Source organism: Prionailurus bengalensis, chromosome E2 (genome assembly GCF_016509475.1).
Source record: "Prionailurus bengalensis isolate Pbe53 chromosome E2, Fcat_Pben_1.1_paternal_pri, whole genome shotgun sequence".
NCBI lineage: Eukaryota > Metazoa > Chordata > Mammalia > Carnivora > Felidae > Prionailurus > Prionailurus bengalensis.
This window is the reverse complement of record NC_057352.1, coordinates 25,563,273-26,716,705: the sequence shown is the minus strand read 5'-3', so window position 1 is coordinate 26,716,705 and position 1,153,433 is coordinate 25,563,273. Positions and strand designations below refer to the sequence as shown.

The 1,153,433-nt window shown below is 38.2% G+C and overlaps 7 protein-coding genes, 1 non-coding gene and 1 pseudogene across 20 annotated transcripts; 5 read left to right on the top strand and 4 right to left on the bottom strand.

The window, feature by feature from the left end:
• The first annotated feature begins 53,666 nt into the window (after nucleotides 1–53,666).
• LOC122495104 (dnaJ homolog subfamily A member 1-like) lies at nucleotides 53,667–54,887 on the top strand. The gene is made up of 2 exons (XM_043600821.1): nucleotides 53,667–54,004; nucleotides 54,568–54,887. The coding sequence occupies exons 1-2, from the start codon at nucleotides 53,698–53,700 to the stop codon at nucleotides 54,885–54,887; spliced, it is 627 nt and encodes a 208-aa protein (XP_043456756.1). The 5' UTR covers nucleotides 53,667–53,697.
• Nucleotides 54,888–113,754: 58,867 nt separating this feature from the next.
• Nucleotides 113,755–114,362, bottom strand: LOC122495103 (annotated as a pseudogene).
• A 186,683-nt stretch (nucleotides 114,363–301,045) lies between these two features.
• Nucleotides 301,046–577,110, bottom strand: PHKB (phosphorylase kinase regulatory subunit beta). 8 transcript variants are annotated; one of them, XM_043600815.1, is made up of 33 exons: nucleotides 576,987–577,038; nucleotides 575,537–575,589; nucleotides 574,709–574,803; nucleotides 529,669–529,758; nucleotides 527,759–527,897; nucleotides 506,655–506,754; nucleotides 501,869–501,976; nucleotides 498,160–498,240; nucleotides 455,303–455,418; nucleotides 424,543–424,606; nucleotides 415,813–415,908; nucleotides 414,342–414,539; nucleotides 410,908–410,965; nucleotides 410,286–410,363; nucleotides 408,065–408,223; nucleotides 397,741–397,835; nucleotides 351,927–351,982; nucleotides 351,308–351,401; nucleotides 344,368–344,451; nucleotides 343,720–343,824; nucleotides 342,206–342,288; nucleotides 341,916–342,006; nucleotides 336,289–336,350; nucleotides 336,040–336,202; nucleotides 334,784–334,865; nucleotides 332,829–332,886; nucleotides 330,389–330,479; nucleotides 327,362–327,564; nucleotides 314,862–314,996; nucleotides 309,345–309,474; nucleotides 305,258–305,365; nucleotides 302,559–302,699; nucleotides 301,046–301,913 (listed from the first exon to the last, which is right to left on the bottom strand). In XM_043600815.1, exons 3-33 carry the CDS (start codon nucleotides 574,761–574,763, stop codon nucleotides 301,776–301,778), a joined length of 3,261 nt encoding a protein of 1,086 aa, XP_043456750.1. In that variant the 5' UTR covers nucleotides 574,764–574,803; nucleotides 575,537–575,589; nucleotides 576,987–577,038; the 3' UTR covers nucleotides 301,046–301,775. The 8 variants fall into 8 exon arrangements, with proteins under 8 accessions (XP_043456750.1, XP_043456747.1, XP_043456748.1 ...); XM_043600812.1 differs by lacking the exon at nucleotides 575,537–575,589 and having other exon boundaries at nucleotides 574,709–574,821; nucleotides 576,987–577,105; XM_043600813.1 differs by lacking the exon at nucleotides 575,537–575,589 and having other exon boundaries at nucleotides 576,987–577,099.
• Nucleotides 577,111–577,133: 23 nt separating this feature from the next.
• Nucleotides 577,134–925,033, top strand: ITFG1 (integrin alpha FG-GAP repeat containing 1). 3 transcript variants are annotated; one of them, XM_043600818.1, is made up of 18 exons: nucleotides 577,134–577,580; nucleotides 579,283–579,355; nucleotides 585,286–585,431; nucleotides 587,291–587,348; nucleotides 588,764–588,838; nucleotides 613,458–613,552; nucleotides 667,677–667,738; nucleotides 683,512–683,593; nucleotides 735,838–735,932; nucleotides 738,409–738,581; nucleotides 797,085–797,235; nucleotides 799,981–800,089; nucleotides 838,798–838,841; nucleotides 863,049–863,127; nucleotides 911,239–911,363; nucleotides 917,879–917,961; nucleotides 921,300–921,417; nucleotides 924,902–925,033. In XM_043600818.1, the coding sequence occupies exons 1-18, from the start codon at nucleotides 577,373–577,375 to the stop codon at nucleotides 924,959–924,961; spliced, it is 1,836 nt and encodes a 611-aa protein (XP_043456753.1). In that variant the 5' UTR covers nucleotides 577,134–577,372; the 3' UTR covers nucleotides 924,962–925,033. The 3 variants fall into 3 exon arrangements, with proteins under 3 accessions (XP_043456753.1, XP_043456755.1, XP_043456754.1); XM_043600819.1 differs by lacking the exon at nucleotides 579,283–579,355 and having other exon boundaries at nucleotides 577,183–577,580; XM_043600820.1 differs by lacking the exons at nucleotides 838,798–838,841; nucleotides 921,300–921,417; nucleotides 924,902–925,033 and having other exon boundaries at nucleotides 577,177–577,580.
• On the top strand, nucleotides 844,929–845,032 carry LOC122495330. Its single transcript, XR_006300404.1, has one exon. It is a non-coding gene; the product is annotated as a U6 spliceosomal RNA (small nuclear RNA).
• Nucleotides 925,034–936,375: 11,342 nt separating the features above from the next.
• On the top strand, nucleotides 936,376–1,002,174 carry NETO2 (neuropilin and tolloid like 2). 4 transcript variants are annotated; one of them, XM_043600806.1, is made up of 9 exons: nucleotides 936,376–936,835; nucleotides 948,846–948,902; nucleotides 951,671–951,811; nucleotides 952,482–952,730; nucleotides 956,565–956,609; nucleotides 956,692–956,819; nucleotides 974,320–974,548; nucleotides 995,702–995,815; nucleotides 997,606–1,002,174. In XM_043600806.1, the coding sequence occupies exons 1-9, from the start codon at nucleotides 936,802–936,804 to the stop codon at nucleotides 998,184–998,186; spliced, it is 1,578 nt and encodes a 525-aa protein (XP_043456741.1). In that variant the 5' UTR covers nucleotides 936,376–936,801; the 3' UTR covers nucleotides 998,187–1,002,174. The 4 variants fall into 4 exon arrangements, with proteins under 4 accessions (XP_043456741.1, XP_043456742.1, XP_043456743.1 ...); XM_043600807.1 differs by having other exon boundaries at nucleotides 936,377–936,835; nucleotides 956,565–956,588; XM_043600808.1 differs by lacking the exon at nucleotides 948,846–948,902 and having other exon boundaries at nucleotides 936,383–936,835.
• Nucleotides 1,002,175–1,067,397: 65,223 nt separating this feature from the next.
• DNAJA2 (DnaJ heat shock protein family (Hsp40) member A2) lies at nucleotides 1,067,398–1,085,685 on the top strand. The gene is made up of 9 exons (XM_043600805.1): nucleotides 1,067,398–1,067,592; nucleotides 1,069,320–1,069,379; nucleotides 1,069,664–1,069,887; nucleotides 1,072,840–1,072,920; nucleotides 1,073,172–1,073,305; nucleotides 1,075,024–1,075,220; nucleotides 1,082,855–1,082,999; nucleotides 1,083,138–1,083,265; nucleotides 1,083,855–1,085,685. The coding sequence occupies exons 1-9, from the start codon at nucleotides 1,067,515–1,067,517 to the stop codon at nucleotides 1,084,044–1,084,046; spliced, it is 1,239 nt and encodes a 412-aa protein (XP_043456740.1). The 5' UTR covers nucleotides 1,067,398–1,067,514; the 3' UTR covers nucleotides 1,084,047–1,085,685.
• Nucleotides 1,085,686–1,106,987: 21,302 nt separating this feature from the next.
• On the bottom strand, nucleotides 1,106,988–1,142,207 carry GPT2 (glutamic--pyruvic transaminase 2). The gene is made up of 12 exons (XM_043600804.1): nucleotides 1,142,088–1,142,207; nucleotides 1,141,607–1,141,870; nucleotides 1,134,054–1,134,143; nucleotides 1,131,859–1,131,967; nucleotides 1,127,140–1,127,273; nucleotides 1,124,807–1,125,050; nucleotides 1,120,898–1,120,977; nucleotides 1,118,627–1,118,763; nucleotides 1,113,863–1,114,037; nucleotides 1,112,225–1,112,380; nucleotides 1,111,024–1,111,136; nucleotides 1,106,988–1,109,525 (listed from the first exon to the last, which is right to left on the bottom strand). The coding sequence occupies exons 2-12, from the start codon at nucleotides 1,141,847–1,141,849 to the stop codon at nucleotides 1,109,435–1,109,437; spliced, it is 1,572 nt and encodes a 523-aa protein (XP_043456739.1). The 5' UTR covers nucleotides 1,141,850–1,141,870; nucleotides 1,142,088–1,142,207; the 3' UTR covers nucleotides 1,106,988–1,109,434.
• Nucleotides 1,142,208–1,146,188: 3,981 nt separating this feature from the next.
• On the bottom strand, nucleotides 1,146,189–1,152,359 carry LOC122494311 (60S ribosomal protein L30-like). The gene is made up of 3 exons (XM_043599376.1): nucleotides 1,152,352–1,152,359; nucleotides 1,147,042–1,147,389; nucleotides 1,146,189–1,146,291 (listed from the first exon to the last, which is right to left on the bottom strand). The coding sequence occupies exons 1-3, from the start codon at nucleotides 1,152,357–1,152,359 to the stop codon at nucleotides 1,146,189–1,146,191; spliced, it is 459 nt and encodes a 152-aa protein (XP_043455311.1).
• Nucleotides 1,152,360–1,153,433: the final 1,074 nt, after the last annotated feature.

The following is a 1,153,433-nucleotide window of genomic DNA, read 5'->3' as shown; positions in this document are numbered from 1 at the left end:
TGCTTTTCTTCTGGTGTGAAAATACAAAGACAAATGCCTCCTCCTTCCTTTGATCACAGTTCCCAGCGCAGAGATCTCTGGATTTACATAAATAGAAAGATTTATTTGTATGTCTGAAAATCACACCCTACCAGATTTCTCAACTTTGTCTTTTTTTGTTGAAGGCTCAGCACTCAGGGACCCTTAGAGATGGAAGTGACCTACAGTCATTATTGACACTAACCTGTCTGAGAAGTTTCATCTATATCCTCTCTGTCTAAAGGGTGGTCCAGGAACAGCAAGCATCAGCATCACCTGGAAGCTCACTGACAATGGAGAATCTCAGCTGCACCTCAGACCTAAAGAACCAGAATCTGCATTTTAACAAGACTTTCACGTGATTCACCAACAACTGGAGTTTGTGAAGCGTTGTTCTCCTTCAGCTCTGACAGTTGCCACCCACTTCCCTGGAAGAGAGCCAGCTCTTCAAAATTTTTCTACTCATTAGCCATCATGAGCTTTCTGAAGCATGAGCTATCTGAAGCAGCATGTAGTATGTCAGCCCCCTCTTCTCCACACAAAACACTTAATTGACTCACCCAACAAATATTTATGGTCTGCCGACTCTGTGCTAAGTGTTCGTGGGGGAGGAAAGAAATGTATGTGAAGAGAGTGGCTCTGCACCCCATTGCCCTTCCTTCTCCAGACTCCTGATGTATTCAGGTGGTTCTCAGATGATATGGCTCTCTGACCTCGTTGTTATTCTTCTTCAGTTCATCCCAGGTGTCAAAGTAATTCTTTTAGCATTAATTCATCAAAAAATATTTATTGAATCCCTCTTAAAATCAGGCACATAAACAAGATCATGTATTTCTTTTTTTTTCTTCTTTTTTCTAACCATATGATCCAGCAGTCCCACTTCTGGGTATTTATCTAAAATAACTGAAATCAGGATCTTGAAGAGATACGAGCACTCCCAAGTTCATTTCAGCATTATTCACAGTAGCCAAGATGTGGATACAACCACAATAGCTATCAGTGGATGCATGGATAAAGAAAATGAGGAAACGTTAGAAAATGGAACCTTAGAAAAGAGGGAAGTTCTACAATACGCAATGACAGAGATAAACCTCGAGGACATTATGCTGGGAGGAATAAGACAATCACAGAAGGACAAATACTGCATGATTTCACTTACATGAAGCATCTCAAATATTTAAATCCAAAGATTCAGAGTGGTATGGTGGTTTCCCAGGGCTGGGGGAAAAAGGAAATAGGGAGTTACTAATCCACAAGTACAAAGTTTCAGTTAAGAAAGATAAAGAAGTTCTAGAGATCTGCTGTACAAGATTGTACTTGTCATTAACAATACTGTATTTATACTTAAAAATTTGTTAGGGGTGTAGATCTCATGTTGAGTGTTATTCACCATAAAATTAAACTTAAAAATCACATATTTCCAATATAACAAATTAATAATTTAGGGGGACTTCTGTAGTCTGTACAGAATTGTCTGGAGTCTCTAGTGTGAGTTCCATATCTACTACTAATTAGCTGTGTGACTCGGGGGCAAATTCTTTTATTTCTCTGGGCATCTTCATCCTCAAGTGTGGTTACTGGAATACATCACTAAGGTCCCTTCACATTCTACATTTTTTCAGGATACTATGAAAAAGAAGAAAAAGAGACACTCTGTCACATCGCATTGCTTGGTGAGCACCACTTCCTATCCGCCATATTTGTTGAGCTCATCCCTCCCTCAGTGCCAGCACATTCCTAGGCCCTGGAGAGGTAGCAATGACTAGAGCAAACAGTCTCAGCCCTCATGAATCTTCCATCCTAGGAGGGAGAGACCAATGAGAGAGGGCCCATGAATGAGCCTCTTGTCTAGCAGCTCTAGCCCACGTACTGCAGCTCAGGCAGAGTGCTGCTGGAAAGGCAACAGGAGGAGAGTCAGGAGAGGATTTGCTTCTTCTATCACTATAGCCCTCTCAGTTTTTCATCTGTTTTGCAAGCAGACTTCTTAAGACAGAGGGAATGAATAAAGTAAAATAGAAACCCTTTGTTTTTTTGCCAAACTGACTCTTTCATTTAACACTGACTCCCACCACAAGAACTATGTTGCCTTTCCTGTGCAGCAAGAAGAGGGAAAGAGGAGAGAAGCAGAAACCTATAGCATTAGAGAAGCAGTAATCTTTCACTTCTCCAGCCGCATTTTTCACTTCTTGGGCCGCAGGAAAGAGCCCATGAAGTGGGCTCTGAGGTGTGATTTACAGAGGCTTGCTTGCCAGGCCACTCCACTGGGCGCTCTGGAAGCAAAGATCTGTTATAAAATGGAAAATGCATGTTTACAGGCTGCCCTGGTGCAGATCCGGGGGTGAGTGCTTAAGAGCTGACTCACTGACATTTCCCGGGAAGGTTCTTTCAAGCATCTCTGCTGCAAACAGTGAGAAACAGAGGATGGCCTTTCTATAGGATGCCTGCCATTCTGCTGGTGCAGGGAATCATTTGCAGGAGGAAATGATGCCTTGAACAAGCTTGGTGATGGAGAGGCATTTCCAGAATGTTCCCATACAAAGCCTGTGTCCTTTCCCTCAGGCAACTCCAGCTGAATGCAGACTTCAGTCCTAAAGTCTCCCAGAAGCTCCTCTGTTTGGCCATGAACCCACCATTCTGGAGGCTCCAGGAGCTTCTCACTGATTAGACAAAGACTGTTGGGTATCTGCCGTACTCAGGATCTGCTCATCCTTAGCTGCATGGCCCAAAAAAGACCTAGTCCTCTTTGCTCCCTTCCCAATTCCCTGACTGGCCGTCCAGGGTCTCAGTGACCAAGTAGGGTACTGGAGCTTTGAAAAGATTATGAGCCCTGCTAACCCCTTTGCATCAGTTAGGGTTCTGGGATGCATATAACAGAAAGCAAATGGGAAAGATATAACAGGTCAGAGTTGTTCTGTCTCAAGTATGGATGCCAGGGCCAGTACTACTTCCACCATTGCCATGATAAATGGCTTCATCGTGGGTCGTTTACTTTTAAATGGTTTTACTTTTCCTTTCAGCACTTTTTGAAGACTCAAGTTTTGAAGAGAGAGCATCTGCTCTAGCTATCCTGAGGTGGATCTGGCTCCTTTAGTTTTATAATGAAAGGTGATCATCTGGAATTGTTTTTCACCAAGACTATCCCCATTGGGGAGGAAAGGAAATAATTTCCCAATGGAAAAGCGGTGGGCCATTAGGGAAAAGAATGGATGGCAGGTAACCAAAGCTGATGGATATCCATGACACAGTTGGTCCAGTGTCCATTTTGCAAAAGACAACGAAAAGAAAATCCAGAGGAAGATGTCTAAACCTCTTCCAGTCTTATCCTCTTTGTCTTTTGAATATATCAGAGGTATCACATATGAACCCCCATCTGGATTGGCATGTAGGGACCTGGTCCCAGCCCCACGATGTCCCAGCTTGATGTCTTTGTCTGTAAAATGGGGCTAGTCTTGTCAGCTCTGCAGTGTTGCAGTGAACTGAATGAGGAAACGAGTGTAAATGTTTTTGAAGAGCAGAGCTCATCCTGTAATTGAGAGATATTAAGCTTGCTCTGAATAGGCCAGCTGTGCCTGATCACCAGCTTTTCATTTCCTCCTGTCCTCACTGCCCCTTTTAATTTGCGTTTGCTCTGATTTATTTAGTTGGTTAGTTTTACTCTGCTTTATTCCTCAGAGGGTTTGGCTTTCAGGTAGCAGAATTTCCTCCTTCATTCCCTGGCAGGCTGGTTTTTGCTCACATCTCTGCTTCTGTGATTTCATGAGGGTGTTTTTTCTCCTCCTTTGGGTATCACCTGCAGCCTAGGAAGAGCTGGAACAAGTGTGGAGCTTACCCTTTGATGGACAGCCTCTCCTCGGCACCCAAAAAGGACCAGGGTACATTTTTCTCATGCAGGCTCCCACAGAATTATTCCCAATCTCCTGCCCCAACACATTTTCCTATTCCTCCTCTTCTTCCTCCTTTACTTTTTTCTTCTGTTACTGCATTGGGACCACTTGGACCCAACAGGTTGAGTAACATACTGTCAGGATCTGTCAGGTTTTTGGGGTCTTGGTATAACACACCTTCCTAATCTGCTCTACTCCAACAGGATGTAATTTGGCTATAAATGCTGTAGACTGAAATTCTCACTGGAAAGAACCACAGAAAAACAACACTCCTGAGTCTTCTTGAAAAGAACACCCAACAAAATACAGCCAATTAAGAGAGAAGTCAAAATAAAGAAGCAGGGGTGGAGAAGCCATGGAAAGGGGCAGGTGCTGAACAATAGAGTCACTTAAATGTGAACCAGAACTAAGTAAATTGTGAATCATAATTATAGAATAGACTAAAAATGTAATAAACCTTTAAAATTAAGAAAAAATAACTGACAAAAATAAGGGGTAGGCAGTGCTGATGTCCATATATTCCATAGAATGGAGTAAGTAAATATTATTTGAAATAGATATATATAAACAACACCTAAAAATTGATATACATAGCTAAAAAAAAGCTTACACATTTTTCAAATTTTAATTATCACTTTATTGTAATCCAAGGGGCTCTTTTAGGAATGAATACCTCTGATGGTACATTAACTTTTACTTGAAATTTATAAATTCTTTTAGTTTAATGCCATTTTTTTCCTCTAAATTCGTGTACAAGGAGGACACTCATTGGAATGAGCAATGGATGTTATATGTAAGTGATGAATCACTAAATTCTACTCCTGAAACAATCATTGCACTATGTTAACTAACTTGGATTTAAGTAAAATTAAAGAAAAAGAAATAGTACATGTAAGGTAAAATATCTGTATGCTGAAAACTATAGAAACCATATGAAATAAATTAAAGAAGACACAAAGAAATGGAAAAACATTCCATGCTCATGATTGGTAGAACAAATATTGTTAAAATGTCTATACTACCCAATGTAATCTACACATTCAATGCAATCCCTATCAAAATAACATCAGCATTATTCACAGACCTAGAGCAAACATTTCTGAAATTTTTATGAAACAAGAAATGATCCCAAATAGCCAAAGTAATGTTGAAAAAGAAAACCAAAGTTGGAGGCATCACAATTCCAGACATCAAGCTGTATTACAAAGATGTAATCATCAAGACAGTACGGTACCAGCACAAAAACAGACACATAGATCAATGGAACAGAATAGAGAATCCAGAAATTGACCCACAAACATATGGCCAACAAATCTTTGAATATCCAATGGAATAAAGACAGTCTCTTCAACAAATGGTGTTGGGAAAACTGGTCAATGACATGAAGAATGAAACTGGACCACCTTCTTACACCATATACAAAAATAAACTCAAAATGGATGAAAGACCTAAATGTAACACAGAAAACCATCAAAATCCTAGAGGAGAAAACAAGCAACAACTTCTCTGAACTTGGCTGCAGCAACTTCTTCCTAGACATGTCTCTGGAGGCAAGGGAAACGAAAGCAAAAATGAACTATTGGGACCTCATCAAGATAAAAAGCTTCTGCACAGCAAAGGAAACAATCAACAAAACTAAAAGGCAACTGATGAAATGGGAGAAAATATTTGTAAATTACATATTGGATAAATGGTTGGTATCCAAAATCTATAAAGAACTTACCAAACTCAACACCCCAAAAACAAATAATCCAGTGAAGGAATGGGAAAAAGACATAAACAAACACTTTTCCAAAAAAGACATCCAGATGACTAACAGACACGTGAAAAGATGCGCAACATCACTCATCATCAAAGAAATACAAATCAAGACCACACTGAGATACCACCTCACACCTGTCAGAATGGCTAACATTAACAACTCAGGCGACAACAGATGTTGGCGAGGACATGGAAAAAGGGGAACCCTGTGCCCTGTTGATGGGAATGCAAACTCGTGCAGCTACTATGGAGAACAGTATGGAGGTTCCTCAGAAATTTAAAAATAGAACTGCCTTACAATCCAGCAATTGCACTACCAGGTATTTATCCAAAGGATACAAAAATGCTAATTCAAAGGGGCACATGCATCCCAAAGTTTACAGAAGCACTGTTAACAATAGCCAAATTATGGAAAGAGACCAAATGTCCATCAACACTGAATGGATAAAGAATATGTGGGTGTGTATATACGTTCATACAATGGACTATTACTCGGTGATCAAAAAGAATGAAATTTTGCCGTTTGCAACAACATGGGTGGAACTAGAATGTATTATGCTAAGTGAAATAAGTCAGTCAGAAAAAGACAAATGCCATATGATTTCACTAATATGTAAATTTAAGAAACAAGATGAACATAAGGGAAGGGAAGGAAAAATAATATAAAAACAGAGGGGGAGGCAAGCCATAAGAGACTCTTAAATACAGAGAACAAACTGAGGGTTGCCGGAGGGGTGTTGGGTGGGGGATGGGCTAGATGGGTGATGAGCATTAAGGAGGGTACTTGTTGGGATGAGAACTGGGTGTTATATGTAAGTAATGAATCACTAAATTCTACTCCTGAAATCATTATTACACTATATGTTAACTAACTTGGATTTAAGTAATATAAGATAAATTTAAAAAAAAAGGAAATAGCATGTATTGGATCATTCATTTCATAGAAATGTATTTTACTGATTTATCTGTCTTCCCATCAGCATACATGCAAAAGAAAAAGAGGTATTTGGAATGATAATGTTATAATTTCAAAAATATTCACATTATTTTAATAATATCTATTTCTAGGGGTTAGATTTGGTATAATTTTTTTATACCAAAATTTTTTATACCAAATTTCTTCTTTGTAGATTCGGCATTGCTTAAAATCTTTAGAATAAACACAAACTATTTTTTTTAGCCAAATGCAATCATTACCCTCAAAAAAAAAGCATCTTAAAGGAAAGGACTCTGTGTTCACTGAAAAATCTGCTGTATAGATGAATAATTTAAGATTAGATTCTTAGGATAGCATACATGGTTACTTATGTTTACATAAACTTAGTATATCTTTAAATCCCCCTAATTTATAGCTCAGATACATATTTATTAAGCTTAAAGTCTTCCCATTTAGACATTTTTCTGTATGTTAATATATGGCCATGACATTGTTGAAGTGTGACACACCTTGCTGCGCATGTTGGGGTGCACAGCTGGAGATAAACCTGGGGCAGAGGGTGAAGAACTAGCTCCTGTTCTAAAGGCAAATGAATTTATTATGATAAGTACTACCAGAGCAAAGCAAAAAGTAAATATACGATGAATTAATAGTGTGAGGGAAGAGCTGAAAGGAAAGACTCCTGTCAGAGTGACAGCAAGCTTAACATTGTGACTTAAGGTCCTCTTTTTATGCCTCCAGTTTGGGCTTGATATAGAGACAGTCCCATGCTTTAAGATTCTCTCTTGTTCAAGTTATTTTTCCCTGGGTGGCAATTTTTCTGCTCTCAATTCAGGGTGAGTGAGCTAAGAGCAAGTGTGTTGCTAGGAGAAGCCTAGCCTGTGGAAATCGGTGAGGATAGGCTGTTTTTCCTAATCTCTAGCCCCTATTAAGGAAAAGCCCTGGGGAGAGTGGATCATAGTGCCCTCTGTAAAAGTGGGTGGCTTTAAATTTGAACTGGTCTGGGAAAATTACATTTCTCCAAATTTATGCCAACATTTGGACCCAAGCTCAGATATTGCTGCCACCCAAAGCATTGATGTTTATCTAGGACCGTCCAAATTTTACCAAAAAGCAAGGAATAAATGATCCAAGTACTACTGAAACTGTGGGAAATCGTTGAAATTGCTTGCTATAAAAAGAAGAAATCAGACAATACATGCATATATTTTTACTCATGGAGAAATATGTGGCTTTCTTTCATATGTATTTTAATATACACTGCATCATATTGAATATTTATATAAATTCATCTAAAAAGGTCTGCAAATCTCATCTCAACAATGGTGGCCTTTAAGGGGAAGGGAGAAGACCAAGTTTGGGCATGGGGAGCAGAGATCTTAGCCATGGGACATCTGTGATATTCTCACATCCCTCTTCTCTCTTCCTCTCTTTCTTTTCCTTCCTTTTGTTTATCTTTTTGAGAAATAGAGTCGTACTTTACTTTCACAACTAAAAATTACTTTTAAAGATTTGGGAATATTATTTTCCAGAAAAGTCTGGTTGTACATTTAATAATTTTCTAGTCAAATTGTTTGTTTTGTTGTTTTAAAAACCAATTTCTGCATAATAGCTATGTTTTGTGATGCAGCCGATTCCATATGGTCACTGGGATGAATAAATATATCAAAGATATGTTTTTGTCTTGTTTTTTATCTGAATAAAAATTCTTGTTGGATGGATGGATGGTTGGATGGATGGATGAATTGGGAGTTGGATGGATGGGTAGATAGGTAGATGATTGGATAAATGGTTGGTTGGATGAATGGGTGGATGGAAAGATGGATAGATGAATGATAAATCTGGTATGAGAGATAATTACTTGTTAGATTAGGGATGACCTTGTGCACAGGTTATAAATTTGAAAAAAAATGAGTTAAAATACATTCTTATTTACTTCTGGCCATAACTAAATTTGATAAAGGCAGTATTTCTTGTCTTTAAAAAACTCAGCAAAATAAGGGATTGGATGATGATGTAAGTCTAATACTAAGCTGAAGCTGAGACTTTGTAGAGATGCAGTAGGGAGTAATAAACTGTTTCTTCTCGCTCAGTGAAATGAGAAGAAAACATACAAATGAACACTGAAATCGTTTAGGAACATAGCAGGGTGATTACAGAAGTTATAGGGAGGACAGTAGTGCCCAGAGGTGTAGCAAAGCAGTGAGGAAAACTGAATCTGCCACACAAAGATGGGTTTTATTCCAAACGAGAGAACAGAAGGAGACAGTCCCTGGCAGCCAAGTTTGCTCTCCACCCCAAATATGATACTGGCGCTAATAATCTCATAGAAGGAAGCAAGAGACTCATCCTCTCATGGACCTTCAGTGAGAGGAGACTAGAAAAGTCCATTTTTGTTTGACCAGAGTGAGAATTATGCTTTTTTCTAAATGATCACCACCTATTCACCTTTCACTTCCCAGCTCAGGGTCACTGTCCACTCCCCCCACCCCCCAGCAGGGTCTCTATATTTTTGCAGATATGAATATGGAGAATAATGACGACTGAATGTGAAGCATAAAACTTTATCCTGTTTCCATTACTAGCCTATTCTGCTCCAGCCTATCAGGGAAAACAAAATCTTTTCTCGAAGCTCTAGAAGGCTTTCAGCAGACATCTAGCCAGAAAATGCCTCCTGGCTCACACAGTAAAGAATATCCAGGGCCACAGCTTGAAAAGCTCAGTGTTGTACAATGGCCTGAGGCTGGTGGGTTTTCCTGGAGCTGCAGGCATTTTCAAAAAGGGAATGCCAAGGCAGAGAAACTGACCTGGAAATTAGAGGGAACAAGAAAGAAATGTTTGCTTATTTCATACAACCATCTAAAGAGGGCAGACTGAGGCTCTGGGTGCAAAGAAGAAGAAAAGAGAGAGAGAAAAAGTCCTCCTCCCTCCCTACTCCCACCCCACACAAAGGCTGGCAATGATTGACTTTGAAAGTGCCATATACACATCTCTGCTTAAAACACATGCTGTCAAACTTGTTTTTCTGCGCCTTGAAAAATTCTGTCAAATGCCATAAGCCATTCTGTCAAGAAATCTCTTGTTTTTAACTGCCAGATCCTTTGCCTTGCCTCTTTCTTCTTCAAAGCGTTAACCTTCTTCTTGGGCTTTTGGCCAAATATCATGGAAGAAATGGATGCTCTAGTTGGTCGTCCCAATGATGGAATGTACTATTTCACAATACACTAAGCCACAGACCTCAAACTCAAATACCTACAGGAGCTGGGCAGGTAACATAAATGAACAAAGCAGGCCTGATGGTAGACTGTCTTCATCCTACCAAAAAGGGGAACCTTGTCCTGAGCTCTAGCTAACAGTTGACCTGCAAGTCTGATGTTGCCAGATCTGCAGATCCATTTCATCTGTTTTAGGAGCAATTATCTTACCTTTTCTATTTCTCTGATTTTTATGTTTCTTTGGGGGCTGCTGTTCAGCTTGCAGTAATGCTCCAGTGGCAAAGCTGTGCTACCTCCTTCCCACACCCTATCTTTTAAGGAATTGTTTTGTTTTCCTCTTATTCCATGACTCTAAAATGTGATTTACCAGAAGTTACTTCTGGTAGCTGCACAATAGCTGCACAATAACTACACAGTTATCTTCTCCAAAACTTTTCCAGGAATGGGCACCTAGCCCAAGCTAAAATGATTCTAGTTCCTCACCCTCCTGGCCACAGTGATTGGTCCAGGAGGCCTGGTCATGTGACCCAAGTTGGCCAGTTAGTATTTTTTCTCTCTTTCTCCCTATCCCCATTTCTTTCTTTCTTTTGTTGGATCTTGGGTGAAAGAGTATTCTTTTCATCGTGAATCTGGGAGGATATCAGCTAGGAAATCTTTGGTGGCCCTCACTTCAACCTTGTGGAAGAATCTAGCCTTAGGCAATTATGCAAATACCAGAAATCAGAGAGAAAATCCTGAGGGCAGCCAGGTTCCCAGCCTCTTGTCTCAGAGAGCAGCTCCCTTCCTATTATTTTCCAGGATTGATTCATAGAAGTAAATAAACTCTTTTTGCCTAGCCAATTTGAGTTGAGCTTCTGTCACTGGTAAGTCAAAAAACCCTGACAGTTATGTGGACTCTGTGGCTGGACTGCTTGGGTTCAATCTGCATCTGAGACTTGCTCTGTGATCTTGAGGAAGTTTGTTAAACTCTTCATCTCAGTTTCCACAGCTGTAAAATGGTATCAAAAATAGAACTTACATTGTAATGTTACTGTAAAGATTAAGAGAATCAATACATATAAAGCATCCAGAACATAAATGTTGTCATCAAAGTGTGATCAAATGGCAAAAAATTATTTTGAGAAAGAGAGGGACTCAATCAGTCTGTTTGCAACTGTACCCAAACTGTCTGCACTTCTGCTCAAAGAAAAATTTGAAACCTAAAAAGGTGATTCCTCTTCTATCAGGTTCTCACCCTTCAAAGAAATGGCCGAAGAAAGATGTTTCTCTTTTCCCTTCCCAAAGAGAAGGAAAAAAAAAAGAGCTTTATAAAATCACATTTATGTTATATCAAGAAATTAGAAAACAAAGTAGACAAGAACTCTAGAACAAGGTGGAACTCATTAATATTCTGAGAGGGACAGAAAGTTGAAGAGAGAGTAGAGTCATTATAACACATTTAAACACCCACTACAAAGAGAAGTTACTAATGGGTGAGTGTAGGTATAATTTAATGCTTGCATTTATGAGAAAATCCAGGAAATGACAGGCCTGTAATTTTGACTTCAGAGAAGAGGTAATGGAAATGCTGCTCAGACTTAGAGCAGCAGAGTGCTGTGCAAGTTATTATTTAATTAGAAATTGTAAGCACAGATTCAAACAAGGGAAGTACTCTCATTTTGCATGCAATAGGTTCCTTGGCACCCTGAAGAAATGAAGAGGCAGCAGAGAAGGGAGCTACTAACTTCTTCAAGAGGACCTATCTGAAATGCAGTCGAGGGTGAGAATCTGAGGTCATGAGTCCAAGAATACCTTGCAACCTGCCTTTACCCTCAAGGCCCTTGGTGTTTGTCTCAAAAGAAACAATGTCATCTTCAAGAACAGGAAAGAGAAAAATAAAGTTGGGTAGAAATTTCCATGTTTTAGGAGCTGAACTGAGAAATGAAGGGATTAAATGGCAAAGGAATTTCAGTTTTGATAGGAGATTCAGCTTTCTGAAGTCTAATGATAAAACATTAGGTTGAGGTTATGGAGTCAGAGTGTGGCGTCTCCCCTTTTGGAGATGGTCAGAAAGGGATGTCATAGCCATCTGAAGACAAGAAAAGTGAGTGAGACAGGTCCATTTAGGGTGACTTTATGGCTATTTTACTCACTTCCACTGTCTGCTCAACACAACATATCACCATGAGTTATACTGACATTAACAGATTGTCATGGAAAGTTTCAGCACTAAATCTTTTTTAAATATAAACAAAGATTTCATGAAAATTTCATGTTACCTGGGAAGCCCTCACTGTTAAAATGGTGGGAGAAGGCAGTTAGAGCACTGAAGAAACTCATGGCTCTGTTTGACATCACTGTTTTTTTCAAGGTTGAAGAGCAGCCTTTAAAAAAATTGGTTATTTCCCCCTAAATGGCCATCAGTGGACAAAAGGATAGAAAAGATGTGGTCCATATACACTGGAAAATGATTCAGCCATAAGAAAGAGTATATCCTGCCATTTGTGACAACAACATGGATGACCCTTGAGCACCTTAAACTAAGTGAGATAAGTGAGACAGAGAAAGGCAAGTACTGTATGATATCACTTATATGTGGCACTCAAAAAGTCATGAAGAAAAACGGAGAGTAAAATGGTAGCTACCAAGGGATGGAGAGGAGGATAAGAGTGATGTTACTTAAGGGCACAAACTTGCAATGAGTAGTAAACAGGTACAGTATAATGAATACAGATAGTACTGTATTATAATTATGTAAGGTGATTGATATTGCTACAATGGCAATCCCATCACAATATATAAATGTATCGAAGTAACACACAATGTTATATGTCAAAATTATCCAATAATTTCACCCACTATGTCAAATTTTTCCAATAAAAATGATTATTTGTAGGTCAGACATTTCCTTCTAGAGGATCAGAAAAAGGGTGGATCATCATCCCCAACATTTATTTCATTCAGTCTTATTTAAAAAGGTTGAAAAAAGAAAGTAAATGAGAGATTGACCTGGAGAATCCATGGAGAATGCATTTTATGGGTCAGTTTAATTGGTCCTAAGACAACTTAGCCTGGTCACAAAGCCAAGGGCCCCGTTACTAAAAGTATTTTTAAATTGTCTCAGAGGACACCACTCTTAATTCAGAGAATAGTTTTGTGTCTCTTAGGGTCTGAAGGCTCATCCCATCACATAGGCTATACCCACAGGAGGCAGCCAAGTGCAGAGAAGCAATATTATTTCAACCAGATGACACAGATTCTTTTCTCAACTCTGGTTCTGATTCTGGTGACCTTAGGCAAGTCACTTTTCCTATTTAAGCCATTTTTCTTTACTATAAACTTGAAGAAATAAAGAGTGGTTGACTTTTAATTTCCCTTTCAGCATTAAAGATCTATAGAATAAGTCCTTTCTTTTTTTTCTTTTTTTTTTTAACGTTTATTTATTTTTGAGACAGAGAGAGGCAGAGCATGAACAGGGGAGGGGCAGAGAGAGAGGGAGACACAGAATCTGAAACAGGCTCCAGGCTCCGAGCTGTCAGCACAGAGCCTGACGCGAGGCTTGAACCCACGGACCGTGAGATCATGACCTGAGCCGAAGTCAGATGCTTAACGGACGGAGACACCCAGGCGCCCCTAGAATAAGTCCTTTCTAGAAAGAGAAACTGTAGTGTGAATTCTATGAAAATGTATTTTGGGAGAAGGAAATTTAATAATGAATAAAATGCTGACTGAGAAGGCTGGACAGAGCAAAGCCAGCACCAGGATTGCTTCAGACCAGGAAAGAAGAGTAGAGCATGTTATAGGGGAACATGATGGCAGGGAAAGGACATTACAAGCCTGGAAAGGCAAAGGCAAGAAAGAATTAAGGAAAACAGGGAGCAGAGTCAATGCAAATGGCATTGGGTTCTACCCCAATCTCTGCTCTGAGGTTCATCCTTCAGGCAAGTTTTAGATTTATCTCCTTGAAGCCTTCCCAGGCCAGTTTCATTTATAGTACTCTGGACAGGTCAGGTTTCTCTCAGAAACCATCAAGTAGCTCCTCATGGCCTGGAGAATAAAGTCTCCATATCCTGTCTCTAAAATTTGTCTTCTACCTATCTTTCTAGACCTCTCTTTAACCTGCCCCTGGCAAATGCTAAATACTTTATCCTTTCTGGGCTGTTCCTGAATGTCCTTCCATTGTTTCCACTTTCTGGAAGGCCCTTCAGCTCCATCACTACTGGTGGAAATACACTCATATTTCAAGATTTATGGTATCATTCCTGACGTCAGGAGTATTTTATCCATCAGGCCCTCAGAGTTTTCAGGAGCCTGTTACAATGTTTGAGACCTGCAGTGGAGGTGAAAAAAATAATGAACCTCAAAATATGAAAAACAAAAAATTAAAATAATATTTTAAAAACAAATGTTGACAACAAAATATTGTATTTAATCTGAGAACTGGGTGCATTTTAATATGATTACCATGTCTTGGAGTGGAGTTTTCAAAGGAAAAAGTACTTGGGGCTTACAGATGCTTCACAAGAGAAGATTCCTGTTTAAACTAACACATAGAGGGCTGTCCCCCACTCCTTCCTGCTTCTATAGTGCTTTGGAGATGTATCCATCACACCACTAATTCACTCTGCTGTATGTCCATGTGACCTGTGTTCAGCCAATGCTTCTTGAAGGCAGAAATCTCCACCTGGGGTCCCATGGGCCTATAGGTCAATAGATAAGTTTTTCAGATCAGGAGATTTCACCAAATGCCTGTTTTTTTGTTGTTGTTGTTGTTGTTTGTTTGTTTTTTTTTTTTTGGCTTCTTTAAAAAATTTAGATGCCGAAGCCACACCAGTCTCACCTTTGTGCCAAGTTATAGGTGACCAGAGCAGAGTAGGCAGGGCATGCTATCTCTTGTTTGCCAAGCTCTCCTGTGCCCACTTCAGCAACTTACATCAGAACCTGGCAACTGTAGGCACTGAATCTGGGACCCCTTGTTTTATTCCTTTCTGGGTAACTCCTCTTAGCCCTCATCATACCCAGCACAATGTCTTGCATAGTTCAGGGGGTTAATATGTATTTGTTGAACAAATAAGTGATTACAGGGTTTGGGGCTTGATGTCCTCAGATTTCACTGTCAGAATCAGACTTTGAGATGCACAAAGCAAACTTTAGCCATATACTAATAACATGAAACTATTTTCCCTTTTCCAGCTGGTTGAGGAGGGAAACTAATAACAAGCTATGTGGAGTATAATTGGATCATTTTACTGAAAATGATCACAGCAGTAGCAAATTATATCTGTATGATGGATCTCCAGCATTACTGATTTTTTTTGTCAAATTTTCAGGCAAATTATTGTCTTAATTCCAAAATGATGTATCCAAAGATTTGTTAATGCAAGAGTGTCAGATGCAATGGAAATTTATAATGAAATATCAACCGAAAGGAAGATAAATGCGTGCCATCTAGTGCTTCTATTTTTCTTTTATTAAACAAAATTAGCCTTCTCCCCTAAATTGAAAAATACCCTTTACAAGATGAGAAATTCAGCTGAAAAGAATGCTAGAGAAGCTTAAGCATTTAAAGAGATTTAAAGCCATCATTTCAGAAAACTGAATTTTTTTTTTCAAAATTTCAAGTTTGCTTCTGAGATCCAAACTACAGATGTCAGGCTTGAGAAACATGTTTAAAAACAGGCTATTCCATAGTCTCAGCTGGGGAATTTAAGGTGGTATTTTCAGTGGCAGTTTGACCTGACCCATATGTACACTCTAGTACTGACACAACTGGTCTATGTCAATATGAAAGAGCATCTCAAATTTCCAAACAGACACTAAGCTCCTTGAGTGTACGGACTGTCTCTCACCACTCTGCCTGTCTTCACTTCCCTGCTGCAATGCTCTGTGCATAACTAGTGCCTAAATATTTATGATTACTTGGCTAATAAACACAGCCAACCCATTTGCATAAAATGCAACAAACCTTTATTCAATTCTCTTGGAAAAGTAGCAAGTTCTAAAACATGGGAGAGGTATAGAAAGTGAGTGGATCTATAAGGAGAGCTTTTGTATTAATAACTCATGCAGGGAGAAAACTGCAATTGAAGAACAGAACACTGCCAGGGCTCTGGGTAAGGTTCTATAGCACTGTAGTGGAAATGTTACCACCTTGGTAATAAGAAATGAGATTTATATTTTGGCCAGTTGCACCAAATCAGATGTAGTTGTTCAGTTTCAGATAGAATGTGACCTACAAAACACTCCAGTCAAGGAAGCAATGAGCTATTCAAGTAGTAGAAATCTATTGTAACATTAATTCACATATCAAGAATACACCTGGTATTATCCTTTAAACATGATATGTGTTTCCATTCCTTGACCAAATGGTCATCGAAACCAATAGTAATTGAGGCCCAGATAGATAAAAGGACATGGTAGATTCTATTATTCTTAAAAGAGATATTTTGTCCCATCCACCTCGTCCAATCTCCACAGGGGGAGTAAACTCTTCAGCTTCTTTTCTTTTTTAAAGTTTATTTATTTTTGAGAGAGAGAGCATGCACATAAGAGGGGGAGAGGTGATGGGAGAGAATCCCAAGCAGACTCCAAGCTGTCAGCATCAACTCAACATGGGGCTTGAACTCACAAACCATGAGATCATGCCCTGAGCTGAAATCAGGAGTCAGATGCTTAGCCAACTGAGCCACCCAGGCACCTCCTTCTTCCTGACTTTGAGCTAGGCCATGTGACTTGTTTTGGCCAATGAGATGTTAGTAGATGGGACTGCAAGCAGAGGCTTGAGGTATGCTTGAGTGCTTGGTATACCTGCTTGTGCTTCTGCTATTGACTGGAGAAGATCATGCCTGTGTGGCTAATGCCTCCTTAGTCTATGCCCTGAACTGAGATCTGTGAAGCAGCAGCACCCCATATGTCTGTGAACATATAAGTGAGTGGCCATTTGGGTGAAGCAATAACTGTGCTGTGGTGCAGCAAAAACTAATCGATATAGGTGTTCTACCTGTCCAAGGTCAAACAATTAGTGGGTGGTATTTTATGTAATTGTACCAGGAAACTTGAAGATACACAGCATCTCACTTTTCCATCTTACAGAAAAAGAGAAAGAGCATACACTGCTGGGAAATATCATCTTGGGGACTCAGAAAGCCAGTGGTAGGACAGAGAAATAGAGGCAGGTATGGATGTCGATTCTAGAATTCTAGATCTAGGCACCTTTCACACAGATGTGCTCTGAAGGAGAGTCTATATACACTGCTTTGAAAAATTCTATCACTGAAGGGTTACATGAGGAAAACAATGAATTACAGACCCCAAAACTTTGTCTCCCCCACTCTACCTCTTTCTCTCTCTTTCTCTCTTACCCTTTCTTTTCTCCTACTCTTTCTCTTTCTCTTTCTTTCAACTTGGGGATGGAGACAGTGTGGTACAGGTGACAGTACACTGGATAAAGAGTCAATAAAATTATCTTCTGAGGCTGTCTCTGCCACTGTATCTTTGAGACTTTGGCTAAGTTACTTCACCTCTTGGAGCTTTGTTTTCCTCATCAGTAAAGCACAGTTGGTAATACTACCTGCTTCTCAGAGGCATGGATGGGATTTATGAAATAACAATTCTAAAGTGCTCACGACAGTGTTTGGCTCAAGTTCTGCCTCTAGAGAGAGGCAGATATCTTTTCCTTTTATAACCTCCTGCAGCAAAAAAGGTTACATACTTCCCCCTTCTGTCAGGTAAAAATGTGCAGAGCCAGCAGATGCTAGCATCTTCCTGTCAAGAAAATTGGCACAGAACAACTTCCCTGGCTGAGCTAAACAGGTCAGCAGGGTCCTGTGCTTCTTCTTCTATAAGAATCCTGTGTTCTAAAACCCTCAAGTGAGTTATTCTTCATAGAAAAGTGATGCCACTCATTCTTTAATCTGGTCTTTTGACATTACTTCCTGATACACACATCGGGCCCCACTGTTTCATTCCTACAGCCTCAGTTATATTTGGACCTCCCTAATCACCTTTATTCAGCAAACATGTGCCAGAGGCAACTCTCACCTGTAAGGCAGACAGAAAAATCATTTCCTTGTCCTCGAGTAGCTCATGATTCTTCTGGGGAAAGGACTTCAAGTGGGAAGTGTTCATTTATTCAGCAGGTGTTTACTGAGCCCGTACTACATACCAGGCTCTGGGCCAGGCCCTGGGAATGCCGTAGTGAATAAAACAATGTTCCTGGGGACATGTAGTATGGGGCAGCTTTGTCCAACAGAAATGGAATGTGAGCCATATATATAATTTTAAGTTTTCGAGTTGCTATATTAAAAAAGTGAAAACAAATAGGTGAAGTTAATTTTAATAATATATTTTATTTAACCTAGTACACCCAAAATGTTACAATTTTGACACATAATCAAGATTTTTACTTTCTTACTGGATTATATGTTTTCCACCCAAAGAAAATGAAAACACTAATTTGAACAGATATATGCACCCCTGTGTTTATTGTAGCATTATTTACAATAGCAAAGATATAGAAATAATGCAAGTACCCATCCATAGATGAATGGCTAAAAGGATGTGGCATACACACACACATACACACACACACATGCACACACACACACAGGAATATTACTCAACTATAAAAATAATGAAAACTTGCCATTTGCATCTACACGGATGGATCTAGAGGGTATTATGCTAAGTGGAATAAGTCAGTTAGAGAAAGACAATACTGTATGATTTCACTCATATGTGGAATTTAAGAAACAAAAAAAGTGAACAAATGATGAAAAAAAGAGACAAAATCCACTGTTAAATACAGAGAACAAACTGATGGTTATCAGAAGGGAGGTTGGATGGATGGGTGAGATAGATAAAGGGGATCAAGAGTACACTTATCTTGATGAGCACTGAGTAATATACAGAAATGTTGAATCATTATATTGTTACCTGAAACTAATATAGCACTGGATGTTTATGACACTTCAATAAAAAAATAAAGAAGTTAAAAAAAGATTTTTACCTTTTCAAACTCACTGTTTGAAATCTGGTGTATGCTTTATACTTACAGCACATCTGGATTTGAACTGCCACATTTCAAGTGCTGGGTGGCCTTATGTGGCTGTTGGCTACTATATGTAGGACAGTGATGGTATAAAGAAATAGGTGAGCAATGGGAGGCCATGGGCACTGGACTGGGAAGAGGAGTGAGGAGGGCAGGAAGGACTCAGAGAGCAAAGGTGCTTTCTGAGGAGGCAGGTGGAGTCAGGCTGCAGAGGTGGGAAGTAGAGAGAGAGATGTCCAAAGCAACAGCAGATGAGACATCACTGCTGTGCCAGGAGTCAGCTCAGCCAGGCTGATGGGGGAATATTGGAGAAGAGAGTGAATGAAAAGTGCTGGAGGAATTCCAACTCTGGAGTGGCAGAAATCATCCCAATCACAAGAAGCATTCTGAAGGGAGAAAAACTAGCTGGGAACAAAGAGCCTAAACATGTGTTTGGTCTCTGAACATTGACTCATTCTTTTCATTCATGAACAAATATTTATTGAATACCTACTATGTGCCAGCGACTATGAATTAGTGTTGAATAAGATGGTCCCTTCCCCATGGAAATCACATTTTGCTAGAGAGGTAGACAATAAATAATAAACAAGTGATAAATACATAATACAGTTTCAGGTAATGGTAAATTCATGATGGGGTGGGGAAGAAACACGTGAAATACCCACTGATAATGGACACAGTGTTATTTGGTGGTGAGCTGGATAGTCTCCATTTGCCCTGCAGATCCACTTTCCACCTTCTCTGCCTATCCCTGTGTCCTAGGAGGCTGACCTCTGTGGAGTGCAGCAGCAGACTTGTCCTCTGGTTCCCTGTTGGGTCTGGCCAATAAGGAACATTGACAGGAGCTACAAGAAGGGGAGGGAAAGGTTAATGTCTCCCAGGATCCACCTCTGTTGCAACTGGGACCACAGTTTGGGCAGTGGCTGAGTGCCTTTATCTATGACTCCAACTCTTGCCGGAACTGTTTACACCACTTTCTCCTCTCACCCATCCAAGCAAGGGATTGGTAATGGCTCTTGTCTGGCTCATTCTTGGGTGCTTCACTCTTCCATCTTGATTCCCATAACCCATCTGCACCCCTGCAAAACACACCTGAGTTAAAAAGTCTCTTCAATACCCACTCTGAGTGCTGCCACTTCATTCTTGACCAGGGAGGTTTAAGCTTTGGCTTGAAGGACAAAGGTCAGCCAAGGTGATATCTATGCAAGAGTGCTCCAGGCATAGTGGGTGCAGGAGCAAAGGGTGTGCAGAGAACAAACTAGGTGTGTCATAGGAACAGGAAGAAAGCCAGAGGGACTGACTCAGCAAGAGGCAAGAGAGGTAGGAGTGGGGATGGAGAGTGAGGTCAAAGGTACACAGGGTCTCTTGTGCGGGGCAGGGGATAAGGGAGGAACTCTGGGACTTACTCAAAGTACAGCGGAAATGTGAGGGAGGGTTGTGGACAGTAACATAATCTAATTGAGGCTTTTAAAAGACACAGCCTGTGCCAAGAAAAAGCAAACCAAACCAAAATTAAACCTCAAAAAGGCTGGGGACACATCAAAAAGTTACAGAAGCCAACCTGAAAAATCTCCCAATGGCCAATTGGGACAAAATAATAATAGTGTTGGATTATCACCCAAAGATGAAAATATATATACATAAGTCTACACTGACACAAATAAATGATTGAATAAGTAAATAAATGGAGAAAATCTGACTCTTCCTTCCAGAAGAATTTTAATTAATAAGTGGAAAGGAGTGAGGGATATAGAAAATCACCATTAGAGCATCACAGCAATCACTGCTGCAGGCAAGATCCTCCAATAAATGCTAAAATTAATGAAGGAAAGTTTAAGGAGAAACAGGATATTTGCATAGCCTCAAAGTATCTCCCTTCAGATACATATTAATTACTGTGGTGGCTTTAATATATATCTACATGTTCTTTGACACTCCTTCCTCCAGCAGGCAGAGCTTAATTCCCTTCCCATTGAATGTGAGTTGATTCTCTGACTCACTTCTAATGTGGAGAGTACAGAAAGGGAAAATAGTAACTTTACAATGGACACCACTCTGTGTGTGCTAGTGATGCAAGTTAGCATCACCAGCAAAAAGACACGTTGCTCTCCCCTAGCCCCTGATGTCTCTGTGGTATACTTTCCCAAATCTACAACATCAAAGTCTAATCATGAGAAATCATCAGCCAAGTTCAAATTGAAGGACAGTCTGCAAACCACCTGACCAACTTTTGATAAGTTCCAAGGTCATACAGGACAAGACTGAGGAACTAATCACAGATCAGAGATTAAGGAAACATAATGACTAAGTGCCAAGTGGTGTCCCAGATTAGATCCAGGAACAGTAAAGGAAGTCTGAATAAAGTCTGCAGTTTAGTCACTATTATTGCATCAATATTAATTTCTTAGTTTTGATAATTGTACTATATTCATGGAAGATATTAACATTTGGGGGGGGCTGGATGAAAGATACGTGGAAACTCTATTCTCCTTGCAACTTTTCTATAGAAAAAAGTCTAAGCTTATTTCCAAATAAGCAGTTAAAAAAAATACATGGTTGTATTAGTTGTGGTTCTCCAGAGAAACAGAACCACTAGGATATATAGCTTTATGATCTATAACTATATCTATAGCTATTTCACCTCTATCACCTACATCCATATCATCTAAATTTATATCTGTCATTTATATTTTCTGTATCTATGTCTATATAGACAAGGTATTATGAGGCACTGGCTCACAGAAGAATGGAGACTAAGCAGTCCCACGATCTGCTGTCTGTATGCTGGAAAACCAAGGAAAGCTATTGGTATAATTCAGTCTGAGTCTGGAGGTCCCAGAGTCAGGCAAGCTGATGATATAGTTCTTAGTCCAAAGGCAGAAGACTGCTGTCTCAGCTCAAGCAGCCAGGCAGAGATGGACAAATTCTCCTTTACTTCTCCTTTTGTTGTGTTCAGGCCCAGGACATCAGAGAATGCCCACCCACATTGTGGAGGGCAATCTACTTTACTGAATCCACTGATTCAAATGCTAATCTCATCTGGAAACTGCTCTCACAGACACACCCAGAAATAACAGTTAGCCAAATAGCTAGATACTCTGTAATCCACTCAAATTGGCACATAAAATTAACTGTGACAATGGTCCAAGATGAAAATTCATGTATCAGCAAGGAATTTATATTTAGTCATATCCACCAGAGGATCACCTGAGAAATGTTAGTAGCATCATTTTTACCCTGCAGACCCAACTTCCCTAGCACGTCTGCTTCAATTAAGAGATCATCCTCAGAGCTCTTTAACACAGGGACAGAGGGATGAATCCATCCCCACGCACCTTCCTCACTCTCCATAATCCCATTGAATTCAGGAGCTCAGGTTGTGCCCCTTTGGGCCTTGGTGGTTCCATCTATACAGTTTGGGCTGTAGGATCTCTAAGGCCTTCTGGGTTTAGGGGTTCAACTCTGAGAGCAGATTTGCTGTGTGGTAATCACATCTCAAGTCACTGCAGCCAGGTAAAAAGAATCAGAAAACTTGTTCTCCTTCTTGAATAGTGGGTTTACCATGGTAGGAGGCAGTTGTAACAACTCTAAAAATAACTAACACTTGGGGTGCCTGGGTGCCTCAGCTGGTTTGGCTCAGGTCATGATCTCACAGTTCATGAGTTCAAGCCCTGCATCGGGTCCGAGGTGACAGTGAGGAGCCTGCTTGGAATTCTTTCTCTCCTTATCTCTCTGCCTCTCTCTTTCTCAAAATAAATGAAAACGTTTAAAAATAACTAACACTAGCTAAACTCTTACTGTGTGCTGGGTACTATTCTAAGTACTTTGCATGTATTTACATACTAAATCCTCAGCACAGCCACCACCACCACCATCACCATCATCATCATCATCATCTCCACTTTATAAGTAAGAAAGCAGAGGCACAGGGAGGCAAAGGCATAGCTAGACTTGAACTCTATAAGGGCATGAGCTGTTCTGTGTTGCACAGAGCAGGAATGGGGGCCCTAGGGGAAATGATGAAGTCCTGGTGAATGCAGGGACAGAGCCTGTCTCCTATCCCAAAATGGGGACAGCACCTGCCAGCTGGTGTCCACCTCCACTCTTTACCCAGGACTCTGAGGAGCTATGTTTACAGGCCTGGCCTGGATCCTAGCACAGAAACACAAGGGAAGAACACTTCAGCAACTTGCTGTCTCTAGAAGCAGCTTCCTTTCAGCTGTCTCCCCAGGCACCTGGGAAATATCTGTCTCTCACATGCACTACCCCTGCCTCCTCCTTATCTCCTCCCAGCCTGGCTTTTTATGGATGGTGTGTACTCATGCAGGCACACAGTTCATTTATTTTCTTTCCTCTGTTGGCTTTATAAAAATTACAACTTGATAAATACTAATTGTGAAATATTCAAATAGCACAGACATACATAATGGAAGAAGTTAAAATGCCGTCCTCCTTCCCCCATGCCTCTGTGCCCATTTCCAAATCCCACTCTCTGGGGGTAGCCATGTAGTTGCTATGAGCAGGGATTTCTTAGGCATATTTTTTTTTTTTGGCCAAAAATAGGGCCCATGAGAACCGGACTGTTTGTCTTGTTCACTGTTGCAATCCCAGGATAGGGTCCAGGTAGGTGGCCAATCATGTTTGTTGAATTCTGGGTGAATGAATGATTTATTCAGCAACTTACTTGTTTTTCTCTCCAAGAAACATAGCTATCTCCCTACGTCACTTTTCAGGGACTGTTGAGAATTCCACAATCCAGATGTACCTTAATGTATTTAGCCATGTCCTTTTGATAAACAGTTGGGTATTTTGCAGGGTTTCTACTACAAACATGGTGCAGTGAGCCCCTTTTTACAGGTTTCTTAGTATGCGTGAATGAATGCTTCAGTAAGGGAGAATCTCTGTAATGTAACTGCTTGGTCAAAGGGTATGTAGGGTTCAAATTATGCCCCAGAGATGTGGCAGGGGTGCAGAAGGTCCACAAGGGCTGCAGGCGCTGTGAGGCCACTGCTGCTTCCTGACAATGGGTTAAATCAACATCTCTCTGCTCAGGAGTGGGTTGCAGCTTAGGAGGAGAGCAAATTCCTCTTTCAGAGCCCTAGCCAAGGAAACTGGCAATCTGCAGGTGGCTGTGGGGCAGACAGGAGTCTCTCTACCTGGGCATTTAGGATTCTTTCTTATAACTCACAAGGTTTTATAAGTGCTTGCTGTTTTCAAAATACCCTCACTTGATTAGCTTCTTTGGAGTTTATAATCCCCATGATGCATGCTGGATAGCCAACATCATCCTCATTTTGTAGAAGAGGTGAATGATAGCCCAAGGTCACACACAGGTCAGCAAGAGTAAAAACAACTGCGTGCAGGGACCAGTAGGGCATTTGGAACATATTATCTTCCTAAAGCAACTTTTTAAAGATGAAAATGTCCTCAGGTTATTTGATAATCACCTTGTCTTGGGAGGAATAGAAAGCAAAGCCTATATGATATCAAATCTGCAATAAACCCTGTTGGCCCATGAATGAGGGTCTACAAACAGCTCCACTGAAGGGACTCCACAGTTAGAGAAAAGTCTTAACAAAATAGAAATAAGGTCACAGAGACATCAATAAGAAATGAATGTCCTTTGGATTTTCTCAGTTTGAGTCTTAGGGAAGTTGAAGTATTGCTTCATATAAAGATACTTAAAAGGCTTAAAAATTATTTAATTTTGTCAGGGTTGACTCTCAATTCAATTCAATCAATTTATTTAATTTCCTTATCAGAGGGTTTAAGAACAAGATCAACAGCAACCACAAGAAAACATGGCCTAAAATGGACACCATTTTTGACTGAAATCTCTGAGGCATCCTCCCTCGTTCTTCATCCAAGAGAAACCCCAGAGTCAACCCCAGGGCTTCTGTAGGAGTAATTAGCCAAAAGGCCAGCCCCTTATGCTCAGGGTCTCCCTATTGGTAGTTGATAAGTGTGGAGCTGCTGAAGCCCTCTCAGGGATAGGCTCCCTGAGAATGAAGTTGGTGTGGTAGGCAGGAGGCTGAGAGAAGAGACAGCCCCTGAATCTAGCTGTTCCTGAAGTCAAACTGCTCCTAAACTTTCCAGCCAAGACAGTCAATAAATGCCATTTTTGTTTAATCTAGTTTTGTCCCCATCACTAAAAGACTCCTCATTAATATTTACAAAATGTTAAGCACAAGTAGAATAATAATTGTGATTTTTACCAGTAACTTTTTAATGAGGGTATAATTTATACACAGTTAAATCCAGATCTTAAGTATTTAGTTCAGTGAGTCTTGACAAATGCATGTATACTCCTATCAGACATGGAACAATGTCATCACCCTTGGAAAATAAATCCCTTGTGGTCCTTCCCTCTGTCCCCAACTCTCACCTTAGGGGAAACTACTCAGTAAAATCATACAGCATGTGCTCTTTTGTCTGTCTTCTTTCATGCAACAAAACAATTTAAGGTTCATCTACACTCTTGCAAATAACATCCAACATTTTCAAACCCTTCTGGTTCATCAGGCACTGTGTATGGCACTTCATATTCTTACAATCCTCGTAATAATCCCACGGTGTGTTATTATTTCCATTTTACAGCTGAGGAAACTAAGCTTAGAGAGGTTAAGTAACATGCTCAGAGCACATTGCTCTTCAATGGGGCCATCAGAATTTAAGCTGCTGTGTCTGACTCCAGAGCTTGAGGCCTGAAGCACATGGCACTCTTTCCCCCGTGCTGGGGAGGTCAAATGCCAGGGCTCTGTCCCCCATGCTGTGCAGGTCAGAGGCCTGGACTCTGCCCCCAGTACTGGGCAGGTCAAAGACAAGGGCTCTGTTTCCCACATTGGGCAAGTCAAAGGCCCAGGCTCTGTTCCCCCATGCTGAGCAGGTCATCACAGGTCATTAACCACCTAACACATGCCCCTTTAGGCCTCTGGACTGCTGCTTTATCCTGTTTTCAATCTCCTTGCTGCTGGCCTGGAATCTCAGCTCTCTTCCACTCCAGAGGGGGTCACCTTCACCAACCCTCCATGGGAGTGAATTTCAGGAAGAGAGAACCAGGTGAGTGAAGGTGGCACGGCTGTTCCAGTGAGTTACTGCTCCATCTCCGTCCTCTGAGTGATGATTGTGTGCAAAGCCTGACCCATAAATACAGTTACATTTCTGGGCCTGTCTACAAAAAGAAAGATTATCTATAGCTATAAAAAGGGTAAGGTGCAGTTAAAAAAAAAACAAGTGCCACCCAGATAACCCAAATTAAACAAAAGCCTTTTCTGTCTAAGGTGACACCTGATCAAAATGGAATTTGGGGGCAGGTGGGGAGCGATTAGTCCTGACTCACAGATAAATTCTAGTGTGAGCCCATCAGACCCAGGGGGCATACCCCAGCCCAGGGGCTGGGAGCTGATTGGGTGACTAGACATTCAGTGTGATGAGGAAGGGGAGCAGCCAGGCTGCTGGGGAAGCTCTCTGTTCAGAAGAGCAAAGCCCCTGCTCTAGGTCCTATAGACTTCCTTCCCCACCTTTTCTAGACTCTTCAGCCTAACTTCCTTGAGATCAAGCCCAGGAAAAGATCATTTGGGTTCTCAGGGAAGGGTGGGGTAGAGAGAAGAGCAAGCAGCTGTGGGCACATGAAATTGGGAGGAAATCAGGCCAATTAAATTGAGAAAATGAAACAAGATGGGCAACGACCCTTTTTCCAGGTCTTAAAGGACAGAGTATTTCCTTGCTGTGTGATCTTGAGCAAGTTGCTTAACCTCTCTGTGTCACTGTTTCCTTAGCTGTGGCTTGTGGATAATAGTAGTACATACCCTATCAGGTTGTTGTGAGGCACAACTGAGTTAATACATATAACATACAGAACATGGTTTTTGATGGAATAGTAGGCACTCGATATATGTGCGTGGTATTGCTATTACTTCTGTTACTTGGACTGTGAAAAGAACATTCTGGACTGGGAGTCCATCAATGCAGATTCTCTCATAACTTGCTGTGTGGCATTCAGCAAGTCACTTCACGTTTCCGGGTCTCAATTTCACCATCTGTAAAGCCAAAGGCCCATTCCAGCTCACATATTTTAGAGTTTACACTCCTTGGAAAGACAGCTTTCAAGCAAAGCCCTCCAGTTCTCCTTCCTGTCCCCCAAACCCCTATTCATCCCCAATATCTGAACCTGTCTGGAGATGTCAGCAGACCCCCTGTATCTCAAGATGGAAAGCCGGGACAGCTACAAACCTAGTATGGAACACTACCTTTTCCCAGAGGGCAAATGCATCTGTTGGCTGCTTCCCTAAGGATGATGCTTTAAGTCAAACTGCCCAAGTCCTTGCTTGGCCACTGACCAGCTGCTTGACATTCCTGATCCCCAGATTCCTCTTCTGTAAAGTGGGGGTAATAGTAACAGCAGTCTCACACACCTATTTTGAAGAGTAAATGTAACTTTACAATTGAAGAGCTTAGTACCATACCTATTGCAAAGTAAGTATTCAACAAATATCAGCCACTTTTCTAATACCGTGCTCATCACCGACTCCTCCTTTCCTATCCCGGTTCTCAGGTGCAGGGATCAAATAATCTGGGAATATAGCTTCCTCCTTCACTGCTCTTGGGAGCTGTCTGTTTTGGTACCCTCCATGTAGACACATGCCCACATACGTTCACACAAGCACACTCACATGTACACCCACCCACCCATCCCTCCCTTGGTCACCTGGCTCTAGGGGCACCTGGATTTGGCTGTCCTATAGGTGAGGGCAAAGGCAAGGAGCTGGCATGCAGCTTCTGGCCTGAGCACAATGACCTGTAGACTAAACTGGGGTATTTCTGCAGGTTCACCAGCAGTTTAGACTGCTTAATAAACACAGCCTGCAAATCTGGAGTCGGGTAAACTGTGTGCTCAGACCCATATTTAAGATCATCCTTGGATGGCAGTTGGCAGTCAGAAAGCCAACTGTATAATTTTCATTAGCTCACTGCAAGCTTCCAGGTTTGCCCAGGCTACAACCTTCTGGAATGTGTTTTGTGACTGTTCATGGCCTAAAAACAAATGAGCCCTGGACTTTTGCAAGGAAGGAAAAATATTTCATATGTGAGGATCTCTGAGCACCCCACTCTGTGTTCTCAACATACATGGCCTTGTTGTGGGAATAATACCCTGGTCCAATCCACACTGGGGGTTACTCACCCTGTTTCTCTCTGACTAGGGTGCCCCCTCTTGCTTCACTAGGGCACACCCTCATATTCCTTCAGACCTGGTTTTATTTACAACTCTATTTTGTCTTGCTTTGAACTCCCAAATGACCATCCTTTTGTACACATACTGATTTCTACATTCTTTAAAAGCAACAAATGCCACAATGGCAACAGCAATAATGATGATCCTTATCAGTAAGAGGCCACTTTCCATACACCAAGCACTGTGCTATATGCCTTATGAGCATTTAATTCATGAGCAGTCCTTGGGGGCCAGGTACTACAAACAGTCCCACCATGTTACTTAGGAAATGAGGATTAGAGAAATGAACTAACTTGGCTGAAATCTCCCCAGCAGTGACTGGTAATCTTGAACTTGAACCATGTGAGTCTGATGCCAGAATCCAAGTTCTTAACTTCCATGCATCACGGCCTTAAAGAGTAACGTGTGGTCTTCAGCAGTAATCTTCAAATCTTGGCTCATGACCCATGAAGTCGTTTTAGTGAATCACGCACCCTTTAAAACAGACTACACTAGGCTACACCAAGGAATATCAAAGTGTATCATCCACATTACAGACAAGTATTATTTCACGACATTTTTATTTTAATTTGATGTGCACAGGTGTACTTGTACCTGTTTGCCATGTGAAGTGTGTGTCCTAAGTTAAGTCACAACCAAAACCAGTTTGGAAGTCTCTGGTCTGTGGAGTTCCTCCGGGAAAATGCTGGATGTTTTGAGTTGAGGTCCTGCCCTCTCTCCTCCCTACCTTTCCTGATTATAATAATATTAACAACAATGATTTCTTGTGGCTCTGATGGATGTGAAATTGCTCAGCAAATCATAAAATCATAGGAAAGTTCCAGGTTGATTTTTACTGTTGCGGAGTGGTTTTGTTCACATCTCTGGCGGTGGATGGAGATGGATAGGTGTTCCGGGACCATCTTCATGGGCTCCAGGGAATCTCCCATTTCACTGCCCTGTGGCTGCTGCAGCCTGCCGGCCCTCCAGGTACCATTTCTTCCAATTAGAAGCTCAATGCCCAGAGGTTAGCTGCGTAGGCGGCAGGGATGGAAAAGCTTCCAGTCCTTTGGGAAGTGTTTCTATGAGGATTTAGTTTTTCAACCTTTTCCCAGACATTGGAGGGCTAGCCAGGGCCTAACCTCACCCACCCGAAGCTGGCTATCAGCTTCCCAGGGAGAGCTGGGCAAGGAATCTGCTAGTCCCACCCCCAAGGCCTTTGCTGGCTGTCCTTTCACAGGTTGATTGATTCCTAAGCAATCTCAGACTTCACCATCAGCGCCAAGAATCACACCAGTCCTATGGGTTTACACAGGGCCTTTCTTCTAACAAGTTCAAAGTAATTTCTTGGATGTTGGGCTCATTTTTTCCAAGGTCACTGTGGAAGGTGTGGTTTCACTGAGAGTTAATACTGGGGTGGGGAAAAAGGCCTTGATTACCTGTGCAGACTGTGGGCTGGGGTTGGATTTGCCTGCACCATAGCTTCCCAAATCTTCCCATCTGACTTTTGCTTTCTTAAATCCTGTTTTTATTAGCACATCCCTAAAGAGCCTTTTTAGACATTTTTCCCTACTTGTCTTCCACTCTCCCCAACACATACCATAGCTACACTAAGCATCTATTTACACGTGCTGTGTGGATCTCTGTGTCCCTTGAGGGTAATTTTGCCCTGTTGGGAATGAATGCTGTAGAGAAATAGTGTTGGTAGTACCTAGCCTCTTTAGATCTCAGCTCTTTGTCTGTATACTAATACAGGATAACAAGAATACCTCCTTGTGGGGTTACTGTAAGGGTTGAAGGCCACTCTGCAAATAAAGTGCTTAGCACTATGCTTGGCACCAAGTAAGCACTCATAAGTGCTATCTCCTAATTATTAGTAATAATCCTAACAGTTAAGGTGTATTGGGGAATTACTGTCTGATAGGCTTTAGAGCTTTTCATAAATTCAGTGACTTAGTTCTCATAGCAACCCTGTGAAGTAGGGACTATTATTGTCATTTTGCAGATAAGAAAATTGAGATCCAGACAAGTTGATTTACCCAAGGTCACAGAGGCAGTAAGTGACAAAGACAGCATTCGATTCCAGGGAGTCTGGCCCCTAAATTTACACTTTTAATCATGATGCTGTATATATTAGTAAGGTAAGCATAATGTTGGTAGAAACATCAGGATTGATCCTTTAACTTTTTCAACAGTGGCAAGTGGCCTCATTGGTACTATGGCTTCAAATAGGTTCTGGCCCATGTGGTCATCTTAGAACTTTGAAGTAAATTTTTCTGATTCTTCCATTCCAGGCAGAGCTGCCTGAATTGCTGATAAGGATCAGTTATTTCAGTTGCCATTTCTCAGCCTAAGAAAACTACCCAGGTATCCCATACGATGATTACTCTCTCTTTGGAATCAAGATGGCACCAAGTGTGGGCTGCTGCTGTGGAGATGTGTGTTGCTATGGCAGCAGCTCATGCCTCCTTCCTACCCTCTCAGAGGTGCTCTGACACAGGCAGCAGTTTCTATGGTAACAAGCCAAACGGAGGGTCCATGAAGAAAGGACTGTGTGTGCTCTGACATGTAGGGAATTGAAAATGAATCCTGGGCACTTGGAGGGCTACCCTGCCATGTGTCAAAGGCAAACAGCATCAACACTGCAGAAATGGTCCCAAGAAGTGGAGTATTAGAGATATCAGCGTTTCTTAGTTTATTCTCTTTACAATTTCACCTTTTGCCTTTCTATATAAGGACAATTTAAGACTTCAGAAAATAAGATGAAGAGGAGGAAATTGTGGCTGAGAGTGAATTCTCAGGGGTGCATAATTCAATTACTATGCAGGCAACAGACCCACAAATAAACTTTTAAACATGGTTCTAAGCCTGTCAGTGAAGTTTCAAAGGATGAAGGGATCACTGCTCTGTCCTATTTGAAGCTGTTCAATGCCCTGGTGCAGAAAGCACTTCCCACTGATTGACAGCCCCCACCCTGCAGGCTGCCAAGCCCCTTTAGAGCCCACACCTTTCCTGCTGCCAATAAGGCAGGGCTACTCCACTCCCTTCCTGGGCCATGGCTACCTGCACCCTGAGATCAGGCCACATATCAACACTCTGTCCTTTGCATGCTTTCAAGGTAACAGGAGGTGTGGGAGGAAAGCCAAATTTGTGTCAGCCCAGTATTCTAAGAGCACGCTCAGCAAGGAGAGACCATTTGGCAATGGCAACTGTTTTGCATTTCTTCTTGGATCAGCTTATGAGATATGTGATGGGACAAGCTCCCTGATACTTATTAAGACCTTGCTATGTGTTAGGTATTGTTCGAAGCAATCGACGTCTATTGACTCATTTAATTTTCCCAACAACCTGATGAGATAAATAGTATTGTTATCCCCATTTTACAGATGAGGAAATAAGCACAGAGAGTGTGAGGAACTTACTCAAGTTCTCACACTTAGTAAATAGCAGATCTAGGATTCAAACCACTCATTAGGACCCAGAACTTAGGTGGTAGCCATGGGAAGAAGCCAAGTTAGTATACTCATAGAAAGCTGGGCAGAAAGTGAGCCTGCTGCCAGAAAAGGTGGGAACCAAAGTTGGGCCCTTTCGGTGACAGAAATCCATCTCAGGCAGTCTTAAGGAACAAAATAATTTTAGATGCTCAAAATACAAAGATGCCTGAGGATGCACAAACTGCAAGCACAATGAATCCAGCAGGTGCTCAGTCCCTCAGCCCAGCCCACCCTCCTCTCCATTGGCTCATTCTCAGACTCTCCCCAGGTGGTGGCAAGGATGGCTGTTGGCAGTTTCAGACTGATGTCCTGCCAGCTTAGTAGTCTCTGGATAAAAAGGCGACCTATCCCCCACCATTTCGACCAAGTGTTAGAATTGACATTGTTAATGTGATTGGTCACATGTCAACCCCAAACCAATCATTTGGTTGATACTGTGCTCACATTGATCAAACCTGGGTTATATGTCCAACTCTGTCACAATGTAAAGGTGGAAAGAAATGACATGTTCATAAGGAGAGATCCCAGTTGAAAACCAGGCTGCTGTGAGCAGGAGCAGAAGGGATGGATGCAAGACTGGCAAAAATAGCATCTGTCCTTAACCCTTGCTCTCTGGTACATACATAGACATGGTGAACAGACACCCAGCAACCAAATCCTGCATCCACTGCTTTATAAGGTGCTGATATGAACCAATCTCTCCCCAAGAAGACTGGCCAGACAGGAGCAGCTGTGCCTAGCTGGTCTCTGCCAGGCATTCCCCTTTTGCACTGAGAGGACACCCTGCTCTTCTGATACTCTCCCTCACCTGCACTTGTACTGCCTTATTACCTTTGCTTTCTGGGTCTCTCATCTCCCTCTTTGTACATTCACCTCACTGAGCTCTTTCATCAGAAATGCTTCAAATCTTTCAGCCTCCCCTCTCTTCCCATCCTTCTCCTGGCACTTTCCCACTGTCATTAAAAACCAAAGTCTCAGCCTCTCTACCACCTTCTGAGTTCTCCTTGTGGCCCCAACCCATGCACATAAGATCCAAGAACTTTTCTGGGTGGCTATCTGAAAATTTGGAACATGAGCTTCAAGGAACTGAGATTCTGTCAAATAGAGCATCTCTTGCTGGGGTTTCTGTTCCTGAGGGAGGGCAGTTGCTGTGAAGCCAAGTTTTTCCTCTTACACACAGGCACTTCCTTTAGGTTCAGTCCAAGCCATCCTCCAGTGTATATTTACTTCATCCTACGTTGATCCTTTGTTTCTCCAGATTCCCCCACAACCTCATGGTTACCTTGGCTCCTAAGACCTATCTCTTGCTGTGGCTCCTAGGGTCCCAAGGTAATGGAAATTAAGACACATTTGTTTGCCTGCAGAATCTTTGGTGATTTTATTGTCCTTCATTTTAGGGGAATGAGTGTACAGAAATAAAGCTGGCTTTGAAAGACCACATGACAGGAGAGAACTATGATGGACTAAATGTTTGGAACACCCTGCCCCCTGACATGATGGGTATTTAGAGGTGGGTCCTTCAGAAGGTCACTAGGTTTAGATGAGGTCATGAGGTGGTGCTGTCATGATGTGATTAGTGCCTTTTGCAAGAAGACTGAGACACGAGAGCTCTTTCTCTCTCCATAAGTGTGCACTGAGGAAAGGCCATGTGAGTCACAGAGAGAAGGCAGCCATCAGAATCTTGAAATTACCAGCCTCTAGACTGGGAGAGATAAGTTTCTGTTGTTTAACCCATCTAGGATATTATATTTATGGCAGCCCGTGTAAACTGAGACAAGAGTGTTAGCAACAGAAGCTAGCCTTGCTCCTTTGTTCAGAGAGCTCACTTAGACTATGACCAAACTTCTTGCAACTCAGTAACAAACTTCCACAGCTTAAATTTTTGAGTTCATGTACCAGATAAGGAAGAAATATAAATTCATTACCTTTCCCATATAAGGTAGTCATTAGTGCTATTTACTAGACATTTCTCATTCTCCTGATACAATGTTGGATTCTACTGCATTATCCCCTTCAAGTTAGGTGTGCACATGTGACACCACTTGTTCAATAAAATGTGTATGGTCTCCTCCAGGTAAGAGCCAGTGTGGGGTTGATCATGCTCTCTCTTTCTCTCTTTCTCTCTACCACAAGAACCAGCATTAAGATGCAGGCTGTTCCTTCAGCTTGGGTCCCGGGATGAGGACCCATGAAGCAGAATGCCCTCCCCTCCAATCTGCCATGGACATGTGCCATGACTGCCAGTAAGCCTGTATCAATATACATCACTGAGATTGGAAGTTGCTTACTATTGTAACATAACCCGGTGTGCCCTGACTGATGGTTATGTCCTATTACAAGGGGCTATAAGTGGATCAAGGCCTGAAGGCACAGTTGTTTAGTGGGTATTTCCCAACTCTAAAATATCCTCCTCTCTACCCATCAATTCTTCATATGGCTCTGTTTTTATCTTTTGAGTCTTAGTTCAAATGTCACCTTTTAAGGGCAACTTCCCTGACTAGAACATGTTAAGAGACTCTTCCCAGTAACTTAATACCTTCATCCTTCATGGGACTTGTCAAAAACTGATATAGTCTTGCTTATTTGCCTCCTCACCAGAATAAAACATTCTTAAAGTCAGGAACTTTATCTTGTGCACCACTGCATCCTCAGTCCTTAGAATCATGTCAGGCACCTGGGAATTCCATAAAGTTTGTTAAATGAATGAATAAATAAATGGGAAAGAAAGTGACCAAGAAAAATCTGTATGTATGTAGGTATGTACGTATGTATATGTCCTTAAGAGTTATTTTGGTTTGGGGCGCCTGCGTGGTTGAGTTGGTTAAGCATCTGACTTCAGCTCAGGTCATGATCTTATGGTTCATGAGTTTGAGCCCTGAGTTGGGCTCTTGCTGAAAGCTCAGAGCCTGGAGGCTGCTTCAGATTCTGTGTCTCCCTCTCTCTCTCTGCCCCTCCCCCACTCATGCTCTGTCTCCGTGTCTCTCTCTCTCAAAAATAAATAAACATTAAAAAACTTTTTTAAAAAGTTATTTTGGCTTAAGATGCATCTTAACAAATGGGGGCTTGACAAAGTTTGAAACTCTTCTCTTTCCTTCAACCTCACTGTTAGTAGTATTTTTATATCAGACCTCAACAGAATTGGAATATCTCATGATTTTTTTTTTTTTTTTTTTTTTTTTTTTTTTGCTTTTCCCATTGCATGCAGTAACAGGTGTTCACAGAAGGGAATGGTAAGCTTCCTGTATACACCATGAGCAGGGTTTCTGGGCTTCTTAGAGGAAAGATTAAGATTGGGGAAGGGAGATAGCTACCACAGATGTATAATACAGTGACTTTATTTACAAAATTTCTAAATCCCACATTACAACACTGAATAAAAATTTTTGTGTCGTGTTTAGGTGCATGAGATAATTTTAGAGTTAAAGTTCAGATGCCAGATAAACATTAACCAAATGAGTAAATGAACAAATGGCAAATCCTAAGATGGCATGCAAAATTAAAACCTTCTGTCTCATACACAAATGACATCAAGAAAATCAATTATACCTAGAAAGGAATATCTTAATTTTCTAAAACTCTTCTGTAACATCAAAATATTCTTCAAACAAAATCTGAAACAAATTGATTATATCCTTTGGTTTGAGATTTTGTTTGAAGTCCTTAGAAGTTCTTATAAGATGCTAGAATGATCCTGGTCACTTCTGTCATGATATTATAGTCAATCACTCAGTGCACACAAATGGTGCCCCACAGATGGTGCCTCAGTCAGTAACCATCCAGTGTTAGTGTTTTCCTCACAGATGAATACCTCCATGCTCTTCACATTGCATCACTTGTCTGATATAATCCCTGCTCTAACTGAGCCAGTGGGAAAGAAAAACATGTAAATGAATACTGATAACCAAAACATCAAGCTTCTGCCCATTTCTTCACTGGATTATTTGTTTTTCAGGTGTTGAGTTTGGTAAGTTCTTCATAGATTTTGGATACTAACCATTTATCTGATATGTCATTTGCAAATATCTTCTATTCTGTCAGTCGCCTTTTAGTTTTGTTGATGGTTTCCTTTGCAGTGCAGGTTTTTTTTTTTTGGTTTTTTTTTTGTTTGTTTGTTTGTTTTTTTATCTAGATGAGGTCCCAATAGTTCATTTTTGCTTTTATTTCCCTTGCCTTTGGAGATGTGTCAAGTAAGAAGTTGCTGTGGCTGAGGTCAAAGAGGTCATTGCCTGTTTTCTCCTCTAGGGTTTTGATGGTTTTCTGTCTCACATTTAGGTCTTTCATCCATTTTAAGTTTATTATTGTGTATGGTGTAGGAGAGTGGTCCAGTTTCATTCTTCCACATGTTGCTATCCAGTTCTCCCAGCACGTTTGCTAAATAGACTGTCTTTTTTTCCACTGGATACTCTTTCCTGCTTTGTCAAAAATTAGTTGGCCGTACATTTGTGGGTCCAATTTTGGGTTCTGTATTCTATTCCATTGGCCTATGTGTCTGTTTTGTGCCAGTACTATTTTGACGATTACAGCTTTGTAGTAGAGGCTAAAGTCTGGGATTGTGACACCTCCCACTTTGTTTTTTTTTTTTTCAACATTAATTTGGCTATTTGGGGTCTTTTGTGGTTCCACACAAATTTTAGGATTATTTGTTCTAGCTTTGAGAAGAAGGCCAGTGCAATTTTGATTGGGATTGCATTGAATGTGTAGACTGCTTTGGGTAGTATTGACATTTTAACAATATTTATTCTTCCAATCCATGAGCTTGGAATGTTTTTCCATTTCTTTGTGCCTTCTTCAATTTCCTTCATCAGTTTTCTATAGTTTTCAGCATACAGATCTTTTACATCTTTGGTTAGGTTTATCCCTAGGTATTTTATGGTTCTTGGTTCACTTGTAAATGAGATCGATTTCTTGATTTTTCTTTCTGTTGCTTCATTATTGGCTTATAGAAATGCAACCGATTTCTGTACATTGATTTTGTATCCTGTGACTTTGCTGAATTCATGTGTCAGTTCTAGCAGCTTTTTGGTATAGTTTTTTCAGCAGAAGACATGAATAGACACTTTTCCAAAGAAGGCATCCAGACGTCTAACAGACACATGAAAAGATGCTAAACATCACTCATCATCAGGTAAATACAAATCAAAACCAGACTGAGATACCACCTCACAGTGGTCAGAGTGGCTAAAATTAACAACTCAGGAAACAACAGATGTTGGCAAGGATGTGGAGAAATAGGAATCCTCTTGCACTATTGGTGGGAATACAAACTTGTGCAGCTGCTCTGGAAAACAGTGTGGAGGTTCCTCAAAAAGTTAAAAATAGAACTACTCTACAACCCAGCAATAGCACTACTAAGAATTTATCCAAAGGATACAGGAGTGCTGATTCGTAGGGGCACATGTACTCCAATGTTTATAGCAGCACCTTCAACATAGCTAAATTATGGAAAGAGCCCAAATGTCCATCAACTGATGAATGGATAAAGAAGATGTGGTTTATATATACAATAGAATACTACTTGGCAATGAGGAAGAATGAAATCCTGCCATTTGCAAGAACATGGATGGAACTGGAGGGTATTATGCTAAGTGAAATAAGTCAGGCAGAGTAAGACACGTACCATATGTTTTCACTTATATGTGGAACTTGAGAAACTTAACAGAAGACCATGGGGGAAGGGAAGGGGAAAAATAGTTTCAAACAGAGAGGGGTGCAAACCATAAGAGACTCTTAAATACAGAGAACAGAGGATTGATGGTGGGGGGGCAGGGGAGAGGGGAAGATGGGTGATGGGCATTGAGGAGGGCACTGGTTGAGATGAGCTTTTGGTGTCGTATGTAAGTGATGAATCACAGTAATCTATTCCAGAAGCCAAGAACACACTGTACACACTGTATGTTAGCTAACTTGACAATAAATTATATTGAAAAAAACCAATAACATCAAGGTTGATGTTCTCCTCCAATCCGAGGAGGCTACAAGTTTCAGTGGGCACCAATGAAAAAAATGGTTAATTGCCTTCTTATAGTCCAGGAAGGTTTTGAGAGATGATTAAGCTGAACCTTGAAAGGCCAATAGGAGAGGACATTCTAGCTCATGAAGATGATTGCAAAAACAGAAGTGTATGGAACAGCATGATGCCTTGGAGCCTTTCTGGGAACAGCAGAATGTTCAGCATTCCTGGGGAACAGAGCATTTCCATGCTGCCTTCAATCTGCTTTCTTCAAGTTTTTATAGTTTTGCCAGCATATAGCATCAAGAACACACACTCACATATGTGCACACACACACACCATCATGCACATACAAACACGCTTGATGACATTGACCTAAAATACACGTTGTGTGCTTCTTGTGGTCATGAATTCTGTTTCAAAGGCTTAAGATAAATATAGCAGGCATAGAATTCCTTGAATAATCTTTTTGGTTTGGTTGTTGTTGTTGTTGTTAAATTAACACTCTGCCCTCCTCCACATCTTATTGTTCAATCAAGTAATGTAGCAATGTCATTTGCTAGTATCAGAACTTCCCAGCTGCCTGAAGTCCAGACAAGAGCTAACTCCATCACCCTCTTCTTGGAAATAATGATTGCAAGAGCCATCGTAGCACACACTTCACCTGACCGATGATCAGGGGTCATTTTGAATGACAGTTTTATGTTTCTTCATATAAACTCATACGCTTTAAAAAGATAACAACTGTCAGGACCAGTGAGACAGATATCTATGTCATCTCAGCATCCAAACAACAAGTTCTTAACTCCTTTTTCTCAGCGTTGTACTGGTAGGCTAGTGCCACAGAAGTCTAGAGATGTAAAATGGGAATATGGAAGTGAAACCCCACATGTTGAAAGCCATCTCTTGATGGGCATAATGTCCCTGCTACAGTACTATCATTTTGGTTATAGGTAATGATTCTTGCCTTGTTTATTTTTTTTTAATTTTTTTAACGTTTATTTATTTTTGAGACAGAGAGACAGAGCATGAGCGGGGGAGGGGCAGAGAGAGAGGGAGACACAGAATCCAAAGCAGGCTCCAGGCTCTGAGCTGTCAGCCCAGAGCCCGATGGGGGGCTCCAACTCACAGACCACGAGATCGTGACCTGAGCTGAAGTTGGATGCTTAACCGACTGAGCCACCCAGGCGCCCCTTCTTGCCTTGTTTAAATACCAGGCACTTAATTTTGTTTTCGGCAAACCCATGAGCAGAAAGTGAACTGGCATGGTCGGGAGAGAAGGAAATTTGTCAAATACCAAGATTTAAAGCTTGTTGCAGGCAAAGGTCAAAAAGAATACCTTGACACAAACAGCCTCCCAATATCTCCATCTCACTGGATGCCTGTTGTGTTTTAAAGACCCTCCAATATGACCAACTGAACTACAAGGACTTCTTAAAAATATATACTCTAACTTCAGGCTCCTGGGTGGCTCAGTCGTTTGAGCATCCTACTTCAGCTCAGGTCATTATCTTGCTGTTTGTGGGTTCAAGCCCAGCATCGGGCTCTGTGCTGACAGCTCAGAGCCTGGAGCCTGCTTAGGGTTCTCTGTCTCCCTCTCTCTCTGCCCCTACCCCACTCACACTCTGTCCCTCCCTCTCTCTCTCTCAAAAGTAAATAAATATTAAAAAATGTATACTGTCATTAAATTACAGATTTATTCCCTTGAAAATTAACTGAGTAGGGTTCATAGTCTGGTAACTAAACCATGGCATCAGTTATTCCCTAGAAAAGACAAGGATCTGAGGAATGGAATGCATGTTTGGGGGAACACCTAAAAGTCAAAGAGTGCCAGAATGGGCTTTGGGAAAACACACCAAGGTGGTTATAGGAGGGTAATGCCAAAGGAAGTTATGGGCTCATGAATGAGACATACCTCATCTATTTTATAACTGTCCAAGTCCATTTCTAAGAATTTTGTGAAAAGCAGAATATATATTTCTATCATTTTTTCCCAAGCCTTAAAAAACTTCTTCCAGAGCAATTGGCCTTCTTGAAAAGGTGAATCACATTTTTCTAGAAGTGCTTACAGATGAAATCCAGTGTACATACATGTCCTTTGAAATAGAAAAAATAAAAATAAAAAAGAAAAAGAAAGGAACACAAGGCCAGAATAAGAGTTTGTCCAGACCTGTACAGCCCTGAGAGGAATGCTCAGCAAGTTGACATCAGCAGGGCAGTTCCTTCCAGCAGAGAGAGCTGGCGGTTTTACTATAGCACCCAGTCAGAACACTTTAATTGTTTTTCATGCTGTACAGTCTCACGAATCTTGCCTTCCCTCAAAGTCCAGCAGCCAGCATCCACACGATAGTGATTTATTTCAATTCTGCTTTTATTAATAGCTTCTCATATTTGGTAAAATCAAGTAATTTTGCTGCCATCCAGAATGTTAATGCACTGCATGGGCAGCACAGCTAGCTTGTCAGGACGTTCTCATGGATACACACACGCACTTATTTAAAGCCAAAGGATTTTATAAAATTTCACTTTGCACTCTTAAAACACCTTCAACATTTAGCTCTGAAAAATAAATGTGTTTCCATATGCAGGTCTATTACTCCCCTGCCTTTGTTTCTTTTGCATCTTTCAAAGCTCAAATCACCTTCTCCACAGTATTTTACATATTCTTTTTTTCTATTTTCACCTCTTTAGGGGGATTTTCATTTCAACAAGTCAATTCCCTTTAAATGGGTTTTGATGATTTTTATATTTTAATAGCATATTTTGAAAAGAAAGGGATTTCTCAGCTTGTGGATAAGAATATTCGACACACAAATACAAAATATTTGGGGATCTGAAGGACAAAGCTATCATTTGTGCTTGATAGGTTTTTTCTACATGGCAAAGAGAAATAGGCTCTTGAGTTTTCATTATTGAAATCCTGTCTTTGTTGATTACTTTGCCTCTGCCTGAGCCCTTGATGAAAAGCTCCCCAAAGTGGGAAAATGTGCAGCCCTATCTCCATTATCATCCTCCTTCAGCTGACTTGCTCAGGAGCCTGAAGCTAGGAGAGAGTGTGTTGCATGGATTGGGGACCACACTGTGTCCGTTAGAAGCCACTTCCCCCAATTTCAGCCACACAAAGGGATTTTAAGATACACCTGTGATCAAAGCCTTTTTCTCGTGTTCTTCATGAGACCTACATCTAGACAAAAGACCTCCCTATCATACTTGTGCATCTGCTCAGGCTGCTCTGAGTTATCTGTGCCGATGGAGGGTGGCAACAAGGCTGAGGGTCCCACATCATTTCTACAAGGCTTTGGAAGAAATTGAAGGAACTTGGTTCAGAGGATGCCAATGTATTTTCTGGATTACTTGGCCTAATAGACTCCATGTTATTAATTTAAGGTCACACAAAGCAGGAGTGGTCAGTGATGGGATCTGGAAGGGGCAGGGAAGAGTCAGCCTGGGGTTAAAAGAGTTTCAAGCTCAGTTGCAAAGCTGATATCCAGAAAATAATTGGTAGTCTGAATCCACAGCAGCGTTGACCTTTCACTCTGAGATTTTGCGGAGTTGTTTTTGTTTTGTACTTCTCAAGACCATTTTTAAAATTGTGGTAAGATATACATAACAAAATTTGCCTTTCTAAAGTTTTTTAAGTGTAGAGTTCAGTCATGTTAAGTACATTCATAATGTTGTGCAACCAATCTCCAGAATTCTTTTATTCTTGCAAAACTGAAACTGTGCACACTGAACTACTACCCATTCTGCCTTCCCCAAACCCTGGCAACCACACTTCTACCTTCTGTCTTCTTGGGACCATTTTAAGTGCCTATGCTATTAGAGCTCTTTTAGCCATAAGTAACAGAAGCCACTGGAAACTGCTAAAGCAATAAAAGAAATTTATAAGCTCAAGAGAGTCCAAGAAGGTGTTGGGCAGTCGGTCACAGAAAGTTAAGCATAGCCCTCAGGAGCAGATGGAGTGCAGCCCTCAAATGCCACCAAACTTCTGCATCCCTGCTTCCTTCTACACATCAGCTCCATCACCCCCTCTCTGCAGAAGGGCTTTCTCTACATGTCAGAGAAATGTCAGGTTCCATATTAACTACAACTACTAGAGATGCATTGGATTGACAACCTCTGTGTTTCCAATATAAATTCCCAGAAAAGAGGATTATTGAATCAAGTGAATCAGAGGCCCAATCTTGGACTGATCAGCCATGGCCAGGATGATTGGTCCAGATTAGGTCAGGTGCCCACCTTTTACCAATCAACTATCACTAAGGGAGGAGCACATAAGATCATGACAGAACCCATGGGTAAAAGGAGGCATTGAAGGAGTTCCCAGCAGAAAGTGCCAGTGGTGCTGGGCAGATAAAGCAGAAGGTATCCACTAGCATGCCCTTCACTTCTTTCTCCACCAAATGTCCATGTATGTCAAAGCCATTTATGCAATGTTTTCTCTGTCCCACTATGACAAGCCTTTCCTAGGATGTACCCCCTTCTCTACATCTTACTTCTTACTAGCAATAAGAGATAATGAGGTTATCATCTGCATCTCTGGCACATATGCAGAAATATTCTGTCTCTCTTTCCAACAAAAGATTACATGTTAGGGTCTTAAAATGTGATCCTTCCCAATGTATTCTTGTACTTTAAGAAGAATCTAAAGATCAAAATCTTCTAAAGACCCATTGCTCCAAATTCACACCTCATGGTGGAATCAAGGCATCTGGTCACCTAATCTCCCTTCCCTAAGCCCACCCAGTACTACTCCCTAGTTGGAACAGCCTCAAAGCTGTTGGCAAGAAGACAGAGAGGCTTTCTCCTCATTCTTGTTATTATCCTAATTCCTTTGTTTTGTGACATTTAACCAAGCAGTCTCCATCTGTGTTTTATGTTGGTCAGAATATCCTTGCCTGTAAAGAATTGTCTCTGCATTTGTTTTGAGCAGATTTACAGGCGGGCAAACATTTCCTCTTCATAGCATATTAGCTGAAAAGCAAAACCTACTGTGTCCTGGGAAACCTTCTTCCCAGCTGAGCAGGGCCATAAATCTGACACAGCAGTGTCCCCACAGGGATCCCTAGAGAAACTGCTCACTGTCCTCTCAGGGCGATCACAGACCCTGCACAGCGCCCACATGAAGGACTATTTAAAGTAACACCACTGAGCGTGGTCAGTGTATTTAAAAGACCATTAGTGGGGCATCTGGGTGGTTCAGTCAGTTAAGCATCCGACTTCGGATCTGGTCATGATTTCGCAGGTTTTTGAGTTCGAGCCCCACGTCAGGCTTTGTGCTGACAGCTCAGAGCCTGGAGCCTGCTTAGAATTCTGTGTCTCCTTCTCTCTCTGCCCCCCCCCCCCGCTTGTGCTCTCTATCAAAAAATAAATAAATGTAAAAAAAATTTTTTTTAAAAACCATTAGCCCCACCTGAGAGTCTTCAGAGACACTTTTGAGGTCTGCTGCTCAGTCCGAGGCTGTTGAACACCATTCACAAATTTGAACAAAATCAGAGAAATGTTTTAAAAGTGTTTATTCTATATTTCTGGCCACAAGTATTGCCCCAAGCCTTTCTGCCTAAAAAGCAAGATGGAATCATAGCATTAAGAGTCCAGGAGTTTTCAATAGGAATCATACTTGATGATAGCCAGGGTAAAGGGGAAATTATTTATTGATCACATGCAATGTACTCGCAGGGCCTGAGATTGTGCTCAGAAAGGCATAAGTTGTGATCTCTGCCCTCAGAAGGCTTGCAGTCCATTTCCCTTTATGCCACCCAAAGAAATCTGATTTTCTTTGAGGAACCATCCCTATTCCACTCTCAGATTGTGTGACTTTTTAGTACCTTCCTTCTCAAATTCATAGATAGTCACATGACTCAGGATTAACCATAAGGCTTTTCCATCCCTCTGATTGGTACATAATGGGACATATCACCCAAGGCTGGCTCATCAGACTCATTTTTGAGACTTTTACTGGAATTATTGGGAAAAAGATTTGGACTTTCTGTTTTTTCTTAGGATGATAAGATGGTGGTCTGGAGTGTCTGCTGGTTATATCCTTCCTCATTTTATGGATGAGATAACTACAACACAGAAAAAGTAAGTAATTTGTCTAAGGTTGTAGATTCAGCTTGAGGAAAAGCTGGGATTCAAATCCAGATAGAATAGTTCTAGAATCCATACTCTAATAGAGTGCCTTTCATGCAATCCACGTACCTGTCATTACCAGCCAACAAGGAACTCTTCACACTCTCCATAGCTCTTTCTTCCAGGAAGATATCCTTTAAGGAAAATTTTCCCAGGTCTGCCAGAAGCGATGATCTCTGGCTTTGGAGCACACCATGGGATAGTAAGGCTGATATCTGGATGAAGAAATCAAGGACTATGAATGTAGTATACAGAAGACAAATATTTCACTAGAAAGCCTAGAATAAAGATTCTTGATCTTCTATGGGTCCTTGATCTCTTTGAGACTTTGATTTCCCAAAAAAAGCTTGTATGCACTTGAAAGGTTGATTATGACAAGGTTCTATGACAGAAACCCAGTTTGAATCAACTTGGTTAAAAAGGCTCACATGACTGTGATAAGAGCAAAGATGCAACCAGGCTCAAGGGACAACTAGAACCAGGCTCAAGGCTTGTAAGTTTTTCCCCCCACTGCTTCTATGTGTCAGTTTTATTCTCTCTGACCCATAGTAAACAACACGGTTGAAATTGAGTCTCATTTCACATTGACAAGCCACATCTTTGCCCCAGCTTTAGTTCAAAAATATCCTAGTAAACTATTTTAATTGGCCACAGGTTATGGAAGCAAAGAACTGGGATCAGCAGCAGTTATCACCCAAAGAAAAAGGGTAGTATCTTCAGAAGAAGAGAGGATGTGGGCAGACAAAGCAAAGATAACCTCAGGAAAGAACCCAGTGGGACATTGAAACTAGAGCCCAAAACTGTGTCTAAAAAATAAAGTGGAAAACTGAGAATATATATGAATAATTCAGGGAAACACTCATCTCAGGCTGTTATCTTAATGGTGCAAGAGAAATGTTTTGACCAAGATTAATCAGTATGTGGTCTCCAAATTTCCTTTTTTTGGTAAAGAATTCATAGCATAACCCATATTACTGTGCCTCATCAAAGGGAAAATTACTTTAGAAAAAAAATATAGTTTCTTAGTGCTCTGTTAACATGAAGTTTCTTCTGTTTCCACATTTTATTTATTTTTTTAAGTTTATATTGAGACAGAGAGAGAGCATATGCAAAACTGGGGGAGGGGCAGAGGGAGAGAGAGAATCTCAAGCAAGTTCCATCAGTGCAGAGCTGATGTGAGGCTGATTCCCACAAACCATGAGATCATGATCTGAGTTGAAATCAGGAGTCGGATGCTTAATTGATGGAGCCACCCAGGAACCCATGTTTCCACATTTTAAAAGAGAAATAAGAGATGTTAAATCAGATTGGTCTTGTCCAGGCTGTCTATACCCAATATTAATTGTGCAGAATATTTAGGAAACGCTCAAGTAGGCTTTTAAACTCCAGTCTAAGCCCCTTTCAGTCTGTCCTCTGTACAGATGGGGAATTTTTTTTGTGTTTAGTGTCTTAAAACACGAGTTTGTCATGATTCTCCATAAATTCCTAGTGCTCAAAACTACATACAGTGGGGATCCAATCTCCTAAACCAATCTCATCTCCAAGTACTATATCTGGGGTTGCTTCCTCAGTCCTCCAAAGCTTCATGATTATTTTTACTTCTGACATCCATATCCTTCTTTCAACTTATCCCAAATCTCATCCATTGTTTAAAGCTTGGTTTGATTCCCACATTTGTGGAGAACTACCAAGTGTCACTTACCTTTGATTCTTCAATTCATTGCCACATTTTGCCTGTTCTTCTCTGTATGTAGGGAACTAATCCATGGAAACTCTGCTTCCTAGGCTCCCTTGCTAACTGTGCTAACTGGTTTCCAGGTACATTCATCCAATAGGAGGTAAGAAGCCAGAGGACATCTTTGAGGAGTGGCATCTCTGATAGTGACTCGGCTCCTCCATGGTCAACTCTAGCCTCTGCAGTTGCTAATCGCTGGGCTGCCTCACTAACCCTGTTTGTCTTCTCATATCTTCCAAGCAACTTTATATCCTGGTAATGAGTCCTCCATATTAAATTCTCTTTATTTGGATACCTGGAATAGATTCATTTTTCTTGGCTAGAAATTTTTTTTTCAAACAGAAAACCACCTCATAATCTCTCTCTTCTCTGCTTACCCATAATAAGCACTGCCATATCAATTGTTCAATAATGTTACTTAACTTTTAAATAGTAGTATAGCTTGAATTATTTAAAATAGTACAAAATAATAGACCATAAAGACCTCATCCTAGATGCCCAGTCTTCTGTTTAAGTATACACTCGTTAGAGCATGTTGCCAGACTAGGAAAATCCTGGTCCTCTGTCTTCCACAGAAACAATAAATTAACAACAATATATGGACCATGATACCCCTGTGAAAACTCTGGATACAGTTGAAGAGCTATGGCACTCAAGCCAATGTAAATTCAAGAAAGAATTCCAGAGTAAGAGGTAGAAAAATTTATGAGATTTTGCAAAACTATAACCTCTCTCTACCCAGCATAGCAAGTCACAACATTCATCCATACCAATACCAGAGATCTTTCCTAGGGTCTGAAACAAAATGGTGGACTGTGCATCCAACTTTCTGGGTTGTCTGGGGGATGACTGAGGTATTGGTTTCTGTATTATCTGACTTACAACATTGATGGTACTGGTGCCAGAGTTTGGAAGCTGCTGAAAACAAAGGCAAGCATTTCAGGACATTACAGCTACAGTTCTGCATGCATACATAAAGGGTTACAAGACATCAGAAAAGGTTTGAACAGTCTTAGAACTTCTACTCAGGTTAATTATGAAATTCTTCCTCTGCACAAAGCAGTACTTAAAGATTTGGAGAGGTAGCTGCTTATTCAAATGCACAAATCTCAAAAAAAAAAATCACAAGGCATACAAAGACACAGGGAAACGGCCCAAAGGAACAAAATAAAACTTCAGACCTTAAATGAATGTAGATCTCTAAGCTGCTTGACAAAGAACTTAACTGTCATAAAGATGCTCATTGAGCTAAAAGAGAACACTGATAGAAAACTAAATGAAATTAGGAAAACATTGCTCTAACAAAATGAGAATATCAACAAAAAGAAACTATCAAGAAGACCCAAACAAATTATGGAGCTGAAAATTACAATAACTAAACTAAAAAAAATTTCTAGTGAGGCTCAATATCAAACTTGATCATGCGGAAGAAGGAACTAGTGAACTTGAAGATATGTCACTGGACATCAGCTAGAGAAGCAAAAAGGAAAAAAGAATGGAGAGAAGTGAAGAAAGCCTAGAGAATAGATCAATAGCTGTATGATGGGAATCTCAGAAGAAGAAAAAAAAGAGAGAAAGGGACAGGACAGAAAGTTTATTTGAAAAAATAATGGCTGAAAATTCCCAAATGTTGGGAAAGAAATTTTCATTCATATTCATGAGCTCATACATATTCAAGAAGCTCAAAAATTCCAAATAAGATAAACCTAAAGAAACAAAGAGAGAATCTTGAAAGCAGCAAGACAAAATTGACTCGTCATGTACAAGGGAGCCTCTGTAAGATTGTCAGCAGACAACTTACAGGCAAGAAGGGATAATATATTCAGAGTGCTGAAAGGAAAAAAAAATGTCAATCAAGGATGCTGTATCTGACAAAACTGTCTTTCAAAATGGAGAAATTAAGATTTTCCCAGAAAAGCAAAAGCTGAGAGAGTTCTTTACCACTAGACCTGACCTGTCCTATAAGAAATGCTAAAGGGAGTCCTTCAAGTTAAAAAAAAAAAAAAAGATGGTAGAAAGCAGCTTGAAGCTGTATGAAAATATAAGGTTCTCCAATAAAGGTAAATATATGGACAATTATAGTAAACTGTACTGTTGTGATTTTTGGTGCATAAAATTAGAGGTGAAAATCCAGCAAAAAAGATATAAATCGATGTTAATAGGTATACAACAAATAAGACATAATTTTTTTATGAAATTTATTGACAAATTGGTTTCCATACAACACCCAGTGCTCATCCCAAAAGGTGCCCTCCTCAATACCCATCACCCACCCTCTCCTCCCTCCCACCCCCATCAACCCTCAGTTTGTTCTCAGTTTTTAACAGTCTCTTATGCTTTGGCTCTCTCCCATTCTAACCTCTTTTTTTTTTTCCTTCCCCTCCCCCATGGGTTCCTGTTCAGTTTCTCAGGATCCACATAAGAGTGAAACCATATGGTATCTGTCTTTCTCTGTATGGCTTATTTCACTTAGCATCACACTCTCCAGTTCCATCCACGTTGCTACAAAAGGCCATATTTCATTTTTTCTCATTGCCACGTAATATTCCATTGTGTATATAAACCACAATTTCTTTATCCATTCATCAGTTGATGGACATTTAGGCTCTTTCCATAATTTGGCTATTGTTGAGAGTGCTGCTATGAACATTGGGGTACAAGTGGCCCTATGCATCAGTACTCCTGTATCCCTTGGATAAATTCCTAGCAGTGCTATTGCTGGGTCATAGGGTAGGTCTATTTTTACTTTTCTGAGGAACCTCCACACTGCTTTCCAGAGCGGCTGCACCAATTTGCATTCCACCAACAGTGCAAGAGGGTTCCCATTTCTCCAGATCCTCTCCAGCATCTATAGTCTCCTGATTTGTTCATTTTGGCCACTCTGACTGGTGTGAGGTGATACCTGAGTGTGGTTTTGATTTGTATTTCCCTGATAAGGAGCGACGCTGAACATCTTTTCATGTGCCTGTTGGCCATCCGGATGTCTTCTTTAGAGAAGTGTCTATTCATCTTTTCTGCCCATTTCTTCACTGGGTTATTTGTTTTTCGGGTGTGGAGTTTGGTGAGCTCTTTATAGATTTTGGATACTAGCCCTTTGTCCGATATGTCATTTGAGAATATCTTTTCCCATTCCGTTGGTTGCCTTTTAGTTTTGTTGGTTGTTTCCTTTGCTGTGCAGAAGCTTTTTATCCTCATAAGGTCCCAGTAATTCACTTTTGCTTTTAATTCCCTTGCCTTTGGGGATGTGTCGAGTAAGAGATTGCTACGGCTGAGGTCAGAGAGGTCTTTTCCTGCTTTCTCCTCTAAGGTTTTGATGGTTTCCTGTCTCACATTTAGGTCCTTTATCCATTTTGAGTTTATTTTTGTGAATGGTGTGAGAAAGTGGTTTAGTTTCAACCTTCTGCATGTTGCTGTCCAGTTCTCCCAGCACCATTTGTTAAAGAGGCCGTCTTTTTTCCATTGGATGTTCTTTCCTGCTTTGTCAAAGATGAGTTGGCCATAGGTTTGTGGGTCTAGTTCTGGGGTTTCTATTCTATTCCATTGGTCTATGTGTCTGTTTTTGTGCCAATACCATGCTGTCTTGATGATGACAGCTTTGTAGTAGAGGCTAAAGTCTGGGATTGTGATGCCTCCTGCTTTGGTCTTCTTCTTCAAAATTCCTTTGGCTATTCGGGGCCTTTTGTGGCTCCATATGAATTTTAGGATTGCTTGTTCTAGTTTCGAGAAGAATGCTGGTGCAATTTTGATTGGGATTGCATTGAATGTGTAGATAGCTTTGGGTGGTATTGACATTTTGACAATATTTATTTTTCCAATCCATGAGCAGGGAATGTCTTTCCATTTCTTTAAATCTTCTTCAATTTCCTTCATAAGCTTTCTATAGTTTTCAGCATACAGATCCTTTACATCTTTGGTTAGATTTATTCCTAGGTATTTTATGCCTCTTGGTGCAATTGTGAATGGGATCAGTTTCTTTATTTGTCTTTCTGTTGCTTCATTGTTAGTGTATAAGAATGCAACTGATTTCTGTACATTGATTTTGTATCCTGCAACTTTGCTGAATTCATGTATCAGTTCTAGCAGACTTTTGGTGGAGTCTATCGGATTTTCCATGTATAATATCATGTCATCTGCAAAAAGCGAAAGCTTGACTTTGTCTTTGCCAATTTTGATGCCTTTGATTTCCTTTTGTTGTCTGATTGCTGATGCTAGAACTTCCAGCACTATGTTAAACAGCAGCGGTGAGAGTGGGCATCCTTGTCATGTTCCTGATCTCAGGGAAAAAGCTCTCAGTTTTTCCCCATTGAGGATGATGTTAGCTGTGGGCTTTTCATAAATGGCTTTGATGATGTTTAAGTATGTTCCTTCTATCCCGACTTTCTCAAGGGTTTTTATTAAGAAAGGGTGCTGGATTTTGTCGAAGGCCTTTTCTGCATCGATTGACAGGATCATATGGTTCTTCTCTTTTTTCTTTGTTAATGTGATGTATCACGTTGATTGATTTGCGAATGTTGAACCAGCCCTGCATCCCAGGAATGAATCCCACTTGATCATGGTGAATAATTCTTTTTATATGCCGTTGAATTCGATTTGCTAGTATCCTATTGAGAATTTTTGCATCCATATTCATCAGGGATATTGGCCTGTAGTTCTCTTTTTTTACTGGGTCTCTGTCTGGTTTAGGAATCAAAGTAATACTGGCTTCATAGAATGAGTCTGGAAGTTTTCCTTCCCTTTCTATTTCTTGGAATAGCTTGAGAAGGATAGGTATTATCTCTGCTTTAAACGTCTGGTAGAACTCCCCTGGGAAGCCATCTGGTCCTGGACTCTTATTTGTTGGGAGATTTTTGATAACCGATTCAATTTCTTCGCTGGTTATGGGTCTGTTCAAGCTTTCTATTTCCTCCTGATTGAGTTTTGGAAGAGTGTGGGTGTTCAGGAATTTGTCCATTTCTTCCAGGTTGTCCAATTTGTTGGCATTTAATTTTTCATAGTATTCCCTGATAATTGTTTGTGTCTCTGAGGGATTGGTTGTAATAATTCCATTTTCATTCATGATTTTATCTATTTGGGTCATCTCCCTTTTCTTTTTGAGAAGCCTGGCTAGAGGTTTGTCAATTTTGTTTATTTTTTCAAAAAACCAACTCTTGTTTTCGTTGATCTGCTCTACAGTTTTTTTAGATTCTATATTGTTTATTTCTGCTCTGATCTTTATTATTTCTCTTCTTCTGCTGGGCTTAGGCTGCCTTTGCTGTTCTGCTTCTAGTTCCTTTAGGTGTGCTGTTAGATTTTGTATTTGGGGTTTTTCTTGTTTCTTGAGATAGGCCTGGATTGCAATGTATTTTCCTCTCAGGACTGCCTTTGCTGTGTCCCAAAGCGTCTGGATTGTTGTATTTTCATTTTCGTTTGTTTCCATATATTTTTTAATTTCTTCTCTAATTGCCTGGTTGACCCACTCATTCGTTAATAGGGTGTTCTTTAACTTCCATGCTTTTGGAGGTTTTCCAGACTTTTTTCTGTGGTTGATTTCAAGCTTCATGGCATTGTGGTCTGAAAGTAAGCATGGTATAATTTCAATTCTTGTAAACTTATGAAGGGCTGTTTTGTGACCCAGTATATGATCTATCTTGGAGAATGTTCCATGTGCACTCGAGAAGAAAGTATATTCTGTTGCTTTGGGATGTAGAGTTCTAAATATATCTGTCAAGTCCATCTGATCCAATGTATCATTCAGGGCCCTTGTTTCTTTATTGACCGTGTGTCTAGATGATCTATCCATTTCTGTAAGTGGGGTGTTAAAGTCCCCTGCAATTACCACATTCTTATCAATAAGGTTGCTTATGTTTATGAGTAATTGTTTTATATATTTGGGGGCTCCGGTATTCGGTGCATAGACATTTATAATTGTTAGCTCTTCCTGATGGATAGACCCTGTAACTATTACATAATGTCCTTCTTCATCTCTTGTTACAGCCTTTAATTTAAAGTCTAGTTTGTCTGATATAAGTATGGCTACTCCAGCTTTCTTTTGGCTTCCAGTCGCATGATAAATAGTTCTCCATCCCCTCACTCTCAATCTAAAGGTGTCCTCAGGTCTAAAATGAGTCTCTTGTAGACAGCAAATAGATGGGTCTTGTTTTTTTATCCATTCTGATACCCTATGTCTTTTGGTTGGTGCATTTAATCCATTTACATTCAGTGTTATTATAGAAAGATACGGGTTTAGAGTCATTGTGATGTCTGTATGTTTTATGCTTATAGTGATGTCTCTGGGACTTTGTCTCACAGGGTCCCCCTTAGGATCTCTTGTAGGGCTGGTTTAGTGGTGACAAATTCCTTCAGTTTTTGTTTGTTTGGGAAGACCTTTATCTCTCCTTCTATTCTAAATGACAGACTTGCTGGATAAAGGATTCTTGGCTGCATATTTTTTCTGTCTAGCACCCTGAAAATCTCGTGCCAATTCTTTCTGGCCTGCCAAGTTTCAAAAGAGAGATCAATCACGAGTCTTATAGGTCTCCCTTTATATGTGAGGGCACGTTTACCCCTTGCTGCTTTCAGAATTTTCTCTTTATCCTTGTATTATGCCAGTTTCACTATGATATGTCGTGCAGAAGATGGATTCAAGTTACGTCTGAAGGGAGTTCTCTGTGCCTCTTGGATTTCAATGCCTTTTTCCTTCCCCAGTTCAGGGAAGTTCTCAGCTATTATTTCTTCAAGTACCCCTTCAGTACCTTTCCCTCTCTCTTCCTCCTCTGGGATACCAATTATGCATATATTATTTCTTTTTAGTGTATCACTTAGTTCTCTAATTTTCCCCTCATACTCCTGGATTTTTTTATCTCTCTTTTTCTCAGCTTCCTCTTTTTCCATAACTTTATCTTCTAGTTCACCTATTCTCTCCTCTGCCTCTTCAAGCCGAGCTGTGGTGGTTTCCATTTTGTTATGCATTTCATTTAAAGCGTTTTTCAGCTCCTCGTGACTGTTCCTTAGTCCCTTGATCTCTGTAGCAAGAGATTCTCTGCTGTCCTGTATACTGTTTTCAAGCCCAGCGATTAATTTTATGACTATTATTCTAAATTCACTTTCTGTTATATTATTTAAATCCTTTTTGATCAGCTCATTAGCTGTTGTTATTTCCTGGAGATTCTTCTGAGGGGAATTCTTCCGCTTGGTCATTTTGGATAGTCCCTGGCGTGGTGAGGACCTGCAGGGCACTTCCCCTGTGCTGTGGTGTATAACTGGAGTTGGTGGGCGGGGCCGCAGTCAGACCTGATGTCTGCCCCCAGCCCACCGCTGGGGCCACAGTCAGACTGGTGTGTGCCTTCTCTTCCCCTCTCCTAGGGGCGGGATTCACTGTGGGGTGGTGTGGCTCGTCTGGGCTACTTGCACCCTGCCAGGCTTGTGATGCTGGGGATCTGGCGTATTAGCTGGGGTGGGTAGGCAAGGTGCTCGGGGGCAGGAGGGGCAGGCTTAGATCGCTTCTCCTTAGGTGATCCACTTCAGGAGGGGCCCTGTGGCAGCGGGAGGGAGTCAGATCCGCTGCCGGAAGTTTGGCTCCGCCGAAGGGCAGAGTTGGGTGTTTGCGCGGAGCGAGCAAGTTCCCTGGCAGGAACTGGTTCCCTTTGGGATTTCGGCTGGGGGATGGGCGGGGGAGATGGCGCTGGCGAGCGCCTCTGTTCCCCACCAAACTGAGCTCTGTTGTCAGGGGGCTCAGCAGCTCTCCTTCCCTTTGTCCTCCAGCCTTCCTGCTTTCCGAGCAGAGTTGTTAACTTATGACCTCCCAGACGCTAAGTCGCGCTTGCTGTCGGAACACAGTCCGCCTGGCCCCTCCGCTTTTGCAAGCCAGACTCGGGGGCTCTGCTTGGCCGGCAAGCCGCCCCTCCGCCCCGGCTCCCTCCCGCCAGTCCGTGGAGCGCGCACCGCCTCGCCGCCCTTCCTACCCTCTTCCGTGGGCCTCTCGTCTGCGTTTGGCTCCGGCGACTCCGTTCTGCTAATCCTCTGCTGGTTTTCTGGGTTATTTAGGCAGGTGTAGATGGAATCTAAGTGATCAGCAGGACGTGCGGTGAGCCCAGCGTCCTCCTAAGCCGCCATCTTGCAAAACCTCTCCTAAGACATAATTTTTGACATTAATGACATGAAGTGGGGGGATGGAGCTGTAGAGGATAGAATTTTTGTACATGATTGAAATTATCAGTTTAAAATAGAATGTTACGGGAACTTTCTAGAACGTTCAGTGAAAACGGAGAAGCGGTGGCTGCCTGAGCTGCGCCCAGCAATGTGCTCCTTCCCGCTCCCCCACACTGACCTCAGCCCCCTCACCGGCTGTAGAAAATGGTGAAAGAAACTACTTACTACATTTTGGGGGTCAAACCCAATGCCACCCAGGAAGAATTGAAAAAGGCTTACAGGAAATTGTCTTTGAAGTACCACCCTGACAAGAATCCAAATGAAGGAGAGAAGTTTAAACAGATTTCTCAAGCTTATGAAGTGCTCTCTGATGCGAAGAAAAGGAAATTATATGACAAAGGAGGAGAACAGGCAGTTAAAGAAGGTGGAGAAGGTGGTGGTTTTGGCTCCCCCATGGATATCTTTGATATGTTTTTTGGAGGAGGAGGAAGGATTCAGAGAGAAAGGAGAGGTAAAAATGCTGTGCACCAGCTCTTTGTAACTTTAGCAGATTTGTATAATGGTACAACAAAAAAACTAGCTATGCAAAAGAATGTGATTTGCAATGAATATGAAGGCCAGGGTGGTGAGAAAGGAGTGGTAGAATGTTGTTCCAATTGCTGAGGTACTGGAATGAAAATAAGTATTCATCAGATAGGACCTGGAATGGTTCAGCAAATTCAATCTGTGTGCATGGAGTGCCAGGGCCATGGGGAATGGATCAGTCCTAAAGATAGATGTAAAAGCTGCAATGGAAGGAAAATAGTTTGAGAAAAGAAAATTCTAGAAGTTCATGTTCACAAAGTCATGAAAGATGGCCAGAAGATAACATTCCATGGTGAAGGAGACCAAGAACCTGGATTGGAACCAGGAGATATTATCATTGTTTTAGATCAGAAGGACCATGCTGTTTTTACTAGGCGAGGAGAGGATCTTTTCATGTGTATGGACATACAGCTGGTTGAAGCACTGTGCAGCTTTCAAAACCAATGTCTACTCTTGACAGCAGAACAATTGTCATTACCTCTCATCCAGGTCAGATTGTCAAACATGGAAATATCAAGTGTGTGCTGAATGAAGGCATGCCAATTAATTGTAGACCATATGAAAAGGGTTGCCTAATCATCAAATTTAAGGTAAACTTTCCTGAGAATGGCTTTCTCTCTCCTGATAAACTCTCTTTGCTGGAAAAACTCCTACCTGAGAGGAAGGAAGTAAAAAAGACTGATGAAATGGACCAGGTTAAACTGGTGGACTTTGATCCAAATCAGGAAAGATGGCACCATTACAATGGAGAAGTGTATGAGGATGATGAACATCACCCTAGGGAAGGTGTTCAATGTCAAACCTCTTAATGGGGCCAGTGAATAACACTGCTGGCATTTTATATGCAGTGATGAATGAGTGAAGGACTATAATCATAGCTCACTACTTGCTGTTGTTGTTGTTTTAATATTCAACTATAGAAGTGTTTTAAAAGTTAAATGAAGAGTAAAAAATATAAAAGCTCTGACTTTGCCCTGTATGTATGATGACTTCAGTGTGCAAGATACGTTTAATACTTGTAAAAACTACTTTTAAAAAAAAATCTCCCCATGAGGTCCCAATAGTTCATTTTTGCTTTTAATTCCCTTGCTTTTGGGGATGTGTCAAGTAAGAAATTTCTGCGGCTGAGGTCAGAGAGGTATTTTCCTGCTTTCTCCTCTAGAGTTTTGATGGTTTCCTGTCTCCCATTCAGGTCCTTTATCCATTTTGAGTTTGCTTTTGTGAATGGTGTAAGAAAGTGGTCTAGTTTCATCCTTCTGCATGTTGCTGTCCAGTTCTCCCAGCACCATTTGTTAAAGAGACTGTCTTTTTTCCATTGGATATTCTTTCCTGCTTTGTCAAAGATTAGTTGGCCACACTTTTGTGGTCTAATTCTGGGGTTTCTATTCTATTTCATTGGTCTATGTGTCTGTTTTTGTGCCAATATCATGCTGTCTTCATGATGACAGCTTTGTAGTAGAGGCTAAAGTCTGGGATTGTGATGCCTCCTGCTTTGGTCTTCTTCAAAATTACCTTGGCTATTCGGGGTCTTTTGTGGTTCCATACAAGTTTTAGGATTGCTTGTTCTAGCCTCAAGAAGAATACTGGTGCAATTTTGATTGGGATTGCATTGAATGTGTAGATAGTTTTGGGTAGTATTGACATTTTAACAATATTTATTCTTCCAATCCATGAGCATGGAATGTTTTTCCATTTCTTTATATCCTCTTCAATTTCCTTCATAAGCTTTCTATAGTTCTCAGCATACAAATGTTTTACATCTTTGGTTAGCTTTATTCCTAGGTATTTTATGGTTCTTGGTGCAATTGTGAATGGGATCAGTTTCTTTATGTGTCTTTCTGATGCTTCATTATGAGTGTATAAGAATGCAACTGATTTCTGTACATTGATTTTGTATCCTGCAACTTTGCTGAATTCATCAGTTCTAGCAGACTTCTGGTAGAGTCTATCGGGTTTTCCATGTATAATATCATGTCATCTGCAAAAAGTGAAAGCTTGACTTCATCTTTGCCAATTTTGATGCCTTTGATTTCCTTTTGTTGTCTGATTGCTGATTCTAGCTAGCACTTCCAACACTATGTTAAACAACAGCGGTGAGAGTGGACATCCCTGTCCTGTTCCTGATCTCAGGGGGAAAGCTCTCAGTTTTTCCCCATTGAGGATGATATTAGCTGTGGGCTTTTCATAAATGGCTTTGATGATGTTTAAGTATGTTCCTTCTATCCCGACTTTCTCAAGGGTTTTTATTAAGAAAGGATGCTGAATTTTGTCAAATGCTTTTTCTGCATCGATGGACAGGATCATATGGTTCTTATCTTTTCTTTTATTAATGTGATGTATCACATTGATTTGCGAATGTTAAGCCAGCCCTGCAGCCCAGGAATGAATCCAACTGAATGGGAAAAGATATTTGCAAATGACATATCGGACAAAGGGCTAGTATCCAAAATCTATAAAGAGCTCACCAAACTCCACACCCGAAAAACAACCCAGTGAAAAAATGGGCAGAAAACATGAATAGACACTTCTCTAAAGAAGACATCCAGATGGCCAACAGGCACATGAAAAGATGCTCAACGTCGCTCCTCATCAGGGAAATACAAATCAAAACCACACTCAGATACTACCTCATGCCAGTCAGAGTGGCCAAAATGAACAAATCAGGAGACTATAGATGCTGGCGAGGATGTGAAGAAACAGGAACCCTCTTGAACTGTTGGTGAGAATGCAAACTGGTGCAGCTGCTCTGGAAAATAGTGTGGAGGTTCCTCAAAAAATGAAAAATAGATCTACCCTATGATCCAGCAATAACATTGCTAGGAATTTACCCAAGGGATACAGGAGTGCTGATGAACAGGGGCACTTGTACCCCAATGTTTATAGTAGCACTTCAACAATAGCCAAACTATGGAAAGAGCCTAAATGTCCATTAACTGATGAATGGATAAAGAAAGTGTGGTTTATATACACAATGGAATACTACATGGCAATGAGAAAGAATGAAATATGGCTTTTTGTAGAAATGTGGATGGAACTGGAGAGTGTTATGCTAAGTGAAATAAGTCATACGGAGAAAGACAGATACCATATGTTTTCACTCTTATGTGGATCCTGAGAAACTTAACAGAAGACCATTGGGGAGGGGAAGAAAAAAAAAGAGGTTAGAGAGGGAGGGAGCCAAAACATAAGAGACTCTTAAAAACTGAGAACAAACTGAGGGTTGATGGGGAGTGGGTAGGAGGGAGAGAAGGGTGGGTGATGGGTATTGAGGAGGGCACCTGTTGGGATGAGCACTGGGTGTTGTATGGAAACCAGTTTGACAATAAATTTCATATTTAAAAAAATTTAAAAAAATAAAAATAAAAAAACTCTTCCCTGGCATTTCTTAGAGGGCTTACCTTGTAATTGAATTCAGCTCTATGTACATGAAATAGTTTAGACTGAAAATGCTAGGTATATGTATTGACTTCAGTGTATGATCCTTAATTGTTAAGCTATGAAGTTAATACTTGTGTTTAATTGGCAACCAGAAAAAGAAATTGTAGAGAAGTGTTGGCCTGTAGTTCTATTGAGATTCATTGTGATGCTCCTGCATTTATTCTATTGCCTCAACTGTTACTTGAAGATGGCATGCTGTGTAATTTGGCCTGTGGTATCAATGGTGGAAAGGCTAACTTTCTAAAGAAGGGGTTTATCATAATCTGCTGTTTGAGGGCTTGTACTTATAGAATTGCATTCCCTTCTGCTGTGCCATCTTTTTTTAAAATATATATATATATCCTGGTTACACTTTTATTCCTTCTCTTTGGACCATGATAAGCTTCAGAGTAGTGACTTCGGGAGCAGGGTAACTTAGAGTAAAGAGATATTTACACAGAAAAGTGAATTTGCATGTATGAGCTAAGAAGGTGTTTTTTTAGGTATGTTACAGGCTTACTTTAAACCATTTAACTTATACTCCAAAGTAACTGTAATTCAATGTTGGTAGTATAGCAAATTATGATGTATAGTTTTAATTGTATGTTTAAAAGTCATGCTCACAATCTTAAATCTGGATATCAGAATTAAGCAATTCTTAAAATGTATGAATGTCTCCTTAATATACTGATTACAAAGCAAAAAAAGAGTAGAATGTTACAACTTTAAGATGTTTTATGTGATTGCAATAATCACAATGAAAGTATCTACAGAATATTTCTACAGAAATAGCTACAGAACATATCTGCAGAATATAAACAAAAGGAAATGAGAAGGAAATCAAATCATGTCACTACAAAAAATAAATAAAACACAAAGGCAGGGAATAAGAGAGGAGAGGAGGGACAAAAAAGTTAAAAGATATACAAAAAAACCTCCAACAAAGTGGCAATAGTAAGTCCTTCCCTATCAGTACTTTAAATATAAATGGATAAACTTACCAATGAAAAGATATAGATTGGCTGAATGAATTAAAAAACAATATCCAACAATATGATGCCTACAGGAGATTCATTTTAGATCTAAGTACCCATAGGTTGAAAATCAAAGCATGAAAAAAGATATTCCAGGAAAATACTAACCAAAAGAGAGTAGACAGACAAAATACACTTTAAGTAAAAAATTGTTATATGAGACAAAGAAGGATATTATATAATAATAAAGTGGTCAATTCCCCAAGAAGGTATAGCAATTATAAATATATATGCCCTAAACCTCAGAGCTCTTGTAATAGAAAGCAAACTTTGAGAGAATTGAAGGGAGAACTAGACAGTGACACAATAAAAGTATGAGACTTCAATACCACACTTTCAATAATGGATAGAAAAAAAGACAGAAATATCAATAAGGAAAAGAGGATGTGTACAACACTATAGGCCAATTGGATATAAGAGACATGCAGAACACTCAACCAAACAATAGCAGAATATACATTCTTGCCAATGCACATGGAATATCTTCCAAGATAGATCACCTGTTAGAACACACAATCATTCAAGAAGTTTAAAGTCATACAAAGTATCTTTTCTGATCCCAGTGGAATAGATTAGAAATCAATGGCAAAAAGAAAGCTTAAAAATCCACAAATATGCAGGGGCACCTAGGTGGCTCAGTCAGTTAAGCATCTGACTTCAGCTTAGGTCATGACCTCATGGTTCATGGGTTAGAGCCCCACGTAGGGCTCTGTGCTGACAGCTCAGAGCCTGGAGCCTGCTTTGGATTCTCTGTCTCCCTCTCTCTCTGCCCCTACTCCTCTCTCTCTCTCTCTCTCTCTCTCTCTCAAAAATAAACAGTAAAAATTTTTTTAAATTAAAAAATCCACAAATATGTGGAAAATACAACACATTCTTAAATAATCAAGGAGTCAAAAAAAAGTAACAAGGGAAGTTAAAAAATATTTTGAGACAAATAATAACAAAACAACATACTAAAACTTATGGAATAAGGTGAAAACATAAATAAATTTCATATTATTTACACCCTTTTTGTGTTTTGTTTAATTAATCTGTCAAATTTCAAAAGATCTTGATCAAAGACTCCCAGTACTAATATGGTTTTATCAAATTCTTTGTTACATTTCTAAATATATACATTATACTTATTTCCCTGTTCATTTGTTTGTTGTATAAAATACACATCTCTTACTTTCTTCTTTGTGTAATATAATTTTTATTTAAAAAAATTATTATCCCTTTTAATACTTTTGGCCCTCTGAATTCTCTGTAATGACTATATATTCATAGCATAGGCTACTATATTTGTTTAATGAATATTCTATAGATAGACATTTGAATTGTTTCCAATAGTTTCTGTCTTCAATAATGCTCTTCATCTTCAACCTGTTTAGTCATACTACTTCCAACTATGTTCTGGGGAAGGAGATTAAGAAAAATATACATCAATGCATTTTAAAACATTATGAGATGTTTTTATTAGTCAGTATCTTAGGGATGTGTGTGATGCTTTTTAAGATCAAGCTTTCTCCCCAGTTGATCTACCTCAATAGTTCTAGACACTTGGGAATCAATTTTACTACAATATTATTAAAACTAGAGGCAGCAAAATAAATTATGTTGAAAATCTTCCTTTAAGTTAGAAATTTAATACTAGTGATAAATGTACAGAATGGTTCACCAGATAATTGAGAGCAAACTAAGAGAATTCAAAACAGAAGAAATCTTGCAGATGGTACAAAGACAACTTTGACATTTAATTCAATAGCATAAAACTGAATGAGATCAGAGGGACTTTGAAATTACAGTTCCATATGGCTGCTGTTATAGAAAATCACCAGGGAATGTTACTGAGTTTGTTGAACACTACTATAATAAAAAATTATTATCATCCCAGGAAAGAGGAAAAATCATTGGTTACAAAGGTAGACACTCCATTGCTGTAATTCAGTGAAATCACTGGCATATTTGTCACACTGCAGAGAACATCACCTCTAGCCTTTTCCCATCGAATTATTAATGGAGGATTGGAAATTATTTGATAAAAGGCTGAAAGGGAGCTACACTGAGCAAAACAAGTGCCAGTGACACTCAGAGAAGCAGGTGTTGATGAATAAAACATCGAGGTCATGGAATACGAGGTGTGTAGATGATTTGGACATACAGCTTGTGTGGACTGATTTGAGTGACACAGAGCATTCTGTGTAAATGTAAAGTAAAATAAACATAGGTTTCACAAAGGATATTTCCTGCCAGGGAATCTATAAATGATTTTTAAAAATATGACATTTCTTTTATAGTGATTCCTGTCTTTGAGGTGCAACTTGGGTCAATAAAGGATTCAAAATGTGAATAGGAATAATCCTGGAGGAAGTGTCTTCCATTCTTATATTCTAGAATAAAATTCAATTAGATCCTCCCCTTGAATCAGAGACCCCCCATGGGTCTCCATAGTGAAAAGCTATCATGCCTGTAGCACGTCTATCAGGTGGGAGGAACAGTCTTAAAGAGCTATTAGGACAACACGCTAAAACTCTCCTGCCAACCAAATTATTCAATGTTCAATGCCTTTGGTGGAAAGACATCTCTGATCTAGTGAAATCCATGTCATTTTCTCTTTAATGTCTCTTTTTCTTGGACGGTTGTGTTAGCAGTAGTTTATTTGCAAGGCTTATGTGGTTGTGGTACCCCTTTAAATTGTGGACTATCATCGTGTAGGTACCAGCTCAATGCTAAGGCAGTCCCACCATCCTCTGAGGCCAAAGTTCCCCAAGTACAAAGAATGGGTGAACTGGATGGACTGTAAGGGCTCTTGTGGCTTTTACAGTCAACATAAATAAGAGGCTCCACCCTGTATAAACATCCAATTCTTATTAAACTGAACATGTGAATAACAAGCTTTCTCCTCTATCCATTATCAATGTTGAAAACTCTTGAGATGCTTTGGTCAAAGGCTTCAGATTTAGTACAAATGTCCAGGTAACTAGTTCTTTTCAGCAATGTTAGCATTGCTGCATTTCTGAGCAAAAATAAAAACAGCATGGACGGTAGTTGACCATTCACTTTCCTGTGTGTAGTATCTCATTTAATTCCTACCAACTCCTATTACTCCCATTTTTTTGGTATTGACAACTTAAATCACTTATTGATCGATTGAATCATTGTGATAAAAGAACTTAACATGAGATCTACTCTTTTAGCATATTTTTAAGGGTATAATACAGTATTGTTACTTATGGGCACAAGGTCATGCAGTAGAGATTTAGAACTTATATATCTTCTATAACTGAAATTTTTTACCCATGGATTAGCAATTTTCCTTCTCTCCCTGCCCACAGTCCCTGAAAACCACCAATTCAATCCTTTGCTTCCATGAGTTTACCCCCATTTTATACATGAAGAAACCAAGGTTCTAAGTTGTAAGTAATTGTCCAGATCATATATAACCAACAGGTGGAGAAGCCACATTGACTCCAAAGACCAATATTTGCATGATGTCTCACTACTTATGAAAGGAGGTGGACTGTTTCTATGTGTCAGAAACTGTACTAATGGCTGTAATGCATCACTTCCTTACCAAAAACTTGTTAAAAAAGTAGTGTCATTGGCTACAGTTTACAGAGAACAAAGCACACTTGGAGAGCCAGAAACTCAGAGCTGGGGATCAAATCAAGGCAAGCTTTTCAATCATGAAATCACTGAGCATTCTGCCTCCTTCCCAAGGTGAAGAGAAAGGAGACAGTGCTACCTGTTCCCAAAGCCCCTGCAGGCATAGTATTTACATAACATTATCCCCCAAAGAAAATTGGTGTTGTTCTCTCTGACAGTGTCCTAAAGCAATGCTACTTTGGTACCCACCCTGAGGACACAAGGCTCCACTGAGGCTGAAATGCCTACCTTAAAAAATTTTTTTTATCTTTATTTTTTAGAGAGAGAGAGACAGACAGAGTGCAAGTGAGAGAGAAGCAGAAAGAGAGGGAGACACAGAATCCAAAGCAGACAACAGGCTCTCAGCTGTCAGCACAGAGACCGACACGAGGCTCGAACTCAGGAACTGTGAGATTATGACCTGAGCCAAAGTTGGACGCTTAACCGACTAAACCACCCAGGTGCCCCTGAAATGCCCACCTTATAGCACTATGCCTATAGCTTTCCCTTCTGAATATAACAGTCTATCATACCTCAAGGGGGAAAAACACAACAGAGTTTGAGAACTTGTAGGAAACAATAGAAATGGAAACACAAATGATCAAAGCTTATTGAAGAAGCCTGGTGTGTAAGAGGACTGTTCAGTCAGGAACAATGAAGACTGAGCTGGATGGTGGAGGTTGCCTTGGTAACCAAATCCTGCTACAAGATTTAGGGAGCTCCCCAAAGCCTTGAAAGAAAGCCTCATTGTACAGTCTCTTTACTTTTGAGGAGTGTGCCTTCCAGTAGCAACACTCTCCCTATCAGTTTGCTACACTCTCTATTTTTCTGTCATTTCCAGCCTCATTCATTGATGACTCTCGTATTTGGCTCAAATCAGCTATCATTTTGCCATAATCCACGCTGTCAAGATCCAAGGTCCAAATAGATCTTTCCATCTATGAAATTTTAAAATTTAAGTAGGGTCACTGAATAACCCCCCACCAGAACTGTTTTCCAACCTCATGGAAACCTCCAACCATTGACTCTTACTTTCTTTCTCCCTCTCCAGTCTCCTCCTCCTCTCTTTATGCCAGCTAGAATCTAAGGACCATAACTGGTACCTAAATTTCCCTTATCTTTTGTCCTTTCAAAGCACCTACTTGACTCTAGCCCTCAGTGAATTTGACTACCACTTTCTCCATGGCTGCCTCTGCCCATGGCATTTTCTCTATGGTTAACTACTGCTGGGCACTAATGGAGAAAATTATACAAGTGGGCTCATGGTACCACTGAAAATTCATAGTCACAAATCTCAACTGTCCAGAAAGTCTACTACTATGTTTTCCTGTCAGTTCACACTCTTATTATTTTCAATATTGTTAATTAATTAATTAATTTATTTATTTATTTATTTATTTATTTTAATGTTTATTTATTTTTGAGAGAGACAGAGTGTGAGCGGGAGAGGGTCAGAGAGAGAGGGAGACACAGAATCTGAAGTAGACTCCAGGCTCCAAGCTGTCAGCATAGAGCCCGATGCGGGGCTGGAACTCACGAACTGCGAGATCATGACCCGAGGTGAAGTCAGGCACTCAACCGACTGAGCCACCCAGGCGCCCCTTAATTTATTTTTTAAATTTACATCCAAGTTAGTTAGCATATAGTGCAACAATGATTTCAGGAGTAGATTCCTTAGTGCCCCTTACCTATTTAGCCTATCCCTCCTCCCCCACAACCCCTCCAGTAACCCTCTGTTCTCCATATTTAAGAGTCTCTTATGTTTTGTCCCCTCCCTATTTCTACATTATTTTGCTTCCGTTCTCTTATGTTCATCTGTTTTGTATCTTAAAGTCCTCATATGAGTGAAGTCATATGATATTTGTCTTTCTCTGACTAATTTCACTTAGCATAATACCCTCTGGTTCCATCCACGCAGTTGCAAATGGCAAGATTTCATTCTTTTTGATTGCCAAATTCAACCTTTTTTTCATTTTCTTAAATCTGAGTCCTTTGCTTCCTCACTTACTGTATATCCTCAAAACCAAATATGCAAATGTTCCTGCACTAGCACTATAGCACCTGTCCTTGGGGTCCTACTGAGATCTTCTTTACAGGTAGGCACACCCATTCCCCAACTGCTGTGGAAGTTGGCAAACTAATGGCTTATGCCTGCACCCTTCTCTGGAAGATTGCCCTTGGACTGTGGAAACTGCCTCACCCAGAGATACTTGGGAGGTTATGCACTCCATTCCACTTCCAAGATGGTAACCAAGGCTAATGACTGACTGATGCAGCCCTCAAAGACAAACTCGGTGGAAACAGTTCACATGCCAGAACTTCCTGAGGGATCAGACTGAGGCTGGATTTCTGAATCCATACCTCTGTCTAGCTTTGGCCTTGCAAAATGCTGCTTCCCATACTCCCTTACACATTTTTCTTGAGAAAACTCCTTCAGTAAATCACTTGCACAGAAACCCCCATCTTGGGATCTGCTTCTAAGGAACTTGACCTAAGATACCCATCAACTTTTTTTCTCCTTTCCTCCTACTGGAACTGAGTGATCCCTTCTCTTGTTCAAGGCCAATGCTTCCTCCTGTGTTCTGGACCCCATGCTGTTCTGTCTTAGCAGGAAATTTCAGCAATCAATAATCCTTTTTCTTTTTCTTGGCTCCTTTCTATTAGGACAAAAACAAACTCAAGCCTCTCCCATCTTAAAAAATAAATCTGCCCTCAACCCCATCTCCTTCCCAGCTACTGCATCCCTCTCTTTTCTCTTTCATAGCCAAACTACAGCATTAAGTTGTTGGAGTTTTTAAATATATTTTTCATAGTTACATTTCTTCCTCAAGTGTAGAAGATAAAGGGTCCACATTATGGAACGATTAGAGATTTTGAAGGACTCAAGATATGGCCAGAAGGAAGCCCTTTAAGGATGCGCCTGCCATTCTACTTGTTATTTTGAGATTTTCTGGCATATGAGCTGGTGAATGCCCCATGGTGTTGTGTTTACATGTATCTCCTCCATTCCCTTACCTCCTACTCTTTTTGCAACCCACTCCAATCTGGTTTCTTCCCCCTGCCACTTTCCTTCTGACCTCCTTGTTGCTAAATCTAATAGACACCTTTCAGTTTCCATCTTACTTGATTTCTGTCCCTCATTCTTTTTCTCTCTCTTTGTATTGCTCCTGCCTGTCTGGCTGCTCCTTTGGTTCCTTTTTCAGGTCCTCTTTCCCTCAACACCCATTCAGTGATGGTATCTCTCAGAAATCTGTCTGGATCTTTTTATTTTTTCACTCTCCATGAGACCTAGGTGACGCTATGCAGTCCCAAAGTTTTAATCACCATCTCCATGCAATGCATATCCAAATATCCAGCCCAGGTCGTTCCTCTGAACTCCAGACATATATATTCAACAGACCTTCCACATCTCCGTGTGGATACTTGAAATATGCCTTAAACAGAATATGTCCAGAATTAAATGCACAGTTTTTCTACCCAAACTTCTCCATTGCAAGCTTGATAGCCTTAAGAAATGGCACCACCACCCACATAATTTCTCTAGTCAATAATTTATGAGTCAGTTGTTAGTCCTCTCCAACCTCATTTAAATCAATGAAATGAGTCTTATTAATTCACTATATTCAACTTCTCTCAAATGTATTCCCTTCTATGCATTCTCCCATGACAGTGTGTTACTTTAGCTATCATTTCTTGTCTGAAGTATTGCAATAATCTCTGTATCAATATCTATAATCTCTATATCAATTGGAGGTTAGTTGCAGGAAGTAGAAATCACTTTAGCTTTTAAGTATAAAAGGATTTAATGTAGAAAACAAGGAGCTTTCACAATCCTCAATGGACTGGAAGACTCTGGGTTAGGCTTCCAGAAATAACATCCATAACAACACAACAGAATGAACCCATCAGGGGAACTACTTCCCTACCAGTCAGGAAGGTGGAGAACTAGGGAACCATCACTGGCACTGTTGACCTTAGACGTGACCTAGGAATCACAAACCCAGTGAAGCTGCCTCTTGTCACCACTTTGCTAGTTTTTGACACTGGACTGCTGCTTCAGAGAAAGTCAATGTCCACAACTAATCTTGCCAGATGAGAGCACTTTCTGATGTATGTACATATAAGATGTATGTAATTGATGGAATTTTATTTGCTCCAGAACCTGAGCTATAACCTGGTCTTCTGCAGCCTCTGCAGTACAGGAAAGCATGTTTTATGGAAACTGAATTGTCTGGCTTAAGACAACTCCCGTATAGCTGCCACAATCTTCCCATTGCACCCCTCATATCTTATCTTCCCCTCCAGCCCCTTTTTCTCTCTGCTGCTATAACAGTGCTTTAAAGGCAATGACAGATCATGAAATACTTTTGAAAACTCACTGATGAAGGGGGAGGGCACCCGGGTGGCTCAGTCGGTTAAGTATCTGACTCTTGATTTAAGCTCAGGTCATGATCTCACTGTTCGTGAGATCGAGCCTCACATCAGGCTCTGCACGGTCAGTACAGATTCTCTCCCTCTTTCTATGCTCCACCCCTGCTCTCTCCCTTTCTCTCTCTCTCTCAAAATAAATAAATAAACTTAAAAAAACCCCTCATTAATGGTTTCCCATTGCTTGCAAAATATAATCCAAATTCCTCATTGTGGCCTACAAAGCCATATATAGTGTTTATTCTGTTTATGTGCCAGGCTTAGCACTTATGAGCTAAGTGATTTTTGTGGATTATCTCATTTAATACTCAAAATAAGTCTATGACTCAGATGTATTAACCTTAGAGAGGTTAAGTAAATCCTCAAGGCCACACATTTGGGAATCAGACTTTCTGTGTAGTATTGTCTCCATCAACATAGGCTCTGGCAAAGTCTATAGCCTCATCATTGCTTACCACTTGTGGGAAATCAAATAGTTATGTCCTGAATTAGGAGATTATAGGGAATGCATTGCAAAGCAGAACACTGCTTTCTGGCCTTGCAGGGAAGGCTGAGAAAAACTACCATTTTTAGCCCATGGAAAACACTGGAAAAGTCTTACAAGGGGGAATTACCCAATTTTTTAATTTAGGTAGTTGGTAGAGGACATTGATAGAAAACAGGAGAGACAGAAATCTATCATGATCTAAGTAACATTCCAACACGTATAGTCTTTACAGCCAACTTCTTAGGAAATCATCCCCAGGTGGGTTTTAATTCAATTGGGTACTGGTTTCTGCTGGCTCCCAGTGGAGATCCTGTGGCCAGAAATGGCTAGACCAGGGATTTGGAGGGCATCACATTAGACCAATGAGGAGGAAACCTCACACAGAAGCCTTAAGATTGGCAGCCGTGCTAGTCACTTAGGTGGCTGTCCCATGCCCAAGATAGACAGCTTTGTTTAAGGACAGGAATAAAGAGAGAGCATCAAGTTTCTGCATCCTATTGCCATTCTGGCCAGCATATTAACTTCCAGCCAAAAGGCAGGCTTTCTCTTCCCCATAGAGTAGCCACAGGCTAGAGGATTGCAGCCTGAGCAATCAACATGAAAGTGTTCCAATAAGACCATACTTCTCAAAAAGCCCCTGAAATGAGAGTAAAGGAAGAAAAGAGAAAGTATTTACCAAGTTTGCACTGGGCCAGAGTCCAGATGAAAAAGACTTGAAACCTTGTAGCAGTTTTACTCCTATCGGAATACCCCAAAATAGATTACAAATTGTCTGTGTAGTGCAACCCTCTTGATTTCTGAAGTCCACACAACATGATGAGTGGGGGAAAGTATTGTTTTTTTTAATGGCTTCCAATCCCAAGGGGTCATTTCATATCCATTTCCTATTGCTTCCATTATCCCTTAGTAAAGGAGCTTTGGATACCATTCTCAGCAACACTTCATTTCGATTCCTTAAAGACAGTAAAAGGGAGGGACTCATGCCTAGGTTGATGTCCAGCAGTGGTAACGACAGGGATGTATGAAACTCCCCAGTAGCATATCCCTCTTGTAAACATTGCTGCATAATCAATGGTTTATGTCCCTCCCATATAGGTATTGGCTTTAAGCAATCGGAAGGAATAGGGACAAGAGAAGGCGGTGGAGGGAAGTCGTCCATTGTAGGAGGTGCTGTAGGAGAGGTGGGTGTTAAGCTTTCTTTTTTAATTTGTTCCTTCTCTGGAGATATATGTAACTGACATAATACCATACAGACTAAACTCCAGGTCACTAAGATGGAAGCGGGAATTTTCTCTCCCTTTTCATGTTTTCTTTTAAGATGTCTTCCTATTTGTTGCCATAGATGTAAATCAACTGTACCATGGTCAGGAAACCAGGGGCCGATGTCTTGCATTGTTTGTAACAATTTACTTAATTGCTCTTTTGTAACAGTACAACAGTACAACAGCCTTTAAAAGCTGCTGTAAGGTTTTTAAATATAATAGCTGTTCCTTTCACATTTGTTGGCCCATAGTAAAGAAAGAGAAAAGAAATACTCTCACTGAATACTAGACACATTGGCAGCTATCCCAAGTAGGTACTGATGTCCCTTACTGGGATGTGTTCTGTTTGAAGTCCCAATGGTTTCATTTTCTTTTCCTGAATGTGGTAATTCTGCCACCTGAAAATCTTCATATGGAAGCGATCACTATCACATCGGGGTCACCATTTGTGGGTTTGGCTTTTGGCTTTGTCCAGCAAAGCGGAGGGTGGCAGAAAGGATTACTCAAGACTTTATGCAGGTCAAGAGAGGTGAGAGGGAGGCTAAAGGAAGTCTCCCTAAGCTGCTCTCAAGCTCGCATATTTATTAAGTATACATTTAGGAAAACAATGCACAGTTCGTCAGAGGCCTATGTATCAGTAAGAACGTATTGAAAGCTTGCCAAAAAACAAGTTAAGGTATTCCCAAGACTACAAAAGAGCAGATATAGAAAACGGGGTGGAAAACAAGATACGATAACATGGTCTGAGGAATTTATGAGCACAGGCAGGACCCAACCCCTAGATATACATTAACTAGATAACCGAAGTGAAGCCTGCTGTTTTCAGCAAGGACAGAAAGCAGTGTTCTGCTTTGCAATGCATTTCCTATAATCTCCTAACCCAGGAGATAGCTATTTGATTTCCCATAACCACTGCCTTCCTCACTCCCTAAGATCAGCCCAGGCTGGCCATTTCCAGTCCTAGATGTTGCCTCCAAAATTTTGAACTTATTGGTCCTCTTTCTGGAACATTCTAGGTCTTCTTTTTCTCTAATTCATGTCTGCTTATCCTTCAGGACACAACTCAACCAAATGCCCCTTCCTCTGAGGAGCTGCTCCGGAACCCTTGGAGGATACTGAGTCTGATGAGAGGTACCCCCTCACATTTCCTCTGTTGTAGCACTTCACACACATGGAATTATCCACTAAATTATCTAATATTCCTTTATTTAATGTTTGTCTTCCTCACAAAACTGCATGGTGTGTCATATGCCTGTTATTATAACTCTTTCCTGGGTACCTAGAACTTTGCCCCCTATAAAGTGGGTACTCAATAAATATTTACAAACTGACTTATTAGTAAAGGGAAATAATATTTTTAATGATTATTTATTTTCAGAGAGAGAGGAAGAGAGCATGAATGGGGGAGAGAGAGAGAGAGGGAGGGAGGGAGAATCCAAAGCAGGCTCTGCACTGACATGGGGCGTGAGCTCACAAACTATGATATCATGACCTGAGCTGAAATCAAGAGTTAGACATTCAACCGACTAAGCTGCGCCCCATGGGAAAGAATTGTTTAATTTTTTTCAACCCAAAACTAACTTTCTTTCTTTCTTTCTTTCTTTCTTTCTTTCTTTCTTTCTTCTTTCTTTTTATTTATTGTTTCAAGTTTTTATTTACATTCCAGTTAGTTAACATATAATTAAATGTTAATTTTAGGAGAATTTAGTGATTCATCACTTACATACAACACCCAGTGCTCATCACAAGTGCCCTCCTTAATACCTATCACTCATTTAACCCATCCCCCACCCAAATCCCCTCAGCAACTGTCAGTTTATTCTTTATGGTTAAGAGTCTGTTTTATGGTTTACCTCTCTCTCTCTCTCTCTTTTTTTTTACCCCTATGTTCATCTGTCTTGTTTCCTAAATTCCACATATGGGTGAAGTCATATGGTATTTGTCTTTCTCTGACTTATTTTGCTTAGCATGATACACTCTAGTTCCATTCATGTTATTGCAAATGGCAAGATATATAGATATATAGTTGTAGATATAGACACACACACACACACACACACACACCACATCTTCTTTATCCATTGATTAATCAATGGACATTTGGGCTATTTCCATAATTTGGTTATTGTTGATAATGTTACTATAAACATTAGGGTGCATGTATCCCTTTGAATCAGTATTTTTGTATACTTTGGGTAAATACCTAGTAGTGCAATTGCTGAATCATAGGGCAGCTCTATTTTTAACTTTTTAAGGAACACCCATATTATTTACCAGAGTGGCTGCACCACTCTGGAATTTGCATTCCAGAAATTTTTAAATTTTTAAAACTCATTATCTGAAATAAGGGTGACAAAAATAAAAACAAACATCTCAACAAAAAGTATGGACAAACTCCCCTGTAAAAAATGAAGAGTGACTAAGGGAATTAAGAGATATCTGCAGACACCATTGATTTCCTGAGTCCATGTAGGTGCAGAATGCAGGAGAGATAGAAATGGGGCTACAATGTGATTGGGTCCTTGTATGCAGCCCTGGTTCTCACTCCATATCTACCTTGAAGCAGGGCTCTGCTGTCACACATTCCAGAATTAGATCTCAATGAAGGAGTATTATATTTCCAAGAGGTTGGGATGAGGAAAAGGGAGGTTAGATTTCACACCATGTGGCCAAACTTCATGAATATTTCTTTTAAACATTTCTTATCCGTCCCCAAAGTCCTCTCCAGCTACTAGCCTACTGATATACTCTTTCTTCTCCAGAATGGTCCTTCCCACAGCTTTCTCAACAATGCTAGTCCCTTTCTATCAGAGACTACCCACATTTTGTGTGTCCTTGTCGTCCCTTCTTTGGGCAGGGCAGTAAGATTCACTCTCTCAGCTTCTCCTGGGAGCATCCTTACACTCAACCCCTGCTCAATAAGAAAGCCTACTCCTTGGGATCCACTTTCTCTAGAAAGCAGGGTGGATTGTAAATACAGTGAGGACATTTGGAGGGACAATAAAATAGTATAACTTTGTCCCCAATAATTCTTTGTTCCTAGTCATCGTGAGCACACACATCAAGAACCATGCCTGATAGGTTCAGATCATAGTTTCTTTTGTGGTGTAGCAAGAATGCTCCCTCTTCTGCTATTAAGTCTGAGCCATGAGACTCAATACCCTGGAGAATAGGGTAAGTGCTTTCCAAAGAGAAAGTGTGAAATAAAACACCCTTTTCACCATAGTGAAGTATGGGAAGAAGTAGGGAGAAGATGTTAGACACATGCCCCCACTACTCTCCTCATTGGGTAGAAGTTTTGCTGGAGTTATATAAATAACCTGATAGGCAAGGGAGAGCCAATATTATCGTGAAGCTGTGGTTGGAAGGTAGCATACTTCAGTGGGCATTGCCTGGAGGAAAACTACACATACATGGCCACACCCAATGTGGCACAGGAGGATACGGCATCTCAGTTTGAGAGGGTCAGATAGAACAGGTTCTCTCAAGCTTGTCTATGGGCTGCAGGGGACCCAGAGTTCCTACATATTCTTGTGAAGGAGACAAAGTTACAGAGAAGACTATTGGTATAGCAAAAGCTTGGGTCAGGAAAAGGAAGCTGTCAAGGGAGGGATTTCAGTGAGGCACAGTGATACCCAAGCAAACACCAGTTCAGCCATCAGACCAGCTCAGCCATCCTACAGCAAAGATCAGAGAAAGAGGACAGCATTGGACCAGGTGTCACAACCTTCATGCCGGGAGTTCTCAACACTTTCTCCATACCCAGAAGTAAGGAAGGAGAGAGAAAGAAGAAATGGCCCTGAATTAACCAAATATTTACCCAATAGAGACTGTTCTAAACTAAAAGAGATTCTTTAAATAACTCAAGTTGGAGAAACCATTATTTGGCAAGTTTAAAGTTTGTTATCTGCTTCTTACTCTTTCCCCACCTACCCTCAGCAAGGAAGTCTGGAGACCTAGGGGTTAGGCAGCACCAAGGGCAGCTGACAATACTTAGAGGGACCTCATCCTTCAGGACTGAGACATAAGTCATTGGGATAAATCCCAGAATCCACATGGTCTCCATAGGGATTGTGGGGGAAGCTATTACAGAGCACACCTCCTGACTTTACCTGAATAGTCTGGTTATTAATGAAATAGCATGCTCAGATTTCTTAGTGTAGTTGCTGTAGTAGCTGAAAGGTTGTAAAAAACAAAAACAAAAACAAAAACAAGTCCAATTACATTTTGAAACCCACTTTATTTCTAGAAGTGAGCCCCTGTCTCAGGAGAGGATGATGGAGGTAGCTGGATACTATTTCACATGGAGAACACAGTCTGCCAAAGACACCCAACAGAAAAGGACAAACAGGTTGGAAAACCATCAGGCTACAGCCCGTCTGCACAGCAATGAGCGAAGACAAGTAAAGCAAGAATGAAGATCCCAGATATGGGCTCAATTTGAATGCTATTGCTGTGGTCTTTTGTTGTGGTCTTTAAAAAATGGTGAGTGATGGGGCACCTGGGTGGCTCATTCAGTTGAGCATCAGTCCCTTGATTTTGGCTCAGGTCATGATCTCACAGTTGTGAGATGGAGTCCCACATTGAGACTGTCAGCACAGAGCCTGCTTGGGATTCTTTCTCTCCTCTCTGCTGCTCTCCTGCTGGTGTGTGCTTTCTCTCTCCCTCTCTCAAAATAAATAAATAAATATTAAAAAAAATTTTAAGCGGTGAGTGATGGTCAGGAAGGGAGAGAGGGTACAGTTATGAAGGGCTGAGCTGTTGGAAGGACAAAAGTGCCAGGAGCGGCAGCTTTGGAAGTGCCACTTCAGCTGTTTAAATGCTATGGTTGGTTGTACAGAATGATTGTTATCTTGAGGCCTAAATTCTGCTGATTCAATTGCTCTTATTTGGATTTTCGAATTATTCCTGACAAGATAATAAGTCTCTTTCAAAACATTAAATCGGATAAATCTCCCGGCTGGAGATCTCTAGTTCGATTTAATTTTCTGCAGATATTCTAAGGGTCTAATGAGAAATCAAAACGAAAGGGCTTAATTAGAATTCCTCTAATTCCCCAACACGAGGTTCAGAGTTAAAGAACTTGGAAGCAACGGCCACAGCCATGTGTTTCCTTTCTCTTGCTCTCTCTCTCTCTCTCTCTCTCTGGGTCTAGCTGAGTAAGTCCCACTCTTGACCTTTAGACCATCTTGTTAAACTTCACAGTCTATGGATGGCTGAACATTAATTACAGAGCTTGATTTTTGCTTGTTTTTGTGGCCAATTTTAATATACTCCCAGTTTTCTCTAGATCTATTTAAGGCTGCATGTTATGTCTTTTGCTGAGCTGCATGGACATAGCAAATCAGATGTGAATTTTCAGAGCTGTTATTCTGCAGAACTTGGAGATCTGTGAACTGAGCCTTAAAAGTCTTTTGAAAAATAGTTTGCCAACGTTTATTTCTTTGATTCTCAGGAGCTTCCCTGGATAAGTGTCTTTGGATGTTGCTACCCTCTATACTAAGTAGTGACCACCCCCTTTATTGAGCACTTGCTGTGTGCCAGGCACTTTGCTAGGCATGTCCATGTGTGTTTCACTTAATACATCTCCACACAACATCCCCATGAGGTAGATGCTATGATTATCTTCATTTTATATATGAGCAAGTAGGCTTTGTGAGAAGTCATTTATCCTAGGCCACACACTTAGTAAGGAGAATGTATGTGGAGAGTGGGACACAGATAGGAATCTAGATCTGTGTGTTTCCCAAATTTATGCTCTCATTACCCCAAGAATAGACCAGCCAAGTTATTAAAAAAAATAATTTTTAATGAAGTTTCAGGAGACCATGGTATGGCTTTAGATAACAGAGCACAATCCTTGTCCACCATCCGTGCATAGAGAGTAATTCTTCAATTGCTTTTAGGGCCCTTTACATAGACAGACAATGAGGCAGGAGGAAGGAAAATGGGGTATAATTTCCTTACCAAAAAGTTGCTGTCACCCAGAGTGGGAGAGAGATTGATGTGACAGTACCTATTTTCATGTTCCTAGGATTGCGAGAAAAGACAGAGAAGTCACATTAGTTGCTCTTGGCAACGTTCTTACTTCATTAAAGATGATATTGGCCATTTTAATAGTCCTGGGACAAATATATATAGAGAGTGCTTCATAGAAAATCAAGTCAACAGACAAAAGAACACCTTTCCACTGGTTTTATTTTCTCCCCTGCTGCTACCTGGGCTGACAACTCCACCTCCCCAAATGGCAGATACTTCTGTAGCCTGATATTAATGGCCATCCCAGATTAATAGAACCAGGAAGGTAAAGACCATCCAGCAACTGCTTTGACTGGTAATTTGAAGTGTGGAGCTTGCTCTCGCCCTATTACTTCTTGACTTTTATCACCAGCCATGGTGATACTGCAAAAAAAGAATGCTCTGGTCTGGACACTCTTTCAGACTGGGCTTGCTCACAAGACTTCACTATAAATATAAAATGGCCTGTGCCCCTTGCTCTTAAATCCACAGGCAGGGAACACATTGTGAATGGGTGGAAGGAGCTTACTTTGACTTAATCAGCACAAACACTTTCAAAATAAAGAAATCTGTCAGGAAATTTCATTTTAGGGGACAGTGGCTTTCTCATAAATGGGTGGCTAAGACCTTGAAGGACTCAGCACGAGTGTCCGGAGCTGTAAGAGCAGACTTTTCCCAGTACCTCTATTCATCTATGCTCCTTCCCCTCCACCATCTACCTTACAACCCAGTTTTCATCCTTAACTTGCTTTGAAGGCATTTGAGATGCAGTGAGTAAGTTAAGGAAAGTCACCTTTGAAAAGTTTGACCAAAAGGCCTAGAATTTAAGCTCTTTGGTGGAAAGAATAGCTTCCCCTTGTCTCCTGTATCTATCCAAGGAGCAGAGAATGAATACTTCAAATAGTAACATCACAGCAAGCAAGCAAGGACCTCTGAGGGAAGGCACTGTCATTTATGCAGATGCCATGATGCTGTGAGTTGTGGTGTGATATTGTTGGCATTCAGATCATGGCTGGGTTAAACTCCTTATGAGCCATTTATTATTTATACTCCTGACTACTTTCTAAAAGATGTGAGGTAGCTTACAGCAAAAGACACATATCCTGTAAAAACAAGACTCAAATGATAAGACACTGATAAATATTAAAAGAGACAAAACAGAAAATATTATTATATAAGCCTAGAACCGTGATACTGTAACCTGTACCTAGAACTGTACACTGTACCTAGAACTGCAACACTGAAAGCTTCACTTTCGCATCTGTACCATGAGAGGGTTGAAATAGTTCAGAGGTTCTCAACTCCGGCTGCACAGTAGCATCACCTGAGGGAGCTTTAAAACATGCATATGTATGGCTCCCTCTATATGTAAATTAATAACTTTTAATTTCCTAGTGGTAGATCCCAGGCACAAGTTGTTAAAAACACCTCAGGAGATTCCCACGTGCAGCCAGGACTGAGATCCCGAGATGAGATGATCTCTAAAAGACCTCTTCAGAGCCATGCTTCTGTAAAGACTTTCTTATTTTGAGGGGTACCTCACTTAATGATTCCCTAGAGCATGAAGCTCTTTCTTGCAGTCAGCTAGGTTAAAAAGAACAAGCCAGAAAGGTCCTTATAAATCATGCAAAATGAGCTGCCTGCTTATGCAGCTGCACGACAAAAATACCTCAGTGCACAACGTCTATTTCTCCCATCTTGTTGATGATAAACAGCACCCCTCTAATGCAGAGCATGAGCTGCATCATCTATGACCTCAGTCTACCTTTCTGGCTGCTTCCTCTTTCTACTGGTCCCTCTTACCTCACTTACACTCCAGATCCTTCCCTCAGTATATACTGAGAAGGAGCTGACAGCAGGTCTTAACCCATAAGTGTTGGCTGACTGAACATAGATAAAACACCAAATTGTTACTTCAGCTTGCATTTTGAGTAAACATTAGTGGAGCATGTATGTGGCAAAGGGTGGGTTAGGTATGTCCACTTCCTCATTTTAAATATTTTACTGGCATTCGTAGAAAAGAGAGGATATTACCGTTAAAAGAATGGCAAACATCAGCCCAGCAATAGGTTTGGGAGTAGACTAGGTATGATACCCCAGGGGGCCCACTCAACTAGCCTCTTCCAAGTGGCTTGGGGGAGGGGGTTGAAGATGAAGTCTAACAGATTGTCTTGTCCAGAGAATTTGCAGCCAATGGCTTCTCCCAGGACGTGGAGCCCAACTTCTCACAAGCTGTGGTTGACCAGTAGGCTTGTGCTCCAGCCCTTTGCCTACGTTCCTCAAATAATTTGGTCAGATTACATCTTACCCTTCTGTCCATTGGCCCACAGATTTGTGTCAACATTTTGCATCTCTTGGACTACTTGAAAATAACATTATAATATCTATATCCTGACACTTCCATCCCAAACTTACTTCCAGTGAAATGGGATAAGTGCTATAAAATACTTCTGGTAAGGATAGAATAAACATTAAGTGATAGGGTATTGTGGTTTCAGTATGGAATGTAAGCATATAATGCCTGATAAACTAAAAATAATGTAACCAACAAAAATTGTGTTGTGAAGAGAGGAAGGAGACAAAAATATAAGCAGGTTAATCAGTTCATCTACCACAGTAAAGACCAAAAGTCACTTCAAACAGTAGAATTAACAACAGAGTGAACTCTTAAAGTTTTTATATTTTCTTGACCATAGAGAATCTTTTGGGAATAAATGGTGCTTGTAATAAAAAAGTGTTTAATAGAAGTTGGGAAATTCTTTTAATTTGCATCAGTTTCTTTGCCTTGTATTAAATTCATACAAAATAAAATGCAAATGTTTTTATTTTTTTTAAAAAGCATGTACCTTCACAGATTTCTCTCTCTTGCTCCATATGTACATTCATACAGGGATTTCTGGAAACATGTTCACCAAGTGTTAATATTAGTCATTTCTAGGCAGTAGGAGTTTAGTTAATTTGTTGCTTCAATATTTGTTCTTTTCTGTCTTGTTTGCATTTTTTTTCTTTTTACCTTTTGACCCCCTTCATCCATTTATCCCATCTCCTACACTTCACTTCTGACACCATCAATCTGTTCCTTTTATCTATGAGCTTGGGTGGGCTTGTTTTGTTTTGTTTTGTTTAGATTCCACATATAAAAGAGATCAGAGGGAATTTGTCTTTATTTCATTTAGCATGATGTTTACATTTTTGCCATGATCATGTACTATGTTTAAAAACAAAATCATGACTAGGGGAGCCTGGGTGAATCTGTAGGTTAAGTGTTGGACTCTTGATTTTGGCTCAGGTCATGATCTCATAGTTTGTGAGTTCGAGCCTTGTGTCAGGCTCTGCACTGGAAGTGTGGAGCCTGCCTGGGATTCTCTCTTTGCCCCTCCCTTGCTTGTGTTCACTCTCTCTCTCTCTCTCTCTCTCTCAAAATAAATAAATAAACTTTTTAAAAAGTTAAAAAATCATGATTCAAAAAAAGGTCAATCACTATGTGTCCATGATGACTTCAAGATAATTCTGCAATTATATGCAATACTTTATGTATAATATGCATTTGAATTTTTTTCTGAAAAGTGTGGTTATCAGAAGTGCTTATGACTCTAGAATGTAATTCTGTGCCTTCTGAATTCTTATACCTTCAGTTTTTAAGCTTCTGGCCATAATACAGTTGCCTTCGACTATCAACTAAATGCCGGGTACTGTACCAAATACTTTATATATACTGTCTAACTTTATATAGTGGGCATTATCAATTCCATGTTGATAAATGAGGATCAGGGATGCTCAGTAATTCACCCAAGGTCACACAACAATCAGAGATAGGACTTATTAATCTGAACTGAGTTCTATCTCGGTCTAAAGTCTATGCTTGCTTTACAGCATTCATCTACTTCATCAGATAAGTTACCAGAAGTCATTCATCTGCCATTATTTGAGAGTCTACAATGAGCTGGCAATGCCTCAGGTGCTGGGGACACAGCAGTGAACACTGGACAAAAATTTTCACTTTCTTGGAGCTGATATTTTAGATATAGCTCAACACAGTTTTAAAAATATGTTTTTATTGTTTCATTTGGTCATTAGAAGAATCCTGTAATTCAGGCAAAGGATTTCCAATTTTATAGACAAACTAACAAAATCTAAGAGAAATTAAAGAGTTAACCAAGTTAGGTAGCTATTGGGTGATGGACTCAAAATATCAAATCTGACAAGATACTAAGTTTCATCTTTAAGTTTAAAATATACATATATTTTATAATTTGACCATATCTTACTAGCAAATAGTGGTAGTGATAGAATACAAAAATTAGAGGTAAAGTTTGTCCTCATTAGTGGCCAGTCTCACCTGATAAAGGTTATTGGAATTGCAAAACAGATTTTTTTCTTATTTCACTCCTATTTTCCCTTTCAGGGTCCTTCTCTTGACTCCCATGTTCCTAATTTGTCACCCATGGTCCTCAGCTTATTCTCAATTGTTTAAATCCAACTATCTGTCCTAAGTGCTCTGCTCCAACCCCTAAAGTTAGGAGTCAGCTGATAATACTTAGCATGTCTTTTATATGCAGTCACTGAATACTAGGGGATGCTGAGCATGAGCAAGGATGGGAAAGTATGTATGTAAAGATATGAGACAGGTTCTCTCCCAACAGGGAGCGATGCCTGTACATGCATTTTAAACTGGGATTTGTTAAGCCTAAAGGACTTTAAGGCCTAAAAAATAGATCTCAAAGGGTGAATTTTTAGCTTTAGTTAGTTAAACTATAACTGACATACAAATAGTTTCAGGTGTATGCTACAGTGATTTGACATGTTTACACATTACAAAATGATCCCCACAATAGTATAGTCACCATCTGTCACCATTTAAAGTTATTACAATATTGTTGACTATATTCTCTATGCTGTACATTACATCCTCATGACTTACTGTTTTTTTATAACTGGCAGTTTGTATCATTTTATCCCCTTCACCTATTTCACCTGCCCCCAACTCCTCCCACTCTGAGAATCAATACTTTTTTTCTGTATTTACAAATTTATTTCTGTTTTGTTTGTTTGTTTTTTAGATTCCACATGAAAGGGAAATTATACAGATTTTTTCTTTCTCTGTAGGATTTACTTCACTTACCATAATACCTACTAGGTCCATCCATGTTGTCACAAATGGCAAGATTTCATTCTTTTTTATGGCTGAGTGATACTCCATTATATATATATATATATATATATATATATATATATACCACGTCTTCTTTATCCATTCATGTATCGATGGATGCTTGGATTGCTTCCATATCTTGGCTATTGTAAATGATGCTGCAATAAACATAGGGGTACATACATCTCTTTGAATTGGTGTTTTCATTTTCTTCATATATACTCCCAGAAGTGGAATTGCTGGAGTATATGGTAGTTCAGTTTTTAATTTCTTGAGGACCGTTTATAATGTTTTCCACAGTGGTTACACCAATTTACATTCCCACCAACAGTGAATGAAGTTTCCCTTTTTCCACATACTCACCAAATCTTTTTTTCTTTTATCTTTTTGATAATAGCCAATCTGACCATGTGAGGTGATACCTCACTGTAGTTTTGATTTGCATTCCATGATGATTAGTAATATTGAGGATCTTTTCATGTGCCTGTTGGCCATTTGTATGTATTTCTTGAGAAAAAGTCTATTCAAGTCTTCTGCTCATTGTTTAATTGATTTGTTGTTTGTTTGATATTAAGTCATATAAGGTCTTTACGTATCTTGGGTATTAACTCCTTATTAGATGTACGATTTGCAAATATCTCCTCCTATTTAATAGGTTGCCTTTTCATTTTCCCGATGGTTTTGGCAGAAGCTTTCTGATTTCATGTAGTCCCATTTGTTTATGCTTGCTTTTGTTGCCTTTGCCTGAGGAGACTGGTCCAAAAAAATATTGTTAAGACAAATGTAATAGAGCTTACTGCCTATCTTTTCTTATAGGATTTTTATGGTTGTAGGTAGTATATCCATGTCTTTAATTATTTTTAATTTAGTTTTGTATTTGGTATAATATAGTGGTCCCATTTCATTCTTTTGCAATGTAGCTGTCCAGTTTTCCTAACACCAATTATTGAAAAGACTGTCTTTTTCTCATTACATATTCTTACCCCCTTTGCCATAGATTAATTGACCATATGTGGTGGGTTTATTTCTGAGCTCTCTATTCTATTCCATTGATCTATGTGTCTTTTCATGACAATACCATATTGTTTTGATTACTATAGATTTGTAGTACAGGTTGAAATCTGGGCAGTTTTGTTATTCTTTCTCAAGATTGCTTTGGTTATTCAGGGTCTTTCTTATGATTCTTTGTTCTGTTTCTTTGAAAAAATTCCATTGGTATTTTGATGGGAATTGCATTGAATCTGTAGGTTGCTTTGAGTAGTATGGATAATTTAACACTATTAATTCTCCCAATCTATGAACCATGGTATATCTTTGTATTTATTTGTGTCATATTCAATTTCTTTCATCAGTGTCTTACAGTTTTCAGAGTACAAGTTGTTCACCTCCTTAGTTCAGTTTATTCCTAGGTATTTTATTCTGTTTGATGCCATTACATTTGGGATTGTTTTCTCAGTTTTTCTTTCTGAGAGTTTGTTATTAGTGTATAGAAATGCAACTGACTTCTGAGAGTTTGTTATTAGTGTATAGAAATGCAACTGACTTCTGAGAGTTTGTTATTAGTGTATAGAAATGCAACTGAAACTAACTGACTATGTTAATTTTGTATCCTATTTTCAGATAGTTTAAATGCTATATTCCACTGAATCACTTATAAATTATCTGGGACCTTGCTATAAGTTGTATATTCCCAGGTTCTACCTTTGATAACTCCACAGTTCTGGGGTTGTGGCTGGGAATCTACACATTCTCCAAGCTTCCCAGGGTTCATGCACCACATTTTTAAAAATTGTTGGTAATGGGAAGAGAGTGCCTTAAGCACCCACTCCAGAAATCTCTGCATCATAGCTTACCTATCGTATTTCTGTCAAAGCACCTATCACATTCTATTGTGATTGTCTGTGTCTGCCACCAGAGCATGGAGCTCATCCCTATTTATTTTTGCATCCCAAGTTCTTGGCTCATAGTACCCTACCTAGAGATACTCAGTAAATATTTACCAAAATGTGGCAATGGGCCCAATTCCACATTATTCATGCACACACACACCCCCCCACTGTATTCCCATGTAAAAAGCTGGTCCTAACTCTGCACCACTACAGGGTGTCTGGGATGAGAACCTGCTTTTGCAATATGCTAAGGAAGATTTAAAAAAAAAAAAAGAAGGGAGATTTCATAAACCCATAGTTGACCTGGCAGCTGAAGAAAAGCAACAAGACACATTACAAGAAGAAAGCTAAACTTGTGACACATTCCCATGCCTAACTATCAAATAAAGGCACAAAACCTCTAATAAATCAAGTATCTTGGTGAAGATCACATAGAAAGTTGCTTAGATTCAGGACTAAAACCATTACTGTTTTTCATTCCATATCAAGTCCTTACTGCTCTGATCAAACCAAGAAATCCAAACATCTTTTATCTTTTACCACTATCAGTAAACACATAATGATATATTAGTAAAACCCAAGTTATCATATTGTAGATACAATAAATAGAACTAGAATTTCTACTTCTGCATAACAAAGGATCCTCTTGCAATTAATCCAGAACTTCTAGACTGTATCAACACTCTTAATTAAAACAGAAAAATCTAGGGGCGCCTGGGTGGCTCAGTCGGTTAAGCGGCAGACTTTGGCTCAGGTCATGATCTTGCAGTCCGTGAGTTCGAGCCCCGCGTCGTGCTCTGTGCTGACAGCTCAGAGCCTGGAGCCTGTTTCAGATTCTGTGTCTCCCTCTCGCTGACCCTCCCCTGTTCATGCTCTGTCTCTCTCTGTCTCAAAAATAAATACACATAAAAAAAACACCCCAAAAAATCTAGTTAGGGGGATAAAGGTGAAGGAAGCCAAGAATAATATGCAGAAAGAAAAAAAGAAAGAGAGGAAAGAGAGAGGAATGGGGGGAGGGAGAGGGAGAGGACAGAGGTAAGGGAAGAGGTATGGATGAAGGGAGGGAAACAAGGAAGAAAGAAAAGAAGGAGAGGAGGAGAGTGAAAGGGAGAGAATTCTAAAGCCACAGAGATTTTTTTTTTTTTTTTTTGGAAACCAACTGCATTATACACAGGATCATTTTATGATATTGTTATTTTAACTTGTAAGCAACAAGCTTGGCTTAGTCAAGGGAACATCAAGCTATTTCCCACATTTTCCTCATTCCAGTTTACAATTTATTGACTTTGGTAAGACAGAGAGTAACAGTATCCCTCATTCATGGCTTCCCTGATTCTTGTGAGAGCCTATGAATGTTTTTATGGTCAATACCTCTCCATTCTGGAAAGCAGTCTAGCAGCACTGTTTATTTGTTTTTCGCCATTCAGTTTCCAGGCTTTTGACTGAGATTCCGGCACAATGCAGCTCTGATAATAGAACAGTTAAGGTACTTATTATGTCTCAACTGAGACAATCCATTTGTGAACATGCCAGAATTTATTTTAATAGAACTAAATAAGGTCAATGCTATTGTGAGCCCAGAGAATCCCTAGAAGTGCTGAAACTCTCTAAAATACTTTGCTCTGTATTTCACATATTTGGAAAGAATTTTAAAGGTCATCTAGTCCAATCTCCAAACTATGAATTAAGTACTAAAAAACAAAATCACTTTATCTTTTAGGGGACCTTGGTTTCTTCATCTGTGAAATGAGAGGACAGGACAAGTTGAAGTCTAAGATTCATTCTGGTTCTAACATCTTGTAAATCAACAAGAATATCTAGCAGCAGTAAGGAGTCACAGACATCCTCAAACACGGAATATGGCAGATGATAGAGCATCATCAAACAAATTGAATAAGAAAGGAGAACTATGGCTCTCTTCTTAGCTTCCAAATATCAACTTATAAGTGCTAACTTTGAAGTGTTTAAAGGAAAAATTCTAGATCCTGAATTAGTACCACAATGAAATTTATGCTTGAATGTTTCTTTGGGTGCCTGGTTGGCTCAGTCAGTAGAGCATGCAACTCTTGATCTCAGGGTTGTGAGTCCAAGCCTCATATTGGACATAGAGCTTACTTTTTTAAAAAATCTAAAAATTTTAAAGGAAGTGTGATCTAGCCTGGAAGATACATCTAGATACCTCTAGAAAAGTAAACCTTTTCACTTCTTTCAGTATGGTGAAGAGTTAATTATAAGCATTGAAGGATAACCTTTTATTCCCATGATTTTATCTAACCCCTTACCAAATGAGCAACCTCAATAGAAGTGTCAAAAGGGTAGTAAAGTTTCCAAAGCTAAGGAAAAAAAAAGGGCATGTCTTCTGAGACTTCCACAAATGCTAATTACTCATAATGACAAGTCATTACCCAAATCCATTTCTGGAAAGTCACAAGGACTCTACAGGTCAAAACAAAAGTGTCATTTCAGGCTCCAGCAAGATACTCTGCCAAATTAACCCTCAGTATACTTATATGTGCTACCCTCTTTTTCCAAGGAGGGAGAAACAAATATAAAGGGAGGTTCAGTACCTTGGAGAGAGGAAACCAATTTGAGGTATACACATGGGAAAGCAAAGGCAGCTACTGTGTGCCAGGGGGATAGGAGCTTATATCAAGGATGTCCTGCAGCACAACTATAACTACAGGCACAATTGTGGGGTTCTATAGGGGACAGGACTCACACAACAGACAGAAACATAGCTATGTGGAATTCAGAGGTAAGGATCTGGGAAGGTCAGAGCTCTTTGGAAAAGGACAGGGAGGGGCTAAGAGACTTGGCTACCTATAGCAATGGATATTGTAAACAAGTGCTGGTTCCATCCAGATTCCTATTAATAAATTTATTCATTATCTAATTTATGTATTCAAGCATGTATTTGATCAACAGATATTTCCTGAGGATCTATTTCTTGTCAATCATTGTTCCAGGTTCTAGGGATACAGTGGTGAATAAGATGGATAGTGCTTGACCTCCTTGAGTTTCCAGAAATAAGATCAACAGTAACTAAATAAACACACAAATAAGTATATATAGTTGAGGCTCACACTTTATTGAGTATAAGGAAGAGAACAAATAGGGCAGGATGAGAGATTTGAACAGGATTACTTAATCTAGTCAGCAGAAGGTTATGGATAAGAAGGCAGGGTCATCCTAGCAAATAGGAGCTAACAAGGTCAAGAATATGGAATAGTAGTATTCCAAATGGAAGGTACATTTTGTTCAAAGCCTTGATGATAATATAGAAAATAGAAAGAAGTGACAGTGTGGTTGGAACCCAAGACAAGTGTGAGAGTGGGGAGAGCAGAGCCTGGAGAGGTGGGCTGGGGGAGCCTCTGAATTATAGGCTAGTTATGGACAGGAGAGGGGGAGCAGAAGAAGATAGGAGATAGCATGTTTCAAAATTCACAAGCAACAATATTCAGCCATTCAAGACTCGCTGTACTCTCTTGCTAGAAATTCCCTAAAGTCTAAACCCTGACACCTGACACACAGTAGTTGATGAATAAATTTTCCTCTGCATTCCGGGACAGCAATTTCCAATTCATCTGATGTTAAGACACCTGATTTCTTCCTACAAGAGCCCTCAATCCCTTTCATAATCTTGTTAATTATAAATCAGGATACAGTGTATCATCAAGAATATCAGAAATTTATGGCCAAGCAAGGGTACAACTAAAATTCAGGATCTAGTTCTGATTCCAGAAGCAGAACCACAGAAATTATAATGCAGAAGGTTGCAGTGGGTGTATGTAAGGATTAAGCAGGGTCAGAAGCTTGACACATCAAGCCGAATTACCAAATCCATGTACAAGTCTGGAAGAAAAGCTGCCAGAAGAGTTGGGAAATGCCACATTACAAAGTTCACATGCTGAAACCAGCTAAGACTTAAGAAAGAAGCCAGTCCTTAAGGAAAAGGAATCTTTCTGACAACCTTGAACACCTACTGGGTTCCTTTTTGCAAGAATAAAAATGGTAATCTCTGCCAAGCATCATGTGCCTTGTACCACTGTAAACTCTGTGTGTACAGTCTCATTTAACCTGTACAAAAAAATGATTTAACTTTATTTCCCCCTTTTGCAGATGAGGAAACTGAGGCTTAAGAAGATGAAGTGACTTGCCCAATATCACATAGATTGTAGGAGAGAAAAGAACTAGGAGAGGAGAGACAAGAAGAAACAGAGAGAGGTTGGGCTGGATCAAATCTAGTCAGTGTTGCTCACGAGCCACCATCTTAGCAATCAATACTACTCTCAGATGAGTCTTTGCCTTCAAGTCCCTCTAACATTTCCTGACAACATACATATACATTATAAAAATTAAAAGCAAGTTTATATTCATTTGGCTTTAAACTGAGTTGAGTATTTTTGATGCCCTTTGAGATGACTTGAGAGAACTCAGGATCGAGAACCAGAGCTAGGGGCTTAAAAGACCCCACAGATGGGAATGTCAGGATGCTTCACCCTTGAGCTCTCCTTGGAGAATTCAGTGTCTCCATTATAGCTCTGCATGGGGTCTTCAGCCTGCTGTCATGCCTTGGAGTGACAAAGGGAGGAGAGCAGGGCAAATTAGAATATACACAAGGACAAGTCTGACTTTTAATTCTGATAAAAAATCAAGACACCATAAAAATTCTATTTCTGAAGATTTATACTCCACTTAATGCTGTGAAGACTTGAGGTGGCTAAAAAAATCTACTTGGAAAGCAAATAGAATTATTGGATTGTGAAATTGAGAGCTATAAAATTTAAAACAATTTTATATGAAACTTTAATATTTTTTGTATTTCAAAGTAAAAGAGTCAGATAGTATCAAGTGAATTTGAATCTCATAGGTTTACGGACACAAGGAAGAAGAGGAGCACAAGGTTTACCTTTGCTGGGTAGCAGAAAGCCTGCCATCAGCAAGAGGTGACTGAGGTTAAACACCTGCTCTGGGCTGGGGCCTACACTTGACCCTGATTCTTGCTGTATAAAATTTGTCCCCTGGAACTCTCCTAGTGTCTAGAGGATCCTCCCCTTTCTTTTTCCCTATGGAAAGTCTCTTATGAGTTCTGTGCCTACTTCAGCTTCTTGGTGAACACAGTACCTGAACTTCACATTTAATCACACCCTGTGAGGTATTATCTTCTCATATTTTTGCTTTGTGTTAAGTTTCTTTTCCCATTTGAAGAGTAAGCTCTTTTGGTTCAAGAACACTCTCTGATGCTTCTCATGTTTTTCCCCAATCTCAAGTGAGTGGCAGCTTAGTTCAGTGACTAAGATTTGAGTTTAAATTCTGAATCTGTGTGATACTGAATAGGTTACTTACTCTTTTCTTCTTCTGTAAAATAGGGATTAAGTGGGCATAAATTGCTCAACCCAGCACCTAGCACATATTCATTACCCGGTAAGCTTTATTTATGATCATTATTCTTTATTGATTGGGAGGAATGGCTTCAGGCCCTGACACACAGCTGAGGCCCTCTTGCGAATGATCTCTGAGTTCTTAGATACCATTCCTTCACTTTTCAAGATTAGGAACTGAGCCCTCCTTTCACCATAATAAGGAACCGCCACCACCCCCACCACTACAGCTCCTCTTCCTCTGATTTGAGTGTCTATTATCATTTCATTGAGATGCCACTTAGACAAAGCCTTAAAATGTGGAGCTGTAGAGGGGGTCTGGGTGTAGTCTGGGGTAGAGTCCTGCTCCATTAACATTCAATCCACAATAGAGGCCATTATCTTGGCAGCAAAATACCCCAGCAGTAGTGATGTAAGGAAATGGGGGTGGGTTACCAAAGCAACAGAGAGACTTGCGCTGCTCTGTTTCTATGGCAACAGAGAGCAGGCATGAGCACTTTCCTAGTTGGAATGATGGTTAGTTAGACTCTCACCAACAGCATGGGTGACTTATCAGATGAATTGCATTGCAAAGGGTGGGTTAGTAAAATGTTTCTCTTAGAATTTGGGCCAGAATGAAGCTCATAGCAGAAATCTTACCCTTCAAGTGGAGCCCAGACATCTCTCTCATCAGACTCAGTGTTCTCTCCTTGGCTACTGACCAATTAATTACCTCCCAATATCATCAATTCTTATTTATGGCCTGCAATCTCCATGAGTGGCTTTCTTGAATAAAATCTATTTATGGAAATCCAACTCATCAGGCACATAAATTAAATAGTAGACATCTAAGTGCCCAAGCAATTTTCCCTTTTTCCCCTCAATTTTAATTTATCAAGAAATACACTTACATCATTAAAAAGTAATTAGTACTTAAAAGCTTATGAGAAAAAATAGCAGTCCCCACATGTATAATATCTCCTCTCTCACCCCAGTTTATAGAGGCAAGCACTTTTAACAATTTTAGCTGTATGCTCTTTATTTACCTTATATTTGCAAATATTTTCATATTGAATACAATTTCCTATTAAAGTAAATAGATATAGCTCTCTAACATCCTACCTCTCTTAAATTCAACCTCCAATATGATTATCATAACTTTTGAATAAATCCATATGAAGTGTTTTCAACATCAAGGACACATTGGCTCCCTGCTGAGTCAGTCAGGTGACCACACAGCACCTGGGTAAGGGGCTAGAGGCCTCCGTATTTGAGGTACAGACCTCCACCCAATCCCCTGGGTCTGGTCTGGCCCATCTGCCCTCCACTGTGCCTGTAGCTGGAGGCTTTCTATTTAATTTCTCTAAGGAATTACCTCCTGCTTCTTGGCAACATGAGTGGAGATCTGGGGGCTCTGCCTGTCCCTTATAGATTTTTACATAGTTCCCAGTTTGCAGCTGCTTTTTGCTCACCTCTTGCAGTAAGCTGGTGCCTTAGATTCCTGAGCTTTCCTTCTTTCTTTTCTTAAATTTATTTTTGAGAGGGAGAGAGGGAGCAGGGGAAGGACAGAAGAGAGGAGACAGAGGATCTGAAGCGGGCTCTGTGCTGACAGCAGAGAGCCCAATGAGGATTTTGAACTCATGAACCTTGAGATCATGACCTGAGCCAAAGTCAGATGCTTAACCAAATGAACCATTCAGGCACCCTTCGTGAGCCTTTCTTTAGGCACTTAGGTTTCACCTTCCTCCCACACCTACTTACACAATGGGAGTTCTGAATTACAGATGTCTTCTGCAATTGTCCCAGATGCAGTTGTGTTTCTAGTTCTTATTTCCTTGTTGTTTAGGGGTGACTGTTAATAGAAGAGGGCAGAAACACCTTTTTGCCATCAGAAATCTGGAAGTTTTGTCAAAGCACTTGGGTGCTTGGGAGGTAGCACTCGGAGTGATTTGGGGATGAGGCTGGATTATATCAAATACCTTCTAAATCTTACAGTACCATTATTTTAAATGTATGACCATCTAAACCCATCCAGAGAATGATTTGGTTTGAAAATATTTTGGTTAAAAAAAAAAAAAAACATTTTCTGTTCTGGTACATTGTAACCAAAGCCAGGCAATTTTACTTTTTGACCAATTGAGTCTCTATCCTAAGAAAATAATTTAAGATGAGCACTAAATGAAATCGATTATTGCTGTCTTAACTATAATGGTAAAAGATGGAAATTACCTAAATGTCCAATGAGAAAAAAACTGATATGTGACTGCAATGGAATAATACATACAGCATAGAAAATATGTCATTGTATCAAGAAGCTGATTTTATGCTCTGGATACAAGTGTGTAAAATACCCATTATAATTTCTTTGTGTCACAAATTTCCCATCTGTAAAATGGGATAGTAAGGTGGCTACTTCATAGGGGTTTCATGGGGTTAGAAGGAAAGAATGCCCATCAAGTTTGAGTTCACACCTTAGAAATAATAAACTTGTAATAGATGCTATCTCTGACAGCTGCTGCTGTTGTTTCACAATACAGTGGTCTGTGTGTAAAGGTTCTGGGATCTTGTGGGTTCCATTTCCATTTTTTTTCTAATATTACTCATTAAATCAAAAATCAAGACACCCAAAATTACCTCCATAATAATAAAGAAACACTTATATCATAATGAAATTGTTGCAAGCATTGAGATTCTCTGACTAAAGAAGTGTGGTCATGGGACCAGCAACATCAGTGTCACCTACAAAGTTGTTAGAAATGCAAATTCTCAGACCCCACCCTACACCTTCTGGATAAATAACTGGGGTGGGGCTCAGCAATCTATGTTTTAACAAGCCCTGCAGGGGATTTGTATGTATTTTAAGTGGTTCTAAACATTGGCTGCACGCTAGAATCATTTTAGAAGCTTTAAAAATGAATGACTGGCCCCATCCAGATCAGTTAAATTAGATGCTTTACACATGGTGCTCAGGCATTGGTAATTTTTAAAAGCTACCAGGTGATTCTGATGTGCAGCCAAGACTAAGAACCACAGCTGTAGAGAGGTTACTATACAGGCTGGCCAAGATAGATGGAAGGGGCAAGTAGCCTTACTCAAAACATTTTAAAATTATTCCACTATCTTTTGTTTCCACAAGACCCTACCTATTCTTAATGGATTCTAAGTCCAGAGAGACTGGGGTGATTAAGAAGGCTCTTCCAAGCCTTCCAGACATATTGATAGATCTTGGAGATGAAATAGACATAGAATTGAGAAAGGTTTGATGTGGTAATGTGAGCCAGTAGAACATAAGTCTCTTTACCTCTGAGAAAACTACCTCTTTATAAAGTCAGGTCTGGGTGCATTGGTCTCAAGGTAAAACTGATATTTTCTTAGGAGCCATACCAGAGACAGCCCCACATTTCCTGAATTTGCCCACCCAAACTCCCCCTTTGAGATTCAAGTTGTGTCCCAACAGAATCCAAGCAAACACCCTCCAGGAATAAATTCCAATTCTTGGTTAAGTTTCTGGGTTTAATCTTGGAGATATACTGAAAAATTTCTATCAAGAAATGACAAAGAAATAAACATCCTTGATTATGTTTTCTTTTCCCTTTACCCCAATTTTCTCACTTGTTTGTTTTTATCCTGTTGAATCTTTCATATTTTTATAATTCTCCTCAAATTCTTTTTTAGAATTTGGTGGGGTATAATAAATAGAAGCTATAAAAGCCAATCAATCATATTTTGCATTTTCTTTTTACTGAATACTTCATTTATTCAACCAGTAAGCATTTATTCTGCACATTTTAAGAAATTTCTACTGAGAACCTCTAGATACACCATGAAAGCTGCCAAAGAACCACAAGTTTTAATACCTTTCCTTTAAGAAATTTACTTACTATTGTTATTGGATGAAAAGAAAAACACCTGAACTAAATAAGAAATAGTATTGACAAATTACTGAGCTAAATACAATCAAATGTGAGAGAACTAACTTGTATTGAGTGTTTAATACAAACCAGGCAGTGGGATACATGTTTTCCATGTTCCAAATGCAACCCTATGAAGTGGTAATTAGGATGGTCCAGCCTCAGGGGTCAGAGAGCTCTGGAGTCTGCCAAAGCAATTTACTTAACCATTCTGTGTCTCCCAGGTAGAATGGGGATAGTAATAATCCTACCTCAATGGGTTGTCATGAGTTTCAAATTATGTAAAGCATGCAGAGCAGTGTTCAATGAATGTGTCTTAATTACTTAACAAATTTCAAAGCCTGACACATAGAAGCTATTTACCATTGTTAGATGGCATTTTAATTCCATTTAAAAGATGAGAAAACTGAGGTTGAGAGAGGTTAATGACATCATGTTATTGTTATATAGCTGGATATGAAAACCTGTGTGTATTCTTCTTTTTGCTTGTAAAATCAAGTGCCGAAATATTTACCCTAGATCCCAAGCGATTTACTATTCTGTTTGCATTATAAAAATACTTAACAAAGCCAAAACCAAACTCTACATGGTCAGCTTTATTTATTTATTCTTGATTTTTAATAAAGGGATATGTTGTAAGAAAGAGTAAGTGCTTCCTCTGGTAACAGAGATACCCAGGCTCACCACAGCATGACATCTAACCCTCTGTGGGTCTGTTCACCTCCCACCCAAGGCAAGCTCACTTCCTTACTTCACTTTTCTCTCACTGAAACCTGCTTCTCTCTTCTCCCTCCTTTTCCTCTTCTTTCCTATCTTACATCTCCACATATTTCAACGCCCTGCCCAGGTCCCTTCCTCTGTGACCCCATCTCCCCTCTGTTCCCTCCTTCCCCATTCTCAGAACCCATGTAGTCATGATCAGTTCTTATAACTATAGCAAGACTTTGCTCACAGCACAGAGCACCCCACCCATATTATCTCAATGAATTTTCAACCCCACCTTGATTTGGTTACCCTCACTCTACAGATGAAGAAACTGGGCTTAGAGGGATGGGTAAGATACATGTTGGAGGTCTCACATCTAGAAAATGGAATTCTCTCACCTTATGCTGCAATACTCACATTTCATGTTCATTTACCCTGGCCCTTCCACCAGACTATGAGCTCTTTGAATTCAGTGAGCACAACAATGGGACACAGTAGAATTAAGCATTAGCAACTAACTGAGAAGTCAGATGGAACACTATGCTCTGATAGAGCATTCCTTCCCATCACACTCCCAGCTTGTGCCAGTGAAGAAGCCCCAGTGGACACTTACTGACACCAAGGACACTAAAAAAACCTTCATGATAAAGGGCAGAAGCCACAGAATCCCCCAGCCACAAACCATACTTTGAGTAACTCTTCCCTTTCCTCTCCATTTTTATCCAGAATCTGGACTTCTATTAGTCATTTATTAATTTGAAAATATTTATTTACTGAGCAGTTAGTATGTGTATGGTCACTGTGCTGGGTACTGCAACATAATGAGCAAAAAGAAATACAGTCCTTATTATAGTCCTTAAAGGAATAGAGCCAAGTAATCACAAAGAATCCCACAAATCCATTTGGTAAGTACTGTGACTGCTCTGAGAGCACTCCCTAGGGAGACCTGACCTGTCTGTGAGGTAAGGGGAAGCCTTTCTTGAGGGAATAATAATTGAACAGAGATATGAACAAGAGTAAGAGTAAGTGATCTAAAATAAGGGAAGGGGTGCAGAATGCAGGACAAACAGCATATACAAAGCCTAGATATGGTGACCTCATAAACAGGCAAAGGGAAGACAAAGCAGGAGGTGTGGGGAGAGGGGTCAGACCAAGAATGACCTTATGGATGTACTAAGGTTTTAAGTTCTTATCTTAATATCAACTGGAAAACCCTGAAGCTTTTTAAGCAGAGGGTTAACATGATTTAATTTATGTTTTGGAAAGCTTACAACATGGAAGTCCCTTTGGGGCCAGGCACAATGTAGAGCAGTAGGCCAGAAAGATGGTGTAGGACAGAGTGATGGTGGTTCGGTGCAAACAAATGGACTGATGTGCGATATTAAAATGATAGAATTGCAGTGATTAATGATAGAGTGGATAGGAGAGAGTGGTAAAAGACATGTCAAGGAAGATACTTTCGTTTTTTGTTGAAGATTGGTGGATGGAGCTGCCATTCATGAAGATGGGAATCGTGGAAAAAGACAAACTTCTGAGGGGAATTACTGACTTTAGGTTTTAACAGGCCGAGTTTGAGAGGCCCTTGACACATCTATGTGAAGATGTCAGGAAGGTGGTAAGGCATGTGGGTCTGAGATTCACAGGACGTGTTTAAGCTCTTCAAACTAGAGTTTGTGAGTCATCAGCCCATTGGAGATAATTGAAGTCGTGTGCAAAGACAAAATTTATAAGAAGAGATTCAAGAATAAGGGAGCTTCCTCAATATTTCATGAGCCAAAATAAACTTGTAAAAAGACAGACATAAGGCTCAGAGTGATAGGAATAAAATCAGGATAAGGAAGGGAGCATTTTAAGCATAATTTCACAATGTAGAGGTCATTGGAGCCTTAACCTGAACTTTGCAGTGGAGTGATACCAAGAGCAATAGAAATGGAATCTGTTGTCATCAGTGATTTTCATGGATGTGAATGCCAGAAACCCCATGTTGCAGTCCCTGCCAAACACTAATAACCTTGGTCTTGGTATTTGAGTCCAAGCCAAGGTGTATGAAAGAAGGCTGGTTTCATCCAACCTATTTCTAGCATTCCAATCCAGCAGAAAAGAAAAAGACAGGAGAATTTGAATTTGCTGATAATCTTTGAACTAAAGGTCAGGACAAGAAAGGAAGTAATTATCTGCAGCTGAAATCAAATCTCTCAACTAAAGGTGGTGAATTCCCAGGTGAATGCAATGTGCACACCTAATGAAGAGTCCATCTGTTACAAGATGAATTGTGGCAAAGCTCTGGGAGCATCGCAGCATCCTATGACAAGACCACTTTGTCCCTTCAAGCATGTTATAAAGATTTGGGAAAAGCTTCATTTTGCACCTGACATTAAAGCACCATTAAAGGATTGTGAATACAATCTCAAAGACAGGCAATTCTGAGGATGTCAGGAGTCATGAACTCATCCTATTACTTTTAGAGGGACAGGAAACATAAAAAAAAAAAAAAAAAAGAACAAAGCTCTGTTTAAAGAACAGAGAAGCCTAGGAATAAAAGAGGGGAAATTTAAGTGCATGTGGAATCACAGCTTAAAAATAGCACATAGTGTGTCTGGTGTCCTGTGAAGGAGCAAAAACCATGAGAGCATCTGTGCTCAAACATGCTGGCACATGATGTGAGAGTTGAGCCCTCTTTCCAAAATTCTGGGTGCTGGCAACTGCCACTATACTGAAGTGGGCAGAGGGCTCTCTGGCAGCCATGCTCCCTTCCTAGTGTGTTCTGAAGCTCCACACTTCACACCCAATTCATACAATGATTAGGCCTAAGAGTGCCTCTCCCCTTTAGATACCTGGTGAGTTCATCACCCAACATGGAGGAAGAACAGATGTCCCATGGTGGTGGTGGGAGGGAGACAAGGTTTGTTGCTGCTTCACAATGAAGAATGACACAATGGCTGCCATTTATTTTTTACTATTACTGTGGGCCAGAGGCTGTGAAAAGTACTTTGTGTAGGTTATCTCTAATCCTCACATGAACCCTGAAAATTAGGCACTATTCACCTCCATGTTACAGATAAGAAAACTGAGTCCAGGAAAGATTAAGTGATTGTCCATGCCTGGCTCCAAGGTCTATCCACCTTGCACTTTACCTCAGATTTCTATCTGATTGTGGATACAGTGTGTAACATCTGTGTATCCATCCAGGAGGAGGCATTAGAAAGTAAACCCAGTGAAGGAGATAGCCATTACTGTCTGTTAACCCAGTATCCATGGTCCCTTTTGGGATATTGTCTTTCCCCTACTTGGATAGAGATCCAGACACCTGTCTTCCACCATAGAATCTGTAGGACTACACCACAGATAGGTCCTTCTGCCAGATCTCTCTTCCATTCCTCACAGACAAGGGTTTGGCTCATGACCTAAGCTTGTCCAACCAGTGTCTCTCTCCTGGGATAGTGACTCCTGAGCTGAGGAGCAAGGAAAGACTCAGTCATAGAATTCTTTCATTCCAGCAACAGAACTCAAGAGAGACTGCTAAGCACTTCCTTCTTGTTCCAAGCTGATTCCTTAACCACTTCTTATTCAATAAATTCTCTACTCCTTGCAACCAATTTTTGTTTCTTACAGTCAAAGAACCCTAACTGAAAAAACTTAGCATATAAAAGAGTTCTAATATTTTATAAACAAGAAGGAAAAAGAATTTGGGAAAACATTTTAAAGAACATATTAAGAGAGCATGGGGCACATGGGCCTTTGGTAGGAGGTTAGACTCAGTGTCTGCTATGACCAATAAAATATGGCAGAAGTGATGCTGTGCCAATTCTAGACATTGCCCTTAACTGGTCTGGAATCTTCCATTATTTACTTTTTGGAAAACTTACTGATAAGATAAGCCACCATGCTATGAAAGTCCAATTCACATGGAGAAGCCCTGTGAAATAATCCAGTCAATAGCCCCATTGGAGCTCTCATCTGCCAGCCAGAACCAACTGCCATCTTGGATGTCTAGTGCAGTTAAGCCTTCAGATGACCACAGCCCCAGTCTCCATCTGATTGCAACCATGTAAGAGATCCTAAGTGAGATTCACCTGGTCAACCTGAAGAAGTGTGAGCAATAATAATAAATTGTTGTTTTAAGCTACTAAGTTTTGGGTTAGTTTGTTATGCAACAATAGATAACCAGAAAAGAATGCTTAGAATTAGGATTGCTGGATGGAAGGAAAGGTGCTCTTATGATTTTGAGAGATACTGTCAAATCTCCTCCTTGAAGGCAGTACCAGTTAACATATCCAACAGGGGTAGATGATAATAAAGATGGGATTCTGTAGCCAAGCTCCTTATGCTTTTCTTTTCATAGCTATAAGAAATCAAGAGCACTCATGTATCACCTACTAGCACTCATTATTTCAAAATTCTTGTCAAGAAAAATGAATGGAAGAAAAGATATTTGAAAAGAAGGGCAGGCTGTTCCAAATTCCTTTTAACACCTTGCAATATATTTTTGGTCCATCACTCAATTTACCTTGGGTCCTGACAGTAAATCATACTATCATTTGTGAGTAGGGTAACTAAGCAGTGGCTTTTAATTAAATTTTATTTGATATGACAAATGCTTACTGAAGCACTCCTCCGTGTAATGCACTGAGGGGCTGTAGAGATGGCTGCAATAGGAATGGAGCAGAGTCTGCGGCATCTCACATAAATAAATCAGGCCTCCTTCCTCTTTGCTGCAAAACTATAAGCCCAACATTGATTCTGCACCTTGATCCAAAAGCTGGGTGGTTCCTACATGTGGTTTTCCTTATTTACCAGCCTTTGTCTACTCCAGGAGACCATCTCCAGTCCTGTCTCCTTTCCTGTTACCTTCAATTCTTACTCCTTTATGACTGCAGGAAGTAGGGTTTTTCCTCTTCCTTTTTTGCATCTCAGTACATGTCCAAGATGGTTCCATTATCATAGCGTGTGTGTGTGTGTGTGTGTGTGTGTGTGTGTGCATGTGTGTATGAGAGAGAGAGAGAGAGACAGACAGACAGACAGACAGAGATGAGTTTCCAGATGCTCAGATTCCTGGATCTCTAAAAGGAAACTGGAAATTGAAATAGTTGAGACAAGGAAGAAGATGAAGTCAGTGGGAGGAATGAAGAGAAGAGAGCTGGTCCCTGTATCAGAGAGCAGATGGTTCCTTCACCCTACACCAATGACTAGGACAGTGAAGGAGAGAAGTCTGTTTTACACATAATAATTAAACAATGTTGCAGGACCTGGATTATAACAGGCTCTCTCCTTGACCAAATATTTGGCAGACTCCTCTGATTCCACTTTTCCATGAGAATTCCACCTTGGCCTCTGTCCTATCTTTGGCCTGCTCGACCTGGCTGAACAAAAAATCCTGCTCTGTCATTCTTGACCTTTGATATCTGATCAAGTTCTTCATCTTCCACTTTTGATGCCTGCTTTTAGCAAGAATCCTAGAAAGTCAGTTTAGCAAGATCCACCCATCCCTTAATGTCTCCTCTTATTAATTTTCCATCCATTGACCCTCTCACCTTGATCCTTGGCTATAAATGCCCACTTGTCCTTGCAGTATTTGGAGCTGAGCCCCATCTCTCATCTCTATTGCAATACTCTTATTGCAAAAGTCTTGAACAGTCTTCCTTACCATTTTAATAAGTGTCAGAATAACCTTTTCTTTAACTATACATTAAGACTGTGGAAGACCCCTAATGTACCTGGCAAAGTTTCATTTATCCTTGAATTCCAGTGTCACCTTGTTTTCCATTTTTCTCTGAGGACCCCATACCTCCTCCAACAGAATGAAAGGTTCCTGCAGTTTCAACATGTGTCACATGGCATTATGGTTGATTTTTTTTTACATTTCTGTCTCCACTGCTATGAGCACCTAGAGAGAATACTGTATCTCTATGTTTTTGTGTCCCCAGAGTCCATCACAAGCCTCACCCAGAGAGGAACATCACTTCAAGATTGTTAACTGAATTGCTTCACTGTAGAGTCAAATCCTTAAGATTTGCTGTTGGCTGAATGTTTGCATCCGCATAAATTTATATATTGAAACCTAATCCCCAGTGTGATGGCATTTGCAGGTGGGGTCCTTGGGAGATAGGTCACGAGGATGGAGCCCTTTTGAATGGGATTAATGCCCTTATAAAAAGAGATACTAACTAGAGAAATTACCTCTTTCTCTGCCTTGTGAAGTCAGAGCAAGAAGGAAGCCATCTTGCAAACCAGAAAGAGAGCTCATCAAGAACAAAATTGGCCAGCACCTTAATCTTGGACTTCCCAGCCTTCAGAACTACATGGATTTCTGTTGTTTAAGCCATGTAGTCTATGGTATTTCTGCTATAGTAGCCTGAACTAAAACAGGCTCACAGTACTAGGAGACTTTTCTGGGCTTAGAGAGGAATAAGTGCGGTTCAAGGAGGATGGAAAATATTCACTTAAGCACAGAGCAGTGAGAGAACACCACTGAAGCAGAGGCAGCATAAACAAATGCAGGACAGTGAAATAGTCATCATGTGGGGTAAATGGCATATTGTGGCATCTAGAAACAACAACTCACTCAAGATTTGAACAGTTTACTGTATATAAATTATAACTCAATCAAAAAGAGTATTTATTATAAGTTTATTTCCTGATAACAAGTTGAAGAAACATGGCCAGTTGTCAAGATGGACAGCAACAAGGATGTGGAATGCTGGCAAGATCACAGATCAAAGACATCTTACCTCTCCACACCTCACTTCCCTTGGATCAGCTTTATTCATTCCATCTGTACATGGTCCAGACTGGTCATCCCAACTCACCACCACAAATCCCTCTCCATGTCCATAAGACCTTCCAATCTAGCTCTACATCTAAGTAGAGTCTCCATGAGAGTCCCCAGACCCCCTCCAGGTCCAATCAGGTGTGGTATGGGAAGGGGGACATCTAGGGCTGCAGGAATCTGCTCCCATGGTGGTGGAAGGGCAATTTTCAGAGAAGGGAGTCTAGGCAAAACAGGAACTCCACAAGTGTATCAACTATAGGGCAACTGGTCCAGAATAGAGGGTTTGTGTTGAAAAGAATTTGGGATGGGGTTGGATTACAGAAGTTAAGCAGCGAAGAGGCCATAGGGTTATGTACAGTATCTTTTAGGCAACGGCAAGCCTGTACTGTAGAAATACTTTAGTATTGGGCTCCAGTCTCCCTGGGGAGGGGCTGGGGTGGTGTATCCTACAACCCCTCCTAGAAATGCCTTCCCAGGGAAGACGACCAGAGAGAGGAAGCCTATGAGATCCAGGGCTCAGTTGCGGAACTCCATTCTATGCAAAGAAGAGCTATTGTGAGCAGTTTAATGACCTGCCTCCTCTCATTATAGAGGCTGCTCTTCCTCACCTGCCAGAGAAGTGGAGACCTCCACATTCCTGACTGCAGTGGCAGCTGCACATCAAGATTTTGGACCTCCAGATTGACCTGTGCCAACTAGTCCTAATTGTCATTTTGAGAAGTGGAACAGACCTGTCTCATATTGAAGGTCCCATGCTGGGAGGTGGGGTGTATACCCCAGCTACCTCTCTTGGCAGAAGGGTATTAAAGCAATACCCAGAGGAGGGCATGAAGCTGGTGTAGGGAGCTGACAAAGACTAATCTGAGTACCTTTGTACAGGTTACAACTCTTCTGGTTACAATTACTGATCCTTCCTGGAGCTGGCATTGGCCAAGAGGAGAAAAAACAAGAATACAGAAGTGTCTTATGGAACCCACTGGGTTTTAGGGACTCAGTCAGTAATTGGATCCCTGTAGGGAGATCAGAGTGTCCTATCTATTTTTTCAGCATGCCCACTTTATTCTTTTTCACCCTACTGAATAACTAACTCCCCTTTCCTATCCACAAGGCAGAACAGCAGTCACCAACAGTCCCAAATTCACATGGCCTACTTTCAACAGAGCAATCAACTGAACCTGCCATCTCTTAATTTCAGTCTGTGTTTATTGGGGAGGACCTGACCGGCCAGATAGAACTGGCCACTGTAGATCAACCACCAATGGTAGCCTTCAGTGTGTGGCCATGCTATATGAACATGATTTCTCTCACTGGAAAAAAACTGGGGTGCAGAGCAGACAGTTATCAGAGAAAGGGTAATTGCATGGCAAACTAGGAGGCACCCCAAGTTTGTTCCCTATGCCTTCACTGTGTAGGGACCTAGTACACAAAATCCTATTCTTTAATGTCACCTGATGATTATTCTGTGCTTCCCAAGCTTCAATCACTCACAAACCATCTTGATAACTCTTGCCATCTTTAGTACCACCGCTCCTATTATCTACATAATTATTTATTTATTTATTTATTTATTTATTAAAGTTCATTTATTTTTCAGAGAGAGAGAGGAAGAAAGCATGGGTGCACATATATGTGTGTGAGTGGGGAAGTGGAAGGGACAGGGAGAGAGGGAGAGAGAGATTCCCAAGCAGGTTCTGCACTGTCAGCACAGCCTGATGCGTAGCTCAAACTTACACCATGAGATCATGACCACAGCCGAAGTTGGATTTTTTTAAAATCAACTCACTTGTTTTATTTACTGAAGTAAATTTTGGCCTTGGCCTGAGCAATAATAGTCATAAAACTGGGTTTGGTGTGTTTCTAAAATATTTTTTCCTGCACATATCATAGTAAGTGCATACCATTAAAATCAAAAAGGTTTGGCCATAAAATTCTTGAAGTGATTTCACAACCCCCCAGTGATAAATGAACCTTACTTTGGGACTCTTGACCCAGAAGGTCCTAGAAAAGGGAATAGCAAAGGACGGTGGTTCTTGAAGCCAGAGAGGCCTGAGTTCAATTCCCTTTCTAAGTTATTCAATCTTTGGCAAGTCACAAAAACTCTGTGAGACTCAGCTTTTGCATTTAAATTTTTTCAGCTGATTTATAATTGACATATGACGTTGTGTAAGTCTAAGGTGTACAACATGTTGGTTTGTTAGCTACCACCTCTATCACATTACATGATTATCTCATATGTCATGAAAAAATTTAAGTTCTAGGCTGTTAGCAACTTTGAAGCATAACAGATGGATGGATAAAGAAGATGTTGTGGGGGATGCCTGGGTGGCTCAGTCAGTTGATACCCGACTCTTGGTTTCAGCTTAGGTCATCATTGAACCCCCGAGTTGGGCTCTGTGCTGACAGTGTGGAGCCTGCTTGGGATTCTCTCTCTTCTTCTCTCTCTGCCCCTCCCTCACACATGCTCTCTCTCTCTCAAAAATAAATAAATATTTTTTTAAAGATGTTGTATACATATGCAATGGAATATTATTCAGCCATGAATAACCTTGCCATTTGTGACAACATGAATGGACCTTGAGGGCCTTATTCTAAGTGAGATAAGTCAGATAGAGAAAGATAAGTACTTTCACTTATATGTTGAACTTAAAAGAGCTAAACTCATAGAATCAGAGAAAAGAGTGGTGGTTACCAGGGGCAGGGATTGGGGAGGTGATATTTGAGGTTACAAACTTGCAACCAGAAGATGAACAAATTCTAGAGATCTAATTCACGTTCTGGAATCTCTATGCTGGAGATACTCAACATAGTGAGTATACATTTTTGCATTTGTAAAGCGGGGATAAACAATACCCACCTCAACCAAGTGCTAGAAGGCTTAACGGTAGTGAGGTTTAGGAAGTGCTCCAGTGCTCCTTGCATGCTGCAGGAGCTCAAATCCACTAACGCTTTCAGGGGTATGCATGGCTCCTGAAAGACCACCATGGCTAGTTCTTCTTGGCGCCATCTTGTACCCATACACCTCAGAAATCATCTCTCATCCCGCAAGGTAAACCAGGCTCCTGGATGAAATCCCCCCAAGAGAACACAGGAATGGTAGCCCGGTGTAGTGGTTAAAGTGCTGGAAGTCTGCAATGCCAGATTTCAATACCAGTTCTGCCATTTATTAGCTGGGTGACCTTGGAAAAGTGACTTAACTTCTCTGAGCTCCTGTTTCTTTGTCTATAAAAATGATGATAATAATACCTCCTCCGAAAAGATTTTTGTGAGGATCAAGGGAGAGAGAGTAGGGCTTTCATCTCCCTTTATTCTGTGTAACCACAGCAATCACCTGCCATTAGCCACCATGACTGTGACATTCCTATACATGCCTTGACAAGAGCTACTATTTCAGGGACGTGACAAGCTGAGCTGTCTGCCGGAGAGGGACTCCGTGGGAAAACAGGCCTGACCATCAGCTTCATGAGTTCTGACAGTAATGTGTCTAGCAATGAAAACAGTCATCATTTTCCACAGCAAAAAAAAGAGAAAAAAAAGCATCTCCCAAACCTTTGTAAATGAGAAATAATTCATGCATGAAGAAAGTCATTCCAGGGAGATATTATTAAAATTCTACCCTTTCTTGCTATTAGAAGAACAAAATAGGCAGAAATAACTAGGGGAAAGGTGTGGGGGGGATTATTTTCCCATATCTGCAACTTCAAAATAAATATAAAATGGCTTCTCTTTCAATTTTGAAGTGATGTCCCTTCCACTTGGGACCAGATAGAAAGGGAAAGGAATGGGAAGACTCTGATGTACTCATGGGGGCTCTTTCAAAAATGTTATTCTTTATAAAGCCACAGGGGAGGTGGGATTCTTTTTCTGTTCACATGCAAAGCTGACCCTCAAGGGGTTGCCTGGGCGAGGTTGGGGGTAGAAAATGCAACAGGAAGGGGTCATGGGGGGGGACCTTTAAAGAATTTGGGACTGGGACCCTACATTTAAATCAGGACTGCAAACATGCCAACAGGGCTAGGCAGGTAATTTAGATAAATAAGTGAAGAACATAACCAACTGGAGAGTCCGTTCTCTATCTAAAAGGGGACAGCTGTTGCTCAACTCAGCCAACTCCTTATGCTAGAAAATGGGCCCAGAATTGCCAGATCTTCTGTTTCCAGAAAAGCCAAAATTCTGGGTTTTTATTTTCAATTTCTTTTTAGTTCACAATTTAAATATTTTGTTTAAATGCTAAACTGGACCAATAAAAACTTCACCCCACACATTTGTGGGCCACATTTGATCTAGGGGGAAATGGGTTATGACCTCTGATTTAAATATGTTTTCCTTAGCCTACTCTCTCGATCACAAGGGTGTTTCTAGACTGTTTTGCTAGTGAACAGTCACAGGTGTCTTTTGAGAAGCTCTGTCTTGTGACCAACATGAACAGTTTTGAAGATGTCTGCCCCATGTCATTAATGGAGGAAAATTTACATCCACACCTGCCTACCAATCTTCTCCAGAACATTTGTTCCTCAAACTACTCCATCTTTTGAGTAGGATGTGTTTTCAGCCAGGATGTTCTCTTTGACACCAGCATAATCTACTGTGACATCGCCTGCTTGCTTGACAAACGACAAGACAGGGACTTGACTATTGGGATGGATTCTCAGCCACAGGCCAGGCCTATTGCTACCTGCACATCCTCTGGGGACCCCGGAGGGTGCTGGCCACCCCTCATGCCCCTCCCAGGTTGCCTGATACATGGCTCTGCCAGGATGTCATAAATACAAGAGCTATATTTTTCTGTTTTAGTGATTTAAACATGCAGTCTTGAGATGGCTGCAGCCTCCTCAGAGGGTAATATGTTTTGACATCCATATTTGGGGCTGACATTAAAAAGTTCCTGGAGGAATAGCCCCGATGTGAAAACCCTTCTGAATGGAATGTACATGGTGTGCAAACTGCTTCCTGGCTCAGCTTTTCATAAAGACTATCTCACTGAGTGTGAGACACAGGCATCATACAGAATACAAGCTATTTGAGAGCCCCATGTGCATCCACAACCGTAACAGTAAAGGGGGTGGGGGGTAGGAATGCTTATTCTTAGGGTCCTTACTAGTGTTAACTGAGAAAATCTATGTAATACATATGGTTTTACAAAAGTAGATCAAACATCAGCTCCATTCAGTTTCTTACTTAGGAAACTAGATCCCCAAATCATTAGACAAATGGGGAGGGAAGAATTATATTGATTATATTTTAAATATCTTAAATATTTAAATATGAACACTTCAAAATGTATTATTAGATTTCACATAAGTATCTTTTCATAAAATCAGAATATCTTGGACTTGTCTAGCCTTATTCATTAGGAAGTTATCATGGTGTTATTTCAATTGTTCTCATACAGTAACAGCTAAGCATACGCCCTTGGGGGTGTCATTCACCTTGTCCAGGTTTCAGTTTGCTTATCTGTGAAGTGGGATAACTTAATGCTCCAATACGTGGGATCGGCCTAGAAAGAAAATCTCTGGTAAACTATGTGAAAGCACTTTAGAGAATATGGAAGGCAATATATACAGTCAAGGTACCAGAGTGTGATCCTCCTAGTCCATCTGAGAGCCCCCCAGTACCCTGTTCTCTTACACCACTGGTGTGATTCCAGCCTTTCTCCTCACAAGCTAAGGTTGAATCCTTCCTGCTAACAAAGCAGATGGTGAGGCAGAGGGTGTGAGCCCTGCACCTCAGGGCTATAACAGGCCTGGCAAGGTGAGCACTCAGTGCCCCTCTGTTCCCTAACCCCCCTGGGCCCCTCTCTGTCTGTCACATCCCCATCTAGCCTCTCAGTGAACCCTCTCGGCTTCCCCTTCCAAATGAGTCCCACCATGGCCTTCTCACTAGTGTGAGTGAGAAGGCCATCCTTCACAAGTGTCTCCTCAGTGGTCCTGATTCCACCTTTGCCCCTACAGTCTACTCCCCACACAACAGTAAGACACATTTAAAAAAATTTAGTGGCATAAAGCAACCATTTTATTTTTTATTTATTTAATTTTTAAAGTTTATTTATTTTGGAAGAGACAGAGACAGCATAAGTGGGTGAGGGGCAGAGAAATAGGGAGAGAATCTCAAGCAGGCTCTATGCTGACAGAGGCTTGAACCCATGAAACCATAAGATCATGACCTGAGCTGAAACCAAGAGTCAGATGCTTAACAACTGAGCCACCCATGCATCCCAGACACATCTTTTACAATGTAAGTCAGACCAAGGCCCCCTCTGTGTTCTACTGGCAATCTTCCAGTGGTCCCTCTCCTCCCTGAAGACAAAGCAGGTCTTACTTGGACCTCATGGGTTTGCCTGAGCTGACCTCTGCTCACACCAGGTGCATAGACCACCCAGCACCTTACATTTCACCTTCACACCAGCTGCACGAGGAGCAGACTCTGACATCATTTTACAGAGGAGGAAACTGAGGCTCAGAAAAGCAAAGTCATGGGGCACCTGGATGGCCCAGTCAGTTGAGTATCAGACTCTTGATTTCAGCTCAGGTCATGACCCCACAGTCTTGAGATGGAGCTCTTGCATCAGGTTCCACACTGGGTGTGGAACCTGCTTAAGATTCTGTCTCTCCTTCCTTCCCTCTTCCCCTCACCAGCTATGCGCTCTCTCTCTCTTTATCTCTCTCTCTCTTTCTGTCTCTCAAAAATAAAAAATAAAAATAAAAAAAAGAAAAGAAAAGTCACTTGTCTAAGGTCACACAATGAAGAAGTGATGGGGTCAGAATTTGAATTCAAGCATCCCTTTATGCTGATCTTACTTATTTTTACCCTATTGTGTATGTTTTATAAATCACTTCAAATCCATATTGGAATAATCAGGGAAGGAAGGAAGGAAGGAAGGAAGGAAGGAAGGAAAAATTTGAGGCCTAGGACCAGCCATGTCTCTAAAGCAAGATCCTTTGGAGGCTTGGAGGCTAAAAAAACTATTAACTTGGTAAAAATCATTCCAAATATTATAACTTGGGTTTTTCCTCTGCTTCAGGAATTTCTGTAGACATACAGAAAGAGGGCATATTTCAACCAGCAGAAAAGTCCTGACTAACCAGGCTAGCATTTGAGTTAACTGCACAGAAAATGTAGTTGAGCCATCAGAAAATTGTTTTAATGTCTGGAGTTTCTTCTATTGTGCTGCCGTTAACATGATGCTAATGAAATGTAATAAAATGTGGCTTGAAAAGGAAACCCATCTGCTCTGAAACTTCAATTAATATGATTAAGATACAGCTTTTACGTAATAAACTTGCATCTGATGCACATTCTGCTCTTTATGGATTATTACAGCAGCACTATTGCAGTCATATAAAGTTAAGCTGTGCCCAATTAACATTTGCAGCCAGCTCTATAGCCCAGAGCCTTGCAGCGGGTTGGGGGAGGGGGAGAGGCAGTGCCTTGGACTTGACCACTTCCCAGAATGGTACACCACCTCTATTCTCAGTTCCTCTGGACAGAGCAGCACCTGCTCTTCTCTGTCTCCTGCTACTCTCCCTTCATGGTATCTGACAACATGGGTTGGGCAGGGAAAGTGGCCATGACAATAGTCTTGTCCTGGAACTCAGAGAGGTGACTACCCTGTTCCAACTACAAGGGGCTGGAAGTTGCTTGGTAGGGACTGCCCCCTTTGCTTTCTTCTCTCAATATTCTACCATCAAAGTCAACAAGTTTTTCTGCTTTTCTACACATCTTTTCTAGTTTTTCTACACATCTATTATGTGTAAGTCACAGGGGGCAAAGAGAAGAGATACAAAAAAAAAAAAAAAAAGACAGACCTGATCCTCAGAATATATGGAGAGGTTTCTGGAGTGAAAAATGAGCCACTGCGCGCAATGACATGGGTGGGGCTAGAGTATAATGCTAAGTGAAATAAGTCAGTTAAAGAAAGACAGATACTGCATGACTTCACCCATATAGGGAATTTAAGAAACCAAGCAAGCAAAGAAAAAAAAAAGACAAACAAAAAACCCCCAGACTCTTAAATATGGAGAGCAAACTGATGATTACCAGAAGGGAGGTGGGGGTAGTTTAAATAGGTGATGGGAATTAAGGAGGACACTTCTTGTGATGAGCACCTGGTGTTGTTAGGAAGTGTTGAATCACTATATTGTACACTTGGAACTAATATTACACTGTATGTTAACTAAAACTAAAATTTAAAAAGATATTTCTGAGGAAATAAAGCCTCTGCACGAAGAAAATTCCTCAAAGAGAGAGAATAACACATCCATAAAACAAGAATAGTATGTCATTAATAAACAAATTAACAAAGGAGTATTTAGAGGGGGAAAAAAACCACGTGGGGAAAACCACGTGGAAGGGATCAAAAGGTACAAACTTACAGATGGAAAATAAATATGTCATAAAGATATAATGTACAGCATGGTGACTATGGTTAATAATACTGTATTGCATATTTGAAAGTTGCTAAGAGAATAAATCTTAGAAGTTCTCATTACACACACACAAATTCCACAACTATGTATGGTGATGGATGTTAACTAGATTTATTGTGATCATTTTGCAATGTATACAATATTGAATCATTATGTTGTATCTCTGAAACTAATATAATGTTTTATGTCAATTATAACTCAACTTAAAAAACAAGAAAAAAAAATGGGCCACTGTGTAAAGTCTTATATGGATCCTCTGCTCACCTCTGTCCCTCCAAATTCCAGCAGACTTCAGATAGAGGAAGTGGAGAGAAGCTCAGTCCTCTTTTTCCTTCAGTGGCAGAAAGGTACTGCTAGAAATAGTAATGGACATCTACCTCAGGTGGAGTTACCACAGTCTGGGCAGGACTGACCCCATCCTGCTCCTCTCTTTCCCAGGAATGGACAACCAGGGCAGTCCATGCCACTTACCACAGTAGTCAGCTGCACTTGATCAAATCAGACTTGTAAGAATCAAGCCCAGGACTTTGGTGATGATAGGAAAAGTACTTTCCTTCACTGTGACTGCTAAGCTGGAGAAAGTGGGCCAGAAGCTGCTGGGGGCTATGTTTGCCATTAAGGGGAGTTGAGGGGAAAGAAGGTACTCAGAGGAAGGCAAAGCCAAACTATAGGGAAAAGCAGTCTTGATGACACAACTTGAGCATTTACATCCAGTTGTGACTAATGGCAGCTGATCTCTTGTCCTGCCTAGTTGTCGGGAGCGTGAATTCATCTTTTATAATGTAGTTTTTAAAAGATTTTCTTAATGTTTATTATTTTTTAGAGACAGCAAGTCAGGGAGGGGCAGAGAGAGAGGGAGACAGAGAATCCTAAGCAGGCTCCACACTGTCAGAACAAAGCCTGATGTAGAGCTCAAACTCACGAACCATGAGATCATGACCTGACTTAAAATCAAGAGTCGGGTACTTAACCTCCTGAGCCAACCAGGCACCACTTAAAAGGTAGTTTTAAGTTGTCTGTTGCAGCTGAAGGAGTTCTAGCCAGTACAAAGGCAGATACCACAAAAGTACTAGAATTTCCAGGGCCCTGGTACTGCTGGAGGGATCCGAGGGATGTTGCAGAACTGAGCTGGGATATCTCAGAGGCCAGCTGACTTCTGTGGTTAGTGAGGTCTGCAGAGGCTGCAGACTCACAGAGCCCACCCTCTTCTTTATTCCCTCCCTTCCCCACTCCTTCCTCTTCCCCAGCTCTCTCCCATGGAAATGTCCCATCAACCTTCAAAACTGTTGCAGGGAACTTGCTCCAGTTGATCTACACTTTGTGAATCACTGTGACCTGTGCGCTCTCACCTGAGTTACATTTTCAAGAAGTTCATAACCTGTGAACCCAAAGTAGAATTGGCTGCCTTCCTGGGCTGAGTTTTGTCCCAGGAGATATTTCAAGGAAGGACAATGAGGAAAGCACTATTCAGTGTATCAGAGGTGTTACTCTCCAAATTAAAGAGGTGGTGCCTGTGGGACCTTACGCTGAGGGCTGTGTCCTGGATTCATGGTTCCTACAACTACCTTAGATTTTACTTCCAAGCACACATTGATAGGCCTCAAAGCTGCGTTGGACAGGAGGATGTAGAAATGAGGAAGGAGAGTGGATACACATTTCTAATACTAGATAGACCTGGAAACAAATCCCAGTTTTGCATCTTATAACAGGGTGGCCTTAAAGAGTTACCTAACTTTCTCATGTCTCAGTTTCCACCTTGGCAAAACAGTAGTGTCTTCATGGGTTTGTTTTAAGGATGCTATGAGCTATATTGCTTCTCTCAGGGCTTAATAATAGTAAGCTTTTTGTAAACTTAGCTTTTATATTCCAGGCACCAAGCTAGGAGTGTTGGCATACTTCCTCATTTAATCATCACAAAACCCTTGTTAGGTAGATATTATTTTTCTTGTTTTTCAGGCAGAGGCTGTGCCAATTGGACAGTTAGTTGCAAAAAAAAAAAAAAAAGATTGGCTTTCTTAGACAAAAATGGAACTTAATGAAAACATATTGGGGATTCAAAGAATCACTGGGAAGTCACAGAACCAGGCTTGGGGGTGACTGGGAACCAAGGTCATGCAGGACCTGTCTGGCCCACACTCCTAATTGCATGGGCAAGGATAACACCTCCAGATGGTCCCTCTAGTTTTTACCAATTGGCAAGGTCATATAGAAAGGAGCAGCTGACTGACTGAGCTTACATCAGTAAGCTGCCTGTCCCCTGGCTAGGATTGGAGGTAGAGGGAAATTAGAGAAAGGACTGGACACCTCTCTTTCTATGGCCAGAGGTGGGCAGAGGAACTATACTTCATCAAAAGTACACAATGGGATATTAGCCAAATAAGTCTATTAACAGGTTAAAGAGTGTTTGTTTCAGGACAACCTACAATTCTAGAGGATCACTGGAGAATATAGTTTTGGGACTATTAATGTCTTGGTCAAGTATTCTCTCTGTCTTTCTCTATTTCTCCCTCCCTCACCCCCCGCCCCCGCACACACACATGTACACACACACAGACACACACATTTTTAGTAGAGACTGAGGATTTGCACCCATGTCTTTTGACTCATGGTCCTCTTTTTCTACTCTTCTAGAACAGAATCTCGTAAGTGTGAGGGGAGATATGGTGGGCAGAAGCACCAAAAAGAAGTGGATATTGGACATGGAACTTAGATAAACCTCACAATTGTAGAGGGAGAACCAAGGTTTGTCATACTGGACTAGCTAAGAGGAGGTAGGGAAGCTGTGTGAGATGGGCTGGGAGGGGATGGTGTCTTCTCCAAAGAAGGGAGGAAAAAAGAGGAAATGCTGGGGATGAAGTAGGCAAGCATGAGAAGAAGATCACTCTTGGGGTTCCAGGTCTGGACAGTAATATACCCTCACGTGCTCCCCAGGAGAGGCTAGGATGCCAGGACAGGTTGGCCTTGGGGTGCTGAGTCAGCACGGCCTGGCTGAGCAGCTCCTCCAAACACAGGATCTCATAAATCACAGCTGACAAGGCGGGGGCTCTCTGCTGTGCACACATTTTGTTTCAGGGACAGATGGTCACTGGAGCATGCATGTGTATTTTTTGTAGTTGGGGAAGTGCATGTGTATCCTGGAGTGGTTATTAGTCTAGAGAGCTAAAGTAAACAAGGAGATTGTTTCTGCCCCCACCCACCATGGACCACAAAGCGTTTCCCAAACTAAAGCTATTAGAATATTAACTGTACTATTATTTAATAATGTCATTTTACTTGAAGTCAATTTTTTTAATCCTAATAAATATATTTTTAAAAGAACTTTTAGACTTTCATTTCTGGTCTAGTATGTAGACAGCTTGAAAACTGTTACTATGCTCCAGTAACAAGTAAAAAGCTAAACAGATTTAAAAAGCAGTAGCTCCTTAGATCTGTCAGAAAAGTGAGGTCACATGGCAAACTGAAGTCCCTAAAGTTAGAGAGACAGACAGCGAATACAGAAAATCATAGTTTACTAGAGCAGAAACTTCCTTGGGAACCAGGACCCAGTCAGGAAAACCTGAACTATAACTGACATGTTGCTGGGAGCTCAGTGTGAAAAGTTCTTAAAAACTCCAGGAAGACCCAGTCATGGGGGCCTCCACACTTTTGTGAGTTTTACCTCTAAGCGCTCAACCAAGTTCTCACAGTAAATATTGGAAAAAAAATGTCCTCATGCTCCCAGAAGAGGGAGAAGGAAAAGAACCATTTTGAAATATGCCGGAGCACTTTGTTTTGTTTTGTTTTGTTTTTAACAAGGTCTACCCTAAAAACAAAAACAAAAAAACAATAACAAAATTTTAACAAAGCCTAAACTATTGGGGTTTTATCAGAGCCCAATCAACCTGGGGGAAAGGAAATACTCAACTCCAGCCCGCTCTAGCCATCTTGTCCCACCTAAGGAGGAAGAAGGGACTGAGAAGCATTTGTAAAGTTTCAAGTTCAAAGGCACAAGCTCATCAAAAGACTGAAACCAAATCAGAAGAGTACAGAACACTTACTTTCTCTCCCCCCCACAATATTAAAGACCTATTTACAACTGCTCCTTTACAATGGACAGAGATTGTCAGAATGAACCAAAAAACAATACCCAATTATATGTTGTCTATAAGAATCCCACTTCAAATATAAAGACACATATAAATGAAAAGTAAATGGAAAAAGATATACCATGCTAACACTAATCGAAAGAAGGCTGGAATATCTATATTAATTTTAGACACAGCAGACCTCACAATAAAGAAAGTTATCAAGCATAAAGAGGGGAATTGCACAATAATAAAGGATCAATTCTCCAAGATTACATAACAGTTCTTAATGTGCATGCATCTAACAACAGAGCATCAAAATGCATGAGGCAAAAACTGATAGAACTGAAAAAATAAGATGAATCCATAATTAGAGGTGGAGACTTTAACACCCCTCTATCAGAAACAGACAGATCCAGCAAGTAGAAAATCAGTAAGGGGATAGTAGGACTCAACAACACCATCAATCAACCAGATATAATTGACATCTATAGACTACTTCATTCAACAAGAGCAGAATACATATTCTTCTCCAGTTCAAATGGAACATTAGCCAAACTACATCACATTCTGGGCATAAAGAACAGCTTAACAAATTTAAAAGAAGATAAATCATACCATGTCTGCTCTCAGTCCTCAACAGAATTAAACTAGAAACCAATAACAAAGAGATATCTGGAAAAATGAAAAGTACTTGGAGGTTAAGCAATACAATTCTAAATAACACATAAGAAATTAACACATAATAAATAACACAAAAAATTAAACATATTTTGAACTACATGAAAATGAAAATATAACTTATTAAAATTTGTGAGATGCAGCAAAAGCAGCACCTGGAGGGAAATTGAATGTATAAAAAGAAAAGAAGAAAGATAAAAAATCAATAATCTAAGTTTCTTCTGTAGGAAATTAGAAAAAGGAGAGCAAATTAAGGCTCTTAACCAAGAAGAATAAAAGAAATAATAAAAATTAGAACAGAAATCAAAGACATTGAAAACAAGAAGTCAATAGAAAATAATCAACAAAACTAAAGCTGGTTTTTGGAAATATTAATAAAATCAATCTAACTAAAAATAAGAAAGAGAAGATACAAATTATGTATACCAGAAATTAAAGAGGAGGCATCAGTACAGATCTCATGGACATTAAAAGAATAATAAAAGAATATTATAAACAATTCTATGCCCACACATTCAATACCCTAGATGAAATGGACCACTTCCTTGAAAGACACAATCTTCCAAAACTGATATGAGAATAAATATACAATCTGAATAGCCTATATCTATTAAAGAAGTGGAAACAATAATTATTAATATTCCAACACAAAATACACCAGGCCCAGAAGAGTTCATTGGTGAATTCTACCAAAGATTTAAGGAAGAAATTATAGCAATTCTCTACAATCTCTTCCAGAAGATAGAAACAGAGGAAAGACTTCCTAATTTATTTGGTAATACCAAAACCAGACAAAGATATTACAAAAAAGAAAACTAGAGACCAATATCTCTCATGAACATAGATGCAAAAATCCTAGACAAAATATTACCAAGTGGATTCAACAATGTTAAAAATAATTATATACCACAACCAAGTGGAATTTATCCTGGATATGCAAGCCTCGTTCAACATTGGAAATCAATTAATGTAACCCATCACATCAACAGTGTAAAGAAGAAATAGCACATTATATTATGTATAAAAAGCATGACAAGGGGCGCCTGGGTGGCTCAGTCGGTTGAGCGGCCGACTTCAGCTCAGGTCATGATCTCGCAGTCGGTGAGTTTGAGCCCCTCGTCAGGCTCTGTGCTGACAGCTCAGAGCCTGGAGCCTGTTTCAGATTCTGTGTCTCCCTCTCTCTGACCCTCCCCTGTTCATGCTCTGTCTCTCCCTGTCTCAAAAATAAATAAAATGTTAAAAAAATATATTTAAAAAAAGGCATGACAAAATTCAGCACCCATTCATCATTTGAAAAATAACTCTTGGTAAATTAGGAATAGAGAGAAACTTCCTCAACTTGATAAAGGTCATCTACAAAACCTATAGCTAACATTATATTTAATGATGAGAAATAGAAGCTTTCCCACTAAAATCAAGAATAAGGCAAGGATGTCCCATCTTGCCACATGTTTTCAAGATCATATTGGAAGCCCTAACACAGTAAAACAAGAAAACAAGATAAAAGGTATGCTGATTAGGAAGAGAGAAATAAAATTCTTTGCTCACAGATGACATGATCAGAAAATCCAAACTAATTGACAAAAAAGAAACTCTCCCAGAAGTAATAAGTAATTATAGCAAGGTTGCAAAATAGAAAGTTAATATTGAAAAATATATTTAAAGATTGAAAAATGTTGAAAGTCAATTACTTTTCTATGTACTATTAATGAACAAGAGAAATTTACACATTACCATTTATATTAACACTCCCTCAAATAACTTATTTATTTATTTTAGAAAAATGAAAGCTGATTTTTATTTTATCATCAGTAGCTATTCTTTAAATATGAACATACATATCTAGTATTCTACACATCACAGTTTTTAACATTAGTTAATGAAGGTTAAACATACAACATATATCCTTACAAAAAAAGTCAAATGCAAACTTAAAAATTTAAACAAAAGTCTTACTAATTTAAAAAAAATTTGTGTTGGGTACCATTTGTACAACACAATTAATTTAAACATTTTCATTTTGGCTGCACATGAAAAAAGCGGCAGTAGAAAATAAAATGAGGATTTTCAAATAGCAGAATAAGCAATTTTGCCTTGAAGGAGAAGCAATATTAAATACCAGTTTTAAAAAAAAAAGTCCACATTTAAAAATATATAGTTCAAGTCACAATATTTTTCTCAGTAGAGACCCCTGAGATGCATAATTAACTGCCTTAGATGGCCCATTTGAAAGGACAATGTCCCTTCAGAGTATAACGTTACTGATTTGGGCACAGAAAAGAAGTCTTGAGAATGAGAACATGATTAAAAAGAGGGAAGAGGAATAGAAGAAAGAAATAAAAAGCAGGAGTAAAGTACATGAGATCAAAATTGCAATCACTAAAAACTGCATTCTCAGCCACTGCAGAATACTGTCTTCTATCCACAGCAGGCGCCTGCCCCAGAGCTGCTATTGCAGCATGGATCCGATTTGTTTGGAGATAGCCTCGTCATTCAAATGTTTTGTTGTTTACCTGAGAGCATTTAGAAGACTTCCTACACTATTGGGATATTGGTCCTTAAGAACTTTGATACAACCTTTCATATCAATTTTTGAAGTTTTGGCAAATGCTCCCACTAAATTGTATGTGTCATAGAGTATTATGACACCCAACATTACCCTCAAGCAGAATGACACCGTCTCTTCGTTTGTAAATCTGCTTCTGTGTTTCGAGCGTGACTCTGCATACACTAGCCGTGGTGCTTAGACAATCTGTGGTATTTTCTTTGGTAAATTTTTATTTTCTGATACAAATTTTGTTGTGGCATCACTTAAGGTTTTCAGCATTGAGGCTGCCCCAGCATAAAACAAAGACAGTCGATTTGCCATTTATTATTTACTTCATTTTCTCCTTTTGCTGCAACATTATTAATCCTCATAAGACTCAATGTTCTTCTATAATACAGAAATCATTCTGTATGGAGGGATTTGTCATCCTGAGTTTGTCCAACCGGAGTGTGAAGAGTCTCCGCAAACTGTTTAGCAAGAGCCTGCTCTCGCTCTAGATGCTGGGTGGAAGAGTATGGGGTAGTTGTCAAGGCTCCCAAAAGATCTCTTAGTGCTTCTTCTAACCTCTAAGAAAATTCGTAAAATTTCTTTAAAAAAATTTTTTAATGTTTATTTTTGACAGAGAGAGACACAGAGCATGAGTGGGGGAGGGGCAAGAGAGAGCAGGAGACACAGAATCTGAAACAGGCCCCAGTCTCTGAACTGTCAGCACAGAGCCCGATGCAGGGCTCGAACTCACAGACCACGAGATCATGACCTGAGCCGAAGTTGGATGCTCAACCGACTGAGCCACCCAGGGGCCCCAAATTTCTTTAATTTGCGTACTAGTGGAACAACTGCACCTCAAGCCTTCTCATCTGCTGGATGCTGGATTGCATCTCGTATTTCATGGCCACCTCCTCTATGTTATTGCAAATCTTCCAAGATACCTTCTGCATCTTTTAATACTACATTCACCTGATTACAAATTTCCTTCTCAAACTCTTTAGGCTGGGCATTTTAAAACTCAAGGAAAAAATTTGACCCCTGCTCAACATCTGTGCATGTCAAAACTTTAAGATTCCTCATGTTAAGGTACCTCTTCTACTGAAGGAAATCTTCAGCCAGTGCTGGTGATTCTGTTTTTGTCATTCTATCAGCTTGGTAACCTTGAATGAATTATTCAAACTCCAGGCCTCAGTTTCTTGCCAAGCCACCAGCACTCGCATAAAAGGAGGACACTTGCCCACACCACCTCCCGCTGTGTCCCATCCCCCTCAAATAACATATTTAAAGATAAATCTAACAAAATATGTGCAAGATATATACAAAGAAACTACAAACTCTGATAGAAGAACTCAAAGAACTAAATAAATGGAGAGATATTCCATGTTCATGGATAAGAAGATATTGCCAAGGTGTCAGTTCTTCCCAACTTGAACCATAGAGTCAATACAATCCCGATAAAAACCCCACCAGTTTTTGGATATCAACAAACTGATTCTTTCTATATGGAAAGACAAAAACAAAATCAAAGAAAAATATCCAACCCAATATTGAAGGAGAACAAAGTCAGAAAACTGATACTACTTGACCTCAAGACTTACTATAAGGCTACATAATCAAGACAGTGTGGTATTAGTGAAAAAATAGACAAATAGATCAATGGAACAGAATGGAGAGTCCAGAAATAGACTCATATACATATTGTTAACTAATCTTTGACAAAAGTATAAAGGCATTGGAGAAAAGATGGTCTTTTCAACAAATGGTGCTGGAACAACTGGACCTTCACATACAAAGAACTGAATCTAAACACAGACCTTACATCCTTCACAAAAATTAATTCGAAATGGATCATATACCTAAATGCAAGATTCAAAACTATAAAACTTCTAGAGGATAACATAGTTTTCTCCTAATCTAGATGACTTTGGCTTTGGCAATGACTTTTTAGTATAACATCAATGCACAATCTGTGAAAGAAACAAATAATAAGCTGGATTTCATTATAATTAAAAACTTCTGCTCTGCAAAAGACAATGTCAAGGAGAATGAGAATATAAGCCACAGAATGGAAGAAAATATTTGCAAAAGGATTATAAATACCTGTTAGTCAAAATATAAAGAATTCTTCAAAACTCAATGATAAGAAAATGTGCTCAATTAAATAATGGAAAACAGACCCAAAGAAATACCTCACCAAAGAAAATACACAGATGCAGGTAAGCATAGGAAAAGATGCCCCACATCATATGTCATTAGGGAAATTCAAAGTAAAACAATGAAATTCCACTATACACCTGTCAGAATAGCCAAATCTAGAACACTGATGACAACAAATACTGGTGAAGATGTGGATCAACAGGAACTCTCATTCTTTGTTGGTAGGAAAGCAAAATGGTACAGCCACTTTGGAAGACATTTTGGAAGTCTCCTATACTACTAAACATACACTTTCCATAAGATCCAGCAATCAAGTTCTTTGGTATTTACACAAATTACTTGAAAATGTATGTTTACATAACAACCTGCACATAGATGTTTATAGCAGATTTATTCATGATTGCCTATATTTGCAAGCAAGAAAGATGTCCTTTAGTAGGTGAATGAATAAATAAACTGGTACATTCAAAAAATTGAATATTATTCAGTGCTAAAAAGAAGTGATCTTATGAAGCCATGAAAAGATATTGAGGAAACTTCAATTCATATTATTAAGTGAAAGAAACCAATCTGGAAAGCTACATAGTGTATGATTCCAACTATATGGTACCCTGAAAAAGGCAAAACTATAGAGACACTAAAAAGATCAGTGGTTGCCAGGGGTTGGGGGAAAGGGAGGGATGAGCAAGTGGAACACAGAGGATTTCTAGGGAAGCAAAATTATTCTGGATGATACTATAGTGGTGAATACATGTCATTTTACTTTTGTCAAAGCCCAAGGAATGTACAACACCAATAAAAAGCTCTCACATAAACTATGAACTTTGGGTGATAATGCGCTAATGTAGGTTCATTGATTATAACAAATATACTATTACATCAAAGGATTTTAATATTAGGGGTGGTTATGTGTAGTGGGGCAGGGTATATATGGGAAATCTGTGTACCTTCCACTTAATTTTGCTGTGAGTCTAAAACTGCTCTTAATAAAGTCATTTAAAAAGAGAAAATTTATTATATATATTCTGTAAATGAAAAATCATTATTACCTATGAACAGAAAATAACTCTAGCTTCCTTTATTCTTTGCTTCCTTTCCTGAAAAATTCAGTCCAAAAGTCAGCAGGTGGTTCCAAGCAGAGTAAGTCTGTGTGGATTGTGGAGCAGCCCACTGTGAAGTGTCACAAATATCAAGAGGATAACATCCATGCAACATGGGATGGGATACCAGAATCTATGCATGGAGGCAGTGGTGGTGATGACCCAATGCAATGTGTCAAAGCCTGGGAAGAGTGAAGAATTTATCCATACATGGTAAAGAGGTGCATGTAAGGTAAGATGGATAGGGTGTAGGGCAGCAAGTAGATTGAAGAAGACAACTGTGTAAGACAGTATGGAGTTTTAGAACTCTAGCTAGGTAAAGATGGCAACCATGGGGTAGGGTGTCAGGTCCAGGAAAGATGAAGAAGAAAACTGTGTATTGAGGGGTGATGGTAGCAGCAGCCAATGCAGGATGTTGGAGCCTGAGCAGGGTCAGAAGGATACATGTAATGGAGATACAAGAGGTATTAGTCAGTGTAAGATGCCAAAGCCCAAGTAGGGTGAAAAGGCATCTGTGCATGGGACAGTCATGATGATTGGAGACTGGCTATATATAAGAGGGTTGCCCAAGAATTAGATTGAAATAGATGGATGGTAATGGGAGCCAGTTTTCTCATTGTTGGAGAAGGGAGTTATAAATATAAAAGGGAAGAAAGTGGAATGAAACCTGAGGTGTTGGATTGAATTTAGTATGAACTTATGATAGTAGTGAGATAGAGAGATAGAAGAGTTAAAAATAAACAAGTAAACAAACAAACAAACAGAGAGGGCTTGGGAACAATGACATCCCAATACCAATGAGCACACATAATACCCAGACCTTGGTTTCTAAATACCATTCTCCACTAAAAGTAACCAGAACTCCTTAGGGAAATGGCTGATTCTAGGGCTATGGCTGAAGATCCTAGAGAACCTTGTGGAGGGAAGCAAGGAAGTGCTCAGAGAATGATTGGACATGTCAAAAGGAGAAAGGACATACTGGAGAGCTTCTTACTGACCAAACCTGAGACAATTTGAATACCAAAATAAATAATGATCTATAAGAGATTAGAGCCAATAGAATAAGATAGGATTTTATGAGTATACACAGACATAAATAATTTCATGGATAGAAAAAAAGTTTTTTTTTTTTCTCTCAGCAGAAATGTTCATAGAATAACAGAATGAGAAATTCACTGTTTGATAACCATCAGAGTAATGATTAATTCATCCAAGAAACATCAATGGATGCTAAAATTAGTCCTTAAAATGTAACAAGGAACAGGATATTTACATAATATCAATGTATCTCCCTAAAAAATACATTTATACAAAGTGTATAAATTATAAAAGATAAAAGAGTAGCTTTCTTTACAGTGGAAAAACTGGCAGACATCACCTTAATTAAGTAATCAGAGTTAACATTAGCAGTAATGGGACAAATCAACACATGTGCTCTCTGAGAGGATGCAGAGAGGAACGATATATCACCTCTGTGATATTTTGCCAAAGATGCATAATCTGGATCTAATCATGAAGAAATGTCAGACAAATGCAAATTGAAGGACACTTTACAAAATAACTCACCTGGGATCTTTGAAAGTGTTGAGATCATGAAAGTCAAGGAAAGACTGACAAACTGTTTCAGACTGAAAAAAAAAACTAAAGAGATATGACAACTAAATACAGTGAACTTAAACTGGATTATTTTGCTAGAAAAGATGTCTATTTTTGGTGCAATTGGTGAAATCTAATTGAGGGCTGTGACTTATAGAATAATTGCATCTCAGCATTAGCTTCCCAATTTTAAGGGTTATATTTGTGGTCATGAAGAGAATGTGCTTGTTTGTAGGAATTATAGTCAAATATTCAGGGGTGATGAGCTTCATGTCAACAACTTACTCTTCAATAGGGAAAAAATATTATGTAAATTTCTTAAACTTATCTGTACATTTGAGGTTGGTTCATATTAAAGATTATTTTAGTTTAAAAAGAAAGTGACTATAAAATAAGTACAATGAAAACAAAATGTTAAATACTACATTGGGTTGCCTGCTAAGGCCTGGGAGCCTGAAGTCTCCACTCTCTTTTTTAAATGGAGATTAACAAGTGTTTGGTATTAAGGACATGCTTATTAGGGGTGCCTGGGTGGCTCAATAAGAGCATAGGACTCTTCATTCCAGCTCAGGTGAGATCTCATGTGAGATCGAGCAGCCTGCTTGGGTTCTCTCCCTCTCTCTCTGCCCCTCCCCTGCTCACTCATGCATGTGTGCACTGTCTCTCAAAATAAACATTTTAAAAAGGACATAATTATAAACAGATACTTTATTCTGCCATAAAAGAGTGAAAGAAATTAGAAAGGAAAATAACTTTCTCTTGATAGGTTTGAATGTTATATAACCTTCTGTGTTTACTTAAAATCATTTCCTATGTCACTGTAAGTGTTTGGTCTATTCTTTAGGAAACACTGGAATGCAGTGACCCAAATATATACTTAATAAATGCTGAGTAGATGTATAAGGGTAACCTGCTTCTTCTTTTTTTTTTTAAAGAAGCACTATTTCTTTAAAATAGAGGAATGTGGGCAAAAGAATATTGTTAAGAGAAAGCCCCAAATTATCTCTAGACTTCACCCTATTTGTCTCATATTCTTTCACACCCAACCAAGGTAATGTTTAGTCTCCTTTTGTTAATACTCAATCTCTGAAACCCAGAGTGTCCATAGAATGTTTTACAGAGCCCCAGTCCCCAGTATTCAGCAGCCTATTGACATGTTCACTTATATATCCTACCCATATCACAATGCTTAAATATTCAAAACTAAGCATTTCTTTTTCCTATCTCTATCCCAAGTCTCAAATATGTCCCCCTTCCCCTCATGTCTGCCTTAGTGAGTAACACTCTCATACAACAGTTTTTCAAGCTAGGACACAGGGCATCGTTCTTGACACCTCTTTACTTCTTTTCACTACCCAGTAGACACTCTCCATAACTGAGTCCTATGAGCCTAGAATATATCATAGATGCACCCATGTTTCCCCAGAGTCACTGCCTCCATTCCAACCCAAACTCCTGACTGGCCATTCGACTTCCATTCCTGCCCTCTCCAATTTATTCTCCAGACTGCAGCCAGAGCTAATCTTTTTAAAAGATAAAACTGATCTTGTAACTCTTCCATAAAATCTTTCAAAGCTGCTCTAATGTAATAGCCAGCAGCCACATGTGATTATTAAATATAAATTAATTAAAATTAAATAGAAGTAAGCATTCAGTTCTGTGTTGCACCAACCACATTTTGTGTGTTCAATAGTCACCTGTGGCAAGTGACTGCCATATTGAACAGCATAGACTATAGAACATAGGAACATTCAATTGGATAGTGCTGCTTCAAAGGTTTCCCACTGCTTTTGGACAAAGTTCAAACTTTTGTGAATATCTACAAGGCCCCTCTTGACTGGATTTTAGCTCCTTCTCCAACTTTTTAAAATGCTTCTCCCCCAACCAGCCACCATACTCCAGTCATGTGGGATTTCTTCTCATTTCCTCAAATGGACAAATGGCTTGAGAGGGAGAGATGAGCAGGGGAGAGACGGAGAGAGAGGGAGAGAGAGAATCCCAAGCAGGCTCTGCACTGTCAGCACAAAGCCTAATGTGGGGCTCGAACTCATGAACCATGAGATTATGACCTCAGCCGAAACCAAGAGACAGACACTTACCTGACTGAGCCACCCAGGTGCCCCCCACACACATCAAGAAACATTTTTAAAGCAGTTTTAGGTTTACAACAAAATTTAAGAAGAAGGAACAGAGATTTCCCGTATACCCATGCCTCCATATATGCATAGCCTCTCCCATTCTTAATATCACATGGTACAATTTTTTTACCAAGGATAAAACTACAATGGCATGTCACAATCACCTAAAGTCCATAGTTTACCTTGGGATTCACTTTTGGTGATGTACATTCTATTGGTTTAAACAAATGTAAAATGTATAACGACATATCCACCATGATAATATCATACAGAGTATATTCACTGCCCTAAAACTCCTCTGTGCTCTATCTATTCATCTAACTCTCACTCCCTGGCACTGATCTTTTTACTGTCTCCATAGTTTTGCCTTTTCCAGAATGTCATATAATTGAAATCATACAGCATGTAGCCATTTCAGTTTGGCTTCTTCTACTTACTAAGATGCACTGAAGTTTCCTCCATGTCTATTCATAGCTTGATAGCTCAGTTCTTTTCAGTGCTGAATAAGATTCACTGTCTGGATGTGCCACAGTTTATGTATCCATTCACCTACTGAAGGACATCTTGGTTGCTTCCAAGTTTTGGCAAATACAAATAAAGCTGCTGTAAAAACATCCATATGCAGGTTTTTGTGTGGACATAAGTTTTCAACTCCTTTGCATAAATACCAAGAAGCATGATTGTGGAATGTATGGCAAGAGTATATTTACTTTTGTGAGAAACTGCCAAACAGTCCTCTAACGTGACTGTATACCTGCTTTTCTTTCTCTATGTTATTACCATATTCACAATGGTGATACGTTTAACTCTGTGTTTATGTAATGTCTACTTCCCTAATTCTGTAAAGAAAGACACCCTAATTTTTGCTTACCACGCTATTTCCATTGCACAACAGTGCCTGGCACATAAAATTTACTCATTATTTTCTGAACAAGAAGAAAGTAATTTTATAGCAATGTAATGCTATAATCTACAGGTCTCTTTGGGGAATTAGGCTAGGTATAGGGTAGGTAGTAGAAATCAGGAAAACAATTTTCCACACATTTTCCTACCTTACTACTTCTTAACCATGAGTTCTTGTTTCCAAGACTAGTTTTTTCTACTGAGGCAGTCCAAGAAAAGACTTTCTCTATTCTCTTGTCTTCATAATTCAGCATTAGTTCCTCATCTGTGAAATGGGGATATATTTTCTCTGCCTGATATCTGGGGCCACACTAGTAGATCTCTTTAGAGACATTTCTGCCCCAGCCTATAATTGTGTAATCTCTGTCTAGAAGGCTGGTTTCCCCCATAGGCAAATTTGTGACTAAGTAGCTTACTGCAGAGGTTAATTGCACAGAAAATGTGGTTTGCGGACCATCAACTTTTTTCCCTCCCATGTTTCTGCTATTAGGCTGCAATAAATGCTTGACTTAAATAAACCCTAAAAATATCAAGAAGGAAAAGAAAACAAGGAGAAATCTAATACCTGAAACACCCATAATCTGGACCATTTGCTGTGTAAAAGGGAGAGTTGATATTGCCCTAGAGAGAGAGCATTCGCTAATTGGAGGCATTCCTACACAGCATGATGAGTGAAACAAACCATCTCTCTTATAGAAGTACCCACCCCCTGGGAGGAGAGAGATGGGAGATAGGTCTCCTTAACATCACAAAACAGCAGAGCTTGAGGGAATTTAGCAGACCTCAGGTTCAAGCACAAATGTTCACATTTGCAGAAGCAAGCCCTGAGGACTTGAACTCAGGTGTTTACACTTGCAATCCAGAGTCACTAAAAGGCAGCATTGCCACAGCACCAGATAATAGGGGGTTAAAGCTGATTGTGCATAAAGTCTCTTCACTGGCTCCTGCACCAAGTTTTCTGCATTAGGAGTGACAGGAAAGGTATATATGATCATGATGCTGTCATCAGGATGTCAGGGGAAAGGTTCAATCCACACCCGCCCTGAGGCCTAACATCTGAATCTTGCTTTGGATGAAATCAGTGTCAGACGTGCTCCATTTTTAAACTATACACCTACATCATGTCCTGAGTCAGCAAGACCTTTCTCTTACTCCTTTCCAAATGAGTGAGGGACTTAGGATCCTCATTTGGTCACAAATTCCTTCCTCATTACATATTTAATGCAAGGACCAGTTCTTTCCCTCTATGCCTTCAGGACTCTTAATTTGATGCCGGGGCCCAGGGCAGGAAAGTGACTCTTTCCTATCACCATATCCATCCAACAGAATGATTGCAATTTACCTGATCTCCTACTTAGAAGCAGAGGATAGCCAAAGAAAAGACATTTCCTTCTCTTCCCTTCTCCCCTGGAATAATCAAGTTAGGCACTGGGGCTGGGGAAAGAAGGGGCTTGGGCATAGAGAAATAAATATCAAAATAACTTTTTTTCTTTTTAAAAAACATTCATCTATTTTTGAAAGAGAGAGGGAATGCATGCATGAGAGGGAGAGGGGCAGAGAGAGAGGGGGACAGAGGATCCAAAATGGGCTCTGTGGTGACAGCAGAGAGCCTGATGCGGGGCTCAAACTCACGAACCGTGAGATCATGACCTGAGTCCAAGTCAGATGCTTAACTGACTGAGATGCCCAGGCACCCCTCAAAATAACTTTTTTTTTTTTTACTGAGATCTCATTCAGTCTGCAAATAATTCTGATACAAAGTGGAAAATTGTCACAGTTTCAAAAATATGGTTTGGGAATCATGGTCAAAAAAGTCCCTGATAAAAGGACCACACATGAAAAATCACTAATTAAATATCCTCTCTCTCTCTCTCTCTCTCTCTCTATCACACACACACACACACACACACACACACACAGAGTTATTCTTACAATACATTGCAACCTAGGAAATGGCTTCTCCATTGAAGAAATCTAATGATTTTTCTCAAAAGAAATATACTAGAATATATGGGCCATGCTGAAGGAATAAAGATATCCTAAATTAAGCACAGTGTGGTCATGAATTCAATTCTACCTGCCAGGGTCACTGGCTATAAACAGACAACTAGTATTCTTTATTTTGCTACATAAACAGTGGCTTTTCATTGGATTTCCTGCTGCTAGTCTCTGAAAACCATTGCCTAGGCCACCAGCAGGGCTGCTAATTGAAGAGCTGAGCAGGTTTTTCCCCAAAAGTCAGGATGACATGGTGAAACTGGGCACATTGCCTCTGCTCCCCAAGCATCCTTTTGGAAAGCATGCTCTTCTAAACAGAAATGAAACTTGCAAGGTGCAGCAGACAGAAGGCTGAAGGTCAAGTGATAAATTCCAAGTGTTAAGACATGCTTTACTAACTAATCTTCTATGTCCCACCATGTCTCTGTGTATGTGAGGCAAAGCTGCCGGAGTGAAGAACAGAGATTCACAGGCTCAGGAAGAGCTAAAGAATTTGGGCCAGAACTGGAGGAAGGATGCTGTCTGACTAGGACCTACTTACTACTTGTTGAACACTTGCAATGTGCCAAGTAGTTACATAAATGATAGACAGATGGTACCAGATAGACATGTAATATTTAATTTCACAAAGTAATATATATTTATATATATGAATTTATGTACATATTTGTGTGTGTGTGTGTGTGTATACTTATAAGAAAATCAGACTTCAGGAAAGTTGACTAAGTATATTGGTTTGTTCCCACATCAGAACTTGAGAAAAGATTTGAGTGTAGTTACTTTATTTTAAGGTGATCCCAGTAAACAGGAGTAAGGGAGTGTAATATGAGGAAGGGAGAAAGAGCCAACAGTGTTATTGAGCTAGTTCCTGCTGTGCAATGGGGCTCAATCCCACTACAGAGTCTTTGAAGAACTGTGTAGGAATGTGCCTCAGAATTGTCCCTTCAAAGAATAAGAAGCTGGGCATTAATCTTCTGGAATCTTCTGGCATTAAACTTCTGGAATGTTCCACATTTGAGCTGAAAGAGGTCCCCTAGCTTTGGAGGAGACCTTTGAGGCAGGAAAGCTGATAGGCTGATTCAGCTGGCCTTTGAGAGAAATGTGTTCTGTATGTGTGTGGATCTGTATGCATGGCCATAATTACAGCTGAAATCAAAGCTGAGTGGAAATGATGCCAGTCACAAAAACCTGTTAGAGTTTCCAACCTGCCTGACTTCAAGACCCATGATCTTCGCACTCTATCATGGTATTTTTCTAGGACTGGGCATCAGCAGTGTCAGGACACCTTGTCTGTTCTAGGTATTCATCCTGTAGCCCATTCCTACAGTTCTTACTCTTAGGTAGAAGTCAAGCCTTAGTTGAAGACAATACATTTTCCCCATGCCAGGAGTTCTTAAGGTTTGAGAGAGGATGCTAGAACAGCTCTTTTGAGGTATGCTAAATACACAGGTAATGAACTCTCCATCAATAAGATGTTCCATAAGCCCAGGGTGAATGACAGAAAGTCATAATGTGAATGTCTGCACCAGATGGTGAATTAGATGTTAAAGGAAATTTCAGGATTAAATTCCAGTTCCAGGATTCTACTCCACTTTTTCATGGGGAGATTCATATCTATGCTTATATGTGCACATATGAATTATGTAAAATCATACTTATAAGGGAGCAAATTACAGTGTTTCACTTTTTTTTTTTTATCCAACAATATACCTTATGGATTGTTTTAGTCAGTTTGGGCTTCTATAACAAAATGACATGGACTGGCTAGCTTAAAAAACAAACATTTATTTCTCACAGTTCTGGAGTTTGGGAAGTCCAAGAGCAAAGTGCCAGCAGATTTGGTGTCTAGTGAGAACCCACTTCCTGGTTTGAATATGGCTGTCTTCTCATTGTATCTTCACATGGCAGAGTGCAGAGAGAGAGGAAGCAAACTCTCTTCTGTCTTTTCTTATCAGGGCATTAATCTCATCATGTGGGCTCCATCCTCATGACCTAATTACCTCCCAAAGGCTCCACTTCCAAATACTATCACATTGGGGATTAGGCTCAATATATGAATTCAAGGGGGGGGGGGCACATTCAGTCCATAACACAGCTTAATCACTCTATATCAGCTTGTATCTATCTTAATATTTGGATATTGGCTCACTGTATAAGTAGTGGATGACTTATTTAACCAGGTCCTTCTTACATTTACATGGTTTCCAGTGTTTTGCTTCAGTGAACATCTTTACACATATATCTTTTGTGAGGTATATCTTAGGATAAATTCCTAGTAATTTCTGGGAAAATTGGTATATGCATTTAAATTGATGGATATTGCCAAAATTATCCTCCAAAGGGTGTCATACCAATTGATAATGATGTAAATATATGGCAGTGTGATATGAGGAAGGAAATATGTCACCAAAAATATGTCTCATCAATCTTTTGAACTCTAGGGAGACTTCTTTTTATTCTGATTATTTTTTACTAAGTGAAAAATGTTAGGAATTGGCATGAAATCATTGTTAGTCTTGGCACTGAAAATCACACATATGACCTTCATTTAGTGTCTGAACACTATTTCAGTTGTCTCTATATCCACCATCGTACCAGTTCTCTTTCAGTGTGTAACAAACCACTCCTTAGTGGCTGGAAACAATAACTATTTATTTAACCCACAGTTCTGCAGGCTGACCATTTAAATATGGGCTCAACTGTTTGTTTCTTTTATCCTGGATGAGCTTACTCATGTAGGTCATGCTAGGTCAGCTCATCTCTGCTCCACATTGTCTCTCATCTTCCTGGAGCCTAGTTCGAGCTTGTTCACATGGAAGCTAGCAGGATTTTTAAAGTGAGAGTGGAAACATGCAAGATGTCTTGAGGCTAAGCCTCTTCCATCACATTCTCTTGGTAAAAGCAAATCCCAAGGCCAGCCCAGACTTTTCCCATTGACCTTTTTTGATGGAAGAAGCTACAAATTCTTAACTCTAGAATGAAGCCATGCATGATTATCTTGGGAACTTCTTTTGTTTTATAAATGAAGACATGAGATTCACAGTGGATAAGTGACTTTTTCAAGGTCACACAGCTTTTAGAGGATATACCCCATTACCTGTAGTGGGTGAATACAAGTAGACAACACAGTAAAGGAATAAAATCAGTGAGTCAATCCAATGAGGGGGGCAAGATGAGTTATTGGTGCTGAGAATAATGAAAATTTCTGTTTCATTTCCTTGCCCAGGGAAAGTCATGAAAAACTGCCCAGTCTATACTTCAAGCCACATTACTGCAGCTTTCCCTCAATGAGCCTATTCTTTATTAAGAATTAAATGATTTATAGCACAAAACCTGTAATTATAGGCATATTTTAAAGACCTCTTCAAGACAAATGGGGCAGGTATTGAAATTCTCTGCTATGAGCCAATTTGGGTTTTTCAAAACAGAAAAAGGACACAAGGGATAGCAATTTTCAGTAAAGTTGTCATTTTTCATTAATATACCAAGAAGAATGTGGCAGTTCACTGCATGTAATTCGTCTTTGTTCTTTTGTATACATTTTGATGAGCTTTCTTAAATTCCCTTGGTAAATAGCAGATATTATGGGATCTTTATTAAAACTTGGGAGCAGCTAAGCATAAAATGAAATATGACTAGTTTCCAACAAGCCCAACATTACCATTAATAGAAATGTTTCACCAACTCGGGTTGCACTTGTAGATTTTGCTGAGTTATATTTTTATACTTTACAGTTTAGAGTACATAATTCATAACAAGAAACAATAAAGATCTTTTATATTAACTATTCTGCAGAAACTACAGCCTTCAGCCACTTTTGCATCTAACCTCAGTGTTGAAAAGGTGTGCGTGCCCAGTGTAGGCATGTTTTGCCTTTTTTTTTTAATTTAAAATTGTATCTGACACCTGAATTCTCATGGTAAAACTTAATACAACGTACAAGTAAGAATAAATATTCAAAGTGACCTTCACCCCTACATTTCCAGCCCCATGCACTTCAAATACAACTCACCTCCTAAAAGGTAACCATGATTTGCAATTTATTTTTTTATTTTATTTTTTTATTTTATTTTTTTGGGGTTTTTTTATTTGCAATTTAGTATATAACTTTCTAGATATTTTTCTATCTATGCCTTCACATTTGTAACATAAACATGCTTTTTTGTTTTACATAACAACACTCTTCTTGAAACTTTTGTACTTAAATTCACTTTTTAACATTTAATCATATGACATAGAGATCTTTTCATGCTATTATATATAATTGTACATTTCTTTTACTGCTACATAGTATTTCATAGCATGACAGGATCATAATTTGACCATCCTGCTATTGAGGACCCTATAGATAATTTCTGATCATTTTTTTACTACTATAAGTAGTGCTACAGTGAAAATTCATGTGCGTGTATGTACATGCACCAATGCTTGAGTGTTTCTGTAGTATAACTCCTTGAAATGGGATTGCCTGGTAGAGGCATTAGGCATGTTAACGTCAATAGATTTTTGTCAAATTGCATTCTGAAAAGGCTGTACAAATTCTGTTCTGAGTTCAGTGCAGACAAGATTGGGCTCAGAAAGCCCTGGAGTCAGATAGGCAGATTCACATCTAGCCACCACCACTTTCTAGGTGGATTCTTTGTGCCTCAGGTTCTCCGTGCCTCCATTTACCCACTGCAAAAAACATAAGACTTATGCACATCTTTAAAGGGTATTTGGGAGTTTTAAATCATAACGAATTGAAATGGAAGTTGTGGTCTAGGATGGGTACTCAGCTTTCCAAAAAACTAGTAATGTAGTTTTGAATAAAATATGCTCCAGAAAGCCAAACTTTATAGTAAGCCTGCCAGGGGATTTTGATGTAGTCTTTGGACCGCATTTTAAGAATCAACTCATTACTAGGTACGTCCCAATTATGCTGATGAACCATTCCTGCTGAAAAGAATCCACTTCATATATTTAAATAGACAATTTCCCCTCCTTATTCCCAGCTGTTTGTCTTTATGCTTTACAGTAAGAGAGAGTGAGTAAGTCAGAAGCAGGGATTGGCATATCTGTATGTGTAATTTCTTAACCAGGCCTAGGAACCCCATAGACTTTGAGAGATTTTTTGTTTTGAGACAGAGAATATTTTATACCATAAGTGTATAATAATGATAATTGGTCTTGGAGAGAAATAGCCCTGCATTAAGCTGCTGAAAATGCCATATTTAATCAAATCTAAGATGCTAAGAAAGAAAAATCTTGTCATTTGTAATTGTAAGATGTCTTCTATTGTAAATAGCATCCTAATTTCAGAGATGTTAAAATATGAGAAAATCTTGGTCTTAGAATTGATGAAATATAGAGATTTGTATGGGCTATTTTACATGCAAGGAGAGAAACACCAAATTATGCACAAGTATAAAAGATGATCACCAAACCATCTTCTGAAGGAAGGAGTCCAGTGGAGGCCCCTTGTTTGCCCAGCACCCAGGTAAGTCTGGGTATACACACTGGGGAGTAGGCAGAAATGCTTGATGGAAGATAGAGAAGTATAAAATTCTTGGAGGAATACCAGGAGATGGAAGAAAGGTGAGGATTCCGGGCACTGCATGAGGAAGAACAAGAAGCTTTAAACACACAGACACATGCACATGGGTACATACACACACATGCCAGCACACGCATATTCATACATACACTCAGATATATACAGAGTCCCTTTGTAATATTCCTTAGGTGTGGGAAGTTCAATAAAAATCCCTCTCTCATTCCCCTTTCCAGATCTTCAATAAAGTTAGCTTTGCTCATTTATACTCTTCAGGTGAGTGGGTTCTTTCAGGATATTTAGATTTTGTTTCCATCTTGGTGGTAAGCAAAGACAAAGAAATTGTTGTCGGCTAGTTATCAGCATTGGGTTTTAACTTAATTCATAGGTGAGGAAACTTCATCAGAAGAGCTAAGTGGCTTGTCTGACATCATTTAATGTATCTGAATCCCTGTTAGACAGAGTATGGCACCCCTTGAATCCCCTCTGCTTCCAGATATTGTCCTTCTTCCAAATTTAGGAAGTTGACCCTTCTGTAGGCTATATCTAATGTTTTGTTCATTAAAAGTGACTGTTCATTAAAAGTGGGGCAGAAACTTCTGGACTCCAAGAGACCCAGGACATTCAGTAAGTTATTCTGCTGCTCTTTTTTTGTGTGTGTGTGTGCTCATACAATATTACATAATTTTTAGTCAGTCACAGTGGCTGCAGTCCTCTGAGATTTCTCTCTCTTTTCTCCCTATTGTCCATACAGGTATGTCCCCCCTGACCCTGGATTAAAGGTTGGGTAGTGATGGAAACAGAGTTTTGCTCACAACTGACTATCGTGTGTGAAGAAGGAGCAGCATTTTGAGCACTCTTCTGAGCCTCCCTATGCTAGAGGACAAATGACTAGCCCTAGTGAGAGTCAAGTATCAGTCCAGGCATGACTTCTCTGTGAATGGACATGGCACAGTAACTTAGTCTGAAACTCCTGGAGCTTGGGTGCCCTCAGTTTAAGACTCCAACTGTCTTAATAGAGACCAGATCCATTGGTACTGATAGTGTGGTTCTCAGCATTCATCCCAAAGGAGCCAAGCCATCAAGAAAACCTGTTCTACCTTTGCAAATTAGAAGGAATATTTAATAGTTCACATGAGGCAAATACAAAACCTGTAAACAGCTCTTTCAGGTTTAACAAGCTGAAGACTTAGCTGAATGTTTTCTGCAACTTGACTATTAGAAGTGACATCCACACAATAGAGTGTCACTCTTCTTAGCAGATCCTTTGTTTTCTCTGCTAATAAATGCAAGTGTCACATGGAATCCACTTTTTGCTTCATTTTCTGCAGCATAATGTAGAACTAAATCACCAGCACCCCAGTAGACTGCTAACATGCTCTCACAGGATGAATAGGGTCTCTGCAAAAGGACGCATTCCTCTGCGTACTGAATCCATTTTCTCACTGGGAAAATGGTGGAAGGAACGAGAAGAGTCATCTATAGACAGTCACACTAGTAGGTCTGTGCTGTTTGTTTTGATCAACATTATTGAGGTATAATGTACATTCAAAGGATTAGATCCATTTTAAGTGTTCAGGTTGGTAACTGACAAATATATGCACCCACATAACCATGTAATCAAAACATAGGGCATTAGCATAACCCTAGAAATTTCCCTTCTATCTCTTTGCAGCTAATCCTCACAAGACAGCCCCAGAAAATCACTGATCTGTTTCTCTTGCTGTAAATTAGATTTCCCTTTTTTTATAGTTTCATGTAAATGAAACCATGTCACACATATTCTTTTGTGTTTGTCTTTTTCCCTCAGCATAATGTCTGTAAAATTTGTTCCTTTTTTTGCTAGCATTGCATGAATGTATCACAATTTGTTTATCTGTTCATTAGGTAATGGACATTTGGATTCTTTCCAGCTTGGATTATTATTATTAAAGCTGTTATGAGCTTTTGTGTACAACTGTTTGTGAGAAGTACGTTTTCATTTCTCTTGGGTAGTTATCTGAGTGGAATTGTTGGGTCACATTGTAAGAGCATGTTTAGCTTCACAAAATATTACCCACCTCATTTCCAAGATGCTTGCACTACTTTGTGGTTCTATATCAGTACTAACCCTTGGGATTTTCATTCTTTTTAACACCTCCTAGTGGGTGTGAAGAGGTATATCACTGTAGTTTTAATTTGCATTTCCTTGGAGACTAATGATATTGAACACATTTTCATGTGCTTTTTGGTCATTCTATATAGTATTAATTCAAATATTTTCTTTTTTTTTTGAGTTGTATCTCATTATTGAATTGTAAGAGTTCCTTATATATTCTGGATGCAGCTACTTTGCCAAATACATTTTACATATATTTTAGCCCAATCTGTGACTTGCCTTTTAAAATTCCTAAGGCTTTTTTTTTTTAAAAGCACAGATTTTTAATTTTGATCAAATCCAAAGGTTTTTAAAAAAAAATTGTGTAAAAGCATAGCATGCCTAATAAATCTTACCCCAGGGTTGTGAAAACTTTCTCCTATGTTTTCTTATAGAATTTTCATAGTCGTAGCTCTCATGTGTAAGTCTGTGATCCATTTGGAAAACACTTTGGAGTTTCTTATAAATTCAAACATATATTTTCCACATAACCCAGCAATTCCACTCCTATTATTCAAGAGCAATAAAAATATACACCACAGAAAGACTTGAATACAAATATTCACAGTAGCTTTATTCATCAGAGCCAAAAGCTATCAACATGCCAAATGTCCAGCAGTAAGTGAATTGATAAATAAATTATTTGTTATATCCTCATGTATATATTCAGCAACAGAAAGGAACAAATTACTTGTAAATACAATACTGAAGAATCTCATAGTTGGACTTAGTGAAAGAAGCCAGACACAAAAGATTAAATACTATACTATTTCACTTATGTGAAATTCTAGAGAAGGTAAAAATAACCTATAGTGATAGAAATCAGATCTGTGGTGGTAGATAGGCAGTTAGGATTTGGGCAGAAGGAGATTAGGAAGAGGTATGAGGAAACTTTTGGGAAGATGGAAATGTTCTAAGTTTTATTTGGCATGATGGCTATATTTGTCAAATCATTGACTTGTATATTTAAAATATGTGAATTTTATTACATAAAATTTTATCTCAATAACACTGACTTAAATTTGACACTTACTAAATTTTGTAATTGTATTAGTCAGGGTTCTCCAGAGAAACAGAACCAATAGGATATATACAGACAGATGTATATATGAGATTTAATACAGGAATTTTCTCATTTGGTTATGGAGACTGACAAGTTCCATTATCTGCCATCTGCAAGCTGGAGAACCAGGAAAGCTCAAATCTGAAGTCTTGAGAATTGGAGAGCAGTTGGTATAAGTCCCAGTTTGAGTCTGAAAGCATAAGAACCATGTGCCCTGAAGTCCAAGGACAGGAGAAGATGAGTATCTCTGATCAGACAGAGAGAGCAAACTCACCCTTCCTCTACCTTTTTGTTCAATTCAGGCCATCAGTGGATAAGATAATGCCAACCCACATTGGGAAGGGCCTTCTGCTTTACTAAGTTCACCAATTCAAGAGCTAATGTCTTCTGGAAACACCCTCAGAGAGGTACCGAAAAATAGTGTTTCACCAGCTACATGGACAACTCTTAGACCAGCCAAGTTAACACATAAAATTAACCATCACACCTGTTTATTTGGAAGAATGCTATTTAACACATCTTCCTTTTTAGCCCTCAAGCTCTATTAAAGCCAAGAACCATGTGTATTTTGCTTACCACTGAAACTCCAATACAGTGACTAGCAAATGGAAGGTATTCAACAAAGATTTGTTAAAAGGAGGAAAGAGGAGGACCTTATCATCTTATTCAGGAGAAACAATACAATAGTTAAATAACTGAGTGCAGAGTTGAATTCAAGTAAAAGGGAATAGGAGATCTGGGACAAGAGAATAAATCTGTGTGTTCTAATGCAGTTGAAGAAGACACTTTGAAATAGGTGAGTTTGAAAAATTAATAGAATTTGGAAAATAGGAGTATAGGAGACATGGAATTCCTGGTGGAGAAAACATCATGAATAAAGACGTGGTGGTAAATGAGTGATAAATAAGAAGGGAGCAGAGCTCCATGAATTTTCATCTCTCTCCCAGAATTTGCAGAAGAGACTCATCCTGCTACCCTAGACCCACACCGCAAATCCAGACCACTATCCTTCTCTGTCAACCTGTGCTGTGCGACCCCCCAGGTTGCTGCTGTAACAGAACATCCCACCCATGCTGAGAGTAGGATGACTTTGAACCTTTGTGCTGATAGTATGTGAGGCGCTGGTGCTTAATGGAAGTCCCAGGCCTGGGGCATGCAATAAATGGGCTTTTCAGAGGGAGCATCTCGGGTCTTCTCCTCACTACACACACCGGAGACAGCAAATTACAAGCTGAAAATTCATTACATTTGTGAAAAACCTGAATTTATTTAGACAAAAGCAGATGGAGAGGATGGATAATCTCGTTACATTTCAGCACACTACACTTTATTCAGAAGAAATGAAACATAACGCATTATGCGTTCCTTTCTTTCCATCTGCTTTCCCTTCCCTAAGTTCAGGTTTATTATTAATATAATGAATTCATCTTGCCTCCCTCTCAATTCCATTAGCCCGTACTCCTAATTAAGTTTTGTTCACATTGTCCTTTTCAACAGCTCAGAAACTCTCTTTCAATGTAGCTATTTTCCCCAGACCTCAAATCATTTCTACAGATGAACTGCTGCTACCAGACATATGAAATGTCTTAATCAAATTATAATTTCTCTCAAATGTTAAGAAATTATCTAGGGCTTCTGTTTCCCAAAACAGATCTGACTGACTTGAAGGACAGATTCTTCAAAAGACTGGGACCAACTCTTGACTTGGGTTGACTACACTTGACCCAGGGAAGGGGAGAGGGGAGTCATCTTCCTTGGATTTCCAGGGTTTTGACCTTGGTCAGCTCACTATTAGCCAGAACACTACTTTTCCCTCTCTCCCCCAACCAATGCACTTTTTCCTCCAAATTTAATGGGTGCAGAAATTCTCTCAAGGAAAGTTCAAGCTTCAGGGACAGTAATGACAGATGAAAAGATTGTAAACCAGTGCTTAGAGGGACGTAGTGACACAAAGACAAATCCCAGTTCTGCCACACCTACTAGGGTGAACCTAGTCAAGTTAGTTTGTGGCTCCATTTTCTCAAGTGTCCAACAGGACTAATGATTCAAACCTACTTTCTAGAATTACTGGGAAGAGTAGATGTAAGAAAGTATGAAAAGCACTTATCACAGTGTCTGGTACATGAGTGCTAAATAAATATTAGTTGTCACAACTATGGCAGTCATTAAGACCAGGTTACTATACAGGGAAAAGTTCAGGTCTCTGGCATTTGACCCCAACTTGTGCCTGCACAGTCACTTCTGCACCCAAAGATTTAGAAAGTCAACCTATAACTAAAGTCACAGCCACTTACACCAAACATTAAAGAGACCAGCATTTCTCTCTTGGGTCAGTGCCACAGTCCATCCAACTGAGGAGGTCCCTCTGATAGGTTTACTGAGGGAGATTCAAGTATTATGATGATCCTCCTCCCAGAAGCCAAATCCCAGAGGAAGTTACTCTCTTCTACCTTATTTCAACCTCCCTCCAAAACTTTATGGTTTTGCTCAGAATCTCTATCTTGGGGCATTGTATTTCTCAGACTGATAACACTAGATTAGGCTGGTCTTTCATTTCTTTTTGTATCAAAGCTTCAAACACAGGTCCAGGAAGTCTGCTACTGGCATTGTGAAAATAGGCAAATAAGATCTGTTCACCTCTATTTATGGAACTAGTATATGGATCACAGAGAAGCCATCCCTGCCTCTGGTCTTTCATTCCAATTGACTCTGGGAGCTCCATCACTGACCTCTGAAGTTGCAACAGCCCCAACATTGCAGCCTTGATTAATGAGCTTTCTTGGAACTCTTTAGTCACTACCTGTCTTGTGCCTCAAGCAAGACACCTCTCTGACCAGGTGCTGTTCTTCCTCAAAGCAGGGGCAGAGCAAGCTGCCCACTGACCTGTGAGGCCAGTCGCCCCTGAAGTCAGGGAACAGGAGAGTCACTCTCAACTTTATTACACCATTGAAAGGTTCCAGAATGAACCCACATAAACCACTGCTTGCTGGACTGGCGAGTGAGTTTTTTATGACTCTGTTCTTGGGCTCCTAGGAGACAGCACATTTTCCCAAACTTAAATCTTCTAAATTGGAGTTGCCACCTTTAAAGGGTGAGCTGACCCAATGTCCTTGGTGGTCAAGGAAACTTCTAAGTGCAGAGGAAAAATTAACACCTTCCTTTTCACTCACTGGATGAAAAAGGCCATGTGTAGGTCAGAACATTGGCTCAAATCAAATTGTTGAAGTTCTTTGAGTTTATTTTTAGAGATAGAAAAATTGCAAAATGTCAGTCCCTTCTACTTCCTCCTGCTGCTGAGGTCTCTCACTCATCCATCAAGTAGCTGTGTGTTGGCCTCAGAAACCTCCAGGATGAGCCTGATTTCACCCCCACCCCCACCCCACCCCCACAGGAATTGTCTGGCCACATTGGTCCAGAAAAGCCATATGCCTGCAAAAACCTTAGCTCCAGAAGGCAGGGAGCATGGACTGACTAAGGCAGGACAAAACATCACAGTCACTTCCCACCAGCACCTGTTCCTCTCTGCCCCCAGGATGTGCCCTCAGGCAGGCCAGCCCATTGCTCAGCAATAGCAGGCTAGAGCAGCACTGGGTGCTGTGGGAAGTAGAAAAAAGATGTAAGAATGTCTCTGACCTGGAAGAGGTGCTGTCAGGTGAAGATCCAGGGCACAGTCCTATGGAAATGACTTGAAGCTGCAGAAAATGATACAGCATGAGATCTGGGTCTCTGGAGCCAGACTCCCTGGGTTTGGATCCTGTATGTGCATGAAAATTGTGTTACCTTGGGAAGTTGCTTCCCATCTAAAACCTCATGAGGTTCTTATAAGGACTAAAAATTAGAATATGTATAATGTTTGTTACACACTTGGCTAAAAGCTCTTATTGGAAAGCTTAATCATCTCACATCCTTCCTCCACCAGCTTCCAACCACAGAGGGAACAAGATCCAGTCATGCCTTACAAGTGCAGGCCCTGCACAAACTCACTCTGCTATCTCTGTAGCCTCATGTCCCCCACTCTCCTACTGTTCACTCAGCCCCAGGCACACTGACCTTCTTGTTGTTCCAATACAGAGACTTCCTCCCACCTCAGGGCCCTTGCTTGGCTGTTCTTCATCCAGATTGCTCTCACCACCCCACCCATCCCCCATATTCTCTTGGCTTATTCCTTAACTTCATTCAGCTAAGCCACCTCTTCCATGATCACGTTATCTAAAATAAAAACATGCTGTCCCTGATGCTCTATCCCTTTACCCTCCTTTTACTTTTTTCATAGTACATCCCAACCTGAAATTATACTGTTTATTTATTTTGTACTATTCACTATAGTATCCTTAGAGTTGAGTCTAGAAGAGTATTTGACAAAAAGACTCTTGATGAGTGTTTGTTAATGAATGAGAAATAAATGATATGTAAGTACTCGATAAATGTTAGTTTCTTTTATTACTCCTGCAGCAGGTGCCTTGGCTATCCTGCTTCCCATTGCCCACTACATCTGGTTTCAGCCACAGGTGGTGGATGGTCTTATGGCAGCCCTGACTTGTCTCTTGCCGGCTCTCACCTCAAGCACTCACAGATTTTCATTCTCTCCCAGGGTCTTCTCCCATACTCTGGGATTTCACTAGATCAGAACACGTGTCGACCCTGGTATGAGATTAGTGCCTCAGGGGCAAAATACAACTAACAGAGGCAGTAGCCTTCACTGCTCCCTTCACCCCACATGTCAGGCAGACATCCCTGGAAGGTGTTCTGCAGGTTATTTGGGAGGTTCTGGTGGAATCCACCCCAGTGCACATAACAATGATCTCAGTCATACATTGTCATACTGTCTTTTCCTTATCTCCTGTCTTGCTCTCCCTAGTGCCTTACATGTGATCCCTGGGATCACCTCCCAAATGAAGCACCCACTCCCAAGTACTTGCCTCAGGCTCTGCTTTGGGGAGAATACCTGACATGGAGTCTAAAAGTGGCTTCAAGTGGGACACACAGAACATGACCAGGCTGTGGTAGATAAGCGGAGAGGGCTTCCTGGAGGAAGTGAGCTCTCAATTTAATTTCAGAGAAGAGGAATATGAATTGTCAAATCAAAACAACAACAACACAAGTGAACAAACAAAAGAACGCTTTTGGGCTGTAGAGATTGAACTCCCAAAGACTTAATACCAAAGAGCAGACCACGGACCACGAGGATTTTTCCTCTGGGAAGATAGTAACCATGGCTGCCAGTTTTCATGCTTTTCCATCTTCAGCCCTTCTTCATAGAGACAGAATTTATAAGAATGCTTTTGCCTTCCTAATGAAAATTTAGCCTTTCAAGTCTTATTAACTATAATGGGGAAAAAATACCTCAATCTCTTTTTTTCTGGAGGTAAGAGCAATGATATTAAATGATCCAATTTACCCATTTCTAATACCACTCTGGTCACTAATGAAGATGCATCTGCAGCATAATGTGTGGTTCACACACAGGGCATCACTGCTCAGACAGAGAGTATATTCTATGGAATAAGGAAACCGTGGATGCAAATTAAATTTTTGTGAATCAAATATTGCTTTTCTCTTGATTCACAGGATTGTTTATGAATCATAGTTTCTAACAAGCAGGGCCTACATGGAGGGCTTCCCCCCCTACTCCACCTCTCCTCACTGCCAGGTGGCTGACGGCCCATAAAGGAAATGCATGCACAAGGGGAGAGCACCTTTGTCAAGTTTGATACAGTAATCAAAGCAGTATGGTATTGGCATAAAAACAGACACACTGACCAATGGAAAAGAAGAGAGAGACCATAAATAAACCTACACATATATAGTCAATTCATTTATGACAAAGGAGGCAAGAATATACAGTGGAAAAAGAACAGTGTCTTCAATAATTGTTCTTGGGAAACTGGGACTGCTAGCTACATGCAAAACAACAAATAGTGGTTCACTATCTTACACCATATATAAAAATTAACTCAAATGTATCAAAGATTTGTATATAAGACCTAAACCCATAAAACACCTACAAAAAAAGTACAGGCAGTAAGCTCCTTGACATTGGTCTTAGTGGCATTTTTTTTTCTTTTTGGATCTGACTCCAAAAGATAAGAGAAACAAAAGCAAAAATAAATAAGTGGGACTACGTCAAGCTTAAAAGCTCCTGCACAGTGAAGGAAATCATCAATAAAACAAAAAGGCAGCCTACTAAGTGGGAGAAGATATTGTCAAATCATATATCTGACAAGGGGTTAATATCCAAAATATATTTTAAAAACTCATGCAATTCAATGACAAAAAACCCCAGTAATCCTAGTTAAAAAATAGGCAGAGGGTCTGAATGAACATTTCTCCAAAGAAGACCTACAAATGGCCAACAGACACATGGAAAAATGCTCAACATTGCTAATCTTCAGGGAAATGTAAATCAAAAGCACAATAAGATATCACATTATACCCATAATAATGGATATTATCAAAAATACAAGAAATAAGAAATGTTGGTGAGAATGTGGAGAAAAAGGAACTTTTGTGCACTGTGGTAGAAATGCAAACTTGTGTAGCTACTCTGAAAACAGTATGGAGGTTGCTCAAAAAGTTAAAAATAGAACTACCCTATCATCCAGCAAGTTCACTACTGGATATCTATCTGAAGAAAATAAAAACACTAGTTCAAAAAGATATATGCACCTTTATGTTCATTGCAGCATTATTTATAATAGTCAAGATACAGAAAGAACCTCAGTGTCCATCTTTGGATGAATAAATATTTCTCGAACAACTATGCAATGCCAGGTACTGGTATATAATTGTCACCTTTGACTAGCATTCTGCAGTTGCCTCTTAATGTTACATGCCTTATCTCATGTAATCGTCATAACAACCTTATTCCTATCCCCACTTTACAGATGAGGAAACAGATATAAAGAGGTTAAGTTCACAGGCAAAGTCACATAGCTACTAGCTGAGGAGATGAGATTCAGCCACGTAGACCCCAGAGCCACCTTTTTTGCCTAAACTCTAAACTCCCTCCCAAGGAGAGCAACTAAGATTCAAACCTGAGTATTATGATTCCAAAACCTATGTTTTTGCTACTATGTCACCCGGTGACATAAGATTCACAAATGATATTATATACTTAGATCTGTTTATACTAAATATAGAGTTGTGGCTGCATTAGTAGATGCTCGGAACATAACTAAAATGGTAACCGTCATTTTCACAATTGAAGTCATCTGCCTGGTCTAAGGCCCATCACAAGAGAGAATTCTGACACCATGGTGTTTATGCCTCCTTGTTCCACTCACCCTAGAGGCATGCTGGATAAAAATTAAGACAAAATTCTGGGAGAAAAGCCCAATACATATGAGTCAAGAGTATATACCAAAACTTTGACCTGCTGGGAGATACTGGCTTTCCAGAGGGAGTCCAGTATCATAAGACCAAGGCATGAGATATGAGGCAGCTTCTCAAACTCAGGCTGTATGCACTTGTCCCTGCCTCAGATGAATCTTGCTCCCACGAGACGTCCAGATGCCTTTGTGGTTCTGGCTTTAGTGGGAGCTCTGCATATACTCCTCTTAAAATTAGCATCTATATAACAACCCCCAAATGAGTATCATTTCAAATGCTAATATGTGAGGTGAACAAAATAAAGGAGATGAAAAAATTCATCTGTATATATTTATTTGTAATGATACATGATGTCTGGTGTTTCAGGGAAGCCATTTTCTAAAAGGAAAGCTACCCAATATAACGTGAGTTGTCGGACAGCTGACTCAAAAGCTGAAGAGGCATGGGATTTTTCTGCATATTAAATGCACAATCAAAGAGCCATCTGCCCCAGATGATAGTGATGGAAATTGACAGACAATTCCATTAAGTATAATCTTCATATTGAGACTTTCAGGAACAGCATGCAAGAAAAGGGTATGTTAAAGATTTATTATGCTTATAAACTATTTTTGTATAATTCTTCAAAACAGACTGAGAGTAAATTATTTCATGAAATGTACTTGAAATGAGTGTGTACATTTAGGCCTTTAAAGTGTATGCATTTATTAAAGAGCTCTTAACATCCTGCTATTTTATTTGGCATGCAGTTTTTGTTTTTAAACATCAGTTAAGTATGTCTTTGTTTAGAGATATTTTTCAAACATTTTTATAGGAAATGGAAAACAAAATATGGCTGCTAATTTGGTAAAATTACATCTGGAAGGACAATGAACTCTGGGTGTGTGCTCTACCTATTTTATAAACGGTGCTATATCCAACAGTGGAGGCAGTCCGTATATTTTAAATATGATGGGAAATAAGTAAGACAGGAACTAGTATCTTTATATATTATTTATAATGCCCTAATCTCATGCTTTCAGGAACTTCTAGTCACATTCCTGTGCCATAATTCAAGCTACACTTCATTCACCTTCATATCTTCTTCTCCAGTGATCTTTCTCATCCTTTTGTGTCTCCAGGCAGATTCTGACACTTCTCATTACCTCATCCATTCCATCACTTTGATCTTGTAGGACTTGAGGGTACTGGAGCCTATTTCTCCTTCCTCTGAAGAGCCAGCTCTGAAATATTTGGATTTGATATATACAATTATACTCTTGAATCTGGTCCATTGTGTGCCTTCTGAGAGCACGTCCCTTTTCATGGAGGGAAGACCAGTGCCAAGGAAAGAGAAGTGCTCTGTGCTGTTCCTGTTCTATGGCCAAGCAATCCTTAAGAGTCTCTTATACCCTTCCTGTCTCCAGCTCTTGCATTCTCGAGGAAAGGAGACACAGTTCTCATGAATCTATCTTCTGGCAAACCTTTTGGAGGCTTACCACTAGCTATTAAAATAAATTCTCTTAGAATCAAATATCAGCTTAACTAAGAGAGAATGAAGAGGAAATGCGAATTAGGAGTTGTTGTACCACCAGAGTCAGCCACGAAGAGTGAGCCAGATTATTAATATTTTTTGTTTAATATTTAACAAACCAAGGTTCTCCACTTGCCAAAACTACTCCCTGGGTATAAATCTGGCCCAGATGGAATGAGAAGTTTCTTTTCCCTACTGCAGAATCTGATTTTTATTGTTCTCTTTGCAATCCTATAAATTGTCCTATGCTCTAAATTTACTCTTTTCTCCATCCCAGTATACCAAACTCAACCTGTCCTTCACTTTGTCCTTGAGTTAAATAAATACCCAGTCATTGAAATAGTTAGGAGCATTTCCTACAGAGCCAGCAAGTCCTTTGCTGTTTTTTCCTCCTCTGTCTCATGGTGACTTCAAACACAGGGAAAGAATAGGAGCTTGTGACCAAATCAGAAGGTTAGAGCTGATAGAATCTTTGTAGATATCAGCTGGGAAAACTGAAGCCCAGAGGGGACGTGACTGAGCCAAGGTCACATGGCCAGCATGACCTGGGGCATATCTGCCAATATGGATGCATTAACTCTGGGATCTGGCTACCAGAGATCTAAGCTTGGTACTACCACTTGCTGGTTTAGTGTCTTCTTGGAGTCTCAGTTTCCCTACCCATAATTTAGGGATAATAACTGATACGTACCTGCTATGAGAGTTCTGTGGTATAATATAGGAATATAGGAAGAATCCAATCACAGTCCATGATTATTATTAAATGTAGAGTGACTATCCATTTCATTAAAAAAAAAAACTCTTTACCCAAATGTTGAACTCAATTTTCCTTTTTACCACCATGGGATTTAGCATACCCACTTACTATTCTGCCTATAAAATTTGAGAATAATTGCTAAAGCAGCAACCTGCCATTCCTTATGCCCCAGGTATTCCCAAATACATTAAATAATGTTCTCTCTTGCCCTTGGCAACTTGACAAACATGCAAAAAAATATGGGATACAGTCAAGGAAGAAAGGGAAAGGGAAATGAACTTCATAGGAGGGCAGTAGACAGAATGGGGAGGGAAGGAAAAAGAGAGCTCTACAGGAGCAGACAGAATTCCTTTCTGCCTAGAACTTAAGAAATCATCTAATCCATCCACTCACAATACATTTGGGGAAACTGAGGCACAGAAAGGGGATGCATCTCCCTGGGGCAAAGGTAGAATACAAACTCAGGATACAGTTTTCCAAATGCTCTTCCCTCTGCCTACAATGCTTCTCATTCTGCACCACTGTCCCCATACCACCCTCTTGCCTAGTCAATGCCTATAAATTTTAAAATCTCAGCTCAAACATCCCTTCTTCTGGCAAGTGTTCTCTGACTTTCCCGCACCGCTTGATCCAGGCCCCGGTATGCACTCTCATAGCACCTGCCAACATGTTTCTTCCCCACCTCCCTATTCTCAACCCACCACACAGGACTGGTAATCTGCACTCCATAAACACATGAGTCAATTAGGAAGCAGGAAACACAGAGCATGTGCTCCACGTAGGATGCTTTTCACTACATCAGAGAAACATCTCCATATAATTCATTCATAAAGCAACAGACAGAAATAGTTTCCATTGATGCATCTTTCAATAGCAAGGTTCACATAGGATTCATTAAAGGAGAGTGTTAATTGTGATGTTCCCTCCTGAGAGTCAATGTGACTCTTTTTCTCTACCCAGTTCCTTCTTTCAAGGCAAGCAGTGCTAAAGAGAACAAGAACTAATAAGCAAATCCATCAATTGTTCTAGAGCTTTATTTTTTTTTTCTAACACTTGCTCTTATCACCCCAGACATACTTTATGTGGAACAAATTGATTAAAACATAAAAAGAGGATTCACTTTCTGTTAGGCTCTGTGGTATGTAGTTATTGGGATGTAAAAAGATCCAAGTGGCTTAACTAAATCCAAAAAAATCCATCTCCTACTGTCTTATCTTCAGCTGTAAAGTTTAAGCTCCTTGCTGAGAAGAGCAGAGGAAGAGAACTGACATTTATTGAGTTTCTACTATATGCTAAGCACTGTGTAAGACCATGTTCATCATGATTATTCAGCTTGAATATTGCTCAACAAATATTTCAATATAGGCACTGTCATAGGGACTGGGGAGTCAGCAATGAAAAAACTAAAGTCCCTGCCATCGCTGAGTTTCCAGTCCAGTAAGGGGAGACAGTAAGCCAAGGAAAACATGATATCGTGTCAGATAGGAATGATTTCTATGTAGAGAATTGAAGCAGGTTGAAGATACAAGAGTGATGGGAGATATTTTGAGTTGAGGGTGTCAGGAAGGGCTTTCTGAGGAGGAAGCCCTGAAACAGTGGCCTGAATGATGTGAGCAGCAAGTCTCATGACTATTGGGAGGAAGAGCATTCTAGTCAGAGGAAGCAGCCAACACAGAGAGGTCCTGAAGTGAGACTATGTTTGAGTGCTGGAGAAACAGGGAGCAGGGCAATGTATGCCCAAGAAGCAAGACAATAAAGATTTAGAGACGTGGACAAGGGCCAAATCACGTTGCCATGTTAAGGACTCTGGACTCTATTCCAAACTTCACAACAGTCTTTGGAGGGTTTTGAGTGAGGGCATGCCATGATCTGATTTACTTTTTACATGGTTGTGCGTCATTTAATCTTTGAAATAACCCTTAAGAGAGAAGTAGCATTAACATCACTTTATAGAGGTAGGATTGCGGGATGGGGAGATTAAATATCTTACCCAAGTTGGTACTGTTTGTTAATGGTAGATTTTCGACTCCAACTCACAGTCTTCAACTCAAGGTTTTTCACACCTTCCCATATAATCTGAGGACAGGACCTGTGTCCTGAAGGATTTTGAAACATGGTCAAAGCACCCAGCACAAAGCCACTGCCTGGTGGGTATTTCCTAAATGAATGCAGAAGACTCAAACTACCAAATTCCTGAGAAAGCTGGGTGTTTGGGTCATTGAAGAGGTAGATAGGGAGAATAAAGGGATTTTTACAATCAAAAAAGAGAATGAAAAACATTAAGATTTGCTTATCTGTTCTCTATTTCAGGCAATACTGTTCCATGGAAGAACATGATTTTTTTTCAGGGCTTCAGTGTTTACTTCATTTGATATTTAAACTTCTGTCTTCTACATACAGTTCTGTGTATGCGCGCGCACACACACACACACACACACACACACCAGCTTTAAACAGACAATTGCTTGCTGTTCAATCCTAAGGTCTACTGGAAATGACATCATTAAGATTTGAGTTTGCTCCTGATGGCTATTCACACACATCTATCACGTCTAAATGAGTAAACCATGACTGGATGGTGTGCCCTCCTTTTTCCATCTAACCCACCATAGAGTGGTTCCTTTTCCATCCTTTTCCCAGGGTAACTGAAAGAGAAAAGACCATTTTCAGGTGAGTACACATTATACATCCTACCTCTGACTCAAACCCACCCTGAATACCCCAAGGCTAGTCCCTCATAGTTGTCCCTGCAATAAAGATGAAGAAAAATAACTCCTGGGGTTAGGAACTGTCCTTGGTGCAATGCTAGTGAGCTAGGCTGGCTGCCCTTGCTCCCAGGAGACCATGGGCTTGTCTGGGGCAGGAGGCCAAACACATTCTCACACAAACATTAAATGGAAATGTGGAAAGGCACCAAAGGAAACGAACCAGAAATTCTAAGAGCTTCCAGCAGAGCCCTCACCCAATCTGGAGTGAAGGCATGGAGTGTTCTCTGATGAATGGCTTACAGAGCACGGGAGGGCATTAAGAAGATGAAGAGAAGAAAGGAGGAACAGTCCAGGCTGGGGGCTTTCTTGGAGCTCTGAAAAGGGCAGCATCAAGGGATGCGGGAGGAAGTGAAGAGGGCTATTGTGACTGGGTACAGAGACAGCACAGGAAGACTTCCAAAAGGAGGCAGGGACTTTCAGTGTTTGATCTTAGCATTACCTTTGCCCAGACTGAGTGTTGACACAGCCTCCAGGTGAGACAGCACAATAAACAAGCAAAAACAGGTTCAGGGAAATCCCAAAAGTTCCTTGGGGCATCTAGACACAGTGGTTCTCCAATCCCATAAGGAGACAGGGGGTGGAGAGGAATTTGCAAAGAAAGCCATTAATAGCACCTCCCCAGGGAGAGGATCTCCAGGTGAGGCTCCCAGGGAACCTGGCCATGAATAGTCGTTTACATCCCAGGGCTCCTGGATGAAATGAGAAGCAGTCATTAGCACAGCAAGCAACCCTCATCCTTCCTTCTCCATAATAACACTGTCACCAGAGGACGGAAAATTACCCTGACGTCTCTATATCTCTAAATTGCACTTTGGAGACAGACTGCGTAAGGCAAACAGACCCCTAGTGAAAACCTCCTGGCTAGACTTCCAAGCCAAAGACTAATAAATAACCCTGAAATATACAATCTGACTGCAGCTTTGCTCTGTAGCTCGTGGCTTCTGCCCTAGGGAGGACCATGAATTGTGGGGCCTGACAGAAGAGTCAGAAATGTGGTGTCTGCCTGATGGGTGGAGGACCTGCAAATTAACCCCAAGGTGGTGCCTTCAGAACAAATTGGCCCATTTAGGCAAAGACTAACCTCTACTAGAGGAGCAGGCATGGAGGCAAGGCCCCCCGGGCATGAAAGGATCAACTCCAGCCCACAAAGTGCAGGATGAGACATCCTGCCTGAATGAGGGAGCTCTGTGAATCACAGAATGGAAGATTTTTAGCAGTGATTGAAAATGCTCATTAGGGGAGAGCCTGTGCAGCATTAAGTGAGCCCAATTGAAAGGTGTGAAATTTTCATAGTCTGTGTTTTTCTTTCTCAGTCAAAAACACTCTCAATTTGCCAAAGCACTTTTGCAATCATTTGTAAATTGGTCTGCCAGGGTCTCCGTGAGAATGTTAAATGACAAGAAAAGAATCAATATCTCATCGCTGACTTGAGAGTAGGCATCCGTGTAAAAAACAAGATGCAAAGCACCATAGAAGGATACAAAGATGTCAGTCTTCTGGGATGAAAAATAGTTAAGCAAAAGGTGCCAAATGCCAAGCGAGAGAGAAGGATCTAAATAACTAATGCAAGTAAATCCAGCATAAGGCACCTATAAATGTTGAGGCTTTTTTTTTAATTTGATTTTGTCAGGCACTACTGAGAAGAATTACATCAAATAAGGATATCAAGAATAAATTGACTCACTGCAAAAAATTGTGATGTAAATTATAGAGAAAACACATGAACAACTTTGGAAACAGGAAATTTACAGAGAGTTAGGACAAAATCTGTTTCCTGGAAGAGGCACTGCTTTTGGGGTGGGGGCTGCTATTTGGGAGTCAACAATTGTTAACATTTGTTGGGTGTTAAGTACATACCCTTGTGGGTTTTTTGTGAACATTCAACAAACCCTATGAAATATGCAGATTATTATCCCTGTTCTGTCAATGAAGAAACTGTGGCACAGACAGGCTAACTATCTTATCCAAGGTCACACAGCAAATCAGGCCTGGGATTCTAGTCTCAGTCCCAGACTTGTTGCTATTCAAATCTACTTTTCATAATTTCCTAACCATTTGGCTCAGAAGAAAGGGAATATTGGAGGGACTAGCCAATATTCCCACAAGAACAAGAAAGGAATAGTTAGATAGCTTTACCCAAGCAAACTGTTTTCGGAGGGGAAAAATGAAATGCCATTGTGAAGAGAAAAGACTGGCATTGTTTCAGGCACGGACATCACTGAGGCTTTTTCCCTTCCCCTCCATGCCAGTGTAGAGGCTTCAAGATTCTGGCTGGAACTTCAAAGATAATCCTTTGTTTTCTCTAAATGCAGTTATATTTAGCAAAATAAATATAAATTGGAAAGCAAGAGAGAGAAGTATTACTTATACATGTTCTTCTCAAGCTCCTTTAGGAAAAGGAAATTAAGCATAGTAATCATTTGAAATATTTTTAAATAATTGCACAATAACAAGGCAAGAAGCCAGAACATCCTCTTTTTTTTCAAGATACTATGACTCCTTCTGCATTTCTACTTCTTGGGATAACAAACCATTGTCTCTTTTTATTTCTTTTCTATTTTAGAAAAGCTGTACAAATGCCTCTCAAGTTCATGTCATACTCTTCTAGCAAATTATCAGTGTCTCCTGAAATATTTCCTCAAACACTGTGAAGGCTGGTAATCATATTCTTCAAAAATAAACAGAACTTTTTTTCTTTCTTTTTGGTTTATGGTTTTATAGCACTAGTGTCTTTTTCCTCCAAATTATGAATAAACTTCTCCATGACCATTTTCACGTTTTATATTAGAGGGAAGGTCTGGAGTGATTATTGACACAATTCAAGCCAACAGTCTCTACCAGTAGATGCCAATGATTCTGTTTTTCTATGTAGTTAGCAGCCACATTGCTTTTTTTAATGGCTCTTTTGTTATGCAGACCTGCTTGGCAGTAAAGAAGGGCATTAAGTCAATTAATTGTGTTTGGATGCTGTGGGTCTTATATTCAGTGAGCCAGCAGAGGATTATAAACTTGGCTGGGAGAAAAGGGTCTCAGAGAGGGGGAAAGAGGATTAGGTGGTTTTCTGGGGAAGGTACTGAAAGACAGCCCACTGCCCAAGTGACCCAGGTGTGAATTGAATGGTGATGGGGAGAAGACAGGCCTGCCAGAAAGAGCAACCCTGGCTCCATGGGGATTTTCCTTCCAGCCAGCAACTAACTCAGTGCCTCCTTCAGGAGATCATGGGACACTCTTTTCTGGGTCTATCTTTCTCTTTTGTTTCCTTAGCCATTCAGAAAACCTTCTCCTTCACTCACTCCCCTCCTTTTCTCCCCTCCTCACCTCCTCTGTCTCTGTCTTCTTCTCTCTTACCTTTCTTTTATCACTAATGTTTTATAGGATATACTCCAATTGCCTGGCATTCCCCCCCTCCCCTAGGAGTTAATGTGAAATCTTTTGTTCTTCCAAACTGTTTTTGTTTCCAAGAGACAAAATACCTACCTTGTGTCATGTTCTCTTGTGTGTGACTAATGATAACAGAACAGTTATGAGCTGTATATATTTGTATTCTTGGAAAGCTTAAATTAGTACCATTTTTAATATAACAATTATATTAGCATAAATTGCTTCTAAAACAAAACATTTGAAAGCAAGTTAAATGGCTTAAATTATAGATGTCCAATGACTACTAAACCATTATAAAATAAAGATTTGTAAGTCTCAGTCCAAACTGTGGCACTATTTCTATTACTTAAATGTTTACAAGATGACTTCTTCTGCCTTCTAAGAACTAAAGAATATCTGAGTGGGAAGAAATAACAAATGTCATCAAGGCCAATCAGTGCACCTGTTCTCATTTCTAATATTTATTTTCTGTGTTTTCTCTCTTGATATTTTTGATATAGCAATTAATATTAGTCATAAGATAAAAGGCTTTTTTTAAAGCTATAGATTATTGACATAATTGAACTAACTTTTAATAAACATTTACCTGGTGAATGAATGAATGGACGAGGTAGTTGGGTAGATAAATGGTGGCGGACAGATGGATGTATGGTGAGTAGATGGCTGGCTGGCTGGCTAGTAGATAGATAAAGGAGGATGGATAGGGGGATGGATAGATGGATGATGGATATAAGCAGACTCTTCTAGTCAAATCAGATCAATTGACGAACACTACCATTAGGTTTGTTCGTTGTTCATCAAATGAGTCCCTGCTTTATGCAAGACAAAAAGATGGTGGGTGTTTTGACACAATATGTAGGAGATATTGTCTAAGCCCTTAAAAAAGCTGCACTCGAATTCAGAAAAAAGACAATATATAAGTTACAATACAATTTTAATTAAATGCAAAATTAGGTGGTATAAATTGTTCAGAGAAAACTTAGGTGGAAAAAGCAAAAAAGAATTCCAAGTAAAGAATGAAGTATTCAGGGGAAGCCTTATAGAAGAGACCTAATCTGAGCAAGAGTTTAAAGGATAGATTAGGTTTGGACAAGTGGGGAGGAAAGGCTATTTCTAGGAAGTAACAAATGAAATTTGGTGGCACCAAGTCATTTCTCTTCTACCGATAGTTTTCCTGTTTAAGGGCTTTCAGCAGGAGGCATTATAACCTTGTATTTTCTTTAATTGTACACTCAGTCCCTAGCACAGTATCTTGCACACATTAGGATCTCAGCTGATATGGAGTGAATGAATGATGAAGAGATGAATGAAGAGCTATACCTAAAGTCCCCATCCAGGATATGATCCCTTGTTGGGATTCTTGACATAAAACGAAGTTCAGCTATACCCTAGCTAGCATGGATTATATTTGATTAGACTCTTCCTGCAAAGAAGAGCCCTGAAAGCAAGTTTACAATATGGATTGACAATAGATAGATTAAATAAAATTTGTTCTCAGTAATAATGGAAACAAATATTTTGTTTTACATTTTTCCAAGAGGAAACCTTTCATATTTTAGATGAATAGAAAAAGGCCAAAGGGAAAAATAGAGCCATGCTTTGACACAATCTTAATTAAATAGCCTCACTCCCAGCTTCTTAGAAAAATCAAATCTAGTAATATTTTGCTCACGGATTGTTCTTCAAGAGGATAATAACAAATCACTCCACTGGCTTTAGCCTTGCAACTGGCAATGTGCAGTAATTTAATTAGCTGATGTGCTGTATCATCAATTTAGAGACCGCAATTGACTACTCAGACCTAAACAGGAAGCTTGACAGGGAAGTGGTAGGAAGTAATGTGGGGAATTTGTTAAAGACTTCAAGTGTTCTTAAGTAGTTGAACCTTGGATTCCCTAAAGTTTATTTCTTCTTGAAGTCCCTTTGAGAACCTTTAACTCCAAGACTGGAGAGAAAATTGAAAAAAGGAAAGAATATTATAGTCTCCAAGAAGATCCTGGCTGCCTCAGGTTCTTGGCATTGACCATACCTTCTGTTTAGAAGGTTCTTCCCACAGCAGCCAGACTTCCCTCACTTCTTCACTTCCCTCTGGTCCCTGCTCAAATGTCACCCCAATAGAGAGATTTTACTAGGTCATCCTATTTATTTTAACATTCCCTCTCCTTTCTCTCCTTCCTGACCTCCTTTATTCTGCATACTCCTATACTGCCTTATGTTTTTTTCTACAGCACTTATTACCACATGATATAAAACTTGGTTGTTGTGAGTTACCTCACATGAGAATAGATGGAGTAAAGACCTTGTCAGTTGATGGTGGTATTCAATACTTAACCTTCACTCAAGGCTAGAAGGCGCACAGAAAGCACTAATAACTGTTTCAGGACTAAAGGAATAGGTGCCTCATTAGCGCAGTAGGTAGCGCTTCAGTTTCATAAGGACTAAAGGAGTGAATTCATTGCATTTTTGCCTTGATAGTTAATCTCTTTACAGTGCTAAGTTGAAAGCAATGGCTCTAATAGGACTTGAAGTTAACATTTCTTGAATACCTACTGTAAGTGAGGCCCTGGGTTAGTCACCTCACATTCATTAGCTCATCCAATCTTCACAACAAATTTATACCCTTTTATAGGTGAGTTCACTCCTGCCACACAAGGGGAATTATATTTATGATCATCCTCTTAGTAGCCCATGTATGTTGAAAGTAAAGAAACTACTTGGACTGAGTGATGATGATAAGCTGACATATAAAGTACTCACTGTGTCTGGGCACTTTTCTGAGCATACTACATTATACTGTACATCGTTAATTCATTTAATGTTCACCAAAGCCATATGAAGTAGCTCCTGATATTATCTCCATTTTACAGATCAGGAAAATGAGCCAGACAGAAATAACTTGTTCAAGGTCACACATTCAAACACAATGTCAGACTCCAGTACTGGAATCTGAGTCAGCTCCACAGATTCACAAGGACTTAGCAGGTGCTGTCAGAAGGGGTTTACAAAGGATCCAGAGACCAGAGCATTACTTTTCCCTGAATAAGCTTATATGATATTTACAGAAAAGTGTTCATTGAAGAGACCAGTAAAGGTGAAATCTTTTACCAAAGGGGATTTTTATGCCTAATAATCACTAGATAAGTGAAAAATTCATGCTCCATGGAGCTAAAAATTCTCTCCCAAGGGGAATGGAAAAAGAAGTCCCTAAAATAAATAAATAAAAACAGACATGTAAGATAATCTTTATGCTAAATAATGTACATGACATAAAACACAAGATCTCCCAGTCCCTTGCATTTAGCTCAAGACTTTTTTTTAAATGAGTTTCTTTTACTTGCATCTAAGAAATTTCTTTTTCCACTTGAACTGCTGCAAAAAGCACTAGTCAAAAAGAAAAGTTAGTGGGAATGAATTCAATAATATTTAGGGAGAAGTGAAATTAAATATTATTTGATGTCTCAATTCCTGGTTGGCCATACATAAGTTCCTGGCAGGGAGCTTACTTAGCTAAGCCTCAGGAAGCATGTTCAATGGGTTGTGATTTCACACACACACACACACACACACACACACACACGATGAGGGAGGAGAGATAGAAGGGAAAAAATAAAAAGTCCGAGTTCTCTAGTAGCATCAAGCATATGGCTCAGAGACTATAGCTCAGACTCTGTGTCTATATTCATGTCACTCAGCCTACTAGAATCTTAATAACTTAAATATTAATAGTTATTTGTTGAGCACTTTCAATGAGCCCAGAACTATGCTAGGTGCTTTCTGATTATTATATCATTTAAATTCTCACAAGCCTGTGAAAGAGATGAAGAAATTGGGGTCTAGAAAGGTGAACAAGATTAACCCCACCTTACAGCTGGTAACAGGTGCAGCTGAGATGTGCACTGTGGCAGATCTCACTCAAGAATCTGAGTTATCAGCAATGCCACAGTAGTGGTTAAGAATCCTTTTGGGGTAGCTTTAGCTCTCTTTAAATCCTACTCCCAAACCTCACAGAATGAGGTCAGATGAGAAACAGCTTTTCAAAATGAAGAAGTGGGCTCTTGTACCACAATGGGTAATACTGGGAGAAGTGACAGATCCTTTCCAGCAGCTGTCAATTATGCAAGTCATAGATTTGTTTAGCAGGTCACTGGCCCTGAAATGATTGAAGAATAGTCAAGGGACACCATCCAGTTGTGATGACCTCCTGATAGTCCTAGGCATGGGTGTTCCATCTCAAGGCACAACAACCCTAAAGACAAGCCTCATGCTGCTCAGTGATGCTCAAGGCCACTTCTGCAGTGAAAGGAATGGCTTGTCACCTGACTTCTTGAGCATCACTAGAGATGTGATCTTGGAGGGCACTGGAATAAGAAATACCTGCTACAGAGTCTTTCTGTCATTTCACTTTTGGGATAATTCAAGCATATTGTCTCAGGTTGAGCTTCTCCAGAAACAAATCCTGAGATGATTATTTTTTCTAAAGTTCATTTATTTATTTTGAGAGAGAGAGAGAGAGAGAGAGAGAGGGAGAGAGAAATTGAGAGAGAAGGAGAGGGACAGAGATAGAGGAAGAGAGAATCCTAAGCAGGCTCTGCACTGTCAGCATGGAGCCCGACATGGGGCTCAATCTCACAAATCACGAGATCATGACCTGAGCTGGAATCAAGAGTCAGATGCTTAATTCACCGAGCCACCCAGGTGCCTTGTGAAATGATTATTTAGTACAGTCACTTATTTGGGAGGTGATCCCAAGAAAACCAGGAGGAAAGCGAAGGGAAGGGAGCCAATGTGGAGTGTTTATGATCAGGTCCCACTGGGGTCAGCTGGGATTCAATCCCGCTGAGGGCCTCAGGCATCGCTTATATTGTGCCTCAGATTCAAGGTATTTATCCACCAATTCCTGTCCATCATATTTTGAGAGCTGCTCCCAGGGGAAGCCCCCTGACATTTCTGGCCCACCCTGTAGGTATGTGGAGAATGTTCAGGTGGCCAGAGAAACTCCAAGGAAAAGAAGGACAGGTCAGAACAGTCCCAAGTTGTCTGGCTGGGGTGTGTGAAGACAGAACAGGCCCAGAGGAAGCAGGCCAGGTGCCAATGATGCCTGCCATAGGTACGGAATACTAGTTCTCTGCTATGCAAAAGGCAACAGACCACATGTCAGCGAGAAACTGTAAGAGCTACTTAGCTCCAACCAATTGTTGGCCATGCAAGAATATGGACCTAGTGTTTAAGAGAAACTACAAATCTAAGTTTTATTTGAAATCTTTTCATTTTCAAATATATCGCTAATTAAAAAATTTAAAAAACACTATGCAGGCTAAACAAAGCTCATCTGCTGGTCCAAGTTTATAGCTTCTGATACAATAGGTACCTGTCACCTTACAAGGTCTTTATCACATCCCAGGAAAAAGCCCATCTTGAGGGAGGTTCCTGTATAGAGCACATCTCAGAGTTGTCCGATCTATTGATACAAAGTTTTGTCTTTTTCCCCAAGCCAACCAATTGTTTTGTGACACTACCACCTCCTGCAGGTGAGCCCCCTCATCAGAAGGGTGGCAGCCTTAGATCAGGAGCTTCTGAAAGAATGAAGTTTTCCTATTCATTTTTCACCCACCACACAAAGATGGGAATTCTCAAGGGCAGTGACACCATCAATTGGTTTCTTCTAGCTCACATGCCAGGACATCTGCTTTCATAGCCTTTCAACACTGTTATTTTATTTAAGTAGGTGCCACTCCCAGTGTGGAGCCCAATGCGGGGCTCAAACTCATGACCCTGAGATCTGATCTAAGCTGAGATCAAGAGTCAGACACTTGACTGACTGAGCCACCCAGACTTCCCAACACCATTCCAAAAAGAAGGGTTCAACAATCATCATGTGAATAATAAACATGACAGTGGTAATAAAAATTATTTTCCAGGCACCTACATACCACCATGCACCTCTTTAAATTTTCAGAGAGGCCATGGTCAGGGAATGAAGGCCAGACTTATTCACTCATTCAACAGATAATTATTAGTGCCCACTGTGTTTCAACACTGTTCTGGGTGCAAGGCTGAACAAGATGGTTGAGCTCTCTTCTCTCATGACACTTACATCTTATTCAGAGGAACACACACCTACATTGGAGAAGTTGAGAAAGCATCCCCATTAACTACCTATGGGACTTCCTTGATCAGGAGAGAGTAACACCCCCCGACCTGTTCACCCTACATATCTGTGTCTAGTTCGGGTGAGGTCATAGGTGTGGAAGGAGTTGGGAAACTGAGGACAATGGAAGTATGTTCATCACTTGCTTGGTCTATCTCCTCAGCCTCTCCCAGGTATACCTTCTGATCACACACATTGGGTAATGTCTCCAGGGTTTACCCAGAAATTACACCTGGGTTAGACAGCTGCTGTATCAGTGTTTAACATTCACAAGACAACTGACTCCCCTCCATAAAGATTCACTGTTTGACAGCAAATTAAGGTATTTTACCCTAAAAATTAGTTTTTGGGAAACTTCAGGCTTGGGTTTAGATTCTTATAAAAGTGAGTTTAGGAAATTTTAAAGGTATTCAAAGATGAGAGTCTGGAAGTGTCATCTTGGCCAATCCCCATTTTACACCTGGGAACATTGAGGTCTGGAGAGAGGACCTGACTTGTCAGAGGTTGCCCAGCTGGTGAGAGCAGAGAAGAATAGGACCAGGACTTAGTCCAAAGCACTCTCCCCCGCAAATGGAAAAAATGACCTTCTATGTGAATCATCTCACTCATTTAGTACATTCCTACTGAGCACCTTTTGATACACAGTCCTTAGGTAAGCACTCAGGACAAGAGATTTCTTAAAATAAGTTTCTCTGGTGCTTTTGCAGGGATTCTGATTCAGGAGCTCCAAAATGGGACATGAGAACCTGTATTTATAAAAAAAAATGCCCCTGAATTATTCTGGGAGCCAGGCAAGCTGCAATACCAGCCTATCTTAGGATGTGGTTCTTATCCAAGCTAAACATGACCATCTTAAAGCACACATCCCTGGGACCCTCTCAAGTGACACTTCATAATAATTTCATTTTATCTAGATTTTCTGGGTGAGCCTGATGCACACCATGTGCCCAGGAACTCCTGACATCATAGGTAAGACCACTGCTACAGAGGCCATACATCTGGATTCAAATCCCAGCTTCCCAATTACTGGCTGTGTCACCTGGGGTAAATGCACTTTTCTGCTGCAAACCACAAGGAGAAAGGAAATGGAACCTGTCTCTGAATGCTCTTGTGAGGATTAAATGAAATGATTCACATTAAGCCCTTAGAGCAGCGTCTAGCACGTGGCACACAATGAATGTTAGCTATTATTTTATTTTATGTAGTCTGACAAACCTACACTTAACCAATAGCTAAAAACTCCATGTGAAGCTATAGTTCCATGGCCAAATGAAGCCAAGTAAGGTTGGAAGAGAGCATGTAACCAAATGTTTAGTACTAAGCCAGAAAACAAAAGAGCTCTATACATATGGACTTTCAATATTGAACAAAGAGAACCTATTCTGCATTGCGAAGACTTCCCTTCTCCACATCTAACTGCCAGTCTTTCTGTGTGTCCCCCCAACTTAGGGATGTGATCTACTACAAGCATTCCAGTAAAGGAAATGTTTGGAGTAACCTTTGCACTCAAGGCAAGGCACACATTATGGACATCTCAGAAAATCCTCAAATCTTTCAAGGTTACCCACGAACACTGTTGAAGTGACAGGGATGCTCTGAATCAGGCCACTTTTTTTTTTTTTTTTTTTTTTTTTTTTTTTTTAGCAACTGTCCTGATCAGGGGTTACTGAGAACCATGCATTTGGTGTTCTGCAAAGAGACTATTCCATTTCAGGGAATAAAATTATTTCAAAGGAGCTAAGAAAATAAACACACTTTTCCTGTGTTAAAGCCTCTGCCTTCTTTGAACTTCTCATTTTTAGAATATCTCCACTGATAAGGACAAATGCAATTTTCACCATCAGTGGATCTGAACAGACAATTACATTAAGGCAAATAAGACAGGGTGAGGCCAATGATGTAAATCACATTGTGTGCATCTAATGTGCAAACAAACCCTCAGATAAAAATGAACCCTCAAAAAGCAGTCAACAATTATTATTCTTTTCTTCATCTAATCAGGATGCAATTTGCATAAACATTCCTCTACCTACCACCTCCAGAAAATCATTTGCTGGCATTGGAGGTCTGGGGAGAAGGTAGAATTCAGCCAATTTGCAAAAGATTTTTTTCTAAGGAAACTGCTCAACCCCCTGGGAAGGTCTTACACACAGCTAACAAAGAGAATGTCCTCGCTATTACAGCATTTCAGGCCCACAAGTCTTCCCCTTCGGTCCACCCCACAACCCAGTGAGCTTTATAAGAAAGATCTCTTATCTTTATAATGGAAATAAAGCCAAGGTCAGGAGTGGTCTCACAGTAAGTGGCAGGACCAGAATTAGAGTCTTACTTTCCACTGGAGCAGGTTAGGGCTGTCTCTAAGTCCATGCCCAGGGGATGAGCATTAGCTCATCTAGTAGATTCTCCCAGGCCTGATACTGCTCTGACCCCTCAGCACAGAACCAAACAATGCTATAGAGTTAAGCAAGGAACGTGGAAAGGGGCAGCAAAAACTGCACTCAGCGTGCTAAGATTTACATTTTTGCAAGTGGCGTTTGAGCGAGCCAAGCGGGGGAAGCAAAAGGTCAAGCTCACAGAATAAACTCGTGTTGAGCTTTTGTGTTGCCAGAGAAAGGGAAAGAAATGATATTCAGGAAAAAGAGTGTCAGGGAAACCACGGGGAGGATAAGATGGAGCAAAGCATGAATGCACAGGCAGAGAAAGGCAACTGCCTGCTCTTTAAAACTCCCCAGTGCTTGGCATGAGAGAACAGAGACCCAGGCTGATATGCTTCTGAAAGGAAGCTGGAAGCTCATGGGGTATTTTTTGCAGGGCTTGCAGGCATGGAAGTCAGTGTTTGATGAAGTTCTGAGGTGCCTAGCAAATGCTGGGGTGCACCAGTGTCACACAGAGTGTAGGCTCTCCACAGCCCATCCCACTGCTTGGCCTCCAACATGCTTCTGCATCTGCTTGGCTGCTGAGGACACTTTTGCTCCTTGTCTGTGGAAGGGCCAAACATGAGGGTGCGCATGGGACAGAGGGAGGAAGGAATTGGGGGAGAAGTTTCCAGCTTCTTGGGAGATTTGGCTTTCCCAGAGAATCCATGAAAGGGTTCAGCCAGAGCAACCATGCTTTCTGTGGCTTTATGTATCATCCCCAGCTTTAAAAAGGAAGAAGAAGAAGAAGAAGAAGAAGAAGAAGAAGAAGAAGGAGGATAAGGGGATGACAAAATGGTATCTATCATTTGTGGGGGAAAACAATAGCTTACAAACAACTGCCTATATTCTTACTAATGCCCTTTCCAGCTGTAAGATTCTCCCCTTTCCAGCAAAAATAAGTCTGCTTCATTCTTCAGGAGAAGTGGGAATTAACATATTATCTGGGATTTTACATGATACTTGGAAAACATTGTTTAAAAATTATGCATTTAAAGTGCTATCTCATGTTTATATCAACTGATGCTGGTTCTGCATTTATGATAGTGATATGAAATGCCATTTAAAAGTGAGTCACTTTCATTATTCAGTAGTTATTAAGTAACAGTATGCATTGGACATGGAGTTGGCAAAAAAGCATGCAGTCTGATTCCCAGCAGCTGGGGACTTGCTGTGCTCACCCTATCCAAGGAGTGAGCTCAGCACTGGTATGGAAGCTAGCAGAGTGTCAGGCAGTCCACCCAGACCCACTGAGAGTCCTAGACCAAGTCACTGTGAAACAGTGGCTACCATGTGAGAATTCACAACTGGCCACTGCACACCTCCCATCCCAAGGACAGGGACAGGTTAAGACATGAGTCACAGAATGAGATAGCAAAGTCAAAGATCCTGCCCACAAAGGGTGGAGTAGGGGACATTGTGAGAGAAAAGAACAGATACCAACCTTTTGTGAGCTTACGTCTAACATATATTCTGCCTTCTAGCCAGGCTGGTCTAGCACTGTCCCATAACCATGCTGTTTATTTGCATCCCCATACTTTCATGTTTTCCTGCCAGAAATGACCTCTGCTCTCCACTCTGTCTTTCAGAACTCACATTCTACATTCTCCCTGAAACCTTCCATGACCATTCTAATACTACAAATATTCTGGTGCCTCCCTTTGGCATTTTCCATGCACTTATGTGTATTGCTCAACCTGCTTTCCCCCAGCAAGAAATGCACACTATTAATGATATGTTAGATGACTTAAGTGTAAACTGACTCAACCTCAAATAACATTAAATCACAGAGTGAGAAAATTGATTCCTTTTTGCTTCTATGTCAGTGCATCTGATTAAGTCAAAAAGAAAGTCTTGGTGATACTAATATGCTTTTAACAACACTTGCTAATCTTCCTTTTTAACAGAGAGGGAGCTCTGGATGAGAACCTTCATCTTGCATTAATAGCCATCTAGAACTTAATAGCATTATTTTGTTTTTATTGTATCTGTTTTTGTTTTGTTTTTTACATTATGTCTGTGTTTAATTAAAGCAAAGTTATTCTGCTTTTTTTGCTTGGAATCATGATTTCTAAATCCATGTATTTAAATAAAATCTAATCAATTTGAAGAAAATATTGTGGTAGCACATAACAATGCATTTATACATAAGGTGCCATGTGGACATGGCAAATATTTGGGAGTGCTATATCAAAGACTGAAATTTGGAAAACACTGTCAAATTTTTCCTGTGAACATCTGTTAATCTTCACATGGCAGGGGTCAACCAGAATGAGCATAAGTTAGAACTTGGCACCAGCCTGTCCTGGCCTCTTGATCCATTCCTTCATCACCTAGACACCATGGTCCACAGAATGTTCTCTTTCCAGTTCCAAAAACACCTCACTCATTCTTCTGTTAGGAATAATTAGGGTGCAGGTGACAGAAACAACCACCACCAACAAAACACAAACTGAGAGACAACAAATATACTGGAAGGAGAATAGGGACTTATAGAAACAAGAGATAGTTTCTAATTAAGGCAGCCCCTAAAGACCAAAAAGAGGAAGCACAAGAATTTCTGGAAGAATGAAGCCATCACTACCATGAAAGAGTCTTAATGGACCACACATCAGTGTGTCCCTCCCTCAAGATTCATAGCCTGGTGGTGGGTTCTAACTGGCTGAGCACAAGTCACAAGCAAGCCAGTGCACCATCTGCCAGAGGGAGGGAAGAAGAAAAACATTTCCCTCAGCTTCCACAGCCAGAGGCAGGGCACTGCCTCCTCCAAGACCATACTCAGTGGGGGAATTTCTCCAGCACAGGAGGATGGCTAGAAGCTGAACATCCCAAACATGGCAAATGTTCATTAAGACACACACACACACACACTTGCCTATGCTCTGCATCTCATCCCTGTCCCACTTTGTAAAGTTCCTCTCTCTCTCAACCACCCTTTCTCTTGCAAGTATATTTAATTTCTCCCTCTGGTGGCCCTTTTCCTTTAGCCTATAAACATGTTTGAATCTCTCCCATCATTAAAAAAAACTCCTTTACCAATTAACTGCCTATAATCTATTATCACCTAATCTTTCCCTACCAAGAGTTGAAAAGCCATTCACTCACCACCTACACTTCCTCACTACCCACTCACTGCTCACTGCTCATGCCCTTGTAGTCTGACTTCTGCCTCTTTCACCCTGGAACTTCCCTGAAACTACTTTCCAGACTCCACGATGAACTTCTAATTATTCAATCTAAAGATCCATTTCCAGTCTTGATGTCTCCCAGGCATTGATCACTCTCTGCTTTCCTGAAACACTCTCCCACCTTGGCTCAGGGACACCTTCATCCATTTCTGCATGGAGTAACTGTGCATTAGTCATCACTACACACCAGAACAGGCACCGAGGTCAGAACTGGGGACTCACTAATAAGCAGGATACCCAGAGTCCGGCCCTGAAGCCACTAAGAATTCAGTGGGAAGACCAGTAAACAGGCCAATGTCATAACACTTGACATTGAGGCGGCAGATTGGGTTCTTGTCCCCAACTTTTCACTCTCTTCCTATAATGGAATTGTATGTATGCCCATGTGCTCTGCCTTATGAATATGTGCTGTGGGTATTCCCTGCCCTCTGACTTTGGCCTTGACCATGTGGTTTGGTTTGGCCAATGGAATATGAGCAGACATGAGGAGGTAGAGTCTTTAAATGTGCTCACACTGCTTGGCTTCTTGTACTTCTGCCACCTGCAGTGATAAAGAGGGTGTCTTCGAATGAGAGATATGAAGAACACATCTTGCCAACTTCAGCCTGTAGCAAAACTGCCCTAGATAACACCTCTACCCATGAGTAAGGAAATTAAATATTTCTGTGACTTGTTGAGGTTTGTCAGTTTGTTACACAACCTTATAGTAGAAACCTGGCCCTCTGTGTGAAATCACTGACCCAATGGGAGCACAGAAGTGGAACCCAACCTTATTGTGGTTGATCAGGGAAGGAAGTGTTGATAACTATGATGAACATGTAAAAGCTGGTCAAGGGAAAGTTGAATGGGGGATGAAGGCAGCAAATGCACTGAGATGAGGGAATTCAGCAGGCTTGAAACATACCCATTGTTTGCTTTGGCTAGAGCACGGACTGCAGTCTTGTCATCTACTTCTCTGGGCAATCTTAGCTAGTCCTGTGGCTTCCTTTATCATTTTTGTGCTGACTTTTAAAATATATCTCCAACTCAGACTTCTCCAACTGCCACTTCAAATGGGGCTCTCAACAGACAAATGAAAGGTTGCTCAACATCACTCATCATCAGGGAAATACAAATCAAAGCTACACTGAGATACCACCTCATACCAGTTAGAGTGGCTATAAATAGACAAATCATGAAACTACAGATGCTGGCAAGGATGTGGAGAAACGGGAACCCTCTTGCACTGTTGGTAGGAATACAAACTGGTGCAGCCATTCTGGAAAACAGTGTGGAGGTTCTTCACAAAATAAAAATAGAACCACCCTTCGACCCAGCAATAGCACTACTAGGAATTTACCCCAGGGACACAGGAGTGCTGATGAATAAGGGGCACATGTACCCCAATGTTTATAGCAGCACTTTCAACAATAATCAAATTATGGAAAGAGCCTGAATGCCATCAACTGATGAATGGATAAACAAGATGTGGTTTATATATTCAATGGAATACTACTTGGCAATGAGAAAGAATGAAATCATGCCATTTGCAGCAACATGGATAGAACTTGAAGGTATTACACTGAGTGAAATAAGTCAGTCAGAGGACAGATATAATATGTTTTCACTCATATGTAGATCTTGAGAAACTTAACAGACCATGGGAGAAGGGGAAGGGGGAAAATAGTTACAAACAGAGAGAAAGGGAGGCAAACCACAGGAATTCTTAAATACAAAGAACAAACTGAGCGTGGATGGTGGGCTGGGGGAGAGGGGAAAGTGGGTGATGGGCATTGAGGAAGGCACTTGTTGGGATGAGCACTGGGTGTTGTAAGTAAGTCAATTTGACAATAAATTAAATAAACTAATAAATAAGTTTTTTAAAATGGGGCTTTCATAGATACCATGTCCTAAGCTTTCTTTCTCAGCCCCCTTAGGCCTGCTATTACTGTGCTCCTAATCTCATCAATAACCATCCCAGCCAGGGGCCCCGGCCAGAAAGCGTAATCTCATCTCACAGTTACTTACCTCTCACCCAAGCCACATCCAATAGAGGATGAGGTTCTATTAAACATGGGTCTTTATCACCCACATTTGCTCCTCACTTTCCACACGTCTTTCCACTGCCAATATTCATAGCATTGGTGGACACTTTTACCTTGTTTCTGATTGTTAGAGGTGGCAAAACTATCAAATTGAGGGGTTTCCTTCTATTCTTAGCTTACTATGATTTTTTTAATATAAAACACATAGGTGTTGGTTTTATAAATTTTTTTTCCCCCAAATTGATTGAAATGATCACATAGTGGGGCGCCTGGGTGGCGCAGTCGGTTAAGCGTCCGACTTCAGCCAGGTCACGATCTCGCGGTCCATGAGTTCGAGCCCCGCATCAGGCTCTGGGCTGATGGCTCAGAGCCTGGAGCCTGTTTCCGATTCTGTGTCTCCCTCTCTCTCTGCCCCTCCCCCATTCATGCTCTGTCTCTCTCTGTCCCAAAAATAAATAAAAAAATGTTGAAAAAAAAATTAAAAAAAAAAAAAAAAGAAATGATCACATAGTGTTTATTCTTTAATCAGTTACTGAAGTAGATGTCTTGGGGCATTCATCAACCATACTTGGTCATGATGTAGTATACCTTTAACTCAATGCTTAATTTCATGGAGGGGTGGGTTTTGTTATCATTCCTGCATTGATTTCTCCCAGCCAACAACTCCAGCTCAGACTTTTTACATGCATGTTCATGGCCCATATAGACTTATGTCATTCATTCTTTGTAAGATTGTATATCACATGAAATATTTTAATAATACTATGATAAATTCAGACAATAGGTTAGAACCTTTTATACCATTTTCTATAATCCTGAAAGTGTGTGTATATGGTTAATGACCACTGCATATGAATAAAAATAATGACAGAAATTACCCACTCTTTAATGACTTAGTAGAACTCACTTATTACATTATACTAGTATACTTTTAGGGATATATCTCTCATTGCCTTCCCAATTTTTTGCATGATTATTTGTATTCTCAGGTATTTTTTTAAATCTCTACTCAATTTGATCTTATTAATCAAGTTTAGTTATTTTCTATCTCATTAATAGAAATTAATTTTTACTAATTTTATTTAGCCTTTTAACTTTATTGGTTTATTTATTGTTTTTTCTAACTTCCTATGTTAAATATGAGTTCATTAATTTTCAATATTTCTCAGTTTCTAGTGTATGCTCTTAAAGCTACACATTATCCTCTGAGTACCATACTGGCCATCTCCCATTGTTTTTTATTTGTAGTGCTTTCATTGTCATTCATTAGAAATGGCTTGTAAACAATTTGGCAAACCATTTCTCATTGTTTTTGGCTACTTTTGGGTATTGACATTATGCAATAGGTAAAACTTTTTAAGTTTCCTATTGTAATTTTAATTGAGATTTTATAATTGAGAGTTTTTAGTTTAATTGGGAAGAATTCATATTAGATTTCCTAACAGTATGGTATGTATTGGGGCTCCTGGGTGGCTCAGTCGGTTAAGCGTTTGACTTCAGCTCAAGTCATGATCTCACAGTCCATGAGTTCAAGCCTCGTGTTGGGCTGTGTGCTGATGGCTGGGAGCCTGGACCTTGCTTCAGATTCTGTGTCTCCCTCTCTCTCTGCCCGTCCCCTGCTCATGCTTTGTCTCTCTCTGTCTCAAAAATAAATAAAAATATTAAAAAAAATTTAAACAGTATGGTATGTATCTCCATTTATCTAGGTCTTCTTTCATGTCCTCAGTAAATTTTAGTGTTTCTCTTATGTAGAAACACTAAATATTCGGTTTGTTCTTGCTTTTGTGAATGAGACCCTTTCCCCTTTATGTTTTTGAATTGGTTATTAATGATATAAGGATAACAATTTTTGTGGTGTTTGTATTTGACCATATTACCAAACACTTTTGAGAATTAATAGTTATTTGGCTTATTATCTTGCATTTTCTTCCAGGGAAAAGGAAATCAAACTATCTGCAAACTATTGTTCAAAGCAAGTGTTCAATAAATATTTGTGAAATTAACATTTGTTGACTTTCTGGGCTTGTCTTCCAGGCAGTATAGACAATCTTACGCAATTTGGATGTCCTTTAAGAAACTTGCCCTACAGTAATCTTTCAACTTTTCTGAATACACTCTGAATTTTCTCCACAAATTCTTCGTACCTCTGTGATTTATTTTACCACATTACACAAACTATTCTCTGACTTTAAATAATTTAGAAGAATCAGAAAGTAAGGAATTCATGGAGCATTCTCATAAACACTGAAGCCTCAATGATGAATACTCTCATATTTCTGAAAGACCTTCTATATCATATCTAAGCATCAAAAGTGGAAGTGTCTCTATTCTTCCTCATTGCAAAAGGGAATTGTGGGAAAATGCTGCATCTTCTCTCAGAAAGCACAGAATGACCTTTTGGCTCTACATGCTCTTTCACACACGGACTCTTTCCATAGAGAAGGAGCAGAAAAAAGAAATACTGAAATTTACTTTAGTGGGCAGCACCAGTCCAGGAAGACTTGAAAGAGTTGAGAAACACAAACTGTCCTCCAAGAGACAAATTTGCTTTTTCTATATTTGATTTAAGCAATCCAAACTTTAAAAAAATCAATGAGGGCTAGGGAGGAGAAAGGAGGCAGGAAAATGAGTCCTTTGAAAATTCCTCTAGAGAGCCAGCTGAAGCCTATTAATATTAACAGGAGGCACCTCTACCCTTGGATGCATTTGGAGATTCATGGGCTGGCTCTAGGGAACCCTGCTGTGCATGGTTCTTTTTGAATGTTAGGAATGAAACCCAGAGCCTCTGAGTGAGACAGAAAAATGTCCATTTTCCTTTGTGTACACACATTCTTAGGAAGCTGCCTGAGGCATAGAAAAGAAGAAGGAAAACAATGAGAATTTTTAACCACAGGTTGTTCCGTGGCAAGGAAAATCCTTATTTAAGAATCTTACAAGGTGAAGAATGAACAGGAGACAATTAAATAAAGTGAAAATTCATCTCAAAAAGTTATTTCTTTCTGAGATGGTCTCAATCACTGCTACTGCTTGGTGACTTGCAACCATTTGTACCCAAAGCAGTACAGCGAAAGCAGAATGGAACCTCGGGCTCTAGACAGAAAATGAGTGGAGGGAAGGAAGACTTTAAAAAATTGAAAGAAAGGAAAAATAAATGGTTCAGCCATTCTCTTAGATACCTAAGGTTGCTTAGTAAGAATTCAGACTTGACCTTGAACACAAACAGATTCTCACCACTAAGTGTCCAAACTCTTGATCACACTGCTCTACTTTGAGTTCTCTGAAAAAGCCTGCTTGTTTGCATGTCTCTGTCTGCCATGATCTCCCATTGCCTCTTAGCCTGCTAACTCCTATCAGTCTTTTTTTTTTTTTAGAAAGAGAGAGAGCACGAGTAGGGGAGAGGAACAGAGGGAGAGAGAGAGAGAGCAGAGCTTCATGCTCAGCACGGAGCTACATGCAGGGATCTGGCTGGGATCATGACCTGAGCCAAAACCCTGGGATCATGACCTGAGCCAAAGTCAAGAGTCAGATGCTTAACCTATGAGCCACCCAGGCACAGTCTTTAAGATCAGCTGAGATGTCACTTGCTCCAAAAATTCTCCTCTAATATTCAAGACCTCATGACTCCTTCTATTGTAGCATCTATCACACATGGTTATAATTGTCCACTTAGTTACCTGTCTTTTCTCCATAGACTCCGTGTCCATGGCACTGAATACTGCTCACCTGAAACAGTGCCTGGCACATGCTAAGAACTCAATAAATATTTCTTGAATGGAGTATAGACCAGCACAGCATTTCTGGAGGCAATAAGTCACCCTCTCACCCTGGGGCTGCATTTCTGTTTGAAATGAAAGCATTTTCAAGGTTAAATATATCCTGGACTCACATTTAATTGGCCAGCATCCCAAACACTAAATCATTTAGTTCCAGGAGGAAGATTTTTTTTCTCCCTCAGCAAACATTTCCTAAAGAAAAGTAGACGAGGTGACTGTTGGAAGAAAATGAAACATTACCATGGAGTGTGCAAAGACGTCCAAACACTGCCAAAGATGTCCCACGAGTTTCCCCACTCAGGGAATATCTATAAATATTTTCCTTGGTTAGGCTATTAAGACAAAATTATCTTGAAAACATCTTCTAAACATTAAGTCACAAATGTTTTCTAATAATTCGTTGCCCTTCTTAAAACTCCTTTCAACACTACTCGGTGTATCTCATTTCAGGACTGCATTGGAAATCTTTGGCCTTCCTTACCATCTCTCATAAGAAAAGGCAAACTTGAACAATTAAACTTTAGGGTTTGGTCAAAACAGCCTTTAACCCTTAAATGAGGTATATTACTTTGCTAAGGCTGCCATAACAAAGGGCCACAAAAAAGGGGGGGGGCACAGACTAGGTGACAACAACAGAAATGTACTTCCTCACAATTGTGGATGCTCAAAGTCTGAGACCAAGGTGTCAGTAGGCTGGTTTCTTCTGAAGCCTCTCTCTTAGCTTGCAAGTGACCACCATTCCCCTGTGTCGTCACATGGTCTTCCCTCTGCACATGTCTGCATCCAAATTTTCTCTTCTTATAAGGATATCAGTCCTATTGGAATAGAAACCACCCTAATAATGTCATTTTAACTTAAATACTTTTTCAAGGTCTCTATGTTCAAATACAGTCACTTTTGGAGGTAGTGGGGTTTAGAATCTCAACATAGGGATGGGGCTGGGGAGACACAATTCAGCTTCTACCTTCAGGATAGAGTTTATTTCCTCAGATATTTGTGGGCAGAAATGGAAGATACAGGAGCATAGATTCATTGGCTACATTTCTTCAAGAGTAAAAAAGGAAATGATCTCTGGTGGGAAGTCCCAAGAAGGGAAAAGCAGTGAGCTGATTCTTCCGTGATTTATCAAGAATAAGAATAACTCAGACATTGTTGACTTTTATTTCAGATTCCCCTTTTTTTCCATTTCCAAAGTATCAAGACTCTGAGAACAAAGGGTAAGGTTGTCAGGGACAAATGAGGGATGACCTCTTCCGGTCTGTTCCCCGTGACTGAGATGCCCATTATTAGCCCATCACTTTCCTCCAGGATTCAGGGTGAGGGTGAGGGGCTGATCCTCCCTAAGGAAGAGAACACGGAATGAAAAGTGACTTTTGGAAGTTGCAAATCACATCTGCCTTGACTTTGATTAAACACACTGCTGACTGTTTTTAGGAGATAAACAGTGTTTAATAAGATAGCCTAAACATGCCATCACTCTTCACCCAGACATGGAGATTTTTCTGAGCAGATGGGAAAGCAGGCTATCATGAACATCACTTAGCCTCGTTTGACAATAACAGGAAGACTTGGCAAGAAATGTCATGATGCCCAGAATGTGGCCCTGCAGTGGACATCTCTGAGTGCTCCTTGTGCTCTGTCTACATGTTCAGAACATTGATTTTCCTTAGGGGAAAATCCCTGGTGTTCTTGCTCCTGAGAAATTGCCATAGATCCTGTCTTTTCAAAGTTTTTTCATAATTACTTAGATTTTTGTGAACTATTTACATCTCCCACCCAGACCTCTCTCAAACTCCACTCATATATCCAACATAGGCATTTAGATAATTAACAGACACCCAAAACTCCAATCTAGCTCCTGATCTTCCCCCTAAATGTATTCTGGCCACAGCCTTCCCTATCTCATTGGTTAGCAATTTGATTCTTCCAGTCACTCAAGTCAATGACCTTGGAGCCATTTGTGTCTCCTGTCTTTCTCTCACCCTCCACATGCAACATATGAGGCCATCCTGAAGTATATTCAAACCCTATTCAGAATCTAGCCCCTCACCACCTCCTGGCCACCATTATCTCTTGCAGGACTTATTGCAACTGCCTCATAATCGGCCTTCTTGCTTCTACAGCCTACTCTCCCAAAGTGTATCTTCCAAAGTGAAATTCAGAGCACATCACTCCCTGTGCACGCCTTCCAGGTTCACCATTTAACTCAGAGTGAAACCCAAAGTCCCTGCCATGGCTGGTAAGGGCCCAAATAGTTTGGGGACTCCTTTATCTCTCCAGCCTCCTCTATTGCCACCCTCCCCTCTCTCTGCTCCAGCACATGGCTCCGTTTGCTGCTCCTGGAACACACCAGGTATGTGTCTGCCTTCAAGAGCTCTGACTGGCATGGCTGATGCTTCACCAACTTCAAGCACCCCTTCTCAATGTGGTCTGCCCTGGTCACCCTGCTAAAAGTGCAACCCCTGACACTTGCTTTGCTCTACTTTTGTTTGTTTTATTTAACATCACTTCTCATATATCCTGTAACTTATTTTTCCTCATTGTTTACTGTCTGCCCAACAGCCCTTTCCCTTCCCCAGCAAGAGACTAAGTTCTATGAGCTCAGAGATCTTTGTCTGTTTTTTTTTTTCTTCTCTGAAGTACCCCAACACCTAGAATAATGCCTGCCATATATTAGGTGCTCAATAGTTTTTCAGTGAATAATAATAAAGCACATACCCTTCCAATGAATCCTTTTTAATTCAATCTAACCCAAGTCTGTTACTGTTGCTTGTAGTTCAGCTAAGAGAGTACCCTTCTCTGAGCAACCTGGTCCAAAAAAGAAAACCTGTTATATATGTCCATATCTAAGAAAAATGATCAAAAACAGAAAGAAACAGAACAAATACATACTCTCTGCTTGTTTCTATATTGAATTCAGCTCTAACCTGAACAAGTGATCCTTCTGCCTTCCATGTTGGTAAAAATCAGTGGAAAAATCACTGGACTTGGAAGCAGGAAGCTCAGCAGGGTGCCTTGACCCTGCTGTTTATAAATGGTGTGATCTTGGGCATCACCCAGCCTCCTTAGACCTTAGTTTTTTCTTCTGTAGAGCAGAGCTAATAATGTCTATGCCTCAGGGTTGTTGCAAAGATTAAATGAGATAATGCATGTAACTCACAGCACAGGTCCTGGGTCTGAGGAGGGACCCCTACTCTTTGCAGTCGAGCGACCCAGCATTGTAAGAGCATGAGCTCTGGGCCAGACAAGCCAGTTCAAATCCCACTTCCACCACTTATTGTGATGAACCCTGGACACATCATCTGGTCCTTCTGAGCCTCCATTGCTTCATCCTTCAAATGGGATAATAGAGTAACCTGCCTCAGAGGATGAGCAGAAGGGTCACTGATTCATGCCCATCAAGGATTGAGCACAATGCCCAACACATGCTCAATAAATATTTGCTGTTGCTATGGCTGGGGCTCAGGAAAGGTTCCTTTTCCCTCCTGTGATGACAGCTTCAGCACGTGAGCCAGACCATTTATTTCTTTTCTATCCTTTGATGCCAACAATGACACAAAACTTGCCACAACAACTTGGCTCCCCTGGAATATTTTGATGGGATAACAAAAAATGTGTTTCTTATGCTTTCTAAAGCTACAGTCCTATGACTCCTGGCCCAGAACTGTCAAAATAAAATCGAAACACAGGTTTCATGCCAAGTCATCTTTGAGAGGGAGAGAGTTAGCATGCAATCCTTTCTTTCCCTCTGCACTGCCCCCCACCTCCACCCAACTCAGTTCTTTTGCCACAGCACACTGTGTCAGCCGTGCCTCAGAAGGCTGGTAAAACAATGGTTTATTTTAGCTCCCTTGTCAGAGCACAAGGTAGTGTGTGGAGAAGCCCCATGGATAGAGACACATGAGAACAGTTCAGAAATGCCTATGAGCTGCCGTTTGGCCACATCAGGGCACTAGAGACAAAGGTTATGGATGCTGTGCCCTCGTGACTGACTTGGAGTCACAGCTTATGAAAGCCTGCATGTTAATGAGGAATCAGAGCAGCTAAAGACAGACAAGGATTCCTGTCCACCTTGGAGAAGGTCTTGCAGGGCGATAAGAGTTGCCAGGGGCAGCATTTGGCTGCCAAACCATGTTGCCACATCATCATAGCTCCTTTGTCACTTCTGATTATGACATGAGTCCTGTAAAACAGACACCTTCTTGCTTCCTAAGACCCCAGAGTCAGGAATCTGTAAAACCAATTTCACCTCAAGCTTATACAAACACACCATTCCCAAGGCCTTTGCCCACCCTGTTTTGACCAGGAAGCCTGGACAATCATAGGTTAACCCTCCACATGAATCAACTGGACCCCTCTGAAAGCCACTGTGTTCTATCCATAAATTATCAGCTACACAAATGCAGACTTGTGGTTGACACAGAAACCACTCATTCAAATCTCTAGCAAGCATGTACATTTAGAAATAACTCACTGTCTTCCTGAGGTCCTCATTCTCACTTAGACAGATTTATACTGGTCAGGACTCCTTGACTGCAGATGACAGAAACCCAACTGGAATTGGGTTAATCAAGGAAGGGGACATAGTGTCCCTGTGATGGAGAAGCTTACTGGTAGTCAGGCATCACTGAATCAAAATGTCCAAAAACTACTGCCAGACAGGCATGGGTTTCTCTGATTTATTCCATGCTACAAAGATGGATCCCAGCAGTTCCCCTTCCCAAGCTTGCATCATGCTGGTAGAGCCACCCTGAGACAGAGGTTTTCTTTGCTAATATGTCAGCAAAAATCCCAGCAAAGAATGGCCATGGTTCTGATTGGCCCTACTTGGATGACATGCTAACCCATGAACCAAGCACTGTGGCTAGAGGCACATAATGTTCTCACACAAAGCCAAATCCCATTGTGAGAGCTACTATTAATTGTCTATGATGTGCCAGGACTTTAAGCACTTTATCTCTTTATCAGTCCAGTTTCAGATGATGAAACAGAACATCTAATACAGTACTTAAGTGACCATTGAGGAGTATTCAGGGATGATAATCCTGAATTTGGGAGTTCAGGAAGAATGTGCCATTTCAACATGGGGTTTACAAAACATTGAAAATCAATATGACTGGAGCAAAATTGTGCCTGGGAGAGAGGTAAGATGGGAGAATGGGAAGAAGCATGGGCCTGGGGGAGGTCAGGTGAGGCAGGACTTTGTAGATTGTGTTCAGGAGTTGTACTTTATCCTAGGAGAACTAGGCTGTTGTTTTAAGTGTGCTCGGGAAGGGAATGAGGAGAAATGGGTGTTCCATGTAATAATTTTCCAACTGGTCCTTTACACCACTGTGGTTCATTTCAATTTCACAGGCAAAACAATCCCATTAAAACATCAGTAGGATCATGTCATGCTTCTGCTCAGTACTGTCCAAAAGCTCCCCCATTTTCCCCTGTGTAAAAGCCGAAGTCCTCACAAGGCCCCCTGTGGCCTGGCCTGGTACCTCCCCACTCACTTCAGAAGACCTTCCCTGTAGCACTTTGCCTCTGAAGGCTGACTACACCTGGGATGCCCTCTCCACTTCCCCTCATGACCCTTACTTTCTCTGCACAAATCTCACCTTCCAGGTGAAGCTCACCATGAACGCCTATTTAGTACTGCAATCTGCTCCCAGGGTACCTCTAATGCCCCTCTTTATATCTTGCGTTGCTTTCTCTATAGCACTTCCCTCCTAATTGTCTATGCCTTCGAGCGAAAGACCAGAAGGCTGAAGTGGGACATGCTCAGCTTGTCACTGCTGCAATGACAGACATGATATACCAGGGGAGCCATGGGAATCTCCTTCGGTGCAGAGCAATAAATCCAATGTGCCCAACTACACCTGTGTTCCCAGTGCCCTCTGCCTGTGGGACGCTGACAATATTACAGGAATTACTGGTTTGTTGCGTTTATTTTGTCTCTTCTAGTTTCACAAAGGTAAGGCTGTTCTGACTGTTCTGTTAACTGATATATCCAAGGGCCTAGAACAATGTCTAATACACAGTAGAAGCTGAATTTGTATTTGTTGAAGGAATTAACTAAGTAATCCAAGAACTGACATGAGTTGGTGATTGGTTGGGAAAGGAGGCAAAGAGAGGAGTTACAGATGGCACCAGACTACTGGCTATGGTAATGGGTTGGCAGGGGGGTGGGGGTAGGGGAGAGTGTCACTTGCTAAGATGGAGAAGACTGTAAGATGGGCAGGTTTTGTGGGTGGGTGTGGAGGCGGGGAGAAACTGACAAGCTTGAGCTATTTTCAGTCACGGAATCGTTAGCTCATCTTCCTGTGTCAGCCTCACCCACCTGCTTGCTGGGCTGCAATCGCACCCTTGTTCCTCCCAGGCATGCCTCAGTCCCCAGTGAGCTTCCCCAGCAGCACACATAATAACACAGTTGTAACATATGCCAGGCACCACTCTAAATGCTGGACACAGGGTATTTCATCTAGTTAACATACTTATGATTTTTAAAGATGAGGAAACCAAGGCACAAGGAGGATAAGGAAACTGTGAGTGGCCAAGTTAGGATTTGAACATGGATGCAGCAACTTGAGGCTAAAACACTGTGGGACATCCAGCAGCCATGAATTCAGATGCCAGGAAACAAGCCAGGATTGAGGAGATGACATGGCACCAAGGCAAACTTGATTTTGGGGTGCAGCAAAGGAGGCTATTCTTTGTCTGTTAGGAGGGGGCAGTTTGCAACAAACACTACTCTGTGTCCCACAGGGAACCCCAAAGGCTGCCCAAAGCCCTCACAGCTGCTGGGTCTCATTCAGGCCTATCCCGCCCCACTGAATGAGTGAGCCCTGCTGGTTATGTAATAGGAAGGGACCAGTGCCTCTGACCCCATGCACCAACTGGGAAATTCATAAAAATTTAAAAATGAACCAAGCCCAGTCCTCTCCCCACCAGAGGAGAGCAGCTGAGATCTGAAAAACAAGGCTATTAACTCCATCAGGCACCCGAGTTGCCATGGATACCACCAACCCAGAATGACGCTTCTGCCCCTTGGTCCTGAAACTGCTTTGCGCTTCAGCCCTGACTCATGCTGGCAGAGAGGATTTTTCTCCCTTCCTCCCCAAAACTGGTCCCAAAAGTGCAAAAAGGAATTAAAGACTCAGAGCTAGAAGAGCTTGTTCTATTCCATGTGATCTTTTAAATCACTGACTTCTTTCAAAGTCTGTTGTGCATGATGCTAGTTGCATTCACATTAACCCAAACTTGTGTGTGTGTGTACAACTCTGCTCTTACAAAGTATGCATCTATCTATTTCTACTAGAGTTGAAGATTAAATGCCTTGGAGGTCTGAAGAGAGGGAACGAAGAAGCAAATTAACTAGTTCAAATGTCAGTGTGTTTGCCTATTACAAAGATGGTCATTGGTGATCCTGAGGCTAAATTAAAATCACAGATATCGACACAGGAAAATGAAGCCAAACTTTGTTCTGGTGGTGAAGACTCTAAGTTCCTCCAATGCAGAGACAGTGATTCATCTTTGTGCCCCCCAAGACCTCACACAAAACTATGCCTATCACTGACATTCTCAATAAATATTTATCAGACAAGCATATTTGTTTTTTGTTTTTGTTTTTTCCTTAATTTGAGAGAGAGAGAGAAAAACAACATGTGCAGGCATCAGTGGGGGAGAGGCAGAAAGAGAGAGGGAGAGAATCTTAAGCAGGCTCCACACTCAGTGCAGAGCCTGACGTGGAGCTCAATCCCACATCCCTGAGATCATGACATAAGCCAAAATCAAGAGTCCTCCAACTCAACCGACTGAGCCACCCAGGTGCCCCCAGCTAAGCATATTTGAATGCTCTGTTAACTTATCAAAAATTCCTCATTTCAGTTGAACTTCACAACTACATGAACTCAACATGAAGTACTAGTGTCCGACCCCAGCCAAAATCAGTAATATAAATGATAATCATCTAAAAGTGTCAGAGTGGAACTTTACATGAAATGTGCCAGTCCTAAGTGGCTTGATGGATGCACAGAGGAATGATAGATTGAGAGACATCTGAACAAGCAAATATAGCAGAATATCAATGATAAAATGCCCGGATTGGACAAATCTCAAAGGTCCTTTCCTTCCCCTAAATTCTGGTTTTATATTGATTTCCTCAGCACCCATCAGATATTTACTATAAAATGAAGATAAGTTGACATTGGTCAGATAAGATCCATTTAAGATTGAGCTTTGCAGCTAATCAGAAAAAAGCCGAAGTGTATCAATCGGAGGCTAGCTTATGCTGTGCTAGTGAATAGCACTAAAATCTCAGGGCTTAAAACTACAAAGGTTTATCTCCCGCTCAGGCTCTGTGTTCCCTCCAGGTGAGCTGGGGCTTTGCTTAGGCATCACCATCGACATTGTCATCTTTGTTGTTCTCACTCAGGGGTCAGTTGAGAGAGAACTTCTGTACTGGCCTGAGGGAAAGAAGGAAGTCCAGCAAAGCACAGATGCCTCTTAGGCTCCTTCACATTTCATCAGCTAAAGCAAGTCGTGTGGGGTTATGTGACCCAGGAGGGGTGCACATCTGCTGCACAGTCCCACAGTCCTTTTGGCAGAGTAATGAACATGTTTTTTGCCCTTTCTCTCCTTATAGATTGTAAGCTCCTTGAAGTCAGTCTCCATTTTTCCTCCTAATTATGCAAACTGTGTCTAAAGAATTCCCACCTCTTCGGACACCCACTAATTGGCCATCGACAGAGACTGAATTTCTAATAGCTTTACTCTCTGAGGAAAGAGGCACTTCTTTCTGCGAGATACCCTTATTTTGCCAGCTCCAGGATGAAATCCTGTGGACAGTGTTCCAGGTGGGTCTTAGAACCTGTGGAACAAAGGCATGGTCTGGCTTTCTTCACCTGGTTAATATTAGAGGCAGCAGTGGGACTGTCTCTCCTGGAAGCTCTCAACTTGACACTCTGCTATTGTGCCATTGCAGCAGGGAGCCGGGAAAGAGGGAACCATTTAAGGACCCCAGTGGCTCATGTGGAATTTCCACAAGACAAAGGTGATAATAAAAACTCAATGGAGTGGGACAACTGCAAGGAAGAATAGGATTAGCAGTCTGGGGGGGGGGGGGGTGGATAGGGATTAAAAGAAACCCTGAGGTTTGTTTCCAAGGCCAAGATGTCATCTCCCAACTTGTGCAGCCCTCTCGCCCCCAGTGACCTTTCTCTGGGCAGATGTCTTTGAGTCTATCTCATTGCAGTGCTGTCCAAGTCCAGGCCCCTCCCCAGAGGCCACTGAGCCAGATGATTCATGCTGTACAACCTGGTACATTCTGACACAGCCTTCTGTGAAAGCCAGCTTGGCTCTAAAGCAGCAAAGTACAAAGCCCTTTACAGCAAAAAGCCAAACAGGTACATAAATGAATCAATACTCAACCACTCAGCACATTCACACATATTTACTACAGAAACACACTGGCCAAGGCCCAGTACCTAGGCCCCTAACTGTGCTAGTCAATATCACTCGTCAATTAAGAACTAAAGGAGCTTTATCCTTCCCCCCCAACACCCCAGACTCCTGGCTCATAAAATGGATTTCAAGTCAGTGTAAATAGCTTGCTTGCCCAGCAGCTGTGTTCCTGAAAAGTTTCTTGTAAATCAAATCCTCTTTTAAAATGCATGGAACTTTCTGTTTAAAAGGAACCCTGTGATTAATCCTTTTGTAAGGCAAAGAATCTTTCTGTAATATAAAAACACCACTACCACCTGCCCCCATCTCACTCTTCCTCTCCCTGCCACTCCGCCCCTCCTGGTGGTCACCTGCCCCTACCCACTCTATTCTGTAAGGTCAGCTCTAGGCATAAAGAACATTTTTAAAAGAGGGCTTATGTCTTTGTGACTTGGAAGCAAACCAAAGAACCATCTTTTTAACATGTATCTTACAAACATCCTGATAGAGAAGCCTGCAGAATATATATCACTTGTTTGCAGATACCACAATGTACAATCACCAGAAATGCTAATGAGCTTGGCTATGAAAGGAACGAGCTGATGTTCTCTGCAAGAATGCCTCATCATTCCTCACTCAGGATAAAACCGAAGACAGCATCTAGGAGGACAGGTGGAGACATGGTGAAGTCGCCTTCATTTCCCCTCCCCAGCTCACCCCATACCTGCTCTTGAAGACTGAAAAACAGAATAAATCATGCAAAATATCGTGATCCAAATGTCGTTGGGGACATCAGTCTATAATTTTGCCCAAGGCTGGGGCCAAAGGGTTTGGCCCAGGGTTTCTCAATCTTTAGCTATTTGGGATTTTTACCATGGCCGTGTACCACCAGTAGCATGATTTACTAGATAATTTTAATTAAATTGACTCACTGCTTTTTACTTGGCCCCATGAGAAGCAATGAGATTCACGAATGCACAGGTTTAAGATGTAGGTATATTTTTTGGACACATTAAAATACATGTATAACTATTAAAAAAAAGTGTTCATCCTAGGTGCCACCTAAAAGTCACCCTGTGGGTCACTATTGATAAACACACCACACTTAGCCACTTTGCCAAGACTGGACTAAATCTGGTTGAGTCATGAGAGTCTCAATTCCCTTACCTCTGTTTACATGCCTACGCCTACATGTGTTCAACAGGCATTACTGAGTATCTACCATACGTGGGCTCTGTGCTAGGTGTAGGTGACAAGAGGAAGAGCCTTGTGCCTTTGGGAGCTTATAAGTAGTGGAGGGAACAGGCTGAAAAAAGAGAGTCAAAACACAGTGTGTTATACAAAGAACTGTATAACTGTGTTATACAAAGAACAGACAAGGCGAAATGAACTCCCTGAGGATCAGGAGCCTTGAAGACAATATTTTGGGTGGGCATTGAAGAATGGATGAGACTCCCTCTGATGGGAGGAGTGAAGTAAAGGTATTCCAGGAGACAGAACAGACATGTGCAAAGGCCAAGGGGCATGTGACCGACAGTATATGGTTAGAAGGGATGAGTGTTCTGGGAGCAGGAGAGGGGGCAGGTTCTAAAATAAAATCATAGAGGTCTTTCATATAGGACATTAGGTGATAATGTCCTCAAGGTTCACCACATGGTAGCTTGTACCAGGATTTACTCTCTTTTTAAGGCTGCATAGTATTTCCTTGTGGGTTGTTATGGACTGAATTGTGTCTCCCCAAAATTCTTATGTTGAAGCTCTAACTTCCATGTGACTACATTTGGATATTGGGCCTTAAAAGAGGTAGTTAGGTTAAATGAGATCATGAGGGTGGAGTTCTGATTCACCCTTAGGTAAAGGGAAGAGACACCAGGGAGGCATGGGCATAGGGAAAAGGCATTGTGAGGACACAGCAAGCTGGCAGCCTTCTGCAAACCAGAGAATCCTCAGTAGAAACCAACCTTGCTTGCACCTTCTCCTTAGACTTCCAGCCTCCAGAACTGTGAGACAATAAATTTCTGGGGGCACCTGGGGTGGCTCAGTCGGTTGAGCATTCGACTTCGGCTCAGGTCATGATCTCATGGTTGGCGAGTTTGAGCCTTGCATCGGGCTCTTTGCTGTCAGCACAGAGCCTGCTTCAGATCCTCTGTCTCCCTCTCTCTCTCTCTCAAAAGTAAATACTAAAAGAATCTTTAAAAAAAAGAAAATAAATTTCTGTTGTTTAAGCCACTCAGTTTGTGGTATTTTGTTATGGCAGCCCTAGAAAATTAATACATATGTATATACTACATTTTGTTTATTCAATCATTTGTCAGTGGACATTTGGGCTGTTTTCATCTAATGGCTATAGGAAATAATGTTGCTATGAACATAGGGGTACAAGTATCTCTTCAAGACCCTGCTTTCAATGCTATTGGATTTGTAGCTAAAAGTGGAATTATTGGATCGTGTGATAATTCTATTTTTAATTTTTTGAGAAAACTCCATACTGTTTTCCAAAGTGGCTGCACCAAGAGTTCTAATTTCTCCACATCCTCACCAATATTTGTTATTTTGTGTTTTGTTTTGTTTCGTTTTGTTCTTCTAATGTAGCCATACTCATGAGGGTGAGGAGATCACTCATTGTACTTTTGATTTGCATTTCACTAGTGATTAGTGATATTAAAAATCAGGGAACACCTGGGTGGCTCAGTCGCTTAAGTGGTGACTCTTAATCAGTTCTTGATCTCAGCTCAAGAACTGTGATCTCACGGTTCGTGGGATCGAGCCCTGCATCAGGCTCCATGCTGACAGCAAGTAGCCTGCTTGGGATTCTCTCTCTCTCTCTCTCTCTCTCTCTCTCTCTCTCTCTCTCTCTCTCTCATTCTGCTCCTCCCCTGGTCACATGCTTTCTCTCAAAATAAATAAACATTTAAAAAAAATTCATGTTTTCATGTTAGACCATTTGTGTATCAACTTTGGAGAAATGTCTACTCAAATCCTTTGCCAATTTTTAATCATGTTACTTGTTTTATGTTGTTGTTAAGTTGTAGCAATTCTTTATATATTCTGGATATTAGCCTCTTACCAGATACATGATTTGCAAATATTTTCTTCCATTCTGTATGTTGTCATTTCTGTTGATTGAGTCTTTTGATAAAGATAATTTTGATGTAGTTCCATTTGTCCATTTTCGCTTTTGTTGCCTATGCTTTTGGTGTCATATCAAAAAATCATTGCCAAATCCAATGTTATGAAAAATTTCCCCTGTGTTTTCTTCTGGGAATGTTATAGTTTTGGATCTATGTTTAGGTCTTTAATCCATTTGAATTATTTTATTTTAATATGGTGTAAGGTAAGAATCCAATTTCATTCCATTGTATGTGCATATCAGGTTTTTCTAAAACTATTTTTCCTTTCCCTATTAAGTGGTCTTGGCACTCTTGTCAAAAAATCATTTGACTGTATGCACAGAGGTGTACTTCTGGGCTCTATTCTATTCAGTCATTCTATATGTCTGTCTTTCAGTTTTGTAGTATGTTTAGAAATCAGGAACCATGAGGCCTCCAACTTTATTCTTCTTTTTCAAGATTGTCTTGGCTTTTTGGGGTCCCTGGACATTCCACATGAATTTTAGCATGGATTTTTCTATTTCCATAAAAAGTGCCATTGAGATTTTGAGAGGGACTGCACTGAATCTACAGATTGCTTTGGGAAGTATTGACATCTTAAAAAACATGGAGTCTCTCAGTCCATAAGCAAAAGATATCTTTCCATTAATTTCTGTTTTCTTGCATCACTTTCAGTAATGTTTTGTAGTTTTTAGTGTATACATCTTTTATCTCCTTGGTTAGCTTTGAGTGTTTTATTCCTTTTCCATGTTATTGTAAATGGAACTGATTTCTTATTTTCCTTTTCTGATTGTTCATTGTTGATGTGTGGAAACATAGTTGACTTTTATGGGTTGATTTTGTATCCTATTATTTTGTTTAATTTATTATTAGTTCTAATACATGTTTTTGTAGAATCTTGAAGGTTTTCTACATATAATATCATGTCATCTTCAAACAGAGATAATTTTATGTCTTCCTTTCCAATTTGGATGACTTTATTTATTTTTCATGGAGAATTGCTCTGGCTAGTAATTCTAGTACTTTGTTGAATGAAAGTGATGAGAGTAGGCATTCTTATCTTATCCCTGATCTTAGAGGAAAAGCTTTGGGTCATTCACCATTGAGTATGATGTTAGTTGACATCTTTTCATACATATCCTCTATTATGTTGAAGTTATTTCACTTTATTCCTAATTTGTTGAGTGTTTTTATCATGAAGGGGTGTAGAATTTTATCACTGATTTTTTTGGATCAATTGAAATGGTCATGTGGGGTTTTCCCCTTCATTCTGGTAATGTGGTATATTAAATTGATTGTTTTTTTTTGTTCAACCATCCTTGAATTTCAGGAATAAATCCAACTTGGTCACAGTGTATAATCATTTTAATATGGTGTTGATTTAAGCTTGCTAGTATTCTATTGGGGATTTTTGCAGCAGTAGTCATCAAAGACATTTTCATAAGCTTTTTGGATGTTTGGGGAAGTTTTATTTTTGTTTTTGCTTTTTGTTTGTTTTGTCTTATAGTATCTTTCTCTGGCCTTGATATCAGGGTAATCCTAGCCCTATGTGATGAATTTGGAAACTGCCCTCTTCTTCAGTTTTGTTTTGTTTTGTTTTGTTTTTGCAAGAGTTTGAGGAGAACTGGTATTAATTCTTCTTTAAATATTTGACAGAATTCTCCAGTGATGTCATGATTCTGGGTTTCTTTGTTGGGAGGTTTTTGATTACTGCCTCAGTCTCACTAGTTTTATGTCTATGTTGATTTTCTATTTCTACCTGATTCAATCTTGGTAGGTTATGTTTTTCTAGAAATTTATTCATTTCATTTAGATTATATAATTTGTTGCATTTAATTTTTCATGTTACTCTCATAATTATTTTTGTTTCTGTGGCATTGCTTGTAATGTCCTCTCATTAATTTTGATTTTATTCATTTGAGTCTTCTCTCTCTTATATTAAACTAGCTAAAGATTTGTCATTTTTGTTGATATTTTTAAAAAACTCTAAGGGCACCTAGGTGGCTCAGTAAGTTGAGCACCTGACTTTGGCTCCAGTCATGATCTCACAGTTTGTGGGTTCGAGTCTCGCATTGGGCTCTGTGCTGACAGCTCAGAGCCAGGAGCCTGCTTCGAATTCTGTATCTCCCTCTCTCTCTGTCCCTCCCCTGCTCGCTCTCTGTCTCTCTGTCAAAATAAATAAACATTAAATAATTAAAAAGAAAACCTCTTAGCTTCATTGATTTTTTTTTTCCTATTCTCTATTTATCCTTGCTCTAATCTTTCATATTTTCTCTCTTCCACTAGATCTGGGTTTAGTTTGTTCTTCTTTTTCTAATTCTTTGAGGTGTAAGGTTAGGCTGTTGATTTGAGAGCCATTTCTCTTTTTTAATGTAAGCATTTATAGCTACAAACTTCCCTTTCAACTTTGATTTCACTGAATCCATAAATCTATGTTGTGCTTTCATTTTCATTTGTCCTGAGATTTTATAATTTCCCCTGTCATTTCTTCTTTAACCCATTGGTTGTTTTAAAAGTGTGGTGTTTATTTTCCACATATTTGTGAATTTTCCAGCTTTCCTTCTGCTACTGATTTCTAATTTCACTCCACTGTGGTTGGAAAAGATACTCCGCATGGTTTCAGTTGTTTTAAAAATTTTAAGATACTGCAACGTCAATTAAAATTTTAGGAGTTGTTTTGTGGCTTAACAGGTGCTTGATCTGGAGAATGTTCCATACACACTTGAGAAGAATGTGTATTTTGCTGATTTGGGGTAGAGTATGTCCCTTAGGTCTAATTGGCTCATAATGTTATTCAAGTCCTCTGTTTCCTAACTGATCTTCTATCAGGTTATTCTATCTGTTATTAAAAGTTTTCTATTATTACTCTAGCACTGTGTATTTCTCACTTCAGTTGTGCCAAGTTTGCTTCATATCTGTAGGACCTCTGATATTTGGTGCATATAGATTTATAATTTTTATATCTTCCTAGCAAATTGACCATTTTTGTTATTATATAATGCCCAACTTGTCTCTTATAACAATTTTTAAAATTTTTTTAACGTTTATTTATCTTTTTTTTAATATGTGAAATTTATTGTCAAATTGATTTCCATACAACACCCAGTGCTCATCCCAAAGGATGCCCTCTTCAATACCCATCACCTACCCTCCCCTCCCTCCCACCCCCCATCAACCCTCAGTTTGTTCTCAGTTTTTAAGAGTCTCTTATGCTTTGTCTCTCTCCCACTCTAACCTTTTATAACAATTTTTTACTTAAATTCTGATATTAGGATAGATGCTCCTGCTTTCTTTTGGTTAATATTTGTAGGGAATATTTTTCTATCTTTTCACTTTCTGCTTATGTGTGTCTTTAGATCTAAAGTGAATCTCATATAAATGGCATTTAGTTGGAACTTGTTTAACTATCAGTTCGGCCTGTCATGTCTTTTGATTAGGAAGTTTAATCCATATATGTTTAAGGTAATCGCTGATAAGGAAGGACTTCTATTGCCATTTTAATTGTTTTCTGTGTATCTTCCAGCTTTCATGTCCCTTCTTTCCTTTCTTACTTCCTTCCTTTGTATTTCATTGATCTTTTTGTGGTGACTCCCTTCTCATTTCCTTTTGTGTATATTTCATAGATATTTTCTTTGTGGTTACTATAGTAATTACATAAAACATCTTAAAATTATAGCAATCTATTTTAAGCTAACAACAACTTAACTTTAATGACATACAAAGACTGCTCTTCTACAGCTCTACCCTCACCCCATTTCAAGTTACTGATGTCACAAATTACATCTTTATCTATTGTGTGCCCATTAATATAAATTTATAATTGTTTTTATGCTTTTTAAAACTTATATATAATAATTAGAAGCAGATTTATGCACCCAATTCAAATGCTACAGGCTGTCTATTTTTTCGAATATTTACCTTTACCAGGGAACTTTACAACCTCATGTAGCTTCATGTTAATGTCTAGCATCTTTTCATTTCAGCTTGAAGGATTTCTTGTAGCATTTATTGTGGGACAAGCCTAGTGGCAATGAACTTCCTCACCTTTTGCTCATCTGGAAAAGTCTTAATTTCTCTTTCATTTTTGAAGGACAGTTTCTGGATATAGTATTCTTGGTTGACATATTTTTTTTCTTTCTTTCAGTACTCTGAATATATCATCCTACTGCCTTCTGGCTTATAAAATTTCTGCTGAGAAATCCACTAATAATCTTGTGGAGACTCTCTTGTATATGATAATTCACTTTTCTCTTGCCAATCTCGATTGTCTCTTTGTTGTTGAAATTGACAGTTTGATTGTAATGTGTCTTGGTGTGGGAAATTTTGGGTTTATCCTACTTGAAATTATTTCACCTCTTGAATTTATGCCCATTTATTTTCCTCAAATTTGGAGATCTTTCAGACATTATATCTTCAAGTAAATTTTCTAGCCCTTTCTCTCTTCTCCTTCTGGGACCCGCATATTTATCTGTTTGATAGTGTTCCCTAAATCCTTTAGACTCTCTCACTTTTTCCTGATTCTTTTCTTTTTTTGCTTCTCTGACTTGATAATTTCAAGTGACTTGTCTTCACATTTATTGATTTTTTCTTTTGCCTGATCAAGTTTACTATTGAGCCCCTCTAGTAATTTTTTTAATTCAATTACTGTACCTTTGGGCTCCAGAAATTCTATTTGGTTCTCTTTTACAGTTTCTTTTTGTTAATATTCTCATTCTGCTCATGCACCTTTGTTCAGATTCATTTAGTTACCCATGTGTGTTCTCTTTTATCTCATGCAGCATTTTCAAGATAGTTGTTTTAAATTCTTTGTCAAGCAATTCAGAGATCTGTGTATCTCTAGGGCCAGTATCTGGTGATTTGTTTTATTCTTTTCATTTGTCTGAGTATCCCCAATTCTGTTTCCGTGTATCCTTTGTGATTTTTTGTTGAGGTTTGAGCATTTGACTAAACAGCCTCTTTATAGACTGATTTTGTACAAAGGAAGACCTTTACTAATCAGCCTACCTTGAGATCCTGGGAGCTCTCAAAACTTTTTGTGGCATTCATAGTCTCTGTGCTTGTGTGTGTGCTTTTGTTTCTGTACATATGACTGCTTTTAACTATCTTAATTTCTCTAAGAGTTTCACTCTGGCTTCTTCTCAGGAGTTTTTGTTTCTGCTTCTATTGTATTCCTTTGCCTGTAATCTCTTGTTCTCCTGATGTCTGCCTGTGGAACTTGAGACTCCCTCCTGCTCTAACATGCTGCAGTGCTTGCCTTTGTTTTTCAGCATGATCTCCAACCTGGTATCTAAACAATGCTGCTATTGCCATCAGTGCTCCAAAGTATACAATAGAAATCAGTTCCTCAGGCAACCACCAGCCACGCCAGAATATTGGACACAAATTCAACTCTTTCATTTCTGTTCCCAGGGAGGAGGTAAGACTTCAGAGGTTTCTTCCCAAATGGGATGCACTGCATTGGGTGGGGAAAGGGCTAGAGTACTCAAAGTGGCACAAACTTTCCTCATATTTTCAGTCATTTTTTTCTTGGCTACATGTTCTCCTGGGTTCTTCAGCTTCAAAGCTGATTTCTAGAATATCCATAATAGTATTTTGTCCAATATATTGCTATTTATATAGTGTCTCAGGAGGGGTGGGAAATGATGGCCTGAAGCTTCTTACGCCACCATCTTGCTCACATGACCCTCATCTATTGTTTTTTACACAAAGGTGAAAAGGCAATTCAATGGAGAAATCATAGTCTTTTCATTAAATTGTCTGTACTAATTGGGTATACATATGCAACAAAATGAATCTTTACCCATCCTTCATACCATGTACACAAATGTACAAATTGAATTATAAGCAAAATCATAAAACATACAACGATAAAATTTCTAGAAGAAAGGAGGAAAATCTCTGTGACCATGGGTTAGACAAAGGTTTTTTGGTATGATACAAAAACGTGATCCATAAAGAAAAATCTGATAAATTGGACTTCATCAAAATTTAAAACTTCTACTCTTCAAAAGAAAAGACATTTAATATAGTAGATTTTATGTAAATTAGAATGAATAGATGATATTGGTGTGAACTTAAGGTTTTTAAATATATATAAATTAATATGGAAATAAATATAGATGCAAACGTGTAAATATAAATTCCCTAACTCATCACTATGAAGGCCTAGGATAGTGACACCCTAGTATCAATAGTCACACCAGATCTTGGTTTCTAAATACCATTCTTCTATAAAAGGACCAGGGGTCCTTGAAGAAATGATTTATTTTAGGGCAGGATGAGGACAAGTACAAAATAAATCTAGGTGTTCAAATATTGATGGGGTCATGCCAAAGGGTTACGGAAGACATCTCAAAGGGGCTTCCACTCTTCAAATCTAAGATAATTAGTGCATCAAAATGAGCAATAGTAACAGGTTATAACTAATTTGCTAAATAAGAGATCAACTAACCCATATCAATGGACACAATAAATGAAAGTTTGAGGAGAAATAAAATATCAACCTAGTCTCAAAGTATCCACCAACCAAGAAAAATTTGTAAGTTACACAGAGAAAAAGAATAACTTTATAAATCCTAATAGGCAGCCCTTTATTAAACAATCAAAGCTGACATCACCAGTAATGAGACAAGTCATCATGTGCCACCTTAAGGTACAATAAGACACACATTATATGCCTTCTGTCATACATAACCTGTCTAATCATGAGGAAATCAAAGATACATAACCTGTCTAATCATGAGGAAACGTCAAACAAACCCAGATCAAGGGACGTTTTACAAAATAAGGGGTCTATAATCTTCAAAAGTGTCCAAATCTTAAAAATCAAGAAAGGACAGGCACTATTACAGTGTGAAGAAGACTAAATAGACATAACAACTAAATACATCATGCAATCCTGAGCTTCATCCTTTCACTAAAAAGGATGCTGAAACAAACTGGGAAAACTTGAAGTCTGAGGATTAAATTATAGTGATGTACCAATTTTAATTTCCTAAATTAGATGGTTGTATTATAGTTTTTGCAGTAACCAAAATATTAAAGGGTAATGGAGCATCATATTAGTGACGTATTCTCAAATAATTTATATTGTTTTTACAACTTTATGAAAGTTTGAGGTTGTTTCAAAAAAATGAAGGTTGACTGAATGATTGTTAACAGTTGTTCAGTTAAGGCTCAATGAAAATATAAGCATGGAGTTATCAGAGCCTTTACCAGAAAGAGGACAGGTTGGGGAAGGTGAAAACTGGCAAGACTCAGAAACTGTTGAGATAAAGGGGCAGCAATAGAGGTTGAGACTAAGATGACTGTCAGTTTTCGGGCCTGGAAGATTGAGAAGATATTGGTGCCCTGTTAGAAAAGAGAAAAGTGGAAATGCTTAAGTCAGACAGAAGATTAGGGTTGAGTGAGGACAAGAATGAGTTTGCTTTTTGGATATTTTGGATATGTTGAGTTGAAAGAGTAGTTCACAGCCTGTTCAGACTCCAGGTTCCTCTGAGGATTTGGATAAGAACAGATGCTAAACACAATATGTGTGTATTGGAGGGGGTTAGATCAATGCTGGGCTTGGCTTGTTCTGGGTCCACCTCCAATAACTGTCTGAATGTGCTGCATTCCCACTTGAGTTATCCTCTTTTCCAGCACCCTGATTGTCCACACCTGTGGGGAATGAGCCTAAATATATAACTGATTATTCTTGGAAGGTTGCCAAGAGTAAAAGCTAAAGCCAGAAACTCCCCAAGCTGTCTCCAGAGCATAATGTATTTTCAGCTCACACAAATCCCCTGTTGCCAAATGATCCATCAATGGCCTGGATAGTTAAAGAGATGGAATGCATTTTGGTTACACAAATGTGTCCTTTGATAACCTTGCTGTTTAGTTTCCTGTATAAAGGCAACTTGTGGCCCCAATACCTTATCTTGGCATTTGAGAGTCTCTCTACAATTTTGTAGCCCCATTTCCTTTCCTTTTCTAAGTCCCTATTGCAACCAGCCTGTCTCCTTTTCATTGTCAAACTTGTCTTGCATTTTCCCACTTTTGAGAGTTTACTCATCTTGTGGGTTGAAATTCAACTCATCATGTCCATTGAAAACATTGTGCTAGGCACTCCAGAGGCACTGAGTCAATGAAACCATGACCTGTGTCCTCAAGGAATTTGTAGTTACAATAGAAATAGAAGATACTATATGAGGGAGAGGAAAATCTTCATGAAGGCAGATATGCCAGAGGACAGAAATATGGAATCAAGGATGGACAGATGCTTACTTTTACAATTTTATATGAAGACATCAAACCAACCTGTTCTGAAATCTCCCATTTACAACTGGCTGTTCCCACCGCCTGGAGAGTACACATCATGTGCACCATCCTCACCACCCCTCATTCTTCATGCCTCAACTAAAAATAAACACTTTCCTCAGAGTAGCCATTCCTGGTCCACTCCTACCACCAACTACACTATGATACACAAGATCTACATTCACACTTCCTTTCTTTCTCATCAGGGAAAATGGCCAGGTGCATTGTAAAGAACTGGAAGCAAGGGATTAAAAAAATCTCAGAATCTCAGAGCCAGAATGGAGCTTAATCTTCCCAGCCCCTTGTGTGCAGATGAAGAAACTGAGGTTCAGATTGGGAACCATATTTGGCTTACCACATGGCAGTTCAAATGCTTTTGGTTGCAAGAAATATAAATCTCAACCCAAATTGGCTTACACAAAAAGAGAACCTATTGAATCATGTAGCCGAACCATCCAGGGGTATGTCTATCTTTAGATAAGACTTGATCTGGGACCCCAATGATGAGATTGATATCGGGATTAGTGTCTCTCTCTCTCTCTCTCTCTCTCACACACACACACACACACACACACACACATTCTCTCTCTCCCTCCCTCTCTCATTCTCCGGCTCTCCTATTGTGGTACCAAAATGGACCCTAAGACACCCCAGAACTACAACTACATATTTCCCCACTGGATTCCATTTCCCCAATAATTCAACCAATGCTCCAGAAGTTGGTTTTATTGGCCACAGCTTGGCCATCACCTGGCTTGGCATGTAGTATACCTCTGAAACCATCGCTGTGGCCACTGCAATGGGATATGCGGACTTGTTTGAGGAAAACAGGGCCTAGCCCAAGAGCTGGAGGTAGAATCAGTTCACCCAAACCTCATGGCTGAGAAATGTTGGATGCTATTGTGAAGAGGAGAGAAAATCGATACAATCACAGTTGTCCATGACAGAAAGTTACTGGCAGAGTCAGGCCTATGAGCCTGATTCCCCAGATCTGTTTAATGATGTCATCACATTCTGGAAAAGCCAGCTAAGTTTCTGTGGCACCAAGACATCGCTACATAGCCAATGGAGCTTTGCATTCAAACAATTCTATACTGACTCTGGAGTAGCAATGCTGAATTCACCATTCTTCAGGCAAAGAGAGTAACCCCAGGACCTGAGTCCAGACAGAGATGAGGTACAAGAAGAAAAGAAGTGATTAAAATAAGCTACAGACCTAAATCAGGAATGAAAAGTAGAGAACCTGGTAATAATTGTCCCACATGTGCTGCCAATGGAATTGAATCAGCATAATTGATTTGATCTACACAAAGTGAGACGGGTCTTCTGGAAAACTGCCCATGAGTAGATCAGCAAGACCTGTATTTGGCGTATTAAATGAAAATAAAGTGAGACTAAAGGTGGAGTTCTTCCAACCTGAAATACCCGGAGCAGAGACTGGCTTGTTGGAAGAGAGCAGGAAGGATGGCAGGTGTGATTTATTCCATGGAAGGAAGAGAGCAGGAAGGATGGCAGGGGCCATGGTTCCCAGCAGGCTCCTTTGTGAATCTTTGTATATTGTATTAATAGTGAAGTTCACACAGAATACATTTTATTAATAGTAACATGCAATTTAAGATGTGCTTATTTCTTGTTTTAATCACAAAAATATTGCATCTGCTAATCCTCTTGGGGATTTCCAAGTCCCATAATGATAACCGCTTTTGGCACAAATACTATCACCGGATAAGCAGGAATGGCCCAAGTCTTTTGATAATTTTCATTTTTGTCATTCTTCAGTGTTCCCCTGGAGAGGAGGGCTATAGAGTTACAGGATAATTTTACCTTATGAGGACCCTTTTTTCTGGCATATACTCAATAAGAAGGAAAATTCCAATTATTTGGCAGATTAGATTCCCTAATCTAGTCCTGGCCTACCTTTTAAATTCAATCTCTCATTTCTCCTGTTCAGTCTCTATTGCAACAAATCCAGAGAAGAGTTTTATACAATTTTCATGTTTGTCTGATATGCTGTCTCATGCAGGCTGTATCCTTTACTGTTCCCACATCTATGGACTACATTCAGATGTTGGCCTCCAGTTTGTAATCTCTGGATTAAAATTCCACCTTTTTAGTGAAGACTCCTTTGGTTCCCAAGGAGAGGAGATGACCACTCTCTCCTTTGGAAACCTCATCATTTTGCCTCTCTCTCTCTCTCTCTCTCTCACCACTTGTTACATGTCCTGCCTGTGATTCACACATTCATCTTATTTTTTTATGTTGATCTCTTGATTTCTAAGGCAGATATGACAGGTGATTCATCTCTGTAGTCCCATGATTCCTGGATGGATTTCTTGAAGATAATTCACAGGGCAGAAACTGTGTATATTTTATTAACTGCAGCATCTTGAACAAGTACAGTCAGATACCACATGAAGGATTTGAGGGTGAATAAATGGAGAGAGACCCTGGGTTCATTCTCTGATGGGACTCCATAAAACCTTCTTTTCATTGCCCCATCCCTGAGCCTTTCACTGTGAAGGCTATTTGTCATCTAAAACCCAGAAGAACCTTCACTTACTAAATTACCATGACCCTGGACAGTTACTAACCTGTGAGGCAATCTCAAGCCAACATTCTTGGTGGCACTAATCATCTAGAAAAGTTATTGTGCAGTGACATCCAGCTGGTAACATGCCCTGGAGTGGGATATTCCCAAGAAAGGTTGTCTAGATTTAAAAAAAAGACTCTGAAGGCATCAGTTACAGAGTTAGATTCTGGTACTAGGGACCATTTGGGGGGTTTCATTTTGTTTCTTTCTCCTGTGCTCCTGCTACCAACTCACACCAGGACTCCAGCTACCCAAACTGTCCTACCCCTGTCCAAGGTGATAGTGCATCTCTCCAAAGCAAATGGCATACAGGAAGATCTGAAGACAAAAGACTCTTAGCTTCAGGCAAAACAAACCAGCAACCCATACGTGTCATTAAAATTAAAGTGGAAGAGCACCTGGGTGGTTCATTTGGTTAAGTGTCCAACTCTTGATTTTGGCTCAGGTCATGATTTCACGGTTTGTGGATTTGAGCCCCATATCAGGCTCTGTGATGACTGTGTACCCTGCTCAGGATTCTTGCTCTCCCTCTCCCTCTGTCTCCCCCCCATTTCTCAAATTAAATAAATAAACATTAAAAAAAATTAAATTAAATTAAAGTGGAATTTAGTGTTGTGTTAACAACTAAAAATATGTATTCTAGAGTTAAGGTTTAAGGTTTAGAACTAGCTACCTTAATTGAGGGACCTTGAGAAAGTTATCTGACCTCTCTGAAGCTTCAGTGAACCTATCTGTAAGGTGATGACAGTGATAGTGTCTACCATATAGAATTGTTTTCAAAATTCAGTGACATCATGCAAGGAAAGCTTCTAGCACAGTACCTGGCACATAATGGCATCAAAAATGTTAGCTGTTATTTTATCTGCTTTTATTCATCATTAGTAGTAAATTTCCTTGTGCTAAAATTCCTGACTGATAGCTAAGAAGAACCATGAGACAGGTTCTTAACCACCATCTTTCCTGAAACTGAAACACTCATAGGGCATCAGGACCCCTCTTCTGCCTGCAGGAAGGTCTGTTCTCACACATCTTTGATAGAATGTCCCTTATCTTTTTGTCAGGCCCCCCTGATCTTTCATTCATAGATTCCAAGGATCAGAGCTAGAAATATCAGTTGAAAAATTGTGCCTCTGCATATTTTCAGGTATCATATACAGGATTGAACAAGAAGACCTTGAGAACTTTACTAACCCTAGGATTCAATGCTATCTCTTTTTTTCACTCTTAATACTTTCTTACAGAAAAATGATTTGACAACATTGAAAAGCATCTAAAACACATTTCAGCTGGTGACTGCTTTGTGAAGCAGAGCATTCTGCAAAGCAAAAATCCCCAAAACTGTTATCTTTGGCTAATAGAAAAGGATTTCTAGTAAACACATTACCAACACCTATAAAACTCACACTTGAGAAGTCAAAGAAAATTCTATGTAGTAACTCTCATTTTAAAAAGGCATTCATTGAATTGCTTAGCTATATGCACCTTGAGCTGGATTAAGTTTGGAAGCAAAATATATTTTTTAAAAAAATACTTGCCTTCTGTCTTTTACTATAGCATGCCTTCTGGCTTTGGAATGTGTCTTTTATCTCCTGGGGAGGATAGAATCTCTCATCCTAATCAAAGAGTACTTATTAGATGCGGTGGTATAATAATTTGTGTGCTCCATGTCACAGTTTCCTGGAGAGAGCTTCCAAACCTTTGGAATTTCTTTTTTTTTTTTAACTTTATTTAAATCCAAGTTAGTTAACATATAGTGTAATAATGGTTTCGAGAGTAGAATTTAGTGATTCGTCACTTACATATAACACCCAGTGCTCATCACAAGTTCCCTCCTTAGTACCCATCACCCATCTAGCCCATACCCCACCCAACTCCCCTCCAGAAACCTGTGGTTTGTTCTCTGCATTCTTTTATGGTTTGCCTCTCTCTCTGTTTTTTTATCTTATTTTTCGTTCCCTTTCCCTATGTTCATCTGTTTTATTAAATTCCACATACAAGTGAAATCACATGGTATTTGTCTTTCTCTGACTTATTTCGCTTAGTATGATACATTATAGTTCCATCTACCCTTGGGATTTCTTAAGTGAAAAGAGTGTCTTTGTTATGCTAATAAGGTGACTCCTGGTGGTTGCTTAAATAGCTTTAGGATGGAACTTGGTCACCATAAAAACCAGAAAGGTGATTAAAGGATAGTAACCTTGGGCCAGATCAATCTCTGGAGAAAAATATGGGCCTGGAGATTGAGTTCAATGACATGGGCCAAGAATTTAATCAATCCTTCCTATGTAATGAAACCAAATAAAAAGTCTGGATACCAAAAACAGCGTGGAGGTTCCTCAAAAAATTAAAAATAGAACTACCCTTCAACCCAGCAATAGAACTACTAGGAATTTACCCCAGGGATACAGGAGTGCTGATGCATAGGGGCACAAGTACCCCAATGTTTATAGCAGTGTTTTCAACAATAGCCAAATTATGGAAAGAGTTTAAAGGTCCATCAACTGATGAATGGATAAAGAAGATGTGGTTTATATATATAATGGAATACTACTTGGCAATGAGAAAGAATGAAATCCTGCCATTTGCAGCAACATGGATGGAACTGGAGGGTAGTATGCTAAGTGAAATAAGTCAGTCAGAGAAAGACAGATATCATATGTTTTCACTCATATGTGGATCTTGAGAAACTTAACAGAAGACCATGGGGGAAGGGAAAGGGGAAAAAATAGTTACAAAGAGGGAGGGAGGCAAACCACAAGAGACTCTTAAATACAGAGAACAAACTGAGGGTTGATGGGAGTGGGGGAGAGGGGAAAGTGGGTGATGGACATTGAGGAGGGCACTTGTTGGGATGAGCACTAGGTGTTGTATGGAAGCCAATTTGACAATAAATTATATTTAAAAAAAAAAAACTTCTGGATACCAAAGCTCAGTGGAGCTTCCTGGTTGGTGAACACATTGATGTGCCAGGAAAGTGACATGGCCTAACTCCAGAAGAGGGCATAGAAGCTCTGTGTTCAGGACCCCACCAGATCTCGCCCTGTATAATGAGGTTGTAAGTATAACACTTTCCTGAGTTTTAGGAGTCATTCTAGTGAATTATCAAACCTGAGAGTGTTGTGAGCACCCTCAAACTTATAGCCAGTTGGTCATAAGTACAGCCTGAGGACTCTTGAAGTGTGGCTGGGACCTCAAACTCTGCTTTTCAAGTATTGTAGTGTTAATCAGATGTATTCTGAATGTGTTACCCAGGGGCCAGCTAAGGACCTGGATGGTGATCCACCACCAAAGTTCATTTCTCAAAGTAGTACACTATTTAAAACCAAATCCACCCATATACATCTTGGAGGTTGGGCCCAGGAGCTCACCCACAACAACTTTGTGGGATCTCTTTCTCAAGCTTCCTGCTCTTTACAACTCCACACTCTCTCCCAGGAGCACATTTCTATCCTCTGACTAGAAATCTAGTGTTTTTGTCTCCCTAGAGTGCTGTGCACTTCTCACCATTGGGTTTGCTTCCAAGGACAAATGGTGGAAGGACATATACAGAGAGAGAAGCAATGGATCCTCTCTTACTCTTCAGACACCAGTAGGGTTTGAGAGGAGGATTCATCTTCTTTAGAAGTTTAGATGCCTGCCTGGTCACTGATGCCACCATTGCCTCCACCAAATTTCACTTTCAGGATGGGAGAGAAAAAGAAAAAATACAGGAAGTTTCCCCCATTCTCTGTCTAATACGAACTCCTCTTCCTATGCCTCTGACAAGAAAGGAGAGCTTCTCTTAGAGTGCTTTCTATCCATTCAATGAGCTGCTCCAGGATTCTGATGTGTTGGAACCAATACCAGAATATACGGAGGAGGGAAAAGGCAGGAAAATCACCAACATATCAATCTTACTTCAAGTTCGTGTTTTCTTCCTCAGTCGGCCTGATATCATTTACTTTTTGGAGTCCTCAGATAGGGGCGCCTGGGTGGCGCAGTCGGTTAAGCGTCCGACTTCAGCCAGGTGACGATCTTGCGGTCCGGGAGTTCGAGCCCCGCGTCGGGCTCTGGGCTGATGGCTCAGAGCCTGGAGCCTGCTTCCGATTCTGTGTCTCCCTCTCTCTCTGCCCCTCCCCCGTTCATGCTCTGTCTCTCTCTGTCCCAAAAATAAATAAACGTTGGAGTCCTCAGATAGACATGCCATGTATTCTGTCCAGGGCTTTTACTTAACACTCAGTGGGAGAAACAGGATGGAGTGTGTTTACCCCATTGTAACTAGAAATACTGTGTGTATTTCTAAGTTTTTGTATAAATTGTACCAGACTGTATCATTCACTTAACTTAATATTTTATTTAATTGTATATTACCATATTATCTCATATACACACATGTGTTACTGCATTTCCTACCAATGAATGTTTGTTTCTAACTTTTTACTATTGCAGCATTGGAATGAACACTCTTGTACATATTTTCTTGTGTCCATTGTAAGAATTTTTCTAGAACATGTGCCTAGAAGTGTCATTGCTGAGTGAAGAGATATATTCTATGTATTATAAAATACTCTCTAAAGTAGTTGTATCTGTAAGCACTCCTATTGGCAATGGATAGTCATTCTCTATTCTTCCTCCACATCCTTGCAAACAAATGTTATTAGATTTTTAAAATATTTTCCAGTCTGATGGGTGTGAAATGGCATCTTATGATTATTTTATTTTGTATTTCTCTTTTAAATCATTTTATGATTGCAAAAGTATATACATACATTATAAAAGTAATACAGTTAATGAAGAAATACAGAAAACTTGAGAGAAAATAAACAAGTATGAAGAAGGTTTTTTAAAAATCTGATACACCAAACTAATACAAGTGAAAATCTCAGAGGGGGAGGGCCAGTGCTTAGACCTGAGCACAGTGGTCAACGGGGATTTAGCTTTTTTTTTTTAATAAAAAGTGGTGTCTCCTGGGTATCTCAGTCAGTTGAGTGTTGGACTCTTGATTTCAGCTCAGGTCATGATCCCAGGGTCATGGGATCAAGCTCTGTGTCAGGCTCCATGTTTAATGTGAAGCCTGCTTAGGACTCTCTCTCTCTTTCTCCCCCTCTGTCCGTCCCCCACTTAAGCTCTCTCTATTTTTTTTAAAATGTATTCATGTATTTCTTATAATCAAAAATGAATTTACGGGGCGCCTGGGTGGCGCAGTCGGTTAAGCGTCCGACTTCAGCCAGGTCACGATCTCGCGGTCCGTGAGTTGGAGCCCCGCGTCAGGCTCTGGGCTGATGGCTCAGAGCCTGGAGCCTGTTTCCGATTCTGTGTCTTCCTCTCTCTACCCCTCCCCCGTTCATGCTCTGTCTCTCTCTGTCCCAAAAATAAATAAACGTTGAAAAAAATTAAAAACAAACAAAAATGAATTTACTATGTGTGGTGACAGATGTTAACTAGATTTAGTGGTGATCATTTAGCAACATATACAAATATCAAATCATTATGTTGTACACCTGAAACTAACATAACTTTATATGTCAAATAGATCTCAATTTTTAAAATTAATTGAAAAATAAATTGTGATTATTTTGTTTGGCTATCTTTCCATTTTATATGTTATTATATGTTATGTTATTACATAGATATGAATAGACTATATTTGTAAACTGAAATCTTGAGTTTTAGTAATCATGCCATAATAATTTATTTTTTTAAACTTTATAAATGTTTTTAAAAGTCTGCTAACAGAAGCTTTAGTTTTTAAGTTGAGACATAATTGACATTTAATAGTGTGTAAGTTTAAGGTATACAATGTGTTGATTGGCTACATTTATATGTAACTTTATGAATTTATATGTAACTTTACACTACATTTATGCAACTTTAAAGAATATGCAACTTTAAAGAATATAATATACTGTGGTTGACTATAATCATAGTGCTAGGCATTAGATCTCCAGAACTTAGTCATCTTCTAACACTGTGACCAACATCTCCCCAATTTCACCATCTCCCATTCCCTCAGTTTCTATGATTCCCATGTAAATGAAATCGTACAGCATTTGTCTTTCTCTCTAACTTATCTCACTGAGCATAATGTCCTCAAGATCCATCTATGTTGTACCAAATGGCAAAATTTCCTTCCTTCTCATGGCTGAATAATATTCCAGTGTGTGTGTGTGTGTGTGTGTGTGACATCTCCTTTATCCGTTTATCCATTGACAGACACTTACATTGTTTCCATATCTAGTCAACTATGAAGAATGCTACAAAAAAAAAAAACCATAGGAGTTCAGATGTCTCTTTGAGATACTGATTTCATTTCCTTGGGGTGTATACTCAGAAGTGCGATTGATGGATCATATGGCAGTTTTATTTTACATTTTTTGGGGAACTTCCATACTCAAAAGGTTTTAAGGAACCTTTCCTTAATGGCTATAACAATTTACATTCCTACCAACAGTTCACAAAAGTTTCTTTTCCTCCATGTCCTCACCAACACGTATTGCCTCTTGTCTTTTTGGTGATAACTATCCTCACAGGTATGAGGTGACATCTCATTGTGGTTTTGATTGACATTTTTCCTGATGATTAATGATGTTCAACATCTTTTCATGTATCTGTTGGCCATTTGTATGTCTTCTTTGGAAATGTGTGTATTCACTTTCTCTGCTCACTTTTAAATTGGATTTTTGGGGTTTGTTGTTACTGAGTTGTACAAATTCCTTATATATTTTGATATTAACCTCTTATCCAATATAAGGTTTACAAGTATTTTCTCCTATTCCATAGGTTATCTTTTCATATTGTTAATAATTTCTTTTGCTATGCAAAACCTTTTTAATTAGATGTAGTTCCACTTCTTTATTTTTTCTTTGTGTGTACGTGTGTGTGTGTGTGTGTGTGTGTGTGCTTTTGCTTCCTAACCCAAAAATTGTTGCCAAGACCTTACGTTTTCTTCTAGGAGTTTCATGGTTTCAGATCTTATGTTTAAATCTTTAATCCATTTTGTGTTAACTTTTGTGAGTGGTAGATAAGATTGGGGTCCAATTTCATTCTTCTGCATGTGATTGTCCAGTTTTCCCAACACCATTTATTTAAGAGACTATCATTTCTCCACTGAGTATACTTTGCTTCCTTGTCAAATATTAGTTGACCACATATGCAAGAGTTTAAATTTGGGCTCTCTATTACATTCCACTAGTCTATGTGTCTATTTTTATGCCAGTACCATACTGTTTTAATTATTTTAGCTTTGAAGTATAGTTTGAAATCAGGAAGTGTGATACTTCTGGCTTTGTTCTTCTTTCTCAGGATTGCCTTGACTATCAGTCTTTTATGGCTCCATACAAATTTAGAATTTTTTTCTATATCTGTGAAAAATGCCATTGGAATTTTGATAGGGATTGCAATGGAGATAGCTTTGGATAGTACAAACATTTTAACAATATTAATTCTTCTGACCCATGAACATAGGATATTTTTCCATTTGTGTGTGTCTTCTTCAATTTCTTTCACCAAAGTCTTGTAGTTTTCATTGTATAGATCTTTTGCTTCCTTGGTTACGTTTAAGTACTTTATTGTTTTTGTAAACATCTTTAATGGTTGCACAAAGGCCCATCTGTGTATGTACGTTATAATTTACTAACCATTCACTCCTAAAGAGCATTGGAGTTAGTTTCAGTTTTACCTCCTTGGCAGGGGAAATACCACTTCAAAGAACATCTTTGTCAACATTCTGGATAGTTTCCTTGAGTTAAATTCCCAGGACAGGAATTAACTTATTGAAGCATATAAACATTGCTAAGTCCTTTGATATATTCTGCCTTGTTGTTTTCAGAAAGATTGGGTCGCTTTAACCAGCAGTACATGAGAGCAGCTTATCAGGATTGGGAGGTTTTACTTTTTAACAATTCTCTAATTTCTTTTTTAGGTTTCTCAGAAAGGAATTCTATAAAATAGTTCTTTAATTTGTCTAAGATATAGCTTCATTATAGAAAGAAGAAAGGTGTGTGTGTGTGTGTGTGTGTGTGTGACAGAGACAGAGACAGAGAGACAAAGAGAGAGATAGACACAAGAGAAATAGCACTCTTCTCCCAGCTAAAATAATGGCAGTGGGCAAACATTGAGTGAATCAGCTCCCAGGAAGGGCAGATAGAATAAACTCACTTACTTCTTGGCAGAAAGCTTTGTTTTTCAACTACATATTATTTCAATTGTCATGTTACTCTCTTAATCTGAGACCACCCTCCAAGCCCCAGCCACGTGTAGGCACAGAAACAAATGTTGTTGGTGTTGGCATCTGAGCTAAGTCCACTTGCTCCATCCTGCAGGAGAGTGGAAGAACCCAGAACTCCGTCCTGTATGGGGAACTAACCTTTGCCCCAAACAACACAGAACGCTGTTTTATTTTACAAGACATTTTAAATACCTTGAGAAGTGCTTTTTATCAAATGGTTGAATTAAAAACATTGTTTTATATTGTATAAACAAAAAACAGCTTTTTGCCCCCCAGGAAACAAACTCACAATTGGTTTTTGTGGTGGTTGTCATTGCTGGCACCTTGCTTTTTTCACATAATAATGCATGCTAGCGATTATTCCATGACAGTACAGAGATGGAGACCTCATTGCTTTATTTAGAAGCACATTTTTATATCGAGGTAAAGCACACAGAACATAAAACTAACCATCTTAACCATTTTAACTGTATAGTACAGTAGTGTTAACTATCTACACATGGTTGTACAACAGATCTCTAGGACTTATTTATCCTGCAAAACTGAAATTCTGTATCCATTGAACAACAGCTTCCCTCCCCCTCCCCAGGCCCTAGTGACCACCATTCTACTTCACTACAGGTTATTTTTGAAACATTCAGATCATATGAAAATCAAGCACAACTAAAATGTAGTCACACAAAGCAATTCATCATTCTAGAAGCCAGTATAAACCACTGAACATAGACCCACTTTGCAAAGATGAAAATAATTTGTGAGTTTACTACTGAGAATCCTGTTCACAATAATACTTCCAGTTTTTCACTATGCATATTTTTAAGTTATTGAGATAATAACATTTAGATAATTTCTATCTTGCTTTTTTACTTAACTTTTTAATGGAAGCATCATACCTGCCTATCATCACTTATCATAGTGCTATTTTTAATAGCTGCACTATATATTTTAATTTATTCTTTGTCTTTTGTTATCTGGAGCGTTCCTATGAGGCAGGTACTTTGCTCATGTCCATTTTACAGATGAGACTGTTGCACAAAGTTTGGTATCCTATGTCAGGGATGAAAAAATTCATGATCTAAATAGTGATCCTTGACTGCAAACTGTGATTTCCATAGAAACTGAAGAGTCCAAATAATCATTGTTTTAAAACCTCAGTTACCTTGTTTTAGTGGAGCTTGTGTCCATTTCCATGGAAACAGAAGTGATAGCAGCAGAGGAGTGAGAATTGGCTTTAGTGAGCGTCAGAAACAATTGCTGCCTGAGAGCAAGACTGTCGCTTCCTAAATTGCACCTGCCCAGCCCGCGGCATAAGCCACACAGCTGGAGTTTATAGATTATTGACTTTTGAAAGTAAAAAGACTTCTGCCGTATTTGACACCCAACTCCCCAGCTGAGCCTCACCAGTCAGTCTAAATAATTTAGACAAAATTAGATTTGTTTTTATCCCAGAGTTTGCAGAGAGACTATGTAGCTGTCACCAACATATTTAAGACAATTGATGACATTCTACTTCATTCATATGAAAAAAGCTTACTTTTAGCAAAATGTGCTTACTATTAGGTGACCTGTGTTCTGCATACAGCAACAGAGGGTAAGAATTTTGTTAACTATGGTTTCACTTTAAGAAATGATCACCTCTAACTTCAGGCACTACCACAGAAGATTTAAAACGTCTACTAAACTAGATGGAATAAAGCATGGATTGGCAAATTTTGTCTCACAGGCCAAATCTGGCCTGCCACCTGCTTTGGTAAAGTTTTATTGGAATGCAGCCACATTTACACACTGTCCATGATTGCTTCCCTGCTACAAGAGCAGTGCTGGGTAGTTGCAACCAAGACTGGAGTCCTGAAAGCCTGAAATATTTACTATCTGGCTTTTTAACAGGAAGTGTACAGGCCGCTGATCTAATGAACCCCATCTATCCATCATGCAGCTGGAGCAACTCTCAACACATGAGAGGTGCACATGAGCAGGCAAGCTCTTCTAAGTCTCCCATTGTGCCACTTAAAAGGCACTCATTGATTTATACAATATAAATACCAAGAGTTAAAAATAGTTGCAGCTACAAGGCATGATAATTAAATCAAGCAAATGTTGGGATAGCAACGTGGTCTTGCTGTCATCTCTCCCACCCTCTTGCCTCATATCCCTCTAGACTTGGTCTGAGGACAAAAGAGGGGATCAGAACCCAGGTCTGAGAGGATGTAAAGGTACTTCAGAGAGGTGCATGCAGCTCAGAAGGGCAGGAAGAACTGAAAGCGAACAAGGACATCTCCAGAATCCTCTTTGCCTCACTGTAAGCTCTAGGAACCTGCCCAGCACACACTGCCAGCTCTGATTTCAAAATTTCTTTATGCCAAAACTTAGTATAGGCACAATGAGCCTGGTGGTGTGTGAATAGAACACCCAGGCAGCAGAGGAGGGCTCCGCTCTGTCCCCAGTGCTGTGCAATGTTGGGCATACCATTCACCAGCTCTGGGCAAATCAGTCCATGGGAGACTTGCTTTATCAGAAATAAAGTGGCATCATCCCCGCTCTCAAAATTTGGAGGGTCAGATGGGAAGGATGTGCATAAATGTGCTTTTTAGAACACTGCAGTTTGCCTCCATGGTAGATAGGAGGGACAGCTTGTTGAGACCATCCAAAAGATACTCAAGACTCTGGAAGGAAATAAACTAACAACAAGACAAAGGGAGAAAACCCTTCCTTTGTTTTCCCCATGTCTTTTAACTTTTTTCAATGTGCCTTTAGATTTATCCATTTATTTTACCCTCAGATCCTTCCTTTAAGGCATGTAGGCAATTTATCTAAACCCACATTTTATAGATGACAAATATGAGACACTGAGAAGTAAGCGCCATTTCTCAAGGCCACTTGAAGGCATGATAATGTTCACAGCACAGACGGCAAGAGCTCACCAATCAGACCTAGATTTCTGGCTCTAATACATGCCATTTCTGTCTTTTGGAACAAATTTCTTAACCCCTTTTTACCTCTTTTGTCTCTTCTGAAAAATGTGGATAATAGCTAACAGGTACTTAACAAATATTTTTTCCCAAAATGTGTATCTTGAGGGGAAAAAGCTTAACATGGTTTTTGTTTATGTGTTTGGGGCTTTTTATAGGAGAGGTATGTGGGGGAGACATGAAAGCAGAGTCCTGTCCTATCTCTGGGTGAGTTGTAAACATAGGCTACTGTTTTGAATGGCAAAGAAATATTCAGCATTTAAGAAAATCCTCTGTTCTGTTCTTGTCAAAACAGCAGCTCTAAATTATTAGACTACTTAGCCTGAGCTACTAAATGGACTTGACTTTTGGAAACTTAATCTTCACCCAAAACTTGAGCCTGATGACTTTTGGATTGGCTGAGTAAGGTGATATTCCATCCAAAAGTTACTGAGGCATCAGGAATTCAGGGATATTCCTGCTCACAGGCTATAGGCCTCCCCAGCCATGATACCCTCCTTTAGGGATGCAGAGATTCTACAAGTTCCATGACAAAGATACCCAATGCAAACAGAGGCTAAGGTAGACCCACAACTGCTGTGGCACAAAACTAGCAGGACTGCAGGCTAGCACATAAATGGCCAAGCACACAAACCATCAAAATCTTTCTCATCAGCCTTCTGAGTCACATCTCTGCATTTTGTTTGCAACGGTGAGATTTTCTCCTCTTCAGCCTATTATCCTAGCATTCATTTGTCCTGTCAACACATCATAAATTGTTTATAATGCATCGCGCCAGAACAGCACTGAAGTAATGAGAATAAATAGATCCTGATAGACATATTGCTACCCACCAAAATTGAACTGTTAAATAGCTCATGAATATTTAGAAAGTGTTGACTTGCTTCTCACCTCACAAGGCATTTGGGAAATTTTGCCACAAATGGGGAGCTGCTGTTAGAAAGCCATGGAGAAGCGAGGAATAGAAAGAGTCGGGTGTGGGGCAGGTTCTAGGCTCTGTCACTAACTGGAACAACTGGTTGTAAGTTTATTTAGCAAGTCCCTTAAACTCTGTCTTTTAATTTGCTAATGTGAAAAGTACCTCTAAGGTTTATTCTAGTTTTGAAATTCTAATTCTGGGTGAAATAGAGTCTTCTCCTCTGGGCCTCATGTGCCACAGCGCCTTGGGTCACTTGTTCTAGGCCAAGCCAACCAACACTGTGATGACCAACTGAGCCAAACTCAGCCTCAGCCTCACATGGACAGTGCCTTGCCTCAGGACTGCACTGCCTACCATCAGCCTCTTGTCCTGGGACTTTTCCACTTAGCACTGAGGTAAGAACACCCACACTGAAAGTACAAGGGCATTCAAGCCCTATTGGTCAAACATTGGACTGATGGGAGATGGGATCTGGCAGAAATTCTCCCTTACTCAGCCAGGTGGATTATTTTAAGAAGCATCTTTTTGTTTAGCATTGTAGAAGATGGCCCCATGAGATAGAGAAACCAGTTACACTTAGTAAGTGGTGGCCAGTTTTATCAAGACACCCTAATACTGGCTTTCTCTCCTCTGTCTCATTACCTTTGTCCCTCACTCCTGCTTCTTGGGATTTTATTCTCTAATAAAGAGTTAGTCCTTGAGCTTTGTCACAAGCTTTGCTCAGGGGAAACTGAGCTAAGATACTGAGAATATTCATGGATCAAATTAAGCAATGTGAAGTTTGGTACAATGGAAATACCCAATGTTCTCTACTTGATTTGTGACAGTGTTAGAACAGAGCATCATTGGACAATTTTGTCTATCTACCTAGAGAAAGAGATAAAGTTCCTTTCAGAAATTATCTTTAAATGAGGCAAGAAAAAGACATGGACTTTGTCATCACTGAGATTTCTATCTGAGTGGGGGGAAATAGCCAATATTCTTTCTTTCACTGCTGCCTTGGTTGGCTTGAACCCAATAAAACAATAATTCTTACCACTAGTTACCTGAGGCTTTGCCTGTCCTTACCATCACCATTCACTGCCAGCAGATCTAAGGTTTTGATGTTGTCTATCTTTTGAAAATAATTCTGCCTGAAATTCTTATACATTTCTTTGTGGCCTCACTAGGTTCCAGGTCATGAGAGAAAGTACAAGTTCCATTAGAAAACTGAATTCTAAGATCATACATAAAATGATCTCACTTCAGTATACTTTGGGTTATTGCCTTGGGTCCTGAAGATGCTCCCTGAGTTTGCACAAACGCATATTTTGATGCTTTGGTGCTACTATTGTCCTCTCTCCCGTATGCTTTCTCCTGTCTCAGACCCCACCTTCTTCTGGTTATAAACCTTGTTCCCTGCACAGGTTTGGGTATATGACTCAGGCCAGGCCAGTCTTAATGCTTGAACCTACTCCTTAAGCCAGAAATTGGTCCAGGGAAAGGTACTTGACCCAACCTAGGTCAATCAGAGTACTTCACTATTGTTTTTTTCTTTTTTAATTTTTTAAATGTTTATTTATTTTTGATAGAGAGAGAGAGAGAGGAAGGGGCAGAGAGAGAGGGAGACAGAGGATCCAAAGCAGGTTCTACACTGACAGCAGAGAGCCAAATGCGGGGCTTGATCTCACCAACTGCAAGATCATGACCTGAGCTGAAGTCAGACACTTAACCAACCACCACCCAGGTGCCCTTGTTTTTTCTTAATAGAACTGACATGAAAGACTCCCTTTTTCACTTTTATATAAGTTTCAGAGTTGTGATCCCAGAGTTTCCAGTAGTAGCATGATCACTGCCAAAACTTTTCTGATAATGCAAAAGAATAAAGCCAAGACAGAGAGAAAAACAAAGAGATCAAGTCTTCAGTTCCAGTCTGAGTTTTGCATATTCCTGCAATGTTTTGTTCCAGTATCATGTTACTAAATCCCTTGTTTGCAGCTGGCTGGAATTGGGTTTCTGTCACTTGCAATCAAAAGAATCTTGGTTAATACAGATGTGTACAAAAAGCAAAGCCCTTTCTCTACTTTAATACACCTTGCTATTTTTTTCTTCTTTGTGCAAAAGAATGAATTTGATGTAGAGATAGCAGGACCTTTCAGCTACCCTGTGAATTAGTTAAGCTGGATTTATGGATCATCTTTGGACTCTGATCTGTCACTCCTTTTTTCATGCCATGTACAAGTTTTATTTAGATGTCTACAAAAACCAGAATAGGAAGCCATAGCTTAAGATGACGAAGAAAAGTCAACCAAGCCAGTTTGTTCTGCTTTCTAATGCAAAATTTTGTCTGTGAGTATAGCAGATGGAGGAAAAACCGAAAATGTTCAAGTTTTATTTTTTTCTGATTCAGACACATTGTCAGGTAGATAGCCCATTCTTATTCTTTGGATGGAGGCTCTTCACTATGGACTTTCATGATCATTTATTCTCGTATCTTTCAGAGGCACAGTATAACTGAGTAATTATGCAGCATGGAATATCTAATTGTATTCAATAATTACATGGGAAGCTGCAGTGTGGAAAATAAAGAGTTACCAAAATAACACTTTGTTTCTGACAAAACGAGAGGAAAGTATAGTTCTGGCTCCAGCAGGAACAGCTGCCTGCCATGAGGCTAGTGCCCTTTCTGCTCATGTGGGCAGCTCTGCCGCCCATGTGCACAGATGTGAAACCGCCCAAGACACTCTGAGAGCTGACTCTTGTGGCTGGGACATGTATTTCTCTGAAACAAATTATGTAGGCTCCTTTCATACTGAAAAAGGTTGTGTATCAAAAAATTGATTCTCAGACATCTGTCATTCAACTTCTGAAAAGTTTTCTTCAAAGATGTAAGCACTTCAGAATGGGGCCTTGCAGCTACCCTTCCTGATGTCTTAGTTATCCAGCTCTTGTGGACCTGCCGACCATGTGCTCTGGATCCCTATGTGAGCCCTTTGCTCCAATAAACACCAGGAAATCAAAATCCTTTACATTTGTATAGCACTGTCTGTCTTATCAAATTCCTTCCATTTTACTGTTGATTTCCACCCTATTTGGTTTATAAAGCAAGGATTATTATCACCATTTGATGGAGAAGAAACCTGTGGACCATGAAAAGGTCCAGGATGAGTTAAGATGGATCCTAACCCATACAGAGAGCATGATATCCCTATTGCTACACACACACACACACACACACACACACACACACATGCACATCAGTGGGAGGTATCAATTAGTAGTGATTATCTCCTGCCTGATTATTTCCCCCTGGAGATATGAGATTGTTCTCAGATCTTTCTTATCTTGACCATGGTTAATCCACCACTGAATAAAAAATTTAACTGTATTAAAGAGTGAATCTATCTGTGATCTTCTTCCTTCCTGTAATCACCAGCCAATTTATAGTTGACTATAAATTATGTCAAACTTCACATCTTCATAAGAAGAAAAAATTCATAATGCTAGGCTATACCAGTCTACTTTGAGCCTCAGGATTCCTAGCATTGGTGTGTTAATTGCACAAAACTTAAAGTACCAAAAAGACCTTTAGAATATTCTTCTAAAGATGGTATAGAGTTAAGTAAGAAAATATAGATAAGGCATTAGATGGTCACCGAAAAAAGCAATTCTCTTCAATTATTATTAAATGAATACCAGCAAAATATTACCAAATATTTTGCAAAAAATACTGCCCCCAAATATTGCAAAGCCTCCTCTTATAAAATGTTTAAAGTCATTATGGTGAAACCTATCAAGGAGAAAACAAAGGCAGAGATGGCAATTGAAGGCCGACATCCAAAATGAGGGAGGACTAGATCCCTGAGAGGTCTTGATATATCTTTGTGGTTTTGCACAATGAGAAATGTCACCACACAATAATAGTACTAGAGGGGTGGTGTTCAGAGATATCCCCACCTGCTCTGATGAAGCTTGGTGTCCACTAAGGGCCTAAGGTGGGTCTACCACTTAATGTCTGTGGGCCAGGCAAGCTGTGAGAAACTAAAACCTGAGTTCATCAGACAGTGGGTCAGCAGAGAGATGCTGTCCCTGCTGCTCAGTGTTCCATGACTTTCTAGCTAACTGGTTATTGTTCTTCTGGGTGCTTAGAGACCATTTCTGAGAGACACTTAGTAACTCACTAGCTTCAAAAGAAAAGGAAAAGAGGTGCTGAGTAAGGTTGTAAAGAAAATGGAAAGACAGTTTTCTGCTCAAAAAAGTTTTAAAATGAGGGAACAGAGAGAGAGGGGTGAGAAAGAGAGAGAAACAGCCTTTATTTTCTTCATGTTTGGGGCATTATATTGTATATATTCAGATTGTCATTGTTGGTGTCTCAAGTCAACCCACATTGAGACAGAAGTGCCAGGACCATGCATAGATGCAGTAGGTGGATATCTACATAGTGTGATTTAAGGAGTGGGCAGGCTCCAGACCCCAAAATAGTTCTTCCTCTGGCTTCACAGGGCACATTAAGTAGTGATTGCTTCATGTTCCTCTCTGTTTAATGCAAATAACCCTGGGAAAGATAATATATTGTTAGTCATTAAGCATTCATGTGATTTGCTTATTTCACCTCCCCACTAGATTCCTAAGAGATCCTGGTTCAAGATTACCTTGATTGGGGCACCTTGGTGGCTCAGTCGGTTAAGTGTCCGACATCGGCTCAGGTCATGATCTCGTGGTTCGTGAGTTCCAGCCCCGCGTCGGGCTTTGTGCTGACAGCTCAGAGCCTGGAGCCTGTTTCAGATTCTGTGTTTCCTTCTGTCTCTGCCCCTCCCCCACTCGCTCTCTCTCTCTCTCTCTCTCTCTCTCTCAAAAATAAAGATTAAAAAAAATTTTTTTTAATTAAAAAAAAGATTTACCTTGATTTAGGTACCTGTTTGTGATCTTGGGTAAGTCCATTAGCCTCAACGTGCCTCAGTTTCACCTGTTATACAGACACCATTGTTTGCCCCATCTGCCTCTTAGGACACTTGTAAGAATTGAAGGAAGTAATATATAAGTAATAAAGCAACATAGGTACTAGTGAGTCATCATAGCTGGAATTGGAACAGCACTGGAAGCCTGAAGGAGAAGAACCTAAAAGGCAAGAACCACTTTTACAACCGAAGGACGCTTCCTGGACACATACATATTGTCTTAATAGCTATACTTTGTAATTCGAAGAAAGAGCATTGAATTTTAGAAACAGAAGGCCTAGATTTCAAAACTCTCAAACAGGAAAGTAATAAAAGATCATGAGAAGGAAGTAAAGAAAAGAAAGATTCAAATGGCCTCAAATACTTTAAACATATCCAATCTCACCAATAATGTAAGAAAAGCAATAAGAATGGCAAGATGTTATTTCCAACCATAAATTTTATTTATTTTATTTTATTATTTTTTTTTAAATTTAAATCCAAGTTAGCTAACATATAGTGTAAGAATGATTTCAAGAATAGAATTTAATGATTCATCACTTACATAAAACACCCAGTGCTCATTCCAACAAGTGTCTTACTTAATGCCTATTGCCCATTTAGCTCATCCCCCACCCCAAAATCCTGCCAGCCACCCTCAGTTTGTTCTCTGTATTTAAGAGCCTTTTATGGTTTGTCTCCCTTTCTGTTTTTATATTATTTTTTCTTCTCTTATCTTCATCTGTTGTGTTTCTTAAATTCCATATATGAGTGAAATCATGATGTTTGCCTTTCTCTGACTGACTTATTTTGCTTAGCATAATGCACTCTAGTTCCATCCACGTCATTGCAAATGACAAGATTTCATTCTTTTCGACTGTCGAGTAATATTCCATTGTATATATATACCACATCTTATTAATCCATTTTTCACTCGATAGACATTTGGGCTCTTTCCATAATTTGGCTATTGTGGATAGTGCTGCTGTAAACATGGGGGTGCATGTGCCCCTTCGAATCAACATTTTTGTACCCTTTAATACCTAGTAGTGCAATTGATGGGTTGTATGGTAGTTCTATTTTTAATTTTTTGAGGAAACTCCATACTGTTTTCCAGAGTGACTGCACCAGTGCAAAAGTATTCCACTTTCTCTGCATCCTTGCCAACATCTGATGTTGGCTGAGTTGTTAATGTTAGCCATTCTGACAGGTGTAAGGTGGTATTTCATTGTGGTTTTGATTTGTATTTCCCTGATGATGAGTGATGTTGAGCATTTTTTCATGTGTCAGTTGGCCATCTGGATGTATTCTTTGGAGAAGTGTCTATTCATGTATTTTGCCCATTTCTTCACTGGATTATTTGTTTTTTGGGTGTTGAGTTTGATAAGATCTTTATAGATTTTGGATACTAACCCTTTATCTGATATGTCATTTGTAAATATCTTCTCCCATTCTGTCAGTTACCTTTTAGTTTTGCTGATTGTTTCTTTTGCTGTGCAGAAGCTTTTTATCTTGATGAGGTCCCAATAATTCATTTTTGCTTTTGTTTCCCTTGCCTCCTGAGACATGACAAATAAGAAGTCGCTGTGGCCAAGGTCAAAGAGGTTGTTGCCTATTTTCTCCTCCAGGATTTTGATTGCTTCCTGTCTTACATTTAGGTCTTTCATTCATTTTGAGTTCATTTTTGTGTACCCATAAATTAAAAAAATTTTTTTTGAATAGTAATACAGTGTATGAGTATTGAGGAAAATGAGGTGCCAATAGCTATACAAAGTGGACTATTGGATCAAAAGAACTTAAATTGTGTGACCCAGAAATTTTTCTTTCAGAAGTTTTCTTGAGGAAATAAATAGGAATATGTATAAACATTTAGCTATGAGACTTCTTATTAAAATATTGCTTATAATCACAAAGACAAAAGAAATCATCTAAATGTGCAATAAAAATTGGTTATATAAAGTATGGTATAAACCCACAATCATATAGTATTCACCTCTTTTTAAAAGCTGTGAAAATATATTTACTAACATAGAAAAAGTATCTAATAATTTTCTAAGTGAAAAATATGGTTGTAAAACAGTGTACACAATATTAGATCATGTACCTTCTTTCCATCTATCTATGTATCTATATCAAGGAATATTAATCAAAATGCTAACAGTAGTTCTTTCTGGGTGTGGGAACTGTTTACCTGTCTTTTTGAAATTTCCACAATTAACTTTGTTTACATATGTAAAAAATAGTTGTTTTAAGGGACATCTGTCAAGATGAAAGAAATTCCAATCAAAGTACAGGTTTGTAGATTCCAGCAAAGGATTCCAAGCGTATAAAATGTGGGGATAGCCACCTTCTTTACAAAGTTTACAAAACTCTCAGGAAGAAAACTAAGATATGTGTGAAAAGAGTTTTGAAACCCATAAATCTCTCTGTAGCATCAAAATGGATGATGGCAGAAATGTTATTTCCTATCAGTTGCCTGTTGAAAGAAAAATTGTTTCAGAACCACGAGCAGTGAAGCTACTCAGTTACATTGAAAAACTCGGCCATACCAAAGCAAGTGAAGGAAGTTTTAACCAGGTTTTAAGTGCAGGTGTGTGTCATTTAATGCAGGAACTTATTTCATTAAAGTGGCTGCCCAGAGTGATTTGTCAATCCACTCAGTCACTAAAATAACCCCTCTCGTCATAAGCATCTGCTACTCCTACCTCTGGTGTGAATAGGTAATGGCTGGCAAGAAATCCTATTATGCAGGGCTCTCTGGGAGCCTCATAATAGAGAGGACAGGATGCTCACAAGGAAATTGCTCAACAGCAACAACTACCTTTACCTCCTCAATAAAATGTAGTTCATTGCTTCATGTGAACACAATGAGTTCCATAGTACAATGTTGCCACTGGTGTTGTACAACACCACCCATGGAGGGGCCTCCAAGCACCTTGAAGGGAACAGCGACACACATTTGTCAGTTCTCAGACTCCAACTACAGCTCCAGATCAGCAACGCGTCTGGTACCAGAGCTAAGAAAGGGTCTGCACATCTAAAGATGAGGGAGAGGTGATGGGCTCCCTTCAGAGATATTCTCTGACTTCCAAACTTCTCCTCCCTTTTCCTGCTTCTACAAAGATCTGGACTTCACTTTTGAAGATGTTCATTCATTTCAAAGATGTTTAATGAGCACCTACTATGTGCCAGGCAGTGTTCTGGGCATGAGAGATACCAGCAGTGAAGAAGAAAGATAAGGTCCCTGCAATCAGAGAGTTTTACATCCTAGTGGGAGTTGACAGGTAGCAAACAAATAACAAGATAATGATAAATGTTATAAATAAATGAAAAGAAGATCAGCAAATAGAGAATGGCTTGGAATGGAAGACAGTTTGGAGTTAGGTGATAAAAGAAGACTTCTCAAAGTAGACCTGAAAAAAATGGGAAGGAGGCAGCCATGGAAAATATCCAAGGGAAAAGCATTCCAAACAGTAGGAATGGTGGATGTGAGGCTCTGAGTTGTGAATGAGTCCAGTGTGTTCAGGGAATCAGGTTAGTAACCTCACAGTAAGGAGACAGTGGGATGAGTTGGAACCAGGGAGGCTGGCAGAAGCCAGATCATGTAGACCTTTGTAGGCCATGGTGTAGAGTTGAAGTGTATTCTATATGCAATGGGAGGCCAATTGGGAGGTTTTAAGATGGGGAATGACACTTGTGCTGTTGAGTGAACATATTTCAGTGACTTAAATCACACAAACATCCTTGATGGGTGTTAGCATCTTGATTGGAATCTATTAATCATATTCCTTTTCCCATTCCCATTGCAGTCCAGGAGGGGTGAAAGCACTGGATGTCTGAGGTTCTGAATGCAGGGAGAAGTCTTTCAAAAGGCAAAAACACATGTGCACCTGAGACCAAACAAAATTGCCAAGGACAGACCTTGAAAACAGATCCTCCAGCATGGTGAGAGAGAGACAGTAAGCCTTGGAATCAAACAGTACTGAATTCCAAATCTGATCCCTCAGCCCTCCTACCTACTAACCTTGGGCAAACTCCGTCCTTAAAAGTTGGTTACAAAAGCACACAATATAGGTATCACTAAAGTGTTAGAAACTGAGTGTGTTCCCTCAAAATTTATATGTTGAAAGCCCCACCCCCAATGAGATAGTATAAGAATGGGACCTTTGGGAGGTAATCAGAATTAGATGATGTCATGGGGTTGGAGCCCTCATAATGGGATTAGTGCCCTTAGAAGGGTCACCAGAGAGCTTGCTTGCTTCCCCTCTCTGTTGTCCACCATGTGAGAATACAGTGAGAAGTTAGCAGCCTGCAATCCAGAAGACTGCTCTCACAAGAACCTGATGGTGCTGGCACCTGGATCTGGGACTCTCAGCCTCCATAACTATAAGAAATACATTCTCATTGTTTATAAGCCACCCAGTCTATGGTATTCTGTTATAGCAGCCTAAAGTGGTGAACACTTGGAGGTGTACTGGAATTTATCTTGATTATCCTTGTGAATTCCTGAATTGGCTACTGCACTAGAGGAGTGCTCTATGATTTAATTCAATATAATAACAACTGAGTGTTTACAATATGCCCAGAACTGTGTTAGGTGAGGGGGTTTCAAAATGAATGAGGCAGCAATAACAGCCACATGCTTCCATACACACTATTTTTCTCAGAAAGTGATGAAATTTTGGAAGCAGGCTTTGGCAAAGAAATCTTAAGCTAAAAATAACAGAGTGGATATTCCAAGCATTTTTAAATGTCTGTGTCACTCTCCACCAGTATGAAAGAGTATTGCTTTTTGGGATATCTTCTTGTTCTGAATTAATTAGCAAGGTGAGTCGGAATCCACATTTAATTCTTAGGGCATTTGGCAAGATGGCAGGAGTTCTGCAGTGTAAATTGTTTACAACTGATGCTAATGCCTGCTCATTTGATTTATGTGTGGTGTGCTATTCAATTGCTCCTGGGCAGGTGGGAAGGGGGAGGATTTCTCCTAATAGTCAATCTTGTCCATAATTGCAATGTCTGCCTGCCAAATGAATTCACAAATATTAAAAAACAATTCTATGAAACAATGAATTGAGGAACCTGGAGAAAATTTGCCACAACATGAACAGGAATGTGGATGAAGAGGCAGAAGCTATATAGACTGCTAGAGAGAAGAGGCCCTGCTGGAGTTGAGGGTCAAAAGTGAGGACCGAGTCCCAGGAAGGATTAGAGACAAAGGAAGTTATGTTAATTATAAATAAAAAAATTGAAGGGAAGGAAGGTGGAGAGAGACTGTCCTTCTAACAAGAACTCTCCCACAGCTTCTACCGGCCTTCCAGTGCCCCACCATACCCATCCACATACTCAAAGCAAGGGAAATGCATTGTTGGGATGGAACATTCAGGGGCAAATACCACAATGATTGGATGTCTGACCAACTCCACATTTGCTACCTCAAGTAAACAATTGGCACTTAGGTCCATGAATTAAAAATCCTGAACATACTTTGGCCCCCACTCCCAACCACAGCCTTGTCCTCAGTGACTTCCACTGATCTAGAGTAAACGGACTCCCATCCTTCTAACTCAGCTAACTAGGACAAAAAACATGTCTGGCCATAGCCATCTTTCCTCCAAAAGTTGGAATTTTTCTTTAAAGTTTTTAAGTTATCCTTTAAAAGTTAGGTAATCATGCCATATGCATCAACATGGATGGAACTGGAAGGCATCATGCTAAGTGAAATAAGTCAGTTAGAGAAAGACAGATATATATTTTCACTCATATGTGGATCTTGAGACACTTAACAGCAAACCATGGGGGAAGGGAAGGGGAAAAAATAGATACCAACAGAGAGGGGAGGAAGGCAAACCATAAGAGACTCTTAAATACAGAGAACAAACTGAGGGTTGATGGAGCAGTGGGGGAGAGGGGAAAATGGGTGATGGGCATTGAGGCGGGCACTTGTTGGGATCAGCACTGGGTGTTGTATGTAAGTGATGAGTCGCGAGAATCTACCCCAAAACAAGGAGCACACTGTACACACTGTATGTTGGCCAATTTGGCAATAAATTATATTAAATCAATCAGTAAATCAATAAAAAAATTTTAAAGTAATAAAAATTTAAAAAAAAGTTAGCTAATAGAGGAGACCAAAATGTTAATGTTTTCTGTCTGCTCCTAGTTTACCACTAACTATTTTAATTTCAGACTTCTGTCTGACAAAACAAATATGACTTTAAATAAGTGACACCTTAACAATCATTACAAAAATATCAATCAGGACATGGGTGAGGAGGTGTGACTATTTGGCAGTGGTCTTGGGGCTACTAACAAAATTCCAAAAATGACAAAAGAATCTTCAAGAATCTGTGGAGGTGATCTTGGCATCTGTGTCCAAGAAAGTATCTTCCAATCTAGTGAAAATAATGGGATGGAACTCTAAGCCCAAGAACATTTGTCTTAGATCATTTCTCTGGAAAATTGACTCTGGAGATGGAGATTTACATGCTGAAAATGTATTTATTAGACAGTGTCTTAGGAATGAATACCTGTTAGGAGTGAAGGAAGGAGGAATGAGCAAGGAGAGAAGCTGAACTTTGTTGTGGATACCAAAAAAGGCCTCAGCTGGCTCCATGTGGAGCTCTGGTGCTGGGAGGGCCCTTTAGCATTGTTCAGTCTCGAGGTAAGTGGGCTGGACCTCATTAACTAGTCAGTGGATGAGGGAAACCTTCAGGAAGGGGCATGAACTTGGAGGAGGTCTTTCTTCAGCTGGGGACAATTCTCAGAGAGTGACTCAACTTAGAGCCAATGGCTGCCACACTTTCAACACCTGGGGGAATGGCTTAGTCCTAAAGTGCAGATCTGGGCTGCAAACCAGGGCATTTGTTATATCACTGAGGGCCAGTAGCATGCCTGGTTAGTCTGGGCTAGGAGTCTGTCCTCACAGATTGCCTTCAAACATTTGAAATTTCCATCCTGCCTTCTTTCCTTGGATGAGATTCTTTTCCAGACAGTAGTCTGATTACTGATCCAAACTACATCTCTTACACACATTTCTATCCTCACTTTCTCAAGTTTCTCTTGTGGAGAGAAAGGTTTCATGATCTAGTGCATGTTGGCTCTCTCCTTATCCTCATTCCTCCATTCTAACAGCACTCGAAGGGTTTCTGAAGTTCTTGGCATTGCACTCAGTCTGGGGCTTGCAAAGATAAAGAGGACACCAGCCGTCTCCATGAAGAGCCCACAGTGTGTTGAAGAAACAGTGAAAAAAAAGATTTCAGAACAATGTGGTAAGAGCAGTGATAAATGTCATGAACAAATTTTTTTAGAAGGAATGACCAACTTCTGCTCAGAGAAAGCTTTCCTCTGGAAAAGATGTTGAATCTTGGTTTTGAAAAGTGAATTGAGGTCTTCCAGATGGGGAGATGGAGGTGGACATGTGAAGCAGGGCATGTACAGAGGTATGAGTAGGGTCTAGAGTCATTTAGGTTAGGGTTTGGTACCTATAAAATTTAGCATGGCTTGGGCATAGGGTGTCGAGTGTCTGTTGTGTCAAGCTAATAAATGCAGATTTTATTCTGTAAGAAATATGAAACTAATGTAATGGAGGTTTTCAAGTAGAGAATGACAAAATTTGATTTTTTATTCTTAAAATATTTAGTGGAATTGTGAAGTAGGGATATGAATGAAGGGGAACTTGCAAAAGGAGATCAGAAAAGAGACTTGTCACATTTTTGTTACTAAATACTCAAAATACAAAAAAAAAAATAGAGAATGTAATGAACATCTTATCCATACCAGATTCAACAAACCTCAACTTTTTAAGATATTTGCTTCAGGTCTTCTAAAAAGAAAAAAGAAAAAACTCAGAGACCCTGTTGGAGCCTCACTTGTAGCTCTCCCCTCAATATGGCCCTCCTCTCTTACTCAGCAGCCTCCAGGTGAATGGCCTGTGATAGGAGACTTGGAACAATTTAGGGTGAAAATATAAGGGGTAGCTTAAGAGAATGGCAACTATATAGAAGATGAGAGAACGGATTCAAAAAGTGTATTATACACCTGAAACTAATATAACACTGTATGTTAGCTATACTGGGAAGAAAATAAAATAACATATAAAAAATAAGATAAAATAAAATAAAATAATAAAATAAAATAAAATAAAATAAAATAAAAAAAAAAAAAAACCAAAACACAAGCCTCCTGAAGTGGAACTGACAAAATTTGAGGTGAATAGAATAAATGAAGGAGAAGAGGGTTGTCTGGGTCCTTTCAGGCTCCTATAACAGAATACCACAGACTACATGGCTTATAAACAACAGAATTTATTTCTCACAGTCTGGAGGCTGGAAGCCCAAGATGGTTGTGCCACCAGATTTGGTGTTTGGTAACCGCCCACTTTCTGGTTCATAAACAAAGCGGTCTCACCTTGTCCTTGTCCTTGTCCTCACATGGTGGAAGGGACTAGGGATTTCTATGGGGTCTCTTTCATAAGGCCCTAATCCCATTCATGAGGGCTCTACGCTATATTTACACACTTCCAAAGGCCCCATCTCCTAATACTGTCATCTGTGGGAGTTAGGGTTTTTAACATATGAATTTGTGGTGTGGGGGTGGTAAAGGACACAAATATCTAGACCATAGCAAGGAAGAAAGGATAATTTCTAAGGTTTGGCTTGGATTACAATATAGCCTGTGATACCATTAATGAAACATGAAAATGAATGTGGCAAACCAGATTTGGAGCAAACAATAAAGAGTTCAGCTTGGGGTAGTTCTGGAACTCAAAAAAGAAGTCAGGGCTAGAAAAATGTTTCTGGTGTCCACACGGAAGTGATGTTCTAAACTTTGGTCACCTGTACCTTCTGTCTCCTTGTTTCCAATTTTTTTCTTTATTGCAAACAGTATATAAATGTAGCCTCAGAGAGAATTGATTACCAGAACTGGAATTACAGAATTATAGGGAAAGGAACATTTGGCATCCGGGATTCGAACATACTTATGTGCAGGGATTCCTTTTGCAGCTCATTCTTGCCAGAATCAGCTATTACCATTTTGACAAACATTTACTAATCTGATAGGCAAAGAATGGTTCTCTTACTGTTGTTTAAATTTGCATGTCTTTGATTATACAGGAAGTTGCACATTTTTCCATATGTTTGTTTACTGCTTTGCATTTCTTATTTTGTGAATCATCTGTTCATGTCCTTTGCCCATTTATCTAGTTCAGTTTAAATGTTTTCATAATCAGTTTTAGGAGTTCTTTATATAACAAAGCTATTAACCCAATGTCATATGGCTTGCAAATATTTTTTCTCAGTGTGTTTGCCTTTTCATTTGACTTGTGGGTTTCATTTTTGCTTTACATACATATATTTTTTCATACTTATTCTTTTGTTTAAGATCTTTATGCACTCAACTTCTGAGCATGGTATGTAAGACCCTTTAGGGTTTGGTCCTTCCACTTCTTCCCTGGAAATTCATCCCACAAAAAAATGCATGCTGTAGATGTCCTCAACTGCCTCCCGCTGTGTAAATGCAAAAAGCTTTCTCATACTTCTAGTGCATAACACACATGCCCAGAACACATTTCCTGCCCCGTCAACCAAGATAACTTCTGGTCCTTCAGAATCCAGCTCCATCATCACCTTTAAGGCAGCGTCATGAAGTGGTTGGTGCATGAATTCTGGAGTGAGAGGTTCTTAGTGGAATTCCCAGCTCTACAATTTCTTTACCTGTTAAGTGAGAATAATAGTGGTTACTCAAAACATTAAACATGGAGTTACTGTATAACCCAGAAATTCCACTCCTAGGCATAAATCCAAGAGAATTAAAAATATGCCTTCAAACAAAAACTTGTATACGAATGTTCATAGCAGCATTATTTACAAGAGCCAAAATATGGAAACAACTCAGATGTCCATCAATTGATGAATGGGTAAACCAAAATGTGGTATATCAACAAGATGGAATATTATTCAGGCACAGAAAGGGCTAAAATTACAGACATGCTACAACATGGGTGACCCTGGAAAACTTTATGTTAAGTGAAAGAAGTCAGACATTGAGAGCCACATATTGTATGATTGCACTTATATGAAATGTCCAGAATAGGCAAATTCATAGAGAAAGAAAGCAGAGATTACTGGTTTTTAGGAGGAATGGAGAGTGACAGGATTTCTTTTGGGGTGGTAAGAACATTTCGAATTAGATAGGGTGATGGTTGCACAACATTGTGAATGTACTAGAAGAAGCTACTATATACCTTACTTAAAAATGCTTAAAATAGTGAATTTCATGTTATATAAAATTTACCTCCATGAAAAGATAGTGCCTATTCCGTAGTGAGATCATGTGACTGAAGGAAATTGAGTATGTATGGAGCACACGGTATGGTTGGTCTGCTGTGCCAAGCTAACAGGGCACTTGGCATAGGAAATGGCACTGAGTGAGTGCCATCTCACTAAAAAGGGGACACACCTCTTGAAGCACTATTTACTCTCCTATAACCCAGCACCTATATGCATAGTAGCCTTTGCTTTATTTGTCTGGGGACTCCTTATGAGAAGGACTGGGTTGTGGTCAGCTATATGTCCCTGGTGCCCAACATGGGGTCTGGAGTATACATTTATTATTAGATAAGTTTAGAGAGTAACTGGGAATGAATCTGGATCTAAAACCCAAGAATATAGATGTCTGGTGACTATGAGTCTGAAGGGCCATCTGGAATCCCAGAATTGAGACAGATCAAAGATATCACTTTGTAATTCCAACTTTTATTACAGAAAGAAACCAAGACCTGAAAGGTTGTATAATATACTCACTCAGGTCACATGGGGGATGGATAGGGAGGACTCCTTTCTGACCACCACCCCCTCACACACACATACACTCAGCCCCTATAGGACTATGATTACTATAGTGGATTGAATTGTGTCTCTGAAAAATTCATATGTTGAAACCCTAATCCCTAATGGGACTATATTTGGAGAGAAAGCCTTTGAAGAGGTCATTAAAGTTAAATGGGATCATAGGTGAAGCCCTAATTCAATATAATTTGTGTCTTTATAAGAAAAGGAAGAGATACAAGAATGTGTGTTCACAGAGAAAAGGCCAAGTAAGGACACAGTGAGAAGGTGCCATTTGCAAGCCAAGGAGAGAGGCCTCAGGAGACATCCACCTGTTAACACTCAGGTCTTGGACCTACAGCATCCAGGATTGTGAGAAATAAATGTTTGTTGGATAAGTCACCCAGTCTGTGGCATTTGTTATGGCAGCACAAGCAGATGAATATGGTCACCAAGAGGCTGTTGGATGCCTGCTCATAAGTGTCTTACCCCAAGAAGAAGCCCCAAATGATGAATCAAGGTGAAGGCAAATGCAAAGGGAGTGGAGTCTCCAGATGTTCCCATTCTCTTCCTTTCCTCTCACCTCCTGTCTTAGCACACATCTGTGGCCTCTCTGACTGCAGGAACATTTCTCTGGCATTGTTTAATGAAAGGAGAGCTGGCTCTGTGAAAAGCCAGGAAGGAGTAAGGTGGGACATATCTGAAGGCCATAACCAACGTCCTGGCTTGTAATTCAGAGCAGCTTCCTCCTCCCACCCCTAGGGTGACCTTCTCCCTGTGAGTGGTTAATTAATCCCATGAATGGTTTAAGATACGGGCACTAAATTAAACAGATCATTTTCTATTGCAAATTCTCCTACTGTCTTAGTTACTTTTTATGCCTGAAATTAGTTTATTTTTAGTTAACACATTTTTTTAAAAAAACCAGAATTAAATGCAAATCCTTAACAGAGCTTGTCCGACTCTTGTAATGCTTAACTACATAAAATTTTCAATGTATTATTTATACCAGATACGCTGCAGCTGAATTTTACATGTAAATGTTCAGAATTCCAAGTTCCTTAACTGGAAAAAAAAAAAAGAAGAAGAAGAAGAAGAACATTTTCACTGCCACTTGCTTTCTCTCATCTTTTATTAAAGAGTCTGTTAACACTTTAAAATGTGGCCCTTATACACACCAGAGACTCCAAACCAAGTTAACATCTTGCTTTAATTCACAAAAGAATGAAAATTCAACATCTGAAAAATGTTCAACCTGTATGTAAATGCTCTAAGTGGAGAAAAATCAGCAAGTAATGTCCTGGGTCCTGAATAAGTACTCTCCTTACATTTAGGAAGACAAGAAAAGCTTGGCTTCTTCTAATAGCATCTATAATCTGTGAATTTGTACACTTAAAGTCAATTATTTAAGTCCTAAGTATGTGGTGAGACTCAATGATAAATCAAACAGATAGACTGAGGCTCAAAATCTTCAGGCCAATTATAATCGTGGAAGCAGTGATGCCAGTGAGAGGCTAACCTGCCTCATAAAGAAGAACCAGAATGTGGGGAACAGCACCCACCATGCTGCAAGGAGAGGCAGAGCCAAGTTTCAGCAGTCAGTGAGCAGGGCTGGGTTGTGGGGGAAGAAGTCAAGAAATACCTCCCATCCCTATCCCCCACACCGAGAAAGAGAGAGAGAGAGAGAGGGGGAATGAAAGCCACACAGTTTCTGGAGAATGGGCTTGCTTGGGGTAGAGAATGGCTCTCCTAGCAATTCTTCTGATCAGGAGAAGGAAGACTCAATTCTAGGTCACCTTTTTGCTCCAGCCATGTGATTCTGTTGTGTCCACATGATCTCAACAACCATATGAGTCTGTCTGTAGTGAAAGTAGGTGATTGTTTGATGTTCCTTGAAATTCTGAGTTCTAGGAGTCTATGAGTTTGCATTAGGACCCTACAGCACTACAATAAGAGGATGCCAGGGAGCTTCCTCTCTCTCCCTCTGACAAGTGATGGTATCCCCGCAGGCCCCAGGAGTGACAGTCCTCAGAGGCAGTTTCTTCCCCAGCATGTGAAGACAAGAAGGACTTCTGAGTAGGCTGCATCCCTGGAGAAAATCGTCACTGTGCTGTCAGCTACTCAGACAGCATTTCCTGGAGGAGGTGGGTTGCAGGAGCAGGCAGCTAAAGAACTTTCAGTAAGAGTGAATGAAAAAGTCAAGAAGTCACAGAGAAGCCTGAAGCAAAAGGGATGGGACTTTCTCCATAGAGGTAGAGAGGCTAAGAGATCAGACACATGCTGTAGGGAGCAGCTCCTGAGGTCAGCATGCTCTACCAGTGCAGGGCTCAGAGGCACACAGATTCACATGGGGAGGTGTGTGTGTGTGTGTGTGTGTGTGGCCAGGCTGAGTGCACTCAGTGCAAAAGTGGTCAATTGTTCCCAAAGGGCGAAGACTTGAACATTTTACTCCCAAGAGTCACAGGAAGGAAGCCCAAAGGGCTAGAAAGGGACCTTCCTGAATCATCAAAGTTCATGAGCCTGGAGAAATGAAAAAACCCTATAATTACAAATACTAATCTAATAATAATAACAATCATTTAATAGCTCATGTTGAAGCACTTATATATGAAGAAATATACAAAGCACATTAGGTTTGTCATTTGACCATCACAAAATTACTAAGATATAGATAATATTATACCATATTTTAGATGACAACCTGGGGACATGGATGATTCAGTAATATGCCCATGACGACACAGTCAGGAAATTCCCAGACTGGGGTTTTATACCATAGAATCAAAGAGAATTTGAGTTTTAAATCTTATAAAAATTCTTTAAGCTTATTGTCGTTGTTACCTCCTGCTGAGTTCCTCCTATACTTGCATAATAATACAAGTATGTGGGTGTCTGTCTTAAGAAACAAGAAGGTGGGAGCTAGGGAGGTGTTGCCTTCAGGCAGCCAATTTTGGGTAAAGAAGTATTCCCTTCGTGGGGGGTAAGGAAAGCACTGGGCAGAGACTCAGGGGCAGGATAAATGGTTACACTATCCATAAGCTGTGTTCACAGCCTCCTTTCCTCAGATTAAGACTTCATTAAAATGGTAGAAACTGTTTACTACTGGGCTGCTATAGCATACGAAGTCCAGAAATTTGGGGGTTGGATCAGTCCTGGTCTGTTTGGAGCTGAATGTTTGTGTCTTCCCAAAATTCATATGGTAAAGCCCTAACTACCCCCGTACCATGGGGTGGTATTAGGAGGTGGGGTCTTTGGAGATAATTAGGTTTAGATTAGGTCACAAGAATGGAGCCCTCAGGATGGGATTAGCGCCCTTAGAAGAAGAGAAAGAGACAAGAGACCTCTCTCTCCACGTGCTTACAGAGAAGAGATCATGTGAACACACAGCAAGTACACAGTCATCTGCAAGCCAGGAGAAGAGCTCTCACCAAGAACTGAATCATCCAGCGCCTTGACCTTGGACTTCCCAGCCTCCAGAACTGTGAGAAATAAATGTGTGTTGTTTAAACCACCCTGTCTGTGGTATTTTGTTATGGCAGCCCAAGCTGACTAAGACAGGGTTCTTGGCTGTGAGCAACAAAAACAGAGAATCTGTTGAGGATTCCAGGACAGTTGTAGAATCCATGCAACAGTGAAGTTGGTAAAACAGGAAACGAGAGGGTGTCACAATGCCAGGAGATGGGCTTCAGGAAGCACAGCACCTTCTCACATCTGAAGAACCTACACAGGACAACAGTCACCCTCTCTGTGTGTTCTCTGCTCTGAGTCTGACTCCCAAGAAGTCATGTTCCATTGGCCAGTCCCCAGAAAACTAGGGTGGGAGAGAAAGGCTCTGTCCTCAGTTTCTGCAATGGACACAGGACCTGAAACAGGCCTATCCCTAAGGCAGCAAATCCTGGGAAAGAGGAAACTTCCCGAGGAACCTGGGTGCTACTGGACAGGGAGATGAATTCTGGGAGGGCAGAAGTAAGAACACACAACTCAGATGTGAGATGTGAATGAACCTGAGCTGGGAGAGTCTGCTGCAAAGGCGAGCCCCATCCTCCCTTGTCCACCCATCAGGGATGTAACCCCGCCCACTTCCAGATGCTGGAGCCTCTGAGTCCACAGGAAATCCCACCATCCAGGGGTATGGTTGTCCGTCCAGGGGGCAGAAGCCTGGAAGTAATGGAAGTGAAAACCAGGGAGATTCTAATCCAAAGGAAGCAGTAGGCAGGTCAGAAGGAACCCCAAGGAAGGTTCACCAAGATGGAGTGAATAAACCTACTCCAGGGAAACAAGGAGGTAAAAAGAAATCACTAAATTACACATTAAAATAAGACTTTTTAGCAGCATCTGGCAGGGTGCCAGGAACCCAAAGGCATCAACAGAGAGAAGCAAGCAGCACTCACCTGCCTCCTGAGGAGCCTCAGGAAGAGACAATCCCATCTTTCTCTACCTGTATACCTTTCTATCCCTGCCTGTAGAAGCCACTAATGCTTTTCTAAAGCCCATTACATTTCTGTTTTCACTTCCACTTGCCTTCTCTTTGCATTATTTTTTTCTCTTTCTCTCCCCAAGGCTATTGAATTTAGAAAACAGGGTGGGAAGGTTGTAGGCAGAGACTGAAAATAACTGAAGGTGGATAGGGACAGAGGGCGTGGACAATGGGTATGATAAGTGAGCTTGCTGCAAGAGTTTGGAGACCTGGCCTCTCTTCCCAGTGATGGCCCTGACCCACCTCCCACCCTAGGCACTAGGCTGCATAAAGACTTCTGTTTCCTGCAAAACAGAAAAAGGTGTCCCTTCTCCCAGGTAGATGCAGCCTATGGACAGCCTGACTATCTAGTATAGATGATATTTCAGCTCTATTTACCTCTCTGCTATGTTCCTTATACAGTGAAAAATCTGCAAAATTGGATGCGGCAACTCTGTTTAGTCAAGTTATTAACTTATGTGCCTCTATTTCCCCATCTATAAAAAGGGAATAATACCAGCCACCCCACTTGAATTGTAGATATGCATTCTTTTACCTTTTTTATGTTTGAAATATAATATACAAGCAGAAAAGCAAATGAAATAAATGTACAATGCCTGAGGGTTATTTCAGGGGAAAATGAAATAATGCCAGGGAAGAGATCTGGAGAGTTAAAAGTGCTAATTTAACTTTTATTGAGTCAGAGCCAAGGATTTTCACACTTTCAGAGTGAGAGTCTAGATTGAGTGTCTGCTTCCCATTCTTACTCAGTCCCTTTTGGGCTCTCCTAGGGGACTCCTGTTTCTCCTGAGTTAGGCCACAGTGGGGGCTCAGGGCTGAGGCAGTCAAGAGGGGTTGTCAAGGAGAATGATTAGCAGTAGTAGGGGACTCACCCCTTCCTCCTCCCAGCCTCAGTTGCTATTCTGTGGTGCTGGGTTTGTGGGCAGATGTTGCAGGAGTTGGCTGGCATAGCCTCCCTCCTCCTTTTCCTCCTCCCTACACAACCAAGTATGACTCACCATGGGGTGGGGAGCCTGAGTCACTCACCCACTCACACACCCAGCAACTCTCAACATCCCAGATAAGAACGTACAGGGCAGAGTCAGATTGGCCTAACCCACTGCCTCTGAGCTGTGTGACCTGGGGCAAGTCACCTTACCTCTCTGAAGCCTCCATGTCCACATCCACATGTCCTCCATGTCCACAGGAATAATAAGTCCTATTTCATAAGCTTATGACTGTTTTACATGAGATAAGCAGTAGTCAGAAGTCAGCTATCATTATGATTGTGCAGAATTAGAATTCAGATTTCTTGGCAAACAGGCTTGCTGCTCTTCCTGACTCCATGTTGCTCATTATCCACCCTCAGTGGAAGGTGTGGGGTACTTCCAATAAAAGCTAGCTCTCCACCTTGCCCCTGGGAAGGAGCCACCAACAGAACTTCTTCTAGTCACCATGGCAATTTTTAATGAAAATAATCAACAGCTTGTAGGGGTAAGCAGCCATATGCTGATTCTGGCCTCTTTGAAAAACTCTCTTCTCCTTTCTGACACTGAATGTGGTTGGAAAGAGGCTTTGCCCTTAGGAAATGTCTTTTTTCGTTACAGGAACAGGAAACAGCTCAATAGCAATATGTTCAGTGTTCATCCAGTATCTAGCAGAAGTCAATCCTTTCCTGGGTCTCTGGGAAGGAATACCAGGACCTTCAACCCCACTCCCCTCATGCTTGCTCCGCATGGGCTGTGACAGCACAACAGCCACATTGGGTAGTTATCTGTGAACTATAGTTGAGTGTATTCCACCTCAGAGAAGCAGAAGATTATCAAGAATCTCCCATCTCTAGGCCATCAAGTGGCCTTCAAGATCATTTAAATGAAGGGCTTCATGCACTTCTGGGAGGACTCATCCATGGATGGATCCAGAGTGTTTGCTAAGTACCCTGAAATTATATGCAATATTTTATCTATGTGTGATATGTGAGTCATTTTAGGAAGAGAGTAGAAAGTTTTCACTGATTCTCAAGAGGCTCCACATCCCCCAAAATCTCAAGAATAAATGACCAAGAATCAGGAGTCAAGAGCACATACCAATAAAGACCACAAAGACAGTCTAAATGTATCAAACAGGTTAGGTGGAGATATGAAAGGGATACAGTGATCTGGAAGGCACATTCACATTTCAAAACATACATAGTAAAAGCAATTTTTTCTTCTTAAATTTTGTTTAAATTCTAGTTAGTTAACAAACAGTGCAATACTGGTTTCAGAAGTAGAATTCAGTGATTCATCACTTACGTACAACACCCAGTGCTCATCACAATAAGTTCCCTCCTTAATGCCCATCACCCATCTAGCCCTTCCCCCACCTACCTCCCTTCATCAACCCTGTTTATTCTCCATCATTATGGTTTGTTTCTCTCCCTGTTCCCCACCCTTCCCATATGTTCATCTGTTTGTTTCTTAAATTCCACATATGAGTGAAATCATGTGATATTTGTCTTTCTCTGACTGACTTACTTTGTTTAGCATCATACACTCTAGCTCCATCCATATCATTGCAAATGGCAAGATTTCATTTTTTTGATGGCTGAGTAATATTCCATTGTGTTTATATACCACATCTTATTTATCCATTCATCAGTCAATGGACATTTGGGCTCTTTCTATAGTTTGGTTATTGTTGGTAATGTCTCTATAAACATTGGGGTGCATGTATGTCTTCAAATCTATATTTTTGTATCCTTTGAGTAAATACTTAATAGTGCAATTGCTGGATCATAGAGTAGTTCTATTTTTAACGTTTGAGGAAAATCCATATTGTTTTCCAGAGTGGCTGTGCCAGTTTGCACTCCCACCAAGAGTGCAAAAGTGTTCCCCTTTCTTTGCATCCTCACCAACATTGGTTGTTTCCTGAGTTGTTAATTTTAACCATTCTGACAGGTGTGAGGCAGCAACTCATCATGGTTTTGATTTGTATTTCCCTAATGAGTGATGTTGAGCATCTTTTCCTGTGTTCATTAGCCATCTGGATCTCTTCTTTGGAAAAATACCTGTTCATGTCTTCTGCACATTTCTTTACTGGATTATTTGTTTTTTCGGTGTTGAGTTTGATATGTTCTTTATAGATTTTGGATACTAACCCTTTATCAGATATGTCATTTGCAAATATCTTTTCCCATTCCATAGGCTGCGTTTTAGTTTTGTTGATTGTTTCCTTTGCTATGCAGAAGTTTTTTTTATCTTGATGAGGCCCCAATAGTTCATTTTTGCTTTTGTTTCCCTTGCCTCCTGAGACATGTCTAGTAAGAAGTTGTGGCAGCCATGGTCAAAGAGGTTTGTGCCTGTTTTCTCCTCTAGGATTTTGATGGTTTCCCATCTCACATTTAGGTCTTTCATCCATTTTGAATTTATTTTTGTGGATGGTGTAAGAAAGTGGTCCAGTTTCATTCTTTTTCACGTCACTGTCCAGTTTTCCCAACACCATTTGTTGAAGAGACTGTCTTTTTTTTTTCTATTGGACATTTTTATCTGCTTTGTCAAATATCAGCTGACCATAGAGTTGTAGGTCCACTTCTGGTTTTTCTATTCTGCTCCATCATTCAATGTGTCTGTTTTTGTGTCAGTACCATACTGTCTTGATGACTACAGCTTTGTAATATAACTTGAAGTCTGAAATCATGAGGCCTCCTGCTTTGCTTTGTTTTTTCAGGATTTCTTTGGCTATTTGGGGTCTTTTGTGGTTCCATACAAATTTTAGGATTGTTTGTTCTAGCTCTGTGAAAAATGCTGTTGGTATTTTGATAGGGATTACATTAAATGTGTAGATTGTTTTGGATAGTATAGACATTTTACAATGTTTAGCAGCACTTTTTAGGACAAACAGAATATCTGGAACCAGATCTGGTCCATTGGCCCAGTATGCAGACCCCACCAATCAATAAGAGAAAAGATTTATCTAAAGTCTCAGCCATCTGGGGCCACACCACACCTGGACCCTCCCACACCCAGGTGGGGGTCTTTCTACAACACTTTTTGTCCACAACACTGCTCTTGTGTACTTAGAAGTGGAACAACAAAAGATTGGGCTTCAATATACCCTATCACCAGAATAGAAGTAGGAATTAGGATGCCCAAGGAAGCCTGTCATCAAAAATGAACCTGCAGCTAGCTTTTGAAGGAAGGAGAAAAAATTATGTTTGACCAAGAAAATATAACTGAAACAGAGACCTGCAAGGCATTAAGAGTAAAAGTAAAAAGGGCCATCCAAAGCTTTTACTGAAACCTGTTATTGCCTAATTAACACAGGATGTTTTTAAGGGGACAGAGGCTTTTCAGGACAATAGTGCTCTCATGGGCATTGGATAGAAAGTTTTGAGGCAAATTTGTTTTTGAAATGGTTCCACCCAAAGATGCCAATGCCTGACTCACACCCTGTGCCAGACAGCAGCCCAGCCAGAGTGTTAGTCTCTATGGTCTGAGTCAGGAAAATAAAGGTGGATTTTATCCATCTCACCAGCTGTTTACATCCTGCAGAGAATGAGAGGCCAGTTAAATCCTTCCACAGGGAAATATGGCATTTCCAGGACCTTCCAGGTGACTGTATTGGCTTGGGACAGAGGGAGGGGTGGCCAAGGAGCATGGAGTGGATAGCTGAGGGGTGTCATTGAAAAGATAACAATTCATCTTAGCCCAGCCTGCAGGCAAAGGCAGGGATAGTGTACCTGATTCATGACTGCAAGGAGTAGATCACAGAACACTACAAGTATGGGGAAGCCCCCACCCTCCCCTGCAGAAGTGGTAGTGCAGGGGAATAACATGAAGATATTAATGCAGCTGCCCCATCAAACTACCCTGACCAAGCAGGAGTAAGTGATTGTGGGATCTATGCCATTTGTGACTACTCCTTACACAACGCTCACAAGTAATGTTCTCCTCTCCTGTCTTCTGTCTTTCTAGACTGAATTTTCTCCTTTGCCCCTCCAGGTCTCCTCTCCACACTGTGCTCTGTGCTGGGAGGCTGACCTGTGTCAGCCACATCAAGAGGCTTCCCTCTCAGCTGATGGGAGGCCCCAACAAATCAGTGACAGTGGGAAGGGAGGTCAAGGTGTTTACTCTCCCTCTCTGCAGGTCACCATACCTGGTTGCCAATTTAGTAGCATAATATTTATGAAAAAGCTAGATATACGCATATGTACAAATGCATAGGAAATTATTTGGAAGGGTTAAAAACACTGGTTAACTATGAAGAGGTTGGTAAGATTTGGTTGAAATAGGAAGCGAAGATAAACTTTTCTTCCTTAAGTATTCATGTTTGAAAATTTTTGATTAGCAGATATTTGAGATTTTTTTTTGTAACTCAAGCATTAAGTAATTTAATTGAACATTTGTTGCATTTTGTAATACCAAGGATCAACTCTCTTTCCAACAGCCCACAACTGCCTTTGGGGGCACTGTGGTTTGGCTCAAGCATTCCAACTGCATAAGACATACCTTTCTATACTGCAGAGGTTGGAGAGATCAAATCTACTCTTCACAGTCTGGGGTTCTAGACATGGCTTAGGTTCCATCAGTTAGATGCATTCATTTGAGACCCATTCAGAACAATGTTTATGTGGACATGGAGTTTAAAGGAACAGGGTGTTCATTTTTTTTGGCATGGATTACTGCTGAGGAAGCTATAGCTTTGGTGGTAGCTTCCTGATTGGGCAGGGGCAGCAATTCCTTGGTTGGTCAGTGCTACAGTTTAGTTTTCTGATTTATTGCTGGAATATCAGCCTAGGCTTTTGTATTATTGTCTTAGTTAGGGCTCTCCAGAGAGGAGATCTCTTGAGAGATAGAGAGAGACAGACAGAGAGACAAAGAGAAACAGAAAGAGGAAAGGAGAGAGAGAGAAAGAAAGAGAGATTTTTAATAAAGAATTGGTTATGTGATTATAAAGACTGGCAATTTCCAAGATTTGCAGGCTAAGTTGTAAACTGGAAACCCAGGAGAGATGATAGTTTAGTTCAGTCCAAATCAAGAAGCTTGAGAACAAGGAGAGCTGATCATGTGGTTCTTAAGGCAAGCAGAATTAAGACCCAAGAACAGCCAATGTTTTACTTTGAGCCCAAACCCAGGAAAAAGCCAATATTCCAGCTTGAAAGCAATCAGGCAGGGAGCACTCTCTTTTACTTGGGGTCGGGGGTGCTGGCTTTTTGTTCTATTTGGGCTTTCAACTGATTGGATGAGGCCTACTCAGATTAGGGAGGGCAACCTGCTTTACTCAGTCTACCAGTTTAGATGTTAATCTCATCCAGAAGCACCCTCATGGTCCAGTCAAGTTAACACATAAAGTTAACAATCACAGTTCTGCTCATTAAGCCCTATAAATTATTCTGTGATATACCTATAGCTCTTAATCAATGTCTTTTCCTTAAACTAGCTTTGTGAGACTAAGAATTCCAACCATTAGAGTAAACCACAAGAGTGATTGCTTCAAGATCAAAAAAGTCCTCAAGGGGATGAAAATATGGAAGTAAGTGATGTGATTGGGTTTGAAGACAGAAAATATCTAGTGACCTAGTGGCCCTTGGCTCCAAAGGTAAAAGTTATGAAGCCACTTGAAATCAAGAGTCTATTGACATCAGAACTTAGGTGGACAGAATGGCTGATGGGATATATCATCATGTACTTACAAAGAATATAAGATATCTCTCACTGTATTAAAAACTTAAAGGGAAAAATTATAGGCTCCGAGCTATACACTTTTGGCTCAAAGCATGATAAGAGAGTTTTTATAACTACTACAAAAAAAAATCCTTTTGTTATATATCCATAGGGTAGATATAAGCAAAAATGAGAAGCAAAGTCTGACCCTATGGGCTGCCAAATTCATACACTTTTCTAACCCTTATGTGAGTGCTAAGACATTGAATGGGAGGAAATGGCACCTTGAGAACTGGATTGGTAATATTTGGGAGGAGTTAGTTGTCTTTGAATATTATCACCCCCGAAACCCCACTGATATCCCTTTTGCAGTAGATTCCATCTGAAGGTTGTGTTGCTTCAATTGAAGAGCCCATAATGACCTCACCTGAGGTGGTTACATTAGAAGGAGATCTTAATTTTCTTTAAATCTCACACCCAGAACTTTCCATTGTGTTTAGGCTGAACCCTAGACCTATTGGATCAAACTCAAAGTCAAACCCAGGTAAAGGCCAAAACACTAAAAATGAAGGCAGGATTTGCAAATTTATGAGCAAAAACTTGGGGGAAATGTAGGAAATAGATTCTGAAGGTGCTAAGCACAGAAGGCAGAAGTTTTAGTTCAGGCTATATCTATCAATGTGAATGTTCTTACCAGAGAGTCTGGGTTCAGTGTGTTAGCTAGAGCTAATTGTGGTTGTTAAGTGTTTGCTTACTTGGTTGGGTAAAATTGGACTAATTGGTGACTGCACTGAATGTAGTATAAATGCCAGAAATTTCTTGGTATAACAGCAGCAGAAGAAGAAATCCACAGACATAAGGATGGGAGTGTTGCTAGAGATTTATCATGTGTGACCAGCTCACACAATATTTTAGAATATTTTTTGAGGAGGCCCAGAGGAACCATCCTTCACTAAGGCATTGAGAAATACATTACAGCTCCACACACCCAGACTTTGAATCAAGCTCATCTCCTCTTTCTCTATCGCACACCTAATCCATCAGGAAACCATGTTGGCTTTGCCTTCAAAATACATCCATAATCCAAACATGTCTCATCATGGCCACTTTCTGTGTCTTTCCTGGATTACTATACTAGGTTCCTGATTGGTCTTCCTGCCTTTTCCACTGTTGGTACCCTTCATATTGTCCTCCAACAGCTAACATCAAACCATTCTGAATCTTTTCCCCACAATAACCAACTCTCCAATTTTCCAACACCATTCAGTGTCCTACAATTCTATTCAACTCTGACACTAACCACCCAGAGTTATCACAGACCCCACAAGTTAAGCGCTCAGTCCGACCAGACTGCCTGCACTTCAGAAGCCATCTACAAACAGGATCCCTCGCCTACCCACATTTCTGCCCAGCAAACTACAAATTCAAGGGCTCCCATAACCTAGCCACCCTTCTCAAGTTTGACAATTGGAATTAGAATCAGAATTATACATAAAACTTAGGAAAGCACGGTACTTACTATTATAATTTTATTGTAAAGGATACAACTCAGGAGCAGCCACACAGAAGAGATGCACAGAGCAAGGTATGAGGGTGGGGGTACAGCACAGACCTTCCATGCTCTCTCCAGGCACTCTATCTTCTTAGCATATCAGAGTGATCACCAACCTGGATGCTCCTCTAGCTTAGAATTTTAATGTAGGCCTCATTATGTAAGCATTATTGATTAAGTCATTGGCCATTGGTGAATGAACTTAATCTCCAGTCCCATTCCTTCCCCAGAGGTGGGGGACAGTGGTGAAGTGAGATTGGAAGTTTTTATCCACTCTCATAGTCTCTGTCTTTTAATTGTATATTTAGACTTTCACATTTAGAGTAATTGTTTATATCATTTATTTCCACTATATTTATAACTTTTCTATTTGTTACCCTTGTTCTTTTTTTTTCTTTTTCTGTCTTCCACTTATTTTTTCCTTTTGTGGTTTTAACTGAACATTTTATATGACTCCACTTTATCTCCTCTACTAGCATATTGGTTATACTTCTTTTTACATATTTTTAGTGGTTGCTCTAGAGGTTGCAATATACACTTTTGTCTAATCTAAGACCACTTTCAAATTAAACTATACTGCTTCATGGGTAGTGCAAATAATTTGTAACAGAGTATTTCCAAATTATCTCTCTCATCCCTTGTAACACCATAGTTATTTATTTCACTTATCTATAACCATAATCACCAAATTCATTATTGTTATTATTATTTTGAATAAACTCTTATCAGATCAGTTAAGAATTATAAAAATAAAAGATTTTATTTTACCTTTATTTATTCCTTTTCTATTGCTCATCCTCTCTTTATGTAGATTTATATCATTCCTTCTCTCTAAAGAACCTCTTTTAACTTTTTTTTTATGCAAGGCAGGTCTATTGGCAACAAATTCCCTCAATTCCCTCAGTTTCTATTGTCCAAGATAAGGTTTATTTCTCCTCAATTTTTAAAGGGTAATTTTGCTTGTACAAAACTCTATATTGGTGGCTTTTTTTTTCTTTCAACACATTAAATATCTCACCCCACTCCTTATTTGCACAGCTTCTGAATCGAAGTTCAATGCAATTCTTATTCCTGTTTCTCTATAAGTTAAGTATTTTTGTCCCCTAGCCTTTTTCAAGATTTTCTCTTTATCTTTATTTTTCTGTAGTTTGTATATGATATGCCTGGGTAGATATATATATATATATATATATATATATATATATATAGTATTTATCCTGCCTGAGTTTCCTGGATCTGTGGTTTGACATCTGTCATTAATTTTGGAAAATTCTCAAATATTATTGTTTCAAATATTTATCTCTTTCCTTACTAGTATTTACAATATGTATATGTTACACTGTTTGTAAATATTGCACAGTTCTTAGATAGTCTCTTCCATTTTATTTCTTCTTTCTTCTCTTTGCATCTCAGTTTTTGGAATTTCTATTGACATATCTTTAATTTGTCCTCCCTTCTTCTTGATTTGAGCTGATTTTTCTACTTTTTTTTAATCTTAAAGTGGGAGCTTAAAGTGGGAGCTTTTTCTGCTTTTCTAATGTATACATACAGTGCTAAATTTCCATTTCTTCACTTCTTTAGCTGTGTTACACAAATTTTGATATGTTATATTTTCATTTTCATTCAGTTCAATGTATTTTTTGATCTGCTTAAGAACTTCCTATTTAGCAAATGGATTGTTTAGAAATACATTGTTTAGTTGCCAAATGTCTGGAGATTTTCCTGTTATCTTTCTCTTATTGATTTCTAGTTTGATTCTTTTCTGGTTGTACTCATACTCTGTATGATTTCAATTAAAAAAATTTTTTTGGGATTTGTTTTATGGCTCAAATTTGATCTTTCTTGGCATATGTTACAGGCACTTGAAAAGAATGTGAATTCTTCTGTTGTGGGTAGAACCTTCTATAAATATCTATTTATTCCTGGTGGTTGATGATGCTGTTCAGTTCTTCTGTATGCTGACGTATTTTCTATCTAGTTGTTCTAGCACTTCTTGAGAGAGGTGTATTAAATCTCCAGTTATAACTGTGGATTTCTCTTTTAGTTTTATCAGTTTTTGTTTCACATATTTTGAAACTCTGCTGTTTGGATCATATACAGTAAATAGACACTTTTATCATTATATAGCATCCCTCTCTGTCTCTGGTAATTTTCTTTGCCCTCAAGTCTACTTTATCTCATATTCATATAGCTATTTCAGCTTTCTTTTTATTAATTTTTATGTAATATATCTTAATATTTTTTTCTTTCAACCTATCTATATCATTATATTAAAAGTGAGTTTCTAAAAGGAATCCTCATGCTTTGCTGGTGACAATGTAAATTGGTGAAGCCACTATGGAAAACAGTACAGAAGTTCCTCAAAAAATTAAAAATAGAACTATCACATGATCCAGCAATTCCTCTTCAAGTATATATCAGAAGGAAACAAAAACACTAACTCATAAAGTTATCTGCAACCCCTAAACATTATTTACATTAGCCAAGATATAGAAGCATCCTAAATGGCCACTGATAAATAAAGAAAATGTGGTCTATATCCATAAGGATATATATTATTCAGCCATAAAAAAGAAGGGAAGTCTGCCATTTGCAACAACATAGGTGGATCTTGAGGGCCCTATGCTAAATGGAGTAAGTCAAACAAAGACAAATGCCATATGATTTTACTTATATTTGGCATCTAAAAAATCCCCTTGAATGCATAGACACACAGAGAACAGATTAGTGGTTAACAGAAGGGATGAGGGGTGGAGAGAAGGAGCTGATGAAAGTGGTCAAAACGTACAAACATCCAGCTATAAAATAAAAAAGTCCTGAGAATTAATGTATAGCATGGTGACTATAGTTTACAATGCTGTATAGTATATTTGAAATTTGCAAAGAAAATAAATCCTAAAATTATTCATCACAAGGAAAATCATTTTTTGTAACTATATGAAGTAATGGATATTAACTTATTGTGGTGATCGTTTTGCAGACTACTTGCCTGTCAAGTCACTATGCTGCACCCCTTAAAATTAGTGTTGTATGTCAATCTCAATAAAACTGGAAAAGATGATTCAAAAAGAAGTGCTTTTCTAGTAAGCATTGTGTCATTATTCAGCCTGCCAATCTCTTTTAATTGGATAATTAAGAACACCCTCCAGAAGATGGCGGCATAGGAGGATGCTGGGGTCACCGTATCCTGCTGACCACTTAGATTCCACCTACACCTGCCTAAATAACCCAGAAAACTGCCAGGAGACTAGCAGAATGGATTCCCTGGAGCCAAGCACAGACGAGAGGCCCACAGAAGAGGGTAGGAAGGGCGGAGAGGCCGTGCATGCTGCACGGACTGGCGGGAGGGAGCCGGGGCAGCCCACCGGCCAAGCAGAGGCCTAGAGTCTGGCTTGCAAAAGCGGAGGGGCCGGACAGAGTGTGTTCTGACGGCAAGTGGGACTCCACATCTGGGAGGTTATAAGTTAGCAGCTCTGCTCAGAGAGCAGGAAGGCTGGAGGACAACGGGAGGTAGAGTTGTTGAGCCCCAGATGACAGAGCTCAGCTTGGCGGGGAACAAAGGTTCTTTCCAGCACCATCTCCCTCACCCATCCCCCAGCCAAAATCCCAAAGGGAACCAGTTCCTGTCAGGGAACTTGCTTGCACTGAGCAAACACCCAACACTGTGCTTCTGCAGATCCGTCCCTCCAGCGGCCGGGGGTCTGACTCCCTCCAGGTGCCTCAGGGCCCCTCCCAAAGCGGATCACTGAAGCATAAGCAAGCTGAGCCTACCCCTCCTGCCCCTGTGCACCTTGCTGATCCACCACAGCTAATACGCCAGATCCCCAGCACCACAAGTCTGGCGGTGTGCAGTAGCCCAGGCGGGCCACGCCACCCCAGAGTGAATCCTGCCCCTATGAGAGGGGAAGAGAAGGTACACACCAGTCTGACTGTGGCCCCAGCGGTGCGCGGGGGCAGATATCAGGTCTGACTGTGGCCTTGCCCACCAACGCAAGGTATTCAAGACAGCACAGGGGAAGTGCCCTGCAGTTCTGCACCACTCCAGGGACTATCCAAAATGATGAAACAGAAGAATTCACCTCAAAAGAATCTCCAGGAAATAACGACAGCTAATGAACTGATCAAAACCTATTTAAACAATATAACAGAAAGTGAATTTAGCATAATAGTCATAAAATTAATCACTGGGCTTGAAAACAGTATAGAGGACAGCAGAGAATCTATTGCTACAGAGATCAAGGGACTAAGGAACAGCCAGAAGGAGCTAAAAAAGGCTATCCATGAGCTGCAAAATAAAATGGAGACAACTATGGCTCAGATTGAAGAGGCAGAGGAGAGAATAGGGGAACTAGAAGATAAAATTATGGAAAAAGAGGAAGCTGAGAAAAAGAGAGATTAAAAAAATCCAGGAGTATGAGGGGAAAATTAGAGAACTAAGTGATGCACTAAAGAGAAATAATCTGAGTATAATTGGTATTCCAGAGGAGGAAAAGAGAGGAAAAGGTGCTGAAGGTGTACTTGAAGAAATAATAGCTGAGAACTTCCCGCATCTGGGGAAGGAAAAAGGCATTGGAATCCAAGAAGCACAGAGAACTCCCTTCAGACACAACTTGAATCGATCTTCTCCATGACATATCATAGTGAAACTGGCAAAATACAAGGATAAAGAGAAAATTCTGAAAGCAGCTAGGGATAAATGTGCTCTAACATAAAAAGGGAGACTGATAAGACTCATAATGGATCTCTCTACTGAAACTTGGCAGGCCAGAAAGGAATGGCAGGAGAGCTTCAATGTGATGAACAGAAAAAATATGCAGCCGAGACTCCTTTATCTAGCAAGTCTGTCGTTTAGAATAGAAGGAGAGATAAAGGTAACAAACAAACAAACAAAAGAACAAACAAAGGATAAACAAACAAAAACCGAAGGAATTTGTCACCACTAAACCAGCCCTACAAGAGATCCTAAGGGGGATCCTGTGAGTCAAAGTACCAGAGACATCGCTACAAGCATGAAACCTACAGACATCACAATGACTCTAAACCCATATCTTTCTATAATAACACTGAATGTAAATGGACTAAATGCACCAACCAAAAGACATAGGGTAGGAGAATGGATAAAAAACAAGACCCATCTATTTGCTGTCTACAGGAGACTCATTAAAATGAGGACATCTCCTGATTGACACCTGAGGACACCTTCAGATTGAAAATGAAGGGATGGAAAACTATTTATCATGCTACTGGAAGTCAAAAGAAAGCTGGAGTAGCCATACTTATATCAGGCAAGCCAGACTTTCAATTAAAGGCTGTAACAAGAGATGAAGACGAGCATTATATAATAATTACAGGGTTTATCCATCAGGAAGAGCTAAAAATTAGAAATGTCTATGTGCCGAATATGGGAGCCCCCAAATATATTAAACAATTACTCACAAACATAAGCAACCTTATTGATAACAATGTGGTAATTGCAAGGGACTTTAACACTCCACTTACAGAAATGGATAGATCATCTAGACACACGGTCAATAAAGAAACAAGGGCCCTGAATGATACATTGGATCAGATGGACTTGACAGATATATTTAGAACTCTGCCTCCCAAAGCAACAGAATATACTTTCTTCTCGAGTGCACATGGAACATTCTCCAAGATAGATCACATACTGGGTCACAAAACAGCCCTTCATAAGTATACAAGAATTGAGATTCTACCATGCACACTTTCAGACCACAATGCTAGGAAGCTTGAAATCAACCACAGGAAAAAGTCTGGAAAACCTCCAAAAGCATGGAGGTTAAAGAACACCCTACTAAAGAATGAATGGGTCAACCAGGCAATTAGAGAAGAAATTAAAAGATATATGGAAACAAACGAAAATGAAAATACAACAATCCAAATGCTTTGGGATGCAGTGAAAGCAGTCTTGAGAGGAAAATACATTGCAATCCAGGCCTATCTCAAGAAACGAGAAAAATCCCAAATACAAAATCTAACAGCACACCTAAAGGAAATAGAAGCAGAACAGCAAAGACAGCCTAAACCCAGCAGAAGAAGAGAAAAAATAAAGATCAGAGCAGAAATAATATAGAATCTAAAAAAAACTATAGAGCAGATCAATGAAACCAAGAGTTGGTTTTTTGAAAAAATAAAGTTGATAAACCTCTAGCAGGCTTCTCAAAAAGAAAAGGGAGATGACCAAAAGATAAAATCATGAATGAAAATGGAATTATTACAACCAATCCCTCAGAAATAAAAGCAATCATCAGGGAATACTATGAAATATTATATGCCAACAAACTGGACAACCTGGAAGAAATGGACAAATTTCTAAACACCCACACACTTCCAAAACTCAATCAGGAGGAATTAGAAAGCTTGAACACACCCATAACCACCAAGGAAATTGAATCAGTTATCAAAAATCTCCCAACAAATAAGAGTCCAGGACCAGATGGCTTTCCTGGGGAGTTCTACCAGACATTTAAATCAGAGATAATACCTATCCTTCTCAAGCTATTCCAAAAAATAGAAAGGGAAGGAAAACTTCCAGACTCATTCTATGAAGCCAATATTACTTTGATTCCTAAACCAGACAGAGACCCAGTAAAAAAAGAGAACTACAGGCCAATATCCCTGATGAATATGGATGCAAAAATTCTCAATAAGATACTAGCAAATCGAATTCAACAACATATAAAAAGAATTATTCACCATGATCAAGTGGGATTCATTCCTGGGATTCAGGGCTGGTTCAACATTTGCAAATCAATCAACATGATACATCACATTGATAAAAGAAAATATAAGATGATCCTGTCAATCGATGCAGAAAAGGCCTTTGACAAAATCCAGCAACGTTTCTTAATAAAAACCCTCGAGAAAGTTTGGATAGAAGGAACATACTTAAACATCATAAAAGCCATTTATGAAAAGCCCACAGCTAACATCATCCTCAATGGGGAAAAACAGAGTCTTTTCGCTGAGATCAGGAACACGACAGGGGTGTCCACTCTCACCGCTGTTGTTTAACATAGTGTTGGAAGTTCTAGCATCAGCAGACAACAAAAGGAAATTAAAGGCACCAAAATGGCAAAGATGAAGTTAAGCTTTCACTTTTTGCAGATGACATGTTATTATACATGGAAAATCCGATAGACTCCACCAAAAGTCTGCTAGAACTGATACATGAATTTACCAAAGTTGCAGGATACAAATTCAATGTACAGAAATCAGTTGCATTCTTATACACTCATAATGAAGCAACAGAAAGACAAATAAACTGATCATATTCACAATTGCACCAAGAAGCATAAAATACCTAGGAATAAATCTAACCAAAGATGTAAAAGATCCATATGCTAAAAAATAAAGAAAGCTTATGAAGGAAATTGAAGAAGACATAAAGAAATGGAAAAACATTCCAAGCTCATGGATTGGAAGAATAAATATTGTCAAAATGTCAATACTACCCAAAGCTATCTACACATTCAATGCAATCCCAATCAAAATTGCACCAGCATTCTTCTCGAAGCTAGAACAAGCAATCCTAAAATTCATATGGAACCACAAAAGGCCCCAAATAGCCAAAGGAATTTCGAAGAAGAAGACCAAAGCAGGAGGCATCACAATCCCAGACTTTAGCCTCTACTACAAAGCTGTCATCATCAAGACAGCATGGTATTGGCACAAAAACAGACACATAGACCAATGGAGTGGAATAGAAACCCCAGAACTAGACCCACAAATGTATGGCCAACTCATCTTTGACAAAGCAGGAAAGAACATCCAATGGAAAAAAGACAGTCTCTTTAACAAATGGTGCTGGGAGAACTGGACAGTAACATGCAGAAGGATGAAACTAGACCACTTTCTTACACCATTAACAAAAGCAAACTCAAAATGGATAAAGGACCTAAATGTGAGACAGGAAACCATCAAAACCCTAGGGGAGAAAGCAGGAAAAGACCTCTCTGACCTCAGCCGCAGCAATTTCTTACTTGACACATCCCCAAGGCAAGGGAATTAAAAGAAAAATGAACTACTGGGACCTCATGAAGATAAAAAGCTTCCGCACAGCAAAGGAAACATTCAACAAAACTAAAAGGCGACCAACGGAATGGGAAAAGATATTTGCAAATGACATATCAGACAAAGGGCTAGTATCCAAAATCTGTAAAGAGCTCACCAAACTCCACACCCGAAAAACAAATAACCCAGTGAAGAAATGGGCAGAAAACATGAATAGACACTTCTCTAAAGAAGACATCTGGATGGCTAACAGGCACATGAAAAGATGCTCAACGTCGCTCCTTATCAGGGAAATACAAATCAAAACCACACTCAGATATCACTTCACGCCAGAGTGGCTAAAATGAACAAATCAGGAGACTATAGATGCTGGAGAGGATGTGGAGAAACAGGAACCCTCCTGCACTGTTGGTGGGAATGCAAACAGGTGCAGCCACTCTGGAAAACAGTGTGGAGGTTCCTCAAAAAATCAAAAATAGACCTACCCTATGACCCAGCAATAGCACTGCTAGGAATTTACCCAAGGGATACAGGAGTACTGATGTATAGGGGCACTTGTACCCCAATGTTTATAGCAGCACTCTCAACAATAGCCAAATTCTGGAAAGAGCATAAATGTCCATCTACTGATGAATGGATAAAGAAATTGTGGTTTATATACACAATGGAATACTACATGGCAATGAGAAAGAATGAAATATGGCCTTTTGTAGCAACGTGGATGGAACTGGAGAGTGTTATGCTAAGTGAAATAAGCCATACAGAGAAAGATACCATATGTTTTCATTCTTATGTGGATCCTGAGAAACTTAACAGAAGACCATGGGGAAGGGGAAGAAAAAAAAAGAGGTTAGAGAGAGAGGGAGCCAAAACATAAGAGACTTAAAAACTGAGAACAAACTGAGGGTTGATGGGGGGTGGGAGGGAGAGGAGGGTGGGTGATGAGTATTGAGGAGGGCACCTTTTGGGATGAGCACTGGGTGTTGTATGGAAAACAATTTAACAATAAATTTCATATACTGAAAAAAAATAAAGAAATAAATTAAAAATAAAACTCAACACCCAAAAAACAAATAATCAAATTTAAAAATGGTCAGAGGACAGGAACAGACATTTTTCCAAAGAAGACATCCAGATGACACATGAAGATGCTTAACATTACTCATACTCATTTAAATGTATATCAAAACTACAATGAGATATCACCTCACACCTGTCAGAATGGCTGAAATCAACAACACAAGGAACAACAGATGCTGGTAAGGACATGGAGAAAAAGGAATTCTTGTGTACTCTTGTTAGGAATGCAAACTGGTGCAGCTGCTGTGGAAAACAGTGTGGAGATTCCTCAAAAAGTAAAAATAACACCACCCTACAATCTAGCAATTGCACTATTGGGTATTTGCCCAAAGAATACAAAACTACTATTTCAAAGGGATACATGCAACTCAATGTTTATAGGAGCATTATTTACAATAGCCAATTATGGAAGGAACTCAGCCCCATCAACTGAAGAATGGATAAAGAAGATAGATAGATAGATAGATAGATAGATGTAATGAAATATTATTCAGCCATAAAAAAGAATGAAAGCTTGGCATTGCAACAACATGAATGGATCCAGAGAGTATAATACTAAGTGAAATAAGTCAGCTAAAGAAAGACAAATATAATATGATTTCACACATATGTGGATCTTAAGAAACAAAACAGTGAGCAAGGGGAAAAAAAGAGAGAGAAAAAAACAAATCAAGAAACACTTTTAATTATAGAGAACAAACTGATGGTTACCAGAGAAGAGGTAGGTGGGGGCATGGATGAAATAGGTGAGGGGGATTAAGGAGTACACTGGTCATAATAAGCACCAGATGATGTATGGTATTGTAGAATCACTATGTTGTACACCTGAAACTATTATAATATTGTATATTAACTAGAATTAAAATGAAAGTTTTTAAATTAAAAAATAAAAATTCAAAAAAAATTGGATAATTAAAATTTAATTTGGATTATTCAGAACATTTCTATTTAATGTAATTATTGATGTGTTAAGGTTTAAGTTGCTTTTTGTTTGTTTTCTGTTTGTTCTTTCCATTTTTTATTTCTCTAGTTTCTTTTCTCTGCCTTCCTGTGGGTTACTTCAACATTGTTTTAGAATTCCACTTTGATTGATCTATAGTGATTTTAAATTTATAAGTGTATTAAGTTCTTAGTATGGCTTCTTTAGTGGTTGCCCTAGGTGTAACATTTTATATACATAATTTGTCATAGTCTACTGGTATCATCATTTTACCAGTTTGAAGAACATATGGAAATTTCACCTCCTTTTACTTACTTTAAGCCCCCCAATTTGTAATATAATTATCTTAAATGTTTGTCTTATATACATTTAGATCCACACCAGATAGTGTTATAATTTTGCTTCAAAAGTTAAACATCATTTTGAAAACTCAAGAGGAGAGGAAATTGTATTTTTTTCTACTCATATTTTTCCTTCCTGATGTGCCTAGATTTTTGCTTTTATTATTTTCTTTATATTTAAAGAATTTTTTTTGGTCATTCTTTTAGGGTAAGTCTCCAGGCAACAAATTCTTTTACGTACTTTATCTGAGAATATATTGATTTCCCCTTCATTCCGGAAAAATATTTTCATGGGATATAGGAATCTGCATTGATAATTTCAGCTCTTGGAAAATGTGCCACTTTTTTCTGACCTTCATTATATCCTTTTTTTTTAAAATTTTTTTAATGTTTACTTTTTTTTTTTTTACTTTTTTTTTCAATGTTTTTTATTTATTTTTGGGACAGAGAGAGACAGAGCATGAACGGTGGAGGGGCAGAGAGAGAGGGAGACACAGAATCGGAAACAGGCTCCAGGCTCTGAGCCATCAGCCCAGAGCCTGACGCGGGGCTCGAACTCACGGACCGCGAGATCGTGACCTGGCTGAAGTCGGACGCTTAACCGACTGCGCCACCCAGGCGCCCCTAATGTTTACTTTTAAGAGAGAGAGAAGCAGAGCAGAGCATGAGCTGGGGAGGAACAGAGAGAGAGGGAAAAACAGAATCTGAAGCAGGCTCCAGGCTTTGAGCTGTCAGCATAGAGCCTGATGTGGGGTTCAAACCCATGAACCATGAGGTCATGACCTGAGCTGAAGTCAGACGCTTAACTGAGCCAACCAGGTGCCCCAGACCTTAATTATTTCTTTTAGAAATCTGCTGTCATTCTAATTTTTTTTTTTACATTTATTATCTTTGAGAGACAGAGAGAAATGGAGCATGAGTGGGGAAGGGGCAGAGAGAGGGAGACACAGAATCTGAAGCAGGCTCCAGGCTCCGAGCTGTCAGCACAGAGCCAGACGCTTGGCTCAACTGTGATCTCAACTGTGAGATCATGACCTGAGCTAAAGTCAGACGCTCAACTGACTGAGCCACCCAGGCGCCCCCTAATTTTTTTTTTTATTCATGGTTAAGGCGTGATATTTTTCTGACTTTCAAGACTTTGTCTTTTTCAGTTTAATTGTGGTGTATCTTGACATTGATTTTGTTGAGATTATCCCATTTGGAGTTTGTTCAGCTTGTTGAATCTGTAGGTTTACCTCTCTTGTCAAATTTGGGGAGTTTCCAGTCATTATTTCTTTAGGCACTTTTTTAGTCATGCTCTCTTTCTCCCTCCTTCAGAGACTCTGATGACACAAATGTTAGATCTTTTGTTATAGTCCCATAGATCCCTGAAGCTCTGTTCAATTGTTTTCACTCTATTTTCTCTCAAAATAGAGAGGTCTAAATCTGTTGTTTAGATTGGGTGTTTGTATTTTTCTGCTTTCACTTACTCTTTCTTCTGCTCTCTCCATTCCACTGTTGATCTTATCAACTGATTTTTTTTCTAATTATTGCATTTTTCAGTTCTAAAATTTGCATTTCATTGTTTTTTATAGTTCTATTTATTTACTGTTGCTTTCTATTTTTTCCCCTGTTACAAACATGTTCATAATTGCTCATTGAAGCATCCATATCATGGCTGCTTTCAAATCTTTGTCAGTTAATTCTAAAATTGATGTCATTTTGGTGTTGACATGTATTGATGACATTTTCATTCAATTTGGAATCTTTCTGTTCTTCCTGGTATGACGAGTGACTTTTTATTTATTTATTTTTTTTTTCAACGTTTATTTATTTTTGGGACAGAGAGAGAGCATGAACGGGGGAGGGGCAGAGAGAGAGGGAGACACAGAATCGGAAACAGGCTCCAGGCTCTGAGCCATCAGCCCAAAGCCTGACGCGGGGCTCGAACTCACGGACCGCGAGATCGTTACCTGGCTGAAGTCGGACGCTTAACCGACTGCGCCACCCAGGCGCCCCGACGAGTGACTTTTTAATTGAAAAATGGACATCTCCACATTTGTTATGAAACAGGATATTATTTACAATGTTTTTTGGTGGGATTTTTTTGACACTGCTCTGGCAGGGGAATGGGGGCGCTGCTTTGTTAGTACCAGATGGGAGTAGCAGTCTAGGTTCCCCACTCAGTGTCTACTGACACCTGTGCATTGAGGGCTCCTCATTACTGCTGAGCAGCAGTGGGACTTCCACCATCCTATGTGATCTCCACTGAAACTCTGGTGGGGGTAGCATCATTACCATTGGGCTACAGTGAAAGTCCTTACTCTCTACTAGTCCTGTTTTGACACCAATGAGTGTCTTTTAACTGCTGTGTGGAGTAGATATACAGGTGGTCCACTGATACCATAGGGGTTAAGCATCATTAGCTGCCAGCAAGCCACATTCCTACTTGGCCTTCCCTGACAACACCTTATTGGGTGTTGGAGTGCCTCTTTACAGCCTCATGAGGGTGGAAGTCTAGGCTCCCCACTATCTGTCTTTAGGTTAGTACACACCATTTTGATTCCTGAAGCTTTATAATAAGTCTAGAAATCAGGTAATAATGTCCTCTCTTTTTGTTCTTTTTCTTCAAAATAATTTTGGTTATTTCAGTTTCTTTGCATTTTTCCATAAACTTGTAAGTAAGTTTGTTCATTTATACAAATAATGCCTGTAGGTTTTTATTAGGATTTAATTGAATCTATAGATCAATTTGGGAAGAACTGATGATACCCTAATAATATTGAGTCTTCCAATGTCTAAAATGATATATCATTCCATTAATTTCTGTCAGCAATGTTTGCAGCTTTTGGTGCACAGGTCTTGCACATACTTTGTCAATTTTGTCCCTAATATTTTTCATATGTTTTGATATTATAAGTGGTATCATTTTTTTAAATTTCTAATTAGATTTTTTATTCTAAGTATGTAGAAATACAGTTGATTTTTCTATACTGGTCTTGTACCCTGCAATTTGACTGAACTCACTTATTTGTTCAAATAGTTTTTGGGTAGATTCCATAGGATTATTTTCATAAATGATCATGCCATCTGCCAATAAAAACAGTTAACCTCTTCTTTCTCAATATGGTTGCCTTTCATTTCTTTTTCTTGCCTTCTTGTGCTGGCTAAGACCTCCAACAAAATATTCAATAAAATTGGGGAGATTTTAGGAAGAAAGTATTCAGTTTTTCACTGTTAAATATGACATTTATATAAGGGTTTTTTATATATAGGTGTCCTCTATCAGGTTAAGAAAATTCCCTTTATTACAAGTTTGCTTTATTTTTTATCATAACTAGATGATAGATTCTGTCAATTGATTTTTATGCATCTATTAAAATGTGGGGCTTTTTGTTTTCTGGTCTGTTCATAAATCATACATTGTTTATTTTCAAATGTTCAATGAGCTTTGCATTTCTGGCATAGGAATATATTTGTAAAGATACAGAAGCTATCTTTTGCAGGCAAGAGACTAAGATAGGAAAGCCCACCCTTCAAAGGAGATCCTCCTTTTTCCAGGAGGATGATGTTATCCAGGAGTGACAGAACAGAGCTGGCAGCAGTTAAATATTGCTGCTACCTGAGACTAGTAATAGACAGTGGAGTCCAAGTAGTAATTAGAAATATTTGAAATATTTGATGGAAGTCAATTGATCACTGGCGTCTCTAGGACCAAAACAGATGAACAGCTCTATAGTCCTTCTTGTTCAGTATGATTGAACATGCTATGTGTCTGGCAAAGAAGACTTACTTGAGTCAATATGAAGATAATCACAGCCCATTACTTAGTTCCAAGGATTGAATAAATTTATAGACCTAGAATCCCTGGAATAAAGGGGAAGCCAGGAAACATTGAATATGAATGTTGATATAGCACAACTATGTACAAGAAATCTCCCTCCTTGCCATGGCAAATGGGTTTAGTGGCCAGGGTAACTGATCATTAAAGAAATGAAAATACTGAGATCATTCAGAAATTAGTGGATTCCAGCTGTGAGTCAGTTCTAATTCCTGAAGATGTGGAGAAACGGGAACCCTCTTGCACTGTTGGTGGGAAGGCAAACTGGTGCAGTCACTCTGGAAAGCAGTATGGAGTTTCCTCAAAAAATTAACAATAGAACTACTCTATGACCCAGCAATTGCACTACTAGGTATTTACGCAGAGGATACAGGAGTGCTGATTCGAAGGGGCACATGCACCCCAATGTTTATAGCAGTGCTATTAACAGCCAAATTATGGAAAGAGCCCAAACATCTATCGACCAATGAATGGATGAAGGAGATGTGATACGCGCACACGCACACACACACACACATACACACACATATACATACATTGGAATACTACTTGGCAATCAAAAAGAATGACATCTTGCCATTTGCAACAATGTGGATGGAACTAGAGTATATTATGCTAAATGCAATAAGTCAGGCAGAGAAAGACAAATATCATATGATTTCCCTCATATGTGGAATTTAAGACACAACAGATGAACATAGGGGATGGGAAGAAAAAATAAGATAAAAACAGGGAGGCAAACCATAAGGTACTCTTAAATACAGTCAACAATCCAACTGGGGGTTGTTGGAAGGAAGCTGGTGGGGGTATGGGCTAAATGGGTGATGGGCATTAAGGAGGGAACTTGTTGGGATGAGCATTGAGTATCATATATAAGAGATGAATCACTGAGTTCTACTCCTGAAGCCAAGACTACACTGTATGTTAACTAACTTGAATTTACATAAATAAATTCAAAATTTTTAAAAATTCTCTCTCTCATTTTTAAGTGAAAAGATACTTGGATGAAAGAAAGAAATTCCTGGAGCTCAGTCATTCCAGCTGTAGCACCCTATAAAGGAAACCACTAGTTGTCCATTAATATCTATGCAACCATCTTCCATAGTAATGGAGTTGAATATGGGATGCAGCAACCCAGCTCTCATGATGCCAAATGACTAAGCTCTCAGAAACAGAATGAGAAGAACAATTCCTGCCTCACACATAAAAAAAAAAACAAAAACAAAGAGACCCAACCCTGAACTGTTCTTTCTCCCCTCCTGAGACAGGATTGGCAATGAGCAGAGGGACGTTAGAAGCCATATGTTGAAAATGTAAGCACTATCGTAAACCTGAATCCTTGAATAGAGCACAGAACAAAGCTTCACCAACATTGGATCACACATCTTGGACTGTTGGGTGAAAAAGAAATTTATTTGTTTTTACAGCTACTTAATTACAGGGTCTCTGTTGTAATCCTAATACATTTCTAATAGTCAATTAATTTGCCTTGATCTCAGGTCTGATGTCCAGTCTTTATCAATTTTGTGACCTCTATAAATAATATAGTAATTACTGTTTTAAATATCTTCAGGGAAATAAATACCATAATCAGTATCCAGCCATTACATTAAGTAAAAAGAAATTACTTGATAGCCCTCTGAAAACAACTCTGTTAGAGGAAACGCAAGTTCTGGCAGACACTACTAGTCATTGCCAGTATGTGTTCTCCTCTTTTTCCCATAATAATTCACCCTCATTTAGCTGATCACATGGTTATAGAACTATAGGTACAGCTATAAGGCTAAATTATTGTCAATGAGATGTTAACAGAAGTGATATATGCAGCTTTCAGATTGTGCTCTTAAAATGTGGGGGGAATGCTCTCTCTTATTCTGACTAGAATGCAGTTCTGGTGTGTGACATGCTGTGCTAGATGAGGTCAACTACTAGAGAGAGCAGAAAAATGACAGAAACAGCCTGGGTCCTTGACCGCATGGTCCCTAACACCTGGGACTGGTCCCGAACACCTGCTTGGAAAGAGAGAAAAAACTTCTACCTTGTTTAAAACACTTTGATTTGAGAGGGAATCTCATTAGAATGGCCAAAACAATGATGTAACTCATGTATAAATTATGCTCTCGAGTAAAACTGAGACATTAAAAAGGAAGCTAAACTGTGTGGATTGGAAGTCAGGAGAAGGGCTCTGGCTTCAACAGATCTGCTAACAAGGAGGTCAGTTCCCTTCTCTGAGCCTCAACTTCTCCATCTGAGAATGCAACACCTGCCAAGATGAACAGCTAATGAATACGCTGAGAACATAATGTGCTAAGCACAACAATGAAAAAGAATAGGCAAAATCAAGTCCTGCCAGCGGTGAACAAATCCTTGGAAAACATTAAAAACAAACAAAAAAAGCCATGCATATTATAGGGACAACTCCACCCCCCCCCTTTCTGCTTTGATGTCATTCTCTAAGACATTTGTGTTTTTAAATAAATCTTACAGATTCAGTGCCAAAATTCCATCTGCCTCCTCCTGCTGAGAAGTCATAATGCCATGTTTATGACACCAGGCTCTGTTTCCATGGGGATGATTGTGTCAGTGTAATTCTAGCATTATGACTTCTGGGTATGTTTGAGAAGATGGTTGAAGGCAATGAAAAATCTTCGAATATACACATTTGTTGTTATTCTGATAACTCACAGCCACATGAATGATGATGCTGAAAATAGAGAGTAGGAACCAGACAGATGCTCACTGAAGGCTGAGATCATTTTTCTGACTGCTGAAAAGGTCATTTAACCCCTCAGCCCTTTCTTCTTGAAGTTTTCGTTCTGCTAATTTTTAATTTTTTTGTTAAGTTTTTAATAAAACATAATTTGCATGAAGCAACTGTCAAGCTTTATGTGTTCCATTTCACTGCTTAAATCGTTTAGCTGGGTGGGAACTGCATTAAGCTCAACCTGAATAATGGCTTCTATTATTTAAATCTATTATTTAAATTCAATTTTGCCAAGAAGCTATCACTCCTACTCTATCTGCAAATATGGAAACTTAAATGTAGAAGTTCCTCCTGAAATTTTCCATAGGGAAAAAAAGTCATCTTTTTAAATGCATGCCTTGAGCACTGCAAAATCTGTGAGCAAACAACTTTAAACAACCTATTTCTTTTTCATATCAAAATTGGAATTTTAAAAAATTTTGCTGATTGTAAAAGTAATTTGTGCTTACTATAAAAAACACTGAAGAATCTAATATAGAAAGCAAAGTGTACTCAAAATTGCTATACCTCAGAGAAACATTGTTTTGTCTTCATATTTTTCTAGATTTTTAAATATAAAGAAAAATCAATATTTATATATATCGAATCACATGATATTGTGGCAGACTTTGTTTTCCAAAGACAGCCACAGCAATATACCCATCCTGCATGTTTTTCTGCAAGTATCCTTATCACTCTCTCATTAAGAAACACTATTTCTCAGGGCGCTTGGGTGGCTCAGTCGGTTGAGTGTCTGACTTCAGCTCAGGTCATGATCTCACTGTAGGAGAGTTCGAGCCCCACATGGGGCTCTGTGCTGACAGCTCAGAGCCTGGAGCCTGCTTCAGATTCTGTGTCTCCCTCTCTTTCTGCCCCTCCCTTACTGTGTTCTCAATCACTCTCTCTCTCTCTCTCTCTCTCTCTTTCTCTCTCTCTCTCTCAAAAATAAATAAACTTTTTAAAAACTGCTATTTTTCTACCCCCTGGAATCTGAGCAAGTCTTTGGACTACTTTGATCAATTAAATAAGGCTACTGTGTTATACTAGTTCTGTGCATAGCCCTTAACTGGACTGGCAACTTCCACTCTCTTCTTCTTGGAAGTTGGACATCTTGTAAAAACTAAGACTATCCTAAGACTGCCATGCTGTGAGGAAGCCCAAGGAGGCCTGGAGGATGAGATTCCTTGTTGAGAGATAAAGAAACCAAAGTTCACCAAGGCAGCAGTAAATTAAGTCATCTTGGAAGTCGAAACTTTCATCCCAGCTGACCCAGCTGAATACATGTAACAAACCTTCCAGCTGAGCCTTTTTTCATTCCATGTACAGAATCATTGCAGAGTAAAATCATTTTTTTAAACTCAGAAGTTTCAGGGTTGAGTGTAACAAAGCAATTAGATAACCAAAGCATATTCTTTGAATATTTTTTATGTTAAAACAAATTAAATCCACCTTGTCTCTTTTAGTGGCTCCTATAGTATTCTATTATATGCATTTACCATATGTTAACTCATTCCTAATAATTATACTTTTAGACTGTTTTCCCTTTTATTTTTAATTTTTTAATGTTTATTAATTTTTGAGAGATAGAAAAACAGCATGAGCAGGGGATGGGGCAGAGAGAGAGGGAGACACAGAATCTGAAACATGTTCCAGGCTCTGAGCTATCAGCACAGAGCCTGATGTGAGGCTCAAACTCATGAACCCCGAGATCATGACGTGAGCTGAAGTTGGACCCTTAACCAACTGAGTCACCCAGGTACCCCTTCCCTTTTGTAAATCATAAATAATACTGCAGGGAACATTTCTTTACCTATGCACATGTCTGATCATTTTCAAGAGTCCATCCCCCTCCCCTTTTTTTTGAGAAAGAGAAAGAGTGGAGAAGGGGCAAAGTGGGGAGAGAGAGAATCTTGAGCAGACTCCACGCCTAGCACAGAGCCTGATGTGGGGATCAATCTCAGGACTATGAGATCATGACCTGAGCTGAGATTGAGAGCTCAATTGACGGAGCCACCCAGGCACCCCAAGGGTGAATTCTTTTAAGTCATATTACTGGGCCAAAAGATAATTCAAAACTTACACTTGATATCTAGCCTGATTATATTTCAGTACTGTACAAATTTATTCTCACACAAGGAACATATGAGAATTTCTCTTTTTCCCACACTTTCATCATCACTGGTTCCTATCAACATTTATAATCTTAATTAATTTGCATAAATTTATTTTTACTGATAATTTTCTTATAGCTTATAAATTTCTTATTCATAAAGTCATTTCAAAGACATCTTAAAACTTAGTTACTTACTAAAAATAGAACTACCCTACTATCAAGCAATTGCACTATTAGGTATTTACCCAAAGGGTACAAAAATACAGATTTGAAGGTGTACATGCATCTCAATGTTTATAGCACCATTATTAAAAAAATCATCATGATGGAGATAGCCCAAATGCCCATCAACTGACGAGTGGATAAAGAAGATGTGGTATGTACACACACACACACACACACATACACACAATGGACTATTACTCAGCCATCAAAAATGAAATCTTTCCATTTACATGACATGGATGGTGCTAGAATGTATTATGCTAATCAAAATAAGTCAATCAGAATAAAACAATTATATGATTTCACTTATATGTGGAATTTAAGAAAAAACAGATAAACACATGGGAGGTGGGGAGAGAAGAGAGGGAAACAAACCACAAGGGGCTCTTAACAATAGAAAACAAACAGAATTGATGGAGGAAGGTGAATGGGAGATGAGCTAGATGGGTGAGGAGTATTAAAAAGGGCACTTGTTGTGATGAGCACTGGGTGTTGTATGTAAGTGATAAATCACTGCATTCTACTCCTGAAACCAATATTGCACTGTATGTTAATTTAAATTTAAAAAAATTAGTTTCTTTATCCTGTATAAACAATTTCATAAATGTATATATAGTTAGACATTATTTCTTCTCACTAATATTTCCACTTCTTCTCCCCTTCCAGAGGAGCACAGGAGAAATAGATTTCCATAATTCCATGAATTTATATATGGTTATGTGCCCTGATTTGGAAAAAAAAAAAAAAGGAAATGATATGCATCAAATCCAGGCAAATTTTAATTGCTGGTACACAATTCTCCATTTTCTTTCTTCCTGAGCTGTAGCAATAATAAAAACACAAAGTTGATAGGAAGATTCCCTAAAATCTAAATGGCCTGGAGGTTTAAGCTAACCTGTTGAGAAAATTGCTCTGGAAAGTCTCCCAGACCCTCAGACTTTGTGTGAGCAAGAAGTAAATATTTTTTTATATTAATGCACTGAGATGTTGGACCATTTACTACTGAAGAATAAACTAATCTATCCTAATACAATACACATCTGATTATATAGATGCTTTCCAAATGCAGACTTTGTTGTTTGGCTTGCTTGTTGCTTGGCTCTACCCCTACCTTCATATATATCCACACAAATGACTTGGGTCACCTTGGTAGAAGGATTTAAAAATCTAGTGTGTATCCTTTCATATTTTTCCTTCATGCTCATAATACTATACAAATATATGTGGGATTTTAGTGTTTGCTTTACACAAAAAGAAAGAGGTATATATCTTGCATTTCTTACTCAACAAAAAGTGGTGAAATAAAGTCACCTACTATAGCTCTAATTCACTCATTTTACTGATTGTTGAATAAAATGTAGTACACACACAACAGAATTTATTCAACCAGTCCCTTCTTGACCAAGCATCCACTTTAATCTAGTTTTGTGCCATTAGGAACAATGCTTCAATAAACACTTTAGTGCCCATGCCCCTTAATACATCTGCTTTTATTTTTATTGGCATTCTTGGGAGAAGCCTAGTAAGGTTAAATGATGTATGTGTTTTTATTTTTAATAAACGTTGCTATTTACTTCTGCCAAAGGCTATAACACTGCACATTTCCACCAGGAATATGAGAGTATTATTTTCTTTAAATTGCCAGGAGTATTAAGTGTGTAGCTCTTTCTAATGAATGTAAACTGCTATCTCATTGCTCTTTAAATTTGCATTCTCCTGGTTACCAGGGAATTTAAGCATCTTTTCATATATCTGTGACCATTTACATTTGCTCTTCTATGACTTTTCCTTAGTCAATTATTTAACAGTGTTGTATTTTTCTTCTCAGTTTGGAGAAACACTTTGAATAATATGGACAGCTTACATCTTGTTTGCATTTGTATTACACTATTTTACCCCAATCAATTTTTCCATTGATTTTAATTGCTCTTTTAGCCACACAAGGTTATTACTATTTTTTATAGCACCCAAGTTTCTTCTCTTAAGTTCTCTTTGATCCCTACATTACAAGGTGTTCTTGCAAGAGTTGTTTTTTTTTTTTTTGGTTTTGATTTTTTATACTTGAGCATTTAAATCATGAGGAACCTATTTTTCCTTTTTTTTATTTTTAAAAGTTAAAGTATAATTTATATAAAATAAAATGCATTTAAGTGTACAATTTGATGAATTGTGGTTAATTGTATATGATAAAGTAATTGCTTTATAGATGTAAAATAGTTTCATCACTATAAAATGTTTTCTTATGTCTCTTTATACCCCCTACCCTAGTCCCAGGCAACCACTGATCTATTTTCTATTTTGCCTTTTTCTAAAATTTAGTATCAATGGAAATCATCCAGTATAGATTTTTGTGTTTGACTTCTTTCACGCACCATAATGTTTTTGAGATTCAACGATGGTGCTGAATGCATTAATCTTTGGTTACTTTTTATTGTAGTGTAGAATTTCATAGTATAGATAAATCAAAATTTATTTATCCATTCACCAGTTTTTGTCTCTTATAGATTGTCCTGCTATAAACATTGCATACATGTCTCTGTGGATATAAATTTTTCTTTCTCTTGGGTAAATATCTAGAAGTGGAACTTCTGGGTCAAAAGGTAAGTGTATGTCATACAGTTAGGGATACTACCAGACTGTTTTTCAAAGTGACTATAACATTTAGTATTTCAACCAGTAATTAATGAGACTTAAAAATTATTCTATATCTTCACTAACATTTGTTATTGTCAATTTTTAATTCAGCCATTCTAGTATGCATGTCATTGTGATTTTTAATTGACATTTCTGTAATAACTAATGATGTAGAGAATCTTTTCATATGCTTATGACTATTCATATATCTTCATTTGTAAAATATCTATTGACAATTTTGGTCCTTTCCTTTTGCTGGGATATTTGACTTATTTTTGAGTTATAAGAGCTCTTTATGTATTCTAGATGCAAGTCTTTTGTGTGATGTGTATTTTGCAAAAAAATGTTCCCAGTCTTTGGCTTGAACTTTTATTTTCTTAACTGTGTCTCTTAAAACCCAAAAGCTTTTCATCTGATGAATTCTATTTTATCACTTTTTAAATTTAAATTTTATGCTTTTTGTGTACTATTTAAGAAACCTTAGTATAACCGAAGGTCACAAAGATTTCTCCTATGCTTCCTTCCAGAGCTTTATAGGGTTGTTTTTGTTTTTGTTTTTGCTTTTGATAGAGAGAGAAAGAGATAGAGGGAGAGTAGGCAGAGGTATAAAGAGAGAGATAAAGAATCCCAAACAGGTTCTGCACCATCAGTGCAGAGCCTGATATGAGGCTCAAACTCACAAACTGTGAGATCATGACCTGAGCTGAAATCACGAGTCAGACACTTAACTGACTGAGCCACCCAGGTGCCCCAGAAGTTTTATACTTTTAATTCTTACACTTAGGTCTGTAATCCACTGGGAATAATTTTTGTATAATTTTAGGTAAGGGTTGAGTTCTTTTTTTATTTTGCACATGAATATACAAGTATTCCAGGACATTTTTTAAAGCTTATTTATTTTGAGAAAGAGAGACAGAGAGAGGGAGGGGCAGAGACAGAGGGGGAGAGAGAATCCCAAGCAGACTCCACACTGTCAGCACAGAGCCCAATGAAGGGCTCAATCCCACAACTATGAGATCAAGACCTGAGCCAAAATTAAGAGTTGGACACCACCCAGGTGCCCCTCCAGCACATTTGTTAAAAAGCCTATCCTATCTCCACTGACTTGCCTTAACACTCATATAACCATTTAAATGTGGTTCTCATGTTGGCCTTTGTTCTGTTCCACTGGTCTATATGACTATCCTTATGCCAATCTTATTGCTATTGTTTTAGAGTAAATTTTGAAATCAGGTAGTGTAAGTTTTCCAAATGGATTCTTCTTTTTCAAAATTATTTTGGCTTTTTATGTCTATTGCCTTTCTATATAAACTTTTAAATCTGTCACTTTCTTTAAAAAGTCTGTTGGTTTTTATCTTCTCAGATACTGGAGCATCCCAGATATAAAGCCCAGAACTGGGAAAGGTGGCTATTGATGGGGCCCAGAGTAGATGGAATAACAAGAAATTGATTTCTTTTTCTTCCTGAAACACTAACAAATAGAACAAAATATATGAAAGAAGGTTTTTCAAGACATTGTACATCAAGTAAAGGACACTGATCCCTTAAAGATGAGAAACAAATGAAATAACTCTTACAGTTGCTCTAGCTATGGACTGGAGAGAATTTCTAGGTAGAAGCACAGGGAGGGGCAATTCACATGGAGCACAACTTCTTCCTAAGTTGAAAAGGATGGGGATCTAGGGATTCTAAGGCAGCTGGAATTAGCAGGGCAGGGTGTTGAAGAGGCAACAGCTACAAGGAAAAAAACTCTGAAGATCTAGGAGAGTCCCAGTCTTCTTCACACACACATGTGAAAAAAGAACTAAAAGGATTAGGGGAGCAAGTCCTTGAAAACTACCAAGGGCCAGAATAGTGCCTGTTCAGACCATCCAGAGTGGAAAATCCTTATACTTTAGTACCGGTAGAATCCTGAAGAGTTTTGCCTCAGTAGCAGGGAAAATTTTGTCCTTGGCTAAACACTGCTCTGTGCCCTCCTAACAAAGCTGAAAGCCAGACTCAAAAGGATCAAATTATTTCCAAGTAACTTAACTGCATCCCAAAATAAAGCTCAAGTATATTCATAGGAATACAATAATGTACATCATTCAACAAGGAAAAGTTCACAAAGCTATGGTATACATTCAAAACTTATGAAGCAAAGAGAGGGTCAAGAAGTTGGAGACAAAGGAGGGGAGCCTGATTGTCAGACCATGAGAGTACAGAGTTCTGAAACTACAGAATGGGTAGCTGGGTGATGCCATTTTCACCTCTCTGGTGCATGTGCATACATGCCTACACGCACCACAACAATCCACCCCAGTAAGCTAAGCCATCTAGTGGAGAATGGAAACATTACATGAAGCTCCACCCAAATGGGCCAACAGTGCTCTTGAGGAACACCACAAGTCTCTCCACCTGCTTAGTTTACAGATTATAAAGTGCTTCGTAATTTGACTTCTAGGGGAAACTGGATGTAATTTGAATTTTTTTCATTCTGTTCGCTGGTTCATCTATTTGATTTTTTCTTTTTTCTTTCTTTATCTTGAATATGGAAAGAGAAAAAAATCATTTTTATTTTCCATTTTAAAAAATTTTTTTAATGTTTTTATTTATTTTTGAGACAGAGAGAGACAGAGCATGAGCAGGGGAGGGGCAGAGAGAGAGGGAGACACAGAATCTGAAGCAGGCTCCAGGCTCTAAGCTGTCAGCACAGAGCCCAATGCGGGGCTTGAACTCACAGACTATGAGATCATGACCTGAACTGAAGTTGGACGCTTCACCGACTAAGCCACCCAGGCACTCCTATTTTCCATTTTTTATATAAGAAAAATTTTTCTTTAATTGTTTCTACTATAATTTTCACTTCTTTGTAAATTTTTTATCTATATTACTTTCATCATCTCACTTTATTCTATTTTATAGTATTCATTTTCAAAATTTCAAATGTTTTTCTCTTTTTTCTTTCCCTTTTTTCTCTACTCTATCAAGCTTCTTTCAATAACCAGAACAAAATAAACATAAGATATAGCATCCTTTATTTGATTACTTTGGTGCTGTTTTTAATTTTTAATTATTAGTTTTGTTTTTTACTTTATTAATTCCTTCCTTCAAAATGGTGAAATGAAGGAAAAGAAAAGAAAGAACAGGAGGAAATGACAGCCAGGGACTTAACACAGATGTTTGAACCAGAATTTAAAATCATGATCATAAGAACACTAGCTGGGGTTGAAAATAGATTAGAATCACTTTCTGCAGAGATAAAAGTAAAACTAGTCAGGATGAAATAAAAAATGTTGTAACTGAGCTGTAATCTTGAATGGATGTCACAGCAGCACGGATGGATGAAGCAGAGCAGCGAGTCAGTGATATAGAGGACAAACTTTTGGAGAATAATGAAGCAGAAAAAAAGAAGGAGACTAAGGCAAAAGAATACAATACCAGAATTGAAGAATTCAGTGACTCACTAAAAGCAATAACATCAAAATTATAGGGGTCCCAGAAAATGAAAAGAGAGAGAAAAGGGGGTAGAAGTTTTATGTGAGCAAATCATAGCAGAAAACTTTCCTAACCTGGGTAAAGACACAAACATCAAAATCCAGGCAGTACAGAGAACTCCCATTAAAATCAACAAAAACCAGCCATCGACAAGGCTTATCACAGTCAAATTCACAAAATACTCAGGCAAGGAAATAATCATGAAAGCAGCAAGGGGGAAAAAAGTCCTTAACCTACAAGCAAAGACAGATCAGGTTTGCAGCAGACCTATCCACAGAAACTTGGCATGCCAGAAAGGAGTAGCAGGATATATTCAATGTGCTGAACTGGAAAAATATGCAACCAAGAATTCTTTATCCAGAAAGACTGTCATTCAAAATAGAAGGAGAGAGAAATAATTTCCCAGACAAACAAAAACTAAAGGAGTTTGTGACCACTAAACCAGCCCTGCAAAAAATTTTAAGGGGGACTCTCCGAGGGGAGATAAGATTAAAAAAAACAAAAACAAAAACAAAAATACCAGCAGCAACAAAGACAAGCAAGGACCAAAGAACACCACCAGAAACTCCAGCTCTACAGGTAACATAATGGCAATAAATTCATATCTTTCAGCACTCACTCTAAACATCAATGGACTAAATGCTGCAATCAAAAGACATGAGGTAACATAATAGATAAGAAAATAAGATACATTTATAGGCTGTTTACAAGAGACCCACTTTAGACCTAAAGACACCTTCAGATTGAAAGTAAGGAGATGGAGAACCATCTATCATGCTAATGGTCAACAAAAGAAAGCCGGAGTAGCCATACTTATATCAGACAATCTAGATTTTAAAATAGAGACTGTAACAAAAGATGAAGAAGGGCATCATATCATAATTAAGGGGTCTATCTACCAAGAAAACCTAACAATTTTAAACATTTATGCTTCAAACATGGAAACACCCAAGTATATAAATCAATCACAAGCATAAATAACCTCATTGATAATAATACCATAAGAGTAGGGTGCTTCAACACCTCACTTACAGCATGGACAGATCATCTAAACAGAAAATCAACAAGGAAACAATGGCTTTGAATGACACACTGCACCAGATGGACTTAACAGATATATTCAGAACACTTCATCCTAAAGCAGCAGAATATACATTCTTCTCAAGTGCACATGGAATGTTCTCCAGAATAGATCACATCCTGGGACATAAATCAGCCCTCAAAAACTACAAAAAGATTGAGATCATACTGTGCATATATTCTGACCACAACACTATGAAATTCGAAATCAACCACATGAAAAAATTTGGAAAGATAACAAATACTTGGAGAATAAAGAACATCCTACTAAAGAATGAATGGGCTAACCAAGAAGTTAAACAGGAAATTAAAAAGTACAAGAAAGCCAATGAAAATGATAACACCACAACCCCAAACCACTGGGACGCAGCAAAGGCAGTCATAAGAGGGAAGTATATAACAATCCAGGAGTTCCTAAAGAAGGAAGAAAGGTGTCAGATATACAACCTAACCTTACAACTTAAAGAGCTGGAAAAAGAACAGCAAATAAAACCCCAAACCAGCAGAATACAGGAAATAATATAGATTAGAGCAGAAATCAGTGCTTTCAAAACCAAAAAAAACCCAAAAAACAAAAACCAGTAGAACAGATTAATGAAACCAGGATCTGGTTCTTTGAAAGAATTAACAAAATTGATAAACCCCTAGCCAGTTTGATCAAAAAGAAAAAAGACCCAAATAAATAAAATCAAGAATGAAAGAAGAGAGAGCACAACCAACACAGCAGAAATACAAACAATAATAAGAGAATATTATGAGCAATTATATGCCAATAAAATGGGTAATATGGAAGAAATGGACAAATCACTAGAAACATATACACTACCGAAGCTGAAACAGGAAGAAATAGAAAATTTGAACAGACCCATAACAAGTAAAGAAAGAGAATTAGTAATCAAAACTCTCCCCAAAAAACAAGAGTCCAGGGCCACATGCCTTTCCAGGGGAATTCTACCAAACATTTAAAGAAGAGTTAACATCTATTCTTTTGAAGCTGTTCCAAAAAGTAGAAATAGAAGGAAAACTTTCAAACTCTTTCTATGAAGCCAGCATTACCTTGATTTCAAAACCAGACAAAGACCCCACTAAAAAGGAGAACAGACTAATTTTCCTGATGAACATGGATGCAAAATCCTCAACAAGATACTAACTAACCAGATCCAACAATATATTAGAAGAATTATTCACCATGACCAAGTGGAATTTATACCTGAAATGCAAGGCTGGCTCAATATCTGCAAAACAATCAATGTGATACATCGCATCAATAAAGAAAGGACAAGAACCACATGATCCTCTGAATAGATGCAGAGAAAGCATTTGACAAAATACAGCATGCTTTCTGGATAAAAACCCTCAAGAAAGTAGGGATAAAAGGATCATACCTCAAGATCCTAAAGCCATATATGAAAGACCCACCACTAATATCATCCTCATTGGGGAAAAACTGAAAGCTTTCCCCCTGAGGTCAGGAACACGACAGGGATGCCCACTCTTACCACTGTTATTCAACATAGTATTGGAAGTGAGTCTCAGCAATCAGACAAAACAAAGGAATAAAAGGCATCCAAATCATCTAGGAGGGGGTCAAACTTTCACTCGTAGCAGATGACATGATATTCTATATGCAGAACCCAAAAAATTCCAAGAAACTGCTAAAACTGATCCATGTATTCAGCAAAGTCACAGGATATAAAATCAATGAACAGAAATCAGTTGCATTCCTATACACACATAATGAAGTAACAGAAAGAGAAATCAAGGACTTGATCTCATTTACAATTGCACCAAAAAAACATAGAATACCTAGGAATAAATCTAACCAAAGAGATAAAAAATCTATACACTGAAAACTATAGAAAGCTTATGAAAGAAATTGAAGACACAGAAAAAAATGGAAAAATATTCCATGCTCCTGGATAGGAAGAAGAAATACTGTTAAAATGTCGATACTATCCAAAGCAATCTGCATATTCAATACAATTCCTATCAAAATAACAGCAGCATTCTTCACCAGCTAGAACAAAAAAAAAATCTTAAAATTTATATGGAACCAGAAAAGATTCTGAAGAGCCAAAGCAATCTTGAGAAAGAAAACCAAAGCTGGAGGCATCACAATTCCGGACTTCAAGCTATACTACAAAGCTGTAATCATCAAGACAGTATGGTACTGGCACAAGAACAGACACTCAGATCAATGGAACGGAACAGAGAACCCAGAAATGGACCCACAAACGTATGGCCAACTAATCTTTGACAAAGCAGGAAAGAATATCCAATGGAATAAAGACAGTCTTTTCAGCAAGTGGTCCTGGGAAAACTGGAAAGCAATATGTAGAAGAATGAACCTGGACCACTTTTCTTACACCATACACAAAAATAAACTCAAAATGGATGGAAGACCTAAACCTAAGACAGGAAGCCATCAAAATACTAGAGGAGAAAGTGGCAAAAACTTCTTTCACCTTGGCTGCAGCAATTTCTTACTCAACACATCTCCAGAGGCAAGGGAAACAAAAGCAAAAATGAACCACTGGAACCTCATCAAAATAAAAGACTTCTGCACAGTGAGGAAACAATCAGTGAAACTATAAGGCACCAACGGAATGGGGGAAGATATTTGCAGATGACATATCAGATAAAGGGTTAGTATCTGAAATCTATAAAGGCCTTATCATGCTCAACACCCAAAAAACAAATAATCCAGTGAAAAACTGGGAAAAAGACATGAATAGACACTTCTCTAAAGAAGACATCCAGATGACTAACAGATACATGAAAAAATCTCAATATCACTCATCATCAGAGAAATACAAATTAAAACCACAATGAGATATCACCTCACATTTAGTCAGAATGGCTAAAATTAACAATGCAGGCAACAATAGACGTTGGCGAGGATATAGAGAAAGGATCTCTTTTGCACTGTTGGTGGGAAAGCAAACGGGTGCAACCACTCTGGAAAATAGTATGAATATTCCTCAAAAAATTAAAAATAGAACTACCCTATGACCCAGCAATTGTGCTACTAGGTATTTATCCAAGGGATACAGGTGTGCTGTTTTGAAGGGGCACATGCACCCCAATGTTTACAGTAGTGCTATTGGCATAGCCAAAGTATGGAAAGAGCCCAAATGTCCATCCATTGACAGATGAATGGATAAATAAGATGTGGTATATATATATATATATATATATATATATATATATATATGGATATTCCTCAGCAATCAAAAAGAATGAAATCTTGCCATTTGCACCTACATGAATGGAACTAGAGGGTATTATGCTAAGTGAAATTAGTCAGTCAGAGAAGTCAAATATCATATGACTTCACTCATATGAGGACTTTAAGATACAAAACAGATGGGGGGGTGCCTGGGTGGCTCAGTTGGTTAAGCGGCCGACTTTGGCTCAGGTCATGATCTCGCGGTCCGTGAGTTCGAGCCCCGCATTGGGCTATGTGCTGACAGCTCAGAACCTGGAGCCTGTTTCAGATTCTGTGTCTCCCTCTCTCTGACTCTACCCCGTTCATGCTCTGTCTCTCTCTGTCTCAAAAATAAATAAACGTTTAAAAAAAATTAAAGATACAAAACAGATGAACATAAGGGAAAGGAAGCAAAAATAACATAAAAACAGGGAGGGGGACAAAACATAAGAGACTCTTAAATATATAGAACAGAGGGTTGCTGTAGGGGTTGTGTGTGGGGGGTGAGCTAAATGGGTAAGGGGCATGAAGGAAGACACTTGTTGGGATGAGCACTGGGTGTTATACATAGGGGATCAATCACTGGAATCTACTCCTGAAATCATTGGTGCAATATATGCTAATTAAATTGGATGTAAATTAAAATACATACATACATACATAATTACAAAGCATGTGAAAAAGTAGAAAAAATATAACCCATTGTAAGGACAAAAGTCGATCAAATTTACCAGAAATGACACATATGATAGAGTTAGGAGATAAGGACATTAAAATAGTCATTATACCTGCATCCCGTATGTTCAAAAAGCTAGAGGAAGATTGAACATGATAAGTAGAGAAATGAGAAGTATTTCAAAATAACAACATATCAAACTGTTTGTTTTTCAATCCTCTTTCTGTCCTCCTTGGATAATTTTTTCAGTCTAACTTCAAATTCATCACATTTCCTTCTGTCATATCCATTTGGATTTTAAGGCCATCCAGTAAATTTTTAACTTCAGAAGGTGTATTTTTCATTTCTAGAATGTCTATTTGTTTCCTTTTACTGTGTCTATTTCCTCTCCTGAGATTTCCCTTTCCATGCTAAAGTTTTCACTAATTGAAAATGTTTTACTTTATCAAGGACAGTTATAATAGTCATTTAAATTACGTTGTGTGTTACAGCATCTGGTTCATCTTGAATATCATGCTTGTATGATTTTTCTTCTCTTGAGAATATGTTCCATTTTTTAAATTATTTTAGATAATTTGGGATTATATCCTGAACATTATGAATGTTAAATCGTGAAAATTCTGGATCCTGTTATTTTCCTCTTATGAGTGTTTTTAGCAGATAATGTTCTTGCCTAGTTCTTAAACTTCAAATCTGTCCCTTGAGCAGTGACAGTAGTCTTGGTTCAGATCTTTTGTCTTTAGCTGAGCCGCTCTCAGTCTTCTGCATATGTGTAGTTTGAGAGCCAGAGATGTGGGTACATCACCACCCCCAACTCTCTTCAGTGTTCACAGGATTCCAGCTTCAACCTTCTGGTTCCTGAAAGAAGGCAAGTTTGTCCACGTGTACCCCCCACAGCTGCTGTGTGCACCAGTGTGTGGAGCTACAGATAAGAATGTAGGGAGCATTTCATTTTCCCCACCCCAAGAAAATGTGCACTTCCCATTAGAATCTGTCAGCTTCTCTTCACTCACCCACACTTTCAGGTAATTGCTTTTTTTTTTTTAATGTTTATTTATTTTTGAGACAATGTGAGAGACAGAGTGCAAGCAGCGGAGGGGCAGACAGAGGGAGACACAATCCGAAGCAGGCTCCAGGTTCCAAGCTGTCAGCACAGAGCCCCATGCGGGGCTGTAGTGGAATGTGGACAGGTTACTTGGTGTGGACTTAGTCCATAACAAACTTTTTTTTTTTTTAACATTTATTTATTTTTGAGACAGAGAGAGACAGAGCATGAATGGGGGAGGGGCAGAGAGAGAGGGAGACATAGAATCGGAAGCAGGCTCCAGGCTCTGAGCCATCAGCCCAGAGCCTGACGCGGGGCTCGAACTCACGGATCGCGAGATCATGACCTGAGCCCAAGTCAGACGCTCAACCGACTGAGCCACCCAGGCGCCCCAACTTTTTTTTTTTAACCTGTGACAAATTTATCATTGGATATGGTATCAGATAAGATAACCCACCTTTTCCCATAGAAGTTACCATTTTTGTCATATGTTAAATCCTCAAGCATTGGTATTTATTTTAGAGTCTGTTTTTAATTTCCCTGATCCGTTCATTCTCATACAAGTACCACATTGGTGTAAATACAGTGACTTTGTGGCATATTAAAAAGCAAATCCTCTTCATGGTTATTCTTTGGGGCTTTCTAGGATGATCCTAGGTATTTATTCTTTTATGTATTTTCTAGAATTTCTTACCCATATTTTTAAAAGTATCTATATTACTAATTGAAATTGCATGGAGTTTCTATATTCAATTGGAATGAACCAACACTAACAAGAAGTCTTTATATTCAAGAATAAGTTTCTTGGAGAGACCTTTCCATTATCAGTAAGATTTTATAATTATCTTCAAATGGGTCAGTTCCTTTCTTTTAAATATATTCTAAACACTGTATCATCTGTCACTTATTTGATGCAAAAAAAAAAGGTTTAAAAATAGCAAATAGAGTCTAGCAATGGTTCTACAACTCATAAGCAAAATTGGCTGTTGACATTTTATATGAGAATTATCATTATTAGGTGTTAAAATTATGCTGTTTTCATAAAAAAGGTTCACATTTTTCCAATGATAGAACTTGAATAAAAGTTTAGTTTTTCCTATGATCATTAGTTTATTCAAGTTTTCCAATTTCTGAGTCAAATTTAGTGATATCTATTTTGCTAGGAATGATCTATTTCCTTTAGGTCTTAAATTTGGATGTCATAGAGTTGCAGGCAAAATTCTTCTGTAAATTCTATTTTTATTTTGAGAGAGAAATCACATGCCAGTGGGGAAAGGGACAGAGAGAAAGAGAATTCCAAGCAGGCTCTACACTGTCAGCACAGAAGCTGATGCAGGGCTTAATCCCACAAACCATGAGATTATGTATGACCTGAGCTGAAGTCAGGAGTTAGACGCTTAACTGACAGCCACCCAGACATGTCTCTTCTGTAAATTTTAAACGGTGATAGCCCCTTTACTCTTTCCAGATCTTGCCTATTTTTGCTCTCTGTCCCATCTTATTTATTCTTGCAAATGTTTCTGTTTTACATTTCCCCCCCAGCCCCAAGGAACCACTTTCTGGATTTATTTATCTTTTCTTTTTTCTGTTTCATTGTTTCAGACTTTATCTCTATTAATTCCTTATTCTTAATTACTAAGCTTATTTCCTTTCATAACTTTATATGATGAGTATTTTGTTACTTTATTTATTTTTATATGAAATTTATTGTCAAATTGGTTTCCATACAACACCCAGTACTTATCCCAACAGGGGCCCTCCTCAATGCCCATCACCTACTTCAATAGACTTGTCTTTCTTCTTTAAAAATTAAGACACTTAAAGCTCTAGAGAATTCTGTTGTATTGGGTCATTTTATTTTACTAGTAATTTAAAAAATTTTCTCTCTGATTCAGGTTTTCTAAAAGTATGTTTCTTAATTTCCAAGTAATTAAGATTTTCAAATCACTCTTTCATTATTATTTCCACATTTATTGGGTTATAATCAGAGAGTAAGGTCAAAAATTTTTAAGGTTTTCTTCATGGCCAAGTCCATTTTTTAAATATGTACATGAACATAGAAAAACTCCATTTTGCATTTGAAAGATACAAAGTTCTATCTATAGTTATCAAATCAAGTTTGAGTGTGATCAATTTCCACTATATAACTTCTTTAAAAAAATCTTTCTCACAGACAGACTAGAGCCTACTGAAAGAATATCCAATTCCCAAAACTAGAACAAATTTGAGCAACAAAACAAATAGTAAGAAGTTATAACCTAAAATATAAAATAAAGCTTCATGAGTCCATACTAATATAAATAAATGATTGAATAAATAGGTAATTGGGGAAAGAATAGACAAATCTCCTGTGCAGAATTCCAAATAATTTATGTAACAACTTTACTCTCAAGGACATGGAGAATAACACCCACTTCTTAAGTGTGGGCAGAGCATGATGACTTTCTTCCCCAGAGTACAGTATGGAAGAAAGAAGGGGGAAATAACCTTACAGTGGAGAAACATGACAAACACCACTTTATCCAGGTAGCCAAAGTTGACATCTACATGCTAAGTCACTCTGATAGTATATCCACCTTTATTTTTTAACGTTTATTTATTTTGAGAGACAGAGAGAGACAGAGCATGAGTGGGGGAAGGGAAGAGAGAAAAGGAGACACAGAATCTGAAGTAGGCTCTAGGCTCTGAGCTGTCAGCACACAGCCTGACACAGGGCTTGGATCTACAAACCATGAGATCATGACCTGAGTTGAATTCGGATACTTAATTGAGTCACCCAAGTGCCCTTATAGTATGTCCCCTTGACCTGATCTAATAGGACATCACACTTTACCACTGTGATATTTCTCTACAAGAACCATAACTCCAGTCTAATCATGAGAAAAAAAAAAATCAGGCAAATTCCACTTAAAGGACCCTTTACAAAATATCTGACTATTACTCAAAACTGTCAAGATTGAGATATCAATAAAGAAGGCAGAATAAGGACTTACTACACCAAAGTTCTCCCTCCATAAAAGCCATGGGGAAAAACTGGCAAAAATGGTCAGAATCAACTTTCTTAAAACTCTGGAAACTAAAGGAACGCTTGCCATAAATTTGAGAGCATTTAGCCAAAAAACAAAACAAAAAATGAAACAGAATCTCAGCAAAAGCAGCAAGTTTTGTCACATTTTAACTTCCCATTTCCCACTCTTCAGCACTGTGGAGGCCGTGAAAAATAGTAGCCTGTATTCCTAGTATAAGAGGGAGCAAAATGGAGCTGGAGCTCTATCTCAAAGCCTTGTGACCAAAAAGGAATCATTATTTGATCAATTTGGTGGCTCCCTGGAAGACCTCACTCCAAAGGCTTGCCTTTATTTGATGTCACTCAAATCTAAAATCAAGTGTTTTTAGCACTCAAGTGCTAAAATATTCTCCTTGGAAGACATTTGTCAAACATCTTTAAATGTTGGCTGCCTGAAGCAATGAATACTAGTTGGGGCAAACTATAGACTAATCAAAAAGTTTGAAAGAAAAAGCTGAGGAATAAGATGTCCATAAGGGCTAAAAGGTCATGTATATGTTTAGGGATATACACATGTTTAGGAAACACCAGACACTTGAGGAAAGTACTAAATTCTCACCACCGCTTGACTTTGAGGCAAGTGTAAGCAGCAAGTGAAGACTGAGACAAAGTTGGAACTCACTTTGGCTGAGTGTTGAAGACATTCCCAAACATGTACACAGACCCCCTTGGCAAATACCCATAGATTACAGGTTCTAGGCATTTAAGGAATCAGGAGAACAACTAGAAAATATCAATAAAAAGAAACTTTAGAAAGGAACCAAATAGAAAAGCTGGATTAAAGCATACTATCTGAAATTAAAAATTCACTAGATGGGCTCAGTATAAGATAAAAGGCAGATATAAAGAAGAAAAAGAATCAGAACATGAACATAGATCAATTGAGTTTATTCTGTATGAAAATGTTTTTAAAAATGAAGCAAAATAAACAGAATCTCAAGGATATGTAAGGGTCTTTGATGGCACCATCAAGCATACCATCACAAGAATAATACAAATCCCAGAAAGAAAGAAGAGAAAGTAAGAGAAAAGGACAGAAAGAATATTCAAAGAAATAATGGGTGGAAACTTATCAAATATTGGTGAAAGAAATTAATATACACATAAAGAAGCTCAATAAACTCCAAGTAAAATATATATAAAGCAATCCACATCTAAACATCATAATCAACCGTTGAAAGCCAAAGACAAAAAGAGAATATGTAAAACAGCAAGTCATTATTCATAAAAAGTGGTTGTCGATAAGATTAATGGTTGATTTCTCATCAGAAACCTTGGAGGCTAGAAGGCAATGGCATAACATTTTGAAAGTGCTAAAACAAAAAAACTTTTAAACCAAGAATTCTATATTCAGCAAAATTATTCTTCAAAAAATGAAAGGGAATTTTAGACATTCCCAGGAAAGCAAAAACTGTGAGTTTATTGCTTGCAGAATTAGAATTGCACTACAAGAAGTATTGAAGAGAGTCCTTCAGGTTAAAATAAATGGACACTAGGCAGTACTTGAGTCCATATAAAGAAATAAAAAGCACTAGTAAAGTTAACTACATAGTTAAATATAAATCACATTACAAATGTATTTTTTATTTGTGACCCTTTTTTCTTGTCTTATTTTTAAAAAAAAACTACATACAGCAAGAATTATAAACCTAGGTTGATGGGCACACTTTGTACAAAGATGTAATTTGTGACAATAACAGCATAAAGGAAAATGTGGTAAATACATACAGTGGATTGTTACTTGGTCATAAGAAGGAATGAAGTGCTGATATACAACATATGTGAATCTTTGCTAAGTAAGGCCATATATTATATACTCCATCTTTGTGAAATGTCCAGATTAGACAAATCCATAGAGACAGAAAGTAAATTAGTGATTGCATGGGGCTGAAGGGATAATAAGTTTGCTCAGGGAGGGTTGGGAGGACTAAAAAAAGAACAATGTTCATTTTTAGGGTTATTTAAATGTGATGATTGACTGCAGTAATAGTTATACAACTCTATAGATATACTAAAAAATATCAAATTTTATACTTCAAATGGTATGTAAATTGTATATTATATAAATTTTTTTAACTTTAATTTTAATTTTAATTTTTAATTTTATTTTTTTAATTTACATCCAAATTAGTTAGCATTTAGTGCAACAATGATTTCAGGAGTAGATTCCTTAATGTCCCTTACCCATTTAGCCCATCCCCCTTCCCACAACCCCTACAGCAACCCTCTGTTTGTTCTCCATATTTAAGAGTCTCTTATGTTTTGTCTCCCCTCCCCTGTTTTTATATTATTTTTGATTCCCGTGCCTTGTGTTAATCTGTTCTGTGTCTTAAAGTCCTCTATGAGTGAAGTCATATGATTTTTGTCTTTTTCTGACTGACTAATGTCACTTAGCATAATACCCTCTAGCTCCATCCACATAGTTGCAAATGGCAAGATTTCATTCTTTTTGATTGCTGAGTAATACTCCATTGTGTACCTATATACAACATCTTCTTTATCCATTCATTCATTGATGGACATTTGGGCTCTTTCCATACTTTGGCTATTGTTGATAGTGCTGCTATAAACACTGAGGTGCATGTGCCCCTTCGAAACAGCACATCTGTATCCCTTGGATAAATACCTAGTAGTGTAATTGCTGGGTCATAGGGTAGTCCTATTTTTAACTTTTTGAGGAACCTTCATACTGTTTTCCAGAGTGGCTGCACCAGCTTGCATTCCCACCAGCAATGCAAAAGACATCCTCTTTCTCCACATCCTCACCATCTGTTGTTGCCTGAGTTAATGTTAGCCATTTTGACAGATGTGAGGTGGTAGCTCATTGTGGTTTTGATTTGTATTTCCCTAATGATGAGTGATGTGGGGCATTTTTTCATGTGTTGGTTGGCGATATGGATGTCTTCTTTGGAGAAGTGTCTATTCATGTCTTTTGCCCATTTCTTCACTGGATTATTTGTTTTTTGGGTGTTGAGTTTGGTAAGTTCTTTACAGATTTTGGATATTAACCCTTTATCTGATATGTCATTTGCAAATATCTTCTCCCATTCTGTTGGTTGCCTTTTAGTTTTGCTGATTGTTTCCTTCACTGTGCAGAAGCTTTTTATTTTGATGAGGTCCCAATAGTTCATTTTTGCTTTTGTCTCCCTTGCCTCCAGAGACGTGATGAGTAAGACGTTGCTGCGGCCAAGATCAAAGAGGTTTTAGCCTGCTTTCTCGTCGAGGATTTTGATGGCTTCCTGTCTTACGTTTAGGTCTTTCATCCATTTTGAGTTTATTTTTGTGTATGGTGTAAGAAAGTGGTCCAGGTTCATTCTTCTGCATGTCGCTGTCCAGTTTTCCCAGGACCACTTACTGAAGAGACTGTCTTTATTCCATTGGATATTCTTTCCTGCTTTGTCAAAGATTAGTTGGCCATATGTTTGTGGGTCCATTTCTGAGTTCTCTATTCTGTTCCATTGATCTGAGTGTCTGTTTTATGCCATGTATGGTATATAAATTATATCTCAGTAAAGCTGTTATGAAAACAAAACAAGTAAATAAACAATGGTCTAAGTCATCAAAAACAAGGAAATTCTGAGAAACTGTCATAGCTAAGAGGAGCCTGAAAACACATGATGAATAAATATAATCTGGTGTTCTGGATGGGATCCAGGTATAACTATACTCATATCAGATAAAATAGACTTTAAAGCAAAGACTGTGATAAAAGACAAAGAAGGGCATTCCATAATAATAAACGGATCAATCCACCAAGAAGACATAACATTTGTAAATATGTAAGCACCCAAGATAAGAGCACCAAAATATATAAAGCAGAATAACAGACCTAAAAGGAGAAATTGACAGTGATACAATAATAGTAGAGGACTTTAATACCCACTTACATCAATGAATGGATAGATCATCCAGACAGAAAGTCAATAAGGAAATATCCACCTTAAATGACACTTTAAGCCAGATGGACATAATTGAATTATACTGAACATTCCATCCAAAACAGCAGAATACACATTCTTCTCAAGTGCATATGCAGCATTCTCCAGGATAGATCATATATAAGGCCATAAAACAAGTCTCAGTAAATTCAAGAAGATAGAAATTTTATTTTAAAATGTTCTGTCTACAATGATATAAAACTAGAGATCAATTACAAGAAATAAACTAAAAAAAAGTGGAGATTTAACAACATACTACTGAACATGTTCAATAGGTCATTGAAGAAATCAAAGAAGCAATCAGAAAATACCTACAGACAAATGAAAACAGAAATACGACAAACCAAAATCTATGGGATACAGCACAGGCAGTTTTTTTAAAATTTCTTTATTTTGAGAGAGAGAGAGAATATGCAGAAGGGGCAGAGAGAGAGAGGAAGAGAAAGAGAATCCCAAGCAGGCTCTACACTATCAGCGCAGAGCTGGGTGCAGGGCTTGAACTCACAAACTTCAAGATCATGACCCAAGCCAAAATCAAGATCAGATGTCTAATTGACAAAGTCACACAGGCACCACAGCAAAGGCAGTTCTAAGAGGGAATTTCATAATTATACAGGCCTACATGAATAAACAAGACAAATATCAAATAAACAATCTAACTTTACACCTAAACAAACTAGAAAAAGAAAAACAAATTAAACCCAAAATTAGTAGAAAGAAAGAAATAATAAAAATCAGAATGGAAATAAATGTAATAGAGACTTAAAAGACAATAGAAAAAATCAATGAATCTGAGAGCTGGTTCTTTGAAAAGATAAATAAAACTGATAAGCCTTAAGCTAGACTCATCAAGAAAAAAAAGAGAGAAGGCACAAATAAAATTAGAAGTGAAAGAGAAGTTACAACTGATATCAAATAAATACAAAGGATTAAAATTGACCACTATGGACAATAATGTGCCAGTAAATTTTACAACCTAGGAGAAACAAAAATTTCTAGAAACACAATCTTCCAAGACTGAATCATGAATAGAAAATTTGAATAAACTGATTGCTAACAAGGAGATTGAAACAGTTAAAAAAAAAAAAACCCTCAACAAACAAAAGTCCAGGGCCAGATGGCTTTAGTGGTGAATTCTACCAAACATGCAAGATTGAATACCTATTCTTCTCAAGCATTTCCAAAAAACTGAAGTGAGGGAATGCTTCTAAACTCATTTTACAAGGCCAGCATTCCCCTGATACCAAAAACATCGCACACACACACAAAAAGAAAATTATTAGCCAGTATGCCTGATGAATACAGATGCAAAAATCCTAGCAACATATTAGCAAAACAAATTGTTAAAATTTCCTTCATACCCCAAGCATTATATAAATTCAGTGCAATTCCTATCAGAATTCCAATAGCATTGTTTCATAGAACTAGAGCAAATAATCCTAATATCTGTATGGAAACACAAAAGACCTGATGAGGCCAAAGTAATCTTGAGAAAGAAGAACAAAGCTGGAGGTATCATGCTCCCTGATTACAAACTATACCACAAAGCTATAGCAATCAAAACAGTATGATATTGCATAAAAACAGACATAGATCAGTAGAACAGAATAGAGAGCCCAGAAATAAACCAATGCATATATGGTTAGTTTACAGCAAAGGAGTCAAATATATAATGGGGGAAGGCCAGTTTCTTTGGTGGATGATGCTGGGAAAACTGGACAACTACATGCAAAAGAATGAAATTGGACACCTTTGTACACCACATACAAAAAAAAATAAGCCCAAAATGGATTAAAGACTGAAATGTAACTCCTGAAACCATGAAATTCCTAAAAGAATAGGCAGTAAACTCTTGGACATCAACCTCAGAAATATTTTTCTGTATTTGTCTCCCCAGGCAAGGGAAACAAAAGGAAAAATAAGCAATTGTGACTCATCAAACTAAAAAGATTTTGCATAGCAAAGGAAACCATCATCAAAAATGAAAAGGCAATGAATGGGAGAAGAGAATTGCAAACGATTATATCCAAGAAAGGGTTAATATCCAAAATACATAAAGAATTCATAAAATTTAGCCTCAAAAATCATCGCCATCATCATCTGACTAAAAATGGGTAGAGAACTGAAGATACGTTTTTCCAAAGAAGATACTCAGATGGCCAACAGATATAAAAAGGTGTTCAACATCACTAATCATTAGGGAAATGCAAACCAAAAACACAATGAGATATTACCTCATACCTTTCACAATGGCTAGCATCAAAAAAATAAGAAATACCAAGTATTGGTGGGGATTAGGAGGAAGATGGACCCTTGTGCACTGTTGATAGGAATATAAATTGGTGCAGCCACTGTGGAAAACAGTATGGAATTTCCTCAAAAGACTGAAAATAGAGATTCTACTTCTCAGTATTTATCTGAAGAAAATAGGGGTGCCTGGGCGGCTCAGTTGGTTAAGTGTCCGACTTCGGCTCAGGTCATGATCTCGCAGTCCATGAGTTCAAGCCCTGCGTTGGGCTCTGTGCTGACAGCTCGGAGCGTGGAGCCTATTTCAGATTCTGAGTCTCCCTCTCTCTCTGACCCTCCCCCGTTCATGCCCTGCCTCTCTCTGTCTCAAAAATAAATAAACGTTAAAAAAATTAAAAAAAAAAGAAAAGAAAAACCTTAATTGGAAAAGATATATGCATCCCTGTGTTTATTGCAGCATTATTTATAATAGCTAAGATATGAAAGCAACCCAAATGTCCACTGATGGATGAATGGATAAAAAAGAAGTGGTATATATGTACAATGGAATATTACTTAGCCATAAAAAGGAATGAAATCTTGACATTTGCAACAATATGGATAAACTTAGATTGCATTATGCTAAGTAAAATAAGACAGAGAAAGACAAATATGTACAATTTCACCTATATGTAGAATCTAAAAAAAAATGAACAAACAAAAGAAAAACAGATTCATAAATACAAAGAACAATTTGATAGTTGCCAGAGGGGAAGAAGAGGGGGATAAGAGGAATAGATGAAGGGTATTAGAGGTACAAAATTCCAGTTATAAAATAAATACATCACAGGGATAAGAAATACAGCATAAGGAATATAGACAATAATGTTGTAATAGCTTTGAATGGTGACAGAAGGTAACTGCACGTATTTTCTTGAGTACTTTTTAATGTATTTAATTGTCAAATCACTATGTTGTACACCTGAAACTAATACAATATTGTATGTCAAGTTTACTTTTATTAAAACTAAATATAAAGGAGCACCTGGGTGGCTCAGTTGGTTAAACATCCAACTTCGGCTCAGGTCATGATCTCCCAGTTCATGAATTCGAGCTCTGTGTTGGGCTCTGTGCTGACAGCTCAGAGCCTGGGGCCTGCTCCAGATTCTGTGTCTCCCTTTCTCTCTGCCCCTACCCCACTTGCTCTCTCTCTCTCTCTCTCTCTCAAAAACAAATAAACATTTAAACAATTTTTATAAAAAATAAATATAAAAATTAAATTAAAAAAAGATGGAAATAATAAGTGTGGAAGAAAGAGCAGAAAAGAGAAGTCTTCTGTATTGTTTGTGGGAATGTAAATTGGTACAATCACTATGGAAAACATTATGGAGGTCTCTCGAAAAATTAAAACTAGAACTATCATATGCTTCAGCAATTCCATTTCTGGATATCTACCCAAAGGAACTCAAAATATTACTTTAAAAAGATATATGCACCCTGATGTTCATTGCAGCATTATTTACACAAGCCAAGATATGAAAACAACCTGAGTGTTCATCAATAGGTGAATGGATAAAAGATGTGAGATATATATATATATATATATATATATATATATGGAATACTACCCAGGGATGCCAGGGAGAGGCAAAATGAATGAAGGAGACCAAGAGGTACAAACTTCACGTTATGAAATAAATCAAGTCATGGGGATGTAATGTAAGGCATAGGGAATACAGGCAATAATATGGTGTTAATTTTGTGTGGTGACAGATGGTAACTAGACTTATTGTGGTGATTAGCTTGCAGCAGGCACAAATGTTGGGTCACTTTGTTGTACACATGAAATTAATGGAATATTATATGTTGATTATACTTCAGTTAAAAATGATTAAATATATTGGTTAATTAATAGTGACAAATGTACCATAATACTGTTAAGATGTTAATAATAGGAGAAACTGAATGTGGGGTATAGGGGAACTCTCTATACTACATGCACAGTGCTTCTTTTATCTAAAACTATGCTAAAACTATAATTTACTTTTAAAACTATCATTACCAGGCACCTCGGTGGCTCTGTCAGTTAAGTGGCCAACTCTTGGTTTTGTGAGGTCATGATCTCACAGTTTGTGAGTTTGAGCCCCCACGTCAGTCTCTGTGCTGACAATGCAGAGCCTGTTTGGGATTCCTTTACCTCTCCCCTGCTCATGCTCTCTCTCTCACTCTGTCTCAGAATAAATAAATAAACTTTAAAAAATAAAATAAAACTATCGTTAAGATTTTGAGAGAGATGGTTGAGTGCCCACTTTAAATTCTTTTCAGTTCTTCCTGACTATCTGTATTTAGTTACTATTATTTTTGGTACAAGCATATCTGATTTTATCATTGCATAATATTCCTGTTGTATCCTGCTTAGTGTTTTAACCCTTAAATTTCTCTTTGATTTTAACTGAGCTATTGTAGGGGACCCATGGCACACACGGTTTCTACATGACCATGGTGACGTGGGATCTTTGCTCTGCTTTTACTTCATACCCTCACTCCCTCTTCTTCATAGTCTATTTCATACTCACCTCATTTAAGATTTCTGGAACTTTTCACTTCACCTGCATCTTCGCCTCCCAGCTCATCAATTTACTGAGCATTTATCAGAATCCCCACCACCACCACCATACACTTACTGTTTTCTCTTATTGCACAGCATCAATCCATCCATATATATTTATAGATATTCTGTCACTCACCTCATTTTCCTGGTTTTCCTCTATTCTTTTTTTGCATGTGTGTGGTTAGTCATTTCCTTATTCTTTTTCTTTAGATGAAGCATACAAAGCACAAAAAGAATATTTTTAGATCCGTTTTTGAAAGCATTCACTACTTCAGAAGTCACAAGTATCCTGAGTTTAAGGACAATTTAAGAAGTCACTAATGAAGAGAGTGATTCAAACTGTCTATCTGTTGATTTCTTCAGAAGAGTGCAAAGACCTATTTCCTGTCAAGAAAAGGTAGATGTTTCGTCTTCCATGAAAGACTCTTAAAAATCACCATGTGTGAAGGCAGAAACTGGAGGTTGCTGGAATTTGCCTGCTTGGAGTAGCCAGAAAGTGTTTAGAGCAAATGTTAATGTAATCAGCATAAGTGAAAGGGCAGTTTGGTTTTTCTGAAAGGGAGTGTTTAAGCACACTAGAGCAGAGTCCCACTCACTGGCTAAGAAAAGAGAGCCAGCTGTGCCAGCACAGGTAATAAGAGGCAGTTAGTCCTGCTCTCATTTCAGAGACCTCACCAAGCAGGATTTAGTTGTCTGCATAGCCTTCCTTGTGGAAAGAAGCCATGCCTCAATGAAAATGTATTCTTATTCTGGTACCACTGGGATTTATTTGAATGCATTGTTAACGAGGGCCTGATTCTAAGTAAAGAAGGGAAGGAAGGGGAGGAGGAAAAAGGAGCCAGGGAGACATTTCCATGTCTGTCTCCATGTGAATCCACTCGGCTTTTGTAGGAATCAAACCTAACCTGAGATTATTTGGGAGAAGGTACCACTTTTACTTTTCCAGAAAGAATGGCCAGTACCTATAGATTTAATACAAAGACAAATAAATAAGCTTTAGGACCCCTGACAAACTTAACTGAAGATTGTACCCCAGAACAAATGGGATTTCAATATTTCCTCACTACATATGGATGTGCATTCTCTCAGGCTTGTAAGTCACTGGTCTGGGCCCAATGACTCATTATAATTATTAGTATAATCACATTTTTTCAGATCTCAAGAAAGAGCCTTGGGGTATATTTAAACTTATAAGGTAGACTCATCATTTGGCCCTGTGCATTATAAAACATCTTGATCAAAGTCAGACAGGTGAGTCCTAGGACCAGGTGGGAGTATTCATATAGTCTTGTATGAGGCACTTTAGTTCCTTCTATCCTCAAATCTGCTCTCACCACGTCATTTGAATATACAACATCTGTGCCTTTGTTCTCAATTACACTCTCTGATGGGAAGCTATACGACTTGATCTCTTACACATTATAGGTGTTTCATTAGGATTATCATTTGAAATAAGGAAAAATGGCACACTCTAGGGTGCCACATATTCAACATTTTATCTCTTCTCTTTAAAACAATCAGAGCTAAATGTTTTTACAGATAATCCCAGATCTCATTATAGGGGAGTAAACGCATGCTCTTGTGAACCACTTTTCAGATTTCTCAATAACCTGGCTTATTAACATTTTCCTCTTCTCTTTTCCCATTTTCACATTTCACCTAGTTGCCTCACCTTTTGAAATTCAGCAGGAGCATCTCTGCCTTGTGTACTTTTGGCTGAGTTCCCTTGAATTCATTTCCAGAGATGATTTCTGTGGGTTATTTACTTAATGCTACCCACACAGTCACACTCATAACCAAAAGTTTGCCTGTAGTGGGTTGTCAGGAAATGACATCTTTATGTCATTTTCATGCTTTGCATTGTGTTTTGGAGAGGAGAGAAATCAATGAAGCTAGTACCTGCTCCCCTTGCTTCATCCTCAGGTATTATTGTTATTATTACAGTTAACTCTGCAATTGGACCTTCCTCCTGTAAAGGGCAAAGATGCCTCATGAGTGAAGGAGTCCATAGACCTTCATGTCTGTCCCCTGCCTCTAGGTTGGGCTGGGGTCACTCTAGACTTCCAGATCATTAGTTCTGCCTCTCTGGTGGGAGGGTTCAACTTCCTGCTCAACTGCAGTAAGTTTTCTGAGAGTAACGGAAGCCTCTCAGGTCATCCTCCATGTTGAGCCATTCATAATCCCTTCCTCAGGAATATGGAGTGGGACTCGTAGCAAGATCCTCAGCATGTAAACCCAGTTATTGCTGGTGGCCATATCTTACACCAGGTGAACTATAGAACAGAGGAAGCAAGGACATGGAATAAAGGAAGATGTGCCGAGGGCAGCCAGGATGAAGTCAAAAAGAAGGTCTGCCTTGATGACATCCATGTCCTTGAGTTTATTCTTTTCTGAAACCCAGCTACATTGTGGATCCATGAGCTACCCATATATACTAAATTCCCCCTCAATTGTTTTCTCCCCTTAAAGAGATCCAGTAGGTTTCTGATGCAACCAATTAGGGTCCTTACTAATAAACATATCTAAGTTTTAAGGAATTATTCTTCTTTTCCTCTCCTTTCACCTTTTCCCACTTCATTGCTTGGCTTTTGCCTTTATGGTTTTTGCTGAGCATGCACGTGCGCACTCCTGTGTTGTGCCAGTCCATATGGAAAAAGATACATTTATGCTATTCATAAACAAACACAGGGAAAAGCACTTCAAAGCCTCCCTTGGTGAATCACTTGCACCCTCTTATCAGGGGCAGTCGCTCTTCAGCGCTAATCTATGTGGAAATGCAGAGCTGGTATCATGAGATCATTTGCTTTTTTCATGAGAAATCAGAAATATGAATTTTTATGAGAAATCTCTCAATTTTGAAATGTTGACTCAATTTGTGTTTAAATATGCAATAGACCAACCAAAAAAAAAGCCCACAAAACTCTCTGTGGGCTGCTTGAGATCTTTAGATTCTTGTTTTTTGTAGTATGGTCTGAAAACCAACAGCATTGGCATCACTCAGGAACTCACTAAAAGTGCAGAATCTCAGTCCCACCTTAAACCTGATGTATCTACATCTGAATCTCCAGGTCATTTGTCTGCACATCAAAGACTGAGACATCCTGGCTTAATCTATTTGTTCATAAATCGGGCTGTACGTTGAGATTACCCAAGGAGCTTTAAAAATATACTGATATCTGTTTTTTATTTCCAGGGACTCTGTTTTAATGAGTCTGGAACACAGCCTGGGCACTTTTTTAAAACTCCTCAGGTGATTTTAACATGTATCAAATGTCAGGAATTGCTAGTTTACCGCCGGATTCCCCCACTCTCTATTGCCTCTGAGATAACACACCCAGCAGTTCACTCAGACCTTATCTGCCTTGGTCAGTGAGTTGGCCACCCCTGGCCTGGAGTCTCAAGACACAACAACATGGATGGAGCTATAGAGTATATTGCTAAGTGAAATAAGTCAGTCAGAGAAAGACAAATACTATATGACTTCACTCATACATAGAATTTAAGAAAAAAATAAAGGAACAAAGGGAAAGAGAGAAACCAAGAAATAGACTCTTAACATGGAGAACAGATGGTTACCAGAAGGAAGTGGGTGGGGGGATGGGTGAATTAGGTGATAGGGATTAAGTGTACTTGTCATGATGAGAACAGGATGATGTAAGGAAGTGTTGAATCACTATATTATACACCTGAAATTAATATTACACTGTATCTTAACTATCCTGGAATAAAAATATAAAATAAAATAAAATAAAATAAAATAAAAGACTTTCATGGTAGTTGCAAATTGAAGGTTCATGAATATTGCCAGATCTTTTTTTTTTTTTCACTCAGAACACTGTTTCAAAAACATTTTTAATTTAATGGCTAAATTAGAAGACAGGACTTTCTTAAACGCTGCAAAGAAACATTGAGTATAAACATCGTAGAAAAAGAAATTATTATAGCCAAAGAAATCAATTACACAGAACAAAGATTCCAAACACACATTTAAGACCTGCATCTTAAATGATCTCAGGCATCTGAAAATCCTATTTTTTTGAAAATGTAGCCAAATGAGAAGAGAGAGCAACAATAGAAAAATAACCAAGGTCAACCCCTGAGAGAATGGACACCTAAAATTAGAATACAGGATAAACATTTTCTTTTAAATTATGACACCTAATTTTGCACTCTGATCATTGCTCCCACATTTCAGTAGCTAAAATATGATTTTTTGTTTGTATCTGTGTAAGATTTTCCCAGTGTGATAAACTGTAAACAAAAACCAAACCCATAATTCTTTACCTTCCTTGTATCCATGCTCTTTTCAATGTGACTTGCAGCCCCTCCCCTCCAGAGATAGAGTCTAATACTCCATCCTTTGAATCTGGGCTGGTGTGGTGAGTTCTTTTGCCCAACAGAGTAGGCAGAAGTGACACTGTGCATGTTCTGAACCAAAGCATCAAGAGACCCTGTTCACTGCTTCTCTGTCTTTGGACCCCTACTACTGCAGTGTGAGCAAGCTGGATTATCTGAACTTGGAGAAGACTCAAGGTCTTCCTAAACCAGCTGGCAGCCAGTTGACTCCCAACATTTAAGAAAGTCCAGCCAATATCTGCAGGTACCTATCTGACCCAGAGCTGACCAAAGGTGCATGAGCAAGCCCAGAGAACAGAGAAATTACCCAACCAGTCCACAGAATCATGAGTTACATAAATGCTTGATTTTTTTTTTGGAGTGATTTGTTACATGGTAATATCTACATGATATACTTAGCTCAGGGAATTGCCACTTAGATATTAAATTTCTAAAGAGGGGCGCTGGATAGCTCAGACAGGGAATTTCCACTTAGATATTAAATTTCTTAGGAGGGGCGCTGAATAGCTCAGTCAGTTAAGCGATTGACTCCTGACTTGGGCTCAGGTCATGATCTCATGGCTCCTGAGCTTGAGCCCTGCATCAAGCTCTGTGCTGACAGCATGGAGCCTGCTTGGGATTCTCACTCCCTCTCTCTCTATCCCTCCCCCACTTGCTCTCTACCTCTCTCTCAAAATAAATAAACTTTAAAAATAAATTTCTAAAGAAATAGAGTCTATAGAAATAATTTTAAAAAATGGTTAAGCTAAACTAGAAAGACCAAGAAAAGAATGACAAGGCTTTATCATCAACTGTGTCCCTCCATTGGGCCATGTTGGTAATGCTGAATTACTTACCTAGGTCAAGGAGCTGAGCAAAAATGGAGCCAGCTCTTTGGAGGTGGTGCATATTCAGAGGATATCCCTAGTGACCAGCATCTGATAGTGATTTCTCTCTACTTCCTAATTCTACCATCACTACTACTTCTTTTATATTTCCAACCCCATGTTATTGAGCATCTTAATTTGGAGACTAAATTTAAATGTGAACAATGGCTCATATTCTGAATAACACTAAGTATATGGATTCATACTTAGATAATTTCTATGACTTAGTAAGAATTACCATCTGAACCATACCTCTTTGCAGTACTGATCTATGCATCATTGTTCTCAGGTATGTCCATCTTGTAAAATTGGTATGATTTCCCAAACAATGGTAGCATTACATATCTTAAGGTTTTCTATAAACTTCCTAAGAAAACTGAACTGTTTCAGGAAAAAACTACTTTCAATATTCTCACTAGTTCTGAAAATCAGTTTAAAATTGAGCTCAAATAGCAAAAGAATAGAAAAAAAAGTCAGCATTTAAAAGATGCCACATGCACAACAGACTTGATGCTCCCCTCCTCTAACAAATTATGAGTGGTGTTCAATCATTTAACAGTAGACAGCTTTGTGGAAAAGAACATTATTCTGCATGTAGCTTCCTGTCATACAGGATGGAAGCCAGATTTCTGAAAACTCCTAGCCTTCATAGCTAACTTGAGTTTGTTAAGAAAAGAACAAAACCAGCCACATAATCCCGATTTCAGGCCGTCCGTGGCTTTTTAAGAAGCAGCCCAAAGATTAGCAAGATTCATAGTGAAAAGCCAGGTCTACATCAGTCTTAATTCCAGGTAAATAGAAAGCTTTCTTGTCAACTTTGCTTGCCTTTTCCCTCCTAATAGCAAGGCTAGTAAGCTAAGTACATGACCACGTGTATAGGTATTATGAGGAGCAGAGAAGCCATTTCCTATATAGTTACTGCTGTGAAGGAGCTAATAGGCTGACTAAGGAGACAAGAAGGATATACCTGAGATCAGTAGTGTATAGATCAATTCTGCTAGGAGGTGTGGTTCAGAAGGAGAATGGTACCAGAGTTACCAGAGCTAGGGGACAGCAGAACCACTGTGAACTGGGCAGGGCAAGGAAGGCCATAGGAGAAATCAAGTAGTCCTCAAAGGACCCTGCCTGTTTGTTTATAACAGCATGGTTGAGATATCACTAAAAAATAAAAATGTATACATTTAAGGTGTATAACTTGATGCTTTGACATATAGTGTGAATACTGTGAAATGATCACCACAAACAATCAAAATTAACATGTCACCTCACATAGTCACCATTTTCTTTTGTGTATGTGGGAAGAACACTGAAGTCTTCCCTCACTGCAAATGTCAAATATATACTTCAGTATTGTAAACGATACTCACCATGCTATACATTAGCTCTGCAGATTTTTTTTTCAACGTTTATTTATTTTTTTGGGGACAGAGAGAGACAGAGCATGAACGGGGGAGGGGCAGAGAGAGAGAGGGAGACACAGAATCGGAAACAGGCTCCAGGCTCTGAGCCATCAGCCCAGAGCCTGACGCGGGGCTCAAACTCACGGACCGCGAGATCGTGACCTGGCTGAAGTCGGACGCTTAACCGACTGCGCCACCCAGGCGCCCCAGCTCTGCAGATCTTATTCATCTCTCATAACTGAAACTCTGCACTCCTTGAAAAGCCTCTCCCAATTTCCCCCTCCCCCAAAATTCCTGGCAATCACCATTCTTCTCTCAGCCTCTATGAGTCTCACTATTTTAGATTTCAAATATAAGTGAGATCAAGAGGATTCTGTCCTTCTGTGTCTGACTTATTTACTTAGCATAATGTCTTCCAGGTTTATCCACATGTCACAAATGGGCAGATTTCCTTCTTTTTTAAGGCTAAGTAATATGCCAGTGTGCGTGTGTGTGTGTACACATATACACACATATTTTCTTTATCCATTCATCTGTTGATGGATATTTAAGTCATTTCCATATCTTGGCTATTGTGAATAATGCTACACTGAACATGGAAGTGCAGATATCTCTTCAAGATACTGATTTCATTTCCTTCGGATATATACTCAGAAGTGGGATTACTGTATCACATGACAGTTCTAGTTTTAATTTTTTTAAGTATAATTAATGCACTATGGTTATAGCAGCATTATTATCTATAATAGCCAAGATACAGAGGCAACTTAAATGTCCACTGACAGATGAATGGATAAAGAAGATACTATATATATTATACATACACAACGGAATATTACTCAGACATTAAAAATGAGATGTTGCCATTTGTAACAACATGGAGGGATCTAGAGGGTATAATGCTAAGTGAAATAAGTCAGAGAAACACAAATACCATATGATTTCACTGGTACGTGGAATGTAAAAAGAAAAAAAACAAATGAATGACAACAAAAAGAGACCAAAAAAAAATAGACTCTTAATTATAGAGAACAAACTCATGGTTTCCAAAGGGGAGGTGGGTGGAGGGATAGGTAAAAGAGGTGAAGGCGATTAAGAGTACAGTTATCACAATGAGTACTGAGTAATGTGTAGAATTACTGAATCATTATATTGTACACCTGAAACTAATATAACACTGTATGTTAATTATACTTGAATTTAAAAAACAAAGCAAACAAACAAAAAAACAGACTCTTAAATACAAAAAATATCTGGTTGTTGCCAGAGGGGAGGTGGAGGGGGATGGGCAAAACATATTAAGGGGATTAAGAGGTACTAACTTGTAGTTATAAATAAGTCACAGAGATGAAAAGTACAGCATAGGGAATATAGTCAATAATATTATAATAACATTGTGTGGTGACTACACTTACCATGGTGAACATTGAGGTAATCTATAGAATTGTTGAATCATTATGTTGATAATTCTAGTTTTAATTTTTTTCAGAGCCTCCATATTGTTTTCTATATGCCTCTACCAATATATATTCCCACTGACAGTGTTCAAGTGTTCCCATTTCTCCATATACTCCCTGACACTTGTTATCTTTTGTCTTTTTGATAAGAGGCATCCTAACACGTGTGAGGTGGTATCTTATTTTGTTGAACATCTTTTCATGTATCTGTTGGCCATTTGTATGCAGGATCCTTTTTATTAAATACATATCTTTAGAGGTATGTCCTGGATATCTGTTTATTTATCCTCTCTCACACACACATGCACACACACACAGTGACAATGCTATATTTGTCTCATTGAATCATCCCTATCTCCTGAGAGGTAGGTCACTGTTGTCATTTCTTCACATTATCTTGAGCTGACATAATCTGGGATAGGTGAGCCCCCAGAGAAAGAAATGGTCCCAAGTATAACCAATGAGACAAGAGCAACCCAGACATGTGAATCAGGATACACAACAAAAGCATTTTTTTATAAGTTCCTGTCAATACCAATTCTTAGAAAGCTTTCTATGGGATGCCATCTGGATGCATAAGTATCACCATGATAAAATAGTACTTACTTCCACCCTAGCCATGTACATATCTTATAATTATCTATACTCCCAAGTTTTCTGAGCATTTATTTTTAAAATTAAGGGAAACTTTATCTTTGCACATTTGGTTTTCAATACAATTGTAGCACATTTTCCAAAATACCAAGTAATCTAAAAGTAATTTACATCTGAGCTACGAATATGTTGAATTTTAAGGATACTTTCCTTCTTAACTTCCCGAATTGTGCTCTAATCTAGTAGTAAAATTAGTTAAATATTCAACTAGGCACAAACTGCATGATTAGAGAGGATAGCTGTGAGGGCTGGAAGGAAACCAGACTGATTTAAAATTTATCAAGAGATCATTTAATTCCATGCAATGACAATTTCCTGACTACCAGGGAACTGGTCATCATAATTCATTAAGACAGGACCCACATGGGGCTAGATTAAGGGGTGATCATTCAGAAGCCTCACTAGTTTTTACATACAAATGTAACCCCATAGTCTTAACAGCACAGACCAAACTACAGATGGCAATTTCACCTCGCAGGTTATTAAAATAAGCCTCTCTGAGCTTTATATAGCAGACAACTGCCTAGCCTTACTACAATCAACCTGAAATGTGCTGCACATTGCATTTTGCTGCCTTAATTAAAGGACACCAATCATCCAATTACACTGCATGATTTCTCAAGCCTCTCCTGAAACAAACCCCTAGAAAACCAGGAGGAAAAATCAAATTAAAGAAGGAAGCCCCAGGACTTCAATAGGCTTTAATCACAAAGGGTTCAATTTGCTCCTAGGTGTATGAGGGGTAGAAGTGAAACAAGGTTCTTCTTCTCCTGCATGGTCTTCAGCAAGCAGAGGATGTGGTTCAGCCAAAGAAGGTAAATGTGAAGCTGCCCATGAATGCCTCATTGTGAAATCACACCTGGCCTCTCATTATTTCTTACCCTCTAGGCTGACCAAGCTGGGTGGACTCACCCTGGCTACTAGAACATAAATCTTCGAGAGGAAACAGCTTACTTCACTGACATCATTCATTAGCAAGACTAGTCTTTACATTGGATAAAGTGACTTGTAAAAGAAATCTTTCACAGAATGTGTACATCCAAATGTCTCTAAACCAAGAGACATTTTAACATCCAAATGTTTTAAATGTTTTGGTTTAAAAATGAAGTATCCATGTAGAGGTTCCTCTTGAGAAATGTAAGTAGCATTTTCTGAATCTCTGCTCTGGCTGATACAACGTTGACAAAGCACTCAGGGCATGTGATATCTTTACTTTTAACCACCCTATATGGGGACCTTGAAGTTCAGAATGGGTCAATAATTTGGGACAGACAGGCAAGAGATAAGATGCAGAATAAGAAAATGCTGTTGGACAATTCGAGAAAACAAGTCTGGGGTTCAGTTCTTCCCAGAAAACTGAGACATGATTAAGAGCATGGACTCTGGAAGCAGACCAACTTGGGTTTGAATTCTAATTTTACCATTTATAGCTCTATGACCTTGACAAAGCTGTGGAACCTGTGGAACCCCTCAGCTGTGGAACTGAGATTTGGTTTCTTCATCACTAAGATGGAGATACTCCCCTCTACCTTACAAAGTTGCAAGGGGGATTCAATTAAGTAATAATTCATGCAAAGTACTTAGCACATTACCTGACACACAACATATTCAGTCAATGCTGGCTATTATTATTTATTACATTACCTTCCTTGGTTTAATCTCCTTTCAATTCCTTACTGGAGTAGCTTGAGAGCTTTAGCTAAAGCAACTTCCAACAGATGGATGTGAAAAGCAACTGGAGATCATTTGCCATGTTGGTGATAAAGCAGTAATTAAATGGGAATTACCACCCAAACTCAACCAGGCAGGAGGGATCGGGTAGGAAGTCTGGTCTATTGGTTTTTTGTTTTGTTTTGTTTTGTTTGTTATTGTTTTTTATCAGAGGCAGAGCTGTGCTTTTGCTAATGCTGGAGCTGGAGGCAGAGGAATGTGGAGCTGGAGGAAGTGGAAGCCTTATCACCTATGGCTTTCACTTTGATTGAGACTCCGTTCTTTGCACTGTACCCTTGAACAAGATGAACCTTGAACACAGGGTGTGCTGTAAGAGACTCAATTTAGATCTGCTGGCTCCCTAGGGCCAGTCATCTGCCACATCTGATTGGGGAGCAGAGACGAAATTAAATTGCTATGGCATTACTCCCCACTCCCTAAGAAACCCACTGAAGGATGGCAGCCTGGCCACTGTGGCCATTCATAGGGCAGACCATTCTGTGTTAATGGATCAGAAATAAGCAGGACAGCAAAACTTGGAGAGATGCATTTTTTGGTTTTTCGTGGAGAGGCCTTGAGGAAAGACATCCCATAGCAAAGTGAGTAAAAGACATCAGAATTGGGGCACCTGGGTGGCTCAGTCAGTTAAGCATCTCTTGATTTCAGCTCAGGTCATGATCTCCTGGTTCATGAGTTCAGTGTGGAACCTGCTTGGGATTCTCTCTCAGCTCTTCCCCCATCACGCCGTCTCTCACAGAGTACTAAGCTACTAATATGTGAGGCACCCTTCTAGGCACTGCAGAGCTTACAGAGCTGTAAGAGGGGGTGTGGAGGGGAATAAAATGAAGTGTTGGGACCAGATATGACAGAGTGTCACTTTCAGGTACAAGCCACTGAACTAAGTGTTGTTTTTCCTATTTCACAGAGAGGAGCCTCAAACAGGGATAGAGAAAGAGTTGGTGTAATGTGTTTGTACATGCTCTCCCTCTGCCTCTTCAGAATTTATCTGGAAATGGGTAAATACACAGAGAAACCCAGATGTGTTCATGAAGTTGACATTTCAACAAATCTAAAGACTGCAACATAGAAAAGGAGATAAATATTTCCTATCATCTGTACCCATAGGCAAAGGGACGGGTGTGGTCTTGACAGTCCCTTCACTCTGCTTCTGGACCAAATGGGTTGCAGGACTCTCCCCTTAGCAGAGAGCTAGTCAGTTGCAGAGTACAGCTTTGCGACTTTTCCAACACACAATTTAGTAAGTCTGAACCCTATTCTGTAAACAGTGGGGATTCAAGAAATGTTTCTGAGCAGGAGGGGAACTGGTTGGATATGATGCTTGTAGGCAAGTTGGGCCTAAAAGATAAAACTCAGGTTTGCAAAGCTGGTGGGAAGAGGTAATTGGGAGGAGTGGAAATGAGAGGTTTTGAAGATGAAAATGCAAAGTGCAAATGGGTGGAAATTGCCTCTTGGCTCTGCCCTTAGGCAGCCTGCATGATGAATCCATGTCAATGAGGTTATATGGGTGAGAATGTCTGGAAAGGGGGCACTGAAGTTTCCCAAGCCCTGCTACAGCATATCTTGCTTTCCTTGGCTGGAAGAGGCCATACCCAGAGAACACCTTCTCCACTCACATCGACCAAAGACTCCTAAGAAAGGCAGAGACAGATGTCTTTTGCTGTTCCATCATCTGAGTTCCTGTCCTTCCCTCTTGTGCCATCTTCTGATCCAGTGGTGGAGTTTAGCCACCAAAGCCTCCTTGCTGGTTCTTTGAAAAATTGGCAGAATCATGTCTTGCTTCTGAGGGACTATTATGAAAGCAATTTGATGATTAACTTTTTTTTAATGTGCAGAATAGATTTTAAAATTGTCAGACCTATTACCGGACCCTGTCCCTGGGCTTCACTCAAAGCTAACCACGTGCTCTACTTTCTCCATCTATCATAGACCATAAAAGCTGGTTAAAGATCCATTTCCTCCTCCTGCCTCCCATTATTATTACCTTAGTTCTAACTGTCAAGAGACTTTGCTAAAGAAAAGAATGCTGTAATTCAGTATTAGGTTACTGGAAAACACTAGTGGGAGTTGAAAATCACAAGTAGGCAGAGAATAAATTGGAACCAAAATTCATCATGAAGCCATTTTCACCTCCCACACTCCACTCTGACCCAGACAGTACCTTTATTTGTGAAGAACATAAGGATTTGCTCCTTTACATCATAGGAAAAACATGATGGTTGGTTGTTGCAATTTTTAAGTGTAAAGATTTTTATTCCTCCCCTAGAAAAGAGCAATATGTTTTAAAATGCTTGGATCTCTTATCTGTAATCGGCAGAAAAAAATTATAATTTAGTGTATTTGAGGATATGATGTTTGAACTAGATTCTAAAAGCAGACTACATGGCTAATTGAGAATTCTCTGCTTCTAAGAACCATGACAAATGTCACAGAAGAGCCTTGTCCAGCACTTTAATAAGAGGTCCCCAGAAGCCCTTAGGTGTCTACCCATCTCCTGACAGGGAGGCATAGAGAAAAGCAGCTTTTGGAGGTGGCTGGCTGGCTTCAGGCACCCAGAAATTTGGTGACAGCGGTTTTAAAGGTAGAATGTTAACTCTGCAAATGTGGCCAAGTCATCTTAATTAAGGCCAGAGCCTCTTCATTAAAAAGAAATAGCACCTGAGTTTGGGAATCCAATATAAGTTGCCACAACAAATTGGAAAGGATGGAGGGCACTGATGAAATACACAGCTAAAGACACAAGATTTTTAGTTGGGTTTTCTTAAAGTTAGTCTCAACTTAAAGGCCCACTGGTTAACCAGTGCCAAAGGAGATGGTTTAGTGAGAGCTAGTATTTCTGGCCCTTGGCTTAGATGCTGGACAAACATCAACTGGCCTTGGCCTTACCAGGGGCTGTGCCTGTGTTTCCAACGCTGCTTTGAGTCCTCCAAATTCTTCTTCACTTCGAGGCATTCACATCATCCCCTACACTCACTGCTTAAAACTGTCCAATGTTTTCCCACAGCACTTAGACTAAACACAAAACCCCTAGCCGAGGGCTGCAGGGTCCCCACTTGATTTAGTTCCAACCCTGCTCAAAACTCACATCTACCCATTCCCCTTTGTTCACGCTGGTCCAGCCACTCTGGACTTCTTTCTGTTCTATGTACACAACTAACATGTTCCAGCCCCAGCACCTTGGCATTTGAAGTTCCCTCCTCCTGAATTGCTCTTCTGTCTAATCAGGATGACTGATGCCTTCCCATCATTTAGTTCAAATTCTACTTGCTCATAGAAGCCTTTCTGATGTTCCCTAAAATATTGTTTCTCCCTTCATAACTCTCTAATCACTGTCCTGGTTTTGTTTCATTTTATCCTTAATCTCTGACATTATTGTATTTCTTGCCTTATTGTTCTGTCTCTCCACACTAGAATGTAAGCTCCTTGAGGACAGAGACCTCCCTTGTCCTGCTTGCCACTAGATCCCTAGTGCCTATAATGTGCTTAATCAATATTTTTGAATGAATGAATGACTGTGTTAGGAGACTCACAACAATTAAAATCTAGAAATAAATCTTTAAAGATCTCAGCAATTGGGCAAGTGCATGTGGAAATATGCCAATCTGGCAGTATTGTATGGAGACTCCTGCATGTGTCTTGACCAGAGTCATTACTCCAGTTCCCCCAACCCTTGTGCTCCTGGATGGCATTTGATAGAAGACAGAAGTAATTTGTAGGAAATTGTTATATAGTTAAAAACCAGAAGTTCTAGCTTTCCCGCCCCAGAACTATTACATTCATTGGTGGGTATTTTTACCCAGAGATGCATCCTGCAATCAGCCCCATTAATATCCTACATAAACAAGCCACAAGGGGCTTCAGTTGGAAAGTCTTTTAGGTCTCAGGCAGTCTGCACAGGCAGTAATTTCAAAGTCAGAGTGATGCACTGCTTGGGAAAGGGATTTGTGATGAAAAGAAAAATTGCAATTGGAATCTCCTTGTGAAGTACACTTACCTACCTACTCTTCTTACACATCTATTTTGGTGTTGTCCCAGGCTGCCACATGCTCACCCAGGGAACACAAATAAGGCAGCTTTTCCAGCTATGATGCAAACCATGAGCATGCTCACTGGAGCATATTTTGTTTCATCTGGAGTCAGTGATAGAGAAAGGAGAGTAAAAAGAGATGGAAGCAAATGGGGTCAGACTCATTGTGTTTAGAATAATTCTAAAATAAATAAAGGTTAATGCTTTGTAGAAAGAAGGGTCTTTGGTCAGTCGGAATTCTCTCTGATGGCTCCCTCTGTGATTGATTTATTGGTTACGGAATTTCCTCAGTGTTGACATGAATGTGTGTGGCACCTCTGTGGAGCCATACCAAACAACAAAGAAACCAGTCAGGAGATGTAAAACAGTAATGATAATGACAGTAATCAGCTGTGTTTCCCTAGGAACTGTAGGTAAGAACACTGTGTGGAGGACTGAGACACCTGACACCATTTCACTATATCTGCAGGTATAGGGTTGGCCTGGTGCTACCAGGCGCAGGCTTTCAGAGGGGAAATGCAAAAACTCCAGGTTCTGATGGGCTTGGAACCTCTAAACTCAGGGTCACGGCTTCCCCTTGCTGCGTGACAGAGGTCTAAGGGCATTTACGTAAAAAGTACTAAAATAATTAGGGTGGAATAGATCAAGGCCAACCTTTCTTTCCCAAATGAAAGAAAACACTAAACATTTAGAAAGCCAGACCCATTCAGAAGAACAGCCCTGGTATCCACTCACACTATACACCACCATTCAACCAATATTTAGGCACACACTATGTGCAAGGCACCCTGTTGTGTGCCAGGTTCTCAATGATAAACAAGATAGACAAGTTTCCTGCCTCCTCTAGAGCTTTCATTCTCATGTAAGGCTTTTTTTAAAGACTGCTTATTGAAATATAATTCACATACTGTACAATTCTCACATTTCAGGTGTACAATTTAATGGCTTTTCATATGTTCATGGAGTTGCTCAACCATCACCACAATAGGTTTTTTTAGGATAGTGTAAGGTTTTTAAGGAGCTAATCCCTTCATCAATTATTGAATTACAATTGTGATCATTGCTTCTACATCCTTGAGAGAATGAAGCATGAAACATCAGGAGCTTTCTGGTCTTGGGGCTCCAAGAAGGCTTCTTGCAGAATGACAATTGAATTGAGGGCTGATGGCTGAATAGGAGAGAGCCTGACAAAAGGAGTGAAGTGAGGAGGCAGCAGAGAAAACAGGAGAAAGGCTTTGTGGTGAATCTGAGAAACACAAAAAAGAATTTTGAATTTTATCTTAGAACAATTGGTTTTCTACTTTTTAAGAGTCTCAAGTCTCCCTGCTCTCCCCTCAATACCCAAGCCCCCTTTAAGATTTTCATTCCCAAAAGTACATCCCCTGCTGATGGCTAGAAAATAGACTGAGGAAGGCAAGAGAGAAAACAGGAAGACTCATTAGGAGTGTATCACATTAGTTCAGCTACAAGATGATGGTGGCCTAACTCAAAGGAAATAAGAGCAGTGAGTTAATATAAGGTCTATTGAGACCTGAATTGCAAGACCTTAGTAACTGACTATGGGTGTGATGAATTCCAAATATGATGCCTCCGTGGCTGGGTATATGGATTATGGAAGGAAAACTGGAAGAAATCAGGATTTTAGGAGTTGGGAGAGAGATCATTATAGGTTTGATATTGGATATACTGATGATGAAGTGTCCATAGACTGAGCTGTCAAGTAGGTAGTTGAATATGGGTCTGGTGTCAGAGGTGAGATCTGGGTTAAAGATATAAACACAGGAGTCATTGTCGTATAGTAGGTTCTGGACCATTGATGTCCTACAAGCAAGAGCACCCAGGAGGAGACAACAGAGTAGAATAGGGGGTCTTGGGTGAAGCCAAAGGGGAATGCCAACATTCCCCTGGTGGATAGAAGAGGATGAGCTGGTTAAAGCAGCTGAGAAGGAACTTCCAGGGAGGAGGAGGTAAACCAGGAGATGTAGTGACCTGGAAACCAAAGGAAGATAGTGCTTTCAGGCAGGAGAGGTTGTTTAAACACTGCTGAAGGGATGAAGCCTAAAAAAAATGTCCTTTAGACTTGGTCACATGAAAATTATTGGAGACCTTAGTAAGAGTCATTTCTGAGACAGGAGTGTGAAAAAATAGAATATGTGCAGATTGTCTTGAGAAATTTGTTTGTGGATGGGAAGCGAAGAGAAGAAAGGTTATGTGGATGAAGGGCCATGTGGGGTGAGGGAGGAAGGTTTTTGTAAGCTGGGAGAATGTAAGCAAATGTTAATGTTAATAAGGATTCAGTAAAGAGTAGAACAGAAAGGAGATGACTGATGGGTAAAGTGCCTAAAAAGACCAGAGGGGTGAGATCCCAGCATAGCTGCAGGGGTTGGCTGTGGTTGAAAGAGAAACCTGCTTATGTCCTGAGAAGCTTGAGGCAAACCCTGCTTTCAGCTATAGCCAGAGATGGAGCCATGCTGCGCTGGCAGCAAAAACGACATTCTAAAAAAGCCTCATTGGGTATCAATTGCTCTTCACCATGCACTGGTTGTGGGATGAGATTTCTTCTTGCCTGTCACCCCCCTCCCTGCTGACACACATACATACACACACACACACACACACACACACACATGCATGAATGCGCACTCACTAATCATGTGTTTTGGAAACAGAAACCTCATAGGAGACCCTACTTCTGCTTCCTGCCCAAAGGCTTTCTCTTGCACAGCTGAGACCTCAGTATACACTTCACACGTCAAAGCACCTTTTTACCATTCTTCCTGCTCTCAGAGTTCAGATTGTCCATCCTTCACCTTCTCAGGATGATAACAAATGGCCAGGTCCCATGGGCAGACCAATTGACACGTAATAAGTGGTAAAAGGAAAGTTAGGAGCATAATATCACTCCAGAGAGGTGGTGTTTGTGTCAGTGTTGCCCAAAGGCAACAAGATAGGCACTAAATGGAACAGTGGCAACAGAGAAGAATAGCTGCTGCCCCTAAGATCTACAAAATTCATAAAACCTCAGGCCTAAACTATGATAGAGGCAGCTGCCCCCTTTCTCTAATCACAGAATTCAGGTGGAATGGCCTTTGGGGCAACTCCAGTGTGGTTGCGTGGTGGTGAGACCTGGGCTCCATGTTGGGCCACCACTTTAGGAGGAGGGGAACCAGAGCAGAGGCCCAGTGATTATGAGGGTAAAAGGAGATGGTGGCTGGGAAAGGTCCTTGAACAGGTGGCTAATATTGTCATGAATCATTATGTTGGAAGCATCTGGCAAAGATTCATATGGACCTCCGGCCTGCATGGGAGTTTTGGGCCAAAGGCCTATGTAGTCACTATTCTAGTACCAAATGGGCATATTCAAGTCAGTCTCCCATGTGTGCAACAAAACAGTCTCCCTGTACATAGTTGAAACTTCATTTTATAAGTTGTGTAATGGAATAACTACTATGCAGACCTGTTGTTTTATATCCAGAAACTTCAATGACAATATGCTATATATTACAGTGTTATTTTTCAGTGCACTTTCTCATTTATCACCCCACTTTTTCCTCACAGTGGTCCTCTGAGGTTTCCCTCATGCATCTGATGAGGAGAGAGGAGCCAAGACCTATGGATGAACATGTGTTCCCTCCACTTCATAGTAAAGCAAGTGACAAAGGCAAGGGTTTGCTCCAGCTAATACTATGTGCTGCTGCCTTGGGTCTCTTCTTAGTTAAAGAATCTAAGGAAAAATTCACTGGCATAATGTATTTTAACCAAACGTTGCCAACTAAACTCTTGTCAAGGATACGGGGCACCGGGCCAAAAGTAGAAGGAATTGTGTTGAGATCATCCTCCACCTCCACAACAGAGAAAATTAATGGCCCTGCGCTTGATGCATTTGGGAGAACCACTTAACTAACTGCTGACTCTGCTAGTTCTAGTTATTTACTTCCCTGCTCAATAGAAGTTGAAAAATCACTTGTATTATTAATTTGCGTAAAATCTTCCAGTTTCAGAATGTGAGTCTAAAGCTATTTTTACAAAGTTGGAATTCTCAGCTTTTTGCTTTCAGATGACTATAGTCATTCATCAGTAATTCTCATAAACACTGAGATTACATTTTTTTACCTTTAATTTTCTAGATGAGATAAACATGTACAGGTAAACTGAATTTCTCTCTTACTGAACAGTCATATATAAAACTACAAAAACAGCCCTTAGTCCCTATTTTCAGACAGCCAGACAGTAACATTTCCCTTTGGAAAAAATCCCATTCATAATAAATTTATTATTACTTGGTAGTGGGTTGAGACACCCAATTTATTCAGCCTTTATTGAATGCTAGGATGCAGAAGGCTTATATTCCATCTAAAGAAAGCATTGGCTTCATGAAATAATAAATGCACCAGTAGAGAGTCTATATTCTATAACTGTGTGGAATCTGTGGCATCCTTGGGCATGCCGAGACAGAGACTATTAGGAGGAGGAGGGGTCATGAGGATGGAAGAAAGAAATAAAAGAGAAGGACGAGAAGTATATATCAGGCAAGGAGACCACATCTGTGTCTGTTTTGAAGACTGTAAGTAGCCTGGACAGACTCAAAAAGTCAGAAAACAGAGAGTCATTGAAGGTTTATTTACAAGATGAACAAAGTGTTTACATTCAGTTTTGCAATGGCTAGAAGGGAATGGTAATTAGACTTGAGACCTCAAACTGCGTGAGTGGAGGATACAGTCCAAGTATTTGGCAGTGGTATAGTTCTAGGGTAAGAAAGTGATTCCCACATCCCCTGCCGGGGAGGAGCCCAGGAAGAACAAAAGAACCCAAAAGGACATATGGGAGTATGAGAACATTTAGCAGGAGTCTCAGCTCCAGGTCGGGCCTCACCAGGATCAGGGAAAGGGCACAGGTAGAAGCCAAAACATAAGAGATTCTTAAAAACTGAGAACAAACTGAGAGTTGATGGGGGGGGTGGGGGGGGGTGGGAGGGAGGGTGGGTGATGTGTATTGAGGAGGGCACCTTTTGGAATGAGCACTGGGTGTTGTATGGAAACCAATTTGACAATAAATTTCATATTTAAAAAAAAAAAAGACTTCCATCTCATCACCTCCTGCTCATACCATATAAAAGCCATAGTTTAAAAATTTTTTTTTTCTCAACGTTTTTATTTATTTTTGGGACAGAGAGAGACAGAGCATGAACGGGGGAGGGGCAGAGAGAGAGGGAGACACAGAATCGGAAACAGGCTCCAGGCTCTGAGGCATCAGCCCAGAGCCCGACAGGAGGCTCGAACTCACGGACCGCGAGATCGTGACTTGGCTGAAGTCGGACGCTTAACCGACTGCGCCACCCAGGCGCCCCTAAAAGCCATCGTTTAAATCAAAGCCATGTTTGGTTATGAGACCATGGATCTTAAAAGGTTTTAAGTTTTAGATAGGAAGAGATGTCAATCTCTGCTGTCCCTGTCAATCAAATGTACCAGTCCGTGGCAATTCTGGACTAGGGAAGTACGCCCCCCCAAGAGATAAGCTCCAGTCTCCTGGGTTCTAAAGAGAGCTAGTTACCCCTAATTGGCCTGGGGGCTCCATTAATGTGAGGAGGAGGGATGTAATGGAGCAGAAGCCAAGTCAACAGAGGACACTGTTTCAACTTGCTTTTTCTTAGCCATTATTGTAAAAAAAGATAGACAGATGGCTTAAAAAATAAAATAAACCAGCTGTATAAGAAAGTGAGGCAAATAAATGTAGTGAGATAAGAGCCCAGATCTGAAATTATGCAGTCTCCTCATCTGTAAAATAGGAGTAATAACAGTACCTTAGTTTGGGTTAAATGAGACAAATCATGCAACTCTCTCATTATATATATATATATACTTATGAGACTTATGAGGACTGAGGTGATATTTAAGGCAAGAGAATGGAGATGCTCTTTGAAAAACAGCACCTAGCAACACAGGGAGTGAAGGTATAAAGGAAAGGGGATGCACACAGTTACACAAATATAAGATGATTTGATAAAATGGTAAAGTTGAAGGGGCCTTTGCAGAAATCTAGCCCGACTCAGTCACTTTAAAGAGAAGGAAACTGAAGTTCAGAGAGCATCAGTGATAAGTCAAGTGGTTCACAACATCCAGAAAATGAGAGACCGGTGGCAGGAGACCAAGTTCTCAGATTCCCAGTTTTTGTCCTTTCTCACAGTGCTAAGCTGGAGACCAGGAAATGGCTGTGTGCAAGGTGAATGTTAATTAATATTGACCATGGGGATGAAATTGGCAACCGTGAACTTCTAAATTGGGGAAAAATAAACATGAGTCAAGGAATTTTGACTACTACTACTATACTTTGTCCTCTAACAAAGGTCAGTAAGAAACACCGACTAAAGCAAAACCAGAAAAATGTCTTTTAAATGAAACAGAGTCTCTTTAATTGAGGGTAGATTAATGATTTCAAAGGTTGGAAAGTCATTCTCCTATTTTTTTTTTTTTCAGGATAAGGAAGTAGTAGAAAAAATCGGATTCAAACATTTCTTTTCTGGTGGAATCATCCTGCTTCTTTTCAGCCCAGACTTGTGCATGAAGTTGACCAGAAGGAAAACTTCATTGTGCTGCCAAATTTCTAAGGCGTGATCTGTGCTTTCATAATTTGCAGTATCTCCATCAAAAAACAATTGAATCTGAAGAGCTGGGAACGCGTGCCGCATGAAAGATTTCTGATTACAGCACCCACTCTCAGACTCAGAAAACATACACTTCTCTAAATGTTCCAAACCCCTTATGAACTTGTCATCTTTACTGGTGGCTCAGCCAGTATTTGAACCAAAATTGCCACTTAAACCTGCCCCTGTAGTTCACTGTACTGAGTGCACAAGTTGGGAGAATTAATTACCCACCTCATGTTGTATTTCTCTACCAAACACAGGAACATGGCAGGGTGGGCACTTGATGGTGAGTGACTGATGTTATTGAATTTCTTTGTTCTCATTTTATTGTGGGCTCAAAAAGAAAGCGAAATACACTCATGCTGTGAACTTTTGTACTTATTTAGCACCCTTCAATGATTTCAGCAAGCTGTAACTAGGACCTGCCTTTTCTGTCACATGGATATGTCTCAGATGATCTTTTTGCAAGGAAGGAGGATTAAGCCAGATTCCAGTGTAAATGTACTTCTCTCAGAGCTGCAGGGTTTCCAGCAGTTTAGCAAAACTGCTCCCTTGTGTTCCCACTGTGTTGTTCAGTCGACACCTTACACATCATAGAGGAAGCAATGCTGTTGTAAAGTGGGCGGAGGCTAGGGGAAAAAAGTAGATGAGCTTGTTTCTTTATAAAGCATCTTTGAACCAGTCATATTACAAATTTGAGAAGTTTCTAATGTTAATACGTATCATTAAAAAATTTTTAATTTCCTACACATTTGTGAAATAATTATTTCAATTTTCTAAATTCTAATTTTGTGATCTGGACTCTGACTGTTCAGTCACTTACAATTTGTGGGACCTTGGAAAAGATGCTTAATCTCTGCTCCTTGGTTTCCTCATATGTAAAATGAGGGTACTAATAGCTGCTACTTCATAATATACATATAGCACTATATGCTTATATGTTATATATGCATATTACATTTTAATATAAAGAACTAAGCCCAATGCATGGTACATTACGTGCTCAGGAAGTGTAAGCTATTATTAGCCCCTATTATTACTTGATTAGGCTAACTGGTGGTATAGTTATCTAAAGTTTTTTGTTTTTAAACCAGCTATTGGATTTATTCTTTTTTTCGTTCTTGAATTAGTTTCACTTGATCATTTTCTTTCTTGTGCTTTCCTTATTTTGCTTTAATTTTAAGATTTCTTGTAGTATTTAACACCCATTCAATCTTATTTAGTACTATGTTTAGAACCATGAATTTTTGTCTGAATATGGTCGTAGCCATCTTATATGTAGTAATTTGATATTCTGAAATTTCAATTTGGTTTCAATTTAGAATTTCAAAATTTACAAGAGGTTGGCTTTATTCTTTTCTATTTTGGTTATTAAACTGTGGCTTTTTTTTTTCTTTTGTCAGACATAAGAATGCAGTCTTCACTATTTCTAATTTTGAAATGCATGGAGATTTTCTTTGGTACCTGGAATAAGGTCAGTTTCAAAATGTTTGAGGGAAACTAGAAGGTATAATCACAGTGGTTTGGATACAGATTAAATATATATTAGTGATTATATTATTCCTATGCTATCATTATTTGTTTTCAGATTTCATTGGTCATAGGTAAGTTACTGATTATGTTTTTGTTTCTCCTTGCATTTTCAGACACTTTATGTATCTTGCCATTGGTTAGAGTGAACTGATAGAATAAATATAATGGCTCATACACATACTTGGTTTCATCATTTATATTTGGTTAAACAATTCTTTACATTACATTCTTTCTGTCTAAATAACTGGGATAGTTTCTGTGTCCTGACAGAATGCTGGCTCAGTGGTCAATGACAGGTGTTAGAGTAAGCAGAGTGGGGAGTGAAGGGGTACAAACTGGCCCACCACTAGACAGGAACTGACATGGAGGCAATTTGGCCATCTTCCACAAATGGCTACCATATTAACCTTGTTCAAAGTCATCCCAGCCCACAGGAATGGGCAAGGAGCACAGGGCCAGGGGGTGGAGGGTAGAGGGGGCAAGCATGGAGACTTATGGACCAGGCTGAGAAGTGGCACTGCTTCTGCTCATATCTCATTAAAGAACATTCCACTAAAGTCACAAGGACATACCCTGTGGGGTAATAGAATGTGTGGTATATCTGAGCAGCCATATATGCACAGCTGTAATTCTGTTACTATGGAAGTGGAGAATGGATTTTGATGGACGGCCAGAAATTTCTGCCATGATGTTGTTTAGTTTTGTATACAGATTTAGGCCATTTGAATTCTAGTACAAATGTAATGCTTTTTTACTTTTAATTAAAAGTGGTCTGATATTAAAGTGGAGAGCTGCAATGATAAGGGATCTGGACACTGTCATTTTTGTTTTCTATCTTTTGCTAGATGGTTAATTTTCTGAATGCTACCCACCCCTCCTACCAGGCACCTTCTGGTAATTTAAAACTGCTTGTATTTCAAATGGTAAACTTTAAAAAACTTTATTTCTTGATTATTAACTTTAAAAAATGAAGTGAATAATATGTCTTTCTGTGAAAAACAAGGAAATTAACTCACTTATACTTCCTTCTCAGCCCCTACCGAGTTTTGTTAGCCTTCTGTATGATTTTCATCCCAGTCCATTAATTACATCATTTTAAATTGCAAAGTTTTTCTTTCAGGTGACTCTTTTCTATAACTGTAAATTGCCTTGTTATTACTGTTAATTTTATATTTTAATGGATTAACAATTTATGAGTACTTCTTATGTATTATGTTTTCTCCATTACTGCACTATTCACATTGATTCTCTTGGTTTATTGGATTTCGTCGTGTTATTTTCAAGAAAGATTCTCAGTGTTATGATTCCTGAGTTACTGTATATTTAAGAATTCTTTGCCTTTACAACTAGGTGGGAAAAAAAATCTTAGACCACCCTTATTGTGTGATGTTGAACTGGTGTGAAATTGAGCCCTAGAAGATGATTTTTTTTTAATTTTAACTTCTCCAAGATGTGTCAGTGTTGTTCATTTTGCATGAAATTTTTCCAGAACAATGAAAGTTCTTCTTTATTTAGGAAAAACTTTTTGTCTTTGAATTTTTTTTTCTTCTGTGTCAATCGTAGCTTTCTGTACCCATGGATACTAATTTTCTTTATGTTGGATCAACCTTCTCCACCCCCGTGTAGATCCTTTTCCATCAGCAGTGACTCTGATTCTTTTTTTTTTTTTAACGTTTATTTTTGAGAGACAGAGTGTGAGTGAGGGAGGGGTAGAGAGAGAAGGAGACACAGAATCTAAAGCAGGCTCCAGGCTGAGCTGTCAGCACAGACCCTGACGCGGGGCTCTAACCCCTGAACCTCGAGATCACGACCTGAACCAAAGTCAGTCACTTAACCAACTGAGCCCCCCAGGTACCCCTACTCTGATTATTTCTTATGAAGTAAGACCTTTCCACAGCCACAGGAAAACTAATAATGTCTGTCACTCTTTCTCTTCCCCTCCTGTCTTATTTTTCTTCATAGCATTTATTACTATGTGTTACTATGTCCCCAACACCAACTAGAAGATAAACTCCACGAGGAGAGGAAATTTGTCCTTTTTTTCATTACCATGCCAGAACAGTGTCCAGCATACAGTTGACGCTCAATAAGTATTTGACTGAATTATCTCAAGCTCTCCCTGTATGTCAGCAATTCAGTTTTCAGTTATGTATATTTTGTTCTTTGCTGTTTCTAATTTATGAAACTTGTTTTGTCAGCTCTGTTTTTCTATCTTATTGGTTGTCTTATTTTGTCTTTGATTTCTTCTTTCAATTCCTTTTCTCTTTAATTTCTTTGAGAGCATTGAGCATAGAGAATGAGTTCCATATCTGTTCTTTTTTTTTTTTCTATAGTATTTTTACATAGTTTATAGGTAGCTTCTTTCCATCTTTCTCATGATTGGCACAAGCAACTTTGTGGGCACCTGGATACAGTGTGGGCAGTATTCTGAACCTTTTCCCAATCTGAGCTCTTTTGTTCTCTCCTAGCTATTTCCAGCTGAGTCCCTCCTTCTCAGGCAGTCTTAAGTGCCTAAGTTTACCCAGTTTAGAGGAACAATCACATACTATAAGGCACCATCTTTGGAAATGGGATATGCCCTTGATTAGGCAGAGTGAATTCAGGTCTCATAGTATTAAAACAAAATTTCAGGGATGCCTGTGTGGCTCAGTCGGTTAAGCATCTGACTCAATTTCAGCTCAGGTCATGATCTCACACTCATGAGATTGAGCCCCGTGTGGGACTCTGCACTGAGCATGGAGCCTGCTTGGGATTCTCTCTTTCTCCCTCTCTCTTTCTTCCCCTCCCCCACTCACTCTCTCTCAAAAGAAACATGTAAAAAAATAAAATACAATTTCAGAAAAAAAAAAAAGGGTAGTCATAAATCTAATCACCACTGCCCATAAGCTCCCTCTCAGGCAACAAAACACGGGTCTGTGGTACTAGTTCTCAACTATGTATTCTTATAGATAATTGGTTCTGGGGATTGTGGTCACCCTTGCTCTTCATCTACCACCCTCCCAGATGAAAAATCAAAATGGCCACTCCCAATAGCAATTTACTTCCTTGGGGAGCACAACTATGGCAGTCATGCAGTTTGTGCACTGCACAAAGGTGCTCAGTTGAGAGGGCAACAGGGGGACTGAAATCCAGTTTACACTTGGATCTCTGACACACATGTCCTGGGATGGAGTTATATCTGTTAAGAGAAAGGACTTTTTCCTTTGCACAAAGGTGTTTAGCCCTGTGCCCACAGGGTTGAGTATGCCCCAAAAGGGTGCCTTTTTCTAACTCACACAGATACCACGTGGGTTGGCAGCAGCACTGTGGGAGATTAATGCCAGATGGTGATATGTGTAGTAGGGGAAGGACTTCCACCCTGGAAGGACATTTTCTGTCTTTTTCCCGTAGACACTGACTCCCTTATCTGATTCCCTCCAAATGCATTAGGTTTTTCATAATTTATCTACTTGCCTTATCCCCACCTTGTACAGCTTCTGCCAAGAGTATAGGAGCCAAATACAAATTCCAAGGAGTCTTTTGTCTTCCTGCTGCTTTTCAGAGTTTATGGTATGAGGTTGTATTGCTTCCTCTGTTTGAATGTTGCTGGTGTTGTTTTGTTGATTCTTCCTCCCTCATTTCTCATTCATGTTTTTAGTTTCTAAAATAGAGTAGTTTTATGATCTGGCTGCATACTAACATGCTACTTCCAGTCTCTCCTTGATTTAGATGTGGTCTCTCTGTGCTGCCATAACTGTGCTCTTTTATATGCCATCTATTTAATATGCATGTTCATGAAGGGCTACAAGCATGTCTGAACCTACTCTTTAGAGTTCTGGTGAAAAGTTAAATTTATTCAGGTGTTCTAGAAATGTTATTTGGTGTCCATAAGGCACTGCAAGTTTATCACATATTGAGGATGACATCAAGATGATCCCACACTCTGATTTTTAAAATTGAAATACGACTTCTTCAGACTTAAATAAAATGGAAGTAAATCTGGAAAACACTATGTTTCTTAAAATGATAGCTCTGGAAATGTAGTTGAATTTGATATTCAGTCAGGAGTTTCCAACAGACGTTGCTAGTACAATAAACTTACACAGTGAATCTGCCATTGTGATAGAGGAAGCTTTAAATCAGATTTAAATCTTGTCATGCCTGGATAAATGGGCTAATATTTTCAGTCAGTCTCTCGTACAGCTGTTAAAACATTTTAGCTCTGTAGGTCAAATGGGACTTCTAAAATTCATATGAGTCCTGTGTTCTAATTCTCACTATATTTTGCTTCTCTAGTTAGAAAACAGACATTGCACCTGTTGGGATGAGCACTGGGTGTTGTATGGAAACCAATTTGACAATAAATTTCATACATTTAAAAAAAAAAGAAAACAGACATTGGCTTCTGTAGAGGTGTACATCAAGGATTACTGATCCCATCATATCTTTCAGTACAATAAATTTTGAGTTTCATCTAAATACAAAGTTGGTACATATGTCACAGATTCTGAATGCCTTCAGCAACATGGGAAAACTAGAATTCTGCATATGTAACATATAAGCAGGAAACTAAAACTCATTCAGGAAATATACATTTGCATTCGATGTTTGATTTCAATAAAGACAGTGACAGGTTTATGGCAACTTTGCTCAGCTTATCAGACTTTTTAAAAATTCTTAAAAATACAACACTTTCCTTCCATTAGGTTTCAGCAAATATTAAATATTCCAGGGTTTTTTTTTCTTATTTCCAGTTTCTCCAGCTATGAAGTGTCAGTCCTCAATTCTCCATGGGTTTCCAGTTTAAGGTTTTTTGTATGCTTGTTTTTATAAACAAGGTTCATTATTATCTTTTCATAAACTCTCTTAATTTATGAAGTAATTATCTTCTTTGTCATATCGCTCTCCTTAAGATGTTCTATAAGGTTAGATTTTACCTCATTCTTCTCAATTTTGCCAACCAGTGCATGTATGATTTTTTATGCGAGATCCAGGCAGTACACTTCAAAGTTATGAGAAACGTACCTGACTCTGCAATTTTTCCCATGTGCTGAAACATCCATTTATTTGATATCAATTTGACTTGTTACTGAAGCCACTTGTCCTATCTTTCTTAGGCCCTTTCAAGACTCTAAAAATGGGCTGCATTCTTTGTGTAACAAGTTTCACTTCTCAGGTGATAGTTCCATAATAAGAATGGTCAGAAAAATGATTTTCCTGGGTCCATGGCTCAAACTAATGGGCTGTACTATAACATTCAGTAAGGAAATAAATTGATAAAACTTAAATGTTTAATCTATTTTCTAGTTTTACTAAAGTTTGCTTAAGTAAATTTCATAGCAAAATATGTGTAATGGTAGGTACCATATATTCTCTTCCATTCTATCTCCAGATCAATTAAATGGAAATATTCAGGAGTAATAAACTTAATATCGTGAACATGAGAACAAAAAGATATATCCAGATATATTCATTAATTCAGAAGTAAAATTTAATGATTTTCAATTTTTTTTACTAGTCCAAACTTCTGAAAAATCTTACATATGCCATATTTTTAGTAAGAGCTCAAAGAAAAATGTCTAATCAGGTATAGATTACACTGTATTTTAGTCCAACCCCTAAAGTCAGCACAAATACACAACTATAGTCATGTTTATAAGGTAAAAGTTGTACAATAGTTCTGTATACTAAAATTTCATCAACAATGCAGTTTTTGAGAATCAAAACATTAGCTGGCAGATTTGCTTTTATGATTTTTAATATCTTTTTTAGTATAACAATGATACTAAGTTAAGTTCATCATTCTTTCAATATCCAGTATGCATCACTAGCTGACAAATTCATTTTAATGGCAGTAAGGTGGGAATTTAGTCCAAAGAGCAAAGATTCATTTTGATGAGTTATTTGATCATAAAACATGCAGTAGTGAACTTTCAATTCATAAACTATTTCTATCATTCAGTAAAGATTATTATTGTAGTTGGCATAATAATCATCAGAACTTTTTTCCACCTAGTTACAGCATTTCTTACCATTAGATTGGCTATGGAGTGCAAGAGGTCCAGTGGCTCTGCCAAAGACGTGGCAACCACCTCACCAACATACTCAGTCCATACATTAATGGTGACCTGAACTAAGCTTCAACACAAAAAACACACTACTAGAAAACATGTCTCAACAGAGCCTTTTACACCTTTCTCACTAGCTAACCAGACATGGGTCATCATTGCTTGGTTTGACTTCTCCTTCTAGCAGCAAATTCATCACAACCTTTGTCAAATAGCTGCATGTTCCTCTTTTTCCCAGTGGGGGAGTGTTGTAAAAGGAAGTCATGTCATCCTACAAAGGAAAACAGTAAGCAAGTCGTTTGATTTTTTGTTTGTAAAGAGTTGACAGGTAGAATCAGTGTCAGCCTAGGGGGGAAAATAAATTCACAGAAAGATTTCCTTGTGGAAAACAGAATCTTGAGCTTTTCTTTCATTTTCCTAAGGCATCTTCTCAGCATATAAAACAAAGACAGATGTTTTCAGTATTCTCTTTGCTGATAATTTTTATTTACTTAAAGAACCTTTTTACAGATGAGCATAAAATATTAAACAGAGAGCCTGGAAGGGACTATATTAGTAGTATACACAGCACCAAGGTAGCCTGTTACGCATTCCCATCCTCCCCAGAATTTAATTTTATAGTCTTCTGGAATCTATGGCTCCTTTCTGGTAAAACAATTTTAACTGCTAACTATAGAAAGGAAATTTATGTCTTCCTAGTTTTCTTTTTAGTCAAAGCTTCATAGCTGAACTGACTAGTAATTAACTAAAACGTATCACTAATTCCTCAAATAAGCCAGACTTCCTCCCTGCCCCTCGAGTACTACATTTTGCACTCTATAAATCTGTTTTGTAAGTTAAATGATAAGAGATTAGGGATATTTTGAAGAGTTGAGACAATGAAAAAACTCTATAAAAGGCTGTTTTATCCACTTACTTGTTTTTCAACTTCCTTTAGTCGACTCTCGTCTTTTTGAAATTCATGAAATGCTTCTTTCACCAGTTTGTCTAGATCTACTTTGTCTTGAAATTCTAGCTCAGGGTTTCTTTCCAGTACAATGGATACAACCATTAGTAACTAGAAGAGACAGACGTTGAAAGCCAATTATATGAACCATAAAAACAACACAGCCTGGACATGTTTTCATTCTTTAGTCAGACTAATGGATGATCCTCATATTCCATAATGTGTTCTGCACGATGACAGGTTTTTGGATCATTGTGAATGGAATATTTCTAATCTTTAAAAAAATTTTTTTAATGTTTATTTATTTTTGAGAGAGAGAGAGAGAGTGACAGAGCTCGAGAGGGGAAGGGCCAGAGAGAGAGGGAGACACAGAAACTGAAGCAGGCTCCAGGCTCTGAGCTGTCAGCAGAGAGCCCAATGCGGGGCTCGAACTCAGGGACTGAGAGATCATGACCTGAGCTGAAGTGAGATGCTTAACCGAATGAGACACCCAGGCGCTCCTGGAATCTTTCTAATCTTAAAAACTAGTAGCATAAGTTCTGTTTGGAAACTGCACATTTTTTTTCATTGTATATATCTTTATAGCTGAGCAGAAATGTTTTTTACTTAAATGAAACTAAGAACTTTGAAAAATGATTTTCCTAATCTTGTCTGTAGTACATAGTGCCCTGTTCACCCAAAGTGCCTGAACATTCTTGCCTTTGGGCATTAATCCTTGTTGGCAAAACACTAAAACCAGTGTCCAGTGGAGCGGAGGCTGCCCTAGAAGAGGTGGTAGGCAGCAAAGCCAAAGAAGGCAGGTGAGAGTTCAGTGGAGCCTCTAATCAAATGACTTGGAGCCCAGCACCCTAAAATGAGTATAATACTGTGACATCACAGTAGTTTCTCAGGGTATGGTTATGTTTTAAAAAATACACCTAACTCTGACCTCTTTGATATGAGTACTATTTGGTCTACATGACTTAGTTTAATGCATCATCCTATTGTTTGTCTATCTCATACATTCATCCTAAGTACTAACATTCATTTTAATTTTTTTTTTCTTTTTTAGGGCACCTGGGTGGCTCAGTTGGTTAAGCATCCAACTTCAGATCAGGTCATGATATATGGTTTGTAGGTTCAAGCCCCACGTCGGGTTCTGTGCTGACAGCTGAGAGCCTGGAGCCTGCTTCGGATTCTGTGTCTTCCTCTCTCTCTGCCCCTCTCCAACTTCTACTGTCTCTTTCTCTCAAACTCTCCCTGTCTCTCTTACTTACAGAGTGTAAGTGGGAGAGGGGCAGAGAGAGGGGGAGATGCAGAATTTGAAGTAGGCTCCAGGCTCTGAGCTGTCAGCACAGAGCCCGATGCAGGGCTGAAACTCACAGATCACGAGATCATGACCTGAGCCAAAGTCAGACGCTTAACTGACTGAGCCACTCAGGTGCCCCACTGACATTTTTTTAGATGACAAACCATTATACACAAAGACTGTGTCTGAGTACACAATGCTTGGTAAAGACTTTCTGATCTTTATTATGCCTCCTACTTTGCATATGGAACAGGAAAAAAGACCTCATAATTCCAAATTTGGGATTCTTCCTGACTGTACTTCAACTAAATGCTTCCAAAACAGAACCTGAAAGAACCAAAGGCAACACTTTCAGAAAAATTCAGGTGTCAAAATGTGGAAAATCTTGGGGCAGGGATTTAGCCAGGAGAATATGAAGTGTTGCTCTAGTTCTGAAGAAAAATTTCTTCTGCAAAGGGACCCTCATTTTGGTCAACAAGAAGGACCTCCATGTCCATTGTAGGTCCCAGATGCTGGGCACTAAACACTGAAAGGCTAACAGCACAAGGAAGGCTTTCCAATAACCCCATCTCTTTCTGACCCCAGTCTGCCTGACTTCCCACATGCTGCTGATACTGTTTATGAATCCTGGCACATCTGAGATAGGATTGAATCTCACTCCACTCTGGCTGTAGGTCCAGACACGCTGCATTTCAGGTGCCACAACCAGTTTGGCATTTACTGAGATCTTCTGTATCACTAAGACATGTTACCTACCCACAAGAGACACAAAGTCTACCCAGAAAAAGACACAAAGTGAAGATGGACTATGTATTAAATCCATTCATTATGGGAATTCTCTATGTATTCAGCATAATGTTTTAAAATGGCAAAAGAGCACATGTATACACGTGCATGGATGTGTGTGTGTATTTGAGCATTTAACTTTATATAAAATAATGATACAGTACAAAATTACATGTATTCTCTGTTCACAAAGGATGTTTGGAAAGATGTCCCTCAAAATATCAACATCAGTGATCTATTGCTACTGGGTATGGGGAATTTTTTTCTTTTCTGTAATTTTCTGAATTAAAACTTTATATAATAGTCATGTGCTGTTTCTCTAAACAGAAAAAAAAACCCTGAAATTAAAGCAAACAGGATAAGGTTGCTTCCTCTGTTTTTTAGTGGCATTCATGCACTTGCCATTGAAGGGCACTGAATTGTTCATGTACTTTGACTTGAGTCAAGGATGGCTATATCCTCCAGGACTCAACTAGAGGAGATCGGGATAGGTAAGGAGTAGAATTCCTAGTCTCTTGGGCAGTTTCTTTTATGTTAGTTTTCAGGGAACAGATAGAAAGCATTTCTTCAGCAATCTACATTTCTAAATACAAACCTCCACAACAATCTGTCTGTACTTTGGCTGGTCAATATTCCCCAACATATCTTCAACAAGGAGAGAGAAATTCATCTCATACATGGTCATATCTGACAGGGTTGGTTGCTGGAAAACAATAACTCAATATTAACATGCATTCTTACACTGTGGTTTCCACCTAATAGAGGAATTTCATTTTCTCTTTTTTTTAATTTTTGTTAATGTTTTAATTTATTTTTGAGACAGAGAGAGACAGAGCATGAGCAGGGGAGGGGCAGAGAGAGAGGGAGACACAGAATCTGAAGCAGGCTCCAGGCTCTGAGCTGTTAGCACAGAGCCCGATGCGGGGCTCGAACTCACAGACTGTGAGATCATGACCGGAGCTGAAGTCAGACGTTTCACCGACTGAGCCACCCAAGCGCCCCTTTTTAAAAAAAAATTTTTTAATGGTTTTATTTATTTATTTATTTATTTATTTAATTTTTTTTCAACATTTTTATTTATTTTTGGGACAGAGAGAGACAGAGCATGAATGGGGGAGGGGCAGAGAGAGAGGGAGACACAGAATCGGAAACAGGCCCCAGGCTCCGAGCCATCAGCCCAGAGCCTGACGCGGGGCTCGAACTCACGGACGGCGAGATCGTGACCTGGGTGAAGTCGGACGCTTAACCGACTGCGCCACCCAGGCGCCCCTGGTTTTATTTATTTTTGACACAGAGAGAAACAGAGCATGAGCAGGGGAGGGGCAGAGAGAGAGGGAGACACAGAATCTGAAGCAAGGAATTTCATTTTCTAATCAACAATCTTTTTGAGTTTCTATAAAACCTTAGCATTTTCAGCTATATGACTGGATTTTATATATGTCAAACTACTGAAGCCAATCAGCTGACTATTGTGATAAATTAAACCTCTTGTTTTTAGTGGTTATCTTCACTATACAAGTGTTAAGAGAGAGGGGCTATCTTGGAAATCCACTTCAATACACAAAAGGAACAGCCAAAAATTGAGACAACAAATAGAGTACATATTGCTTTCAGAATTAACACAAGAAATTATGCTTGCTGTCACACTTTACCATGTAAGTCACTTGCTACTGATTTACATCATTTCTGTGGCAGATCCTTTCTGAGCTGGCAGCATAGAAATGCATACAAATAAGCAAAAACAACATTACATGTAGAAATGGCAAGAAAACACAGAAAAAAAGCTAAAAGAATTTACTCTCTATATTTCATTTAAAATGAGAGTATTGCATAGTCTTCCACTCACTTTTTACAAACCAAATGAAAGCATCAAATAAACTCAAATCCAAATCCAAATTTGGGCATGGTGGATAACTCTCAAAGGATTGAAGAGAAGGCTCTAAATGTTAGGTTTGTATGTTGGAAAGCAGATGTAGTCACCAGACTTATTACCAGAGATGAAGAAATGATGAGTCATACTTATTTGCTTCTACTTTGATGATTTACAGTGAACTTGATCGTAGCCTCAGAACAATGTGTATCTACTTACTACTCCAAATGGGATCTAGCAGGAAAGTTCCCTTGAAATCAAGTAACAGCAAAGTTGTTTGGCCTGGTATAATAATGCACCAGCCCTGTAATTCATTATGGTCCATCTACTGTATTCTGTATTCAATATAATCTAACATATTATTAATGTTTACAGGTAGTACCTAATTTGGGGAAAGTGAAGCCCATTTGTTGAACACAGTATTTATAATTGTTTATATGTCTAGCAATGGGATTAGTAGGGCTACAGAAGTTAAGGAAAATCCTGTCATGGTTTCATATCAATTTCCTTTTAATATATCTCATTTGAAAAGTCACCTAGCTATCATAGCAACTATGATAAATCTAGAGAAGAAACATCAAACTTGCTTTATTTCCCACTCTCTGGAAGAACTTAGGGTAGGCAGTATAGCAGAAAAGTTAAGACAAAAGGCTTAGAAGTCAAATTACCAGGGATAGGGCAGGGGATAGGTGTCACACTCTGGGTCAGCTACTTCCTAGATGTATGACCTTGGGAAAATCACTTTGCTGGGCCTCATTTTCCTCATCTGTCAAGTGGGAATAATAAAGTACCTCTACCAAAAGATTGTTGTGAGGATTTTAAAGGAGCACCTAAGAAAGTGTGTGTGTGTGTGTGTGTGTGTGTATATATATATATATATATATATATATATATATATATATAAAATATAAAAATACTTGACATGCACCTGCTGTTATTGATGTTTGGAAAGAAAGAAGACAAAATATAAGTGGCCTGGGCAATCAGACAATTAAATGAAAATCTGGTAGGTATTAGTGGGGGCTGGGAAAGCAGCTAACAAAAAGGTTGCCATAGTCCACTGTATGTAGACACAAAGCCTAACAGAAGAAGCAGAGCATGAATAATGGAAGCCTGTTGCCTGCTCATAGGAGACAGTGCTGCTCCACCCAATGATCACAGAGCATCTGGGAAAGGAATAGGGCACCTATACTGGCAACCAAATACAACCACTCAGTAGTTTGTTAAGAATACTTTTTAGAGCCTAAATGTCCATCAACTGATGAATGGATAAAGAAATTGTGGTTTATATACACAATGGAATACTACGTGGCAATGAGAAAGAATGAAATATGGCCTTTTGTAGCAAGCAAGGTGGATGGAACTGGAGAGTGTGATGCTAAGTGAAATAAGCCATACAGAGAAGGACAGATACCATATGGTTTCACTCTTACGTGGATCCTGAGAAACTTAACAGAAACCCATGGGGGAGGGGAAGGAAAAAAAAAAAAGAGGTTAGAGTGGGAGAGAGCCAAAGCATAGGAGACTGTTAAAAACTGAGAACAAACTGAGGGTTGATGGGGGGCGGGAGGGTGGGGAGGGTGGGTGATGGGTATTGAGGAGGGCACCTTTTGGGATGAGCACTGGGTGTTGTATGGAAACCAATTTGACAATAAATTTCATATATTGAAAAAAAAAGAATACTTTTTAACAGGTTTCATTCATTAAAAAAATAAGTCATAGATTCATAGTTCAAAATTTGAATGGTTAAAAAAGGTTTTCAGTGAAAAGCCCACCCTGTGTCCTATAACCACGGTTCCCTTTCCCTAAGGCAAAGAAAAGAATGTTACCAATTTCTTGTGGGTCCTTCCAGAAACACTCTGTGTATGTATGTATGTGTGTGTGTTTGTGTGTGTATAAACAAAATGAGTGTGGGTATGTGTATTTAAGAATACTATATTTGTATAAAGACCTTCATCAAAAATAATTTGGTTGATGTTTCAACACAAAGAACAAATACAGTACTCCATTTCCAAAAAGCCTAATTATTCATGTTTTGTGTATAAGCAGAATGAGTAAGATGTCAGTATTCAACAAAATAACTAAATCAAAGAAGCAGGCCAGTTCATATAACTTGGGAAACCATTTGAAGGAGGGGGCACTAATTCATTTGGACCAAAGGTAAATTATATCTTGAGTAAATTAAATGATTATCTCCTGACCTAATGAGTTATTACACTTTTCACATTCACTGAAATTCACAGTCCTTTCCTTATCCATAGCATTACTAAGTCAACTTGCTTCTTAGTTCTGATTTGGTTCTGTATTCTGAATGTATGTTTTACCAATTGTGAGGTCCCCTAGCACTAGCCCACTATCACCTGGTGGTAAAGAAGTACCACCATTCATAGCAATGCCAACATAAGAAACCCTAAGTTCACTAATAAATAAGGGAAAGACAGTTGCTTGGCAAAAGGTTTGGGCACATGGTTCCTTTCAACACAGAGCTTCCCTGAAACATCTGAAATATAATAACACAAAATTGTTTTTGATTAAATACAAACTTTAAGCAAAATATCCATTTGGTAAAGCAAGGCTTTTGTATAGAGGGGCACTAAAATTAAAGTAACTCAGACTGGGAAAATATATTTCCAATCCAATTGATTAGGTATCTCACTTTCTAGTATTTCCTCCCTTCAGGTATCTGGATACCCTTCCTTTAAACACTCTTAAAAACCGGGATAAGCAGAAAGGTTATTTGCAATGCAGAGGGGGAAAGAATTCCCTATGCCCTTAGGTCCCTTTAAATGATACAAATATAATGGGGCTGTACCTGTGGCAAATGCTTCCCAGCTACAATGATACCATTGGGAGTTCGCTCCAGGATCTGCCATACTCGGTCATAGAACCCAGCGGGAGTTCTGTTCAAAGACCCATCAATCTGACGCCTGTTCAGCCAACATCTGTAGACCAAAAGAAAATGCCTCAGAGTTGAAAAACAAGCTTGTTCTGGTAGAGAGCAGGGTTTTCAATATGGATTAATTGTTCCAATAGGGTAAGCAATAAAAGCCAAAATCCATCAATGATGCATATCTACCATGTGTTACAGAGGTTACTAAATATTTCATAGTGAAAACAGAGCTTGCAGGATAGGAGAAAATCCCCAAGATTTTAAAAAATTTAATAGGCAAAATGATATTCTCTAGTAAGTTATAAGGTTGCTCACTATGTGATCAAATAACTTCCTCATATGCAAAGAAGCTCCATTTAAAAACACAGAAGCAGCCAATTTTGAAATAACTTCATGTGGTCCTTATATGCAATAAAATATAAACTTCATGAAAGCATGGACATCATATGGCTTGATCACTCCTATATACCCCTCCCAGAAAGATGATTAATAAACATTTGATAAGTAATGAAGACTCAAAAAAGCATTATGTATCTAACGAAATATATCTTGGTTTAAACTTTAAACTTTACATTCATTTTCTATTTAAATATGGCCAAAGTACCAGTGCTGAAAAATCAGCTACAAAATCTTACATGTCACAGTAATCACACCATAGTGATAAGCCAATATTCTAGATCTCTTATTTCCATGGATTAAGTATTACATCTTAAAGATATAATACTCACAAATTGCTAAAGATGCAGAACTTGCATAATTTGAAAAGAACATACAAATGACACAGTAGCATATTGTTCCAAAAGGTGAAGCTAGGAACAGATATATACTTTTTATACTTGGTATTAAAACAAGCATCAAATGAAATATACCATCAGCCACAAGGTAAGTATGTGACCAACAATATTTCTAGGTAGGAAAATGACTATGCAGGAGACAGTATACTGAAAAAGATTATTTTGGTTCTGATGGAAGAGGACCAATAAAAATTTAAACTGCATAAATGAGTGAGGCATCTTTTTTGGATGCACAGATTTTTTTTTGGCAGGCCCAGACTTGTGTGGCTCGGTTCAGTGCTATGCCAAAGAGAAAAAGCCCAGAGGTGTAGGGGTTCCTTGGTGATGTTTCACTTTGGATAATGGGTGTGCAAACTGAATACCCAGTACTCTGCATTTGATTTTTTTTCCTATCCCCTTTGTATGGCAACCAGAAAAAATGGTATTTTCAGAGTTCTATACAGTCACGATTAATATTATAAAAAGGAGATGTTTGCTTAGAACAACAAAATAGAAGTGTGTGAATACTCATAATGGAGATGAAGAATTATTTTTGAGGACCTCTCTTTTGTTTTTATTTTTTGGCTTTTTACTTTGAAAAATTTTAGACTTACAGAAGAGTCAAAAAGTAATTCACAAAGTTCCTGTATACTCAGCTTCCCCTAGTCTGTTATAGTACATAACAACTATCAGAACCAGGAAATGAACATTGACACAATACTCAATGACACAAAACAATAGTTACGGATCTTATTCAAATTATGCCATTTTACCACTAAAGTCCTTGTTTTAGTCATGGGTCCAATCCAGGACCCCACACTGCATTTGATTTCCAAGTCCCCTTAGGTTCTTCCAATCTGTGACAGTTCCTCAATTTTCTTTCATCTTTCATGAATTTAACATTTTAGAAATGTCAGTTACTTTGTTGAATATTCCTCACTTTGGGTTTATCTGATGTTTTCTCATGATTAGAATTAGATTATGCATTTTTGGCAAGAATACCTGGAAGTAGTTGTGCCTTTTCAGTACATCATTGTCAGGGAATACATGATACTGATGTGTCTTATTCCTGGGATGCTATCCTTGATCATTTGACTAAGGTAGAGTCAACTGGGTTTCTTCATTATAAAGTTAATATTTTTCTTTTGCAATTAAAAAGTATCTTGAGTGGAAATACTTTTAAATTATACAAATTTTTCATTTCTCATCCTACTTCCACCCACTAAATTTGAGCATCCATTGATGGTTCTTGCTTGCAACAATTATTACTATTGTATTTGTCTAATGATGAGTTTCTATTTTCATCATTCCACCTACACTTATTAATTGGAATTCTACTATCAAGAAGAATCCCTTCTATCCCATTTATCTATTTATATCAGCATGGACTCTTGGACATTTATCCTATGGGTTCTTATTCAATACCATTATTATTTCTTTTCTTGCTCAAATTATCCTAGCTTTGGCCATTGAGCCTCCTCCAGTATGTCTCCAGTATCCTTCTAACACATTTCTATAATTTTTTGGAGCATTATCTTACTTCTGGTACCATAAGATGCTCTAGGCTCATCCTGTATTTTTCTTAACCCAGCCCTGGAATCAAACATTTTTTCCATGGAATGTTGGTTCCTCTTAAAAAATATTATTTGGAAATCAGTATCTGGGCACTAGGTTTGCTCACTGTTGTGGGAGTTTCACTGCTTCTGGGTCCTCTCAGTGGACAGAGCCAAAAAAGATATGGACGTATACTCACATATACACACATATCCACGTTTATTTCTGTAGCTGTCCATCTGTGTGAAAACCATGAATTCATACTGACATTTTCAATTTCAATCCACCACTACAGGGTATATTCTAATCCTTCTCCTTCACTCATTTCTAACTACATTCTCTGACAGAGAGAAATCCGGCTCTCATTACCCAAAATATATTTACACAATATATACAGCAATTTCAAAATTACCAATCCCTACCTCTGTGAGGAAAAAAAAAACCTTATTAACTAATAAGTACAGTATTTGTGTATAGCTCTTTTTTTTTCCTTTAGCTTTATAGTATCTAGAAATGTTTTCCAAAGGTACTTGGGTTAATTCTTTTCTTCTCCCCTCCTTTCAGGGTGGGAATACTATTCATTTGTAATACAGTTAGGTTCATTTGTTACTATTCGTATTGTTTTATTTTTTTTCCACATTTGGATTAATTTTAATTATTTACATTTTAGGCATATAAAATATTACTAAAGTTTAAGAATCAGAGCTATTTAAAAAAGGCATATTCAGGGAATTACTGCTCTCTCATTCAGCCCTATTACCCTGTACCCAGCTGTCCTTTCTTTCCACCCTGTTCCCACCCACTTCCTGAAGGTAACCAGGGAGGTAACCAATCTCCTTAGTATCTGATTTAACCTTTCTGTATTTCTTCCGTACAAATGAGGAGATAATCTCCTTCTTTCTTACATGAAGAGTAGCATACTACAGATGATCTTTGCATTTTGTTGTTTTCATGTAACAATATAGCCTAGAAATGATTCCGTATCAGTTCAGAGACAACTCTCCTTGTTTTCACAGCTGCCTCATACCCTACTGTGTGCATGTGCCACAGCTTATTCAAATAATCTCCCATGTATGGGCATTTGGGTAATGGGTGTTCCAAAATTTATAATTATAAACAATGATGCAATGAATAATATTGCATACATATGTATTTTCATATGGTTGGAAGCACATTTTCCGAATAGGTTCCTGAAAGTCAAAGGGTAAATATACATGTAGACTTGTTTTAGATGTTGCCAAATTCCCATACAGAAGGGCTGTACCCACCAGCTATGTATGAGAGTGTCTCTTTTCCTACAGCCTCAGCAAATGTCTGTCATGCTGTTTAACTTTTGCCAGTCTGATAGATGAGAAATGCTATCCAATAGATGTTTTAATTTACATTTCTCCAATTATGACTTAGTTCAAACATCTTTTCAAATATCTAAGGTCCATTTTTTTTTATGTTTTAAAGGAATTGATTAATTGTATTTTTTTCCTGTTTATCTCTTGGGTTATTGGTTCTTTGTCCCACAGTTTTTTTTGTTTTTTTTGTTTTTTTTTTTTAATTTTTTTTCAACGTTTATTTACTTTTGGGACAGAGAGAGACAGAGTATGAATGGGGGAGGGGCAGAGAGAGAGGGAGACACAGAATCGGAAACAGGCTCCAGGCTCTGAGCCATCAGCCCAGAGCCTGACGCGGGGCTCGAACTCCCAGACCGCGAGATCGTGACCTGGCTGAAGTCGGACGCTTAACCGACTGCGCCACCCAGGCGCCCCTGTCCCACAGTTTTTAAGAATTCTTGGACATTAGCTCTTTATAGTCTATGTTTTGTTCCAGTTTCTCAGCTGTCTTCTGAAACTATTTTCTACCATGCAAAATGATGTTTTAAATTTTTATATAGTCTTATTAATCTTTTAATGCCCCTAGATTTGAGCCAGAGCTAGAAAGCCTTTCCCATATTGAGGTTAAAGCAGAATTTACCCATGTCTTCTTTTAGAACTGGTATGGTTTCATTTTTTACATTCAGATATCAGATCTATTTAGAGTTTATTCTTGTGTATAGTATAAAGTATGGATTTGATTTTATCTTTTCCTAAATGGCTTTCCAGTTTTCCCATCACTATTTATTTAAAAATTCCATCCTTGACCCAGTAATATGAGACATCACCTTTATCACCTGTTAAATTTCCATATGTGTTTAGGTCTATTTCTGGACTTTCCATTCTGTTCAGCTGGCCTCTTTATGCGTTCATGTGCCAGCTTCACACTGTTTTTATCACAGAGGCTCTATGGTATGTTTCCCTGTTAGGGCAAGTCCTCTGGTTATTCTTGCATGTTTGTTTCTCCACATGAAGTTTAGTGTTAACTAGTCTAACTCCATAAACAGTTTGTTGGAATTTTTTTTGGAATTGCATTACATTTATAACTGGTATCTTTTTAATGTTGAGTGTGCCTCTCTAAGAACAAAGATGTCTCTCCCATTTGCTCAAATCTACTTTTATGGAAGACTTGTTTTCTAGGCATATAACTATACCACCTTAGAAAATATCAGGCACACAAATAGTGCTAATAAATGCTTGCCTAAATAATTATATTAAACTTCTTTCTGTAATAAAATGTTCTTCAATTCAATACATTGCATAAGTACTTGTTTTGCTCTTATTCTAAGCTTAGTACAAGTTAAGTCTATCAAATGGTTTAGCCCATTTGAAGAAGTTTATAGTCTATTTAGAGAGACAGAGTCCCAGGCAACTTATTTAAATAATGTTACCAAACGCAAATCTTCATGCCAAAATCTTGGGAGGAGATAGTGAGTGCTACAAAGGTTCAGAAAGGGAACTGAGCAAAGTGGTATGGAGCATTACAGTTTGCACAAAATAATAATAATTAAGAAACACTGATAAACTATACCTGAAAAAAATACAAAATTAAAATCAACAGAAAATCACAACTGAAGATAGACATTTTAATTAGCATCTCTATGTACGCTGTCTACCTAGTAAGGTGACCTCTGATACTCTGTTGCATTTTATTTCTTATTACTATCTTATTAATTTTGTGTATATATCCAAGTATGATGTTACTGTAAATCCAGAATGTTCTATGGGTAATAAAAGGTTCTCATTACCCTCCATTCTGTTGAGGCTGAAGAATATCCAACAGAAGCTGTTTAACTTCACTAGGTGACAGCTGATACAAGTCTCTGGCTGGCTTGTCTCCACCACGGATCTGTAGTTCATACTCCATAGCATGGATGATCCACCTGAACAAAAGAGGAGAAGCATGAATCAATAACTCTTGAAATAAAATCATCTCATGCTTCTCATGGCAATGCTCCTGTTAACAGCACTGACCCATTCAAAGGGGAATGAAGAAAAGGCCATCTGAATTTTCTAAACTGCTGATATAATTACTTCCATCAAGATTATGTGACATGATCAGATTCCTAAAAAAGAGGCCTGCTCTTGCATATGTGGTTAGGTAGTAAACATGAAAATAGGTAAGTACTTAAAGCATACTGTATACAACAGCTGCTACACTATTATTTTCATTATACTAGATCTGTGCAAAAAACAAATAGGATAAAAACAATTCATTTTAAGAAATGGGCTGAGATATGCTATTATAGAAATGTTTCTTTCCCAGGAAGGACACTTTCACCTATTTCCTTTATTTTGCAGTCAATCCCTTGTGATTGGAGGGCACAGAGAAGAACCTGACTTTGAAATACATGGACGCAGTTAGTTATAACTCAATCATACTAATATATTAGAGAACACACTTTATTTAACAAATACATTTCAGAAAGTCTTCTTTATAGATATTTAAATATAGATATTTAAATGCTGTTCATGTACCTATTCTTAAAGAATGTATCCTTTAATAGATATTTAAATGTTGTTCATAAAATATATATATATATTTTTTATTGCAGAAGCTTTAATGTAATTACTTAGACAAGCATTTATGGAGTACTATTTGTGTGCCTTGTATTTTCCAAGGTCTAATATTTAATTATTTTATATGTAAGTTATTTTACTTTTTAATTCCAGAAGCTTTTAATAAGTACTTATACAGTTTCATCTCATTTCTTTCATTTACTGTATTGTGAGAAAAGAACTCAGATAAACTAGTTATGCAAACCAAAGAAAATCATGGAATAATACTGTGCCTTAGGGAACCAGAACTCTACACACCATTAGGAAGAGCTAGGGAATTAGTTTTACACAGCACATTCCTATGCTTTACCCTTAAATCCTTCGGCGAACACTTAATAACAAACAGAGACAGTGCAACTCAGCAGCTAGAAAGAATGTGCCTTCATTCGCCCATGCTACTTTGTCTCCCAAAGGGGGACTGTGTAGCCAACCCACTGGGAGAAACGTCTAGTTACAGCAGTAAAGATTTAAAGTGGCTAACTTATTGCACTCAAATATGTCATTATCTTTCCCCTGATACACTTCTCTGAAAGACAACCCACAAGGCTATTGCAGATACAGAGATGAAAAAGTTGGGTGGAAATAATCAAAAGATAAAAGTCCTTCTTTCTGCCAAGGCTGCTTTGCAAAACAACAGTGATGCATCCTCATGGGATACCTTTAATGTCTCTCAGAAGGAAAAAACAGGAAAAACGTGAAGCCCTCCCAGTTGAGTCCAGGTGATATCAGCCAGGCATATATCCCTGCCTGCTGGGCCAGGCCACAAGGATCCCTGCTCTGTGACTGCTCCAATCTCACTGCCTTCTGCTGAAGCAACTCTCAGCTCTTTTCTCTACCCTCTCCCATATTCTTTGTTGGTGCCATTTTTGGAAGTTAGGAATTTAACTAGACTACCAGTTAATTGCATAGTATGTGTTGAAGACCACTGAGATGCATAAGAGATACACAAGGATGGAACATAATAATTTAAAATATATATTATTATTACTATTACTATTGATAGTACATAATAAATATTTAGTAGTTGCTCATTGGTAAGAACAATAAAGATGACAAAGCATTTGCAAACAATAAACAAAACAACAGAATGTGTGACAGAATTAAGATGTATGATTTATATTTCTCTAATCAGTTGAAAAGAAAAGCTGGACTAAAGCTATGTTATTGCGAAAGACTAGAATGTCTTCGATTGTTCATTATTATGAACTGTATTAGTAAAAATGTTATATCAGGATAAAAGCCACAAGGATATAGTTACTTTGGATGCTTTGATGTTAAAGTTGTTTATGAAATTACCCATTAAAGCAACATTTCAGTGATAATAACTGCTCCATGGACCTCTCTTTAAATAAAAATTATGTTTTTAATTTTATTTTATTTATTTATTTATTTTATTTATTTTTGGGACAGAGAGAGACAGAGCATGAACGGGGGAGGGGCAGAGAGAGAGGGAGACACAGAATCTGAAGCAGCCTCCAGGCTCCGAGCCATCAGCCCAGAGCCCGACGCGGGGCTTGAACTCGCGGACCGCGAGATCGTGACCTGGCTGAAGTCGGACGCTTAACCGACTGCGCCACCCAGGCACCCCTGTTTTTAATTTTATAGGTTATAATTATCCTCTATCATTTTGTTTATTTAACATTTACATTTGAGGCAACTTAGTATAAAAGAAAGAAAATCAAATTAAAAATCTAAAGACCTGACTTTTAGTCAATGGCATGAAAAGAAAGTGGGGTTTGGACATCTTGTTCTAGATTAAAAGTGATTTAAGAGACAACTAATGCCATGTGTGTGCCTTGTTTGGGATCCTGATTTTTTTTTTTGAAGTTATTTTTTTTGAAGTTATTATGGGGACAACTAGAGAAATCTGAATAAGAACTGGATATTAGGTGATATTAAGGAATTACTGCTAATTTTGTTAGGTGTGATAATGGTATTGTGATTACTGAGAAAATGTTCTTTTTTTTTTCTAAATTTTTTTTCAACGTTTTCATTTATTTTTGGGACAGAGAGAGACAGAGCATGAACGGGGGAGGGGCAGAGAGAGAGGGAGACACAGAATCGGAAACAGGCTCCAGGCTCGGAGCCCTCAGCCCACAGCCTGACGCGGGGCTCGAACTCACGGACCGCGAGATCGTGACCTGGCTGAAGTCGGACGCTTAACCGACTGCGCCACCCAGGCGCCCCGAAAATGTTCTTTTTAAGAGACATATACTTATTAAAATATTAAGGAGTAAAAACAAAAATGTCTGGGATTTGCTTTATAAACTACAGCCCCCACCTCCCCCAAAAAAGATGAAGCAAATACAGCAAATGTAAATTGCTAACAACTGCCTATATCCATTTTAAATAAAGGGCATATGGGACTATACCAAATTATTCTATTATTAAACATTTAAAAATTTTTATAATGAAAAGCAAAAACAATAAAGACAGGATTAAATACCAGTTCTGTCACTTACCAACTGTGCCCCACTAACAAATTATTTTTCAAATGGGACCATTATTATTACTTGTTCAGCTAATTTTATGGAATTATTTTGAGAAAAAAATGAGATAATGTATGTTAAAAACCTTTTGAAATTAGAGTCATAAAAAATGTTAGCAAACTCCTTTTATCTGACTCCTGAGAGGCTAAGGTTGGAGAAAGGTAATAAAACTTTTAAATATAAGTCTTAGAATTACTTAAGCAAGAGCCATATCCACTTAACTTCAGGAGGTGTCCTCTTCTCCTGAATGTGAGACAGGAAACCATCAAAACCCTAGAGGAGAAAGCAGGAAAAAACCTCTCTGACCTCAGCCGCAGCAATTTCTTACTTGACACATCCCCAAAGGCAAGGGAATTAAAAGCAAAAATGAACTACTGGGACCTCATGAAGATAAAAAGCTTCTGCACTCCAAAGGAAACAATCAACAAAACTAAAACCAACCAACGGAATGGGAAAAGATATTTGCAAATGACATATCGGACAAAGGGCTAGTATCCAAAATCTATAAAGAGCTCACCAAACTCCACACCCGAAAAACAAATAACCCAGTGAAGAAATGGGCAGAAGACATGAACAGACACTTCTCTAAAGAAGTGGCCAACAGGCACGTGAAAAGACCCTCAACGTCGTTCCTCATCAGGGAAATACAAATCAAAATCACACTCAGATACCACCTCACACCAGTCAGAGTTGCTAAAATGAACAAATCAGGAGACTATAGGTGCTGGCGAGGATGTGGAGAAACGGGAACCCTCTTGCACTGTTGGTGGGAATGCAAACTGGTGCAGCTGCTCTGGAAAACAGTGTGGTGGTTCCTCAAAACATTAAAACTAGATCTACCCTATGACCCAGCAATAGCACTGCTAGGAATTTACCCAAGGGATACAGGAGTGCTGAAGCATAGGGGCACTTGTACCCCAGTGTTTATAGCAGCATTTTCAACAATTGCCAAATTCTGGAAAGAGCCTAAATGTCCATCAACTGATGAAAGGATAAAGAAATTATGGTTTATATACACAATGGAGTACTACATGGCAATGAGAAAGAACGAAATATGGCCTTTTGTAGCAACATGGATGGAACTGGAGAGTGTGATGCTAAGTGAAATAAGTCATACAGAGAAACATAGATACCATATGTTTTCACTCTTATGTGGATCCTGAGAAACTTAACAGAAGACTATGGGGAGGGAAAGGAAAAAGAAAAAGTTGAGAGAGGGAGGGAGCCAAAACATAAGAGACTCTTACAAACTGAGAACAAACTGAGGGTTGATGGGGGGTGGAAGGGAGGGGGGGATAGGTGATGCGTATTGAGGAGGGCACCTTTTGGGATGAGCACTGGGTGTTGTATGGAAACCAATCTGACAATAAATTTCATATTAAAAAAATAAAAAAATAAAAAATAAATACAATTGTTAAAAAAAAATGAAACCAAAAAAAGGAGGTGTCCTCTTCTAAAATAAGTAACTTAATTTTTAAATGCTACCATTCTAAAGTCCTCCAAAACTTGAGTTATTAAAACTGAACATTACTTATCACATTTACCTTTTAAAATATTTAGTACCAGAAACAAAGATAGTTGGAGATATAAAAATTTCCCTCAGGCTTCTTCCTTCTGTTTACAAAATCTCAGCAGTTCTGTGAGCCAAATTATAGAAAACATTGCACTCAACAGTCACCAAAGAAACAAAGTGACTGTCTTTCATTCATTCCAGCACAAATGAATATAATTTATCTGTCAGATTATTAAAATACATTTATTCATTCAAAAATATTGTCCAAACTAATCTTTTTAGCTTGGAATTATTCAAAGGACCAAAACATAGCAAAAGTCTTAGACATAAACTACTATACAGCAGTCAGAGACAGAGAAAGTAAATTACCAAGTGAGTAACACAGTGCAAAAATTCAAAGACATTTAATCCATTTTTAGAACTACTAATACAAAAGGGCATCAATTTCTTTGCATGAGAATGTCTCATTTCTTACCCTCATTCCCACTAACAAAGTCATCAAATCTGATGTGACAATTCCAATGTAAAATCACTTACGCAAGATGGAGAAAGCAAGCAAGCAAGCAAGCAAGCAAATGTGGAAGTTCAAAAAAATGAAGGTTGTCCTTGGACCACATCCGTATAAATTCAGTCTGTCTAAAGAACAAGGGACATGCTTTACTTGCCAATAAGCAAATGAGAAAGTGGGAGATACACACGACTGACCAGATCAACCTTCATATGTATCAAGGTTTGATTTGAGAATAATGAATTCTTCAGCGCTGCAGGAAAACTATGAAAAGGTGGAATAGTATTCCTATATAGTCCTAGGGATAACCTTATCCTTCTAAAAACTCTCTTGTTGTGAGATTAGTAAGCATATTGTGTATGTGTTTGTATTTTTCTTTCCAACATGCCCCAATCAAGGAGTGAAATATACAATGAAGTATATGGAAATCTGACATCATTGGTAAACCAGGACAGCTGACATTTTTTGAAAACATGCCATAAAGAATATAACTAATTCATAGCCAGAAACAATTTTAAAAATAATCATTTTAAGCCTATTTGAAGATACTCAGTGTTTGCCAAGTTTGCTGTTAAACAAGTGAATGAATAACTCTCTGCAAGCATTTACTAAGCCATATAAGAGGAGATGGGAAAATTGCAGGAAGGGACTTTTCTGCTTGATTCATATTAATACAGAGAGAGTGATGATTTCATAAGGCAAACTGAGCTTCCTATATAGAAGCTGGAGAACAATGACTCACTCACTCTACCCCTGAAATAATCAGAATAGAGGTAGGGGAGCTCCATCATCTCACTTCCTCACCTCATATCACATGTCAAAAACAAAGACCATTGAATGAGTATCAAGCCATGCTAATGAACTCAGAGCTCTAATTACCTCCTCTTTCCTTTACTGCACAAGCAATGTTACAGTCTAGTACCTATGACATCAACGGCCTTCTCTAAGCACCACATGTATGATCTACAAACTCAGTTGTGGGCATCAGAAGACAAGACATGCCTAAATCATAATTACTTACAGAGGCTGTCCTGGCAGTATGAAAAGCAGAGATGAAAAAGGCTTGATAACATATATCCTCAGGGGTTATCTCCCACTAAAGCCTGACTGACAGACCTAGAGCAGAAAGCAGTTGATTGGAGGTCTTTACATTAATGGGCCTGTCAGGAACTTGATCTATTTCAACATGAAAGCTGGAGCACAAATCAATAATGAGACAGCAAATCAAATCATTATCAGACTAGAATACCATTTCTGTGAGCAGGTTAATTTTGTTCACAGGAGTGCCTATAGCAGTAATGTTGAGAAATCGCACTGGCAGGATTAACCTTGGAAAAAAGAGAAAAGAAATACTGGTTTAAAGCAACTGAGGCAGTGGGTGATGTAAATAAATAAATTAAAAAAAAAAAAACCCAAAACCTCAGAGAGAAAGGTTAAAACAGAGAGATAAAAGTATACATAGGGCTGAGGAGTTCCAGGTATGTGTGCTGTGACTAAGACAAATGTCCTTATATCTTATGTCCATTCAGCCTAGTGAGTGTTGGCATCTTGGGAAGAATATGGTGTTAAAAGCTAACTGAACTATCAATCTCTTTATTCATAATCAATAAGAGAAACAATAGTAAAAATTTTTATATGAATGAGTCTGAAACACTTTAATTAACTAAGGAAGTAAAACAAAGAATGTTTTCTATAACACTACCCCCTTTTTTTAAAAATCATGCTGCAATCACGATAATACACAAACGGGTGACTTAGGAGAGCAACAAGTTCAACAATTTATAAGAAACTTGACATTCAAGGACCCTAAAAATAAATAATTTGCTCATCATTAAGCAAACTAAAACCTTCCAGGAACTAATTCAAGGTAAATTCTTGTAAAGAAACATGTGTTTGCTGCTGGTAGTAAATTAACACGCAAGGAAGCCATTCACTTAAGGGAGCTGAAGTCTGAGTAAAACTGATTAGGATAAAATGCAATAAAAAGATATTAAAAAGATACAAAAAGATCTTTCAGAGGGACACTATCAAAAGCTCCACAGACAGGATAACTGTGCTGCTCTAATGTTGTCTACATCCCTAGAATACAAACAAGGTTCCAAGACCTTTCTGTCAATGTGGTAGAAGAGCACTATGGGCACAGGTGTTTGCCAAGTATTTCATGAGGGAAGATCAAGTGATGGAGGGGTGAGACCATGTCAGATGGCAGCAGAGAATCCAAAAGGGATTTTGACTTAAGGTTTCTGTGTGAAATGCTTGGGGATCATTTGCACTGGGTTCTCAAGGAGAAACAACCATGGCAGAAAGAGATACCTTGAGGGTGAATGTATCTTGTGGGATCAGAGGGTCTTTGCAAGCCTAGGACTGGAAGATATGAGAGAGAGAGAGAGAGAGAGAGAGAGAGAGAGAGAGAGAGAGAGAATATGAATATGTGTTGGATGTGAGAGGTTCCTTCTTCTTGGGATTTATGGCATGTATAAAGATATCCCTAGAGTCACCTGTTCTCCAAAAGCCACATGATAGAGGACCTCAAATTACTCAATGTCACAGAAATAATGTTGAAGCTTTGCAAAACATTTTCACATTGTTTACCCAAAATCCCCACAATCCACTGGGGAAGCCAAAGCAGGGATAGCTTCCTTATTTTATAGACAAGAAAGCTGGAATAGGGGATGGGGAAACATGAACACTGGAGACATTCACTCTAGGTTCAATTCCTGGTTCATGGTCTTGTGACCTTGGGCAAGTTACTTTGCTAAATTTTCATTGCATCTTAATGCATTTCTTACAGTGTACAAAGGGCTAATTTAGAATCAATTCCAAATCATCCCCATTTGTTTGGTCTCATGATGAATAAAGGGGCAAAATCTCATTTCTCATATTAACTTCTAACTGTTCAGGCTTTTTGGTGTGCCTCGCATTGTACAATGCTAAACTGTACTGATGCCAAATTAGAGGAGTGATAAACAAAAGACAAATACCATCCAGAGCCAAAGTACATCATAATTGCTACATGAATACTTGAACACAAAATGGGTCATAAGTGGAAATCATGTGGAAGACACCATAAAGGCCATAAGGTTTTAGAAAAACATCAACGCCTGTTTCCTGAGAAAACAGCAACAGTATACATAAGTGAAAGCACACACGAAGTACTTAAGATCAAAGAACAAGAACTTTGGAGTCAGGCAGATCTGGGTATAAATCTCACTTTGACATACTGGTTTGACTAAGACAGGGTATCTTAGCTCTGAATCCCGGTTTGTTGATTTTAAAATGGTACTAGTGCCTGCCTCAAACTTGTTGAACGGATTAATCAGATAATATATGTGAGTATTTTAGCATATTGTGTAGTATATAATAGGCATTCAATAAATAATTTCTGTGGTTATGTTGGAAGAAGAGGAGGAAATAGTTTATCACAGTGAACTTCTGAGTGCACTAATCACATGTTTGTTATTTATATGGGTATCCCCTTAGATCCTTATTGGGAATGCTGTTTAGAGAGGTACCATTATAAGGCAACTCATACCATATTCTGATGTGATTAACTGTACCATTCAACTAATAAATGATGGTGAAAAGTGCTATATCCTTCTACCTTCTACATGTATGACTGCATTTTCATTTAACAAAGCCCTATTTAACTTGGTAATATCCTGAAGGACACAACTTGTACAAATCAAGGGTATTTATCAAAAGTAAAAGAGTCCTTTATTTCTTTATCTAATAAGCACAGAGATACGCTATCTTTTATTTTTCCTGAAATCCCCATCACTGTCTATCTGAATCTGCTATCTGAATCTGCTTATAACCTATATATTAAACAATGTTCAAATTTTATTGAGCTAGACCTCTGAGCTAGACCTGATACATACAGGAAGATAAGATGTGGTCCAAATCCTCAGCAGAAGTAAATTTCTCAAATAAATTACACGTTTTTGAAAAAACAGACTTCTCTCCAACTGAAAATGTACCAGTATTTAGGGCTGACCCTGTGAGTCCCACGTGAGAGGGAAATACACATTAATGAGTTAGGCAGGGACACTATTAATACTCAAAATGGAAATGTAATGCCATAATTAATTCCAGGATGAGTTTCAGGACAATGAATAATTAAAGTTTCATGGCAAATCTTCATTAGGAGGTTTTCTGCTATCATTAAATACTAAGTCACATGCTGCTGTCCTGACATTTTTATTTTGGGTGACACAGTTTAAGGAAAAAAGAGTATGTTATTTCTCATGGAAGGCACTAAACATATAGAGTAGCAGATACCAAAAAAACCCAAAAACAAACAAAAACAAAAACAAAACCAGGAAGAAAACTATTTTTAGAATAAATTAAACATATTTCATTTCCATGAAGAGAAAGAAGCTTCAAGTCAGATTTGAATTCAGGAAAGGAAATTCCAATGGGTTTTTGGAAGAAAATAAATTAGCCTAAAATGCTGAATAAGCAGTAAAGGAAAAGCACTAAAGGCTGAAAAACACAGCACTGGAAGTAAAATCTTGGGAAACCATTAACTTTTACTCCAAGGCTTTGTTTAGACCTCTGCCAGGATGACTATCACTTAAAGAGGCTTTCCTGAATAGAACATTTATTACAAAGAATGTGCTTTGGAAGAGTTATTACCTTTGCTTCTCAGCTTCAGAGCAATGCCTGAGTCTGGGACAATAGAGTACTTTTAATACCTTGTATGGATACAGAGAATCACATTTCCTTTCATTTACCGACAACACACAGACAATATACATGAAAGACTCATTTTTGTATCCTTATATGTAGTCAAGAGGTTGGAGTTAAAAATACTAGAGCAAACACACCGAACAAATCAGGGTATGAATCAAAGTCTTTATAATTTATTTGTAATACCTCTAAATCTTTGAAAAGAACAATTTTAAGAGATAAAAATTAAGGTCAAGTTCTATGCTGAGTAAACTCACTTCTTGATATCAAAAGAAAGGGGACCAAAGATTGGGAAATTCACCTGAAATATGTTATAACTGAAATCAGGCAAAAAGTTTAAAAATAATAATCTCAAATAAAAAACTTGAAATAAAACTGAAAAATATAACTTAAAAGTAGAAATCTAGAGAATATAACAGACACTAATTTTATTTCCATTTTTCAGATATTTCCCCATATATACATATATGTGCAGTATTATTATTTCTCTTTTATTAAAAAATGGAACAATACATTTGCAACTTACTTACTGTTTCACTTAATTTATCTTGGACATTTATAAATGTCAGTATAGGCTTTCTCTTGTTACTTGTAATGGCTGCACGGCATTTTACTACATGGCTATCACAATTTATTTAAACAATTTGCTAGTGATGGATATGCAGCTTGTTCCCAATGTTTCACTCTTTCAAACACTGTTGGAATGAAGAGTCCTGTAAAACAGGTCTAAATTCCTAGAATTAGAATTGTTGAAACAAGAGGTAGGCAGATCCTGCCAAATAAGCAACTAGTTTTTTTATATGTAATTTTTTGAAGGAAAAACTAGGTAATCGTTTCTCATAAAGTGCTTCATACTCAAGTGCAAAACTAAAACCTTAGTTGTAATGGTAAACAGAAAAAAAAAGGTAGGAATGAGTAAGTCAAAATAGAGAAGAAATGGCACAAATGAAATGAAATGAAAGGCACAAATGAAAAGATAATCTAAGATTGAATTAGAAATAAATACAGCATAAATCCTGAATAGAAAAGATATATCTATACTAAATGAAAAAAGAACATTAAAGGTAAAAAGATAGAAGACAGTATACTAAGCTAATAATGACAGAAAAAGAAAGCAGGTGTGGCAGTAATATCAGTCAAAAAATAATTTGTTATGCACACTCAAGTATTTACAGATTGAATGATATGATGGATTTGTTTTAACCTAGAGGGGGTGTTGGTAGGGTGGGTCATAGGTAGGGCATAGGATGATATTGTTGAAACTGAGTGAAAGTATGGGCACATAAGATTTTATTACTAGTCTCTATACTTTTGTAGATGTTTGAAATTAAAATATTTTTAAAAGAATTCAAGTAGAAAATAAATGGCACAAGGGAAGATATATTTTTAAAATTATAAAGTCCCACAAAAAAACCCTTTAAAATATACAAAACAAAACTGATAAAAATGCAAGGAGGAGATAAATCCATAACTAAAATGAGAAATTAATATGTTTCACCAAAAATCAAGTAGGATAGAAATAGTAAAGATACTAACGATACATTTATATAATTAGGAAGTTATACACTTATTCATACTCACACACACTCACATATATTTGTGTCTGACAGACTATATATTCTTTTTAAACACTTAAAGAACATCCCTCAATTGGCCATATATTAGATTACTCTATATGTGCAGTATTGTTTGATTCTTACAATTACAATATATTCATGTATGTTACAATAAAAATATGTTAAATAAAAGCATTTATACTTTATTTGGTTGTGGTAGTGTTTTAAAACATATTCTCTCATTTCATCTCACATAAAACAATGAGCCTGGTATGAAAGTGAGGCTAGAGAGGCTCAGCATCATTTATCTCAGGTCACTAAAGTGGTAAGTGGTGGCCAGGACCCACACTCAATTCTGAATGCTGAAGCCTCGTCAAGTGGCCCTACCACACTGCCTCATAAAATTCTTGATTAAGAGGATTCAAGGTTGTCAGATCCTTACTTTTAATTTCTCCTCCAAACAGAACATTTATGATTTTAATAATTAAAAATTAGATTCTGGTAGAAAATGGATGCAGCAGAATATTGTTAAAAGAACAAAAATTTTACCTGAGTGTATATCTTCCTCACACCCAATTTTACTGAAAATCATTCTTCTCTTAAGCCTTATCCATTTTATTTATAGACAGTTTTACACGTATTATGCTTATGTTTTGTTGTTGTTTTCTTTTTAAAACATGATGTAGCTGTTTAAATCCCTGGAGCTTGATTTTCCAGAGAACAGTTACGTCATTATGTCTAACATGGGAGTTAAAAAAACAGGAAGATTCTTTCAGTTCATATGTATTTATTTCTTCAAACCACCAGATGTTGCCTCTATTACTTCAGAGAAAGATGTGCTTTCCTAGATACGCACCAGGCCTGGGGTAGGCCAAGTCTGTTGGAGGACACCTTGAACAATTCTGTTTACGCAAACACAAAGCACTTTACTCACCCAATTCGTATTTTCAGCATGCCACTGAATAACTCAGGGTTATTGGAGATGATCCAGCCAATATGGATGACCAGTTCTTGCTGAATGACCGCCTCCCTCTCATCATGGGTATTACACTTGTAATAGATGATGTTCTTAATCACTCTTGGAGACAAAGGATTAGAGATAACCTCTTCTTCATGCCCAAAGGCACCCAGAGTTACCTATAAGTGGCAGAATTTTATTGCAAAAACTTCCTAGCTACTAAAAGATAAAAGAAAAAAAAATCAAGGCTCAGGATGACTGGCAGGCTGAAATTACTCTATGCGAGCTAGGGAATTAGGTAGAATAACTGTTCCTGCTATTTATTAAAATGGCTTTCAAAGCGTGACTCCCACTGGAGTTCATGATGGTTCACAGTCTGGTCTAAAATATGAGGGCAGGTAAGGGTCCCAGTTAGGGGAGTGAAGGTGAGTGGATAAAAGCAGGGAAGGAATATAAATAACTATTAAGAGAAAATTATTCTGAATGACTTTAGTACTAGAAACTCCCCAGAGAAACCAAAATACATTGGATAGTTTTACTTTACTGCACAGTCCATACAGTTTAGTACTTGAGAGTATATTTTTCACTTCTTTTATAGTTTCTCATGTGGAACTTTTGCTCTTTAATGCTACTATAACCTTTTCAAAGGCAGATGCAAGGTCATATGGTTCTAGTGTAGCCCCCACTTTTCTTGGCATAGTGTTAGGCACCTAGTGAGTATTAAAATACTTGTTGATGTATCTCTCACCTGTGGAGAGGGATAAATGAGGCTGCCCACAGGCCTAGGAAATGAGAAAGCACAGAGGGAAATGACAACAAATACTCAAAGCAGAGAGTGCTGCTGAAGCTGGCAAGAGGAATACTGGGTTTCTGTCTCTCCTTTCTCCTTGGCATATTGTCTCCCAGAAGAGTCTGCCTTCCCCCTCATTACCCTTCTCCTTCTCTCTTCCATGGACAGTGCACGATTATAAGAGGCAGGAAAATGAAGAGCTTATCAAAGGGCCCTTGTATTTTCAGAGATGAGGGGAGAGAGCAGAACATGGGATCTTTTGCCCCAACTCTGTGATGGAGTGAAAACTGAGAACTGCTGGTTTATTATATCACAAGTGGTACCAACCAGTTAGTCCAAGTGCGATTACTTTTATTAAAATGTCAGTGTGTAAAGAAGAAAACAAATAGAAGGCACATTACTGCCTCTGGAAGCATTGATGACTAAACCACTATTTCATTCTGGAGAGCTTGAGGTGATCTGAAAGTGCTTTGTTTAAACAGTATTAACTTTTAGCATTTCATGAATCAGCGAATGCAAACTTTGAATGCTCCATTCTCATTTCTTTTTTGTAAAGGGGTAAGATGCAGTCAGTGAATGGACTTCATGCACCTGAACTATCAGCCTCCCAGGCTTACTCAGCTCTTAAGTGACTATTTCCCTGGGACATGTCATGGTCTGATGGGCAATGGTCCAGCCACAGCCTCAGGACAGGTTCCAAGGCTTCCGGGATATGGGGAGCAGAGTCTCAGGATCACAAGCTGCAAGCCCCTCTATATAATGCAAAGAATGGACATGACTAACCTACCCTTCTCCAAGTGTCAGGTGCCATTTGGAGATGACAAAGACCTCCAAAACCCTCTCATCTATTCATAGACAGTAGAATTAACTGTATTTTCAAATATACTACAGGGACCTAAAATCCAAGGAAAAGTAGCTTCCTAAAGCCCATTTACTTTCTTTCAGAGGTGGTTCAGTCCAGGGCAACAGTATGAGACTATGGCTGGAGGTGAGGACCGTGGTGAGGAAGGGCACTGGATAAGGTACTTCCTGTACCTTGGTCTATGTAGCTGACAAATGAGGATGAAAATTCTACCTCTTAATAATTTGGAGAAAATAGAGATAATAATATACATGAAAGTGATTTAACTTTTTCTTAAGGGTTTTAATTAGTATTATTGCTTTGTCATTGTTATTAAATGCTACAGGATAAAATAACTTACTATTCTAACATTTCAAGCTGGATGTCAAGATGATATAATTTCAATGAATTAAGAGCCCTGAAATGTAAGCAATGGGCTGATTCTATTAAAGAAGGTTACAAGTATTTCATATTATTAAAGCTTATTATACCCCTAGGTTAACTGTCAGGAAAACACAATAAAGCACACACATTCCCAAAGAAGAGAAAAAAAGCAAACAGGTTTTCATTCCAACCAAATGGTGGTTCAGCCAGGTAATTAGAGCTTATAGAAAACAAAACAAGAAATGAGCAGCCACACTCCACACTGCATACCCACATGCACAGGCTCAATTCAAGCCACATTCATCAAGTGCCTACTCCAAGCCAGACCCCATGCTGGGACAGGACCAGACCTGGGCCCTGACTTCCAGGGGTTCACAGCCTACCCTGGGGTAGAGAGACACACATTGAAATGAACTGGAATCCAGGGCAGATTGTGAGAAGTGTCATAGGCCTGTTTTGAGAACCCAGTGGAGAGAAGGGCTGCTGGTTCTGCGATGGTTCTGGGAGAAGGAGCTGCTGAGAGCTGTCCCTTGTGGGAGTGGAGGAGCTACAGGGAGACGTGGCTCAAAAGGTTAAGGATCTGGGGAGTCAGTGCATTTCTAAGGGTGAGAAGACTCTCATGTGGAGTAGAAGGAAAAATGTGCCCTTCACTATTCACCTGTCTTTGCCCTGCCTATCCTAAACCTGTCTGGAGTACCTCAGTAGGGATTAATCCATTTTCTGGGTCAGCATCTTCACTGATCTAAACACAGGAACTGAAAATCACAGCTCTAAGGTACAGCAGGAAAAAGGAACGGTCTACTTAGTAACTGTGCATTTTTAAGACCAGGTTTTGCTTGGGGGAAGGAGCCTTCTGTAGAAATGCCCGAGCCATTGTTAATATGGTTGAGAGGCCTAGGACACTGAGGCTTGCTAGATTTAAAAGCAAGAGTCCTATCCAGAAACTTGTGATTGTGACCAAGTGACAGTCTGAAAATCAGATACTTACCTGTTTTCCCTGCACTAAAACATTAGTAATGGATGGGGCCAGGCTGTCCACTACTTTACTTAAAAGACTTGCTGCACAGCGCACAACCGACCTGGGGGCAAAGAAGAGAGCACGCCAGAGGTTGACAAATCTAAAAGATGATGAATGAATGGGGTCCCTGATGGAAGAGACTGAAAAATGTGCAGTTAGGTCCTCACATAATAATTTGGAGGAAATACTTAGCCAACCCTGGACCTAACAGCTGAAGTCTCCCAGACTGCAGACCATCCAGAATTAGGGAGGGATTCCTCATCCTCACCTCTGTTACCAGCACTGTTCATGCCATTATCAATTTAAAAAAAAAGAAAAAGGGGGCCTAACCATGCCTTTGATGAGGAGTAGGAGGAGGAATTAAGTGAGTATTCTGACTTTGCATTAAAAAATTCATTATTAAGTATGTCACTGGTAAATGTCATCTATTCCTATAACCACTTTAAATCATGTTTCTTTTGGTGCCTAGATAACCAACCCCCTGGATTGGGGACTCTCTTAGTACTCAATTTTAGGAAGTGACACAATGAAATACCAGCATTTTTTTCCTGATAAAGCCAGAATGTTGGAGGACGGAATTCACACTGCTATTTTTACATTTCTGGAAAAGTCTCAGACTGTAGAGAGAACAGATTTTTTTAATGCATGGCACATGCAATATATAAGACATTTTTTCCCTCAAAAGTAAAATTCATGTGGAACTTCTAGATGAAAAAAATAAAATGAAAATATAGGTTTAAAACTGTTTTCCTGTATTTCAGGATATCCATGGATGCCGTCCTATAAAAAGCATTTATATTCTTTAATCTCAACATAGATGGATGAGTAGAAAATTAAGTCAATAACTGATAAAGTTAGTGAAACAAACACTTCCTACTTTTAGAGAAGCTTTCGCCCACACACTTGAAGACCAAAAGACATACTTAACCCTCAGAATGCAAATAAGCCCACACGTTTCAAGCAGCTTGAGTTTTTCCACATTCTGTGTGTGTTACCTGTTTCCCATGTACCAGAAAAGTAGTAATGTGTGGGGCTATAGAGGAAGAAAATTTCTGGGTAAAGGCAGCCCCATAGCGTACCGCCAACCTGGATGTGTCAGTGGAAAGCCACAAAAGGGAAAATACAGTAAATAAACTTACAGGCATTTGTTCTTTTAAACATAACAGCACTCTAAATATGTGCTAGTTAATGCTTTATCTACAATCCAAGTATAATAACATAAAGCAAAAACAAGTCTGCTTAGCAAAAAATAAGACTATAGACCACATTTGAAACTTACTGGCTTAAAGAAACATCTATTGGCTTATATGACTGAGAATTTACAGTGAAAATTTGAGATTTAGTGAGAGGATTATTATCTTATTTCTTCTGGGTTGGAATAATATATTTACTATAAATCATAGAGTTGAAATACTGCTAAGAAATTGTTTCGTCAAATCCCCTTAGTGATTAGAAATCTGAGGCTTATTGAGGTTATGAGAGTTTCTTATCACATTGCTTGAGATCTTTTTTTTTTTTTCAAAATGAGATAATAATGGGTTGTTTAAAAAATACATGTACTCTTACTTTCAAAATGTTAGATTCTTCTAGTAAAATGGCTACAATTGCTTCCAAATACAGAGGGCTATGCATTTAGGCATACCTACCCCCACTGTGAATTGAAACAATTTTATCTCAACTTACCTAATTTTTTTTTCAGTCCCTGGGAGACTACTTTTGCAGAACATATTAGTTATTTTACATGAAGCAACTGTAATCACTGGGATTCATTCTAACTTAAGTGGTAAGAGAACAGCCTTCTATTATTTTTGCTTATGATTAAATGAACCATTGGTCTCTTTTCATGGCCTTCTATGATCACAGAATAGATTTCCTGAATACAAAGTAGAACCTAAAGCACATTGCTGGGACAGAGCAGGTGTGGTGTAGGAAAGACTCTTTAGCATATCACTCCAGTGAATATGCTCTCTAGTTTCTATTCCTATGGAGGTCTTTATTCCCAGACATTATTTTTAATATCTTGGGAGAGCCATGATACAATGGAATGTAGGCAGGTCCTTAGAAAGTAGACGGAATCATGGCCATAACCTTGGAGTTTAAAAGTAAAAATTTGGGGCGCCTGGGTAGCTCAGTCAATTGAATGTCTGACTCTTGATTTCGGCTCAGGCGATGATCTCAGGGTGGTGGGATCAAGCCCCACATTGGGCTCTGCACTCAGTGTGGAACCTGCTTAGGTTTCTCTCTCTCTCCCTGTGCCCCTCTCCCTCGCTCACACTCTTTTTCTCTCTAAAATTAAAAAAGGGTAAAAATTTGGATAAATAACCATCTTTAGGATTGGTCTATTACCTTTATGCCTTTAAACATGACAACACAAAAAATAAAACATAATGACAAGGACACTAATACGAACCAAAGCTTTTTGCTGCCAGCTCTTCTATAGACTCTCTCAATGTGATCAGAAACGGTTCCTAGACATTAGATAATAAAGTCTTTGTTGAAAAAAAAAAACCTTTTAATTAAATGCATAACATTTATTCTCCTTAAAAATATTACTCTTGAATTTCATTTTTATTCCACTAGAGTTAATACATGCACATCCATTAGTATTCTGAACTACTTGACATATTTAAATATGTAACCCAAATATATAGTGCGAATGTCCCAGCACTTGTTACTATTTACTTTGAGTATATGATTTTCGTGAGTACTTTATTTCTTGAAATTTATTGTCTTCTTAATTAATATGCAATCTAAATTTTTAACAATTAAAAATAAGTTATTTTAATTTACTAAAGAAAATAAACAGAATGCAGCAAATTGCACAAATACTATAGACTCTGAATATATATGATTCTTCATTTATGTGTTTCAGAAAACTTTTATAGAGACTCTGTTATGTGTATGATCCTTCCAATATATACTAGTCCAAAAGACAGCACTGGACTTCATTCTTTGGCAATTTACATGTGGTCTGGCCTCATGACTGGCTTGTCAACAATAAATTAATCATGGTGACAGGAGAAAGTAGCAAAAAGAAAACAAGGATAGAGAACAAGATCTTTATCATTTTACCATGAATATATTTTTTATAGCTTTATAACAAATTGGATAAAATTATATTCAGATTCTGTAGATGCTTATGATTTTCAATGTAAAAGATTTTATAGATTTAAAACTCAATCTTTCAAATATCTAAGCAAAATATGAGTATTATTCCTGCTTATAAAAATAGTTTAAAAAATAATTCTCTCAGCATTTTCATTATAAACAATTTTATATAAACTTTGTTTTATTTTAAAGCACTACTAAAATAGCCATTCTGAATTCTAGGTTCCTAATAAAATGTTTGCCTTTTAAAAATCCTATTGTTTTAGTTAAAGTATGAATTTCAATCAATGTCCTCAGTATAACTGGGATTCTGCTTATAGTTTCAAGACTAATTAAAAACATGAAGTCTTCTGTCTGAAATTTGTTGAAAGTTTTTCTGCCTTTACTCAGTTAAGAAAATTAGGACTATTCAGTTGACATATATATATTCAAGAAGTTTATCTCTTAGCTACAATAATGTAAAAACTAAGTAGACTTTATCTGAATACACAATTATGTTTTTTTACTACCAAAACTATAAGTCTTATTAATTACATTGTTGTTCAGAACACTGACTCAGTTTCTAATCCTAACCAAATCAACATGCCCCTTTAACAGAGGATTTTCAGATGAGCCAAAAACTTTCAGTATCTTGGAATGTATTCTATATTATTCTATATAATAAAATGACAGAAGCAGATCATGATATAGAATTCAAGACTCCCTTAGAGTGACTCAACATACAAGTGTGGGTTTCAGGGATAATTGGGTTACATCCTTAATGCAGAATGGACATGATTAGAAATGATTTATTTTTGTTAACAATGTTTAGAGCACAATTCTATTAAATATCATGTTCCATTTCAAATGGCTGCTGCAGACCATGAAGGAGCTAATTTTTATAGTTTTAATGATTCAATATTATTCTTAAAAACAAACAGAAAATAAAACTAGAAACAGAAACTGTCAATAAACAACTGTGAAAGAAGTCATCAAAGGTTAACAGTCACAGGCAGAATGAGGCTCTAACACCATTCAGACAATCAGAGAAACAATCAAGCATCACTGCATGAAAGCAATTTAGGAGTTCATACATCAGTCTATTCTACTCTAGGGGGTATGAATAAACATTTTCCATTTAAAGGTTAAAAAAAAGCATTTAATGGAGGATAAAATAACATAACATTTTAGTATCTATTCATAAGGTATATTTGATATATACCCAAGAATAGAGAGATCTCATTATTTAAAAATTTTCTGTTAGGCATGTATATTTACCTTCCTTGGTGATGAAGTTGGGGCCTTCTCTTTTGAGCAGTATACCCAGCAGGATGACTTGGCTAGCCAGACAACTGCAGTCCTAAAAATACAAATCACTGTGAGTAACTGGAATAAAATGGGTACAAAATTTACCACAGAAATGTAACCACATGATGCAGAGAGGAAATCTGCCATGGAATTGTTACTGATCTGCCAGATCTGCCAGATCAATTGTTACTGATATATTACCAAGCATCAGATGACATTACACAACTATTTATCTAAGGTGTCTTGGAGACAGAGAGTAGACAAGTTGGCTTCCTCATGTGGTAGTATTTAATAATCAAATTTTCCAGTAAATAAGATAAGCAAGGGATAGAAAATGTCTACAAGCACTAATACTTGATTAATACTTGATTCTGTCACTCTCTGAGAAATTTGGCCATGCCATTCAACCATTCCCTTTTGTACATTGCTTATTCATAAGTGAGAGACCATGTTGCTATCAACCTATTATGAGGAGATGGATAAAAGAAGACGACATATATAGAGTGCTTTATATGTATTATGAGACCATGCTATGTGTTTTATGCCTACCGTATCATACTCATGGTAATGGAGATCTATAGATAATGTCAATCAATAACAAGGACTAATAATGTCTGGAAAGATATATATTTAACCTACATGCTCAAATTTGTGGTATAGCCCAACAAGATGTCATAGTATTTTAGTTCTATCATTAGAATTTCATTTCCTCGAATAACTACTATACTCCACTCTCGCACTACCTCTTTTAAAATGCAAATAATCTTAGGGAAGGTAAAAATTAAGTTGGTAACATAATATTCACATGGATGTGGTCATAGGATTGCTTTCCACAGTGACTGGAGAGACTTACAGCAAACATTAAGACCTAAACACTAGGGCAGGAGAGATCTAAGTTGGGAAAAAGAAGGGAAGTGTACTAAAAGAGAAGTCTGGAGATCCCAAAGGGAATTATTCCTGACATAACTTCTTTAATGGCTCATACAATACCTTCATACCCAAGGCAACCCAATTTATTCCTACTCCTTAAGCATGTTTAAGACATCCATGCTAATGTCTTAACAATGAGAACAATCTCTCTCATTACTGCCCCTAATATAGAGAGGCCATCTACCCAGGCACATTTATCTACCTTCTCTGAGAGGACAAAAGAAAGATGGCTTGCCCCTGAGAATTCCTGCCTGCCAACCTCACTCAGAGCCATGTGGGAAATACATCTTCCTCACATTCAGTTTTTGAAGAATTTCATGGGTGGGCTTGTTCTTCCATTCGGTAATGGCGACATCTGGTTGCTGTTCTAGTTCAGGAGTACTGGGGGTACTGCTTTGTCGTTTGACTTTTGAATGTTTGGGAAGTTCTAGTTCCTCAAAACTCTTAAATTCTGGAAGCCTAGAAATTAAAAGAAAAAGTTTCAGGTTTCCTGTATTTCTAATTCTAATTTCCTGCTTTTCTAATAAAAACCCAAAAGGACTTACTCTTCTGTGTCACTGATTCGTAGGAAGTCAAGTTGTTCTACTACAGCTCCAGATATTAGTGTCTGAAATGTAGTTGAGAAAAATCACAACTCTTAAATTCATGAAGCCATACACTTATGATCTGTAGTATGTAATACTTCAAAAAAGTTTACTTAAAAAACTACACACAACTCTTTTAAGTAATTTCTTAAATGAGCACTCTAAAATCAGATAAGTTTTCATATACAACAAAACCCTCTTAAAAAGAGATCACATAGGGGCACCTGGGTGGCTCAGTCAGTTAAGTGTCCAATTTTGGCTTAGGTCATGATCTCATGGTTTGTGAGTTTGAGCCTTGCATCAGGCTATGCACTGGCAGTGCGGAGCCTGCTTGGGATTCTCTCTCTCTGCCCCCCCCACCCCCTCAAAATAAATAAATAAACTTAAAAAAGAAAAGAACATACAAATCAAGCTACAAGTTCATGGGTCATAATAAATAGGAAAGTCAACATGAAAGGAACTGTATTTTTTCTCTATTCTTAGAAGTGTGGGCATTTACTTTTAAGCTAGAATTAAAATTCAGTACCTATTAAAGTGTTTAAAAATAGTGTGAAATAAAAAAAACAACTAGAAATGCTATAATTGTTTTGGGAAAAATGATGTGAAATTGCACTATGAATTCTGTTACCATAATATTTCAGGGACATCCAATGATGGGATACTGCCAATCTCCATTTTCAGGAACATGAAAGTGTTGATTATAGAGGCCAGTGCTTCTCTACATTCTGGCAACCCATATTCAGATTTTATTTTTCATTAGTTCCTGATTATAGGTTAGCAAACTAAATAAGGCCAAACTCAAACACAGTTTTTGTTGGTCCATGGTTCATGGGTAAAGAACATAAATGAATGATAACCCACAATGGTGTTTTTAGCAATATGTGTCGTTTTTAATTATCTGATGAACTGTCAGATAAAATTGAGAAATGTCTGCATTAAAAAAAAGCCATAAGATTATTATTTTAAAAATAAGGTTATTCTTTAATCAAAACTGTCTTATATATACTACTTTTTTTGTTTTCACACTGTTCTTTTCAAATATGAAGCAACATGACACAGGAAATGTTTCACTTGTTGGCTAACCACCCAGAGTTGTGCTGCCTTCTCCTCTACTGGAAACTCATAAACAAAAGTAGATCATCAATCAACAAATACCCACTACAAATGTCAGGATGGACATATTACCAGCAATCATACTAAAGTCTGCTTGCAGAGTTTGAGTGAAGAAGGCCAAACATGCAACCGATCTGCACATTTTCATGTGGCCCAGCAATACTCAGGGTCTGAGAACAGTCTGTACCTGGGCAGATAGCAATGTTGAGCATAACAGAAGTCTGTTGAGTGATTATTTCCTAATATTCAGGCTTACATCTCCACATCTTACTCTCTGGTTTGTTAGACAAATATTTATTGAACACCTACCATGTTCCAGGCACTCAACTAGGTGTTAAGAATATAGCAAGAATAAAATACACAAAATCCTTGTTTTCTTGAAATTGACCTTAGGTATGTGTAGGAAGTAGACAATATAAACAAAAAACTAAATATGTTCTATCTGATGATGTTAAGGGCAAAGTAGAAATAAGAAAAGTAGAGGATGGGATGTGGGGTGGGGGAGTAGGAGGAGGAAGGTTTGTCATTTTATATAGGTGATCAGAAAAGGCTTCTCTAGTAGGGTGACATGTAAACGGAGACTGAAGGAAAGATGGTAGTCAACAATATCGATCTTAAGGAAGGATGTGTTGGGCTCAGGGAATAGCAAGTGCAAAGGTCCTGAGGTAGAAGCATGCTTGATGTGCTTTAGGAGCAGTAAAGAGGAGAGTGTGGATAAAGTACAGTAGACAGGGAAGATCATTAGGAGATGAGGTCAGAAAAAAAGGTCCAGATCATGGACAGCACAAAGACCACTGGAAGGACTTTGGTTTTCATTTTAAGTGAGAGAAAGTCATTGGAGGCTTAGGATATGTGACATAATCTAACTGTCTTATGACCAGGCAGAGTATGAAGATGCTAACTGTCTTATGGCCAGTAGGAATTTAGGAAACTGCTGTAAAAATATAGGTGAGGTATGATGGTAACTTGGGCCATGATATTAGTGTTAGAGGTGATGGAAAGTGGTTAGATTCTGGATATAATCTGAGGGTAGAGAAAACCAGATTTGATAATGGATTGTGAAAGTGTAAAGTATGAAAAAAAGAGAAGAATCAAGAATTATTTGATGCTCAAAGCTAATAGTTAATTCTGAAAACATAAGAAAAATCATTTTAATATTTTCTATTTTTAGTCTATCCACCCTATGTACTGATTAAGCCCATAAGGTAAATGTTAATAAGCAAATGTTAAATTCCATTAATAGTCTCTAGAGCTTTACATTTTTTTTTAACATTTATTTATTATGGAGGGATGGAGAGACACAGAGTGTGAGCAGGAGAGGGGTAGAGAGAGGGGGAGACACAGAATCTGAAGTAGGCTCCAGGCTCTGAGCTGTCAGCACAGAGCCCGAAGTGGGGCTCAAACTCATGATCCGTGAGATCATGACCTGAACCGAAGTCAGTTGCCTAACCAACTGAGCCACCCAGGCACCCCTCTAGAGCTTTAGATAAAAAAAAAAATCAGTTTGTTAACAGAGGCTCCTAAATTAGTTTTATAAAAAAGCTTTACTAGGCATTAATACTTTAGTTCTGATGATAATTAAATAACCTAATATTATTATATATATGTCAAATGAAATATAATATTCAAAAAGGTATCCTGCTCTGCAATACCTAATTCTATCCTATGAAGATCCTTTCTAGCTGAACATTCTACCGAAGACTGTACTCCATCCTGTCATCCTGCATCCCTACCTGGCTTTTTTCTTTTTCTTTTTTTTTTTCCCACTATTTTATCCCCAGTGCCTAGAGAGGGAGCTCAATATCTGTTGAATCAGTGAACCAATATTTACACATTTCCTACAGAGAGAACAGTAGTGAGCAGATCACTCTGGGAATTCAGAGATGAATCAAACTTGGCCTGAAAGAGTTTTCAATCCACAGAGAGAAGCAGACACAGGAAACTAGCTACACCTAAATTAAGAGCTATAGCAAAGGTTCAAGCAAAATGCCACAGAAACACACTGGAATGAGAAATTAATTCAACCTTGGAGACTTCACTAAAGAGGTGACATTGACCTAAATTATAAAATTAAAGTATTTAGAAGGAAAAGAAAAAAGAAAAAAAAAAACAACTCTAGAATAGAATAACAGCATGAGCAGGAAAAAATTCCAATTACATTTAGGGATTTTGAAAGTACCCAGTATACTTGGGGAGTGGAAAGCAGGGCAAGGAATGAGCTAGATGGAAAGATCCTGGGTGATGAAGCTATGAAGGGAGGCTGAGGCCCAGTGACAAGAGAACCCATGGATCACAGACTAAGGAAATTTGAAAGGACTTGATATGAAATCCAAGAGAAGCATATAGATGCTATTTTCATTTACTATATTAAAGAGAAGATGAAGGCTAGGGTGGGGGGGATGAGGGTTGTTGTTTAATAAGTATAAAGTTTCCATTCTACAAAATGAAAAGAAGCCTATTCTTTGGTTAAAGACTCTGTTCTCAAGGGTATAAGGCACAACAGAGATCAGTGGACACAAATATTCAACAGTAGACTAAGGTGAAAGACTACACAGTACTGTGGGACCCCCTGGCTTCTTCCCTAACCCTGTTCTCAGCACATGAAAGCAAAATGCATGCCATTCAGACAAAAAGTTAGATGATTATTTTGGAAACTGAAGAGCCTAAGAGAAAAAAATCTCCAGATACTGGCAGCTGGGGTTTCCCCCAACAAAAAGAGCCCTTGCCACCAGACTACCTGATAAATGACTTCATCATGACAAGAATCTTTGTTCCTAAACACAGAGCTCCCAATAAACTTCTTATTCTTTCACTCTTAAAAATGAATGGATAGCTAAAGATTACCACATATCTGACAAATGCCTCCAACATGAAAATACTGAGTGCACACATGTGCGCATACACACACACACACACACACACACACACACAAAACAGAAAAAAGAAACCTGAAAGATATAAGGCAGAGAATAAAATTTCAAAAACTGTCTAGTTGATAATCTCAGGAAGATAAATTATAATATCTAGAAAATAAAAACATGATATTATGAAAATGGAAAATTAAAACCATGATAGTCAAAATACAAAACTTAACAGAGAAGCTGCATGATAAATATGAAAGAAATTTTTCCAGGAACCATGACAAAAAGACAATAGAATAGCAACAGAAAGTGACAGAAAATAACGAGGAAAGATATTTAAAAAACTAGATAAAAATCAATCAAATATGCAAAACACAAGCACTGGTGAATAAGTATGTAAACATGCCATTTGTAATATTACCTATATAGGTCCCTCTATAAATTTTCCTTTTTTCTTACTCAATATTGAGAACCTACTACATGAAAGACTCTACAAGATAATCACAATTCTTCACAGGAAATAAGTAAGGCACTTAAGTCCATGATGGACTACAATCCAAGTAGTTCATGTCAAAGGTCATAAAAGGATGTTCAAGAAGAGTACTGTTACTTTTGGCGTAGGTGATTTTGCAGAACTGGCCCTAAAGTTTGGTAAGATTTTACTTTTATTTTATTTTTTTTACTTTACTTTATTTTATTTTATTTATTTTATTTTATTTTATTTTATTTTATTTTATTTTATTTTATTTTATTTTATTTTTTAAGTTTATTTCAGAGAGAGAGAGTGAGAAAGAGAAAGCACATGTGTGAGTGTGAGCAGGGAAGAGGGGCAGAGAGAGAGGTGAGAGAGAATCCCAAGCAGGGTCTGTGTGCTGTCAACACAGAGCTCAATGTGGGGCTTGAAGCATGATCAGTGAGATCATGACCTGACCTGAAATCAAGAGTTGGACACTTAACCAACTGAGCCACCCAGGCGCTCCTAACATTTGTTAAGATTTTAAAGAGCAGACACCTTGAAAGAAGGAAGTTTATTCCAGGCAGAGGAAATGGCATGAGCAGAGGGGCAGAACCTCACAAAGTCAGAACACAGTAATTCATCTGTATTGGCTGAAACACAAAGTGTTTAGTAGGAGATAACTGGGCAGGGAGGCTGTTCTGGCTAATAGGGAACCACAAGGGGCTTTGTTATTTAGGAGTTGAAAAACGGTGCTGTGAGGTCCTGAAATGAACGGAGATTATCTCCAGGTTGGATATTAGTGTGGAGCAGGGAAAAGAACACTGGACCAGGGAGTTAGGCAACTGGTACCTGTGCCTAAAGGCACAAGATTATATAGCAGGTCACTTCACTACTCTGGACACCAGCTTCCTCAACTGCAAAACAGAGGTTGGAGATGAGTTATTAAAGTCTAAAATTCAGGTTGGGAAACCACTCCAATTGTTCAAGCATCAGATTGGAGGAATAAGATAAACAGATGGTTACAACACGAATAGGAAGGTAGGCACAAAATAAAAGCTTAAGCAAAAGCCTTAAACAGAACATATATGAAGAAATACAGCTGCATGTGTGCCTTACTTGTCATGAAAACAGAAACACACTGAAATTCAGAAGACTACCTGTAGACGATCAACATGAACTTTGACTCCTCCAACCATTCCTTTTTTAAAGGCTGCCAACATATCTAATATGGGGTTGAATCGGCTACCTCTAAAAAATATAAACAAACAAAAGGTGCATTATTAACAACAGAATGAGAAAAAAATCTAATACTAAGTATCCTTTACATATGCAAGTCTCTCTGACACATGCTGACAAAGATATAAAAATAGGAGGAAGCCCTGCTGTCAAAGGATTCACAGTCTTAAAGATGGAAGATGGGCATACCTCATTTCTTTCATCAACCTACCGTATATTGTCTTCCCGGATGAGAACAAGGAAAAGTGGGCGTCCATGCATTTTCCAGTATTGCTTAATGAACTGTAGTGCATTCTATCAAAACATAAGAGTGAGGTAGAATGTAATGGCACCATATCTGAGCTGATCAGGATGTTTAACCAGTTGTGGCAAAGAGCCAAAAAAACTCTCATATATCAAGACAATTCAGAGTCAAACTCTGGGTAGGATAGACTGCATAGGTGTAGAAACGTTCTGATACATACATGTTACAAGTATGAATATATACAAGTTAAGTTTGAAACTTTTTTGACTTTAAACTTTATTCTTAGAAGTAATCAGATTGCACATATTTTAAGGCTGCTTCTTTTTTGGTGGCCTAAAAAATACAATTCAAGAATGGTCCCAGAGGAAGAAAAAAAAAAGAGAGAGACAAATCAAGAAATTTACTCTTAACTGTAGAGAACAAACTGGTGGTTACCAGAGGGGAGGTGGGTGGGAGGATGAAATGCGTGATGGAGATTAAGGAGTGTACTTGTTGTGATGAGCACCAGGTGATGTATGGAATTGCTGAATCACTATATTGTATACCTGAAACTAATATAACACTGTATGTTAAGTATACTGGAATTACAATAAATACTTAAAAAAGAAAAAAACAAAGAATGGTCCCAGGGAGGAAAAATCAACCCAGGGGTTGTCTCTTAAAAGATTAATCCTCACTCCACATTACTGTGCATTTATTACAGCAGGTAGAAGAACCTAGACAGAATCTATACAGACCATCAGAAATGTGGAAAGAGTTCTTTTTTTGACTCAATTCCTACTGTCGTTGTCATCATCATCATATCAAAGACTTACATAATACTTCACTATATGTCAGGCACTATTCTGAGTGTTTTACATACTTATTTAATTCTCAGAATATCCTTATTATTATTCAGTTATACAGATGAGAAAAGAGACTTCTCTGTGTCTTGCCCAAGTAACTTGCCCAAGATCACACAGCTGGTAAATAAACAGTAGAGCCAGTATCTTAACAAATGGAATCTGGGTCTAGACTTCATGCTCTGAACCATGACTCTAAGCTTCTCTACTCTGCAAATGGAAAAGGGAGTGGAGGAAACTTTTAACTGACTGTGTGTTATGAGTCAGTTGAGGTTTTACTTGACATTCTTCATAAATAAAATTATCTTGCTAACTCAACTTTTGTTCAAAAAGAGATAAACTACTGCTGTCGTATGAACATGGCTCCCCTTCTGCTTTATAAACTATATATTTTCATTCCATTTGTAGAATGGTCTATCAAGCAAAGTCATACAACTTAATATAAAACACACTCTATCTATTACTCTAATGCTGCAAGCAATTTAACTCTTTCTCCAAAGCCACGCAGACATTGTTTTACTTTCGTATTTTACACTGTGTTAACCCAGTGTCACAGACTCCAGGAGCACTCAATTTCATATGATAAAATCAGTAGAAACAAAGTCATTCAATTTCAATAAAAAGGGGCTCTGAAACTACCTTTATGTCATCTATCAGCAGTAAAACATCTTGAGACATGTAGAAATCACTTAAGTCGAAGATGATAGGGTAACAAACCACAGTCTTTCCTAGAATGCGATAAATCTGTAAGAGATAATTAAAAAAAAAATATATATATATATACACATACACACACATATATATATACATGTGTATATATATATATATATATATACACATGTGTGTATATATATATAAATATATATATGTTATATGTATATATATAACAGAACCAAAGACACAGGTACAGTAGCATAAGCCGTAATAAAAAATTAAAACTGATAATGAAATTTTAAAGTTTCTTGATTAGATCAGTAAGATCAGTATACTAATAGAGTAATCCATCTCTACTGTGATGGAAAAAGCCTGTTTGAATAAAAACTGTTATAATCAGGTATCCTACAATGTTCAGAAATAATATAGCAGTTAGATGCTTATTCATTCCTAGAAGCCTTCTGTGATATCATACAAAATAAACAGTAAGATTTACTCGTAGAAAATAATAATTCAGATAAGCAGCCTAAGTATGTAATGAAATGTGAGAATGGATGCATAGCAGATTAAACATCATTTCATTCTGTGGTTTTATAATCTGAACACTGCTCCACAAGGAAATTTCATAACCACCTTTGATGTACCAAGGCAGCCAATGGGTCTATCCGGTCTTCCGGAGAGTCCTAATTTTTCATTGATACCCAGGTGGAAATAAGCCTGTAAGACATAAGTTTATAAATTAGGCAAGAAGAATCCATGCTTTTCCTTTTTTGCCCCCTTTGTCCCCCTAATGCCCTAACTTCTGATCTTTCCAGAGGAAAAATGGCCAGGGAAACCTTATTCAATACATTTGTAGGAAAATAAGCCAGCCAATGATGTCAACTTAGATTTGGGGGCACTGAGAGATTTGAGAGCATATCTTTGCAGATCTGCAAAGCAACATTCTAAAAGTTGACATTTTTCTTGTGCTATCATAAACGTACAATTTGCAGGGTTCTGTCCAATTCATAAAAGAACACAAAGAAGCAAATGTTTCCTGTGTAATAAAAAATCTGATGAAAGTTTTAAAATTCAGGGACTCACATCTCCTACTAGATTCCGATTTTCAAGTATTTCCCACAAAAATGCCAATGTCTTTATTGATTTTTTTGATAATATGAATTTTATGAAAAATGTAAGCCATGTGCTCCAAGTGAATGGTGCTGTTTACTCTCACAACCCTGTAGGTGATAACTCTTGCACTTTGATGTATGTTGAAGGAAGTGTAATTCATTGTGTGAGCCCTAAAAAACATGTGAAGTATAGGCAGGGTTACAGATTTTTAAAAATACACAGATAAATATATATCCATATTACACACATAAATCAATATGTATATATGTTTACAGAAATGGGTTCATATACTATATATATCTCTTTGGTGTCCTACTTGTTAAAATTTAGTACTGTGGTGTTCCAGTTTCAAGATGGTAAACTGAGTGTATGCATTTACTGTACATTTCAATATTGAAATAATGGAAGAAATATAAAGACCCAAAAAAATATCTGTAGCCCTCACTACTGGAAAACAGAAAAGGGTGCCACAGTGGAGAAGAAACTTCTAGAATTTCTACAAAGTAAGAACAGATGGACTTGGAATAATTCAGTTGTTAATCAGTGCCAGAGCTGAGCATTTAATACAATTAGAAGCCTCCTTACCCAATCCTATTTAACACCTATCCCTTGATGAAGGTAGTTCCCGACTTTTTGTTATTTCAAACCAATTCAATAAACATCTCTGGACGGTGTACTATTGTTTCTGTAGGATAATCTCCTAGACTTGCTGGATCAAAGAGAATATATGTTTTCTTTGCAATATAATGCCAGGTTGGTCACCATGTAGAAATAATGGACCAATTTACATTGGCATTAACAGTGCATGGGCCTTTTTCTTGGGTCAAAATGATATTTCATCTTAAACTACTCAATTCAAATAATTTATGGTTGACCATTTTCCCATATATTTAATGGCTACTTGTATGTTCTATAAAGTTTTCCATTTGTTTCCTTTTCTATTGGGCACTTTTCATTCTTTTTTGATTTGTAAGAGGTCTCGGTATATTAAGAATATTACCTTTTGTATAAATATTTTACCCAATTCACTCATCTTCCATGTTGTGATGAAATGTGAGAATGATTGCATAGTAGGTCAAACATCATTTCAGCATGTGGTATTTTAATCTAAACATTTTTCTACTAGGATATTTCACAAAGCACCTTTGATATGCCAGGTTCATCTTCAGCTATATTTAGTCAAATTTGTCAATCATTTCCTTAATGACTTTTTTAGCACTTGTATTATTCTAAGAATGGATTTTCACTCCAAACAGCTGTAAACTGCTCTTCAATTTTTTTCCTAGTGATTTTATGCTTAAATCATTTTTTAAAAAATAAGTAAAACTTTGGTTTGCAAGACTAATTCATTCCAGAAACATGCTTGTAATCCCAAGCACTTGTATATCAAAGCAAATTTCAAGAACCATTGGCTCAGTTGTGATCATGTGACATTCAGCATCATGTAATACTTGTACTACAAGATACTGCTCATTTATCAGTTAAAATTTATTAGAAATACTTGCTTGTCATGCTGAACACATGTAGAACAAGTTATTTGCAATTCAAGGTTTTAAATACATTAAATCTTTAATCTGTCTGGAATTTATTTTTCTGTTTGATGAGGGGTAGAAATCTAACCTGTTTTCCTAAGTGGAAAATCAAACCAACTGTTTCTACATAATCTACTGATTATGATTTGAACTGACTTCAAATATCTACCTCACTATACACAAAATTAATGTCTCTTTGATTCTGCTATGGTGTACACTTCCATGTCAGAGTTACGTCTGTGTCTCTTTCTCTTTCTGCATTGTTATCTCCCTACATACAGCATATCCTGGGTTGGCTGGCACTCTGCCCAGCATATAGCTGGTGCTCAGCAAACACCTGATGGATGAATGAGGGAGCATGTCCTCCAGAGCTGCATGTGCTGTGAAATCTGATTCTTGAATAGCACTGGTTTTACCGCCAGGAAAAGTACTATATAAGCATTAGGATATATAGCTGTACTGAAACTATCGCACATTATGCTAGATGGAAACTCCTTTCCCACAAATACTTTCAAATTTTCTGAAATAAATGTTCTAAACTATTTTAGATTTCTTCTTTTGGACAAGTGACTAATCAACCATTTACAAGTTAAAATGGACCAATCTAGATTTCCTTTAAATACTACTCTATCACAGTAAAAGAGTTTTCCTTAACTTTCTGAACCACAGTACAGCAAGTCTATGACAGGTAAGTAGACAGACCTGGAATGCTTTCTGCATTCCCCTGTGCATATTATACTGTCCCCACATTGTACATATTCACACCATTTAATCCACTGAAATAGGATATAGTAATGGCTAAATGACCCAGAAGTACAGAAGTACTTCATCCTAGGTCTGCACTATATTCATATCCCCCATAAAGCAAAAACCACACCAATCACCGCATCATGAAACGTTAACCACACACGGTAAAAGCCCTGTCCTCATATACTCTTAAGTTGGCTGAAGGAGGGTGCAGCTCCTCAGAACAGAAAGATTAGCCATTGGCATAAGAATATGTATATTAACTAAGATTTGCGGGAACATTTTTACTTTTAAAAGGTGGAATTATTATTGAGTAATACATAGAACTGTGAAATCACTACAGTGTGCACTTGAAACTAATATAACACTGCATGTTAACTACACAGGAATTAAATTTTTTTAATTAATTTTTTTTAAATTTACATACAAATTAGCATATAGTGCAACAATGATTTCAGGAGTAGATTCCTTAATGCCCGTTACACATTTAGCCCAACCCCCCTCCCACAACCCCTCCAGTAACCCTCTGTTTGTTCTCCATATTTAAGAGTCTCTTATGTTTTGTCCCCCTCCCTGTTTTTATATTATTTTTGTTTCCCTTCCCTTATGTTCATTTGTTCTGTCTCTTAAAGTCCTCATATGAGTGAAGTCATATGATATTTGTCCTCTAATTTCACTTACCATAATACTCTCTAGTTCTGTCCACATAGTTGCAAATGGCAAGATTTCATTCTTTCTGATTGCCAAGTAATATTCCATTGTATACATATATACCACATATTCTTTTTCCATTCATCCATCGATGGACATTTGGGCTCTTTCCATACTTTGGCTATTGTTGATAGTACTGCTATAAACATTGTGGTGCATGTGCCCCTTCGAAACAGCATACCTGTATCACTTGGATAAATACCTAGTAGTGCAATTGTTGGGTCATAGGGTAGTTCTATTTTTAACTTTTTGAGGAACCTCCATACTGTTTTCCAGAGTGGCTGCACCAGCTTGCATTCCCACCAGCAATGCAAAAGACATCCTCTTTCTCCACATCCTCATCAACATCTGTTGTTGCCTGAGTTGTTAATGTTAGCCATTCTGACAGGTATAAGGTGGTATCTCATTGTGGTTTTGATATGTATTTCCCTGATGATGAATGATGTGGGCCATTTTTTCACGTGTCAATTGGCCATCTGGATGTCTTCTTTGGAGAAGTGTCTATTCATGTCTTTTGCCGATTTCTTCACTGGATTATGTTTTTGGGTGTTGAGTTGGATAAGTTCTTTATAGATTTTAGATACTATCCCTTTATCTTATATGTTGTTTGCAAGTATCTTCTCCCATTCCATCAGTTGCCTTTTAGTTTTGCTGATTGTTTCCTTCGCTATGCAGAGACTTTTTATTTTGGTGAGGTTCCAGTAGTTCATTTTTGCTTTTGTTTCCCTTGCCTCTGGAGATGTGTTGAGTAAGACGCTGCTGCGGCCAAGATCAAAGAGGTTTTAGCCTGCTTTCTCCTTGAGGATTTTGATGGCTTCCTGTCTTCTGTTTAGGTCTTTCATTCATTTTGAGTTTATTTTTGTGTATGGTGTAAGAAGGTGGTCCAGATTCATTCCTCTGAATGTCGCTGTCCAGTTTTCCCAGCACCACTTACTGAAGAGACTGTCTTTATTCCACTGGATATTCTTTCCTGCTTTGTCAAAGATTAAGCCATATGTTTGTGGGTCCATTTCTGGGTTCTCTATTCTGTTCCATTGATTTGAGTTCTTGTGCCAGTACCATACTGTCTTGATGATTACAGCTTTGTTGTATAGCTTAAAGTCCGGGATTGTGATGCCTCCTGTTTCAGTTTTCTTTTTTAAGCTTGCTTTGGCTATTTGGGGTCTTTTCTGGTTCCATACAAATTTTAGGATTATTTGTTCTAGCTCTGTGAAGAAGGCTGGTATTATTTTGATAGGGATTGCATTGAATATGTAGATTGCCTTGGATAGTATCAACATTTTAACAATATTTGTTCTTCCTATCCAGGAGCATGGAATCTTTTTCCATTTTTTTGTGTTTTCTTCAATTTCTTTCATAAGCTTTCTATAGTTTTCAGTACATAGATTTTTCACTCTTTGGTTAGATTTATTCCTAGGTATTTTATGGTTTTTGATGCAACTGTAAATGGGATCGATTCTTTGATTACTCTTTCTGTTGTTTCATTGTTAGTGAATAGGAATGCAACTTATTTCTGTGCATTGATTTTATATCCTGCAACTTTGCTGAGGAATTAAAACTTTTTTAAAGTTGGGCTTATAAGAAGCAATATATTAGGCAGTATATCTTAGAGGACAAATCCCAAAGAGCAGCTAGCTTGGAACATAGAGGCTGTAGCCACAGAAAATCTTCCATCTTGATACATGCTTAGGGAAGTTAGGCCCTTGGTTCCAAATCTTGTTTTAACCATACCACATACCCGAACTCTAAACCATTTGTTCATATTATCTTTAAAACAACAAAATATAAAATAAGTAAGGACCAGTTGTAAGTCTTCACCTTACCCTTAATGGAATGCTTTCTATCATCTCCACAGCACCCTGTATAAACTTATCAAAGTGGATTATAATTAGCTATTTTTCCTGTCATACTAATAGATTCAGAGTTCACTGAGAACAGGAACGGGGCATAGAGCCATTTTATCTGAGTGCCCGACACAAACTCTGCACATAGCAGGTGTTCATTAATGAATGTATAAAATGCCACATTTAAGTCGTTTGGAGCCATGCTGGTCTTTTAAATCCTGACTGCATGTTGTCTGGTAGAGTACAGACTCACCTAGCATAAAAAAGTTGCAATATAAATTAGGCCTGAAAAAAACAGATTCAGGTTAATTTGCTTTGAGCTCATGTTTATCAAAGAATAATAATCTTTGTAACTATTCTCTGGAGCTTTCAGTGAAGAACCATAAAAAGTTTATCAGCAAACATAGCCTATAACTGAATGATAAATGCAGTGTTACAGCCTTAGATTTTCTCCACTTCCATGCTGCCTCCTCTGCTTGTCTTGTGGATCCTCAGTTCCTCTCCTTTTCCACTCCAAACCCATTTACATCTTTGTGTGATTTTAAAGTGTTACCTACTCTAGGGATCCTTGCATTTCAGCATTAGCTCTTTAATCAGGGTGGGAAGAGTTCTAAACTTGTTAAAGGAAGTTTAAGAGCTCTCAAAGATCTGGTGCTCTGGGTAATCTGACACCCAGATTCTGGTTTTGTTGCCAATGGATAGGGTCCTGTCTGATTAGCAGTGATGCTCTGAGGCCCTGCCTTCTCCCATGCAATGTGCACCTCACTTCTCTAAGTTTTCCTTCTTTGCTATAGCATCAAGGCTTTGACCACACACATGTATATCAATCTAAATGAGCTGACCTTGATCATTTGAGAGAGATAATTCTAAATACTTACCCCAAACACTTCAGAGTTTGTTCCTGTAATGTTTTTAATAATTACTAAGTAAAAGTGATAGTTTATAAATAACTAGTGGAAGTCAACAATTTCCTGTCCCTAATAGGCAGGAATATTCCTAAACAGGCATTTCTGAATATATCGGCAGAGCAGTGCATGCAAAAGACCTCAAAAGTCACCTTTTAATCCAATTCAGATACGTATTTAACTGCATACAAGATAAACTCAGATGTTACTTTATAATTACTTTGAAACGCAGCAAACCAAAAGTGTAGAATTACTTCAGACCTCAAATGATAAGGCAAGAGAAAAAGGGAAGTAATTATTACCAATAAATATTTACAAGGTTTCTTTAATAGTTAATGTAAGGGAAAATTATCAAATCCAATGTAAAGATTAATTTTACACACAAGTACTAAAATTAAGGTTAATTCATTATTCAAGTGCTCAGTCTAGGTCAGTAATAGACTTTAGAAGGGAGTAAGAATCAACAAGACTTATGAATATAATGTATATACATACAATTTAGGTTTTTTGTGTGTGTGTGTGTGTGTGTGTGTGTGTGTGTGTGTGTGTGTTTAGTTAATAATGTCTGATAAAGTAGGTTTTTCAACTTAATTAGAAAGGCTTTTAGATTAATGACCCTATTTCAGAATCGGGCTTTAACTATGCCACCTGACTGTAAACTAAGTGTAATAATCATGCTCTAGTACCTCCACAAAGTCAACAAAGAAGCAGAATCACTTACTTTCACCAGTTCCTGCTGAGCCCAAATCTGAATGGGCTCTACCTGTTGAGGTGTTTGAGTCTGAATACCATACGTGTTGAGGAAAACTTGAAGGCTAAAGAAAATAGGGAAAAAAATGAGAGACATTTTTAGGCAATGCATGTAAAGTGTGGAGAATGGTGGAGGAGAAAGAGGAGGAGAGAGATGAGACTACACTAGCTTGGAGAACGTTTTCGTTTATTAACACGAGCAATATGCCATCTGCCCTGGGTTCCAGAGGCCCTCTTGGGTTCTTCACAAGGTATTAGATGGGAGCTCTGAGGGCTGGAAGAAAGAGTAAGCACTGATTTGGGGAATCTCCATTATTTATTGCACTAACTTCTCAAAACTACACCCTAGACAACACTGGCACAGGTCACAGTCTTTAATATTCACATCAACTAAAACAAAGTTATTTTTAATCATGAAAAGATTGTTGTTCTGGCACTTAAAGTAACATTAATGACAGACATCCTTGAAACCCTGTCAAGGGGTTTGTGAAATTAATCTCTCCCAAGAGACTCAATATTGCAACATAAAGCAGTAAGCCCCCCAACCTCCCACTTCCCAAAGGAACACACCACCCATCTGGGTTTCATACCGTTGACTTTCTGCTATGAGTGCTACGTGAACTACCAAATCATTTTCCAGTGGGCCCTGTAATACAGAATAAGGGGTGGGGGGGACATTTTAAAAGATCCAGTCATCATCAGATACAATGAGAATCAAGGACAATATTAACCATCTCTAAGCAGTTCATTAAAATGATGAACACCTACTGGCTCCATGCAGTCACCTCTCTTTCCTTGCTCTCCACTACCTACTAATCAATTTGATGGTGTAGACAGAGTAATGGAACACCAAGGAACGGAAAGCCATAAATCTCACCGCTACCAGAGGGGCTAGCCTGTCAGGACTATTTTGAATGATGCATAAGAGTAGTCTGGGGACTGAGAGTCATTTTCCATCATTTAACTCTGGAGGAAAAGGGAGGAACTAAAAATAAAAACCCAGCTTACGTATTCTCTATTAAAAATGATCGTGAGTTAAAACTGTTCATTTGGTATCTTAATCACATATAAGGCTATTCTCTTTCTTGTTAGCCAATTTTTCTTTGGCACCTATAATCAAAATAGCTTTATTCTAATATATAATTCCTATACTAGAGAATGAAGTACCCAGTTGACTATGTAATTAACACTTTGTTCAATAAATACAAGCTGTTGGGCTTAATAGTTCTAATCAAAGATAGTGTTGGATATTTGCTACTCCTTCTTGTGTGGGTAAGGAAAAGATTCACTATAGCATATATTATACACGGCTAAAATGAACCCAATTTTGAGCATGTATTAATTAACAGAGAACATTAAGAAGCATCAATAAATTACAGTATTAGGAAGCTCTGAAAATACTGATCAAATATAATTCCTTTATAGTAATGAATCCAACATTCCCAATAGTATGCTGTAAAATGTTTGATTTACCATCAGTCAGTTACCCTCTATGGTATTCAATATGTCACTAGAATTTATGTATGATGGAAAGCAAGAAATACCAGAATACATATATCAGCAGTAAATATCCTACAATCAAAAGGATGGTTCCCAGAATCATCGTGAAAATGCATTTCAGGCAGACTTCCATATGATTTAAATGAATATATAGGAGAAAATGAGATATAACAACCCAACAAAAATAAATATACATTAAAAATGCCATAAGTTCTATTTTTATTTGATAAAGACCTTAAAAGTTAATGTTACTCAGAAGAATGAGAAAAAATTAATTATTCAGAATCTCATCAAGATTTCTAACACATTAAGTCTTATTTCTCTCAGATGAAATCTAGTATTTACTTCATCAAAAGGAGTAACCTTAGAGTGGGCAATTATCTACAATCTTCAAGACAATTAGAGATTCTTAAATAAAAAACAAATGAATACATATACAAGAATGCGGATGATATTTCAGTAACAATAAATAAGGCAGCTTACAGATCCTAATTGGCAAATTGGTATCTTCTTTTTGAATCACAGACCTGTTTAGGATAATGTTGTTTCCATTTGTATGACAGAGTACTTAGGTCTAAAATTCTCCCTACACACGTTGAATCATAATGAGTATTTGGTTAGGGGACTATATTTGGTTGAAGAATTTTTTCATTGTAAAAACTCAGCATTTCAGAAATTTCTAATTCACAAACCTTCTATGCTGATCTTAGGCCTTCAACCACAGCCCAAGTGGGACCTTTCACCTCATTTCTACCCACAGACAGAATTCAGCATGTACAATCTCAACCCAGTAATTCTCTTCCTTTCATTGCCAAAGTTGGAACCATCTTTTCTGTTTTCACCATTTTCTTCAAAGCACCAGCATTGTTGTCTAAACTAATGAAGTCTCTCTGAAAACATCCTAATAGGAGTTGTTAAATTCTATTTCTGAATGGTATTTCCCTTAATATTACTATAATATTTTCTGCTTTTAGGTTTGTGAAGTGTACACATATACATATGCATACAGATACTGAAGGCCTGTATGGTACTGGTATTCTCCATTTTACCTGTATTTATGTACTCATCAAGGCATTCTAATATACAAGGCCTCATGTTAGGGCCTGATGTTGCAAGAGGAAAACAACCCAGTGTCCCTCCATGAGGAGTTTAGAGTATACTGGGACATATGAACAACAGGTATTTATTATCACATAAAAGTATTTCACTGATAGCTTCCTTTGGTAGTATAGATCTACCTTATTTTTGAAAAAATGGCTGTAGGGCATTACGTTATATGGACATACCATAATTTATTTAAGGAATGTTTATTTTGGTGGACATTTAGGTGGTTTCCAATATTTCACTTCTGCAGAGAATAATATAATAATTGTCCTTATCTTGGAGAATTGCTAAGGATTTAGGGAGAGAAAAAACTGCTAAGCACAGTATTTGGCACATAACAAAAATAAAGGGCACTAATACTTGCTGCAGTTGTACTTATTATTTTCACAGTTTTCCTAGGACAGCTGCTCCTCTCCTCCTTGTTGAGATTTGCTGTAATACCTGTGTCAACTTAAATCTCTTTGGCTTCCATCATTCTAACACATTAGGACCATTCATGATCCCATTTTTGTACGGCTAGTTCTTCTCCAAAGAATTCCAAACAACTTTTAAAAGAAATCCTCAGGTGACTTACCACTTTCCAATTTTTTCTTTTATTTCTCAAACATAGACTACAGCTATTTTCTTACCTTTCTTGCCTCTATAATTCTGCACTTTGCCTTCTAACATACTTTGCCTTTAGAGACGGAAATCCTTACACTTAAGTCCTTGGTTTTCTACTCATTGCACTTCTCTTTCCTTGTCTCTCTCACCAAACTCAATCACTCTGTAGCTTTAGTTACCACCTCTAAGCAGATGATTTCATATTTATATTTCTAGTCTTAAACTTTCTCTGAGTTCCAGTGCCCATATTTTTAAGTGCTTTCTGGACATTTTCTCTTGGCTATTTGCAAAGGTAAAAATTCTAAAACTCAACTCCTCACTAACCCTATCTCCACCCCAAACAAGCTCACTTCCAGCTCAGAATGTCAGAATCATCTTTGACTCCTGATTATTACCCTCCGTATCCAATTTGTCACCAAAATCCTGTTAAATCTTTTCTTCATAAAGTGTCTTGAACATTCTTTTCTTTTCCTTTCTATAGCGATATTCAGGATTGGAAAGTACCAACAATAGCAACAAACACTTTATGTAACATTTGACATTCTATGTGCAGGGTATGGTACTAACAAACCATTATTTTATAATAACAAACCATTATTTCCATTTTCCAAGTAATAAAACTGACACAAAGAAAGCTTAAGTAACCTATCCAGCAAACAGCAAACAACAGGGCTAGAATTTAGATCCAAGATCTTATGGAGAAGATGGCGCCATAGGAGGACATTGGGCTCACTGTGTCCTACTGATCACTTAGATTCTACCCACATCTGCCTAAATAACCCAGAAAACTGCCAGAAGACTAGCAGAATGGACTCTCTGGAGCCAAGCGTAGACAAGAGGCTGATGGAAGAAGGTAGGAAGGGTGGAGAGGTGGTGCACGCTAGATGGACTGGCGGGAGGGAGCCGGGGTGGTGGAGGGGCAGCCCCCGCCCGCAAAGCAGAGCCCCTGAGTCTGACTTGCAAAAGTGGACGGGCCGGACGGAGTGAGTTCTGACAGCCAGCGGGACTTAACATCTGGAATGTTATAAGTCAACAGTTCTGCTTGGACAGCAGGAGGGCAAGAGGACATCCGGAGGGAGAGGTGTTGAGCCCTGGAAGACAGAGCTCAGCTCGGCAGGGAACAAAGGGGCTGGCCAGGGCCATCTCCCTCTCCCATCCCATAGACGAAATCCCAAAAGGAACCAGCTCCCATCACCAAACTTACTTGCATAGCACAAACACCCAACGCTGTGCTTCTCTGGACCCATGCCTCCGATGGGTCTGCCTGTCTGCCTCCCTCACAGTGCTGCAGGGCCTCTCCCCAGGGGACTACTGATGGCAAAGCCAGCTAAGCCTACCCCTCCCACCCCTGTGCACCTTGCGGATCCACCCTGGCTAACACGCCAGATGCCATCAAAGCAGCACCATAAGCCTGGGAGTGTGCAAGTAGCCCAGACAGGGGCCACACCACTCCACAGTGAGTCCTGCCCCTGGGAGAGGGTAAGGTAAGGTAAACACCAGTCTGACTGCGGCCCCCCCACCAAACAAGTTACTCCACACAGCACAGGAAGTGCCCTGCAGTTCCATGCCACTCCAGGGACTATTCTAAATGATGAAATGGAAGAATTCTGCTGAAAAGAAACTCCAGGAAGTAGCGAGATGTAACAAATTGATCAAAAACAATTTAAGCAATATAACAGAACAAGAATTGAGAATAATAGTCATAAAATTAATCACTGGGCTTGAAAAAAATATAGAGGACAACAGAGAATCTATTGCTACAAAGATCAGGGGAGTAAGAAACACTCATGAGGAGCTAAAAAATAAAAATGAGGTGCTATAAATGAGGTGCAAAATAAAATGGAGGCGACCACAACTCGGATTGAAGAGGTAGAGGAGAGAATAGGTGAATTAGAACATAAAATTATGGAAAAAAGAGGAAGCTGAGAAAAAGAGAGATAAAAAAATCCAGGAGTATGAGGGGAGAATTAGAGAACTAAGCGATACAATCAAAAGGAACAATATCCGTATAATAGGAATTCCAGATGGGAAGAGAGACAGAAAGGGGCTGAAGGTGTATTTGAACAAATCATGGCTGAAAACTTCCCTGATATGGGGAATGAAACAGGCATTGAAATCCAAGAGGCACAGAGAACTCCCTCCAGACGTAACTTGAATCGATCTTCTGCACGACATATCATAGTGAAACTGGCAAAATACAAGGATAAAGAGAAAACTCTGAAAGCAGCTAGGGATAAACATACTCTAACGTATAAAGGGAGAACGATAAGACTAGTGGCAGATCTACCTACTGAAACTTGGCAGGCCAGAAAGGAATGGCAGGAAATCTTCAATGTGAACAGAAAAAATGTGCACCCGAGAATCCTTTATCCAGCAAGTCTGTCATTCAGAATAGAAGGAGAGATAAAGGTCTTCCCAAACAAACAAACACTGAAGGAATTCATCACTACTAAACCAGCCCTACAAGAGATCCTAAGGGGAGTTCTGTGAGTGAAATGTTGCAAGGACCACAAGGACCAGAGACATCACTACAAGCATGAAACCTACAGACATCACAATGACTCTAAACCCATATCTTTCTATAATAACATTGAATGTAAATGGACTAAATGCTCCAACCAAAAGACATAGGGTATCAGAATGGATAAAAAAACAAGACCCATCTATTTGCTGTCTGTCTAAAAGAGACTCCTTTTAGACCTGAGGACACCTTCAGATTGAAAGTGAGGGGATGGAAAACTATCTATCATGCTACTGGAGGTCAAAATAAAGCTGGAGTAGCCATACTTATATCAGACAAACTAGACTTTAAATTAAAGGCTGTAACAAGAGATGAAGAAGAGCATTATATAATAATTAGAGGGTCTATCCATCAGGAAGAGCTAACAATCATAAATGTCTATGCGCCGAATACAGGAGCCCCCAAATACATAAAACAATTAATCACAAACATAAGCAACCTTATTGATAAGAATGTGGTAATTGCAGGGGACTTTAATACACCACTTACAACAATGGATAGATCATCTAGACACAGGATCAATAAAGAAACAAGGGCCCTGAATGATACATTGGACCAGAAGGATTTGACAGACATATTTAGAACTCTGCATCCCAAAGCAACAGAATATACTTTCTTCTCGAGTGCATATGCAACATTCTCCAAGATAGATTACATACTGGGTCACAAAACAGCCCTTCATAAGTATACAAGAATTGAGATCCTACCATGCACACTTTCAGACCACAATGCTCAACCAAAGAAAAAGTCTGGAAAACCTCCAAAAACATGGAGGTTAAAGAACAACCTACTAAAGAATGAGTGGGTCAACCAGGCAATTAGAGAAGAAATTAAAAAATATATGGAAACAAATGAAAATGAAAATACAACAATCCAAACTCTTTGGGATGCAGCGAAGACAGTCCTGAAAGGAAAATACATTGCAGTCCAGGCGTATCTTAAGAAACAAGAAAAATCCCAAACACAAAATCTAACAGCACACCTAAAGGAAATAGAAGCAGATCAACAAAGACACCCCAAACCCAGCAGAAGAAGAGAAATAATAAAGATCAGAGCAGAATTAAACAATATAGAATCTAAAAAAAACTGTAGAGCAGATCAATGAAACCAAGAGTTGGTTTTTTGAAAAAATAAACAAAATTGATAAACCTTTAGGCAGGCTTCTCAAAAAGAAAAGGGAGATGACCCAAATTGATAAAATTGTGAATTAAAATGGAATTATTACAACCAATCCCTCAGAAACACAAGCAATTATCAGGGAATACTATGAAAACCCATATGCCAACAAACTGGACAACCTGGAAGAAATGGACAAATTCCTAATCACCCGCACACTTCCAAAACTCAAACAGAAAGAAATAGAAAACTTGAACACACCCATAACCAGCAAAGAAATTAAATCAGTTATCAAAAATCTCCCAACAAATGAGTCCAGGACCAGAAGGCTTCCCAGGGGAATTCTACCAGACATTTAAAGCAGAGATAAAACCTATCCTTGTCAAGCTGTTCCAAAAAATAGGAAGGGAAGGGAAACTTCCAGACTCATTCTATGAAGCCAGCATTACTTTGAATCCTAAACCAGACAGAGACCCAGCAAAAAAAGAGAACTACAGGCCAATATCCCCGATGAATATAGATGCAAAAATTCTCAATAAGATACTAGCAAATCGAATTCAACAGCATATAAAAAGAATTATTCACCATGATCAAGTGGGATTCATTCCTGGGCTGCGGGGCTGTTTCAACATTCACAAATCAATGTGATACATCACATTAATAAAAGAAAAGATAAGAACAATATGACCCTGTCAATCGATGCAGAAAAAGCATTTGACAAAATTCAGCATCCTTTCTTAATAAAAACCCTTAAGAAAGTAGGGCTAGAAGGAACATACTTAAACATCATAAAAGCCATTTATGAAAAGCCCACAGCTAATATCATCCTCAATGGGGAAAAACTGAGAGCTTTTTCCCTGAGATCAGGAACACGACAGGGATGTCCACTCTCACCACTGTTGTTTAACATAGTGTTGGAAGTGCTAGCATCAGCAATCAGGCAACAAAAGGAAATCAAAGGCATCAAAATTGGCAATGCTGGAAGTCAAGCTTTCACTTTATGCAGATGACATGATATGATACATGGAAAACCCAACAGACTCCACTAAAAGTCTCCTAGAACTGATACATGAATTCAGCAAAGTCGCAGGATACAAAATAATGTAGAGAAATCAGTTGCATTCTTATACACTCATAATGAAGCAACAGAAAGACAAATAAACTGATCCCACTCACAACTGCACCAAGAAGCATAAAATACCTAGGAATAAACCTAACCAAAGATGTAAAGATCTGTATGCTGAAAACTATAGAAAGCTTATGAAGGAAATTGAAGAAGATATAAAGAAATGGAAAACATTCCATGCTGATGGATTGGAAGAATAAATATTGTCAAAATGTCAATACTATCCAAAGCTATCTACACATTCAATGCAATCCCAATAAAAATTGCACCAACATTCTTCTCGAAACTAGAACAAGCAATCCTAAAATCTGTATGGAACCACAAAAGGCCCTGAATAGCCAAAGGAATTTTGAAGAAGAAGACCAAAGCAGGAGGCATCACAATCCCAAACTTTAGCCTCTACTACAACACTGTAATCATCAAGATAGCATGCTATTGGCACAAAAACAGACACATAGACCAATGGAATAGAATAGAAACCCCAGAACTAGACCCACAAATGTATGGTCAACTAATCTTTGACAAAGCGGAAAGAATATCCAATGGAAAAAAGACAGTCTCTTTAACAAATGGTGCTGGGAGAACTGGACAGCAACATGCAGAAGGTTGAAACTAAACCACTTTCTCACACCATTCACAAAAACAAACTCAAAATGGATAAAGGACCTGAATGTGAAACAGGAAACCATTAAAACCCTAGAGGAGAAAGCAGGAAAAAATCTCTCTGATCTCAGCTGCAGCAATTTCTTACTTGACACATCCCCAAAGGCAAGGGAATTAAAAGCAAAAATGAACTATTGGGACCTCATGAAGATAAAAAGCTTCTGCACAGCAAAGGAAACAACCAACAAAACTAAAAGGCAACCAACGGAATGGGAAAAGATATTTGCAAATGACATATCAGACAAAGGGCTGGTATCCAAAATCTGTAAAGAGCTCACCAAACTCCACACCCGAAAAACAAATAATCCAGTGAAGAAATGGGCAGAAAACATGAATAGACACTTCTCTAAAGAAGACATCCGGATGGCCAACAGGCACATGAAAAGATGTCAACATCGCTCCTCATCAGGGAAATACATATCAAAACCACACTCAGTTACCACCTCATGCCAGTCAGAGTGGCTAAAATGAACCAATCAGGAGACTATAGATGCTGGCAAGGATGTGGAGAAATGGGAACCCTCTTGCACTGTTGGGTGGAATGCAAACTGATGCAGCTGTTCTGGAAAACAGTGTGGAGGTTCCTCAAAACATTAAAATTAGATCTACCCTATGACCCAGCAATAGCACTGCTAGGAATTTACCCAAGGGATACAGGAGTGCTGATGCATAGGGGCACTTGTACCCCAATGTTTACAGCGGCACTCTCAACAATTGCCATATTCTGGAAAGAGCCTAAATGTCCATCCACTGATGAATGGATAAAGAAATTGTGGTTCACATACACAATGGAATACAACGTGGCAATGAGAAAGAATGAAATCTGGCCTTTTGTAGCAACGTGGATGGAACTGGAGAGTGTTATGCTAAGTGAAATAAGTCATACAGAGAAAGATAGATACCATATGTTTTCACTCTTATGTGGATCCTGAGAAAGTTAATAGAAGACCATTGGGGAGGGGAAGGAAAAAAAAAAAGAGGTTAGAGAGGGAGGGAACCAAAGCATAAGAGACTCTTAAAAACTGAGAACAAACTGAGGGTTGATGGGGGGTGGAAGGGAGGGGGGGTGGGTGATGGGTATTGAGGAGGGCACCTGTTGGGATGAGCACTGGGTGTTGTATGGAAACCAATTTGACAATAAATTTCATATTTAAAAAAAATTTTTAAAAACAGATCCAACAAGTTTGCAGAATCTGTGCTCATATTCACTCACTTATTTTGTCTCTCAGAGAGTGGAAAAGGGTGGGTGTTAAGACTGGAAAGATCCACATACAAATCCTATTTTATTACTTTATCCTGGCACGATATGGGTCATCTAATAGATGCCTTAAATTTGTTATGGACAAGACTGAGCCACTGAATTCCATCTTTAGAACGACTCATCCGCAAAGTATTTCTTGTGTCTTTAAGGCCCCACACTATGTACTCATTTGATCTGGCAAATAATATGTAAGTCATTCTCAATTCCTTTTTCCTTCAAACCTTCTAAACAACAACAACAACAACAACAACAACAACAACAACAACATAACACTTATTGAGGACTATGTAACCATAGTAAATTACTCATTAAAACACCCATACTAGGTAGGTTCCTATTATTATTCTCATTTACTGATGAGACAACTGAAGCATGGAGTAGTTAAAAACTTAGCCAATATCACACAGATAATAAATGGAAAAGGGGGAATTCATATCTGGGCAATTTCATCTATCTCTTAAACATTATAGTGTCTGCCTATCTAATGTGTGAATTCACCAATCAGTTATATGGTTCCACTTGTAAAGCATGTCTCAAACACATCACTTCTGTCACAATCACCTCTGCTACCAACCTCTACTCAAAGTCACCATGATCTTTCAGTTGATCAATTAACTGTGTAACAACCTCAGTCTTATCTCACCATGCACAGTCCCCCATCCTGCAAACAGCAATGAGGAGATTTTTTTCAGGAAGTGGCATTTGATGGGATGGGCACTGGGTGTTATATGTAAGTGATGAATCTTTGGGTTCTACTCCTAAAACCAATACTACACTGTATGTTAACTAACAAAAATTTAACTAAATAATTTTTTTTAAGTGTAAATCATACCATCTCACCACCACCTCACCCCACCCCACCTCCAGGCATACATACATGGACACTCTGTTTATAATTCTCCAGTGGTTTCCTATTGCCCACAGAATAAGAACCAAACTGCTTACCATGACCTACCATGGCTTGCATGACCTAGCTCCAAGCATACCTCTTCTTACTCATTCTTCCTCCCTTCCTTCACCATGTTTAAGCCACAAGATGTTGTGTCTGTCGCTTGAACATGCCAGCTGTGTTCCTATCACTGGGCCTCTGCACTTGTTGAACTTCTGTTTGGAATGTTTTTCCTTCCAATTGTTTGGAGAATGCCTTTTTGTTATGCAGGTCTCAGCCATTATCCCTTCCACAGAAAGGCCTTCTCTCTAAGGCAGCCAGCCCCTCTATCATTTTACCTTACTTATTTTGTCTACATCATAGTACTTGCCAGCTCCAAAAATTATATTACATTATTTACATAAATGCTCAGTGTTATTCATTCCCACCAGAAAGTAACTTCCTAAAGACAGGAACCTTGATCTATCTTATCCATTGTTATGCCCCAATTGCCTAGAAGAAAACCTGAGCATATAGTTGGTGCTTACTATTTGTTAAATGACTGCCCAAGCAAGTACCTCAATTCTGTTTATCTCTAAAACAGGAATAATGATATGTAATATGCCTACTAAACAGGGGGAGAATCAATAAAAAAATATTACTGATCTCCTAAACACATGATATTTACACTATTTGTTCTGTGATACTCTGTGTCAACTAACCTCGCTAAACCTGTTTCTTCACTGGTACACTGGAATAAAAGTATCTATTTCATAGGATTATGAAGATAATAGAGAGCACATATAAGCATTTAACACAGTATCTCACATATCCTCTTAAGTGTTCAAAAAACATTAGCCTTCTCATCAACTCCAGAAGTATAACCACAATCCTTGACTTTCTGTTTCATACTTGCCTCTGCCCATCTTCCGTACTTTATGGTCAGGCTAATTTTCTTATATCAGTGATTTGCACAAAGGAAGTGGTCAAAAAATATTTGTTGAATGAATGAAGAAAAGGGAGGAAATATGAGTGAGTAAACATATATCTATGTAATGTTTACGATATCACTTCCATACTCTAAAACCAGTGCTTCCCAAATAAAGCCCCAACTTCCAGAAGACCTTTTACAATGTCACTGCTACCTATGGTTCCCTTATTTCTCTCCCATCTGTTTGCCTGAGAGCACTCCACTGAAAACAGTTCATTCTTGTCCATCTCAAGTTTCTGTCTACTGTTCTTCTGTTATTCTACAGTTGAACTGCTCTTTTCTTCCTGTCTATACAGATCCTGACCCACTTTTTCAAAAGTGTCCTCTATAAACTCCCCAAACATCAAGGTGCCCAGAAATCTTCTGTTCCTGTCAGCAAGAGCAGGTATGGTCTGTATGAGTCACTTGACAATATTCATACCATCTCATTGGAAGGCTTTTTGCATGGTTTTAAGTGGTCTATATAACTACAGAGTGAACCCCGTAAGGGGCCCATGTGTTCACTTTTCTTACCTAGCATGTATACACCACCTTATATTAAAAGAAAGACAGTGCTCACTTGGTGGTCTGAAAGAAGAATCTTGTTTTTTAAAGTATTGCTGTTTACATTTATTAATAATACACAAATCACTCCTTGAATACACACAAATATTTACAAATATTGCTATTTTTAACAAAGGGAAATAATCATAACATAGTGTACACATTTATATAAGCCATCAAGGAATGTACACAGGTCATTTTAATCACATGATCGAGAACCAACAACCTGTAGTTGGAAATATTCTGATTTAAAACTTTCACCTTTACAAATGAATCAAGTTAGGTTTAAAAGTTTTATTGTGATAGGGGTGCCTGGGTGGCGCAGTCGGTTAAGCGTCTGACTTCAGCCAGGTCACGATCTCGCGGTCCGTGAGTTTGAGCCCCGCGTTGGGCTCTGGGCTGATGGCTCAGAGACTGGAGCCTGTTTCTGATTCTGTGTCTCCCTCTCTCTCTGCCCCTCCCCCGTTCATGCTCTGTCTCTCTCTGTCCCAAAAATAAATAAACGTTGAAAAAAAAAATTTAAAAAAAAAAGGTTTATTGTGATAAAAACCACATAACACAAAATTTACCATCTTAACCAGGTTTAAGTGTACAGTAGAAATTTTTATAGCACAACTTGCCCATAAGATAGGCACTACCCATATTAACACTAACTGATCTTGCTAAAAACTTAAACTATGATAATTAAAGCACTGCATGTACATCTGTCTAGATTCTAGTTTTTAAATTACCCAAATCAGGTCAAAGCAGCAAAGCTAGGAGATTTGCAGCTGGGAACTATAAATAAAACAGTGTAATACAACTTTCTAAGGGTATACAGAGAAACTTTAATGTGAATGTGCCCTAATGGTTTACTTCCCCTTGTTCTGTTTTTAATTTAATTTTTCAACAGATAATTAATTCACATGGTTCAAAATTTCAAAATTATTTAAGTTTTCAGTGAAGTGTCTCTCCTTCCTACTTGTGGCCCCTGCAGATAATTAAGTTTTTTACAAATTGAAGTATGGTAACCCTATATAAAGCAAGGCTATCGGCACCATTTTTCCAACAGCATTTCCCCACTTTGTGTCTGTGTGTCACACTTTGGTAATTCTCACAATATTTCAAATTTTCTCATTATTATTATAGTTGTTATGGTTATCTGTGATCAGTGATCTTTGATGTTATGATTGTAGTTGTTTTGGGGTGCCACAAATTGTGTCCATAAAAGGCAGCAAATTTAACTGATAAATGTTGTGTGTGTTCTGACTGTTCCACTGACTGGCCTGTCTCTTTCCCTCTCCTCAGGCTTCCCTATTCCTTAAGATACAGCAATGTTGAAAGTAAGCCAATTAATAACCCTACAATTGCCTCTAAGTATGCAAGTAAAAGGAAGAGTCATATGTCTCTCATTTTAGACCAAAAGCTAGAAATGATTAAGTTCTGTGAGGAAGGCATATAAGACAGACTGAGAGCTGGGCCTCTTGTGCCAGTTAGTCAGGTTGTAAAAAAAAAAAGGGAAAGTTATTGAAGGAAATGAAAAGTGCTATGCCACAAATGATCTGAAAGTGAAATAGCCTAATTGCTGATATGGAGAAAGTTTTAGTAGTCCTGATAGATCCAACCAGTCACAGCATTCGCTAAGCCAAAACCTAGTTCAGAACAAGGCCCTCAACTCTCTTCAATTCTAAGAAGGCAGAGAGAGATGAGGAAGCTGCAGAAAAGTTTGAAGCTAGCAGAGGTTGTTTCACAAGGTTTAAGGAAAGAAGCCATCTTCATTACATCAAAGTGCAAAGTGAAGCAGCAAGTGCTGATGTAGAAACTGCAGTGAGTTTTCTGGAGGATCTAACTAACATAATTAATAAAGGTGGCTACAATAAACAAAAGGTTTTCAGTGTAGATAAAACCACCTTCTATGTTATCTAAAACTTTGAAAGTTACTTAGAAGAAGTCAATGCCTGGCTTTAAAGCTCCAAAGGACAGGCTGATTCTCTTATTAGAAGCTAATGCAGCCGGTGACTTTAAATTGAAGCCAATGTGCATTTACCATTCTGAAAATCTTAGGGCCCTTAAGAATTATGCTAAATCTACTCTGCCTGTGCACTATAAATGGAACAAGAAAAGCTGGATGACAGCCCATATGTTTACAACATGGGTTACTGAATATTTCAAGCCCACTGTTGAGATCTACTGCACAGAGAAAAAAGATTCCTTTCAAAATATAACTGCTCATTGGCCATGCACCTGGTCATCCAAGAGCTCTGATGATGTACAATGAGATTAATGTTTTCATGTATGTTAACACAACATCCATGGATCAAAGAGTAATTTTGACTTTCAAGTCTTATTATTTAAGAAATACATTTCTTAAGGCTATAGATGCCATAGATAGTAATTCCTCTGGCGGGCCTGGGCAAAGTAAATGGAAAACCCTCTGGAAAGGATTCACCATTCTAGATGCCATCAAGAACATTCGTGATTCATGGGAAGGGGTCAAAATACAAACATGAAAAGGAGCTTGGGAGAAGTTTATTCCCACCCTCACAGATAACTTGGAGGGGTTCAATACTTCAGTGGAGAAATATCTGCAGATGTGGTAGAAACAGCAAGAGAACTGAATGAGAAGTGGAGCCTGGAGATGGGACTGAATCTCTGCAATCTCATGATCAAACGTTAACAGATGACGAGTTGCTACTTATGATGATCAAAAAAGTGGTTTCTTGAGATGGAATCTATTCCTGGCAAAGATACTATAAAGATTGTTGAAATGACAACAAAGGATTTAGAATATTACATATACTAGTTGATAAAACAACAGCAGGGTTTGAGAGGATTGTTCCCAATTCTGAAAGAAGTCTTACGGCGGGTAAAATGCTACCAAACAGCATCACATGTTACAGAGAAATCATTATGAAAGAATCAATCAATGTAGCAAGCTTCATTATTGTCTTAGTTTAAGAAATAGCCACAGTCACCCCAACCTTCAGCAACCACCGCCCTGATCAGGCAGCAGCCATCATGATCAAGGCAAGACTCTTCATCAGCAAAAAGATTACGATTTGCTAAAAGCTCAGATGCTAATTATCATTTTTCAGCAATAAAGTATTTTTTAATTCAGGTATATTCAGTGTTGTTTTAGACATAATGCTATTGCACACTAAACAGACTACAGTATAGGTAAACGTAACTTTTTATATGCACTGGGAAACCAAAATTTCATTTGACTTGCTTGCTGAGATATTTGGTTTATTGCAGTAGTCTGAAGCCAAACCCACAATATCTCTGAGGTATGCCTGCACAACTCATTCATGGAAATAACATGATTTATTAAAATTATTAATAATATTTATATTATTATTTTATTGGTTATATTTGTTTTGAAGTCCAGTTTAGAATGTCAAAAAACTAGTATATCTTGATAGCCTGCTATGTATTATTTAAGAACTATGTTATATAGTGTCACAAGAATTCCCATATTTAAAGATCAGGAAATTGATATGGAGAAAGATGAAATAATTTGTCAAAGGTCATATGTGTAGCCAGTGGTAGAGCTTAAACCTGACTGCAGGTATGTCTATGTCCAAAGTCAATATGGTACATGTCATAGTATATATTTCATAGATTATATGCTAACTGCTATTGTGGTTTGCAGTAGTCTGGGTTCTCCAGAAAGCAGAAATGATAGAGTGTGTGTCTGTGTAAAGAGCAGAAAAAGATTCACTATTAAGAACTGGTTCAGGGGATGCCTGGGTGTATCCGACTTCGGCTCAGGCAATGATCTCACGGTTCGTGGGTTCGAGCCCTATGTCAGGCTCTGCGCTGACAGCTAAGAGCCTGGAGCCTGCTTCGGATTCTCTTTCTCCCTCTCTCTCTGTTCCTCCCCCACTTGCACGTGCTCTCTCTCTCTCTCTCTCTCTCAAAAAATAAAATAAACACTTAAAAATTTCAAACAAAAAATTTTAAAAGAAAGTGTTGGGGGGCGCCTGGGTGGCTCAGTTGGTTAAGCCTCTGACTTCAGCTCAGGTCACGATCTCACGGTCCGTGAGTTTGAGCCCCGTGTCGGCTCTGGGCTGATGGCTCAGAGCCTGGAGCCTGCTTCTGATTCTGTGTCTCCCTCTCTCTCTGCCCCTCCCCCATTCATGCTCTGTCTCTCTCTGTCTCAAAAATAAATAAACGTTAAAAAAAAAAAAAAGAAAGTGTTGGTTCAGGTAATTATGATGTCTGGTAAGTTCCCAGATTTGCAGTGCAAGTCCCAGGAGAATTGATAGGCCAGGAGGCTCAATACTGAGTTCAAATCCAGAGGTAGGAAAAAAGCTGATGTCCCAGTTTCAAGGCCATCAGGCAGGGAAATTCCTCTCTTACTCATGGAAGGGTCAGCCTCTGTGTTCTATTCAGGCTTACATGGATGAAGTCTGCCCACATTAGGGAAAGCAATCTGACTTGCTTAGTCTGAGTTAAATGTTAATCTTGTCCCCAAATACTCTCACCCTTATCCAGAATGTCTGACCAGATATTTGGCACAGTGTGTGCCAGTCAAGCTGACACATAAAATTAACCATCACGTGGTTGCAGGAATGTGTTACAATCATGGGGGGCAGAGTGGCAAGCAAAAGCCATTGTGACCCAACAGTCCACTCTTCATCCATTTGAGATCAGGTTTTAAGAAAACTCAATTCCAACTGTTGTTTAAAAAATACCTATTTTTAATTTGCTTTTTGATAGCATATAATTCTTTTTTTTTCAATATATGAAATTTATTGTCAAATTGGTTTCCATACAACACCCAGTTCTCATCCCAAAAGGTGCCCTCCTCAATACCCATCACCCACCCTCGCCTCCCTCCCACCCCCCATCAACCCTCAGTTTGTTCTCAGTTTTTAAGAGTCTCTTAAGATAGCATATAATTCTTACATTCTTGGCAATTAAATTTAAAAATTATCTCTTCTATTAAATAATGTATAACAGTATGTAGAATTCATAATTCTTACTTTTGGAACATTGTATTGAACCCTAGTCTAAGCTTTATTTTTTAAATGCCTTATGCTGCATAAAATCATCTATTGTGGTTGGCTTCAATGGGTCTTTTATTGAGAGAAGAGCAAGGGAGGAGGGAGAGAAGGAAAGAAAAAAGAAGCCAACAAATAAACGGGTCACACCTCATCCAAGGCTGGTCTTGCCTCAAGGGTGGTGCACTTGAAACATTCTATGCCTCTGCTTTTGGGGCCTTACAGAAACTCATTTATGCTCATTAGCCTTCCTCAGTAGGTCCTGCCAATAGCCAGCATTTTTTCATTACATTCATTTTTCAGCAAAACCTCATTAGCTGAAGAAACCAAGCAGATGCTTTATACATCTCAATTCCAACTGGAGACACTGCAACCGCGGTATTTTTCCTGTAGGAGCCAAGTAACAGGATACAGCAGTTTGAACACAGGCACATCCTGACTGGAACACATTGGCATCTTGTTCTGACATTTCCAACCAAGCCAAAGCAGCAACATGGAGAAAACTAATAGGGAAGCAGAGAAAAGATAAGTAGAAATACCTGAGGAATAACAACATCAAGCATGGTTAAAAAGCTAACCTCAGCTTAAGAGTAGAGCTGGCCAGGGGAAAAAAATGGCCCTGTAGGATCCTTGTATTTATATGCTGCATTACTGATAATATAAGCTTCCTATTTAAGAGGAAAACAAATGAATTTTAAAAAGTATTCCCAGACCTCAGACACATAGGTTCAAATGCTGGAATGAATAAATTAGACAATGTCTTTTGACAGCAGGACATTCAATGAGTGCAATTATCTTGGAAGAGAATACTGATCATCACTTTGTCACAATGAATTGATTTGTAAAACTGTTTTCACTCCTCTGTAAGCACTTGCTATAACAGGATGTTTCTATATTTTTATCTTAAAGAAATGACAGTGTGAAAGATCTTGCTACTTCTTGGAAACAACGCTAAAATGACTACTCGACCCAGGTGGAGAAAGGCTGACTCATGGTGTTCATACAGCTTTAATCACAACCAGAGGGAAGAACATATTATGAGAACTTCTAGAAACACAACATCAGGAAAGACTGGTAAGATGAAGTGAGACAGGGGAGGCAGAGGCAAAAGGGAGAAGCATAGTCTTCAAAACGCTACTCATTTTCCTCTCAGGGTTTCTGTTGTTTCAAAGGGCCTCAGGTCCCCAGTTACCACCAATGAAAGGCCTCTATATGGTTGACAAAAGGAAACCCCCTATTTGGATTCATGGAGGGAAAGGAAGCAAGTATATAGCAAATGAACTTGCTTTGGTTTTTCCCTTTGGGTATACTGAGTAGATTAGTTACCTGTTGTGTGAGATGAAAATGTCAGATTTTTATCACCTGGGACTTGGGAAGTGGGTAATGAAAAAGGTATGAGGATGTCTATGAGAAAGACTAGGTGTCAGGACTCCACTTCAGACAGAGCAGTACTATTTTTTTTGTTGCTGTTGTTTTTTGTTTTTTTAATTTTAATTCCAGTATAATTAACATAGAGCAGCATAACTTTGAACTACTGTATATGCTGAGATTCTGCCTAAGATTTTGTGTGAAAACAGGTTTCCTTGATAAAAATCAGTAATCCACTTGATGGATAGGCACACTGGGGCCCAGACAGAGGAAATGGCAGACCCAGCAGCAGAATCCAGGTCTCTGGACTGATTTGGTCCAAAGTTCTCTCTACTATGTCAGACTGCTTCATCTTACCGTCTGTACAGTCAACATGTCAGTATGCTAGGGAAATGTCAAACACGCGATTCCACATAGGAGTGGAAATGAATGGACATATGCAGTTACTGCAATGTGAAAGCCACCTAAGAAGGGTGGTTTAAAGGGAGAGGAATATAAAAACCTGTGCTACTTTGTCTTTCGGCATTATATACTCATCCCAAGGACAAGAAGTTTGGGCTGGTAAGACAGTGCAAGGGAGAAAGTGTGGCAAGATTAATAGCCACTGCATTAGAGATCAAACAGCGACAGAGGAATCCAGCAAGCCTTTAGCTATATACAGCTATCTTCACTGGTTGAGGCCAAAATGTTTCTCGTGTGGATTCTCAGTAAGTACCTGACTATGGAGGAGACACTCAACGATCACTCTTAGCAGAGTAAACCTAAATGTCTTCCATTGCTTTTTAGCACAATTCAACAGTGTTGTGTACTAGAAATGCTCCTGCCTTAAAGGGTTTTCTCATTCGTTCATTCATCCAGACATCATGGCAGGCACCAGGGATGGCAGAAAGACGGATGAAGAAACACTAACCTTCATGAAGTTCCCATATAACAGAAAAGACAAACTATACATGGAGTTCAGTAGGATACTAAATACAGTGTGCTCTTAAAGGTTGCTCTGAGGGCAAAAGAGGGAGCATCTAATTTAGCCTTAGAGAAATGAGAAGAAATTTATAGTAAAGGTATCTGAGGTGTTTGTTCTTAAAAGATAAAAACTTATCATTGATGAATTTATTTAGTAAGTATTTATCTTCTATTATGTATCAGACAAATAAGACAAAGTCCTTCTCTCATGAAACTTACATTTCAGTGGTGGAGAAAAAATTAAAAAATAAATAAATGTATACATTATTAAATAATAAAAAATGATGATAAATGCCAGGATAAATGTAAAGGGTAATATAATAGAGTGACTGAAGATAGGAGCTACTTTAGATTGATGATCAGAAAATAATCCTCTTAGGGGGTGTCATTAAATTTGAGACTGAATTCAGTAACAAAAAAGGAACAAGATGTGGTAATGAGCACTTCAGGCAGAAGGAATAGCATGTGCAAAGGCCTTGAGATGGAAACACTTGAAAGATTTGAGGAACTGAGAGGAGAATGGTTGGAACAAAGCAGGCAAGCAAAAGAATGATAAGAGATTAAGGTGGAAGTCAGGCCTAGCAGGGCTTACTGAGTCAACAACGTATTCAGTTTTCAACCAAGTGGAATGAAAAACTAGTGAAAGGGTTTCAAACAAAAAAAAAGGCAATGGAATTTACATTTTTAGGATAATAGTATTGAATACATATATTGAACATACTATATAGGCCAGATCCTGCCCAAGTATTTTATCTATATTAACTTATATTAGGATGGCTACCATATAGACATGGTTTGAAGATGGCAGGGTAGACACAAGGAGGTTAGCTGCAGGCTGTAGTTGAGAGATGATGGTGACATGGCTATAGCAATGGGAATGAAGGAGCAAATGGAAAGATTTCAAGAACATTTAGGAAATAGAATTGGCAGGACTGGATTTGGAAGGGGAGAAGTAGTCACATAAGCAGAGAGAAATCAAAAGCACTTCTATACTTTTATAGAGTTTAAAAGAAAGAGGGAGTATTCAATGGTGTTGAATGTCTTGGGGGCAAACACAGTTAAATCTGAAAAGAGATCATTGGATATATCAATTAGAAGGTAATTAGTAACCTTTTGCATGTGGTTTTAGTGTAGTGGTAGTATAAGCAGCCTGATGCTGTACAATGAGTGACTGGGAGTTGAGAAAACAGGAGATGGTGGCAAGTACTTTCCCACAATGTCTGAATGGAAGGAGACAAGGGAAGTCAGAGGCACAGTTCTCTCTCTCTGCCCCTCCCCTGCTCATACTCTGTCTCTTTCTCTCTCAAAAATAAATTAAAAACATAAAAAAGTGGGGGGGGGGGGCGCCTGGGTGGCTCAGTTAACCATCTGGCTTTGGCTCAGGTCATGATATTGTGGTACATGAGTTTGAACCCTGCGTCGGGCTCTGTGCTGACAGCTTAGAGCCTGGAGCCTGCTTCATGGATTCTGAGTCTTCCTCTCTCTCTGCCCCACCCCCACTCACACACTGTCTCTTTCTCTCTCAAAAACAAATAAAAAACATTAAAAAAAAGAGAGACATAGTTGAGGAAATATTTTTTTTAGGTCAAGTGACAATAAAACATGCTTATAGATTCAGAAGAAGAAATAAGTAGAAAAAGGTTGAAATATAGAAGAATGGATATCAACACAGAACAGGTTAAAGGTTGAGGGGGAAAAAGTTGGGTGACTTAATGCCTGGAATGGGTTTTTTTTCTTAGACTTCTGGGATTCAGAAGAATAGTTCACTTCAGAATTAGCAGCAAGGATCTCAGCATATACTAGAATCCATTAGTCTAGTTTTAATCTTTATGTTTATAAACGCTTCTTAGAACTTAAAACTCTTATCTCCCACTGTTAACAATTTTGACCTAGGGCAACAGGAAAGGATCATGCTCTACTATATAGGATTATTCGCTCTTCATTCCCATATTTAACTCATATATTGGGCTGACTTTATTAGTTTCTTCAGTCTCTAATTAATAATATGATTAGAAGAGTCATAATCAGTGTCAATTATCTGACCATGCCACAGTGTCCCTTAAAATTCATCTTCATAAAGCATCTGGCTCTCCTGACTGTAGGCTCTCACTATGGAAGATGTTTTAAATAAGACTGATGAAAATAATAAGATGGTCACAAAAATAAATAAGGAGAAAAATAAAATATAAAGACTTTCCCATTAAAGTTCATGACATTTATGAAAATTATTAAATTATATGAAAATTTTTATTTATACGAATATTGCCTTCTCCTAGCTTCTGAAAGTGATTTTCAAAATATACATTTCTGGGACGCCTGGGTGGCTCAGTCAGTTCAGTGTCAACTCTTGGTTTCAGCTCAGATTATGGTCTCATGGTTTTGTGTGTGCGAACCCTGCATCAGGCACTGTGCTGACAGTACAAAGCTTGCTTGGGATTTTGTCTCTCCTTCTCTTTCTGCCCCTCCCCAACTTGTGCTGTCTCCATCTCTCTCAAAATAAATAAATAAATAAATTTAAACTAAAAAAAGATACATTTCTTGGGCCTTATATTCTGACATTTCTAATTCAATTATTTTCTTAAAAAGTACGGTATGCAACAGGATAATGCAATCTGAAACAGGCAATGGACAATTAAGTTGTATCTACACCAAATCAAAACTATCAATATATGGGGGTGCTTGGGTGTAGCTGTGAGATCAAGCCCCATGTCAGGCTCCATGCTGGGTGTGGAGCCTGCTTAAAATTCTCTCTGCCCCTCCCCTGCTCACTTACTAGCTTCCTCTCTTTCAAAAAAACCAAAAAACCCTACCTATATATGATTAATTTTTAAAATGGAACTATATTCCAAATTTAAAAAAGAACCGGTCCAAATTAAAACACTGGCTTGAATGTGTATAGGGATACTCTTAACTAGAGACATGCACAGAGATAAAAGGAATTTAACAGGTCAAATACTCAAATTTTAAGTTTTTCTAAGTTGAATATAATCTAAAAAATATATTCAAATTGTTCCTTACTTAATGAGGCCAATGCTTCCTTTATATCCTTTCTAATTCTTCACAAATTCGAATCGTATCTTCTGAAAAGTAGCCCAACTATAGTGTTTAATTAAGAGAAATTGTAAAAATTTATACAAGAAGTATTTTACTATATGATGATAGTAGTAAGGTCAAACTCTCTCTGACTACTCAAAAAACAAAAAAATGAAAAATGTTCCAAATTAGGAGAAAGCAAAAGAATGGCAGAAACTACATTCTGATTTCACATTACTACTGATAAGTAATTGGCTGATAAATGAATATTTGTTAGCCTTGCTATACGCTACTTGTTGGCATGGAAGATGCAATACTGTAAGAGATACTGCTTCCAACTAATCTAGCTAAGTCATAATTAAGGAATGATGAGAACACAAAAAATGTCATTAATAATAAATGATTAACAGTTAACAAACAATTAACAAATAATACATGAATAACAATGATTCTCTGCTTAACCAAACTTTAGTCAGGCCCCTGAAACTTTTCCTAGGCTCATCCATGTGCTTCTTTGTAAAATAGTTTTTACAAGAAGCCTGCTAATGATATCTGATAATCCTTGATGTCTGATCAGGCTCCTCATCTTCCACCATCCCTCAGGTGATGATGTCTGATAACACTGGCCTGTCTTCAGCAAGAACCCTGTTTGGTTGGTTTAGCCAGTATCTTTCTTATCTGTGATGTTTCCTCTTAGTAACTTCCATCCACTGACCCCCACCCTGCTCCTTAGCTATAAATTCCCAGTTGCTCAAGCTGTATTTAGAATTGAGCACACTCTCTCTCTCCCAAAACACCATTGCAATGGTCCCCATACATACTGTGATGGTATGGAATAAAGTTTGCCTTATCTTTAATAAGCATCACCAAATAGTTTTATTTTTTAATACCATGCAATAATGTATATTTTTTACCACACTGTATCCACCATGTTCACCACCATACAACCATGTACACCATAATGTAAACATGGTGTACATGGCTCACCTGGCCACACTTCAATAACCCTGGGTTCCAGGTTTGGATCTGTAACTTTGTGACCTTAGACATGTCATTTCTCTTTGAATCCTTTCCTGTTCTATAAAATGAGGGAATTAAATAAGATACTCTTGATAATCTTAATATTCTCCTAATTCTCTTAATATTCTACCATGTATGTGAGGCACAGGCAATAAATATAAATATAAAACATAAAATCACAGATTTTGAGCTTTATCAGTGAAACAAGAAGAAATCAACTCCTCTTTGCCACAGAGTTATAGGTAGCTTCATGGCTTATCCAGACACATTTGATTAATAAATAAAACATTCTCAAATCTGAGCAAAGGTCTAAAACAATATGTTTGGATCATGTATGTCTTAGGGAAGAAACATTTTTGGAAAGTGATTTTTGATTTTATGATTTTTATTTACACTTGTAAACTTAAATTGTTTTACCTTATAGTCTCTTGTCTTATTTTCATTAGCTAATGAATACTACGGAACATAAAATATTTCATATAGCAACAGAAAAGTAGTAAGTAGAGACCTTTTAATGAATAGCAAGTTAGCCACACCACTAGTTTTAAAAATGCTATAATGCTGCACTAAACATTGAATCTTAATCAGCTTTTATTAGGATAAACATCTAGAATAGAAATTATTAGGTGTTAGGTAAAGGAAACCTTGGTATAGCCAAATGAACAACAACAAAAAAAAAACCCACCATAAAGGGATTTAAGATAATATTTTATAGAAATAGTATGAAAAGTAACATAGGATAAATGTTCGTGACTGCAAAACTGAATATCCAGTAAGGCTGTAAACACATAATAAAGAAAGCCTATGCACAGTTATAGCCAAAGTGTTGGAAATATAATGTTTTCCTCCAGACTTTTCAGGATTCATTTCAGGATTTTATTTTCATTAAAGATAAAGTAATACTGTTTACAAAATAAATTATTTGGAGTAAAATAAAAATAGCATAATATTCATTTAGTTCTTATAATATGTCAGGCATTTTGTTAAGAGCTCTATATACATTATTATTTTATCATATATGACCACTGTAAGTTAGAAATGGTTATCACTACTTAATAGATGAGGAAAGTGAGGCTTAGAGAGATTAATTAAATTGTCCAAGGTCACACAGTTAATCAGTAGAAGAGACTGGTTTTATAGCTGGGCCTATATAATGCAAAGTCACTATACTATGTCACCTTCTTAAAAATTTATCATGTGTATATGTGGTATTCTTTAATCTTCAGGAAGATAATTTGTGCAAAATTTTATGCACCTGCATTTTCGGAAAACAAAATATGAGTCCCCTCTTTTCTTCATTAATTTGAAAAATGAGAGACCAACAAGTGTACATGTTTGTAACTGAGATCTGTATAAATATATACATGATTTAGTAAGTAAGTACTGACTTCCACTCTAAATTTAGAACTTCTGCACCTTGGAAAATAAGCTCTTATTATGACTAAAAATCATTCCTTTCATATTGGCCTTTTCTCCAAAGACTGTCAAAGTAGATCAATCCATTTTAATTGGAATATTAAATGTGCCAGTCTACTTCTCAGATTCAAAGCTTGGGTGTCACTGAAAATGATAAATGTGAAACTGAGTTCTCTTAAGGGTGCTTCAACACACGATCTGCTTTCTCATGATAATTATGCCTTAAATGTAAAATACTGCTTCAAGTACCTGACAAAAAATACTCCTATTTTATTCACCAGTATGATGGCAAAAATACCTGGAACTCTCCCAGGACCTCATGAGTGAACATCACTCCTTGGGAAAGTAGGGGCTCCTGAAGCCCAGTCCTCTGGCTTAGAAGAGGGTGGCTTCTCAAAATATGGGTCATTATATAAGAGGTGGTTAGAATGGGACTAAAGGGTTAAGTTTTTATTCAAAAATCAATAGATGTTTAAAATTTTAATAGACTCAAAATAAGAAAAAAGAGGAGTAGGAAAGTCACAGGTAAGTTCATAAATTTATTTATATTTTTGAAAAAATAAGATTTTTTTTCTTAGAATAAAATACTAGGAATATTGCTAGGCTCAGCAGGTTGGACTAGAGCAGGGGCATAAATTGAGACCAGCAGTAGGCTCACTAAAACAATACTAGATCATAATATTCCTGTACATCTTTATTTTTGACCAAAAGCCTTGCTTTTTTCTTGGATCTGTTTTTCCTCTTTTACATTTCAGTCATAACTTAAAGAAGTCTTCATCTTGTTGATGAAATATTTCATTATATCTCATGTCTATTATTGGAACTTTTAATTTTATTAAGTTCAGTGGGTTAATTAGAATGATGCTATTAAAAGTGTTTGAGCTTTTTTTTTTTTTTCCAATTTAACATTTTTCAGTTCTGGATATTTTTGATCAAGGCATTTGATTTTCATTGCCTCTGGTATAAATACCAGTTGATAGGAAACTCATTTCCCTTAAAGACTACAGACAGTATTACCTGAAGAGAACCTTTGTGTAGCTGTGGCATATGCAAGCTAGGCTTTCATAAGCATTTTTGATGTCTTGACTATTTTATTCTGTTTTATTATGATAATCAAAGAACTTCTGTTCAGTACTCAAATTTATTCCCATGCTTGTAGATAAATTTGGCTTTTTGGTTCCACACAAATACTTTCTTTCTTTGCCAAGCTAATGAAGTAGAGTTTTGTTTCTTTTTTTTTTTTTAATCCTTTAAGTAGAAATTATGTCTAAATCTGGTTAAACTATTTGTGAGCATTAGAATGAACTGAACCAAATAAAACTGAGCCTCATGCAAAATTTCTTTAAATCACCTAAGATTAATAAATAAACCTCTAAAAACTGTGAACAGACATGAAACAAGAATAAAAAAGAGAAGCACGTATAAGTCCATATTGTAGGAGTGCTGTACAATGAGTCTACTAAATTAAGAGAGGCTTATAACCTTTTGTGGATTGGAGCAAACTCAGTTCCTGAACAGATGGTCTTCTACCATTTAGTCACTCTTTAACTCCCTACAATCTGGCTTCTGGGCACACTATCCACTAAAATCACTCAACGGTTACCAACAACCTAGGATCATGGAAGCCAGCAACAGAAGTGCTAGAAGTAGATTTACGAATCAAACCCAGACAAATAATTCTATAGATTAGAGAACTATACCCCAGATATGTTAGTAGACCTTCCCCAGATCACACTGCTGGTGAACCATGCAAGGTCTGAAGACTCTCACCTGAATTTCTGCCAGTGCTGTGCCATACTTCCCAGCCAACTAGGTAGACTGCCTCCTTGAATCGTTGTCTCAGAGTCAAAATCCTCCACATTTTCTCATCCATTGACACTGTTTTACCTTCTTGCTGGATTCCTTTGTTCTGCCCTTTCTTTGAACATCCCTTTATTCCAACATCTGTACTCCCTATACCCTGGCAAAAAACTAAGCCTCACATCTGGCTCTCCAAGAATTGTCTGCTCTCATAGTTTCACTTTCCACCATGAACCATGTTAATAGTAACATAACCTTGTACCTTTTCTTTTAATTAACTGCTTGGTACCTCAATTAACTACCATGTCTACATTGGTACTACCAAAATGCAAATAAAATAGCTAACATTTGTTGAGTTCTTAACTATAAACCAGGAACTGTTCTAAGCTCTTTATCTGTATTAACTCATCTAATCCTTACCATAACTCTATGAGGTACTATTCTGATTTTACATGTAATGAAACTAAGGTACACAGAGGTTAATCAGCTTGCCCAAGCTTGGATTCAAACCCACACATTGTGTTTCCAGAAGCTGTGCTCTTCATTGTTTTGCTAGGCAGAATGTCCAGCAATAAGAAATCTGTTTAGGGGTGGCTGGGTGACTCCATCAGTTAAGCGTCCGACTCTTGATTTCAGCTTAGGTTATGATCTCACAGTTTGTGAGTTTGAGCCCTGCGTTGGGCTCTGTGCTGACAGTGCAGAGCCTGCTTGGGATTCTCTCTCTGCCCCCCTCTCTTTTTCTCTCTGTCCCTCCCCAGCTTGTGCATACTTTCTCTCAAAATAAATAAACTTTTTTTTAAAAAATAAATCTATTTATATTCTCGAATATTAAAATAACATTTTCATATCAGAGTGCTGTTTTCTGTGACTCTTCCTTTGATATTAGAATGGCTTGCTTATATAAAAATTCTGTTTAATTCCACATCTATTTCAAGAAACAAGATCAATTTTTCTCAAATTGGCTTAAAAAAAAAAAAGAATCTCTGCCCCCTCCAACTCCTGGCTAGTCTTATGCTATTACCTGTTACATATGTTAGTTTCAGATAGAATCCTGCAAATCCTGCCAAAAGGAATTAAGTGATTTTTCCTATTTAACCAGAAATATTTTGTATTCTGATTAGTATTAACACACATTTCAAAGTAAAATCCATTTGCTATACAACTCCAGAAACCTACCCCCCAGTTGCTATAAATGGATGTCCTCTAGTTACCTTATTCCCAGTGGACAACTATAATGCAGAATATATTGAATCAGTGAAATGTACATAGTCAGCTGCTTAGTTTCTGCAGTAATCAGACCTCTTCCAAATATGAAGGAGCAGCAAAGGCTGGAACCAAATGGTCATTATCTCACATTAATAGGGTAGAGGCACTGCAGTGTGAACAATGAAAGCTTGCTAGCCTCCTGAAAGTACTTTCCTTTAGATAAGGAAGAGGGAAATCCCTAGGAAAATTACTAATGGTTAGACTTGTGCACTTGGTCTCATCCTAATGCTAGCAGGGAAGAAAAAAGTAACACTTAGGCCCCCTTAATAATTATAAACGTTAAATATAATGTATTCGAGCCCACATTTTGTACTTAATTTTCAGATCATTTCCACAGGCCTAGAGGGCCTAGAGGGGCAGATGCAACTATTTTTCTGTGATGTGATACTGAGGTAGGCTGCTGAGGAAACAAGCTATTTCCTCTATTAATTCCTTTACACCATTACCAAAATCATTGCTTCCAAATGCCTGACACCTCTTCCTCCTTTCCTTCTTCAGTTAACACCTTCATTTTGGTTCTGCTACTTGACAAAAGTGTGACCTTGGAAAAACACTAACCCTCTCTAAGACTCACATTATCTATCTATAAAACTGGTATGATAATATTTATTTCAAAACTATTGAAATAACACATAATACATATAAAATTATTTGAACAGTGCTTATAAACAGTAGGAGCACAAAGAATAGTGGTTATTTTCATTTCTCTCACTTCCTTTTTCTTGCCCTGTCAAAACCAAACTACAGTGATAGAAGACCAAGAAGAATATGATGTATCCTCTATTCTGAGGACCACTGCCAACAGGAAGGCATGTAAATCAACAACTATAATAGTGTGGCAAGTGTTGTAACATGGAGTATGAAAAGGACCATAGGAAAGCAGGCTTAATGGCATAGTTTCCAAACCCATAAGACCTGTTTCCAGGGAGTAATTTATGGGATGACTGGATAATATGGTCTTTTGTATAATTTATCTTTTCCAAATCAAATGTGGCAGAGGAAAGCAAGGTAAGTGAAGCAGACAAGGTCACTCTATTTATAAGAATAAAGGACAGACTAACAGTTTGGGGTAAATTATTTTCTTTCAAATGTTTCTTTATCAGACAATTTGAATAATTTTCACATTTAATTTACTTGGTTTGCATCTACTTGGGGCATCACAACTGCTTAATGAACATCTACTCTACTCAAATCCCAGTGTTAGACTCATCAACCAAGATGTGAAGCAGCAATAGAATGTAGATGGAGAAAAACATATTTAACAAAAATGAGATAAGACTGAAGCATAGGAGGTGAAGTCTAGATTTCTGGTTCTAGACAGCAAAAGTGAGAATTTTCATTCCTCCTCACCTCACAGAAATGACCATATAGATATTTAAAATGAACATAAAAGACTTAAATTACAGCAATGAAAAAAGAAAGAGGGCCATCAAATAAGATACTTCACATTTCTAGTACAAAAGATGGCCAGTGGAAGTGTATTAATGAATAAAGCAGAGCAGAGAAAGTGTATATAACCTATATATACCACCATACCACCAGCTACCAGTATCACCAAATGCTACCACAGCTGTGGGAGCTGACCCACAAATAGAGGGGCTGCAGAGGGGCAGGTACAATGGAGGGCAGATAGGAGAAGTGGGACATGACACAGAACTAATACAAGGCCACAGGAACCAGCTCCATGTCCCTCACAGGAAACCACAGTCAGCAAAAAATCAGGGTTCTCTCTTAATAAACTAAATAAACTGGCTATGGTAAGGTAATGCTTCTAGTGTAAGCAATACCTTCCTTAAAGTAAAGTCCTTTACATTCTTGCATTTAGCAAAGGTGGTGAGGGTCTAATTTGCTCCCCACCGGATTCTTGAGAAACAAAGCTCCCAATCCCATCTTCCTCACCTCTTGTTGAGGTGGTGGGGGAAGGAGACTACTTAATATACTGAGAATAACCAGACTATCATACAATATGTAATTAGATAAATGAAGATCATCAGGTTTGTGACAAAATAAATAGCAGGAAAAAAGAGAAACACCACATTAATGAAACACAAAAATAACCTTGGACATTATGCTTAGTGAAATAAACCAGACACAGGCAAATATTGTACTATTCCTCATATCTTATATGAAGTGCCAAGAAAAGGTAAATTCATAGAGACAGAAAGTAGGATAGAGATTACCAGGGACTAGAGGGAGGGGAGAAGGGGGAATCATCATTTAAAGGTTACAGAGTTTTGTTAGGGATGATGAGAAAGTTTTGAATACAGATAGCAGTGATGGTTACACAACACTGAAATGTATTCAATGCCACTAAACTGTATACTTATTAATGGTTAAAATGAGAAATATTAGGTAATGTATATTGCACCACAGTAATAAAAGAGACTTTAAAAGTCAGTTTGGAAATTGAACAAATGGCACTATGACGACTGAATATCCACATGAAAGAATGAAACTGGATGCCTACCTCACATGGTATACAAAAATTAACTCAAAATGTATCAGAGACCTAAATGTAAGAGCTAAACCAATAAAATTCTTAGAAGAAAACAGACATAAATCTTTTTTTTTTTAAAGTTTATTTATTTTTGAGAGAGAGAGTTGAGAGCAGGGGAGGAGCAGCAAGAGAGATGGGAAAAGAGGATCTGCTCAGACAGCAGTGAGCCTGATGGGAGGCTTTTTTTTGTGTGTGAACATAGGCATAAATCTTGATGACCCTGGATTAGGTGATGGTTTCTAGATATGATACCAATAGCAAAAAACAAAACAAAACAAAACAAAACAAAAAACAGATATATGAAATGAAAAACTTCTGTGCTTCAAATGACACAATCAAGAAATTAGACTGCTAGTCTATGGAATGGGAGAAAATATTTGCAAATCATATAAGGGACTCATATCTAGAATAAAGAACATTTACAACAGAATAATAAAAAGACAAATAACCTAAGTTAAAAATGACCATGGTATCTTAAGAGCCATTTCTCCAAAGAAGATATATATATAAATTGCCGAAAAACACATGAATAGATGCTCAACAACATTAATAACTAGATGAATTCACCAGATGAATAGGTAAATAAAATGCGGTACATCCATATAATGGAATATTATTCAACCATAAAAAGGAATGAAGTACAGACACATGCTACAACATTGAAGAACTTGGGAAACATAATGTGAAGTGAAAAAAGCCAGGCACAAAATACCACATATTATATGAAGCCACTTATATATCTCCAGAATAGGAAAATCCATACAGACAGAAAGTAGATTAGTAGTTGCCTAAGGTTGGTGTAGAGAGAGACAGAGACAGAGAGAGAGAGAGAGGAAAGTTGAGGAAAGTGGAGAATGACTATTAAAGGCTACAGAGTTTCCTTTGGGGATAATGAAAATGTGTAAAATTAATCATGGTGAATATACTAAGTTCCACTGAATTATGCACTTTAAGTTGGTGAATTGGATAATATTAATTATATGTCAATAAAGCTTTAACTAAAAAAATAAATGCTCAATAAATTATAGTCATTATCGTTTTAAAAAATTACTCTGGAGGAAAAAAAGATGATTCAAGGAATAGAAGAAATCTTAACTCTGATTCCTACTCCTAGATAGACTTATGAAGACAGATTATCTACTAAAAGAAAGGGAGGTGGGAACATGATGGCTTAGACTCAATTTTCCCTCCTGCTCTTAATACAACTATTTACCCTACAAATAATTTGATAGATAACGATTAAAGGACTCTGGGAGCTGGGAAGAAGATAGACTGAACTGGCTAAGAACTTCAGAACTTGAGGCAATGCGGTCAGACTCCTGAGATCCCACATATGCTGGGCTAAGCACCACAGAGGCCTGAGGCCTAAAACAACCAACAGGTATAAACAAAAATAAATAAATAAATAAACACAAGAACAATAAAAGTCTAATTGTTCTGGCTACAGGACTCAGAAATACGAAGCACAACAGAGACTGAGTTGGGAGATCCAACCCTAGCTCCTCAACTGAGCTCCCAACCAGTTAGTTGGCCAATTCACCTTTTTCAGCAGGAGATTCAAAGCTGTAGTGGACCCACCCAACCTCTGCTTCACACTGGGTCACCGGTGGGCCGGTATGACTGTAGCATCAACAAAGAAGCCCCAGTGAACTGTCCTGATGTCTGCTCTGTAAATTGGGCTTCCATGGGCAGTCCAATTCACCTGCAGTAGCAGTAGCAAAGCTCTGAGAGCCATCTCAAAACCCACTGCACAACCAGCACACCAGCAGACAGTCTGATCTGCCTGCAGCAGCAGCTTCACAGCAGTGACAAGCCTACTCAACCCCTGTTCCACATCTGGGGAACCAGTAAGTAGGCTGATCCACCCACATCAGCTGAGCTTGGTGTCTCCTAGTCTTCAACTCAGTGGCCAGGGAGAAATGGCATATTACCTATAAAACACAAATCTAAAGGATGTATCAACTGTAACTAGGAGGCCAAAGAAAGCACAATAATTCTCAGTGCTAAAAGAAAACAACTGTCAAACAAAAATTCTGGGTCTATGCTTTAGGAATGAGGGGAAATAAAGACATTGTCAGACAAAAGAAAACTAAGAATTATGTTGCTAGCAGACCTACTCATAAATAATGTCTAACAAACAGCTATTAGGGGCACCTGTGTGGCTTAGTTGGTTGAGCATCTGACTTCAGTTCAGGTCATGATCTCACAGTTTTCGAGTTCAAGCCCCACATTGGACTCATTGCTATGAGCGCAGAGCCCACTTCAGATCCTCTTTCCCCCCTCTCTCTGCCCCTCCCCTGCTTGCGCTCTCTCACAAAGAAATAAAACATTAAAAAAAATAAAATAAAAAATTAAAATAAATAATTTTAAAAAGCTATTAAACAGAAAGAAAATAATAACAGAAAAAGGCTAAGACATTCAGAAAGGAAACAACAGTTGAATGGTAAAAGTTGAGATAAGCACAATAGACTTTTACCTCAGGAATATCTTCAATCAAATTTTATGGTTGAAGCAAAACTTTTGACACAATCTGATATGCTGCTCAATAAACACAGAAGAAATACTTTAAAAAGTAAAAAAAAGGAAAGAAAACTAAATGGATGTAAGGTTTCTACACTCAAACAAAAATATTGATATTAGTAGGACTTTCGATAACTATGTATATGGTAATTCCTGGAAGAACCACTAAGAAAATTTAAGAAATCAATATACTAAAAGTAATTATAAATAAATCAAAATGGAATTCTAAAAAAAGTTCAACTACCCACAAGATGTCCTTCAATGAGTGAATGGTTGAACAGTGGTATGGTCACACTGTGACATACTACTCAGCAATACACAGGACCAACTTGATATATTGCAACAGCTTGGACTTATCTCTTTGGAGTGAAGAAAGCCAATCTAAAAGGTAATATACCATACAGTTCCATTTATATAACATTATGAAATGACAAAACTATAAAATGGAGAACGGATTAGTGATTGCCTAGGGTTAAGGAGGGCAGTGAGGGAGTGGGTGTGGTTATAAAAGGGTAACACAAGGAAGTCTTAGGATGATAAGGTAATGGTACATTTTAGTACCATTGATTCTGGTGGTGGTTACACAAAGTTACATATGTAATGAAAATGGATATAGCTATATACACACAGATACGAATGAGTGTACATATATAACAAAATGTGAATAAGCTCTATGAATTGTATTAATGTTAATTTCTGGTTTTCATGTTGCACTACAGTTACATAAGATGTTAACATTGTGGAACGGTAATGAAGGGTTCACAGGCCCTCTCTGGACATTTCTTTGCAATTTCTTGTGGATCTACACTTACTTCAAAATTAAAAGTTAAAAACGTATTAAATTAACACCTCAAAATTTTTTGATTCTCTAAATTTTGAATAATTGTGGCAATAATTTTAAACAAAAAACAAGGAATCTATGAAATAATAATCAGAGAACAAAGATGAGGTATTAGAAATTTTAAAAAGACTTTGAAAAAAATTCAACAGAACAGCTGGAACAAAAAGTTGAGGAAGAGTCTCTGAAAAAAAAAAAATCCAAAAACCAAACCAAACAAAAACCAAAAGAAATAGAAACCATTTGGATAAAAGGGAAGAGATTCAGGGGACCACTCCTATAGGACTAGGATCTGACTAATAAAAGAGCCCTAACAGAAAAAAAAAATAGAAAAAATAAAGAAATAATTTAAGAAAATCTCCCACAGCTGAATAAAGTCACAAATTGAAAGGGCCCAAGTGCGAAGCAGAACAAATCCCCATTTAACACACAGAAAAACAATTTCCCATGAAACACCAAAAATAAAGACAAGTTTCCAAAAGGATATGATGCCAAAAATGTAGTTTTATTACAATGTTTAGGGTAACAAAGGTGATACATAAAATAACTAAAAATAACTAGTAAATATTAGGAGAGTAAGATGGAAAGGAGGTTGAGGTATGCAAATGACCTTTCAAAACAAAGAAACAACAGACACTGTGCAATGGTAAAATATCAAGCAAAAAGAGTTACAAATACATTATTCAGAAGTTTTGAGACAGAGGTGAAAATAGATATGGTTCTTAAATAAATGTTTTTCTGGAGATAAAGAAGTGGCAGAATGCCTGATATTCCCAATACAATGTTATGCAATTGCACTGTAATCTCAACTGCATTATTTCACTTTTCAAAATATGCATTTATACAATTTTTATATATATTCAAAACAAAAGGCACTGTCTGGGTCTTGGATTTTAAGGATTCTGACTGAAAAGAGGCCATTTTCAGTTGGGATGAAGGTTGCACTGAGTGTAGAGGCCTGGAAGTGGGTGAACCCCGAGTGTTATATTAGATCAGCAAGTCTGCTGAGACTGTAGAACAGGAAGGTTGGGAGAAATTTGGAGAAACTTCAAGATACAGGTGAAAAACAAGGTATTGAGTGCTGTGTAGGGCCTCAAATGTCAAGATATGGAGTTTACAGGAGAGTTGCGGCAAGATGGCGGCTTAGGAGGACGCTGGGCTCACCGCACGTCCTGCTGATCACTTAGATTCCATCTACACCTGCCTAAATAACCCAGAAAACCGCCAGAGGATTAGCAGAACAGAGTCGCCGGAGCCAAACACAGACGAGAGGCCCACGGAAGAGGGTAGGAAGGGCGGCGAGGCGGTGCGCGCTCTACGGACTGGCGGGAGGGAGCCGGGGCGGAGGGGCGGCTCGCAGGCCAAGCAGAGCCCCCGAGTCTGGCTTGCAAAAGCGGAGGGGCCGGGCGGACTGTGTTCCCACAGCAAGCGTGACTTAGCGTCTGGGAGGTCATAAGTTAACAGCTCTGCTCCGAAAGCGGGAAGGCTGGAGGACAAAGGGAGGGAGAGCTGCTGAGCCCCCGGGTGACAGAGCTCAGTTTGGTGGGGAACAAAGGCGCTCGCCAGCGCCATCTCCCCCGCCCATCCCCCAGCCGAAATCCCAAAGGGAACCGGTTCCTGCCAGGGAACTTGCTCGCTCCGCGCAAACGCCCAACTCTGCGCTTCTGCGGAGCCAAACCTCTGGCAGCGGATCTGACTCCCTCCCGCTGCCACAGGGCCCCTACTGAAGTGGATCACCTAAGGAGAAGCAAGCTAAGCCTGCCCCTCCTGCCCCCGAGCACCTTGCCTACCCACCCCAGCTAATACGCCAGATCCCCAGCATCACAAGCCTGGCAGGGTGCAAGTAGCCCAGACGAGCCACACCACCCCACAGTGAATCCCGCCCCTAGGAGAGGGGAAGAGAAGGCACACACCAGTCTGACTGTGGCCCCAGCGGTGGGCTGGGGGCAGACATCAGGTCGGACTGCGGCCCCGCCCACCAACTCCAGTTATACACCACAGCACAGGGGAAGTGCCCTGCAGGTCCTCACCATGCCAGGGACTATCCAAAATGACCAAGCGGAAGAACTCCCCTCAGAAGAATCTCCAGAAAATAACAACAGCTAATGAGCTGATCAAAAAGGATTTAAATAATATAACAGAAAGTGAATTTAGAATAATAGTCATAAAATTAATCGCTGGGCTTGAAAACAGTATACAGGACAGCAGAGAATCTCTTGCTACAGAGATCAAGGGACTAAGGAACAGTCACGAGGAGCTGAAAAACGCTTTAAACGAAATGCATAACAAAATGGAAACCACCACAGCTCGGCTTGAAGAGGCAGAGGAGAGAATAGGTGAACTAGAAGATAAAGTTATGGAAAAAGAGGAAGCTGAGAAAAAGAGAGATAAAAAAATCCAGGAGTATGAGGGGAAAATTAGAGAATTAAGTGATACACTAAAAAGAAATAATATACGCATAATTGGTATCCCAGAGGAGGAAGAGAGAGGGAAAGGTGCTGAAGGGGTACTTGAAGAAATCATAGCTGAGAACTTCCCTGAACTGGGGAAGGAAAAAGGCATTGAAATCCAAGAGGCACAGAGAACTCCCTTCAGACGTAACTTGAATCGATCTTCTGCACGACATATCATAGTGAAACTGGCAAAATACAAAGGATAAAGAGAAAATTCTGAAAGCAGCAAGGGGTAAACGTGCCCTCACATATAAAGGGAGACCTATAAGACTCGTGACTGATCTCTCTTTTGAAACTTGGCAGGCCAGAAAGAATTGGCACGAGATTTTCAGGGTGCTAGACAGAAAAAATATGCAGCCAAGAATCCTTTATCCAGCAAGTCTGTCATTTAGAATAGAAGGAGAGATAAAGGTCTTCCCAAACAAACAAAAACTGAAGGAATTTGTCACCACTAAACCAGCCCTACAAGAGATCCTAAGGGGGACCCTGTGAGACAAAGTCCCAGAGACATCACTATAAGCATAAAACATACAGACATCACAATGACTCTAAACCCGTATCTTTCTATAATAACACTGAATGTAAATGGATTAAATGCGCCAACCAAAAGACATAGGGTATCAGAATGGATAAAAAAACAAGACCCATCTATTTGCTGTCTACAAGAGACTCATTTTAGACCTGAGGACACCTTTAGATTGAGAGTGAGGGGATGGAGAACTATTTATCATGCGACTGGAAGCCAAAAGAAAGCTGGAGTAGCCATACTTATATCAGACAAACTAGACTTTAAATTAAAGGCTGTAACAAGAGATGAAGAAGGACATTATATAATAGTTACAGGGTCTATCCATCAGGAAGAGCTAACAATTATAAATGTCTATGCACCGAATACCGGAGCCCCCAAATATATAAAACAATTACTCATAAACATAAGCAACCTTATTGATAAGAATGTGGTAATTGCAGGGGACTTTAATACACCACTTACAGAAATGGATAGATCATCTAGACACATGGTCAATAAAGAAACAAGGGCCCTGAATGAGACATTGGATCAGATGGACTTGACAGATATATTTAGAACTCTGCATCCCAAAGCAACAGAATATACTTTCTTCTCGAGTGCACATGGAACATTCTCCAAGATAGATCATATACTGGGTCACAAAACAGCCCTTCATAAGTTTACAAGAATTGAAATTATACCATGCTTACTTTCAGACCACAATGCTATGAAGCTTGAAATCAACCACAGAAAAAAGTCTGGAAAACCTCCAAAAGCATGGAGGTTAAAGAACACCCTACTAACGAATGAGTGGGTCAACCAGGCAATTAGAGAAGAAATTAAAAAATATATGGAAACAAACGAAAATGAAAATACAACAATCCAAACGCTTTGGGACGCAGCAAAGGCAGTCCTGAGAGGAAAATACATTGCAATCCAGGCCTATCTCAAGACACAAGAAAAATCCCAAATACAAAATCTAACAGCACACCTAAAGGAACTAGAAGCAGAACAGCAAAGGCAGCCTAAGCCCAGCAGAAGAAGAGAAATAATAAAGATCAGAGCAGAAATAAACAATATAGAAACTAAAAAAACTGTAGAGCAGATCAACGAAACCAAGAGTTGGTTTTTTGAAAAAATAAACAAAATTGACAAACCCCTAGCCAGGCTTCTCAAAAAGAAAAGGGAGATGACCCAAATAGATAAAATCATGAATGAAAATGGAATTATTACAACCAATCCCTCAGAGATACAAACAATTATCAGGGAATACTATGAAAACTTATATGCCAACAAATTGGACAACCTGGAAGAAATGGACAAATTCCTGAACACCCACACTCTTCCAAAACTCAATCAGGAGGAAATAGAAAGCTTGAACACACCCATAACCAGCGAAGAAATTGAATCGGTTATCAAAAATCTCCCAACAAATAAGAGTCCAGGACCAGATGGCTTCCCAGGGGAGTTCTACCAGACGTTTAAAGCAGAGATAATACCTATCCTTCTCAAGCTATTCCAAGAAATAGAAAGGGAAGGAAAACTTCCAGACTCATTCTATGAAGCCAGTATTACTTTGATTCCTAAACCAGACAGAGACCCAGTAAAAAAAGAGAACTACAGGCCAATATCCCTGATGAATATGGATGCAAAAATTCTCAATAAGATACTAGCAAATCGAATTCAACGGCATATAAAAAGAATTATTCACCATGATCAAGTGGGATTCATTCCTGGGATGCAGGGCTGGTTCAACATTCGCAAATCAATCAACGTGATACATCACATTAACAAAAAAAGAGAGAAGAACCATATGATCCTGTCAATCGATGCAGAAAAGGCCTTCGACAAAATCCAGCACCCTTTCTTAATAAAAACCCTTGAGAAAGTCGGGATAGAAGGAACATACTTAAAGATCATAAAAGCCATTTATGAAAAGCCCACAGCTAACATCATCCTCAACGGGGAAAAACTGAAAGCTTTTTCCCTGAGATCAGGAACACGACAAGGATGCCCACTCTCACCGCTGCTGTTTAACATAGTGCTGGAAGTTCTAGCATCAGCAATCAGACAACAAAAAGAAATCAAAGGCATCAAAATTGGCAAAGATGAAGTCAAGCTTTCGCTTTTTGCAGATGACATGATATTATACATGGAAAATCCGATAGACTCCACCAAAAGTCTGCTAGAACTGATACAGGAATTCAGCAAAGTTGCAGGATACAAAATCAATGTACAGAAATCAGTTGCATTCTTATACACTAACAATGAAGCAACAGAAAGACAAATAAAGAAACTGATCCCATTCACAATTGCACCAAGAAGCATAAAATACCTAGGAATAAATCTAACCAAAGATGTAAAGGATCTGTATGCTGAAAACTATAGAAAGATTATGAAGGAAATTGAAGAAGATTTAAAGAAATGGAAAGACATTCCCTGCTCATGGATTGGAAAAATAAATATTGTCAAAATGTCAATACTACCCAAAGCTATCTACACATTCAATGCAATCCCAATCAAAATTGCACCAACATTCTTCTCGAAACTAGAACAAGCAATCCTAAAATTCATATGGAACCACAAAAGGCCCCGAATAGCCAAAGGAATTTTGAAGAAGAAGACCAAAGCAGGCGGCATCACAATCCCAGACTTTAGCCTGTACTACAAAGCTGTCATCATCAAGACAGCATGGTATTGGCACAAAAACAGACACATAGACCAATGGAGTGGAATAGAAACCCCAGAACTAGACCCACAAACGTATGGCCAACTCATCTTTGACAAAGCAGGAAAGAACATCCAATGGAAAAAAGACAGCCTCTTTAACAAATGGTGCTGGGAGAACTGGACAGCAACATGCAGAAGGTTGAAACTAGACCACTTTCTCACACCATTCACAAAAATAAACTCAAAATGGATAAAGGACCTAAATGTGAGACAGGAAACCATCAAAACCTTAGAGGAGAAAGCAGGAAAAGACCTCTCTGACCTCAGCCGTAGCAATCTCTTACTCGACACATCCCCAAAGGCAAGGGAATTAAAAGCAAAAGTGAATTACTGGGACCTTATGAAGATAAAAAGCTTCTGCACAGCAAAGGAAACAACCAACAAAACTAAAAGGCAACCAACGGAATGGGAAAAGATATTCGCAAATGACATATCGGACAAAGGGCTAGTATCCAAAATCTATAAAGAGCTCACCAAACTCCACACCCAAAAAACAAATAACCCAGTGAAGAAATGGGCAGAAAACATGAATAGACACTTCTCTAAAGAAGACATCCGGATGGCCAACAGGCACATGAAAAGATGTTCAGCGTCGCTCCTTATCAGGGAAATACAAATCAAAACCACACTCAGGTATCACCTCACGCCAGTCAGCATGGCCAAAATGAACAAATCAGGAGACTATAGATGCTGGAGAGGATGTGGAGAAACGGGAACCCTCTTGCACTGTTGGTGGGAATGCAAATTGGTGCAGCCACTCTGGAAAGCAGTGTGGAGGTTCCTCAGAAAATTAAAAATAGACCTACCCTATGACCCAGCAATAGCACTGCTAGGAATTTATCCAAGGGATACAGGAGCACTGATGCATAGGGCCACTTGTACCCCAATGCTCATAGCAGCACTCTCAACAATAGCCAAATTATGGAAAGAGCCTAAATGTCCATCAACTGATGAATGGATAAAGAAATTGTGGTTTATATACACAATGGAATATTACGTGGCAATGAGAAAAAATGAAATATGGCCTTTTGTAGCAACGTGGATGGAACTGGAGAGTGTGATGCTAAGTGAAATAAGCCATACAGAGAAAGACAGATACCATATGGTTTCACTCTTATGTGGATCCTGAGAAACTTAACAGGAACCCATGGGGGAGGGGAAGGAAAAAAAAAAAAAAAGAGGTTAGAATGGGAGAGAGCCAAAGCATAAGAGACTGTTAAAAACTGAGAACAAACTGAGGGTTGATGGGGGGTGGGAGGGAGGAGAGGGTGGGTGATGGGTACTGAGGAGGGCACCTTTTGGGATGAGCACTGGGTGTTGTATGGAAACCAATTTGTCAATAAATTTCAGAAAAAAAAAAAAAGATATGGAGTTTACACTATATCCTGAGGAGAGTAGGAAGTCATGGAAGGTTTTATGCAGGAATCCACTAATAGACACAGGTGTTACAAGATCATGTGTTCTCAAGCACAGAGAATAAACAGAGAGACTGGAGACAGAGAGAGATTATAAAAACCATGCCACTGAGTAGTAATGAAGTCTAAGCAATACATGGCAGTGGGGATGAATAAGAAGAGACCAATATGAATGATACTGTGAAGGCAGAGACAATGTAAGAACCATCTGGACAGAAGAGCTACTGGCATGAGAAGGGACTACTGAAGGCAATGTCCTTATCCAAGACAATGACCATGGAAAGAATGGCAGATTTGAAGAGAGAAGGTAACACATTTGGCATTAGAAATATTGTGTTTTTGCTCATCATCACTTATCAGGGAAATGCAAATCAAAACTACAATGAGATACCACCTCATACCTGTCAGAATGGCTAAAATCAAAAACACAAGAAACAAGAGGTGTTGGGAAGGATGTGGAGAAAAAGGAACACTCATGTTCTGTTGGTGGGATTGAAACTGGTATAGCCACAGTTTGGAGGTTCCTCAAAAAGTTAATAGAACTACCTTATGATCCGGCAATCACACTACTGGGTAGTTACCCCAAAATACAAAAACACTAATTCAAAGGGATACATACATCCCTATAAAGCAGCATTATTTACAATAGCCAAATTATGGAAGCAGCCCAAGTGTCCATTGACTGATGAATGGATAAAGAAGATGTGTTATATATACACACAATGGAATATTATCTAGCAATAAAAAAGACATGGATGGAGCTAGAGAGTATAATGCTAAGCGAAATAAGTTAGACAAACACAAATACCATATTATTTCACTCATATGTGGAATATAAGAAACAAAAAACAAGCAAAGGAAAAAAAATGAGAGCAAGAGAGAGACTAAAAGCAAGAAAGAGACTCGTAACTGTAGAGAACAATCTGATGGTTACCAGAGTGGAGGGTGGGGGGATGGGTTAAATTGGTGATGGATATTAATGAAGGCACTTGTGATGAATACTGGGTGTTGTATGTAAGTGTTGAATCACTATATTGTACACCTGAAACTAATATAACATTGTATGTTAACTAACTAGAATTAAAACCTTAAAAAAGTTAATTCATAAAAAAAGAAATGTGTTTCATTAAAAAAAATTTTTTTAATGTTTATTTATTTTTGACAGAGAGAGAGAGAGGCAGAGCATGAGCAGGGGAGGGGCAGAGAGAGAGGGAGGCCCAGAATCTGAAGCAGGCTCCAGGCTCTGAGCTGTCAGCACTGAGCCCGACACGGGGCTCGAACTCACAGACCACGAGACCATGACCTGAGCCAAAGTCAGACGCTCAACTGATGAGCCACCCAGGCGCCCCTAAAAGTGTTTCATTTTTAAACGACCTCATTGATATACGATTGACATCCAAAAAGGTGTATATATTTAATGTATACAACTGGATGAGAAGAAACAAGTATACATCCAGAAATACTGGGTTTTAAATACTAGATCTGTGTGGAGAGATGATCATTAAGTAGTTGGAAATTCAAGGTTACATATTAGGAATCTAAATTAGATTCTAATTAGATCTAATTAGAGATCTAAAATTAGAGACATCTGCATGAGAAGTCCACTATTTCCCATGACACACCTTCCTCCCACACATACCTGCAAGCACACTCAGTCAAGTTAAACATTGACTACCTTCTATATAACAGGTGTTATGATATTATGACGATACTGAAGCTACAAAAATAAATTAAACGTGGTCTCTGACCTGTGGGAACTTACATACTAAGATCTCCAAAAGGTGGGGTTTTGGGGGAGGGGCTGTCAAAAGCTCACAATATCATCAAGCATATATGCTATTGTTTACAATGCTTTTCTTTCTACTCCTCTAAACTTGCTTATAAAAGGGGATTTGTTTCATTCTCTAAGTAACAGCAAAAGAAAACAGCAATTTCTGACTAGTAAGCAAGTAGTGGGGAGGGTCATCCCAGATGATACCATGTTTTTCCAACCCAAGTTTTTGTTTTTGTTTTTAAGTTTATTTGTTTATTTTGAGAGAAAGAGTGAGAGCAGAGAAGGGGCAGAGAGACAGGGAGAGAGAGAGATTCCGAACCAGGCTCTGCACTGACAGTGCAGAGTCCGACACAGGGCTTGAACCCACAGACCATGAAATCATGACCTGAGCCAAAATCAAGACTAAGATGCTTAACCAATGGAGTCATCCAGGTGCCTTTCCAACCCCAGTCTTAAACACAGGTAGAAAAGTACTTCCCTTTTATGAAATTAGTTTGCTATTATGGTATTTCTACAAAAATCAACAGCTCTCAATTTAGTCCTCAATGTTTCAGGTTTGTAATTTGCCAATAGCCCTATGTATACTTGGAGTAGACAATTCTACAGTTCTGGCACACTCCCTGCTTACTGGATTCTGGAAACTTCCTTCTGCCATAAACTTTCTGTGAAGGAATGAGTTGATTCAGTAGTCCTGAGCTGTTCAAACTCTGAACATTCCCAAGAAAGCTATATTTGAAAGCTGGCTTCTTGGAATGTCCTGTCAGAGAAGAGTGTTTTTGCATGCTTAATTATGGCACTGGGCCATCCTGTTCCAGTTTGTCCAGATGGTTTATGCTAACAATGTGATTTATGGTGAACATCTGTTTTTTTCCTCTGGGGAGCTAGAGCTTGAATAGCCAAGGTCAAACCTGCAGGTTCTACATGCCTACATGACTGACCCTCAATAAAAACTGGACAGTCAAGCTTAAGCAGTTGGTTGGCAACACTTTGCAACTTTTACACATTGTTGCTGGGTAACTGTGTCTCACATAACTCCACTGGGAATGAACACTGGGAAGCTTATGACTGGTTTCCTCAAGACTTGCCCTGTGTGCCTCTGCTGATTTTACCCTGTATCCTTTCACTGTAATAAACCATAAGTGTAAGTATCACAGCTTCTGAGTCCTGTGAGTTCATCTAGTGAATCACTGAGGCAAAGGATAAATGGGGACCCCTGATATATCTTCCTTCAAAGTCAGGGATTTCTCTCATTTTCAGAAATTGTCTGAACTCTACTACTCTCTCTCTAATTTTTTTCATCATTTGGCAGGGTTTGAAGCACCTGGTCAAAGTCTGACCTGGTCAATAATGACCAAGAGGTCTCTAACATCAACCTTCAAAGCAGAGGGCTATGTCTGACCTCTTTATTTCATCAGTCCATGCCATCCAGTCCCAGCAATGGACAAGGTCATGCCTGGTCTTGGCTACTGCTTAAATTGCTGAGAAAGTGGCAACGGCCCCTCACCATTTTATTTTATTAAAAAAATTTTTTTTAATGTTTATTTTTGAGAGAGAAAGAGAAAGCAGGAGAGGGAAAGGTCCAGAAAGAGGGAGACAGAGGATCTGAAGTAGGCTCTGTACAGTGAGCACAGAGTTCGATGCAGAGCTCAAACTCACAAACCATGAGATCATGACCTGAGCTGAAATCAAAAGTTGGTTGGTCACTTAACCAACTGAGCCAGCCAGGTGCCCTGACACCTCACCATTTTATATATCACCAAGCTGCAACCAGGGTGGGGCATTATGGTTCCCAGCAATTTTCTGCTGTTAATCCTTGAATCATCTCCTTCTCAGGGACTGTACCCAACTCTGCACAGATGTGATCCCCATGAAGCTGCAGGAGAGAAGCCCTTGTCCTTACCCTATAGCAAGTCTTGTATGTAGGAATGTGGCTCCACCTGGGAGGCATGGCACAGATTATTTAGTAGCAACATTAGAAACTGTTTTCAATATAAGAAATAGAGTGAATTCTCCATAAAATCCACTCTCACTCACTTGTACTCTGATAAGCTTCCTTGAGTAAGAAAGAAAGAGTTGGAGGTATACTGTATGTCAAAAATTACACATAACCCACAGCCTTCATTATATGTATCAAGCATGAAATAGCTGTTCAAATTGTTGATTTTGTTAGATATGTGATTTTATGCTCTCTAGCTCCTGTCCCCACAACTCAAATCTGTGACCTATTACTTTATTTTCTAAGAAAAGTCTTTGAGATTTCATTACCCTAGAGAAGTGGGTCACACATGTGAAATGCTATGTAAATGATAAATACTAGTCTTCAAATGGCTCAGTCACAGCACTGTGTAATATGAAGTTAAATGTATTCTCTATTTTACCATTTCTTCAAGTGAAATTGTGTATCTCAAATCTGTACAGAATGTATACTTGTAGTGTACTGACATGAGCGGTAATGAGGCCAAATCCTCACCTTACACAGGAGTCAACAGGGCAGTGACAAATTTCTAACACGTATTAACAGAAGGATTTTATGTTCTTGAGAAAATCTTAACATTTATTTATAAGTCTCCCAAATAGCTTCTCATCTATAAACCATTCAGAGTAATTACATATTTTGTTGAAGAGCAGCAAAAGAATCAGAGAAATAGTGTGATAGAATCTAATGGACCTGGCTGGCTTTCTCATTCTGTCATTAAAACAAGCATTTGTGTGTGTGTGTGTGTGTGTGTGTGTGTGTGTGTGTGTGTGTGTTACATGCATATGCATGTTTGTTTTTTTTTTTTAAATAAAAGGAGCATTTTTGATTTCATAAGCATATATTCCGGAAGTGCTGATGCTATTCTTGTTAAATAAATGTTAACTGCTTGGAATCCCAGGCACACACTCAGGTTCATTCCCTCTCTCCTCAGGCAGTTTCCATAATCTACAACATTTTCATTTTAACAGTCCTCATTACTGGTATCATTTAATACTTGAGGGTTTGCTCAAATCAACATCAATCTTGCTGATCCTGCAAACACTTATTTTGTTGACACAACACAGTCTGAATCCATAGCTACTAAATGTAAAAAAAAATTTAAATTATTCCTTCACCAAACATGTCACCAAGTACTAAGAACAACTCTGTCAGTTACTCAGTGCTGTCATAGAGACACAGCAATGGAGAGACATTAAGCACAGGGCCTTTCATGGGACCCCACTACCTTCAATAATAATGCCATCGCATCTGTCCCCTTGCCTACCCATACACACTGCATCCTCCCAAAGACATTTATCACCTTAAACTCAACCACTGTGAAGATGAAAGTGTTTGCCTGGAAGACATCTTGTTGGACACATTTGACTCGTATTTCTTCATTAACAAATAATCCTTTGCCACAAGTAAATCTTAAATAACCAGAAAAGGGAAAAGCCTTGCCTTCAAAAAAAGCAATAAAAACCCATTCAGAATAAAATTTCTTTTAAAATTAACTTTTAAATGTCTTTAGATGAGTCTAAATTAAGGAAAAAAAATATCTTTACTTGATTGGAAAACCTCATGCTCACGTTGCGTTGATTCTGTAGTGGGATATAGCGCTGGACAGGATCAATGTCTTTAGGACTGATTAATTCATCAGCTGAAAAAAACAGAAGAGAAATGACATTATCAAAAATGCATCTACACACTTTATAAGCCAACTAGACCTAATGACCTAATAGACACTTCATCCAACAAGACCAGAATATATATACTCCTCGATGCACATAGAACATCTTCCATATATGAGGCCATATAGAACAATCCTCAATAAATTTAAAGAATTAAAATTCTATAAAGTATGATTCTGACCACAAAAGAATGAAATTAGAATTCAATAAACAGGAGAAGTTTCAGAAATTCACAAATATGTGGAAACTAAATAACACACCATAACTAATGTGTCAAAGAAGAAAACAAATGGGAAATAAGAAGATACTTTCTAATACATGTTCTGATAAGATGATTGAAAATGAAGACAAAATATGCCAAAATTTATGGATGTAACTAAAGCAATGCTAGGAAGGAAATCTGGAGCTGTAAATGCCCATATTAAACAAGGGAAAAAAATTTCAAATCCACAACCTATCTTTCCATCTTCAGACAGTGGACAAAACTGAGAAAACTAAATCAAAAGCAAGCAGAAGGAAGGAAATAATAAAGATTAGAGTGGAAATTAATGAAATAGAATGTGGAAAAACAGAAGAGAATAATAAATAAAACTAAAAGTAGATTCCTGAAAAACTCAAAAGCTGACAAACCTTTAGCTAGACTGACAAAGAAAAAAAGAAAAAAGACTCAAATTACTAAATCAGGAATGGAAATTAAGAATATCCTTAAGGATTACAAGAGAATACTATGAACAAATGTATGCCAATAATTTAGATAACCAAGATGGATATGAATAAATTCCTAGAAATATACACATTACAAAAAGACTAACTCAAAAAAGAATAGGAAATATGAACAGATTTACAACAAGCAACTGAAACCTTCTGGGGCGGAGGGTGGGGGGGAAAGGGGGTGGGGGGGGGTGGTGAGAAGCAAAAGACCAGGACCTGATGGCTTCACTGGTGAATTCTACCAAACAGTTAAAGAAGAAGTAAAACCAATCTTTCACAAACGTTTCCAAAATAGTAGGGGAAATACTTCCCAACTCATTCTAAGAGGCCAGTATTACCCTAATAAAAAAATTATATTCACCACAAGAAAATTACAAATCCAAATCTCTTCTGAATATAGATAGAAAAATCCTCAACAACAAAAAAATAGTAGCAAACTAAATCCATTAACATATAAAAAAGATTACACACAATGACCAAGTGGGATTTATCCCACAAGTGCAAGGATAACTCAACTTCCCCAAATCAATTATTGTAGTAATACAATATCAACAGAATAAAGGACAAAAAAAAAAAACCCCACAAAATCATCTCAGTAGACACAGAAAATACATTTGACAAAATTCAACATTCTTTCATGATAAAAAGCATTCAACAAACTAGGATAGAATGAAACTTCCTTGACCTGATAAAGGGAATCTATGAAAACCCATAGCTAACATCATATTTAAAGGTAAGACTGAATGCTTTGCCCCAAAGATCAGGAATAAGACAATGATGTCAATTCCTGTCACTTTTATTCAACAGTGTATTGGAGGTTACAGCCAGAAAAGTCAAGAAAGGCAAGAAAAAAATAACAAAAGTCATCCAGATTGAAAGGAAGAATCTAAAGTAACTAAGATAATGTGCTACTAGGGGCACCTGGGTGGCTCAGTTGGCTCAGTGACCTGACTCTTGATTTCAGCTCAGGTCATGATCTTGTGGCTGGTGAGACTGTGTTGGGCTCTGCATTGAGAGCACAGTGCCTACTTGGGATTCTCTCTCTTTCAATATAAATAAATAAACATTTAAATTATTATTATTTTGATTTGAGAGAGAGAGAGCATGAGTGGGGGAGAGGGGCAAAGGGAGGGAGCAAGGGACCGAGGGACTGAGGGAGCGAGGGGAAGAGAGAGAGAGAGAGAGAGAGAGAGAGAGAGAGAGAGAGAGAGAGAGAGAATCTTAAGCATGTTCCACACTCAGTACATAGCCCAACGTGGGGTTCAGTCTCACAACCCTGGGTTCATGACCTGAGCTGAAATCAGGAGTCATACGTTTAACTGACTGAGTCATCTAGATGCCCCATAAACAAATAAACATTTTTTTAAATTTTACAAAAAGGATAATGTGGTACTAGTATAAAGATAGATTAATGGAGTAGAAGTGAAAGTGTAGAAATAAATCCTTACATTTATGTTCCACTGAGTTTTGACAGCATGCCAAAACAATTCAATGGGGGAAAAGAATAGGTTTTTTTCACAAATAGTGCTGGGACAACTCAATATTTATAGACAAAAGAATAAAGTTGGACTCCTTCATCAAATCATCTATAAAACTCAAAATAGATCAAAAGTTAAATATAAGACCTAAAATTATAAAACTGTTAGAAGAAAATAAAAGAGTAAACTTTTGTGACTTTGGATTAGGCAAAACTAAAAATCAAAACATAAGTGACAAAAGAAAAAATGAGATAAACTGAATTTTGTCAAATTATAACCTTTTGGACCTCAAAAGACACAATCAAAAAAAGTGAAATGACAACTCACAGAATGGGAGAAAATATTTACAAACTGCGTATCTTGTAAGGGATTTCTGTCTTGAATATATATATTAAAAAAACTCTTATGATTCAATAATAAAAAGACAACACAATTTAAAAATGGCCACAGTATCTGAATAGACATTTCTCCAAAGGTATATAAATTACCAGTAAGCACGTAAAAAGATGCTCAACATTAGTCATTTGGGAAATGCTTATCAAAATCACAATGAGATACCACTTCATACCCATTAGGATGGCTATTATCAAAAAAAGAAACAAGAACAAGGGTTGGAAAGGATGTAGGGAAATTGGAACCCTCACACATTGCTGGATGGAATGCATGCATATTGGTACAGTTACTTTGGAAATCAGTCTGGAATTGCTCAAAATGTTAAACACAGAGTTACCATATGACTCAGCAATTCTACCCCTAGGTATATACCTAAGAGAAAGAAAAATATGTCAAACAATAAGTTGTACATGAAAGTTCACAGCAGCATGATTATAAAAGCAAAAAAAAAAAAGTGGAAATAATCCAAATGTCCACCACCGGATGAACAGATAAATCAAATGTGGTATATACATACAGTGGCAGATTATTTGGCCAGAAAAAAGAATTAAGCTGTTGATACATGAATGAACCTTGAAAACAACACATTATACGATTCAAGGTATATGAAATGTCCAGAATAGGCAAATACACAAGGATAAAATGTACATTAGTGAGTGTCCGGTGTTGGGGGAAAGGGTGAAATGATTAGGGTTAAGTGGAGAGTGGGTAAGACATTTTTTGAGGGGTGATGCAAATATTCCAAAATTGATTGTGGTGATAGTTGTACAACTCTGAATGTATCAAAAAACCACTGAATTGTAAACCTTGAATAGGTTAAGATATAGTATGTAAGTTATACCTAAATAAAGCTGTTCTAAAAAGAATGTATTCGCATTCTCTCAAGAAAGGAAACCAGTTCACGAAGGGGAGACAAAGTGCTTCCTGATACTAAATTCTAACATTTCTGAGACAGGGCATTTTTCAAAGGGCACTAACCAGCATGAAAACAATGTCTACTACTGCTATTGTTCTATAAACACGGAAGCCCTTTTCATGTGGTAGTTCCTTGTGGCAACTTTTGATAAAGTCCAAGGACATAATAAGGAAGGCAATTTAGAGAGTTTGGAAGGGGAGGGTGTGGAGAAGGTACTCTGAGTCAGTGGTTCTCTGCTATCTTCTGTTGTAATGCATCTCAGAGAGATTCAGCACCAGAGGCTCAGTGTAGCAGGGATTCTCCACCGATGTGAAAAGGACTATGCTGAGAAGGGGTGGTGGGAACAAAGCCTTGAAATGAAATTCTGCCTAACCTCATTGGAGTATAAGTTGACAGTATCTATGCAAATTTATAGCAGGCATACTCTGTCCCAGCAATTGCAAATCTGTAAGGTTATCTTAGTTACATTCAGACATGTAAAAGTTAATTGAATAATAACATAAAAAAAAGAATTTAACTTCTCCCAAAGTGAATCAGAACATTTTTGCTGCACTCAAGTTATGAAAATGTGCTACTTCATATTCGATCTTCAGTTCTATACTGACTACATAAAAATGACACCATGTTGAGTTTTGTTTAAATTCACCCATGTTTAATATTTAATTCAAAAAATACACCTCATTTTCCATAGCTTTTTAGATACTTCTTTTAGTCAGTGAATAATTCTGAAAAACAGAGCAGAGAGTCAACCACAAAAATGCTTGTAAATTTCTTTGCAGCTGTGGTAATGTTTCTCATTATACAGGTTTTTCTATTCTAGGGTAACTTTAGGGCACATATTCAATGTTATCCCCAAAGGTGTTTTTAGTAACTCCTGAAAGATGCTTTTAATAATATTAAAAGTGATATTACTAGTAGCATGACAAGAAAAAGAAGGAGGAACAGCAATTGCAGCAGCCACAGAAGCCACCACAGCCACTGCCGCCTCTGCAACAGCAACCACACCAACGTTTACACAGTGCTTCCTATGTTCCTGGCCTTGTTGGATTAATTAATTAATCAATTAATCATTAACCATCACAACATCCTTATCATTTTACAGATGACAAAATGGAGGCGTTGAGCAGCTAAGCAACTTGCACATGGCAGGTAAGTGACAGAGCTCAGATTCAAACACAGGCTGTCTCTCTCTGGGGTCTACGTTCTTAGCCCATACTAATCCTGCCCTGTAAGAACACTGACACTGTATACAACACAGATGGAGAAGATACCAGGAGGAGAAAACATTAAACAAATAATTTAGATCTTGATATGTTATATTTTTCCTATTCAAATCAGGGAGCATATCACAGAACATTCCTCTCTCTCTGAAAAAAAAATATACTTGTGCAAAATTTAAAACAAACCAATATAGGCTTAATTATGGCAAATATCGACATATAATTTCTATTTATTAATATCAGTGGAGCTCATGATGCAGGGTTGATTAGTACAGTGATATTCTAAATAGCACCAAATTATTTCCCTATCTCATTTGTCTGATCATTGAGATGTGAAAAAATCTCCACTACCAACAAGCATTTTACATAATTGTTTCACTGTTTCTACAAAAATGAAATTCTATCTTTATTATTTTGTTATTTATAAATGATGACAGAAAAATGAAGAAATCTTATATCCTTAGAAAGCATAAATGCTAATCTATTAAAATTGATATGAATCAAATAGTTAACAACATCTCTTGAAAAAGCTTATTTCTTGGCATTCCTTTCTCATTTCTCTATTTGTACTGTACCCGTGTATCTAGCTTAATGTTGCAATTTACACTATGTGCTCATCTATAACCCCACAGGTTGTATGCTTCTTATTCATGGATATACCCCACTTTCCAGCACAGCACCTTCCAATATAGTAGGCACTTAAGAGACTTATTAAACAAAATAATAAATTGGTGGATTAACAAATTCAGAAACATAATTGCTGTAATCATTGTTTTAATTTCCATAATGGTAAAAGTGACTAATGCCTTACAAAGGTCAGGTTAATAGACATATTTTTTTTTTACTGCATTGCTTTTTATCATTCAGGAGGCAAAACAAGAGTTCCTCATCGTGCTGATTCTATGGCACTGGCTTTTTGGTGAAAAAGGACAAGCCTGAAAGCACTTGTGCCTGACCAACTACAGAATATTTAAAATGAAAATAAGAGAACAAGGATAAAAGAGCAATGGCTTTCTACATTTCATTACAGTACGAAACCTCACAGATAACCAAGCATTTCTATAAATAGGGACAGCCATCTTTAAATCTTTATAAGACAGATTAGCTTCATTAATATTTGTATTTTTTATGCACAGAAATTTTATGAAATACACCTTGGGTTTACTTCAAACAATCATTATTAAGGGCAAAAAGAGAATATCAAGAAGAATTTTTGTTTCTTTAATAAAATGACAATTCAAAGGAAATTTAACAGAGCAAGTAATTTTTTTTATCATGACACAAAAATTACATAGGACACACTAAAATAGGCTCAGCAGATAATTTATGGGGTAAAATTATGTGCTTCAAAGACTGATTCTCAGCTGCAGTGACACATATTAGTAACACATGTATTAAGAAATAAGCTAGAGAGAAAAAGAAAATGTAGATCCTCAACCTCATATGTTATACCAAAAAAATTCCAAAATTACCAATGTTTTTAACTCAATTAACTAACAGGGATAGACTTCCTAAAATTAAATGTTAAATTCCATGGTCAGAATTAAATTGAAAAACAATGATAGATCTAATTATATAAAGATTTCAAATTTCGTTCATCAAGAAACAGTGGAAAGTTAATTGGCAAACAACCTAGGAAAATACCAGAGAGGATTAGTATACCTAATACGTAAAACATTCATGCAGACTGTGAAGACCATAAAATTAAGGTTGAATGGGCAAAGCAAACTGGACAATTCACAGAGGACAAGAAATGACTAAGAAATATGTCTTTAACAATAAGCATGTAAATGAAAACAGTTTACAAATTAATATCTTATTAAGTTAGCAAGGTTTTTATTTTTAATGATCATATTTAGTGCCATAAAGGTTACAGGTGACACAATCATCCTGCAAGTAAATCAGTAAAGTCCCAGTTGTGGGCTATGTGACCGTGGGTGAGTTGCTAAACTCTTCTAAACCTCAGTTATGACATACAGTATCCATCTCATAGAGAAGCTAGGAATAATACTTGTAATAATAGTCAGGATAATACTTGTAAAGGGCAGAGCACAGAATCAGACACATTTTAAGGCAAGTATTATTAGTATTTCTGGGAAACAGTCTGACAGTATATATGTAGTCTTCTCAGACTCTAGGCATCACTGCTTTTACATTCAATTTTACTAATATATATTAGTATAAATATTTACTAATATATTTTATATTCAATTTACTAATATATTTACATTCAATTTTACTAATATATACTAATTTACTAATATATTTAAGGGTGGGATCATAAATTTTTATACAAGTTTTCTAGCTCTAGTAGCAATTAAACTAAAAATTTTAGTTTTAAGAAAACTAGAGATTTATACAATAAGCTACAGGAAGAAAATTTCCTTGGGTGAAGCTATTAAAGTAATACTGTATTACACGTACTCTGAAGATGTTTTTAATGCATGCTGCACAGAAATCCCACATTAGGGCACTAGCAATCACACAGATAGCATGAAAAAGATAACAAAAGTGCTCAGAAATCCATGTCTTACTGCTTAAAGTTTCCTGAAGTGTAACAGCTGGGAAATCTCTTAGCAACCACAATGTAGAAATATATCTGTATACTCTTATCTGTTCGTTTTATCTTTAACTGATCAGTAACAAAACCATGTGCTATATTGAGTAAGGAGCCAACTGCATTTGAAGTCAAGAGACCAATGAAAATCAAGACCTCCTTTTCTTATGTCCTCATGCACACTAGGGGGCACTTGATCACTAACTTTAACTTTAAAAAAGCATTAGATTTCCAGACTTAATCAGTGGCTTTTACATCTGATGTCAATTGGACAAAAAATATACCATGAATGAAATCAAATGCAAGTGTACTTACCTTAGTTACAAACATTGTAATTAGGAAATAGTATATCAGAGTAATTAGGCTGCCCTCAGAGAGACAGAAATATTTCCTAGGTTGTCACATTTGATTCTTGCTATAGAGCTACTGGATATCAGTGACTAACATACAGTAGTCCTCTACAAATACCAGCTAAATCATGGAAAAGATCAATGATGAAGTAGCAACTAGCATCACAACATTTTCTTCATATATATATATGTATATATATATATATATATATATGTATATATGTGTATATATATTCCTTATATACACACACATATATATTCATTATATATATATATTCATTCATTCATTCTTCATATATATATATATTCATCATACACACACACACACACACACACACACACACAAAAGCAAAATATTCTTATTAGATTTCACTGGATACAAACTGGCCTGAATTAGTGGAAGGCATATATTATAGAATATTTTCAAAGATTTACTGTTCTATTATTTTCAAGTAACTCCAATTAACTGCCCACAAAATGCTGTCAAGCAGATATCTAACCAAACCTCATTTAATGAATACATAAGACTTTGTAAGTAAATGTGGTGACTGGAATCTTAATAACATCCATAGAAGTTTGATGTTCTTGAGGCAAGGATATAATAGTTAAGAGCAACTACATGACTGAATCTTCTGAGATATTATTCTTCTTAACCAGTGAGTTTGTTAACCAGATGACACACAGCTAGGTCAGAGTGATAATGAACACGAAGCATCTCCTTTTTTAAGTGGGAGAGAAAGTATGTGATCTCAGGGTTTGCAACACACCTTCTGTATGTTCTCTGCTGCCTTTTTAGTAGCTCAGCAGGGAAAAGAGAAATTGACTATTTCTTTGAAGTTTTTCTTCCTTTTGGTCATGAAACAGAGATGAGAAGGCATGGCCTAAACTATTTCTGTTCACACTGGTCTTAACATAAGAAAATGCTATCTATACTCAAAATCTGTCTACATTCAATACATTTATTTCAGAGTAAGGAAGATCTAATGCTTTTTTACTGATTGATACTACTTTCAACCTTTTCCTTTTTAAAAGCCCAATTTGCTTATGTAGAATATAGTCAATTCTGCACTCCCAATTCATCAGCCTTCTCAATTTTATCTACAGGCTTTTCTCAAATAGCATTCTTTCTAGCACTCAATCCCAGACCAGATATAGAGCAAAAATCAGGATGATAAACGTTTAGATCTCAAATCCAATACCCCAAGTTCCAGTTTTCAACCTCAGAATCTGAAAAATTTCATCATGCTCATCTGTAATTTCCAAGCTGTAGTATATAGAAATTTATGATTCTAATATTAAATTTCTTTATCTTAGATAGGTTAACTACTTCTCTACTATAACATGTTTTATTTAGCTGTGAGTATCACCAGAAGGCTTCTTTGTATTCATGCTAGTAATATGGAAATAACATTCTAACCAGAGATAACCTTGCCAACTTGGCTTGATTTTAAGAAATCTATTTCATGTATATATATTCTTTCTTTTGAAAAAATCGAAAAGCAAGACCTGTATAAATAATATCAACTCCTTACCAAAAAGTTGTCCCCTTAAAGAAGTAAATTTTTCTACAGGTTCTTAAATTAGCATTAAGTATATATGGAGACCCAGAATATATAGTTAGGAAACAAGCAAATTGAAAACAGCATTAACTTGATTTTCTCTTCTTTGGTTAGCTTCTGTCTGCTCCTTATATATCATTTGTGTAAAGTTTGAATTGGAAATCTGAAATATTCTTCCCTAATGGAATGTAAAAAAAGAAACCAAAGATGATTACTCTTACAACACAAACAAATTTAGCATTTATAGAATAATACTAGGAACAATAAAGACAATAACACTACTTCACACACTAAGCAGTTCTTTTAGTGCAGGTATATACACTATTTACAATCAGCCTGTTTCATAATTTATTTGCCATAAAGGAATTCTGACTCTAACATGATAGCCTTTTTGATGGGAATGCTAATAATATTTGAAATGTTAGCAAGCAATGATGCAGGAAGATGCATAATAATGCTTTTTTGTGTGTGTTCTTTAAATTAGCCTTCATCTCAATGTGTCCAAAGAGTACTCATATTTAGCAGAAGTTTTAGGATAAGCTGGAAAATAATTCTTAAAAAACTATGAATAATGGTCTAAGCTAACTGAGTAAATTGTCAATGTGTATTTATGAGAAGGAAGAGAACTTTGAGATAACCAATTCCTTTTGGCAAGTGGTTTACTAAAGCTATGACCAAGCATAAAATCAGAATTTTTTTTACATTATATAAAAGTAACTCAAAGTTCCCATAAATGGGAAATAAAACATAAAAACATTAAAAAAACATAAAAATAAATGTTTATTTATTTATTTTGAGGGGGGAAGGGCAGAGAGAGAGGGAGAAAAAAATCTCAAGCAGGCACTATTATGTAGCCCAACATGGAGGTCGATCTCACAAACTATGAGATCATGACCTGAGCCAAAATCAAGAGTTGGATGCTTAACCAACTGAACCACCCAGGTGCCCTGAAACATATTTATTTCTAATAGCTTGATTACAAGGGAAAAAATCTTCCCAACCTTCTCCACTTACCCAGAAGTTTTGCAATGATATAAAGGGCTTGTCCCCAAAGAAAGAGTTTTCCGTCACGGCCACAGTTGCTAGGAAATCGCTTTTGACTACCAGGGTTTCTTTTCTCATATTCTACAAAATCTGCTGGCACATAATAGTACTTTGGTATGACAGGATAACCTGTGGAGTTTTAAAATAAATATTTGAAATATAAAAATCAGTGTCCTCAAATTTTCCCTTCAATTTAAAATAAATATTTGAAATATAAAAATCAGTGTCCTCAAATTTTCCCTTCAAGAAATTGCAATGTTAGAAAGCAGAGAAATAGGTTGTAAAGGAGGTAACAGATTTGATAAGCTATACAAAATTGGTTATTGTGGCTTTCAGAAATTGCCAGTGAAAAATGTGGATAAAGCTCCTTGATTTTAAAACACTAATTTGACAGCATATGTTATGCTTTAGCCAATAATGTGTACATAATCTCCTTTAACAACATTTAATTTTAACACCTTTAAATGAATTGATAAAAATACAGTAGGCAAACATTTAGAGCCATAGAAGCTATCTTTAATAGGATTAGTCTGTAGAAGCATTACAAATGAGATACTGTGTAATCCCAAATGAAGAATTATAACCCTGAGCCATTGCTTAAAGCAAAGGAATCCCCATTTTAAACATTAAGTCCATTATCTACCATTTAATATCATTGAAGGGAAAAAAAAATCCATTCTCTCCTTGACCAACCCAATTAAAAACATTCCTTGATAGAAACTAAAATTTATTATTCAAAGACTAAAATCTTTGTGGATGACATAAAAGGAAAAAAAAATAACAATAACATTCTAATACAATGCTACAGAAGACTTTGCACTATCAGCCCACAGTACACTTAATTTTCCTAATAAAATTGCACACATTTCTCTAAAATTTGCTTCCTTCATACATCCATTAATAGTTATATTTGTATCTAAAACCAGTAAAAAGGTCTATGATACACAAAGAATAGTTTGAAAATCACTCTCTGAACATGATAAAGACTGAACTGCTGTACACTGAACTACCACCTCAATGCATCAATAATGTACCACTGAATACTAACAATCTGATTCAAGGGATTTCAAATAGTATATTCATTATAACATGCATTACATTATATCTCACATTGGACAAATTACTATTTGTAGCATAAAGATATAAGTAACTGGTTTTAAAATTTAATATTTATTTGGAATTCAATGTTTATCCACAAATACTTCACTATTTTAATATTACAAGAATTTTCAAGGGTGAGCACATACTGTGAAGGTTTTGTTCTAAGGTACTTGTGGAAAACCGTAAAGAATATCACAAACTTCGTGTGAGGTAAGAACGGGCCCAATGCTATAATTGCAAGTTTGTACACCATGTCCATAAGACCACCCACTTTTTACCCACACATAATTTTTTAAATTTTCAGATAAATATGTTTTCAAAGCTGTTCACATATATTTTATTTATTTATTTGTTTATTTATTTATTTATTTAGTACATATTCTTATTTTATTAATATTTCCAAACCCTGAAGTATTTGGAGCTTCTTCTTTGGAATTCTTTGAGAATTAGTTTTTTAGTCATACTGACTATGGGCCCTACTGGTGTTTAACTAAAACCACCTAAAGACTCCTAAGAGTCTTTAAGCCATTTCTAAAATATTAAATCTATCCTCAAAGGATGAGGCATTAGCACAAGGCAGACATTTAAAATAACATGCTAAAGATCAAAGAAACAACTCCAAAGAGGAGGCTGAATGTTTTTGGAAATGGTAGTACCTTTAGGGTAGGGCAGAGCCTCTTAAGGTAGCCCTCTGGAAGGGGCAGCATTTACCTGAACACAGCATTTCTGATGATCTGGACAAAAATCGGTCACTCTATATTATTGTCACACTACACAGAATGAAGGAGTTTTCATAGTAGGTGATCAGAGTAAGAACCACTGCCCATCTGGCAAACTATTTTGCAACGATTATGGCCATAACCACCTAAATTTACTCCTCGTCCTTGTCTTGCCCAATGAACACCTTTTATAAAGACAAACTTATAATAACCAATGAATAGATTATTCTTTATAATTCATTCAAGGCTCCATTCATTTTTTCACTTTAATATAAATAGCTTTATTTAAAATGGCATCATTTAATGCATTACAAAGGAACATTAAGGAAATATCAGCAGGAAGAATTTCTTAAAAAACAATCCAACTATACCTTCTGTGGTCTGATGAAGTACTGGAGTCAAAAGATCCTGATATTCCTTTACTTGTTTGGGATTGCCTCTAAAAACTCCTAAAATGTAAAATATTAATCCAATAGCATCTGAGGATAAGCACCACAGAAATTTTACCTTAAAAAAAATTCCAGTTATGATTATTTTGGTAATTTTGTATGTAAATGATAAAAATAAAATTGAAAAAAGGTAATGCAAATATGTATCACAGTATTCCAGGAAATTGACTTTAGAAGGTCATGTTAGCATTTAGAAGTGAAAATTGAATTTTAATTGAAATTTGTCTATTTTTAAGTATAAATGTTATAGATATTCACAATGTCACAGATTATAATATTCATTATTACTATTCATAAAAAATTTTTCTTTGCAAATAGGAAAATATATTTGTATCATTTCTTAATAACTCCAAAGTATATTTTTTAATTCTTTAAATGATTTAATATTCACTCAGAAAGCAGAAGAATAGCATATAAAAATGCAGAGCAGTTAACATCACTGAGGTATAGTCTATTTTACTAGCTGAAAGGGTCATATTTAATCTGCTTTTCTTTAAACCACTTATATTCTATACCTTAAATTTCAGGAAAAAAGCGCACTTACCATCAATCATCATGTAAAGGAAAAATATGGGAAATTCACATTCAATGCCATCAAAGAGCTAAAACAGAAGACAAAATATTAAAAATTTCACTAAAATTAATTAGAACAATTATAACAATGATGGTAATTAGAACAAATATATTAATTATATATATTGAACAATTGTAGTTAGGGTATACATAGATGATTTATATAGTAATAACAAAACTGGACTGATATAAGTAGCTTCATTGTTCTTTTAAAAAGAATTCTTAGAACTCTTATTATTCAAAACCACATTCATTTAATACATCACATACTAATCATTCATTCAATAAATATTTACTAAGTCCTTTGCAATGCCTGGCACCAACTAGAAAGGGGGCTATGAAGGCCAAAAAAGAGGGAACTTCCCCTCAAGGGCTCACAGCCTAGTGGGGAGTCAGGCATGTCAATAAACAACTGTAGTATCATATGAGATGTCTACACATGTTACATCAGGAACACAGGAAATGAAACACCTGAATCTGCCTAGGGAAGGGTTTATAAGAAAGGAGATGCTTCAATTAATGCTTGATGTATTTCTCTGGGGAGATGAACTAAGGGAACTCCATGCAGAGAAAACAATACTACAAACTACAGATCTATAAGAAGACAAAGTTTGTTAGACTACCAGCAAGTCAGTATTTCTGGAACAAACAAGAAAGAAATCATGAAAGCTAATACCCAAGAGGTGGGGGGACCAGGCTAGCCAGATTAGAAAGGGCCTGGCAAGTAAAGTAATTAAGGATATCCAGAAGGAGGCAGTTGGATACACAGTAAGGCACTAAGAGGGAGAAGTATAGGTTAGGGATAGAGATCTGGAGTTAAGAGTGATAGCTGAAGCTATGATTGCATGAAAAGAGAATAGGACTAAGTAAGGATGGAACTCAGGAGAAGAGCAATGTTTAGGAGGCGGCAGAAGAAGAATCTGAAAAGGAACTAAGAAAGGCAATGACAAAAGAGAATTAGGAAGAGCATAGGATCACAGAAAATGAAGAAAGTTCCAAGAAAGAGGTCTCCATTAAAGCATTCAAATGTCAAGGAGAGGTTCAGTGAAAATCATCCACTACCACCAGTGACCTAAACTAACTGAAACCAACACAGCTACTGGTAAATGCTGAAGAAGAGCTGGAGTGTAACATGAAGGAGTGAGTAGGAGGCAAACAAGGAGACACACCAAGAATAGACTATGCATTTCAAAAGTGTGGCTACAAAGAGACAGAGAGGATTGGAGGCAGACAGGAGTAAGGTTTTTTGGTTTTTTTTTTTCTTCTAATTATGAACATCACTGTGTTTATGCTGAGGAAAAGAAGCTGATTGGAGTTGGGGGGAAAGCAAGACGAAGGAAAGGGAAAGTGAGGAAGATGAGGAGGATAAAAAGAAAAAGATAGAGACAGACATCCTTCTACCAGAGAAGAAAACAAATGATAGAGTAAGAGACCCAAGGAAGTAAAAGAGAACAGGTTAAGGTGTACCTGTGGAGGGTTAGCCGTAGGATAAAGAACAGACAGCACCTTCTGTGAGACAAGAGAGATGAAGGTAGGTATGGATGAAGGACAGATGGAATGGAGGATGTCAAACAGAAATGAAAGGCTATGGGGTGCCTGGGTGGTAGTCAGTTGAGCGTCTGACTTTGGCAAAGGTCATGATCTCGCTGCTGGTTGGTTTGAGCCCCATGTAGGGCTCTGTGCTGACCCCGTAGAGCCTGGAGCCTGCTTTGGATTCTGTGTCTCCCACTCTCTCTGCCCCTCCCCCATCGCGGTGTGTGTGTGTGTGTGTGTGTGTGTGTGTGTGTGTGTCTCAAAAATAAATAGGCATTAAAAAAACAGGTGGCTCAGTCGGTTAAGCGCCTGACTTTGGCTCAGGTCATGATCTTGCGGTGGGTGAGTTTGAGCCTTGCGTCAGGCTCTGTGCTGACAGCTCAAAGCCTAGAGTCTGTTTTGGATTCTGTGTCTCCCTCTCTCTGCCCTTCCCCCGCTCGCATTCTGTCTCTCTCTCTCTCTCCCTCTCTCTCTCTCTCAAAAATAAACAAATTTAAAAATTTTTTTTTAAAAATGAAAAAACAGAGAAAAAAAGAAATGAAAGGCTATGGAGTAAGAAGTAAAGTCTGAGAACTTGAACACAAATAGAAAAAAAAAAAAGCTGGAAAAGCTTGTAAGGGGAGTTCCTAGCAGAGTCACACAGCAGTACTGACAAGGAGTGAAATCAATGATGAGGACTGAACCAAGATGGGTATTCTGAATCTGGGGTGGCATCTGTCCACGGTGCTGTGGCTTTCCGTGGTGGTGCTCAGCAGCAGGTACAGAAATAAGGAAACTCTGCTCGACTGACCCAAATTTGACAATATTCAGGGTAGTAGTTACAGTAAGTCCAATTCAAATGTAAGTGCTGTAAATCAGCTCAGAAATGTTATTAAATAGAGAAGAGATATCTGAAAGTGCTTAAGAGATAAACGGATCTTGTGACCCAACCTAGTAGACTGCTATAAAGTTTCAAATATGTACACAATAAAATGGCTCCTACTGCTTCTAGATGATAATTGTGAAATTAAGTAAAATGATAAATAGCTTGTCTAGTTGTCCAGCAAAACTATGTATTAAATATTAAAGAGTGGCACTTAATTGCCTAACAAATTACAAGGTACAATGTTGCCAAGACATTTTCTATATACAGATCCATGGGATCTTCCTTACCTATCTTCAAAGTTAGGACCATGCTTACAAAAGTAGTTTTCAGTCTACACCACCAAAGGGAAGTGCTCCCTTCGGTAGCACATATACCACTAAAGGGAAGTCTTTAGCAATGTGGATGGATGCTTACCCTTTCTTTGGGGTGTTATAATTTTCTGGACAGCTTAAAAATAGCTACAGTAAACCTAGATAAAGTGGTATGTATGTGCACTTGAAATAACTGCTTTAAAACTAAATATTAAGAAGACTATATTTCAAAGGGAAATGTCTAAGTGAAACAGAAAAAAAAGAGCATTTGTTTAAAAGACTGAAAGCTGAATCACAAATAGATATTTCCTATTATATAAGGCAAACAATATGGAGCAGGCAGGCAAAGTACTGAAAGTGCAGTTAGAAAAATTATTCATCCAGTGAATCAACATGGCTCAATATTAGCAAATGGGCCTTACTACTAATAAGGCTAACACTTACTGAGTGCTTACTCTGTGTCAAGAACCATTTGAAGCACTTTTAGATATATGTTAACTCATTTAATCCTCATAAGAACTTCAATAATAGTATGATTATTTTACCAATGAAAAGTATTAAACACACAGAGGTTGATTAACTTGCCCAAGGCCAGATAGCTAGTAAGTGGCAGAGCCAGAATTCAAACCTAAGAAGCCTATTTCCTGAATCAGTGCTTTTGACCACTCTGTTATGGTATGAAATATTTTTTGATACCTTAATTTCAGCTGGTTTGTAGTAGCGTCGGTTGGGATCTTCCAATGATGTTCTATAACCATCTCTCAAGAAACGCTTAAATCCATATTTTCCTTTTAATTTTCTAACTACTTTATCAAGTGTCTGGCTAAACAAAGCTTCATCATCCAGGGCAAATGCAGGATAACTGATGCAAGGTAGTAGGGCAGCATCTGTGTTCTGGGGGCAACAGGAAAAAGAAGGTAATGTAAGTGCCTGCAATGATATGATCAACACAGCCCAGTGAGAATCAGGGAGATGAAAAAGTCAATCAGGTTACATAACTGACAATAAAGACATGAATTAGCAAACCTTACAGAGAAGATAAAAATTTATCCATTAATAAGGAGTATTTTCAAGATTTGACTGGACTCAAACTCTAAGGAAGTGTGTAAAAATTTAACACCGATAATTAGTAATTATAACTTAGTCTATCATAACATTGGTTTATAATGGTGAAAACAGAAAACAATCTGAATGTCCCACAATTAGCTGAGTAAATTAGCAGTCATTAAAATTTATATTGTAGAAATGTTTATAGATGTGGAAATATGCCCATTCATAGAACTAGGTTATCGAGCATTATAAATAATATTCTTCCAGTTTTATAAAATAAAAATATTACATATGTACATAAAATTATGTGCAAACATACAGACCCAAATGTTGTCACCCTAAAAGTATAACTAAGTGGTAAAATGAGTGGATGTCACATTATTATATTTTTATTTGTGGGTTCTTTTTTTTATCATAATCTTATATTACTTCTATGAAATAGTTCTTTTTACATAATCACATTTTATTTGGGATGTTTTCTAAGAACAGAGCCAAAAAAAACCCTAGAAAAATCTATAATCAGGTACTATAGGCATATAAAAGTTTAAAGATGAATCACATGATTGAAAAGAAACAAAGCAGGTAATTTTATTCAAAAGAAATATAAATCATGAAAAACATTTTTCTAATATTCTATGACCAAAAAATTCATTTGGGTATAATGTTGCTACCCTCTCCTCCTCCCCCTCCAAAATAGGTCTAGTTTTCTATAGTTCTACAAAGACTCAAGGACAAAATAGCTTTGTCCACAGCTCTGTTCACTTCCTAAACTAAACTTCCACAGGACAGCAGAGTGAGGGGCAACATTTAATCTCCTCACTTCCTCTCGCAACCTCTAACATTTTAAGCATTTTCTTGGGGGAAGCAATCATAAATGGTAGTTCATGTTAATTTATTATGACAATATCTTACGGCGCTTGGGTGACTCAGTTGGTTAAGCAACCAACTCCTGATATCATCTCAGGTCATGATCTCACAATCATGAGATCAAGCCATGCATCAAGCTCCTCACTGAGCATGGAGCCTGCTTGGGATTCTCTCTCTTTCCCTCTCTCTCTCTGCCCCTCCCCCCTCAAAATAAATAAATAAACATTTAGAAAAAATAATAATATCTCACATGAGATCTTGATTCTCTGGGTAACAGTGAACACAAAGTTTGCCTATTGCGATTGTGAGCATCAAGATCCACAAATATAACCGACCAAGAACATCCCTGGAACAAGAGAGAAAAACACATTTCCTAAATCAAGAAAAAAGAACTTTTAGAATGATGGACATTTTGACTGCAAGAAATTTCACAAAAATTCTAACATTTGTTGCATTTTAGAGTGACCTTACAGAAGATTTAATTTTGTTTTAATATTTTCAGTATTTCCCAAATTTTTTGCAATAAACATATCAATTTTATATAAAAATAAATATTATTTTTACATTTTCCATATTTCTCCTTAGTTTTCTTATAAATCAAAACATAGTGATTACAAGATAACTAATCAATTAAGGATATTTATTTTAATAAAGATAAAAATTGTTTAGCTAGCATTTTTGATAAGGAATAAAGCAAGAACTAATCAGAATTCATGAATCTGAATTATACAGTCCTAAAAGAACATTGATTCTAACTAAACAAAGTTAGATATAATCTATAATTAGAGACATAAAAAACTATTTGATTACAGTATAAGGGATAGGAGCATCTCTAATAATAATAATGCCACATAATGCTAGCTAATATTCATAATGTCAAGCACTGTTCTTCACATGGATTATCTCACTTAATCCCCAATATGTAGATATTATTATGCTCCTTTTAATGAAGAGGATGCTGACTCCTAGTTTAACAGAGGAAGGGTTCAAAAATCAGGTCTTTGACGTAAAAGCTCATGTCTTAACATGAGTTACACAATTTCCCACATTAAAATGTATCTTTCAAGTAAGTACCAAAAACTTTAACAGAAAAATAGGTAACCAAAAAATGGCAATTGGTTTAATAACCAAGTTAAAAATAAATTACTGGGGCGCCCGGGTGGCTCAGTCTGTTGAGCATCCGACTTCAGCTCAGGTCATGATCTCACAGTTGGTGAGCTCGAGCCCCACATGGGGCTCTGTGCTGACAGCTTGGAACCTGGAGCCTGCTTCAGATTCTGTGTCTCCCTCTCTCTCTGCCCCTCCCCTGCTCACGCTCTGTTTCTCTCTGTCTCAAAAATAAATAAAAACATCTAAAAAAAAATTAATTAATTAAAAAATAAATAAAACATTAAAAAATTTTTTTTAATTTACTATTAGCACTTTTCATATTCAAGAGAATCGTCATAAGCAAATATGGCTTTTTTTATTTTATTGGGGAGCTAAATATTTTCATAATGATAATAGGGTCAATTTATCAAGAAGATGAATCAATACTAAATTTTTATGTACCAAAAAAACAGAGCATCCAAATAAATGATGAAAACTGATAGACCTGAAAGGAGAAATAGACAAATCCACAATTGTAAGTTAGAGAATTTAATAACAATCTCTTAGCAATTGATAGAACAAATAGAAAGAAATTCTGTGAAAAAACAGTAGATATTAAACAAAACATTCAACTATCTTGACCTAATAGGACATTCTACCAAACAACAGCAAAATACCCATTTTTTCTCATGTGCGCATGGAACATTTACAAAGACAAATCACATTTTGTGACATAAAATTAAAAGACATAACAAAATACAAGGTGTGGACCTTATTTATATCCTGATTAGCATGAATCTACTGGAAAAAAAAAAAACACCAAGAAGCAAAGGGGGAAATTTAAAAAGGTATTAAATCAATAATGAGTGTTAAAAAAAGAAAATGCAGGGAAAGAAATTGGTATACAGAGACTGCTTCCATAATAAGACAATACTCAGAAAAATACATGGGGAAAGGAAGAAGAGAACTCTATAACTTTCATGATACTTTAATATTACCCTCTAAATCTCATCCAAATTTACACCAGCCTCAAAGATGTATTCACCCTGAAACTGAAATATTTCAAATCAATCACCTAGACGGACTCAAAATCTAGTACTACTATACTCTACATCAAAATATCAGATTCATTATATGTATATTTTTCCTGTTAACCTGTTCATATGTGAATATTATCTCTAAAAATAGAATAATTTTTCATTCATGGTATCATTTATTAAATCTCTCTTAACTCTGATAAATTAATAAATAAAAAATGAATGAGTAAAGCTCACTCTCAACAATGAGATTAATGCTAAACTGTCCTTTCTATGATTTTAAAGTCTCAGCTTCTCATCTCCACCCACAAAACTGAGTTCACAAAGTTTGATGCAGTAGCTGCCATTGTCAGAGTAAGTACTCTCTCCTTTGAGGAAAATAAACAAGAGAGAACTTGATCTCTCAAGTAACTGACCCAGGTGACATATTCCTAAATAAGATAAATATTAAGCAAAACAAAAAGACTGCAAATGGCAGTACAAAACTATATACCAAATGATTGGCTTAGATGAAAGAATACTAATGACAATAAACTTAAGTCAACAGGAGAAAAACAATAGGGAACCTGGGACACTTAATGGAGAAGGTAAACTAGGAAATGAATTTTGGGGAAAAGGAAGCTAGTAGGGTGGTTAGAACAAAATAGAGAAATAAATGGGCATGTGATGTTGGGAATCTGTGAGTATAGAAAATAGGACTTACAGTTTACCCTTAGGCTGATAATTAATAAAGTTAGTTGTATGCCGAATCAGTCTGCCTTGAACTGAATTTTTAAAAGATGCAGTCTAAGTAGGGCAATCTTTTTAAGTAATAAAGTGAAATGACAAATCTGGCAATTCCTGTCCCTCTTTGATTAATATAAAGAGGAAACTTCTATTTTATGGGCACAAATAAATGGCTTATTTATCTAATTTCAAAGTATTGGTTGAGGTCTCTTCCTCTGCCAGCCTCTAAGAAATATGCACAAAAGGAAAAATAATCTCATAATGTTACCATATTTAAACACTGAGATCAAGGGTTGGTTAACTATACTGTTTAGCTAACTTCTTAAAAAATATAACATGCTTTAGATATATAACCCAGATTTACAGGAGAATAAAATTCATCCAAGGCCATGGGCTGCTATTCCTATTCAGAAACAACTTTATAAAAAAGCCATCAAGGAGAACATACATATGGAATTAATTATCACCTACTTTAAATTATCAGACATGTTAATTTTAGGACCATAAACTTCAAAGGAAGCTACATATGTCTCCATTACTTTCAACACTTTTCATAATATGAGCAATCTCTCTAGTCATCACCTTTTAGAGTCTGGCCTCAGTGCATCTGTCAGTATCTTGATTTCTCCAACTAAAGACACAAATCTGAAAGGATGTTTATTATGCATATGTCACTGCAAAATATCTGATTAGCTTTGGATATTTTATTTTCACCTTCCATTTCCTGAAATCATTACATCTCTGCCATAACATCCCAACTTCAGCTGAAGGACATATTTTAAGACAGATAGTTAAACTTTAATCCCCAAATTGAGTTTCTGCAATTGTGTCCTAGTAAATAATACACTAGAATTTTAGTCAACCTGACTACTGTCATGGGGACTTGAGCTTTAGTGGTGGGTAAGAGCTGTACTGAGACGTGTTCTCAAGGCTCCATGACCACAACAAACATTTCTGGGATGGTACCAAGGGTGATATCTATGACCATAAGACACTGATGATCTCTTTAGTCTCAACTCAAAGTGAAATGATTTGAAGGATTGTCTGAGCCTTTCTTTTCCCCATTAATCACTTCTCTGAACCTGAGTTAATGGGCTTGCTGCCCTTATCTAGCAGCAAAGAATTAAACAGTGAAACTGGTCAATATATCTACTATACTGATATCTTTTCTATTCTTCTGAAAACAAAACCACACCACTCTAATCACACCACATTCTTCCCTAGTTCAGCATCAGACTGTCCTCTAGTTTTGTGGCAGATCCTGGCTAGTGGCATTCTTACAGAAAGGATATTTGCTCGTGGGCATTACCCCTCTGCACCATGGCTGTGGGTGGCATGGGTGTGTAAATAGCCAACGTTTTTAAAATATTTTTTTAATTTAAAGTTTACTTATTTATTTTGAGAGACAGAAAGACAGAGTGAGAACAAGCAGAGGAGGCACAGAGAGAGAGAATCCCAAGCAGGGATTCAATTTCACAAACCAAGAGATCATGACCTGAGCCAAGATTAAGAGTTGGACACTTAACTGACTGAGCCACCCAGAAGCCCCTAACTTTTTTTTAAATGTTTATTTATTTATTTTGAGAGGGAAAGAGAAAGTACTAACAGGGAAGGGGCAGAGAGAGAGGGAGAGAAAGAATCCTAAGCAGGCTCCCCACTGTCAGCCCATAAGATCATGACCTGAGCCAAAATCAAGAGTCTGATGCTTAACCAACTGAACCACCCAGGTGCCAACTTTTATATACTGACCCAACAGGAACCTCCAGTAGCCCCTCCCACAAGCCAGGCTTCTTTTCTCTACTGAAAATCCTACTCACATACTGTTGAAGGAAATTTCAAACTACAGGGAAAGATGAGCCTGAGTGTTAATTTTCAGGGTTTCGGAAGAGCAGAGCTGAGACTTAGACTCAGGAATCACAACACTGTTGCTAACAATGTCTATGACATTTCCTGAGTATAAAGTATGATTTATTTAAATATTTCTAATAATTTTTCTACGTATTGTCACTATATTTTTATGGAATATATATTGAAACTATGATGAAACATATAATTCTTATATTTAGGGTTATATGAGTTATGCTTCTAAATGTTACAAATTAGCCTTTATTTTAAACTGATCAGTAAATAAACTGGGCCATTTTATCATATTTTCTTCTTAGATATTCTTTCGCAAAGGAAAATAAGTTTTGAAAATAGTTTCAGAGTGAATATTTAAATAATGGGTTTTTTCTTGAATAATAAAGCTAGTCTGATATCAAAAAAAAAAGAAAAGAAGTAGAAAGATGATAATCATAATGAAAGCTAAAAGCTTATTCCACCTAATAATTTCCCATCAAAATAAAAGTTAACATCCATGTTATCTCTTACACCAAAGTACACTAAGGGTTAAAGGCAGGGCTTTCACATTGTTTGATAAGTGGATACTTCCTTCAAAAGTTCAATAATTAAGAAGAAAACGGTGTGGTCAAAAGGTATAAACTCTCAGTTATGAAATAAATATGGGAATGTGATATACAGCACGGTGACTCTAATTAATAACACTGTATTGTATATTTGAGTATTACTAAGGGAATAGATCTTAAAAGTTCCCACCACAAGAAAAAAAAATTGTAACTATGTGTGTTGATGGATGTTAAACTAGACTTTAATGTGGTGATCATTTTGTAACATGTACAAATATCTAATCCTTATGTCACACACCTGAAATTAATGTTTTATATTAATTCTCTCAATACAAAATTTAATTTAATTTAAAAAATTAATAACTTTTTGACTCTTAAGTGCCTTAAGAGTTTTCCAAGAAAAAGCACAGCTGTCACTTCTACAGGTGGAAAGCATTCAAGATCCAAGGTTTCCTGTACTAATATCTGATATTCCAGATTCATTACCAAGTGTCTTTGGTTTAATTCCTTGGTTTGCCTGTTTCATAACCTGTGAAAAGCCATCTCAACTCTGATCACTCAGAGAGAAGGGCCCTTCCAACTCCAAAGATCAATGACTCTCTAAGTTGCCACCAATAGGAAAAGCATTTTTTGAAAGCTCTGAATTAAAGACACATGATCAGGTCTTCCAAAACACTGTATCAATGGTTGTTAGAAATAACTGAGAATATACATGTGACCTGAAATCCCTCAAGTCTTGAAGAGGTTTCTTAGCATTTTCACTTGAATAAAAACATTTTTTTTGTTATATTAGTTATTTTTCTAACCACTGACTTTTAATTAGATCACAGCTCTTTAAAGTACACGAAGCAATATTATAAGATCATTAAACACTAAAAAGATCGCATGCACTTTTAAATGTGTTACTCTTTAGCAGGTACCTCTCTAATTTAATTGGTGTAGTGGTGGGAATTTGTAAAACTAGGATTCTCTCTGATACTATCCAAAAAAATGGAAGATGGAGAGGGATTTTACTTGGAATAGGTAACATCTATGTGGCTACAGGAATAAGATATTATTTGCCCATTTGAAATAATCAAGAAATACTCAAGTCAGTGAACATTTGGTGCATGGCTCTGCTGTAAACATACATGAGCTAAACAAGATCAAGAATGAACTCTGCTTAGAACAGTTATTCTCATCCTTGGCTGCACATTAGAATTCCTGGGCAGTACAGGAAAACCTCAAAACCAATGCTTCCCCCAGACCAATTCAATCAGAATTTCTAGGGGTAGAGCCCAGGCATCACCATTGTTTTTAAGCTCCTCAAATAATTTCAATGTGCAGCCAAGATTGAGAAATTATGGCTGGGTAACAATACCAGCAGTATATTTATAACTCAAAATCAGAATGCATAAAAAAGCAATTCAGTGCTTTTAGAATTATGGCTAAGCAAACTATTAAAGCTTCCTGGGAAAAGCAGCCTGAAGGCAGAGCTCTGAGAGATGGGGTATTAGAGATAGGGATGTGGGTATCTAAGTAGGTGGAGGAGGTATACATAGTAGATACAGAAGTAACATATGCTACAACTCAGGTACATCAAAGGAGATGGCACAACTGCAAAAAAGAGCTGATCACTACTTCTTAACATCCAACCTAGACACACAGCTCAGCCACTATTTGGTAGGCCATAGAGAACAGAAGAGCAAGACCTGCATCTTTCCAGACTTTAACACTACTTGTTTAGTCCATGACTCTTCTCAGTCCCCTTGAGATACTCTCTAGAGGTTTTTCAGTCCTTCTCTTCATTTCCTTTCATTAGGATTACCAGTATTACCAGTAATTCATTAATAATAACAAGAGATTAACACTTATTGAGGGTTTAATCTTTGCCAAGCATTATGCTAATTAAGTTTTTTAATTGCATAAAAACCTTCTGAGTTAGGTCCTAGTATCATTTTCTCTATCTTTTTAGATGAGGAAGATGAGACATAGATAAATAACTAGCCAAAGTTAGAGAGCTCACAGGTGGGAGTACAGAGCACACAGTGATCCTATTTCCTGACTCCGAAAACAATGTCATTCCTTTATGCCATACTGCTCTCCCCTTCCTTCCTTCCTATCTACCCCTATTTATCTACCTATCTCTCTATATATGTATTCTCTACATATTTATATTTACACACATAAATTCACATGTATATATATATATATATATATATATATATACACACACACACACACACACACACACACACACTTTTCAATACACACACACACACACACACACACACACACACACACACACGTATATATATATATATATATATAGTGGGATTTTCTTGAGTATGTTGACTCTTCCAGAGAGACAGACATGTTGGTACAAGGCAAGGGATCCTACAGTGCCAGGGGAACCAAGAATCTCCAGGAGAGGCATAATATTAATACTCATGATTTTCAGTAGGCTCACACACTGCTAAGTACCCATGATCTCTGATCCCTCCATTTCTCCAGCCAGAAGTCTTGAGAGAGGAAGAAGAGTATGGGAGTGGGTGATTTAGAGTCACCTCTTGGGAACCCAGAATGGGGTGCTGGTCTCCTTTTCCCAATCCTTTCATGTCTGTGCTCATTCTTCATTCTTCATGGACTGGATATAATCAGAGTCCATCCTCCAGAGGAAATGGGAGTGAGAAGAAAATGGACTGCATATATAGGAAGGGGCAGAAAGGCAGTTGTGCTACCATACTCCAACTTGAAACTTTCTTAAATTAAAGACTTGAGGTGAACAGTATTGTAACTGCTATAACAAAAACCATGTCACATTTTGCGATAACTTCCTAAAATGTATGTTCACTGACTTAGCATTTTAATGCTAGGGTTAATTAAGCTTAGGGTTAATTATAGTATCAATTGGAAACTTCCTTTACCCTCCCATCTTAGAAATCTACAAAAATTGCTAACGAAATTTAGTTTACTCCTTGACCCAGAAAAGCAACCTGTATTCCTACATATTATTTCCTTCCATTTGACAACTCAGTCCATGGTCACTTGATTAGGTGCAGAAACTAGTTAAACATCTTATGAAAATTTAAGATAACCCTCAGGGTTTCCTTTTTATCCCAAAGAAAATGAGATATTGACATAAAATTACAGCCAGCTGAAGGTTAAGCTAGGATCAAAGTTTCCAATTCTTTGGTTGCACACATTACACAAACTCCCTTATCCATGATATATATTGATACACATTAAGTTGAAATTAACATGGGAACTGACATGGAAAATATATGATTTATAATGTCAAGAATATTTTTAAATGTGAAAACTGGGGGTGTCTGGCTGACTCAGTTGGTACAGTATCAGACTCTTGATCTCGGGGTCTTGAGTTCAAGCCCCATGCTGGACGTAAAACTTACTTAAAAAAAGAAAGAGAAATAAAAATGTGAAAGTTCAACAAGAGATAGGAGAGAAAACTTATTGAACAAAGAAAATGACAATTCTTTATCAAAAGATATTTTTAAATTAAGCAATGTTTTTTAGTTAGAAAATTAAATTTAAAATTTAACTGGCAAATCAAATTCAAAGGAAAGGTTGTTCAACCATGAGCAACTACATAAATTCCAGACATTCTTTGATCATAAGGAATGACTGGGTAAATGAATGGCCACATTAATTAATCATACTATTCAACAAAATAATCAAAATTTATTGTTGATATTGCTGTTTTTGTTTTTTGTTTCTTTTTACCTGGTTGCCAAAGAGGTTGAATCCATTAATTGCTTCTAGAGCTGCTTTTGCTAAGCCAACAGAGCTAAAAGGAAAAAGGAAATACTGTATAATTCTGATGTATATGGCTACAAAATAACCATTATCTAATGAATATTCACAAGCAAGTTTCTTTATTATCACTTATAACAACTTCCATGAGAAAAATAATGTCTAAGAGACTTTAATCTGACATTTCACTATTTTAATTTTTCTTTTTTATGGTTAGTGATCTTCTGGGAAAAATATTTCTAAGTTCACCTTGATCTAGACAAATGGTCATACTGTTGGTGGGAGTAGTTTTAATCCCAGTATCATTTATATTCACTAACTCAAGAAAAAAAAAAAAAGATGAACTTTAGAGGAAGGTGTATTATGATGACATGTACTCAGTAATAACCAGATTGGGCATCATTAGTTCAGATCAATTTAACAGAACTTTTCTGATATCAACTCTGAGCTTTAAAAAAGATCTTGCACGTCATACACTTACCAGAGTTTAATAGGAGTTTAATACAACCATTCAAATGCTCTTTGCTTAGGGTCCAATAAAATTGGCATTATTTTATGCTCAAAGAACAAATGATCACCACACCTCTCATTTCTTTGCTATACTCTTCTCTTTGTGTAAAATCTGTACCCTTTTGGCCTCTCAAATGTCATATACAATAGTGCTAAAAAGTGGGAAGACCCCAATTTCATTAAAAATGTGACACTGTCATCTTATAAATACCAACCTTTAAGTATTTTAGATCAAATACCTGGCTTATTTTACTTATTATAATTTCTTTTTTTTTTTTACTTAAAGCAACTGCGCATGCTATTAATATCATTTAGAAGTCATGACCTGTCATCATTTAAATATTTCTTTAAAGCAGTGATTACAGTGCAGTAATCCCCAAAGCAGTGCAGTGTGGTCCCCAGAGCAGCAGCATTCCCTGGGAACTTGTTAGAAATGCCAGTTCTCACTCCTCTCTGGGAGTGGGTCCCAACAGTGTTAAAAAGCCCTCTACATTCTTGAATATACTTTAAATTTGAGAAGCACTGTTTTAAGCTAATCATGTCATTGCCATCCATATTTTCTATGAGTTGTTTACACGAAATGTTCTCAAGTAAGACTACTACTTTTATTACCAGATAGGGAAATCTATTTTGAAAGAATAGAAAGAAGTGGGAAACTTATTTTGAAATACATGGATGGAAAGGTGGAGCAGACATAACTTTCCCTATTCCTTTCACTAAATATAACTAAAAACCTTGGACATTATATAAGCAAACATAAAAAGGTTCAGAAAATGGGGGAAAAAGGCAGACTGGCTAAGAACCTCAGGATTTTAGGAACAACACTGTGGTAAACACCTTGAGTTTCCTTTTTGCCTCATATATAACAGACTTAACGAAGTCAACAACTAGGAAATGTCAGTAGGTACATTTAAAAAAGCCCCAACAAAAGCCTGCGCTCTCTAGCCAAAGGACGAGGAATAGGGAAGCCCAATAAAACAGAAAACTTTAGACAATAACCATTCAGAAAAAGACCGTGGTCCTTATCTCCACCCAGTCCTATAAAGGCTGAATGGGAAACCTAGACATCTACACTCCAGAGTCTATAATGAGGAACCATACCCAATCACCAACCCTCTCAGCTGTGGTGATATCAGAGAAGTCCAAGAAAGAAGCCAAGACTTTTTATTCCCAATGGGTGGTAAGAAGTTTCCCCTCCTCATACTGTGAGGATCACATGGAGAGCCTAGATTTCCACTCCTACCCATCAGTAATGAAATGAACCTCCCTGTCCTGCTGGAATGTCATCATAGGAGGTCCAATGGAGAGTTAGGTCTTTCACTAATTCCCAGCTCTAAGGCTACACCCTTTCCCTATCATATAAATGGAGGCCTGTTGGGAATAAGTAACGAAGCATTCCTATCCTTTCCAACCAGGAAGGTATCAGTGGAAGCCAACTGGGGAGCGATACATCCCACCCAGATCCAGAAGGAATGAAGACTCTCTATCTTGGGTGTCAACAAAAAACCTGGCAATACATTCTAAACTGGCAATAATAGAGTGATGCTCCTGTCCCCTCCCCTACCAGAAGGGTGTCAATAAAATACAGCTAAAGTAAAAGGTTAAAAAAAGATTCAGAGTTTTATAATACCCAGATGTCCATGCCTTAATAAAAAAAAATCACTCATCATATCTAAAAACAGAAAGATCTCAAACTGAATGAAAAAGATAATCAATAAATGCTAGTGGAAGAGATGTTAGAATTATGGGACAAAATTTTAAAACAGCCATGATAAAAATGCTTCATTGAGCAATTATGAATATGAGTGAAACAAATGACAAGATAGAAAGCCTCAGCTAAGAAACAGGCAGTCTCAGCAAACCTCTTAGAACTGAAAAATACAATAATCAGAGCAAAAGGCTTAATGGACAGGATTGATGGAAGAATGGAGAAAACAGAAGAAAAAACAACTAGATTAAAAGATAAAACAATAGAAATTATCCAGTCTTAACAAAAGACTCTAAAAAAGAGCCTCAGGGATCTATGGGACTGTAACAAAAAATCTAACATTCAAGTCACTGGACTCCCTGAAGGAGAGAAGAAAAAGGGCAGGGCTAAAAAAAGTACTTGAAATTATGGCAGAAAACTTCCTAATTAGCAAATGACAAAAGCTACAGATTCAAGCAGCTAACTCAAACAGAATAAAATAAAAATATCTATGCTAGGACACACCATAGTTTTGAAAACTAATACAAATTAAAAATCTTGAAAGGGGGCACGTGGCTGGCTCAGTCAGTGGAGCTTGCCATTCTTGATCTCAGGTTAGTGAGTCTGAGCTACATGTTGGGTGTGGATATTACTTAAAAACAAAAAAATCTTTAAAAAAAAAAAGTCTTGAAAGAAGCCTGAGAAAACACCTTACCTATAGGAGGAAAACTAACTGAATAGCAGTGACTTGTTTATCAGACACCATGAAGGCTAAAAGGATGCGGCACAAAAGTTTTTAAGCACGGAAAGAAAAGGACTGTCAACCCAGAATCTTATACCAGTAAATATATTATTTTGTCTGTCTATCTGTCTATCTATCTATCTATCTATCTAGGCAAGACATTCTCAGATAAAAGAAAAAGAAGAGTTCTGTCACCAGCAGATCTACTCTAAAACTGTGATTAAAATAAGTTCTCAAAACAGAAAGGAAATGACAGAAAGAGAGAGGGAAAGAAATCAACCATCTGGGAACAATCAAAAAGGAAAAGGGAAGATGGTAAGCAAAAATATGTGTAAATACAATAGGCTTTTGTTCTGTGTGATGGTTACAGCAAAAGTTGTAAAATTGTGGTTCTAAATGTATGGGGAGGAAATGCTTATGATGTTTATATTATAAATGGGAGAGGGTAATATCACATAAAGGGAGGTAAGATTTCTGTATTTCCCTCCAACTGGTAAAACGGTGATATCAATAAGTTGCATTGTTGTAAATGTAAATGTATCTGTATCTGTATATGTGTAATACCTACAACAAGCACTTAAAAGCTATACACAAAGATCCATTCAAATCTAATATATATAAGTCAAAATGGAATTCTAAAAAATGTTCACGAACTCACACGAAGGTAAGAAAAGAGAAATGAAAACAAGAGAAACACAAAACAAATAAAATAGAATGCCAGAATTAACTCCAAACATATCAGTAATTACATTAAATGTAAAAGGTCTAAATATGTCAATTAAAAGAAAGATTGGCAGTGTTTATTTAAAAACATGACCCAATTATATATTGTCTATTGGACACTCACTTCAAATATAACAATATAGGCGGATTGAAAGTAAAAGGATAAAAAAGAAATCTCATGCAAACATTACTTTACAACAAGAAAGGGTGACTATATTAATATCAAAGTAGATATCAGAGCAAAGAAAATTACTACAAAGAGGGATATAATATAATGATGAAAAAAATCAATTCACCAAGAAAATATAGCAGTAATCAAATACTGAACATGACCAGCAAAGAAATTGAATCAGTTATCAAAAATCTCCCAACAAATAAGAGTCCTGGGCCAGATGGCTTCCCAGGGTTATTCTACCAGACATTTAAAAAGAGTTATTACCTATTCCTCTCAAACTGTTCCAAAAGTAGAAATGGAAGGAAAGCTTCCCAACTCATTCTAAGAAGCCAGCATTACCTTGATTCCAAAATCTGACAAAGACCCCACTAAAAAGGGGAATTACAGACCAATATCCCTGATGAACCTGGATGCAAAAATTCTCAACAAGATACTAGTAAATTGAATTTGAGAGTACATTAAGAGATGACTCACCATTACCAAGTGGGATTTATTCCTGGGCTGCAGAACTGTTTCAATATTCACAAATCAATCAACATGATACACCACATTAGCAAAAGAAAGGATAAGAACTATAAGGTCCTTTCATTGGATGCAGAAAAAGCATTTGACAAAATACAGCATCCTTTTTTGATTACAACCCTCCAGAAAGTAGGGGAAAAAAGAACATAACATTATACAGGCCAGATATGAAAGGCCCACAGTTAATATCATCCTCAATGGGGGAAAACTGAGAGCTCTCCCCCTAGTCAGTAACATGAAGTGATGACCACTCTCACCACTGTTGTCCAACACAGTATTGGAAGTCCTACTCTCAGTAATCAGACAACAAAAAGAAATAAAAGGCATCCAAACTGGCAAAGAAGAAGTCAAACTTCCACTCTTTGCAGATGACATGATACTTTACTTGGAATAACTGAAAGACACCACTAAAAATCTGCTAGCACTGATATGTGATTTCATCAAAGTCACAGGATATAAATCAATGAACAGAAATCAGTTGCATTTCTATACACCAATAATGAAGCACAAAAACAGAAATCAAGGAATTGATCCAATTTATAATTGCAACAAAAAACATAAGATACCTAGGAACAAATGTAACCAGAGCAGTATAAGATCTATATGCTGAAAACTACAAAAAGCTTATGACAGAAATTGAGGAAGACACAAAAAAAATGGGAAAACATTCTGTGCTCATGTATTGGTAGAAAAATATTGTTAAGATGTCTATACTAGCCAAAGCAATCTACATATTCAACGCATTCCCTGTCAAAACTCCACCAGCATTCTGCACAAAACTAGAAGAAACAATCCTAAAATTTGTGTGGAACCAGAGAAGACCCCAGACAGCCAAAGTAATGTTGAAAAAGAAAACCAAAGCTGGAGGCATCACAATTCTGGATATTAAGCTGTATTACAAAGCTGTAATCATCAAGACAGTATGGCACTGGAAAAAAAAAAAAACCAACCAACAAACAAAAAAACAAACCAGACATAGATCAATGAAACGGAATATAAAACCAATAAATGGACCCACAAATGGATGGCCAAATAATGTTCAACAAAGCAGGAAAGAGTATCCAGTGGAAAAAAGATTATCTCCTTAGTAAATGGTGTTGGGAAAACTGGACAGTGATGTGCAGAAAAATGAATGTGCACCACTTTCTTACACCATGCACAAAAATAAATTCAAAATGGATGAAAGACAGAAATGTAACACTGGAAACCAAAAAATCATAGAAGAGAAAACAGACAAAAGCCTCTCCGACCTCAGCCACAGCAACATTATACTGAGACGTGTCTCAGGAAGCAAGGGTAATTAAAGCAAAAATGAGGAGAGGGGCCAAAATGGCGGGACAGAATGAAAAATTTTTCTTGGCGTCGCTCATCACTGAAATGCAGCCAGATCAACACTAAACCATTTTGGATACCTAGAAGACTGCTTTCAGGATTAGCACAACAATCTGGACAACTTGAACCACAGAATTCGGCAGGTACACAGCATGGAGAGGTAAACTGGGGGAGAGAAAAGCCACAGAGGGCAAGGAACATTCTTATTTCAGAGACAAGATGGAGATGGGGAGTAGAGTACAGGAAAAGTACTCCCACCCAAAAAGCAGCTGGAGAGAAAAAGAAAAAGTCATAGGGGAAACATTGCAAGGGACTGAACAAAAAAAGGAGAAAGGAAAAGGAGAGGGTTTAAATTACATTAAGACTGTGTGAACAGGGGAAGTTCAGAGTCTAAAACTCCACAGCTCAACCTTGTGGTGCTCTGGTGGGAAGGGTGAATCCTCGGGAGCAGACTGCGAGGTCCTCGGGGTCCTCAGGCCACACAGGGAGAGGTGGCTCCCCTGCTAGCAGGACATTTGGTAGAGGCAGTGCAGCATCCCCCCCATAGGCAAAGGTACTAGTGGAACCCAGAAAAAGGCCACATTTGCTGGTATTGGAACAAGGATGTTAAGGGTGAAGCCTCTTGCCAGATGTGTGTTGTGATTTGTGATAATCCCTGAAACACTGCTGCTACACGATGGCATGAACATTTTATGGAGCGGGCTGGTGCCCAGCTGCAGTCACTGGGCCTTTGCAAGGACACGGTCTTGCAAATGTTTCTGGGGACAGGCCTGTACCTGGGCGTTGATCAGCAAAACCCTCCTTGAGGGAGCCAAAATGGGTCAAAGCCCCAGTCACACAGAAGTGAGGGGTTGGGAAACACAGCCCCATCTGAAATAAAACACAGGAGGATGCAGCCTGGCAACCTGACAACTTGGTCATGGACAGTGTAGAAGCAGGGAGTGGACAGAAGCCGGAGACAAAGTACGGGTGCTTAAATGCTGGTGCGGGAGAGCACAGAGTTCTGAGACTAGAGACTGGGTAGTTGGGTGATGGTGCATACACGCCTAGACATAGGACAGTAATCCACCCCAGTAAGCTAAGGAGTGCCATCTAGTGGTGAATGGAGCCATTACACTAAGCCCCACCCAAGTAGACCAACCACACTCTTGAAGAACAACACCACAAGTCTCACTGCATGCTTAGTTTATGGACTATAAAGTGTTTCACAATTTGACTTCTGTGGGAAACCAGATATAATTACAATCATGTTTGATTCAGTTCAATGGCCCATCTATTCAATTTGTTTTCCTTTCTTATTCTTGAATACAGAAAGAAAAAAAAACTATTTTTAATTTCTATTTTTGTTAAAAATATTTTTCTTTAGATTTTTCCTACTATACTTTTCACTTTTTTGGAAATTTAAATTCTATTGTACTGACATCATTTCATTTTATTCTAATTTATTGTATCCATTTTTTAAATTTTCAAACGTTTTCCTTTTTTTTGTCTTTTTTCCTTTTCCTTTTATTTTCTTTCCTTTTCTTTTCTATCTTCCCCTTTTTTCTCTAATCTATCAGGTCTTTTTCAACAACCTGACCAAAACACACCTAGGATCTAGCATTCTTTTTTTTTTTTAATTTTTTTTTAACGTTTATTTTTAAGACATAGAGCATGAATTGGGGAAGGTCAAAGAGAGAGGGAGACACAGAATCTGAAGGAGGCTCCAGGCTCCAAGCTGTCAGCACAGAGCCTAATGCGGGGCTTGAACTCATGGACCACTAGATCATGACCTGAGCTGAAGTCAGACGCTTAACCGACTGAGCCACCAAGGCACCCCTCTAGCATTCTTTATCTGATATTTTGTGCGGTTTTTAATTTTTTAATTTGTATTTTTTTTTTAGTTTTTTAATACCTTTTCTTCCTTCAGAATGATGAAACAAAGGTATTCACCCTAAAAGAAAGACCAGGAAGAAATGACAGTCATGGTCTTAATCAACACAGATACAACCAAAATGTCTGAACCAGAATTTACAATCACGATAATAAGAACACTGGCTGGGTTGAAAATAGATTAGAATCCCTTTCTGTAGAGATAAAAGAAGTAAACAGATGAAATTAAAAATGCTATACCTAAACTGCAATCAAGAATAGTTGTCACAGCGGCAACTATGGATTAAGCAGAGCAGCGAATCAGCAATATAGAGGACAAACTTACGACAATAATGAAGCAGAAAAAAAGAGAAAGCCTAAGACAAATGAGCACAATATAAGAATTAGAGAACTAGTGGCTCAGTCATTTCAGTGACTGACTTCAGCTCAGGTCATGATCTCACCATTTGTGAGTTTGAGCCCCGCGTCAGGCTCTGTGCTGACAGCTCAGAGCCTGGAGCTGCTTTGGATTCTGCATCTCCCTCTCTCTCTGCCCCTCCCCTGCTCACATTCTGTCTATCTCTGTCTCAATAACAAATAAATGTCTAAAAAAATTTTTTTTAATTAGCGAACTCAGTGACTCATTAAAAACGAATAACATTAGAATCATAGAGTTCCCAGAAGATGAAGAGAGAGGAAAAAGGGGTAGAAGGGTTATGTGAGCAAATCATAGTGGAAAACTTTCCTAACCTGGGGAAAGACACAGATCACAATTCAGAAAGCACTGAGGGTTCCCATTAGATTAAAAAAAAACTGACCATCCAATAGACATCTCATAGTCAAATTCACAAAATACTCAGGCAAAGAAAGAATCATGAAAGCAGCAAAGGAAAAAAGTCCTTAACCTACAAGGGAAGACATCAGGTTTGTGGCAGACCTATCCACAGACACTTGGCAGGCCAGAAAGGAGTGGCAGGATACATTCAATGTGATGAATAAGAAAAATATGTAGCCAAGAAATCTTTATCCAGCAAGTCTGTCATTCAAAATAGGAGAGAAAAACTTTCCCAGACAAAAAAAAAAAATTAAAGGAGTTCATGACCACTAAACCAGCCCTGCAAGAACCTTTAAGGGGGCTCTCCGAGGGGACACAATACCAAACAACAACAACAACAACAACAACAACAACAACAACAAAACAAACAAGCAAAAAAACCCCAAAAAGACCAAAAGCAGCAAAGACTACACAGGACCAGAGAACATCAACAGAAATTTCAATTCTACAGGCAACATAATGGCAATAAATTCATATGTTTCAATACTCACTCTAAATGTCAATGCTCACTCTAAACATTCCAATCAAAACTATAGGGTAACAGAAGGATAAGAAAACAAGATCCATCTATAGGCTGTTTACAAGAGACCCATTTAAGACCTAAAGACACTTTCAGATTGAAAGAAGGAAATGGAGAACCATCTATCATGCAAATGGTCACCAAAAGAAATCTGGAGAAGCCACAGTTATATCAGACAATAAAGATTTTAAAATAAAGACTGGAACAAGAGATGAAGAAGGGCATCATATCATAATTAAGGGGTATGTCCACCAAGAAGATGTAACTATTGTAAACACTTATGCTCCAAACATAGAAGGTAAACATTTATGCTCCAAACATGGTACCACCCAAATATATAAATCAATGAATCACCAACATAAAGAAACTCATTGATAATAATACCAAAATTGTAGGAGATTTCAACACCCCACTTACAGCAATGGATATATCATATAAACAGAAAATCACCAAGAAGACAACGGCTTTGAATGACACACTGGGCCGGATGCACTTAACAGATATACACAGAACATTTCATCCTAAAGCAGCAGAACACACATTCTTCTTCAGTGCACATGGAACGTTCTCCAGAATAGATCACATTTTGGGACACAAATCAGCCCTCAACTAGTACAAAAAGATCAAGATCGTACCGTGCATATTTTCAGACCACAAAACTATGAAATTCGAAATCAACCACAAGAAAAAATTTGGAAAGATAACAAATATTTGGAGACTAAAGAACATCCTACTGAAGAATGAATGGGCTAACCAAGAAGTTAAAGAGGAAATTAAAAAGTACATGGAAGCCAATGAAGATGATAACATATATCCCAAAACCTCTGGGAGGTAGCAAAGGTAGTCATAAGAGGGAAGAATGTAGCAATCCAGGCGTTCCTAAAGAAGAAAAAAGGTCTCAGAAATACAACCTAACCTTATACCTTAAAGAGCTGGAAAAAGAACAGCAAATAAAACCCCAAACCAGTAAAAGACAGGAAATATTAAGATTAGAGCAGAAATCAATGCTATCGAAACAAAAAAAAACCCAAAAAAACCAAACCCAAAAAAACAGTAGAACAGATCCATGAAACCAGAAGCTGGTTCTTTGAAAGAAATAACAAAATTGATAAACCCCTAGCTAGTTTGATAAAAAAAAAAAAAAAAAAAAAGGAAAGGAAAGCAACCAAATAAATAAAATCAAGAATGAAAGAAGAGAGACCACAATCAACATAGCAGAAATACAAACAATAATAAGAGAATATTATGAGCAATTACATGCCAATAAAATGGGCAATATAAAAGAAATGGACAGATTCCTAGAAACATATAAATTATCAAAATTGAAACAGGAAGAAACAGAAAATTTGAAGAGGCCCATAACCAGTAAAGAAATAGAATTAGTCATCAAAAATCTCCCAAAAAAACAAGAGTCCAGGGCCAGATGGCTTTCCAGGGGAATTCTACCAAATATTTGAAGAAGAGTTAACACCTGTTCTTTTGAAAAGTAGAAATGGAAGGAAAACATCCAAACTCTTTCGATGAAGCCAGTGTTACCTTGATTCCAAAACCAGACACAGACCCCACTAAAAAGGGGAACTACACACCAATTTTCCTGATGAACACAGATGCAAAAATCCTAAACAACATATTAGCCAACCGGATCCAACAATCCATTAAAAGAATTATTCACCACGACCATGTGGGATTTACACATGGGATACAGGATTGGTTCACTATCTGCAAAACAATCAATGTGATACATCACATCAATAAAAGAAAGGACAAGAAGCACATGATCCTCTCAATAGATACAGAGAATACATTTGACAAAATACAGCATCCTTCCTTGATAAAACCCCTCCAGAAAGTAGGGATAGAAGGATCATGCCTCGAGACCATAAAAGCCATATATGAAAGACCCATTGCTAATATCCTCCTCGATGAGGAAAACCCGAGAGCTCAGAAACACAACAGGGATGTCCACTCTCACCACTATTATTCAACATAGTATTGGAAGTCTTAGCCTCAGCAATCCGACAACAGAATGGAATAAAAGGCATTCAAATTGGTGAAGAGGAAGTCAAAATTTCGCTTCACAGATGACATGGTACTCTATATGGAAAACCCAAAAGATTCCACCAAAAAACTGATAGAACTGATCCATGAATTTAGCAAAGGCACAGGTATAAAATCAATGCACAGAAATGGGTTTCATTCCTACACACCAATAATGAAGCAGCAGAAAGAGAAATCAAGGAATTAATCCTATTTAAAATTGCACCAAAAACTATAAAATACCTAGGAATAAATTTAACCAAAGAGGTAAAAAATCTGTACACTGAAAACTATAGAAAGCTTAGGAAACAAACTGAAGAGACGCACAAAAAAAACAAAAAAAAAAAAGAAAAAAAGAAAAAGAAAAAGAAAAAGAAAAAGAAAAAGAAAAAGAAAAAAAAATATTTGATGCTCCTGGATACGAAGAACAAATATTGTCAAAATGTCGATACTACCCAAAGCAATCAACATATTGAATGCAATCCCTATCAAAATAACACCAGCAGGGGCGCCTGGGTGGCGCAGTCGGTTAAGCGTCCGACTTCAGCCAGGTCACGATCTCGCGGTCCGGGAGTTCGAGCCCCGCGTCAGGCTCTGGGCTGATGGCTCAGAGCCTGGAGCCTGTTTCTGATTCTGTGTCTCCCTCTCCCTCTGCCCCTCCCCCGTTCATGCTCTGTCTTTCTCTGTCCCAAAAATAAATAAACGTTGAAAAAAAAAATTAAAAAAAAAAAAGAAAAAAAAAGAAAAAATAACACCAGCATTCTTCACAGAAGAAACAGAGCTAAAACATACAATCCTAAAATTTATATGTAACCACAGAAGACCCAAATAGCCAAAGCAATCTTGAAAAAACACCAAAGCTGGAAGCATCATACTCCCAGACTTCAAGACATATTACAAAGGTGTAACCATCAAGATAGTACACTACAGGCACAAAAACAGACACTGATCAATGAAATTGTTCTAATGATCAATGGGACAGAATAGGGAACCCAGAAATGGACCCACAAACGTATCGCGAATTGATCTTTGACAAAGGAGGAAAGAATAGCCAGTGGAATAAAGACAGTCTCTTCAGCAAGTGGTATTGGGAAAACTGGACAGTGACATGCAGAAGAACGAACCTGGACCACTTTCTTACACCATACACAAAAATAAACTCAAAATGGATGAAAGACCTAAACAGAAGACAGGAAGCCATCAAACTCCTAGATGAGAAAGCAGACAAAAATCTCTATGACCTTGGCTGTAGCAACTTCTTACTCATCACGACTCCAGAGGCAAAGTAAACAAAAGCAAAAATGAACAATTGGGACCTCATCAAAATAAAAGCCTTCTGCACAGTGAAGGAAACAGTCAACTGATGGAAAGGGAGAAAATATTTGCAAATGATATCAGATAAGGTTTAGTATCCAAAATCTATAAAAAACTTATCACACTCAACACCCCAGAAAACAAATAATCCAATAAAGAAATGGGCAAAAGACATAAATAGAAACTTTTCCAAAGAAGACATTCAGATGGCCAACCGACACATGAAAAAATGCTCAACATCACTCATCAGGAAAATACAAATCAAAACCACAATGAGATACCACCTCACACCTGTCAGAATGGCTAACATTAACAACTCAGGCAACAACAGATATTGGTGAAGATAAGGAGAAAGAGGATGTCTTTTGCACTGCTAGTGGGAATGCAAGCTGGTGCAGCCATGCTGGAAAACAGTATGGAGGTTCCTCAAAAAATTAAAAACAGAACTACCCTATGACTCAGCAATTGCACTACTAGGTATTTATCCAAAGATAGAAAAATGCTGATGAAGGGTCACATTCACTCCAATTTTTTATAGGAGTGCTATAAACAATAGCCAAATTATAGAAAAGCCCCAAATGTCCATCAACTGATGAATGCATAAAGAGTATGTGGCAAACAGGGGGCCAACAGGGCAGAGAAGTAGGGGCATCTGAAGTTTCCTTGTCTCCCAAACACAGCAGTGTTGAAGCCAAAGGACTTTGAACTCCAAGACTCTGGGCAGCAAAGTGACAGAAACGCATCCAAGGACCCACCAGGATAACCTGACAGGCCATAGGTTGCAAACTGGGAGAGATAAAACTGGCAGCAGAGGAACAGAGGGGAGGGATCCCCTTCTGAGGAGAGACAAAGGGAAGAGAAAGAGAGGCTGGGGAAGCATAGGACTGTATCTTGACAAGAGAAAACCACGGACTGGGACAGAGAAAGATCAAATCTTTTAACTGTGGGACTTTCTGTGGACTGGGGTGGGCTGCCCTGTCAACGCACCTGGGGAGGAGGGGAGGCTGACTCAGGCTTGGTAACTAGTTCAGAGGTGCAGTTCACAGTTGGAGAAAGCAACCCCTTCCCTGTAGTGCTGTGGGAAGAAGGTATATATCCATTCAAAGGACAAAGACTGCCTGTGCTCACCAGTCAGAGACCATATATCGGGCAGCACGGAACAGCACTTTCCCGAAACCAGAGCACACAGAGTGTGAACCTTAAAGATATCAGGATTTTAATCCCAGCTGAGCACCAGGGAGGTATGGGAGGCAGCAGAGCAAGACAACCGCCTCCTCTGGGCCTGAAGAACAGTGAGCATGTTCTACACCTCCTTCTTTATTTTCCTTTCTTTTTGTAAAAGTTTTATTGTTTCAAATTTATTTACTTATTTGAGAGAGACAGAAAAAGAGAGAGAGACAGAGCACAAGCAGGGGAGGGGCAGAGAGAGAGAGAGAGAGAGAGAGAGAGAGACACAGAACCCAAAACGGACTCCATGCTCTGAGCTGTGAGCACAGAGCCCGACGCAGGGCTTGAACCCATGAACCATGACATCATGACCCAAGCCAAAGTTGAATGCTAAACCAATTGAGCCACCCAGGTGCCCCTATTTTCCTATCTCAGGATTAGGCCGTACAGTTTCTCTGTCTGGTCAGTTTTCTTTTCTTTATCCCCACCTCCTTCTTTATTTTACTTTCTCACTCTCCCTCTGGATTAACTGTATAGTTTCTCTCTCTGGTCAATTTTTCTTTTCTTTTCCTTTCTTTTTCCATTCACCTGTCATTTCATTCCTTGTATGGGATAAGGGTTGTTCCATCAACACCACTTCTACCCTGTTGTTTACTTATACCTGGTGTTTCTGGTTTCTTGTGGTTTTTTTGTTTGCGTGTTTTTCTTTTCTGTTTGTTTTTTGATGGCCTGTTTTCCTTTCCAGGGCAACTTCAATGAACAAACCAAAGCACATCTCATGGGGGGTCCAAAACATCACTACGATTAAAGAGATAAAGTAACCAAAGTCACAAAAACAGACAGCAAGCAACACTCTCCAAAAAACAACTCCTGAAGGGCCAAGTCCTGGATAGTGTGTGACCCCTCTTTAATATAGTAGTGCTCACAGGTGCAGCACATGAACAAGCTTTCATGAACAAACACATAAGGGATGGAAAACTAGCCAAAATGACAAAACAGAAGAATTCTCCCCAAAAGAAATTCCAGGAAGAATAACAGCTGAAGAAATGATCAAACCAGATATAAACAATATAGCTGAACAAGAATTTAGAAAAATAGTCATAAAATTAATCGCTGGACTTGAACAAAAGCATATAAGACAGCAGAAAATATACTGCTGCAGAAATCAAGGAACTAAAAAATAGTCATGATGAATTTTAAAATGCTGTAAATGAGGTGCAAAAGAAACTAGAGGAAGTGACAGAGAGGATTGAAGAGGCAGAGGGGAGATTAAGTGAAATAGAAGATAAAATTATGGAAAAAGAGAAAGCTGAGAAAAAGAGAGGTAAAAAAATTCTGGACCAGGAGGGAAGAATTAGAGAACTAAGTGATTCAATGAAATGGAACAATATCCATATAATAGGAGTTCCAGAAGAAGAAGAAGAAGAAGAAGAAGAAGAAGAAGAAGAAGAAGAAGAAAAAGAAGAAGAAGAAGAAGAAGAAGAAGAAGAAGAAGAAGAAGAAGAAAGAAAGGGGCCAACATGTACTTAACAAAGCATAGCAGAGAACTTCCCCAATCTGGGGAAGGAAACAGACATTGAAACTCAGGAGGCATAGAACACTCCCTTCAGACATAACTTGAATCGATCTGCACAACATATCATAGTGAAACTAGTGAAATACAAAGATAAAGAGAGAATTCTGAAAGCAGCTATGGACAAATGGGCCTTAACCTATAAGGGTAGACACATAAGGGTAGTAGCAGACCTATCCACTGAAACTTGTCAGGCCAGAAAGGAGTGGCAGGAAATTTTCAGTGTGTTGAATAGGAAAAATATGCAGTCAAGAATCCTTTATCCAGCAAGCCTGTCATTCAGAATAGAAGGAGGGATCAAGGTTTTCCCAGACAAGCAAAAACTGAAGGAATTCATCACCACTAAACCAGCCCTACAATAGATCCTAACGGGGACTCTGTGAGTGGAATGTTGCAAAGACCAAAAAGGACCAGAGACAGAACTACAAGCATGAAACCTACAGACATCAAAATGACTCTAAAACCATACCTTTCTATAATAACACTTAATGTAAATGGACTAAATGCTCCAACCAAAAGACATAGGGTATCAGAATGGATAAAAAATGCAAGACCCATCTATTTGCTGTCTAGAAGAGATAAATTTTAGACCCGAGGACACCTTCAGATTGAAAGTGAGGGGATGGAGAACAATCTATCATGCTACTGGAAGTCAAAAGAAAGCTGGGATAGCCATACTTATATCAGACAAACTATATTTTAATCTAAAGGCTATAACAAGAGATGAAGAAGGAAATTATATCATAATTACAGGGTCTATCCATCAAGAAGAGCTAACAATTGTAAATGTTTATGCACCCAATTTGGTATCACCAAAATATATAAAACAATTATTCACAATCATAAGCAATCTTATTGGTAAGAATGTGGCAGTTACAGGGGACTTTAATACTCCACTTACAACAGTGGACAGATCATCTAGACAGAAGATCAATAAAGAAACAACGGCCCTGAAGGACGCACTGGACCAGATGGATTTGACAGATATATTTGGAACTTTTCATCCTGAAGCAGCAGAATACTCATTCTTCTCGAGTGCACATGGAACACTCTTCGAGATAGATAACATACTGGGTCAGAAAACAGCTCTCAATAAATATCAAAGAATTGAGATCATACCATGCACACTTTCATATCAAAATGCTTTGAATTTTGAAATCAACCACAGGAAACAGTCTGGAAAACCTCCAAATGCATGGAGGTTAAAGAACATCCTACTAAAGATTGAATCGTTCAACCAGACAATTAAACAAGAAATTTAAAAATATATGGAAAGAAATGAAAACACAAAATTTAACACAAGAAAAATTAAAACACACAATCCAAACGGTTTGGGAGGCAGCAAAGGTAGTCCTAGGAGGAAAATACATTGCAATCCAGGTCTATGTAAAGAAACAAAAGAAAATCCCAAATACAAAATCTAACAGCCTACCTAAAGGAAGCAGAACAACAAAGAAACCCCAAACCCAGTAGAAGCAGAGAAATAATAAAGATCAGAGAAGAAATAGATACAGAATCAAAAAAAAAAAAAACGAATGAAAGTAAGAGCTGTTTTTTTTAAATAAACCAAATTGATAAATCCCTAGCCAGACTGCTCATAAAGAAGAGAGGACCTAAATAGAAAAAAATTACGAATGAAAATGGACTTATCAAAACCAATCCCTCAGAAATACAGGAAATTATTAGAGAATACTATGAAAAATTATATGCTAACCAACTAGACACTCTGGAAGATAGGGACAAATTCCTAGACACCCACACACTAACAAAACTCAAATAAGAAGAAATAGAAAATTTGAACAGACCCATAACGGTGAAGAAATTGAATCAGTTATCAAAAATCTACCAACAAATAAGAGTCCTGGCCAGATGGCTTCCCAGAGGATTCCTACCAGACAATTAAAGCAGAGGTAATACCTATCCTTCGCAAGCTGTTCCAAAAAATGGAAAAGGAAGGAAAACTTCCAGACTCATTCTATGAAGCCAGCATTACCTTGATTCCCAAACCAGACAGAGACCCACAAAAAAGGAGAATTACAGGCCAATATCCCTAATGAACATGGAGACAAAAATTCTCAACAAGATACTAGCAAATCGAATTCAACAGCATATAAAAAGAATTATTCACCATGATCAAGTGGGATTCATTCCTGGGCTGCAGGGTTGGTTCCATATTCGCAAATCAACCAATGTGATACATCACATTACTAAAAGAAAGGATAAGAACCATATGATCCTGTCAATAGATACAGAAAGATCATTTGACAAAATACAGCATCCTTTCTTAACAAAAACCCTCAAGAAAGTTGGAATAGAAAGAACATACTTAAACATCATAAAAGCCATATATGAAAAGCCCACAGCTAATACCATCCTCAATGGAGAAAAACTGAGAGTTTTCTCACTGAGATCAGGAACATGACAGCGATGTCCATTTTCACCACTGTTGCTTAACATAGTGTTGGAAATACTAGCATCAGCAATTAGACAAAAAAACGAACTAAAAGGCATCCAAACTGTCAAAGAAGTCAAACTCTCACTTTTTGCAGATGGCATGGAAAACCGGAAAGACTCCACCAAAAAGCTGCTAGATCTGATACATAAATTCAGCAAAGTTGCAGGATATAAAATCAATGTACAGAAACCGTTTGCATTTTTATACACCAATAATGAGGCAACAGAAAGACAAATAAAGAAACTGATCCCAATCACAATTGCACCAAGAACCATAAAATACCTAGGGAATAAACCTAACCAAAGTTATAAAAGATCTATGTGCTGAAAACTATAGAAAACTTATGAGTAAAATTGACGAAGACACATAGAAATGGAAAAACATTCCATGCTCATGGATTGGAAGAATAAATATTGTTCAAATGTCAATACTACCCAAAGCAATCTACACATTCAATGCAATCCTAATCAAAATTGCACCAGGATTCTTCTCAAAGCTAGAACAAATAATCCTAAAATTTGTATGGAACCACAAAAGACCCCAAATAAAGTAATATTGAGGAAGAAAACAAAAGTGGGAGGCCTCACAATCCCAGACTTTAGCCTCTATTACAAAGCACAATCATCAAGACAGTGTAGTATTGGCACAAAAACAGACACAAAGCTCAATGGAATAGAGAACCCAGAAATAGACCCACAAATGTATGGTCACCTAATCTTTGACAAAGCAGGAAAGAGTATCCAGTGGGGGGGGGGGACAGTCTCTTTAGCAAAAGTTGCTGGGAGAACTGGACAGCAATATGCAGAAGAATGAAACTAGACCACTTTCTTACACCATACAGAAAAATAAACTCAAAATGGGTGAAAGACCTAAATTTGTGACAGGAAACCATCAAAACCCAAGAGTAGAAAGCAGGCAACACCCTGTTTGACCTCAGCTGCGGCAATTTCTTGCTCAACATGTCCAAAGGCAAGGGACTTAAAAGCAAAAATGAACTGTTAGGACCTATCAAGATAAAAAGCTTCCGCACAGCAAAGGAAACAATCAACAAAACTAAGAGTCAACCAAGATGGAATGCGAAAAGATATTTGCAAATGACATATTGGATAAAGGGTTAGTATCCAAAATCTATAAAGAATTTAACCAAACTTAACACCCCAAAACAAATAATCTAGTGAAGAAATGGGAAGAAGACATTAATAGACACTTTTCAAAACATCCAGATGGCGAACAGACACATGAAAAGATGCTCAACATCACTCATCATCAGGGAAATACAAATCAACACCACACCTAGATACCACCTCACACTGGTCAGAGTGGCTAAAATTAACAACTTAGGAAACAACAGATGCTGGTGAGGAAGTGGAGAAATGGGAAACCTCTTGCACTGTTGGTGGGAATAAAAACTGTTGCAGCTACTCTGGAAAACAGTGTAGAGATTCGTCAAAAAATTAAAAATACAACTACCCTATGGCCCAGCAATAGCACTGCTAGCAATTTATCTAAGGGATACAGGGATACAGTTCAAGTGTCCTCAGTAAGCCTTGTTCAGTGACGGTAGCCAATGAGACAAGCAAGAAGAAAGTGGATATTATTGACTTGACTATAGAAAGCTCTTCTGATATAGAGGAAGACCCTCCTGCCAAAAGGAAATGCATCTTTATGTCAGAAGCACAAAGCAGCCCAATCAAAGGGGTTCTCATGTATCAGCCATCTTCTGTAAGGGTGCCCAGTGTGACTTCGGTTGATCCAGCTGCTATTCCGCCTTCATTAGCAGACTACTCAGTACCATTCCACCACACACCAATATCAAGCATGTCATCAGAATTGCCAGGAGAACAAAGAAGAAATGATATTAATAATGAACTGCAGCTTGGATCATCTTCTGATACTGTGCAACAATGAATTACAAAATAAAAAAAAAATTTGTATTTAAAAAAAAATCAGGAGTGCTGATTCATAGGGGCACATGTACCCCAATGTATATAGCAGCTCTATCGACAATAGCCAAATTATGGAAAGAGCCTAAATGTCTATCAACTGATGAATGGATAAAGAAGATGTGGTTTTTATATACAATGGAATACTACCTGGCAATGACAAAGGATGAAATCACGCTACTTGCAGCGTCATGGATGGAACTGGAAGGTGTTATGCTGAGTGAAATAAGTCAGTCAGAGAAGGACAGATATCATATGTTTTTACTCATATGTGGATCTTGAGAAACTGAACAGAAGACCATGGGGGTAGGGAAGGGAAAAAAATAGTTACAAACAGAGAGGAAGGGAGGCAAAGCATAAGAGACACTTAAATAAAGAGAACAAACTGAGAGTGGATGGGAGGGTGGGGGACAGGGGGAAATGGGTGATGGGCACTGAGGAGGGCACTTGCTGGGATGAGCACTGGGTGTGGTATGTAAGTGATGAACGACGGGAATCGAATTCAAAAACCAAGAGCACACTTTACACACTGTATGTTAACCAATCTGACAATAAATTATATTAAAATAAATAAATAATAAATAAATAATAAATAAATAAATGTGTTATTTCCCGTAAAAGGAAAAAAGAATATGGTAAATGGGATATGACTCAGCAGTCAAAAACAATGAAATCTTACCACTTCCAACAACGTGGATTGAACTAGAGGGTATTATGCTAAGTAAAATAAGTCAGGCAGAGAAAGACAAATGTATGATTTCACACATACACTGAATTCAAGAAGCACAACAGATGTGGGGCGCCTGGGTGGCGCAGTCGGTTGGGCGTCCGACTTCAGCCAGGTCACGATCTCGCGGTCCGGGAGTTCGAGCCCCGCGTCGGGCTCTGGGCTGATGGCTCAGAGCCTGGAGCCTGTTTCCAATTCTGTGTCTCCCTCTCTCTCTGCCCCTCCCCCGTTCATGCTCTGTCTCTCTCTGTCCCAAAAATAAATAAACGTTGAAAAAAAAAAAATTTAAAGAAGCACAACAGATGAACATAGGGGAAGTGATGGAAAAATAAGATAAAAACAGAGATGGAAGTAAAATCATAAGAAACTTTTAAATACAGAGAAGAAACTGAGGGTGGCTGGAGGGGAGGTGTGTAGGGAGATGGGCAAAATGGGTGATGGGCATTTAAGGAGGGCACATGGGATGAGCACTGTGTGTTATATGTAAGTGATTAATTGCAGGGTTCTAATCCTGAAAGCAACACTATACTGTATGCTAACTAACCTGAGTTTAAACATATAAATTTTTTAAAAACTGGTAAAAAAGAAAATGAATATATAACATCAAAATTTGAGTAGAACAGCTAAAGGAGTGCTGAGAGGGAAATTTTTAACACTAAATGCATATCCTAGAAAGAGAAAAAGCCTCAAATCAATTACCTATCTCCATCATAAAGAACTTAGAAAAAGAACAAAATAAACCCAAATCAAAAAGAAAAAATATATAGATAAGAACAAAAATCAATGAAATTCAAAACAGGAAAATAATAGAAAAAATCAGTGAAACAACTCATTCTTTGAAAAGCTAGTGAAAATTGACAAACCTCTAGCAGATCTGACAAAGAAATAAGATAAAAGAAATGACCAATGTGAGGAATAAAAGGAAATATCATAAAAGACACAGTATATAGCAAAAATATAATAAAACACTGTAAATAATTCTATATACATGAATTTGACAACTTAGAAAAAAATAATGAATTCTTAGAAAAAAATTACCACTACTCACCCATATGAAATAAATCATTTGAATAGTCCTATAACTTTTAAGGATATTTAATCCATAATTTCAAAATGGCCAAAAAAAAAAGTTAATACCAAAATTCTATATACTCTCTGCCAGAAAACAGGAGAGAACTTTGGAGTTTATTTTATGAAGCTGGCATTACACCGATACCAAAACCAGACAAAGACAGTACCCAAAAAGACAACTATACACCAATATCCCTCACCTATATAGATATTAATATCCTTTTCAACAAATGACTAAACAATTTAGCAACATATGAAATGAATTATCACCATAACTGACCATGTAGACTTGATTCCAGAGACACAAGCCTGCTTCAGTAATCAAAATGCAATCAATATAAGCCATCATAATATTAATAGCCTAAAGAAGAAAAATCTCATGATTATATCAAATCTGTATAGTATTGGTGGAGGCACAGACATATAGAACCCCAAAATATACTGATACAAATGTGCCCACTTTATTTTTAATACCTCAAAGGCATTTCAATGGAGGAATGATAGTCTTTTTAACGAACACAGATGATTCTAGAACAACTGGACATTCTTAGATAAAAAAAAAGAACTTCAACCTTAGTCTGATCGAACCTTATAGATTATTAACTTAAAATGAATCATGAACTTAAATATAAGACATAAAATTATACAACTCTTGGAAAACAAGTTGTTGGAGAAAATCTTAAGGATCAAGGGTCAGGCAAGTAGTTATCAGACTATACCAATGTACAACCCATAAAAGGAAAACTTGATAAGTTGAATTTTGTTAAAATTAAAAATTTTTACTCTGTGAAAGACTCCGTTAAGAGGATGCAAAGACACGATATACATTGGGAGAATATATTTGCAAAACACTTATCTGACAAAGGACTAGTATCTGGAATTACATGAAAAACTATCAAGAAATCTGGGTGCCTGGGTGGCTCAGTCGGTTGTGTCAGACTTCAACTCAGGTCATGATCTCACAGTTCATCAGTCGAGCCCTGCATTGAGCTCTGTGCTGACAACTCAGATCCTGGACCCTGCTTTGGATTCTGTGTCTCCCTCTCTCTTTGCCCCTCCCCAGCTCTATCTCTCTCAAAAATAAACATGAAAAAAATTTAAAAAGCAAAACTATCAAGAAATCAATATTAAAAAAACCACCCAAGCAGAAAATGAACAAAAAACCTGAATGAAGAGACATGTCACTGAAGAGAATCTACAGATGGCAAATAAGCACATGAAAAGATCCAACATCATTATCCACTAGGAAATGCAAATTAAAGCCACAAGGAGATAGCACTATAAACCAATCTGAGTAACTAAAATAAAAAATAGGGATGGGGCGCCTGGGTGGCGCAGTCAGTTAAGCATCCGACTTCAGCCAGGTCACGATCTCGCGGTCCGGGAGTTCGAGCCCCGCGTCAGGCTCTGGGCTGATGGCTCAGAGCCTGGAGCCTGTTTCTGATTCTGTGTCTCCCTCTCTCTCTGCCCCTCCCCCGTTCATGCTCTGTCTCTCTCTGTCCCAAAAATAAATAAACGTTGAAAAAAAAATTAAAAAAAAATAAAATAAAATAAAAAATAGGGATAACACCAAATGCTGGCAAAGATGCAAACAAATTGTATCATTTATACATTGCTGGTAGGAAAGTAAAATAGGACTCTGAAAAAAGTCTTACAGTTTCTTTGAAATCTAAATACGCAACTACCTACCGTCTGTATTATTGGGCATTCATCCCAGAAAACCGAAATCTTTTGTTCACACAAAAACCTGTAGAGAATCTTTCTGTTGTAGCTGCCTGCTTGTACCTTAGGTGTTATATCTAAAGTGTGACCTTGTCTAACCCAAGGTCACAATGATTTACAACTATGTTTTCTTCTTACAGTTTTACAGTTTTATCTCTTACATATAGGTCTTTGATCCATTTCCAATTAATTTTTGTATATGGTGTGAAGTAGGGATCCAAATTCACTCTTTTGCATGCAGATACCCAGTTGCCCCATCACCATTTGTTGAAAAGACTAGTGAATTGTCTGCACCTTCATCAAAATCAACTGACCACAAATATATGGATTTATTTTTGAACGGTCAATTTTATTCTATTGATCTCTATATCCGTTCTTAAGCCATCATCACATTATTTAATTATTATAGCATATTATTGTATATATAATAAGCATAGTACACTAGTAAACTTTGAAAATGAAAAGTGTGAGCCAACTTTGTTATTTCTCAAGATGGCTTTAGCTATTCTGGGTTCCTTGCATTTCCACATGAATTTTAGGATAAGTTTGTCAATTTCTGCAAAAAGACAGTTGGATTTTGGTATAGATTACACAGAACATAGCATATCTTTCCATTTTTGTATGTTGTCTTTAATTTTTTTAACATTTTTTTTGTAGTTTTCAATGTACAAGTCTTATATTTCTTTCATTAACTCCTACTTCTAAAATGAGGACACATACTAAAGTCCCAAGAGATTAAATGTAAGTAGCTTTCAAATGCATCCTCACTCTGTCTTTGGTGAAATCTCTGTTCCCTACTAGAATTTATGCTGACCACTTTACCCTGGTTTTCAAGAACAAATGAGCCAATAATCTGGGTTTAAGATACTGTCCTACTGACTCAAATCTGCAGTCTAACATTTCACACAGGTTAAACAAATTTACATAACATTTCACATGGTACTGCTAGTATACTCAAGACAAGGAGTGTGGTCTCTTTTCATATCCAAAGACATTTTAGAGCAATGACAAGACCTGGAACCTAAAGGAATTAAGTCCAAGTAAAGTATATGTGGTGGTTTATGTACAAACACATGCATCTAACCTAGTAAAACCAGAAAACTTCCCCCTACACTGTGAGGTATGTGTTATTAAGATTGTTTGCAGTATTTTGAGAAGTGAGAAAAAAAGTAACTTATTCAAAAGGCAAATACATAAGAAAGTCTGTGCTAAAAGAAATACATAATGTAGCCAGCCCAAGGTTCTGTCTTTAATAATGGTATAAAAAGATGGCTAAGAGATGAATTTAGAAATAGTCTTCCAAATAAACCATTACAAAAGAAATAAACGTTGTACTGGAATATAGTAAATGTTGAAATCTTCCCATTTTAACTTTCTTTCCCAATGTAACTGGTTAAATAATTGGACTTAATTGAAATTCACAAATATGTTAATTTACTATTCAATGCTTATTTAAATCAAGTTATTCAGATATTCAAACATACTCCTAATGTGATTTACATTTTACTAGCAAATATAATACATTATGTTGTAAGAATTAAAAATACTTTACTGGCCTAAGACACTCAGAAAATTAAGTTATTCTATGATTAGCAATTGAATATATTAATATTAGGGCACTATTATCAATAGAACGTACACCAATTTGATTCTTGCAAGGTGTTACCTCAACATTCATTTAAAAGAACTAAAAGTGACATTTCTTGGGATATAGCTTGAAATAATGTGATTTGTTACATAAATCAAGTTTTACTAGACAAAGGATGGGTTTGGACAAAGTGATTTATAACTCACTATGGAATCCAAAAAATGAACTGGCAAGCATGGGAACTAAATTCAGTCTCCTGCTTATTAACACTATGTTTTAACTCCCTGAGTTACCCAATCATACTGAAAGAACAAGGACTTTACAGTACTATGGTTTTAATGGATGTTCATGAATTGTTCAGTGTGGTAAAAATTCATAAAATGAAGCAAAACAGATCGATAGTTGCTTGTATCATAACTCAATGACTAGAAAATGATATAAAAATAACTGAAAAAGACTAAGTAGTTACTTTAAATAACAGTGTATGGGAAAAAATGGTCACTAAAGGCATCTTAAATGGAGTAAAGTATCATTATGATGGTTACTTATTTGAGATTTTAATCATAACATTCTTTATTGGAAAAGCCAAGAGAATAGAACATAAAACCATTAAAAAATAAAAAGCTTGAAAAATCACATTTAAATTCCTTGCTTCTAAGGTCTTCTTCATACTGCAAATACAAGATTTCACAAAGTGAAAAAAGGTAATTATGCTGTTAAATGTAAAGTTATATTTAGGAGTCAACCTTTCAAAAACTTATCTTTCCATTTGGGCATATATCTGCATTACTAAGTTATTAAATACAGGTTTCCTTTTTGCTTCCCAATAACCAAAACAGTTCAAAGTTAGGTTTGAGATTAAATTCTTATTTTATAGAAGACTCCTTTCTTCTCCAAAACAAAGAGTTTTGGTTTAGTTTAAAGATAGCCCTGAGGAATAGGAATATCCTTACATAAATGAAGAGGGGGAAATATTAAGATTAAAATACCTAAATTAAACTTGGAGTGGTTGAGAAGACTACTTGGATACTTAACTCCAGGGGCTAAGAAGACTTATGCTACATTAAATATGTACCAAGATTATATTTGGAGGAAAATGCAATTAAATAAAAAAATAGGATTTTTAAGTGTATAGGAACTTACTAGAAGACTTAGAGATTGAACAGAAGAAGAGAGAATTATCTGATATAGTTCTAACCACACTAGTAGCAACTGAAAGGAGCATGTTGCTTGAGGAAAGTAGGGTCAACAGTAAAACCAGAAGAAATGGGAACAGTTCCTTAGGAAACATTTTAAGAGAATCACTATAAGCTTAGGGCAATAGGTCCTTTTACTAAAGCCCTGGAAAGGGTAGTTTCTGCTAGAATGACATTCAGATAAGTGTAATGAAATCACTTTTTACAAAAGAAACTTCTGGGATTTATCTAAGAAATACAAAATGATTAAGGAACTTGAACTAAAAGAGATAGATACCAGCAAACCTGGGACTGAAGAGGGCAGATTGGGAAGGGACTGACCAAAGCATTGAGCTAAATCAAACTTTAATGATTAAAGATATCTTTAAAACTTATCAAAATTTCACCAAGATTGCACATCTATGTTATTTCAAACTTTAGAAAACTTTTTAAGACTTTAAATTACAACATGATCCAGTAGAAACAACTTTCATTTGAAGGCCAACCACCTGGAATCCAGTTCTAGCTGTACCACACAGTGATTTGCACTATTTAAGGTATGTGGGAGGAGAATCACAAAACCTTCTAAACTTTAGCTTCCTCCCATAAAATACAGTAATATGTTCCCTGTGTGGACTAAATAAAAAACATACTATAACTGTACAGAGACACAGATTGCAATGATTAAAGAACACCTGAGTATGGATGCTGAAGAGGGAGCCTCTGACCTCAGAATACTATGTGAATGTGTAGTGGGGGCCCAGAGGTGGTAATCTTTTTTGCACAAGGTGCAGCTTAGAAGGGATGTGTGCAGTGTGGCAAGGAAAGGAAGAAACATTTCTCAAGCCAGTCACTTTGGCCAAGGCCTTGGTGAGCACCGGAACTAGTCAGATTGTGCTCTTTCTCTGACTCCTGCCAAGGAGACTGAATGGCCTAGAGATGAAGAGAGGCAAAGAAAGTCAGAAGACAGAGAAGTATGAGTTCTTATAGCAAGAATTATCATATACTACTTCAGGATGTCTGAAATTATGGAACAGCTTAATGATATAAAAAGGATATTGTATTAAGTAGTAAAAAACACATACAACTAGGAAGAGATATTTCTGGGATGTCTCAGCAACAAGAGACAGAGTCCCCGGTTAGTAGCAGCTCTCCCTTCCACTACCCACGTGTAAGCAGAGGCTACCAGCCTCCTGCCACCACTGCCATCACTGAGTCCATGAGGGCCATGAGGCTCAATTCTGTGATTTTACAACAGACTCTTTTGGCACCAGACATGACACACCCAAAACACACATGTGGAGACCTGAGTTCAGTAATGTTTGGGGGAAAATAAAAATGCTTAAAGTTCTTTTTTGGGGAATTGTAAAGTGATACACCATAGAAAAGTAGGAGAGAAATGTTAAATGTGTAAAACCCATCATCCAAATCCAAATGGCAAACTTCATTTCCCATCCATTTCAATAAAACTAACATGCCACAAATTAAGATTGATTTTGCAAGCAAAAGATAGCAAAGAACATTACATAATGATCTTCGGAGCCTTGAAATAAAATCCTTAATGATTCAATTTAAAGGTTGGCACTTCAGTTACACATGTTGGAGTTTCTGTTTTTTTTCACTGGGGACATTCCAATACCCTCACTTTCTAGGGGTAATGTTAACTTTAACTCAAGGTACTTTCTGAGTTTACATTTTTTTTTTTTTTTGTAAACAGAAAATCCCAAACACTAAATATTTTATACTGAAAATGTCACTGGGTTCACATTGGAATATACAAAATAGTTAACAAAAAAAAGCAGAGAAGGGGCTGATAAATCATAAATACTGTAAAGGTACATTTTAAAATATCATCTTTTCCAATTAGATCCACTTTTTCTTACAATTTGAATGATAATCTGGAGTGTTAAGAACTTAATTTGAATGACAGCTGAAATATAACTTCCTATTTATTTTCCTATTTTTAGTATTTTCCAGAATTTGTTTAATGTCTGAACTGAACTTTCCCACAAATCATTTCTCTACTTCACTGACTTCTTTTCTGATTGCTAGTATTCTGCTCTATACTTCAAAATGCCTCATATAAATCATAAAACTTATAGAAAAATGTGTGTATATTACTTTCCCAGAGTTAATAGGAAAAACCTCTTTGTTTCAATATTTGTTATTAACATATTCTGAAATGTGTGAGTACACCTGCATTCTAGTGCTTACTTCTGCTAGGTATTCAAATTATTTGTATATATTAACTTAATCATTATAGCAACTTCATAAAGTAGAAACTGTTATCGTCTTCATTTTGTAGAGAAGGAAACTGAGGCATAGGGATAGTATACAGCTAATGACCTGGACCCAATTTTTAGTTTACTAAGTATCTTATATCAGCTTAATTTTTGTGTGTGTGATTAGTCCTTGTATTCAAAAAAGTATATCCTCTTAACCAGTGTTTCCCACACTGTTAATCTAGTTCATTTAAGTCTCACTGACCTAAACTGACCTATAGCTGATAACCATTAAGCTCTTAATAAGTTTTTTAGTGTGAATTGGATTGAGCTAATTAATTGAACTATACTTTTCTTTTTTTAATTCCAGTATAATTAACACAGTGTTATATTAGTTTAAGGTGCACAATATAATGACTCAATTCTATACATTAGTCAGTGCTCATTAAGATATGTATACTCTTGGGGCATCTGACTGGCTCAGTCAGTAAAGGATGTGACTCTTAATGTCGCAGTCATAAATTCAAGGCCCACATTGGGCATGAGGCCTACTCAAAAAATAATTTTTAAAGGTATGTGTATTCTAAATTCTCTTTATTTGACCTATCCCCCCAGCCACCTCTCCTCTAGCAACCACAAGTTTGTTCTCTGCATTTAAGAGTTGGTTTTTTGTTTTTCTCTTTTTATCTTTGTTTTGTTTTGTAAATTCCATATATGAGTGATATCATATGGAATTTGTCTTTCTCTGACTTATTTCACTTAGCATGATACCTTCTGGGTCCATCCATGTTGTTGTGGATGGGAATATCTCATTCTTTTTTATGGCTGAATAACATCCCTGTGTGTGTGTGTGTGTGTGTGTGTGTGTGTGCGCGCCACATCATCTTTATTTATTCCTCTATCAATGGGCATTTGGGGTTTACATATCTTTACAAATTAGTGTTTTCATTTTTGTGGGTAAATACTCAATAGTGGAGTTACTGGATCATATGGTAATTCTATTTTTAATTTTTTGAGGAACTCTATACTATTCTCCACAGAGGTTATACCAATTTGCATTCCCACCAACAGTACACAAGGATTCCTTTTTCTCCACATCTTTGTCAACGCTTGTGGTTTATGTTTTTTATTTTAGCTATTCTGACAGGTGTAGAATGGTATCTTATTGTACTTTCAATTACCATTTCCCTGATAATTAGTGATGTTGACCATCTTATGTGACTGTTGGCCACATGTATGTCTTCTTTGAAAAACGTCTATTCTGGTCCTCTGCCCATTTTTAAATCAAATTCTTTGTTTCTTTGGTGTTAAACTGTATAAGTTATTTATATATTTTGGATATTAACCCCTCATCAGACATGCCATTTGCAAATATCTTCTCCCATTGAGTACACTGCCTTTTTGTTGGTGGTTTCCTTCACTGGGCAAAAGCTTTTTATTTTGGTGTAGTCCCAATAGTTTAACTTTGTTTTTGTTTCCCTTACCTCTAGAGACATATCTAGAAAAATGTTTCTATGGCTAATGTCAAAAAAAAAAAAGTCCAGTTTTCCTTCTAGGACTCTTAGAGTTTCAGTCCTCACCATTTAGGTCTTTAATCCATTTTGAGATTATTTTTGTGTATTATGTAAGAAACTGATCCAGTTTCATTCTTTTCCAATGTGGCTTTCCATTTTTTTCAGTACCATTCGTATAACATTGTATATCCTTTCCCCCTCTGATGCAGGTTAATTGACCATATAAGTATGGATTTATTTCTGGGCTCTGTGTTCTGTTCCATTGATCTTTGTGTCTATTTTTGTGTCACTGGTATGCTGTTTTGGTTTTACAGCATTGTAGTATATCTTTAAATATGAAATTGTGATACCACTAGCTTTGTTCTTCTTTCTCAATATTTGGGGTATTTTGTAATTCCATAAAATTTTAGGATTATTTCTTTTAGTTCTGTGAAAAATGTCACTTGAATTTTGATAGGAATTACATCTGTAATTGTATCTGTAGATTTCTGTGAGTAATATGGACACTATAACAATATTGGTTCTTCTAATCCATGAACATACAATATCTTTTCTTTTTTGTATCATTTTTAATTTCTTTCATCAGTGTTTTATACTTTTTGGAGTACAGGTCTTTCACTTCCTTGGTTAAGTTTATTCCTAGTTGAGCTATACTCAACCAGGTGTGCAATTGAGCTATACTTTTCAGTTAAAAGATAACCTACCAGGCAAAAAATTTGGATATCTGAAAGGTACAGTCAGTTACTAAATCTATTTCTCTCACCATAAGGAGTAAAGGAAATGAATACACCACTAACATCAGTCATCAGTTATCATTGTTTATCAAGCCCACTAAACCAGAACTCAAGATGTTGATCACACCACCTACAGAAAAAAAAAATGTTAAGTTTTATATGAAAGGTGTGAGTATCTGATTAGGATAAAAAAAAATCAGCTCTACAATATGGAAGGGAATTTTACATGAAATGTGTATACATTTGGTGTTTGACAATCCTAATATATTTGATCTTTCAAATGGCGTCATTTCAAAAAGGAAAAAGAAACATTTGGTTTAGCAGAAAGGCCAAGACTTGGATTGGAGGCTGATATGCATATACTGACATCATGACAGGTTGGAAAAGATACCGTAATTTTTCTTGGACCTGTTTATGGGCACTGAGAGTAATTTCTTGCTTTAATTTTAAGTGAATTTCATCTGTTATCATATGTAGAAAAATAAGAGATGAAAAGACAAATAATACAGTTGCAATCTAGTACTTTGATTTTTATTCAAATTCTACACATTTAAATAACAAAAAAAACAACCACTCAAATCAGCAAATTACCTTGAATGTAGTTCTGTGCTGCCATTATTATATTTGCTGCCTCTTTCCCAGACACCAAAGTCGGGTACACGGTAAACTCTTTCTACACAAAATACCAGGTTTTGAATAAAAGATACCTAAAAGAAAAGAAAAGAAACATAAGGTCACATGGAGTAACAGGCTCTTTAGATACTGATAAGAATATTAGATACCATTTGAAATCCAATTAGACACTTGCCTACCAACACTCTTTTAACATGTTCAGGGGAGTTCTGGGAAGATGGTGGCATAGGAGGACACTGGGCTCATCTCACATAGATTCCACCCACATATGCCTAAATAACCCAGAAAACTGCCAGAAGACTAGCAGAGCAGACTCTCCGGAGCCAAGCATAGACAAGAGGCCCATGGAAGACGTTATGCGGACAGAGAGGTGATGCAGACTACAAGGATTGGCAGGAGGGAGCCGGAGCGGGAGAGGGGCAGCCCGCCTAGCAAGGTAGAACCCCTGAAGTCTGGACTGCAAAAGCTGAGGGGCCAGACTCCATGAGTTCTGACAGCCAGCAGGACTTAATACCTGGAATGTTAAAAGTCAACAGCTTTGCTCTAGGAGAGCAGGGAAGGAGAGAGGACGCCAGGAGGGACAGTTGTTGAGCCCTGGAAGGACAGAGCCCAGCGGGGGGACAAAGGCACTGGCAAGCACCATTTCCCTCTCCTATCCCCCAGCCAAAATTCCAAAGGGAACCAGTTCCCATCACTGAATTTCCTTGCACCGCACAAATACCCAACGCTGCGCTTCTGTGATTCCATCCCTTCCACGGGTCTGCCTCCCTCCTGGTGCAGCAGGGCCCCTCCCGCAGCAGACCAGCTAAGGCAAAGCAAGCTGAGCCTGCCCCTCCTGCCCATGTGCACCTTGCGGATCCACCCCTGCTAATACGTCCTTGGTCAGAACCCACTGAAGGAGCACCACAAGCCTGGCAGTGTGCAAGCAGGCCAGACAGGGGCTACACCACTCCAAAGTGAGCCCTACCTCTGGGAGAGGGGAAGATAAGGTACACACCAGTCTGACTGTGGCCCAGTGGTGGGCAAGGGGCAGACATCTAGTCTGAGTGTGGCCCCGCCCACCAACACAAGTTTTTCCAGACACCACAAGGGATGTGCCCTGCAGTTTGGAGCTAATGCAGGGCCTAGCCAAAATGACGAAACGGAAGAATTCTCCTCAAAAGAAACTCCAGAAGTAGCGACAGCTAACAAAGTGATCAAACTGATTTAAGCAATATAACGGAAAAAGAATTTAGAATATTAGTCATAAAATTAATCGCTGAGGTTGAAAAAAGCATAGAGGACAGCAGAGAATCTACTGCTACAGAGATCAATGGACTAAAAAATAGTCATGAGAAATTAAAAAATGCTATAAATGAGGTGCAAAACAAAATGTAGGCGGCCATAGAACGGACTGAAGAGGCAGAGAGAATAAGTGAATTAGAAGATACAATTACGGAAAAAGAGGAAGCTGAGAAAAAGAGATAAAAAAAATCCAGAGGTATGAGGGGAGAATTAGAGAACTAAGTGATGCAATCAAAAGGAACAATATCTGTATCAGAGGAATTCCACAAGAGGAAGACAGAGAGAAAAGGGCTGAAGGTGTACTTGAACAAATCATAGCTGAGAACTTCCCTGATCAGGGGAAGGAAACAGTCATTGAAATCCAAGAGGCACAGAGAACGCCCTTCAGTGTAACTCCAGTCGATCTTCTGCCGGACATATCACAGTGAAACCGACAAAAAAACAAGGATAAAGAGAATTCTGAAAGCAGCTAGGGATAAACAGGCCCTAACATACTAAGGTAGATACAAAAGGGCAGTAGCAGACCTATCTACTGAAACTTGGCAGACCAGAAAGGAATGGCAGGAAATCTTCAATGTGATGAACAGAAAAAATATGCACCTGAGAATCCTTTATCCAGCAAGTCTGTCATTCAGAACAGAAGGAGAGATAAAGGTCTTCCCAAACAAACAAACACTGAAGGAATTCATCACCACTAAACCAGCCTTACAAGAGATCCTAAGGGGGATTCTGAGAGTTAAATGTTACAAGGACCACAAAGGACCAGAGACATCACTACAAGCATGAAACCTACAGACATCACAATGACTCTAAACCCATATCTTTCCATAACACTGAATGTAAATGGACTAAATGCTCCAACGAAAAGACATAGGGTATCACAATTGATAAAAAAAACAACCCCACCTATTTGCTGTTTACAAGAGACTCCTTTTAGACCTGAGGACACCTTTAGATTGAAAGTGAAGGGATGGAGAACCATCTATCATGCTACTGGAAGTCAAAAGAAAGCTGGAGTAGCCATACTTATATCAGACAAACTAGACTTTACATTAAAAGTTGTAACAAGAGATGAAGAAGGGCATTATATAATAATCACAGGGACTATCCATCAGGAAGAGCTAACAATTATAAATGTCTATGTGCCGAATACAGGAGCCCCCAAATATATAAAACAATTAATCACAAACATAAGCAACCTTATTGATAAGAATGTGGGAATTGCAGGGGACTTTAATACTCCACTTACAACAATGGATAGACCATCTAGACACAGGATCAATAAAGAAACAAGGGCCCTGAATGATACATTGGATCAGATGGACTTGACAGATATATTTAGAACTCTGTATGCCAAAGCAACAGAATGTACTTTCTTCTTGAGTGCACATGAAACATTCTCCAAGATAGATCACATACTGGGTCACAAAACAGCCCTTCATAAGTATACAAGAATTGAGATCCTACCATGCACACTTTCAGACCACAATGCTAGGAAGCTTGAAATCAACCACAGGAAAAAGTTTGGAAAACCTCCAAAAGCATGGAGGTTAAAGAACACCCTACTAAAGAATGAATGGGTCAACCAGGCAATTAGAAAAGAAATTAAAAAATATATGGAAACAAATGAAAATGAAAATACAACAGTCCAAAACCTTTGGGATGTAATGAAGGCAGCCCTGAGAGGAAAATACATTGCAGTCCAGGCCTATCTCAAGACACAAGAAAAATCCCAAATACAAAATCTAACAGCACACCTAAAGGAAATAGAAGCAGAACAACAAAGACACCCCAAGCCGAGCAGAAGAAGAGAAATAATAAACATCAGAGCAGAAATAAACAACATAGATTCTAAAAGAACTGTAGAGCAGATCAATGAAACCAAGAGTTGGCTTTTTGAAAAAATAAACAAAATTGATAAACCTCTAGCCAGGCTTCTCAAAAAGAAAAGGGAGATGACCCAAATAGATAAACTCATGAATGAAAATGGAATTATTATCACCAATTCCTCAGAAATACAAGCAATTATCAGGGAATACTATAAAAATTATATGCCAGTAACCTGGACAACCTGGAAGAAATGGACAAATTCGTAAGCACCCACGCACTTCCAAAACTCAAACAGGAAGAAATAGAAAACTTAAACACACCCATAACCAGCGAAGAAACTAAATCAGTTATCAAAAATCTCCCAACAAATAAGAGTCCACAACCAGATGGCTTCCCTGGGGAGTTCTACTAGACATTTAAATCAGAGATAATACCTATCCTTCTCAAGCTGTTCCAAAAAATAGGAAGGGAAGGAAAACTTCCAGACTCATTCTATGAAGCCAGCATTACTTTGATGCCTAAACCAGACAGAGACCCAGCAAAAAAAGAGAACTACACGCCAATATCCCTGATGAATATAGATGCAAAAATTCTCAATAAGATACTAGCAAATCGAATTCAACAGCATATAAAAAGAATTATTCACCAGGATCAAGTGGGATTCATTCCTGGGATGCAGGGCTGATTCAACATTCGCAAATCAATGTGATACATCACATTAATAAAAGAAAAGATAAGAACCATATGACCCTGTCAATCGATGCAGAAAAACCATTTGACAAAATTCAGCATCCTTCTTAAAAAAAAAACCCTCAAGAAAGTCGGGATAGAAGGAATATACTTAAACATCATAAAACCATTTACGAAAAAGCCCACAGCTAATATCATCCTCAATGGGGAAAAACTGAGAGCTTTTTCCCTGAGATCAGGAACACAACAGGGATGTCTACTTTCACTGCTGTGGTTCAACATAGTGTTGGAGTGCTAGCTAGCATCAGCAGACAACAGAAGGAAATCAAAGACATCAAAATTGGCAAAGATGAAGTCAAGCTTTCACTTTTTGCAGATGACATGATATTATACATGGAAAACCCGACAGACTGCACCAAAAGTCTACTAGAACTGATACATGAATTCAGCAAAGTCGCAGGATACAAAATCAATGTAGAGAAATCAATTGCATTCTTATACACTAATAATGAAGCAACAGAAAGACAAATAAAGAAACTGATCCCATTCACAATTGCACCAGGAAACATCAAATACCTAGAAATAAACCTAACCAAAGATGCATAAGATCTCTATGCTGAAAACTATAGAAAGCTTATGAAGGAAATTGAAGAAGGTATAAAGAAATGGAAAAACATTCCGTGCTCATGGATTGGAAGAATAAATATTGTCAAAATGTCAATACTACCCAAAGCTATCTAGACATTCATTGCAATTCCAATCAAAATTGCACCAGCATTCCTCTCGAAACTAGAACAAGCAATCCTAAAATCTGTATGGAACCACAAAAGGTCCCGAATAGCCAAAATAATTTTGAAGAAGACCAAAGCAGGAGGCATCACAATCCCAGACTTTAACCTCTACTACAAAGCTGTCGTCATCAAGACAGCATGGTATTGGCACCAAAACAGACACATAGACCAATGGAATAGAATAGAAACCCCAGAACTAGACCCACAAAAGTATGGCCAACTAATCTTTGACAAAGCAGGAAAGAATATCCAATGGAAAAAAAGACAACCTCTTTAACAAATGGTGCTGGGAGAACTGGACAGCAACATGCAGAAGGTTGAAACTAGACCACTTTCTGACACCATTCACAAAAATAAACTCAAAATGGATAAAGGTCCTGAATGTGAGACAGGAAACCATGGAAACCCTAGAGGAGAAAGCAGGAAAAAACCTCTCTGACCTCAGCCACAGCAATTTCTTACTTGACACATCCCCAAAGGCAAGGGAATTAAAAGCAAAAATGAACTACTGGGACCTAATGAAGATAAAAAGCTTCTGCACTGCAAAGGAAACAATCAACAAAACTACAAGCCAAGCAACAGAATGGGAAAAGATATTTGCAAATGACATATCGGACAAAGGGCTAGTATCCAAAATCTATAAAGAGCTCACCAACCTCCACACCCGAAAAACAAATAACCCAGTGAAGAAATGGGCAGAAAACATGAATAGACACTTCTCTAAAGAAGACATCCGGATGGCCAACAGGCACATGAAAAGATGCTCAACGTTGCTCCTTATCAGGGAAATACAAATCAAAACGACACTCAGATACCACCTCATGCCAGTCAGAATGGCTAAAATGAACAAATCAGGAGACTATAGATGCTGGGGAGGATGTGGAGAAACGGGAACCCTCTTGCACTGTTGGTGGGAATGCAAACAGGTGCAGCCACTCTGGAAAACAGTGTGGAGGTTCCTCAAAAAATCAAAAATAGACCTACCCTATGACCCAGCAATAGCACTGCTAGGAATTTACCCAAGGGATACAGGAGTGCTGATGCATAGGGGCACTTGTACCCCAATGTTTACAGCAGACTTTCTCTCTTTTTTTAAATGTTCATTTATTTATTTTTTTTCAATATATGAAGTTTATTGTCAAATTGGTTTTCATAGAACCCCCAGTGCTCATCCCAAAAGGTGCCGTCCTCAATACCCATCACCCACCACCCCCTCCCTCCCACCCCACATCAACCCTCAGTTTGTTCTCAGTTTTTAAGAGTCTCTTATGCTTTGGTTCTCTTCCACTCTAACCTCTTTTTTTTTTTTCCTTCCCCTCCCCCATGGGTTTCTGTTAAGTTTCTCAGGATCCACATAAGAGTGAAACCATATGGTATCTGTTTTCCTCTGTATGGCTTATTTCACTTAGCATAACACTCTCCAGTTCCTTCCACGTTGCTACAAAAGGCCATATTTCATTCTTTCTCATTGCCACGTAGTACTCCATTGTGTATATAAAACACAATTTCTTTATCCATTCATCATTAGATGGACATTTAGGCTCTTTCCCTAATTTGGCTATTGTTGAGAGTGCTGCTATAAACATTGGGGTACAAGTGCCCCTATGCATCAGCACTCCTGTATCCCTTGGGTAAATTCCTAGCAGTGCTATTGCTGGGTCATAGGGTAGGTCTATTTTTAATTTTTTGAGGAACCTCCACACTGTTTTCCAGAGTGGCTGCACCTGTTTGCATTCCCACCAACAGTGCAAGAGGGTTCCCGTTTCTCCACATCCTCCCCAGCATCTATAGTCTCCTGATTTGTTCATATTGGTCACTCTGACTGGCGTGAGGTGATATCTGAGTGAGGTTTTGATTTGTATTTCCCTGCTGAGGAGAGACGTTGAGCATCTTTTCATGTGCCTGTTGGCCATCCGGATGTCTTCTTTAGAGAAGTGTCTATTCATGTTTTCTGCCCATTTCTTCACTGGGTTATTTGTTTTTCGGGTGTGGAGGTTGGTGAGCTCTTTATAGATTTTGGATACTAGCCCTTTGTCCGATATGTCATTTGCAAATATCTTTTCCCATTCCGTTGGTTGCCTTTTAGTTTTGTTGGTGGTTTCCTTTGCTGTGCAGAAGCTTTTTATCTTCATGAGGTCCCAGTAGTTCATTTTTGCTTTTAATTCCCTTGCCTTTGGGGATGTGTCGAGTAAGAGATTGCTACAGCTGAGGTCAGAGAGGTCTTTTCCTGCTTTCTCCTCTAGGGTTTTGATGATTTCCTGTCTCACATTCAGGTCCTTTATCCATTTTGAGTTTATTTTTGTGAATGGTGTGAGAAAGTGGTCTAGTTTCAATCTTCTGCGTGTTGCTGTCCAGTTCTCCCAGCACCATTTGTTAAAGAGACTGTCTTTTTTCCATTGGATATTCTTTCCTGCTTTCTCAAAGATGAGTTGGCCATACGTTTGTGGGTCTAGTTCTGGGGTTTCTATTCTGTTCCATTGGTCTATGTGTCTGTTTTTGTGCCAATACCATGCTGTCTTGATGACGACAGCTTTGTAGTAGAGGTTAAAGTCTGGGATTGTGATGCCTCCTGCTTTGGTCTTCTTCAAAATTCCTTTGGCTATTCGGGGCCTTTTGTGGTTTTATATGAATTTTAGGATGGCTTGTTCTAGTTTCGAGAAGAATGCTGGTGCAATTTTGATTGGAATTGCATTGAATGTGTAGATAGCTTTGGGTAGTATTGACATTTTGACAATATTTATTCTTCCAATCCATGAGCACGGAATGTTTTTCCATTTCTTTATACCTTCTTCAATTTCCTTCATAAGCTTTCTATAGTTTTCAGCATAGAGATCTTATGCATCTTTGGTTAGATTTATCCCTAGGTATTTTATGCTTCTTGGTGCAATTGTGAATGGGATCAGTTTCTTTATTTGTCTTTCTGTTGCTTCATTATGAGTGTATAAGAATGCAACTGATTTCTGTACATTGATTTTGTATCCTATAGCAGCACTTTCAAAAATAGCCAAATTATGCAAAGAGGCTAAATGTCCATCAACTGATGAACTGATAAAGAAATTGTGGTTTATATACATAATGGAATACTACGTGGCAATGAGTAAGAATGAAATATGGCCTTTTGTAGCAATGTGGATGGAACTGGAAAGTGGTATACTAAGTGAAATACGTCATACAGATTAAGACAAATACTATATGTTTTCACTCTTATGTGGATCCTAAGAAACTTACCAGAAGACCATGGGGGAGGGGATGGAAAAAGAAAAAAAGTTTAGAGAGGGAGGGAACCAAAATGTAAGAGACTCTTAAAAATTGAGAACTGAGGGTTGATGGGGGGTGGGAGGGAGGGAAAGGTGGGTGATGGGTATTGAGGAGGGCACCTGTTGGGATGAGCACTGGGTGTTGTATGGAAACAAATTTGACAATAAATTTCATATTAAAAAATTAAAAAAAGAAATTGAATCAATAATAAATGAGTTTATAAGACAGAAAGCATCAGATCTAAACAGTTTACTAGTGAAGTCTATCAAACATTTAAAGAATAAATTTATCAATTCTCCACAATCTCTTTCAGAGGATAGGAACAGAAGGAATACATCCTACTTCATTATATGAGCAATACCCTAATACCAAAAACAAGACAAATACGTTATAAAAAATAAAGACCAGTCTCTTATGAAGAGAGATGCAAGAATCCTCAACAAAATTTTAGCAAATTGATTCCAAGAAAGTATAAAAAGTATTACACAACACAACCAATTGGGCTTTATCTTAGGCATGCAAGCTGGTTCCCTATTAGAAAACCAATTAACATAGAAATTACATAAACACTGTAAAAGTGAAAAATCATTTGATCATCAGATGCAGAAAAGCATTTGAGAAAATCCAACATCATTCATCATAAAAAATCTCAATAAAATAGGAATAGAGGGGAACTTTCACAGCTTGACAAAGATTGTCTATGAAAAACCTAAAATCATACTTAATGGTGAGAAACTTAATCCTTCTCACTAAAATCAGATGCAAGGCAAATATGTCCCTTCTTACCACTTGTTTCAACATTGTACCTCAAGTCCTTGTTAATGCAATAAGGCAAGAAAAGGAAATAAAAGGTACATGGATTGGGAAAGAAGGCACATAACTGTTTTTCACCACAGGAGACATAATTGTCTATTTAGAAAAACCAAAGGAATCAACAAAGAAACTGGAACTAATAAGTGAATATAACAAGTTTTAGGATGTAAGTGTAATATACAAAAGTCAATTGCTCTCCTATAAACCAACAACAAACAAATAGAATTTGAAAGTAAAAACAGCACATCCACAAATGAAATACTTAGGCATACAGCTAACAAAATTTATAAGAACAAGATTTATATGAAGAAAACTACAAACTGATGAATGAAATCAAAGATGACTAAATAAATAGAGATGTTCCATGTTGGGTCAGGAAGACTCAATATTGTGAAGATATCACTTCTTCCTAAATCTATAGACTCTATAAATCCCAATCCCAATACCAGCAAGTTATTTTATGGACATCAACAGATTCTTAAGTTGTATAATGAAGCAAAAGGCCCAAATAGCCAACTCTATGTTGAAAAACAACAACAAAATTGGAGAACTCATACTACCCAACTTCAAAAGCTATGGTAAAAAAAAAAGCTGTATAAAGCTGTGGTGATCAAGATTGTGTGGTATAGGCAAAAGAATAAACAAATAAATCAATAAAACAAAATATATATCCCCAAAACAGACCCCCACAAATACAGTCAACTGATCTGTAAGAAAGGAACAAAGGCAACATAATGGAACAAAGATAAGCTCTTCAAATAATGGTTGTGGAATAAGTAGACATCCACAAAAAAAAAATAATAATAATAATCTAGAGCTAGACCTTACACCCTTTAAAAAAAAAACTTAAAAATGGATTATAAATCTAAATATAAAAGCTAAACCACAAAATTCCTAGAAAACAACATGGGAGAAAGTCTAGATGACCCTAGGTATAGTGCTGCCTTTTTATTTTTATTTTTAATGTTTATTTATTTTGAGAGAGAGACAACAGGGGAGGAGCAGAGAGAGGGACACAGAGGATCCCAAGCAGGCTCCACATTGTCAGCGTGGAGCCTGATGCAGGGCTCGAATTCATGAACAGTGAGATCATGATCTGAGTGGAAACCGAGTCGGTTGCTTAACTGACTGAGCCACCCAGGCACCCCATTGACGCCTTTTTAGATACAACACCAAAGAAATCATTCATGAAATAAATAATTGATAATCTGGACTTGAATACAGTTTACAACTTCTGCTCTGTTAAAGACACTACCAAGAGAATGAGAACACAAGCCACAGATTGGGAGAAAATATTTGCAAAAGACACATCTGATAGAGCACTGCTAATCCGAATTCTATAAAGAACACTTAAAACTCAATAATAAGAAAACAACCAATCCAGGGGCGCCTGGGTGACTCAGTCAGTTGAGGGTCCCACTCTTGATTTTGGCTCAGGTATTGATCCCAGGATCATAGGACTGAGCCCTGCATTGGGCTCTGCATGGAGTGTGGGGTCTACTTAAGATTCTCATTCTCTCTCCCCCTCTGCCCCTTGGTCACTCTCTCTCTCTCCTAAATTAAACTTAATTAATTAAAAAAGTAGAATTAAAAAAAATAAAAACAACCAACTCAATTTTTTAAATGGGCCAAAACCTTAACAAACATTGTATGTTTACAATGCATGCTTACAATTCTGTAATTTTTGGGATTCTAGCCCAGAATACTTATAACCCATACCTTCCTTTCTATATCCAAATACAAATATTTCCATTTGGCTTTCCCATTAAACACTATGTTCCACAGTTTGTAAGCCCTTCTCAATTGTTTTTCTCTATAACACATGTGATTTTTCCTACTCTTGGTCTAGAAACATATTTTTGCTACTATGTCTTCTTAATCACCCATATCATTCTGACACCAAGTCGTGATATTTTTCACATCAGTTCTTTGGTCATAAAGATTTTGTGAATCTTGTGAATCTTGTGAATCATGTCTGACATTCAAACCTTCCATAATCTTCCCACCCTATCCTCATGTGCCTCTGTATATATACTCTACTGTCTGACAGGAACATTAGATTCCAGTTGAGCTTGATTTTACTCATTTCCAAGTGAAAGTTTTCTATAAATCTTTCTTCAGTCCCACATCAAACCTTTCCTCCCTGGTGAAGCCTTTGACTTCTTTCTCTTAAATCAAATTGCACTTAGAGTCAAGACCAGAGTTATTAATTTTCCTTTGTTTTATGTGATCTTCCCCCAACCTCTACTTACTATCCAGGTCTACCACCCTTTATTTGCAATACAAAAATCCCACAAACTCTGAAACCAGTTGTTTTTGTTTAACTCACTTGTCAAAATTCAGAAATGATATGAGGTTATCTGCCTTATTCATCTCACTTTATGTGAATATGTGTATGTCTTATGCAAAAATATTAATGTGTGATGATGAGATTTTGCCCTAAACTGTGCTGGGGCCATTACATAAATAAGGTATCTTTTTTTTTTAAGTTTTCATTTAAATTCAAGTTAATATAAAATGTAGTATTAGTTTCAGGTGTACAATATAGTGATTCAACACCTCCATACAACACTCATTGCTCATCACAACAAATGCCCTACTTAATCTCCACCACCTATGTAACCCATCCCCCTATGCACCTCCCCTCTGGTAACAATCAGTTTGTTCTCTATAATTAAGACTCAGAAAAAGACATATGCCATATATTTTTATTCATTTGTGGAACTTAAGAAACAAATGAGCAAAGGGAAAAATACACAGAGAGAGGCAAACCAAGATTAAGGTACCTGATTTAAACAGCATTTCTTTTTTTAAAACCCAAATTTTGATATCTAAAACATATTTGGTCCCAAATGTTTCTTCATATAAGGAATTAAGGACCTGTATAACTTTTTTTTTAATGTTTATTTATTTTTGAGAGAGACAGAGACAGAATGTGAGTGGGGGGCAGAGAGAGAGGGAGACACGGAATCTGAAGCAGGCTCCAGGCTCCAAGTGGTCAGCACAAAGCCTGACCCGGGGCTCAAACTCATGAACCGTGAGATCATGACCTGAGCCGAAGTCAGAAGCTCAACCGACTGAGCCACCCAGGTGCCCCGAACCTGTAAAACTTCTTTAAACTAAGAAACTGAGAACAAACTGAGGGTTGATTGGTGGTGGGAGATGGGTACTGAGGAGGGCACCGTTTGGGATGAGCACTGGGTGTTGTATGGAAACCAATTTGACAATAAATTTCATATTTAAACAAACAAACAAACAAACTCAGAAACACACGTATGTTGTCTTCCACACAAAATGCTGTGCTTTCATAAGAAGGACTGGGCATTTGGAGGGATTGCTAGGATATGAAAATCAAGATCATAACCATTTATAAGGTCAGGGTATTTTGTGTACAAACTTCAATTCTGAACCCAGTTTATGTACCCAATGTTGTTAGCCCTTTGCTTCATCTTCATACCAATTTCTAGTTTGTGTTGCCTTACTTTGAAGATGTATCTTTGAAAGCCACTTTTGGAAAAAAGACTATAGAGAAAGATTTCTAATCTGAAAGAGCTGTAACAGTCATAATCAAATGTTTCCAGTGACTTTTTCTGGATATGTTTAGCTTACCTATAAATAACTTAAATATCAGATATCATTTCAAAACAGTTAAATGTCAATGAAATGATCACAATTTTGGAGATGGTGAATTGGTATAACACTGTGCTTAAAAACAAAATCTTAATGGACTTAATAAAATTAAGGTATGTGTAATAAAAAACAATGACAATTAGAGATTAAGAAGGCCTCACATTTAATAAGCAAATATAATTTTAATTAGTTTACCATACATTCCAAAGGCAAAGAACAATTTAACTCTCTATGTCTATATATTATCAAACATAATATATATATGTGTATATAAATATATAAACATTTATAAGAGAATAATTTGTGAATAAAAAAGTTAAGACACTATAGAGAAATCAGATGAGGACTAATATTGCAAATAACTTAATTAAAAATCCTTAAAAATGAGGCTTTTGACAAATATTCACTAAAATAAAACAATTCAGATCATATGCCAAAAGTAAGTTTAAATGATTTATTATACATGCTAAGTTAGCAATGAGTACTATGAAACTGATTTCTATTTACTGTTCCTTTCCTACTAGAAATATGTTAGAAGCCCCCTTTCCATAGTTTCAAAAAGATATTTATTTGTAAATTAAGTTTGCCTAAATACAAGTGCATATTGAAAGGGTTTTTCCGGGGCGCCTGGGTGGCGCAGTCGGTTAAGCGTCCGACTTCATCCAGGTCACGATCTCACGGTCTGTGAGTTCGAGCCCCGCGTCGGGCTCTGGGCTGATGGCTCGGAGCCTGGAGCCTGTTTCTGATTCTGTGTCTCCCTCTCTCTCTGCCCCTCCCCCGTTCATGCTCTGTCTCTCTCTGTCCCAAAAATAAAATAAAACGTTGAAAAAAAAATTAAAAAAAAAAAGAAAGGGTTTTTCCATCCTGTATCTTGTAGTCATCTAAAGGTTTAAGGCTTTCATGATTTTACATACTCTTTGGAATGATTGAGCCCCTACCTTCAGGCAGTGGTTGCTAGGGGAGGAAAATGATGTAGGTGGCCTTAATTTATTTCACATATACCATCCTTGAAACCCAAGGTAAAGTGGTTTTAGTTCTGGCACAATACCTCCCTACCAAAGCATATGCTACCAAAGTGCCTGCACAGCAACCTCCTCAGCAATTGGTATGTGAAAGTGAGTTCCACCTGGTTTTCTTTTCCTCTTATGGTACTTTCAAAGCAAAAGCCTCCATTCTTGCTTTGCCCTGTTTTCTCTTCCCATTTTTTCTAATACTTAATTCTTTCTGTTGCTAAGTATCCTCAACAAAAATGATTCACAGTTCATGTAAATAGAACTCAATATTCTCACAGCAGGGGGACAAAAGGTTTTGAGACTAAATTCAAGTGTATTAGAATTTTCCATTAGAGTAACTTTCTACTAGGTAGGAGAAGCTTGAAAACTGAAGTCGATTTTCTTTTTTCAAGAGACTCCTAAACATGTTAATATACAAATAACACTGTTTTCTTTAATTTGCCTAGGCTCTACATACTGTGTGCAAACGTAACCAAAAAGTTAAGGTTCAGAAGATGAAAAAAATTTTACTTTAGGGCATAGATTTTTCTATTCAAATTCTCATTTCTCAAAATGTTCACTCTTTAAAGTACTGCATAGGGATAATTTACCTATCAGAAATGTCTTGATCCTCCAAAGAACTCAGTTAAAGGACTATATTTTTTAAGTTACACAACATTACACACATGCATAAAAAGCACAAAAAATAAATAACAGACACCCATGGAATCATTAAATAAATTTAACAAATGTTAACATGCTGCCTTCTCTGCTTTAGATCTTACTTTTAAGCACATGAAACAGAAACAGTTGAAGCTCTTATTCTATAGCCAAGTCCCTCCCACTTCTCCCAGAAGTAACTAGTAACCTGAAATTGGTGTAAATAATTCTTCATAATGTTTTCAAGCTTTTATCACATACATATGAAGAACAGTTGTTTTTACATCTTGAAATTTTGTATAAATGGCATCACACTATATATATGTATCCTTTTACAGCTTGACTTTTTTTTAACTAATGTTATTTTTTACATTCATCCATGTTGATATATGTGAATCTAATTGGTTTTAACACCTATATAATAGTCCAATCATTTGACAATGCCACAATTCACTCATTTGTCTGCCTAAATATGGATATTTAGGTTAACAAATTTTTAAATTTTGGACTAATTTTAGGCTTACACAGAAGTTAAAAAGAGTTCAGTTTCCATATATCCCTCATCTAGCTTTCTCTAATGTTAACATCTTATTATCTGTGATTAAATGATCAGAATCAAGAAATTAACATTAGTACAATACTATTAACTAAAGAATGTATTAGAATTTCATCTGTTTTTACTCATGTCATTCTGTTCCAGTATCCTAACCAGCATACTTCCTCGTTGTATTTAGTTTGTAATTAGGGGAGTCTTAGTTTATTTTACCCTCACTCCTGGTTTTTTATGACCTTGACAGTTTTAAAGAGTATTAACCAGTTATTTTATCACAATTTTAGTTTACCTAATATTTTCTTAAAACTGGACTGAGGTTATGTACATTTGGCAACAGGTTATGCATTTTTGGCAAAAATGTGATAGAAATAATGTTGTGACTTTCTTAGTTCATCATAGCAGGAGGATGGTGACAATGTCTTCTTACAGGTGGTGATAACCCTGGTCACTTAGTTACAGTGGTTCCTACTGGGGTTCTCCTCTATAATGTTACTATCTTTCCCTCTGTAGTTAATAAATATATTAAGGGAAATGCTTTAAGACTTATATAGATTGTTTCTCTTCATGTTTTCACCCGATAATTTTAGCATTTATCAGTAAATCTTCCATATAATAATTATTACTGTAGTTCTTGCCTAAAGGTGATTTTCTATTTCCCTGTTCACTTTTATTTATTATTTAGAATTCTACTGTAATAAATGTTTTATGTAACATTATTGCAATGAACATCTTAGTATGCTTCTAGGAAAGAGTTTCCTAACCATTGTGACAACATAGAAATGTTATTTGTACAACACACTGAAGTAACTGAACAAGACTCTTGGCAGCCAGAAGTTACTATCCTGGGAAGTGACACAAAGAGCTTTAGGATGAAGGACTCAGTTCTTTGGCCTATCTTAACCTGTTTGTGGTATCCTAGTAGGAAAGTTCTGACCTAAGGTACATATCTGAAAGTTGAATCGCTGAAAGTTGAAGTGCTAAGTGCACTTTCAACTTTACTAGATGTTGTCAAAATGTCCTCCATAGTTTAAAAAAATCTATGACCAGGGCACCAGGGTGGTTCATTGGTTAAGCATCCAGCTCTTGACTGTGGTTCAGGAAATGATCTCATGGTTCCAGGGTTCAAGCCCAGCACTGGGGTCTCCATTGGCAGTACAGGGCCTGCTTGGGATTCTCTTTCTGCCCCTCCCCCACTCACATGCTCTGTCTCCCTCTCTCAAAATAAATAAACTTAATAAACACATAAATAATACCCCTTAAAAAGGGGGGAGAGGTGCCTGGGTGGCTCAGTTGGTTAAGCATCTGACTGCAGCTCAGGTCATGATCTCATGGCTTGTGGGTTTGAGACCCCATCAGGCTTTGTGCTGACAGCTCACAGCCTGGAGCCTGCTTAGGATTCTGTCTCCCTATCTTTCTGTTGCTCCCATGCTTGCACTGTCTCTTGCTCTCTCTTTCTCTCTCTCTCAAAAAAAAAAAAAAAAAAAAAAAAAGTTAAAAAATTTAAGAACAGGGGCGCCTGGGTAGCTCAGTCCATTAAGCGTCCAACTTCGGCTCAGGTCATGATCTCACGGTCTGTGAGTTCCAGCCCCACGCCAGGCTCTGTGCTGACCGCTCAGAGCCTGGAGCCTGTTTCAGATTCTGTGTCTCCCTCTCTCTCTGCCCCTCCCCTGTTCATGCTCTCTCTCTGTCTCAAAAATAAATAAACGTTAAACAAAATTTTTTTTTAAAAAATTTAAGAACAAAACAAACAAAAAAACTTGTGACCAAGTTCTGACCAATAAGATTAAGCTAAAGTCCCTGGGTCAGGCGTCTAGATACTTTTTTTAAAGCCCATTCTTCTTTCCCAATTCTTATCTACTAGTGTATACATGATACCTGGAAGAATAGCACCTTTTGTACAATTATTTGGATAAATGTCCAAATGCTAAAGATGGCAGAATAGGAGAAAAAGTAGGTCTATATCCTTATTGACATTGATCAGCTACTGTTAAAGCCCAGGACTTCCAACCTCCAAAACTGTTGGTTGGTGCATGAAATAAAATTTGTACCTGTTGAAACCATCTTTGTTGGGTTTTCTATTCCTTATTGCCAAATGTAACTTAAATTATACATTATCCATGACTCATTTCACATTCTCATTTCTCCACCTTTCCTCTTTCTCCTCTCTCCCCCTGACTGCTGGAGTTAGTTTGCAACTTAGAATCTTAAAACTTCCCTGCCCACTCAATCAAAAGTAGTATATTTGTCATTCTTTATCAGATCATGCCATTTGAATTTGCTCCATTGAATCTTATCTTTTATCTATTTTAGTAAGCTTTTGCTAACTTTCCCATCTAAAATTCAATTTCTGCAAGGCAGGGACCTTGTCTATCTTCATCGTTCTGTATCCCTAGTGTCTAAAACAGTAATTTCTACATGATAGCAACTCAATCAATTTGTTGAATGGTTAAATGACCTAAAAACATTTTTTTAATGGGAAAAAAGTAAGATTGGCCTAGAATTTTATTTTTCATACTACCTCTGTCAAATTTTATAAAATTATAAACTTCATGCATTCCTCAGAGGGTGAAAACTGGTTCTCAGAAGCAAAAAAATCTTAGATATTACAATAGGGTGTGGCCATGGAATGCTCAATTCTACCTTGACAAAACTCATTCCCTAATTTTTACATTAGAGAAAACTTAGTTTTTCCCCCTATTGAGGGCAATAACAACAAAAAGGTTAAGAAACACCATAATAGGTCTATTCTATTTTTCCCTTTCTTAAGTGTGTTTTAGTAACTGTATTAGTTTTCTAGGGCTTTGATAGCAACATGTCAGAGACTGGCAGGCTTAAACAATTTAGTTTCTCATAGTTATGGAGGCCATAAACCAAGAGCAGGGTATCAGCTGGTTTGGATTCTTCTAAGGCCTCTCTCCTTGACTTATAGGTGGGCCACCCTCTTGCTGCTTTGTCTCACATGGTTGTCCCTCTGATCACACATGTCCCTGTGTATGGTGTCTCTTTGTATGTTCCAATTTCCTCCTCTTTTTTTTTTTAATTTTTTTTAACATTTATTCATTTTTGTGAGACAGAGAGAGACAGAGCATGAGCAGGGAAGGGGCAGAGAGATGGAGACACAGAATCCGAAGCAGGTTCCAGGCTCTGAGCTGTCAGCACAAAGCCTGACACAGGGCTTGAACTCACGAACTGCGAAATCATGATCTGAGCCGAAGTTGGACGCTCAACAGACTGAGCCACCTAGGTGCCCCTCCAATTTCCTCTTCTTATAAAGACACCAGTCAGATTGTATTAGGGCTCATTCTGTGGGCCAGATTTAAACTTTCTTCTTTTGAGGCCTTATCTCCAAATACATCTACAATAATCCTATTTCCATATAAGACCACATTTTGAGATACTGGGGGTTAGGGTTTTAACATATGAATTTGGGGAGGGGTCGCAAATCAGCTTATAAAAGTAACCTATGGTTTTCCTAGAACACATTCCATTTGGGATAATTTGGATATTTATTGGCAAATAATTTTTTATGGTATATTCTCTCTCTTTAAATGTCTACTTATTTATTGGGGCACCTGGGTGGCTCAGTTGGTTAAGTGTCTGACTCTTGCTTTTGGCTCAAGTCATGATCTCACCATCCTGGGATCAAGCCCCATTACTGGTTCTGCACTGAGTATGGAGCCAGCTTGGGATTCTGTCTCCTCCCCTCTCTCTTCCCCTCACCCCCCCATTGCATGCATGTACTGTCTTTCTCTCAAACATTTAAAAAAAAAATTCTACTTATTTGTAGTTATACTCTCCTTTTCATTCCTGATATTACTCATCTGCTTGAGTATTCCTTTTCTGGTGGCAAATTTTTAAGAGGTTGGTTTAAGTTATTAACCTTAAAAAAATACAGTTTGTGGTTTTGCTGAAAATCTCTATTCCAACTTCATATTTTATACCATTATTTCTATCTTTCTCACTTGCTTCCTTCTACTTTGTGTTTACTACAGTATTCTTTTTCTGAATTTAAAAGCAGGATACTTAACTTGCTAGCTTTTCATCATAACTCTTTACTAATATGTGTGTTCAAAGCTAAAAATTGCTTTGAATATTTAGTGGGCATCTTTACCTATTGACTTCTAAATGTAATGTGGTCAGAGAATACATCTACTTATTCTTTGGTATTCATTTGGTCTTTGTAGAGTTTTGTTGAGAATAACTGTGCTATTCAAATAATCTATATCATAACTTTTATTTTTTATCTCCTTTATCACTTTCTAAGTAAATGTGTTAAAAATCTCCTTCCTACCTGTTCTCTTAAATTTTTGCTTTATATATTTTGAGGATATACTATTAGGTTTGTACAGTACTATTTTATCCTTTAATCATTAAGTAATGCCAATCTTTATACCTGTACCTTAGATACACAGGGTAAAATAGACTGCTGTAAAAAGAAGCACCCCCAAATACAATGGCATTTTAAGATATAATTGATTTCTTGTATAGTATCGTATGTCCATGTGTGATATAGTTTTGGTTACTTCTTTGTTTTAATGTTGTCTTATCTCAATTTTGACATGCTGGTTGGAGACTGGTCACTTCCAGTTCCTGTATAAGATAGAGGATTAAGTACTGATTAATAAGTTCATATCCTAACCACTTCTCTTATTGGGTTCTTACACTTTGTGCATTATACACCCACCCTAATTACGTCAGGACTAGACACCATAAAAATAGACACAGACCCTACAGCTCCAGAAGTATTCAAATTAGCCAGTACACAGAGAGACTACAAAACCTACTAAATTCCACCCTGCTTGCTATACATATGCTGTCCCCTATAGTTGCAGCTTGTTACCCTGTCCTCAGCTATAACCCCCAGTGTGGCACTACATAGGGCCTTTCTCTCATTTAGAGCTGTAAACAAGAGTTGTGCCTTTCATCTGAGCATCACAATGTTGTTTCCAGCCATCAAAAACATTTTTCCCCATCAAAAAAAACCTTTAAATTTTATAAAACACAGGTTAATGGGGCAGCTTAGTTCCACAATGTCATTTAGAGATCCAGATTTCCTCTATCACTTGTTTTATAATTCCCTAGGAGTTTTCTGGGTGGGGGAAGAGGGGCGGCAGGAGGGGAGAATTTATTTTTATCTACTTTGTGCAAGACAAAGTTTTGCACATGTTTTCCTCAATTCACATGATCAGTCGCCACTTCTTCAAATATTGCCTTTCCCCAATTCTCTCTACTCTTTATTCTTATGAAGCATAATTTGGACATTCTCATTCAATCCTCAATTACTCTTAAACCTTCTTTCATATTTTCTATCTTTTCACTCCTCTCTTCTCCCAGTACATACCTTCCAGTTCATAGATTCTATCTTCAGCAATGTCTAATCTACTCTTTAACATGTCACTAACCTTTTAGTTATTCATAATTTTTATTTCTAATAATCACTTTTGGTTCTTTTTCATACATTCTTTTAGACTATTTTGTCTCTAGAATATTAATATTTAACAATTTAAATATTTTTATTTTAGAGTTTCTTTCAAATATTTCTATTATCTAAAATTCACAGAGTACAAGCTTTCCTATTTGCTGTACCTGGTTATTTTGAATCATTTCTTCATGTAATTTGTAATCATTTGTAATTATTATTTGTATTATTTAACTCATTTCAGTGGATATGTACCTAAAAAGCAATTTTATCTTGTTTCAGACCCCATATCAGCACATGGCACAATCTACAGTCTTAGACAACAGTACCTTCCTATTCTCTGGGCCAGTGAGCAGAGGTTTTTTTGTTCTCCTTCCAGAGAAGACAGTTCTTTTCATGCATAGAATTCATATGTGACATCTCATCTTGAATTTGCCCAAGCCAGCATCTCTTGTTCCAGTGTAACTTTTTAAAAACTCAAGCCCCGGGCCCATAGGATCTATGATACAGTGGGAAGCCTGGGTGGCTCAGTCAGTTAAGGGTCCAGCTCTTGATTTCAGTTCAGGTTGTGATCTCATGATTTGTGAGCTTGAGCCCTGTGTCAGGCTCTACAATGACAGCATGGAACCTGCTTGGGGTTTCTGTCTCCCTTTCTCTCTGTCCCTTCCTTGCTTGTGTGCACATGTACTTTTTTTTCTCTCTCTCAATATAAATAAACATTAAAAAAAATCTATGTACAATGATCACAAAAATGGACTCAATCCTCCACCCTTCTTATCTAGACCCTTTGAAATATGATCTTATAGTTCCTTTCAACAAGAGGTCAGACACATGATTTACTTTGGCCACCAGAATGTGGCAGAAGTGAGGGTGTACCAATTCTGAGCCTAGGTCAAGAAGCCTAACATGCATCTACTCTTTCAGATCTCTTACTTTGCCTTGAGAATAATCCTAACTCCTTTCTGGGGGATGAAAGACCATGTGAAGCACAGATCGTTTACATCAGTCAATGCCATCTTAAATCAGCTATCTACCTGTCAACTAGCCACAGCCTACCTGAGTGAGCTCAGCCAAGACCAGCTGAGCCTGGTCACAACCAGCAGAATTGGCCAGCCAGCTGTGGGAAAAAGTTGTAGATAAGACACTAAATTTGGGAGTGCTTTGTTAAGAAATTATAATAGTTAAGTGACACAATATATCTGGATCTATTAGGTTTCTGAGCTTACCCCTATCATCAGATCAAATGCTAATTTCCTAATTTTGCCTGCATTTCTGGCATCTAGGGATTTTCTTTATTTCATTTGTGCTTGGTAACTTAGTTTTTGAAAATACATTTTGTTATAGTTTAATCATATGTATTTTTGGAGTGAAAGAGGCTAAAAAATCAGCTTAGTCAGTTGTATTGTGACATTTACAGAAACATGACCAAATATCTCTTCTGATAGGTACCCTATCTTTCTGGTTGCCCCTAGAATTTACAAGTGAAACTTCTAGTTTTTCCTAGAGTAATCTATGTTCTTTCCCAAGTTTGGTGATTTCTAAATATTATTGCCTCTCCCTACTATATTCTTATTCCACTGCTTCACCCACCTATAATTCCTACACTGCCTTCAGATATCAACCTGAATGAGAAACTTCCTAGAAGAGAAAAACCTCCCTGATTTCCCAAGTTTGGATGAGCTGTGTATCTTATTCACCATTTTATCCCAATACCTACCATAGGTAATACATGAAAGGTCCACAAGAAATATTTGTTGAAAAAAATTGGCATATATTTAACATATCTATAAACAGCAACAGAAAAGCCAATTACCTTTTCAATGCTTTGGCATTACTGAAGAAAAAGCCCTCCTTACCCTTAAACAGTGATCATTTGTGTGCATAAACATCAGGAATATTAAAATTAATAAATTAGTCTTTTCTCAACTGAAATACACCCTTCTTTCTTCCCAAAATATTAAAATAATTTGTCTTTGATGAGGACTTAATCCTCTGTTATGCTGTTATAGGTGACAAGTGCAGGTGCATTCAACTGTACAGAACTTTCATCCAGGAATTTCAGAAAACAAAATTTTTGTCATCCTAACAAAAATTCTACTGGAAAGAAATCAGAACCCTTTTCCAGATTCAGGATACTGTACCCAAATAATATACCATTAAATATCAAATAATATAACTTGATCTAAAATTCCCATAAAAGGCCTTTACAAATTTTTAAGTGAGCCAAATAGAATTTTGAAATAGTAAAAAGAAAAATACTAAAGTCTCAAGATTTCCCAGTAAGGCATCCCAGGACACTAGATAACAATAAGTAATTTCAGAACTGAAAGACAATACCCTCAAAGAGTACAATTCACAAATCAAGTATTTATATCCTAACTTTAGCCCTCATCTTATCATCAGCATTTCATTACCATAGTAGTTGAGAACATGCAACTAATAGTAAGGAAATCAAAATGCACTGATGCTGCAAAGAAATGGCTAAGAAACAATTAAAAAGAGGTAAGTCATTGAAAAGGTTTTTCTGTCACACTATAGGTTACTAAGGACTCTTTTCTTTTAATTCTTAATAAAAAATATAGGAAGAATATATATCCTAAATGCTGCTTAATTATGTGGAAAGAGAATGGTTCAAAATTTCAATAACTTGTCTTCCTCTACAGTAATTTGGAATAATTCTGAAAATTCAATTTTATGCTATGATTCAAGAATGATTATTCAGAATTTGCTTTGTAGCTAACCATGATATATTTTAGTTTGGCCAATGCAAGTGAATTCTAGTTCACAAGAAGTCATTTTATTGTACAAATAGAAATAATTGTCACAAATGATATTTTCCCAGGAAACAAGAAATTCCTTATATCTGATTCTAAAGTAAACGTCATACCACATAACAGATTAAAAACTTTTAGACAAGTAATTCAGCCATTCACTAAACTATCAGCGTTTCCTGATGAAAGAGAAGACTCTGACTATATGTATATTTAACTTGTCTATAATGGTAAAGGTTACAACTCTTTACTTATTAAGTGTAAACATATTGAAAAAATGATTATGAACAATTACTAATACTATATTTTTTTCCTATAACATGTCATATATAAAGTAAATCCATATTAACCAATGACCATTTTATATGGTTAATTTGTATAAATTTCTGCAATGAGAGAAGTGGCTATTCCAGCTTACTATGTCTCATGAAATTACCAATATTTTTTTCATCTATCTGTTTTATTTCAGTAATAACATTTGGGAATACATCTTTTGGCAACACTATTCTTTAATTAAGAAATCTATACCAACAAACTGTAGTCCTAATTTTTTTAAGTTCCCCAAATTATAACATTATCTTGAAATGAGAAGCTATTGTAATAACAATTAAAAATCCATTTTAATCCTATTGAACATTGTTTAAATTTCCCCATCTCTCTTATCTCCTACGAACAGTACACACACACTGAAATAAAATTCAATTTCTAAATTTCAAAGCATGTATAGGAAACTAGGAACACATTTTTATGTTTGGGAAATATTTTTATTTGGCTAACAAAAACAGAATATAATTGTTATTTTTAAATATTTGGAGACTGGATTGGGAAAGAGCTCAAGAGATCAGCTATACCAACCATATCTTTTTAGGTGTGTCCACTTCTAGCATCTATTCTACATAACTTAAAATGATGTAAGCACTACAAGGTGCTATTTTTCTAACAGTAACAAACCTGAATCCTCTCCCATGTCTGATAATTCCACTTAGATTAGAGCACTCCAACCTAGATGTAATATTGTAAAAAATACCTGTACTATGGATGATGACAATTTGTGTTTAATTCTTTCTATAATACGTCATAACCAAAATATCTCTTAAATAACACTATAATACAGTCTGAATTATGTGTACAAGTATCACCACAAGAAAAGGACAAATTTCCATTTGAGATATGAGGAAAGGTTTCAGGAATGTGAACATTTCAAGAGACAGAATATGGGGCTGGAAGGCCATGGGGACACAGAACGGTAGCAATGGTTAGACAATGAATCTGATGACTGGAATAGTGCTGTAAAGAACAAACTTTTTGTAATAAGTTAACATTTTATCTATTAAAAAACAGGTTAAGATTATATCCATATATAGTGGGATGTACAGTTGGCTTATGAGACACTAAATCTTTTATGAGTCACTACCAGAACAATTAAAAAAATGAGGTAGAATAACCTTTCTTTCATCAAGAAAAGCTGGGTTTTGGAGTAGAGGACAGGGGATGGGAAAATATCTCAAGGAAAATAATTTTCTGATTCTTGTACAAAATCATTTTATTACATTACAAAAATTCAATATACTTTAAACAAGCAAAGAGAGGAAACAACCATGTGCAGTAACTAGGGTAGCCATTAGCCACATGTGTCTGCTTGCCATGTAGTTAGTCTAAAGTAAAATGAACTTTCAGTGTAAAATACGTACCACTTTTGGAGACTTAACAAAAATTTAAGAATAGCTCCTTAATAATTGTTTACATTTATTACACATTGAAATAAAGATATTTAAGTATATTGTGTTAAGTAAAATACATTATAAAAACTAATTTTGTCTGCTGTTTTTAATGTAGCTACTGGAAATTTTAAATTACACACACAAGTGACTCACATTATACTTCTATTAAACAGACCAACTGTAGAGGCTGGAAAACAAACAAACAAATATAATTTCCCAGCCTGCCTCCTTAGCTAGAAGTAGCCTTATATAAGGCATAAGCAGGAGTGTGCTAGAAATTTTTGGGAAAGCTTTTGAGGTTTCTGATACAAAAGGCTATTTCAGATGAAAAATACCTAACATACCACTTTTATCAACCTTCTCCCTTCTTTTTTGTCATGATGCCAGTAATTATAGTAGCCATTCTGAGATAATAAAGAGAAACTAACCAGCCAAGCAGCTAACTATCTCCAGGCATCATATTATACAAGAAAAACTAAGCACCTTTTCATTTAAGCCACTGTAGTAAAGATACAGGATGAATTAGTCTAACATTTCATGTTGAGCTATAATTTTAGAAAGGCCAAAATGAAAGATAAATTTCAATTATTCATAAGACAAACTTTATTAAGTATGACAACCCTAAATTTATTCAATAACAGCCACATACCCAGCAAAAATTACAAAAGAATTTCTACATAATTACTTGAGAGTTCCATTTTAGTTTTCCAAAAATTCAAAGATACTAGTTTGGGCAGAAGTAAAAATTGACTGCCTAATAATGAAATCAGTGAAGTGATAAAAAAAAAACTCAAGGTAATAGTTAAATTTTAACAACTCCTCAAATATACTGCACCAAATAGGTACATATATTCAGCAAAAAAATCATTTATAACAGTACTACTGTTATAAAAGAAACATAATGCCCAGCAAACAACAGGTGCCACTACCACTGTCAAAACACACAACAGGTGTTCACTATACATTTGAGAATGAATGGACAGTAGGCACTTGTAGTTGCATATTTCTGACAGAGGGTATAGAATCTCAGATAGCTATTAAATGTGTTGTTATTCAGAAGTTTAAATGAGACAAAATGGTTGCAGAATATTAAAATTTTTTCTTAAATACAGTTAAAAATACATTAGGACGCCTGGGTTAACTGATCTTATGGAATGGCTAAACTGCAGGATAAAAAGCTGTTGGGTAAAAATGTATAAATAGAAAGTTACATTACAAATAATTACAATGGGAATTCAACTCATGGAATTGCAATGGTAAAGAACTCAGAAAATCTAGTCTTCCATAAAAGCATTAAGAGTATGACAAAAATGAAAATCAACTTTTCAGAACTCTAGAAATTAAACAAGACCTTACAACAATGTAAAGAACATTTAATCAAGAAAAATGAGTGAAATCTCAGTTGAGTGAGCTTTGGAACATATTAAATTGTCCTATTCCTACTGTCTATCCCAGCTCTTTTGCAGCCTGTGCCACACAATCATAGTAGTCATGAAAATCAGCAAACTAACAGCCACCAGAAAGGATATAACAAGTTTGAAACTCTTCCAAATCACCATCTCAGTGAACTGTCATTATTGAATTGTCTGGCAGCTTCTTAAAAATTGGCATCACAGAGCTTATCTTTAAATGACTTGAATCAGAGATTGCACAATGTGCACAGCTTTTGCCCTAGGCATATAACAAAAACAATCAGAGGCAATGATTAAGCACTGCAGCTTCCTGAAACAAACAAACAGAAAAAACCTTTCTTAAGATGGAAAATGAGCTGTACATAGAGGGTTTGAAAATCTCCAACATATTCCTAGAAAGCCAGGAGGCAGTGCACATTTTTAGGGTTATACCTATAACCAGAAAAGATTTGAGATATAATTAATATCATTACTCTGGCTGAACTTGAGGCTCTGCAAAAGGATAAAATGTAGGCCAAAGGAGATATATTCTCTGTGAAAGCTCTCATGCTGTGCCGCAAACACACACAGAAGACCTTGGGAAAGGCTAGGAGACTTATTTGTTCAAAGCCTTTAAGGATATTCTTGTCTTCAACTGACCCTTAGCTAACTGAGCAAAAATATCAATATCCACCTATGACAAAGAATACAAAGTTCACAGAAATTTTTTGGGAAAGACACTAAACAATCAAATAACAGAAACACAACACCATCAACACACCTTAGAGGAGGAGGATAAGATTACCACAATTGATACATTGTCCATATCTTAAATGTCCAGTTAAAAAAAATATATATATGAGGCATACAAAGAAACAAAACATTATGGCCCATATACCTGAATAGGAGAAATTTTAAGTGTCCCTGATAGGGGTGTCTGGGTGACTCAGTCACTTAAGTGTCTAACTCTTGATTTCAGCTCAGGTCATGATCTCACAGTTTTAACATCAAGCCCCACAATGGGCTCCATGCTGGGCATGTAACCTTCTTAAGATTCTCTCTCTTCCTCTCTCCCTCTGCCCTTCTCCTGCTTGTGTGGACACTCACTCTCTCTCTCAAAAAAAAAAAAAAAAAAATTAAATAAAAAAAAGTATCCCTGATAAAACCCAGACATTGGACATACTAGACAAAGACTTTAAATCAATTATTTTTAATTATTTAAAAAAAAAAAGAAAAAAATTGAATTAAAAAAAAAGTATCCCAGATAAAACCCAGACATTGGAATTACTAGACAAAGACTTTAAATCAATTTATTTTAATTAATTATTTTAAATCAATTATAATCAATTTATTTTAAGACTTTAAATCAATTATGCTCAAAGGGCTGAAGGAAAGTATGCACAAAGAACCAAAGATAATTTGGTAAGAACAGTATCTCACAAATAGAGTCAATAAAGAGAAAGAAATTACTAACAGGAACCAAAATTAAAATTTGGGTTGAAAGGATAAAAATGAAAAAAAAAGACAAAAATGAGAATAATGGTATTCAATAATTTTACTACAATCACTCCAAGTAGTTCTCCAGTAACCAGGGAATGGAATTATAGATCAATAACAGAGAAAATTGGTACATTCACAAATACGTGAAAATGAAAAAATACACTACTAAATAACCAATGAATCAAAGAAGAAATCACAAGGGAAATTAGATGAATGAACAGAATATAATAATATATCAAAAATAATGACATGCAGCAGAGGAGGCTATAGAAAGAAATTTATAACTGAAAATGCCTACATTTGAAAATCAGAACAAATCTCAACTCAATAATCTAACCTTCTATCTTAAGAAACTAGAATAAGAGCAAACAATTCCATACAAAGCAAATGGAAGTAAACAATTCCAACTACAGGAGAAACAAATAAAATAGAGAATAGAAAAATAGGAGACAAAATAAATGAAACCAAAAAATTGGTCCTTTGAAAATATTAATAAAACCCAATAAACCTTTAGCTAGACTGATGAAAAAAAGAGGAAATATGATATACAATACTACAATAAAGAATGAAAGAGACAATATACCAAAACCAACTCAAGAATAAATAGAAAATCCAAATAGACATATAATAAGTAGACTGACTAAAAGCATAATAAAAAATTTTCCCATAAAGAATAGCCCAGCCCCATCTAGCTTCAGTGGTGAATTAGACCACATGTTTAAAGAATTAAAACCAACCCTTCATAAACTCTTCAAGAAAAGAGGAGGACACACTTCCTAACCCATTCTGTGAGGGCATTATTACACTAATACCAAATCCAGACAGAGATATCACAATAAAGAACAAATACAAAACAACAACAACAAAGTACACATCAATATTCATTAAGAGTATTGATGTAGAAAATACACAAACAATACTAGAAAATGGAATACAACAATACATAAAAAAGGATCATATACCATGACCGAATACTTTTTATCCCAATTTTAGATTGGTTTGAAATAAAAAAATCAATTGCTACAATATACCACATCAATAGAATAAAATACAAACCACATGATCATCTCAACAGATGCCAAAACAGCATATGAGAAATGAATGCTTTTTCATTATAGAAGCACCCAAGAAATTAGGAAGAGAAGAAAACTTGCTCAGCCTAATAAAGGGTATCTACAAAAAAGTCCTCAGGTAACAGCATATGTCCCCCTAAAATCAGAAATAAAACAAGGATGTACACTCTTGTCACTTACATTTAACATTGTATTTGAGGATGTAGCCAGAGAAATTAGGTAAGTTAAAGGTTGAAAAAACATTTGTTATTAGAAATTAATAAGTAAACAATCACTATTTGCAAATGACATGGTATTCTATACAAAAAATACTCAGCAATCAATATACATTCCTTTCAGGTACACATGGAACATTCTTCAGAATGGGTCACATATTAGGTGACCAAACAGGCCTCAACAAATACAAGAAGATTGAAATCATACCATCCACCTTTTCTCACCACAATGCTATGAAACTAGAAATCAACCACAAGAAAAACTCTGGAAAGACCACAAATACATGGAAGTTAGACAACATGCTTACTAAACAATGAATGGATCAACCAGGAAATCAAAGAAGAAATTAAAAAAAAATACGTGGGAAAAAATGAAAATACGCAATGGTCCAAAATCTTCGGGATGCAGCAAAAACAATCCTAAGAGGTGAGTAGATAGCAATACAGGCCTATCTCAAGGAGAAAGAAAAATCTCAAATAAACAACCTAACCTTATACCTAAAGGATATAGAAAAAGAACAACAAATGAAGCCTAAAGCCAGCAGGAGGAAGGAAATAATAAAGATCAGAGTAGAAATAAATGATCTACAAACCAAAAGAATAGATCAGTGAAACAAGGAGCTAGTTCTTAAAAAAAAAAAGATACAATTGATAAACCACTAGCCAGACTTATTATAAAAACTATTAAAATGTACACAAGTTCAGAAAGGTTGCAGGATATAAGGTCAATTTAAAAAAATAAAGTATATGCTGAGAAACTTAACAGAAGACCATGGGGGAGGGGAAGGAAAAAAAAAAAGTTAAGAGGGAGGGAACCAAACCATAAGAGACTCTTAGAAACTGAGAATAAACTGAAGGTTGATGGGGGGTGGGAAGGAGGGGAAAGTGGGTGATGGGCATTGAGGAGGGCACCTGTTGGGATGAGCACTGGGTGTTGTATGGAAACCAATTTGACAATAAATTTCATATTAAAAATATAATAAAATGAAAAAATCAATTATATTTCTATACACTTGGAATAAACAGTTTGAAAAGGAAATTAAGAAATTCCATTTACAATAGCATACAAAAAAATTCAGGAATAAATTTTAAAAAGAAAGGAAAACATATACTGAAAAATACAAAACCTCATTGGAAAAATTAAGGAAGATTTATGACACCTAAAGTACAGGTGGTGAGGAAAATTAGATAAACTGGATTTCACAAAAAGTTTTTTTTAATTTTATGCTTCAGAGGACACTATAAAATGAAAAAAATAAAATGAAAAGAAAACCCACAGAATAGAAGAAATGTTTGCAAATTATATATTTGATAAGGGTCTAGTATCCAGGATATATTTAAAAAATCCTTATAAGTCAACAATTAAAAGACAAGCAACTCAATTAAAAAGGGGTAAATGATATGAGTAGATAATTCCCACAGATAAGCAAATGACCAAAAACAATATAAAGGATGCAGAACATCAGTAGTAAGAAAAGAAATGCAAATCAAAACTACGAGATATCACTTCACACCCAACAGAATAGCTATAAAACAAAACAAAACAAAACACAAAAAAAACAAACATTAGGAAGGACACAGAGAAAATAGATGCTCATACATTCCTGATGGGAATATAAAATGATGCATTGACTTTGGCAAACAGTGGCAATTCCTCATAAATATTAACTTCACTTATATGATCTAGCAATTCTACTTCTAGATATATATACCTAGGAGTACTGAAAAAATACCTACACACAAACACTGCAACACAAATATCCATAGCAGCATTTATTTGTAATAGTCAAAAAGTAGAAATCACCCAAATTTCTAGCAACTGATGGATGGTTAAACAAAATGTGGAATATACATACAATCTAACATATTTAGTCATGAAAATAAAGAGTGGATACATGCTATAACAAGGATATATCTTGAAAATAGGCTAGATGAAAAAGCGACACACACAGTCAGGTGTTATATGAGTCCCTAAATGTCAAATGTCCAAATGAACAAATCCATAGAGAGAAAAAGTAGATCAGTGGTTGACAGGGGAACAGGAGTAAAGGGAAATGGGGAATGACTGGTAATAAGTACCAGTTTTTCTTTTAGTTTCACTATTCAGTGAATACAGTAAAACAAAAAAAAATGTTAAAACAATCAGTTATGAAGCACAATAGCCATGGAAGAAAACAAAAAGAAATTACAAAACTGATGAAAGAAAATAGATCATAAAAATAAAACCATAGGTAATCCATACATTGCAGCTATATCAGTTATATCAAACATGGAAGTTAATACAACAATAAAGGACAAAAAAAATTTTTTTTAATGAGAATTTAAGTAGAAGACATTAATCTAAAAAAAAAAAATCTGGGGCGCCTGGGTGGCTCAGTCGTTTGAGTGTCCAACTTTGGCTCAGGTCATGATCTCACGGTTCATGACTTCGAGCCCTGTGTCGGGCTCTGTGCTGACAGTTAAGAGCCTGGAGCCTGCTTCAGATTCTGTGTCCCCCTATCTCTCTGCCCCACCCCTGCTCGTGCTCTGTCTCTCCCTGTCTTTCAAAAATGAATAAACATAAAAAACAATTTTTTAATTAAAAATTAAAAAAAATCGAATGCAAATTCTAGCATGAAAAAGTATGATACCTAAAATTAAAAATTCAATTAATAGGCTTTAGTAACCAATTAGATGTATAAAGCATGTAAATAATGAATATGAAGCTAAAACAGCAAAAAAAAAAAAAGAGTCCAAATCAAAGTAGAGAGAGCAAAAAGGATAGGGAGAAGAATAGAAAAAAGGAGATGAAAGGATATGGGACAAGGTGTAACACACATACATTTGATGTTTCAAAGAAGGAAAATGGAAAAAAGAATGGAGCACAAGCAATATTTGAGTAGATACTAGCTGAGACTTTTCCAAATCTTATGAAAGACATTGAGCTTATTAGACTTGAAGACTTCTATAAGTACCAAGAAAGATTATAAATACAAAGAATAGCACAACTAGCACATCTTAATAAAACTAATAAAAATCAAAAAGAAAAACATATCAAAGCTGGTCGAGAAGACAATGTTTTCATAGAAGCAACAAGAGGATTGCAGTTGATCTATATAAGAAAATGGGAGACAGAAGATAATGTAATGACATATTTAAAGTATTCAAAAAAATAACCTAAAATACATTTCAAAAATAAAATAAAAACAAAGATATTTTCAGAAAAATAAGTAAGGAATAGAGAATGATTCCAGACAGAATATCCTAGGAAAGAAAGATGATCATCATAACGGTACATATGAAGGTATATGTATATAAATGGATATACAGTTCTTTATTGTGGTATAGAGCAAAAGTGCTAATGTTTTATGCACTTTAAAATATATGTAGAATTAAAATAAATGCCAACAATAATATGGAATGCTAAAATATGCTAAGGGTTTTGAATGGTCTGAAAGGATAGTATGATTTCTACAGTTACCACTAAAACAATAACAAAATAAAGTCTAATGAATTAATGGAAGTAGGGATGCTACACTAATGAATACTCAATAAATGCAAAAGAATGTAAGAAAGGAGAAAAAAAGTACAAAGAATAGATGGAACCAACAACAAATAGAAATATGAAAAGACTGAAAACAAAATTTACATTAAATTATAAATGAACTAAGTACTCCAATTAAAAGGAAAAGATTACAGACTGGATTTTAAAAACAGCAATAATTATATGATGCTTACAAAGGATACACTATGCAAATACTAATCAAAAGAAACTGGTCTAGGTACAAAAAGCAGATTGTAAGAAAGAAATTTTATGAGTTGAAACAGGACAGTCCCAACTCAACAAAAAAGTATAACAATTTAAAATCATATGCACGTAATTTTAAATATACATACATACACATATGTGCGTATACATACATAAGTCAAAACGTTTCAGAATTAAATGGAGAAAAACATTCACAATCATAGTAGGAGACTGAATGAACATAACAGAAAATTGCACAACACATAAAAGTTATAAATAGCCTGATTAACAGAGTATAGCCAGAAGTATCTTTGTCATGTTTCCAGGAAATACTAACCAATAATGACCATATGCTGGATCAGAAGCAAATCACAAAAAAATTTAAAGGACTGTAACTATATAGAATATGTTCTCTGACCACTGTAGATTTATACTAGAAGTCATATTAAAAAGACAGAAAATCTCCAAGTGTCTGGAAATTAAGAAATACATTTTTAAATAGCTCACTGGGAAACTGTGTATCATAATGGTGACTGGAAAATATTTTTACTGAATGATAATAAGAGTATAACTAACTTTTAGAATACAACAGAGGAAATATTTAAAGTATTAAACATATACATTAGGCAGAAGAAAATCTAAAAATCAATGATCTGAACTTCCATATAAAGAAAAGCCTTGAAAGGAGATAAATTAAATATAAGGAAAGAAGAAAGGAAATAAAGATATGAGTAGAAATGGATGAAACAAAAACATACAGTAGAGAAACTCAACAAGGCTAAAAAACTGGTTCTTTAAAAAAACTAATAAAACTGAAAAAACTGTAAGTAAGACCAATCAGAAAAGAGAGATATCACAAATTATCAAATTTAGGAACTAAAAATAGGACATCATTACAGAACCAACAATTGTTAAAATGATAAAAGGATATTATGAAAAAAATTATGCCAATGTATTTGAGGATTTAGATTGAAAGAAAATTTTCTTGTAAAACATAATTCACTGCACCTAAAAACCCCCCACATAATGGGTCAGTAATAAGTGAGAGCTGAGATCAGTAAAAGTACTAAATTATATTTGAAACTTTTTATTTCTTCAAGTCACCATATATTAAGAACTGTAATTTAACACTTGTTTTCTTAAATACGTTTAATAAAGGTCAAAGAAACAAAGTAAAAAAATATACTTGATTATTTTAATATATTTTTTTAAATTTTAAAATGTGAAGTTCAGTAAACTGGCATCACTAAAATTTGGTTAATAACACCCAGGAAGACTATAAGACGCCAAGACACCTCAGAAAAAGAGTACCTAAGAAGAAATAAAAGCATCTGGAAAACTAGGCTGCATCACGGCAAACATGACACAGCTATATTTTCTCATTTAACATTCACAACAAAAGAATATTGGAGTATGCTCAAATCTCTAAAATTTCTCATATACAAGGGGCTACTGGGTTCAATTTTCACATATAATTTTCCCATTTGGGTTAAAATAAACAAAAAGTGATAATATACACTCTGATTTGTTAGAAACAATTATGCTTGCTCATTAGTCTAACACAAAAAGCTCTAAATATTCTGACATCCAAAATAGTTTTTATCATTTATATATAAGCTATAAATTCCTGTAATTAAGATGACTAATACATGATGAAATATTCTTTCATAGATAGGCAGGACTAAGGAATAATTTATTAAGTCACAATTGTGGTTTGCTATAACTAAACAGTTAATGCAAACAATATTTTTTACCTAAACAGATGTCATGCTGAATACCTGCTTTCCTGAGAGTTAGAAATTTGGTACTTGCTAGGTAGAAGGTGTTCACGTTACTAGACCCCAGTAAACACCTTGGGCAGTAACTCCCTAATGAGCTTACATGGTAGAGACAAAGTTTCAGATATGTTGTCACAATTTGATGCTGGAGGAATTAAGCATGTTCTGTATGACTGCATCACGAAAGGACTATTAAAAGCTTGAACCTGTTTTTTCCCAGGCTTTGCTTCATGTGCCTTTTCCTTTGGCTGAGTTTGCTTTATATTCTTTGTCTATAATAAATCTCATCCATGACTATGACAACATGACAAGTCCTGCCAGTTCTTCCAGGACTCTCTCATCAACTTAGGGGTGGCCTTTGGGACCCCTGACACAGCACTACTTATTTATTTTCAAGTTACATTGAAGTAAAATTACAAGAGGCCTAAGAATCTATAATCCAGTATGACTGACTTGGTTCAAAGTCTATCCCATTTCCATGATCTCTTTTCAAGAAAACTTCTCAGTAAAGTGATTTTCTTTTCTCCCCTTCTCCTCCAATCAGGGTTACTGTTCCCACTGAAACTTTTCCTATCAAGTTCACCAGTGACTTCAGTAATGTTTGCATCATTCTTACTTATGCCTGTTGTCGTGGAATAATTATTACTGGTGTCCTCTTTCACTATAAAAAATGTCCTGGTTAAAAAAGGAATTATGTGGTCACCCCATGAATGACTACAGTGCTAAAAACAATGATCAATTCTTAGTCCTCACCTTATTTGACATTACTGGATAGTTGATTATTTCCTCCTCCTAGAAGCACTTTCTTTGGTTAGCTTCTAGGATACCCCATTCCCTTGTTTACCAGTGAGCTCTCCTCCTCAAACTGCTTTGCTGGATACTATTGTTATTTCCCATATCCAGTGTGCCCAGGGTTTACTCCTTCCCTCTTCTAGCTATACTCATACTCCAAGTAATCTCATTTAGTCCCTCGGATTTAAACATCTGAATAATGACTCCCAAATTCATATTGCCACCCCTGACTTCTCTCTTCAACTTCTAAGTAGGCTATCCACCTGCCCATGTGATCTCTCTTTTAGTGTCTAATAGGCACCTATAATTCAACATATCTAAAACCAAGCTCCCAATTCCTACCCATATCACCACTACACAGCCAAACCTCTTCTCCCATCTTCTCTACTATGTCAGTTAAATAATATTATCCAGTTTTTTAGACCCATAAATGTTGTGTGATCTTTAACTTTTTCTCTCATACTACTTATCTAGCCCATAAGCTAATTTTGTTGGTACTACCTTTATTTCATATCAAAAATGAAATATCTTCCACTGCCATCATGCTAGTCCAAGCTATAAATATTCTTCCCCCTGGCTATTAAAATAACTGAACTGGTCTCCCTTATTCCAATCTTGCCCTCTTATATATAGTCTATTCTCCACATGAAAACCAAAGTAAACCCTTTAAAACATAACTCTAATCATACCACTAACTTAAAAGCTCCCATGGCATCCTACCACACTTGAAATAAAATCCCAAGTTCTCATCACAGCATCTGACTACTCAGAAGTAATCTCTACTACTCTCTGACCATCTACTCACTCCAATTATAAAACCTTCTAGCTATTCCTCAATCACAGCAAGCACATTCAATCTTGAAGGCTTAACACTTTTCTTTTCCTCTCCCTGAAGTGTTCTTCCTCTTGTATTTGCACAACTTGTTACCTTATTTCATGAAGGTATTTGCTCAAGTGTTCTTTTTCAGAAAAGCCTAAAACTCAGTAGGGTCCTGATAACTCTACTTAAAAAAGTTTTATAATTTTATTTCTATTTTCCCCTTACACTCAAATAATTTATATGTCACTACCTGATACTGTATATTTAATCATTTATTAATTCTATTTTCCTCACTAGAATGTGGACTTCATGACGTTAGAGACTAATCTCTTTTTTCACTGCCATTTCTCAATGTTTAGTCCATTGTAGAAACTCAGTAAATATTTGTCAAATAATTGCATTATTCATGGAAGGGTACATAAATGAATACAGGCATTTGTACATATATAAATCTGTAAGCCCTGAGTCTTACCAGCTGTCCTCATTACTTGAACATGATGATGTCACTTGACATGTGTCATACATATCTGCTCAAGGTAAACAAAGATATAAGACTTACTGTCAGTATAGAAAATGACTCTATTGCCAGACCACACAGTTTAAATCCCAGCCCTGCCACTGACTGCAGAAAAGACCTTGGACAAGCCACTTACTGGCTCTTTGCATTACCTTTGTCATTCAAATGAAGATAGAAACTATATATACCTGATAGTGTTGAAAAGATTAAATGAATTTATATATATGCAAATCACTTTGGACAGTGACAACATATAATAAATGCTATACAAACGTTAGCTGTTATTATTGCTATGTATAACTTTGAGAAATAAGAATAATAGTATCTTTCTATTTTTAGAGAAAAGTATCTGTAAATAGTTTGAGTAACATTCATTTTTCTGTGTACATTGCTGACATTCAGGAACTAAGCATATCTTGTAACATCTCTAAAATTACTCAAAGAGATTTATTCTTTTAAAAGACAGAGACCCCTCAAATTCAGTCTGTAAACCACTTCATACCAAAAACAGCATCTATAACATAAAAGTAACTGTACAATAAACAGAAGCAAAAAAACTGCTAGTATTATAATAAAACATGCACACAAAGCAAAAGTCAAAACTCAGTAAATAATAGGAGTAGGAAAAATAATGACTATTTTTAAAATTAAAAATAAGTTTTAGTGTGTGAGGGAAAAAAAATCGTATCATAAAAAAGTCTCTAACAAAGTTCAACTAAAACTATTGCTTAGAATGCTGGCTCCCAATCTTCTCCAAATCCCACTATTTATGCTCCCCTCCCACACTGACTTGTATAATAAATAAGATATTACAAACTGGTGGAGGGTGACTTCTGAGGCTAGGTCATAAAAAACACTGTACTACCATCATGCTTTGTTGAATCACTTCCTGTGGAGGAAGCTACTCGCCATATTGTAAAGACACTCAAGCAACTCTTTGGAGAGGCCTCTTGCTAACAGCCATGTGAGTGAGTCACCTTACTGGTGGGTCCTCTAGCCTCAGGAAAACCTTCAACAACCTGACTGACAGCTTCAGTGCAACAAATGAGAGACTGCATCTCAGCACCACCCTGCATAGCTGCTCTCAAATTCCTAACCTACAAAAACTATCAGATAATAAATGTTTATTAATTTTAAGCCACTAAATTCTGAGATAATTTCTCATACGTCAGTAGAGACTTAATAGATTAAGAAAGAAATTCCATGAGTCATTCAATCTGAAAACATCTGAAAAAAGCTTCTAGGTCAGATGGTAGAAGGTATATTTGCAAAACAAAAAGTAAATGACATGAGAGGCAGTCCTAAAGGAGACTCATCCAGGTCTCACGTTGAATAAGCACATGACTTTTGAACAGCATTTTTATTAGAAGACTTACAATCTGAAGAAGTAACTGACCATTCCTGAATAAACAAGTTTTCATTCATGGAAATAATATTCAAATATATTTGTCTAAATCATGGAAAGAGCCCAAATGTCCATCAACTGATAAATGGATAAAGAAGATGTGGTTTATATATACAATGAACTACTACTTGGCAACAAGACACAGTGAAATCCTGCCATTTGCAACAATGTGGATGGAACTGGAGGGTTTTTTTTGCTAAGTGAAATATATGTCAAAGAAAGACAGACATCATATTTTTTCGCTGATAAGTGGAACTTGAGAAACTTAACAGAAGACTATGGGGGACAGTTTCAAACAGAGAGGAAGGCAAACCCATGAGAGACTCTTAAATTCAGAGAACAAACTGAGGGTTAATGACAGGTGCAGGGAGAAGGAAAAATGGGTAATGGGCATTGAGGAGGACAACTGTTAGGATGAGCACTGGGTGTTGTATGTAAGTGATGAATCACAGGAATCTATATCCCTGAAACCAAGAGCACACTGTGTACACTGTATGTTAGCTAACTTGACAATAAATTATATTAAAATATAATATAAGAGAACTGGAGCATGCAGGACTATTTCACAAACTTCTGTCAATTCAATTGGTTTGATAGACCATTCCAAGTATTACCCCCAATTAATTCTTATTTCTCCTTAAATTTTAAGATTGTAAGAAGACTATCCGAGGTTAGTTATTTTCTAAAATGATAGGACATTATGACTTGTGACCCATCGTTAAATAATACCAAAATTAGGGGCACCTGGGTGGCTCATCGTTTAAGTGTCCAACTTGGGCTCAGGTCATGATCTCCCGGTTTGTAAGTTTGAGCCCTGTGTCGGGCTCTGTGCTGACAGTGAAGAGCCTGGAGCCTGTTTCAGATTCTGTGTCTCACTCTCTCTCTGCCCCTCCCCTGCTCATAGTCTATCTCTCTCTCCATTTCTCAAAAAATTAAAAAAATTTATTTAATAAATAATGTTTAATAAACATTAAGATAAAAATTTAATAATAATAAAAATTTAATAATAATAAATTAGTCATATAACAGCATGACACTGGAAAAGGGATATTAGAATCTATACGGGTAGTTTTTTCCACTTCCATGTATAAAGATTTATCCAATATAACATAACACTGAGACATATAATTAACAGATTTAATATCTTAATTAAAAACAAAAGCAAATCTAGGGGAGCATGGGTGGCTCAGTGGGTTAAGCATCTGACTTTGGCTCAGGTCATGATCTTGTGGTTTGTGAGTTCAAGTCCCACATCAGGCTCTGTGCTGACAATTCAGAGCCTGGAACCCGCTTCAGATTCTGTGTCTCCCTCTCTCTGCCCCTCCCCTGCTCATGCTCTCTCTCTCTCTCTCACTCAAAGAATAAATAAACATTAAAAAAAGTTAAAAAACAAATAAAAGCAAATCTAAAACTTAAGAAGGGGAACAAAATCTTAACCTTGTATATCTTCACTTTCAAAGTCCTCTTTAATATTTACAGTTGTGGGGTAGCCAAACTGTGGTTTTCAACCAAAAAGCAAGAAAAAATTATCTTAAACATAAAGCAAAAAATCATTTGTTATACAAATTGGGGGGTGGGTCCTTGATTTTTTTAAATAAAGTAAGTTTCTCTGGACCCATTTCTGAATGATTCTTGTTTCTTTTAATCTACTTTTAGGAAATTTATTTGTGGAAAATGTCATGAAACAAGACATTGAATTACATGTGGTAGTTCATTACATTTCTCCACTCCAACAAATGTGAGTTATCCCCATTAATAGAGGGAAGGACAGACTTAGGTAAACTTTACGGTGTATATATATATACGGTATATATACACACACATATACATACATATATATATATATATATGTATATATGTGTATATATATATAAAAGACATAAACTTTTATTAAAATATGTAATTTTAACATACATTATGGGTTTCTGTCCAGATAAAGAAGAGAAATCAAGTAAGAGTGCCAGGAAAGAACTATAGAAGGTTGCCTCTTTCACAGTTTTTTATTTATTTGTTTATTTTATTTAATTTTTTTTTAAAAGTTTATTTATTTTGTGACAGAGAGACAGCGTGAGGAGGGGAGGAGCGGTGAGAGAGGGAGACACAGAATCTGAAGTAGGCTCCAGGCTCTGAGCTGTCAGCACACAGCCCAGGCGGGACTCGAACTGACAGACCACGAGATCATGACCTAAGCCAAAGTCCTACGCTCAACCGACTGAGCCACTCAAGCACCCTCACGTTTTTTTTTTTTTCTTTTTTCTTTAAATAAAAATCCAATTTGCAAAAGTTCACGGCAATACTTCTATAGACACCAATTTATACTGGGTAACCACAAGACATAGCACATGAAAACACGCTAATGTTCCTGCCTTTAGGAAATATGTTCCCCAGCAAGATTCATGAGCTCAAACACTGGCACTCACTATTTTACACACCACCGTAAGAAGCATACCCTTAAGACAATGGCCTTGGGGCGCCTGGGTGGCTCAATTGGTTAAGCATCCAACTTAGGCTTAGGTCATGATCTCCCAGTTTGTGAGTTTGAGTCCCGCACCGGGCTCTGTGCTGACAGCTCGAACCTGGAGCCTGCTTCGGATTCTGTGTCTCGCCCTCTCTCTCTGCCCTTCCTATGCTTGTTCTGTGTCTCTCTGTCTCTCACTCTTAAAAATAAATAAATAAACGTTAAAAAAAAAAGACAATGGCCTTTTCCTTAAGGAAATACAATATGGGTACAAAGTATATAAAAACAAGAGAATTGGGAAAGATATGATGATAAGCTGTTAAATTAAGGAAAATGATTCATTAAAAAATAGGGGCGCCTGGGTAGCTCAGTCGGTTAAGCATCAGACTTCAGCTCAGGTCATGATCTCACAGTCTGCAAGTTCGAATCCCATGTCGGGCTCTGTGCTGACAGCTCAGAGATTGGAGACTGCTTCAGATTGTATCTCCCTCTCTCTCTGCCCCTCATCTGCTCACACTCTCTCTCTTTCTCAAAAATGAACACACAAAAAATTTTTTTTAAATAAACCAAAGTGTCGACAGTATGTATATTACGTGTCTGTGTGTGTGTGTGTTGGGTATGTATGTAAACTCTGTAGTCTTCAATCCTAAAAAAATAAAGATTTGGGTAAATTAAAAATTTGACAGTAAATAGAGAAAGATCTATAGGTTGTCCTGAGATATGATGTGGTTGGGAATGAAGAAAAGAGGCAGGGCTACAAACCTGCCATTCGGGGTATAGGTTACAATTAAAAAGAAATGGTTCCAAGCTGTACTATCTTACAAAGGATTCACTTCTCTGAAATAATTAGATAGAAGGAATTTCATTCTCTGAAAGATTCTATGCAGGACCATTTATTGCTTCTTGATATAATTTCTGACACAGTACATACAAACTCAAGGAAAAAGATGGTGAGCCTCAATAACATGTTTTTGTTATTCTAGGATTTTAAGTATACATGTTAAAGGTCTATTGAAATTTGTTACATAAAAATTTTATATCTACTGAATAAAAACTGTAAGGGTAAGGAAAAAAATAAGAAAAAAAAGATAACAGAAAGCTTAAGAAGAAGATATCAAAATTGCTTAAGTATATTCAAATCATATAAAAAAGAATGGAAAGGGTAAAGCAGTATCACATTTTTGAAAACTGTCAGTTGATAACTGAAGATTTAAAATGAACTATGGTAGTTATGGAGAAAGCAAAAAATAAAATGTTAAAAATTAAAAATTAAGACAAACTGCCAAACAAAACAATGTTACCACTAACTAAGGCAATCTTACCACTACTATCAGTGACATTACTGGGAAGCCACTTGTAATTTTCGATGTTAGTTGTTGCTTCTTTTTTTTTTTTTTTTTAAATTTTTTTTTCAACATTTATTTATTTTTGGGACAGGGAGAGACAGAGCATGAACGGGGGAGGGGCAGAGAGAGAGGGAGACACAGAATCGGAAACAGGCTCCAGGCTCTGAGCCATCAGCCCAGAGCCCGACGCGGGGCTCGAACTCACGGACCGCGAGATCGTGACCTGGCTGAAGTCGGACGCTTAACCGACTGCGCCACCCAGGCGCCCCAGTTGTTGCTTCTAATAATGGGTATCTTGGAATTTCTTAGAAAAACTCTATGCGCTGGTTCTGGGATCCCTTCTGTCCTTAGAATCAAGCTTCTTCCATTTGTTTTGTGTTTTAGGATGCTGCTTAAATTGGTCTGAAAAAGGACTCTTCCGCACCTTCCCCAACCCAAAATCTCTGAATACCACTATTTCACAATACTATAAAAACTGAGAACTATTTGGATGAAATAAAACATGTAATTCTTTGATAGATCAAACAGAAGAAACCGTAAGTGGGTACTATTAATTACTTCTTTACTATTTATCTGAGCATCTAAATAGACTCTCCTTACTATTAAAAAAGCACAACTGGAAGGATGTAAAAGACTATACACTACTGGAGGACAGGACTACATATACCATTTCACAGCACCCTCACTGCAGTCCCATGATGACTGGGGTGTTAATTTTATAATACATTTGTTCTCCCTGAATGGATCATCGCACAGAAATAATAACAAGTATATATAGCATACCTGCTCTTTGATGGAGTCTTACTCTATGTACCATTTCAACAATAAAAACGTTTTGCTCCCACTGTGGCATATTTCAAAATGTGTCAGCATGTGCATCTGTTCAAGCATTAGTGCCTATGAAAGGGATGCTTTTCATCTTTTCAAATTTTCTAATAAGAACATTGTATTGATTTTTTAAAAAAACATCAAGAAACCTACCAAGGTTCCCACAAAAAAAATATATAAGTATCTTTTTACTTTTAAAAAGATGGATTACAAAAAGCAGCAATATGAAAAAAAAGACAAAAAATCTCTAAGAAAATTTGCAAATGCTATTTTACCTTCACTGTTACTAAAATTTTCTGAAAGTTAACAAGTTAATATTTCATTCAGATCACCTAAAGCAGAGACTTCATAGGTGTAAAGCTTTGCAATCTTCATATATTTCATTCATTTTTAGAGTGCTTCGCATTGAAAATATAAACATTCTTGATCCCACATCCAAAATCCAATATCTGATTATATGAATAAGTCATTTATAAAATAAGTTTTAAAAAGGAAAAGGAAAAAAGATATTTTCAGAGATGAAATTTACCACTAGAATTTGGGAAATTCATACCTCATCAGTGTTGTAGATAATCTGGAGTCCTGAGGAAATCATTTCCACAAGGTAAAGGAGATAGAGTGACACTGTATTTATCTGAAAAACAATATTAAAAGGTTAAAGGAAATAACAGAAAGACTATGTTATGAAGGAGCTAAAATTACAAGTCATTTGCTCTAATACTGGCAAACAAAAACTATTTCTTTTGTTAGTTCCTAATAAAATCCCAGCTTTGAATATAAAACTCTAAAATCCTCAAATTCCCTGTGATGGTTAATATCTGATTAGGAAAATGGCCACAAATAGAACTGTTAGCAACTGTTTCTGTAACATTTGTTTTAGATGATTTATTTTCAAATTCTGAATCTAATGTACCCTACTTTGAAGTAGTTTTGCCCCACAGGCAGCTATGTAATGTCAATTCATCTCAAATGTATGTAAATGAAAAAGTTATTTGGCATGTAAGACATTAGGACTTTGCCAGTACACCATAAATAATAGGCAGCAAATCTTGAAAACAGTCTTATTCTCAGAGAATGCACAATTGATGTAAGCAACTGCAGGGACATACTGATTTTAATCAATGGTATAGCATAGAATTTAAAATATATTTATGAACAAATGAGTTTTATAAACAAATGACTTACTTTTTTCTTGTAGTCTGTCTATTAAAGATAGACATTATATGATAGAAAAGAAAATAAAGACAATAATGTCCACTTTAACAAAAAAAGATTCTCACAAAAATCCTGAAGGGGATGTGTAAATTGTCTTAAGTAAACAAGTAGTGAAAGATAAACACTACAACAAAGACAAACCTTGAAAATATGCTAAAGAAGCCAGTCACAAAAGACCATATATTGTATGATTCCATGTATATGAAATTTACAGAATAGGAGTATTTATAGAAATAGAAAGACTGGTGATTGCCTAGGGCGGGGGGCTTTGGGGGAGATGGGGAGTGACTGCTAATGAGCACAGATTTCTTTATGGGATAATGAGAATATTCTGAAATTGACTATGATAGTGGTTGTACAACTCTGTATTATAAAAACCAATGAATTGTACACTTTAAATAGGTGAATTGTATGTTATATGAATTGTTTCTTAATAAAGCTGTTATATAATAAACAAATACATACATAGGAAACAGTAAAAAATTAGCTAGGAAAATGATTATTTAAAAACAAAGAGAAAGCACAATGTAATTTTATCCTTATGTGATTCTAACCCAGAAGATTATGACCCTCCCACAGCTTTGGTGTCTTGTACCTTCCTCGACTTTCCTCCAATCCTTACCAAGGAACTGACAGAAAGCTGGGGCAGAAAATTATTTGTGTCTGAGACGCCTTGGACAAAGCATGCCTGTGCTATCAGGTGTGTTGGGTATCTCTGCCCAATCATCTTTGCCTTAGACATCTTTGTCACAAGCATTTTACTGCAAACATTTTCAGTGTGTATATTTTCTCCACTAAACTAAATGGCCATGAGGCAATTTGGCTGTAAAAGATAAAAAAATAACTGGTTGACAGTTTGATTTGACAGTTTGGTTTTATTTCTCCATTGATGTGAAACTCCCACTTTTATATTATATGTCTTATATTTTCATAATCATCTTTTTGTATTCCATACTTTTTATATTATATAAATCTTAGACCTCATAATGGTCTATGTAATGACACAGAGTTTTGAACCCACATTTCCCAGAGAACCATCAAATGTCTAGGAATAAACATGTGACAAGATGCCAAGAACAACAGGGTAGATGTCTTTCACAACGCAATGCAAAGACCAATTACAAATATGCACCCTAGTATTTGGAAACTGATATCCCTCTCAGTGAAGGAAGAAATTTTTGTGAATAATGAAAAAAATTAATGCCAAATGAGGAGAAAATCAACAAGTAAGAAAGATGTATTAACTCTGAACCAAAGATTTTGAAAACAAATGCTCAGGTACATCCAAAAAGTAAAACCAGTTATTTGCACAATGTTCCCATGAATCTATACATATTTTAAATGCATTTAGCGTTTGGTATTTCACAAAAAAGACTTTTTAATTTTGTCATTCGTTTTTCATGTTATATTATGTCCTTTTTAATGTCCCTCTTTTATTTTTGTGATTTTATCTTTCAAAGTAAAATTGCCTTACAGCCAATTAGTTATGCGGTGAAAATACATGCAGTGAAAATTCTTGCAGCAAAGATGCTCACTGAAACTACCTAAAACCACCACCAGGTCCTGGCAGAGTAGGTGGCTCTCTCAGGAAGCAGAACTATCCTAGATGTCTCCAGACTTCTCAGCATTCAAAGTCCAGTGGGTGTAAGGGTCTTGTCAAGGTCCAAGTAAGCCAGACAGAAAGATACAAGATTCTGGGTTTAGGTTTTTTAGACTGACATAAACTTTTGAGTGGCCCTTCTCAGAACATGGTGGAAAAGAGCTTCAAACCACTGCCAGGTTTACCCAAATATTTTCTTACATGTAAACACTGATACTGGCCTATTAGAAATGACTTCAAAGGAATTTCATCACTATGGATAACCATTTACAAACTGCACTTCCAAGAGCTCTTTGCTCTCATTTCTGGGATGCTTCTGTGAGAGAATATCATCAAGTGGCAAACTGTACAGAAACAGCCAAATAACAGGTTGACCAGCATTTATTTAAAATCTGCTATGAGCCAGGCACTAAGCTTAAATTCTGGGATACAAAAATAAATGAACCATTATCTTCTGGAAATCCTATTTCAAACAGTAAACATATTTGTCAAAGCAAAAGGTACATAAAACCTAATTATGTTATAATTATAAGGAGAAGGTTGAGCAACATATAATACTAATAATTCCCCAAGGAATTGGTTAGAAATAAGTGTAAGTTTCTGCCACATAGAAATGGGGACACTGTGCTTTCTATGTCTACAGAAGTCATACTAAAGTAAGACATTTCAGATCTCTACAGAGAGAGGGACTATAAAAAGGACATACTCTTATTTTAGTAAGGAATATATGAATAATAAGTATTCTGTCCTAAAGACAGCAGAATCAAATGATGAGCAGGAAGAAAACTCATTAAAGATAAATAGCATATATAATACTTACAACCTAAAAACAAGGCAACAGGATGTCCAGCTAAAAGGAGTACACAGATACGAGAAAAAAAAAAGTGAAAACAAAACAAAATCCTACAGTGCATGGTTAGCCTAGGTATAAATTTTAATATAATATATAAGACAAAATTTATAGACTCCAGCAATGCCTTTTGGAATTACATTTTAGGGGTATGTTTATAGCTTTGTTGAAGGTTGATATATCAAAAATGAGCTGTCTGTCATGTAACAAAAATTTCTGATTTGCTGTTATATCACTGTCAACTGTCTTTTATTCCCTAGTTCCTACGTGTTGAAGTACTTCTAAATTTTATAAGTGCAAGCTTTTGTCATGGAAAGAACTGTGAGAGCCCTTCTTTTAGACAGTAATAATATTATAAACCATCCACTTGCCCTTTTTTGCTTGCAGACCAAGACCTCAGTCTGACTTAATGCTCAATCACAATAACTAACTCAGCCCTGGCAGTTTTCATTTCACTTCTCCATTTTATGGTTGGTTTTCTACTTTTCTTTTAAACAATTTATGAAATCTACTTTATGAAATTTATAAATACCCTAAAATCTTCTACAACCTGAGAGCACACAGAGAAGAAGAAAACCTGTAGTCTTCTCCTTTTACCTGAAGATGGCCATATTCCTCATGGGAGAGGATCTCATCTCCCGTATGCACATTGAAAACAGAGTGAAGACAGGTTGCTGGGCGTGGGTCCTGCTTAAACTGCTGGACCTAGAATCAAACACAAAATTCAAATAGTACTCATAACTCACATTTTCATCCAACTTTGGAAGTTATAAATTATTTTTCATGAAACTTTTTAATGACAAAAGCTATAGCTTAAAAGCAGAGGACAGAGCAAAGCAGAAATGTTATTTTTTTCTGAAGAAAGCAAACAGAAAAAAAACTCATAACTACTAATTTCAATAGTTAACATGATTGTTGAATATTTAGTTATTTCACAAATAGCAAATAAAGTGTAGTAGGGACCTTGTTAACGTGGTAGTAATGGCTTTTGCAACCGTTTTGTATCATTTTATTTTAGAGTCAAATAATGGTTTAGTCTGTGGGACAGGATTTCAGTGATTACAACCCACTGTATTGCTATTTGAAAATGCTTCTATGATACGCAATGAAAAAGTGCTTCAAATCTCATTCTAATTCAGTTGGTGTTCAAAACTTCAAATGCTATTTCCTTCTCTAAGGATCACAAATTGTAACCTATGCTCCTTTCTTTTTATTTCCTTTGCCACATATACTCTCCTTACAAGGCACCAATTCCAAGAGAACATAGATCATACCTGTACTTATCAACTGCATATAAAATCTAACCATTTTAGAATACTAAGTAAATGCTAAATGACCTAACAAACTCCAAGGGAAAAAAAAATCTATCTACTTTTTTAGGGCTTGTTCAATTCAATTTGGCAAACATTTTCTGATACCAATCATATGCCAAGTACTATGCCAGCCCCTGAAATTATGAGATGAATAAAAACAGAGAATGGATAGAATAACACAAAGCTATATGTGAAGCTTTTCCTCCTTGAAAAGATATATGATGATAATATCTGCATGGTTATGACTTTGTCTTGTTTCACTTGGCTAAGAAAGCACATGGAGCTATATTCTCTTCCTCACCTTCAAATTTCTTCTCATATTTAAAACTCTATCTCCAAAAAACACCTTCTTTTATAAAGTCCCTTCTGAACTGTACCTCAAATTCCTTTCCTTGGACTCCTACATCAGGGTGCTTATTCTTCAAAATTTCTTCTTTTTATACACTCTTACTATCTTTAAGCTTCTACAAGTTACACTATCCGATATGGAGCTACTAGCTACAGGCAACTAATTAAATTACAATTAAACAAAGTTTAGAAATTCAGTCCCTCATTTAAACTGACTACATATCAAATAGCCGTATGTGCTTAGTGGCTTCTTCAAAGTTCAACACAGTAATACAGAGCATGTCTACCATCAGAGAAAGTTCACTGGACACTACTGTGCTAAAGGGCTAATATATTTTTGCACACCCTCAAGAGCCCTGCAAATACCCCATAAACAAATGCATAGCCTTCCTTATGAGTGAAGTCAAGAAAATGAAAGCAAGGCCCTACCATTAGATAGTTAGGAATGAGAGGATGAGGATGAAGGTAGAGATGTATATCTTCTATCTATAAAATGACCAAGACATCCAGTATTAACAGAAGAAGATGAGAAGGCTATCCATTCTCAGTATCTGAAACTGCTGGCAACAGTCTTAGGCTACACAAATAGAAATCAATGTAGTCACCCCTTTTACACTACCATGATTATTATCTCAAAGTGATGAACATTACTCTGGGCTCTCAGACAAAAATATGCTTAAATTAAAATAAAATACATTTTGCCTATTGATAAAGATCTAAAAGAATAAGGTTTTTATCAGTTTAAGAAAGTTATTACGACAGGGCACCGGGGTGGGTAAGTCATTTAAGTGTCCAAACCTTGATTTCAGTTCAGGTCATGGTCTTAACAGTTCATGAGATTGAGCCCTGTGAAGGGCTCTGCGCTGACAGCTTGGAGACTGTTTGGGATTCTCTCTCTCTCCGTCTGTCTCTACCCATCCCATGCTTGTATGAGCTCTCTCTCTCTCTCAAAATAAGTAAATAAACATTAAAAAAAAAAGTTATTGCTACAGTTGATAACATAGTGTTTGTCATTTGTCTTCAAGATACACAAGTACCCAGTATGAGAATTTATATTCAATCACTGTGCCAGGGGAAAAAAAGAAGACCCAGACTATAGAAGCTTCGAAAATTAATGAGGCATTATTATATGTGAATTGTAGAGAACTATTCTTGAAATCAGTAAAAAAACAAAACAAAAACAAAAACATTTGAACAAACAAACAAAAAAAACAAGGGACATTAATCAGTATTTTATATGTTGGGCACCTGGAAAGGAAAATAAAAATAAAGAATAAGACTAAATTTTCTAAACCAAAAAAATCTAAAATAATGTTTTTTCAACTTGTATTTTTAGATTTTTCCTGGAACCTTAAATAATTGTGAATAAACAGCTTATCATTTATGAAAAGGTGAGTAATTTGTCATCCATTCTTAATTTATAGACCTAACACAGAATTTAGGTGGGAATATCATCTCATAAGGAAATCCCGGAAGAATAAATTTTATAAAATTTTAATGACTTTTAATAAACTAGAAACTACTCAGTAACATTTTAGACAAATTTTTTATATAGATAGCTAGGGACAGAAACATTCATAGCCCATTATAAAGGAAATCTTTGCCTTCCAAACTACTCAAAGCAAATTGAATTTATTTTGAAAAATTCTGAATACTTCTCCCGGGGTGGGGGGGTGGGGGTGGGGATGGTATTAGAAAATAGAGTAAATGAGAGAATATGAACATTTAAAGGTAAAAAACAATTCCTAATATGACTAAGTAGGCATTAAGATAAGTGGAAAGATAATAATAGAAATCAGATTGCTCTACATTCTGCAAATCAAGGACAACTCTATTCATTCAAATGCATAATGAATTAAAATATTTTCAGTAGTATTTTTAGAAAATGTGTCAGGAAGCATGTCATGATTTTACTTCAGAAGACAAAGAAAATAAACCTTAAAGTCAAATAAAAAATTATTGCTATAAATACACTTCACGTTAGTTTTACAAAAGAGGCAAAAAATATATATTTCACATTTTAAAATACGCAAACATATTTTAAATATTCTACTACATATTTCTACAGCTGCAGAATCATGAAGAAAATGGTGGGCATCAATGAGGTGAAGATTTGGTAGCAGGCAGTGAGCCGGGCATGTGTGGTTAAATCTCTGAGTCAGTCCTTCACAGTCACATGTGAATTATGAAAATATCCTTCATTCCTACTCTAGAAGGTTATGGGGATCAGAAAAGATTACAACAATAAAAATGCTTTAAAATATGTAAAACCCTGTATTTTGTGGTATGCATACATACCTAATCCTAATATGATCTACACCTTCTTGCAACTCACATTTACTTTGTCTAACATCATAACTACATAAAGGAAAGAAATGTTAATTCTTTATAATTTAAGAAATTCAAGGCAGTTTAAGCTGTATTCAAAAGAACACATAATTGTGAAGATTGGTTAATAAGGTTGAGTAACATTCAGAAAGGGATATTAACAATTGGTTAAGCCACAAAGACCCTTTTTTATCATCATTTCCTTCCTTTTGATAAACATTACTTATTTAAGTCTGTCAGCTTGCTTAATAAACATATGAAATTCACTGGTCTCACAATGTTTCCTCGAGAAAAAAGTTAATTCACAGACATTAGGCATTCATGAGATGATAAATGTGAAATAAACAGTAAACTTCCCACACTTAGGAAAAAAAAATTAATCACAATTACTTCAATATATATAACATACTAGTTTAAGTCAAGTATGACAATATGATTTATTTCAAGCACTGAAAAATCTTTATAATAATGATTTGCAAAGTCAAATCTCAGTAGACAATTACAGGTTTGTTACATGTCTCTATTATGAGCTGGTGAATAAATTTACTTTTTCTGCCAACTAACATTTTCTTGTTGCCACATTCTGATAGAGTATAATTTTTTTTCAGTTTTGACTTCAGATACAGATCTTAAAAAAATATACAATCACAAAAACTTAATGTAATATTTACATAAAAACATAAAATATTAAGTGATAAAAACATAAAACATTCATAATTACTAATGTACATCTTTGCTACTGAATCATCAAACCTGGGGATGATCTTGGAGACTCATATACTCACTGATGTATATGGACCCAGGGACACAGATATATAGGTAAGTAGGAGAATTATCATCTTATATTTGCATAGAATCTTAGACTTTTTATTATGTATATTATTTTAATAATTATTATAATTACTGATTTTTATGTATATTATTTTACTTTCCACAATATCCCTGTAAAATCTGCTATTTTCTCAGCCAAAAATTCCTGTCCTCTTTACATGTAAATAATGAAGTATTTTTAAAGTTCAATTAAGCCAGGGCAAGCACATGTGCAAAAGGATTTGGATAAGAATTTTCTTAAGTAATATATTGGTTACAATTATGGATATTGTAACGTTCCTGAGAAACTGAGTCCTTATCAAGCAAACACCAGATCCAACATACAAACAAATTAAAGCCTAAATAACAATTCTCAGTCACTTCTTGCTTACGGTGTTTCTTTAATTTCAGTATTTCAAACCCTGGGCTGTGAAGGCAGGGCTGTTTTAAGCTATCTAGACTGCTCTAGGATGTGAATTTGCCTTTTGAAAGTACATTCTTCTTTAGAAGATGCTATTCCCATACTGGTTAAATTAATCCTTCAGAACGATGTGAGAATTCCAGTCCACACTACAGTGTTTTACCTTATCGGCCTGACGCATATAGCAGTAGAGAATTCCTCTCATACATTTTATAGCCGAGTGCTCCAGCTCATGGGTCCTTCCCTTGTCATCATCAATGCGCCTGGGTAAGAGAGATAACTCATGAAACAAATTGGAAATGCATTTGAAAAGGAAGCAGAGCTTCCAGTAATTAAGTATTTAACTATCTGACTAATCCTATGTTCTGGCCACATCTACTAATTCTGTAACAGTGAAACTCCATTTTCCCAACAGATATAGAAATGCTGCAATAAAAAAAAAAAAAAAAAAAAAAAAAAAGTCCTACGATGAAACTTGTGTTGATTTCTCCTTCTTTTAAGGAAGTTAGCCAATTGCTTCAAAATAGCATACAATATTTCTACACTGACTCGGCTAAAACTTTAAAGGATATTCTAAATTGGAAAAAGCAACCAAAAGATTTTTTTTTAATATGCTGTTACAGAGTAGAGGCGATTTTTAACACCAATCCCTTTAGGTTATACAATGGTTGGATTCAAGGCAACACAGATTAATGTAGGCACATACGTTCTTTGGTCTACCATGTGTTTAATAATGTCAAGGTGGGCACTTTAGTCAAAGATTCCTTTAAAAAAAACACACATCCAGTATGACACATGATGTATTTGGGCAGTTTTATACTCTTGGGTCTTAGTTTAAAATCAATCGACCATTGTTTATATCGCTTGCATTTAAAAAGAAAAAAATCAGTTAAAATGTAACTATTTAGCAAGGTGAAGATATTCTTCTAACTTTAGGTTCCTTTTTTACCATGGATCAAAAGGTAGATGACACTTAACCATGACTGAAAAATGAAAGTAACTTATTTATTGTTTCACTGAATCTTAACTAAAATATCTGGCATTCATCCTCCCTTGATAAAAAGTATCACCCATCTCCTTAAAAAGTAGACTACAATTTCTTCCTATTCTAACTGCGAATCTCATATACCACTATGAGAAAAAATAATTATCATTTTAACATAGCACTGTCAATGTCAGACAAAAGTAAGTTGCTATTAGAATATCATTCCTTCCTCAAATGCAGGTACTGTAGTAAAACTACCATGACTTTGCTCTATGATCTATTTTTCTGTCTAATGTCCAACACAAGTGTTTTAATAGAGGCAAATTATAGCACAGGTAACAGTGGACCATACAAGAGAAAGAGCATACTTCGGGTAGAATAAAGTCAATGAAATCTGTGTGCAATTCCAACCTCATCTAAAAATAAAACAAAATAAATTTCAAGTTTTTCTAAAATTGTCTTTTTTAAGTTTATTTATTTATTTTGAGAGAGAGAGAGAGAAACCCAGGCAAAGAAAGAATCCCAAGGAGATTCCACCCTGACAGCCCCATTCAATGCAAGGCTCGAACTCACAAACTCTGAGATCACAACCTGGGCCAAAGTCAAGAGTCAGACACTTAACTGAAAGAACCACCAGGCACCCCATTAAATTGTCTTTAAAATAATTTTCTGCCCCTAATTTTAATAAGCATTTAACCAAAACTAAAATATTCCAGAATAAATCAGCCACTATGAAGAGTTCTTCTCTTTTAATGAAGTTCCCCTATTTCTCCTTTCGTCACCAAATAAAGTAGAAACCAGAAGAATATTTCACTTCTGACTAAGAAAGTAAAACAAACAAACAAACAAACAACAACAACAACAAAAAAGACAGGTGCATTTGAGTAAAAACATTTAGGCTGCCAGGATATATTTATTACCTTTTCACAGATTTAAGGTGAATATGATGACCTGAAATAATTCCTTTATTTTCTACCAGGATCTAGCAATATTCCACTCTCCTTAATAAGCTCTGTGGAGGTAAACTCAAGTTTTAATATGATCTGATGAATACTTTTAATTCTAAAAAATGAATAAATGGAAGAATAATAATCCGTGAATTTACTTATCACACACTTCAAAAACATGTCCTAAAAACAAGGACATTTGCCTTCAAAACCATAATATTATCACCACACCCAAGGAATTTAATATTGTTACTAAATTATCTAACATATATGCTATATCAAATTTACCCAAATATACCCAAGATATACCTTTTAGGATTTATTTCTAATGTTGGATACAATAAAAGATTGCATTTGAGTGCCATGTTTATTTCGTTGACTAATTTAACATTTTTGCCTTTTTCTTTTTTTAAATGAAGTATGATTAACTTACAGTGTTATATTAGTTTCAGGTGTATAATATAATGAGTCAACAATATGGTACTCAATATTCCTGAAGATAAGTGTATTCTTGATCTCCTTTATCTATTTCGCCTATCCCCCCCATCCACCTACCTACTCTCTGGCAACTACCAGTTTGTTACCTGCATTTAAGAGTATGGTTTTGGGGCGCCTGGGTGGCGCAGTCGGTTAAGCGTCCGACTTCAGCCAGGTCACGATCTCGCGGTCCGGTCCGTGAGTTCGAGCCCCACGCCAGGCTCTTGGCTGATGGCTCGGAGCCTGGAGCCTGTTTCCGATTCTGTGTCTCCCTCTCTCTCTGCCCCTCCCCCGTTCATGCACTGTCTCTCTCTGTCCCAAAAATAAATAAAAAACGTTGAAAAAAAATTTTAAAAAAAGTATGGTTTTTTGTTTGCCTCTTTTTTGTTTGTTCATTTATTTATTTGGTTTCTTAAATTCCACATATGAATAAATAAACCCACACTTATATGGTTGATTAATGTACAACAAAGGAAGTAATAATGTGTAATTGGGAAAAGGCAGTCTCTTCAATAAATGGTGCCAGGAAAACTAAAGAGCTACATGCAAAAGAATAAAACTGGACCAGTTCCTTACACTGCACACAAAAATAAACTCCAAATGAATTACTGAGACACAAAGCCATAAACATTTTTTTAAATTAATTAATTAATTTTTAAAAATATGAAATTTATTGTCAAATTGGTTTCCATACAACACACAGTACGCATTCCAACTGGGGCCCCCCTCAATACCCATCACCGACACTCCCATCCGTCCCAACTCCCATCAACCCTGTTTGTTCTCAGTTTTTAAGAGTCTCTTATATTTTGGCTCCCTCCCTCTATAACTGCTTTTCTTCCCCCCTACCCCATGGTCTCCTGTTAAGTTTCTCAGGATCCACATAAGAGTGAAAACATATGGTATCTGTATTTCCCTGTATAACTTACTTCACTTAGCATAACACTATCCAGTTCCATCCACGTTGCTACAAAAGGCCAGATTGCATTCTTTCTCACTGCCACGTAGTATTCCAATATGTATATAAACAACAATTTCTTTATGCATTCATCAATTGATGGACATTTAGCCTCTTTGCATTACTTACGCTATTGTTGAAAGTGCTGCTATAAACATTGGGGTACAATTGCCCCTATGCATCAGCACTCCTGTATCCCTTGGGTAAATTCCTAGCAGTGCTATTGCTGGGTCACAGGGTAGATCTATTTTTACTGTTTTGAGAAACATCCACACTGTTTTGAGAGCAACTGCACCGGTTTGCATTCCGACCAACAGTGCAAGAGGGTTCCCATTTCTCTACATCCTCGCCACCATCTATAGTCTCCTGATTTGTTCATTTTGGCCATTCTGACTGGTGTGCAGTGATAACTGAGTGTGGTTTTGACTTGTATTTCCCTGATGAGGAGCGACATTGAGCATGATTTCATGTGCTTGTTGGCCATCTGGATGTCCTCTTTAGAGAAGTGTCTACTCATGTGTTCTGCCCATTTCTTCACTGGATTATTTGTCTTTTGGGTGTGCAGTTTGGTAAGCTCTTTATAGATTTTGGATACTAGCCCTTTGTCTGATATGTCATTTGCAAATATCTTTTCCCACTCCGTTGGTTGGCTTTTAGTTCAGTTGATTGTTTCCTTGGCGGTGCACAAGCTTGTCATCTTCATGAGGATCCAACATTTCATTTTTGCTTTTAATTCCCTTGCCTTTGGGGATATGTCATGTAAGAAATTACTGCGGCTGAGGTCAGAGAGGTTTTCTCCTATTTCTCCTCTAGGGTTTTGATGGGTTCCTGTCTCACATTCAGGTCCTTTATCCATTTTGAGTTTACGTTTGTGAATGGTGTGAGAAGGGGGTCTAGATTCATCCTTCTCCATCTTCTCCATGTTGCTGTCCGGGTCTCCCAACACCATTTGTTAAAGAGACGGACTTTTTTCCATTGGATAGTCTTTCCTGCTTTGTCAAAGATCAGTTAGCCATACTTTCATGGGTCTAATTCTGGGGTTTCTATTCTATACCATTGGTCTATGTGTCTGTTTTTGGGCGAATAGCATGATGTCTTGATGATAACAGCTTTCTGGTAGAGGCTAATGTCTGGGATTATGATGCCTCCCGCTTTGGTCTTCTTCTTCAAAATTCCTTTGGCTATTTAGGGCCTTTTGTGGTTCCATATGAATTTTAGGATTGCTTGTTCTAGTTTTAAGAATCCTAGTGCAATTTTGATTGGGATTGCACTGAATGTGTAGATAGCTTTGGGTAGTATTGACATTTTAACAATATTTATTCTTCCAATTATTGAACACGGAATGGTTTCCATTTCTTTATGTCATCTTCAACTTTCCTCAAAACCATTCTATAGTTTTCAGCACACACATTTTTACTTCTTTGGATAGGTTTATTCCTAGGTATTTTATGCTTCTTGGTGCAATTGTGAATGGGATCAGTTTCTTTGTCTTTCTGTTGCTTCATTATTAGTGTTAAAAATGCAACTGATGAAGACATCCTGGGAAGATGGCAGCATAGGAGGATGCTAGGCTCACCATGCGTCCTGCTGATCACTTAGATTCCACCTACAGCTGCCTAAATAACCCAGAAAACCGCCAGAAGACTAGCAGAATGGAGTCTGCAGAGCCAAGCGCAGACGAGAGGCCCGCTGGCCGGAGTGTGTTCCGACAGCAAGCAGGACTTGACATCTGAAAGGTTATAAGCTACCAGCTCTATTCAGAGAGCGGGAGGGCTGGAGGACAATGGGAGGGAGAGTCAAGGAGCCCAAGATGAAAGAACTCAGCTTGGCAGGGAACAAAGGTGCTCGCCAGCACCATCTCCAATGCCCGTTCCCCAGCCAAAATCCCAAAGGGAACCAGGTCCTGCCAGGGAACTTGCTTGCACCGCGCAAACAGCCAATGCTGTGCTTCTGCGGATCCATCCCTCCCGCGTCTGACCCCCTCCCAGTGCCACAGGGCCCCTCCCAAAGCAGATCTTCAATGGAAAAGTGAGCTGAGCCTGCCCCTCCCACCCCTGTGCACCTTGCAGATTCACCCCAGCTAATACGCCAGATCCCCAGCACCACAAGCCTGGCAGTGTGCAAGTATCCCAGACAGGCTGCCACCCACAGTGAATCCCGCCCCTAGGAGAGGGGAAGAGAAGGCACACACCAGTCTAACTGTAGCCCAGGAGTGGGCTGGGGGCAGACATCAGGTGTGACTCCGGCCTGCCCACCAATGCAAGTTACTCAAGACAGCACAGGGGAAGTGCCCCGCAGTCCCGCGACACTACAGGGACTGTCCAAAATGAACCAAAGAATTCCCATCAGAAAAACGTCCAGGAAATAACGACAGCTAACGAACTGATCAAAAATGATTTAAACAATATAACAGAAAGTGAATTTAGTATAATAGTCATAAAATTAATCGCTGGGCTTGAAAACACTATACAGGACAGCAGAGAATCTCTTGCTACAGATCAAGGGACTAAGGCACAGCCAGGAGGAGCTTAAAAATGCTATCCATGAGCTGCAAAATAAAATGTAGACAACTACGGCTTGGATTGAAGAGGCAGAGGAGACAATTGGAGAACTAGAAGATAAAATTATAGAAAAAGAAGAAGCTGAGAAAAAGAGAGATAAAAAAATCCAGGAGTTTGAGGGGAAAATTAGAGAACTAAGTGATGCACTAAAGAGAAATAATATACGTGTAATTGGTATTCCAGAGGAGGAAGAGAAAGGGAAAGGTGCTGAAGTTGTACTTAAGAAATAATAGCTGAGAACTTCCCGGATCTGGGGAAGGAAAAGGCATTGAAATCCAAGAGGCACAGAGAACTCCCTTCAGACGGAACTTGAATCGATCTTCTGCATGACATATCATAGTGCAACTGGCAAAATACAAGGATAAAGAGAAAATTCTGAAAGCAGCTAGAGATAAACGTGCTGTAACATATAAAGGGAGACCTATAAGACTCGTGACTGATCTCTCTACTGAAACTTGGCTGCCAGAAAGAATGGCAGGAGATCTTCCATGTGATGAACAGAAAAAATATGCAGCCGAGAATCCTTTCTGGAGCAAGTCTGTCATTTAAAATAGAAGGAGAGATAAAGGTATTCCCAAACAAACAAAAACTGAAGGAATTCGTCACCACTAAACCAGCCCTACAAGAGATCCTAAGGGGGATCCTGTGAGACAAAGTACCAGAGATATCACTACAAGCATGAAACCTATGGACATCACAATGACGCTAAAACCATATCTTTCTATAACACTGAATGTAAATGGACTAAATGCGCCAACCAAAAGACATAGGGTATCAGAATGGATAAAGAAACAAGACCATCTATTTGCTGTCCACAAAAGACTCGCTTTAGACCTGAGGACACCTTCAGAGTGAGAGTAAGGGGATGGAGAACTATTTATCATGCCACTGGAAGTCTAAAGAAAGCTGGAGTAGCCATACTTATATCAGACAAACTAGACTTTAAAGGCTGTAAAAAGAGATGAAGAAGGGCATTATATAATAATCACAGGGTCTATCCATCAGGAAGAGCTAACAATTATAAATGTCTATGGGCCGAATACAGGTGCCCCCAAATATATAAAACAATCACAAACATAAGCAACCTTATTGATAAGAATGTGGTAATTGCAGGGGACTTTAACACTCCACTTACAGAAGTGGATAGATCATCTAGACACATGGTCAATAAAGAAACAAGGGCCCTGAATGAGACATTGGGTCAGATGGATTTGACAGATATATTTAGAACTCTGCATCCCAAAGCAACAGAATATACTTTCTTCTCAAGTGCACATGGAACATTCTCCAAGATAGATCACATACTGGGTCACAAAACAGACCTTCATAAGTATACAAAAATTGAGATCGTACCATGCATACTTTCAGACCACGATGCTGTGAAGCTTGAAATCAACCAGAGGAAAAACTCTGGAAAACCTCCAAAAGTAAGGAGGTTAAAGAACACCCGGCTAGGGGCGCCTGGGTGGCACAGTCGGTTAAGCGTCCGACTTCAGTCAGGTCACGATCTCACGGTCCGTGAGTTCGAGCCCCGCGTCAGGCTCTGGGCTGATGGCTCAGAGCCTGGAGCCTGTTTCCGATTCTGTGTCTCCCTCTCTCTCTGCCCCTCCCCCGTTCATGCTCTGTCTCTCTCTGTCCCAAAAAATAAATAAACGTTGAAAAAAAATTTTTAAAAAAAAAAAGAACACCCTACTAAAGAATGAATGGGTCAACCAGGCAATTAGAGAAGAAATGAAAAATATATGGAAACAAATGAAAGTGAAAATAAAACAATCCAAACGCTTTGGGATGCAGAAAAGGCAGTCCTGGGAGGAAAATACATTGCAATCCAGGCCTATCTCAAGAAACAAGAAAAATCCCAAATACAAAATCTAACAGCACACCTAAAGGAAATAGAAACAGAATAGCAAAGACCGCCTAAACCCAGCAGACGAAGAGAAATAATAAAGATCAGAACAGAAATAAACGACACAGAATCTAAAAAAACTGTAGAGCAGATCAATGAAATGAAGAGTTGGTTTTTTGAAAAAATAAACAAAATTGATAAACCTCTAGCCAGGCTTCTAAAAAAGAAAAGGGAGAAGACCGAAATAGATAAATACATGAATGAAAATGGAATTATTACAATCAATCCCTCGGAGATACAAGCAATTATCAGGGAATACTATAAAAAAGTATACGCCAACAAATTGGACAACTTGGAAGAAATGGACAAACTTCTAAACACCCACAAGTTTCCAAAACTCAATCAGGAGGAAATAGAAAGCTTGAACAGACCCATAACCAGCAAAGAAATTGAATCAGTCATCAAAAATGTCCCGACAAATAAGAGTCTAGGACCAGATGGCTTCCGAGGGGAGTTCTACCAGACGTTTAAAGCAGAGATAATACCTATATTTCTCAGGCTATTCCAAAAAATAGAAAGGGAAGGAAAACTTCCAGACTCATTCTATGAAGCCAGCATTACTTTGATTCCTAAACCAGAAAGACACCCAGCAAAAAAAGAGAACTACAGGCCAATATCCCTGATGAATATGGATGCAAAAATTCTCAATAAGATACTAGCATAACGAATACAACAGCATATAAAAAGAATTATAGTGGCGCCTGGGTGGCGCATGCGGTTAAGCGTCCAACTTCAGCCAGGTCACGATCTCGCAGTCCGTGAGTTCGAGCCCCGCGTCGGGCTCTGGGCTGATGGCTCGGAGCCTGGAGACTGTTTCTGATTCTGTGACTCCCTCTCTCTCTGCCCCTCACCCATTCATCCTCTGTCTCTCTCTCTACCAAAAACAAATAAACGTTGAAAAAAAAATTAAAAAAAAAAAAAAGAATTATTCACCATGATCAAGTGGGATTCATTCCTGGGATGCAGGGCTGATTCAACATTCGCAAATCAACGTGATACATCACATTAATAAAAGAAAAGATAAGAACCATATGATCCTGTCCATCAATGCAGAAAAGGCCTTTGACAAAATTCAGCACCCTTTCTTAATAAAAACCCTAGAGAAAGTCGGGATAGAAGGAACATACTTAAACATCATAAAAGCCATTTATGAAAACCCCACAGCTAACATCATCCTCAATGGGGAAAAACTGAGAGCTTTTTTCCCTGAGATCAGGAACATGACAGGGATGTCCACTCTCACCGCCATTGTTTAACATAGTGTTGGAAGTTCTAGCATCAGCAATCAGACAACAAAAGGAAATCAAAGGCATCAAAATTGGCAAAGATGAAGTTAAGATTTCACTTTTTGCAGATGACATATTATACATGGAAAATCCGATAGACTCCACCAAAAGCCTGCTAGAACTGATACATGAATTTAGCAAAGTTGGAGGATACCAAATCAATGTACAGAAATCAGTTGCATTCTTATACACTAATAATGAAGCAACCGAAAGACAAATAAAGAAACTGATCCCATTCACAATTGCACCAAGAAGCATAAAATACCTAGGGATAAATCTAACCAAAGATGTAAAAGATCTGTATGCTGAAAACTATGGAATGGTTTAGAAGGAAATTTTAGAAGACATAAAGAAATGGAAACCATTCTGTGCTCAATAATTGGAAGAATAAATATTGTTAAAATGTCAATACTACGAAAGCCATCTACACATTCAATGCAATCCCAATCAAAATTGTACCAGCATTCTTCTCAAAACTAGAACAAGCAATTCTAAAATTCATATGGAACCACAAAAGGCCCCGAATAGCCAAAGTAATTTTGAAGAAGAAGACCAAAGCAGGAGGCATCACAATCCCAGACTTTAACCTCCACTACAAAGCCGTCATCATCAAGACAGCATGGTGTTGGCACAAAAACAGACACACAGACCAATGGAATAGAATAGAAACCCCAGAACTAGACCTACAAACGTATGGCCAACTCATCTTTGACAAAGCAGGAAAGACTATCCAATGGAAAAAGACAGTCTCTTTAACAAATGGTGCTGGGAGAACTGGACAGCAACATGCAGAGGATTGAAACTAGACCACTTTCTCACACCATTCACAAAAATAAACTCAAAATGGATAAAGGACCTAAAGGTGAGACAGGAAACCATCAAAACCCTAGAGGAGAAAGCAGGAAAAGACCTCTCTGACCTCAGCCGTAGCAATTTTTTACTTGACACATCCCCAAAGGCAAGGGAATTAAAAGCAAAAATGAACTCCTGGGACCGCATGAAGATAAAAAGCTTCTGCACAGCAAAGGAAACAACCAACAAAACTAAAAGGCAACCAACGGAGTGGGAAAAGATATTTGCAAATGACATATCAGACAAAGGGCTAGTATCCAAAATCTATAAAGAGCTCCACATCCGAAAAACAAATAATCCAGTGAAGAAATGGGCAGAAAACATGAATAGACACTTCTCTAAAGAAGACATCCGGATGGCCAACAGGCACATGAAAAGATGCTCAAAGTCACTCCTTATCAGGGAAATACAAATCAAAACCATACTCAGATATCACCTCATGCCAGTCAGAGTGGCCAAAATGAACAAATCAGGAGACTACAGAGCTGAACAGGATGTGGAGAAACGGGAACCCTTTTGCACTGTTGGTGCGAATGCAAATTTGTGCAGCCGCTCTGGAAAACAGTGTGGAGGTTCCTCAAAAAATTAAAAATAGACCTACCCTATAACCCAGCAATGGCACTGCTAGCAATTTACCCAAGGGATACAGGAGTACTGATGCATATGGCCACTTGTACCCCAATGTTTATAGCAGCACTCTCAACAATAGCCAAATTATGGAAAGAGCCTAAATGTCCATCCACTGATGAATGGATAAAGAAATTGTGGTTTATATACACAATGGAATACTACATGGCAATGAGAAAGAATGAAATATGGCCCTTTGTAGCAACGTGGATAGAACTGGAGAGTGTGGTGCTAAGTGAAATAAGCCATACAGAGAAAGACAGATACCATATGGTTTCACTCTTATGTGGATCCTGAGAAACTTAACAGAAACCAATGGGGGAGGGGAAGGAAAGAAAAATAAAGAGGTTAGAGTGGAAGAGAGCCAAAGCATAAGAGACTCTTAAAAACGGAGAACAAACTCTGGGTTGATGGGGGGTGGGAGTGAGGGGAAGGTGGGTGATGGGTATTGAGGAGGGCACCTTTTGGGATGAGCACTGGGTGTTTTATGGAAACCAATTTGACAATAAACTTCATATATTGAAAAAAAAATGCAACTGTATTCTGTAAAATGATTTTGTATCCTGAGACATTGCTGAATTCATGTTATCAGTTCTAGCAGACTATTGGTGGAGCCTATCGTGTTTTCCATTAATAATATCATGTCATCTGCAAAAAGTGAAATCTTGACATCATCATTGCCAATTTTGATGGCTTTGATTTCCTATTGTTGTTTGATTGCTGATGCTAGAACTTCCAACACTATATTAAACAACAGCGATGAGAGTGGACATCCCTGTCCTGTTCCTGACCTCAGGGCAAAAACTCTCAGTTTTTCCCCATTTAGGATGATATTAGCTGTGGGCTTTTCATAAATGGCTTTTATGATTTTTAAGTATGTTCCTTCTATCCCGACTTTCTCAAGGGTTTTTATTAAGAAAGGATGCTGGATTTTGTAAAATGCTTTTTCTGCATCGATAGAGAGGATCATATATTTCTTTTCTTTTATTAATGTGATGTATCACATTGGTTTGCGATTGTTGAACCAGCCCTGCATCCCAGGAATGAATCCCACTTGATCATGGTGAATAATTCTTTTTATATGTTGTTGAATTCGATTTGCTAGTATCTTATTGAGAATTTTTGCATCCATATTCATCAGGGATATTGGCCTGTAGTTCTCTTTTTTTGCTGGGTGTCTTTCTGGTTTAGGAATCAAAGTAATACTGGCTTCATAGAATGAGTCTGGAAGTTTCCCTTCCCTTTTGATTTTTTGGAACAGCTTGAGAAGAATAGGTATTATCTCTGCTTTAAATGTCTGGTAGAATTCCCTTGTGAAGTCGTCTGGTCCTGGACTCATATTTGTTAGGAGATTTTTGATAACTGATTCAAGTTATGGGTCTGTTCAAGCTTTCTATTTCCTCCTGATTGAGTTTTGGAAGTGTGTGGGTGCTTAGGAATTTTTCCATTTCTTCCAGGTTGTCCAGTTTGTTGGCATATAATTTTTCATAGTATTCCCTGATAATTGCTTGTATTTCTGAGGGATTGGTTGTAATAATTCCATTTTCATTCATGTGTTTATCTATTTCAGTCATCTCCCTCTCCTTTTTGAGAAGCCTGGCTAGAGGTTTATCAATTTTGTTTATTTTTTCAAAAAACCAACTCTTCGTTTCATTGATCTGCTCTACAGTTTTTTTAGATTCTGTGTTGTTTATTTCTGTTCTGATCTTTATTATTTCTCTTCGTCTGCTGGGTTTGGGGTGTCTTTACTGTTCTGCTTCTATTTCCTTTAGGTGTGCTGTTAGACTTTGTATTTAGGATTTTTCTTGTTTCTTGAGATAGTCCTGGACTGCAATTATTTTCCTCTCATGACTGTCTTCGCTGCATCCCAAAGCGTTTGGATTGTTGTATTTTCATTTTCATTTGTTTCCATACATTTTTTAATTTCTTTTCTAATTGCCTGGTTGACCTATTCATTATTTAGTAGGGTGTTCTTTAACCTCCATGCTTTTGGAGGTTTTCCAGACTTTTTCCTGTGGTTGATTTCAAGCTTCACAGCATTGTGGTCTGAAAGTATGCAAGGTATGATTTCAATTCTTGTATACTTATGAAGGGCTGTTTTGTGACCCAGTATGTGATCTATCTTGGAGAATGTTCCATGTGCACTCGAGAAGAAAGTATATTCTGCTGCTTTGGGATACAGAGTTCTAAATATATCTGTGAAGTCCTCTGATCCAATGTATCATTCAGGGCCCTCGTTTCTTTATTGACCGTGTGTCTAGATGATCTATCCATTTCTGTAAGTGGAGTGTTAAAGTCCCTTGCAATTCCCACATTCTTATCAATAAGGTTGCTTATGTTTGTGAGTAATTGTTTTATTATTTTTTTTAATTTTTTTTTCAACGTTTATTTATTTTTGGGACAGAGAGAGACAGAGCATGAACGGGCAAGGGGCAGAGAGAGAGGGAGACACAGAATCGGAAACAGGCTCCAGGCTCTGAACCATCAGCCCAGAGCCCTACACGGGGCTTGATCTCACGGACCGCGAGATCATGACCTGGCTGAAGTCAGACGCTTAACCGACTGCACCACCCAGGTGCCCCTTGAGTAATTGTTTTATATATTTGGGGGCTCCCGTATTTGGCGCATAGACACTTATAGTTGTTAGCTCTTCCTGATGGATAGACCTTGTAATTATTATATAATGCCCTTCTTCCTCTCTTGTTACAGCCTTTAATTTAATGTCAGTTTGTCTGATATAAGTATGTCGACTCCAGCTTTCTTTTGACTTCCAGTAGCATGATAGATAGTTCGGCATCCCCTCACTTTCAATCTGAAGGTGTCCTCAAGTCTAAAAGGAGTCTCTTTTTGTAGACAGCAAATAGATGGGTCTTGTTTTTTTGGCCATTCTGATACCGTATGTCTTTTGGTTGGAACATTTAGTCCATTTACATACAGTGTTGTAGAATGATATGGGTTTAGAGTCATTGTGATGTCTGTACGTTTCATGCTTGTAGTGATGTCTCTGGTCCTTTGTGGTCCTTGCAACATTTCACTCACAGAATCCCCCTTAGGATCTCTTGTAGGGCTTGTTTAGTGGTGATGAATCCCTTCTTTTTTTTTTTTTTTGAGAAGACCTTTAACTCTCCTTCTATTCTGAATGGCAGACTTGCTGGATAAAGGATTCTCGGCTGCATATTTTTTCTGTTCATCACATTGAAGATTTCCTGCCATTCCTTTCTGACCTGCCAAGTTTCATTAGATAGATCCGTCACTAGTCTTATCAGTCTCCCTTTATATGTTAGAGGGTGCTTATCCCTAGCTGCTTTCAGAATTTTCTCTTTATCCTGGTAGTTTGCCAGTTTTGTTATGATATGTCACGCAGAAGATCAATTCAAGATACGTCTGAAGAGAGTTCTCTGTGCCTCTTGGATTTTAATGCCTGTTTCCTTCCCCAGATCATGGAATTTCTCAACTATGATTTGTTGAAGTACCCCTTCAGCACCTTTTTTTCTCTCTTCCTCTTCTGGAATCCGTATTATATGGATATTGTTGTGCTTGATTGCATCACTTAGTTCTCTAATTCCCCCTCATACTCCTGGATTTTTTTATCTCTCTTTTTCTCAGCTTCCTCTTTCCATAATTTTATCTTCTAGTTCACCTATTCTCTCTTCTGCCTCTTCAATTCAAGCTGCGGTCTCCTCCATTTTATTTTGCACCTTGTTTATAGCATTTTTTAGCTCCTCCTGACAGTTCCTTAGTCCTCTGATCTATGTAGCAATAGATTCTCTGCTCTCCTCTATACTTTTCAAGCTCAGTGATTAATTTTACGATTATTATTCTATATTCATGGTCCGTTATATTGCTTAAATCGTTTTTAATCAGTTTGTTAGCTGTCGCTACTTCCTGGAGTTTCTTTTGAGAATTCTTCCATTTCATCATTTTGGATAGTCCCTGGAGGGGCGTGGAACTGTGGGGCATGTCCACTGTGCTGTCTGGAATATCTTGTGTTGGTTGGCAGGGCTGCAATCAGACCTGATGCCTGTCCCCAGCCCACAGATAGGGCCACAGTCAGACTGGTGTGTACCTTTTCTTCCCCTCTCCCAGGGGCAGGTCACACTGGAGTGGTGTGGCCCCTGTCTGGGCTACTTGCACACTCCCAGGCTTCAGTGCTGCTTTGATGGGATCTGGCATATTAGCCGGGGTGGATCCGCAAGGTGTACAGGGGTAGGAGGGGCAGGCTTAGCTTCTTTTGCCCTGGGTGGTCCCCTGTGGGCGGGGCCCTGCAGCACCAGGAGGCAGGCAGAACAGTCAGAGGGATGGATCCACAGAAGCACAGCATTGGGTGTTTGCAAGGTGCAAGAAAGTTCGGTGACAGGGACTGGTTCCCTTTGGGATTTCAGCTGGGGGATGGGAGAGGGAGATGGCATTGGCCAGACCCTTTCTTCCCCACTGAGGTGAGCTCTGTCTTCCAGGGCTCAAATACTCTCCCTCCTGGTGTCCTCTTGCCCTCCTGCTCTCTGAGCTGAGCTGCTGACTTAACATTCCAGATGTTAAGTCTTGCTTGCTGTCAGAACTCACACATTCCGGCCTCTCCCCTTTTGCAAGTCAGACTGGGGCTCTGCCTTGCCAGGAGGGCTGCCCCTCCACTGCCCTGGCTCCTTCCCACCAGTCCGTGTAGCATGCACTGCCTCTCCGCCTTTCCTATGCTCTTCCGTGGGCCTCTTGTCTATGCTTTGCTCCAGAGAGTCCGTTCTGCTAATCTTCTGGCAGTTTTCTGGGTTATTTAGGCAGATGTGGGTGGAATCTAAGTGATCAGCAAGACGCGGTGAGCCCAGCGTCCTCATACACCGCCATCTTCTCCTATTCCATCTTGAAACCATAAAACTCTTAGAAAAAAACCATGGGCAACAAAGTTTTCAACAATGGCCATAAGAACATTTTTCTAAATGTTTCCTCAGGTAAGGGAACCAAAAGCAAGATTAAACCATTGGGAATGCCAAAATGAAAAGCTTTTGCACAGCAAAGAAAACCAGCAATGAGGCATAAAGGCAACCTACTGAGTGGGACAATATATTTGCAAGTGATACCTTTGAGAGGGAGTTAATATCCAACATATATAAAGAACTTAACACAATTCAACACACAAAAACCAAATAGTTCAATTAAAAAATGGGCAGAGGACTGGAATGGATATTTTTCTGGAGAAGACCTACACACGGCCAACAGACACATGAAAAGGTCAGCGTCACCAATCATCAGAGAGTGCAAATTAAAACACAATGAGATATCATTTACATCTCAGAATGGATAAAATCAAAATCACAAGAAATAACAAATGTTGGAGAGGATGTGGACACTTTGTGTGTCAGTGGAGGAAATGCAAATTGGTGCAGCTACTGTGAAAAACATTGTGGAGGTTCCTCAAAAATGTAAAAATAGAATTACCATATCATCCAGTAATTCTTCTACTTGGTATTTACCCAAAGAAAATGAAAAAAAATTACTCAACAAGATATATGCACCCAACGTTTTTTGTAGCATTATTTACAATAGTAGCCTAGGTATACAAAGAATCCAAGTGTCCAATCATTGATGAATGGTTAAAGAAGATGTAATATATGTACACACACACACATACACACACACACATTACTCAGGCAGAAAAAGAATGAAATCTTGCTATTTATATTAACATGTAAATTTTCTATTTCTTCCTGCTTCAGTTTTGTTAGGTTATATGCATCTAAGAAATTGATACATTTCTTCTAGGTAGCCCATGTGTTGGGAAAGTCTTTCATAATATTCTCTTATAATCCTTTGTATTTCTGTGGTATTGGTTGTTATTTCTTCATTGCTGATTTTGAGTCCTTTTTTTTTTTTTTGAGTCTGGCAAAAGGTCTACCTTTTTTGTTCATCTTTTCAAAGAGCCCCTTCCTGGTTTCATTAATTATTCTGCTTTGTTTTTAGTCTCTGTTTCATTTATTTCTACTCTAATCTTTATTATTTCCTTTCTTCTACTAGCTTTCTTCACTCTTCTTTTTCAAGCTCCATTCGTTGTAATATTAGGTTGTTTAGCTGAAATTTTTCTTAAGACAGACCTGCATTGCTTAAGATAGACTGTAATCACTCCTTTTCGAACAGGTTTTGCTTTATCCCCCAAATTTTGGACCATTCTATTTTCATTTTCATTTGTCTGCATGTATTTTTTATTCTGTTTGTCCGTTGACCCATTTGTTATTTGTTAGAATGTTATTTAGTTTCCATGTATTTGTGCCCTTTCCAGATTTTTTGTGATTACTTTCTATTTTCATATCGTTTTGGTCAGAAAAGATGCATAACATTATTTCAGTCTTTTTGAATTTATTGAGACTTCTTTGGTGACCTAACATGTGATATCTTTTAGAGACATTCCATGTGCACTTGAAAAGAATACGTATTCCACTGCTTTTGAATGGAATGTTCTGAATGTATCTGTTAGGCCCAATTGACCCAATGTGTCATTCAAGGCCACTGTTTCCTTGTTGATTTTCTGGCCAAATGATCTATCCATTGATATAAGCAGAGTGTTAAAGTCACCCACTATTATTGTATTCCTGTCAGTTTCTTCATTAATGTCCGTTAATAGTTGCTTTATGTATTTAGGTGGTAGCATGGTGGGTGCATAAATAGTTACAATTGTTATACCATCCTGTTGGACTGTTCCTTTTATCATTATGTAGTGTCCTTTATCTCTTATTATAGTCTTTGTTTTAAAGCCTATTTTGTCTGATAAAAGTATCGCTACCCTATCTTTCTTTTAGCTTCCATTTGTAGTATAAATGTTTCTCCATCTCTGTACATTCAAGTTTTCACTGAAAAATCAGCAGATAGCATTATGAGGTTTCCCTTATTTGTAACTGTTTTTTCTCTTGCTGCCTTTGAGATGTTTTGTTACTACTTTTTGCCATTTTAATATTATGTTTCTTGGTGTGAACCTCCTTAGGTTAATTTCACTGTGGGCTCTCTGTGATCCCTGAATCTGGATATGTTTACTTCCCCAGATTTGGAAAGTTTTTGGTTTTATTTCTTTCTTTGATTTTATTTCTTCAAATACATCCTCCTGGGATCCCTATAATGTGAACGTTATTACATGTGATGATATTACTGAATTCCCTTAACCTATTCTCATTTTTTATTATATTTTTTTCTCTGAGACTGAGGAAACAAGCAAGGATGAGGGTCCAGCAAGAAAGAAAGGCCAGAAGGACAGAGTCCTACTTTGTGGTTGGCCCACTGAAAGTCTTTGGCCCGTCTGAAGCTATTAAAAGAATTGAGATTGCATGATGCATCCATTTGAGCCTGTTTATTTCTGATGTGTCTTCTCATATTGGAACCTATACGCCATGTTGTAAGAAGCCTGTGCCATATGGAAAAGCCACACGGAGGTGTGCCTGTTGTCAACCTCAGCAGCACGCCCAGCCAGCCTTTGAAGGTGTCTTCTTGGCCATTCAGTGCAACTGGACCTTTAGTTGACCTCAGCCTCATCGGATATCTGTCCACACCTACATAAATCTCCCCAAATGAGAAACCGGCTGAGTTCGGTCAAGCCAAAGAACCAGGAGAAATAATAATAAATTGCTCAACACCACTAAAAAAAAAAAAAAAAAAAAAAAAAGCCCAGTTGCTTTCCTTTACCCAGTCTTCCAGGTCGCTGATCCACTCTTCTGCCTCCTCTGATCTTCTATTGATTCCCTTTAGTGTATTTTTTATTTCAATTACGGACTTTTACATCTCTGACAGGTTCTTTTTTATATTTTATCTTCTTGAAGGTCTCACTGATATCCTCCACTCTTTTCTCAAATCCAGTGAGTATCTTTATGACCATTACTTTGAATTCTTAATTAGACATATTGCTTACTTCTATTTCAGTTAGATCTTTTGTTGTGGTTTTGTCTTGTTCTTTCATTTGGGACATATTTCTCTGTCTCATTTTGTCTAACAATCTATTGGTTTTCATGTATTAGAAAAGTCAGCTGCATCTCCTGATCTCGAAAGTCATGGCCTTATGAAGAAGAGGTCCTGTAATGCCCTATAGCACAATGCTCTCTCTTTACCAGAACCAGGTACTTCAGGGGTATCTCCTATGTGGGTTGCATGTGCCCCACTCTTGTTAAGCCACATTTGCCTTCAGTTCTTTAGGCTGCAATGGCTCACTTTGCCTGTTGTGGTTTCAGCAGGTAGGGTTTTGCTACCTGTTAAGAAGCCAATCTGTGGATGCATCAGGCTTCTATTTGGGTAGTGTCACCAATTAGACCAGATGTCTGCCCTCAGCCCATCTGCTGGGGCTGGTTGCACTGACCTTAGGGGCAGTTTTCATTAGTGGTTGGGGCTAGCAGTCAAGCCAGATGGCTGTCCCCAGTCTGTCATCTGGAAATGCAGTCTCACTGACCTGCAGGACACTCTCCCTGCTTTGCCCCTGAGAGGCTTTCATTTGTGGGCAGGACCATCAGTCAGCACAGATGCCTGCACCCCGTCTATCTGCCAGGACTGCAGTCACACTGATTGGAAAGGCACTGTCTCTGTGCAGCTAGCTATAAATTTCAGCTGCTGGGGCTGTGGACTTGCTAGTGTGGATGGTTATCTTCCCCACTGCTCAGGGCAGGAGTCACTGTAAAATGGTGCCAGTCCCAGCCAGGGTTGCTTGCAGGGCGTGTTGGGGCAGGAGGTGCTTTGGAGACATGCCTACCAAATGGGGCTGTTCCCCAGGAGAACGCAGGGCAGGGTGCTTAGTACAAGCAGAATAAGTAGAAAGTGTTTGTGCTGGTTCTGCAAGTGTCCTGCTTTCTAGGCTACACAGGGGGAAAGAAATGGCACCTGACACCTCTTTTGTTCTCAGAAGAAGTCTCCTAAAGATCCTCAAGATCCTTGTCCCTCCAGCACTTGTTCTTACAAGATTTATTTACTAATGTAAATAAATTTACATTACATTACATTGATAAATAACGTAAGTTACATTACATTACATTAGTAAATAAATCTTTTTTATGAACACCCCACATGCTTTTCAAACTGTGTGACCACATTACTTCTTATGCTGGCTCTTTAAAGGCAGGTGTTCGGTTTCCTATCACCCTCCAGCTCTGCTAGAGCTAAACCTGCTAATTTTTAAAGGAAGAATTAAGCCTTGCTGATTGTAAAAACTCCAGAATTCAAGCCCCACTAGCTTTCAAAGTTTAATGTTATAGATAGCCATCTTCCCAGTGTGGGTCCCCTGTGCCTGGAGTGCCATGTGGAGCCTGATCCTCTCACTCCTCTGTGCTGGTGGTGTGCATCCCCTTTGTGGTTAGTCTCCCAGGGGATCTGGCTCCCAACCATGTCTCTGCCCTTCCTACTCTTTTCGATGTGGCCTCCTCTCTACAGTTAACTGTGTAAAGTCTGTTCTGTCAGTCTTTTGGTCATTTTCAGAGTTAGTTACACTAATGTGGCTGTTATCTTGGGTGTTTGTGGGACAAAGTTACCTCAGGATCCTTTTGCTCTACCATCTTCCTGAATCATTTCTTTAGTCTTTCTTACTCTAAGTTATATTCATAACTACTTTCTAATCTTCTCTGATAGCTACATTTTTTAAGAGTCCAGGCAAGTTGACTTATAAGTAGCCACAATTTGGCTTTGTCTGATTGTTTATTCATAGGTAGATCTATTTAATCATTTTGGTAAGAAGTCAACATGGGCAATGTGCACTTAGCACTGTGTCACAGTGAAGCAACTCCTGTCCTTACTAGCCTGACCACTTGGTTAAGGTGTTGCTGGCATTCTCTGTACTCATAGGACCAGTATTAGCTTGACATTCAAGGAAACTGTACTGTGCTCACATAGAATGTTAGGAAATGCTTGTAGTGACATTAGCAAACAAGTGTGCTAAAGGCCATTACTTCATATTATCTCAGTATTTGATTTTCTAAGTGCAACACATCAATAATTTTCAACAGAGGACTCATGTTCACGTGAAAGATATAATTTTCAAATCAGAAGTACATGCATATGTTTCGCCTTCAGAAAATTAATATTCAGAAACCGAATCTTAACAATGATTAAAATGTTTATCTCTGATGGTGAGTCAGGACACACACACTGAATGTTTTCCATATATTACAAAATAAGAAGATATTTTGTATTGTAAAGGGATTTTTTTAACTTTATAAAATAATTATTTGATTTACAACCAGATTTAACAAGTGATAAATATCTCCATGAATTGCATTGGGCAAAAATACTAAACTAGAGTGGGGTGGGGTGCAGTGGGGGGTGTCCTGGCCCTGGCTCTATCATTAACAAGTTGTGTATTTTTGGAAAAATCTGCTAACTACCTGGGCCCCAGTTTTATCATCTGCAAAATTCAATCAACAATTAATCCTGATTGAAAGCAAATAACTCAAAGAGAATGAGCAGATAATTCTGCCAAAAAGTAATGATGATTTAAAAACCTACAGTTGAAAAAAATTTTGGTCACAAGGTCATTAAACTGTTAGAACTAGTCTGGTGTAAATCCTTAGGAAAACTTAAAATTTGTTTAGAGGCCTTGAGCAGTCACAGATCACACACAATGAGTCATCAGCAGAGCCAAAAGATAGATTCTCAGTTCAACGTGGGCCAACAAAACCCTATTATCCAGACTTACAGTTACTAGGAGAGCACACATCAGCTTACCTGTATGCAAGAGCCAAAGCCCAGGCCCCAGCAGCACAGTAAAGACTGTCATGGATTTTTGCCTTCTGATCATCACCACAAGTTTTAGTGGGAAAGAGACCTGTGGTTGGACTTTGATATAGCAGCAACGTTGACTTCACTGGAATGGAAGATAAGAAAAAGAATGAACTGTACAGCCATCCATTTCCCTTGGGCTGAAGATCTCAATCTTCTTTCGTTTCCTCATCCTACTGCTGATAATTCTGTTGTTCCTAAACCTACCAATAGTATACAACTTTTTCGAATGCAGAAATTACTTCATGTAAGTCACTCCAGCACAAGTGGGAATCCACTCTGCAGGAAGGATATTTCTACTTTTGAGGATAGGACTCAGCTAATTAGCAATTAAAAAGCTTTTAGCATATCATACTTAATGTCAGTAAGTGTTGTAACATCAGATACAGAAAAAAAAGATCAATATCTTTTTATTATTGTTTTCAACAGAAGTTCAATAGGGAAACAAAACAAATGTACAACATAGAGTGGCATTAATGGCTAAATCCAAAGCCAGTTCCACTGCTAAATAAACCAGAATCCTGTTTTCCATGATGACTAATTTGTGCCTAGACTTCTGAGGAATATATTCATTTTACATATTATACTATACAGGCTAGAGATATGTTTATCATTTCAAAACCAAATCCCATTCTCATATGACATGAAAACAAGTAAATAATTATTTTGAGAACATTTTACTTAAAAAAAAAGTCTGGAATTAATGTTTTATTACCTTTTATAAGAATCCTAAAATATAAAAATACACACACTAAAACTATATTTCCTAAAAGTGATTTTATTCCTAAATATAAATGATTTTAACCAAAATGCATTAAATTACTCTAATCTAGATTGACGTATGTCAACTACTTTTAGGACAGTTTTTCAAAGGTCTAAAGCATTCTTCTCCTTCACAGAGATTAAACAATTAACTTTCTTCTTTTTCTCAGACAAACCTGACATTATCATTACCATTTCTTTTAGAATGTCAGGGTATTTATCATTTTTCCCAGAGGAAAGGATTGGTCCTTAAAGTCTCAAGTAAATAACTGACATTTCTTTAAAAAGGTATTTACATTTCTTCATCTAGTTATGGCTACAATGATAATAAAAGGGCCACATAAGAACATATTCTAGAATTTTGACTAAAATAAGATGAATTAAGGTTTTATATGAGGTTAACACAAACAGCAACAACAAAAAAAATCCTTATCTTAGGGAAATAAATAAATTAAATTTTATATTATTTGCCATACAAGGCCACATAAATGGCACAAGAAGCAAACTGGCAAAAATTAATACGCTTTTCTAACTTACAGTCTGATGAACCAAGAGGAGTCCCATGCATACATATCTCAAAATTGCTTACTCACATTAAAAAGCAAAATTTGCCAGGCTGTTCTTGGCAAAACAAAACAACAACAAATATAACAGGTACTTAATATTAGTAATAGTAACCTGAGATTATCTTTTGTATCCCAAAGAATTAGTAATAGATACAAAAGGTTTGGGACTACTTAGAAACCATGTATGGGTAAATGAGTAAGCAAGGAATACTTTTACAAAATCTTTATGTAGGTAGTAATGAAGAAACAGCCTCCAGTTCTCAAATCTAGTAATGTTTAAGAGAGTAAAAAGACACAGAGGACACTAATGACAGTTTTAAAATTACTCAAGGGACAGATATGATGTGCTGAAAATCTTTTATAGTCCCAGGGTCAAGATCCAATTGGAATATATAGCTGCCTAAGCAATGAAACTATCCCCACATCCAAATGAGAGATCATCACCATGCATGTAACATATGCAATATAAGGTAGAGTAAATACTAATCATAACTACCTAAGGACATGTTTTCCTCAAGTATTCCTTACCAATTCTGTAATAATGATCCAATTTATCCCACAGAGTTTCATTATCAGGTCTCGGAAGATTAATGCTTTTCAGAGGTTCATAAACTGAGCCTAAAAGAAAAATGAAAACCCACCAAATTCAGTCATTTTCACCAAGATAAACAAAACTTCTAAATAAATGAAAAAGCACTACTTAGCAATCTAATTTTCATTTTTATATGTGAACTCACACATTATATTACCGGTCAAATGTTTGGTAGGGGGAGAGAGAAGAAATTGCCCTTGAAACAAGTACGGAAGGGTTCCAAATGTTATGGGAACACCGCCAACCCCCCAACACCTGGCAGTTACTATAGCTAATTCATATATATACTGTTCCCAACAACCCGAATACCACTAATACTTATGTGATAGTCCCTAGGTCAATAATTTCAGTTCCCTTTGAGAAATGTCTACTTAAATGCCCTAAAATCCAAACCTTATTCTTCATGCTCATGATCAAGCAATTTTCTGCCAAATGATCATACCCCAAAAATCTCAAGAAAAAAGATAATACTGACATGCTCCAAAGTCATCCACTCCATGAATATTCAGAGAGTTTTCATACTAAAATTCTGAAGACTCTACTTACTCCTCATTAGATAAAACTCATGACATATTATCTGTACTAAAGCAGAAACCATTTCTACTTCTCATCCATGAAAACTACTCCAAGGTATTAACAGAGCATACTGCTCAGAAGCTGCAGAATACCCAATAATTATGATAATTTGCCACAAAATAGATACAGCAAATTGTTCACTTGACTGGTGCACATTCTCAACTGCTCACTGAAAGGAAGACCTCTGAACCTTCAGCCATCGGACTAAGTACTATCTCTCATTCTTTGTTAAAAGCACTCAAATTATAAACATCTCAAGGTCACAACGAATCCACGACTGGATTCAGGTAACGAACATCATATAATCCAACCACACAGCACAAGAGTGGCCCTAAAATTTACCTGGGGGTGGGGGATGTGTTGGCATGCATTAAGAATCTTTTTTTTTTTAAGAAAATTAAAATTGCAATGTCCAGTATGCTAGTATAAAGCCAAGGTATTTGGAATCCCTTTATGTTTAGGAAGATAATAAACAAGGAAGTAATGAAAGGATCTATATATTAAGGCAATAATCTCATTAACTTATGTTGGAAAGAACGATGATTTGTGCATAAAATCAGCAATATAAAATGACTTCCTCAGAGTGAAGAGATTTTCTAAAAAAGAATCTTCACAATGACACCAACCAGAATTGCCCCATAGGTAAGAATGGGAAGGCCTATAAACACAGACAAGAAAGCTTCGGGACTCCTGCACAAGAGGTCAGGGCTTGGCCATGCCCTCTGCCTCCCTGCATTCAATAGCTCTGGGTAGGTGTTAAGTATACAGGCAGCCTGGCAGCTGGGAAAAAAAAATAATATGGCTACTGCTTACACATGAGGTGCTAAGCTCTAGGAGTTTACACACTCTCAGTGAAGTTCATACAACAATTAATAAAATAAAATCAGGTACAAATCATCACAAGTTGTAAATTGGGGTACATACATAAAAAGATTAAAGAAGACACATTTGCTGGGTGGAAGGATTGCGGATGAATGATATTTCCATTTTTTTTTTTTTAGAGCTCTATTATTAGAAGAGCTAATATTTTGCTTTATATACTAGAAATAACATCACCAGAAGTTACATATACTTTCATTACATAGATAAACAATACATGTGCATGTGAATAAAAATTTAAATAGAATATGCAAAATTGAAATCCACCTTTGTATCTACCATAATACTTGTGAGTTTATTTTGAAAGATTGTTTTAATGACATTGTATCTTGGATTTTAGGGTAAAAAATACTTATTTTTAAAAGTGCTATTACATTTAAGGTGCCCCTCAAATCCTAAAAAAGACTAAAATGATTCTATCATCTAATGTTTGTCAATAAAATCACTGAAGGGAGCTTCTTAAAAACAACAAAAATAGGGGCGCCTGGGTGGCGCAGTCGGTTAAGCGTCCGACTTCAGCCAGGTCACGATCTCGCGGTCCGGGAGTTCGAGCCCCGCGTCAGGCTCTGGGCTGATGGCTCAGAGCCTGGAGCCTGTTTCCGATTCTGTGTCTCCCTCTCTCTCTGCCCCTCCCCCGTTCATGCTCTGTCTCTCTCTGTCCCAAAAATAAATAAACGTTGAAAAAAAAAAAAATTAAAAAAAAAAAAAAAAACAACAAAAATAAACAAAAGGAAAACCAGACTTTTCAGGAAAATAAATACCAATGCAGTAAGAGCTAAAAGAGAAGATGTTTAAAGTATAGCAGAAAAATATAAAAGTAAAATCACTAAGAATCAATATTTTCTTATACGTTCTTATATCTTCAAGAAAGCCCATGGTGACTTAAGAACAGCTTACCTAAATAAATGTTAACATTTTAATAATCACCATTGTATTGCTTCTGAAGTAAATGCATAAAATTAAACAAGGATGTTCCACACAATTTATGGCAAACAGTACCATAAATCTCAAGTCAAAGGAAAAGTAATCAATGGTAACATTTTAAACAAGAATTAGCCTGAAAAGGTTCAATGCAAATAAAAATGTGGAGAAAGCAATCAATAGAGCATGAATTCCCAAAGACAATGAGAAAGATGCAAAATAACAGAAAACACTATTAAATGTTTAGAGTTCAAAACGAAATGAAGCGTTTCAATGTAAATTTTTCCTTTTCATGTTTTTCCCATTTGTATTATGCCTATATTTAAACATCACAACATCATTATCATTTCTCCTATTTGTAAAATGAGTTTAAACATGTCAATCTGATTTTTTAGCTGTCAATTCTCTTGGTATTAGAAAAATACAATCTAGTCTCATTTCAGAGCACATTACTACCAAAGATATTCACTGACAAAGAACAATAATACAAGAGGCAGAGTAATATTCCAGTTTTATCATGTAAGAGGAAGGGTTATTTTATTTAACAGATTAAACAAGGAATTTCCTAAGAAATTTCCATGAGACAAAAACAATACCAAGAATGCGCATAACCTTAACAAAGCTACAAACTTTCTGAATTGGGCACTATAAAACACCAACAAGGTTTCTAAGTGTTATGGGGGAGGCTCTTAAGCAATCACAAGACAGAACTGGTAATTCAAGTAGCAAACACTAAAAGAATAAAAATGAGGACTCAAAAGGGAAGTCAAGGTGGAAAGCGGATAAGCAAACCAAAACAATTTCAATACTCTATTATTTGGACATACAATCTTTCATTATATGATTGAAAGCCCTTTAATACTGTACATACAAAAATGTTATTAATCAAGGCTTTGGTGAACCGTTAACTAACTTTATCATTTTTCCATGTATGGTGATAGATGAAGATAAATACCATTATTTGTTCTCAACTAATATATGCATTGTATGCATAAAACTCTGGACCATATATCCAGTAGGCCACCAGGACCCACAGATTAGTAGGAAAGGTAAGATAAAGTTTTGAAGAAGAGTAATATGAGTTAGAGTGTGAGTTCCTTAAAAAACAAAGGATAGGAAAATTCAGCGTCCCTGTGGGGCTGAGGGAACAGGAAACTTCTACCTTGCAATCTTTGAAAATAAAAGCAAATTCAAACAATGCACTGCCATCTGAAAATGAAGAAAACAACTAAACATGAAGTCATAAACATATATACAAACTTGCAGATATACTATCACAGCTCTAAAGCTGATGCAAGGTCTTATGAAATAAGATACTACATGCCAAGGGGTTTGTTTCTTTTAAGTGATACACATGAAAAGATATATAACTAACAGGGTAAATTTTGTTGAACACTGATCCAAGTATGATCTTTCACGAGAGAGAATTTTATTATAAACCTAAATCTTTAGAAAGCCTACAGGATTCTGATTTTCTCCCTCAATTAAAATAATTTCTTTTCAGATTAAAAAAATATCTAACATTCCTCACCCTAAAACAAGCATCATTAACATTTTGGTACATTCCTTTCAGGCATTTCTTTAAGCAATATATATAAACATACACAAAATTTACACATGGGCTCATAACATACATGCTCTTTTTATCATGGACGCTAACCCTTTGCTCCCTTACCTCACCTCTTGCCCTCTTCTGTCCTCATTCCCATGTAAACATACTTTTTCCATATTTATCTAAAAATATATATATATGCATCAATGAAGGAAGTCTTTTGTCGCTTGTTTTATAAAAATGGGGTCATGAAATAGACCCTTCCTTGCTTCCTGCTCCTCCCATTTGACAACACGCATGGAAATCAAAAAAGGCAATGATTGTTTCTTTGACTGCTATATATTCCAGGGTATTGACACAGTATAATTTACTCAGTTATTCCCCTATCAAGAAGTATATACTTTTCTATTTTTGCCATCATAAACAATCCTGCAAAACATCCTTATGTGTACACAGATACAGCCAGTAGTATGCTAGAACCAATTAATACTGGCTGAAAAGAGTTAACTGTTAAATTTTCAGGAATTTTGGGAGCTGGTTATGAAACACATAAATGAAAATTAAATTATAAAAGCTTAGAGATGAACAATTATTAAAAACAAAGGTAATAAGTATTCAAAATTCATCACTTCCTAGTTTTACATTTTACTATTATATATGCTCTTGAATTGACTGATACCTATAGATCTGTACCTTGGAAATACCATATAATAGCATGTTACAACACATGTCTTTCCAACTCCGCATTCAGCGAAGTCATGTAGATTTGAGTAGTTGTGACAAAAAACAAATGGTCTGCGAAGGCCTAAAATTTTTACCATCTAGCCCTTTATAAAAGAAGTTTACTCACCTCTAAATTCCTAGAAGTACTAAATTAAGCAATAAGTGTACTTTTTATAAAATAATGGCAAATTGTATTTTTTAAAGGCTAAAACAATTCACATGTCTACTAGATATAAGTGCTCCTTACTTTTAAAAGTTTTTCCAATCTGATAAAAACAAAGTAGTTATCTCACTTTTGTTTTTCATTTCTCATACAATTAGTGAGTTTGAAAAATCTTTACAGATTAGCCATTTGGATTTGCTCTTCTAGGAATTGCATACATCCTATTGCCATTTGCTATTGCTTTATTTGTGTTTTTGTCATCAATTTCTAAAAGCTATTTAATATTTTGCTATTTTGCTATTTCATTTCAAATATTTTCCCCTGAGTTTTCGTTAGTATACCAATACTACAATATAAAAAACTTTCAATAGTTAAATATATCTATCTTTCCTCACTTGGTTCTAGTTTTCCTTTCTGTTTAGAAAGGTTTTTGACAAAATGAGCAAAGGAGAAAAAAGAGAGAGAGAGAGAGAGAGAGAGAGAGAAAGGCAAACCAACAAACAGGCTCTTAACTATGGAGAACAAATTGGTGGTTACCAGAGGGAGAAGGGTGGGAGGATGGGTTAAACAGATAATGGGGATTAAGGAGTACACTTGTGATGAGTACCAGGTGTTCTATAGAAATGTTGAATATTATTGTACTAAACAATTGTATTGAACTATACTGTACACCTGAAATTAATATTACACTACATGTTAACAGAAATTTAAATAAGAACTTAAACTAATAAATTAAAAATGGTTTTGACAATCTCTAGGTTACATAGTTGCCTCAACGTTCTTCTAAGCTTTTCATAATAAATTCTCCCATTTAGGGAAATTTTGATCCACTGGGAATTTGTTTTCTTTTTTTTTAATTTTATTTTATTTTTTTTTTAATATATGAAATTTATTGACAAACTGGTTTCCATACAACACCCAGTGCTCATCCCAAAAGGTGCCCTCCTCAATACCCATCACCCACCCTCCCCTCCCTCCCACCCCCATCAACCCTCAGTTTGTTCTCAGTTTTTTTTTTTTGTTTTTTTTTTTTCTTTAATTTTTTTTTTTTTAACGTTTTTTTATTTATTTTTGGGACAGAGAGAGACAGAGCATGAACGGGGGAGGGGCAGAGAGAGAGGGAGACACAGAATCGGAAACAGGCTCCAGGCTCCGAGCCATCAGCCCAGAGCCTGACGCGGGGCTCGAACTCACGGACCGCGAGATCGTGACCTGGCTGAAGTCGGACGCTTAACCGACTGCGCCACCCAGGCGCCCCTGTTCTCAGTTTTTAACAGTCTCTTATGCTTTGGCTCTCTCCCACTCGAACCTCTATTTTTTTTTTTTTCCTTCCCCTCCCCCATGGGTTTCTGTTAAGTTTCTCAGGATCCACATAAGAGTGAAACCATATGGTAACTGTCTTTCTCTGTATGGCTTATTTCACTTAGCATCACACTCTCCAGTTCCATCCACGTTGCTACAAAAGGCCATATTTCATTTTTTCTCATTGCCATGTAGTACTCCATTGTGTATATAAACCACAGTTTCTTTATCCATTCATCAGTGGATGCACATTTAGGCTCTTTCCATAATTTGGCTATTGTTGAGAGTGCTGCTATGAACATTGGGGTACAAGTGCCCATATACATCAGTACTCCTGTATCCCTTGGGTAAATTCCTAGCAGTGCTATTGCTGGGTCATAGGGTAGGTCTATTTTTAATTTTCTGAGGAACCTCCACACTGCTTTCCAGAGCGGCTGCACCAGTTTGCATTTCCACCAACAGTGCAAGAGGGTTCCCGTTTCTCCACATCCTCTCCAGCATCTATAGTCTCCTGATTTGTTCATTTTGGCCATGCTGACTGGCGTGAGGTGATACCTGAGTGTGGTTTTGATTTGTATTTCCCTGATAAGGAGCGACGCTGAACATCTTTTCATGTGCCTGTTGGCCATCCGGATGTCTTCTTTACAGAAGTGTCTGTTCATGTCTTCTGCCCATTTCTTCACTGGGTTATTTGTTTTTCGGGTGTGGAGTTTGGTGAGCTCTTTATAGATTTTAGATACTAGCCCTTTGTCCGATATGTCATTTGCAAATATCTTTTCCCATTCCGTTGGTTGCCTTTTAGTTTTGTTGGTTGTTTCCTTTGCTGTGCAGAAGCTTTTTATCTTCATAAGGTCCCAGTAATTCACTTTTGCTTTTAATTCCCTTGCCTTTGGGGATGTGTCGAGTAAGAGATTGCTACAGCTGAGGTCAGAGAGGTCTTTTCCTGCTTTCTCCTCTAAGGTTTTGATGGTTTCCTGTCTCACATTTAGGTCCTTTATCCATTTTGAGTTTATTTTTGTGAATGGTGTGAGAAAGTCGTCTAGTTTCACTCTTCTGCATGTTGCTGTCCAGTTCTCCCAGCACCATTTGTTAAAGAGGCTGTCTTTTTTCCATTGGATGTTCTTTCCTGCTTTGTCAAAGATTAGTTGACCATACGTTTGTGGGTCTAGTTCTGGGGTTTCTATTCTATTCCTTTGGTCTGTGTGTCTGTTTTTGTGCCAGGGAATTTGTTTTCTAAAGGGCTTTTAAAGTAAATATTTTAAAAGGCCCAGAATTTTAAAAGGATCAAATTGGTCCAATTTTTTTTTTTTTTTTTTTTTTTTTTTTGGTTACAGAATACTGAATAGAAAGGTCCATTCATCCCAAATTATAAGCAGAGACCATCTCAAGTTATGGGATTCAAACAGACCATTTCTTCTTGAAATAATATAACTTAATTTTCAAAAGCTGTATAAAAACTCTAGTGTCTGATAATGTAGCATATGGCCTACTTATATTTTCTCACAGTTACAATTTTATGCAAGATTTCAAACCTAACATGAACAAACAATATTTGCAAATAGCTTAAACAAGTCAGCTTTTTGTGTAATTGCATTCATGTCTCTAAAAATATCACTGCCTCAGGGAACATATACTGATTTTTGTAAGTATTTTACGTAGCATTCGGTACTGAATATTGACACAAAGTTAAAACATAAAGTAAACAGCATACTTTCATTTTTCTTTGGGTCTTGGATTCTAGCAGAAAAATACACAAATTTGTGAGTAGAATCCTAGCCCAAGGAAAGAATCAATCAGTATCTTCTTTCTGGATTTTATTATTGATTGATTGTCTACTTTGGAAATAGAGCAAGCTGAAATGCACCTGTTCAATTGATTCCAACTTTAGAATCTGCTCCTGCCTTAGCTAATTTACCATAAGCAACTAATTTTATAGATAGAGGACATGTTAAGAGTTGTGATTTTTCAGTTAGTAACAAGTATCTGAAAGCCTAAGGAGTAGTTTTTGAAGCCTGTGAAGTAGAGGCTAATAAACTAATAAGAAAGTATGTACAAAGAAGCAGTAAAAAACCAAAATCCCTGAGGTTCTGACTTCCAAGGCTGGTGAGTTTGAGCCCTGCATTGGGCTCTGTGCTCGCAGCACAGAGCCTGCTTGGGATTGTCTCTTTTCTTTCTTTCTCTCAAAAATAAATAAACTTTTAAAATAGTAATATTTGGGGGGACCGGCAGAAGATGGCGGCATAGGAGGACTCTGGGATCACCGCGCGTCCTGCTGATCACTTAGATTCCACCTACACCTGCCTAAATAACCCAGAAAACCACCAGAAGACTAGCAGAATGGAATCTCTGGAGACAAGCACAGACAAGAGGCCCACGGAAGAGGGTAGGAAGGGCGGAGAGGCAGTGCACCCTACACGGACTGGCGGGAGGGAGCCGGGGTGGAGGGGCAGCCCAGCGGCCAAGCAGAGGCCCCGAGTCTGGCTTGTAAAAGCGGAGAGGCTGGACAGAGTGTGTTCCGACAGCAAGAGTGACTTAGCATCTGGGAGGTATTAGTTAACAGCTCTGCTCCGAAAGCGGAAAGGCTGGAGGACAAATGGAGGGAGAGTTGCTGAGCCGCAGGACGACAGAGCTCAGTTTGGCAGGGAACAAAGGCACTGCTAGCGCTGTCTCCCTCGCCCATCCCCCAGCCAAAATCCCAAAGGGAACCAGTTCCTCCCAGGGAACTTGCTTGCTCTGGGCAAACACCCAACGCTGTACTTCTGCAGAGCCACCCCTCCGGCAGTGGGTCTGACTCCCTCCCGCTGCCACAGGGCCCCTCCTGAAGTGGATCACCTAAGGAGAAGTGAGCTAAGCCTGCCCCTCCTGCCCCCGTGCACCTTGCCTACCCACCCCAGCTAATACGCCAGATCCCCAGCACCACAAGCCTGGCAGTGTGCAAGTAGCCCAGACGGGCCACGTCACCCCACAGTGAATCCCGCGGCTAGGAGAGGGGAAGAGAAGGCACACACCAGTCTGACTGTGGCCCCAGCGGTGGGCTGGGGGCAGACATCAGGTCTGACTACGGGCTGCCCACCAACTCCAGTTATACACCACAGCACAGGGGAAGTGCCCTGCAGGTCCGCACCACTCCAGGGACTATCCAAAATGACCAAATGGAAGAATTCACCTCAAAAGAATCTCTAGGAAATAACAACAGCTAATGAACTGATCAAAAAGGATTTAAATAATATAACAGAAAGTGAATTTAGAGTAATAGTCATAAATTAATCGCTGGGCTTGAAAACAGTATAGAGGACAGCAGAGAATCTGTTGCTACAGAGATCAAAGGACTAAGGAACAGTCAGGAGGAGCTGAAACACACTTTAAACGAGATGCAAAATAAAATGGAAACGACCACGGCTCGGATTGAAGAGGCAGAGGAGAGAATAGGTGAACTAGAAGATCAAATTATGGAAAAAGAGGAAGCTGAGAAAAAGAGAGATAAAAAAAATCGAGGAATATGAGGGGAAAATTAGAGAACTAAGTGATACACTGAAAAGAAATAATATACACATAATTGGTATCCCAGAGGAGGAAGAGAGAAGGAAAGGTGCTGAAGGTGTACTTGAAGAAATAATAGCTGAGAACTTCCTGATCTGGGGAAGGAAAAAGGCATTGAAATCCAAGAGGCACAGAGAACTCCCTTCAGATAGAACTTAATCGATCTTCTGCACGACATGTCATAGTGAAACTGGCAAAATACAAGGATAAAGAGAAAATTCTGAAAGCAGAAAGGGATAAACGTTCCCTAACATATAAAGGGAGACCTATAAGACTCGTGACTGATCTCTCTTTTGAAACTTGGCAGGCCAGAAAGGATTGGCAGGAGATCTTCAATGTGTTGAACAGAAAAATATGCAGCCGAGAATCCTTTATCCAGCAATTCTGTCATTTAGAATAGAAGGACAGATAAAGGTCTTCCCAAACAAACAAAAACTGAAGGAATTCGTCACCACTAAATCAGCCCTACAAGAGATCTTAAGGGGGATCCTGGGAGACAACGTACCAGAGACATTGCTACACGCATAAAACATACAGACATCACAATAACTCTAAACCCATTATCTTTCTATAATAACACTGAATGTAAATGGATTAAATGCGCCAACCAAAAGACATAGGGTATCAGAATGGATAAAAAAACAAGACCCATCTATTTGCTGTCTACAAGAGACTCATTTTAGACCTGAGGACACCTTTAGATTGAGAGTGAGGGGATGGAGAACTATTTATCATTCTACTGAGAGCCAAAAGAAAGCTGGAGTAGACATACTTATATCAAACAAACTACACTTTAAATTAAAGGCTGTAACAAGAGATGAAGAAGATCATTATATAATAATTACAGGGTCTATCCATCAGGAAGAGCTAACAATTATAAATGTCTATGCGCCGAAGACGGGAGCCCCCAAATATATAAAACAATTACTATAAACATAAGCAACCTTATTGATAACAATGTGGTAATTGCAGGAGACTTTAACACTCCACTTACAGAAATGGATAGATCATCTAGACACACGGTCAATAAAGAAACAAGGGCCCTTAGGGGCGCCTGGGTGGCACAGTCGGTTAAAGTGTCCAAATTCAGCCAGGTCACGATCTCGCGGTCCGTGAGTTCGAGCCCCGCATCGGGCTCTAGGCTGATGGCTCAGAGCCTAGAGCCTGTTTCCAATTCTGTGTCTCCCTCTCTCTCTGCCCCTCCCCCGTTCATGCTCTGTCTCTCTCTGTCCCAAAAATAAACAAACGTTGAAAAAAAAAAAAAGAAAAAAAAAAAAAAGAAACAAGGGCCCTGAATGATACATTGGATCAGATGGACTTCACAAATATATTTAGAACTCTGCATCCCAAAGCAACAGAATATACTTACTTCTCGAGTGCACATGGAACATTCTCCAAGATAGATCATATACTGGGTCACAAAACAGCCCTTCATAAGTATACAAGAATTGAAATCATACCATGCATACTTTTCAGACCACAATGCTATGAAGCTTGAAATCAACCACAGGAAAAAGTTTGGAAAACCTCCAAAAGCATGGTCATTAAAGAATACCCTACTAAAGAATGAATGGGTCAACCAGGCAATTAGAGAAGAAATTGAAAAATGTATGGAAACAAATGAAAATGAAAATACAACAATCCAAATGCTTTGGGATGTAGCGAAGGCATTCCTGAGAGGAAAATACATTGCAATCCAGGCCTATCTCAAGAAACAAGAAAAATCCCAAATACAAAATCTAACAGCACACCTAAAGGAACTAGAAGCAGAACAGCAAAGGCAGCCTAAACCCAGCAGAAGAAGAGAAATAATAAAGATCAGAGCAGAAATAAACAATATAGGATCTAAAAAAACTGTAGAGCAGATCAACGAAACCAAGAGTTGATTTTTTGAAAAAATAAACAAAATTGACAAATCTCTAGCCAGGTTTCTCAAAAAGGAAACGGATATGACCCAAATAGATAAAATCATGAATGGAAATGGAATTATTACAACCAATCCCTCAGAGATACAAGCAATTATCAGGGAATACTATGAAAAATTATATGCCAACAAATTGGACAACCTGGAAGAAATGGACAAATTCCTAAACACCCACACGCTTCCAAAACTCAATCAGGAGGAAATAGAAAGCTTGAACAGACCCACAACCAGCGAAGAAATTGAATCGGTTATCAAAAATCTCCCAACAAATAAGAGTCCAGGACCAGATGGCTTCCCAGGGGAGTTCTACCAGACGTTTAAAGCAGAGATAATACCTATCCTTCTCAAGCTATTCCAAAAAATAGAAAGGGGAGGAAAACTTCCAGACTCATTCTATGAAGCCAGTATTACTTTGATTCCTAAACCAGACAGAGACCCAGTAAAAAAAGAGAACTACAGGCCAATATCCCTGATGAATAAGGATGCAAAAATTCTCAATAAGATACTAGCAAATCGAATTCAACAGCATATAAAAAGAATTATTCACCATGATCAAGTGGGATTCATTCCTGGGATGCAGGGCTGGTTCAACATTAGCATATCAATCAACGTGATACATCACATTAATAAAAGAAAAGATAAGAACCATATGATCCTGTCCATCAATTCAGAAAAGCCCTTTGACAAAATTCAGCACCCTTTCTTAATAAAAACCCTTGAGAAAGTCGGGATAGAAGGAACATACTTACACATCATAAAAGCCATTTATGAAAAGCCCACAGCTAACATCATCCTCAATGGGGAAAAACTGAGAGCTTTTTCCCTGAGATCAGGAACACGACAGGGATGCCCACTCTCACCACTGTTGTTTAAGATAGTTTTGGAAGTTCTAGCATCAGCAATCAGACAACAAAAGGAAATCAAAGGCATCAAAATTGGCAAAGATGAAGTCAAGCTTTCGCTTTTTGCAGATGACAAGATACTATACATGGAAAATCCAATAGACTCCACCAAAAGTCTGCTAGAACTGATACATGAATTTACCAAAGTTGCAGGATACAAAATCAATGTACAGAAATCAGTTGCATTTTTATACACTAACAATGAAGCAACAGAAAGACAAATAAAGAAACTGATCCCATTCACAATTGCATCAAGAAGCATAAAACACCTAGGAATAAACCTAACCAAAGATGTAAAAGATCTGTATGCTGAAAACTATAGAAAGCTTATGAAGGTAATTGAAGAAGATATAAAGAAATGGAAAGACATTCCCTGCTCATGGATTGGAAGAATAAATATTGTCAAAATGTCAATACTACCCAAAGCTATCTACACATTCAATGCAATCCCAATCAAAATTGCACCAGCATTCTTCTCGAAACTAGAACAAGCAATCCTAAAATTCATATGGAACCACAAAAGGCCCCGAATAGCCAAAGTAATTTTGAAGAAGAACAAAGCAGGAGGCATCACAATCCCAGACTTTAGCCTCTACTACAAAGCTGTCATCATCAAGACAGCATGGTATTGGCACAAAAACAGACACATAGACCAATGGAATAGAATAGAAACCCCAGAACTAGACCCACAAACGTATGGCCAACTCATCTTTGACAAAGCAGGAAAGAACATCCAATGGAAAAAAGACAGTCTCTTTAACAAATGGTGCTGGGAGAACTGGACAGCAACATGCAGAAGGTTGAAACTAGACCACTTTCTCACACCATTCACAAAAATAAACTCAAAATGGATAAAGGACCTGAAGGTGAGACAGGAAACCATCAAAACCGTAGAGGAGAAAGCAGGAAAAGACCTCTCTGACCTCAGCTGTAGCAATCTCTTACTCGACACATCCCCAAAGGCAAGGGAATTAAAAGCAAAAATGAATTACTGGGACCTTATGAAGATAAAAAGCTTCTGCACAGCAAAGGAAACAACCAACAAAACTAAAAGGCAACCAACGGAATGGGAAAAGAATTTGCAAATGACATATCAGACAAAGGGCTAGTATCCAAAATCTATAAAGAGCTCACCAAACTCCACACCCGAAAAACAAATAACCCAGTGAAGAAATGGGCAGAAAACATGAATGGACACTTCTGTAAAGAAGACATCCGGATGGCCAACAGGCACATGAAAAGATGCTCAACGTCGCTCCTCAGCAGGGAAATACAAATCAAAACCACACTCAGGTATCACCTCACGCCAGTCAGAGTGGCCAAAATGAACAAATCAGGAGACTATAGATGCTGGAGAGGATGTGGAGAAACGGGAACCCTCTTGCACTGTTGGTGGGAATGCAAATTGGTGCAGCCCCTCTGGAAAACAGTGTGGAGGTTCCTCAGAAAATTAAAAATAGACCTACCCTATGACCCAGCAGTAGCACTGCTAGGAATTTACCCAAGGGATACAGGAGTACTGATGTATATGGGCACTTGTACCCCAATGTTCATAGCAGCACTCTCAACAATAGCCAAATTATGGAAAGAGCCTAAATGTGCATCCACTGATGAATGGATAAAGAAATTGTGGTTTATATACACAATGGAATACTACATGGCAATGAGAAAGAATGAAATATGGCCCTTTGTAGCAACGTGGATGGAACTGGAGAGTGTGATGCTAAGTGAAATAAGCCATACAGAGAAAGACAGATACCATATGTTTTCACTCTCACGTGGATTTGAGAAACTTAACAGAAACCCATGGGGGAGGGGAAGAAAAAAAAAAAGAGGTTAGAGTGGGAGAGAACCAAAGCATAAGAGACTCTTAAAAACAGAACAAACTCAGGGTTGATGGGGGATGGGAGGGAGGGGAGGGGAGGTGATGGGTATTGAGGAGGGCACCTTTTGGGATGAGCACTGGGTGTTGTATGGAAAGCAATTTGACAATAAATTTCATATATTGAAAAAAAAAAACTGAGAACAAACTGAGGGTTGATGGGGGTGGGAGGGAGGCGAGGGTGGGTGATGGGTATTGAGGAGGGCACCTTTTGGAATAAGCACTAGGTGTTGTATGGAAACCAATTTGACAATAAATTTCATATATTGAATAAATAAGTAAATAAATAAATACTTTTATACAATGATGTAGCGCAAAAAAATAAATAAAATAAAATAGTAAAAAAAAAAAACGAAAATCCCTGAGTTAACATGTTACACAAATTAAGAACTAAGCAGAATCTGAAGACCCTGCATTTTTATACGGTCAAATAGTTCCATAGTTTCCATAAGATTTATATATTCTTTGTACTCAGATATGCATAAGTATATGCAAACCATTGTGTTTTATCAGTGAATTACTGATAAAAATCTGTGGTTTATCAGTAAATTACTAAAACATTAATTTTTGAGCTCCTAAGATAGCAAGAGTTCTCAGAGTACAATAATCTATACATTTATCCTATATAAATCTATATGAGATACAATATATTTTCAAGAAACTTTGAAATTTAAGTTACATCATTAACTTCAGATGATGATTTCTTCATCTTTAAATTATTTTACTCCTCCAATGATAAAAACTAGAAGTATACTATATACTACTACAGAAGGGACAAGTTACTCCAATACATTCTCAACTCTAAATCCCTGATAATAGTACTAAGAGGTACTCAATATTTATTAAATTGAACTAGGTGAATCACATGATCAGAAAGAGGCCTTCTTGAATTCCCACAGAGTTAATTGTTCCATCTTCTACATTCTTATAACACATTGAAAATACTTTAATCATAGCTCTTCCTTTTCACAATACATTTTACTTACACTATTTGATTAATGTGTTATACTATACTGGAAGCAGATCAATGACAGAGACCACTAAGGTTTGGTAGGAAGGAAGGAAAAGGAGAAGCTGACAAAAATGTGTTTCAGGAAATTTTTGATGACTACTTTTACAACTTTATTCTCACAAGCTACCCTATCTCCTGTTACTGCCCCATCCACATCCTCTCATTTAATGATTATGTCCCACTTCTTCAGACTTCCATAATTAGACAAATTGGAAAACTTGTCTTACTAACTTTAGAATGAATACTGCTAACTTTTACAGTTAAAAGATTTAAATATACTATACGTGGCTACACATTTCAAGCACCTTCAATATGACCAATATCTCCTTGAAAACAAAGAAACAAAACTTCAACCATGATTTTCTTTACTGTTAAGTTCCATCATGTGCAGAAATTTAAAATATTAAGGAATAAACGTACCCCATGGATGGGAATGAATAAATTATGACACTTCAATGAAGTACCTTGAAACAGTTAAAGGAATGAGGTAGAATCTATTGACATATCATGAAACACTAAACAAATAGTGGGAAAAAGTAACATCACAGGATAAGATTTACAGTATGATACTACATGTTGGAAAACTAACCAAAAATAACTATACATGTGTGATGTTTACAAATGTAAATACACATAAAGATAACTAAGAACTTTAAAATGCCTAAAAAGGATACACACCGAACTGTTAAAAATGTTACTACTGGGTAGGGGACAGTGATTTTTACTCTGTATTTCTGATTGTCTAAATATTACATAAGATGGTATTCATTTACTACCTGCATAATTTTTTAAAATGAGAAATGAATGGGGTGCCTGGGTAGCTCAGTCGGTTAAGTGTCTGACTTCAGCTCAGGTCATGATCTCATGGTTTGTGAGTTCAAGCCCCGCGTTGGGCTCTGTGCTGACAGCTCAGAGCTTGGAGACTGCTTTGGATTCTGTGTCTCCCTCTCTCTCTGCCCCTCCCCCTGCTCACACTCTCTCTTTTCTCCCTCAAAGATAAATAAACATTAAAAAAATTTTAAATGAGAAATTTTGAACGCTTACTACTCTGCATTATACAAGATACTTTATATACATTGTCCTATTTCATCATCTGACAAAGCTCCGAGGTTGGCATGAAATTGAGTCACAAAGAAATCATTAATTGGCAGTGTGAATCTGAACACAGGGCTCTCTGAAGACAAACTGTATGTGTACTCTTCTCCCTATACAATGAAACCTCAAAATTATGAGCTTGCTCCAAAATAATATGTACATATACATACATATATATTTTTACTTAACCCCAATTTACGATCACAGTTCATTTGAACCCTCAACTTTTTATGTCTGTATGTTTCTCATGGTGAGTTAGATAAGAAACATTTTAAATATAAAATATGAAATGGCAAATATGAAATAACACAACTTTATAAAACGAAATAAAATTTGCCTGTTCAACTTATCCAAATAAGATGCGAAAAGGCCATTCTACTATTCCCATTTTATTTTTAATAAAAAGGTATTAAGTTCTTCCAGTGACCTTTATAAAAGGAGCACAACCTATAAAATCTATTTAAGGATATTAAATCCAGTTGATGTTTCATGTGTTGACCTTATGAATACCAATCACTCAATTAGCCATTTCATTTTCCTTTCTTATTTATAGTCTAGAAGAATATCTTGCCATAATGTACCATGAACTTGTATAATTTCTGTGAGGTTATAGCTATATTCCAACAATTCTAATCTTTTTAAAAGTTTTTGGAACTCCTCTCTATGGAAAACGATGCATTCAGAAGTGCACAAGTTGTAAAGTTTTCTCAACAGTGGTTGTTTCTTTTACTGTTATAACCCCAGTGCCAACAGTGCTCGGCATACAGTAAGCACTCAATAAATATTTAATGAACAATGAAATTAATATCTTCTGATATCTAATATTTGCCAAAATTTACTCATAATCAACTGTAATGAATGAGATGATGTGTCAGGGTAGAAGTTAGGTAAGACCCACTTATCAATAACCTAAGGTGTGACCATAAAGTAATTCAACTTGTTCTACTCTTCTATTCTGTTCTTCTATTGCTCATAAAGGAGGATCTGAATGAAATCATAAAAGGATACAACTAAAAAATGGTTTGGTCACTAGAATAAATGTATATAGCCTTACAAGTGGGTCACTTTATAAAAGATAATGCCAATCTGGATATATAAGATTTCTCAAGAGAAACCCAGAGGCATTATTTCATACTTATACTACAAGTAAAAATAATAAATTCCAAACTTCTAAGACTTAAATAATAGAGCTTTAGTTCAACATTAATTGAATCATACAGAGAAGGAAAAAGAACTTCACTATACACCATTCCCAATCTTCACAAGAAATATTTAGTTTTATTATGTCTTCTGTTACCATAGTGATAAAAGCATGTGATACTAGACATTATGCTACATCATAAGTTATTATACACAAGTCTGAAAGACATTATACTTTCAAGCCATTCAGCACTTAGAAAAGTGGGACTGAACCAATTCCCTTTATCATTTACATTTTGATGAAGCCTGGTCTGTATTTCTAGTCTTGGCAAAGTTCAGAAATGCATTTAATATGAATGTTATTACCACTAAGTAAAAACTGCCCTGATAACACTTTGTACAACAGGCATGAATAGAGAAGTCTGGAATGTTAATTTAAAAAAATCATTATAAACTATGAATTAGCCAAGTAAGCTTACCATAGTAACAAAAACATTCACAACCAGAATAAAAGTAGAAGTACTACTAAAAGACAGTATAGAGTTGTAGATAATGAAAGCTAGTTAATTTGAAGTTTAGATAACTGGCCAAGTAAAGCAGCACAGAGATAGCACTGTTACTTCCTACAGTATATCCTCAGTCTTTGGTGATTTGCTCCAAGGCTGTCCAAAGAGTCTGTGTCAATGAACTGCCTTCTGTTAAGACCCATCCCATCGGCAATAAAATCACTAACTGACTGAACATTCTTGTATGGAATCCAAGCCATATCTTTTACAAGCCAACTTTTACTCTTTAGGGAATAAAGTTAAACCCCAAAGTTCAGTCAAGTAAAAGAGAGTCTCTCTTGATTGCATCTTGATTGATGCAAGGATGAATGCTCCATACAGTGATTCTAAATCATCAATTTACATAACAAATAACCCTTAAGAAATGGCAAAAAGATAACTGAGTGGAATTTGAACTGTAAATGTGATATTAAAGTACCCTTGGGGTGCTATATGTAGTTTAGTACCTATGTATTTATGCAGGAACTATAGAAAACCAAGATATCACTTTCACTAAATCAGAGGAAAAAGCATTACTTAGGGTAGAAGAGGGAGAAATGCCCCACTGAAACATTACCCTCTGCTACATAGGAGTGATGCTAACAGGTATTCAATAAAATTTTATAACCAAAATGAATAATTATTTCTGAAGCATGACTATTGAGCTCATCTTAATTTCAATAATAAGTCACTACCAACCTCCAAGTCTAATTCAGGGCCAAGTGTCAAACATCCAAGAAAGCATGCTTTCCGTGGGGAGACAAAGCAAACTTAAGACCTTTGGGAGCCAAATCGAATCTCTCATTAAGAAGTGTAGGATGAGTATTAGGCTGCCACACCCATGCTATAATGAAGATATTAAAATGTAAATAAATCTACTTTCTAATATACATTTAACATTATAGAACTAGGATGCCTAGAAAAGAAAAAAACCTCTAAAGCTAGTGTTAACTGACATTCTGCTTTAAATGATAAGCTTCCTGAGATATGAAGAAGCCAGATCCTTCTCACTCCCCACCCCTGCCTGCAAAATGACCACCACCATCAGGGGCTTCCACAAAGATCTTCAAACAGTCAGCATTTCGGTTTCTCAAACAAATACTTTTAGAAAATAAACTGGACTGTGGGGGAAAAAATCAGCCTAACTTCCAGTGCTGACCAATTATTCCTCTCATTTCCATTCAATTGGCTAGACAACTCTCTAAAAATGGAGGGGGTCATTACATCCTGAACAGAGTTGTCTTTTGAAATGGAGACTACATGAACCCCTGGACATAGAAAGGATCACAAAATATGATCACTGAAATCATGTGTGATAAAGAAACTAGAAGGAAATGTGAGTAATACCCATTTTTAATAATATGTTAGAAAATTTGGCTTATGTTTTAATGTATAGAAATAGCCTCAAAATGAGAGCCCTGAACTAGCAACTCAAATGCTCCAGCTCAGCTTAGTAAAAGGATTTGGTCCAGGTAAATCCAGGCAGAGGTCAGAGCCTGAAATAGACCATAAAACTGGTAGAGGCAGAGAGCCATAGTAGTGAAAGTTGGCTACAGAAGCAAGCCCTGGTCACACATAGGAACTATGGAGTTGTGCCCATTGGGAATCAGGGATGCTGATAATGACATATTTATCCAAAGACAAAGTTCAAGATTGGGAACACGAGGATGCCTAATTCAGAGCCCACAATCTAGAGTCTACAATGCAAGGCAGAGAAGAGATGAAGATGCTACAAAGAACTCTGCTCAGCAAGTATGGTCCTTTGTAGACTTTTGCTCCTCAAATGGTAATCTAACCACCAGCAACAGGACCTTGCCTGGAAACACGTTAGAATCGCAGACTCTCAGGCTCCATCTTAGACCTGCTGAATGAGAGTCTCCATTTTAGAGACCCAAGGCTCTAAGGAAGTAGTAACTCCATTGTGTAAAAAACAAGATAGAGGAGGGAAAGAGGGGATCAAAACCAAATGGCAGCTTTGTTGTTTTAGGAAAATCCAGCTCTACAGAAAAATACAACCTTTAGGAAAATACAATCTCTAGAAGGTAAGACTATGAACCAATTAATATATCTTGCTCACTGAGGTTTGCTTCAAGACTTTGAATCACTGTAATAACCAATCCAAAGTTATAATGCCATCAACTCTGCTCAATCCCAACCAATTCCTCATCTTGTAAGATCTGCCTTAAAATCACTCAGCCTAAGTTCTGAAACCCTATAAATATCCTCCCTTAACTATCCTGAAGTTAATGGTCAAGAGCCATTATATTCTGAAGCCGGATGGAATACGAACAAGCATCTGGTCTAAGCCCTTTATTTCCTGGAAAAAATCACAATTTGCTCAAAACTGCAGAACTAGTTAAGAACAGAATAATACAAGAAACAAGATCTTCTGACTCTCTCTTCAGAGTCTGATTTTTTTTTTAAATCTACATTATTTTCACCTCTATGTCCAGGGGAAGGATACTGTTTAATGTTAATATAATTTACCAGTATACCCAAACACCATACTTAAAGTGAGCTGTCAATAGGCAACATGCCAGACTGAATACAAATACACAAATCCACTTTTAACCCAAAGAGATCAAAAAGGTAAAGAATATAATCTCATTATTACCAGCACCATAATAAAAACAGCAAATATTATTAGAGTATTTGCCATGTGCAAAGTACTGTTAAGAGGTTTATATTCTTGATTTCATTCAATCCTCACAACCCTATTATGTAGGGACTATTATTATTTCCATTTTAAAGATTAAAAAATACCGAGGTAAGTGACTCTTCCAAAGTCTTACTGCTAGCAAGTGAGACAGCTAGGTCTTAAACACTGAAGTATGTTTTGGTTTTTTATTTCTTTCAGGTAAAACAAAACAAAGATGACTATATACTTATTATTTAAGGTCTTCTCTTGAAAATTTCATTTCTATGAAATAACACAGATTCACAGAAATATATAAACTGCTTCCAAAAAACATTTAAATCAGAAATACTGCTTTAACAATAATTTTGTCCAGGGGCGCCTGGGTGGCTCAGTCGGTTGAGCGTCTGACTTTGGCTCAGGTCATGATCTCACAGTTCGTGGGTTCCAGCCCCGCATCAGGCTCTGTGCTGACCACTTGCTCAGAGCCTGGAGCCTGCTTCAGATTCTGTGTCTCCTTCTTTCTCTGCCCCTCCCCCTTGCTCATGCTTTGTCTCACTCTGTTTCTCAAAAATAAATAAATGTAAAAAAAAAAAATTTAAAAAAAACACAATAATTTTGTCCAAAGCACTAAGTTGTTTTCCAATTCTAGTGTTGATCATTGTACTTTGTCCATGTTAATCATGTAAATAATCTATACCAGACATTATACCTGACACACCTGTCCTTTACCTAGATTTCATTTCCCTTTACTTTTATTAGTTTAAGACAACTGCAGTGCACAAGAATAAAAAGGGCTCTCTTCTATGAATTACATACATAACAACTGATAGGCTTGATCTGAAGAGGTCTAACATGAAAACAGATTTTTCTCTAGTGTATTATGTAGCATTGCATTTAAGATCTTTATAGAAATATAGTTTGTATCATTTTTTATTCTGAAAAATTTTGTACTTACTTTAAGTTAAGTTCATTTAAAAGGGTATCATTTTATTGTGCTTCCATATTCCTAAAATTTAAATGCCAAGTTCAAAATTTTTGGTATCTTAGGTAAAGCTAATTAAATAGCACTTACCTCTCTTTGAGTGAAAAACTTAACATGCTACTGATGACTGACATTTTGATAACAATACTGTATAGATGCAAAACTATAGGATTTTTTACATTTTCCTTTCAAGGAAAGCAATATTCAGCACATAGAGACTGCTCGAGGTTTTTAAGCAAGGGACAAACGTTGTTCAAACCATGCAGTTGGGTCCTGGAGAAGCTGTCTACAAGTGAAGAAAACAATCAAAAATGCCCAACTCAGGAAGTTATTACACTCTAAGGTCACTATTTTGCTTCACTTATTATATTTCTTTTTTGAATTTGAACTTTGAAACTTTTCAGATTTGACCAGTAAGGGAAATATATTTAGCACAAAATGTTATTACTCAAAGAGCTAGAAAATCAATTCATCAAACTTTATTTACCAAACATAAAGGTGAAATCAGACAAAACAGACTGCTGACAAGTTCATTCTGTACCAAAATTGAACCATTTCTTTTTAGTATGATTCATTCAACTTAAGTCCCCAGCACCAAGCCTATATCAAGGGGCTACTGACACAAAACAACAACTAGTTCAGTCTGTTCTAAAGGAATTCATAACCCAGAAAGGAGATGGATATATAATTAATTACCTAATAGGAATTCAGTGGCATCAAAGCTAAAAGAAGCATGGACAAGATGCCAAAGAACAAGTAGAGCAATTCACTGAAAACTCAGCTGCAGAGGAAAGGGGGAGTCAGAAAATATGTAAAGAAGAGATGATTGGAACAGAATAAAAGATTACAGGGGTAGACCAAGTTTATAGAGAAAGGCTATTTAACATAGAGGGGAACTCACTATAAAGGTGCAGAAGCCAGAATGTGCCGCATTTGAGAGCTACAGATTAGTAGCACTGCAGAGGAGAATGCAAGAGGGAGAGGAGAATGGAAAGTATCTGGAAATCTACCAGTGGAAGATGCTGAACAGTAGGTTCTAGGTTAGCATTTTATCTTTTGGATAATGGAGAGCTATTAAAGAGGTTTAGACAAGACCACCATATGATCAAACCTTCAGAAAGATAACTCTGTTGGCACTGTGAAGGACTGCAAGGTCAGTGGTGAGCCCTTGGCCCAAGAGTTCACTTTTAGTTAAAACATTCATTCTAGAGTGTTGAATTAAAATAGTCACAGCAGGAAGGCAGAGGGGAGGGAAAATTCAAGAAATATTTAGTAAATAGAATAAATAAGACTATGGAAAGGCTTAAATTTGATATAGGTGTTAAGTAAAATATTAATACTGCATAGTGTGATACACAGGAGAAACAGTCCAGTGATAATTCCTAATCCCCAAATAGTTTTCATTTATTTAAATTATGACAATTAACTTTAAATCCTGCTAAGATTTTTTTATCCTTATGGTTATTGTGCAAATGATTATTATCAAAGCTACAAGCCTATTGAGAATTGGGATTAAGTGGGTATAACAAATTAATTGAGCTTCATTATGTATTTCCATGAAAACAAGATAACATGACCAAACACAAGGATCTCTGAACTGACAGAAATGATAAAAACTGATAGATTCCACATGGTGGGGGTATTAAAAGATGGCAGCATAGGAAGATCCTGAACACACCTCCAACCATGGACACACCAAATCTGCAAGGGCATATGGAATACTTTCCCAGAAAACTAGCTGAACAACTCCTCAAAAATAAAGAATAAAAGGTCCACATCAAGGTAGGTGGGAGAGGCAGAGACATGGTCTCACCAAAAACCCCACCACCAGTGCAATAACCCAAAACCAGAGGGATCTCAAAAATACAGAGCTTCTCCCTGAGGAACAAAAGCATTTGTACTCCATATCAGGACCCCAACCCTTAGGACATAACACCAGAGAGATAAGCACTCCAAATGTCTTCCTTTGAAAACCAAGAGAGTTTATGTCCTGGAGACCCAAAGAGACGTAGGGAAATGAGATTCCAGTCATACAGGGCTGCCTCAGACTTACTCACCCTATGACCCAGCACAAAACCAAGTTTGAAAAGTGCCTACACTGTATGTAGAGATTCATCTGTTTATCTTAAAATGTCTGACAAAGGAGTGGGGCCTGTTGGGACTCTCTGGGGATGGGGGTCATTTCAGGACTCCCCCTTTACCTTGCTAGTGCCAGTGCTATCATGCACCATTCCTAAGCTCTCCCTCCATCTTGATAGAGCTGGTAGACATGCACAGTAATAGCACTGTCCCATTGCTGCAGTTAAATTGCCACGGTGCCCCACACCCGAGGCAACTCCCAGGGAGCAGGTGCACTCTGGCCCTGTATTCTCACACTGCCTCACTAGAGCTACCAGATGTGTGCTGGCCCTATGGTCTCCTGCTGCCTTGCCTCAACTTGCAGGAACACTCTCCTGCTGTCTCACTAGTTGGAAAACACATCTCAGCCCTGGACTATTCTGCTACCTTACCAAAGCCAGCAGGCACACACGGTCCACATAGGAGATGCAAGTAGATCACTTGGTTCTGGAGGCCAGGGAGTCTTGCATATCTGGGCCCCATGGGACTGAAACTATTGGAAAGATAGTTCTCATCATGATGATACCCAAAGGGCACTGCACAGACAGCAGACTAAAGTACATCCCAAGTGTTTCCCTGAAAAGGGCCTATTTACTGGTCTTGGAACTTAAGCCTGAGGGGCAAGTGTCAGGTTTCCAACACATACAGAGGCTATGGAGGCGATCTCAGGAAACACAGGCTGGGGAAAACTATCTTTTCTTATTTTCTTGGCTTCACTACAGATCACTGATACCTAGCAGAAAGGGCTCATACATTCGTCAGAGGCCCCAAATTTTGCACTTTTGCCCAGAGACACCTCTGAATCCCCAGGACAAGTAGCTAGCTAGGTCTGCAGCTCCACAAGACTGTACATATTTGCATACTTTAAAGGTTGCTGCCTGAGGGTCTACCACCCATTAAGCCTGAAACTAGTACTGACATTCAGCCTGAACCCAGGTGCTGAGATCTCTCCCTTTGGAATACTGACAAGTCTTGGCATACCCCAACAACAGCAACTTATCAAGAATAAATTAGATGGCTTAGACAATCACACTGCCCAAGAACTAGGACAAGATTGAACCATAAGTTTCATCTACATGAGATAACTAGTCCAAGGCTGGGAGAAATAGCTACTTCACCTAACACAAACAAGAAACGAACAGAGACAGTCAAGAAAAATGAGAAAATAAAGGTATATGTTCCACACAGAACAAGATGAAACCTCAGGAAAAAAAAACCTTAATGAAACAAAGATAAGTAACTTACCTGGTAAAGAGTGCAAAGTAATGATCTCAAGAGAAGAATGGATGTATATAGAGAGAACTTCAACAGATAGGAAATATAAAAACTACTAAACAAACAAAAGTACCAAATAGCAGTGACGAAGTCGAAGAATATAATAAATGAACTAAAAATACTCTAGACTGGTTCAAAGCCAGACTAGATAATGTACAAGAAAGGATTAGTAAACTAGAATAGAGGCAGTGGAACCCACCCAAACAAAGCAGGGAAAAAAAAAAAAAAAAAAAAAAAAAGAAGTACAGATAGCTTAAGGCATCTATGGGACATCAAGTGGAATAATATTCACATTATAGGAGTCCCAGAAAGAGAAGAAAGAGATAAGGGATGAAAACTTATTTGAAGAAATAATGGTAGAAAACTTGCCTAACTTGGGGAAGGAAACAAACATCAAGATCCAGTTAAGCCTAGAAAGCTAAATTAAGATGAATCAAAAGAGAGCCACATTAAGACATTACAATTAAAATGCCAAAAGTTAGACAGAGAATCTTAAAGCCAGCAAAAGAAAATCAACTTCTTATATACAACGCAACCCCTATGAAACTATCAACAGAAACCCTGTAGGCCAGAAGTGAATGGATGACATATACAAAGGACTGAAAGGGAAAAATTTGCAATGAAAAATACTCTACCTAGAAGGTTAACATTCAGAATTGAAAGAGAGATAAAAGACTCTTCCAGATGAGAGAGAAAAAAAAAAAAAAAAAAAGCTAAAGGAGTTCATCACCTCCATACCGGCCTTTCAAGAAATCTTAAACGGACTTCCTTAACCTTAAAAGAAAGGTCACTAATTAGGAAAAGGAAAACATACGAAAGTAAAAAATTTCACTGGTAAAATAAACATACAAGTAAAAATAGTGGAAATTTATAAACCTAGTATGAAGGTTAAAAGTCAAAAGTAGTCAAAATGGCAATAACTACAATAATAATGACATACAAAAAAATGTAAAATATGATATCAAAACTATTAGAAAAGTGTGGGGGAGTAAATACGTAGTTTTAGAATACATTTAATTTTATTTATGTATTTATTTTTTAATTTATATCCCAGTTAGTTAGCATATACAGCAAGAATGATTTCAGGACTAGATTCCAGTGATTCACCCACTATGTGTAACACCCAGTGCTCATCCCAACAAGTCTCTTCCTTAATGCCTCTTGCCCATAGAGTCCTTCCCACCACCAAACCCCTTCAGCAACCCTCAGTCTGTTCTCTGTGTTTAAGAATCTCTTATGTTTTGTACCCCTCCTTGTTTTTATATTGTTTTTGTGTCCCATCCTTATGTTCACCTGTTTTGTATCTTAGATTCCTCATATAAGTAAAGCCACATGATATTTGTCTTTCTCTGACTGAATAATTTTGCTTAGCGTAACACCCTCTACTTCCATCCATGTCATTGAAAATGGCAAGATTTCATTCTTTTTTGCTGAATAATAATCCATTGTGTATATATACCACATCTTCTTTACCCATTTATCTATCAGTGGATACTTGGGATGCTTCTGTAATTCGACTACTATAGTTAATGCTGCTATAAACATCAGGGTGCAAGTATCTGAATGAGTGTTTTCATATTCTCTGGGTAAATACACAGTAGTACAATTACTGGGTCATAAGGCAGTTCTATTTTTAACTTTTTGAGGAACCTGCATACTGTTTTCCAGAGTGGCTGCACCACTTTGCATTCCCAACAATAGTGCAAAAGAGATCCTCTTTGTCCACATCCTCACCAACATCTGTTGTTGCCTGAGTTGTTCATGTTAGCCATTCTGACAGGTGTGAGGTGGTATACCTTGAGGATTTGAGGATTTTTTTTCTTAATTATTTTTAATTTTTTTATTTCTTAAATTATTTTATTATTATCTTTTTATACTTTACATTCAAATTAGTTAGCATGTAGTGAAACAATGATTTCAGGAGTAGATTCCTTAGTGCCCCTTACCCATTTGGCCCATACCCCTCCAACAACCCCTCCAGTAACCCTCAATTGGTTCTCCATATTTATGAGTCTCAATGTTTTTTCCCCCTCCCTGTTTTTATATTATTTGTGTTTCCCTTCCCTTATGTTCATCTGTTTTGTATCTTAAAGTCCTCATATGAGTGAAGTCATATGATATTTGTCTTTCTCTGACGAATTTCACTTACCATAATACCCTCCAGTTCCATCCACATAGTTGCAAATGGCAAGATTTTATTCTTTTTGATTGCTGAGTAATACTCCATTGTGTGTGTGTGTATATGTGTGTATACACACATATACCACTTCTTTATCCATTCATCCATCGATGGACATTTGGGCTCTTTCCATACTTTGGCTATTGTTGATAATGCTGCTATAAACATTGGGGTGCATGTGCCCCTTTGAAACAGCACAACTATCTCCCTTGGATAAATGCCTAGTAGTGCAATTGCTGGGTCATAGGGTAGTTCTATTTTTAGTTTTTTGAGGAACCTCCATACTTTTTTCCAGAGTAGCTGCACCACCTTGCATTCCCACCAGCAATGCAACAGAGATCCTCTTTGTCCACATCCTCACCAACATCTGGTGTTGCCTGAGTTGTTAATGTTAGCCATTCTGACAGGTATAAGGTGGTATCTCATTATGGTTTTGATTTGTATTTCCCTGATGATGAGTGAAGTTCAGTACTTTTTCATGTGTCGGTTGCGAATCTGGATGTGTTCTTTGGAGAAGTGTCTATTCATGTCCTTTGCCCATTTCTTCACTGGATTATGTTTTTCAGTGTTGAGTTTGATAAGTTCTTTATAGATTTTGGATACTAACCCTTTATCTGATATATCATTTGCAAATATCTTCTCCCATACTGTCAGTTGCCTTTTAGTTTTGCTGATTGTTTCCTTCGCCGTGGAAACTTTTTATTTTGATGAGGTCCCAATAGTTCATTTTTGCTTTTGTTTCCCTTGCCTCCAGAGAAGTATTGAGTAAGAAGTTGCAGTGGCTAAGAACAAAGAGGTTTTTGCCTGCTTTCTTCTCAAGGATTTTGATGGCTTCCTGTCTTCCGTTTAGGTCTTTCATCCATTTTCAGTTTATTTCTGTGTATGGTGTAAGAAAGTGGTCCAGGTTCATTCCTCTGCATGTCGCTGTCCAGTTTTCCAGCACCACTTGATGAAAAGACTGCCTTTATTCCATTGGATATTCTTTCCTGCTTTGTCAAAGATTAGTTGGCCATACGTTTGTGGGTCCATTTCTGGGTTCTGTATTCTGGTCCATTGATCTGAGTGTTTGTTCTTCTGCCAGTACCATACTGTCTTGATGGTTACAGCCTTGTAGTATAGCTATACATATTGTGATGCTTCCTGCATTGGTTTTCATTTTCAAGATTGCTTTGGCTAATCGGGGTCTTTTCTGGTTCCATACAAGTTTTAGGATTACTTGTTCTAGCTCTGTGAAGAATGCTGGTGTTATTTTGATAGGGATTGCATTGAATATGTAGTGTGCTTTGGGTAGTATTGACATTTTAACAATATTTGTTCTTCCTATCCAGGAGCATGGAATATTTTTCCATTTTCTTGTGTCTTCTTCAATTTCTTACATAAGCTTTCTAAAGTTTTCAGTGTATAGATTTTTTGCCTATTTGGTTAGATTTATTCCTAGCTATTTTATGGTTTTTGCTGCAATTGTAAATGGGACTGACTCCTTGATTTCTTTCTGTTGCTTCATTGTAGGTGTATAGGAATATGCAATGGATTTCTTTGCATTGATTTTATATCCTGCCACTTGCTGAATTCATGAATCAGTTCCAGCAGTTTTTTGGTGGAATCTTGAGGGTTTTCTATATAGAGTATCATGTCATCTGCAAAGACTGAAAGTTTGACCTCCTCCTGGCTGATTTGCATGCCTTTTGTTTCTCTGTGTTGTCTGATTGGTGAGGCTATAACTTCCAACCACTATGTTAAATAACAATGGCGAGAGTGGACATCCCTGTCTTGTTCCTAACCTTAGGGGGAAAGCTCTCAGTTTTTTCCCATTGAGGATGATATTAGTGTTGGGTCATTCATATAAGGCTTTTATGATCTCGAGGTATGCTCCTTCTAGGCCTCCATTCTTGAGGGTTTTTATCAAGAAATGATGTTGTATTTGTTAAATGCTTTCTCTGCATCTATTGAGACGATCATATGGTTCTTGTCATTTCTTTTACTGATATGATGAATCACATTAATTGTTTTGCAGATATTGAACCAGCCTAGCATCCCAGGTATAAATCCCACATGGTCGTGGTGAATAATTTTTTTAATGCATTGTTGGATCTGGTTGGCTAATATCTTGTTGAGGATTTTTGCATCCATGTTCATAAGGGAAATTGGTCTATAGTTGTCCTTTTTAGTGGGGTCTCTGTCTGGTTTTGGAATCAAGGTAATGTTGGCTTCATAGAAAGAGTTTGGAAGTTTCCCTTCCATTTCTATTTTTTGGAACAGCTTCAAGAGAATAGGTGTTAACTCTTCCTTAAATGTTTGGTAGAATTCCCCTGGAAAGCCATATGGCCCTGGATTTTTATTTTTGGGAGATTTTTGATTACTAATGCAATTTCCTTACTGGTTATGGATCTGTTCAAATTTTCTATTTCTTCCTGTTTCAGTTTTGGTAGTGTATATGTTTCTAGGAATTTGTCCATTTCTTCCAGATTGCCCATTTTATTGGCATATAATTGCCCTTATACTTTCTTATTATTGTGTTTACTTCTGCTGCATTGGTTGTGATCTCTCATTCTTGATTTTATTTATTTGGGCCCTTTCCATTTTCTTTTTGATCAAACTGACTAGTGGTTTATCAATTTTCTTAATTCTTTCAAAGAACCAGCTTCTGGTTTCATTGATCTGTTCTACTGTCTTTTTGGTTTTGATAGCATTAATTTCTGCTCTAATCTTTATTATTTCCTGTCTTCTGCTGGTTCTGGGTTTTATTTGCTGTTCTTTTTCCAGCTCTTTAAGGCATAAGGTTAGGTTGTGTATCTGAGATATTTCTTTCTTCTTTAGGAAGGCCTGAATTGCTGTATACTTTCCTCTTATGACAGCCTTTGCTGTGTCCAAGAGGTTTTTGGCTGTGTGTTATCATTTTCATTGGGTTCCATGTACTTTTTACTTTCCTCTTTAATTTCTTGGTTAGCCCATTCATTCTTTAGTAGGATGTTCCAAGTATGTTACCTTTCCAAATTTTTTCTTGTGGTTGATTTCGAATTTCATAGTGTTATGGTCTGAAAATATGCACGGACGATCTTGATCTTTTTGTACTTGATGAGGGCTGATTTGTGTACTAGTAAACGGTCTATTCTGGAGAAGGTTATATGTGCACTGGAGAAGAACGTATATTCTGCTGCTTTAGGATAAAATGTTCTGGATATATCTGTTAAGTCCATCTGGTCCAGTGTGTCATTCAAAGCCATTGTTTCCTTGCTGATTTTTTGATTAGATGATCTGTCCACTGCTGTGAGTGAGTGGGGTGTTGAAATCTCCTACTATTAAGGTATTACTATCGATGAGTTTCTTTATGTTTGTGATTAATTGATTTATATATTTGGGTGCTCCCACATTTGGCACATAAATGTTTACAATTGTTAGGTCTTCTTGGTGGATAGACCCCTTGATTATGATATAATGCCCTTCTGCATCTCTTGATACAGTTTTTATTTAAAAGTTTAGATTGTCTGATATATGTATGGATATTCTGACTTTCTTTTGTTGACAATTAGCATGATAGATGGTTCTCCATACCCTTACGTTCAATCTGAGGGTGTCTTTAGGTCTAAAGTGGGTCTCTTGTAAACAGCATATAGATGGATCTTGTTTTCTTATTCATTCTGTTACCCAGTGTCTTTTGATTGGCGCATTGAGTCCATTGACATTAAGAGTGAGTACTGAAAGATATGAATTTATTGCCATTATGATGCTTGTACAGTTGGGAGTTTCTGGTGTTGTTCTCTGTTCCTTTCTATTCTTTGTCACCTTTGGTATTTATTTATTTTTATATATATTTTTTCATCTTTTCTCCCTTCAGAGAGTCCCCATTAAAATTTCTTGCAGGGCTGGTTTAGTGGTCACAAACTCCTTTATTTTTTTTCTGGGAAACTTTTTCTCTCTATTTTGAATGACAGCCTTGCTGGATAAAGCATTCTTGGCTGCATATTTTTATGATTCAGCACATTGAATATATCCTGCCACTCCTTTCTGGCCAGCCAGGTTTCTGTGGATAGGTCTGCTGCAAACCAGATCTGACTTCCTTTGTAGGTTAGGGACTTTTTTTCCCTTGATGCTCTCATGATTCTCTTCTTGCCGGATTATTTTGTGAATTTGACTATGATGTACCTTGTTGATGGTCGGTTTTTGTTGAATCTAATGGGGGTTCTCTGTTCTTCCTGGATTTTGATCTCTGTGTCTTTCCCCAGGTTAGGAAAGGTTTCTGCCATGATTTGCTCACATAACCCTTCTACCCCTATTTCTCTCTCTTCCTCTTTTGGGACCCCTATGATTCTGATGTTACTTTTAAATGAGTCACTGATTTCCCTAATTCTTAAATCATGCTCTTTTGCCTTAATCTCCCTCTTTTTTTTCTGTTTCATTATTGTCCATAAGTTTGTCCTCTATATTGCTGATTCCCTGTTCTGCCTCATCCATCCTTGCCACTGTGGCATCCGTCCTTGATTGCAGCTCAGTTATGGCATTTTTTATTTCATCCTGACCAGTTTTTACTTCTTTTAACTCCGCAGAAAAGGATTCTAGTCTATTTTCCACTCCAGCTAGTATTCTTATTACCGTGATTCTAAATTCTGGATCAGACATCTTGCTTGTATCTGTGTTGGTTAAATCCCTGGCTGTCATTTCCTCGTGCTCTTTCTTTTGGGGTGAATTCCTTCATTTTGTAATTTTGAAGGGAGAAAAGGAATTGGTGAGGGAGAAAAATTAAAATTAAAAAAATTAAAATTAAAAAAATTAAAATTAAAAAATTAAAAACACACACAAAATCGAATCAATGATGCTAGATCCTTGTTGTGTTTTGGTCTGGGTGTTGAATGTGGTTTGATAGATTAGAGAGGAAAAAAAGGAAATCATTTGAGAATTTTAAAAAAGTGAATACACTGATTTAGACTAACATAAAATGATGGAATATAGAATGTTAAAAAAGTTACACAAAAGAATATAGTAGAAAAAATTAAAGAAAATATTTTTAATAAAAATTGAAAATAAAAATGAATTTTTTCTTTCTGTATTCAAGAAAAATGAAAAAGAAAAAAAAACGGAATCATTGAAAAATTGGAAAAAGCGAATACACTGTAGTAGACTAAAATAAAATGATAAAAGTACGATAGAGTTTGAAAAAAATTATATAAACATAAAAATATAGTAAAAACATTAAAGAAAAATATTTTTAACAAAAATTGAAAATAATGAATTTTTTCTTTCGGAATTCAAGAAAGAGAAAAGAAGTGAAAAAGAGAAACAAAAGAAAAGAAAAATGAATAGATGGACCCTATTGGTCAACAGATCCACAGATGGACCCTATATGGATCAACAGATTGAAATATGACTAAAATTACTTCCTTTTCTCCTAGAAATCAGACTATGAAGCACTTTATAGTCCATAAACTAAGCAGGCAGTGAGACTTGTGTTCTTGAAGAACGAGGTTGGCCCAGTTGGGAGCGGCTTACCCAGTTGGGTAACGGCTCCGTTCTCCACTAGATGGCACTGCTAGCCTACGGGGGTGGATTGCTGTGGTGCTTGTAGGTGCGTATGTGCATGCGCGGGAGCAGTGAAAATGGCATCACCCAGCTACCCAGTTTCTAGTGTCAGAACCCTGTTCTCCCTGATCAGCCATCGCACACCCATCCTCTGTCTTTAGCTTTGGTCCACTCCCCACTTTGTCAGTGTCCGTGACCAAGCCCCAGTAAGTACCTCTCTTCCAAATTTTGTTTCGGATGCCACTGTTTTCCCCACCACCTTACGTCTGAAGGACTGCAGCTTTGACCTGTTCCGCCCCTCTGCGGGAGGGTCTCACCGAGCAATGGCCGAATGCCGGATACACCCAGGAAAGCTGGCTGGACCCTGCTGCTGCCAGTGCACCAAGACTGTGGCCAGGTGCCAGCCAGCCCCAGAAACAGTTCGGAAGATAGTGTAAGCAGCAGCGTTTCAGGGATTATGGACAATCACAACACACATCTGGCACCAGGCTTCACCCTTAATCACCTTGTTCCAGCACTAGTGAAGGTGGGCATTTCCTGGGGTCTACTGGGACCAGGGGTCCTCAACAATCTCTACCAAATGTACTTCTAGCAGGGGAACTGCTTTTCCCCGTGTGGTCCAAGAACGTACCAGATCCCACACTGCTCCTGGGGATTCGCCCTTCCCACCAGTGCACCACCAACTATCGAGCTGTGGAGTTGCAGACTCTGCAATCCCCTTGTTTACAGGCTTAATGGAATTTAAACTCTCTTCTTTCTCCTTTATCCCTTTTTAGTTTAGCCCCTGCGGCCGTTTCCAATTTTCCACTTTCTCTCTAGCTGCTCTTTGGGGAGGGTACTTTTCCCGAATCACCAACCCCCCCCCCCCCCCCACCATCTCTGTCCTCTCTCTGCCCACAAAAGTGGCTCCCTGCCTGCAGCTGCTTCTTGCTCCCCAAGTTCACCTCTCCACGCTGGGTACCTGCTTAATTCTGTGGTTCAGGTTGTGCAGATTGTTGTGTTAATCCTCCAATCAGTGTTTTTGGTGTGCAGGATGGTTTAGTGCTGGTATGGATGTATTTCATGGATGCAAGACACACAAAAAACTTCCATGCTGTTCCGCCATGTTGGCTCCCCTCGGTTTCCCTTGAGGTTTTAATTTGTATTTCCGTGATGTTGAGTGATATTGAGGATTTATTCATGTGTCTGCTAGCCACCTGGATGTCTTCTTTGGAAAAGTGTCTATTCATTTCTTTTGCCTATTTCTTCACTGGATTGTTTGTTTTTTGGGTATTGAGTGTGATAAGTTCTCTATAGATCTTGGATACTAACCCTTTATTTGATATGTCATTTGCAAATATCTTCTCCCACTCCACTGGTTGTCTTTTAGTTTTGCTGACTGTTTTCTTTGCAGTACAGAAGCTTTGTATTTTGATGAGGTCCCAATAGTTCATTCCCTTGCGTCTGGAGACATGTTGAGTAACAAGATGCTGCAGCTGAGGTCAAAGAGGTTTTTGCCTGCTTTCTCCCTGAGGATTTTGATGGCTTCCTGTCTTAGGTTTAGCACAGAAATTGGTTGCATTTCTATACATCAATAATGAAGCAAGAGTAAGTGAAATCAAGGAGTTGATCCTATTTACAATTGCACCAAAACCCACAAAAGTAAATAGGAATAAACCTAACCAAAGAGGTGAAAAAACTATACACTGAAAACCATTAGAAAGCTTATGAATGAAATTGAAGACATAAAAAAATGGAAAAATATTCCATGCTCCTGGATTGGAACAACAAATATTGTTAAAATGTGAATACTACCCAAAGCACTCTACATATTCAATGCAATCCCTATCAAAATACATCAGCATTCTTCACAGAGCTAGCAAAAAACAATCCTAAAATTTGTATGGAACCAGAAAAGACCCTGAATAGCAAAAGCAATCCTGAGAAAGAAAACCAAAGCTGGAGGCATCACAATCCTGGACATCAAGATGTATTAAAAGCTGTAATCATGAAGACAGTATGGTACTGGCACAAAAACAGACACATAGATCAACGGAACAGAATAAAGAACCCACAAATGGACCCACAAAGGTTATGGACAACTATTCTTTGACAAAGCAGGAAAGAATATCCAATGGAATAAAGACAGTCTCTTTAGCAAATGGTGCTTGGAAAACTGGACAACACACAGTTGTAGTTTGATTGATACTCCAATCAAAAGACACAAATATGAATGAATGGATTAAAACAAAAAACAAAAAAAAACAAGACCCATCTATCAATATGACTTGTACAAGGGGTTAACCTCTGATGTAAGGACATACACAGACCAGAAGTGAAGAGATGGAACAAGATGTTTCATGCAAATGGAAAACAAAGAAAGCTGAGTGGTGCCTGGGTGGCTCAGTGAGTTAAGCGTCCAACTTCAGCTCAGGTCATGATCTCACAGCTTGTGGGTTTGAGCTCTGCATTGGGCTCTGTGCTGAATGACATTTCAGAGCCTGGGGCCTTTTTTGGAGTCTATATCTCCCTCTGTCTCTGCCCCTCCCCAGTTCGTACTCCGTCTATCTCAAAAATAAATAAACATTAAAAAAAAAAAAAAAACAAAGCTGAGGCAGTTACACTTATATATGACAAAATACTTTATAACAAATCCATAATAAAAGATAAAGATGGGTATTACATAATGTTAAGGCAATAAGACAATAAAACATTTGTAAATATTTATGCACCCAACACAGAAATACCTAAATATATAAAGCAGATGTTATCACACCTAAACCAAGAAATTGACAGCAATACAGTATCAGGGAACATCAGTACCTCCAAATCACATGGGACATTTTCCAAAATAAATCATATGCTGGGTCACAAACACAAGGTTCAATAAATTAAAACTGTGATCATATCAAGCATGTTTTCTAAACATAATGATATGAAACAACTCCGTTACAAGAAGAAAACTAAAAAAAAAAAAAATCACAAATATATGAAGATAAATAACACACTATAAAACAACAAATGGGTCAACACAGAAATCAAAGGAGAAATAAAAAAATACCTTGAATAAAATAAAAATGTAAATACAGCATGCTGAAGTCAACAGAAGTTGCAAAAGCAGTTCTCAGTAAGAAGTTCATAATGATTAAGGCTTACCTCAAAAAACAAGAAAAATCTCAATTAACAATCTAACTTTACACCTAAAGGAATTAGAAAAAGAACAAGCAAAGCCAAAGTTAGTAGAAGGAAGGTCATAATTAAGAGCAGAAATTAATGAAATAAAGATTTAAAAAGACAATAGAAAAGACCAATGAAACTAACAGCTGTTTCTTGGAAAAAATAAACAAAATTAACCAACTTTTAGCTAGACTCAATAAGGAAAAAAGAGGGCTCAAATAAAATCAGAAATGAAAGAAGTTACAACTGTTATCAGACAAATACAAAAGATTGTAAGAGACTATTACTAATTACATGGCTACAAATGGGATAACCTAGAAGAAATGGATAATTCCTAGAAACAAAATCTTCCAACACAGAATCATGAATAGAAAATGCAAATAGAACAATGACTACTATGGAGACTGAATCAATAATCAAAAACCTCCCAACAAACAAATGTCCAGGACCTGATGGCTTCACAGGTAAATTCTACCAAACGTTTAAAGAGTTAAAGAGTTAATACCTCTTCTTCTCAAACTATTCCAAAAAATAGAAGATGAAGGAAAACTTCAAAATCCATTCTATGAGGCCAGCATTATCCTGATACCTACACCAGACAAAGACACTACAAAAAAACTACAGGCCAATATCTCTGACGAACATAGATATAAAAATCCTCAACAATTTCATGATGAAGTCACCTAACCAAATCTATACACCAAAATAGTCAAAACCTAACAGTGCTGACTACTTTGAAATCACTTAGCCATAGGATGTCCTGTTGTTCAAAACTTATTAAATACATTGTTTTTATTTAAAGAAAGAGAACATAGTAAGGCCACTACATTAAGATAACAAGGTCTATGGTCAAATTACACACACACACACACACACACACACGAGTTAGTTGGGGCTTGTGGTTCCACAGTGTAGTGGTTATGACGTCTGCTTTACACATACACGAGTTAGTTGAGACATGCCAAAATTTCATCATAACGTATCAGTAAATACATCAGTAAATTGTAATATATCATAATACATTAGTAAAGTATATAAAAACATTTAAAATCAAAGACCATAGTACATTTAGAGGTTTATTTCTTCACCCTTAATTTCTGAAGAATTAGATACATTTACACAACTGCTATTAGGTTACAGACAAAAATTCATGAAAGAAATATATTCAGAAGACAGAAAAGAAAAAAAAAAGATGTGACTGAAATCCTTGTAAATCAAGAGCTGTTAAAAGTTCAGATGTAAATTACATAAACAATTAACTGTCCTATAAGCTGAAAACTTTATGGAAAAAATAGTCCACTGATTACAACCAAAGCAAGCCAAGGTCATATTTTTGACAAACTGATTTTTTATAACTATAAGCAACCATTGGATGTTTATCACCAAGCTTTAAAAATTAATGCGAACACATAAAGAAAAAGATTTTAAATACATAGAAAATTCTTCACTGATTCAAGTTCAAAAGGAAGACTGAAATGCAAAAGGAACATCAGAAACACCTGATATGAGTATGTTTTCAAAACATACCAGGAAAGAACACATATATGATAAAATACAGTCCAAAACTCAACTGCCCAATTCTGAACCCTGTGCCTGTCGTTGTCAGAATACCTTCACAACTTTAGCAGTAAGACGCAGTCTACTATCCAAAAACTTCATGGCCGTTCATCTCCATGAGTGGGACCTATGTATTTCTAAACATTCAGTCCTGAGCCATAAGACCTGAATCTTAAATGACCAAAAAGGAAGGCCATGGAAATGGTGTGAGGTTACTGATTTATTATTTCTTTATCAGCAAATACAACAATAAGCTTTTAAAATTTTTATATAACAAAGTAAAAACTAACGATGTGTATTTTGAAAGACAAGAACATATAAGACATACACCAGAACCTATAAAAATAGCCAATTTCAATTAAACACTTAGGATTCCCACTGTGGTTTATGGAAATCACTTAATATGCCATATCTATGCATCTGTGAAAAGGAACTTCCTCAAGAAATTGGTGAAATATGAACTGGAAGGGAAGAAAGCTATGAAATCAAGAACTGAAAGATGAAGAATAATTCTTTTTAAAGGACTTAATATGTAGTCATATCATTGTTGGTAAAAAGTAACTAATAAAATCCATAGGAAAAAAAAAGGAACAAAACAGAAAACAGGAACAATTTTTTTCATCTTTTAAAAACCACCTCCGGGGCACCTGGGTGGCTCAGTCAGTTAAACATCTGACTTCGGCTCAGGTCATGACCTCACAGTTCTTGAATTCTAGCCCTGCAACCAGCTCTGTGCTGACAGCTCAGAGCCTGGAGCCTGCTTCGGATTCTGTGTCTCCCGCTCTCTCGCTCTCTCAGCAACAAATAAACATTTAAAAAAACATTAAGAAACCACTGTAATCAAGGCATCCAAGGCCTAATGTGACAAAAATGAGAATAAGTGTGAATTTATTAAAAACAGAAAACTACAATGAACCATCAAAAAGCATTTACCAATTTTTCAAGACCACGTATATAACATACACTTACAATTTTCCGTTATTTGTTTTCTGCTCAAGGATTTGAAAATCAGCCCCCCTCCAAATACATAACAGACATCTCCTAACTGTGTTTAAGTGCTTACCAGTAAAGGGGCGCCTGGGTGGCTCAGTCAGTTAAGTGTCTGACTTCAGCTCAGGTCATGATCTCACGGTTCATGGGTTTGAGTACCAGATCAGGCTCCATGCTGATATCTCAGAGCCTGGAGCCTGCTTTGGATTTTGTATCTCCCTCTCTCTCTCTGCCCTTCCCTGCCTCACGCTCTGTCTCTCTCTCTCAAAAATTAATACACATTCAAAAACATTAAAAAGTAAAAAAAAATAAAAGTCAGTCTGTTGAGTCAAAAATTATGTAATAAATGATAAATGGATTCTAATCAAAGGGGCCACATTTTCTGAATCTAGACTGATGACAGAGTCAATATATGTGTTTTCATGACCTAAAATGGACTGAGTGACCCACACACCTGGCACTGTGTCCTGTGCTAAGTGTCAAACAGAGATAGACATATAATACATGGTTTCTGCATCAGCTGCTCCCTACCTTTGCCTACTCTCCAATTTATTTTTTACTTAGCAGCCAGAGGATCTTCATAAAATGTTACTCAGTCTTATCACTGTATTACTTCAAATTTTCAATAGCTTTCCCTCTCATTTATAATAAAATCCAAGTATCTTCAAGGCTTCAAGTGCTCTGCCCATCCCAGCCATCTTCTCTCTCCTATTCCTGTCATTCACGATGCTTTGTCCTTTGGTCTTCTCAGTGCTCCTCAAATGTCCATCTCTATCAACCCCCAAGGTCCTAGCCTAGAATCCTCCTCACCCTAACTTCTTACTTGACTCCTATTTTCTCCTTCAGCTCAAATGTCACTTCCATAGAAGCATTCACTAATGTCCCACATTAATGCTGCAGGAGATGAGGAACTGGTAAGTGGTATAAAGCAAAGGAGTAATGGTTAATTCCTTATTTTAGAAAAATCATCCAGACAGGAACTTGTACAATGGACTGGCTAGAGGTGATATGAGGGAGATGACAGCTATAGGCAGCAAAGTTAAGTAGGAAACAACTATAAGAGTCTCAGAGAGAAAGAGAGATCATATGTATATAAGAACACTAAAGTCATCTTTGGCTCTGCATAAAGTTCCATTGGGCTATGAGCTCTCTAAGACCACTATTATATATTACAAACTTCCTATGACATTAGAGAGACCCCATAAACATTAGTTAATTTGAAATGAGTGCGAGAATATCAGTGAACATAACCAAGATGCAAACAATAATCACTGTCATTCATTTATTGAACACTTAGGCACTATGCATAATGAAGAAGGGGAAGGCAGCAGTGGTGAGGAGCAGTGGCTCTGCCAGAGTTTGTACTTTATGAGTTTACATCTCTGTGTTTTGGTTTTTTTCAAGAGCTAGTATCTATGTCAAAGGATTGTTGTGAGATTTAAATGTAAAGCACTGAAAAGAACACTGCTTGTCACATGTCAAGTACTTAAAAAAATTAGCTACTAATAAAAATTAGTCACCGCTGTCATCAACATCATAATCATTATTTTTATTATTAGTACCACTACTACAATCACCAAGTACTTCAGAGACATTTCATCTTCACAAAAGAACTTAGGAAGGATATACTATTATCTCTACTACACAATGAGGGAAAGTAGGTACAAAACCAGTTTGCAAAGTTTTTAAGCATCATACTGGGATCTGAGCCTAGTACTATGAGTCTAAAGTTTATATATTAAACACATTATGACACTGTCTCTCAAAAGGGGCAGGAGGGACTCAGTGTGATAAGTAATATAATTTTCTAAGCCATATGATTTACTGAACATTTACTATGCTCTAAGAGTTCTTCTAGGCTCTGAAGCATACAAGAGAAACAAAACAGGTTAAGTCTCTTCTCTCATGAGACAGGCAAGATAAGAGAAAAATATCAAACAGCGAGAAGTCCACCACAGAGATTAAGAATTAAGAGTGATGTGTCTGGGGGTCACTTAGATTAGATAGTCAGAAAAGGCCTTTCTAAGGAGATTTAAATTTAAGATGAGAACCTAAAAGACAATCAAAAGGGACAAGCACAAGGTACCAAACAGGATAGAGAGCTTTCCAGACAGAGGAAATAGCTACTACAGAGAGTCTAAGTGAAACAAAATTGTGTCTTAAGCAAACAAAGCAAGTCAGCATGGCCAAACAGCAGTGGGGGAGGAATGGAGTATTCCATGAGATGACAGAGGCAGGCAACAGCCAGGTGCCTTGGGATCACTCAAGGGAAAGGAATGTGGATTTTATGCTTAAAGGTAATAAAGGATGATGGGAAAGTGACATGATCTGAATTATGTTTAAAAGAAGCTACTCACTGCTGGATGGAAAACAGATTGTAGTAAGACAAAAATGTGAATTCTTTCCAGGCTATCTCAGTAGTTTAGACCAGAGATGAAAGTGCTTTAACTAGAGAGGCAGGAATACAGCTGGAGAAAAATAGACAGATTCTGGTGTACATTTCAGGAGATGGAATACAAAGGATTTACAAATGAACTGAATAAAAAAGATGAAGGAAAAAGGGTTAACCTCTGTATTATAATGGTTTAGTTTACTGAGGTGACGAAAATTAGGGGAGGTACATGTTTGGGGTAGGAACAGGAGTTAGAAATAAGAGTACAGTTTTAGCCAGGTTTCATTTGAGATCCCCATCATATACCCATCTGGAAATGTTCAGTAGGCACCTGGATCAGAATCAGGAATCCTGGAAGTTCCTCTTATCCTTTCTCTTGCTTCACAGAAGACTGAAGATACAGAAAACATCAAGAGGAACATAGATTTTAGAATGCATAATGTGAGTATTCTGTAACAATCTACAACAGTGAGACAAGACCTTGTACTCCTCATGAAACTATTTCACTTATAGAAAATAAAGCATCATCTGCTGAGGATAATAATACAGAAAGAAAGTAAGCTTTAAGGTCAATGAGATTCATGCCAAGAGAGTTAACCCATATCATGTGGCCTCTATTTCTTAAATCTTACAAGATTATAGGGCAGGACCTACTAAGAAGAGATCGGAGCTCCCAGCAGGATACAATTTATAAGTGTTTCTGAAAATTCCATCCTATCTGAAGGGAATCCATTGCATACCCAATACAAGACAAAAGTAAACCCTAACTGTACATAAAATAATGACTTCTCCCTGCTGTCAGACAGGAGTTTCCATGGAAACTATCTATCACAAAGAATTTCCTTAGATTTGTGATTATTGACAAAAACAAAATAGGCTTGGAGTCAAATGAGAACTAGATTCTGGGTAATCTGATTCAAGCTAATTGTCTTTTAGTGTGACAAGTTTTCTTAATCAAATGGCTACTTAGAGGGTAGATATCAAAATGAAAGAAACAGACAAGCAACCTTATCTGTTTTTGTGTAAGTCTTACTCTTAAATAGCTATCAGCAATATTGTAAAAGACCGTGTTAGGAAAGATAAGAACTAAAATTTATTGGGCAGCTATTAAATATCAACTGTTTTGCACAATAATCCTTCCAGGCAAGTTTTATTACCCTTAAGTTTTATAGAGGAAGAAGCCAGTTCTCAAAGATGTAGAGTAACTTGCTCAAGATCAAACAGATAGTAAGCAACAGAGCCAGGAGGAGATTCAGGTTTAGCTGAACACAAAACATGTACACTTGCCTTAGGCTTTTTTAAAAGGGGCTAAAACCCACAATGGTCCAGGAGCCCAAGCCTATGGTCTCTTTAAGCTATAAGAATCTTACTGATTAACTACTGAATTAGGCTGAAAACAAGGCTATAATGTATAAAAAGAAGAGACATGTAAAATAAGGAAAGAGACATGTAAAAACCAAAAGAACCAAAAAAGAAATAAGTAAAGGAAAAAAGTAAAGTCATGCTGACAAACTCACTTAGATGTTAATAAATTTAGGGAGCCAAGATAAAGTTGTGATACTTCATTTTAAGGAGTAACTTTTAAAATTATCATTTAAGAATAAAAGTAAAAATGCCAAGACATTTCTGAGCTCATAACAATTATCTCAAATAATTTAACTGCAATACCAAAGTGACTGTTATTGCTGCCTAACTCTGTCAACCTAACATATTGTGTAACTGTAGTAGTCACATAGAAAATGAAAGCAATCTGAGGTACTGCATGCTACACTCCTTCCCTAATTAGTTAATTATTTTCATTATGGAATTTGCCTATAAATTCATTGTCTTGTACATTTTACTCCAAGGTTCTTTAGATTCTTTAAAGAGAAACCTGGACCTCCACATTATCTCTTTGGATTTAAGCAGTCAAAACAAAAGAAATTCAACCAAAGCACACACTGACACATCAGCAGTCAGAGCACTACTTAACAAGCATGCACACACATAAACACAGGACACACACTAAATTCAGTGAAGAGTAGAAACAAAGACAAAATAGTAGAAATAAATCCAAAAGGAATAAAGAGGGTTACAATGCATAAACCAATCTAGGTAACACCGGAAGTTAATTTTCCAAAATCAAGGTAGTAGCTTCCATTTTTGCTAACACCGAATAGTGTCTAGCCAAAAGTACCAGGGAAAAGCTCCGCTGTCAACTGAGAACATACTTTTAAATACCTGTTAAATGAAATTATTCCTTAAAACACTCTCCTACAATAGTAATGTCCTAAGAACCATAATAGAAGAAAACAAATCAATTCCAATGTAATATTTCTCAATTAGTAAATAAACTATAAATGCAAACCACTCTAAGTATTTATTTTAACAGATGAAAGACTTAAGGATTTTTTTAGAGCCATTACTAAGTTTTGGTTAGGGGGACCCCCCCAAAAAAAAGGTGTAAATGTTGAAAGTAATTTATAAGAAATCAGTTCCTTTAAATGGCTTAAAACTATGAAGTTTAGTATATTTCTATTTTGTTTCTTGGTGCATTCTATTTCAATTTAATAATATGGTACTGGAAATGCTTCTTGTGTATGCCTTCAAACACTCAAAATAATGTTAAAGTACAGTTCTTAGGTTTTGAAATTTTCAGAACTGTTGATGCATAAAAGCATATCTTTAGTATTCTGTTTCCCTATAACTGCTGAATGACTTTGCGAAGTGCTGGAAACCCACCAAGCCCTTATTAGGAAAGCCTAGATAGAAAAAGAGTCCAGTGCTTAAAATACAGAAAACACAGTCCAAAGATATATGTCCTCTTATTCTTAGTTCAAAGATTAAATCAGTAATCAACTGGCAATGTTACATATACCATTTTGTTATTTAGCAGATGACAACTGAAGATAAGGGTCATTTTTGGGGCTTAATACAAGCTTTCCTTTATATCTGATTGTGATTCTTCTTTAAGCTCCTTCCTTTTTCATGACTTTCCTCCTCAATCTTGCCAAAACAGGATTTAAAATCTAAATGGAAATAAAAGGGGAACCACTGTCAGGATTTAGGCAGGCTCATCTCACATTTACCTGTTAATGAGTCCTGAGGCTCTGCTTAAGGCATATTTGAGACAAAAACCAGCCTCTTGACATTAGGCTTCTGCAGAGTGTTCCCTTAATGAACATGTTTTAAATGGCCAAAATGAAACACAACCTACAGAAAAAAGCCCTAAAGACTTTAGTTGTCATTTTAGCTCTATGGCCATTAAACAAAGGCCTTTTCTTCCTCTGTAAAGGTAGACTAGATACATCAAAAGACCTGAGTTCCTAATGGGAATACAAAGGTGGTCTCTCTTGGATGCATGAACTTCCTTGAAATTGTTTTCAAAATCCTGGGCACTCATCAGGGGAGCAATCAGCTTTCATCAAGCTTGCTAAGGGTCTCATCAACATGATTGTCCATGTTCTTCTAAGAGCCATTAGGCAAATGCCTCCTCCAGCCCTTATACCAAAAAGCCATGGGCTGGAAGGCAGAGCAATGGCCTTGAAACATGATAGTCTGGAGACCTGGGGCAAATTGCTTCACCTTTGTGAGCTTCCATTTCTTGTCTATGAAATTGTATGTAAAAATACCTCTTTCACAAGGAGTTGATAAAGAGTAAATAATTGTAACCCTTACCAAAAACTGCTGATTTATAAAAGTTATCTCCATTATGCAATAAGACAATAATCACTGAAGAACCTTTTTAAGTACCCATTTTACAATTGAGTGTCCCAGTTACTGAGGAACTAACCCTGGTCAAACAGAGCTAATGTAAAGACAGGTTTCCAGTCTGCACTTCTCATGCCCTACACAGCTCCACTACAGGCCACATTCAACACACAGTACAAACCTGAGCCTAATAACAGCAGAATTGGTACTCGGGCTTGGGACCACCAAAGAGGAAATAAAACCGAAATGACATTATGTGGTGACATCAACCTTCAGAATCAAAGATATCTAAAATTACCAAGTGACCCTTTTGGGGTCTACACACTTACCAGACCTTAAGAAAGCGGGTGGAGAAGAGGCGAGGGCATCAGGTGAGTTGGCCATTTCAAATTGTTGACTCTAATCATAAGTGTCGCAGGCTAAACTAGAGCAATTTTCAAAACTGTTTAGTGAAGGTTAGAAGCAATCAGCGTTAGATTAATTGAAAGCAGTGTGAGCAGTTATTAACATGATGCAGTGTGCAACAAAGGCAATAATTGAGGTTCATTTTAATTTTATTTTCTTTTTAATGACTTGAAAATTTGATTTTCTTTGCTTTGATAAATTACATTTGCTTATATGGATGAGGCAGGAAATACATAATATCCACTTATTAACATTACATAAGAGTGGCATCCTCTATTGAACAGTGCAGTGATTATGCTACTATGTAACAATGCTCAGAACTTTGCAGTGACATCTATATCAGAGCCAGGTTAGCCCAAGTTTCAAACTAAGCTGAGTTTATATATTCTTCTAAAAGTAACAAACAGATTGGTTGTTTTCAATGACATAGGAAGTCAAGGATTCATTCAAGAAACTATATACTCAATATCTTACAGAGTGAGAACCAGAAACCTCAATGAATTTGAATGACTTCAAATGGTATCTATCTCTTACTACAATGATATAAACAATATAGGAACATCCAACATTTATACTATGCATTTAACTACTTTGCACATGAAACTGGACTTAAGTGACTGCATTCAAGAAAAGTTAAATAAAATTTGAGTTTTTTTCTCACTTAAGAAAGAGAAAGTAGGTTTTCAAAGCTCACTGTTATGCAATTCAGAGAAAATAAAAACTGGAAAAGAAAATAAATCCTATATGCTTACTAAGAGGAAAGAGAAATGCTATAAAATAGATGTGGAGGGCAGAGCTCAGTTCCCTGTTAAGAAAATTCAGGTTACTCTCTTTGACCAGATATTATCAATCCAATTCCCTTTATAGCCCAAATAAACACATTGTTAGCAGTCAATCAATACTTCAATATGACACAAAAATTTTAAGTGTGAAACACAAATATATGACTATACCAACTAACTATATTTACTCTTAAATGTACTAAGGACTGTTAAAAAATTCTCTCATATTTCTGTGGTAGTTTTGCTATAATCTAAGTAAATAAGTGCAGAACTTTATAAATAAAGTTTAAAAACATAATGGATATTAGCAACAAAGATTGGATGAATTTCTCCTGTATTATTTATGAAATTAGATACTTTATTCAAATTTAAAAAAGGAAAACTACACAAGGGACAACCAAGAACTTCATAAATTGGGTAAAACCCCAAACATAATGGGGGCATATTAGCTGAGAAAAAAAAAAAAAAAAAAAACCCTCTAGGGATCAATGCAAATGCAGACTTAGTTTTCTAGGGCTATGCCTTTCCTTAACAGTAGCATCTTTCAACACTGAAAAATAGTAATGTCAATCCTTTAAAAGGGAAGATTAAATGAACACTTGTCATCCCACCATCTTTTGTTTTGTAAGCACACTTTTAGCTCAAGATTACATACAGCCAGCCAGAAACGAGGGAAGTTTCAATCCTGTCTCTCAGAGGACTGATGGGCCCTAAGTGCTAACTTCAAAGACGTGACTTTGCAATTTGAACAAGTCAGTTCAGGACACTCCCAACTGTAGTAACTGCCTGCGCAGCGTCTTCTGACCTCCGTGGCTTTGGATTTGGGAGGCACAGCTGGGAACTATGTGTCCAAGGGCACTTGCCCAGGGAAGGAACCCGCTTCCTCCAGAGCCCTTAAGCACACTCAACGTGACCCCCTTCATAGCCTAAGGCCCTGTCTCCACTCAATTTCTGCCACATAGTAATCGGCTAGGGCTCAGAACTTGTGAAGAACATAAAAGGGAGATATGAAATAAAGCAAAACTTTTTTGCTGGCAGTTTTCTAGGACCATATCATAATCACATCTAAGAATGAAGCTATTTGATTTTTGAGGGACGACCCACTGTCTTTCCCAGGAACCTGGCAGCCGCCTTATTTCTAAAGAGTAAAACTCCAGCTTTGGTGGACACCACCACCTAATTTCTGAGCGAAACACACACGAAATAGCGTTGGGGAAAAACACATGTAGTCGGGGGCACCACCAATTTGGGAGGTGGGGGTAAACATGAAGAGGAAGGCCGGGACCGCAGTCTGCTTTCTAAGGGGAAACACGCGGGCACAGGTTCAACTCCAGGACCCCGACCAGCCTCCCGCCCAAGGCGCTTGAGGGGGAACACCACCCTGGTGCAGGGGAGGGGGTGTCGCCCCAGCCAGCCAAACCTGAGCGCTTGGCCCGGGCTCTTCGCTCCAACACCTTCCAGTTCCCTTCAGCCATGAGCCCCGCCGCCCCCACCATCTCTCTCAGGCCGCCGCCTTTGCCACCGCCCCAAAGGCTTACTGTCAGCTCCGCCCGGCCGGCCCCGCCCCCACGCACGACACTGTCGGGAGGCGCGCCGGCCGGAAGTGAGCGCAGGGGCGATTTTCGACCCAGCTTCACGGCCTCCCAAGAGTCAGAGGTGTAGTTCTAAGGGAAAGTGAGAGGGGAGCCGGTGGCGGCTCGTACGGGCGGGGAGGCTGTGCGCTTTCTCTCTTGGTCGGCAGCACGGTGCTTTCCGGCTGCCGTCAAGCGCGGCACTGGGCCGGAGGGCGGGGGCCGAGGGGCTGCCATGGCGGCGGCGGGCCGGCTGCCGAGCTCCTGGGCACTGCTGGCGCTGCTGCTTGGGGGGCTCGCACTGCTGGGAGTCGGGCCGGTCCCGGCGCGGGCGCTGCACAACGTCACAGCCGAGCTCTTTGGGGCCGAGGCCTGGGGCACCCTGGCGGCCTTCGGAGACCTCAACTCCGACAAGCAGACGGACCTCTTCGTGCTGCGGGAAAGTCAGTGCTTGCCCGGCCCTCCCTCTGTCCGCTGTCCCTGTGCCCCTCCCGGTGTACCCCACACCCTTAGCCCGGATGGCCAGTCTTCCTGCATTTCCCAACCCTTCTCTCCCGACCCTGTCTCTCCCTTTATCTCCAGCATCCTTTGCGGTTTGCCCGTTCTCTCCATGTTTTCCAGCCCCTTGTCCTGACACCCCACAGTTTTATTTACCCACATAAGTCCTGGAAACACCCCAGTTTTGTTTTTTTTTCCTGAGAAGCCGTAGGCCTTCACCCATGTACCCCCTCCTCCCCGTGGAATCGCCTGCCTTTCAAAGTCCTTCCTGATTCCCGGGAGTCTTTGTAGCTTGCCTCTGCGTTCCCTCCTAGAGTCCTTTCGTTCCTTCCTGCTTTACTTCTTCAATTCTCCTTCCCCTTTCATAAACTGGAAAAGATGCAACTTGACAGTGTCTTCTCATAGGGGACTTTTACCTACCTCATTTGCCTTATTCACCTGCCCCTCCTCTTTTTCATGGTCCCAGCTTTCTTTGAACCTACCCCCCACTCCCCAACGCCCTAAACACTCCACAGCTCACACAAGCATTTTGCAGGGACCACTGATAAACTCAGTGTCCCCTTGGGAAAAGATTCTCAAACTGTAGATTCTTCTCCCTCCTGAGCTGTCTAGTCTTTCATATGCACCTGACCTTTTCCTCACTTTGGTCACCACCGTTGTCTTCCAAATCTCTGCTTTCCTTGTCAACTCGAGGTTCTTAGGAGTTCTTTGCTTCAACTAAACGTCACTAAACTAACTTTACTGTAAATTTTGATGCTGACCACGGGTATTAGAGGGTCTTAGCATTCTTTTGAGTACCCACAAAACTGGGTAGGTCAAGGCCTTGAAGGAAGGAGGTGAAGCGGGTTTATACAGAACTCAACTAACAGGATCTTGGCCTAGGTTTCTTGGACTCTTGCCACAATACCAGAACCCCCTGGGGACCCTGTATATTTTTCCTGTCTTTGTATGACTATGTATCTATTGCAAGAAAGGTGCACACTATCAAACCCCTAGCTACTCCATCCAAACTGGATGCAGAGACTCTCCTCTTAACGTTAAAGATGGCTTGGGTTTAATTAAACCATTTCAAAAGTCTGTTCAGTGAGTCCTCCTGAATGCATCCAATGAGTTCCAAAGATGCACCATCCTGGGGAATGGTTCCATAGGAGCCACAAGAGGAGGGTCTTGGAGGATTCATCTTTTTCTTCTTAAGTATGTAGTCATGTCCTTGTTACTAGTCAGATACCTACAGTAGCAGTTCCTGTGTCCTTGGTGTGATGCATCTGCGTGATGAACTAAACAGCTTATAAGGGGTCATGTTCTTGGGGAAACAAGGCTTGACATATACTATAATTAAAAGGTATGTTCTTTACATGGTTAAGTCAGCTGATCTGATTCCTGGCAAAAAGCTATTGGTTTCAGTTTGTTTTGACCAACTGTTCATCCTTCCTATTTCTCTGCTACTTTTTTAACATTGAATTTGTGATATACTATTAAGTATCTCCATTCCATTAGACACGTAGGACTCACCTTGAAAGGGCATAGTAACTAGAGTAAAATAAAAGTGTTTTTGTTAAGAACAGCACCCAGAAAGCTTTTTGTAACTACTGATTGGAGGTGTTACCTAGAAACTTTTCTCTAATATCATATATTCACTTCTTTTAGGAAATGATTTAATCGTCTTTTTGGCAGACCAGAATGCACCCTATTTTAAACCCAAAGTAAAAGTATCCTTGAAGTAAGTACAAATGTATCTGTTCCTATAAAAAACAATCATTACTGTAATGATTGATATGTAATAGCTACTTCGGTTGTCTTTGAAATCAATTTTATTTAACTGTGTTGACACAAAACCACTAGTTATGAGGTGTGAGTAGCAAGTAATTAGTTAGGAAAAATAGTGAATATACCAAAGTTTAAAAGTCATTTACTTTTGAAAACAAATTAATAAATTTGAGTAGCTCACATCTGTTCCTGCATAAACACCCTTCATTCTCTAGCAATATAGTACCCCTTCATGAATGTGTTGGGGATTGTCCCTCATCCTGAGTGTGCCTGTGGGAACACAGGCTTGTCAGGTCAACTATGTATTGAGGGTGAGAGGGGGGCTTCATTTGCACTGGGGAAGAGGTGTTCTAATTTCTTTTTGTTTGTTGACTTGTAGGTGATGAGTTTTTTAAGGTTTATTTTGAAGGAATTTAAATCAAGCAGAAGTCTTTAAATGTTCAAATAATAGTTCTTTCATTTATATGACTGGCATTGCCTGAAACTCAGTGATCTTCAGTAGTGAGCCAGCACAGTTTTGAAACATAGAAGCAAGGATTGATTGCTGGATGGTTCAAGGAAGAAGAAATGAGTTAGTGCATACTAAGGTGGAAGCTTCCAGAAAGTTACAAAATTTCAGTGACCTTCAGTACAATTTAGGTAAGGGCTTTCATGTTTGGCGACACAGCATTAACAAGATGGCAGTAAGCATATTGTGAAGAGGAGGTGGAAAGATTTACCTAACAGAAGTGTAGGGTGTACTTTGGAGAGTTTTGGACCAAGAAGATGAGATTAGGGCAGACTAGGAGCCTTCGTAAATATCAGAAAGAGTTTGAACCCAATTCCATGAGAAGTGGAGAATGATAGGTTGTTGTTTAAAGGAGAGATGAAAAAACAACAACAGTATTTTAAGTTTATTTACTTGTTAACCATGTGCAGGATGAACTGGTTTACAGAAAGATCAGAGGTTACTTAGGAAATGGTTTAAAAAAAATTTAAATTGCTTTGTGGGTTAATAACTGCCCAGAGTCTACAATATTTAAACTCACACTTATGTTTTAAAAAATGGCCTTAAGTTAGAACATTGAAAGGAAAGTTTTAAATGGACAAACAGAAACTTACCCTAGTGAGAAATTTTCCTACATACTGGATATCAGCATGCTTGGAGTGGGAACAGAAAGATAAATATTATATACAAGAAATGACTTGCTTACAAATGATTTTTCTTGGAAAGAAATGTTTGAACTACAAAGGACTAGGGTTCCACTAAGTTAAAAAAAAAAAAATCCCAATTCATTTCATTTTTCTTGATTAACAAATGCAGTGTTGTTTTCTATACTATTACAATTTAGAAACTTGTTTTTATTTTATTTATTTAGAATATCTTTCAAAGCATATGGAGCTTCTGGGTGGCTCAGTCAGTTAAGCATCCGATTCTTTGTTTCAGCTCAGGTCATAATCTCATGGGTTCACGGGTTCAAGCCCTGCTTTGGGCTCGGTGCTGACAGCACAGAGCCTGCATGGGATTCTTTCCCTCTCGCTCCCTGCCCCTCCCCCCTCAAAAAAAAAAACCCAAAAACCAAAAAGAATATTTTTCAAAGTATAAATAACTCTCCTTCATTCTTTACTTCCCCTGCTCCCTTGTTCCTTTCTCAGATGCAACCACTTTTAAAAACATAACCTATTTTTTTCTGGTGCTTATTTCCGTATTTTAAAATAAGCTTTTACACTGTAATCTCTTTAGTAATTATCTTTATCTCTTGGATTTTTGTTAGCATAGATGAGGGTTTACCATCTTTAAATTATATCATCTCAATTATCATTATATCATATTTTTAGTTAAATCAGTAAACATTGTTTACATTTTGACCATGTAGATTCTGTGCACTTCAGAACCAAGAAGCATACAGTATTTCATTTTTTTTTAATTTTTTTTAATGTTTATTTATTTTTGAGAGAGAGAGAGAGAGCACGAGCAGGGGAGGTGTAGACAGAGAGAGGGAGACACAGAATCCGAAGCAGGCTCCAGGCTCTGAGCTGTCAGCACAGAGCCCAACGTGCTCGAACTCATAGACCACAAGATCATGACCCAAGTCAAAGTCAGACGCCCAACCAGCTGAGCCACCCAGGCACCCCCGTATTTCATTTCTGTATCGTTTTTCCTCCTGCCGTTAATCGTTGCTTTTTAAAATCAATTGCAGGGGCGCCTGGTGGCTCAGTTGGTCGAGCTTCCAACTCTTGATTTCAGCTCAGCTCATTATCTCACTGTTCGTGGGATGGAGGCCTGAGTTGGGCTTCATGCTGACAGGAGGAGCCTGCTTAGGCTTCTCTCTCTCCTTTTCTTTCTGCCCCTCTCCCGCTCATGTGCACACTCACACTCCTTTTTTCTCCATCTCAAAATAAATAAACTTGAAAACAATCAATTGCATAGTTTTCTGTGTACATATCCTTAATTTCTTGGTAGATGTTGCATCATATCGGCCAAATATGTATTGTACATTTTGTTTTCCCCTTTGAGTCCTATACACTTCTGCCCAATCAGAGTTCATTTTTAAGCCTTCTGCAAGGTTAGTATTTGGAGACTTTCCCTTTGCTGTTCTTTGTTGGATCCCTCTTTCTTGGATCCTGTGCCATTTTATTCTTAGCTTCTTCATTTACTTCACTGGAATGCATCCTTTAGGAAATTCCTGAGATAGAATGTATGGTATGTTCAATGTCCCCCAATTTTTTTACTCTTAATAATTTCATTGGCCTATAGTCTTCTAGCTTCATGGGTTGCTATTTTAAAATCCAATGCTTTTCTTTCTTCTAATCCTTCTAATGTGACTTGTTTTATTTTTAATTTTGGAAGCTATTAGGGTCTCTGTATCCCTTTTGTTTTGGTATTTCATGATGTTGTACCTTGATATAGATTATTTTTTATTTATTATACTGGGTATTAAGTGGATCCCTTCAAACTAGAAGCTTCTATCCTTGGGGGCTTTTTGAAATGTTCTTATTTCTTTAGTAATTTATTTGTTCTATCAAGATTCTTATCACTTTGTTATTGGAATGCTGAGTCCAACCTTTATTCCTTCATTTTATCTGTGTTTTTGTCATTTCATTTTGTTTCCCTTTCTAGGAAGTGTTCTCACTTTTATTTTAAGCCTTCTATTGAATTTTTTATTTTAGCTGTCATATTTTTTATCTCCAAGAAGTTTTCTTTGTTCTCTTATTATCCTTTTGTAAGCAGGCTGTTTCTTTTTGTTTTATGGACATACGTTCTTCTCTTATGTCTTCAAGTGTAATTTGAAGTTTCTTTATTCATCTTACTATCTGTTTTGTTCAGATTCTTTATTGCTATTTTTTGGTTCTCTTTGATATTCATAGTTTTCTTCAAAAAGCAGGGGTATCATATTTAAGAGTAAGGCAATAAAGAGCTAATTGGAAAGTCTTTGCATGGTTGAACATGTCGCCTGTCTCTTGCCCTGTGGACATGTTCCTGGCTGACTAGCAGTCCAGGAATAGGGTAGAGCTGGAGGAAGGGTCAAACTGTTCCTTCTGTAGACTTTCCATTAACCCCCTGTTTTTAGCTTATGGCTAAAACCTTACCCTCTGCTGTAATTTAACTCTCTAATGCATGATTAATAAACTCTGTGGTCCTTCTCTTGCTAAGAGAGAGAGACAGAGAAGGGACCGTCACTCACAATACAGACTTTCAGTTTAACCTGTATCCAGCCTTCTGCATCACTCTTGTATTTCACAATTTCTGATGACTGCAAATTCTGAGCCTCTCAGGTGTTCTGGGCCAAAAGCTTTTCTTCTTAAGACTTTACCTTCAGACACTTTAGCTTACAGTTTCCTTGCCATTGTAAGTCCGTTATCAATATCTTCCTTCGTGATCTCTTTGTTTCTGAGGGGCTATACCTTTTTTGTTTTTAAAGTTCATTCCATATAATTTTAGTGGATTCTTTGAAAGAAGAAAAGATAAACACATGAGTTAATCTCATATCTTTAAATGCTTCTACTTTGTATTTTTACAATCATAAAGAATCTGGGTATTTATGGCAATAAAACCTTGATTAGGTTGGGGCGCCTGGGTGGCTCAGTCCGTTAAGCTTCCGACTTCAGCTCAGGTCATGATCTCATGGTTGGTGAGTTTGAGGCCCGGGTTGGCCTCTGTGCTGATAGATAGCTCAGAGCTTGGAGCCTGCTTCAGATTCTGTATCTCCCTCTCTGTCTGCCCCTACCCCGCTTGCACTCTGTCTCTCAAAAATAAGCAAACATTAAAAAATTTAAAAAGAAAAAGAAAAAAACCCATTGATTAGGTTAAATTTCCATCTAATCCTTTGTAATATATTTCTATCTATTCCAGAATATTTTTAGCCCCAAATTATGAATATGTATAGACAGGTATTACTGCCAAGTATGTGCAGTATGTGTTATTGTGGATACATATGTACACATGCACATGGAGAGGCCTCCACAATTAGATATAGTTTGCTACTGTATGTCATAGTAGCGTGTATGGTTGCTATATCATCATTTTTAAACACCAGGTATTTTTCATGGAAAAGTTAAAGTTTTATTGGAATTATTTGAGGAAATTGGCATTACCAAAATGATTTTATCATAATGAAAATCAATTTTAGAGACTGACACAATTTGAATTTCTAGCTACTAGTAGTTCGCTATTAGCTTTTAGGTTTAGCTACTTAATTGCTACAAACTTCAGTTTCCTAGTCCATTCAGTGAGAATGACAGTACCTATTTCAGGTTTGGAAACTTGCTATTAAGCATTGATGTAATGTGTGGGACACAGTTGGTAGATGCATCATGATAAATCTATAGTATTTTCTTCACCCTGTTTAACCTTTTCAGTATTTTTCTCATTTTCATCTTAAATAAAATCTGATATATATATTTTTAGAACTTTGATGGTATTTTCAAAATAATTATATATTTGAAAACTTGCTGCCTTGCTATTTGCTCTAAATGGAATTAAATATAAATTGAACACAAGGCCTATTTTTTTGGTTGGGTTATTCAAACTGCATTATGACAAGACATGCTTTACGTTTTCAATGTTAATATAAATAAATTCAGAATTACTTCATTATTAATAACGTAGTATTAGGTATATGTGTTTTGATAGTATATTGCCAGGTTTAGTAAAAAGAACTTATTTTCCATTGTGAATATAGAATATCTTTCAGAAATAAAATGATTAATTGTCACTGTAAAATTTAAATCTGCATTAAAATCCAAAATTAAATATTTCACAAATAATACCTTTTAACTGATAAAGTGACAGTGCTTTAACAATTGATTATGAGCTTCCATTTCTTTTTTTTTTTTTTAAGTTTTTTTTAAAGTTTATTTATTTTTGAGAGAGAGACAGAGCACGAGCCGGGGAGGGACAGAGAGAGGGAGACACAGAATCTGAAGCAGGCTCCAGGCTCTGAGCTGTCAGCACAGAGCCTGATGCGAGGCTTAAACCCTTGAGCCATGAGATCATGAACTGAGGTGAAGTCGGATGCTTAACCAACTGAGCCACCCAGGCACCCCGAGCCTCTATTTCTTATAAGCCAGCCAAATGCACTGGTATCCTTGACAAAAGAACTAAGTAAAAGGACTATATTAAGCAGTGCATGAATGTAAAACTGTGCTTTTTTTTTTAACTGTGCTTTCTTTTGAAATATTTTAGATTTTTTATTTAAGATAGCTCTACCTTCATCCTGAATTATTTTGTAGACCAAGGAGGCTTACATACATGAAGGATAATAAGATATTAAAGATGAGAATAAAATTAATGTGAAACTTTAAATTTTGCATTGAAAATATTTGTATGTAGTACAGATATAGAGATGTTGTCCTTTTCTATTATAGACTGACTAGATACCTTAAAATGTGTGTTTCTTATAGGAATCACAGTGCATTGATAACAAGTGTAGTCCCGGGGGATTATGATGGAGATTCACAAATGGATGTCCTCCTCACGTATCTTCCCAAAAATCATGCCAGCAGTGAATTGGGAGCTGTTATCTTCTGGGGACAAAATCAAACATTAGGTGAATTTGTTTTAAGAGTTCTTAATATGTGTCTTTGGATATTAAAGGAAGAATATGCCTTTTATTCTTAGGTAAATGTAACAAAAATATTGTTCTGAAATCAGTTCAGTAATGCAGTTCTTAAGAGTCAGTAATTGTAGGGGCATCTAGGTGGCTCAGTTGGTTGAGCATCTGACTTCAGCTCAGGTCATTTTCTCTCAGTTGTGAGTTCGAGCCCCACATCGGGCTCACTACTGGTCTGCTTCTGATCCTCTGTCCCCCTTTCTCTCTGCCCCTCCTCTGCTCCCTCCCTCTCTCTCACTTTTCAAAAATAAACATTTAAACTTAACAACAACAAAAAAAAATCAGTAATTGTAAAACTTTTTTAAAAGTCAATTTTTTTATTTTTCTTTTGTAACCCAGGACTAGTCTGGGGTTGAACAAACTCTGCTCTTGCTAGCTTAAGGAAGAGAGGGAATTACTAAAGGATTTTTATGGCCTATGGAATTATTGGGATGGCTAAAGAACACATTCTAGGTTGACCTTTCAGGAACGATCCCCAAAGCCTTCAAGGAAGGCTTTTTACTGTCAGAACATGGCCAATTACACAATAACTATTAGGATGACATTGTGTCTGCTGTGACCCTCACCAGCCAGATGGTTACCCTGCACCCTGCCTCTTGATACTCACAAATTCAATGATCAGACACTGAGGTAGAAATAGCAGAGACACAGCTTTCACTTCATTCCTAGCTTCCAAAACTCAGAGTGTATCTGATTGTCAAGGCTTACATCTTATTCAGATTCTCAGATGCAAAGATACGTGAGAATAGCTATTTTGGTTTCTAGTCCCTCCCAGTACAGAAAAGCACAAAAAGGTTGTAGCGGAGATTGAGAGTCAGTCTACTATATCCACCCCTAAACTTTCAGAACTTATCTGAAAAACGAATTAATTATAACTAAATAGATGATTTTGTTCATGGGGCCAGTTTTCAGGGTGGGGTAGAAGGGATGCAGTTGTGTTTTTGGTAACATTTGAACTTAAGCAGTAGTTTCAATACTTCAAATTAATTCAGTCAATAAATATCTGAAGAAATAGTACCATGTGTAAAGCATTTTGTGTACATAAGCATGGATATTTTAGAATCAAGTAGTTTTGTGCATATTGCCAACTGCTAAATTTGTATTTAAAGAAAACTCACCTAAGATTTTTAGATTGCAGCCTCTAAAAAAAAGTTCTTGTAATGGTTTTAACTATAGAATGAACCCCGTTGGTGTCTGGGTGGCTCACTGCTGCCGTTGCAGTGCCTGCTTGTGATTCTCTCTCTGCTCCTGCTCCACATATTCTCTCTCTCTCTCTCTGTCTCTCTCTCTCTCTCTCTCTCTCTCTCAAAATAAACTTAAAAAAAAGAATGAACCCCAGGATTTTGTCTTTACAAACTTGGATGTCTGTTTAAGTTAGATTTATAGTGTCTTGTTAATAGTAATTGTTTGAATTAATTAGAGATGAACGTTAAAAAGAATGCAGATATTTTACCCCAAGTGTAGATATCAAAAATCATAGGGGCTCCAGGGTGGCTCAGACAGTTAAGTGTCCAACTTCAGCTCAGGTCATGATCTCACGGTTCATGGGTTCAAGCCCTGCGTTGGACTCTGTGCTGATGACTTGGAGACTGCAGCCTAGTTTGGATTCTTTGTGTCCCTCTCTCTCTGCCCCTCCCCCACTCATGCTCTGTCTCTCTCTCTCTCTCTCCTCTCTCTGTCTCAAAAATGAATAACATTTTTTAAAAAAAATTTAAAATAATAGAAAGTGCCATATATATATATATATATATATATATATATATATATATATATATATATTTTTTTTTTTTTTACAGATCCTAACAATATGACTGTACTCAATAGGACTTTTCAAGATGAACCACTAATTATGGAGTAAGTATATGCTTGCTACCGTTTGAATGATTTTAAACTTAAAAACATAAAATTTCTCTCCTAAGAGACTATTTTGCTACATGGCATTGACACTAAATTCATTCTCCCTTTGAAGGAGATAGAGGCTGGTACTTGATTAAATGATATTTATCTGTCATGGTGGAGGGAAAAGAAAAATGAAATTCAGTATTTTGGAAAGAGGAAGAATTTTGTGTTTTTGTTTTTGCTTCAGTAGCTTTGAATATCTTCATTATGGATCTGTGTTGATTATAGCCATGTCATTACTCAAAGAATTAAGGTAACTGTTTCAGGGTAAAACTATTAGTGCTTGATTGATAGATATGAATGGTATGGGATTTCTTCCAGAAATTTAGACAGATGTCTATATTAAGGAGAAACTTATCCTTTTTTAATTTATTAAAACAATTTTTTTAATGTTTATTTTTGAGAGAGAGCTGAGTGGGGAAGTGCAGAGAGAGGGAGACACAGAATCCAAAGCAGGCTCCAGGCTCTGAGCTGTCAGCACGTAGCCTGACACAAGGCTCAAATTCAGGGACCTCAAGACCATGACCTGAGCCAAAGTCCGACGTTCAACCAACTGAGCCACCCAGGCGCCCCAGCTTATCCTTTTTATAAAGCTCTTCCTTAGTGTTATTATTCCTCAAAGTACACTCATGTACCAGGATAAATGTAATCCAAATTCCTGTCAGAATTTTTGGTAATGACACAGAGATCACTTCGAGAGCTAAAGTAATATACAGCCACATTCTTGTTTTCATTGTTGCCTTTCATACAGTTATTAAAATAATAATCATATACCAATAGGTCAGTGGCAATCAGAAGTCTGAACTATAAATCCATAAAGACCCTCAGCTTGATTTCATTTATAGTTGTGTATATTTTCATTGTTGTTGAAATAATCAATGGCCAGTATGAATTTTTATACCAGCTGGGAATTACTTTTGTGGGTTATTTCTCCTCAGCCCATCTAAACTAAACAGTTTGGGTCATGATTCTGAAACACGTACTGTTTTCTTACCACGCAAGAATAGGGTAGGTTATGCAGAAACTACAGACAACCCTAAGATTCCACAACAAAAGTTTATTTCTTACATCTTGTGTCTGTCCACTGTGGGTCAGTGGTAGGTTCTGCTCTGTGCCATCACTCAGCGTATATCAGAGGTCTCATTGCTACTACCAGCTTAAAGAGGGCTGGAGGTCCAGTAATAAATAACAAACACTTGGCCTAGAAATAACACATGTCTGACACGTTTGCTGACATTTTATTGACTATAGCAGAAACTGGTGAGCATTATGATTTCTACCACACCTCCCAAAGGTTATTTTCCTTTTAAAGCTGGAACATGAGAATTTTATGAAATAGCTGCTTAATGTTTTTAATGTTTTCTTTTCAGCTTCAATGGTGATTTAATTCCTGATGTATTTGGTGTTACAAATGAATCCAGCCAGCCACAGATATTATTGGGAGGGTGAGTAAACATGATTATAACCATGTAATTAATTGTACTTATTGCTGCTACAGGAACTATGTGTCTATGTAAACTGATTGCTTTAACCATTAGGGAAAAACATAGCTCATTGGAAATCCATGCTCTTAGAGATTTTTAAAAGGGCATTTGGTCGACATATAAGTTTTCTCACAGTTTTGGATTTGATCTGCAACTGCTGTCTTTGTAGAGCCAGCTTAATCCATTTATCCTTCTGGAAATTAGAGATACAAACTTTACAGGTCCCAATTTGAATGTTCATTCGTTGTTTTTTAGGAAAGATTTAATTTGAACAGAATGGATACCTGCCATCTTGATTGGATTCTCCACGAGTCATTTTATCTCTGAGCCTTTTACTGATAAGCCTGTTCCTTCTTCCTTTTATTTGTTCACTGAGCAATCAATAATTGCCTAAGAATGTAAACACTCCTCTGAGCTCTGGAAATTTTTCCAAGTATACTTTATCCTTGACTGACATGTATGCTGGGATTCTCTCAATATCCTTGTGTGCCATTCTTTGGAAAATCTGTTTGGAATTTTGCAATTCAAAGATATAATTCCTCTAGACTTAAATAGAAGTGGCCTCTTAACATTTATAGCAAGATACTTTTCATGAGATACCTTCAGCGTTAATTTTTTCTGTATCTGATAAGCCAAAAATTTAGTTTAAGAATACAGAACACATTTACTTTTTTAACTTTCCAGTGAATGTGGAGAACTACCTTTATCATTCTGTCTTTCCCAAGTGTTTGGAAATCTAACAAATTTCCTTTCTGTGTTTTGGAAAAGTTGTATATTTTTATATGTACCTTTTGAATTGTGGTTGATAAACCCATAGATGAGTAAACTCTCAAAATTTAAGGTATTATGAGAAGAAAATGTTACATTTCCTATCACTTTTTCTGAAGGTTTTCTTTTTAAATTTTTTTTTAACTTTTATTTATTTTTGAGACAGAGAGAGACAGAGCATGAACGGGGGAGGGTCAGAGAGAGAGGGGGAGACAGAATCTGAAACAGGCTCCAGGCTCTGAGCGGTCAGCACAGAGCCCAACGCGGGGCTCGAACTCATGCACCGCGAGATCATGACCTGAGCCAAAGTCGGACGCTTAACCGACTGAGCCACCCAGGCGCCCCTTTCTGAAGGTTTTCAATGAAGAATATGGGTGTTTTGATGCTAGGGAGAATGACCTTTGAAGGACTTACTGTGAATCTTGAATGAGAAACCTGTTTTTTCCCCCAAACTTTGAATAAGTTAGAAGAGAGCCCTGCTCTAGAGACCAATTGGATGGAGATCTTGCTTGTTCTGTTGTGGCCCTGTCTAGAGGAACTGTGTGTGGGTGGGGTTGGAGGAAGGCACAGGCCACCCCTACCATGGCAAGCCCAGCTTATTTGCCTTGGGCTGGGACTGTTCAGGAAGTTATCTTTTTCATTTCCTCTCTTTAAAGGCATACATGGGGGGGGGGGCGCGCCTGGCTAGCTCAGTCAGAAGAGTGTGCAATTCCAGTGTTGTGAGTTTGAGCCCCACATAGGTATAGAGATTACTTAAATAAAAACTTAAAAACACAAGTAAATAAAGGCATACATGTGATTGAGAACATGATGGTAACTTCTGGCCTGCTTTGTTTCATGGTAATTTCTATTTTAGTCAAAGAAATACTTGGAATACCTTTAATATGTCATTTGATCTTTAGAAATTGAAAATTTTTAACAGCTGTTGTTATTAATTCAGAAAGGAAAGCTAATAATGTCTTTATGGATTTTCCACTTAATCCACAAGAAAACTATTTAGAGTGTCAGGTGATAGTGTCATAGCTTATTTACTTGTTCCGAATTCTGCATGCATTTTTTCTCTGTCGCTTCCTGAAAAACGATAGCTTTTAAAACTTATTCTGCCTGGAGAATTCACTTTCACTTTTATTCACTTTTATTTTTTAGACATTATATTCTGACATACTTTAGTACACTGGAGTAATATAGTAATATCCTGGTATTTTATGATATTTCTCATTTAAACTTTCATACAGATTAAGCAATAATAGCTAACTGTATTATAAGTAACAAGTTTGTATCCAAGATATTTTAATTCCAGTTTAGAGAATGAAATTATATAACTTGGCAGAAAAGAATTCCTGTCAGTAGCATTTTAGGATAACTATAGCCTGGCAATATCATGATTCAGATAACAGAAAGCTGAATATGTCCCTTTGGGAGCAAACATTAATGTGTGACTAAAATAAGAAAATTATATTTAGGCCATACCACTTTTACAAATACAGACATATGTACAGGTACATAAGTGAAAAAGCCACAGCATTGACATTTGGGACTTTTCATGTGACCTCTGATTGGAAACCCAATCTTACTTATCAAGAAATCTAACCTAATTTTTGCAACTTAAATATTGTGTTTTATGGGCACAGTAGACCCAAGATTATCTTAAATTTAATTAAATTTTGCCAACACCTTAATTTTGTGGGAAATTTGCAATGATCTTTAAATAGAGTGCTAAATGCTCCCATAGGATTGTGCTGAAAAGCCCACAGCTTGTAACCTGGTCCAGTTAGGAATAAGAATAGGAGATTGCCCACAAGTAAAATTAGCATTACTGATTTGGCTAGAGTAAAAGTACATATGGTCAGTCTAAGAAGACAGTGGTAATAGGCAAAAGAATCACTTTTCATTGGCACAGTGGGGGCTATCTAACAGGGACAGGAAGGATGCTGAATCTACTGAGGTGCCAGAGATAACTGTGTTAAATGGTCAAAGGTGAGGCTTTGGTTTGTGTCTCAACCCCACTTTATAATGACTTGAAATAACGTAGTCATGTGTCATATTACTTAAAAATAACACCTACCCATTAAGTGTTATGGTGGCTTTTGCAATGATGTGAGGTTATGATCAATGAGCATTTTCTATAAAAGGGAGTTTGAAACTGATGTTGCAAAAACATTCAGAATATTAAGTATTGAAGTGAAAACATTTGTACTTGTAATTTTAATCAAAGTCAAATGTAATATTAGTCTTTTCAAATTCTGTGACTCCTGTACTGAGTTCAAACACATTTCTGGGTCAGGCCCAAGTTGTATACTTGGGAATATTAATGTAGGTATGTGGTAAATACTTTGTCATACTCTATTTACTTCACAAGTGATTGCATAAAAATTTTGAATGAATATTAGTGGCACTGAAAGCAGCCATTTTTAACTGTTATGTAGATGAGTAATTTTCCTCCAATGCCAAAAAATATATATATATTTTCTATTTAAATATAGTTAGCTGGTCTCAATCCAAGAGGTATAAATCCCTATTTTTCCATGTAATCTTTTCTCACTTTATACCAATTACTGACTTATTTAATCCCCTTCATTTTTACTGCTGCTCCTTTTGTTGGCTTGCTGATCCATTATGGAAAATATTGCAAATAATTGTCTTTAATGAAATGAAATGATATTGTGTTACAAATCTATTTTTTGAAAAAATATGAAAGTTAAAGATTTATAACACAAAAGGAACCAAATGATCATCAAGGCAGCTTTTAACTTCGTAATTAGCATTAGTATTCATAATCTTGACAATAAAAGGTAGCTTGAGATGATTCATATTTTCAGATATGAAAATACTCTTATTCCCCAAGTAGCCTTCACCCCTTCTCACCTTATACACCGTTTATATTTGGAACATTGTTTTTGAATGGAATGTATTAGAACTTGAGAAATTAGTTTAATATTGGTATTTCCTTAGAATCAGTACAACAGTTTTCTAACTTTCCTCTTTTCCTAAAGAAGCTTTTTTATTGGAGATAAATTCATTTATTTTCCCACTGTTTCTCATCTAAATCTTTTTCCTTTCAAAATTAAGCCACAGAAATAGTGAAAAGCTTTATGAGATGACAGAATTTTATATGGTGTGATTATTTCAAATGGCATGTTACTTAAGGATCCCTAATGTTATTTTTCTGGAGTCCCACCAGGAACTTTTTGAAAGAGAGAAAGCAGGGGAGAAGGGGAGAGGGAGAGAGAGAAAGAATCTTAAGCAGGCTCCATGTTCAGTGCGGAGCCCAACATACAGCTGAAAATCACGACCTTGGGATCATGACCTGAGCCAAAATCAAGATTGGGGCTTTATTTTCAGAGACCTTTTCAGGGATCAAATGACCCATAATTCTCTGGTGATTAATGATACTGCTTTGTTTGAGGTATTGGCTGGCAGTATTGTATATAAGTGAATTTTTGTTTGTAAATGTATGATTTAAGATGTTTTGGGGTTTGTTTCTTTTTTTATTATTTTTAATTTATATCCAAGTTAGTTAACATATAGTGTAGTGATTTCAGGAATAGAATTTAGTGATACATCACTTACCTGTAACACCCAGTGCCCAACCCAGCAAGTGTCCTCAATGCCCCTTGCCCATTTAACCCATCCCCCCACCCACCACCCCTCCAGCAACCCTCAGTTTGTTCTCTGTATTTAAGAGTCTTACAGTTTTTCTTCCTCCCAGTTTTTGTTATTTTTGCTTCCCTCCCCTTATGTTCATCTCTTCTGTATCTTAAATTCCACATATGAATGAAGTCATAAGATATTTGCCTTTGACTTACTTTGCTTAGCATAATACACTCGAGTTCCATCTATGTTGTTTTAATTTTTTTTTTTCAACGTTTTTTATTTATTTTTGGGACAGAGAGAGACAGAGCATGAACGGGGGAGGGGCAGAGAGAGAGGGAGACACAGAATCAGAAACAGGCTCCAGGGTCCGAGCCATCAGCCCAGAGCCTGACGCGGGGCTCGAACTCCCGGACCGCGAGATCGTGACCTGGCTGAAGTCGGACGCTTAACCGACTGCGCCACCCAGGCGCCCCTCATCTATGTTGTTTTAAAAGGCAAGATTTCATTCTTTTTGATCACCAAGTAATATTCCATTATATATACACACATATATATAATGTCACGTTTCATATGCAAAGTATATGCATTATGTGTATATGTGATCTATATATGTGTATATACATATATCACCTCTTCTTTATTCATCAATCAGTGAACATCTGGGCCCTTTCCATACTTTGGCTATTATCAATAGTGCTGCTGTAAATATTGGGGTGCATGTGCCCCTTCAAAACAGCACTCCTGTATCCTTTGGATAAATACCTAGAAATGCAATTGCTGGTTCAGAGAGTAGTTCTATTTTCAATTTTTTGAAGAGCTTCCACACTGTTTTCCAGAGTGGCTGCACCACTTTGCATTCCCACCAGCAGTGCAAAAGGGTTCCCCTTTCTCCTCATCCTCACCAAAATGTAGTGTTGCCCAAGTTGTTAATTTTAGCTGTTCTGACAGGTGTGAGGTGGTATCTCATTGTGGTTTTGATTTGTATTTAACTGATGATGACTGTTGTTGAGCATCTTTTCATGTGTCTGTTAGTCATCTGGATGTCTTCTTTGGAAAAGTATTTGTTCATGTCTTTTGCCCATTTCTTCACTAGATAATTTTTTTATTAGGTATTGTGATAAGTTCTTCATAGATTTTGGATAGTAACTCTTTATCTAATATTTCATTTGTAAATATCTTCTCCCATTCCATCGGTGGCCTTTTAGTTTTGCTGATTGTTTCCTTTGCCCTACAGAAGCTTTTTATCTTGATTAGGTCCCAATAGTTCATTTTTTCTTTTGTTTCCCTTGTCTCCTGAGACATGTCAAGTAAGAAGTTGCTGCAGCTGAGGTCAAAGACATTGTTGCCTGTTTTTCCTCTAGGATTTTGATGGCTTCCTGGGTCACATTTAGTTCTTTTCAACCATTTTGAGTTTTTTGTATGTATGGTGTAAGAAAGTGGTCCAGTTTCATTCTTCTGCATGTCACTGTTCAGTTTTCCCCACACCATTTGCTGGAGAGTCTTTTTTCCATTGGATATTCTTTCCTGCTTTGTGAAAGATTAATTGTCCATACCTTTGTGGGTCCATTTCTGGGTTCTCTATTCTGTTCCATTGGTCTGTGTGTCTGTTTTTGTGCTAGTACCATACTGTCTTGATGATTACAACTTTGTAATACATCTTGAAATCTGGGATTGTGATGCCTCCAGCTTTGGTATTCTTTTTCAACATTACTTTGGCTATTTGGGGTCTTTTCTAGTTCCATACAAATGTTAGGATTGTATGTTCTAGCTCTGTGAAGAATGCTGGTGTTATTTTGATAGGGATTGCATTGGATGGGTAGATTGCTTTGGGAGCCTTGTAGAATGAGTTTGAAAGTTTTTCTTCCATTTCTATTTTTGGGAACATCTCCAAAAGAATAGGTGTTAACTCTTCTTTAAATGTTTGGTAGAATACCCCTGGAAAGCCATCCGACCCTGGGCTGTTGTTTGTTGGGACATTTTTGATTACTGATTTAATCTCTTTACCGGTTTTAATGGGTCTGTTCAGTTTTTCTCTTTCTTCCTATTACAGTTTTGGGAGTTTATATGTTTCTAGGAATTTGTCTATTTCTTCTATATTGCCCATTTTATTGGCATATATTTGCTCATAATATTCCCTTATTATTGTTTGTATTTCTGCAGTGTTGTTTGTTTGTGATCTCTCGTCTTTCATTCATGATTTTATTTGGGTCCTTTCATTTTTCTTTTTGATCATTCTGGCTAGTTGTTTATCAATTTTGTTAATTTTTTCAAAGAATCGGCTCCTGTTCTGGTTTATTTATTTATTTATTTTTATTTTGATATCATTGAGTTCTGCTCCAGTCTTTATTATTTCCCATCTTCTGCTGGTTTTGGGCTTTCTTTGCTGTTTTTTTCCATCTCTTTAAGGTGTAGTGATAGATTGTATATTTGAAACCTTTCTTCCTTCTTTAAGAACGCCTGGATTGCTATATACTTCCCTCTTATGACTACCTTTGCTACATCCCAGAGTTTTGGGGCTGTCTTGTTTTCATTTTCATTGGCTTCCATGTACTTTTTAATTTCCTCTTTAATTTCTTGGTTAACCCATTCATTCTTTAGTAGGATGTTCTTTAATCTCCCAAGTATTCATGGTCTTTCCAAATTTTTTCTTGTGGTTGATTTTGAGTTTCATAGTGTTGTGGTCTGAAAATATGCAAGGTATGATTCTGATCTTTTTGTACTTGTCAAGGGCTGATTTGTGTCCCAGTATGTGATCTATTCTGGAGAACATTCCATGTGCATTCGAGAAGAATGTGTATTCTGTTGCTTTAGGATGAAATGTTCTGAATGTACCTGTTAAGTCCATCTGGTCCAGTGTATCATTGAAAGCCATTGTTTCCTTGTTGATTTTCTCCTTAGAGTATCCATCCTTTGCTGTAAGTGGGATATTGAAGTCCCCTACTATTACATTATTATTATCAGTGGGTCTATTTATGTTTGTGATTTAAGATATTATTCTTAAGGTTTACTCACTTTGCTTTCAGTTAAATCTTACAATTTTTAGATATGTATTTGTAGTAATCATTCAGAAAGATAATCAACTTCTTTTGAGAAAGCATAGTTTTATAGTTTCTGTGCAAATTTTGATAGTAACAAGTCATTATGAATACTGATGATATTTTTAAATGTCTTGGCTTCAGCCTCTTTCCATTAGTATACATCAAAGTTTTGTTTCCTTCTTTGAGGGTAAACTATTTTTATATTTCATTATTTCTTGCATATGTATTGAAAAAAGTCCACTTTAAATTTTTTTTTTCAACGTTTATTTATTTTTGGGACAGAGAGAGACAGAGCATGAACGGGGGAGGGGCAGAGAGAGAGGGAGACACAGAATCGGAAACAGGCTCCAGACTCTGAGCCATCAGCCCAGAGCCCGACGCGGGGCCCGAACTCCCGAACCGCGAGATCGCGACCTGGCTGAAGTTGGACGCTTAACCGACTGCACCACCCAGGCACCCCGAAAAAAGTCCACTTTAAAACAAGCATAGAATACACTAAACTGTATACTTAAAAATGATTGAGATGCTAAATTTGATGTCATGTACATTTCACGTAGTAAAAAAAATTGGAAAAAGAAAAACATAGAGAAACGGTGGATACACAGACTTGGAGTAAGATTAGTAATACTATTCTAATTTAGTGTAAAATGAGTCAAAATAGTTTATTATTTCTGAAAATACAGGTTAAATCTCTTTCGTTAGATTTCTATTACACTTTTAAAAAATGTATTTGCTATTCAAAATGCCCTACAAATACATGATTTTTACCAGTATGCAGGCCTAGGCTCTAAGCTGTAGTTCCTGAGTTCCACAATGGTCCTGAGTCACTTCAGCTGTGCAGGCCTATGCTTCTCTTCAGACTTCCTATCCTGTTGTTGTATCTCCCTGCCCTAGGAACTATAACAGCTTGGCATGTCTCCTAGATATAATATTATGATGCATACTGTATGGAGGTAGGAATACTGGGACAAAATAAGAATATGGCTGAAAAAAATCTCCATATTTTCTCCTATGGACGTGTTATTTCTGTGAGGTCCTTAAGATTTACCTGGTCCATCCCACACCTTTGAGTTCTAACACAGACCCAGCGTGTGTGAATGGCCCATCACATGTTGCCAGGGTAACTTTGTTCTCCAGTGATGCTTCTTGATCCACCTTCCCTAGATTCTGCTCCTCACTGTGCCCCTCCAGGAGAGGCATACCATGGGGTTGCACAGCTTATCTGAGACTTGGGGCTTGGGGTTGGATGAGCAAGGAAGAGAAAAAAGAAAACCTTAAACAGGCCTTTTGGTAACTCTGGGCTTGGCACTTTACCTCACTTGTCTTATATTTTTTTCTCATAGCAGATAATTTGTGAGGCTAAAGAGGCTCTTTTAGAGAGGCTGCTTAAAGAGGCTAATTCAGAGGTGAAGTGACCATTACAAGCTTAGAATATAAAAATAAGTGGTAGATCTGGGATTTGAATCTTGGTCTTCCAAATTCTAAAGCCTGTACTCTTGCCTTTATTTCTGTACAGCCATTACCATTGCTGTAGTCACAGAGGGCCTTTGGTGGTGCTCCTACATGGCTGGCTTGGACTTCCTCATAGCATAGTGTCTGTTTTCTAAGAAGGAGCATTCCGAGAGGTGTAGGTAAAAGCTATAGATCTCTTCCAGATCCAGTCCTAGAAGTTAAACAACATCACTTGTGCTGCATTCTATTAGTCAAAATAGATCAAGGAACTAGCTAAGATTCAAGGGGATTGGAGGATTATAGACTACCTGTATGTGTGGGCATGGCAGAATTGAAATAATGTGATCATCTTTAGAAATACAACATAGTAGTCTGTGTGTATTTACTTTACCATAAGTGAAGACCTACCAACAAACATGCAAACAAATCATTTAAGTAAATCACCTTCTAGATCCTCAGGTTCAAAGGTACTCTTACCCAAAATTGATGTGCCTGAGAATGTACCTGTTTTCATTATAACTTTCTCCTCCTTCATATGAGAATGCCATATTCCTTACCCTTCCTAAATTTTACTGATGCATTTCCTGGAGAGTAAAAACCCATAGGGCACCAAACACAGCTATACTAAACTGTTTCCTGTATTTCTATTTCATGATACCTATGTCACTTAAGATGAAGCTTGGCTGCAGAAGGGAACATTTTGATCGACAGTGAGATATTCTGAATTCAGATGTGGTAGAATAGGGTTGTGGGAGTAATGACAGTTTTTGTTTTAATGACTGCCTCTTCCATTCCATGGCTATTGTCAAAAATCTGTTACTGTTGAGAGAGCCCTGGGAGAGCAAAGCAAAAAGCATCCATAATAAATACTGAATTCCACAAAGCAGACCTTTCAGCTTTTCTTAGTACTCTGTCCCTAGGATACAACATTAACTGGAAGAAAGGTAGTTTCATCCCAATGTAGTTTTAGATGATGACAGTGATTATGTTATATGTGACTGGAATGTTCTCTTGGACTACCAAATGTATGGATAAAACTTTTATATAATTTCCTTCATATTTGGTATGCATTTTTCTGTCATGTAGCTGAAACCTATTTTATCAAATCATATCAAGAAAATTCCATTTAAAGTCAAGCATCTCATTATGTCTTTTTGGGATGTTTATTATTTTATTTCTCTTAATAAAAATTAAATTTACATGCTGGCTCCTGAGCCAGGTAGTTTTTTGCAGTATATACCTTTCTCATTTATTAAAGTCATAGGAAACATTTCTTCTATCGAAAGAAATGAGAAAAAACAGTGTTGTTTCTCATTTTTATACTCAATTTTTTTTATTTTTTTATATTCAACTTTTATTGAATTATTCCAGACCAGAGGTCAATATTCATGCACATTTAATGAAGAACTAACTTCTTTTACCATGCTTCTTGTATTGTAAATTATTTTAGCTATATTGCATTGCTGTGTTAATTGAAAAACAGCGTGTTGCCTTACTGCCTTGTTTTTATTACCTATTTTATAAAAATAGGTCAGTTTTATAAGAACTATATTATTTTAATCTTGACTGCTTATACTTTTCTCAGCTTTTTTAATCATATTCCTTGAAAGATGTGTTAACACACACACACACATATGTGTGTATATATATATATATTTTTTTTTTTTTAAAGGGGGGGGGTACAGTGAGAGAAAGAGGGAGAGCGGGAGAAATCCAAGAGGGTCAGAGAGAGAAAGAGAGAGGGAAAGGGAAAGGGACGCGGGACTCACCTGACATGGCACTTGTGCTCACCCAACTTGGGCTCGAGTTCACCCGACAGGGGCTCAAACTCACAAACCATGAGGTCATGACCTGAACCGAAGTCAAATGCTTAAGTGACTGAACCACTCAGACGCCCCATATGTATTTGAATTGAAAAACTGAAGTCAGACTCTGATGGAAAATGACATTCATTTGGCAGTGAGAACTGGCTTTGCTGATTGGATTATACGGCAGACATTCTCCATAAATAGAATGAATTAATTCAGCAGTTCTAATTTGTTTTTTACTTTTATTATGGAAAATTTTAAAGGTATGCAAGGTACAGAGAATGGGACAATTAAGTTGCTTATAATGTACCTGTCAGGCAGTTACACTTGTTTATCAACACTTGGTCTGTCTTTTTTCTTTCACATCTTCCCCTCATTTCTCTCTTCTAACCCACAGCCAAGATATTTTTAATCTATAAATATTTCAATATCTATTTATAAAGTATGTCTAATATTTTAAAAATATATAGTCTCAATATTTTTACCATACCTAAATAAGAATCATCTTCGGGGAGATGTTTTAAAACTTTATGAACGAGATTTCTTAGCATTTATATCTATAAAGATGAAGAGTAGGAATAGACTTTATACTGACTACTGTCTCATTCTAGTAACGTCATGTTATTATAAGGATGAATAATGTATTTTAAAGTCCTGGTCATCTCTTCAAAAAATGCATTTCTAATAAAATTTTACATTTTGTTTAATAAATTATCAAACTATATAATAGGTGTTTTCATCAGTTGTACACTAATAGTTAAAATAATTCAACTGCAAAGAGATCTCTTTTAACACTTGGATATATAAACAAAACCAACTTAAATACCAATTTTAATTTGTTTATCAATTTTTAGACATACATTTCTTCATAGATGTATGATAGATATAGTGACCACTAAAATTGCTTCAGATATGAAAACATTCTGGTTCATGATAAAGTTCTCTAAGAGATGGAATAGAATTACAAAGTCAAGGATAAAGGGAAAGATGTATAATTAAAGAAGACCTCATTCTCATATATTTTTTTAAGTCTACTATAGTTAACACACAGTGTCTTATTAGTTTCAAGTATATAATATAATGATTCGACAATTCTATATTCAGAGCTCATCAAGATAATTGTAATCAGGGTGCCTAGGTGGCTCAGTGGGTTAAGCATCCGACTTCGGCTCAAGTCATGATCTTGCGGTTCATGGGTTTGAGCCCCACTTCGGGCTCTATGCTGACAGCTCAGAGCCTGGAGCCTGCTTCAGATTCTGTGTCTTACTCTCTCTCTCTGCCCCTCCCTCACTCGGGCTCTGTCTCTCTCTCTCTCTCTCTCTCTCTCTCTTTCTCTCAAAAATAAACATTTAAAAAAAATGTAATCTCTTTTCACCTGTTTTACCCATCATCCATCCCCCTCTGGTAACCATCAGTTTATTTTTTATGTTTAAGACTCTGGATTTTTTAATTTATTCTTTCCTTTTTTCTTTGATTTGTTTCTTAAATTCCACATGTAACTGAAATCATGTATTTGTCTTTCTCTGACTGACTTAATTTTGTTTAGTATTACACTCTAGTTTCATCCATGTTGTTGCAGTAGGCAAGATTTCATTCTTTTTTAAGGCTGAATAATATTCTATTACATAAATATACCACATCTTTATCCATTCATCTATCAATGGGCACACTGGCTGCTTCCATAATTTCACCATTATAAATAATTCTGCAACAAATCTGGGGGTGTCTATATCTTTTCAAATTAGTGGTTTTGTATTCTTTGAGTAAATACCCACTAGTGCGATTACGGGTAGTTCTATTTTAATTTTTTGAGGAACCTCCATACTCTTTTCCATAGTGGCTGCACCTGTTGCATTCTTAGCAACAGTACACAATGGTTCCTTTTTCTCCACATTTTTGTCAATACTTCTGTGAAAAATGCTGTTGGTATTTTCATAGGGATTGCCTGAAGTGCGTAGGTTGCTTTGGGTAGTATGGACTTTATAATCATATTGGTCCTTCCAATCCATTAACATGAACTATCTTTTATTTGTGTTGTCTTTAATTTCTTTCATCATGTTTTATAGTTTTCAGAGTACAGGTCTTTCACGTCCTTGATTAAGTTTTTTCCTAGGTATTTTATTATTTTTGGTGCAATTGTAATTTGGATTGTTTTCCTAATTTCCCAATTTATCTTTCTGCTGCTCCATTATTAGTATATAGACATGCAACAGATTTCTGTGTATTGATTTTGTATCCCGTGACCTTACTGAGTTGATTTATCAATTCTAGTCTAGGCATTTTTTTCTATGTATAGTATCACGTCATTTGCAAATAGAAAAAGTTTTACTTCTTCCCTACTGATTTGGATGCCTTTTATTCATAAACATAGTCTGATTGCTGTGGCTAGGACTACTATTGCTATGTTGAATAAAAGTGGTGAACAGCTTGTCTTGTTCCTCATCTTAGGGGAAAAGCTGTCAGTTTTTCACCATTGAATAGGATGTTAGCTGTGGGTTTTTCATATATGGCCTTTATTATGTTAAAGTATGTTCCCTCTAAACCTACTCAGTTGAGGTTTTTTATTATGAATAAATGTACCTTGTCAAATGCTTTTTCCACAGCTATTGAAATGATCATATAGTTTTTATCCTTTCTCTTATTGTGATATTGCCAATGTTGAACCCCTCTTGCATCCCACACTTGATTGTGGTAGATGATTTTTTTAATATGTTCTTGGGTTCAGTTTGCTAAATTTTGTTGAAGATGTTTGCATCTATGTTCATCAGAGAATATTGATCTGTAGTTCTCTCACTCATTTTAAGTTTTTATTTAAATTCCAGTTAGTTACCATAAAGTATAATATTAATTTTAGGTATACAATATAGTGATTCAATGATTCCATACATCACCCAGTGCTCATCACAAGTGCACTCCTTATTCCCCATCATCTGTTTAACCCATTCCCTCACCCAGCTCCCTTCTGGTGACCATCAGTTTGTTCTGTGTACTTAAGAGTCTGTTTCTTGGTTTGCCTCCTTCTCTTTTTTTTTTTTTCCCCTTTGCTTTTTTGTTGTTTCTTAAATGCCACATCTGAGTGAAATCATATGGTACTTGTCTTTCTCTGACTTACTTCACTTAGCCTAATACTCTCTAGCTCCATCCATATTATTTCAAATGACAAGATTCTGTTCTTTTTATGGGTAATATTCTATTGTATATACATACCACATCTTCTTTATCCATTCATCAGTTGATAGACATTTGGGCTGTTCCCATAATTTGCTATTGTACATAATGCTACTATACATGGGGATGTATGTATCCCTTTGAATTAATATTTGTATATACCTTGGGTAAATAGCTAGTAGTGCAATTGCTGGATCATGAGGTAGTTGTATTTTTAACTTTTTGAGGAACTTCCATAGTGTTTTCCCAAGATGCACTGGCTTGCATTCCCACCAACAGTGCAAGAGGGTCCCCCTTTTTCCACATCTTTGCCAACACCTGTTGTTTCTTGTGTTGTTGATTTTGCCATTCTGACAGGTTTGAGGTGATATCTCATTGTAGCTTTGATTTTATTTCCCTGGTAATCAGTGATGTAGAGCACTTTTTCATGTGTATGTTGTTGGAAATATGTGTACTCATGTCTTTTGTCCATTTTTAGTTGGATTATTATTTTTTGAGTATTGAGTTGTATAAATTCTGTATATATTTGGATAGTAACTGTTTAACAAATATGTCATTTGCAAATATCTTCTCCCATTCCATAGGCATGTTGGTTTTGTTGATTGTTTCCTTCACTGTGTAGAAGCTTTTTATTTTGATGAAGTCCCAATAGTTTACTTTTGCTTTTGCTTCCCTTGACTCAGGAGATGTATCTAGAAAGAAGTTTGTATGGCTGATATCAAAGAAGTTATCTCTAGGATTTTTATAGTTTCAGGTTTCACATTTAGGTCTTTAATCCTTTGAATTTATTTTTGTGTATGGTGTAAATAAGTGGTCCAGTTTCATTCTTTTGCATGTTGCTTTCCAGTTTTCCTAACATCATTTGTTGAAGAGACTTGGATATTCCTTTTTGCTTTGGTGAAGATTAATTGACCATATAGTTGTGGGTTCATTTCTGTGTTTTTTTCTTCTGTTCTACTGACCTGTGTCTGTTTTTGTGCCAGTACAGACTGTTTTGATTACCACAGCTTTGTAATATAACTTGAAGTGCAGAATTGTGATGCCTCCTCCAGCTTTGCTTTTGCTTTGGTTATTTAGGGTCTTTTGTGGTTCCATACAAATTTTAGGATTGTTTGCTCTAGCTCTGTGAAAAATGTTGTTGCTATTTTGATAGGGATTACATTAAATGTGTAGATTGTTCTGGGTAGTATAGACATTTTAACAGTATTTGTTCTTCTGATCCATAAGCATAGAATGTCTCTTTTCATTTCTTTGTGTTACCTTCAGTTTCTTTCATGAATGTTGTGTAGACAGTACAGGTCTTTAACTCTTTGTGTAGGTTTATTCCTAGGTATCTTAGGGTTTTTGGTGCTCTTGTAAATGGGATAGATTCATTCATTTCTCTTTCTGCTGCTTCATTATTGGTATGTAGAAATGCAAAGATTTCTGTGTGTAGATTTTGTATCCTGCAACTTTACTGAATTTGTGTTACAGTTCTGGCAGTTTTTTGGTGGAGTTTTTTGGTGGATTTTTTCATGTATTGTCTTGACTCAATTTGCTTGTATTTTATTGAGAATTTTTGCATCTGTGTTCATCAGGAATATTGGCTTTTTAAATTATTTTTAACATTTATTTATTATTGAGAGACAGAGAAAGACAGAGGATGAACAGGGGAGGGGCAGAGAGAGAAGGAGACACAATCCGAAGCAGGCTTCAGGCTCCAAGCTGTCAGGACAGAGCCCGATGCGGGGCTCAAACTCATGAACCTTGAGATCATGACCTGAGCCAAAGTCAGACGTTTAACCGACTGAACCACCCAGGCACCCCTCACCCTATGTCTTTTGATTGGAGTGTCAAGTCCACTTACATTCAAAGTAATTATTGATAGTTATGTACTTAGTTGCCATTTTATTCCTTGTTTTATGGTTGTTTTTGTAGTTATCTCCTTTCCTCTCTTGCTCTTTTCTCTCATGGCTAGTTGGCTTTCTTTAGTGGTATGCTTAGATTCCTTTCCCTTTATTTTTTGTAAATCTTTTTTCTGGTTTTTGATTTGTGGTTACCATTTGCTTTGTATGTAACATCTTCTGCATATAGCAGTCTATATTAAGCTGGTGCTCACTTAAGTTTGAACCATTGTTTGCTCCTTGCCCCCCCCCACCCCCACATTTTAGGTATGTGGTAAAGTATGCTTTACTTCCTTTTATTTTGTGAATCCCTTGACTGATTTTTACAATATACTTATTTTTCTGCTTTTGTGCTTCCTACTTTTCTTGCTATTACTTATATTCTATCCTTTCTATTCAAAGAGTCCCCTTAAAGATTTCTTGTGGGGCTGGTTTAATGGTCATGAATTCCTTAACTTTGAGAAACTTTTTATCTGTCCTTCTATCCTGAATGGTAGTCTTGTTGCATTCTTGGCTGAAGATTTTTCCATTCAGTACTTTGAATATATCATGCCATTCCCTGTGGCCTGCAAAGTTTCTGTTGAAAAATGAGCTGATAGCTTTATGGGGTTTCCTCTGTAACTGTTTTCTTTTTCTCGTTCTGCTTTTAAAATTCTCCCTAACTACTTTTTGTCATTTTAATATTATGTCATGGTGTGGACCTCTTTGGGTTTGTTTGTTGGGAGATCTCTGTGCCTTCTGAGTCTGAATATGTTTTCTTCCCCCACATTTGGGAAGTTTTCAGCTATTTATTCAGATAAAATTTCTGCCCCCTATTCTCTCTTTTCTTCTTCTGGGATCCCTATAATGGGAATGTTAGTACATTTGATGGTTGTTGGTGAGTTCCCTAAATCTATTCTCATTTTGTATTATCTTTTTTCCTCTCTCCTGTTCAGTTTGCTTGCTTTCCATTACTCAGTCCTCCAAGTTGCTGATCTGGTCTTCTGCTTCCTCTACTCTACTATTGATTACTTCTAGTATATTTTTAATTTCAGTTATTGAGTCTGATTGGTTCTTTTTCATGGTTTCTGTCTCTTTGTTTAGGTTCTCATTGAGGTCCTACACTCTTAAACCCAATGAGTATCTTTATGATCATTAGTTTAAATTCTCTATCAGTCATATTACTTATCTCTGTTTTGCTTAGGTGTCTTGCTGTGATTTGTCCTGTTCTTTCATTCAGGGCATATTCCTCTCTCTTCTCATTTTGCCTAAATCTCCAGTCTGTTTCTATATGTTAGCAAAGTTAGCTACATCTCTTGCTCTTAAAAGTTGTGTCCTTATGAGGAAGAGGTCATGTAGTGTCCCCTGTTCACCAGAACCTAGCACTTCAGGAATTTCTCCTATTTGTGTTGCCTTTGCCCTGCTTTTGTGGCTGAGCCACTTTTGCCTTCAGTCCAGGCAATGGCTCTGTTGGTCTGTTGTGGGCAGTGTTTGGTCCCTGTGTTACTAGTTTAGTCAGACCAGGCATTTGTCAGAGGTGCAGTAACACCAAACTGCAGGATCCCATCCCTGTGTCCTGAAGCTTTGATTGGTGGGCTGGGACTGCACAAAGACCAGCTGTCTGTCTCCAGCCCACTGCTGGGTCCCTAATCTGACTGGTGTGTGTGGGATTATCTTTCCCCCTTTCTGAGGCAGAAGTTACTTTGGAGTTGTTCTGACTTTGGGCAGGACTGCTTGCACACTACCAGGCCTTTGGTTGTTTTGGATGTGCACTGGCCAAGAGAGTATCTGAGGGTGTGGATCTGCAAAGTGTGTTGGAGTAGGACCTGAAGTTTTTGAGAGGTTTGCAGGCAGGTCCTTTGCAGGAGGGAAGCTGCAGTCACCAGTACTGAGGCCGCCTGGTTTGGAGGGAACAGATCCACAAAATATGTGGGGGCAGGTGTGCAGTGTTAGCAAGGTTTGTGTGGGTCCTCTGGGAGAAGGGACCTGTGGGAGCAGGACTTGTGGTATAAGCAAGTTAGATCGAGAGTGTTGGCACTGCACCAGTCCCCGCAGGTGGACATGTATTTATGCTGGGAAGTAGGAGAGGGAAATGGCACCTGCCATCCTCTTTGTTCCCAGAGAAGTCTCCCCTCCTGGCCTGCCCCTCCAGCACACACTCTGAAATTAGTATAAACAAATTTCCCTTCTATATGACCCTGGCACTTTTCAAACTGCTGCTTCTGTGTTGTATCTCCTCAGGCTGTTTATTGTGCCATGTTTTTAAGGGCAGTGACTCAGTTTTCTCTTGCCTTCCCAGCTCCCCCAGAGTAGACACTCTAATTTTTGAGGTTTCAAGTTTTAATCCTGCTGGTTGTAAGAACTCATGAAATTTGGCCCTTCTGGTTTTCAAAGCCAAATGTTAGGGAGATTCTTCTTCTCTGTGGGAACTTCCTGTTGTGAGAGTCTGTTTGTCTCCCTACAGTATCTCTCCCTCCTGTGAACAGTCCTGTGGGTCCTTTTGGCTCCCCACAGTGTCTCTGCATTTCCTATCTTCTTAGAAGTGGCCACTTGTCTATATTTAGTTTTGGAGTTCTGCCAATCTTTGGATTGTTTCCTGGGTTATTTACACTAATGTGAGTGTTATCTAGTTGTGTATGTGGGATGAGGTGAGTTTAGGGTCCTCCTCCCCCAATTTTTCACGCCGTCTTTCTCATGTGATTTTTGTGTGTGTAGATGATGCTGAACAAAAATTCAGTATGGTATTTATATTCCACAGATATACTTTTAAGAATAATTATTTTAGGAGCTCCTGAGTGGCTTAGTCGATTGAGCGTCCAACTCCTATTTTCAGCTCGGGTCATGATCTCATGGTTCGTAAATTCGGGCCCCACATCAGGGCTCCACACTGACAGTGTGGAGTCTACTTGGGATTCTCTCTCTCCACCTCCCTGCTCATGCTCTCTCTCTCTCTCTCTCTCTCTCTCTCTCTCTCTCTCTCTCTCAAAATAAATATATAAAACTTAAAAAAAATTTTTTAAGTATATTTTAAAATCTCAATAATTCTAATGGATTTGAAAGTTACGTATTTATAGCTGTTTAAACTGATGAAAATATTTAGATTACATTTTTTAAAAATGCACTTGAATGTGTGAAGGCATACATGGTTTTTAAAAATTACTTTGGAGCCTATCTTAGCAAAAATGTTTGAAGACCACTGGACTAAAGAACTAGGGAGCTTGGTGAGGCATGCTAAGACCCATTTCCTGGTAACTGCTTCTATCTGGTTATCTAAAATAATGATAATTCAGTATAGACTGATCATTGAACAGTGGGTGGATTACCAGTCATTTCAAAGAGCAGTTACCATAGACAACCAAAAGCTACAGCTGACATTAATTACATTTAAATTCATCTTTTGATAAATGCTATTCTTTGTTATTAAGGGTAATGGTGCCCACAAATTAGAACACCTTGACATAATTATGTTTCCTGTGGGGTTGGTAGGGAGCTAATAATTGGAATTTTCTACAGAGGTCAAGAAATGTCAACAAATAGACTCAACATGGTTCAGAACTGCCCATTTTATCATCTCTGCTGTTTCTTCCTTTGTAATCAGAACAGTTTGTATTTGTGACCTTTGCTTTCAAATGAAGTTGAGCACGTATATGAGAAGATTATAGTTTATATGAACATAGTTGCTTCTAAAGATGGTATCTGTTGCTTCTTATTGAAAAAGTGATACACACAAAGAACAACAGTAAAAGTAGGGAGAGATTAGTTTTATTTTCAACTGTAAATTTTTAAACAATTGAATTCTGATATACAACTGTATGTACATTAAATTTTCAGCCATCTTACAGTGCTCCACAAAAAGAAATAATAGCTCTTCCCTTCTCCCCCCACAATAAACTATAAAGTATAAGGATCAAGTTAACTGCCTTTTAAGAGACATTACTGTAAATTAACAGAGTATAGGCAACAAGTATAAAACTTAAAATACTATGAAGACCTTGACTATTGATTTGAAATGTTCCAGAAAGCAAGATTATAATTAGTATTTTGTTAAGAGTTGCAACTCAAATGTCTAAGGGGACCCAGAAGGAAACCAAAGTAAGCGAAGCAGTTTGAGAAGGTTGGGACTTCACCTGCCCATAAACACTATAAATCTGTCTAAAAAGAGCTAGTTGGTTACCTGACCAGGTATTTCAAGAGAACCTGGAAATCCAGATTTTTATGTGAAATCTGATTTTTTAAATTTAAGCTTTACCAGTGAATTCAGAATATTTAAAACAATGTGTGAGCTAAATAAAACACATTTTCATGTTGAATTGGGCCTATAGTCTGCCACTTCATAATTTTTGCTTTATCACTCTTCTGGAATCTTTATTTGAAATGTACATTTTTGTCAAGTAGTTTCTAGGAGTTAGTTGAAGTTTTCCAAAATTCTAATGGTAATTAATTTCAAAGCATACCTATAAAAAATTCTTTAGGGAATGAGATCGATAATTTCTCAGGTAGTAATTAAAAACGACCACATGATTAACTTTATTGAGCTCAATTCTATAGAAGCTTGTGTTTTTTAATTTACTTTTGGCCTGTAATTACAAACTTGTTGAGAACATTAGGAAACTCTTCTGAAATGACTTTGGGTTAAACTTGTAGAATTTCTCTAACCTGCATCTGATTATTTTGTTAGTAATTGAAAATACTTCAATGCTTAGAATTTAAAGAACTTATGAATAAATGGTCTATCTTAAAAAGAAATGAACCAGCCATTATTAAATTGGACTTGATTGAAATTATTTTAGGCATTTCTCATGTTGTGTAGTGTGAAAAAAGAACATGACATGAATGCTAATGCTGAATATGATTTCTCACTTTATTTTAATATTTTATTGCCATAACCTTTTATTATGGGATTTGGGTTAAAAAATAAAATCAAGGTATACGAACATTGCTTAGTTTTGTTTTTACTGTCTTGTTTAGTTAACAGATGAGGCCTACTGTATGCTAAAAAATGTGGAAGAAGGCTATAGGGAAGAGGTTACTGTTTGTAGAACTTAGACCCTTTGTGCAGGGAGAATATTCTCCTGATGATTGTTATTCTTTCTCCCAGATTCTACCTGCCAAGAGCAAATTAGTCAATTTTTTCTCTCTGCTTTCCCAATACATCAAAACCAAATTCAAATAAACCTTGTTTGCTCTCCAGTCAATTGGATGCTATGTTGACAATTAATTTGGACTTACTTAGCCTTAAATTTATCTTTGGAGATGACATCTGTGCTTCCATATTTCACTGGAACATATTATTTTTTTAAAAAGTAGCATGTTCTTACTAGAGGTAGAGAAGAATAGGTGATGCTACTTGAAAGTATAATGTAGTCCAGCAAGTTATTTGCTGTTTGGACCATGATTCATTTCAGCCACTACTTGGGAGCCATGTCCTGGTTAGGTGATATAGATAGAAATATTTCTGAATCAGGATATCCAGAAGAGCTTGCATCTTAAAACGTGCTATTAGTAGAGAAAAGTGTACACAGATACCACTAAGAAAAGTAAAGTGGGGCCTTCATAAATGGGAATCCCTTTGACACTGGAGTGTTTTCTACTGATGAGGAATAGAGAAATTATTTTATTTAAACTTCTTCTATAGTTCATAACAGTCTACTAGTGTAACCTTCATGGTTTTATAATTCTATGGTTGTATTAGGGGAAACTAGATGAGGAATATATGAAAAGTATGTACTATTTTTTTATAATGAAATAAAATTTATATAACCTATAATTAGCTATATGAAGTATACAATTTAATTATATTTAGTATATTTACAATGTTTTACAACCATCACCTACTTCCAGTAGCTTTTCATCATTCTTAAAGGGAACCCTGTACCAATTAAGCAATCATTTTCCCTCCCCCCCCCCCCCACCTCTAGTCCTTGGCAACCACGAATCTACTTTCTCTCTATCTAAGTGAAATCATACAGGATGTGACCTTTTGTGTCTGGCTTCTTTCACATAGCATAATGTGTTAACGGTTCATTCATGTTGTACCATGTATCAGTACTTTAGTTTTTTTATCACTGAATAATATTTTTTTAATGTTTATTTTTGAGAGAGCAGAGGAAGGACAGAGAGAGAGGAAGACAGAAGATCAGAAGCAGGCTCTGTGCTGATAGCAGAGAGCCCAATGCAGGGCTCAAACTCATGAACCGTGAGATCATGACCTGAGCCCAAGTCAAACACTTAACTGACTGAGCCACCCACATGCCTCTGACTGAATAATATTTCTACTGTATGAATAGATGGTATTTTGTTTATTCATTCATCCATTGGTGGACATTTAGGTTATTTACAGGTTTTTGTGAATAGGCATTCATGTACTAGTATTTGTTTGAATACCTGTCTTCCATTGTTTTGGGTATATACCCAAGTGTAGAAATGCGATTATGTGTTAACTCTGTGTTCCACTTTTTGAAAGAACTTTTTGAAGAACTGTTTTCCACGCTCTTTCCAAACTGTTTTCCACAACTAATGCACCATTTTATATTCCCACCAACAGTATATGAGATTTCCTATTTCTTCAACTCATCCCCAACACTTAACTTGGCTTTTGATTCTTGGCGATCATAGTGATTGTGAAGTGGTTTCTCATTATGGTCTTCTTTTACAATTTCTTAATGACTAATGATGGTGAGCATCTTTTGACATGCTTAGTAGCTATTTGTGTGTATTCTTAGGAGAAATATCTAGTCCTTTGCCCATTTTTTAATCAGGTTTTTATTATTGAGTTGTAAAAGTTTTGAATATAGTCTAGATATTAGATCTTTATCAGAGGTAAGATATTTGCAAGTATTTTTTCCCATTCTATGAAATTGTCTTTTCAGTTCCCTGATAGTATCCTCTGATGTACAAAGGTTTTTAATTTTGATTAACTTAATTCATCTATTTCTTCTTTTGTGGCATATTCTTTTGGTGTTATATTTGAAGATGGTTTTTTTTTTTTTTAAATATTTATTGGGAGAGTGCACATGGGGGAGGGGCAGAGAGAGGGTACAGAGGATCTGAAGTGGGCTCTGCACTGACTTGCAGACAGCAGCAAGCCTGATGTGAGGCTCAAACTCACAAACCATGAGATCATGACCTGACCTGAAGTTGGTGCTTAACCAGCTGAGCCACCCAGGTGCCCCTTTTTTGGTGTTACATTTAAAAAATCATTTCCAAATCCAAGGTCATCAACATTTTCCCATGCTTTCATTCAAGAGTTTTATAGTTTCAGCCCTTTGATGCATTTTTAGTTAATTTTTGATATATGGTGTGAGGTAAGGTTTTAAATTTATTCTTTTGCTTCGCTCAAAATGTTAGGATTAATATTCATAAAAGGTAATCATTATCATTCTAAAGTCTCTTGAAAAAAGATCCATGATAATATTAAATCACTTTTTTATAATTAAAAGGATCAAAGACAAATATTAGAGTTAAATTATAAAATTATCAGGAGAAAGCATGGGGCTAAATCTTTATGAACTTGGATTTTGAAATGGATTCTTAGATATGACAGCATAAGAACAATAAAAAGAAAAAATAGGATGAGCTGGATTCATGAAAATTAAAACTTCTGTGTATCACAGGACACTATCAAGAAAGTAAGAAGACAATGTGCAGAGTGTGAGAATTCTTACAACTCAAAAATAAAACATTATATTTAATAATCTAATTTGAAAATAGGCAAAGGATTTGAATAGACCTTTCTCCAAAGAAGAGGATCAAATGGCCAATAAACACATAAAAACATGCTCAACATCATTAACCACCAGGAAAATACAAATCAAAACCATGAGATACACACCCTCTAGCATAGCTATAATAAAACAAAAGGACAATAAATAATAAATGTTGATAAAGAGATGTAGATGTTGGAACCCTCTGACATTGCTAGTTAAAAACATAATATGGTGAAGCCACTTGGTAAGAAAACAGTTTGATCTTCAAACAGTTAAACATACAATTACCATGTGATCCAGCAATTCTTATATACCCAAAAAAACTTAAAACATATGTCCACATAAAAACTTGTACATGAAATATTCATTACCCCATTATTTATAATAGCCAAGAGTGGAAACAAGTCAAATGTCCATCAACAGAAAAATGGATAAACAAAAAAATGTAGCCATATAGTGAAATATTATTCAGCCATTAAAGTACTGAAGTACTGACACATGCTACAACACGGATGAACCTGAAATTAGCATACTAAGTGAAAGAAACCAGACATAAAAGGTCACATTTTCTATGATTCCATTTATATGTAATATCCAGAATAGGGAAATCCAAGGTGATAGAAAGCAAATTACTGGTTGCCAAGGACAGGAAGGAAAAGAGAATGGGAAGCAACTAATGGATACAGGGTTTCTTTTTGAGGTGATGAAATGTTTTCAAAGTCATTAGTGGTGATGGTTGCAAACTGTACTAAAAACTGCTGAATTGGATACTCTAAAAGAGTGAATTTTATGGTGTGAGAACTATCTCAACAAAAATCAATAAATTTTAAAAATATCTTACAAAGATTTTTCTGTTTTATTTATTTATTTATTTATTTATTTATTTATTTATTTATTTATTTATTTATAATGTTTATTTACTTTTGAGAGAGAGAGACAGAGTGTGAGCAGGAGAGGGTCACAGAGAGAGAGAGAGGGAGACACAGAATCTGAAGCAGGTTCCAGGCTCTGAGCTATCAGCACAGAGCCTGATGCGGGGCTTACACTCACCAACAGTGACATCAGACCTGAGCCGAAATCAGACGCTTAACCGACTGAGCCACCCAGGCGCCCCGGAGATTTTTCTGTTTTAAAACAATGCTTATTTGACGTTTGCCTTAAGAAAGTTATTATTTTTTTTTTAGGAATTTGTCATGGCATCCTGCGTTGACCACTAAAAGTAAAATGCGAATTCCACATTCTCATTCATTTATTGATCTGACTGCAGATTTTACAGCAGGTAAGTTGCACATCAATGTAAAATATTTCTTTAGAACTGCCAAAGAATTATGAGATTTTATTTACTCTTTTCTTAGTAATAATTTCCTATTGAGGGCGCCTTGGTGGCTCAGTCGTTAAACTTCTGGGTTCAGCTCAGGTCATGATCTCACAGTTCATGAGTTCAAGTCCCACACTGGTTGAGCTCAAGCCCTGCTTCGGGTAAAACGAGCCCCAGGTGACCCTGACTTCTCTCTCTCTCCCCCTGTCTCTGCCCCTTGTGGGATTCTCCCTCTGTCTCTCGCTGCCCCTAGCTCACTTGCACCCTCTCTTTCTCTCAAAAAAAAAAAAAAAAAAAAAAAAAAAAATCGTGTTGAATTGAATGTAAAAACCAAAATGTTACAAGATTATAAGGAAGTTAATGATACTGAATACACATTAAAAGTACTAAATATAATAAATGAATCTTTACTTGTTATTTTTGGATTCTCCACTTATAACAAATTCATAAGTTAGACACCTGTTGCCCGATGTTTCTTTCCCTTTAATTGAAAAATTATTGACTAGGGGTACTACCTGGTGGCTCAGTTGGTTAAACATGTGCCTCTTGATTTCAACTCAGGTTATGATCTCACTGTTGTGAGATTGAGCCCCACTTCAGGCTCCATGCTGAGCGTGGAACTGCTTAAGATTCTGTCTCTCCCTCTCCCTTTACCCCTTCCCCATGCACATGTGCCCTCTCAAAAAAAGTAAAAATAAATAAAAATTAAAAATTTTAAAAAAATATTGATAAATGCTCTAAATTTAATCATAAGAAAATATTTAGCTTATGAATTTAAAATTTTCAAAGGCTTTTTACAACTTTTTATTATGCAAAATTCTTTTTTTTTTTTTTAAGTTTATTTTGAGAGAGAGAGAGAGCACGTGTGCACAAGCAAGTAGGGGAGGGGGAGATCGAGGGAGGGAGAGAGAGTATCCCAAGCAGGCTCTGCACTGTCAGCATAGAGCCCAACGTGGGGCTCAAACCCAGACTGTGAGATCATGACCAGAGCTGAAACCAAGAGTCACTTAACTAACCGAGCCACCCAGGTGCCCTGTGGAAAATTCTAAACATACAAAAGTAGAATAATATGATATAAGCAATTATCTCTTAGCTTCAATAATTATCAGTGTGTGGCTATACTTAATTCATTATTACAACCATCCACAAGCCCCTGCTACCCAGATAATTTCAAAGGGAATCCCGAATGTTGTTTCATTTCATTTGTAAATATTTTAATCTGTATCTCTAAATGGTAAGGACTTCTTTATTTTTAACAAGATCATTTTCAGACCTAAAAAAATTAATAATTTCTTAATATCATCAAATACTCACTATTCAAAATGCCCCTGTTATCTCCTAAATGTTTTTGTCAAATCGGGAGCTAAGCAAGGTACATAAAAACATTATTTGTATTGTAGGATGTCTCAAACTCTGGATTTTGCCAGTTCTTATCCCCATGGGGTTAGCATATGACACTGTCCCCTGTATTTCTTCAAAACCAGTAACCAGTAGTTAAATTTGGAGTCTTGATCAGAATTGGATGCTTTTTTTTCTTTTTGTGGTTGTTGTTATCGAGAATACTTCCTAGGTAGTATTGCTACTTCTTTCAGTTCATTAAGAGGTAGGTGATTTACCTTCTGTCTCTTTTGTGATGTTAAGGTTGATCAGTGGCTTCAGTTTTCCTCAGCATGGACCATTCATTATAATGCTTTCCTAATAGTGTCAGCAGCTATTGATATTTATGGTCATGTCCATTATTTCAATAGGAGTTAACAAAATTGTGGCACCCTATCATTCATATGTATATTATCTGGAATTTTCTATTTTATAAAAAAGGCAACTTCCATCATTAGCTCTTTAGTCACCTGAGGTACAGTTGAGACAGGCAGGTTAAATGCTGGATTTTTTTCCCCCTTCTCCCCATTTTTTTTCCAAATATTTTTAATGTGTTCTAATACTCATAAAATTTGCCATCGTAACCATTTTTAAATATACAGTTCAGAAGTATTAAATACACTCATAATGTTGACCTACAATGTAACTCTTTTCATTTTATAAAAGTGAAACTGTGTACTCATTAAGCAATGCTCATTCCCTTTCTTCACCCTCTAGCAACACCTATTCTATGTCCTGGCTCTGATTTTGACTACTCCTAAGTACATCAAATGAGTGAAATCATACAGTATTATTTTGTGACTGACTTAACTTTACTTAGCATAGTGTCCTCAAGGTTCATCCATGTTATGGCATATGTCACAATTTCCTTCTTCTTTAAAGCTGAATACTTCATTATTACTCATAACGGATAATTATGAATAATGTGTATATTATATCCCACATTTTGCTGATTCGTTCATCCATTCATGGACCTTTGGGTTACTTCCATGTTTTAGCTGTTGTGAATAATACTGCTATAAACATGAATGCACAAAAACGTCTCTTAGAAAACCTTTCAGTTGCTTTGGAAGTAGAATTGCTGGACCATATGGTAATTCTTATTTTTTTAGATTTTGAGGAACCACCATCACAGCAGCTACACCATTTTGCATTCCCACCAAGAGTGCACAAGGATTCCAATTTCTCTACATACTTGGCAACATTTGTTACTTTCTGTTTCTCATAGTAGCTATCCTAATGGGTGCAAGGTGGTATCTCATTATAGTTTTGATATGAATTTCCCTAATGATTAATAATGTTGAACATTCACATGTCCTTATTGGCCATTTGCATATCTCCTTTGTAGGAATGTTTATTCAAGTCCTTTGCCCATTTTTTAATTGGATTTTTTTTTTTTTTTTTTTTGGTGTTGTCAAGTGTGAATTATTCTCTATTCAGAATATTTCTTCCTCACAGTTACATGAGTTGCAAATAGTTTCTCTTATTTTGGGGGATGCCTTTTTTACTCCATTGATGGTGTCAAGTTTCATTAAGTCCATCTTGTCTGTTGTTTCTTTGTTGTCTTGCCTTTGGTGTCTATCCAAGAAATCATTAATAAGTCCAGTGTCATGAAGCTTTTGCCCTATATTTTCTCATAAGAGTTTTATACTTTTATCTCTTACTTTTAGAGCTTTTATCTATTTTGTGTTAACTTTTGTGTATGGTGTTAGATAAGGGTCCAGCCTCATTCTTTTGCATGGATACCCAGTTTTCCCAGCACCATTTATTGAAAAGATTTGGCATTTCCCCATTGAATGATCTTGGCACCCTTGTTAAAAGTCATTTGATGATGTATAGAAGGATTTCTTTTCAAAAAAAAAAAAGAAGGATTTCTTTTCTTTCTTTCTTCCTTTCTTTTTTTTTTTTTTTTGTAACGTTTATTTATTTTGGGAGAGAGAGAATCTCAGGTAGTCTCCACACTCAGCACGGAGCCTGACACGGGGCTCTATCGCACAAACTGTGAGATCATGACCTGAGCCAAAATTAAGAGTTGGACACTTAATCAGCTGAGCCACCCAGGTACCCCTAGTAGAATTTATTTCTGGGCTCTTTATTCTATTCCAGCGGTCTATATGTACATTTGTCTTTATGCTAATACCACACTATTTTGATTATTATAGCTATGTAGTAAATTTTGAAATCAGGAAGTGTGAGTTCTTCAACTTTGTTCTTTTTCAGAATTGTTTTGGCTATTTGGTGTCCTTTGAGATTCCATATGAATTTTAGGATAGGTTTTCCTGTTTTTGAAAAAAAATGCCCTTGCGAATTTGATAAGGATTATTCTGAATCTGTATCACTTTGGAGAATATTAACATCTTTTTTTTATTTTTTAAAGTTTATTTACTTAGAGAGCATGCATTGGGGAGGGGCAGAGGGGCGGGGGGAGAGAGAATCCCAAGCAGTCTCTGTGCTGTCAGTGGGGCTCAAACCCACGAACCATGAGATCATGATTTTAGCCACAGTCAAGAGTTGGATGTTCAACTGACTGAGCCATCCAGGCACCTGGGGTGATATTGACATCTTAACAATATTGTCTTCCAATCGATGAACGTGGATTATGTTTCCATTTATTTATGTCTTTTAATGATTTATTTCAGCAGTGTTTATAATTTTCATACTTTATGTCTTTCACCTCCTTGATTAATCCCTAAGTATTTTATTCTTTTAATACTGTTATAAATGAAGTGGTTTTCTTAATTTACTTTTTGGATTTTTTTATTGTCATTGTGTAGAAATGCAACCAACTTTTGTGTGTTAATTTTGCATCTTGCTATTTTCTGAATTCATTTATTCTGACACTTTTTGGTGGAATCTTTAAGGTTTTCTACACATAAAATCATGTCATCTGTGAGCAGAGATAATTTTATTCCTCCTTTCTAATTGGATACCTTTTTAAAATTTTCCCCTTCATCCCATTTTTACCAGTTTTCAAACACCTATTCCGCTCTTCCAACATTGTTATACAGTTTTGCTAGAGCATTTTCATTATGAAGATAATATTTGCAAAGCCAAGAACATTTTACTGCTCACATACTTTGGATTTTAACTGATTTAACAAACATAACCACAAATTAAGCCATTTGCCCAGTAAGTTTTTTATAGTTTTCTAAGAGTTTAGGTTCCTGTGTGTGTGTGTGTGTGTGTGTGTGTGTGTGTGTGTATTCTGATTAGAAAGAGAAGAGAGAGTTTAAGAAGAGTGGGAGCTGGCACCTGGGTGGCTCTGTCGGTTAAGCATCCAACTTCGGCTCAGGTCATGATCTCATGGTTCCTGAGTTCAAGCCCCATGTCGGGCTCTGTGCTGACAGTTCAGAGCCTGGAGCCTGCTATGGATTCTGCCTCCTGTTTCTGCTCTTCCCCCTCTCACATGCTCGCTCCCTCTCTCTCCCACTCTCTCCCTCCCTCAAAAATAAATAAACTTTAAAAAAATTAATAATAAAGAAGTAGATAAAAGAGAGGTTATTTTTAGTGTGGCTTACCTGGTATGCTAAACCATGTAAAAGCACAGTAATAAGGTTTGAGTATACTGCCATACAAGTTGTTGTAAAAGCTTGTTATTCAAGATAAGGAAAATCAATAGTTCTGGGCTCATTTTCTGTTCTCTCATTCTACACACATACTTTTTTCTTTTTTACAATTCCTTTTGCAGGAAGGATCTATCCTATTTAGGAGGTTTTAGAACTTAGGGTTTTTTTTAGTAAAGTAATGTTAGACTTCCTTAAACAACATTGACTTTGCATTTAAGTAATTTTTAAAGAATTTTTGGCTCTTCTTACACGGTCAGCAAAATCTACCTTAGAAATTTTGTGGTGAAACACATCAGCCGTTTGTTCACAGGAGGTCTTATTTTGAGCTAAGCAATCTATTATATAAAAAGTAAAGAAATTCTATTTGAGTAATCTTTCCAAAGTTAACTTAAAATATATGGGGAAATATTAAAAATTGTCATTGTTAGTCTTGTGTTATTCAAAACATTATCTCTGTCTTTAAAATCATTTCAGCAAAGTTATTGAGTACCTGCTCCTCTACTCTTTGTTATGTGAAATACAAAGATGACAAGAAATGCTTTCAGTCATTAAAGAGCATTTAGTTTACTGGGAGAGACTTTACAAGTCTAGCCATGATATGTGGCAGAATAAAGTAAGTGCATAGTAGTTGCAAACTGTTATTAATAAGAGGGGTAGTAGGAAGAGATAGTCCCACTGCTTTTGGGACTGTTAGCTAAGAATTTGGCCAAAGGAAGAAGTGAGTTATATGCTTCTCATTGTCCATCATATGTTCTATGTTCATTCCTTAGAAAATATAAAGCTTTTCCAAACAATTATCTCTAAAAGAAATTCTTGTTCTAAGTGAGACTTCCTATGGGAGACAAGACAAAATATGTAATATACTGAGTTCTCCATAACAAGCATGTTTTAAACATTTTTGTTAATTACCAAAACAGTGGCTCTTAATGACTCTTATCCATTGTATGGTTGTAACATATAGTTTATTTAATCCTTTTCTCTGAACAGTAGTTTCTAGGTTTTGTTTTGTTTTTAATTCTAAATAGACGTATGGTGCCTTATTTTGTATACATCTCTCATAAGTTCCTCAAGGAGAGTTCCTAGAAGTGAAATACCTGGTTAAACAAGAATAAAGATTTCTACAGTGAAACATTGCCACATTGCCCTTCTGAAGGCTTTAAATGTGGTCTGGGTATCCCTCAGGATTCCCAAGACCCTTTTGGAGGGTCAATGAGGTCAAAAGAATTTTTATAAAAACCATAAGACATTATTGTTTTTCACCCTCATTCTCTCTCATTCTTTTCCCTGTCATTCTCTTTGATCTCCTTCTTTCTTAAGTAGATAGTTTCCCAGAAACTTTAAAAAACATGTGTTCATTGTTCTCACATCCTGTGTGTGTGTTTATGTGTTGTTAATGTTTTTAGCATATCTGCTTAAATGGTGTGTGGCCAAATACCCAAGTTCAATAAATGTTTGTTGAATAAATCTCCAACACAAATTTGGCAGAGTCTGCCCTGGACTTTTGGCCATGTAAAATATGTTTTTCACATAATTGTAACTTCAGTAATCATGTATTTTAAATGCTAATTATTTTAATTAAGACCTTCCTATTTAAAAAAAAAAAGGTGCTTCAATTTTTAATTTGGTAGATTATATCAATGTTTTATCTATTATATGATAGATACAGCTCACACAAACAAAAGCTCTTTGGGGTCCTCAGTAATTTTTTTTTTGTATTTTTTATTTATTTATTTTTAATTTATTTTCTTTTAATATGAAACTTATTGTCAAATTGGTTTCCATACAACACCCAGTGCTCATCCCAACTGGTGCCCTCCTCAATACCCATCACCCACCCTCCCCTCCCTCGCACCCCCCATCAACCTTCAGTTTGTTCTCAGTTTTTAAGAGTCTCTTATGTTTTGGCTACCTCCCTCTCTAACCTTTTTTTTCCCCCCCTTCCCCTCCCCCATGGGTTTCTGTTAAGTTTCTCAGGATCCACATAAGAGTGAAAACATACGGTATCTGTGTTTCTCTGTATGACTTATTTCACTTAGCATCACACTCTCCAGTTCCATCCATGTTGCTACAAAAGGCCAGATTTCATTCTTTCTCATTGCCACGTAGTATTCCATTGTGTATATAAACCACAATTTCTTTTTTTTTTTTTCTGAAATTTATTGACAAATTGGTTTCCATACAACACCCAGTGCTCATCCCAAAAGGTGCCCTCCTCAATACCCATCACCCACCCTCTCCTCCCTCCCACCCCCCATCAACCCTCAGTTTGTTCTCAGTTTTTAACAGTCTCTTATGCTTTGGCTCTCTCCCATTCTAACCTCTTTTTTTTTTTTCCTTCCCCTCCCCCATGGGTTCCTGTTAAGTTTCTCAGGATCCACATAAGAGTGAAACCATATGGTATCTGTCTTTCTCTGTATGGCTTATTTCACTTAGCATCACACTCTCCAGTTCCATCCACGTTGCTACAAAAGGCCATATTTCATTTTTTCTCATTGCCACGTAATATTCCATTGTGTATATAAACCACAATTTCTTTATCCATTCATCAGTTGATGGACATTTAGGCTCTTTCCATAATTTGGCTATTGTTGAGAGTGCTGCTGTGAACATTGGGGTACAAGTGGCCCTATGCATCAGTGCTCCTGTATCCCTTGGATAAATTCCTAGCAGTGCTATTGCTGGGTCATAGGGTAGGTCTATTTTTAATTTTCTGAGGAACCTCCACACTGCTTTCCAGAGCGGCTGCACCAATTTGCATTCCCACCAACAGTGCAAGAGGGTTCCCGTTTCTCCACATCCTCTCCAGCATCTATAGTCTCCTGATTTGTTCATTTTGGCCACTCTGACTGGCGTGAGGTGATACCTGAGTGTGGTTTTGATTTGTATTTCCCTGATAAGGAGCGACGCTGAACATCTTTTCATGTGCCTGTTGGCCATCCGGATGTCTTCTTTAGAGAAGTGTCTATTCATGTTTTCTGCCCATTTCTTCACTGGGTTATTTGTTTTTCGGGTGTGGAGTTTGGTGAGCTCTTTATAGATTTTGGATACTAGCCCTTTGTCCGATATGTCATTTGCGAATATCTTTTCCCATTCCGTTGGTTGCCTTTTAGTTTTGTTGGTTGTTTCCTTTGCTGTGCAGAAGCTTTTTATCTTCATAAGGTCCCAGTAATTCACTTTTGCTTTTAATTCCCTTGCCTTTGGGGATGTGTCGAGTAAGAGATTGCTACGGCTGAGGTCAGAGAGGTCTTTTCCTGCTTTCTCCTCTAAGGTTTTGATGGTTTCCTGTCTCACATTGAGGTCCTTTATCCATTTTGAGTTTATTTTTGTGAATGGTGTGAGAAAGTGGTCTAGTTTCAACCTTCTGCATGTTGCTGTCCAGTTCTCCCAGCACCATTTGTTAAAGAGGCTGTCTTTTTTCCATTGGATGTTCTTTCCTGCTTTGTCAAAGATGAGTTGGCCATACGTTTGTGGGTCTAGTTCTGGGGTTTCTATTCTATTCCATTGGTCTATGTGTCTGTTTTGGTGCCAATACCATGCTGTCTTGATGATGACAGCTTTGTAGTAGAGGCTAAAGTCTGGGATTGTGATGCCTCCTGCTTTGGTCTTCTTCTTCAAAATTCCTTTGGCTATTCGGGGCCTTTTGTGGTTCCATATGAATTTTAGGATTGCTTGTTCTAGTTTCGAGAAGAATGCTGGTGCAATTTTGATTGGGATTGCATTGAATGTGTAGATAGCTTTGGGTAGTATTGACATTTTGACAATATTTATTTTTCCAATCCATGAGCAGGGAATGTCTTTCCATTTCTTTAAATCTTCTTCAATTTCCTTCATAAGCTTTCTATAGTTTTCAGCATACAGATCCTTTACATCTTTGGTTAGATTTATTCCTAGGTATTTTATGCTTCTTGGTGCAATTGTGAATGGGATCAGTTTCTTTATTTGTCTTTCTGTTGCTTCATTGTTAGTGTATAAGAATGCAACTGATTTCTGTACATTGATTTTGTATCCTGCAACTTTGCTGAATTCCTGTATCAGTTCTAGCAGACTTTTGGTGGAGTCTATCGGATTTTCCATGTATAATATCATGTCATCTGCAAAAAGCGAAAGCTTGACTTCATCTTTGCCAATTTTGATGCCTTTGATTTCCTTTTGTTGTCTGATTGCTGATGCTAGAACTTCCAGCACTATGTTAAACAGCAGCGGTGAGAGTGGGCATCCTTGTCGTGTTCCTGATCTCAGGGAAAAAGCTTTCAGTTTTTCCCCGTTGAGGATGATGTTAGCTGTGGGCTTTTCATAAATGGCTTTTATGATCTTTAAGTATGTTCCTTCTATCCCGACTTTCTCAAGGGTTTTTATTAAGAAAGGGTGCTGGATTTTGTCGAAGGCCTTTTCTGCATCGATTGACAGGATCATATGGTTCTTCTCTCTTTTTTTGTTAATGTGATGTATCACGTTGATTGATTTGCGAATGTTGAACCAGCCCTGCATCCCAGGAATGAATCCCACTTGATCATGGTGAATAATTCTTTTTATATGCTGTTGAATTCGATTTGCTAGTATCTTATTGAGAATTTTTGCATCCATATTCATCAGGGATATTGGCCTGTAGTTCTCTTTTTTTACTGGGTCTCTGTCTGGTTTAGGAATCAAAGTAATACTGGCTTCATAGAATGAGTCTGGAAGTTTTCCTTCCCTTTCTATTTTTTGGAATAGCTTGAGAAGGATAGGTATTATCTCTGCTTTAAACGTCTGGTAGAACTCCCCTGGGAAGCCATCTGGTCCTGGACTCTTATTTGTTGGGAGATTTTTGATAACCGATTCAATTTCTTCGCTGGTTATGGGTCTGTTCAAGCTTTCTATTTCCTCCTGATTGAGTTTTGGAAGAGTGTGGGTGTTCAGGAATTTGTCCATTTCTTCCAGGTTGTCCAATTTGTTGGCATATAAGTTTTCATAGTATTCCCTGATAATTGTTTGTATCTCTGAGGGATTGGTTGTAATAATTCCATTTTCATTCATGATTTTATCTATTTGGGTCATCTCCCTTTTCTTTTTGAGAAGCCTGGCTAGAGGTTTGTCAATTTTGTTTATTTTTTCAAAAAACCAACTCTTGGTTTCGTTGATCTGCTCTACAGTTTTTTTAGTTTCTATATTGTTTATTTCTGCTCTGATCTTTATTATTTCTCTTCTGCTGGGCTTAGGCTGCCTTTGCTGTTCTGCTTCTAGTTCCTTTAGGTGTGCTGTTAGATTTTGTATTTGGGATTTTTCTTGTTTCTTGAGATAGGCCTGGATTGCAATGTATTTTCCTCTCAGGACTGCCTTTGCTGCGTCCCAAAGCGTTTGGATTGTTGTATTTTCATTTTCGTTTGTTTCCATATATTTTTTAATTTCTTCTCTAATTGCCTGGTTGACCCACTCATTCGTTAGTAGGGTGTTCTTTAACCTCCATGCTTTTGGAGGTTTTCCAGACTTTTTTCTGTGGTTGATTTCAAGCTTCATAGCATTGTGGTCTGAAAGTAAGCATGGTATAATTTCAATTCTTGTAAACTTATGAAGGGCTGTTTTGTGACCCAGTATATGATCTATCTTGGAGAATGTTCCATGTGCACTCGAGAAGAAAGTATATTCTGTTGCTTTGGGATGCAGAGTTCTAAATATATCTGTCAAGTCCATCTGATCCAATGTCTCATTCAGGGCCCTTGTTTCTTTATTGACCGTGTGTCTAGATGATCTATCCATTTCTGTAAGTGGTGTATTAAAGTCCCCTGCAATTACCACATTCTTATCGATAAGGTTGCTTATGTTTATGAGTAATTGTTTTATATATTTGGGGGCTCCGGTATTCGGCGCATAGACATTTATAATTGTTAGCTCTTCCTGATGGATAGACCCTGTAACTATTATATAATGTCCTTCTTCATCTCTTGTTACAGCCTTTAATTTAAAGTCTAGTTTGTCTGATATAAGTATGGCTACTCCAGCTTTCTTTTGGCTTCCAGTCGCATGATAAATAGTTCTCCATCCCCTCACTCTCAATCTAAAGGTGTCCTCAGGTCTAAAATGAGTCTCTTGTAGACAGCAAATAGATGGGTCTTGTTTTTTTATCCATTCTGATACCCTATGTCTTTTGGTTGGCGCATTTAATCCATTTACATTCAGTGTTATTATAGAAAGATAATGGGTTTAGAGTCATTGTGATGTCTGTATGTTTTATGCTTATAGTGATGTCTCTGGGACTTTGTCTCACAGGGTCCCCCTTAGGATCTCTTGTAGGGCTGGTTTAGTGGTGACAAATTCCTTCAGTTTTTGTTTGTTTGGGAAGACCTTTATCTCTCCTTCTATTCTAAATGACAGACTTGCTGGATAAAGGATTCTCGGCTGCATATTTTTTCTGTCTAGCACCCTGAAAATCTCGTGCCAATTCTTTCTGGCCTGCCAAGTTTCAAAAGAGAGATCAGTCACGAGTCTTATAGGTCTCCCTTTATATGTGAGGGCACGTTTACCCCTTGCTGCTTTCAGAATTTTCTCTTTATCCTTGTATTTTGCCAGTTTCACTATGATATGTTGTGCAGAAGATCGATTCAAGTTACGTCTGAAGGGAGTTCTCTGTGCCTCTTGGATTTCAATGCCTTTTTCCTTCCCCAGTTCAGGGAAGTTCTCAGCTATTATTTCTTCAAGTACCCCTTCAGCACCTTTCCCTCTCTCTTCCTCCTCTGGGATACCAATTATGCGTGTATTATTTCTTTTTAGTGTATCACTTAATTCTCTAATTTTCCCCTCATACTCCTGGATTTTTTTATCTCTCTTTTTCTCAGCTTCCTCTTTTTCCATAACTTTATCTTCTAGTTCACCTATTCTCTCCTCTGCCTCTTCAAGCCGAGCTGTGGTGGTTTCCATTTTGTTATGCATTTCGTTTAAAGCGTTTTTCAGCTCCTCGTGACTGTTCCTTAGTCCCTTGATCTCTGTAGCAAGAGATTCTCTGCTGTCCTGTATACTGTTTTCAAGCCCAGCGATTAATTTTATGACTATTATTCTAAATTCACTTTCTGTTATATTATTTAAATCCTTTTTGATCAGCTCATTAGCTGTTGTTATTTCCTGGAGATTCTTCTGAGGGGAGTTCTTCCGCTTGGTCATTTTGGATAGTCCCTGGCGTGGTGAGGACCTGCAGGGCACTTCCCCTGTGCTGTGGTGTATAACTGGAGTTGGTGGGCAGGGCCGCAGTCAGACCTGATGTCTGCCCCCAGCCCACCGCTGGGGCCACAGTCAGACTGGTGTGTGCCTTCTCTTCCCCTCTCCTAGGGGCGGGATTCACTGTGGGGTGGTGTGGCTCGTCTGGGCTACTTGCACCCTGCCAGGCTTGTGATGCTGGGGATCTGGCGTATTTGCTGGGGTGGGTAGGCAAGGTGCTCGGGGGCAGGAGGGGCAGGCTTAGATCGCTTCTCCTTAGGTGATCCACTTCAGGAGGGGCCCTGTGGCAGCGGGAGGGAGTCAGATCCGCTGCCGGAGGTTTGGCTCCGCCGAAGCGCAGAGTTGGGTGTTTGCGCGGAGCGAGCAAGTTCCCTGGCAGGGACCGGTTCCCTTTGGGATTTCGGCTGGGGGATGGGCGGGGGAGATGGCGCTGGCGAGCGCCTTTGTTCCCCACCAAACTGAGCTCTGTTGTCCGGGGGCTCAGCAGCTCTCCCTCCCTTTGTCCTCCAACCTTCCCGCTTTCGGAGCAGAGCTGTTAACTTATGACCTCCCAGACGCTAAGTCGCGCTTGCTGTCGGAACACAGTCCGCCCGGCCCCTCCGCTTTTGCAAGCCAGACTCGGGGGCTCTGCTTGGCCGGCAAGCCGCCCCTCTGCCCCGGCTCCCTCCTGCCAGTCCGTGGAGTGCGCACCGCCTCGCCGCCCTTCCTACCCTCTTCCGTGGGCCTCTCGTCTGCGTTTGGCTCTGGCGACTCTGTTCTGGTAATCCTCTGGCGGTTTTCTGGGTTATTTAGGCAGGTGTAGATGAAATCTAAGTGATCAGCAGGACGTGCGGTGAGCCCAGCGTCCTCCTAAGCCGCCATCTTGCCGCAACCTCCCACAATTTCTTTATCCATTCATCAGTTGAGGGACATTTAGGCTCTTTCCAGAATTTGGCAATTGTTGAAAGTGCTGCTGTAAACATTGGAGTACAAGTGCCCCTATGCATAAGCACTCCTGTATCCCTTGGGTAAATTCCTAGCAGTGCTATTGCTGGGTCATAGGGTAGATCTATTTTTGATTTTTTGAGGAACCTCCACACTGTTTTCCGGAGCAACTATACCAGTTTGCATTCCCACCAGCAGTGCAGAAGAGATCCTCTTTCTCTGCATCCTCGCCAACATCTGTTGTTGCCTGAGCTGTTAATGTTAGCCATTCTGACAGGTGTGAGGTGGTATCTCAGTGTGGTTTTGATGATGAGTGATGTGGAGGATTTTTTCATGTGTTGGTTGGCCATCTGGATGTCTTCTTTAGAGAAGTGTCTATTCATGTCTTCTGCCCATTTCTCCACTGGATTATTTGTTTTTCGGGTGAGGAGTTTGGTGAGCTCTTTATAGATTTTGGATACTAGCCCTTTGTCCGATATGTCATTTGCAAATATTTTTTCCCATTCCATTGGTTGCCTTTTAGTTTTGTTGATTGTTTCCTTTGGAGTGCAGAAGTTTTTTATCTTCATGAGGTCCTAGTAGTTCATTTTGGCTTCTAATTCCCTTGCCTTTGGGGATGTGTCAAGTAAGAAATTGCTGCGGCTGAGGTCAGAGAGGCTTTTTTCCTGCTTTCTCCTCAGTAATTTTTTGAGAGTGTAAAATCCAGAGGCCAAAAAGCTTGAGAACTGCTGCCCTAGTCAAATATTTTTTTTTCTCATTCATCAATCACATTAATTACTGATTTTTCTTCTATACAAGGCATTATGCTAGATACCAGGGGTTTAAAGATGAAAAACAAGATCACTAGACTCAAATGCAACAATAGCATGAACCTTAAGGACGTTATTATAGCAAGTCAGCACTTTATTTATGCTGGATTCAGAAGTTTAAATTTGATTTTTAAATACACTGATTTACATCTTAAATGTTTTAAAATGCAGCACAATTTCAGACCCAGGTGTTTGTCAGTGCTAAAGAGCATTTGCTTGTAGTGCATTTGGTGGAGCTATACAAGATTCTTTTTATCTTTCTTTCCTTGCAAATTCTTGGTGATCTCATGGTTTTAAGCATTATCCACATGCTAATGACTCCCAAATTTATATATTTCGAAGATAGATCTCCCTCTGAGCTCCAGAGTCACATATCCAACTGCGTGCCAACCATCTCCACATCTATGTCTCTGTCTGATAAGACATCAGACAGTGTTTCCTAAACTGTATCCGCAATCTTTCCCTTCAGAAGTTCTCAACCCTTAATCTTCCATCTCAGTGGTAGCCCCATCTTTCTTTACTCTGTCATAATGTTGAGAGTCATCCTTACTGCCTCTTTCTGTCACACCCAACATCAGATCTGTCAGGAAATACTGCTCATTCTGCCTTAAAAATATATCCACAACCTGACCACTTCTCACCACCTGCACTGTAGTAGACCTAGTTCAATACAATATCATTTCTTATTTGAATTATTCCAGTTACTGTTCCTTTCCTTCTGCCTTTATCCCCCTACAGTCTGTTTTTAACACATGAGTTGTTGTGATTCTTTAAAAATATACATCAGGTCATGTCACTCTTCTCAAAGTTTTTCGGTGGCTGCTTCATTAGATTTAGAGATCCAGCCAAAGTCTGTAAAGTGAACATAATTTTACCCACCATCACCTCTTCACCCTTCTGTTCTCTTTGCCCTTTGATACTTTGCATTAGCCACACTAACTTCCTTGATGTTCCTTAAACACTACAAAGCAAGGTCCAATTGCAGGGCTTCAGTCAAGTAACTATTTTCTCTGCCTGGAATATTATTCTTCCAGAAACCTATATCACCTCCTTCAACTTATTTCTCCAAATCTACTTCACTTCCTTCACATCTTCATTCGGATGTCATCTTCTTTCTCATTGAGTCCTGCTGTATTCAGAATTGCAACTCAAAAGCACTCCCCTTACCTTTGCTCTCCTTTAGTGTTTCCCCAAAGCCCTTTCCTTTGCTAAAATACTGTCTACTTATTTTCTTATTATATCTTCTCATACTACAACATAAAGTATATGAGGGTGGGGATTATTGTTTGTTCTGTTCACTAGAACAATGCCTGGCACCAAATAGAAAGGTAAGGGTATCTGTTGAATAAATAGTCACAGGTTTAGCAACAGAACACAACCTGAAGACAGGTAACATATTAAAAATATGTGGTCAAACTGGCCCTAATTGGTAGGCGTCTTTCAGCTAAAGATTTAATGGCTAACAAAGGAAGCTCTTGAGGAAAATGTTATTTGTTTACAGAAGTTCAAACATAGATTGTTAAGTGGGTTCTCTTTTAAAACTCCATAAAGGTTTTCTAAGAACTATATACAAAGCTTTGGAACTTTGGCCATGGAAATTTTATCTAAGCAGATGTAGAAAATAATGGAGACATTTTCCTAAGAACTCTGTCCATTTTTTAAAAAATACAAATTAAGCCATTTCAACTCTTAAGATATCATAAGGTTATCTTATAAATCCCTTCTAAATGTATTCAGTTTGAACTGATTCAAATTCTGTCCTAAATAATAGTTGATCTTTATCAGCAAAGATGAAGAGACCTGTTTACTAAAAATTGCAGTTGTTTCTGATGTTATCATCCTGGTCTCTGATAAGAATAGGGCACCAGGGAGACAAAATAATAGGAAATGTTTTTTTGTAAGCATCCTATAACTTGTTTGATACTTACACAGTTTGTTCTTAAACACTTCTGAGAGAGATTTTATAGAGATATTAGTCTGTTGTAGCAATATTACACTTGTTTATTTCATAACTATTAGTACCTATTTTTAGTAGGTGGGCTTAATCAGGAATGTGTGCCCCTTACCCAAAAAAAGTCTATTAAAGTACTGAATCTGTCATAACTTTTTTTAGTTTTCATCTGAAATAGTCAGGAATTAAGAATCATGTCCATTTATTGAACACTGAAATGAATGTGGCCCTATTCTAAGCAGCTTAAGTATTATTTATTTAGTAAGTATTCACTTATTTGAACCTTACAACAACCTAATGGATCAAATTCTATTAATAAACTCACTATTATGAAACCAACATAGAGAAGTTAAGTAATTTCCCCAAAGTCACACCATGGAACCCGAGGAAGACTCTCTGCCTCTAAACATTATACATTTATATAACCATTTAGAGCTGTATTCTTAACATTGTTGTGATTCTAAAACCCCTTTGAGAATCTAGGGAAAGTTATGGAACCTCTGTGAAGAAAAATGCACATAAAAATAAAAGGTTTTGCTCTTGAGCACCCTGACCCTATCTGTAAACTCCCTAGAAGGACCCCAGTGAAGAAGGAAATAATACACCTCATTTTACATAGTGACATTTAAACATTACAGGCATATAATGCAGAAAACAAAGTCCCATATTACCTGAACCCTTAGATATTAACATTGTTATTGCTTTGGTCTGTGTTCACCACATTGTTTTTCTAAGCATATTTTATGCACAAAAGTGACTATATGAGATTTCTTTTGTGTTGTTTTTTTTTTAATGATGTAAGAACTATATTAAAATGTAAATTCTCTATTCATCAGAAAATATCATTGAAATAAAATTAAGATATTTCCAACATACGTGACCAAGCATGATTGAGTTCCAAACTAAAGAATTTCTATAAATCAAGAAAAAAGACAGCTTACTAGAAAAATAGGCAAAAATACTGAGAGGCATATCACAAACGAACAAAAAGACTAGCAAATGTACATATTGGATGTCTGTAGAAATCAGAGAGGGGGACCTGAGTGGCTCAGTTGGTTGAGCATCCGACTCCTGGTTTTGGCTCAGGTCATGATATCACGGTTTGTGGGTTTGAGCCCTGCATCAGGCTCTTTGCTGACAGTGGTGCAGAGCCTGCTTGGGATTCTCTCTCTCCTTCTCTGTCTGCCCTTCCCCCGCACACGTGTGTTCTTTCTCTCAAATAAACTTCTAAACAATCAGAGAAATTAAAATGAAAACCGTAATATTTTACACCCATCTGATCTGCAAAAATTATTGAGATTTCCCTCGCTGCATAGTGAAAAAGTTGCTATACACATTAACATGAATAAATCTCAGAATTAGTTCAGCAAAAAAAATGTCCAAGGAGAGATTTTAGGTAGATTTCAAAACTATGCAAAACCTTTATGGAGAAGGAGGAAGAAAAGATTCAGCAGAGATTTGCTGGATTTGAGTGGCAAAAGAGTGATCATTTTGTTGAGGGAGCAGAAGATATTTGAGTGTTTATTATGTGTATTTGATTGTTTATTATCTCACGAACTGTAAGATCATGACCTGAGCCTAAATCAAGAGTTGGATGCTTAACTGCTTGAGCCACACAGGTGCCCCAAGTGTTTATTATTCATTCTATCTTTGGTAGATTTTATTTGTATGACTTATCTCACAGTTTTAAAAATGATTGCCAAAAATGAGGGTCCAACTATATATACCATTTTCACAATTCTTTTTTTCACTTAATTTCTTAGAAACCTTTCTTCTATCTCAGTACTTTAGATTACTTCATCTACATCATAGCTGAATTATTTTTGTGTGAATATGTAATTCTTTTAACATGTTAAGTCTTGCCACTAAACATAGATTGGAAAGAATGCCAGTAATAAATGCTGCTTACTAAACCTTCTGGTTTGTGAAGGGATTCTCTGTGTTCATGTGGATTTTGCATATTGTCTGTAAATACCACTACCATCAATGGATTTAAGGCTTTTACTTTGTTAATTTAAAATTTAAATTTTATGTAGTCATGAAGACAGTATGATACTGACACAAGAACAGACACTCAGATCAATGGAACAGAATAGAGAACCCAGAAATGGACCCACAAACATATGGCCAACTAATCTTTGGCAAAGCAGGAAAAAATAGCTACTGAATAAAGACAGTCTCTTCAGCAAATGGTACTAGGAAAACTGGACAGCAACATGCAGAAAAATGAACCTAGACCACTATCTTACACCATACACAAAAATAATTTCAAAATGGATGAAAGATCTCTACATAAGACAGGAAACCAAACTCCTAGAGGAGAAATCAGGCAAAAACCTGGTCAACGGACCTCGGCCGCAGCAACTTCTTACTCAACACATCTCCGGAGGCAAAGGAAACAAAAGCAAAAATGAACTATTGGGACCTCATCAAAATAAAAAGCTTCTGCACAGCGAAAGAAACAATCAGCAAAACTAAAAGGCAGCCTACGGAATGGGAGAAGATATTTGCAAATGATATATCAGATAAAGTTTAGTATCCGAAATCTAGAAAGAACTTACCAAACTCAACACCCAAAAAGCAAATAATCCAGTGAAGAAATGGGCAAAGACATGAATAGACACTTTTCCAAAGAAGACATCCAGATGGCTAACAGACACATGAACAAATGCTTCACATCACTCATCATCAGGGAAATACAAATCAAAACTACAATGAGCTACCACCTGTCAGAATGAACTCAGGCAACAATAGATGTTGGCGAGGATGCAGAGAAAGAGGATCTCTTTTGCACTGCTGGTGGGAATGCACATTGGTACAGCCACTGTGGAAAACAGTGTGGAGGTTCCTCAAAAAATTAAAAAGAACTACCCTACAGACCCAGCAATTGCACTACTAGGTATTTATCCAAGGGATACAGGTGTGCTGTTTCAAAGGGGCACATGTACCCCAATGTTTATAGCAGCACTATCAACAATAGCCAAAGTATGGAAAGAGCCCAAACGTCCATCAATGGATAAGTGGATAAAGAAGATGTGGTATATATATATATGATGGAGTATTACTTGACAATCAAAAAGAATGAAATCTTGCAATTTGCAACTACGTGGATGGAGCTAGAGGGTATTATGCTAAGTGAAATTAGTCAGTCAGAGAAAGACAAAAATCATATGACTTCACTCATATGAGGACTTCAAGATACAAAACAGATGAACATAAGGGAAGGGAAGCAAAAATAATATAAAAACAGGGAGAGGGACAAAACATAAGAGACTCTTAAATATGGAGAACAAACAGAGGGTTGCTGGAGGGGTGGGGGAGGGGAGATGGGCTAAGTGGGTCAGGGGCATTAAGGAATCTACTCCTGAAATCATAATTGCATCATATGCTAACTAACTTGGGTGTAAATTAAACAGTAAATATTTTTTTTTAATGCTTGATAAGTAAAACAAAAAAAGTATTAAATTTTAATAAAGTAAAAAAATAATATAAATTTTGTTGGTTTAAAGTTTACTTTTTAAAATTTTTTTAATGTATATTTTTGAGAGAGAGAGAGGGAGAGAGAGGATGAGTGGGGGAGGGGCAGAGAGAGAGGGAGACACAGAATCCAAAGCAGGCTCCAGGCTCTGAACTGTCAGCACAGAGCCCAACGCGGGGCTCCAACTCATGAACCGCGAGATCATGACCTGAGCTGAAGTTGGATTCTTAACCAACTGAGCCACCCAGGCGCCCCTAAAGTTTATTTAAACTTCAAGTAAACACATGCTATAATGCCAGTGTACTGTTGTATGTAGCACTAAATCTTCTTTTGGCTTACTTAATAGAGCATTCTACATTTAGCACTGACTTCTTGTTTTCTTTTCCCAAATTTTTATTCTGGAAGTTTTCAAGCACGTACAACATATTTAGAAGACTATTAGAGTTAGAATACTCTTAGCCTAGATTGAACAATATTGAACATTTTGCTATATTTTAACATATATACGCTCATTCATATATACGTAAATAAAGTTTTCCTGAACTAATTGAAAGTGAGTTGATGTTCTCATATACAACCATGATACTGTTATTACATCTAAGAAAATTAGTAGTTATTCCATGATGTCATTTAATAATCCATCTATATTCACATTTTACAGTTGTTTCAAAAACACCTTCATGGGGCGCCTGGGTGGCTCAGTCGGTTAAGCATCTGACTTCAGCTCAGGTCACAATCTCACGGTCCGTGAGTTCAAGCCCCGCGTCGGACTCTGGGCTGATGGCTCAGAGCCTGGAGCCTGCTTCCGATTCTGTGTCCCCCTCTCTCTCTGCCCCTCCCCCGTTCATGCTGTGTCTCTCTCTGTCTCAAAAATAAATAAACTTAAAAACAAAAACAATAACACCTTCATAACTACCTTTCTTTCTTTCCTATTTAGGATCCAATCAAAACTCACATATGTAGTTATTTTACTTTCTCTTAATCTAGCTACCACCTTGCCCCTCCCCTTTTTTTAATGATACTAACTTTCTAAATAGTCCAAACCACTTGTATTACAGTATGCCCCACATTCTGTATTTATCTGGTTGCTTCCACATGGTGTTTAACTTTTGTACACCAACTTCTTATTGTAAAAAAATGGAAGGTACTCCAGTAAGCTGAGTGTGCTTTGACAAAGATGAACTTTTTTTGTAATTATGAAGAGAAAAGTAAAAATGCTATCAATACCACAAATGTTATCTTTTAAAAAAAAAGAAAGCAAGAAAGAAAAAGAAGGATCAAATGTAATGAGTGCTTATTATATTAGTTGTATTTCCATAGAGGGAGCAGTGTATTGGCCATAACCACTTTGTAGAGTCTCTTCTCAAGTTCAATATATATGTCAAACATTTTTAAGTTATCTTTTTCCTTACTATATTAGTACAATATATTATTTATTATATGGAAATAGCAACATGGAATTTCTTCCTTTGATTCAAATGGTTCTTGGTATTTGTTGCATGAAGTATGATTTTTTTCCTGTGCATTAAAAAACACAATTATATTTCAGTATGTGAGATATGTTGTACATCTGTTCTTTGATCCTGTGCAAAGGTGTTTGATACTCATGTTTTATGGTTCTAGAAATAAAAACATAATCTCCTTATATCCATGATCAATTGAGTCATTTAAATCATTTACCGATAAATTTAGCCTATAAAAGCTGTTAAGATTAGACAAGATAATTGAAGTCATTTCTCCATTTGATACTATATTTCAGACATTTATAGTCATAGGTTAAGTGAACGTTATTAAACAACCATGCACAATGGCTATGAGTGGCCAGAGCCAGGGTTCTGTAGGGAGCGGTGTCTTGGCATCCAATGAGGTTGATCTTTGGGTTTTTCCCCTCACAGCCTTGGTTTTGGTCAAGTCTTCGTTGGTCTTTGAGACTGTCTCCCATTTGTAAAACTAGGGATTGTATCACCTAGCTTGAGGCAGTGGCTTTAGAGTGTTTCTGACTGAGAACGATAGTAAGAAAACATTTTACATCATAACCTGTATACACATAGTTGTACCATGTATATTTATAGGTATATACCTATACATGTAATAAACATTTTTACATAACAGATTTCACCCATACCGTGTGTGGTACACTTTATTTTAAAATGTTAATGAAATTGATTTCATGACCCAATAAAAGGTAATGGCCCTTGGTTGAAAACACTAAAGATTCAATTAGTTTCAGATTCTACTACCAAAATGATTCTACCATTTTGGTCATTCAGTTAGCAAACATATCTTGAACAGTTATCACATACCTGTGTGAACAGAACTGGCAGTCCCTAGCTTTTTGTTGTTTCCTGTAGCCCCTTGGGGAAGAGAGAAAATACACAAGAAAAGGGGTCATTGTGAACTATCAACTAAACCACAAAGAAACACCTGGGCATGGTGTTTCATGTGGGTATGTGAAAATACCAGGGGGGATCAGCTTTATAATGGGCATAGGAGGCTGCAGAATGAGGGTGTGGCTCAAACTGGAGAGGAAGGACAAAGGAAACCAGAGCAAAAGTGAGGGAAGGCTTCAGTGAGGCTCTTGAAACTTGTCTTGACTAGACAAATTTGAAAACTGTGCTTTCAATCGTGTCTCCTGAGGTCACTGATTTTTTGTAAATGATCCTCTTGTAATTAAGCACATAAATAATTACTTCACAAAACACTTTCCCAAATGATTTTAATCTTTAACTGTCTGTTCTATTTAATAACCATCCCCGTGGGTCAACACCCCCACCTCATTTCAGGCACCAGTCCCCGAGTCATACCTACTGATTATCTCCCAGAATTCCTACCACAATCCCCTGTCCTTTTGATTCTGATTTAATCTCTAGGCACTATCTGACACAACTTTTCTATCTTTATAATATTTGCTTTCTTAAATGGGCTTGCTTTCCTTTTAGAACCCACTATGGGCTCCTCTTTGTCTCTCTGACTCATAGATGTTGGATAAGGCTCAGGATTTTGTCCTCAGCCCTCTTCCCTTTTTACACTAAACACTCTTCTTGGGCACTTTATTGATTGTTCACTTCCTTGGCTTAAATCAGTTACATTAGTTATGCCCCCAACTCCCAAATTTATGTCTCCTATCCTGATCTCTCTTACAGATTTTACCATTCCTGTAATTCACAGGCATTTCAAACTCCACATGCCCCAAATAGAACATGTTATGTTACCTTCCAAACCTCCTCATTCTGCTTTGCTTTCTATCTTGTCTCCCAGGTGGTCAAGCTATTTACAAGAATCATTCTTATTCCCTCTCTTTCTCACTCTTACTTCCAGTTACCAAATCCTCATGACTTTGCCTCCTAACAGACTTTTGAAGCCACTATTTCACCTACCCAGGTTTACACCATATTATATTATATCTTACTTACTATACCTTAACAGCCTTCTAACTTGGTCTGATAGTCACCAGTGTCCTTCTCTCAAGTCCAGTGTTCAGATAAAATCCTAAAGTAGAGATTTGATCTTATCACACCCTTATTAAAATCTCTTAGTGATGCCTCATAACCATCAGGAAGAATTTTGTGCTCCTGATCACAGCACCCAAGGCCCTCCCTAGTCTAGTCCCTGCTGTGTGTTACCGCCATCTGAGCTCTCTCTAAACCCCCTCTTTGTGTTCCTGCCAAATGGAACTTACCTGCTATTTCTTCTGCCCAAGACACTCTGAACTCCCATGCCTCTGTTCAACTGGCTGACTTTTACATATCCTTCAGCTCTCAACTGAGCGCTCTCTTTTTTGGGGGGAAGCTGTCTCTGACCCCCAGTGTAACAGCTAATACTCTGTCATAATTGCTTGTTTACTTGTCCTTTTCCTGTAGGAGATTGTCAGCTCTTAAGAAGAGTTGTCTGTCTGCTCTGTTTATCATTTTAGCCCCAGCTCCTGACACAGGGCTTGTGCCTAACAATTGCCTATTTGAATGACGAAGGAAAGAATGAAAGTGAGAAAAAGCCATAAAGGCAGACAGTGTACCATTGTGTTTAAGAATACAGACTTTGGAGTCCAGTAGGTCTGGGTTTTAATCCTGCCTTTACCACTGACCACCTGAACAAATTATTTCACATAAGCTTCAAATCCCCCAAATGAGGATGTTAACATTTCCTACATTGTAGGGTAAGGGATAAAATTAGAGAACACACGAAGAGTATCTACCATAGTGCCTGTAGCATAACAAATACAGGATAAGGTAGACTTCAACCTGCATTACAAAACTGTAATCATCAAGATGGTATGGTACTGGCACAAGAACAGACACTCAGATAAGTGGAACAGGATAGAGAACCCAGAAATGGACCCTTAAATGTATGGCCAACTGATCTTTGGCAAAGCAGGAAAGAATATCCGATAGAATAAAGACCGTCTCTTCAGCAAATGGTGCTGGGAAAACTGGACAGCGATATGCAGAAGAATGAACCTGGACCACTTTCTTACACCATACACAAAAATAAATTCAAAATGGATGAAAGACCTAAATGTAAGACAGGAAGCCATCATAATCCCCAAGGAGAAAGCAGGCAAAAACCTCTTTGATCTTAGCCACAGCAACTTCTTACTCAACACATCTGCGGAGGCAAGGGGAACAAAAGCAAAAATGAACTATTGGGACCTCATCAAAATAAAAAGCTTCTGCACAGCGAAGGAAACAATCAACAAAACTAAAAGGCAACCAACAGAATGGGAGAAGATATTTGCAAATGATACATCAGATAAAGGGTTAGTATCCAAAATCTATAAAGAACTTATCAAACTCAACACCCAAAAAGCAAATAATCCAGTGAAGAAATGGGCAAAATACATGAATAGACACTTCTCCAAAGAAGACATCCAGATGGCCAACTGACACATGAAAAAATGCTCTACATCACTCATCATCAGGGAAACACAAGTCAAAACCACACTGAGCTACCACCTCACACCTGTCAGAATGGCTAACGTTAACAACTCAGGCAACAACAGATGTTGGCGAGGATGCGGAGAAAGAGGATCTCTTTTGCATTGTTGGTGGGAAAACAGTATGGAGGTTTCTCAAAAAACTAAAAATAGAACTACCCTACAAACCAGCAATTGCACTACTAGGTATTTATCCACAGGATACAGGTGTGCTATTTTGAAGGGACATATGCACCCCAATGTTATAGCAGCACTATCAACAATAGCCAAAGTATGGAAGTATGGAAAGAGCCCAAATGTCCATCAATGGATGAATGGATAAAGAAGATGTGGTGTGTGTGTGTGTGTGTGTGTGTGTGTGTGTGATGGAGTATTACTCAGTAATCAAAAAGAAGGAAATCTTGCCATTTGCAACTATGTGGATGGAACTGGAGGATATTATTGTAAGTGAAATTCGTCAGTCAGAGAAAGACAAATATGGCTTCACTCATATGAGGACTTTAAGAGACAAAAACAGATGAACATAAGGGAAGGGAAACAAAAATAATATAAAAACAGGGAGGGGGACAAAACATCAGAGACTCTTAAATATGGAGAACAGAGGGTTACTGGAGGGGTTGTGGGAGGGGGGATGGGCTAAACGGGTAACGGGCATTAAGGAATCTACTCCTGAAATCATTGTTGCACTATATGCTAACTAATTTGGATGTAAATTTTAAAAAAATAAAATAAAATACAGTGTTTTTCTTACAGAAGAAAAGTGAATTGTAGCTCTCTGTTAAAATCCACCTACCAGTATTACTGCATTTAAGTTTTATTTCATGTTCACTGGACTTATTATCTATAATTTGGTTATACAGATTAATTTACTTGCACTTTGGTAACATGTCTTATATTCTTTGCAATGTCAGAGTAGCCCTAGCCCTCAAAATTTGATCTGTGCATAGGAAAACTCTTATCTGAGCTATGAAAATTATAGGGAGAATAGCTCTCTTTCCTTCCTGATATGGAAAGTTCCATTGTAAATTTTATTTAGTCTGATGCATACATATAGTTTGAAAAATTGGGCTTCTCTTTCTGATTAATGTTCACCACAACATTGTCTGGTAAACAAGCTCTTCCATAAGTATGGAAAGAGCACCATTGAAATCATATTAGCTCTTAAATGTCACTGAGGCTCCATTTGGTGCACTGAGAAGGAATAAGTGACACTTTGGCATTATGGCTATCATTCTGCCAGCAGATTAAATTCCTTACCTGTCAGAAAGGATCTGATTTATTTGGGGGCATTATTGCCTTAGTAACCTTATTTGGTGTCTAGTTTATTTTCAGGGAGAGGAATAGAAACGGCAACCTGAATCAAGGTAATATTTTGTTCTTAGAAACAGATTGCCTTGGTTATGTTCAGCCTTTTATAAATTACCATCATTATAGAACGTAACTGAAGTGAGCCAAACAGCTTACCGAAGAGCTAAAAAATTTAGGAAGCTTGAGTTAGTGATTTTCTTCTTGAAGAGAAGGAATTAAAATGAAGAATAGTGACCCATGTTTTAGCTTTCGTGAGTATTTCCAAAATTGAGCAGTACAGTTTGCAGTCAATTTTCCAGGAAGTATTTGCATATTTCTTATATTAATTAAGACCTTTTTTTCTTTTCCCTCATCATGCTTCCTGCCATTTTTTGTTCCTCAGCACCTCTAACTAAACATTGGAAATGACGAAAGAGGAAATAAAGCTTTTTCACGTTTTCTCTATTTTTAGTAGGTATAGGTGGTGGGGTGGTGGTTTAAAGTTTGAACTTCAGGCTAGCCTGCTGTGTGTGCCTGGTCAACTGTGGGACATAGTGTCTCTCCTGTCAAGGATGTGAGACCTCACTGAAGTGTTACGGTTAGAGTCATGCTTACAAAGTGCTTGTAAACTGAAAAGAAATTGCTGTCAAGGCCCCAATCATGCAAACCTCCCAAGTCAGTGATACTGTGTCATTGTTTTTTCTCAGAGACCTGGAGTCGCTCCTCTTTGTCCTCTAAGTTAGACGCTGGTTCCCTAGGGTGCATGCTGTGTAGCCCTCGCCTCAGATCCAGCTTTAATCCCGGACTTCCCCTGCTGCTGTCCTGCACTGAGCATGCACTAGTTTTCCTCATTGCCATGCCTTTGCTTATGCTCTTTCTCCTACCTCACAGTTTCTCAACCATAGTGTTATTGACATATGGAGCTGGATAATCCTCTGTTGTGAGGAGCCGTCATGTGCACTGTAGGAGGTTTAGCAGTATTCCTGGTCTCTACCTCTAAATACCAGTAGTAATAAAAAATATATATATATATCTCCAGACTTCACCATACGTCCCCTGGGAAGCAAATAACATGCACAAAAAATGTCTGCCCTAAATTTCTGCACATTTATTCCTTTGAGGCTTCTGCCACCTAGCTATACCAACCATCTTCCATTTTTCATGGCTAACACCTACCAGTTTGCTAGTTTACTGGAGGTATAATGCCTCCCAGACAGTTACCTAAGTGCTGCCATAATTTCAGATGATTTCATGGTCCACAGAGATGACCCCAACCCAGCATCATAACCTTCCCACCTCAGCTACTTCAGTTAACTCCCTGTACCTTGCAGGTACCAGAAAATATACTGTCCCAAGAGTCACTAATCATATGTCCCACTCTCCCACTACCACCTCCTGCCCTTCTAGGCTGCCTCCCTTCAACATTTCTTGTACCTTACTAAGATCTCTGCTGCTTTATATCCACCCATCCCCCTCTCACTTCCACCTCCCTCCCTGTCCATGATACATCGTTACAGTCTCTTGCGAATACCCTTAATTTATATCATTCTCTAATATTCCAACACTCTAATCCTGGCCAAACCCAGTTATTTCTCCAAGAAAAACATTAAATCATTGAGTTGGGGGGTCTGTTCTTGATCTCAATCAGACATTCTAAAGTCAAGCCCTCATTTTATTCTCTCATATTTCCTGAACTTTTTCTTCACTCTGTCACAGTTTAAAATTGGTCTCTTGTCATCCTGATACATGGCAGGTGATCTGTCCTGTTCCTCTCCCCTTCCTCCTCCCTGCCTCCAACTACCTTGGGAGAAGAAAGCCATGCACACATTTCAACAACCGCCAACAGCTGTACCTGTTCCATTTTGGCAATGTATTTGCTCTGAATGGCTTCAATGACAAATATAGACCTCCTCCCACAGACACCCATATTCTTAGGAAAATAAAAAGAGACTGTTGAACGTTTTCTGCTACTATCAAGCAGGCTGAACAAAATATTCTTTGGATAACTGAGTAGATGTAAATTGGGTCATCAGATATCTAAAACATTAGGCAGTCTTTTACCAGGAGACGGATATGACATTTAGTAGCAGATTATGTTCCATGGTTTGATGTTTCTTCACACCTGCTTTCTGAATATAGATGTGTTCTTAATCTGATATCCAGGATCGCATACTGCTGACGATAGACACAACGCAATAATATTGTATTTTCTACATAAATGGAAGGAAGTTTATGAAACTCAGGTTTTTTGGACAACATTATGAAATTGGGTATTATATTATTAATAGAACTTTAGAAATTTAATTTGAAAGCAGTGTTTGGTACCCTTAGATACTCAGCTCTTACTGACTATACAATAATGAAAATAAAATTACATGTTTTGCTCTATTATACAGTGCTTGCGAAGTAGTCAGGTACCCTAAACAGTGATTCTTAATTATCTGAAGATGTCTTTCAATCTTTGTCTGTAATTGACAGAATTGTGCTGCCATTTTAACTTTTCCTAGTGACCTTTTCATTGGTTTAGATTGTAACATAGACTTTTTTTTTTTTTTAAGATTATTTCTCTGTTTTGGGAGAGAGAAGGAGAGAGAGAATCCCAAGTGGGCTCTGCATTGCAACTCAGAGCCCCACGTGGGTCTCGAACTTGCAAACCATGAGACCATGACCTGAGCTGAAACCAAGAGTCAGACACTCAATTGACTGAGCCACCCACACACCCCTATAGCATAGACTTTTAAAACAAGTTTGTTCAGGGTGCCTGGGTGGCTTAGTCAGTCGAGCAACCTACTTAGGCTCAGGTCATGATCTCACGGTTTGTGAGTTCAAGTCCCCCATCGGGCTCTGTGCTGACCGCTCAGCCTAGAGCCTGCTTCTGATTCTGTGTCTCCCTCTCTCTCTTCCCCTCCCCCACTCATGCTCTCTCTCTGTCTCAGAAATAAAACATTTAAAAAATTTAAAGAAATAAAATAAAACAAGTTTCTTTACTTGGGCATTTCACTGGTGTCTTTTACACTTCATGGCATCTCCAAGCCTCACATATTATGCCAAAAAACTTAAATGATTTGGTAGTTCATCATGTCTTAATACCCTGTGTAGTAATGTACATTAAGTACCTAAAATTTTTTGAACTGTCATCTACTTATATTCAACATGAACTAAGTCAGTTTCTATCCATTATAGTTGGTGTACTATGAACTTAAAGGCTGTTAATTAACATTGGGGTGCCTGAGTGGCTCAGTCAGTTAAGCGTCCGACTTCGACTCAGGTCATGATCTCATGGTTCGTGAGTTTGAGCCCTGCATCTGTCTCTGGGCTGGCAGCTCGGAGCCTGGAGTCGGCTTCGGATTCTGTGTCTCCCTCTGTCTGCCCCTCCTCTTCTTGCAGTCTGTCTCTCGCATTGTCTCTAAAATAAATAAACATTAAAAAAAAAATTTTTTTAAAAGGCTATTAACGTTAAATGTCATGGGCCTTGAAACTGTTACATTGGTACAGTTAAGAAGATTTTAAAATTAACATTTAAATTAAGTCACTTAAAAATGTTTTGACCAAGAAGTATACATTTATCTTCATAGAAATTGTCTATACTCATAACAGATTCTGCATATTGTATATTAACAAGTAAAACAGAAATGCCCAAAAGGAAATATTTAGTTGCACCATGGCTGCCTTTTCCCCAAAATGAAGACAGCCAGTTTTCCGTTGAGGTTTTGTGGAAAGCTACCCGAAATTATGGAGTAAGAAGAAACTGTAATTTTTATTGACTGAAGAATCCATTGTACTCTTTTAGCACAAAGATCTTGGTATCATTCATGCCAGTTGGGTACTTTGAAAATACTTGAGAATGCTTTTAGTATCCATGTTTAGAAATACAAAGTAATTAAAATGTATGGTGAAATAAAGTATATATAGCATTACTTTTTACAAATTAAGAGGCCATCCTTTTTTTCTTTTTTAATATGACTTTTGAAAGAACTTAAATTGCAGTGCTTCTGGCAAATAATAGGACCTAGCCCTTCCACTCTAGGAAAACACATAGTGCCTGGGACACAGCATCTGGTCAGCCTTCTCAAAGACAGTGTTTTTTGGTTTTCTCCTTCCACCCCACCCCCCATGGCCTAAGGCACAAAAAATTTTTGTTTCTGAAATAAACTCTAGAATCAGTCTTTGCAGGTGAGTCATAACAGATTTAAAACAAAGCAGTCAGGAGAGCAGAGCATGCTGAGATAGTACTGTTGACTCTGGAGAGTTTTGCAAGCTATCAGCTGATGTAAAAGTATTCATTAATTCCAAACAATTTTTAAATGGGGATCTGTTGAAAGGATCAATAGATGCAGAAAAGCTTTTGACAAAATACAGCATCCGTTCTTGATAAAGCCCTCAAACAGTAGGGATAGAAGGAATATACCTCAACATTATAAAAGCCACATATATGAAAAGCCCATGGCTAATATCATCTTCAGTGGGGAGAAACTGAAAGCTTTCCCCTGAAGGTCAGGAACACAACAGGAATGTCCACCCTTACCACTGTCGTTCAACATAGTACTGGAGGTCCTAACTTCAGCAGTCACACAACAAAAAGAAATAAATGGCATACAAATTGCAAAGAAGTCCAACTTCTACTCTTCACAGATGTCATGATATTCAACCTGGAAAACCCGAAACCACCAAAAAACTGCTAGAACTGGTACGTGAATTCAGCAAAGTTGCAGGATATAAAATCAACATCAGTTGCGTCAGTTGCATTTCTATACACCAATAATTTCTGTATACCAATAATGAAGCAGAGAAACAGAAATCAAGGAATTGATCCCATATACAATTGCACCAGAAACCATAAGATACCTAGGAATAAATCTAACCAAAGATGCAAAAGATCTGTATGCTGAAAACTATAGAAAGCTTATGAAAGAAATTGAAGAAGCCACAAAAAAATGTAGAAACATTCCATGCTCATGGATTGGAAGAACAAATATTGTTAAAATGTAAATACTACCCAAAGCAATCTACATATTCAGTGCAATCCCTATCAAAATCACACCAGCATTCTTCACAGAGATAGAACAAACAGTCCTAAAATTTGCATGGAACCAGAAAAGACCCTGAATAGCCAGATTAATGTTGAAAAAGAAAACCCAAGTGGGAGGGATCACAATTCTGGACTTTAAGCTGTATTACAAAGCTGTAATCATCAAGACAGTATGGTACTGACACAAAAACAGATATATAGATCAATGGAACAGAATAGAGAACTCAGAAATGGACCCACAAATGTATGGCCATTTAATCTTTGACAAACTAGGAAAGAGTATCCACTGGAAAAAAGACAATCTCTTCAACAAATGGTGTTGGGAGAACTGGACAGTGAGAAGAATGTACCTGGACCACTTTCTAACACCATACATAAAAATAAACTCAAAATGGATGAAAGACCTAAATGTCAGGCAGAAAACCTTCAAAATCCTAGAGGAGAAAGAAGGCAACAACCTTTTTGACCTCAGCCACAGCAACTTCTTAGTAGACATGTCCCAGATGACAAGGGAAACAAAAGCAAAAATGAACTATTGGGACCTCATCGAGATAAAAAGCTTCTACACAGCGTAGATCAACAAAACTTGAAGGCAAGTGATGGAATGGGAGAAGATATTTGCAAGCGACATATCAGATAAAGGGTTAGTATCCAAAATCTATAAAGAACTTATCAAATTCAACACCCAAAAAACAAATAATCCAGTGAAGAAATGGGCAAAAGTCATGAACAGACACTTCTCCAAAGAAGACACCCAGATGGCCAACCAACACATGAAAAAATGCTCCACATCACTCATCATCAGGGAAATACAAATCAAAACCACAATGAACTACCACTTCACACCTGTCAGAATGGCTAAAATGAACAACCCAGGAACCAACAGATATTGGTGAAGATGCGGAGAAAGAGGATCTCTTTTGCAGTGTTGGTAGGAATGCAAACTGGTACAACCACTCTGGAAAAGAGTATGATGGTTCCTCAAAACCTTAAAAGTAGAACTACTCTATGACCCAGCAATTGCACTACTAAATATTTATCCAAAGGATACAAAACTCCTGATTCAAAGGGACACATGCACCCAATGTTTATAGCAGTGCTATGAACAATAGCCAAATTATTGAAAGAGCCCAAACATCCATCGACTGATGAATGGATAAAGAAGATTTGGTGAGTACACACATACACACACACACACACACACACACGCTCACTCACACACAAACAATGGAATACTACTTGGCATTCAAATAGAATGAAATTGTGCTATTTGCAGCAAAATGGATGGAACTAAAATATGATGGAACTAAAAATAATCAGACATAGAAAGACAACATGATTTCACTCATCTGTGGAATTTAAGAAACACAACACATGAACATAGGGGAAGGGAAAGACAAATAAGATAAAACCAGAGAGAGAGGCAAACCATGAGTGACTCTTAAATATAGAGAACAAACTAGGGGTTGCTAGAGGGGAGGTTTGTTGGGGGGAGGGGTGCTAAATGGGTGATGGGCATTAAGGAGAGCACTTGTTGGGATGAGTACTGGGAGTTATATGTAAGGGATGTGTCACTGGGTTCTACTCCTGAAATCAATACTATACTGTATGTTAACTAAATTAAATGGAAAGAAATAAATTTAAAATCAAAAAATAAAAATAAATAAAATGATGACCTGAATGCCAAACTCATGCATACTGTTTTTTCCTTAAAAACAGCATGGAATATATCTTCAAGACAGCACATTTATATCTTACTTTTAAATATATCTGTCCTCTTAAGCCAAAGTTAATTTTTGTGTGATCATTATAAATATATTGCAGATGAAAGAATGAATGGGTTCTCTTACAAAAACATTTAGTGTATGAATTGCTAAACATAAAATAATGAGGTTTTAAAGCCTGCTCCTAGTGAGTAAATTCCTCCCTATTGCTCACAGAAGCATTACTAGTATTTGTACTAGAATAAATGGTAATTCCAGCTTGCATACCAAAGTATATAAAATGTTTAATCGGCCAAAGGATGAATCCTATTCCTTTTGGTAATTGAGAACTCCACCTACCTAAAGGGATTTAAATTAAAAGCTATATATTTTAAATGACACTGAACTATTAATGTGTTATGGTTGCCCATGGTTTTGTTAATCCCCAAAACATAAAACAGCCAAATATTTGATGAAGTTTGTTGTAATTCCACAGTCTTGTATTTAATAACTAGCTTTATATTTATTGTGACATGAAGTTACTCTTTTTTTCCAAAAATTTTAAATCTTTGTATTTTATTTATACACGTAAGATAAAATTTACCACCTATTTTTTAGTTGTTTTTAGTTATTATATACAAGCAATTTTATTTTATTTTATTTTATTTTATTTTATTTTATTTTATCTAATAATTTATATTTTATAAAATACATCCAAGTTAGCACGTGGTGCAACAATGATTTCAGGAGTAGATTCTTTAATGCCCCTTACCCATTTAGCCCATCCCCCCTCCCACAACCCCTCCAGCAAAGCTCTGTTTGTTCTCTATGTTTAAGAGTCTCTTATGTTTTATCTCCCACCCTGTTTTTATATTATTTTTGCTTCCCTTCCCTTATGTTCATCTTTTTTGTATCTTAGTGTTCTCATATGAGTGAAGTCATATGGAATTTGTCTTCCATAATACCCTCCAGTTCTGTCTATGTAGTTGCAAATGGCAAGATTTCATTCTTTTTGATTGCCGAGTAATACTCCGTCGTATATATATATATATATATATATACAACACATCTTCCTTATCCATTCATCCATTGATGGACATTTGGGCTCTTTCCATACTTTGGCTATTGTTGATAGTGCTGCTATAAACATTGGGGTGCATGTGCCCCTTCAAAACAGCATACCTGTATCCCTTGGACAAATAACTGCTAGTGCAATTGCTGGGTCGTAGGGTAGTTCTATTTTTAATTTTTTGAGGAACCTCCATACTGTTTTCCAGAGTGGCTGCACCAGCTTGCATTCCCACCAGCAGTGCAAAGGAGATCCTCTTTCTCCACATCCTCGCCAACATCTGGTGTTGTCTGAGTTGTTCATTTTAGCCATTCTGACAGGTGTGAGGTGGTAGCTCATTGTGGTTTTGATTTGTATTCCCGATGATGAGCAATGTTGAGTACTTTTTTCATGTATCGGGTGGCCATCTGGATGTCTTCTTTGGAGAAGTGTCTGTTCATGTCTTTTGCCTATTTCTTCACTGGATTATTTGCTTTTTGGGTGTTGAGTTTGATAAGTTCTTTATAGATTTGGATACTAACCCTTTATCTGATATGTCGATTGCAAATATCTTCTCCCATTCCATCGGTTGCCTTTTAGTTTTGCTAATTGTTTCCTTTGCTGTGCAGAAGCTTTTTGTTTTGATGAGGTCCCAATAGTTCATTTTTGCTTTGGTTTCCCTTGCCTCCAGAGACATGTTGAGTAAGAAGTTGCTGCGACCAAGTTCAGAAAGGTTTTTGCCTGCTTTTTCCTCAAGGATTTTGATGGCTTCCTGTCTTACGTTTAGGGCTTTCATCCATTTTGAGTTTATTTGTGTATATACCACCTATTTGTAATTTACTTTTCATTGATATTAAATCCATTCATAATCTGGACCTACCATCACTGCAGTCCTCCCATAATTCTAATCATCTTGTAAAACTGAAACTCTAGGGGTACCTGGGTGGCTCAGTTGATTAAGCACCTGACTTCACCTCAGGTCATGATTTCATGGTTCATGGGTTCAGGCCCCATATCAGGCTCCACACTGGTGCAGACCCTGTTAGGATTCTTGCTCTGTCCTCTCTCTTTACTGCTCCCCCATTTGCTCTTTCTCTCTCAAAATAAATAAACTGAAGAAAAAGAAAACCTGAAACTCTATATACATCAAACACTAACTTATTCTCCTCTTATTCCAGCCCCTAGCAACTACCATTCTACTTTATGACTCTATGATTTTGACTATTCTAAGTCCCTCATTAACTGGAATCATGAAGTATTTGCCTTTTTATGACCAGCTTATTTTACTTACCATTATATTCTCAAGATTCATCCATGTTGTAGCATATGTCAGAATTCCCTTTCTTTTTAAGGCTTTATAATATTCAATTGTAGGTAGATACCACATTTTGCTTACCCCCCGCCCCCTTCGATGATGGACAATACTTGGGTACTTAACATGTTTTGGCTTGTGAATAATGCTGTTATGAACGTGGGTATACAAACATACCCTGGTGACCTTGTTTTTAATTCTTTTAGGTATATACCCAGAAGTGCAATTGCTGGATACTGTGGTAATTCTATTTTTAGATTTTTGAGGAACTTGCCATCACAGCAGCTTTGTCATTTTACATTCCCACCAACAGTGCACAAGGGTTCCAGTTTTTCCACCTACTTGCTGACACTTGTTATTTTCTGTTTCTTTCCACAGTAGCCATCCTAATGGTGCAAAGTGATATTTCGTTCTAGTTTTGATTTGCATTTCTGTAATGTTTAGTGGCGTTAAGCATATTTTTTATGTACTTATTGACCATTTGCATATTTTCTTTGAAGAAGTATTTATTCAAATCCTTTGCACATTGCTTAATCAGGCTGTTTTTCTTCTATTGTTAAGCTTTGAGAGCTTTTTATGTACTTGAAATATTACTCCCTCATCAGATACCTGATTTGCAAACATATTCTCCCCTTCTGTAGGATGCCTTTATAGTCTATTAGTATTATCAATGCAAAAATGTTTTTTAAATTTTTATGAAGTCCAGTATATCTGTTGTTTCTTTTGTTGTAATATTATTTTCCAATCCAGGAACATGGCATGTTTTTCCATTTGTTTGTCTTCTTAATGATTTCTTTAAGCATTATTTTATAGTTTTCATTTCACAGGTCATTTACCTCCTTGGTTAAGTTAAATCCTGATTATTGTATTTTTTTGATTCTATTGTAAATGAAACTGCATTCTTAATTTTCTTGTTAGATTTTTCATTGTTAGTGTATACTAATACTATTGACTTTGGCATGTTTTTTTGTATACTGCTACTTTGCTAAGTTCATTTATTAGTTCCAGTATTTTTTGTGGCGTATTTATGGTTTTCAACAAGTAAGATCTTACATCTGTGAACATAGACAGTTTTATTCTTCTTTTCTAATTGGATGCCTCTCGTTTCTTTTTCTTGCCTAATTGCTCTGGGTAGAACATCTAGGACTCTGTGGAACAGAAGTGGTGATAGTGATCATCCTTACTTTGATCCTTCAGCTTAGAGAAATGCTTTCAGTCTTTTACGAATATAATGTTGACTGTGGGCTTTTTATGTTTAGCTTTTATTTATGTTGAAGTAGTATCTGTCTATTTCTAGGTTAGATGTTTATCACGAAATGGTATTGAATTTTGTGAAAGGCTTTTTCAGCATCAATTGAGTTGACCATGTATCTTTTTTTTTTCATTCTGTTAATATGGATGGTATATTATATTGATCAGTTTTTGTATGTTGAACCATCCTTGTGTTATAGGAATAAATCCCACTTGATCATGGTTTATAGTCTGTTTAGTATGCTACTGAATCTGATTTGCTGAATTTTCTGAAGACTTTTCCATCAGTGTTCATAAAGGATATTGGCTTGCAGTTTATTTTTATTTTTATTTTTTTCTTGTAGTGTCTTTTTGTCCAGCCTTCGTATCAGATAATGCCAGCCTCATAGAATGAATTAGAAAATGCTCCCTTCCCTGCATCCCAGGAATGAATCCCACTTGATCATGGTGAATAATTCTTTTTATATGCTGTTGAATTCGATTTGCTAGTATCTTATTGAGAATTTTTGCATCCATATTCATCAGGGATATTGGCCTGTAGTTCTCTTTTTTTACTGGGTCTCTGTCTGGTTTAGGAATCAAAGTAATACTGGCTTCATAGAATGAGTCTGGAAGTTTTCCTTCCCTTTCTATTTTTTGGAATAGCTTGAGAAGGATAGGTATTATCTCCGCTTTAAATGTCTGGTAGAACTCCCCTGGGAAGCCATCTGGTCCTGGACTCTTATTTGTCAGGAGATTTTTGATGACTGATTCAATTTCTTCGGTGGTTATGGGTCTGTTCAAGCTTTCTATTTCCTCCTGATTGAGTTTTGGAAGCGTGTGGGTGTTTAGGAATTTGTCCATTTCTTCCAGGTTGTCCAATTTGTTGGCATATAATTTTTCATAGTATTCCCTGATAATTGCTTGTATCTCTGAGGGATTGGTTGTAATAATTCCATTTTCATTCATGATTTTATCTATTTGGGTCATCTCCCTTTTCTTTTTGAGAAGCCTGGCTAGAGGTTTATCAATTTTGTTTATTTTTTCAAAAAACCAACTCTTGGTTTCATTGATCTGCTCTACAGTTTTTTTTAGATTCTATATTTTTATTTCTGCTCTGATCTTTATTATTTCTCTTCTTCTGCTGAGTTTAGGCTGTCTTTGCTGTTATGCTTCTATTTCCTTTAGGTGTGCTGTTAGATTTTGTATTTGGGATTTTTCTTGTTTCTTGAGATAGGCCTGGATTGCAATGTATTTTCCTCTCAGGACTGCCTTCGCTGCATCCCAAAGCGTTTGGATTGTTGTATTTTCATTTTCATTTGTTTCCATATATTTTTCAATTTCTTCTCTAATTGCCTGGTTGACCCATTCATTCTTTAGTAGGGTATTCTTTAATGACCATGCTTTTGGAGGTTTTCCAGACTTTTTCCTGTGGTTGATTTCAAGCTTCATAGCATTGTGGTCTGAAAGTATGCATGGTATGATTTCAATTCTTGTATACTTATGAAGGGCTGTTTGTGACCAAGTATGCGATGTATCTTGGAGAATGTTCCATGTGCACTCGAGAAGAAAGTATATTCTGTTGCTTTGGGATGCAGAGTTCTAAATATATCTGTCAAGTCCATCTGACCCAATGTATCATTCAGGGCCCTTGTTTCTTTATTGACCGTGTGTCTAGATGATCTATCCATTTCTGTAAGTGAAGTGTTAAAGTCCCCTGCAATTACCACATTGTTATCAATAAGGTTGCTTATGTTTGTGAGTAATTGTTTTATATATTTGGGGGCTCCTGTACTCGGCGCATAGACATTTATAATTGTTAGCTCTTCCTGATGGGTAGACCCTGTGTTTATTATATAATGCCCTTCTTCCTCTCTTGTTACAGCCTTTAATTTAAAGTCTAGTTTGTCTGATATAAGTATGGCTACTCCAGCTTTCTTTTGACTTCCAGTGGCATGATAAATAGTTCTCCATCCCCTCACTCTCAATATGAAGGTGTCCTCAGGTCTAAAATGAGTCTCTTGTAGACAGCAAATAGATGGGTCTTGTTTTTTTATCCATTCTGATACCCTATGTCGTTTGGTTGGCACATTTAGTCCATTTACATTCAGCGTTATTATAGAAAGATATGGGTTTAGAGTCCTTGTGATGTCCGTAGGTTTCATGCTTGTAGCGATGTCTCTGGTACTTTGTCTCACAGGATCCCCCTTAGGATCTTGTAGGGCTGGTTTAGTGGTGATGAATTCCTTCAGTTTTTGTTTGTTTGGAAAGACCTTTATCTCTCCTTCTATTCTAAATGACAGACTTGCTGGATAAAGGATTCTCGGCTGCATATTTTTTCTGTTCATCACATGGAAGATCTCCTGCCATTCCTTTCTGGCCTGCCAAGTTTCAGTAGAGAGATCAGTCACGAGTCTTATAGGTCTCCCTTTATATGTTACAGCACGTTTATCTCTAGCTGCTTTCAGAATTTTCTCTCTATCCTTGTATTTTGCCAGTTTGACTATGATATGTCATGCAGAAGATCGATTCAAGTTCCGTCTGAAGGGAGTTCTCTGTGCCTCTTGGATTTCAGTGCCTTTTTCCTTCCCCAGATCCGCGAAGTTCTCAGTTATTATTTCTTCAAGTACACCTTCAGCACCTTTCCCTCTCTCTTCCTCCTGTGGAATACCAATTATGCATATATTATTTCTCTTTAGTGCATCACTTAGTTCTCTGATTTTCCCCTCATACTCCTGGATTTTTTTATCTCTCTTTTTTTCAGCTTCCTCTTTTTCCATAATTTTATCTTCTAGTTCTCCTATTGTCTCCTCTGCCTCTTCAATCCGAGCCGTAGTTGTCTCAATTTTATTTTGCAGTTCATTGATAGCATTTTTTAGCTCCTCCTGGCTGTTCCTTAGTCCCTTGATCTCTGTAGCAAGAGATTCTTTGCTGCGCTTTATATGTTTTCAAGCCCAGCGATTAATTTTATGACTATTATTCTAAATTCACTTTCTGTTATATTGTTTAAATCATTTTTGATCAGTTCGTTAGCTGTTGTTATTTCCTGGACGTTTTTCTGAGGGGAATTCTTCTGTTTGGTCATTTTGGATAGTCCCTGGAGTGGTGCGGGACTGCGGGCACTTCCCCTGCCCTGTTTTTTTTGTTTTTTTTGTTTTTTTTGGTTTTTTTTTGTTTTTTTTAATTTTTTTTTTTAATTTTTTTTTTTCAACGTTTTTATTTATTTTTGGGACAGAGAGACACAGAGCATGAACGGGGGAGGGGCAGAGAGAGAGGGAGACACAGAATCGGAAACAGGCTCCAGGCTCCGAGCCATCAGCCCAGAGCCCGACGCGGGGCTCGAACTCACGGACCGCGAGATCGTGACCTGGCTGAAGTCGGACGCTTAACCGACTGTGCCACCCAGGTGCCCCTCCCCTGTGCTGTCTTGAATAACTTGCGTTGGTGGGTGGGGCTGGAGTCAGACCTGATATTTGCCCCCTGTCAGACCACAGTCAGACTGGTGTGTGCCTTCTCTTCCCCTTTCCTCTGGGCGGGAATCACTGTGGGGTGGCGTGGCCCGTCTGGGCTACTTGCACATTGCCAGGCTTGTGGTGCTGGGAATCTGGCGTATTAGGTGGGGTGGATCGGCAAGGTGCAAGGGGGCGGGAGGGGCAGGCTCAGCTCGCTTTTTCCTCAGAGATCCACTTCTGGAGGGGCCCTGTGGCGCCGGGCGGGAGTCAGACCTGCCGGAGGGACAGATCTGCAGAAGCACAGCGTTGGGTGTTTGCGTGGTGCAAGCAAGTTCCCTGGCAGGAACTGGTTCCCTTTGGGATTTTGGCTGGGGGGTGGGCAAGGGAGATGGTGCTGGTGAGCACCTTTATTCCCTGCCAAGCTGAGCTCTGTGGTCCGGGGCTCAACAACTCTCCCTCCCGTTGTCCTCCAGCCCTCCCGTTCTCCGAGCAGAGCTGTTAGCTTATAACCTTCCAGATGTCCAGTCCCGCTTGCTGTCGGAACACACTCCATCTGGCCCCTCCGCTTTTGCCAGCCAGACTCGGTGTCTCTGCTTGGCCAGCGGGCCGCCCTTCCGACCCGGCTCCCTCCCGCCAGTCTGTGGAGCGCGCACCGCCTCTCCGCCCTTCCTACCCTCTTCCATGGGCCTCTCGTCTGTGCTTGGCTCCGGAGACTCCATTCTGCTAGTCTTCTGGAGGTTTTCTGGGTTATTTAGGCAGGTGTAGGTGGAATCTAAGTGATCAGCAGGATGCGCAGTGAGCCCAGCGTCCTCCTATGCCATCATCTTCTCAGGATCCATTTAGCATTTTGAATGTATTGGTGCACTGCCTTCTGGCCTCCCAGCATTTCTGATTAGAAACCTGCTTTTAATCTTATTTAGGATCTCTTGTGTGTGATTAATTGCTTTCAAGATTCGCTCTTTGACTTTGTCTTTTGAAAGTTTTGATTATAATGTCTTGGTGTGGCTCCTTTTGAATTCATCTCTTTTTTTGGAGTTCATTGGACATCTTGGATGTTTATATTCATTTCTTTCATCAAATTAAGGAATTTTTTAACCATTAGTTCTTTAAATTTTCTGTTTACCCCTTCCTCTCTTCTTCTCCTTTAGAGACTTCCACAGTGTCCCACAGACCCCTTAGAGATTATGCCTTTTTCTTCAATCTTTTATCTCTCTGTTCTTCAGACTTAGTAATTTCCACTATCCTTTCTTCACGTTCAATGCCTTTTTTTTTTTCCTTCTGCCTGCTCAGATCTGCTTTTGATTCCCTCTGGTGGATGTTTTATCAGTTACTGTACTTTTTACCTCTAAAATTTTATGGAAGTTTATTTTTAGGTTTTCTCTTTATTGATATTTCCATTTTGTTCAGATATTGTTTTATTGACATTCTGAACATCTTCCTATAGTTCTTTGAACATCTTTAAGATGGTTGTTTTAAAGTCTTTGTTTACTAGATCTGCCAAGAGGTCTTTTTCAGGGACAGTTTCTGTTTTTTGGGTTTTTTTTTTTTCCTTTGAATGGGCTATACTTTACTTTTTCTTTGTATGCATTGTGAATTCTTACTAAACACTGGACATTTGAATCTAATAATGTTTTAACCCTTGAAACCAGATTCTTCCCCTTACCCAGGCTAACCGGTTTTTGTTGTTGTTATTGTTTATTGTTTTTGATTGTTGTAGGCTCTCTCAGTGCCAAATGTCACCCTGAGGTGTAAACTTAAAGTCTTTTCAGGTTTCTTCTGGGCCTGAGCCTTTCCCTGTGCATGCATGGTCACTTTTTAATTTTTCCCGTATATTCAGTTGTTTTTTAATGTCCTAGTCTTTAATGTATGGTTCCTAAATTGGGGAAAAAAAGAGAAAAATGCGGGTGGGGGAACTAACCCTTTAGATCCCCTGAAGTCACTGTAGCTGAAAGTGGGGGGGATGCATCAGTGAGGGCAGGTGCAACAACAATGGCTACCCTCTTCTTTGCCTTAACCTCTGTGATCAGATACAGCAATAAGTGATCAGAGAATAGATTCCCGGTATTTGGAGGACAGGATCCTCTTCGCCATCCCCAGCTTCTGCAAACTGTTGATGTTGCTTCAGGAACAGGTGTACACTACCTTCCATGGAGCTGGGAATGAGAGATGAATGGCTGATACTGGGCTGGGAGCTGAAATAGACCAAACTTAACTGCAGTTTACCATCCATGCATTCCTCTGGAAATTGTAAGCCTTTGATAGACTACAGAATTCCAAAATAATTACATGAGACAGATTCTGCCAGTGTAGTTGTTGTCTTGGTGGCGAGACAGGTTCTTGGTGCTTCCTACTTTGCCATCTTCCCAGAATCATTTCCCCTATAGTCACTTTTAACTGAATAAACTTGAAAAGATCAATTCTGTAAGCAATTATAGAAAACGAAATTTGCCTGCTGCCTCTTTACCATTCTTTCTTGTAGGATCTTTCTAATCTACCACAGACCTTCTCTTGAACTCCCAGAATACTTGAACACCAGCACAGCCCTTTGGATGGTGTGTATTGTGTGTGCAGTGTATCATTACATTACCGATTATTTAATTATACTGGAGGCTCAGGCCTCCAGGCTCAGGCACCCTGAAGTATGACATAGTCAGAAAAGGAGCAGATACATTAGGTGGATGTGTCCTTGGCTGCTGTTAGAGATCCAGGAAACTCTGGGGACCAGGTGACCTTCCTTATTTCATCCTGAGCATCTAAGCTCCAATTGTCCTAAAATCACAGTGACACCACTTTTCTACTAGCTCTGCTTCTGTGTATTGTTTTACTTCTCCCTTACTGGTTAGCTGGTTTTGCTCCTCAGAGGCTACAGCTTTGGACGTGTACACAGTGACCCTGGGATGATAGTAGTTTTAGTGGGGCTATCTTTGTCTCTCTCCCTGATCACACTCAACTGTTAGGCTAATTGCCAGCTGATTGCTCTGTTATTATTTTTTTAATCTTTATTTTTGAGAGAGAGAATGAATGAATGAATGAATGAATGAACGAATGAATGAATGAATGCAAGCAGGGGCAGAGCAGAGAGAGAGGGTGATACAGAATCTGAAGCAGGCTCCAGGTTCTGAGCTGTCATCACAGAACCCAACAGGGCTCAAACTCACAAACCGCAAGTTCATGAACTGAGTCGAAGTCAGACACTTAACCGACTGAGCCATGCAGGTGCCCCTACCTTGGGCATAAATTGCTCCATAGTCTCATGTAATTAACTTTGGACTTCCTTGCAGGTTAGTTTTTTTATGTCAGTGTTTTAGGTTGTTTACACCCCAGAAAAGCTCTTATTTCTTCTTTACGTAATTCTCTCTGCTAAGTTATCCTGTGTGTGGTTTAGGATGTTTCTTTCTTGAAGACTGATAGCCTACTCTTAATTGCTTTTTTTCATTGGTTTTGAGTGTGCCCTTAGGCTTGAACTTCACAACTTTCTGTTTCAAATAAAGTCAGTTTTTTAGACAAGAGCTTGGGAGCTCTCTGTGTGCCTCCTGCCTCTCCTCCTAGGTAAAACCTTTGAGCCATGGCTCCAGAGTTGGGAGCCAAGACAGTGATTCTGCAAGTGACATACCTGCTTTAGGAGCAGAGCACAGGTTGAGGATGGTAGCTTCTGATCCTCTTGGCTTACCTCTCTAGCATAGAACCAACACCCTATAAATGAGCTGTGGTGCAGGTGATCAGAGCACCACTATTTTAAATGTGCTCTGCCTTGGGAAGATTCTCCTAAGGAGGAGGCCAAGTTGAAAAGAGATCCCCTGACATCTCAGCTATTCTCACTTGAAATTTAGCCTCTGGAACAATTGCTGGGAGAGGTAAAAAAAAAAATACTGGCACCTGCCCCTCCCAAGCACATACCACAACCCTTGATTACTCTAGAAGAATAAATTGGTATAGAGGAATAGATTGTTTGGTAGCTGGGGAGAAAGGGAACCCTCTGTTTTGGCTCCATACCTGCCTAGAGCAGAGTTTTCTGTCACACTGACCTAGGATGGGAAGGGAAAGAGCTGGTTGTGGTTCAGATGCCACAGATCTCACTATTCTTATTGAGTTTTAGTATATTTTTTTTATGAGATGTTTCTCCATCTGCTAATGGCTTTTTATAACAATGTCCAGAGACTTAAATAGCTGTGGGTTTTTTAAATGATTTTTACCCCTGGGGTTTTTTCCCTGCTCGTTTTGCTGGGGAGCAGGTCTGTGACACTACCTCCTCATGCTGTGATCCAGAGATGGAACTTTCACATTTAGTAGGCATTTGCCAACCTTAAGGAGTCCATCATAATGCCAGACCGTGGTTTTTGTTTAAGCCTATGGCCTTGAATTTTGTTGTTTGCTTTTTCTGGTGGGGCTTTTTCAGGATAAGGTTTATAATGATGTTATATGGGATTCTGTCATGTTAGAGATTATTCTGTAAGTAAATATGATAAATTTACAAAGCATCATTAGAACTTTCCTATCTGGCTTAACAAGCCTTTCCTTTTCTTAATTTTGACAGTGTTTTAATTAGGTTTTCAGTTTTAAATAATGAAGTTCTGATTCTCATGTAAGGCCCTTTAACATTAAAAAAGAAAGGTTAACTCTCTCCTTACTGATGTGAACACTCTTAACATGACCTATAAATAACATTCTGCTATTACAATGGGCAGAGAAGACATACTTAAAAGAAGGTTAATTAGAGGTTTAATAGACACCGTAAAGTTTACTATTTGCATTACAACTGTCCACTTTCCATATCACTAAATATGTACTTTTGGAGCTAACATAAAGTTTTTAAAATTATTTCATGTAGCTATTTGAAAGGAAGCTTTAATGCATTTAATATACATTTAATTTTTATGTTTACTCCCTACAGTGCTTGTTTCTACTTCACAAATACATTTGTAATGTCACATGTGAGATTTGGGTACTATTTTAATCAAATTCCATAATCTTGAGGAAATTATTTACTTCTCAGAATTACCATTAACTTCAGATTTTGTATAGCTGGAATGGGTATATAAGCAATTTTTGTAATTATCAAGCATACTTAGTATGTATGTTATATCAGTAATATAAGCTTTACCTAATACTTGTTTCTGAATAAGAGAGGGTTGTATGTCTCATTATTTTAATTGCTTTAACTTGAATTTTTTTAATTATCTGATTGTTTGGTTTTAACTTATTCCATATATGAGGAGTTTTAATACAATAAAACATCATGTGTTGGTAATGTTAGCACTTCACTGATGTGAGTATTGTAACTTCTAAAAGTAATTACCTGTTAAGTTTCTGACCATACAAATGTCACCTTCTCAGTGAAGCCCTCCCCAAATTCATCTAAGCAGTCAGTGAGTATCTCTGTCAACTCAGTTCCCATGGTACACATGTATAATTCTAGCACAGCCATCACCAGACGTTATTTGTCTTTCTACATCTGTCTCCCCCACAGACAAGTTCCTCAAAAGTAAGGAGTATGCCCCCTTTGTGTTTATCTAATACCTAATTAAGTCCCAAGTGTATCAGAGGTGCTCAAAAGATGTTGAACAAGTGGGTGGATATGATATGAAAGAAATCTTAAAGATCATTTAGTTTAACCACATCATTTTATAGGCAAGGAAATGAAGCCCAGAGAGGTTAATGCTTTACTTTACTTTTTCCAACTTACTGGAATTTGTTACACTTTAAGCATTTTATCACCACACTGCTCTATATTTAGCAAAAGTATTCCCATCTAATATGTTCCAGAAATGTGATGCATAGAAAACATATAAATGAATTCTCTCATGAGGGTCACTGTTATTCTAGTTTGCAGAAAGTTCTTCTGTGGTGCTTTGAAGGAGACTAGGATGGGGGCGCCTGGGTGGCTCAGTTGGTCAAGCATCTGACTTCAGCTCAGGTCATGATCTTGCAGTTCATGAGTTCGAACCCTGCACTTTCAGTGCACAGCCTGCTTGGGATTCTCTCTCTGCCCCACCCCCACTTTCACTCACTTGCTCTGTCTCAAAATTAATTAATAAACTTAAAGAAAAAAAATCCCTATAAGAAAGAGACTGGGACCAGGTAAGAAGAGAAGCTGGCACACAATTGAAGAGTTCCTAAATGGGATGGGGCATAACTGCCTACTGTTAGAAGTTTGCCTTTGAGTGACTATGAGCATTTCAAATAATTCCTTTTGTATGGTAAACTGTACTACGCATGGATTTACAAGAGGAATAATCTGATGAACTCTTCTGACCATATGTATTGTGTTTTGCAGTTCAGTCTGACATAGCCATTATTAGAGAGATCAACAGCTTCCACTCATAAATTTTAGAGCATTCATCACCTTGATTGAATCATGCCACTTGAGAATTAAATTACTTTCAAGTTGAATTTGATTTTAAATGTCTAGCAACTGTTTTTGTGAGCAAAACTGAGGTTTCTTCTCTAACCCAAACCCCCTGAGTAGGAGAAGCCCATTGTGTAGCGAAAATTAAGAATTCTGTTAAAAATGATATAACTCAGGAGACAAAAATCTATAAAGGATATATTTGTGGTCCTTTAAAGGTCCTTTAACATCATTATAGACTGACACACAATATTTTTTTCTTTATGCTTCTACACATAAGTTGTTTTTTTTTTTTAGCTTTTATTGAAATTCCAGTTAGTTAACATACAGCTTAATACTAGTTTCAGTAAAATTTAGTGATTCATCACTTACGTATGACACACAGTGCTCATCACAAGTGCCCTCCTTAATACCCATTACCCATTGAGCCCACCCCCAACCCACTTCCCCTCCCCTTCATTATTCTCTATAGTTCAGAGTCTATTTTATGATTTGCCTCTCTCTTTTTTACCTCTATGTTCATTTCTTTTGTTTTTTAAATTCCACATATGACTGAAATCATACGGTATTTGTGTTTCTCTAACTTACTGAGCATAATACTCTCTAGCTCAGTTCATATCATTGCAAATGGCAAAATTTTATTTTTTGATGGCTGAGTAATATATTCCATTGTGTATATATATACCACAACTTCTTTATTCTTCAGTTGATGGACATTTGAGCTCTTTCTATACCTTGGCTATTGTTGATAATGTTGCTATAAACATCAGGGTGCGTGTATCCCTTGAAACAATATTTTCATATCCTTTGGGTAAATACACAGTACTACAATTGCTGGATCATAGGGCAGGTCTATTTTTAACTTTTTGAGGAACCTCCATACTGTTTTTCAGAGTGGCTGCACCAGTTTGCATTCCCACCAACAGTGTAAGAGGGATCTCCTTTCTCCACATCCTCACCAACATCTGTAGCTTAATCTTTTTATTCAGAGGAAATAAGTACTCAAAATTCCAACATGTCATGTAAGTGCTGTGTAGGCAACTGTTGAATAATTAGCAACTATGACATCTTCATAAATTTGTAAATGAGACAAGTGGATGTGATAAGAAAGGCCCAGGATTTTGGAATAAAAGGACTAATGGAAGTAGATTGCCTTATTGTATAAGTCAGGTGGATGCAGGTTGATGTCATAGCCCTGAGAAAAAACATCAGGCCAAATGCAGTTCTAAGATTTGTGTTATAAAACATTCATTTCAAATTTACTTTAATGACAGTTGATGGAAAATCTGAAAATCTTAGTGGTGATTAATGCCAGGTTCTTGTTCTCCAGTTCTTTCCATCATTAAGTATTATCATCTCTAATGAATTCTTTACCTTCTGAAACATAGAGAACTCTTCTAGAAGATGAAGTGTCTTCTCATATTGGAATTTTGAATCATAATGTCTGTTCACCCATAGAAACATAAGATTTAAAACATTAAAACTGCACACTCTCTTGGATTCTTTTAAGACCCTGACCTCTTAGGAGTAGAGGAAATAACGTGACTTCAACTGAAATATATGTATAAAACACTAAAATTCAGAACATTGCTAAGACTTATTATTAACTTATCATAATTACCTTGAGCACATTTCTCTTAAATATTCAACATGCAAGTTCTGAAAAACAAATATCCTGTGGTAAAAATGTAAGTAAAATATATCTTCATTTGTTAATAATCCTCGTCAAAGGCAAATTATAATCCCCTTAAACGTTCAATTTCAGGGTGCTTACTAGGCCTCTCTCATCATTTGTTGCCAGCAGCCTATTACTTCAAGTTTATTTTTTTCACCTGAGATTTTTGTGTTCCTACACAATCTGAAATAAATAAATTCAAGGTTTTTTTTCTTTCTTTCCTTACAACAAAAGTACTTCTGGCAAAGATTTCACTGATGAGGGAAGGTGGGCAGGAGTTGTTTATTGTTTACCCATGATTTTGGGCTTCCACGCTTATAATGTGTTGCTATGTTCCAGAGTGTGCTAAGTCTTTCTGTTATCTTGTGTACATACTCTTAAATTGGAGGTAGTCAGAGCTCTCTGCTAAGTATAGTGAATCTTCATATGGGGCCCAGTGTTTCAGTATAGGAAAAAGAAAGGGAAGTCTAGATAAAAGGTTATGAACTTAAAAAATTGAAAAATGATTCCTAGAAATGTATACTTTTTCCTAAGAACATTGTCTTGTGAATGGACACCCATTTAAACAGCTTCCTCATGTCTTATTAAATTATTGCATCTGTACAGAATATGATTTGGCAGTATTATTTGATATAGGGAAATATAGGAAGGCGGTTGCTTCTGTGTAAACAGATATATAAGCAAAGCAGTCATCTATCAAAGGTTTCAATCTAGTTACCTGTGGCTGAAACTGGAGTCTGCAGACATGTTTCTGATTTTGTGCCTCTACTGCTTAAAATATTTTGAATTAGATCAATATTTTTAAAATATACTTTTTCATATTTAAGAAAACCATATTTCCATACCTGCCATTGCCTGGAGCTAATTAGTTGCTGTCCTCTGGTCAGTGATAGGCGCTTGTTACTTCTTTTAGGTCTCCTACTTCCCACTGTATCATCCATCCTGAGACCAATATAGTCTCAGGTGTTAAAAGTGGGGCATTTGATCATCTTGGTTGTACTAGGGCCTGCTAACTTATTTAATTTGGGGCATCGTGCCTAACAGTGTGTAAATTGATGACCTCGGAACCGCAGAGTGCAAACTGCTGCTGGGAAGGGGAAGAGCTCATTTGTCTTTACAATTTCAGCTGTCATGTGGCTTTCAGTGTGCTTTTCTTTGAACAAGTGGAAGCAGGGGAAATCTGTTTTTATTCTACACTCTTATGCTGATCTTTGCTATAACCAGGCCTGAGAAATATTGGACAGTATTATAGAACAGATGTAAACATGAGCTTAGCATGTCCTGGCTCAAGCATTGAAACAGCAGAAACTATGATATTGCTTTGAACCATTCTTTGTGGAAATATCTGATGTGATGCTTCCAGGAAATACTAAAACTGTTTTATTAACTATATTTTTCCAAATGAACCATAATATATACTCCTTTGGAAATATGGTGGTGACTTTCACTATTCAAGGAGAGTTTCTTCATGCAGGAAGTCTAAATGACATTATGAATACTTTTTAAACATTTCCACCAAAATATGTTTTTAAACCATCAAGACTTAACACTGAAAGGGTACAGTGCCAGAAATTACAGTTTTTAACCTCTTCCTTCATATCATACATAGTATATCGAAAGGGTGTTAGGTGCCCATTACCATCTAACTTTAAACTTTAATCACAGTCATAAAACTTCGGAATTTTCCTAACATGGTTTAGTTTGCATAGTCAAACTTCCAATTTAAGTTTTTAAAACTCCTAAGTGGGCTTCCTTTTGATGCCAACTTTAACCAGAAGCCTTTTCATTTGAAAAGAAGACTGCACTGCACTTGGCAATGTTTAAAAATGCAGTAGCTTACTCCTTTCAAGCTGTGAATGGAGATAATTGAAGCAATACCATTTGATGTTTTTGTACACACTTACTTGACTATGAGTCTGTGTTTTCTGGAGAAGAATGCATGTGCATTGAATAGTTTCACTATTTTACTTGTTACAAGATTCTAATGAAAAAGGATTTAATTGAGTTTGGGGTTTATGTCCTGAATTTTTCACTAACTCATGATGTGATCTCTTGTTAAACATTTCTTCAAGTGAGTACCAGTGATGTCAGCTATCATCATACTGTTTCTATTAGCATTTTAAAAATTAGCTTCCAAGACAGGAAAGGCAAATCCAGATCCAAAGTATGGTCTACTCCTATAAAGTGAATTGCTGCCTCTTCTAGGATGGAAGCGATCCAATGTAGTCACCTTGTCCCCAACTCTTTATTCTGCTGCACCCCATACTCCACTCCCTGCCCCACCCTTTACCCCATCTTGATCAAGCACTCTCAGAGTATAGTCTCATGCATACTGTCCTGGCTCCTACCACTAAATGTTAGCTAGGTCCTGGACTTAATTCAGGCTATAGTTCTTTTTCCTTTTCATGTCTATCCCATTCCTGGACAGATTATTTTGTAATTTAACCCCACTTTTTGGCATAGTGGCCAGGAGAGAAGATGAGACAGACTGTAGGAAGTGGGAAGCATGTTGCCCAATGGCAGCAGAATCTTCTCCATCATCTTTAAACAAGGGAGAACACTAGCATTTAGGAGAAACTTCATCATTTTCAAATAGGAGCCTTTAACAGTTCCTAATCCATGAAACAAGTATCATTCTTTCCTAAGTAGGGCCCTAACCTTGCTTAAGGTTAAGACCTGCTTAGGTTGAGAATTTAACCTTCTTGGGAGCTCTTTTACTCTTAGCATTAAATCCTGGTCTTGGTCTTCAGCCCATGTTTGCCCTCCTACTGCAGGAGATGAGAACCTCTTTAGATGCTACCCAAGAGGCCCTCTGGCTTTCACACATAGCTTTTAATTTGTGAGCAGTCATTGTTAGCCTTTGGTCTCTCCTGTATTTCCTCAGGTAAGCTTAGCAACACCTATCTAATTCCACTGTCCTTCTGGTTAGTATTTACCCCTTTTTCTCAAAAAGCCTGAATGATCACACCCTCTAGTGCATTCCTTTCCACTAGAATACCATCCCAATAATACCAGTAAAAGATAGTATGGCCATCTGTGCACTGCTTACCCCTGTGAAAGAATCCTTATTGGCAGTCCCTTGTTAGGTGATCCAACTCCAAAATCTTAGTATCTGCTTTCTCAGATCTCTTGGTATCAGTTGTTGTAGATTGCATTTCCTAGGATGTAGGCTCTGAGATGGAAACTAGTGTGCAAGAAGTTTAATTTTAGGGACTGCTCTGGTAGTTGGTACTGCTGGAGGAAAAGGGAAGGAAGCAGAGTTGGGCCATGATTTAGTGTCAATAAAAGCCTCAACTGACCTTGGGCTTCTGAATGTGCAGTGGCCCTGAAGAGTTGTCCTGAGTTATGGTGAGAGGGTCTAGCCTTTATTTCTCTGAACTGATTAGTTATTGGATGCAGATCAGGCTACAACGTTTGGCAGAGTAGGTCTTTTCACCCAAAGGTGTTCCAGAAAGGGCGACTACAAAGGGCTGTCTTCCAGTAGCATTTCCAGCAGTAATAAGTCCTTCATCCTAAGAGGGGACCTGGTTGGCATGTCACAGCACCCACTACAGTTTCATTGGGAACATTACCTTTCATTACATTGTGTGGATTACTCTCAACCATGTAGGAGGGTGAGAACTTTGTTGCTCTGTTGACTAAAATTTTTTTCTAGCTATTATTTCGTTCTCATTTCATTCAGAGTCAGAGGTGATTCTTCATATTGAATTGTTAATAATTGTCTCTTTTTCTCCACCTAATGAATCATTTATTTTTCCTATAACCTTTTTTATACAATTGAATAGGGAAAAGATTTTTTTAAATCTGTTTTACAAGGTACTTCTAATCCTTCATCTCACTTTACTGTATCCCAAAATCTTAATAAATACCCCATGAAGCTATGAAAATAGAATCAGCAAAAATTGTGGTTATAGTTGTTCAATTTTCTAACTATGAATGAAAGAGCAAAAAGCTCTTAAGTTATAACCTTTTATACAAATATATTGAGACAAGTGCAACACCAACAGAAAAAAAAAAAGAAAACATTTTGTGTTATTTTTCCAGGAATGATGAGAGGTTGCTGGTAACCATCCACCCCTCCCTTCTAAATATCCCTGCATGGCCATTCATGGTAATGAAATAGCTCTTCCAATCCAACAAAGCTAACTGGTTTATCAAGGCCACAAGTCTATGATCCCTCATCAGAAAGATGACTTCTCATCTATTCTCAAATGCATTAAGAATTTCAACAGTGTAATGCTTTCTGTTTGAACAAATTCACCTCTGTTATATAATAATAGCATAATTATCCCTTTTTTTATGTCTTTCAAATAGCTCAGAGCTTGCACTGACATGGCTCTAAGTGATTCTTAGAAATCTCTGTGGCTGTTAATCCCTAATCACTTCCTTAACCTGATCACCCACCTTTTCAGATAATATAAAAATTAACAGCTTTTAAACATTTTTAAGACTGTAGTCACTATAATCAGTCATACTTAATTTTAATGAAATGCTTTAACAGAAGACCATTCTTTTCCCAAGACTCTTTAAAAGTCAATAGAGTAACTATTTCTAGTTTAGTTTTTGTATTTGCAAGAACCACTATATATATTGAATAACTAAATGATTCAATATATATATAACTATATATATATAACTATATATGTATATTTATACACACACACACTGTATACAGTGGTATATGTACAGATATATATGGTATCATTTAATTATTAAACAGTCGTTTGAGCACATATTGTTTCCAAGCGCATAGGAATCACAAAGATAAAAAACAGTTAGGCATGACTCCTCCTTCAAGCAGCTCAGGAAAGACAGATGTGAAATCGAAATATCATGGTATCTTGTAATAACCCTTGACGGATATCATAGTGGAATAACAATGGAGGGAAAGCTGTGCCTAGAGAGAGGAATGGCCTCAGGAATGGTGGGGATACCAGATGGCTATGATGTAAAAGGGTACTACAGAGAGTCAGTTTCATGTAAGGGAGTAGCAGGACATGAGCATGGAAGCTTAGGTAAGTAGGCCTTTTTCACAGGGGGAGAAGAGATCCTGGAGGAGAAGGAATGAGATCAAATTTGCACTTCTGATTTTTCATCATGCTGATGGTAATGTGGAGGGTATATGGAAGGAAGAGAGCATGTTGGCTGTAGGTATATCATCTCACAAATCTCAGGTATTCTATGGGATTTTTCCTAAATGAGTCTGGAAATAGACACTCACTGGGAGTGTATGTTTGATGGAGTAATGAAATTACCTTCATTAAAGACTACATTTGTATGTCCACAGGCAAAGCATCTTAGTGTAAAAATAAACACAGAGAAAAACATTGACATAAAGAATAGTTCCACTTACTTGGAATCAGGAGTTTGAGTATAACAAATTCTCACAGTGAAGAATATTCCTTAGTTTTTTGGGGATTCTATGAAAATTATTATTATAACTATTATATAAATTAGCTTCATGAAATTCATATGAAAGCTGTACAGAAAACACATTAAAATGTGAAGGATATTTCTCTTAAACGTATTTAATGGTGCAAAAAAAAGAAAAAAACGTTTCTTTAAAATAGTCATGGTCTGCATATCACTGAGTTAATTCCCATTTTTAAAGCATAGAAGAATAATGTTATTTTAATATTCCTGAGTCAACTCATCATTTTGAAATTTTGTATATTCACTAAGTAAAATTGTCATTATGCAAATATAATAAATACTGCACTAGAATAGATTTGCAGTTCACCTGACCTTTGTTAATAGGATGTTAGATTTGACTGTCAACCTATTCTTCAATAAATTTTATTAAAATCTTGCACTTTCCAATAAAACAGTTTTGTTTAGTTGGACTATATATAAGGACAATTCTGTTCAAAATTTGAATATAATTTGTTGTTCATCTAACATGAGCACTAAAGATTTTTGTGCTAAAATACTGTTATTTAAAATAATTCTGAAACCCAGCTATGACATATAAGGAAACATAGCTTTTAAGTTGAGAAAGCACAATGTGATTCTGACTAGAATATTTTTTTTAATATAGTCTACCTTAACCTAAAAATGTGTGTCGTAAAAAGGTTAGTGTGCATGGCCACTCTTATTTTTTTTAATTCAAAAATGAAAATTTTTATTATTTTTTAACTTTAAAAAAATTTTAATATAATTTATTGTCAAATTGGCTTCCATACAACACCCAGTGCTCATCCTAACAAGTGCCCTCCTCAATGCCCATCACCCACTTTCCCTGCTCCCACCCCCCATCAACCCTCAGTTTGTTCTCTGTATTTAAGAGCCTCTTATGGCATAACCACTCTTAAAAATAAAGAATGCTTTGGGCACCTGGATGGCTCAGTCGATTAAGCATCTGACTTCAGCTCAGGTAATGATCTCATGGTTCGTGAGTTCAAAGTTTGAGCCCCGCATCAGGCTTCTACCATTAGCGCAGAGCCTGCTTCAGATCCTCTGTCCCCCTCACTCTCTGCCCCTCTCCTGTCCATTTTCTCTCTCTCTCTCTCTCTCTCTCCCAAAATATAAATAAATATTTTAAAAAGAAAGAAAGAATGCTTTTGAAGGATTAACACCAAATTCACCCTTTAAATACATTTTCCTTAATTTACAAGTACAGGATCATCTGCTTGCTTTCTTTGATGGGATCAAGCTCCTTAAAATATAGTTTAAAATATGTTTAAGTACAGCTGTATTAACTATTTTTATGTATTGCATTTCTTCCTGTTTTAAATGTACACATCAGTAACAACACTTACAATTCTATTATTTTCCTTCTAGATTTGTTCCTCACGACATTGTCTGCCTCTAGTACCTTCCAGTTTGAGATATGGGAAAATGTGGTAAGAAGTCTTTTCTTTGAAGCATTTTTAAATGATGGCTTTCAGTAAAAGCACACAATTTTAGAAAATAAAATGAAAGTAATCACTTGGTTGGTTGGTTTCAACAATAAATAGAACAACTTTAAGAGCCTTTGGTTGCATTGCTGCATTCAAACTGCTGAATATTGCTGAAGGAAATGATTCATTCAGCATCAATTCCTCTGCAGGTTTTTAGGCATGACTGCCAATTAAACCAATCAGTCTGCCCTAATGTGAATGTTAACAGGGCCCCTGCTAGGCTGTCAGCTGTTGAGAGAGGTTACTATCATTTAATTTGTCAGCATGATGGTTTATTGAAAAAAACCCTTTTTTAAAAGACTAATTTTTCCTCCTTGCCTTCAGGCTTATATAAAATAATAAGAACAACACACACTAAACTGACTGCCAACTTGACCAGGATTAAGGAGTCTTTCCCAATATATATATATATATTTTTAATTGCAAGTAGAAGACTCCCAAACTGATGATTTTATTTTATTTTACTTTTAGCTTGATGTAGATTGTATGAAATATTAATTAATGAAGAATAGAACACTCTAAGTCTTAAAATTGAATTTCATGCTATGTAACAGAAGACAGGATTTGAGGATGGGCCAAATTGGCCAACTGACTTTCATCAAGTAATGGTCAAGTATTGAACCTGACTTTCCTCATATGCAAAACGAGAATAAGAGTGTCTGCTTCATGTAATGTGAAAGTGAAGATTAAATGAAACAATGTGTGTGAAGTGCCAGGTACCCAGTAGACACTTAACAAATTGTAATTTTAGATCTCTCAATTTCTCATCTATTTACTGATGATTGTGTTTTATTCAATTCAAATTAAACCCATAACATTTTACATTTTTTATTAAATATGGATGGAAAATAAGCATATCTCAAAAAATGTACAGTACAGGTTTGTGGAAGGAAGTTCATTATTAGCCTTCAAGTAAAGCATAGTAATTGATGTTGGTCATGACTCAAATTTCTTCATAGAAGGAAACTAGGATGAGTGGAGAAGCTTTGTGTAGATAAGAGCAGGACTTCTAAATGCTACTTCTACAGTAAACAACTTGATCCTTCTTTTTTCTTAACATGGGAAAAGTGAGAAATATAACTAAACCAGAACAATTTATTTTTCTTTACTTTTTAAAAAATTAATTATATTTCTTCTACTGATATTAGAAATATGATTGTTATATACTTAATTATTACTATAAATTAAATCTCCCACTGCTGGGGGATATTTGTTTTTTAGGTGGCCTTGAAAACAATACCTAAAGTGAATCTTGAGGTATTAGATATGAGAAAATCAATCATTTTGATTAATTTATATCCATATGGAGGACAAAAAGCCTCATTGCACATAAATATAAGGTGTAATAAAATTATGAAATACTTTTAACTGTTTGATATCCTCTCAGCCTAGGCTGATTTTCTTTTGCCCTAGGTTAGATTTTTTTTTTAATTTAAGTATAATTAACATTCAGTGTTATGTTCATTTCAGGTGTACAGTATGATGATTCAGCAACTCTATACACTTCTAAGTGCTTATCAGGATAATTGTACTGTTAATCCCCTTTATCTATGTCAGGCATCCCCTCACCCACCTCCCCTCTGGCAACTAGTTTGTTCTCTATATTAAAGAGGCTATTTTTTAATTTCTCTCATTTTCTTTATGCGTTTGTTTCTTAAATTCCACGTATGAGTAAAATCATATGATATTTGTCTTTCTCTGACTAATGTTTTTTATCATTATACCCTCCAGAGTCATCCATATTATTGCAAATGGCAAGATCTCATTTGTATTTATGGATGAGTAATATTCCATTGCATGTATACAACACCTCTTCTTTATCTGTGAATGGATACTTAGGTTGCTTCCATATCTTGGCTATTGTAAATACTGATACAATAAACATAAGGGTGCATATATCTTTTCAAATTAGTACTTTTATTTTCTTTTGGTTGATACCTAGAGTGGAATCCTTGGGCCATATGGTAATTCTATTTTTAACTTTTTGAAGAACTTCTATGCTGTTTTCCACAGTAGCTGCATCTATTTGCATTACAGTCAATACACAGAGCGTTCCTTTTTTTTCCCACATCTTTGCCAACACTTGTTATTTCTTTTTTTTTTTTTAATTTTTTTTTTCAACGTTTATTTATTTTTGGGACAGAGAGAGACAGAGCATGAACGGGGGAGGGGCAGAGAGAGAGGGAGACACAGAATTGGAAACAGGCTCCAGGCTCTGAGCCATCAGCCCAGAGCCTGACGCGGGGCTCGAACTCACGGACCGCGAGATCGTGACCTGGCTGAAGTCGGACGCTTAACTGACTGCGCCACCCAGGTGCCCCAACACTTGTTATTTCTTACGTTTTTTATTTTAACCATTCTGACAGGTGTAAAATGATCTAATGATCATTTTAATTTCCATGATGATTAGTGATGTTCAACATCTTTTAAGTTGGCCATTTATTTCTTCTTTGGAAAAATGTCCATTCAGTTCTTCTGCCCATTTTTAAATCAAATTATTGGGTTTTTTGATGTTGAGTTATATAAGGTATTTATATATTTTGGATATCAACCCCTTTTTGGATATCATTTCCTATTATATCCCGTTGGATAACTTCTCCCATTCAGTAAGTTGCCTTTTTGATTTGGTGATGGTTTCCTTTACTGTGCAAAAGCTTTTGATTTTTGGTATAGTCTCAATAGTTTAATTTCGCTTTTGTCTATCTTGCTTGAGGAGAGATATCTAGAAAAATATTGCTACAGCCAATGTCAAAGCAGTTACCACATGTTTTCTTCCAAGGAATTTTATGGTTTCAGGTCTCACATTTAGGTCTTTAAACTGTTTTGAATTTAATTTTTCTGTATGGTGTAAGAAGGTGGTCAGTTTCACTCTTTTGCATTTAGCTGTCCAGTTTTCACAATACCATTTGTTAAAGAGACTTTCTTTTTCCCATTATATATTCTTACTTGAACATATAAGTGTGGGTTTATATCTGGACTATATTCTGTTCCATTAATCTATGTGTTTATTTTTGTGCCAGTGCCACACTGCTTTGATTACTATAGCTTTGTACTCTATTTTGAAATCTGCGATTGTGATATCTCTAGCTTTCTTCTTCTTTCTCAAGATTGCTTTGGCTATTTGGGGTCTTTTTTTCATTCCATACAAATTTAGGATTGTTTGTTCTAGTTCTGTGATAAATGTTATTTGTATTTTGATAGGGATTGCATTAAATCTGTAGACTGTATAATGGAAATTATAACAATAGTGGGTCTTCCAATCCACAAGCATGGAATACCTTTCCATTTATTTGTGTCATCATCAGTTTGTTTCATCAGAGTTTTATAGTTTTTGGAGTACATGTCGTTCACCTTCTTGGATATGTATATTTGTAAGTATTTTATTATTTTTGGTGCAGTTGTAAAAGATTGTTTTCTTAACTTCTCCTGCTGCTACTCCATTATTAGGGTATGTAAATGCAACAGATGTCTGTATATTAATTTTATATCCTGTGACTTTACTGAATTCATTTATAAGTTCTAGTAGATTTTTGGTACATATTTTAGTAGGGTTTTTTTTTCTATACGTATCATCTGCAAATAGTGAAAATTTTACTTCTTACCAATTTGGATGATTTGGATGTCTTAGTGCCATGGCTAGGATTTCCAGTACTATGTTGAATAAAAGTGATGACTGGATATTCTTGTCTTCTTCCTGATCTTAGAGACAAGCTCAGCATTTCATCATTGCATATATTACCCATGAGTTTTTCGTATATGACTTGTATTTTGTTGAGGTAGGTTTCCTCTAAAACTACTTTGTTAAGAGTTTTTATCTTACATAGATGTTGTACATTCTCAAATGCTTGCTGTGTATTTGCTGATATGATCACATGGTTTTCATCCTTTCTCTTGTTAATGTGACATATCATATTAACTGCTTTGAAAATATTAAACCACCCTTGCATCTCTGGAATAAATCCTCTTAATCATGGTGAATGATTTTATATGTATATTGGATTCAGTTTGCTAATATTTTGCTGAGGACCTTTCCATCTATGTTCATCAGAGTTAGTGTCCTATAATTTTCATTGTTTGTAGTGTCTTTTTCTGGTTTTGGTATCAGGGTAATGCTGGCCTCATAGAATGAATTGGATGGCTTTCCTTTCTCATCTGTTTTTTGGAATAGTTTTGAGAAGATTAGGTATTAACTCTTCTTTTAATGTTTGGTAGAATTCATCTGTGAAGCCATCTGGTTCTGGACTTCTGTTTGTTGGGAGTTTTTTGGATATTGATTCAATTTCACTGCTAGTAATCGGTATGGTCAAATTTTCTATTTCTTCCCGATTCAGTTTTAAGAAGTTATAGTCTAGGAATTTAGCCATTTCTTCTAGGTTGTCCAATTTGTTGACATATAATTTTTCACACACTCTTCTCTTATAATCCTTTGTATTTCTGTGGCATCACTTGTTATTTCTCCTCTTTCATTTCTTTTTATTATTTAAATTTTAGTTAACATACATTGCAATATTGATTTCAGTAGCAGAATTCAGTGATTTATCACTTATATATAACACCCAGTGGTCATCACAACAAGTGCCCTCCTTTTAATACTCATCACCCATATAGCCCATGTCCCCCCCAGTTCCCTCCCTCAACCCACAGTTTGTTCTCTATCATTAAGATATCGTTTGTTGTATTGTCTCATGCGGTTTGTTTCCCTCTCCTTTTTCTGCTTCCTGTTTGTTCATCTGTTTGGTTTCTTAAATTCCACATACAAGTAAAATCATATGGTATTTGTCTTTCTCTGATTAACTTATTTCACTTAGCATTTTACTTTCTAGCTCCATCCACATTGTTGCAAGATTTCATTCTTTTTGATGGTTGAGTTCTATTCCATTGTATATATATACTACATCCTCTTTATGTATTCATTAGTCAATAGACATTTGGGCTCTTTCATAGTTTGGCTATTGTTGATACTGCTGCTGTAAAAACATTGGGGTGCATGCATCTACTCAAATCTGTATTTTTGTATCCTTTGGGTAAATACCTAATAGTACACTTGCTAGATCATAGGTAGTTCTATTTTTAGTTCTTTGAGAAACCTCCCATACTGTTTTGCACAATGGCTGCACCAGTTTGTGCTCCCACCAGCAGTGCAAGAGGGTGCCCCTTTCTCTGCATCCTTGTCAACACCTGTTGTCTCTTGTGTTGTTAATTTTAGCCATTCTGACAAGTGTGTGGTGATAATCTCATCATGGTTTTGATTTGCATTTCTCTGATGATAAGTGATGCTGAGCATCTTTTCATGTGTCAGCCATCTGAATGTCTTCTTTGGGAAAATGTCTATTCATGGCTTCTGCCCATTTCATACCTGAGTTGTTTGTTTTTTGGAGTGTTCAGTTTGATAAGTTCTTTGTAGATTTTGATACTAACCCTTCATCAGATACGTTGTTTGCAAATATAGTCTCCCATTCCGTTGGCTGCCTTTTCGTTTTGTTTCCTTTGCTGTCCTTTTTATCTTGATGAAGTCCTAATAGTTCATGTTTTCTTTTTTTCCCTTTCCTTTGGTGACATGTCTGATAAGTTCATGTGTTCGAAGTCAAAGAGGTGGCTACTTGTGTTCTCTTCTAGGATTTTGATGATTTCCTGTCTCGCATTTAGGTCTTTCATCCATTTTTGTGTATGGTTTAAGAAAGTGGTTTAGTTTCACTCTTCTGCATGTCGCCATGCACTCCTCTTCCATTTCTGATTTTTTTATGACTCTGGCTAAGGATTTATCAATATTTGTTGATCTTTTTAATATATCAGCTTCTGGTTTCATTGATCTCTTGTTTTTTAATCTCTATTTCATTTACTTCTGCTCTAATCTTTATTAATTCCTTCTACTGGTTTGGGATTTTATTTGTTTTTATTTTCTAGCTCCTTTAGGTGTAAGGTTAGGTTGCTTATTTGAGATTTTTCTTCTTTCTCGAGGCATCTATTACTGTAAACTTCCTGCTTAGAACCGCTTTTGCTACATCCCCAACATTTTGGATTCTTGTGTTTTCATGGTCATTTGTCTGCAGTATTTTTTTATTTTCTCTTTGATTTCTTCCTTGACCCATTCATTGTTTAGTAGCATATCACTTAGCTTCCATGTATTTGTGTCCTTTCCAGATTCTTTCTTGTGATTCATTTCTAGTTTCATGATGTTGTAGTCAGAAAAGATACATGATGTGCTTCCAGTCTATTTGAATTTATTGAGACCCAGTATGTAATCTAATCTGGAGAATGGTCCACGTGCACTTGAAAAGAATGAGTATTCCACTGCTGTAGGTCCATCCAGTATGTCATTCAACGCTATTGCTTCTTTGTTGATTTTATATCTGGATGATCTATCCATTGATGTAGGTGGGGTGTTAAAGCTCCCTATTATTGTATTCCTGTTGATTTTTCCTGTATGTCTGTAAGTATTTGCTTTATGTATTTAGGTACTACCATGTGGGGTACATAAATATTTACAATTAGCTGTATCATACTCTTGTTGGATTGTTCGCTTTATCATTATGTAGTGCCCTTCTTTGTCTCTTGTTGCAGTCTTTGTGTTTTGGGTTTGTTTTTTTTTTAAGTTTATTTAATGGGGGGTGGAGGGAAGGGGAAAGTGGGTGATGGGCATTGAGGAGGGCACTTTTTGGGATGAGCACTGGGTGTTGTATGGAAACCAATTTGACAATTTCATGTAAAAAATAAAATAAGTTTATTCATTTATTTTGAGAGAAACTGACACAGTGCTGGTGGGGGAGGGTCAGAGAGAGAATGAGAGAGAATCCCAAGCAGGCCCCATGCTGCCAGTGCAGAGCCTGATGCAGGACTCAAACCCATGAAACAGTGAGATCGTGACCTGAGCCTAAACCAAGAGTCTGACGCTTAACCCACTGAGGCACCCAGGCACCCCTACAGTCTTTTATTTAATGTCTCTTTTCTTTGATATAAGTTTTACTACCCCAGTTTTCTTTTCACTTGCATTTGCATGGTAAATTGTTTTCCTCACTTTACTTTCAATCTGCATGTGTTTTTAGGTCTGAAATGAGTCTCTTATAGGCAACAGATAGCTGCGTCTTGCCTTTCTACACATTCTGTCATCCTGTGTCTTTTAGTTGCAGTGGTCAGTCCATTTACATTCAGTGTAATTATTGATAGGTATGTACTTACTGCCATTTTGTTACTTGTTTTATGTCTGTTTCTGTAGTTCTTCTCTGTTCCTTTCTTCTTTTGTTGTCTTCCCTGGTGGTTTGATGGGTTTCTTTAGTGTTATGCTTGGATTACTTATTCTTTATTTTTCTGTATATTTTTTGTGTAATTTTTTGATTACATGGTTACCTTTAGGCTTATATATAACATCTTATGCATACAATACTGTGTATTGAATTAATGGTCACTTAAATTTAAACCATTCTAAAAGCACTAAGTTTTTACTCCCCACCCCCCACTATGTTTTGCATACATGACATAATACATTTCATCCTATTTTATTTTTTTTTAATGTTTATTTCTTTTTGAGAGAGAGAGACAAACAGTGTGAGCAGGAGAAGGGCAGAGAGAGGGAGACACAGAATCTGAAGCAGACTCCAGGCTCAGAGCTGTCAGCACAGAACCCAACATGGGACTCAAACTCACAAACAGTGAGATCATGACCTCAGTTGAAGTGGACACTCACCGACTGAGCCACCCAGGTGCCCCATCATCCTTTTATTTTATGAGTCCCTTGACTGGTTTTTACGGATATAATTGATTTTACTGCTTTTTGTCCCCTTTAACTTTTGTACTGGTGTTATAAATGATTAATCTGCTTTCCTTATGTTTGTATTTACCTGTGAAATTTTTTCCTTTCATAATTTTCTTACTCCTAATTATTATGGCCTTCTCTCTCCATTCATAGATTGCCTTTAACATTTCTCAGAAGGCTCAGTGTTGATGAACTCCTTTAACTTTTGTGTGTCTAGGAAACATTTTATCTCTCTTTCTCTTCTGAATGTTAACTTTGTTGGGTAGAATATTCTTGGTTGCAGGTTTTTCCTTTCAGTACTTTGAATATATCATTCCACTCCCTTTTGACCTGCAAACTTTCTGCTGGCAAATAAGCTTATAAGCCTTATGTGGTTTCCCTTGAATGTAACTGTTTTCTCTTACTGTTTTTAAAATTCTCTCTTTATCAGTACTTTATGCCATTTTAATTATTATGTGTATCAGTATGAACCTGCTTGGGTTGATTTTGTTGGGGGCTTTCTGTGCCTCCCGAATCTGGATGTCTGTTTTCTTCACCAAATGTTTTTCACCAAGGGATGTTTTCAGCTATTATTTTTTCAAATAAATTTTCGGCCCCTTTGTCTCTTCTCCATTTGGGATGCCTATAATGCAAATATTATTACACTTGATGATGTCACTGACTTCCATAAGTCTATTCTCATTTTTTATTCTTCTTCTTTCTCTCTGCTGTTCAGCTTGGTTGCTTTCCATTACTCTGTCTTCCGGGTCACTAATTTGTTCTTCTCTCTCCTCTGATCTTCTATTAATTCCCTCTAGTGCTTTTTTAATTTCAGTTATTATCTTCTTGTTCTCTAATTGGTTCTTTTTTATATTTTCAATCTCTTTTTGAATGTCTCACTAAGGTTCTACACTCTTTTCTCAAGTCCAGTGAGTGTCTTTATGACCATTACTTTGAATTCTTTATGAGGCATATTGTTTATCTCCATTTCATTTAGATCTTTTGCTGTGGCTTTATATCTTTCATTTAAGAAATATTCCTATGTTTCTTCATTTTGTCTGACTCTCTGTTATCTATTAGAGAAGTCGGGTATATTAGGGAAGTTTCCTGGTCTTGCAAATCATGGCAGCCTTTGGAATTAAACCTAGTAAAGCAATGTAGTAGGGGAAAACCTTCAAGAAGAGACCAGATATTTATTTGGTCTCTTCTATTGTTTTCTTTTAAAGAAAGTTAATAAAGTAAGTGATGGGCAGTAGAGACTAAGGGCTGTTCTTGCAGTAAAACAGCTGGATCAGTAATATGCCCATATTGACAATAAGTCACTGGTACAGTTAAGGGAAATGTAGACTTAGTATTAATTAGTTTAAGGGGCTTTTTTTTTTTTTTTCTTCAACGTTTATTTATTTTTGGGACAGAGAGAGACAGAGCATGAACGGGGTAGGGGCAGAGAGAGAGGGAGACACAGAATCGGAAACAGGCTCCAGGCTCTGAGCCATCAGCCCAGAGCCCCATGCGGGGCTCGAACTCGCGGACCGCGAGATCGTGACCTGGCTGAAGTCGGACGCTTAACCGACTGCGCCACCCAGGCGCCCCTAGTATTAATTAGTTTAAATAAAGTGTAGATTTTGTTAAATGGAGGATTATTTTCAGTTAGAGATTGGACAAACAATTTGTAGGATACACTAGTTGACCAAAAAAACCCCTCCAAATATCTATAAAGCCATATTAGGTAGTAGAGCTAGAGCTTTAGCAAATCTCATTAGAATGTGAATTGTGTACACAGTCCCATGCAGGTGCTCTGGGAGGCACAGAAATGAATGGAGCTTATAGGCCAAGAAGGCTAAGTATGGGCAGCTCTGGCTGGTATAATGAGGTATATAAACCTCATGCTACAAGTAGCTCAGAGACAGAGCAGTTGCTTCTGTTTGGTCTACCAAGGATCATCAGGGAAGACTCCATAAAGATGTGGTATTTGAAATGGCCAGTACAAATGAGCAGGATGTTAGTGGTTGGAAGTGAGAGAAAGAAATGGGGAAGGAAGTACACAGGAACCCAGGACATATTCAGAGAGTTGAACATGGCTGGTTTGGCCCAGAGCATGAAAAGATACTGGAAGGTAAGATAAGAAGAATTGGTTTAGACAAGATCAGCAGAAGCTTTGACTTCTAAACTAAGTAATTTAATCTTTTAAACATTGATTGAGAAGCTTCTAAACCTTTTAGGACTGAAGGTGAGATGAACAGAGTTCTCATTGTTGCCATTATCAGATTGCATATCAGATTGCATTATCATTGTTGCATATCAGATAAGTTTGCATGGAAAATCTGGAAGCAGGGAGATAACTTAGGTGGAATTTACTATAACCTGGGAAAGAGGTGAATGATTAAAGGAATAAAGTATTGGGAATGGCCTAGAAGGGATAAATATGAAAAATATTTATCAGTGCAAGGGTAATTTGTGTTTTGTACTAGTGACCAGAGAAAAGACAAATGAAATATCTAATTTGAGGTAGGAAAAAAAAATTATTTCAGATAAGAGACATATCAAGAAGGCAATTAGTAATGTAGGAGTAGACAGAAAGACAAATATCATATGACTTCACTCATGAGGGCTTTAAGAGACAAAACAGATGAACATAAGGGAAGGGAAACAAAAATAATATAAAAACAGGGAGGGAAACAAAACATCAGAGACTCTTAAATATGGAGAACAAACAGCGGGTTACTGGAGGGATTGTGGGAGGGGGCATGGGCTAAATGTGTAAGGGGCATTAAGGAATCTACTCCTGAAATCATTGTTGCACCATATGCTACCTAACTTGGAACTAAGTTTAAAAAAAATTTTTTATTTAAAAAAAAAAAAAAGGAATATAGGACTAGAGTTCAAGGAACAGACTAGGTAAGTGTCACAAAGGAAAAGACTAAGGACAAAAATGGCAAAGCCAGACCCTTGGGCAATACCTACCACCCTTTATGTTAGAAACTTATAGTCTTGACACTGTTATCATTTGGGGCCAGATAATTCTTTATCATAGAGTTCTGTCTTATGCATTGTAGGTTGTTTATCAGTATCTCTGACTTCTACTCACTTAGATGCTAGTAGCTACCTCCGATTTTGACAATCAAAAAGATCTCCAGAAATTGCCCAGTGTCCTTGGAGAACAAAATCACCCCCCGTTGAGAATCATTACTTTATATGAATAAAGATGTAAACACAAAATAATCATCAGATATTACTTCTTGGTCATTTTCTCAAACATTGTAAATATAACAATTTTAACATTAAATATTAAAACATATAGGCCAATGCATGGGTAGCCATCTATAAAAAAAGATACTTGTTATAACATTGCACCTGTGGTTGGAATTTAAGCAGAAACTGGCAGGTAGTGTCCTCTGTCACTGGCAGTGGGTTAGCTGCTTCAATGGCAGATGGTAGTGTTTGTAGCAGGAATAGTGGTATTATTATTAGTGTTCCTACAGTGATAATAGTTAATGTTTACTAAGTCCATACTGTCTGCATATATTCTACTAAGCACTTTATATGGACTATCTCACTAATCTTCACAAAACTTTGTAAAAATACATTTTCAAGATAAGTAAACAGATGCTTTTAGAGTAGAGCTAACTTATTTGGACCTGAAAGCTAGCAAACAGTGGAGCCAGAAGTTCAACTAGGAAATCTTTTTATCAAATTTCTACCTGTAAGTCATTCGTTGTACAGACAAAAGAAAAGGCAAAAGACATAGCTGCAACAGAACCCCTAATGGCTTCAACAGTGAAGACCAGTGAGAACAGCATGGTAAAGAATGAGACCAAGTATAGTGCGTTCATGTCAAATAGCAGTCCATGAAAAAGGTACTCTCAGCTCCTAAGCATAGGACTGCCATTATAAAAATACTATATAAGTGCCTAATAACTTTACATTTTGTAGAATACTTTCTAATCTGTCATTGCATTGATACCATATAGAACCCTCAAGTAGACCATATGTTTATCCCCTTCTAAGGGCTTAAAGCTGAGACCCACAACAGTAAGTGGCTGTTCCAAAGTGATACAACTTACCAATGAAAGCGGAACTAGAACCCCTGTCATCTAACTCTACATCTAGTGCCCTTTCCACTAGTCTATTCTGCTCTCTAGGTATGAAAGAGTCTTGATTATATGCTAGTATTTCCTACGTTAGATAGGTACAAAGCAATTTCATGTTTGAAAATAAGTATGGACAAAGCAGGAAAGAATATCCAATGGAATAAAGACAGTCTCTTCAGCAAGTGCTGCTGGGAAAACTGGACAGCAACATGCGGAAGAATGAACATGGACCACTTTCTTACACCATACACAAAAATAAACTCAAAATGAATGAAAGATCTAAATGTAAGACAGGAAGCCATCAAAATCCTCGAGGAGAAAGCAGGCAAAAACCTCTTTGATCTTGGCCGCAGCAACTTCTTACTCAACATGTCTCTGGAGGCAAGGGAAACAAAAGCAAAAATGAACTTTTGGGACCTCATCAAAATAAAAAGCTTCTGCACAACAAAGGAAACAATCAGTAAAACTAAAAGGCAACCGATGGAATGGGAGAAGATACTTGCAAACGACATATCAGATAAAGGGTTAGTATCCAAAATCTATAAAGAACTTATCAAACTCAACACCCAAAAACAAGTAATCCAGTGAAGAAATGGGCAAAAGACATGAATAGACACTTCTCCAAAGAAGACATCCAGATAGCCAACCGACACATGAAAAAATGCTGCACATCCCTCATCATCAGGGAAATACAAATCAAAACCACAATGAGCTACCACCTCACACCTGTTAGAATGGCTAACATTAACAACTCAGGCAACAACAGATGTTGTCAAGGATGTGGAGAAAGAGGATGTCTTTTGCATTGTTGGTGGGAATGCAAGCTGGTGCAGCCGCTCTGGAAAACAGTATGGAGGTTCCTCAAAAGATTAAAAATAGAACTACCCTACGACCCAGCAATTGCACTACTAGGTATTTATCCAAGGGATACAGATGTGCTGTTTCGAAGGGGCACGTGTACCCCCATGTTTATAGCAGCACTATCAACCATAGCCAAAGTAAGGAAAGAGCCCAAATGTCCATCAATGGGTGAGTGGATAAAGAAGATGTGGTATATATATATACAATGGAGTATTACTTGGAATCAAAAAGAATGAAGTCTTGCTATTTGCAACTACGTGAATGGAACTGAAGGGTATTATGCTAAGCAAAATTAGTCAGAGAAAGGCAAATATATAACTTCACTCATATGAGAACTTTAAGAGACAAAACAGATGAACACAAGGGAAGGGAAACAAAAATAATATAAAAACAGGGAGGGGGACAAAACATAAGAGACTCTTAAATATGGAGAACAAGCAGAGGGTTACTGGAGGGGTTGTGGGAGGGGGGTTGGGCTAAATGGGTAAGGGGCATTAAGGAATCTACTCCTGAAATCACTGTTGCACTATCTGGTAACTAATTTGGATTTAAATTAAAAAAAAATAAAGTTAAAAGTGAAAATAAATATGGTCATACTTCACTTTAAAATGTGTTATCTAATAAGAGTAATAACATGTTGATAAAGTTTATAGAATCATTTTTATCAAATATTAAATATGTAAATGATACTAATCTGAATTGAGATTGAGTTATATACTTTTCTATTACCAATTAGAGCAAAGAATAAGTAATGATAATAAAGGGAAGTTACATTTGATAAAGTATTATCTTCCCCTAATTATGTCATATATATAATGTATTCTTTTTGCACATATAATGTGCATGCTCTCACTGTAGCAAGAATATGTTCTTTTTCCCCAGTGACTGAAAGGAACTATTGCTTTTGTTCTACTGAGGTTCGGGGTTAATATGGCATCTTAGACATGGGAGACCATCACCTGGGAAGTACTCAGTGTTTCTTGATGGAAATGCACCATAAGGTTATATCCAGAAACACTTCTACATATACTTATTAAGTTTAACAGAACTTCACTGGAGTAATTTGTTCACTTGAATCAGTATAATGAGTTGACTTTCCTCTTTATGTTAACGTGAAGCTGATGTAGTTTAAAAGAGATTTTCCATTTATCCTAGAACCATTATGTCCACTCTACAGAGTGAACATATGCTATGATGTTTCTAAAGTGCAAAGGCAGTGGGAACTTCAGTCAGAGATTTGGCACCTTTGATATATCTCTACTGTAACTTCAGGTACTCCATAAGACTGGAGGGGAATGATAAGTTTAAGACACTATGTAAATAAGATTTCTATAGAAGCATCATTCAAAAAGTATATCAGATACTTTAGTAATCGTAGGGGAAACATGTTTCTGCATGCAGATAACACTGTTAAAATGATTGGAAAATACTTGATTTGTCACAAGCAAATCTTACCCACTTACTCATGTTCCTCGAGCATTTGGTCTTCATGTTTTCAATGCAGCAGTGCCTTTCTCTAAAATAGCAGAAGTGACTCCTTATAAAATTAACTTGCAAATCTGCAGTATCCTTAGAAAATTTTTTAATTTTTATAATATTTTCAACATATAGTTATCTATACAAAGTATATAGTAATCAAAGTCAGTATGTCAAATAGTGAGTAGAAATGTCAATGATAAAAAGAATGCTCTGTATAGAACTAAGTGCTCCAAATTCAGTTTTTTGGTTGATTTTTCTGGTGTTGTAATCTAAAATTGTAGAAAAGGAGGGCACCTGGGTGCCCAACTCTTGATTTTGGCTCAGGTCAAATCCCACGGTCATGGATTCGGGGTCCATGTTGGGCTCTGCAGTTAACGTAGAGCCTGCTTAAGATTCTCTCTCTCTCTCTGTCTCTCTCTCTCTCTCTCTCTCTCTCCCTCTGTCTCCCTCTGTCTCTCTCTCTCTCTCTCTCTCTCTCTCTCTCTCTGTGTGTCTCTCTCTCTGTCTCTCTCCCCTGCTTGTGCTGTATAAATGAATGAATGAATAAATAAAATTATAGAAAGGAAAGGCAATTCTCCATTTGGAAAGAGTAACTGAAACAAAGGATCTCTAATGGGTTTTCTTTCTTGTTTAGCTTAGCCTCCTCTCCTTAGCACCTACCAGTTGTTGTCATCCTTTGTTCCCTTTTCACAATGATACACAAACTTGAGTTGAGTTGCTAATGAATGGCCCTTTAAGGATCCATGGAATTATCTCATTTGAATCTTTTTTTTTTTTTTTTTTTTTGAGAGAGAGAGAGAAAGAGATCGCACACAAGCCAGGGAGAGGGTCATGGGTTGGGGGAGAGATAGGGAGAGAGACAGAGAAAGAGAAAGAATGAATCATAAGAAGAAGGTTCCATGCTCAGTGCAGAGCCTGACGTAGGGCTCTGTCTCACAACCCTGGGATCATGACCTGAGCCAAAATCAAAAGTCAGATGCTCAACCAACTGAGCCACCCAGTCACCCCTCATCTCATTTGAATCTTGATATTTTTTCTTAATTGTACCCAATAGAAGTCTTCTTCCTTTGAAATCTATAAAACAGTGTCTTTGCTACTTACTTCTACCACTTATGTGTTACCTTCAAAAGTTCTGTTTTCTTGACATATCTTATCTCCCAATTGAACTGGAAGCTCCCTGAAGGTAGGATCTATTTTTTATACTTCTTTATATTTGCAAATATAAAGAATATACCAAGTACACTTCTATTTCCACAGTACTTGAAAGGCGAAGACACTCATTATGTCTGAAATTATAATGAAGATTTAATAAAGAATATAACACCAGAAGGCAAGGAAAGCACTCCAGGCAATTTTTATCAACTCACAGCAGTTGCTTTTTCTTTCTTTTTTTTTTTATGGTAAAAGTAAAACAGGAAAGTGAATAGTTTTTTTTTTTGTAGTACAACAAAAGCCTTAAATTATTTATTTCCCTGCCTCAGTTAAAATGCTTTGTTTCACACTTGACAGATGAATGGATTATAATAGGCTAATCCAAACTTTTCTGCCATTAACAGGATGGAAATTTCTCTGTCAATACTGTATTTGAAAAACCTCAAAATATGGTGGTGATTGGACAGTCAGCATTTGCAGACTTTGGTAAGATTCTTTTCATCTTTCAAATTCTACCCCTCTCTCTAACCTAGTCATATTAATTTCCCATACCTGAATATAATTGTATTGTCTTCAGAACTATTAAAGATTTAAAAGGTGTCTTTTCCAGTATTATACATGGCATGTGGTCAATTCCTTAACACAAGAAGGGGCCATTTATGACATTTATGTTTAAAGTATAATTTGAACTTAAGGGACTCCTGTTTGCAGGAGTAATATGCAAAACAAGGAAGTCTGTTGAGGCTTTTCTAAAGGATACCAACTAGTGATTATCGTGAAGTCTTCATACATTTCTAAATGATGGAACAAAAAAAATTGGGAGTTAACCTGACCTCTTGAAACTTGAATACTAAAAACCATTTCTATTTACATCATAATTTCAAAGAAGAGTAACATCTGTTGTGAATTTGCCAGATGAGGACACAGGAATCTCTGTTTTCCTTAAGATTCTACACTGTAAATCAAGTTCACTTTGGTTAGGAACTTCCAAAGCATGTATGCCTCTTTCATCATTTGTCAGTTATTATTAAAAAGGATTTTGTATTAGATAGTAAAGTAGTCTAGATGACCACTACCTAGGAGTTTAAAGCCCACTCTCCTCCTACTTTTCCTTCATTCTGCCAATAAATACCTCAGCTTCTTCCTCAGAATCCAGATGACATGTCACCATGTCCAGAGACCTCAGCTCCCTCATTTGTCAAATTTCAATGACAATTGTATCTACCTCCCAAGACTATAGTGAGGAACACAATGTGAATAAAGTACACTATTGGGCACATAGTAATATGACAATAAATTACTGTATAACATCTTTTCATCGGACTTACCTGTTTTTTTGTTGTCATTACTGCTCTTTGCTCAGTTGGCTCAATCAGCTCTTTGTTCAGTGTCATAGAAATGAATCCCAAGGCAGCTGTAACATGTTTAATAGTGTTATTTGTGGGGTACCTGGCTGGCTCAGTCAGTTAAGCGCTGGTCTCTTCATTTCCGGTCAGGTCATGATCTCGTGGTTCATGAGATTAAGCTTCATGTCAGGTTCTGCAACAGTGCAGAGCCTGCTTGGGATTCTCTCCCTCCTTCTCTCTCTGCCCCTTCGTATGTGTGCATGTGTGTGTGCACACTCTCTCAAAAATAAATAAATAAACTTTAAAAATAGTGTTATTTGACAGAAACATCAACATCTCTATGTTGTACTGTATTTTAGTTTGGTTATGTTGCATGTTTGATTTTGAGCTCATTTCTGGTTCCTGATTTACATATAGTCTTTAATAAGCAAATAGTGAAGTTATACATGAAAGTTTTTTTTAAATTTGCTGACTGACTTGATAAGTTGGATTGACAACAAATCCTTTTGCAAGTCTTCCTCTAGAAAAAAAAATTACATAATTTTCAAGGGTACACATACCTCCCTTAACTCTAGTTAAGAACTTCTATTTGTGTTATGATCGTGTGTTTTATATAAGTGCCTTGACTTTAACAACATTATTGGTAGCTTTTCTTAAAATTTATTTAAATTTGACTAACCATAGACTTTTACATGCAGGTATTGTTCAAATGTGCAGAATATAGGATATAGCCCATTAAGAAACATAACTATATTTCCCCACTATTTTTAATGACTTTAGGTAGCATATCAGTAAACACTTTTATTCATTTTCTTTTAATATGAAATTTATTTTCAAATTGGTTTCCCTATAACACCCAGTGCTCATCCCAACTGGTGCCCTCCTCAATACCCATCACCCACCTACCCCTCCCTCCCACCCCCATCAACTCGCAGTTTGTTCTCAGTTTTTAACAGCCTCTTATGCTTTGCCTCTCTCCCTGTCTAACCTGTTTTTTTTTCTTCCCCTCCCCCATGGTCTTCTGTTAAGTTTCTTAGGATCCACATAAGAGTGAAAACTTATGGTATCTGTCTTTCTCTGTATGACTTATTTCACTTAGCGTAACACTCTCCAGTTCTATCCACGTTACTAAAAAAGGCCATATTTCATTCTTTCTCATTGCCACGTAGTATTCCATTGTGTATACAAACCACAATTTCTTTATCCATTCATCAGTTGATGGACATTTAGGCTCTTTCCATAATTTGGCTATTGTTGAAAGTTCTGCTCTAAACATTGGGGTACAAGTGCCCCTATGCATCAGTACTCCTGTATCCCTTGGGTAAATTCCTAGCAGTGCCATTGCTGGGTCATAGGGTAGATCTATTTTTAATTTTTTGAGGAACCTCCACACTATTTTCCAGAGCGGCTGCATCAGTTTGTATTCCCACCAACAGTGCAAGAGGGTTCCCGTTTCTCCACATCCTTGCCAGCATCTATAGTCTCCTGATTTGTTCATTTGACCACTTTGCATGGCATGAGGTGATATCTGAGTGTGCTTTTGATTTGCATTTCCCTGATGAGGAGCGACGTTGAGCATGTTTTCATGTGCCTGTTGGCCATCTGGATGTCTTCTTTAGAGAAGTGTCTATTCATGTTTTCTGCCCATTTCTTCACTGGATTATTTGTTTTTCAGGTGTGGAATTGGTGAGCTCTTTATAGATTTTGGATACTAACCCTTTATCTGATATGTCATTTGCAAATATCTTTTCCCATTCTGTTGGTTGCCTTTTAGTTTTGTTGATTGTTTCCTTTGCTGCGTAGAAGCCTTTTATCTCATGAGATCCCAATAGTTCATTTTTGCTTTTAATTCCCTTGCCTTTGGGGGCGCCTGGGTGGCGCAGTCGGTTAAGCGTCTGACTTCAGCCAGGTCACGATCTTGCGGTCCGTGAGTTCGAGCCCCGCGTCAGGCTCTGGGCTGATGGCTCGGAGCCTGGAGCCTGTTTCCGATTCTGTGTCTCCCTCTCTCTCTGCCCCTCCCCCGTTCATGTTCTGTCTCTCTCTGTCCCAAAAATAAAATAAAAACGTTGAAAAAAAATTAAAAAAAAAAAATTCCCTTGCCTTTGGGGATGTGTCAAGTAAGGTATTGCTGTGGCTGAGGTCATAGAGGTTTTTTCCTGCTTTCTCCTTTAGGGTTTTGATGGTTTCCTGTCTCACATTCAGGTCCTTTATCCATTTTGAGTTTGTTTTTGTGAATGGTGTAAGAAAGTGGTCTAGTTTCATCCTTCTGCATTTTGCTGTCCAGTTCTCCCAGCACCATTTGTTAAAGAGACTGTCTTTTTTCCATTGGATATTCTTTCCTGCTTTGTCAAAGATTAGTTGGCTGTACTTTTGTGGATCTAATTCTGGGGTTCTATTCTATTCTATTGGTCTGTGTGTCTGTTTTTGTGCCAATACCATACTGTCTTGATGATGACAGCTTTGTAGTAGAGGCTAAAGTCTGGAATTGTGATGGCTCCCGCTTTGATCTTCTTCTTCAATATTACTTTGGCTATTCAAGGTCTTCTGTGGTTCCATATGAATTTTAGGATTGCTTGTTCTAGCTTCGAGAAGAATGCTGGTGCAATTTTGATTGGAATTGCATTGAATGTGTAGATAGCTTTGGGTAGTATTGACATTTTAACGATATTTACTCTTCCAATCCATGAGCATGGAATGTTATTCCATTTCTTTGTATCTTCTTCGATTTCCTTCATAAGCTTTCTATAGCTTTCAGCATACAGATCTTTTACATCTTTGGTTAGATTTATTCCTAGGTATTTTATGCTTCTTGGTGCAATTGTCAATGGGATCAGTTTCTTTATTTGTCTTTCTTTTGCTCATTATTAGTGTATAAGAATGCAACTGATTACTGTACATTGATTTTGTATCCTGCGACTTTGCTGAATTCATGTGTCAGTTCTAGCAGACTTTTGGTGGAGTCTATCAGGTTTTCCATGTATAATATGTCATCTGCAAAAAGTGAAAGCTTGACTTCATCTTTGCCAGTTTTGATGCCTTTGATTTCATTTTGTTGTCTGATTGCTGATGCTAGCACTTCCAACACTATGTTAAACAGCGGTGAGAGTGGACATCCCTGTTGTGTTCCTGATCTCAGGGGGAAAGCTCTCAATTTTCCCCTATTGAGAATGATATTAGCTGTGGGTTTTTAATGAATGGCTTTGATGATGTTTAAGTATGTTCCTTCTATCCTGACTTTCTCAAGCGTTTTTATTAAGAAGGGATGCTGAATATTATCAGATGCTTTTTCTGCATCGATTGACAGGATCATATGGTTCTTTTCTTTTCTTTTATTAATGTGATGTATCACATTGATTGATTTGCAAATATTGAACCAGCCCTGCAGCCCAGGCATGAATCCCACTTGATCTCATTTACTCATGGTGAATAATTCTTTTAATATGCTGTTGAATTTGATTTGCTAGTATCTTACTGAGAATTTTTGCATCCATATTCAGCAGGGATATTGGCCTGTACTTCTTTTTTTTTTTTTTTTTTTTTTTTTTTTTTTTTTTGCTGGGTGTCTGTCTGGTTTAGGAATCAAAGTAATACTGGCTTTATAGAATGAGTCTGGAAGTTTCCCTTCCCTTTCTATTTTTAGGAACAGCTTGAGAAGAGTAGGTATTATCTCTGCTTTAAATGTCTAGAAGAATTCCCCTGGGAAACCATCTGGTCCTAGACTCCTATTTGTTGGGAGAGTTTTAATAACTGATTCATTTTCTTTGCTGATTATGGTTCTGTTCAAGCTTTCTATTTCTTCCTGTTTGAGTTTTGAATGTGTGTGGGTGCTTGGGATTTTGTCCATTTCTTCCAGGTTGTCCAGTTTGTTGGCATATAATATGTCATAGTATTCCCTGATAATTGCTTGTATTTCTGAGGGATTGATTGTAAAAAATTCCATTTTGATTCATGATTTTATCAATTTGGGTCGTTTCCCTTTTCTTTTTGAGAAGCCTGCCTAGAGGTTTATCAATTTTGTTTATTTTTTCAAACAACCAACTCTTCGTTTCATTGATCTGCTCTATAGTTTTCTACATTGAACTGCAATACAGTTTTCTATATTGTTTATTTCTGTTCTGATCTTTATTATTTCTCTTCTTCTGCTGGGTTTGGAGTGTTGCTGTTCTGCTTCTATTTCCTTTAGGTGTGCTGTTAGATTTTGTATTTGGGATTTTTCTTGTTTCTTGAGATAGGCCTGGATTGCAATGTATTTTCCTCTCAGGACTGCCTTCACTGCATCCCAAAGTGTGTGGATTGTTGTATTTTCATTTCCATTTGTTTCTGTATATTTTTTAATTTCTTCTCTAATTGCCTGGTTGACCCATTCATTCTTTAGTAGGGTGTTTTTGACCTCCATGCTTTTGGAGGTTTTCCAGACTTTTTTCTGTGGTTGATTTCAAGCTTCTTAGCATTGTGGTCTGAAAGTGTGCATGGTAGGGCTCAATTCTTTTATACTTATGCTGTGATTTGTCTTGGACAATGTTCCATGTGCACTCGAGAAGAAAGTATATTCTGTTGCTTTGGGATGCAGAGTTCTAAATATATTGTCAAGTCCATCTGATCCAATGTATCATTCAGGGCCCTTGTTTCTTTATTGATCCTGTGTCTAGATGATCTATCCATTGTTGTAAGTGGAGTATTAAAGTCCCCTGCAATTACCACATTCTTATCAATAAGGTTGCTTATGTTTGTGATTACTTGTTTTATATATTTGGGGGCTCCCGTATTCAGCGCATAGACATTTATAATTGTTAGTTCTTCCTGATGGGTAGACCCTGTGATTATTATATAATGCCCTTCTTCCTCTCTTGTTACAGCCTTTAATTTAAAGTCTAGTTTGTCTGATATAAGTATGGCTACTCCAGCTTTCTTTTTACTTCCAGTAGCATGATAGATGGTTCTCCATCCCTTCACTTTCAATCTAAAGCTGTCCTCAAGTCTAAAATGAGTCTCTTGTAGACAGCAAATAGATCGGTCTTGTTTTTTTTTCCACTCTGATACCCTATGTCTTTTGGTTGGAGCATTTAGTCCATATACATTCAGTGTTATTATAGAATGATATGGGTTTAGAGTCATTGTGATGTCTGTAGGTTTCATGCTTGTAGTGATGTCTCTAGTCCTTTGTGGTCCTTGCAACATTTCACTCACAGAACCCCCCTTAGGATCTCTTGTAGGGCTGGCTTAGTGGTGATGAATTCCTTCAGTTTTTGTTTGGGAAGACCTTTATCTCTCCTTCTATTCTAAATGACAGACTTGCTGGATAAAGGATTCTCGGCTGCATATTTTTTTTTCTGTTAATCACATTGAAGATTTCCTGCCATTCCTTCCTGGCCTTCCAAGTTTCAGTAAATAAGTCTGCTACTAGCCTTATGGGTCTCCCTTTATATGTTAGAGTGTGTTTATCCCTAGCTGCTTTCAGAATTTTCTCTCTATCCTTGTATTTTGCCAGTTTCACTATGTTATGTCTTGCAGAAGATCCATTCAAGTTACATCTGAAGGGAGTTCTCTGTGCCTCTTGGATTTCACTGCCTTTTTCCTTCCCCAGATCAGAGAAGTTCTCAGCTATGATACGTTCAAGTACACCTTCAGCCCCTTTCTCTCTCTTCCTCTTCTTCTGGAATTCCCATGATATGGATATTGTTCCGCATGGTTGCATCACTTAGTTCTCGAATTCTTCCCTCATACTCCTGGATTTTTTATCTCTCTTTTTCTCAGCTTCCTCTTTTTCCATAATTTTATCTTCTTCTTCACCTGTTCTCTCCTATACCTCTTCAATCCGAGCTGTGGTCATCTCCATTTTATTTTGCACCTTGTTTATAGCATTTTTTACCTTCTCATGACTATTTCTTAGTCCCTTAATCTCTGTAGCAATAGATTCTCTGCTGTCGTCTATATTTTTTTCAAACCCATTGTTTAATTTTATGACTATTATTCTAAATTCTCGTTCCATTATATTGCTTAAATCGTTTTTGATCAGTTCGTTAGGTCTCACTACTTCCTGGAGTTTCTTTTGAGCAGAATTCTTCCATTTCGTCATTTTGGATAGTCCCTGGGGTGGCCCAGAACTGCAGGGCACTTCCCCTGTGCTGTCTGGAGTAATTTGTGTTAGTGGGCGGGGCCACAGTCAGACCTGATGCCTGTCCCCAGCCCACCGCTGAGGCCACAGTCAGACTGGTGTGTACCTTATCTTCCCCTCTCCCAGGGGCAGGACTCACTGTGGAGTGGTGTGGCCCCTGTCTGGGCTACTTGCACACTCCCAGGCTTGTGGTGCTGCTTTGATGGGATCTGGTGTATTAGCCGGGGTGTATCCGCAAGGTGTTCAGGGGTGGGAGGGGCAGGTTTAGCTTGCTTTGCCCTTTGTGGTCCCCTGCAGGAGGGGCCCTTTAGCACTGGGAGGGAGGCAGGCAGGCAGACCCATCTGAGGGATGGGTCCAGAGAAGCACAGCGTTGGGTGTTTGCACTGTGCAAGCAAGTTCAGTGATGGGAACTGGTTCCCTTTGGGATTTTGTGTGGGATGGGAGAGGGAGATGGCCCTGGCTGTTTGTTCCCTGCCGAGCTGAGCTCTGTCTTCCAGGGCTCAACACCTTTCCCTCTGGGTGTCCTCTCACCCTCCCGCTCTCCAAGCAGAGCTGTTGACTTATAACATTCCAGATGGTAAGTCCTGCTGGCTCTCAGAACTCACGAAGTCCAGCGCCTCTGCTTTTGCAAGCCAGATTCGGGGATTCCGCCTTGCTGGGCAGGCTGCCCTTCCACCACCCCGTCTCCCTCCCGCCAGTCTGTGTAGCACGCACTGCCTCTCTGCCCTTCCTACCCTCTTCTATGAGCCTCTTGTCTACACTTGGCTCCAGAGAGTCTGTTCTGCTAGTCTTCTGGCAGCTTTCTGGGTTATTTAGGCAGATATGGGTGGAATCTAACTGATCAGCAGGATGAGGTGAGCCCAGTGTCCTCCTGCACCACCATCTTCCAAACCTCTCCCTGCTAAACACTTTTAATATATCAGTAAACCCTAAGTAAATATCCATAATGTCTTTTAAAGAATCCATGTATTTTTAGTTGAGTATTATTAAAAAACAAGACTGCTAATGAGTGCAGAAAAGCAGATGGCATTGAATAAGGTTATGAATATTAATATAAACAAAATATACATTTTCTAAACATTAGAATACATCTGTGAATTGCATCCTGCCCTCCATCCTCAACTCCTTCTCCACCCGCACTCTCTTAAAACCAAGTCAAGTTTGACTGACAGCCAGGAAGTCAGCATGATTTCAGAAATTCACCATTTACCAAATAGATAAAAAAAAAAATAAAAGCGCATGCTGGAATAAATGATGGAGCTCACAGGAAGAATCCTGTACCAGAAAAGAGGGTTTAAATGGCTCCCAGTTCACTTAAGTTGTCTAGGAACAGAAGGTTTTTTTACAGCTATGATGAAGTTTATAGCTGCTAATAAAAAATATTTTGTTAAACATTAAAAAAATCTACTTTAAAGTTAGGCTCTTCTGGTATAGAATAAGGGTAGGGTGATTTGAAATCACACAAATCAAGAGTCTTTACCAAAAAATCAACAGAATAATTGTTCAGACTAATTATGTTGTTTATTTCCTGTATAAGACAAATTCTATACCAGAAATTAGCTAAATAAAACACCATAGAGTATTATGCAGCTGATGAAAATGATGGTTATGAAGATTCTGTTCAAAGTAAAGAACAGAACAGTGTTACACAATGTAATCATCTGAAACAAAACCAGACCAGAAAGAATATTTCAGACTGATAGTCATGGTTATGTGAAAGCAGGTTAATAGGTTATCTTATTCCCTGTGTTTCATATTTTCTGTTATGTAGTCAGATTGATTTAATATATGAGCTTAATTATGAAAAAGTAAATTATGAAAGGGTAATAATTAGCAATGGCAAGAAAGACAGCAAAGTATGTGCTTAAATTGTTGTTAGATATTTTTGTCATACTATTTCTAACTAAGTTCATATATAAGTGATCCTAGCCTCTGAGTTGCATGAAATCTTCTTTAGAGTGGTCATATACTTTAACAAGATCTTTAACTCCTACAAATAAAATACAAAACTTAGACCTTTGTTATGTTTCAAATATTATACTGAATGCCATGTAAGAATGCAGAGATTTTTAAGATAAGGTCCTTGCCTTTAAGTAATTTGTAGTCTTGGGACGCCTGGGTGGCTCAGTCAGTTGGGCATCTGACTTACGCTCAGGTCATGATCTCTCAGTTCACGAGCTCAAGCCCTGCATTGGGCTCTGTGCTGACGGCTCAGAGCCTGGAGCCTGCTTCGAATTCTGTCTCCCGCTTTCTCTGCTCTTCCCCCGTTCATTCTCTCTCTCTCTCTCTCTCTCTCTCGATAATGATTAAATATTTAAAAAAAATTTAATAAAAAAATAAATTTGTGGCTCAGTCTTGTGGCTCAGTCGGTTAAGCATCCAACTTTGGCACAGGTCCTGATTTCGCAGTTCGTAAGTTCAAGCCCTGTGTCAAGCTCTGTGCTGACAGCTCAGCCTGGAGCCTGCATTGGATTCTGTGGCTCCTCTCTTTGCCCCTCCCCCACTCATGCTCTTTCTCTCTCAAAAATAAATAAACATTAAGAAGAAAGAACAAAATTTGTAGTCTTGGGCACCTGGGTGGCTCAGTCAGTTGGGCACCTGGTTCTTAGTTTTGGCTTAGGTCACAATCTCACGGATTCGTGGAATTGAGCCTTGCACGGGGCTCTGCACTGGCAGAGAATCTCTGCTTGGGATTCTCTCCCTCGCTCATGCATGCATACTCACATGCTCTGTCTCTAAATAAATAAACTTAAAATATATTTTTTTCAAATATATATATATGTGTGTGTGTGTATATATATATACATATATATGTGTGTATATGTATATACACACATATATATGTATATATATGTATACGTGTATATGTATATACACATATATATGTATATATATATATATGTATACATATATATGTATATAGTCTAATTTGGAAAACAAAAGACAAATTTGAAAAAGCACAGGAATGAAGAAACAACTACCATAATATAAGAGACACCAGACTGTACTTCACTGTTAATTACAGAATTAATGCCATAGACAAGATGTAAAGTCTTATGGCAAATTGAATCACTTTAGGCTAAGAAAGGGTAGGAAGGTTCATGGAAGATGTGAGATTTTGGACTGGACTTTGAAACAACTCTGATGTTTGGTTAAAAATATACAGAGGTATAAAAACAGGGTGTGGTTAGTGACTAGTGAATACACCACTTAGGCTTGAATAGAGTTTCTGTAAAAATGTAAAAACATAAAAATGGACTGGGAACACATTGAATTACCAAATGAGTAGCAGGTGAACAAATGTTAATTTTGTGCAGTGAAAGCAGTGGGAAGTAGTAGGGCAGTTTTGGACATCTCTGTGTTAATACCTTTTTTAAATTAACTTCAGAAAGTAAAGTTAAAATCTTCTGGTCTTTTAGGGCATGCAGAAGGTATTGCTTCTTAGACATAGAATAGGAATTCAAGTGGAAATTGCTAGAATCTCTAAGATGCTTGAGATTTTTATATCAAAAGGGAAGCACATTTAAAGTTTAAAATGCAGGTTTTAATAGGGATAAAAACCAGTCAGGAGACAGGTCAAGGCATGAGGTGTTAAGAGCATGCACTTAACTACATCAATTAATGGAGGAACAAGTGTGAGAAACATAAAGAAACAATCAGTCAATTTAGTGATTGATTTGACTGTAGTGAATTAAAAAAAAAAAAATCCCTGAATGACTAAAAGAATTATTTTCTATAGCATCCTTCATAGAGATAGGTAATTAGGAGAGAAAGCTTGTTTGGATACTTCGAGATACTTTAGAGTCATCACATTAATTATACTAATAAGACAACAAAGCGGGAACATTTAAGAAACCTCGTTTCAGGAATACAGCAAGGCAAGTTTAAAAGTCCTCCAAGAGCTAAGAAGTCAAGACCTGAAGGGGGTATAAACAACTTTACAGAGGAATAAGGAGGGAGAAAAACAAACACTACAAGGTGGTCAGAAACCATTGACAATATTATGACCAAGAAAAGGCCTTTTCATTTACAGGTCACAAGGGCACTAATGGCCTAAAAGATATTGTCTGCAGAACTCTTTAGCAGTCTCTGAGCCTTAGAGATCAGCTCATAAATAGTGGCTGCCACTTGTTAGTGTCAGATGAGATACTTGGGGAATCTGCAACCCATGGATGCATCTAATAAGCAGTCATCTTGTAGAAAGCATGTTTTATATCTTATCCTACTATGTAACACTTTTAAACTATATGTTAGAGTTGGGTCAGAATATTATATTCTAGAATTTCTGTAAATAAGATGGTACCTCTTTATTAAATTATATAGGACAAAAAAGTCAAGAAACATAAGGTACATTTTTTCTATCAAATAGAATTATATAAACCAGGCTTAGAGAAAACATTAATTTTGTATACAATGCCAGATACAGTAGAAATCAATAAAGAGCTACAAAACTAAAGGGAAAGCAGAAAGCTTAATAGGGTGGCTCAGTCATTTGAGTGTCCAACTTCAGCTCAGGTCATGATCTCACAGTTCTTGGGTTCGAGCCCCACTTTGCACTTTGCAATGACAGCATGAAGCCTGCTTTGAATTCTCTATCTCCCTCTCTCTCTGCCCCGACCCTGCTCATGCACTCTTTCTCTCAAAAATAAATAAACATTAAAAAATATTTTTAAAAAGGAAACCTTCATAGAATGTTAGCATATTCTATAGATTGAATCATTTTAAATCTCATAATAAATAAATTTATATATCCAAATCTGATGCTAACTTGTGTATATCAGATCATCATAAGGAGATCACATTTTATTCTGTAAGCGAAGGGAGGATATCTAGCATGTTGTTGGTAAAGCCTGGAAATGGTCAATCAGATCATCTAAATTTTATAAGAAATAAAAGGGCTAATGAAAATTAAAAACTTGGTCACCCTTGATATTTCAAGATATCAAACCCTTTAAATATTGTGCTGGTTGAGACCAAATATTCAATTGAGTATTCCCTTGCCTAGCCCAGGAAATAATCATTGATAATCTTAAAGTGAAAGAGAAAAAGCAAGAAACTTCAAAATCAAATTATTTTATGAAGTCTAGATGCTACTAGTTAAAAATTAGATTTTAATCCAAATTAACCATGGTAGAACTGAAATGCTTAGTTCAAAGTAACGTGACAGTTGTATTTTCTCTTGTTTTACAGTTAGATATATATTTAATTACAAGCTGTTAAATTAAAATTATTTCTTGTTAGTGCTTGATTTGGTAATAAAAGTAAATCAGATGAGCCATGTATGGAAATTTAAATTTATTATTTAGCCTGAATGCTAATGGAGAGCTGAATGTTCATATTCTCTTTTACAAAAGAATTTTGAAAATTAAATGCCTTCAAGTAGATGATGATCATACTATAAAAGAGGTTGTATAGGGGAAAGTTCTAGGTGTTATGTTTCCTGGGCCTATTTTCAGTATGAGTCATTTAAGACGACCTTTTAGTTCAAAGACTTAATAGTGGAGTCTGTTTGTTTGTTTCACACACTTGTAAACTGGCTGCTCTTTTGTTAAGTAGCTTTATTTGTTTTTTCATCAAAAAGTGACACTGAATTCCAATTGAGAATAATCAGTAAAAGAAAAAAAATGCTTGAGGTTTCAGATACTCTCTCTTAAATGTACTACCGTAGCTCCTTCATTGCCAATCAGAATTTATTAAGTAGATTCAAATACAGAATATTTTCATATATGGAGTATGGACAAATTAGATATAATTCTTAGATTGAAGGAATTTGAAATATAATACTTGTATTCCTTTGAATGAATTTATGATACAAACATATCAAATAGTTTATTCTTTAAAATTGTATAGTGATCACTTATTTTTCCATTCAGTTTTCTTCCTCTTTTATACCAAAAGATACATAAGATGTTAATGTATTCAAAAAATATTTTTTGAGTGCCTACTGTTTGGACTGCTCTATTCTAGCTGCTTGGCATATACCACAAGTGAAGCATATGAGAACCCTGTCCTTACGAAGTTTAAATTCATTTGGGGGAGAAAGTCAAGAAGAATTCATTAAATTAGTAAGGTGTTTTTAGAAAGTGGTAAGAGCTTTGAAGAAATAAAGTATTGTAATGGGAAGTGAGAGGGGCTATGTTCTGTAGCTGATTAGAGGTCATATTTGACCCAAGATGAAGTCACATGAGGTTTTGGGAAACTGTTCCATGTAGAGATAACACCGAAGCAAATGTTGAAGGAACAAAAAGAAGTCTGGCACTTGGCCAGGTCTTTAGAGCCTTGTAGACCAAAGTAAAGACTTTGGATTTTATTCAAAATGTAATTGGAAGCTTCAAGAAGACTTGTTAGTAGGATATGCAATTAACCAGGCAAAAGATATGATGACTTGGACCTGTGTAATCATTAGGAGATAAGAGAAGGGGTCATACTTAGGAGATGTTGGAGACAAAGTTGATGGGACTTACTGATTGATATTGGAGGGAAGAGAAGAAGAAAGGATGACTTACAGGTTTGGGGCTTGAACAACTGTCTGGATATTGATAACATTCACCGAGGTAGAAAAGGAGTAGAAAGAGGAAGTTCTGTTAATAGTTCTGTTTTGGACATGTTAAATTTGAGATGTCTGTTCCACACTAAAACAAGATACAAATGGGAGATACAAGCTCTGGAGAGGCACAGAGTTGGGTATCATTGTATCCTTGTTAAAATGCCTTTTAGATGATGGATGAGGGGTAAATGAAAGAGTACCTGCCCAAAGTATCCCACCTTTCTTCCTAATTGTATAAAAATGTAACTGTATTCCAGCCACATTGGCCTCTTTGTATCCTTCAGACAGGCCAGGCATGGTTTCCCCTGAGGGCTTCTGCCCTTGCTCATTCCTCTCTGTAGAATGTTCTTTCTCCAGATATTTCTCATGGGTCACTCCCTCACAACCTTCTAGTCTTGCTAAAATAATGCCCATTGCAGGCTACCTTCTCTGACCACTGTATTTAAATTCTACCCCCCCCCCCCAGCACTCCTATGTCCTTTCCCTCTTTATTTTTCTCCATAGCATTGAACAGTGGCATATACTGCATTTTACTCTTGTACTCACTAGAATATACTCCATTGTTGTGTTTTGTCCACTGCTATATATCATGCCTGGAGCAGTGCCAGTCACTTTGTAAATTCTCAATGAATAATTTTGAATGAATAATTTAATTAAATGAAAATATATTCTAGTTTATTTAACTAATTGGTTTTTAAGAATTGGGCACGAATTTAGGATATATTTTAAGTATCTTTAACCCTAATCCTACTAAACCAGAACTTCTAAGTGTCATTTACATGATGAGGACTAATCTAACATTATTTTTGCTCATTTTGATTAAAGCTAAGTGCTTGAACTAAAAAGTGTTATGAATCTTTAAAGTAGATGGGTGCTGGGGCGTAGTCGGTTAAGCATCCAGCTCTTGATTTTGACTCAGGTCATGATCTCATGGTTCATGGGTTCGAGCCCTGCATCGGGCTCTGTGCTGATGGTGTGGAGCCTGCTTAGGATTCTCTCTCTCTCCCTCTCTCTCTGCACCCCCTGCTCACTCACTCCCTTCTCTCAAAAATAAATAAATAAACTTTAAAAAATAAAATGAAATAGATAAGTGCTGATTTCACTGGGAGACATCCTGGGTTCTTACAGATTTTTATTCTTGGTCTTCGTATTTCTGTTTTTCTAATTCGTGAATTCTGATAACATGTATTATCTATAGTATTTATATTATTTAACACTGAAACAAGTGTATTTGAACAGCTTCTCACTATTTTTTTTAATCTTTCTAGACATGATTAAAGTAAAAGCAACCAATTTAAACATTTTTCTCTCTAACCTGCTAGACCTTGGTTTCCCTCCACCTGACCTGTCCCTATCACAGCGAAGATAATACTGTTATAAATTTTTGATAAAACTAAAATATTTTATATGCACACATTGCCATTTGGAGCCTAAAGTGAATAGATGTTTTTGGAATATTCTAAGTCCAGTTTGTTCCATTCCATGTCACTATGGTGATTGCACTGCAATGGTTGCCATAGCAAAAGTGATTATTCTCTGAGTTTCTACTTTCTAGCAAAGACTCACGCATCTATCTTGGTGAGTCATGGATGCCAGATGTGATTCTGATAAAATATTTTGAATGCTTTTTGATTGGAATGGTAATTTATATACAAATTATAAAATTGCTGCTTCAGAGTCCTGATTTTATACATACTCAGCATTTAAAGCAGAGTTAAAGCTGTATTCATTTCTTTTAAGATACACAAGCATGAGGAAAAACCAGGACCCTAAATCCCTAAAGCCTTTATGTACAGGTTTGTGTATGTAATATGAATTTTTGCCTTTGTAGGTAGGAAGATTTTTAGTAAAACTATACCTCTGAAGACATTCTATATTCTCAAAACTACACTGTTTTTATTTTTTTAATTATGCAAGGTATTAGAGTGTATAATTCACCCTTTGAATATTAAAAATTCTGTAGGATAATTATTTTACATTCTTACATTTCTATTTGTAATTGAACGGTGATATTCTTGCTACTTTCTGATATAACCCACAACTTAATTGGGACACTTGTCTCTCAAAGCCTGTCTCAATTAGTAGAATGAATCTTTGCTAAGTAGAGCAATCCATGAGACTGCCCTATGAACTTCAGCAGGCATTTTTTTCCTTATTTGATTGCCACAGTACTAGGAAAGTGATTTTTGCAGGGTCTGGCCTATTCTTAGATCTTGTAGTTACATACCACCTGGGAAAGATGAAAGACAGTGAAATTTATTCCTCTTTGGTATATTACACCGGAGGGGAATTCTCTGCTATCAGAGCAATAAAGAAGGCTGAGAATAAATTATGAAGGTCCCAGTGCCACCCCCTTTCTAAATGTCCTGTTCCATTTTCAAACAACTTAGGCTTTCATTTCAAACCTGTTTTCATCCATCAAAATGCTGCTTTTTCATTCTGTGTAAATGCCCCATCCATTCATAAGCAAAAGCAAAGATGTAATTCTTTGATGTAGGTAGGTACACAGCTCTTCTGTGCTTAACCCTCACCCACTAACGAGTTGAGTGATGGATTGGATGGATGGATGGATGGATGGATGGATAGTTAGCTAGATAGTGGATGAGTAGTGGATGGATGGATGGGTGAAATTACCTTTTGTGACAATCCTTGGTCCAGAGCAATCCATTCCCATAGCAGCTCTCACAAAGCAATGCCATCTTCCTATTCTGTCCAGCAGTAGCAAGTCATTCCTTTTTATTCCCTATCACATACAGAGATGAATGGTATTATCTGTACTTAAACTGCTCCTTCCTTATCATTTTACCTCAATAATTTATTTATTTTTGAATTTACATCCAAGTTAGCATATACTGCAACAATGATTCCAGGAGTAGATTCCTTACTCCCCCTAGCCCATTTAGCCCATCCCCCCTCTGACAACCACTCCAGCAACCCTCTGTTTGTTCTCCATATTTAAGAGTCTCTTATATTTTGTCCACCTCCCTGCTTGTATATTATTTTTGCTTCCCTTCCCTTATGTTCATCTGTTTTGAATCTTAAAATCGTCATATGAGTAAAGTCATATTTGTTTTTCTCTGACTAATTTTGCTTAGCAAAAAACCCTCTAGTTCCATCCATATAATTGTAAATGGCAAGATTTCATTCTTTTTGATTGCCAAGTAATATTCCATTGTGTATGTGTATGTGTGTGTGTGTATATATATATGTGTGTGTGTATATATATATGCATATATATATATATATACACACACACACATACATTCATACCATATCTTCTTTATGCATTCACCCATCGATGGACAATTGGACTCTTTGCATACTTTGGCTATTGTTGATAGTGCTGCTATAAACATTGGGGTGCATGTGCCCCTTCAAAACAGCATACCTGTATCCCTTGGATAAATAACTACTAGTGCAATTGCTGGGTCGTAGGGTAGTTCTATTTTTAATCTTTTGAGGAACCTCCATACTGTTTTCCAGAGTGGCTGCACCAGCTTGCATTCCCACGAACAATGCAAAAGACATCCTCTTTCTCCACATCCTTGCCAACATCTGTTGTTGTCTGAGTTGTTAATGTTAGCCATTCTGATAGGTGTGAGGTGATAGCTCATTGTGGTTTTGATTTGTATTTCCCTGATGATGAGGGATGTGCAGCATTTTTTCATGTGTCGGTTGGCCATCTGGGTGTCTTCTTTGGAGAAGTGTCTGTTCATGACTTTTGCCCATTTCTTCACTGGATTACTTGTTTTTTGGGTGTTGAGTTTGATAAGTTCTTTATAGATTTTGGATACTAACCCTTTATCTGATATGTCGCTTGCAAATATCTTCTCCCATTTTGTTGGTTGTTGTTTCCTTCACTGTGCAGAAGCTTTTTATTTTGATGAGGTCCCGAAGGTTCACTTTTGCTTTTGTTTACCTTGCTTCCAGAAATGCGTTGAGTAAAAAGTTGCTGCGGCCAAGGTCAAGAGGTTTTTGCCTGCTTTCTCCTTGAGGATTTTGATGGCTTCCTGTCTTACATTTAGGTCTTTCATCCATTTGAGTTTATTTTTGTGTATGGTGTAAGAAAGTGGTCCAGGTTCATTTTTCTACTTGTCGTTGTCCAGTTTTCCCAGCACCACTTGCTGAAGAAACTGTCTTTATTCCATTGGATATTCTTTCTGCTTTGTCAAAGATCAGTTGGCCATACATTTGTGAGTCCATTTCTGGGTTCTCTATTCTGTTTCATTGATCTGAGTGTCTTGTTTTTGTGCCTGTACCATACTGTCTTTATGATTACAGCTTTTTAATACAGCTTGAAGTCCAGGATCGTGCTGCCTCCAGCTTTGGTTTTCTTTTTCAAGATTGCTTTGGCTATTCAGGGTCTTTTCTGGTTCCATACAAATTTTAGGATTGTGTGTTCTACCTCTGTGAAGAGTGCTGGTGTTATTTTGATAGGGATTGCATTGAATATGTAGATTGCTTTGGGTAGTATTGACATTTTAACAATATTTGTTCTTCCTATCCAGGAGCATGGAATATTTTTCCATTTTCTTGTGTCTTCAATTTCTTTCATAAGCTTTCTATAGTTTTCAGTTACAGATTTCTCACCTCTTCACCTAGATTTATTCCTAGGTATTTTATGATTTTTGATGCAATTGTAAATGGGATCGATTCCTTGATTTCTTTCTGTTGCTTCATTATTGGTGTATAGGAATGCACTGATTGCTGTGCATTGATTTTATATCCTGCGACTTTGCTGAATTCATGCATCAGCTCTAGCAGTTTTTTGGTGGAATCTTTTGGGTTTTCATGTAGAGTGTCATGTCATCTGCAAAGAGTGAAAGTTTGATCCCCACCTGGCCAATTTGGATGCTTTTTATTTCTTTGTGTTGTCTGATTGGTGAGGCTAAGACTTCCAATACTCTGTTGAATAACTGTGGTGAGAGTGGACATCCCTGTCTTTTCCTGACCTTAGGGGGAAAGCTCTCAGTTATTCCCCATGGAGGATGATATTAGATGTGGGTCTTTCATAAATGACTTTTATGATCTCGAGGTATGAGCCTTCTATCCCTACTTTTTTGAGAGTTTTTATCAAGAAAGGATGCTGTATTTTGTCAAATGCTTTCTCTGCATCTATTGAGAGGATCGTGCAGTTCCTGTCATTTCTTTTATTGATGCGATGAATCGCATTAGTTGTTTTGCAGATATTGAACCAGCCCTGCATCCCAGGTATAAATCCCACTTGGCTGTGGTGAATAATTTTTTTAATGTATTGTTGGATCTGGTTGGCGAATATCTTGTTGAGGAGTTTTGCATCCGTGTTCATCAGGGAAATTGGCCTATAGTTCTCCTTTTTAGTGGGGTCTCTGTCTGGTTTTGGAATCAAGGTAATACTTGCTTCATAGGAAGAGTTTGGAAGTTTTCCTTCCATTTCTATTTTTTAGAACAGCTTCAAGAGAATAGGTGTTAACTCTTCCTTAAATGTTTGGTAGAATTCCCTTGGAAAGCCATCTGGCTTTGGACTCTTGTTTTTTGAGAGACTTTTGATTACTAATTCAATTTCTTTACTGGTTATGAGGCCGTTCAAATTTTTTGTTTCTTCCTTTTTCAGTTTTGGTAGTTTATATGTTTTACGAATTTGTCCATTTCTTCCAGATTACCCATTTTATTGGCATATAATTGCATATAATTTCATATTAGTTCGTATTTCTGCTGTGTTGTGATCTCTCCACTTTCATTCTTGATTTTATTTCTTTAGGCGCTTTCCTTGTTTTTGATCAAACTGGCTAGGGGTTTATCAATTTTGTTAATTCTTTCAAAGAACCAGTTTCTGGTTTCATTGATAAGTTCTACTGTTTTTTTGATTTCAATAGCATTAATTTCTGCTCTAATCTTTATTATTTCCTGTATTCTGCTGGTTTTTGGTTTTATTTGCTGTTCTTTTTCCAGCTCTTTAAGGTGTAAGGTTAGGTTGTGTATCTGAGACCTTTCTTCCTTCTTTAGGAACGCCTGGATTACTATATACTTCCCTCTTATGCCTGTCTTTGCTGTGTCCCAGAGGTTTTGGGCTGTGTTGTTATCATTTTCATTGGCTTCCATGTTCTTTTTAATTTCCTCCTTAACTTCTTGGCTAGCCCATTCATTCTTTAGTAGGATGTTCTTTAGTCTCCAAGTATTTGTTATCTTTCCAAATTTTTTCTTGTGGTTAATTTCGAGTTTCATACCCTTGTGGTCTGAAAATATGCACGGTATGATCTCAGTTTTTCCGTACTTGTTGAGGGCTGATTTGTGTCCCAGTATGTGATCTCTTCTGGAGAACGTTCCATGTGCACTGGAGAAGAATGCATATTCCACTGCTTTAGGATGAAATGTTCTAATATATCTGTTAAGTCCATCTGGTCCAGTGTGTCATTCAAAGCCTTTGTTTCCTTGTTGATTTTATGTTTAGAAAATCTACCCATTGTTTTCAGTGGGGTGTTTAAGTCCCGTACTATTCTTGTATTCTATCAATGAGGTGGTTTTTTTTGTTTTTTGTTTTTTGGTTTTTTTTTTTATGTTTGTGATTAGTTCATTGTATATTTGAGTGCTCTCACATTTGGAGCATATATGTTTACAATTGTTAGGTCTTCTTGGTGGATAGACCCCTTAATTTTGATATAATATCCTTCTTCATCTCTTGTTACATTTTTTATTTTGAAGTCTAGATTGTCTGATATATGTATGGCTACTCCGGCTTTCTTTTGTCAACCATTAGCATGATAGATGGTTCTCCATCCCCTTACTTTCAATCTGAAGGTGTCTTTAGGTCTAAAGTGGGTCTTTTGTAAACAGCATATAGATGGATCTTGTTTTCTTATCCATTCTGTTACCCTGTGTCTTTTGATTGGAGCATTTAGTCCATGACGTTTAGAGTGAGTACTGAAAGATATGAATTTATTGCCATTATGTTGCCTGTAGAGTTAGAGTTTCTGGTGTTCTCTGGTCCTTTCTAGTCTTTGTTGCTTTTGGTCTTTTTTTTTTTTTTTTTTTTTTTTTTGTCTTTTCTCCCCTCAGAGAGTCCCCCTTAAAATTTTTTGCAGGACTGGTTTAGTGGTCACAAACTCCTTTAATTTTTGTTTGTTTGGGAAACTTTTTATCTCTCCTATTTTGAATGACAGCCTTGCTGGATAAAGAATTCTTGGCTCCATAGTTTTCCAATTCAGCACATTGAATATATCCTGCCAGTCCTTTCTGGCCTGCCAGGTTTCTGTGGGTAGGTCTGCTGCAAACCTTATCTGTCTTCCTTTGTGGGTTAAGGACTGTTTTTCCCTTGCTGCTTTCATGATTCTTTCCTTGCCTGAGTATTTTGTGAATTTGACTATGATTTGCCTTGTTGATGATCAGTTTTTGTAATATCTAATGGGAGTCCTTTGTGCTTCCTGGATTTTAATGTCTGTGTCTTTCCCTAGGTTAGGAAAATTTTCTGCTATGATCTCCTCACATTACCCTTCTACCCCATTTTCTCTCTCCATTCCTCTTCTGGGACCCCTATGATTCTGATGTTGTTCCATTTTAATGAGGCAATGATTTCCCTAATTCTTAAATTGTGCTCTTTTGCCTTAGTCTCCCTCTTTTTTCTGCTTCATTATTCTCCATAAGTTTATCCTCTATATCCCTGATTCACTGCTCTGCCTCATCCATCCTTGCCACATCCATTCGAGATAGCAGCTCAGTTATAGCATTTTTTATTTCCTCCTCACTAGGTTTTACTTCTTTTATCTCCTCAGAAAGGTCTTCTAATCTATTTTCAATCCCAGCTAGTATTCTTATTATCGATTGTAAATTCTGGTTCATACATCTTGCTTATATCTCTGTTGATTAAGTCCCTGGCTGTCATTTCTTCCTGCTCTTTCTTTTGGGGTGAATTCCTTCATTTTGTCATTTTGAAGGAAGCAAAGGAAATAATAAGGTTAAAAAAATTAACAACAACACAAAAAAATCAATGATACTAGAACCTACGTGTGTTTTGGTCTGGTTGTTGAAAGGGCCTTGATTAGAGAAAAAAGGGAAAGATAAGAAAAGGAAAAGAAAGAAAAAAAAGGAAAAGGTTTGAAAAACATGAATACAATGAAATAGAATAAAATAAAATTATGGAAGTAATATAAAATTTGAAAAATTTATGAAAACAAAAAATATACTAGAAAATTTAAAGAAAAATATTTTTAATAAAAATTGAAAATGAAAATAAATTTTTTCTCTTTCTGTATTCAAGAATATGAAAAGAAAAGAAAAATTGAAAAAACTGAATTAGATAGACCAGTGAACAGACTGAAATACAATTGAAATTACATCGGTTTCCCCTAGAAGTCAAACTATGAAGCACTTTTATTATTTACAATAAATTTTTTTTATTCTTTATTGATTTTTGATAGAGAGAGAGAGAGAGAGAGTACGAGTGGGGAAGGAACAGATAGAAAGGGAGACACAGAATCTGAAGCAGGATCCAAGCTCTTAGCTGTCAGCACAGAGCCCAACGCGGGGCTTAAACTCACAAACTGTAAGATCATGACCTGAGCCGAAGTCAGACGCTTAACTGACTGAGCCACCCAGGTACCCCAAACTGTGAAGCAACTTATAGTCTGTAAACTCAGCAGGCGGAGAGAGTTGTGATCTCTGAAGAGCAAGGTTGGCCAGTTGGGCAGGGCTTAGTGTAATTGCTCCGTTCTCCACTAGATGGCACTGCTTAGCTTACTGGGGTGGATTGTCGCACTAGTAGGTGTGTATGCACATGTGTGGGAGGGGTAAAAATGGGGTTACCCAGCTACCCAGTCTGTTGTATCAGAAGTCTGTTCTCCTCCAGCAACAGTTACGCACCTTCCCTTTGTCTCCAATTTCTGTCTACTCCCTGCTTTTATAGTCTGTGTCCAAGCCGTCAGGTTGCCAGGCAGCACCTCCCTCCTGAGTTTTATCTCAGATGTGGCTGTTTCCCAACCCCTCACTTCTGAGGGACTGCAGATTTGACCTGTTCTGACCCTCTGGGGGAGGGTGTCACTGAGCAATGACCAGGTGTCCACCTGACCCCAGAAACGTTCATGGGACCATGCTGCTGCCAATGCCCCAAGACTGAGGCTGGGTCCCATCCCGCCCCAGAAAAAGTTCACACAATAGTGTAGCAGCAGCGTTTGAGGGATTATGGAAAATCAGAACACACATCTAGCACTAGGCTTCCCCCTTAATGTCCTTGTTCCAGCACCAGTGAATGTGGTGGTTCTCCAAGGTCCGCTGGGACCTTTGCCTGTAGAGTGACTGCACAGCCTCTACCAAATGTCCTCCCTGCAGGGAAACCGCCTCTCCCTGTGTGGCCCAAGAACCCCTCAGACCTCACTCTCTGCTCCTGGGGATTTGCCCTTCCCACCAGAGCTCCTCCAGGTAAAGAGCTGCAGAGTTTCAGACTCTGCACTCCCCCTGTTTAGAGTCTTAATGGAATTTATACCCTCTTCTTTCTCCTTTCTCCCTTTTTTTTTTTTTTTCCAGTCCCACCGGCTGTTTCCACTTTTCCACTTTCTCTCCAGTTGCTTTTGGGGGGGGGGGGGGGGGAGAGGGGGAGGTGCTTTTCCCATACTCTTCCCCTGTCCCCGTACTCTCTCCACAAGCAAAAATAGCTCCTTGTCCTCCTCCACTGCTTCTCACTCCCCCAGTTCACCTCTCCACGCTGCCTACCTGCTGTGTTCTGTGGTTCAGGTTGTGCAGATTGTTGTGTTAATCCTCAAATTAGTTTTCTAGGTGTGCAGGATGGTTTAGTGTTGTTTTGACTGTATTTCATGGACTTCAGACACAGAAAAAACTTCCATGCTGCTCTGCCATCTTGGCTCCTCTCCCTTGTATTCTTAATTTAATCATAGGAAAGTTTCAAGTTCTTGTTACTTAGTGACATTTAAGGATTTAACAGTTTAGTACTTTCCAAATGTTTGTTTACTTCTTTTCATAATACTTAACAGTACTTAACTTATTTGGCAGGAACTTTAACATTTATCTCAGTTAATCCTCCCAGACTTTACTGAGGTAAGCAGTATTATTTATCCTTATTATACAGATGTAGTAACAGGGGTTCAGAGAAGTTATAAAACTTGCCCTAGGGCACAGAGCTGGTAAGTGGCAGAGCTGGGACATCATTCTTTTCTTTGTCTCACAAGCTATGCTCTTAAACACTATATAACTCTTCTTTTGCATTACATATTAAAATATGGGACCATCCTTGTTCATGGCCACCAACAATGACCTCCTCGTATGTGCTGTTTCAGTTTTATAAAATTGTATAATATGTTAATGGTGAATCTCTTCATTATCTGACAATTTTCCCAAGTAATTATCCATCTCAAAAATATGATTATGTGTATCAATGATTCTAACATATATAATGCTTATGGATTCCAGAAAAAAAATCAACACAAGAATTGGTGATTTTGGTTTAAAAACTCACTATATATATTAGTATCACTTGAATTAACAACTTTTCAGAATATCTCTATCAAGTATAATAAATTTTTAGTTATTATTAGTGCAAAGCTGTTAATTTTCTGAGTACTTTTGGGAGGTCATTTCCTAGAAATGAGCTCCTTGATCTCCCTTTGATTTTTATTGTTCCCTGTACTACAGTTGTTTATGGTTTTCAGCCACATGTCTATATTATTTAGTCACTTCTAAATTGTAACTTATCCTTTGAAAGCAGGATTTCTCTAAATGTATTCAAATACATTCTTTCATATATAAATTCTTAGTTTGTATTTTTTAAATCAAGAATGTTTTGCTTCATATTATACAAATGACTTTTTTTTTCTTTCCTTCTCCTTTGATTTAGTAGTCTTCATTTGAAACTTCGGTTATCTGTCACGTATTAAGGATGTCCGTTAAGTCTACATCTCATATAATCTTTTCAAAATAAGCTGTCATTATGTAAATTTTAATTCATTACTTATTTATTTTAATTAATTCATTTTTATAGATGCAGGTCCCTGTTGACATATGCTTCTTTTGATTTTATTGAAGCATAATTGACATACAATGTTATATTAGTTTCAGGTGTACAACATACTGATTCAAAAATTCTGTACATTATTGGGGACACCTGGGTGACTCAGTCAGTTGGGCATCTGACTTCAGCTCAGGTCATGATCTCACTGTTTGTGGGTTCGAGTCCCATGTCGGGTTCTGTGCTGACAGCTCGGAGCCTAGAGCCTGCTTCAGATTCTGTGCCTCCCTCTCTCTCTGTTCCTCCCCCACTCATGCTGTCTCTGTCTGTCTCGCAAAAATAAAATAAAACATTAAAAAAAATTTTTTTTAATTCTATACATTATTGAATGCTTGCTGTACTTTCCATCTCCATAGTTTATTTACATTATAACTTGGGATTTGTACATCTTAATCCCCATTATCTGTTTCATCATCTTCCCACTCACCTCCCCTCTGGCAACCAATTTGTTCTCTACATTTAAGAGTCTGGGTTTTCTGTTGGGTTTTTTTTGTTTTTTTAATTCAACACAAAAGTAAAATCCTACATTATTTATCTTTCTCTCTCTGACTTAACTTCACTTAGCATAGTTCCCTCTAGGTCCATATATATTGTCACAAATGGCAAGATTTCATTCTATTTTGTGGATGAGTAATACTGCCCTGTGGATGAGTGTGTGTGTGTGTGTGTGTGTGTGTGTGTGTGTGTACACCACATCTCTTCATGTATTCATGTATCATGGACGCCTGGCTTGCTTCCGTATCTTGGCTATTATAATAATGCTGCGGTAAACATAGGGGTATACATCTCCTTTTGAATCAGCGTTTTGTTTTCTTTGGGTAAATAACCAGTAGTGAAATTAATGGATCATATGGTATTTCTGTTTTTAATTTTTTGTGGAACTCCTGTACTGTTTTCCACATGATTGTACCAGTTTACATTCCTACCAACAGTACAAGAGTTCTTTTTTCTCCATATCCTTGCCAACATTTGTTATTTCTTATTTTTTTAATACTAGCCTTTCTGACTGGTGTAAGATGATACCTGTTGTGGTTTGGATTTGCTTGATAGTGATGTTGAGCATCTTTTCATGTGTCTGTTGGTCATCTCAATGTCTTCTTAGGGAAAATGTCCATTCAAGTCCTCTGCCCATTTCTAATTGGATTATGTATTTATATGGTGTTGAGTTGTATAAATTATATAGAATCCCTTATTGGATTTATCATTTATAAATATCTTCTCCCATTCAATTAGTTGCCCTTTTGTTGGGTTGGTCATTTCCTTTGTTGTGCAAAAGCTTACTATTTTGCTATAGTCCCAATAGTTTATGTTTTCCTTTGTTTCCCTACCTGAAGAGACATATCCATAAATATGTAGCTAAGGCCAGTGTCCAAGAGATTACTGCCTATGTTTTAGGAGATTTATGGTTTCAAGTCACATTTAGGTCTTTCATCCATTTTGAGTTTATTCTTTGTGTGTACATATGTTGTAAGAAAGTGGTCCAGTTTAATTTACTGATATGTACGTATCAGATTTTCCCAACACCATTTATTGAAAAGGCTGTCTTTTTTTCCATTATATATTCTTGTCTCCTTTATCTTAGATTAATTGACCATCTAGGTATGGTTTTATTTCTGGGCTCTCTATCCTGTTTCATTGATTTGTGTCTATTTTTGTGCCAGTACCATACTGTTTTGATTACTGTAGCTTGTAGTATATCTTGAAATCTGAGATTGTGATACCTCCAACTTTCTTCTTTCTCAACATTGCTTTGGCTATTTCAAGTCTTTTCTGGTTCCATACACATTTTAGGATTGTTTGAGTTCTGTGAAAAAATTCATTTGTATTTTGATGGGAATTGCACTGAATCTATAGGTTACTTTGGGTATGGTTGACATGTTAATGATATCAATTCTTCCAATACATGAGTATGGAATATCTTCCCATTTCTTTCTTCTGTCTTTGATTTCTTTCATCAGTGTCCTAGAGTTTTCACAGTATAGGTCTTTCACTTCCTTGGTTAACTTTGATCCTGTGTATTTTATTCCTGGAGCGTTTGTAATGGAATTGATTTCTTAATAGCTCTTTTTGCTACTTCATTATTAGTGTATAGAAATATTAACATATTTCTATATTTTCATTTTTATCCTGCAACTTTGCCAAATGGATTTATCAGTTCTGATAGCTTTTTGGTGGACTCAGTAGGGTTTTCTATATATAGTATAATGTCATCTGCAAATAGTAGCAGTTTTACTTCTTCCTTACCAATCTGGATGTCTTCTCTATCTTATCTAATTGCTGTAGCTAGGACTTCCAGCACTGTGTTGAGTAAAAGTGTTGAGAGTACACATCCTTGTCTTCCTGATCTTAGGGGAAAAGCTTTCAGTTTTCACCACTGAATATGATGTTAGCTGTGGGGTTTTCATATATGGCCTTTATTATGTTGAGTTATGTTCCCTATAAACCCATTTTGTGAGAGTTTTTATCATGAATGTGTGTTACACTTTGTCACATACATTTTCTATATATATTGAGTTAATCATAATGGTTTTTATTTGTCCTTTTGTTAATGTTATATATCACATTGATTGATTTGCAAATATTGAACCACCCCTGCATCCCTGAAATATATCCCACCTGATTGTGGTGAATGATTTTTTTTAAATGTATTGCTGAATTCAATTTGCTAATACTTTGTTGAGGATCTTTGCGTCTGTGTTCATCAGAGATACTGGACTGTAGTTTTCTTTTTTTTCTAGTGTCTTTGTCTAGTTTTGGTACCAGAGTAATACTGGACTTGTAAGTTTTCCTTTTCTATTTTTTGGAATAGTTTTTTAAAAAAAGAGGTATAATTTTTCTTTAACTGTTTGGTACAATTCACCTGGACTTTTGTTTGTTGGAAGTTTTGTTATTAGTGATTCAGTTTCATTACTAGTAGTCCATCTGTTCAGATTTTCTATTTCTCCCTGATTCAATTTTGGAAGTTTCCAGGAATTTATCTATTTCTTCTTGGTTGTCCATTTTGTTTGTCATATAATTTTTCATAATATTCTCTTATAATTCTTTGTATTTATATAGTGTCAGTTTTACTTCTTCTCCTTCATTTCTTACTTTATTTGAGCCCTTTTTTTTTCTTGGTGAGTGTGACTAAAGGTTTATCAATTTTATCTTTTCAAAGAACGATCTCTTGATTTCATTGATCTTATCCATTGATTTTCTAGTCTCTGTTTCATTTATTTCTGATCTAATCCTTATTATTTCCTTCTACTAGTTTTGGCTTTATTGTTCTTTTTCTAGCTCCTTTAGGTATAATGTTAGGTGGTTTATTTGAGATTTTTCTTGTTTCTTGATGTAACCCTACATTGCTATAAGCATCCCTGTTAGAATACTTTTACTGAGTCCCAGAGACTATAGACTATTGTGTTTTTATTTTCATTTGTCTCCATGCGTTTTTTTATTTCCTCTTTGATTTCATCTCTGACCCATTCATTGTTTAGAGGCATGCATTTAGTCTCTGGTGTTTGTGTTTTTTATTTTTCTTTTTTAATTTTTTCATGTTTATTTACTTATTTTTTGAGAGAGAGAGAGAAAGAGCAAACCGGGAAGGGCAGAAAGAGAGGGAGAGAGAAATCCCAAGCAGGCTCTGTGCTTTCAGTGCAGAGCCCAGTGAGGGGCTTGAACTCACAAACCATGAGATCATGACCTGAGCTGAAACCACCAGCCAGACCCTTAACCAACTGAGCCACCCAAGCGCCCCATGTTTTTCTAGATTTTTTTCTTGTGAGTAATTTCTAGTTTCATACTGTCATGGTCAGAAAAGAAGCTTGGCATGATGTCAGTCTTAAATTTATTGAGGCTTGTTTTGTGGTCTCACATGATCTGTCTTGGAGAATGTTCCACATGTATTTTAAAAAAATGTATTCTGCTGGGTTTGGATGGAGTGTTCTATTAGGTCCACCTGGTCTAATGTGTCATTCAAATCCACTGTTTCCTCATTGATTTTCTGTCTGTCTAGATGATCTATCCATTGGTGTAAATGGGGTTTTAAAGTCTCCAATTATTATTGCATTATGTATTTGCTTTATCTATGTACTCCAGTATTGGGTGTGTAATACTTCTAACTGTTCTGTCCTCTTGTTGGATTGTTCTCTTTGTCATTATGTAGTGCCATTTGTCTCTTGCTACTGTCTTTGACTTACAGTTTGTTTTGTCTGATATAAATATTGCTACCCTTGCTTTTTTTTTTTTTTCTGCTTCCATTTGTGTGGAATATCTTTTTCTATCCCTTCCCTTTGAGTCTTTGTGTCTTTAGGACTGAAATGAGTCTATTGTAGGCAATATAAACTGCAAGTTTTGAAACAGTAGCATATTGTATCATAAATGAAAGCAGCAGAGAATAGGACTGTAGTAAATTGTATATAAGACTTTTTTTTAAATCAGTCATGAACCTATTAAAGGTGATTGAGGACTTAAAAAAGAAAATATATAATTTGTATTTTATTTTAACTCCTTCACAAATCACTTATTATGGTACTATTTTGTTATTAAAGATTTGTCTTAGGCTTTCTTTTTTTTTTATTAAAAAAAATTTTTTTTAATGTTTATTTTTGAGACAGAAAGAGATAGAGCCTGACCAGGGGAGGGACAGAGAGAGGGAGACACAGAGTCTGAAGCAGGCTCCAGGCTCTGAGCTGTAAGCACAGAGCCTGATGCGGGCTCACCAACTCACACACCACAAGATCGTGACCTGAGTCGAAGTCAGACACTTAACCAACTGTCACCCAGGTGCCCCCTTTGTTTTCATTTTTTTTAACGTTTATTTATTTTTGAAAGAAAGACAGAGTGCAAGCAAGGGAGGGGCAGAGAGAGAGAGAGACAGAATCTGAAGCAGGCTTCAGTCTCTGAGCTGTCACCACAGAGCCCTACACAGGATTCAAACTCACAAACTGCAAGATCATGACCAGAGCCGAAATCAGATGCTTAACCGACTGAGCCATCCAGGTGCCCCTTAGGCTTTCAATTCATATAGGTCTAGATTCAAAGTTCAGTTCTGGGTAAGTTATTCAAACTGTAACCAACTACTTTCTCATGTATAATATGGGATTATAACTAGGTCTATGAGAAACATAAAATAAAATGATATTTTAGTTGCTTTAGTGCCTTCCACATGGTTCATTCTGAACAAATATGAGCTGCAATAATACTATTTTAGACCATTTACTTATAGTTTAATATCCTCTTTATTCAGTATATTCTTCAAAAGATAAAGAGAGGAGTTCCTAGTACAAAATCATTCTTTAAAACCTTTCTCCTTTTTCCTCTACTGCTCCCAGAATATCTACCTAAAATTTTACTGCCTCTTCACTGCCCTGTATTCCTCAAATCACCAAAATGCATGTGTCTTACTCCCTTCATATTACTTTAAAACTGTCCTTTTCGGGGGCGCCTGGGTGGCTCGGTCGGTTAAGCGTCCGACTCCGGCTCAGGTCATGATCTCACGGTCTGTGAGTTCGAGCCCCGCGTCAGGCTCTGTGCTGACAGCTCAGAGCCTGGAGCTGTTTCAGATTCTGTGTCTCCCTCTCTCTCTGCCCCTCCCCTGTTCACGCTCTGTCTCTCTCTGTCTCAAAAATAAATAAACGTTAAAATTTTTTTAAACTGTCCTTTTCAGTGGATACTTACTGAAAGATTACTGATCTTCCAGTTCTATTCTTGTGCCTCTCCAAACCATTCTCCACTGTGTAGTGCTCCTTCTACACAAAATAAATCTGAAATCCTTGAATAAAGAAAATAAATACATTTTATAAAATAAAATAAATAAAACTAAAATTCTTGAAAAACTCCCTGTGCCCTTAGGATAAGGTCCAGTGTTCACTATGGCACACCAGGCAGGCTCTTTTAGATCAGGCTTCTCTTTACTTAACTACAGCAAGACTTTACAGACACATGAAGTGTGTGCACTCCCCCAAATATAGCATACTCCTTTTCCTATTTCATTTCCAAGCCTTTGTATGTAGGATTTCCTTCCCTGGAATCCCCTTCCTCCTCTTTCATACTTGATCCCTACTTACTTTTCAGGTCTTAATTAATAGTTACACTTAGCAAACTAACCACAGTACCTATAATAGGCTCTCTGAAAGTGTTTGCTGGATAGATAAATAAGCTGCTTACTTATACCTGATCGATTAAGTGATTATATGAGATAGAGTTTCAAGTTAGAGGGACTTGCCAATTTCTGTTTGCTCCTGCTGTACCTTCTCTGTTTTAACACCTGCTGTACTCATGCAATGATTAATTTACTTGTGTTTCCCCCACTTACCGAGAAGGTTTTTTGGAGACAGAGAATGACTTTTCATATTTATAATCTAGTGTCTAGAATAGTGTTACCACACAATAAACACTTAGTAAATGTCTGATGAATAATTCCTTTGAGAGGGGTTTGCTTAAATAAATCCTTTAAAAGTTTTAACACCTTTATTTTGGTATAACTTGCATGCCATGAAAGTCTTCCATTTTAATTAAAAGTGTAGAGTTCAGTGGGTTTTAGTGAAGTGTGATACAGTTGTGCAAGCATGACCTCAATCCCAATTCTGGAATACTTTTATCACCCAAAAAGTTTCCTCATGCACATAGGTAGTCTACACTCACCCCTAGCCCCAGACAACCACTAATCTGTTTTTTTAGTTGTGGTTAAATATGACTTACAAATATTTTTCTTTTATTCTGTAGACTGTGTTTTAATTTTGGTAATGGTTTCCTTTGCTGTACAGATGCTTCTTAATTTGATGTAATCCAACTTGCTTATTTCTGCTTTTGTTGCCTTTGCTTTTGGTGTCAAAAAATTATTGATTGATTGATTGATTGATTGATTGTTGGTATATAGAAACACAACCAGTCTTTTTCTTAGTTGATCTTGTGCTCTGCCACTTCCCTACTACATCCATTATTCATACATTGTTACATCCTATAGCTTTTTTGTGGGTCCTTTGGGTGTTTCTCCATGTAGCATCATATCTGGAAATAGAGTTTTATTTCTTACTTTTGATTTTGAAAGCCATTTATTTCTTTTCTTATCTAATTGTTCTGGCTAGAACTTCCAGTAGTGTTGAATAGCAGTGGTGAAAGTGGGCATCCTTATCTTCTTCCTGAACTTAGGGGAAAAGTTTTCACCATTGAGTATGATGTTAGCTGTGGGTTTTCCTAAATGCTCTTTATCAAGTTAAGAAAGTTCCCTTCTAGGCACTGGGTGGACTCAGGTCACAACCTCACCATTCATGAGCTCGAGCCCTGCATTGGACTCCATGTGCTGACAGCACAAAGCCTGCTTGGGATTCTCTTTCTCTCCCTCTCTGCCCCTCCTCTGCTCATGCTGCTGTCTCTCTTTCTCTCAACATAAATAAATTTTAAAAAAAGAAAGAAAGTTCCCTTCTCTTCATAGTTTTTGAGAAATTTTATCAAGAATGTTAGATTTTATCAGATGCCTTTCCTGTGTCACGTGAGATGGTCATGTGGGTGTTCATTCTTTATTCTACCACTATTATGTATTACCTTAATTCATTTTCTTATGTTGTGTCACCCCTTGCCTTCCTGGCATAAATACCACTTACTCATGGTATATAATCATTTTAATATATTGTTGGATTTTGTTTCTTGGTATTTTATTGAATTCTGCACCAAAAATCATAAGGAATATTGATCTGTAATGTTCATTGATATCTTTGTCTGACTTTGGTATCAGGGTAATTCTAGTCTCATACAATGAGTTAGAAAGTGTTCCTTCTTCTTTTATTATTTGTATGAGTTTGAGAATTTGGTGTTAATTCTATAAATATTAACACAATTCACCAGAGAGGCCATCTGCTTTAATTTTGTTTACATGGAAAGTTTTTGGTTAGTGATTCAGTCTTTTTACCTGTTACAGGTTTGGTGCGATTTTCTATTTCTTCTTGACTCAGTTTAGGTAATTTGTCTGTTTCTCAGAATTTGTTCATTTCATCTAGATTATCTGTTTTGGGTTTTTTTTGCCATAAAATTGTTCAAAATATTCTCTTCCACTGCTTTTTATTTCTCACTTTCATAACTGATTTTATTGATTTGCATCTTCTCTCTTTTCAGTCTCACTAAAGTTTTGTCAATTCTTTTGATCTTTTCAAAAAGCAACTTTTAGTTTCATTGATCTTATATTCTGTCTTCTGTTTTCTTTACACTGTACCCTTTATTTTCTTTCTTTTTCTTGCTTTTGGAGTAGTTTGCTTTTTTTTCTTATTCCTCCAAGTATGTACTTAGGCTATTGATTCGAGATCTTTATTCTTTTTTAGGGTAGACATTATATCTATAGCTATAAATTACCTCTGAGCACTGCCTTCACTGTATCCCATAAGTTTGGGTATGCTGTGTTTTCATTTTCATTCATCTCGTACGTACTTTCTAATTTCCCTAGTGATTCTCCTTTGATCCACTGGTAGTTTAAAAATATGTTGTTTAATTTTCACATATTTGTGAATACTTCTGTATTCCATCAGTATTGATTTCTAGCTTCATTCTGTTGTGTTCAGAGAAGATAATCTGTATGATTTCAATGTTTTTAAATTGAGATTTGTTTTTGTGGGCCAACATGTGATCTATCCTGGACAATGTTCCATGTGCACTTGAGGAGAATATGTATTCTCCTATTGTTGGTTAGATTGTTTTATATACATTTCTGTTCGGTCTGTTTTTTTTAGTGTTGTATAACTCCTCCTTTTCCTTTTTAATCTTCTGTCTAGATGTTGTGTTCATTACAGAAAGTGCAGTACTGAAGCCTCCAAATACTATAGAATTATCTCTTTTCTCAGTTCTGTCAAAGATTGCTCCATTTGTTTTGGGGCTATATATTTATTATATGTTTATATTTATTATATTTTCTTTGTGAACTTATCCTTTCTTCATTATATAACATCTTTTGTCTCTTTCAACCATTTTCAACTTACAGGCTATTTTCTCTTATATGAATATAGTCTCTCCAGCTCACTCTGGTTATTCTTCCACTTGGGTGAAATATCTTTCTCAGTCCTTTCACTTTTAACTTATTTGTGTCTTTAGATGTATGCTGTCTCTTACAGATAACATATAGGTAGACCATGTTTTTTGTTATTGTTTCTTGTCGTTCGCTTTGTTTTTTAATCCATTTTGCCAGTCTCTGTGTTTTGATTGGAGAGTTTAATTCAAGTACACTTAAAGTGATTGATAAAGAAGGTCTTTCTTCTACCATTATGCTATTTGTTTATTTGTTTATTTAACTGTATTGTCCCCATATCTTTTCTTTTGTGTTTAGTTGACTTGCAGTGAACTTTTTTGATTCCCTTCTTATTTCAATCTATATAGATTCTGAAGATTTTTGTGTGTTTATATTACCATGGGGATTACAATTAAGAACCAAAAATTATATTATCTAGTTTGAATTGAAACCAACTTAACATTATAACATACAAAAACTCTTGCCCATATACAGCTCTGTCCCTCCCTTTATTTTGCTGTCCCAGATTACACGTGTATATATAATGCATGCCAAATAACATAGTTGTATAAGTATTTTAATGTATTTGCCTTCTAAATCATGTAGGCAATAAAAAGTAGAGTCAAAAAAGATTCGGTAATACTGGTTTTTATATTTGCCCAGGTATTTATGTTTACCAAATTCTTTTTCCTTCATATAGCTTTGAATTATTATCTAGTGTTCCCTCATTTATCTCCTAAGTCAGATCTAATGATAACAAACTCAGCCTCTGGTTATCTGGGAGTATCTTAATTTGTCCCTCAATTTTGAAGGACTGTTTTGCCAAATATAGAATTCATGAGTAACAGTGGTTTTTTTTCCCGCTAGTGTTTTAAATATGTTGTCCCACTACCCTGTGACCTCCGTGGTTTCTGATGAGAAAGATTGCTAATTTTATTAAGTCTCCCTTCTTCATCATGAGTTGCTTTTCTCTTACTGCTTTTAAGGTTTTCCCTTTATTATTGGCTTTTGACAATTTTATTATAGTGGGTCTCCTTGAGAGTATCCTACTCGGAATTTGCTAAGCTTCAGATTCATGTCTTTCCTCAAATTTGAGAAGTATTTGGCCATTATTTCTTCAAATGTTTCTTCTGTTACTCCCCCTCTGTACCCTGTCTTCTATAATGCCTGTGTTGATCCACAGATGAAATCCCACTTGTCGCTTAGGCTCTATTCACTTTTCTTCATCTTTTATTTTTCTATTTTTCAGACTTATTAATGTCAACTGTCCTATCTTCAAGTTGACTGTTCTCCTTCCTACTCACATCTGATGTTGAACTTCTCTAGTGAACCTTTCATTTCAATTATTTTTCAGTTCCAAATATCTTTTTGGTTCCTTTCTGTAATATCTTTAGATACTCTCAACTTGTTTATACATCATTTTTCTGATTTCTTTTAGTTCTGTGTTGTTGTTGTTGTTGTTTTTTCTTTTTTCTTTTTGTTTTTTACCCCTTTGAGAATATAAAGACATTTGTTTTAAAGTGTTTGTCTACTGAGTCTGTCTGGGTTTCCTTCAGGACAGTTTCCATTAGTTACTTTGGTTTCTTTGAATGGGCTGTCCTTTTCTGTTTCTTTGAATCCTGTGTGGGTTTTTGTTGTTGTTTAAACTGGATACTTGATTATTATTATGTGATAACTCTGAAAATCAGATTCTTAACCCTTTCCCAGAGTTCTAGTGTGAAGCAGTCCATTTGTTTAGGTACTTTTCCAGACTTTTCACAAAAACTGTGCTCTTTGTCATGTACACTCACTAAAGTCTCTATACCTTTAGCTTATGTTCTTCTGGTATTTGACAGATGTCCTTGAATACCAGGAGCTTAAAAAAAAAAAAACAGAAACAAACAAACAAAAAAAACCAAGTTGTAGTCTTCACATATTAGCTCTATGCTAAGTCATTCCTTCAAATCTTAGCCAGGCTTCCACTGAGTCTATGGAGCAACCCAGAGTGAAAACTTTGGGTTACTTTTATTTTGGGTCTTTTCTAAGCATGTGTCTTGCTCTAGCTATGTAGCTTTCTGAATCAATCACATCTATCCCTCACCCAAGTACTTTTAAATTTCACAAAGAATCTCTTTCATATTTTCCTCCCATGACTTAGGCAGCCAACTGTATCTTACCCACACATCTGTGGGCCTTGCAGTGTTTTTAAACAGTGCCTGCTGCTTTTCTGGCCTGAGTTTCAAGTTAGCCAAAAATACCAGAAGCATCTTGCATATGTCTTTCAGGGAGCCCTTAGGTTAAAATAGACACATACAGTAATTTGCAGATAAGGTCTGTCCTTGACGCTGGATCCAGGGTCTCATGCTGGGAATGCAAGCCATCACTATTTCAGCACTGCTGTCACACTGAGAGGGATAGGGCAGGGACAGGTAGAAGTGCCACAAACTTTATCAACCATTTTTAACTTGTCTTTTTTATAAATCAGTCTTCTTGGTTGCTGTCAACATTTGACTGTTTTTAGCATTCTGACAAAGTTGTTTCTGTAAGTTCTGTTTGTGATTATTTTATTTGGTTGGTTGGTTGGTTGGTTGTTTATTTGGAGTTTTTTGTTTGTTTTTAAGTATGTCTATGAGGGAACAGAGCCTAGATAGAGCTGCCTAGCCTGCCATCTTGCTGATGTCACTTGATTTACTTAGTCTTTATAGTTTTGCCTATTTTAGAAATTGTATATAAATGGAATCATACAATATTTCTGGATGTTTACAGTTAGCATCATGTTTCCGAAGTTCATTCATGTTGTATTGTGTATTAGTAATTTGATCCTTTTTGTTGCTTAGTGGGATTCCATTCCCTGAGTGTACCATATTTCATTTGTCACGTATTGACAAATATTTTAGAATGTTTTCAGTTTGGAGCTGTTAGAATAATACTATGAAAATTTGGTTAAAAGACTGTGTAGATATGTGGCTTCATTTTTCTATGGTTATAACTAGGAGTAAAATCACTAGCTCTCTATAATAAGTATATGCTTAACTTTTATGAAGTTGCCAAACTGTTCTATAAAGTGGCTATATCTTTTTTAAGTTATTACCCACAGCGTATAAGGGTTACAATTTCTCTTGTAACACTTAGTGTTGTGATTCTTTTTTCTTATAATAATACTGTTGAGTGCATAGTGATTTCTTATTATGCCTTTTATTTGGATTTCCAATATGACTAATGATGCTGAGAATTTTTATATGTTTATTTGCCATTTATATATTTTATTTAGTGAAATATCTATTCCAGTCTTTTGTCAATTTTTTAAAAATTGGTTGTCTGTCTTACTAAGTTGTAGGACTTCTTTGTATATTCTCAACACAAATCGTATTTCAGATACATGATTTGATGGTCTTTTCTCTCAGTCTGTGGCTTATCTTTCTCTTCATTTTCCTAATAGAGTCTTTAGAAGAGCAAAAGTTTCACATTTTTCTAATGTCTAATTTGTCAGATTTTGCTTTTATTCATCATGCTTTTAGTGTCATATCTAAGAAATCTTTGTCCAACCCAAGAACAGAAACATTTTCTCCTAGGTTTTCTTCTATAAGTTTTCTATTTTTACCTGTTACATTTAGGTCTATGGTTCATTTCTTTTTTTTTTTTTAATATGAAATTTATTGTCAAATTGGTTTCCATACAACACCCAGTGCTCATCCCAACAGGTGCCCTCCTCAATGCCCATCACTCACCCTCCCTTCCCTCCCACCCCTCATCAACCCTCAGATTATTCTGTTTTTTAACAGTCACTTATGGTTTGGCCCCCTCTATCTCTATGATTCATTTCAAAATAAGGTCTTGAATGTTATGTTTATCAACAACATGTATTTTTTATCATCTCAGAACGTTGTATTATTTAGAGTATTTTCTAATCATAGTATTTGTGTGTAAGGAAAGTAGTATCATAGTATCATAAAATGGAGTCTTTTAGAGAGATTATACTAACTAATGTTGACTGATGATTATTTGCTATGGCTCAGAATGAGGAAGAAGCTGCAGAAATTTCTTGGGTGTCAGAGTTGAAATTACCTAGACCCAATGTCAGCATTGCAATTTAGCTGACAGTTCTTCACCCACATAAAGATACATAATTTGCCTGGAAACATGGTTTTAAGAAATGAGTCATACATACACACACACACACACACACACACACACACCCCTCTGTAATTATTTGGTCTGGGATTTTTTTAACGTTCATTGCATCTACACTTAAGTATTAATATAGAATGAAAGGTATTTCCTATAGCCATAACTCATCAGACAGGGAAATGATATCATTTATCAAGGAAACAAGAAAAAATATACTCCTATGTTAAGAAGAGGGTCTTTGGATGGGAGTAACATTAGTGCATTTCATTGTCTTAGCAAAATCAGTGATTAACCACATGAAATGGAACACAATTGAAATCCTCTTCACATGCTAACACTTCTATCACAATACCTAGTAGTGGGCCAATGTAGCAATATGGTGAATGCTGTGTCTTAAATGTTACTGTAAATATTTAATTAAGTACTATTTAATCTACAGTGAAGTCATGTAAGATGTGGGTTTCACAATTGTTGACTTTTGAAATCTTAATTAGAGCCATTGGGGTTTTCAAAGTTTAATATTGCTTAGTAAATGCCCAGTCAGTGAGGCAGAATACATTTATTTTCCTGTTCCCAGGACAAAGTAAAGTGGACCAATTCCTTAAAGCATTAATGAGGTCTCATGTCCACACTTGTTGAGATGAGCACTGGGTATTATTTGTAAATGATGAATTACTAAATTCTAGTCCTGAAACCAATACTACACTATATATTAACTAACTTGAATTTGAATTTAAAAATTTAATTTAATTTAATTTTTAAAAAGGTCTCATGTCCACTTGGCTTGTTTTGTGGATTAGAAAATTGAATATATGAACTAAAGTAACTTACCTGTGGCCTTAAAATCAGACAGTTTTTGGTATGAATCCCTGCTCCTCTCCTAACTAACTGTATGAACTTATCAAAGTTACTTGACCATTTACTATTGTGGTTAATAAATACAGTGTTAATATATTTTGCTAAATCAAATATTTTAGAACAAGTGTTCACATTTCTTACACCTGAACTGATCAACTCAGAATAAGATGTAAAGTTATATTTGAGAATGTATTCATTACTGTCCACTCCGTTAAAATCCAGAGAAAACAGTATTCCCTACCTGTTTGCTAGATCTCTAAATATGGTTGAACTTTTGAAAGTGTCAGTTTCAGTGAAGGAAGGAGACAATCTTGGATAATAAACTTACACTTGATTTCAAATCCCAAGTTTACCTCCTACTTTTTCCTGGCTTTTTCCCTAGGTGATTAACATAGCCAAGCATCATTATCCCATCTATAAAATAAGAATAATATTGTTTACTTTATTGTTTTTTTTTTTTTTCAGAAAAATGTGGTAGTGTGTATAAAAAAAAAAAAAACCTCCACTAGGACTTACCATATGTTAAGAAATTATCTGTTCTCTTCTGTCCACTCCAAGACATACCCTTCCTTTGTATCAGAGTGGGGTAAAAAAGTTGAGAACTGCAGCTTTAGGCATGGTGTTTTATTTTTTTCAGTGTTTATGAACACAACTGAAATAATTGTTTATAAATGTGATAGTAAATGATGTTTCAATTATTTCATAGGTGAATAACCCTTTAAATCACTCTGGTACCTTTAAATAAATGCTGTTCTAATGGAGAAGGTAGTTGGAAAGATGATGTCAATATTCTGATGTTATACAGTGACTTATGCCTAACAAATTGAATAATTATCTGGTTCTGACCATTTCTAAATAGAGCCTGCATGGTTGAAGGAACATGTGACTGGAGTCAAGTCTTGGCTCTCCCTCTCCATGTAATGCAAGAAAAATAATTTAATCTCTCTGAGACTTAGTATTCCCATCCTTAAATGTAGAGATAAAGGACATAATTTCTATGACCCTTTATATTTCTATTATATAATTTATCAATATATATTATCAATATATTATCAATATAATAATTTATCAATATAATTTATCAGTATATAAATCAATAAGAAATTAATCTAGTCAGGGGCGCCTGGGTGGCTCAGTAGGTTAAGCATCCGACTTCGGCTCAGGTCATAATCTCGCCCTTTTTGAATTCGAGCCCCGTCGGGCTCTGTGCTGATAGCTCAGAGCCTGGAGCCTGCTTTGGATTCTGTGTCTCCCTCTCTCTCTGCCCCTCCCCCACTCTGCTCTGTCTCTCTCTGTCTCAAAAATAAAACATTTAAAAAAAAAAAGAAATTGATCTAGTCAAGCTGATTGCTATATTCTGTTGACTATTTAAAAAAAGGGATTAATAATTAGGAAAATATGTGTATAAATCACTGGTGTTATGAGGGATCTTTATACTTCTTAATAGGTAGATATTTTACTTTTAATTAATGCCCATGAAATAATTACAGGGATCACAGCTTGCTGTAGAATTCATTGTTCAGTTCACTTTGCTTATGTACTTAGCAACTTCATAGAGTTTGATTCCCTGTTTCTCATTTGCAAGGATGGGTAATAAAGATTTTAATCTTGAAAATGAGTATCTTGTGAGAGTAATGGTATTATCACTGTTGCCAGTGTTTATTTCATCTATCCCCATCCTTCTGACAGGAAGTTCACAGCCAATCAGTGAAACAGAATTCAGCCAAAGCTAGAAAAAGCAGTCTTTCAGACATTCCATACAGAAGAATCTATTATGAATATTATTAGGTGGAAAATCGTACTTCTTAAAGATAAGGAGCCAGGACTTGAGAGCTTGATGTCCTAATAACTTGTTGGGTATTAATAAAGATGCATATTTGTTGTTTAATAGCCGTCCTAAATAAATGGTGGCCTCAGTGGAAATTATAACTACTCTATAGTTGTGAAGGGGATTAAAGATGTTTATCTTCTGAGAAAAGTGCTAATTAGCTCATTGATTGTACAACCAAATGACTAAAATCCTCTAAAGTATTTTTTCATGAAAATTTCAAAATTAGCATGACTAGAGCATTTATTTTTTAAAGAATATTTCATATTCATCTACATATTTCTGAAATTTGTCCTTTTTTAGTACTTCTAAACTAGTCCATGTTTATTTAAAATATTGCCAGTTATAAAAGTGTCTCAAAGGTGAATCTTCCAAAGATATATATTTCAATGAAGGGTGAGTGTAGCAAAAGTTGTCAGAAAACCCTAATTAGTGGTTATTATTGATGCCCATGTTAATGGGAGCCATCTCCCATTAAGCTTGTATGTGCCAAGCATTATGCAAATGGCAGTGGCTAGGAATAGTGGCTCCAGAGTCCGTCTGCCTCGGTTTTAACTATTCTGGCTCTGCCTCTCACTACTCTTACTCAGTGTTTTTGAGGAAGTTACTTTATCTTTGTTGTTGTTGTTTTTTTTTCAATTTAAATTAGGGTTTGGTTTTTTTTTTTCTTTTTGAGAGAGCATGAGCACAATGGGGCGGGGGGTGGGGGGGGAGTGGAGGGACAGAGAGAGGGGTAGATCCCAAGCAGGCTCCACACTGTCAGCACAGAGCCGGACGCAGGACTCGACCTCAGAAACTGAGATCATGACTGAGCTGAAACCAAGTGTCGGATGCTTAATCAACTGAACCACCCAAGTGCCCCAATCTTCTTTTTTTTTTAATGTTTACTTATTTTGAGAGAGAGAGAAAGCGTGTGCATGCGTGCACAAGCAGAGAAAGGGCAGACAGAGAAGGAGAGAGAGAGAATCCTAAGCAGGCTCCACACTCAGCATGGAGCCAAACATGGGGCTCAATCTCACAGCTTTGAGATTGTGACCTAAGCCAAAATCAAGCTAGACACATAACTCACTGAGTCACCCGGGCACCCGAAAAATTAAAATGTCCTATTTTTTAATTTGTCTTAGTTCTTGCTTTCAAAACCATGTATAATTTCTTATATTTATGTAATCATGAATATTATGAAAAATTTTACTGTGTACATACGTAGCTAAATAAACACACAATGTTCAGTTTTGATAAGAAATGGTAAAAGAAATATAATTTTACAGAGTATTTAATAATTAACATAAAATAATAGAGTTTTAGATTTAATCCTAAGAATCTTAAAAATAACCTGGTTGAACCTTCCTCTCTTCACTCTCTTCCCAACTTCAGAAAGTAAAATAAGGCCATTGCCATCTAGAATATTAGAGAGACATTTCCACTACCTACTGGTAACTGGGCTTGAATTAGTCCTCTTTACCCTATTACCTCCTACTCACCAAAACAGTTGGTTTTTATGTCTATTCACATAATAGAGCAGGGGAAACTCAGAACAGGAGGTGGAATAGGTCATGACTTCTATAAATTTCTTAATAAGAAAAAAAATCATGAAGACATGGTAGTCAAAGAATCAGTGTATTCAGCAAATCAGAAAGCATCAGCAGATAAGTATCCTGCAGATATTATTGAAGCCTAATAGATATTTAGGTATTGAAATAACAACAAAAAATATTTTATCGTTTCAATAAGAACAAATAATAGAATTGAGAAAAGAAAACTAAGTCATTATGAAAGTCCTATTTGAGACTAGCTACTCACAAAGCCTATATTTTAAAGCAAATTTGATTAACTTTGTATATTGTTGGTCCCACTTCATGCTTTCAAGCATAACCATGTCTGATAGTAACCAGCAGCATCTTAAAGAATTATAATTTTTCTGCTTTGATCATTTTCATATTCTTTGACAATATGTGTTTAACAGTGAAATTTTGTTAAGTCCCTGGTACTTTCTAGACTCATATTCAATCACATAAGTATATTAATACTAGGTTTATATGAACATAGTTAAAAATCAACCTGTATGCTATTTAACATGTAAAATAAAATTTAGTAAACTGATGTATGTATTCATAATTCTGTCATTTTGTCATTTAAAAATGATTATTTTGAAGAAATTAAGTTTATTCCTTTTACATATGTGATGATATTCTTTTTTTTTCCTCTTGTTTTCTTAAGTAATATAGTGGCTGTTTCTCACTGTCATAGTTTGGTTTATGAGTATTTTTTTAAACTAAAGAAATTATTTTAATTCATGCCCTCTTTTCTTATACAATTCATCATTTGTTTTTTTAATATTTATTTATTTTGAGAGAGAGAGAGAGAGAGAGAGAGAGCAAGGGAGAGGGAGAGAGAGAATCCCAAGCAGGTTCCACACTGTCAGCAGAGAGCTGGATATGGGGCTCAATCCTATGAACCATGAGATCATGACCTGAACCAAAATCAGAAGTCAGATGTTTAACCAACTAAGCCACCCAGGCACCCCATCATTTATTTTAAAAATCTGAATTTTGTTTCCTTAAAATAATCTAATCTGGCTATTACAGATTTTGTATCAGATTCAATTTATTTCTGTGTCAGTAATTTCTCTAATGTTAATGATGTGTTCTGAAAAATATAAAATCATAAGCTTCATATATTACAATGGAAGTAAAAAGGAAATGATTTTTGGTAAATGGTTTTTACTTTAGCATGCATATTTCCAGCTTTTTATTAATAATCACAAAAAATGTAGTTTAATATGTGAATACATTATCTGTCATATGTCTTACAAGTCTCTTGACAAATGTGATAGAAAAGCTGTTACTTCTACTTATATTCTTTGTCTATTTTAGCAAGAAATAAAATTTTAAAAACCCTGTGCAGAAATCTTTCAGCCTTGGGTCGCCCATGTTAAAAGTTAAAGCCTTGAATTCCATTTAGAACCTTCTACCATTAATTAGTCATATGACTTGTGGTATTTATATCCTATGCATGGTATAGCCATCCATGAGTAAATTTTCCACATGGTGGAAAGAGTCATTTTGACTTATTCTCCATTTGAGCTGTCGTGACATGTTCTACTCTGTAACTCAGAAATTTCTGATTTATTTTTGTTATTGAACTCAGAGTTCCAGGTTATAAATCTGAATATTCAATGATTCTACTTATGATTTTTTTCTCCATCTATGGAGTAATATCCTAAATTGTTACTTTCATTTTTCATGACCTGATGTTTCAGTGTGTCCTACTGTGGAAGAATTAAGTGGTTCCCAGAAATGAGAACTCTGAAGGAAAAAGTAGTCCTACTAGGAGATATGCCTTTTTTTTTTTTTTTACTGTGTTGCCTACCAGCACAGTATACCACTGTCCTAAGTAGGTACAGCATATCACTGTGATAGAGGGGATATATAGGTATAATATACTACTTTATGGTGGTTTACTGTTTTACAATATTTCCCAAATTCTTTCACCCACATTTAATCCTCACAATGACCCCAGATGGTAGATAAATAATACAGAGATAATGAGTTTCCTGAAAACTGGATTATTCAGTAAGTGGTGTGGGAAACTGGATATATCTCTTTAAAAAGTACAGTGGGATCATAACTCACAGCTTAAGCCAGAATAAATTCTAGGTGAATCAAAGACCTAAAAACAAAAAGTGTCCCTAAGTACTGTGAATTTAAAAGCAAACTTCTAACTTATAAGCAAACATAGGTGCTACAAAGAAAAATATTAATAAATCATAGACAAATAATTTTCTAATGTAGAATGGACTCCTGCAAATTGGCAAGAACAGGCCAACAACATTATTAATAAGAAAACTAAAAATTGGGGCACCTGGGTGGCTCAGTTGGTTAAGCATCCGACTGCAGCTCATGATCTTACGGTTCATGAATTAAAGCCCCAGTCCAGGGTCTGTGCTGACAGCTCAGAGCCTGTAGCCTGCTTTGGATTCTGTGTCTCCCTCTTTCTCTGCCCCTCCCCCCTCACACACACACACACACTCTCTCTCTCTCTCTCTCTCTCTCTCTCTCTGTCTCAAATAAATGTTAATAAAAAATTTTAAAGAATGTTTTTGATGAAGCAAGCAAAAAAATCATAGTTTTATTACATCTTGACTCTTGAGTACACATCTTTTTAATAGTCTTTGTTGGAAAATAAGTCCATAAAACTTTTTTGCTATACAGAATATGGTGGTTGTCTTGATGAAAAGCATTGGAGATATTGAATTGTAAACTGAATTAACCCCCCCCCCTTTTTTTAACATAACACTTGAAACAAATGATAAACTAGTGGTTATTCACATTTGGGGTTTGGTAGACATTTTCTCTAAAATGAACAAAATGAACTCATCACTTTGAGTTAACAACTGACAGGAAGGTACCAATGATAAAATTTAATATTTCAAGCAAAAATTGGGATTTTAGAAAATTGTAATATATCATGAACTGACAGCTTCCCAATTCCTAAAGACTTTGAGGAGATTTATGGTGATATTAACAGATGGGAATGTTTGATATTATGTAATGAAATGTTTCAACATTTGGAAAATCTCCATAACTCAGTGAATCAGTATTTTCTAAATGTTTGATAGTGGTTTTACAAAGTCATGCAATGGTAAAATATCCATTCAAAATGCAAAATAAATTGTTGGATTTTAATTAGCAGTAGGAAAACTTCATTGCTATGGCCCTAGATTCTTCATTGCAACTAACCTTTAAGAAAATATTACTTGTTGAATTTTTGTGGTAATATGAAAGAATATCCAGAGTTTTCTGAAAAAACTATTGAAATACTTCTTCCAGGTATATATTTTTACATTTGTCAACCAGAACAACAGATTGAGTACAAAAGTAGCATGAAAATCCAGCTTTTTTCTAATAAGCCGAATAATGCTACTCTTCTTGCAAAATGTTTTTTTTTTTTTTTGGAAAATACAGTAGTTATTTTTCATGAAATGTTATTTGTGCTCACATGTAGATTTATGGTTGTTATTTTTAACTTAATATTTAAATTCCTCAGTCTTAATTTCTAATGTGATTACTAACCCATGGATATAATCCACATAAACAGAGCTTGTTGGGGTCCACAGCTTTTGAGTTTTTAAGAATTTTGAGACTAAAAAGTTTGAGAACTACTCCTTTATGGAGATTGAAATAAAAACTTTAAGTTCATTATAACCACTGAAATAGTATTTTCCATTTTAGGAATTTATATTACAGATATAATCTCAAAAGATGAGGTACTAAATGTACAAAGTTATTCATTGTTATATTCTGATCAAAAGATCAGAAACAACCTAGTGTTTGCCCATCAATAGAGGTTATGTTGAGGTATATCCATATAATGTAATGCTGTGTCACAAATGAGGCACATACAGATTTATCAGTGTGCAAAGATCTCAACGATACATTAAATCAAAAATTCAAGGTGCCGGGGCGCCTGGGTGGCTCAGTCAGTTAAGCGGCCGACTTCGGCTCAGGTCATGATCTCGCAGTCCGTGAGTTCGAGCCCCACGTCAGGCTCTGTGCTGACAGCTCAGAGCCTGGAGCCTGTTTCCGATTCTGTGTCTCCCTCTCTCTGACCCTCCCCCATTCATGCTCTGTCTCTCTCTGTCTCAAAAATAAATAAACGTTAAAAAAAAAAAAATTTAAGGTGCCAAAAACTATGTAGACTACACTGCCTCTTGTACAAAATTATATGTAGTATATGTATATGCATATGTTATCTGTTAAAGGGATACACAAGGGCACCTGTGTGGCTCAGTTGGTTGAGCGTCCGACTTCGGCTCAAGTCATGATCTCATGGTTTGTGGGTTCAAGCCCCGCATAAGGCTTTGTGATGACAGCTCGGAGACTGGAGCCTGCTTCAGATTCTGTGTCTCCCTCTCTCTCTCTGCCCTTCCCCCACTCATGCTCTGCCTCTTTCTTTGAAAAATAAATAAACATTAAAATTTTTTTTTAAAAAGGATAAACAAGAAACTGCTTGTGGCTGCCACTCTGGAGGGGACCTAGCAACAAAAATAGGAGGAAGACATTTCAAAAACAACTGAATACTCTTTGAACAGTTATAAAAATATTAAAGAAAAGAAAAGAAAAGAAATGCTGCACTTGTTCCTAAAAAGTCCTAATATTTTAAGATTATTTTTCAGTTTCTTTCCCAAAACCACATGACAAATTACTTATTAGGAGCTAAGTCAGGTTAAGAATCCAAATCTGTCTAATCCTGGTTCTACTATCTTTCTATTATATTAAAATTTACACACACTCTCATGTAGTGGGAAGACATTCACAGAAAACAGTTATTTTATGTAGTAGTAATTGTTTTGTTGCCATAATGAGTTGACCTGCACAAGAGAAACAAGAATTTGTAGAAGATTAGATGGACTCAGTCCCAAGAGGCTAGATGGAACAAAGCTCCTGAGGAAGGAAGGGATACATACTAAAGGGTTAATGGAGGGGCTCCTGGGTGGCTTAGTTGGTTGAGGGTCTGACTTGGCTCAGGTCATGATTGATCCCACAGTTCGTGGGTTTGAGCCTATGTCAGGCTCTGTGCTGACAGCTCAGAACCTGGAACCTGCTTCGAATTCTGTGTCTCCCTCTCTCTCTGCCCCTCCCCTGTTCGCGTTCTTTCTCTCTCTCAAAATCAAATAAACATTAAAAAATGGGGGGAGGCAGCTAATGGAATTTGATTAGCAAGAGGAGTTTATTCAGGACAGAAGTAGGGATCCATGTAGCACCCCCTGGTACCCCTGGGAGACCATTGTAAATACCTTGGTGCCGTGGTTCCCACACCTTCCCATGCATCAAGATCAACCAGAAAGCGTATGAAAATATAGATTGCTTGGCCCCACTCTCCAAGGTTCTGATTCATTAGATCTGGACAGGGGCTTAAGATTTCACATTTCTTTTTTTTTTTTTTTAATTTTTTTTTCAACGTTTATTTATTTTTGGGACAGAGAGAGACAGAGCATGAACGGGGGAGGGGCAGAGAGAGAGGGAGACACAGAATCGGAAACAGGCTCCAGGCTCTGAGCCATCAGCCCAGAGCCTGACGCGGGGCTTGAACTCACGGACCGCGAGATCGTGACCTGGCTGAAGTCGGACGCTTAACCGACTGCGCCACCCAGGTGCCCCAAGATTTCACATTTCTAACAAGTTCCCAGGTGATACTTAGGCTATGGGGACCGAGACTCCACTTTGAGAATCACTGCATTAGAGAAACTGTGCTGTTCGAAGTTGGATAGGTAATATGTGATCTGGGGCCAGAACAATGAATTGTAATTTTTTTAAATGATACCAAAGGTCACTTAACTTCAAGAGACTGAAATATTATAAATTTTTAAGAAGACAAGTAATAGGGGCGCCTGGGTGGCGCAGTCGGTTAAGCGTCCGACTTCAGCCAGGTCACGATCTCGTGGTCCGTGAGTTCGAGCCCCGCGTCGGGCTCTGGGCTTATGGCTCAGAGCCTGGAGCCTGTTTCGGATTCTGTGTCTCCCTCTCTCTCTGCCCCTCCCCCGTTCATGCTGTCTCTCTCTGTCCCAAAAATAAATAAACGTTGAAAAAAAAAATTAAAAAAAAAAAGACAAGTAATATATATGTTACCCTTTCTTATGTATATCTTCTTAATCCCCTGCTAATTAAAAATAAAAATTATTATATAAAAGTTCGTTATACATTTTTATGAAAACAGTAACTTAATTTTAGTGTCTTCTTGGTTTTAAAGTTAAAATGTCTTAGAAAAATCTGTTTGAATCATTACATTTATTTCAGTAAGTTACTTATCTGTTTTTAAGGGAGAATTTCATTTGAAAATTGGCTAAAGTCAGCATCAAATGGAAATTAACATGTGTTCAATGTGCACTGTAGTCTCTAGTGATCAGCCATTCCAAAGGTCAATTTTTACACTGCAGTTTATAAAATAATCAAAATACCATTCCTTCTGTTATATTTTCTGTTGAGTCTTTGAGAAGTGATGTTAGCCTTCAAGAAAACTTGAGATATGTAGTGTACTGAAGTCCTGGGGAGAGGGGAATACAAAGTTACCAATTCCTGGGACTTCTTTAAAGAATGTATCCAAGTTTGGGCACCTGGGTGGCTTAGTTGGTTAAGTGGCTGGTTTAGGCTCAGGTCATGATTTCATGGTTCAGGCCCCATATTGGGCTCTGTGCTGACAGCTCAGAACCTAGAGCCTGCTTCTGATTCTGTGTCTTCCTCTCTCTCTACCCCTCCCCCGCTCACACTCTGTCTCTCTCTGTTTCTCAAAAACTGAATAAACGTTAAAAAGAATTTTTTTTTTTAAAGAATGTGTCCAACCTCACAGACTGGAACCTCTTTCAGCATGATTTCTTCATAGTCTACTCAAAATCACATTATTCTTAGAGAATTTGCTTAAATCAATATTATTTCCTAGTCTTGGGCCTTTGATTCATGTAAAATTTATTTTTCTGAAACTATTTCCTTCCCTAGGTACAAAAGGTAAAGTATTATTAAAGTTTTGTTTTTGTTTTTATTTTATTTTTTATATTTTATTTTATTTTTTTAAAACATTTATTTTTTTAATATGAAATTTATTGTCAAAATGGTTTCCATACCACCCCCAGTGTTCATCCCAACAGGTGCCCTCCTCAATACTCATCAAAAACGATTTAAGCAATATAATGAAACAAGAATTTAGAATAATAATCATAAAATTAATTGCTGGGTTTGAAAAAGCATAGAGGACAGAAGAGAATCTATTGCTACAGAGATCAGGGGACTAAGAAATAGTCATGAGGAGCTAAAAAATGCTATAAATGAGGTGCAAAATAAAATGGAGGCAGCCATAGCACGGATTGAAGAGGCAGAGGAGAGAATAGGTGAATTAGAAGATAAAATTATGGAAAAGAGGAAGTTGGTTTTTTTTTTTTTTTGAGTAAAAGGCTACTGTAGTCTGAGATAAACAGGTTATGCAGATTGTAAAACAGTGGCTATGGAAATAGTCTAGATTAAAGAAGGCTAAAAATTAAAAACTAAATGCAGGGGTGCCTGGGTGGCTCAGTTGGTTAAGCATCTGACTCTTGATGCTTAGGTCACAATCTCACATTTGGTGACTTCTAGCCCCACATCAGGCTCTTCACTGGTAGCACAGAGCCTGCATGGGATTTTTGCTCCCTCTCTCTCTGCCCCTCCCTCGCTAGTGTGTGTTCTTTCTCTTTCTCTCTCTCTCTCTCAAAATAAATAAACTTAAAAAAAAAAAAAACTAAATGCAATTCCTACCCCTATATTAGGTAGGTAAGAGGCAAAAATGCTATAAAGGACATTGTTAAGTCAATGGATAAAATTGGAATATAGATAGTACATTAGGTAAAAGTATTTGTGTGAATTGATGAACTGATAACTACTGTGGTTATGTCAGAGAATATCCCTTTTCCTAGGAAACAAACACTCAATTATTTAGGGGTAAAGGGCCATAATGTATGTAATTATGTATGTAGTTCAGCAGAAGATTGATTTCATAGTGCATACAAATGTTAAAACAAATGGGGTGAAATGGTAACAATAGGAATATCTGGATAAAGGGTTTACAGGTATTCCATCCACTATTTTTATTATTATAATTTTAAGTTTAAATTATTTTCAAATAAAATGTAACAGACAACCTGCAGAAAAGTGAAACGTGTGATTTAAATGTTTGTTTTCTTTAAGAAAGAAAACTTTCCTCTGGATGTGAAGTTGAACTCTCAGAAAGCTTCTCTATTTCCCTAAATATCAAAAAGTAGCACCTAGAGAGGGTACAAGGAGCATTCTCAATGATTAAGTTCTCAATTTCTAAGACATATCTTTAAAATATTGCTGATAATTTATACTAAAAGATATGAGTTATCACTTGAGTTTATTTTATGTTTATTAGATGGTTACTTGCCAGCATTAAGTATCAGCTAAGTCATGGTTGAAATACTTGTAGGAAATAGGAAACTACTTGGAAGAAAGACCAACTAGGGGGAAATCAAAGTGTAAATCAGAATCTAAGCTGAGTATTTTGCCATTGGGTAAAAATGAAGGGCAGAGACTTGGTAATGGTCTTCTAATTGGTCCCCCATTAATTTGCGATAAAATGGTTTGGCTTTCAATGATGTTGATGATATTACTAGAACCTACTTATAAATCACATTTTTCACTTAACTCATTCTTACTTAGCTGGCTCTTTTTTATTTTTTTTTTTTTTTTGTAACCATGACAGATGTTTATGCCCTTGGAAAGTCTTCTCCTTTCCAAGTATTTGTCTAGAGTTGTACCTCTTTCTCTCAGCTTCTTTCTCAGTAATCCAAATCTATACATTGTCAAATCACAGATGTTCTCTATACTTTCCGTTGTCAATTCATCTATTTTATTTGATGTTTTACTCCTCTGTGTAAGGGTATATTATCACAAATGGTATTAATCATAAGGATCATAAGTAATTAAACCATGAAATTAAATGAAAGAAATTTATTTTTCACTATGCTGTGCCTTTTTCCTTCCTGAGGTCAGCTTCCATTGGCTAGATTTTCAACCCACTCAGCCTAAAATTCTTTTTTCCTTTGTGAATATATTACTGAAGACTTGATAGGCTTGTTTAAATTCTGTATTTCTCTTAATATGTAAGTGTACACAAGGATGAATATTTCTTTATTGTTAATCCTTATTATCGCCTTCCATCTGAAGGTACTTACCTCAGACACACACTGTATATTAAACCATAGCAAATAAGTCAGTGAATAAAGCAACACAAAATTTAAAATCCAAATGACTATTCCACTGTGCATGTCACTGTAGAGATTTAGCTCTAGGACATCAAAATCTATAAACTGCAGTAAACTCTATCAGGTAAGGGGCAGTAGATAGGAGAGAGGTTCCTCAGTAACCTCATTTCTATTTTTTTTTTAATTTTCTTTAATATTTATTTTTGAGAGAGAGAGACAGAACACAAGTGGGGGAAGGTCAGAGAGAGAGGGAGACACAGAATCTGAAGCAACTTCCAGGCTCTGGGCTGTAAGCACAGAGCCCATCATGGGGCTTGAACCCCCAAACTGCGAGGCCATGAACTGAGCTGAAGTCAGATGCTCAAATGACTGATCCACCCAGGTGCCTCAGTAACCTCATTTCTGAAGGTCTTCGCAAAACACTATGCAGTTTTTTAACCAGTCAGCCAGAAATGACATCTGTATTCTCTTCATTTGCCTTTTTATTAATAAAAATTAATTGGTGCTTTTTAGAAGCCAGGGGGCTGAGAGCTTTATAACTCTTAAATTGAAGTTCATACTATATAAAAGACACTTAAGAATATGTGTAAAGACACATTTAAAATAAGCCATATAATAACGAGTTACTATTGACATGCTTGTTTTTCTCCTGTGGCAGCTATGATAATTATGTAAATAAATCAAAACCTATGTTGTTTAAAAATTGATGATTTTAACATTGAAGCCTGAAAATGGAGTCTTTTTCCAACATTGGATAAATTTTTAACTACATTACAGTGAGCAATTTAAAACAAGATAAATCTAGGAGCACCTGGATGGCTTAGTCTGTTGAGTCTGACTCTTGATTTTAGCTCAGGTCATGATTTCTCAGTTTGTAGGTTTGAGCCCTGCGTCACACTCTGAGCTGACAGTGCAGAGCCTGCTTGGGATTCTCTCTCTCCCTCTCTCTCTCTGCCCCTTTCCCACTTATGCTCACGCTCTTTCTGTCAAGAATAAATAAAATTTTTTAAAATAAAAATAAAACAAGATACAATCCAGGTAATAGGTAGCAAGGGGCAGAGTAATTGTTTTAATTGAATCACATTTATTACAAAGTCATCCGTCACATTCTTCTATTTATGCAGATTGACACAGACTTTGACCAAATAGGAAATGTAACCTGCTGTACAAGCACACTTTATTTTGTGGCTGTTAACGGACTCTCAAAGTTTCTTTTGGCAGATGGAGATGGACACATGGATCACTTACTGCCAGGCTGTGAAGATAAAAACTGCCAGAAAAGCATCATTTACTTAGCAAGATCTGGAACAAAGCAGGTATACCAGCTCGTTTTTTAATGTCAGTAGAGTTATCTTCTTGAAGAAAATCTTCAGAGATTTGAAAAAGTATCTGAAGAATCACATACAGAGAAACCAAATGTAAATCATTGACTTCCTCATTTTAATTTAATGAAAGGCATGTAAATCTTGTGTTTGTTTATTGAGGGGGGAAAGCACTGTTACAATCATTTCTGGTGAAGAAAACCTATTATTGTTCCTATAATTAAATGATCCATTAGCATTTTATAGGCCAGGAATATGATAAAATGCACTGCAACTATAATAAAAGGTTATGGAAAATAACATCACATCTATTGTCAAGGCTAATCTTGTCTTTATTTGTGGCATATAAATCAGTTTCATTCTCTCATGCTGACTTTTTACCTGTGGCTTATAGGTAAACAATTTAGAATCTGATAGTCATAGCAGAAGATTAATGTGGGAATGATAGTTTGTAACACTGAGAATTCTTCCATATTGATAGCACTAGAAAAAGAAAGCCAGTAATATAGTAGTAGAATTAATCAGCTTTGTTTTTTATCTTAGGGTGATAAATGATAGAATAACATATTGACTTTTATTGACCTTATACGTAAGAAACCACATTTTATACTAAGACACTAAAGAAAAATCTTCAGTCAACAGTCTATAAACATTTACTATACCCATAAGTTTTATTATCCTAAAGTTTTTAAAGTTTTGAATTACTGAAAACATGAGGTCAAGTAACACCTAATAATTGGTTCATATGTATAAGTAAACACAGTAATTATAGCCTGGCTTCAAGTGACAGACTACTATGAGAATATTTTCAAATTATACAGTAATCTCTCTCTGGGAAAATAAATGCCACAGTTCTTTAGTGACTCATAAGGATGTCATATTAATAAAAAATCTTTTTACTTTTTAGACCTTAATATGTTTACCTTAATAGGAATATTTTATCCTCATTAATAATCTGTCAACCTCTTCAGAAATTTGTGATAACTTGGCACTTTGTGAAATTTCCCATCTTCTTCCAAAATAAACTATTTTTTTCAAAGTCAAGTGAATCATTAAAACATGTTGATGTTACATAATACTTTTTTCCTTCTAGGGAAGACTGAAAAGTTGATTAAAGATGTAAATAAGTTTTTTTAAACAGCTTGTTTTCTATAAATATGTTTTCTGTTAGCCATTTTTTTTTCTTTTTCCTTGACAAAATATGCTTTCTTTGGAAAACCTAGAAAATGTTTGGGATACCCTATGTACTAAACCCTTTCCAAGAAGCCATTTTTAGTATAGTTTGACTTGGAGACACATAAAGAGTCACCTGCTTAAAAAAAATATATTTAGTCATGTTTGTCCTACTATCACTTCAAGCCAGCTGCACCTATTTGCATATCTTCAGAGTGTATGCCAGTATTCATGCTCTTAACTAATTATGGGCATAGTTATAATTTTAATGGTATGATTTACACTCTTCAGATTTTAGTTTGCATTAGGTTATCAAAAGTAGGGGTGCCTGGGTGGCGCAGTCGGTTAAGCGTCCGACTTCAGCCAGGTCACGATCTCGCGGTCCGGGAGTTCGAGCCCCGCGTCGGGCTCTGGGCTGATGGCTCAGAGCCTGGAGCCTGTTTCCGATTCTGTGTCTCCCTCTCTCTCTGCCCTCCCCCGTTCATGCTCTGTTTCTCTCTGTCCCAAAAATAAATAAACGTTGAAAAAAAAAATTAAAAAAAAAAAAAGAGGTTATCAAAAGTAAAGATTAGGGCATTCAAAAAAGAAATGGATTCCCGAAAGCTGTTTTTGAAATCAACCCTATTCTCTCTGTTCTCTTCATTATAATCAATATAGAAATAAAAAATTTACTAAAAATGTAGCTTCCAGCTGTTTTGGTGACAAAGCTCATCCCCCTGGGCAGGCAGAGCTTCTTCAGGGCTGGTGCTGGTGTTATTAGGAAAGCCTCAGAACTCTTGGCTCTGAAGATGGTAACTGAAGTCATCATCATGTATAAGAGGCAAAGCAGGGGAACAAGGGAGACTCTGTCATCTTCTAACTTTCTTCCTAAGCTGGTCCTCCTAAAAGGACATCAGTATTAGATGATATTACAGTTTGCTGTAATTTTTTAAAAATACTCACTTGAGATTACATTTCCACTCAACACAGGTTTAAAATGGGGGATTCAACTATCAGAATCAGCATCAGTTCAAACGTAAGAGTCTGTGATTTTGTGAAAAACCTTCAAAGGCTCTATGTGCCAGTTTAAGGAAAAAATTACTAGTAATGAATTTTAAAGGGGACTTTAGTTTTCCAGAGTGTCAATTACTGTTCTTAAAAGTAAATTATAATACTCTAGCATATTGTAGAGATAAAGAAATTGAAGTAAGATGATGCTTATCTTGAGGACTTTTAATGGATCATTTGTTTTGCAAATGGTGAATTTTTTTTTCTCAAGTAACTATCAAATCTGACCTTTTCCCTCTTGATTCCATAGTGGGTTCCAGTCCTACGGGAGTTCAGCAACAAGGGCACACTCTGGGGCTTTGTGCCATTTGTGCATGAACAACGACCAACAGAAATACCAATTCCAATTACCCTTCATATTGGAGACTACAACATGGATGGCTATCCAGATGCTCTTGCCATACTGAAGAATACATCCGGAAGGTATGGAAATTAAGTGAAAAATATTGTAAAAATATCTGCACTTTGATACTTCGCTAACTGAATAGCACCTAAATATGGTAGAGTGCCTTAAATAAGGAACATGTTGAGCTTAGTTCCTGTTTCTTTACCCTGTACCTGAATTACAAATTGTTTAGAATACCTGTTGTCTTCCATAGATTTAATTTCTGTAGAACAGAGGTGAACATCTAATCTAAAATACAAAGCTCATTTTTGATTCAACAAAACTTTATTGTTAAAAGGCCAAAATTTTTTTTCTTTTAATGACTGCAATTTAATAATCAATTCATTAAATATTAACTGAGCCTTATTTATGTGCAATTACACATGATCCTTACAGTTAAGAAGTTTTCCATTCTGGAGGTAGAGACAGGCTTATAAGCAAGTAATTGCAGTACAATGTATTACATTCAATAATAGAGGCATATACAAAGGACAGAATGATTGGTACCCTTTCTTTTTTGTGTTTTTTTCCTGGAAATAGTTGAATTTATTTTTTATTTTATTTCTGTATTTGAGTATAGTTGACACACAATGTTATGGTAACTTCAGGTGTACAACATAGTGATTTGACAAGTTTGTACCTTATGTTATTCTCACAATGTAGCTACCACCTGTCACAACACTATTACAAAACCACTGGCGGTATTCCTTATGCTGTGCCTTTTATTCCCATGACTTATTCATTCCATGACTAGAAGCCTTTATCTCCCAGAACCCTCCACTCATAGGCCAAAATTTTTGAAAAACAAATGACCCAGTTACATTTTCAGACTAAAAACCCTCATGATTAAAAGCTGAGCCTAGGATGAGAGTACTAATTGCATCTGTGTTGTGTAGTTGTAGTGAAGATTAAATGAGATAAAAATAAATGAAGCAATTAGTACCTAGCACATGCAGACTTTCAGTGAGTTACCTTACTGTTGCTTGTTTATAATTGCAATGAAAATTCAAACATGATTTTATATATATATGTGTATATTTATATATATATAATAATAGTGTATTTATCACATTATCAGTGACTTTGAGTACTGCAGCTCCTTTTTGTTTCCTTAAGCAGAGGTACCAGTAGGTAAACCAAAATAGTTAAATTTATAATTAGCCTGAGTCTTTGCAGATTCTATAAATATGATCCTTCCTAAATTTTAATACCTTATTGTTTTCTTTCTATCACAATTAATTCTCTTTCTTGGCCCTTATTGTTTCTTATCTCCTACATCATATCTATCCATAATTTTTCCTCTGTGCATTAATTCATTTGTTGACTCTGGAATTAGTGATAATTCAGCTTCACATTTGCTACCAGGCTTATGATGCAATACTGCTTCCCTGGAAAAAATCAGATTTATTGTTGCTTTTAGCACCAAACAGTGTCATCTAGAGATCTGATTCTTAGAGAAACATATATTATTAGTGAATGTCCCTAAATATTTATAGACAATTATGGAGAATCTATACTTAAACTTTCTAAGAATTTGATTTGAAATTATAATTGCTCTAAGTTATGTTTACAGAATTTTCCAGTCATGATCATCATGCTTCATAATGCAGAGTATGTACATTCAGAACCTATGTGTGTGAGACAGATTTAATGTAACCAAATGAATCTCTGAACTCAATGTGATTATTATTCCTTTTAAAGGTATAGTGGCACGTAAAAACAAAGAAATGTAAAATTGCTTTATTCTGGACATTAATCTTATTCAAAAGAATAAGAAATTCCATCCCAAATTGATTAAGTCTGTGATTACTCATCCTTAGAGGAATATCCAAACAATTTTTGTTTTTGTCATAAAGGATTTTTTTTTATTTTTAAACTAGTGAGTTGTACTTTGTTGTTATTTTTTTTTAACCCAGTATAGTTAAATACAGTGTTATATTAGTTTCAGGTATGCAATTCAACACTTCTATACAACACCTGGGGCTCATCACAAGTGTTCTCCTTAATCTATGTCACCTATTTCACCCACCCCCCCCCCCCACCAGTAACCATCCATTTGTTCTCTTAAGAGTCTGTAGCTTGGTTTGTCTTTCTCTCTTTTATTTTCTTTGATCATTTGTTCCATTTCTTAAATACCACTTATGAGTGAAATCATACGGTATTTGTCTTTCTCTGACTGACTTATTTCATTTAGCATTATACTCTCTAGTTCCATCCATGTTTTTGCAAATGGCAAGATTTCATTCTTTTTATGGCTGAATATTCATGTGTATATATATTGCTATAAAAGTTTTTATTAATATTTTCTCTTTTAAACCATCAAATATTTAACTTAAGTTCCTTTACCATTCAGAAATAATGATGGTATCCACAGCTAATTCAGCAGGGAACAGTATAATTCCACAGAAGACATAATGTAAGAGGCAGTCAGTCATAGACACTTGATGCTTTTATAAAGGCAACTGTTTAAAACTGGGATTTCTCTTTGGTTCTTTTGGGGTAGATGAGAATTGAAGGTTAGATTTTAGTAGGATAGATTTTAACATCTCATTTTTCATTAAATCACTAAATGAAAAATAGCCTTATCCTTGAAAGGGAGAGTGTGTCCAGGAGAATTCAGCATAATATATTCCTTAAAACAGAAGAAGGGAAAAAGGCACCTGGGTGGCTCAGTCAGTTAAGCATTCAACTCTTGATTTCGGCTCAGGTCATGATCTCATGCTTTGTGTAATCAAGCCCTGTGTTGGGCTCTGTGCTGACAGCATGGAGCCTGCTTGGAATTCTCTCTCTCCTTCTTTCTCTGCCTCTGCTTCCCACTCTCAAATTAAATAAACAAACTTTTAAAAAAGGGGTTGGGGAGATATATTGTGCATGATAATTCTTTCCTGTGTGAATTTACTTTTATCTAAAAAGCATTTTATAATTTTTAACTGCCATCAAGATTGGTGTGTTGCTGAAAATTAGTGCAGGGTGATGGTTCTAATTTGAAGGGTTGCTACCTGGAGAATTCGGTCTCCTTTTTTTTTTTTTTTTTTTTTTGCAGTTTTTAAAAATGAGGTAGACATTATGCAGAAAGAATAAAATCCACAACATGTAATTCATGAAGAGAAATTCTGAAACCATAGTTTGTTAACTTGTGTGTTTTTGTTTGGAGAAGAAAGTTGTTTAGATTTGTTTTTTTCTCTTATACAAAAGGCCTAATTTATCATGAGTTAATTTTTAAAATCATGGCACATGAAAAACTTCTCTATTAGTGACATTTTATAGAAGCAGCCTGGTCTGAGATCAGTCATTTTACATATATGCCACCACTGACTGAAAACCCTGTTTTTTTCCCTTGTCTATCCCATTGATACTCAGTTGCCCTTAGTTTGTCATATTCTATGTATAGTCATGTCGTAATTCTCTGAATTTTCATTTTATTGAGAGAAGAAAGGAAAACTTAAAATGACATTGTTGTGCCAGAGACAGAGGCACTGCTGGGCACCATTGCTGCATTGCTTACTAAACCCCAGGTTACACATGCCCCAGCCAGAAACATCCCCATAGCTCCACCCTGCTAAGCCTGGCCAGCAGGCATGCCCCAGCCTAGTACTCCTTCAGCCCAACCTACTAAACCCAACTGGTACTCTTACACAGCCTGCCCCCACTAAATCTGATTAGCAGATATGCCTGGCCTGACATAACTCCTGGGACCACCCCACCAAAGTTGGTGAGTAGGCTTACCTCCGTCTGCACTTTCACACAGTCCCACCAAAGCCAGGGCATGTGCATAGTCCATATAGGTAATGCCTCTTGAACACCTGACTCTGGTAGCCAGGGAAGCTTGCCTCATGGGACTAAAACAATAGGAGAGACAGTTTTTGGCAGGCTGCCACCTCCAGGGCTCTGCACAGACAGTAGACTGAAACACACTACTACTCTTCTTCCTACCACTTAGTAGCTGTTTCTCCTAATACATAGAAACAAGCACAGGGATTCAAGCAAATGAGGAAACAGATGAGTGGAAAAATAAAATAAAACCCCCCAAAAAAAACCTTATTAAAATGGAGATAAGTAATGTACCTGATAAAGTAATGTTTACATAGATGTTCACCAATCTCAGAAGAATGGATGAACACAAAGAGAACTTCAACAAAGAGATAGAGAAAATATGAGGAAGTACCAAACAAATCAAAATAGTCAATGAAAGCAACTTTTAAGCAAAAAATAAAAATAAGCCTAAAACAAAATAGAGCTTAAATATAAAAACAAAATATTTCTAGTAAGTGTTTAATAAATTATTTTAATGTTTATTCATTTTTTGAGAGTGAGAGGCACACACAGAGTGCAAGCGGGGAGGGACAGAGAGGGAGACATAGAATCCCAAGCAGTCTCCAGGCTCAGAGCTTTTAGCACAGAGCTGGAAGTGGGGCTTGAACTCAAGAACTTCAAGATCATGACCTGAGCTGAAGCCAAACACTTAACCTACTGAGCCACACAGGTGATCCTCTAATAATAAGTGTTTTTTAAGACTAAATATTTCCTATGTACTTGACTTCAGACCACATATTTTGATAATTGGTGCTTTCACCGTTCTTTTGTTTGTTTAATTATAAGTTTCCATTAACCTAAGAGTTATTTTTAAAAGCTTTCCTGAATGTTCACATAAATATGTTTGGGGAGTTGTTTTGTATTGTTTTGAGGTTTGGATCTATATTTTTATTGTTTCTTCTTAAAGTTGCTGCATTGCATACAGAATTGTGTCTTGTGCAACACGTTTTAAAATTTGTTAAGATTTTCTGGTACTTTGATAGCCTGATGAATGATTATTTGAAATATCATTCATGTTAAGAACGTTATTTAAATCGGGGCGCCTGGGTGGCCCAGTAGGTTAAATGTCCAACTTCAGCTCAGGTCATGATCTCACGGTTCGCAAGTTCGAGCCCCGCGTTGGGCTCTGTGCTGATAGCTCAGAGCCTGGAGCCTGCTTCAGATTCTGTATCTCCCTCTCTCTCTCTGCCCCTCCCCCACTCATGCTCTGTCTCTCTCTCTCTCTCTCTCACTCTCTCTCTCTCTCTCTCTCAAAAATAAACATTTAAAAAAATTAAAAAAATAATAATGTTATTTAAATCTTCTATATACTCTTACATATTTTTCTTTACTTTTAAAAGTACGTTAATCCTTCACTAGGATTAACAATCTTTTTTGTTTTGTTTTTTAGGGTTTTTTTATTTTTTTAAATTTACATACAAATTAGTTAGCATATAGTGCAACAATGATTTCAGGAGTAGATTCCTTAGTGCCTCTTACCCATTTCACCCATCCCCCCTCCCACAACCCCTCCAGTAGCCCTCAGTTTGTTCTCCATATTTATGAGTCTCTTTATAGTCCCCCTCCCTGTTTTTATATTATTTTTGTTTTCCTTCCCTTATGTTCATCTGTTTTGTCTCTTAAAGGCCTCATATGAGTGAAGTCATGTGATTTTGTCTTTCTCTGACTAATTTCGCTTAGCATAATACCCTCCAGTTCATCCATGTAGTTGCAAATGGCACGGTTTCATTCTTTTTGATTGCCGAGTAATACTCCATCGTATACATATATACCACATCTTCTTTATCCATTCATCCATTGATGGACATTTGGGCTCTTTCCATACTTTGGCTATCGTTGATAGTGCTGCTATAAACATGGAGGTGCACGTGTCCCTTCGAAACAGCACACCTGTATCCTGTGGATAAATGCCTAGTAGTACAATTGCTGGGTCTAAGGTAGTTCTATTTTTAGTTTTTTGAGGAACCTCCATACTGTTTTCCAGAGTGGCTGCACCAGCTTGCATTCCCACCAACAATGCAAAAGACATCCTCTTTCTCCGTATCCTCGCCAACATCTATTGTTGCCTGAGTTGTTAATGTTAGCCATTCTGACAGGTATATGGTGGTATCTCATTGTGGTTTTGATTTGTATTTCCTGATGATGACTGATGTGGAGCATTTTTTCATGTGTTGGTTGGCCATCTGAATGTCTTCTTTGGAAAATTGTCTATTCATGTCTTTTGCCCTTTTCTTCACTGGATTATTTGTTTTTTGGGTGTGGAGTTTGGTAAGCTCTTTATAGATTTTGGATGCTAATCCTTTATCTGATATGTCGTTTGCAAATATCTTCTCCCATTCTGTCAGTTGCCTCTTAGTTTTGCTGATTGTTTCCTTCACTGTGCAGAAGCTTTTTATTTTGATGAGTTCCCAGTAGTTCATTTTTGGGATTAACAATCTTAACAATCATAATTAACAGTTGTCAGCTTCTCAGTTTTTCATTTGAAAAATGCAGCTTTGATTACTAGGTGCATAAGGCTTTTTGCATATTTTGTCTTCCTCACTTCTTATATAATCATGAAATACAGGGATATTTCCTTTTAATTTTTTTTTACTTTGATTTCTTTTTTGTAATATCAAATTTATATTCTATTTCTTTTCCTAAGCATTTACCACGCATATATTTCTATCCCTTTATTTTCAATTTTTATGTGCCAAAATATCACATAAGGAAAAAATTTACATTTGATAAAATGCAAAAACCTTAAATGTATAATTGGATGAGTTTTGATAACATTTGATAACCAGTACTCCAATTAAAATACAAAAACATTTTCATCACCCCAGAAAATCTCTCATGCTTCCCTTCTGGTTAATCCCCAGCCTCATAGGTAACCAGTGTTTTGATTTCCAGCAAGATAGGTTGGCTTTGCCTGTTCTTGAACCACAGAATACTGCAGAGAGTGTTTACAAATGACCTAAGAAAAAATGTAGAGAGAAAATATTCATGCATCATAGTACTCAATATTGCTAGAAAGTCAGTTCTTTTCACCTAGATCTATAGATTGAATGCAATTCTCATCAAATTCCCGACAAGCTTTTTTAAAAAATGTATACACTCATTCTAATAGTTATGTGAAAAAAAATAGATTAGCTAGATTAAAAAATTAAAATTAAAAGCTAGATTAGCCAAAATTTTCTTGACAATTATAACAAAGATGGAGGACTCATGCCACTTTAAGACTTGCTATGAAGCTGTAGTAATCAAGACCTTGTGTGTTTACATAATAGATACTTACAGAGATCAGTGGAACATAAAAGAGAGTCTAGAAATAGAGCTATACATATTATAATAAACTGACTTTTTTGCATAGGTGCCAAGACAGTTCATTGAGGAATGTACATGAAAGGCCAATAAATATATGAGAAAATGTTCTACAAGTTACCAATGGGTAATTAGAGAAATAAAATTAAACCCATTATATATTTTTCACACCCATTAGAATGGTTGCAGTTAAAACTACCAGTAACATGGGGGTGCTGGGGTGGCTCAGTCACTTCAGCATCTGGCTCTTGATTTTGGCTCAGGTCATGATCCCAGAGTCATGGAATCAAGCCCTACCTTGGGCTTTGTGCTGGGTGTGGAGTCTTTTTAAGATTCTCACTCTTCTCTTTCCTTCCCCTCCCCTGCCCCTCTCCCCTGTTAGTGGGCACACTCTCTTTCTCTGTCTCTCTAAAATAAAAACAAAAAACAAAAACTACCAATAACACCAAATGTTGGTGAGAATATAGAACATCTGAAACTCTCATATATTTTTTGATAGGAATGCAAAATTGAACATTAATTTTGAAAAACTCTGACAGTTTCTAATGACCTTAAACACCTATCTTTCCTACAATACAGTAATTCTTTTCCTAGGTACTTATGCAAGAGAAATGAAAACTTAAGTTTACCAAAAGACTTACAAAAATTGTTCATGGTATATTAATTTATAATAGCATCAAATTGGAAGCAAATCAAAGGTACATTAACAAGAAAATAGATAAATAATTGATGGCATATTTATACAACTTAATGATATCTATAATAAAAAAGAATAAATTACTGAAGAAGCAACATGAATGAATCTTAAAAATCTTAGGTGAAATAAAAAAGGGAATATATGATGGAATGGGAATTTTTTAAAACTATTATTCTCTGTCTTTTAATAGTAGAATATAATCCATTTCAAGAAATACAATTTAGTGGATAAAACCTAGATTTAGATTCTGGCTCTACTGTTTATTGTCTGTGTGATCATGGCAGCTACCGACCTGTGTTTTAATTTTAATATGTGTTAACGAGAATAATAATAGTACCTATGTCATGAGGTTACTGTGAGGATCAAATGAGTTAACATATGCAAAGGACTTAAGAACACTTCATGGTACAATGTAAGTTCTATGTGTATCTGTTATTTTAATTATTTAATAATATTATGTGGTCACACATGTTTGCTTTATTTCTGCCATTTTATGTTTTGTATTCATTATGGTTTTTCTTGTTTTTTTCCCCTTCTTTTCTCTCTTCTGCTGGATCATTTAAATATTTCTTCTTTTATAGTTCCTAACATGGTTTATATATTATAAATTTTATTTCTGTTGTAGTGGTTATACTTTAATGTTTAGTATATATTTTTAAATTTTATTTTTAAATGAACTACTAAAGACACATTAATACTTACAGAACTTATAGCACACATTCAGTTCTCTCTTTCCCCACTCCACTCACTCCCCATTCAGTGATATCATCACCATTTATTTACTTATTTAACATTTGTTGCTATAATTATTTATACTTGGCTATAAAGTTTAGTAGTTTCTTTGATCACCATTGAACATGGTGTGGTCCATTCTTTCTTTGATTCATGTATTATTTTTCTAGATATGTTATCAAATAATTCTATCAGCAAGAGTATACAGAGTCTTTCTGACTTTCCATGTCTAAAAACTTATTTTCCTCTAGCTGGAATGCTAACTTAGAAGAGTATAGGATTCTGGCGTTAAAATCATTTTATTTTATATAAATAAACAACATTTATTTAATTTAACAATTAAATTCCAATTCTTAATTTTGCTAGTGAAAAGTCTGTTGTTAATCTGATTGTTGTCAAATTGGCTAACATACAGTGTGTAAAGTGTGCTCTTGGTTTTTGGGATAGATTCCGGTGGTTCATCACTTACATATAATACCCAGTGCTCATCCCAAAGTGCCTTCCTCAATGTCCAAAACCCATTTTGCCCTCTCCCCAATCCCCACATCCACCCTCAGTTTGTTCTCTTTATTTAAGTGTCTCTTATGGTTTGCCTCCCTCCCTCTCTGTAACTATTTTTCCCCTACCATTCCCCCATAATCCTCTGTTAAGTTTCTCAAGATCCATATGAGTGAAGACATATCTGTCTTTTTCTGCCTGATTTATTTCAATTAGCATAATACCTTCCAGTTCCCTCCAAGTTGCTGCAAATGTCAGTATTTCATTCTTTCTCATTGCCAAGTAGTATTCCATTGTATATATAAACCACATCTTTATCCATTCATCAGTTGATAGACATTTGGGCTCTTTCAATTTGGCTATTGTTGAAAGTGCTGCTGTAAACACTGGGGTACATGTGCCTCTGTGAATCAGCACTCCTGTATCCTTTGCATAAATTGCTAGTAGTGCTATGGCTTGGTCTAGAGTAGTTCTATTTTTAATTTTTTGAGGAACCTCCACACTGTTCTCTAGAGCAGGTGTACCAGTTTGCATTCCCACCAAAAGTGCAAGAGGGTTCCCATTTCTCCACATCCACGCCAGCATCTGTTGTTTCCTCAGTTGTTAATTTTCACCACTTTGACCAGTGTGAGGTGGTATCTCAGTTTTGATTTGGTTTTGATTTGTATTTTCTTGACGATGAGTGACGCTGAGCATCATTCATGTGTCTGTTGGCCATCTGGATGTCTTCTTTGGAAAAGTTTCTTTTCATGTCTTCTTCGCATTTCTTCACTGGATTATTCATTTTTCGGGTGTGGAGTTGGTGAGTTCTTTCTAGATTTTGGATACTAATCCTTTATCCAATAGGACATTTGCAAATATCTTTTCCCATTCTGTCGGTTGCCTTTTAGTTTTGTTGATTGTTTCGTTTGCAGTGCAGAAGGTTTTTATCTTGATGAGGTCCCAATAGTTCATTTTTGCTTTTAATTCCCTTGCCTTTGGAGATGTGTCGAGCAAGAAATTGCTGCAGCTGAGGTCAAAGAGATTGTTCCCTGCTTTCTCCTCTAGGGTTTTCGTGGTTTCTTGTCTCACATTTAGGTCTTTCCTCCAGTTTGAGTTTATGTTTTGTGTATGGTATAAAAAAGTGGTCTAGCTTCATTTTTCAGCATGTTGCTGTCCAGTTGTCTCAGCACCATTTGCTAAAGAGACTTTTTTCCATTGGATGCTCTTTCCTGCTTTATCAAAGATTAGTTGGCCATACATTTGTGGGTCCATTTCTGTATTCTTTATGCTGTTCCATTGATCTCTGTGTCTGTTTTCATGCCAGTACTGTCTGGTCTTGGTGATTAGCCTTTGTAGTAGAGGCAAAAGTCTGGGATTGTGATGCCTCCCACTTTGGTTTTCTTTTTCAATATTACTTTGGCTATTTAGGGACTTTTGTGGTTCCATACAAATTTTAGGATTTTTTGTTCTAGCTTTGGGACAATTTTGATTGGGATTGCATTTCATGTGTAGATTGCTTTGGGTAGTATTGACATTTTAACAATATTTATTCTTCCAACCCATAAGCATAGAATGTTTTTTTCCATTTCTTTGTTTCGTCTTCAATTTCCTTCATAAGTTTTCAGTACTTTTCAGCATATACATCTTTTATATCTTTGGTTAGGTTTATTGCTAGGTATTTTATGCTTCTTGGTACAATTGTAAATGGAATCAGTTTCTTTTTTAATTTTTTTTAACGTTTATTTATTTTTGAGAGAGAGACACACAGAGTGTGAGCAGGATAGTTGCAGAGAGAGAGGGAAACACAGAATCTGAAGCAGGCTTCAGACTCTGAGCTGTCAGCACAGAGCCCGATGTGGGGCTCAAACCCACGAGCTGTGAGATCATGACCTCAACCGACAGCCACCTAGCCGCCCTGGGATCAGTTTCTTGATTTCTCTTTCTGTTGCCTCATTTTTGGTGTATAAAAATGCAACCAATTTCTGTACATTGATTTTGTACTCTGTGACGTTGCTGAATTCAGGTAGTAGTTCTAGCAGCCTTTTGGTGGAGTCTTATGGGTTTTCCAGGAGTATCATGTCATCTGCAAAAAGTGAAAGTTTTACTTCTTCTTTGCCAATTTTGATACCTTTTATTTCATTTTGTTCTCTGATTGCTGATGCTAGGACTTCCAACACTATGTTAAATAACAGTGGTGAGAGTGGACATCTCTGTCATGTTCCTGATCTCAGGGGGAAAGCTCTCAGTTTTTCCCCATTGAAGATGATATTAACTGTGGACTTTTCATATATGGCTTTTATGGTGTTTAGATATGTTCCTTCTATCCTAGCATTCTTGAGGGCTTTTATTAAGAAATGATGCTGTGTTTTGTCAGATGCTTTTTCTGCATCTGTTGACAGGATCATATGGTCCTTATCCTTTCTTTTAGTAATGTGTTGTATCACACTGATGGATTTGTGAATATTGAACCAGCCCTGCAGCCCAGGAATGAATCTGACTTGATCATAGTGAATAATTCTTTTTATATGCTGTTCAATTTGATTTGCCTAGTATCTTGTTAAGAATTATTACATCCATGTTCATCAGGGATATTGGCCTGTAATTCTCCTTTTTTGTGGGTCTCTGTCTGGTTTGGGAACCAAGGTAATGCTGGTTTCATAGGATGAGTCCAGTAGTTTTCCTTCCATTTCTATTTTTTGGAACAGCTTGAGAAGGATAGTTTTAACTCTGCTTTAAGTGTCTAGTAGAATTCCCCTGGGAAGCCATCTGACCCAGGACTCTTATTTGTTGGGAGATTTTTGATAACTGATTCAATTTCTTCTGTGGATATGGGTCTCTTCAAATTTTCTATTTCTTCCCATTTAAGTTTTGGTAGTGTGTGGGTGTCTAGGAATTTGTCCATTTCTTCCAGATTTTCCAGCTTGTTGGCACATAATTTTTCATAGTATTCTGATAACTGCTTATATGTCATAGTGATTGGTTGTGGTAAGTCCATTTTCATTCATGATCTTATCTATTTGGGTCCTCTGTCTTTTCTTTTTAAGAAGTCGGCTAGGAGTTCATCAATTTTGTTTATTTCTTTAAAAAAAAAACAGCTCTTAGTTTCATTGATCTGTTTTTGTTTTGTTTTGTTTTGTATTGTTTGGATTCTATATTGTTTATTTCTGCTCTGATCTTATTATTTCTCTTCTGCTGGCCTTGCAGTTTCTTTGCTGTTGTACTTTTAGTTCCTTTAGTTGTGCTGTTAGATTTTGTACTTGGGATTTTTCTTGTTTCTTGAGATAGGCCTGAATTGCAATGTATTTTCCTCTTAGGACTGCTTTTGCTGCATCCCAAAGGGTTTGGACTGTTGTGTTTTCATTTTCATTTGTTTCCATACATTTTTTTATTTCTCCTCTAATTGCCTGGTTGACCCTTTCATTCTTTAGTAGGATGTTCTTTAAACTCCATGCGTTTGGAGGTTTTCTAAACTTTTTCCTGTGGTTGATTTCAAGTTTCATAGTATTATTATCTGAAAATGTGCATGGTATGATCTCAATTCTTTTACATTTATTGAGGGCTGTTTTGTGACCCAGTATGTGATCTATCTTGGAGAATTTTCCATGCGCACTTGAGAAGAATGTGTATTCTGCTTTAGGATGAAAAGTTCTGAATATACCTGTCAAGTCCATCTGGTCCATTGTATTATTCAGGGCCATTGTTTCTTTATTCGTTGTCTGTCTAGATGATCTGTCCATTGTTGTAAGTGGAGTATTAAAGTCCCCTGCAGTTACCACATTCTTTCCAATAAGATTGCTTATGTTTGTGATTGTTTTATATATTTGGGTGCTGCTGAATTAGGTGCATAAACATTTATAATTGTGAGCTTTTCTTGATGGATAGACCCCGTAATTATGGTATAATGTCCTTCTTCGTCTCTTGTTACAACCTTTAGTTTAAAATCTAGTTTGTCTGATATAAGTATGGCTATTTCAGCTTTCTTTTGACTTTCATTAGCATGATAGATGGTTCTTCATCCCTTCACTTTCAATCTGAAGGTATCCTCAGGTCTAAAATGAGTCCCTTGTAGACAGCAAATAGATAGGTCTTGTTTTTTTTTTTTTTTTTTTTAATTTTTTTTTCAACGTTTATTTATTTTTGGGACAGAGAGAGACAGAGCATGAACGGGGGAGGGGCAGAGAGAGAGGGAGACACAGAATCGGAAACAGACTCCAGGTTCTGAGCCATCAGCCCAGAGCCTGACGCGGGGCTCGAACTCATGGACCGTGAGATCGTGACCTGGCTGAAGTCGGACGCTTAACCGACTGCACCACCCAGGCGCCCCTTGTTTTTTTTATCCATTTTGGTACCGTGTGTCTTTTGATTGGAGCATTTAGTCCATTTATATTCAGTGTTATTATTGAAAGACATGGATTTAGAGTCATTGTGTTATCTGTAGGTTTCATGCTTATAGTGATGTCTGTGGTCCTTTGTGGTCTTTGCAACATTCCACTCACAGAGTCCCCCTTAGGATCTCTTGTAGGGCTGGTTTAGTGGAGATGAACTCCTTCAGATTTTGTTTGGGAAAACCTTTATCTCTCCTTCTATTCTGAATGAGAGGCTTGCTGGATAAAGGATTCTTGGCTGCATATTTTTCCTGTTCATCACATTGAGTATTTCCTGCCACTCCCTTCTGGCCTGCCAAGTTTCAGTAGATAGGTCTGCTACTACCCATATGTGTCTGCTCTTGTAGGTTAAGGCCCATTTGTTCCTAGCTGCTTTCAGAATTCTCTCTTTATCTTTGTAATGTGCCAGTTTCACTATGATGTGTCGATTCAGGTTACATCTGAAGGGAGTTCTCTGTGCCTCCTGGATTTCAAGGTCTGTTTCCTTCCCTAGATCAGGGAAGTTCTCAGCTATGATTTGTTCAAGTGCACCCTCCACCCCTTTCTTCTTCTGGAACTCCTATGATATGGATATTATTACGTTTCATTGAATCACTTAGTTCTCTATTTCTCCCCTTGTAATTCAAAATTTTTTTTCTCACTTTTTCTCAGCTTCATCTTTTTCCATGATTTTATCTTGTATTTCACTTACTCTCTCCTCTGCCTCTTCAGTCCTAGCTGTCACCACCTCTAGTTTATTTTGCACTCATTTACAGCATTTTTTAAATTCATCATGACTATTTTTTAGTCCCTTGATCTCTGCAGCAATAGATTATCTGCTGTCTTCTATGCTTTTTTCAAGCCCAGTGATTAATCTCATGACTATTATTCTAAATTCTTGTTCAGTTATATAGTTTATATCTGTTTCGGTCAATTCTTTAGTTGTCATTTTTTCCTGGAATTTCTTTTGAGAATTCTTCTGCTTCATCATTTTAGCTAGTTTTCTGTTCCTTATGTGTTTTGAAAGTTTGTTATGTGTCTTGCACCTGTGAGCATTACTATATTAAAGAGGGGTCATGTGCTGTCCAGGGCTAGGCCCTTCAGGAGGTAGTTTTCTTGGAAGGTATTACTTGCTCTCTGTTGTTGTTACTCTGGTTGGTTTGTCTCCCTACTCATAGTGATGTTTTGGACCCTCCACCAGGTGTGCTTTGATTTGTTGGCTAAAGTAGCCCTGGAAAAGAAAACAAAAACAAAAACAAAACACACCAGCTACAGCAAAACAACAGGGTGGGGGCGTTGTTGATGGAAGAGGCCTTATCCCATACAAAGAGAGAAATGACGGGGTGGGGAGGGCGGGGGGTAATAAGGAAGGAGATACAGAACAGGTATAAACAGAATAAATTAAATAAGTCTGCCTTAACAAACCAACAACCAGAATAACTAGACTAGAGGAGGGAAGAAATAAGGAGAAAAGGAAGAAAATATAAATATAAATATAAATATAAATATATAAAATAAGAATTGTCCAAGAATTAAATCAGGCAGTGCAAAATCACTGGGTGCCTTGGAACCGGTGACAGCGCTGGTCTGGAGGAGGGTTTATCTGGTTCATCACTGTCAATCCTGCTGCAGTTACCAGGCGTGGAGGGGCGTGGTTTGGTGTAAGCAGATCCCGCCTCCCCTGTGGGCCTGCTCTGTTCCATGAAGCGCCACCTTGGTGATAAGGAGAAAAATGGCAACACCTCAGGCTCCTCCATGGACCCGGTGTCCCAAACCACTCTGTTCAGGAAGTCCTCATAGTGTGGCAGGTGCGAACGAGGTGATTTGTCCTGCTCCCGCTGACTCCCAGCCTCCCTGGCACTTGGCTGGGATTTAAACCTCCATGTCTTACAGAGTCCCACTCCATGCGCCCCGGTTCTAGGGAAGAGCCGCCCTGTGCCGCCTCGCAGTGTGGCATGCACGGTTTGTCCCGCTCCGCCGACTCCCAACTCGCCTCTCTGGTGCTCAGCTGGGATTTAAATCCCAGTGTCTTAAAGGGTCCCACTCTGTGTACCCCAGTTCTGGGTAAGTGCCACTCCGCATCTCTGGGTTATGGCCTCTGGCTGGCGGGCATAGGCAGTCTTTGTCCTTTGAACAGTTATATACCTTCTTCCCACAGCACTCCAGGGAGGGGCTTGTTTTTTCCCACTTCAGACTGCGCCTCTGAACTACTTAACCAAGCCTGGGGCTGGCTCCCTTCCTCTCCAGGTGCATGAACAGGGCAGCCGGCCCCAGTGTGGAGAAAGCCCGGCAGTTAGAGATTGGATCTTTGTCCATCCTGGTTCATGGTTTTTCTCTTGTCCAGATACAGTCCTACGCTTCCCCAGCCTCTCATTCTCTTCTCTCCGCAGAAGGGGATCCTTCCCATCCATGCCTACACGGCCCATTTTAGCTCTCCCAATTCAGAATCATGCACCTATGGTCTGCCAGGTTGTCCCCGTGGGCCCCTGGAAATGTGTTTGCCATTCTGTAGCCCGGACTCTTGGAATTCAACGTCTTTTTGGCCTCAACACTGCTGTGTTTGAGGTACTTGGGAACTTCAGTTCCCTGTGCTTATCCGCCATGTTGGATTTGTCTCCGTGTTAAATTTCTTTTTGTGACTTGTATCTCTTCTTTGAATCTCGACTCTTTCTTGTTTGCGTGTTCATTTTTTTCTTAAGCATTTGTTAGAACAAATGCATGAACTTCTAGATCCGTCTTTTGTTGTTCATCTCATCCCCTCACGTTTTCATGTGCTGAGTTCTAGAAAAATATCTGGCTCAATTCACTACCTTCATTACAGAAATGAATGGGACAGCATTTTAGTTTTCATTAATACAGATTATTAATCACCACTATGAAAATAACTCATAAAGTATGACTGACAGTGGATAAGGAGCATCATTTTTATAAGTTTTTTATATGAATAGGGCAACACGGAACATTAATTTCAAAGAGTAGTAGATAATGTATGAATGTATATAGTAGTCTTTCAAGACAGACTATGTTGATAAATTTTATTATTTACACAGGATTACTACCAAGATAAATTCAATAAGTAATTCAATATAACTGATGAGTACATTGCTAACTTTGTTTTTGCATAAAATTATACTGTTATAGAGTAAGTTAAGCTTTCTAACTATTGAATCATCAGCATATATACAATTAACTTTTATAAATGGTCGGGAGGTGCTAGGAATAATGTACTTAAATCCATTTTATTTCATTTAAATCAGCTTGCTTACTAGAAAAGTAGCCACAGTTTCATGACCTCTAAGGAACAGTTACAGTGTCCTTCAAAAGAGCAGTAACATGGAAGATTTTTATCTCCTATTTTTGTAATTCTTACCAGCTATATCAGTTAGACTCATGGTGGTAGAAACTGGCACTACGGAATCCATTTCTCAGGATGACAGAACGGAAAATGCCTCTCCTATTAGTCCATGAATAAGACAGGTCTTACATTCAGACTTCTCTGTTATGTATGTACTTGCAGTCAGATATATTAATAAAAGAAGAAATAAAATATACACTTCTTTCACTACATTATGTATCACATAAGCTTAAAAGAAAAGTTTAATTCTAAATGCAGCTTACAAGAGAAAGACAAAATCATAGACTTTGGATTCCAGTTTAAATGTTAGTGGTGCCACTTAGGAGTTCTGTTTCCATCAGCAAGGTATTTATCTTATCTATCTCCAAATCTATAAAATAAGTATGGTTTTACCTCCCTTACAAATTTCTTGTGAGGATTGTATGAAATACCACTCCATCCCCCCTTCCCTCTCAAGCTTACCTTACTAAGAAGCCTATATTTAAATTAGACTGTTTAAAGCACCATCAGGCACTTTGGTGGCTCAGTTGGTGAAGTGTCCGACTCTTGATTTCGGCTCAGGACATGATCTCACAGTTCATGAGTTCAAGCCCTGCCTCAGTCTCCATGCTGACAGGGCGGAGCCTGCCTGGGATTTTCACTCTCTCTCTCCCTCTCCTTCTCCTCCACTGCACGTGCACTTTCTCTCTCCCTCTTTCTCTCTCTCTCTCTCTCTCTCAAAATGAATGAATAAATAAGCCTTTAAATATATATGTGTGTGTGTGTGTGTGTGTGTGTGTGTGTATGTTTGTTTGTTTTTAACTAGACTGTCAATAACATGAATGTTGACTTTAGTTCCACAAGGCCTGTAACAGCTAAGTAACCTCTGATCTATAAACCCCACAGGGATTTATATTGTCAGGCAAAGAACTGATGGCTAATTTTGAACGATAACAACTCCTAAACCCAAATTTATGTGTTAGAAATTTAAAATATGTAAGTTAAAACATATCAATCTAAGCATATAATGTAATATTTTTTTTCAAATCTAAGTGGTTTAGTCAGATTAGAATCTTTCAAAAGACAGCATATTTATGTAGAAAACAGCAGTCTCAAAATTATCTCTCACAAGTTGAATGTTTTAACTAAAGGTAGAATTGTTTCTTCTATTGACTTTAAAAAGTAACTTAAAAATTTCCAAGTCTTTCCAGATCTTCCATATGCAGGCTTTTTTCCACAAGGCTGATAGATTAAATGCTACAGTGGGTCACTGTTTTCAGTATTATTACGCATTAATTAAAACAAAAAAAAAAGTCTATGGTAGCAAGATCCTTTTTGTGTAAATCTATCACCCTTTCTCATTTTCTTCATGAACAAATAGAAAGGGACAGTCATAAAGAATATGTAACAAAAATATATATTAGCACTGCTACCCATTGTCTTTGTATCTTTGACATTAAATTAAATCTAAATAGAATTTTTTAAAGCTGGGCTGTTTTTTTTTACAGAGGGGAGGCTTGATTCAGACTTTTCATCCTCAGTATCCACAATATGCAAACATACCAAATGTAGACCAGGCAGCAAAAGCAGCAGGGCACACAGGATGAGAATTAGATGTGTTGAAAACATTTATCTTAGCATCCGGACTTTGGGTCATCATTTCCTCATCTGTGAAATGAAGCAAATACTTGTGCTGTGTTACAGAGAAGTTGTCTAAACAAGATAATATGTGGGGCGCCTGGGTGGCTTGGTCGGTTAAGCGTCCGACTTCGGCTCAGGTCATGATCTCACGGTCCCTAAGTTCGAGCCCTGCGTCGGGCTCTGTGCTGACAGCTCAGAGCCTGGAGCCTGTTTCAGATTCTGTGTCTCCCTCTCTCTCTGCCCCTCCCCTGCTCATGCTGTGTCTCTCTGTGTCTCAAGAATAAATAAACGTTAAAAAAATTAAAAAAAAATAAATAAAAATAAACAAGATAATATGTATGCAAACGAAAACTACAAAATGCTTTATTAAGTTAAATCTTTATTTTAATGTTTAATTTCTTGGTAACGGTTTTTTACTACTCTAAGCAAGTATTTACAGTGCTTTAATTCATAACATTTAGAGATTGCAGTCTTGAACGTTGGGGTATAATCTCCTTTAGTTATATATTAGGCATTCGCATTGCTAAAAAAAAAAAAAATAATAATAATAATAATAAAACCAAGTAAGATAGATCATGGCTAAAGAAGAGGTCTATTCCTTGGTGATACTTTATTAATTGAAATATTTGGGAGATATGCAGACTTTTTACAAGAAAAATTCAGATTTCTTTACTCTTGTAAATATGAACACAAGTTTGACTCTAATGTTTCTGTTAATAAAAAAAAAACTAATACAACTTTTGACTCCAACACTTCTGTTAATAGTAAAATTCCTATATGTGTGTGTGTGTGTGTGTGTGTGTGTATTTATTTATTTACATTTATTTATTTTTGAGAGAGCACAAGCAGGGGAGGGGCAGAGAGAGAAGGAGACACAGAATCTGAAGCAGGCTTCAGGCTCTTGAGCAAGAGTTCAGCACAGAGCCCGACGCAGGGCTCAAACCCACAAACCGTGAGATCATGACCTGAGCCAAAGTTGGACACTTAACCGACTGAGCCACCCAGGCATTCCTGTTAATAGTAAAATTCTAATACAACTTCCTGGCAGCATTTGTAAAGGACAGAATAATAGCCAATATATTTTAATAGAGGTTGCCTTTTATCTTATTTATTCTTATGCTTCTTTTCAAATATTCTGCATGACAGCATTACATTTTTAATGAGACACAGTTTTTCATTGTGAAAAGTCACTTGGAGAAACTAGATATGGTCACATTCATAAGGTTGGCTTCCTCCTCAGTACCTTTCATCCATGTAAAAATAACCTAATGGAGTGAGTTGAGAGGGCAGTTCTGAGCTTGTCAAATACTATAATCTGGTAATAAAAAATCTGACTGGTTCTGGTCAACCAATAAAGCGAGACCTGTTAATATTTGAACTGGGATCTTTGAAAAGTTTGTTCGAGGTATGCATCACTTAAAGATGAGATTGTTCTCAAATTGATACTCTGTCACATCACTCAGCCATTCTCTATATTCTTGTCATTTATCATTTGTCAGTCATATAAAATATTTAGCTAAAAGAAATTAGAAATATTACTAGTCCGTAATAGAAGTTACTTATTTTCACTCTAAATCAAAACAGATAGAAGTTAATACTCAACTTTTCATCTTAAAAACAAACTGTGAATCTTATACAAAGATCTACAAATAGCCAATACACATGAAAACATGCTCGACATCATTTTTGATTAGCAAAATAGAAATCAAAGCCATAATGAAATACCACTGAAAGAAGTACTGATACTACTACATGGATGAATCTTGAAAACATTATGCTAAGCTAATGAAGCCAAACACAGAGGCCCATATATATGATTCAACTTATTTAAAATTACCAAAATAGGTACATCTATGATACAGAAAAAGGATTAGTGGTTATCAGGAGGTAGGGGCAGAGAGGAATTGGGACTGACTGCGAATAGGTATGGAGTTTCTTTTTGGAGTGATGGAAATATTTTGGAATTAGATAGTGGTGATGATTGCACACCTAAGTGAATATATTAAAAGCCCCACTTACTTATACACTTTAAAATTTTATCATATGTGAGTTATATCCATGGATTATGCCATGCACATGAATTTTTTTCAAAGATATGTACAAAAATACTACATTTATTTCTCTTGTGCCTCTAAGGAACACAAAGAATAATTCTAATTAGAGTGGATGTGGGGATGGTGGGCATAGTTTACCTGCCTCCTTCTGAAATGATCTGACTGGTGGTTGAATATGAAAGAGGTAGCAAAAATTATTATGAAAACATCTGTCACCTGTTTACATGATGGCTATATTATACATTGCAACTGAAAAATATATCAGAAAAATTAAAATTGAGTTTTTTCTATCAGCATTAAAACATTTGTGAGTGAAGAAACAATACTGTTTCTAAAGCTACTATGTAATGAACACAGTGTCTGCTTAAATAAGTTGCATACAACTGTGACTAGAGAAACGTGGTATATTTTATAGGTTCTGCATTTATAGGTTTTTGCTAGGATGTTAGGATACTTTCGTACCACTTTATCATTTATTTTTTATAGATGTATAATTGTTTCATACCCTTATTAATACACATACCATAAAACTGACCCATTTAAAGTATACAGTTTGATAGCTTTAGCTAAATCCATAGAGTTCTGTGTCCATCACCACAATCAATTTTAGAAAGTATTTATTTCCCCACAGAGAAACCCATATAACTGTAAGCTATTATCACTCCCCAGACCTCCAACCCAAGGCAACAATAGGCAACTACTAATCTACTTTCTGTCTCTATAGATTTGCCTATTCAGGGCATTTGACATAAATGGAATCACACAATGTGTATCTTTCTGGTTTCTTTCACTTACCATGGTGTTTTCAGGGCTTACCCATGTTATAGCATGTATCAGTACTTCTTTCTTTTTACTGCCAAATGATATTCCACAGTATAAATATAACACATTTTATTTATCCAAGCTTCAAGTCATGGCTGACATAATATTGTAGAAGGATACCAAGAATGACACTGTATTGTGTATTAGCGTATTACCACAAACAGAGTATTTTATGAAAACATTTATTCCGTTATAATTCTAGAGGTCAGAAATCTAAAATTAGTTTCACTGGGATAGCATCAGAGTGTTAGCAATGCTAGCTCTCTCTGGAAACTGTAGGGAAGAATCTGTTCCTTGCCTTTTCCAAACTCTCAAGACTGCCAACATTCTTTGGTTCATGGCCCCTTCCTCCATTGTCAGAGCCAACAGTGTAGTAACTTTGTATTAGTGTTCTCCAGAGAAATGGACCAAGTAGGATATGTATAGATAGATGGTGAGAGAGAGAGATTTATCATAAAGTAATCGGCTCACATGATAATAGAGGCTAGCGAGTCCCAAGATAAGCAGTTAGCAAGCTCAAGGCCCAGAGAGACTTGTGTAGTTTCAGTCTTAGTCTGAAGGCCTGAATACCAGGAAAGTTGATTGTATAAGTTCCAGTCCAAATTCCAGCATGCTCAAGACCCAAGAGGAGCCAGTGTTTCAGTCCAGATCCAAAGGCCAGAAAAGACCAATGTCTTAGCTCAAGGAGGAGTTCCCTTTAACTCAGCCTTTTTTATTCAGATCTTCAGTTGATGGGATGAGGCCCACACACATTAGAGATGGCAATCTACTTTATGCAGTCTACCAATTTGAATGTTAATCTCATCCAGAAACATTCTTACACAGCAAGAATAATGTTCAACCAAATATCTGGGGACCCCATGGCCCAGTCAGGTTGATAACTCACATTTAACTATCATGTCTTCTCTCCTTTCTGGTCTACTTCTATTTTTATATCGTCTCCTCACATTCCCTCCCTCCTCCTTCCCTTTTATAAGGAAAGAATGTTGTATTCTTTGGAGGGCCATTATTCATTCTACCAATCTGCCCTCTGGCCTACCAAATATTCACCCTCATCCTGTGTGCAAAATATATTCACTGCATTTCAACATCCCCAAAAGTCCCAATTCATTACAGCATCAAATCAAGTTCAGAATGTCATCTAAGTCTCAGCTCAAAAGTCCCAAATCTCATATAAATTAGGTACATGTAAGGCTGTCGCTGTAAGTGAACCTTAGGGCACAATTGTTCTCCATCTGAGAACCTGTGAAACTAGAAAACAAATAATTTGTTATCAAAATACAATGGTAGGACAATCATGGGATAATAATTTTAGACATTCCCATTTTTAAAAGGAATTTTTCTCCTTTTTAAGGGAGAAAACTAAAGGGGAAAAGGAATGGTTTGGTCTCAAGCAACTACAAAATCCAATCCAGCATACTACTAGGTTTCAGGGCCTAGGACCAATCCTCCATGGCCCTCAGCTCCATCCACTGGGCTCATGGGTTCATCCTTGGAGTCATCCCTTGTTTTCACAAAGAGTACCACATGTTTGTGGCTGAGTAATTTCATTGACCTGTTTCCTGGCTGTAGGATTTTAAGAGTCTGACACCCCTCTTTCACTTAATCCTCTCGCTCTTCCTTTCCATCCCCCCTGACAGTGTTTCTGTTGGTATAACATTCTCAGTAACCCTGTGCATCTCCTGCATGTGTCTAAGGGATTCTCTCCATTAGACAAAAGACTTCTCCACAAATCTTTCTTGTGCAAGCCCACCCATTTTTGGCTTCTGAGAAGACTAAAGAAACAAGTCACACACCTGATCTCTGCAGAGAGCCCTATTTGTGATTGAATGCTTTGATCTTTGATCCTTCCAAGATACCAGCAAAATATTGCTCAGGCACATATTTGACATTCTTTCTAAAGCATGCTTTCCTGACAGTGAATCTTAATTTAACTGTCTTCTGCAACCTGCATTGGCTGAAAATTTCCCAAATCACCAAGTTCTGGGGTTTAACCGTTCTCTCCTCACTTTATCTTTCATCTCCCATCTTACTATGAGCAGTAGAGCCAAGTTTTACCTTCAAAACTCTTCAAAATCTCCTCAGTTAAATGTCCACATTCATCACTTGCTATTCTGCTTTCCATATAATAGTAAGACACAACTAAGCTTCCCTCCCAATAGTATGGTCCTCACCTCTTTCTGAGCCCTTACCAGTAAGTAGAGCTTTTAATGTCCATGTTTCTGCCAATAATCTGTTCATGATGATTTAGATATTCTGTAAAAAGATACAGATGTTCTTGATTATGTTTCTCACATCCTTCTCAGCCTTCACTACCAATCTTTAACAAACAGCCATCTGTTCAAGGCAACGTAGGCTTTTTCTATCATGTTCCAGCCTCTACCAATTACCCAATTTTAAAGCCACTTTCACATCTTTAGATATTTGTTACAGCACCATCCCCCTTCTGGTACCAAAATATTTATTAATTTCCTATTGCCACTAATTCACTGATATATTACTGATATGTTACCACAAACTTACCAGCCTAAAACAACACAGTTTTAAACACAATTTATTCTGCAACAATTCTGGAAGTCAGAATTTCTATGTGAGTCTTTTTAAGCTAAAAACAAGTGTTACCAGGGCTAGTTCCTTCTGGAGGCTCGAGTGGAGAATTTATTCTTTCCATTAGAGCTTCTGGAAGCTATCCTCATTCTACGAACGTCCACATCAGCAGTTCTCCGAGCCCCTCATCACATCACCTTCTTCCTCTCTGCTTCTGACCTCACCATGGCCTTCTAGCTCTAACTTTGATCTCCCTCCCTCTCATGAGTGCCATTGTGATTACAATGGGCCCACCCAGATAACACAAGATAATCTCCACACCTCAAGATCCTTAACTTGATCACTTCTGAAAGTTCTTTCTGCCATATGAGCTAACATATACAGAGGTCCTGGGGATTACAATGTGAGCATCTTTGGGTGGCCATTATTCTGTCTTCCTCAGGTTGTATATTGATACATTTTTCTCAAGATAACTGCTAATTTTACTGAGCACTGATGATGTGTCCTGGTGCTTTGATAAGAAGTTTATTTTTTTTTTTATATAACAGGTTTAAATATGGTATTTCATTTAACCCTCACTGCTATCCCAAAAAGCTGGTACTGTTGTTACCCCATTTTATCAATGAGCAAAACAGGGTTGTCACAGAATGAAGTGAATACAAATGACAGCATATATGAGATGGTGGATGGTATTTAAAATACTAAGTTTTCAAAACCTAGTGGAATAGCCAAACCAGTCGTAAAAGAAGAACAAAGTTGGTGGTCTCAAACTTCCTGATTTCAAAACTTACAAACCATAGTAATCAGAACAGTATGTTACTGGCATAATGGCAGACAATAAGATAGAAAGTCTAGAAATGAACCTTCATATATATGGCCAAATTATTTTTAACAAAGATGGCAGTACCGTTCAAGAGAAAGGACAGTTTTTTTCAATAAATAGTGTTGGGAAAACAATATCCACATGCAAAAAGAAAAAATTGGCCCCTTACTTTATACTGTATTCAAAACTAACTCAAAATTAATCAAAATCTAAAGATAAGAGCTAAAACTATAGAACATTTAGATAAAAACAGGAAAAAATATTCACAACTTTGGATTTGGCAATTACTTCTTGGATATGACTGTGCCAAAAGCATAGGCAACAAAGGCAAAAAACAGACTAATGGAACTACATCAGAATGATAAATTTTTGTGCATTAAAGGCCACTGTCAACAGAGTGAGAAGGCAACCCAAAGAATGTGAGAAAATGCTTAATAAATAAGGGGTTAATATCTGTAATATATAAAGAACTCCCAACAGATCAACACAACACAAAAACATGAAACAGACAAGGGACTTGGACAAACATTTCTCCAAAGAAAATATACAGATGGCCAATAACCACATGAAAAGATGCCTAACATCATGAAACACTAAGGAAAATCAAATCAAAGCCTTAATAATATACCACTTCACATGAGTTAGGATGGCTATTATTTTAAAAAGAAAGGAACACTCTAACCTCTTTTTTTTTTCCTTCCCCTCCCCCATGGGTTCCTGTTAAGTTTCTCAGGATCCACATAAGAGTGAAACCATATGGTATCTGTCTTTCTCTGTATGGCTTATTTCACTTAGCATCACACTCTCCAGTTCCATCCACGTTGCTACAAAAGGCCATATTTCATTTTTTCTCATTGCCACGTAGTACTCCATTGTGTATATAAACCACAATTTCTTTATCCATTCATCAGTTGATGGACATTTAGGCTCTTTCTATAATTTGGCTATTGTTGAGAGTGCTGCTGTGAACATTGGGGTACAAGTGCCCCTATGCATCAGTACTCCTGTATCCCTTGGATAAATTCCTAGCAGTGCTATTGCTGGGTCATAGGGTAGGTCTATTTTTAATTTTCTGAGGAACCTCCACACTGCTTTCCAGAGCGGCTGCACCAGAGGTTAGAGTGGGAGACAGCCAAAGCATAAGAGACTCAAAAACTGAGAACAAACTGAGGGTTGATGGGGGGTGGGAGGGAGGAGAGGGTGGGTGATGGGTATTGAGGAGGGCACCTTTTGGGATGAGCACTGGGTGTTGTATGGAAACCAATTTGACAATAAATTTCATATTTAAAAAAAAAAAGGAACAAATTTTGGCGAGGAGGTGGAAAAATCGGAACACTTGTGCATTTCTGGTGAGAATGTAAACTGTAGCTGTTATGAAAAACAGTATGATGGTTCCTTAGAAAATTAAAAATAAAATTACCATATGATCCAGCAATTCCATTTCTGGGTATACAAAGGTATTGGACTCCAGCAAATATTTGTATACCACTTTCACAGCAGCACAACAGCCAAGGAGAAAGCAATCCATGAAACCATCAACAGATAAATGAATAACAAAACGTGGTGGGTAACAGTGGAATATTATCAGCCTTAAAAAAAAGGAAATTTTCTCACACGTTACAATATGCATGAGTCCTGAAGACATGCTAAGTGAAATGCCAGTCACCAAAGGACAAATACTATATGATTCTACTTATATGAAGTACCTACATAGTCAAATTCATAGAAAAAGAAAGTAGAATTGTGGTTACCAGGAGCTGAGAGGAGTGAAGAAACCGTGTTTAATGCATACAGTTTCAGTTTTTGAAGATGAAAAAAGTTCTGGAGATGGATAATGATGATGATTGCATACCACTGTGAATGTACATGAAGCTACTGAACTGTATACTTTAAAATTGTTAAAATGATCAATTATTTATATTTTCCTCAACATATAGTAGAATATTAAGAATGTTATCTACATCTGCAAAACTGGAGGCATTTTAATGTATATAATATAGGAGAGGGAAAAAAAACTCAGTCTTCTAATAACCTTGAAAATACCTAAAATATTCTTGTAATCAACTAAACTGATATATATGGGTTTTTTCTTCTAAATCTTTGTATTATTTTAGTTTGTGAAGGTATCTTGTCTCTTACGCAAGTTATATTTGTTCACGTATTCATTCACTTAGAAAATAAATAGTGCTGGGAATTTTTTTCAGGTGTTAGAGCAAGAACAAAAAAAGACAAAGCTCTTGCCTCTCATTGGGCTTTACCTTCTAGTGGTTGGGGCTGAGGCCAAGATGTCTACTTTAATTTAGGTTTGTCAAATAAGGAATTGCCAAAGTAATAACATTTGAAATTAAGCTCAAATTATAATAAGGAGATATTCACATGAGAACCACTTAACATCATAAAACCTGATCGGTAATTTACGTATTGAACAAATTTTGTTGAGGATGTACCATATTCTTGGCCCTCTTGTATACTTGGAAAATAACAGCATGAAATTAATAGAATCCCTAATTTCCTAGGATTGACATTATAATGGAAAGAGCAGATTACAAATATATGTAAATATAAAATGTGCAAAATAAATGCCAAGAAAAACAAAATTAAGCAAGGTAATATGTCACAGAGTAGAAGGAGAGGACAGTGAAAACATGGTAGATAATTTTGGACATAGAAATCAGGTGATGCCTTCTTGTGGAGGTGACATTTGAGCAGAAACCTGAATTCAATGAGCAAGAAGTCATGGGACTATCTAGTTAAAGAACACTGTGAGTAGAGGAAAAAGGTCCTGAAATACCATGTTAGAATATTCTGCGAAAGTGAGTGTGGCTGGAGTGAGTAATCCAGAAAACTATAGGAAATGAGGCCAGAGAAATAGAAAGAAGCCTCATGATTTATAGCTTTATGGGCAATAGTCAGGCTTTGGATTTTACTTGAAGTATCATAGGACCACTTTAGAGGATTTGAAAAGATACAGGGTTTAAGTTTTAAAAGAATCATTTCTGATTATTCTTGCTACTGTTTGGAGAATGGGCTTAGGTGAGGTTGAGCAAGATTTGAATAAGGGAGACCAATTAGGAGGCTGCTGCACAACTATAGATAAGAGATAGTGGTGACTAAAATTGATAGCAGTGAAGGTATGGGACAGTGATAAGTTTTGCTAATATATTTGAAGGTAGAACCAACATGTGTCTTATGAATTGGATGTAAAGTCTAAGAGAATGAGAGGAGCCCTGACTAGCTGGTTGAATGGGGTACCATTTCCTGATATGGGGAGCAGTAGGAGGAAGCAGTTTGGGGCACTGAAGAAAGGATTATGTAGATCTGTTTTGGATATGCTTTGGTTGGAATGTTCATTAACCACCCCAGAAGAGTTGTTGTATAGATAGCTAGATATGTAAAAAGAAGCTCAGGAGAGATAATTCAAAGCTGTGTTTGAAAAAAAAAAAAAAAAAATGAAGGATCAGCTTATATATAATATTTAAAACTTTAAGATTGAATGAGATAATTTAGGGAATTGGTATAGCTAGAGAAGTAGTATCATAACTGAGTTATAGAGCCCACAACATTTACAAGTTACAAACAAGAAGTAGCTAGCAAGAGACTGAGGAGGTGTGGCCAGTGGAGAAAACCATCAGTACTACTCTTTCAATGAGAAGAACCACTAAACAAAAAATCAGCAAGATATAAAAGAATTGGGCAGTGCTATTACCCAAGATCTAATTCCCATTTACAGAGGGCTTCATGCAACAGTGGAAGAATACACATTCTTTTCATGTGACCACATGGAACATTTACCAAGATAAAACATACCTAAATAGATTTACCTGTACAACATATGACCATGATGGAATTAAACTAAAAGTCAATTAAAGATAACAGGAAAGTCTCTGAACACTTGGAAATTAAACAACACATTTCTAAATAGTATGTTGGTCAAAGAGGAAGTCTGAAGGAAAATTTTTAAATGTAGTGAACTAAATGAAAATGAAAATACAACATATTAAAATCTGTGGGATACAAACAAAGCAATTCTTATGAGAAAATTTACAGCACTAAATACATTAGAAAAGAATAGAAAAAGAAAGCAAAATAAACTCAAAGCAGACAGAAGGAAGGAAATAATACAGATAAAGAAGAATTCAATAAAATTTAAAACAGTAAAACAGTAGATATAGTCAAATCAAAAGCTGGTTCTTTGAGGGATGTCTGGCTGGCCCAGTCAGTTAACATCTGATGTTTGATTTCAAATCAGGTCATGATTCCAGGGTAGTGGGATCAAGCACCATGTTGGGCTCCCACTGAGCGTGGAGTCTGCTTAAGATTCTCTCCCTCCCAGGGGCAACTGGTTGGCTCAGTCAGTTAAGCGTCCAACTTTGGCTCAGGTCATGATCTCATGGTTCATGGGTTCGAGCCTGCATCTGGCTCTGTGCTGCCCCTCCCCCACTTGTGCTTTGTCTCTCTGTGTCTCAAAACTAAATACACATTAAAAAAAATTTTTTAGGGGCGCCTGGGTGGCGCAGTCGGTTAAGCTTCCAACTTCAGCCAGGTCACAATCTCGTGGTCCGTGAGTTCGAGCCCCGCGTCAGGCTCTGGGCTGATGGCTCGGAGCCTGGAGCCTGTTTCTGATTCTGTGTCTCCCTCTCTCTCTGCACCTCCCCTGTTCATGCTCTGTCTCTCTCTGTCCCAAAAATAAATAAAAACGTTGAAAAAAAAAAAAGATTCTCTCCCTCCTTCCCTTTCTCCCCCTCCCTCATTTGCATGCATACACGCTTGCTCTCTCTCTAAAAAATTTTTCAAAAAAAAATGTTTTAAAAATTTCTTAAAACTGGTTATTTGAAAAGATTAGTAATTTAAACAAAACTGATTTAAAAAAAAAAAGAGAGAAGTGATAGAAAATACCAATAATAAAAAAGAGGCTGTCACTACAGACCTCACAGACTTTTATAGGATAATAAGAGATGACTGAACAACTCAACATGCACAAATTGACCTTGAATATAATGGATCAATTCTTTGAAAACTGCAAACTACCAAAACTCACCCAAAGTGAAGTAGATGATATTAACCATTGTATAACTGTTTTTAAAATCCATCTTTTTTGTAGAAGCCTTCTGAAAAAGGAACCTCCAGATCAAGATGGTTTCACTGACAGAGTCAACTCATTTTAAGAGACCTACATTACCTTGATACCAAATTACAGAATCCAAAAAATAAAACTACAAATATCCTTCATGAAGAATGCAAAATTACCAAGCAAAGTATTAGCAAATTAAATCTTTTTGATTCTCAATATCAGTTGAGTGTCCCCAATAATTCAGTCCTGTTCTGACACAAACTACCAGGGGTTAGTTTAGACTGCACAGGTTTAAGGGTTCAGTCTCATGGGAATGCTCTTACTTCAGATGCCAGTTGTAAGTCCCAGTCTCTAGACGCTTCAGCCTGACTTGGCTACAAATTCGAGGATTCCTACCACACCCATGACTTTCAGGATTGATAATTTGTTAGAACCACTTACAGAACTCGTGAAAATGTTATACTTACTATTGGTTTATTACTAATACAAATTAATAGCCAGATACAGAGGTATGTAAGTCAAAGTCCAAGCACAGGAGCCTCTGACCCCATGGAGTTGAGGTGAACCACCCTAATGGTATGTGGTTATGTTAACCAATTTGGATGTCCTCTGAACCCTGTTGCTTAGGGGTTTTATGGAGTTTTCCTTGTTTAGGCATGATTAAGTCATTGGCCATTGTTGATTTACCCTAGTTTCTGTCCCTCTCCTTCCTGGAGGTTCCAAGGCTTATTCTTTCTGGCATCTAACCCCATCCTGAAGGCATAGAAGGCCCCACCAAGAGTCATTTCATTAGGATAGACTAAGAGGTTTGTGTTGAATAGCAAAAAATGCTTCTGTCAACAGGAAATTCCAAAGGTTTTAGGCACTCTGTGCAAAGAACAGGACATATATTTTCTGTTATGTCACACAATTCCAGCATTGTATCAAAAAATAATATCACAATCAATACAAATTAAAACCACAATGAGATACTACCTCACAACAGTCAGAATGGCTGAATTAACAACTCGGGCAACAACAGATGTTGGCAAGGATGCAGATAAAGAGGATCTCTTTTGCACTGCTAGTGAGAATGTAAACTGGTGCAGCCACTCTGGAAAACAATGGAGGTTCCTCAAAAAATTAAAAATAGAACTACCCTACAACCCAGCAATTGCACTACTAGGTATTTATCCAAGGGATACAAGTGTTCTGTTTTAGAGGGACACATGCACCCAATGTTTATAGCAGCACTGTCAACAATAGCTAAAGTATGGAAAGAGCCCAAATGTCCATCAACAGATGAATGGATAAAGAAGATGTGGTATACACACACACACACACACACACACACACACACACACAATGGAGTATTACTTGGCAATCAAAAAGAATGAATCTTGCCATTTGCAACAATGTGGATGGAACTAGAGTGTATTGTGCTAAGTGAAATTAGAGAAAGACAAATACTATATGACTTCACACATGAGGAATTTAAGATACAAAACAGATGAGCGTAAGGGAAGGGAAGCAAAAATAATATGAAAAAAAGGAGGAGGACAAAACTTAAGAGACTCTTAAATACAGAGAACAAACTGAGGGTTGCTGGAGGGGTTATGGGTGGGGGGGTGGGATAAATGGGTAAGGGGCATTAAGGACGACACGTTGGGATGAGCACTGAGTGTTATACATAGGGGATGAATCAATGGAGCCTGCTCCTGAAATCATTATTGCACTATATGCTAACTAACTTGGATGTTAATTAATTAATTAATTAATAATAAATAAACTTTGAAAAAAAAACTTTAAATAATAAACTATCCCCAAAATGATTGCTTAAAAAAAAAAAAAGAATGTCATGACCAACTAGAGTTTATTCTATGAATGCAGGGTTGGTTTCATATTCAAAAATTGTTATAGTCTTCCATTTACTACTCTAAATGAGGAAAAATCATGTCAATTAACATAGAAAGGTCATTTGACAAAATCCAGCAATCATTCATGATATGAACTCACAGAAATAAGGGAACACAGGGAATTTTGTCAACTTGATAAAGAACTAGAAAAAGTCTGCAGTTAATCCTATACTTAATGGTGAAAGGCAGACTAATGGTTTCTCCTTAAATTGGAAAAAAAGCAAATATGTGTACTCTTAACAATCAATCTCATTAAACACATTACTGGAAATCTTTCCCTGTGCAATAAGGCAAGAAAAGGAAATTGGAAAGGAAGAAATTAAAATTCCTTTATTGTAGATGACATGATTGTGTAGAAAATTTAGAAGCATGAAGGAATAAAAAAAACCTCATGTAATAAAGAGTTTTGGAAACTTGCAGGATATAGGATTGATATTTTTTTTTTAAATGTATATACTGGCAACTACCAGTTGGAAACAGCAATGAACAATAGAATGCAGTTTAAACTAGAAAAACCAGAGACACCTGTGTGGCTCAGTTGGTTAAGTATCCAACTCTTGATTTCAGCTCAGGTCATGATATCCAACTCTTGATTTCAGCTCTGATCATGATCTCATGGTTTGTGAGATCAAGCCCCACATTGGGTTCTGCACTGACAGAACAGAGCATGCTTTGGATTCTCTTTCTCCCTCTCTCTGCCCCTCCCTCTCTCACTCCCTCAAAATAAAAGAAATAAATTAAAATTAAATAAAATAGAAGAACAAGATTCTTAAATATAAATAAAAGTATCTATATGCCAATAACTCCAAAATGCTAATGAAAGAAATCAAAGAAGACTGAATGAAGAGACATGACATTGTTGTTTTGGAAAACTTAACAGAGCAAAGATATTGTTTCTCTCCATCTCCCCAAAGATTTAATGTCATTCCTATCAAAATCCAATAGGATTTTTTAGAAAAACTGACTATAACTTATGTGGAAAGACAAAAGAGCAAGAATAGCCAAATCTGTTTTGAAAAAGAAGAAAATTGTTGGAATCACAATACCTAAGTAGAAGATTTTACTATATAGTAACAGTGGTATTGGCAAAGCAATAGATAGGTCAAAGATCACATAGATAAGTGAAACTAGTTATAAAGTCGGACTAGTACACCAAACTGATTTTTGACAAAAAGTGCAGTAGCATTTCAGTGATGAAATCATTGTCTTTTCAACAAAAGGTATTGAATCAATTGGACATCCATAGGCAAAAATGAAGAGTCACCTTGACCCCAAACTTCACACATTATATGAAAATTAATTCAAAATGACCATAAATATAAGTGTAAAATGTAAAACTTTTAGAAGAGTACAGAGAAAATTTTTGTGACCTAGAGTTAATTGAAGAGCTCTTACACGTAACATCAAAAAAAAAAAAAAAAAAAAGAGTTAATAAAAGAACAAAACTGGAGCACCTGTGTGGCTCATTTGGCTAAACATCTGACTCTTGATTTCAGCTCAGGTCATGATCTCATGAATCATGAGATCGAGCCCCCCATACAGCTCTGTGCTGACAGTGCAGAGCCTGTTTTCCCTCTCTCTCTGCCCCTCCCCTGCTCACTCTCTCTCTCAAAATAAATAAGCATTAGGAGGGGCGCCTGGGTGGCTCAGTCAGTTGAGCATCCGACTTCTGCTCAGGTCATGATCTCGCAGTCTGTGAGTTCAAGCCCAACGTCGGGCTCTGTGCTGACAGCTCAGAGCCTGGAGCCTGCTTCCGATTCTGTGTCTCCCTCTCTCTGCCCCTCCCCCGTTCATGCTCTGTCTCTCTCTGTCCCAAAAATAAATAAACGTTAAAAAAAAAATTAGGAAGAAAAGAACAAAACTGGGAAGTTGATCTTTATCAAAATTCAAAAATTTTGCTTCACAAAAGATATTGTTAAAGGGATTTTTTTTTAAGCCACAGACTAGGAGAAAATATTTGCATATCTCATACTCAAAAAGGACTTGTGTTCATAATATATGAAGAACTCTAAACTCAATAGTAAGCAAAGAGTAAGATTCAGAATATAGCCTGGTTCCTAAAATTTTTCTGTGGGCTATACCTGGAATAAAGAAATTTCCAGGTTTTCATAAGTACTCACCATTTCTTGAGTTATCCTCTTAGCTGTGCTGTCAGTGAGTATTTAGTGTGATGTTGATTTCTATTAGCTGATAGTCATCACTGTTTCAACTCTAGTTGCTGGGTTATTTTCCCCTCATGTATTGTATCACTCTCCCTTCCTCCCCATTACCACTACTGGTTTTTGCCTGCAGTAGCAGCATCAGAAATTCCACAATATTACTTCCACAATTTTTTCCTATGCAGAAATATTTTTTATCTAAGCCTGAGTGTGACAGGTCTGTTTCAGAATAGCAGCCAAATTTCTGTTCAGGCAGGGATATAGAAAGAAGGCCCCTTGCCTCCTTTACCTTCTCTTCTCTTTTAGTCTTTCTCCCATTCCACCTGGACTCTGGGCAATTATGCATAATCTTCCATTTAGAGTATGGAATGAGGTAGCAATACTTGCCTGGTCTGTTTCTGAATCAGATTGACTAAACCAATCCTTATGTCTGGTAAGAAATTTGTAAATGACTTCTTCCATTCATCTGGCAAATCTCTGCTACTCTACGAAATCGTAGCTTTTTGTCACATTTGCTTCACATCATTCAAATACAGCTGACTCCTCTGTGAATGTTGTGTTCTCTCTCATGATTTGTGTATCTTTTATTTACATGTATTAATGCACTGACACTTTTATACATATAATCTCCCATTTGTAATCTATTATTTACTTTAAACAAACCCTACAAACAGTACTCTGGACCCACAAATGAATGGATATAAATGTTAGCTCTTCATTAGACAGTGGCAGTATCAAGAAACAAGGAGAGGAAGGTGTTTGAATAAATATTTGATGTAAAGTTGAAACATATTTCTTCTGCCTTTTTCTTGTATATAATTTTGAGACCCTTTCACCTAAGATATACATTCTTATTGATTATAGGCAATTCTGAGCTTGAACTGGAAATGTAAGCTCCCTCCCAAATCTAAGAGCTAAAATAAACGTGTGCACATCACGCAGCCATCTCCTCACAGAATAATAAATGTAAATAATATACTCTTCAAAACAAAGCTTTGTTATTGTAGTGTGTGTTTTGTGTATGTACTAATTCTTCCAAATTCACTATGTATTTTACATTACAGCACACCTGAATTTGGTCTAGCCATAGTTTAATTGCTCAGTAGCCATCTGTGGCCTACTTGCTGCCATATGAGACAGCACAGTTTTGAACTAAATCATCTCATTCCTAACAGCCTGGAAATTCAAATTTGTAGCTACAAGTCTAATTTCATTTTTTTTTACCACTTAATATTGGATATTAAAATGGTCATACCTTTAAGTTCCCAGGTGTTGGACTCATTGTAAATATATATTTTATGTTTAATTTTTATAACTGAGAAATAAAAATGCATGGATTGTATTTCTAATAAATAAGCAAACTGGTTTTAATATAATTTTGTGTCCTTTATGACCTATGGTGTTCAATTAAATACAAAATCTAAAATGTTTTTATATTTTATTGTGTATAAACTACCATAATATTAATGATAAACACTGGCACTCAATAGACCCTTCCTATGGGACAAAATATTACAGAGTGGGGTAATTATATCCAGTTTAATATTAGAAATGTTTATGTAATATAAATAGATTATATGTAGTCTAAGCTTACTTGATCTTATTCAATAATACTGATACATCCAATGGCCATAAAGGTATTTTCCTGTATTTATCATAAAACTTTAACATTTTTTCCATATCACATGTAGGCTTTTAATCTACCAAAAATGTATTTTTGTGTATTGCATACATTAAAGGGATCTAATTATATTCTTCTTAGATAACTAATTGTCCCCATATTTATTTAGTCTCTTTTACCCCACTGATTTTAATGCCATGTTTGTCATATATCAAGTTGCTTTATATGCATGGTTCTATTTCTGTGCCTTCTATTTTTGTGCCTTATCTTGTTTGTCAGTCTCTGTGCTGATTACACATTGTGTTAATTATTGTAGCTATAAGATAAGTTTTAATATCTGATAGAGAAAATGTTCCTGTGTGATTTCTTCCTTCAGAATTATCTTGATTATTCTTGTCCCTTTGTTTACCCACAGAAATTTAAAAACTAATTTTTCTTATCTGATTAAAAAATTATGTTGGGACTTGGATTGATATGATTACATTGTATTTACTGATCAATTTGTGATGAGTTGACATATTTGTGATTTTCAGTCTTTCAGTTCATAACCTTTATTCATATTTTCCTTAAGTATTCTGTAGGAATATTTTGAAATTACCTTCATAAAACTGCTATACATCTCTCATTAAATTGCCCCTTAATAGCTTAGAGATTTTGTTGTTACTGTGAATAAGATTTTTCTAGTAATTTTCTAATGATTATCATTGGTATATGACAAGACTTGAATTTGATGTGTAGATCTTCTGTTCACCAATCTTGCCTTATTCTTTTATTCTTATAGTTTATATATTCTGTTGGATTTCCCATGTATATAATCATTTCACTTGAAAATAAGGATAGTTAGTTCTCTTGCTATAGAATTGTTTTAACTCTTCTTTCTTTTGTTGGTCTTACTGCATTGGCCACGATTCTCATTACATTGTTGAGTAGTAATGGTGTTGTCTGGCATCATTTCTTTGTTCATGATGATACATTATGTTTCTATTCAGAAGAATAGAAACTTATTAATATGAAACAGAAACTGGCATTATTTAGTAGAGTAAATGTAAGTACAGTATAGTATTCTTTTATTTTAAGTATTTTTCAAGTTACAGAAATTTAGAAAGTACAAATGAAAAATAAAAGGAGGAGTTAAGATGGCAGAGAATTAGGGAGATCCTAGGCTTGCCTCATCCCTTGAACACGGCTCAATAAATATCAAATCATTTTGAATACCCAAGAAATCCATCTGAGGACTGAGAGAGCAAATATGCACAACTAAAGGTGAAAAAACCACCACGCCATGGAAGGTAGGAACTGCAGAGAGTTGATTTGAGGCATGGAAGACATGGCAATTGCTGCAATGGGAAGGGAGCCATGATCACAGAAAGAGAAGCAAGAAAGAAAGAGAAAGTAGAATTGCACGCAGAGAATTGCACAAGAAAAACTCTTCTCCAAAACTGTCAGCTAAGGAAAAGAGAGAGGAGGACTATATCAAGTTGTTATGAACAGTGAAACACAGAGTCTGAAATTTTGGAGGTCTGTGACATTGCCAGGGTGGTGCCTGGCAGCCTTACCACTGCTCTAATGAGGAAGGAGGGCATAGTCCAAGGATCCCCTGGGTACCATGGGGAGAGGAAGTGCATTTGGGAGAGGGAACGTGACCTCTCCAGGGGTGAGGGACCCAGTGGGCACCATTGAGCTACCCTCTTTGCTAGCATAGGATTACAGGCTATGGCTGAGGGCTGCAAGTCTTGGTGCCAGCCAGCTCTCTGCTGTGCTTTGCCATAAACTCCAGGCTGCTGCATAGTCTCGCAACTGATTTCTGAAACAAACTGGTAGGCGGCCACATGGCAGCAAGACCCTCCCCCATGGGGTAGACATGGGACCAAAGTGTACAGATCTCTACAATTTGGAGTTTCAGAACCCAGCTGTGCAATCTGAGATAAAGTACAGGAGTGCTTCACCACCTAGCAGGCAGACAAATCAGACACAGGCAGCATGAAGGCACATATCTTGACAGAGGCCAGGGACACAGGAGAAGTCCTTGTTTGCTCTTCTATGAAGGCTTCCTGAGGGGTGGCACAGGTGAGCTCCCCACTCCAGGGATGACAGAGCATGGCCATGCCATTTTCACCACCACCCCTCCCCCATCAGCACTGACCATATCTCACTTCAGTGAGAAAAATAGCACCACCAAGTGGAAGCTGGAGCCCTTTACACCAAGCCCTACCCACCTGCACCCTGCAGGCTCATATACTCTAAGGCAAGCCCACCTGAGAATCAGGTCAACAGGCCCTGCCCCCAGAACAGCAGCACAAACCTTTCACAGGAGCCAAGTCTACTGAGCATAGAGTGCTGTGAAACTTCTACTCTAGGGAAAATAGGATCTAGTTTCCTTTTTATTTTTATTTTTTAAACTTCTTTTAATTTTTCTTATTTTTTTATTATATATATTTGATTTTATTTTTTGGATCTAGCTTTTCATAAGCATAACAAAACATACCTACGATCTAGCTTTTTTTTTTTCCTGGACAAAATGACAAGGTGAAGGAATTCACCCCAAAAGAAAGAACAGGAAGTAGGAGTAACAACCAGGGATTTAATCAATACAGATATAAGTAGGATGTCTGAATTACAATTTAAAACAATTATAAGCATACTAACTAGGCTTGAAAAAAGTGTAGAAGACACTAGAGACTCCCTTACTACAAAGATAAAAGAACTAAAATCTAGTCAGGCCAAAATTAAAAATGCTGTAACTGAGATGCAAACCCAAATAGATGCCATGACAACAAGCGTGGATGAAGCAGAGGAATGAATCAGTAATATAGAAGATAAAATTATGGGAAATAAGCTTAAAAGGAGAGGGAAAGAAAGGTATTGGATCACAAAGGTAGATTTAGGGAACTCACTGACTTCTTAAAACAGAATAACATTTGTATTCTAGGAGTCCAGAAGATGAAAAGAGAGGACAAGGAGCAGAAGTTTATTTTAGCATATTGTAGATGAAAACTTCCCTAATCTGGGGAAGGATACACACATCAAAATCCAAGAAGCACCAAGAACTCACATTAGATTCAACAAAAGCTGGCCATTGCCAAGACACAGACAAGGAAAGAATCCTGAAATCAGCAAGGGAAAAACACCCTTAACCTACGAGGAAGGACAGATCAGGTTCACAGCAAATCTACAGAAACATAGGAGGCCAGAGTGAATGGCAGGATATGTTCACTATGCTGAATTGGAAAAATATGCAGCCAAGATTGGTTTATCCAGCAAGGCTGTCATTCAGAATGAGAGATAAAGAGTTTCCCAGACAATCAAAAACAAAAGGGGTTCATGACCACTAAACCAGCCTTGTAAGAAATAAAAGGTGATTCTTTAAGTGGAGGGAAGAAAAGACAAAAAGCAACAAAGACTAAAAACAGAGAAGATCTCCAGAAACAGTGACTCTACAACTAACACAATGGCACTAAATTCATACCTTTCAGTAATCATTCTGAATATAAATGGACTAAATGCTCCAATCAAAAGACATAGGATATCAGAATGGATTAAAAAAACAAGACTCATTTATATGCTGCCTACACAGGAACTCATTTTAGACCTAGACACCTGCATACTGAAAGTGAGGGGTTGGAAAAGCATCTGTCATGCAAAGGATGTTAAAAAAATGCCAGAGGGGTGCCTGGGTGGCTTACTGGGTTGAGCGTCCAACTCTTTATATCAGCTCAGGTCAATGATCCCAGGGTCATGGGATCAAGCCAGGCATCAGATTCTGCACTGATCATGGAGCCTGCTCATAATTGTCTCCATCTCTCTCTCATTCTCCCTCCCTCCCTCTCTCTCTCTAGTAAAAAAAAAAAAAAAAGAAAAAGTAAAGTAAAAAAAAAAAAAAAGGAAGAAAAAGAAAACCAGAGTACCCATACTTTATCATACAAACTAAATTTTAAAACAAAGACCCTAGGAGCAGCTGGGTAGCTCAGTAGGTTGAACATCCAACTTCAGCTCAGGTCATGATCTCGCAGTTCGTGATTTGAAGCCCCATGTGGGGCTTTGTGTTGACAGCTCAGAGCCTGGAACTTGCTTTGGATTCTGCATCTCCCTCTCTCTGCCCCTCCCCTGTTCGCACACTGTCTGTCTGTCTGTCTGTCTGTCTGTCTGTCTCTCTCTCTCTCTCTGTCTCTCTCAAAAAATAAACACTAAAAAAAAAAAAGATTGTAACAAGGGCTGAAGGTGGGCATTACATCGTAATTAAGGGGTCTATCCATCAAGAAGATCTAACCATTGTAAATAATTATGCCCCTAACAGGAAGTACCCAGATTTATAGATCAATTAATAATAAACATAAAGAAGCTCATTCATAATAATACAATAATAGTAGGGGGCTTTATCACCCTACTTACAGCAACGGACAGAACATCAACAAGGAAATAATGGCTTTGAGTGACACATTACACCAGATGGACTTAACAGGTATATTCAGAACATTTCATCCTATAGCCATGTTCTTTTCAAGTGCGCATGAAATATGCTCCAGAACAGATCACATACTGGGTCACAAATCAGTCCTTAACAAGCACAAAAAGATCGAGATCATACCATGCATATTTTCTGACCACAATGCTATGAAACTTGAAGTCAACCACAATAAAAATTTTGAAAAGACCACACATACACAGAGGTTAAAGAACTAAAAACTGAATGGGATAACCAGGGAATTAAAGGATGAAATTAAAAAGTACATGGAAACAAATGAAAATGAAAACACGACAGTCTAAAACCTTTGGAATGCAGCAAAACCAGTCCTAAGAAGGAAGCATTTTACAATATAGGTCTACATCAAGAAGCAAGAAAAGTCTCAAACACACAACCTAACCTTACACCTAAAGGAGGTAGAAAAGGAACAGCAAATAAAGCCTAAAGTCAGCAGAAGAAGGAAAATAATAAAGATTAGAGCAGAAATAAATGATACAGAAACAAACAAAAAACAGATCGGGTCAACACAATGAGCTGGTTCTTTGAAATAATAACATTGATAACCTCCTAGCCAAATTTACCAAAAAGAAAAGAGAAAGGACACCAATAAATAAAATCACAAATGAAGGAGAGATCACAGTCAACACCACAGAAATACAAACAATTATAGAGAATATTATGAAAAACTATATACCAACAAACTGGGTAATCTGGAAGAAATGGACAAATTCCTAGAATCATACAAACCACCAAAACTGAAACAGGAAGAAATAGAAAATCTGAACATAACCAGCAAAGGAATTGAATTCATAATCAAAGATCTCCCAACAAACTAAAGCCCAGAGCCAGATGGCTTCCCAGGGGACTTCTACCAGACATTTAAAGAAGAGTTAATACCTATTCCTCTCAAACGGTTCCAAAAAAATAGATATGGAAGGAAAGCTTCCAAACTCCTATGAGGCCAGCATTACCTTGATTCCAAAACCAAAGACCCCACTAAAAAGGAGAATTACAGGACAATCTCCCTGATGCACAGGTATACAAAAATTCCTAAAAAGGTACTAGCAAGTCAAATCCAAAAGTACATTAAAAAAATTACTCATCATGATCAAATGGGATTTATTCCCGGGCTACAGAGCTGGTTCAACATTCACAAATAAATCACATTAATAAAAAAAATTAAAAGAACCATATGATCCTCTGAATAGATGCGGCAAAAGCATTGACAAAATACAGCATCCATTCTTGATAACAGCCCTCAACAAAGTATGGATAGTTGGAACATACCTCCACATCATAAAGGCCATATACTAAAGACCTACCATTAATATCCTCAATGGGGATAAACTGACAGCTTTTCCTCCTCAGTCAGGAACAAGACAGGGATGTCCACTCTTACCACTGCTGTTTAATATAGTACTAGAAGTCTTGACTCACTAATCAGACAACAAAAAGAAATAAAGACATCCAAACTGGCAAGGAAGAGTTAAACTTTCACTATTTGAAGACAACATGATACTCTATGTAGAAAACCCAAAAGACTGCCAAATAATTGCTAGAACTAGTACATGAATTCAACAATGTCCCAGGATATAAAATCAATGTACAGGGGCACCTGGTGGCTCAGTTGATTAGGCATCCAACTTCAGCTCAGGTCATGATCTTGCAGTTTGTGAGTTTGAGCCCCATGTCGTGCTCTGTGCTGACAGCTCGGAGCCTGGATCCTGCTTTGGATTCTGTGTCTCCTTCTATCTCTGCCCCTCCCCCACTTATGCTCTATCTCTCTCTATCAAAAATAAATAAATATTTAAAAAATTTTAAATCAATGTACAGAAATCTGTTGTGTTTCTAAACACCAATAATGAAACAGCAGAAAATGAAATCATGGAAATGATCTCATTTACAATTGCACCAAAAACAATTAGATACCCAAAGAGGTAAAAGATCTGTCCTCTGGAAACTACAGAACTCTTATGAAAGAAATTGACGAGGACACAAATGCAAAAACATTCAATGCTCGTAGGTTGAAAGAGCAAGCATTATTAAAATGTCTGTACCACCCAAGGCAATCTACACATTTAATGCAATCCCCATCAAAGTACCACCAGTAAATTTCACAGATCTAGAACAAACAATCCCAAAATTTGTATGGGATCACAAAACACCCCAAATAGCCAAAGCAATCCTGAAAAAGAAAAGCAAATCTGGATATATCACGATTCCAGATGTCAAAATACATGACAAAGCTGTAGTCAAGACAGTATGTAGTCATCAAGACATAGATAAAATGGAACAGATTAGAGAACCCAAAAATGGACCCACAACTATAATCTACTAATCTTCAACAATGCATGAAAGAATATCCAATGGAAAAAGGTCTCTTCAGAAAATGGAGCTGGGGAAACTGGACAGCAACACACAGGAGAATGAAATTGGCCAACTTACTTATACCCTACACAAAAACAAATTCGAAGTGGATGAAAGACCTAAATGTGATACAGGAGACCATCAAAATCCTGGAAGAGAAAAAAGGCAGCAACCTGTCTGACCTCAGCCAGAGCAACTTCTTATTTGACATGTCTCCAGAGGCAAGGGAAACAAAAGCAAAAAATGAACTATTGGGACTTCATCAAGATAAAAAAAACTTCTGCACAGCAAAGGCAACAATCAACAAAACTAAAAGGCAGCCAACAGAATGAGAGGAGATATTTGCAAATGCCATACCAGATACAGGGTTATTATCCAAAATCTATAATGAACTTATCAAACTCAGCACCCAAAAACAAATAATCCAGTGAAGAAATGGGCAGAAGACATGAATAGACACTTTTCCAAAGAAGACATCCAGATGGCTAATAGACACATGAAAGGATGCTCCACATCACTCATCATCAGGGAAATACAAATCAAAACCACAATGCAGCACCACCTCACACCCTTCAGAATGGCCAAAATTAACAACACAAGACACAACAGATGTTGATGAGGATGCAGAGAAAGGGGAACCCTCTTGCACTGTTGGTAGGAATGCAAATTGGTGCAGCCACTCTGGAAAACTGTATGGAGGTTTTTAAAAAGTTAAAAATAAAACTACTCCATGACCCAGCAATTGTACTATTAGGTATTACCTAAAGATACAAAAATACATATTTGAAGGGGTACATGCATCCCAGTGTTTATAGCAATATTATACAAATGGCCAAACTATGGACAGAGCCCAAGTGTCCATCAACTGATGAATGGATAAAGATACGGGATATATGTACAATGGAATATTATTCAGCCATCAAAACGAATGAAGTCTTGCCATTTGCAACAGCATGGATGGAGCTAGAGTGCATTATGCTAAGTGAAATAAATCAGTCAGAGACAGACAAATACCATATTAGTTCACTCATATGTGGGATTTAAGAAACAAAACAGATGAACATATTGGAGGGGGGAGAAAAGCAAAGAGGGAGACAAACCATAGAGACTCTTAATAATAGAGAACAAACAATGATAGAGGGTGATGGAGGGGTGTAGGTGGGGGATGGACTAGACGGATGATTGATATTTAGGAGGGCACTTGTTATGATGAGCACTGAGTATTGTATGTAAGTGATGAATCACAGAATGCTACTCCTGAAACCAATATTGCACTGTATGTTAACTAACTAGAATTTAAAGAAAATTTTGAAAAAGAAAAAAAAACTAAATTAAAAGCACCCATAATGACATCATCCACAGATGATCACTATTTGCATTTTGGTCTATGGCAGGATCATAATTTAGGCTTGGAAATCAGTCTGAAAAAGGCAAAATTACTCTTGAAAATTCATTAAATCACCCATAAATGTATGTATGTGTATGTGTGTGTGTTTGTATATGGATTTGTGTAATCCATGTTAACACATAATATATATTGTGAAGTGAAATAGAAAATGCATATGAAAATGCATTTCTCTAGCCTTTTTACTATATTTCTGGAATTATTGAACAGCATATATATTAATCTCTCAGTCTGTGAAGCATTATACATATAGTAGAATTTAGGACCTTAAGTGTGTGTGTGTGTGTGTGTGTGTGTGTGTGTGTGTGTGTGTGTGTATCAACTCCAGTATGTAAATGATGTTCACTCCACTGACTTGAGCACTTGTGCTTGTTTAAGGTACAACTCCATCATATGAAAAGGTACCATATTGGGGCGCCTGGGTGGCGCAGTCGGTTAAGCGTCCGACTTCAGCCAGGTCACGATCTTGAGGTCCGTGAGTTCGAGCCCCGCGTCAGGCTCTTGGCTGATGGCTCGGAGCCTGGAGCCTGTTTCCGATTCTGTGTCTCCCTCGCTCTCTGCCCCTCCCCCGTTCATGCTTGTCTCTCTCTGTCCCAAAAATTAAAAAAAAAAAAAAAGGTACCATATTTTATAAATATCTATTTTTGTATATTTGCTTGCATTTTGGTTTAGATTCGTGATTGGCATTTCACAGAAGATGCCCTTTATAATGCAAAAGCAGCAATTTAAGAAATATAATAGCAGAGAAGAGGCCTCAGATTTTCACATTCCAAGAATGTATAGTATTCATTCTTAGTCCTTTCAGGAAGTGGACAACTATTGTCAACTAAACAAAGGAGAATAACATCAAAAGATTTAGGAACATGAATCCATGCAAGGGAAACTATTAAAATAACAGAAATCTGGTATATAAAACCCATGTTAACTTTTAAAATCCTTTTTAAATGTTTTTAGGTCTTAGAAACTCCTTCCCTCCCTTCCGAATAAGTGAACATCAGAAGCCAAGCAGATCACCAGAGTGAGAATAGAACATATTTGTCATTTTTCATATGCTATAGACTTTGAAATAGAGTTCTAAAGGGCAAAGGAGAAACCATGGACTGACCAAATCCAGGCTCCTTTTTTCATCATAACTGAGGTATTTAAATACACTTCCTCAGGTTTTTTCCCATTGAACATAAAGTGAACTCATGGTCTTTTCCACAGTTGTTCAAGACTCTACATTTTCAACCACTTATTATTTGTTAGCATGATTAGCCTAACACGGGAGTCATAGTTAATATTTTCTATAAAGTTTCATTATCATCGGTATGCCATTACCTGGCAGTTTTAAAGCCATCATTATCCCAAGAACAGAGAATTTTATCTTACTTTTGAGTAATGGTAAAAAGTAACTTAAGATGATGAACTTAAATCTTAAGTTTGGTCACTTAGGGTCACTCAGGGCCAAGAAAGACCTGACTAGGAAAAAGTTTTCAGTTTTATAGAAGCACTAATTGTGTTACATCTGCTTTTTCTTTCAAAGTTTTAGTTAATTACCTAAATGTTTTGTCCTCTGCTTAATAAAGGGTTTAATAGGTGATTATATACACAGTCCTGGTTTAATCTTATTTTAATGTATTCTCATTGATGGGACAATGCCCTTTTTTAAAGATACATAATTATCTTAACTCAGCATGTTATCAGACTGTTCCCAAGAAGATAAAATTGAACTTTGATTAGTTCTTTTGTCTCACAGGTAATCAAGTACTTTGGATTTCTTATCTTTCATGAACTAATGGACATTTCACAGTTGGTTTTAGAATGTGATGTAAAAAGAAAATATGCCTGGTGCCAATACAGTTTGTTTTCCTTGATTGAATTTCATTGGTATCCCCAATACAAATGAATATGACTGATACTTATCTAAAAACAATACATACAGATGAATCAGTTGTCCAAAGAAGCCATCTTCATAGAATAGGCATTTCTTTACTGATGTTTAAAACACTTCAAAAATTCTTCTGTAATAATTGCCTATATGGGAAGTGACTACTAATGGGTATGGGATTTTATGTGAGCATGATGAAAATAATCTCAAATTTGATAATGCCAATGGTTGTATAACCTTATGAATATACTACACTACTAAATTGAACACTTTAAAATAGTGAATTTTATTGGGGCGCCTGGGTGGCGCAGTCGGTTAAGCGTCCGACTTCAGCCAGGTCACGATCTCGCGGTCCGTGAGTTCGAGCCCCGCGTCAGGCTCTTGGCTGATGGCTCGGAGCCTGGAGCCTGTTTCCGATTCTGTGTCTCCCTCTCTCTCTGCCCCTCCCCCGTTCATGCTCTGTCTCTCTCTGTCCCAAAAATAAATAAACGTTGAAAAAAAATAAATTAAAAAAAAAATAGTGAATTTTATGATGTATGAATTATATTTCAATAAAAATAAGTCCATTAAAGAGTCAGGTTTACATAAGTCTCACTGCTTCATATATACTTTGATTTTGTACAAATATTATACTAACGAACCTATTTACTGACCTTAATAATAATACCTAAGTTCACATTTACTGCTCACATTGAAGATTTACCATCACTGAAGATCACAGAAGACTCAGCAGTTTCTGACGGCATCCTCAAAGAGGAATCACATAGCTGTAAGCAATGACATTGAAATAAGTGTAGAGCATTACTAGGAGCTTACCTGGAGGATGCAAGATTTGTGTGTTCTGAGATTGCTTTTTTATAAAAATGAGTCATATCAACTTGTCACTTTCAGTCTTTTCTTGTGCAACAATCCAAGGCTCTGGGCTTTGTCAGGTATCTCAGTAGGCAGACCAGAGAAATATTTGACTGTCTTCAGATTCAGAGTATTATTGGGGGTAAAGTAAGCTACATCTCCACCATTTTCCTTTGTTTCTAACTTATTTGGTCACTTCTAAAATAGAGAAACTTAGGAGAAACAGGCTTAACAATAAATTAAGTTTTAGTGTTTATTTTTCTTATTACAAAAGCATTACTTATAAACTTTTACTTAAATATTTATTGAGTGCCTATTGTATTGAAGCAGACTTTGGATGCTGAAGATACAAGTGTGAATAAGAGAGAGAAATTTGCGAAAGGTAGGCAATAAACAAGCAAATCAAAAATAGGAAAAATATAAAGTGGTGCTAAGACTATGCAGTGAATTAAAATAGGTGATGTGAGAATGACTGGGGACTATAAGAAAATACTGTTTTCTGCTTACTACAGAAATATAAGTACATATCAAAAGAAATAAAACATGCCTAAAACCCTGCCTACCAAGAGACAACCACCATTAATCTTGGGTATGTATCCATCTTGGGTATGTATCCTTCCAAAACCTGCTCTAAGTCTCTGTGTGCTCACGAGTGTGTGTATGAGTATGTGCATGGTGTTCCATTTGTATTACAAAACAAGATCATACCATTAATACTGTTTTGTGACATGTTTTCTCACTTAATGTATTATGAACAATTTTATGTCAATAATAATTACTTTTGTAATATTTTAATTGTAAAATATTCCATTGGGTTGATTTAACCAATCTTTAGTAATTGAATGCTTGCACTGTCATGCAGCATAATTCAAAAAAAAATCACATGAGATGTATTTAGCTAAAGTTCACATATTCAAAGAAATCATTTCTAATGTTGAATGACATGTTCTCTCAATCACAGGGTTTTGGTTTTTTTTGTTTTACCCTTTATCTGCCCCCAAGGACATTCTACAAGGTCGAATCTTCAGCTGTTGACACTTCTTAACTGCATTTCTCTCCTGGGCTATTCCATTCAGATTTATAGCACAAGTTATCTTAACCTCTAAGTGAATAACTCCCAGATCTGTATCTCACACCTTGTCTTGTCTGTCATGTAGATATCCAACCATAATCATAGTTCCCCTTCTCTTTACATCCAATCCTTGCTCATAATTCCCAGTTTACTACAAAGATATTATCATGGCCCCTATCATTTTAGCCTAGAAAAGTTAAATTACCTTTCTTTTCCATCATCACTGCCACCTCCCTGGATCATGTCACTTTGTCCCTACCTAGAATTACTGTAACAGTTTCCTCATCGATTCTCTGTCCCTCTGTGATGCCATCTCCATTTCAATTCCGTCTGGATCCTCTGGATCTTTGCATCCTTTGTCTTCAAAATCTTCTCATTCCACCCTCTTTCCTTCATTCTTTAAGTAATTGCAACTCTCTCCAGAATTTAAAAAAAAAAAAAATTTGTGACTCTGGACAATCTCTACTATAATCACTTCAGATTCACCTGTCATTTTAGTGTCAACCCACTCCACTCTACTAAATATGTCATTCAGCCCCAATGACTTCTAATTGACAAATCCAGTGAGCACTTAGTCTTTATGTCACCAGATTCTTGCCTACTGTTGGTTGTTGATGATTTACTCCTAAAATTCTTCTGCTCTTCTCTGTACCCTCTCTAACTGCTCCTATACCATCTCTTCTGAGAACCCCTTTTCATCTGGGCCACTGTAACTACTGGTGTTTCTTGGGGTTGCAGTCTCAGCCCTTTGTTCTCCTGCCTGTTCATCACCTACTTTGGCTATTCTAAATGCCACTTATAAGCTTAAGACTTTTAAATCCCTTTATCTAGGCCTTATACCTGTGTATATTAGTGCCTAATAGATCTTCCCCTGAAAGCTGTACCTATGGCACCCCAAACCTGAAAGTATCTTCTCTCCCCAAAACCTGTTCATAGTGTACTGTTTATCTCAGGTGGTGGTGCCATCACTTAGATTATTCAAACCAGAAATGTGGATGGAGGTCGTCCTTCATTTCCCTCTTTCCTCATTTCCTCTTTCCCTTTCCCCTACATCTAAACCAGAACTGGTATAATTTCCTAACATATCCTTGTTCCTTTTGCATGTGTACTTTATAAATTGTGTTATATCCATGAATTTCTCATTCTTAAAGTCTGAATATCCTGTTTTTGGTCTCACCCAACTAACAAATAAAATGATCACATTTTATATTTCATTTTTCATAATAAAAAACTACATATAATAATAACTAGAAAGAAAATGCTGTAGCGGCTACCAAGTTGGCCAGTATAAAGTACATCTTTGAATAAAGATATATTAAAACATGGCAAAATCCTTTCTAACCAATAATTTAACAGGAACGGTTAGCAGTAAGTTTTATATCCTGTTAAGTTTTGCCTTTCAGTTGGCCTTGCTCTACAAAAACGTGCTTGCTTCCTCCTTTCATTCAAGAAACATTTTCTGTGCCCACTGAATCTTACATCCTAGATGCTGTTTGGGGAATAAATGTATTGCTTTTACCCAGAGCCCACATGAACTTTGTTCTGGATATCAAATTTATCATCTCTTTTGAATATCTCCAGTTGTAAGTCTGTATTACAGAAAGACTTCAATAATTTTTAGTATTTCAAAGTGGAAGTTTTACTTTGTTATATTAGCATAGCCAAGGATTCTGCATTTACCAGTAGCTGGCAGCATGGTTTCAGAGCAGCAATTCAAAAAGAAAAGAATTATTTTATTTTTAGAGTATGCCTAATGGACATATTTGTGTTTCTTAATTTGTATTTCTTCTGTGTGTAAAGCTGCCTTTCTTAAGGTTTACACAGAAAGATAGACATACCCTCAAATTGAAGGTCTTTTCCTTCCATATGAGCCTAGGCTGATAATGAAATTGGGGAATTAAGAGGAAGAGAGTTAAGGACAATCTAGAAGAGCAGAACTCACTGGAGATAGAAATGACTAAAGTGGACACACAAGCTCTAAGAGCAGCCAGGGAGAAAATCAAACTTCAAGTTAAATGATCCATCAGCTACCTTTCTTAATGAGAAATAAGACAGATGCACACAGCATATTAACAACCTAGAATAAACCAAACTTTGTCAAGTGGTAATGTATCAAGAAACACCACCAATTTTATAGACTTGAAAGAGAAATTAAAACCAGACTCAAAAGGCTGCATGCTAGATGTGCAAATACCAGCCTATTCAGAGAAAAGGCATTTGATATGTGCATTTTACATGTTTATGTCTTTTAAACGTTTCCCATGGATTTTTTAATGGGTTAAAATTTTCTGCTATTCTGGGTTTTTTTATTAACATAAATTTTATTGAGATAGAATTCACACACTATACAATTCACCCATTACCTCTGTATTCAGTGTTTAGTATATTTAGAGTTGCGTATCCATCACCACAATCACTATTAGAACATTTTCATTACCCTGAAAAGAAGCCCCACGTACCTTAATCAGTCTCCAATCTCACCAGCCCTAGGAAACCACTCATCTACTCTCTCTCTCTTTCTCTCTCTCTCTCTCTCTCTCTCTCTCTCTCTCTCTCTCTCTCTAGTTTTACCTATTCTGGTCATTTCATATAAATGCAATCAAATAGTACATGATATTCTATGACTGGCTTGTTTGACTTGGAATAATGGTTCCAGGTTCATCCATTCGGTAGCATGTTTTTCATACCAGTATTTCATTTCTTTCTGTTGTTGAATATATTCCATTGTATGGATTTACCACATTTTATTCATTCATCTAGTGAATGTGACATATGAGTTGTCTCTACTTTTTGGCTATTATGAATAATACTACTATCAACATTCATATATAAGTTTTTGTGCAGACATGTTTTCATTTCTCTTGAGACATACCTGGAAGTGGAATGGAGCTCTGTGTTTAACCATTTGAGGAACTACCAGAATGTTTTCCAAAGCAGCAGCACCATTTTACTTTTCCCCCAGCTGTGTATGAGGGTTCCACTTTCTCCACAGCCTCACCAGCATTTGTCTTTTTTATTATAGCTATCCTAATGAGTATGAAATATCATGTCATTGTGGTTTGCAGTTTCCTGATCACTAATGATTTTGAGCTTTTCATGTGCTTCTTGGCCGTTTGTATATATCTTCCTTTGATAGTTGTCCATTTATTTATTTATTTTAATATTTATTTATTTTGTGAGAGAGGGAAGAGAGAAAGAATCCCTACCTGGGCTCCACACTGTCAGCCCAGAGACCTACAAGAGGCACAGTCTCACAAACCATAAGATCATGACCTGAGCTGAAATCAAAGCCACCCAGACAATAATTGTCCATTTAGATCCTTTGCCCACATTTACAATATAGGTATTTGCTTTTGTATCATTGAGATACAAGAATTCTTGGGGCACCTGGTGGCTCAGTCACTTAAGCATCCAACTGTATCAAACCCTATGCTGGGCTCTGCACTGACAGCACAGAGTCTGCTCAGCATTGTCTCTATCCTACTCTCTTTGCCCCTCCCTCACTCATGCTTTCTCTCTCTCTTTCTCTCTCCAAATAAATAAATAAATAAATAAATAAATAAATAAATAAATTTTAAAAATTCTTTGTATCTTCTACATACAAATTTTGTTAGATACGTGATTTGCAAAAATTGGCTCTCGGCCTGTGAATCATCTTTTCACTTTCTTGATGGTATCATTTGAGGCACAAATGTTTTTCATTTGAATGATGCCAAGATTAGTTTTTCTTTTCTTGCTTGTGTTTCGTTTTTTGTCATGAAGGAGTAACATTTTTTAAAAGCTTCATTGAGGTTTAATTGACAAAGTAAAGTGCATGTCTTTAACGTGTGTACATTGATAAGTTTTGACATATACCACCTATGAAAATAATACTACAGTCAAGATGAAGAACATATACACAACCCATATGTTTCTTTTTAACCCTTGGTAAGCTACCCTTCCACTCCTTCTACCCTTCCCTCATCCCACAGGCAACCACAAATCTTCTTTTCATCTCTGTAGATTAGATTGCATTTTCTACTATTTTGTATCAGTGAAATCGTGGATTTTATGCTCTTTTATGTCTGGGTTCTCTCACTCTGCATTATAATATTGAGATTCATCCATGCTGTTACATGTATCTTAGTTCATTGTTGCTTATAGCTGAGGAGTATTCCATTGTACAGGTATATCACAATTTGCTTATTATATCCATTTACATGTTGCTGGACATTGGGTTCTTACCAGGTCTGTTTGTTAAAAATAGTCTACTATGATCACTCTTATAAAAGTCATGCAAGCTTTTATTTGTCTTGGGCAAATGTCAAGGAATGGAATGTTTGGTCTTTTGGAAGGTGCACATTTAATTTTTTGGTTCACATTTTCAACATTGGTATGGTCAGTCTTTTTAATTTCAGCTATTTTGTTTGTAGTGTAGTTCTTTGTAGTATTAATTTCAGTTCCTCTAATAACTGATGATTATTTAACATATTTTCATGTAATTATTTGCTTTTCATAGATCTTTGGTAAAGTGTCTGTTCAGGTCTTTTGCCTTTTATTTGAGACATTTGTTCATTCTCTCTCTCTCTCTCTCTCTCTCTCTCTCTCTCTCTCTCTCTCTTATAGACAAAAAATGTATGCATGAGAGCTGGGGAGAGGGGCAGAGGGAGAGAGAGAATCTTAAGCAGGCTCCACACTGATCATGGAGCTTAATCCCACAATCTTAGGATCATGAGCTGAGCCAAAATCAAGAGTCGGACCCTTAACCAACAAGCCATACAGGTGCCCCAGGATATTTGTTTTCTCAGCTGAGTTTTGAAAGCTCTTTGTATACAAATCCTTTATTACTATTATTTGCAAATATTTTCTTTCATCTCTAGCTTATCCCTTTGTTCTCTGAACAGTGTCTTTTAAAGGGCAAGAAGTGCTTAACTTTTTAAAAATTCATACATGGGCTCTGGTTTTTAGTATCATATCTAAGAAAGAAATCTTTACCTAACTCAGTCACAAAGATTTTCTCGTGTGCCTTCTTGTAGTATTTTTTTATAGTCCTACATTTTATATTTAGGTCTGTGATCCATTTTGAGTTAATATTTCTGTATGGATCCAAGTTTCTTTTTTTGTAAACTGTTCCAGCACCATTTATTGAAAAGAATTCCAAAAAAAAAGAAAAGAAAGAAAGGAAAAGAAAAGAAAAGAAAAGAAAAGAAAAGAAAAGAAAAGAAAAGAAAAGAAAAGAAAAGAAAAGAAAGAAGAGGAGCATCTGGGTGGCTCAGTTGGTTAAGCATCCGACTTCGGTTCAGGTCATGATCCCAGGTCATGATCTCACGATCCATGGGTTCGAGCCCTATGTCGCGCTCTGGAACCTGGCGCCTGCTTCAGATTCTGTGTCTCCCTCTTTCTGTGCCCCTCCCCCACTCGTACTCTGTCTCTCTCTTGAAACTAAAAAGAAAGAAAGAAGAAAGAATTCCTTTTTCTACTCAATTGCTTTTGTACTTCGATGAAAGCCAGTTGGCCATGTGTATATCAGTGGGTATATTTCTTCATTCTATTCTGTTCTGATGTTCCTCTTTGCAACAGAACCACAGCTCTTTCACTGTTGTTTTATATGAGTAGTAAATTCAGACAGTGTAAGTCCTCCAACTTTACTCTTTTTCAAACTTATTTTAGCTATTTTAGATCCTTGGCATTTTCTATTGCATTTTAGGCTGTTTTTCAATTTTTGCAAAAAAAAAAAAAAAAGTCTGCCAAATTTTGTTTGATATTATAGTACCTCTCACCCCTTCTCCATGAGAAGTATGTTCCAAGACCCCCCAATGGATACCTGAAACTGCTGATAGTACTGAGCCCTATATATACTATTTTTTCCTATATATATAGAACTATGAGAAAGTTTAATTTGTAAATTAAGCATAGTCGATTAACAATAATAACTAATAATAAAATAGAATTATAATGTACTATAATGTTTAAGTTAGGTGAATATGGTCTCTGTCTCTCAAAATATCTTATTGTACTGTACTCACCCTTGTGATAATCATCTGATTTGTCAATTATATTGGTGCAAGTTTTTCGTGACATTTCTTTATTATCTTTTAATACCAGTAAACTCTGTACTGGTGTTATCTCTCTTATTCAGGACAGTTGTATTTTGTGTCTTCTTCCATTTCATTTGGAGGTTTATCAAGTTATCAAGTTTATCAAAGTTATTCTTCACAAAAAAACCGTCTTTTGGTTTCATTGATTTTCTGTACTGTTTTTGTTTTCTACTTAATTGCTTTTCTCTGTGTCATTATTTCCTATCTTATTTCACTATTCATTTGCTCTTCTAGTTCCACTGTCTTAAGAAAGAAACTGAGGTCATTCATTTGAGACTTTTCTTCTTTCCTAGTGAAGTATCTAATGTTATAAATTTCCCTCTAAATACTGTTTTAGTGACATACTACGAATCTTGATATGTGTGTCTTCATTTTTGTCCAATTCAAAGTACTTTGTAATTTCCCTTTTGATCCCTTCTTTTACCAATAGATTTTTAGTAGCATTTAACTTCCAAATATTTTTGAATGTCACTGTTGCTGATTGCTCTTTTCTTTTTTTCCAGCCTTATGACATATAGTTTACATATTACATTGTATAAATTTAAGATGTGCAAATATGATGATAAACATACATGTATATTGCAAAATGTTTACTACATTAAGATTAGTTAACATTCTTCATCTCAGGTAATTACCATTTTCTTATCCTTGTTGTTATAGTGAGAACATTAAAGCTTTACTCTCATAACAGTTTTCAGTATACAGTACAGTACTGTTAACTATCATCACCATGCTGTACATTAGATCCCCTGAACTTAATCATCCTATAACTGAAAATTTATATTCTTTGACCAACATCTCCCATTTCCCCCTACTCCTTGGCTGCTGGCAACTACCATGCTGCTTTCTGTTTCTAAGAGTTCAGTGTTTTTAGATTCTACATGTGAAATCATACAGTATTTGTCTTCCTGTGCCTGGCTTATTTCACTTAGTGTAATGTCCCCCAGGTTCACCCATGTTGTTTCAAATGTCAGGATTTCTTTCTTTTTTAAGTCTGAGTAATTTTCCAGCACACACACACACCACCCCATTCTCTCCATTCATCAACTGATGGACATTCAGATTGTTTCCATATTTTAGCTACTGTAAATACTGCTGTGGCAAACATGGGAGTTCAGATATCTCTTTGAGCTTCTGATTTTAGATCCTTTCACTATGTAAGTGGGCTTGCTGCATCATATGGTAGTTCTGTGTTTAGTTTTTCGAGGAGCCTCCATACCATTTGTCATAGCGGCTGTACCATTTTCCACTCCCACCAACAGTGTTGCCTTTTCCCTTTTCTGCCTTCATTTGAATTAGATGAGCATTTTTTGAGTCCATTTTGTCTTTTTTGTTAAATTATTAACTTTATCTTGTCATTTTAGTGGATGTATCTTTAACTTATCCCAGTCTGTCTCCAAACAATATCATACCACTTCTCATACAGTTGAAAAACCACACAATATAGCACATTTTCATTTCTCCCCTTCTGACCTTGGTGCTGTTGTTTCACATGTTTTACATCTACTTACATCATTCATGTCACACTGTGTTGTTTAATTATCTGTTATCTTTAAAGAGATTTAAATAATAAAAAAATATTTATTTGCCTATATATTTAACATTTTCACTGCTTTGTATAAATGTAATATTCATCTGGTTTCATTTTCCGTCTGCACAATGGACTTTAACATTTCTTACAGTGCCATGAAGAAAAATATTGACATAAATGACCGTAATATTATAAACCTTTCAGTGAAGAACACCATAAATTTTTAAAACAAAATAAAAGGCTGGGGCAAAACGTTTATAACATTATCAGTAATAATTACAGCACGTATAGCAATAATAATAACAGCATATGTTGAATGTGTGCTGTGGTGTGTTCCAGGTACTACACTGAACTATTTATTCTGTACTTTTTAATTTAATCCTTAAAACAACCTTTTGAATTAATATACTGTTTTTACCCTTACGTTACAAACAAGGATGTCAGAGTAACAGGTAAGTTGTTAGGGTCCCTAACATTGACAGATGTCCTGAAAATCAATAATTAAAAAAAAATATATTAAAGTGCCAGTTCCCAGAAGAAGCACAAATAGCTGATATATATGAAAGTAATACTCAGCTTCTCTTATAATCTGGAGAATGAGATTTTTAAGCTACCCACCTGGCAAGCATAGGAAGCAATAACACTAACATTGGCAAAATATGAAGAGTGATATACCCATACACTAGAAGTACAAATTGGTGCATTTTTTTAGAGGATCATTTCACTTAACCTATGGATATTTAAAATATGCATATTGTTTGACCACATAACTATCATTTGGAAATTTATGTACAAATTCCCAAGGGAGAATAACATATTTATAGGTGTGTGAATGAGTGGTATGCTGTAACGGAAAACAATTGAAGACTACTTATCAATAGCAGGGTGTTAAAATGAATGAATGATGGCTTAGCCATATTGTGGAGTAGCCATTGGAAAGAATGCACATGTGGAAAAACAGGCAATTTGATGGGCTACTGCTGGGAGATATAAACTAGTACAACTTCTCTGAGGGGTCTTTTCAAAATAGATATCAGAAGTCCTCATTCAGACTATATCCCTTTCTCCCTGTGTATGCTGTATTATGGGACATAAAGAAATCAGTTGCATAAAGAATCTGTATAGTAGAACCTAAATAGGTTTTTTTAAGGATATATATACTTACATATTTGTACGTTCCTAGAAGGTTTGGAAACATGCATACCAAATTAGTAACAATGGTTATCCCTAGAAAGGAAGAATTTTGTTTTTTAAATGTCTCTGTTACTAGAATTTAGCAATAACTTTGTAATAGTTTTGAAAAAACAGTTTTTAAAAAGATACATGTGTTGTAATTGACAAGAACACATCAAGAGACAGACTCTAAATAAGCAAGATCATTTCTTCTCATAGATTTCAAACCCAAATGGATCAAGGTTTTTCCTTCCTGTGCTTAAATGAAATTTTATTTATAAAAGTGAGATGTTGGACTGTGCCTGTAGGTTCAGTAAAACTTTAAAGGACTGAAATTTTACAGACCCCAAGTTCAATACTGCAAAACCAAGGTAGTTAGCATTGAGACAAGAACCATGGTACATGGCATTTATACTCTTCACAAACTCATAACAAAAATTAAAATAACATTTTAAATTGTACAATGTTGTAGATTATGTTGTGTATTTGAAGTTGCAGCCAGAGTTATAATAATGAAATCCATGCATTCACTTTGAAACAGGAAAGTAGTGCAGCACAGTCACTCAAAAGGTTGACCAGTATGATACTTTGGTTACAGAAGATTGTAGAAATGCTACCTTTATCACATGTCCTCATGTTTTAATATGATCCCTTAATAACAAAATAGAATAGTCTTCATTTCCGTGAAATATCTAGTAAAATTACATGGCTGAAAAGGTACGATGGATAAATTACCTGGGGAGAATATTACAAATTATAATTTAAAAATCACTTACTACACAGGAGACAAAGAAGAAATGATTATTCCTTCTGTTATATGTTAGGTCTTGAGCAAAGTCACCTCATTGCTTTCCAGGTAATTGTTACAACCTGGGAGGGTTTTTTTTCCTTTGTTAAAGAATTATTCTAAACTATTTGTGTTGGAATTTTTTATCTAGAATAATTTGAAGTCAATTATATATTTAGTACAGTATACAAATTGAATATTTTGTACATAGGTTCCCTTACTGTGTTGAACAGAAAGAAATTTCCCTCATTTTTTTTTTCTTTTCCAAAGTGTCCAGATTCAGGCTAATACCCAAAGTTGTATTTTCGTATGGAAAAAAGGAAATATCTTTTTAGTTTTATTGAAAATAACTATTAGAGAAAATTGAGCACTAGTAAAATTTAATACCTTTAGCCTATTACTTTTTGTATAAGTAGAGGGAAGTAAAGAACTATATACATTGGGAAATGCCTATAATAGGAACCATCACATAAAATCACACTGCAAAAGTTACTTCTATTTCTAAAGGAAATATTTTTGCATGGCATGGTATTGCACTATAGAAATAAGAATGGTGATAACATAAACACTTTCACTGAGATCTAACTGGATAACAAGAATTGTTCTAAGTATTTTGCATTCAGTATTTTATTTTTATAACAATCCTATAATATAATAACTCTTTTTATAATTCTTGACTCTTTTAAAGTTTATTTATTTTTGAGAGAGAGGGAGAGAGTGTGAGCAGGGGAGCAGCAGAGAGAGAGGGAGAGAAAGACAGAATCCCAAGCAGGCTTCATGCTATTAGCAGAGTCTGACATGAGGCTCAGTCTCATGAACCATGAGATCATGACCTGAGCTGAAACCAAGAGTCAGATGCTTAACCTACTGAGCCACCCAGGCACCCCTAATATAAGTACTCGTTGCTCAGTTTACAAATAAGGATAGGAGTCTTCAGGAGATTAACTAATTTACTCAAGGTTAGTAACAGCTAAATGACAGTCAGAATTTGAATCCACATAATCTGGCTCCAGAATCTAAGCTCAAAACCACTTCGCCTGTAGAGTCACATATAAAAGGGAAGATTTCATAACCGTACAAAGTACAGTGCTTCTTTTGTCTGAACGGACCTAAGCAATATCCACCCTACTGCCTGTCTGGAAGTGGAAATTCTATCATTGTAGATTCACTGCTTTGGGTTTTACAAGACTTGGGGATATCAGGTGGTTCCATTTAAAATGCAAATATTCATTTGGGGAGTTATATACATCAGAAGGGATAATGGCAGTGTCCAGGAACTCAGAAATGGAACCACATGGTCAATGGCTATGGATTAGCAAGGGAAGAAAGAGGGATGGACCTGGAAACTCCACATAAGAGGAGAGAGGCTTGCAACCAATTAGCCTCAGGATTTTTGTCAAAGGCTCACAAAGTATAGCCAACAATTTCAGTTTTTTATGACACAGTAAAGTAATAAAATGTGGAGCTTTTTTCATATCATTTCACTATATACCATTTATCATATCTTTGATTCTAGGACATACAGCACAGCTGATGCGACACAGCAATGGTGTGTTATATTAACTAAATGCCTTTCCTTTATCTTACAGCAATCAGCAGGCCTTTTTACTGGAGAATGTTCCATGTAATAATGCAAGCTGTGAAGGGGCACATCGTATGTTTAAAGTCTACTGGGAGCTGATGGACCTAAATCAAATCAGAGATGCCATGGTTGCCACCTTCTTTGACATTTATGAAGATGTGAGTTCAGAAGTCTCCTGCATGTTTGGAGTCTAATTGCCATCCACTTCATCTCACTTTCACTTCACCATGTTTGACCAGAAAATGTAGATGAGATAATGAAAGCTAATGAGTTAAAGAAAGCCCCTTTTAATGTTAGATGGCACAGGGAACAAATTTATCGACACCGCTAGCTGATCAGTACAGTGAAATATGAAAACGCCTTTATCTCATTTTGTGCCTATTTAGATTAAGCCACTAGAGAATCATGCTCTGAGACGGGCAAATGTGTATATGCACCAGTAGACAAAAGCACGGCCAACAGATGACAGGGTCTTAAACCTGTACAAAATCACAGAAGAGTGAATGAAGTACTACTCCCTTTTAACTTTGTGAACTATTGCCAAGGATTCCTATGATTCTGTCTGCAGTTGCCAGGTGACAATGAAAGGCCCTCAGGACACTGGTTTCCTCCAGTCTAATTTGAAAAGCCAGTTTACCATGCAGAAAAATAATAAATTCTGATACCAAATGTATTAAATTCCAGAGTTAATATATCACAGTATATCCTTTTAAAATAATGTGATTATTTAAAAAATTCATCCCATGTCTTTTTAAGAGAGTCTTAAATACAGAGAACCAACTGAGGGTACATGGGGGAGTGGGGAGAGGGGAAAATGGGTGATGGGCGTTGAGGAGGGCACTTGTTGGGATGAGCACTGGGTGTTGTATGCAAGCCAATTTGACCATAAATTATATTAAAAAAAAAATTCAGTGCCCATCAGGACATTTATGTCTCCTAACCCCATTTTTGGTTTGGTTTGGTTTGGTTTAGTTTGGTTTGTAAATAAATAAGTAAATAACTACATAAGGGGGAAAAACTCAAGAGAATTGGCTACAAATAAATTTTTAATTTTTGCACATAAAAAACATCATAAATGAAATTTAAATTGTTTTTAAATCTGGGGAAAAAATATTTATGAAAGACTCAAATAACTAATATTAATATAAGAAGGGTTTATGCAAACTGATACAAGTCACCAAAAACTCCCACTGGAAAAACAGAACATAGTGAATTTACAGAAAAAACGTATGTGGCTAGCATATGAAAAAATATGATAAATGATCAGTTTGATTAAGAATCAGTGGAATGAACTGCACTTGTGGCAAGCATAACATAAGGTGTACAGTAGCTGAGTCACTGTGTTGTACCCCTGAAACTAATGTAACATTGTGTGTCAGATATACTCAGAAAAAGTTAAATAAATAAATAAATAATAGTGAAATGGAATTTAAATGAGCACACCTTTTCCCCCCAGTATAATCAGCAAAGCCTCCCTCTTTTTTACAGAAAAGTAATGTTAATATGCCGTGGTTACCAGGACAGTTAAAAAGGTGCTCTCTTTCTCTGACGGTTGAAAACAATTTGGCCTTCCGTTTCATAGGCCTTTAAAAATTCATGCAAATATGACTAGAAAGAAATTTACTAAAATGTTAACAGCTATCTCCAGGGATTAAAATTACAGATTTTTTTCATTTTGTTTATATTTTACTATTTCCAAGGTTTTGTTTTGGTTTTTTTAACACGGGGATTTTTTATTTTTTTATTTTTTATAATTTATTGTCAAGTTAGCTAGCATACAGTGTAAACAATGTGCTCTTGGCTTTGGGAGTAGAGTCCCATGATTCATCACTTACATACGACACCAAGTGCTCATCCCAACAAGTGTCCTCCTAAATGCCCATCACCCATTTTCCCCTCTCCCCTACCCCCTACCAATCAACCCTCAGTTTGTTCTCTGTATTTAAGAGTCTCTTATGGTTTGCCTTCCTCTCTGTTTGAAACTAGTTTTTTCCCCTTCCCTTCCTCCATGGTCTTCTGTTACATTTCTCAAATTCTGCATATGAGTGAAAACAGATGTTATCTGGCTTTCTCTGACTGACTTATTTTACTTAACCACATCGAGATATCACCTCACACTGGTCAGAGTGGCTAAAATTAACAACTCAGGAAAAAACAGATGCTGGCAAGGATGTCGAGGAACGGGAACCCTCTTGAACTCTTGGTGGGAAAGCAAACTGGTGCAGCCACTCTGGAAAACAGTGTGAAGGTTCCTTAAAATATTAAAAATAGAATTACCCTACAACCCAGCAATAGCACTACTAGGAATTTATCTAAAGAATACAGGAGTACTGATTCATAGGGGCACATGGACCCCAATGAGCAAAAGCCAAATATGGAAAGAACACAAATGCCCATCAACTGATGAATGGATAAAGAAGATGTGGTTTATATATACAATGGAATACTACTTGGCAATGAGAAGGAATGAAATCTTGCCATTAGCAACAATGTGGATTGAACTGGAGGGTATTGTGCCAAGGTCTTTCTTTTTTTAAGTTTTTATTTAAATTCCAGTTAGTTAACAAAGAGTATAATATTAATTTCAAATGTACCCTATAGTAATTCAGCACTTCCATATATCACCTGGTGCTCATCACAAGTGCCCTCCTTAATCCCCATCACCTATTTCCCCCATTACCCCACCAACCTCCCCTCTGGTAACCATCAGTTTGTTCTCTATAGTTAAGAGTATGTTTCTTGGCTTGCCCCTCTCTAAGGTTTTATACTTTTAATAATATTTTTATTTTAAACATCAAGTTGAATAAATAAAGTTTAAACTTACATGATAAACATGCATGTATTTTCATTAGTTTTTCAGTCTGCTGGTTTGTTCTTATGACTTTTGTTTATGTTTTTTCCAGGGAATCTTGGACATTATAGTACTAAGTAAAGGATATACAAAGAATGATTTTTCCATCCATACACTAAAAAATAACTTTGAAGCAGATGCTTATTTTGTTAAAGTCATTGGTGAGTATTTGTTTCATATGTTTTATTATTAATTATTAACATTTATTTTTGTATTCTGTCTGTCAACTCAAATTTTCCAAAGAATAAGGACACACCCCTATGTGTGTTACACATACAACTCTCCAAATCAGGAAATCAACTTTATTACAACACTACCATCCTATACACAGACTCTTCAAATTTTTCCAGTTGTCCTAACAATGATTTTTTTCTCTGTTTCAGGATTCTATAAAGGAATTCCTCTTTAATTGTCACATCTTTGCAGACTTCTTCAATATGGAATAATTCCTTTTTTAGGTCCTTATCAGTTTTAAAGAATATAGGCCTTCTTCTGTACCATAACCCTGTTTCTTCTCTTTCCACTCAGGTCATACATTCTTTGCAGAAATTCCACTGCATAGAATTGCATAACCAGTGCTGTGCATTTCTCAGTGCATTATATCAGGAAGCACATGATGTTGGTCTATCTCACCACCAAAATGTTTACCGTGAGCTTCTGATCATCTTAGTGACCACCAGGACTCTCCACCTTAAATTCACTCTTTTCCCTCTTTGTGATTACCTTCTCTAAGATAGTTGTCAAAGAGTAATTCTCTATTTCCAACATTCTTTCCACATTTATACTTGGCATTCTACTATAAGGAAGATCTTTTGCTTCTCTCGCATGCATTTATCAGTATAGATCTATGTATTCATATTACATTCAATAAATAAAATCATTTCCTTTAATGTTCAAAGTATTCCCAGTAGAAGCAGTAGGAGCTCCTTCAGGCTGGCTCCTGTATCTATTTTACATGTTCTCTGGGATAGACAGATATTCCAGACTCATCTTATTCTTCCCTTGCCCTAAGTCTAGAATCTTCTCTCTCCCCAAGGATCCCCATTTCCTTTTGTAAAAGATGGTATTTAAAAGCCATGTTCTAAATTTTCAGTGTGCTGGTTGTTTCTGAGTTGTCATTTCTTCTAGCTTCTCTCAATGGACAGAGCAGGAAATACAGATATGGCTTTACTCAACACACAAATATACATATCTATAACTATATGTGTGTATGTATATATGTGTATACATCACCTTCACTTACTATAAAACCATGAACTTATGCCATTACTTCCATTTCTGATCCCACACAGCATGTCGAGACTTCTTTCTAATCTTTTCTGTCTGTATATATCTTCTCTAGCAGTGAGAAACCCGACTCCCACTTTCCTCTGTATATTTATTTATTTGTTCATTGTTACCTGTTCCCAACCATGCTAACCATCTCCTCCAGCTGACACGTATGTTCACCAGAGATCTTTTACATTTTTTAGGTGATTATAAATGTTGTGTTGTTAAGTTTGGTTTCCACATGTTTGTTTTTAGTGATTAGAAATACAATTGATTTTTTTGTGTGTTAATCTTGTATACTGCAATCTTGCTCAACTTCTTTATTGACTCTAGGAGGGTTTTTTAAGATTCAATAGGATTTTCTACATAGACAGTTATGTTATCTACAAAGAGAGTCTTTTTTTTTTTTTTTTTTTTTTTTTTTTTAGTGTTTATTTTTTGAGACAGAGAGACAGATGCAAGCAGGGGAGGGGCAGAGAGAGGGAAACACAGAATTGGATGCAGGCTCCAGGCTCTGAGCTGTCAGCACAGAGCCTAACCTGGGGCTCAAACTCATAAACCACAAGATCATCATGTGAGCCAAAGTTGGATGCTTAGCCAACTGAGCCATCCAGGCACCCCAGAGAGAGACAGTTCTATTTATTCTTTCCAATCTATGCCTTTTTTGTTTTTCTTTTCCTGGCTAAAATTTCCATTACTACGTTGAAAAGATTGGTGAGAGTGGACATCCTTGCCTTGCTTCTGATCTTGGGGGAAAGCATTCCTTCTTTCACCATTAATTATGATATTATTAGCTATTGGGTTTTATAGATGCTCTCTATTGTGTTAAGGAAGTTTACCCTATTTCTAGTTTTCTGAGAGTTTTATCATGAATTGCTATTGGAAATTACTGTTTTTGTGTTACTATTATAGTCAACACTAAGATAGCCATCAAGAGCAGTCATTTGTTAATGAAGTGACACATACTTCATATGAATATTTATTACAGTTTTAAAATGGGCATAAGTAGGGGCGCCTGGGTGGCGCAGTCGGTTGGGCGTCCGACTTCAGCCAGGTCACGATCTCGCGGTCCGGGAGTTCGAGCCCCGCGTCAGGCTCTGGGCTGATGGCTCAGAGTCTGGAGCCTGTTTCCGATTCTGTGTCTCCCTCTCTCTCTGCCCCTCCCCCGTTCATGCTCTGTCTCTCTCTGTCCCAAAAATAAATAAACGTTGAAAAAAAAAAAAATTTTTAAATGGGCATAAGTAGCTGAACACAGAAAAGCAACAGAATAATGAATGAATATTGGGAAATTTGAGAAATGAAAATGACAGAAAATATAATTTTCCTTTTTAATCAGCAAATTCATTCTTATTTGAATGAACTAAGAGTGACTCCTGTCTTCATTACTACTGCAGTCTCAGAATATGGATATATGAATCTACCCATTTCTATACTTTTTATCCATGTGACTGTATGCTCTCATTTGCCATTTTGAAGGGAATATTATTTGGCTATCTTAGAGCTAAAAAAATTTAAATTATGTTGTATGTTGTCATGTTATTAATTTACATAGTTTAAAGTGTTTTTTTTCAGCGATTTTCCTTCAACTTTAATCCTCTAGATAAAAAGGCAAGGAATCCTTAAAATTTTTGCTGACACTAAATGTATATGTAATTAGAATAACTCGTTTTCAATCAATTAAATTGAAACAAGCACTGTTAAAGTAAGAGTTTAGAGTTTGGTCCCCTACGGATACATAACTAAGTCTAGTACAGCCATCAACTAATGCAGACTCTGGTTGCCAAGGGGAGATTCAACAAAAGCATACATCTTAAAATATCTGTTCTGTGCCCTAGATTATCATTTGTCAATGACAGCATACTCCTAGTCCCCATTTATTTTATTTTTTTTTATTTTTTTTAACGTTTATTTATTTTTGAGACAGAGAGAGACAGAGCATGAACGGGGGAGGGTCAGAGAGAGGGAGACACAGAATCAGAAGCAGGCTCCAGGCTCTGAGCCATCAGCCCAGAGCCCGACGCGGGGCTTGAACTCGCGGACCGCGAGATCGTGACCCAAGCTGAAGTCGGACGCTTAACCGACTGAGCCACCCAGGCGCCCCCCCATTTATTTTAATATAACATAATCTCCTCTCCACCCCCAACTCCCATCTATTCCAGGCTATTTGAGAAGCACTCTGAAATCTAAATTTATTTAGGTCACTTGCTTACCATCTTTTTCTCATAGAATGCTATGGTAGTCGAAACGACTTGAAAGTAGTATCTGTGTCTTATTTGTCTTTGATTCCCCAGTGCCTTACACAGGGCCTGGCTTATAGGAGGCATTTAGGAAATTTATGTTAAACAATTGGCCAGCTACTTTTCAAGGCATGAATTGGCTATCTGAATTATTTTTTTAATTTTTTTTTTGAGAGAGAGAAAGTACGAATGGGGGAGGGGAAGAGAGAGGATGAGAGAGAAAATCCCAAGCAGGCTCCAAATTGTCAATGAAGAGCCGGACGCAGAGCCTGAACTCACAAACCATGAGATCATAATCTGAGCCAAAACTTAGAGTTGGAGCCACCCAGACGTCCCTGGCTATCTTAATTTAAAAGTATTCCCTCTTGGCACAAAAACAGACATTCAGATCAATGGAACAGAATAGAGAACCCAGAAATGGACCCACAAACTTACGGTCAACTAATCTTTGACAAAGCAGGAAAGAATATCCAAATGGAGTAAAGACTGTCTCTTCAGAAGTGGTGCTGGGAAAACTGGACAGCAACATGCAGAAGAATGAACCTGGACCACTTTCTTACACCATACACAAAAATAAACTCAAAAAGGATGAGAGACCTAAACAGAAGACAGGAAGCCATCAAAATCCTCAAGGAGAAAGCAGGCAAAAACCTCTTTGATCTTGGCCACAGCAACTTCTTACTCAACACATCTCCAGAGGCAAGGGAAACAAAAGCAAAAACGAACTACTGGGACCTCATCAAACTAAAAAGCTTCTGCACAGAGAAGGAAACAAGCAGCAAAACTAAAAGGCAACCGGAAGAATGGGAGAAGATATTTGCAAACAACATACCAGATAAAGGGTTAGTATTCAAAATCAATAAAGAAATTACTAAACTCCACACCCAAAAAACAAATAATCCAGTGAAGAAATGGGCAAAAGGCATGAATAGACACTTCTCCAAAGAAGACATCCAGATGGCCAACTGGCACATGAAAAAATGCTCAACATTACTCATCATCAGTGAAATACAAATTAAAACCACAATGAGATACCACCTGACACCTGTCAGAATGGCTAACATTAACAACTCAGGCAACAACAGATGTTGGCAAGGATGTGGAGAAAGAGGATCTCCTTTGCATTGCTGGTGGGAATGCAAACTGGTGCAGCCACTCTGGAAAACAGTATGGAGGTTCCTCAAAAAATTAAAGAACTACCCTATGACCCAGCAATTGCACTACCCGTTATTTATCCAAGGGATATAGGTATGCTGTTTTGAAGGGGCACATGCACCTTAGTGTTTATAGCAGCACTATCAACAATAGCCAAAGTATGGAAAGAGCCCAAATGTCCATCGATGGATGAATGGATAAGGAAGATGTATTGTATATATATACGATGGAGTATTACTCAGCAATAAAAAAGAATGAAATCTTGCTATTTGCAACTATGTGGATGAACTAAAGGGTATTATGCTAAGCAAAATTAGTCAGAGAAAGACAAATATCATATGACTTCACTCATATGAGGACTTTAAGACACAGAACAGATGAACATAAAGGAAAGGGAACAAAAATAATATAAAAATAGGGAGGGGGACAAAACATAAGAGACAAATATGGAGAACAAGCAGAGGGTTACTGGAGGGGTTGTGGGATGTTGGATGGGCTAAATGGGTAAGGGGCATTAAGGAATCTACTCCTGAGATTCTTGTTATACTATATGCTAACTAATTTGGATGTAAATTTAAAAAATATTAAAAATAAAATTAACATAACATAACATAACATAACATAACATAACATAACATAACATAAAAGTATACCCTCTTGGGGCACCTGAGTGGCTCAGAGGGACAACTGGGTGGCTCAGTTGGTTAAGCGTCCAACTTTGGCTCAGGTCATGATCTCACAGCTTGTGGGTTTGCGATGGGCTCTGTGCTGACAGCTCAGAGCCTAGAGATGCTTTGAATTCTGTGTCTTCCCTCTCTCTGCTCCTTCCCCACTCAAGTGTGCTCTCTCACTCTCTCTCTCTCTCTCAAAAATAAATAAACGTGAAAAAAAATTTTTTAAGACAATAAAAGTATTCCCCCTAGTACCCAATGGTGCTAGGGCCTAATGCCTGATGCCTCAGGCCCATGTTCTGTCTCTAGGAAGCATTCTACCAAAAGATGAAACTCCATTTCAAGGACATATTTGCACCTTTACCTGTTCTCTGATGTCAGAGCTATAGCTAGTCAATAGTTCATTTCTTGAAAAGAGAATATTTAATCTTAGTGAGCTAGTTACTCTGCCCTGGCTTAAGTTCTCACATCTACCTATCTTTTAGGATTCTCTGTGACTAGAAATACTTAATTTCCCAGGCTTATAAACGAAAAATGTACAGAAAGAACATCATGCAATGAGTAAGAGAGAGGTTCTCTCTCATGACCTTAATGGGATGCTGTGAAAATCATCTTTTTATTCCAACCTAGAATAAATGTTATTTGTCTCAAAAATTTATATTGAAACTCACAGTAATAATTCTCTTTTTTTTTCTGTGTAATGAGATAGCTGTACTATTTGTGTCCTTGATTTGAGTTTTATCAGTGTACTTTGAAGAAACTATTTTCTCAAGTTTAAAGTTTCCAAAAAACCACAGATTTATTGCTTAGTTCATCTGAATTTGAAGTGTTTTTGTGTGTCTGTATGGATTGAAAATTAACGGTTTCTACAATAGATGTTACTCATTGAGTAGTAAGGAAAAATTCCAGTGAAAGGGGTATTAATTTGTATATGGTTAGGACAAATCAAGTTCACCCTTTCATTCAGCAGGTTGTTTTATTCAAGCCTTAAAACTACTTTTCTACTAAAAATTACTTGTTTTGTGCTCTTGAAAAAATATGATTGAGTTTTTGTGATATACTCCCAAATCTGAGTTAGTTGAGGGCATGTGATGCTGTTGCTTCCCTTGCTGATGCCTGTAGACTCTTTCCTAGAGCAGAGGTTGTCAGTAAAATAAAGTTAAATCAGAGCATAAGATTTTCCTACAGTGATAAGGGATCCAGATCCCTACTCATAATAATAATAATGATAATAAAATAATAATGATAATAATGCTAAAGAAAGGAGGCAGTTTCTCATATGAAGCAAAAACCGGTCTCACATTTTTTTTTTATATTGATCATTTGGAAATTGTCCATGTGGAAAATACATACATATAATGTAGGATCTTCAGTCCTTCCTTTGTATTTGTTTATTTACATTTTTAGAAATTACAGAACAATCAGAATCTTAGATATGGGAAAGGCCTTAGAAGGCATCTTGCCCAAGTCCACCCTAACGCAACACCTCAGCCAGCATCTGCTTGAATGCCTTGCAGTAAAGCTCACCTCCTCATGAAGGAACACACACTTCTTTTATGAGTCAATATAGTTGCCAGAATATTTATTCTGTATGAAGTCGAATGTGCATAGTTTACTTCTGTTGATACTAATGTCTGATGTATAGCAGGCCCTGGAGAAATATATGTTGAATAACAAAACAATTAGTCCTGATGAAATCTTTGCAGTTTTTATCTTTAGAGTAGACCACAAATACAGTAACAGAATACATGAATACATGATGGTACTGCTCAGGAAAAAGTAAACTTATTTAAACAATTAAATAATGAAACAAACTACATGAAAATGGAATGATGTGGTTGAGGTGTTTCTTTAAAGTAATCCAGGGAAGTAGGAAATGGAGGGTAGATTTAACAAAATTGGCTATGTGTTGTTGACCACTGAACTTGTGTGAAGTGTGAGTGGGGTCCTTCGTATATTTCTAATTTTGTATAATTTGAAAAATTCCATGTAAACAGTTTAAATACCTAAAAGTCTCTTGAGAATCTGTGGCCTGTGACTTCCTAGCCTGAGTCGGGATGGGGGGACCACTGGATAGCACTGGCATCTAATTAACAGTATCCTGAAGAAAGTTTTCTCCACACAACTCCAAGCTCAGACCGAGAGCCAAGTTGGTGCAGGAGGTTTTAGTTTTAGAAAACTAGGTAACTTTACATGAAAGATATTAACATAAATATTAATAACATACTTTACAAAAAGGTCATGGTTGAAATGAGGTACCAATTTGAAGCAATCATTTGGGAAAAATAACCTTCTAGTTGTTTTGGAATGCCCTTCCACTCTTTCCTTTGATTATTAGTTTTTGGCCTTAAGTCAGACACTTACTAGTATATAATTATCCTTTCAAAGCCGTCTACAATGTCCACCATTGATTTTGCTCTAAAATTGTACTGTTACTCTAATGTTCAAACTAGCCTGTGCTAAAAGTCACTGTTTTTCAGTTAAGGACATTCAAGAAATTGGCAAGAGAAAGGTAAAACTCCCTTGAATCAGAATTGATTCCTAGCTCTTTTTCCTCTTTTGTCAGCTGCACTGGAAAGTTCTGCATTCTAATTCAGTGCTACCAGGACTTAACTCCAATTTCTAACAAATATCTGACCCTGTTTCCCCTCACACTTTTATAATTGTAACAGTGTGTTTACTTTTACTTCCCAAGTGAGATGACACATTTAGAAAGGTTTTACTTCCCTGCTTGTTTCAAGATTCTGTTGAAATAATATGGAAGTATTTTTCTGGTGATTAATTCAGTTTTAATTTTGTGCCTTCTGTGTTGCAAATTCTTTCTTAATAATTCAAAACCATGTTATCAATGATTATTTAAACTTAACAAGTTTTACCAGCTTTATTGCTACCATTTTACTTATATGCCACCCCTTGCCCTTACTTTTTTTGAATTCCTATCTCTTTTTTTTTTTTAATGTTTATTTATCTTTGAGAGACAGAGCATGAGCGGGGAAGGGGCAGAGAGAGAGAGACAAAGAATCTGAAGCAGGCTCCAGGCTCCGAGCTGTCAGCACAGAGCCCAACGCGGGGCTCGAACTCATGAACCGTGAGATCATGATCTTAACTAAAGTCGGACGCTCAACCAACTGAGCCACCCAGGCACCCCATGAATTCCTATCTCTTTTGATAGAGTACTTCCTTGGATGATTTTCAGGAAGTTGTACATAGGTTAATATATTTTCTGAGTACTATTAGGTCTTAAAATATTTTTTCTCTTGCTTTTACATATCAACACTAATTTTGCTAATATAGAATTTTATAAACATTGTGCTGTTTACTTCTTGCAGATAGTATGGTAATCTTTGAATTCTCTCCTTTTCCTTGCTTAGGTAGGGATCATTTATATCATGTATATGATCATTTACATGATTTCTCACTTTGGCTTTCCTTCTCTTAAGCTGTTGTTTTTCTTCTTGTGTCTGATAACTTTTCTATGCCTTTGCCTATATTTCTAGAAAGAATTGGTGTTGGTAGGTAATATGGTAGGAAAAGCACATGTGTCACATACAATTCTGGCCAGCAGACGATTGCCACTACTCCCTTTCTCCTCTCCCCATGCAGGAGCTCCTTGGGGCTCTAAAGCTGGGAGCAGGCACCTGAAGTAGAACAAATATTTTGAACAAGAAGGTGTCTTCAGGGTCCTCAAATAACATAGCACAAGTGATGCATTGGTGGTGAACTGCACCCACCTCTGTGAGAATCACTAGCAAGGGACACTATAAGAGTCTCTGACTTACTCATTCCTCTGTCCTCAACCTGGGAGATGATCAGATTCTTTGAGTCTGAACGGAGTTGTGCTTTCCAGTGGGAAGAAAAGAAGGGGAGTTACAGGGAGGCACAGCTGCTTTCCTGAGCCTTTTGTGTCATTTCACCAAGTGGTTTCAGAGGTTTCTTTTTTTTGGCAACACTCTAAAATTATTTAGAACACTGTCTAGAAGAACCAGCAAATCCCCCACTTTCATTAGCTAGTAGGAACCTCCCGGTGACAGATACACTTATTCCCTGTGTGAGCCACACAGTTCCAGGGGTCCTTTGTCTCCTTCTGAATACCCGGCCCCATCATGGCTTGCCCTTGTTCTCTTTCACAGCTCTGAGTCAAGATCTCTCATTGATCTACTAGAGAGTCTATCCTCTAGTGCCCTATTGACTCTCTGACCTGGTCAGCATTAATTGCCTATTTTCTCAATATTATTTACCTACTTAAAACCCTTTAGAAATTCCTCAAAATAGCTGCCATTGATCACTGAACACTTTTATTTTCAGATTTATTTAATTATGGTAGTGATATTTAGGGAATTAAGGAAGGTAAATATATGTTTTGCATATTAAATTATTTGCTAAAAGTTTTTCAGACATATTTACCTAGAACCAAATATGTTTTTAAATGTCAGACCTCTCCTGAATTTAGCATAAATTTTAATAATTTTATATGTGTATAAAAATATGTGTATAAAGTTATATGTGTATAAAACATATGCCTACCACATTTAACAACTGTTTGCACATGTAGAGAACAAGATCAAAATTACTTGAATGATTAGTCATTTTTTACTTTCTGTATCTAAATTCTTTACAATGAGCATATGACTTTTTAATTAAAAAAATGAAAGATAGGTAATTAAACATAATTAAACATTTTTCCACAAAATGTCTCAAATAATGTCTAAATAACAGGAATAGCTGGGAGGGGAGCCTTTATTTCACACATGATATTTGATTATGATATTTGCTTTGTATTCACATGTCTTAAGGAAACAAAAATGAAAGACCTTTTCAGAGAATAAATATGAGGAGTCATCTATAATCCAGGCAAGGATTTTTCATTTTAAATGCTACTAAAACCATTATACAGTATTGACCTTTATAGCTTTGACTTTTTGCTACTCATCCTTCTCCCAGCCTACACAGTGGTTTAGTGTTACAGTATTTATGCATGATTATTGCTGCTTTTTGGTTTTGACATTTGTGTGAAGCAGCTAACATAAACTTTAAATAAGCTATACTGTCACTGTACTATCACTAGATTCACTAAGCTATACTTTGAATATAAATTCTTTAAATATACATTCTTTTTTTTATTTTTTTATTAAAAAATTTTTTTAACGTTTATTTATTTTTGAGACAGAGAGAGGCAGAGCATGAACAGGGGAGGGGCAGAGAGAGAGGGAGACACAGAATCGGAAGCAGGCTCCAGGCTCTGAGCCATTAGCCGAGAGCCCGACGCGGGGCTCGAACTCAATCGTGACCTGAGCTGAAGTCGGAGGCTTAACCGACTGAGCCACCCAGGCGCCCCTAAATATACATTCTTAAATATACTTTAAGAATACATGACTTGTAACATATAATGTGTTTTAACATGAAATCTTTTTCTTAATATAATTTTCAAATTTGTTTCCATACAACACCCATGTTCATCCCAACAAGTACCCTCCTCAATGCCCATCACCCACTTTCCTTTCCCCCACCCCTCCCATCAACCCTCAGTTTGTTCTCAGTACTTAACAGTCTCTTATGGTTGGCCTCCCTCCCTCTCTGTGACTCTTTTTTTTTTCTCCTTCCCTACCCCCATGGTCTTCTGTTAAATTTCTCAAGATCCACATATGAGTGAAAACATATGGTATCTTTCTCTGACTTATTTCACTTAGCATAATACCCTCCAGTTCCATCCACATTGCTGCAAATGGCCAGATTTCATTCTTTCTCATTACCAAGCAGTATTCCATTCTGCATATAAACCACATCTTCTTTATCCATTCATCAGTCGATGGACATTTAGGGTCTTTCCAAAATTTGGCTATTGTTGAAAGTGCTACTCTAAACATTGCAGTATATGTGCCCCTATGCATCAGCACTCCTGTATCCCTTGGGTAAATTCCTAGCAGTGCTATTGCTGGGTCATAGGGTACATCTATTTTTAATTTTTTGAGGAACCTCCACACTTTTCCAGAATGGCTGCACCAGTTTGCATTCCCACCAATAGTGCAAGAGGGTTCCTGTTTCTCCACATCCTCATCAGCATCTGCAGTCTCCTGATTTGTTCATTTTAGCCACTCTGACCAGTGTGAGGTAGTATCTCAGTGTAGTTGTATTTCCCTGATGATGAGTGACGTTGAGCATCTTTTTATGTGTCTGTTGGCCATCTGAATGTCTTCTTTGGAAAAGTGTCTCTTCATGTCTTCTGCCCATTTCTTCACTGGATTCTTTGTTTTTTGGGTGTGGAGTTTGGTGAGTTCTTTATAGATGTTGGATACTAGCCCTTTATCTGATTTGCAAATACCTTTTCCCATTCCGTTGGTTGCCTTTTAGTTTTGTTAATTGTTTCCTTTGCAGTACAGAAGCTTTTTATCTTCATGAGGTCCCAATAGTTCATTTTTGCTCTTAATTCTCTTCCTTTGGAGATATGTCGAGGAAGAAATTGCTGTGGCTGAGGTCAAAGAGGTTTTTTCCTGTTTTCTCCTCTAGGGTTTTGATGGTGTCCTGTCTCACATTCAGGTCCTTCATCCATTTTGAGTTTATTTTTGTGAATGGTGTAAGAAAGTGGTCTAATTTCATTCTTCTGCATGTCACTGTCCCGTTCTCCCAGCACCATTTGTTAAAGAGACTGTCTTTTTTTCCATTGGATACTCTTTCCTGCTTTGTCAAAGATTAGTTGGCCATACATTTCTGGGTCCAATTCTGGGTTCTCTCTTCTATTCCATTGGTCTATGTGTCTGTTTTTGTGCCAATACCATCCTGTCTTTATGATTACAGCTTTGTAGTAGAGGCTAAAGTCTGGGATTGGGGTGCCTCCCACTTTGGTTTCTCTTTCAATATTACTTTGGCTATTCAGGGTCTTCTGTGATTCCAAACAAATTTTAGGATTGTTTGTTCTAGCTTTGAGAAGAATGCTGGTACAATTTTGATTGGGTTTGCATCGAATGTGTAGATTGCTTTGGGTAGTATTGACATTTTAACATATTTATTCTTCCAATCCATGAGCATGGAAGGTTTTTCCATTTCATTGTGTCTTCTTCAGTTTCCTTCATAAGGTTTCTATAGTTTTCAACATACAGATCTTTTACATCTTTGGTTAGGCTTATTCCTAGGTATTTTATAGTTCTTGGTGCAATTGTGAATGGGATCAGTTTCTTTATTTCTTTTTCTGTTGCTTCACTATTGGTGTATAAAAATGCAACCAATTTCTGTACATTGATTTTGTACCCTGTGACCTTGCTGAATTCATGCCTCAGTTCTAGCAGACTTTTAGTGGAGTCTTTTGGGTTTTCCGTGTAGAGTATCATGTCATCCGCAAAAAGTGAAAGTTTGACTTCTTCTTTGCCAATTTGGATGCCTTTGATTTCATTTTGTTGTCTGATTGCTGATGCTAGGACTTCCAACACTATGTTAAATAACAGTGGTGAGAGTGGACATCCCTGTCGTGTTCCTGATCTCAGGGGGAAAGCTCTCAGTTTTTCGCCACTGAGGATGACATTAGCTGTGATTAGCTTTTCATAAAAGGCTTTTATGATGTTTAACTATGTTCCTTCTATTCTGACTTTCCTGAGGGTTTTTATTAAGAAAGGATGTTGTGTTTCATCAGATGCTTTTTCTGCATCTATTGACAGGATCATATGGTTCTTATCCTTTCTGTTAGTAATGTGATGTATCACATTGATGGATTTGTGACTGTTGAACCAGCCCTGCAGCCCAGTAATGAATCCTACTTGATCATGGTAAATAATTCTTTTGAATTATTTATGCTGTTGAATTTTATTTGGTAGTGTCTTGTTGAGAATTTTTGCATCCATATTCATCAGGGATATTGGCCTGTAGTTCTCTTTTTTGCTGAGTCTCTGTCTGGTTTGAGAATCAAAGTAATGTTGGCTTCATAGAATGAGTCTGGAAGTTTTCCTTCCATTTCTATTTTTGGAACAACTTGAGAAGGATAGGTATTAACTCTGCTTGAAATGTCTGGTAGAATTCCCCACAGAAGCCATCTGGTCCAGGCTCTTATTTGTTGGGAGATTTTTGATAACTGATTCAATTTCTTCACCATTATGGGTCTGTTCAAATTTTCTATTTCTTCCCGTTTGAGTTTTCATAGTGTGTGGATGTTTAGGAATTTGTCCATTTCTTCCAGCTTTCCAGCTTGTTGGCATATAACTTTTCATAGTATTCCCTGTAATTTCTTGTGTTTCTGAGGGATGGGTTGTGATAAGTCCATTTTCATTCGTGATTTTATCTATTTGAGTCCTCTGTCTTTTCTCTTTGAGAAGCCTGGCTAGAAGTGTATCAATTTTGTTTATTTTTTCAAAAAACCAACTCTTGGTTTCATTGATCTGTTCTACTGTTTTTTTATATTGTTTATTTCTGCTCTGATCTTTCTTATTTCTCTTCTGCTGGGTTTGGGATGTCTTTGCTGTTTTACTTCTAGTTCCTTTGGGTGTGCTGTTAGATTTTGTATTTGGGATTTTTCTTGTTTCTTGAGATCAGCCTGTATTGCAATGTATTTTCCTCTCAGGATTGCCTTAGCTGCACTCCAAAGGGTTTGGACTGTTGTGTTTTCATTTTCATTTGTTTCCATATATTTTTTAATTTCTCCTCTAATTGACTGGTTGACCCATTCATTCTTTAGTAGGGTGTTCTTTAAACTCCATGCGTTTGAAGGTTTTCCAGACTTTTTCCTGTGGTTGATTTCAAGTTTCATAGCATTGTGATGTGCAAGTGTGCATGGTATGATCTCAATCCTTTTATACTTATTGAGGGCTGTTTTGTGACCCCGTATGTGATCTATCTTGGAGAATGTTCCATGTGCACTCGACAGGAAGGTATATTCTGCTGCCTTAGGATGAAAACTATATCTGTCAAGTCCATCTGGTCCAATGTATCATTCAGGGTCATTGTTTCTTTATTGATCCTGTGTCTAGGTGATCTGTCCATTGTTGTAAATGGAGTATTAAAGTCCCCTACAGTTACCACATTCTTACCAATAAGATTGCTTATGTTTGTGATTAATTGTTTTGTATATTTGGGTGCTGACGAATTCAGTGCATAGACATTTATAATTGTTAGCTCTTCCTGATGGATAGACCCTGTAAACATTATATGATGCCCTTCTTCATCTCTTGTTACGGCCTTTAATTTAAAGTCAGTTTGTCTGATATAAGTATGGCTACTCCAGCTTTCTTTTGACTTCCAGTAGCATGATACATAGTTCTCCATCTCCTCACTTTCAGTCTGAAGGTGGCCTCAGGTCTGAAATGAGGACTTGTTTTTTTTTTATCCATTCTGATAACCTGTTTCTTTTGATTGGAGCATTTAGTATTTACATTCAGTGTTATTATTGAAAGAATTGGATTTAGAGTCATTGTGTTATCTGTAGTTTTCATGCTTGTAGTGATATCTCTGGTCCTTCGTGGTCTTTGCAACATTTCACTCACAGAGTCCCCCTTAGGATCTCTTGTAGGACTGGTTTAGTGATGATGAACTTCAGTTTTTGTTTGTTTGGGAAAACCTTATCTCTCCTTCTATTCTGAATGACAGGCTTGCTGGATAAAGGATTCTTGGCTGCTTTTTTTTTTTTTTTTTTTTTTTTTTTTTTTTCTGTTCATCATATTGAAGATTTCCTGCCATTCCTTTCTGGCCTGCCAAGTTTCAGTAGATAGGTCTGCTACTACTATTATGTGTCTACCTTTGTAAGTTAGAGCCTGTTTATCCCCAGCTGCTTTAAGAATTTTGTCTTTATCATTGTATTTTGCCAGTTTCACTCTGATATGTCATACAGAAGATTGATTCAAGTTACATCTGAAGGGAGTTCTCTGTGCCTCTTGGATTTCAATGCCTGTTTCCTTCCCCGGATCAGGGAAGTTCTCAGCTATGATTTGTTCAATTACACCTTCAGCCTTCTCTCTCTTTGTCTTCTGGAATTCCTATGATATGGATATTGTTCCATTTTATTAAATCACTTAATTCTCTAATTCTCCCCTCGTGATCCTGGATTTTTTTATCTCTCTTTTTCTCAGCTTCCTCTTTTTTCCATAATTTTATCATCTAAAATACCTATTCTCCCCTCTGCCTCTTCAGTCCACTCTGTGGCTATCTCCATTTTATTTTGCACCTCATTTACAGCATTTTTAATTCATCATGACTATTTTTTAGTCCCTTGATCTCTGCAGGAATATATTCTCTGCTGTCTCCCATGCTTTTTTTCAAGCCCAGTGATTAATGTTATGACTGTTATTCTAAATTCTTGTTCAGTTATGTTGCTTATATCTGTTTTAATCAATTCTTTAGCTGTCACTTCTTCCTGGAATTTCTTTTGAGGAAAATTCTTCCGTTTCATCATTTTAGCTAGTTTTCTGTCTCTTAAGAGTTTTAAAAGCTTGTTAAGTGCTCTGCACCTGTGAGTCTGCTATATTAAAGGGGGGGATCATACACTATCCAGGGCCTGGCTCTTCAGGAGGTGTTTTTTGGAGAGTGTTACTTGCTCTCTGTTGTTGTGAATTTGGTTATTTTATTTCCCTACTCATAGTGATGTTTTGGACTCTCTACCAGGTATGCTTTGATTTGTTCCTTGGAGTAGCCCTGGAAAGGAAAACAGACAGACAGACCATCAGGAAACAAAAACACGCAAACACACAAAACAAATAAACAAACAAACAAAAACTAAAAACAATCCAAAAGCTAAAACCAGAAACACCAGCTACAAGTAAGGAACAGGGTGGCGGTGGTGCTGATGGAAGAGCACATACAAAGAGAGAGAAATGAGAGGGATGGGACTAGGGGGGTGGGGGGAGAAAAAATAAATATTGACCAGGCAGAGAGTCTAAAAGGCTTAATCCTGAGAAAAGGGAAATAAGGATGGAGGCAGGGAAAAAGGAAGTTAAAGTTACCCAGACACAAAAACTATATTACTTGGCTTAATTATTCCAGAGAGAGAGAAAGGAAAGGAAAGAAAGGAGGTGTAGAACATGTATCAAAAGAATGGATTAAATATGTCTGTTTAAACAAACCAATAACCAGAGTACCCAGCCTAGAGGAGGGAAGAGATAAGAAAGAGAAATGGAAGGGCAAATGTATCTATATAACAAGAATTGTCCTAGAATTAATCCAGGCAATGCAGCAGCACTAGTCTGGAGGAGGGGTCCGTCTGGTTCCACATCATGTATCCCGCTCCAGTAGATATGCAGTTACCTGGCTTGGAGGGACGTGGTTTGGTGTAGGCTGGTCCTGCCTCCACTCTGGGCCCCATGGTGGATCCCTGAGGCCCTGCCTTGGTGGTGGTGGGTAGAAAAATGACAACCCCCACCCCACCCCAGTCTCTTCTCCACCACCTGGCGTCCCAAATCACTCCTTTGGAAATGCCCTCACAGTGCCACGAGTGCAAAAGGGCTGTCTGTCTCTCTCCACCCATTCCTGTGCTCCATTGCTTGGCTGGGATTTCAACTCCTTCTCTGTGAGCCCCAGCAGTGGGGAAACATCTCCCAATATGTGGTCCTGGCTGGTTTTGTCCTGTGCCACAGCACTTCAGGGTAGGGTACTGGTTTCTCCTGCCGCAGACTGCGCCCCTGACCTACTACCAAACCCAGAGGTGGCTCCCCTCCCACCAGGTGCACGAACAGGGCAGCCAGCCCCAATCTGAAGAAAGCCCTGCAGTTAGAGATGGGATCCCTCTCTGTCCTGGTCCGAGGTTTTTTTCTCTTGTCCAGATACAGTCCTACACTTCCCCAGCAGTCTTTCTCTTCCCTTTGTGTCTCTGCAGAAGAGGATCCCTCCCTTCCATTCCTTTGTGGCCCATTTTTCTCCCCCAGTTCGCAGTCACCCACCTATGGCCCGTCAGGTTGTCCTGGTTTCTCCCTGGTAGACTCAGTCTCTTTTCCTCCCAGACTATCAGTGTTCAAAGTCCTTTGGCTTCAGCCCTTCTTTGTTTGAGAGACACAGGAAGTATGATACCCCTACTTCTCCGCCATGTTGGCCTCTCCTGTTTAACATGAAATCTTAAGATCCTAAGCATTGTCGAAGCACCTGACTGGTTCAGCCCACAGAGCATGCAACTCTTGATCTCAGGGTTGTGAGGTTGAGCCCCATGTTGGGTGTAGAAATTACTTAAAAATAAAAAATCTTGGGGCGCCTGGGTGGTTCAGTCGGTTGAGCAGCCGACTTCGGCTCAGGTCATGATCTTGCGGTCCGTGGGTTCGAGCCCCGCGTAGGGCTCTGTGCTGACAGCTCAGAGCCTGGAGCCTGCTTCAGATTCTGTGTCCCTCTCTCACTCTGCTCCTCCCTGACTCATGCTCTATCAAGAATAAATAAAACATTAAAAAAAAAAAGATCCTAAGCATTGTCATTTTAAAGAAAAGTTATGAATTATACATCCCATTAGTCATGTTTTAAACTAATTTAATCACTAATAACCAGCACTTCAAATAGCTCATTAAGCATTTTAATTACAAGTTTTCATGTAATTCTGTGAATAGACTGTCATCTATATTCCATTAATCTTTTTAAAACAGTTTATTTAAAAGAGTATTATAAAATGTTACAATAAATCTAAATAGTATTTCACAATATGGTCACAAATACATACTAATAATTTACAAAAGCTTATGAAACTAATTAGACTGTGGTTAGCCAAGTTCAGCTAGTTAGTAGGAAAACATTCACTGACATCTGAAATGGGAAACAGAGACACTTAAAAACCAGTAAACAGGGGGCACCTGGGTGGCTCAGTCAGTTAAGTGACCAACTCTTGATTTCTGCTCATGTCATGATCCCACAGTTTGTGAGTTCAAGTTCTGCTTCTAATTCTCTCTCTTCCTTTATCCCTGCCCCTCCCCCCATTCTCAAAATAAATAAATAAACTTAAAACAAATTAAAAAAAAAAAAAAACAGTCCTTGCCTTCAAGAAGCTCACAGTGGTGAAAAACACAAGTAGTAGAAGGCTGGAATTGTGTACCTGTAATTTCATTTTCCATTTGGTCTCTTATTTTAGCACATCTTCCCAGTTGTTGTTGCAGCTGCTTAAGATAAATGTTTTACTTCACTTAAAACCATATGCTGTTATATAAAAAGTAAAACTGTCTCACTTCTGGGAAGTGAGCTTTTGCTGTAATAATAATAAATTCTGGAGGCGCCTGGGTGGCGCAGTCGGCTAAGCGTCCGACATCAGCCAGGTCACGATCTCGCGGTCCGGGAGTTCGAGCCCCGCGTCGGGCTCTGGGCTGATCGCTTGGAGCCTGGAGCCTGCTTCCGATTCTGTGTCTCCCTCTCTCTCTCTGCCCCTCCCCCGTTCATGCTCTGTCTCTCTCTGTCCCAAAAATAAATAAAAAAATAATAATAATAAAAAATAAAAATAAATAAATTCTGCCTTGGAGCGTTCAGGACTAGTTGGTGTTTTTTTTCTTTTCTTCTTTTTCTTCTTTTTTTTTTTCCTCACTAAAAGCATAAAGGATGGAATTTTTATTCTGATGTCACTGTGGAAATTACATTGTTGCAATGATTTAATAGACTACTGGTACTTTTTACCTCTTAAGCTTGACATTATAGAGTCTTAAAATTGTAATTTCAGGGTGACATTTGTAAAAATGCCATCAGATTCTACCCTTTTAATTTCTTGATTATGCAAGAGAATTTTAAAGCATTGTTCCTTTTTATATTGGTAAAGTTTTGGTTTAGCACTTGTTTCTTTTTCTGATTACAAAATAAGGCAGCCTATTATAAAACATTTGGAATATCTGGAGAAATATTTTTTAAAAGCTATACCCTTTGCCACTTATTAGATATAAATACTATCAGCACTGACCATTCTGCTTGTTTTTGGTGGTTCCCAAAGTCTCAAGCACATAAAAAAGAAGCTGTGGCAGTGAAAACTGATACTTTTATTTTAATTGTATTTATTTACTTACTTACCTATGTTTTATTTATTTATTTGTTTGTTTGTTTGTTTATATCCAAGTTAGTTAGCATATACTGCAGTGATTTCAGGAGTAGATTCCAGTGATTCATCTCCTATGTATAACACCCAGTGCTCATCCAAACAAGTGTCTTCCTTAATGCTGCTTACCCATTTAGCCCATCCCCCTACCCACAACCTCTCCAGCAACCCTCAGTTTGTTCTCTGTATTTGAGTCTCTTATGTTTTGTCCCCCTCCTTGCTTTTGTATTATTTTTTCTTAAATATTAGAAATATATTCTTTTTTCTTCCCTTCCCTTATGTTCATCTGTTTTGTATCTTAAAGTCCTCATATGAGTGAAGTCATATGATATTTTTCTCTGATTGACTAATTTCACATAACATAATACCCTCCAGTTCCACATAGTTGCAAATGGCAAGAATTCATTATTTTTGATTGTCAAGTAATACTCCAGTGTGTGTGTGTGTGTATATATATATATATATATATATATATATATATGCCACATCTTCTTTATCCATTCATCTGTCAATGGACATTTGGGCTCTTTCCATACTTTGGCTAGTGTCAATAGAATTGCTATAAACATTGGGATGCATATGCCCCTTTGAAACAGCATATCTGTATCCCTTGGATAAATACCTAGTAGTGCAATTGCTAGGTGTAGGGTAGTTTATTTTTAACATTCTGAGGAACCTCCATACTGTTTTCCAGAGTGGCTGCACCACCTTGCATTGCCACCAACAGTGCAAAAGAGATCCTCTTTCTCTGCAACCTCACCAACATCTGTTGTTGCCTGTGTTGTTCATTTTAGCCATCCTGACTGGTGTGAGGTGGTATCTCCTTGTGGTTTTAATTTGTATTTCAGTGATGATGAGTGATGTTGAGCATTTTTTCATGTGTCTGTTAGCCATCTGAGTGTCTTCTCTGGAGAAGTGGCTATTCATGTCTTTTGCCCATTTCTTCACTGGATTATTTGTTTTTTGGTGTGGAGTTTGATAAGTTCTTTATAGATTTTGGATACTACCCTTTATCTGATATGTTATTTGCAGCTATCTTCTCCCATTCTTCCGGTTGCCTTTTAGTTTTGCTGCTTGTTTCCTTCTCTGTGCAGAAGCTTTTTAGTTTGATGAGATCCCAATAGTTCATTTTTGCTTTTGTTTCCCTTGCCTCTGGAGACGTGTTGAGTAAGAAGTTGCTGTGGCCAAGATCAGAGAGGCTTTTGCCTGCTTTCTCCTTGAGGATTTTGGTGGCTTCCTGTCTTACATTTAAGTCTTTCATCCATTTTGAGTTCATTTTTGTGTATGGTGTAAGAAGTCATCCAGGTTCATTTTACTGCATGTCACTGTCTAGTTTTCCCAATACCATTTGCTGAAGAGACAGTCTTTACTCCATTTGGATATTCTTTCCTGCTTTGTCAAAGATTAGTTGACTGTAAGTTTGTGGGTCCATTTCTGGATTCTCTATTCTATACCATTGGTCTGTGTGTCTCTTTTGTACCAGTACCATACTGTCTTGATGATTAAAGCTTTGTAATACAACTTGAAGTCTGGGATAGTGATCCCTCCAGCTTTGGTTTTCTTTTTCAGGTTTACTGAAATTCAGAATTCTCAGCAGCATTTAATACACTTCTTCCTTTCTTTTGGAGAAGTTGTATGTAATTTTAATAAGCTATGATTTAAACTGTACTGATGAGCCTATCACATAAATATACAGAAAAATGTAGTAGAGAAATAAAAATATTCCTAATACAGCCTGTACATTTGAAGAAACCTAATACTTTTCAGAATTTTTTAATGCTTTATTTATTTTTGAGAGAGAAAGTGTGAGCAGGGGAGGGGCAGAGAGGGGGGGACAGAGAATCTGAAGCAAGCTGTGTGCTGACAGTAGTGAGCTGAATGCAGGGCTCAAACTCAAGAGAACCATGAGATCATGACTATTAACTCAAGAGAGGAAGAAAATAGAAGTGTATATGTGAGTATGTGTGTCCCTTTCTGATGGGAAACCTAAAGGGGAAATGGAATTAGTGATAAAGCCAAAGCTAAAAGTAAAATTCCACTCTTCTATAATATTCTTTGAAAAAGCAGTGTAATTGCTGAACGTAGCTAAAGGCATTTCTTTTTTACTTCCTCATGTCAAACATACAGAGGTAGTAAAGCTCAGAACCATACACTCTAACTAAGTCTGCCTTCCCTCCTTCAGTAACCAGGTAGATGTCACTAGAAATGGTCAGGCTGTTCTGTAGATGAAATAATTCATTCAGGCTAAGAACAGGTTAACTTTTATAATAGTATTTAGGAGTTCTGAATTCCTAATTAAACAATATTTTCGACCAGAATATTAATTAGGCCCAAGGATTGTTACCATTCCTTCTTGTAACTGTGCTTATAGAAAACAAGGAAATGCATATTTGTATTATGTAGACATTTCCTTTTATAAGACATATGTATGTATAGTATGTAGACATATATTTATGATATGTATATAGGTATGATACATTTAAATCTTATTTTGATCCTATTGCTATAATATGAAACTTCAAATTTGACAGAGGAAGTCTTGTAAAGAAACAAAAACAGATACAGGAGCCCAATTTTTAGCTTGCTATATATAAAATAAAAGAGACTATTATATAATTTTGAGTAAATACTGTCAACTATGCTAAACAAGACACAGACAGGTTATCTCATACAGAAAATAAAATAATCCACCGGTTCATCGATTTTTCCATCTCCCATAAAAGTGGGATAATGTGTTTTTTAAATGAGTTAGTGTCTAGTGGCCACGTGTTGTTTCATAAAAGCTCCCTTCGTTTTGTGACCTTGAGTGGTGTACTGGCCCAAGCTTCAGTTTCCTTTTCTGAAAAAAAGAAGGTGGTGGGGGCCAACTAAATTCATCTCACAATCTTGCTGTGAGGATAAAGGAAGAGCATATATGAAAGCAAATTTCTGTTCAGAGTTTGGCACTTTCCAGATCAGTGAATGTTTACTAAAAAGATGCTTGATAACCTTTATGAAGGATAATTTCAGTATATACTCCAAAAGCTTTAGGATTAAACCTGAAAATAGTTTTAATTCTATACAATTATCCCAGGAAAATTATCAGAGATATGCCAAAGATTTGTGTATAATGCCCCATGTCTGTAAAGATGATCATCCCAGTGGTTTTTTAAGAGGAAAAGAGTTGGATTATAGAGTGGAGGAGAACCTAAATGTCCTAATAAGAATGGATGTGTGTTTTTATGCATATACCTATCTATACTACAGTGATATACAATACAGTTGTGTGGTAGAAGCATATTTAATACTATGGGAAAAGTTTATATTATATTAACCAAAAAGAAGATTACAAAATTGTGTATAGCATGATTTCATATGTGTACATTTTTTAAAGTATGTATATTAGTCCACTCAGGCTGCTATAACAAAGGACCATACACAGGTTGGGCAGGTTGAACAAGACAAATTTGCTTCTCACAGTTCTAGAGGCTGGAAATTCCAAGATCAAGGTGCCAGCAAAATAGGTTTTACTCCAATGCCTCTTCTCTTGGCTTGTATGTGGCCTCCATCTCCTTGTGTGCTCACATGACCTCCTCTGTGTGCGTACAGCAAGAGAGAGAGCAAGAGAGCAAGTTCTTTCATGTCTCTTCTTATAAGGACACTAAACCCATCAGATCTGTACTGCACCCTTATGACTTCATTTAAACTTAATTTTTCCTTAGAAGCCCCATCACCAAATATGGCAACAATAGAGGTTAGAACTTCAACATATGAACTTTGTGGGGAACACATTCAGTCTGTAATAGTGACAAATTGGTAATAATATCTGAGTGGTTGGATCACAACTGATTTTTACTTTCTTCTTCTTGTCTACATTTTTAATTTTTTTTTCTATAATGTACTCAAAATATTCAGAAAAGTGTATAGACAATGGATTATTAGTAGATTAGTGGTTGCTTTGGGCTGGAGGTGGAAATAGGAGGACTAGGGCATGATCACTAAAGGGTACAGGGTTTCTTTTTAGAAGTGATAAAAAGTGATTATGATGGTGGTCACACAACTCTGGGAATATACTAAAGACCACTGAATAGGACACTGTAAGTGGGTGACTGCTATGGTGTGTGAATTATATCTCAAGGCTTTTACAAAATGTGTGTGTGTGTGTGTGTATGCACATGCACACACGTAAGGGGTTTTGATAATAGATCTGTTTATTAGCACTTCCAGTCACCATATACAGTATGTTCACCCACATGGCACATTATTGTCGTGGCTTTTGACTACTAAGTTTTTTTCAGTGAAAAAACTACCATTTATATAACAAACATTTATTGTTAACAGGAATTTCTCTATTTGAAAGAGGAAGATGTATACCTGTAATATAGCTAAAAAACAGTGAAAAGTACTTTATACTCAAATTAGATGTGCTATAAGATTAATATCAACGAAGGTTTCTGTGAAGATGATAAGTGAGAACCTAGTTCCAGAAAGATGGAATGGAATAACCAAAATGGGAAATAACACAACATTCCAGGTGGAAGGCCATGATCAGAAAGTAAGAAATAGAAATTAACTCACCTTCTTGCATGGTGTTAAAGATCAATAAGGGAAAATATTGATGATATCCACTGATGAATGGGCATATATGGCAAAGAGAATATTGTTAGTGACCCAATAACTGCAGAAACGTACTGTATTACTCACTGTTCTCCAGAGAAACAGGACCAATAGACTTTGAGAGAGAGAGAGAGATTATCCCACCAGCATAATGAATTGATTCATGCAATGTTGGAAGCTGCCAAGTCTTCCATAATTTGGAATCTGGACACTCTGTAAACTGTCCTAGTTTGAGTCACAAAGCCAGCAGGCAGCTATAGAATTAGGAAAAACCAGTGTCCCAGTTTGTCAGGCAGGAAAACCTCATGTTCTTTTTTTTTTTCTTAAATGTTAATTTTTTACAAAGAGAGAGAGAGAATATGAATGGGGGAGGGGCAAAAAGAGAGGAAGACACAGAGTCTGAAGCAGGCTCCAAGCTCGGAGCCATCAGCACAGATAGCTCAGATGTGGGGCTCCAACCCACGAACCATGAGATCATGACCTGAGCTCAAGTTGGATGCTTAACTGACTGAGCCACCCAGGGGTCCTTGGAAAACCTCATGTTCTAGTGTATAGGATGTCTGTTGGGAGACTTTTTACTTAGGAGAGGGTCAGACTTTTGTTCTATTCAGGCCTTCAACTGATTGGATGGAGCCCATCCACAGTATGAAGAACAATCTCTTTCACTAATTTTTTTTCAATATATGAAATTTATTGTCAAATTGGTTTCCATACAACACCCGGTGCTCATCCCAAAAGGTGCCCTCCTCAATACCCATCACCCACCCTCCCCTCCCTCCCACCCCCCATCAACCCTCAGTTCTCAGTTTTTAAGAGTCTCTTATGCTTTGGCTCTCTTCCACTCTAACCTCTTTTTTTTTTTTTTTCCTTCCCCTCCCCTATGGGTTTCTGTTAAGTTTCTCAGGATCCACATAAGAGTGAAAACATATGATATCTGTCTTTCTCTGTATGGCTTATTTCACTTAGCATCACACTCTCCAGTTCCATCCATGTTGCTACAAAGGGCCATATTTCATTCTTTCTCATTGCCATGTAGTACTCCATTGTGTATATAAACCACAATTTCTTTATCCATTCATCAGTTGATGGACATTTAGACTCTTTACATCATTTGGCTATTGTTGAGAGTGCTGCTATAAACACTGGGGTACAAGTGCCCCTATACATCAGTACTCCTGTATCCCTTGGGTAAATCCTAGCAGTGCTACTGCTGGGTCATAGGGTAGGTCTATTTTTAATTTTTTGAGGAAGCTCCACACTTTTCCAGAGCAGCTGCACCAGTTTGCATTCCCACCAACAGTGCAAGAGGGTTCCCATTTTTCCACATCCTCTCCAGCATCTGTAGTCTCCTGATTTGTTCATTTTGGCCACTCTGACTGGCGTAAGGTGATATCTGAGTATGGTTTTGATTTGTATTTCCCTGCTGAGGAGCGACGTTGAGCATCTTTTCATGTGCCTGTTGGCCATCCGGATGTCTTTAGAGAAGTGTCTATTCATGTTTTCTGCCCACTTCTTCACTGGATTATTTGTTTTTCGGGTGTGGAGTTTGGTGAGCTCTTTATAGATTTTGGATACTAGCCCTTTATCCAATATGTCATTTGTAAATATCTTTTCCCATTCCATTGGTTGCCTTTTATTTTGTTGATTGTTTCCTTTGCTGTGCAGAAGCTTTTTATCTTCATGAGGTCCCAGTAGTTCATTTTTGCTTTTAATTCCCTTGCCTTTGGGGATATGTCAAGTAAGAAATTGCTGCGGCTGAGGTCAGAGAGGTCTTTTCCTGCTTTCTCCTCTAAGATTTTGATGGTTTCCTGTCTCACCTTCAGGTCCTTTATCCATTTTGAGTTTATTTTTGTGAATGGTGTGAGAAAGTAGTCTAGTTTCATCCTTCTGCATGTTACTGTCCAGTTCTCCCAGCACCATTTGTTAAAGAAACTGTCTTTTTTCCATTAGATATTCTTTCCTGCTTTGTCAAAGATTAGTTGGCCATACGTTTGTGGTCTAGTTCTGGGGTTTCTATGCTATTCCATTGGTCTATGTGTCTGTTTTTGTGCCAATACCATGCTGTCTTGATGATGACAGCTTTGTAGTAGAGGTTAAAGTCTGGGATTGTGATGCCTCCTGCTTTGGTCTTCTTCTTCAAAATTACTTTGGCTATTCAGGGCCTTTTGTGGTTCCATATGAATTTTAGGATTGCTTGTTCTAGCTTTGAGAAGAATGCTGGTGCAATTTTGATTGGGATTGCATTGAATGTGTAGATAGCTTTGGGTAGTATTGACATTTGACAATATTTATTCTTCCAATCCATGAGCATGGAATGTTTTCCCATTTCTTTATGTCTTCTTATATTTCCTTCATTAGCTTTCTACAGTTTTCAACATACAGATCTTTTACATCTTTGGTTAGATTTATCCCTAGGTATTTTATGCTTCTTGGTGCAATTGTGAATGGGATCAGTTTCTTTATTTGTCTTTCTGTTGCTTCATTATTAGTGTATAAGAATGCAACTGATTTCTGTACATTGATTTTGTATCCTGCAACTTTGCTAAATTCATGTACCAGTTCTAGCAGACTTTTGGTGGAGTCTATCGGATTTGCCATGTATAATATCATGTCATCTGCAAAAAGTGAAAGCTTAACTTCATCTTTGCCAATTTGGATGCCTTTGATTTCCCTTTGTTGTCTGATTGCTGATGCTAGAACTTCCAACACTATGTTAAACAACAGCGGTGAGAGAAGACATCCCTGTCGTGTTCCTGATCTCAGGGGGAAAGCTCTCAGTTTTTCCCCATTGAGGATGATGTTAGCTGTGGGCTTTTCATAAATGGCTTCATGATGTTTAAGTATGTTCCTTCTATCCCGACTTTCTCAAGGGTTTTTATTAAGAAAGAATGCTGAATTTTGTCAAATGCTTTTTCTGCATCGATTGACAGGATCATATGGTTCTTTTCTTTTATTATTGTGATGTATCACGTTGATTGATTTGCGAATGTTGAACCAGCCCTGCACCCCAGGAATGAATCCCACTTGATCATTGTGAATAATTCTTTTTATATGTTGTTGAATTCGATTTGCTAGTATCTTATTGAGGATTTTTGCATCCATATTCATCGGGGATACTGGCCTGTAGTTCTCTTTTTTGCTGAGTCTCTGTCTGGTTTGGGAATCAAAGGAATGCTGGATTCACAGAGTGAGTCTGGAAATTTTCCTTCCCTTTTGATTTTTTGGAACAGCTTGAGAAGAATAGGTATTATCTCTGCTTTAACTGTCTGTTAGAATTTCCCAGGGAAGACATCTGGCCCTGGACTCTTCTTTGGTGGGAGAGTTTTAATAACTGATTTCATTTCCTCACTGGTTATGGGTCTGTTCAAGCTTTCTATTTCCTCCTGATTGAGTTTTGGAAGTGTGTGGGTGCTTAGGAATTTGTCCATTTCTTCCAGGTTGTCCAGTTTGTTGGCATATAATTTTTCATAGTATTCCCTGATAATTGCTTGTATGTCTGAGGGATTGGTTGTAATAATTCCATTTTCATTCATGATTTTATCTATTTGGCTCATCTCCCTTTTCTTTTTGAGAAGCCTGCCTGGAGGTTTATCAATTTTGTTTATTTTTTCAAAAAGCCAACTCTTGGTTTCCTTGATCTGCTCTACAGTTTTTTTAGATTCTTTATTGTTTATTTCTGCTCTGATCTTTATTATTTCTCTTCTTCTGCTGGGTTTAGGCTGTCTTTGCTGTTCTGCTTCTATTTCCTTTAGGTGTGCTGTTAGATTTTGTATTTGGGATTTTTCTTGTTTCTTGAGATAGGCCTGGATTGCAATGTATTTTCCTCCCAGGACTGCCTTTTCTGCATCCCAAAGCGTTTGGATTGTTGTATTTTCATTTTCATTTGTTTCCATGTATTTTTTAATTTCTTTTCTAATTGCCTGGTTGACCCATTCATTCTTTAGTAGGGTATTCTTTAACGGCCATGCTTTTGGAGGTTTTCCAGACTTTTTCCTGTGGTTGATTTCAAGCTTCATAGCATTGTTGTCTGAAAGTATACATGGTATGATCTCAATTCTTGTATACTTATGAAGGGCTGTTTTGTGACCCTGTATGTGATCTATCTTGGAGAATGTTCCATGTGCACTCAAGAAGAAAGTATATTCTGTTGCTTTGGGATGCAGAGTTCTAGATATATCTGTCAAGTCCATCTGATCCAATGTATCATTCAGGGCCATTGTTTCTTTATTCATCCTGTGTCTAGATGATCTATTCATTGCTGTAAGTGGGGTATTAAGGTGCCCTGCAATTCCCACATTCTAATCAATAAGGTTGCTTATGTATGTGAGTAGTTGTTTTATATATTTGGGGGCTCCCGTATTCAGCGCATAGACATTTATAATTGTTAGCTCTTCCTGATGGATAGACCCTGTAATTATTATATAATGCCCTTCTCCATCTCTTGTTACAGCCTTTAATTTAAAGTCTAGTTTGTCTGATATAAGTATGGCTACTCCAGCTTTCTTTTGACTTCCAGTAGCATGATAAATAGTTCTCCATCCCCTCACTTTCAATCTGAAGGTGTCCTCAGGTCTAAAATGAGTCTCTGGTAGACAGCAAATAAATGGGTCTTGTTTTTTTTTATCCATTCTGATAACCTATGTCTTTGGTTGGCTCATTTAGTCCATTTATGTTCAGTGTTATTATAGAAAGATATGGTTTAGAGTCATTGTGATGTCTGTAGGTTTCATGCTTGTAGCGATGTCTCTGGTACTTTGTCTCACAGGATCCCCCTTAGGATCTCTTGTAGGGCTGGTTTAGTGGTGACGAATTCCTTCAGTTTTTGTTTGTTTGGGAAGACCTTTATCTCCTTCTATTCTAAATGACAGACTTGCTGGATAAAGGATTCTCGGCTGCATATTTTTTCTGTTCATCACATTGAAGATTTCCTGCCATTCCTTTCTGGCCTGCCAAGTTTCAGTAGAGAGATCGGTCATGAGTCTTATCAGTCTCCCTTTATATATTAGAACACATTTATCCCTTTCTGCTTTCAGAATTTTCTCTTCATCCTTGTATTTTGCCAGTTTCACTATGATATGTCGTTTAGAAGATTGATTCAAGTTCCGTCTGAAGGGAGTTCTCTGCGCCTCTTGGATTTCAATGCCTTTTTCCTTCCCCACATCAGGGACGTTCTCAGCTATTATTTCTTCAAGTATACCTTTAGCACCTTTCCCTCTCTCTTCCTCCTCTGGAATACCAATTATGCATAGATTATTTCTCTTTAGTGTATCACTTAGTTCTCTAATTTTCCCCTCATACTCCTGGATTTTTTTATCTCTCTTTTTATCAGCTTCTTCTTTTTCCATAATTTTATCTTCTAGTTCACCTATTCTCTCCACTACCTCTTCAATCCCAGCTGTGGTCATCTCCATTTTATTTTGCAGCTCATTGATAACATTTTTTCGTTCCTCCTGGCTGTTCCTTAGTCCCTTGATCTCTGTAGCAAGAGATTCTCTGCTGTCCTCTATACTGTTTTCAAGCCCAGCAATTAATTTTATGAGTATTATTCTAAATTCACTTTCTGTTACATTGTTATATCCTTTTTGATCAGCTCGGTAGCTGTCGTTATTTCCTGGAGATCTTTTGAGGTGAATTCTTCTGTTTCGTCATTTTGGATAGTCCCTGGAGTGGCGCAGAACTGCAGGGCACTTCCCCTGTGCTGTCTTGAATAACTTGCGTTGGTGGGTGGGGCCGCATTCAGACCTGATGTCTGCCCCCAACCCACTGCTGGGGCCACAGTCAGACTGGTGTGTACCTTCTCTTCCCCTCTCATAGGGGCGGGATTCACTGTGGGGTGGCGTGGCCCCTCTGGGCTACTTGCACACTGCCAGACTTGTGGTGCTGGGGATCTGGCATATTAGCTGGGGTGGTTCAGCAAGGTGCACAGGGGCGGGGGGGGGGGGGGGGTGGCGGCGGGGTAGGCTCAGCTCGCTTATGCTTCAGTGATCCACTTTGGGAGGGGCCCTGAGGCACCGGGAGGGAGTCAGACCCGCCGCCACTGGAGGGATGGATCCGCAGAAGCACAGCGTTGGGTGTTTGCTCAGTGCAAGCAAGTTCCCTGACAGGAAATGGTTCCCTTTGGGATTTTGGCTGGGGGATGGGCGAGGGAGATGGTGCTGGCGAGCACCTTTGTTCCCTGCCAAGCTGAGCTCTGGTCGTCTGGGGCTCAACAGCTCTCCCTCCTGTTGTCTCCAGCCTTTCCGCTCTCCAAGCAGAGCTGTTAACTTATAACCTCCCAGATGTTAAGTCCCGCTTGCTGTCAGAACACACTCCACCCGGCCCCTCCGCTTTTGCAAGCCAGACTTGGGGCCTCTGCTTGGCCAGCAGGCTGCCCCACCACCCTGGCTCCCTCCCCCCAGTCCGTGTAGCGCGCACCACTTCTGCGCCCTTCCTACCCTCTTCCTTGGACCTCTCCTCTGTGCTTGGCTCTGGAGAATCCGTTCTGCTAGTCTTCTGGCGGTTTTCTGGGTTATTTAGGCAGGTGTGGGTGGAATCTAAGTGATCAGCAGGACACGGTAAGCCCAGCGTCCTCCTGCGCCCCATCTTCCTTTTTCTTGTCTCTCTCTTTCACTCATTTTACCAATTAAATGTTAATCTCATCCAAAACTTCTCTCACAGAAACATCTAGAATAATTTTTGGCCAATCATCTAGGCACCCCATGGCCTGGTCAAGTTTGCACAAAAAACTATCACACTCTTTACATTTTTCATCAAAGAGAGCCTTTGTTCACACAACTGTGTGAATTAAGAAGACAGATTTTGCAGCAGTGTTCAGAGGAAAAAAAAAATAGATGTGCATAATGAAAAATTCAGACCCAGGGTAACCACCTTGGCATACAGTCAGGTAGGTGTGAAGTGATAAGAAAGGTAATAGTGATGGGGTTACAAAGGAAATGTGGTGAAAGTCTACAGCTTGGTGAAATTTTACATAGGTATACCCCCTTCTACCACACCTAGATCAAGATAAAATATTTGCCATACCCTAGAAGGTCCTCCAAGCCAGTCAGTACTCCCCTGCAAAAGTATAACCACTGTCCTGATCTCTGTCACCGTAGAATCATTTTCCCTTTTCTGAATGTCATGTAAAAGCAAGAATACAGGATTGTACCCTTTGCATCTGGCTTCTTTTGCTCACCATTATGTCTGTGAGATTTATCCAACACATACGTTTGCAAATAGAATCTTACTAAACATGTTTCCCTGCATCTTGTTTTTTTTACCTCAGCAGGAGAGTATAAACACCCTTTCGAGTTAGGACTTAACAGGTCTTTTTTCACTCTTTTAATAACTCCATGCCATTCCATAATACTATGGATATTCCACAGTTTACCCAATGTTTCCACTCAGCAGACACATAGGTGGTTTCCAGGCATGAAATCGATAAGCTGAGGGGCTGTGTTTTTAATGTTAATAGATAATACCAAATTATCATTCCCACAAGATACACACATTTATATTCCCACCAGCATATGACACTGTCCAGCATATATTCATCTGAGAGCTCTAAGTTTTTATTTCATTAATAAATTTGGTTTTTAAAATAAGTAATACATGATAACAATGAAAAAAATACAAGAGTATATAGTGAAAAATTAGTCTCCCTTTAACCTGTCTCCCAATGATCCAATTCCTATTCCCAAAGACAAGTTCTTTGTATTGCTCCAAGATATTTTATGTGTATATGAGCTTATATGTGTATATACTTTTATTGTACATAAATGGTTGTTCTAGGCTTTACTTTCTCCACTTAACAACATATCTTAAAGATTATACCACAGTAATATAATTTAGAGCTGCCTCATTATTTTAACTGATAGCATCAGTTATTCATTCATTATTTCTACTGAATAGCATCACATAGTATGGATAGGACATAATTAATGAGTTCTTTTAAAGTAGATATAAGGCTATTTCAATATCTTATTGTTATTATAAATAATGCCACAGAGAATATCCTTTAGGATAAATTTCTAAAAATGAAATTATTAAAAAATAGCATGTCCATCTTTTAAATAAACATATTATTGAAATATACATACAGAAAAATATATCTAAGTACACAGGTCTGTAAATTTTCACAAAATAAATGTATTCATGTAATTACACCTAATCAAGAAACACATAACCAGTAATCAGAAGCTTCCTCATGCCACCTTATTAGTTACTAACCCTCTTCACCTAAAAGTATCCACTATTTTAATTTCCAACACCATAGATTAATTCTGCCCAGTTTCGAACTTTGTAGCTCGAATGTGTATGTGTATATATATATACATACATACACATACACGTACACACACACACACTACAGTATAGTATAGGATGTCCCTTCATAGAAATTGTATCAGCTTATACTTTCACCTGCAGTATATAAGAATGCATATTTCCTAATACCTTCACCAACCCAACGGGTTATTAACTTTTTTAGTTTTGCCAGTCATGTAAGTGAAAGTATTGTCTCTTTTATTTTGTGTCTTTCTTATACTGAGTAAATTTCAGCATCTTTTCATATGTGTAAGAGCCATCTGTATTTTTATTTTTACAAACAGTCCTTACCCTTTTTCATTGTCTTATTTATAAATGCACCATAGTATATATTAGGGAAGTTAATCCTTTGTGACATGTGTTGCAAGTATTTTTCCTAGTTTGTCATTTGTCTTTGATTTTATTGTTTTCCTGCAGACATTTTTCTCAGCCTTTTATTTTGTGCCTGTTAGGTATAAAATTGATTTTTTTTCCCCTGACTAGTAAGGTTGAGTGTTTTCATGGCTTTTGATTATTTGCATTTTCTTTCTGGATATTGCTTCTTGATATCCTTTGTTTCTATTGGATTATGATCTTTGAACTCATACCTAGAAGATCTTTGCATATGAGCAACAGTATGCCTTTGTAATGTATGTTTAAAAGAAAGTTTACCCCTTCATTAGTTTTTAAATTTTTATGGTCTTTTTTATTTTGTAACAGCTTTGAGATTGAAGTGAGATTAAGTGGCTTTGAGCTTATTCACAGAATTATGCAGCCATCACCACAATACATTTTAAAAATGTTTATTACCACAGAAGCCCTTTAGTAATCACTCTCAATCCCCTATCCCCACCCCATCCTACCCCAGCCCTAGGCAGCCACTACTTTCTGTGTCCATAAATTTGCCTATCCCAGACATTTCATATAAATGGAATCATATAAAGTGTAGTCTTTTGTGACTGACTTCGTTCACTTACCATACATAATGTTTTTAAGATCCATCCATATTGTAGCATTATCAGTACTTTATTCCTTTTAATTACCAAATAATATTTCATTATATGAATATACCACATCTTATTTATTCATCAGCTGATGACCTTGGGCAATTATGAATAATACTATTGTGAACATTCATGTCAATTTTTCATGTGGACATATGTTTTCATTTCTGTACTTTAATACCTCTTGAGATATACCTAGGAATGGAATTGCTGGGTTAAATGGGAACTCTGTGTTTATCCTTTTAAGGAATTGCCAGGTTGTTTTCCAAAGCAGCTCAACCATTTTACATTCCTACCGGAAATGTTTGAGGGACCTATTTCTCTACATCCTTACCAACATTATTATCTGACTTTTTTATTGTACCCATCCTAATTAGTATGAAATGGTATCTTGGGAGTTTATTTCATTTTGTTTTGTTACCATCTTAACCATTTTTTTATTGTGGTAAAAAACAAAAAACAACATAAAATTTACTATCTTTTTTTAATGTACAGTTTGGTAGTGTTAAGTATATTCATGTTGTTGAACACATCTCCAGAACTTTTGCATCTTGCACAAATGAACTCTATACCCATTTATCAACTTCCCCTCTTCTCCTCACCCTTAACCACCATTCTGCTTTTTGTTTCTGTGAATTTCACTGTTAGATACCTTGCATAATGGAATCATACACTTTTTGTCTTTTTGTGACTGGCTTGTTTCACTTAGCATAATGTCTTCAAGGTTCATTCATGTTGTAACATGTGACAGGATTTCTTCTTAAAGCTGAATAAGGTTCCATTGTGTATATATACCACATTTTATTTATTTCTACTTATTTGTCAGACATTTATTGGGTTACTTCCACCTCTTGGATATTGCAAATATGCGTTGCATTGTGGATGTGGTTTGGTTTCCCTGATTGCTAATGATGCTGAGCATCTTTTCCTGAGCTTTGTATATCTCCGTATCTACTTTGGAAAAGTGCCTATTCAGATGCTTTGCCCAATTTTTAATTGGCCTGTCTTTCTATTAAAATATAAGAGTTCTCTAAAATCTATAAAGAACTTATCAAACTCAACACCCCAAAAACAAATAATCCAGTGAAGAAATGGGCAAAAAACATGAATAGACACTTCTCCAAAGAAAACATCCAGATGGCTAACCGACACATGAAAAAAATGCTCAACTTCACTCATCATCAGGGAAATACAAATCAAAACCACAATGAGATACCACCTCACACCTGTCAGAATGGCTAACATGAACAACTCAGGCAACAACAGATGTTGGCGAGGATGCGGAGAAAGAGGATCTCTTTTGCATTGTTGCTGGCAATGCAAGCTGGTGTGGCCACTCTGGAAAACAGTATGAAGGTTCCTCAAAAAGCTAAAAATAGAACTACCCTACGACCCAGCAACTGCACTACTAGTTATTTATCCAAGGGATAAAGGTGTGCTGTTTCAAAGGGACACGTGCACCCCAATGTTTATAGCAGCACTATCAACAATAGCCAAATTATGGAAAAAGCCCAAATGTCCATCGATGGATGAATGAATAAAGAAGATGTGGTGTGTGTGTGTGTGTGTGTGTATGCACATACATACAATGGAGTATTACTCAGCAATCAAAAAGAATGAAATCTTGCCATTTGCAACTACGTGGATGGAACTGGAGAGTATTAATGCTAAGTGAAATTAGTCAATCAGAGAAACACAAACATCATACGACTTCACTCATATGAGGACTTTAAGAGACAAAACAGATGTACATAAGGGAAGGGAAACAAAATAATATAAAAACAGGGAGGGGGACAAAACATAAGAGACTCATAAATATGGAGAACAAACTGAGGGTTACTGGAGGGGTTGTGGGAGGGGGGATGGGCTAAATGGGTAAAGGGCACTAAGAAATCTACTCCTGAAATCATTGCTGCACTATATGCTAACTAATTTGGCAGTAAATTTTTTAAAAAATTAAAATTAAAAAAATAAAATATGAGTTCTTTATATTATTTGTGTCTTTGCCAGATATAATTTTTATGTTATGAGTTAAAATCTATGTTTATTTTCCACCAAGTAGCCAACTATCCAGGACCATTTATTGAATAATCCATATTTTTCCTCCTTCAACAGGTACTTATTGAGCAAATATGTTGGGTTAGACCCTGAGAAAATAAGGAGAAAATGATGCAGAGCTTACATACTAGTTCAAAGACAGACTTGTGAGAAAATAATTACTATTCAGCAAGATAATGATTTTAATGAAGTTTATGAAAATCATTTTGTGACAAGAAGAAAAGAATGACCAGTATCTGCCTGGAGTTGAGGGAAGAGAGGAACAAAGAAAAAGTTAGGTCGTGGAAGGTTGAGAATAAAAGAGAACCAGGCACTGTGCTATGATAAGAAACTTAAATAATGAAAACTGTTTTCCAAATATAAAACGTTTAGTTTACTGTCTCCTCAGATTGTAGTTCATGTAAGTGCACTATAGTCAACAAACAGGTATCTTCTTTGTGGTGAAGTATGCCATGCTTATTTTCTGGTGTCCTGTATATACTGTATAGACCTTATATATACTTTATATACCTAACCTAAGTAACATACCTTTTTCCTATGGATATGTTTGAATGAAAAATTTACAGTTTTTATTGAAATAATTCATGTTTACCAAGCACAACTGTATGCCATCCCTCTTTAATGCATAACATATAGAATATTTAATAGCACATAATGGCCACTTTCTTTTCTTTTTTTTTTTTAAGTTAAATCCAAGTTAGTTAACATATAGTGTAATAATGATTTCAGGAATAAATTTAGTGATTTATCACTTACATATAACATCCAATGCTCAACCCAACAAGTGCCCTCCTTAGTACCCATCACTCATTTAGCCCATACCCCACAGCAGCAACCCTCAGTTTGCTCTCTGTATTTAAGAGTCTCTTATGGTTTGTCTCCCTCTCTGTTTTTATATTATTTTTGCTTCCCTTCCCCTGTGTTCATCTGTTTTGTTTCTTATATTGCACATATGAGTGAAATCCTGTGATATTTGTCTTTCTCTGACTTATTTTGGTTAGCATAATACACTCTAGTTCCATCCATGTTGTTGCAAATTGCAAGATTTCATTCTTTTTGATTGCCGCGTAACATTCCATTGTATATATATATACCACATCTTCTTTATCCATTTGTCAATCAGTAGACATTTGGGCTCTTTCCATAATTTGGCTATTGTCAATAGTGCTGCTATAAACATTGGGGGCATGTACCCCTTCAAATCAGTGTTTTTGTATCCTTTAATACCTAGTAGTGCAATTGCTGAGTCATAGGGTAGTCCTATTTTTAGAATTTTGAGGACCCTCCATATTGCTTTCCAGAGTGGCTACACCAGTGTGTATTCCCACCAGCAGTGCAAAAGCACTTCATCTTTCTCCACGTCCTTGCCAACATCTGTTGTTGCCTGAGTTGTTAATGTTAGCCATTCTGACATGTGTGAGGTGGTATTTCATTGTGGTTTTGATTTATATCTCCCTGATGATGAGTGATGTTGAGCATCTTTTTATGTGTCTATTAGCCATCTGGATGTCTTCTTTGGAAAAGTGTCTATTCATGTCTTTTGCCCATTTCTTCACTGGATTATTTGTGTTTTGGGTGTTGAGTTTGATAAATTCTTTATAGATTTTGGATACTAACCCTGTATCTGATATGTCATTTGCAAATATCTTCTCCTATTCCATCGGTTGCCTTTTAGTTTTGCTGATTGTTTCCTTCACTGTGCAGAAGCTTTTTATTTTGATGAGGTCCCAGTAGTTCATTTTTGCTTTTGTTTCCCTTGCCTCTGGACACATGTCAAGTGAGAAGTTGCTGCAACTGAGGACAAAGAGATTGTTGCCTATTTCCTCCTCTAGGATTTTGATGGTTTCCTCTCTTACATTTAGGTCTTTCATCCATTTTGAGTTTGTTTTTGTGCATGGTGTAAGAAAGTGGTCCAGGTTCATTCTTCTGCATGTTGCTGTCCAGTTTTCCCAGCACCATTTGCTGAAGAGACTGTCTTTTTTCCATTGGATACACCTTCCTGCTTTGTCAAAGATTAGTTGACCATGTTTGTGAGTCTATTTCTGGGTTCTCTTTTCTGTTCCATTGATCTGTGTGTCTGTCTTCGTGCCAGTACCATACTGTCTTGATGATTACAGCTTTGTAAAACAGCTTGAAGTCCGGAAATGTGATGCCTCCAGCTTTGGTTTTCTTTTTCAACATTGCTTTGGCTATTCAGGGTCTTCTGTGGTTCCATACAAATTTTAGGATTGTTTGTTCTAGCTCTGTAAAGAATGCTGGTGTTATTTTGATAGGGATTGCATTGAATATGTAGATTGCTTTGGGTGCTATCGACATTTTAACTGCATTTGTTCTTCAGTCCATGAGCGTGGAATGTTTTTCCATTTCTTTGCGTCTTCAATTTCTTTCATAACCTTTCTATAGTTTTCAGTGTATAGATTTTTCACCTATTTAGTTAGGTTTATTCCTAGGTATTTTATGGGTTTTGGTGAAATTGTAAATGAGATAAACTCCTTGATTTCTGTTTCTGCTGCTCTTTTGGTGTATAGAAATGCAACTGATTTCTGTGCATTGATTTTATGTCCTGTGACTTTGCTGAATTCATGTATCAGTTCTAGCAGTTTTTTGTGGAATCCTTTGGGTTTTCCACAAAGAATATCCTGTCATCTGTGAAGAGTGAAAGTTTGACTTCCTCCTTGCCAATTTGGATGTCTTTTATTTCTGTTTCTTTTTTTTAATTTTTTTAACATTTTTCATTTTTTTTATGAGACAGAGAGCAGGGGAGGGGGAGGAGCTGAGAGAGAGGGAAACACAGAATCCTCTGCAAGCTCCAGGCTCTGAACTGACAGCACAGAGCCTGACATGGGGCTCAAACTCATGGACCATGAGATCATGACCTGAGCCAAAGTTGGATACTTAACGACTGAGCCACCCCTGATGTCTTTTATTTCTTTTTGTTATCTGATTGCTGAGGTTAGGACTTTCAACACTGTGTTGAATAAAGTTACAGGAGTGGTAATGTCCACTTTCTTATAGAGGTATCACTTCACATGAAGAGGTGGTAATATAATTATATTTCAAAACTCATGTTACTTATATAAAGAATATTCAAATACTCTAACCTTTTCTTTTTTGGTGATCATAGAATAAATGTGTCATTAAATTATTTTTGTGTATTTGTTATAGACCCGTCAATTCTTTATAGTTGTGTTCTCCATAATAGTTATCAAGGGTGCCCAAAATCTTTGACCCAACAACTTTGACTAGATAAGTGGGAAAAAGTCTAATATGAGATATAAAATGTTTTTCTCAGCATACATTTTAATTGGTTTGCATTTAGTACTTCTGTCAGATTCTAAGTCTTATACTTGGAAAATAGAACCAACAGTAGGTATAGTATGATATAAATATAATTAATTATTTCACCTGTATATTTCACAAAACAGCAACATCTTAACTGCTTAATAAAAACTTTTAAAATATCAGTATAAAATAAACAATAGAAACTTGATTTACTCAGATCTAAAGGAATTGATTTGGTTTCTGCCTGTGATTATGATTCAGTAGAGCATGTTAATAGATTATAGGGGAAAAATTAGAGTTGACTTTAAATATAAGCTAAAGTAATAATATAGTAGTAATAGCCTTTTCTTTATTTTTCCACAGTTCTTAGTGGTCTGTGTTCTAATGACTGTCCTCGTAAGATAACAGTAAGTAAACAAATCTCAGTTGTAAAATTTTCAGTGAAAATATTCTGCATAATAGATACTCACAAAATACTTATAAGTTACATTCAAGTTGTTATTATTTAGAAGTGATTAAAGTATCCTTTAGTGCTCAAAAAACTTTACTGAGAATAAAATACCTTGTCTAAAAGATTCTCACCTCAAGATTCACCTCCTTTATGAAGGCTTTTCTGATACCTTCCCATAATTTCTTGGCATAAGGCATACTACCGCCATTTTAGCATATATAATACTTGAGCTCACGTCTCTACATTAAATGCCTCTCTATACTAGACTGGCATCCCTTAAGGTCAAGAACCCTCTCATCATGTATACCTGGTACATAACTGAAGGTCAAGCATATAGTAAATAATTAATGATTTTTTTTTGGTATAGTCTTAATATTGACTTTCTGTGCTTCAGTGAAATAACAAAGTGTAAAAATAATCAGGCTTAGTTTTTTAAATTGCCAGTTCATATAAATTATAATAAGAATATTATATTGTGTATGGGTGTGGGCGTATCCCTGCTTGGGTCCTCATAATAACCTTGTTTCATGAGGAATTACCCCCCATGTAAAGATGAGGAAACTAAAGCTTAGTGAAATTAAATTATCTAATCATAGAGCTATGAAGTACTGGAACAGCACAAAGCTAGGTGTTCTGGTTATAGTCTCATACTTTTACTACCCCAGTTAAGCACTGCAAGACCAACATTTTGTGTATGGTTAGGAAACTTCACATATTTGAGACATGTGGAAACAGACCCTAACCCAGAGATTTGCATGCAGAGATTTAATTTAGACTCAACACCAAAGCAACAGCTATTGGCCCTTCAGAAATGGCTCAAATAGAGGCAGAGAAGCCAGGCATTTGTATTCCTGCTTTAATCAGACTTTGCCTGCAGGCAGTCTCCAGGAAAGGCTTATAGCTAGTAGGAGCCAGCTCCCTTTGGCTGAAAACAGTGTCCAGGTAGGAACCCGGCTGTGAGCTATCAGCAGCCAACACTGAGGAGCTCAGGGAATAAGTGCCTCAGTCCTGAAGAAAATATCTGGACAATGCATCACATCTATTATGAATGTATATGAGTGCCTGGTCAAGGCAATGATATTTCATATCATTATAAAAATGTAGATGTATATAGTAGGGGAGGCTATGAGGAGGGGAATGCAGAAGATGTATGAGAACTCTCTGTACTTTCTACTTAATTTGGCTATGAATCTAAAAGTGCTCTAAACAAGAAAGTCTGTTTTTTAAAAATTTTAAAGTATAGATGTAATTAATCAGAGGCTTAAGATTAACTTGGTGACTTAGGTATTGTCTACCTAATCTGTGAATTATTCAATTCCTCTTGCTTCCTGTCATTGACCATATTCATTACATGGTCAAGCAAAGAACTGTAAAACATTGAAATGAAACCCACTCATTTTACCTATAAGTTCTGGCAGAAAAGTGGATAGGAAAGGCTGTATGATTAAAGCAGCTGCAGGTAATACTTCTGAGATCAATAATGTTCCCATTCTCTTTATCTTAAAATAAAAGCAACTTTAATTGTATGGAGAACTTTCATTTAGAAAGTCACATAAGTTGGGGTGCCTGGGTGGCTCAGTCGATTAAGTGTCCAACTTCAGCTCAGGTCATGATCCCCCGGTTTGTGGGTTCGAGCCCTGCATCGGGCTCTGTGCTGACAGCCTGGAGCCTGCTTCAGATTCTGTGTCTCCTCCTCTCTCTTCCCCTTTCCTGCTCACACTCTGTGTCTCTCTGTCTCTCAATAATAAACATTTAAAAAAATTTTTTTTAGAAAGTCACATAAGTAAAATTCACCATGCAGAGAGATGTTCTTACGATGATTACTCCAACAGTCCTGCACCTTTGGCCTTTTTTTTGGTGACAGATCTGCCTCCCATTCGTCCATTTATTATTTTCTTTGAAATTCAGATCCTGCTGAACTGCCTTCACATATATCATTTTCCTGCCCCACTGATACCACAAATCACAATTTTATGACAACCTAAAAGAAACAAATGCACACTATACTTCCCCAGTTTTCCATATATCAAATATATCAAATGTATTTTATATCATATATCAAATGTATTTTATGAAGAAGTAGGCCTTCTTCATATTGCTTTGTACTGAACATAGTATAAAGTTTTACATCAGGTATATGACCCTATGTGAAACTAAGAGGGTAAATGTACCTACCACATGATATTCTTTACCACTTGAGTTAATTTATGAGTTGGATAGCTCTTGTGCTACTAATATGTTCCCACCTGATACAGGCAACCTATTTGATAACATGAAGAAAGGAAAGAATTATTCAAATCAGAAACCAATCCCACCCAAATTCCTTCATCTCCATTTTGAAAACCCCTGGTCATACTCTGGACCTTATCTACCAGAACTATTTTACTTTAGAAATTTTTTTATTGTTTGTTTATTTATTTATTTTGAGAGAGAGGCATGCAGGCGAGCAGGGGAGGGGCAGAGAGAAAGGAAGAGAGAAACTGCCAGCAGGCTTCATGCTGTCAGCCCAGAGCCCAACTCAAGGCTTCATCTCACAAAGTGTGAGATCATGACCTGACCTAAAATCAAGAGTCAGAGGCTTAACCTACTGAGCTACCCAGGTACCCTACTTTTGAAATTTTAATGCCATCCATTCAGCTATTTGACTACAAACTATTTTCCAGCCTTCTCTTTCCCTTTACTACACCTGTTCAACTTTAAGGCTGTTAGTCTCTTGACCTGTAATCAGCCCACTCCTGCCTTTACCTTCCTCGTGTAGCTACCATACATACATCAACCTCACTCCTGCCATTACTTTTAACTCCCATTAAGCACTCTCCTTCTACTGTACCTGCCTAGCAAAATTATAGCCCTGGGTTAGTCCAAGCTATTTACCTTCTTAGTCCTAGACCTAGGCTCCTGGGCATTTCTAAAAAAAATAATAAACATACTCGCATATTGGTACCACCACTAGTTCATAGTCTTTACCTGAAATGAGCATTCTTAATTGTATCATAGTCTTATATGGATTCCTAGTCATCTTTTCGCCCATTCCTTTTCTCTGATTACTTTCAGGATTTTCTCTTTGTCTTGGGTTTTCTGCTGATTGAATATGATATGCATAGATAAATATAGGTTTTTAGTATTTTTCCTGTTTGGTGTTCTCTAAGCTTCCTGGATCTGTGGTTTGATATCTGTCACTAATTTTGGAAAATTGTCATGTTATTTCAAACACTTCTTTCTATTCCTTTCTCTCCTTCTCCTTCCAGTAATCCAGTGACACATATGTTACACCTTTGTCCCACAGTTCTGTTCAATTTTTTCATTAGTTTTTCTCTGTGTGTTTCAGTTTTGGAAGTTTCTATTGCTAGATCTTCAAGCCCACTGATCCTTTGTTCAGCCGTATCCAGGCTTTCTTCATTTTTATTATTTCTATCATTTGTTTGATTCTTAAGAGTTTCCATCTCTCTGCTTGTATTAACAGTCTGTTTTTGCATGCTGTCTACTTTTTCCAGTAGAGCCCTTAATGTATTAATCATAGTTCTTTTAAATTTCTGGTCTGCTAATTCTAACATTCTGCTATATCTGAATCTGGTACCAATGCTTGCTTTGTCCATTCAAACTTTGTTTTCTGCCTTTTAGCATGCCTTGAAGTTTTTTGTTGAAAATCGGATATTATATATTGGGTGAAAGGAACTAAGGTAGATGGACCTTTAGCATGAGGTTTTATCTTTATCCAGCTAGGATAACTCTAACAACTGTGTTTACTGTTTGCAGTAGCTATGCTGTCAGAGGAAGCAGTTTTCTCCAGTGTCTTTTTTCTTCCCTATTGTCTTTGTGTTTTTCTCCCACTTCTTAAACAGGGTCTGAGGCTTACAGTGCTTTTAGCTATAATCCCATTATAAGACAGAAGCCCAGTTGATGTGGTGGTAAGGAGCAGGAGTTAGAAAATGCATCCTATACTCCTATGATTAGGTCTCAGGCTTTTAGTGAGCCTGTGTCCCTGGGATGTGGCATACACATGTGCTTCTTCTTTGCTTCCCCTCCCCCATGGGCAAGACAGGAAGGCCAGAAAGGGCTAAAGTTAGGCATTTCCTTTCCCCCAGGTTAAACCCAGGCCACTTAAGATCTGGTAAAATAGTTTTCCTTGAGGGTAAGGTGTTAAGAACCAAGGGCTCTGGGCCTATGTCAGAATGCTTACTTCCCCTCCCTGTGCTAGAAGCATGAGAGTTCTGACCCAATCTTACCCCTGAGAATCTGGTGGGACGTCTGGAGGTAAAACTCACAAAAGCGTGGGGCTCCTCTAAGACTATTTACCTCCCTCTTCCAGAGTTTGAATTCTCAAACTAGTTCCTATTGAGCTTCCAGCAATTTTTCCATTACAGTTTAAGTGTCCTACCAGTACTAGCTCCAGTTTCAGTCATCTGCTTCTAGGCCTCTGCTCCCAGTAAGCTGTGATTCTGTATCCACCCCTCTCTCCAGTGTCAGAGTAGCAGTTTGCCCTGTGACCTGAGTTCTCTGAATCTAAGGAGAATTGCTTTTTTACTTCAGCTTTTTTGTTCTTTGTCTGAGGAGTTAGGACTTCCAAGCTCTTTACAGGTCAGACCAGAAACTCTCCTCATATTTTTTCTTTAAAGATTTTTTTTAAGTAAATTTATTTTGAGAGAGCAGGAGAGGGGAGAGAGAGAGGGAGAGAGAGAATCCCAAGCAGGCTTCATACTGTCAGCGTAGAGCCTGACGTGGGGCTCAATGTCATGAACTATTAAAGCATGACCTGAGCTAAAATCAAAAGTCGGATGCTTAACTGTCTGAGGCACCCAAGAGCCCCTCTCCTTGCATTTTTATCAGTATTGCTTTATTTTTCCTTGTTATAGCTTTATTACAACATAACTGACATGCAATAAGCTGTACATAATGAATATATTCAATTTGATGTTATGATGTATATATTATATATATATACACAATATATATATTTATTTGGATATATATATCCATTACATATGGATATATCATGCCAATATAATGAAACACATACTATATCTAAAAGTTTTATTGTGCCCCTTGGCTATCCCTCCTTCTCACCTTCCCTGACCCTCCTCCCTATGCTACTTACTTTTCCTCAGTCACCACTGATAGCTTCTCTGTGAGTGTTCCTTTACTTTAAAAGTTGTTCTTGTTACTTCATGGCTTTTATCAATATGTCTTCCTCTGTGTCATTTATTGTTCTTTTCCTTGAAATTTGTTTAACTTTTTTTAAAATTTGAACATCTATAGAAGTATAGGTTAATATAATAAAACTCCTTGTGTCCATACTACCATCCAGCTTCAGCACTATCATCATATACCACCACCTACTAATTCCATTCACAGCCCCTCTTAAGCTATTTTAAGGAAAATCCATTATGTCTTATATTCTGTAAATACTTCCATGTATATCTCTCTAAGATAAGGACTTTTTACATGTTAGACCAGAAACTCCCATTTTTTCATAAAAACTATTTTATATCCTTTCCAACATCTTCTTAAATCCATCCCCACGTTCATTTCTCAGTCATTGACCTAGATTCCTACTTCAAAGGGAAAATAAGAATGTAAAATCAGAATTTCTTCAACTGTGTTCAGTAACTTTGGGGAAGTTATATAACTCCTATTAAGCCTTATTCTCCACATCTGTATAATGGGGAACTAATTGTATGCATTTATGTTAGCTTCCTATTCCTGCTGTAACAAATTACTGTACATTTAGTGGCCTCAAACAGCACAAATATATCCTTTTACAGTTGTGGAAGTCAAAAATACAAATATGCTTCACAGAGCAGGACTCCATTCCTTTGGAGGCTTTAAGGAGAATCCATTCCCTTGCCCTTAACTTCTCAAGGCCACCTATATTCCTTGGCTTATGGCCCTTCTATCCATCTCTAAATCCAACCATGTAGCATCTTCATACCACTTACCCTAACCCAATCCTGTCTTCCTCTTTCACTTATAAGGACTGTGGTGATTATATTGGGTCCATCTGGACAATCCTAGATAATCTCTCCATCTCAAGACCCTTAATCATGTGTTTGCTTCAGCAACACATATACTAAAATTGGAGTGATACAGAGATTAGCATCGCTCCTGGGTAAGAACGACATGCAAATTCATGAAGCATTCCACATTCTTAAGGGAAAAAAATCCTTAATCACATTGGCAAATTCCCTTTTGCAATGTAAGATTATCAACAGGTTTTGGGAGCTAGGATGTGAACATCTTTAGGGGACCATTATTCTGCCTACTACACTACCTCCTAAGGTTTTTATTAGGATTAGAAGAATTAATGTAGGCAAATCAGAGCAGAGGTCTAATACACAATAAATACTCAAAAAGTGTATCTGCTATTCTTTGTCAATGGTAATGGTTATTTTCCTGCCTCTATAACATCCCTGTATTAGCAAGGATAATGAGTTCCAAATTTTTGAGAAATTCTGGTGTTCTGTTTGCCTTCAAGATAAGACTAGAGGTCTATTTGACTTCATGACTTTTTTCTTATAATGTAAATCTTTTTTGATATATATCACAAATTTATGAAATATGGATATCAATATTTTTAGTGAGAGCTACCATAAACATCTGTGAATCTAAAGAGTATTTTTATTCCTACTTCCTGATTTTTCTCTTTAAATACCAGACTAATTTTTTTAATCTTTTATTTACAATATAACATATATTGTGGGGACGCCTGGGTGGTTCAGTAGGTTAAGCGTCCGACTCCATCTCAGGTCATGATCTCACGGTCTGTGAGTTTGAGCCCCGGGTCAGGCTCTGTGCTGACAGCTCAGAGCCTGGAGCCTGCTTCAGATTCTGTGTCTCCCTCTCTCTCTGCCCCTCCCCTGCTCATGTTCTGTCTCTCTCTGTCTCAAAAATAAATAAAAACATTTTAAAAATAATAACAGATACTGTGTTAGTAGAGATTATAGCTTCTTTCTCTGTCAATTGGTAATTCTTTTAACCAAAGCCTGCTGACTTTTCCCACTTTATGGATTGTGAGTCTATAAGCAGGCATATGAGTATTCTCATTGAACAAAGGGTTGGAAATAGTCCTTTAATCTGCTATATACAAAAAGAATCCATGCATATTCCTTTTAAGTAGTTTCATGAGGACAGAGGAAGGATCTGTTTTGCCTGTCTGTATGTCCTAGAACATAGCACAGGGCCCGTGCTTACCAGTTTCAGTTATCTTCTATAGCACTAAATATAACTCTTCATCCACACCCATCCTTTTTGCTATTTTTTTAATTAATCAATGTACTAATTATGCTGTGAGTCCCACATCCTTCTCAGAGACCTCATTCCATTGTTTATTCTACCTAGCCTGTGTATTCAACCTCCGCCTCTCTGTTGCTGCCTTCCCGTCAGCATTTAAGGAGTACCCAAATCTCTCTTATCTGCAAGAGCAAATATGCATATTTTCCAGAACCTCACATCCTCTCCAGCTATTACCTAATCTCGGTTTTCTCTGCTCAGTCAAATTTATTAAGTTGTCCACCATTGGATCTGTCCCAATTAGTTACTTCCATATCCTTAACCGACTGTCGTAATCTAGCATTTGACCTGAGGCCTGGTTCTCCTGACCACTCCTAGGAACACTCTCCTTTCCTTGGTTTCCTATATTTTCCCGCTTTCTGGCTCCCTTCCACTTCTCTGGCCATTCTCCCTTTTCCTTTATGGACATTTACTCTGCCCACCTGGAAATGCAGGTGCTCCTCAGGCTCTCACTCTAGGTTCTCTTCTCACTCTACTCTCTCAGTTATCTCAGTCTCTCCCCTATTTGTTTGGTGGGTGTTTTGTTTTGTTTTGTTTTGTTTTGGGGTGCTTGTTTTTGCCATTTGTATACTGATCGCTCCCAAACCTGTTTTCCAGCCATCTCTCCTGAGCTTCAGACCTTTATATCTGAGTGTCTTACAGGGACTGATAAAACTGAAATCCAGTGTTTCCCCACAAAAACTCAGTCCGCTTCTTATGTTCCCTTTCTCAGTTACTTTTTCCTTTCCCTTACCCCCCAGATCTACTAGGTTATTGGTCTCAACCCTTAAATATCCTTCCTCTATCCAATCATCATTTAGTACAGGTTATCATTGTTCTTGCTTTTCATGCCTGACTGTTGGGAGTTATCTGAGCCATCCTTCATAAAGGTACCCCAGTGATCTTTCTAAAATACAGACCTTCAGTGGCTTCTCTTTGTCCTTGAAAAATGGTCCAAATCTAGTTAGACCTAGTTTGACCTAGGTTGAGCTTTTGTTTACCTCTTCAGCCATATTCCTTGCCATTTCTCCTCACACCCACTCCCAGCTCTCTCAGCCGCACATAACTACTTGTTCTGCCATTCTGTCTCATCTCCAGCCTCTTGCATGTTTTTTCTCTGTCCTGAAGCCTCCTCTTCTCCACCTTCTCCTAGAGTCCTTCATGTGACCTTCAGGTCAGCTTTCAGACAGTATTTCCTCTGAGAATCATTCCTGGGCTCCCCACTGACATAGGTCTGGATATACCGTCTGTTGTTTCTTAGCACCCTTTGCATAGTCCTGCTACTTACCACTTCTGTATTTGGTGAGTTATCTGTGTTCAGCCCTTGAAGGAGACTGGGTCTTGTTTATTATTCTGTACTTACTCCCTAACACAGTGGCCTGACACATAGTAGCACAATAAATATTTATGTATGAATAAATGAGCTTTTCCTAAAATTTGGTTTCCTTTTTTTTTATGGGCCTTCATTGATAAATTTACCATACCACCTCTTAACCACAATCACAATCCACATACCACCTCTTAACCACAATCACTTAACATATTCATTGTTAAGTTTGAACATTTGCAGAATACATTACAAGCTATTCACAAGAGAAATGCATTCTGCAAAGCCCTGATATAAAGGGAAAACATCCCTTATTTATGTTCTCAGAGATACCTCATTATGAGACAGATGTTTCGGTTGTTACTACAAACAGATTTTTAATATATGTAGCAGAACAAGATGTATCTTTAACATTTTTTTTCATCTTTTCAATCAGAAATATTCTCAGGCTTGTATTTGTTCTGTGTAGGAATAATATGAGAAAGTATAAGCCAAGTAAGTTTCTCTTTGTCTTTATTTTAAGGAAAATAATCTGATTTAGTACTTTTACCTTCCCATCTTTAAAAGACACTAGTCTTTGCTACAACAAATATTTATTGATCAAAACAGATTTATGTATTTGATCTCTTTTTAAAATATTATTCTACCTTTAATTCTAAGTATTTGACTTTTTATCACACCTGACAGTGGCAATATCATCTTTCCTCTACCAAGGATAGAAAAAAATTGAAATTTTTCTACATTTAATGTCCTTTTATAGTCCTTTACAAAGGGAAAAATTCCTTGCATTTTTAACAGGAAAATAACCAAAATTAAATAATTTACTGAATTTAATGTCTTGAAGAAATAAGAAATAATAGAAAAAATTCAGTATTGAACTAAATTAGGCAATACAGTTAACACTAATGAAAATAAGGAAAAATGTCCATGAGTGTTTATAAAAACATGAACAAGATAAAAAAAATTACCTGTGAGAAAAATAAATCCATATGTAAGTCACCTATTTTTCTAACATTTTAGAATCATAAACTTTATATTGCATAGTTAAACCTAATATTGATTTTAGCTAACACAATGTGTCTTACAAGTTCTTCCAGTTTAGTTTTACCATCCAGAGCCAATGATGTAAAATATACTGTAGTCTCCAAGTAGGAGCCCAAGACCTTAAAACAAATCCTTAGATAATCAGGCACTTAACAGTGACATAAAAACCCCAAGATTTGTCTAGGCTACTTAAAAAGATAGTCTAATGAAGAAATGAAATGTATTCCAACCCTGATTTTCTATAATTCAACAGGCATGCAGAGGACAGTTCGTTTAAAACAATCTGTATAATACAGCACCCAAACAGTGTTGCATCAATATGACACATCCTAGAACAAGAAAAATGAGCCAAATATAGTCCTTGTTTACTTCTAGAATGGAAAACTTGAGAGATCACTAATATTTTTTCATTTAACTTCTCTGAATCCTCTCAAACGAATATCAGACATGACATTTAAAAGGAAAGTTGGGACAATGTGAGAGATTTGTACTGATTTTCACACAGAAAGTGAACTTACTAGATGATGGGGTATAGGGCTCAGCATTCGAGAGGAATAGCTAATGTCTTAATTTTTTCTTACCAAAATTTATGAAATCAATTTATGAAATGTTTTCAACAAATATGTTTCTGCCTTGAAAATAAAAACTGAAACTACTGTAAAATTGTATGCTAACTATACTTCAATTTAAAAACGAAAATAGGCAATTACAACATGACTTCTTCTAATGACAGAAGGAGGCTTCGTCTCCTAAGTCAGAAGTTGGCAAACTGTAAAAGACCAGAGAGTAAATAGTTTCAGCTTTGTGTGGGTCACATGGTCTCCATCTCAACTACTCAACTCTAAAGTAAAAGCAGCCATAGACAATATGTAAACAATGAGCAAAAATCTGTGTTCCAATAAAAATTTATAAAAACAGGATGCAGGCCAGGTTTGCCACAGGGGCCATTGTTTGGCAATGCTTACCCAGGGTTATACACTCAATGATTGACTGCTTTACCACTTACTCAGCCTGATACAAAACATCATTGTACAAATGTCATGTTAAGTGAGGTGTGTCCAGGAAAGTGTGAGTAAATCCTTGGGCTTTGCAGTGAATCCAAGAGAAAAAATGCTCCTGTATGATCTGAGACCCCAAAATACACAGAATATTAAATCACAATATACTAGATATCATTGCTGAAAACATGAGGTTTGGTCACCCACACGTATGACACAGTCCCTCCCTTCCCCCAACTCTTCAGAACATGGGACACCACTCTTTTATACAATTCAAGCCATCAATGCCTGGTGGTGTACCTTATGTTTGGGCTGGCACCTGTGAGTATAACTGTCATCCATTAAGGCTTATTTGTGCTTCCTATCTAAGTTTCCAGAGCCTTCACTCTCAAACAGCACTTCTCAAAAACCATGGTTTGTGACCTAAACTGTATGTACCACACCCTGATGTGAAATTTTCAGGCCACATTAAAACATGGTCGTGCACAATTTCCAGAAATTTCTGTGGAGAGTTGATCTGCCTGTGTGTAGATATGGCATCATGCCTTCAATCTTACTATTACAGGCTGTCTAAAACCCTCACATTCCAGTATAAAAAAGAAGATTCAGAATCACTGGGAACTGGGTCATAATCGTGAGGCACTTATAAACATCATTCCACACAAAAAAAGTTGCCAAACCCGAAGCAAGGACAAGATGTAAGACATAAAGGACCAATGATTTTTTTATGACTGAGGAGGTCATTCATGTATTCAGTCAATATTTATTTATTCACTTCCTGCTATGTTCTAGGTGCTACTTGAGACAAAAATCACTGCCCTCATGGAGATCACAGTCTAGTACACTAGTACAGCATACTAGTAGAATGAGATATTTGAGCTGGGAGTGGCCTTTATATTGCACAGCTCCAGGGTTTCACCATTCATGTCACAGTCTATGTCAGTGGCACCCTCTAGAGTGGTAAAATGGACAACCTGTAGAGTCTTCCATGGTGACCATGACTTGATTCTTGAAGGACTAGGATTTTAGTAGGTACAGAAACAGAAGGAGGGCAGTCCAGGTAGAGGAAAATAGTATATGCGAAGGCATCATTTATTTAGTGCCTAAGGTTGACGTGGCTGTAGGCCCTGGGGCTACTAAGAGTAAATTCTTGTGACCTGAATTATAAAACCACATCATTCCTTCAGTCATTGAAAAAAAATAGTTGTTAAGCACTTACCATGATCCAGGCTCCACTATAAAACATTGGGATACAGCAGTGAACAAATCCAAAATTGTACCCAACCTCATGGAATTCACAATCCAAGACCATATGAAGAATTACAAGAATGATGAGCACTTCGGTAGTAAAGTACCCAGCGTTAGGAGTGCTTATAACTGGGCGAACATACCCGATTCAGGTAGTTAAAAATTGGATGGGAGAGGAATGGATGGGGTAAAAGCATAAAAGAGGGGAATGGGCTTGGATTGTTTAGGAAATCAAATGTCCACAGCAAAAACAATTGAAGAGTGTCTTCAAAGACACTCTTTGGGCAGCTTGAAAAAAAAAGACGTTTAATATACTTCTTGCTAATCCTGGATGTTAGGTCTCCATAGGAATGTGTAGGGGGGAACGTTGACCTCAGTGTGAATTCTGTAGGGGGGAGGAATTTCAAAGAGAAAACAGTTCATTTTATAGAAACTAGTATGCATTTGTTTCATTAAGCAAGAACTCTTAACACTTAGACAACCAAGATTACTGTACCACTTACTACAGGTTACATCCTCAAAAGTGTGTCTGTAAACTTCAGATGAAACTCAGGACCTCCAAAGCAGCACCAGGTCCATTCCTAGACCCTGACTCAGCTTTCTTCCCCCACTTACAAACCAGGGACAGAAAAAAAAAAAAAAAACCAAAAACCTGTGTCTTTTTCTGTTCAATTCAGGAACTTAGATGTCTTACTGTAAAAAGGAAGAAACTCTCGTGAAATGGTGAAGAACTCGATAATTACTTAATATAGGAAGTGATAAAAAAGAGATTGTTTACTTTATGTATTGTTACAAGTCTTCCCATTTATAGTAAGTACCTTTTCCTTATCCCATGTATGTGGAAAACATTTCTAAACGTTAAAACACATCATATGCACATATAAACCTTATGCTAGAGTGATCATCCATATCAGACAAACTACTTAGAATTTTATAATTTCTGCCTTATTGTTCTTTCTGTTGAATAGAACAGGGGCAAGAAAACACCATCCAGTGGACAAATCCAGCTTCCTGACTGTTTTTGTGAATTAAGTATTATTGGGACACAGCCGCACTCATTTATTTACATATTATCTATGGCTACTTTAATGCTATATCAAAGTAACTGGCAATGCAAGACCTTATGGTCCACAAAGCCTAAAATATTTACTGTCTATCTGGCTCTATAGAGAAAATGTTTGCAGACATCTGGGCAGAATAACAACAATAGAAAGTAAAAGTTACTCTCATCTTTCTCTGATTAACTAAACTTTTTAAGCTAGCACCCTAAATATCCATTCAGTCAAATATTTGCTGTTTCAGAGATGTTCCCTCCAAATCATTTTAAACTATCTCTTGTGAAACTGTACAAGCTATAAGATTCTCTCATTTGAAATACTCTGATTTATTGCTCAAGATAGGAGTGCTTCCGTCTACATGATTGTTCTTTCTCTCAATTTAAATCACTTGCAAATTAAAATTTGCTTGCAACTTTAATAAAGGTTATTTAATGCTGAAATATCCATATTTTCTTATGTATACTACTTGCTTCCTTGCTTGTCAAGGGAATTCTACTCCCACACATATTCCAACAAGACCCTACACTTCACTTATATACCTATCTGATAGCCTTAAGTTTGCCCTTAAGAGGAAAAGGTCACACTATTTTGTAGTTACAGATGAAAACTGAGTATGCTCAAGTCATAATAGTATAGGCCACGTGAAAGCACTTACACAATAAATACTTTCAGATCATGCCTTTTAAGAGCTAAATAATTTAAAGTAAATAAACATTTCATATTATATCACACAATTCAGAAAGCTTAATGATTCCCATCTTGAATCTCTCTGCCTTTCAAATCTGTGAAATTTCAATTCTATGAACTCTCATTTTACTGCTTTGCAAAATTTGTGTTGGTTAAGAAAGGTGCATTGCTACTATAAAAAAAAAAAAAATCCGCACCACTACAAGCAATTGAAAAGAATGAGAAGTGTCTCAGTGTTTTCTGTGTACCCAACTGAATCAATGGTTTTATTCTCTTGTATTCAATCAAATCCAATCATTAAACAAAAACTTAGGGTATGCTAAATACTCTCATAAGCTGATAATTTTTATAAAGTATACAAAATGTAGTCCTAGTAGATAAGTGGGGTCCCCAAACAACCAGCATCAGCATCTCTGGAAAGTGTAAGAAATGCACATTCCCAAGGGCTCACCCAGACATGTGAAATAAGAACATCTGAGTATGCACTCAATCCATCTGTATTTTAACAGTCACTCCAGGTGTTCAGTGCTTTCTAAAGTTTGAAAGTCCAGTCCACAGCCCTGGACATTGGGGAAAGGGATTTACTATAGGCCATCTTTGTCTTACACAGCAATTATGTATACTTGGAAGTGGAATTTTATTCCAAAGATAAATTCTTGCAAAGAAATTATTCATGTAGTTTTAGAATCCTACAATAAAAAAAAAACAAGAAGGTGAACTTGATAAATGTTTATGGTTATAATCAAAATAATTTTGCTCACTTAATAGTTCAACATAATTGAAAAGGAGATTTCATTACCAAAATTAAAAAACAATAATGCATACATATTTACTTACTGTGTGCCAGGCACTGTTCTAATTATTTTACACATATTTGCTCAGTCTTCACTATAATCCTATGAGAGAGGTACTGTGATTATCCTTAATTTAAGATGAGGGAACTGAAACAGGGAGGAGTTAAGTAACCTGCCGAAGATCACACAGAAAATAAATTAAAGAGGAGAAATTTGAATCCATATTGTCTGACTCTAAAAACTACATTGTTATTCTCAGGATTTGAAAAGCTAATACCTAAAATACTCTCAATATATGAAATATATGGAATAACTCACAGGCCTAAAATTATTGTATTAATCAGCTCTAACTACCATTACAAAATACAATAGAAATTTATGTTCTCACAGTTACGGAACCTGGAAGTCTAAGATCAGGGTACCAGTATGGTCACGTTTTGATGGAGGCTCTCTTCCTGGCTTGCCAAGGGTCACCTTCTTGCTTTGTGTTCATATGGCCTTTCTAGGTTTGAGCACATGGAGAGAGAGACAGCAAGCTCTGTGGTGTCTCAAGGGTTGCACTCTCATGACCTCTCTAACCCTAATTACCTTCCAGATATCAGCACGTTAGGAGTTTTGGCTTCAACATATAAATTTGGGGTGGAGACAAACATTCAGTCCATAACAGAACAAAAATCCATTTCAGAGGAAGTGTGAAGAAGAAATTAATGTGAAACTCAGAGATGTGTTATCATCATTCCTGATTGACATTCCCATAGTTTGGGCTCCTGGCATATTACCTTCTCAGGTTTCACCTAAAGGAATTTAAGATATGTGCATAACTACTTACATGAACTAGAGGAATTATTTCAGAAATTCTTAATACAGATATGTAAAAGATACTAAAGATATAGCAATACTCCTAGCACTTCTACTGTATTAGAAGAGACACAGGGTAAAAATTATTCCAAGTATCTTGGCACTCAATGTAAGCATGATCATTTTTTAGTATATTCTGTACTGAGTATTCATATAAATGCTAAGTGGCACTATCTTGGGGAAGAAAAAAAACAACTCTGAAACATGTGTAATGCTATGACATATACAGTAAGAGACCAAAAAGATTTATAGCCAGAGGTATCAGTCATATCATTTCAAATGGGGAAGGCAAAGCAGGATTTATTACTCATTATGTACACAGTGGTTTTAAAACTTCTTGGTCTAAGGACCCCAAAGAGTTTTCTTTGAGTTATGTCTATCACTATTACTCTATTTGAAATTAAAAACAAATAATTGCTAATGTTTCTATTAATTCATTTAAAAATAACAATAAACCCATTGTATGTTAACATAACCTATATTTTATGAAAAAATTAACTATACCTTCCAAATTTAAAAATTAGTGGAGTGGCATTGCTTTACATTTTTTTTTAAATCTCTTTAATGTCTGGCATAATAGAAGACAGAAGATTCTTCTATCTCTTTTTGCATTCAGTTTTTTGTTGTTTTCATTGAAATACATGAAAAAAATTTTACTTCTCACACATGTATAGTAGAAAATGGGGAAGTTTGATTTCCTGTTCAGATTAATACTATACTGAGGCTGAACAAGTGGCAGTTATTGACAGGTTGCTTGTAGTGAGGAATTTTAAACCATATCAATGAATTTTTCTTGCTCTGTTACGTTACCCACTGGTTATTTACAAGTCTGTTGAATAATTTTCCATACATTTGTGAATTTACATTTATTGAGGCTTGTTTTATGGTCTACTACTTGGTTCCCCCTGGAGAATGTTCTATGTGTGCTTGATAAGAATATGCATTCTGCTGGAGATGAGTGCAGTTTTCTTTCCACATCTGCTACATCTAAATGATTTATAGTATTGAGTCATCTATTTCCTTGTTGATCTTCTGCCTCATTGTACTATACATTAATAAAACTGGTTTTTTGATAATTATAATAGTATCCAGCCATTATTGTTGAATTATTTATTTCTCCCATCAATTCTTTATGTATTTTGGAACTCTGTTGTTAGGTGTATTTATAATTATGTCTCCTTTTGGGGTGCCTGTCTGGCTCAGTCGGTTGAGTGTCCATCTTCGGCTCAGGTCATGATCTCCTGGTCTGTGAGTTCGAGCCCCATGTCAGGCTCTGTGCTGGCAGCTCAGAGCCTGGAGCCTGCTTCAGATTCTGTGTCTCCCTCTCTCTCTGCCCCTCCTGCTCATGCGCTGTCTCTCTCTCTCTCTGTCAAAAATAAATGAACATTAAAAAAATGTATAATTATATCTCCTTTTATCATTATAAAATGTCCTTTTTGTCTCTAGTAACAAATTTCCTCTTAAAGTGTATTTTGTCTTAAAGTGTCATATGGCCACTCCAGCTCTAATTGGGTTACCATCTAGATGGGATTTTAAATTCCTTGTTTCTTATACTCTATTTTTTTAACTTATTTTCTTAGTAGTTTCTCTCAGAATTTGTTTCCATCTTAGAAACAATCTATTTAATTCATATTAATGCCAACTTAATTTCAATAGCATAAAAAAAACTTTGCTCCAGTATACCTCAGTTTACTCCCCCCTCTTTTGTTATTTTGTTGTCATACAAATTACATCTTCATGCATTATGTGCCAACAACATGGTTTTTTAATTAATTACTTGCTAAGTGAAATAAGTCAGAGAAAGAGACATCATATGTTTTCACTCATGTGGAATTTGAGAAACTTAACAGAAGACCATGGGGGGAAAGGAAGGGAAAAAAATAGTTTCAAAAGAGAGGGAGGCAACCATAAGAGACTCTTGAATACGGAGAATAAATTGAGGGTTAATGGGGACAAGGGAGAGGGGAAAATGTGTGATGGGCATTGAGGATGGCACTTGTTGGGATGAGCACTGAGTGTTACATGTAAGTGATGAATCATGGGAATCTACTTCCAAAGCCAAGGGCACACTGTATCATACTGTGTGTTAGCTAACTTAACAATAAATTATATTTTTAAAAAAATAAAAATAAAGTAAAAAATAAAGACGTGTTTTTTATACTATATTGCCCCACATTCAAGCTAACTCAAATAAACTTTTATTTGCCCCCCCTCCCCAAAAAAACCACAATGAACCACAATGACATACCTCCTCACACCTGTTAGAATGGCTAAAATTAACAACTCAGGCAACAACAGATGTTGGCAAGGATGCGAAGAGGATCTCCTTTGCACTGCTGGTGGGAATGCAAACTGGTGCAGTCATTCTGGAAAACATGGATGTTCCTGAAAAAATTAAAAATAGAACTACCCTATGACCCAGCAGTTGCACTACTAGGTATACAGGAGTGCTGATTCGAAGGGATTCATGCACGTCAATGTTTATAGCAGCAGTATCAACAATGGCCAAAGTATGGAAAGAGCCCAAATGTCCATCAACAGATGAATGAATAAAGAAAGTGTGTGTGTGTCTACACACACACACACACACACACACACACACATAATGGAATATTGACGATAAAAAAATGAAATCTTGCTATTTGCAACAATGTGGAGGGAACTAGAGTGTATTACGCTAAGCGAAATAAGTCAGAGAAAGACAAATATATGATATCACTCATCTGTGGAATTTAAGAAACAAAACAGATGAACATAGTGAAGGAAAGCAAAAGTAATAAAAATTAAAAAAAAAAACAGAAGGAGACAAACCAGGGTTGATGGTGGGGTGTTGGGTAGGAGGATGGGCTAACATGGGCGATGAGCATTACAAAGGGCACTTGTTGGGTTGAGCACTGGGTGTTATATGTAAGTGATGAATCACTAAAGTCTATTCCTGAAATAATTATTACACAATATGTTAAGAAACTTGGATTTAAATTTTTTTTAAATAAACTTTTAGTGTTTATTTTTATTTTTGAGACAGAGAGAGACAGAGCATGAATGGGGAGGGTCAGAGAGAGAGGGAGACACAGAATCTGAAACAGGCTCCAGGCTCTGAGCAGTCAGCACACAGCCCAACGCGGGGCTCAAACTCACGGACCGCGAGATCGTGACCTGAGCCGAAGTCGGACGCTTAACCAACTGAGCCACCCAGGCGCCCCTAAATTTTAAAAAATAATAAAAAAATAAAAATAAAATCTCTGCTTAGTAAGTCAAACATCTAGGCTGCCTTGGGGGCAATTTCTACTGACTGCTTTTCTTCCCTCTATGTATGAACCAAACTCTCCTATTTGTGTCATAATTTTCTGTTAAAAACCAGACATTTTATATAATGGAGATCTCTCCCCTGGGTTTGTTGTTTTTGGTGTTTGTTGTTGTTGCTCCTGTTTTTTCAGTGATTTTCCTGGGCTAATACTTTAAAGTCTCTATTGTGTGTAGCCACTGAATTCCCTACTCAGCCTAAGAGTCAGATATAATTGGATAGACATTTCCTTAAATGAGATATTAGATGAGAGATTAGAGCCTTTGTGGTCTTTTGTCTGGAAACAGTGTTACACGTGTGTGGCCTGCTAGTCTCCAGAAATATGTCAGAGCTTTTCAAAGCCCGTCTTTGAACATCTTGTTCACATTTTGCCTTTTAAGATTTGGTCAACCTCTTATTAGCCCAAACTGATATCAAAGAAGCCATTGCTAATGATTGTTTTTAATAAATGTCCCAGTGTGATAGGGCTATCCACCCAGAGCAAGTTCTCAGTCTTTCCAAATAAAGATAGTTAGAATAGAGCTTTGGTGAAAACTGCCAGACACAGCAAATAGTGACATTTCTCTGTGGATGAGGCTTTGGGAGCTCCCAACCTGTTCTGCCCCTCTATTAGCTGCTATGCTTTCATTTTCACGCTAATGTAGTTGCAGAGCTGCTGATTTCAAAGCCTACTTCAGAGCTAGGGAAAGGGTTATAGGAATAGGACAAATTAAAATGCAGCAAAGTGCACTATTCTTAACAATATTCAGTTCTTTTCTTGAAGTTCTTTTCTTTTCAGATGCTTGCAAAACTTTGATTTCCAGAATCCTGAAAGGATTTGACAATTTTTTTTTTTACCAGTGTTCTCATTGCTTTTATGAAGGAGATTTTTGAGGTCCTTACTATACCATTCTAGAAGTGATTCTCCTCTATTATTTTAAAATCCATTGGTCTGTCTTGTACTTTGAATCTTCTTTTATCCATGAATGATTTAATAATAACATCATGCATTGGTCATTTGGAAAATACTGGTTTACCAAGTTATGCAGATCTTCCCAATATTAACATATTTCATTATATAATATTTTAAAATCACACTTGTTAGGGGTGCCTGGGAGGCTGAGTCAGTTAAGTGTCCAACTCTTGATCTCAGCTCAAGTCTTGATCTCAGGGTCATGAGTTTAAGCCCAGCGTTGAGCTCCACACTGGACCTGAAGCCTACTAAAAAATTTAACTAATTAAATAAACAAAATAAAATCACACTTGTTATATCACCACTGATCACATTGGAAAAGTTGTTAAGTTTTTAATATTTCAGGCTCACAGTGGTGGATACAAGTCTTCTAAAATTCCAATTTTCAGGGCACCTAGGTGGCTCGCTCAGTCCAGTGAGTGTCCACTCTTGATTTCAGCTCAGGTCATGATCCCAGGTTGTGGAATTGAGCCTCACATCAGGCTCCATGCTAAGCATGGAACCTGCTTAAGATATTTCTCTCTCTCTCTCCCTCTCTCTCTCTCTCTCTCTCTTCCCCCCCTTCCCCCCACCCCTGCCCCCTCCCTTACTTACGCTCGTTCTCTAAAATTTAAAAAATAAATAAAATTCCAATTTTCATTGAGAAGCTCAAATTTTATCATTAGCCACGAATACTGCCAGTCATTTTCCTACAAATGACAGACTTGCCTTGTCATTTTCAAGAAAATGTTGGCTAAATTGAAATACCTAATGAACAACCATAGTTTAGTGCCACTGCTGATTATTCACCCTTTTTACAGTGGGACCTTGGGATATCCCAGGGACCCAGGGACCTTCCACCATACTCAGAACTATTGTATGGAGGAATTGAATCTGGATTTCAATATTAAAGTGACCGACCCATGGTGAGAAGTGAAATTCAGCTTTAAGACTCATAATAGTGACTTGCTGACCTTATTTTTTAAATGAATATAGAACAAGAGAGAAAAACATGCCTAAGTAAATCTGTAAAATAAGGTACTGTGGATAATAGTATGAAATTTTTCAAGTGTGAAGTACAAAAAATAGTCTAGAATACATTTGGGGAAGTTCACTGAAAACACTGCTTATATTCAAGATACCAATATTCCAGCACATAGACGAGACCATGGGTAATGAAGTAAATTTGACGTTGTAACACAGTGATAAATGTGGCCTCATAAATATTATTTCAAGCTTCGGTGGGATGAGACAAGAGTAAACTATGAAAGGGCATACCCTATTCCAAAGAAATAAACCTAGGAGAGATGAAATAATTCATATTAAGAAGTGTATACCACATTAGCAATGTTTGTTGCCAAGCATGTGAAGCAACATTCAGCTAGTAGGAGTGTAAACCTGTATTACCACTTTAGAAGAGAGAGAGAGAGAAAGAAAGGGAAAGAAAGAAAGAAATGGCACTACTTGTGATGAGCACCTGGTGTTGTATGGAAGCGTTGAATCACTATATTGTACACCTGAAATTAATATTACACTGTACATTAACTAACTGGAATTTAAATTAAAACTTAACAACAACAGTAATAATAATAATAATATTGCTACCTACCAACATAATGGAAAAAACAGAAGGAAATATTGAATATCTATTCAAAGAGTGTTTAGAGCCCCAAATCCTCTCCTTGCCTCAGCTTTGTAGATGGCTTCCATGTCTATTCTCACCCCAGCAGAAGTTTGGGGTTTTGTTCTCTGAGGAGGTTGTTCAACTGCAGCATGCCAGGCACATAGCGTAACCCAAACCTTACCCCTAACCTAACACTTAGCCCCTAACCCCTAAACCTAACTCTATGGAAAGGTCTCTGAACTGCAGGATGCCAGGCACATACCTTTACCCTGGCCCTAATCCTAACCCTAACCCTGGCCCTAACTCTAACCCTATATTTGAGAGGATAAAAAGTAGATGTGGTATCTATGTAATGGAATATTAGTCATAAAAAATAATGAAATCTTGCTATTTGCAATGACATGGATGGAACTAGAGGTTATTATGGTAAGCAAAATAAGTCAGAGAAAGACAAATACCATATGATTTCACTGATGTGGAATTTAAGAAACAAAGGAGAAAGGGCAGGGCGGGGGGGGGGGGTAGGAGAAATGAGAAAGGCATACTAAGAATCAAACTTTTAACGATAGAGAACAAACTGGTTACCAGATGGGAAGTGGGTAGGGCAATGGGTGAAATAGGAGATGGGGATTAAGGAGTGCACTTGTTGTGATGAACAACAGGTGTTGTATGGAAGTGTTGGATAACTATATTGTACACCTGAAACTAATATCACACTGTATGTTAACTGGAATTTAAATAAAAACTTTTTTTAAAAAACTGGCACTACCTAGTACACTTGAAGATGCACACATATCCTCTGACTTTACAATTCTGCTCTGGGTACATAACCCCTGATAAATGTTATTAGCACTTGTGCATCAGGTAACATACATAAGAATGCCATGTTTATCATGGCAAAAAAAAAGGAAACAAGCGCCAATCAACAATAGAATCAAAAATATACCCTAATCATAGAATGGCATATTCCAAAGCAGTGAAAATGAACTATACAGCTACATGCTTAATCATGAATACATCTCAAAATAATATATTTTAAAAAGCAAGTTTTAAAAAAACAGAAAGATACATACAGTATTGTTCTATTTACATAAAAATTTAAAACAAGCATAACCAAATATATTTTAACACATTTGCATAAATGATAAAACTATAAAGTAAAAAGGAATAATTGCATGAAGATAATTCCATAGTGTAACTTCTATAAAACTACCTGTAGTTGCTTTAAAATTGTGCATATCTAGAGAACAATGCTTTCTCTTGCCCATTTGCAAAAGAGTCTTGGTCATTCTTTCATTGAAGTAATATATGTTGTACAAAGTGTACAAATATTTTTTTTTCCTCCAGAAAAGGACTTCACTGGGGCTCCTGGGTGGCTCAGTCAGTTGAGCACCCAACTTCAGCTCAGGTCATGATGTCATGGCTTGTGGGTTCAAGCCCCACCTCGGGCTCTGTGCTGATGGCTCAGAGCCCAGAGCCTGCTTCGGATTCTGTGTCTCCTTCTCTCTTTGCCCCTCCCCTGCTCACGCTCTCACTCTTTCTCTCTCAAAAATAAATACATATTAAAAAAATATTTTAAGAAACAAAAGGACTTCATTGATAAGTTTGTTGTTAGTAGTTGTATTACTCATGAATCTTTTACTCAGTTATATCTTATGAATAATTCCATTCTTAGAGCAACCTGTTTTCTCATGACCATTGAAAGTCCATAGACTTCTAACACTCTTAAAATTCAATCAGGTAATTGTCATATCAATTAAATCCATTATTTCTGGCCTGTCATCCTGGAGGAAAATCATTTCTAGCACATCATTAGAACATCTACATGTCTTAGTTAACTTTTCTCTACTTTAGTGGGAAGAACAGTAGAATTTTGAATTCTGTGAAGTGTTCAAAGAATTTCTTAATCATTTTGTCATCTCCTCTTAGGATACCCATTAAAGACATTGGTTTCTTTGTACTCTATTTAATTAGTGTTGATATATAGAGAGAATAAATCATTGTATCAAGGTGTGAGGAATGTTCCAGAAGTAAGGAACAATAAATACACAAATTGGAGCCAAACATCGTGACTGTAACTAGGCTCTGCCAGTTGTGTTTTCCTAAACTGGAAAATAATGTATTCTCTTAAGTCTAGCATAAGAGAAGAAATGTGGTGGAACTATTCATTAATATTTTCCAGTCTTTTATAATTATTATGGATGGATTTTATTCATTTTGATATTTATTTTGGGAAAATGTAAACTATGTCCAATCCATCCCAGAAGGGAAAAGGAATTCTATACTCAACAGAAATGTCATAATAAGACTCTCCTAACTCTATTCTAGGTGGAGCCAAAAGTAGTAAATTTTGCTTAAAATATTCACATTAATATAATAAAGAATAATATTAGATGTTAGAAATATACAAAATAACTATAAATGCAACTATGAAATCATTTAAAGTGTTGAGAATTTTCTACTAACAGAGGTTTTCTTTTTTTTATTTTTTAAAAAAAATTTTTTAACGTTTATTTTTGAGACAGAGAGAGACAAAGCATGAACGGGGGAGGGTCAGGGAGAGGGAGACACAGAATCTGAAATAGGCTCCAGGCTCTGAGCTGTCAGCACAGAGCCCGACGCGGGGCTCGAACTCATGGACCCCGAGATCATGACCTGAGCCGAAGTCGGCCGCTTAACTGACTGAGCCACCCAGGCGCCCCACAGAGGTTTTCTTTTGAATACTTAACAGGTTGTCTACTTAAGGAAATGTTATCTAACTGCCATATATGTATGTATGTGTGTGTGTGTGTGTGTGTGTGTGTGTGTGTATATATATATATATATATACACACACATACATATATATATACACACACATATATATGTATATATGTATATATATAATATACATAATATATAACATATATTCTATATAATAATTATTGTAAAACTGTTTTAATTTATTTGTAAGAGATTTGTCTGAAACTTCAAATGACTTACTTACTTTTGTAGGCTTAACTATTTATTCCTTTTTTATTGCAGCCCTTTGGAGTAAATCAGCCTGGACCTTATATCATGTATACAACTGTAGATGCAAATGGATATCTGAAAAATGGTTCAGGTAAGACTTGATACAATATCCATAATACACAAAAACACCTTCAATCAATATATTGGCAAGGTAAGCTGGATGACAAAAATTATCATCATGTTTTCACACCAGAAACTGTGCCCATCAGATTACAAAAAGATCCTTATGATAAATATACTAACGTTCTTTCCTCATATATCCCGATTATGAGCCATATTGGAGCCAAATCATTATCCTCACTTTACAGTTGAAGTAACAGAGAAATTGGGAGACATTACCTGAGTTATTTTGACCAAAATGTGAAGTGGTAACTTAGTTAACAAAGCTATTCTTAGAAGTAAAAATTAGGAATCCAGTCTACAACCTAGACTAATTCTAGTTTTCTCATATGTGAAATAGAAGCTACAATGTTATATATAGGTTTTTTAATATGTGATTATAAATAAAAACTTCTAGTTGTACATTTGAATAAATAATAAAGGGAAATGCAATCAAAACGAAAAAGAAATAAGACTAAGCAAAGGATGTCCGTTTTTGACAGATGGCTAGCTGACTGAGAGGAGGTCCAAATCATAGTAAATACAACTGTTCTAATTTCAATTCCCTAAATAAGAAAAGGAACCCTAACATATTAATGGGCTTCTTTGAGATTCCTAGAGTCCTAACCATGAAGAACTATAAAAAGAGTTGCTGTTACTCGTCCATTTTTATGCACCAAAAAAAGGAAGAATCCGTATATGACCATTCTCTTTTTATATAATGGCTTAACAATAAATGAAATATAAAAGAATGAGTTTCCTTTTTAGCTAATTATACACACTTAAGACTCTCAATTATAATACTGCTTCAGCATAGAAACATTCCATAAAACAAAAGCTGTTTAATAAAATTCACGGAGAAATTGACAAACACAACTAAAAACAAATACTTTAATACATCATTGTTAGTCAAGAAGATTTATATAAGGATATAGACAATTTGAACAAATTACTTATCTATGTTTTAGTTCAGATACATATCAAACTGTACAAAAAAGTTCCTGGGACCAGTTGGTTTTATCTTTTATCAGTTAATTCTGTTTGAGTTTTAACATGTAGATAATTTAATTGCTAGGTAAGCTGTTCCAGAACACATGAAAAAAAGATGTACTTATTTCATTTAATGAAGTAAGTATAACTTAGGCAATCAGTCTTTCACTAACCCTCCTTCAAAAACTGGAAATAAACTCTCTTCCCACCAAACGTCAGTAGAACTTGATGGTGTACCTCTCTTATAACACCTACCACACTCTACCTTGTGTCAATAGTTATATATCTGTCTTACCTCCCATTAGACTGTAGACTCATTGAAGACTGGTTCTATACCTAATTTTGTCTTTATGTGCTTTGCCCTTTCTAGGACACCCAAGTATTGGTTGAAATGCTAACATAAAACCAGTTCAAGGATTTATATTTCTTTAAAATAAGATTTGAGGGGCGCCTGGGTGGCGCAGTCGGTTAAGCGTCCGACTTCAGCCAGGTCACGATCTCGCGGTCTGTGAGTTCGAGCCCCGCGTCAGGCTCTGGGCTGATGGCTCAGAGCCTGGAGCCTGTTTCTGATTCTGTGTCTCCCTCTCTCTGCCCCTCCCCCATTCATGCTCTGTCTTTCTCTGTCCCCAAAATAAATACACGTTGAAAAAAAAATTAAAAAAAATAAAATAAAATAAAATAAAATAAGATTTGAGACAGAAAACTTGAACAGAAAGCTTAACCAAAATAGATTATACTGACAGTTCATAACTGGTTGCAAAAACAATTTCTTCATCTAACATAAAGTAGTATAAACTATTGAAAAAACTGAATTAAAATTAATAGATCTGTGTTTATTATTATAAAGCCTCTACTTTGTGCTGGCCACTATTGCAGACTCACTCTATGGTATCTCATTGAATTTCACAGCACCCTTGCATGGCAGCCCTCAGTCTACACCTGAGGATGCTGAGGCTCCGGGAGCTCAAGTAATTTAGCTGTTTCAGTCAGCTCTTAACTAGTAGAGCTGGACTTAAACTCAGCACTAACTACAAAACATACACATTCTTTTATTTTTCTTTCTTATAATGTATTTATAAAGTCAAGTTGATTAACATTCAGTGTAGTATTGGTTTCAGGAGTAGAACCCAGTGATTCATCACTTACGTATAACACCCAGTGCTCATCCCAACAAGTGCCCTCCTTAATGCCCATCAATCCTTCCACCCACCTCCTCTCCAGGAACCCGCAGTTTGTTCTCTGTATTTTACAGTCTCTTATGGTTTGCCTCCCTCTCTGTTGTTAACATATTTTTCCTTCCCTTCCCCTACGTTCATCTGTTGTGTTTCTCAGATTCCACATATGAGTGAAATTGTACATTTGTCTTTCCCTGCCTGACTTACTTCTCTTAGCATAATACACTCCAGTTCTATCCATGTGGTTGCAAATGGAAAGATTGCATTCTTTTTGCTTGCTGAGTAGTATTCCATTATATGTATACACACACACACACACACACACACACACACACACACACATACCGTATCTTCTCTATCCATTCATCAGTCGATGGGACATTTGGGCTTTTTTCGTAATTAGGCTATTGTTGGTACTGCTGCCATAAACATTGGGATGCATGTATCCGTTCAAATCAGCATTTTTGTATGCTTTGGATAAATACCTAGTAGTACAGTTGCTGGATCATAGGGTAGTACTATTTTTAATTTTTTGAGGAACCTACATAGTGTTTTCCAGAATGGCTGCACCAGTTTGCATTTCCCCCCAATAGTGCAGAAGGGTTCCCCTTTCTCTCAATCCTTACCAACATCTGTTGTTTCCTGAGTTGTTAATTTTAGCCATTCTGACAGGTGTGAGGTGGTTTCTCAGTGTGGTTTTGATTTGTATTTCCCTGTTGATGAGTGATATTGAACTGGAAGTACTAGCCTCGGCAATCAGACAACAAAAAGAAATAAAAGGCATCCAAATTGGGAAAAAAGAAGTCAAACTATCACTCCTTGCAGATGACATGATACTCTACATGGAAAACCTGAAAGACTCCAAAAAGTTGCTAGAACTGATACATGAATTCAGCAAAGTCACAGGCTATAAAATCAATGTACAGAAATCGGTTGCATTTCTATACATCAATAATGAAGCAGCAGAAACAGAAAGTAAGGAATCGATCCCGTTTACAATTGCACCAAAAAACATAAATGACCTAGGAATAAACCTATCCAAAGACGTAAAAGATGTGTATGCTGAAAACTATAGAAAGCTTATGAAAGAAACTGAAGAACACATGAAGAAATGGAAAAACATTCCATGCTCATGGATTGAAAGAACAAATATTGTTAAAATGTCAATACTACCCAAAGCAATCTACATATTCAATACAATCTCTATCAAAATAACACCAGCATTCTTCACAGACTAGAACAAACAATCCTAAAATCTGTTTGAAACCAGAAAAGACCCTGAATAGACAAAGCAATCCTGGAAAAGAAAACCAAAGCTGGAAGCATCACAATTCTGGACTTTAAGCTGTATTACAAAGCTGTAATCATAAAGACAGTATGGTACTGGCACAAAAACAGACATAGATCAATGGAACAGAATAGAGAACCCAGTAATGGACATATATAGATGACCAACTAATCTTCAACAAAGCAGGAAAGAGTATCCAGTAGAAAAAAGACAGTCTCTTCAGCAAATTGTGTTGGGAAAACTGGACAGTGACATGCAGAAGAATGAACTTGGGTCACTTTCTTACACCATGCACAAAAATAAACTCAAAATGGATGAAAGACCTAAATGTAAGATAGGAAACCACCAAAATCCTAGAGGAGAAAACAGGCAGCAACCTTTTTGACCTTGGCTGCAGCAGCTTCTTACCTGACATGTCTCCAGAGGCAAGGGAAATAAAAGCAAAAATAAACTATTGGGACTTCATCAAGATAAAAACTTCTACACAGCAAAGGAAACAATCAACAAGGCTAAAAGGCAACTGACAGAATGAGAGAAGGTATTTATAAATGACATATCAGATAAAGGGTTAGTATCCAAAATCTATAAGGAACTTCTCAAACTCAACACCTCAAAAACAAGTAATCCAATGAAGAAATGGCCAGCAGACATGAATTGACACTTTTCCAAAGAAGACATCCAGATGACTACCAGACATGAAAAGATGCTACAAAACCTGTGTATTCTTAATACTACTACAATATTTTTAAGTGTCATCTTGTAAAAAGCTTAGGGTATCCTAAAAAGAGGAAATTATCCCTAATAATCTTTGTTTCATTTCTACTTTAACCATGGTAACTGTGTAAAGTGAAAATGACTAAATTTAATAACATAAACTGTTGTTTTATGATGTTTTGGTTTTGGTTTAGGCTTAAGACTTTGTGCTTAATGATTTGTGTTTTGTAGTGATTTCAGAAACAGCATTTAAATAATGGGTACATCCTTTGACTTTCTAGGAGGTTGCTGATCCTACTTTATTTAGTAGTTAAGTGACAGGAGGAGTCAATTTACCAGTGATGCTTTTTTGTTTGTTTCTTTCGTGTTTTGATCAGGATAAATTGAATTTTATTGTGCTTTCCAAGTCTTGGTTTTATTTTAAAGAACATTCTGAAAGGCTCTTTATATAGGAGCTCCCAGCAGCATTAAAGTGAATGTAAAATAGTAAAGTTAATGCTAGTTCATATCAGTGAGCAAGTATTGCTTCAGCTTTGATTCTTCCCACAATTTTTTATATATATATATATATATATATATATATATATATATATGTCATATATATGACATATATATATGTCATATATATGACATATATATATGTCAAGTTACCTAACATACAATGTATACAGTATGCTCTTGATTTTAGGCATAGATTCCTATGATTCATCACTTACATACAACACCCAGTGCTCATCCCAACAAGTGCCCTCCTCAATACCTATCACCCGTTTTCACCCTGCCCCTCTACCCCCCACCATCAACCCTCACTTTGTTCTCTGTATCTAAGAGTCCCTTGTGGTTTGCCTCCCTCTCTGTTTGAAGCTATTTTTCCCCTTCCCCTCTCCCATGGTCTTCTGTTAAGTTTCTACAATTCCACATAGGAGTGAAAACATATATCTGTCTTTTTCTGACTTATTTCACTTAGCATAATACCCTCCAGTTCCATCCATGTTGTTGCAAATGTCAGGATTTCATTCTTTCTCATTGCCAAGAGTAGTCCATTGTATATATAAGCCACATCTTCTTTATCCATTCATCAGTTGATGGACATTTAGGCTCTTTCCATAATTTTGCTATTGTTGAGATCACTGCTATAAACATTGGGGTACATGTGCCCCTATGCATCAGCACTCCTGTATCCCTTGGATATTCTATTTTTAATTTTTTGAGGACCCTCTGTACTGCTTTCCAGACTGGCTGCACTGGTTTGCATTCCCACCAGTTCCTGTTTCTTCACATCCTTGCCAGCATCTGTTGTTGCCTGAGTTGTTAATTTTAGCCATGAGGCCGTATCTCAGTGTGGTTTTGATTTGTATTTCCCTGACGATGAGTGATGTTGACCCATCTTTTCATGTGTCTGTTGGCCATCTGGATGTCTTCTTTAGAAAAGTGTCTATTCATGTCTTCTGCCCATTTCTACACTGGTTATTTGTTTTTCGGGTGTTGAGTTTGGGTAAGTTCTTTATAGATTTTGGACATGAACCCTTTATCCAATATGTCATTTGCAAATATCTTCTCCCATTCCATTGGTTGCCTTTTCCTTTGCTGTGCAGAAGCTTTTTATCTTGATGAGGTTACAGTAGTTCATTTTTGCTTTTATTTCCCTTGCCTTCAGAGATGTGTCAAATTGACCAGTGATTCTAACAAACTGCTTGATGTTGTTTCTAAGGGGCATTGTTACTATCTTTTATGTCCTTAGGACTTGAGGATACTCTTCAGTAATAATAATAGCCAACAGTGATTAGTACTTACTCTGACCAGGCATTGTACAAAGCGCTGTACATGGATGTTCTGATTTGTAATACTGGGCATAAAATTTCCTTTCAGCTATATATAGTGCATAAAGCTTTTAAAATGTAACTACATAAGAATTAAAAAAGCACTCTAGTGGGGCGCCTGGGTGGCTCAGTTGGTTAAGCATCCGACTTGGGCTCAGGTCATGATCTCCTGGTTCGTGAGTTCGAGCCCTGCATCAGGCTCTGTGCTGACAGCTCGGAACCTGGAGCCTGCTTCAGATTCTGTGTCTCCCTCTCTCTCTGCCCTTCGCCTGATCATGCTCTGTCTCTTTCTCAAAAATAAATAAACATTTTTTTAAAAATTTTAAAAAGCACTCTAGTATCATAATAGTACATATATTGGTACATAAGGAAGAAGAGAAAAATTCTCAGTAAAACAAGGAAATGTTATGATTCTGGTATTCTGCTTTTGCATTTCTTTTTTCTTTGATTTAATGAACATAGATTTCCATTTTCCTAATACATTCTGAAGAAGATAATAGATGTACCTTAAAATTTCTAATATTTCTAACATTCTTCATTTAAGACAAAGAAATTACATTTTCAACAGTTAAGACTATAGTAAATTCAGGTATTTTAACCAAAGAATTAAAATAATTAAATTAAAATGTATGACCAGATTGTTTTATTAAATGTGTTTTTACTATATTAATTTTGGTATCCTTAAACTGTTTCCATGTAAGCAAAAATACTTTTGAAAGTTTTTCAATAATACATAGAACAGGCATTCTATGTAAAAAAACAAAAAGAATGGTTTAGTTATATTCGTAGGTTGGAAAACCCAATATTCATAGGCTAAACACTAGGAACCAAATAGTACACTCTGCCAAATATTATGTGACTATTGTTATTCCTTAAAGAATAAGTACTTCTTACTACCTACTTTAATCTGCAAATATTTTAGAATTTATTTTAGTGATATATGAATAATTTAGTAGATGAGATGGAATGGGTGTTTGTTATTAAGAGTTAAATTATCTTGGGATGCCTGGGTGGCTCAGGCAGTTGAGCATCCGACTTTGGCTCAGGTCATGATCTCACAGTTTGTGAGTTCAAGCCCTGCATCGGGCCCTGTGCTGACAGCTCAGGGCCTGGAGCCTGCTTCAGATTCTGTGTCTCCCTCTCTCTACCCCTCTTCTGCTCGCACTCTGTCTCTCTCAAAAATAAACATTTAAAAAAATTTTTTTGAAGAGTTAAATTATCTTTCTCACCTAGGAAGATATAATTTAATACACTCAAGTAGTTTAAGAAAGGAGACACTAGTGTTCTAAAGACTTCTTAAAATGGAAAACAGAAAAAAATTATTCCATAACATTGGCCAACTCAGGCTTAGTTCTCAGATTCAAAAACTAAATGTTAAGAACAAAAATATACAGATTCAAACCTTGTAATCAATTTTTTAAATGTCTGCTATGTTTCACAAGTTAATTGATATTCTTTAAGGTTCTCCTAGCATTAATTCTTCTCACACTCTACCCTGTGAATGGATAGTTATTTCAAAGGCTGCTATGCAGTTGTAACTATTAAATGAAATATAATAGGAAAGCACTTAGAATCAGTTATTACCTCAGACAGAAATCTTAAATCTGTGGCAGTGCTCAACAACAAAAACAAAAACAATTCAAAAATGGACAAAACTTGGGTAGATAACTCTCCATAAAAGATATACCAATGATTAGTAATACTTGAAAAGATGTTCAATAAAACTGATCATTGGAGAAATACAAATCAAAACCATAATGAGATTCTACCTCACACTTATTAGGATGACTACTAACCAAACAAAAAGCAGAAAGTAACAAGCATTGGTAAGGATGCAGAGAAATAGAACCCTGTATACTAGTCATATGCTATAGGCAGAAATTTATATTCCCCCAAAATTCCTGTGGAAATCCTAATATCCAGGGTATTAGAAGATGGGGCCTTTGGAAAGTGATTAATGCCCTTATAAAAGAAGCCCTGGAGAATTGCCTCCCCCTTCCCATCATGTGAGGACACAGCAAGAAGGCTCTGACTATGAACCAGGAAGCAGACTCTCACCAGAATACAATCATGCTAGTTTCTTGATCTCTGACTTCCCAACCTCCAGAACAGTGCAAAATATATTACTGTTGTTATAAGCTACTTAGCCTATGGCATTTTTTTTTATAGCGGTCTGAACAGACAGACATGACAATAATGTAAATGGTGCAGCCGCTCTGTAAAACAGAATGACAGTTCTCACAAAATTAAACAGAATTTACTATATGATCCAGCAGTCTCACTTCTGGGTACATACCCGAAAGAATTTTAAACAAGGTCTCCAAAATATATTTGTAAACCCATGTTCATAGCAGCTTGATTCACAATAGCCAAAAGGTGAAAGCAACCCAAGTGTAGATTAACAGATGAATGGATAGAGAACTTGTAGGGAAAATGGCAGAATAGGATGATCCTGGGCTCAGCTTGTCCCAAGGATACAAGTAGATAATCCCCACATCAATGTAAATAATCCAGAAGATAACCCAAAGACTGGCAGAACAGACTCTCCACAGCTAAATGTACAGAAGAGGTCACATCCAAGAGGGTAGGAAGGACAGAGATGTGGTCTGGAGCTAAATGGACCTGCAGGACTGGCTTTAGGAAGGAGGGACCCAGCAGCTCAGAGAAGGGAAAGAAACATTCACTCACACCAAGCACCCCAGGCACAGAAGACTAATCCCCATAACGTGGCTTTGAAAAACAGAGGGACATAATTTCACAAACTCTTGCAGTCATTGGGGCTTCACATCTGGCAGTTTAAAAATCAGCAGATTCGGGAACCTATAACTTTCATCAAGTTCTAACTATTTGTTGAACATAACTATCTGTTGTGTTAAAAGTGGTTAATAATAGGAGAGTTTAAGAGATAGTGCATTTGAGGCACCTGGGTGGCTCAGTCGGTTAAACATCTGATTCCTGATTTCGGTTCAGGTTGTGCTGTCACAGTCATGAGATCAAGCCCCATGTCAAGCCCTGTCTGGCTCTGTGCTGAGTGTGGAGCCTGCGTGGGATGTTCTCTCTCTCTGCCTCTGCCTCTCCCTCACTTGCACTGTCTCTCTCTCTCTCTCAAAAAAAATAAATAAATAACAACAAAAACAAAAAACACAGCACATTGAGCTCTAGAAGAGCCAGCAGGGCAGTGGGAAATTGAGTCCTCCACCCTTGAGGAGAGAGCACAAACAGCCCAAGGGGATACGGCATAGAAGCAAGTTTCAAAATGCATTGGGTATATGGGAGAAAGATTTGTTACTAATCTCAGAGTATAACCTGGAGGGGCAGGAATCATTGGGAGACTTCTCCAGGAACAGTGAAGCTGGTGTACACCATTTCCCTCAATTTCCCCAACCTAGATACACAGATACCCATGCAAAACAGGAAAGCACCAACATACCCCACCTAGCTTGCTAACAGTGTGCCCCACCCGCACGTTCTCCTGTGAATCCACCCCACCTTGTCCAGAATCCATCCAAAGTGGTGCCACAAGCCTGACAGTATGCAAGCAGCCTCGACAGGCCAGCACCACTCTATAAAGTGACTCCTGCCCCTGGTAGAAAGAAAGATAACCGTGCATACCAGTCCAGCTATGGCCCCAGCAGTAAGCTAAGGACAGATAGCTGGTCTGGCTGCAGGCCCCACCCACCACCCAAAGCTTCTCAGGGGACAACACAGGGAAAGTGCTGGGTAGTTTGCTGCTACTCCATCTCTGGCAAACACCAGCTATGACTCAACTCAAGGCCAAGGCAACCCCAAACTGGCGGACTAACAACACAGGACCAAAACCTGCCCACAACAGGCAAAAAAAAAAAAAAAAAAAAAAAAAACCATTTCAGACAACTGGATTGAAAGCAAATGCAGCTTAGCCACAACAGTAGGTGCACACAGCACATACAGAAGACACCCCTGAAGTGCCAGGTTCTGGTGAACAGGAGACATTGCAATGCAAGACCCTACAGGATCTCTTCTTCCTACGGCCACTACTTTCAAGGCAGGAGCTATAGCTGACTTTGCTAACACATAGAAACAGACTCAGATATTTAGACAAAATAAGGAGACAGGAGAACATATCCCAGATAAAAGAACAGGACAAAATCACAGCAAGAAAACTGAACCAAACAGAGATAAGTTATATGCCTGATAGGTCATTTAAAGTAGTGGTCATGAAGGTATTCACTGAACTGGAGAAAAGCCTGGAGGTTCTCAGTGAGACACTTAACAAAGAGGCTTAAAAAATATGAAAAAGAACCAATCAGACATGAAGAACTCAATAACTGAAATGAAAAGTACACTAGAGGGAATGAAGCAGAAGAATGTATCAGTGACCTAAAGGACATGGTAATGGAAAGCATGCTGAACAGAAGAGAGAAAAAATAACAATAATAAATGAAAAGAGACTTAGGGAACCTTAGGACATCATTAAGAATAAACATTCGCAAAGGGAGGAGAGAGAAAAGGGGGCAGAAAATGTATTTGAAGAAATAACATCTGAAAACTTCAGAAATCTAGGGAAGGAAACCGAAATGCACATCCATGAGGCACAGAGTGCCCTCAACCCATGGAGGTCCACAGTAAGACATATGGTAGTTAAAATGGCAAAGAGTAGCAATAAAGATAATTTTTAAAGCAGAAAGGGGAAATAAAACAGTTATATACAAGGTAAATCCCATAAGGCTATCAGCTGATTTTACAGCAGAAACATTATAGGCCAGAAGGGAGTGGCATGATATATTCAAACTGCTGAAAGAAAAGTCCAGCAAGGCTCTCATTCAGAATAGAAGGAGAGATACTTTCCCGAGACAAACATAAATTAAAGGAATTCATGACACTAAAACAGCTCTATAAGAAATGTTAAAGGGGATTCTTTGAGTGGAAAGGAAAGACCATAAGTAAGAGTAAGAAAAGAAGGAAGCATAAAGGCAGTAAAATTAAGAATATCTATAAAAATCAGTCAAAGGATTCAGAAAATAAAAGGATTTGAAATATGATACCATATACCTAAAATGTGAAGGGAAAAGAATAAAGAATGGATTCAAACTTAAGTGACCATCAACTTAATGTAGCCTGCTATATACCTAAAATGTTATATATGAAACTAATGGTAACCACAAATCAAAAACCAGTAATAGATATGCAAAAAAAATAGAGAAAGGTTTCCAAATATATCACTAAAGAAAGCCAACAAACCGTGAGAGAAAAGGGCAAGCGAAAAAAAGAACAGAGAAGAACTACCAGAACAACCATAAAACAAGTAACAAAATGACAAAAAGCACATACTTATCAATAATTACTTTGAATGTAAATGGACTAAGCACTCCAATCAAAAGACATAAGGTGACCGAATGGATAAAAAAGCAAGACCCACCTATATGATGCCTAGAAGAGACTCAGTACAAACACCAAAATAGACTTCAAAACAAAGACAGTTAATAGGAGACAAAGGGGGCGCCTGGGTGGCTCAGTCGGTTAAGCGGCCGACTTCAGCTCAGGTCATGATCTCACGGTCCGTGAGTTCGAGCCCCGCGTCGAACCTGTCAGCCCTGCTGACAGCTCAGAGCCTGGAGCCTATTTCGGATTCTGTGTCTCCCTCTCTCTGACCCTCCCCCGTTCATGCTCTGTCTCTCTCTGTCTCAAAAATAAATAAATGTTAAAAAAAAAAAAAATTAAAAAAAAAAAAGAAAAAAAAATAGGAGACAAAGAAGGACAGTATATAATCATAAAGGGAACAATCCAACAAGACGTTGAAACAATTATAAATATTAGTGCACTCAAAATGAGAGCACCTAAATACATAAATCAGCTAATAACAAACATAAAGCAAGTAATTGATAGTAATACAATAATTTTAGGGGACTTGAACACCCCACTTAAAACATTGGACAGATCATCCAAACAGAAAATCAACAAGGAAACAGTGGCTTTGAATGATACACTGGATCAAATGGATCTAACAGATATATTTAGAACAATCCATCCTAAAACAGCAGAATACACATTCCTTCAAGTGCACATGGAACATTCTCCAGAATAGATCACATATTAGGCCCCAAAACAAGTCTCAACAAATTTAGAAAGATTGAAGTCATACAATGTATCTTTTCTAACCACAGCACTATGAAACTAGAAATCAACCAAAAGAAAAAATCTGAAAGAACACAAACCCATGGAAGTGAAATAACATGCTACTAAACAATGAATGGGTCAACCAAGAAATAAAAGAGGAAATCCAAATACATGGGGAAAAAAATGAAAATGAAAACACAACCCAATCAGGGAGGTTTATAGCAATACAGTTCTACCTCAAGAAACAAGAAAAATCTTAAACCTATCAACACCTAAAGTTGCCAGAAAAAAAATAACAAACAAAACCCAAAACTAGTTGAAGAAATAATAGATTAAAGCAGAAACAAATGTAATAGAAACTAAAAGTGAAATACAGCATGTCAATGAAATTCAGGAGCTGGTACTCTGAAAAAATCAACAGAATTGATGAACATTTAGCCATACTAATCAAGAAAAAGAGAACTCAAATAAACAAAGTAAGAAATAAAAAAGAAGAAATAATAACCAGCATCACAGAAATACAAAGGATTGTAATAGAATATTATGAAAAATTATATCACAAACTGGACAACCTTGAAGAAATTGATAAATTCCTAGAAACCTATAATCTCCCAAATCTGAAGCAGGAAGAAACAGAAAATTTGAACAGACCAATTACCAGCAATGAAATTGAATCAGGATTCAAAACTCCCAACAAACAGAAGTCTAGGAACAGAAAGCTTCACAGGTGAATTCTACCAAACATTTAAAGAAGAGTTAATTCCTATTCTTCTCAATCTATTCCAAAAAATAGAAGAGGAGGGAAAGCTAGGATTACCCTGACATCAAAACCAGGCGAAGGCACTACAAAAAAAGAGAACTACTGTCCAATATCTCTAATGAACATATATGCAAAAATCCTCAACAAAATATTGATGAACTGGATCCAACAATACATTAAAAAATCATTCGCCACAATCAACTGGGATTTATTCCTGTATAGCGTGTTTTACTATTTGCAAATCAATCAGTGTGACACATCACATCAACATCAGAAAGGATATGGTCATTTCAGTAGATACATGAAAAGCATTTAACAAAGTACAACATCCATTCATTATTTAAAAAAAAAAAAAAACCCTCAACAAAGTAGGGTTAAAGGGAACATACCTCAACATAATAAAGGCCATGTATGAAAAACCCACAGAGAACATCATAATCAATGGGGGGAAACTGAGAGCTATTCCCCTAAGATAAGGAACAAGAAAAGGATTCCACTCTCTCCACTTGTATTCAACATAGTACTGGAAATCCTAGCCACAGCAATAAGACAAGAAAAAGAAGTAAGAGGCATCTCAATTGGTAAAGAATAAGTAAAATATTCACTGTTTGCAGATGATTTGATAATATATGTAGAAAATCCTAAAGACTCCACAACTAGAAAAATAAATATCAATTCAATAAGGTCAAACAATACAAAATCAATGTACATAAATCTGTTGCATTTCTATACAATAGAAAGAGAAATTAAGAAAACAATTCCATTTACAATTACACCAAAAACAATAAAATAGCTAGGAATAAACTTAAGGGGGTGAAAGACAGCATCTTTTTTTCCTCTAAAGTGCTACTTCAGATAGTAAATTCAATAACTTTGCTAAAAGAAATACTTTTATACTTTGATAGCTTCTAGTTTCTTCACATTTGTTTATAACTCTATTACAGCTTTTTTGTTTAATTATTTCCTTCCTTGCTTGTTCTTAAAGGAGGTATGCACACACTCATCACTTGTACCAAGTAGTGTAAAAGTGCAATGAGGTTTAATGATAACTGACAGGGAGAGAAACAGCAGAATACATGGCCCTCTGTCCTCTCACTATATTACAGCAAGGCACACCTTAATCAACTGTAGTGGGATGCACCATGGAGAATGCTCCAGTAGAAGATAAAATGTCCAGAGAATGTATTCTTTACAGATCTTGGAAGAAAATGAGGAATGTCTAGATGAAAAGAGAAATTCCTGATTAAGGAAAATGGCCTTCTTAGAAAGGAAAAATCTCTGGAACTAGGCTTCAGTTATTAGCTTGTTCTTTTATTGATCAAACTCAGACCTGCTGAGCCAACTTCTTACTAGGTTGTCAAAAGGTAGGAGAAAATGAACCCAGGGCCATCTAGATTTCCCTCTCCTCTTTTGCCCTTAAATTATAAGCGCCTCAATTTTCAAATATTTTCCCTTTTTTTATATTTATTTTTGTTTTTTAATTTACATCCAAGTTAGTATATAGTGCAATAATGATTTCAGAAGTAGAATCCGGTGATGTATCCCCTACATATAATACCAAGTGCTCATCCCAATAAGTGTACTCCTTAATGCCCCTTGCCCACTTAGCCCATCCCCCTACTCCAAACCCCTCCAGCAACCCTCAGTTTGTTCTCTATATCAAATCTTGTCCCAATTCATCTTCTTGTTTGCAGTGCCATAAAGTGTCTGGCAGATAATATTATTTAGGCAAGTAGATAGAAAGGGGGAATCCTAACTAAATATTCATAAATTTTATATTATTTGTGTATTTTATAATCTATGGCAGGATTTCTCAAATTAGCACTATTGACATTTTGGGCCAGATAATTTTTTGTTGTGGGTGTTGTTCTGTTTATTATAGGTTGTTTAGCAGCCTTTCTGGCCTCAACCCATTAGGTTCCACTAACACCCTCTGGTCATGACAAACAAAAATGTCTCCAAAGAAGGACAAAGTGAGAGGAATCACACTTTTTGACTTAAAGCTATATTATAAAATTATAGTAACCAAAACAGTATGGAACTGACATAAAAATAGACACATAGACCAGTGGAACAGAATGGAAAGCCCAGAATAAAGCCCCACATACATGGTCAACTAACATTTGACAAGGGAGCCAAGAATACTTAGCAGAGGAAATAATGATCTTTTCAATAAATGATGTTGGGAACACTGGTTATTCACTTGTGAAAGAATGGAACTATACTCCTGTCTTATAACACTCACCAAAATTAACTCAAAATGGACTAAAACTTAAATATAAGACTGGAAACCATAAAACCAGAAGAAAACACAGGAAAAAAATCTCTTTGACATGGGTCTTGGCAATGGCTTTTTGGGTCTGATACCTAAAGTACAAACAAAAAAGAATCAAAATTAAACAAAGTAAATATAGGACTACATCAAACTAAAAAGCTTCAAAAGAAGTGATCAACAAAATGAAAAGATAGTCTCAGAATGGGAAAAAAATATTTGCAAATCATATATAAGGGGTTAATATCCAATGTATATAGAGAACTCATACAACTCAATAGCAAAATAACAAGTAATCCAATTTAAAAATGGACAATGGAGCTGAATAGACACTTTTCCAAAAAAAGGTATACTAATGACCAACAGGTACGTGAAAAGGTGCTCAACGTAATTAATCATCAGGAAATGCAAATCAAAAGCATAATGAGACATCACCTCATGCCTGTTAGAATGGCCATCATCAAAATGATGAGAAATAACAAATGCTGGTAGAGAAGAGGGAACCCTCTTGCCCTGTTGGTAGCACTGTACATTGGTGCAGCCACTATAGAAAACAGTATGGAGTTTCCTACCAGATGATCCAGCAATTCCACTTCTGAGAATATGTCTGAAGGAAATTAAAATACTATGTCAAAGACATATTTGCTCCCTATGTATACAGCAGCATTATGTGCAGTACCCAAGATATGAAAACAACCTAAGTGTCCATCAACAGAGAATGGATAAAGAAGTTGTGGCATGTGTGTACACACACACACACACACACACACACACACACAAATTGACTATTATTCAGCCATAAAAAAACAAGGAAAGCCTGACATTTGTGGCAACATGGATGGACCTTGAGGGCATTATGCTAAATGAAATAAGTAAGACAGAAAGATAAATACTCCATGATCTGGGGCACCTGGGTGACTCAGTCAGTTGAGTGTTCGACTTAGCTCAGGTCATGATCTCACAATTCGTGAGTTGGAGACCCACATCGGGCTTGCTGCTGTCAGCCTGTCAGCTGCTTCAGATCCTTTGTCCCCCTCTCTCTGCCCCTCCCCTGCTTGTGCCCTCCCCAGAATAAATGAATATTTTTTTTAATTGTTTAACATTTATTTATTGTTGAGAGACAGAGAGAGAGCATGAGCAGGGAAGGGGCAGAGAGAGAGGGAGACACAGAATCTGAAGCAAGTTCCAGGCTCTGGGCTGTCTGCACAGAGCCTGATGTGGGGCTCGAACTCACAAACTGTGAGATCATGACCTGAGCTGAAGTCAGGCACTTAACCAATTGAGCTACCCAGGTGCCCCTAAATGAATATATTTTTTTAAAAAAACACTGTATGATCTCACATATAAGTTATCAGTGCTAGAGATGTAAGATACAACATGATGGCTATAATTAACACTGTTGTATGGTATATTTGAAAGTTACGAGATTAGATCCTAAGAGTTCGTATCACAAGAAAAGAACTTTTTCTTTATGTATCTATTTGAGATTATAGATGTTAACTGAAGTTATTGTGGTAATCATTTTACAGTTTAAGTCAAATTATTATGCTATATACCTTGAACTCTGTGTCAATTATATCTCAGTAAAACTGGGGGGAAAATGTCTCCAGACATGATCTTTCTACCTAGTTCCAGGATTTTAGTTATACTTAGCAGGAGGAATTAGGAAACATGAATCCACTATTAGTATCTTCACAGAAGGGAAAGTTTAGCCTGAGTGATTTTAATCCAGAAGGAATGGGAAAAAAAAACTTTCTGGTCTATACGTTGCCAGTTCCTCTTGCCACAATTGAGGTTTAGTTTCTCAAATGAGAGAATGACAGTGGTAGATCTAGGGGGTGGGGGCAGTGGCAAAGGCATACAACAACCTAAAACTTGTGTGTCTTAACCTCACTTTCATGACACAGCTGACTTGGTTTCTACATCTGTCACTTTTTAAGCTTCTAGAATAAAAATATATACAGGGGTGCCTGGGTGGCTCAGTCGGTTGAGCGTCTGTAACTCTTGATACTCTTGATTTTGGCCCAGGTCATGATCCCAGGGTCATGGGTTGAGCCCTGCATTGGGCTCCACACTGAGCATGGAGCCTGCTTAGGATTCTCTCTCGCTCTTGCTTTCGCTCTCACTCTCCCTCTGGTCCTCTCCTATACTTGTTCTCACTTTCTAATAAAAAAAAAATAGTTATCTATCTAATAAAACTTCATTTATACAATACTACCAAGCAATTTGTTTATTGATTCATTTGTCTCATTCATGTATGTGAGAAGGGGAACATTATATAAGAATAATATATCATGGAACCAAAAATGAAGGAATTTCTGATTAATGAGCTATGGTACTCAGATGTTAACAGTATTTGACAGTCTCATTTGAAATCTACCAGTTGTGTAGTGGACTGTTTGGCATTGCAATTAATTAGACTCATTTTATTAAGAGCACTATTTAAAAATGTTTATTTTCTAGGATATACTTTGTTTTAACATCATCATTCTTATATAAGTATTTTAACTTAGTATGGTAGAAAAGATCAATATGAGCATAGTACAATTTCCAGGTAATTACCAAGGATGAAAAACAAGTACCTTTATGTGTGTACCTCTATCCATTGATACTTATGACAATTAATATACTATATTATTACTAATAGAAATTATTTTAGCAGTTAAAATGGAAAAATGGAATGTCTGTTTGGAAAACACCTAGGGAAAGATATTTACTCTTATTGTTAAGCATGTTTCAGGCATAAAAGTCTTACTCTGTTTACATTAACTAAAGGTTTCTCATTAGTCATATTGTTTTAAGTTGAAATAAAATAGTTGACTGTAAGGCATATTGCTAATATATAAATGGCACCTCTGTTTCTTTTGGTTTTTAACATAGTGACTGCAACTCTGCTGTAGCTTACCCAACAGATCAGAACTGTACCATAAAACCATAAATCTTAGCTACAGCAGAAAAGTACAAAATCCTTAAAATTCAAGTGCCCAGCAAGAAAAATGTCACCACCAACAAGCTGTACACATTAAAAGGATCAAGAAATCTGAAATAATTTTACTTAGTTCTGCATATATTTTTTGATTAGTATATTTTAACTCATATTCTACAACTGAATCTACATTCATATATGATTAAATTGCCACAGGACTAACAAAAATTAAAAAGCAGGATCATGACACATATATTTGACCCTATTAGAAAAGAAATGAGCTCTAAAATAGATTTCTAATTCATCTAGAAAAAGGTTTAAGCATATCTTTTATGAAATACATACATTAATGGATTTGTTAATAAGATATCCATTTTTAAGATGGGACAGGGGCGCCTGGGTGGCGCAGTCGGTTAAGCGTCCGACTTCAGCCAGGTCACGATCTCGCGGTCTGTGAGTTCAAGCCCCGCGTTAGGCTCTGGGCTGATGGCTCAGAGCCTGGAGCCTGTTTCCGATTCTGTGTCTCCCTCTCTCTCTGCCCCTCCCCCGTTCATGCTCTGTCTCTCTCTGTCCCAAAAATAAATAAACGTTGAAAAAAAAAATTAAAAAAAAAAAAAAAAGATGGGACAATGAAGAGAAATATTCAATTCAGAATTGGAGAAAAAAATTTCTTTTGGCAAACCAAAACCAGTGATTTTCTTTACTACGATAGTAGTGTGTGGCTCATTGTAATCATAAACTGAAAACTAGTTTCGTAAATTTTAAAAGTCAATTAGAATGTTCTTTGGGTTCTATGAAATGTTGGGTGCATAAATATTTACAGTTGTTAGGTCTTCCTATTAGATTGTCCCCTTTATGACTATATAATAATGCTCTTCATTGTCTCTTTTTACAGTCTTTGTTTTAAAGTCTAGTTTGTCCAATATAGGTATTGCTACTCTGGCTTTCTTTTGACATCTATTTGCATGATAAATGTTTCTCTATTCCCTCACTTTCAATCTGCAGGTATCTTTAGATGTAAAATGAGTCTCTTGTAGGCAGCGTATAGATAGGTCTTGTCTTTTTAGTCCATTCTGACACCCTTTGTCTTTTGATGAGAGCATTAAGTCCATTTATATTCAAACATAGATATGTATTTATTGCATTTTATTTGTTCTTTCTGGAGATTTTCTCTGATCCTTTCTTGTCTGTCACTTACGGTCTCTCCTTTGCTTTCAAGGAGTTTCCTTTAATATTTTCTTGCAGAGCTGGTTTAGTGTTCAGAACTCCTTTAGTTTTTGTTTGTCTGAGAAACTCTTTACCTCTCCTGCTATTCTGAATGATAGACTTGCTGGATAGATAGAGTATTCTTGGCTGCAGATGATTCCCATTCAGCACTTTGAATATATCGTGACACTCCTTTCTACCTTGCCGTGTTTCTGTTGAAAAATCTCCAGCTAGCCTTATGGGTTTTTCCTTGTGAGTTAACTTCTTTTGTCTTGCTGCTTTTAAGATTTTTTCTTTATCACTATATTTTGCAAATTTAATTACAATATGTCATGGTGTTGGCCTGATTTTACTGATTTTGATGGTAGTTTCTGTGCTTCCTAGATCTGGATATTTTTTTCCTTTCCCAGATTAGGGAATTTTTCAGTCAGTAGTGCATGCAATGGTTGATCTCAGGTTTGTGAATTCAAGCCCCACATTAGGTATAGAGAGTACTTTAAAAAAATAAAATCTTTAAAAAAAAAAAAAAGAAGTATGAAATATATTCATTATCCTCAAAAAGTCTACAGTTTATTTGGACAGATAACAAGAAAAAATAACCTGATTTTTTTTTTTAGTTTTTATTTAAATTCCAGTTAGTTAACATAAACTACAATGTGTTAGTTTCAGATGTACAATTTAGTGATTCAACACTTACAACACCCAGTGCTTATCACTCACAAGTGTCCTCCTTGATCCCCACCACCCATTCAACCCATCCCCCCACCCACCCTCCCTCTGCTAACCATCAGTTTGTTCTCTATAGTTAAGAGTCTGCTTCTTGGTTTGCCTCTCTCTTTTTTCCCCCTATGATCGTTTGTTCTGTTTTCTTAAATTCCACATATGAGTGAAAGTATATCAAATTTACTTTTCTCTAATTTATTTCACTTATTAGCATAATACTCTCTAGCTCTATTCCTGTCTTTGCAAATGGCAAAATTTCATTCTTTTTGATGGCTGAGAATATTCCATTGTGTATATACATACCACATCTTCTTTATCCATTCATCAGTCAATGGACACTGGGGCTCTTTCCATAATTTGACTATTGTTGATAATGCTGCTATAACATGATAACCAACTAATAAAGGATTTGTCAGAAGACAAATAACTTTCTGGAAGATGATGACTTCACTATTCAGTGGCCCTTTCTTCTATGAGATTTATGTATCTAGAGTGGAGTCATAAGAAAGACAAGGATTCCATATCATTACTTATAAGACTTCCTAGAAATTTGATGCCCTTGACCTTATTTGCCTGGATAACTGAGCAGGATAGTTTGCCAGTTGCTATGTGCAAAAATATTAAGATGCAGTTGCTACCATCAGGAACTTTGTATTTCATATAAAGCTAAACATAAATATTTTCAAATATCTTCATAGGTAGTAATTACAAAGCAGTAAGTGTCAAATTAATGGCAAACAGTAAGTGCTATAGAAGTTCAAAGAAAAAGGGGTGCCTGGGTGGCTCAGTCAGTTAAGCATCCGTCTTCGCCTCAGGTCATGATCTCACAATTCGTGAGTTCAAGCCCCATGTCAGCCTCTGTGCTGACAGCTCAGAGCCTGGAGCCTGCTTCAGATTATGTCTCCCTTTCTCTCTGCCCCTGCCCGTTCATGCTCACTCTCGCTCTCTCAAAAATAAACATAAAAAAAAAAAAAGTTCAAAGAAAGAAAAGATCATTGTGGACTGATTGACAGGTAACACTTTGTGGAGGAAGTCTTCATTTGAAGGATTGGTACAACATGTATCAGGAAAAATGAAGAAGAAAGGTAAGGGGGGGCGCCTGAGTGGCTCAGTTGGTTGAGTTTCCTACTCTTGATCTCAGCTCAGGTCATGATCTCACAGTTGGGGAGTTTGAGCTCATGTCCAGCTTGTGCTGACGGTGGCGCAGAGCCTGCTTCGGATTCTGTGTCTTCTTCTCTCTCTGCCCCTCCCCTGCTCATGCGTGCTCGCTCTCTCTCTCTCTCTCTCTCTCTCTCAAAAACAAACATTAAAAAGAAGAAGAAGGTTGAAGTATTATCAAAGTCAAAATATGAAAAATGTGACCTTATTAGGAAAGTACAAAAACATAAAAAGAAAATAATTTAACAATTAATAAAATCTTGTTCTGTTTTTTGAAATCTATACCACACACAAAAGCTATAATATCTTTGAATATTTCCTTTTACTTTCTTAAGTGCATTGAGGAAAATCTCTAGTATCCCAGACAGATGTTCCCATTGACTTCATTTAGTTGTTCTAGTATCTTTGTATAACTTGGAAAAATAGCCAGGAATTTAGTATAGTTATTGTTCTTTTTTTTAATATTTTTTAATGTTTATTTATCTTTGAGAGAGAGAGAGAGAGAGAGAGAGAGACAGAGTCAGAGAATGAGTTGGGGAGGGGCAGAGAGAGAGGGAGACACAGAATCTGAAGCAGGCTCCAGGCTCTGAGCTGTCAGCACAGAGCCCAATGCAGGGCTCGAACTCATGAACCGTGAGATCATGACCTGAGCCTAAGTCAGATGCTTAACCGACTGAACCACCCAGGCACCCCTGAAATTTAGTATGGTTATTGTTCTTTACACAAAACATTTGTTATTTCTAAGTTTAAGTTAGTTTACTAACCATTACAATATATGTTACTTAATTAGCCATATTCACAGTATGTAGTAACTGGGAATATGAGTCCTATTTAATTTATTTCAAGGATTTTATATTTTTTAAAAATCAATAAACAATCTTAGAATATGCCTGGTTGCCCAGTTCTTGAAATAAATTTTTAAAGAAAGAAAGAATGAATGAATGATGAACAAATGAATGAAAAATCTCCTTTTAACAAGTTCAGTGTTGGGGACTTTCTGTTTCTAGTCCAACAGGTAAAGGCTTGGAATTCATACTCCCACCCTCACTCCAAAAGAAAGGTGAAAATGGAAATCAACAAGTCCTCTTAGACTCATAAGAAAATTGAGAACACAAAACAAACCACTGCCCCCAAAACTGGAAAGGAGGCAAATACATAGAATCACAGCATAATAGAGCAGATGTCACAGTGAGGCCAGCAAGAACAATTAAAGGGTAATTGACTAATTGCTGGAGATGGAGTTTGAGACTAGTTTAAGAGATTAAAAAGTCCTGGAGGTCCAGACTTAGGGGACCTCGCACTTTCATGAGTTTCACATCTAGGAGCCATACCAGTTTCTTGGGGTCAAAATCTGGAAAAAAAAAATCTCCTTGTGCTGCTGTTGGAAGAGGGGGAAATTAAACATTTTTAAAGACTCCCAGAGCTACTGTTCATGTTAACAAAGCCCTGATCTCAGGGGAAATTTTTATACAACAACCTAATCAACTTAGGTTTTTAGATCTTACTTAACTGGTTTAAGAGAAGTGAAATACCCACCTCTAGCCCCATCTTGTCTTCCTGTCTCACCATCGGGAATGGATGAAGGTTGAGGGGAAGGGACCTGAGAAACACATGTAAAGGGTCATAGACTTTCTAAAAGAGTGAGACCTAATTGTAGACGTATAGAACACTTAACCTTTCCCCCAACATCTTACCATAACATTAACCAGGCTCCTGTATAACAGGGGATTACAGGTGAGCAAGGATCAAGCCCTTTTAAAAAAGAGTCTCTGAGGAAGTCTAAACATAACAAAGAAGACGAAAACAGGACACTAAAGGAAATTTTAGCCTCTGATACCCACAGCTACAGCAACCAAGAATTGCAGCCTAACTCATACCTTGATAAACATAAAGCCTCACACTATACATGACCAGTTTTCAACAAAAATCAAAAGGCATGCTAAGCGGCAAAAAACAAAAACGGCAATTTGAATAGACAAAGCAAGCATCAGAACCAGAATCAGTTATGACAGAGAATTTGGAATTCTAAGACTGGGAATTTAAAATAACTGTGATTAATATCCTAAGGGCTCAAACAGAAAAAAAGGAAATGCTAGAAACCAAAAGCACCATAACAGAAATTAAGAATGCCATGGTTGAAGAAAGAATCGGTAAGCTTGAAGAAGTCAATAGAAACTTCCCAAACTAAAAATCAGAGAGAAAAAGAAAAAACTATCCTTTAGTTTAATGACCACCGAGGTGTGAACTGCTACACCAATGGCCCCCAATAACTCATAATATAGGCCCTTCCCATATTGACTTTGCTTAACCAAAAAGATATGAGCAAACATGACACAAGTAGAACCTTGATAACTCTTACACTAGATACTTGCCCTTTTGGAATGCTGTCCCGAGATTGCATGTAAAGAAGCCAGTCTAGTCTCCTAGAGAATTTAAGCCTAAAAGGATAGAGACCTACTCAGCCATCCCAGCCAACCTACCAGCTGAATGCAGCCATAAGAGTGAGCCTAGTCAAAACCAGCAGAAACTGCCCAGCCATAAGAAATAAAATGGTTATAGTTGTAAGCCACCAAACTTTTGGTCGGTTTGTTATAAAACAATAAATACTAAAAGAAGTGTATTCTGCTTTCCTTAAGAGCCAAATATGAAAGAATTTACAGAGGTGGACCTGTCAACATTAAAAAAAAAAAGAAAGGTGTGTTTGGTAATTGCAGACTTAAGGAGACAGGAAAGGGAAAGAAATATACAGAAGCAGAAGGTGAGAACTTAAGAGTTTAAGAGAACACGCTTCCTGACAGTCACAACTTTCATCACATTCTCCAGAAAGAAGCTGCATGTGAAAGAAAGGACTTTGGTAAAGGAAAAACTATAAGGTACTTTTGTTTTATGTATATTATAGCCAGGTGATTGTCTCCAGGTCTCTCCAAGTTGATTAACATATGATACCTACACTAGAGTTTTGAGGAAGATGGCATAGGAGGACGCTGTGCTTACTGTGTCCTGCTGATCACTTAGATTCCACACACATCTGCATAAATAACCCAGAAAACTGCCAGAAGACTAGCAGAATGGACTCTCTGGAGCCAAGCATAGACAAGAGGCCCATGGAAGAGGGTAGGAAGGGTGGAGAGGCTGTGTGCAATACAGAGACTGGTGGGAGGGAGCCAGGGCAGTGGAGGAGCAGCCCGCTGGGCAAGGCAGAGCCCCCGAGTCTGACTTGCAAAAGCAGAGGAGCGGGATGGAGTGTGTTCTGACGGCCAGCAGGACCTAACATCTAGAATGTTATAAGTCAACAGCTCTGCTCGGAGAGCGGGACGGCTAGAGGACAACTGGAGGGAGAGGTGTTGAGCCCCGCAGGACCGAGCTCAGCTCGGCAGGGAACAATGGCGCTGGGAAGCGCCATCTCCCTCGCCCATCCCACAGCCAAAATCCCAAAAGGAACCAGTTCCTGTCACGGAACTTGCTTGCACCATGCAAACACCCAAAGGCTGTGCTTCTGTGGATCCATCCTTCCGACGGGTCTACTTCCCTCCCAGTGCAGCACGGCCCCTCCCACAGCAGATGACCAAAGGCAAAGTAAGCTGAGCCTGCCCCTCCCACCCCTGTGCACCTTGTGGATCCAACCCGGCTAATAGCCAGATCCCACAGAAGCAGCACCACAAGCCTGAGAGTGTGCAAGAAGCCCAGACAGGGGCCACACCAGTCCACAGTGAGTCCTGACCCTGGGAGAGGGGAAGATAAGGTACACACCAGTCTGACTGTGGCCCCAGCGGTGGGCTGGGGGCAGACATCAGGTCTGACTGTGGCCCTGCCCACCAACACAAGTTACTCTAGACAGCACAGGGGAAGAGCCCTGCAGTTCCGCACCACTCCAGGTACTATCCAAAATGACAAAATGGAAGAATTCTCCTCAACAGAAACTGCAGGAGGTAGTGACAGCTAACGAACTGATCAAAAACGATTTAAGCAATATAACAGAAAATGAATGTAAAATAATAGACATAAGATTAATCGCTGGGCTTAAAAAAAGTATAGAGGACAGCAAAGAATCTATTGCTACAGAGATCAAGGGACTAAGAAACAGTCAGGAGGGGCTAAAAAATGCTATAAATTAGGTGCAAAATAAAATGGAGGTGACCACAGCTCGGATTGAAGAGGCAGAGGGGAGAATAGGTGAATAAGAAGATAAAATTATGGAAGAAGAGGAAGCTGAGAAAAAGAAAAAAATCCAGGAGTACGAGGGGAGAATTAGAGAACTAAGTGATGCTATGAAACACAATAATATATGTATAATAGGGATTCCAGAGGAGGGACAGAGAGAGAAAGTTGCTGAAGGTGTACTTGAAGAAATAATAGCTGAGAACTTCCCTGATCTGGGGAAGGAAAAAGGCATTGAAATCCAAGAGGCATAGAGAACCCCCTTCAGACATAACTTGAATCAACCTTCTGCACGACATATCAGAGTGAAACTGGCAAAATACAAGGATAAAGAGAAAATTCTGAAAGCAGCTACAGATAAACAGGCTCTAACATATAAAGGGAGATCAATAAGACTAGTGACATATCTATCTACTGAAACTTGGCAGGTCAGAAAGGAATGGCAGGAAATCTTCAATATGATGAACAGGAAAAAAAAAAAAGCAGCCAAGAATCCTTTATCCAGCAAGTCTGTCATTCAGAATAGAAGGAGAGGTAAAGATTTTCCCAAACAAAAACTGAAGGAATTCATCACCACTAAACCAGCCCCACAAGAGATCCTAAGGGGGATTCTGTGAGTGAAATGTTGCAAGGACCACAAAGGACCAGAGATCACTATAAGCATGAAACCTACAGACATCACAATGACTCTAAACCCATATCTTTCTATAATAACACTGAATGTAAATGGACTAAATGCTCCAACCAAAAGATATAGGGTATCAGAGTGGATAAAAAAACAAGACCCATCTATTTGCTGTCTACAAGAGACTCATTTTAGACCTGAGGACACCTTCAGACTGAAAGTGAGGGGATGGAGAACTATCTATCATGCTAGTGGAAGTCAAAAGAAAGCTGGAGTAGCCATACTTATATCAGACAAACTAGACTTTAAATTAAAGGCTGTAACAAGAGATGAAGAAGGGCATTATATAATAACAGGCTCTATCCATCAGGAAGAGCTAACAATTATAAATGTCTATGCGCTGAATACGGGAGCCCCCAAATATATAAAACAATTACTCACAAACATAAGCAACCTTATTGATAAGAATGTGGTAATTGCAGGGGACTTTAATACTCCACTTACAACAATGGATAGATCATCTAGACACAGGATCAATAAAGAAACAAAGGCCCTGAATGATACATTGGATCAGATGGACTTGACAAATATATCTAGAACTCTGCATCCCAAAGCAATAGAATATACTTTCTTCTTGAGTGCACATGGAACATTCTCCAAGATAGATCACATACAGGGCCACAAAACAGCCCTTCATAAGTATACAAGAATTGAGATCATACCAGGTATACTTTCAGACCACAATGCTATGAAGCTTGAAATCAACCACAGGAAAAAGTCTGGAAAACCTCCAAAAGCATGGCCATTAAAGAATACCCTACTAAAGAATGAATGGGTCAACCAGGCAATTAGAAAAGAAATTAAAAAATATATGGAAACAAACAAAAATGAAAATACAACCATCCAAACGCTTTGGGATGCAGTGAAGGCAGTCCTGAGAGGAAAATACATTGCAATCCAGGCCTATCTCAAGAAACAAGAAAAATCCCAAATACAAAATCTAACAGCACACCTAACGGAAATAGAAGCAGAACAGCAAAGGCAGCCTAAATCAGCAGAAGAAGAGAAATAATAAAGATCAGAGCAGAAATAAACAATATAGAATCTAAAAAAACTGTAGAGCAGATCAAGGAAACCAAGAGTTGGCTTTTTGAAAAAATAAACAAAATTGATAAACCTCTAGGCAGGCTTCTCAAAAAGGGAGATGACCCAAATTGATAAAATCACGAATGAAAATGGTATTACAGCCAATCCCTCAGAAATACAAGCAATTATCAGGGAATACTATGAAAAATTATATGCCAACAAACTGGACAACCTGGAAGAAATGGACAAATTCCTAAGCACCCACACACTTCCAACTCAAACAGGAAGAAATAGAAAACTTGAACAGACCCATAACCAGTGAAGAAATGGAATCAGTTATCAAAACTCTCCCAACAAAGAAGAGTCCAGGACCAGATGGCTTCCCTGGGAAATTCTAACAGACAGTTAAAGCAGAGATAATACCTATCCTTCTCAAGCTGTTCCAAAAAATAGCAAGGGAAGGAAAACTTCCAGACTCATTCTATGAATCCAGCATTCCTTTGATTCCCAAACCAGACAGAGACTCAGCAAAAAAGAGAACTACAGGCCAATATCCCTGATGAATATGGATGCAAAAATTCTCAACAAGATACTAGCAAATCGAATTCAACAGCATATAAAAAGAATTATTCACCATGATCAAGTGGGATTTATTCCTAGGATACAGGGCTGGTTCAACATTCACAAATCAATCAATGTGATACATCACATTAATAAAAGAAAATATAAGAACCATATGATCCTGTCAATCGATGGAGAAAAAGCATTCGACAAAATTCAGCATCCTTTCTTAATAAAAACCCTCGAGAAAGTCGGGATAGAAGGAACATACTTAAACATCATAAAGCCATTTATGAAAGCCCACAGCTTAAATCATCCTCAATGGGGAAAAACTGAGAGCTTTCTCCCTGAGATCAGGAACACAACAGGGATGTCCACTCTCACCGCTGTTGTTTCACACAGTGTTGGAAGTGCTAGCATCAGCAATCAGACAACAAAAGGAAATCAAAGGCATCAAATTTGGCAAAGATGAAGTTAAGCTTTCACTTTTTGCAGATGACATGATATTATACATGGAAAATCTGATAGACTCCACCAAAAGTCTGCTAGAACTGGTACATGAATTTAGCAAAGTTGCAGGATACAAAATCAATGTACAGAAATCAGTTGCATTCTTATACACTAATAATGAAGCAACAGAAAGACAATAAAGAAACTGATCCCATTCAAAATTGCACCAAGAAGCATAAAATACCTAGGAATAAACCTAACCAAAGATGTAAAAGATCTGTATGCTGAAAACTGTAGAAAGCTTATGAAGGAAATTGAAGACAGAAATGGAAAAACATTCCATGCTCATCGATTGGAAGAATATTGTTAAAATGTCAATACTCCCCAAAGCAATCTACATATTCAATGCAATCCCAATCAAAATTGCACCAGCATTCTTCTCAAAGCTAGAACAAGCAATCCTAAAATTCATATGGAACCACAAAAGACCCCGAATAGCCAAAGTAATATTGAGGAAGAAGACCAAAGCAGGAGGCATCACAATCCCAGACTTTAGCCTTTAGTACAAAGCTGTCATCATCAAGACAGCATGGTATTGGCACAAAAACAGACACATGGACCAATGGAATAGAATAGAAACCCCAGAATTAGACCCGCAAATGTATGGCCAACTAATCTTTGACAAAGCAATGTTAAAACACCATCTTTGGTCTTCAAATCCTATGTGCTTTCCATAATACCACATCACAAGCCTCCTGTGTTAAGGAATACATTCGTTCAAGTGCCAGTTGTTAAGCTGATGTCAGGTTATTATTAAAATGAATGTCTTTTTTTAATATAATGTATTGTCAAGTTAGCTATCATACAGTATAAACAGTGTGCCCTTGGCTTTGGGAATACATTCCCATGATTCATCGCTTACATACAATACACAGTGCTCATCCCAACAAGTGCCCTCCTCACTGCCCATCACCCATTTTGCCTACCCCCCCAATGCCCTTTTTTTGTTCTCTGCAAAATGAATGTCTTCAACAGTAATCATTGATATGGCGTATTGTGTAAGACCTCAGGAAAACCTGAAGTTAAACAATTATACAAATTAGACTTTATTGTTTACTACCAGATCTTCTGGTCAGTACAACAGATATTTACCAAGTGCCTGTTAGGTGTCAGCCTCTATGCTATACCCTAGAAATAGGGCATTAAAAGGAATACATCACTAGACTGAAAACACCTCAGCACCTCTTCATGGAGCTATTTTCAATCTAGTAGGAGGTTCTCCCACGTATTTTATCACTTTATCCTTGTCGGTTATCTAGAAGCTGAGTTCAGATATAATTCAAAATACTCCAAAGGAATAACAGTCAAATGTCAGTGGATTCCATCACTCTCCATTATAAGTCACCCATCAACTACCAGGAAAACAGGCCAACAGTTCTTTAAAGAATTTTTCCATAGCTGTACTCCTTTAACTTCTGAAATCCAGGAATTTAGCATTTGAGCATGTAACCTCACAAATGTCCATACACTATTCACTTAAGATAATGCAGGATGTTTCTTCTACATCCACATTCTAGAGCACCTTAGTAACATCACATACTTTTTAAAAGGTATTAACAACTTACTCTGCTTGGATTTATGCCTTCCTATGAAGACAGGCTATTTTTTATTCTTAAGCTGATAACTAAATTAGACTATTAAAAAACAGCAATATGCATATAGTGACATTAAATTAACACGTCTCAGATTTGTAATTTGACCATAGATTGGTTAAGTTGCTTCTCCAGGCAGTCACAAACTTGGTGATTAGTGAACATCCACTTACTGGAAACTAGATTTTTCCCAAAGTTCAATAAAATGATGTGCTTTAGTCATATAATCCAGTAGGAGGTTTTACCATCAAGAAAAAAAAAAACTGCTTCATTTCTTTTTTTCTGTGTGGGTAGCCATCCATTTAATTAAAATCAATGAATTTTAAAACAAAAATAAGAAGTTAAGCTCCAATTTGGTAAATGTTTTAAATGTCAAGTGACTAAGGCTGAAATGTACCCAATTTTTAAAATGAAATATCAATACTTTATTATTCTCTCCAAAATTTCTCTCCAAAATTTCTCCTTACCTTCCAAATCTATTGTGTCTTCTTTTTATACAACTTCAAATTCTGGTGTCAGATTATAGTATGGTATTGAGAAATACAGGTAAGTGTAGACTGTTGACAACAAGTAGCTTTTTCATAATTAACTGTGTTCTGTATTTAAGAATTAGCTATCTCTCCCCATAGCTGGCTAAACACTTCAGCAATGAATTTAAATGTTAAAAATCATCACTGTTTTGACTCTTAACTATAGAGAACAAACTAGTGGTTACCAGAGGGTTAGCGGTGGTGGGGGGTGGGGGGGGACTGGGGAAATAGGTGATGGGGATTAAAAGTACACTTATCATGATGAGTACCAGGTGTTGTATGGAAGTGTTGAATCATTATATTGTACACCTGAAACTACTATAGCACTGTATGTTAATTATACTGGAATTTTAAAAAAAGAATAAAAGAGGGACGCCTGAGTGACTCAGTCAGTTAAGCATCCAACTTCAGCTCAGGTCATGATCTCATGGTTCTGTGAGTTCAAACCCCGCATTGGGTTCTGTGCAGACAGAGCCGACTTTGAGCCTGGAGCCAACTTCAGATTCTGTGTCTCCCTGTCTCTCCCTCTGCCCTACCTGCCTTGTGCTCTATCTATATCTCTCAAAAAAAAAAAAACCAAAAAAAACACATTTTTTAAAAAAATTTTTAAAGAATAAAAGATTCAAACAAGTATTTTAAAAATCATCACTGTTTTAATCCATTTTAGCACTTGTTTTCTTAACTGCTAGACTTTCTGGCTAGGATATCTGATTTGGTAAATTTTACAACGAAACTTATCATATGAAATAATACTAATTTTTACCTCAGGTTGTCATTTACATACCAGGGACTGTGATAACTATTTTAGCCAGTAATATTTTATTACCTATATCAGAAACTTAACTCTGTTAGCTATTAAAATATACCAGCAGCAAGGGAAAGCAAGTGATAATGTATTTTTTAATTTTTAATTTTACCATTTATCAAGACTTTAAATCCATTGATTTTTATAGAATCCTAATCATTCTTGACAACTTTGTTATGAGGGGGGAAAAAAAAACATCAGTACCTGGAACAGTCCCTTTCTCCATCTCTTTGCCCTGCCAGGAAGAGATGGTATATCTACATCACCTAATGAACAGAGAACATATTGATTAAAGGAACATCTCTTACTTAACAGTGGAAAGACTCAAGATAGAGTGACATTATACCAAAAGCATGATTCTCTTAGGCAGCTAGACAATTGGAAACAGGCCATTAAAGAGTACATACCAATGAGTAAGAGGAAACACTGCTGGCCAAATAATTTATAGAAGAGTTCCTATATAATGAAATAGAGTTAATATTAAATCTGTTGGGGCACCTGGGTGGCTTAGTCGGTTGAGCGTCTGACTTCGGCTCAGGTCATGATCTCATAGTCTGTGAGTTCGAGCCCCGCATCGGGCTCCGTGCTGACAGCTCAGATCCTGGAGCCTGTTTCAGATTCTGTGTCTCCCTCTCTCTCTGACCCTCCCCCGTTCATGCTCTGTCTCTCTCTGTCTCAAAAATAAATAAACGTTAATAAAAAAAATAAAAAAATACTAAATCTATTTAGAGCATATTTTTCTTTATAAATCTTACCTTCATTTTTCTTAACCTTGACCATTCATGTTATTATCCAATTTCTCAAAATTACAGGTTTTCCTTGTAGAGAAACATTGTCCCCTACCTGATATTCTCATAATTGTTATAGGAAATAGAATTTACTAATTCTTAGAATCTCCATAATTCTTATAGGAAAATAGAATTTATCATGCATACCACATGACCAAAAATATGATGATATTTCTTTTTATAATCCCCCTATAAGCAATGAAACTAGTCCTAAAATTTTCACTCTGCCCTTTTAACTGTCTTGAATGAGCCAGAGAACCTGAGTTTATTCTAGTGTAGATCAAGGGCTAGTCCATATCCAGAGCACAGTCTTTTTCATAATCGAATCCTGCATGGATATAATTGGATTAAACTCTTGAGCAAGTTGGTGCCTGTTGTAGAAGATCAACAAAATACACCAGCCTCATCTCCCAGAATTCCTTAAAAAGCCAGAACATCACAAAGCCCACATGCCACAACCATTAAATATGGCCTTACAGCCTGGGTTTACAAAATTTAACAAATGTCATGTTAACTGGAACAACAAACAGATTCCCAGACCATATCCTGGGATATCACAAATACTATACAGATCCAAACAGTAAAAGATCAAATGTCATTGGAGGGGGTTATTCTGTGTCATTAGAAACCCTTTTTATAGAGCAGTAAAACAAACATCACACTTCTTTTTCAACTGAAAATAAGATCACAGGTGATGATTAAGGGTGTGGGATTTGGAATTAGGCTGCCAAAAATAAAGCCCTACCTCCACCATTTAGTCAAATTGCTTAACCTCTTGATTTCCTCACGATAAAGTAGAGATAATAATAGTACCTATTCACATGCAATTATTGTTTTTTTGTTTTTTTTTTTTTAGAATTCTTAAAGCCTTTTTATTTTCATAGAACATCATATATTCTTTTCAATTATTTGTGCAAAAGAGGAAAAGAATGCTGAGATTCTCTATTGATATTAGAAAAACAGTAAAATCATTTTAAACCTACAATTGCCAGGAATATCAGCTCTGCACAGCATCAGATAATAAGTCTTTTATTGCATGGTATTTTCAAAGTATGTATGTATATATATATATATATATATATATATATACACACACACACACACACACATATATAAAACAATAACAGATATCAGTTATGAATTGAATATCAAATCAAAATAATTATAAATGCTTATATGTTCTTCATTGTAAGTATAGTTGTGTTGTGATTTATTCTCTCTCTTTTTAGATACTCTCAGCTGATACTTAAAATTTTTTTTTAATTTTTTAAATGTTTATGTACTTTTGAGAGAGAGAGAGAGAGAGAGAGAGACAGCATGAGTGGCAGAGGAACAAAGAGAGAGAGATACACAGAATCTGAAGCAGGCTCCAGGCTCTGAACTGTCAGCACAGAGCTCAATGAGGGGCTCAAACCCATGAACTGTGAAATCATGACCTAAGCTAAAGTCGAACGCTCAATCAACTGAGCCACTCAGGCGCCCCTATTTTTTTTTTTTAATTTTTAAGTAACCTCTGCACCCAATGTGGGACTTGAACTCACAATCTGAGTCAACTAATCATATGCTTTACCAAGCATGGTAAAGTAAAGTGCCAGTCAAGTGCCCCTGTAGTTTTTTATATGGTGAACAAATTCTTTAACTTTAGACGGTATGACCATGAACTTTGACGAACACTAACTAACAAAGTTATACCTATATCACCCCCAAGATCTTTCTCCAAAAAGAAAAGGAAAAAGTAGGGTGGGGGAGGCAAGAATAGAGGGTGAGAGTCATACTATTTTGCAGATTCACATGCAATTATTGTTAACAAATAACATACAAGAAACACTTGCCACGGTTTTTGGCATATTGGACACATTTTTTAATGTCTATTTATTTTTGAGAGAGAGAGAGAGAGACAGAGACAGACAGAGAGTGGAGGGGTGGGGGCAGAGAGAGAAGGAGACACAGAATCTGAAGGAGGCTCCAGGCTCTGAGCTGTCAGCACAGAGCCCGACACAGGGCTTGAACTCACAGACCATGAGATCATGACCTGAGCCGAAGTCAGGTGCTCAACCGACCAAGCCACCCAGGTGCTCCAAATCAGACACATTTAATAGCTGTTAATTCTTATTGCTTACAGAGTGTATTTAATTTTCATATTTTGTCCTTTCTTGGTGTTCTTCATCTCCATTTTAATTGATGTCAATGTACTATTGTTTCAGAGCCATCCATCTGAGATAATGAATACTTCTCAGAACATTTTCTCTCCCAAGGAGAGGCATATTTTTCTCCAAAGTTGCATAAAAATTTGGGTGTTTGAATGTGTTCTTTTATCTCATTTTTATAGAGATGCTATTTTTCCTCAAGCCAGGGCAGTGCCAGAGGAGTTACACACATTACTGTTAGATGCAAATTCCCTGTGGCTTAAACCCTTGCAGGGAGATAGAATTCAATGTCCTTTTGACTGAGAATCACACACACACACACACACACACACACACACACACACCAAGAAAGATAAAATTTCAGTGGTTTTTTCCCCCTTCAGCTAGTGACTTTTCCCTTCCACTCTTCCCACCTCTTATGTCAGCATATATACATTATTTAAGATATCAGAGCTACAGTTATGATAAAAGTTAATATCTAGTACTCTTTTTTTTTTTAATTTTTTTTTTCAACGTTTATTTATTTTTGGGACAGGGAGAGACAGAGCATGAACGGGGGAGGGGCAGAGAGAGAGGGAGACACAGAATCGGAAACAGGCTCCAGGCTCTGAGCCATCAGCCCAGAGCCTGACGCGGGGCTCGAACTCACAGACCGCGAGATCGTGACCTGGCTGAAGTCGGACGCTTAACCAACTGCGCCACCCAGGCGCCCCTATATCTAGTACTCTTAAACAATGAAGTTGGCTTCAATATTTTACCTCAAAACCAAGTGAAATTTATCTCCTGTCCTACCTTCTTACTTAATTCAGAATTTTAAATTACAGCATAATCTATTTTACAGTGGCATTCAGAATTGCCAGTCAGAATTGCATGTCAGTATAATATTCTCCTGGAGAATAAGAACAAACCAACTTTAAAAACTGTTAATTTTTTAATTACATAAATGTCTGTTTGAACTGTTTTTTGAAAGTCCAATTATGATGCAGGCATAAAAGAACCTGCAGGCATTTGAATCTGGTGGCTGGAGTATCACAAATGCATTTTATGTATTTACCTTTAGGTAGACAATCTTTCTGTACTGGTTATCTATGTGATACAAACTGACATAGTATTTTTGAGCAGGGAGTATATTACAAGACTCAGGTCTGATGCATTTGGAGGGTAAAATTTCCTTCATGTATTCATTCACTTGTTGAGCACATATGTACTGAGTGCCTAATGTATGCCTAGCCTGTTCTAGTCTCTTCTAATATGGAAATAAATAAAACAGACCTAAAATTTACCCCTCATGGAGATTACATCCTAGTAGGGGGAGAGAGGTAATAAACATAAGTAAGTAATATATTTAACACTATTTAGTTGTTAGGAAGTGATAAGAACTGTGGGGCAGGAGAAAATAAAGCCAGGATCAATTTTGTGTAGAGTGGCCAAAGTGGGCCTCTCTGAGAAAGTGTCAATTTGAACAAAGACTTGAAGGAGATAAGAGAGTTAGACATAAAGTTATGTTATTCTTTTGAATAAGAATATTTTCTTTTTGAAAATATGAATTTTGAATATTTGAATTTTGAATATTATTATTTTGAATATTATTATTCTTTTGAAAAGTTATTATTCTTTTGAAGAATATTCTTGACAAAGGAGAAAGCCAGTGTCAAGCCTGGAAGGTATAAGCATTCCTGTAATTTCCAAGAAACAGTGAAAAGACCAGTGTCTTAGAAAAGAAGGAAGGGAGATTAAGGAGTAGAAGGTGAAATGGAGTTAAATGAGGAGTGGGGAATGTAAACTAGGTAGGACAAATCTTTATTCTGAGTGAAGTAGTAACAATAGGAAGAACAACAGCTAAAGCAAAGAAACCAAATAGAAAACAATTAAAATAATTCAGGCCAGAGATGATATGTAGCTTGGATCAAGGTGATAGCAATGAAGTTAGAAATGTGTTTGCATTGTGGACATACATATATTTGACTTCTTGGCAGACTGTGTATATATGAGGGAGGGAAAGTACTATAACTACAGGGTTACCAGTCCAAGTAAGTAGAAATACAGACTTACATAACTGAGGAGTTCTAGTTCTGAGTATGGACCCCAAAAGAACTGAAAGCTGGGTCTCAAAGTGATATTTGTACATTAATGTACATAGTAATCCAAATGTCTATCAGTGGATGAATGGCTAAATAAAGTATATACATACAAGGAATATTATTCAGCCATTAAAAGGAGTAAAGTACTGATAATTGCTAAAATTTATATAGGTCTTGAAAACATTAAACTACGTGCAAGAAGCCAGACACAAATGGTAGCGTGTTGTATGATTCCTTTTATATGATACATGAGACTGAGAGCAGATTAGAGGTTACAAGAGGAGAAGGGAATGGGGAGTTTTTACTTAATGAGTATGGTTATATTTATGGGGTGATGAAATGTTTGGAGACTAGACAAAGCTGGTGGTTGCACAACATTGTGAATATACTAAAGACCACCTAATTTTTATACTTTAAAGTAGTTAATTGTACATTATGTGAATTTCACCCTAAAAAAAAAAATAATGAAATGGAGTGTAATAGGTGCTTTCATTGAAAGCTAGTAGATACAACCTCATTTTAGAAATCGAGTTTTCTTTTTTGTATCATTATCCAGGTGTCCCACCGCACTTTGTTGAAGAGACTGTTCTTTTATCTAATGAATGTTCTACTCCATGATCCAGTATTCCACATATAGGAATATAAAAAACTAATCTACATGCAGACAAATATTGATGTGCAGAGATATTCACTAAAGAATTATTTACAATGGTGAAAGACTAATCACTTCTTGGTCTTTTGGCTCTATTCTTATCAGTTTAATGTAATAGTGAAAAATAAGGAGAAATCCATCATCTCCAACAATAGATTTTTTTTATTATTTTTTTTAAATTTACATCCAAGTCAGTTAGCATAAAGAGTGACAATGATTTCAGGAATAGATTCCTTAATGCCCCTTACCCATTTAACCCATCCCCTTCCCACAACCCCTCCAGCAACCCTCTGTTTCTTCTCCATATTTAAGAGTCTCCTATGTTTTGTCTCCCTCCATGTTTTTATATTATTTTTGCTTCCCTTCCCTTATGTTCATCTGTTTTTTATCTTAAAGTCCTCATATGAGTGAAGCCATATGATATTTGTCTTTCTCTGACTAATTTCACTTAGTATAATACCCTCTAGTTCCATCCACATAGTTGCAAATGGCAAGATTTCATTCTTTTTGATTGTCAAGTAATACTCCATAGTATATATGTATGTGTGCCTGTAGAGTTGGGAGTTTCTGATGGTGTTCTCTGGTCCTTTCTACTCTTTGTTGCTTTTGGTCTGTTTTTGTTTTTCTGTCTTTTCTCCCCTGAGAGAGTCCCCCGTAAAATTTCTTGCAGGGCTGGTTTAGTGGTCACAAACTCCTGTAATTTTTCTTTGTCTGAAAAACTTTTAATCTCTCCTTCTATTTTGAATTATAAAGAATTCTTGGATAAAGTATTCTTGGCTCCATAGTTTCCGATTCAGCACATTGAATATATCCTGCTACTCCTTTCTGGCCTACCAGGTTTCTCTGAATAGGTCTGGTTCAAACCTGATCTGTCTTCCCTTGTAGGTTAAGCATGTTTTTCCCTTGCTGCTTTCATGATTCTTTCCTTGCCTGAGTATTTTGTGAATTTGACTATGATATGCCTTATTGACGATAAGTTTTTGTAATATTTAATGGGAGTCCCTTGTGCATCCTGGATTTTGATGTCTGTGTCTTTTCCCAGGTTAGGAAAGTTTTCTGCTGTGATTTCCTCACATTACCCTTCTACCCTGTTTTCTTTCTCATCCTCTTCTGGAACCCCTATGATTCTGATGTTGTTCCTTTTTAATGAGTCACTGATTTCTCTAATTCTTAAATTGTGCTCTTTTGCCTTAGTCTACCTCTTTTTTTCTGCTTCATTATTCTCCATAAGTTTGTCCTCTATATCGCTGATTGCTGCTCTGTCTCATCCATCCTTGCCACCATGGCATGCATTTGAGATTGCAGTTCAGTTATAGCATTTTTTATTTCATCCTGACTAGCTTTTGCTTCTTTTATCTCCACAGAGAGGGATTCTAATCTATTTTTGACCCCAGTTAGTATTCTTATTATCGTGATTCTAAATTCTGGTTCAGACATCTTGCTTGTATCTGTGTTAAGTCCCTGGTTGTCATTTCTACCTGCTCTTTCTTTTTTGGGTAAATTCCTTCATTTCATCATTTCGAAGGAAGAAAAGAATTAATAAAGCAAAAAAATTAAAATTAAAAGATGAAAACCAACACATACACATAAAAGAATCAAATAAATGATGCTAGATCCTAGGTGTGTTTTGGTCTGGTTGTTGAAAGGAGCTTGACAGATTAGAGAAAAAAGGGAAAAAGAAAAAAAGGAAAACATTTGAAAATTTGAAAAACTGAATACATTGAAATAGAATAAAACGAAATGATGGAAGTAAAATAGAATTTGAAAAATTTACAAAAAAGTGAAAAATACAGGAGAAAAAAATATTTTTAATAAAAATTGAAAATGAAAATAATTTTTTTCTCTTTCCGTATTCAAGAAACAAAAAAGAAAAACAAAAGAAAAGTAAAATTAGATAGACCAGTGAACAGACTGAAATACGATTGAAATTACATCATTTTCCCCTAGAAGTGAAACTATGAAGCAAGTATAGTCTGTAAACTAAGCAGGCAGAGAGACTTGTGTTCCTGAAAGCGAGGTTGGCCCAGTTGGGCAGGACTTAGTGTAAGGGGTCTGTTCTCCACTAGATGGCGCTGCATAGCTTACTGGAATGGATTGCTATGGTGCTTGTAGATGTGTATGCGCATGCGCGGGAGGGGTGAAAATGGTGTCGCCCAGATATCCAGTTTCTAGTATCGGAACTCTGTTCTCCCAGATCAGCAATCACACACCCATCCTTTGTCTCTGGCTTCCATCCACTCCCTGATTCTACACTGTCTGTGACCAAGCCATCATTTTGCCAGGCGGTGCCTCCCTCCTGAGTTTTATTTCAGATGTGACTGTGTTTCCCAACCCCTCACTTCTGAGGGACTGTGGCTTTGTCCTGCGCAGACCTTCTGGGGAGGATCTCACCAAGCAATGGCCAGGTGCCAGCCACACCCAGGAATGTTCCTGGGACCGTGCTGTTTGTTGCCAATGCCCAGAGACTACAGCTGATTGCCAGCCCGCCCCAGAATATGTTCACACGATCGTGTAGCAGCAGTGTTTCAGGGATTATGTAAAATCTCAACACATATCTGGCACCAGTCTTTACCCTCAACAATCTTGTTCCAGTACCAGCAAATGTGGTTGTTCTCCAGGGTCTACTGGCCTGTGGGGGGCCACACAGCCTATACCAGATTTCCTCCCCACTGGGGAACCACCTCTCCCCTGTGGCTGGAGGACCCCTGGACCTCACTCTGCTCCTGGGGATTCTCCCTTCCCAGCAGAGCACCACCAGGTATCAAGCTGTGGAGTTTCAGACGCTGTGCTCCCCCTGTTTATAGAGTCTCAGTGGATTTTAAACACTCTCCTTTCTCTTTTGTCCCTTTTTAGTTCAGTCCCTGTGACTCTTTCCACTTTTTCACTTTCTCTCCAGCTGCTTTTTTTTTGGGGGGGGGGGGTTCCAATACTTTCCCCCTGTTTCTATCCTCTCTCCACAAGCAAAAATAGCTCCCTGCCCTCCGTAGTTTCTCTCTCACCCAGTTCACCTCTCTGTGCCCGCATACCTGCCGAGTTCTGTGGTTCAGGTTGTGCAGATTGTTGTGTTAATCCTCAAATCAGTTTTCTAGGTGTGCAGGATGGTTTAATGTTGATCTGGCCATATTTCATGGACTCGAGACACAAAAAAAACCTCCATGCTGTTCCACCATCTTGGCTCCTCCCTCTCAAACAGTAGGTTTTTAAAATGATGATATTAGAGGATTAATGTAGGGAATAAAATTATGGTCTTTTTTAACATTCCTCTTTTTTCTTTTTTTAAAGTATACATATGGTAACATAGCATTGTTTTATAAGTCTCTAAGTTTATAAGTTGACACATCATGTCACAGCAATGTATTTTCTATCTTTGTTAAGGCAATGGACAGCAAATACAAAGTTACATCCACAGTTCATGTTCTTATCCTCCATTAGCTCTTCACATAGCTTTTAAGAATTTTTTACAAGATTTACAAACTGGCAGAGAGGACACTTAAACAAAAGCAGTAATCATACATGTCATTAAGTTAGTTTTGAAGGAAAATGAATTAGATTTTTGTGTAATGCAATGGTCTTGAATTCATCACCAAGGCAATCTCATGTAGTGAAGAGAACACTGATAGGAAGTTAAAGTATACTCAGTCGGTTAAGCATCCAACTTCAGCTCAGGTAATAATCTCAGAGCCCCACATTAGGCTCTATGCTGACAGCTCAGAGCCTGGAGCCTGCTTTGGATTCTGTATCTCCCTCTCTCTCTGCCCCTCCCCTGCTCACATTCTCTCTCTCTCTCTCTCTCTCTCTCTCTCAAAAATAATAAACATTAAACAAAAATTTTTAAGTATATTCGTGGGCTGACTAACACAGACTACCAGTGAAATCTTGAGAAATTAACTTTGGAGTGTCTTAAGATTTTCATCTTTCCCTTTCTTGCTAGTTTCACTGAGTAATGTAATCCCAAAGAGAAACATATATGAAAGGAATTATAAAGTTATTACAAGATGTCATTCTGTTTACTTCAAAAGAGAGTCTTCATGTGATGAGTCTTAATCATTGCCTTTTTCACTCTTCATGAAAAAAGTTGACTTCTATATGTTGATAAAGATTTTCAAGATACTGCTTTACTAAGATTTTTTTTAAGTAGAGTGACTAATATTACACTGTATGTTAACTGGAATTTTTTTATTTTATTTTTTATTTTTAAAAATTTACATACAAATTAGTTACCATATAGTGCAACAGTGATTTCAGGAGTAGATTCCTTAGTGCCCCTTACCCATTTAGCCCAACCCCCCTCCCATAACTCCTCCAGTAACCCTCAGTTTTTTTCTCCATATTTGTAAGTCTCTTCTGTTTTGTCCCTCTCCCTGTTTTTGTATTAGTTTCCCTTCCCTTATGTTCATCTATTTTGTCTCTTAAAGTCCTCATATGAATGAAGTCATATGATTTTTGTCTTTCTCTGACTGACTAACTTCACTTAGCATAATACCCTCCAGTTCCATCTACATAGTTGCAAATGACAAGGTTTCATTATTTTTGATTGCCGAGTAATACTCCATTGTGTATATATACCACATCTTCTTTATCCATTCATCCATTGATGGGCATTTGGGCTCTTTCCATACTTAGACTATTGTTGATAGTGCTGCCATAAACGTGGGGGTGCATGTGTCCCTTCAAAACAGCATACCTGTATCCCTTGAATAAATGCCTAGTAGTGCAATTGCTGGGTCGTGGGGTAGTTCTATTTTTAGCTTTTTGAGGAACCTCCATACTGTTTTCCAGAGTGGCTGCACCAGCTTGCATTCCCACCAACAATGTAAAAGAGATCCTCTTTCTCCACATCCTCACCAACATCTGTTGTTGCCTGAGTTGTTAATGTTAGCCATTCTGACAGGTATAAAGTAGTATCTCATTGTGGTTTTAATTTGTATGTCGCTGATGATGAGTGATTTGGAGCATTTTTTCAAGTGTCTGTTAGCCATCTGGGTGTCTTCTCTGGAGAAGTGTCTATTCATGTCTTTTGCCCATTTGTTCACTGGATTATGTTTTTTAGGTGTTGAGTTTGATAAGTTCTTTACAGATTTTGGATACTAACCCTTTATCTGATATGTCATTTGCAAATATCTTCTCCCATTCTGTTGGTTGCCTTTTAGTTTTGCTGATTGTTTCCTTCTCTGTGCAGAAGTTTAGTTTAGTTTGATGAGGTCCCAGTAGTTCATTTTTGCTTAAAATTATGTTTTGATCATGTCTGTGTAGATTTTAGAAAAAATAATTTTTAAAGGCATTTATAGTAATAAATGTCTTTTAACTGTTACTTTGGTTTGCTCTTAATGGGATTTCAGTTTTACAATGGTCTTTCTGCTTACCTATTTTTAAAGAATTTTAATAACATGAAAAAATATTCATAAAATAATACTGAGTGAAAAGCAACAATACCAAACTATGCTAATGTGTTTATCTGTGCATGCATATACCTAGTGAAAAAAATTACATGATTGAAAGTTTGCTAAAATATAATAATTATGTCTTCATTTTGAGATTTTGGATAATTTTATGCTAATTATTTTTAATAGTTTTAAGTTTCCTTATTTTGTTAACAATTTTTTATTGCTTTATTTTTGAGAGTGAGAGTGTTGGTGGGGGAGGGGCAGAGAGTGAGGGAGACACAGAATCTGAAGCAGGCTCCAGTCTCTGAGCTATCAGCACAGAGCCCAATGCAGGTCTCAAATTCATGAACCACGAGATCATGACATGATCCAAAGTCAGCTGCTTAACCAACTGACCCATCCACATGCCACATGTTTTCTTACTAAACATACTCTTTTAACTTGAAATTCATGTTCTTAACAGAGTACTCAATAAATGTTCTTATTTTTAGTTCTTTACAGCAAGGTAATTATAGGAAAATAATTTATATGAATAGTTTGATGTCTATTAAGTCAGTCTTTGCTGGTACTGTAGCAAAATCCATACATATTTGATTTTTACTTCAACCATGTAATAGTAAATTTTATCTTAACAAATACAGCTAACCTGTATGTAGTGTTTACCAGGCAGGACAAGATACTTTTAAGCATTCTCATTCAATAAGCATAACTCCGTAAGGCAGACTAATTCTTCTAATTTGCAATTCATTATATTGCTTTACAATTTTATATACATTAACGTTTTTTAAGTGCCTATACGTAAGTTCACTCTTTCCATTATACATTTCTATTTCTAACATAAGAACTATATAATAAATCATGTATACTTTCAAATTATTTCATATTTCTAGGTAATGTTAGTGATGTTAAGAGAGTCCCACTAAATATTAAAATTTTTAGATATTAGTCTTATCCTTTTTTTTTAATTTTTATATTTTTAGAGATAGACAACACGAGTGGAGGAGGGGTAGAGAGAGAGGGAAACATAGAATTCGAAGCAGGCTCCAAGCTCTGAGCTGTCTGCACAGAGCCCAACGTGGGGCTCGACATGGGAACCACGAGATCATGACCTCAGCCAAAGTCAGCCACTTAACATACTGAGCCACACAGGCACCCCAGTCTTAGTGTTTAAATGTTCAGCTTAATTATGTAACAAACACCTAGCAAATATATATACTCATAGGGAGAGATTGACTTTTGGAATGCCAGTGTGAGGACTACACAAACCTGCTCTCCCCAAAAAGGGAAATAAAAATACTGGCCAAACAACTAGTATCAACCACTTCAGAATTTAAGAAATTAACCAAAGCTATAGAATGGAGTGTGTCTGTATGTATCCAAGAAGAACTACTAATCCTCACTAAGACAGCAGGATCTGTGGCACTTTTACTTCAGGCTATTCCCATCTGAACTACCTTCTCTACTGAGCAGTACAGCAGCGAGGAAAAGCTAGCAGCCTCACAGTCAGTGGACAGGACTGACCTTTGGAGCTCCATTAAAATTCCGATCCCCATAGCACTGTCAATATTTTATCTAAACTAGCAACTCCTTGGAAAATCCCCATTCTCAGGATTTGGGGGCTGTTTGATTTGACTCAGAGTTCAGCCCAGCAGTAAAAAATAAAATTTATTTTAAAAATTTTAAAAAGCCCTATCCCTGGGGCATTACCAAAAAGAGCAATCATCTGCTGGCAAAATCTAAGCTACCTAGGCCTATGATTTCAGATATAGTGAAACAAGAACCTGTTCAACGTATAAAAGGAAATCTTGAGGAACAAAATGACTTTGAAAAACTCCAATATATTCATAGGGATCTATACGGCTGTGAACATGCCTAGAAATGAAACTACCTCATTCAAATACTACCTTGTGGCCCTGCTTAAGCAATACATGAAAGCTGAAATTAATCTGTAAACTGCCTGAAGTTTGAAGGAATACTTCCACACACAAATCCCCCAAAGTGTGGAAGATATTAAAGAAATCTTGTGACCAGTCATTGCTGACTCAAGTATATCCCCTAGGAAGTCAGGCTTAAGATAAAAACTTTAAAAATAAGAAAATAAAATAACTTTGTGGCAGGGAATGAAGGATCTATAGAATTCATCCAGGAAACTCACTGAACAAATGAGCGCCACCAACAAAGAAAAACCAACAAATCCTTGAAAGGAGATGGTTGATACCACAGTCATTATATTATCTAAGAAATCCACTTTCAACCAAAAATTATATGACATGCAAAGAAACAGGAAATTATGCCACAAACACATTTTTAAAAAAATAAAATAAAATAACAGAAAATGTACCCAAAGATATTGGACATAGTTGACAGAATCTATAAAGTTGGTATTATAAATATGTTGAAAGAACTAAAAGAAGCGAGGATTGAAGAATTAGGGGTAAATATGACAACTATGTCTCACTAAATAGAAAATGGAAATAAGGAGATAAAGATCATCTTAAAAATCAAATAGAAATTCTGGAAATGGAAATTGAAGAGAAAAATTCAGCAGAGGACTCAACAGATTTGAGTTGACAAAAGAATAAGCAAACTTGAATAGGATCAAACTTGAATACTAATTTCTGTATACAGGAAGTATATACAGCCTGAGTTATAGAAGAAAAAAAAAACTCAGAGACCTATGGACCCACCATCAAGCATACCAACATATGTATAAGGGGATTCATAAAAGGAAAAGAGAAAAATAAAGGGGCAAAATAAATATCTGAAGCAATAATGGCCAAAAGCACCTAAATTTGATGAAAAGCATTAATATGCACATCTAAGAAGCCCAGCAAATTCTAAGAAGAGATCCACGGGTAGTCAAACTGTCAAAAAACAAAGACAAAAGTTCTATTGATAGCAGCAAGAGAGATGCTACTTATCACATATATGAGAGCCTCAATAAGATCAACAGCTGACTTATCAACAAACACCATAGAGGCCAGAGGAGGAGGATATATGCTAAAGGGGGGGGGGGGGGGACTGTCAGTGAAGAATTCTATATGTGGCAAAACGATTCTTCAAAAATGAAGAAATTTAGACATTCCTAGATAAACAAAACAGACAATTCAGGGCCACCTGTGTGGCTCAGTCAGTTGAGTGTCCAACTTTTGTTTTCTGCTCAAGTCTTGATCCCACGATTGTGGGATCAAGCCCTGCATTGGGCTCTGTACTGAATGTGGAGCCTGCTTGAGATTCTCTCTCTCTCTCTCTCTCTCTCTCTCTCTCTCTCTCTCTCCCTCTTAATCTCTCTAAAATAAAGATTAAAAAAAAATTTTTTTTAAACAGACAATTCATCTCTACCAGGCCAGCCCTAAAAGAAATGCTAAAGGGAGCCCTTCAGGCTGAGCTTAGAGGACAACTAGACAGTAATTAAAATCCACACAATTAAGTAAAAACACCAGTAAGACTATAGATAAATAGAAAATATGGTAATGTCTCTTATTTCCTATCTGACTTAAAAGTGCATAAAGTAATCATGTAAATCTGTGTTGATGAGCTGGTTATGTATAAAAATATAACATATAATAAGAGCACAAAAGAAAGGGGAGGACAATAGCTATATTGGAGCAAAGTTGTTATATGCACTAGGAATTAAGTTAGTTAATATGCTAATTGTAATCTCTATGGCAACCATGAAGAAAATAATTCAAAAACTATAAAAGAAATAACTAGGGAATTAAAATAGTATGCTAAAATAATTTAACAAAGTAGTAGTGCCTTTAATTCAAAAGACATAAAACATGTACAAAACTAATAGTAAATGGGAGACATAAATCCTGCCTTATCAGCAATCAAACTAAGTGTAATTGGAATAAACACTCCTATCAAAAGGCAGAGATTGGTAGAATGGATAATATATGACTCAATTATGTGCCATCTACAAAAGACACTTTAGGTTCAAAGATACAAATAAGTTTGGGGAGGGGGGGTGCCTGTCTGGCTCAGTGACTCTCAATCTCAGGATTGTAAGCTTGAGCCCCACACTGAGTATACAGATTACTTTAAAAAATAATATCTTTTTTAAAAAAGATACAAATAACTTGAAAGTAAAAAGATGGGGGAAATTATGCCATGCAAAAAGTAACCAAAAGAGAGCTGGAGTGGCCATTCTAGTATCAGACTAAACTGGACTTTAAGACAAAAAATTGTTACTAGAGACAAAGAAGGACGTTTTATAATGACCATAAAAAGGGTAATCCATAAGGAAGCTATTAGAACTATAAAGACATAGGCACCTAACTACAGAGCACCCCAAATACATGAAGAATTGAGGACAGAAATTGATAATTCAAAATAAATTATTGGAGACTTTAATACTGCACTTTCAATAATGGATCAAATCAGGCATAAGATTGTTAAGGAGAGAGAAAATGACACTACAAACCAACAAAACCTAACAGAACTGTACAGAACACTCCACCCAACAACAGCAGAATATGCATTCTTCCCAAACACACATGGAACATTCTCCAAAATAGACTGACCATATGCTAGGTCATAAAACAAGCCTCAATAAATTTAAAAGAATTGAAATCATTCTAGGTATGTTCCCTAACTACAATGGGATGCTATTAGAAATCAATAATAATTTGAAAATTCACAAATATGTGGAAATTAAACAACAGACTCCTAAAAAACCAATAGGTCAAATAAATCACAAGGGAAACTAGAAAATACTTAGGTGCATGAAAACAAAAACACAACATACCAAAATATATAGGCTGCAGCTAAACCAGTTCGTAGAGGAAAATTTACTGATGTAAGTGCCTATATTAAGGAATAGGAAAAATCTGAAACTGATAACCACCTTAAGAAACTACCTGGGGCACCTGGGGTAGCTCAGTCTGTTACGCATCTGACTTTTGGTTTCAGCTCAGGGCATGACCTCACACAGTTCATGAGTTCGAGCCCCACATGAGGTTCCGTGCTGGTGGTGCAAAGCCTGCTTGGGGTTCTCTCTCTCTCTCTGCTCCTCCCCTGCTTGTGCGCTCGCTCGCTCTCTCTCTCTCTCTTAAAATAAATAAATAAACTGGAAGGAAGGAAGGAAGGAAGGAAGGAAGGAAGGAAGGAAGGAAGGAAGGAATTAGCCAAGGAAAAGGAAACTAAGCCCAAAGCAAGCAGAAGCCAAGAAATGAAAGAAAATAAGAAGGGAAGAAAAACATAAAGAAAACCAATTAAAAGATTTTTTTTAAGATTAACAAAATTTACAAACCATTAGCTAGACTGACAAAAAAAAAAGAGAAGACTCAAATTGCTAAAGTCCATAATGAAAGAGGATACTATTACCAACCTTAACAGAAAAGGAAGCTACATAAATAGCCAATAACACTTGAAAAGCAGCTCAGCATCATTAGGCATTAGGTAAATGCAAAAAAAGCCACAATGAGAAATACCACTTCACAACCACTGGGATGGCTATGATCAAAAAGACAGAGGAAGCATTAGCAAGGATGTGGAAAACTTGGAACCTTCATACATTATTGGTGGGAATACAGAATATAGAATGCTGTGGCCATTTTGGAAAACAAGTTGACACAAAGACTTGTATGTGAATGTTCACACAGCAGCATTATTCATAAAAAGACCACACATTGTATGATTGTATTTATATGAATCTCTAGAAGAGGCAAATCTATAGAGAAACTGATTAGTGATTACCCATAGCTGAAAGAGTAAAGGTTAGAAATAGGAGTAACTTCTAATGGGTATGGGATTTCTTTTTGGGTGATGAAAATGTTCTAAAATTTGTGGTTATAGTTCAACAACGTTTCTCATATACTGAAAAACACTACACATTTTAAGTTGGTGATGTTTATGGTATGTGAATTATATCTCAATAAACCTGCTTTCTTTGAAAAGTGAATTAATGTTAATAATTGAGACATTTCATTTCACATTTTTATCCTTAAAGAATTAAGTTCTGGCACCTAAATTGTTAACATTTTTATCATTTTAATGTTTGATAACAGCAATGTTTACAAAGATGCCTTTTTTTTTTTTTTTAATAAATGTAGCTGGACAACTCAGCCAGTCAGCACATTTAGCTCTCCAACTACCATACAATGTACTTGGTTTAGGTCGAAGTGCAAATTTTCTTGATCATCTTTATGTTGGCATTCCCCGTCCATCTGGAGAGAAGGTGAGTAAAAATTTATTTTGTTTACAATGAATCTGTGTTTTAACATTCACTATTTAGTATTTTAATTCAACAATTTGAATATTTGAATTCAAATACTTCAAACTTTTTTAATCTCTTTAAAGAGATGTAGAAAAATAGACATAATGACTTAAGAAAAAGAAATAGTGATCTATCTAAACTTGCCTTACATAGAACACGTCATAATTTGAAGATATAGTTTTCTAGCACCTCTCTCATAAACCTCATGACCTCCTATCCCTCTTTTCTCCTTTTTTTCTTCATCTTGAATATCTAACATAATATGTATTTTATTTTGTTTGTCATACTGCACCTCCACTCGAATTTTAGCTTCAAGCAGCATTTGTACATAGCACTTTGAACAATGCCTGCTACACTGTTGAATAAGTATTTGTTGAATTAATAAATCTGTGAGACAGAAATATAATCCTTCAAAAGATAAAAAAAAAAATGCCACCAGGGCACAGGAGCCCTATTTGGTGCTTGTTATATATCAATTTAGCTTACTCCATACACAGGATTTCAATTAATCAAGGAGTACTTAAGCTTTTTCCTTATTTATTTATAATAATTGGGGTTTTTTTGGTTTTTGGTTTTTTTTAATATGAAATTTATTGTCAAATTGGTTTCCATACAATAGCCAGTGCTCATCCCAACAGGTGCCCTCCAATGCCCATCACTCACTTTCCCCTCCCTTCCACCTCCCATCAACCATCAGTTGTTTCTATTTTTAAAAGTCTCTTATGGTTTGGCTCCCTACCTCTCTAACTTTTTTTTTCCCCTTCCCCTCCCCCATGGGTTTCTGTTAAGTTTCTCAGGATCCACATAAGAGTGAAACCATATGGTATCTGCTTTCTCTGTATGACTTATTTCACTTAACATAACACTTTCCAGTTGCATCCACATTGTACAAAAGGCCATATTTCATTCTTTCTTATTGCCAAAGAGTATTCCATTGCATATATAAACTAACATTTCTTTATGCATTAATCAGTTGATGGACATTTAGGCTCTTTCCATAATTTGGCTATTGCTGAAAGTGCTACTATAAACATTGGGGTACAAGTGCACCTCTGCATCAGCACTCCTGTATCCCTTGGATAAATCCCTAGCAGTGCTATTGCTGGGTCATAGGGTACATCTATTTTTAATTTTTTGAGGAACCTCCACACTTTTCCAGAGCAGCTGCACCAGTTTGCATTCCCACCAACAGTGCAAGAGGGTTCCCATTTCTCCACATCCTCACCAGCATCTATAGTCTCCTTATTTGTTCATTTATCCACTCTGACTGGCATGAGATGGTATCTGAGTGTGGTTTTGATTTGTATTTCCCTGATGAGGAGCGACATTGAGCATCTTTTCATGTGCCTGTTGGCCATCTGGATGTCTTCTTTAGAGAAGTGTCTATTCATGTCTTCTGCGCATTTCTTCACTGGATTATTTGTTTTTTGGATGAGGAGTTTGGTGAGTTCTTTATAGACTTTGGATACTAGCCCTTTGTCCGATATGTCATTTGCAAATATCTTTTCCCATTCCGTTGGTTGCCTTTTAGTTTTGTTGATTGTTTCCTTTGCGGTGCAAAAGCCTTTTATCTCATGAGGTCCCAATAGTTCATTTTTGCTTTTAATTCCCTTGCCTTTGGAGATGTGTCAAGTAAGAAATTGCTACGGCTGAGGTCAGAGAGGTTTTTTTCCTGCTTTCTCCTCTAGGGTTTTGATGGTTTCCTGTCTCACATTCAGTTCCTTCATCCATTTTGAGTTTATTTTTGTGAATGGTGTAAGAAAGTGGTCTAGTTTAATTCTACTGCATGTTGCTGTCCACTTCTCCCAGCACCATTTGTTAAAGAGACTGTCTTTTTTCCATTGGATACTCTTTCCTGCTTTGTCAAATATTACTTGGCCGTACTTTTGTGGGCCCAATTCTGGAGTCTCTATTCTATTCCATATGTCTATGTGTCTGTTTTGGTGCCAATACCATGCTGTCTTGATGATGACAGCTTTGTAGTAGAGGCTAAAGTCTGGGATTGAGATGCCTCCCTCTTTGGTCTTTTTCAATATTACTTTGGCTACTCAGGGTCTTTTGTGGTTCCATACAAATTTTAGGATTGCTTGTTCTAGCTTCGATAAGAATGCTGGTGCAATTTTGATTGGGATTGCATTGAATGTGTAGATTGCTTTGGGTAGTATTGACATTCAAACAATATTTATTCTTCTAATCCATGAGCATGGAATATTTTTCTATTTCATTGTATCTTCTTTGATTTCCTTCATAAGTTTTCTATAGTTTTCAGCATACAGATCTTTGTGATTCTTAGTTCAGTTGTAAGTGGGATCGGTTTCTTTGTCTTTCTGTTGCTTCGTTGTTAGTGTAAAGGAATGCAACTGATTTCTGTACATTAATTTTGTATCCTGCGACTTTGCTGAATTCATGTATCACTTCTAGCAGACTTTCGGTGGAGTCTGTTGGGTTTTCCATATATAATATCATGTCATCTGCAAAACGTGAAAGCTTGACTTCATCTTTGCCAATTTTGATGCCTTTGATTTCCTTTTGCTGATTGCTGATGCTAGCACTTCCAACACTATGTGAAACAACAGCGGTGAGAGTGGACATCCCTGTTGTGTTCCTGATCTCAGGGAGAAAACTCTCAGTTTTTCCCCATTGAGGATGATTTAAGCTGTGGGCTTTCATAAATGGCTTTATGATGTTTAAGTATGTTCCTTCTATCCCGACTTTCTCGAGGGTTTTTATTAAGAAAGGATGCTGAATTTTGTCGAATGCTTTTTTCCATCGATTGACAGGATCATATGGTTCTTATCTTTTCTTTTATTAATGTGATGTATCACATTGATTTGTGAATGTTGAACCAGCCCTGCATCCTGCATCCCAGGAATGAATCCCACTTGATCATGGTGAATAATTCTTTTTATATGCTGTTGAATTTGATTTGCTAGTATCTTATTGAGAATTTTTGCATCCATATTCATCAGGGATATTGGCCTGTAGTTCTCTTTTTTGCTGAGTCTCTGTCTGGTTTGGGAATCAAAGGAATGCTGGCTTCATGGAGTGAGTCTGGAAGTTTTCTTCCCTTTCCATTTTTTGGAACAGCTTGAGAAGGATAGGTATTATCTCTGCTTTAACTGTCTGTTAGAATTTCCCAGGGAAGCCATCTGGTCCTGGACTCTTCTTTGTTGGGAGAGTTTTGATAACTGATTCCATTTCTTCGCTGGTTATGGGTCTGTTCAAGTTTTCTATTTCTTCCTGTTTGAGTTTTGGAAGTGTGTGGGTGCTTAGGAATTTGTCCATTTCTTCCAGGTTGTCCAGTTTGTTGGCATATAATTTTTCATAGCATTCCCTGATAATTGCTTGTATTTCTGAGGGATTGGTTGTAATAATTCCATTTTCATTCGTGATTTTATCAATTTGGGTCATCTCCCTTTTTGAGAAGCCTGCCTAGAGGTTTATCAATTTTGTTTATTTTTTCAAAAAGCCAACTCTTGGTTTCCTTGATCTGCTCTACAGTTTTTTTAGATTCTATATTGTTTATTTCTGCTCTGATCTTTATTATTTCTCTTCTTCTGCTGGGTTTGGGGTGTCTTTGCTGTTCTGCTTCTATTTCCTTTAGGTGTGCTGTTAGATTTTGTATTTGGGATTTTTCTTGTTTCTTGAGATAGGCCTGGATTGCAATGTATTTTCCTCTCAGGACTGCCTTCACTGCATCCCAAAGCGTTTGGATTGTTGTATTTTCATTTTTGTTTGTTTTTAATTTCTTCTCTAATTGCCTGGTTGACCCATTCATTCTTTAGTAGGGTGTTCTTTAATCTCCATGCTTTTGGAGGTTTTCCAGACTTTTTCCTGTGGTTGATTTCAAATTTCATAGCATCGTGGTCTGAAAGTATACATGGTATGATCTCAATTCTTGTATACTTATGAAGGGCTGTTTTGTGACCCAGTATGTGATCTATCTTGGAGAATGTTCCATGTGCACTCAAGAAGAAAGTATATTCTGTTGCTTTGGGATGCAGAGTTCTAGATATATCTGTCAAGTCCATCTGATCCAATGTATCATTCAGGGCCATTGTTTCTTTATTGATCCTGTGTCTAGATGATCTATTCATTGCTGTAAGTGGGGTATTAAAGTCACCTGCAATTACCACATTGTTATCAATAAGGTTGCTCATGTTTGTGATTGTTTTACACATTTGGGGCCTCCTTATTCGGAGCATAGATGTACAATTGTTAGCTCTTCCTGATGGGTAGCCCCTGTGATTATTATAAAATGTCCTTCTTCATCTTTTGTTACAACTTTTAATTTAAAGTCTAGTTTGTCTGATATAAGTATGGCTACTCCAGCTTTCTTTTGACTTCCACTAGCATGATAGATAGTTCTCCATCCCCTCACTTTCAATCTGAAGGTGTCCTCAGGTCTAAAATGAATCTCTTATCGACAGCAAATAGATGGGTCTTGGTTTTTTTATCCATTCTGACACCCTATATCTTTTGGTTGGAGCATTCAGTCCATTTACATTCAGTTTTATTATGGAAAGATATGGGTTTAGAATCATTGTGATGTCTGTAGGTTTCATGCTTGTAGTGATGTCTCTGGTCCTTTGTGGTCCTTGCAATATTTCACTCACAGAATCCCCCTTAGGATCTCTTGTGGGGCTGGTTTAGTGGTGATGAATTCCTTCAGTTTTTGTTTGTTTGGGGAAATCTTTATCTCTCCTTCTATTCTGAATGACAGGCTTGCTGGATAAAGGATTCTTGGCTGCTTTTTTTTTTTTTTTCTGTTCATCATATTGAAAATTTCCTGCCATTCCTTTCTGGTCTGCCAAGTTTCAGTAGATAGGTCTGCTACTACTATTATGTGTCTACCTTCGTAAGTTAGAGCCTGTTTATCCCTAGCTGCTTTCAGAATTTTCTCTTTATCCTTGTATTTTGCCAGTTTCACTCTGATATGTCGTGCAGATGATCAATTCAAGTTACGTCTGAAGGGGGTTCTCTGTGCCTCTTGGATTTCAATGCCTTTTTCCTTCCCCAGATTAGAGAAGGTCTCAGCTATGATTTATTCAAGTACACCTTCAGCCCCTTTTTCTCCTTCCTCCTTCTGGAATTCCCATGATATGGATATTGTTCCATTTCATTGCATCACTTAGTTCTCTAATTCTCCCCTCATACTCCTGGATTTTTTTATCTCTCTTTTTCTCAGCTTCCTCTTTTTCCATAATTTTATCTTCTAATTCACCTATTCTCTCCTCTGCCTCTTCAATCCGTGCTATGGCTGCCTCCATTTATTTTTCACCTCATTTATAGCATTTTTTAATTCATCTCTGTTGCAATAGATTCTCTGATGACCTCTGTGCTTTCTTCAAGGCCACTGATTAATTTTATGACCATTATTATAAATTCTTATTCCATTATATTGTTTAAATCGGTTTTGATTATCATTAGCTGTCGCTACTTCCTGGAGCTTCTTTTGAGGAGAGTTCTTCCGTTTTGTTATTTTGGGTAGTCCCTGTGGTAACTCCAAACTGTAGGCCACTTCTTGTGCTATCAGGAGTAACTTGTGTGGTGGGCGAGGCCGCAGTCAGACTCGATGTCTGTCCCCAGCCCACCGCTGGGGCCACAGTCATACTGGTGTGTACCTTATCTTCCCTTCTTCCAAGGGCAGGACTCACTGTGGAGTGGTGTGTCCCCTGTCTGGGCTACTTGCACACTGCCAGGCTTGTGCTGCTGCTTCAATGGGATATGGCCAAGGGCATATTAGCCGGGGTGGATCTGCAAGGTGCACAGGGGTGGGAGGGGCAGGCTTAGCTAGGTTTGCCATGGGTGGTCCCCTGTGGGAGAAACCCTGCAGCACGGGGAGGGAGGCAGGCCCCTCAGAGGCGTGGATCCACAGAAGAACAGCGTTGGGCATTTGCACGGTGCAAGGAAGTTTGGTGAGGGGAACTGGTTCCCTTTGGAATTTCAGCTGGGAGATGAGAGAGGGAAATGGCACTTCCCAGCGCCTTTGTTCTCCTGCCAAGCTGAGCTCTGTGTTCTGGGGCTCAACAACTCTCCCTCCCAGTGTCCTCTCGCCCTCCCCGCTCTCTGAGAGCAGAGCTGTTGACTTTTAACATTCCAGATGGTAAGTCCCACTGGCTGTCAGAACTCATAGGGTCCGGCCCCTCTGCTTTTGTAAGCCAGACTTCGGGGGCTCTGCCTTGCCAGGTGGGCTGCCCCTCCACCGCCCCAGCTCCCTCCTACCAGTCCGTGTAGCACGCACTGCCTCTCTGCCCTAACCCTCCTCCATGGGCCTCTTGTCTATGCTTGGCTCTGGAGAGTCCGTTCGACTAGTCTTCTGGCAGTTTTCTGGGTTATTTAGGCAGATGTGGGTGGAATCGAAGTGATCAGCAGGACGAGGTGAGCCCAGTGTCCTCCTATGCCGCCACCTTCGATTTAAATAATTGTTTTTAAAGTATACTAAATGTTAAATGTTCTTAACATTCTTTTTCCAGTCTATACGAAAACAAGAGTGGACTGCAATCATTCCAAATTCCCAGCTAATTGTCATTCCATATCCTCACAATGTTCCTCGAAGGTAATGCCCTTGCTTGAACTGATTTTGGTAAAAATACTGTCAATTCAGAATCATAGAAACAGTTACATCTTTTAAAAACTCTGTCTCTATTCCTGCTGTGTTCCCATGAGTGTCATCATTTAATTTGCTTACAGCAAACCTTAAATGACTAAACATTCCTACACAAAAGGTCCCTGACTTTTTTTTATGGAAAACAAATTAATCCCTATTAGAAAAACAGCAGGTTAACTAATTAGGGATTTATACATATTCTGATTAAATAAACTGATCTTCAGTTCACTAGCTATAAATTCTAAAATTTCAGAGTGCTGAATTTTTCATAAGCATTGATCTTTTTAACAAATGCTTAGAGAAGTGGTATATATCCCACAGTGGTTAGCCACACGTTTTGGAGTCAAACAGACCTAAGCTAGAAACTAAGACCCACTGCTGATGGTCAATTTCTGCATTTGTGAAGTGGGAAGTAGAACACCTACCTTAAAAAGATGAAGATGAAATATGTTTAAGACAGTGCCCAGCATAGAGTAAATTTTCAGTGAAAGGTAGATGTTTTTTATCTTTAGCAGAATATATTCCTCCTGTAATAATAGCATTTAAATCTAATTCCTTATCTTTGTTCATTTTTCTTTAAAATACTAGATTCATTCCATCATTTTTAAAAAGTAGGTAATGAAAGTATTCACTAACACTTGTTTCATTAGAAAGAATACAAGTTGTCCTTAAAGTTAGTCTGATATCAGTTATGGAAAATAACCAAAGAGGAAGGGTGTAATTTATCTATGAATATGTAACCAGCAGGGTGCTGTTTTGTTACATTTCTTCTCAAAATCCAGGCTGTATTGTTCTTTATTAAATTTTTCAATGGAATATATTCAATGGTTTGCTAGAACCAGCTCATGCCATCTCATGAGCTGATGGTATGCGTCTTTTTCCCACCCTGTTCAGTGAGGTAACATTAAAATCAGCTATGATGGGAGTATTTACAACATGAAAATTGGCAACTGCCAATAAGGTCTTTTTTCCCCAACCCAGAGAGCCACTTTACCAGCTCACTACAGGATATATTTTATGGTAGATTTAAGGGCTTTAGAAGCAAACTACTTAAGAAAACAACTTTATCACAACATTAGGCATGAAATAAGATAACATCAGTAGAGGGGCACTTGGCTAGCTCCGTCAGTGGACCACATGACTGGATTTTGGGGTTGTGGGTCAAGCCCCATGTTGGGTGTAGAGATTACTTAAAATAAAATCTTTTTTAAAAGAGAGAACATCTCTAGAAACAGTTATAGTCTGAGTTCAGATATTTTTTAATGAGTCTATATTATGTGTTTGTTACTTTTTTATACATGAAACTTATAACAAAACTAAAAAATCTGCACTATGCATAGGAAACTATATAAATTATGGTACTTCTATATGGTCTAATATCGTGACACAGAACAATCTCTTAAAATAGAGTGGTAAGCAAAAGACAATAAAAGGGAAATGCATTTAGAGTATGTACAATAAGCAACCATTTGTGATTTGAAGAAGATGTTTGTGCATATATGTCTATGTATGTATAGAATATCTCTGGAAGGATATGCAGGAAATTGGTAAGAACTGATTGCTTCTGAGTAAGAAACTAAACATTGGCCTTTTGTCCATATTTTTTCTTACCAAGATTTTTTTCTTACGTCTTTTCATTTTTTTGTTGTTTATTTTAAAAGAACTACCAAAAAAATCTCATGAAAGAACTTTTTTTTTTTTTAAGTATGAAGTAAGGTACTGAGAATAACTAACCTCAACTAACAGTATTCATTTTCTTGGTTTTCTTACTTTTGAATTTTGGAAAATTCTGTTACAGTTTTCTTTTATAATCTCAACATTTTTCATGTTTCTCTTGCTCTTTATGAAGAAATGTTCTTTTCAAATTTATGTACATAATAAAAACGTAATTGATTTTAGTTTGAGGTGTATTTTGAGATTTATTGACTAGAGGCTAACTTACAGATCAATAAATTTTAATTATCCCAAAATAAGTCAATTACTACTTGCTATTCATCGGAATGATCTTACTTTTATTAAACTTTTAAAATAAAAATAGGCTAAATATATTTTTTAAAAATCCATGTATATGCTTCCTATAAGAGACTCCCCTCAGATGTAAAGTCACACATACTGAAAGTCAAAGGAAGGAAAAAAGATGTTTCATGCAAATGGAAACAAAAAGAAGCTGGGTAGCTATATATATATACATATATATGATATATATATGTATATATGTACATATATATGTGTATATATGTATATATGTACATATATATGTGTGTATATATGTATATATGTACATATATATGTGTGTATATATACATATATGATATATACATATATATATCAGACAAAATATTTTAAAACAAAGACTTTAATAAAAGACAAAGAAGGGCATTACATAATAACACAAGAGTCAAAAAAAACCCAGAGGATATAATAATTGTAAATATTTACGCACCCAGCATAGGAGCACCTAAATATATAAAGCAACCATTAACAGACCTAAAGGGAGAAATTGACAGTAATACAATAATAGTAGGTGACTTTAAAATGAAAATATATCCATCATCTATTTTCAGGGAGAATAAAATTCTTTGTATATAACCACCTGCAGTGTTGGTGATATAGAGCTTAAGCTTTTCAAGGTTTGCAAGTGCCATATTACGTAGTAGGGAAAGAGCTAGTTCTATTTATGCTAAAGTCTGTATATTGTCATTAACACTGAGGGACTAAAAGTGATTTTGTAAGAAGTCTCAATGTCATTGTGGTAATGTAAACCCTCCAACATGGCTCAGAAATGGTAGAAGTGTTTTTACACAAGCCATCTATACCCACTTAGTTATATGGCTGTTTTAGTTGGCCATAGTACATATGTGAACAAGGATCAGAAAATAAGGTGACATGATATCAAAATTATGTAGTCTTGAAGTTCAAGTTTGCAAATTCAGCAAGTAAATCAAGACATAAAAACAATCTCTAAGATTGTCCTAAGTACCCTTAATAAGTTCACTTAAGAATAATTCTCACAGGATCAAAGAAAAATAATGAAGCATCTCATCAAAAATTCTATTCTGTTTCAGTTCTCTGAGTGAAATCTGAACTCTGTAGGATCATTAGTATTCTTAGCCCTATCTAAATTTAAGTGCTGTTGTTTTATTTATAGTGAATGGATAGTTGGGAGAATGAATTAATTGATGAATCAACTGTTTCATTAATTAATAGCTATTTGCTTTTGGGTCTCAGTAGAATTTTGTGATTTTTCATTTAAATGTGTAATTTTAATGATTCTGTTTTATCTACAGCTGGAGTGCCAAGCTGTACCTTACACCAAGTAACATCGTCCTACTTACTGCTATAGCTCTCATCGGTGTCTGTGTTTTCATCTTGGCAATAATTGGCATTTTACATTGGCAGGAAAAGGTTTGTTCATTTAAATGAAACATTAACTTCTGTTAACTTAGAATAGTAATACATTGCTCTCTAAAAACATTATATTTTAAACTTTTTTCTTTTTTTTTTTTTTTAATTTTTTTTTTTCCAACGTTTATTTATTTTTGGGACAGAGAGAGACAGAGCATGAACGGGGGAGGGGCAGAGAGAGAGGGAGACACAGAATTGGAAACAGGCTCCAGGCTCTGAGCCATCAGCCCAGAGCCTGACGCGGGGCTCGAACTCCCGGACCGCGAGATCGTGACCTGGCTGAAGTCGGACACTTAACCGACTGCGCCACCCAGGCGCCCCTAAACTTTTTTCAAGTAACTAAGATTTTCTGATTTTTCACATTCTGTCCATAATGTCATCTTACTGATAATTTCTTTCATCCTCTCAACTTACAAATGTCTCTTAACAATTCATACAAATCACAGAAAATTATTTTAAAACTTCAATGCTGTATAATAGTAATAAAATGATCACCCAAAAATTACCAGAAATATAGAAAAACTTAATTAGAAACAATTTCATAAAGTCCTGAAAAATAATTTTTTTAACAAGCCTATGTTTATGATCTACTTAGAGCCATGAACCCTTTTTTCCAGGAATAACAGCTATCTCTATACAAAGAATTGAAACACAGACAAGTTAAATGATTTTCTCAAGGTTTGGGTGGGAAGTAACAACTAAAGTGATAAACATCTTTTCTATTTGTAAAGTATTCTTTGCACTAAACATATTTCTATTCTTTAGTATAACTCCTAAATAATTAAAAACAACACTCCAAAAACAGTTTTTCTTTATACAGTGTTTATGAGGAGGAAAGAAGAGGCTATCACATAAATTTACTAGCAGTTGAGATATAAATTGAAAAACCAATTTCTATGAAAATGTGAATATGAATTAAATACATGTGTTAATAGGAATATATATTAAAGTATATAACTAGCAGGTTCCAACAATGTTCCCCAAAAAAGTCTTCTTTGTGTCATACAACTGTTTTCTTTTTTTTGTAACTACTCTCTTTGGATTGTCATGCCCATTATAATTATTTTTTATTAACTAAATTTACCATGTGTTTTAGCTGTTTTAACTTATGAAAAAGAGAAAAATTTAACTGTTCTGATAAATTTTCATAGGTTTGTCTCTCCCCAAAAATTACTCCTTTCCATCAAAAATCGTAACAGAAACTTACATATTCAGTTAATTTTAAGATTGCAACTTAAGAAGTAAAATAAAGGGCGATCCTACATATTTTTTTTTTCCAGAAGTATCAGAACACAGTCTGAAGTATTAAATAGCTCTAGACCTATAAAGGAAGGGAAATTAATTTCATTAATTCCTCAGATCATCTGATTACAGGATAAACATTGTGGACTTATAATAATAATGATTCAGTGACTGAAAATTGAAGTTTTAAATACAGATGTGGATTTAACCATATATACTCCACTCTGGTACAGTGGTTCTTCTACCTTTCTGACCACTTCTCTTTCACCTATGCTGGGTGCTCCCTTCTACCATTTCCTAACCATAGTGTCTGCCTTAGGGTGTCTTCTTTGTACAGTTTTCCTGCCAATTTTATCCAAAGGCATAACTTCACACTATTACTTCAAATACCCCTAACACTCATCTCTCCCTAAAGGTCTCTTCCCCCATTTCTAGCCGTCTCCATGACATCTCTACCTAGATCACTTACAAGCACCATAAAACCAGTATTGTAGGGGCACCTGGGTGGTTCAGTTGGTTAAGCCCTTTGACTCTGGATTTCAACTCAGGTCATGATCTCACAGTTTGTGGGATCAAGCCCCAGTGGAGGGCTCTGCGCTGGATGTGGAGTCTGCTTAGGATTCTCTCTCCCTCTCTCTCTCTGGCCCTTCTCTGTGTGTACACTTTCTCTGTCTCAAAAGAAATAAACTTAAAAAACAAACAATATTGTAAAGCTTTGTCTGTCTTCTTTCCTACTTAAGTATAAAATTTGATCAGTTGCCCCACTGATTCTGATTCCATAGCAATCCCTGCAGCTGACCCCACATCTGCATTCTTACTCCCAGGGGCTTTAGGTTCAGCTCCTTGTTAGGTCCTGCCTGGTCTCCCGGAGTTCATTCTTTCCCTTTCCACTTCATTGATTGCACTGCTGCCATATTATTCATCATCAAGTTTAGCCTTAATCATGTCACTCCTCTGTTCAAAAATCTCTGCCTAAAATCTGTAAACTCCTTAACCTATCATTCTTAGAACTTCCATAGGACTCCACCATATACCTTTCCAACCTTATTTGTTACCAGTTGCTTTCAAGTATTCCATGCTTCTGCCCCACTTGGCATGATTATACCTATTTCATGCCCAGTTTGGAATGAATGCCCCTCCCCCTCATTTCCATGACTACTATCTTTTCAAAGCTTTCCCTTTCCTCACTCCAACCTAGAAGTAATCTCTCTCCCAGAATATTAGTGACATTTTTCACTTTTTTTTCCTGAAATACAGTTAATTCAATATGGCTTGCTTTTTTCTCTCTAGGCTTTAAGTTCCTTGAGAACAAGATACAAAACTGAGGATTTTTCTAATCCCTCAAAATACCAAGCACAGTACTTTGCTGGGAGTGGAAGGTCAATGAATATATGCTAAATCAATAGGTTAATGCAAAAATAATTAATGTACTTTGCTTAGATTTGCTTATAGTGTTAAGAATGGGAAAAATAGTTGGGGTGCCTGGGTGGTTCAGTTGGTTAAGCTTCCAACTCTTGGCTTTGGCTCAGGTCATGATCTCACAGTTGATGAGTTCAAGCCCCACATCAGGCTCCGCACTGATAGTGTAGAGCCTGTTTGGGATTCCCTCTCTTTCCCTTTCTCTGCCCCTACCCCGCTGGCACTGTCTCTGTCTCTCTCAAAATAAATAAACTTTATTAAAAAATAAAATAAGAAAGAATGGGAAAAATAGTTAATTCCATCCTTGTAGAACTAAATGTTTACTACTACTTTCAAATAAATAATAAATGATAACCAACTCAGTATTTAAGGAAAAGGAACATTTCTTGTTGGGTTTTTTTGTTTCTTTTTTAATTTTTGTTTGTTTGTTTTGTTTTGTTTTCTTGAGTTTATTATCCCTTTAAAAGAAAATCTATCTTCCCTCTGGACAGTACTTTGTTTTTTTTAATTGTATTTTTTACTTTTTAAAATTTACATCCAAATTAGTTAACATATAGTGCAACAATGATTTCAGGAGTAGTATCCTTAGTGCTCCTTACCCATTTAGCCCATTCTTGTTGGTTTTTCAATTCAGTTAGTGGGTTCTTAATTATAAAATAGCTACTGTAAACTACAAAAATTTCATAACATTATTACATAATAAAATCACATCGTTTACCTACTACTGGCTTAGAGGTTTAAGATTTTTTTAATTAACATTTCAGAAATGGCTTTTATTGACATTTTCCTATCATTTATAACCTAGTCTAAAATTCTTTTTCAGAAAGCAGATGATAGAGAAAAACGACAAGAAGCCCATCGGTTTCATTTTGATGCTATGTGACTTGCCTTTAATATTATGGAATGGAACAGCTATTCACTTGATTAATTGAAATACTAAATTTGGCTGATAGAAGAAAATAGGGGATTTTGAATATTATTTATAAATGATGTATCCTTTGGTAATTATTGAAAAGTATTCAAATAAATATGGTCTGAATGTGTCACAAGGTCTTTTTTTAAAGCACTTTGTATACAAAGATTTGGGTTATTTAAATGTGCTGTATGTTTTTGTTCCTTTGTGGAATGTGTTGCATGTACTCAGGTGTTTATGTATTTATAATCTTATTAGAATAATGATGATGGAAAAAGACATGTATAAATAAAAAATAAATGAGCAGGGATTTTTGTGTTCCACTTGAATGGGTCTTGCTTTTTCTTCTAACTGCAAATTATACTTTTGTGAATGTATCACAGATAAAGTTATTTCACCTTCGCCACAGTGGGCCAGGAATCACTCACTGAGGGCACACAGGGTAGTGATTGGGTACTCTGGCTTTGGAATTGCAGTCCAACAGGCTTGCCTTAAATTTCCAGTTTCACCAGTCACAAGGTGATTGAATTTGGCTAATTGCTTAATCTGTGAGCCTCAGTTTTCTTGTTTACAAATGGGGCTAAGAATACTACTTACTTGAGTTTGTAAACATCAAATGGGATGATGTATGTGAAGTGCTTAGCTTGGTGCCTAGCACAGAGTTAGTGCTCAATTAAGTGGTAGTTGTCATTGTTACTATTTTTAGATTTGCTTTTTACAGACTTCTACAACTAATTATCAAAATATATAGACTCAATAGAATTTTATTTTCAGGCATGAAGAAATCATATTCTTTGGAAAGCCTAAATTCTTAGGGTGGTTGACATCTTATATAACAATTTATTACTTGCTCGTATTAACTACAAATGATAGTACCCTCCAAGAATTAACGTGCACTAAAAATTTTCTTTTGAACACTGATCCTAATCATGTGATAATGAAGAGTATTTGATTTCTTGAAAGTAAAATGCTGTAGATAGCATCTGAGAATGCAAATCTTCAACCACATTTTTATTCTCAAAAGCATTCTCTAATTTACACTCACACTTCAATGCAAATTTTTGTGAACTTCACCTCACCAAAAAGTTACCCTAAGATTTAAACCTAAGACTGGGAAAAGTTTATATGTCAGTGCTAATGATTGTCTAATGTGCAAGTGGACATATGATGCCTATAAAACACAAAAACTTACCCCCCAAAATTTAATTTTGTTCTTTGTGTTATTTTTTTCTTTACAATTCACTGGGAATGGCATGTGTATAAGTGGTTTACTTTGTGTATCTATGCATGTTAATATGTCTCCTTAATAAATACTGTGTATTGAAACAAAGTATTTTGGTGAATTTGTAAATATTTTGTAAGTAATTATAAAGTCTAAATCACCTTCTGGACCATGAGACAGAGGAAAATTGATTCACCCATTGCCTCCTTGTGAGTTCATGCAAGATAAGAATCCCCTGACTACAGTACTCAGTTAAATTCACTAAACAGTTATCAACAGCAATACTGTGCCAGGCACTATTCCACGCTGTCCCTAAAGACTGTTAGGCTGAGTATCTATAAATTGATACAGCATGAGGTTTAAAACTCACTTGGGAGTCAGGATATATGGAGGAGTAGTGTTATAAGCAAACCAAATGTTAAAAAGAAAAAAAGAAGAGAAAGGAATACTTCACAATTCCTTTAATAAGGTCAACATTTCCCTAACACTAAAACCAAGTACATTACAAGAAAATAAAACTACAGGCCAATATAGATGCAAAACTCAACAGAACATTAGTTAATTGCATCCAGAAATATGTAGACAGATAACATGTAATAATCAAATGGGTTTCCTCCAGAATGCAAAACTAATTTCACTATTTGAGGTTAAAAAAAAAAAAAAAAAAGCAGTATAACTCACCATACTAATAAATCAGAAAAACCATCTTTTATCCTCTCAATAGACACAGAAGGAAAATTTAACAAATTTAACATCATTCCTGATTAAAAAAAAAAAATCTAGGCAAACTATGAATAGAACTTCCTTCACCTTAAGGGGCATTTTTTTTTTTAATCTGCAGCTAATGATGTTTTTTAAATCTGAGCTAATCTGCTCACATACTTAATGGTGAGAAACCAAATGCTTTCTCCCAATGACTAGGAACAAGGCAAGGATGTCCTCTCCCACTGATAGCTTTCCACATAGTCCTGGAAATTAATAATCCAAGAAAATGAAACAAAAGGCATACAGATTGAAAAGGAAGAAATAAAACTGTCCCTATTAGACGACATGAGTGCCTAGAAAATTCCCAAGAATCTATACACGCACACAACCTCCTAGAACTAAGTGAATTCAGCAAATTCGTGGTCAACACAATCATTTTTAAGTTTATTTATCTTTGAGAGAGAGAGAGAGTGTGTGTGTAAGTGGAGGGAGGGCAGAGAGAGAGAGGTAGACAATCTGAAGCAGCCTCCAGGCTCTGAGCTGTCAGCACAGAGCCCAATGCGGGGCTTGAACCCATGAACCATGAGATCATGACCTGAGCTGAAGTCAGACGCTTAAATGACTGAGCCACCTAGGTGCCCCAACACAATCATTTCTATATAAACACAATGAAACTCTTATGTGGAACTATTAACAAAGCATGCATGGGATCTGTATGCAGAAAACTATAAAATGCTGATGAAAGAAATCAAGGAAGACTTGAATGTAAAGACTGTGTTCATGGGTTGGAAGATTCAATCAAGCAAAGATGTAACACTCCCCAAAGTGATCTATAGATTTAATCCTTATCAAAATCCCAGCAGTTGTTGTTGTTTTTGTAGAAATAGACAAGATTATTGTAAAATTTATATAAAAGAGTAAAGGAACTAAAGTAGCTTAAAATAATTTTGAAAAAGAAGGCAAAGTTGGAGGAATCAAACTATCTGATTTTAATACTTACAATAAGTCTTAGAATAAAGTTATAGAAATCAAGATAGGGTGGTATTGACAAATAAATAGAAGAGCAATGGAACAAAGTAGAGGGTCCAGAAAGAAACCCACACAAATATAGCCATTTGATCTTTGACAAAAGTGTAAAAGTGATTAGGTGGAAGACAGTCTTTTCAACAGATAGTGCTTGAATAATTGGTCAGATATATGCAAAGAGAAAAAAGGGACCTTGACCTAAACTTTCATACCTTATATGATAAATAACAAAAATACCTCATATGATAATATGATCATAAACTTAAGTGTAAAGCATAAAAATATAAGACTGTTAGAAGAAAACATAGAAGAATATCTTCATGAACTGGGGTTAGGCAAAGTGTTGTTAAAAATGACACCAAAAGTATGATCCATAAAAGAAAATATTGACAAATTTGACTTCATCTAAATTAAAAACATTTTCTTTGCCAAACACTTTCAAGAGTATGAATAGACAAGCTGCATATGGGAAGAAAATATTTACGAATCATATATCCGAAAATGGGCTAGTATCCAGAATGTATAGTAAACTCTCAAAAGTCAACAATAAATTAAAATATATACAATTTAAAAGTGGGCAAGACACATTACTAAAAAAGATATGCAAATGGCAACTAATCAGATGAAATGATTTCCCACATTAGCTGTTAGGTAAAAGAATATTAAGAATCATGAAAAGATACCATTACACACCTATTATAACAGCTAAAACAAAAAATACTGACAATTCCAAGTGCTGACATGGATGAGGAACAACTGGAACAAACTGGAATTCTCACATATTCCTGGTAGGAATATAAAAGAATAAAGCGACTCTGGAGAACACTTTGGTAGTTTCTAAAATCAAACACATTTTTATATATGCATTGAATATATAATTTATATCAGATACAAAATAGATTTTAAAACAGGTAACATTTATAAGAGCATCAAATAAAGTCAACTATACAGGAATCAATAACACAAGTTGCATCACATCTCAGTGGGGTTTATAAAACTTTCTTGAAGAAAATTAAAGAAATCTTCAATAAATGTACATCTGTACCATATTTGTGGACAGGATGACAAAGTATTGTAAAGATGTCAAATCATCTCCAACTCCACTCAATATCCCAACAGATTTTTGTTGTTGTTGTTGCTGCTAAACTTGATAAGCTGTTTATAAAATGCATATGGCAATACAAAGGGCCAAGAATAGCCAAGACTATCTCGAAAAAGAACAAGAACTTACTCTATCAGATATCAAAACTTAATATAAAGTTATAATGATTAATACGGTGTAGTATTAGCAAAGAGACCGGTGGATTCAAGACCTAAATGTGAAATGCAAGTTTATAAGCTTTTAGTATTTTTAACATACATAAATAAGTTCATGATCCTGGGGTAGGGATGGGTTTCTTATTCAAGTCACTCAGAATACTATAAAGTAAAATTTTATATGTATAGAGCATATTAAAATTAATATCTTCCATTCACCACAGACACTATTAAAAGGGGAAGAAAAGCCATAAAATTAAAGAAAATATTTCAACACATATAAGTGATTAGTATCCAAAATAAAGAAATTCTACAAAATGATTTTAAAAGCCCAGTAAAAAAATTGGGCAAAAGTTTTGAACAGGTCATTCACCAAAAAAAGAAATCCAAGTAGCCAATAAACATATAAAAAGGTGTTCAAATTAAGGGAATGCAAATTAAGCAAACAAACAAAGCATCAGAAACAGGAACAAATTGGTGGCTGCCACAGAAGAGGGAGTGAGGGGATGGGCAAAATAGGTAAAGGGGATTAAGAGGTACAAACTTCCAGTTCCACAATAACTGTTATGGGATGAAATGTACATCAGAGAGAGTAAGGTCCATAAGATTATAATAATGGTGACAGATGGTATCTACATTTATCATGGTGAACATTTTGTAACGTATACAATGATCAAATCACTATGTTGTACATCTTAAACTAATATTGTATGTCAGCTATACTTCAATTTAAAAAAAGGAGAGGGGCAACTGAGTGGCTCTGTCAGTTAGGCGTCCGACTTTGGCTCAGGTCATGATCTCACGATTCGTGAGTTCGAGCCCCACATCCGGCTCTGTGCTGACCGCTTGGAGCCTAGAGCCTGCTTCAGATTCTGTGTCTCCCTCTCTCTCTGCCCCTCCCCCACTCACACTCTGTTCCTCTCTCTCTCTCTCTCTCTCTCTCTCTCTCTCTCTCTCAAAAATAAAACGTTTAAAAAAATTTTTTAAAGGAGAAAAATAGTTATGTTCCATGAGAAAAAAAAAAGGAAGGAAATGATGAAGAATAGTAATAAACTCTGGGGAAATAAGAGAAGATTATAATCAGGCACAAGCACATGGGGAGCTTCAGGGTATAAGTGAAGCTTTATTTCTTGATCTAGGTTGTGTTTACATGGCACTTAGCTTTATAATTAACAAACATACATGTTTGTTTCAGACAGTTCTCTGAATAAGTATTATATTTCACAATTTTTTTTTCCTTTTCAAATTTTTATTTAAATTCTAGTTAGTTAACATACATTGCAATATTGGTTTCAGGAGTAGAATTCAGTGATTCATCACTTACATACAATACCCAGTGCTCATCACAAGTGCCCTCCTTAGTATCCATCACCCATCTAGCTCATCTCCCACCTACCTCTCTTTGTCAATCCTGTTTGTTCTTTTTTTAATGTTTATTTTGGAGAGAGAGAGGGAAAGCATGAGCAGGGGAGGGGCAGAAAGAGGGGGGACAGAGGATCTGAAGCAGGCTCCATGCTGATAGCAGTGAGCCCAACATGGGGCTCAAACTCATGAACAAACCCCCAGATCATTACCTGAGCTGAAGTAGGATGCTTAACCGACTGAGCTACCCAGGTGCCCCTGTTCTCTGTCTTTAAGAGACAGAGAACTGTCTTTCTCTCTCTTCTTTCACCCACACCCCCTTTCCCATATGTTCATCTGTTTTGTTTCTTAAATTCCACATATGAGTGAAATCATAGGGTATTCGTCTTTCTCTGACTGGCTTATTTCACTTAGCATAACACACTCTAGCTCCATCCACGTTGTTGCAAATGGCAAGATTTCATTCTTTTTAATGGCTGAGTAATATTTACTGCATATACACTATATATACTATTATATATATACATATATATATATAGTACATCTTCTTTATGCATTCATCAGTCAATGGACATTTAGGTTGTTTCCATAGTTCGCTATTGTTGATAATGCTGCTATAAACATCAGGGTTCATGTACCCCTTTGAATCTGTATTTTTGTATCCTTTGGGTAAATATCTAATAGTGCAGTTGCTGGATTGTAGGGTAGTTCTATTTTTAACTTCTTGAGAAACCTCCATACTGTCTTCCAAGTAGCTGCACCAGTTTGCATTCCCACTACCAGTGCAAGAGTGTTCCCCTTTCTCCCCATCCTCGCCATCACCTGTTGTTTCTTGTGTTAATTTTAACCATTTTGACAGGTGTGAGTTGGTATCTCATCGTGGTTTTGATTTGTATTTTCCTGATGATGAGCAATGTTGAGCATCTTTCCATGTGTCTATTAGCCATTTGGATGTCTTCTTTGGAATAATGTCCATTCATGTCTTCTGCCCATTTCTTAACTGGATTATTTGGTTTTGGGGTGTTGAGTTTAGGTTCTTTATAAATTTTGGATACTAACCCTTTATCAGATATGTCATTTTATTTCACAACTTTTAAGATACTCTTACAAAAGTTTCCCAAAGATCCTTTTGTAGATCACATATCTATAAATATAAGTTTCATTATAAATCTTATGTATTTTATAGCATAAAAAATAGTTTTGAGATTTTTGTTAATAAAAAAATAATTTAGATACTTCCTTACAAGAATTAAAATTGAAGAACACCAATATATAGTTGAATATATACACATTCTAATCACATTAGCATTAATAGCATAGGATATAAAGCAGCACAAATATTATTCAGTCCTTAAGCTGAACATATAGGAAAGTTCTATTATCTATCAAACATTACCAAATAACTATATAAAGAATTTTACAGTTTAATTATGGTTTCATGTTGTACAAATAATCCAGCATTCATTTCAGCTTGTTATAAACAGATTTAAGCATAAGGTAAATAGATACTCCAAAATGGGATTTTGGCTTTTAAGAAAATGATACCATATATGTTAGCAATGTTATTCTAAGGACTATCATTAGGAACTTTTTTAGTTTTTCACAATCAAATGAAAGTAAATGGTTGATCAGAAATTCTCCTGATAAAGTTGAAATACTTTTGTACTGGTGGTAGGCAGTATTTCTCAAAAACTTCCTTGCTTTGGAATTACAAAAGTAGAAATTTGGAAACAAGTGTAGTGTAGGTGACAGTGTTACTGAAAGAACTGGTTTTGACTCCCTGGAAGCAGCTCTTCTTCAAAATTGGTAACAAAGGAATAATTTTGGTTCATGAAGGTATAAGTATATGGACTGAATTGTGCCTAATATGAGTATATGGACTGAATTGTGTCCCCCAAATCCATATGTTGAAGTTTTAACCCTCAGTGTGATACAGGTGGAGAAGGGCTTTTGAGAATGTAATTAAAGTTATATGAGGTCATAAGGGTGGGACCTTAATGCAGTCTGAGGTGTCTTTATAACTGGAAGAAACATTTACAGTGCACAGAGAAAGGGCCATGTGAAGCCACAGCAAGAAGTCTGCAGTCTGCAGGCCAGGAAGAGAAGACTTACCAGAAACCAACCCTATGTGCACATTTATCTTAGACTTCCAGCCTCCAGAACTGTGAGAAAATATATTTCTATTTTTTAAGCTACCCAGTACGTGGTATTTTGTTATGGCAGCCCAAGCAGACTAATACAATGGGTTAAAATTTTTTTTAAGTTCCTCTTTTCTGTCCCTACAGTTGTATAATTACAATGAAATCTTCATCTATATGATATTGTTTTTCACTAAATTTCACCATCATTGTTGCCATATCCACACGCTATATGAAAAGCAGTGTAAGACCCCTATGCTACTTTAGTATGAAAAAATGTTTCTGTATATCACCTTGGTTATGTGTAAATTCCCGTCTTCCTGAATCATATCTCTGTATTAGTCTGCTCAGGCTTCCCTAACAAAATGCCATACACTGAGTGGCTTTAGCAGCATTTATTTTCTCCTGGTTCTGGAGGCAGAAGTCCCATTTCAAGGCTCTAGCCATTTGGGTTTCTGGTGAGAACTCTTCCTGGCTGGTAGACTGCCACCTTGTCACTTTGTCCTCCCAGGTCATTTCCTCTGTGTTGGAGTGTAAAGGAGAAGGGATCACTCCCTGGTGTCTCTTCTTTAAGGACACTAATCTGATCAGATAGAGCCCCCTCCTCATTTAACCTTAGAGGTCCCATCTCCAAATATAGTCATACTGGGGAGTAGGACTTCAACATATGAATTCTAAGGGAAACAAACATTCAGTCCATAAAAATCTCTAAACAGAACCACCAACCTTCCTAGGCTATCATTTAATAAGATGTTAGAGCTCCCAAACTCTAGTGAAAAAGAGAGACAACAAAAAGCTGTTCAGGGCGTGCCTGGGTGGCTCAATCAGTTAAGGGTCCAAATTTGGTTCAGGTCATGATCTCACCATTCATGAATTCAAGCCCCGCATCAGGCTCTGTGCTGACAGCAGGGCCTGGAGCCTGCTGCAGATTCTGTGTGTCCCCGCCCCTGCTCGCTCGCTCTCTCTCTCTCTCTCTCTCTCTCTCTCTCTCTTTAAAAAAAAAAAGAAAAAAAAAAGCTGTTCAGTATACACTGAGATAAAATGATGTATTTTTTATGACTCATTTTCATAGTAAGTCAGTGCTATACTATTCAAGTGCAACAGGGAACCTGGTCGGAGAAAAGCCAACTTAAACCATAGGAATGAGTGGTGCCTGGGTGGCTCAGGTGGTTAAACATCTGACTTCGGCTCAGGTCACGATCTCACGGGTTCGTGAGTTCCATGCACTGGCAGCGTGGAGCCTGCTTTGGATCCTTTGTCTCCCTTCCTCTCTGCCCCTCCCCTGCTCACACACTCTCTCTCTCAAAAACAAGTAAACATTTTTTTAAAAAATAATATATAAACTAGGAATGATTCTGTGAGGAGTTGGGAGAAGTTATACCTACGCCTTGGAAGATCGGGCAGGATGCAATGAAGGCAGAGTCCCCAGTCACCTGGGAATTGGCAGGTAACCTAGAAACAGACTTGAGTGCTACTGGGTGGTCTTCTGAGAGAACCTAATTCAAATACAGAAGTCTCCAACTGAGACATATGCAAAGTGTTTTCCTTTTGATTAACATATGGTCACACAGTAGTCCCAACTATGATTGTGCTTTATCACATTCCTTGAAAAATGTATTACAGACAATTATACCTATACAGCCAAAAGATAGGTGTCTTAAAGGGAGCCAAAAATGAACATCCCCAATCTATAGCCAATATCCTAGAGGAAAAAACTTTTTTAGGTTTCATCAAAATGATACTACCAGTAAGAGCTACTAGGCCAAGTGTGAGTACTGTGTACACACTTTTTAAATCACTACAGTTGCTCTAATACCCTCCCCGCTTTCACTATATCTTCAGTGAACTGCCAGATTAATCTTTCCAGAACTATATTACTCCACTATTAAAAACTATGCCTCTGGCCCCTGAATCAAGCACAAACCCCTCTGCCTAGCATTCAAGCAAGAATTTCATATTCTATCTTTACTACCAGACACAGCACTTGCCCCAAATGCAATGCTAACACTTGCTCCTTGCCTGACTTGAAAGCTCTTCTGCCTTCTCTCCTCTCCACTTGCCATCCACACACAGCCTTTCCATTCTTTGTGTGTCATCTCCTTCATGAAGTATTCTCTGATGACATCACACACACTGATTCTTCCTTCAGTCAACAACTATGCATTAAGAAACCTATTCTGTTTCAGAAGTTGAGAGGACTCCTTCCTCCTAATTCTTTTTGTCCACATTTGTCTGTGACTTAAATTTAATACTTACTACTGTCCTAGTCTTCCAATATGTCACTTTATACTTGTGGGAAAGGATCTTGAATGTTTTATTTACTAGTTGGTTCACAAGTGATTTGTGATTTGTAGGTGATTTGTCTTGGGAACCCAAACATACACATCTTTTATACCTCCCATAACACATGGCAAAAGACCAAATATCTTGCTATTAATTTCTGTTAAATATGTTTTTACTTTCAAACCTTGTGAATACTTACTTTTGTGCCTTTCTTGGAGGGACAGAAGGAAAAAGAGCTTGGCATCCTGGAAGAGTTTTTTTCGGTTGCCTAACATTGTCCTTAACTATAATTTGTTAGACAAGTATTTGTGGAGTTCCTACTGGAGGTCACATACAGGCACAAATACTCTATTATGGTAAGTAGAGTCTTAATCACAGCCTTAAGTCCCCAGCACCTATTATTGTTTTCTGCATAGTTAACTCAGTAAAGCATGTGTTGAGCGTCTCTATGAATGTAGCCTCCTGCCCTCAAGCAGTTCATATTTTAGTGGTGTAGGGGTAAATGGGAAATAGGTGATGAACAAAAAAACAAGTAGAAGAAAGAGCTAGGTAATTTCAGAGCGTAACAATTACTATGGAGAAAATAAAACAAGATATATTAATACAGTTTGCTAATTTGGATTTTTTTAGCAGCAGAGTAGAGCAACCCCATCAACATGGCTTAGTGGACAATACCGCAGCTTTTCCAGGTTCACAACCCTGTCTTTCTCCCTTGCTGTGTGGCTCTGGACAAATTACTTAACCTTTCTGGCCTCGTTATTCCCACTCTCTAACAGTACCTACCGCATGAGTTGGGTGTAAGGATTAAAAAGAGTTGATATGCATAGTGTTTGGCATTCTGCCTGGCAACCTGGGAAGTGCTCAGGAAATGTTAATAATCCCCAAGGCCGTCAGGTTAACTTACCTGACGCTAAGGGAAGGTGAGAGCCTCAAGCGCCCCCTGCCCCCGAGCCCCGCCCAGATCCACGCCCCCTGCCCAAAGCAGATAGTCCAGCAGGGGCAAACTGGGGCAGAGTTTTGACCTTGAGCTGAGTCCTAAGAGGCCGAGGGGTCGGCTCCCCTTTCTATCTGAGAGGGCGCGCGGAGATGGCCAGGTGGGGAAGGGCTGCGGGGCTCCCCGTTCCCTCCCTGGGGCCAGAGGCCTCGAGGGCTCGGACCTGCTTACCCCGGACGCCCTGCGGCGGCGGGGAATGGGCCGGGCTCTCGCTCAGCGCCGGCCTCTCTGGATCGGCGGTTCGCAGCCGAAGGGGTCGACACGGCGGCGCCCCGCACCCCCTCGCCCCGCCCCCAGCTCAACGGTCGCCGGCGCTCAGCCCTCCCAGGGCGCGAGGCCGCGGGCGGGCCCGCCAGGCGATTGGCCGGGAGGGTGCGAGGGGCACGCGGGCGGAGGCGGGGGGCGGGCACATGCGCGCAGGCGGCGCGGCCGGCACGCGGCGCTCGCGCTCCCCGCTTAAATGAGCCTGGGCTCCCCGCGCCCGCCACTTCGGAGGGGTCCGCGCCGCGGCCGCAGGCGGGGCGGCCAGCGTTGGTGCCATCCCTCTCGCCAGCGCGCCTCGCCTCCGGGGCGGTCAATGGGACGGAGCGTCACGGAGCAGAAGGTGCCGCCCGTCGGGGGGCTCGGGCAGCGCGTGAGCCCGCCGGGGTGCTCGAGTATGGCGGGCCGCAGGACCTGAGCCGTGCCCCGCGGGGAGGTATCCTGGTGGCCGGCGATGGGGACCGAGCGGGACTGCCGCCGCACCGGGCCGTGAGGGCCGCCGCCGCCGCCTCCTCCTAGCCGCCGCCTCGGCCACTCGCGAAGCGCCGGGCCGCTCGGGAATATGGCCCTGGAGCAGCTCTGCGCGGTCCTCAAAGGTAAGCGCCCGGGGCCGCGGACGGCGCCCCCTGCGGGCCGAGACCGGCGTCTTCGCGTCCCTCCCTGGAGCCGGGCGCCCGACGCGCCTCTTTGTCTGGTCCGCGCGGACCGCCAAGCCCTCGCGCCCGCCCGGGATCGATTTGCTCTCCGAGCGCCTCTCCCCTACGCTCTGTGTGTCTGACAGGCTCCGGGGGCACTGGTAGGAACAAACGGGAGATCAGGAAGCGGCGGCCCGGCGGGGCCCTCCGAGCTGTGTCCTCGCGCCTCTTTCTTAAAATTCCTCGCATCGCTTTGCAAAGTTGTGGGGTTCGTGTAAGTGGGGCGAAGACTGGTCTGTTTGCAGCATTTAATGACAGAAAGTCGTTCCACACAAACAATAAAAGCCCCAGCCGAGGAGTCGCGGAGCGGCTCTCCAAAAGCCCCACGATGGCGGGTGGCGGAACGGCCTGCGGGCCGGGCCGGGTCCCACCTGCTGCGGCCGTGGAGGCTGCGGCACCACTGCGGGCGCCGCGACCCGAGTCTGCCCGGCCCGGAGCTCTCTGCTCGTGGCCGCGCCCCGGCGCTTCCCAGGACCTCGGAATACCGTGCTGCTGTCGTGTAGTTCTTTCTGATTTGTTGTGCCGGGAATTAAAACAGTGGACTTGCCAAGTGCACAGAGCTCTCAAACGTGCTGTAGCTGCTTTGCATTTTCCTGAAGGTGTTATTTTAGATTAAAATTTATATACATAGGTAATTAAGATTGTGATACAAAGTTGCTTCCGAAACTCGGACTGAATAAGTCCTTTTTTCAGTCGTCAGAGGAAAACACCACCACACAAAAAAAAGGGCTTCTCTTTTTCCCTACCGATTTAAATTAAAAACTGAATAGCTGTAACGTTCGTAATGTTATGAAATATTCTCTTTTTCATACTGGGTAAGGAGTTAAGGTATTGTATTAGCAGTGTCATATATAGCTTATTGTATGCTGATTTTTGTACAGTGACAGATGTTTTTTCCCATTCCATATTAATACTTTTCTCAAATTTGTTTATTAGAAAATTCAGTCTAATTTTGCTTTAAATTTTAATTGGACAAGTTACCTGCTCTCCAGACATACCTAAATTCGTAATTGAGATTTGAGCAGTTTAATTTAAAATGCTTAACTAGCCAACTGTATGCTTACAGATACAGTCTGTACTAAGGTAACCTAGGACTTTCTACCTTGTGAATATTTCATGTCACCCCATAAATTCTTAGTGATTCCTTTATTATGTTACAATTTAAAACTCTGAGGTTAATTTCATGTAGTTTTCCTATCTGTAAATCCTAATTTACATAGCCATTCCTTGGAAATTAAGATTCTCTTTTACTCTTTCAAAATAAATCACATATGCACAGTAAGATTTCTGATAGTCCTCATGATCCAAATTTGCTTCATTGTTCTGATTGCTTTAAAGTTATCAACATCATGACAGTCCATCTGGGTAGCCTCCTTGGGGAGAAATCAGTTAGCCCTGTTATACAGCTCTTCCTGCTGAACTTGAGGGAACTGAGCTGGATAGGAGAGAATCTCTGGTCCTCCTGAATGGTGAAGGGATTCGCAGCTTTTCTGCCTATGCCTTTGTCGTTGGTACACAGTGCCCTCTCTGGCCACTGTGATGAAGCATTTAGTTGTTGCAGCTTTGAGGAAAGGATTCTGTGGTGATGACAGAGCTAACAGTGAAAACAATGTAGTATCTGGCTTTTCTTTTTTAAAGTACACTAAAACCTACACTAGTTTTACATGCTGAAGTATTTTTAAAATTCAAATTAAGTTGTTGTAGGCTTACTAGAGATGAAACAAGCTATTTTTAAGTCTGCTAAAGTGTATGTGTGTGTGCACGCGCTCTTGTAAATATGGGAAATTGGTCTGGAAAGATTAAAGAAATTAACAAAAGTTGATTCTGAGAAAGGAATCTGGGAGACAGAGACCAAAGTGAGGGGAACACTTCTATTTCATTGTATGCCCATTTGTACCACTTGATTTTTTTTTTAAACCAAGTAAGTGTGTTACCTACACAAAAATTGGCATTTTTAATTTAAAAAATTATCAGGGGCGCCTGGGTGGCTCAGTCAGTTAAGTGTCCGACTTTGGCTCAGGTCATGATCTCACAGCTTGTGAGTTCGAGCCCCGTGTTGGGCTCTGTGCTGACAGTTCAGAGGCTGGAGCCTCTTCAGATTCTGTGTCTTTCTCTCTCTGCCCCTCCCCCACTCACACTCTGTGTCTGTCTCTCAAAAATAAATAAACGTTAAAAAATTTTTTTTAATTATCTTTTGGAAAAATATTGGAATCCTGCCATTCACTGTGTGCATGAAGGCATAAAAAGCAGCCTTTAAGTGTTCTGTAAGGTGAATTGTTTCAGTGCTGAAGAGGTTCTTATCAGAGGCAGTTCTTTAGTATTTGCATAATTACAGATATTACCTACCTAAAGCCTTGTTTGGAATATTATGGTCAATTTCTACTAAAACAAATCATCCATAATGAGTGTGTGAGATTTTAAATGGAAGGTAATTTTCTTTAAGATGCCATTGATTCTTTTTGTTTTACTCTCAGCAGTGAGAACAAAAGGATAACTTGTACTAGGCTTTTTAAATCTTGCACATGGTATTACTGAATAGTTCACTTTTAACTGTTTGCAATCATTCCAGGTCTTATAAAATTTAACTTTCTGCCAAAGTTAAGTAAACATCATAGTCACATGAAAATACTGAGTTAGTATTATAAACCCATTTTTTACTGTTTTATTCACTCTGCACACTTCTGGAGAAACCTATTAGACTCCGTTATATTTAAATCTGTATAAACTGAGGTTAAATTTATTGTGTAATAGCATAAATATCCCTCTATGCTATATTTTTAAAATCATAAATATCCCTCAACACTGTATTTTTAAAATCTTAGACTGGCAAAAATTAACTCCTGTCTTTCATTCTTACACCTCATCCAAAAATGTAAACCATACCAAAATAAGTACAGCACTGGAAACCTGTCCCTTTAATAGTGAAGTCTTTAAGCACAGTCTTGTTAAAAATTAGCTTTTCAGCTTTTCCCCCCAGGAGTTGAAGAAAATGTTTTAATGCTGAAAACTGAAAAGTATGAGTAAACACTGGTTTTATTGTAGTAAATCCTCAAACTAGAATCCAGTGTATTTGTGTTTTGAAACCATGATCACCTGTTAGAGAAAACATGCAGCCCTGTAATACAGACACACGTGCATTATAAAACAAATTCAAACCAAAACCACCTTCGGTCCTTTTTGGAATAAGATAGAAAAAGATAAACTGGGGGCGCCTGGGTGGCGCAGTCGGTTAAGCGTCCGACTTCAGCCAGGTCACGATCTCGCACTCTGTGAGTTCGAGCCCCGCGTCAGGCTCTGGGCTGATGGCTCAGAGCCTGGAGCCTGTTTCCGATTCTGTGTCTCCTTCTCTCTCTGCCCCTCCCCCGTTCATGCTCTGTCTCTCTCTGTCCCAAAAATAAATAAACGTTGAAAAAAAAATTTAAAAAAAAAAAAAAAAAAGAAAAAGATAAACTGTAAGTAAAATTCATATCTAAAGTTTTAAAACAATCCCAAGTTCTCCTCTTGGTTATTACCTATTCAGAGTCTCCTGCAGTTTTTTTTTTTCCAGTCTCATTTTTGAATTATGCTCCTGCACAGTAATTGTTGACATTTTAAAAAATGTATCCCTGAATCACTTTGAGATCCCAGTTATTATGGTCTTCAAGTTGGAAAGGGGAACCAAAGATGTTATCCAGCCCACTGGTTTCCAAACTTAGGTTAACAGGAGAGCTACCTCAAAGGAACCCTTATGAGGAGGTACTTAAAAACTAAACAAAGACAATAGATAAGAGCAAGGTTGCTCTAATTGGTGAGGGACCTCACCCTCTCAAAGGCTCATCAGAGTGGCCCCCCAAAACTGATACTTTTTAATGTGTTTGTTATATTACTCACAAAATTGCAGTTTACTAATCTGAAAGTTCAGTTCTTCCTAGGCAAAATGATATTAAAACATGTTGGTTTAAATATGCCTAGAGTAGCATGTTGGAAATTACAGCACTAGTGTGTGAGAAGACTCACTCTTTAAAATGTGATCTGGTCACGTTAAAATTTGATGGTAGTTGCTGTGGATGTCTAAAGAAGGCTCCTGTAAAATGAGAAGATACAAAACTGCTGTCTGCAGAGCATTTGGCCAGCAAAGAGGTTGTCACATTCTGCAGGAAAGAAAGTACTGCTACAGTTAATCTTTGTTAAAGTGGTTGGCAGTGGGATTAGCATATGTAGGCTGGAGTGATCCCAGAGTTTGCCAAGACCCATCTTCTTTGTGTCTTTTTTTTTTTTTTTTTGAAAAAATGTTTTAATGTTTACTAATTTTTGAGAGTGAGAGCAAGACACAGAATCCAAAGCAAGCTCCAGGCTCTGAGCTGTCAGCATGGAGTCCGATGTGGGGCTCGAACTCAGGAACTGTGAGGTTATGACCTGAGCCAAAGTAAGACACTTAACCAATTGAGCCACCCAGGCACCCAAATCCGTCTTCTTCCTTAACTAATAATAATAAGTAAAATTGAGTTTGATTACATTTGGGTACTCCATCCTGTGGAACACAGTTTATTGAAAACAAGTTACTGCTACCTCAAGTAGCATTTGGACTCTCATCAAACTCCATTCTGCTCTCATTATAGAACAGTAAAGAGTTAGGTGGTTTTTACATCATGGCATCTCATGATAGATTCTACAAACCTTAAGTGCTTAAAACAAGAAGGCTTATTGGAAAGAGGCACACTCAATTACTAACAAGTAAATTGAGCCAGCTTGAGGAAAGTAAGAGTAGTGACTAGATATCTGAAAAGAAAAAAAAAATCAATTATTTTCCTGTCCCTGACGTATGCTCAAATAAAAGAAGCTGGGTCATCTGTGTGATTACTGTTAACCAAGATGTGTGCTGCTTAATGTGTTAATGCAGGGCTCTCTGTACTATGTTGTAGTCAACAGAAAAGACATAATCAGGATCATGCTTAGTCATTTCATGTATTCATCTAATTTTTATTGAATGCTGTTGTGGGCCAGACAGTCTTCTAGTCACTAGAGAGAGGCATCAGTGAATCAGACAATGCTCCTCTTTCTAGTAAGAAGAGACAAATAATAAGCAAGAAAATACCAAGTCATATAAATAGTAATTAAAATATTTATATAATAAAGTAGGATGAAGGAGAAAATATAGAGTTTCTTTAGAAGTCAGTCACAAAACCTGAATGACCAGAAGAACCCAGCCATGCAGAGAGATTCTAGGCAAAAGGAATAAACTAGTCCCTAAAGCAAGAATTAGCTTGGTGTATAGAAGTAATGAGAAGAAGGCCTGTGTAGCCATTGGTAGCAATCGGGAGGTCAGATGCTAGATCATGTAGGACCTCTGAAGTCAGAGTACAGAGTATTGGATTTATTCTAAATGTAATGGGACTGTATTGGAAGATTTTATGAAAGGCTGTGATATGATCTGGTTTATGTCTTGAAAGGATCACTGGCTGCTGAGTACAGAATAGATTATAGGGAACTGTGGCAGGAATAACCAGTTGTCTCCCAATATCCATTTTATAATTCAGTAATTCTCTGAATTTTAATTAAGCCCGTGAACACCCAACAGAAAGACTAGATTTTCCAGCTTTCCATAGGGTTAGGTGTGGTCATGTGACTAAGTTTGGCCAATTACATGTGTGTGCAACTTTGGGAAAGTGGTGGTGTTTTTGTTCAGTTAAAAATTTTATTTTGAAATCACTGTAGATTCTGGGCAAATGTCTTTTAAAGGAAGGAGGAATGTCCTGTGTCATTTCTTCATTTTTGCTGACACAGGAGTGAGTAGCTATAATGAAGATATACTGACTGGCACTCTGGCATACATATTGGACCATAAGATGAACTTGGAATTAAAATCAGCTACAACTGGGGCACCTGGGTGGCTCAGTCGGTTGAGCATCCGACTTGGGCTCAGGTCATGATCTCACAGTTCGTGAGTTTGAGCGCCTTGTTGGGCTCAGAGCCTGGAGCCTGCTTCAGATTCTGTGTTCCCCCCCTCCCTCCCTGCCCCACCCCTGCTTGTGCTCTTTCTCTTTCAAAAATGAATAAACATTTTAAAAATTTAAAAAAATTTTTTTTAATCATCTACAACTGAATAAGATAGAAGATCCCTAGTAATGATATAACCTTCACTCTAGCCCTTGACTACTTACCTCCACAGTTTGTATACTTGGCAGAAATATATTCTATGTTGTGTAAACTGTGCAAAATCAGTAAAAGAAAACCAGGCAGAGATTGAGAACTGTTAAATAGTCACAGAAGTGAAAAATCTGAATGCTATCAGATAAAATTAATTTTGAAAGTGCATGTCTTAAACAGTGCAAAGGTACTCTAGTGGAAGCAAAGGGTGATCCATGGCAAGTGCAGATGCCCAGAAATAGGAAGTATTTATAGGAACATTATAAGAATAGGTAGCAGAGCGTTCAGCAACATTTCCAAAACCAACTCATCAACTCCTTTTTGCTAGTCCCCTACCCTGCCACATCCATTTTGGCCCAAACTTGCCCCTGCCATCACCAATGGAGAAAATGGGCAGCCTCTTTCCATTTCTTACAGTCTACCATCATTCTCTTATTGTAGTAGTTGGTTTGCAAAGTATGTTCCCAGGGCCAGAAGCTTTTAGCATCAATGGGGGACTTCCTTGTTAAAATGCAAGTTCTCAAGCCCCAACCCAGACCTACTGGGTCAAAATCTCTGGAGGCACCCACCCCCGCCACTCCACTCCAAAATCTGTGTTTTAATAGTTCTCTGGGTGATTATCTTTTACATTGCACGCTACTGTCCCGATGATTGATTCAGTTCTCACACCTGGAAGTAGACTTGCTGCGTGGGATTTGTGCATTTTTTAAACTGGTATATATTACCAGATTAACCTCCAAAAAGGCATGCCAGTTTACAGTCCAGTGACAGTGTATGTCAGTTTTCTATATCCTGACCAACAATAGAATCTGCCTTTTTTTTATATTAGGCTAAATTTTTGCATTTTTAAAAAATTTATTTGAGCAGCATGCATGCAAGCTGGGGAGAGGGACAGGAGGAGAGAGAGAGACTGAGACAGAGAGAATCTTAGGCAGGCTCTACTCCATGGGCTCAATCCCATGACCCTAGGATCATGACCTGAGCCCAAATCAAGAATCAGACAGTCAACTGACTGAGCCACCCAGGTGTCCTTCATTGTTTTTGGTTTTGGCACATTTTTCTTATGGCATAATCTTTTTTTCTCAGTTATTTGTAATTTTTATTTGTTTGTCTTTAGTAAATGAAGGTGTTCTCCACCCAAAAATATACATAGATAATTCAACTTTTTGTTTTTTCAATATGGTGTTTATTTTTCTATTTAGCTTGAAGGAACAGACCTACTTTTTTTTTTAATAATTAACAAGTTATCCCAGAATCATTTCACCAAGAGTTTCAAATACCATACATATAATAATTTGTGGTGTGTGTGTGTATGTATACATACATACATTTATTTATTTATTTATTTATTTATTTATTTATTTTATTTTATTTCATATCTTCAGCTTTTTCTTCCATCTTCTTATCTTTAAGCTTGAGAATAAGGACCAGGGCTGCTTGCTTCATTGCTGTAGCCTCAAGGACTGACCACTGCCTGTAATACAGTGGGGGCTGGTTATGTTTGTTGACAGATCATCTGTTTCTTCCTATACCATTACTACATTTTGAATTACTATAGCTTTGTAATAAGTATATATTATTTTTATGTATTTTATGTCTTTTATTTTTTAATTTTTCTTGGGCCGTATGAAAAAGCTTTTAAGATGAGTTATCAGCAACATTTTAAGTCCTCCAGAAAACTAAGATTTTGATTAAAACATTAAATATGTAACTTATTGGGAAGAATTGTTACCTTCACATTGTTTTATTATCCAAAACCTATCGTCACTCCGTTGTATTAAATTTGTTTACTTGTTTGTTTGTTTTAGTCTTACTTTCTTCTTTTAATAGGTGTAATAATTTCCTAGTAATTCTCTTGGGACTTCTAGGTTTTAAGTAACATTATCTATAAATAATAATTTTGTCTCCTTTCCAGTATTGCATTGGCCAGAGTTTCCACTGTTAAGTAACAGTGGAAAGAATAAACTTGATCTTGATTTTTATAGTTCAGGGTAAGGCCTGAACTTTAAACTGAAAGCCCTGGGGAGAAGACTCTGCATAGAGCTAATAGGACAGTGTTTCAAGGTAAAAGGAGTAGCATTGAGGACTGGTATTTAACACCTTGAATAGCATCTGTCTTTATCATTTAAGTCTTCATTTTTAAGTCAGGTCTGTACACACATTACAAGGCCTCGCCTAAACTCCAGAACTAGAGGTATGGGCATAAATAATGAGCATTCCCTCTTTTAAGCATCAAATCACAAACCCTTCTTTATGTAATTAAACTGTATGGTTAAGGAGTTTAGAATTTTTATTTTGGCATGGATTTCTACCTTAATGAATTAGTGCCTTCTTGGGTACATTATCTTTTAATTTGAAGTGTGTGGTGTTTCTGGATTTGAGAAATTATTGATCCTTTTGGTAAGAGGAAGAAGGGAACAGTGGCACATAGTTGGGGCTAAAGACAGAACAAAGCAGCATGGCACTGCTTCTTATAGTTAAATAATTCCAGTGTTTGGCATTAATGGAGTTTGTTTTAATATCCCAGCCTTGTTATAATAAGCAATTTGCAAAGATCCTATTATACAACTGGGAGGAAACTATGTTTATTATGATATGGAATTTAGAATGATTAGTAGTCACAACTGTGTCACTAAATATTTCTATCCCTGATTGTTATGCAGATTCACCGTATTCTTTATATATCATTTCTATATTCAGTAGCATAGCTCATTTGGTTTATTGAGTTGTGAATATTGTTTTTTAAAGATTTTGGGGAAAAAAATTGTGAGCCACCCTCTGAATAGAGTAGAAAAGAATAATAGGTTTATTTGGGCTTATAATTTTATTTTTAAAATGATCTGCCTTAGTTGCACACTCTGTAAAATTCTTAAGTCCATATTTTACGTAGCCAAATTATTGATCATTATGTAATAATGAACTAGCATAGTTCATCCCTTTGCCATAGCTTTACTCTTGCTCTCCTGGATTCAGTTTGTTGATTCCTTACTTGCCCTTTCTGCCTGGCTTTGTGTTACTTATATACCATGAATTATAAATGTGAGGACTAGTAAATTGTTATGTCTGTGATTCAGGAGGAAAGGTATACTGAGCACAAAATTTTGATCAGTTGTGTATCATCTGAATGATAGCCTTGGGAAGTAGTGTCCTCTAACAAGATACAAATTGATACAAATGGATGTGTTATTTGCTGAATTGTCAGATACCTAATATTACCCTAGGTTTTTCTTTTTGATTACACATATTCTGTTTTTAAAAAAACATGTTTCAATTCTCTGTTCTTCAAACTCTGATCCAGTGAAGAGTTGTGAAGAGTTTGAAGGGAGGATTGATTGTCCTACATAACAGGAGGTCTTCAACACTACTAGCCACCAAAGAAAAGGAAGAGGAAATTAAAGGTGCTGACAGAAGACAGAGGAGACAAAGGTCAGCAAGGATACAGGAAACTAAAGATGAAGATGCCAAGCAATTAGATTTTAAGATGTAAACAACTGAATGGCAAGAATTATCTTTTTACTTTGGTGACTTGGGAAGTAGATACTCAATACATGCTATTGCGTGACTGTCTACCAGTCACTTAACTAGCAACCTATTCAATGCCCCCATCTCTCTCCCTGCTTTCATCCTGTAAGTCACCAATTACAATTAACTCGACATCTGAATCATGTTATCAATTCTTTCCTCCTTTCCATTTCCACTACCACTGCTCCGCTTAGAGATCTCATCATCTTTGAATATCCTTCTCCCTTCTCTTTTTTAAAATTTTTTTTTAATGTTTATTATTTTTGAGAGAGATAGAGACAGAGACCAAGCAGGAAAGGGGCAGAGAGAGAGGGAGGCACAGAATCGGAAGCAGGCTCTAGGCTCTGAGCTGTCAGCACAGAGCCCGATGCGGGGCTCCAGCTCACAGACCGTGAGATCATGACCTGAGCCGTAGTCGGCCACCCAACCGACTGAGCCACCCAGGCACCCCCTTCTCCCCTCTCTTTAAAAGTTTACCCTTCACACAACCATCAGGATCATTGGTCAAAAACACAGATATGATAACGTCACACTCTACTTTAAAAACTCACAATGACTTCTCATTATAGTCAAAAGTCCAAACTCTTCAGCATGCTTGTCAAGACTTTTAACATCAGACTTCATTCTGTTTGTCACCTGATACACCACTGGTCCTCCACATGCTCATCCTGCTGTATAGAACTCAGAGTTTGCTGACCTGCCATAAGCAAGTGCTCACTCGTGGTTTTGTCTAAGCTGTTTCTTTCTCTGTATCCTGGGTTGAGGTACTGTAAGGTACAAATAGAATATACGATCTGTTTCTGAAATTTTCCTCATTTTATTCTTCACCCTCAGCAGAATGAATGGTTCCCATCCCTGCTTCCATTATGCTTTCTGTATAAATCCTGTTAAACTTCTTTTCACCTTGTATTGTAAACTGTCATTGACAATAGACTAACTCAAGGATGGTAGTTTCCTGTCTATCATTTATGTAACAGAGTGCCTAGCATGTAACCAGTGCTACACCAGTGCTATCATCTCATTTAATCTTCACAACAGCCTTTTGAGGTTAGTGCTACTAGTACAACATCCCCATTTTACAAATAAGTAAACTGAGTTAAAAAGGCCTCACAGAAAAAAAAAAAAAAAGGCCTCACAGCTGGTACACAGCAAAACTTGAACTTCAGCCTGTATCCACCGAACTCGTAATGTCCATACTCTTAAATATTTTGCCGTATTTCTCCCCCAACATCTGTGCATCCTCAGTGCCTGCTATCCTTGACAGTAGGTACTCTGTAAGTGCTTATTGACTGAATGAATAATAAAAATTCCAGTTCACAAGATTTTGAGGCAAGTGAACTTTACATTGAAAGGGACAGAGAAAGCTATCCATGCACCATTCATAAAAATAAAATGTTTAAAAGAATCATCAAAATACATACATACATACACAAAACAATTCAACGTGACTGGGTCTCAGAAATGTTCAACTCGGGGGAAAAGCTTCATTTTCTTTTTTTTTTTTTTAATTTTTTTTTTTAACGTTTATTTTTGAGACAGAGAGAGACAGAGCATGAATGGGGGAGGGTCAGAGAGAGGGAGACACAGAATCCGAAACAGGCTCCAGGCTCTGAGCTGTCAGCACAGAGCCCGACGTGGGGCTCGAACTCACGAACCGCGAGATCATGACCTGAGCCGAAGTCGGCCTAAAGCTTCATTTTCTAAATATGCTGGCTTTTGTAACACAGGACACAGCATAGTTATGTGCAGCTATAAAACATCTTGAATTGATTTCTGGGAGACTGCTGCCCTCTTACTTCCATCTTAATTATAAGTGCTCTCACAATCACTAATTGAACTTTGGTATAATACATTGCAGAGCCAGCCATAGAATGCATGTAAACCCTTTGAGATGGAGTACAACAAATGTATACAATATAGTCTATATTTACTTTACAGTACTTATATAGTAAATATAAATTAGGGCAAACAAAGTTTGTTGCAAAAAAACTTTTTAATCTATCACAAATTGAAAAATGCTGTAAATGCCATACACTATTAGTGTTTGTGTAAATGAGTAGAGTATCAACCGTGTTTTTTCTTGGGTTAACTGTGAAATAGTAAATCAGAGCACAACATTTAGACCTTAAAAATCTTGAGAATGAATGTTAGCAAGAAAGAGAGGGCTTGATTAATCTTTTTTTTATCATCTGATTTTCCTTAAAAATTTAGTAAGATAATATGGATTCACTTTTTTAACTTTTCTTTTCTGTCATTTCTCTAGTGTTGTTAATAACAATACTTGTAGTCGAAGGGATTGCTGTGGCCCAAAAGACCCAAGGTAAAGTACTTACAGTGATAACTTACCACTTATCCAGGACAGTGGGATGGCTTATAGGAAGGGATTGCAACTTTTGAATACTATTTCCATAGTCCCTCTGGGGTGTTACAATGACCTAAAGTTTCTGTCAACCTATCAGCCTCAATTTAACTGGGTTCAGCTGCAGTTAACTAAATTGTCAACATAAAGTCTTGCCCTGATTGATAAATGTTTTAAGTTGGCATTACTAGTGGTTCCTAGCACACTATGGATTATATCCAGAAATTAAATGAGATTTGTGCTTATCACTCAGCAAAAATAAAAATCCCTTTTTTCAGGGTAGACAAGTGAAATATTCCCATCAGTATCTTATTCAAAGCCCTGTAACCTGTTCTGATTGTCCTTGTTTATGAAAGAAGATAAGCTAGTGTGATTTTTGAACCAGATTTTCATGCCAGGGTTTAATACACTTTCTGATTTACTTTTTATTTTCCTCTAAGTTATACATACTTGTGACAAAAATCAAAAGTTAAGGATGAAAAGGCAGTCCTCCATCCTATGCTACTCTACTTCCTTCTCCATGGAGATAACCAGTATTTTAGCTGAATCTTTTGGAATTTTGCTGCATATTACTAAATAATATGTTATACTGTTAATTCTTAATTATTTCAGTCTTAGGTATTAGATAATGATTTTCTACCACAGAAGATGAGAATTTAGCTCTTTCATGCATTTTCTACCCCCTAGTATATACAAATGTTCTATTACTTTCCTTCCATACCACCTGTCTCAGTGTAATTGTGTTGTAATTCTGGTCACCTCTGTATTCAGAATTTACATTAAGTCACTCATGAAACTTTATCCATATGAAAATTTTGTCTTTTAATTTAGGAAATTTTTATTTCCTTTTTTCCTTGTTTAAATTTTTTTTAAGATTTTGTTTTTTTAAGTAATCTCTATACCTCCCATGAGACTCAAACTCCCAACCCCAGGATCAAGAATCACATGCTGTACTGCCTGAGCCAGTTTGGTGCCCTTTAATTTCTTAAATTATCTTTCTCTATTTTTTTCTATTCTATCTTTAAGAAACTTCTATTTAGTTATGGGGTATTTTTGTTATTATTTTCTATTTTCCACCTGTCTTTCTACTCTGTTTTCTTCTCAGTAGTCTCTATTGAGACTTCTTCAACTTCATCCTCTAAACCGGGAACTGGAAAACTTTTTCTTTAAAGAGCCAGATAGTTAATATTTAAAACTTTACAGCCTTACAGTCTCAGAAGCAACTATACACTTTTGCTCTTGTAGTGTGAAAGTAGCTATGGATGGTAGGCATGTGAGTGGAAAAGGATGTCTTCCATTGTGATCTTTATTTACAGAAACAGGGCACAGGCCATTTATAGCTCTCTTCATTAAACTTTCTATTAATTTTTCATTTATTTTTAGAAGCTTTTTGTTTTCCAAATATTCTTAAAGTATTCTTGTTCTTATAGATATACTCTCTTTCTCTAAGGAGATTAAATGTTTGTGTATGTGTGTGTGTGTTTGTTTTTGTTTTTTGTTTTTTTTACATCTTTGTTTCCTCAGCTTTGCTTTCTTTTTTTTTATTCATTTTTCATATTAGAGGATTTCCTCAAATATGGTGATCCCTGAATGTCCACTTATTTATGAGAAGAGCACTAAAATCTGATCATTAGCTGTCTGCAAGTGTAGGAAAGACTTGTTAACTGTGGCCCTCACTGGTGAGTGACCCAACACTGGGGAATTCCTGAGTCTGCATTCTTGCTTGGGTCTCGATTTCTTTGGAGTGTTTAGAGTCCCTAGAGAGGAAGCTTTCCATTTCCTGCTTAGAAGCTTTAAGGGAGTTGAGCAGGGGAAGAGGCTGGGAATGCCATCCACTGTGTTAACATTCCTGAGTCTCTTTGTTTGCAGGTTGGTCTTGTCACCATCAGCTGTTCCTGGTGCTTCCTAATGTAGTAACCCTGCTTTTATCTTCTGCAAAGGAATAACCTCATTTTCTGATGTGATAGAGTAGCAGCTACCTGGTTTTGTGAAGTAGGGGAGAATATTAGAAATCAGATTGATTCTAAATAGACCTTTACCCAAGCCTCATATTTTTAAAAAACACAATTTTACCACCACCTGTCAACCCCTGTCCTGCTTCCAGAGATATCAGGCACTGCCAGTTGTTATTGCACCTACGTTTAGACCTCTTTAAAGGTTTATTTATGCCCTTAAAACATCCTTTACTGTTAAGTGGAGTTTGAGGATAGAGAACTAAATGCATGTGTTTAATCTACAGTTTTCAACCAAAATCCTTTGTAATCTTTGGATCCTATTTGGCTTTTGTGTTAAACTAAATATAGAGGCACCATAGTAGAGATAAACCCCTGGGATCCTTTTATTTTTATTTTTATTTTTATTTTTATTTTTATTTTTATTTTTATTTTTATTTTTATGTCAGAACTGAATTTTATAGAGTTGTACTGATTTATCAGATTCTCCCACACGGTTTTGCCCTTGTAAAATCTAAGCATTTTATTTCCCTGCTCTCCTACAGGGTAAACTTGTCCTCTAGCAGCAAGTTCTTCTCACCAGAACAGCATACGATCTTACCTTTCTCTCACTTCACTGTGTTGTTTTTTGTGCTAAACTTAGTGGTGGTTCTTGCAAAACTATATACAGTATATGTGTAACATTTAGTGAGCAAATATGTAGTTAAATTGTGGGGAAAAGAGAATACTATTCTCTTTTGCTGTAATTCATGTTTTAAATGTGATTTTTTCCCTAAGATGGACAAAATATTGGAATCAAGCATGTTCCTGCAACCCAGTGTGGCATTTGGGTTCGAACCAGCAATGGAGGTCATTTTGCTTCACCAAATTATCCTGACTCTTATCCACCAAACAAGGAGTGTATCTACATTTTGGAAGGTATCTGACCAATTTCTATCTTTTAATGGATCAATTTTTACTTTTTTGTAAAACTAAGTTACATAGATAAGATGCCCAGTTTGAGCCAGTTTGAACAAAATCTAAAAACATGTATTTGAATTAAACTCTAGTAATTATAAATATTTCTGAGTACTGAAGACATTAACAAACACATTAACAAACACATTAACAATTAAAAAATTGAAATTTATAGGAATTTTGAATCTCTTAAAATATAATTCAACCAGATGTGTTGGTATATATGAGAAACTTCTCTGTTAAGACTTAAATTTACTGGCATCTCTTATCATGCTTTATGCAAACTTATGTCCATAGTTACATTAGTTCATTTCTTCTGTTTTTCTATTCATTGTATATTGTATCTCATGAACTGAGCATTAGCTTTTCTACTGTAATTTTAATTAAATACATTTAACTAATTTAATGAACAGCATATGCCAAAGGGAAAGATTGCTACAGTTCTACAAAGTAGCATTGCTACTATTGATATAAAATATAAGATCAATTATGAATTTTATACATAACAATCCTCATTATGATGCTCCTCTGTGAAATAGTAGGTAGTTGTTTTGCTTTGCCCACTTTTGTCAGGACATTTATTACTTTTCTTTGTTTGTGTTGCCCTGATTTGTTTGCTCTTATTTTCTAGCTGCTCCACGTCAAAGAATAGAGTTGACCTTTGATGAACATTATTATATAGAACCATCATTTGAATGTCGGTTTGACCACTTGGAAGTTCGAGATGGGCCATTTGGTTTCTCTCCACTTATAGATCGATATTGTGGTGTGAAAAGCCCTCCACTAATTAGATCAACGGGGAGGTTTATGTGGATTAAGTTTAGTTCTGATGAAGAACTTGAAGGACTGGGATTTCGAGCAAAATATTCATTTATTCCAGGTAATGAAGTTATCTTTTCAGTGGGTCTCACTCTGGTTTTAGAATCTTATGTATATAAAAGAGAATTTAGTCAAGTTAATCAAATTAAGGTTTTAAAAAAATTAACAAGGCCAGAGGGAAATCACTCTGTGAATAAATAAACCCAAAAATTGGAAATAGAACTATATCACTTGAATTTGAAGCATTTCATAGATGGTAACACATTTTTCTTAGATTTATTTATGTTTTATAGTGTTTATCAAGGGTGAAAAATCAAGATAAATACACTTTAAAAATAATACAGCAAATTGTCTTAATTTCATAATCCTTACCAAAAATTATTTTGGCAGCTTTTTGCATTGGAATGATTGAATTAACCCCTCATTTGAATAAGTAGTCTCTAAGAAGTATTGAGCAATAGAAAAAATATTGCTCTGCACTTGGAGGTGAAAAGGTCTGGGTTTGAATCCTTTCTCTGCTACCTAATAGCTGTAAGACTTTAGGCACAGTTGTGCCTGACGGTTGCTATTTGTCAAATGGGAGTACCTGATGTATTTATTAGTTCCCTAAGGCTGCCTTAACTAATTAACTACAAATTTAGCAGCTGAAAACAGTGGAATTTTATTCTCTTGAGTTCTGGAGGGCAGAAAACCCAGGAGCGCCACCTTTTTTCCAGAACCTCTAGGGGAGAATCCATTCCTCACCTCTTGTAGCTTCTGGGGGCTGCCCCAGCATTCCTGGATTTGTGGCCACATCGCTCCAGTCCCTGCCTCCATGTTCACATCACGCTCTGTTCTCAAAATCCTTAACTTACTCACGTCTTTTGTAATATTCAACTTTTTTTTTTTTAACCACATAAAGTAATATTATCAGGTTCTGAGGATTCAAATTAGGGTCTCCATTCAGCCCACTCCACCAGTCTTCCCTATCCTGTGGTATGTATAAACACTGTGAGAATTGTAAAGCCTCTCTGGTGTAAAACCATGCATATCCCTAATACGGAAACACAAAGATCTACAAGTTATTGCTCCTGTCTTCAAACAACTTAGAGACTGAAACAATGAAAAAGTAACTTATCAATTATATAATCTTTTTGCTTTTATGTTTTTGTAAGAAATTTGTTAATTAAAAAACACATATATCTAAATGAAAAAAAACCCATAATCTTACCATCTTCTATATAAAAAACCACTGTTAACAATTTGGTATGTATCCCTTTAGATATTTTTCTGTATCTCTTTTTGTCTTACATAACTGAGACCATGTATCTATATTACCTGCTTTTTTTGCCTAAACAACATAATCAACTTTTTTTTTCTTGTCAGTAAACATTATGGGAATTTTTAAGCATTGTTTCAATATTTATGTTCTCAATACCAAAAGGATAACATTTTTAGAAAGTAAAATTTACCTCTAGACTTTTATTTTTTAGGACAGTTTTAGGTTCCCAGCAAAACTAAGCAGGAAGTACAGAGTTACCATATACCTCCAACCCCGCACAAACACAGCTGCCTCCATAATCAATATCCTGCTCCTTGAGTAGTCCATTTGTTACAGTCAGTGAACCCACACTGACACAACATCACCCAAAGTTCATAGTTTACATTGATTAGGTTCACTCTTGGTGTTGGGTGTTCTGTGTGTTTAGACAAATGTATGACAATGTGTGTCTACCATTTCAGTATCATACCAAGTATTCCCACTGCCCTAAAAATCCTCTGTGCTCCGCCTATTCATTCCTCCCCCTAGCTCTTGGCAAGCACTGATCTTTACTGTCTCCATAGTTTTGTCCTTTCCAGAATTTAAAATAATTTTAAATAATTACAGAGTTATCAAACTTAATTTGAAAGTTCATATAGGACCTATATACACCAAACTGCCAGAATGAAAAAACTGCTAGTTTAAAACATCTCAGAATCTTTAAATAGCCTGCAAAACCTATTTCAATCACAGTTTATTGTATTTAGCTGGATGCTCAATTCTTGTTAAAATTGTTTTTTATTACAGATACTTTATGCATGGTTACCATATTGGAAAAAAAAAAGTAGGGGAGAAACTTTTAGCTTGAGTATACATCTCAGACTTTTCTTTTTTAACGTAATAAACTAAATCAACCTTGCTGAAAGGGGTCAGTGACATTTCAGCTCTTTTGCAGAGAAATATCAAAGACAAATGTAATTAAACAGCATTGGAGTAAAAAGTCATAGGTACTACCTGCCAGATGAATCAGAGTTTCTTCATGTGTAGGCAAGAATTCTAGAATTTTGTCATTATTTCATTAAAATTTCCAGAATTATCCCAGTTGCTACTTCCAGGAAGTAGCAATACATTAAGAGTCCTCTGCCTCAACAAATATCACCAATAGCTTAAAGAATTCCATTTAAAACATACTAATTTCTCATTAGTAGTAGTAGTCATCTTCTTGATTTTATTGATCCCTATTGAAAAATTTATTTTATAAATATGATTTTAAATACCTAGACACAACCATAATTAGCCAATTATGCATTACCTATTTATTTTGATATTTTTTTCTTCAGTGGTAAAACTGTAGCATCCTTACCCACATTATAAAGGCAACATGGTGGTAGGGTAAGAAAAATTGTCTGGAGAATTGCAATCTAGTCCTGACTTTGCCATTATATATATGGTCTAAGAAAATCATTATCTCTCTCATTCAGTTTCCTCATCTATAAAATAGAATATTACATAGTTTTCCTGATGTTGCTATAATTAGCATAGTGGGTGTAGAAATTCTGAACTACTATAAAATGCAAACGTAAGGTAATACACTCTAGAAATCCTACACATTTTCTTCTAATTTGTCTATATTTTAGCCATAATCCATATAAAATTGCCCTCATGATACATAAACTAATAGAAAAAGAGCTACTTTTCTTTAAAGTGAGAATCTTTACATATTAAAAAGCCTGATTTTTAATATTTAAAAACAGTATTAAGAGCATTGTTTTTGATTTTTTTTTGTTTCAGTTTGTAAAGATTTGATTCATATTTAAGATTTTTTAAGCCTTTTTGACACCAAAATATCGTTACTTCAGTTAATTGGTTTAGTTCATAAAAACAAATACCCGACCAGTTAACTTTAATCAGTTATTTGATATATGCTGTTGGTTCTCAGTCTTCTATGAACTACTTCATAGGGCAGAATACCCTGTATATCAGCTAGTCATTTTTTCCCTGCCATTTTGAAAACACAGCTCACTAGCTACTTCTTTGTATATGTGTTGAATTACAAATAACTTATAAAATTCACAATTTTAATCCTTTTTAAGTGTACAAGTACATGTCAAGTACATTTATTACAATGTTGTGCAGTGGTCACCACTATCCATTTCCAGAACTGTTTTGTTAACCCACGCTGGAACTCTGTATCCATTAAACACTAACTGTCCATTCCCCCTTTCCTCCAGCTTCTGGTACTTACTGTCTCTATGAATTTGACTAATCTAGGATTCTCATGGTTCATCCATGTTGTAGTTTGTGTCAGAATTTCATTTCTTTGTTAGGCTGAATAATACTCCACTGTGTTGTATATACATTCATTCATCCCTCAGTGGACTAGCTATCACAATTGACAGAGTTCTGAGTTTTCAGGTGGCATAAATAAGTTATTCATGATGGGATCAGAAGTATAAATATTAGCATTTTAAAAAACATTGCTCCTATAAACAAACACCTAAGCATGCCCAGAAACAGTGATCTGTAATCTATACCAATGAAAGCTTTCTCTTGCTTTGTTATTAAATTAGCATTAGATAGAACTTAAGACATTAAGCCTTAAAGTAACTCTAAACTATCTCAATGCCAATGACTTTCTTCTTTTTTCTGTTACAGATCCAGACTTTACTTACCTAGGAGGTATTTTAAATCCCATCCCAGGTTTAGTATATCACCTCTTTTTCCTCATGGCATTTTGATCAGTCTTATTTTCCTTTGAACATCATTCAACTTTTCTTTCTAGATTGCCAGTTTGAGCTCTCAGGAGCTGATGGAATAGTGCGTTCTAGTCAGGTAGAACAAGAAGAGAAAACAAAACCTGGCCAAGCAGTTGATTGTATATGGACAATTAAAGCTACTCCAAAAGCCAAGGTATTATTATGTACTGAGTCACTTTAGAAAAGAACGTAACAAGACATTGAATTGCATAATATATTTTTTTGATTCCTGCAAATACTTACTATTGTATAAACTGATACTACAAGTTTTTAAAAATTGATTTTATTGCAATCGGATTGGGCATCACAGCATTATTATAGTTAAGTAAACTACAATATAAATTCAGGAATATCACACAAATTTTGAGATTCTTAAAATCTGTGTATTCCTAAGTGGAAAGTACAAGTGTTGATCCATACGATCATAGATTCTTTAAAAAAATGTTATAAGGAGGAAAAATAGACCTCAAGAGGTTGAAGTGTCTTATCAAGGTTCTCAGAGTTGGTCATAGTGTCAAAACCAAAACACAAATATAGTGAGTCTCAGTTCTGTGTTCTTTCTTTCCATGCTGTCTTGTGCTAATGATGTAGCACTATGATTGGAAAGTACCACAGGGAAGGATGTTTTTAAATAACTCTGACAGATTGAGATTGGTTGCTAACTACTTTTGCAAAAAAGTTTTTAATTTATACTTCTAGGAATATTCACAGTTAAAATTATATTTAATGTGGATACATGTGAAAAGAGAGGGTGAGGATAAGAGAACAAACCTTTAAAGAATTATGAAAATCAAATTTAGAGTTAAGGTAATATGATGGATTAGATTATATGAAAACTTACCTGTTACAAAACACCTAGAAATATTGGGTAAAATATAACAAATAACTCTTTTAAAAGCATAGGTAAGATTTCCAAAGATAATTCTTAATGGACTAGAAATGAAGAGAGATAACTATAAGCCAGAGTAATAAACTGAAAACTGAAATCGATGGTACAAATGCCTCTTGCTGATTTCAGTACACTCTGACTATTCACCGGAAGACATGCCAGGAGCTTGGTGTTAACGGCCACGGTGAGACAGAAAAGGCCTGGGGTTTGTGTTTGTGAGATCCCTCACATAAAGCTGGAACTCTCAAAGAGAGACAATTGCTATGAAGTAGTAGATTAGAAAAAAAACTTCCACTAACATAGGTTGATAATAAGAAGTATTATCATAGGTTGATAAGTAAGAAGCTTATCTTTCCAGGCTCAGTCTCAGGGATAAGGCTGGGGTCTCCCCTAAAATTTTTACCTAGAAACCTGTTTATATTAGAGGTTGGGATGTATATAATTTACATTCCATGCCCAATCCAGGAACCAATTAGTCTAAAAATTAACAAAATGGTCCTGACCTCAAATAACCTTTTTATAGACACCGGGCAAAAATAAATACAAAATAACCATGGAGGCTACAGGATTGCCACCAGTAAAATACCGCTGAAGGTATGCTCACAACCCAAAATTAGAAAACAAGTAGAGCTTGGGTGGTGCAGTTGGTTAAGCATCCAACTTCTGCGGAGGTCATGATCTCATTGTTCATGAGTTTGAGCCCTGCATTGGGCTCCATGCTCACAGCTCAGAGCCTGGAGCCTGCTTGGGATTCTGTGTCTCCCTCTCTCTCTGCCCCTCCCCTGCCTGTATTCTGTCTCTCTCTCAAAAATAAACATTAAAAAAAAAAAACCACACACATAAGCAGACAACTCACCACAAGTGAATTAGCAGGCATAACAGCAAGGAGTTTCTTAGATCCCTAAGAACAGAAGTGTTTTAAGTATCTTATAAGAAGGAATCAAAAAGATGAGAAAGAAAAATGACCAAGTACACTTTTAAAATAACCAAGTAAAACTTCTTGAAGTAAAAGGTATAGTTATTAAAGGATAGATCTGAGAAAATTGCCCAGGGGGTGGGGTAGTGGCAGTTTATCAAGAAAATGTTAAAGCTGGGGCACCTGGGTGGCTCAGTAAGTTCATCCGACTTTGGCTCAGTTCATGATCTCATGGTTCATGAGTTCAAGCCCCATGCCAGGCTGTAGCTTGGAACCTACTTCCAATTCTCTATCTCCCTCTCTTTCTGCCCTCCCCTGCTCATGCTCTCCCTCCCTCTCCCTCTCTCTCTCTCTCTCTCTCTCTCTCTCTCTCTCTCTCAAAAATAAATAAACCAAAGAAAGAAAAAGAAAAGATGTTCAAGCTGACAAAAAACATTGACACAAAGTGATGGCCAAAGCAAGAAAAAAGTTTTAATTGACACCTACCTACATTGGCCACCATAGACAGTGAGACATCTTTTTTTTTTTAATTTTTTTTTTCAATGTTTATTTATTTTTGGGACGGAGAGAGACAGAGCATGAACAGGGGAGGGGCAGAGAGAGAGGGAGACACAGAATCAGAAACAGGCTCCAGGCTCTTAGCCATCAGCCCTGAGCCTGACGCGGGGCTCGAACTCACGGACTGCAAGATCGTGACCTGGCTGAAGTCGGACGCTTAACCGACTGCGCCACCCAGGCGCCCCACAATGAGACATCTTTAAAACAACTAGAGATAAAAGAGAGATATCAGAATCCTTAACAGCAAAATAGAAGCCAGAAGATACTAATGTCCTTAAAGTGCTAAGAAAAAAATAACTGCCAAGCTAAAATTCTAAAATTCAGTACTCAACTATCATTTAAGAATATGGGCAAAATTAAAACATCTCTGAGCACAAATAATAAATGGACCAAATACTACAGTTAAAATCCAAGTGTATCCTGTTTTAGGATAACTATGGAAAATTTTGAAATAACAAAAATAGAAAAGAAATAGCACAAATACCAAAAGATATCTGATATAGCTATTAAAATACAAATCAAGAATGTCACCAATTTGCAAGGAAGGTAATAATTTTAAATTTTATCTATTAATATGGCCTCAAAATGTACAAAACATGAATTGATAGTTGCTGAGCAAAACTGACAGATCCACAATTATAGTGGGTAATTAATTTCACCTCTCAGTAATTAAGCATACAAAAAAATTAGTAAGGCTCAGAAGATTTAAATAATGCAGTTTGCCTGATAAGACATGGTACTTTACTTTCAACGTCCAAAAAATAAGCATTTTCTACAAGCATGCGTGAGACATTTATAAAATCTGATCCATACACTAAAACTAAAAACAGAAGTCTGAAATATGTACCAGTGCTTAGTTTCATGCAGAGCATCCTCTGACAAAAATACACATAAATTGGGAACCAGTAACCAAAAGATACCTTTAAAACCCTTATGTTTAGAAATTTAATAATATGCCAGCTAGTATTTAATAGGTCACAGAAGAAATCAGGACATAAATTTAAACAGATTTAAAACTCAGTAATATTGAAAATACTACATATCAAAATGTGTGGTATGCAGCTAAAAGTACTTTAAGGGAGTTTTATAAATGCTTATTTTAGAAGAAGAAAAAGATTTAAATTTAATAAGCTAAGATTCAACTCAAGAAGTTAGAAGAATGACCAGAGGAATCCAAAGAAACAGTAATAATGAAAGCAGAAATAAACAGTATTTTAAAACAAAGTTATAAAAAGAATCAACAAAACCAAAAGCTGGCCATTTGTAAAAGATTACTATAGACACACCTCTGCCAAGATTGATTTAGAAAAAAAGACCTAAATAATATTTAGAAATGGAAACAGTCATGAATCAACTACAGCAGAGATTAAAAACCATCATAAGACAAACTATGAAGAAGACCTGCTAAACAACAACAACAAAAAACCTGAGTGTTTCTTAAATAAATGACAAGGTAGGTAAAACACAGCAGTAGAATCTACACATTAAAAGAGATATAAAAGTCAAATGAACTTGTGTATTCAAGCAAACTGTAAAAGAAGGAAACATTAAAAGACATAAGTCTGAACACTGGTATTTGATAATGAAGAATTTGATTTGATAATAGTACTGAGATTATTTTTTAAGTGGTCAATAGCAATACACCTAGAACTGTTGACCTGTGAATCTCTCTGGGATTTGTCTCAGTATGTGAGAGGCAGAAGTGGGAGGGGTATTACAGTTCAAGCAAGACTGGCTGAATTAACAACTTAGGAGATGGGGCATGAGTTTAGGATACTATTTTGTCTGCTTTTGCACATTTGAAATTTTCCATAATCAAACTGTTTTAGACTAGAAGATGATACTAAGAGTAATTCTTTGCTGATAAATTTGCAAACCGTCTAAATGGACAGTTTCCTGAAACATATGTGTGTACATACGTATTTACATACATATATATGTTTACCAAAATTAATTAAATAGAAAACCTGAATAAATCTTACCAAATTATCAAAATTGATTTTTTACTTAAAATAGGTAAACAGAAAAATTGGTCGGGGTGCCTGGGTGGCTTAGTTGGTTAAGTGTCCAACTTCAGCTCAGGTCATGATCTCACAGTTTGTGAGTTTGAGCCCCACTTTGGGCTCTGCGCTGACAGCACGGGGCCTGCTTGGGATTTCTCTCCCTTTCTCTCTAAATAAATAAATAAACCAAAAGAAAAAAGAAAAATTGGTCACGTTAGATTTTACCAAATAGTCAAGGAACATGTTACATAATAAAAATTGAAGAAAAAAGAACATTCCCCCAGCCTGTTCTATCAGAGCTAAATAGCATGATAGAATTATACACCAGGATTATTTATAATGGTTTTGTTTTAAAAGTCATGACCTGGGGCGCCTGGGTGGCGCAGTCGGTTAAGCGTCCGACTTCAGCCAGGTCACGATCTCGCAGTCCGTGAGTTCGAGCCCCGCGTCAGGCTCTGGGCTGATGGCTCAGAGCCTGGAGCCTGTTTCCGATTCTGTGTCTCCCTCTCTCTCTGCCCCTCCCCTGTTCATGCTCTGTCTCTCTGTGTCCCAAAAAAAATAAATAAATGTTGGAAAAAAAAAATTTAAAAAAAAAAAAAAAGTCATGACCTAGAAATTGTTGGACAGTTTAATATTAGAAAATCAAATGATATAGTTTCCCATATTAACAGATTAAAGGAGAAAACCCAGTTATATCAATGGATGCAGAGGAAATATTCAGTGAAACTTAAAACCTATCGATAAAAAAACCGTTGGTAAGTCCAGCATAGAAGAATGTCTTCAGCATGATGAAGAGTATCTACCAAAACCCTAATTCAAACGTTGTAATTAATGGTGAAACCTTAGAAGTATTTCCTTTAAAGTCAGGAATAAGTCAGGGATGTCTGTTGTCATTGTTTTATTTGCTAGTGTTCTGAAATCCTGGTTGGGGCATCAAAATGAGAGAAGAAAAGTTCATCAATTATAAAGATCAACTGCTTTTCTCTACTAAAGCCAAAAGCAGTTAGAAAATCAAACTTTTTAAAGCACTACGATAACAAATCATAAGGTACTAGAAGCAAATTTTTCAATTGAAATGCATTAAAGAAGGCCTACAGAAATGGGGGAGAGAGGGAGATCATTTTTATGGATGGGAAGATTCAGTATCACAAAAATGTTCATTGTTCTCTAATTTATCAATTTAAAGTAATTCCATTCCAAATCCCAGGAGGGATTTCTAGGGAAGTTGGCAAGCTAATTCTAGAATTCACATAGAAGAGGAAAGCATTCAGAAGAACCGTAACAGTTTTGAATAAAAACAAGTGGAGATACTTACCCTTCAAGATAAAGTTGTGGCAGTTGGATAGAATGCATTTGTCATGGAATATACAAACTAATAAAATTGAATTAAGTATCTAAAGGTAAAACTACACATATATGGTGGTTGCCAGAGGGGAAGTGGGTGAGGGAATAGGTGAAGTAGACAAAGGAAATTAAGAGGTACAGACTTCCAGTTATAAAATAAGTCACAGGCATGAAAGGTATAGCATAGGGAATATAGTAATACTGTAATAATGTTTGGTGACTACACTTACTGTGTTGAGCACTGAGTAATGTATAGAATTGTTGAATCACTGTATTGTACTCCTGAAAATATTATAATAAAGTGAGTCAAATGAATTTTTTAGTTTCCCAGTGCATCTAAAAGTTGTTTTACACTGTACTTTGATCTGTTAAGTGTGCAATAGTATTATGTCTAGAACAACAGTGTATGTGCCTTAATTCAAAAATACTGTATTGCTAAAAAATGCTAATAACCAGGATATGAGCTTTCAGTGAATCATAGTCTTTTTGCTGCCTCGATATTGATGGCTGCTGACTGATCAGGGTGGTGGCTGCTGAAGGCTGCGGTGACTGTGACAATTTCTTAAAATAAGACAACAATGAATTTGCTGTGATTGACTCTCCTTTCAAAAATGATTTCTCTGCAGCATGCGATGCTGTTTGGGAGCATTTTACCCACAGTAGAACTTCTTTTAAAATGGAGTCAATCCTCTCAAGCCCTCCCGCTGCTTTATCAACTAAATTCATGTAATATTCTGAATTCTCTGTTCTCATTCCAATAGTCTTCACAGCATCTTCACCGGGAGTACACTCCATCTGAAGAAATCACTTTCTTTGCTCATCCATGAGAAACTTCATCTGTTAGAGTTTTATCATGAGATGGTTGCAATTCAAATATAATAATACCAAAGTTTGAAATAGTGTGAGAATTACCAAGTGTGATCCAGAGAGACAAAAATGAGCAAATGCTGTTGGAAAAATGTCACTGATAGACTTGCTTGATGCAGGGTTGCCAAAAACTTTGAAGATGTAAAAAAAAAAAAAAATGCAGTATCTGTGAAGCAAGATGAAATAAGGTATGCCTCTCTTTTTGTGGAAAGGCCACTGAGAACAATGGACTGGAACACTGCTTGCACACTTCTTTTGTATATATTTTTATAAGTGGATTTTTCTGAAACATCACCCATTAACTAGTTTACTCCATATTGAGTATTCATGGGTTAGGGTGGTCTTTAACATGTTTTCCTTTAACTTTCTTATATCATCTGTTTAGTTATTTAGTTTATTTAACACAATTTTATTTATTATTTCTTTTAATGTTTATTTTTGAGAGAGAGAGGGACACAGTGTGAGCAGGGGAGGGGCAAAAAGAGGGAGACACAGAATCTGAAGCAGGCTTCAGGCTCTGAGCTGTCAGCACAGAGCCCGACACATGGCTTGAACCCACAGAACAGTGAGAGCATGACCTGAGCTGAAGTCCGACACTTAACTACCTGAGCCACCCTGCTGCCTCAGGAGGTTGAGTGTCGGACTTCAGCTCAGGTCATGCTCTCACCGTTCATGAGTTCAGGCTCCACATCAGGCTTTGCGTTGACAGCATGGAGCCTGCTTCAGATTTCTCTGTTTCCCTCTCTGTCTGCCCCTCCCCTCCTTGCTCACTCTCTCTCAAAAATAAACATTAGGGGCGCCTGGGTGGCTCAGTCTGTTAAGCGTCCGACTTCGGCTCAGGTCATGATCTCGCGGTCCGTGAGTTCGAGCCCCGCGTCGGGCTCTGTGCTGACAGCTCAGAGCCTGGAGCCTGTTTCAGATTCTATGTCTCCCTCTCTCTGACCCTCCCCTGTTCATGCTCTGTCTCTCCCTGTCTCAAAAATAAATAAAACGTTAAAAAAATAAATAAATAAATAAATAAATAAACATTAAAAAATTGTTTTGAAAAAGTAACATTCTCCAATATTCAGTATTCCAAATAACACTCCTAAAAATTTATGAATCTCGAATTATTTCTTCATGAAGTACTTCAAAGACAAGGTCTAAGAAATATTAATTTCTTAAACATTTATTTTTTACCTTTTTAAAAGAGAGTACATGTGCAAGACCGGGAGAGGGGCAAAGGGAGAAAGAATCTTAAGCAGGCTCCACACTCAGTGCGGAGCCTGACACGGGGCTCAATCCCACAACCCTGGGATCATGACCTGAGCCGAAATTAAGGGTCAGACACTCAACTGAGCCACCCAGGCAACCCTAATTTCTTAAACATTTGAATAATTATTAAATATTGTCACATTAAAAAATAAAAACTATTACAGGTATAGAGGAAGCCTCATATGTTCCCTTTAGCTTTCCTACATACCCTGAGTTCGAGTTTTATAATTTCTATACAATTTTGTATTTTCATATTTATGTACTATAAAAATATGTACTATTCTGTATATTTTTAAATTTTTTATCAATTGTAGAAATTAATCACCGTTCTCTTTTTAGACATTTAATTTGCTTTCACATTTTAATATATTAAATAATACTGCTATAAACATTTTTGTATTTTCATTATGCCCATGTATGATGACTTCATTTGGTTATATAGCTAGAAGTGTAGTTTTGTGTTGTAGGACATGACCATCTTTAGCTTTACCAGAGCATGCCAAAGGCTGCCAAAGTGTTAGTGGCAATTTATTCTTTTAAGAGTATTTTCATTACTCAATCCTTGCTGACACTTGGTCATATCAAGTAACATACAAATTTTTTGACAGATGCTTAGAGTCATTTGACAGCCACCATAATCAAGAACCATTCCATTACCCCAATGAAATTATCTTGGTCTCTTCCTTTGCAGTCAAAACCCGTCTTTAATCTTGATCCCTGGCAACTAATTATCTTTTACTGTTCTATAGTTTTACCATTTCCAAACGTCCTATAATTAGAATCACATAGTATGTATGAGTCTGAATTCTTTTGTTTAGTATGATGCGCTTGAGATTCTTCTGTTATTGCATGTACCAGTAGTTCATTTCTTTTATTGATGAACAGATTTTATGATGTGGATATACTATAGTTTATTCTTAACAGCTGAAGAACATGGGGACTGTTTCCAGTTTTTTTTATTATTGATAAAACTTCTATACACATTTCTGTACAGGCTGTTTTGTGTAAACACGTTTTTAATTTTTCTGGATATTCATCCAGGAGACTGCTGATTCACATGGTAGCTTTATAAGAAACCAGCAAGCTGTTTTCCAGAGTGGTTATATTGTTTTGCGTTTCTTTCCACAAGGAATGTTACCAGATTTTCAATTGCTCTACGTAAGTTCTAAGCACTTGGTATTATCAGCTGTTTGTTTTTTTTTTATAGTTACTCTAATGAAGATATAATGCTATGGGTTTTAATTTGCAAATTTGCAATGTCTAAATCTTTAGTGGTGTTGGCTATGCCCATTTTAAGATTGAGTAGTTTTCTTACTATTCACTTTTGAGTTCTGGGTTAAGTCTTTTGGCAAGTGATATACAAATATTTTCTCTCAGTTGGTGGCTCTTTTTACTCAACAGTGTCTTTCACAGAGAAAAAGTTTAATGCAGTCAAATTATTCATTTTTTAATGAATTTTCCTTTAATGTATCTAAAAACTCTTTGCCTGACCCAAAGTCATAATTTTTTTCCTATATTTACTTCTGAAAGTTATATAATTTTATATTTTTATGGCCCATTTTGAGTTAATTTTTGTATAAGGTATTGTGTATAGCCCAAGGTTTGTTTTCTTTTTCTTTCTTTCTTTCTTTCTTTCTTTCTTTCTTTCTTTCTTTCTTTCTTTCGCTTATGGATGTCTGACTTTTCCAGCACCATTTGTTGAAGACTATCCTTTCTCCATTATTGCTTTTGTACCTCCGTTAAAAGAATAATAATAACTTCATTTGTAAGAATCTATTTCTGGGCTCTGTTCTGTTTCATGGATCTGTGTGTCTGTCCTTTTGTCAGTTCCACACTGTTTTGATTATTGGAGCTTTAAAGTCTACCCTCTGGCACTCTACAGCTTCCAGTATGGTGCTGAATGGGAGTTACCTTGTTATTGATTTTGAGGGGGAAAGCATTCAGGTTTTCACCATTAAGTATGGTGTGAGCTCTGGGTTTTTGTAGATACCCTTTACCAGATTACAGAAGTTCTGCTGTTTTTCTAAGATTTTCATCATGAATGGATGTTGATTAACAGATTAAAGTGATCATGTATCTTCTCTCTTTTAGTCTGTTTATAATGGAGACTTATATTGATTCTTCATAATTTAAACCAGCCTTGGATACCTGGGATGAACCATATTTGGTTGTGATTAAAGTATTACCATTTTTCTATGTTGGTGGATTAAATTAGCTAATATTTTATTGAGGATTTTTGCATCTGTTTTCTGGAGTGATGGTTCTGATACCATTTCCAACTGTGGGCTTTTTTCCCTTATACCACCAAGCAATTCTCAGACACCAACTGGGTGTCCAGTGATTCAACTCAGTTCTGACAGTATCTACCCTGAGATGGCATCAGATTCCTAAGGTTAGGGGCTCAGTCCCACAAGTCTGGCCTCCACTTCAGATGCCATTCTTATATCCAGGTTGTCACCTGTGCTTCTGACCAACTGGTTATAAGTCAGAGGTTTCTATGAGCCCCTTCTTGAGTTTGATTAATTTGCTAGAGCCACTTAGAAAACTCAGGAAACCAGTTTGCTTACTTAAATTGCCAGTTAATTACAGAGCATATTAAAGGATAAGAATCAACAGCTAGATGAAAAAATACAGGTGAGGTCCTGAACAAAGGAGCTTCTGTACCCATGGAATATGGGGTTTAGCACAATGGCATATGGAAACATTCTGGTTCACCAACTTGAAAGCTCTTGAAACCTTTTCCTTTTGAGTTTTTTTATGGAGGCCTTATTACATAAGCATGGCTAATTAAATCATCAGCTGTCAGCCCTGGCCCTCTCTTCTCCCTAGAAGTTGGGGTGGAACTGAAAGTGTAAACCCTCAATTCATGGTTATTTACCCCAGTGACCAGCCCCCATCTTTAGGGGATTTCCAAAAGTTACCTCACTAACATACATAATTGTTGAAAGAGCCACAAGACACCCATTTCAACTTTATGGCTCTAGAACATTTTCAGGAACTGAGGACAAAAGATCCTCCCATTGCTCCTATTGCTCAGGAAATTCCAAGGGTTTTGGGAGCTCTGAGCCAGAAACAGAGATGAAGATGAAATATATATATTTTATTATAAAACACAGTATGACAGCAGAAATTACACATAAGATGAAATCTTATGTCTTTGGTAAAAGAATTGGCATAACTTTTTCCTTGCATGGTTGGTATAATTTAACCGTGAATTCACCTAGGCCTGGAGCTTTTTTTGTAAGGTTTTTAACTATGAATTCATTATTTTTGATAAATGATATGGCCATTCAGGTAACATATTTTTCTTAGAAGTGTTTGGGCAGTTTGTCCCTTTTAAGGAATTTGTCCATTTCATCTGAGTCATCTGATTTGGGGGTATAGAACTGTTTACTGTATTTTTTTTTATTGTTTTGTTTGAAAGATTTTATTTCTAAGTAATCTCTACACTCAACATGGGGTCAAACTTACAACCCCAAGATCAAGAGATGTATGCCCCACCAACTAAGCCAGTGAGGCACCCCCTTTTTTCAGTCTTCTTAATGTTGGTAGGGTCTGTAGTGATACTCTCTTTTTTTCTTTCTTTTTCTTTTTAAGCTTATTTATTTTGAGAGGGAGTGAGAGAATCCCAAGGAGGCTCTGCACTGTCAGCACAGAGGCTGATGCAGGGCTTAAATCCATGCATGAACCATGAGATCATGACCTGAGCCAATATCCAGAGTCAGATTCTTAGCCAGCTGAGCCACTCAGGCACCCCATCCTCTTTTTTTTTTATTCTTGATGGTTTATATTTATCCATCTATTTTACCATATCTGCTTCCTTTCATTCATAAAGTTCTAGGATTCATTCTAGTAGCCTTTCTCTTTTACCTAAGAACTTCCTTTAGGGGTACCTGGGTGGCTTGGTCCGTTGCATGTCCAACTTCTGGCTCAGGTCATGATCTCAAGGTTCATGAGTTCCTTCTTGTGAGTTTGAGCCCTGCACCTGCTGACAGTAGAAAGTCCACTTCCGATCTTCTGTCCCCCTCTATCTCTGCCCCTCTCCTGCTTGTTCGTTCTGTGTCTCAAATAAATAAATAAATTAAATAAATAAATAAATAAGTAAATAAATAGCTAGCTAGCTAGCTACCTAGCTACCTAGCTACCTAGCTAGCTTCCTTCCTTTAGCATTTCTTTTATAGCAGGTCTGTATACAGCAAACTCTGAGTCTCTTACATCTTCACCCGGGTGTGTTATTTGCCCTCGTTCCTGAAAGAACATGTTTGCTGTATATAAAATTCTAAAGTTTACAGGTTCTCTTTTTCAACATTTAAAAATTTTGATGGACTGCCTTTGGCACTGATTTCTGAAGAGCAATCCACAGCCATTCAAATTGTTCCCTTCTACAAAATGCATCATTTTTCTCTGTCAGTTCTCAAGTCTTTGATTTTGATTTTTGATGTGTGTAGGCCTTGGTTTTTGTTTGCTTTTATCCTGTTTTATGTTTGCTGAGCTTTTTGAATCTAAATTTTTGTCTTTCACTAAACTTGGGACAGTTTTAGCAATTATTTCTTCAAATATTTTTTTCTGTAAGAATCTCTTCTCCTGAGACTTAAGGGACATGAATTTTAAGCCTTTTAAAATTGTTCCACAAGTCCCTGAGGCTCTGTTCATATGTTCGCAACCCTTTTTACTCAGTATCTCAGATTCTCAGGAGTCCTCTTCCAGTTTACTGACTTCACTCTGCCATCCCCATTCTCCTATTGGGCCCATACAGTGGATTCTTTTTTTTTAGTTTCAGACATTATATTTTTCAATTTCAGTTCTAAGGTTTCCACTTGGTTCTTTTTTTTTTTTTTTTTAATTTTTTTTTAACGTTTATTTATTTTTGAGACAGAGAGAGACACAGCATGAACGGGGGAGGGTCAGAGAGAGAGGGAGACACAGAATTGGAAGCAGGCTCCAGGCTCTGAGCCATCAGCCCAGAGCCCCACGCGGGGCTCGAACTCGCGGACCGCGAGATCGTGACCTGAGCTGAAGTCGGACGCTCAACCGACTGAGCCACCCAGGCGCCCCTCCACTTGGTTCTTTAACAATTTCTATTTCTCTCCTATTATCTGTCTACTCCTTTAGAGTTTGCCTTTACCTTACGGAGCATGTTTATATTGTTGCTTTAAAGGCGTTGACAAAAAAAATTTTTTTTAATTAAAAAAAAAAAAAAGGCGCCTGGGTGGCTTGGTCGGTTAAACGTCCGACTTCGGCTCAGGTCATGATCTCACGGTCCATGAGTTCAAGCCCCGCATCGGGCTCTGTGCTGACAGCTCAGAGCCTGGAGCCTGTTTCAGATTCTGTGTCTCCCTCTCTATCTGCCCCTCCCCTGTTCATGCTCTGTCTCTCTCTGTCTCAAAAATAAATAAACGTTAAAAAAAAAAATAAAGGCGTTGACCGTTCCAATATCTGGATCCTGTTAGGATTGAGATCTGTTGACTATTTTTTCATTTCAGAATTAATCCCATTTCCTGGGTCTTTATATGTAATTTTTTATTATGTCTTGGATATTTTCAATATACATTGTGAGACTCTGGGTCCTGTTAAAAATACGTGGAAAATGTTGGCTTTTGTTATTATTTATTTTATTTTTGTCAGACAGTCTACCCAGTTAGATTCAGATTGCATGTACCATGTCATTTCGTGTGGGTGGTGGTTCCAGCATTTGTTGAGTTTTTGGGGCCTTTGCTGTGCTGTGGAGGCTTACCCAGGGGATGTCCTGCCCAGGTACTTGAATTTGGTTTCTCAACATCTTTGTCATGTTTCTTTAGTTCTGTTTCATGAATATGCAAGTAAGCCAGATAGGTATGCCATGAATATGTAGGGAAGCCAGAATTAGTGCTTTTTCTTTAGTTCTCTGCTCTCCAAGACTCCTTCACATTCTCCAGATAACGTTTCCTTTTCTCATTTCCTCTGGTGGCCAAAAAGAAGTTTCTTCAGTGTTTCTGCCTCCTGACCTGTGAGTTTTGAGTGACTAAGGGGGGGGGGGGGGGATGGGGTGGGGGAACTCCCTCCACACTCTTGACATCATCATATCCTTTTCTTAGTTCTGCTAGTTCAGGAGATGGGATTTCCCTTGGGGTTTCAGTTGCTGCTGTAGCTGCTGCATGCAACTCTGTGACTGGTGCTGACCCTGGGCAGAGCTGGTACAATGGGAAAAACAAACCAGACACACACACACACACACACACACACACACACACACACCCCTCGTCCCAATTTCTCAGTCTTCTGGCTGGAGTGCTTTCTCTGAGTTCATTGTCTGTTTTTTGCTGTGAGTTCCATGAATCCGCCCAGGACACAAAGGAGAAAGAAAAAACTGAATCTCTCACCTCCTTTATGGGTCATTCAAGTTTGACTTCCTTCAAGGCCCATCTTTTACTTTCCAGAATCTTCATGTAGTTGCTTTTCACATTTTATTCTGAGTTTTTAGTTAAGCCATACTGTTTCATCTTGGGTGGTTCTGGAAGTCCATTTATTTAATGTAGTAAAATTGATTATTTTTATCTTTATGGTTTATACTTTGTGTCTTCTATGTTTGTTTTTAATAAACTTTCCTAACCATAGGTTGTAGAACTACACTTATGTATTTTGATCTGTGTGCTTTGGTTTTAACATTTAAGGATTGATTTTATGTCAACTATAAGATAAGGATCTAATGTCAGTAGTTGTACTGCCTATTATCAAGGATCTCCTTTTGATCTGGAATGCTATACAGGCACACTTCATTTTACTGCATTTTTTACAAATTAAAGATCCTAGACTTCAGGGAAGAAGTATCTACAAATGTGGAAACAGCAAGAGAACTAGAATTAGAAGTGGAACCTAGAGGTGGGACTGAATCTCTGCAACTCATGATAGAACTTTAACAGATGAGTTGCTTCTTATGATGAGCAAGAAAGTGGTTTCTTGAGATGGAATCTCTTCCTGGTGAAGATACAGTGAAGATTCTTGAAACGGCAACAGAGGATTCACAATATTACATGACTTAGTTGATAAAGTAGTGGCAGGGTTTGAGAGGATTGACTCCATTTTAAAAGAAGTTCTGCTGTGGGTAAAATGCTACCAAACAGTATTGCATGCTGCAGAGAAATCATTTGTGTGAGAAGAGTCAATTGATGCAGCAAACTTCATTGTTGCCTTATTTTAAGATATCACGGTCACCCCAGCCTTCAGCAGCCATCAACATTGAGGCAGGATCCTCCACCAGCAAAAAGATAATGACTTGCTGAAAGCTCAGATGCTGGTTAGCATTTTTTTTAGCAATAAGGTATTTTTGAATTAAGGAATGTACATTTTTTTAGACTTAATGTTATTGCATGCTTAACAGACTACTGTGCAAGCCAACTTTTATATGCCAGTTTTGGGAACCAAAAAATGCATTTGACTCACTTTATTGTAGTATTCACTTGATTGTGGTCTGGAACCAAACATGCAGTACCTCCAAGATATGTCCATAGTTGCTTTCTGAGGATGTCATTGCATTTCTTTTGGAGTCTTCAGGAGTTCCAGTAGACTGCATCCCCTTTTCCCTCCACACTGAGAATGTGGAGATTCAAAATAGCTCCTTTATTACAACAAAGGCTAGAGGAAGCAGCTTAGTGAGAGAGTCATATTAGACTTGATAGTTCCTTACCCACCAGTTGTACTTCCCACCTAAATCTAGCCTGGACCATCCCAGCCCAAGGAAAGTTTGCATCTGCAGAGGAAACCCACTAAGGTCACTGCTTCCTACTTGGTGGTCCAGGGAAAGAGAGACCAGACTCCCCACCATCAAAGTAACTCCACCTCCCTGGGGAAGGTGTGGGAGTGGGATAAGAGATGAGCATTTAGTAGATTTGTTGTCATGCAGTCTGGGTGAGAGAAGAGTTATATGTGTCCCCCTCCCACCTATTTCAATTTGTTAGGTTCATACTGTTAGAAACATTTTCTGAAAATTAGTTGTACTAATTTCAGTATTTTGCTACACTCAGAAAAGAATGTCATTATCATAGGACTTAAAACTTTTGGCTTAAAAAGTTAAAGAGCATTTACTGTGGTCTTGTGTAGTACCATGTTTCTTTGGATTACAGAAAAGATTAAATACTTCAGACTTCTTTATTGTTTTTCTTATATTTGGCTCTACCAGTTCATAGTTTTATAAGCCTAGCCATGTATTCATTACTTGCTATGAGCAAGAATTACACTAGATATAATTAGCACATGATTCTCTCATTGGAAGACCTTACAGTATAATAGGGAAGGCAAATAATTACTGTATTGATGAAACTTGCTCACTACCACAGAACCATGGACAGAATGCTTTGGTTATGTAAACAATGGAATTAATGAGAATAAATGATATATTTAAGGAAACCTATTGCTTATATGTAATACATTTATAAAGGTTTTATGAGGTTTTGAAATGGTGATCCTATTTAGTTACCAATTTTCCACCATTCTCTTGGAAGTAGCAAACTGGTCATTTCAAATAAGCTAAAGTTATTTGGTCGAAATTTAACCCTTTGAGCTATATTTTTTTGTTTGCTTAGTTTTGTGCCATCAAGATATTTTAGAGAGAAGAGATCTATGACATTACGTTTTTGTTATATGAAGTCTTTTATTTTTTTTTAAAGTTTATTTATTTTAAGAGCGAGAGAGAGCTGGGAGGGGCAGAGAGAGAGGAAGAGAGAATCCCAAGCAGGCTCTGTGCTGTCAGTGCATAGCCCAACACAGGGCTCAAACCCATGAACTGTGATATTATGATCTGAGCCGAAACCAAGAGTCAGATGCTTAACTGATTTAGCCACCCAGGTGCCCCAAGTCTTTTGAACTGTGCTTGTGCCTGCATGAAGGGCATCCCAGAGAGTGGGAAGAACACAAATGTTAGAGTCAGTCCAGCCTAGGTCAGATCTTCACCCTGAGTAACTTTGGACAAATTCCTTAATCTATCTGAGTCTTCATTTTCTCCTTGCCTGTAAAGAATAATAGTTACTTCATTCAGTTATTTTAGAGATAAGCACAATGTCCTTCTAAACCCGCAACCTGAACATTAATGCGCACAGTCCTTCTAAGCCTACAATCTAAAGGAAATCTTTAAACAAGAGTGGACCAAGCATATTTTAAGAACTTAGTGCCAGGTGGCAAGCTGCCTATAAAATTTCAAGAAAAAGAGTGCTAATCAAATTAGAATACTAATAGTGCTTATTTTGGTACTACAGTTTACATCTTCCTGACAGAAACCTTAGAAATTGTCATTTATGGGGTGAAATTTTAAAGCCACTTAAATATGCAGTATGGAATAAGGGTAAATAAATGACAGGACATCATGGGAATGTTTATGGTTATGAGGAGTATAGGTAATATAAAAATGGTTTTGATGTGTTACATGAAAAACCAGGTTGTATATACCTTACTACTAAACTTGAGCTTTGAAAACGTGAAGAAAAACTTTTAAAAAACTACATTTGTTATGAGGGATTCTTTTATTTTCCCAATCTGTCAGTACCACAAGATTGCTTTCATAATAAGGAAACTAAGACAACCAGTAAGCCTCATGGAACAAAAAGTTTCTTCTCTTTATAGATCAAACACAAACTTAAGATTCCTTAAATGCTTAGTTCCATTAAGACAAAGAAAGAGGCCAAAGAGTGTCTTAGTCTTTTAACTGCTTAGGCCCCAGCCTTTTGTCTGTTAGATTTATCTGTTTATCTGTCAGCTACTGTAATCTAGTCTACCATGTTGATTGGATAGCAGAACTAGAAAATTCAAATTTATATTTTCAAAAGCAGTGTTTTTCTCTGTTTTAATGTTACAGATTTATTTGAGGTTCCTAGATTATCAAATGGAGCACTCAAATGAATGCAAGAGAAATTTCGTTGCAGTTTATGATGGAAGCAGTTCTATTGAAAACCTGAAGGCCAAGTTTTGCAGCACTGTGGCCAATGATGTCATGCTGAAAACAGGAGTTGGAGTGATCCGAATGTGGGCAGATGAAGGTAGTCGGCTAAGCAGGTTCAGAATGCTCTTTACTTCCTTTGTGGAGCGTAAGTAAATCCTATAGCATTGGGATCTTTTACATAATTTTCATTTATTCAGAATTCAGTTCTATTTTCTTTGGGCAAAGACTAGTAACAGGATGTAGAAATAACTAAGTCTTAGCCCCTATTCTCAAGGAATTAACTGTCCTGGGTGAAAAACCATGTTAATACATTAAATTGGAGCACTACCTTAGTATAAAGGTGTAAATGTGATAGGGAATGCAGAATGTGGAGACTTCTTTCAAGATTTAAAAAATTATCGGTAGTAGTAATTCAGCGTGGTGAATAATTATGAATCTACCAAACCATGCTCATCAAAGATCTAGATAGGCTGTTTTTTTCTAACTTTTTATTTTTAAATAATTTTAAGCATATAGAACGTTATGAAAATAGTAGAGTTTTCATATGCCTTTCACTCAGGTTCCCCTAATAATGTAGTAAAACTGAAAAATAACACTGACTCAGTATTATTGACCAGTATATAGACCTTATCTACATGTCACTAGTTTTCCCATTAATGTCCACATCGCATTTACTTTTATCTGTCCTTTAGTGTCCTCCATCTGTGACAGTTCCTCAGTCTTTAATGACCTTAATACTTTTGAAGGGCATTGGCCATTTATTTAGTCTATTGTCAGTGTAGGTTTCTCTGATGTTTTCTCATGTATTCATTTGAAGTTACGTATTTCTGTCAGTACCCCAGAAATCACATTATATCTTTCTCAGTGTATCACACCAGTGAGGCAGGGGTACATAATGTGGATTTGTCTGACATTAACTTCAGTCACTTGCTTAACGTGCTGTCAGGTTCCTCCACTATAAAGTTACTAATTTTTTCATCTTAATTAATAATTCTCTTTGAGACTATGTAATATCCTTTTGCTCACTGTTGTTAGTTTCTCATGTAATAGGTATTCCTGTAGTGTTTACCTAATGGGAGTTTTCTGTTTCCATTATTCCTTCTACCCTTATTAATTGTAATTAAACTGTGAGGAAGAGCTGTTTTTCCCCCTCATTTATCTATTCAGTTATTTATATCAGTATGAGTTTATGGATTTTTATTTTATGCCATTATTATATATATAATTATATATGATATATAATTATTATAGTACTAACATTATTTTGTTGCTCAGAATCCCAGCTTTGGCCACTGGGAGCTCCTTCAAGTTGTCTCCTTTATCCTTTTGATGTGCCTTTAAAAAAAAAAATCACTTTCTTACTTTCTGTTACCATAAGATGGCCCAGGCTCAACTGTGTTTTCCCTGGTCCAGCCCTAGAACCAACCATATTTCCAAGAAGCTCTTTCCTTCTCTTAAAGAAAACATTCAGAAAACACTTTTTTTTGTTTTTTAATAGAAATCATAATGAATCTGTGGATTGCTTTTGAGTAGTATTGTCATCTTAATATTAAGTCTTCAGTCCATGAACCCAGGATGTCTTCCCATTTATTTGTTGTCTTTAATTTCTTTCAACAGTGCTTTGTACTCTTTAGTATACAGGTCTTGCATATCCTTGGTTACATTTATTCCTAAGAATTTTTTTGTTTAATGCTGTTATAAAGGAATTATTTTCTTTTCCAGTTTTTCATTGTTAGTGTGTAGAAATGCTCCTTACTTTTGTCTTTTGTATGCTGTTTTTTGTATCCTACAACTTTACTGGATTAGCTCTGTGTGTGTCTGTGTGTGTGTAATCTTGCTAGGGTTTTCTACATATAAGATCATGTTATCTGCAAACAGATAATTTTACATTTTCCTGTCCCATTTGGATGCTTTTTATTGCCTTTTCTCGCCTAATTGCTTTCGCTAGAACGTCTAGTACTATGTTGAATAGAAGTGAAAGGAGACATCCTTGTCTTGTTTCTGATCTTAAGAGAAAAGCTTTCAACCTTTCACCATTGAGTATGGTGTTAGCTGTGGGGTTTTCATATATGGCCTTTATCACATTGAGGAAATTTTCTTCTGGCCCTAGTTTATTAAGTGTTTTCATCATGAAATTTTGTCAAATGCTTTTTCTGATTCAGTTGAGATGATCATGTCATTTTTTCCCTCTTCATTCTGTTAATGTGGGGTGTTACATTGATTTTTGTATGTGGAACTGTTTTTGTGTTCCAGGAATAAGTCCCACTTGGTCATGGTGTATAATCCTTTTAATATGTTGTTGAATTCAGTGCTAGTATTTTGTTGAGAATTTTTGCATCAATATGCATAAAGAGGTATTGGTCTGTAGTTTAATTTCTTGTAGTATCTTTGTCTGGCTGTGGTATCAGGGTTATGCTGATCCATAGATTAAGTAAGAAGTGATCCTTTCTCTTCAGCTTTTTGAAAGAGTTTGAGAATTGACATTCTGTAAACATTTGGTAGATTTCATCAGTGAGGCCATCCAGTGCAGGGCTTTTCTTTGTTGGGAAATAGTTTGATTACTGATTCAATATTCTTGCTAGTTAGAGATCTGTTCAGATTTCCTGTTTGGTTTTTATTCAATTTTGGTAGAATGTATGTTTCTAGGAATTTGTCTATTTCGTCTAGATTAATAGTTTATTGGTGTAGAATTGTTGTTAGTATTCTCTTCTAATCCTTTTTATATCTATAAGATCTGTAGTAATGTCTCCACTTGCATTTCTGATTTTAGTAATTTGAGTCATTTTATCTCTGTTTCTTTTTTTCCTTAATCATTGTAACTAAAGTTTGCCAATTTTGTTGATCTCGTCAAAGAACCATTTTTTGGTTTTTTTTTTAGTTTTTCTATTCTCTCTCTTTACAATTTCAGTACTATTGACAAAGGCATAGAACTTTGAGTTTAGTTTGCTCTTCCTTTTCTGGCTCTTTAAGGTTAATGGTTCCAGATCTTTCTCCTTTTTTAATGTAGGCATTTATAGCTATAAATTTCTTTCTTAGCACTATTTCATTGCTTCTCATAAGTTTTGGTATGTTGTGTTTCATTTTCTTTGGTCTCAGGTATTATCTAATTTTCCCTTGTGATTTCTTCTTTGACCAGTTGGTTAAGAGGGTGTAGTTTAATTCCCACATATTTACAAATTTTCTAGTTTTTATTTTGTGACTGATACCTAGTTTTACTTCATTGTGATTGGAAAAGAAACTTTGTATGATATCAGTCTTTTAAGATTTTTGTGTGTATATGGCTGGCCTAACATATGGTCCATTCTGGACAAAATTCCTTATACATGAGAAAAATGTATATTTTGCTGTTGCTAGGTGGAATTTTCTTTATATATCTATTAGGTCCTCCAGTTGACTTATAGTGTTGTTCTTTCATTTGGTTATTTATCTTCTGTTTGGTTGTTGTATCCATTATTAAAAGTGGGATATTGAAGTTTCCAGCCATTATTGTAGAATATCTAATTCTCCCTTAAAATTCTGATAGTGTTTTCTTCTTATAATTTAGGGCTCTGATATTTTATGTATTTATATATTTTTATAATTGTATTTTCTTGATGAATCCCTTTTACCAATCTACATTGTCCCTTTTTATCATTTGCAACAGTCAATACCCTGACATTAAAGTCTATTTTTGTCTGATATTTGTATAGCCACCCCAGCTCTCTTTGGTTAACTGTTTGCATGGAATATCTTTCCCCATATTTTTTTTTTATTTTCAACCAATTTGTATCTTTAAATCTAAAGTGAGTCTTTTGTAGAACAGTATATAGTTGGATCTAGGGGGAGTTTTGTTATCTATTCTGCCAATCTCTGCTGTTTGAAGAGAGGGTTTAACTCATTTACATTAACAGTAATTACTAAGGTGGAAGAACTTCTACACTTTTGCTATTTGTTTTCTAAATGTCTTAAAGCTTTTCCTCCCTCATTTTCTTCATTACAACCTCCTTTTGTGGTTAATTGATTTTTTGTGGCAACACAGTTGAATTTCCTTTTGTGTATATTCAGAAATTTTCTTTGTAGTTATAATGGGGTTTTCTCTTTATCTTAGTTAAGTCTTTAAAAGTCATCTTTACTAATTTGTGAGCATGTGAGAATTTTTTCATCTTAAAGGATGTTGTAGCTCACTGTAGATACTAATCCACTTTAAAAGTGGAAGAACTCTGAGGACAGATTTTAGGATTCTTCCCTTAAATTCCTGATAATTCACATGAACAAATCCCAAGGAAAAATTGGTTCTATTGCCTTTCTATCTTCTGTAAAAGTCCAAGTGACTTGTCAGTACTTTTGATAATTATTTTGATTTTGCTTATTGTAAGTGTAAATCATATTACATCACCTTTGATTTAGAAAAGAAAACTGTCTTCAAGGGGTGCCTAGGTGGCTCAGTTGGTTAAGCATCTGGCTTTACCTCAGGTCATGATCTCATGGCTTGTGAGTTCGAATCCCACATCAGGTTCTGTGCTGACAGCTCAGAGCCTGGAGCCTGCTTCAGATTCTGTGTCTCCTTCTTTCTCCCTCTGCCCCTCCCCCTGCTCACTCTCACTCTCTCTCTCTCTCTCTCTCTCTCTCTCTCTCTCTCTCAAAAGTAAACATTAAAAAAGTTTTTTTTAACTGATTTCAAAAATACCTTCATGTTTTTTGGCTTGGTTTTAAGTGGCCTTTAACTTTAATCTACATTTGGAGAGGGCTGATTAGCCTCTCTGACTAATCCCTTTCCTCACAGTCACCTCTGTATGAAGAAAATCACCATTTGAAGATTTATCCAGACTGCCCCAAGATAGTTTAGTGTGTATGTTCACATCATATATATTTTTAAAATAACTGGTATATATTGTCCTCATAAGAGAAGGAAATATTTTCGCCTTTATATCCTAAGTGAATAGAGTAAAATGGTAAACTATATGATTTTTGCAAGTCAAAATTTGTAAATATAAAGGTGGAAGAGTAAGATACTATCAGATATTTTCCTTCAGAAATTTAGGAATTAGTACTTTTTCCCTTTACTTATAATTTCAAAATATTATTGTTCCATGGATTCTATATTAATATCATGATTGTATGTGACCTACACAAGCTTTATTATAGCTGAACTCTTCTGTCTGTAATTTTACAAGACTTGATGAATTGCCAGATGGGCAGTTGGGTTATGAAGCCAATTTAGTCAACCAGCCTTCCTACCTGCCTTCCATTCATTTATTTAACATTTATCATACAAGATGCTATTTGCTATGAAGATACAGAAATGGATGAAACATTCCCTGCTCTAAAGGATCTTATTATAGTCACTTAGGTGAGGTGACATAGATGCAAATGAGGCAGTTACAGGATTGACTATGACAATGACTGTTTGAGACAGAAAACAAAGTGCTTCCTGATTAAATATCCAGGTTACTTCTAGCAGACAGCATTGATTATGGAGCAAGTAGTCCTTGAAGGTAGGACCTTGGAGTTTATCCTTGAGATTTTAGAAGGTAGAAATGTTGGATAATTGAGGTTGCTATTCCAAACAGAGGCCACAGAATGAACAAAAGCATGGAGCCAATTTGGACCACAAGAAGTAGTAGAAGAAAGAAGAAAGAAAAATGAGTCAAAAGGTAGATTAGAGGGGCACCTGGGTGGCCCATTCGGTTAAGCATTTGACTCTTGATCTTGGCTCAGGTCATGATATCACAGTTCATGAGTTTGAGCCCCATACTGGGCTCTGCACTGTCAGTGTGGAGCCTGCTTGGGATTCTCTTTCCTTCTTTCTCTGCCCCTCCCCTGCTCATGCTCTCTCTTTCAAAATTAATAAATAAACTTAAAAAAAATTTTTTTACAAAGGCTAAAATTAGAGCTCATGGAGCACCTGTATAGCTCAGTCAGTTGAGCATCAACTTGATTTCTGTCCCTACCTTACTTGTGCTCTTGCTTTTTCTCACTCTATCTCAAAACAAAGAAATAAACTTAAAGAAAATTAAAAACTGAAAAAAAAAAAGTAGATTAGGGTTGCCTGGGTGGGCTCAGTTGGTTGAGCATCTGACTCTTGCTCTCAGCTCAGGTCTTGATCTCCAGGCCATGAGTTCAATCCTTGCTTTAGGCTCCGCACTGGGCATGGAGCCTAGCTAGAGTTAGAAAGCCTTTGGGGCGCCTGGGTGGCGCAGTCGGTTAAGCGTCCGACTTCAGCCAGGTCACGATCTCGCGGTCCATGAGTTCGAGCCCCGCGTCAGGCTCTGGGCTGATGGCTCAGAGCCTGGAGCCTGTTTCCGATTCTGTGTCTCCCTCTCTCTCTGCCCCTCCCCCGTTCATGTTCTGTCTCTCTCTGTCCCAAAAATAAATAAACGTTGAAAAAAAAAAAAAAATTTAAAAAAAAAAAAAAAAAAAAAAGAAAGCCTTTAAATTAAAGGGTAAAAGTAGGGGCACCTGAGTAGCCCAGGCAGTTGAACACCTGACTCTTGGTTTTGGCTCAGGTCATGATCTCATGGTTTGTGGCATCAAGCCCCACATCGGGCTCTGTGCTGACAGTGTGGAGCCTGCTTAGGATTCTCTCCTTCCCTCTCTCTGCCCCTCCTCTACTCATGCTCTTTATTTCAAAATGAAAAAATGAACTTAAAAAAATTTTTTTTTAGGAAGACAAAAACTAGAGTTCATGATGTAGTTCAGTCTGTTGAGCGTCCGCCTCTTAATTTCTGCTGAGGTCAAGATCCCAGGGTCGTGGGATTGAGCTTTGTGTTGGGCTCCACACTGAGCATAGAGTCTGCTAAGATTTCATTCATTCTCTCTCTCCCCCTTCCTCCCTCCCTTTGCCTGTCTCCCCAGCTTGTGTGTGCGTGAATACACACTCTCTAGAATAAAATAAAATTAGAATTCATGTTATAAGCTTTGGGGAGTTTTGAAGGGTCTTGTACTATAAGATGATGTAATCAGAGCTGTGCTTTAATTGGGGCGTGGAGGTCATAGGAGGCTAACTTCCATAGTCAGAGGGGGAGACCAGGAAGGTCTGAACCAGAGCAGTGACAGAAGAAAGAAGAGTTGTGGAGGTAGAATACACAAGATTTGGGGACTGATCAAAATGAGTCAAAGATACCTACAGTTAGGGTCTGATTGACTTAGAAAGTGAAAATTGGACAGATGAAGGGAAAAAGCTTTGAGTTATTTTGGATTTAGTGAGTTTCTCAAGTAGTGGGAAATGTTGAGCTCAGCAGTAATACTTGCATGGAGTATACTGCTGCTGCTGCTTGTTGCCCTATTGATGGATATCAACTGTGTCCAGAAAATTTTTATCAACTTTTCAAACTTGAAAAAAACAGCTATGTAAAGGCTGCTTCACTATTTCAAATGACTACAAAGCAGTGCTTGATACAAAGATACAGTTAAAGTTAGCAAGAAAGCCTTTCAGCCGTTTTCCTTTCTCCTCGTCTTATTTATTCCCAACATCTTGTACCTGTGTTTTCCAACAGTACCCATCAGCCACATAGAGCTATTGAACACTCATAATGTGGCCCATCTAAATTGAAATGTGCTATAATTATGAAGATTTATTCTGAATTTCAAAGACTTGATAAGAAATAATGTAAAATGTCTCCTAATATTTTATATACGTGTTAATGAGAATATTTTGGATATTGTTTCAGGGCTCCCTAACACCACCCACATGGTAGTGATTTGCTAGAAGGACTCACAGGACTCAGCATACATTTGAATACTCACAGCTAAAATTTATTACAGTGAAAGGATATAGGATCAACAAAGGAAAAATACTGTCTGAGTCTGGAGAAATCCTTTCACAGACTTCCTTATCCTCTCTCCCTCCCATGAAGGGCACACTAAGCATGTGCATTTCTTTTTATTTTTTTATTTTTTTTAATTTATTTTATTTATTTTTTTTATATATATGAAATTTATTGACCAATTGGTTTCCATACAACACCCAGTGCTCATCCCAAAAGGTGCCCTCCTCAATACCCATCACCCACCCTCCCCTCCCTCCCACCCCCCATCAACCCTCAGTTTGTTCTCAGTTTTTTTTTTTTTTTTGAACGTTTATTTATTTTTGGGACAGAGAGAGACAGAGCATGAACGGGGGAGGGGCAGAGAGAGAGGGAGACACAGAATCAGAAACAGGCTCCAGGCTCCGAGCCATCAGCTCAGAGCCTGACGCGGGGCTCGAACTCACGGACCGCGAGATCGTGACCTGGCTGAAGTCGGACGCTTAACCAACTGCGCCACCCAGGCGCCCCTGTTCTCAGTTTTTAACAGTCGCTTATGCTTTGGCTCTCTCCCACTCTAACCTCTTTTTTTTTTTTTCCTTCCCCTCCCCTATGGGTTCCTGTTAAGTTTCTCAGGATCCACATAAGAGTGAAACCATATGGTATCTGTCTTTCTCTGTATGGCTTATTTCACTTAGCATCACACTCTCCAGTTCCATCCACGTTGCTACAAAAGGCCATATTTCATTTTTTTTCTCATTGCCACGTAATATTCCATTGTGTATATAAACCACAATTTCTTTATCCATTCATCAGTTGATGGACATTTAGGCTCTTTCCATAATTTGGCTATTGTTGAGAGTGCTGCTATGAACATTGGGGTACAAGTGCCCCTATGCATCAGTACTCCTGTATCCCTTGGGTAAATTCCTAGCAGTGCTATTGCTGGGTCATAGGGTAGGTCTATTTTTAATTTTCTGAGGAACCTCCACACTGTTTTCCAGAGTGGCTGCACCAATTTGCATTCCCACCAACAGTGCAAGAGGGTTCCCGTTTCTCCACATCCTCTCCAGCATCTATAGTCTCCTGATTTGTTCATTTTGGCCACTCTGACTGGCGTGAGGTGATACCTGAGTGTGGTTTTGATTTGTATTTCCCTGATAAGGAGCGATGCTGAACATCTTTTCATGTGCCTGTTGGCCATCTGGATGTCTTCTTTAGAGAAGTGTCTATTCATCTTTTCTGCCCATTTCTTCACTGGGTTATTTGTTTTTCGGGTGTGGAGTTTGGTGAGCTCTTTATAGATTTTGGATACTAGCCCTTTGTCCGATATGTCATTTGCAAATATCTTTTCCCATTCCGTTGGTTGCCTTTTAGTTTTGTTGGTTGTTTCCTTTGCTGTGCAGAAGCTTTTTATCTTCGTAAGGTCCCAGTAATTCACTTTTGCTTTAAATTCCCTTGCCTTTGGGGATGTGTCGAGTAAGAGATTGCTACGGCTGAGGTCAGAGAGGTCTTTTCCTGCTTTTTCCTCTAAGGTTTTGATGGTTTCCTGTCTCACATTTAGGTCCTTTATCCATTTTGAGTTTATTTTTGTGAATGGTGTGAGAAAGTGGTCTAGTTTCAACCTTCTGCATGTTGCTGTCCAGTTCTCCCAGCACCATTTGTTAAAGAGGCTGTCTTTTTTCCATCGGATGTTCTTTCCTGCTTTGTCAAAGATGAGTTGGCCATACGTTTGTGGGTCTAGTTCTGGGGTTTCTATTCTATTCCATTGGTCTATGTGTCTGTTTTGGTGCCAATACCATGCTGTCTTGATGATGACAGCTTTGTAGTAGAGGCTAAAGTCTGGGATTGTGATGCCTCCTGCTTTGGTCTTCTTCTTCAAAATTCCTTTGGCTATTCGGGGCCTTTTGTGGTTCCATATGAATTTTAGGATTGCTTGTTCTAGCTTTGAGAAGAATGCTGGTGCAATTTTGATTGGGATTGCATTGAATGTGTAGATAGCTTTGGGTAGTATTGACATTTGACAATATTTATTCTTCCAATCCATGAGCAGGGAATGTCTTTCCATTTCTTAAAATCTTCTTCAATTACCTTCATAAGCTTTCTATAGTTTTCAGCATACAGATCCTTTACATCTTTGGTTAGATTTATTCCTAGGTATTTTATGCTTCTTGGTGCAATTGTGAATGGGATCAGTTTCTTTATTTGTCTTTCTGTTGCTTCATTGTTAGTGTATAAGAATGCAACTGATTTCTGTACATTGATTTTGTATCCTGCAACTTTGCTGAATTCATGTATCAGTTCTAGCAGACTTTTGGTGGAGTCTATCGGATTTTCCATGTATAATATCATGTCATCTGCAAAAAGCGAAAGCTTGACTTCATCTTTGCCAATTTTGATGCCTTTGATTTCCTTTTGTTGTCTGATTGCTGATGCTAGAACTTCCAACACTATGTTAAACAACAGCGGTGAGAGTGGGCATCCCTGTCGTGTTCCTGATCTCAGGGAAAAAGCTCTCAGTTTTTCCCCGTTGAGGATGATGTTAGCTGTGGGCTTTTCATAAATGGCTTTTATGATCTTTAAGTATGTTCCTTCTATCCCGACTTTCTCAAGGGTTTTTATTAAGAAAGGGTGCTGGATTTTGTCAAAGGCCTTTTCTGCATCGATTGACAGGATCATATGGTTCTTCTCTTTTTTTTGTTAATGTGATGTATCACGTTGATTGATTTGCAAATGTTGAACCAGCCCTGCATCCCATGAATGAATCCCACTTGATCATGGTGAATAATTCTTTTTATATGCTGTTGAATTCGATTTGCTAGTATCTTATTGAGAATTTTTGCATCCATATTCATCAGGGATATTGGCCTGTAGTTCTCTTTTTTTACTGGGTCTCTGTCTGGTTTAGGAATCAAAGTAATACTGGCTTCATAGAATGAGTCTGGAAGTTTTCCTTCCCTTTCTATTTCTTGGAATAGCTTGAGAAGGATAGGTATTATCTCTGCTTTAAACGTCTGGTAGAACTCCCCTGGGAAGCCATCTGGTCCTGGACTCTTATTTGTTGGGAGATTTTTGATAACCGATTCAATTTCTTCACTGGTTATGGGTCTGTTCAAGCTTTCTATTTCCTCCTGATTGAGTTTTGGAAGAGTGTGGGTGTTCAGGAATTTGTCCATTTCTTCCAGGTTGTCCAATTTGTTGGCATATAATTTTTCATAGTATTCCCTGATAATTGCTTGTATGTCTGAGGGATTGGTTGTAATAATTCCATTTTCATTCATGATTTTATCTATTTGGGTCATCTCCCTTTTCTTTTTGAGAAGCCTGGCTAGAGGTTTGTCAATTTTGTTTATTTTTTCAAAAAACCAACTCTTGGTTTCGTTGATCTGCTCTACAGTTTTTTTAGATTCTATATTGTTTATTTCTGCTCTGATCTTTATTATTTCTCTTCTTCTGCTGGGTTTAGGCTGCCTTTGCTGTTCTGCTTCTAGTTCCTTTAGGTGTGCTGTTAGATTTTGTATTTGGGGTTTTTCTTGTTTCTTGAGATAGGCCTGGATTGCAATGTATTTTCCTCTCAGGACTGCCTTCGCTGCATCCCAAAGCGTTTGGATTGTTGTATTTTCATTTTCGTTTGTTTCCATATATTTTTTAATTTCTTCTCTAATTGCCTGGTTGACCCACTCATTCGTTAGTAGGGTGTTCTTTAATCTCCATGCTTTTGGAGGTTTTCCAGACTTTTTTCTGTGGTTGATTTCAAGCTTCATAGCATTGTAGTCTGAAAGTATGCATGGTATAATTTCAATTCTTGTAAACTTATGAAGGGCTGTTTTGTGACCCAGTATATGATCTATCTTGGAGAATGTTCCATGTGCACTCGAGAAGAAAGTATATTCTGTTGCTTTGGGATGCAGAGTTCTAAATATATCTGTCAAGTCCATCTGATCCAATGTATCATTCAGGGCCCTTGTTTCTTTATTGACCGTGTGTCTAGATGATCTATCCATTTCTGTAAGTGGGGTGTTAAAGTCCCCTGCAATTACCACATTCTTATCGATAAGGTTGCTTATGTTTATGAGTAATTGTTTTATATATTTGGGGGCTCCGGTATTCGGCGCATAGACATTTATAATTGTTAGCTCTTCCTGATGGATAGACCCTGTAACTATTATATAATGTCCTTCTTCATCTCTTGTTACAGCCTTTAAAGTCTAGTTTGTCTGATATAAGTATGGCTACTCCAGCTTTCTTTTGGCTTCCAGTAGCATGGTAAATAGTTCTCCATCCCCTCACTCTCAATCTAAAGGTGTCCTCAGGTCTAAAATGAGTCTCTTGTAGACAGCAAATAGATGGGTCTTGTTTTTTTATCCATTCTGATACCCTATGTCTTTTGGTTGGCGCATTTAATCCATTTACATTCAGTGTTATTATAGAAAGATACGGGTTTAGAGTCATTGTGATGTCTGTATGTTTTATGCTTGTAGAGATGTCTCTGGTACTTTGTCTCACAGGGTCCCCCTTAGGATCTCTTGTAGGGCTGGTTTAGTGGTGACAAATTCCTTCAGTTTTTGTTTGTTTGGGAAGACCTTTATCTCTCCTTCTATTCTAAATGACAGACTTGCTGGATAAAGGATTCTCGGCTGCATATTTTTTCTGTCTAGCACACTGAAAATCTCGTGCCAATTCTTTCTGGCCTGCCAAGTTTCAAAAGAGAGATCAGTCACGAGTCTTATCGGTCTCCCTTTATATGTGAGGGCACTTTTACCCCTTGCTGCTCTCAGAATTTTCTCTTTATCCTTGTATTTTGCCAGTTTCACTATGATATGTCGTGCAGAAGATCGATTCAAGTTACATCTGAAGGGAGTTCTCTGTGCCTCTTGCATTTCAATGCCTTTTTCCTTCCCCAGTTCAGGGAAGTTCTCAGCTATTATTTCTTCAAGTACCCCTTCAGCACCTTTCCCTCTCTCTTCCTCCTCTGGGATACCAATTATGCGTATATTATTTCTTTTTAGTGTATCACTTAGTTCTCTAATTTTCCCCTCATACTCCTGGATTTTTTTATCTCTCGTTTTCTCAGCTTCCTCTTTTTCCATAACTTTATCTTCTAGTTCACCTATTCTCTCCTCAGCCTCTTCAATCCAAGCCGTGGTGGTTTCCATTTTGTTTTGCATTTCATTTAAAGCTTTTTTCAGCTCCTCGTGACTGTTCCTTAGTCCCTTGATCTCTGTAGCAAGAGATTCTCTGCTGTCCTCTATACTGTTTTCAAGCCCAGCGATTAATTTTATGACTATTATTCTAAATTCACTTTCTGTTATATTATTTAAATCCTTTTTGATCAGCTCATTAGCTGTTGTTATTTCCTGGAGATTCTTCTGAGGGGAATTCTTCCGCTTGGTCATTTTGGATAGTCCCTGGCGTGGTGAGGACCTGCAGGGCACTTCCCCTGTGCTGTGGTGTATAACTGGAGTTGGTGGGCGGGGCCGCAGTCCGACCTGATGTCTGCCCCCAGCCCACCGCTGGGGCCACAGTCAGACTGGTGTGTGCCTTCTCTTCCCCTCTCCTAGGGGCGGGATTCACTGTGGGGTGGCGTGGCCCGTCTGGGCTACTTGCACACTGCCAGGCTTGTGATGCTGGGGATCTGGCGTATTAGCTGGGGTGGGTAGACAAGGTGCACGGGGGCAGGAGGGGAGGGCTTAGCTCGCTTCTCCTTAGGTGATCCACTTCAGGAGGGGCCCTGTGGCAGCAGGAGGGAGTCAGATCCGCTGCCGGAGGTTTGGCTCCGCCGAAGCGCAGAGTTGGGTGTTTGCGCGGAGCGAGCAATTTCCCCGGCAGGAACCGGTTCCCTTTGGGATTTTGGTTGGGGGATGGGCGGGGGAGATGGCGCTGGCGAGCGCCTTTGTTCCCCACCAAACTGAGCTCTGTCGTCCGGGGGCTCAGCAGCTCTCCCTCCCTTTGTCCTCCAGCCTTCCCGCTTTCCGAGCAGAGCTGTTAACTTATGACCTCCGAGACGCTAAGTCGTGCTTGCTGTCGGAACACAGTCCGTCAGGCCCCTCCGCTTTTGCAAGCCAGACTCGGGGACTCTGCTTGGCCGGCGAGCCGCCCCTCCACCCCGGCTCCCTCCCGCCAGTCCGTGGAGCGCGCACCGCGTCTCCGCCCTTCCTACCCTCTTCCGTGGGCCTCTCGTCTGCGCTTGGCTCTGGCGACTCCGTTCTGCTAATCCTCTGGCGGTTTTCTGGGTTATTTAGGCAGGTGTAGGTGGAATCTAAGTGATCAGCAGGACGTGCGGTGAGCCCAGCGTCCTCCTACGCCGCCATCTTCCTCAAGTTTTCCAAGCATGTGCATTTCTTAAGCAACAAAAAATGCAGTAACATGTACGTTTCTGCCCAGAGAACCCACTTAGAGCTCAGCACCCAAGTTTTTGTTGAGGGCTAGGCACATAGGCACCATGTATCTGCCTTGCCTGTACCAAAATTTTAGACTCACAAAAGGAAAGAAGGTATATGGCATAAATGATGTTGTTCACACCAACTCTAGGCACCATGAACCTTACCAGTCAGGGAATGGAAGAAAGTCAAGTTCTCAGTTGCCAAAACTAAGGGCCAAACTTGCACACAGACCCTTCTAAAGGTAGCAGCCTCAGTCCTTCTATATTTCTCTTTTCTGCAAAGATATATGGGGTTAAATAAGCTACTAGTGAAATTAATTCCACTTGTTTCTTTCTAAATATCTTTTTTATTGTGGCTACTTGTTCATATTTTGCCTTACATTATATTTTGGGTAACACTGGTCTAAATCTTAAATGCAAAATTATTCTCTGATGTGTTTTAGTTAAGGTATTTCTGTATCTGCACTAGTGATGTCTCCATCAGTACAAATCTGATAAGTAAACAGGTGAAAACCCTCCCTCAAGTGATGTCTTTACAATAATTAAATATAAAACTAAGTTAAAGGTTGCAATAGACTTAGCTCCATATCCTAAATTTAGCTTTATTATCCATGAAGAACAAGAAAACCACCCCTCCAAAAAACAAATGTCATATGTATGTGATCAAAGTAAAGGATTTTATAAGTTTTCTAAAACAAAAGTCCTGGTTTGGAAATCTCCTTTTTTTATTTAATGTTTATTTATTTTGAGAGAGGGAGGGAGGGAGGGAGTGGGGGAGGGGTAGAGAGAAAGGACAGGGAGAGAATCCTAAGCAAGCTCCATGTTGTCAGCTTGGAGCCTGACATGGAGCTTGAACCCACGAACCGTGAGGTGATGACCTGAGCCGAAATCAAGAGTCAAAGGCTTAACCAACTGAGCCACCCAGGTGCCCAGGAAATCTCCTTTTAATCACATTAGAGAGCTCCAAACCATACATTTTTATATGCTCATCATTAATTCAAATTGTTAAACTTTTTTGTTTTTCTCTAAACTGTTAATAATTTGTAACTGTTATGAATCCATCCATGAAAACAATCAATATTTCAGAAAAGGTTTACATAAATGGACTAAATCTGCATGAGATATTCACTTCGTACCTACCCATTGTGGATTACAGATATGACTAAAATAATATAACTTGGCTAAAGTGAAAGATACAGAATAACAGTCAGTCAATATGTTTGACCTCTTCCCAAGCACTGAATACTAATATACACCTCACTCTTTCAGACAGGATATGGTTTTAGGAAGATAATTTTAGGACTACAACCATGAAAGCAACAGAAGTTATTTTTGTCAAAATAAATCCATAATGTGATTTTCAGTGACATACTGCCTATAGGTCCCTGCGGGCCTAGTTGAAGGACAGACCATCTTTCAGCATCATTGCCACATCTCATGGGAAGGGAAGGGGGGCTGAAACCATAACCCTTCTTCTTTCTCATGCCATGATCCAGTAGTGAGTAAAAGGGAAAAGAGAAAGTCCTCAGGCTAGAAGTAGAAAATAGTTCATAACTGGCACTATTTTTGCTATTCTCTTTGCCCTTTACTTATAAATTGCTATAATTCAGCCATTTTTTATAGTTTTTAATTGAAGCATGTCGTTAGCATCCCAGGTCAATAACTGATACTTTGATTCTCATCATAAACAGCTATGCTTACCCACTGAAAATCCATAGAGCTTAATACATCTGTAATTATGAATATAATGTATTTCTATAAAACAAAACCTAATATCACTGCTGCTTTCTAATTGCTTTAAATCATGTGGGGAGCAATTGTAAAGAATTCTATAAAATAAAAACCTCATGAGTGTGTTTTCTACTTACTGTTTAGTCAGTGAGAAACTCTGAGCAGAAAACCTGTCTTTTTTTTTTTTTTGCCACTTTTGAACCATAAAGAGAATCCAAATGTGGTCACACAATGTTCTATGGATAAACTTAAAGAGCTAATGATAGTTTGACTCAAAATCAGCATGCCCAGAAGCCACAGTACTTACAACCTCACTCAGCTTGTCTTGAAAATAGCTTCTGTTCCCTGTATTCTCATTTGTGAGCTGGATAAGATAGGTAAAATTAGAGGTCAGCAGGTAATATGATATAGTATGTATTAGGATTCTGGTATGATACATAAACAAAAAGCCAGAAAACTCCAGTTTTTAGAAGTGAGAAATTCAAAAATACTGTGTGTTCTCTAGGCCATTTGTTATGTTAAACTGCACACATGGGTGTAATATAATTTTATAATATACATGACACAACTGAAGTGAGTTACCAGCTAAGTTTGTACTTAAATAAAAAACCACCATACTGGGTTTTTTTCAATTTATTCATTTTAAGAGAGAGAGCACGCAAGCAGAGGAGGGGCAGAGGAGAGAATCCCAAGCAGGCTCTGCATTGTCAGTTCATAGCCCAAAGTGGGGCTCGATCCCACAAACCATGAGATCATGACCTGAGCCAAACTCAAGGGCCCAACACTTACCTGACTGAGCCACCCAAGCACCCCATCATCATATGTTTTCTTTGGCTTTTCTGCCCTCAACCTAATGGCTTATTCGTGTAACTCATATGTAAGTTTTGAAACCAGCAAACATTTTTTTAAGAATCATAAAATACTACTTAATAGTTTAAATGATACATGTGATGGGTTCAGTCTCTGAGTAAATTACTTGTTATATACATGATACTTCTAAGAATAGAATTATCCACATGATTGAAACCACTAATTTCATAGTCTCATTGATTTTAGAACCAGAAGTCTGAGATAACAGTCTATCCCATTCATTTAAAAAGAGGAAACAGCGACCCAAGGAGTTAGTTAAAATCTCAAAGTAGACAAGTTAACTAATAACAGAAACAATTTTTCTTAATTACTAATCCATTTTTTTCCATTCTCTGCTTCATAGCATGATTTCCCAAGCTATTCACAGTTCTTAGCTATTTTAGATTCTTTAGTTATCAGAGCCACCTAAGGGTTATTATACTTAAACTGGAGTGGGTAAGTACCCAGCAAATACGCAAGCCTAAAAGTTTAGTGCACTGAATAATTAACTGTATATAAACGTCATGCCTACATTCCGTTTAATTTATAGTAGGGAGGGAGGAAAAATAAACAAATCCTAGTTCATAATGATTAACCATAGATAAGCCTGCTGAACTAGAACTTGGGTGAATATTACTTTTGGGGGATTCTTCCTTAAAAAGAGATTTTAGGGGTGCCTGAGTGACTCAGTTGGTAAGGCATCTGACTCTTGATTTTGACTCGGGTCATGATCTCACATTTGTGAGATCGAGCCCTGCGTTGTGCTCTGCACTGACAGTGCAGGGCCTGCTTGGGATTCTTCCTCTATCTCTCTCTCTCTCTCTCTCTGTCTCTCTCTCTCTCTCTGTCTCTCTCTCTCTCTGCCCTCCCCTCTATCTCATAAATAAATAAATAAACAGTCTTTTAAAAAAAGAGAACTTATATTTGCTCTCTAATAGCAAAGCAATTTTGGATGTTATTTTAATTGAAGAATAATTGACATTCATTCAGTGGATGATATTCTATTCAGTGATTTGATATTTACATACATTATGAAATGATCACCACCATAAGTCTAGGTTCCATCTGTCACATACAAAATTGTTATAATATTATTGACTGTATTCCCTAAGCTGTACATTATATTCCCATGACTTACTTGTTTTATAACTTGAAGACTGTTCCTCTTAATCCCCTTCCCCTATTTCATCCTATCTCACCCTCGCACCCCTACTTCCTTCTGGCAACCATTAGTTCTCTGCTTCCGAGTCTTTCTGTTTTGTTTGTACATTTGTTTTTTTAGATTCCACATATAAATGAAATCATCAGTATTTGTTTTTCTCTGACTTATTTCACTTAGCATAATACCCTTTAGGTCCATCCATGTTGTTACACATGACAAGATTTCATTCCTTTTTATGGTTCAGTAATACTCCATTGTATGTATGTGTGTGTATACACATACACACACACACATTTTTATTGATTCATCCATGGATGGGCACTTAGGTTGCTTATATATCTTAGCTATTATAAATAATGATGTAATGAACAGAGGGGTGCATACATCTTTTTGAATTAGTATTTTGATTTTCTTCAGATATATACCCAAAAGTGGAATTGCTGGATTATATGGTAATTCTATTTTTAACTTTTTGAGGGACCTTTATACTGTTTGGAGAAACTTTATACTGGTGCAGGGGCTGCACCAATATACATTCTCACCAACAGTGCATGAAGGTTCCCTTTTTTCCACATCTCCACTGACACTTATTTCTTGTCTTTTTCACGACAGCCATTCTGACAGGTGTGAAGTGATATCTCATTGTGGTTTTGATTTGCATTTCCCTGATGATTAGTGATGCAATGGATGTTGTCTATTGACCTACATTATAAGTCTAATAAATATTTGATAGATATCAGATGATGTTTTAGGGTTTCCTGGGGACCCAATAAATACCTGTTTCTATAGTCCATTTTCAGAGCCAAACTGAGAAATAGACAAAGGGGTCAGGCAGGTGGATACCAAACTGTCAGGTTTTTGTTTTCTATGTGTGTGTTGGTTTTTTGTTTGTTTGTTTTTTATCAGACTGTCAGTTTTATTACTGATGATGCAATTGGACAATGTGGTTAGGTATTCCAAAGCTTCCTATGATTGTAACCTAAAGATAGGGCCTTCTCTTTAGAGGGAAAGAAATACTAACTTCATTATTGTTTTAATAAGGTTCATTGTATATTTATTTTTAAAAAGATACTTTTAGGGAAGAAATTCAGTTATTAATCTCATAAAATTTTAGATATTTCTTTTCATCTTGAAAAGAAACTTTTTTTTTAATATTAATGTATTTTCAGAGAGAGAAAGCATGTGTGCTCACACGTGAGATGGGAGGGGCAGAAAAAGAGCAAGAGAATCCCAAGCAGGCTTCTCACTGTCAGCCCAGAGCCCACGAACTGTGAGATCATGACCTGAGCCAAAATCAAGAGTCAGGTGCTTAACCAACTGAGCCACTCAGGCACACCTTGAAAAGAAACTTTTAAAAAGAAAATATAAAAAATATTTTCACTCTTACGTGGATCCTGAGAAACTTAACAGAAACCCATGGGGGAGGGGAGGGAAAAAAAAGAGGTTAGATTGGGAGAGAGAGCCAAAGCATAAGAGACTCTTAAAAACTGAGAATAAACTGAGGGTTGATGGGGGTGGGAGGGAGGGGAGGGGAGGTGATGGGCATTGAAGAGGGCATCTTTTGGGATGAGTACTGGGTGTTGTATGGAAACTAATTTGACAATAAATTTCATATAATAAAAAATAAAATAAAATAAATATTTGAAGCCTGTCAGTATAATAGACAGTGGTACTCAGTTTTCCTCCCTTGATGTGACATGTATCTTCTCAAAATAAATGTAGAATTTTTTAGACAGGAAATACATTGTGTTTGAGTATATTTTTGGAAATCAAAATGGTTAGTTGATTTTTAGGAGCTTCTGTCATAATTCTGCAGTCTTTTTGAGTGGAAGAAAAAATAAGCTATCCTTCTTGACTTTCAGATTTGTGTGTGTGTGTGTCTTTACACTGAAATACACGTTATTACTATGCTGGTACTTTTGTCTCTGGTCTAAGACTTTATTTCCTAACTAAAGTAAACACACTGAGTCATAATCTAGTGTAACAAATTTTTACACAAACAAGGAGAAGTGTTAGATGGAAGTACATATACGGTATGACCGGAACACAGGGGTCCCTAGCTGCCTAGGAGAATTGAGGGAATCTTCACAGACAAGGCAACATTTTGGATGATCTTGAAAGATGAGTAGATGGTCACCAGGAAGGGAAAGGAGGAAGGAGACATTTCAGGCTGAAAGAACAGTTTATACAAAATACAAAATTACATGGTATATGTTCCAAAATCTTTGTTGTTTTAAAAAATTTTAATGTTAAAATTCTAAAGAGTTATTTTTTTGTGTGGTAAAATCTATATAACATAAAATTCACCATTTTAACCATTTTTGAGTATATAGTTTGGTGGCATTAGGTACATTCACATTTTTCTGCAACCATCCCCACCATCCATCTCCAGAACTTTTTTATCATTCCCAACTGAAACTCTCCCATTAAACACTCCCCATTTCCCTCTTCCTCCAGGTTCTGGTAGCTATTGCGCTTTTTTTCTGTCAATGAGTTGACTGCTCCAGGTACCATATATATACCCGGAATCCTACAATATTTGTTCTTTTGTGTCTGGCTTCCTTCAAGCATAATGAATGTCAAGATTTATCTATGTTGTAGCATTTGCCAGAATTTCCTTCTGAGTTTTAACACTGAATAATATTTCATTAGATATGTGTACACCACATTGTGGTTATCCATTCATCCATCAACAGATATTCAGATTATTTCTACCTTTTGGTGGAATGATGCTGCTGTGTGCTTGTCAATAATGCTGCCATGAACATGGCTGTACATTACGTGTTTGAATCTTTGCTTTTAGTTGTTTGAGATATGTACCTAGAAATAGAATTGCTGCAGCACATGGTAATCTGTGTAAATTTCTGAGGAAACTCCATACTGTTTTCACAGCAACTGTACCATTTTACATTTCCCTCAGGAATGCACCAAGGATTCCAGTGTCTCCACATCCTCACCAACATTTTCTTCTAACAGTTTGGAATGCTACCAGGCTATGTACTACTTCCTTGAGAACCATGGCAAATATATTCATATTCTCATTACATTAAAAATGACACTTGGGGGTGCGCCTGGGTGGCTCAGTCGGTCAAGCTTCCGACTTCGGCTCAGGTCATGATCTCTCGGTCTGTGAGTTCGAGCCCCGCGTTGGGCTCTGTGCTGCCGGCTCAGAGCCTGGAGCCTGCTTCGGATTCTGTGTCTCCCTCTCTCTGACCCTCACCCTCTCATGCTCTCTCTCTCTCTCTGTCAAAAATAAATAAAACGTTAAAAAAAATTTTTTTTTTTAAATGACACTTGGGCACCCTTAAGTAAAAGTTTAGGTGAGACCATATCAGAGAGTATTGGCCTTTGTCTTATTGTTTGTATAGTAGGAGTGTATTCATGAAACAAGTTTAAGTGTAAATAAACCAAAATGAGTTCTTAGCAACAAATTGTTTTCCTTTCCTGCAGCTCCCTGCACAGGTAGCACTTTCTTTTGCCACAGCAACATGTGCATCAATAATTCTTTAGTCTGTAATGGTGTTCAGAACTGTGCATACCCTTGGGATGAAAATCATTGTAAAGGTGAGTGCAATGGCAAAGGCCAACCTTTTTGAGAGAAAAGTGACCATTGCCCTTCATTAAGAAAGACTTAAAATGCCCTTTTCTACCACTGTACTTAGCAATAGCTGCTTTGGCAGAAATGGAAACATAAAATATAAATGTTTGTTTTAAATAGAGTGTAGACCTCTGTTATGTGGTGAAAGTAAAGAAAAATACTTATTCTCAACAAAAGCATTCATTTTTATGTACTGTGTTTTTTAAGTTGTTCAAAAGTCTGCTCTAATATTTCTTTCATTATTTTCTTATTCATATTGTAAAGATACCTTATTCTCAGAATAATTTATAAAGTTACCTAAAATAGTAGTATTTTTTAAATTATATACAAATGCTGTTTAATAAATATTGATGCATTCAGTCTTAAAAAGCAGCAAAAACAGGGGCGCCTGGGTGGCTCAGTCGGTTGAGCGTCCGACTTCGGCTCAGGTCATGATCTCACAGTTTGTAAGTTCGAGCCCCGCATCAGGCTCTGTGCTGACCGCTTGCTCAGAGCCTGGAGCCTGCTTCAGATTCTGTGTCTCCTTCTCTCTCTGCCCCTCCCCTGCTCACACTTTGTCTCACTCTGTTTCTCAAAAATAAATCAATGTAAAAAAAAAAAAATTTAAAAAGCAGCAAAAACAGACTTGTAAGAACCACTTTTTTTCATTTTATAAAATTTCCTATGTTCTATTTCTAGTGTATATCTAAGGTAAATGTGACTTGTGGTAATAGTTGAATATCTACAAACATTATCAACTCACTGTCTCAGTCCTAAAGTTTACCTCCCTTTTATTCTCCAAAAGCTCAATAAATATCTTACTGTGAAAAGTTAATGTGATCTGATACGGCTGTCTTAAGTACTTGAAGTAATTTAAGGTAATCATTCAAATGTAGATTGTGATAATAACATGCCTAAGTGGGTTAGCCTGATCACTTTAGTTCTCTCTTGCTGATGGCGGTTAGTGGAGATACTGTGGATATATCTCAACTTGGCAGTTTGTCAGAAATACCATAGGGGGGCCCAGGTGGCTCAGTCAGTTAAATATCCAACTCTTGATTTCAGCATAGGTCATGATCTCATGGTTTGTTCATGAGATCAAGCCCCACGATGGGCTCTGCCCTGAGAGTACAGAGCCTGCTTGGGTTTTTCTGTCTTCCTCTCTCTCTACCCCTCCTCTGCTCGTGAACACTCCCTCCCTCTCAAAATAAGTAAGCATTAAAAAAAATATATATATATACCATAGAACAGAAAGCTAAACTTGATAGAATAAGAGTATTTGTTTGGTATTTTCCTTTTTTGTTTATTTATTTTGAGAGAGAGAGCACATGTGCGTGCATGAGCTGGGGGAGGGGAGGGGACAGAGAAAGAGAGAGAATCCCAAGCAAGCTTCCTTCCTGTCAGCACAGAGCCCAACGTGGGGCTGGACCCCACAAACTGCGATCATGACCTGAGCCAAATCAAGAATCAGACACTTAACCAACTGAGCCACCCAGGCGCCCCTGGCATTTTCTTTATGTTCATGTATTTAATTTAATTTGCAAGAACCAAGTCCTTTTTCTTTTATGTAATCTATCTAGCCATATTATGATTGGCTAATTTAACCAGAAATCATAATGGTATTGTTTTATTTGTTCAAAAACCTAATTTTAGGTGGCATCATCTGTGGTCTGTTTGACCCACGTGTTCTGCTTTACCTAAAAATACCTTACCAGTTTGGGACAGGGCTCATTAATGAATTTTGAAAGCCTCATTGTTTCTCTTTCTCTTTCTGCAGAAAAGAAAAAAGCAGGACTATTTGAACAAATCACTAAAACTCATGGAACAATTATTGGCATTACATCAGGGATTGTCTTGGTCCTTCTCATTATTTCTATTTTAGTACAAGTGAAACAGCCTCGAAAAAAGGTCATGGCTTGCAAAACTGCTTTTAATAAAACTGGATTTCAGGAAGTGTTTGATCCTCCTCATTATGAACTGTTTTCACTAAGGGACAAAGAGATTTCTGCAGACCTAGCCGACCTGTCAGAAGAACTGGACAACTACCAGAAGATGCGGCGCTCCTCCACCGCCTCCCGGTGCATTCATGACCATCACTGCGGATCGCAAGCATCCAGTGTCAAACAAAGCAGGACCAACCTGAGTTCCATGGAACTGCCTTTCCGAAATGATTTTGCACAACCACAGCCAATGAAAACATTTAATAGCACCTTCAAAAAGAGTAGCTACACTTTCAAACAGGCACATGAGTGCCCTGAACAGGCCCTAGAAGACAGAGTAATGGAGGAGATTCCTTGTGAAATTTATGTCAGGGGGCGAGATGATTCTGCACAAGCATCCATATCCATCGATTTTTAATCTTCTACAAAAGGGGACATTAATTATTATGTACGTATGCAGCCTACAGAGTACCCATTCTCTCCAGCAGCCAACCCTTTTCTCCTGTTGAAACTAGGAAGACCTTCATTTCCCATTAATCTATTGTAATGGTGAAGTTTTTATTATCTCAGGCAGTCTATATGTTAAGCCAACCAAGGAACTTACTCCATTCAGTGAAAAAAATAATAATCATTTATTGCTTGGTGTCACATAAACAAAGTACCAGTTAAATAGCATTTAAAGAGTGAAGTAGTTCTGCTGAGCCAGTCTCAGGCTGCTTCAGGAATATTGCTCTTGATTGATACAGTTTGTCAATATTGTGATCCCACAATAAGTTTAAAAATAAGGTTTTTCTTTACATTCCTTTTGTTTTTCTTTTCTCTAAATTTAATTTGTTTTATAAGTTTGTGATTTTACCATTTTGGTTTCTTGCTAAATATAAGTGGTTATCATACCACACATATTTCAATACAGGCATTTGTTCTAGAATTTGTCAAAATATAACTAGTTACTGTGGTAAGTGCCAATTAAGACCTGGAGTTCTGTTTCGCCCATCTGTTTCTTGACTAATTTCTATACTGCTGCCTTTTAGTTACTGGATTTTTAGTCTTTATTTTTTGTGAATGGTAAATGATATGATTTATCGCCTTTAGGTCCTATCTTGTCTTACTTATACTAGAAGAATTCATAATCCTAGGATGTATGCACCCTTGCAAGTTATGACTAAAAACTTAAGGATTAAAATTTCTGAAAATCCTTTGAAATTTCCCAAATTTGGTCACATTCAGTGATAGCCCATTCATTCCTGTGAGCAAAGTCATTTAATTCATTTTGGAAGAAGCCTGTAATTATGTCTATTTCCAGCATTTCTCACCACCAGATTTGTGTTCCCTGTTATTTTTATAAGAAGATGATTTTGCTCCCTTTATATTGGTTTATCTTATAGCGTATGGTAACCAAGGTTGTGTGAGAGTAAAAGGAGAATTCCTAAGAAACTGTAAAAGCCCTCAGATGGCTTCGTACTTGGGATAGTACATTTTTCTAGTTCTTACCAAGAATAACAACTTCCACTTTTTTTTAAACTGCACTTTTGACCTTATGTTTTTTATGGTATATAAACAATAATTTATAAACATGATATAAAAACTCATTGTGTTTTTTTAGACTTTTGATATTATTTGATACTGTACAAAACTTTATTAAATCAAGATTAAAGACCTACATGACAGATTTATTTCAGTGTTCACATTAGTGGCTTTGTATACAAGTATGCTGTGATGGAGCTCCACGTTATAACTCATTGTAAAGACCTTGGTAATGTGTACATAGCTTTGGTTTTTTTTTGTTATTGCATTTAGTTTATGATAAATTTTTCACTGTGTGTTATTTATTCCAAATCACTACACAAATCTTATATTAAAATATACATTGTTACATGATTCTTCAATCATGTTATTACACTGAGATTTTGGATCTTAAAAAATATATGAAAAGGAACCATTTATCAAATTATAACTAATACAGACATGCTGTTTAAAAGAGATAAATTCTCATTTTTGATATATTTTGTAGTAAATTCTTAGTGAAATGAGAAATTGAAGTTTCATGGAATTTCATTGATTTTTTAAGATATCACATCCATGCATTTTCTCAGATTAGTGAAAACTGGGACCTTAAATATTATACATATATGATACCCCTTCAACATGTTTCTTATATCACATTTTTTTATTTTTTTAAATATAATATCCAGGAGATACGAAAACCTATACATAGTATGTTTATGATTTAAGTTGTTTTTTAAGTCAGCATAATTTCCTGTTCTAAAAATAGAATTTGGGAAGGTAGAAAGACTTAATGAATGTAGTATTCATTGAACTAATGAACCAGAGCCAGATTAGATAGAAATTCTTTCAGTAGCTATGTTGAATAGTCATTCTAGTATTAGTAGCCAGCTAACATTTGAACTGCATAGTAATTATTTAGTATAATAATAACTGTGATCTCATTCTTCATGATGAAGGAAAGCTAGCATATTTTCTGTGTAAAATCACCTGCATTATAAAAACAGCTGTTAAATTCATCTTTAACACCTACCTTATAGTAGAAAATAATACAGTATGCTTCATGAGAGTCACTTGTAACTATATTTTTATTTTTGAAATTTGTATCCTATTTTCTTTTAAAAGGTCGTGAAGAGGCCTACAAAATAGAGCCTTTAAAGAAGACATTTAACATTAAAAGAGCACAGAAGTACATAGTTTCAGGCAACTCAGCAAGTAAATCTTGGACAACAGAGTTTGTTCTAAATTTTCTGGCTACTGAAACAAAAGAAATAGTTTTTGTTTTCCACAGTAGACAACCCAAACTTACTTGCAGTTTTCTCTTCAACTAAAGAAAGAGAGGGTCTCTATACAGAACAACATTTCCTCTGAATTGAAAGAAAAAAAAAAAAAAAAGCAAAATGCAGAGAGAAGTCTAAATAGTAATCTTTATGTAGTGAAGGCACCTCTTAATTTGGTCCAGGATCAGGGGTTTCTGATGAGTTAGTCTGTCTGCAGGGGTAGAACTGAAGAGCCAGATGATCAAATTAGCTAAGCCAGCCTTAAACTGCCATGTATTGTATGCCTTCATTGAACTATAGATGGGGACTAGGCCTCATTTATTTTTTAGTCAGACATTTATTTTGGCAGTACACTATAGGAAGGGAAGAGAATGGAACTAATTTTTAGGCATTATTACCAGCATAATGCTAATTGCTGCGTATGTAGTCTATCATTTTTGAGGTCAGTGAGAAAACTTGACAAATTGTTTACTAAAGTAAAAGCCATAAATTTTAGTAATGGAGATGAACTTCAGCCATCTTGTGGAAGTTATTACACCTTTCATAGAGAATGTAGTAGCCAGTTGTTAAAACACAGTGGAAAATACAAATCTGGAGGGGAGAATAGCTTCAATTCAGGAGCAGCATTAAGGACACCTCTAACTATACTGTTGTTACCTTTCATCTGTGATCCTGAGTTTAGCACAAGATACCAACCCTCAAGTGCCCAGAAATTGCAGGAAACCTATGAATCCCAACATCTAAAGTATGTATGAATGAAGTGTGATGTACCTTTTGTGGGGGGAAATGTTCAACCTAAAGGTTTAACAAAAAGCAAAGGATTTTCCACATTTCACATCACAAAAGAGATTAAAAAGGCTCTGTTAACTCTGGATGACAGGTCTTATGTCTTTGTCATGTTTCATGCAATTATTAGGCATTAAAAGGACCTCCTAAGTGTCTACTTCTGAACATTTTTATAGTTGTGCAATTGTCAGATGAGCAGGATGCTTTCTGGCTTCAGGAGTGTGTCAACTGAGGGGACAGAATAGGAAAAAAGTCAGTTGTGATTCCAGGAGTGATTCTCAAAGGGGATTATGCCCTCTTACAAAATGGTGTGTGCTATGTTGTTCATGATTAGAAGGAATCTAGTTTGGGGTTTTTTTAAGATCCCAAGAAAGATGATCTGCTCCAGCTTTATTAATGAGAATTCTGAGGCCCAAAAAAGAGGAGAGAGTACCCACATCTCAGAACTAGTCCCATGGTCTTTCCTTGCCTTTGCTGTTTTTCCCTGCTTTAGCTGGCTGGAAGTTTTAAAGGTCAAACAGTTCTAAACAGCAGCCCAGATGTTCCATGTAAGCTTGTCTACCACTCTGATTTAAAATGTAATTTATTCTATAATTTTTTCAAAGCATTATATTTTACCTTTTTTTAATCTATGTAACACTATTCTACAATTTTGTTGCCATGACTTCTTGGCATCTGCAAACTGCAAGACAATTACTGTGAATTCTTAATAAACAATGTTAACAATTTATAGGCTTGGCACTAGATAAAAACAGCTTCAATGTTTTGCTTTTGTGATTTTTTTTAATCTAAAGGAAATAATGTATACTCCAGAAATTAAAGATTTATGTGCTATTACCTCTTGAGTTTGTAGAATGATTTGAGTTCTGAGCCATTATGACAAGTTGACCTCAGATATCTTTTTAGGTCCCTGCAAAATCAGTTTTCCATGTTTTATATACCTCTACTAATAACAAAAATTCTGAATTTTTTTGAGTAACTTTTTCATATATTTCTGTGATTGGTTTAATGACTACAAAAGCCCAAAAAGCTAAATGGTTTTTTTAAAGCAATTAATTTTTTTAGAGTTGAACTTCCAGACCATATAAGAATTCTTCTATGTTTAATCCTGGGTTTGACACTTCACAGTAGGGAATATGACCCTTGAGCTGGAAACAAAACTTGTGTTTTGTTTTCCTTGCTTGTCTCAATTTGCAAAGTCTCCAGAAGTGGCAAAGAAGCCTTATTTCCTTATAGGGTGAAGTTGGCATTTCCTATCCAGTAGCTTTCCTATCCAGTACCAAAGCTTTACTTTGATAAAGTAATCTTAGTTATGATTAAAAAAAATAAGAGCATCCTCAGGCTGTTACACCATTTAAGTTTCCAGGTTAATCTTTTTTTTTTTTTTAATTTTTTGGGACAGAGAGAGACAGAGCATGAACGGGGGAGGAGCAGAGAGAGAGGGAGACACAGAATCGGAAACAGGCTCCAGGCTCTGAGCCATCAGCCCACAGCCTGACGCGGGGCTCGAACTCACGGACCGCGAGATCGTGACCTCGCTGAAGTCGGACGCTTAACCGACTGCGCCACCCAGGCGCCCCAGTTTCCAGGTTAATCTTAAGCTAAAAGAAAAAGAAAAGAACTTTTTAAAGGAGAATATGTGTTCGATTGCCTGCAAATACAGTCTGCTACACCCAGTCACTAAAGTGGCAGCGAGGACTTCCAGAGTGGGCTATCAGAACACACCGTCCTTTTGAGGTGTGGAACATAACCGTCACAGCCACTGCTCAGCAGGAATGGATGAGTGGATTTCACTGAGGAGAAAGCAACAGAAGGCAAAAAAAAGTCGTTTGAGTTTTACAATCATATAGACAAAGATCAAGGAGCAAAGAAAGACAAGAAAAAGCAGTTACCACTGGTCTGTCTCTGCATAGTTACAGAGCAATTTTACTTTCTGTGTTATTTAGGATCAAGAAACAGCATTTATCTGAAAGTGCTCTCACCTGCCAAGCTTTGTCATACTCTGTAACATCTGGTGCCAGCAGGCCACTCAGCGGGTACATACTTTATTGAAACATTTTGAGTAACAGCTGATTGCTAGAAGGAATTTTCATCAGAAATCTAGGTATTGAACCATGCTTTGATGACTGTCCTATTGTATTAAACAGTGTTTCAGAGAAATAACAACTTTTGAGCCAAAATATAGTCACATGAATTGTAGGGGAGTTCTTTCTAGACCCTCAGAAGACAGTTTAGCTCTGAAAATGCATCCAACTAACAATAGTAAACTTGCTGTAACTGCCCGTTTTTCACGTTCATAGTCTAAAGGCAATCTTACTTCCTCATTCATTTTTAATATAAAAAAGATGAATAAAACTTGTGGTAGGAGGCTTCTAGGTTGACTCCCAGGGATTCTGCCTTCTGATGTTCACAATCTTTTGTCATCCCCTGCCTTTGCATGTGAGCTGGATCTGGGGACCTGCTTCTAATGAATAGAATGTGCCAAAAGTGACCTCTCACTTCTGAGATTAGGTGACAGACTGGCTTCTGTCTTGCTCACACGCTAGTAGTTTTGTGATTTTCTGCCCAGATGAAAGTCAATTGGGATGTGCTGAGATGCTCTTTGGAGAGGTCCATGTGACAAGAAACGGGGATTTCCAGCCAACAGTTAACATGGTACAGAGGTCCTCAATCCAACCACCTGTAAAGAATTGAAATTCTGCCAGCAACACATCTAGAAGAAGGTGCTCTCCACACTGGAGCCTTGAGATGACCACAAACAACACCTTGATTGCAACCTGTAAAGACCTTGAATGCCACCAAGATAGCTGATGCAGATATCCAAGATAACAGGTGTTGCTTTAAGCTGAATTTTGGAGTAACTTGTTATGCAGCCATAGATAACTAATACAAAGCTAGAAAAGGACAATGGCATATCCCAATTCGATCCCAGGGGGAAAAATAGTTGATGAAAATTTAACATGATGTTTTAGGTTTGCAAAAGAACCTGAAAGCAATGGGCATATCATCTTGCAACTGGCAGCATGGAATAAGAAGAGTTGGTCTTCTTCCAACATGAGTACCTGTCAGCTATCTTAGCCTCCCTAGCCACAGATAAAAACACTTAACTAGATCCATTGTCTCCCAAGTATGGCAAAACACTGAAATTTGATTCTACATTTGAAATGTAGGTTAGATTAAATGAAATCCTAACCCTTGAATAGTGCCCCTTTTAAGTGACTCATCAAGTTTCTGAGGAAAATGAATTTATCTAGAAATGTATAAAGAATAAAGTTCTATTCAGATTCTGTATCATGCTCCCATAATTCAGTCAACATCTTCCACATTTCCATCACAGTTTCTAGACTGCAGGGCTGGTTACAACTCTATCATTACATGAAAAGGTGACTCTTGGAACAACTGGTTTTCCCAAAAGCAATGGAACCCCCCTCCAAAAAAAAAGGTGGAGGGGACTGTCACTGAGAAAAGAAATACAAGCATTTCATGTCCAGAACCACCCTATTCTCAAATGATAAATGTGGCCAAAAACACTTCTATATAGAGATTTTTCTGTTGTGATAAAAAGATTTCCTGAGAAAACGCTTTTTTTTTTACTCTGCTTTATTTTGGCCAAAATATGATTGAAAGACCAAAATATGAAAGGCCAAAATATGATTGAAAGTTTTTCTTTCTAAAATTGTTTTCAATAACTGGCTGACAGTCACCAGCTACCTGCCATGAAGATAAAGTTCTATCTTTAACTGTATCTGTGTTTAAGTTTTTCCTTTGAGTTTGAAGCTGACTTTGCTGACATTGTTTTGCCCTGTGGGTATAATTGTGTCCCAGATCCTTTTCTAATATGAATCCATCAAACCTTAGCCTCTAGAAATAGGATAGTGCCTGTTCCTTGTACTCTGATCTCTGCAAAAGCATCAAAAGGATCTCTGGTTGGGGACCTGGGTAGTTCAGTTGGTTAATAATCTGACTCTTGGTTTCAGCTTAGGTCATGACCTCACAGTTCGTGAGTTAGAGCCCCACATCAGACTCTGTGCTGACAGTGTGGAGACTGCTTTGGATCCTCTTTCCCTCTCCCTCTCTCAAAATAAATAAATAAACTTAAAAAAAAAAAAAAGAATCTCTGGTCTTCCCCATCCTGCCATTTTTAATTGCTAGATAGCAGTCAGTGAGTGTGCTGCTTGAAACTTCATTTTCTGTGGGATTAGAAGTGCCTGCCTTTCTACTAGGGGCCTCGTAGCTCTTGTTTTGTTTTGTTTTCCTATTACCACAAATGCTCACAGATTTTTTAAGAAAATACTAAAACACCAAACCAGTTCCCTGAAGAAACTCCCAAGTCTGTCAGTGAAAAAGAAAGGAACTTCCCTAAACAGTACAGGTAGTAGGAGGCTAAGAGGTATGCAGAAAAACTGCTTTTATCAAAAGCCATGTCTTAAAGGATGTGCTGGAGAATGCTTCTATTCTAAGCTGGCATTCTCACCCCTTCACCCTGGAAAAACAGCTTGCTTTTCTTCCCCTCATCAGGTAGGCATAGAAAGTGATTGCACACTGTTTATAATTGCAGGTTTACATAAACTCACAATTCAAGAGCATTGATTTGTTGGACTGTAATCTACACTTTAACACACTGAGCTACATTTAGGCAGCATGCCAGATGTGTAAAGTCAGAATTTAATGATGACATTTCAGTAGCAGCTCCAGAATTTAGTACAGTATCACTGTCGAATACTAATGTGCCACTAACAAGAAAACAAGAGAACAAACAGCTTCTTTCTCAGTTACCTTTTTGTCCCTTCTTGGAGATGGAGAAAATGAAAGTGATTATTTCATAGAAACTTCGCATATAAATTCCAGTCAAACTCATCCCATAGTAGTTGTTGCTCTGCTCATGGCGCTTTATCAATCAACCAAAGGTAAATTAATTTTTAACACTACCTATTTACAAAGTTCATGTTTTTCCTGAAGACTTTATCAAGCATTTTTACTTTCTGAAAATAATTATGTACATGAAAAGTACTGAGGATGAAGTCACCATCTGATATCATTTCTGCTTCTCATGATTTACAAAATGGTGTTTCATTTTCTTTTAAATGGAAGGGAGAGGAAGAAAAATCTATTTTGAAAAAAATAATTTGCTTATTCTAAAAGAATGGGATATCTCAAACTTATCACCATTAACATTTACAGCCAGATAATTCTCTGTTATGGGCGGAATGTTCTGCATACAGTGAAATGTTTACCAGCATTCCTGCCCTCTACCCACTAGGTCCCAATAGCATCACCCCCATTTGTGACAGCCAAAAATGTCTCCAGTTATGGCCACATGTCCCCTGGAGAGAGGGCTCAAATAAACCTTGATTGAGAATCACTGCTGTAGAGAGATTAAAGGGTTTGAAAAATAATAACCAGAAGCTGTTGAATTCTATTTTGAAGAAATACTTCAGACTTCTGAAAATGTATAAAAAATAAAGGGCACCCAACATTTAAAAAAAAAAAAAAAAACAGGGGAGGTAGAGGTGCCTGGGTGGCTCTCGGTTAAATGTCTGACTTCGGCTTAGCTCGTGCTCTCGTAGTCCCTAAATTCAAGCCCTGCATCAGGCTCTCTGCTGTCAGCATGGAGCCCAGATCAGATCCTCTGTCTCCCTCTCTCTCTGCGCCTCCTGCCCATGCTCCTGTTCTCATTCTCTCTCTCTCTCTCTCTCTCTCTCTCTCTCAAAAATAAACATTAAAAAAAAAGAATAAAAAAAGAATAGTGAGCACCCCATACCCAGAGCCCTGCTTAATATTTTCCAGTTTCACCTCCCTTTCTCCAGCCCTATCCCTCAGAGTTCCTGAATTTGGTTTTTATCATTCCCATGTCTATATTGTTTAGAAGTTAAATACCTATGTCTTACTTTTGTGACTGACCTTCACATTATCTCACATTATCTCATATAATTATCTTCACATTATATGCATCAAGTCTGAAATTAATATATCTACTATCTTTCTGAACAGAACAAGAATCATATAATACCTTATTTCCAGTTACCACCTTCCATCTTACAGGTATTTTAATTCTAGTTTGTTTTTTATATATCCCCAAAATGGTCAATATTTTTATGTTTATATTGAATATTTAAACTTTGCTCTATGGTTTCAATTCATTTGCTCTTCATATCTTCTTGCATCCCAGACCTTACATCTGGCTCACTTTCCTTCTGCTTTCCTTTGGAAGTTATTTATAGACACTCTGCCTAGTGATCTGTCCAATTTTTGCTTTTCTGAAAATTTATCTGGGTATAAAAGTCTACATTGACAGTTATTTTCTCTCAGTGTTTAGATGATCTGGCTTTTTTCTTTTAAGTTTATGTATTTATTTTGAGGGAGGGAGGGAGAGAGAGAGAGAGAGAGAGAGAGAGAATGAGCAGAGGAGGGGCAGAGAGAAAGGGAGAGAGAGAGTCCCAAGCAAGTTCTGCACTGTCAGTGTGGAGCCTGGCACAGGGCTCAAATTCATGATCCAGGAGATCATGTCCTGAACCAAAACCAAGAGTTGGATGCTTAACCAACTGAGTCATCCAGGCACCCCTGGCTTCTTTTATAAATCTAAATTCTTTTATTTATAACCTCTTTTCCCTCTTAATAATTGTACAATATTCTTTTCTATTCTGTCACTTCCTATAGTATATCTACATATGGACTTATATTATTCTTGTGGTTCCATATGATTCCATTGTAGAAAATTTTATCTTTCATGTCTCTTAATCTCTCAGTATTTCTATCCCTTCATATTTTCCATGTGCTACATATTCTGTTTTGTTGTATCTAACTTCTATTTAACTCACAATGGTTGGTTTTCTTGGGTTCCAATGAGTGTTTAACTTGAACTATTATATTGACTATTTCTAGAAATTCCATTTAGTTCTTTTCTAAAACTATCTGCTCCTTTTTATGGTATCCTTTTCTTTTCTTGTGTTTTTATTCTCTTTTCTCCTTTAAACAATTTTATATTCTGTATTCCATAATTTCATTACCAAACTTTCTTGAGACTTTTAGTTATTTATTCTTTCTGTTGACTTATGTACATGGTACTTGGTTTTCATGGGTGGCTTGGCTGTTAACTTTCTTTTTATTGTGAATACATCTGTGAAAAGGCTTTATAACTGTGGGAATCTGATGAAGACAGGTGTGAGTATATTGTATCCACAAAGGATTTGCATTTGCTTCTGTGAGATGTCTCCAGGGTTCTTTCAACCCATGATGACTTTAGATTAGTTTCTCATATTGGGATTTTCAAAACCCACAGATACTATGAAATTCTTTGTTAATTCTATTAAAGTATAATTGCCATTCAACAAAATGCATATAATTAAGTGCCTAGTTGGATGAGTTTTAATAAATATGCACACCTCTGTAGGCACATACAAATCAAGATATAAAACCCCAAAAGATTCCCTGAGCACCTTCCCCTAACCCCTCACATCACTGATTTGCTTTCTGTCACTATAGTGTAGATTTATATTTCCAAGAGTTTTCTAAAAATGGAATTGTATGTTATGTATTCTTTTATGTCTGGCTTTTTTACTCAAGATAATGTTCCCATTGATCTATGTTGCTGTGTGTATCAATAGTGCATAGCTTTTTATTGCTGAGTGTATTCCATAGTTGAGTATACCCCAATCTATTTATTCTTTTGTTGAACATATGGATTGTTTTCCATTTTGGCTATAATAATGCCTCTGTGTACATTCACATTCAAGTCTTGGTGTGGACATATATGTTTACATCTCATATCAATATCAAAGAGTAGGATTGCTAGATTATGTCTACGTACATGTTGAACATTTTAAGAAATTGCCAAATTGTTTTCCCAAAATTGTTGTACCATTTTACAACCTCACCAACAATGTATGAAATTTCCATCTGCTCTACTGCATACTAATCTACTTAGTATGATTAGTCTTTTTAATTTTAACCATGCTAATGAGTATGATACCACATTGTTTTAATTTCTATTTCCCTGATGACTAGTGATGTTGTGCTTTTTTACATGTGCTTACATATCTTCTTTGGTTAGGCTTTTATACAAATATTTTGGCAAAATTTTTTAGATTGGCTTGTGTTCTTTTAATGGTGCAATAGTTATATATATACTGAATACAAGTCTTATATCAGATATATGCATTGTGAAATTTTCCTGGTTTTTATTCTCCTTCTTTTCTTTAAACATTTAAACATAATTATATTCTGTATTCAGTAATTCATTGTTTAAATTTCTAATTGTTACTGATAAATTGAAATGCAATTGATTTTTTTGTATACTGACTTTATTCACAAGATGGCAAAACTCACTTATTCTATTAGCATTTTATAGATTCCTTTAGATTTTCTATACATACAAACATAACATCTGTGAGTAAAAGCAGTTTTACATGATGCATGCATTTTATTTCTTTTTCTTGCCTTCTACACTGGCTAAGGCTCTCAGTAAGATTTTGGATAGAAATGTGGGAGTAGATATCCTTTTATTGTTCTTGATCTTGGAGGGAAAGCATTCTGTCTTTCACCATTTAATATTACTTTGATATACATTTTTCACTGATGCTTTTTATCAGGTTGATGAAGTTCTCTTCTATTTACACTTTACTAAGGGATTTTATTACATAGAATTTTATCCAGTGCTATTTTGGCATCTATTGAGATGATCTTATGGTTTTTCTCTTTTTTATACAGTAAATTACATTGGTTGATTTTCCAAATGATTAACAAATTTTGCATTCCTTGGATAAATTCACTTGTAATAGTGTATATTATACTTTGTATATACTGCTAGATTTGATTTCTTATAGTTTGTTAATGATTTTTTGCATCTATGTTGATGAGAAATATTGGTTTATAAAGTTTCTTGTGATGTCTTTGACTTCAGTGTAAGGGCAATTCTGGCCCATGAAATGAGTTGGGAAGTATTTTACTTCCTCCTGCATTTTCTGATTTTTCATAGAATTAGTATTATTTCAGCCTTAAATGTTTGATAAAATTTACCAGTGAAGCTATGACTAAACATGTTTAAAGACTTTTAATAGGAAATTCACTTTAAAGATTGATACCAGGCTATTTTGTTTTTCTGTTTCCTTTAGGGGTTGTTCTGGAATTCAAAGAATTTGGGCATTTCATTTAGGTTGATTTTATTGGAATAAAATTAGTATAAAATCTCCTTTTTATCCTTTAGATTTCTGTGGATCTCTTGTGATGTCCCCTCCTTTGTTGTTAGTATATGTGTTGCCAAAGCAATCCTCCTATGTTTTTTTTTTTTCATTTCAGTATAGTTAACATACAGTGTTATATTAGTTTCAGGTGTACAATATAGTGATTCAACAATTCCATACATCACCCAGTGCTCATCATGACAAGTGCTCTTCTTAATCCCCATCACCTATTTCACACACATCCCCACTCACCTCCCCTCTGGTAACCATCAGTTGTCTATAGTTAAAAGTCTGTTTCTTGATTTGTCTCTGTCTCTCTTTATTTTCCTTTGTTCATTTGTTTTGTTTCTTAAATGCCACATATGAGTCAAATTGTATGGTATTTATCTTTGTCTAAATGACTTATTTTGCTTAGCATTATACTCTCTTGCAACATCTGTGTCATTTCAAATGGCAAGATTTCATTCTTTTTATGGCTAAAAAATATTCCATTGTTTATAAATATCACATCTTCTTTATCCATTCATCTATCAATGGACACTGGGCTGCTTCCATAATTTAGCTATTATAAATATTGCTGCCATAAATATAGGGGTGCATATATCCCTTTAGATTACTGTTTTTGTGTTTTTTGAGTAGATATCCAGTAATGTGATTACTGGATTGTAAGGTAGTTCTATTTTTAATTTTTTGAGAAAGTTCCATACTGTTTTTCACAGTGGCTGCACCAGTTTGCATTCCCACCAATAGTGCAAGGAGGTTTCTTTTTTCTCCCTTGAGAGCCAACAGTTGTTGTTTCTTGCGTTTTTTATTTTAGCCATTCTGACAGGTGTGAAGTGACACCTTATTGTAGTTTTGATTTGCATTTCCCTGATGATGAGTGGTGTTGAGCATCTTTCCATGTGTCTGTTGTCCATCTGGATGTCTTCTTTGGAGAAATATCTGTTCATGTCTTCTGTCCATTTTGTAATTGGATTATTTGCTCTTTGTGTTGAATTGTATATGTTTTTATATATTTTGGATACTAACCCTTTATCAGATATGTCATCTGCAAATATCTTCTCCTATTCAGTATTGCTTTTTAATTTTGTTGATTCCTCCTTTGTTCTCAATATTAGAAATTCCTCATTTTCCCTTTATCAGTCCAGGTAGATTGCAACTTTATTGATTTTTACCAAGGTCCAGCCTTTGATTTAATTGATTTTCTCTATTGTTTGTCTATTTTCTATTTATTGACTTCACTTCTATATTTTTATTTTCTCCTTTCTACTTGATTTCAGCTTGATTTGTTATTTTTCTAGCTTCTTAAGGTGGAAGCTTTGATCATTGGCTTTAGACTTTTCTATTATTAGCAATATTTCTAGTTTAATTCTTGTGTGGTTAAAAATACACCCCTTGTGTGATCTTTGTCATTTTAATTTATTAAAATTCATTTTATGGCCCAGAATATGGTTTCTCTTGGTAAATATTTTATTTGAAAGTTAAAAGAATTTGTGTTGTGTAGTTACTGAGTGTAGTGTTCTATAAATATCATTTGGCACAGTTGGTTGAAAGTCTTCATTGCATTATTGAAGTCTTCTATATATCTATTGCTTTTTAATCAATTATTTTTTTAATGTTTTTTAATGTTTTTTTTTTATTCTTGAGAGAGACAGAAAGAGAGAGAGAGAGAGCATGAGCAGGGGAGAGGCAGAGCCAGAGGGACACAGAATTGAAAGCAAGCTCCAGGCTTTGAGCTGTCAGCACAGAGCCCAATGTGGGGCTCAAACTCACAAGCCATGAGATTATGACCTGAGCTGAAGTCAGACACTTTACTGACTGAGCCACCCAGGTGCCCCTTTAATCAATTATTAAGGGAAGTGTTTTGAAATCTCAAACTATAACTGTAGATTTGCCTATTTCTGCTTTCACTTCTGTCATTTTCTGTTTCAAGAATTTTGAAGTTCTTTTATATGCATAACTCATATAAGATTATCTTCTTGTTGGGAACGCAAGCTGGTACAGCCAGTCTGGAAAACAGTATGGAGGTTCCTCAAAAAACTAAAAATAGAACTACCCTATGGCCCAGAAATTGCACTACTAGGCATTTACCCATGGGATACAGGTGTGCTGTTTCAAAGGGACACATGCACCCCCATGTTTATAACAGCACTATCAACAATAGCCAAAGTATGGAAAGAGCCCAAATGTCTGTCCATCGATGGATGAATGGATAAAAAAGATGTAGTATATATATACAATGGAGTATTACTCAGCAATCAAAAAGAATGAAATCTTGCCATTTGCAACTACGTGGATGGAACTGGAGGGTATTATGCTAAGTGAAATTAGTCAGAGGAAGACAAAAAATCATATGACTTCACTCATATGAGGACTTTAAGAGACAAAACAGATGAACATAAGGGAAGGGAAACAAAAATAATATAAAAACAGGGAGGGGGACAAAACAGAAGAGACTCATAAATATGGAGAACAAACTAAGGGTTACTGGAGGGGTTGTGGGAGTGGGCGTGGGCTAAATTGGTAAGGGGCACTAAGGAATCTACTCCTGAAATCATTGTTGCACTGTATGGTAACTAATTTGGATGTAAATTTTTGAAAATAAATAAATAAAATTAATAAAAAAAGATTATCTTCTTGTTGAATTGACCCCTTTATCATTATGAAATTATCCACTTTATCCTTGACAATGTAATGATTATAGACCTGCAAGTTAAATCCTTGATAATGCAGACCATTTACATTTAATGTAATTATTGATATAATTAGGTTTTAATTTACCATCTTGCTATCCATTTTCTATGTGTACCATCTGTCCCATCCACTCTTTTTTTTAGTGTTTATTTTTTGAGAGAAAGACAGAGACAGAGCATGAGGGGGGCGGAGAGCAGAGAGAGAGGGAGTCACAGAATCTGAAGCAGGCCCCAGGTTCTGAGCTATCAGCACAGAGCCTGACATGGGGCTCAACCTCACGAACTATGAGATCATGACCTGAGCCAAAATCAGATGCTTAACCGACTGAGCCACCCAGATGCCCCCTGTCCCATCCACTCTTTATTCTTTTTTCTTTTCCTGGTTTCTTTTGTGTTAGACTGGTTTTTTTTTCTTTATTTTTACATTTTATTTTTACTTAAGGGCTTATTAGCTATTATAGCTTTGCTTCTTTTTAAGTGGTTGCTCTAGGGTTTTCAATACACATTTTTAACTTATACAGTCTACCTTCAAATAATTTTATTTCCTTCACATGTAATATATGAACCTTATACCAGCAGCATTCCTTTTTTCCCTTCCATCCTTTCCGCTTTTGTTGTTATATATTTTACTAAAACCCCACAATACATTGTTACTACTTTTGCTTTAAGTATTCAATTATCTTTTTAATTCTCTATTCTATTCTATTCTATTCTATTTTTGTGTGAGAGCACGGATGGAGGAATGGCAGAGGGAGAGGGAGAGAGAGAGAGAGAAAGAGAGAGAGAGAGAGAGAGAGAATCTTAAGTAGGCTCCACACTAGGTGTGAAGCCCCCACACAGGGCTTGATCTCACAACTGGTGAGATCATGGCCTGAGAGGTAATCAAGAGTTAAAATCTTAACTGGCTGAGCCACACAGGCACCCCTCAATTATCTTTTCTTTTTTAAATATGTTAGTTATTGAAAGGAGATCTCTTACATTTAGCCACATATTTACTATTTCTTACACTCTTTCTTTGTGAAGATTCAAGTGTCTATTTGGTATCATTTTCTTCCTGCTTGAAGAACTCCTGTACAATTTGTAGTATAGGTCTCATGGGGTTTGTCTGAAAAAGTATTTTTGGAACACATGTTTGCTGGTTATATAATTCTAAGGTGACAGATTTTTCTTGTCTTTCAGCATTTTAAAGATGGATTATTATTGTCTTCTGGCTTGCATCATTTCTGGCAGGAAGTCTGTGGCCATTTGTTGTTTCTATATATACTAAGTCTCTTTTTCTGACTGCTTTTACAATTTTCTCTTTATCACCTGATCACTTCATCCTGGTGGGATTCACAACTTCTGCTGACCCCTTAGAACACTCGAGAGGCCCAGTAGAACATTGGTTAGAAGTCTTAATTTTGTTGTTGTTGCTCAGATATGACCAGTTGACTGGTTTGCAATGAAATTATCACAGTAGCATTTATATTTGCAAATGCCAACAAATCAAGCCAAAAGTCACTTGCACATTTATATCTGTGGGAATATTCAGAAAATCCTCCTTCCAATGTTAAGGAAAAACAAGACCTACCAGTGGTTAAAGTGATAAAAACAGAAACAAAAACAAATTTTACTCAGGAACTATTGCAATCAAGAAAAAGAGATTTCAATATTGAACTGGGTTCAACTCCAAATACAACATGGACAATTGAATATTTGTAGCCAAGGAGCAGAGTGGGGTTAGTGGATGGAAAATTACTAACAGGAAATATCAAAGGGAAGGACAAATTCTAGTAAATACACTTGAACAGGATTCTTGCTGAGGGCAGACCAAAATGATCAGACATCACTTGGGGGGATGGAAGCAGGTGAAGAATTTGATCTGAGATTGAGGGTGACCAGATGTCAAGTGTGGGGGGATTCTCTGTAAGATAATTTAGCAAGTTTATTGCTACAACTGGGTGAGGCAGCCCCAGTGAGGACAGACACTAAGGCAGAGGCCTCATTACCTTACAGAAGTTGACTACAGGTTAGTTGAGGAGGGAGACTTTGTTGCCTAGAGCAGCAGAATACACCTCTTCTCAAGTGCAATGAGTCATTCCCCAGGGTAGACCACATGATAGACACAAAACAATTCTTAACAAATTTAAGAAGACTGAAATCATACAAACAACTTTTTTCAACCATGATAAAATGAAACTAAAATGAATAGCAGAAGGAAAACTGGAAAATCCATAGAAATGTGGAAATTAAACAACATAGTCTTAAACAACTGTGGGTCAAAGAAGAACTCACAAAGGAAATTATAAAGTAGCTTGAGACACATGAAAATAAAAACACAACCTATTAAAATCTTAGGGAATGCAGTGAAAGCAGTGCCAAGAGAAAAGTTTATGGCCATAAATGCTTACATCAAAAAAGATCTCAAATCAACTACCTAACTTCACATCTCAAGAAACTAGAAAAATAACAAACCAAACCCAAAGTTAGCAAACAGTATTACTAATGATTAGAGCAGAGATAAACCAAATAGAGAGTAGGAAAAACATCCTCTTTCATTTCTTCTTATGAATTTTATGCAACTGAAAGCTCTAAGTTGGTCATAGCCCTCTCAGCATTTCTATCCTAGAAAGTACACACCACAAAGCCTATTCCCCCAGTTCTATATCCTCACCTTGATGATGAAATCTAGACATATCCCAGAACCCATTAAACTGGCCTTGATCCCCTTATCTCTTGCTTTTTCTATGATGTTCTTAAAGGAAATCTAAGGACACACTGTTCTTGCCCCCAATAAGTACCAAGGCTCAAAGAAATAAAAAAAAAAAAAAAAAGCACATGTAAGAAACAACAAATGCTGGATTTATTGGCACTGAAAGGAATCAAGCCAGAAGGCTTTCTGAAGTGTTCTGTGCACTTTCCTGAAAGAGGAGAGTGACAACCTGGTGAGAAGGTGGGCAGGCTTCCCAGACAATGGGAAAACAGTCCCTGACTGCAGGGGAATCCTCAAGCTGGCAACAAACTGGAAGCCTGTTGCATCCCTGACTACATGGGACCAGCTCTCTTCCTGCACCTCTACCAGACAGAGGACTGACTGCACAAGCCTTCCCTGGGATGTCCCATTCATCCGGGCATGCTTTAAAAAAAAAAGAAAAGAAAAAAAGAAGCCTGATATAATAAAGCAAGTAGGATATGGATGCCACATTATTAATTCTGATTGCTCAGAATATGCTTATATACTTTCATACACATCGAGGCTCCAGGATCTCATGCCATTACACCTTTTCATAGCGCTGAGCTGGAGATGAAAGGGAATAGAACAAGCTCCAAGGAAACCAGAAGAGATGAAAGGATCACAGTTTCTTCAAATAACTCCAAAGGCTTGAGAGACTCAAATTCTGCTTGATGGAGTGAATGCTTCAGAGTATATCAGCAATCAATAAGACAGAGAGCAACTCCAGAGAGCCTTGAATAAGTAATCAGCAAGACCTAGTCCCAAAAGATTGGGGTTCTCTTGATCTTGGTCAGTGTGCTGGGAATGCTACATACTTGGGGAGAATGTTCCTGCTCATCAGAGACAGAATGGAAAAAATTACAGAATGATTACACAACTGTCTTCCCACATTTACAAACAAAGCATTTGTATTAGTCAGGACTCTTTGACTTGGAAATAACAGCCTAATACAATTCAGTTAAGAAAAAAAATTCAGTTAAGCAAAAAAAAAAAAAAAAAAAAAAAAAAGGAAAATTACATGGCTCACATGGCTGGGAAGAATACTGGGAAAACCCACATAATTCAGAAGTCCTGTAAGAACCAGAGCTTCAGGGACTGGAACCCAGAACTTGACACTTGCAGGTTCATCTGTGCATCTCTTGATATTGATCTCATTCTCTCTCCCTGCAAGCAGGCTTCCTCCATATGGCAAGCACACATTTACATCCTTCCAGCCTTGATTCCAAAGACGAAGCCCCAAGAAGAATCTAATGGGCCCAGCTGAGATCACTTGCCAATTACTGAACCAACAAAGGCAGTGGGTTGGAATACCTAGGGAGAAGACTTTCCTGAAGGAAAAGGGAGTAAGGGCACTATTACTGGAAGGGGAGAGCAGTCAGAGCCTACCTGCTGTGGGCCAACATAATGCTCAGTTGGCTCTTCCATGCACTTTGTCTTCATCCTCGCCACACTTCCTGCCCCAATCGCTCCATGTAATCTCCTGGATGCTAGCTTTGCTTTTAGGGCATGGAGTGGGTCCAATAAAGAAAATTATTCCCTGGGGCGCCTGGGTGGCTCAGTCAGTTAAGCGTCCACCTTCGGCTCAGGTCATGATCTCATGGTCCCTGGGTTCGAGCCCTGTGTCGGTCTCTGTGCTGACAGCTGGGAGCCTGGAGCCTGCTTCGGATTCTGTGTCTCTGTCTCTCTCTGCCCTTCCCCTGCTCGTGCTCTGTCTCTCTCTCTCTCTCTCTCTCTCTCTGTTAAAAATAAATAAACATTTTTAAAAATGGCTTAAAAAATTATTCCCCAAGACAAATGGATGGTACCCCAGAAGGCCAGGATTGAGATAAGTTGCCTAAATAATTCAGGGAAAGAATTGGGCCAGGCAGTGTGGCAGCATAGACAGGACATAAAATGTTAATATAATTAAATGTTTATTGAGCACTTACCAAGATTTGTTAAGTACTTACTATATAACAAACATCTCTCTGCTTTTTCTTTACATTAGGTGATAACTGAAGTTTAGGGAAGCTAATGAACATTAAAAGGTCATATAACTACTAACTGGCAGGGCTGGAGCTCCAGAGCCCATTCTCTCAACCAGTTTGCTATATTGCCTCCCCAGCTAAACTAGGTAGACGTCAAAAGATTTGGGTCTAAAATATAAATGGGTGGGTGTATTGGGGTGGGTACTTGTCACTTTCACATACTTTCTAGATTTTCTTTCATGAACATATGTTACTTCTATAATTAAAAGCAAAAATGTATTGTCCAGGAAACAGAGAAGCCTAGGCTATGGCTGTGAATCTACCCTTAACTCACGCACCAATAGTGACAACATATCTATCCCCTCTTGGCCTCCGATTTCCAACTCACATCTATGATTGCTGATGGTTCAAATTTCCTGGGAACTTATCTGACCTCCCCTCCCAGGCAAGGGAGGGGATCAGCTTCTGGAACTAAGGGTAGGAAGGCTGGACCTGTGGATGCAAAATGCAAAACAAGGGGAATCAGATCAGGGTAGCCCAGAAAGCCAAAAAGTTTCAGGCATATAGCCCAAGGCTTAGGGAAAGGACAACAACTCTATGTGAAGGACAAATTACTAGACAAGGCAAGACATCCCAGCCAGTGCCAGGAGAGCCTCTCACTGAGTCAACACAGGGGCTGGGAGTGTGAACATCTATACCCCTTTCATTTAGGGAACACCTTCCTGCTGCATGCAGACTTGATGGGACTGTCAAGGAGCCTATCCCTCCTCGGCTGGGTGTGAGAAGGACTAAGGATGGATGAAGGAAATTCTTCCTTATCGAGACACCTCACTGTTTCTGATATCATATTCCCAGAGCTGTACTCATCCTGTCAGTCTCAAAGACTGCTTCTTCCACTTCTCTTCTAGTTAAGTGTTTGTGTAAGTTAGCCAGAGTCAATTTCTCTTGCTTGTAACCAGAGAACCCTAATAAATACAGCTGCCTTTCTTTCTTTGGCTAATATAACTTTGCTCTGTCAATTTAGCATCAGTAAGTGCTAAGTGCCAAGACTTCCACACACATCAAGAGAGAAAATCCATGGGTGCAGAGTCAGTCATCTGAGATCCAGTGTTCAGTAACTTCTGGGTGCCTGAAGAAAGCTTAACAACAGGGACTAAAACAATCAGCTTACCATGAGATTTGTCCCTTCTGTGGTCAGATCCCAGCATCCTGCCTGGGCCACAGTTTATGTCCCAAACCATAGTTTTCTTACCTAACCTCCCAGCCGATACCTGAGTGTAACTTCATATCCCTCATTTTCTCTCTGGCTTTTGATCTCAAACCTGTGCTTGAGGCTGCTGCTCTTCCTGGACTGGCTTCTGTCTTCCGTCTCCAACTGTGACTTGAATTTTCACTCTGTCATTCATTCAGCAAATGTTGAGTTAGACAGACATGGTCCCTGTCCTCACGAATGTAGAAGTTCTTAGAGCAGGCTGATTTAAACAAGCAATTTTTTTTTTAATGTGATGAGTGATGTAGAGGAATTAGAAGGACCAGCAGGAGCACAGGGCAAGGTCCTAAGCCTAGCCTAGAGCTTGGGAAAGGTCTCCACGAATAGAAGTGAGTTTGAACATATGATTTCAAAGCAGAAAATTTTGAGTTTGCAGCATCTGGGAGACATCCAGGTGACTGTCTTGCACTTTGGGTTGTGTCTCCCACCCAGACCCAATTCAGTGCCCAGGATCCCAGCAACACAGATCTCTCTCAAAAATAATAAATAAATATTTTTTAAAAATTAAAAAAATAAAGATAAAAAATAAAAAGGTTACAAAAATATCAGAACTGATAGTTGCACAATGACACCTGAGAGAGGTGCAAATATTCAATTTTAAATGTAATTCAAAGAATACTCATGTTATCTCCACACCAACACACAGCTGGAAAACAGAAATAACATGTGCCTGGTGTCCGTAGACAGAGCTCTGGGCGGCCTGAAGTAGCCAGCAGCCCACACTCTCCACCAGTGGGCCAGCCTCATCTGTTACTGGTGATCTCCTATTCAATAATTTCATTTTCTCAAGTCAGCACCATGTCAGCCTGAGGCTGGAACAGCCAGTAGAAGCAGTGACATTATTGGAATTTTAATCTCACTTGTTGGAGGGTAGGAAGTGAAGGAGTTGTCCCCCTTTTCCAGCCCACTGCCCTCCTGGGTCATAGGGAGGCCCACATTTCCCCTGCTGTTGGCCTTGATGAATTATTTTAGTAATTTTTCATTACATGTGAATTTCAGCAAAGGAGAAAATGCTGACAAGTGAAATGAAAATAACACATTTCCAACCACTCAGAGATTACCACTGTGGCTCCTTAGTGTACATCCTTCCAGACCTTTTCTGCACATAGACATATACGTGTATTGTTTTTACCAAAATGAAGTCAAACTATAGCTATTGATTTTTTCTCCCAGCTGTTATTTGGAAAAATTTCAAACTTACAAGAAGTTGAAGAACTAATATAATGAGCATTTGTAAGCATTTCACCTAGATTCATGAATTGGTACCATTTTGCAGCAATTGTTTTGTCTCTGTCTCTATTTCTAGTATATATGAGTTTCTATGTAGTTACATATGTATCTACATCCAGGTATCTGGATATCTATAGAGGGAGATCTGTATAGATAATATAGCAACACAGATATGTAGATATATGTGAACCATTTGAGACTAAGTTGACCTCTCTCTATGAAATACTTTAACCTGTTTCCCAAGAACAAGGACAGTCTGCTTATACCACCACCCAGCAATTGCCATATTCAACAATGTTAACACAGAAACAATACTACTAAGTAATATACAGCCCTTAGTCAAAATTCCCTAATTGTCCAATGCAGTCCTTTAGAGTTGGTGTCACAGGTTGAGTTCTTTGGATGGACACATCGAGATGGAGTATGGGTTGCAAGATGTTCATCTGGGATCAACTCCTGTGAAAGGAAGCAGTAGGAAGCATGATCGGGTAGAGGAAGACATGAAGTGTTGCATGAGAGCTGATGAAGCCTCAGTCTACCCAATGGAGATTCTCTGGAGTTAGAACTGCCCATCAGAAGGTCCTGTGTGGAGCCAGAGTGGGCTTTGTGGTCCCTCTTGGATCAGTCACTCCCTGGGATCACCCTGGGAAGGGCATGAGCTGGAACAGATCCGAAGGAGCTGTCTGCTGACTACTCTTCCTCCAGTTGGGCAGCAAGTCTTGAGGGGACATCTGGGTAGCACAAAGCTAGACTTTCTTTTCTTTTTTTTTTTTTTCTTTAAAATCTGGGTCTAATCAAGGGTCACTAGTTGGACTAAGTTGTCCATCTTCTTTATCTTTTTTATTTTTATTTTTTTAATGTTTATTTACTTTTGAGAGAGAGACAGAGACAGAGACAGAGCTCAAGAGGGGAAGGGCCCGAGAGAGAGGGAGACACAGAATCCGAAGCAGGCTCCAGGCTCTGAAATGTCAGCACAGAGCCTGACACGAGGCTCGAACTCACCAACCACGAGATCATGACCTGAACTGAAGTTGGATGCTTAACCAACTGAGCCACCCAGGCACCCCTTCTTTATCTTTTTTAAAATATTTATTTTAGGGGCGCCTGGGTGGCGCAGTCGGTTAAGCGTCCGACTTCAGCCAGGTCACGATCTCGCGGTCTGTGAGTTCGAGCCCCGTGTCAGGCTCTGGGCTGATGGCTCGGAGCCTGGAGCCTGTTTCCGATTCTGTGTCTCCCTCTCTCTCTGCCCCTCCCCCGTTCATACTCTGTCTCTCTCTGTCCCAAAAATAAATAAAAAACGTTGAAAAAAAATTAAAATATTTATTTTAAGAGAGAGAGAGCTACAGTGAGGGAGAGGGGCAGGGAGAGATGGGGAGAGAGAATCTCAAGCAGGCTCTACACTGTCAGTGCAGAGCCTGATGAGGAGCTCGAACTCATGAACCATGAGATCTTGACCTGAGCCAAGATTAAGAGTCAGATGCTTAACTGACAGAACCACCCAGGTGCCTCTGTCCATCTTCTTTAAATTATATTTCCCGTTTTTTTTTTTTTGTCCTTGATGATATTAACATTTTGAATGGCCCAGTCAATTGTTCTATGGAATGTCTTTCAATTTGGATATGTCTGATACAAACCTATTTTGTTTCCTAACCTATTTTGTTCAGTTAACAGTCTCCCTTCCATTTTAGTAAATGTTCATATCATGTGAACATTGCTCATGTGAACAAACAACAATCAGATTTTCCCACCTGCTTACAGCCACTTCACCAAACCAGTGTCCAATCCAGGACCACCAATTGCACTTGGTACATTCCTTAGGTCTCCTGTAATCTAGCACAGTATTCCTTTTATGTGATTAAACTTGGTGGAGAGACTGGACCACTTGCCCTGCAGAGCTCCATGTCCTCTTGGTTGTCTGGTTGCTTTAGTGCAATGTCCTTTAGTTGGGTCCTCCACTTGAGGAATTCAAGTGAAACATTTGGGGCTCTAAAATATCATAGATGATGTTGTATACTTTGTGAGACACACATAATCTGATAAATGTCCACAATGGGCCTTGAAACATGGGTTTTAACTGGGTTTTAAATGCCCACTGTTCCCCTCTCCTCTGTTCACATCTCACTGTCCCTCTCTAGCTGTTTAATAGAAGGGAATGTGTCCATTCACACCCCATGCTCCCCAACAGGGGGTAGCAGATGTGGGAAAGGGAGGTAGAGGGTGGTAAGGAAAGCCCCTGGAGGCAGGTCTGTGCTTTTATCCAATCCAGACACTATCCTCGATTTTCTGTTTGATTTTAGGTAAGCCCCTTGACCTCTCGTCTTCTATCAAAACCATAAATACATCATTCCCTGTCCTGCCTAGATTGGCGGCAGTGAACAGTCTCCCATGGAGTGTAGATGTAGAAGTGCTTTTCAAACTGGAACACTTACGGTGTGAGGGACTCTTCACACCAGGAGGGCTGGACAGGGACCAGATAATCCCCATGATGTGATCATTGGAGCTGGATCAGTCACCAGTCACAGGGCATTCCTGACCTGCAGTAGGTGGGCCAGAGGAAATATAAGCCATACATATACCCTTGTACCTGACCTTCATGATTTCCACCGTCCCAAGCAGATTGGCATCTTATTCAGCCCACCCTTGGGATGCAGGAAGCCAAGTCTCAGAGAAGGTTATAAACCAGTCTGCACAACTCATTCTCCCATCAGTAAGAGGCTCAGAAGTCAAGAATAAAGAGGCTTCAGATCCCCCAAAGACTGAGCTCTAGAAACCTGAGCTACAAACCACCATAGGCAGAGTGGCCTGGATTTGCAGTTAGGCCAGGCCATCTTGGGTGGCAGGGCCCCTCAGGGTCAGCAGGAGCAGCCTACACATGCTAAGGACTCCACACAGCTTGGAAGCAAGCATTGCCCAGCAGCTCTGCCCCCAGGCAAGGAGGCCCAGAAAGAGGTTGAGCCAGAGCCCAGGAGGACAGTGACTCCTTATAGACTGGGTATAAAATGAGGACAGGAAGCTGCAGCTCAGGCCTTGGGGACCCAGGTGGGAGGTTCATTCTTCCCTCCACCCAGAGTTTTAGGGGATGGAGAGGCTTGAAATGGGGAGCTGCTTGTGTCTCATAATCAGCCTTCTAGTCATTAAATATTGTGACTATAATTCCTGCCTGCTTTGACAGGTTGTAAACTAGCAGTGCCCTGGGTTTTTTTTTAATTTTGTTTTTTTTTTTCTCATTCATTTCATATCTAGAAGCTTGTACCTCCCACTCTCCTTCACTCCTTTTTGCCCATTCCCTCTGGCAGCCATCAATTTGTTCTCTGCATTTATGGGTCTGTTTCTGCTTTTGTTTGTTTGTTTTGTCAAACCTGTTTCATTTAGCCAATAAAGTGTTGTTGCTTTCCCATGAACCTGAGTGCCATCAGGCTTTCTCCAGCGTGCCGTCAGCACTGCCACCCGCACAGGTGCCATCCTGTGCTCAGTGTTACTACAAGCCCAGTCTTTGGATGACTTGAGATTGCAATCCCACTTTAAGTCTTGCCTCCCAGGCCAGCAGTAGTGATGGCCCCAGGGTGAAATCTGAGACCTTGGTGCCCACCAGGGAGCTGCTACTCAGCCTAAATGCCTCTCTGCTGTACTGCTACTGCCTGTGATCCTTGAGACTCATCCTTGAAGGTAAATGCAAAAACTCCCTTGGGAAAGGGGAAGGCACATTATCTCACTAACAGCTTGGTACAGATTGATTAATCAAATACCAGAAGAGATAAAGGAAGGGAATTGGCATCTATTAAGAGTTTGCCCTATACTAAGTACTGAATATACTATCCCATTTGGCCTCCCAACACTACTACAAGATAGAGGTTATCCCTGTTACATGGACTAGAAGATCAAAATAAATTAGCTTCCCCTGAATTGGATACAAAATAAAGCACAAGCTTTTTTAAAATATTTTTTTAATGTTTATTTATTTTTGAGAGAAAGAGACAGATGCAGGCTCCAGGCTCTGAGCTGTCAGCACAGAGCCTGACTCAAACTCACAAGTAGTGAGATCATGACCTGAGCTGAAGTCAGATGCTTAACTGACTGAGTCACCCAGGCACCTAGTTTTTGAACGCAGATCTGAATGCAAAGCTGTGTTCTTTCCTGTACCCACACCATGCTACTTACTATGTGTTCTGTCCTCCTTACTACAGCCTCCATCCTCACCCAGCTCCTAGCCTAGAAAGAGGGATTTTAGCAAGTGCACATGGCATGAACTCTTACCCCTTTTCCCTTAGCCAAAACTCAAGCTAAGATGTTTTCATAGAGTGGCAGCTACCACTGGCGGGACATGGGGATGATTTTAGGTAAAATGTAACATGAACTATTTTGTTGAAATTGTTATATATTTAATATAAAAATATAGCTAGTTCATAAAATACATGGTTTCACAGACTTGTTTCAGTTGAGACTACAACAGCTGGCCATATGAGGGCTGAGTGAAGGCCAGGAGACAGGAGGGGAAATTTCTCTGTTGAACCCAGATGTGCCACTGTGGCCCTTCTGGGCATCCCAGGGGCAGAGCATACCCACTCTGTCTTCCAAGCCCATGTCTCAGGTCAGCTGATGTGGCTCAAGGAGAGTAGTCAGGTCACTCAAGCACCACTTCAGACACAGCACAAAGTCCAAGAGGGAAAGAAAAGTCAGGAGGGACCTATTTCTACCCTGTACACTGCCCAGAAGGAATCAACAGGAGCTCCCCACTTCCAGTTTCTGGAACCTCCTCCAGCAAATACACACACACACACACACACACACACACCAGCCCCTACCATTATCACCTCCTCAGCAGCCACAATACAATTAGGGCAGCATTCCAGGAATTAGACACTCATTGGAAAGGAAAATAGCTATAAACTATGAAGAACAATTTTCTTGACAAGAATTAATCAGGAGGCAGAGATTTTAGTTAATTAAAAGAAGAAAGTGGGGCTTTCTCTGGGCTGGGGTGTCGCTACCCAAGTCAACCCCAATACCCCACAAAGTGAGATTCCCAAAGCTCTCTGCAGGCACTTTCTTTCTGGACTGCCACACTTCCTGAGGAATGGGCCAGGGCTAAGGAGGGGGAAAAAAATGAAAGATAGGACAGCCAGAGGGACAGAGAAGCAAAGAGAGATACCCTTTACACAGCCAAATCAGAGAGGCCATGCCACCAGAAAAAGAAGAGTTGATGTTTTTTGAATCCTTGCCTCACAAGCACTAAGACCAAGTGTTAAGCCCTGTACACATATCACCTCAATGAACCCTCACAACAGCCCTGTGGGTGGGTTCTGATATTTTCCATTCCTGCTTTACAGACAAAGGAACTGATCTTCAAATAAGATAAACGATCTGCCCCAGGTCCCACCAGTAAGAGAGAAGGTCTACATCCTGTTAAGATTCTGGAAGCTCTAAGGAGGCTTAAGTGTGCCCAATTTTGCCTGAAATTGCACTATTAAGAACTCAGTTTCTTCACTTTAAAACCAAACTCATCAGGGCGCCTGAGTGGCTCAGTCAGTTAAGCATCTGACTCTTGATTTTGTCTAAGGTAATGATTTCACAGTTCATGAGTTTGAGCCTCACGTTGGGCTCTGTGCTGACAGTGCAGAGTCTGCTTGGGATTCTCTCTCCCTCTCTCTCTCTGCCCCTCCCCTGATCTCTCTCTCTCTCTCTCTCAAAATAAATAAATAAACAAACATTTAAAAAAATACCAAACTCATCAAACATAGCCTACTAAAATGCACATAGTAACCTCATTTTCAGTCCTTAAGATCTCCAGGCTGAGTGTAGATGGAGTTAGGACACAAAAGAGATTGGGGCTCACACTACCCAGGGATACCACATAATCCTGGGACTTCACATTACCTAGGAAGGGCAGCCTGAGAATGGGGGATACCAGGAAAGTTGTGGAGGGCACATAAGAGAAGATGAGCCAGAGGCCCTGCACCCTGGGATGCCATAGCTACAGCCCTCACTAATCTCCCAGCATTTGCAGGAATGTTCACCAACCAGGAATGTTCATGGCTTCAACTGGATGCCTGCATCCCTGCAAGCAAAAAATATGCCTCCAGTGGATGGGGGAGTGATCATCCAGTGGATGAGTCTTTTCCTAAAGACTCCCAGGAATGTAGTTCATTGTTCATGAGCATGCCTTTTGTTCCCTCCCAACTGTAAGGAAGGCAGAGACTGTGTGCTATTCATCTCTGCATGCCTTGTGCCAAGTGGAGGTGTGCTTCAGGTGCACTCAAAGACTTGAAAACAAGGAGGAAGATCACTCTCTGAGAGTTAAACTATGAAATTTTCCCAGAGAAAAGCAGAATCACACATTGTCACTCTAGAGAGATGGGCCCTCAGTCAGCAAGACCAACCATAACCTGATTACAAGTACTAATAACATGTCTAAAGACAGAATGTCTCTGTCACAGGGGGTTGGCTGGCTCTGAAAGTATGAAAGAGGGGAAATCAGCAACAGAGACAGACCATACCCTCCCAAGCAGTTCCCAAGAGAATGGTGGCCTCATTTCAGTTCTTTAAAAGAAGAAATGCCTGACCTGAGAGGTTCTGGAGGAAGGCAGAGCCACACTGGGAATGGGGGCTGCCTCAGACAACCATTTCCCAACGCACAAGTCATTGGCTTTGCAGCGTGCCCACCATGACCTCTTCTGATAACCAGGCCTTCTGCATCACTGGTCAGCAGGGAGGAAAGGTACTGGTCAGGCCATACGGACCTCTGCCTGCCAGTTGTAATTCTCACTGGTGACTAATCAGTGAATATATATTTCTACCTCCATCTCCCAGGACTCTGGGTTGTGGGTTAGTTTCCCTTTATCCTGTGTGCTCAGAAGGGCTGGCCAGATACAGACTCTGAGCCCAGGGAACTTGGGTTGGACTAAGGACTAGTGAATCCACCCAGGGAAGAACCGCCTATTTCAGCCTCTCCCCTCAGTGCACTAGATAATAGGTGCTTTGTGTTGAGTGGGTGTGTGGACAGATGGACAGACAAGTGAGGAGAAGAGTCACTGCAAGACTAGTATCTTGGCCTCAAGAGCTAAACTTTGCCCACCACGATGGACCATCTTTTTCACTGGATCTCCATTCTTCCCTCTCCCCACTGTGCCTGGTCCAAGTTCTCGCCAACATTTAGCTCTGGGGTCCAGCAGCAGTGATGGGTCCTGTGAACTCTGTGCAGTGGAAGAGGGCTCTGTCCTCCCCACTGGAGGACCCTGTCCAGCTATAGAAAATAGGAGGGATTGGGATAGAGGACACCTTCCTCAGGACAGTGACCAATTGAAAGCCACATCCATAAGCAATCCTCTTCTGGTGCTGTATGTGGCTTCTGACACCAGGAGATGGGTTTTTTGTGTTTTTTTTAGAATTTGTTTCTTTGTTGTTTCATAAATAGCATAAAGAAGTTTCCACCAAGTTCTGAATATCGGTTGGTCAGTCAGGATGGGCACATGGCCTACAAGTCACTTCTCACCAAGATAGTTCTTAGTGTGTGCCCTCTGACTTCACCTAGAGTGATGGTACCACAGGACCAGATGCAGAGGATCAAATTTCTCAAACCACATCCACCTTCATGTCCCGTCATAGTATCCTGATCCTTCCTACTGTCCCCTTACTGTTCCTAGCTGGTCTATGCAGCAGGGCAGGGATGGAAGGAACTGGGCTTTGGAGTCAGAGACCACGGCTCAATTCCAGTCAGGGCTGCTGGATTTTTGTTACAGATTTAGAAACTGGAAGCATAGAGGGGTCAAAGAATGTCCCTACAGATGACAGGACTAGCAATGGCAGAGCCTCCGCAGTTTAACGGCAGCCCCTATATGCCAACCACCTGTGGCACACGTCTCAGGCTGTCTACTCAGGAGGCCCGGACTGTGGGAATTCCACAGGAGCCTGGGGCCAACTTTTCTCAAAAGACTTGTAAAATGGGGAGGAGAGAGATCCTGAAAAGCACTTGCTAGATTCCTGACATTCAGGGAAGCCCAGGAGTGGGACGAGAAGGCAGGGAAACTCTCCATGGTAATTCATGGATTGGGAGCCCCCAGAGGCATGGCCACAGGCTGGGTCTAGAGCAAAGGCCAGGAGCAGATTCATGGCCATCTTCACCTACCCCTTCCCTCTAGACCCAAGATGGCTGTGGCTTCCTTTCTCAGAAATTCCAAGGCCCCAAATGGTCAGCATTGCCAGTCCTACCAGAGCATAGGGGTTGAGCCATGCACCACACTAGTGACTGAGGGTTCAGCTGAAGACTCAGCTTCAGTGCACTTTGCCTTCACTATGGTTCCTCTGCAGGGCACAGGACTTACAGACCCCACTGCCAGGGGGCCATCAAAGCTAGAGGTCTGCCCTGCTGTCCCCCATGCCCCCAGACATGGCTAGACAGGAGAGGCTCAGGAGACCCTGGACACTGTGGTGAAAGGGAATAAGACTGCCATCCCTGCCACACCACATGCTTCCTTGGGGGACACCAAGCAAGGTCCTAGCTTATGACTCATGGTTTGAAGAGACAGAAACTTGGGGCACCTGGGTAGCTCAGTTGGTTAAGTGTCCAACTCTTGGTTTGTGCTCAGGTCATGATCTCACAGTTCATGAGTTCAAGCCCCACATCATGCTCTATGTTGACAACACAGAGCCTGCTTGGGATTCTCTCTCCCTCCTCTCTGACCCTCCTCCACTTGTGTACACACGCACTTTTTTTCTCTCTATCTCTCAAAATAAATAAATAAACATTAAAAAAAGAGAGACAGAAACCAGAAAAGGGGGGACACTGGGGCTTCTCACCACCCATGTGCCTCAGGGACAATTAGAACAAAGGACTCAAATACCACAGGGTGTTGCCCGCCCCTCCCTGCCCCATCACTGCATCTGCCTTCCTGACTTCTTCCATGTCAGCCATCACCAGAAGGGGACTGCTCCCCTACTTTAGCTCCCTGACAAGTCCCAGAGAGGGACTTTAATTGGCCAAGCTCAAGTCAGTTGCCCATTCCTGGCCCAGTCAGGTTTGTCAAGGGCCACATGACAAAGGCAGAGCCACTGGCCACCTATGTGTCTACATCACTCCTAGAGAAAAAGATTCATTAGGAACCAGGAAGCCACTCCAATCAGTGTCTGTTACACTTCTCTGAGACAATTTCCTCACGAACAAATGAGGCTGTCAATGCCTACTTCATGGCTGTTATTTTTGAGATAGTATGTATGTAAAGCGTTTGGTGCCTGGAAGTACTCAACAAAGGTTAGCTTTATGATTGTTGCTGTTGCTATTAATAGGATTTGCTCTGGCTGAGGGAGAATTGAGGCTCCCACTGAGAAGGCCATTAGTCCTGCCTGAGCCTGGTTCTCCTGAGACCACACACTGGCCCTGAGTTCGAGCACATGGACATGCCTGAGGCAGGCAGTGAGGCCCTCCTTACCTGCATATGCCTCCCGGGCCTCAGTTTCACTGTCCATTAAATAGGACAATGATCCAGATTTGCTTTCCTCTGCTACAGTTGTGAGGAAAAGCAGGACAATGCGAGTGGAAGGGAAAATTGCAAAGTCTTATTAGCAGTTTATTATTGCTGTTATTAATTATCATCTCCAGAAAACTGTTGGGATTATGAGCCTGTGTTTTCTTCTTGTTTTCTCTAATGACCATTACAATGAAGAAAGCCAAAAAGACTTAATTTGCTAATGCCAACTACTAAATTATGCAAAACCAGATCTGCTAATGAATTTCTCCCCTCTGGCTACTGATGCTGATTAGTTTTTTCTGTTGCCTTGTTGGAAGGAGAAGGAAAGAAGGGGCCCTGGAGTTCATTGTCCCTCCTCCACACCAATCAGCCATCTGCCTGCACACGCACCCTGGCAAGGGCCTCATAACATGTGACTCCCCATCCTGAGGGGCATCAAGGGGGCAGAATAGACTTTTTGAATCAAGTAGTTTTTATCTTTTTCAGTTTGAATAGAATCAAATAGCTCGTCTAATAAGGAAGAAAAAGGCCACTATTGAATTAATGTAAGCCCACAAATGACTTCTCTCTCTGCTCTATTTCTGAAGACTATTTATAGATCCAAATCCCATCACTGAAAATGAGGGACACGTCCCCCCTCCCCCATCTTCCCCTACTCCTGCCCCAGCTCCTAGAGGATGACGGTCTTTGGGGAAGTTCAGGTGAGGCTTTGGGTGATGGGTAGCGCACACGACCCTCTCATCAGCTTCCTTCTGACAATGGCAGCTTCTTCCCTCCTATGAGCCCCTCCAGGGCAGAGGCTGGGCCTACATGCCCAGGGCCAGGCCAAGGCTGGGCACTGGGCAGGCCTCACATCCATCTGTTAGTTGTACTTTATCGCAAGTGAAGAAACACCTTTGGCTTTCCTAGGCCAAAGAAGGTAATTTACCTGAAAGATCCAGGCAGCTTATAGATGAAGAGAAAGGGTTATATGAACTTTTCCAGCTTTGGAACAGCCTGGGGACCCAGGTGACAGGAACTGTATTCTTAGGGCACAAATCTTCTCTAGGTATTTTTTAGGACAGGTAGTTCAAACCCCATGTCACTGTGTGACCTTGGACAAGTTTCTTCATCTCTCTGGGTTATTCTTATTCTGTGAAATGGAGCTCACAGAGCCTTCCTATAACCCAGATGCCAGTTATAGCATATATATATGCTGTTCTTTGAAATTTAAATTGAGCTTGTGGGGGCCTCAGATCACTTGTCAACGAGAAATCCAATATTTGTCCCCAAGATCTGCGACTCCTTGGGGATGGTTGCACTCAGGGTCCCCTCCTGCCCCTGCTGGTGTCTGCAATTTGAGTAAGACTCTTGTCTCACTCCCATGTCTGTTCTTGTGTCTCTGCTAATGCTGATGCCAACATGCAACTCAGCGCTTCCCCAGACACTCCAACCAGAAAATCTACTGAAATGGAGGTAGGGGGGAAAGAAGATTTACACGGCCACTCACAAATGACATATAATGACATATGAGACTGTTTTCAAAGACACTGGGGCAGTGTAGCCTAGCAGTTAAGAGTTCAGACTGAGCCAGATGGTGTTGGCTCAAATACCAGCACTGCCACTTACTGAGCATGTGACGTGCTCAGTAATCCCTGCAGAATGGAGGATTAAATCATTTTGTAAGGTACATGTGTATACTTGAGAAAGAACTTAGGACGGTACCCAGTACAGAATAAGTCTGTGTAAGGGTTACTAATTATTACTAAGAATCAGCTTCCTGCCATTTTGTCCCTCATTTCCCACCCTACCTCCTGTCTTCTCTTCACTACCCCACCCCAACCCAAAATCTCCTTGCATCTCTTTCTTTTTTTTTTTTAATATTTATTCATTTGGGAGAGAGAACAAGTGGGGGAGGGGGGGGCAGAGAAAGGGGAACAGAGGATCTGAAGTGGGCTCTATGCTGACAGACAATTTGGGGCTTGAACTCATGAACCATGAGACCATGATCTGAGCCAAAGTTGTATGCTCAACCCACTGAGCCACCCAGGTGCCCCTCCTTGCATTTCTTATATAGAGCAATGGACGATCTCTTTGCTTCATTGTCACCTTCCAAACCAGGATATTGCCTTCCACCTTCAAACTGTTTTATGAAAGAATCTCCTCACACAGCTAACTACATCCTCAGTGGTGAAAAGCTGAAAGTTCTTCCTCTAAGATCAAGAACAAGAAAAGAATGGCCACTCTTGCCACTCTTTTTTCCATATAGTATTAGAAGTCCTAGACACAGCAATTAGGCAAGAAAAGGAAACAAAAAGCATCCAAATTAGAAAGGAATTTTTACTTAAAAACTGTCACTATTTGCAGATAACATGATATTATACAGAGAAAACCCTAAAGATTCCACCAAAAACCACTAGAACTAATAAATGAATTCAGTAAAGTTGCAGGATACAAAATCAATATGCAAAAATCTGTTAGTTTCTGTAAACTAATAACCAACTATCAGAAGAAGAAATTAAGAAATCCATCCGATTTCTAATTGCATCAAAAACAACAAAATACCTAGGAATAAATTTAACCAAGGAGGTAAAAGCCCTGTAATCTGAAAACTATAAGACATTGATGAAAAAATTAAAGACAACACAAATAAAAGAAAGCTATACTGTGCTCATGGATTAGAAGAATTAACATTGTTAAAATGTCCATACTATCCAAAGCAATCTACAGATTCAATGCAATCCCCAACAAAATACCAATGGCATTTTTCACCAAAATAGAACAAATAATCCTAAATTTGTATGGATCCACAAAAGATCCCAAATAGCCAAAGAAATCTTGAGAAAGAAGAGCAAAGCTGGAGATACCACACTCTCAGATTTCAAATCATAATACAAAGCAATAGTGATCAAAAGAGTATGGCACTGGCACAAAAACAGACAATGGAACAGAATAGGGTCTGGAAGTATACACACACTTATATGATCATTAATCTGTGACAAGAGGCAAGAATATACAATGGGGAAAAGACAGTATCTCCAACAAATGGTGCTGGGAAAACAGGATAGCTACATGCAAAAGAATGAGACTGGACTACTTTTTCCAGTGTCTTGCTTGGGAGATGTGCAGAAATATGAGAGACCCATTTGAGGATTGTCTCCTAACACTCAACTGCTCTGGCTCCTTCCAGCATCTGCTGCTTCCATCACCAGCAGAGATGACAGGCTGCCCAAAGTGCCAGAGGACCTGAGGTGTGGCCTGAGAGGGAGACCATGGTGCTGCCAGGAGTTCAGCCCACTACCAGTTCTCCTCTGCTCTTTGCTTCCCAGTCTTATTCTCTGCTCCCCTATACCCTCTCTCATTTTATTTCATTCTCTCTTCATTGCTTCTTCTTTGATTCTTCTTGCTTTTTGTGTATCTCTTCTACTTCTTTTCTCTTTCTTCCTCTCTGGATGATTTTTTTCTCTGGAGCTGTGAGCAAACTTTAAAAATTAAATAAATACAAGCCACAAATGTGAGAAAAGGAACAAGTGAGGCTCATCCACAATCCCTTACCCAGAGGTAACCATAGTGAACATTTTGGGCAACACCTCCCAAAATTTTCTCTACATATATGTGCATGTGTATCAACATGCTTACTACCACCTGGGATCCTGTGTAGATGGAGCTCACTCTGCCTAGGTATTCTAGACAAGGGAAGGCCTGTGGAGGGGCTGGGAGGAGAAAGACTATCTCTCCTTTGAAAAGGGGAACAAGAAGGTAACTTGGAATCATTGCTGACTGCCCAAGGCCTTGATCTTCCAGGACACTAGAGGATCCTGGGTCTCCTTCCTAGGCCCATTGCTGTCAGAGTTATCAGGTATAGAGGCAAGTCAGGGAGAGAGCTTAGCCATGAGAGTCCTCAGGGATGGGGCCTGTGGCAGAGAACACATGTGCATCCCCAGCCCTAAGCAGGCTTCCAGGAGGAGGCAAGGCCTGAAGGCACAGAGAAGCCTCTGAATTATGGAGCAGAGGTCAGATTATAGGGTATGTGTAGGGGGGAGGTGTAATATGTCTGTGTATGTGTATATGTGTGTGCACACACTCCCACAGACTTTCAGTTCCAGTCCCAGCAGCCACTGCGGGGGGAGGGAGGCTGCCACAGCCACACAACTGCCTTTCCTTTTACTCCAATCTGAGCTGACTCCCATTCTCAGATGGGGAGACCTTCAATCCCACCCTAGGTTGAACTGGGAGGGCAGCCAGGCCAGATGCACTGGGAGAACCTATGGTGTTGGTGAGAGGCATTCATAAATTTTCACAATACAAACAATTCCAAGGTCTTTAAAGTAAAAGAATTTCAATTTTTTAAAGTTTATTTATTTTGAGAGAGAGAGAGGAGGGAAGGGGAGAGAGAGAGAGAGGGAGAGAATCTAAGAGCACAGAGCCTGACACAGTGATCGATCAAACCCATACACCATGAGATTATGACCTGAGCTGAAACCAACAGTCAGATGCTTAGCTGACTGAGCCACCCTGGTGCGCTAAGAACTTTTTTTAATGTTTATTTTTGGGAGAAAGAGAGAAAGAGTTGGGGAGAGGGGTAGAGAGACAGGGGGACAAAAGATCTGAAGTGGGATCTGTGCTGACAGCAGAGAACCCAATGTTCATGAACTCATGAACCATGAAGTCATGACCTGAGCAGAAACCAAGAGTTAGACACTTAACCAAGGGAGACACCCAGGCACTACTAAAGTATAAAATTTCAGACAGTAGCCACGATCATAGAATAATGTCAGACATTCTCCCTTATTCTGCCCCCACTCTAATTCCATTCACTGCATAGGTGACCTTTGAAAATAGTTTAGTTAGTGTCCTCTCAGAGGATTATTCTTCCCATAAACAAAAATATATGCCCACATGAAATCTTGTTTTTTGACACACCAGTCTGGGGTGTTCTGTAACTTCCTTTGTTTACCTCCCCACTCAAGTCAGTGGAATATGACTAGGTGACATTAGGACATGACAAACTTTCTACAAACATCCATGAACATGCCCGAGAGCTAGGCACTCACACTGCTGTGATCCAGAGAAGGCAGTTTCCTGAGTGGACACCTGGGCTTGGAACCACCCTCACCATTCCCAGCTGCGTGACCTTGAAGGGTCAGTCAACCTCCCTGAGTACCTACCTGTGATGCTGTCATGAGGGTTACGTGATAATCTATGTGGAAAGTTTGGCAGAGTTCCCAGCACACTGAGAGCCCTAAATTATGGAAAAACACTGTGATGATCTCAAAACCCACAAAGCCATGAGAACAGTGGTACAGCCTTCCGTGGTCCAGAGGTGCTGAGCCTCTTTGCCCCTTCAAACATCAGCTTGTTTCCAGTTTTTCCTCAGCTCATTAATTCATTCCTCAAACAAGATCACTTTCTCCTGTTACATTTCTCAAATCACTACATTTGAAGCATTTGCTTGAAAAAGAGGCCAAATGGATGCACTCACTACTGAGTCACCTTGGGCAGCACTTGGGATCTCTGACCTTGCTTCCTGTCTCTAAATCAAAGAAAAAAATAATCTTGCCTCTGCCTCTGCCCTCGGTTGCCTAGAGGACAAATACAAAAGCTCCTGTAAAAATGCTTTAACTCTGAAGCCCTATAGAGACCCTTGAGGGAATCTTGTGGCATACATGCTGTGGCCCTACTAGAATGTTCCTCCTGGGATAGCAGAGACTGTGGGCTCAGTAAATGCTTGTTGAATAATGAATGAAACTTCTCTCCTGCAAATAAGAAAATTATGGCCCTAGGGTCTCTAGAATGTTTAACAAGGGAAAGAGGGTAGAGGAAATGCTGATCACACCCAGAGTGTTTGTCCTCTCTTGAATTCTCACCTCTTTCCTCCCTCCCTCGCTCCCTCCATCTGTTCTACCCTCCTTCCTTCCTTTCTCTCTCCCTCCCTCCCTTCCTTTCTTCCTTCTTTTCATCCTTCCTTCTTTCCTTCCTTTCTTTCTTCCTTCTTTCCTTCCTCCATCCCTCCCTTCCTTGCTCCCTTCCTTCCTTCCTTTCTTCTCCCTTCCTTCCTTCTTCTCTACCCCCCTCCTTCTTCCTCCCTCTCTTCCCACATTTCCTGGGCACCCTCAGAAAGGCGGGCCTTGCACTATGTGCTGGGGGTCCTCTTCTGACCTGAGAAGGTGCTGTCTTGGCTCTCATGAGACTTTCAGCAAGACCCTTCATTGACCATGTACCCTTGGTTTTCTCTCCTCTTTGACATGGTTTCAGAGCAAAAAAATGGGAAGCTCTGCCGGGTGAGGCTCAGTCGGTTTTCCCTCCCCTCGGTGGAGGAAAATCATTTCACAAGCCAGCCCGCCCTCTGGTGGCCAGAGTTAGGAACCAGCAGTGTTGATTTCTATTCACCAGACTTTCCAACAGAGGATACGCTCTGGAATATGCTCTGGAGGCTGTGGTAACTGGCCTGAACCCAGCTCCATGGCAGCCCCTGCCCTCATTCTCCTTGATCGCCAGGTACAGCCCTTCCTTCAAAGTGCCCCTGCAAGACCCCCTCTTCCTAGAACCTTCCACCCAGCCCACAATCAAGTCATTGTACTTGGCCCTTCCCCTTGTAACAATGTTGCAAATGCATCTATCCCCTCTGTCCCACTGAGTAAGAGGTTCTCCAGGGCCCACCCTGCCAGCTCATCTCACCCCCAAAGAGTCTAGCATGGGGCTCTCCTTCATGTGAGTGCTCAGGCCATTTCTAAAAACTAAATGAATGAGTTTCAAGTAGACCAGAGAAGGGCCACTGGGAGGGTCTGGGTTCAAGGCCGGGGCCACAGGCCTGAGGGGGCTGAGGGTGATCTCCCAGAGGCTGGATATTAGGTTGTCAGATGAAAACATTGGACAGCCCAGTTCAATCTGAATGTCAGATAAACAACAAATGAAAAATTCTTTTAGTATAAGTATGTCCCAAATATTGCATGGACATAATTAAACTAAAAATTTGTTTTGCTGTGTATCTGAAATTAGAATTTAACAAATAGGCTGTATTTTTATTTGCTAAATCTGGCAACCCTCCTGACCCTCTAGCAAAGGCCCTAAGGGGGTGGGGTGGGGAAGGTTGGGCAAGCAGGTCCCAGAGAAGCTGGGACAGGCAGAGGGGCTGATCTAAATCCAGTTTGGGGCCAGAGATAAAATAGCAATGCAAACTTCACATTTTTACCTGGAATTTACATTCACACCATGGGGATATGAGCTGTTGAAAACAAGGAGAACCTTACCTATTCTCAAGGATCTGCTCAAATATCCCCAGTCCCCAGTCTTCCCTGGACCTCTTCAACCACAAGGGCCCTTCCCTCCATTGTCTTCAAACTTGTGTCTGCAGGACACAGGGAGCAGACCCTTAAGGGCTGAAGTTGGGTCTCCTGTGTTTCCCCCAAGGCACCTGGAGGTGTCACTATCTGTATGAAATGGATTAAAGAAAGTTGTAACCAGGTAGTTAGTACCTGCCTGTGTCACTTGCCAGCTATTTCCTCACTGTAAAATGGGAATAATAACCACGCCTACCTTATAAGTTAGTTAATTGATGTAAAGTCCCTTGAATGAAACCTGGAAACAAAGCCAATGCTTGAGTAATGTTAGCTCTTACCTTTATAGTTATTGCTGGAACACTGCCTACCGAGAGGTGACCACTGACTTTTCTCCTGGAATAGTGCAACATTCCAGTTCTCTCCCACATTTGATGGCACCTGTAATAGTCACAAAGCATTTTGGGGAGATCTCCTTCACTTCTTGAGCAAGGGTTCAAGCTAGTCTCATGAACACAATGTGATACCACATTCCCTCAGCAAAACAATCTCTTGGCCCCATTTCCTTGTGACCATGGCTGTGCATCTATGTTTCTACCAATATTAGAACCCATTTATAATGATTTATGGTAATTACACTGGACAAGAGTTTGATGGCTATTAGTTCTCTCTATTTGGCTGAAAACATTTGAAGCATGAAGCTACAGGAGACAATCAGCACCAGCAGCATTACGAAACATCCTTGTATTTGGAACCAATTTAGAGTGTCATTTTTTATACCACAGATTATCCATCTTTGGAGTCCAAGTCCTTGGTATCTGTGTTCTCACCCGCTCTGGTATCAAGAGGACAGATAGAAGCAGCAGGTCTGCCCTGGGGGAGGGCAGCCAGGCAGCCACTAGCCCCCCAGAACTGAGTTCCCAGGAACACCAGGGCAACCTAATGCTCCACCTTTTCCCCAGCATTGCACCATTTCCAGTTTACAGCAAGATACCAGGACAAATGGAAATGCCACCTAAAGTCTTGCCTTGATGCCCCTTCTTCCTCCCTTCACTTCCAGAGTGAACAGGACAGCAGGACTGTAATTAGGCCAGTGCATACCAACACCATATACTGGCTATTTTGGGGTGGTGTTCATGTCAAACCTAATGCTCAAGATTTAAATATCATCACTGAGTAAAACAGGCATGAAATTATAATAAATAAGAGGCTCTCAGGCTGTATTTCTGCCATGTCAAAATAGCTGGATTAAAAAAAAATAAGATTGGGTGCCTGGATGGCATCATTAAGCATGTGACTTCAGTTCAGGTTGTGATCTCACACTTCATGAGTTCAAGTCCCATATTGGGTAAGCTTGTGCCCCGCTTCATGTAAAGCATGAACCCTGCTTCCAGTGAGCCCTGCTTCTCCCTCTCTCCCTGTCTTCCTCTCTCTCTCTGTCCCTTGTGTGATTCTCTCTCTCTCTCTCTCTCTCTCTCTCTCCCTCTGCTTCTTGCTCACTTGTGCCCTCTCTCTCAAAAAAGAAAAAAAAAAAGGTAAAAAAATTAGGGACGCCTGAGTGGTTCAGTCAGTTAAGAGTCCAGAGCTTGGTTTGGGCTCAGGTGAGTTCCAGCCCTTTGTTGGGCTCAGCATTGAGTGTGGAACCTGCGTAAGATTCTCTCTCTACCCTTCTCCTGCTCATACTAATGTGTGTGTGCGTGCACGAGCACTGTCTCTCTCCCCCACATCTCTTTCTCTCATTCTCGCTCTGTCTCTCAAAAACATAAAAAAAGAAAAAAGAAAAAAAGTAAAAAAAATTAATGAACAGGTTAGATGTTTAATTTTCCACAATGACAAATAGAATACATTCATCATTTTTGCCACTTTCCAAAAGTTCTAATGGAGATGTGCACTCTGGCCTTTTTTCAAATTGCTTCAACTGGCCCACACCAAAACCTGGGAGGTAGTTTCATGTATGTATGGTCTTTCAAGCACAAGAAAAGTAGAAAGACTCTGCCCAAGAAGACCTGAAGTAAAGCCATAAGCATGCAAGATGGAAGCCCTAGCCTGTGCCTGGACTCCCCCTGTGGTGGGCTCCTGGGGCCCACCCATTGCCCCTTGGGAAGATTTCTCACCCTAAAAGGGAGAGCAGTGAGTGTTTGAAGAGAAAGAACAATAAGGAAGCAATTACTGGGCCAAGGAGCCCAGGGTTGCCTGGGACTGGCAGGTCCGACTCATTTATCTTCCTCTTTATTTGGAAACTCAGACTGACTTTAATAGTCAGAAATACAGTGACTTCCAGGAGCCTCTCTTGACACAAATGGAGCTTGGGTGCCCTGTCTTTAAATAGGCATTAAAGTATGCAGAAGTATCCGTGTCATCTGGACACCACACACTAAGTTTTGAACACTTTCATTGCTCTTGGTAATGAGATTCTGTAAAACTCTAGCCATTTCAATGTCCCCATTTGGGGAGAAAATTCATTGTTTTAATATTTACTGGTAAACTTAGGGTTTTATTTGCACAGAGAAAATCCATGAAACAGAAACTGGAGATAAGGATGGAAAATGATTTCAGTATTGGTACAGGTGATTTTATAACTTCCTTTTGCCTCTGTCCACCCCTGGCCTGGCTTGGGGAGTGTTAAGGGGGGCACGGCAAGAGGTCATCCTGACTCTGATGGTTTTAGAGGATCTGCTCTCTGCTCCCACCAAGGCTGGGACAAGAAGACACTTACAGGAGCCTGGGCAGGACGATGGCTCTAGCTGCCTCCCTGGAGAGGCCATCAGTGCAGGTGGCCACATGACTGCCCTGGCTCAGAGGCCAGGGCCTGAGGAGCAGGGGCTGAGGGAGCAGATTTTAGTTGTAGTTAACTAAGTGCCCCCAGTGCCAGCCTGTGGCCTGGCCTCAGCCTGTGGACTGCAGATATCAGGCATCTCACAGCCCTCTACCATCCCCAGGCACTTTTGCCCATGCCCATAGCCAGTATTGTCTCTAAGCCTAAGAGCCAAAACTCCAAATGCCTTCTTGACAGCTCCAGGTGAATGAGTCAAGCTCAACACATTCAGACCAAAGTAAGTTGCTTCCCTGACCTGTCCCCACCTGCTCCCCTTTGGTGTTCCCTGTCTCAAGTTCCCTCTGACCTTCCAGTGCCTAAGCTAGAGACCTAGAAGTCACTTCATGTCTCTTTGGACCACTCCCCATCCTCAGCGCCTACAGCAGATGCTGTTGGTATCCAGCCAACAGGACTGAGCACCTCTGGTCATTGGCAATGGTTCTCATCTTCTAACTGCCAGGATCTGCATGAAGAAGTCAGGGAAAGCCATTCTTCCTAGGCAAGGCAGGCTGGAAGTGCCAGGAAGTTCGACCTCTCCAGGAGCAGCCTTCAAATAATGACCAATGGCTCCCTCATCTCTCATCTATCTCAACCCTCATATCTCTGATGAAATTTATACTATTTCCCCAAGGTTCCCACAGGATCAAGTCCAAAGGCAGGACAGGTTTCATGGGTATGCAACATAACTGCCTAAGTCACCAGTGCCAAAAGGCCCTATGCTTGGCCAAACACTCTGCTGCCATTATTTTTAAATTCTTAATAAATTATAAGCAACAGGCCTCACATTTTCATGTTGCACTAGGCCCTGCAAATAATGCAGCTGGTCCTGCCCATGGGGTAGCTGGCTTGGGAAAGCACTAGCTGTCTGCCCTCCTCCCTTCCCTATCTCTCTTCCCCTCTTTCCCATCAGTATTTGCTGACCCCCAAATACTCCACTTGAACTCAAATAGTTGTATCAGAGTTTACTTCTGGGGAAAGCCAACCCATGACTCTCTTGAATTTTCATTTCCTCTTTTTTTTTTTTTCATTTTCATTTCTCCTCAATCTGTCTGCTGCCCTGTGTTTGTTCTCACCTTGCCAGGATACTACTTGTTGCCTGGAGCACTGCAGTGGCCTCTCAACATTCTCTCCATGTCCTCTTTGCTCCCTCCAATTCTTTTTCCACAGTAGCCAGAAGGTTGGTTGGTTGGTTGGTTGAACATAAAGCTAGCTAATCATGTCACTTTCCTGTTTGAAATGCTTAAATGGTTAATTGTTGAATCTGGATGATGGTGCATAGGGGTCTGTTATTTTCTTCTGCTACCGTATATATTTTTAAATTTTAATAATAAAAGGGAAATTAAAAACAAAAATCTCAACTGTTTCCCATTGCTTTTATGATAACAAACAAAATCATTGTTGGTCTGAGAGGCCCTGCATGATCTGGTGATTCTTGCTTTCTTGTTCTCTGCACAGCAGCTATGCTGGCCTTTTTCTCAGTGTTTCTTTTTGCCCCAGGGCTTTTGCACGTGCCCTGTGCCCTCTACCAAGAATGCCTTTTCTCTTCAAATTCCTCACTCCCCTTCAATACTCCTTTGTCTAGTTATTTAACCTTTCTGTTTCTCAGTTTTTCCTCATCTTTAAAACAAGAATAATAATAGTACCTACCTCACAGGGTTTCCTCATAAGATTGTTATTAGGATGAAAGTGCCTGGCACAAAGCAAACACTCAATAAACACCAGCTATTATTAGTGTAAAATCAATGCTGCTTCCTCTAGCATTTGAATAAAATGGACAATCCAGGAAGCCATGTTTATTCTGTGGCTACCAATGCCCCAGAGTTCCTTTAATTTCTGCACCCTGAGGAAGATCCTGGGCCAGCAAGGTGCTGTCAGGGGGATCCTGCAGGCCATCCTCCACCCAATTCTGGTGAGAATGAAGTGAATCTTGAAGATATCCAGGGTGAGCATGAAGCATGATTATCAAGTGCTTGGGGGACCAAAGACAACAGATGTCCCTCAATGAATCAGAAGCCCTGAGGCTTAAGCCAGCCTGCTCAACTGGTTCCATCCAACTGCTATTGGCCTTTGATTGGGCAGCCACATAATCAGGTTCACTGTGAGGTTATCATAACTCACCAGGATGTCAAGTACTTCCTCTTTGTGATTTAGCCAGCTTCTTGACCTGCCATGTTGCCATCTAATTATTGTTTAAGTATCACCATGTCCACGGAAATCCCAAAGGCCATCGTGTGCTGGAATTAGGAAGGAGATGGCAGCCCACAGTTACTGCTATATATTAAATGTTTGTATCCCCACAAAATTCATATGTTGATATACTAAGACCCAAAGTGATAGTATTAGGAAATGGGGCCTTTGGGAGGTGATTAAGGTATGAGGGTGGTGCCCTCATGAATGGAATTAGTGCCCTCATAAAAGAGGCTCCAGAGAGCACCCATGCCCCTTTGGCCAATGTGAGGTTGCAGCAAGAAGACTGTCAGCTATGAACCAGGAAGAGGACTGTCCCCAGAAACCAAATCTGCTGGCACCTTGACCTTAGACTTCCCAGCCCCTAGAACTGTGAGAAGTAAATATTTGTTAATTCACTCAGTCTATGGTATTTTTATTATGGTAGCCCAAGTGGACTAATACAGTTACCAAATACCCAATAATGTCCAGCCTCTGCACCAACCCTCTGAGATCTTTAGCATCTCATTGATTCACCCCAAAGTTGCTCTTTTTAGAGGTTCTGAGGCTAAGAAAGCTCGAAACATGCTCAGAGTCACAAAACAAGATCTGCCTAGTCTTTTTTTTCTAATTTTTTTAATGTTTATTTATTTTTGAGACAGAGAGAGACAGAGCATGAATGGGGGAGAGTCAGAGAGAGAGGGAGACACAGAATCTGAAGCAGGCTCCAGGCTCTGAGCTATCAGCACAGAGCCTGATGTGGGGCTCGAACTCACGGACCATGAGATCATGACCCGAGCTGAAGTCAGACACTTAACCGACTGAGCCACCCAGGCGCCCCAAGATCTGCCTAGTCTTTTTTTTTTAATTTTTTTTCAACGTTTTATTTATTTTTGGGACAGAGAGAGACAGAGCATGAATGGGGGAGGGGCAGAGAGAGAGGGAGACACAGAATCGGAAACAGGCTCCAGGCTCTGAGCCATCAGCCCAGAGCCCGACGCGGGGCTCGAACTCACGGACCGCGAGATTGTGACCTGGCTGAAGTCGGACGCTTAACCGACTGCGCCACCCAGGCGCCCCAAGATCTGCCTAGTCTTAAGCTTGAACTCTTTCTCTAAGGTCCAGTGTACCCCAAACTCAAGATTCCTGGGCCCCACCCTCCCACCCCTAATCTAGGGGAAAGCCTAAGCATTTGTATTTTAAAAGTTCCCAGGGTGACTGAAGATCAGCTAGGTTTGAGGACCATGCGTGAGGAGCCATTGTATTTCCCCAAATCCAAACAAAATGGCCCCCAAAGCCTCAGTTTGTAGACTTGGCCCAATTTTACCACTTACTTTGAACAAATGAGTTAACTAGTTTCATGCCTGCATATTCCAAATCAAGCCTTTTACCATCTCCATCTAGAAAGTCCTTTGTTTATTGACTAAATCTCTGTCCCAAGATAGCATTTATTCTGTAACCACATGCACCTCTAGCCCTGTGCCCCCTCTCTTGCCATAGCATCCTAGAAGTGGAAATGGAGCACCTATCACCTCATTTGCACAGAGGGACACTGAATGTGTGCCTCAGCCCAGCACACGTGGCTTGATAGGAAAAAACCGCTTTTTTGTTCTCCAATTTTACAGCAACAATTTTGGCTCCTGGAGATTTGTAGGCTCCCTTCTGGCAGCAAGATTAGACCAAGAGCTGCATTAAAGATACAGTTCTGTGTCCTTCAAGGCATTAATAGACTGGAATCATGTTGGCACTTTCTAGAGCAGAACCATCTCTGCAGTAAGAGCTGTGAGTCTGAACCAATTCCGGAGAGAAGTTGCTGCTTGTGAAAAGGAGAGTTGCTGAGCTTATAAATGGATTTTTTATGAATTTGTTGCCCTACTTCTGATTTCAGCACTGGAGCATGCTTCTAACAAATGCCTTTACCAATTCAAAACTTGGGCTTATGATAAGAACCACTTTTAATAAGTCAAGGAATCTATTTAAATCATGGTTTATTTCATACAGACTGTATTTCTCTCTATTCAAAGAATATAACCCACTTTGAGTTCCACCAGCATCCACATAAAGCCTTAAGGAACAATAACTAACAATAGCTAAAATAAATATTTAAATCTTCTGTTAAAAAAATAATAATAATATAGCTGTACTTAAACATTTAAAAATAGATTGTTGGCTCTCCTGATTTTTCTCATTCCTTCAGAGTTGGACAGAAAATATATAAAAAAAAATGTTCCACGGAATTAAAAATTTTTTTAAACTGTTGGGAAAGGCAGATAAAATTATTACTACCATGTAAATGATGCCAAAACATATCAATGAAGAGCACAACATAGTCCATTACTCTTTTCTATACCATGTCAAGAAACCTGTTTGGTCTCTCCCCACTGAATTGTGATTTTTCTTAATAAATGGATTCTATTTGCCTGATTAGCATCAAGACTGTATTTGTATCAACTTCTATTAGCGCAGTTGACTTAACTCCTTACCTGTATGGCGCCAATTGAATAATGCGTGGAGTGTGGGAGCTTGTCTGGACATCCCATCATTTGGCTCCATGATCCAAAATCATGCCAGGTCACTGCCCTAGGATTTAGCCACTGTGGTCTTTTTGTTAGGGTTACTAGACAGACACCATATGGACGTGAACCAAAGGTACACTGAGGAGGGGGCAGAACCGAAGCTGGGATAGAGACAGGCAGAGAGGGTTCTCCAAGAGGGGACTTTGTAGCCATGTCTTGAAGGATGAATAAGAAAACAAGTGGCAGATCATATTGTCTCATGGACCAAATTAACCAGCTAACTGATGCACAGTAACTTCATTAGATGCTGCAGAGCCTGTGTAGTATTGAGTCCTCTCTCCTTACAAACATCCTCTCTTCTTGAGGAAAGTGTTTCTGGCAGATTTCCCCTGGCTCAAATCCTCAACTTCCTGTTCTCAGTTTCTGACATTGCCTTTGCTAACCCTGTGGACTGCTCCACGTAGCACAGGACTAAGTGGGCAGCTAGCTGGTCAGCTCACTGTGTGACTCTGCCCAGTAGTCATTTTTAGCTCTTCTAATCTTTCTTCCTATGTCAACCCACAACCGTTTAATCCAATGTCTTGTGCAGACATCCAGTGGTCTGCCAAGCCCTGGGGGACAGAGTGCTATGGAAGAATCTTCCAGATAATAAGGGTTTCTGTGGTTTGAGCTTTTCTTTGTCCAGGCATCTAAAAAGGGCTGGTTTCTTTTGTTGGGGCTGCCCAAAGCATTCCTAAATCCTTCCTAATGGCCCTCTGTGTATGGTGAGCTCTCCTTTAAGAACGCTAAATTTATGAAAACCTGAACTGACAAAGCAAACACCTCAAGGGCACATTAGGTTTGTCCATCCTGCTCAGCATCCTGGGTGCTTCCTGAGTCCAGAGATTTATGAATTTTATCAAGTCTATTATTTTTCCACAGGGTAATTTCTCACATTACTTAATTATCTCAACTTTCTCTCTCTCTCTCTCTCTCTCTCTCTGTATATATATATATATATATACACACATATACATATATATATATATTTAAGAAAAAAGAAATTTGGATGTTTAAGTGCTCAATTTGTTCTTTTTTTTTTTCATCCAGAGCCCTGACAAGATAAACCCCCATGCTTGGGTAGATGAGCAATGTTTTTGGTCCCCTAATTACAGAGATGCAGCCATTCCAGACCCCAGGTTTATGCAGTGGTTAAGTTCAACCCCTCACCACTTGTGGCTGGAGGCCCACTATGGCCAATAAAATGTTTGGGCAATATCCAGATCCACTGTCTCCTGGGCCATCATGTCACTAACTTGCATGGGTACCACTCTGGTATGAGTTTCCCTTTATTGTTTGGCACTTGGGGAAATTCTCTTTCTTTATTTTCAGTTTAGCCTTGGATTTGAACTTTTTAAAAATATACATATGTGTTTTTTAATGTTTATTTATTTATTTTGAGAGAGAGAGAGCACAAGCAGGGGAGGGACAGAAAGAGAGGGAGACAGAGAGAATCCCAAATAGGCTCTGCACTGTCAGCACAGAGACCAATCCTGGGCTTGAACCCATGAACCTTGAGATCATGACCTGAGCTGAAGTTGGATGCTTAACCTCTGAGCCATCCAGGCACCTCTGATTTAATTTTTTTTATTATTTCTGAAGGAGAGAGAGAGAGACAGAGCATGAGTGGGGGAGGAGCAGAGAGAGAGGGAGACACAGAATTCGAAGCAGGCTCCAGGCTCTATGCTGTCAGCACAGAGCCCAATGTGGGGCTCGAACCCATGAACTGTGAGATCATGACCTGAGCTGAAGTCGGATGCTCAACCGACTGAGCTACCCAAGCACCCCTGATTTAATATTTTTAAAAGTGAATTAAATTACAACCAAGAAAATCTTTGAGTCAGCCATAAGGACCTGTGCAGTTGTTATGTTGAGCTTTCTTACAGGCAAAGGGAAATGGGAAATGTATAAGGTTATTTTCTTTAAATTTCATTTATTTTTTTAAAATTTACATCCAAATTAGCATATAGTGAAACAATGATTTCAAGAGTAGATTTCTTAATGCCTCTTACCCATTTAGCCCATCCCTCTTCCCACAACCTTTCCAGTAACCCTCTGTTCTCCATATTGAAGAGCCTCTTATGTTTTGTCCCCTCCCTGTTTTTATATTTTTTTTATTACAGCTTTGTAATACATCTTGAAGTCCAGGATTGTGATGCCTTCCAGGAGGCAATTTCTGTTAGTGATAACAGTTTCTTCTGCATCATCTCAGACATTTCCTATGCACATATAAATACATATGTCCCCATTTTATACACAGATTTCCCATTTTCACCAAATTTTAATAAAAGTTGTACCAAGAAGCAGATTGCTTTACTAATTTACCTTGTTTGGCTAAAGCAAATTTCATGTTAGAAAAATTTCATCAAAACACTTTCTGCTTCTTCTGTATTCTTATTTATTCTTCAGTTTTGCTTCTTACATTTCCAAGTCGTTCCCCCACCCCCACCCTGGGATCGCATATTAAGGGGTTTAAACTTTAGATCACAAAATAAATCACTCATTACCAATAAGCAATACAACACCACACATTATTCACTTCAGACTCTGACCATAGCTGTGTGTAGGCAGGGATGTTTTAGGATTTCAGCTTCACAGTGCTGTAGGCTTTGGTAAAAACCAGATCAATTTACATTTTGTATTGGGCACGCAATTGGAGTGTGCAAGAAAAAGAACTTTTTCTGTTGTTCTATAACTCAATTTCCATCAAGACCCCTATTTCACTGAGGTTGTGGAAATGTGGAATTCCTCCCTTTCCTGTGGTTGTATCTAAGCTCTAGAGGCTTTTGTCATACCAGGAAGTTGGAGTTTGTTGCCTACTAGTTGTCCAAGGAGCCGTCCCTCCCCCCATCTGCCTGATCCTGGTGGTGGCATAGCGCTGTCCACACTATAGTGAATGGCACCTGGACCATTCTGCCGCTGCTTCCGTTGCTGTGTCTGGGCTTGGGAAGTAACTGTGTCTCTCCATACCCACATCCGCCCAGACTATGTGACCATTTCCTCTCTAGGGTTTTGCAGCTTTCCCAAGAAGCATGGCACAAATCTATTGCTCTCAGATTCTTGGGATTTAGTATGTTTCTTTCTGCACTTCCCACTGGTGAACATTGGACCCCCTTTATCCAGATTTCACTCGGGTCTAAACCTTCACTTTCCCTGCCCCTCTTATCCCTTTCCCCCAATCTATCAGCCCTCAGTCTTTGTCTTAGTCTGGGACAGATGGACATGGGGAGGGGGTGAATAGCAAACAGGTAGAAGGAGCCATTATCCTGCTGCAGTGCTACTGCTCTGTTAGCATTGCTTTTAGGTTTCTGTCACTGCCCAGCTGGCCCTCCCTTCCACCTACATTTGACCCCAGCTGGCCCCAGCACATCAGCCCCCTCCTGTTACATCATATAAAGGAAAATCCATAGGATGTGCTCTACTTTGCATTATTTTCCAGGGGGCTCTTTTCACTAAAATTTGGTGTTCTTTTTTCAATCTCACTTCCTAGGGTTAAAAGGGACTTGGTAAGCCCTAACCAGAGGGCCATAGAATCTGTTCTTAGTCTGCTCCTGAGGACAGAAGCCCTAATGAGAATAGCTGAGAAGACTCAGGCAGGAGGCTGAGCTGCCAGGCCCAGGAAGTGGCCTGGATCAACTCTTTGATACCAGGAAATGAACAATTTCAGGGTGAGAGCAATGTCCGCCTATGTCTCCCCAAGTCATACTGGTCCTCTTTACTTTCTGGACAATTGGTCTTCGTGATTTCTTGCCTTCAAACCAACTTTCCAGATCTCCACTAATTCCTGCTGACTTTAGACACAAGGATATAAAAAAGTCATTAGGCTAATCGACAGCATATATGACTCTTTTTTATTATTTATTTATTTATTTATTTTGAGAGAGAGAGTGAGCATGAGCAGGGGAGGAGCAGAGAGAAAAGGAAAGAAAGAGAATCCCAAGCAGGCTCCACATTATTAATCCAGAGGTCTACATGGGGCTCTCGGGGTTCATGAGATCATTACCTGACCCAAAATCAAGAGTCAGACGCTTAACCAGCTGAGCCACACAGATGTCCCTGTATATGACTTTTGATTCAGGGCTCTAAGACGCATCAGCAGATAATTTTAGAAATACTTAAGACAAAATTAATTTCTTATAATAAGTAGAGAAAAAGTAGGATATATATGCTATTAAGCTGAAAACAATCCGTTCTTTTCTTGTTATATAGTATTATCATAGATTAACCTTTTTAGGAAAATGTGAAAATATGTACAGTTTTGTTCACCATGGCATAAACATTAAAATTTCAATGTCCAATATAGTCCAGGAAGTTGGGCTGAGAATCTACATCTCTGTCATGTTGGGTAGGCTCTGTCTTCTTAGCAGCAAAGTCTCACATCTAACTGTGCTGTCATTGTGATAAAGGATGCAGAAAGGCCACTTTACTTCTTTCAATACCATTGATCATACTGCATCATCTGAGAACTGATGTTGTTCAGTCACAATTACGCTTCAAATTGAGAAGACGTTCGGCATGTAATCTAAAGTCACTAGGGCTGTGTAGTATCCCAACAGCAAAGGTAGGTGCTGGTTAGGAAGTGACTGTACTTCTTGCCATAAGTACCAACAACCCCAAATTTTGGTTGGCACCTTCAAGAGTATTATTCCAAAGGTAGCACACTTACAGTAAAACATTAATTTCTTTATCACTTTTTCTAAATATGTGTAGAGTGATCACTTTAAATTCATTTTATGGAAGGTTTGTACAAAGTTCATTTTGCTACATAGCTTTAGTTATTTTTTCTTTCTCTTTATGACACTTCAAAGAAAATCATTTAGACCAGTAAAGTATTTTATATTCTACATCAGGACTTGGAAATTCAATTAGCTGCAGAGAGGCATGAATGGGGGTAAACTGAGTGTCTTACAATTTAGATTGATAAGGATTGTGGCATTGTGGAGTATTTGTACAACTAGATAAAGGAAGACGCTTTTCAGGTATGGCTAATTGCAGCCAGGTGGAAATGTGAGACTCATATTGTCAGAACTGTTTTAAGAGAATATGGAAATCTAGACTTTCATGTGAAAAAGTTCTAAGTTATATGGGACCTACCAAAACAAATCTTTGTGTTATATTTGGCCTATGGGTCACCAGGTTGCAACTTCTATTTTAGACTTTCTCGTTTATGCTCCTTTTGTTATAAAAATGAACCCATAAGACTCTATAGGCAAGTATAGGCAAATCAAGACAGACAATAGAGAATTTATTTTTAAAACAGGAAAAAGAGTAAGAAATTAAAACTCCTTCCAAATGATGGAGATATTGACACCTTTTTTCAGAGAATAAGAATAGAGGAAAATTTTTCACTAAAAAAATTTACACATCTTTTAGAAAAGGACATAACAAAAGCTGCTTGAGGTACCCTTGGAAAATCTGAATACATTCTAGCCACTAATTGCAGAGAAAATACCTTTGAAGATACTAATGGGATTTAAAAGTTATTTTTATAATTTCCATTTAATTAAAATAATCCACTCCAAATCTTGGCAGATTAACAAATGTAGTATTGATTTATTATTAGTTTTTCCATCAGACTTGAGTCTTAAAGTTGTAATCATTTCTATTGTTCTTTAAGAACTTATAAATGAGGGATTATGGATTCCACTTTCTGGGTTTTTAAAAAATTAAATAATAAATCAAGTGCCAAAGTCTAGAAGACAATGGGATCGTAAATAACAAATATTAAGACTATATGGTCTCAAACCACTTGAGAAGAATGATATGGCATTATAAAATAAATGTATGAAGGAAAAAGGTTTTGGTACCTAAGCACATGATAGACGTTTCAAAGTTATTTTATGAATTATTTTAATATAACTTGGATAAAAATACTCACAGGAATTGAAAAGTGGCTGAAAGGGCATAAATGGAAGGACACTGATAAATGGCAAGTAGGACTAATCAGTCCTACCATAGTGTTTGTTAAAGGCCCAGATACCCAAATAAGGAACAGACTAAGTAGAGTCTCTAATGGAGCAGACACCCAGAAGGAACAAATATTTGGCTATCCTTTTTTGGGAAAAAGGTGGGGTTAATAAACTGTTTATTTTAGAATAGCTTTAGATTTAGAGAAAAGTTGTGAAGATAGCACAGAGAGTTCACATAAACCCCCTCAACCAATTTCCCCATTGCTAGCATCCTAAGTTGCCATGGTATATCTGTCATAGCTAAGAAACCAACTTGGTACGATTGACTAAACTCCAGACTTTATTCTGATTTCACTTATTCTACTAATGTCTTTTTTCTGTTCCAAAGTAACACCCAGAATATCATGTTACATTTAGTTGTCCAGCTTCCTTACTCTTGTCTGGTCTATGACAGTTTCTCAATCTTTCCTTGTTTTTCCTGACTGGGACAGTTTTGAGAATTACTGATCATGTACTTTGTCCCTCAATTTGGATTTGTCTGATTATTTTCTTAGATATGGAATTATGCATTTTTAGGAAGAACATCACAGAGGTGAAATAACCTTTTCATCACATGCTATCAGGGTACATGCTATCAACATGACTTATTGGTGATGTTAACCTTGATTACCAGGCTCAGGTAGTGTTTCCACATTTCTCCACTGTAAAGTTACTCTCCTGTGCCCCCATACTCTATTCTTGGAAGAAAATCACTAAATGCAGCCCACTCTGGTGCTGGGGTGGAGGTTATGCTCCATTTCCCAAGGAGGGGTGGTTATCAATATAAATTCTTTGGCAAGGAAGATTTGTCTCTTCTCTACTTATTTATTTATTCAATTGTGTATTTATATCACTATGGACTCCTATATATTTATTTTATATTTTGGGGTTTTTTTAGTTTTTAAAAAATATTTAATGTTTATTTTTGAGAGAGAGAGAGAGAGAGAGAGAATTAGCGGGGGAAGGGCAGAGAGAGAGACACATACAGAATCCAAAGTAGGCTCCAGGCTCTGAGCTGTCATCACAGAGCCTGACGCAGGGCTTGAACTCACCAGCTGAGAGATCATGACCTGAGCCAAAGCTGGATGCTCAGCTGATACACCCAGGTAGCCCAAGACCTGATTTCTTTTATTAGAGAATGGTGTTTAGAAAACAAGATCTCAGTATTGGATGTGCCTCATTGCTACTAAGGCTCTCTCTGTGGGCAAAGCTAGGAAAAATATAGATGTGTACCAGATCATGTATGCACACACTCTGTAATTACTTCTGTATCTATCACTCTGTGACTATAGCTACCCATGATGATAACCATCCTTTCGAATGTATACTTCTACAACACCAAATACAATAAATTTCCTGTTATCTGACATGGTCGAGGAAGGCAGTGCCCTGATTAACCAATTCTTCTAGGTAAATAAGAGCTATTAAATGAGACCTACATGTGTTCTCAATTTTCCAAGAATTGGGCTAAAACATTAAAATGATTTCTATGGTAATAACACATTTGTATTGCACTTACAGTGTGCCTGGCACTTTACAGCTATTACACATTTAGTCTTCCTAACTCTTCAAGTAGGTACTGTTACCATCCCAGTTCTATAGATGAAGAAACTGAAGTGCAGAGCAGTGAATTTGCCTCATGCTACACAGTAAGAGGCCAAGCAACCGTCAGAATCAACGATGCTATACCTCCTTAGCAAGTTTTAGTCTTTGAGGTTTCAGGAGACAATGTAGAGTTGTGATTCTGTGCATCAGTGTCACATGTTCTGCAGATGCACAGATATGCCACAAAACAAGGTTATGATTTATTGAACACCAAGTAACGAAGAGTTTTGTTTTATTTTTGGTTATCTTGAATTGCCAAATTTTCTACAATTAAGTATATTAAGTAAAAGCTGTAAGCATCATACACATAAGTAGAATAACAGTAGCTGGCTATACCTCCTCATCAGAGACTCTCCCTCCATATCCAATACTGGAAGATCAGTGTTTAATTTCAATAAGATAAAAGTTTTTATTATACTTTATACATTTCCATTTTTTTAATAAGAAGAACCTTGGGGAAAAACTGAGAGCTTTCTTCCTAAGGTCAGGAACAAGGCAAGGATGTCCACTCTCGCCATTGTTATTCAACAGAGGATTGGAAGTCTTAGCCTCAGCAATCAAAGAAATAAAGGCATCCAAATCGGCCAGGAGGAGGTCACACTTTCACTCTTCACAGATGACATGATACTCTGTATGAAAAACCCAAAAGATTCCACCAAAAAACCTGCTAGAACTGATCCATGAATTCAGCAAAGTTGCAGAATATAAAACCAATACACAGAAATCAATAATGAAGCAACAGAAAGAGAAATCACGGAATTGATCCCATTTACAATTCCACCAAAAACCATAAAATACATAGGAATAAATCTAACCAAAGAGGTGAAAAATCTATACACTGAAAACTATAGAAAGATTATGAAATAAATTGAAGAAGATACAAAAAATGGAAAAATATTCCATGCTTCTGGATTAGAAGAACAAATATTGTTAAAATGTCGATAGTACCCAAAGCAATCTACATATTCAGTGAAATACCTATCAAAATAACAGCAGCATTCTTCACAGAGCTAGAACAAGCTCTAAATTTGTATGGAACCAGAAGAGACCCTGAATAGCCAAAGCAATCTTGAAAAAGAAAACCAAAGCTGGAGGCATCACAATCAGACTTCAAGGTGTATTATAAAGCTGTAATCATCAAGACAGTATGGTACTGGCACAAAAACAGACACTCAGATCAATGGAACAGAATAGAGAACCCAGAAATGGACCCACAAACATATGGCCAACTAATCTTTGACAAAGCAGGAAAGAATATCCAGTGAAATAAAGACAGTCTCTTCAGCAAGTGGTATTGGGAAAACTGGACAGCTACATGCAGAAAAATGAACTTGGACCACTTTCTTACACCATACACAAAAATAAACTCAAAATGTGTGAAAGACCTAAACAGAAGACAGGAAGCCATCAAAATCCTCAAGGAGAAAGCAGGCAAAAACCTCTTTGACCTTGGCTGCAGCAACTTCTTACTCATCACGTCTCCGGAGGCAAGGGAAACAAAAGCAAAAATGAACTATTGGGACCTCATCAAGATAAAAAGTTCTGCACAGCAAAGGAAACAATCAGCAAAACTAAAAGGCAACCAATGGAGTGGGAGAAGATATTTGCAAATGACATATCAGATAAAGGGTTAGTATCTGAAATCTATAAAGAACTTCTCAAACTCCACACCCAAAAAACAAATAATCCAGTGAAGAAATAAGCAAAAGACATGAATAGACACTTCTCCAAAGAAGACATCCAGATGGCCAACCGACACATGAAAAGATGCTCCACATCACTCATCATCAGGGAAATACAAATCAAAACCACAATGAGATACCACCTCACACCTGTCAGAATGGCTAACATGAACAACTCAGGCAACAACAGATGTTGGTGAAGGTGAGGAGAAAGAGGATCTCTTTTGCATTGTTGGTGGCAATGCAAGGTGGTACAGCCACTCTGGAAAACAGTATGGAGTTTCCTGAAAAAGTTAAAAATAGAACTACCCTATGACCCAGCAATTGCACTACTAGGTATTTATCCAAGAGATACAAGTATGCTGTTTCAAAGGGGCACATGCACCCCAAAGTATACAGCAGCGCTATCAACAATAGCCAAAGTATGGAAAGAGCCCAAATGTCCATCGACAGATGAATGGATAAAGAAGATGTGGTATATACATACAAGGAGTATTACTTGGCAATCAAAAAGAATGAAATCTTAACAGACTCAAATACTGAGAACAAACTGAGGGTTGATGGGGGTTAGGGGAGAGGGAAAGTGGGTGATGGGCATTGAGGAGGGCACCTGTTGGGATGAGCACTGGGTGTTGTATGGAAACCAATTTGACAATAGATTTCATATAATAAATAAATAAATAAATAGGAATTACATTCCCACCCCTCCCTACCTATTTTGGTTTCAGTTTTAACACTAGGCCAGGATGTCATTTTAATACAGTCTTTCTACCATGTGAAATAAATATATATTTAAAAAAAAAATTTTTTACATTTATTCATTTTTGAGAGACAGAGAAAGGCAGAGCACAAGCAGGGGAAGGGCAGAGAGAGAGGGACACACAGAATCTGAAGCAGGATCCAGGCTCCCAGCTATCAGCATAGAGCCTGACACAGGGCTCGAACTCACAAACCGTGAGATCATGACCTGAGCCAAAGTCACCCAGGTGCCCCAATTTTATACATTACATTTTTAAAAAAGAATGAAATCTTGCCATTTTCAACAACGTGAACAGAACTAGAGTGTATTATGCCAAGCGAAATTAGTCCATCAGAGAAAGACAAATATCATATGCCTTCACGCATATGTGGAATTTAAGATACAAAACAGATGAACATAAGGGAAGGGAAGCAAAAATAATATGAAAATAGGGAGGGGGACAAAACATAAAAGACTCTTAAATATAGAGAACAAACTGAGGGTAGCTGGAGAGGTTGTGGGTGGGGGGATGGGCTAAATGGGCAAGTAACATTAAGGAAGACACTTGTTGGGATAAGCACTGGGTATTACACATAGAGAATGAATCACTGGAATCTACTCCTGAAATCATTATTGCACAATGTGCTAACAACTTGGATGTAAATAAAAATTATAATAATAATAAATAAACAATAAAGAAAGAAAGAAAGAAAGAAAGAAAGAAAGAAGAAAGAAAGAAAGAAAGAAATTGCCTCCTGGAGGACAAGGCTAAGGGTCTGGAGTGAGAGAGAAATAATTCGTTACTCATGAATGTATTAATTTATTTTTCAAAGTTTATTTATTTTGAGAGTGTATGCACACATGTGAGTGGGGCGGGGGGGTGGAATGGGCAGAGAGAGAGGGAAAGAGAGAATCCCAAGCAGGCTCTGCACTATCAGTGCAGAGCCCAGCGTGGGGCTCGATCTGCTGAACCGTGAGATCATGACCCGAGCCGAGATCAAGAGTCTGTCACTTAACCACTGAGCCACACAGACGCCCCTGTATTACTTTAATATTAAAAGGAAAATCAGCAATTAGTCAAAACAAAAGCCAAAGCCAGTGGTAACTCAACAGCTATTTATTAGAGAATAGGTAAAGGAAACTAGTGAACAGAGTAGGACAGAGTAGGACACCAGAATTGGGGGCATGCAGCTCCCACAGCTGCACAGTTCCTGGTCCCAGATTCCTGGAAAGTGGTTCCTGGTCTGGGAACTCAGGGGTCAAACCTTGTAAATCCTTGTAATAAAACTTGCTTTACTTAAATAAGTTCAGGGGGACCTCTGTTCCTTGCCCCCCAAAGAACCCTAACTGAAATCACCAATCCCTTGGGAAGAAAAGCTAATTTGAAAACAAAATGTCTAAATCAGGTACTCCCAGCTCATCTACTTTCATTATTAGCAATGGGAAGGAGCCTAACTCACATTTTTACTCTGCATTTTTCACCCTTTATGGCTAGGCAAGAGAGTTGTCTCTTTTCTGCTATATCTTGGCCATGATTCTAATAGATGGACTGAATTCTGTATCATATCACTAATAGGCTCTATTCTGTCTTTATAGTTATTGATATGATGATGCATTTCATTTAGTAATGTATTTCAGTTGGAAATGGATTTTGTGATCTTCATGATCCATTTAAACCCTTCAAAAGTTAAAAGAAGGTAGAATGTATATGGTAATTGGATGGGAATGACCTGCTGAAATAGAAAAATATTTTCTTTCAATGAGACTGTTAGAAGAAGCTTTCTTGAAGGAAACAAAAACAAAAACTAATCAACCAAGCCCACTGAATACATTCTTCCCTCAAAGAGCAGTATGGCAGTATGGCCAGTTCCCTAACCTTCCTTCTGGTCTCAGCTCAAGTGTTTTCTAGTGAGGTCCTCCCTGGCTACCCTATTTAAGATAGCTTCTCCCACCCCTAGTCTCATGCTTTCCCAGCACTCTGTAGCCCCATTCTGTCTTTTTCCCTTAGCTTTTGACACTATCAGATATTCTCTTTTGTATTTCTTCCCCCCACCCCAATTCTAACTGAAATACGAGCTCTATGAAAGCAAGAAATTTGCTGTTTTATTCATTAATGTATCTCTAGTCTCTAGCACTGTGTCTAACAGAGTAAGTGCTCAACAAAAATTTGTGGAAAGATTGAAATCACAATGGCTGGATGTTGAAAAGAAGATACACGTGGGTTATAAAAATCTGCATACATACTACCTTCTGTGCATCTGACATAAATACTTGCGCTGTATAGATGACACTTACAAACAGAAATCAAGTGACTGTACTTTAGGAGGAATACTAGGTTTGGCAGGCATAGATTTTACCTTTACAAACACCATGTCTACAGTTTTCACTGGGATTATGTTAATGCCACGAAATCTTTTAGACCAAATTTGAATCTTCTACATGTTGAGTGATTTGGGCACATGTCTTATTTAGCCTTTTAAGATAAAGGTGGTTGATATTCTTTATAGTATGGCTGATGTGGTAAAGATTTATATAAAATTTTATAAATAGGTCTTCCCAAAGTGACTGCTTTTTAAATACTCCACATATTTCCTGAGGTGAAAATTCAAAAGACTTAAGGCTATTTGGGAAGAAAAATGTCTGCTGGGCAGAGTTCAGTACTTTCAGTAGGAGAATGTGAATAATTGCTGGGGATGGAAAGACAATGAAAGGTTTCCACTGTGTTTCCATTATCAGGTGTTGTAGGGGAGGTGGGAAATGAAAGAGGTCCAAAAAGATTTAGTTTTATTTTCAAAATTGATATAACTCTGATAGCCAGTCACCAAACTGAATTTGACAAGTACTTTAGAAGCCACTTCATTGCTGGTTTAAGAGTAGAGAGGCATGAAATAACATGAGTGGATAGAAATGGAAAACAAGTTCAGGGTGAAATAAGGGGGAGTGTGTTTGTGATGGGAGCAACTGGAAGGATGAGGGCATTAGGATAGAAAGTGGAAGTGCTAGGACAATGGGGAGGTGGAGGCTTGTGCGTGTTCAGGGCCACTTTTGTGATTTACAAACTGTTTTTTAAAATTTATTTTTAACATTTATTTGCGGGACAGAGAGAGAGACAGAGCATGAGAAGGGGAGGGGCAGAGAGAGAGGGAGACAAGGAATCTGAAGCAGGCTCCAGGCTCCACACTGTCAGCACAGAACCCGACGAGGGGCTTGAACTCACGAACCATGAGGAAGTCAGATGCTTAACTGACTGAGCCACCCAGGTATCCCTATGCTTTACAAACTTCTTAAAACAAACAGAACATGGAAACTTAGAAGAAATCAAACTTATTATAAAACAAATCCTCAAATGCATGTCTTATAATAGGGAACATATTAATAATACAAGGTCAATAGGAATCTAAAGGAATTTTTATTGAATTACAACATACACAATAAAAGCACAAGAGCAGAACCCCGGTCTCATTTGTAATGTGTATATTTTTTAACACAAAAAAAAACTTTGTGTTTATATTATAAACAAAAAGATTTAAATGGAAACTCATATGGAAAATGCCTGGAAACATAATACATTCAAAATTCATAATACAAAATTCATTCACTCCGCAAACATGTACTGTCTAGACCAGGTACTCTGATAGGAAATAAAGACAAAAGCCATAAATCCTACTCATTAAGAGCCTAAAGTCTACTGGGTTAGACACTCAAGTTGCACATAATCCAGTGTGGTAAATGCCAGCATGCACATATCCCAAAGTTAAGAAATTCAGTGGGGCATGCATTACTTTTTTTCAGGGAGTTTTATATTTTTGCTTTACACACATGTGAACAGTATTTCGATGCAAACTCAGACTCCCCTGAACTCTTTTTCAATGAAGTCTAACTTTTTGACTTCTTAATTTACCTCTGCTTTGTCCAATTTAAATAAGAATCCTGATAAATCAGTTAACCAGAACCCCCCCCCCATCCTTCATATTTGATCACCCTCAATATGTAATCAGGTTCCTCATCCTCCACCATCCCCTGCCTACCTATGATCATCCTGGCCTGCCTTCAGCAGGAATGCTAGGTCAGTTTAGCTGGAATCTCCCCTTACCTCAAATGTGTCCTCTTAGTAATTTTCATTCCACTGACCCCGGACCCTATTCCTTGGCTATAAATTCCCACTTGTCCATGTTCTATTCAGAGTTGAGCCCAACCTCTCTGTCAAACTGCAACATTCTATCCAAGTGGTTACTATACCTATCACACAATAGTGCTCCCCCCCACCATGAATAAAGTCTTCCTTATCATGCTTTGACAAGAGATATGTAGTTCCTGCTTCCATGAAACATATAGAAAAATGGGAAGGAATTTTTAAATTACTTTCACACTCAGAATACTTACTACAAAACATAAGAACCACAGTCTTTGGCCTGCACATATCTACAGATGACATTTCCCTTACCCTTATAGAGCATTCTGGAACCTAACAATTACTGTTTATCTCCCATCTTCAAAGAGCAATGGAACCACATTCACTTCTCAATATCCATCCAGTTCAGGAATCTAATTGCTGGAGAACAGGCAGTGTTGAAATTTCATGGTGCATGGTCTTTGAGGAAAAAGGTCATGCCCATTCTATAGCACCTACCAAGAATGAGCATTCAATAACTGTTATTGTTGTTATTTGATGACAACTTGCAGCAATTCCCAGAGCAACTTTTAGGGGAGTGGTCACAACTAACATTTAGGACTTCATTAATCCTGCCAGGAAAAGAGACAAAAGAACTCAAGAAATCCTTGTAGGAGCTAGGTGGCACTTCACCTTAGGCCACCATTGAAATGATGGCTTTCTAGATAAGGTGGGCCATTCATTTATGACCCTTCTCAGTCTGTCAGTCCACTAATCTGCCAGATAAAAAGCATCTAAATGGCCTATCTTTGGTTTCCCTAAATAAAATTTCAGAATGGGATCTCCTTTCCAAGAAGACACAGTATTTTGACATGGTTTCTTTTGGAGGAAAAGAGGTCTTCCATCACTGAGACCAAAATTCCTCTGGATTCCTTCTATGTATTTTTCCAGTTTGACCTGAGTAGCTTGTTTCTTAGCAGGAAAGATCTGCTAGCCAAGTCCATAGCTAAACCACAGCTAAAGTAGTCTCCATTACGTTGACCTAGAAACTGTAATTCAAAGCTACTGTTCTTTCAGTTTCAAGGTATCCTTCCCTGAATCATAGGAGAAAGCTAATAACTTCAAGCTCAAATGGCAAATGTTGATGCTGATGGCTGTTGGCTTTATATAGCCCTCCGGGAGCTCTTTAATTGATATTGATATTTAAAAGTAATGCCTTCTGTTCCAAAGAAAATTTGAAAATTTCTTTTGATTAAAGCAACTTCCTTTACAAATTAAACTACTAAAAATAAATTCAAAACTTGATTCAGCCTTATAGATGTCCCTTAAGAAATGGATCTTATTTTCTAAAAGTTGGGAAATAATAACTTCTAAGGCACTTTCATCTTTGGCACAGATACATACCTTAATTACCAGATAACAAGTGCCTATCAATAAAGAATTAATCATGGTATAGTCTCACAAAGTATGTTCCTATAAAAAAATTAGAAAAAAATGAAATAAGTCTATATACTGATATAGAATTTTCAGGATTCATTAGGTGATCAAAGCCAATGCTGAGAAGTACATATAGTATTCTAATTTTCATATTAACAAAAAGTGGAGACAGAATATAAATATTTGTTTGACTTGTATAAAGAAACAATAGAAGGGGGTGTCTGGATGGCTCCGTCAGTTGAGCTTCTGACTCTTGATATGGGCTCAGGTTGTGATCTCACAGTCATGGGATGGAGCCCAGCATCAGGCTCCATGCTGAGAGGAGCCTGCTTATGATTCTTTTTCCCTCTCTCTCTGCCCCTCCCTCCCCCCTTTCCTTTCCTCTCTGTCCCTCCTCTGTTCAAGGTGCTTGTGTGCTTTCTCTCTCAAAATAAATATAAACTTAAAAGAAAAATGGAAGGATAAGTTAAGAAATATAGGCAATGGGGTGAGGTAATCTTGTTAGCAAGATGTCTACATTTATGGACTTATATGTGTAGGAACCATTCAAGTTGAGATAGATAATCCTAGAAAACAGTTGATCCCCAAAGTCATTTAATGAAATTTTTCTATTGTAGATTAAATCAAGTACTTTTTTTTCCTTTTTCATTTGAGAAACTGGTTAATCCTTCTGACCCAGATATTTAGAAAGAAAGCATTAGGAGTCTTGATTAGGCTAGAATTGAAAAAATATCTGATACCCTTTAATATAATTAAAGTTCTGTAATGAATCATCTTGGGTTTATGAAGCGTATCACACCAGATCTGAAAAGGTTTCAAAGCAATACTGGCTGGTACTAGAAATTTAAATTCCTGTGGATTGGGTCCCAAATTATCATAAGGCTAAAATTCTTCCTCTAGAATTCACCATCCATCAAATTTCCTATAGTTCCATCCCCTTTTCTGAACTTACCTTTGCCTTCTTGCTCAAAGAAAAACCTGTAGGCCACTCAAACTGTGCCTGTTTTTCCTCCTTATCCCTGGGCTTCCTGCCCTCTAATCCCTAGACTTTGAATGCTACCACAGGATAACTGCTACAAGTGTATCCCAGCTCTGACTTATTCCCTGAGTTCCAAGTGATTCAGTCTGATTCCTTAGCCTACGGCTCTAGTTAAATATTAGAATTTCAAATTTAACTAGGTAGAATATAATTCATATAACCAGCAAATCTGTGTTTTTGTTTTTGTTTTTTATCTCTTAGGCTCTTTTTTATCCCCTTAGTCTTTTTTATCTATGTAAATGACTCTATCAGCAGCTTAGCCTCAAGTCAAAACTCTAGACATCATCTTCTCTACAATATCTACATTAAAACAATCAGTGAGTCATATAGGGCCATGACCCATAATCTATTTAACAATGTCAATTTACCACATTCTTGTTAAAATCTCACTGTCAAAAATTATCTTTTCTCCCCTGCAAAGTCTCAAAGTCCTACTATTCTCACTAATGGTCTCCACTTTGCTAAATCCAATCCTGGTGTGGTTGACAGATTGTTAGAATCAAGAGTCTTAGAGGGAATGGAAAGCTAGTCAGTAAATGGGACTAAGGATAGTTTGGCAATGATCGAGTCCTAAAACTATGAAAGTAAGTAGTTCCAAGGCAGTGTAGGACAAGATCATTGGATTTGAGTTGTAATAACTGAGAGGTCAGGGTGTTGGAAGGATCATTTACACATATATTTCAGGCCAAGAATTAAGACAGTAGTAGAGTTGGAGAGAGTGAGCCAAGAGCTAAAATTTTTGAGAAATATGGGGGAATGACTCTAAGGGTTAATAAATTGACGATGCATTATGGAGTAGTAGGTGATATAGTCTGGTGACTAGATAGTAAAAGCTTTGTTTTTAGGAATGCAGGAGGGAGAAATATATGGAAACAGCTTTGAGGATCATCCATCCTACCTCCAAGCCTTACTTCTGAGATATATACCAAATCCATTCATTCCTCTCCATTTTCACTTTTGTCATCCTACTCCAGATTGTCTACCTTTCTCTCTCCTGGGTCCCTGCAATTAAGCTTCCTAATTGGTTTCCTTAATCCTTATTTAACAACACTTTATTTTGTGTATCTTTGATACTGTGATTTTACTTTGATGAAATTCACCAAGAAAGATGGTGCCTGATAAAAAAAACTGAATCCAAGATTGTGACTACTTTAATGACTAAATCAGAATTGAATAAGCTTTATGTACGCTATTCATTTTTTTGTTTTTTGTAAACTATGATTTTTTTTCTGATTAAACAATCACGAGACCTCTTAGCACTATGTGTAGAAGAAAGATTTGACACTTAAATGTCACTATAGATTTTGGATGTTTTTCCTAATCTATATTATCAATTGTTTAATAACAATTATTGTAATGCTTAAGGCATGGAAATTTTATTAAGCAAATTCATAGCTTTGGAGTATTTTAAGAACTGTACTCCAGAACAAAATTATATGTTCTTCATGTTTGAAACTGACAGAAATACTATCAATATTCTAGAAATGTATCCTACAGGAGCAACAAAAAGTATACACAAAAATTAGACTATAAGCTCATATAAGTATTGTTTACAACGTTTTTAAAAAAGGGTAAACAATCTAAGTGTTCAAAAACAGAATCACCTTAGACTTAAAAAAAAAATACAATGCCCTACCCTGTTTCTGATCAATTCAGTCAGGACATCTGGGAGGAGAGACTTAGGCACTGCCATTTTTAAAAAGCTTCTCTCGGGGGTTCTAACATGCACCATCCTAGATAAATTTACCCAGCCTTATCTCTCTATATACCACCAATACGTTGAAGGGGTTCCAAATTTACATCTTTAACCTGAAACACTCCCCACTCAAATTCCATTCGTATAAACCCAACTATTTGTTTAACATTGCTCCATGAATATCTAATAAACATCTCTAATTTAACATGAACTTTTATTTTTACCACACTCCCATTTCCAACAAACATTTAATTCTGTCAACTCCAAGTTCAAAATACATCTAGAATCCAACCAATCCTCACCAACCCCACTTCTTCTATCCTGCCCACTTCATGTCTCAGCCTGGGTTTTATAGCAATAGCTTCTCAGCACAGCTATCAGAGTGATACATTTAAAATGGTAACTTAGGTCTTTCCTCTACTCACAACCTTTTAATGGTTTCTCATCACAGAATAAAAGCCAAGTCTTTAAAATGGACCTAATTAGGGGCGCCTGGGTGGCTTGGTCGGTTGGGCATCTGACTTCGGCTCAGGTCATGATCTCACGGTCCGTGAGTTCGAGCTCCGCGTCGGGCTCTGTGCTGACAGCTCAGAGCCTGGAGCCTGTTTCAGATTCTGTGTCTCCCTCTCTCTCTGCTCCTCCCCTGCTTGTGCTCTGTCTCTGTCTCAAAAATAAATAAAAGTTAAAAAACAAATTAAAAATAAAATAAAATAAAATGGACCTAATTGGGTCTCTCACAACTTGTGATTTTACCACCTCTCCTTCCACTATCTCCCTAACATGCTGTACCCAGCCATATTTGCCTCCTTCCTGTAAGTAACACAGGCCTGTTTTGCCTTAGGGCCTTGGCAGGCCCACTGCCTGGGAGGTCGCTCAAATATCCTCACTTCTTTTAGACTGAAATGCAAATGTAACCTTATCAATTAAGTCTTCCGCATATACCCTAAATAAAAATAGTATCCAATCCCAATACTCTCTATCCCTTTTCCTTTTCTCCAGAGTACATATTACCATGTGATATACCATATATTTGTGTACTGTCTTCCCCCCTAGATAGAAGTTCTGTGAGGGCAGGGATTTTATTTATGACTATATCCCTAACCCTGATAATGTCTGATACATTATGGGCCCTAATATATATCTGATGATGAATGAATATGTAGAGATATTTTCTCCACTATTTTTTCCCAAACAGATAGCTAAACATCCATTCTTATGCTTACTATACCATTGCAATTTATAAGCAAATTGAACCTTTACAGTGTGCTAATTGATATGGAAAAGTTTGACATGACATGGTTTGACAGGTTAGCAGTGGGGCTATATACCATATACAATCATATACACATGTGTATATATATTTGTGTGTGTATATGTATATAAATATTTGTATGTATATAAATATTTGTATGTATACACCATATACAACCATGTTGCTCCATCACTGAACAATCTAGTTGAGGAACTGCGAAGAATTTAGTGATCCGAACCCCACAATTTTTTCTCCCCAGAGTACCAACAATCATCAATTCTGTAGTCTTAATATCTTCATGACAAGAGCCATTAGCACTTTCTTTTGTATCCCCTGAAAAATATTTTAACTGGCATCACCTGCCCTGTACATTCAAAACTAATTAGATAAAAAGCTGAAAGCAAAACTGTCTGAACTGCCTAAATCATATATACAGGGCTATCTGCAAAGTAATGGATTACATAGTCTGTATTGTGTTAGTTGTGAACAGTATGAATGGCCTTAAAACTCTTACAGTTCATACACTTCGTCCCTAGTCCTTACCCACCACCTCCTCCCCACCCCAACCCCGCACAATTACACCAAATTATTAAAAATTTTTAAAAGGAATTGAATATAAGCCTGGCATAAATCTGAAATCACTAGAGCCTCCAACTTTAAATCATTTGCCTACTGAGAGCAGCCCTCAGATGACTGTGACTCAGCATTTTATGGTGCCTGACACATGAAATGAGATAAAGGTCTTGTTCCCTTCATGGCATTAGTTAAATATGGAGCTAAAATAAAAGAGCTACCTTAAAAACACAAAGCCAGTGGCTGAAATATTATAGTGCTCACAATGACACAGGTTTGACTCAGTATGTGATGACAGGGAGGAGAGCATGTGTCAGCTGAAACACACAGAACTGTTCTGAAATAACTTGTTGACCTATAAAATTAGCAAATAACCATACTGACTACAATGAACACTCAGCAATGGAGAAAATATAAGTAAATGAAAACAAAATTAAAATATGAACTATGGTGCTGGCTTAGAGACAGGTAAAAAAAAAAAAAAAAAAACTTTGAGCTAAGGAGGGAATTTACCCAGCTACTCTTCAATAGAATATCAGAAACTAAAATTGAACTAAATGAGGATTTTTTTCCTTCTTGTAAAAAAAAAAAAAAAAAAGTTCGAGTAAAACTGAAACAGAAAAGTCCAGCTCTTTTTGACTCTTTATGGGCAAAAAAAAAAAAAAAAAAAAAAGGATGAAAATAAGGTAAACTACATGAAGGTTGCAATAATGACCAAGTTTTCAGTTCATATACTCAGGTGGAGCAGGAACTGTTGAATGAAGAAGAAAGTATGGTAATTGGTAAGCTGGGAGATCTGGAGAGGTGAGATCATGAAAAAGGACTGAGGGGAATTCCACATAGGCAAGGAGGAAGCTGGGGAATCCCGCTCAGGAAGCCAGGTATTTAATCGAATAAAGACAAAACGAATAGACAGATATGGAAACAGCCTACAGGCAAATGGGTAAAAACCAACTGCTAATATAGTTGGTTTTAGCTCCTGTTCTAAGTATGCTACTAACTCTTTTAATCCTGAAAATAAGCCAATGACATAAATACTATTAAATCTAACTTGACACGTGAGGCAATAGCCTCAGAAAAATTAAGTAACTTGCTCAAGGTCACATTGTAATAAATGGCAGAATCAGGCCACCAACCCACATAATCTAACTTCACTACAACTTTACACTGCTTTTTATGAAAGTCTCAAAATGTGAAAAGGAAGTGGGGAAACTGAAATTACTGAGGCCTTTACTGCATTCAAAACCAGACCCTGTGGGGTACAGAAGAATGAATTTCCCCTGAGTAACCTACAGCCTATTAATGGAGTTCAGACTCACACCAAAATACTATTTAAATTGCACATCAGACCCATCTAGGAGAGGCACAAACTTAAGGTAGTGGAAACTCAGATGAGACAGTGGTATTCACTGGATTGGGGAATCAAAGAAGACTTCACTGAAAGAACAGCATTTGGGGTAGGATTTGAAGAAAAGGGAAGAGTTAGGTGGAAACAGTACCATGACTTCCCTTCAATTACTCCCCAGGGTTTTCAGGATAAATTTTAAACTCCTGGGCATGGTACTCCAGGCCCTCCACAACTAGGTCTGGAGGAATGCCGAGGAAGAGAGCTTAGCCTGAGTGAGATAATTATGTTGGAGTCTTTACCACCAGTTCAGGTTGCAAAGGATCAGAACATTTTATTTTCCTGTCCATAAATCGTTAGTGAGTTGAAGGCAGGCACTAGGGCTTATTCTCTTGTAACACCCCTCCCCCAGTCCGTGTCTGTACCATCACAGCACGTGGTAGGTGCACTGCAAACATTTTGAAAAGCGAATATAAATCTCAACGGGCATCAATCACCAGGTGATTTTGTGTCCTGTCAGGCTGCCTTATACCATCTAGAATTCTGGTGTTTGCTAATTTTAAAGCTATCAAGTTAGAGACTTAAACACATGACCCAGACCCAACAGGTCGGCCTTAATTTGGATCCCGAAGCCACAAATTGTGAAAAGACAATTTGTGATTAAGGCAATTGTGAAAATCTGAACATGGGCTAAATGTGATGACTTGATTATGCCTTAAAAACTCATGTTAGAGACATATATATTTACGTTTATGAATAAAATGGTTTCCCTTAAAACACTTAAGATTAAGGAGTATGAGGCTGGAGGAGATGAAACAAAATCGGTAAAATGTAGCTAATTGTTGTACTCCTCGGTGTAACATACTACCTTTGGTGTTTAAAAATTCCTTAATACAAAACAAACACGCAGACAGAAAGACACGCACACCCACCCCCAGGAGCTGTTTTTCTCGTAGCCCCGAGGGAACTAGACGCAGAGTCCACCTGCGGCATCTCGGATTCAGAGGACGACCTCAACGGGGCCTCCCGCGGGGGCCCGGCCCGGTTTTCTCGCCCGCCGGATTCGAAGCTGACCAAAGGGACAGCCTCTTCATCCCCTCAGTACCCTCCATGAACGCCTTTCGCAGGGAGCTGAATCCTTGGAAAGCGCAGATCACTGTTGTCTCAGTTTCCCAGGGCTTGGACCCTGAGCAAAAGCGAGCCCACCGCAAGCTCGGTCACCACCACCACAAGCTCGGTCACCACCACTACCCTCAACAGTCGCTGCCAAGCGCTCGGGGCGGACTCCGCGTAGCGACGTCACGGCGCGCCGTGCGCCGGGTCAAAGTTCAGCTCCGCCCCTCTTCCCCCTCGCTGTCTTCCTCGGCCTGCGCTGCCGCCGACGCCGCTGTGGGCCTGGCTGCGCTCCGTCGCCTTCTGCTCTGAGCGCTTCCCAGCCGGCCGCCATGGCGAACGTGGCCGACACTAAGCTGTACGACATTCTGGGCGTCCCACCCGGTGCCAGCGAGAACGAGCTGAAGAAGGTAGTGGGGAGCGGGACGGGCCAGGCAGGGTGTGAGGGGCGCGGGCCTGCGTGGCTGGGGCGGCCAGGCCGCGCTACGGGGCTGCCCACGAGCCGGCGCCGGACGCGGCGGGCCCAGGCTGGGGGGCGGTGGCGGCGAGACCGGCCTCGGCTGACCTTGGGCTGTCGGCCCCGCCCGCCCGCAAATGCAGCACATAAAACCCACCCCTGCGCAAACACCAGAAGAACGCTTCCTTCCTGTCTCCCCCGGCGGGCGCCGGAGGTTGGGCGCTCCCGGGAGGCTGCAGCCTGCTCGGCCCTCCCCGCGCGGAGGTCACCACCCTGGAAAAACAGGTTGGACAGAGGCGCGCAGCGCATCTCGCCCCGGGAGAGAAGTTGTCCACGTCGTGGTAGTCGGCGTCGGAGCCGAGTCGTGGCTGGGTCTAGGGTCTGGCGGGAGGGTTGAGGCCGCCCCCGTCGGTGCCTCCGGGCAGTGGGGGATGTTTCCTGGGTGCCGCGGCCGCAGGAGCACCTCGCTCTTTTCCTCCTCCGCTCACAGACCCTTGGGTCTGTGTTCGGATGTATTGTTCTGTGGGCAGGTAACCTAGATGTTCTGTATCCGCTTCGGGAATAAGCCGTGGGTCTCGGCCAAACACCTGAGTGCACACTAAAAATAAATATAAGACCTTATTGTTGTTTGTAGTGCTGCGAATCTTTGATCTAAGGATTTCAAGGCGCTTGCGGCATTTGATTAAACCCTGTACCGTCTTCGCCGATTTTAGAGTATCCAGATTTGTAAGCTGAGAAAAAATGAGAATGCTCCTTAGGCACTGGGACTAATACAGTTGAGAGTAAAATGGACTTCCTGTTACCTTACCGGAAATGCTAGTCTGTATTATATAATTTCATGTGTCTGTGAATAAAGACTTAAGTGCTGTATATCCCAGCCACCTAAAATGTATGCAACTTCGCGAAGAACTGAGGTCACTCCAATTAATTAAGACCCTGATAAATCCACCACATGAAATATTAAAAGCTTCTCCTGGCTTTTTCCTGGTATTTCAACTAGAGGAAAGGCAGGAGCTATCCTGAGCAGAGATTCTTAGTTTAATTTTTAGTAGTAATGTTTTGCAGTTTGCTAAGCTTGACAGTCATCTCTTTCTTTTTTTTTTTTTTTAATTTTTTTTTTTAACGTTTATTTATTTTTGAGACAGGGAGAGACAGAGCGTGAACAGGGGAGGGTCAGAGAGAGGGAGACACAGAATCTGAAACAGGCTCCAGGCTCTGAGCTGTCAGCACAGAGCCCGACGCGGGGCTCGAACCCACGGACCGCGAGATCATGACCTGAGCCGAAGTCGGCCGCTCAACCGACCGAGCCACCCAGGCGCCCCTTGACAGTCATTTCTTAAGAGTTCATTGGAGTCATCTTGGTCTGGTTACTGGCCATCAAAGTCGTTTGACAATAGTGAAGATGCAGAATTTTCCAGTATTTTGGTTTTTCTCTGGCATTGTTCAAGTATAGCTGCTGTCTGCTTTTTTGGATCAAGTTAGTGAGTAAACAGTATTGGGATGGATAAATTAGTAATTATGAATCTAGATGCCAAACAGTCTTAGTGAATAAAAGATAATTTTTGGAAGGTTCTGATTTTAGAACAATTGCTTCTCAGAAAAATGGATATTTAGTACTCACAAATCTTGAAAGCAGATTTTGTATGTAACCTTTTTTAAAAATTCTCTTTTTTATTGAAGGCATACAGAAAGTTAGCCAAGGAATATCATCCTGATAAGAATCCAAATGCTGGTGACAAAGTAAGTTGACACTTTTCCCCATGAGGTTTCAGTTTTAAACTGCCCTCCTTAAAAACAGGAACGTTGTAAGAAAAGTCCCATCTATGCCTGTAGAGCCAAATCTTTACCTTAAGAATATTTTGGTTTTGTAATGGGAATGCCCGCATTCCGGGCAGAGGGAGGTAGGACCAGAATCAAACCAAATGTAATTTGTAGCTTTTCTTTTAGATTCCAGATTCCCTTAACCTTTCCCCCACTCTTCTTCCTGAGAACCCAATTGTTTTCCTTGTTACTTTTCTTTATAGTTCAAAGAAATAAGTTTTGCATATGAAGTACTGTCAAATCCTGAGAAACGTGAATTATATGACAGATATGGAGAACAAGGTCTTCGGGAAGGTAGCGGCGGAGGTGGTGGCATGGATGATATTTTCTCTCACATTTTTGGTGGGGGATTGTTCGGCTTTATGGGCAATCAGAGTAGAAGTCGAAATGGCAGAAGAAGAGGAGAAGACATGATGCATCCACTTAAGTAAATATCTTTTTTCTTTCTTAAAAAATATTAAGTACTATTTTTTTCATGTAGTAATGCTCAGTAAAGAGAAATGTGTTAAAAATGTTCATCCTTTGTCAGAAAAAAAAAATCTTCCATGTCCTTGCTCTCTTCTTTGGGTGACTAAATTGAATTTGGTAACCTAGGTGTTTGTACTTTGCTACAGATCTGAAAGGATGGTGTTTTTAGTGAGTAGGTAGGTGGTTTTGTTATATGCGTCTGAAGCTGCTTTTACTAAATCATTTAAAATTTCAATTATGAAGATTATTTGCTTTTTAAGTATTTAAACTTCACAAGTTACTTTTTGTTTAAAAACTTACAAAGTGAGTGACTCTCTGACTAGTTTGTTTACACTGTTACAGTCACTCATTACTTGATCCTCAGTGTGAACTCTCCTAAATTGGTTTCCATGGAGCTTGCTGGCTTCAAGCCTGACATTAACCTGCCAACATATGAATGGTGTCTGACCTTGATCTTAGACTGCTAACCACCAATGGCCCTCTACAGTATGAAAGTAGCTATTTTACTTTGCAAAGTTTGTGAGGTCTTTTATCCTCTTCACGAACCAATAATGGTTTTACTAGCAAATGCCAGAGACTTGACTTTCATCGTTTATTTAAAATATTTCATATTACCTAATTTATATATTTGAGTAGATTAGAGGAAGTGTAAACTGTTACATTGTTTGAATCTCATTCTCAAATTTGTTTGTATTTTAAAAGAATTTATCCTCAGAAATTATCATTAGGATATTATTCGAAGAGTAATACTTGTATGGTGTGTGTTCTTTTTTCTTTGATACAGAAGTGATCTAAGAAGTAAATAGGATCAAGAGAGTGCTTGCTGTACCTTAATAAATTCTTAATATTCTCCTTAAAATTTTTTTCAAATTATATAGTAAATGCCTGTTTTAATATTATTTAGAATTTACCTGTTGTTACATTTCATTTTGGGTGGCTTTATAATATTCCATTCCATGATTTATTTAATCATTCACCTTTTCTATAAGCTGTTGTTAATATTTTTCTGTAATGAGTAACTGCTTTGAGTATCTTTATATACAGCTTTGTCTCTTCTTGGCAGAGATTCCCAGGCAGGCATCAGTGTTTTGAGGCTGATAAATACAACTAAATTGCCTTGTAAAGGATTGTGCCAGTTTAGCACCATTGGTGGATAGTGCCAGCTTGGCCAGACTATTACCCACATTTTTTGTCCATTGGCCATGTTGAAGTGCGTATTTTTCTGGCCTCTTAGATAGTGGTTTTGCATACTGATTGCAGTTTAATATACAAGGAGGAAAAGACATACCTATTTTTTTTTTCTGTAAATGATTTGGTTAAAGATTGTTATGAGTACTAAAAGAAAGATGCAGCCAATTGCTTTTGTCTAAGATTAAGCTGTAGCTATGTCATTATTTGCAAGTGTTGATAATGTTTTGTCCCTAAGTGTCTTATTCTTATACTGCCTAGAATGTGTACAAATATTAGCTTGAAATAATGATTTTGGGAAAGTTTGAATACCACAAAATAAATATTATGGGTGCTTTGCAAATTACTTTTAACTATTGTTGCTCTATTTTAAAGTAAATCTTTACTGCTGAAAGAAATATAAAAACACAATGAGATGGGTAAAACACATTAAAAGCATTGCTTTCAGATCCTAAATGAATAGTGTTAAAAAAAAATTTTTTTTTTAATTTAAAAATTAAATTAGGAAAGACCCACCCCCACCCCATGCAGGGCTTTGAACTCATGAACCTTGAGATCATGACCTGAGCCGAAGGTGAACACTTAACTGACTGAGCCTGCCAGGCGCCCCTGAATAGTGTTTTTGAGACTTGATATACATAGATATTTTTTGAGGTTGGTTTGGAAATGAATGGTCCTATAATTCATCTGCTGTATAAAGGTAGTTGGGTTTTATCAGTTGTGTATTTTTAATAGGCTTATAAGCTCTGCCTTTTTTATAAATGTCTATTTTGAGAGAGACCATGCATATGAGCAGGGGAGGGTCAGAGAGAGGGAGGGAGGGAGGGAGGGAGAGAGAGAGAGAGAGAGAGAGAGATAATGAATGAATGAATATCCCAAGCAGGCTTCATGTTCAGTGTGGAGCCTGATGCTGGCGCTTGATTTCACAAACCGTGAGATCATGACCTGAGCCAAAATGAAAAGTTGGAAGCTTAGCCGACTGAGCCACTCAAGCGCCCCTAAACCTCCCTACTTTGATCATAGACCCCTTTGAAAGTTTGGTAAAAGTTAATTCAAATATATAATTTTGCTTATAAGCCAGTGGTTTCTTAAGACCTCTAAAACTTCTCTCTTGAAAACCTGTTCTTTTCCTCCTCTCTGTCACACTGTTGACAAGGTCACTTTTTTTTTGTTTTGTTTTTGAGACATATACAATCTAAGTTGCATATAACTCTCATAAGTTGTAATGTAACTTTGTAGCTTTTCTAAAATTTGTCCTTGAGGGGAACAGAGTCTTTAGTAGAGCATGGATTCTGGAGCCAAACTGCCTGTGTGATCAAGTAAGGCAAGTTAACCTCTCTAGGGTCAGTTATGTCTTGTAAGATGAGGATAATAATTGTACCACATTCACAGGGTTGGATTAGATGGAGGGGCTCCTGCTTGAGGCCAGAAGAAGGTTGATCCTTGAGTTTTTGCAGTTATCAACTTTATCAGAAAATGCAGCATAGTAAATTGTTGGCCCGATCCTGTAGGTTCTGGTTTTGACACCATATATACTGTCCATAACCATAAAATCCTGTTAATTTGAGCCACAAAATAAAACCTTAGTTGACTTAGTGTAAGATGTTTTTTAATTCTTTGTTTTAAAAGGCTATAGTGGAATTTGCTGTGTCAGCTGTCATGTATATCTTGTATTTAGGAGAACTTGGCAAAATTTGATTGAATCTAATTCTTTTCTCCCCAGAGTATCTTTAGAAGATCTGTATAATGGCAAGACAACCAAACTACAACTTAGCAAGAATGTACTCTGTAGTGCATGCAGTGGGTAAGTGTGTGTTCTAGTTTATAAAATGCATTTCATCTGATCTTTCAGTGGTACATTTAGTCTCTACCAGGTAAAAATTGTTCATGATTTAAACTACCCAACTCAACATTTTCTGATACTTCTGAAAGTCCATTTAAATACTGGTCATTGGGTGTTGAGAAGATGAAGTTGAAAAGCACAATTCTTGTTTTCCATGACCTATTGGAATGGTCTATGGGCAAAAATCTAATTTACACTTTTGCTTGCTTTAGCCAAGGTGGAAAGTCTGGAGCTGTTCAGAAGTGTAGTGCTTGTCGGGGTCGAGGTGTACGCATTATGATAAGACAGCTGGCTCCGGGAATGGTACAACAGATGCAGTCTGTGTGTTCTGACTGTAATGGAGAAGGTATGCATGCCAGTACTTCTCTGCTTTTATGTTGAAATGGATTGGGAATGCAGGAATTGGAGAGGCTTATATTTTTTCTTTTTAACATGTGTATTCATACAGTTCCAAAAGAAAAAATGAAAATAATTATTATGTATAGGCCCAATGAACACAAATAGTAAGTTTACGTTACGTTCAGTGAAATGTTAGTCTTTTTTAGTTCCAAAAGGATGGGCAAAGTTTTTTGTCCCTTTATATTTTTAAAGGTTATATTTGAGAAAGAGGGAGATAGCAACAGATTGTACTGTAAGCTGCTAGCTTTTAAGGGTAGTTACAGGGATTGAAGTCCTTCTCACAGAAGTAAATACTTTAGGCTTTGAATGTCTTTGAAATACTTAGGCTCAGAATGGTTTTTGAAACTACTACTCACCCCTATCCTTGTAATGCTTTTATAGCCACAGACAATATATAACTAAATGGGCATGACTGACTTCCAGCTAAACATTTCTTAGAAAAACAAGGGCATACCCAATTTGGCCTGTGGGTTTTAGTTTGCCAGACCCTGTTGTAGAGCGGTGCTATCTAATGAAATTTTTCTACAGTAACGGAAAAATGCTGTATATGCAATGTCTAGTATGGTAACCATTAGCCACCTGTGGCTATTGAGTACTTGAAATTTAGCTAGTGTAACTGAGTAACTGAATTTTTAATTTTAATTAATTTAAACTTTAAATAGCCACAAATGGTTGGTGGCTACCACACTGAAAACAGTTCTAGAGCATGTTTTTCCAAATTGCTCCAGGAAGTGATGAGATAATGGAGAAACTACATATTATATTCCCTTCCTGTAAAGTCTCAGTGCACTTTCCCTTATTAAAATTTCTAACAGTTTCTGCCATCAAGAACCAAGTTCACTGAAATCTTTTCCTGTGTACCACTACCATTGTGAGGAACTGGTGTTGTACAGAACATACTTTTTGAAAGCAGTGTTCTAGAAACAGTCCCTGAGGTCATTAATTATATGTGTCATCTAAGCATTAATATGTGCCAATAATCAGCCATCAAAAATCAATGATATTTTTTCATAATAAGTTATGTACAACTTCATGTTTACTTCATTATACCACTAATTAAATGTTTCAGAAGAATGCATAGAAAAGCTGTGTTGTTCTAAACATGGTATGGAGATACTCAGTGTCAGATAAAATTCAGCCATCTCTTCTTTGGTTTTGGAAATTGTCAATGATAGTGCACCTAAATAAAAGGAAGATCCATGATAGGACACCTGAGCAGGGGTTAGTCTATGAAATAAATAAAATCCAGTACCGATTATACAATGTAATAATGATCCATAAAGGGTATTTAAATTTTTATTTGGGTTGTCTCTGACAGAGTTAAACCTATATGAAACTAAGACTGAAAACAAAAAATGAAGAAGCACTTGTAGAAGCTTTAGCATTTGACCACACATTCTGTTTCCTTGTTGATCCTTGGACTTTGTTTTAAATTTAGGAGATGAGTCAGCCAAGAAAGTGTATTTTAAAATACATTATACTCTGAAATAGAGGAGACTGGGTAGTAAGATGCAAGTTTCTGTTACTAAGAAAGATAGTTTAAACAAAACTTTAGATAGCAGTTAGATTCGGAACGTTTATTTAATGAATAAAAGCATTATCAAGACGTATCTTAAGAGTGCGGTATGGTTCTCTTGCTGGAAGTTTGAATGACCTCTCTTCTAGGAGAGGTAATTAATGAAAAGGACCGCTGTAAAAAATGTGAAGGCAAGAAGGTGATTAAAGAAGTGAAGATTCTTGAAGTCCACGTAGACAAAGGCATGAAACATGGACAGAGAATTACATTCACTGGGGAAGCAGATCAGGCCCCAGGAGTGGAACCAGGAGACATTGTTCTTTTGCTCCAAGAGAAGGAACATGAGGTAATTTCCTTTTTGTTTGTTTGATTTTTGTTTTATGCAGAAATGAGTCTTTTGCTCAAGGTACGGGTTAGATCTTTTTGGGTTCTCTGGAACAACTTTGAACTTAAATGAAGTTATTAAGTGCTTGGGCTGAGTTCATAAGAACTGACTAGTAGACCAACAAGCCAGGTGCAGTCAGAAGCACTGAAAAGGAGTCAGTTTTGGTTGCAGCTCAGCCATTGATTACACTGTAATCATAAGTAATCCTGTTGTTTCTGTACCCCAGTTTCCTTATTTATGAAAATAAGGGCATTGGACCAGATGATCTAAGGCAGCTTATTTTTCATTGTGAAACTCCTTTGGTGTTGAATGGTGGATAGATAGGGCTTCAGTCCTCAGTGCTTTTCTGTTGAATTGTTTTACATGTTGGGTTAACCAAGTGACCTTTTCTTGATAGAAACAGTACTACAGTTAAAAAAAAAATTTATTCTGTTCTTATGTTGTATTTTAGGTTCAAGGCATAATTAACTGGTCCAACGATGTGGTCTAGTGTATATTCTTTTGATTATACCATTGCACCTCTTTTTCTGATGTGCCATATAGTATGGTATGAGCCTTTATTTTTTTTACGAGCCTATTGTTATTTTTCTTTGTTTAATGTTTATTAATTTTTGAGAGAGGGCATGCTAGCAGGGGAGGGACAGAGAGAGAGGGAGACACAGAATCCGAAGCAGGTTCCAGGCTCTGAGCTGTCAGCACAGAGCCTGACGTGGGGCTTGAACTCACAAACCATTGAGATCATGACCTGGGCCAAAGTCGGACACTTAACTGACTGAGCCACCCAGGTGCCCCTGTGAACCTTTATTCTTTTTTTTTTTTTTTTTTTTTAATAACTTATTGTCACATTAGCTAACATATAGTGTATACAGTGTAGTCTTGGCTTTGGGAGTAGATTCTCATGATTCATCACTTACATGAAACACCCAGTGCTCATCCCAACAAGTGCCCTCCTCAGTGCCCATCTTCCATTTTCCCCAGCTCCCCAGCCCCATCAATCCTCAGTTCTCTGTATAATACCCTCCAGGGATGCCTGGGTGGTTCAGTGGGTTAAGTGTCCGACTTCAACTCAGGTCATCATCTCGCCGTTTGTGAGTTCGAACCCCACGTCAGGCTCTGTACTGACAGCTCAGAGCCTGGAGCCTGCTTCAGATCCCGTGTCTTCCTCTCTGTCTCTGTCCCTCCCCCACTCACTCTCTGTCTCTCTCCAAAATAAATAAACATTAAAAAAAATTAAACATGATTATAAAAATAAAAATAATACCCTCCAGTTCCATCCATGTTGCAAATGGCAAGATTTCATTCTTTTCCATCACTGAGTAGTATTCCATTGCGTGCGTGTGTGTGTGTGTGTGTGTGTGTGTGTGTGTGTGTGTGTGTGTGTATGTATGTAGATACATACATACACACACCCCACATTTTCTTTATCCATTCATCAGTTGATGGACATTTGGGCTCTTTCCATACTTTGGCTACTGTTGATAGCTCTGCTATAATAGCACATGCTCTTCACATGTGCCCCTGTGAATCAGCACTCCTGTACCTTTTGGATAAATTTCTACCAGTGCTATTGCTAGGTTATAGGGCAATTCTATTTTTTAACTTTTTGAGGCACCTCCACACTGTTTTCCAGGGTGACTGCACCAGTTTGTGGTCCCACCAAAAGTGCAAGAGGGTCCCCTTTTCTCCACATCCTCGCCAACATCTGTTTCCTCAGTTGTAAATTTTAGCCACTCTGACTGGTGTGAGGTGGTATCTCAGTGTGGTTTTGATTTGTATTTCCCTGATAATGAGTGATGTTGAGCATCTTTTCATGTGTCTGTTAGCCATCTGTATATCTTCTTTGGAAAAGTGTCTATTCATGTCTTTCATTTTTTGATGGGATTATTTGGTTTTCAGGTGTTGAGTTTTGTAAATTCTTTATAGATTTTTGATACTAACCCTTTATCTTATGTGTCATTTGCAGATATCTTGTCCCGTTCCATTGGTTGCCTTTTAGTTTTATTGATTGTTTCCTTTGCTGTGCAGAAGCTTTTTATCTTTATCTTGATGAGGTCTCAATAGTTCATTTTTGCTTTCGTTTCCCTTGCCTCTGGAAACCTGTCAATTAAGAAGTTGCTGCGGCTGAGGTCAAAGAGGTTGCTGCCTGTTTTCTCTTCTAGGATTTTGATGGTTTCCTGTCTCATGTTTAGGTCTTCCATCCATTTTGAATTTATTTTTGTGTATGGTGTAAAAAAGTGGTCCAGGTTCATTCTTCTGCATGTTGCCGTCCAGTTCTCCCAGCACCATTTGCTAAAGAGACTGTCTTTTTTCCATTGGATATTCTTTCCTGCTTTGTCAAAAATTAGTTGGTCATACATTTGTGGGTACATTTCTGGGTTCTGTATTCTATTCCATTGGTTTATGTGCCTGTTTTTGTGCCAGTAGCATCCTGTCTTGATGATTACAGCTTTGTAGTAGAGGCTAAAGTCCAGGATTGTGATGCCTTCTGCTTTGGTTTTCTTTTTCAACATTACTTTGGCTATTTCGGGTCTTTTGTGGTTCCATACAAATTTTAGGATTGTTTGCTCTAGCTCTGAGAAGAATGCTGGTGCTATTTCAATTGGGAGTGCATTGACTGTGTAGACTGCTTTGGGTGGTATTGACATTTTAACAATAATTTTTTCTTCCAATCCATGAGTGTGGAATGTTTTTCCATTTCTTTGTGTCTTCCTTTTCTTTCCTAAGCTTTCTATAGTTTTCAGTGTGCAGATCTTTTACCTCTTTCGTTAGGTTTATTCCTAGGTACTTTATGGTTCTTGGTGCAGTTGTAAAAAGCCTTTATTCTTGAAAGCTGTATCTGGAGCTATTCAGGAAACTTGTTTAGTAATCACCCAGATTCTTGACTATAAAAGCCTTTGACGGGGTTCTGGCATTACTTGATCTCATTGACTTGAGTTTCTCTGAAGGTCTTTATATCACAAGTCACCACTTTATTAGTTTACACTAAAAATCTCTCCCATTTGATGGTGATTTCTACAAATTTTGAAAATCACGGGGTGCCTGGGTGGCTCGGTTGAGTGTCTGGCTCTTAATTTGGGGTCAGATTATAATCTCATGGTCATGAGATTGAGGCCTGTGTTGACACAGAGACTGCTTGGGATTCTCTCCCTCCCTCTCCCTATCCTCACTCTCTCTCTCAAAGTAAATAAATAAAACTTAAAGAATCGAATCTAATAGAGAATAAAGCCATATTGAGACGCAGATTCTGGGAATTTGATTAGATCAATTCCCATGCTAGGTTGTGGCTTGCTCTCCTTTGTTTTTCTCAGGGCAAATTTCTTGCCTTGGCAAAACTATAAATTACTATCTACATCTAGGCCCTTTGTGGATATTGCTAATCCTGCAAATAGCAAGGGCTTCTTGATTGCTAAAAAAACAGTAATTCCTAGAATTCTGTCTTAAGGTCTTATAGGTTGAAATATTTGTAACTCTAGATTCTCTGTTAATTGGTATTTTAGCTACTTCCTCATTTGTTCAGTCATGCCTTTCATGCACACCACCATACAAAGGATGAAGGCAGAAAGATAACCAAGTAATTGAGATGTTTATAAGCTTTATAGTATGCTTGGGTATAAACTGTATTTTGAGATGGTTCAGACAACACGTGGGTATTTTTGTTGCTATATCCTTGGAACAGTTACCAAATGATGTGTGGCACTGTAGTAGCGGGAGAGTAATGGGGAAGTTAAGTAATGCTTATTTGGCGGAGAGTTTTTGGTATGTCAGACTAATGGTGAAATCTTTTTTTTTTTTTTAACCCCTATATTCATTCTTTAATGTTGCTACATAATTAAAAAAAAAATGTTTATTTTGAGAGAGAGCACGGGCGGGGGAGGGGCAGAAAGAGAGAGGGAATGAGAATCCTCCAAGCAGGCCCTGTACTAACAGCGTGGAGCTCCATCTCAGGAACTGTGAGATCATGATCTGAGCCAAAATCAGGAGTCTAATGCCTAACTGATGTTTCTAATGTTGCTACATAATTAAATGGAAATTTTTTTAATGAAGATTACTGGATTTGGAGACAAGGACTTAAGTTCTGACTCCCCATTTACTAGCTTTGGGATCCCTGGGCTTGGCTTGGCTTTACTAAATACAAAGATAGGCCTCCCTTAGAAGGATATTGTAGAATCAAATGAGATCATGAATAAGCTACTTTTCTTTCTTAGGGCTATGGGGAGGTATTTGGAAGAAGGTCACCTCTTAAAATTGTTGGAAGGTGTGGATTGCATGGAATTTCCAACAGACAGCAGATGTAACTGTGTAAAGTAGAAAATAAAAGATGGTAGAGGTTAGAGTGGAAGTTCAGCTAGAAAGAGGTCAAAGATTTGGTTTTATTATGACCAATAAAGTAAATTTGAGCCCAGGGTGGGATTTAGGCATCTTGTTTCATTTATACCACTGAAAATATTAACCTCCTTTTTTTTTTTTTTTTTTTTTTAATGTTTATTCATTTTTGAGAGACAGATTGCAGGCAGGGAAGGGGCAGAGAGGGAGGGAGACACAGAATCCAAAGCAGGCTCCAGGCTCTGAGCTGTCAGCACAGAGCCCGACGTGGGGCTCAAACCCATGAACTGTGAGATGATGACCTGAGCTGAAGTTGGACACAACCGAATGAGCCACCCAGATGCCCCAAAAATATTAACCCTCTAAGAAAAGTTGGGTAGTCTCAACTAGTTCATGAAAAAGCTTGTAGTTCTTTTGTTAGGGGCTTTTTTTTTTTCTTTTATTTTCTCCCCCCCCCCCCCAACACTTGTGCTGAAGGAATTATGAAGCCATGAGATTAGGGTGGGTGCTGTTAGCTGAAACAGTATAAATTTTCTGATCAAAAAACATTTGATTTTGAGAGTGCAGTAAATCATGTGTATTCATCTTTCAGTACAGGTGTGTATCTGTTCTGGTGTTATGGCTACCATTGTGCATTTGCATAGCAAAAAATCACCATATCTGGTGATGTTAGTCCCTTCTCTGTTCTCTGTACCTTTGTTTTCCAGAAATTCTTACTGCTTTTAAGTCTTTTACTATCTGGTTCTTGGTTTTTAATTAGTTGTTTTTTATTTATTTTTGAGAGAGAGTATGCGTAAGCGGGTGAGGGACAGAGAGAGGAAGATAGAATCTGAAGCAGGTTCCAGGCTCCAAAGTTATCAGCACAGAACCTGATGTGGGGCTCGAACTCATGAACTCTGATATCATGACCTGAGCTGAAGTCAAACAACAACCGACACTAAACAAAAGGACACTCAACAGACTGAGCCACCCAGGGGCCTCTAATTAACATGGTTTTTAAAAAATTCCCTGAGTGTCCTTGCTTGTTTATTCTGTTTGAATTTTAGCACCAGGTTTTCTAATCTACTCACCTGTCCACTAGTCCCTGCGCCGCCCCCCCCCCCCCCCCCCCCCCCCGCCGTCGCCTTGATATCATTTTTAATTGGAATCACTTTAAGTTGAGCTCTTCTATCCAGGAGCATGGTGTCCCTTCTTATTCCTTTTTTTTTTTTAATTTTTTTTTTCAACGTTTTTATTTTATTTTTGGGACAGAGAGAGACAGAGCATGAACGGGGGAGGGGCAGAGAGAGAGAGGGAGACACAGAATCGGAAACAGGCTCCAGGCTCCGAGCCATCAGCCCAGAGCCTGACGCGGGGCTTGAACTCACGGACCGCGAGATTGTGACCTGGCTGAAGTCGGACGCTTAACCGACTGCGCCACCCAGGCGCCCCTTTTTTTTTTTTTTTTTTTAAGTTTATTTTGAGAGAGAGAGTTGGGGGGGGGGGAGGGAGAATCCCAAGCACCTCATTGTTAGCGCTCACACTCACAAACCATGAGATCATGGCCTGAGCCAAAATCTAGAGTCAGATGCTTAACTGACTGAGCCACCCAGGTGCCCCTTGTTCCCTATTTCTAATGTAGTTTTAACCAAAGGATATTTGGTTATAGATGATTCTTGGAACAATAATATTATAAGATGTTTAGAAACACATTTTATAGATATTAAAGCATTAAAACATTCTGCATTGAAGAATCCTTATTGAACTTAATTTTTTCACCCATTGTGAGAAATACTTAAAGAAATGCACATAGGTAATATACACTCAGTGGTTCTCAACTTTTACATACATTAGAATCACCTGGTGTTTCTTTTTTTTAATTTTTTTTTTTTAACGTTTATTTATTTTTGAGACAGAGACAGAGCATGAATGCGGGAGGGTCAGAGAGAGAGGGGGAGACACAGAATCTGAAACAGGCTCTGCACTGTCAGCACAGAGCCTAAAGAGGGGCTCGAACTCACGGACCTGGGCCGAAGTGGGACGCTTAACCGACTGAGCCACCCAGGCGCCCCTGAATCACCTGGTGTTAAAACTACGGATTACTAGGCCCTACCTCCATAGTTTCTGATGCAGTAGGTATGGGGTGTGGCCGAAGAATGTGCATTCCTAACAAGTTTCCTGGTGCTGCTGAGGCTGCTGGTTCAGGACCACTGATCCAAGATAATGGTTTGAGATTAACTTTTCTTCATGGGTAAATTTAGGAGGATAATTTAGGAAAAGAGGATATCTTTTAGATTTCCACTTTTTCCTGAATTAGCCAGCATTGTTTTTTTGGAAGAGACTATTTTGTATTGAAAAAAATCTTAGTGACCTTTCATTGTAAATTTTGTTTCATCCTAAATCTCAAAGGCTAAGTATAGATATTTGTAAATTTTTTTTTTTTTGAAAGAGAGTGTATGCGAGCAGGGGAGGAGCAGAGAGAGGTAGAGAATTTTAAGCAGGCTCCACACTCCTCACAGAACCTGAAGTAGGGCTTGATCTCAACCATGAGAAGGACCTGAGCCGAAATCAAAAGTCAGACACTTAACTGATTGAGCCACCCAGGTGCCCTGATATTTGTAAATTCTAATAAGCAAAAATTGTAAGGTATGTGTGAAGTTGGATATATTTTTTCTATACGTTAAAAGCTCAGAAACATATTTGATGTTTCTTGAATAATCATTGCATTACCTAGTCAATAGGCTTATAGTGTAATTAGTCACCCTTAGCATTTGCTGTTTGATTTACAAATCAAGCAAATTTTGAATTTTAGATGAGATAAAACTTCTTTGTACATGTGTGTGAGCCCGTTTACTGGCTGAACATTACTGGTTGAACTTTATGTTGAATTTGGACTCTCCCCTTTACCTGTTAGGATCACGTCTGGGGAACAGTCCTAAGGTGAACCTGTTCTACAGAATCTTACTGGACTGTCTGCACCATTTTTTTTGCTCAGAGGCAGAGTCAGGAAATGGGCCACAATTGTAGAATATACCTGGTTCTGTTTTTTGGAGCCTCAGCCTGCCTTATGAGCCATTGTTTTCTCGATTCCAGTGCTTTTCTGACAGAATTTTCTAATATATTAAGTGAAAATAGCTAGGTTTCCTTATGTAAATTTAGGGAATTAGGGATGATGACAGTTTGGCTTTTACTATGAATGGTAGAATTAAGGTTTTGAAATTATTTCAAGGAGCACAGCACAACAGGTCATGGCTCCGTACTTTTTTAAAATGTTTTGTGTGGTTTATTTGTAGGTGTTCCAGAGAGACGGGAATGATTTGCACATGACATACAAGATAGGACTTGTTGAAGCTTTGTGTGGATTTCAGTTCACATTTAAACACCTTGATGGACGTCAGATTGTGGTGAAATACCCCCCTGGAAAAGTAATTGAACCAGGTAGATCTTGATTTTTGTTTGACCCAGGATTCCATGTGTTCTTTTGTGATTTTTAATTTTTTATAGCTAGTGACTCTCAAAAGAATTATTGAGTACCTTCTTGAATAAATTCTAAATAGTTTCCTTTTTACTCAATAGGATGTGTCCGTGTAGTTCGAGGTGAAGGAATGCCACAGTATCGTAATCCCTTTGAAAAAGGTGATCTATACATAAAATTTGATGTGCAGTTTCCTGAAAACAACTGGATCAACCCAGACAAGCTTTCTGTAAGTGTTCTCTAAGCAGCAGATAAAGTTTAATAATAGTTGCTTTTCTTTGTCACCGTTCATTTGTTTTTAGTGCTAAGATTAGAACACATAATTTATAAAATTTTACTTTTTTAACATTTGAGTGATTGTTGGGCCGTTCTGGTGGTTATTAAATGTGAGGCTTGTTGGTGTAAATGTTGACAGGGCCAAGCAGGGAATAGTAAAGAAGTAAAGCAGACTGGGTATGAGTTGGTGTTGGGAGGATTGGGGCTCTCTGGAGACCAGATCCCTCACCTGAAAAGGCATCCAACATATCATAGTATGCCAGCTTAGCATCTTTTAGCTGTTCTATGCGGGAAGGCATGTCTCATGTGAAACCTTTCAGTGTTTTAATGTTGGGAACTGATTCTGGCTTTTTATTTTCTAAGTAGTAGTTGGGTTGTACAAAAGATTTCTGCAGATTTGGCCTGTGTGTCATCAGTTTGTGATCTCTGGCTTAAAGTGCACATAGGTTGACCTATCTTAACTCTCAAGCATATATCTTGGATTGTATCCAAAGGAAAGTTGAAGATATTTCCCAGCTAATCTGTGTTTTGTTTTAATGAAGGAACTAGAAGACCTTCTGCCATCTAGACCAGAAGTTCCAAACATCATTGGAGATACAGAGGAGGTAGAGCTTCAAGAATTTGATAGCACTCGGGGCTCAGGAGGTGGTCAGAGGCGTGAAGCCTATAATGATAGCTCTGATGAAGAAAGCAGCAGCCATCATGGACCAGGAGTGCAATGTGCCCATCAGTAAACTCTGCAAACAAATTGCACAGGTGGATTTTCTTTCCACATTTGCTCGGTTTGCTTTCAGCTATTCAGCTGGAGTGTCTGGTCAATCCAGATGAACTGATGGACATCTGTTGGTCTATGTGTAACTTTTAAAATTGGTATAGTATCTACAGAGTGTATAATTTAAACTAACCACAAAGCTTTACATCTTCATTTTGACTGTTCTGTAGCAGAATAAAGCACTTGAAAGGAAACAAGACTCCCTTTCACACATGGGTTATAAGTTTCAGTCCTGGTATCTGTGCTTGATTTTTATCAGTTTTGTGTAGATTTTATGTTCATATTTTAAATCCAAATCCCACATTGTAAAGTTTGTGTACAATTTGTCCTGAAGCTTTGTGTTTGGCTGCACCTGCGTAAGCTGCTACAAATAGAATAAAGAATTTCATAGCCTGTATCTATCATTTAGATGCATGGAAAAATGGGCTTTGCACACAATGGGTTTGGAGCTGACTGGGAACAATGGAGAAAATAACATTAGCTGTGGTTGTAAAGTTTTTTTTGTTTTGTTTTGTTTTTCTTTCCCCCCTCTTTTTTTTTTTAACCATCTTGTGAAAGGTTTCTGAGACTCAATAATAAAAAGCAGTTGGTATAAATTATTCTTTGTGTCACATTTTTAGAAGGAAAAACATACTTTGAACTGTAAAATGTATCTTTAAGCTGGAGAATGTATCCTTCATTCTGGTTCTTAAGCAGCCCGTAAAAGCCCATTGGCCTGAAGCTTATGCTTCAGGTACATGCCCATTTTATAGTTTTAAAAGGCAAAAAGAAAGTTTGACATGTTGGTAAAAACAGGCTTTATTGGCTTCAACTGATGCTTTGTACAGTCAAGGACATCTGAGTTCTGTAACTCATAAGTTATAATCCTGAGCATTGGGGCCAGGTTAACCTAGCCTCTGTATTTCCCCACCACCTCCCCCTTTTAAAAATAAGGTAACAGCAAATCAATATTAGAACCATGTCTGCATAGAACCTGTTAAAATGCTCTGTTTTCATTAAATGTTAAGTTAAAGATTCTCTGTCTCCATTAAGTTGAATATTTGAAATTGGGGGAAGCATCGATTACTAATGTTTTATAGAAAAGTAAGACTCTTAGGCTGGTATGAGAAAAATCAGGTAAAACTATGAAAAGGATGTTGTGTTGCTCTTTCCATCTTCTACCTTTTCATTCCCAGAGTAGATATTTTTAGAACACACTTTAATTTTAGGCAAAAGAGACATCAGTTATACATTTTACATTTGTAAAAGAACAAATGGGGAAAACTGAAAACTAAAAAATGTATTATGCCATCCCTGAGCCTAAATACAGTACTTGTAGTTTATTTCTAGGCCTACTAGATAACCTGAATGGTGGGGGGGTGGGGGTGGGGGTGGGATGTCAGGAAGTGTCCTGGCATTAATCAAGGCCTGTGAGGATTAAATTATTGCCCTATCCACTCTACCTCCATTGTACAAAAAATATTTTACAACCAGCCTGGGCAAGATTCAACAGCATAGTAGTTTTGTATCCAAGGTTACTTCCCCACAACCACTTTAAGGTTAAGAAATGCAGTGGCAATATGAAGTTTGTAGCCTTTCCAATAAAGGTTTATAAAACATTAGAGTTGTTCAGTGTAGTCTTTCTTTTAATTCTACTCAGGTTTTTTGGCCATAGCAAAGAAAACCATATGGAAGGAGAATAAAACCTTGTTGAGATCTGTTATTTCACTCAGTTGTGCTCTGCTTTTGTAGAGCACCTGTTTACAGAATAAGGATGTATAGTATCAACAGCACAAAGAGTCTTTTCAGTAACTTTATTGAAATAACAATTCATAAGCCATTAAATCTACCTTTTTATAAAAGGTGTACGACTCAGTCGTTTCCAATATATTTCTAGAGTTTGCAACCACCACCATAGTCTAATTCCAGAACATTTTCATTGCCCTAGAAAAGAAACTCCAAGGGGTGCCTGGGGGCTCAGTAGGTGAGGTGTCCAACTTCGCACATCATGATCATGGCTCGTGAGTTCGAACTCCACATCTGGCTCTGTGCTGACAGCTCAGAGTCTGGAAACTGGGTTTCTGTGTCTCCCTCCCTGCCCCTCCCCTGCTTGCATTCTGTCTCTCAGAAGTGAATAAACATTTAAAAGAATTAAGAGACCCCAAATCTATTAGCAGTCACTCCCCATTCCATTCCCCACCTCCCATTTCTAAGGATTTGTCTGTTGGACATTTTATATAAAATGGAGTCAACAATATGTGGCCTTTTGTAACCTGTTCATTATGTTTTCAAGGTTTATCCCTGTCCTAGTATGTATCAGTTCATTTTTATTGCCAGTCTATTATATAGCTAGCAATACCACGCATTTGTTTTCACATCTATCAGTTGGTGGACATACGTTTTTTATTTCCACTTGAATAATGAATTATTTTAGATCTATACCCAGGAGTGGAATTGCTGGGTCACATGGTGTTTAATCTTTAGAAAAACTGCCAGATTTTTCCAAAAAGCCTGCACCATCTTATAGTCCTACCAGCAATATATGAGATTTCAATGTTTTCACATTAACTGCCAACACTTGTTAGTATCTGGCTTTATTATAGCCACCTTAGTGGGTAATGAATTGGTTTTTGCCTTTGTCTAATGTCTAATGATGTTAGGCATCTTTTCATGTGCTTACTAGCTATTTGTATATCTTTAGAGAACTGTATTCAAACCCTTTGCACCATACTTTATTCAGATTTTCTTAGTTTTTGTCATTTTCTGTTCCAGGATATATTACATTTAGTCATGCCTTCGTAGGCTCCTCTTTGCTGTGACACTTATCAGACTTGCTTTGTTTTTGATGACCAACACAATTTTGAGGAATACTGATTAAGTTTTCTACAGAATGTCCCTTGATTACACGTGTAAAGTTGTTTCTTACATCACTAGCTGTAGGAAAAAATTAGTATAAAGAAAAACCTGTTTCCTCTGCTCATAACACTTCTGACAGTACCTGGGGTTGGTGTGGACCCCCCAGGTTAAAGTCTCAGTCCCACAAGACTGCCCTGACCTCAGTGTCCCAGGTTGTTGCCTGTACTTCTAACTGGTAATAAATTGGGTTACCCACAACTGCCACTTCAGGTTTGATAATTTGCTACACTCATAGAAAACACTAAACTGTCAGTTATAAAGGATACAACTCAGGAGCTCCCAAAGGGAAGAGATGAATAGGGCAAGGGATGTGGAGTTTCCATGTCCTTTCTGAGCACATCACTGTCCCAGCACCTTGATGTGTTGTTCACCAATTTGAAGCTATCCGGAACCTGTCCTTTAGGATTTTTGTGGAGGTTCCATTACATAGGCATAATTGATTAAGTTCATTGGCCATTTATGGATTTTTGTTGTCTCATTCAACTTTTGTTTTAATGGGTCTCAAGATTGACAGATTTTTGGCTAAATTGTTTCCATTAAGAAGTACTTATTTTAAAAATTAATAACCTAAAACTGCCACGCACACACAAAACACGATTCACAAAACAGTCTCCTTTTCTTCTGAACACTTTATGATGCATTGTTATAATTAACCAGTCTTTTACAATTAAACTTGAATGGTGTCATCAAAGTAGTGGACCAGGAGGCAGCTGGGCAGCTGGAGCTGGCAAGGTCACAACTATGTCCAGAGAGCTCACAAGGCTAAAAGAATATTATCCCTGATACCTGCCACCCTAATCTTAGTGGTGGAAGAATGGTCTCAGAACTGTGTCATCGGCTATTTGTGATCGGACTTAATCTTCAGCCTCTCTCTCAGGCTGGAGGTGGGACTGAAAGTTCCACCCCTGTAATCATGTGGTTGTTTCCTGTGGTAACCAGCTCCCAGCGTGTCCTACAAGAGTCATCTTATTAGCATAAACTCAGGTATGGTTGAAAGGATCTTGTTATGAATAAAAAACACACTCCTCCCACTCCTAGGCACTCCTCCCACTCCTATCAGGAAATTCCAAGGGTTTTAAGAGCTCTATGCCAGGAACCAAGAATAAAGACCAAATGCGTGTATTTTTATTCTACCACAATCTCACAGTATTATCTCAGTGAAACACTTCAGCACACACTGCTGCCTGTTAAAACTCTGTAAAGGCACATGTATAAAACTTGCTTCTAACAGACCTGCTTGCATGAATGAATCAGTCTAGTGTTCTTTCAGTGAAACATTGAGAAAGCTTGCTCCTACCATCTGCATACCATTTGCTTAGTTGTTGAATTCCAGTATACGTGTATAGTGGTAGCAGAACTATAAACACATGCCCACATGGGAAACAACTTTATCAACTAGCGTGGAGTACTAAGAATAGTTCCTTTTACCTTTAATTTTATAGATATTTCCAAAGTGACTTAGGTCAGTAACCTCACCCTCTTCAGGGAGACTATTTATTATGTTTGTAACATACTTAGTTAGGTTTTGTTGTGCTCTGCATTTCATCCTATGAACAACCCCCACCACCTCCTAGATGAGTTTTTTAAATCTGCATACATTAAACATCATTGAACTATAAAGTTCAGTGTTTTGATAAATGCATTGTCATGTATCTGCTATTACAATGTCATACGGAATAGTGTGGCCACCCTAAAATAAATCCTGTGCTTCACCTATTCAACTGCCCCTCCCTGCTCCTGAACCCATGGCAACCACTTCTTACTGTTTGCTTTTCCAGAATTTCATATAATTGGAGTGAGCCAATTATAACCTTTCCAGACTGAACTTCACTTAGCAATATCCATTTAAGATTCATGCAATATCTTTTTGTGGCTTGATAACTCATATAATTGCCGAATAAGATTCTATTGTATGGATGTACCACAGTTTATCTTTTTTTTTCATTTTTTTAATGTTTTATTTTATTTACTTTTGAGAGAGAGAGAGGCAGAGTACAAGCGGGGGAGGGACAGAGAGAGAGAGGGAGACAAGGAATCCAAAGGCTCCAGGCTCCGAGCTATCAGCACAGAGCCTGACGCGGGGCTTGAACCTACAAACTGTGAGATCATGACCTGAGCTGAAGTCGGACGCTTAAGTGAGCCACCCAGGTGTCCCCAACAGTTTATCTTTTATTAAGACACTTGATTTGCAAAATCTTTTTCCCATCACATGGGCTGTCTTCATTTTTTTAATAGTGTCCTTTGAAGCACAGAGATTCTTAATTTTTAAGCCCAATTTATCTATTTTTTTTCTTTTGTTACTTGTCCTTCTGGGTCGTATAAAGAATTTTAACTAAAATATATAACACTGGAGTTGAAACCTTCAGTGTTTATTTTGGTATAGTAGCTACTATTTTGCATACAACAGTCATCTGGTTCTGGTGAGTAGGAAGGACATTGCAGATACTACCTGGTAACTGATATTTTACTTGGGAAGCCCACATGAAGTTACTGTTAACAATTGTATCAATTAGGGGCACCTGGGTGGCTCAGTGGGTTAAGCATCCAGCTTCCGCTCAGGTCATGATCTCGCGGTCTGTGGGTTCGAGCCCCATGTCAGGCTCTGTGCTGACAGCTCAGAGCCTGGAGCCTGTTTCAGATTCTATGCCTCCCTCTTCCTCTGACCCTCCCCTGTTCATGCTCTCTCTCTCTCTCTCTCAAAAATAAATAAATGTTAAAAATTTTTTTTAAATTCTGTTTTCTGTTAGGAAGGAAGCACATGATCATTAAAAAATGAGATGTGAGGGGCGCCTGGGTGGCGCAGTCGGTTAAGCGTCCGACTTCAGCCAGGTCACGATCTCGCGGTCCGTGAGTTCGAGCCCCGCGTCAGGCTCTGGGCTGATGGCTCAGAGCCTGGAGCCTGTTTCCGATTCTGTGTCTCCCTCTCTCTCTGCCCCTCCCCCGTTCATGCTCTGTCTCTCTCTGTCCGAAAAATAATAAACGTTGAAAAAAAAAATTTTTTAAATGAGATGTGAAAAAATGAATAAACTGCTTTCCTCAAATACCATACTAATGACACTATCAATACAAACAGATCAGTCTTTATTCTTCAAGACTTTTTTTTTAATACACATAGTACCAAACGTCCCATCTTTAGTCCTCTTCTCAGATACAGTCACTTTTACCATTTTTCATGTGTGTGTTTGTGCAAATGGGATACAACTTCTTTAACAACTTTTCTCTGGTCTTTTTATTCCTTTGCTATATTTGCATACTAATACATAATGGTCTATGTCTTCTTTTAACGACCTCACAGTTCTGATGTTTGAATGAACCATCATCCAATTCTCTATTGGTAATGTTGACCTTAAAAATAGCCAGTTAAAATGAGTTTATTTGTGAAATAGCAGAAGAATGGCAATTCAGGACATGCAAGCTATGGCAAAACATAGGCAAGTCTGGAGAATAAAGGAGGAAAATGTTATTTTATAGAGAAAATGAGGAAGCTAGGAGGGGCTGCTTTGAACAAGTCTATTGGAGGAAAGCAAGACTTTAGGGTGGTGATGGCTTCTCATTGGCTGAGTTGTGGTTAGTTTCTCACTAGCTGGGCTGTTGCTGGGCAAGGAGAAAATCCTCACTCTTTCTGGGGGCAGTAATGTGAACCTCTTGCTCAGGAATGTGAAGTAAGCTGTGACAGAAAGTTTCTGTATGAGAGGTCCCCATTCAGATTTCCTGACTCCATTTTTTTTTTAAATAGGCTTCACACCCAACATAGAGCCCAACAGGGGGGCTTGAACTCAAGGACCCTGAGATCTAGACCTGAGCTGAGATCAAGAGTCAGCCACTTAACCAACTGTACCACTTAGGTGCCTCTCTTGACTTCATTCTAAATGAGATCTTCCCTCATTACTTTTCACAATAGATATTTGGATTGCTTCCAATTATGTCTTATTGAAAGCAGTAATATGGATAATAACACCATAAATATGCCTTTGTGCATTTTTTTACATTTATTTATTTATTTAGAGAGTGTGCACAAGTGAAAGAGGCGCAGAGAGAGAGGGGGAGAGAGTCCCAAGCAGACTCCATGCTGCCAGCACAGAGCCTGATGTGGGGCTTGATCTCATGCACCAAGAGATGATAACCTGAGCCGAAATCAAGAGTCAGACGCTTAACTGACTGAGCCACCCAGGTGCTCATCTTTGTGCATTTGTACACAAACCACCGATTATAAAGTTAAGCTTCTAATGCATTGAATGCTGGCTCATAATAGAACCTAAATAAATACTTATTTTTAAAAAGTTTGTTTGTTTGTTTGTTTGTTTGTTTGTTTTGAGAGTGAGAGAGCATTAGCAGGGGAAGGGTAGAGAGAGATGGGGGGAGAGAACCAGTCTCTGCACCATGAGCACGGAGCCCGATGTGGTACTCAAACTGATGAACTGTAAGATCATGACCTGAGCTGAAATCAAGAGTCAAATGCTTAACTGACTGAGCTACCCAGGCGCCCTTAAATAAATACTTATTGAATGAAAGGAGTGCCTCTTGACCTTCTGAATCTAATCTGGAAGATATGAAATAATGACCTAAAATCTCTGAAAAAGGACTCTAGAGAATAATATATCCCTCTTAGAACACTAGATTTGGAGGACAGAACCAAAATGAGTCTCTCAACCTCTTCAGTACCAAAGACCTCATGCTGAAATATTTTGCTTGCCAAACAAATTATGGTTACTTACATTTTTACTTTATTAAGGCACAATTTTCAGTCCTGAAAGGTATGATGTAACTCACAGTAGAACCAAAACCATAAAATGGGGATCTATATTTCAAGTGGTCTACTTAACTTTAGAAGTCACAAGATTCAGTCAAGGAGAATGCCTGAGAATGCCACTTCCTGAGACACTATAGATAATCCTTCAGTGAAATACCCAACTAAAGATGGCTCAGTACCAAGCCTTATGAACTAATACTGATATCATTGAGAATTGGGCTTCCCTTATGCGCAATTGATTTCAGCTAAAGTCTCCAAGGCTTTGGCCTTGCTTAGGCACCTAAAGGCAAAATGGGGGTTGAGCTCTTTCTTTGAAGACATAGTTGATCTCTTGTTCCCAATGCTCTTAACGAGCAGGCTCTACAAACATGACTCTATATGGGTAGCAGTGACATGATAGACATGGTGACACTTCATCTCATTCTCTTTCTCACCATGTTGATCCAGGGATGTCTTATAGCTAAAGCTCCTTAAGTTCTAGGTCCTCTCTGGCTTGGTCCTAGACATTAGTCAGTAGCTAGATACCCAGAATTATTATCCTAGGAAAGACAGTATTGCATCTTCCCAATGTATCCCAATAATCCAGACATGTCCATTGTAGTGGTACCATTACAGGAATTTATGCTTTGAATGTTTCATTTTTTGCTATCGAAGAGAAGAGACTCAACTATAGGTGAACCTATGTAGCTATAGGTTAGGCTCTTGTCACAGCTTATGTTGATGCAAAGTTCTAATACTTCAAGGATGGAGAAGCAGTAATCCACTGGACAGCTATGCCTTCTCCTTTAGAAACTTTGACTCCTTATGATTAAAATGGCTTTGGTCTCAAAGATTTTGTCCACAGAGTTTCCTTGTCATTCCTCATATTTACTCAAAGAAGACTAATGACTACATTTCTTCAACACAAGATTCAGCAAACTAATATCTGGTCCACATAAAGTTCTTAGAATGCCTTTGCCAATGGTATACATATTTATCTGACCAAGACACTTCAAAACATAAGTACATAATGGTTGATTAACATTCTGCTAACACTGATCAGTACATACTTACATCTAAAACATTTTGTGATTGTAATTAACAAAGACACACCAGTCTTAAGAAGCAGTGAGACCCATCTTGTGTACAATATGTATACACTATCTTGTATCATTGAAAGTCCAAGAGTCTTGATCCATGGACAATCATGGCTCCAGATGTCTGCCTAAGAAATTAGAGCTGGCACAAAAGAAATCAGCTTATAAAGAAGTAAAATCTCAGCACACAGGTCCCCAGCATTCAGTATCCCCTTCTTTAAGGTCCTGAATTTGAACTCCCGATATAGTAGATCCACAGAGAGAAAGAACCTCCCTTTGTTATATCCACATAGACTAGATCCCTAGCCCAGCTAGTCAACATTATTTTGTTTGTTTGAAGAGGACAAAAATGCAGAGTATGTCAGGAGCATTAAAGGCTTATAAGCCTTTTCTATAGCATTTTCTATATTTTGGCTACTTTCTTTCAATCTCCTCTCTTTAGGTTTTTATAAATAAAGTTTTATTGGAACACAGGCATACTCATTTTTCTTTTACATATTTTATATGGTACTTTTATGCTACAATGGCAGGGTTGACTAGTCACAACAGAGACCATATAGTCTATAAGGCCTAAAATATTTACTATCTGATCCTATACAGGAAAAGTTTGCCCAGTTCTGCCCCAAGAGACCTTCCTCACTCTCAGTTCTTGTGATTAGACCCAGTTTGAGTTAGGTTTTCTGTCATTTGACAACTGACTGAAGCCTGCCTGATACAAACCTATCTCCTGGCAGGGCCTAAAATACATGACCAGAACAGCAGCAATGGTTCTTTCCTATCAATGATGGATGGGACTGTATGTTCCTTTGACCAGAAGCTGCTACTTGTTTTCTGCCAACAGGATCAAATACTTGATATTGGGAGTTTCCCCCCCAAATCCCAGGTGTATGGTCACAATCTGATTAAGATTATATATATATATATATATATATATATATATATATATATATACATATATATACTGTATATAGTATATACAGTATACTTATAGTATTAAGATACTATACCCACACACACAGTATAAAAGGATAAAGAATATACACATATATTTGGTGAGAGAGCAATAGTGCTGTGGACTAACAGGCTTAACAAGATGGAAGCTTGCTGCCTTCATATGCCAGGTTGAGGATGGTGTCATAATAACCAACAAACTTCATGGAATGATTGATATGTGCCAGTAGTTTACATGTGTTACATCATATGAAACCCACATCAACCCTGTAAAGTAGAAAATCATCTTGCCCCATTTTACAGATAAGGAAAACACATCTCAGAGATATTAAGGGATTTCATAAAGGTTACATAGCCAATAGGTAATGAAGAGGGGATGATAATTCAAGTCCAAACTTCAAGGACTTGCTCTTCTACCTGATGTTATACAACCAAGTCAGTAACCCTGTAAAAGCAGCAATTCTTTCTCCATAATTTGAGCAAAAGTCCCGAGTGGGGCTCTCGTTGGCTTGTGTGGGACATATGCCATCCTTAAACCTGTCACTGGGGTCAGGGTTGCTGGTCTTGGGTTACATCCCCAACCATGATCCTGGGCGGGGGGGGGGGGGGCATGTTCATCTAAATTACATGACCCAGGCAATGCCAGTGCATGTCCATATAGAAAGGGCTTAGGAATGGAAGGTGATGGCATTTTATGTGTTTGAGAAACATCAGTTGTCCTCATTTGTTGGGGGTGGGCAGGGAGGTAGTGTTGCCTCTACTCTTGGCCTCAGTGCTTCTGTCCTTCTCCACTGTCATCTTTGACCAGTTGAAATGTTGGGAGGTCATCCCTAGAGTACCTTTTTTTTTTAATGTTTATTTATTTTTTTTTTTTGAGAGAGAGAGAGAGAGAGAGAGAGCAGCAGGGGACGGGCAGAGAGAGAGGGAGACAGAAGAAGACATAGAACCCAAAGCAGGCTACATGTTCTGAGCTCTCAGCACAGAGCTGGACGCGGGCCTCATCGAACTCATGATCCACGAGATCATGACCTGAGGCAAAGTCAGACACTTAACTGACTAAGCCACCCCGGCACCCCAATAGAGCACCTTTTCTGACAGACCAATGTGTATCTATTCAGGGATGGGAGTTGGAGGCAGCATCTGGACCTGAGGCACTCTGAATTAGGATCTCCACAATCTCTGAGGAAAGTCAGTTGTTAAACATCTCAGTTTCCTTTATTTTTATTTTTTTATTTTTTTTTTAGATTTTATTTTTAAGCAATCCCTACACTCATTGTGGGGCTGGAATCCAGAAACCCGAGATCAAGAGTGACATGTTCCAGTGACTGAGCCAGTCAGGCATCCCTCAGTTTCCTTCTGATCAAGTCCTCAAAGCCAATCAAAATGTCAAAATAACCCCAAGGCTTATGAGGAGGTACAGGAATGCACCAGAAAGAATCATCTGTAGGCTAAGAAACTTGTCCAGTGAGTAATAAAGAAAGAATGTCTACCACCCATCTCACCTCCCTCTATGCACAGGATCTCTAAATTGATAGAGTCATATAACTGGCATATGTCCAGGGGATCTGTTAAGTGTTACTGGGTACCAGACACTGTTAAGGAGCTGTATGGCCAGGTGTTTGACACTTTCATCTTATGAAGCTGAAATAGGAAGTTCAAGATGGGCTCGGCTGCTAATTTTGTGAGGGTTTGCTTTAAAACAAAACAAAACAAAAACTGCCTGTGGGGATCCTGTAGGTGACCAGCTCCCCCTGGTGCTTAAACATGTTTTTATCTGGAAATCCCCGTTGAGGTCTTTATATTAGGGAAAGATTGCTGTGCTACAAGATTCAATACAAGAATGTTCCCTGAAAGATCATTCATGTTTGTGAGAAATTAGAAATTACCCGAAAATGCCCCATTAAATTTTGTTACATCCACTCAATGCATCATATGTACTTGTTAAAACACAATGTTTTAAAGAATGCTTCATGACATAATGTTAAATATATAATAGCAAATGCATTCAATATGGTACTATTTAAAAAAATATGTGCTTTCAAAAGTGTTCTGACAGGAGGTACACAAAATTGAAAATAATGATTTTCTCTGTTTCACATTTATATATGTTTAAAGACATTTTTATTATGAAAATACACACCTGAGTAGAATTATATAATGAACTGCTCTACATCCATTGCCCCAATTCATTATCAATATTTGCCCATCCTTGCTTCACCTGTTTTGTTTTTAAAAACTGACCTCTCGGGGCGCCTGGGTGGCTCAGTCGGTTAAGCGGCCGACTTCGGCTCAGGTCATGATCTCGCGGTCCGTGAGTTCGAGCCCCGCGTCGGGCTCTGTGCTGACAGCTCAGAGCCTGGAGCCTGTTTTGGATTCTTTGTCTCCCTCTCTCTGACCCTCCCCCGTTCATGCTTTGTCTCTCTGTATCTCAAAAATAAATAAATAAAACGTTAAAAAAATTTTTTTTTAAATAAATAAATAAATAAATAAACAAATAAATAAATAAATAAAAACTGACCTCTCAGGGCGCCTGGGTGGCTCAGTCTGTTGACTGTCAGACTCTTACTCAAGTCATGATCCCATGGCTCATGAGTTCAAGCCCCATATTCATGCTTTCTGCTGTCAGCCTGGAGCCTGATTTGGAACCTCTGTCTCCCTCCTTTGCCCCCTCCCTTGCTTGTGCACTCTTTCAAAAATATTTAAAAAATGAACTTTCTCTTGAAGTATTTTATCTTACTTAAAAAAATGTTTTTAATGTTTTTATTTATTTTTGAGAGAGACAGAGACAGAATGTGAGTGGGTTAGGGGCAGAGAGAGAGGAAGACATGGAATCCAAAGCAGGCTCCAGGCTCCTAGCTGTCAGCACAGAGTCCGACACAGGGCTCGAACTCATGAGCCATGAGATCATGTCCTGAGCCAAAGTCGGACGCTTAACTGACTGATCCACCCAGGAGCCCCACTTTTTAATATTTATTTATTTTTGAGAGAGAGAGAGTGAGTGAGAGAGAGTGAGCAGGGGAGAGGCAGAGGCAGGGGGGACAGAGGATCTGAAGTGGGCTCTGTGCTGACAGCAGAGAGCCCATGTGGGGCTTGAACTCACAAACCGTGAGTTCACAGAGCCATCATCTCCTAAAAGCAAATATCAGATATCACTGGGTTTTATCCCTACATACTTCAACCTGCACCTTTATTTTATTTTTTTAATGTTTATTTGTTTTTGAGAAAGAAAGGGTGGGGAGGGGTGGGGGAGAGGGAGACACAAAATCTGAAGCAGGCTCCAGTCTCAGAGCTGTCAGCACAGAGCCTGACACAGGGCTTGAACCCACAAACAATGAGATCATGACCTGTGCCAAAGTTGGACTTCCAACTGACTGAGCCACCCAGGCACCCCAAGATGCATCTTTAAAAAGGACATTTCTTGTGTGTTTACAATGCCATTATCACACTTAACAAAATGTCCACTAAACCCTTTGCATTCTGCACTACCCAGATTATAGTCATACTGTCATGAATGATTTTCTCTTCTTTTTTCTTCTCTGTGTCTTCTAATTTTTTATGATAAACACAACATCTATTATTTAAAAGAAAAAATTTTTAAAAATGAAAAATTCTGGGGTGCTTGGGTGGCTCAGTTGGTTGAGCGTCCGACTTTGGCTCAGGTCATGATCTCACAGTTTGTGGGTTCGAACCCCATGTCAGGCTCTGTGCTGACAGCTCGGAGCCTGGAGCCTGCTTCAGATTCTGAGTCTCCCTCTCTCTCTGCCCCTCCCCTGCTTGCACTGTGTCTCTCTCAAAATTAAATAAACATTAAAAAAAAATTTTTTAATGAAAAATTCTGGGGTACCTGTGTGGCTCTGTTGGTTAAGCGTTCCACTTCGGTTCAGGTCATGATCTCACAGTTTGTGAGTTCGAGCCTGCATTAGGCTCAGTGATGACAACTTGGAACCTGCTTCAGATTCTGTCTCCCTCTCTCTCTGCCCCTGCCCTCCCTCTCAAAAATAAATAAATATTTAAAAAAAAAAAAAAGAAAAATTCTTTGGTTTACACATTTTCCCCCCTCAGAAACACACTGATTACATTAAGCAATTAAATACTAAATCTGATGGATACAGCAGTGCTGTAAAGACAAATAAAGGCTTGCAACTTTTTAGCAGTGTAATGATGCTTCAGACTTCTTAAGAATTTTCTCCTTAAGTATTTAGGTCAGAATAATAGCATTATAGGGGAAAATCCCTTGTCTGTAAGAGAGATGTAGAGCCTGAGAGATGGAAATCAAGAGAGACAGTGAGGGAGAAAGTGAGAGAGACTGATTCCCATAACAGATACTATGTAGGTACAGTTCGATCTCAAGGTTACCCAGTAGGTTCCTGTTCTCTGCTCAAAATACAAGCCAGTAATTCCACTTCTGGGTATTTACCCAATGAAAACAAAAACACTAATTTGAAAAGATGTATGCACTCCTATGTTTACTGCAGCATTATTTACAACAACCAAGATTTGGAAGCAACCTAAGTGTCCATCCACATATGAATGGATAAAGAAGATGTGATAAATACACACACACACACACACACACACACACACACACAGTAAAACTATGTATTGTTAGTAACTTGTTCTGTGAGTGTTCTGCAAGACAAGCAAATATTTCTAATAAATTTTAACTTGATAAATGAGCTATGTCTTGGAATATGAATAGTACATGATGCTGACCATTACATGATCACAACTGAGCCAATGGTTCTTGAAATTCGCTTTGATATACAAATGCTTTGGATTACAACTTGTTTCCAGAAAGAATTATGCTTGCAAACCAAGGTTTTACTGTGTGTGTGCATGTGTATATGTGGAATATCACATATATGGAATATATATATATATATATATATATATATATATATAATGGAATATCACTCAGCCACAGTACACGATGAGATCTTACCATTCACAAAAACATAGATGGACCAAGAGGGTATTATACTAAGTGAACTAAGTCAGACAGAGAAAGACAAATACCATATGATTTCACTTATATGTGGAATCTAAAAAAACAGAACAAATGAACAAACAAAAAGCAGAAATAGACTCATATGCAGAGAACAAACTGGTGTTGTCAGAGGAGAGAGGATAGTGGAATAAGTGAAATAGGTGAAGGGATTAAGAAGCATAAACTTCCAGTTATAAATTAAATAAATCATGAGGATGAAAAGTACTGCATAGGGAATATCATTAATAATATTATAATAATTTTATGTGTTACTGGTAACTACAAATAGTAACTGATAACTATGTTGATTGCAGTGAGCAATGCATAATGTATAGAACTGTCAAATCACTGTTGAACATCTGAAAGTCATAATATGGTATGTCAACTATACTTCAATAATAAAAAAAAATCCACACAATCTACTTTTAAACAGCCGAAACCAGACCCAGCTTCACTTCCGACAAAACTGGCAACAGTTGTGGATGGCTTTAGTCACATCATTTCCTTCTCCCAGCTCTCTTTGCTAAAAATCAGGCTGAGTAGTTTGAGCATCTATAGTCCACATATATATAATCCCTCTGTATATACTGAGATGTAGTTTGTCTGAAAGTAGTAGAAACAACTCCAGCTAATTTTGACAAAAGGGAGGGTTTACCGACCCTTAAAATACAAGAAATCAGAAGTTCAGGGATGTTGCTAAGCTTTTGGGCCATAGACTCTCATCTCTGGTTTTCTACGAATGTCAGTTTGGCTGAAAATCCCTTTTCCTCCATGAAACAAGATCCATGTTGTCTTTGGAGTTCGAGTTTCATGGGTTGTTTTTGTTTTTATTTATTTGTTTTAATAATTTCAGTTTTTGGAGAGTTAGACTCTGTTTCAAGTTAGAAAATCCTGGGAATGGACTTACTGCTCATCCAAAGACCAAGGGTTTGGCAGGTTTACCTAAGAGCAGCTCCCTTACTTGGGGGAGGGAAGAATATTCCCAGGAAATAGATGGGGTGAGTCTGATCAGACAATACTGCAGATGTCCATCACTATACTACATGTGGCAAGTGCAATTGCTAATCCTAGTTAATAGTGTATCTTGAGGTACCTGGGTGGCTCAGTCAGTTGAACGTCTGTCTGACTCTTGATTTCAGCTCAGGGGTGTAGGATCAAGCCCTGCATCAGCCTCTGCATTGAGTGTGGAGCCTGCTTGGGATTCTCTCTCTCCCTCTACCCCTCCCCTGCTCGTGCTCTCGGTCTAAAAAAAAAAAAAAAGTAGCGTATCTTGAATGACTTTTCATGTCAGTAGATATAGATGTTTAACAGTTTAAACTGGTTTAACAGTTACATGGTATTCCTTTGAAGAGATACACAAATTCGTTATTAATGGATACTTAGGTCTTCCCACCCCTTTTGCTATGGCCAACAATGCTGCCTAGAACATCCCTGTACATGTATCTTTCACATGTGGGAAATGTTCTAGGATACATTCCTACAGGTAGAATTTTTAGATCAAGGAACATATGCATTCCCCCTGCCCCAATTAATTCTGTTGGGTTATAATTTACATACAGTGGAATACACAGGTCATAAGTGGACAGTTCTATATGTTTTGACAAATGAATACAGTGGTGTAACCCACAGCTCTATGAAGACATGGAACAGAACTTTGTTCCAGGCCATGATGGAGAACAGGGACTGGACTTACCCGACTACCTTAATCAACTAAAAAATTGGAGGAAAAAAACCCTACAAAACAATAGGCGAGGTATTAAACAACAGGCAGCACAAGATAGTGTTCTTTGAGAGATGAGAAACAAATGGAGCAAGTTGCAGGGTGCCTCAGCTTTCTGCCTAGCAAAAGGTTTTAGGCCACAGTGTAGGGAGGAGAATCCCAAACAAACCCTTTTTATACAGTGCTTTCGAGGACATGTGTTTTTATTTCTCTTGGATGAATTCCCATCTAGGAGTGGCATTGCTGGGTCATAGAGTAGATGTAGGTTTAACTTTGTTAGGAAGCTACCAGTTTTCCAAAGTGATTGGATTAGTTTTCACTCCCATGATCAAGATTTTGATCACTCCACCTCCCTGACATTTGATACTGTCATTCTTTTTCATTTTAGCCATTCCAGTGGTATCTTAGTACTTTTAATTTGCATTCTTTTTGAGCACCGATGATATTGAACATTTTTCCATGTGCTTATTGGCCATTTGTATATTTCCTTTTGTTAAATGTCTGTTCAAGTCTTTCCTTTGGTTTTTAATAGGGTTGTTTGTCTTGTTACTGACGTTTTAAAGTTCTTTATATATTCTTGATACAAGTCCTTTATGAGATTTATGTTCTGAGAATGTCTTCTCTCTCTCTGAGCCTTGTTTTTTCATTTCTTAATGGTGTTCTTTAAAAAACAGAAGTTTTTATTTTGATGTGGTTCAATTTATCAATTTTTTCTTTTATGATTTGTGCCTTTCTGTCCTAAGAAATATTTATCTACCTCAAAGTGGCAAAGATGTTCTCTTATGTTTTCTTCTAGAAGATTTATAGTTTAGCTCAAATTTTAGGTCTGTACCATTTGTTGAAGAGACTTTTCTTTCCCATTGTATTGCTTTGTCTTTTTTTTTTTTAATTTTTCTTTTTAACATTTTATTTATTTTTTTTAATTTTTTTTCAATGTTTATTTATTTTTGGGACAGAGAGAGACAGAGCATGAACGGGGGAGGGGCAGAGAGAGGGAGACACAGAATCGGAAACAGCCTCCAGGCTCTAAGCCGTCAGCCCAGAGCCAGACGCGGGGCTCGAACTCACTGACCGCGAGATCGTGACCTGGCTGAAGTCGGACCCTTAACCGACTGCGCCACCCAGGCGCCCCAACATTTTATTTATTTTTGAGACAGGGAGAGACAGAGCATGAACAGGGGAGGGTCAGAGAGAGAGGGAGACACAGACTGAAACAGGCTCCAGGCTCTGAGCTGTCAGCACAGAGCCCGATGCGGGGCTCGAACTCACGGACCGTGAGATCATGACCTGAGCCGAAGTCGGACGCTTAACCGACTGAGCCACCCAGGCGCCCCAGCTTTGTCTTCTTTTAATGTTTACTCATTTTTGAGAGACAGCATGCGTGTGCAAGTTGGGGGGGGGGGACAGGCAGACAGAAAGGGAGACAGGATCTTCCATGCTGACAGCAGAGAGCCAGATGCGGGGCTTGAACTCATGAACCGTGAGATCATGACCTGAGCTGAAGCTGATGCTTAACCAACTGAGCCACCCAGGCACCTCTCCTTGTATTGCTTTGTATCAAGAGTTATTTTGTCAATACAAGTGTATCAAAGATATATATGTACATATGTGAGTGTGTGGTCTTTTTTTATGTTACAGTGACAAATGTATGAGTCTATATCTAGACTCTATTCTGTTCTTTTGTCTGTCCTTTCAGTAACACCATACTGTCTTGGTTCCTATAGTAGGCATATATATGTTTACCATTGACAGTGCCACGTTGCCCTTCCAAAAGGTTGTACAAATTCATACTCCTACCAATATGTATCCCCACTCTTACTAGCATGGGTCATTATTAAGCTTATAAATCATGGGACCATGTCTTATTCACTGCTGTGTTCCCATTACTCAGCACTGTACCCAGCATGAATGACAAGAAGCTCTAACATATCTGTGAATGTTGCTAACACTTATTAAGCTGCCCTAGTGGGTAACAAGATGGGACAATCAAGCTAAACTCTGGGCAGATGTTTCTGAAAGCCCAATAGATTGTGTCTTTAGATTAGGGTGGAGTAACACAACAGCAGAAATAATAGCTAAGTCTCACAGTGTTCACTATGTACATACATGTTGTCCTTGTTGTCATGGTTCAGATGCCACCCATTACAGCTAGATTCCAAGCAGCTAGAGGAGAGCACAAGGAAGAAAAGGGACAAAGGGGAGGTAGCCTTCTGCTAAGGGAGGTTCCCAGCAGTTACCATGTGACGCTATTTATGTCCCATTGAATTTGTAGCCATATATAGAAGAAAGGGAAGCTGAGAAATGTACCTTTCTCTTACCTTTGTACCAGTTCTTAACTTGTCAGGTCTGTTCTTCTGTCATGTGCGACCAGAAAAACCCTAACTTACATACTCTGTACCCTTGAGTGCGGTTTTGGCACCCAATGTGTGTCCTATGATGCTGACTCAAAAGATTGGGGGCACCCTGTTTTGAAGTTTTAAGTCAGCAATGGCAAACAGCAGTTTACCTTAACCACAAAGGAATAAAGGCCCACAGAGGTCCTTTGAGGGAGGGCACAACCCCATGTAAATGCCAAGGAGCCCAGTAATTTCAGTTCTTAACTGGCACCAGCCAGTCAAGATGGACCTACACCAAAAACAAATGTCCAGTTACAATGTCCAGTTGTAAAAAGTGATTTTTAAATTGGACTTACCTTACAAAGACTCCAGTGTAACTGGACTCAAGGCATTTTTATTTCAGAAACCATGACTAAAAAAAAAAAAAAAAAGTTACCACAGACAAAAAAATAACTAACCAGTGTACTCTGCCTCATAGAATATGTTCAGAAGTTTTGGCAAATGGTCCTCACTGATTCTGTCATTTTCATATTGTATCTGGCATATTGTCCCATTCAATTTCAACATTATCAAACATAGGTCATATCAGCAGCACTCTAAACTGGAGATAATCATGGAAAATGCTCAATAAGTGAGGCTACTTGCCAGGAAATATGCTAAATCACACACATACACACAATTTCCCCCCATTTAATCCTCATAATTATCCTATTACTCCATGAGTTGGTATTATTAGCTCTACTTTACAGATGGGAACAGGGGCACAATGATCCCACAACTGGTAAGAGCTAGAGCCTAGGTGTGCACCATGGTCTACCCTACTCTGGACTCTGACCTTGGGAGGAAGCCCTTGAAACTCATGGCAAACACTGAATCCTAAGAATGTTCCACAAGAAGCCTAAATACAAGGGCAAGGGAGGTGTGATACGCTCTTAATGTGAGGATGCTAGTTATGCAGCATTATTTTTTTTTTTTTAATTTTTTTTTTCAACGTTTATTTATTTTTGGGACAGAGAGAGCCAGAGCATGAACGGGGGAGGGGCAGAGAGAGAGGGAGACACAGAATCGGAAACAGGCTCCAGGCTCCGAGCCATCAGCCCAGAGCCCGACGCGGGGCTCGAACTCACGGACCGCGAGATCGTGACCTGGCTGAAGTCGGACGCTTAACCGACTGCGCCACCCAGGCGCCCCTGCAGCATTATTTTTAAAAACCAAGAACAATATACAATCTAAATGCTTAAGAGTACAGTTAACTAAATGATGGGATCCTCCACAGAATTGGTAAGGTGACCATCCAAATTGCTCATCAGGCACCTTTATTAGCATGTTGTGATGCTGAGGGAGTAATCAGGATTCAAACCACACACACACATACACACCTCAACCACATTAAAAATATTCTCAGGAACTACCTCACACCTGTCAGAATGGCTAACATTAACAACTCAGGCAACAACAGAAGTTGGCGAGGATGCAGAGAAAGAGGATCTCTTTTGCACTGCTGGTGGGAATGCAAGCTGGTGCAGCCACTCTGAAAAACAGTATGGATGTTCCTGAAAAAATTAAAAATAGAACTACCTTATGACCCAGTAATAGCACTACTAGGTATTTATCCACGGGATACAGGTGTGCTGTTTCGAAGGGACACATGCACCCCAATGTTTATAACAGCACTATCAACAATAGCCAAAGTATGGAAGAGCCCAAATGTCCATTGATGGATGAATGGATAAGGAAGATGTGGTATATATACAGTGGAGTATTACTTGGCAATCAAAAAGAATGAAATCTTGCCATTTGCAACTATGTGGATGGAGCTACAGGGTATTATGCTAAGCGAAGTTAGTCAGAGAAAGACATATGACTTCACTCATCTGAGGACTTTAAGACACAGAACAGATGAACACAAGAGAAGGGAAACAAAAATAATATAAAAACAGGGAGGAGGACAAAACATAAGAGACTCTTCAATATGGAGAACAAACTGAGGGTAGCTGGAGGGGTTGTGTGTGTGGGGATGGGCTAAATGGGTAAGGGGCATTAAGGAATCTACTCCTGAAATCATTGTTGCACTATATGCTAACTTGGATGTAAATTTTAAAATGAATATATATATATATATATATATATATATATATACATACATATACATATATTCTCTCAAGAAAAGGACAGTAAGGAAATCTTCCAGAATGTTAGGCTTCTAATTAACTTTGGTTAGGGGATTTCAAGTTTTCTGAACTTTTCTTTCTTTTCTAACTTTTCCACACAAACATGTTTACTTTGCTAATCAGATTATTTTTTGAGTTTTACACTTTTGTGGAATGCATACTTTTGTGGTCTGAACTTGTCAGTTATCACTAGGATTCTGGATGTTTAAATATCTTCAAAATCTTTAATATCTTTAAAATCTTCAACATTTCATATCTTCAAAAGGACTTCAAGGGGATGCCGCATTATGTGCATTCAGAACAAAGACAGATGAAATTGGGGAGACAAAAAACATCAGTATGGTTTTTTAAGTGGGAGAATGAAATTTTAATAAGAAACTCTAGATGACCTGTGCCTCTTAAGGAAGAGAGCTGAGCAGTGGCAGTAAATTCCATCTTCTTTGTTTCTTAGGGAGAAGGGTGTCTCCTGGCTTGGGGGCAGGATGAAAGCCAAAGATATCTGGTTCTCAGAAAGTACCAATCCTTAAATTGGTAGAGAACAGCATCATCCCCTTCTCCTATGCCTGACCCACATGCTTCTTTTAAGCCCAGCACACTAGGTGGATTGAATTTGAGTACTCAACTGTCTGGTGGCCATTGCACGTATGGCTTTTTGAGGACGGTGATGTTTTATTAGCTTTGACTCCCTGTTTCCTAGAAGTCCATGGCTCATGGTGCTTATCAAACATTTGCTGACAGCTTTCTAGGTGTGTTACAGCAAACCATACCAAAAATAATATTGAATAATAAGTCTTTTCTAACCCCTATTTAATAAACTCTCTGTATAATAGCTACACAAAGTTTAGTCTCCAGGCAAGTTGTATATGTTTCCATGTAAATGAATGATGAGGGAAGATGCAGAGAACATCTCTAGTTCCCTTGGTTATCAACCAGTAAGGACCCTCAACACACCCTAAACACACCATTCTCTCCCCCAGTCCTCTCTAAAGAGCCACATATAGTAAATGAAATCCCCTATCCTACAGAGAGCAGCTCCTCCAATGGCTCTGATGGGGCTGGTGATTCTAAGCCCCTCTTTGCCTCACCAGCAAGCACAGGGCCAGCCAAACCACTCTGGACCACAGAGACTGATTCAGGGAAGGACACGGACAAAGGTAGCCAATCAAAGTCCTTCCTTGGAATTTTTCAACGTGGAGCTGGACAAGACAGGCTTTGCATTTAACAAAGTGAACAGGAGAACCTAAGCCAGCTTCCCTCCAGGACTTCAATAAATTCCTCTTTCCTACTTCAGGCTATTCTGAGTAGGTTTCCATTTCTTCCAACTGAAAGAATCCTACTTTTTCCCATTTTCCAATTCTTTTATGTTTATTTAAATAGATAAATAAGGGGGTGAGGGGCAGAGAGGGAGCGAGAGAATCCCAAGCAGGCTCCATACTCTCAGCTTGGGACCCAATCCCACGAACTGGGAGATCATGACCTGAGCTGAAACTAAGAGTCGGATGCTCAACTGACTGAGCCACCCTGAGCCACCCAGGCACCCCTCCAATTCTTTTTTAATAAAAACATAGAAATTTTAGTTTTGAGTGAAAAATAGTTTTGAATTCAAAACCACACATCAAAACTGATGTAGATCTGGGAAAGCCTAGGGAAAAGGAATGAAATCCCTTGTATCAATGACTCCTTTCCCCCACTGACATTGCTGTGCTTCTCGAGCTTCTCCTGACCACTGTGAAGAGGATGTTCATTCTGATTCCACCAGACAGCCAAGATCTGTATTCATTTTAACAACATCCCATTTCAAGAATCTATGTTTTCCTACCTCAAGCAACAAAAAGCAGCTCAGGGTCCTGAGGATTGACACCTAAAAGGAAACGGAAGCTGAGAAATTGTGAGAGAAGTTTGTAGTATTTGAGGAAAATGTTCATTCTAGTGCTAGGACCATTAAATTACAAAAAGTGAAGATGTATAATTAGTGATATCTGTTTGACTTTTAAACTACAAGGAAAGTTAAACACCATCACCATTTTGGACATGTATTTTATTGTTCAGAAATTTCCAGCAGAGCTATCATTAAGTACCTTTGTCAGGAGATGCCTATGAGAATCTAAATTGGGAAACAGGGATAGGCAGGCCTGTCAGCTCTTCCTGCAAAATCACACAACACTGGGACAGCAACATGCTGGGCCTCAGGGTACGAGGTGATCAACCACCAGAGGTACAGTCTGGCATTCCTCATGTGTGGACCTAGATGAACAACAAAAAACTTTGCAGGTGTAGATTTAAGTGCGACCCCAAATGACAAATGACTTTCTCTGGCAGTACCCAAACAAGATGCCAGAATAAAGTCTGTAAAAAATCAAATCTATCATGATCAGCAATCCTACCCTGAATGAAGTTAACCTCCTAAACCAGCTGACCTATTACATTTTTATTTTAAAAGCAAACCAAGTGCATACAGCATCTTTTAAAAAATCATGTAAACGTTGCAAAGTTTTTATGTTATTTATAATCTGAAGAGATTTATAAAAAACTACTAGACTCGTTAAGACTACAAATACTAACCCCCTCATCCCCTCATGAAAAAAGCAATTGTTACAAAAATATAAAAAATAGACTAGCTTCTACTATGTAACCTCTCCACCAGAAACCTCACAACTCTGGGACACATTCTGGTTGATGTGCCATCCAACAAGCACAAGTGCAATTTTCTCAATTTTTAAGGAAGGAAAAGTTCCCAAACATTCCCTTTGTTACTGTAGATTGTGGCTACTTTCTTCACAGGAACTGTAATGTTAGCAAGTAGGGGCAGTCTGTAGTGTTCTATCATATTCCCCTGCACGGGCCCAAGCGTGGAAATTACAGCATAGGAGGCTGCCTTCAAAGTTCACTTCTCTTCATTTTTGTCTCTCCAGCTCCTTTGATTACAATTTGGGACTTGCTGGGCCCCCAGGCTCTATAGCTGGCCTTGGCTTCCCTCACTGCCCACTGGGGAAGGCCAATGGTAGGAAGGGTCTCTTAATGAAGGGGCTCTCAGATAAGCCTGCTGCTCCCATGGCACCCACTTGTTTTCAAAGTGTGGGTCAGGCCCTGACCCAGGTTTGCTAATGCCAGGGAAGCAGCAGGCCTGGTGGAGGATACTCCCCTGGCTGGAGACATGACTGATGCTACAGCACAGTCTGCAGAGTCTGGGAGGGGAGCCAGCAGCAAACGTGAGGCAAAACGCTTGGCATTAAGTTAAAATACTTTTATAAACTTCGAATCCAATTACATGTACTCGCCCACAGCAGCCAAGCTACCAGGCACTTTGACCAGTTATCAGCTAGGAAATGGACTGAATTTGATTTGAAACAACAGACACTACAGGAGGGGATTGTTTGGGGGAGGGGGAGGGGGCTTGATTGGTCAAGTCCTTGAGGATGCCCCTCCCTCATTTGTGGACATCTTCAGTGTTTCCTTGTCCCTGCTGTCACCAACAGAGGGTGATGTGTGGAAATCAAGCCCTTGGTAGAAAACAGCTATTGGCTAAGGGCAGGATGGATCCACACATCAGCAGGCAGAATGCCTCCATGCGACTGGGACAGGCTGTACCCTGTGTCCGTGAAGTCCAGGGAGACCTCCCAGATGGGGGTCCCAACCTAAGCATGCTTAAGGGAACGTTTCACCCCCAAAGCCCTCATTACCTGTTGCTCAATTACCTGTTGCAGAGTCCTCACTACCTGATGTGCGCTCCCAAGTGGAGACCTGGTTCAACTTGGAGCCTGGCTTGCACCCACTCTTCCCCTGCAGAACGCTTTGACTTGGCCATTGCCCCCAGTACCTGTCACAACCTAGCCTGGCATCTAGTCCAACCCACATGCTACTGCTTTCACCATTCTTGTCTGAGAGATAGGCTGTCTGCCTACAAGCCAGAATGGTGGGCCCTCTCTGAGCCTCTAGTGGACTTCCAGGCTCTCCTGTTTGAAGAACTAGATTTTCACACCGCTAATGGTTTTATTTCACAGATCACGGTGGTGAGTTTAGGATTTCCACTTCTTGCCATGGTTATCATACATTTCCCAGCACCTTCTTGTTTCTTCAGATCTGAAACATGTCACCCAACATACATACCCTGGTTGTTTTAAACCCCAAATAGCCTCTCCAATAGCACAATAATGGATTCAGAGAACACCGGCCACATGTGCTGAGCAAGTCCCCTCTACTTTGGTTGCTTAAAAAAACAAAAAACAAACAAACAAAAACAGGGCTTCTGAGATATCCCCAATTCACATTTGCTCAGAAGAGAAGTGCTCCCAACATCAAGGCACAAAGAAAGAAGTCTCTTGGGGCAAAATGACAACAAAAGCCACCAGTGGCCTTTGTGAGGCCTGAGGCAGAGTCGCTGGGGAAGGCAAGTTCAGTCTGGTGTGGGCGGGCCATCAGGAGGAAGGCCTGACAACTGGGTCTCCCTTTGGGCCCGAGCAATCCTCATGCGTACTTCTCCAGAAACTTTATGTGAAAGTCCTTCACCTTCTGTAGAACTGTTTTCAGCTTCTCCACCGGAGGGAGGATGGTCATTCTGTCAGGAAAGAAGATAGCATCAGCCTGGACATAAGTTGTTTTGGAAAAGGGGAGAGGAATGAACCTGGCAGCTCCTTCCTTCAGTTGCAGTTGTGACAATGTGGGCAAACTGTGGGAGGCGGAAGGCTTGTCTTGTCCACTGCGATAACACCAGCCCCTGGACAAAACCTGGAACTTGTTGACTTGTTGAACCACCTCCTGCCCGAATTTGTACATTTACTTTTAACTCAAGTAACATGTATGACCAAAAGCAGTAAGATGCCGGCAGCATTTAATCTCACTAACACGTCCACCCATTATCACAGAAGGCCCATGCAACATTCTGACCTGTGTATACAACTTCCTCTAGAGCATGACTTGGTGTTTCCTGCAGATACAGAGCAAGATGTTCTTCCTGGTAGGTGGGCCTTTTTAAAATTTCTCTTTTGGGGTGCCTGGGTGGCTCAGTAGGTTAAGCATCTGACTCTTGATTTTGGCTCAGGTTAGTGAATTCAAGCCCCATATTGGGCTCTGTGCTGACAGTGTGGAGCCTGCTTGGGATTCTCTTGTCTCCCTCTCTCTGCTCCTCCCCTGCTTGCTCTCTCTCTCTCTCTCAAAAAAAAAAAAAAAAAAAAAATCTCTCTTACAGTGAGAACCTCCAGTTACAACTCTCCCTCCAAAGAACTCCCAAGTTGCCATAGTAACTAATACTTCCTCTAATACTGTTGGTTTGCTTCACCACCTTAAAGTCAGCCCTCTCGATTTAACCTTTTTTTTGAATGAGCCGTGAACTGCCAAGGTGGACCTCACTAGGGTAGAAAGGCCAACCAGACACGCTTGTCCATCCAGGGCACACTGCCCACAACCTGAGTCAGGACTTGGCTCCAGGTGCTAACTAAGCTCATGACATTTCTTTTTTTAGCATCTGCTGCAGGAGACATCTGAGAGCACCAAGCGTGGAGAAGATGCTGTTCTGTTAGAACTGGCTTCAGTGGGGAAACCTGGGCTGAGCTGCTCCAGCCTGCTCTGCTCCTGGGGTTGCCATCCACACAGGGGCAGAGTTGGCACACCCTGTGAAATGTGTCATAGTAAGTGAAACCAATTCCATTGTTTTAGATGTGGCGTCTCTGCAGACTTTTGGATAAGCTACTGAGCACCTGGGTACTGCAAGCTGCTATCATGGAGTTGGAAAAGGACATGGAAATAAAGAAGAAAACACCCCACTGGGGACACTTCGGATAGAATGTGACAGATGGAGGCAATGGAGGGGGGGACAGAGTGGTCAAGGAGATGACCTTGGAATCTACCCATAGTTTTCCTTAATCCCCAGACCCAGGTCTTGGCTTGGCTCTGCAACAGGACAGAATGGGAGTGGGCAGGGCGGGTGGTTTGCCACAGTGAGTTTGGGGCTGCACACACCTCAGTGTCTGAAGCCAGCCTGTGTTCTATGATAACACAGGTTGTCTTTTCCAAGACAAACTTGGGACCAGTCCCCTGGCACAGAGAGGCAGCAGTACCTGAAGTGGTAGGTGCCTTCCCTCTGCCCGAAGCCGCTGCCAGGTACAACACAGATGCCAGTCTCCTCAAGGAGCTTCATGCAGTAGAACATGTCAGGGGCCATTTTATGGGCCTGTGGGAGCAGGGCAGGACTGAGAGTTCATTTACGGCTTTGCACTGCACAAACACACCACTGAACACTCAAAGTCAAATACAATGGAAATGGTAGGTTCTTTCCCGTGACAGGGCTCATCCACCCTCCCTGCAAGGACCAGGGTGGGACACTGGAAACTGCTAGAAGCTGGGGCCTGCGGGCTACTTGAGGATGGCCATGGGCTGTGGTACTTTGCTCTCTGCCCAGGACTGAGAGTCCCTTTCCTTTGTGCCCCACAGCCAGGCAGTATCTCCACAAGCTTTGATGGTGGTCCCCTATATATATGCCAAGCTGCATAACCTCTGACAACATGGCCCTGAGGTCTGTGCCCAGGGGGACTTTTAGGGAACAGCAGCTTGGGGGCTCTGTTCATAGTGCTTCTTGCACCTTGGTTTTTACAACCTGGGGTACCTGTTAAATGGCTTCTCGGGCACCAGGGATTCTGACTCAGCAGGTCTGAGTGAGTGGGGGAAGGCCCAGATTCTGAATGTTTAACAAGGTATTGAGGAGGTTTAAGGGACACAAGGACAACACTTTCAGAAACACTGCTCTGGCTTCTGATCCTTAAAGTAGGCAGATGTCTATGGCACGGCCTAAAAACTTGTTGCAAACACAGAATCTCGGCCCCTTCACAGACTTCCTGAACCATCACTGGCATTTTAACAAGGTCCCTAGGTGATTTTGTGTTGACATTCAAGGACTGAGAAGTGCTGCTCTAGGGCAGTCACTGTGCAGAAGAGATGGCTGTCACTGCTTCCCCAGCGTGGGTTCAGTTTTAAATGCATCATGTCACGCTTGGGCACCTGCCTTCAGAACACTGGAAGTAACAGAGCCCAGATCAGCACCACTCGCCTGGGGCTGACCTCATCTCTGCCCCTTCACCACAGCATGCTGCAGGGCTGGGCCTCCGGGGGCCCATCATCTTTATGCTATAAGCACCATCTGGCCGAGGGGTCCGAAAAATTCCGAGCCTCCAGAACCAGCACTTTTGCTCCCCAAGGCAAGAGCCAACCCCCAACCCAGCAATTCCAAGCGAACCCAGTGAGCCCCGGCCCAGCACCCCAAACCTGAGCTGCTTCCACGGCTTTGCTGGGGATGAAGATCCGAGGAAAGGCATACATAGCTCCCTGCAAGGGGTTGCAGTGAATTCCCGGGACTTGGTTAAACAGGTCTTCTGTCAGCTTAGCCTTTTTGGCCAGATTACCCAGGACAGACTCTTTCTCCTGATGAGACACAGAAAACAAGAGTCAGCACCTCTGGGCATCATGGAATGGCTCTAGCTACTGGAAACTGTCCCTTTAACAGGGGGGTGGGGGGGAATGGGGTGGCCTGGTAAAAAGCGAGCCTGTGTGTGCAGGAACACAGCAAATCAAGGAGGTGGGTGACACATTCCTCTGCAGGAACTTCTCTGGGTGCTCAGCCCAAAAGGCTATTGTGGGCCCTGAGGCCCATAAGTGCAGGGAGTTCTGGGAAAAAGGTAGGTCCTGGGTAACTTGTGTCATGGCTTCTATTCTCTTACCAGGAGGGAGGTTATTTCTCAAAATGAGAAAACCTCGTCCCTGCCCAGTGGTCTGAGTGGACCTGGCCCTGGATAGAGAGCCCTAGAACATGCTTCTAGGAGATGGCCCAACCACTTCATTTTGGGGGGCCACTTTCAATCCATGTGGTATGCATAGGGCATGTGACTCAGGCAAAGCAAATCACTGGCTGGCTCAGAGGTGCACATGTGTCAGTCCAGGACTTCTGCAAGTACTGTTGGAACAGGGGATGGAAGCTGTGGCCTGATAATGAAGGAAACATGGTCTATACACACAGTGGAATATTACTCAGCCTTCCAAAGGAAGCCCAGTCTAACACATGCTACAACACAGATGTACCTTGAGGACATTATGCTGAGTGAAATAAACCAGTCACAAAAGACAAATACTGTATGGTTCCACTTAGATGAAGTACCTAGAGTCGTCATGTTCATAGAGACAAAGTAGAACAGAGGTTAGTCACCAGGGGCTGGGGGGGGGGGGGTGGATGGAGAAATGGGGAGTTAGTGTTTAACAGGTATAGAGTTTCAGTTTGGGATGAGGAAAAGGTTCTGGAGATTGATGGTGGTGATGGGTGCACAACAATGTGAGTGTATTTTATGTTCAGTGAAAAATGATTAAAATGGTAAATTTTATGTTCTGTGTATTTTACCACAATTTAAAAAAAAATGTGAGCCTAGAATGGCTGGGAACTGACTGTTTGGTTACATGCCCCATAAATTCCTTTGTGTGTAGACTAGTTAAAGTCGGGTTTTTGTCACTTGCAATGAATGGAAAGGGTCTAACTGGATTACTTTGAGCTGTGAGAACATCTGGTTGGGCCAAAGGCAGGCCTATGGTCTAGAACCAATGCCACACCCATCCTTTTCTCCTTTTTAGTTTAGTAACAGAATCCTCCAGGGATGCCTGCCCATCTATGGTGCTCACAGGGGATGAAGGGGTAGGGGGTCCCCCACCCACATGCATGGACAGTCCTCCACTTCAGAACACAGCCCAACTACATTTTCACACTGAACCTCATGGGGTGGTTTAGGCATCAAGAGGAACCACGAGCACCCATCAGAGGTGTGGAGAGAGGCTGGCCATGGTGATCCTGAATACACCATGAATACCCATGACCCTTGTTGTGGCAGGGATGCAGATGGGCTACAGAACACAGCAACTCACCCTGTGGAACAGCTCAAAGGACTCCTCTCCAGGCACTGGGGGGTTCACAACGATGTCCATGGCAGCCTGCCCGGACACTGGCGGGCACAGTCGCACAGAGAGCAGCTTCACCAGCTGGCCTTTGATCTCAGGGTGCAGGTTGATCACCTCCATGTAGCCTCCTCGGTAGCCACACCTGCAGGTTGAAGATGGGGAGAGGACCCACCAGTCACAGAGAGGCCTCAATTAAATGCAATCCGGTCAGCCAGAATGTTCTGTAATCATCCCCATTCCTAATGCTGAGTGGTCAGATGTGGCCAAGTTCTTCCCAATGGAAGGTGAATGGAAGTGACATGAGCAAATTCCACATCACTTCCTTACAAGAAAAAAGTACGTGCTCTTCTTTTTCCTTCTTTTCCCCCATTTCCTGAGAAATGAGACACTGGAGCAGCAGCCTCAGTGCCAGAGATGGATGCCACATGTTGATATGGCAGAGCCGTCCTACCAGCCTAGTCCTTGAATGACCTTGTGGAGCACAGCCTATCCTGGACTTCCCCTACCTTTGGTCTGTTATGTCAAAGAGAGATCCACTTGTTTTAGCCACTATATTTTTGGGCCTCTTTGTTAAAGCCACTTAGCCTGAGTCCTAACTAATACACTAGCCCCTGTTCTAAAGGGGCACATGATTCAAGCCTGCACAGGCTCCAGGGGTAGGTACCTGATTCACTGGAGCTTATGAACATAGTCTGAGGACTTTTGCTGGAACTTTCTGCTTTCTGAAAACAAAGCTAACCTACAGGAGAGCAGAGCTGAGAAAGACAATGAGACAAAGCAAGAAATCAGGGACAGAGTCCTACTGACATCTTTAAGATTCCTAGACTTTGGCACAAAAACAGACACATAGACCAATGGAATAGAATAGAAACCCCAGAACTAGACCCACAAACGTATGGCCAACTCATCTTTGACAAAGCAGGAAAGAACATCCAATGGAAAAAAGACAGCCTCTTTAACAAATGGTGCTGGGAGAACTGGACAGCAACATGCAGAAGGTTGAAACTAGACCACTTTCTCACACCATTCACAAAAATAAACTCAAAATGGATAAAGGACCTAAATGTGAGACAGGAAACCATCAAAACCTTAGAGGAGAAAGCAGGAAAAGACCTCTCTGACCTCAGCCGTAGCAATCTCTTACTCGACACATCCCCAAAGGCAAGGGAATTAAAAGCAAAAGTGAATTACTGGGACCTTATGAAGATAAAAAGCTTCTGCACAGCAAAGGAAACAACCAACAAAACTAAAAGGCAACCAACGGAATGGGAAAAGATATTCGCAAATGACATATCGGACAAAGGGCTAGTATCCAAAATCTATAAAGAGCTCACCAAACTCCACACCCGAAAAACAAATAACCCAGTGAAGAAATGGGCAGAAAACATGAATAGACACTTCTCTAAAGACGACATCCGGATGGCCAACAGGCACATGAAAAGATGTTCAGCGTCGCTCCTTATCAGGGAAATACAAATCAAAACCACACTCAGGTATCACCTCACGCCAGTCAGAGTGGCCAAAATGAACAAATCAGGAGACTATAGATGCTGGAGAGGATGTGGAGAAACGGGAACCCTTTTGCACTGTTGGTAGGAATGCAAATTGGTGCAGCCGCTCTGGAAAGCAGTGTGGAGGTTCCTCAGAAAATTAAAAATAGACCTACCCTATGACCCAGCAATAGCACTGCTAGGAATTTACCCAAGGGATACAGGAGTACTGATGCATAGGGCCACTTGTACCCCAATGTTCACAGCAGCACTCTCAACAGCCAAATTATGGAAAGAGCCTAAATGTCCATCAACTGATGAATGGATAAAGAAATTGTGGTTTATATACACAATGGAATATTACGTAGCAATGAGAAAAAATGAAATATGGCCTTTTCTAGCAACGTGGATGGAACTGGAGAGTGTGATGCTAAGTGAAATAAGCCATACAGAGAAAGACAGATACCATATGGTTTCACTCTTATGTGGATCCTGAGAAACTTAACAGGAACCCATGGGGGAGGGGAAGGAAAAAAAAAAAAAGAGGTTAGAATGGGAGAGAGCCAAAGCATAAGAGACTGTTAAAAACTGAGAACAAACTGAGGGTTGATGGGGGGTGGGAGGGAGGAGAGGGTGGGTGATGGGTATTGAGGAGGGCACCTTTTGGGATGAGCACTGGGTGTTGTATGGAAACCAATTTGTCAACAAATTTCATAAAAAAAAAAAGATTCCTAGACTTTTTACTGATATTAATTTTTTTAAAAAAACCTCTTTGGTGAAAGTCAGTTCAAGTTTAGTTTCCATTACTCATCACCACTAGGATCCTGATATAGATATTTGATATAGACTGAAATCACAGGAAAGTAAGATGAAATCTGCAATGAGTTAAAACAAAAAAAAAAAACACAAAAACTTTCGAACCTGAATCTGCCCCAGCAGTCACACTTTCTGGAGCTGTACCTCCTTCTCTGGACTGTGATAGATAACGTTCAGACTAAGACTGCAGAAATGCAGACTCCCTGAGGTGGGTACCTAGTCTTACCTTCCTCTGTATACTCCACACCCTCAACCTCAGAAGACCTGACACAGTGAAACACTAAAATGCCACTGGAATTAGTCTGCAGAACTGAACTGGCAAAGGCCAGTTCCCATCTCATCTCTTGACTGGACTTTCCAAGGCAAGAAGATAAATTCTAGTATTGCAGAAAGGTTTCCCATAACAAAGGCTGAAAGAAACAACTTTCTGCTTAATCCTCTGCTGATGAGCAGAAAACCAAGTTGAGAAGAGCAGTCTAATCCCAGGTAATCAGGATCTGAAGACTACAGGTCATAACCCAGGATACCAATATCCAGCAGACTGTTAAAAACAATAATCAATAACACAGATGGAGACACGACTAAGTATGTGATAAAAACACCTGAGTTTGAAAAAAGACTTAATAGAGAACAGACTTGTTTAGAAAAAAGAGCTACATAGCACACAAAAGTCTAGCAGAGATAAAGCGCTGCTATTGGTATAGACCAGAAAGACCAGCATAAATTAACCCCTGCCTACATCAAATAAAGCCAGCTGGGTAATCATCCCCATGATGCAGCTCCATAGACCTGGACAAAATATTCCTCCAAGCTTCATGGTTCCATCGGCCTTCAGCTTAACAAGGGAGAACCTGACAGCTGGCGCATAAAAGAACCCCCACAAAGTTGGTGGATGAATGCCCTTAGCTGTAAACTCACTAGTCTTTCCTTCTCATTCTCTTCTGCAGGTTCCTCCTCTTCTCTCCCAGCTTCGGAGCAGTGAGGGCCTAAACCAGTCCCTGGTCTACCTAGGGTCTACCTCGCTCCTTGTGAGATGTCCAGGTTCAGAGATCTAACAACTCATTCACTGAACCTCCCAAACTTAAATCAGCTGGCTATCAGCCCTGAGCTGGGGACTCACACATCCATCTCCATCTGGACATGCAATGAGCATTTGCAAATTCAACACGTCAAAAACCCAACTCCCAATCTTTCCCCCAAACCTACTTCACCCACAGCCTTCCTCATCCATTGATGGCTAGCTACTTCATCCTTCCTGTTGTTTGAATAAAAAGCCTGGGAATCATTCTTGATTCCTCTGTCTCACAATCATCTTCTCCATCAAGCCACTCCTGTCCACTCTACCTTCAAATATATCCAGGATTCAGCGTCTTCTCCCCATCTCGATCCTGGCCCACGGTCATATATATACCTTGCCTGGCTATAACAGCCTCTTGACTGGTCTCTGTTCCTGCCCTCACCAGACAGCAACCAGACAGTGTCCAGTAAAACTTAAGTCAGGTGAGTTCATGCCTCTGCTATAATCCTCCAACAGATCCCATCTCACTCTGAGTAAAAGTAAAAAATAACCTAAGTAGCCCAGATGATCTGGTCTCTTATGACTTCTTTGGCCTCCATGTCTGCTACTTTCCCCCTCACTTACTCTTTTCCAGTTTCCTTGCTACTCCTTGAATATTCCAGGCATGCCTCAGGGCCTTCACACATGCTATTCTCTCATCTTAGAATGTTCCTCCCTCAGATACCTGCATAGCTCCCTCTTTCCTCCTCAATGACTCTACCCCCACCACCCGCATTCCCATTTCTTCTCTATTTTTGTCCACTTGACACATGATTTTATTCATTTGTCTACTGCCTCTCTCTTCACTAGAACATAAGCTGTTAGGGCAGGGACTGCTGTGGTTTGCTCACTGCTGTATCCTCAGTGCCGAGATCAGTATTGGACTCAGAGAAGGTCATCAAAAAGTATTAGCTGAATGAACAAATACAGGATTGAAGTGGACTCTCTGGCCCCAGTGCTAGGGTGAGGTACACATACAGCTTGGCCCTGACGCCATCTGTCCACTCAACCTGCCTTCTCCGGCCCCTCAGATTTCAGTCAATGTTGGAGCAACAGTAACCGGGCTGGCAGAAAACACTAGTGTTGGAAGCTGCTGTAGGTCCTGCTTTCATTTGCATTGTTTATTGCAGTCAGGTTTCTTTCAAGCATGACCTTATTTTATATGAGCCTCTGCACAAGGCTGTCCTGCTGTCCTCACATCACAGGGCTTCCCTTTGGGGAGATGTGGCCTGTCTCCTGATTCTAAGGTCAGCAGAGGCCATAGATAAAGGCGGCCTTCTCTGTCCAGGTTGAGTGTGGGGCAGGGCAGAGGGGATCTGGTATGGGGCAGGCCCAGAGGCAGTGGGAAGAAGGTGGGGGCCAACATACTCGCCCATGTAGCCCTTGGAGGTAGAGTGGAAGGAGGCGAGCTCCACGTTGCTGGAGTACTCAGGCCCCATCTCATAAAGCACCTTCTTAAAGGAGTGGAATTTGCAGTCCGGAGAGTACACATTGTCCTGGTACACCTGGGGGAACAGGGACACAGGGACAGTCACCCATATTCCCCGAGAGGCCTGAGCCCATGTAGGAAGGGCACAGGTGCTCAGGGTCAACCTGCAGTCAGGCTGTGTGCTACAAAGCCCATTCCAGGAATAAGGCAGATGTGCCCAAAGGAAGCTTGTGGAACACGCAAGGAGAAAAGCTTTGAGTTGTATGCCCACTTGATTTCTCCCATTCACCCACACTCACCTCCACCCAACTTTCAGATCTCCTTTCTACCTCATCTGACCAGTGACAATGTCAGGACTCCTACTTGCCCAAGCAAGTTTCCTCCCTGAATGTTTACTTCTTTCCATAAGATTAATAATGAAAGCAGTTCAGGGGCACCTCTGTGGCTCAGTCGGTGAAGCGTCTGACTGGCTCAGGTCATGATCTTACTGTTCAGGAGTTCGAGCCCCATGTCAGGCTCTGTGCTGACAGCTCAGAGCCTGGAGACTGCTTCAGATTCTGTGTCTCCCTCTCTCTGCCCCTCCCCTGCTCGCTCGCTCTCTCTCTCTCAAAAATAAAAATTTAAAAAGTTTAAAAAAATAATTGAAGCAGTTCATGGAGCTATCCTCTGACCTCCATACTTGAAGAGCTGAACGTGTTGCTCTCCTGGCTTTTTACGACACCAACCCCCTTTGGAACTACTGTTTTTCTATTCATTTCACTGCCAGCTTTCCCACTAGACTGTAGACATGAATGGCACCCACACATGCTTTGTTTTTCCCTGTCCACATATGCACACTCAGCAGGCAAGCACCTTCCTCTGCCCTTGGAGATGAACTTCCTCATGCCCTCCTCTTCCTGGACCTCAAGGGGAGGAGTTCAGTGCACGAAGTCACTCTGCTGCCCCTTCTCTCCTTTAGAAATGAAGATTTTTAACACCTGACACAAATATAACCCTGTATGTTAACTCTACTGGAATTTAAAAAAGAGAGAGAGAAAGGAAGATTTTTAGCCCATCTACTAATCATGGCAACAATTTAGTGGGTAAGTTATGTGTGTGTGTGTGTGTGTGTGCGCGCGTGTGTGTGCGTGCTAATGAGCAAAGAAACGAAACCAGGGTGCTAGAAGCTACCACTAACCAGAATCATGCAGAAATGAAGAAGTGAAATAGAATCTGACAGGCCTTGAATTTCTTCCTTGCAAAGCAAGAAAAAAATGGGGAGCCTTGGCTCCAGAACTGGGGTTCAAGGAGTGGCAACCATGAAATTAATTAAAATTTCCCCACCTCCCTTCACAGGCTGCAGTGAGGACTAAATGAGACGGTAGATATGGAAGCACGGGAGGCACAGGAACACAGCATTATGTCCACCCAGCATCCACTCTCCCTTCCTGAGAGAGAGTCCCCTGATTTCCTCTCGGGGAACACTGTCCCTGCTCTTAGGGAAGACAGCTTGCCCCTTGTATGGGGCCTGGTCAATGTGCATATTGCAACCATCAGCCACAGTGATTGGTTCAGCAGTGGGTGTGTGACCCAAGCTGTGTGATTCAGGCTCAACTCTGAGACTTTTGTTAGAATCACCAGGAAGAAATTCTCTTTCTAGGCTGGGAAGATAGCAATGTTGTGAGGCCTAAGTGGAAGGAGAGTGAATCTGAGGGATATGGTTTGTGTTCCTGAACTTAGCCCCACACCTTTACCCCACTGTTGTTTTTCAAGTTTATTTATTTATTCTGAGAGAGAGAGAGCATGACCAGGCAGGAAGGTGAGGGGCAGGGGGGAGCAGTGGCAGAGAGGGAGGGAAAGAATCCAAAGCAGGCTCCACTATCAGCATAAAGCCCAATGCAGGGGTCTATCTCACAAACCTTGAGATCATGACCTGAGCCAAAATCAAGAGTCACATGCTTAACCTACTGAGCCACCCAGATGCCCCTCTTTTAAAGTTTAAAGTGGTTTGGGTTAACTTTCTGAAATTTATAATCAAGAATCCAACCAAATAGAGGGATGATTTAGGTCACAGTTTCACAAGTTGTTAACATCCTCCTCCTTGGTTAGAATCACTCCTCCAACACCTAGAAATTTCCCTGTGGTACAGAACAGTCAGGCCTGGCTCCCTCCCCCTGGAAGACAAAGCTCAGCCTCACTCCTCACGGAGGAGAGAGCTGGGCAACTCTTACCTCATCAGCCATAAGAAAGAGCTTCTCTTCCCAGGCAAAGTGAATCACATCTTCTATGCACTTTCTGCTTTGGACCTGACCTAAAAAATCCCCAACAAAACCAGAATGCAGTTTGTAATGCTGTTTAAATTGTCCCTAGGACAAGAATCCCACCCAGAATCACTCAGGTGTCCTGTGTTCCTGCATGACCCTTAGGGACCACCCTAGTTGCTGTGCCTAATAGGGTGTAGTCAACCTCTAGGGACTCCCAAGTCTTAGCCCCATCTGTCTGACTCACTTATGCCAGGTATGTGGAGGGAGAAGTGTTTCACATTCAACTTTCTTGTTATTCTTATGAGAGGTGTGTGTGGGTGGGTCGTGGGTATGTTTGTGTTGGAGGATAGTATCTTAAGGAGCAGGAAGGGGTTAAATCAATCATCTCTGAGCCCCCCTTACCACACACCAACAGCAACCGACGAAGAGAATCACACTGGCTGATGGACAGTTACCACAACTTCCCAGAGAGGCACACACAAGTTCCATGAGGCAGGGACATGGTCTGTATGGCTCATTGGGTATCCTCAAAGCCCATACTCAGCAGGTGCTCGGTAAATATTTGCAAAGTAAGCACAAAATGAACAAGCCTGTGTGCCAGCTCTGGTGTCTCCTGTTCGTGGCCATGTGGGAGTTATGTATGTATCACTGATGATGACGGAGAACACTCAGCAGTCTTCCCTTTTAAGGTCTACCCTTGAGCAACTTGACTCAACACAAACAGTGGAAATAATCAGCACCCGTTTAACAGAAATGAGCACAAATAGCAAAATATTACTCTACCAGGTCACCAGAAATGCCATGGGCTTAGACGGGGAAGAAACAAATGCAGCAAGATGGAAATGGAAACTTTCCCCAGTGTTTCCTGAGACCTGCTATGGGTGTGGCACTGGGGGTATCAGCGGTGCTCACATACCTTCCAGAAAAACACCCAGAATCCCCGTAAGTCAGAATACTTACTGACTTAGTAAAGAAACAGCATTTTTAAAGACGTATATGTATGTGTCTCTATGCATATCACATATAACTCTGTACGTATGTGTATATGTATGCACAGGTACTATTTATATACATAGAATACGTTACCTTTTTGTTAAAAATAAAAATACCTATAGTCTTCTCTGTGTGAAAATATCAAGGACATGTATGGAAAAAAATAGATATATCTTATAAGAGCACAGTATGATTCAGCCAGGATCTCGGCTTTGAACTATCTAAGCAATGAACCAATTATTTTACTAAAGCTCAATTCCTTTGTGAAAGGTCCAGCTTTTTCTTGCCAAGCAAGCACCAAACCAGGCTTCCTCTGAAGTTCAGGGTTCTGGGATTCTGGAAAGGAGACAGCCCGGGATTCTACAAGGAACCAACTACTCTTCCCACTGACAGCCAGGTGCTGGCTCCCCAGGGGGCTGAGTCTGCCTGCAAACCCTACTGGGCTTGCCCTTCCATGCCTCTGATACCACAAACTATCCTGTTAGAATGCAAGCAAAGATTTGAGCAGCAAGAATATCAAAACCATGTGCATATAATGCCAAGGAGAGTGCAAAAAGGAAGTAAACAAGGACCATGGCCTCAGAAAGCCTGCAGCTCAATAGAGGGAACAGACACACTATATGTAAATAATTCCACTGATGTGTGCAACGCAACCCTGAGGATAAGGACAGAGCTTATTTCTCTCCAGTGTCTGGGAGTCACTCAGAACATGCCTCTAAGCCAATGGGTGGACAAATACATACAGTGTTGTAGAAGGGACAGTCATAAATGGCTTTAGAAGGCCAAGGCACAGCTGTGCCCAGCAGGGGGAGATATGAGACCACCTCATAGAAGGGATGGCTTTGACACAGAAGGCTGGAGAGGGGTCTTCCAAGTGCCTCTCACCCAGAGGCCAGGCCAAAGGAAATTTCCCACAACCCAAAGAGAAAATCTGTTGCTTTGTTTGTCCAGTGTCCTTCCTTCCTTTGAGTGACAGAGCTCAGCTATTCTATGGGGAACTGCTTCTCTTTGCACTCCAGCAGGGCCAAGGGACACAGACCTGGCCACAGTCTTGGTGATTTGACTGGTGCAGGAATGGGCAGATGACCTAAGCTGGGCCAAAGAGAGTCTGGCCTGGAATTTTTGTTAAAACTATGGGTGAGGCTCTCTGCTGAGGTTGCTCAGCTGGTGGGCCATGGCTGGAGCTGCTGAAGGTCACACCAAGGACAGATCCTTCCTGAGAAGGACTCCAACGGAGACCTGGGAAATGGACCGAGGTTCCTATGACAATGATGCTGATTCAGGTGTGCTCCTTCACCCCTGGACTTTACAGTTCTATGACCCAATTGCAATCTTGAGCTGGGTTTCTATCTTAGAACCCAGAGGCCTGGTTTAATATCCCAGTCCATTTTGACACCTTTTAGCCCAAGTGGTCAGTGTGTGGTCCAGACAAGATATATGGCCATCACAGGGAGTTTTTATTTTTCATCCCCCATCTTCCAAGAGCTCACCAATTTTCACACATTTCAGACCCCAGAAAGCAACACCAGCCTCTGCCCACTTACAGTTATTCTAAAAATTACTCATATTAATATACACTCCCATGATCCCTTTACCTAAAATAGTAAAGTCTCTGATGCAATTATTTCTTCCCAGAAAACCAGGTGAAAAGATATGCATAAACACCTGGCCTTAAAAGTTACCAACCCTCTAATATAAACTAGGTATACACAGTATTTCCCAAGATGTAGGAACTGTTACTTCAAGTTGGGACCAGCAGCAACAGCATCACCTGGGAGCTCATTAGAAATACAAACTCTCATGCCCCAATTTAGCCTAATTACATCAGAATCTCTTGGAGCGGGGTCCAGCAGTTTGCTTTTTAACAAGCTTAAGTCTGAGAACCACTGTCCTAACGTGGTGGTTCTCATCATCAGCTGTGGGGAATATTGATGCCTGGGCCGGATCCCCAGAGATTCTGGGATGCAGCCATGACTTTGGCATTTTTAAAAGCTCCTTTTGTGATTCTAATGTGCAACCAGGATTGAGAACCCAGCTGTAGTCATTTTCCTATTGCATTAGAGCTAGAATCTGCATTCCTACCCCCAGGGAGCTGATGTAAATAAATGAGTGTTACAGCCAGGCGCACCCATTTTCTGCACTCAGGAATTCAAGTGGTGCTTTCAGCTGATTGAAGCATCATTTAGTGTTCCAAAGAAGCAGATTCCACAATCAACTCCAACGCGTTTTGGCCCTGACCCAATTTATCTCAACAAAGGAGGAAAGAGGAGCCCTTGTTCTCAGCATCCAAATAGCACTGGGGGCAAATGAAGCCAGCAGCCCAGAAAGATCCAAACATGCAGGGCTGGACTTTTTTTGTTTCTTTTAAAGAAAAATATGCAAAATTAGGCGTGCTTTTCAACTTCTGGAAACAGGTTTTTTCAGTTTGTTTGCTTTTGTTTTTAATATGGCATTTCCTTTCCAGGTCTCAAAGTACACAGTAACGCTGTGTTAAAGAAAAAAACGCACACACCAGCATTCTGAAAACTGGTTCAGAAAAACAACTAGGAGTAAAGGTAAAATGAGGCCTATGATTAATGGTGATGGGTTGTAAGTAACCTCAAGGAGATTCTTTGCAAATGTAAGAATGGGAGAAAGAAAACAAAACCCAAAAAACTGGTCTTAATAATAATGCAACCCTGTCCAAAACATATGCCCGCATTTGCTCATCTCCTACGGTGGCCCGTGGCAGATTTTATAGCTTTATGTTAACAAATCTGGAAATAGATTGGGAAAGGGGAGCAAAGAGAACGTCACATTATTTAACTCTTTCGTGTCCAGACCTGTAGTACACCGGCTGCCCTGCCCCTACTCCCCAATAAAGTGGCGAAGCGAAGCACAGACCTGTGGGGTTCCCGGGGTTGATGATGCACAGCACCTTGGGGTCACAGTGGTCTTTGGCCTCCTGCACAGCCCGCCGGAGCTCATTCACATTTAGGGCCCAGCAGTTCTCCTCATCCAGGTAATAATTCACCTGGATGGCATCGAGCTCAGAAATGACAGCCGAGTAGAGGGGGTATTGTGGGATGGGGATCATGACGCCAGTCCGTGACTTGCCGCCCCCGGAGACCAGGATCTTCAGGATTGTCTGCAATAGAGAAGCCATGTCTTCCAAGAATACTGCCACCCTGCACCCTTTGGGGGCTGCCAGGCAGATACTCCGGGAGGCCCCACCTCTAGCCTTTCACCAGCCACCCTGCTGCCTGCCTGCAGTGCAGCCCACATGAGCCCCTTGGCTTCCCTGAGCCTCACTTTCTCCATGTGTAAAATGAGGTCTGCTATGAGGAATAAGCAAAATGAAATGCTTTAACGTTCTCAGCACAGTAGTTAAAAGACTCAATGCTTCTACTTTTTAAAGAGGTCTTCTAAAGCAGTGGTCTACAAACTGGCCGTCTCGGAATAATATTCTGACCTCAGCCCTTAAGCTCATTCCGTCTGTCCTGGTGGGGATGGGCAGTGGAAATCTGTCTTGTTAGTAATTACCATTGTCCAAGGTTGGACAGACCCCTGAACAAAGAAAGGATTGTCAAACTGGGAGAAAATACCCATCTACTATCAGCAGGTGGTGCTTCAACCTGGTTGTCTCCACAGCTGTGTGGGCTCAAGGTTTGCAGGACTCCTGAGAAACCAGGTCATGTGAGGTGTGGACATGGCAGTAGTTCATAAGAAACCCTCTTCTGTCAGAGCCCCCACCTTACACACAGGCTCAGTTCCTTGCTGCAAGAATGCCACCAAATTAAGCTCAACAACTTGATTCTTTTCCCTAAATCTTGAAGACACCTCCCTCCCCTGCTCCAGGACCTCTGCGTGTATGTGGGTTTCTCTGGGAATTACAAGGGGCTCTGACAACAGAACACAATGGAATATGCTGCGGTTGAAGACCTGAGCCTCAACACTCGAATCCCAAATTCCACAAGAGGCTGACTTAAAGCCTGCAGACCACTTAACGTTACTGGGCCTGTTTCCTCACGGTCTCCAGTAAGAGTTTAAAGCATCTGAAAGCTTTTGGGAAAGGATGAAAGCACTCAGTAAACATTAGAAACAAGAGCCTTGGAGGTCAACAAAGATAACCGTTTAAAAGAAAGATCAGCACACACTCCCTGAGGAGGGAAAATAAGTGAACTGAAGGCGCCTAGCACTGATTAGGCACAGGAAGAGGCATGCTACATGGGAATGGACCACAGGTCCCTCAGACCCAGGACTTCAGGCCCCTTCTGCTAAGCACACTTTAATACCAGCCCCTCTTCACTCCATCCACAGCTGACCCGCAGCCCAAGTCACCTCTTCCCCCTCCTAGTCCTCCTCATCCCAATCATGCCCCTTCCCTGCCAAAGTTAAAACTTAACACAAATCTAATTATCTCCATGTCCTTACATCACTCCCCTCACCTTCAAATCCTTCAATGGACATTGTTATTAGGACAATGACCTAAATCCTCACATGGCCACAAAAGCCCTATAGGACTCAGGCTCCAGTTGCCTCCCTAGCCCATTTCTGGAAACTGGCCCTTGCTACAGGTGCTCATTCACTTCATCTCTCCATTTCCACACACAAAGCCTCCTTCCAGCTCACAGCCTCTGCACATGTTGACCTTCTGTCCCAAACACACGCTGACCCCTGCCTCCCCTATTCACACCTACATATCCTCCAGATCTCTGCTCAGCCATCCTCGTAGAAACATTTCTGCCCCCAGACAGCCACCCCTGCCACCTGCTGCCCCTCCTGTAGCATTTTGTCCTGTTCACTCAGAAGAGAAACTGAAAGCGTGTGATGAGACATTTATTTGATATGAAGGCTAGTCTGATCCAACACGAGTATGTAAACAGAGGCCAAACGTGTTTGGTTGCCACCATCTCCCCAGCACCTGGTACAGTGTTTGGCAGAGAAGGAACACCAGTATGTACTAAGTGAGAGAAAGGCTAATGCACCCTTGAGTGTCCATGGCTCTTCTCCAGCTGGATCTGCAGGTGTGCACTCTGGAGGGAAACCAAGGCTGCAGGAATATCCAGCTTCAAGATGACTGAATGGGGTAAGGACAGCAGGATGGGGGACACAGCAGGAACCAGAGAGTAGCCAACCCCTCCCTCCCAGGCCCATCCCCCTGCTGGTAGGCTCACACGCTTAGCCCTAGCATGCAAGGCTATTCTTCACATGGGTGAATATTAGATAACACGTACAGAAATGCCATCACTGGCACCAGTGGTCAGGTAAATGTTGTCTGGGTCTGCAGGCACACCGCCATCTCTCCTGGTAATGTAGGCAGCCACGTCTTCACGGATGCAATTGACGCCCTGGCTAGCACTGTAAGAGCCTGCAAGACAGCAAACAAGACAGTGACTAGAGAGGCATGGTAACTGGTGCTATGGAGTCAGTGAAATCTATATAATTAGCTAGGGTGGGGTTGGGAAGGTCTTGGAAGGGACCCAACTCCCACTACTCTAGGCTGTGGAATGGTGGCAAGCTGTTTAATCACCTATCCGGGCTTCATCCACCCACCCTCTCATCCAACCATCCACCTGCCATCCATCCACCTGCATATTTGTTAATCTACCCCCCCCCCCCCATTCATCCACTCAGTATTCACTGAGAACCCATTATATGTCAAGCATTATTCTAGGCCCTGGCTTCCAATCAGTTAAATGTGCCCATACCTGTTTTATCCACCCTTGTGGGATTTATATACATTCTACAATAGTATAAATCATTACAGCTGGGCTTGCTATGTCTTTATCACCTCTGCCTACACACAGTTCCACAGAACCTGGAAGAATGGGTCAACCCAAAATGGCACCAGCTGCCAGCCCCAGGAGTCCAGAGCCCTGATCGGTACTAACCACAGATCCCTGGGGCTGCTGGGCATGACTCCCCTACCCCCACCCATGTCAACAATATCCTTAGGCTATCATTTGGATTAAAATCCAGACTACCATTTACATTTAGTTCAAAAACAGGCAAAACTAATTTCCGGTGCTGGAAGGTAGAAGAACAGTGGTGACCACTCTGGGGGGTGGGGGGGGGTGGTATGACTGCCAAGGGGGCACAAAGGAGCCTTCTGCAGCACTGGAAACGTTCAATGTCTTGATCTGGGTGGGGGTTACACAGGTGTGTACATGTGCAAAAACTATTTGAGCTTTACATTAATATTTGTGCATTTTACTATAGGTTTGCTATACTTCAAATAAAGAGTTTGTTGGGTTTTTCTTTTTCTTTTTTTTTTTTTTTAGGTCAAGCCACTATGTTTTTAGAATGAATTTGGAAATAGGTAGCTGCACATGCACAAGATCTGGTAGGAGTCTCAAAATGGTGAGCTGAACTCTCTGGGGAAGTGAAGAGGAGGCTGGGGGTCAGAGGTGGGAGGCAGAGTTTTCATTCTATATCCTTTGATACCATTTACATTTTATACCACATTTAAGAAGAACCAGCCTATTCCTTCTAAGTCTACTGCAAAACCACCACCAGGAGGCAGGATGGGGCTTCTTTGGGCCTCAGTGGATATCAGTCCAGGCCCTGCACCCTGGAGGCTCTGCTGAAGAAGGCCAGGCAGGCTCTGCCTCAGCCTCTGTGTGAAACTGGCTCACACTTCCCCTCTGACAAGCTATAAAATGGAGGGGGAAAAGAGGGGAGGCTGGGCCAATTCTCTAAAGTTCACAAGGCAAACATTAACATGTATCAAATCTGGGTGGTAGGTATAAAGTCTTTTGTTACATTACTTTGGGTATTCTGTTGCATTTGAAATATTTTGTAAATTAAAACAGTGGGGAAGTACAAATGCTGGTGTTAGAGAATTCTCCCTCTACTGAGTGACTTACTTATTGCTGAACTCCCATCCTCAGAAACTTGCTAGGGCTCCCTATTTTCCTAAGCCTTCTCTCAATGCTCTCTTCACTCCATGGGCCATTCGCCATGGGATGAAGCCTCCCTTCCTTCTTGCCTCTAGTTCATCCACTTCCTTGAATTCCCAGGCCTTCTGCCACCCGCAAATGCCCTGTTCCAGTAGGCCATGACCTTCCAACCCTTTTCCTTTAACTTTTCTGTTATGCTCCAAACCACACTAGTCCTTCAAAGCTCTAATCTAGTCTCTCTCCAGGGGGCCTGTCATAAAGATACTGCCCCACCCCCAGCCTCTCTCCTGACCTGCAATTTCTCCAGTTATTTACGAAGCCCTGCCTCCCCATCTTGAATATAAGTTCCCTGAGGGCAGGGGCCGGATTCTTCTGTGCATCTCTGCTACAGCACCTATCCCCCTGCCTGGTCTACCCCAGCTTGGGACCCACTGCCCTCAGGCTGATGGCAACCTGCCTCCCATGGCCTACAAACTGGCACCATCACCACTACCAAACTTCCCAGCCCCATCACATACCGCCCCATCCAGACCTCTTCACTTGATCACCCAGTTCTTAAACCTCAGGGCCTTTGCACACACCATTTCTTCTGATGCATTGCAGGTTCTCTATTACTCACCCTCCACATGAATTTGAGAGGTATTTGCTCCTTAAACCCTCCCTGGACATTAGAATCCCTTGTTAAAGCCCCATAACTCTCTGCTCTTTCTCCAAGAACTCATGAAAACTAGAACATTTTTTGTTGTCAATTCTTTTTAATGTTTGTTTCTCCCAAATTTGACAGTGAGCTTTGTGAGCATGGAAATTCCATTCACCTGGTTCACCAGTGTCCCTCAATGCCTAGAGCGTGCTCAGGGAGGACTAGATAAGGGCTAGATTCCACCTTAATCCTACCTAAGATCCAAGATACAACTTGAGAGTGGAATTACTTGTCAAACAGATAATAAAGGAAACTCTAGTAAGAAGTAATTTTAAAGGGCATGATAAAAACATCCGGGTGAGCTTTAAGACCTTGTATGTGTATTTAATAATCCCCACTTGGGTCAGGGTAGCCCTGGGTACTGACATTTTCTATTTCCTTTACCCTTATGGGCAGGCAGGTTGTTAGGCTGCCCAAAGCTTAGGTGACAGAGCACCACCCCCTGATGATACTGCCCTGCCCTCAGCAATGGACAGGAACTGGTAGCAACCTCCAGGGACAGGGCTTCTCCATACCTGACAAGGGGGGTTAGCACATATCTCAACCTTCTTCACAAGCCTAGGAGATGAGTACAAAGTATTTCCTAGTTCAAGGATGAGGAGAGGGGCTCAGAGAGCACCTACCTCACCTATCCTCATAAGGTCCTCAGAAAAAACTCAGTGCAGGTCCCCAAAACCCCAGAGGCCAACTTTCTTCTTGCTACAATACCCCAAGAGGAGACTCACAGGAACATGGCTTCTCAAACTCCTTTCCATAGCCTGGCTGACAGAGTTGCAAAACTTGATGAAGTTTCCTACATGAAACAAAGAACTCCTCCCCCTTCCCCAGACATTCCCACCAGACACACAGAAGGCAAACACTCCCTCCTCCTCTCTCTCCTTGCAGCTTCCAAGAGTCTTAGGCCCATGGCCAAGGGGTCTTTGAGAAGCGCCTTTGTCCTCTGGGCTGGGCAGAGGGTGCAGAAGGAAAAGAGCTTGGAGGCCGGGCCTCTGGGCTTATTGGGCAGCTCTCTACCAGCTTGTGGTTTAGGCCTTGCCACACAAGGTGCTGGCCCACACCCTACCCAGGCTGATGGGCAGGAAGCAAGGGGCAGCTGGCCCCTTCCTGAGAAGGACACCATTAAGGACAGTGACCAGGGCACCTAGGTGGCTCAGTCAGTTAACCGTCTGACTTCGGCTCAGGTCATGATCTCATGGTTCATGAGTTTGAGTCCTGCATTAGGTTTCTGTGCTGATAGCTCAAAGCCTGGAGCCTGCTTCAGATTCTGTGTCTCCCTCTCTCTGCCCCTCCCCACCCTCTCAAAAATAAATAAACATTTAAAAAAAAAAAAGGACAGTAACAGACTTGGACAGAGGGCTGGTGGGGTAACCACGGCAGGGAAAGCAAGCATAGAGCTCTCAATTAAGGGAAAGAGCAGAAAAAGGGAAGGGAGAGGCAGGGAGATGGCAGAGAGGCCAAAGGTAGCTGATCCTCTGCTGAACAAGCCATAAGAATCCTTCTTCCACATTCTAGAACATTTAGGCACGTGTCCTAAAAAAGCTCTAAGAACAACTGTTTTTCCTGTAGTGAGGAAAGCTGGATCTCCTGTGTAAGTGCTGGGCAAAGGAATGGGGCAAAAACAAACAGAACAAAGAACATAAGATGAGAACAAAGAGCCAGAGGGCCAGAGGCTGGAAATCCATCTCAGCAGCAAAGGGAGAGAGAATATCATTTTCACATGTACAGGGGCCAACTTCTGGGGCCTCCCTCCATGGAGCCCTCTGGTGCCTGGTGTGCCCCCTCAATAAGGAGGCAAACGGCTGGACATGGGCTTCCGGCAGAGAGGACCAGAGGCTGGGGTGGCGGAAGCACAGCCAGAAGGAAGGAAGCCACCAAACAGGGGTCACAGGCATCTCACAGTACTTCCCTTCCCCCGTAACTGACTGCCACTTGCTGGATGCTGGGCAGGGGCCACAGACAGGCAAGAAGGCTAGACAAAGCCACACACTGCACCCAACTGCCTGTCAGTGAAGCCAGTCACTGGGTTAAACTCTCTCCTCTGACAGAGGGCTCAGCTATCCAAGCTGGCTCCCAGGTGTAACACCAAAACCCAGGCAAATGTAGGCTCTTGTACCTGATGTGCCCCGACTTACCAAAGAGGGCATTGACCTCACTGCCTAGCTAACAGGAGGTTAGCAGAGCACAGACAAGAAGAGGAACACTATTTTTCCCTTTACTCTGGAGGTCACCATCCCATGCACATTCACACACTCACTCACATGAATAACTCTCCATTCAGGGTCAGGGCCCAAGCCCATGCTCAGAGCACACTTTCATTTCACACCCTCTGGGACCTGGCAAGTTGGGGGCCTCACCCAGGCTGTTTCCGCCACAAGCCTGTAGGATCCTCCGGGCTCGTTTCTTAGCATCTTCTGGGAAGCTGGGGCTGTCCAACAGGTTTGGGTAGGTACAGAGTGCCATCACCTGGGGGAAAAGAGGCATGGCTGGGCTCCCAGCACCCCCACCCCCACCCCAGAGCCCCAGGATACGAAGATGACAACTCAGGGATGTGTGGCAGATGTGCTCCACAAGGGTTCCAGCTGGCAGGAGCTTGGGGGCGGGTGGGGGAGGAGCACACTGGGCTCTCATGCTGAAAGGTGGGGTACATCAGGACCTGGGCTTGGGGCCCATACGGGGTCTTCCAGAAGAGGATCCATGAGACAGAATGAGCCTGTTACTCAGTCCCTGGCACCAACTCTTCCAAACAGGACAGTAGTCCACACACCAGGGGGCTCCTGAGAAGGGGCAAGAACTGAGCAAGCAGGTAAGCCCCAACTGACAGGAACATAGACCTCTTCCTAACTCACAGACTGACTGGCCCTGATCCCCGTGCCCCAGGCCCCCTCCCCCTTTCTCACCATCATCCCCTTTCCTGGCCAGAATTGAAAGCCGGTCAGCTTTCTCATCTCTATAACAGAGAAAATCACCCTAACTTCACAAATTAAGAGGATTAATCAAGGAAATGTTTGCAAAAGTGCTGGTAAACCCCAGCTCACTGGGCAAGTCTAAGCTGGCAGCTTAGGAACTGTGCCAGGACCACTAAGGGGAGGAGGGTGCTCATAGCTCTGACCCCAGCTGGGAGACTTCAGGCAGGTGCTGGCTTCTTGGAGCCTCATTCTTCTTCATTTGTACAAGGGCAGTGACCCAGCCCTCCTCCCAGGGGCACTTGTGAAGAAGAAAGGAGATGAGTGAAGGCTGCAGGAGGCCAGCATCAGGTAGGAGAGGCTGGGCTTGCCAAGGCAGAGCAGGATTTGGGAGCATGTCAGCCAGACAGAAAGGTTGAGGCAACAGGAGCCTCTTCATGCCCAGAGTCCCAGACATGTGTGGGGAACATCTTTTGCCTCTCCCCTTCAAAGCTGCATGATTCCAGGACAACCAGGGCCCCCCAGCCTCCTCCTGCCTCCACTTCCCTGGCTGAGCTGCTCTATTTGGTCTGATCCATTTCTCCATCTTGGGCCCAGTTTGGGGTCTCTTATATTCACAGTCAGCTGGCATGCTCCTGAGGTTAGCAGCAGTGGCCACAGCAGGGGAGGCCAATGGATGTCCTTCAGGTCAGTGTCAGCCTCGGTTCTTTTCCTCATACCCTATGTGTGCTCCCTGAGCTAAGGTCCCCCAGCACCCCCACACCCCTCCACCAAGAGCTGGGCAGGGTCGCCCCTCCCTGTATCGCCCCCTGCAGCAGGAGACACAGGCTGAGAAAAGAACTGGGGACTTCAGTGCTCAGCTTCCCTGCCTGCCTGACCCTGTGAACCTTAACCACACAAGGACCATATTTTGCTCCAAAAAGGGCCCCAATTCTCCTCTAGGAAACAGCTTTCATCACAGCTGGTCTCCAGTCTCTGTTCAGGAGGCCCTATGGCATTCTCACACCCTATTTTTACCCCTCCAGCCCATCAATCCCACAATTTGAGCTCATGCAGCATCCTTGTGGTTGGTGCTCAAACTGAAACATTAAAACCTGTCTCCCGGAGACCTCAGGAGCAAGCTGGGTCACATCAGCAAGGCAGCCAGGAGAGCAGCAGCTGACAGTGATCACCAACCCCACACTCTCCTGCTGGGCTAGGGATGAGCGTTTTACACTCATCATTGCACTGAGGCCCCCAGCTGTGCTCCAAGGCAATGCTCTGGTGATCTCCACTTGCTCAAAGCCACACAGCTGGTAAATGGCAGAGTTAACACTTAAACTCGGGGTGTCTCACTTGGGAAGCTGTATCTGGACTCCCACATACCACCTCCCAGCCCATTGGGACTCTACCTCTCCAGGCTGCCTCTCTGATGCCCTCATCAACCAAGCTCCAAATTCAGTATCCAAGACCATGGACCATGGAAAGGCATGCCTGGGAGTCTTGTACACTAGAGTAACCCCAAAATGAGTCTAGGAATTCTAGACAACTTTGGAAGGAGAAGAGGTTGAAGGAGAGACCCAGGGGACATCAGAGAAATGGGCTGGCTCTACCAGTCTCTAGTTCCTTGCTCTCCCAGCAGCTTCTGCTCCTGAGGGCCAGCTTACCTGTCGGAGGAAGGTTATTGGCTGCTGGCCCATGGCCTGGGCATCCCCAATGTTGGCACGGATGACCTCAGTGAATGGTTTCTTGATACCCTGAATAGAGAGAAGGCAACAGGTGGTTACTTGGAGACTCTCAGATCCTGGATTCCAGAGGCCAAGCAATGCCCCCACAGGATATTAATAAACACTCCTAATTTGAGCCTTAGCAGGTGTCCGGCATAGTGCCAAGCCCTTGACATGGCTAGCCCCATTTAACCTTAACCACCACCCCCGTGAAGAAGAACTAGTATTAATCTCATTTTACAAATGAGGAAAATGAGGCTTCAAAGGTTAAGAAACTTGCCTGAGGTCACTCCAAGATCACTCTTCTTAACCACTATGCTCACTGCGCAGCACCACCCCCCCGCCCTTCTGAGAAGGCTGAAAGAGCTCTCCAGGGCCGCCACAGCACCCTGAGGCAGCTGCAGGTCCAGGGCCAGCCAGCTGTGGCCTGGGAGGGATGCCTAAAAGAGGGCCTTGGGGCAAAAGTGGTAGAAGGCAGGGGTCAGCAGCAGAGGCTGCCAAACATCAGGGAGAGGCTCCCACTACTCGTCCCCAAGTGCGGCTCCACCTTGACAGCCTAAATAGCAGGGGCACTAAGGCCACCCTCCCCTCCAGAAGACCCCAATCAGCAGGGACCTCTCAGGTTGTTCCCCTGCAACCTGACTTTGCAGAATAAAAAATGTGGGTTGATTTTTACTTTAAAAAAAAAAAAGCATCAGGGATGGAAAGACTGGCTGATGAGAAAACACATGGCCACTGCCTGAACAATGTGTTCAGCACAGGAAGGAGGTCCCAGAGAGGAGGAACTCAGAGACCTCACCAACGGCAACGTCACTGGGGGTGACTGAAGGGGTCAGTCCTGGCTGATGTAAAGGGAAAAATGCACTTTGGATGGAACACCGTGGGGATCTAGAAATGTGGGGATTCCACAGAGCTCCTTGATAAGTCCAGAATTAGCCATTGGAAGAGTAAGAATCAGTAGCAGTTTCCAGGACCTCCCAGAGCGGCTGAAGGATTATCCGAGACAAACAGTACAAAAGCACTTGGCAGAGTATAAACATCATCATCTTACAAAGCCGGACCAAGGACGAGGCTGAGAGGGTCGTGGTGGAGGAAGAAGGAGGTGGGGCAAGGAGGTGGCAGGACCGAGGGGTGGCCTGGGTAGAAGGCCTGGCCACCTTCCCATCTCCAGCTGCCCTTTCCTCAAGGGCATGCTAAACACAAATTTTAAACATACAATTCTATGGCTTTGACGCTTCTCTCCATTTCACACAATGTGTGAATAAAAGCACCTTTAGAAAACTTCCCCTTTTTTAAAATCAGTAATGTATACTTTAAGTAAAAAACAGTGGCACACAAGTTTTCCTGACCCTCATCTGCCACCCCTAAGACCCTCCTCTATAGAAATTCTCTGGCTGCTCTGGAGCAAAGAGGCATGGGTGGCTGAGGAGGGTGTCCCATAAATGGCCCTAGACCTTCATAAACAGGGCTTAATAAGTCTCCAAAAGCTTCTGTGGGGGAAAGCTCCCTTTTAATTCCCTTGTGTTCCTTCTGCGGAGCTCTTTGGAGGTGGCCAATATGGAAAGAGGTCCCAGGGTGAATGGGAGAAGCAGCCAAAGGGTCCTGAGGGCCAAGGCATGGGGTGACACCACCCTCTGCTCCAGGGATAGGACAGGAGTGAGAGCACGCACCTTAGAGACAGGCAGTGAGACATGCGGCCTCAGGGCTTGCCCCACAGATGGGAGGCAAGAGGCTGGGGATGGGGGAGGGACCCAGGCCATTGTGTGCAAAGGGGCAGGCCTGACCCAGCCCTTGGCACTGGCCTGGGCTCCTGGCAGAGGTCCCTCTATCAGCCGGAGTGAATTGCATAGTTCTCAAGGCTCAGTAAGCTGAACACAGGTGATTTCCATGGTATGGGCATAGTCCATTCTTTGGTAGGGAGTAACTCGGTCACAGTCGAGGGCCAAGAACAAACATGCAGCTGCGGGCCCTCAGCCAACCCAATGCAGGGAGGGAATGATGCCTGGAACAGAGCGCTGGATGTCCCTTTCCCGTGCCCTCCCTCTGCACTGCTCAACCAATTCAGGGCCTGCTGACAAGGAGCCTGGGAACACTGAACATCTTTCTTGGGTCTGGGTACCCACAGACCCCAGACACTTTGCTGTGATGGATGTTTTGGGGGGTGGGGTGGAAAACTGGCTCCCGTGAATGGGCCTGCCCAAAAGGCCACCATATAGAGGAAACTTCTGGGCAGACTTCTGTATCTGGACACTCAAGATCTACATGGAATGGGAAATACCAAGGAGCAAGGGACAGACTCCTGCTCACAGTGACTCATCCAGGTCTGACAGGCACACCCAATGCTAACCTTGCTTCAGCCCTGCCCAGGAGCCTGCCAGGTCAGCACTAGCAACCTAGTTTCCTCTCACAGTATCCTAGAGCCCATCTAGATAATCCACCTGCATATATTCAGCCCAGAGCTGCCTCCCTGTGCAGCAATGAGATGAAGGTCCCACCCAGGGGAGCTCCCTTCCCAACATTCAGCTTAGGTAAGGATCAGGGGAGTAGGCCCCTAGGTTCTTAGGGATGCATATTTCAGCTGGTGTTAGCAGGGAGAAAGAAAGATTATCATTGTCTTCCCTGCTTACAGGCCCAGCATCACCATGAGGGCTGAGGGGATGCCAGATGATTTTTTTTTTTAAGTTTATTTTGAGAGAGAGAGCAGGCAAAGAGAGAGAGAGAGAGAGAGAGAGAGAGAGAATCCCAAGGAGGCTACAGAGCCTGATGCACAGCACAGAGCCTGATGCGGGGCTCAAATTTACAAACTGTGAGAAACCTCAGCTGAAATCAAGAGTCGGACGCTTAACTGACTGAGCCACCCAGGCACCCTGGATGACAGATGATTCAAACAGGCACATGGCAGTTTCCTTGAGTGAGTGATGGCTCCTGTCATTTCATGTGACATGTGGGTGGAAAGGCTTGGTAGGACAGTTTTTCCCCAGATAATTTCCTTCTCATTCAACAAATACTTATGGATTGCCCATGCCCAGTGACAGGAATGAGCAAAACAGGAGATACTACCACCCTTCAGAGCCCAGGCTGGTAACGAATAACACGTGGGTGCAGGAAAGGGAGAGAAGGCACAGCAAGTACCAGGCCAGGAACACCATGTGAAAAGACCTTCAGGCGGTGGACAGGACTAGGGCAGGCAGGAAGTCCTACAGACAGCCCCAGAAGGAGGCCCCAGAGACAAACTCAAACCAGTCCACTGTCCCTGAAAACAGGTGCATTTCACAAGGGAGGAAACTGAGGCTCAGCACTGGGTCTGGTCCCAACCATTGTGGAAAGACAAACAAAGCTAGAAGAAACCCAGCTGAAGGTATAAATGCCCACAATTAAGAGACTAGATGGGAGCTCCAATGGCTGAGTTTCCTAACCACGAAAGCAGGGAAGGCTGGGTGTAGGCTTCTGAACTCTGGGGGTCTGTGGGAGGGTCAACCATAGAAACTGAGACTCACAGGGCAGAAGCAGGGATGAAAGATGAATGAGCTCCAAATAGGATAATTCATGACAGCAAGGCTAAGGCCCAGGAAAGACAGAGCAAACCCCACAGAATGCACATTCCCAGACCCAAAGAGGTTCAGCACAAAGGCAAGGACAGGGGTCCATTGGTGCCTCTCCTCAAGCAACTCTCATTAGTTTGAGAAAACGGCTCTTAAGAGTTCTAACTGGCTTCTAGCTGTTTTCAAAGCATTGTTATGGACATTGCAAACTAGGCTTTAGGAGAAATATTTTGCAAAGGAATAAACTGAGGCTAAGGTAGTCTGAAAGACCTGTCTGAGGCCCACAGCACATAAAAGCAAAGCCCAGGGTGTAGGTCTATGATGACTTGAGCAGGGTGGGTGGTAGAGGGTTCATCCTATTATAAGCCCACACTACACATTTATTTTATTTATCTTTATTTTTTGTTTTTTATTTTTGAGAGAGAGAGCATGCGTGCATGCCCATGCACAGTGGGGGAGAGGCAGAGAGAGAGAGAGAGAGAGAGACACACAGAATCCAAAGCAGGCTCCAGGGCTTGAGCTATCAGCACAGAGCTTGACACAGGGCTCAAACCAATGAACTGTGGGATCATGACCTGAGCTGAAATCAGATGCTTAACCTACTGAGCCATGCAGGTGCCCCATCTTTATTTTAGAGAGAGAGAGAGCATGCACGCAAGTGGGGGAGAGAGAGAATCCCAAGCAGGTTCCACGCTCAGCATGGAGCCCAATGCAGGGCTCGATCCCATGACTCTGGCTGGGATCATGGCTTGAGCTGAAATCAGGCATTGGACACTCAGACACCCCTACCTACACATTTATTTTAAAGTAGCATCTAAACTCTGAAGAAAATGACCAATTAGATTTCACCACCTGTGCTTGGAATAGCCAGGGTTTTCAATCTTAGTTCTTAGCTGACTATAACCATGTGTTATAGCACCCCCCATTTTTTACCAGGGTTTAGATGAGCACACACTGATGTTAACAGTCATAACCAGTTTTTCCCTCTATTTATGAATGTTTTGCCTCAACTGTATGTATTTTACAAATAGAAGTAAAGCCATTCCTCTGTCTCTACTTGTGCCAACTTCCTCCCCTCCTGCAGTAAAGGAAAAAAGAAGTAGGTTGAGGAAGAACTGACAGATCTTTTCAAAACTCCTGCTAATTGCAGCTTATTTTTAAGTGCCGCTCCCAGCTAACAGCACGATCTGAAAAGCTAACAGTGTCCCCCCTTTGGAGCTGCTGTCAGGGAGAAACAAGGCCTCCCTGAGAGCACACAGACTGGACTGGAGAATGGCACCTTTCATACCCACTTAGCCAACCTCCCGCCTCCTTCAGGCTTTCCTGAGGATTCTCCCCTCTATCACAGAAGGAAGAAGGATGGGACTCACCCATGAAGCCACCCCAAAGTCAAACACCAGAACCATGTGTCCAGCCAAACAGTGGGTAGTGTTTGCAGAGCACATGGTGAAATAATTCCATAAGGTAGCATAATGGCCAGGACACCTTCAGATGGACAAGATGGTACAAAAGTCAGGGCGGGGGACTTTGGGCCCACAAGCCACCTCTTTCCTCTTATAGACCAGGGAAACCAAAGCCCAGAGAGCATAGGAGATTCACCCCAAGTCACCCTACTCCCTGCAAACCCTTGCTCATCCCATCTCTACCCAATCAAACCCTTTATAACATCAGTCCAGTTTCGGTCACTGCAATACAAAACAGAGGTAGAAAAAAAAAATGAAGCTGTGCCAAGCCCAGCCCTCTCCCCACCCCCACCCCCCCCCCCCCCCGCATGCCAAAAAAGACTGGGAAAATATGGCTCTCTCAGAAGGCGCCCTGTGTAAGCTAGTAAAGTGGACAGAGGTGGTCTCCCAAAATGAAAGGTTTAGGTGAGGCTATGCCAGCTTGGTCGAGCTACGTCTCTAGCACCTAGTCTGGGAAACAGAGACTCAGATGAAGTGAGAATAAAACATGAAGAGATGGGCTTGAATGAAAACACCAGACGATGCAAAGTGGACAGAAAACACCTCAACTCACTCAGGAGTAGGCCATGGGAGTGTAGGGTGTCTATACCAGAAATCACAGGTGTTTCTGGCTTAAATGACCAATAAATTTGTCCACCTCAATCATGGAACCATACCCTACTGGAAACCCTTGATAGTTCCCCCACTTCACACCACAAAACTTTGCACCATAAAGTCCTGAGCCCAGCACCCAAGACTCTAGTCCCCCTTTTCTGTTTCATTCATCTCTCATATGCCCCTGCCGTAGCGCTCTTCCAACAGCACCATCCCCTTCCACAAATGCCCAGAATTTCCCAACCTTCTGTCTTTGCTCACAGCCCTGCTCCCACATGGAATGCTCTTACATTTTTCTCTGCTAAAAAATCCCACCAATCTTTAAAAAATTGGGGGAGGAGAGGCTCGGGCCGAGAGAACCGTATGGCAGTCAACCTCCTGAAGGCAAAGACAGGGCCCCTTTCTGTCCTAATCATCCTCCTACTTCATGAAGCCCACAACCAAGCTGTTATTTAGCAAAAGATAGATAGGGATAATCCCTGGAACCCCTACCAGCTCTGGAATCCGAGAAATTAGCTGTAAAGTGATAAACCAGGAACAATCTAATCTCAGCTTTGTTTTAACAGGAAGACTGTTGTCTCCAGAACCGTCACCTCCAGTCAGCCAGATATCAACAAGAAGCAGAGCAGCAAAACTCATGTTTTCTGCCCCTGGCCCATAGAAACTGAGCCAGCCTCCTTTAAGCTAAACCCCAATCAAACCCAAGGAGTCAGAGGGAGACACTGGACTCTGATTTGTCCAGCTCATTAATTTCAGTCAGGAGAACTGGGCATTCCACCATAGCTTTTTCCCATGCATTCAAGGGACAGTAAGTAATCAACTTGCCCCCCAGTCATCCAGTTCTAGTGCCTCTGAGAGCAAGATCAAGGAACCCACCCCCACCCCCCCTCTGGGTTAGAACTATCTTAAGCAAGCAGCTATTTCATCAGATCTTACAAATCTTAGCAGTGTTTACTTTTTTTTTTTTTTTTTCCACATTGCCCCTCTTGACATGGCCTCCTAAATTCCACTCAGATTAGGACTGGTGTCCTACAGGGGCATCTCTCACAAACACCCAGTCACCCGGTTGGAAGGAGGGAGAAATCACCCCTGGGGATGTGGTCACTTTACAGCAACTATGAACTAAAGCCATGATCCTAGCCAGCCAGCCACTGAGATGAAAAAAGTCCCAGAGCCATCCTACCAAGGCCCCAAAGGCCCAAGATTTTGACTACTCACTAGGGACGAATGTGTCCTCAGAAAACAAAATGTGGTGGCTAATCAAGGTTCCAGTGAGGGGCCTAAAGGAAGGAATTGTTCAGGATCCTCTTCCACACCTCCACTCTTGTCATGAAATCATTACTGGCAGAATGACCCAAAAGGTCTCAGATGGAAAGGAAAAGGCTTTGGGAACAAACCCAAGTCTTAGAGCCTTCCTCCTTCTCCTCCAACCTAACTTGATATCCTTCCCACCACTCTCATCCAGCACCTCCTTACACCGCTCCTTCCTTTTACTTTCTTCAAAGCACTATTCACTATCTGAAATTCTCGTCTATTTCTCTACTGCTTGTTGTTGCCCTCCCCCCATGGATCTTGGTTTCACTCGGGTAGGACAGTCACATAACGTGCAGTGCCTGGCACTACAGTCGCTCAATTACAACTGATGAATTCAATTCAACAAGTGAACGGTATCTAAGGGCCTTACTTTGTGCCAGGTGCCCGGCACTACTGGATGAAGGAATGGGAGATGGACATTCTTCTTTTAGCCAACTAAGGAGCTGGACACTGGGGTGGGAGTAAGTCAAGCGGGTGGACCCCAGGCGCAGGCAGCTACTGCTCTCCCCCTACCCCACTTCAGCTCCCCTTGGGCCCTACTAGGGCCCTCCCACCCCGCTAGCCCGGCGCCCGCACTCACCCGCTGCAGCTCGAGCTCTATCTCACCGGCCTTGAGCACGATGGGTCCCCGCACCGCGTACTCCACAGCCTTCACCTGCGGGTTCATGGACTCGAGCGTAAGGATGCGCTCGCGTCGGCTCCGTTCCGGCCGCACCTTGAGCACCGCGGAGGCCTCGGCGGCCGCGCTGCTCTGACTACGGCCCCACGGGCCTGGAGTCCGAGGGCAACAGCCCAGCCGGACCAGTGCCGCTGCCCGCTGCATCGCGCGCCCGCCCAGGAAAACCTTGGCACAAAAAGAAAAAGAACGAACACGTCGTGCACAATCCAAGGCAAGCACCAGTGCCCCCGCCCCCAAACCCAGCCAAGGGCCTTTTCAGCGAGCAGTGCCAGCCTGGCTCCGGGGCTGGGTGCCCATCCCCCGGCGACTCGGACCCTCCACCGCGCCACTGCAGAGCCTAGCAGTTTTGCAAAAGCTGCACCTAACGCATGCATCAACGTGCCTGTCGCCACCGCCTGGCCACCCCTCGCCGCGCCCCGCTAGCGCGCGCGCTTAAAACTGGTCCCGGGCTCCGGCACCAGCAGCCGCATCTCAGCGCCCCAAGCCCGCACAGCCCGGCCCCCAGCTATCGCACACCCACAGCCGGCGGATCCGCCCCGGGCCTGCCCACTGACTCCTGGGCCTTGTAGTTCCCCAGTCTGCTTCTGGAGCTGGTGTGGGGGACTGGATCAACTACAAGTCCCAAAGTGCCCCGCGCCGGCCCGATTCGGGGCTGGACAAGAGGCGGGAACGGTCTTCGGAAGCTGCCCGAGTGGGAGGGGGCAGCCTCTTTGTCCTCGCTGAGGGTGCTGAGAGTTGGGCTGCGGCCAGAGTTGGGCTGGGGCCAGCCAGGGGCTGTTCTTTCAGCCTTCTGCGAATTTAGAGCTATTTGCAGCGTCTCCTTGGAGGGCATCCCGCCTTCCCACAGCCCCTCCCCCCACTACCCAGTACCTGCGAGGAGGCAGGCTGAGAGATGGTGCAGTCCTCGTCCGGAGTTTCATCATCCAGGGCCCTACAGTGGCTGGTAGGTTAGGAGTTTGGGACTTCACTGCCACTCTTACCCCTTCTGAATGTGGGTTTCCTTGTTAGAAAAGCGGAGGTCTGAACCTAGATTTTAAGAGTTATTGTGAGAATTAAAGGATCAGCACCTGGCAGGTACCAGGTGGTCAGGCTTTTCCTGACTACTCCATCTGGAGTCTTTCCCCACCGTCATTGCCTCTTTATTTCCTTGCAAGCATCTGAAATTATCGTATTTATATACTTCTTACTGACTTGTTAAGCTCCATTCACCATGTAAGCTCAAGAAGGGCAGTTTTCTTTGTTCATCCTATTCATATGGCACCTGTAAAGTTTCCTGGCACACAGTAGGCACTAGTAAATATTTGAAGAATGACTGCTCAGCATAGGATAGCTATTATTTTTGGCAAAGATATTAACAGGCAGAGGCACCCTGGCTCCCTGAGGGTGGGCAAGAATAGGACTGGAAGACACCAGGTCTGAGACCCCAAAATCCAGGGAGTATGTGAGAAAAGTCACTGTCCCTCTCTGGGCCTCAGGTTCTCTATCTGCAAAGTAAATTGGATTAAGTAACCTGTAAGGTCCCTTCCCATCTTGGAAACACTGCCTAGGTGTTTTTCAGGTAGAAAAACAGCCCAAAGCTCCCTCACCCCAATAAACACACACACTCACAGTAGATGTGTGAAAGTAGGAGGGGGGGGGGAGAGGAACTTAAAAAACACGGCAGTGTAGGGGCACCTGGGTGGCTCAGTCAGTTAAGCAACCAGCTCTTGGTTTCTGTTCAGGTCATGATCTCACTATTGTGAGTGTGGGTGTCCTCACTCAGCATGGAGCCTGCCTGGGATTCTCTCCCTCCCTCCCTCTCTCTGTGCCCCTCTTCCCCTTGTGCTTTCTCTCTCTCTTTCTCTCAAAATAAATTAGCAAACTTTAAAAACAAAAAACCCTCCATAGCAGTGTAGGGGAGAAGGTACTGGAAAATCCAGGTTTAAATGTAGCTACATATAGTCCCTTACCTCTTGATTGACTTTGAGCATGTTACCTAGCCTTTGTAAGCTTAGTTTTACGTCATGGGGCTGTGAAGAAAGTTCAGTGAGGTAACTGAAAAAGCCAAAAGTTTGGAACCTAGTGCTGTGGGTCAGTCTTATTCATCCTTGTCAAGAGAATGCCATATACCTGGATTAAATAAATTGATTATCAATAAAAGGGTAAATGGGATGGAGAGAGCAGCAGAAACCAAAAATCTCTCTGAATATTCCTATTAGCAAACTGGCTTGCCCACCAAAGACCCTGGAAGTTTATTTGGGCGTCTCATCAATGGTTCCACCTCCAGCACCTATGTCTATACTGTCTTCTTCCTGGCTTCGGTCTCAGTGGTCAGGTATTCAGTTTCCAGGTAAAAGATTTCCCCCCAGGGAGTTTGGCTTTCCTAAGGACTACACTGCCTTCAACGTCATGTTCTCACCTGCTCTGCCCAGTTGTGGAGAAACACACCCACACACCCCTCCACCTCTAAACACACTTAATCTTGACCTGCATCTGATGTCAACACAGTCCCTCACTGTTCACCCAAGGGTTGGTGCACTTCCTGTTGTCTCCACCCCTGATCAGAGGGGCAGAGGAGGTAGAAGGAAGGGCAGGCATAGAAGGGAACACAAATCTATTTGCACAACTGGGAAAAACAATGCCTAGCACACAGTCCATCTACGTGGGCTCCCACGTCATCATGGTAGAAAACAAGTTAGTGTCCCAATTATGTCCTTTGCCAACCTGTCACGATTACATGAAAAGAAAGCTCCCTTTCTTTCCTGTGAACCATGCTTTACAATCTGCAAAGCACTTTCCTATCTATCACTGCATTTGAACCTGATTGACATCAATGAAGTGAAAAAGGCAGGCATTATCCCCATCTTACAGGTGAAGCTCAAAGAGATTAAGTGACTTATTCAGATGGCACAGCTAAGTGTAGAGCAGGGACTGTGATTTCTAACCCAGTGATGTAGCCCATACCTGCAGGGACCAGGCTCGTATAGCTCTCTGGGTTTGGAAATTTGCACTGACATTGCAATGCACTGGGCCCTTAAAAGGCTTATGGGTGGTAGTTGTGGTGATGTTGATGGTGGTAATAGTGTGAACTTTGCCTTTACTTTGCCCTTTAGACCAGATTGGTGTGGGGCAGGAGCAGGCTCCTAAATATTAAAGATAAAACCTGAAATAGTCATGAATGTCCTCCCTGTGAGCTGGATGAGAACTCCAAATACACAGCAAGCTCTTGACGATCCACATAATTGGGAAAGTCATTTGTTTGCAAGACATGGTACGAGTCTTCATTTCTTAACAAGTTTTTACTTCATTCCTTACCATGTACCAGGTACTGGCCTGAGCTCTGGGACTATAGTGAGTCACACAGATGGTCCTTGCCTGCACAAACATATAGTGTCTTAGGAAAGACAGACATCCGGTAGATAATCACACACACACAAGCATGTGATTACAAACTGTGATAACTACTGGGGAGAAAAAGGACAGAGTTTTATGAGCACTTATAGCCCGGAGGTCTGAGTGAAGGTTTCCCAGAGGATGAAGCCTATGAACTACCCAGAAGCCTGTCAGGATGATAAGGGATAGCAGTACTGACCCATGTGGTAGACATGGGGATGTGCCCTCACCCATCAAGGAAAAACTTGCCTAAAAAATAGGAGAGGAGAACTTGCCTTCAACCAAGGGGTGTGGTTAGCAGACAGCCTCTACCTGTCAGTGCCATCAGTGTCAGCCTCACTTGCACAGAACTGCCTTGCCTGAGGTTGCCATCACACCCTAACTGGAGAAGCCTAAACTTAGTGACAGAGCAAGACTCAGCAAGTGCTGGAGCAATATTTGCTCCAAGCCTTCCCCAGGAGGTTGGCTGAGGCTTTGGCAAGCCTGCTTCATGGCTTTTCTTTCTCTGCCCAATCCTGCTTCCTCCCACTTCCACTTATAGAAGTAGATCCCTAATATCCATCTTGCACTTCACACTCCATCTCTGTCAGTGATGAGGCAGACAACATCCCAGGCCAGGGACTGATGAGGAGCTCCAAGGAGGCTAGGGTGACTGTAGAGCAGACAGTGAGGAAGAGGGGCAGAGCTAGAAGACAAGGGTCAGAGGTGAGTGGTGTTGGACAGGTGGCCTAGGTCCTAAATGTAAGAATTTCAGTTTTCATCCTAAGAACAATTAGAAGCCTCTGGAAAGCTTAAAGTAGGGGAGTGACACAATCCTATTTATGTTTAAATTCTGCTGCATGAAGATGGATTGTAGAGGGTGCGAGAGGATGGATTGTGGTACCAGCAAGGTCCACTGTTGGCCTGGACTGAAGAATGGATGATGAGAAATAGGCTCTTCTGCATCTCCAATCTGGTCTAAAGGGCAAAGTAAAGGCATATTACCTTTTACATAGAAGTTCTCTGTCAAATCAATGAATGGAGTAGACTCTACAAGGTCCGAGCTCTCTACAAGGTCCATGCTCTCAAGGTCCTTGCAGCCCAGCAGGAGATGGGCAGTGCATAGTAAGTGTTAAGAGTAGCCCCCAAGAGTGCAGAGCAGCCAGTCCTTGTAGTCAGTGAGGGCCAGAACAGAAAGTGAGAGGATCTTCCAAGAGCAGATGCACATTATGGTGCTGGAGTGAGAGATGGATGACATTCCAGAATGTCAAATCATGCTCAAGTTGGGTGCTCGGGTGACTTAAGGGTAACTCTTGGTCTCTTGCTCCCAAGGACACTTGGGGAGCTCAGTAGAAGTTAGTGCCCTTAATAATCAAATGCCTTGATCCAGGGCAGTGATTCTAAAGTGTTATTGAGGAGCCCCTGATTGTTTCCTTAAAATGCAGATTCAGAGTTGTACTTGGATTTGTTGGTTCTGAAACTCCAGGGGTGGGTTTACCCAGGGTTTTCCTATAATCAGTATTTTGATGTGCACTAAAGTTTGAGAACCACATCAAGGTTTGAGAACCTTGATGTGCAAGGCAAGGCTTGGCAGTATCATAGTGGAAAAAGCATAGATCAGAGAGTTCTGAATTCTGGTGCCAAATTTGTCTCTAACCTGTTGTATGTATGACCTTGAGCCAGCACTGTGCTCTTCTTGGGCCTTAGCCTCCTCATCTGCAGAACAACCTGCATTTCTATCTGATTTCTAAGTTACTGGCTCTAGCTTGAAGATATTTCAGCCTCCTCTTCAAGCCCAACTGACTCCCTCAGTCACAGCTGCAGCCTCTGCTCACTGAGCCTCAGTTTTCTTACCTGTCAGTAAGGTGATGACAGTGTTTAATCCTTCCTGAGAGGATTAAACAGTGTTAAAAAAAATTTTTTTAACAGTGTTTTTAAAACAAGCTCTGGTCAGTTTTATTAAAGAAAAGTTTTGCATGATTTGCTTTTCACCAATCTGTTCTGGCATGCTTCTAATGACATCAGAATCACCTGGATCAATGCTAGTCAGAGTGCTTACTCTGTAATATTTCTTCCATGCTGTGCTCAAATTAATATTATTGCCACTGTAGTGATGGGCGCCAGTTTTAGCCAACATGCCACAGTATTCTATCTCAGATTTCCTCAAGGCTGGGCAGTTGTTGGCGAGGACAACCAGTTTCACTTTGCCATATCTGATTATTTTCAGAGTCTGCTTGTACCCCAGCATGTACTTTACACTTGTCATAACGAGTTGGAAACTAGAATTGACCAACTCCAGCGACTTTTTCTTCTTTGCTGCCACTATCTTCCTGCTTTAGGTGTGAATCAGCCCCAAGCAAGATGCCTGGGAATGACAAGACTAAAATGATATTTTTCTTTTTTTCTTTCTTTCTTTCTTCCTTCCTTCTTTCCTTCCTTCCTTCCTTCCTCCCTCTTTCTTTCTTTCTTTCTTTCTTTCTTTCTTTCTTTCTTTCTTTCTTTCTTTCTTTCTTTCTTTCTTTCTTTCTTTCTTTCTTTCTTTCTTTCTAAGTAGGCTCTATGCCCAACATGGAGCTTGAATTCATGATCCCTGGATTAAGAGTTGCATGCTCTATAGACTGAGCCAGCCAGGTGCCCCTAAAATGATATTTTTCAACTTCTTTTTTAATGGCTATTAGGATAGATTTGAAAATCTGAAAGAATAAACAGTCCATTGTTAATGATGGTTATCTTTGAGTGGTGGGCTTATTGATGACTAATTTTTCCTTTTGCTTAACATACTGTCAATGTTTTAAAAAATAATGATAAGGGGCACCTGGGTGGCTTAGTTGGTTAAGCGGCCAACTCTTGATTTTGGTTCAGGCTATGTTCTCACAGTTTATGGATTGGAGCCCTGTGTGGGCCTCTGTGCTGACAGCGTGGATCCTGCTTGGGATTCTCTTTCCCCCTCTCTCTGCACTCCCCTACTCGTGCTCTCTCTCTCTTTCTCTCTCTCAAAATAAATAAATTTTAAAAACTTAAAAAGGTCATGACCTCACTGTTTGTAGGTTCAAGCCCTGTGTCCAGCTCCATGCTGACAGTGAGGAGCCAGCTTTGGATCCTCTGTCTCCCTCTCTCTGCCCCTCCCCTGCTCTCTATGTCTCTCCAAATAATAATAATAATAATAATAATAATAATAATAATAATAAATAAATAAAATTTTAAAATGCTCAAAATAGTAAATTTTATGTATATTTGACCATAATAAAAAGTAATCACAAGGATTTCCTGTATGTTGCAAGAAAATTTTTTTTTTTACTTATTTAGAGAGAGAGACAGCAAGAATGAAAGGGGATGGGGCAGAGACAGAGGTGAGAGAGAAGATGCGGGGCTCAAAGTCACCAACTGTGAGATCATGACTTGAGTGGAAATCGGAAGCTATTGACTGAGGCACCCAGGTGCCCCACAGGAAAGTTTAAAAAGGGAAACAAAAAAAACCAAAAAAAAAAGGGAAACAATGTAACTCTTAGACTGTTGTGTTATTTCAGAGATGGCTACTGTGAGTGGATCTGGGAACATTTGCTCAGGCTTCTCCATCTCTCTCTATCTCTGCCACAAACCAGTCAGCTTCTATCCTTGCTCCTCATGGTTCCCTTTCTAAATAAAGGTCATTTTTTTAAAAAGTCAGTCTTGAGATTTGAGGAGAAAATTAGCAGGGAATTTCATTGAGATCCATCTGCTCTGAGTCAATTTGAGGCAAATTATTGCCTCCCTAACAAGCAAATATTAGTTGAGTTGAGCTAATAGCCAGGACACACGTATCAGTAAAGCTTTCGAAATGACCTGCAAAGTGGGTTAAAGATAAACTTGTAAAGATACAAAGCCAAGCTAGACAAGGCAACTGGCATGTTCAACGTAAGTGTAATTTACAGAGATTGAGACAGAATAAAGACATTTCACAAAAGCAGTATTTACAGTTCAGTATTGCATTGACAACATGTCAAAGCAGAGGTAGAATGTTGTGGTCTTAGCAGCCAAATCAAAAAAATCCAGAAAGTACTGAACATGAGGAGAGGAAAGGGTAGAAAAGCAAAGGAGAAAGAGCAATTGTATAAGCTTCAGGAGCAAATACAGCCTCTTTCATTCAGTGTATTTGTTGTTCCACATTCCTTGATTTCTTGCTTCCTGGTCCTGCGGGGGTATGAGGACTCTGACTTTACTTTTTCCATGAAGGACATTGGGGAGACTTCAGAAACAGTCCAAGAGACCAATATAAAGAAAACCCTTAGCAGCAAACTCAGTGATTTTAGCTATTCAGTGCCTTAAAGCACAGACAAAATATTAAGCAATGGCTTGAATCAGTATCTCCAGCTGGTTTATTCTCCAACTTTTCCCAGATATTTTCTTCATGAAGCCACATAATCTTTCACCTAGAGAGGCTTGCAAAATAGTTTCAGGACCTAGGAACTTAGGAGAAAAAAAATATTTATGCAAGGTCTTATGCTTTGAAAAAAAATTTTTAATGTTTATTTTTTTATTAAAAAAATTTTTTTTGCATTTATTTATTTTTGAGAGACAAAGCACAAGTGGGGGAGGGCAGAGAGAGAAAGAGACACAGAATCCGAAGCAGGCTTCAGGCTCTGAGCTGTCAGCAAGAGCCCAATGTGGGGCTCAAACTCACAAACCATGAGATCATGACCTGAGCCAAAGTCAGAAGCTTAAACGACTTAGCCACCCAGGTGCCCTGCAAGGCCTTGTTTTGTAGTTCTCATTTATTCTTTTAGATTAAAAAAAAAAAAAGTTTACTTTCAACTTCACGTGTTTTTTTTGTTGTTGTTGTTTTGTTTTCTTTTTGGAGGGTTTTGTTGTTGTTGGTTTTTTGTTTTTTTTTTTTTTGTTTTTTTGTTTTTTTTTTTTTTGAGAGAGAGTGCATGCAGGGCAGAGGGGCAGAGGGAGAGAGAATCCCAAGCAGGCTTCGTGCTGTGAGCACAAGCTTGTTGGGGGCTTGAACTCGGTAACTGTGAGATCATGACCTGAGCTAAAACCAAGAGTCGGAGGCTTAACCAACTGAGCCACCCAGGCACCCCTCTTTTAGCTTTTAAATTCTCGCTCTTGTTCATTCTTCAGACTCTTCTGTGTTTTAAGAAATTTTAAGAAAGGAAATCTGTTTCTTATGTTATGCCTGGGGACACAGGCACAGATATTTACCTAGAACATTATCTGTGATTTGGGTTTGGCACAAAGCTTTCTTTATTAATAATATTTTTTAATTATAGCTAATATTTATTAAGCATTTTAAATGTGTCAGGTTCTGTATTAAGCACTCTACTGCATTGTCTCATACAAGCTTCAGAACAACCCAATGACATACTACTATGATCCCCATTACATAGACAGGAATACTGATGTTCAGAAAGATTGGGCTACTTGTGACAATCACATAGCTAATAAGTGGCAGAGCTGAAATTTGAACCTAAGACCTCAAAGGCTCAGTCCCACAAGACTGCTCCCACTTTGACACTAGTCACAAGTAGAGTCTCCAAGCTACCTGCACTCTGCCTAAACAACTACAAACTCAAGCGTTCCCGAGACACTCCACTCAGGCTCAATAATTCTCTAGAATGACTCACAGAACTCAGGAAAGCACTATACTTATGATTACAATTGTATGATAAAGAATACAACTCAGGAGCAGGTAAATGGAAGAGATGAACAGGGCAGAGTATGGGCAGGTGGGGGGAAGTGCGACGGCACAGAGCTTCCATGCCCTCTTTGGGCGAGCCAGCTATGATAGGAAAAGATAGGATTTAGTAGGCAGAGAGGGAAAGATTATGACCTGAGGTCCCTGGGTGGGGAAAAACACATGTTTTGGAACAATGCTGGGAGCATCTGACCACAGCAAAGCTCGTTGGGCATAAAGTTCCTCTTAAGAATGTGACAGATATCATCTACTCCCCCTCAGGTTTCCCTCAATAATTTGACAAAAGACCTGACTAAAAATAAGTAGTAGATCATAAAACATCTATAAGTAAACCTACAAGGAATGATGTGGCCATAGGCCACCCCTCATACAATGGAAATGAGCCAATCAGGAATGGACAACCCAGCACCTAGAGCTATCAAGCCAATAAGGGAAGAACCCGAGAAAGAACAAGGGGGAAGGGATGGGGAGCGACCAGAACCTTATAAAACATGGACCCTTGCCTGTAGTCAAAGGCATTCACTTTCAAATACCCGCTCTCTGCAAAAAGAGCTTTCCTACTATTCCTTTCTGACCTTATACTCTAATAAGCTTTTTCCTGCTTCTCATCCTGTGTCCGCCTCTTCATTCTTCAAAGTGGTGAGACAACAAAACCTGGGTATTGAGGTAAAAAATCCTACAGCATTTCTTTGGGGGCTTGTTTGGGATATCAATGTCTTCCAACCATAAGTTAAGAGTAGCCAGCACCCCCCTTTTTCTTTCTATCATAAATAAAACTCTCAAACTAAATAATGGGCACCTGATCTCCCAATATAATTGGGAATGTCAGTGTGGTGGAGCCCCAATTTCCTTTTGAGAAAAACTTCTGGATGCATGGGCTCAGGGGAGGCCAAACAGCAACTGATGGGTCCTGACCAAGGCGACTTTTTGATGGATGCTTGAAGGCCTTTGGCAGGACCTGATCCCTGATCATCCATTTGGGTAACCAGTGGAATTCTCTTTCTGTCTTGGCCAGCCTCTCCCTTTGGGAAATGGGTGGAAGAGCCCAGGACTGATCCCTTGGATATTCTCCAGGAGTTATCTGGATGACTTCCAAGGGGTCTTACTCACAAGTTTCCTAACTACAGTGGAAGGCAGTCCTGTGCTTGCTTCCATTTTTGACACTCTGGCATGGCTCACCTCCCAGGTCCCCATTTTTTGGATCTTTGATTTTCAAATGTCTCTTCCAGAGCAGAGAGCAGCACTGACTTCCATGCCACCTGGGCTCACCACCCTCCTCCTGCTCCTTATGTCCATGGAGTGGATGGGAGAGAAGACATTTGGCAGGCTCCCTCAAGATGCAGATGATAATTAGAGCCAACTGTCTCTGGTTAGTCTACCTCAGGATGGGGACTTTAAGTAAGGAATATTCCCAAGCAGCTGCCAAAACTCCTTTTGTTTCTAGGAACTTCCCCATCTTTTCTGGCCTGACATGGACTGCCCATTTCCACTTGGTGGGAGAAAAAAAATATCTGCATCTACTCATCTGTCTGAGCTGACAGGCTGCAGGACCAGGAGACCTCTCTCTCAGCCCTCTGGGCTTTTATCTGTGTCCAGGCTTCTTTATGAACCTCACCTCTTCATCTTCCCCTCTCTATTCCTGTTTCTGCCCCACCTTGGGTGCGGCCTACAAACTGGTTCTTATACAATCCTTGGTGCCTCAGGGACCACTGGCTCTAACTCCTCCTTTGCTGTCCAGGGGCAAAAAACACCCCCTTACTTGTACCACTTACTTCAGATTTCCCCACTGGTGCCCCAGATAAAAATTGACAATGGTGAACAAATTGATTGACTTTTAAATGGACACAGGTGGAACATATTCAGTATTTAAACAGGTTTTAGTTTATTGGTTTAATTAAGATAGACATGTCTTTAGAGTTAACTCTAATCAGCACTAAATCCAAAAAACTTTTTCTACCTAGGTTTACTGAAGGTCAAATAAGCTCATGTTATGTCTGTCGCAGTTTGCAAGCAAAAAGATGACTTAAAATGATAGTTAATTTGGTCTGTCTCAAAGTTTTCATGGGTAATCATTAAGATAGCTTTCAGGTCTTTGATAACCTGAAACTATAAAGTTTTTGTTGGATGATAAACTGGATTAAATTCATTGGACATTTAGGCCTCTTCCAAATTGGATGGAATGCTGAAACATTATTTACTAAACATAGGTTTGTGCTTTTGACTTATTGCAGAAAAACTAAGGATATTTGGGTCTGTTGGAAAACATGCTTTGTGCTTTATTGATTCATAAGTTTGCCGTTTAAGGAATTCTGATGTAACAGTTCACTGGTTACTACTGAGTTTTCACTGGAGACTAAGGTTTCTAAGAGTTAAAATTCTCTAGATGTGGTTAAGACTGATGGATATAAGGAAGGCAACTCTGTATATAGAAAAGTAGATGTGTAAGAACAACATAAGGAATGGAAATACATTTTTGCTGAAGTAAAAGGAAGACATTTTGTCCTAAAGTGAAACTGGTTCTTTGGAGAGAGATGGCTTGGGACAAAATTTGGATGCAAAGAAAAGTTGTAGAAGGTTCATGAAGGGAAATCTTTGGAAAGGAATTTTATGTGTGGTCAGGATGGACTAAGGTTAAAATGATATACACTGATATAAGATTATAATTGCCCCTCCTTTGATCCAAAAACTGGGGAAATG

Coding starts and splice junctions, on each gene's coding strand:
- GPT2 (XM_043600804.1), bottom strand. CDS start 1,141,849: ATGCAGCGGGCAGCGGCACTGGTCCGGCTGGGCTGTTGCCCTCGGACT. Junction 1,125,051..1,127,139: donor GTGCCAGTGATGGCATTTCT/GTACGTGTTATC, acceptor TCTCTATTGCAG/ACAATCCTGAAGATCCTGGT. Junction 1,112,381..1,113,862: donor CCTTTGAGCTGTTCCACAGG/GTGAGTTGCTGT, acceptor GTGTCTCATCAG/GAGAAAGAGTCTGTCCTGGG.
- DNAJA2 (XM_043600805.1), top strand. CDS start 1,067,515: ATGGCGAACGTGGCCGACACTAAGCTGTACGACATTCTGGGCGTCCCA. Junction 1,083,000..1,083,137: donor TGGAAAAGTAATTGAACCAG/GTAGATCTTGAT, acceptor TTTACTCAATAG/GATGTGTCCGTGTAGTTCGA. Junction 1,083,266..1,083,854: donor TCAACCCAGACAAGCTTTCT/GTAAGTGTTCTC, acceptor GTTTTAATGAAG/GAACTAGAAGACCTTCTGCC.
- NETO2 (XM_043600806.1), top strand. CDS start 936,802: ATGGCCCTGGAGCAGCTCTGCGCGGTCCTCAAAG. Junction 948,903..951,670: donor TGTGGCCCAAAAGACCCAAG/GTAAAGTACTTA, acceptor TTTTTCCCTAAG/ATGGACAAAATATTGGAATC. Junction 952,731..956,564: donor AAAATATTCATTTATTCCAG/GTAATGAAGTTA, acceptor TTTCTGTTACAG/ATCCAGACTTTACTTACCTA.
- LOC122494311 (XM_043599376.1), bottom strand. Junction 1,146,292..1,147,041: donor CCAGAACAGATTGGTGAAAA/GCAAATCATGCA, acceptor CTCTCACTCCAG/CACCATAATGTGCATCTGCT.
- PHKB (XM_043600811.1), bottom strand. CDS start 577,062: ATGGTGGGGGCGGCGGGGCTCATGGCTGAAGGGAACTGGAAGGTGTTG. Junction 334,866..336,039: donor AAATTCTTCAAAAACTGAAT/GTGAGGAAGATG, acceptor TTGTATTTTTAG/GACTGCAGTTGTCTGGCTAG. Junction 327,565..331,413: donor TTCTGGTACATGGGAAACAG/GTAACACACACA, acceptor TGCCACTTATAG/GTAACTCTGGGTGCCTTTGG.
- ITFG1 (XM_043600818.1), top strand. CDS start 577,373: ATGGCGGCGGCGGGCCGGCTGCCGAGCTCCTGGGCACTGCTGGCGCTG. Junction 838,842..863,048: donor ACTGTCCTCGTAAGATAACA/GTAAGTAAACAA, acceptor TTTTTATTGCAG/CCCTTTGGAGTAAATCAGCC. Junction 911,364..917,878: donor CCCGTCCATCTGGAGAGAAG/GTGAGTAAAAAT, acceptor TTCTTTTTCCAG/TCTATACGAAAACAAGAGTG.
- LOC122495104 (XM_043600821.1), top strand. CDS start 53,698: ATGGTGAAAGAAACTACTTACTACATTTTGGGGGTCAAACCCAATGCC. Junction 54,005..54,567: donor GATTCAGAGAGAAAGGAGAG/GTAAAAATGCTG, acceptor CCTCTCATCCAG/GTCAGATTGTCAAACATGGA.